Below are 1,076,325 nucleotides of genomic sequence, written 5' to 3'. Positions count from 1 at the left end.
GCGCTGGTTTTGTCACGGACGTTCGAATGGCGCCAGGTGACCCGCGTGACAGCAGCCTGTGATCGTTCCCGCGAACCCGGTAGAGTCCGCAGGAGCGCCTGCCGTCGGAACGCACCGAGAGGCTCTGGCAGACGGACCTGTGACGGCCCTTCCCGCGGCCCCCGGCGACCTGACTGCACAGCCCCCTGCCTGGGAGTGACCGCCACCTTCCCAGCCTCTTGGTGGGCCGAAGAGGACGTTGTTGAGAAAAATCATACCTGAGGCAACACTCTCCTTGCTCTGCTGTACTTCGTGCGCACTGCTGGTAGCTCTGCGCTCGAACCTGAACGTCGAGTCCCCGGGGGGTTAGGCCAGGCACTTCTCACAAGCTGTCACCTGCAGGTGGATTTTAGCCGGTAACCTAAAAGGGCACCGAGTTATGGCTGCACAGATGGCCAAAGCTTGGGAAGATCTGTTTAAAGAAAACTAAGATCACGTGTTGCAGTTTCTCGTGGCTGCCATAATGTGACCACAGACGGGTGCCCGTAACAACATCTGTTCTCGGTGCCGGAGGCCCGGAGGCTCCCTGTGGGGAGGAATCTGTTCTTTGCCTCTTCCTAACCCCTTCTGGTGGCTGCTGACGCCCCCGGGCTGACGTCACATCTTCTGCCCGCGTCAAATCTCTGTCTGCGTTTCTCCTCTATGGACGCTGGTCCAGTGGAATTAGGGCCCCAGGATCAGCCAGCGACCTCAAGATCCTCGATTACACCTGCAAAGACCTTTTTATCCAAGTAGTGTCCATTCACAGGTTCTAGGGGACATGAGCCTCTGTTGGAGGCCGAGAGGCGAAGTTCACCACGCCGTCCGACAGGCGGAGCAGCACGGTGGACGTGCCCTTTAACTTGAAAGTTGGGAACCTCTAACTCCCGCGTGGCCGTGGCCCCCAGAGCCCTGCGCAAGTCCGTCCTTTGCCATCAGGGAGTGCAGGGTCACACTGGATCGGTGTTACCCAGACTGGAACGAGGTGATCCAGGGAGGAACTCACAAGTCTGCATCTTTTCTAAGCTAGTTTATTCATTTTGAGGGTGAGAAAGTGTGAGCGGGACAGGGGCAGAGAGAGAATCCCAGGCAGGCTCCGAGCTGTCCGTGCAGAGCCCGATGCGGGGCTCGAACCCACAACCCTGAGATCATGACCTGAGCTGAAATCAAGAGTCAGACGCTCAACCGACTGAGCCACCCAGGCACCCCCACAAGTCTGCATTTTTAAAGGGTCCCAGTCCTTCCTGGGAGGCTGTTGGAAAATGATTACGCAGCCTCAGACACTCCTGAGCGGCCAAGACCCTCCTGTCTGGGGCCGCCGCAAGTCGGAACCGACGTGCGTAGAGTCTGTGTCCGCTGTCCTGGGCAGTACCGGGCTCTCTGCTGCTGGGGCAGGTCCGTTCCCTCCAGCTCAGGGGCCCCGGCCAGGGCTCCGAAGGATGGGCAGGGTCCCCCTGTGTCCCACCACCCCCGCCGCAGGCACACAGGAGGAGGGTCTCCAGGGATTCTGGGCCAGACCTTGTGTCTGTGTCTAGCAGCGGCTCCCCGCTTGGCTTCCGGGTCGGCCTCCCAGACCCCGTGGGCCCAGGACACCTGCTGAACCCGCAGCCGGGCCCCAGATCATCGACCCACCTCCCCCTCCCCACACTGCCGCCCCACGCACCCTGCCAGCTCTCCTCCCAGAACCGCCAAGCTGAGGACCTCTTGCCATGTTCTGCCACCTCCCTGTTCTCTGCTGTGGCCTCAGGTTTGCCTGGATCTGAGGTGCCTCCCGGCGTCCCCGTACTTCTGCCCTCACTCACCTCCAGTCTGTTTTCAACTCCGTCGCCAAAGAAGACCCTGGATCCTCAGCCGGTCTTTGTCATTAGTCCGGGTGGGACTTTCTGGCATCTCCCAGTAAGAGCCGCCAGTAACACCCAGATCCCTCTCTCTTGCTGACTGGGCCCCACCGGCGGCTTTGGTTTCCTTCCCTGGCCTCAGGGCCTTTGCACTCGCTCCCTAAGCATGAAGTTCTTCCCACAGAAACTCAGGTGGCTCCCCCCTCACTTTCCTCAGGCAGTTCTTGGCTCGGTGTCCCTTTCCTTCCCCAACCCCTCTCTGTCCCCATCATGACCTTTTGTGATGCATAGCTTCCTCAGTGGCACTGGTTTCATTTTCATCTAAACTGCTGTATCCCAGCGCCTAGAATAACGCCTGGCGCACAGGTGCTCAGTAATTGTTGAATGAACTTGCTTCACGAAGGAAGAAAGGGTTTGCTAACCACAGTAAGCTGCAAGTTAACGCCTCTGTGGATGCTCAGAGTGTGAATCCTTGGGCCCAGATTAGAAACCTTTTGCGAACAAAGTAACGAGAAGCTGATGATCTTTACGGCCTGCCCTGCCCTTCCGGCCCCAGAACGGACCCTTTCTGGGGCACTGCTCCTTTACTGGGGACTTTGGTCCTGCAGTCCTGTCACTCGACACCTGCAGTCCTGAGAAAAGGGGGCTTTGTCAGCCTCCCCAGTGCTGGTTACCAGGTAACCCTCGGTCCTCCCTATGTTCTCAGACCCGCGCAGGCTCCATCCAGTAGGCGCGCGTGAGGCTGTGGCATTAACGGTGTGACAGACAAGTCCCTGCCCTCCAGTCCCAGTCTGTCCTGGCTTCTCTTAGCGACAGCTCCCTACCGGCCACCATCAGGAGCCAGTCAGTCGTCTTGAAACTTGAACCTCTTCAGAGAACCAGCCGGACTATCCTACTTGTGTCTTCACGTGGTGACTTTAAGATGATAGGATATAAAGCAAGACTTTTTTTTTAAGTTTATTTTGAGAGAGAGATGGGGGGAGGGGCAGGGGGAGAGGGAGGGAGAGAATCCCAAGCAGACTCTGTGCCACCAGCACAGAGCGCAGCCTGGGGCTCGAACCCACAAACCATGAGATCATGACCTGAGCCGAAGTTAGATGCCCAACCGACTGAGCCACCCAGGAGCCCCAAGCAAGGCTTTTAACAAAAGTCTTTAAGTTTAGGGGCACCTGGGTGGCTCGGTTACTTAAGCCTCTGACTTCGGCTCAGGTCGCGATCTCACGGTTTCTGAGTTCAAGCCCCGCGTCCCGCTCTGTGCTGACAGCTCGGAGCCTGGAGCCTGATTTGGATTCTGTGTCTCCCTCTCTCTCTGCCCCTCCCCCACTTGAACTCTGTCTCTGTCTCTCAAAAATAAACATTAAAAAAATTTTTTTTAAGTCTTAAAGTTTAAAATTCCATTGCCTTCCTTCCCCAAAATGTTACACATGGAGTTGGCATACGGGCAAGCAGTTCCACTTCCAGGGTTAAACCGAGACGTGGAAACGTTCAACCAGGCTCGTACGTAGGCTCTTACAGCAACATTATGCACAGTAGAAGGAAGACTGATGGGGAATGAACAACATATCTCTGGACAGGACACCCGAAACACAGGCACAGAAGCGGAAACAGGTGGCTGGGCCGCCTCAAAGTATGCAGCCTCTGCACCGCAAAGGAGTCACCGACAGAATGAGACGGTGGCCTGCTGGTTGGGAGAAAATATGTGCAAACCACGTATCCGTTCGGGGGTTGGTATCCGAAGTGCACAAGGAGCTTCAGAGCAAAAGCAGCCAGCTTAAAAAATGAACCAAGGACCTGAGCACACATTTCTCCAAAGAAGACGTCCAGCCAGCCAGCAGACACGCGAAAAGATGCCCAACATCGCTCATTACCAGGAAACGCGAATCAAGCCCACAGCGAGATGTGACCTCACGCTGGTCGGGACGGCAAAAGTCAGCAACACAGGCGACGACGGGTGCTGGCGAGGACGTGGAGCAAAAGGAACCCTCCTGCACCGCCGGAGGGCACGCAAGCTGGGGCGGCCACCGTGGAGAGCAGTACGGAGGGTCCTCGGAACGTTAAAAGTGTAAATACCGCCAATCCCACTTCTGGGTATTTACCCATAGGAAGCGACATCAGTGTCTCACGGCAGCATCCTTCACGGTAGCTGAGACGTGGAAACAACCTAAGTGTCCACGGATGGATGGGTGGACGAGATGTGGGGGCTCGGGTGACAGAGAGAGCCGCGGTGGTATTCCGCCATGAAGAAGGAAACCCTGCCTGCTGCGTGTGGCGGCCCGGACTCACCGGGGGACCCTCCGCTCGGTGAGGCATTCCCCACACGACGACAGATGCCGCGTGATCTCCCCTGTACGCGGACCCTGACCAAGCAGAACTCCTGGAGGCACGGAGAATGGTGGCTGCCAGGGGCCTGGTGGGGCAGGGGGGCCGGCCACCCCGTGCGCGGCGAGCGGCGCCCTGTGCCCTCCCCACACACGGAGCAACCCGGGTGGTGGCCGTGGGCGCGGCCGCCGTTCCAAGTCCACCGCGTGCGCGCCTGTGAAATCACGCACAGCCCGAGCAGGTGCAGTTCTCGCCGATCATACCACAGCAACGCTGGGAAAAAACGAAAAAAAACGAACGATGGAAACAAGCGTGCTTCACACGCTCCGGAGGCCCTGCATGGTCCTCGGGGCTCGGCGGTCCCTCCCCTGGCGCTGCAGGCTCGGGACGCCGCTGTCAGTCCTGCAGGGTTTAACGACGTGACCCCTGCAACCCTAGGACCGAGCGCCTGGGAAGCCCCAGCGTCAACCACCAGTGACTGAGCCTAAAGGCCTACAGTTACGCACGTCGCAAGGGGGCCGAACCCCAGGTCTCTAAATTTCTCTCATCTGGGCAAGATGTTTGTTTACTTAGACGCAGCCTTTTCCCTTTGAAACAGACTACCTTTTAGGACACTTTTCGCTTCGAAGCCAAACCACCCGACGCACACATTCAGCACCCAGGACGACGTACCCAGGATCCATCCAGCACCCAGGACGGGAGACGGTCCGGCAGCGATCGACTCCAGCTGCTTCTTACGCGGGATTTGCCGCTTCTCTGGCACCACTACCCACATGTCTAGCGCGCGGCCGCGTCCCCCCCCAAACTCGTAACCCAGGAGGGGATCGGCCGCCAGGGCAGAGCCATCACGCCGGGCAGTGGCTTCAGCAGCGCAAACCAGGTGTCCCCGAGGCTGCGCGTCTCTCACGGCACAGGGACCCCGTCCCGCCCGAACACGAGCCCCCAGAGCCGCCTCCACGTCTGCTCGGTCCCCTTCTCACCCCTCGTGCCGCGTTTGTCCTGTGACTCTGTCTCGTGCTTTGTTTTGTGTGACGAGTCAGGAGCCAAGTTAAACACGAAGTGAGCTGTCCCTGAGTTTGGAGCCGGGGACCTGCTGTAACCTTGCGGTATGACCGCGTAGATGGCATCACGGAGAGATGGGACCGGTGCCCAAGGCAGAGACGGGAGCCCTCCAGAGAGGCTCACCAGATGCCCAGCCCGCCGCCCCTGTGGTCTGGGACCCCCAGTGCTGGAGCCACGGGAAATTAACCTGTCTCCCTCCTGCGGGGACCCTGACCCGTCCCCTCCTGCCACCAGCCCAGCGCCACCTGCCCTTCCCTTGGGCTCTGTGACACCGCGGCTTGAGCGGGTCACAGGGTCCTCTGTCCCCCAGCCGTGTCTTCCCCGCAGCTTGGCTGGGCTCTCCCGGGAGGCCTCCTCTGTTCTGTGCCCAGGGGGTCACCGCGTCCTGTCCACACACAGGCGACTCACGGCCGGGTCCTCCGCTCACACCTCCCTTTGTGCCCCACCTTCTTGCTTCGTGCACCCTGCTTGGATACCGCAGGGCGCCTCCCCGACCCACACTCAGATGTCCCACCACACTCTCCCATGTCCCCCAGGCCTCCCCAAACCCAGGCACTGTGCCTCCTCCCCGGCGACTCCCGCAGCTGGACAGCTGGACGCCCACCCGCTGGTGTCTCTCACGGGGTCTGTGTCCCCCACTAGCCGAGCAGTGCCGCCCGGAGAGTGACCGGCTCGGTGCTCCTCGGCGCCCGGTGCACTCAGCGCCAGTACTGCTAAGGAGGAAGTGTCAGGTGTGGACAAAAGACAAAATATTTGAGATAAGTATGATGAGAAATTTATCGTTTCCATGTTTATGGGTCAAAGACATAAGTATTATATTTCATACTGAAAGGTCACCATGAAGACAAGGCCTCATGCTGTTGGGGTCAACAGTTTCTGGAATTTTCTAGAACTCACTGACTCTTTCCTAACGTTTGAGCATCTCAGATTCCACATTCAAGCTGGGACCTTCCGGGCTCCTCCCCTCCCTCCCCCTGAAGTCATGGCCACACTCAACTCATCTCCCCTCTCCACCTCCTCGGGGCACCAAGACCCCCCACCCCGGGCTCAGCGATTCACAAGATGGACCCCCAGCACTCACCGTGCGGGCTGACTCCTTTGGAAGGACGCAGATTAAAGCAGGAAGGGCGTGTGGGCTGGGTCGGGGGAGACGACAGCAGCCGGGTGGGAAGGGCAGCCCCGGGGAGCTCGCCGGTGCCCCCGTGTCCACGGCTTTTGTTGGCTTCGCTCACGTAGGCACACGACACCCATGACTGACCTCACTTGCTCATCCTGCAGTCCCCTTGACGGCCACCGGGCACAGCCAGGCCCAAAGCCCCAGGGCACACAGAGACGTGCCCCAGGGCCTGCCAGGACGGGCGGGCCGTCAACCCAGCCCGAGGCCGCAGGCACAGAAGACACTCTTAGGAGGCAGGACGTGACAAGAGCTGCCGGACTTCCCCAGTCCCCAAGACCTTTGGAACGTGCGGGGCTGGACGCCCCCCTCCACGGCACCCCGGTCTGCACCCGCACCATGCACACGGACCCGACCTGGACTGTTGTCCCGGGAGGTTAGGCCTGGGCCTCGGTGGCTGCAGGGGCCCCAGCACAGGGTCTGCTCACCTCAGTCACAGGGAGATACTCCCACACTGACACCACGTGGCTCCCAAAGTTCCCGAGGGGCTCCCCCACCAGCCTGTGCCCGTCTGGGAGGGCGCTAACCATGGCCTGACACCAGCAGAGCCGCAGCAACTATTTGCCGCCTGCTGCATGCAGGCTCCAGGAAATGGAAGGCCCCGGAAGGCGGTGTGGAGGCACAGGCCTGGCAGGAAAGCCGGGTGAACAGGAAGACGGGGAAATGGCTTCCGTGTAGCTTGGAGCCAGACTGTGATGTCAGGGCCGGGGGCTTGCTGTCTGAGCTCCAACGGCAGGCCCGGCTGGCCTGACATGAGCACATCCACATCCAGGGGGACCAGCCGTTGATACACAACTGTCCACAGACAGGGCAGGGGGATTCAGCTCCATCCATGCAACGGTGGGGGTACCTGGGGGGAGATGGGAATTATCAGGGCTCTGATGGAAACGCACGGTTTCCTTTTTTTGTTTATCTATTTTGAGGGAGAGAGAAGGAGCTCGAGCAGGGGAGGGGCAGAGAGAGGGAGACACAGAATCCAAACCAGGCTCCAGGCTCTGAGCTGTCAGCACAGAGCCCCACGCGGGGCTCAAACTCACAAACGGTGATGAGATCGTGACCTGAGCGGAAATCAGGAGTCAGAGCTTAACCGACTGAGGCGCCCGGGGCATCGCGCACAGGAAGGTTATGAAACGCCCAGAGTCTAAGAGACCCCCAAAAACGAACCACCAGAGTCCAGAGTCAAAGCTAAGCAGCAAGGGTCATTTATTGCAGGTTCGAACCTGGACCTCTGCGCCCCCGTTGCCGGTGACGCCAAGAGGCCCTGAGAGAGGTTTTTACACCCCTTTTAGAGACAGGTACAAACAAGTCATGGGGAAATCAGGAATTTTCCACAGTTACAGAGCTGCGATTGGTTGGTGTTTAAAGTTGGACACTTAACAGTATTCGATTGGTTCCTGCCTTTAGGTCAGACCACAACCGGGGGTACGGGCATCACAATGATTGATCAGGAATACACGGATGTGCCAAGTAACAATGGTTGATCAAGAATATACGGATGTGCCAGGCAATAATGATTGATCAGGAATACATGGGCGCGCCAAGCAATTGTACAGAAGCGGAACAAGCTGGTTAAGCTTGGTTAGGTTTCAGTTTCCCATAACTTAAGCTTTTAAGTTTTAATTTTCTCAGGCCTCTCAGTTACTGACAGTGGAGCAGAAAGGGGGCTTTATGTGAGGCCAGCTCCCAGAGGACCCCTGGGGCCAGGAGAGAATAGAACACCCTCTGTCCTTGGTCTGATGCTCCTTGGGGAGGACTCGGCCGGTGTCAGCTGAGACGTGGCCCCAGGCTAATCACCTGTGGCCAGAGGGTTGGGCCACGTCCCACAAAATAGCCCTGAACCCACAGCACTGGGTCAGGCCCGTGGCACCCACGGCCACCCAGGAGACGCTGCTGGGAAAGCGGCTGGGACCTGCCCGAAGGCACAAGGTGGCCTGGCACACAGGGGCAGGGTGGGCGGCCGGAGACCCCGGGCGCCTGAGACCAGGCCCTGCCAGCACCGTGGTGTCCTGTGGCCTCCCCAGGGAGGGAGCCGCTGAGGGCGGGAAGGGGAGCCTGCCGGCGGCTTGGCGCCCAGGAGCTCCAGGGCCTAGAAGGAGTGGACTCCTCACGAGGATGTCCACGTGTTTGAGGCCTGTGCTCCCGGGCCTCCCGAGGGGACACGGGGACATAGCCCGGATGGTGGCCGTCCTGTGACGGAGCTGGGACCGGCTGGCCTGGACTCGGTCCCCAGGGATGTGGAGCAGGAGGGGGGGCGGAGGAGGCCTTGAAGGTGTAGGTGCCCCCCCCCCCCCCCCCCTCCCCCCCGGCCACGACACGCAGTAGCGTTGTTTCCCCCGGGAGCCGGCGGGGAAGGGGAAAGCCTGGGGTGGGGGGCGGGCGCTGTCGCAAGGGGCACGCCTGCTCCCGGGCCTCCCGCCCCGCCCGCGCCGACACCCCGCCGCCCTCTTCCCCCGCCCCCAACCTGCCGCTGACCGCACCCAGCCCGCAGTTCCGCCTGTGGCCGGCAGGGGGCGCCGGGGCTGCACGCGCCGTCCGCTCGCACCGACACGCGTTCGCCTGCGTGTGCGCATGCGCCGGAGCTGCGCGCCCTTGGCGACCACGCGCGCAGCGGCTGCCCCTCCACCTGCTCGCGGCCGGAACCCGAGGCGGGCGCTGCCGGGGCGGCGGGCCTTGCTGCCCTGGCTAAGGGGCTGGCGGCCTTTCTGGGCCCCGGGCCGCACGACAGGCGGGGCTGGGCAGGTCTCACGGCGTGTCGCAGGCCGCGCGGTCCCTAACATTTTCAGAAAGGGGCGCCTGGGTGGCCGGGTCCGTTAAGCATCGGACTTCGGCTCAGGGCGTGATCTCATGGTTCGTGAGGTCGAGCCCCGCGTCCGGCTCTGTGCCGACAGCTCGGAGGCTGGAGCCCGCTTCGGATTCTGCGTCTCCCTCTCTCTCTGCCCCTCCCCTGCACGCTCTCTCTCAAAAATAAACGTTAAAAGAAATTAAAAACATGAACCTGTGCACCAACACGTGGGTCAAAGGCCCGTCCCACGCCCACAGCGTGAGGGGCTAGTGCGTCTCCCCCGGCAGGGCACCCCAGCCTCCCATCCACCCCGACGCCCCTCACTGTGTTTAGTTTAGCCGCTGCTTTTGTTAAATCCGAGCTGTCCGCGCTCGCTGTACGGAGGCTTCTACAGAAATGACCCCTCGGCCCCCACCTGCCCGCATGTCAAGCCCCGGGCAGCCGAGGAAATGGGGGCGCCCGGTTGGGAATCACTGCAGGACGAGCACACCGAGCGGCGTGTGGGGACCACCGCCCATCGGTCACTTCCCTGGGCCGCAGCCTGGTCGGCCGTCGCGTGTGCTCCTGGAACCAAGACTTCCCTCCGAGCCATTCCTTTTCCGGGTGAGGCATGCGGAGCCCAAAGACAGTGAGCACCTTAGTGTGAGATGTCGGCGTGGTTAGGAACAGGGTAGAAGCTGGGACCCCGGGCAGGAAGGCGGATGGGCCGCTGGAACCCGTGTGGGCTACTCCCCCCGGGGGGCGGTACCCACGGGGTCCGGGCGGGGACCGGTCTGGGGACACAGCCGGGGCTTCCATGCGTGGAAGCCAGGGGCGCTGTGGGCGGGCCACCGAGCTAGGAGCACCCCCCCCCCCCCCCCCAACACGGAATGGTCAGCCTCTAATGCCCTCACCTCACCTCCGCCGAAGGACACATGAATGAATGATGGATGACGGCCCAATAAATGTTTTACGGCAGAGACACTTCATCTCCAGGCCTCAGCCTTCCCACCGGACACCTGCCTCTCCCTGGGCAGCTGAACTCCCGGGCCATCAATATCCAGTTTTTATGAACAGGCAGCACAAGGCCAGGCCGTGCGGGTCATAAAGCACGTTTAATCTTTCAAGTCATTTAAGACGCAGTTTCAATTATTTACATCTTTAGCAAAACCGTCAGTCACATGAAGCGATCTGCCGTCTGGGCCAACGATTCTGTGAAACAGGGAGGCGGGGGCGGTAGACAAGGCCGCTTCGCCGAGCAGGGGGGAGGAGGGGGCACCCCGCGAGGTAGGAGTTTCGGCGACAGTAAACAAGCGGCCCCCACTGTCCATCTGACGTCCCGTGGCACCCACGTCCTGCACCTTGTCTAGCAGCAGAGCAGGGAGGGCGCGGCAAAGACCGGCTTCTGGGCCTGCAGCCCAGGAAACAGGGAGGCAGGGGCGGTGGCCAGGACCACAGTCCCCACTGCGGGCCCCTCAGGACCAGTGGTGGCCTCCCGGTCGTCCACGGCCTGGGCCCGGAAGCCAAGGACGCTGGCCCCACCCGAGGACCCTAGTCCGGCCCGCGGGGCCAGGCGGTAGATGGAAGTCGTCTGGACCCTGTCAGGACAGCCCGGGCCTGGAGGTCAGAGGAGGGAGGCCGGCGCAGGGTCTACGCTGCCTGCCCCAAGGGGCGCGGCCGCTGTTCAGCTGGGCCCTGGGACGGAAGCCCGGCGCCCCAGGGGCTACAGAGGAGGAGGAAGGTGGACAGGGAGCCGCAGGGAGGGAGGGCAGGCCCCTGAGTCACCACTAAAGGATACTGGGCGGGGATGCTCCCCCTGCCCCTGCATCCGGAGCCACTGGGGAGGGGAGGGGAGGGGAGGGACATCAGCAGGGCAAGCCCCCCCCACCCCCGCACAAACTCCATTGCCCCCCCCCCCCCCCCCCCACTCCTGGTTCACGCGCAGGACACCGGCCGCCTTCCCCGCCTGGGCAGAGCCGCGCCCTCAAGCCGTGCAAGTGAGGGCGGGTCCACGTGGTCCCAGAGCCGGGTTAGTGGAAATACCCTCCCCCACCAGCCCCCACCCGACCACCCTCCCCGACCAGGTTAGGGCGCATGCACACACGCCCTGGCGTGCGCGCTCGGGCCCCATGTGGGGGACAGGCCGCTCGATGCACCTTCCTGGCCCTTCCGAGGGACCTTCTGGCGCTCCTGCCGCTGCCGTGCCCCCCGCCGGTGACCTCGTGCCGGGTCACTGGCCACGCATACAACTCTGGAGGCTGAATTCGCACGGGAGGAAACGCCAGGGGCAGGAAGGCACTTGCATGATTTGGGAAGTCACCGTTTGTTGTTCCACAAAGCCCGAGGGACAGAGCTGGCCCCGCGGTGGGGTGCGGGCCTGGGGGCTCAGAGGAGCAGGTGGGGGCCAGGCTCGGCCTTTCCGGTGGGCGCAGACAAGGGTTTGCTGACCCGGGGGGTTGTGAGCAGGTGTCTGACTCAGCGCCAGGCCCCAGGAGGAAGGGGGCGAGGGCCTGGAGGGCCGTGACAGTGCCAACCCCGAGCGGACGTTGTGAACTTGTGACATTTAGGAAGCCTGGACTTCGGGCAGCTGTGTGGTCTGGGGGGCAGGGAGGTGGAGCCTGGGATGCAGGGAGGCGGGGCCCGGGGCACAGGGAGGCGGGGCCCGGGGCACAGGGAGGCGGGGCCTGGGGCGCAGGGAGGCATGGCCTGGGGGCGCAGGTGCCAGTCTCTTCTGGCCCCTCCTCCCTCTGGCTTCCCGGGGGCAGGTGAGAGCCATCCACGCTGTGTTCCCCGGGGAGATGATGCTTGCTCTGACCTTGTCTGTCCTGAGGTTTGACCCACTGGTGTTCTAACAAGTCCCCTCACGAGGGTGCCTGTGGCCTCCCGCCCAAGACGGGGTAGATGAGCTCCAGTAAGTGCGGGGGTCCCCATGAAGACGTGGGGCACGCGGAGACCCGCGGCAGAGCTGGCACAGTGCACGGGCGAGCGCCCAGCACCCCAGAGGGGACAAGGAGGCAGGAAGGAGCAGGTGCGGGAGGGGCCCGAGTCTCGGCACCGGAAGGCCTGTGAGGCCTGGCCCCGCCCACAGCTCCTTCTGGAAGCTTCCCTGGGCTCCGCGGCTGCTACGAAGCCTCTCCTTCTCCAGGCTCCCCAGAAGTTTACCCAGCACGGGTTTTTATGCATTTCTTGACACTTGTATGGGATCCCTCCACCCCCTTCCCCCATGCCCTCCTTTGTGAAGGAAAGGGGTCCTCTGACCTGCAGACCCCCAGACAGTGGGGCTGGTCACATCTGCTCGCTCCCGGAGGACCAAGGCCGCTGGAACAGGCCCTCATCGATTAATGATGTCTGCCGTGGGCACAGAGGGGCCCCTGGTGGCCTGTGTGGGAGGGTCGCCGTGGCTGGATGTCAGGAAGCACCGGGCTGCGAGCCCGCCAGACTGACAGCCCCACTCTGTCCCCCGCTCTCCCCGCAGAGACACCCTAGTCTGGCCCCAGAGCCCCGGGGCGCAGAGCGCGGCTCACCTGCTTCCCTGTGGGCCTGCCGCCCAGGTGCGGAAAGGAGGGACACCTTCTTTTTTTTTTTAATTTTTTTTTTTTCAACGTTTATTTATTTTTGGGACAGAGAGAGACAGAGCATGAACGGGGGAGGAGCAGAGAGAGAGGGAGACACAGAATCGGAAACAGGCTCCAGGCTCTGAGCCATCAGCCCAGAGCCTGACGCGGGGCTCGAACTCACGGACCGCGAGATCGTGACCTGGCTGAAGTCGGACGCTTAACCGACTGCGCCACCCAGGCGCCCCAGGAGGGACACCTTCTAAGTCAGAGCTCGGGCTTCGCCGGGTTCTGCTCCGCGAGGCTGGCCCTCTGACATCCTGGACGGGCCAGAGGCTCACGTCCAGTGGCGCACCGTGGACACCGCAGGGTAATCGCCCAGCCGGACCCTCAGTCCCTGGGTTCCAATCCAGTGTCCGCGTAAACGGCAGGCGGGTGACACCTCCCGCCCTCCAGGACCTCGGCCTGGCCAGGGTGTGTCCCGCTCTGCAGGCCACCTCTGAGGGACCTCGTGCAGAGATAAAGTCACGCCCCTTCGCACACTGGCAGGGCGAAGGCCAAAGGGCTGACCCCGAGTGGCCGCCCCGCTCAGGAGGCCCGGGTGCCCAGCCAGCCGCACCGGCCTTCCGTCCCTCGTGGTAGGCCTCTGGGAAGCAGGCCTGACCAGGACGGGAACGTCAGTGGGGACAGCTGGGCCGCAGAAGGAAAGCCCCAGGGAAGTGGCTTGGGAAGGGAAGGGGACACACACTCATTTACTGTTCACATGCCTGCTAAGGTCCCCTAAACACCCCAACACAACATGAAGGATCCCATCCTGATCCCCAGCACCCCTCGCAGGAGAACAAAGGCCGGGATGGAAGCGCCCCTGCAGGTTCCGGAAGGTTCTAGAAGATTCTAGAGTGTTTGTGCCTGGGCTGCCTCAGAGGCACCCGTCCAGGGGTGCAGCCCTCATCTGGGAGGAGCCCGGTGAGTTGCACAGGAAGGATTGTACTGACTCTCAGGGCCGGACCGAGGGCTGAAAGGTTGAGGTTCAGGGAGGGGCAGCAGGAAAGCCAGCTCGGAACCAAGAGACTCAAGCTTGTCAGCTCCCATCCAGGGCAGTTTACGCAGGCTCTCTGTGCCTCGGTTTCCCTCGTGTGCAATGGTGGTAAGAAGACCCACCTGAAGGCTCGCTGGGAGAGTTTACGCGCATCAACTGAACCTGCACACGTCAGTTGTCCCCAAAAGGCAGCTGTTATTGGGAAGGGGCCCGCGGCCTCGGGGCTCCCCGACCTCGCGGAGCTGGGGCTCGGCAGCTGGCGGGCAGCCACTCAGACTTCAGGCTCTCCGGGCGGCACACCCCATGTGAATCAGGGCTGCCGCCAGCCGGGTGGAGCCAAGGACTCGGTGACCTAATGGCGTCGGCTTTGATTGCTCCCTGACCTTTGCCATGCCAGGTGGACAGGGTCACTGGAGCCCTGGGCCTGTGGGGTGTGCAGGGGAGAAGAAGGGGGCAAGGCGAGCCCATAGTCCTGAGGCCGCGTCAACCCACCCCAGGCCCCGGGAGACAACCACCTGGCGCCGTGGACACTCGGCCGGCCACCTGCCCACCCCCTGGCCGCCGCTGTCTTGGCCCTCGGTCCCCGTCCCCCCCCGGTCGCCGCTGTCTTGGCCCCCACCTGTGCTGCAGGCCAGGACCCACGTCCACCCACACCGCATCCCAGGGCCTCACCCTGCACCAGACATTGTCGGAGTTCAAGAAACGTTCGTGGAATGAACAAGGGCCTGTATAGCTGGTGGAGGGGGCGGTGAGGACCCTGAGGGCCGCCACTCTTCAGGACACGCAAGCGTCTGACGGGGCTCCTCTTGGAGATCCCGGAATGAGAAGTCAGAATTCCTGGCCACTGTTAGGTTCCTGAAGTCACGTTAGGCTGTACTTTTCAATAGCGCTTTATTTTCGTGTCTTTAAGTAACATCGATTGCCCATAATAATAAGAGTGAATCATTTTTCTGTGATAGGGACATACTAAAAATTATGAGCTTTTTCTGTTTTAAAAGACATTACACTAAATGCATGGTTCACTGTAATTTAAAACAGCTCTGAAAAAAACCAATAAAATAAAATAAAACAAAACAGCTTCAGCCATCACTTGATTTCCTTTATCTTTCTTAAGATAGTTCTAAGAACACATTACCCTAAATGCGTGGTTCACTATAATTTAAAACAGCTCTGAAGAAAAGAAAATAAAATGAAATGAAATAATAAAATGAAATGAAATAATAAAATGAAATGAAATGAAATGAAATAATAAAAAAAGTAAAATAAAATAAAATAATAAAATTAAATTAAATTAAATAATAAAATAAAATAAAATACAGCTCTGGCTCCCACTTGGCTGATTTCCTTTATCTTAAGATCGTTCCGACATCTCAGACTCTTGATTTCATCATCATGGATATTTAAAGAGTTCAGTTTAATAAGAAATAATTGCATTTAGTAGCACCTATGGGAATCTGCAGCCCGTGGCCGCCGCTCAGACGTGGCTGGGTGGGTGGCATTCAAATACTGTGCCGCTGTGTCGGCCAGCAAGGTCGCAGCCACACAGACCTGCCCCCAGGGCTTGGAAGAGCCCAGGGCTCGGCCGGGTGGGGGCGGGGGTGGGAGGGGGGTGACCTGAGCCGGGCTGCCCTTCCGGCCAGGAATGACTCCCAACGGCAGACGGGCCAGACGTGTCTCCACCGTGGCAGCAGCTCCCAGGAAGGCTGCCCAGGTCTCGCCGTCTCCCAAGTGCCCCGGTTCCCGGGAGCGTCTAGGCCACATTTTACCTTTCGGCTCTGGCTTTGCCCTTGACCCCAGGGATTTCCCCAGCCTGGGATGCCCTTATGTTGATGATTAAGGTCTAATTCTTGGAAGAGAATTGTAGTCCCTTTTCCTGTCTTACCAGTTTCTCGGCTGATTTTCTCGGGATTCAGAACAACGTGGCGTTTCCCCGAGAAGCCCTGGGAAGGAGCTGCCGCCCCAGCCACCGGGCAGCCGCCGGGAGGCCAGCACCGCGTGCGCGCTGTGGGCACAGCTCGGAGGCCGCAGGCAGGCGGTCAACGGCAGCCGCCACACCAGCGCCGGCCCCCTCCTGCCCGGGGCCTTCGTGTCCTTTCCTTGGGACGAGTGGCCGCTAACAGGGGCTCTGAGGCACAGCGGGGACGAGAGGCTGTATTTAGATCTAGATTTCACTCTTATTTACATTTATTTTAGGAAAACGTAGGCTTTACCCACACTTACTACACAGAATGACCTTTTCTGGCCTTTGATGAGCACGTTAACCCCCAGTTTGAGGACAGCGCTTTAGCCTCAGCTTTGAAATCATCAGCGAGGGGGCCGCCCCGTCCCGGAGCTGGCGGGAGCCTCGCCGTCGTAGAGATGCTACATGCGCGTCATGGGGCACACGCGCAGTCCACCGGGGCGTCCCGTCGGGGGGCCGGGAGACCACCGGCCACGCCGGGAACAGGGGAGCTGCAGCCAGGGTCCGGGCGGGCGAGCCCATCGCCACCTAAGCGGGCAGTGCCCCGGGAGGAGAGGACTCGGGCCGAGGAAGCGGACACCCCGCCCGGGGATCCCAGGCCCCCGGACCCCAGCCGCAGACGGGGGGCCCCGGGGGCCGGTTCTGCCAGGACTCGGGGCGTGTCCCGGGGTGAGGGCCACCCTGGGTCTGGTCGAGGTGGCCGGCTTAGGCAGCGCTGACAGCGGGAACGGGAGGCTGTTCTCCAGAGACCTAGCTTCCCACAGAAGCTGCGGAGAGGGGACGTCGGTTCCCCCAGGCAGTCTCAGACCCTCCGTTCCACAAACCGCTGGGCATGGCTGGCCTGCGCCCGGGCCGGGCCCAACCTCTGTGCAAGCGCCGCGTCCCCTCCCCACCCTCCCGTGGGGCCGGGCAGCCGTCCTGCGGGAGCCTCGGGGCCCACGCGGTGTCTCTCGTTTCCGTGGGGTCTGCCGGGCGCGGCAAATGGTAAGTCGGAGCTTTGCCTGTTCCGCGCCCTGGGGTCTATATCCCCTTCCAGAACCTTCTGCAGATGGACCCGGCCCTGCTCCTGCTCGCCCACCCTCTCAGGAGAGAGCTGTCCTGCTCCCTGCCCCGGACGCGTCTGCATTCCGGGGCCACAAAGGACGGCGCGTCACCCGTAGTGACGAGACCAGGGCGGGCTTGCGAGGTGGGCAGCCGGGCTTCCGGACGCGGGCAGAAGACCAGCTCCCGGCAACGGCGGCGGACGCGGCCCCTCTCCCGGGGACCCGCGAGGGCCAGGCCCTGGCTGGCGTCCACGAGGACAGGAGGGAGCACGCCCGCCCTTCGCCGCAGGCGGAGGGCTCCTCCGCATCGAGAAGAGCCGGTGACACAACGGCGGGCTGCGTCTGTGTTCATGGATGTGCCGCCGCACGCGCCACCGTGGGAGACGTGGCCCGGGGCGTTGAGGCGCCACGCCGAGCCGAAGCGTAGCTCTGTGCCGGGCAGGCCGCCGAAGGGCGCATCCCGGGAGCGAGCCCGCGAGCAGTCGATGCTGGCCCGAGGGGGACGGGCCCCTCCCCCGGCCTCGCAGACTCAGAAGCGGAGGACGCCGTCCTGGCTCACAGCGAGGCCTGGACAGAGCCGAGTCCGAGTGGTACCAGGGCTGCCTCCATACGGGCCCCTGGAAACAGAGGGGCACAGCCAGGTCCCCCCCGCCACCCTCCCGAGGGATTAGCACCTCCAGGTGCTTCCCGGGGAAATCTGGGGCCTCCGTGCCAGGCCCCACCTGGACCCGCTCCCCGGGAGATGCCCGGCTCCTCTCTGCTGCACCGGCACGCCTCTCCTGACTGGGTCCCTCTGACGGCAAAGCCGGCCGATTCACACTAGCAGGTAAATGACTGATAGCTCCCGGGGGCAGAGAGATGCCCACCCGGGAAGAGGGTTTTCTTCTGCCCCACTTGGGAGACGCTTCTCAGGGGAAGGTTCTGGGTGCAGGTGGTGGGGGGAGGGACGCCCCTGGGGAAGGGGGTCCGAGCAGTTCCAATCTGTGGGTGGGACGGCCGGGGACCAGGGTGGGGTGAGTCAGGACGGCAAACAGGTCTGTCCAGCTGTGCTGCAAATAGGCCCCGGGCGGCCACGAGGCTCAGCAGACCCGAGCCAAGGGCCTCCCGCAAGGCCTTCTGTCCCCAGCTATGGCCCCATCTGCGGGCTCCGTGCCCGCCACCGTCCGCCGGGCTGAGTGACGGCTCCAAAGGCTCCCGGGGACTGTGCTCTCGGGCAGAACAGCCCCGGCCGCCTGGCCCCAACCGCCTGCACCCAGCAGCTCGTCCGGGAGTGGAGCGGACAGGGAGCCCCCGGGCCGGGTTCGGGGACACAGTGGGTGTGCACAGCCCCTCGGGGACAGGGGGCCTCGGGCAGATGTGCAGGCAGGTGCATGGCCTGCGCCTTGGCTCGTGCGGGGGGACAAGCGCCTTGACCTCAAGGAGCCTCGGCATCGTGTGGGGCGAGGGTGCCGCGGGGCAGTGCTTACACCTGCAGCCCCCACCCCCACCCCCGAGCAGCCGAGAGATGGACAGATGTCACCAACTGTGTGACAAGGACTCTGTGCACTGTGCCCTCGATGGTAGTTCGGAGCGGATCCAGGAGGTGAGGCCTCTGCCCCGTGCAGGGATGGGTGGAGAGGGTGACTGAGAAAGGGAGCCATGCGCTGTCCTGGCCACAGGGCCTCCCAGGCAGGGCCGAGAGCACGACCAGGAGGAAGAGCGACCAGCCGGACGAGGAGGGGACCCGGGTACGCGCCGCAGGCCGCCGAGCCCCGAGCACTTCGTGCCGGCTGAGACCCGGGCACACGAGGACAGACCCCACCCTGTCCCTGGAGGAGCCGCAGTCACCGACAGCAGAGGGGACAGAGTTTCCGCCGGTGGCAGGACCGCCTGGGTGTCCTTGGTGCCCTGAACTGTGCACATAAACGCGTCACAGAGGTCAAGTTCACGTGTGTTACTACAATCAAAAAGAAAAGAAGAGAAAAATCCCAAAGATGCAGGTGTTAGCGGGAGGAGGGCCCGTGTCCGGAACTGGCAGTGACAGGGCCGGGCTCCTCTGTCCCCACAGCTCGTTCCCAGCCCCCATCCCTCACACGTCCTGGGGCCTCTGCTCCAGGAGCAGGTCCAGGGACAGGCAGGCCGCCTGCAGCGGCAGGGTAACAGGACGCCATCTCCCAGAGGACTTCCAGGAGGTGGTGTGGCCCTTGCCAGCAGCAGCACGTCCCCCAAGTGACAGGAGAACTCACGGGGCCCGCTTTCCACTCCCACTTCTGTACGGACTCATAGGAGACTCTCGGCGACAGCCTTTGGGGCGGAGGCGTCCTCTGTCACGTCTGAGCATTCCCTTGGGGCTTGTGTTACTGTCACCACTCAGAATGTTCTTCCTAAGGGAACACGGAGGGGCGCCTGGGGGTCAGTCTGCCGAGTTCATGGCACTTGGGCCCGGAGCCCTGACTTCCCGTCTCACCGCAGGGAGCCGGCCACAGCCCAGACGCGGGTACACGGTCACAGTCTGGGCCCCAGGCTGGCCCGCGGGTGGGGCCGTGAGGGTCCCTGGGTCCAGGAGGCAGAGCGCTGGTGACAGCCCGGGTCACTCTTTTGTCTTTTTTTTTTTTTTTAAGTGTTTTTAACGTTTATTTATTATTGAGACACAGAGCATGAACAGGGGAGGGGCAGAGAGAGAAGGAGACACAGAATCCGAACCAGGCTCCAGGCTCTGAGCTGTTGGCCCAGAACTCTGAGCTGTTGGGCTCGAACTCAAAAACCGGGAGATCATGACCTGAGCCGAAGTCGGATGCTTCACCGACTGAGCCACCCAGGCGCCCCAAGCCCGGGTCACTCTTGCTCAGCCCTCGGTCGGGGCAGGGCGTGGCAGCCCGGTGACTAATTCCTGGTCGAGTCCCAGAAACACCCCGCCCTGTTGAGGGACTCCGACCCAGGGTCCCCGTGGTGGGAAGGTCAGCCTGTCCCCAAGGGAGCCCTGTGCTTCCCGTCAGCAGGGCGAAACCCAGGGAGAGCCGGTCTCTGGCTGCAGGTTCTGACGGGGGACCCAGCCTGTGGCCGGCCTCGGGCTGCAGGTTACCGAGGGTGTGGTTCCCCCCCACAGCTGGAACCGCCTGCTTCTGACTCAGCCGCTGGGTGGGGGCCCAGGTGAGCGCAATCAGCTGGTGCCCGGGGGGTGGGGGGGGGAGAGGCCGAGGGGCCCCTGCACGGTTTCGGGGGGAGTGTGGTCCGGCTCCAGGGAACATCTGGGGGCCCCTCTTCTAGGGCCCCCTTCTGCGGCTCTCCAGACATTCGGGCTGCGGGCACAGAGGTGGACAAGTTACAAAAATGAGTCTCCGATGGCGGGGCGACTGTCCCCCTCGGCCGTAACAGGAATCTCCGTCTGGTTCGTAGCTGGCTCCGTCCCCCAGCGGCTCTCTCACCGTGCCCCCCTTCCACAGCCGCTCGTGGGGCGTCCGCCGTGTGCCGCGGGCGCCGAACCAGCGCGACGGGACAGACCGACACTGAGCACACGGACCCACCGAGGGCTGCTTCGTTACAGCGTGGGAGGTGCCATAAAGGAAATGCGGGGTTCGGGCGTGGACGGAGCAGGGACGCGGCCCGCAGAAGTGACAGTGATGAGGACCGAACTCCGAGCGAGGGGAGGGACTTGGAAGGTGGCCGGGGCGGGGGGGGGGGGGGGGGGGGGAGGTGGGGGCTGGGAAATGGCCGTGTGGCCAGAAGGCCTGTCCCCCGGACCTGCTGTCCTCCGGGAGCCCCGCCTGACATAACGCAGCAGGGGGCACCCGAGGACCAGGTCCCGAGCTGCGGGGACCCCTGCGTCTCTGACCCCGCCGCCTGGCCCCCCGAGAGCTGGAGTCGCGCAGGAGGCCGCGTGGCTCCGCCGGCCCCAGCCCCGGCCTGCACGGGGGGGGGGGGGGGGGGGGGGCACCTGTGGGAGGCTGAGCCTTCAGCTGACGGTGGAGCCCGCTCGCTGCACAGAAAGCGTGGAAACCATCGTTCTCCACCAGTGAGAGTCTCGGGGGCAGGAGGGGCCTTCTCTGCGCTCACGCCCTTGATCTTCGGAGGAGCCCGTGGGCACCTGCTCCCGCCGCGCCTGCCCCCCGCAGAGCCCGGCTCGGGCACGGTCCTCCACAGCGGCGACTGCCGGAGGGTAAACCGAGGCAGGAATTGTTCTCTCTGCAGATGAGGGCCCCGGCGAAGCCGGATTCGGGAACCGGGCCCAGGACAGGGGACCCCGCGTCTGGGACCCCGCTCTCTGTTGCCCCGTGCTGTTTCTCAACCCCTGCCCCTGGAGGATCCTCCCTCGGGGGCACAGAGGCTCTGTCGTTTCCTTCTCTCACTGACTGGGGTCACAGATCCCTCCTGGGGAGCCACCCGTAACCGGCAGAAGACACGCTTTCTCCATCGCCCCGCGGGCAGCCTCGGAATCCCCCGGACATCCCAGCCCAAACACAAAGACGTTCCGGCAGGAACCCCCAAAAGCTGTGCCTGGCGAGGATACGTGCCAGGGTCATTTGACTTGGTCACTTGACGCCTCTCCCGACCGGGCGGCCAGTTGGGGGCGAGACTCCCCCGACCCGTCACCTGCGGGTCCCGCTGATGCGTCAGGGCTTCTCGCTGCGATCCTGGCGTGAGAGGCGCCGCCAGTCGGGGTCCCTCCTGGCAAGTGGGGGCACCGCGGTGGCGTGGGTCGTGGGCCAGAGTCGTGGGCCCCGGGCCTCCCCCCATCTTGCTATAGTGTAGCGTGTCTCCTTGTGTAGTTGTCGGGTGCAGTGATCACGGCACTTCCACAGTTTCGTGTGAGAGCCACGTTTAACACCAAAAAATTATCGGGGCGCCTGGCTGGCTCCGTCGGTTAAGGGCCCGACTCTTGATTTGGGCTCAGGTCACGATCTCACGGTTCCTGAGTTCCAGCCCCACGTCGGGCTCTGCGCTGGCAACGCGGGGCCTGCTTGGGGTTCTCTCTCTCCCTCTCTCTCTGCCCTGCCCCGCACTCAAAATACATAAATAAGCCAAAAAGTGCGTTTGTGTTTTGTACATTAGAACAGCACCCGCATCTCATGGCACCCTTTGAGGACACGTAGTGTTCATCTACTGTCCGAGTTTGCCGTGCGCACGAGTCTGCCCATCTTAGGAGGACCCCCCGCCCCGACCTGCAGGGCTGCGGCCTTGATGAGGAAACAGGCCCTTTTCACTGGCTCTCGATGAACCCGGTGTCAGTGGTTAGGGTCGAATTTTACCCCACCTGCGAGGTCTGTTGGAGTCCCGAGACGTGCGAATGGGACTTTATTTGGAAATGAGGTCTGTGCAGATGCGACCCAGTTATGAGGAGCCCATGCTGGATTCGCGTGGGCCCTAAATCCAACGACAGGTGGCCTTGCAAAGAGAGGGAAATTTGGACCCGGAGACACACAGGGAGAAGGCTCGACAGAGGCCGAGATTGGAGTCTCGGGTCCATGTGCCCACGATTGCCAGCCACGTGCAGAGACCAGAGGAGAAGCTGGGACAGACGCTCCTTCAGAGCCTCTGGAGGAACCAGCCTCACCAGCACGGCGATTCCAAATGTCTGGCCTCCAGAATCTCAGAAAATAAATTTCTGTTCTTCTAAAAAAAAAAAAATCCTTTTTTTTAATGTTTATTTATTTCTGAGACAGAGAGCATGAGCAGGGGAGGGGCAGAGAGAGAGGAAGACGCAGAATCCGAAGCAGGCTCCAGTCTCCGAGCTGTCAACACTGAGCCCGACGCGGGGCTCGAACCCGTGAACCATGAGATCATGACCTGAGCCCAAGTCCGCCGCCCAACCAACCGAGCCCCCCAGGCGCCCAAAGGACCTCACGCAATGGTTTTGTGGGTTTTGCCTTCTTATTGAAATTGTAGATGCACATGCGGTTGTGAAAATAATACCCGGGGTGCCAGGCTGGCTCAGTCAGAGGAGCGTGTGAGTCTTGATCTCCGGGTCGTGAGTTTGAGCCCCACGTTGGGTGTAGACATTACTGAAATAAACTTGAAAAGACAATAACACGGAGATCCCCGAACGCTTCGCCCAGTCTCCCTCAATGGTAGCATCTCACAAAATTATAACACGGGATCACAACCCAGATGCCCTGACACGACGCGCCCTCAGGTCTGGGGGTTTACGGGTTCACGTGAGCGCGTATTGCGCTCTGGGTCATCTGCCCGCCTGGCCGGGCTCACACATCCCCCACCACTGAAGACTTCCAGCTCCCCCAGCCGCCCTCCTGTTGCCCTTTCCGGCCACACCCGCCTCCTCCCCTCCCCCGCCCCTGTCCCGCCAACCACCAGCCCCTCCCCCACCTCGAAAATGCCGTCCCTTCAAGACCATTATGTCGGTCGAGTCATCCAGGATGGAACTTTTCCTCCTCCACTCAGCGGAGTCTCTGTAGACTCGTGGGCCTGTTGCAGGATCCACGGTTCACTTCCCGCGGCCGCCGAGCTGGGCTTCGTGAGCGGACGGCCTGGTCCGCAGAAGGGCCCTGGGCCGACGGCAGCTCGGGGCTGTGACAAACACAGCTCCCGGGAGCACCTAGGACGGTTGGCGTGTGAATGCAGCTTGCATTTCTCTGCAACAAACGCCCAGGGTGGTTTGGTTTCGTGAGTCGCCGCGTGTATCGCGATCGATGAGGGCTTTTTGTCCCAGAAATCGGAAATTGACCCCAGAGCCTCCCAAGTTTCTGGTCTCTGCTTTCTCCGCGTTACCGCCCGGATCGGAGACGGCAGGAGGGTGGGCTCCCTCCTCCTGGAGCTCCAGGACGGAAGACAGAACACAGACAGGCTCCCCGGGCAGGAGGAAAACCCCAGAAATCTCCCTGGGAGAACCCCACTGTTCAGAACAATCAGAGTTTCAGTCATTCATGCATCGGTGACAGCTTACCGCGCATCCCACGAGATGCACCTGCTGGGAACGAGGGCTTTGCCGTGTCCGGCAGGATGAGCCACATCTGAGCTGGAAACCGCCCTCCCCGCCTCCACCCGAAGGGACTGACACGGGAGGACCCGCGGACACGTCGGGTGGGTCCCAGCAGCGCCTCCCATTACTTCCGCGGGTTAGTTCGGTCAATTCTCTCACCGGACCGCACTCACTGTCCCCCCTTTCAGGTCCTTCAGGAATGAAAATACCCCGGGGGCACAGCCCTGGCCACTCGCTCGCGGTCAGACAGCTGTGTGGCCCCGCAGCCAGGGAGGATTTTCATGTATTTTTTTTAAGATTTTATTCATTTTATTATTGTTTTGGTTTTTATTTATTTTTGAGGGGGAGGGGCAGAGAGAGAGACAGAGGGGAACAAGGGATCCGAAGCAGGCTCTGAGTGGTCACGTAGTGAGCCTGACACGGGGCTTGAACTCCTGAACCGTGAGGTCGTGACCTGAGCCGAAATCGGAGGCTTAACCGGCCGAGCCACCCGGGCGCCCTCGTGTTTTTTATAAAGGGCCGCAAAACACGACCAGACAAGGAGGAATACACCGCAGAGATCATGTGTGCGCCCAAAAGGCCTAAAGTACCTAAAGTACCGTCCGGCCCCCGACTGAGGGTCCTGGGACCCCTGCCTCGTGCAGAGAACGCATGGGGGGGGCGCGATCACAGTAAGTGACTGTACATTAAGTTCTCTTAAACTCGTAAGATTCACGAAGGATGAATACAGTCAGGAAGGATGGTCTGTGATTCCCCGGGGAGGAGACCGGTCCCAGGCCCGCGTCCCAGTCAGAGCACAGCAGACGTGAGTCCGAAGAAAGAGTGATAACAGGTGTGGGTGCGCAGAGCCAACGGAACCTCAGGACTGACCCTAAGAACTACCCCCGGTAGGTGACTCAGATCCCTGTTCATTTAAAACATCAGGGCTGTGGGCAGGACGGGGTAGGGACAGAAGCCGTGTGAATCCGGGATGTAACGTAGGGTCCCGGAGCGTTTATGGGCGTCTGCTCGCGGGGCCCGGAGGAGCCGGCACGGCCCCGACAGAGCAGCATGTTGGGTGCCTCCACTCGGGCTGCCTCCTCACGGTCTGGAGGCCAAAGGCCCTGACCACGTGCCGGCAAGGCTGGGTGCTGCAGAGGTGGTGACGGAGACCGTTCCGGGCCCGTCGCTGGCGTGGGGACGGCCGTCTCCCCGGGAGTCGTCACAGCACCCTCGTCAGCCCGTGTCTCCCTCGCCAAGTCCCCCCTCTTTGTAAGGCAACCGGCCGTGTGGGACTAGACCCACCCCGATGGCCGCACGGCCCGACTGACCCACTTTCGCCTCCCCACCTCCGTAGAGGCCCGGTCCACACACAGCCCCAGCCCAGGGCCGTCAGGACAGGACTCCAACGCGCGACACTGTTTAGGGGACGCCGTTCGGTCCCTCACACGGGCTCTGTGCCCAAGAAGAAGAGCGGGGTGATGTTCAAGTCCAGGAAAGGAGAAGTCAAAGAAAGCGAGCTTCTCGGTGCTGACCCGGCCTCCTCTGAGCAAGTGGGGGGTCCCACTGGGCCAGGAATTCATCACCAGTGTTTCCCTGCCTGGAGAAAGCTACGCGGTTATGGAGACCAAACAAACTCGAGAGTGACGGTCAACAAGCCTTCCTTCTGTTTGCTTGCGGTTGTGGGCACCCGGCAACCACGATCGCAGAGGCACATCCTGGGGCTCCGTACCAGGAGGGGGTGACGCTCTGATCACGGAGACCCGGTCTGAACTAGACATGAGCCTCTTGAGTGGTCTCTCCACGTCTGTCTGCTCCTGGCTCTTTGTTTCCTGGTGTTTAGCTTAGATTTTTATTGCTAGTTTTTAAAATATGCTCCTAAAACATGTAAATGCATGTTCGTTATGGAACCCAGACAATGTTCGAGTCAGAGCACAGTGATCTACCCTCTTTTATTTTATTTTATTTTATTTTATTTTATTTTATTTTATAAATGTTTATCTTTTTTTTTTTAATTTTTTTTCAACGTTTATTTATTTTTGGGACAGAGAGAGACAGAGCATGAACAGGGGAGGGGCAGAGAGAGAGGGAGACACAGAATCGGAAACAGGCTCCAGGCTCTGAGCCGTCGGCACAGAGCCCGATGCGGGGCTCGAATTCATGGACCGTGAGATCATGACCTGAGCGGAGTTTTTTGGCTCAGTCCGCCCAGGCGCCCCTGATCTACCCTCTTTGTAATGGCTACATTTTCTTCTGTCACTTGGCTCCAATACTGGGCATTCTTCCTATTCTCAGTAACAAGTTCCGAGGTTGATTCCTGATTTTGCTACTTTAATGTTTCAGCACATTTGCAACATCTGTAACTTTGCCCACTTGAGGAGTAAGTTCCTAGCAGAACTGTTCAAAGGTATACAGATTTTCCCGAGTATGGATTAAGTAACACATCTCACATGGACACGTGTCACTGATTCAAATGTACGATGATGCCACGGTGTCTAACAAAATCCAGACTGGTTTGTAAATTCCTTTAGGGTAGGGATCGTGATTTTTATGGGTCGGCATTCCTTCTCCGCTCTTTTCAGGATATGGTTTCAGACTGGTATTCATAACTATAAAATCTGCCCCTGGCCTGTGAGTTCAAGTTGATATTGCAGGGGGCAGGGGAGGGGGGGAGAAAATTTTTTCTCTCACCCTCTTAGGTTCAGTCTTTGGGGCACTACAAATTAAGTGGACAAAAGAAATTAACAGGAAGGGGAAAAAAACACATTTTATTTCCATGTACAAAAACACACGTACCGGGCGCCTGGGTGGCTTAGTCAGTTAAGCATCTGACTTCGGCTCAGGTCAAGATCTCATGGTTCATGAGTTCGAGCCCCACGTCGGTCTCTGTGCTGACAGCTCGGAGCCTGGAGCCTGCTTCAAGTTCTGTGTCTCCCTCTCTCTGCTCCTCCCTCGCTCACACTCTCTCTGTCAAAAATAAATAATCATTAAAAATTTTTTTTTAAAAACCCACACATACCTGCGGGAGAACTCGGTGATGAGTAACTCAAAGGGGTGATTAGAATTTGGGGCTTATATACATGTTACCAGGTGAAGGAGAGAGGGAAACGCATGACTCTTTGGAAAGATAGATGGTTTTCAGGAGAATGAACAGGAGCCAAAACTTGTGATAAGGTCTGTCTAGGAAGGTATTAGTACGCTTTTCCACCTTCCTTGGAGGCCACAAACCTCGCCTGGGGAAAGGGTTAGGAGTGGGCTTTATTCTCCCTCCGGGAGTAGGTCTGCCCGAGGAGGGGTTTCTGGCAGCCTTGCTTCTGAGACGTCACAGCCTGTCGTCAGATAAGGAAAGATCCCAGAGGCCGCTTCTCTCCACATCTGTTGAATCTCGTGTCTTCAGCTTGATGTGTCTTTCTACCAAAGTGTCACGTTTTGGTGTGGCAGTTCTGATCCCTTCAATCTCCATCTAGATCCCAGACAAACTCTGGGCCTGCCCAGCCCATTGGCTCGCCTCCAGCGAGGCGGTCCTACACCCCAGTTAGTCACCCTCCAGAAAGCTTAGGACCGCGGTTCTCAAAGTGAGGTTCCCTGGACCCGCCACCTCCGGGAAACTTGCCAGGAATGCACATTCTCAAGCTCCACCCAGACCCGGTCCGTCAGAAACTCTGGGGGTGGGGCCCGGAAATTCGCATTTTTACAATTCTCCGGGTGATTCCAATTCACGCCACAGTTTGAGAACCACCGAGAAAGCGTATGGGAGACGCACCTACCAGTCGGAGCTAAGAAAACACTCTCCATTTTCAAAAAGAGTCACGTAAACACAAGGCCGCCAATAATAACGATTACGATTATTCCGAGCCATACAAACAAGCGGTATTCTTCACCTATCGGATTGCAGACAGAAGGGTGAGGTTGGACATTGCCGAGGGTGGGAGGGGACGGGTGTCTCCTTCACGGTTTTGGGGGAGTGCAAAGTAGACTTGCTCAGAGGGAAGGCAATAGCACAGTATGTATTTGGGTGTAAAACATGTCTGTTTTTCCCCCAGCAATCCTGTTTTAGGAGTGTACCTTAGGAGATAGGAAAGATAATTTTTTTTATTTTTTTTAACGTTTATTTATTTATTTTTTTGAGACAGAGAGAGACAGAGCGTGAATGGGGGAGGGTCAGGGAGAGAGGGAGACACAGAATCTGAAACAGGCTCCAGGCTCCGAGCCGTCAGCCCAGAGCCCAACGCGGGGCTCGAACTCACGGACCATGAGATCGTGACCTGAGCCGAAGTCGGACGCTTAACCGACCAAGCCACCCAGGCGCCCCAGTAAAGATAACTTTTAAGAGGATAGAATAACATACGGACATGAACTGAACGTATGTCCAGGTTTTACTTAACTCGCTAACTAAGCTCAGTCAACTGGTTCAGGAGAGTTCCAAGAACCTCGTGCTTAAAGGAAAGAAGCAATTCTGAAATGAATTTGCCGGTGGAGATGCATCGCCAGGACAGTAACCGATGGAATCGTCTACATTTCCCTGGACAGATCCTCCGTGTTATCCGTTTGCTACAATTCCAGAGTCCCAAACTATCTCAGACACCACGGGAGGCGTAAGTGATGGGGCGGCACGGCACACGCTTCCCCCCAACGTCAGACCTTCTACAGCATCTTCTGTAGCTACGATCTCAGAAACATCAAAAGACGAATGAATGTGGGACGTATTACAACGGTAGAGAAGCTAGAGGCAACTGAAACGTCCGAACACGAGAACCCGGTTCAGTCAATGCTGGTAGGCGCTTAGAGCAGTCAGCGCCCTCACCAGGGCGGACGTCGCCGTGACGCCTTGTCCCACTGGGACGCTGGGTTCAGCCCGTCACAGCCAAAGCAGCGGCTGCCTCAGCCCTCGCGCTTGTGATTCTAAGACACCGTCAGCAGTAAGTACCAGGAAGCTGAAGGAAGGGGGTTCATCACGTCCAGGACCCAATTCCACAGCCCCCCTGGGCCCGCACAGCGATCTCGCCGGTGGAGGGACGGAGGCACGCGGGTCCTGCTTTGACTGGGGCCGAGGACTAGCCCCAGGGTTTTGGGGGCTCGGTCTGCATCGATGAGTTCAGAACACAAGAGCGGGAATTCAAAGCGAACAAGATCCCGGTGGCCCAAAGGGTCAGTCGTCGAAATCAGCCGAGATCTCTAAAACAGCAGGGCTGGCGACGTGCTTGTTCCGGACAGCTTGCTCGGAAGCAGGTGCCTCGCCGCCAAAGCTGAACTCCTTGGGCACCTGATCTACAAAAAGCAAAGCCAGCAGTCAGGGCTCTCGCTGCACACTCCCGTGGGTGCCCGACACTCCATCGAGGTCTCCTCCGGTCCTTGCGGCGTCCGGGCGAGCCTGCTACGTGTGTGTGTGCGTGTGTGCGCGCGTGTGTGTGTGCGTGATTGCGGAGTCATAATTCTAAAGCCCCAAAGCTCTGAAACGCAAAGCGTGTCCTCCTAGCTCATTGGCCGTGAAACCTGCCTAGCTGACCTGTCTGTTGGTGGCCAGTGTGGACGTTCAGAGGTGTTGCCACCGACTCTCGGGGCTGCGCTGACTTGGCCTTCCACGGGGTGGGGACATCCTGAATTCCAAGCAAGTCTAGTCCCAAGGGGTTCATTCACCGTTTGTATCAAGTGTAACAGACCTGAGAGCTGAGGCGAAAAGTGGCTGCAAGGTCCCCAAGCCCTCCCACCTCACGGGTTTGGTCGGTGTTGACTTCAGCGAATGGAGTGCCGCGTTGACTGGTGTCCCCCAATATTCATGCACCCAGAGCCTCCGAATGGGACCTTGTCTGGAAATGGGGTCCCCGCAGATGTAATTGGTAAGACGAGGTCATACTGGAGTGGGATGGGCCCTAGATCCAGGGGTTGGTGTTGAAAAGAGGAACCATCCATCGTGTTCATTCATATCACACCGACACCCTCCGAATACTAATGTCACTTCTCTCCAGTCCACCTCATGACACTCCGGTCACCAGACGTGTGGGGTTTCCCACACATCAGGCAACTCTGTGGCACCAGCTGGACGTCCTACAGTTTAACCCGATTCTGACACCAGGTCGGATCACAGAAGGCCGAAGGCTCAGTCCCACAGGACGGCCCCTCGCCCCCATTTCTAGGCCAGCTGTCGGAGGTTCCGACGACCCCCTTGCCTTGGGCTGGGTGCTTGGCTGGAGCAGCGCACCGAACTCGGGAAAGCAGTTTGCTCTCGGGACTCCCTGTCTGTATAGAGGGGCACAACTCGGGAACAGCCAGGCAGAAGACATGCACGGGGCCAGCGAGGCAGGAGTGGGCGCAGAAGCTCTCTGGGGGCGCCACCCTCCCAGCACCCCCACGTGCCCACCGAACCTTCTTTTTGGGTTTCTACGGAAGCTTCCGTACGTAGGCACGATTGATTAAACCGTGGGCCATTGGCGACTGAACCCAATTTCTAGCTCCTTCCCAGGAGGCGGAGGCCACACAGAAGTCCCCCCCCCACCGCCGCCATTTTTAGGGGTTTTCCAAACTCACCTCTGAACACAAGCTCAGGTGTGGCCCACAGGGAAATCCTGGGAAATCCCAGAGGCTTCCAGAGCTCCGTGTGCCAGAAAGGAGGGAGACCGTAAATGCAAATAATACACATTTATTGTGAATCAGCCCGGGAAGATTAACTCCCATTAGCAGAGCGGAAAAGTCAGAAGGCAAAGCACCAGGATGAGAAACCACCTAAAGGGACACTGTCACGAACGTCACCCTGTCTGCCATCTATTCTCCTCAGGGCCCACTTATCTTTCCTAGAACACTTTGTTTTCCCGGAAGTAGACCTCCCGTCCCCCTATTATGATAGCAGATTAGGCCCAAATTGTAACCATCTCCTGGAGTCACATTTTTCTGGTTTTTTTCTATTTTTTTAATGTTTCTCCTGTACATACTTACACAAATAAAAGTCTATTGTTTCTCTTGCTTGTCTTTTATTGGTTTAATTCACAGGTCCCCTAACAGGAGCTTAGAGGGTACAGGAAACCCCCCACCCCCGCCCCCGCCCCAGTATATGTGTTTGTTTTGCCAGTGTAGAGAAAAAACAGGAGGAATGTTCATCAAAATGTTAACGGTAGTTTTGTTTGCTATAACTAGTGACTGGTTTTCTCTTTTTCCTCTTTATATTTTAGGGTATTATGTGAGTTTTCAAGATTAGCTGTCCTCAGTGGAGGGACACTTTCATGCCTGGGGACGAGAGGACTGCATGAGGTTTCTGAAGGCATTTGAGAGGTGAGGGAGGGCATAGGGGAGTGTGTTTAGGTGTTGACAGTGATAGGTGTCTGTTAGGATCGTTCGGGAGGAGTTAGTGCTCATGTAATTTGTCTCAGGACTCGGTATGGAACATGTACTATTTAAAGTTCGGTTTTTCAAAAAATCATACTTAGGGGTGCCTGGGTGACTCAGCCGGTTAAGCGTCTGACTTCGGCTCAGGGCATGATCTCACGGTTCACGAATTCAAGTCTCGTGTCGGGCTCTGTGCCGACAGCTCGGAGCCCGGAGCCTGCCTCGGGTTCTGTGTCTCCTCCTCTCTCTGCCCCTCCCCTGCTCATGCTCTGTCTCTCCTGTCTCTGTCTCTCAACAATAAGTAAACGTTAGGGGCGCCCGGGTGGCGCAGTCGGTTAAGCGTCCGACTTCAGCCAGGTCACGATCTCGCGGTCCGTGAGTTCGAGCCCCGCATTGGGCTCTGGGCTGATGGCTAAGAGCCTGGAGCCTGTTTCCGATTCTGTGTCTCCCTCTCTCTCTGCCCCTCCCCCGTTCATGCTCTGTCTCTCTCTGTCCCAAAAATAAATAAACGTTGAAAAAAAATAAAAAAAAAACAAACAATAAGTAAACGTTAAAAAAAGAAAAAGTTGCCCACTCCACCGACGGAGCCAGCCGGGCGCCCCTCTCCCTGTATTTTAAATTGCCATCTTAAATAGGGATTCATTTCCACAGATGGACAGCAAGACTAACCTGGAATAAGCCCACTGGTGCGGTTGTGTTCATTAAAGAGAATTTCTTTTTAGGAAGGTGCAGAGTCAGAGAGTTTGGCTTTGACGGCGTGAACCAGAAGGACCGACCGTCTCTGGGCCTCGTGAGGAGCCTGATGGAAGGTGGGTTTCAGACGCTGTGGGCAGTGATGGCTGAGGGTCTGGGTGTAAGCTTGGGGCTCTTCTGGAGTTGGGGGTGAGGACAGACCGTCCGGGCCGTGTCCCTCTCCCGGGCACCGCCGGCCATCGGTCCACTGGCTCAGCCGGGGGGCCGCTTCCGCTGCGGGGCCCGGCTCGACGCTTTGGAAGAAAGTCCCGTGGACCTGAGCCCAGGTGCAAGGAATGCTGGGCCGCGGCCTTCATTCTCCATGGAACCTAGAACTCGAGGGTTTGCTTCTGTGACACAAAGGGACAATGGGACACAGACGGTCTCAAATGAATCCACTCTGGAAACAACGATCTCCCAAACCAAGTGGGCTGAGGTCTCCATCCCGGTGCCCCGGGCCCCCAGTGGCCAGAAAGAGCCCTGGTCAGGACGCCCGAGTGGCGCGGAGGAGGCTGGGTCCCACCGCCTGTTCCAGAAGACCAGCCCCGCGAGGGCTGTGCCTCACTTCCTTCACGGCCTCAACTGCAACTCCTTTGCTCGAGAGGCATTTCAGTGTCACCCACCTGGACCTTGCTCCTCTGACTATATCGTCCTGACCCTCGAGCCCCGCTAATGCCACAGATAATGTGTCAAGTGAACGCGAGGGTTGCGTAGCAGGATGAGAAAGACACCTGTTGTCAGAGCCGCTGACAGCCTCGTGCAGTTGTGGCCCCTGATAAGAAAATAAAGGGATGTGGGACACGGCCAGAGGTCACCGTGGGTGGCGAGGCACCGCGAGCACCAGCGCGGCGCTGGCTTCTCTGGCCTGGCGGGTCCATCACCTGACCCTGACGGAGAGGCGGCCGTTGTCGCACTTCCTGTAACTGGACACAGAGCCACTTGGCCCCACCGGCAACATATCAATGAGAATCTTATGATTTCATTTCTTCTGAATGAGCAACATTATCACCACGACTTTCCGGCTCTGGAGAAAGAAAACGTTCCAGAGTAAGAAAGATGAGACTTTTCCTTCAAGTATGGCCGTCCTGAATTGGAATTCTTCGTTCAACGGTGTTCGTTTTCCTGGTGTCATAATGTCTGATAAGCCATCAGTGGCACTCACAGATCAGCCTTTCTGGAACGGTTCTACAAATCAGACAGTATCACAAGTGGGGAAGGCAGATAAACGTGTGCCTCCCCTGGCCCTTTGTCATTTCTAGAAGTGACAAAGCCTGTGTCGCTGGCCCACGCTGGCGACATTCAGCAGGTGCAACAGCAAAATGTTACGAGCTTGCAGGACGGGGCCAGCCATCACTCACCTGCGTTGGGGTTCTCGCTGGCGGGTTTTGGGGCCTAAGTGTCAGACCCCAGCCGGAGAAGTCCGATCTCTACACGTCTTTAAACAACTGGGAATCGATTGTCTACCTGCTTCTTCCCTGTCCCCACTCGGTCTGAGAATCCCGGGGCGCAGGGGGAGGGGAGACCGCAGAGGCGAGCGGGCAGGTGCGTGGGTGCAGGGGGAGGGGACGCCGCAGCACCCGTGTGCTGGGACACACTTCTCTGCATCCAAGAGCACGAAAGCAGAGAACAAAGAAACGACCGGCCCTGCAAAGCTGTGCTGTGTCTGTGGCTGCGGGCTCTCCCTTCCCTGCCTGAACCGGTGTGTTGGGGGGCGGGGGGTGGCTGGCACTGGGCGGGGACGTGGGAGCTGGGTCCTGCACACCCCGGGGCGCCCCTGAGGGCCAGCATGGCTGTGCACCTCGCCAGGTCACAGGCCCTTCCGCCTCTCAGCGCCCCCAGACCCCAGCCCCTGCCCCCTCAAGGTGTTGAAGACCTCCCCCTCCTGGCCGGTCGTCACTATTTCCCGGACTGCAAGGAGCTCCCTGAGCCTCTGGCATCTGGCACAAAACCCTGTAGCCTCTCCGCTGTGTCCAACAATATCTTCATCCTCTTCTTCACCCACTTGGTCGACAGATGCTCACGGTGCACCCACTGTGTGGAGGCGTGGGAGCCCCACTGTGTGCCCGTGGTGTGTCCCAGCCAAGCCCCGAGGAAGGCTCGGGCGGGTGGTGCAGGAGGGGCCGATGTCGTCAGGGTCCCATGAGGAAAGGTTGGGTCCACTGAGGAGCCCAGGAGGAGGTATTTCGTAAGGGACTCACGATGGAGACAGCACTGGGTGCAGGGACAGGGCACCACCACGGCTGTAGCTCGAGGGGACGGGACTTCTGTTACCCGAGGTGACCCTGGTACAGGCACAAATGCCCTCTGCTCCTGCGCCCCGCCCGCCCGCACCCCATGCCGGGTATCCACTGCTGGGCCCGGGGGTTCCTCCTCCCCTCCGTTCTTCTCTCCTCAAAACTTTCCGAAACGTCTCCCTCAGAATTATGAAAGCCATACCCGTTCATCGTGAAAGGTCCAGAAAATAGCAAACATGGCAAACAAGGAAGTAAAAAATCAGCGGCACCGTCCGCACAAAGGCAGCAGCGGTCGACTCGTGCTGTGAGTCCTTGACCTTGTCTACGCATCCCTAGGTGTGTATTTACTTTGCAGTTTTCAGGTTGTAGATACAAATCTCGCCGGGCTGCCTTTTTGATTCACAATCCTGCTAATGTGGGCCTGAAGTGCTGTGCTGTCATTTTTTTTTTAAAGCGGGCTCCACGCCCAGCGACCCTGAGGTCAAGAGTCGCGTACTCCACCGACGGAGCCAGCCAGGTGCCCCAAGTGCTGTGCTGTCATTTCAACGTGCCACCTTGCAGGTGATGCGTTCGTTGCAAAGACAAACTTGTACCTTTGCGATCGAGAGGGTCACCACGCTCCCGCCAAGGGTGACACAGGGTCCTCGGCAGCGGAGGCCCATCTTGCACCCATCTTGTCAAACAGCATCACCTAAATCTAATCACGAGGAAATAATTAGACAAATCCCGAGTGTGGGACATCCTACAAGCCAACACGTCTGGACTCTGCCAAACCCAATGTCATGGGAAACGAGAAGGGGGAGGAGACTTGGGGGACTGAAATAAAAAGACAGAAGAGATAAACCCAAGTGCCAAGCATGAGTCTTGCCCAGACCCTGCATAGAAAGCGAAAGTGGAAGACGTTTTGAGACAACGGGGAACGTTTATAAGCGGATTCTGCAGGGAAGGGGAAAATTTCCCTGCTTCCCTTCTAGGTTCTTTGGCTGGTCTAACAATTAAATTGGGATAAGACAGAATAACAGAAAAGCCAACGTTGTACGTACGGGAGCCCCATCAACATAGGAGGCTCCAAGGCAGTCAGGCAGTTGTGTCTCATACACCATCCTGAGAGAAGGGGCGGGGAGCAGGGGCGAGCAGGACAGCTCCCCAGAAGGTCAGAGAAGCAAATGTTCGGTAGATAGATGTTTTGTAGAGAAGCAATTTATGTGACTTGTCACGCGTTTCTGCCCCAAGCCGCACGGACCAACCATGGGGGGCTGGTTGGCTTGTGCTCCGTATTCGGCCTCAGGATCAGAATTGGCCCCTCTGTTCCTGATGCCCAGAGGGATTCACTTGCCTCACGTCCTGGGGTCAGATGTCGCTGGCCCCCTGGGATGGCTCAGGGAGGGAAGAGGTATGTGCAGGCCCCCGTGCTCCCGAGATCGTGAGACACGGTAAGAAAACACCGCTCGCTTAGGGACTGCACTTAGGCAAACCCAATGACTAACCGCAAACCACACAGGGGTAGCGTATCTATTGGCCTACTCTTTGGAAGAAGAGCTCTTTGGAAGTCTCACCTCAGGGGAGGACGCTCCACCAGGACCCTCAGTCGTGACTCCAGCCGGAAGGTTCCACGTTGGGAGTACCCGATCTGGTGTGTTGAGACTTCATTGGTGGAGCGCCAGCGTGGCTCGGTCAGTTAAGCGTCCGACCCTTGATTTGGGCTCGGGTCGTGATCTCACGGTCGTGAGATGGAACCCCACGTCAGGGTGTGTGCTGTGCGGGGCCAGCTTGGAATTCTTTCTCTCCCTTCCTCCCTGCCCCTCCTCATCTCCTGCTCTCTAATAAATAAACATTTCCCCAAAAAATCCTTCTTTGTTCTTCTCTATCCTTCTCTCCCTCTTCATGTTTATTATAATTGCTTCATTCCTGGGGCGCCTGGGTGGCTCGGTCGGTTAAGCGTCTGACTTGGGCTCGGGTCATGATCTCGCGGTCCGTGAGTTCGAGCCCCGCGTCGGGCTCTGTGCTGACTGCTCGGAGCCTGGAGCCTGTTTCAGATTCTGTGTCTCCCTCTTTCTCTCTGCCCCTCCCCTGTTCATGCTCTGTCTCTCTCTGTCTCAAAAATAAATAAACGCTAAAAAAAATTTAAAAAAGAATTGCTTCATTCCTTATATTCCCTTTCCCTTATAACAAGGGCTTCCTCCACAAAGCCGAAAGTGTGGCTCTCGCGAATTCTTTTTATTCAGGACACCTGCAAGCAGGTAAGTCTTCCTGATGTAGAACATTACCTCTGGCGACGCTCTCTCTTCCTGGCACAGGCCCCGATCCGGGTCCTGTCAGTCAGTCAAACGAGAGGTGAAAAGCTTCTCCTGAGTCTGCTGGGCCCCAGTCGTCTGCAGCTCGAAACAAGCCATCGGGCCAAAGTGGCACACGTGGGGGTCCCGTGCTGCCCCCCCCCCCCAATCACATGGCAGGTGGCTGAACCAACGTCTGCTTTCTCACACGTGATGGTAGCACCAGGGTTGTGAGGGAGACTTTCCTTACGCCTCAGTGGTACATGCTGAAAACTTCAGGGGAGCGGCATCACGATCTACAACCCACTGTCAAACGGTTCCACAAAAAACACGACGGGAGAGGGAGCGAGAGCGACGTGAACGGGGTGGGGGGGGGGCGATTTCGTGTGCTCATCTGATTCATCGTTTCAATTCTGCAGGTTTGAAAATTCATGCCGGAAGTCAGGGGAGCGGGGAGCTCCTGTGCGAAGGTTCGGTCTGTGGGAGCAGGGCCGCTGCCTCCGTGGGCCCGTGTGGGCGCGGGCTGAGCCGGGAGCCCCGGCAGCCGGGCTGCTGCGTCAGCCTGGTGGGCGCCCCAGTCCTGGGGCTTCATTTCAACCCCGGACGGCCACTTCCCAGATCCATCTGGCTCTCAAGGTAGTAGGGGAGGTAGGGGGAAGCGTGATCGTTCACGGACAGGGAGGGGTCCTTCTGGAGGGGTTGCTGGAGAGGGGCAGACAGGCGTGGAGAAGCTTCCGAGAGGAGCGAAGGATCCGCGTTCCGTTAGGTCGCGCCAGCCGCGTGCTCTTTCGCTGTGCTTCTCGGGGTCTAAGAGGGGCCGCGACGGGTGGCAGAGCGGGCCCCAGAGCCGCACTTGGGTCCTCCTGTCCCTCCCCCCACCGCCATTCCGGGTAAAGCCAGCCAGCCCTTCGCGCACCCAGGGAAGAGAGCAGGCCTCTCTCAGCCCTGTGGGTCCTGACGGGGCGGTGTCCCGACGCCGCCTCTCCCCGATTCGGAGAATCCACTGCCCGCGGTCCCTCCTCAGCGTCTGGGAGCCCAGGAGTCCTCGTCTGGATCTAGTTCTGCTGCCGTCTAAGCAGCAGGCTTCCGGCTGGAAATCTGAGGGACTCTGCCCGGGTGGGGCGGTGTGACCGCAGGGCTGGCCCTTCGCGACCCGCGGGAGACAGCGAGAGGAGCGGCCGAGGCTGTGTGGGGTTCCAGCCCAGTGTTCGGACCCGGCTCCCGGGGCCGCGAGCGTCCGTCGGTCAGGATTTCCTTCGTGAGATTTTTCCAGAACAGGGAAGCAGCATATCCAGAGCCCACCCTATCGAGCAGAGTGGGGCCTGCGTCCTACTTGGTAATGCGCGTGGGTACTGAGCTAGATGCTCCTTGTCACTGATCCAAAAACTGAGTTTTTCCATAAACACCAGAGACGGCGTTCTGAGCAATGTTCTCTCCTGCCCTCGGAGCTGGAGCGCGGCCCCTGAAGGTCAAAGTGCACCCTTTCACGTCCTTATCAGCTGCCTGGTTCCGCCTTCAGTGCTCTGCTTGGCTTGGCACACGTGGGAAAGAAGAAATGCTCAATAGAGTTCGGTTAAGTCAAGAAATGCCAAACGGAGAAGGAATCCAGCTGGGTGCCTCTGGGCTCCGGGACCCGCCAATGGGGGCCTCACCCCACGGGATCCCGCATTTCCAAGATGTTTGGCCCTCCCCCCACGCACTCCCCATCGCTCAAACCTCCCCTCGGATAGCCTGACAAATGTCAGTTTATACTTTGAATGCTTCCAGCCATGGGGAGCTCATTACTCCGTAGGCAGCCTTGCCTCACTTTGGGAAGCTTGTACAGAGAAGGTCACAAATGCCCTGCCTCCTCTGTAAGGCCTGCTCGCCTTTGCCTACCTGCTGACCTTCTGGGGCCACGGCGGGTCCAGAAGGCTGTTCCCGGGCCGGCCCCAGGTGAAGACTGAAATCCAGTGAGAGGGACAAAGCCTTGTCATGGCCAGTGGGCAAGCCTGGAAGATCACACATCAGACTTTTTTTCTCCAATTAGTGTGTGTGTGTGTGTGTGTGTGTGTGTGTGTGTAGTAAAATACACATAAAATTTAACGTTTTAACCATTTCTAAGCTTGCAGCTCAGTGGTGTTAAATACATTCCCCTTGTTGTGGGACCATCACCGCCAACATCTCCAGGACTCTATTTTGTGAAACACTAACTCGGCCCCCCTCCCCAGCCCCGTCACCCCCCCCCCCCATTCTTTGTCTCTGAATCTGACGGCTCCAGACGACTCGCATGTGCGGAATCACACGGGATTTGTCCTTTGGTGTCTCACGTCACCGAGCATGATGTGAACACTCATCTATGTTGCAGATTTTCTTCCCTTTTTTTAAAGTTTATGTATGTATTTGGGCGGGGAGGGGCAGAGAGAGGGAGGGAGAATCCCAAGCTGCGTGAGCCTGACCCGGGGCTCGATCCCACGAACCGTGAGATCGTGACCTGAGCCGAAATCAAGAGTCGGACGCTCTACCGACTGAGCCACCCAGGCGCCCCTTGAAGTTTTAGCTTTAGATTGGTATTTGGGTCTCTGAGGCACTCTGGAACTCTGGGATTCCTTAGTCAGCGGCTACCTATGGAGCACCTGCTGAGAACATCACTGTGGCTGCAAACAGTGTGTGGGTCACTTGCTTAGCAAGGTGAACACAGTGATGAAACAGCTTATGGTATTTTCACCACTTAAATTACTCGAAGCTTAGTTTGGTGATGTGACTGTCATGGGGCTGGGCAGCCACTTAGGGATCAAAGGAAAGCCACTGGAACGAATAAGAACCTACAGAGAAGTTTTAGCAGCGTGCCGTTCTTTTGTTTCTAGATACTGGGCTGTGTGGTTTCTTTCTGTATCCATTTTGTAGAAATGCTGACTATATGGAACCCATTTGTGAAGTAATCGCTTACTGTTATGCTTGTTTAATATTGATTCGTGTCTAGGGATGAGCGGGTCTTCTGAGCCAGGAGCAGAACCCCCAGGGAGGCGTCTGCGACCCCGTGCCCCCTGGTCATCAGGTGCAGGGGTGATGTTGCAGGGTCTGAGCGTGGGAGTGGGGCGATGGGTTTGTGGGAAGCTCGTCCTTTGCATGTTTCACATGCAAATTTTCTGCTCATTTAATGATGAGAGAAGTGTGACTTACCCTGCGAAGAATGTCATGAGTCAGAAGCTGCACGCACAGATCAGTCAAAGCCCGGCTTGACCCACTTCCAAGGTCAAGTGGATGCAACTGTGTTACCTGCATCAGAAGTACGGAACCACCCACCGCTAACGCTTGGTGAGCGTGGCCACGGGAGCGACAGGTCACAAGGGGGTCACGTGGGGGCTCCTCTCTCCCTGGGCCTGTTTATGCTACACGTGGGTACCTTCTCCCTGCGCCCGATTCGAACAGGTGTCTGGAACCAGATGTTCGAATTTGCCTTCACATCTGCACCCGCGTTTACTCTGCTTCCCAGGGGCGGCCCTCCAGTCGCCTCCTCCTCCCGTGTCCTCCCCCCTTCCCCGCCTCACAGTGCCCTGCACCTTCTTTGAAAAATATTGGGGCGCCTGGGTGGCCCAGTCGGTTGAGCGTCCGACTTCGGCTCAGGTCACGATCTCACACGGTTCGTGGGTTCGAGCCCCGCGTCGGGCTCTGTGCTGGCAGCTCGGAGCCTGGAGCCCGCTTCCGATTCCGTGTCTCCCTCTCTCTCTGCCCCTAACCCACTCGGATTCTGTCTCTGTCTCTCTCAAAAAATAAATAAACATTAAAAAAAAGAAAAAAAAGAAAAATATCCAAGTTGCAGAATAGTGAAATGACTCATATCTTTCACTTAGATCCATTAATAATTAACGTTTTGCCACATCTTCTCTTCCTGTATATTCATACACGTATTATGTCTGAGGCGTCCTTTAAATGACTCAGCAGATGTGTGTGTATTTGCTAGATGTGTGTGGTGTGTGTCATTTATTTTTTTTATTATTTTTTAACGTTTATTTTTGAGAGAGAGAGAGAGACAGAAGGTGAGTGGGGGAGGGGCAGAGAGAGAGGGAGACACAGAATCCGAAGCGGGCTCCAGGCTCCGAGCCATCAGCACAGAGCCCGATGCAGGGTTTGAACTCACGAACTGAGAGATGATGACCTGAACGGAAGTCGGACGCTCACCCGACTGAACCACCCAGGCACCCCGTAAGCGGCCACTTCCGATATAAATTGTGCACAATGTGTTTTGAAGGCAGGAAATCTAAAACTTAACACTTATATATGTTGGATTCTTTGAAAGGGATGGAGTGTTGTGTACCTTTGAGATTTTTGAGAGACGTACTTTCCCTTGAGGCTTCGAAGGCAGTGTTTCCATTAAAGAAACACATTAAAGGGGCGCCTGGGTGGCGCAGTCGGTTAAGCGTCCGACTTCAGCCAGGTCATGATCTCGAGGTCCGGGAGTTCGAGCCCCGCGTCAGGCTCTGGGCTGATGGCTCGGAGCCTGGAGCCTGTTTCCGATTCTGTGTCTCCCTCTCTCTCTGCCCCTCCCCCGTTCATGCTCTGTCTCTCTCTGTCCCAAAAATAAATAAACGTTGAAAAAAAAAATTAAAAAAAAATTAAAAAAAAAAAAACACATTAAATATGTATGTGAAATAGCCCATTGTCTACAATACCTTGTGCTTTTATTGTACCTTTCATCTGGGGATCTCCAAGAACTAATTCTCTCCAACGCCCATATAAGGTACAGTGGCTGTCTCGATTCCTATTTCACAGACTGTGGCTCCCGGCATGGTTAAAGTCACGGCATCATCGATACTGACGTTTCGCTGGGCGTTAAGGGGACACAGGCACAAAAGTGAATTCAGGTGTCCCAGAGTGGTCGCTACCTAAAGGCGGCTGGTCCTCCCCCTCGGGGCTCTGGGTCAGGACTCTGTCCCTTCCTGCTCGGCTAAAGAACCCCACTGTCCCAGAGACCTGGCAGCGTGAGAGCTTTACGATTTACTGTGTTCCTCTGTAAATTTACTGAGCGCCTTTTTCCTTTGAGGTGAGGGGACTTCTCTGCCGCCTGACTCTCGCGCTGCCCCCAGCGTCCCCTACAACCGCCCCAGAGGATCTGCGATCGCCAGGCCGCCTCCTTCGCTGGGGCTGGGCTGTGGGTCAGTGGTCAGCAGTCCCACGCGTCTCCGCTTTTTTTCTTCCTGTTTTGAAGGAACAGATGTAAATCCCTCTTTCTCAAAGTCAATTCTTCCACATTTGTGCTTCGTCCGGAAACTCCAGACCTTCGAGAAGGAATTCCATTCCCCACCGCTTTTCTCACCAGTGTCTCCAGTCCCTTTTCTGCCCACCGGCTCTGGAAATGTGCCTTTGGGGCACAACCAGAAACAAATCAGAGACACGCAAGCCTTCCCTTCCCTTGTCTCTCCCGCCATCTTCCTTCCAGGACAAATCCCCCTGACTTTGCCTGGGTCCCCAGAAGGCAATCCCGTGCGATCCTGGGCCGGGACCAGACTCCTGCCGTCAAAAGGCCACTGACACTTTGATCAGGAACCTTCTGACCCTCCTTTGTTCTGAACTTGATGATATTAACCAAGAGTGTTTTTTGGAAATCCCTTCCCTGAGGGCAGCGATGCCCCATTTCCTGGGGTCTCCCACCGCCTCCTGGCCCCTCTTTCCTCCTCCTCCTCTTCCCAGGGGAGGAGGCTCTCAGACCTCAGTTTCAGCTTTGATGGGGCTTTGAAGCCCCAGGGAACAACTGGTGACAAGGTCTTCCGGTTAGACCTTCCCTCCCCCCCTCCCCGCCCCCCACCGCTTCCTCCTCATAGTCAAGGTCTCGACTCTCTCCTTCCATCCAAACTGGCTCTTTCCCCCGCCGACGTGGTAACTCCTACTGGTTCAGTGACTCCCCTCCTTCTGGGGACCCCCAGGCGGGCCCCTTGCTCATTCCTCAAGACCCTTGCCTCTCGCGCGCGCGGGGAACCCTGGTCTGTAGAGGTTATCCTGTTCTGGGACGCGGATGCCACAGAGGGAATGACAGAGTCTGGTAACGACACGTTCCGGCCCGACGCCTTTCCTGCGAGGCCTGCGCTGTCAGCCCCGGTCCCGGCTGCCCACGTCACGGAAACTCGTGAACTTCTGCACCGATGCGCTTCTCCTCGAGGAAGCCTCTTACCCGAAATGTAGCCGGGGCGCAGGGGTGCCCGAGCCGGGAGACCAGCTGGCAATCACAGTCCATCGGCCTCCGTCGTTTCGCTCTGGACCTTGCTGACGGTGAACCACTTACGAGCAGAAAGTTGAACGAAAGGGAAACGGCTGAGTACTGCTTCAGCGAAGCTCGATTTCAAAGTACGCTCTTCCTCGCCTCCTCATTCCTCCTCTCTTCCCTTCTTAGCCCGTTGTTTCAGGAACCCAGGACCACCCTGAAAATAACCGAGGAGGCTGGTGGCGCACACACAGCTCCTGTGGACGCCGGCCCGATCCTGTGTTTCCCTAGGAAGCCCCCAGACCCTTCCTCTGCCCGGCAAAGCAGTAAGCTATCATTTCTCTTTATCCCGAACTCTGTCTTCAGGGAACATTGCGGCTTGCAGCACGGAGGTCGCTATCCAATGACAGTAGCACTGCCTTTTCGTAAGCAAAAAAGATTTTCCTTCTGAAACAAGAATCACGTTGTCATTCTTAGAACATACAACAGTTTGAAAATCGGTACCTTTTAGGGGCGCCTGGGTGGCTCAGTCGGTTGAGCGTCCGACTTCGGCTCAGGTCATGATCTCGCGGTCCGTGAGTTCAAGCCCCGCGTCGGGCTCTGTGCTGACGGCTCGGAGCCTGGAGCTGCTTCGGATTCTGTGTCTCCCTCTCTCTCTGCCCCTCCCCTGCTCATGCTCTGTCTCTCTCTCTCAAGAATGAATGTTAAAAAAATAAAATTGGTACCTTTTATTGTTTTCTTAAAGATTTCATTTTTAAGTAAGCTCTGCACCCAATGTGGGCTCAAACTCACAACCCTGAGATCAAGACTGAGCCAGCCAGGAGCCCGTTTTTGTTTTCAGTCCTGGCCACCCTTGGAATGTTTTCCTGAGTCTGGAATTCTCTCTAACCCCACAGGGACTCAACTTTTAACTCGAACATCCTTCAGGACTCCCTCTTCCGGGAAGCTTTCCTTGCCTCCTGGCCCCACCCGATCTGGACACCCCCTCCCCCCCCCCCCCCCCGCTCTGGGCCTGGAGCTGATGAGGGAGCAGGAGGCAGGCTGAGGGCAGAGCGCAAGACAGCACCCCTCCCCCCCCATGGGATGTGTGTGACATTCCTCAGGTAAGCCTGGCGCTGAGGACAAAGGAAAGGGCAAGAAAAGCAAGAAAAGCAATGGTTAACTGATAGAGGTCACAGTGATGCGGGATGCGGGATGCGGGATGCGGGATGCGGGCGCCATCAGTTTACAAATGTCTTAGTAAAACTACCAGAAAAGGCCGTCCCATCCGTAGCCTAATCTCCAGGACCCTCCTGTCTTAATGCTTCGCTAGAGGGGAAAGCACCTTGCGACCACCGCCCCCCAGGCCTGCAGGAGCCTGTGAGTCCTCAGCAGCATATGCAAATCTCCCTGGAAACTTCCCCTGGACTTTCCCTCCCCGGCTCCAGAGTGATAACCACTCACTCTTCACAACCCCAGGGCAGCTCTTGCTGCCCACGGGTCCCGCCCCCCCGTGCTTTAATCAACTTTTTGCACGAAAGACGTCTTCAGGAATCCGCTCTTGGCCATGGCTCTGGACCCCATCACTCCAAAACCCCGCCAGAGCCTCACGGCACTCCCACAGCACCAGGCTCACGGGGCTGTCGTCTCACTGGACCCTACGCTCTTCGAGGGAGCGAGGCTGTCTCCTCTGACCTGCGTCTCGGGCCCGGCATTATGCTGGTATACAGTAGGTGCTCAATACATGGGTAAATGCGAATGCACTCCTCATGCCTTTGCACTGCTTTGCTTCAGCCTCTTCCCGCCTCACCCCACACCACAGGGTCCCGCAGGGACTCTGCCACTCCGTGGCTTCTGCTGCGTGAAAAGGGTTTTATTTATACCAGTAAATAAAAGGTAATCGTGTCTCTTATAGGTAATACAGAAGTTCATACAACAAGAAAGAAGAAAGTAAGAACTAAGTGAAATCTGGCTGAGAAGCAACTCTAACAATTGGCTGAATATTCCTCTGGTTTTCTGTGCGTATACGTTGGGGACGTAAAGTACGCTGCCCCCGAATACATACACCTCTTTGCCTTAAGGGTTATGTCAACGCTTGCCCTCTGGTAAGGGGAAGTTGCCTGTACAAGGGGGTCTCCACGTGGAAGGGCGTCTCCCTCTCAGCAGTGGGAGAGGATTCTAAACAGCGAGAAACTTCTATCGCTGGAGACGGCAGGGGACGGAGATCTGCACACCAACCAACCTTGTTTCTGCTGCTTTGCCTGATAACCTCCCTAGACTGGCCTCCCCCCCACTCCACCTCTCTCTTGTGCCTTTGGTTGAAGACGCCATGGTGGCTTGGGCAGCTCCTGGGTACCTCCCATGTGTACCTGAGGCATACGCGTTAATACGCCTGCATTTGCTTTCCTCCTTTATCTGTCCTTCGTTATCAGCCAACAGCTCAGGTGGGAAGAGGGAAAATAATTTTCCTCCCATATTGTGTGTATTTCATGTACACATATGCATACGTGCACACGTGTGTTGGGGAAGAAGACATTTGCCTTGAACTTCAAGGTCCTTCTAGCTGGACTAAGGATCGAATGGACAGGAGACATGTTAACGGGAGGAAATCAGACTTAATTTTGCACATACCAGGAATCCGCACCCACTGGAGATTTTAAAGACAGTCTGGAGGCTTAAGTGACACCCCATGCTAAGGAGAAGGGTGGGGCCTGGGGAAACAAAGGAAGGAAGGCCATCAGCAGGAAGGGGACAGGAGATACTTGGACCGCAAGACTGCATTGTCATGCAGGTAGGTTTCTCAGGTAGAAGGGGACCTTTGTTGGTAGCTCTCTTCCGGGGGCAGTCTCTTCTTTCCAATGTAAATCTGGGCAGTTGGGGAGGTAAAGAGCTTTTCCTGAATCTGCTGGGCTTTGATTGCTTTTCACCCAAAATAAAGTTCAGGTCTTTGCACACCACCCGGGGGGGGGGGGGGGGGGGGCGCAGGGCTGTAGGCGCGTCCGGCTCCGGGTCCCAAACAGACCAGGCCTGGCCGCTCACCGCGGACAGAATCCAGAGGCAGAGAAATGAGCGGTGGGGACCCGAGAAAAGGACTTGTTTCAGCGAGGCCGACACCAGGAAGACAGAACAGTAGTGACTCAGGGACGGTCACCAGAGTGCTGGACCGAGTTCCGGGCTCATAGGAGGAAAATGTGGGCAGAGGGGGATGGGGCCTGGCTGGCGGGCAGGGAGGGTCAGATACATCTTATCCTGGGGCCCATCGCGGGGGTATCTGGTCCTCGGGCGCCAGGGGGTGCTTTCAGTTCCCGGTGGGGCAAGCTTTGCCCCCAAGCCTTGTGCCGCAACTGGGAGACCCGCTGGCAAGTGTGAGTGAGAAAGGAGGCGGCTCAAAGCCCACTTGCACCTACGTGCGCACACACACGCACACACACACGAAGATAATTTTATAAAAAAACGGCTGGCATGAGATTTCCTGGTAAGAAGGAGCTGCCTTCTTCCAAGTTGTGATCAGTCACCTTATAGGTACCTTTTTCCCCCCTCTCTTTCCTTCACTTACCGCCTTTGGGAGATTTCTACAAATGTTGTTCTTGGATCAAGCATCAATTTTACAGTTTGATAGCGCTGAGCTGTCGTTCTGGACTGTCACCTGTCATTCTGGACCTTCACCTGGCACTCTGGACCTTCACGGGTCATTCTGGACCTTCGCCTGTCATTCTGGACCTTCCTGGACTTGTGGACGGGCTTGGAGGATTTGTGTGTGTGTCAGGGTGTTCAAGGTCTGCAGATGCCCTCCTATCGCTTGCACATTTTTTTGGGATGAAGCTTGTGACCTTTACCAGTTTCTCAAAGAGGCCGTGACACGGGAGAGCTATCACTTACTGAATATCACTGTACGCCAGGCATTGGGACGAACACACACAACCCTCACAACAAGCCTATTATCCCCACTTTACAGGCGAGGCAACAAAGTCAGAGCCTCCCTACTCTTCCAGCCACGCTGCAAACCACAGGTTTGTCATCGAGTAGCTTTCTTTCCCACCAGATAAGGAGTCAAGTCCTTGCCTCCACACAGGGAATTCCTTCCCATCCTCACGGTGCAAAGCCTTTGTGTCTGTTACACCACCCGCTCACCCTCCGCAGGCCGACTCTGCCCTTCTGCTTTGCCTCCTCCTTCCCCTGCCAAGGTGCCTTCCTCCCGTGGGAATCCTTGCCGTTCCTTCTGGAGATAATTGTCCTGTGGACTGGAGTTTCCAGTAGCACCACTATCTGGGCTAACATTAATTTTGGAATAAATCCTGAATCTTATCTTGAAAGATCTCTGTTGTTTACTTAAGAGAGTTACTTTTTTTTTTTTAAGTCTATTTATTTATTTATGGAGGGGGAGGGGAGAGAATGGAGGGGGAGGGGCAGAGACTGAGACAGAGAGAGAATTCCAAGCAGACTCTGCCCTGTCAGCACAGAGCTGGGGCTGGAACTCACCTGAGAGGAAACCAAGAGCTGGATGGACTCTCAACCTACTGGGCCACCCAGGTGGCCCATCTTCTTCTTTTTTTTATTTAAAAAAAAATTTTTTTTCAACGTTTATTTATTTTGGGGACAGAGAGAGACAGAGCATGAACGGGGGAGGGGCAGAGAGAGAGAGACACACAGAATCGGAAACAGGCTCCAGGCTCTGAGCCATCAGCCCAGAGCCCGACGCGGGGCTCGAACTCGCGGACCGTGAGATCGTGACCTGGCTGAAGTCGGACGCTTAACCGACTGTGCCACCCAGGTGCCCCTTCTTTTTTTTAAAAGAGTTACTTAGGCATTGCATTTAGGGCCTTTATTTAATGTTCATCCAGAACACCACGTGGACCCCGTCGGGGCTGGAGACTTGTTCTGTCCTAGTTGGTTTTTCTGGTGATGCGGTTCACTGCATTGACAGAGGTTTGGACATTTATTTATTTATTTATTTATTTATTTATTTATTTATTTTTGGAGGGAGAGTGAAGAAGTTATTTGTGGTGAGCCTACAACTTACTATTTAAAATTCAAGTCTCTGTGCTGTCTGCATTTCAAGATTAGCTCACACTTGCTGTAGGGACTTATTTAAATGTGAAATGTCACATGATAGCACTGTCAACACTGGAAGGGAAATAAAACTCCCTCAGTGGGCTGGTATATACGGTTACACGGGACTGTGCCAAATTGTGCGTATATCTGAATGAAGTGCTCGTCTCTGCTGAGCCTATCTTAAGTGTTACCATCAAGTGTTGTATTAAAGGAAACATTGTAGGAAATTGACTCGAAGAAACTTGTTTCCTTTTGCTGATTGGTTACGTACTAAAATCTACCTTGTGATACAATGAGGGTTTAAGAAACAAAAGAATACACACAATGTAAAAGAATGTTTCCTTTTGAAGCAGCCTCGGGTAGCAAGCGTGTCCTGTCTCCTTACAGGGAAGCCAGAATTCCTGTCTTCAAAGTCCTTCTAACTGGATTAAGGATCAAATTAATGTGAGATAGACGAGCAGGAGAAAGATCTAATTTAATAGCTTACACATGGGGAACCCACGCAGCCATGGAAATTCTAAAGTCAGGCCAAGTGAGGGATACGTGTCCTCCCGAATCGAGAAGAAGGCAGGGGTCTGGGACTTCAGAGAAGGAATGTGACTTCCATGTTATCAAGGGAGGGGTTCTCTTGAGCTCACAGGGGCTCCACCGCCTTCACCTCAAAACCACCTTCATGCCAGAGTGGCCCGTCTTGGGTCTCGGGGCGGCCCGCCCTCAGCCCCTAGAGCAGTTAAAACTACAGCCACGGCTACTTAAACCTTCCCGATGCCCACAGTGAAGGTTAGTAATCAGCTGTCACAAATAAACAGTGTGGACGGTGTGCTCTTCCAGAGGATCCGGAGGACTCGGATCGGCTCCATGGGGGCAAAGTTCTCCCCTCTTCCCTTGCGGGTTCTTCAGCTGGGCTAGCGGTTAAACTGACGTAAGGCAGACCGGCAGCAGAGCAAGCAGAAGTGGAACACCGTGCGGACGTCCCGGGCACACGGGAGACACGCAGGAAGACCGAGCAGCTCCCTGAAGTGGCTCAGGCGGCCGCCGGGAGCACCACCTTCGGCGGCAGCCAGAAGGGCGCTGGGCTTGGGGAGGGGGTTCCGGGGGGGGGGGGGAGCAGGGAGCGCGCAGCACGCAGCTCCCCGGGCTCGGTCCCCCACCGGGGCCGGCACTGCGGGGCGACAGGCTCACACGCGGACGTCGCGCGTGCACACAAGCGTCCGCTCACAAAGGGGCCGCTTCCGCTCGGAGCTCCCCCTGCGCCTGCCGTGTCTCATTCATTACCCTGAATGTGGCCTGAACTAGCGGAGGTCACGGAGGCGGGTCCCCGGGCGGCCGAGGCCGGCCGGCCCCGGGGAGAAGAAGACCGGCGCGGCTCGGGCGTCCCAGACCCGCCGCCGCCAAGCTCGGTGGGCGCGGGACGGGACGCGCGGGGGGCTCCGCTCCCCCCACCCCCGCCTCCCGCCAGCGCCCGGCCTCCGCGAACCTTCGGGAAGGCGGGCGGGGCGGGGCGCATGCGCGGCGTCAGGGTCGGGCGGAAGTGCACGTCGCCGCGCCGCCGCCGCCGCCGCGTGACGCACTTCCTGTTTGTTGTCGGAGAAAGGAGAGAAAGGAAAGCGCGAGGAGCCGCCGCCGCCACCGCCGCCAGCGCCGCCGTGCCGGAGCTGAGGGGACCCGGGCCGCCGCCCCGCCGCGCCTCCTGCCCGCTGCCGGCTCCCTGTCCTCGGTGAGGGCCGCCCGCGGGCGGGGGTCGGGCCGCGGGGCCGGCGTCGGGGGGGTCGGGGACCAGGGGCCTGCCGTGGGGCCGGGGCTTCGGGGGGTGGCGGCCAGGGGCCCGCTGTGGAGTCCGGGCGGCCGTGAGGCGGGGGGGTGCGGGCCGCGCGGGTGGGCGTCCGGCCTCGGGCGGGCGGTCGGGCGGGGGGGGGTGGGGGTCAGGCCCGGGGGGGGGGGGTCGGGGGTGGGCGTCGGGCCGCGGAGCACGGGGACCCGGTGCGAGGCCGCGGGCCCCCGCAGTCGGGGGGTGGCACTCGTCCTGGGCCGGCCCGCGCCGGCGGTTGGGCCGGGGCCCGTGCGGAGGGCGGGCGGCGCGGGGCCGGGGTCCCCCCGCGTCTGTCCAGTTCAGCGTTGGCGGGGGGCCGGCGGCGTGAAAGGCAGGTTTGTTCTTTCTTTCAAGCTCCGCGTGGAGGAAGGAGCCCAAAGCCGGAGACCAGGCGGGTCTGCAGAGAGGGTGGAAGCCTCGTGGGGGGCGGCGCTGCGGGGCGCGGGGAGCAGGAAGCGGCTCCGGGAGACGCGAAGCCGCGTTCCCGGAACTTCCCCCTGGGATTTTCTAAAGTTTGGCGACGAGCAGAATGCCCGAATTTCAACCGACATGGCCAGTGTGCGCTGGGGGGGGGGGGGGGGGCTCCGGCTGTACCGGAGCTTGCGGTTTATGGCCGCTTCTGCCCCAGCGGGGATGGAGTTGGCGAGAAGAGTAAATCGCAAACTTCGTGTGGCCCAGACCTGTTTTGGGAGGCACCAGTGGTTGTTAGGGGCCGCGGACGCGTTCCTTTAGCACCTGAGAGCCGACGGGAAAGGGGGCAAGGTCACACCGCCACCTGGCGGGGGGGCGGGGCAGGCGGAGCGGCGCCCAGTTGAGTTGGGACCAGAAGTCGTAGGACTTCGAATTGAGTTAGGGCGAACTTGAACGACCGACCAGCAAAAGGAGAGAAGAAACTTGTCGTTGGAACGCGTTTCCTGATCGTTTTCTCCGCTGATTGTGTGTATCAGGAATGTTTTAATGACACGTATTTACAGCCTGCCTCTCCCCCCAGACTACCCCATTCTCAGATTTCTCTGGGAAATTTAATCTGGACTTCTCCTGTTCACAGTAAGAGACTACAGTTTCTCTGGGGTTAGTACTTGCGTGTATATATTTTAATGTTTACTTATTTTTTTTTTTGTTTATTTATTTTTTGAGAGCGAGGGCAGGAGCAGGGGCGGGGCAGAGAGAGAGGGGAACGGGATCCCCAGTGGGCTCCACACGTCGGCACAGAGCCCCACGCGGGGCTCGAACGCACACCAGAGAGATCACGATCCGAGCCGAGGCTTAACCGACTGAGCCGCCTATGTGGGGGCCCCAGTGCTTCTGTATTTGTGTGCCCGGTAACAAAAAGATCCGTGCTTTTTATGCACATTATCTAGTGGGCGGTGGAATGTTTGTTACTCGCGTCTGAATTCGGGAAGTAAATGGGCTTGGCCGAGTGGTTGGTGGGTGTGGGAGCCGGGAGGCTGAATTTTGAAATGGGCCTAAGCAGCCTTGAGCTGGTGCTGTAGAAGGGGAAGATTGGAAGTGTAAAAACGAGGCTTTCAAGAGTTTCAGGAGTTCAGCACCCTCGTAGGAAAAAAAAATCAGTGTTGCTAACTTTGTTTTCTTGACATGGTGTATTTGAGAGGTATTTTTGTTGCCGGTCTGACTTACCTGGAGGGCTGGGTGGGGAGTATCCTTTGACTAATATTCTGAAGAGTAAATCATGGGTAGGGAATTACGCTATTCCTGCAATTAAGTGGCTTACAATAGCTTTTCTTTTTCAGCAAACTCGTGATTCTTACAGGTGTAAGAATTAAGAGTAGACCCGTTTTTCCTTGTATTTACTCTGTTTTGGACGGGTTCAAACAAATAGAGTTGTACTCCGCACCATCAATAGTTTTCAACCCAGCAAACTCAAAAATCAGGTTTGTGGTGGGATGATGTATGCATGTGTATTTTTTAGTTTTAAAAAGGGACTTTAAGGCTCGGTAAGTTAGTTTTTCCCATTAAATTGTTTTTAATGTTTATTTTCAAGAGAGGGAAGGAGTGGGAGTGGGGGAGGGGCAGAGAGGGGGTTGGGGAGACACAGAATCTGAAGCAGGCTCCAGGCTCTGAGCTGTCAGCACAGAGCCCGACACGGGGCTCAAACTCCCGAACCTCAAGATCATGCCTGAGCTGAAGTCAGACACTTGCTTACCCGACTGAGCCCCCAGGCGCCCTGGTAAATTATTTTAAGTTCAGCTTTCCAGGGTTGCAGTGTAATGCTCACTGCGTCACCTTGGTGATGTTTCCTGTTACCTTCCACTGAGGTTACAGCGGTGGGACTGCCATCAGCCGCTGTGATGGTTAAGGGTGATTATGTTCCATTTCTGATGTCTCTTGGTAAGGATTAAGTTAATGGAATCAGGCTTTATATTTGTAAGTTGATGTTTTAGTAGGGTATTTAAAAAGCCTTATTTCGCCTTTTTACTATCTGGGAAATGATTGCAAAATTTGGAGTGGTGGAGGTCTATGTTGGAATTTGGTTTGCTCTAAATTTGTTCAGGACACCACCTAGTGGGGAAATTGGCATAATTGCAGGCTTATTAGGGAATTCTCAGGAGAGGGTCAGTGGCGAGATGTAACAAATGCTGTAGTGTTTTTTGGGGTAAATAAGATCTGTGAGAACTTTAAGTTCAGGAGGTAAATGAGAAGAAAAGCAAAGTTGGTGAAGATAAGAATAGTAGTAGAAGTGATTATTAGGGGCCCCTGGGTGGCTCAGTCACTGAAGTGTTGACTCTTGGTTCTGGCTCAGGTCAGGACTTCATGGTTTGGGAGTTGGAGCCCCAGGTCGGGCTGTGCACTAACAGCAGAGCCTGGTTGGGATTCTCTTCTGTGCCCCTCCCTTGCTTGTGCTCGCGCGCTCTTTCTCTCTTTCTCAAATAAGTAAATAAATAAATAAAATTAAAAAAAAAAAGGATGATAATGTAGGAATGGAAAGACAATTTTAAAGCCTAATTGGAAAAAAGAACTTCTGGAGTTCAGCTTGGAGAATTTTGATGCTTTCGTTATAGGTTGATTGTAGGTGTTTTTCAAACTTTGTAATTTTAGGGGTGCATGCAGAAGCCAGTCGAACTTTTTTTTTTTAAGAAGCTTATTTATTTATTTTGAGGGAGTGTGAGCAAGGGGGGGGAGAGAGAGAGAGAGAGAGAGAGAGAGAGAGAATGAATCCCAAGCAGGCTCCGTACTGTCAGCTTAGAGCCTGACTCAGGGGCTCCAACTCACAAGCCTGGAGATCCTGACCTGAGCTGAAGTGAATTGGGTGCTGAAACCACCGAGCCATCCAGGTGCACCCGTTGCTGACCTCTTTTGTTTAAATGTACTACTTAGAAAGTTTAAAAAATACCTTGTTATTTTTTTAAATGTCTCATTTTTAAGGTGGGGAAAATTAATTGCCGAAAAAAATTATGAAGGGTGCCTGGCTGGCTCAGTCGGTGGAGTGTGTGACTCTTGACCTCAGGGTTGTAAGTTCGTGGCCATTGGTGGATGTAGAGATTATTTGAAAATAAAATCTTAGAGGAATTAAAAAGTTAGTTAAATTTCTAAGGGTTGCATTCTACGTCAGTGGGGGGAGGAGTCTGTTTTATTTATATCCGTAATACCTTATTTTGAGAGCTATTCCTTATTTGGACATAGTTTGGTGTTTTTAAAAATGCTACCCCTAACATTTGTAAGGAGTTTTGGCCATTCTAGATAGACAGTAGCAACCACGGTGAACGGCTGTGAGGCAGTAGAACTTCGTGGGTTTGTTTTTTTGTGTGTGTATATTTATTTATGAAAATACTCCAGGTGTTTTAGGATTCTTCACTTCAGTTGCAAGGATCAGTTGTATTTGGAGTGTGATTGCCTCAGGGGGCATGTGATCTGTGCCCTTGGAAATGCTTATCCTACTTTTCACCAGCAAAGGCTCTTGCAGTTTGCCTTGTATCTGTGCTGGGGCCTCCCTGTGTGTTCCCTGGGGCAGGCCTGGAACCTTCTCTTGTGTGTTCCCTTTGTGCCTGTCCATTGCTCCAGACCCAGGGTGCCGAGAGAGAATACTGGTTGAATCGGATCCTTCTTCCAGGCTTGTCTTTGTCCTGATTACCCTGCTGCGGTAAATGAAATCCAGATTTTAGGAAAGTTGGGGGCAAAAATACCCAATTTGCGTTCACAAGTACCAGGACTGAGTGCTTGCCGTGTCTTCTCTTGTAATGAAGGGACTTGAGTCGTGCTTCTAAGTGTCTGATAGTTGACGATGGCCGGTTTTTGCAATCGTTGGTCTGAGATCTTGAGTTACAGTGGAAGTAATTTCCTCGTTTGTGTCGGGAATACTTAAGGACATGTTAGGTCAGCACAAGATAAAGACTTAGTAGATGGTCTGTGATAAGGAGTGACAGTTCATTTCTGTTTCCCCACCTACGTGTGTGTGTGTTCTGGTAATTTGTCAGGTAATGAAATGACACAGAGGAAACTCCCAGACCTCTTTCTTGTTGAACGTCGGGCCTGCTGCTTTTCCACGAAGCAGACAGCATTGCACTAAATTAGTTTGAGGTCACAATTAAACATTTTAGAAAGCGTTTTCTTTACAATTATGACTTTTCTGGGTTAGTAGAAGTAATGAGTGTTTTGATTTTCTGGTTTTTAAAGCTGAAGAGAGGGAGTGTCTTCAGTGGGTTTTTGACCTGGATTTACGTTACTTGAAACAGTGTAGAACCGGCAGCATTCTCCCGGTGGGGGGTGGGGGTGGGGGGATAGAACAGGCCTTGTGCAAGAAAGGGGGTTTCTGCCTTGAGCTCCATTTTCAATGTTGAGTCTCATGGATTGGGAAGGAACAAAGGAGGTTTTGTTTCTGTTTTGCAAGCAGAGCAAGGTTGCTTAGATGTTAGGTGGAGAGATGTTTGAGAAAGGTCTGGTGGAAAGATGGTCACTTCTGTGGGTGGCTAAGATTTGGGATACAGAGTAACAACATTTCAGAATGTAGAGGTGTCTTAAGTCCCAGGCTTGAGGACCTTGACTCCAAGAGTCTGTTAGAGGTCTAAAAGGGTGGTGTGTTTGTAGCAGTCCTGTTGGACACATACGTTCTTGAGTATCTTTCTCTCTTCTGTAAAATAGTAACAAAACCAAGGTTTCGTAACTGAGCTGTGTAGAAAATTTGGCTTGTTAGAGCTAACTCATCACGGAGCACCTCATGTAGGTCATCAAATACCTACTGTGTTCGTGGTCAAAGATGAGGGTAGGTCAACTTCATGGACAAGAGCACTCCTCGCCTTATTCCATAGAGATCATTTCCGTTTGCACCTTGTTTCTGGGGTGGGGTGGGGGAAATGGTATTTGGAGGGAGGGGTAGTGAAGTTGTGCGTTTAGTGGTGTCATGGGATATTTTGTTACATTTAACTTCCGTCTTTGTTTTGGTGCCCCAGTGTTCTCTTTGTAGCTAGAGCTTTTCTTTCCCTACGGACTGGTTTGCATGCAGTTGATGAAGAGTATTTGACTTAAGGGGCTGGATTTTTAGAGATTATCGTATTGAATGGAAAATGAGGTGGTTCATTGGTCATAGGAAGTCTAAAGTGAATCAGGTGAGGTTTTGAAGGTACCCAAGAGGTTTGGGAATCTGTAGCGTGCCTTTCTAGTACTTTTTCAATGATGTACAGGAAAAGAAGTTAGTAAAGGTGGTTTGATTGGGAAATCAATGCTCTTTTTTCTCTTGGTCATTGAAGTGAAATCTCACTTAGAAAAAATGACCAGACTTATTTTACCCAGAATTCTACCATCAAGAACTCTCTAGGAACATAAATCTTGTAAATGTTAGTAATGATGGTTTAATTCACCTGTAGAGTGGTTGTAGAAGTTGCTAGCTGACTTTGGGAACCAGAGCTTCTGTTTCGGTATTGAGGTCATGGTACGGGGGTTAAAGCGCAAGCAACGTTAGAGAAATCGGTATCTGAAGTACTAGCCTTCACTCCCAGGGACATGTTGGCAATCGTGTGTGTGTATATGCCCCAGCTCAGTTTTCGTGGTTGTAAGGTTTACTTGGAGGGAAGCAAGAGTCTCCATGGGCAGGGTTGGACCCTTCGGAGTTAGACTTGAGAAACGGTTAATCCAGAGAATCTCTGGGAAAGAGGAGGCATTTCATCCTTCGAGGACGATGTGCTGTGAGAACTAATCTCTTTACCCCAGCAGCTGTTTTCTCAGATGAACCGAAGCTTTAGACTACAGGATTTCTCTGTGTGTCGTCGAGACTACTGAAGTGTAACCTAAAAGAAGCGAGAATTTGTTTTTCCAGAGACAGCTAGTCCCGTGATCGTTCAGGTACAGCGTAGTGGATGGAGACTTCTTGAGAAGATGAGATTAGGATGTACAATGTCTGGCATATTGGGTATACAGGAACATATTTTCTTACAAGTTTGTTTATTTTGAGAGAGAGAGCATGCCAGCTGGGGAGGGGCAGAGAGGGAGAATCCCAAGTAGGCTCCACACTGTCAGTGCAGAGCCCAGCGCAGGGCTTGAACCCATGAACCTGAACTGTGAGATCATGACCTGAGCAGAAAGCGAGAGTCAGATGCTTAACCCAGTAGAGGAGCCTCCCCACACACTAAGTGGCTCTGTAGACCACCATCTCTGTAGGTCTCTGTTTGTGCTTCTTTCTCTGGAGCCTCTGTGCTGACAGGGTGCCGGTCCTGGGCTTGTCTGGGCTCGCTTGAGAGTTTGAATTGCACTCTGTCTTGTGTTGATAGGAGTACTCTATAGCGACCACTTCTTCCGGCCCTAGCAAGTGAGTATTTTTCAGCTCAGCTGGTGAATGGCCCCGTTGAAGGAACGGATGTTAGAAGACATAGTAAGAACTTGGCTTCCCCCCCCCCCCCCCCCCCCCCGCCAAACACAAAGGCCAACAGGTGGAAGAATGGGCAAAGGACATAGGCCGGCAGTTCAGTGGAGGCACTTCAAACGGCTCTTGAACATGAAAAGATGCTTAACTTCATGGGTGCAGAACAGATCAGGCTTCACTTAAGTGGCTGGAAAAGTCAGACGGGTTAGTGTTGTTCCTGAGGGTAGGAACACGAGGCTGATGATACTGGTTAGGATGGAAATTAGTGCAGCCTCTGCGGAAGGCAGGTGGGTGACATGGTGTCTTTTTCTTTCTTATTTTTTTAAAAGACCCATCGTTTTGATGTAGAAATTTCTACAGCATACTTAGTGAGATACTTCTTTTTTTCTCATGTCTCATGTTTATTTATTTTGGGGGGGGGCAGGGAGAGAGACTCTAAAGCAGGCTCTCCGCTATCATGGCAGAGCGCCATCTGGGGCTTGATCTCAGGCACCCTGAGATGAGGTCAAGAGTTTGGAAGCTTAACCTACTGTGCCCCTAGGCCCCCCCGCCCACCCGCAGTGAGCTACTTTGGCGTCTCACTTCTGTATCTGAAGAGAGCAGCTTATGCTTGGAGGGCCTGGGTCTGAGCTTGGCTCCTGGTTCGCTCGTTCACCACAGTGGTGTGCAACTCTGAACCCTGGGTGGGTACCGTCTCTGGGCCTCGGGTTTTCTGGTGCAGAAATAAGGGCAGCGGTCCTGCTCTCAGTGCCTGAACTGGGTGCTCAGGTATCAGCTGGGTCAGGGTGCTCCCGTGTCTGTGGTGTCTGCCACCCCATGGGATGGCTTTCATTGTTAAAGGGGTAATGGCGGCCTGTGTGTGTGTTTTCTGAAACTGCCCTGCCAGTAAGGGCCTCTGCAGCGTGAGCTGGGGTGCAGGCCTGGTGCCTCGTTTCCATCTGACCATTACTTCTGGTGGTGGTGCCGCCGTGCCCACATTTCTTTGTCCTGGTACTGCATAATTTTTTTTCTTTTCGTGATTTAGTCCTGAATTCTTTATTTCTTATATTGACATAAAGTTGGCCTGTGACCTTGTAAGTTTGGGGCGCGTGTGTCTTTATACGTTTATATGTTGTATAGTAATAGCTGTGTAGGTAACACCTTTATCAGCTCACATTATCATCTTTGTGTGTGTTTGTGTTTCACGTGTATTTTTTTAGTTTGCCAAATTCAACCTTGCACGCTCTACCAAAAGCTTGAAAGATGCTAATTTAAATGCCTCCAGTTCTGCTCTTTTCGTTGACCGAGTTTATCCTTGTAAGGCAGGAGGTGTGTTCAGGTCACATGCAGTGTCATTTGCCTGAACGCAGACTGGGAAGGAGTGGTGTTAAGTGTTTCCAGTGTGGCTAGGACAGTTGACCGTCAAGCAAGTAGGTCGTGACGGGCTCCATGGAGTCGTCAAAGATGGTTGCCCAACAGACGTTAAAAAGATCGCCGTCACGGACCGAGTCCTAGCCAGTGAGAAGATTTGCTGATTCGCTCAAGTCTTCCTAGAAGTGAAATCTTTGGGAGGTTTAATTAGGAAATACAAGCCCTTTATGCACCAACATTTACAATACTGAGTGCAGCATGCATATTGATGAATCGATGGGGCTTTAGCTGATTCACCAGTGGAATATGAGGGAACTTGAATAGTTCCCTACATTTTGTTCCCCAGAGTAACTGTACTCAGTCTCCTCATAATTTGCTGGGGACTGGATTACTGAGATCGAAAGCTAACTTTGATGGCTTCTGCCCTCAAGGAGTTTATGATGTAAAAAGCCTGGAAAACAGTGATGGGTACGAGATGACGATGCATGCTATGATGGAGGCGTGTGTAAGATGCAGTTTCAGCGGGGAGGAAGCTAGCTGCACCGAAGTGGTCCTCCCGCGAGGAGGCGTGTCCTCCGGCGAGGAGGCGTGTCCTCCTTGCAGTTGGAGGATGCAGAGGGCACCTGGGAGGGACCAGGGCACTCAGACCTCATTGTTCAAAGCCCGATGGTGAAGTCCGGTTTGCACCTGGGATGGCAGCCGGGAGGATACGAAATCAGGGGACGAGCCTTTGATGCTGTGCAGGAGTCTGAGGTTCCCGCCCCCCCCCAAGATGACACGGGTGACATGTGTGGTGGGTTTTGGTAGTAAATTAATGAAACATTTCATCTTAACTGTTGCAGGAAAAATAACTAGCATCTCTAACTTGTGTTTTTTGTGACTATTACAGCGTGTCCATTAACACCAATTTTTAAGAATGTTAAAAAAAAAAACAGTAAAGGTGACAGGCACGAAAAGTAACGGGCCAGAAAGCGGCAGGTGTACTGACTGAGGCCTTGCAGGTGTGCACGGGACGCAGACCCGCCTCCTGTGCATCCTTCCACTTTTCCCGGTGGGTGGTTGACCCATGGGAGAGGCTGAGCTAGGGAAGGGTAGCTGCTGGGTCGTAGGGGCCTGGCCGGCCGGGGTTCAGGGAAGGGGCCTGGGCGTCCAATTTGGTTAGCTGAGGGGGTGGGGGGAGCCCGTGGGAGTGTCCTGTGGAAGAGCGAGCTCTTCGAAGGGCCTGAGAGGAGGCTGATGGAAAAGTGGGTGTGTCAGTGTGCCACGCAGGAGAAATTCTGTTAGGTGGGCTGCAGAATGCTTTATTCAGACCGTGGATTTTTTTTTTTTTTTTTAAATGTTTATTTATTGTGAGAGAGTGAGTGGGGTAGGGGCTGGGAGAGAGGGAATCCCAGGCAGGCTTCACAGTGTGGGCCCGGACTCGGGCTCAAACCCACAAACCCTGAGATCATGACCTGAGCCGAAACCAACAGTGTGGAGCCTGACTGAGCCACTCAGGTGCCCCCAGGCCATTGATGTTTAAAGTGGCTCTTGAACCATTTATGGGTTTTTACCAGTGACCTTTGTTGCTGTTTTTGTCTTCCTTCCAACTTTTTTGCGTTTTGTAGTTTGTTTTTTTTTTAAGTTGACTTATTTATTTTGAGAGAGGGCGGGGAGAGAATTGCAAGCAGGTCCCTCACCTTCAGCACGGAGCCCAGAGTGGGGCTTGATCTCACATAGCAGGAGATCACCAACTGAGCTGAAATCAACCTGGGACGCTTAACCAACTGAGCCATCCAGGCGCCCCTGCCTTTTGTAGATTTAATTGAACGTTTCATGTGATTCCATTTTCTTTCCTTTTTAGAGTCTTACCCACCCCCTTTCCTTTTTACCTTTTTACCTTTTTTCGTGGTCGCCCTAGAGTTTGCAGTGTTCCTTCATGACTGACTTCACAGCCATCGACACTGTCATGGTCCCTGGAAGCACCTTCTGATGCCAGTCCTCCCCTCCTGCCTGTGGGGTCCTCGTTCACCTGCAGGAAGTCTAGGGATGCGCAGAAGTGTCTGTCGTGGAATACGCTGTTGCTCTTATTTGAAGGAACAGTTACCTGTTAGATTACTGAGGAAAATTAAAGTGTATTTTATATCTACCTCTCTTTTCTCTGGTGTTCATTATGCAGATCTGAGTTTTTGTCCTACATCATATTCCTTCTCTCTGAAGGGCTAACATTTTTTGCAAGGTGGATCTGCTGGCAACAAATTCCCTCAGTTTTTGTTGGCCAGAGAAGGGCTTTCTTCTTCACTTTTGCAGGATAACTTTTCAGGCTACAGAATTGGAGGTGGTGTCCACCCCCCCCATCCCCCCCCCGCCCAGCACTTTAAAACTGTTTCACTCCCTTCTTTCTTACATGGATGGAATTCTTTTGCTTCCTCATAGGTAGGCTGTCTGTTCCTTTGCTTCTTTCAAGATTTTTTTAATCTTTGATTTTCTGAAGTTTGAATGTGATACGCCCAGGTGTAATTTTTGGGTATTTATCCCACATAGTGTTCTCCGTTCTTCTTGGAGGTGTTGTTGGGTGCCTGACGTTAATTTGGGGGAAATTCTCATTTAGTCTTTCAGAGCTGATTGATGCTTCGGAGCCCTGTTTCTGATCCTTCCTTTCCTAGCTCTGGCGCTCCGGCTGCAGGCTGCACCTCTGCTGGCTGCCCCACCGGCACTGGGCGCTCTGCGGTCGGTCTGTTCCTCCCCTGGCTTGTCTGCCCCTTGGCTCAGCCATGCCCCGTTTACTACTAAGCTCATCAGAGACCTTGATCTTTTCTGCCGGGGTTTCGCTCTCTAGCATTTCTTGCTGACTCTTAGGAATTTCACCTCTGCTTACGTTGTGCCTCTGTTCTAGCGTGTAGTCTGCTTTTCCATTAAAGCTCATAGCATATCAATCACAGTTTCACCAGATTCCTGATTTGGTGATTCCTGCACTGGTGACTTGTGCCGAGGCTTGCTTAAGCCTGCCAGACTGTGTTTGGCCCTCTGGTATGCCTGGTGATGTTTTGTTGAAAGGTGCGCATGAGGTACCAGACAAAAGGAGCTGCTTGCTGTCAGTAGGCAAGTGGTGTGCAGGCCGGTGGGGGAGGTGGAGGTGTCCCCATCCCTGAGCAGGTCTCCGCTTTCTGGTCCACTTCACCAGTGCCTCCCACTTCCCCTTGGGTGGGACAGGAGGGCAGGAGGGGACTGGAGTTGGGTATTTCCCTGCCCCCAGGTAGGTTGGAGTCCAGCAGTGCATTTCCCTTGAGGGCAGACTTCCTCTAGAAGAAAGTGGTGTGTGGTGTTTGGGGGGGCGGGGCAGAGAGAGGGAGAGAGAATCCCAAGCAGGCTCCTCCCCCAGCACGGAGCCCTACTGGGGGAGAAGGGCTCTGTCTCACAAACCAGCAGATTATGACCAGAGCCTAAATCAAGAGCCAGACATTCAATCCACTGAGCCAGCCAGGTGTCCCTGTTTTGGTATTTGTATTTATTTTGTTTTAAAGTTTATTTATTTAAAAAATTCTTAAAAATTTTTTTTTAATGTTTATTTTTGAGAGACAGAGAGATAGCACAGGTGGCGGAGGAACAGAGAGAGGGAGGCACAGAATCTGAAGCAGGCTCCGGGACCTGAGCTGTCAGCCCAGAGCCCAGCACGGGGCTCGAACCCACGAACCGTGAGGTCATCACCCAAAGTTGGACGCTTAACTGACTGAGCCACCCAGGCGCCCATCCCCTATTTATTTTTGAGGGAGAGAGAGCCCATGAGAGCATGAGCAGCCGAGGGGCAGAGAGAGGGAGAGAGAATCCCAAGAGAAAACCAAGAGCTGAATGCTCGGCACCCCACGTTTTGGTATTTTTAAATGGTTCCTTTTCCCTTGCCCGAAGCCCCAGTACGTTTTTGTCCCAGATTTCCCGTGAGGGCTGGTAGAGCTCATGAAAGTGTGTACCTCAGACTTGTCCTCACAGAGCTGCCAGCCACCCCGGGTGGTGACAGTTCGGATTTCCCTGTGTCAGCTCATCGGTTCTCTCTCTGGAGGCTTCTGCATTGGCGAGTTCCCATTCTGCGTGCCCACCTGTGTTTTCAGTGCGGGAGGCACACCTCACTTACGGGGCAGATCTAAAAAAAGGAGCTGTTTCTTGGGGTGCCTGGGTGGCTCAGTTGTTTGAGCATCAGACTCTTGATTTTGGCTCGGGTCGTGATCTTATGGTTCGTGGGATTGAGCCCCGCGTCAGGCTCTGTGCTGACTGTGTGGAGCCTGCTTGGGATCCTCTCTCTCTCTGTCCCTTCCCCACGTGCACCCTCTCTCTGGCAATAAACAACAAAAAAATCCCGTTTTCCAGTTCAACTTTGTTTTGCTTGTTGGTGTGGAGTGGTGACTTTACCGCACTTTATGTGTTGGAAAGCAGAAGTCCTATCTGTAAGGAGAATCTTGGTGGATGTTTCAGGAGGGGGGAGAGTAAATGTGTCTGTTGAGTTTGCCATTTTATTTATTTATTTATTTATTAAAAAAAAAATTTTTTTTTAAACGTTTATTTATTTTTGAGACAGAGAGAGACAGAGCATGAACGGGGGAGGGTCAGAGAGAGGGAGACACAGAATCTGAAACAGGCTCCAGGCTCTGAGCTGTCAGCCCAGAGCCCGACGCGGGGCTTGAACTCACTGACCATGAGATCATGACCTGAGCTGAAGTCGGCCGCTTAACTGACTGAGCCACCCAGGCGCCCCGAGTTTGCCATTTTAAATATGAAACCTGTATGTTTATCTCAAAAGAAGTTGACCTTTACAGGTTGATCCTGACGTCCTCAGGTACCCACTGGGATGAACTAGGCACCGAGTCAGGAGTTGTCAGCATTTGTTTCACCGTATTTGTAGTGTGTGCGCTGGGATGAGAACACTTTCAGAGGATCTCGCTCCGACTGTGGCGTTGGACTGACACTGGTGAAAGGCCCAGGACATCTGCCCTTGACTACCACCCGTATCTGTCCTGAAGAACACTGTTCTAGAACCCTCGTGGCACTGTCCTGATCACAGCGTAGCTTGAAATCGTAGCTGCTTACTTTATGATTGGCAAGCACATGCAAGTATTTTTAATCTTGTTACTTGTAACTTTATTTTTGGTTTTAACGTACATAGTAGTTTAGGTTTAAGTTGTATTTAAACTCTACACTCGTCTTGAGGCTCAAACTCAAGACTTTGAGATCACGAGTCCCCGGCTCTTCTGACTGAGCCAGGCAGGTACCCCTTGTTCTGTAATTTTTAATCACATCGTGAGGTGTACTGGGGAGATGTCCACTCAATTTTTCTACTTACGTGGTATTCACCTGTGTATAGGTAGGTACTACGGGCCTTTAGGACACACTTCCTGAAAGTCCTGATGGTGAGGGTTTATGGGAGTTTATGGGAGGAGGTACTTTTAGTTAATGGGATTTACTTTAGTGGCTTTACTAAAGAGGTGGAGGTTTTTTAGGAAATTTCATAGATTAACACACCAGTTGTCCTAAGAAGCCGTTGTTCTTAGCTGAAAGAATATGACGTCTTGGTTTTCTGTAGCTTTCTTAAAATACAGGAGTGGGGTCCCATCAGAAGCGAGAGAAGTTTCAGAATACCATTGGCAAAGATTGCGTAATGAATTATCTCACCCAGATCGCCTGTAAGCCTGAGTTGATATCTGTTAGGTTGCAGAGGAGCGCTCTTTGCCCTCTGCTTGTGTTTTCCAGAATGGAGGCCAGTAGCCACATGTGGCTGTGGGGCCCTTGAAATGTGGCGGGTGTGACCAAGGGACGGGGGTTTTCAAGTTTTGTTTAATTTTAATGACCTGAGAAACAAACGTGTGTGTGGCTGGCGGGCTTATACCGTCAGGCCGTGGAGTTTCGGATGCTTGTTGGGGGCCGTTTCCAGCTGCCTGAAGCCTTTGTGGGCACCTGTGCTTTCAGTTGACGTGATCTGCCCCTTCAGGTAATGATTGCTTCCTTACTTGGCGCCTGGATGCAGGAGAGAAGCCACTTTTTCCTGGCAGTGTCCACAGATGGTGGGGGCCAGTGAGTAGGGAGCCGCATGCCCCCTGGTCCTGGGTATACCTGAGAAGAGAAGGCCGAGTCCCACCCTCGAGGGCTCCTCTTTTTCTGCTGTTACCTGTTCCCTGTGACCTCGGGTGCGTGTGTGGGACTCACAGCAAGTCCTGGATGAGGGCTGGACAGCAAGTTCTTTCCCTCCCTCAGACTCGCTTGCGGTTGGGGCTGGGGAGCAGGGACACTGGGCTGATCTCAGGAGGGTAAAGACCATTTTAGTTCATTTATTTATCAAAAATTTTTTTAATGTTCATTTTTTAGAGACATACATAGAGACAACAGAGTGCGAGTGGGGGAGGGGCAGAGAGAGAGAGGGAGACAGAACCCGAAGCAAGCTCCAGGCTCTGAGCTGTCAGCACAAAGCCCAACTCAGGACCTGAATTCACGAACTGCAAGCTCATGACCTGAGCCACCGGGGTGCCCCCCCCTTTTTTTTTAAATGTGTTTTAATTATTGGGGCACTCGGGTGGCTCAGTCAGTTAAGCTTCTGACTTCGGCTCAGGTCACCATCTCACAGCTGGGTCTCTGGACCCCGCATAGGTCTCTGTGCTGACAGCTCAGAGCCTGGAGCCTGCTTCGGATTCTGTGTCTCCTCCACCCCGCTCATTCTCTCTCTCTCAAAAATGAATAAACGGGGGCGCCTGGGTGACGCAGTCGGTTAAGCGTCCGACTTCAGCCAGGTCACGATCTCGCGGTCCGTGAGTTCGAGCCCCGCGTCGGGCTCTGGGCTGATGGCTCAGAGCCTGGAGCCTGCTTCCGATTCTGTGTCTCCCTCTCTCTCTGCCCCTCCCCCGTTCATGCTCTGTCTCTCTCTGTCCCAAAAATAAATAAAAACGTGGAAAAAAAAATTCAAAAATGAATAAACGTTGAAAAGAAAATGTGTTTTAATTATTTGTTTTGAGCCGGGAGCGGCAGAGACAGAGGAGAGAGAATCTCAAGCAGGCTCTGTGCAGATAGCTCAGAGCCCAACTCGGGGCTCACTCTCATGACCCATGAGATCACCACCTGAGCCGAAACCAAGAGTTGGACACTTAACTGATTGAGACACCAGGCACCCCTAAAATCTTATTTAAAAAATTATTCTTGAATTGTATCCTTTTTCTTGAGCCCCCCCCCCCCCCCCCCAAGTCTTACCACACTAACTTCTTGCCTCTTACGTGGGCCATGTGGTTTCATAGTTTTGTCTGTGTGTGCGGTCATTGTAGTTGAAGCTGAGGTTGTCTCTGCACAGGGAGCTTTCCGTTTGCTTTCTGTTTTCCAGTTCATCAATAAATGGCAGTGTTCTTTTAAGCTTTGTTTGTGTCATTGTCTCCGTGCATATTTGTGTTGTCCTTGACTAACCTGTTTACATATTTGTTTTCTAAACTGGGTGACTTATTCTCTAAGCTAGCGTATGATTGTTATCAATAAATGTGATTACAGTCACTCAGAATTACATCACTGTTTTCACTGGGAGTAAATATGTTGATGGTAGAATGGGTGTCAAAGAGGTTTTGATTGGTTGCGACAGTGGGCCAACATAAGCAAGGTGGACTTTTCGGGGCGAGCTGTGAGGCTCATTGATCCGAAGAGCTGCCGTTGCACAGAGGCAGTAGTGGGAGGCAGCAGGGCGATCACAGACTCAGAAAGGCATAGCTGAGTTTATGGTGATAATTGAAGTCGGGTATGGTTCTTACGAGAGTTGACCCAGCACTGGTGATCCAGGTTCAGAGGAGAAATGTCTTGTTCCCTTCCGTTGGTGACATCTGGACCGTCCCTGCATCATTGACGGTGCTGGAATCCGGGTAGGAAGGGATCGCGGCCTTGGAGCTTGCTCAAGGTGGAGATTTAGGAACCCAGAGATGTAAGGCTGTATGTCTAGAGAGTGAAAAATTCACGATGGTAAACCCCTGAATGTTTGGAGATACCTGTGTCGAAGAGAAATTCAGCCCGCCCGTGGACCAGGGACCAAAGGGTGACAGTCCCTGGAGGCCCGCTCTTCACCACGGAGAATCCAGTAACTATCCAAGGTTAAGGGCTGCTCCCTGGACTTTGTTCAAGCAAGAATGTTTGGACTAAGTGTTTTATGAGGCAAAGTTAAAAGCCGGTTACTTAAGAGGTCCTTTCGCTTAGCAAGAACGTGCGGGTGCTGCTGGTGGAAGTCTGTGCTTTGAGAAGCACCCCAGTTATTACTTTCAGAAGGGTAATTTTCTAATTCTAGCATTTCTCGTGCATCTGTCAGCAGGAATTCTTTAAAAAGAATGTTGGCTCCTCGGCCATTCGGTCGCAAGCGTAGCTCGTCCAGCGGCAGGCAGCACAGACCATCCAGGACTCCTGCTCGTGTGTGTGCTCGTGTGCTCGGGACGCATGGCACTCCTCCTGGTGGTCCCGTCACCGTCCCTTCCGGTCCACGAGTGCTCCATCAGCTTTGTTCTCGTGTCCTTTTGAACTGGCTCTACTCCTTTTTGACTTAAGGTTTTTGTTTTTTAATTTGGAGTGATTTCAGATTTACAGTGGCGTTGTCAAGACGTCGACAGACATTTCTTGTCCACCTTTGACTCAGTTTTCCTCAATCTAACCACAGTACACACCCCCGAACGGAGCAGCCGACGTTGGCACGGTGCTGTTCTCTAGACGCTTGAGTCCCGTCCGGCCGGTATTCTGCTGAACACCCTTCTCCTGCTCCACACGCCAGTCCCGGGCCCAAGTGTCCCCATTCAGTTGCTGTCACTCTCAGTCACCTTCAAGGTGTCACAGTGGCCGGCCTGGGACGTCGGCTGCGTCTTCAGTTTCTTGCTTGACGGCGTGTCCTCGGCTCATCTTGCGCCTCTGCCCCAGGCTCCGCGTTGGTCAGCGAAGTGACGTCTCGTTCCATCTGATCTCGGCGGAGCTGACCGTGTCCTTCGTAGCTGGTTCTGCCCGGTGCTGGACACCATCTCGCATCTGTTGTGACAGCACCTGTGTATTTATAGCTCACCTTGGCTGTGAGAGAAGACGGTGTGATTAAGTTAAGAGGCTCCTGCAGCAGGAGGGGCTGGTGCCATTGAAGATGGAGAAAGTGGAAGGGTTTTGAGATAGTTGGCAGCTAGGCCTGGTGAAACTGTGGATCGCCGTGTGTGGGTGTTGTGTCACGGGGTGGGTGGTGGTGTCGGTGAGGGCGAAATTTCCAGTCCACAGCATGAGAGCACGAGGTAGAATTCGGTCGCGGAAGACCAGGAGTGGGGTGGGGACCCAGTGAAATTTGGTCCTGTTCTATTTGCGACGTCTGTCACACGGCCAAGTGGCTGTGTCAAGCAGTCATCTGTCTATTCGTGTCTGAAGTGCCAAGCAGAGACCTAGGATAGGAGCTTACGTTGGGGAATCGCTGCGGGATCCGTGGTATTTGCAGAACGGGGGTGACGATGAAGACGCGGGAGTGCAGCCTGAGAAGGGGTCCGGAACCCTGGCTTCCCCACCCTGTGCCCACGGGGCTCATAGGGAGAGGAAACCACAAGACAGACGGACCGGAACGCCCAGTGTGCCGAGGGCTTGGGGCGCCCAGCTGTGAGAGCTGTTTCTGGGGGTGCCTGTGCTGGTGGGGGACCAGGGGGGCGGGTGGCGGCTGGGCAGGACCGGGTGAAGGAGCAGAGGAAAGGGGGGAGGTACGGACAGCCTGCTGCTGCAGGGGCGGTGGAGGGTGAGGGGTCCGGCTCTGCAGACGGCTGGTCTGATGCACACTTCAGTTCGTTCGCCTTTTCTTCGAGGGGCCGTCTCCGTCTAGGACGCGGGCCAGGTGGCCGCTGGTCGCCATCACGCGAGTGTTGCTCGTCTCCCGGGTGCTGCTACTTGATGGTTCTCCTGCGCTCGCTCAGCCCCAGTGACCGTCCTGGGGGTGTCTCTGGTTAAGGCACCGCGGCGTTCACATCTGGCAAGGCTGGGCCAGTTCCCACGCGTGCGCCGACTGCCTCGAGGGCCCTGCCACGCTGCTGTCGTCACTTGCACGGAAACAGGCACCTGAGTGCCAAGGCTGGCGAAACTGGACTCGAGAATACAAGCTTTGAAGTGAGTTCAAGGATGTCTGAGCGGTGGCATCTGACTCCCCGGGTGACCTCTGGCCACGTGTGGCTCAGCCGTTAGGAAGTGAGAGCCTAGTTCTGAGACTTTTCTAACCCTCGCTCCATTGGGCGCAGTGGGTTGCCTGGTCCTGCGGTGCTGGGAGCTCCCAGGATGCCCTGCGGGTGCAAGCGGCAGCAGCTGGAGCTCAGCAGGGACCAGAATGTCACGTAATTTTCAGCCCTCTGAGGTAGGGACGCAGGACTTCGAGTTTTCTGCTGCGTCTGGCAGCTGCTGTGCTGTAGTTTGCGTTCGGGTTTTTTCTTTCTGAAGACGTGAGCTTGCTGTGCTTCTTGGTCTCGAGAATTGGTGACCTCTTCTGTGGCTAGTAATTTTAAGATGGTTTGGCTGGTGTCGCTGACTCGGTGTGGTGTGCTCTGAATCCAGTAACTACCACGGAGGAAACTTTTTCTTGAATGTTTATTTTGAGAGCGAGAAAGAGAGCGCCTGCCCTCGTGAGCGGGGGTGGGCAGAGAGCAAGGGAGAGAGAATCCCGAGCAGGCTCCAGGCTCCAGGCTCCGAGCTGTCATGTCAGCACAGACCCTGAGATCGTGACGTGCCTTGAAACGAGGCTCACGCACTTAACCGACTGAGCCACCCGGGCGCCCCGAGGAAACCTTTTCAAATTGGGTACTCACTCCCATCTTGTGTAGTTGAGTGCATTTCACACAGATACCTCAGTATTTTAAGTTGAACCTACCGAAACAGTTCAAAAAGCTATATGGTGAACGACCGTGTTCTTGGAGGTACGTCCTCCAGTTACTGTTGTGGGTGCTCGTGGCAGGGTGCCCTGCCCCCCATCTCTTTGGCATAGAGATTGTTGCAAGTTTAAAGTAATCAAAACCCAGTGGAAGCCTGAAACGCCCTCGGCCTCCTACATTTACATTGGAAAGGAGGAAGCCTGTCCCGGAACAGAGCTACCTCCTCCGAGACTCCCCTGTACCTAAGGAATCTGCGTAATGTCCAGACATCTCTCTTCTTTTTGGTAATTAACAGACTCCCTCCCTTTTGTGTGCTCGGACCCTCCGTCCCTTCAGCTCGGAAGCTTCTTGATGCCTCACACTGTCTGTGGAATTTCCCGTGAGGGGTGTGGGTGCCCCTTGCACGTGCCTGTTACAGTTGAGTTTCTGCTCTTAAGTTGCTCTCATGTCACCATGATTCTGAGGTCCCCTTTGAGGACCAGAGGGCAGACCCCAGTAATATTTTTGTTAGGGGTCTGTCACGGCTGTTTGGATTTTCATGTTAGGTTGTAGGAAGAGTAACCGTATGGTTTTCTGTAATTTGTAATTTAAACAGATTCTGAAAAAAAGAAGAAAAAATTCTGAAAGGGACGCCTGGGTGCTCAGTCTGTTGGGCATCTGACGCTTGATTTTGGCCCAAGTCGTGATCTCACGGTTCAGGTTCATACGACCAGGCCCCGAAAGCTGGAAGCCTGCGTGGGATTCTCTCTCTCGCTCTCCTGTCCCTCCCCCACTTGAACCTTTTCTTTCTCTCTTAAATAAGTAGTAAAAAAAAAAAAAAAAAAAAAAGCCTTTAAACAAATTGTGGGAGTGTATTTGAGAAAAATACATATTTTGGTATTCAGAATGACAAGTCTTGAGTTCAAAAGTCTGTTCTGAGTTCTTAACCTTTTTAAAACTTTTTTTTAAGGTTTATTTTGAGAGAGCGAGTGGGGAGCGGCACAAAGAGAGGGAGAGAGTCCCAAGCAGGGTCTGCACTGGATCTCACAGCCTCGAGATCACAACCAGAGGAGATGTCAGGAGTGGGACACTCACCTGACTGAGTCACCCAGGCACCCCTGAGTTCCTAACCTTCTGACCTCTAGAACTGTTAGTGCTTCATTTGAGGTTTTGTACGGTCTGTTCTAAATATTTCTTTCATCATGTGATCAAATTGATAATGACATTTCATCTAAATATTTCTAATTTCCTTTGACATAAAGGCTTTCTCTCTCTCTCTTTTTTAAATGTTTATTTTGAGAGACATCATCAAGTGCAAGTGGGGGGGGGGGGGCAGAGATAGAGGGAGACACAGAATCCCAGGCAAGCTCCATCCAGGCTCCGAGCTGTGAGCACAGAGCCCGACGCGGGGCTCGAACCCATGAACCGTGAGATCGTGACCTGAGCCGAAGTCGGACGCTCAATCGACTGAGCCACCCAGGAGCCCCCCCAAGGAAATTTCTTAACACAAAGAGTTTTGTTCTCACAGTTGTTCTTTTCTGGTTTTGTGATATTTGTTTTCCATTTTTGTTCCATTGTTTCTTTAAGCATTCCGAAACTTAAATGTTTAAGCTTTGTTTGGCCAAATGGGCACATTTGATAAGAACCTGGATTTTTTTTTTTTAATATTAGATTTTACTTTTAAGTAACATCTACACTCGACGGAGGACTCAAACTTGTAGAACTCTGAGGTCAAGAATTGGATACTCCAGGGGCGCCTGGGTGGCGCAGTCGGTTAAGCGTCAGACTTCAGCCAGGTCACGATCTCGCGGTCCGGGAGTTCGAGCCCCGCGTCGGGCTCTGGGCTGATGGCTCAGAGCCTGGAGCCTGTTTCCGATTCTGTGTCTCCCTCTCTCTCTGCCCCTCCCCCGTTCATGCTCTGTCTCTCTCTGTCCCAAAAATAAATTAAAAACGTTGAAAAAAAAATTAAAAAAAAAAAAAAAAAGAATTAGACACTCCAGTGACTGAGCCAACTAGGCGCCCCCAGAACATGGATTTTCTAACTGTTGGCTGCTGGGCCCTAGTTTATGTGACTACAAGTTTATGCTGTGTTGCCACAGACTACCAAGAAGTTTGATAAATGCCCAGATCTTAAAAGCTTAACCTTCTGTTTGGTTAACAGTAGGACCGCGGATGTGTCTTTTTAAAAAATGTTTTTAGGGGCGCCTGGGTGGCGCAGTCGGTTAAGCGTCCGACTTCAGCCAGGTCACGATCTCGCGGTCCGTGAGTTCGAGCCCCGCGTCGGGCTCTGGGCTGATGGCTCGGAGCCTGGAGCCTGTTTCCGATTCTGTGTCTCCCTCTCTCTCTGCCCCTCCCCCGTTCATGCTCTGTCTCTCTCTGTCCCAAAAATAAATAAACGTTGAAAAAAAAAATTTTTATAAAAAAAAAAATGTTTTTAGGGGCGCCTGGGTGGCTCAGTTGGTTAAGCAACCAACTCTTGATCACAGCTCAGGTCTTGATCAGGGTCACAAGATCAAGCCCTGCCTTGGGCTCTGCACTGGGCGTGAAGCCTGCTTCAACAACAACAACAAAAACAACAAAAACAAAAAATTATTTGGGGCACCGGCCGGCTCTTTCCGTAGAGCATGCGACTCTTGATCTTGGGGTTGTGAGTTTGAGTCCCATGTTGGGGGTAGTAGTGTTCACTTGAAAAAAATGTATTTATAAAAACGATATGTAAATAACTTTTTAGCAACTATAAAAACTTTTATTTCTTGAAAGGGGAAGGAGGTTTTTTTATTTTTTTATTATTATTTTTGGAAAAAGAGCATGGGAGAGGGTCAGAGGAGGGAAGAGAGAATCTCAAGCAGGATCTGTGCCGACAGAACCCGATGCAGGGCTTAAACTCATGAACCATGAGATCGTGAACTGAGCTGAAGTTGGATTCTTAACTTACTGAGCCACCCAGGTGCCCCCCAGTTTATTTTATTTTTGAGAGAGCGAGAAACAGCATGAGTGGGGAGGGTCAGAGAGAGAGAGGGAGACACAGAATCCAAAGCAGGCTCCAGGCTCTGAGCTGTCAGCCCCCAGTGTGGTTTCCTATTCGTTATTGTGATTATTTCATGAGTCCTTTTTTTGTGTCTTTTCAAGTTCTTATTTTAGACTCTTTTTTAAAAATTTTATAAATGTTTATTTTTGAGAGCAAGCATGAGTCAAGGAGGGGCAGAGAGGGGGTGACAGAGGATCCGAAGCTGTTTCTGTACTGAGAGCAGTGAGCCTGAAGTGGGGCTCAAACTCATGACCTGTGAGTTCATGACCTGAATGGACTGAGCCACCGAGGAGCCCCCAGCTTATTTCAGATTCTTGGGGGTGTTCTAACTTACTCCTGATGCTTTCCTCGTATTCAGAATTTGTCAGCTCGTGTTCAGCAGCAGGAGTTATGTTTTCAGCTGGAATCTTTGTGACTTAGGTTGTAGAGATACTTTTTTCTGCAGGGCGCCTTTATTTGCTTCACCATCCTAGGGTAATGTTTAGTAATTTTGAAGAGTGTGGGTCATTGCAGGATAAGGAAGGTAATGAGATTCCATTCTGTACCTCTGACTGAGCCTTCAGGCTTCCAGCTGCTGGGGGGACAGGGCTCTTCTCCTCTTTGAAGTTCGTTGGAGGGTTTCTCTTCCCCACTCTGTCGTAATTATGGCCTTTTGAGAGCCACGGTATGGGGGGGGGCGGTTCTCCGTTGCATCCTCTGGCTTCCTGTGCCTCAAAAGCAAGACCTATCCTGAAAACAGGGCACCCCTCCGCCGTGTCAGGATCACCACTTCTGGGAGCTCAGCTTTTTTCAAATGTCTTTGCTGGACTTTAACATTTCTAGGTGATGGGGGATCTGTTTCAGGTCACCCTGTGGTACTTTTTAAAAAGTTTTTTTAAGCTTACTTTGTGAGAGTGCGCGAGCAGGGGTGGGGGGAGAGAATCCCAAGCAGGCTCTGCACTGTCAGCACAAAGCTTTTGAGGGGCTCCAACTCTCAGATGGTGAGATTGTGACCTGAGTCCGGGTCAAGAGTCGGACGCCCAATCACTGAGCCTCCCAGGTGCCCCATCCCGGGGTATTTTTGAGCTGTTCTTTGCGTCGCGCTCCTGGACTAGTAACACGTAGTTTTTACGTGCTCCTTCCTGACCCTTTATATGTAGACTTTCTTTGTAAAGGGCTTGGCACGCACACAGGTGCCGAGTCGTCATGTAACACTGGACCTTTTTACCACGGTCGCTCCCCAAACGTGGGAGACACCTGTGCAGGTGTCTTGTTTTGGGAAGTGGCGTAATTTCTCGCTGGGCATCATTTAACTCGGCCGTCGTCGTGCCCCAGCACCGTGGCCTTAAGACTGTGATGGCATGTGCTCGCTTCCAGTCCGAACGTCTCTCTCTGAAGTCTGATGGTACAGTTTCTGGCGGGGGGGAGGGGGGGCGGGCACAGAAAGCCCAGCTTCAGTTGTGGGTGTAGTAGCCTGAGTGAGGGCCTTGCTCCACTGGGTGAAGTTCCTGTGTACCATCCAGGGATAGGCCTGCTGTTTGTAAGTTCTTGGTCATTAGTTGAATGAAGTGCTTTTAGCCAATCAAAGTAAAAGAAGTAAATCCGTTAGATCTCGCCTCTTAATTTTTTTTAATGTTTATTTTTGAGAGAGAGGGAGAGCGCAAGCAGGGGAGAGGCAGAGAGAGAGGAGACACAGAATCCAAAGCAGGCTCCAGGCTCTGAGCTGTCAGCACAGAGCCCGACGTGGGGCTCGAGGCCACAAACTGAGATCATGACCTGAGCCGAAGTCGGACGCTCAACCGACTGAGCCACCCAGGCGCCCGATCTCACACCCGTGTAGTCGGTCTGTGGCACCCGAGGCCAAGCCTTGTTAGCAATGGTAGGAGTAGGATGGGTTTTCGTTGTCCTGCCCTGTGAAGTGACAAAAGCCACTGAAGCAAATTGCTGCTGCTAGTTTTCCACTGACGGCCTAATCTGTAGGGAGAGCCGGTGGGAGGGTGAAGCCACAGGGTGAAGTTAACAGTGATAGCTCTGCTGTCAGAGACCTTTCCTTTTCCTTTCCCAGGGACTCTGGGGGCGTGCTTTAGCTCGTCCCCAGTGACAGCCACAAGCCGTAGGAGGTGTCATTGTGTGGTTCCCATGTTGTGTCTGCTCAGGGCGGGGACAGCGTGTTCGTCCTGGTGGCTGTGCAGTCTTGCCCAACGCCTGGCACGGGAACGCACTGAATGGAGGGGTAACCGAAGCTCCCAGAGCAGGGCCTATGTCAGGAAAACAAGATACTCACAGAAGGCCTGTCAGCTGGTGGTCAAGTGGGCACTGAGTGCCTGCCTCAGAGTCACCTGTTAGTTTTATTTAGTTTAGGCTATTATTAGGCTATTTCAGAGCTTTTATTCTATATTGAGAAGGGTCTAGGACACAAATCTTGGAATCTGTTCCCGGATGAGGGCCCAGCCTGACAGGCTAGTGGTTAGTGCTCAGGTGAGGTGACCTACCCTCCCTCTCCTGCTGTGCTCCTACCCCCATGATGAACCCAACCTCGGCAGTCATGTCATTGACCATGGATTTCTAATTGCAGGACTCACTCCAACAGCCTGTTAAAACATGGTGGATTACTATGAAGTTCTAGGCGTGCAGAGACATGCCTCAGCTGAGGATATTAAAAAGGCGTAAGTAACTGTATTTATGCAGTAATGAATCTGTGCACTTGGGCAGTGTAACTTTTTGTCTCCTGAAGTGGCGTTGCATGTGGTATAACCGTTTTAGAATGCTGCTGTTTCACTGTATCTTCAGACAAGGCAGTGAAACTAACCTTCGCCTCCTCAGACTAGGCCCAGCCTGTCACTTGGCATTGAGGGATGAGAAGGTCACTTGGTTTCCTCTGTTACTTTGCCTTGGGACAGTGGATTCTGTTGCTGCTTAAAGCAGATCAGACATTTAACTGAGGGATGCGAAATAATCCCAGGCAGTTTTGACATTGACTGTGGAACGGAGCTGACCTGGCACTTCACACTCTTAGAGTGTGGTGCTGTGACCTCCTCAGGGTAGTAGCTGTTCGGGATCCCTGTCGCCGGCCCCGGCCTGTACCGTTAGAGCCAGATTGAGTGCTGCGCCCCTGCTGGCCTTCCTCGGCCTTTGTGACCAGGGCTGGCCCACGGCGGGGGCAAGGTGGAGGCCACAGGTGGCACTCAAGGTGAATTGGGTCTTTAATTCGTTTGACCTTAATGTGTAACACAAAGTTAGACTTTAGCAGAGCTAGAGAGACTAAAAACTAAGCCTGGAACTGTTTCAGTTTGTTAAGGGACTGGCGTTTTTATTCACACACAAGTCTGTGCTACTAGGCTTAGTGGGTCTGCAGAAGGAAATTCAGGGTACTTGAATAAATCGTTCACGTAAAAATGTTAAACATAGCAGCTTGACTCCTGTGATGGGCCTGCCCTGTGTCAAACCGCAGCCAAGCAACTTGAGTAGGAGGGCCCAGGAAGTGCCTTTGAGCTGTGTCACCCGTGGGGCCCCTCACGTCTGCCAGCTCACAGCTCACAGACAGCAGTCGCCAGTTAATTGCACTATTCTTGAATAAACATAATATGTAAATAGTATTTCCACTAACTGATGGAGAAACATGCCCACGTTATGCTAAACACGGTCAGGAAGGGGATTGGTTTAGTTTCTTATGAGAACGTGGGCCGGCCGTTGTCTTCAGGGTGGCTTTGAAGTGTGAACTTAGAAAATGCCATCGTTAAATGGAAGAAGATTTTCCCATTAAGTGTGCAGTTGAATACTGACTTAGACTAGATGCAGCCTTCCTTTAAATGAGCAAAACTGCATCCATGGCTGGTGCGTGTTCGTAGTCCGTTTTGTGGACTCTAGGCTTTGATCTTGTGCAGTGACCAGAGAAACTTTTGTTTGAGGGGTGATTGTAGGTGGCTGTCCCCTCCCTGCGCATTTCTCCGGGGAGACCTACAGTCTTACCTGTGTTTGTGTCGCAGGCCGTGTGTCCTTGGCGCTCGCTTACTGGTGTGGAGCCGGACGTCAGTCTCAAGGCCAACACTGAAAGACATTTGATGTTCTTTACACTTCATGTATCAGGCCTTGAGTCTAAAAACATGGCGTAGTCTTCAAAACACACCCATGAACACTCGGGAGTCTCTTCTCGTGTCTTTGTGTTCACAGGACTACCCCCTGTGCAAAGTGACCGTTCTCCGTCTGTCACACGGTCTGTCATTTTTTACCAAGGTTTGTAGTGCTTCAGGGCCCTTGGTCTGCTACTGCATGTTTAGGTCTGCAGTGAGGAGTAGAGCCCAGCATTAACTCGATCTTAGGAAGTTCAAGCCAAGATTTTTGATTAAAATGCTGCGATTAAATTGAACCGCAGCAGCCTTACATTCACAGCTTGCCAAGTGCTAGGACTCTCTGGTCCTTAGTCTAGTTTTAGATTTTGAGGGGCACCCCCTTCCTCCCATATGTGGTGCTTATGTTTAAGAAGAGAGGAGTTTTTTTCTTTGTGTTCCAAAAGCATATAGTTATTACTATTAAGTGGAACCTTCGGTGAATCTTGAATCCAGAATGGGGTGGCTCTGTGAGCGGTGCCAGCATCTGTCACACCGACATGCGAGGCGGGGGGGCTCTTCCTGCCCTGCGAACGAGGCTGCCTTCTTCCTCTGTTCTGTGCTTTCTCAGCTGCACGACCACGAGTTCACACTGCACGTTTTGGTTCTCAAACATCTTAGCGTTAACGTCTCTCTAGAGGTTGGTTTGTGTTCATGCTGTCTGGATTGAGAACTTGCTTATTTCATTCTTGGGGAAAGGAAGATTTTACAATGGAAATCGATAGCAGTTGCCCAGGTTTACAGCTCTGAAGCCAGTTTCCGCCTTACTTATGTTTCCCAGCCATTGGGTTTCTGCACATGGATGTGACCGGTGCCCTTTTTATTCCTTTCAAGGTACCGGAAACTGGCACTGAAGTGGCATCCAGATAAAAACCCTGAGAATAAAGAAGAAGCAGAGAGAAAATTCAAACAAGTGGCTGAGGCGTATGAGGTGTTATCGGACGGTGAGTGAACCTACCCAGGGTTTGGCTCCTCCCCGGGGCTAGCAGAATGTGGATCTGGGCGGCCGAGGTGTGGGCACTGAGAATGGAAGTTGCTTCCTTTTCTTGTGAAGCTTCGACTCCCGCTCCTGGCAGACACTTGATACAGTTACCCGTGAGTGCTGGGGAGCACCCTGGCTTCTAGCACTTTCTCTCAGGGTGGCTATTTTAAACAGTACTGACACCCTGGTCTGAGGACTGACAGGACAGATTGGGGCACAGGAATCCGTCTGGGTCATTGCATGGCGGTGGCTGTGACCACTCTCCGTCGGTGGCGCCGTGACCGCTCATCTCCGTTGTCCTGCTTACACATACCTGGCCAGTGGGCTCGTGTGCTGGGTTTCACTGCTTGGAAGGACTTCCTTGGTGTCAGGAAACCAGGAACCGCGCGCCCAGCTGAGTTAGACTTCAGAGCTCGGCCGCGCCTTCCCCGCCCCAGGGCTAGAGTGGTGGAGTGTTGAGGAAGTCAGCCTTGTATCTGTCAATACCTCTTCTCTTGTAAAGGAAGTACCCGGTGTTTTATCCCAAGCCCAGAAGTTACCTTTGCACAGAAAGTTTTCGTTCTCCCCGCGCCCCCCCCCCCCATGTTTATTTTTATTCGTTTATTTTGAGAGAGAGGATTGGGCGCCTGCATGAGCAGGGCAGGGGCGCAGAGAGAAAATCTCAAACAGGGACAGAGAGGCTTGATCCCACGACCCTGGGATTGCACCCTGAGCCGGATTCCAGAGTTGGACGCTCGAGTAAGACACCCAGATGCCCCCAGATCCCATTCTTCTTAGAACTCGGTTACCATCAACTGGCTTTAAGTGGTTTGCTCGTACACCCGTTCTCCCCATAACCTGTTTTTTTTCTTTCCGGTTTTATTTATTTGAGAGGGAGAGAGAATGCGCACACAAGTGAGTGAGGGGCAGAGAGAGAGACGGAGAGAGACTGTGGAACCTGGAGCGGGGCTCCATCCAGCTCTCCCGACGGGAGGCTTGAACTCACAAACCAGGAGATTATGACCTGAGCTGAAGTCGGATGCCTAACCGACTGAGCCACCCAGGCGCCCCCATAACTCCTGTTACTCTACCACACGGTTTGGTAGAACATGATGGTTTGGGCGGAAAACCTGGTGCATCCAAAGGAAGTGACCTGTTTAAACAGGGCTGCAGTGTAGTTGTTTATTCTAGAAGGTGAATGGTAAGAGGACAAGACAGTAGAGCATCCTCAGGCTTGGGCTGTTGTCCTTTCAAGGGCACGCATTCGGGTCGGCTCTTTCTCTGGCTCCGGCACCTCTATTTCCTGCCCCCACCAAGGCCCTGTCCTATTTTTTGGGAGAATGTGCACTGGTAGAGTTGGAATAGTATTAGAACTTGCGGTGTGATTTTTAAAAATTTGTTTTATTTTTTATCTTCTAAAATTTACATCCAAGTTAGTTAGCATACAGTGCAACGATTTCAGGAGTAGATTCCTTAGTGCCCCTTCCCCATTTAGCCCACCCCACCACCCCCTCCAGGAACCCTCTGTTTGTTCTCCATATTTATGAGTCTCTTCTGTTCTGCCCCCTTTAGTGTGACTTTTATGTACGCGTGAACACACACTGTGCACAGTAGCGTGGAAAAAATACCACTTTTTAGCTTAAAAAGTGATTACTACTTAATTTTTACTATTTAGTTTTTGGGAGCTTTTAGGAAGATGTACTTAGATTTTCCCTCTTTCCCTTTTTACTTAAAGTAATGGAGGCCTAACTCCTTTAAACTAATTGCGAAACCTTGAAAACTCATTGGTTCCTTGATGTACAACTTTGTAGAAGGCTTTATTTGAACTTTGAGGGGAAAAGAACTTGGTCTTTCCTGACTCTCCTTTCTAATTTGTAGCTAAAAAACGAGACATCTATGACAAATACGGCAAAGAAGGATTAAATGGCGGAGGTGGAGGTATGTAAATGTTGATTTTTGTCTTGGCTTTTCAGTGAGCGGAGGAGGCCATCTGGCAACGAAGGGTCTAGACAAGGGGTCGGGTTTGTCCGTTTTCTTGGACAGGCTGTGTTTCCGGAAACACAGATGTGGCCTGGAAAGTGGGCTGACTTGTGGAGATGGGCTGCCTGGAAACCCTTGCGTTCGGCTACAAAGTGTATGCTGATCGTGGTACTTTCTGTAGATCCGGAATCCGTATAACCTACTAGAGTATTTTGTGAGTTCTTACTCCCGGATCAGTACCTGATATTTTGTCAGAAGACCTTAAAAACTCTTACCTGACCAAGCTGATTGTACTGGCAGACCTGACTGCCTGTGGTGGGCAGGCTTCACTCGGGGGTGTGTGTGTGTGATGAGAGGTCCTAGCAGGGACCTGCCCGCCGTCAGCACCACGGTCGGTGGCCTCTTCGAGAATGGCACTGCCCACCAAGCACACGCCCCACTTGAGGAGCGTGAGCGAGTGTGCTTCTGTGCGTGGTTTACACGATGGTCCGTCCGCACAGAAGATGAAGCCACGTTTCCTACGTACGGATGGCGGTTGCAGACATGGTGGGAAAGTGCTAGCACTACCCTGCTGCCGTGACTGTGACCATGACCGTGAGGGGTGGGAAGCCTCCCCTGGCTTGTCCCCGCCAGTCCCAGGTGGTCTCTGTTCAGGCACGGCTCTTGCTGCGAAGCAGAGCCCTAGGTGTAGGAGCCTTTGCCGTTTTTTCGTCGGGTCGTGGTGTAGAATCCTCTGTAGACAGAACTGTTGGCCTACTAAACGCAGGAATGCACCAACTAAATGCCGTGCTGTACCATCGTAGGTGGAGTTCACTTTGACCATCCGTTTGATTTTGGCTTCACATTCCGTAACCCAGATGACGTCTTCAGGGAATTTTTCGGTGGAAGGGACCCGTTTTCATTCGACTTCTTCGGTAAGTTCGCTGTTTGGTGGGTGTGTCTGTGACTGAGGCGGACTCACCTTTCCCGTTTCCACACGTGGCTCCCTGTTGCTCGCCTGTGTTGAAGCAGCGGAGGGGGTTCCTGAACCCCTTCCCTCCTCTCTGGAAGGTGATCCTGAATGAGTACCTTGCACACGAAAGTAATAAAGGTTTTAACGTGCTCCTTTTCTTCGATACGGATAGTCCTAATTAACTTCCTTTTTCCCTCGTTCAGACGGTGGCCAGGATGCAGGTGCTGGGGGCTTGGCGGGTGGCGCTCTTTGCTGTTGAGCACTTGCTTCTGCGTGAATTTGCCCCGAGTTCTGGATGGAGACACTGGGCATCGTAGCAGATGTTCAGAAGACCTTGGATCTCTCCACCTGTTTGTTTCTCTGATTGTGTGTGGCGCATTGTGACTGTTCAGTTCACGGTTTGTGAAAAAGAAGGACACCTCTAGGGCGATGCCCTGCAGATCTCCCGCCGGGAGGAGTTTTGGCCGGCAGGAGACCGTGCTGTCCCAGCTGCCGTTGCGTTGCAGGACGGGTTTTCTCTTCACCTGCACCTCGATGCGCTGAGTCCGATGCCGGCTGTTCGCATGTGGCTCGGATGCGGGCGGGGTAGGGAGCGGGCGCCGTCGGAGCTGCCCCGGGTGCCGGGGAACTCGGGTGGCCAGAGCTCCCCCGGTGCGGCCGCACCCATTTCTGTCTCGGCTCACGGTGGGGGAGACGTAGCCCGTGTCTCTGCCCTTTGTTGCCTGGAGCCTGTTGGAGAGTCCCGACACCAGCTGCGATCCTCAGGAGGGACACAGCAAGACCGGTTCTGTCTGCAGATAGCGGGGGAGAAGCAGCGGACCCTTGCCCATCATAGGCCCAGAGAAGAGTAATTAATTTCCTGCCGTACCTGGTAGGTATCTGGCCTTTTAAACGGTGCGGCCCTTCAGTTTATTTCCGATGGGGATTCACAGAGAGTTGCCTTGTGTTTTACTGTGGTGTGGCCCGATTTGAAGACCGTAGCTTACGGAGGGAGGTGGGTAGGATGATACACATCAGCACATATTCCCTTTTTCATCCACACATGTCTTGACGAAGGCTAAGCAGTGGGTGTCCCAAGTTGGGGGTGAAAAGGTGATTGTGGTCTTTTTGAAGACTTGCTTTGACATTGCTCCCGGAAACGTAAGAGAATTATCAGGAAGTCTCCTTATTAATAGACGAGATCTAACCTTATCTGTAGTGTCTGTTAATTGGCCTTCGTGTATGTAGGAAATGTCACTGTAAGAAAAACACCGAGGGTTCAATGATCTTTCCTGCGGTAAGATTACCTTTGTGTCTCATTACAGCCTTCAGCGAACTTCGCGTGTTGTTTTGGGGGGTGCCGGGTTGTGTTGGGTGAAATCCCATGTTTGGATGGCGTGACTCTTCTGGTGGCCGAGTGAGGATCTCCTGCCATCGAGGGTTTCGGCCCCACTGCACATCGGCAGCGGGGGCAGCAGTGCAGGCTGACCTCTCTGAGCCGGAGGCCAGGCATCTGCTACACGTGTGATACCTTCCAGGAGTTGTTTTGGCGGAAGGGTCCCTTAGGGATTGAATTGGAGCCAGATTTTGTTTTCATTAGGAAAATAGTCTGATGGGCCAGGCTTCCTCATTCAAAGTGATTTTCATTGGGCAGTTCTTTCTAGAGCAAAGAAGGTGTAGTGAGGATAATGAGATGTAAATGAGGAAGTAACATATAGCTTTTACGCACTGTAAGTTGGTTTTTGTGTGTGTGTTTAATTTTTTTTTATTTATTTTTTTAATTTCCGTCCAAATTAGCACATAGTGCAACAGTGATTTCAGGAGTAGATTACTTAATGCCTCTTGCCCGTTTAGTCCATCCCCCTCCCACAACCCCTCCAGCAACCCTGTTTGTTCTCCATATTTAAGAGTCTCTTATGTATTGTCCCTCTTCCTGTTTTTATATTATTTTTGCTTCCCTTATGTTCATCTGTTCTGTGTCTTAAAGTCCTCATATGAGTGAAGTCATATGATGTTTGTCTTTCTCTGACTGATTTCGCTCGGTATAATACCCTTCAGTTCCATCCATGTTATTGCAATTGGCAAGATTTCATTCTTTCTCATTGCCAAGTCATATTTCATTGTATGTATAAACCACATCTTCTTTACCTATTCATCCATCGATGGACATTTGGGCTCTTTCCGTACTTTGGCTATTGTCGATAGTGCTGCTATAAACATGGGGGTGCATGTGTCCCTTCGAAACACCACCTGTATCCCGTGGATAAACGCCTAGTAGTGCCATTGCTGGGTCGTAGGGAAGTTCTATTTTTAGCTTTTTGAGGAACCTCCCTACTGTTTTCCAGAGTGGCTGCACCAGCTTGCCTTCCCACCGGCTGTAAGTTGTTTATACCCGATGTTCACACCTTCTAAATTGTGAGATATGTGTATGTATAGAAAGTTTTATGTGCATGCGTATTTTCACTGAGATTGTGGACACAAAGCACATTTTGGTGGGAATTTCTTCTTTTGGACTCAGTCCTGTTTAAGAGATAACTAGTCTTACTGTGATTCTAGACTCTTGGGCCCTCTGTTTTAGACACCAAGATGTTCACATTTAACGGTAGGCATTTCCTGTACATTTTCCACGATTCGTGTGTCAGTGATGCTTCTTCAATCTGTTCTCATAGGTGTTCTAGGTGACTTCCATTTTCAGGCGCTAAGGATTTGCACACAGGAACAGAAACTTCTCCACGGCTGCTACATGTACGAAGTAACGGTACAGCCTGCTGGCGGTACGTGTAGCCTAGATCCGAATGTAGGCCTGGGGGTTTCTGCCGTAGCAGTGGTTCAGTTGATGTTAAGCAGCGGCCCCATCCCACTTACCCGGGGCTGTCGTGACGTCCGTTGGTCGTAGCACGTAATTTTTTAGTCCTGATTTTTCACCCGGTTCTTTTTCCTCTCCTGTTCTGCCTTCTGAGAAGAGTAGCTCAGAATCAGACTGTGTGTGTCTCACGCGAGTATCAGTGCATCAAATTCCATGTCTGACAGGCTCCCTAAACGAAAGGGGACAAGAGCTCAAAGAACCAGAGACCCATGGGAAAGTGTGAGGCGTGAAGGGTATCGGACAGACTGCAAGCAGTCCTGTGCCCACGGACCGGCCAGCGACGGTCGTCACGTTATGGCAGAGGGCTGAGGCCTGGGCCTGGCTGACGAAGTCCCCGTGACAGCAGCCGCCCCCCACAGGAGCGCCCTCACCCCGAGATCCAGGGGACCAGCCGTACCTTCGCGGGCAGCTCAGTGTGTTCACGTCCTTCCCCGAGTGCTGAGCTCTGTCCGAACGTAAATTGGAAGGGATGGCCTGAATTTGCGTGAGGGGGAGCTGGTGGTGGTTTATTATTACAGAACACCATTACTCGGCATTCTGAGGCGGACAGCTAGATGCTGTTGGTGTCATTTAGTCCTCAGAGCCCTGGCCCGAGTAGGTTTGGAGGAAACGTCTGGGTATAACTCGACATTTTATGGGCTCGTTTTCTTACGTTGGAAAGCCAAAGCCACCTAAAACCATTTCCAGAGAGCCTTTTCCTTCACGATGGCGCCAATCTCTGAAGCCTCGTGAAAGAAAACACGGGTGTAGCGGTGGAAGGAGGAGACAGCCCGTCGGCTCGGGGGGTGTGGGCTCGTGGAGGGGAGGGGTGGGCGAGGGCGTCGTGGAGGGGAGCGGACTCACTTGCCCCAGGGAGGGCGACAGCTGACGGTCCCGAACCGGGTCCGGACTGAGCATCGTGAGCCGTCGTCTTGCTCCCCAGGGCTCGAGGAGGTGGCGAGTGAGGAGCTAGAGCCCGGGTTTGAGGACTCGGCGGAAGACGCCCCGAGTGAAGAGGACAGCGAGGTGTCGGATGTGATCTGTAGCGAGGAGCTTGATGTCTGTAGCGACGACGAGCCCAGTGAGGGCCGTAGCTGGGGCTGGGGCGAGCTCCTGAGCGAGGAGCTTGAGTCCGCCTCCAGTGAGGACGAGGCGAGTCCGTGGGACGTGGAGGAGCTCAGCGAGGAGAGTGAGGAGCTGCTGAGCGAGGACGGAGGGCCAGAGCCGGAGGCACTGCCTGTGCAGCCGTGAGCGGGGGCCGCGCTCGCTCGCGGGGCTTGGCTCACAGGACGTGTGTCTGCAATAAAATGTGTCTGCATTACTGGTGCCTGAGCTGGTCCTCGGTCGGGGAGTGGCGGCCCCCGGGAGTAATGAGGGAAACCAGACGGGGTGGGGCCCTAGGAGCCGTAGAGTGTCTCTCCCAGGCATCCTGTCACTCAGAGTCGGAAGCCAGCATTCCGGCCCACTGGGCCCTGGGAGGGCCAGAACGACTCCATAGGCCTGGGGGGTGAAGACAGGAACTGACGCCCTGGGTCCCGGAGGCCGAAGTTGAGGCCAGTCCCGGGAGGGAGCCCGCCTTCCAGGCCTCCGTGCGGCTTCTGGTGGCCTCAGATGGTCCTCGCACGTAGGTGGCTTCCCCTGTGTCTTCACATCCCGCCCCCCTCTGCGGGTCTGTGTCCGTCCAGATTTCCCCCCATGGGGACGCTAGCGACACTGGATTTGGACCCACCTTGATGAGCTCAACCTAAGTGCATCGTCGGCAGAGACCCTGTTTGTGAACAAGGTCTCGCTCACTCACGGGGCCTGGGGCTTAGGGATCCCACATCGTTTGGGGGGCCACAGTCCAACCTGTGGCATAATCTCCCCTAAAGAAGAGTTGTCTGTGGGTTCAGAAGCAGGAAACCTTGGAAGGGGAAAGGAGGGGAAGTTTGCAGCGAGACGTGCTAGGAGAGAGCAGAACTCAGGTGCACAGGCGGGAGAGGAGCAGGTGCTTCCGTGTTCACGTGGGCTGAGATTTCACACTTGGCCTCCCTGGGCACGCATGATGGGGAAGGAATACAGGGAATGAGACGTAAAAACCCACATAAGCGCGTCACGTGTTAGACAGGTTTTCAGCGATACCGAGAGGCCTCTTCCAAACCCCAAGCAGCCCATGGTCCTGCGTGAGCGAGGGGATCGAGGAGTATTGCTGCCCCCAGGCCCCTCCTCGTATCTCTTGGTGGGGAGGGAGAGTGCTTGGGGCAGGTTTTCCTGGAGAATGGAATGCAAGCTGTCAGCTGTTGTTCTGTGCGTAGCGGACGACTCTCGCTCTTGGGATGTGGAGCTGGCATTCGGAAGTAGTTGACTTTGATGTAAAACTCTGCCGGCAAGTGAGGGGGTGGGCGCCGGGCTAGCCGTCCTTGGCGTCTCTTTTCTTTGGTGCGCACTTAGTGGTTTCAAGACGGCTGATGACTCCCTCCCCTCCCTCACCCGTGCCCCCTAGGAGGGAGGAGGAAATGGCTTCTGGAAGAGGTCATTCTGGGACCTGTTTCCTGCGTCAGGAGCACAGCGGCGCCGGCCGCCCCACAGCGGGCGTGGAGGCCTGTAGTGAGATTCTGCACGCCGGGTTTGAATCGCGTGGTCAGCCAGGTCCTCTGTGTGTGGCGTCATTTTCCAAGGGAAGCCAGCGCCTGCACTCGAGTTGGTTCTTAAGCTCTTAATTTAGTTGCTGGGCCCCGCTCGGGTCAGTTTCCAGAGTCCTTGGAGGTTTTGCTTATCATGTGTTCCGTGTGGAGTGTTGGGTTCTGTGGTCAAGGGAACCGCTTCTTCCTGGGAAGCTGGAGAAAGACGCTCTGGGGCCCCAGGTCCGGGCAGAGGGCGGAGGTCCGTCCTCTTCCTCACGTGTGTAGGGAGGTGGGCCGGGCATGGCCGTCTGAGGGAGTAAGACGGCAGAAGAGCATCGTTCCTGTCGGAGGGGGACAGAAAGGACACCTGCAGGACCAGACACGCTGCTGTCCTCCTCGTACGTTCCTTCTGAAGCAGGGAGTCCATATTCTCACGGAGCACCAAGCCTCTGTATTGGGGCCTAAAATGAGATGATTTCGGTCCAGGATGTGTAGTTTGGATCCCTGACTTGGATAGATCCTTGCAACTCTTAGAAAATACAGTGCTCCAGCCACACCTGGGATGTAACTAGAAATTCTGTTGCGTAACAGAATAATTGCATGGAAAGTTGAAGAGTATGGCGTCCGTTCGTCCGGTGAATACATGCCACCTGTTCAGTGCCAGGCCGCCCCTCCGGGTGCCGAGCAAGCAGCGGGGAGGCGCCCCGCACCCGTTCTCCCGAGGGCCCCGTGCAGCGCGGCGGCGTGGCTTGGGTGTCTGTTCCCGTTTCACTTAGTTGCAGGTTCCTTAGAAGTGTGTTGCTTTGTACTTCAGAATCTGTAAAAAACGACGTTTACGGGTTTTTGAGTTGTAGGAAAGGAGTGTTTTAATTTTAGCTCGTGTTGTTGGGATTGGCTGGGTGACCTCTTACAAGTCCCTGTCTGGGTCACTTGGACTTAGGATGCAACTATAGTTTAGAGTAGAAGTTTTTGTTTTCTTTTTTAAGTTTTGTTTATTTTCCAGAGGGAGCAAGCAGGGGAGGGGTAGAGAGAGAAGGAGACAGAATCCCAAGCAGGCTCTGTGCTGTGAACCCAGAGCCCGACTTGGGGCTTGAACCCCATGAATTGTGTGATCGTGACCTGAGTCAAAATTAAGCGCCAGATGCTTAACTGACTGAGCCACCCAGGCGCCTCCAGAGCAGGTAGATTTTTCTTTAAAAAAGAAAAAAAAATTTAAGGTCATCTCTTTATTTTGGGGGGGGGGGGAGAGCGTGCGAGAGCTTGCACAAGCAGGGGAGGGGCAGAGAGAAGGAGAGTCAGAATCCCCAGCAGGCTCCACGCCATGAGCGCAGAGCCCGATGAAGGGCTTGAACTCAGACTGAGATCGTGACCTGAGCTGAGATCAAGAGTCGGATGCTTGACCAGCTGTGCCACCCAGGCGCCCCAAGTAGATGGTTTTCCTTGTTTGAAATGCCCATTATCTTTTTTAGGTTTTGTTTTGCTCTCCCACCCCCCCCCCCCCAAAGTTTTTCTGTGTGCCTGGGGAATCAATAGTGTGAGGCCGCGTGGAAAGGAGCGGCTGGTACCTTAAGTCGTCAGTAGTGCAGGCCTCTTCTTGCTTGGGTTTTGTGCTGCTGGAAGCACTCGCTTCAGGATGGCGGGGTAAGGGCGGTGTGGGGGCGCCCTGGTGGCGCCCTGGTGGCTCAGTCGGTTAAGCGTCCTGCTTCGGCTCAGGTCACGATCATGCGGTTCGTGGGTTCCGGCCCCACGTCGGGCTCTGTGCTCACAGCTTGGAGCCTGGAGCCTGTTTTGGATTCTGTGGTCTCCCTCTCTCTCTGATCCTCCTCTGTTCATGCTCTGTTTCTCTCTGTCTCAAAAATAAAATTAAAAAAGAAAAAAGCCGTGTTAATCATGGTGTTCTTAGTTTTTTGTTCCTGTGCTGGTGTTCGTGGCGTTAAAGGATTTATTTGATTTGTCTCTCCAAATAGGTTTTGTGGTTATCTATCAGATACTGAATCTTGGTAAAACTTAAGAAAAGTGGATGGCCTTAAATCTCTGTCACACTTGTTTCCTTAAGGCTTTTTCTCCGTATCCATGCGTGTGAATGTTTCCTCGGTGTTTATGTGTTTGTGCATGCGCACAGGTATTTTTCCTGTGCTTACACGTGGAAGCAGGCGTCGTGTTGAAGAACGAACACACGTAAGCGTTCCTGTGTGCGTGCGTGTCAGCACTGGTCACGGGTTCCTGTGTGCATGCTTGCATTTGTCACGTGTTGTATGTGTGCGTGTAAACCTTTTTCTGTACACCAGCACACAGACATTTGTTATGTGTTCACGTGTGCATGCGTGTAAACGTTTGTTATGTGTTTATGCGTGTGAACGTTTGCTTATATGTGTTTGGTGCTAAATTTTTCCACAAAGTTCACTTAGGTGTACTTCTTGGCCTAAGTTTGACCTCGTGGCTTTGTCATTGACCGGTATCTTGCTAATGCCGCTGATGTCTTCGTGGATTTGGTTTTGTATTTCTGAGACACCGGTGAGGTCTTGTGAGGTTGAGAAGGGGTGTTTGATGCACACCCGGGGCCCCCAGCGCCTAGAGTCCCGGCGCGGCGGGGTAGGTCACACCTCGGACCTGCATCCGCCTCACGTGGTATTTAGGTCTCACCTGCCTGAAGGTAGCTGTAGAATGATCAGAAATACAAGTTGCATTGTCTGAAAACCTGCGTGAGAGCCGGTCGGGTCTCTGTTGATGTATTTGTTTCTGACTGTTGGTCCATCTCTGAGGGACTGGCTTGTAGCGTAAGGAGTTGGCTCACTTGATAACGGAGACCGGCAAGTTCAGGGTTTGCACGGCTGCCGTCTGAGCCAGAATCCAGAAGCCGGCAGGCTGCAAGAGCCAGCGTTCGGTTGAACCCCCCCTCCGGCCGGGGGATTTTCCTACCTGGGGGAGGGGGGCTCTTGGTTCCCTCGAGCCCTTCCACAGACAGATTGAGGCCCCTACACACGGGGGAGGCCAGTACGTTTGCTCGGTCTACCGATCTAAATGTTAGTCTTAATCCAGAAGCACCCGTAGAGACGCAGCCGGAATACTGCTCGACCGAACTCCTGAGCCCCCTGTGGCCCCTTCACGCCACATGTCAAGTTAACCCCACAAGCCCGCCCTCCGTCCCCTCGATGCCTGTGCTCGTCTTAGTAAGTCACGGCCCTTAATCTCCAAATAGAGACCGCAGCACGGTCGTGACTCTGCCCGACAGCATATCCTGGCTCTCCCGAGCGTCCCTGAAGACGAGCCGCCCCCGGCCAGGGCGATGGGATCCTCAAACACGGGGACGGGAGTGGGCGTCTTCCCCAGCCTGGCGAGGGTGCGTAAGAGAGGCCAGGAAGGGGGGGATGTTGGCTCGCGTAAGAAGATGTGGGCTCGGGCCTCCGGGACACGGTAAGGAGGTCCCGGCAGTCGGCGTGCACTCGGAGCTGGGCCCCGGGAGTCCACCGGCTCCGGCACGGCTTGGAACTACCAGGTCCACTCTGGTAGAGGTGTTTTGATAAATGGTGGTGGTGAAAATGTATTTCCTCTTTGGGGTTCGCCACGTCGGGTGCCTTCTTGCTTGCTCGATGGAGAGAAGGCAGAAGAGAACCTGGACAACATAGGCAACACGTGAGTCCAGCCCGCCGTGGGGCCGGTAAGGCTTCCCGTCGGCGGTCGGCCGCCAGCAGCTGGGTGGTGCGGGCCTCCCAGGTTCTGCTCGGATCCGTGTGCGTGGCCAGGGGGCGACGTCCCTGCCCCGCATGTCCTCAGCGTGGGGGCCGCTGGGGCCCGTGTGCCCACGGGCAGAAGGCACAACAGGCCTCCGTGTTTCCTTATGTTAAGTTTCCGAGTCGCGGTGTGTTTCCAGAATGTGAATGTAATGTTTATCCCTTTTAATCTCAGAGGAGTAATGAATTTGGGAAGTATCAGTGCGGCCAAAGGGGGGAGGCAATCCACATTTGTCTCACCACCAAGAGGATTGAAAACCCACCGTTAACGTTTTTCACGTGTTTAAGTTGTAACTTGTTACTTGATCTACCTTTTCCCGAAGCCTGAACTTGATGGTCACTTAAATGTGCGTCTAAAATGCTGTTTACTTCTTCCACCTGGGGAAAATCTGGTTATTTTCAATTTTCAGCGTGTCATCGATGCTTTGAATTCTCTTCGTGCAGTGGGGTATTTCCGTACTCGAGGGGAGTGATTTCCCCGAAGCGGAGTCACTGGTTTGAACAGTTTTAAAACAGCGTATTGAGTTTGGGGGCCAAAGATTTCAAAAGGTCACGATACAGACTCCTGAACTACTTTTTGAAAACGTACAGACCGGTCACAGCCATTGGTGAGTAATCTTCGTAAAGGTCTGTCCAGTCTGACAGTGGCAGCTTTTAACAACGTAAGCATGATGTTAAGAGAACCCCCGAGAGTGTGTGTTTTCTGGTGTCACCACGACGGTTGTAACTGAGGCTTTTCGTTTTGAGGGTGAAACTTTTGTTAAGTTTAATATTTGAAATCGTGTTAACGGTTCAGTGACTAGAACGACGACCCGAATTAAAGAAACGCGTTTAGGCTGAGCAACATAAGAGTTTCTAAAAACCCGAGAAAAAGTAAACTGAAAAGCCACCGGCCTGCCTCACACTCCTAAGCCAGCTTTTGAAGTAGCTTCTGAGGAATAGGGTTTTCTAACCCAGGGCTTCTTTTCGCTCAGGGCGCGAGCCCAGAGCCCACGCACGTCCTCGGTGGCGGTGGAGCCTCGCCGCAGCTGGCTGCCCGGAGAACCTCAGGAGGCCGCAGCCGAGCTGGGCTTTAGGCAGCGGGGGACTCGGGACCGGTGCGGCCTTGGCGTGTCGGGGAGGCCAACTTGCTTAGAGCGTCGTCCGGGGGCGTCAGAGCCTCACGTGGCTCAGGTGGAAACCGTTCTTAGTGGTTACTTCTTAGGGGAGAGTGAGAATTTCCGCGCCGCACCGTGAGTTGAAATTGCATTCGTGAGGTTTCTGTTTCTCCGTGTGGGGGTTGACCCCAGGGACCCCTGACAGGAGATCTGGCACCGTGGGTCTGTAGGTCGTGGGGTTAAGGGAAGGAGGGGCCCGTAAATCGGTCGCTTGGGTTTTATTTGATAGGATGAGCCTCCTGAGAAGTTCACAGTATGTTACTAGTTCCAGAGTTCGTGATTCACTTCCATTTGTGCTTCTGATGGGCTGACTGTACGCCCAGCCCCGTTTGTAGAGTAGGTTTTAAGGGATTTCCTTAAATTTAACTTTGTAGAGGGTAGCGTTGGCCGTGCAGCGTGGGAGCGAAGTTCCGACAGGACAGTTCCGGGGGGCCTGCCAACAGCAAGCACTTGGGATCTGTTACCGGGTCTCTGCACGGGGATGCACACGGGCTCTCCTTCTTCCTCTGGCGCCTCCTTTCTAGATCTTTCGGGAAGGCACCGGTAACCAGTTTCTCCAGATGTTTCCTTCTGGCCCATCTTAATACGTGCAGCATTGGATAAAGCAGGCCAGCCGATTCGCACCGAGCAACTCCGGTCTCGAGGCCGAGTCTGTGCGTGTGCCATCTCCTTGCCCCTGTTCCGAGCTGGCTTCGAGCTGCCCTGGCCGCGCCGAGCCCTTCACGATCGCTCACGGCCCTGCGTCCCATCTTTTCAGACCGTGGACAGAGTTGACCTTGGCGTGCTGCGTCCCTCAGGTCACGTTTGTTTGTGAACTTGAGTTGGATTGTGGATCGCCATCTGTGCTTGGGGCCAGTGCTCGCTGTGTGTTGACTTGTCATATTGACTGTCCTTTCCCTTCCAGTGTATGAATCTCCCTGCTCTGGTCACTCTTGCCCGGTTGTAAAAAAAAAAAAAAAAAAAAAAAAAAAAAAAAATATGCCATCCTGATTCTTTTTTGTTTTTGAAAAATTTTTCATGTTTATTTTTGAGAGAAAGAGAGACAACGTGCAAGTGGGAGGGGCAGGGAGAGGGAGAGAAAGAGAACGAGTGGGGGAGGGGCAGAGAGAGAGGGAGACACAGAATCCCAAGCAGGCTCTAGGCTCTGAGCTGTCAGCCCAGACAGAGCCCGATGGTGGGGCTTGAACTCTTGAACCGCGAGATCGTGACCTGAGCCGAAGTTGGACCAACTAAGCCACCCAGGCGCCACCTACACCGTACGGATTCTGTAGTTGTGGGGTTGTAATGCGTTACTTTTCTTTTTCTCCGGAATGCATTTTTTTTTTCCTTAACGTTTATTTATTTACTTTTGAGAGAGTACAAAGTGGGGGAGAGACAGAGAGGAAAGTTTGTATTCCTATGTTTTTGGTAAGTGCTCATTGACTGAACCAAAAATAAATGGACTGTTCTTATTTTCAGGAGCATTTTGGTATCTTTAAGAGCAATACGTTTCTATTGTATTAGTAATTTTCTCGTAAAGTGCATTATTCAAGTTTGACTTTGACTTTGACTAATCCTTTCTTAAATTTTTTTGAGACGTCAGGCTTACAGAAAAGTAAATGGAATTCTTAAACGCTGTGGCCCAGAATCAGGAGCTGTTACGTTTTGCCTCACTTGATACAACAGTCTCTCTGTGTTATGTGAATGTGAGAATAATCGATTTTTGTTTCTGTCTCTGGATTACGTTGGGGAAGGCAGCCCAGGCTGTGTGGAGTGCAGCTCCCTGCGTGCGGAACCGTCTTTCCCTTGCAGGTGGCGGCAGCGGGGACAGAGCCTCGCGGCTCTCGCTCAGAGGCTGTTAAAACCTCTCCCCGTCGGAGTTTGAAGCACGCATCAGTGGTCCCGAATTTTGTATTTGTACATACGGGGATTGCGTCAGCAGTCAGTTATTTCCTAATGGATTCTAGCTTTAGTTGAGTTAAACGAGTCCATAAAACTGCCGGTTTATTGGATGAACTTTGGTTGCTCTGCAGACGAGCTGTGTTAAAACTTCTCGTGGAGGTTTTTCTTCTGAGGCGATAATGTGTTCTAAGGCGTTAAACCATTTCCCCTCATTGCAGCTCTCTCTCTCATGGAAAAATAAAACGTGACTGTGTTTGTTTTTAGAAGACCCATTTGAGGACTTTTTTGGGAGTCGAAGAGGCCCCCGTGGAAGCAGGAACCAAGGCGCAGGGTCGTTTTTCTCTGCCTTCAGTGGATTTCCGTCATTTGGAGGAGGGTTTTCTTCCTTGGATGCAGGTATTAAGTCTTAGATCTGATTTCTGATATCTGAACAGACATTAATGCTGATAAACACTTTCAGTCAATGCAGTTGTGTTCTTTTTTTTTTTAGTATTTAGGTTTGAGAGAGCAGGCACGAGTGGGGGAGGGGGCAGAGAGAGAGAGAGGACAGAGGAGCCAAGGCAGGCTGGCTCAAACTCAACGAGATCATGACTTGAGCTGAAGATGGTCGCTCAATTGACTGAGCCTCCCAGGTTCCCCCGAAAACCCACTTCTGATCTTACTGTTACAGATCAATGTCTATTTATTTATTTAATTTTTTTTCATGTTTGTTTATTTTGAGAGAGGAAAGAGCAGAGTGAGAGGGAGAAAGAATCCCAAGCAGGCTCTACACTGTCAGTGCAGAACCCGATGTGGGGCTCGAACCTAAGAACTGTGAGATCATGACCTGAGCCGAGATCAAGAGTCCGACACTTACCCCGCTGAGCCACCCAGGTGCTTCTAAAGGTCAACATTTAATGAAACTCCTGGTTAAAACGAGTTACTTGATTTGAGTAAATAACAGAAAAAACCCACTAAGACAACTGCCTGATCCTTTTTTTGTCTAACCTCCTTGGCAGCTGTAAAAACAATAGGGATGATTGTAGAAGAGTCTGGGTTGATGGGATCAGAAGGTGGGGGAGGGGAGGTGTTAACCCAGCGCCCCCCCCCCCCACCCCCCCCAAGTCTGCAAGTGACCATGGCTCAGGGGGGTCCACTAGGGGCTGCAGTTGTGGGATTGCTCTGCCACACACAGTGGCCGAGGGGCCATTTTAAGGCAGCGCATCAGGGGCACCTGGCCGGCTCAGTCAGAGGAGCGTGAGATTCTTGATCTCCGTGGTTGTGAGTTCGAGCCCCGTGTTGGGTGTAGAGATTACTTAGAAAAATGAAATCTTAACAACAAATAAAGGCAGCCCATCGATCTGAGTAATGTGCACATGGCATGATAACAATTACACGTTTACCTGAAAAATTAGGGTCTTTTATTTATTTATTTTGAAGGTCATGTAGTCCTCTTAACAGGGGCGCTTGTGTTTTGGATTCTCTGATTTTTCTTTCAAATGCTACATGGTTAGAATTGGCAGTGCTTGTTATGAAGGCTCCCTGCAAAGCAGCTCAAAACGTTCCTCCCTTCAAGGCCCGTGCTGGTAACAGGGAGGTCGTTGGCTCTCTTGGACACGGAGGCAGAGGGCTTCTGTCGACAGCCTCTCTCCAGCAGACCCTGCCGGTACAGGCGTGCAGTATGCTGAAGGTTAATTTGCTCAAGTTTAAGGGAGAGTCAAACAAAGCTGGTGTAAAATATCCTCGAATAGGCCTTCATTTAAGGAACTGTGTCTAACGTGTGGTGAGGGGCCTGTGTGGACGGAGACCTTCCCTCGGGAGCCTTGTGCAGAGCTGCGTTTAGGGAGTGTGGGCGTTCGGTCTAATGGGGACATTCACAAGTGGGACAGGTGGTAAGCCCCAGAGACCAGCAGACCGGTCTCAGTAGGAGACGTTGGTTCGCGTGAGTGTGACTTGTGGAAGGCGGGGGTTTTCAGCTGCGGTGTGACGGCCATGACTGAGGAGGACGCTGTCCTTGAAACGTGTGGGTCCGTGCTTTGTCACGTAACTACTTGCAGTGTTCTTTCTAAAATTACTTGAGCTTTTTGATAACTCAGTCTCCTCTCCCGTGGTCGCATCGCAAGAAGGTAAGGAGGTTGGGGGGGGCACCCCCGCTGGGGAAGCCGCACCGTCCCTGCAGCACGACCGTGCATACTGCTGTCCCGGTCCCCCGCACTGCCGTCCCGGTCCCCCGCGCACCACGTGGTGCTCAGCTGGGGGCCTCTGACCGGGGGGAGAGACGCCCGTGCGCCCACAGAGCGCCGTATAAAGGAGAGGGAGAGGAAGTGTAGGACTTCAGAAGGGGAGCAGGGCTCTGCCCCACGCCCCGGGGTCTGGAGGAGCACCCGTGTGCCCCCCGGCTGTGCGGCCGCCCTGCTTAGGTGTGCTCACCTCGTCCGATGGGTTCCTCAGACTTGCATTAAACCCGTACTGAACATGCTGTTTTCCGGCAGGATTTACTTCCTTCGGGTCGGCAGGTCATGGGGGCCTCACTTCCTTCTCGTCCACGGCGTTTGGTGGCAGCGGGATGGGCAGCTTCAAATCTATATCCACTTCTACAAAAATGGTGAACGGCAGAAAAATCACTACAAAGAGGTATGGGGTTCGTCTCTCTTTCAAATAAGTAGGCGTAACGTTTCACGGGTGCCACATTTCCTGTTGACCACCTCCCCCAGTAGCTTGACATACAGGGTATCTGTTAAATCTGGCACCATTGGGATCTTTTAATGTCCAAATTAGAGCTTTTGCTTTTAAACCTCTGCTGAATAATACGTATCAGAAATAACGCTCACTGAGAGGCACACTTGACACGTGTGATGACGTCACAGTTCACGCGTAGTGCGTTTTGTTGGCGACATTTGCCATTTTGATGGCTAGTGTCTGTGCGTGTGTTCAGCGTTCGGCCATGTGTACCTGAGACAACTTTTACCTCAGCGTAAACTTGTCTTCTGTCTTCGGGAGGGACTGTCGTCAGTAGGTTGCCTTCCGCTGCTGTGTTTTTAACCCTCCGCGCAAGCGATTTCACGTATGTCAGCGGGCACGATGTGTTTTCAAAATACGCAGATACGTTCACATGCGTTTACGTTAAAAACAGGTTCTGAGTGCGTTTTCTCTTTCAGAATTGTCGAGAATGGCGAGGAAAGAGTAGAAGTTGAAGAGAACGGCCAGTTAAAGTCCTTAACGATAAATGGTAAGGAGCAGCTGCTGCGCTTGGATAACAAGTAACACCCGACGCTCGCGCCGCGTAACAGAAAGTAACAGACACGTAACTGTAACAACCGTAAGGAACCATATCGGGCGCCGGTGAGGAGTAACAGAAACATTGTTTTTGAAGATTTCACACGAACTCGACTCTCAGTATAACTGTACCTAATCTAAAGTATTTATACACAGCTCATCGGAGCCCTATTTGTCATAGACTCTTGAGTTTATTGTTGGGACCACATAATAGGACCATTGGGTTTTTGTTTCGTTTTGTTTTTTGTTTTTGTTTTTGCCTTTTTTTTTTTTTTTTGTCTTTAAAATTGTTGTAAATCTCTGTATGCACTTTGCTTTCTTATTAAACGTGATCCAAGGTGGCCGTGACCCTTTCGTACACTAACACCAGCACGGACCTGCTTTTCCATCGTGTTTGAAACGTGAGCCAAGTAGAGTCAGCCTGCTGTGAAGTTAACATTGCCAGGATGAATCTTCCACAAAAAAAATAATTTCAGTCTTTTTCAGTATTTAGTAGTGAGAGATATTAATGCATTAATGGTAATACATTTCTCGTTTAATATAAATTGAGGATGTTTTTCTAGTGCATGAATGCTGGCAACTTAGTAAGTTTTGACAATTGTTTAAATATGTAATGTTAAGCTTAGGTTTAAAAAAGTAAAGCTGGTAACTGGGTCTTTGTCATTTGCTTAAAAAAAATAATAAATGCGAATGTGTTTGGTGCATTCTTTCCTGAGTGGGGCTACAGTCTTCTTGTGTCTGCGTATGATTTTGTGCCTGGGCTCGCGGGGCCGCTTCGTTACCGTTTCCTTCTGTTCGTGAAGGTGGGTGCTGATCTTCCGTTCCACGTGTTCCTTTCCCTCAGCATATTTGGAGAGTGTACGAAGAGTCTCCTATTTACGTTCTAGAATGATTAGCAGCGTATTGACACTTCCCGTGTGGTAACAATTTTACAGAGAAGAAAGGAACAGCTATGCAGCTCTTCATTCCTAGTAGGTTCTAGTTTTCTAGGGTACGTTTGACGCGAGCTCACTTAAAGACGTGATATGTACGGCAAAGTCTTGCAGTGACAGAGATGCGGGCAAAAATAAAGGCCTTTTTTTGTTTCTCAAGGTGTAAAATCTGTTACAGTCACCGTTAAGAACTAGAATTCCAGCCACAGGAATGTCAAACTAGACTCGGGTTGCATTTGAATGACCCCACTCGGCTTTGTTTTGGATGAGCGGCCGGGTCCTGCCTGAAGGAGAGGAGGACCAAAGGTGCTTACTCCCTGACAGACACATTGGCCTCTGTGCAGGCCCAGTTGGAAGGCATCGGGAACTTTACAAAATCAAGTGTGTCTTTATTGAAAACAAGGGATATTTTAGAAAATCTCGTGGAGACCGTTTAAAAAAGCAAAGCACTGCAGAATTCATTGCGAGTATGAGAAGACCGTTGAACCCAGGGAAAACCGTGAAAGATGCCGACGTGTGTTGTCCTGAGGCCTCCGTGCCTCTGGGGAAGAGCGGCGTGGAGGGAGGTCGCCGGAAAGGGCTTTGCCGGATGCGGTTTCACGAGCTGAAATTCTGACGCTGGAAAGCCTGCTCGCGTTTATGCTGTTGGGATAGACGGTTTCTCTGTTCCTGGGGAACCGTGGTGAATTCCTGGAACTAAACAGACGTGGAATTTCACAGTCGTCAGTGACGGTGGGCGGGGTGAACCTCTTGATAGAGCAGGTCGGCGGTCCCCCCGGACACCGGGTGCTGACGGCGGGTCCCGGGTCAACCGGTACGAGGTGGCGCTTTGGGGAGGCGCCACACTAGAGCTGTGGTCTTAACGTTCTTGAAGCCGGCAGAGCGGTGGGTGCTGCTGAGCGCGCTTCCCGCCGTAAACCGTTTCTTCTCGAATGGCACACGTGGGAGGTGTCTGACTCCCAGAGTCTTTCTGCTGAGGTTTCTTGGTGGAGGGCATCCCGGTCAAGTGGTCAAGTGTCCACTCTCAAGTTGGCATTTGAGAACATCACCTTTATTCTGCACTTGTGCTGTCGGTGAGAGTGTGTGTTTGACGAGTCAGTTAACCGGAGGAGCTTCCTTGTTGCTGAGCGGTTTGTATGTATGTACGTGTGTATTTAAAAAAAAAGTTTTTTATTATGAGTCTGAGAGCGCGAGTGGTGGGGGAGGGGCGGAGAGAGAGGGAGACCCAGAATCCGAAGCAGCTCCAGGCTACTCGCTGTTTGAACGCTTGCTATTGTGACCCGATGACCTTTTAAAAAATTACACGGATATGAGATTCTGTGACCATCTAAGGTGTTTCTGAGGGGGGTGGTACTCGTGCATCAGGTAGTTTCACGACGCAGGTCCTCCGAGAAGCATTGGCTTAACTACTTCTTCCTCTGTCGCCGTCTCCTGTGTTCTTAACGGCGGCGCAATGTTGCCACTTTGGTTTTGGGTGCTTTTCCCAACCTGGTCACTTGGGCCACTTTCCGGTCTTCTTCAGCTGTGAAAGTGCTGCTCCTTGCCCTTCCGTGAGCTGCGTTAAGTAGGCGTAGACCTTGGTTCAGGCCAGATGCTTTTCTCTTGTCTAAGTTAGCTGTTGGATCTTGACATCTCAGAAGGTCAAGGTAGGGAAAGTGGTGACGGCTCTTACTCCTGTCAGTGACCGCCGATTTCCAGAGACCAGAACTAGCTGGGACTTGGGCAGTGTCGCTGGTTAGGGAGATGCAGGGGGAGGTGCCACCGGCCTGTCACTGGCGGTTCAGTCCAGGGCAGCAGACGCTTTCTTCTCGGTTTGTGGCCGGTGCCCTCCGACCACCTGGCTGCGTGAGCCGTTTATTGGGGAGCCGATCGCTGGTCCTTTTCCTGCTGTCTGAGCATTCAGGAAACAGGGGATCTGTTCTGGAGTCCACGTGCCCCGAGAACGGGGGCCCACTTGGTGGGGGCACTACTCCCCGAGCTGGTGCTCGAGGAGTGAGCCCCGCGACTGCCAGCCCGCCCTGTTCATTTCTCCTTGTTCCCCTGGGAGGTCACTGTGCCCTGCTCCTCCGTGCGAAGTCCTGACCAGGTCTGGTATGGGAGGGCTTAAGGGTGCATCTTGGTTTAGGACGTTTCTTTCCTGTTTGGATCACTGAGCAGTAAATGGTCAGTTTCGTGGTCTAGTAAACCAGTTTATCTCACGTGGGACTGATGTGTCCCAGGAAGGAGCGTCTCGCTGTCATGTCCCTCTCGCCAGCCCTCCCTCCCCTCGTGCTGGCAGCTCGGGAGACTGCGTCCTCGTACTGAAAGTCCTTCCTTGCATGGCCCCCGACACTCACAGAAAACAGGCCCTTAGTAAGCGGGCCTGCCCCAGGGCCTGGGGCTGCAGACGATATTGCGGGAGCACGGCAGTGGCTCCTTTCTCCTGCCTTGGGGAGACACCTGTACTTGCTGACCACCTGCCGTGGGCCTCTGGCCCACGCCTCGCCCTTCCCCTCCCCTCCAGGACTGCTCGCCCTAGCTGGTGCCGCAGCGGGGCGGGGGCTCACGTTCCAGTCTCTTCCGGAGGCAGCCGGACCTGCCTGTGGGAGTGGGAGCCTGAGCACAAGTGCAGCTCGTGGCACCGTCCCTCCATCCCCAGACGGGCACGCCGTCAACAGCGGTGTCGTGGGGCCCGGAGCCCGTGCGAGGCTTGTTTCTCAGGCATTTTCTCCAGTTTTGTCACTTCCACAGCAGAGTTCACGGTTGAGTATCAGTACATGTACATCTCTTAACGTGCGCACCATGTCACGTAGCTGTGTTTCTTTCCCAAGCAGTTCTTCCGATGCTGTCCAGCCTACCATCTGGACACGAATTTCCCTTGCAGAGGGTATTAAGCGCCAGTATTTCCCAGTGTTGATGGATGGGTCCGTCAGAAATACCGCGAATACACAATGTCCTGTCACATGCACTCTGCTTCCACTAATAAAGAGGTAGGAAAGTCGGACTCCCAGACCAGAGATGTTCAATTGTTTTCTCTTTCTCCGGCCGCCCCCTTGCCGAGCTGACCCTGGTCGGCCTCGAGGTGGCCGGGGGGCTGCCTGGCCACTCCGCCCACCCCTGAAGTTGGGAACGTTGTTGCTGATCAAGCCTGGGCCTGAGCAGACAACCTCTTACCTGAGACGGGGGGGCTCGCCAAGGCTCTGCTGTGAGGCCAAGGCTCTGATGCCATCCGGTCTGGAGCCGGAACAGAATGAGCCGTGGCCTCCCTGTGCCCAGAGTCTCCCTGACCGTCCCTCGCCCGGTCTGTGCAGAGTCCGGTGAGCTGTGGCGAAGTGTTCAAGGGCCGTTCAGAAGGCCTGAGGAAAGTTGTGGACTGTGCCTGTCGGGCGGAGACGGGGCGCCCAGCGGGTTCTGGTGTGGCTGGTGTGTGGACCCGGCCGCCCCGCGTGGCGTGGGCCCGCCTCCGGCACCCATGGCAGCCTCGGCCTCCTTGTCCTGTGCAGCCTGGTGGGGAGGCGGGGGGCGTTGCTGTATTTTCTTCCCACACGGTGTGGAGTTCTTGCAAACCGCAGTCTGTTCTTGTGGGAGGAGGTCTGTTAAATTTGGTTCCTGGAAGTCGAATGGTTGGAAATGTCCGTATGAAAGTTGACGGTCATCGCTTCCCACAGAGAACGCTTTCCCATCAACAACGGATTCCTCGCATAACTGTGAAAATCCTGGCTGGGTGGTTTTTTTTTTTTTGTTTTTTTTTTTAAAGCGGGCCCCATGCCCAGCACAGAGCCCATCGTGGGTTCTGAGATGAAGACCTGAGCCGAGGTCGACAGTGGACCCTTGATCTGCGCCACCCAGGCACCCCCGGTGTTTAAATTTTACATTTCCCTGGTCAGTTAGATGGGCCATCTTTCTGTTACCTTGGCGCACATCCCTGGAGTGCTGGGACTCCCTGGATTCCTGTCATGTTGTGGTTTCTTGGGCCTTTGCCTGCTCTGTTGAAGGTGGTCTTTGCAGTTGTCTGTCCGTTACGCTTGCCGTGGGCGGTCTTGATTTCTTCTCCAGAAAGGTGTCTCTCTTTTGGCCTTTGGTTCAATCCCCTCCATCTTGTACGACGGAAGATTTTCTCATTTTCTTCACTTTCACGTGTATATTTCTCTTTAATTCACGTGGTGCGTTTGTGAAGTGGTCTGACTTTCTCCCAGATTCCCCCCCCCCCCCGCCCCGCTGGTCCCTGTCTTGTATGCTGCTGTCACTGTGTTGCTGGACTTCTTTCTTTCTTGTTCTCTCGTCTCAGGCCAGGATCACACTGTGTCAGTAGGAGTGGCTGCCCCAAAGGGCAGCTCGCTTTCAAGCCTATCTTGGGTGTTCTGACACTTGGAAACGAAGGGCACGGCGACTCCAGGTACCCGCCTCTGTCTGATGCCCTTTCCTGACTGGCTGTTGTGTATAAGCAAGTGAGAAAGTAAGTTTTTATGTTGCCTTTAATCCAGTCACCTCACTGTGCTCTTGGCTTAGAAAGGTATCTACTTTTATAGCTAGAGAGCCCGGCTAGATTTCTCCTCTCTGCTTCCCGCCCCCATTTTTTCTTAACCTAGTCGTTAATACCGACCGTGGGCACTTCCCTCCTTGTCCCCAGTAGGCCTGGCTTAAGTCCCTCTGACGGAAGTCCCCAGGGCTCCCGAGGGTAGAGGGGGCCCCGGCCCGGCTCCCGTCTCACCCGGAAGCCGTGCGTGCTCTCTGTCCGCTGTCTGCGAGAGGAGAGGGGACTTGCCTGGAGAGCCTTCTGGCCTGGGCACGTTTCCAGCCACTGAATCTTTGAACTTTTCTGCTGTTCGTGCCGGTGTGCGTTTTCTCCTTGTGAGTTAAGTTCTGTTTTCAGGGGCCGAGTCCATGCTGTCGAGGCTCTTGAGGTTTCGGTCAGCGTGTGGGGAGTGTGCTTTCTCCCTCCTCGGGTCTGTTCTCTACACCTGCGGCTTTCGGGTGCCGGCCTGTTCGTGTTAGTCCTTCTGGAAGCCATAGCTTCTAGTATTTTCCTATTAAATACCTAGTTTTAATCTTTTTTCTTCACTGCGGTTCAGTTTTTGTTTTTTTTTTTAATTTTAGAGAGCGAGCCTGGGGGAGGGACAGAGGGAGAGAGGAGAGTCCTGAGCAAGCTCCACGCTTAGCACAGAGCCTGACACGGGGCTCGATCCCACGACCCTGGGATCATGACTTGAGCTGAAATCAAGACTCAGACACTCAGCCAATGGACTGATCCACCCATGTGCCCCCAGAATATTTATTTACAGCCTTTTTGTTCACAAATGGGAGTTTTTGAAATTACTGCTGAGTTCAACCTATATAACATTCTTCATTTTTGCTCATTTCTAAGTCTGTTGTGTTTTTTATTTCCAGTCAAAACACGGCCTATAAAACATGAGACATCTGTTTGGGATGAGTTGTTCAGAAACAAGTTTTTACCTAGTTGATTCTGTCAACTTTTTGCTGCTGGGTTGTTTCTGTCTCTTAGTTTAGATATTTCTGTCCATATATATTTACCTTCTGAATATGTTTAAAATATTTATCTAGAATTTTTGAGTGAGGTATGGAGTCTGATTTTTATTTTGCCATTTTTGTTTTTGTCTAGCCATATTATATGAATGGCTATTCTGTCCTTTTCCCCAGTGAAATGTGATTTAGTTCTTATTTTAGAAGTTTATTTACTTTGAGAAAGAGGTCGTGTGAGCAGGGGAGGGGCAGAGGGAGAGAATCCCAAGCAGGCTCCACACTGTCCGCACAGAACCCGACTCAGGGCTCAAACTCAACGAACCGTGAGATCATGACCTGAGCCAGGATCAAGTCTTGGATGCTTAACTGGCTGAGCCACCCAGGCGACCTGAAATGGGGTTTCTTTAATTCTTAGTAATTTACCTTTGGAGGTTTTTTTGTTTGTTTTTGGAGATAGCTCATTAGGATTCTCCTATAGTGAATAAATTTGTTAAGGCCTGATTTTTTTTTCACATTTTTTTTTAAATCATGTCTATTTTTAATTTTATTTTTTATTTTTTAAAATTTATATCCAAGGTAGCATATAGTGCAACAGTGATTTCAGGAGTAGGTTCTTTAGTGCCCCTTACCCGCTTAGCCCATCCCCCCTCCCACAACCCCTCCAGCAACCCTCTGTTTGTTCTCTGTATTTGAGAGTCTTTTGTGTTTTGTCCCCCTCCCTGTTTTCATATTTGTTTCCCTTCCCTTATGTTCATCTGTTCTGTGGCTTAAAGTCCTCATTGAATGAGTGAAGTCATATGATGTTTGTCTTTCTCTGACTGATTTCACTTAGCATAACACCCTCCAGTTCCATCCACGTAGTTGCAAATGGCAAGATTTCATTCTTTTTGATTGCCGAGTAATACTCTGTTGTGTGTGTATACCACATCTTCTTTACTCATTCATCCGTTGACGGACATTCGGGCTCTTTCCATACTTTGGCTACTGTCGATAGCGCTGGTATAAACATTGGGGTGCATGTGCCCCTTCGGAACAGCACACCTGTATCCCTTGGATAAATACCTACTAGTGCAGTTGCTGGGTCGTAGGGAAGTTCTGTTTTTAGTTTTTTGAGGAACCTCCCTCCTGTTTTCCAGAGTGGCTGCAGCAGCTTACATTCCCATAATTATGTTTATTTTTGAGAGAGACACACACACAGCACGGACAGGGGAGGGGCAGAGAGGGAGGGAGACACAGTCTGAAGCAGGCTCCAGGCTCCGAGCTGTCAGCACAGAGTCTGACTTGGGGCTCGAACTCATGAACCGTGAAATCATGACCTGAGCCGAAGCCAGACGCATAACTGACTGAGCCCCACAGGCGCCCCAAGGACTGACTTTTTTTTTTTTTTTATTTTTTATTTTTTTCCAGCGTTTATTTATTTTTGGGACAGAGAGAGACAGAGCATGAACGGGGGAGGGGCAGAGAGAGAGGGAGACAGAATCGGAAGCAGGCTCCAGGCTCTGAGCCATCAGCCCAGCGCCTGACGCGGGGCTCGAACTCACAGACCGCGAGATCGTGACCTGGCTGAAGTCGGACGCTTAACCGACTGCGCCACCCAGGCGCCCCTCCAAGGACTGACTTTTAAAGATACCAGGCCCTTGACTCAGCAGCACACTGTCTGCCGTTCACCTGGACGGTGTGGAGGTACTGTCACCCAGCAGGTGTGGGTCAGCCATGTGCCTTCCCTCTGCTCACTCCAGGGCCGGGGATGGAATCTGAGCACTCGAGCTTTGTAAGTGGCACCGTCTGGGGCACCTTTTACCTGAGAGAAGGGCATGGTGGGAGGTATACAGCAGCCCTAGGTGCAAAGGCTCCAACCTAGTTCGTGATTTTGTGCCACCAACTTTTAGAATTACTGTGCCCTCCACTTTTGCTCTACACTTCTTATTTTTCATTCTCGAGAGATCCAGCCTGTGAGTGGGGGGAGGGGCAGCGGGGTAGAGAGCGAGAATCCCCAGCCGGCTCTGGCACAGAGCCTGACGTGAGGCTCCATCCCATGACCCCGGGATCATGACCTGAGCCGAAGTCAATCAAGGCTCTGGTGCTCGACTGACTGAGCCACCAGGCGCCCTTCTGGTTTTGCTTTAAATTTTCCTTTGAAGAGAATTTCATAGGAGCGTTACTAGTGCGTGGTTCTGACCGCTGGGCTCAGTGGACTGGGGTGCTGCCCTTCGGGCCCCCAGGCCCCACGGGGACGGTTGGAGCAGGGGGCTGGCCGCTCTGGCATCTGGGGCGCTGCCTGCCTTTTCCTTGCGGGGAGGGCTCGGCTGCCCAGGGGCTTGCTCTCGGGGTGTTCTTGTGATGAAAACAAGTCCTGGAGTTCCTTGGCACATACCCTCATCTAATAGGTTTTGGAGAGACTTAACAGATGTATTTCACAGAAGACTGAGTAACTTTGAGCAGAAACGACAACTTTTTATGTGGATTGAAGTGTGTGTCTTCAAAAAAATCAACTTTATGAACATACAGAAATAGGATGCTTATTCCGTTCTATGACGCGTGTGTTCAAGATTTGTTTTAGTAATTATGTCAGTGGTTCTTCATCTCGACAACCAAGTCATGCTTCAGACATAAGTTTCCAAAGACCGGACCCCCACACGGGGCAGGCAGTCCTGCTCCAGAAAGAAGGGTCCTTTGGATTTTAGGGCGCACAGGACTCCATTCACGGCTCCTTTGACACGCATCACAGGTCAGGTGTTTGGGAAGGAGGGCGCTGGAATTTTCCTCTCCCCACACCCTCTCACCCCACACAGATCTCTTCCTCTTGAGGCCCTGTGGCTGCTAGAGTTAGGGTTGTGTGGCCCCGAGACCTCCCTCAGGGTGGCTGTAGGAAGCCCCGGGGCTGTGAGGCCGTGCGTGGGTGGGCTTCTGCTTCCCCCCAGCATTTTCTTCCCGCGCACCCCTCTCTGTCCTCTGTGGCATTTGGTTTGTATGCTGGCTGTCGGCAGTCTCCAGCAGGGCGTTCGAACATGACCCCCAGTCACGTAACGGGGCCGGCTCCCGGAAGGGAGGCCGAGCGACCGCAGGCAGGTGAATCCGGATAGACGATCCACAGATGAGATCATGAAGCCTCCACATCCCTTGCTTTCCAGCTGCATTGTCCTCAAACCGAGCAGACGCCACAGGAGACGATGATACGATAAAAGCAGCTGATAGACCCGAGTTGCAGGCACCAGCAGCTTTACTCCCACGACAGCCCCGTGGCCTGGATCTGTGGCCTTGTCCGCTTTGCAGACGAGGCTTGGGACACTGAGACGGTCAGTGGGGTCCGGCCCCTCCGCCCCGGCCCGCACGTGCTGTTCGTCCAGGGATACTGTGCGCTGTAAACTTCCCCTGTGAGGCCTGTGCCTAAGCCCGGCCTGGCCGGTGCGCGGAGAATCTGGAGCAGTAACCGTAACCCTGTGTTTATCAGGCGGCTGCTAAGGTGCCGCTGGTAACTGACACCCGGCTGGCCTGCGCCACTGAGGACCTCCGGCGACGCGCAGTCCGTGGTCCCGGCCGAGGGAGGTGTGGTCGGGGACGGCAGCCACCGTGGAGGCCTGCGTGCGGTGCCTCCGGACGGTTAAGAGGCTGTGTCCTCGGTTTTTAACAAAATGATACTTGTTTTAAGCTGCGGTCCTGGTGGGGAAGGCGGTCCTGGTGGGGCTCCCGGGATCTTTGGTCCTTTGTCAGTGGCTCTGTTGTGGCCCTTAGCGTGGGTTCACGCGTGCTCTGTCTTCCGTGGGGAGGGGCTGGGCAGGAGTTCCTTCCGTGTTCTCCCTCCTGTGTTCTACGGCCCTCCCTGCTGGAGCCCGGGCGCCACGGTGACTTGGTTTCCCCTCACGTGACGTGACGGGCACTGTGTGCTTAGACTCCGGCCAGCTGTTTCGGGAACTAGTCCTTCAGTCCCTCAGCAAGTAGCCTCATCTGTCCGCCTTCTCTGTCTTGCACACGTCACCGTGCCCACCACCTGCCGGCTGGAACTCCCGTGTCCCCTTGTCGAAAAGCGCTCAGGGGCTCCGTTGGCTTAGGCGACGTTTTAGGATTTGTCTCGTGCCCGCGCTTCCAGTTCCTGTCCCACGCTTCTCCGCGCCCGCTCCGTTCTACGTCCGGGTCCCGTCATGGCATGCGCCGCCTCCTGTGGTTTTCCCGTGTCCCTCTGTGTCCCCGTTGCAGGGACTGCGCCCTTGGCTCTCCTCGGCTCTGCTCACTTTTGTCATCCAGACACTGGCCGTCTGTGCTGTGTATAGGCGGAGCACGAGGTGGGTGGCCCTGACCTCATCGTGGGGCCGAGTGTTTACGCGTGTCCTGTCCTGAGCTTTGTAAGAACGGGGGCCTCGTCCCACGCTGGTCTCCGGGGCCTGGCACGCTCCGGGCCCTGATGCCTGAGAGAGTCTTCTGATGGGCCGGTGGCGCATTTCTGGATGTGTGCGTCATCTCACGTTGCATGTGTGGTATTCATGATTTGAGTGAGTACGGGATTAACGCTCTCCCATCCCCCCAAAAAGCAGCTGCAGCCAAGGCCTCTTGGATTGTACATATTTGGGAAAAGTGGTTCTGTTTTTATCTATGGAAGTTTGTTTTCATTTGCATCTTATCAACCCAGAGCACACTCACTGTATCTGGACTCCATTTGGGGAGAGTGCCGGGCGTTAGCCGGGCCGGCTGTGTGCTCGGGGCAGCTGCCCAGCGTGCCTTCCATAGCTTCCTGCTGAGTTCATGTGCTTTGGCCCCGGAGACCGGCAGACCGTGTTTTTGTTTTTAAATTTGTTAACTTGGTGCTACGGGGGCAGGATGTGTTCTGGTATATTTAGTTGTCCAAAAGAAAAGGGTGCTTGGAGTGTTGTCACTAACACTTCCAGTTTAGCTGATTCTTATGCGAGAAGACAGGCTTGCAGAAATTATACCAAAATAGTAAATTTGGTATGGGTCGTAGAACTGGATGGGACTTGTTTTTTTCCAGCTAATTTGTAGCGCCTTCGTAAGGTACAGAGTCGAGTCAGATTGTTTAAAGGATTCACGGTAAATTCCACAGAAGAGGACGACCTAGTCAGTGGTGGTACAGAGCAGGAAGAAGTGAAAAATGTGGCCGGCCGTTAGAAGTGACGTGGGGTGTGGGGGAGGAGACCGGAGGCCCAGTGCTCACTGTTTGGTTTGCATTCCTAGTTTTAAGTTACGCCGGACCACCGTGTGGCTTTGTGAGAGGTTTTGTCGGTGCTGGGTCCCTTCTTCCAGGGCGATCGTGCCCAACGGTGTCCCTGAGTTTGGAGCAGGGAATCGGGGGCCGTGGGAGACCCCTGCCCGCCCCGCCCGCCCCCCACCCCGGCCCAGCACTTGGGCCTCGCTGGGCTGTGGTTGGATGCGATGTCAGAACAGAGGCTTTGGGAGTGGCGGGGAGGCAGGGACGCTGGCCCAGGCTCCGGCTTCGGTGGGAGGGGTTGTGTTCGGTTTTGAGGAAGGTAAACAAGGCCGCTTTAAAACTGAGGGGAGGTGAGGTGGGTTCCGATCCTGTGGGACTAGCCCTCCCTCAGAAGCTCCCTGTCGTGTCCCCACGCGGTGGGGGCAGGTGACATCCCGATGACGGGTTGAGTTCCTTGCACAGCACGTTAAGTGTGTGGTCGGGACCTGCCACTCTGCCACGGCGGCTCGTCCCGACACCGGGCGCGGGCATCCCTCGTTCCAGATGCTCTCGGACTCCCTCTCCACGTCCCCGTGTCTCCGAAGCAGCGGGCCGGGGGGGTTGGGGGGACAGGTCGCGGCCGGTGTGGAGTCTGCCGCACAGCTCCCAGCCCAGGAGGAGGAACGGGCTTCCCGCCCCGGCGTGAGGGTGGCAGTGCCCTGGGTCTCGGGTCGATTGTGCCCTTCGTTCTGATCAAAACCAGCCCTCGAATCCCCTTTCACCAACAGGTGGGGGACGGTGGCCTCCTGTCAGTGCCGCCAGCCCACTGTGCACATAGCGGGTTCAGTGCGTCCTGTGGAAAGGATCCAGTGAGACCTTTGGGGTGAGACCGTGATTTAATCTCTGCTTCTCATTCCGTTTCTTTATCTCCTTTCCCCAAATCATCTTTCCTGTTGCCTGAGACACCGTAAAGTTTGTGGGAACTTTGTGGGGTCAGTGACTTGAATGTCCCTGCTGCAGACCCGAGGACCTTGGGAGCTCACGGTGGCGTGACAAGCCCAGTCACCGTGTCCCCTTTAAGGGTTGACCATGTGGACCAGAAGGACAGGTGCCAGCTGCGTGTCCTACCACTGTTTCTGCAAGGGTCCCTGTGGACCTGACAGCCTGACTCTCCACCCTGGCCACCCGCCCTTATGGCACCGCCATAAGTCCCGATGCCCGGACTGTGCCGCGGGGCTCTAGGGAAGAAGCTTCATGAAGGCGAGGCCTGAGCAGGAGTGGCGCTAGGATTTGCCCGGGAGGATGGGCTCGGGAAGGCAGGGAACACAGGCGCCCGGGCCCCTGTCCGGAGCTGGTGGGCAGGCCAGGGTGCTTGGGCAGGGGCCCCCTCCGAGGGACGTCCTGCAGGGAGCGTGCCTGATTGCCCCGGGTTCCCGGCAGTCCTGGATATGGTGCCCTCCCACGTCCGTGATTTGCTTGCCTTCTGAGCCCTGAGCGTGTCAGGATCCGGGAGGCCTGGGAGACGCGGGCCAGTCTGCAGGGGACAGACGCCTTCACGATCTCTGTTTCCCGTATCTCTGTACATGGGCACTCGGAACGTCCTCGAGCTGAGCACCTTAGGGACTTCTGTCTTCCAGCCACACAGCAAACGCAGGGCACAAGTCGTCCCTGGAAGCCAGCGTGCGTGCACGTCCTGGGCCTGGGGAAGTAAAGACAACGGGGACCAGCACAGCGTCGTAGGCCCGGCGCGTCTTCCCCCGGCCTGTGCGGCCCTCGACCGGCCAGCAGGACCGCACCCTGCCCGTGGTGGCCTTCCAGCTCCCGAGGACCCGTCTCCCAAGGGCCGGCGTGCACTTTGTCTGCAGTGTAAGTGCCGGAAATGAGGCCAGCCGTCCGCGCCCGGATGGGTTCCCTGCACTTCCCGGGGGGAGGTTGCGTCTGAAGGCACAGAGCTGTGGACGCCAAACGGTCGTGGAGATCGTGGGGGAAACGCCACCTCTTGTCGCCGGTGTGGAAGACTTGGTTCCCGGGGTTCCCGGGGTGCGGTTAGCAGGGTGGGAGCGCTGCAGCTCCCCCCGCCACGAGCCTGGCCCCTGCCCTGCCAGGCCCAGATGGAGGGATGCCGATGTTTTGCATAAGAGCTGACGTTGACATGTTCTCAGATGATACGCCGCTGTTCGCAAGGTGTGATACTTACGGATCGTAGGGAGCGTGGGAGGTGGGACTGTGTGGGGCAGGGAAGGGATAACGGGTCCCCCACAGCAGTGTCTCCCTGCTGCCGCAGGGACTCCAGCAGCTTCTTCCTTCCAGGTGGACAGAGCTGAGCACGTGCTTGGGCGGCATTCTGTGCGCACGGAGCTGTTCCTGGGGTCGGGCGTCGCCCCATTTGCCAGTATTCAGGTGTTGGGGTCACAGGCCCCTCCCCGAGTGCTCCGCGAGGCCTACGCACCTGAAGAAACCGAGGCCCTGGCTCCCTTTTCTCCGCTTCCCACTTCAAATGTGGGTTTTGCAGTAGAGTCTCCACGTAACAGTGGTTCCTTCAAACAGCCGCGTGGCTCCTCCTCCGCGTGTCGGAGAGTTTTTACTTCTGTTTGTTTGCTGAAGAACATAATGTCAGCTGAGACTCTCAGACCCCGCAGAGGTGGGCTCCCCCCAAGGGTTCCCCTGGCCTTGCCCTTGGCCCTGTTCACCGACGCCCCGCTGGCCACCTTCCTGCTCAGGCACGGGGTGGCCCTCGCGTGAGGCGCCCGTCCAGGGGGATGTGGCCGCCCGGCCCAGGGCATCCGTGCGCTGTCAGCCTAGTCATCGGATTGGACTCAGGAACCTGCAGCGGGTCAGAGGGCCTCACCGGAAACGTGTCTCCCGCCGTGTTCCCCGGGACCAGCGGGCATCCCCTCCCAGCCTGGAGGTCTGCTTGGTTACCCGGCTCCACGAGCAGCGTTTCAGTTGGGGCCTGCAGGTGGGACCCCGGGGCGGCAGACTCCGAGCTGTAGGCCGGCACGGAGCCAGGCTGGGCTGCGGTGCCGGGGCGTCCAGCCGCCGGAAAACGTTGAGCACGCGTGGTGGGCACCCACAGCGTCCAGAGCCGTGGGGGATTCGGAGGCTCCGTGAGGAACCAGGGACTGGCTTTGGCAAACCTCTAAAGCTCAAGCCCCACGATGCAGGCCGCCCGAAGCCTTGGGATTTCTCAGCAGTGATTCCTGTGCTCGGTGGGGGCGGGGAGACCGTCGGATGTGGCCCCTCGCACCGGCGTGGCCCTGCTTCCGGTGGCCAGCGCTCCTGCGTGAGGGAAAAGTTCACGCCAGGATTTGGGGGCCGGTCCCCGCGGCTCAGGAGTTAGGTCCACGAGATGAGCTTTAGCGGGCTGCAGAGCCATTTAGGCAGGTTGCCCGAGACAGGCGCGTGTCTGTTCCCAGCGCTGAGCCGGGCACCGGGTCCGGAGGAGCCCTTGTGAACGGCTGTGATCGGCACAACTCTGTCCGCGACCGTCCTCTTGCCGCACGCTGCGTCTCGGGTGTCGCCCCAGCTGGTGCTCCTCCGCTGGGGGGCTGTGGGCACGGAAGGGAAGGGGAAAGCTGGCGGGCTTGAGTGCGCGTGCGGGGCTCACGCTCGCACGGGGCTTCTTGTGGCTCGGGGTTGTACGTACCGGACAGAGGGTGTTCGGTGAGAGTTGCTCGCTGGGTGGTGGACGCCCCCACCTCCCTGGAAGGGAGGGTTGGTAAGAGGCTCCGGGAATGCCCCCACGTGGTCCACCCTCCCCATCAGGCGGACAGTTTCACAGCTTCGTTCCCCACGTCAAGCGTATCTCTGGCATGTGTGCCCGGTGGTCCAAAGCCTTTGGTGAATGAAGCCCGAGATCATCCCTTGAACCTGACCGCTTGTCCTGACGGTATCCCTGGTGTTCACCTGTTGTGCAGAGTTACTTCCTGTTGTTTAAAAGACCGGTAGAAACACACCTTTGAGAGCAGTGAGGGCTGTTCCATCTTGGCCGAGTCTCTGGGGCGACAGATGGCCAGCGCACGGGGCCTCGGCTCTGAGCTGGCAGGAAACGTGTTGCCGCGGCCTCCTCAGTGTCGTGTGTGCACAGGCTCCACAAGTAAGGCCGCCCGGGAAGGAGGTGCCCGGGAAGGAGGCGGGAGGCTGCCGCCGCCGGGTTGGTTCTGATGGAATGAATTGTCCTGGGGGGCCCGGCCCCCGGGCAGGGATTGCCGTGGGACACACTCCCTCCTGGGAAGGTCGGGCGTGCATCCGGGAGTCACTGGTGTGCGTGAAGGGGCGGGCGCGGAGCCTGAGGTCAGGCCCCCACCGTGCAGAGGCTGTGGTAAGACCCTTTCTCCCCCCCCCCCGCCCCGGAAGCCGGATGCCCTGGGACAGGAGGAGGGGTGCGGTCCGTGTGAGCTCACGCCTGCCCGTCCTGTGCTTTCAGGTGTGGCGGACGAGGCCGCCCTCCAGGAAGAGCGCCTTCGCAGAGGCCAGAGCGCGCTGCCCTCCCAGCCGGCCAGCACCAGCGGCCCCTCGCCGAGGTCACACGGGCCGGCCGCTCTGCCCAAACACCAGTCTCCGCCCGCCTGCGAAGAGGAGGACGAGTCGGGCAGACAGCGGGCCGCCGGCAGCCCCTGGAACCCCTTCGTGCTCTCTGCAGGTGTGCAAAGGGGCACCGGTGTGGTGCGTCCCCACGGGGACGCCCCCCTTCCCTCCCAGGACCAGAGAGGACAGAGATCGTTGCTGTGCTGTTGTGTCCTGACCTGAGCGGGCGGGGGCCGGGCGGGGGCGGGCGCCCGGTGGCGGCAGGGGGGAGGCACCCGGTTCTCGACTCCCCTCCCGGGAGCTCCCCCCCGATTAAAACGGGATGCCGGTGTTCCACGACGGTATGACGCGTGTTGTCTTGGGCAGAGGATGACACATTTTGCTTTTACCTTAAATGCTCCTTCCTGTGAGTTTCCACTACGTGCTTGAGCCTTCATAACTTAGGGACACACGCCGGGCCCCTCGCCACACCTGCGGGCACCCTGCGGCCTCGGGGAGGACACGTTTTGCGTTTGCTGCCTGCCCCTCGTGCCTTCGTCTGTTTCTGGTTGAGAGCAGAGCACCCCATGTGAGGGTCCTGATGCAGCCGTCCCCCCGGGCAGAGTGACCCCGTTTCTCCGGAGCCCTGGCTCTGCCCCCCTCCAGCTTCTTGACTTGCCGTGGGTCCTTGGGGCGAAGTCCCCGTGGAATTCTGGATTGCTTCTGCGGGTCCTGCTGTGCGTGTAGCTTTGATCCTGTGTTCCCAAGTCCAGCGTCCTTTTGGTTCGAAGCGTCTGTGGCCATCTTGGTTGTCACCACTGGAGGCGGCCGCGGTGACCGTAACAGACTGTGGTGGAGAAGACCTCCGTCCTTCCCCGGTGTCGCAGTGACACGAAGGCGTGCGGCCAGGCTAATTCTGTGGGCCTCAGCAGGACGTGCCGTCACGGCCGGGAAGTAGAAGGGTGAGCCTCGTCCCTCTTCTCCCATCAGAACGTTCTGTCTGGGAATCGCACCCCTCCAGCCTCTCCGGGTCTCCTCGGATAAGGCGGAGGGGTGCGTCAGGGTTTCGAGGAGGCCAGAAAGAACGTGCCACCGCCTCGAAGGCGCATGGGGCGTTGGACCGCGGCACAGGGCCACGCGGGGCGGTGCAGACCCGGCCGCCGGCTGGGCCGTGGCGCGGTGCTACCACAGGCAGATGGACCGTTCGCAGACCTCCGCCTTTCCCTGTGTGATTGGAAGAGAGGGCTGTGTGAATTCAGAACTCATTCTGCCTTGAGTGGGCCTGTGGACGTTTTCCCGGGGTTGATGGTCAGCTCCTGATCTCCAGTGGTCTTAGGGCAGGCCGGGCGGGGGGCAGCGCGGGGGTCTTCGGGCGTCTGGGCAAGGGGCTGAGCCGGCCGTTCGCTTGGCTTGAACACCTCGCCCTGGGAACGGTGATTTAATGGGCTCTGTCGGGTCGTGAGGACACCATGAGCCTACGTACCGGGTCGGAACATCCCAGCCCCCAAGAACGAGGTGCGCAGAGATGGGCCCCCCGGAGCCTCATTCGAGCAGACGGCCGGCTCCTGCGACAGGACGTCCGCCAGTAGACCCGGCCCGAAGGGAACATCCCGAGTTCGGAACGAGGCCCGTCCTTGCCAGGTGAAGCCGCCCGCTGCCCTGGGTCCCCAGAGGCCACGCCTGCCAAGAGCACAAGGAGAATCGGGAGTTCGTTTCTTCCTGTAGAAGAAACGGCTGATTCTTGTCCCTGAAAACGTGAGGAGACGTTTTGGCCCGTTTGTACCATCGGGTCCCCACCAGGCGTTGTCGCGTGCGGAAAACTAGTTGCCCGATGATCCTTGGCACGAGTCTGTACGCAAAAGAGGCGGGTGACGGGACTTCCCGGTCACCAGACCCTTTTCCTTGGCCACGGACAGGCTGGGAGGCTGTGTTCCTGGAGCTCAGCCCGTCCCCCCCGCCTCGAGGACTTTCTGATGCTCTTGGGCCACAGGGTGTGAGGTCTGGAAGCGTGTCAGAGTTAACGCCCCGGAGGTGAAGACACGGTTCCTTGCAGACGTCTGGGGAGCTCACGCCAGGCGCTTTGGGTGACCTCCTTACTGGAGACGGTGTAGCCGCCCCAGAGGAAGGGTCCACAGACTGAGAAGAACGTGCGACAGAATCACACAGTTGGACGGGAAGCCGGCTCAGGGCCGCCCGCCACCTTCGGGTGCTTCCTGCCAGCAGGCTGCTTTGCTTCTCTGCACAGTCCGCTTGCGGCTCTTGGGCCGACGCTGCCGCCTCGGACGCCAGCCAGTAACGAAGGCGGGTCCCTCCGGGAGCTCCCCACGCCGCCCCGGGCAGGACCACCGGTGCGCTCCGGGGGGCCCGGGGGGCCGCAGGACAGCTTCCTGCCGCATCTCCAAGCCTCGGGGAAATTCTTGTTAAGAACGCCGCATAATAAGGAGCATGGTTCCCCAGGTGCCCCTGCTCGCACCTCGGGGCTGGAACCTCCGCTCCACGGAGGGGTCCCTCGGAGCCCGCTGGGAGGCAGCGCGGGGAAGTGATCCTTTGAGGTTGAAGGCGAGCTCTCGCTGGACCCGCGCTCCTCAAGGCGCCGCGTGCGTCGTTTCTGTGAGGCTCTCCCACGTGGAGGACGCGGCCGATCCGATTCCGGGTGCGTGCGGACGCGGCGCTGGGACAGCAGTGTGTGCGCAGGGACAGGCGTGGCGGCCCTGTGGCCCCGGCTCCCGTGGGCGGCGCAGGTGCAGGGCGGTGCGGACCGGCCTGCCGCGTCACCGTGTCGTTCGCGGTTCCGCGGAACGACGAGCCCCCGTCACGCTCGCGCCTGGTTCATTTTGGAGGACACGGGCGCCTCGTGTTGCCCCGTGTCGCCTGGAGCCGGTCAGTCCTGAGGTGTGGCTGAGCGTCTGTCCCGTGCGGATCCCCCGCGCCGCGGGTGCCCCAAGAGCACGGAACTGTGTGGAAGGAAAATTATCATTCAACAAGAAGAAGACTTCACGAACGAAAGAATAAGCTTGACCCTTTTTCCCTTTTTCCCTTTTCCTTTGTTTGGCCTGCAGAAGGCGCCTTACCCAGGACGCTGTGGGACGCTTGGCTTTGCAGAGGGCAGCGTGGCACCGTGGGACGTGTGCCCCGCGTCTCACGCCCGCGTCCGCTTGGGCAGCTTGGGCGCGATACTAACCCAGGCGGCTAACCTGCTTCTCTGCCCGCAGCTCCCACCGGGGCTTTCAGACGTTTCTCTCTAGAGGCGGGGGGGTCTTACCGCGTCCTCGCTGCCTTGAGCTTCAGGTGGCCGAGGGGCCGTCTCCCGCAGGCTTTTCCCCGAACACAGGACCCGGTAAGAAACCGCCAGTGACTCTTTCGATGGCCCACATGTACCCGATGCCCCGCAGACCCCGGCCGCGCTCACGTCGTCTGTGCGATGCGGTGCCTGCCGGCCTCCAACTCACACCCCTGCCTGGGCGTCCCTCTGTTCTGCAGCTTCGATCCCTGAGCATCCGAGGGGGGTTTCTTTCCTCATAATCCCGCTCTGCTTTGTCTTGGGGGGGCCTCAGGGAAAGCTCGCTTTGCGGAGGTTAGGAGCTGACCCCCCCACCGCCCTGCTGGGTGGTTGCTGACTCCCCTCAAGGTTTGCGCCACGGGTGTGGCTTGGGGGGGGGACCTGGGAGGGGGCCTGCCCGTCAATGTGGAGCCTCCCCACCGCCCCGAGCACTTGGCTCCCTTGGTTGGAGCCCTGGGCATGCGTGCAGCTCCTGTGTAGACGTGTTTGAGTCAGGGCAGGGGGTTCCCATCCAGCATCTGTTCCCTTGCGTGATTCCAGAGAGGATCCCCAAGCAGACAGTGGCTGTTGGGGCAGATAAAACTTTCTTGGCTCAGCTCTGGGAACTTGCTTCCAGACCGACCAGAGAGCCCCCCCGGGCACCTTGAGGCTCTGCGACCGGTTGGCAGCTGTCTTCAAAAGGGGTGCTTGTGTGCAGTATGTGTGAGGGTCCTGGGGCCGCGAGGCCTCCGGCTGGTCGGTGTCCCCCACGTGCCCCAGGTGCACGGGCCAGGCACCTGCCGGGCGGGATGTGTTCAGCAGGGGCCGGTCACAGGTGCACACGCTCCACACCCCCGAATCTTGTCATTTGAGCCGAAATCCCTTTAGTTTGTCTCAAGTTACTTTTCTGTCATCATCTTAAAATTTAAAATGCCTGGTAGCAAGAGAGGCATTGTAACAGGGAATGGGAACGAGGAGTTGCCTCCCCGCCCCGTGCCGCAACCACAAGTGCCCTCTGGGAGAGGGGCTGGGGCTGCGGGGGCTTCGGGGTCCCTTCTGGGTCAGGTGTTAGGGTTTCGTGACCGGACCAGGGGCACAGGCTCCCCGTGGTGGAGGCAGGAGAGTCTCACAGGCCCTGGCAGCCTGCCCCACGGCCCGCAGTGTTCTTCTGGGTCCTTCTCCCCGCCACCCTCGGTCGTCTCGGCGAAGGCGGCCCGGGCGGCGGCGTTTGTCTCCCTTGGCGCTGGTGGGCTTCCCCGAGCCTCGGACAGGAGCACCTGTGTCTCGGTGGTAGGTCAGCACGTTCTTCTCTTTCTTTCTCCTTCTCGGGTTATTTTCCGAGTAACTGAGTCTGGCGGGCGGAGGGGAGGCCACCGTCCCCCTCTGCGCAAGGAGCCTCTGAGACGTTATGCCCACCGTGAGGCCGCGGCTCCTGTGCAAGGAGCCCTGCGGTCGGCCGGGCCTCCAGCCACGCACACGTGCGGCCCCTGGCCCCTCCTCCCTGCGTGTTCGTGGGGGCCCATCGTGGGAACCGTTCCCTGTGGAGGTTCCTCCAGGAAGACCGGGTACCTCCGACCGGTAGTCACATCCGATACAGGACACGTCGACACGTCCCCAGACCGGCCCTGGTTCCCTGCTCGACTCTTGGGGCCGTTCTTCCTCCATCGTGCCCTGGATCGTGGCGTTTGGGCCCCGTTCCCTGGACTCGCCTCAGGCGAGGTTGTGCCTGAGCCCCGCCCTCGCCCCACTGGGGGGTCAGCCCTTCGCCTTCGTCCCGCTCAGAACTCCGCGGCGCCTTTCCCAAATGCTTGGCCCGGGCCCGCGTGGTAGCCCCGGTGAGACACCGTGATGCCCGGGCTGCGGGGGAACGTGGCGGGTCACGTGGGTCGGTGAAGGACTGGCCGCGTAAATACAGCTTTCGTTACCTGGATCCGGCATCCGGCCCGCTTGCGGGCTCAGCCAAGGGCTCTTCTAGCTCGTTGCCGGACCGACGAAGCGCCAGGTGCTCGGCCGCTTCCTTTCCGGCCCTTTGGACGAAACCTCGAGGGGGCGCCTCCCACACGTTAAGCAGTCGACACGGGAGAAACGGAAGGTCCGCGTCCTCAGGCGAGACCTGGGGACGAACACCCCAGAGCCCATGGACACAAGCCCGGCCCACAGCAGGGCTTGTCCCAGCAGACGGGACTCGGGTCTGGCCAGTGCCGGAGGGAGCCTGTCCCTGGGGCGGAGTCAGCCCTGCCGGGTGGGGTGCGAGGGTGCCCAGGGGTGCGAGGGCCGTGTGGAGGCACAGGGGTGTGGGGGCACGGGTGTGAGGGCCGTGGAGGGGAGAGGGCAGAAGGGTGAGGGCTGTGCAGGGGCGAGGGCACAGGGGTGAGGGCTGTGCAGGGGCGAGGGCCGTGTGGAGGCACAAGGGTGGGGGGGCACGGGTGTGAGGGCCGTGGAGGGGAGAGGGCAGAAGGGTGAGGGCCATGCAGGGGTGAGGGCACAGGGGTGAGGGCTGCGCAGGGGTGAGGGCCGTGTGGAGGCACAGGGGTGAGGGCTGCGCTGGGGCGAGGGCCTTGTAAAGGGTGCAGGGGTGTAGGGGCCCAGGTGTGAGGGCTGTGTAGGGGTGCTGGCTGCCTAGGGGTCTAGAGGTGCAGGGGCGAGGGCCACGTAGGAGTGCGGGCGCACAGGCGTGAGGGCCGTGGAAGGGCGAGGGCACAGGAGTGAGGGCTGCGCAGGGGTGAGGGTCGTGTGGAGGCACAAGGGTGTGGGGGCATGGGTGTGAGGGCCGTGCAGGGGTGAGGGCTGCGCAGGGGCGAGGGCCTTGTAAAGGGTGCAGGGGTGTAGGGGCACAGATGTGAGGGCTGTGTAGGGGTGCAGGCTGCCTAGGGGTCCAGAGGCGCAGGGGCGAGGGCCACGTAGGGATGTGGGGGTGCAGGCGTGAGGGCTGTGCGGGGCGCAGGGTGGGGTCATCAGGGGCAGGGTGAGCAGAGGAGAGCGTGGGCTCAGTGCCGCCCCCCTCTGGGCGCGTGGCTCCGATGCTCTTTGAACAACGTCAGAGATGTTACTCTGCGGTTTGAAGAGTCGGTCACGCTGTGGATGTGGCCTGGGGAGAAGTGGGGACAGCCCGACTGTCCCGTGTTAACGTGGGCGAGTGTTTGGAAGCGCTTGCCTCTTGGTGGGGACGCCGCTGCCCTTCGGAACAGTGTTTCACAAGCCGTGTTTCCTTAGGACTCAAAGAAGGTGGCAAGAGGAAGAAGCCGAAGCAGAGGGACGAGTCCAAGAAGAAGAAATCGACCAAAGGCAAGCACTAGGCGGACTCACGGCCGCGCGCCTGCTGCCGGAGCTGGCGCCCAGCCCGCCCTGTGCCGTAGTGCGAGGCGCGCACGAGTTAGGTAGCGGCACCGCTTGGCCACCGTCCCCACACTGCAGCTTCTCAGCTCGGGACGGCAGGAGACGGGAGTGACGGTCGTGGGCGGAGCCTGTCCGCACTGTCCTCGCGTCTCCCGGCCCTCAGTCCGACAACAGCGGCCCCCCTGAGGGGGTCGGGGACCCGGCTCCTTCCTTCCGACTGTTGAACACGATGCCGACTGCTGAGCTGTTGTAGCGTCAGAGGTGTGACTGGTGCAGGCGGGTGATGGAGTGTGTGTCCACGGAATGCCTCTCTCTCTTCCCGGCGGGAGAGTCCTTGGAGCTGGCGCGTAGTTAGGGGCGGGGTGACGTCATCGCACGTCCTGCATGGAGTCCGCACCGCCAGGGGTCTTCCCTCTGGGTTACGGGGTGTCCCAGCCGCCTCCCTGGGGGCCCGTGGGTGAGTCTCTAGATATAAAGTCATTCCTTAAATTTACCAGAGTTTTAAGCTCCGAGGAGCCCAAACCTGACTTCCAATATTGTTTAGTTTTTCCAAATTCCATCTTTTTCTCTTGGACCCATGATTCTCCTTAGCACATGCACAGGACCCTGCAGAATTTTGTTCGGTAATCCCCTCTCTGCTCTTCGTTTGGGTCATTCTGGGGAGACGCACATGCGGTATTCACACACACACACACACACACACACACTCAGATTGGAACGAGGGCGCTGAAGAAAAGATTTCAGTTGTAAACATTGGCTCCTCTAAAAACGTCGTTTATTTTCCTAGCAGTTTTTTTCTGTCCACTTTCCTGCACTTACTTCTTTGCGTGATCACCTGCTTCTTAACCCTTTGGTTCTACTGACTCGATCCGTGCCGCGCCTAACCTTTTCTGCGCGCTTCCTGCCCAGGCCTTTCCTCCGTAACACAAGGGCCAGCTCACACCGCTTGGAAATGGGGGCTCGGGGCAGAGCTTTGACGTGGTGTGAGAATGCCGCTGTCGTGAATGTGGCGGCCACCGGCCCCCGTGGCCCCTGTAGCCAGCCGCGTCATGGGCGTCGTGGGTGTGGAAGCCAGAAACGAGTGTAACTTTGCGACTCTGAGATGACTGTTAGGGGAGGGGTGCTTTGTTTTGTTTGGCTTTGGCAGGGAGGTGGTGTGGACTGGTATTACGGCTTACCGTGGAAAATGTAGCCATGAAAACATACTGTATTTTAAGTGCTATCAGCAGAAATAAAACGTAAGCGCCGTCTTGGACTGCTGGCTTGCCGTCATCATTAATGTCCGCTAGTTACACCGTTATTAGCGATCGGAAAGAAAACCAGCCATAATTGTCATTTCAATTATGAAAGATAAAGTGATAATTAGGGCAAGAGCCTGGGTTGGGAGCTGCATTACTGTGAGATGAAATGTTACTTTATTTATTTGTTTTAAAATTTTTATTTATTTTTGAGAGAGAGAGAGAGAGAATGTGGGGGGGAGGAACAGACAGAGGGAGACACAGAATCTGAAACAGGCTCCAGGCTCTAAGCTGTCAGCACAGAGCCCGACGTGGGGCTCGAACCCACGAACCACCAGATCGTGACCCGAGCTGAAGTCGGGCGCTCAACCGACCGAACCCCCCAGGCGCCCCTGAATCGTTAAAGACCACACTGCCGCTGATTGACCCTGTGGGAGCCCAGTGGCCTGGCTGGCAGCATGGGGGACGCTGGGGAGGTGGGAGGCACGGGCTGTTGCGACCTCCTGGCTGGGGGTATGTCCTGACCCGGGCCCCGCTGCAAACCACGGGCTTCTGCCGTGGCCCCTGGCGGACCTGGAGCCTCTCCCAAGGGCACGTTTGGCTCATGGGTGCATCTCAGGCACTTCCACACCAGAATTCGCTGTCGGTCCCTGGGGAGGGAGGTGGCTCAGCAGGCGCGAAGCAAGTTTCGTAGCCCTTGACCTCCCTGCTTCAGCGCCGGTCGCCTGGGGGACAGCGTCTGTGTGGTGGCGTCTTCCAGCCACGCCTGGAACAAGCGTGCCACCCCTGCGGGCGGGCGGCCCACGTCCACAGGCCGTCCCCAGTAACGCTGCCCTCAGCGAGCAGAGGCCCACTGGCTGGGGGAGCTCGGTGAGTACCTGCTTCCCCGGCGGGGGCGGGGGGGACCACACAGCTGCCTGGGACGCACGGCGCCCCGAGGGCCGGGGTGGGCTGGCGAGCGTGTGAGCTCACGCCATCACCCCTGCTCCACCGCCACCCAAGCGGGCTGCCATCCCGGGGGCCTGGGTGCCGGTGCCCGTGCTGGGGCCGCTCAGAGCGGCCCTGCTGTCTGCTGACCTCCCGGAGGGGGCTCCTGGGCCAACATCAAGGGTGATGGAGGCGGGGGGGGGGGGGGGGGGCCCGGCCTCTACCAGCATGGCCCATTTGGGGACAGGGTGTGTGGGACCAGGTGGGGAGGTGGTCCTGGCTGCGAGGAACCCCCCACATACTCCAGGGCCGTCCGCCCCCCCTGCCCCCACGTTAGCAGGATTAAGGGCTTTGAAGAAACACTTTACGTTGGTGCATGTTTATTTTGAAACCCTTGCATATTCACAGGAAGTTGCACAGGCGGCACACAGGGGTCCCGTGTGGCCTCACCCGGTCCCCAGAGCCACGGGGCAGCATTAGAACCGGGAAAATGACACGGTCCCCTCCGAGAAAGGTGAGACCGTGACGCTAACGATCACGGTCCCAGGGCTTCTGACTTGGCCCATCCCACCAGGCACAGAACCTTCTGTCTGCTCACTCCTCCGAGGGTGCCTGCCCCCACGTTGCTGGGGCAAGAGTGAGGCCAGGCTCACGTGGTCCTCCAAGTAGGCCGTGGAGGCTGGGCGTCCCGTGTCTCCGGGCCTGGAGCTGCGGGAACAGGGCGGCAGGAGACGGCGACCCGGGCATAGGGCCCCTTCCCAGGCCTCCCTGGTTTGGGTCTGCTTCGTGTCTGTCCCTCCGGCTCCTACAGACCCTGTTGGCCGGGACCGGCACAGAGGGTCACCGCAAGTGTCCTATTCACTCTCGCCTGCTCCCGGAGAGCTACCTCGTGCTTCCTGCTTCCTGGTGCTCCCCATGGTGCTCCCCACTTTCCTGTCCCCACCTGTCCCCCCCCACCCCTTTGAAGTGTCGTCCACCTGGTTCTCAGCTGAATGGGGGATGGCCAAGAGCTCCCTCCCAGGGCTGTGCCCCCTGCAGCTGCCAGGGGGAAGGTTCTAGAACTTGACGTGGCGTGGGTGCTAAGGCAGGTGCCTCCGTCTCCTTGTCATCAGCCGAAGCGTCACCGTGGCCCAGCTCGAGACGCGCTCTTGGAGGGGCAGGCTGGCTCCTCGCTGCGCCTGACTCGCCGCTTCTCAGGTGGACCTGGACACCATCGATGTTCGTCCCCAAACCAGTCCGGCGTCTGGTCACAAGTTAGGACTGTTCTCACAGGGGCACCGAGGCGGCCACCTCCGGAGGGATGAGGGGTGTCACCGAAGATGCCCGCCCGCCCTCCATGCCGCAGCTCTGGTCCCCGCGTGGCTCCTGCGCCCCCGGCCCGGGCGACGGACAGGCTAATCACGGCTGGCAGCAGCCGGTGCGTCAGCCTTAATTCTTTGTCTTTGTCTCTGAGGTTTTTATAGGTTTCGCTTGATCGACAGCATTCATTCTTAGTGAACAAACGGAAGTCAGCTTTTATGGCATGAAAATTGTTGTTTCTCTGACCGGCTAGCCATTACACGGTGACACAGGACCATGAATCTTCCCGTTCCTGAGAGTGAGTTTGATGTACAGGTGGCAGACAGCCATCTGGTCTGGAAGGGTGGGGCTGCGCTCACAGGAACCTTGGTTTTTCGCTGACTGAGGGCCCGGTTTGGGGACATCCCCTCCCAGCTTGATGGAGCCCGGATGGGAGAGGGCCGGGGTGCGGGGGAGGGGTGGGACCCTCCAGTCCACTGCCTGCTCCCCGTTTCCCTGTCCCGCTCTGCCTCCCCCCTCCTCACCACCCCCCCCCCCCCGCCCTGCTCCCGTGACCCCAGGGCAGCAGGCCCCAGCCCAGCGGCCCTCAGGAGAGGGCAGGGCCCGCCTTCTGTGAGGCCACAGTTCTCAGGGAGGCTTACAGTATAGGGACACCGAGGGCACTTGGCTTTCTCCTTGTCCTTTTACAAAGGAAGGCCCAGACCTCAGGATGTCCCATACGATTCCCAGAGGCCACAGAGCTGGGCACGGTGGGATCTGGCTGTTTGATGCAAGGCTTCTGCTCCTCCCGAGCAAACCCTAGGCACTGTATCCTTCCCCCCACACGCATTGAGCATGCTCTCTCTCCGCTTTCTTGGTTGGGGTGCTATGAAGACCAATTTTTCCAGGTCCGCTGTGGGTCTGTGAGGTGCATCTTGTATGGAAAATCCTGATAAACGCCTTTCCTTCCCAGGGCTCTGGCTTTTTCCAAGGACAGACCCCACAGTGGCCGACTACTTTCTCTTTCCGGTCTACCAGTGAACTTGGAGATTTTCAGTCTTTTCTTGCAGTCCATCCACCGAAGCCACATCTCAGGACACCCTGGATGTCATACCACCTGTCCAGAGGGATGCCAGCGTTGATGATTGTGACGAGTGTGTGTGTTTAACCAGGGCTGTTCCAGGACTTGGAGTAATTCCAGGGTGCCGGCCTGGGCCTGGTACGCATGCGTGAGAGACGGCTCAGCAGAGAGCTCTGGCCTGTGCACGCCCCATCCCATAGGAGAGCACCGAGGGTCCCCATGTGACGCCAGAAGCGTAGGATATGCCATGAGAGGGAGGTCAGCTTACTCTTAGGGACCAGAGACATTAAAATCCTTTGGGAGAAACTGAGGGGCCGTACACATAGGATGAGAAGGCAACACAACTACTCCACATTCTCGTTTCTCAGGGTAACTGCAGGCCTAATTTCCGGATGGCCGACAAAGGCAGGAAACCAGGTCACCCTTCTCTCTTCCTGGGTCAGCTTCTGCCACCAACTCTTTCCAGGTCCCCACTGCCATTGGTCTAGTGGAGGAGAGGCCACCAATGCACCCATCTATCCATCCACCCATCGTCATCTGTCCATCCATCCATCCAACCATCCAACCATCCACCCACCCATCATACATCTGTCCATCTATCCATCCATTTATCCACCCATTATCTATCCATCCACCCATGCATCCATCCATTCATCCACTCATGCATGCATCCATTCATCCATCCATCATTCCACCATCCATCCATGCACCTATCCATTTACTCATCTGTCCATCTATCCATCCACTCATCCATCCACTCACCCACCATCCATCCATCCCATTGTCTATTCATCCACTTATCCATCCACCCACCCACCATCCATCCATCCATCCATCCCATTGTCCATTCATCCATCCATCCGCCTATCCGCCCACCTGTCCACCCATCCACTCATGCACGCATGCATCCATTCATCCGTCGATCCACCCATCCATCCATGCACCCGTCCATCTGTCCATCCATCCACTCATCCATCCATCGACCCATCCACCATCCATCCATCCGTCCCATTGTCCATCCATCCATCCAATCCATCCGTCCATCATCCATCCATCCATCTATCCATCCCATTGTCTATCCATTCACTCATCTGTCCATCCCATTGTCCATCCATCCATCCATCCATCCATCCATCCGTCCATCCATCCATCAATCCTGTTGTCCATCCATCCATCCATCCTTCCACCATCCATCCACGCACCTATCCATTTACTTATCCGTCTTTCTATCCATCCATCCATCCATCCATCCATCCATCCATCCATCCATCCACTCACCCATCTATCCATTCCATTGTCTATCCATTTATTTACCTATCCACCTACCCACCCACCCACCCACTATCCATCCAATTCATCCATCCAATTCATCCATCCATCCATCCATCCATCCATCCATCCATCCCATCTATCCACTCACCCATCCACCCATGCATGCATCCATCCATCCATCCAATTCATCCATCCATCCATCCATCCATCCCATCCATCTATCCACTCACCCATCCACCCATGCATGCATCCATCCATCTATCCATCCAATTCATCCATCCATCCATCCATCCATCCATCCATCCATCCATCCCATCCATCCACTCACCCATCCACCCATGCATCCATCCATCCATCCATCCATCCAACCCATCCATCTATCCACTCACCCATCCACCCATGCATGCAGCCATCCATCCATCCATCCATCCATCCATCCATCCATCCCATCCATCCACTCACCCATCCACCCATGCATCCATCCATCCATCCATCCAATTCATCCATCCATCCATCCATCCAACCAACCCATCCATCTATCCACTCACCCATCCACCCATGCATGCATCCATCCATCCATCCATCCATCCAATTCATCCATCCATCCATCCATCCATCCATCCATCCATCCATCCCATCCATCTATCCACTCACCCATCCACCCATGCATGCATCCATCCATCCATCCATCCATCCAATTCATCCATCCATCCAACCATCCAACCAACCCATCCATCTATCCACTCACCCATCCACCCATGCATGCATCCATCCATCCATCCATCCATCCATCCATCCATCCAACCAACCTATCCATCTGTCCACTCACCCATCCACCCATCCACCCATCCATCCATCCATCCATCCATCCATCCATCCATCCAATTCATCCATCCATCCATCCATCCATCCATCCATCCATCCAACCCATCCATCTATCCACTCACCCATCCACCCATCCATCCATCCATCATCCATCCACCAGTCCATCTACCCACCATACACCCACCCATTGTCCACCCATCTAATGCACACTGTGTCCCACATGTGTGAAGCATGTTGGAGACATAGCCGTATGAGTTGCACCCCCACCCTGCAGAGGGGACAAGAAGTGATGCCCCCTGTCCCCAGGCAGGATAAGTCACCCCTAGCCTACCCTTGGTACGCCCCCAGTTATGGCCTCAGCGCAGGAGGAATTCAGAGGGGCACATGCCGGTGGGGGATTGGGGAGCTTTGCAGGTGGGTTTTGGAGGGCGGAGGCAGCCAGGCACATGTTGAGGCAGGGAGAACGGCCTAAATCAAGGTGTGGGATGCAGGCTGAACCCGAAGGAGGGGAGGATTTTGGGCGGAGCAGGAGGAGGTGAGGCTGCTGGAGGGGGGGTGGGTGGGAAGGGCGGGTTGAGGCAGCCCCCGGCAACAGCTGGTTTGGGCTTGGTGCTGAGGGCAGAGCACGTGGCATCGCAGGAGCCCGGCAGGGCCAGCCTGGCCTGGATGCAGACAGTTCCCAGGAGAGGACGGTTGGCCGCCGCTTTCCCGCCGGGCTCGAGGGCTGGGCTGCCATCAGCAGTGGGGGGTTGGGCCAGTGATGGGCCTGGCCTGAGGACCGCGTCCATGGTGAGCAGTGGTCACGTGTCACTTGGCGGATCTTCTCCCACCTGATGGTGGCTGTCACTTGATAGGATCACCCTTGGGTCTGGGAGTCCCGGGTCCTTGCTTCCTGTCGTTCACCTGCCTGGATCAGGGCTTAGGGAGCAGCCAGTGAGGAACCAGGCCAGAGTCTCAGCCTGTGAGAGTGTGCATAGGTCCTCACTGACCACCTGGCAGGACAGATGACGCCCCACGCGGCCTGCTGTTCCCGCTCTAGGCGGGTCCTACACCGTCCACCTCAGGTGCGCGCTGAGCAAGGCTGGAGTCGTGACGGAGGCAGCAGCAGGGAGGGACTGACCGCTCTGAAGAGAAGGTGCTGAAAGCAGAGCAGTCTGAGGGACAAATTCATAGCTCCCGGGGCACAGGACCAGTTGGGCCACGAGGCCGTCCTCGCCGAGTCTAGTATGGTCTCCTGCTGCCCCCAGTTGGCCACAGCTGCCTGCCTGCCCAGCCCTTCCCCAAGATCCCATGGCATCTGCAGGGGTGATGGTGGCCCCAGAAATGTATGTCCACATCCTAACCTGGGACCTGTCATTGTCACCTTGTGTGGAAACCGGGTCTCTGTGGCCCCAATTCCAGCTGAGGCTCTCGAGATTGTCAGGATCGTTAGGATGGCCCTAAATCCAGTGACAGGTGTACTAGGAAGGAGAGGGGGATATGAGACACAGACCCGGACAGGAGGCGGCCACGTGGAGACTGAGGCTGAGACCCGGTGATGCAGCCACGAGCCCCGAGATGCCTGGGGCCGCCAGGAGCAGGAAGAGACAGGAAGGGGGAGCTTCAGACGCCTGGATCTCAGACCTCCCAGACTCCAGACCTGCTCAGGGATAGCAGGGGGGTGAGCCTCAGCCCCGTGAGCGCGCAGCCTGTGGCGTTTTTTAGGGCCACCCCAGAGGCTGACGCCATCTGACTGCAAACCGTTAGGAGGAAGGACCCTGCTCTCAGAGATTCGTCTCCGGATGTGGATTCCGTGGCCAAATACTTGAGCGTCCCAACTTTAAAACCCCAGATCAAACGTTCCCTGGAAGATTCCATGTATCTATGTAGCTTAGTGGGAATTTTTCTTTACGAAGGACCTCACAAAGGAAAATGGCCACATAAACACAAGCGAGTCAATGTGGAGCATTTTGAGATGGTGTCTTATGCTGCGGTATTTTCTGTGGCCACAGGAGGGCGCCTCCATAAAGGGAAACAGGACTGGACAGAAGATCCACCCCTGCCCCGCACACGTGTCCGACGCACGCACACGCTCACACGCACGCACACGTGTCACACGCACGCACGCACATGTGCGCACACAGAGTAAATTAGCCTTAAACCCTAATGTTCAAATTAATCAAGACTCAAATGGGTTGGAGGGGGAGGGGACCAGAGCCGATACCTTATCCCCCGCCCCCCGCCCCATCGAGCAAAATAGTTTTGCTGGAGAGTGGGGCGTTTCTCTTGTTAAGCATTTACCATCTAGTCTCATAATCTTATAAATAACACGTCAAAGGATTCACAAGAACACAGTTTGAAAAGATAAAATTAGGCCGTACCAGAAGTTTGGGGTTTTTTCCCTACACCCACATGCCAAGAACATTCCCACATTTTTTACCCCGGTGACATCTGACAAATGGTAATTTGTGGTTTCCTGGACTAACAGGGAAAAAAAAAAATCTATCGTCAGTGTTTCTAGCTCCTTCTCTGTCTCGTAAGCCGCGGGACTCTGCACCTGGCCCTCAGTCGGTGGAGACCCTCAATCGGCGAAGAGCAGGTCTGTGCCGGAGCCCTGACGCCCGAGAGCAGACCGAGTCGTTTCAAGTTCGCGCTGCAGGACCGGTCCCGGAACTGCTTGGGAGCCCTCGGTGTGAGGTGTAGCTGTCTTGTTGTCTAGACTTTTACAACTAGTAATAATACCCTGGTAAATAGTGCAAGTGTTCATTTCCCCTCTGCTTTTGTTTCTTACCTGAGTACATGGTGTCTTTCACTCCCAATACTTCGTAACGTCAAGGATGTGACTGCTGGTGTCCCCCACCGCCCTTCCCTTCCTGCCAAATCCTTATGGAAACCAAGGCAAAAAAAAAAAAAAAAATTCAAGCTGCTGGAAAAGGTAAAAGAAAGGGAAAGAAAGCAAAGGTGAAGTCCCAGGCTATCCCGATACCAGTAATGCTCCAGGGAGAGCCATCAGTCTGTCCTCACCCCCCAATTCCTGCTTAAAACCCACGAGGAGGACTTCGAAACACGTTACGTGCTCGGATGTGCCTGCCGTGGCCTCTTCCTCGCAAAACAAAATCTCCCGTCAACACCCACGAAAACCCACCGTTGTCACCAGCCCGTCTGGGTAAACACATCCTTCTCGTTTCGCTTGGTTTCCGTTTCGTTAAGCATTACGCTTCAGATGGTTTGAACTGAAAGTAGCAATATATTATCGTAACGGGGGTGGGGGGCACTGCACACGTGCTTCTCTGTAGCTGTAAAAATCATGCTTCATTTGGGAGTGGGCAGGCCTCCCCGGCAACACTCTCCCAGCTCCCCAATCTGGTGTTTGTGTTCTGAACGGGTTAGGTATCGAGAGGCCGTAATGTGGTCACGGTGCAAAATATACATGTCTATAGATACCTAGCACTAGAAATCAGAAAATAAGAGTTTTGTCTAGAGACAAATTAATCTTTCCACCCCTTTTATGGACTCTTCAATCTGCTTTAATCTTTAGGTGCACTGACAAATACTTAGCTGTAACTACAAAGCATCCGGGGAGAATATAAGCATGAGTCAGACTTGCCAGCTAAATACGTTTCATTAGAGGTGAGGGACAACCAGCTGCCTTTCCGGTCGGGAGGCCGCCTTTTCACGCATGGACTTTTATTTCTTATAAAATAATGTCTCTTATAATGTCTGTGAAATAATGGTTCTTATAATGTCTGTAGTTTACATGGCTTTTGAATGGAGTGTCTGTAGTCAGATCAGAATAACGGGACCCACCCCACGCTGCTCACTGGCTAATGTGAACTTCCTTCCGCATACACCTCACCTTTGTGCTCTAGATTTGCCAGAAGGGACACTGGACTCTTGGCACCGGTTACGTTTCTCACAGCCAGCTTAGAAAGAGTTGGGATTAATTAGGGAATGCCTCCAACGTCAGACCTCACATGAAACTGCAAAACAGAAGTTGTTAGTCTTTAGCAAGTAAGCATCTCGTAGAGTAAGATCCCTTGAATGAAATGGTAATTGCTCTGATATATATACTTTTATTACCACTTGTGAGGACGCAGATTAACACTCCAGACGTTTAAAATTGGACGCAAATAGCGGCGTATTATAGCTGCCGCAAAAAAGCGTAGAATTTGACGTCTGGAGCCTTACCGCAGGATGACAGAGCGGTCAGTTAAAATACAGTGTTGCTAGAGGTGTGCGTGGGGATTTAACCCTGTCAGTTGATTGCATTTTAAAAGCCGTTACTGAGAGTTCAGTATGATGATGTGGAAAATCTTGAAGGCTGACTTAAAAATCCAGGAATCTCTGACGCAAGTGGTCACGCTGGTGTGACGGGCCCCGGGCAGCCAGCTCGGGGTCACGGCCCTAAGGGCGGCTGGTCCTCGCCGGTCACCCACCATCCGAGGTGATTCACAGGAATACGGTTACCAGGAGTTGCAGGGATTTCCCTGAACTGGGAGTCTTGTCTCCTTTCTACATTTGATTCCGATGACACAGCGTGTGTTTCGAAGCACTCATGTTCACGGTGTCGACACGTGGGATGGCAAGCCCCGGACGGCACCTGGGGGCGCACCTGCCGTCCCCCTCTCTTTTCCAGTTTTCGGTTGAAAACGCTTCTTTTTCGGTGTGGAAGGGGTGTGGCAGGTGTAAGAAATGTGTGTCTAGAAAAGGATCTGCGGATTCTGAGGCGACAACGGGGCAGGGCGCCCGCTGTCCACACCGTCGGGGGAGGCGGTCTGTGGGCTGCGGGAGTCCCGGCCACGGTGCTGGCGGCTCCTGTGCATCTGGCCCCTCACTCTGCCCGCAGAGGGCCCACCGCGTCCGCTCGCACTCAGGGCCGCTGGGGCCCCCGGAGAACCTGAGGATGAATGAACTGGGGTCTTCGGAGCTACGCCTGGTTTGGTCTGCGGGACGGTCTTCCAAAACCCCCCTGAGGCCCGGGGGCCTCTGCTGCCCTTCCGAGAGGGGGCTGGGTGGCGACGTCCCCATTAGAGCCTGTCACGTCCTCCAAAAAAAAGATCGGGTGAAGTCCTGACCCCCAGAGTCTGTGAAAGTGGCTCATGGCAAGATCAGAGTGATGGAGCCAGAGCGGCCCAGGTCCCATGCCCGCTGCTCTGATGCAAAGGCCACATGACAGGGGAGGCCGAGGTGGAGTGACAGGGCCAGAGCTGAGCGTCGCCGGCAGCAGCGGGAGGTGGGAAGGGCCCGCTGGAGCCTCTGGGGGTCTCAGACTTCTGGCCTCCAGACTGAATGGGACATTTCTGTCCCTGTTTCGGTGGCCCAGTCTGTGGTACTGTGCTGTGGTGGCTCCCATGGATCAGGACGCAGGGCGCAGGGCTCAGGGTGCAGGAAGCAGGGCTTGGTGGAGGCTCAGGGCTCAGGGTGCTGGGTGCAGGGCTCAGGGTGCTGGGTGCAGGGCACAGGGCTCAGGAAGCAGGGTGCAGGGTGCCAGGGCTCAGGGTGCAGGGTTCAGGGCTCAGGGTGCAAGGCACAGAGCTCAGTGAGCAGGGCTCAGGGTGTGGGCTCCGGGTGCTGGGTGCAGGGCTCAGGGTGCTGGGTGCAGGGCGCAGGGCTCAGGGTGCAGGCTCAGGGCTCAGGGTGCTGGGTGCAGGGCACGGGGCTCAGGAAGCAGGGCTCAGGGTGCAGGGTCCAGGGCTCAGGGTGCAGGGCACAGAGCTCAGTGAGCAGGGCTCAGGGTGTGGGCTCAGGGCTCAGGGTGCTGGGTCCTGGGCTCACAGCTCAGGGCTCAGCACATAGGGGGCAGGGCACAGGGTGCAGGGTTCAGGGCTCAGCACGCAGGAGGCAGAGCTCAGCACACAGGGGGAAGGGCTCAGGGTCCTGGGCTCAGAGCTCAGGGCTCAGCGCGAGGGGGCAGGGCTCGGCGCACAGGGGGAAGGGCTCAGGGCCTAGGGCGCAGGGCGCAGAGTTGGTCTCTGGAGGCTCTGGTTTTGTTGGAGCATATTTGCATCGGGGACGAGGGTCGTTTCCTTTGGCGACTCTGCTCATTGTGCCCCATGGTGGTTTTATCACCGCTTTTCCCTGGATGCTCACACTCTCTTGAGAGGTGTTTTCTGTTCTGCTCAGCCCACACCCTAGAGAAAGTGCCAGATGGAGGCGAAAGGCGAGCGGGAGCAGGCTTATGCACTCCAGTTTTGAGGCCACATCTGTGGGCTTGGGGCTCGTTTGGGGCCTGGCCAACGGGCTGCACATCCCTCGTGTCTGCCTGGCGGGCGTCTCCCTGGCGCCCCTTCGTCAGTGCTGGGACAACAAAGGGCATCTCCTTGAGGCCCCGGTGCCCTCTCAACGTGTGCACAGGTGGGCGTGGGAGGGGACACTGGCCTTTAGGGCCACTTAGATTGCCGGAGCACGACCCGCTGAGGAACAGGGAACATGCGTTTGTCAGTGATCATTGAAATAGACTGTCGTAGGTCTTTTAAGAAAAGTTGAACTGGATGATTTTCTTCAGTTTTAACTTATGTTTTTAAAAAAATACTTTTTTTTTTTTTTAAGTTCACGTATTTATTTTTGAGAGACCGAGAAACAGAGCATGAGCAGGGGTGGGGCAGGGAGAGAGGGAGACACAGAATCTGAAACAGGCTTCAGGCTCTGAGCTATTAGCACACGGGGCTGGAACCCACAAACTGTGAGATCATGACCTGAGCCAAAGTCGGACGCTTAACTGACTGAGCCACCCAGGCGCCCCTAACTTACGTTCTTAAATGAAAAATCATGAGATGTATCTTTATCAGGTCACTAGGCAGCTGAGCCAGGAAGCCGAGGAAGGAGAGGTTTGAGGGACGTTGTGGTGGTTCGGGTGGGGACGCGGCAGGAGCAGGGGCAGATCCTGGGCGTCCCTCCCCAGCGGCGCTGGGGGGCCTGTCCTTCTCACTGAGACTATCACTGATTCAGCGCAGGAGGCCTTGGGGAGGGCTTGGGTCAGGCACCCGCTGCCCGCCTGTCGTTAGGGCGCCGTTTTCCCATTTGGGAGTAATTTGGACTTGAGAGATTACATTCAGTAGGGAAATTCACTCATCAGTTTCCTGGCTCCTTACCTTTGCTCTGGGCTTCTGTCTCGTGGGGGCACTGGGGACCCTGAGTGTCCCTGGTGTCTCCCTAGTCACGGAAAAGGGGGAGAAGTGGGCGGGGTCTCCTGGAGAGGCCCACCCGGTGGCCACCCGTGTGGGCAGAACCAGGCAAGGGGAGGTGTGCCCGAGGGGGGGTGGCCAGGGGCATCAGGCCTTAGGGCGCGTCCCGACCGGGTTTCTAAAACGCTTTTTATTGAAGAATAACCCACATACCAGAAAATACACACAGCAAAGCGTGCAGCCCACGCAATTTTCATGCGGAGCAACCAGCACCCAGGACCAGAGGCCGAGAGCGCCCGGGCCTCGGCCAGCAGCAGGGACGCGCTCAGTTTGTTCTCTACTTCAGCGGGATCGCCTGCCGGTGTAGGACACCTGCTGTGGGCCCGCGACCACCGGGCACTGTGCCCACTTCCCGTGGCTACCGTAGTTGGTGGCCCACACACAGCCTCACGGCCGCCTGTCAGTTCTGCAGGGGGAGTGCGGGGCTGTTGGCGGGGTCTGATCCTTGTAGGAACTGGGGCCATTTTCCTCGCTGGCGGTGGGTGGGTACCGGACGGACCGGGAACAGGGGTGGGGGAGGGGCGGGGGGAGGGCCTGGGTGGGGGGGGGTAAGGGTGGGCGGGGTCGCGGCAGCGACTGGACCCGGAACAAGGGTGGGGGTGGGAGGTGGCGGTGGGGGCGGGGGCAGGGGCTGGGGGGGACGGGCCGGTGAACAGGAGTAGGGGTGGGGGTGGAGGGCCGGGTCGGAAACAGGGGTGCGGTGGAGTGGGGTGGGGGCGGGGCCAGGATACGGGGGTGGGCTCGGGGCGGGGGTGGGGTCGGGTGGGAGCGGGGTCGGGAACAGGTGTGCGCGTGGGAGCTGGTCCCCGCCCGAGGCCTCCTGGTCCCCGGGCATTCCCGGCGGCCCCTCCAGCGGCGGGGGCCTGGACTCCCCTGACTTCTCCTGCCCGGTCGGTGTCTGCGAGCCCAGCCAGGGACCGCTCTAGACTTTCCAGGGCTCCGGGATGTGATCTGGTGTAGTCGGCCCCGCCCTCCCCCCCAGACGGCCCAGGAGAGCTCCCGTCTTACAGTCTGGAGCCCCACTCGCTCACACGTGCCCAGGTTCCAGGGGACAGGCCACGGGCACCTCGGGGGTGCTGTCTGGTGGGGACGCGAACTCCTCGCCCAAGTCGGGCGGGCACCTGGGGACGGGGTGGGGGGACGGGACGGAGGCGCCGCCTTTCGCAGATGCCGCCAAATGTTGTCCGAAGCAGCGGCGACGAGCCGGGCTCCTGCCCCGGGTCCGCTGGCCCGTCCCCAGCACGGTGTGCGGTGGGGTCAACGTGGACGGACCTCGGGGGAAAGCCGGGGACACGTCGGTGGCAGGGGGCTTTCAGGCACCGCCTGCCCACCCGCCCACGCGTGCCGGTGGGCATTTCACGGTGGTCCCTCCTCGTGGGAGTCTGAACCCGGCGTTTCCCTGCGTGGCTCTTGCGCTGGTGCGTCTGGCCGCTCGAGGGCGTGCGTGCGCGTCCGCCAAGAGGCCGGCTGCCCCTTTATTGCCCTTGACCCCGGCCGGCTCCGGGAAAGACAGGGGATCTGCAGGGAGCCCCGTGGGCACTGCTCCCGGCCGTCCCCACTCCGCCCCGACGCCCTCACTGCCTGGGTCGTGACCCCTTCTTCGCGGCCAGGCCGGGGCCGGAGCAGACACGGAAGGGCGTCGGGCCCCCCCCAGGCTCTGTGGCCGCAGCCAGGCCCCTCCGAGGGGCAAATGGAAACCCACCGGGGTCGAACTGAAGAGCCAGCTGCAGTCTCGTGGACGACGACAGACAAGTTCTCGCTCAGTCTCCACCAGTTCCTTCCCTTCGGGGGCGATGGGGTCACGACCTCAGGCTGTGTGGCTTGTGCATTGGTCGGTTAGTTTGAGGAGGATGAACAGCCTGTGGGTCGTGTGTGGGTGGGACGAGAGCCTGCGCCCTGCCCTCTGGGACCCCCTGGGCAGGCTGGGGCAAGCCGGGTGGGGACCCCGAGGACCCCTCCTCCTTCGATGTTGTGCTCCGGCCTCAGTAAGCGGTACAACGCCCACCCTGCAGTGCTTGCTGAGGTCCCAGGGCACGTACCCTGTCCCCTTCCCTGGGAGCAGGGCTCTCAAGGTGAGGCTGTTGACCAGTGGGCTGGCCAGAGCCTCGGCTGCAGTCAGAAGCTTCTGGACATGCCCCGGGCGAGGCGGGCTGCGAGGGTGGGTGGGATTTGGGGCGGGGAGGGCAGGGAGGACACGGTGGCTCCGACGGTGCGCCTGTCCGATTCCCCCGGGACGCAAGCAGGTGGAGGAGGCCCCCTGAGGGAGCAGCTCCCCTGCCGGGTGTAGGACCGGCGGGGCCGGGCACAGTGGGCTTGGAAAGGCCCAGAAACTGGAGCTTTGTTTGGCAGGGGACAGAAGGCCGAGGGTGGTTCTGGGGCCGGGGTGCAGCTCACCCCACCCCCTAGCCTGGATTTAGTGGCTCAGAATATCCTGGAAGCTTGTACACACCTCTTTGCTCACGAACGTGGCTGCTCCAAGGAGGCGGCCTGTGGTGGGGACATCCTCTCTGCTCAGCAGAAAGCGGGCGTCCAGTAAAACCGCAATGGAGTTGTGGGCACACAGCAGCTCCCGGGGGAATCCGGGGAGGCCGTGCTCCTCGGGAGGAGGGATGTGAACTCAGAGTCAGCCGGTGTTCGCCCCTCCCGTTAGGTGCACCTGCCAGCACCCCCCTCCCAGGGGACGTCCTGGGGGCCATTCAGAATTTCAGATGAAGGTCACTGGGGGGGGGGGGGGGGTGGTTAGTGGAGCCGTCAGAGCCACAGGGTAGGTGTGTGGGGAAGAGCCGGGGCCTAGAAACCCGCTTGGAGAAACCAGGCGGATGGAGCCGGGCCGTGTCCACGGGGCTGGGAGCTCAGCCAGCTGTGTCCCCGGATTCCTGTGTTTCCTGGGTTGAGGCCCTGACCCCCAGGCGACCGGATGGGAGATGGGCCTGGCGGGAGGTGATCAAGGTTAATGGGATCACGGGGCCGGAGGGGGGCCCACTCCACAGGGTCAGCGTCCTCCTGAGAAGACAGACGCCAAGGTGCGCCCAGAGGGAAGGCCACCGGCCAGGAGAGCGGCTTCCGGTGTAGGCGGGGCGGGGGTGCCCTGCTGGCACCAATCTTGAGCCCCCAGCCCAGAGCCCCGGTGGGTCGTGGGGTCACGTGAGCCCCGGACTGCTGCAGCTGTGCTGACACGGCCGGACGCCTGAGGAGGTGCCCTGGGAGGGTGCTGTCGGGGCAGAACTACTTGAAGCTTTGTCTCCACCTGGGCCCCCCGCCTTGTAAGCCCCGACCCCCAGGGACGGATGGAAGGAGAGATTTGAGCATTTTTCATTATTTAAAATTTTCTTTTTAGAAGTGGAAGCTGTTCAATAATTAACTTTCTCCAGATCCCGCTGTTTCTTAAATGGAACATTAGAGGCAAATGCCAGTGTGGAAAAGCCGGCAGAATCTCCACCTGTCTGGAGCCAGGCCGGCGTCGTGCGGGTCTCCCGTCCGCGCGCAAAGGCCCCGGCTCGCGGGAGCTCCCGCCAGGTGGGGGCGGCAGAGAAGCAGAGGCCGCGCCTCCCAGCGGAGCGGAGCGGGACTCCCTGGCGGGGCCTTCCCCACCCCGGGCCTCGGTTCCGGTTTCTCCTGAGAGGAGCGGGAACCGCCGGGGCAGGATGGAGGGCCCCCCGCCCCCACTCCGCCATCCGGGGAGCACGGGCCGCCGTGCCCGCCTGGGCCGCCTGCGTGGAGTCCGAGCCGTGTCCCCACAGGGAGGGGCTCGGCGGGGAGCCTGTCCCCGCAGGTGATGGAGCACTCCCGGCAGAGGAGTCTCGGATGGGCCGCCCCATGGGAGTTAAAATATCCCTCCCTCGCCCCGTGGTCTCAAGGCATTTACTGTAGTGAACATGCGTACTCTTGTCTTTTTTCTGGAAAGGGTGAACCCTCCAGTGTAATCAGCCGGTCCGCTAGGGTGGCGAGCCGGCCTTTAATCCCTAGTCGCTGCTGTCGGAGGACCAGGAGGGAACCCTGCCACGTGACCTTCTCTACTTCCGGCTGGCGGCCTCGGCGGGGCGAGCGCTGGGCGAGCGCCAGTGACTGGAGGACCCAGCGGATGCAGAGCTGGGCGCCGGGGGCGGGGCCTGTGGTCCAGGCGCCTCGTGAGCCCGTTCGGTGTTCTCGATCTGGGCGAGTGGGTGAGTGTCCTCACCTGTGGAGAGGGACCCGCCAGGGGCCCACTAAGTCCCCGTCATGCCGGGTCTTGGGCGCGAGCCATCTCTCTGGTGCCAGGCCTCCTGATCGTGGTCCACGGGGTCAAATGTAGCCTCCCATCCCCCAGCTGGGATAATAGGTGAACCCATGGCTCTCGGCAGATCCCCCTGTGGACGTGCCCCCCCCCCAAGATGTGCTCCCCTTACAGAGGACTGCCCCTATGGATGTGCTCCCCCAAGGACTACTCCCCCTACAGATGTGCTTCCTCTATGGAGTGCTCCTTCAGATGTGCTCCCCCCATGGTGTGCTTCCCTTACAGACATGCTCCCCATACAGATGTACTCCCCCATGGACCTGCTCCCCTGCAGATGTGCTCTCTCTATGGAGTGCTCCCCCTTCATATGTGCTCCCCATTGGATGTGCTCCCCTACATATGTGCTCCCCTTATGGAGTGCTCCCCCTGCATATGTGCTCCCCCATGGATGTGCTCCCTCTATAGACGTGCTCCCCCCATGCATGTACTCCCCCCAGATATGCTCCCTCTATTTAGTGCTCCTCTTATGAACGTGCTCCCCCCACAAATGCGCTCCCCCTGCAGATGTGCTCCCCCTACAAATGTGTTCCCCCTGTGGACGTGCTCCCCCACAGACCCCACGCTCTCCGGTCTGTGCACCTGCGGACCTCGTGCTGTGGTGTTGTTCCTCATGTGCGTGGGAACGCTCCCTCCTTCCACCGCTGGGCTGGTGCTGCCCTTGCTCAGGGAGCTCTGCCGCGGCAGGTTCTCTTTGAGGGCGGGCACCCGCTTTCTACCACGTTCTGGTGTGTGGCTCGAGCTGGCACAGAGGAGTCCAGTGAGCACGCGGAGAGGACAGGCCCGGTGGCCCGCAGGCTGCGGGCCGTTCTGCTGTGTTTTCGTGCTGTCGCACACGTGGGAGGCGTCTCTGGGTGCAGCCTCCGCGTGTCCAGACGGGCCTCCACGTGTCGCCTCTGCCTCCCCCAGCCTGGCCTCTGTCCTGAGGCTGCTGGTCCGGGGCCCGGGTCACGTCTTTCCTGTCCTGGGCCCTTGTTTGTCTAAGTCTGTATGTGACATGTCAGTTTGTTCCTTTACATGCATCCCCGGCTGTCAAGGTGACCAGGACGTTGACTCCATGGTGAATTGTCCCCGTCTGTGAAGATGCTCACGGCACGTCCTGCCAGAAAGGGGGATGGCGGCGGGGGCTCGCGAGGCTGTGATGCGGCGCCCCGGGCGGCTGCCCTCCTGGAACCCGTGGGGGCTCTGGGCTCATGGGGGAGGGGTGGGGCAGCTGTGTTTGTGCTTCAGGGTGGGGGGACGGCGGAGGGAGCTGCTCCCCGGGCTTTGCTCCTCACCTGCCACCCTCCACCTGCCCTTGTCTGTTCGGGGCCGTGACTGCCCGGAGGAAAATTTCCTCGAGAGAGGAAGCCTCACAGAAGCTGCTTAAACTCTGGCAATTTGTTCTTTAATCAGAGCCTTCCCGATCTGTGGCTCGGAGTCTTGATTACTCCTCTCCGGCGGGTGCCCCTGATTCTGTGCCTTGTCCTGATTTGTTTAATTTCTCCACTTTTCTGTCTGACTCGTGGGTCAGAGACTTGAGACGCGTTCTTGCTACACATGGGCTTGGCCGTGTCGCCTGATGTGAGCTTTCCCCGGGGGAGCGGCGAGGGATGGGATGCCCCGCCTTTCAGAAGCGACCGAAACCCCCCTCGATGGCACTCCCAGCCCCGCGGCTGGGCACAGGGCCATTTTTCCTGACCTCTCCTGACCCTCAGCCCCCTACAGAGCCAAAGGCTAGGGGTTTTCCTCAAGGTCCCCTGTCCCCTGCTGGAGAGAACCGAGACTCGTGCATCCTCACGAGACAGAGCTGGCGTGCGGGAGGCAGGCCCCAGCGTCTGAGGCCATTTCCAGAGTCCCAGCCTCTGTCTGTCTTTGGGGGAGAGGCTTCCCGGGGCCTCCTGTGCGGCCACAGGGCGGGCAGTCCCCCCCCCCCCCACCTCCCGCGTCAGCCGTCTGGGGAGGACGGGAAGGGGAGCCCGAGGCAGACGGAAGATCATTCTGGGTCGGCACGTCCCCCCTTGGGCCTGGGGAGGCAGCGAAATCAGTGTCTGGATCAGTGGCCACGTGGCCGCCGCCGTGAACAGCGTCAGCAAGGCCACCTCCTTTAGCGCGACCGTGTGCGAGGGCCTGTGGCGGGGGCCTCCCTCCCGACGCCCCTCTCCCCTCTGTTCTGCGAGGCTGGTACCCGACCTCCTTCTCCAGCGGCTGATACCCAGCAGCTGCTTTTCCTTAGAAAATAAAATCTGAGGCTCAGCGAAGCCTGTGGGTTTCCACGGCCCTGGGAGGCCCTGTGCTCAGCGGGGTCACGACGCCCACCGCGGAGGGCCGTGGACCGTCCCACCTCCAGGCCTTGCGGACCGTGTGCTAGGTTCTCGGTTCCTCTGAAAATCCCACCAACACCCGTCTGGAAACTTCTGCCGTCTCTAGACGGTTTTCTGACGGAAGGCCAGTTCCCTAAACCCCGCCCCTTGTCAATGGCACTTTCCCTGATAATGCGGATGCCCGTTCGAGGAAAGCTGGGCAACACAGGGAAGCCGAAAGACGCTCTGAGACCCATAGGCCAGACACCGTTGTTCCGAACGCCTTGGAACGCTGGCTTTGGGCCCTGTGACCCGTCATTGTATTTCACGTGTGTACAAGTTCATAGCAAACAAATGTGGCATCCCGCATACAGATTTGAGTCCAGCCTTCCCACGTGTGAGTGCACTCGGTGGACATCCTCCTTCCCAAGTCGCTGTAGAAGACTCGCGATTTGGAGGTGAGTGGTGGGTGTGAATGGGGCACACGCACCTGCTTGTCCCCTCCCCGGCCCACAAGGCTGGGGGAATGATACTCTGTGTGCGGGACAAAGCCAAGGGTAGAAAGATAAGCCCTCTTGTGCGTGTGCGCGTGGGGACAGACACAGGCGTGGGCTGGAGACACGGGAACCCTGGGTGGGCTTCTCTGGGGGGCTGGAGGTTGGAGCCACCCTGGCTGGGGGGGAGTCTGTGCTTGGCGGGGCTTCCGGAAATGCTGACGTGGCCCCAAGTCACGGTCACGAGCAGCCCACTGAAGTGACCCAGGTGGGGCCCCGAGATTCCTTGGGGGATCGAGTCCCCGTGCGGGCCGTGGCTGCCTTCTGCGCCTGCCAGCCGTGGCCGGGCAGCAGCTTGTTGCCACAAAATCTGCTGTGGTTTTCCGCTGCCCCTCCACCTCCCCCCAGCTGGACAGAGGCAGTGGGACTTTGGCCGAGAGCAGTCCCAGGTGACGTGGCCCAGCTGTCCCGGGGGCTGTCAGGGTTCACATTTACTGCACTCCGTCACCCACTACCTGTGTCCACACAGATTCTGCACCGTGACTGGGATGATGACGGGTGGCTGGTGAGGAATTACGTTCCTGCCTGTGTCTCAGGATCGTCTTTTTTTTTTTTTTCTTCTTTTTTAAGGGAACACATATCTCGCTAACAAGAAGTGTGCAGTTACTTAGAAAGCAGGTCTCTGGATTCCCGCTGTAACTTTTTATCAACGTGAGCGGTAAAAGAAATGTGTTACCTTAACCTTCATGATCCTGGTGGCGCTTTCTCAGCCACCGCCTGCGTGGGTGCGTCCCACGAAGGGGGCGGGTGCGGCCCCTGACCGGCCTGGCAAGGGCACGCGCTGCTTTGGCCCCGCCGACCAGAGGGGTGATTTTAATAAAAAGTCGGATCGGCTGTGCAAAATCTTCTCTCCCTCGTGACTGATTGCAGGGCAGAAAAGCACGGTCGCCCCTCGATTTACCTCTCGCGAGCTGTCTTCAGGACCGTCCTTGGGTTGTGCTCGTCTGAGCCTTTTCTTAACAGCTTGGTGAGCTTCGTGGGGTCCATTTGAACTCCGCAGAAATGTGACAGTGGCCTTAAATCTAAATCGTTGCTGCAGGTGACGTTTCCGTGTGACTTGAAGGGAAAGCACCCATTTCAAAGAAAGAAACAAAGCACCGGTTTTTCAGGGCTGAGATGACTTTTTCCAGCAGGATTAGAAGAACCATCGCCTTGGGTTCGAGCGAGGGAAGAATCTCTCGCAAAAGCTACTTTCGAGAAGGTTTGCAGGCAAGGCCCACCGCCTGCCTCCGGGAGGGTGTCTGGGGCGGAGGCGGACCCACCTTCTCGTTCTTGGCAGCTTGCCCAGGCTGTTGCTAATTTACATTCAGTACAGTTCAAAATAGGGCAGCGGGTCCCCCAGTACAGTGCGAAGTGTCCATAAAGCATGTTGTTACCTGCTCTCGCTGCCTGTGCCACATGCACACGTGAAGGGGCACGGAGGGCTTGGGGTCGGGGGCCACCGCCTGTCACTCCTGCGCCCTGCCCCACCCCCAGCCCAGCGAGCCCTTCCCTTACCCAGAAGAGCAAGGCAGAGTCCCCGGGAGCCCCGTCCGCGGCCGCGTGCGGCTCTGGGAAGCGTCCGGGCTGCCCTCGCGCGGCCTGGCCTGCCGGGGTGAGCTGGCCTTCTCGGGAAGCCTCCTCAGGCGCAGACACACCGGACGCCGCGGCCACGGTACAGGAGGCCGTGTCAACACTTCTGAGTGAAAGCAAGGAACACGCGGCCGGCAGGAATTCAGAGCCCAGGACTGGACAGGCAGACCCAGCCGGTGCCTGGAAACCCGCTTCAGAGCAGGAGTTGGGCGGTGGATGCTGGGCCGTGGGGGGCGGGTGGTGGCGATGGGGGGGGGGGGGTGGTGGCCCAGACAGAGTCCTGCTTTCTAGAGGGCCGCGTGGCCTCCAGGGTGTGAGTTTAGCTATTATTCTCCCAAGAGGAACCTGGGACATTGGAAGGAGTCTTTCTGGAAGGTGAAGTCAACTCAGTATTGCGAAAGCAGGACTCCCCCCCAACCCTCGCTATGTGTTAAATGTCGGCGGCCTTGGGGGGCTGCAGATTTGGAGGGAAAGCCCAGGACGGTGGTGGCAGAACTGGGGGGCTCTGGGCCGGGGTGGGGGGGGGGGGTGCTGTCCTGCGGTTGAGGCACATGGAGAAGTCAGACGAGCGGAGGCAGAGCAGGGGCGGGGCGGGGGCTGGAGGGCGCTATTTTCGCCAGCCCCTCCCCCCTGCTCCAGGCCATCGAGAGCCCCGGCTGCGGGGAGGGGGCATTACAGGCGATGTTGTTTTACATGAGTGACCCGGTGCTGCCCGGCCCGGCCTGGCTCTCCGCTGATGTCCCACAGGCCCACGTCCGTCGTCGGGCCTGAGCCCGTGCTTGTGGCCCCCCCTCCCCGGCCCCGCGCCCGCCCAAGGAACAGTAGCTAGAAAGCCCCGGTGCAGATGTGCGCAAGCCGGGCGCGCGTTCCGGTCGCCCCCTCCCCGCGGGCGGAGCGGAGGAGGCGGCCCTGATTGGCCGCTCCCGTTGCCAGGACTCTGTTGCTAGGATCATGGCCGTCTGCAGCCCCTGCAGGAACACGTCATGAATTATGGATGCTTGATTTTCTCCGAGAGGCCTGATCTGTAATGCAGATGAGTCAAGTTCCCCCTTTTCTTCTGGCTTCTTAAGGAAAAAAAAAAAAAAAATCATAGTTTTAAATCAGAAGCTGGCATTTACGAAGCCCCGGTCGCCTCCAGCGCGCCTGGGCCTGCCGATGCTAATTCTCATGCAAAGAGGGGCCAGAGGTCAGTGTCTGTTATTTGTTCTGGAAAAGCTTGTAGGATTTTCACTGAACTCTGTGACCCTTTGGGGGCATTCTTCTTTGTGTGTGATCAGAGACAAAATAGGATATAAACACTAGAAATGGCATTTTCTGAATATTAGGCACTTTCTTCTGGCGTTTCCTCTGGGCCTGCGGGGCCGGGGACTTGGAGGGCCCAGGAGAACCCTCTCTCTGCCTCCCCGGCACCCGCCCCGCCCCGCCCCACCTGCACCCCCAGAGGCAAAGGCCTGCTTGCCTGACCCAGGCCTTTGGTCTGCTCACCCCGAGGCCCTGCAGAGGCTTGAGTCGGAACGGGCCACCTCGTCCCCGAGGGCCTCTGCTGCCTGGATGCCACCCACACGGCGGCCTCAGTGCCGCCCGGCCACCTGGACCTGAGGGGATATGGGAAACCAGGGGCCGTGGTCCCCCGCCTGCCCCTTCCCCAGCACCCACTGTCACGTGCCCACCACGCGGGGCCCGGAGGGGATCCGCGCTGCCGCCTCTCAGATGGGAGACAGGCCCCTCTCCCTCCCTGGCCCCCTCCACCTGTCAGAGGGCGGGGGAGGGGAAGGAGAGGGCAACGCATCCTGATGGCCTCACTGGAGTGAGGGACCCACAGGGATGGGGGCGCAGAGAGGACGCGGCGCACAGCTGCACAGGTACCTGCCCACGTCCCGCCGTTCCCGGCCGTGGTGCTGCCCTGGCGAGGACACCCGGAGGGGCCACGCGGCCGCTTTGCCCACACGAAGGGCGGGAGCAAAGCGCGCGGGCTGTGGGACTCAAATCTTCTGGAGAAGCACTGAGCTTGGCATCGAGATGGCGAATGCCTGTCGTTACCTGCCTGGACCAGTGGGGAGCCTCACCGCCGCAAGAGGCCCACAGTTATTAAAAGACGGAAAGGGGACAGAAAGAACTTTATTTCAAAGAGCAAAGTGTTTATTCCAGGATGATGAAAAAGCAGTTTAGGTGAAAATTACATTTGTCGCCTCGGTATTAATGTTTACTGAGCAGTGGCTAGGTCGGCCCGGAGAATTTCAAAGGGACACAGGACGCCGAAGTAATGGATTAATGGAATAATCTACTGAAACTCCTTCCAGACCATTGTGCGTTTGTCTGAAGTCTGATCCTTCCTTTCTTTCCATGGAAGGAATGGTGTGGATGTTTTGTTTCCAGAGTCTCGGGGACTGTTTCAGTGAAGAGCCACGGGTCACCTATTCTGTTCGGGGTCATGCGGAGAGGACGATAATTGGTAACAGCAGCTGTCTTGGAATTTCAAAGGCAGCGGGACAGAAAAGCCCAGAGGACGCAGCTTCCCGTGTCTGTCGGCCGAGGGCGGCGAGCGGTGCCGGCAAGTAACCAGGGGAAGGAGGCCGTTCCCGGTAAAACCGAGGCAGAGGGGTGCCGGGCCACTGCCGAGTCGCCCTCCCCCAGCTGCCGCACACACGGTCCGGCCTCGCCGCCGAGGCGCACGCAGGCCGCGAGCTCGGCGACAGGGTGACCTCGCCAGGCTCACGACGCCTCGTGTTGGCCGAGCACGAGCCCGTCCAGTTGCGAATGTCCAGCTGGGCGCACACGCGACGCGGAGGAAAATGATGTTTTAAGACCTATGCCTCGTGCCCTGTAGTTTCTTTTTGGGAAAGCAACGAGACGAACAGACAAAAGCCAAGAAAGATGGACCTAGGACACCGACTCGACCTCTCTGCAAATGGAAAGGTGACGCTTCCAGCTAAAGGGATGACAGACGACATGAGCCCGCTTCCCCACACTTAGTGAAACAAGCAGGCATGACTTCAAGCAACCGGGATCCTGTTTCTGAAACACAGCCTGGTGGGTTACCATCGGAGCGGTTATTAATGCATTATTAATTCCACGGAAGCTCCCGCTCGTCAGACCCATTAAGCAGTGGAATGAAACAGGGCCGCAAAGCGCCCCTGTGCCCGCATCCCAATCCAGACGGAGGGAAACACGTCGGGAGCCACGTGGAATGAGCCAAGCCAGGCCGGGCACGGCGGGGATTATCACGTGGCCAAAACGGCCGAGGACATTTTTAGCAGAGCCGATGAGACCAAGATCGGACAAGGAGAATTTCTGGTGGAGGGCGCCGAGCAGGCTGTGGTCACATCTATGGCCGTTTTTGGTTGAACTTAGGAAACTAAACATCCAAACAAAGACCACTATTTTCCCAACTGCCCAGATGTTGTTCCCGGGTCGTCTGAATACCTGAGCCGGAGGCTTCCGGAGGGTGTGGGGGTGGGTGGGGAGGGAGCCAGAGCCCTCGGCTGCACTCCGGTCACCAGAGTACCCGGCAAGCTTTCGGGGGGGACGGGACAATTTACTTGGTCTGATCTCCCAGACTGCGTGCGTTTCCTGCCGTCTTTTTGTCAGTCCCGTTTGCTACGATTTAACAAGGGAAACCAGGCCGACGGGGGAGACCCGGCCCTGCCCTCCCAGACGACCCCGGCTCACCCCACACAACGGACGAGGGCCCGGGCCGGCGTGGGCCGCACAGGCGGTCTGCGGACCTCAGGCGGCACCGAGGGGGACACGCAGTCTGGCACTCCCGCTGCCCGCGGTGTTTGGGCGCGGGCCCGGTGCTCGGACTCGCTCCGGGTTTCGCACGACGGGGCCCCGCTTCCTGGTTCGCACGCACCCCAACTGAAGCCGGAGGACTGGCTGTCCTGAAGGAGGGACTGGCGGTCAAGCGGCCGATCCCGTGCCCAGGAGGCCCCACGATCTGGGATGTTTCCGGCATCTTCTTCCCGCGGCGTCCCCGGGCTCCTCCCGGCGTGGCGGCCCGCTGTGGATGGTGGCTAGCTCAGGACCGGCGAGCCCACGGTCCTCTGGGCTGACCGGAGCCTGCAGCACCCGCCCTCGCAGAAGGATGGCACCCGGGAGGAGGGACGCGCACACCCGCGCGCTCGGCACTGGGCACTCCTCCCCCTGAGTCAAAGCAAGTGTTAATTCAAACCACTTGAGCAGAATCTTGCAAAGGGAAACAATCACTAGATTTGCAAAAATGCACAAGACTGGCAAGTCTCACTCTGGGACGCCTGGGGGCTCAGTCTCAGCGTCCAGCTCTTGATTTCAGCTCAGGTTCTGATCTTGAGGTCGGTGGGTTCCAGCCCCGCATCAGGCTCCGCACTGACAGCCTGGACCCCGCTTGGGATTCTTTCTCTGCCTCTCTCTCTGCCCTCCCCTCCCCGACTTTCTCAACATAAATAAACAAACTTAAACAACTCTCATTCCGAACCCCACTGAACCGTGTAAACCTCATGTCCCCAGACCGTGTGAATGGGGCCACGGGCCGAAGGTCACCCACAGACAGGTGTCCTCCGTGCACCCCGACCATCTGCGCCCGGGACACGACACAAACTCGGCGGGAGCACTTGGAAGCCGCTGCTTGGTCCGGCACAGCTGTGATGTTCAAGTGCACGGTCTTTTCAAAAGGATCCCCTTCTATTGTGTTCCGCGCCGGGGTCGGTCCATGACTGGAAACACAACAATACATAGTTTGAGATGCTTGGGTCGATCTGCTCTCTTGTTCCAGAAGGACCGTCTCAGACAGGAGAACCTCGTGGTTTCAGCCCCGGTCTTGGCAGCTTCTGCAGGGTCCCGAACAGGCGTGGAGACCGCCTGGGCCCCGGTCTGCGGGCCGCCGTGTACCTCTCTTCCGCCAGGTGGCCTCCTGACCTCCGGAGGCAGCATCCTTGCGGCCCCAGCGGCGGGACCTGAGCCAGGGGCGCCGTGGGCGAGGTCTGCCCTCTCCGGAGAGCCCAGCCCCCACAGGCTGTTTGTGAGCAGGACGGACCCAGCCGCACCGCCCGCGTTTCCTACTTAGGAAGCTGTGTACGTGCGTGTATTTTCATGGGCCTCTCGCAGGAGACCCAGACCCGCCGTGCAGTGGCCTCTGTCATCCTGGCCGGGTCTCATTGGTCAGCAGAAAAGGGGTTTTTTGCACTTCTCACAAAGGTGCTGTCTGGGCTGGCCACACTCTATGTGGTGCTGGTCACCGGTGGGCGGCCTCCCTCGGGGTCCCTGTCACTGGAAGGGGGCGGCCTCCCTCGGGGTCCCCGTCACGGGGGGGGGGTGGCCTCCCTCGGGGTCCCCATCACCAGGGGTGGCAGTCCCCCTCAGGGTCCCTGTCACCAGTGGGGATGGCCTCCCTCAGGGTCCCCGTACCAGGGGGGATGGCCTCCCTCAGGGTCCCCATCACCAGGGGTGGCAGTCTCCCTCGGGGTCCCCGTCGCCAGGGGGGATGGCCTCCCTCAGGGTCCCCATCACCAGGGGGGCAGTCTCCCTCAGGGTCCCCATCACCAGGGAGTACGGCCTCCCTCGGGGTCCCCGTCACCAGGGGGTGCGGCCTCCCTCAGGGTCCCCGTCAGCGGGGGGGGGATGGCCTCCTTCAGGGTCTCCATCACCAGGGGTGGCAGTCTCCCTCAGGGTCCCCATCACCAGGGGGTGCGGCCTCCCTCGGGGTCCCCATCACCAGGGGGGTGGCCTCCCTCAGGGTCCCCATCACCAGGGGTGGCAGTCTCCCTCGGGGTCCCCGTCACCAGGGGTATGGCCTCCCTCGGGGTCCCCGTCACCAGGGGGGGCAGTCTCCTTCGGGGTCCCCATCACCAGGGGGGATGGCCTCCCTCAGGGTCCCCATCACCGGGGGGGCAGTCTCCCTCAGGGTCCCCATCACCGGGGGGGGGGCGGTCTCCCTCAGCATCCCCATCACCGGGGGGGGGGCGGTCTCCCTCAGGGTCCCCATCACCAGGGGGGTGCGGCCTCCCTCGGGGTCCCTGTCACCAGGGGTATGGCCTCCCTCGGGGTCCCCGTCACCAGGGGGGCGGTCTCCCTCAGGGTTCCCGTCACCAGGGGCGTGGCCTTCCTCGGGGTCCCCATCACCAGGGGTGGCAGTCTCCCTCGGGGTCCCCATCACCAGGGGCGTGGCCTCCCTCGGGGTCCCCATCGCCAGTGGGGGTGGCCTCCTTCGGGGGTGCAGTGGAGAAGGATCTGGAGAACCTTCTCTGTGGGGAGATGGAGCTGGTGGCAGCCGGGTGGGGAGAGCCCCTGTGGGCAAGGGAGGGGACCTGAGTCCTGAAGGAGGGCGAGTGGCCGTTTGAAGGCGGGCGTTTGTGCGCAGGTGAGTCCCCGCAGGTGAGGGGTGGCTGACAGGAGACGAAGCCAGGGTCTGTGGTGACAGAAGGGACAGAGCGAGTGCCCGGAGTGGATGACCCAGCACTGTCGGCGGGGGCGGGGACTCTGAGCGGCTGTGCGGGCCTCAGGCAGGTGGGGCTCAGGGCGCCCGCCGTCCTCTCCGGGCTCCGAACTCCTGTCCTCCCCGCCGCTTCGCCACAGGGCTTCCTCTCGGAAGGTTCACGCACGTCTGTGATGCGAGGTGGGAGACACAGGGGCTTGCGCGCATCCCCAGAGAGACACGGCGACGGGAACGGAAGCCCGGGCTGCGGCCTCTGCGTCCCTCGCACTCGGGCCCTCCGGGCCAGCCTCCTGCTCTCCGAACTCGAGGACGAGGACGGCTTCTCTGCTTGCAGGGCCTCCGAGGCCTGTCAAGGAAACGTGTTGTCATCGGTGCGAGTCCCACCGCCGGGGCCGCCCCCGTGGTTCTCTGTGGCCGAGGGAAATCGGCCCTCGTATCAGTGCTCACTTCGGGCCTCGGGCCCAGGACACCGCCGTGGCGGGGGACCGTGAGCTGGTGTGGGACGGGCCCGGGGCCCCAGACGATGGGCGCCAGGAGCCGGGCCGCGGCCTCTGTGCGGGAGCCGCGGGCTGGGGCCCGGTCGCAGGACGAGGCGCCCTACGGACGGGTGGAGCTCATACCGGCATGGGCGTTTCCACGACTGGGAGAAATAACCCGTCAGCCTGTGGCTCCGGGCCCCTCCGAAGGGAGGTCCGACCTCTACGGACACCAAGAGAGGGCCCCGCAGGGCACCCCGTCAGGGTTCACACATCGTTCCACGCGGGTTTCCAGGGCGGTTAGTGAACGCGGATGCTGTCGGTGTCCTGGCGTACCTGAGAGCGACGTGCGTCCCCTGGGCAATTCCCGTGAGGGGTATGCTGGGCGCCTCCATCACAGACCCGCCCAGGATCCACGACAGACACGAACCACAGCAGTTATTTCACAGAGAAATGCTAATTAAAAGAAGCGTCAGCTAAATATAAAAAAAATAAACTGGAAAAGGAAAGCAGACGGGGAGCACTAGGTGTTTTGTGGCGGCGGGTGCGGGCGGGGCCCCGGCAGGCTGCAGACAGGAGGGGCCTCCGAGCTGCTGGAACATTCCTGGGGGAGGCCCGCGGACAGAAGCCCAGACGGCTCGGCTGGTGCCGTGCCCGGGGACCCAGGCTCTGAGCCGCCCTGGCCGGGGCGACACCCGGGGCCCGACTGCTGAGTGCGGCGAACGCAGGGTGGGGTCGGGAGCCGGAGGGCACAGTCGGGAAAAGAAGCCGAAGCCTGCGGCCTCCCTCCGCCGCCCCTTCCAAAGGTCCAGGGGGAGCAGCTGGCAAAGCAGAGCGGGCCGAGGGTCCCGGCCTCCGCGCAAAGCTGGGGTGTCCGCGTGGACCTGGTCCTTTCCTGAGCTCCGGTGCCTCAGTCTCCCGATGCTCTGAAAGGGGGCCGTGGCGCCGTGGCGGCCCGTGCAGCCCGAGGCACCTGCCACCTTGTGTCCTGGGGGCAGAAGAGACGCCCGCCTCCGCCCCTCGCGCCCTCAGCGCTCCGCTGACTTTGTCCTGCAGGCTGGGGGGCCCAGCCTCCTCCGACTCTCACTTTCGGGGTGCTGGGCGGCCTGCTGGACTTGGGGCTCTTCTCCCCGGTCGTCAGCAGTATTTTCCCGATTTATCTTTCGTGCCTCTTTGCTTTCAGTTTTCCAAATGATCTTCAGACGTGTTCTTAAAAACTGCCTTTCTGAAACTTCCAATTTGAGACTCCCTTTGGCTGGCAATGACATTCAGCGGCCGTTGCGGTGGGAACGGTGACTCGGGTTGTCTCCGCGGCCTCACTGAGTCTCACGCATCGTGGGTCTTCCTCGCCGCTTACTCCTTCCCTGTCTCCTGCTGATCGCCGGCCTCCTGCCTGTTGTCATCGCCTCCGGGGCGGGAGGCGACGCGGCCTGTCTCGTTGGCGGCGACCTGGCATTTCTGGGGCCGCAGTCACGCTCCTCCGTCCTGGGAGCGGCCCGACGACAGAGCTGTTTCCGCCGACGTTTCGGTTCCGTTCTGTTCACGAGCCCGCCTTGGGCGTTCATCATCAGGCTCGCTGCTCCCGAAGGCAAAGCCCAACATTTCCCCACCTTCTCGCTGGATCTTCCTTCCTGTGCCTTCCGGCCGTCAGAGGTTGTACCCGCTCCTCTGCGGCCTTGGGGTCCAAGTTTTACCTGGAAACATGGCAGACCCACGGGAACGTTGCGCGACAGAGCGCCGTCTCGACCCCGCCCGCATCTGTGTCCATTCACACACGTCCCGTCTCTTCCCGGGGGGGGGGGGGCACGTGTGTGTGCACCTGCTGACACGCGTGGGTTTTACTGGCTCCGCCGTCTGAGAGGGAGACGCACACGTGATGGGGCTTGTCAGTATCGTGGATCCCGAGAACGGAGACGCTGCTATAAACCGCGGCAAGAAAATCACGGGTAGGAAATGTAAAATTGTACTTTTATTTGCCGCGCGGCGATTTTCAGTTTTGCCGTCGTCTCAATAATTGCCTGTGTAGGAATTATTATTTAAAATAATTTTTTAAGCTTATTTATTTTGAGAGCGAAAAGGCAGTGCGAGCGGGGGCGGGGCAGAAAGAGAGGGAGAGGGAGAATCCCAAGCAGGTCCACACTGTCAGCACAGAGCCTGCCACGGGGCTCGGTCCCACGACGCCGTGACATCGTGACCTGAGCTGGAACCGGGAGTCGGACGCTGAACGGACGGAGCCACCCGGGGGGCGCCCCTTAGGAATCATTTTATTTTATTTTTTATTTATTTTTTTTTTTTTTCAACGTTTATTTATTTTTGGGATAGAGAGAGACAGAGCATGAACGGGGGAGGGGCAGAGAGAGAGGGAGACACAGAATCGGAAACAGGCTCCAGGCTCTGAGCCATCAGCCCAGAGCCCGACGCGGGGCTCGAACTCCCGGACCGCGAGATCGTGACCTGGCTGAAGTCTGACGCTTAACCGACTGCGCCACCCAGGCGCCCCCCTTAGGAATCATTTTAAATGATTTACAATATTTTAAAACTATTTAAATGCTTAAAATCAAAGACCCATCATGTCTCTTCGCGTTTCTTCCTTCCAGAACGGTCCCTCCGACTTTGTCTTTCTGTCTTCGGCGGCAGTGACATTTTGGAGGGCCCAGGCGGTTGTCTGGCTTCACAGGCGGTCCCCGCGTGTTCCACGGGCCCCCGGCCCGTGCGCGACAGCCGGTGTCACCAGGCTGGGTGTGGAGACGGCGGTGCGGGGGGAGGGGAGGGGCAGCCCGGCTCCTGTGGCCGCCGTTCTTAGCGGCTCCGTCCCTCTCGCCACCTCGGAGCCTCCCTCTCCCTATTCGCACCTCAGCAGAACATCTGAACGTACGTTTGATCGTTTGAAACCCCTTTCTCGGCATTTGGCAGAAGGGCTCTCACAAAGCGGGAGCTGGGCTCTGTCCCCTGTGGGCTCCCTGTGGGTCCGGGGCAGGGCCAGCGGGGTCCCGGCCTGAGCCCGTCCTGCCCGGACCAGCAGGTGCCAGAGACCGTCAGACGCTGTGCTGCACGGGCGCCGGCCCCCGGGCTGTGCTTGTGCTGTCCCGGGGCTCCCGCCAGCCGCCTGGCAGGGGACTCCGGTCAGAGCAGTGGGGCGGCTCAGCGGGCCCACGGAGGACCGAGCCGCGAGCACCTGGTAGGACGGTCCTCTCGAGCGCCGCAGCCCTGGCCCTGCTGCCCCCCCGCACCCCCCCCCCCCCGGGGCCCACGCTCGCAGGCGGCCCCTCTCTCCATCCCGGAGCAAGAAGGCCTGTGGCTCCCGGCTGTGGCGCGGGGCCCAAGTGCAGTGCAAGCGTCTCCCTACGCCGGCACCCTGGGGCCCGCTGCACTCCAGGCCGGCTCGACTCCCTGGCTTCCGGGGGGGAGGACCCTCGCCTCATCCCCCTGCTCTGCAAGGGCACTGGGGCAGCCGTGCTGGCTGGGGGCAATGCGGCCTCTCAGCAGACTGTCTGGGTCTCCCGGATTTCCCCTCCCTCCCTGCCTGCTTCCTCCCTTCTTCCCTCCTCCCTTCCCCCCTCCTCCCTGCCTCCCTCCCTCCCTTCCTCCCTCTCTCCCTCCTCCCTCCCTTCCTTCCTTCCTTCCTTCCTTCCTCCCTTTCTTCCTCCTTCTCTCTCTTCTCTCCCTCCTCCCTTCCCTCCTCCCTCTCTCCCTCCCTCCCTCCCTTCCCTCCTTCCTTCTTCCTCCCTCCCTTCCTCCCTCTCTCCCTCCTCCCTTCCTCCCTCCCTTCCCTCCTCCCTTCCTTCTTCCCTCCCTTCCCCCTTCTCTCTCTCCTCCCTTCCCTCCTCCCTTCCTTCCTCCCTCCCTCTTTCTCTCCTTCTCTCCTTCCTCCCTTTCTCCCTCCTCCCTTCCCTCCTCCCTCCCTTCCCCCTTCTCTCTCTCTCTCCCTCCCTCCCTTCCCTCCTCCCTTCCTTCCTCCCTCTCTCTCCTTCTCTCCTTCCTCCCTTTTTCCCTCCTCCCTCCCCTCCTCCCTCCCTCCCTTCCCCCTTCTCTCTCCTCTCCCTCCTCCCTTCCCTTCTCCCTCCCTCCCTCCCTTCCTTCCTCCCTCCCTCCCTCCCTTCCTTCCTCCCTTTCTTCTTTCTTCCTCCCTCCCTCCCTCCCTCCCTTCCTCCCTCTCTCTCCTCCCTTTGCTCCTCCCTTCCTTCCTCCCTTCTCCCTCCCTCCCTCCCTCCCTTCCTTCCTTCCTCCCTTCCTTCCTTCTTCCTCCCTCCTTCTCTCTCTTCTCTCCTTCCTTCCTTCCTTCCTTCCTTCCTTCCTTCCTTCCTTCCACAGCGGCTTCCCAAGCCAGCATCTATACCCCTGGGCAAATCCAGACAATGCCCTGCCTTCCCAGGCGAGCACCTGGGGACCTTCCCTCGCCTCAGGCTGACAGGGAGGACGCAGAGGCTGTGGCTCGTGGGCTGCTGGAGCCCGTGGTTGATGACATTTTGAGGGCCTAGGAGCCCTTGGTGCCTGGCTGCCCCCTCTCCCCGACCCGGCCGCCTGCCCCACGGCACCCATGCCTGGGCTCACTCTCCTGCAGAGAAACTTCCGGGGGAGGCCCTCCCTACCAGGTGGGAACAGGGGTGCGAGGGGAGGGAGGTGCCTCATTTCTCTGCGGCTGTCGAGGCCCCCGATGGCCTCTCCCGCGTTCCAGTCAGCCCGGGCCCCCAGAACACATGCCTCAGGGGGCGTGACCACCAAGTTTATCCGTCTGGGTCCTGGAGGCGGGAGGTCCCAGGTGCAGGCGTCTCGCGGCTGGTTTCTCCCGAGGCCTCTCTCCCTGGCGCGTGGACGCCCAGTTCTCCCCGTGAGGTCGTGTTTTGCTGGCGCGGGCAGAGGTGCAGCCCCGTGAGGCAGGGGGCAGGCGCGTGGGACCCCCTCTGGGGTCCGGGGGGGGGGTGTCTGTTCGCGAGCCTGGGTTTCGGGTCGCAGGCCGTGTTGCCCCGGGGCTGAGCCCCGGATCCCAGCTGTTGGTTAGCAGGACGTGTGCTTGTAAGACGTCAGGCCCCCGGGGTGGACTCGGGCGGCTCTAGGACGGGCACGCGGAGCGTTTTCGGGCCTGCGGTCCCCTTGGCCAGGACGCAGCGGGGGAAGGCGTTTGCACGGTGTTGCGGCTGCACCGTGTCACCCAGAGCTGGCTCCCTGAGCCTGCGGGGACATCAGGGGACATCGGGGAAAGAGGAAACAGCGGTGCCCACGCCCAGACTCTCCGCGCTTGTGCAGCCTCCCCGGGACCTTCCTGACCAGCACGTCAGGGGCGTATTCGTCCTGCCTGTGAGTCAGGTGTTTCTGTCTGGGCTTAGAACCTTCCGCGTCTGGTCACTGCAGAACATTCAGTTTTTGTACAGCGGCTGCAGGCCTTGACTTTGCAGTGAGGTGGAACCCGCTCCCCCCCACCCCCAAGTCGCTAAGTGTGACTTCCACGCGTCCGCGCGAGTCGACCGATGCTCTTTCTGGAGACGTCCGTGCCGCGCTGAGAGCCCCGCTGGGGCTGTTTTGACAGTCTTGGCCCGCCGAGTCTGGGGGTTTGCAGGCCGGACCAGCCCCCACCTGGAGCACGGCCACGCCCATCCCTGCCCCAAGCTGCCGAGGCTGCGGACAGGAGACCCCAGAGGGTGGCTCGCTGCTCCCGTGCGAGGCTAGCTTGTCGGCCCAGACCCAGACCCAGTCCTCAGCAGCGGCCAAGTCAGCAGAGAAAGTCACGTCAGTCGAGGTTCCCCTCCGTGTCTCCCTGAAGCCACTGAGCCTGGGTCAACAAGCGTGGGGGCAGAGACGCAGAAATGGCAACTCCCGCCTTCCACACCTCCCTTTGGGACCCGATGCCGGGATGACCCCCACGCAAGTGCCCGCTGGGCGGACCTGCTCCCTGAGGGGAGGGCGAGCGGCCGTGGTGGCACCCGCGTCCCCCTGACAGGTGGCCGTTCCAGCAGCAACCGTGCCCGGGCGACCGACCGGCCATGTGACCTCGGCCCCCGCGACACCTGCTCCCCGGAGGGGCCCCCCCCCCCCCCCCAACATCGGCAGCCTGAAAATCTCTCCAGGTGGTTCTTGACCTATACCACTCACTGTTTCTTACTTAAAATTAAAAAAAATATTTTTGTTTTAGAGAGAGAGAGTGTGTGTGCGAGAGGAGGAGAGGGGCAGAAAGAGAGAGAATCTCAAGCAGGCTCCACATTCAGCTTGGAGCCGGACGCGGGGCTCGAGCCCACGAACCGTGAGATCGTGGCCTGAGCCGGAATCAAAAGTTGGGCGCTTCGCTGACTGAGCTCCCCGGGCGCCCCCCCTTATAACATAATTTTTAATGCTTACAGGATTACACTGTAAATATCATTCAGAACTGGAGCCGCTCAGTATCTTAACTAGGTTTCATTTCTTGTATTAAATTTTGTTTTTTCTTGGAATCAGTGAGGGCTCCGTCCTTTTAGAGACGCCTCCTCCTGGACGCTGTTGATGCGGCCACGCTCTCCAGACCCACGCCTCCCCGCAGGATGCGCAACTGGTCCTGGCGTCCGACCCTCCGTCTCACGGCTGACGTGTCCCGGGCGTGTTGCGTCCTCCTCCCACCTTGGCAGGCGCCCCTGGGTGGAGGGCGCCGCCCGGGGGCTTCCTTCCCCGCTCACCTGGCGAGCCTCACCCCGCTGCCCACGGCCACGGCCTCCCGTCGGGGTTGCTCCCTGGCCCTGACGTGGCACATTCTGTGGTAGTTTCCGGAGAGGGGACGTGTGGGAGGTGAATGTTTTGAGGACGCGCCCGTCTAAAACTACGCGCATCCTTTCTCCATCCTTGACGTATTTGCCCGCGGATATAGTTTTGCGTTGGACAAGACTTCCCCCCAGAGGCCACTCCCCGCGTGCTCCAGCTTCCTGGGTTTCAGCGGAGGTGTCCCCGTCGTCCTGATTCCCAGCGCCCTGCCTCTCCTCCTGACCTTCCGGAGTCTTCGCTTCTCGGTGGCTTGAGACCTGTGGTCACCAGGCGCGTCTCGTCTCGTCTCGTCTCGTCCACTGGTGCAGGTGGACGAGGTCATGCCCTTCCTCCGGGCCTGTGACCTTGACAGTCTCCTGCCCCTTCCTCTGCTCTCTGTTCTGGACCCCCCACTTCGAGTTGTGAGGCCCCCTCGGCTGAATATACTTTTCTTACCTTTTTGTCCTGTTTCAGCTCTTAGTTTTCTTTTTGACGAGGTTTCCTCAGCTTTTTCTTCCACTCGATCAACAATTTTACACTGTTGTCACAAGAATTCCTTCTTATTCTTTGAATATTCTTTTTTTGTTTTAATTTTTTAAATGTCTATTTATTTTTGAGAGAGAGAGAGAGAGAGAGAGAGCGAGCGCACGAGCAGGGGAGGGGCAGAGAGAGAGGGAGATGCATGGAATCCGAAGCAGGCTCCAGGCTCTGAGACCCGAGGCTCAAACCCACGAACTGCTGAGATCATGACCTGAGCCAAAGTCAGACGCTCAACCGCCTGAGCCACCGAGGGGCCCCTCTCTTTTTGTTTTACGTAGCATCTTCCGTTTCATGGCTGCAATACTCTCTGTCCAGATAATATTTTCTATGAAGTTTTTGTTAAATAGATTGAATACATAAATAGGTACTTCTCTCCCCCCCCCCCCCCAAAAGCTTGGGCATCTTTGGATGAACACTGATTTTACGGGTCAGGATCTGCGAAGCCTGCTGGCCAGGGTGGGACCTGCCAGCCCGCTGTGGGACGTCCACGTCTGTCGCTCTCCCTGGTGCCGCGTCAGTGGTTTGCAGGGGGGCCTGCCAACCTCGCGAGGTGTGCGAGCCGAAGGGCACGGGTGTCACGACTCCCTGTGCAGGCTTCTGGGGCGGCTCCCTCTTAGCAAAGCCACCCCCTGCCCTCAGCTGTTCCTGGGGCCTCCCTTCCGAGGCCGAGCTTGTCTCCGGCAGGGGTGGGGGAGGGCGGTGCGGTGCCTTAGCTGTGCAGGCTGGGGGTCTGGTGGTCCCGTTCACCATGTCTTCCCAGGACTCACCCCGGGCAACCTTGAGTGTCGCGGGTTTGGAGGCTGTGGGGGCAGGTGCTGAGGGAAAGGGGTCCTCCGTGGCCACTGCGGGGTCTGGTGGCCTTCACAGCAACACTTGGGGGAGCCGGATGGCGGCTTCTGCTTGGAGACACCGCCCCAGACGCCAGGCTGTGTGTAAGGGTGTCCCGGGGGCCGTCACAGAGGGAACGTCACAAGGAAGGAAGGCATCACGGGGAGGGTGTCTCTGTGGTCTGGCGTTTCCGGATGGAGCATGTCCCCTGAGCGAGGAGGAGATCTACCCAGGCTTCAGGGCCAGGTCCACCCAGGGAAGGGATGCTTAACGTTTCTGCACTGGTGTGTGGGGGACAGGGTGGCACAGCTGCTCGCATGAGCCCCTAGGTGACCATCCCTGGAGACGTGTCCTGGCCAGACTGAGTCACACCCAAGTGCTTGAGGCACCGTGCAGGTGCACAGGTCTCTGTCACACATATTCCCGGAATCAACCAGCCGGTTCCGGCGTCATTCACGTTTCCGCTGAATTCCATCTTGTTCTGTAGGGTCGAATGCAGCGTTTTCCTGTCTATCTGGCTGCGGCCAAATTCTGAAGGCAGAGGCTTCCTCCCTAGTCTCCCGGCAGATTTCAGATCCGGCGAATCTGGTGACATTTCTCTCTGCACGTGCCTGTGGGAACGCAGGGGGCGAGCCAGCTTTCCCCCACATAACCCTGAAGCCTACGCGGGCAGGGTTCTCCGCAGCCCCCGGAAGGCGGGAGCAGGTGAGGACAGTGTCATGTGCGGGATCACACAGGGCCACCCCACCCGTTGGGGGCCAGGCATGCGTTGTTCCTTCCAGACTTTTCATTCCCTCACTGCTGTCAGCGGGCAATCACAGCGACTGTCACTCGACGCGGGATCATTGGCGGATCCAGTGAGATGAGGCCTCGAACACGGATGCCCAGAGCGTAGCAGCTGAGCCGGACCCGGGGGAGCCCCTGTGACCGCAGGGGGGGTGGCGGGCCCTGCAGTGTGCAGACACCCCACGGCTCACCGCCACGGCGTCTGAGAGACTCACGTCTCCAGGGGCTGCAACATGCAGATGCGTCTGTGGAGAAAATACAGGAATTTTTTAGGTGAGAACGTACGAGTCCGTTTTGCAGACAAAGGGAAGAGGTGTTTGGGATTATGTCAAAGCGTGTGGATTTGTTTTTTAACCTCAAATGGAGACGGTTTTCCCAGGTGGGGGGGTCCGTGGTCACCCCAGCGGCTGAAGTGGCTGTGATTCAGGAAGCGAGGCAGGTCGGTGGTCAGTGTCAGAACCTCTGGCCGCCGGGGACCTTCCGCGATTGTGGGCGTGATGTCAGGAAGGAGGTACACAGTGGGGGGGGGGGGGGAAGGTGACTGTGGCGGGCCCTCCGCCGGATGCAGTAAGTAGGTTAGAACATGAGAGACGCAGCTGATTAATGAGCCAAATGACAATGCTGTCCCTAGACCAGTGTAATCAGACATAAAAGCACATTTGTCTCTGGAGCAGACAGAGCCCCTTCGTGAGTCACGGAGACTGGCGGTCCTTGGAAAACCCAGAACGCACTTTGTTCTCATTTCTTCTTTTTTCTTTTTAAACCTTATCTATTTAAAAAATTTCTAGGTTTATTTATTGCTTTTGAGAGAGAGAGAGCGTGCGCGAAAGAGGGGCAGAGAGCGAATCCCAAGCAGACTCCACGCGGTCAGCGCGGAGCCAGACGTGGGGCTTGAACTCGCAAACCGCGGGATCACGAGCTGCGCGGAAGCCAGGAGTCGGAGGCTTAACCGACTGAGCCCCCAAGCGCCCCTGCTCTGGTTTCTTCTTTGGCGTCACGAGGCCACACCCGAGTCACTCAGAGGGTCCTGGGCCGTGTTCCTTGCAGAGCAAGGCCGGTCCAGACGCTTGTTTGTGGGGGGTGCGTCCCTGGAGGATTTTTTCCAGAAAGCTGCTGTTTCTCTGCGTTACAATAGTAGCCTAATTAATTTTATTTATTTATTTTTTTTAATTTTTTTTTCAACGTTTATTTATTTTTGGGACAGAGAGAGACAGAGCATGAACGGGGGAGGGGCAGAGAGAGAGGCAGACACAGAATCGGAAACAGGCTCCAGGCTCCGAGCCATCAGCCCAGAGCCCGACGCGGGGCTCGAACTCACGGACCGCGAGATCGTGACCTGGCTGAAGTCGGACGCTTAACCGACTGCGCCACCCAGGCGCCCCAGCCTAATTAATTTTAATATTCGCCTTACTGTGCATCTAAGCCGGTTGGAGGATGTGTTGCAGGAGGAGACACAAACAGGAGACGTGCCAGTCTGCGGTGTGGGCCAGGCGGGCTCCGATGGGGGCTGGGAGCCCGGCGCTCGCCCCCGGCATCGGGGGACCAGGCCTCGCGGCTGATTGCTCGAGCAACCTGCAGACACACTCCCAGCCCATTGAAATTCCAGGCATCTCCTCATACAATTCCCACCTATGTAATTGTCAACTGGACCTTATCATCATTTATTATGCAAAACTGAATTTTTCTGAAGCGTGGAGAATGAAGTAATTTCGTATGCAAACAGTCAGAACTCTCATGTGTATTCTGATTACGTACATGTGGATAAATTCACTTATGATGAGTGACAGTGTGAGGTTTTGGGGCCGGGCCGGTCAATTGGCGAAAGACACTGATGAAAATGACAAACTGAGTGCCAGAAGTGTCCCCGACGCATCCTGGAGGAAACGTGCAAAATGTCAGTGGCTAGCGGCTGCCTGTTAATAACCGAAAATGATGGTGTGTAATGAGCAGAGGTTTCGTGGTGATTGAAGAGTGATCTCTTTTGCTCATCCAGATGCCGCTGCGTAGAAATACCTATTGCTTTTTACTGACAAATGTTAACGACCTTTAAACCTTCTGCTACAGGCCCTGTGTGCCTTGGCCGAGTCAGGGGGTGACACTTCCTGCCTGCATGGGGTGGCATTGGGTGGGTGCATTCCCCCCCCCCCCCAGTCCCTTCCAGCAGGGGCACCGGCTCCGGAGGCTGGGGGTCTCCGCTCGCCCGTGGGCCAGTCTGGCCTTTTGGGAGCACCTACATCCAGGCTGCTCACAGGTCCTGACCAGCGGGGGCAGCATTTTGGACCCCTGTCAGGGAGCCCTCGGGCCCAAGAGAAGGGATGGAGTTCACGGCGTTCAGCGTGGCCCGTTTTGACGCTGAGGGCAGCCTGAGGCCCCCCAGGGGCAACACAGACACCGGGAGGGGTGGGGGCTGCACCTGGGTTCTGGACAAGCACGGCGGGTGGGGGTCTGCACGTCGCGGTAGAGGAGAGCCCCACGTGAGCTGCTTGCCAGGGCATCTCCGAGGCTGTTTGGAGCAGGGATGGCCGAGCCAGGCGGTAATGAATCAGACAGGGATGACTGAGTCAGGCGGCCTTCCATCCTCGAGGACGGCAGGTGTGCAAGCAAATAAAGGCCACGAGACGTGGGGCGCGAGGTGGGGAGGGGCCCGCTCCGCGTGAAGACCCTCCTTGAGTGGAGGAACTCAGAGGCTTTGCAGGGTTTGGGGTCGGCTGGCCAGGGTGGGGGGCTGCCCCCGTTCTTCCCTGTTTTCTGCAAGTCAAGGGTGGGCCAGGGAGCTGCGGCCGTGGCGTGGGGGCCGCGGGCTTCCCTGCACGTTGGGAGGGTGCGGACCCCTTAAACCGTCTAGCACAGGGCACATTCCCCGGTGGAAGTCCTCTTTAGTAGCTCACAAACAAGAGCTTGTGTAATGCTCTGTGCTTATAGAATGAAAACCTGAAGCAAAAACACCCCAAAACCCAGAAAACTTAAATATAAAATAAATCGATTGAAACACAGCAAATAGTACAGGAAACGGTGAGGACCATAAACCAGTAGGGTCAGCGGGGCCCTTCAAGGTGACACAGTTGCCCAGCTGTGCTTCTGCAGCCAAAGAAGGCGAAGTCAGTGAAATGCGTTGGAAAAGGCCGACTCTCGCAGCCTCTCGGGGGTTGAATTATGTGCCCCCGAAACACACGTTTAAGTCCTAACCTCTAGGCCTGTGTATTGACCTTATTTGGAAATAGGGCCTTTGCAGATGCCGTCAAGTTAAGGTGAGCTCGTACTGGCTGAGGCCCGAAGTCCAGTGGCTGGCACCCTTAGAGGAGGAGGGACAGGGACACATAGGGACGCACGGGGGCACCAGGTCACGGCGGGTGCAGAAGCTGGGGCGGCATGTACACAAGCTGAGTGACACCAAGGGCGGCAGCAGGCAACAAAGGCCAGGGGAGGGAAGGAGGGACCCTCCGCCAGAGCCCCGGGGGCCTCTGCCCGGCTGACAGCCGACCTCGGGCCGCGGCTCCAGACCTCGCGGCGGGAGGGGCGTGTCTGTGTTTCCCCGCCCCGCTCTCGTAGCCACCCCGGCAGCCCCGGACACGGCGTGTCACCCCACGCGGCCAGGTGTGGTGCGTTCAACGTGTTAAAAGCTCGCATCTAACATTAAAAAATAGCTTTCTTGGGATCTGATGCGCTGTTTCCAGCCCATCCTTGGGATAAATCCCACTTGGTCCTGGGGTATAATTCTTACTGTATATCCTGCTGGGGTCAGTCTGCCGGGGTTTCGCTGAGAATTTGTGCCTCCGTATTTGTAAGAGGTATTTCTCTGCAGTTTTCTTTCTTTGTGATGTCTTAGCCCAGTGCTCACGCCAGCCAACACTGGCCTCCTAAAAACGGCGTATTCTTTAAGAAAAAAGATGACTCCCGATCTGTCATTTCATGACGCGCCCCAGCACCCTGCTCAGGATCAACACGCAGACGCTGAATCTCCAGTCCAGGGCACCGGGGCAGCGGATGAGCTGGGAAGAACCCTGGAAGTGTGTCAAGGCCGCGGCCAGGGGCCCTGAGCACCGGTACCTGCCAGAGGTGACGTCTCGTGGGCAGAAGGCGGGCTGCTGGAGAAGCGCGGGCTGCTCGGGGGGCCGAGGCCAGGCTCGCTGCGCTCGTGGGGGCCCCACAGTGTGAGGCGCCCCGACCTCACTGCCCTGTCTCTGTCCGTCAGGGCTGCTCTGCACGGGCACGTGGCCCAGCACCCACCCCGCCCCACCGGCCACTCGGCCGTCTCGGCCCCGCGCCCCGACAGCCACGCTGGCCCACCGGGACCGCCCCATACTCCCACCTCGGGCTGGGAAGCTCTCCCCGGTCTCCAGTCGCTGCCTGGACCCTTCCCCAGAGAGGCCTTCTTGCCCCCACGGCCCCCAGACTCGTCCCCCTGCTTCGTTTCTCCACACAGCCCCGTGGCAGCCTGGCCCTGTGAACCACTGCGCAGTCTCACAGGAGTGTCCGTGTGCGTCCGCCAGCAACACCAAGAGCAAAGCCGCCAGTGAGTGTCCTTGGGGCCTCCAGCGGAGGCCTCGCGTGCTCTGGCCAGGCGCTCACAGGGCTGTGTCCCAAGCCTTTGCTTCTGGCGGTTTCCTTTAAGATGAGAAGCTCGGAAATGCCCTTGCCTTCCCTGGACGGTTTTCCTCCGTGTTCTTGCGTGAACCGGGGCGTCAGGATTCCAGAACTCCAGAGCCAGGAAGCTCTCTGGCGGCATCCAGTTCAACCTCCTGTATACGGTGACAAGTGTGAGCCCTGGAGAAGCCGACTGCCTCTCCCTGGGTGCCAGGGCGGGGTGGCGGTCAGGGCCGCCACACTGCTCCTGGAGGCCCACGTTCAAGTTTTCAACCTGGACGGAATGGCAACTTTGAAGAGTGTACTTAGGGTTGGAGCAGGGATGTGACGCGGGGCCGGGAAGAACGTGGCTTCTCAGCCCAGGATACTGGCTTCCCCCGCCCCGCCTTCCTCCTGGGACCACGTGTAAGCATTTGAGCTCACTTCCGGGGCCTGTGGTCCACAGGCACAGCTGGGGCCCCGAGGTGGTCTGGGTGGGGCTGGACGTGCAAGTTCATGGCCCGCGTGGACTTCGACGTGCAAATTCGTGGCCCTCGCGGACTGAACCTGTTCCCAGCACGCAGAGCTGAATAAATATTTGCTGATTGATTGAATGAGTGAATGTATAATTTTAAGCCTCTGGCTCTCAACTAATCCGGGACTCCCGGGAAATCAGTCTTTGTGAAGTTTCGATCAAAGTCGCCTCAGATCCTTCTGGAACAAGGCAGGATAGAAATAACAATTTTAAAGACAGTGGACGTGAGTGCCGGCGGAAGGGCAGGAGGGACGCGGCTCCCCGCCTTCAGACTCTCGCCGGCCGCCTACTACGTGCCAGGCTGCGAGGTGCCCCCATCCCGCGTGTAACCTCACCGCCGAACAGTCTCGGTCCCGCGGTGTGCGGGGGGACGCGGCTCTGTGACGAGTCTGCGCGGGTGACGGCGACCTGGGCGGTGCCGGCTGGGTCTTGAAGGATCAGCCCGGGTCCCCGCAGGGTGCGGGGAGGATGCCGCCGTGTGGGAAGAGCCACAGACAGCGTGGGCCCCGCCTGCCGGAGTCCAGCCTGGCGGGGGGCGGCCAGCGTGGGGAAGGCTCCTCCAGCGGAGGGCGGCCCGCCAAGCTGTGCGGGCCTGGGCTGCGTTTCCTCGGGGTGGCTGAAGTGACTGCTCGACGGCCCTTGGGCAGAGTCGTGCAGGGGGGGCGAAGGCGGATTCGGGCGGGGAGGGGCTCCGGAGGAGGCAGAGGAGCGGCCGTGCTGTGGCCTGAGGTCAGGGGGGAATTTGGAGCGGAGGCCACGCGTGAGGCCGCCGGACGGGCAGACGGGGAGCCTTCCTGTGGGCTCCCGGTGTCCTTTATCCAACCCGGGGCTCTGGGAGGTGGAGCTCGGTGCCTGGGTTTTAGGTGGAAAAGTCAGCAGAGCTGTAGGTGAGGCGAGTCTGGGGGAGGCCGTGGTCCTTGGGCATCGTCGTGGGCGTGGGGGTTGGCGGCTGACGCCGAGAGGGGACAGCTTCCCCCGTGAAATGCAGGGAGCCCGCAAGGGGAACGTGGGGGTGGGGGGTGGGGAGGGACACCTTCGCATCTGAAGCCACCTCCGAAGGTAACACTTGGTTTGCACAGGGCTTCCTGTTAATCTTCGTCTGGTTATTTCACGTGCCGTCGTACTGCTGTGGGTTTGTCTGCATCGTCCCCACAGTGCTATTCGTGAACCTTCTGTCAGCCCCGCCGCTGGTAAGGACCCCCACGTGCTCCCCCCACTGGGCTTCGGGAACAGGAGGGAAGAGTGAGGCCCGCCCGCGGCCTCGGGGTCTTCCTGGGACCCCGTCACTGGTGCGGGCTTCCTGTTTACCCTTAATCACCCAGAACTCTGACTTCCGGGTAATAGACAGCTAGCTTTCTCCCCAGCCCTAGCGTCAGGAGCCAGGGTGGACCCCCAGCCCGCGTCTGGAGGCAGCGCTTGTCAGGACAGTGAAAGAGTTCGACCCTCGCCCTCTGGAACCACGAAAACGCGCAGGAAGATGCTATCCGGCCGCCCTAGAGACCAAAGGGATGCGGGTCAGGGCACGTATAAGGGCCCTGGGGGCAGGGTGGCCCGTAGGCGGGGCCCTGGGCAGACAGAGCCCACGGGTGCCCCGCGCCACCGGGTCCCACGAGGAGCACGCCAGCACCCCTGGGCTGCTTCTTTGCCAGGACGCCCCCCGTCCAGTCCAGATTGCTTTACTGTGGCAGCGGTCTCTGGGTGACCCCATCAAGGACCCCCCACCCCCGTCGCCCCTCGGCCCTACTCCAAAGCCTTCTTTCTCCCCGCGAGGCTCCGACTGACGCCCCGCGGATTCCGGGCGCGGGAGGTGGGGGGGCTCGCTGCAGTTCGGGGAGGGGGAAGAAGAAATGGAAGGAGAACCTGCAGACGCGGGCAGGTCGGTGCCCTGACAGCTCAGCCTTCCTCAGGGACCCGGCGCTCTAGACGTTCTTTGTTCTTTGACGTGGGGGAGGTGAGAGCTTTCGCGGGGCGCTGGGAGGGAGGGGGAAGACCGCCGCGCATGCGCTCCGGACCCAGAGCGGGAGACACGCGGGCGGGAACGCGCAGGCGCAGGGCCGGGCGGGCCGGGGTGCCTCGAGCCTGACTTTGTGAATGGGGGCGGATGGCTGAGCCCCCTCCCCGCCCCCCCCCCCCGGGCGCGGGGCGGGCGGGGGGTGGCAGTCCTCCCGGCCCCAGGCGTGCTGGCGGACCCGCGCCCGGAGCTCCCCTCCGCCCCCCGCCCGGCCACCCCTCCCACCCGGCGGGCTGCCTCCGCACCTGCCCGCGCCTGAGACAGGTGCAGCCCTAGGCCGCGCCCCCGCCCCCTGCTCCCGCCCCTCCCCACCCCCCCCCAGTTCTCCCTCTCCCCTCCCCCGCGCCCCAGCCCCCGCCCCTGGCCCCCTGCGCCCCCAGCCCCGCTCCCGGCCGCCGCAAACCGCAGGGGGCGGGTCCCTGCTCGGCTACCTGTGCCGTGGGGACACCCACAGCCGGGCGCCAGCACACATCTCAGCCCGTAGAATTAGGAAAGGTGGGCGGCCACCCACCGAAAACCCACCGCCCCGGAGCCCCTGCCCTGGTTGGAGGAGAAGCCGCCCCCGCCCAGCTCGGCGGCCCCCAGGTGTGAGGCACAGCAGTGAGACAATGGGGGGGGGGGCTGGGCTGGAGAGGACCGTCACAATCCCGTGGGGGCGCCCGAGGGGGCGGACACGACGGGGGGGCGCATCCCCGTGCGGCGTCGGCACACACGTCACCCTTAGATGTCCATTTCCGGGGACGGTAGAGGGCACAGGCGTTGGGCCCCCCCGAGGGCACGGAGTTCCGACCCTGGCCAGAATGGGATCGTGCTCCGCGAGCAGTGAGTGAGTGAAACACACCCTCGGTTCCGTCCGAAAGAAAGTCCGGAAGAAAAGAGCACAGACCTGGATACAAGTACCTGCCCCCGGGCACCGGGCAGGGCGCACAGAGGGGACTGATTGTGACGCAGAACCCCACGGCGCGAGGGAGCGCAGCCAGCCTCCCCAGCTTCCCTTCGGGGTGAGGGGCGCGCCTGGGAAACGAGCCTCCAGCCACGGGCGGCGAGGGGCCCGCGGCTGAGCCAGCTTCCTCGGGGACACACCGGAGCCCCGTGGGGGCTTTGCTACCCGGTGACCCCGGGAAAAGGTGAATGTTCTCATCCATAAAGTGGGAGTGAACTGGGAGCGCCAGGAGCCCCGGTGAGGACCACGCAGTCGCGGACGGGCCTCCTTGTGTGTTTGGTGGCCCGCATGGTGCCTGCTGAGTCGGGGGGGGGGGGGGGGGGGGGGTTGGGGGTGCGGTCTGGGGCTGCGAGCCAGGCGGGCTGGTGTCCGGGAGGCGTGGCAGTTCCGATGGGCCCCTGGCACTGGCTGCTTGCGCGCAGGGTTCGCTTGGAGACTCACTGCCGAGCGCCCTTCTGTTCAAGCGAGGCCCGGGCTGACCAGCGCTCTACCCAGTGAGCTGCCCTTTGGGAAATGGGGTCTGAGGCCAAGTGACAAGCCCTCGGTCAAGGCGTGTAGCATGAGTGTAGCTCAGGTAGGCGGGATTCTAGTACATTTCTGGGTGACATTTTCTCCCCTTTCCCAGATGTCACCTAGGAAAGTCACGTAGCCCCTTTGGGTCCTGACGTTTTCATCTGTGCACAGGTGTGTGTGCATGTGTGGGTGTGTGTACACGGGTAGGTTCACCATGTGCATACAGTCGTGTGCATGTGTATGTGTGTGCACACGCATGTTGGCAGAGGGAGGGGTGGGCATACACGGCCTGGGAAACATCTCCCAGAGCTAACAGTCTCTCCCTCATCATCCTTTTCCATCAACAGATGTGGGCCACCTGCCTCTCCTGTCCCAACGCAGCTCTGGGAGGGTCTCCACCGAGCCCTGCTCTGCAACCGCAGACTTCTGCTTTCTCTCAGCCCCATTTGCTGCCTCCCCCCTGCTGGCTCATCCCCATTTCCTCCCCCTCCCCGACTCACCTCTGCACCGGGCGCCCTGCCCTGCGTCCAGTGCTCTGCAGGGCTGCTCCTGGCGCGTCCCTCCAGCAGACTGTCACTTGAAGGTGACAAGAAGGTGACAGCAGCAGAGCCAGCTCGAGCACAATCGCTCCGCACACTGACCCTCAGGATCAGGATGCGGGAAATGGTGTAGACAGTGATAGACGGACGTTCCCGCCGCGGAAGCCACTCTTCCACTTCTCCCATCTCCTGGGGTCCGTCTTTTGTAAGCCACGTGGAGGCCGGCTGTTTGCTGAGGTGACTGGAGGGCACCCGGCAACGCTACACCTCGCGTTCCATTTCAAGCTGCCACACCTTCGTCCTGCTCTGGAAAATTGGTGCGTGGATCGCCGTGTAGGTTCAGGGCTGACCTACAGGAACAGCGGCACGTTTGTTCTCATTAACAGCCCTCACATCGGTCTGGTGCCTTACAGATGATCAGAGATTCCACGTATTTCGTCCATTTGTTAACTGATGTGGTTTGCTGCCGAGCCATGACTCAAGAAGGGGCTGACCCTGCATGGGATTGTTGGGGGATTAGAGGCATGTCCTAAACCACCACTGTGCCGTCGTGGCTGGAAGCACATCCCTGAGCCTTCCGGGGGATCGATCCCTTTGCAACAGTAGCTCCCACTGAGTGAGATGGTTGGGGAGGGGGCGTCTTTGGTTAAACGGGCATTTTGGGTAACTGCGAGCTCTTAACGTCTACCATTCATGGAGTATGCGTTTCCAAAGAATTAAAACGCAGACGGTGCTTCCGGGGCTACATCCTTGTGAACACAGAGGCAAAAATCCTCAACAAGAGATTAGCAAACCAGATTCAACAGTCCACACGACCACTCACTGCGGCCGAGCGGGGTTCATTCCAGGGATGCAAGGATAGTTCGACAGCCACGCAGCCACCAACGGGATTCACCGCGTTGACCAGGTGGAGGATAAAAATCACGAGAACACCTGCAGATGCAGAAAAAGCGTCTGATAAAATTCAACATCCACTTGTGAAAGAAGTCTCAAGGAAGCAGGTATGGAGGGAACATAGCTCACCCTAATAAAGGCCGTATATGACACCCCACAGCTAGCATCATCTTTGACGGTGAGAAGCTGGAAGCTGTCCTCTGGGATCGGAAACAAGGCCGAAACGCCCAGACTCACCACTTCTAGTCAACTGGAGGTCCTTCTGGAACAATTGGGCAAGAAAGAGAAGGGCACTGAAATGGAAAGGCAGGGCAAGACTGTCACTATTTCCAGATGCCATGATGCCCTATGGAGAGGACTCTGAAGGCCCTATAGAAAAACCCGTGAGAGGGGCGCCTGGGTGGCTCGGTTAAGCGTCCGACTTCGGCTCGGGTCATGATCTCACGGTTCGTGGGTTCGAGCCCCACGTCAGGCTCTGTGCCGACAGCTCGGAGCCTGGAGCCTGCTTCCGATTCTGTGTCTCCCTCTCTCTCAGCTCCTCCCCCACTTCCGTTCTTGCTCTCTCTCTCTCAAAAATAAACATTAATTTTTTTTGAAAGCAGTATCTTGAAGAGATATCCGCACGGCTATGTTCACTGCCACATTATTCACAGCAGCCGAGATATGGAAATGACCTCAGTGTCCACTGATGGATGAGGATATATACAAGACGATCTATTAGCCATATAAAGAATGGAATCTTGCCATTTACAACATGGAGAGACCTTGAGGGCATTATGCTCAGTGAAATACGTCAGAGAAACAAATACTGTGTGATCTCTCCTACACGTGGAATCAAAACCGTCCCGCAAAAACCAAGCTCACAGATACAGAGAACAGATTGGTGGTTGTAAGAGGCAGGGGGTGGGGGTTAGAGAAACGGACAAACTGTGTGTTTTGTGTTTCTGTGTTAGTTTAGCTTGAATTTGAATTTATTTAGTTTAAATAATTTGAGTAAAAATTGTAAAAATGTAGATGGTGCCTTATTCCCAGGTAGGAAGCGCTATTTGAAATTTAGAATGTATTTTCCACGAAGAGTCATCAATGGTGTTGAGATTCCCAGGCCGGTTTGCAAAAACCTTTAGCAGTAGAATAGAAAACAGTACTGCTGAAATAGCAATTAGACAAAACAGAATACAATCGCACAGATTAAGATCTTTAGAAGTGATTTGGAGCCCCGCTGGTGAAAATGAAGGATGTTCGATTGCAGGGTTTGTGGGGCGAAAGGCATGGCAGTTCTGAGGGGGAAGTCTGAACCCTTCAGGGGCTTTCGAGGTGAAGGGTGCTGGTTCCTTAATATCTCTGGTTGCACCTTCCGATTTATGGCTTAACTTTGTTTTGTATAAATATATCATTAACTTTATTCTTAGGTTTCTCAGCAACTATCAAGTTTTTAATTTTCAAAGAGGAAAAGAAAAAGTAAATGGCAAGAAACTGTCTAGATGGGCGCTTTCCTGAAGCACCAAGGTCAGATCACAAGAGGCGGGGAGAGAGGAGTCTCCTTTCCTCAGCTGAGCTCACCACGCGGGACTAGCGAGGCCTCTTGCCTCGCCTGGAGTTTGGCTGGGCCGTGACTGGCCTCTGGCTTCTAGAAAGTGGCAGAGGCCCTGTAAGCTGTCCCAGGCCTGGCCCTAGAGGCAAGCGAGCTCCCCTGGGTCTCCCACCAGGTCGGCCAGGGCCACGGCAGAGGAGCAGTGCGGGGTTGTTGTGTCCCTCTATACAGCGGGTTCTTTTCACTAGATGTGGTCGAGATTTTCTGGCAGTTTGTTACACACCGAGCCACGTTTCTCTTCGTATTTTTTCTGTTCGGGGCTTGTCGGTTTCCTCAAACTATACAATCAGGTCTTTCCTTAAACTCGGGACTTTTTTGAGTGTTAGTTGTTCGAGTATTCTTGCCCCGTTCTCCCTCCTCTTCCTCTGGGACTCCTGTCCCGTGAAGGTGCCACCCCGGCCGTGGACGTGCAGGCTCGATAGCTCAGAACGAACCCGCCACCCGTGCCAGACTGCACAACGATCGTGATAGCGTGGTGGCTGCACGGTCCCTTGGGGGGGGGGGGGGGGGCGCCGTGGGGACAGCGTGTCCTTCCGCGACGTCCAGCGCCGGCTAGAATCCTGGAGGCCGGGCCCGGGCTCACCTGGAGGCGCCTGGTAGTGAGAGACGGCGAGGGCCCGGCGCGGCGCCCTACGGGGGCTCCCAGGCGGGCGGAGGAGGAGGGAGAGGGCAGGCAGGGGTCCCCGTGCCCAGACAGCTCCCCCGGGCTGACGCACCAGGGACATTCTGCTGGCCTCTTGTTGGTTGAGGCCGCGAGGCACGTCTGCCCGGCCCGGCCGCGTCCGGCTTGTGCGTCCCGGCAGGCGGTGACCCTGGTGGCCTTCCACGGCGACCTCTGCTTCGGGGGGCGGCAGAGCGCGGCGTCCCGGGCCGGGCCGTAACCTCCTCTGGGAGGTCTCATCCAACCTCACTCCCGGGTCGGGGCCCCATGTGCCCTTCCGGTCCTGGGACTTACCTTTCGGCCAGCGCTTCCTGTCGGGCCGCCTGGGAATAGGCAGGCGTTTGGAGCGGGTGGCCCGGACACCTGTCCCCAGCAAATGGCCGTGGGATCTTGGCCAGGCCCATCCCTCTGTGCCTCAGTGTCCCGCTCGGTAGCGGGTCGGTAATAACCACACCTGTTCTGGGGACAGTCGCGAGGGTCCAGCGAACTTGCGCGTGAGGAGCAGAGGGCGGGTGAGCGCTCACGACTGTTGGCTCCGTGCTCCTCCCCCACCCGTCTCGGGGCTGAAGTCGGGGCTGTGGTCCACACGGCTGCCTGGCCCGGGGCTGTCGCACACGGCGGCTGTGTGCTCCGGGAGTAGAGCCCGGGCCCCTCACGGCCCACCCCTGCAGGCGCCTCCACGGGCTGTGAGGGTCCAGGGGGCGGGCGTGGCGGCTGCGTCCACACACAGGAGAGCCGGTGACACGGCGGAGAAGTCTGACTTAACCCCTGCACAAATATGACAAGTTTTATTTTTCCTAATAAAACAGATTACTTATCATCTGGCAGGAGTTGAAAATTACTCAGTCTAAAAACGTCCGGTGAACAAAGGCTTAATTTCAGCAAACGGTTCTAAATTGAGCGCTTACGCAAGGCAGCTTTCGCTCCCAACCCGAAAGTTCACCCCCCGCTTCCACATAAAAGGAGAACTTGCTCCCGAGTGACTCTGCTGGACAGACCACCTCCCCGCGTGGGAGTCACTGCGTCTCCGGGCCTTTCAGGGCTGGGGCGCCCCGCAGGGTGGAGGCTGGGGGTCCCGAAGGCACGAGATGGGCTGTAACTTCCTAGGGGAAAACAAGGAACGTGTGTGTGGGAGACAGAAGTAAAGAGAGAGACAGAGACAAAGAAAGACAGAGAGACAGAGACAGAGGGACAGAGACAAGGAGGGACAGTTAAAGAGAGACAGAGACAGAGAGAGGGAGACAGGGAGAGACAGAGACAGAGACAGAAACAGGCAAAGAGACACAGAGAGACAAAGAGAGAGTTAAAGAGAGACAGAGATAGAGAGACAGAAACAGAGACAGAGACAAAGACATATAGTCAGAGACAGAAAGAGAGACAGAGATAAAGATACAGAAGCAGAGACAGATAGACAGAGACAGGCAGAGATAGAGACAGAGAGACAGAGATACTGTGAGATAGACACAAGCAGAGATGCAGAGACAGAGACAGATACAGAGAGACAGACATAGGCAGAGATACAGAGATAGAGATCTACAGAGAGACAGAGACAGACAGACAGAGACAGAGATCCACAGAGAGACAGGAGGGACGGACAGACAGAGAGACAGAGAGGGAACCATCAGCATCACTCAAGCTCTACATAAAGGAGAGGCCAGGAGGGGCCGCTGAGTTTCGGGCGCGGGAGCTTTAGTGCTGCCCCTGGAAGGCCTGTGTTGTGTCCTGGGCGCCTGCCGGGGGTGGCGGGGGTGGGCCTGAGCGGTCGTCCCAGCAGCGCTTCTGAGGGGCCCCGATCGCGGCGTTCGAGGATCCAGGTCCTGGGACTCCCGACAGCCACACGGACCAGAGGGGGCCGGGCCCAGGCCTGCGACGTAAACCCCGGAAGGCAGGCCGAGAGCAGCACGGGCGGCCCCACAGCGGGCTCCGTTGAGCTGGGGCTTGGGGCGGGCGTCCTCACTGTCCCCTGTGGGGAGGGGCCTCCCGGGAGGACTCGGGATCGGGGCTGGGGCAGGCCTGATGCTAAGTGGGGGTATCAGGCAGGAAAGGTAGGTGCCCGGGGTGGAGGGGGTGCCTGGGAGAGCCAGGCCAGCCCGAGACTGAGAGGCAGTGTCCTTGCCGTGTCCCCGAGTGCCGTGGTCAGGTCGGCCAGGGCGAAGCGAAGTTCCCATCGCCTCACAGCCCAGGACCCACGGCGGGAGGCGGAGGGCGGGGGCACCTGGTCTCCAGTGGATGACACCCCCGCCCACTTCCAAACCAGCCCAGGGCTCCCAGTGGTGGCTGCCCCCCACGTGCCGGCCCCGGGGCGTCTCACTGTGACCTCGCACCTGCTTCTCTGCTTCTCACCTCGCGTCAGCTGCCCGCAGGCTGCAGACACGTCCCTGGACTCTTCCTCGCAGGAGGGCAGCGGGCCGGGGTCCACACGACCGTGAGCTGGCCTTCCCGGGCGTGAAGTCCGGGGGGCGGGGGGGGGGACGGTCACACAGAGGGCCACCCGCACGCCAGCCGGGGCCCACGCACGTCCTCTGCTGAGGCTAGTGCCGGCTGCCCTGTGCAGTGAGCCCGTGGTCCCTCCCCGAGGAGGCACAGGTGCGGGGAGACGGGCCTGCGTCCGCGGCCCTCGGCTCCGACCGGCAGAACGCTGCAGGACGGACGCTGGGCCGCCCGGTCCGGACTACTGGGAACGGGCCGGCTTTTCTTCTCTCCTTTAGGAAGGCCGTCTGCCCGAGCCGGATGTGCGGGCGCAGCCGCTCAGGCTAGTGGGGCAGGGGAGAGGCTCAGAGACACGCAGCCAGGGTCCCCGCGGGCCCGCCGTCCCGGCCAGCACTGGACAGGAGGCCGAGCCCGTCCCGCGTGTCCCGGCCTTGCCTCCGTACGGCCGCGGCCCCGCGACGGACCCCACGTTACGCCCGTGGTCGAGTCCAGCCAGCGCGGAATCATGAGCGCGGAAAGGTGGTTGCCTGAAGCCACCGAGCCTGGGGTGTTTGTCACACAGCGGGGGATGTTGACCACGGTGCTTGGTGGGGGAGAGGGGGAGGAGGAGGGAAGGGAAGGGGAGGGGAGGGCGGCTCCAGCGAGGTCCCGGGCGTTTACTCCCCACAAGGGACGAGCCCGCCTCGTCCTAACGAAGGTGCTTATGAGCCTAGTGTGTGAGAGGCAGTCCCCAGCGTGGCCACAGACGTCCGCATGTCCGGAGAACCTGTGTCTCAACGTGAGGAAACAGAAATCACATCTTTGTGCCGTTTCTCAAGAACAAAATTAAGATTTAAAAATGTATGTAATTTTGTTAGTTGTAGTTACAGAGCAACGATTTCTGTGTGTGTGTGTGTGTGTGTGTGTCTAATGGTGACCAGTGCCAATTTAGAAGGATCTGTGTAAAGTCCTTCAAGTGACCCATGTCGGAGGGAGACAGGCCACCGTCGTGTCTGAGTCACATTGCTGTCCGGTCAGAGCACAGAGGCGGGGGCTGCAGAGACGGTCAGGGGTGAGGCCTTGCTTCCCGGTAGTTCTGGCGCCGACAGCAGGGGGGGAGCGTGGGGAGTGTGCGGGACTCAGGTACCAGTTCACTCAGGCCCTCGCACCCTTTGCTGGGCGCCCCCTGCAAGGCTCCAGCCCCACCTCCCCGGGCCCCCCTCCCCCACAGGCACCTAGCACGCACCCCGGTTGTGCACGCCCCACCCAGTCCCCTCCAGTTCCAGCTCTGGGCGCCGCGGCTCCCCCACAGCAGGCCGGATCCGCCTTGCCCACCTCCGCCGCAGGGGTGAGCTTGTTTGGGAAAGAAAGGGGGGGGGCACAGGTGACAGGGTTTAATGGGGCCACCCTGGCTGCTGACTGGGGAGCAGAGAAAGACGTGCACGATAGCCCGGGCCAGAGGCGGCAGCTTGAACTTGTGGGGGGGGCTGGGCTCTGGGGGGGGGGGGTGGGAGCGTCTGTGAGCCTGAGAAAAGGGGAAGGTGGGGGGAGGGCCTCCGGACGTTTGGGGCCCTGAGCACGCGAGTGGCTTGTGGGGGGGAGTTTGCAGTCCAGGAGGCCTTGCGGAGGAGGGGACCAGCTGGACGGCCCGGGGTGGCTCCCGCGGGCTGTGCAACCAGGACTCAGACCACCCCCGTCCGACGCCTACCATCTGATTATCAGCCCCTAGGGGTTTGGGTTTGGGGACGGGACTGGATGCAAAGTCTGGGTGAGGAAGTCACATTTGGACGGTGGAGCAGGCCCTGGGAGTCACATGGTCCCTGGAGCCCACGTTCTCCGTGGACGTGGTTGGTGCTTCAAAGCAGTTATTTCTGCCTTTAATCTTGTCGCAAGACGGGATCTGAAGCGCTTCACAAAGAGGAACACAGGGCAGGGCATCAGAGAAGGATCAGAGCAGAGCGGAGGACTTGTGCCCAGACAGCCTCCTGGCCGTGCTCGTGGAGCCCTAGGTTAAGTGTCCCCCGGAGTCGCGGACCCCCACGCTCCCCCGGGGGGCCTGTTAACCCAGATTCCCACCCCCCACCCCCCAAGGAGACCCTGACCCAGTAGGCCTTGAGTCCAAACCTCCCCATGGCCTTACAGCTGGACGGGGCCCCCCAGTGGCCCCAAGCTTGGGCAGATGGTGAGTCTTGGTGCCCGCACCGCCCGGCCACATCCTCGTGCCTATTCAGGGCTGTTCAGCCTCATATTCAGGCCCGGCAGCCTCTGTTCTTCCCACTTGAGTCCAGTTGTACGTGTCGTACACTGCACAAGGGCCTCTGGTTGAGGGGACAAGTTGGGACTGAAATCCAGCCCTGGCCTTGTGGGCCCCATGCAGGACGCTGCAGGGTTAGCAGCTGCTGTGAGTAGAGAGATCCTGATGCCCCAAGTGCCCTGGCCTCAGACGCCTCCTCCTCGGGGGGGTCCTGAGACTTTGAACACCATGGGCAAGTCCTCTCCGGGCACAGCTAGCACCGAGGCTGGGCTCGCTCTGAGCACCGTCTGGAGGTACAGAGCCCGGGGCCAATCCCACCTCCTCCGCCCCTCACTGCGCTCGGCTCTGTGAGGCGGTGTTCCCACGCGGGTCAGGGAAAGAACTGGCACCTCCACCCTCCCGCCCTGCCCGCCCCGGGTCCTGGGAGGGGACCTCTCTGCCCCGCCTCTCCGGCTGCCCTCTCACATGCACGCACCTGTGCGCACACGTGCACGCACACACAGACGCGCGGATGCGCACAGGCACCCTCCCTGTCTGCTGCCCCGCTGTGCCCACCCCCCTCCCACCTTCCGCGTCGTCGTCCCCCCCTCCTCCCCCCTCCCTGGTCCTGGGAGCCCCTGGGGTGGGGGTGGGGGGGTCTCGGCCCCTCTGGCAGCCTGCAGAACAGGCTCACGGCAGGCCAGGCACCCGGCACCCTGCGTCCCCTCCCGTCCCACACCCCGGACCTGGTTGCTGAACCCCTGGAGCCACGGAGGGGTCAGGGCTCCCGTGCCTTCCACCGCGTCCCGTGTGATCCTGATCTCGGAATTTGGGGGTTTATCAAAACAACCTGGTTCCTTGCTCACTCTTGAGATTTTCATGGTTTCTCCGTGATCGTGTTTTCCGATAATAACGCACCTTTGAACTTAGGAGACGTAGTTACAGGGACACCGTGGAGCGAGGTGTCAGCCGCCGTGGGGGCCTCCAAGGCAAGACTGGGGCGGCACCAGAGCTGCTGGGCCCCGCTGGCTGAGGTGACCCGCCTGGCAGGGACGACGGTGCCATCACGCGTGCCCTGTGTGGGGTGTGTGTCTGTGTGGGGGTGTATGGGATGTGGGTGCCGGGTGTGGGGTGTGTGTGGGTCTATGCGGGGTGCGGGGTGCGTGTGGGGGTGTCTGTGTGCGCGTGGGTGTGTGCGTGGGGTGTGTGGGTCTACACAGGGTGTGTACGTGGGGGGTGTGTGGCATGTGGGGGTGTGGGTCTATGCGGGGTGCGGTGGGGGTGTCTGTGTGCGTGTGGGTGTGTGCGTGGGGGTGTGTGGCATGTGGGGGGTGTGGGTCTATGCGCGGTGCGGTGGGTGCGGAGCCCCGTCCTCAGGGCCTTCGTGGAAAGGTGGCCTTGACTGCTCACACCCCCGCCCCCCCGCCGACCCCGCCCTCGGCCGGTCCGGGGTCGAGCACGCAGGGCAGAGGGTGCGCGCCCGCCTCTCCGGCCCCTGCGGGGCGGAGCCGCGCCGTCGGCAGCCCCTGCCTCTGGGTGAACCCCGTTGCTCTCTTCGGGTTCCTCCGGGAAACGACCACAGCCCGCGGGGGCGTCTCCGTCCCCGTCCGTGAGGGAGCCCCCTGGCCCCGACAGCGCACGCTCCGCGGTGTTCCACCCGGGCGGTCACGGGCGGTCACGGCCGGTGCCGGGTGGGCGCCCCGAGCCTGGGGAGCCTGCTGGGGTGGGGGCGGGGGCGGGGGGCGGGCAGGGCTCCACGCCGGGTTTTATCGGCGAGCCCGGCGGGCTGACTGCTCAGGGTCTGACCTTTCCGGCTGGAGAAGAAAAGGGGAGAGAAAAGGAGAACGTGTGAGGCACACGGAGGCAGGAGTGAGCAGTCTGCGGAGTCGATAAACCCAAGTCGAGGCGGGCGGAGGGTCACAGAGGACCGCGCGACCGGGGCGAGGCGGGAGGCGTGGTGGGCGAGGCGGGAGGCGTGGTGGGCGAGGCCGAAGGTGTGGTGGGCGTGGCCGAAGGCGTGGTGGGCGTGGCCGGCCGGGGCGGTGCGGCAGGCGGGGCCTCACGGAGTGGTGGGCGGGGTCTTCGCGGTGCGGCGGGCGGGGTACGGAGTGGTGGGCGGGGCCCCTGGAGCTCAGTATCCCGCCCTAGCCCCATCCTCCTTCAAGGCCAAATTTTGGCTCCCGCCTTTGCCTTTGATTGATTTCTTTTCTTCTTCTTTTAATTTTTTATGTTTATTTTATTTTTGAGAGACAGTGTGAGCAGGGGAGGGGCAGAGAGAGAGAGAGAGGGAGACACAGAATCTGAAGCCGGCTCTGAGCTGTCAGCGCAGAGACCCACGTGGGTCTGGAACAGCTCGCGAACAGTGAGATCCTGACCGGAGCGGAAGTTGGCGCCTAACCAGCTGAGCCACCCAGGCGTCCTGCCCCCTTTGGTGGATTTCTTAACTTGCTCAGAGCCTGGGTGGATCCCAAGTGTCGTTGACAGGGGCCTTCCGCAGAGCGCAGGGCCGTCAGCCACGATGCTGGATGAGAAACGGCTGGGTACAGTGGGGCTGGCATCCACCCGACCCGGGCCTCTGTGTGGTTCTCGCCCCAAAGTCGAGTGTGGAGCCCATTTTACAGACGGGGAGGCTGAGGCAGAGAGGGTGAGCATCACGGGCTGAATGCGGGGCCGGGGGTGTGGCCGGGCCCCTGTGGACGCTGCGGGAAGGTGCCGCTCAGCCGCTCCCCTGCCCCAACCTGGATGTGGAGACAGAGGGGCTGCGGGGAGGACACAGAGGCTGTGGCCTTGCCCTGGGGTCCCCCACAAGTGGACGGCGATGGCCGTGTGCCCTGGTGTGGTGCGCAGGAGGGCAAGGAAAGCAAGCCTCAGGATCGTGGCCACGTTCACCAAGAAGCCGGTTTGGGGGCTGGGGGCCGACCAAACAGTGCCCGAGGAAGGGAGAGCTGTTTCCAGAGACCTGATCAATCAAGTCATTCCTGTGCTGTGATTATAACTGCGTCAGGACATGACAGAGACACGAGAGGGTGGTTCAGATCTGAACCGGGAGCTGGGTTGTTTGCAAGGGGACGGCTGGGCCTTGTGGGGCCACAGGCTCTATCTCTCTAGCCTTGGGGTCCACAGGAGCAGGGTGCTCACAGGTGTCCCTCTGCAGACGGGGGAGTGGGCCTGACCTTCGGCCGGGTCTCGGGCTAGGTGCCATTGGCCGTGGGGATGGTCAGCACCCGAGGGGCAGGATCCCTCTCAGGAAAACCCCATGGCCGGGCGGACGGACGGCCCTGGATCCTCGGGGAGGCTTTGGGACTGGAGCCCCTGAAGAGGCATCCCTGGGTGGTGCTCAGTGTCACCTGCTTCAGATGGATTTTAAAGCAAAGGGATCGATCGGTCTCTAGATTCCGGATATTTGTCATCCCAGGAAGTCCTGCCCCCCGTGTACCTGTGAGCGAGCATACGGGGGTGTGTGTGTGTGCGTGCATGACCACATGTAGTAACACACGCGTGTTTGTTGTGGCGCCTGGGTCAGGTGTGACGCAGATGGTGGCAGCTTGTGGCTCTCAGGCCACTACTGCGGCACGTGAGGGAGGGCAGCATGGTTGTTTTCACCGAGGCCCCAGCCCCACAGGCAGCCCCCCAGAGCGGCCCCAGTTGGGCCTCTGCACCCATTTGGACCCCTGATGGGATGTGGTCAGCCGCGGAGGGGGCTCTGGCTCCTGCGGGGCCTGGCGTGAGCCAGCCTCGGGGTCCAGTGCCCTACGGGGGGTCAGCCAGGCCCACGGCACCTGCCACGCGGGCCACGGGCACAGTCTGCGTCATCTCTTGACCCCTTCGACGGCCCCCACCCCACAGGGAGCACGTGGTCCTAAAACAGCAGGACAGCCCCGCACTCGTGGGTCTACTTTTTAAAAAATCCAAACCAGAAGACACGTGTAAGTTGTTCCTTCAAAGTAGACGCCCCAGGAGGGAGAAGAGACAGAGAGACAGCGAGAGCAGGGTGGAGAGCGGGAAGAGGGAGGTGAGGGCCTTGAAAGTGACATTTCAGATGGGCTAGCAGAGCTGGGGGCTCCTTCCTGCCTTCTGTCTCCTTTATCCTGAGAGCCCACCCCCTCCTGCCTGAGACCCGGGCTGCTTTCAGAGCCAGAAGCAACCCCGGGAGCCCTCAGCGTCCCTGGAGCAGGTGCAGGACGGATTCTGGAAGCTTCCATGCGGCGGAGTGTCTCCACAGATCTGCTGAGCCCTGCAGCGTCCGCGGCCCAGCCCAGCCCACTGTACCCGGCTGTTCCCCAAACCTACCGCGGCTGGACGCAAGCAGGTTCTCCCCGAGTGGGGATGGTGCTTGTGAGTGGCCGTGTGGGGAAGCACCTGGGCCACACTGAACACTCTGAAGGGCTGGGGACCCGCTGCCCTTGTCTACCCCTGCCCAGCCCGGGGCACTGGGCCACTCGTCCCTCCCCGGGCCAGAGCACCAGGCTGGGAGATGCTGACCCCTGGTCCAGAAAGACAAGGACACTCTTTCCCACCTGCAGCCACTGTAAAAAGCAAGCGACATTCAGCACTTGTCTAAGAAGCAGCTAAGGCCAGTTCCTGAACACATACCCTGAATAGAAGGAAACCGGCCACGGTTTAGGAACAGAGGTATAATCAAATTCTCATTTTCTATTCCAATAAGCATCTTTGAATTAATGCCTATTCCACTAATTAGGAAGGTTTTATTAGCGTTCTACTTGGTTAATAAAGCACACAACACAGACCACGGATAATATCGCGGTCATTTCTCCATGGAGGGAACAGCAGAGGGTGAGTGAGCGAGCCAGCTGACAGAGCGGAGGGCACGCTAACCAGCCCTTTACAAGTATGGAGGTAACGGTCTGGGAAAAACACAGCCTCCTCTGTGGGCCCTGTTCGCACCACCCGAACCTTGGGCCCCAGCTGGTGCAGGCGGGCCTGGTTTGGGGCTCAGCACTGGGACCCGCGCGTCCACCTGGGACACGGGAGGCCGATACCCCTGCCCCGACGCCCGGGCGCTGTGCTCGGGGCTCCGGGGCCTCGGCCGAGGACAGGCACGGTGGCAGGCGGACTCGGTGTCAGTGGACAGGGCTGTGCTGGTCTCCGTGACCCTGGGGGCTTCGGAGGAAGATGCAAAAGTGTCTCAGCACTGACCTGTCCCAGCCACCTGGGGTCGGGGCTAAGTGGGTCCGAGTAAGGGCGGTTGCAGCTGGCCCTGGGGGGGGGGGGGGGTGAGGGCGGGGTGAGGGCAGCGCGGAGCGTGGCAGGAGGGGCCGGGCTGGAACCCCAGAACCCTCACATTCCCAGGACTTTACCAGAAGGTGTGTGTGTGAGCACATGCGTGTGTATTTCCAAGGAAGCACGATGAACAGAGTTCCAACACACGGAGATTTACTGTGTCACTGTTACGAGCCGTTGTGTGTTTCCCGAATTTAATCAGGTTCTAGAATTGCATGCGGAAGGTGGCACTTTCGTTTTCTTTCTGTGAGATTACATCTAATGGTTTTCGTTAAAAAAAAACAAAAACAAAACCCGTGGTCTCAAGCGACCATTTCATAAAAACGCATCCTGAATCACTTGGCGGTGAAGCCCCCAGTGTTGACAAGTGTTAGGACCACCCCAGACACGGTCTCAGGAGGCCACTGGGGGAGGGGTGGGCACCCCGGTGGGTGAATTCAGAGCCTCCTGGAAGGTGGGGCCTTCCCTCGCCCCTCACTGCGCCCTGCCCGCCTCGCCCCTCACTGTGAGGGAACCCTCCCAGATGTTCTGGTCTTTAGTGCACATCGGGCCCTGCAAACCTGGTGTGGAATTCTGGGAAGGGCCCCCGCCTGCTCTCGGCAACCTGCGTGCCCTCACGTCCGGAGCCGGAGCGAGGGAGGTGGCTCCCTCCTCCCCAAATAGAGACCATTCAAATGTGAAATCAAAAGTTTAATCTGACACCGTTAAATATATTTATATATCTCGCACTGGAGGATTTCTCTTGAAACATAAGAATTAGAAATTACGAGTAGGTATATGCTTCCTATATTCAGATAAATTGGTTTCTATTCATTATTGAGATTCCGGACAGGCAAACACATCACGGATCTACTGCAGTGGACGACAGGACGGGACCACGTACAGACACGACGGTGTTGGCGTCTTCCTCCCCAGCCAGAGGCCGCTCTCCCAGCGCGACCGTTTCTGGGATGCAGTGTCCATTGGGACGGGAAGGGCGGTGTGCACGAAGCAGGGCGTGGGGGGGCCCGGGGATACGCTCACGCCGAACCGTAGATGGAGCCCAACAGGGTGGAGCTGTCTGCGCCCCTTCTTGGATTCCCTCGTTCCGAGTTCAGCGAGATGAGCCCCGTTTCCGGGGGCGGGCGGTGGCGGACCTCACGGTCAAGTGCTATTCCGGCAAGCCCGGATCGCCTCTGGACGCCCGTGTGTGTCACACGAGGGTCCGACCTAGGCGACGGGGGGGCTGACGACCGGGGGGCCCGCGGCCAGCACTTCCACTTTGCTCCCTGCTGCTACGAGCTCACGCAGATTAAAACGCCCGTCTCCCCGCAAGTCCTTCTAGGAACGGGTGCTCAGGTGCTCTCCGGATGCCGGCAGGGCCCGGGACATCCCCTGAGAGGGGGGAACAGGTGCCTGCTGGGGGGCTAGAGCGCTCCTCGGGGACCGGGAGCTTGGGACCTGCCAGACTGTTCCCAGATTCCGGCTGTCCCGGGTTGCGACGTGTGAGTCCGTATTTTGAAGTTAAAAGTGTGGCTCCCCAGGCGGGAAAGCAGTTGCCCCTGGAGGCCCCTGCCGGCCCCTGGGGGTGGGTGGTAGAGATGGGCCGTGGACCTTGGGGTCGGGGGGGGGGGGCGTCAAGCAGCCCGGGTGGGAACAGAACCGAGATGCGGTGACGATTTTCTTATTATTTGCCCCACAGCTGCTGAATGTTAGTAACTGTTGCTCTGACTCCCGAAGAAGCCGGTGGCTCCTCTGGGCGAGCAGCGTCTCAGAGACAAATGCCACGTGTGTCTGCCGTGCCTGGTGCCCTGCCCGTGTCGTCTGGGCCCCCTCCCTGCAGAGCCGGCCGCCCTCCAGACTCACAGGTCACGAGCCAGCCCTCAGAGGCCGTGCGGAGTGCGAAGCCTGCTGCATCGTTAGGACGACACTGTTTGCAATTAAGAATGTGAATGTGTGCTTCAAGGAAAAGGGTTTTCTTTCAGGAAAGTGAAACCGGATAAAGTGATTGCCCCCTGTAATCGCATGATTCCACCGATCTCTCCTTACTGTGATTTGGTTAAACGAAAATGCGCATTTCAACCGGTAAACTGCACCGACCAGGCAGTTGTGTCATTCCGGGTGCGGGCGCCTCCCGGCCCCGGGCCCCTCCGCCCCGCGGCTCACTGCGGGAGGGCCCTGAGGATGGCGTTGACCTCCTCCGCCACGGCCGTCAGCGCAAACTCGAACTGGCCCTGGAAGGACAAAAGCGGGGGAAGCCGTGAGTGGGGCCGCTCTCCTCTGGACTCCAGCCCTTAGCTCTGGTGTTATTCTGCAGAAAGGTCGCATATGTGCATAGAAAGGAGAGGTGTGCGGGATCCTGATGCCGGCTCCGGCTTCCCGGCCTCGATCGCCGCACGGTGCTTGCGGAAGGTGCTGGCAGGGGGAGCCGAGGGAGGGCACACGGGAATTTCTATTTCTGCAAGCGTTCTGCAGCTCTGAAATAATTTCAGAATTTCAGATAAACAAACCCCTAGGAAAACAAAGTGTGCTGTGACTGATAAGGTCTCTTCACGCTGATCATATGAGGGTCTCGTCACATTCCCGGGGGCCACGGAGGGACGGGGGCCGAGCGTGCATGGTGCTGGCACCTGGGTGGAGGTCCCCGGCTGGGGCAGGTGCCGCTGGGGGGCGGGGGGCACGGCCGGGGCAGTTCGGGAGTCTTTACGAGGCTTCTGGTTCCGTGTAGGATAGGTTTGTGGTTCTGTAGGAGAATTAAGCTACATTTGCCTCAGTGCTCGGGGTTGACTTTGGCCATGAAGAACCAGCCAGGTGGCCCTGTTGAGGTATTTTAAGAAATCCTCCAGCTCACAATGTGTTCAGCCTAGTCTTACGGCCGCGTGGCTTCTCGGTTCTCCCCAGAGCGCTTGGGATTTAGAGCCTCTCCCCCACCCAGGGCCTCTCCCCCACCCAGCTCAGACCTTGTGTCATGTTTGATTTGCACACTAACATTCAGACAGAACAGGGGCTTGGGGACTTCTGGCACTTTCTGGGGGAAACAGCGGGACCCCAGGAGGCAGGGGAAACTCCCTGCAGTCCCGGAACCGTCACCCCAAGGCACAGAGCACACTCCTCTGGGCCTTGGGCCACCTCCATTTCATGAGTGCAGTTTACAACTTCAAGTCCTCTTGGGTGCAAAGAAGCAGTTTTGCAAGGGCATCTTTTACGGACTTTGGGTCTTCGGTGGAGGCTCGTAGCCTCTGAGAGTGAGGACGACCTTGGCAAAGAGGAGATTCTGTACTTGGCGACTTCAGTGCTCTCACGGAACAGGCGTGGGAGCCCCTGCTGCTGCTGGACACGGGTGTCTCCGAGCGCCAACGGAACGGACCGTCGTCTTCACCGCACTTCCAGCTCGGGAGCAGCCCTGTCTTTCTGCCTTTTGCTGCAGACGTGGCCTTTTCAGTAAGTATGCAAATCAGCCACACTGAGGCGCTGGAGGACCCCAGCGCACCCGGGGGACATTTGACGACCACACAACAGAGCCGTGGTTCTGAGGGCCGGAAGCAGGGGAGTCTGGCAGAATGTTTAGTGAATCTAGAACATTCTCCTGCAAGGGTGCTGGGGTTTATCATTGACATCTTTTTATAAAAACGCGATGTTCTCCCCTTCCCCTGCATCTGGTGCATGGAGGGCTCCAAACACTGGAGGTCTGCCTGCATCGTTTTCTGTTGAGATTCGGGTGGTTGCTGGGACCCCGACTGACCCTCCTGGGAGGGGCCCCTGTCCCGCCTGGGACCTGCCTGGGAGATGTCCCCTTCCCCTCTGCCCTCGCTCGGAAACAACCGCGGAAAGACGCCCGAGGGCTGGCCCACAGTACCTTTGTCTGGACCATGCCCGGTCTCTGGTCCCTCAAGTGCTCCAGGGTCGCGGCGATATCAATCTCCTTAGCGCCTGCAAGAAACAACGAACACAAATCGGGCTGAGTTCAGACACGAGATGAGCCGCGCTCCGCGGTCACTCTCCTGCATCAGGCCCTTCGGGCTCAGAGGCCAGTTGAAAATGATTACACTCATTCCTCAGCAGGCCTGGCAGGCAGCTGCGATTTCGGTGCTCAGAGAAAAATAAGGCAAGGCGGTTTTCATTAGCATTGATTCAAGAAAGCCGGGTTAAAAAAATTGCTGTCAGAAGCCCAGAAAGATACTTGCAACAGCCACATCACTATTAGAAACTAAAATGTGATTTTTGTGTGTGGCATTTTAAAGGATGTTTTAGAAATAGAAAGTATATGAGCTTTAATTTCAATTGCAGAGGATCTTTTTTATTTCACGTAACGAAAGATTAGACTAATAAATCCCATCCATCTGAATATTGGCTTTTAAATGTGGAGCTCCCAGCGAGGGTTCCAAACGGTGAGAAGAGGCAGAGACGGCCCTGGCTGTATTCACTGGCCGGACTTTCGCGGAGAGGCCCCTCCCCACAGACAGCATCTGTCTCGAGCCAGGTGATCCGGGCTTCACAGAAATAATACCATTGGAGTTTGAAATTTTGACCTTATTGTTGTTGTTGTTTTTTGATGTTTATTTATTTTTGAGAGAGAGAGACAGAGCATGAACAGGGGAGGGGCAGAGAGAGAGGGAGACACAGAATCCGAAGCAGCTCCAGGCTCCGAGCCGTCAGCACAGAGCCCGACGCGGGGCTCGAACTCACGGACCGAGAGATCATGACCTGAGCCGAAGTCGGACGCTCAACTGACTGAGCCCCCCAGGCGCCCGACATTATCGTTAATTCAACATGTGTTCTTGTTTTTCTATTTCTAGTAGATAGAGAACAGTGCTGGCTCTCAGGCCCGCAAGCTTCTTACGGTTTAAGAAGCATTTTACACAAATGCAAACCGTGGGCAGGGGAGCAGCCGTCACCTCCCAGGTGGCCTCGGACCCACGCGCCGAACCCCAAGCAGGTGCGATGTTGCCAGCAGCGCCTCGTCACCAGGGCCCCCGCCGCGCAACAGCTCATGCCCGGTCGCACGGAGCAGGTGGCCACGACCGTCGGCAGCCAGATGGCATCAGGCGGATGGGCCGAGAGGCCCCGCGTCTCCAGGCCCTTCTCTGTCTGCACCCCCCAAGTGTGCACATCAGTCCCCTGAGGCACAGAGCCAGGAGAACGAGTTTGAAAGCTTCTAAGATTGTTAGAACGTTTCAAGTCCTGTGGTTCTGTGGCTTACGGACAGCGGGTGCAATGGGCATCGAGGGAGAAAGATGGGCAGGGGAGGGGCTGGGAGGAAACACGTCCAAAGCAAACGTAGCTGCACAGAGGGGAGCAGCAGCAAGTATGGACAACCTGGCCGTATGTCCCCCAGACCAGGAGCCCGGGGGCTGGGGGCACCGCTCGGCCGGCACTTAGGCAGGCTGTATCCATGACCCCAGTCTCCCCTTCCCTGTCCTTGAGCAGACACGACAGGAATGTTCACATCTCTCTCTCTCTCTGTTTTTAATGTTTATGTACTTTTGAGAGAGAGAGAGAGAAAGAGAAAGAGAGAGTGGGGGAGGGGCAGAGAGCGAGGGAGACACAAAATCCGAAGCAGGCCTCAGGCTCCAAGCTGTCAGCACAGGACCCGACTCGGGACTCGAACCCATGAACCGTGAGATCATGACCTGAGCTGAAGTCGGATGCTTATCGGACTGAGCCACCCAGGTGCCCCATCATCTCTAGGGCTGTAGGGACAGCGCTGGGCGCGTCGGGAGCTCCTAGTCAATGCGGCCGCCTTACGGGAACCAAGCTGCCAGGTAAGGACCGTCCTATTGGGACACTGTGAGCTCCCCCGTGTCTTAAATCAGGGCCTTTATAGGAAGGGGAAGAAATTCCCCTTCTGGACCAGCCAGACGTCCCCCAGGGAGCTCGGCAGTCGGGTCCACTGAGAAACCCACTCAAGGACAAGACAGGGGTCAAGTTCTGGGCGTGCTGGTCAGCTGGCCTTGAGGGTTATAGTTTTTGGAAGCCGACGAGGCCACAATAAACAGTCTTGGTTTAAAGGGAATCCGTGAGTCTGAGACCCTCTGAAACAAAGGAGGAGTCTGCCCTGCTACCGAAAGGGGGGGAAGGAGGAGAGAGGAAGTGGGGGGGGGGCCCGGCCACGGCCACCGTGTGTGGTGGCTCCCGGTCGCCGAGGCTCAGGAGCCGCTGCCTCTCGTCGCCTCCCCACTGGAGCGCCCTGCCCTCAGGGCCCGCTCGCGAGTCACAGGGACAGCCGTGCACGGAAACTGGCTTCTTCAAGAAACAAGCTTGCCCTCAGAAGGTTAAACCCGATGTGGGGGGCGAGCGAGGGGGAGACGAATGTGTCCCGCCCCACGCGTGGCACTTCCGTTCTCCGGCCGGGCGGGTCAGCAGCAGAGCCCGGTGCTCAGGGCTCTGCCGGGATGGGTCCCACAGGTGCGGCCACGGCCCGGGCACTCGCTGCGTTCCCCTTCCCCAGTCCGGGGCTCCCTGCCGGTGTGGGTGGGGTCTCGGGCTGGCACAGAGCGCTGGGGGGGGGGTGCCCTGCGGGGCCCGGCCACGTCGTAATTCACAGGAGCCACGGCGCTCCAGACGCGCGTGAACGGTGCTTCGCAGATCCCGGGCGCTCCCGGGAGAGAAAGTACTTCTGCTCGGCGATATCCCACGCTGGCCTCCAGGCTCGCGCAGGGCCCCTACCTTCTGCGACCGCTCGCCTTCTGACCACGGGTCCTGGATTTCAGAAGCATCCGGTGCGGGGGGCAGGTCCTTCCGAGATGAAATCCCAGGGCTTCGTGTAGGATCCAGACTTAGATAAAAAGTGTCTTTTCAGGGCACTTTCTTTTAGTCCTTCGGGCTGGTTGGAAAGCCTCTTTCAACAGCTGTTTTATTCTGAGGCTGTATGGAGGCCGTCCCTGCCTGGAAGCCGCCGGCACGGGCTGGGGACACGCGACGTGGCCCAGTGCTGCCTCTGGTCGCACGTGTGGCCCTCCCTCCTGGGCGGCTGTCCCGAGCCTGCAGGATCCTTGGATGGATGTACGAATAAAGTCTCTAGTTTTCTTACATCGTGACGCCCTCTGGACCACTGTTCGTGAGAGAACGTGAGAGAACATGGCTGTCCCCGGAGGGGTTCGAGATGAGGAGCCGGCCAGGGACTGGCTCAGGAGCCCACTTTTCCTGGAGTCGGAGTTGGACAGTGAGGAAATCAAACCGATACTTAAAAACGTCCAGAACGAAATTCAGGCAACTGATGGATTTATTAAGTGAAGCCAGCTGGGTGACGCGGACGTCCGCTCGCTTGTTAGGACAAGACCATTAGTTGTTGGCAACGTGAGCAAAGGGAGAAGCTTGCAGAACTCACGTCCGTGGTCTGTCCTGAGCAGTGGAGACACAAGGGGATGCGGTGGGAGCAGCCGCCACACCCTGTCCAGTGGCTCCCACGTGCAGTGGGGCCTCGCGGTGCACGGAACACAGAATCTGCATTTATAAACAGATCCGTGAGGGTCACAGGGTGGAGAGGGTGTGTGGGTCCTTCGCCACTTTATGAAAGGCTTTACTGAAGGCTAAGAGATTTATTTAAATCCTCCCAAATCAGGGAAGCTCCCTCTAGTGCACTGAAAAGGGGACCCTCCGTTTAAAAATTTCATTTTGCTGACAACATGTTACATTCTAGGGGAACAGACTATTGGGTGTGGTGCTCGCGTCCAAAAGCCTATAATTAGTCAAAGAATCATAACCTACAAAAAGAATCGCACACCCAAGACAAGACCGGCAGGGATGCAGACTGGTTTCCAGTGTTTTCTGTCTGAAAGCATCATGACCCCAACACCGGAGTGCTCCCTGAAGACCCCATTCAAGGCGGCTCTGCAGGTGCACCTCCCCCCCCACCCGCCCCGGGACCCAGGGCCGTCCCCCGCTCCCTGTCTGGACTGTCTTCCCCGCGGCCCTGCATGGTCCACTGACTCCCCCAGGGCACCGTCCAGTAAATACTGATCTCTGCCAGTTTCCACTTCACTCAGGGTCCACTGGTTTCCAAGTTTACATATCAGCTAAATCCATTTTTAAAAGTATTTAAATTTTTTAAAAATGTTTATTCATTTTTTGATAGAGACAGAGTGTGAGTGGGGGAGGGGCAGAGAGAGGGGGAGACACAGAATCCGAAGCAGCTCCGGGCTCCGAGCTGTCAGCGCAGAGCCCGACGTGGGGCTTGAACCGTGAGATCGTGAGATCATGACCTGAGCTGAAGTCGGACGCTTTACCGACTGAGCCACCCAGGCGCCCTTCAGCTAACTCCATTTTTAAGACAGGAAAGGTTTTTTAGCTCTAGATAAAAGGCATTAACCATTAAACATTTTACTGAAGTATGGAAACTGATTTTTGCAGGGAAGGAATCAACCTGAGGTTAAAGGAAACCAAGTTCGTGGCGGGGTGCTTTGCTCTCTCCTGGCGTTTGCTCCCTGGTCCAGGGGGTCGTGTGGCCCGCCCACTTGAGCCAGCGTCAGGTGCACACGCCTGGGCGCGGGCCGTGCTGTGTGCAGACACAGCTTTCTGCCCCCTGCTACCTAGTGAGGCCGAATACACGTGAATCAGTTTTGCCACAGAGTTTTTACCCAGAAGGCTTGCAACCTGCCGGGGTCCAGTGTTTTCTTCCAAGTAAAAGAGACAACGTGTGTCAAGTGTGCAAGGGGGAAAAACTGTTACTTTGCACGAGGAAGTGCTCTTGCTTCCGCTCCAGGGGGATCTGAGCAAAGGAGCCAAGTGGTGAGATGCTGCCCCGGGAGGGCAGAGCTCCTGGTGAGGTGGGGATGGGGGGCCGGGGTGGGGGGTGGGGGTGAGGCGGGGGTGGGGGGCCGTGGTGGGGGTGAGGCGGGGTGGGGGGCCGGGGTGTGGGTGGCAGGTGAGGAGGGGTGGGGGGTAACATAGGGGTGGGGGGTGAGGCAGGGGTGGGGTGGGGGTTGGAGGCTAGGTGGGGGTGGGGGGGCTGGGGTGGGGGGTGGGGGTGAGGCGGGGGTGGGGGCCGGGGTGTGGGTGGCAGGTGAGGAGGGGTGGGGGGTGACATAGGGGTGGGGGGTGAGGCGGGGGTGGGTGGAGGTTGGGGGTGAGGCAGAGGTGGGGGGCCGGGGTCGTGGGTGGCAGGTGAGGAGGGGTGGGGGGTGACATAGGGGTGGGGGGTGAGGCGGGGGTGGCGTGGGGGTTGGAGGTGAGGTGGGGTGGGGGGCCGGGGTGTGGGTGGCAGGTGAGGAGGGGTGGGGGGTGACAGAGGGGTGGGGGATGAGGCGGGGGTGGTGTGGGGGTTGGAGGTGAGGCGGGGGTGGGGGGCTGGGGTGAGGGGTGGGGGTGAGGCGGGGTGGGGGGCCAGGGTGTGGGTGGCAGGTGAGGAGGGGTGGGGGGTGACATAGGGGTGGGGGGTAACATAGGGGTGGGGGGTGAGGCAGGGGTGGGGTGGGGGTTGGAGGCGAGGTGGGGGTGGGGGGGCTGGGGTGGGGGGTGGGGGTGAGGCGGGGGTGGGGGCCGGGGTGTGGGTGGCAGGTGAGGAGGGGTGGGGGGTGACATAGGGGTGGGGGGTGAGGCGGGGGTGGGGTCGGGGTTGGAGGTGAGGCGGGGTGGGGGGGCTGGGTGGGGGTGGCAGGTGAGGAGGGGTGGGGGGTGAGGTGGGGGGTGATGTAGGGGTGGGAGGGGTGAGGCGGTGGGGGGGGTGGTGAAAATTGGGGAGGATTTCTGCTGACCTTGGAGGGGAATTGCCAGATCAAAGGAGACGAATCTGCATCCTATTCACTTGAGAATCAAGTATGCCAGAACCCACCCCAAAAATATTTTTCATGTTTAGTTTTGTTTTTGAGAAAGAGAGAGAGAGCGAGTGAGCACAAGCGGGGTAGGGGCAGAGAGAGAGGCAGACGCAGAATCCGAAGCAGGCTCCAGGCTCCGAGCTGTCAGCACAGAGCCCCATGCGGGGCTTGAACCCACAAACTGAGAGATTATGACCTGAGCCTAAATCAGTCGCCCAACCGACCGAGCCACCCAGGCACCCCTTTCTCGTGTTTTTTAAAAAGCAAATTCCGAGTCATTTCTCAGGAGAAACTGAGATCCTTCCACATTTTTATAAAAACTGTAAGTCAGACAGAACCTGGGCTCGGTCAGCGGGCAAGGTCACTGCAAGGCCACCACCCTTTGTGACTGCCGGAGGTCGTGGGGCTCCCAGTGGGGCACGCGGGCCGGGCACCCGGGGGGAGGTGAGCGCGCTGGTCGTCAGGCGTGAACAGGGACTGGTGGGGGGACGGCCCAGCGCCCCGGGGACCCCGGAGACCCTGCCCTGCCAGGTCCCGCTGCCTGTCCCACCCTCCCCAGGAGCAGGTACCGTGGGCTCAGGGCAGGAAGGAGATGCAGAGGCAGCGAGGGACGCAGGAGCCCCCTGGACGAGGCCCCACGCAGCCCAGAGAAAGGCCCGTGTGGTGACTGCGTGGGGTTAGGGTCCTAGGACGGCAGCGGGACCCCCACCCCCGCCCCGCCGAGGCACCAGAATCGCCGTGGACTCGTGTTCCTGAGTCCGTGGCTCCAAGCGGGTCCTCCTGACCTCCTGTGAGGTTGGGACACAGAGGCCAGCCAGGCCGCCCCCGAACGGAGGAAGGAGTCCTTCAGGGCGACTGGCCCTCCGCGGCTCACAAGTGGGCCTGGCAGCCGCCGCTCAGCCCTCAGGGCGATTTCTGCTCAGAGAGTCGGCCACGCGGCAGGCCCTGCCCTGGAGCCCGAGGCCTGGCTGGGCTCCCGCTGACGGCGAAGCAGCGGGACCCTCTTCTGTGGACTCCTCTGGGCCTCATGGAAAGGGGACCGCGAGGGGTCTGTTCCACCGGCAACACTCAGCACAGCGTGTTCTGTCCGACTCAGTCCGGGTGACCGTGGGACTCTGAGAGTGACAGCACTGCTGCCCCGGCCAGACGGCACCCGCTCCTGCCAAAGGCCTGACACCACATGTTTTCCCCTTGGATTAGCCTGGCCTATGGTGTGCGCGCATGGGGTCGCAGCCCCGAGACCTGTCTGGGACAGGGGCCCCCAGGACGGGGCCCCCACCTGTCTGGGCTGCAGCTCTGCGCACGGCCTCCGACCCCGTGCCACCCCATGTGCCCGGTGCCGGCTGGGGCAGGAGCGCGCCGGACGGCAGGGAGCCGATGAGGGGGGAACACGCACACGCCGCCCGATGGAGGCGACTTGTCCAACCGCGGTGCAGCCCACGCGAGGCCCCCGCCACCCCGTTCCAGACGCGCCTTTCAGCCTGAGATTGGCACGAAGCTGGATATGAGGCGTTTGCCTCGTGAAGTCACGCTGAGGCCACGCTGTCGGTGACATTCCTTTTCTGCCAGCTCTTCACGTTTTCGTGCTTCAAACAGAAGACAAACACATTCCCCTCGACACACGCCATTCTCTGTGGCCTTGTCTGTGGCCGCGTGCATGCCCATGGCGAGGGTGGGCTCAGCCCTCCCGCACACCTCCTCCCCTCTCCTCCAGCCAATCCTGTCACTTCCTAGTCAGTGACCCTGCCCTTCCAGGCCTGAACAGACCCTTCCCCGCTCCCCCGCTCCCCAGGCCCGGGGACCACAACCACCACCCTGTCTCCGCAGGCCTGACTCGGAGGGTCCTGCTGCCCTCTGTCGTCTCAGCCTCCTGGGCTCTGCCATCTGCAGAAAGACCAGGGATCTGTGTCGCCCTGGCCAGCCGGAGGGGTTCTGGAAGTCGCCAAACCTCTGAAATCTGCTTCTTCAATTTACAACAAGGTGTCAGAACGTACGGGCCTCAGGTCCCCTTCTGTTCTGGGGGCCACAGTCCGTAGATCTGGTCAAGGCTCTGCCCCGGGGGTGGGGGGGGGTGGGGGAGGGAGGCACAACCCCTAAGCTGCATCCCAGGCGAGGGTTCTCGTGGCGCTCGCCACCCCTACGAGCTGAACACGCCGTCTGTCTCTCTCCACAGAGGATGAGCTCGGGGACGGTGACCTGGTTTTCCTGCCTTGTTCACCGTGCATTCCGGACAGTGTGCCTGGCAGGGTGTTCAGTAAATACCAGGTTGAAATGAGGCTTCCGTGGCTCTGCCACGAGAGGGACACTGTGGCCTGGTGGCAGTGACCGTGGGGCATCCAGCACCCGTGACAGAAAGGGGCCGGGGAGCCGTGGTGCAGCAGCGGGGGGCAGCCCAAGCCTCGCAGTCACAGAGGCCGCTCAGCCCCGAGAAGGGCAGCGGTGAGACGGGAGAGCTCAGCAGGGCCTCCGAGGTCCCGCTGCTTCAGATGCCACGCGGGCGCCGCGTGGAGAACAGACGGAGGCAGAAGCGAGCGGGGCCGGGAGAGACAGGGTGGGAGGCACCTGGGGATGCCCACCAGTGCCGTTCCCCAGAGCCGCGTGGCCCGGCGGGACTCCCCGCGATGACGGAGGTGCTCTGTGTCGTCCGCCACAGCAGCCACAAGTCGCGTGTGGCGTTGGGCACGTGATGTGTGGCCAGCATGACAGAGGCACTGATTTTCAAATTGTAATTCACTAAGTAGGCACATGTGGCTAGTGGAGGGCTGCTGGGTTTTAAAAAGTTCAAGGAGCCATAGGATATTATTTAAGAAAGGTATTTTGATAGTCGACAACAGTATCACGTAGTTGAAAGTTGCCGGAAGAGTCGACCTTAAATGTTCTCACCACAAAAAGAATCGTAACCACGAGGGGCGATGGAGGTGCTAACTAACCTTACTTTGGTAATCGTTTTGTAACAAATACATTTATCAATTCATCACGTTGTATACCAGAAACTTACACAACGTTCGATTGCAACTATATCTCAGTAAGGTTGGGAAAAACTTTTAAAGGCATTTTGATATTGTTACTTGTGACAGATACTGAGTCCTGATGCACAGGCACTCGTGCCGGCGGTATTATTCAACTAGTCTGGCTGAGCTTTGTGATCTGTCGTGTCTCTTGGTCTCCAAACCTAGTATCCCGTCTACTACTCTGACCTGCTGTTAAAAGTTCGCATGTCTGGGGGCGCCTGGGTGGCGCAGTCGGTTAAGCGTCCGACTTCAGCCAGGTCACGATCTCGCGGTCTGTGAGTTCGAGCCCCGCGTCAGGCTCTGGGCTGATGGCTCGGAGCCTGGAGCCTGTTTCCGATTCTGTGTCTCCCTCTCTCTCTGCCCCTCCCCCGTTCATGCTCTGTCTCTGTCTGTCCCATAAATAAATAAAAACGTTGAAAAAAAAATTAAAAAAAAAAAAAAAGTTCGCATGTCTGGAGGCGCCTGAGTGGCTCAGTTAAGTGTCTGACTCTTGATTTTGGCTCAGGTCATGATCTCACAGTCCGTGAGTTCGAGCCCCACATCGGGCCCTGTGCTGACATCTCAGAGCCTGGAGCCTGCTTGGGATTCTCTCTCTCTCTCTCTCTCTCTCTCTCTCTCTCTCTGCCCCTCCACTGCTTGCACTGTCTGTGTCTCTCTCTCAAAAGAAATAAATAAACTTAGAAAAAGTTAACGTAGGGGAAAACCTTTTTTTTTTTTCTTTTTTAAATAACAGCCATCGTAACGGGTGTATTCCTTATACCAGACAATTCAGGGCAGACTTTAAAAAAGGGGCGGGTCTGTTTGTTGGCAGGGAAGAGGCAACCATAGCGCATCGTTATCAAGGACACGGGCTGTCAGACGAGCCTGGGTTCACCTCCCGGCTAGGTCACGTGGCGGCTGCGTGACCTCGGGTGGGGGAAGCCCAAATGTCTTTATCTGACAAATGGTAATGAAAGTGTTAAGTCCGCAGGGTCGTTGTGGGATGACCACTTTCAGTGTCAATACGTAAGAAACAAAGTTGGGGACAGATCTTTTAAAAAACACTCTGTGGGGCGCCTGGGTGGCGCAGTCGGTTAAGCGTCCGACTTCAGCCAGGTCACGATCTCGCGGTCCGTGAGTTCGAGCCCCGCGTCGGGCTCTGGGCTGATGGCTCAGAGCCTGGAGCCTGGAGCCTGGAGCCTGTTTCCGATTCTGTGTCTCCCTCTCTCTCTGCCCCTCCCCCGTTCATGCTCTGTCTCTCTCTGTCCCAAAAATAAAAATAAACGTTGAAAAAAAAAATTTTTTAAAAAACACTCTGTGTGTTTCCCACACGGATTACGTATTGCTTTCGGGAGAACATAGTTGTCACTGGCCGGATGAACGCAAAGGGTGTGTGCTCACACACGAGGCCCAGAGGGACACACACCGAAGAGTTAAGAGTCGTCCACACCTGCACAGTGTGCCGCACTCGGGCCTCCCCACACACACGCGGGCGCGGCGGGCGGGCGGTGGTGTTCACTCAGGGCCGTGCAGCGGGGTGCTCGGGGGGTGGGGTCGGTCGCGGCCCCGCACGAGTGACACAGCCGGCCGCCACCACCTCACGGTGACCCGGCAAATACGGCCGCGGGGAGGCACCGTCCGCCTTACAATTCCTCTAAAAGATCGCAAGAAAAAAACCCAAACGTGGGCGAGACGTCACTGACGCGCGGAGAAGGCACAGCTTTGGAAAACGTCTCGGCTGCACGCGAGCCAAGGTCTCCCGAGCGGGAGGAGCGCGCTCCCCGGGCTATGCTGATGCGGGACGGACGGACGGACGGATGGAGCTGGAAGCGCCCTGGCAGCGGCGGCAGGGACGCGACGAAGGTGTTTACGGGTCGGGCGGGGGGCCGGGGGCCGCTCGCTTGGATTCCAAACGGCATTGTCGTCCGCCTGCTAACAAACCAGACGGCGGAGAAAGCACGTGAATCGCGCCTCGCTCATTCTCCAAGGGCCCTGAAGAGGACGAGGGCCTTAATCCCCGAGGGCCCCGTGTGAACCCGCGGGGCTCCGCTCCGGGCCGCACGCGCTCCCGGGCCCTGCCGTCCGGATCCAGGGGCTCCGGTGTCAGCGTGGCGCACTCGGCAAGGCTTGGGAAAGGCGTTCTTTGGTCCCCATGCGACTCATTCCTTGGAAGAAAAGGAAACGGGAAGAAAGGTTTCATGTCCGGGCTTTGGGCCTTTGATCATTTGACGAGCGAGGTCTGTGGCGCGGCCTCTGGCTCTCAGGCCAGACAAAAGCAGCCCGGGTGCGACAGGCCGGGCCAGCTTGTCCCAGAACAAAACCGGGGGCGGGGGCGCAGTGTGGCGGCCTGGGAAAGACCCACTTGGCCCGCGAGGGGCCGTCCTGCCCTTTGATCTCTCCTGAGACCGCGGCCCAGGCCCCAGGTCAGGGGATTTCACACCGCACGCCCCCTTCCCGGGCAGAGGGGAGCAGGTCAAGAACAGAAACGGGGGGGGGGGGGGGTGTGTGACCGATGGGCCAGGGCCTGGGGCGGCCCTCTCTGGCCGGTTCCCCATGGCTGGGCTCCATTGTTGACGGCCGCCCACACTTGACGTGGGATTTGACGTTACATGGCACAGCAGAGCGGGTCAATGCGGGCTGGGGCTCGGACAATGCCGGCACCCCGCCCCTGGCCGGCTCGTCAGGCAGGAACATTCTCGTCCACAGCTGCCTCTCGCGAAGCAGCGACTGCACCTCGCAGCATCCGGCTGTGCCGCACCCCCTCGCAGGACACCCCGGTGACCCCCCCAGCACTGGGAAAGCGTGGCGTCCGCCCCGTGCCTCTGGGCGAACCCACACGGGAGGCATCTCGAACACGAGCGCCGGTCGGGATCCTTCAGGAGGAATTCTGATTTAACACGAGGCAAGTGTTACGTGTGCAGCAGGCCGAGAAGGGAGGGCCGGTACCAGGGACGAAACAGAAATTCTGCTAGAGCTCCGAGCTCCCGTAGTTGCAAGTTTGCAAACGAAAGGATGTGTTTGATAAGACACAGTAGCATTAGCGGACAGGAAACTTTTAACTAAAAAGATTAGGATCGCGTTACGCTCTAAAACCAAAATACGTCTTCACCAGTGTCAGACCTTTTGTGTTTTTGCGTCAGTCTCTTTGTTTGCGCGTGGCCAGCACTCAGCTAATTTCGGGGGCTTAAAATAATATTTGGCGGCACAAAGCCGATCTCGTTCTCCCTCCGGCGTCCGGCCAGGAAGCCGTGGACGTCTGGCAGGGTGTGGGGTGTGCAGCCGGGTTCAGTCCTGGTCCTCCGGGAGCAGGTTGTACCAGCAGAGATGCCTCACGCGCTAGTCTCTACGTGTGAAACAGCGGCCTGCGGGCTCATCCACACACCCGTATCCTTGGTCTGGAGACGGGCTCCGTTTCTCTTGTTTTTAACCACAAGAAAGTGGAGTAAGGAAAATGCTTATTTTAGAGTTGCCAGCATCGGTGTGAAAATGTACTGAAATTGTTTTCTTTTTTTGAATTATTAAAAAGTTTTTTGGATGTTTGTTCATTTTTGGGAGAGAGACAGAGTGTGAGCAGGGGAGGGGCGAGAGGGAGACACAGAATCCGAAGCGGGCTCCAGGCTCCGAGCCGTCAGCTCGGAGCCCAACGCGGGGGCTCGAACTCACGAACCGTGAGATCACGACCTGAGCTGAAGTCGGACACTTAACAGACTGAGCCCCCCAGGCGCCACTGAACCTCATTTCTATAATCTGCTCCTGCTTCTGGGCAAAGGACGTTCTGGAAGGCGGGGCCTGTCTGCGAGGACACACGTGCGAGTGTGTGTGTAGATGGAGGGACCGTTTGGTTCACGGGTGAGAGAGACGGGAGGTGTCCCCACCTCCTTCCGGGACCCGTGGGTCGTGCACGGGCACCGCAGGGTAGGCGGTGTTTCCTCAGAGCAGCTTGGGCAATGCAGCAGGATCCTGGGTTGCCATGGCGACTTGCGAGTGACTGTCCAAGAGGTGGGTCCGACACGGGGGTTTCCCCGAACGTGACTGTGGAGCTCGCTCCCTGGTCCCTAAGGAGACCCCTCATGGGTTTCTTCTCGAGACTACGCTGTGGGTGCTGCAGACCAGCTCAGCGCCCACACGTCCACGGGAGCGAAGGGGCTGGGGCTTACGTCCTGCTCCCGTGGTCCGCCCAGTCCCAAGGTGGGGGGGCGCTCTCCCCGTGGTCCGCCCAGTCCTGAGCAGGAGTGGGGGCGCCGCTCTCCCCGTGGCCCCTGCTCTCGGGCACTGTTGGTGCCCCTGTGCCTTCTCGCCGTGGGGCGTTCAGGGTGCAAGTCCCGGTGCCGCATTTGGGAGGAAGAGACCAGGAGGAGAGGCCGTGTAGGTGCAGGTATGTCGAACAGGGGGTGTTCCGGGTTTTATCTGAGATAAGACGGGGTCGGGCGACCGCAGCCACCCCCAGAGGCGTAGCGGAGTCTGGAATGACCGACGCTGTATTCTGCAGGTACGGTTTATGCCAACACTTCAAGGATACTACGAACTGCATTTAAAGCTCCAAGCGGCGTCTTCGCCTCGATCGCACTCATCATAACACGTTCAGCAGGCACTTACCCGGCACCCGCCGCGCGCCCAGCCCCGCGCCCGACACCGGCAGCAAGGGAAGAGCCACAGAAACACCGTGCGTGCTGCAGACAGCTTTCACGTGATCCGGGGAAGGGACAACGAGCGGCTAATTTCCTCCGAGGCCGCCGAGAGCATTACCCTGAGGTTGCCACGGCAACGCTGGCCCCGCTCGGCCCCAACAAAGCAGCCCGCTCGCTCGGAGCCTCACCTTTGGCCATCTTGTTGAGAACCATGTCGATCAGGACGTAGGTGCCGCTCCTGCCCGCGCCGTCGCTGCCAACGGAAGGGGAGAGGTGAGAACGCGGCCAGGGCCGCGTGAACCCCACGCCCACCAAAGCCGGCGGACAGCCGATTGCCCTCTGCGTTTAAGGGGAGTCGTGTGGGGAGAGGGAGGCTGTGAATTTGAGAGAAAGCAGAAGAAAGCGGGGTGAGGAGGCATCCCTGGGTGGAAGAGGGGAGGGGGGGAGGGGCAGGGGAGGAGGGAGGGAGGAGGAGGGGGGGAGGAAGGGATGGGGGAGGGGAGAAAGGATAAGGAGGAGAGTAGGAGAGGAGGGAGGAGGAGGAGGGGGGAGGGAGGAGGAGGGGAGAGGGAGGAGGAGGAGGGGGGAGGGAGGAGGACGGGGGAGGGAGGAGGAGGAGGGGGGAGGGAGGAGGAGGAAGGGGAGGGAGGAGGAGGAGGGGGGAAGGGAGGAGGGAGAGGAGGGGGAGGGAAGGGAGGAGGAGGAGGAAAAGGAGGGCGGGAGCCCCCCACCCTCGCAGCAGGGATTAGCTAAGGTGCCTGCGTGGATTTGCTCCCGCCTTCCTCTTTCCTCCCAGAGCCGAGGGGCCACGGCCGCCCTGACACCGACAGGTGTCTTCCAAGCCGTCCACCCGCCGCCCGGGACACCCGTGCCTCCGGGCCGTTCCCTTCCCTCTCTGACGGACCCACGGTGCAGCCCCCAATGGTCCCGCACAGACCCGCGCGGAAGCACGCGGACCCGTGCAGTTACCAGGCACCCAATGCAGACACACGCGGTCACACGCGCGTGGCTCCACAACACACACACTGACACACGGTCAGACACCCACACGGAGGCGTGCACACTTGTCGGCCGATCGGACCGTCTTGGCGTCTGATCTTTGGAGACGTATTTCCATTTTGGCCCAGCAGAAAGGAACATTCTACGCAACAGAGCACGGCTCTTCGCCAGACCCGGGTGGATGTGAAGCCCAGGGCGCGAGGGCACCCTCACACGGGCGTCTGAGTGCCTCTACTTACCAGGGTGAGTGCAGCCCGTCTGGGTTTTGCCCACAGGCCAGACTCACGTAACCAACTGGGGGCGGCCGTCCCTCCGGTCACGACAGAGTCTGTCCCTGCTCCTAACGGGCCCCAAGCATTTCTCAGCATCCTGGCTCCACACCTCGTGAACTGGTGGCTAAGACAAGGCCACGGACCACAGACACCGCCTCGGGGTTTGTGTGAGAGCCACGAGGGCTGAAGAAAAACTAGGGCGGCGGGGCCCAGGCCGCCGGAGACCGGGTGCGGGACGCCCGGCGGCTCGCGGGGAAGAGCGGGCCACGTGCGGCTCACTCGGGTGTCGGTGCAAGAAACACACCGCAGCATTTAGCTCGAGGGCCTAGAAGATTAACTTTGTATCTCTGGTTCCCTTCAGAAGCGCCAGTTAGAGGTACTTATCACGCAGATAGAGAGTTCCGCTTGCACGCCTCACTGTGGCTGCCTTCTGAGGTGGCGAGCGCGTGTCATCCACGTGAGAACTTGTACTCGCCTGCAGTGAACAATTATTGGACAAGAACGGCCCCTGTAGCACTTGTTTACTTTTCTGAAACAAAAAGAGACAGAAATTACGGTTACGCACCACGACTCCTGTCTCCCGCCTCGCAAAGTAACTCCCAAGCCAGAGTCACGGGGCCCATCTGTGGCACCGTTTACCACAGCCTGTGTCACCAAGTCAAAATCACACACACGTTTTCAAAGATTTATTTTCCTTGTCGGTGTTAAGTTATGAAACAGAGCTTTAAAAACAACTCTTACGTTTTCACCATCTTCCCTTCCCTGGACAAGCCAGACCCCGGGGGGGCTCGGTCTTTGGCCTGCCCCGCCCCCACCCCGCCCCGACGTCTGCGGCTCCGCTCAGCCTGACTTTTTGTTGTGACGTGGGCATCTAGACTCTGCTAGAACGGCCGAGTTCTGCGATGTATTGCTCCAAGTTTCTTACGTCCTAGATGTCCTATCGGAATGTAATATGAATATTGTCTCAAAAGAGCAGCTTAAGGTCCCTTCTGGTCCGTCCGGTGGGTCCGGGCTTCTTCCTTCCACAGAAACCTGAGCTTACATCAGAGACAAGTCCTTCCTTTGTACACATTTGAACATGTTGACAAACAACTTCGCTGTGCAGATTCTAGACCAGGATTTATGCAAATTAACAAGGAGCTTAGACTATCTCGTGACCGAGCCCTAAATCGAAACAGAGGGCTGATTTAAAATTCACTGCGTAAGCTCCAAACGTGTTGGAAGTCAGTGAAACCACTAAACTTGCTTACAAAGTACATGAAAATTCTCAGTAAAATAGTTCTGAATAGAGAAAAGTAAATGAGCCAAACGCGTGAGGGGGCTGTGCTCGAAATTGCTCTGTGTGAATTTCTACAATGTATGACACGGGGCAAAATTAAAAAAAGAGAGAGACCGGTGCAAAAAAAGGATCTTTTCCCTCGCACCGGAAACAGGAAAACGCCGCATTTCTCTGCGGAGGCTGGCCTGCCCGGCACAGAGACGGTGTGGGAAGTGTGTGTTCTCTCCGCGGGTGGCCTGGCTTCAAACCCCTGGACGCGGAGACGGAGGGGGCGCTGGGGGCAGGCGGCTGGCCCGGGCGCCCGGCGGTACCTTCCCCCCAAGCACAAAGCTGGTCCTTTCCATCTCCTCTACGAGTGAACGGAGTGAGGCCCACACGCCCCGCCGAACAGCACGAGGGGAGCCCAGGCGTGAGGCGATGTGCCCTACGATGGGGCCACCCCCACGCCCCTCGGGCCGCCTCCTGCAGCATTTAAAGTTGGCAGGCCACCGAAAGTCTTAAAAATGAGAAGACCCACCAACACGGGTGAAACAGGCTGCTCGGTGGCCACCTCTGCTGGAGCTTCAGCTCGCTTTCGAGGCGCACGTTAACGTTGGGGTGGAGCGGGACGGTGAAGGAAGCACACGTGAGCTCATCGAGATCGAGCAAGAGTGCCACGGTGCCCTCAGAGTTCGTGGGCCTTTGAGAATAAAACATTGAAAAATAGACCCACTACTTTCTCCTACTAAAACTTTGAGTCTCGGGGCGCCCGCCTGGCTCAGGCGGTAGAGCGAGAGGCTCCTGGTCTTGGGTGGTCAGTTCCAGCCAAGACTGTAAATGTCTTATAAACTCAAGGTGGTGGAGATGGACACCCAGGATCACGTTCATTAAAGTGGTAATTTAAAACCGGAAGTGGAGGTGGTCTGCATCTTAAAACTCCCATCCTTGACTTCGGTCGTAAGGTCAACAGAGCTTTAGGTTTGACAAAGTACATGCCAGACCCCAAGATGTGCCTCAAATGTGAGCAACGTGAGGTCTGCCAGCTCATCTGAGGCTGTGTGTGTGCACGTGCCCTGCGTGTGCATGAGTGTATGCACTGTGTGTGCATGTGTGTGCACCCGCCCTGCATGCATGCGTGTGCATGTGCCCTGTGTGCACGTGTGTGTAGACACCGTGTGTGTGCATGTGCCCTGCGCGTGCATGTGTGTGTAAGCACTGTGTGTGTGCACCCCCCTGCATGCATGCGTGTGTGCATGTGCCGTGTGCACGTGTGTGTACACACCGTGTGTGTGCACGTGCCCTGCACGTGCATGTGTGTGTACACACTATGTGAGCATGTGTGTGCACCCGCCCTGCATGCATGTGTGTGCACGTACTGTGCGTGAGCGCCTTGCATGTACATGTGTGTACGCACTATGTATGTGCATGTGCCCTGTGTGTGCGTGTGCACCTGCCCTGTGTGTGGGGCGAGACCTTCATGTATATGTGTGTGTACACACTGTTGGTTCATGTGTGTGAGCTCTGCATGTGCATATGTGTGTACACACTGTGTGTGTGTGGGCACGTGCCCTGCGTGTGCATGTGTGTGTACGCACTGTGTGCGTGTGTGCACGTGTGCCTTGCATGTGCATGTGTGTATGCACTGTGCACATGCATCCTGTGTGTGCATGTGTGTGCCCTGCGTGTGCATGTGTGTGTATGATCTGTGCATGTGTGTGTGCATGTGTGTATGCACTGTGTGCATGTGCGCCCTATGTGTGCATGTGTGTACACATTTTGTGCGTGTGTGTGCCTTGCGTGTGCATGTGTGTGTATGCACTGTGTGAGCATGTATGTACACACTGTGTGCATGTGTGTGCCCTGCGTGTGCATGTGTGTACATACTGTGTGTGCATGTGCCCTGCGTGTGCATGTGTGTGTGCCCTGCATGTGCAAGCGTGTACATACTGTGTGTGCATGTGCCCTGCATAGGCACCGTGTGCATGTGTGTGTATGCACTGTGAGCGTGTGTGTATGCACTGTGTGCATGTGTGTGTGTGCCCTGCGTGTGCATGTGTGCACAGTGTGTACTCTGTGTGTGTGTGTATGTGTGTACATGTGTAGAATGTAGCAAGCTCAGAGTCAGATTAGATCTAGGACGGCTTTATTTTTGTAGGCCTTTTACTAGAAATCTCTCGGTCGCTGAATCTCTTTAGATGTGAACCTCCAACATTCTGTTATACTTCGTACTGGGCTGTCCAGTCTGTGCTTGTAAAGACTAACCCAACGTCTGTACGTTCACACCCTGGTCAATCACAGGTTTTGGTCATTTTTTCTGAGGGGGCCAAGTACAAAAATAGTACATTTAAGAAAGAAACAGTAAGCGTACTGGTTTCAGAAAACCATCACCGGAAGGAATCGCGGGACCGGAGTGTCCCATTCGCAGCTGGTCAGCCTCGCTTCCGGCAGAGTGCAGTAAGCACGGCCCCCTCGGCAAAGAAAAGTTGCTAAAAAGGAATTCCCGGCACCTACGACGGCAGCTTGCTTCCGAATTCCCGCAGTCCCCGTTCTGACTTCACAGAGTATTTAAAACATTTCTCTCTCCAGCGCGCTGTGACCGGCCGCCTGGTGTGGCCCACGAAGGTTTCGCTGTCATTTTAGTCGCCACGTTTAGCCCCGCCCCCTGCCAAACCTATCCACAAAGGGCCACGAGCAATCGAGGAGACGCGCGATGTGCAAACAATGTGCCCGCGTGGCTGAGAATTTCATTGACAAAGAGTCACGTGCTTGTACCGTCACAACGTAAAACATCACAAATAGAAGGGCAGGAGCATCACATCGTCAACAAAAGCGTTCACCTGGTTGACCCAAGATACAGATGCAGATTATTCATGAAGGTGGGCAACACACAGCTGTCCTGTGTCACTCGATTAGAACAAATCATCAGCAAGCCAACGGTTGCAAACATGGAGAAAAATGGAGGTTAGATATATTTCAACAGGAGCATTCACTGAGAAAGAACGATTAGTAATACAAACCGACCCACGGGTCGCTGAGTGACAAGGAGCCGCATGCAACCCACAGCGAGCAAAGGTCAGAGGTCGTGAGAGGCTCAGGAAGGGGGCCCCCCACACTGCCCAGCAGCAGAGTCACAGCCTCCAATGATCACTTTTGTGACTATGCAACTGGGCTCATATTACTAGCTGCAACATCACAAAAATGACACTGGCCACCGCTCATTAGCTGGCAAAGTAAGGGTCTGAGTGCCGCTGCACACAGCAAGAAGTGAGAGAGTCAGAGAGAGAGACAGACAGAGAGAGAGAGAGAGAGATAATTTTTAAAAGCAAAGCCCTCACATGTGATGCTAATGATCTCAGCTCTGGCAGCTTCTCTTTAAAGTGTAAATGCGCTCCCTCTGGGCTCCAGAAGGAAGTAATTACACATCCCAGGGCCTGCTGCACACGCTGGCCAGAGCGAGGGAAGGCTGGGCGAATGTTCGGGGCGGGGCGGGAGGAGACCTGTGCGTAAGGTGACCAGTGTCTTCAGAAGCCGTCGCCCCTGGCCGATGGCTGAACTTTGGGTGGCTCTTTTACCCAGAAAACCGCAAAGCGGCAGTCCGTGCCTGAGCGCGGCCCTCCCGAGACCGTGGCCGCTCACGCCCTTTGTCTGGTTGGTCCGCGACAGGCGGGCTGGTGCCACATGAGGCAAGCCCGCGAAGCTTGATGTTTGAACAGACTTGCAAATTTCAAGTTAACAGAAACTTTCCGGAGCCGTATCTCCTAAGCCTCTGGGGGAAAGGGAACTTGGGGACTCAGTGTCTCTTCATGACAGGTTTATAAGCACAGAGGTTGCTTGTGTATTGGTCAGACCCACGTATGGATACGGACGCGGACGTGCGCCCACATGCATATATGTACAAACGCACCGCATGAGCATAAAGACGGGGGTCAAGATGAACGGCTATCTTTGTAGCCACATCCATTTTGCCAGTAACGCCTCTTGTTTGGAGACTCTATCTCAGGAAATGTGCCCTAGGTAAGATTTCTAGGTAAATTTGTATTACGACGACGAATGAAATAGCCAGGAAACTGGGATGCGCTGGGAAGGAACTGTGTGGAACCAGGGCTTTGGGGCTGTGTTCAGGACTGGGTGCGGGCTGCGCGCTCCGCCTCTCTGGGCAAGGTGACGGAGCAGGGATGGGTCCCCGCGCGTGCACCGTGGCCGTGACGCCTAGGGTTTGTCTCTCCTCGAGGTTTCACATGCTCTTTGGTCCAAAGAACCACTCAAATAAAAATCTGTTTTGCTTTTCAAAGGCAAAAGAAATAGCATCATAATAACCGTGAGAATGTCTCACACAGAAATTCAAGAAACGCAGAGATGAGCCTGAAACCCCGCTCTCTCGAGTGACACAGTGTGCATTCAAGGATGAATACCGTTCAGACACAAACCGCTTCACGACTGTGTACGAGGCTGGGTCAAGGCACATCTTGTTTCCTAAGTCCTTGTTTTGGACATTTGTCTGCTTTTGGTATCGGGTGGCTTCCCCATCAGTGACACGTAAGAGAGGCTCTGGGAAACCGAGAGCGCGGTCAGCCTGTTGCTCAGCACCTGCCTGTCCTTGGCGGATGTGTACGTACCGCCACACGACAGCCAATGCTGACCAACCGTCATCACCGAATCCAATGGACAATCAAAGCCTCCGTCTGACATTTTCCCTTTTTTGCCTCGTCAATATCTTCCTGGAAGATGGCTCCCAGCATTCATCCCAACAGGTCAATAAACACACTTGATAACAACACCCCCCCGGGCGACTGGCTGACTGCGGCGGGAATAAAGACTGGATGTTTCCAGACTGTCAGCTTCAAACTGCACTAAAATACACATGGTCATGTGCTAATTCCATCCAGGCTCCCCCGCCAAGGTCCAAGGTCATCCAGGGCAGAGTCTGGGCCCACACTTGCCACATCTCATCATCGTGTCCAACCAGACAGTCTCCAAGATAAGCCTGTCTTTTCCTCATCAGTGCCCTGCGAGGCATAGACTTGAGGACTCGACCACTTAGAGAATCTGATCAGAAATAACCACCTTATTTCCATAATTCTAAGGTATCTTCGTCCCCCATTTTGACTCCTCTAAAACCAGAAAACATCTTGCGGTTAATATGTACCATTAACATAATTTCCCTCCCCTCCCCTCTCCTATATATATTATAAATACAGTTGATCCTGGAACAGCATGGCCTTGAACTGTGCGGGTCCACTGACGCGTGGATTTTTTTCGATAAATACAAGGCAGCACTGAAAACGTACTGTCTCTTCCTGGTGATTTTCTCAATAACGTTTTCTTTTCTCCAGCGCACTTCATTGTAAGAACGCCGTGCGTGACGCACAGGATATACAAAATATGCGTTAACTGACTTTTTTAGGTCACCGGTAAGGCTTCCGGTATACAGCAGGCTGTCAGCAGGTAAGTTTCAGGGGAGTCACAAGTTAAATGTGATTTTCAACTGTGTGTGGGGCTCGGTGCCTCAAACCCGTGTTGTTCTAGGATCGATCGTATATTTATAATCTACGCAAAAATATAACAGATGGCGTGTCTCACGGCAAACGGCCTCTTGGAGGCAGGAGACCGGTTATCACACGGCGTCCCCTCCTCCCTGACACCCGCAACGTGAAAGCATTAACCTGCCGGTGCACGGTCGGTCGTACCTGCGGAAATCCAGGAGGGACCTCGCGGAGGAGGGCACCCCGCGGTCGCACCAGCTCAGGAAGTGGAACTGGGTCACGGTGCGCGTCTCGTTGGTCTGAAGGTTCTTCAGGTAGAAGCTTCTCACGAGAAAGTCCTCACACCAGATGTGCTCGGAGACCAGGTTCACCTGGATGGGGCGGGGGGGGGGTGGCATTGGGAACGTGAAGCATCATCGTCTGAACACGGAGGGATTTGCAGGAGCCAAGGGCGAATACCAGGGGGGCAGCTCGCGGGCCGACGGCGGGCTGCACGGACCCTCCCACCGACTCAATTTTGACAGGGTTTACGCAAAAGATAACTCTGTGCGTTTTAATGTCACGTAGACACATTAGTCAAATTATTAGAAAACTGTGTTTGGATTCAAAACTATTCCAGCTTCTGTCTTTTGTATTTCTGAGCTGTGTAAACCTTCAAGGACAACTGTACTTTCGGGCAAGACACCAACGGGTTCCACCGGAGCTGACATTTCACCGCGGTGGTGTCACCGAAAGGCGGAGAGGAGCCCAGTGGGTTCACAGGGAAACCGTGACCCGGCACTTCTCAGGGTCAAGCCCATTCTCAGCCCCCTAAAAGCCACGGCCGCGTGATTTAGGGTTAATTTTCACACTTCCGCCGTGGGGCTTTGGCATTCCAATTTTAACACAAAACCATGCACACACACAGCCCTAGTCGCTCTGCCCGCGTTCACTTGGTTCGTCGTTGACGTGGGTAGAAAGTCCAGCAAGAGAAAGAAACTCGTGGCCAGGCGGCCCTCAAGGAAGGTCGAATCTCAGACACAAGCCCCTGAACGCCAGGCGGGGACCACTGAGCCGTGAGAACAGCAGGGGAGTGTTTCCTAAAACAACCCCCACCCCCCGCCCCGCCCGCCGTTCCTCGGGGCCTGGCTCAACGGGCCTCCCTGGGAGGTAACTCTTTGGTCCTCTCTGTCTGGGTTTGGAATCACGAAACTTTAAAGGCGAAGACCGGGCCGTCTACGCCAGAACGCGGGGCCATGGCCATTGGGAAGGGCTGGGTATCTGGGGACCACGGGGCCCTGGGGACGCCTGGCCCGCCCACCAGCCTTCCCAAGGGGGAGCTCCCACCGGGCGGGGCGGCGACTCATGCTCCTCTGGGCCCTGCGGGCAGGCGCTTGGGGGAGTACCTCGTAGACGTGGTAGAGGCTGGAGCCTTCATCTGGCCAGTAGTGGCAGCACTGGCAGATGCCGTTCTCCGAGAGGGAGGTCAGCATGACGATGACCACGCAGCCGCTCTCCCACACCATCTGCACACAGAGAAAGGCCCACGGCCACAGTGTGACCGGCGATCCCCCAGGCAACGCTCGCGCCGCTCAGATACACGGGCCAGATGCGCCCTGTGCGCAGACTGGACACTTTTCGCCACCTCTAAATACACTGGCCCCGTGGTTTCCACGTTCCATGAATTATTAAAAAAAAAACCCCAAACAACCAGTGACTCATTCCATGCCTCTTAAAACCTCTTCAAATCCACGTTCAGCTGTCTGGCCTCCCAACTTTTGATCTGTAAAGGGAACTTTCCATAACGCAACACGGAACAGACACCATGGCATCTGAAGCCAGCCCCCCCCCCCCCCCCAGGAGCAGGCGGACGCGCACCTCTCTGGAAACGTCCGCTCCTCTGTGTGGCGCACACTGAGATTGGTTGACACAATCGGGTTTTGTCATGATTCTGCGTGACATTCTTCCCCTGTCCCACCAGAAGCCAGCTCTGCGCATTACAGAAAGCGGTCACCGGGATTTCATCTGCTTACACGAAATACGGCAGTGCGGCTCAACGAAAACAAAACTGATTTAATAATTCATGACAGCCACACGACAAGGCGTCTCTGAGACAGAGTGAAGCGATGAATGGACCCTGAAACGTGGACCACTGGCAGAGGACTTCTCAAACACAGCTCCTGACTTTGTGCTGTGGCCCTGTGTGTTAATACTTTGAGCGTCATTACCAAACCATGAATCCCACGGGGTACGCTGAGGCAGCACTGCTGACTTTAAAAAAAACATTTTTTTTTTTTAACATTTATTTTTGAGACGGAGAGAGAGAGACAGAGCATGAACAGGGGAGGGTCAGAGAGAGAGGGAGACACAGGATCCGAAGCAGGCTCCGGGCTCCGAGCTGTCGGCACAGAGCCCGATGTGGGGCTCGAACCCACAGACCATGAGATATGACCCGAGCCAAAGTCAGACGCTTAACCGACTGAGCCACCCAGGCGCCCAGCACTGCAGACTTTGATGAGCATTAAATTACGGAGTGGAGAGGAGTCTGCTTTTCCTGATGGGGGTTGTGTTAATGTCACAGAGACATTTGTAAGTGGCTGCATTTAGATGTAGGTTCAGTAGATAAGAGAACTCCTATTTCTTTTATTTAAAAAATTTTGTTTAATGTTTATTTTTGAGAGAGAGAGAGACAGAGTGTGAGACAAGAAGGGGCAGAGAGGGAGGGAGACACAGAATCCGAAGCAGGATCCAGGCTCCGAGCCGTCAGCACAGAGCCCGACGCGGGGCTCGAACTTACGAACCGTGAGATCGTGACCTGAGCTGAAGTCGGACACTCAACTGACTGAGCCCTCCCCAGGCGCCCCTTTAAATTGCATTTTAAAAACAGACATGTCTACGATATTTTCTTCTTTCACCACGGATTAAATTCCCGCATGGTAAGACTAGTCGATCCTGCTTAAGGCCCTTCATCGTGTATCGTTTATGTTAGCATTTAATGGAAGCTGCTGAAACGTTCACGAGAACGCCCACAGAGAAGTATGAATTGTGCCCAAGCCTGTACACTTTCAATGTCTTTGGTGCAAATCCCGCGACGAGGCGAGAATTCAAGCCGTGTGTGTTTCTCGCAGCCCTCAGGCTCCCAGACCTGCCCGCCGGATTGGTCCTTCTGGCACATGACAACTTAATGTGTCTTTAGAAGGTGGAGAAGCTCATTGAGGCCATTACGAAAATGAGGAGGAACACAGATTTTATGAGTGTAATAAAACTACAATGATCTAGACCATAAACTAATCACCTAACACTCCACTTGTGCTACCCAAGTGTGACATTGGGAAGCCCTCATTTGGAGAGGGGCCTCCCCTCCGCATGGCCCCCGCTCGTTGGGCCGCACTCGGCACTTCCATTCAGGGGCCCGCCCGGCTCTCCGAAGACTTGCTTAAGATTAAATCCAAATGAAACTTAATTTAAACAAACAATCCCAAAGGCGCTCTTGGGGATCATATTTCTTTTTAGGTCACCGTGTGTAAGAGCAGGGAGGGGAATTCACTAAATCAAGCAAACAGGCGGCCCGCTCGGGCGCCAACATCACGAGGCCGTGGCGGCTCTGAGCCTGCCAGCTTGGGGGGCCTGCACCTGTCTGTGAGCGGGGGTCGGGCACGGCCGAGTCCAAGCGGCTGGCCCTCATCGCACGCTGCGGAAAGTTCACGTGGACTCTGCCGGGAGACAAGGCACCAGGGGAAGTTCCAGCTAACTCAGGTTCCGCTTATAAACAGGGACAGCTTCCACCATTTCCCCTCCCTTGGCCTGGTTTTCGTGGGGGCAGCGCCCAACTCCAGGGGGAGTTTCTCCTCCAGGAAGCTGCTGTCGGCTCAGGGGCCCCACCAAGTCTTGGAGGCGTCCTGAAACGGGCAGTTTGCCGAGCGAGTGAGCTGACCGGGTCAGGGCCACACGCGGTGATTTCTAGCACTCTTCTGTTAAGTGTCCAAGAACAGGACAGGCTCTAATCCACCATGACGGGGTCCTTATAAGAAGAGAGAAACTCCACGTGAGAGCAGACACAGCAGATAGCAGGGGAAGCCACGTCACGAAGGAGGCGGAGACCGAGTGACGTGGCCACAGGTCCCGGACGGCGTGGGGCCGCGAGACGCTGCAAGGAGGACGCCCCTCTCACCACTCAGCACGGCCCCAGGGCTCTCAGAGAATACACCTGTTGTCAGCCCCCCCAGCTTGCGGTCATTTGTTGCCGTAGACCAGACACGGGTACGTTAGCCCCTGAACAACTGGGGGTGAGGGGCGCTGACCTCCGCGCAGTCGAAAATCCATGTTTCACTTCTGACTCCCCCAAAACTTCACTACCGAGAGTCTCACCGATAACATGAGCGGCTGATTAACACATATTTTATATGCCGTATATATTATTTGCTACGTTCTCATAATAAGCTGGAAGAAAAAAAAAATGCTGTTAACAAAGTCATAAGGACGAGACTACCTTTATAGCGCTGTCCTGTACTCCGCGTGGCGTGGGCCCCGACAGCTCAGACCCGAGCCCCAGGCTCCGCTTTGTGCTCGCCGTGCGTGGCCTTCCCGGGGGTTGGGCACGCCAGCTCTAAGCTGCATATACTAACCTAGCTAGAGCAGGTGCAAAGAAACCGTAGCGTCCCTTCATCCGAAGTCTTTTTCGGGTACTAACCATTCAGCAAACCAAACTCTTTCGAAGCCCCGCCAAGACCTGATTAAAGGAGAGGGGCCCGCCCCAAACAGCAGACGCCCAGGCCGTGCTGTCTGCCAGGGACCCAGTTCCTCCAGACTCACCTTTCTCCTTCCTCTACCTAGATCTCTTGTGATGTGTCCCTCTCCACCCTGTATCACCCTTATCACGAGCTCCTGTCCTTCTCTCACCAGACTGGCATCTGAAAGGAGCCTAGACGCTGGGCTGCCTGACGCCCCTACCCTCCGCAGGGGCTGGGACGGTGATGTGTTAGAGCGGATGCTTGATGGAAAACAATACGTACGTTTGAAAGACGTCATTTGAGTATTTCTGTGAAAAGAGATAACTCAAAGAAGAATGCTGTCAAAGCCATGCCGTCCCAGGACCCGCTTAACGTACAGAAGAGCTCTTTTATTTTTTATTTTTTTATAGCCCATAGACCGTTTGCACTCACGTCGGAGCAGCTGGTACGAAGTAGACGGCTCTCCCCAGAGTGGGCTCCACACCCCTGCAATCCTGACCGCGAGGTTCGTTTCGGCGGTACTTGCTTTCGTGGGTGGAACGGAGGTAATCTTAAGTCTGGCCACGAAGAAGGAGGCTGACTCACATTTTTAAATAATAAGGAGTCAGTTTTTGAGGCTTAACAGCACATGCATTTCACTCCTTGTGAGCTCGCAGACGTCAGCTCTGCTGTGGTCTCAAATAGATCAAATAAGAGAGAACCCACAAGTGTCCGTAACGCCTCTGGCAGAGGAGACCCCCCTGTCCAGAACACAGGCCTCAGCGACGTGGTGTTAAGCCTTCCAGTTCTGCTTCTGCCCTGCAGTCCCGGGCTCGGTGTCGAAGCGTGCACTTTGGAGACGGTGATCTGAGCGGGTGACGGGTAGTAACGTTATGTCTTCTGTACGACTCACAGCACCCCCAGCTGACCTGCTTCTTAGTAAACAAATGTGTCCGCGTGGGCTTCCCTTCGAGATAAAGCGACGGGGTAGCGGAAGGCGACGCTGCCCACAGTGCTGGCGGCGGCCGCGGAACGCGGCAGGGGCAGGTGGGCAGGAAGCGCGCCTGGCGGCCGTGAAGGCGGGTCCTGAGCCCAAACCAGTCACGGCCTCCACGCGATCTTCTGTACACAGCAGCCCCCGCCTCGGGAATAGTTTTGCCCCGGCAAGAAAGAGCCCTCTTCAGAAGACGCAGCGGCCCGTTTCGTCGTCCAGCAGATGGGACGCGGCTGGGTGTGAGCGCCTGTCATTCGGGAGTTTCCAGAGCTCCGCGTGGGACGTTTTAGTCCAACCTGTGAGCAGTCCCTGTGGCGGTATTCCCAACAGGGATCTGCCCGCATAGGACGTTACCGCACCTCAGGGACCGGTCACCGCTTAGGACCGTTCACAGTCCCCAGCCTGCTTCACCTTTCAGGTTAAATATGCACCTGACATATTGTATCCTAGGTAAAAACGCCCTGCTCTGGTGGCCATTTTTCTTTTCAAGATGGGAACCTGATATCAATGCATCAGATCCAGTTGTGTATCCCAGAGGAGGAGGAGGAAGGGAAGGGGGGGTGAGGGCAGATGAGGAGGAGAAGGTAGACAGGAAGGAAGAAAGGAAGGAAGGAAGGAGGAAAGATAGAAGGGAGGAAGGAAGAAGGAAGAAAGAAGGAAGGAAGGAAAAGAAAGGAGGGAAGGAAGAAGGAAGGAAGGAGACAGGAAGGGAGGGAGGAAGGAAGGGGACAAGGGAACCAGTAAGACACTTACGAGCGCAATAGCGAGCATGTTTTCTGCTGTGATCCATGATATCAGCTGAGAAAGAAACTCGGGTTGTGTGTTTTTCACCGAGGCCTGAGTTCGAAGTTTGGCAGGAGGACACCCGCACTCTCCGTGGCGGTGCTCCCCAAGCATAACCGTGGACTCCCCTGCAGAGCAGGGCTTTCCACCCCAACTTTAAGTACGGCAGCGTGACAAAAGTTTTCTCCTATCTTTAAAGGTTTATGAGTTTAGGTGCAGGAAATTCAACAAGACTGAATATTTGAGGGGCGCCTGGGGGCTCAGTCGGTTAAGTGGCTGACTCTCGATAGCGGCTCACGTCATGATCTCTCGGTTTGTGGGATCGAGCCCCACACCAGGATCTGTGCTGACGGTGTGGAGCCCGGTTGGGATTCTCTCTGTCCCTCTCCCTCTGCCCCTCCCCTGCTCGTGCTCTGTCTCTCAGAACAATGATGGGACCACCTGCCCTCTCACCGCCCCCCCCCCCCCCCCCCCCAGACCTGGGCCGCGAGAGCAGGGCAGACACACAGCAGACTCGGTCCTCGGCCCATCCAGCCTCCGGGCTTTGTCCGACTCTTCTTCCGGTGTTCTCTTCCTGCCCCCGCCCGCCCACGCGCACAACGAACTTGGAAGGGAGAACGTGTGCCTTCTTTGGCTCCCTTCTCGGAGCTGGCTCAGGGTTTTTTCTTGGCCACCGTAAGAACCGTGATCGAGAGACACCCAAAGATAAAAACACTATTTAAACCCAGCCCATCGCTTCTGGAAAGGAGAAGGCGTGCTTCCCCAGCTAAGACTTTACAGCAGAAAGTCTTCAGAGAGCGGACGACCCAACGGGACCGCAGGCTGTTTTTCTTGCTGAAATGGTAACGGCGAGCGTGTTGACGCTCACCGGGCACCCGCTGAACTCCCGCTGCCCCGAGCGGGTCCCGCCGGCCTCGGCTTCCCTCTGAAGGGGCTCACTTGTCAGGCAGGGCGGGCACGGCTAGAAACTCATGAGCGTCCTCTCGGCGGGGCCGCCCCGTGGTGAACGGGGAGCGAGAGCAGTCCACCTACCACGGGGACCGTCCCGACTCCTGGGGCGGGGGCGCTGCCGCGACCGCGTCCGGGGGCTTTGCGCATGCTGGAGTACGTTCACACCGGGAAACGGTCCTCACGTGCCCGAACTCCTGGCGTACGACCACCACGCCTCCCAGGCACCCCACACCGGGGGGGTGGGCACACGTGGAAGCTGCCTCGCGGACAGCACGCGGCTCTGCCAGCGTCCCCCGAAGATACGAGACGAGAGATGGCAGGCAGCCGCCTCCTCCCCAGAGGACAGGGTGGCGGTGACGGGCTGCGTCGGGGCCAGCCGGAGTGGGGACGCTGCTTCGGAGAGAGAGCAGCCGCCCGTGGCCAGGATGACAAGGACTGGCCAAATTCCCCGGGGGCACCCTTCCTCCTGCTGCCCGGCCAGGCCCACGACTCCCCAGCTCACGTCTCGGAGATGTCCCTCCTCCGAGAAAGCTGCCCTGATGCTCCTTTGGAGACGGCTGGCGTGGTGGTCGCCGCCCCGGCAGGTGCAGAGCTGACTTCCCTGCAGGGAAACCCCCGCCCGGCAAGCTCTGGGACACACCTACACGTGTGTGAGGAACACCAGCTTCGCGGACTAGGCCTGGGGAAGAGCGACACAACGGCTCCAAGCAGGGCGTTTACTCTGTGAACGCGGAGTCTCCACGGTCGGACTGCTTTCCGTTCTTTGCTATTTATGGACCCGCGATGAGTAACGCCCTCCCCGCCCCTGCACCTTCTTCTTTGTAAGGAGTGCGGGTCATCAGAAGCGTCTGAATCTCACAGCTCTGGGTTAACATGTGCCCGGCCTCCGGCCAGCTGTGTGGATTTGGGGAGGTCATGCAGACCCCCTCCCCAGACATCAGCCTTCTGGTAGGATGGGGGTCACGACTTTCTCTGTGGTCAAATACACACAACACACGACATACCTTCATAGACATTTTAGGTGCACAGTTAAGGGGCGTTAGGCACACTCACATTCCTGTGCGACCGTCACATCACCGGCCCCAGAACGGGCCATCTTCCCAAACCCAAACTGTCCCCAGCGAACTCCAACCGCCCTCAGGCTGCCCTGCTGCCCACCCTCCCTGGACCTGACCCCCTCCGACCTCACATGAGGGGGACCCTAGGGGCTCAAGTTCGTCCTTCGTCGATAGGGGTGTTGACTGAAGTCACATCTGAAGCACCTGCCCAGGGTCTAGCAAACAGTAAGTGCTCAATTAGTGTTATTCTCTCTTCCCGCTCCTTTCCTTACGTTAACTTGGACTTAAACGTTCCCTTTGCACGTGTGTGTGTGTGTGTGTGTGTGTGTCTTTCTCTCAGAGCAGCCGTGTAGGCCCCGTTACACGTAGGGGGACGTCCTCCCGGGTGAGGATACGCGTTCCCACCTCAGGGGCCGGACCTATGGACGACGGGCCTTCATCGCCTTCTCCTTCCCTGCCCTCCTGACCCCACGTCCCTCCCGGCACGGATCACAGACACCAGAGCAGCTGGGTGCCTGCGGGCCGTCAAAGGCTGTGCCCCCTCCAGGTGTTGGCTCCTTCCTAGACGTTAATGTAGACGCACCAGAAGCCGCCACGTTTCTGGACGTGCTGGAACTGGCTCTCGTCCCCCGATGACGACCTGCCCTTGCCCTCACTGCCCTTCCCGCCCACCCTCCTCCTCTGCCCCACCCGCCCGGCGACCTCTCTCTGGATTCCCTCGGTGGCCGCGGGTCTGTCACAGCAGCTCGGTACCAGGTGCTCGATTAATGCTCTTTTCTTAGCCGCTGTCACGGGTGGAACAGTGTCCCCCAAAGGTCATGCACGCCTGCAGCCTGTGTGAACGTGACCTTCTCTGGAAACCGGGCCTCTGCAGAGGAGGCCACACTGGTCAGAATGGACCCTGAGTCTAACGACCGTGACCTTCTAGGAGGGAAGTTTGCTCACAGAACAGACACCCCGTGGGCAGTCACCGTGCGGATGCAGGCAGAGGCAGGAGCAGTGCGTCCACCGGCCGCCCACACCGAGCGGTATGCCCGCGAGCCTCCACGGCGGGAGCGGTGCGTCCACGAGCAGTGCCGCGACCGGAAGCCAGCCGCGGAGGCGCAAGCCCAGATTCGGACCTCTGGCCTCGGGAGCTTCGTGCCACCTTGTTACAGCAGCCAGAGCAGCCACGGAAAAGTTGTGCCGACACCCTGCCCTCTGCTGCTTCCTCAAGGCCACGGCGTCGCGGTCAAGGGCATTCGGATGGGACAGAGCGAAACCGGCTTCTTCAGGACAGGCTCCGTCAGCGGCTTCGACGTGCGGTTGTGGCCAACAGTCCCCGGAGGGGCGAGCCCGTCGGCCACAAAGCCTGCCTGTCCTGGGAGACCTGGTGCCACTTTGAGGGACGCTGGGGTTCCCTCGGACAGAGCGATCGTGGCGGCTGCCGTGTGTCTCGGGTGGTCTCATGCTTAGTTTCCTGGCGTTACTTCACTTAGAGAAGTTTTCTTCCATCTCGCGAACGTATCTCTTGGGTGTCGGGCCCCCACACGCTCTCGAGAACTTAGGGGCTGCAGATACTCACGGAACGAGTCACCCCGACGACCACAGCCTTCTGTGGGAAGCGCCACTCCCACGCCACGTGGCCGCGGGCGAATACGAGCCTCTGAGTCCTGCGGACCACAAAGATTATGTGCCCAAGCACGCGGCTGGTAGCACCCGGCCTGGTCCGTTGGGAGGTGGCCGGTGGCCTTGAGCAATGACTCCCGCCGTGAAGTGCCACGAGCACTCGGGGGCGATTCTGTTCACAAGAGCTGTGTCGCACGTGCGAGGTAACGGCTGGGAGAAAGGCAACAGCCTGTGTCTGGGGAAAGACGCACGTTTCGGAGAACGGTTAGGGCAACGTGGAGCTTCTGCAGAGACACGGGAATTCCGTCGGCAGCCTCGGAACCTTCCAGGTCCTTTTCTCCGGAGCGGAAGAAGCCGGGGACCCCACGCAGCGGAACAGCACCGGGCGGGTTCTCCTTGGAGCGTCAGCCACGCCGGAAGAGCAGAGCCGGGACCCACGGGCTCACGCGGCCCCCGTGGCCCCGGTGCCAAGTTCCTGCCTGAGCGCTTGTGCCGGGACCGGGCGGCCCGCGGGCACCGAGCTCCCCGTGCAGGGAGGCACCCCGCTCAGGCTGCGTGACCGCTGTCGGGGCGACGTGGAGAAATCCAGCATCTCGTGGGTGGTGGGACCGGTTCCTCGGCCCCCTCCCAACGCTGCAGTTCGAGGGCTCTGTGCCGTGGTTACAAGTTTGGGCGCCACGACTCTGAGGTCCGGTGTGTTTTATTTTTTCCAGTAGCGTGAAGGTCGCTAGGGAGGGGCCGTGCAGACGTGCTCCAATCTGGGTTTCCGCTTGCTGGGGCGGGGAGGCCGTGGTACCCGTGCAGCGACACGCTCACAGGGCAGGGGGCGCCGGCCGGCCCCCTGCGGGCCCTGGACCCGTCCCGACTTTGCAGAAAGCCGCTGCCGAGACGGGTCCCTCCTTCGGGTGGAGAGGCCGGAGAGGGCTGACGGGCAAGTTGGGGCAGGAGCCTCCGAGGAGCAGAGGACACGTGTGGCACGGGTCAGCTGAGTGACCCTTAGCCCGGTGACGCGTTTGCCCTCAGGAGCTGCTGTCACCACCGGGATCCGAAACAGCCCAGTCTGCGCGCGTCGCCATGCTGCTGTGGGGGGGACGGGCTTGCTGCCCTGGGCCTACGAGCCGCTGTGTCCACGTACGTGTCACAGCGCTGGTGGAACCGCCCTCCCGACCGCGTCCTCCGCCGGACGGGAGCCCTGCGGCCCGGCCGGTGCCCGGGGAGGACGCCTGCTCTCGGGTCCTGCTCTCGCTGGCTCCAGCTCTCAGCGGTTCTCAGCGCCTGGGCCTGGCTGGGTGTCAGGATCGTGCGGAAGGACACAGACCAGCCTGGCCTTTCGAATGCATTAGAGGGAGAGAAACTATGATTCGAACACCATTTTCTACCCTCATCAGAGGAGAACAATAGAAGAAGACACATTGAACACTTTGTAACAATTTAAATGCTTACTAATTCCATTTCTTCATGTTTCATAAGATACAACTGTACGGGGGTTAAAGTAAGAGTCTTTAAAGCATTCAGTCCCTCAAAGGGAATTTTGTATCCTCAAGTTTTGAAAAAAGAAGACTAATAATAAAACATTAAAAGACTCATTTAAATTCTGAAAGCAGGTAACACTTGATGAATGCCTCTAAACACGTTTAAATGTGCTTCGTGGGATCCAGGGCATTGCGCACCATCGACATGTAAGATCTGGTTTTCAGAAGGAAGTTTTAATTAAACGAGACTCACCTGCCAGAAGTCGGCCACGGTGGCGGGCAGGGGTCCCTGGGTGGCGATGTAGGCAGGGTTCCTGGGGTCATGGTCCATCTGCAGAGATAGGATTACAGTAACAAAGGTTAGCTACCAAGCTAGCAAAAAACCCAGGAAGTAAGGCACCGGCTACGGAGGAGGCGAAGGCGGCCCGTCCCGCGCCCAGTGCCGCATCGACACACGGCGTGTGCGGAGGCGAGAGAAGCAGGCTGGTCTTCCTTGGGTCCCCCGGGACGCCCCAGCGCTTGGAGTTTAGGGGGAGCCCTTGCGGCCCGTGCTCGGAGCCTGGGGATGGCGTGGGGATGCCTTGCGTACGCCTGATACGCAGGTAACGGGAGAGCGGCACGAGCCCGAACGAGGACGGCGGATCAGAGAGGCCAGAGGCCAGCGGTCGGCGCACAGCGTGGGGTGTCACCACCGCAGCGTCTCCACGGATGCCACCGTGGCAGAGCAGCTCAGCCACGTGTCGCCCGAGCGGCCTCTACCCTGGCCACCTGCCAGCGGGAGCAGCCTGCACACCCACCGTAGGCCATGTGCAGGGCTCACAGCATGCCCTCTGTGAGAGCCACAGGTGCGGGGCTGGGAGTGGGGAGGCCCAGGCTCTGGGTGGGCGGGGAGCCCGCGAACCACCCCTCCCCCCCCCCCCCGGGTCCGGCAAGAACTGACGAACAGGCACTCCTTGCCCCCCAGGAAGAGTCGGCTCCTCTGGTGGGGAGCTCATTTTTGTGGCCCCGAAAGGGCTCCGGCACACCGAGTCGTCCGGGGGGTCTGCGAGCACCGCGTGCAGACCCGCCCCGGGACATGCGGCCCAGCCTTCCAGCCGCTCATTTCTGATTCTATTCCTACTGTGCCAGGCAAGGGGCTGAACACAAACAAACAGCAGAATGCGGTCGTGGGTCTTCTGGCCGGCGGATTCGTCCGAGAGCAGCCTGCTGGCCTCAACAGAGGGAGTCTGGCTCAAAGTACCTTAATTACAACATTTAATTCAAAGACTGAGCCGAAGAAAAGAAGGGGCAAAGGGTCGAGGAACAAAGCCTGGCGGAGGGCTGTTGTGCGGACGGCCCTTTCCCCTTGGGGTCGCGCCTGGCCCCAGAGCACGGGGGCATCAGCGTCGTGTCCCCAAGGACGGCCCTGCCCGCCATGCGCTCCAGAAGGAACCTGGGAGACCCCCCTCCCCCCCGAGGCCCGGACAGGCCTCGTGCTGGCAGTTCACCTCCAGACGCGCTCAGTGCCTGATTCTTTCCCATCAGGCACTAGAGTTTACTCTTGTGATGCCAGGGTTTGATCACGGATTTGAAATTCTCTGCAGTCGAAGACAGTTATTAAGGATACGTTTCCCAATACAGCGAGAAAGGAGGAAGTTTCAACCACACGTCATCTGTGGCAACACGCGAGGACGTCAGCGTGAAGGCCAGAGCCACCTTGAGACACGGCCCTGTGCCGGGCTCGGAGAGCAGCCCGCGGGAGGCGCGGTCCCTGGAACCCCGGTCCGGGGAATCCGCGCCTCCAGCCCTTCAGGGATGACGGCCGTTGGCATGAGAGCGCTCACGCGCACCAAATAATTACGCGCGCGTGGAAGGGGGGGGCGTGGGTCATTCCCATGTGACAACAGTGGGACGCTGGCTGGGGTTGGGGAGCAGGAAAGTCTTTCTCTGCCTCCAGTTGAGTGATTCCCAGTCACAGCCGGACCTCGTTTTCAAATTCGCCACGACACACACAATACAGGTAAATTACGTTACTCTCTCCGCAAGCCCCAATGAAAACGTTTCAGTAGAAAAGCTTAGCAGAAATAAGGAGTTTTGATTTTTTCAAAATATACACTTGTGGGGGTGACAGCTATTTACAAAAACCCCATCCCTTCCCAGCAAACGATTCTGCAAGAAAAGTAAAACCCACCTCCTTTTCAAATGCGCTTTTTTGCCCACAGCAATTTAGAGAGCGTCTCGTTTAAAAATCGTTACTATGTTCAAACTAGCGGCTTAGCTGCTTTCAAACTGAGAGATTTGTGACGAGGAGTAAAAACCTGAGCAGGGCTTCAGCAGCGTAAATGAGGCATCCTACCGCGGCAGGGCTCCGTGGTCCACCCCGCCGCTCAGGCGCCCGGACGAGGGACGACGCGGCTCGGGCCGCGGAGGCGGTCACGTGGCCGCCACTCGGGAGGCAGTAAATAGCATAATGATCCCAGAGCGGCGACATGTGTCATCAGCGCAACAATGACTCAAAGACCATTACAGTGACTTCATCCCGTGCACATTCTGTTGAACGGAAAATGTTTCTGGGCAGAAGCACGTCGCGCATGTTGTGCGCGTGGCAAATACCAGGCGACAGAAAGCCTGATGGTCGTGGGCGGTCTTTAACCGAGGAACGCAAAGCAAATATTTCACCAAGTGAACAGAAGCTTTATATTTAAGATTTCCAAGGCAGGTTAAGTGTGAGCAGAGGCAATCAAGTAAGTTCCTACTAACGTTGCCTTTTCCATCAGGAACTCGGGCCGCGACCCCAACACGTGGACGTGGACGCGTGTCTTCCGCTACCGTTCCCAGCGCGCGAGTGAACGTGGCGCCTGCTGCTTCCTACGGTCTGTGCTGTGTCTCCTCCCCATCCTCTCTCGTTATCCTCCTTTCCTTTGTCGTGTACTGTTTCCTTGTACATCTGTGATGTTCACCAACACGAGCTCCGGGACCTTGGAGAGTCAGCTCCCGTCTCTTGGCCTCCGTCCCGGTGTCTGGGACCAGATGTGCTGCACCAGGGCCTCCACGTGCCTGTTCCTTCCGGGATTCCACGTGCGTGCCTGTGTGGGTATCCTGGCGGCCACCTGAGACTATCAGCGAGAGCCTGTGCGTGTATGCCCCACGCCCCCGGGTGGCCTTCTCCTTCGTGGACCGCCTGACAGAAGCGTCCAATCAAACGTGACTTAACGCCGAGTGACTGCATGTTAAGTGAGGGCCACAGGGTGCCAGGTCCCAAGTATAATCAACAGCACGATTTTGCTTTTCCTGTCTGTTTTTTTCCCCAGAGAGAGGAAAACCGTTTGTTTGTGCTGAATCCCTCATCCACGTGGCTGGCTGATTCTTACGAAGACAGCAAAGGAGGCGGGGAGCCGGAAGGGTGTATCGCTATGAATTTCTATATGCACAGGTACGACGTACCAGAAAACACACCTCGCCACTTGCCAGAAGCCGCGGGATGGCAGTTTTTAACTAGGTGTGAGTCGTTTTCAAAACTCTAACGTGCATTAAAAACTCAGCAATAATTCCTCCAGTAGTGCCAGCAGAACAGATTGTTAAACCCAAGCATTCAGCCTGTCAAGACCAGGGGCCCACGTCCTGAAGCCTCCAAGAGCACCGCGGAAGAAACCGGCCGTCTGCACGCCGATGTGTCTTGGGGGGGGGGGGGCAGCCCTGCTCCTGCGCCCACCGGGCCTTGCCTTCACCCTGACCCCACGACCCGGGAGGGGTGCGGGGCCGCGCCTCTACTCTGAGATCTCGGAGAGTACGCACGCGTGTTTTCTTTCTGAATGCCTACCCACCTGCCCCTGCGTCTGTTCTGACGCTTCGAGCAAACTTCACAGAACGTTTTCTTAGAAACAAGCAGATATCAAACCTGAGTTTTTTGAGCCACTTTTCCCGACACTAAGTGTTCATGGGAGAATTTACCGAGAAACGGTAGCTTCGGAAATCGATGTGAGGGAGGCTGACTTAGGAGCTGAAGTTACTTTCATATTTTATTTGTCTGAGTTGAGATTTAAGTAAATTATAGGCTACAACAGACACACATGGAGGTTTGCTCATGGGTATTTTCTGAGAACCAGACAGCTGGCTCCCACATTTGGCCAATTTCTTATGACATTCAGGACATCTGACCAGCCCTCCTTTCCCGAGGCGTCCATGCGTACCTGTATTCGTTCCGTGCATTCTGAATTAAAACTTGAACAGGTTTTTTCTCCCTCGATAAAGAGTGGAATGAAAGCAAGTTTAGCTTCAAGTTTGGGGAATTGCAGACCCGTTCCCGTAAAGAAGTTTGCGTGCAGTTTCGAGCAAATGGGCATTACTGCCCTGAGTCAGTCCGCGTCCCAGGCGCAGCCACGCTGCGCTCTCAGGCGGGGCTGGTGGGCGTCCCTCCGCCGTGCTGAGCAGGAAAACAGGGTTCCCGTTTACTTTCTGACCTGTGATCTGAAAGCGAAGACTGCACGTTATTTAGGAGCCGAGGACTTCCCTGGCATTTGACGAGGCCAAGTACAGACGTGACAGATGCAGTTCTGCTACTTCTCTTCCGCACGGCCAGGGTCTTCTGGGGCTGGGACCGTTAGCTTTGCGTCCAACCGCCGCTCGGAAGCTCATTGTCACCGTCCTCCGGCTACTTCAGGAAGAAGAGGTTCCGTGCTTCTTTCTTAGAGCCCGAGTTAAAAAAAGAGAAAGAATTGTGGCACAAGATAAAAGGGAAACATAAACGAGGCCTTAAATCCCTCTCTCTCGGGCGTCGCCTTCGGACCAGGCCCCTGCCCGGTAGGCCCGGGGAGGCCGGAACGCGGGAGCGCTGCTGCAGGTGTCCAGGGGGCAGCGGGTTCCCGCAACCCGCTTCGGCTTCAAGTACGCACACATCGGGAAGCTGGAACCCGTCGAAGTGGGGGGAGCTGGGCACGCCCCAACTCTGGACTCGCATCGTTCAGACCTGAAAAGAATTGCGTTATTTCTCTTCCTGGCCCCAATGGGGCTCTGGCTTGATTTCAGAATCCGAAACGACACGAAAGCACCGCGCACGGCACAGGGCACTTACTGAGAGAGACCGAATGGCTCCGAATGAGAACCTTCGGGACGCGGAGGGAACCGACCCTTGAGGGCCACCTGTGCCAAAGTAACGAGGCTCCTTCCTAAAAATAACTGCAGGAGCTGAGGTCTGGGCTCAGGGGGTGTAGGCAGAGCAGCAGACCGGCTCTTAACCCACTTCCTCGCGGCAAGCATGTCACGCACTGCTCCCGCTGTGGGCCGAGAGGGCCGCAGACGGGGTCCGACCGGGGCGTACCGGACTCCCACAACAGGCTTCCTGAGATACATGGAACCAGCAGCCACGAGAACGGTCCGCCGTCCACGGCCGCGGCTTGCGATCACATGTTCTCATGTAGAGCCTGCTCCTGGGGGCTGGGAGGGGTTGTCAGGACGAATCCAGGGACGGCCCGGGGTTTCACGGAGCCATCCACACGTCACCGGCGCGCTCTGAGCCGGAGTCCCACGAGCGCTGCGTCTGCCTGAACGCACATCTGATGGCGCTGTGACGTTCTGAAGCTTCCCTGCACAGTTTACGGGGCTGCTGAGGGGGGGACCACAACCAGCCTCCCCCACAAATCCCCACCGGCTCCCACACTCTCCGCCGTCAACCACGTGCTTTAACACATCCATTCCGCGGACCTTCATTTTACTTTCTTCCCCCCTGGAATCGTTCCAACTTCGTTTTGAAAAGCCAGGCTGAGCATCGATTAGTCCGTCCTCGCCCGCCCCCCCCCCCCCCCGCCACTGCTCCCACAGCGTGTGACGGGAGAGGCCCACACCAGGTGTGGGCTTCCAGGGACTCTCCCTGAGCCGGAGAGCCTGCCTGTCGGGGGTCTCCCCCAGGGGCTTCTGCGGTCTCAGAGGCAGAGAGCGCGGCCCTCGGAGGCACAGCCCCGCGCTCGCTCCCCGTCCTCAGGAGTAGATCCGCCCTGGAAACACCCACGGAGACCAGCCGGTGCACACACCTGCCCGGCGCCCTCAGTCATTTTATCAAGGGGCCGGTGGGTCTAACGTTATCCATTTCCCCGAATAAACAGGGAACAAGTGGGTCTGGGAGAGAGGGGCACAACCGACTGTAGGTTTTCCTGAAATTCACGCTTCGTGTCAGTTAGCCAGCGGACCCAGGACCGCTCTCTCCCGGTGAGGACCCAGCCCAGGCCGGCTGGTGATGAGTCAGCTGGCTGACCAGTCATCCGGTGGAGACTAAGTGCCTAGTTGGCTAGTACTCGGAGGAGATGAGCTGACCGGCCGGCTGAGGCCGTATCCGCTCGTGACCGGGGGTGGGGGCGCACGTGGGGAGGTACTCACGATGGGGCTGGCGTTGATGTAGTCCGACCTGCTGTGGCTGTTCTCCGATCTCAGCAGGACCCTGGAGTGGTCGTCTGCAAACAAGCCCAAAGGCATAACGTTAGATGTGCACGCGGGCCTGTGTCTGTAAGGGGCTGTGCGAGGAAACAGAGGCACCGGGTGCCCGTGCAGGTGACGTCCCCTCCTGGGCTCTGCTTAGGCCACTCACCATCACTTCCTTCTCCAGGAGAAGGGAGCGTGGGCACCTGACTCTAGGTTTCACCCAGTAGAATTTAGATATTTTCGTGTTTTTCTTACACAGATTCAAATCCCAGGATTAGTGTTCCTCTGCAAGATTATAGTTAAGGCCTCCCTTTATTTATTATTATTCTTTAAGTGTTTAAAAGTTTATTTAGTTTGAGAGAGGAAGAGACAGCACAAGTAGGGGAGGGGCAGAGAGAGAGGGAGAGAGACCCAAGCAGGGTCCGTGCTGTCAGCCCAGAGCCCGACGTGGGGCTCGATCCACGAAACCACGAGATCATGACCTGAGCCGAAATCGGACGCCTAACCGACCGAGCCACCCAGGTGTCCCTATGGGTTTCCCTTTAAGTAGGAGACATATTTGGCCACATATAGGAAACACGTATCGACATGAATATTGAGATATTAGGCAACTGTTCTGTATATAAAATTCTGTGATCTGGGAACGGCTAAATCCTGGGATGACAGGAATTTCGTTTTAAAGGGAGAATGGGAGAAAAAGCAAACAGTTACAGAAGGAACAGAGATTTGTGCAAGCGGGGTCCCCTGACGACACAGCCAAGTGCCTTAAACATGCACAGCAACCTGACTGATTTTGCAGCCAGACATATCAGTGGGGATTAGAGACGTGATTGTCAAAGCTGAGTCTGTTTGATACACGAATCATTCTTTTTTTTAATTTTTTTAACATCTATTTATTGTTGAGAGAGCATGAGCAGGGAAGGGGCAAAGAGAGAGGGAGACACAGAATTCGAAGCAGGCGCCAGGCTCCGAGCTGTCAGCATAGAGCCCGACGTGGGGCTCGAACTCCCAAACCGCAAGATCGTGACCTGAGCTGAAGTCAGATGCTTAACCCACGGAGCCACCCACGTGCCCCTGAATTACTCTTTTTTTTTTTTTCCAACATTTATTTATTTTTCGGACAGAGAGAGAGACAGAGCATGAACGGGGGAGGGGCAGAGAGAGAGGGAGACACAGAATCGGAAACAGGCTCCAGGCTCTGAGCCATCAGCCCAGAGCCCGACGCGGGGCTGGATCCCATGAACTGGGAGATCATGACCTCAGCCAAAATCAAGAGTCGGACGCTTAACCGACTGCGCCGCCCAGGCGCCCCTGACACGTGAATGATTCTTAATTCTGGTTCTGGAATAACCACCTTCCTGTGTATGGTGACACCCCTCTGCGTGTTTTCAGGAACTTTCAAAGCTGCGCCCTCGGTCGGGTGCGGAGGACGTGGCGCGGGGAGTGGGGCAAGGCCGCTCCCCGGCGGGGAGCAGGCTCGGGGAGGGACGCCCACGAGGGTCCCTCCTTCCTCCCACCGTCCCCGGGCGTGCGGCCACCTTGTCGGTCCTCTGCGAGGAGCAGCTGAGAACTGCAAGCCGCGGAGAACGGCGGTGTGCTCGACCCCGACATCTCTGCTCCAGTGAATGGCTTCGGGTGTCGTGCACAACCCCGACTTCTTTTCTTCTGAGAAAACAGAGACAACCTGGCCGGAGCCTAGGAAGCCAGGGATTTGGGGGGCGGTGAGTGGTTCACCCCGGTCCTGAATTTCAGCGGCGTCTCCCGGGTCGAGCTCCCGGCCTTGAAAGCAGCTTGGGCAGTGGGGGAGGGAAAGCGCGGGGACTCTGCTTCGGTTTCATGTCTCCAGGACGTTTTACTTAATCTCTTTTAACAACTCTGGGGCCTGGGAAACTTGGTGGGTCTACGGGACCGGATGTCATCCCAGCAGTCCTACCGAGGTATCGACGTTGGCTTTTTTGCAGTAGAGACGAGACAGATGAGAAATATCTAGGGTTGTGGACGAGCCCGGACGTTGCACGGTTTGCTTGGAGGCCATCTGCACCCAAAGGCTGTGGAAACGCTGCGAAGGCACGTAGCTGCGGAGACGTCCCCCTGAGGCGTGAAAAATAATACAAAAACCCCACGTGCTCAATGGTTTTGGGTTCCTGCACAGATTTATCCTTGAGAGACTGAAAACTGGCACTGGCAGGAAACGGAGATACAAATCACCAGAAAAGCTGGTGACCTGTGTCATCGTAACACATTGTAGACACTACCACGCTGGGAAAACCTGGTGCGTCTAGACTCCACGTTGCTCCGTTTCCTTGGCTGCCGTGACCCGGGGCCTGGAAACCTGCGCTCAGCCCTGCGCGTGAGCGTGCTAGTTGTTGAAGGAACGTCGCGGACGGCCGAGACTCGTACAAACCGCCCGACGGGAACCCCACGTTCCCCTGAGCAGATACGGAAGTACGTATAGAAATAACGTCGCTGTGTCCAAGACTTATAGGACCATGGTGACAGGCTTCCTATCTGCAAAGATCGAGTGACCAAGGACAAAGGAGTTTCACGGTCCCTCTCAGACCCCTTCTGGCTCCCGGATGTTTGCGGTCATCGGCCACCTTTGGACTCCAGCCCCTCCTGCCGCCCTTTCTCTCGACACAAAGGAAGCCTGCATTTGTGCCGAGGCAAGATGGTTCTCCGGGATGACGGTCCGCCACCTTGGTCTGCTGGCTTCCCGGGCAGGGTCACTTTCCTGACCCCAACACCTGGCCTCTTGACTTACTGGCCTGTCACACAGCAAGTGAAACAAACTCAGACTTGGTTACGGTGACCCCCAAACCAAGTTCAAAAAGCCCAGTTTCACTGTGGGGCTCTTCATGGACGCATCAAGCTGGAGACGGCGATGTGTCGTTCAGAAGCAGGCACCTTTTCTGAAGGCTGTACCTAGTCTATTGTTGCAGCCCATGTACAGTTCTGGAATATAGAAGCAGAGCTTCGAGCTGCTTGTGGAGGGTTCCAGAGGGCCTCCCAGGAGCCCCGCCCTATGAGAAATCGTCTCAACACAGCCAAGTTCAGACACTGCCGATAGTGGCAATGAGGACCCCTCCTGCCTGAGAACCTTTCACAAAGAGCAGGGTCACGGCGAGAGGGAGAGGAGGGGTACAGGGGGCAAGAACTGGACCGTGTATCTCTGGCTTCAGAGGGCGTGCTGTGAGGGTCCCAAACGTGGCCCGGCCGGACAGGCGCGGGCCTGAGGGCTGCTGGGTGCCCTTCACCTCCAAGGGGACAGCGCTGCCCTGTCCTGCGAGCAAGCGGCTCGGTGAACGCACGCCAGCTGAGTCTTCTAGTCAGGAAATGGAGAAGACGCTTCACAGGTTCGGGAGTCTCGGCGAAATACAGACACAATCTAGGAGCCGGGTGCTCTGAAGGATAAGGGGACAAGCTTCTGGGAGCCGCTGAGCCCAAGCCCGGCTGTGAGGCCAGCCCTGCCGTCACACCGTCTGCAAAGCACCGCGTCGGCCGCGTCACTTCCCGCAGGCCACCCTTTTATAGGCACCACTGAGGTCGTGACAAGGGCTTCAGAAGCTCCCAAGCCGTGCCACCTTACGATCACGTAACTGAGTTTGCGGTGACACGGCGATTTCAAAGTGAACGGTGAACTTGCTTTGTTTTTAACACTGGGCCGTCTGAACCTCCACGTGGGACATCTGAGCCACCCGGGAAGGACCAGAGCGCCAGACAGGGCGCCGTGGAGGTACGGTCACGCGGCGGGGACGACCCGGGGGGTGTTTCGATTGCTTGGGTGAATGCCAACTCTTTTGTGGTTCACTTTCCCTGTTCATCTTTCTAAAAGGGCCGCTAGGGGAGACGATGAGCTGGCATCGGTGGGGAGTGGCTGCCTCCGCCCTTTGTAAGGGCAACGGCTGAGATTCACTCAAGCTCAGCCAGCAAGTTGGAGGTGAGGCCGGCGGGGCAGGGGGGCGGGGCGCTCAGGAGCACACCCTCGTGTCCCCGGCCCACGCCCCGCGGACAGAGTATGGTTCCTCGGGAGGGCGTGCGAGCACAGGCTCCCGCCCCGGGAGCAAACACGACACAGCGGTCGCAACCACGGAGCAAAGTTCTACAGCCACCTGGGTGCTTACGCTTCGGCTGAGAAGGGGGCGTGTTCTTTAGGGTTAGAGAGCTCACCCGGAAGCCAGAAAGGGGAAACTCCGTGCCTTCCGCTCTGTCTCTGGCCCTAAGACGCAGCCGTTTTCCCTTCCAAGACCCCCAACGGTAAGTCTTATCAAGGAGGGAAGGAGAACATCGCCCCGCAGGTGGAAGTCGGGAGGCGTGTGGCACACGCTGCTTTTCCCAACTCCTTGTCCCGAGCTTCTCCGATATTCTGTCTCTTCTAAAAGTAGTTCCACAGATGCTACCTTTCTTCTTCCTGGAACCGTGCCCTACGTAGAACAGGGGCTACGCCCCCATTTTAGATGGAAGAAGCCAAGGCCCGGGAAGGTGCGATGTTTGCCTTGGCAAAGGCCACACGGCCAGCGGCTAAGAGCCCAGGGCTTGAGTCCCGGCCCTGCCACCTGCTAGCCAGGTGACATTTGGGTAAATTATTCGGTATTTTAAAGGCCAGATCTGTCATCCAAAACGTGGGCTGGCGCTCTTACAGGGTCGTCGTGATGAACGCACACGTGAAGCACTGGCTGGAGCGCCTCGTGCACGGCAAGGGGCGGAGGCGCAAGTCCAAGGCCACAGGCGGACGGACGGACACAGACCTAACTGATGAAAGGTCAGTTAACTTGGCAAGAGTTATTTATGGTACACCGTGTTGTCAGTGAATACAAAAGGATTTCCACGGACGCCGGAAGAAACAAGTTCTAGAAGGTCTTCTTGATTGCTGGCAGGGCAAAGAGCACTTGAAGGCAGCCCGGGGCACTTCGGGAGGGCTGCGCCGAGCCATCAGCTAGCACGTGCCGTCATCCGAACACGTCCCCGTGAACCCGTCGAAGGAAGGTGCGCGGAGCCTTCCTGTGCCTCTAACCCGCCCTGCGACACTGAGGATAGTGTTTTCCTAGGCGCCTTGGTTACGTCATTCACGCCAAGTGAACTGATGCGTGTGAGTCGATAATCTTCCCGCCAGGAGCGGATGAATTCCCTGATGTCGAGTGTCTCCAGCTCAGGCGCGTGGGTGTGGGGGGGTCACTGGTGCACACTGGCCTCGCACAAGGGAATTTTCGTCACCCAAGCAGTCGGCCCGTGTCCTCGTGGGGCTTTCCGGCGGCGTTTTTCCGTTACGCCGTTTCCTTTACTTTGACAGCGTGGCCAGTGGGGACGCGGGGCGTGTGCGGTGACCCGCCAGTGTTCTGTGCTGGAGGGTCGGGGCTCTGAGACCCGAGTGGAGACCGGTGCGCCCGGAGAAGCGACGGCATCAGCAACCACCGGCATCTTCTCCGGTTTCGTGGGTCCACAGAGGGTTTAGTGCACGCGGTCCGGAGCTCTCCGCTGCTCTCCAGCTGTCAAAGCTGGTCTAACGACTGTCGCCAATCACACCCGGTAACGTCTTTCTGTTAGGACTTGTCATAGTTGAGCGAGGCAACAAATTTCTGTATTCTGTTTGTTTCGAGACTGCCTGGCGTGTTTCTTTGCAGATCTAGGAACCGGATGACCACAGCGTGATCGTGAAACACGCTTGCTCTGGAGTGGTAAGTCCTCTCTAGAGAGGTTGGTTCAAGCTTCTGTCCGGGGCTTCCCTTCCTCAGTAAGTAAGCAAGTTTTCTGCTCTTAGTTGAGCTTGCTGAAAACTCTTAGTTCAACCTATAAAGATCACCGAACATCCCAGATGAAAAAGCTCCACCCAGAGGCTCCTTGGATGAGCACACAGTGCGTTTGGGTGGCCCGGGTGGGGAGGTCCCAGATTCACAGCACCCTCCCGCGCCCGGAGGTGGTGACAGAACGAGGCCGGTCCGGTGCCCCGGCCGTCACTCGCCACAGAGGCTCACGGCGACTTCCCGTCCCCGACTCAGAAACAGGTCTCGAGTCACACGGCGGCCGGCAGTCCCTGGTCACGGGGGCTGGTCTGCTTTCTAGTTGCTTCAATAGTTTCACCAGCCTCTCTGCCGATGTCTCAACAAGAAATCCCAAATAGGACTGCCAGCCTGCTCTGTGTGTGAATGACAGCGCAGTGCGTCACAAAGGCCCCGACCACAGCGGGACACCCACCCCGGAGGCAGTTCCGGATGCGTGCGGGCCTCGCCCACCGCTGTGCGCCTGCCTGGGAAAGGCGCGCTCTGGGCACCGATGCTGGTGTTGCGGGTGTCTGCGTCCTGGCATTGCCCACCCAGCCCCCCAGGGCTCTGGAGGCATGTGGGGCCAAAAGTTGACCTGAGAAACGCTTGTCTCCACAACACAAGATATGTCAGCATCCCGAACCCCCGGTACCACAGACGCGCCCCAGGTGGAGATGTCTGGTGTCCTTGTGGGAAGGGGGACTTGGGACACAGAGGCAGACGCAGAAAGGTGATGACATGTGGGCAGCGAGGGCACAGACAGCCGGCTGCGGCCCGCAGAGAGCCTGGACGGAGCCAGCCCTGCCCACGCCCGGGGCTCCGACATCTCGCCTCCGGGACTGAGAATTAACTCCTGTCGCTTGGCTGCTGTCCCGGACGCCACACCCAGAGGCGGGCCTCTGTCCTGCTCTGGCTCGCTCACGGTCCCCAGGCACGCGCACCTCCTCCGTGGCAATCACACACGCTCAGCACAGATCAGGTTGTGTTCTTACGAGAACACAGCTGCCCCAGAGAACAATGGGGAGACTGGAGACCGGCTGTCTTTTCAAGTCTTCCAGTAACAGTCGCAACATCTGAAGGGCACCCAGGCAGACACAGTGACCCCGGGGGCCCTCTGTAGTGCTGAGACAACATTACTATCCCAGGCCTTGCCAGTAGGATGCTTCTGGAAAAGCGAAGAGAGCTCGGCAGGGTACAGTTCACGCAGGTAACCGAGATTTAGAGCAAACGCGCCGCGGGGAGGAACGCCCAAATGGCCCCGGAACAAGCCCTTTCCCGGGAGAAGGGGTGTGACCCTGGGGAAGGGGGGCAGGGGGCAGACTCGGAGCGGCTTCTGGCTTCCTCGGTCCCTGCGACCAGGCCCAAGCGGCCACGCACCGCACCCACAGGCCCAGCACCCAACGGCCCAGCTCCGCGGGGAGGGTGAGCTGCTGGCGACGAGGCAGCCGTCGCGGAGGGACCACGAGACCATGTCCCCGCGGACGACAGACACCCGGGGAGCGCCCCCTGGGGAGACGCGGTGCCTCCCGCATCCCAAGGGACGCACCCGCGCGCTCGGCCAGTGTCGCAGCAGATAACCCTACCTCGGGCGCAGAGGAGTTCCCCAAATCCGCTGTGCCTGAGACCCCGGGGCGGCCCGTCCGGTGGGGCGACGCTGGCATCTGGGCCAAGAGGCTGGTGGTGCAGACGGTGCCACGTCTTCGTCCCCATCAGAGACCCACACGGAAGCCGGTCCCACGGTCCCTGCGACAGCGCTGGAGCCGACCCAGAGGGCGCAGGCGCGGACGGGGTGGGTCCCCTGTGGCCGCCGTAAGGAGGGCCACCCTCGGTGGCTGCGGGCACCACCCACGAATCACAGCCCCGAGTCTCCGTCCTCACCGAGGTGCCCGCATGCGGGTTCTGAGGGTCCAGGCACAGCGCGCCGCCCTGCCTTCGCCGGCTGTTCCCCGCTCGCGACCCCTCCCCACGCACGTCGGAGCCCCTCCCGCTTCCCGGCTCCGCGCCCCGCCACACCTCCCGGCGTCCCGCTCGCGCCCCCACCCTGCGCTCCTCCTCCCTCCTCTACGCACCCCACCCCACCCCACCCCTCACCGCCCTCCCCCATGCCCTCATCCCCCTCCTCCATGCACCGCCGCACCCCCCACTCCTCCCTCTTCCTCACGCCCCCCGCCCTCCACCACACACCCCTGCACCCCCCACTCCTCCCACTGCCCTCTTCTACGTGCCCCCCACCCCTCACCGCCCTCCCCCATGCCCCCACCCCCTCCTCCCTCCTCTATGCACCCCACCCCACCCTCCCCCACGTCCTCACCCCCCTCCTCCATGCACCCCCGCACCCCCCACTCCTCCCTCTTCCCCACCCCCCCGCCCTCCACCACACACCCCTGCACCCCCCCCCGCTCCTCCCACTGCCCTCTTCTACGTGCCCCCCACCCCTCACCGCCCTCCCCCACACCCCCACCCCTCCTCCCTCCTCTATGCACCCCACCCCACCCTCCCCCACGTCCTCACCCCCCTCCTCCATGCACCCCCGCACCCCCCACTCCTCCCTCTTCCCCACGCCCCCCGCCCTCCACCACACACCCCTGCACCCCCCCCCGCTCCTCCCACTGCCCTCTTCTACGTGCCCCCCACTCCTCACCGCCCTCCCCCACGCCCCCACCCCCTCCTCCCTCCTCTATGCACCCCACCCCACCCTCCCCCACGTCCTCACCCCCCTCCTCCATGCACCCCTGCACCCCTCACTCCTCCCTCTTCCCCACGCCCCCCACCACACACCCCTGCACCCCCCCCCCCCGCTCCTCCCACTGCCCTCTTCTACGTGCCCCCCACTCCTCACTGCCCTCCCCCACGCGCCCCACACCGCCCGCCCCACGTGTGCCGCCCATTTCCTTCCAACCCCCATACCCCCTCCGCCCCCACGGCTCCCTCTTCCCTCCCCCACACGCCCCCTACTCCTCTTCCCCCTGTACCACCCTCCTCCACTCGCCCCTGCCCGCAGTTCTAGGGAACCGCCCTACGTCAACACAGCTGATCAGCAAACCTTCCTTCCATCTGCCACGTAAATCCCATCACGTGAGGTGACATATTCACAGGTGCGGAGGGTTGGGACGTGAGCATCTTCGGGCCATTACTCTGCTGCCACACTCAGCAAAGTGACAGATGTAATCCTTTGGAGACTTGGTTTCTCTCGAGAGAAAATGGGCTCTGCGACCCCAGGTTCCCGCCGCGGGTTAGGGACCCTGCGTCCGGGTGGGCGGTTCTCGCCAGGTTCCCCCCAGGGGTTAGGGACGCTGCGGCCACGTGGGTTGGCGGCTCTCTCCAGGTTCCCACCACGGGTTAGGGGCCCTGCGGCCACGTGGGTGTCGCTCTCCAGGTTCCCACCGCAGGTTAGGGATGCTGTGGTCACGTGGGTTGGCGGCTCTCTCCAGGTTCCCGCTGCGGGTTAGGGACCCTGCGGCCGGGTGGGTGGGTGGCTCTCTCCTGACCCAGTGCAGAAGAAGGCACCAGGCGGCTGAGGTCAGCCTCCCTGCCGAGGGAGGGCCGAAGTCAACTGGAAGTGTTTTGGAAACCTCGCTGGTGGAACAGGGCCTCTAGGCAAGTGGGAATTCAGGGGTCACCGGGGGGGCGGAGGGAGGACGGTTAGGAAGGGAGGTGCACCTGTACATCGCAACTTCCCGCTAAAACCCACCTCCTGGAAGTCCACACCAGTACCGAGGCTTGCTTCTCGCCCGAACTGAATTTTAATAAGGAAAAAATGTCTACATCGGTGTTAACCTCCAGAGAAAAGTGGCCAGATGATCTTAAAGTGTTTATTTGCCAAGAAAGAAAACACCTGTTGGACACTGAATGTGCAACCAGAGGAGAGAACTTTGTTCCGGAGACTCTGGAAGGGAACCCAGCCAAAGAGACACAGGGCACCCTAAGCGTTGGAGCCCAGGGGGCACAGGTGCACGTATCCCAAGTGAGGAGGGAGAAACAGCAGCTACAGAAGCAGGGGCTTCAAAATTCAGGAGGCCACGCGCGGAGGAGGAGAGGGGACGTAAACCAAGGATGGGGACAAACGACGCAAATCTCACGGGACACACGTCCGGGAGGCTGACGTCCTGTGGGCTGAGGGAGTACGCACGGGGGCAGAGGAGTCTGACAGCCGCATCTGTTCAGACCAGAAGAGTCTAATAGCCGCATCTTTTTATCGGGATGAGACAGACCTGTCTGGTGCAGATGAAACCACGTAACCAGGTAATTTAGAGGAAATGCTCTCAATCACGACTCTGCCTCGACCACCTCTGTCAAAGAGAACACTTTTTCAGACCAGGAAGGGCAGAGAAGAGACACTTAGGGGGTGGACAGACGGTGGGCTGAGTGGACAGAGTGGTGGGGTGCACACTCGCTGTCGGGGTCCCGGGCGCTGGCCAGGTGAGCGAGGGCAGGGTGTTGCCAGTGTTCCGGGTGAGGCCACAGGAGCACGCCGCTCCCGTTCACGGAAGCCGCGCGGGGACGCGGACCCGCACCGCCACTCTGGATCTCGCGGCGGCCCCGGGCCTCTGCGCCCTGACCGCGTGACCAGAACGGGGCGAAACGCCAGGTCTGCAGACCAGCAGGCGAGTTTCTCGCCGACCCAGCAGGATGGGCAGGCTGCGAACTGCGTACTTCGTGAGGCTCTGGAACGGGAATGTGGTCAGTGGGAGAGTAGCTTTATTAGGGACAAGTCACGTCAGAGAACAAAGGGGGTTGTTTTAAAGTTAAAAAGAGCCGGAGATGTCAAACCCCAGTGCAGGGGTGACCCTTAACGAAGGTTCATGGTAAACAAACGTGGACGGGAATTAGACGGCGCTGGGGTGTTACTGTTGGTTTTCTTAGTTGTGACAGTGCAGTTGTCGTAAGTGGGAGAATGTCCCCCGCTTAGGAGGCACTGGGGAAAGCAGTTAAGTAGACGTCCCGATGCTGAGACTCACTTCGAAATAGTTCAGCCAAAAAATAAGTAAAGCGCACACACACGCTGGGCAAATCGGCGGAGTACTGACCGGCAGGTGTCGAGCGTGGGTGTGGGATGCCACCACCAAGTTGTCATTTCAGCCCGAGTGTCTCCAGACTCTTGCGGTAAATTGTGTGCGGGCAAATCACGCCAGGCTGGTCACATTTCGTCTTTGCGAGGGGCTCCTGGGCGGGCCCGCGCGGGAGCCCCTCCGGTGGGATCTCACTGCTGGCCCGTCCTCCCCAGGGTCAGGAGGGTGGCCTGAGCCTAACCGCTTGGCCTTAAGGGCTGGCTCTTCTACGGGCGACGGGGAAGACAGAACCCGAGTCTGTCAGGGTGAACAGAGATACGGCATCTGTGGCATCTGCCCCCGGGTCTGGCACGAGAATCCTCGACAAGCATCTGGAGGTGACCGGGGCCGAGAGGACGCCCTCCCCACCCGGGCCGTACAGCAGGGCTGTTGGCCAAGCCTCGGCTGACGAACAGCCACCGATGTCCCCACACGGGTCTGTGCCCACGTGCGGGAGGCTCGGGGGAACAGGGCCCCGCAACGACCCTGTCGGATGTATTTCTCTGGAAAACTTGAAGATGCAGAAGTCCCGTTCATAACAGGTACAGGTGGCTGGGCGACAGACGGAGGCGCTACATTGAACCAGGAATCCAGATCTTCATGACTTCGAATGAGGACGGATGTGAAACACCTCTCAGGCACCTGTGTGAGGGTGTGGGGACCGGGATCCCGGGGGACAGAAGGGGCCCCCGGACTTCAGCTGATGGCGACCCCAAGACGAGCGGACCTCGTGGCTTGTGACGGGCCTGCAGCGCAGTGAATGTGAGATTGCGGCAGACGGTGGCGTGCCCAGGGCGGGGAGGGGTGCGCCCACGCCCTCTGAAGGGCCACCGGATCGCTCTGGCCAAAGAGACCGGAGCCCGTCTGGAGGGGTCAGGCCCAGCGGGCGGTGGCCTCAGGGCCCCCACGGCGTCAAGGCTCGTGAGTAGCCCCGCGAAGGGAATGCTGGGGTGGACACAGCCACGCCGTAGGGGGTCTCCCGAATCTGTGGCCCAGCTGGTGGAAAGGGGTAAAGATGATAGAACACCTGAGCCCCGAGTGGCTAAATTGTGCCAACAGTCAACGCCCTTGGAACCCCAAGGGGCTGGTGGCGGGGTCTGTGCCGTGACCGCGTAAGGATGCCACTTCCAGGCGCCCTCGGGACGTGGCCCGTCGAGAAGGACTCCTGCTCCTGAAACGCCGCGTTTGCCTCTTCCCGACTTCCCGTAGAAACACCACCTCCCCTCCGGTCTCGGGCAGCGTGGCCGCGGGGACAGCTTCTGCGTGGTGCAGCCACGAGAAAGCCCACACGGAATTCGCTGGGATACTTCCTTGTCGACATCAACAAACCCACGGCCTCCCCGCATCTGGAGGCACAGATCCGGACGGCTCCGAGACCGGAACACGGCAGCCACGCCCGGTGCTTCTCTGGACCCATAACTTCCTCGTGGAGGTGAGACGCGTGCAGACCCTTCTCACACCAGAGGAGGACAGATCCCGCTTGCTTACCAGATTTAGGAGTCTCGCCCAGGACCAGTGCTTACGGGCAGATCGGGGCAGGTCTGGGTGGCTCAGAAGTGCCCAGCCCGGAGTATTCTTCTATGGGGAGCCTGCTTAGAGTTCAGAAAAACCAATTGAAACCAAACAGTTGTTTGGAAAGAAATTATTTTCTGGGTGTTGTTTTAAGGACGGCAACGCTTAGCCAAAGTACCGCAGTTCTTGTATGTATTTCAAATATTCATCTCTGGGGACGTTTGAAATTTGTGTCCATTTTTCTGACACAGAAAGTGTCAGGCTCGTGCACAAGCACATGTGGGCACTGCCACCAGCAGAGGGTATGGGTTTGGGCCCCAGCGCCCTCATCTGGCAAGTGCAGGGCTGGTTCCCGGGGGGACTAGAGGCGATGGGGCGGGGGGGCGGCTTCATGCGCTCAGCTGTGGCCTGGTACCAACAGGTGCCCTGACCGTGGGGGACAGCCAGGCAAGGTCAGCCGTCATCCCCACCTGGCCAGGTCCGCGAGGCAAGGCAGGGGCGCCCGCGGCTGCACCCTGGCTCCGGAGCTGAGCTGTGATCTCTTTCACGACAAAGCCCCGAAAAGCCAGACTGTGAGAATGTTCCATTGAGGGCCTTTCGTTCGGTCGCTGGGTATCTGGGCCCTGGGCTGTTCTCTCTGGTTTCACCTCTAAGTGTTCTTTGTCTCCATCTAATCTCTTCCTTGTTTTTGTGACACAGAATCGAAAACTTTTTTTTTTTTTTTGTTTAAGACGGTATGCCAAAATAGCATCATATTCCTGTTCTTAATTTAAAAAGCAGATGAGCAGAATATTGCATAATTCCCCCTAAAAATACAAATACATTTAGGAAGCATATTAAATTCTTCAAACTTGTAAGATGACGGAGCACAGACAAAGCCGGTTCATCTGTTCCTAAATCGTCCTTGGAAACACAGCTCCAGGCTGTCAGGGATGGAAAATGGATATCGGAGCCACTTCTGAATTTCCCACGGGACCTGCCAGCCTCTGCTAGAAGCCCCGGTGTGGGAGCAGGGGACGCCCTCAGACGGGCCCCAGACGAGCAAGGGCGCCCAGGAGGGCAGAGGGCAGAGGGCGCGGGGAGTGTGGGCATCACAGGCCCTGGGAAGCCCCGGAGTCCAGCTGGTAAACCCCGTGGGCGCGGACTGGTGCGCATCATGGACGTCACGAGTCCCGTCTCCCGGATGGAGGACCGTCTGCGTGGACGGGAGGCCCGGGCCGCGGGGTCCCGCCAGGCGCACCCAGGAACCCGTCAAACCAGGCAACGGGGGAGCGGGGTGGGAGACACCGGGGAAGCCGGCCGAGGCTCCCACCCGCCGCCGCAGGCCCAGAGCACTCCGCGTGCCGGGGAGGGTGCCTTCTGCGCTCACGGGCGCCGGCTGCCTTTTCACAGACACCACCAGCCACTTGCCCAGCACCTTGCGGTTCCACCACGGGGCCGATTCTGTGCCGTGCGGGCCGTGCACGCTCACCAACAGGACGCGGGGTACTCGTCTCTGGTGGAGTCTGGCAGGACCAAGGAGAGCGTAAGCCGTGCCGTCCCCATCCTGCTCAGGGAGGGACGAGGGCCGAAATCTGCTGGTAGGATTTCCCTCTAAACGTGAAGGAGGCCGCAAGTGTGGGGGACAGTGGGGTCCCCGGGTCACCCACGAAAATGTTCCTGTGTCAGTGTGCTTGCCCTGCCATGCCATCCGTGACCAGCACAGCTGCCCCTTCGTGACCCCAGACAGCCAAGAGCACCCGGCCAGGCTGCTGGGGCAGGGGCACCGGCCACCTGCCCCCCAGCGCCTGATCCAAGAAGGGCGGACATCAGGGGCACCAGGGCCTTGGGACAGGACGTGCTACCATCGCTAAGGTCCTGGCCTGTGGCCACAGGGATAGCATGGGGCACCTACCGTGGTCCGGAGGGGTGCTGGAGGGAGATGCTTTGGTCTTTACCACAAGGGACCTGATAGTCCACGTAAGCGACCAGACCCAGGGACGCGTTCCGTCCCAGTTTGCTGAGTGTCGGCCCCAAACAGCTAAGTGTTCCAGGTACAGGCAGAAGCCTCCTGGACTCCCCATCTAGGCCCTGAGCACAGCGGCCACGTTAGATCCTCGCGTGGCCCCGTATCTGGCAGCAGCCTGGCACGCAGTAGGTACTTAATAAATGTGTTAGTCAACGGCTTTTTTTTTTTTTTTTTTTTTTTTTTTTTTGCTTTTCTTCTAAATATAAAACACATAGATGACAAAAGCTCTTCTACTATTAAAGCCCTTCAGGGAAAAACTCCTCAGACCTCACGGAGACAGAGGGCCTAGCCTGAGCCCTCACTGACCTGTTAGAAAACATCACACCCAGAAGCGCGTTCAGATTTCGAGGGTCTGTGACGCTGTCGTCAGTGTCTAAGGCGACACGAGATGCCAGCTTTTAATCTTTCTGACCCGTAAACTCAGATCAGATCACTGCCATTTACATCTGAGCATCTCCCGAGGCATCTACTCCTGAGGCATCTACTGGGCCAGGTGAGGGGGCCCGGCAGGGGACGGCCCGTGGCCACGACACCAGGCTGCATCATGGGCTCCAAAGGGCTGGGACCCGGGGTCTGGGACACGGTGGTGGGGGGGGGGGGGCGGCTGTCCCCACCGTGGACGCCGATTTTGCTGAGGGTGTGGCTTTGCTGTGCCCTCAAAAATGTCAGCCGATGACATTTTATCATGTTGGCCGTACGTGCAAGGACCCCTCGTCTGCAGATACTAAGATAGTAACTCTGTGCACACATTTGCTCTTAACGGATCAGTGTTCAGTGAGGGTCCGTTCGTGTAAGGCACTTTGGTCACAAACGCACCTCCGATCCCTCTCCTCTCTCCTCCGTGCAGGGCGGGTTCATACGTGAATCAAAGCGCAACCCTGGCCTGGAACGTGCTAGAACACAGGAGGTTGACGCGCCTGTTAAGTGACGCAAGAAAAGGAGCCCCGCCAGGCGGGTTTGTTTGATCACGTCCTCTGCGGCCTCTCCTTCTGTAGGTCACTGCTAACACACTCAACCCCTGACGTAACTTTGTCTCCTACTCGGCGCAAATTGCTTTGCAGAACTGGTCTCTTTGTGTCGCTGCTTTCTGGCGGTGATTCCCGGCCAGAGTCGGCCCTCGGCGACGCCTGTTGACCCGAGCGTCAGGCGGGAAGACTGCCGTGGCACCAACCAGCGCTCACGTCCTGCCCACGACGTGGCAGCCGCTATGCTAACCGCCCTCGGGGCTTGGCGATTCCAAGGAAGACAGTACGACCCCGATTACAGACGAGGAAGAGGTTCGCAGCAGCTAAGAAACGAGTCTCAAGTTGCACGGTAACGGCCAACAGAGCAAGTGCCGGTCGGGGCACGGCCGTCCCCAACCCGGGACTGTGCCGCTGGAGCACAAAGGAAGGAGCTGACCCCGTTTTCAGGCTAGGGGCGGCTTCCCAGGGGTGGTGTGTTCGCCGGCTGGGCACCCGGGGTGGGGACGGCAGGCGGGGGCAGCCCAGCCCACCCGTCACTGAGGGCCGCCCTCCCTTGGCCGGGGCCCCCGGGCGGCTACGTACAGGTCAGCACTGCCGGAGAGCGGTTCTTGTGTGCGTTCTCCGCCCTCTGGGCCACGAGCGAGCTGTTGGGCTCCGCCTGGTAGGCACACAGCGCCTCCCACTCCTTCTCCAGGCGGTTCTTGTTCTTCAGGTGGTCCTCCATGTAGGCCTGGAGCGGAAAACACAGAGTCAGGGAGGCGTCGTGACACCCAAGGGGCCAATGGACGGTGCAGCCCACACGTCCCCTGCGGGCACGCGTGAAGAAGCCGGTTCCTACCGGATCCAGGAAGAACACGTGTTCTGCGGGTCGGTTCCCGGGGGCTCAAAATGTGCTCGCTCCGGGCGCGGAGCCTGGGCATCAGGGACACTTGGATAATGACGGGGGGCCCTGTCCGCTATTATGAACTGACCGGGGAGACAGAACTGCACACGTAGGGCCAGACCTGGTCACCTGACCAAAAGCTGGAGTAGATAACGTGTCCGGACAGAAGCCATTTTCCTTGTAACTGGCCCACTTTTCTGGATCCAGTGGGTGTGATGCAGAAGATACTGGCTGCTCTGATGCGTGAAACGTCACAGAGCTTGTGGCGGTAAAAACACAGAAAACGACACAGAGCCTGTAGCGGGAAAAACACAGACCCGAAGCGATGGAAGCAGACATCTTGACCTTCGGCTGCTTGGCTCTAAGTTTTCCGGGCACCTGCTTGTCGTCAGCGATCGCTAGACGTGGACGGGGAAATGCCTCCGGAACATTCCCTCCCACAAAGACAACCACAGGGGCCAGCATCTCACCAATCTAGGTAGTGGTGAAACGACCGTGATTTTGAGGAAAAGCATTGCAAATGACCGAACCCCAGCTGCTTTGTCGTGCCCGAAGGAAAGAGGGTCGCACCTGTAACATCTTGTTTGTGGCTCTTCAGTGTGTTGTGTGTGGACACACATGTTCAGCTAGTCCCATCAACAAAATAAAACACGAGCACGCAGGTCCGGGTCTCTAGTGGTCAGGCACCCCAACGTCTCCCCAAGGATTGGCACCCTGCCAGCCCCCACCGTCCTGTCACCCCAAGTGAGCACCCAGCTCAGGCCCCCACAAGGACCAGGACGGGCCTGCTCCATGTCTCTGCCCCGGCCAGCTGCTCGGGGCTCAAGGGGCCCGGGGAGAAGGAAGGGAGCTCAAGCCAGTCCTGCTGGGTCCTCCTTCCTCTTATCACAGTTTGGACTCGCGTGGACTCGAGTCGTTTTGTTATTCACTCAACAGGCACCTACTGTGTCCATGTTGGTCTACAAACCACGGAAAGCCGGTGCCTCGGTGAGTGCTGTGGGAGGGAAGGCATCACCTTCAGGGTCTGCCTGGCCCGGGGAGGTGGGGGGCAGCGATGGGCTGTGACCAGAAGCTGGGACCTGGGTTATGACTGTCACATATCTTCCGTGGCCCCTGCTGAGGCCACTGAGGGAACCAGCTGACAGCCTTCTGTGCAGATGACGGAGAACCGCACGAACCACACAGTGGGTGGATGCTCCCTTGACACGCCCCGAACCCTCCTTGCCAGGGCCTGACTCTGGGACCCCCACCCAGTCCCTCCAGTTTCCTCGCATGGGGAGGAAGCGAATTTAAGTGGCCCAATCCAGAAAACGTCAACTGCAAACTGCTTTTTTTGGAGACAATCATTATGGAATATCGGATGCATATTTTTGTGCCAAAGTTGTCCTAATAAGGACGTTTCAGCATGATACAATATTTAAGTTTTGTGAAATAGTCCTCTAAGAGCTAAAATATGGTGTGGTGGGGGGAGGAGTAGTTCTGGCTCACGTGTGTGGTTTCAGTGCTTCCGAACTTTCCTCAAGGTCAGATATCGTCTGCGAAACAGGCACGGGATGTTATCTCCGACCCTGCACCTGCGGCTGTTTATGTGTTTACAGTCACCTCAACTATGGGGCGTGAAGGCTGCAAGGTCAATTCAATTTCTAAACTTATGGCGAGAAATACACACCGGACTCCAGGAGGGAAGCTTGGTGGTAAGACGGAGGAGGGAGCAAAGACATGGTTTTTCTGAGAACGAAGTCTTCTAAAGTGATAACTTGATTCTATGAAAGCTGAGATAACTTTCCAGCCTCTCGGCCTGTGTGGCTTCCATAGACACTCCTGTGTCTGCCCGGTTCGGGGCATTTCAAGTTGATCTGTTCTGTTAATGTTTTTTTTTTTTCAACGTTTATTTATTTTTGGGACAGAGAGAGACAGAGCATGAACGGGGGAGGGGCAGAGAGAGAGGGAGACACAGAATCAGAAACAGGCTCCAGGCTCTGAGCCATCAGCCCAGAGCCCGACGCGGGGCTCGAACTTACGGACCACGAGATCGTGACCTGGCTGAAGTCGGACGCTTAACCGACTGCGCCACCCAGGCGCCCCATGTTCTGTTAATGTTTTTATGCAACATCACTTCTATTAAACTGATGTAATTTCCCCTTTCACGGTTTAGGAGACTTTCCTCTCTCATGTTTGGGGACAAGATGCTATTCACCTGTGACAGGAGAGGATATTTCCATGTTGTCTGTAAAATAATGTGTTTTAAACAACGGCAAAAACAAACTGCCTGTGGGGTCCTGTCTCTCAAGGGTGTGGGACGTATGAACTAGAACAGGTACAGTAACCCTCCTCAGACACAGTTGCTTTTGGGAATAACTGGGTAAATTAACATGTAATTGAGACACTGCTCATGTTCTTTCCCCCAGAGTGAGTGTGTAGCTGGAGTTGTTTGAAAAACTGACATTCTAATACTTTTGTTTTATCTGTGTGTGTGTGTCTGTACATTTTTATTACACATGTAGCATTCATAGAAAAGAAAGATAGTGAAGGTCAGCAGAATGAAAACAAATGCCACTAATAACTCCACCACCCAGAGCTAACCATAAGGCTTCGATAAGCCCCACCCTTGTTGGCATGTGCTTCGGCCGCTTTTTTTCCCCCTTGCTTATCACCATCGCTTCAGCTTTGGACAACATTTTTATTACAGGACTTTCTTACCTGAATTGAAAAGAAGCAGAGATGAAGCTTTCCTCTTATATTCAAGGAAGCCGAGGCCTAGATTTGTGAAACCATGAGCCCGAAGTCCCCAGCAGTCAGGGGCAGCACCTAAGCTTGGGTCTGCCATCTGGGATGCTGCTGTTTTGTCTTGGCTCACTGCTGCATTCTTCTCCCCGCACCTTGACCTTCACATCCACAGAACTTCTGGTCCCAGATACCATCCGTTTCAGAAATCACTAACGGAGCCTAGACTAGCACTGCCCTTTGTCTAAACTTCATTTTACTAACCTGAGCCTTTCTATCTCAATAAGACTATTTCCCAGTGTTTTGATGTCCCAGCCCATATCGCCATCACTCTCTATGCTTTGTTCACGCGGAGTCTTCTGTAATGAATCTATCCAGGCTTTACGGTCAGTGCAAATGCTCCTGTCTCCTTTGTGAGTCTGAGATGTGCCTACGGCCAGCCTCTCTGATCCTCCTTTCCTACGACTCCACCCTCTTCGTCAGACACTATTTTAAAAACTACGTCCTGTGACATTAATCACATTCTGCTTTGTGCTACAGCCTGGTGGGGGGGTGGTGTCAGGATCTTCCTCTCATGAGATCAATATTTTTGAAAATGGGACCCATGTCTCATTCACTTGGCATGTGCTTTGGGCACACAGTCAATATTTGCTGGATGATTGCTCATAACCTGGAAATTTCTAGAAGTAATTTGTGTTACAAATAAACATTTTACGTCAATGACAGCATCCAAAAAAAAATGCGTTAGAGTCTTCTGGAAGTTGGGAGAATTGCTCTTAAAGGTAACATAAGGGCTTTGGAATGGTTCATTGTATGTTTCCTCACCACCTTCTTCCTTTCTGGGTTACCCAAGCAGCATGTCTACGATCCATACCCAGTAGGCGTGGTGGCCACTGCAATGTAATGGCAGCCTTAGGAGCCTGGAGACACAGCAACGGTTGAGAAAGCTCTTCTCCCCGGGCCCCTCCTCTTCCTTCTGAGTCCAGACCCTGTGTCATCTCCCCAAGTCCTTCTTTGTCATTGTGTGAGAACTCCTGTGCTCGGGATACAACAGTGCCATCACTGGTGTGACGGGGGTGTCTTCTAGAACCTGCCGTCCCAGCTGCGAGCAGCTGCCGGTCGGGGACCCGTCTCACGCACATCACTTTACACAGCCCCCGTTCCTGGCCCTTGTGAGTGCCTCCGAATCGAAGCTTTGAGAAAGAAGCCCTGGGATACACAAAGTACTTGTGAATGGCACTAGACGGGAGCCAGGCACATGTGGGTGGGGTCCCCCACGACGGGCAGTCTGAAGAGCCAGTGCTTGGTGTTAGTTGGTTCAATTTGAAGAGCTTAGATACGTGAATTTTGATGGCTCCTGTGGTTCGTCAGGAATGTTTGGAAGCAGGTCTTTGATCTTTCCAAGCTGCTCACTGCACCCTTAGTATTTGTGGGTGACGGAGGGAGAGGTTCTGAAAGGGTTCTTGGCCGGAAGAACTCGGCATCGCATTTCCAGATTCTTGACCTCCATCGGGATTTTATTCCAGCTGATTTTAGGTGAGACCTGAGTGGGGAGCTCTCTGAACCTTCTTGAATTCTGATACTTTCCTGGGATCCAGGCTTAATGTGCTCGCAGAAAGGATAATTCCCAGATCCCACCGCTTGTGGGAAAAGGCCCGCAGGTTCCAGAAGGTGGTTTCCTGAGTTATAACCGGCACATGCTGGCTGACACCGGCCTCGGGCCACATGGCGCCAGGTGACGGTGGTCCAGCATTTCTTTTGAGTTTTTTTGCGAGGTGAGAAGGACCCCAGCTTTCATAAGCCCTATTTTGTGAGACACTCACCCCATCAGAGGTTCTCCTGTTTAATCTTCCTCTTGCGAGCCCAGCTCCCCATCTTACCCCTTCTTTTTTCTCGCTCACACTATTAGACCACGGGTAGGAAGATTACAAACACTTTCTGGGTCACAAGGACTGTGTGCCATCAGAGGACTTTTCAAACAGTTCCCTGTGTCAGACAAACTGGCCTCCACGTTTAATGGGGTAACTTTACACGGAATCCCAAACCTCTGGGACAAAAATGTTACTGCTTGGAGACATGTCCACAGTTTGTCAAGATAGCTTAAATATTTTCTGCAGTGTTTTCTCATCGAATTGTCAACGCCGTGAGCTCAGGAAAGTGATTTCTAGAAATATAGATCATCTGGGATGCTCTGCAACATAATGGGGTTTTGCTAATAACCACAAGAGCACTTCGTGTCTTCAGGAGATGATTTTGGCTACCATCCACAAAGCCTTTAGGAAAGCCTGGAGGAGCTTTTGCTGAACTGGGAGGCAGTAAAATGGAACAGGCACTGGACTTGATTTTGAAAGACTTCTTAACGATGTAATAAACAACAAGGATTGGTCCTCACGTAGCTGCTTCTTGGTTGTACTTCTGGGCAAACCACCCAATCTCACCCACCTTTGATTCACTGCTACGTAAACTGGGAATCACAGTACGTATTTCTGAAGGTGGTTCTGAGGGTTGACTGGGTCAGTATGTGACATACACTTTGTGAATTATAAAGTGTGAACAGGCAGAAAGGATGGTGATCATGGTGGGTATCAGCTTTTCACCAGAAAAAGAGGGACTCTCTTGCGGGCGCCTGGGTGGCTCAGTTGGTTGAATGTCTGGCTTCGGCTCAGGTCATGATCTCAAGTTCGTGGCTTTGAGCCCCGCGTCGGGCTCTGTGCTGACAGCTCGGAGCCTGGAACCTGCTTGGGATTCTGTGTCTCCCTCTCTCTCTCTGCCCCTCCCCTGCTCCCACCGTATCCCTCTCTTTCTCAAAAACAAACAAACATCACAAAAAATTAGAGAAAGAGGGAATCTCTTTAATTCCCTTCCAGATTCCGTGGCTGTACTGCAGTTCTGGGGACACTGCCATTACCTGATCAGCCATGACACAGTACATCTCCACCAATACCAGCCACTGACCGCAGCTTGGATGCAGAATTCAAGGGGCGGTCACGGCGGCACCTTTACTGGGGACACACCATTGCTGCAAGCGAGTGTAGTGACACCGTCACAAATGCCACCAGAGACACGACTAAGAGGAAGCACCGTCAAACACGCGGTTCGTGGTTTCCAAGTTGGGTCCTTTCACGGGGGTCGGTGGTGTTCCGAAAGCACTCGGCTTCTGCGTCGTGTGGATAGAACCGACACGTGCTCAGGCTGCCATGAAATCAGGGATGGTCCCAGAACCCAGCCCCTTCCTCTCTACTGGCTGCCTTCCGTTGACTCCTGCGTAGGGAGCGAGAAGTTTGATGGCCAGTCTTGAAAAGAGGAATCACTGGAAAAGGCCAGCGCAGAGAAGGTGAGACATCCGGCGGCTACTTAGAAAGATGTTTTCCGGCGCGGGGAGAGGAAGGTCACAGCCTGCGGTGCTGCTGGCTCAGCGCCCTCGGCCCGAGCCATGACCGGAGAGGTTTCAGGGCTTTGGTTTAGTGTCAACATCAAGGGCAGTTTCCAGGATCACCAGGGAGACGGTCCCACTTCCTACAACTACTGTTTCACCACATTCAACAGGCCAACGTCCACCCTTCGATGCCGGCAGGAAGTGTTGCCGCCTGCCTCCTGACGCCGGGATGATGGAGCGTGCGGACTCGTCCGGGGCCGTGTGGACCCGGGCCGCAGAGCTGGGGTCCCCGCCGTTGGCTCGTCCGGTGCCTCCTGGGTCCCAGCTGCCGCAGGCGCCCTGCCAAATCCACGTGGAGGGGCCGGCTGGAGCCCGGGGGACCACGAGTTTAGCTCGGCGAAGCGTCCGAGACACCGCGTGTTCCCTCGAGCTCTTACAGCCAGCGATGAAGGGCGGGAGGCTGGGCGGTGCGGGCGGCTGCATTAGTATCAAAGCGAGCAGTGGAGACGAACCCCCAGCGCCAAATGCTAACACTCAGACGGATCGGGACCACGGACCAGTCAGCGAGACACTCAGCATGATGCCCCCTCAGTCACCGTCTACGGGCGCCGTTAACGTCGCGGCGTCCTCACGGGTGTCTGGAGACCTCCACCGCTTTGCGGTACGATATGAACCGAGTAGAAAGCGTCCCGGCGAAACTTCGTTTTACCCCAGGAGCAAACGTCCTCCCGCTGCAGCTGAGGCGTATGAAGAAAGGCTGGGGTTTGGGAAGGCCCAGTTCCTGCGCGCGAAGCTTTGTTTCCACTCCCTTCTTTATCCTGGCGCCTCTCGCCATGTTACCTGACCGACGTGACCATCAAGCCTTCCGCGAGAGCGCACACCCGCTGCCCGTCCCCCTGATGGGCCTGCGGCTGGTGTCGTGAGGTCGGCCGGGAGAGGACAGCCTTTAAGAGCAAGGAGAAAGCTGTTTCTGCTGCCTTTTGGGGAAATGGGGACCGTTTCTCTCTTTGAAAATAAACACCGTAACCTGTCCTCATTAACGCAGTGGAGGGAATGTTTCTGTTGAATGCTTGAATTCCAAGCACAAAGTACGAAAAATGAAGGCAGAGGCTCGATGGGGTCAGGGGAGCCGCTCGGCTCGCGCGGCCACGGCCACGGCCACGGCTTCATCAGGAGGGGCTGTGCACCTGTCTCTGCAGAGCGCCGCGCCCGACACGCTTGCACGTAATTTACCATGCAGCGGGCATGTTAAGATATTCGAAGCTCAAAATCAGAAATCCGGAATAGTTACAGCTCCCAGGACAGATCTGGCTAAACGATCCGAGGACAGTTTTGTCATTTCTCAGCGTAGACAAGAGGTGCTGGGAGCCGGACTCCCGAGCCCCACGGCTGCAATCCCACTGCCAGCAGACGCACACAACAGGAGCACACGGTGCGGCCCCGCACCGGGGCAGCCCCCCCCACCCCGGCCCACGCGACCGCTCTGGGACGGCTGGTCTCACGGCAGGCTAACGCTCGTGCCGTGCCCCTCTAAACGCACAGCGGAGACACGCACGTTGTCCTTAAAAACGGCCCCGCCTGCAGACCCAGAAAGGGCTCGAAGCCTGTGCTGTCAGTGTGCAGCTTCCCGGGGAAAAGCAAACACAGTCTGGGGCGCGTGCACGAAAAGCCTGAACAAGCCTGCGCGAGGAATGAACGAAGGACCACGCGGTTCCCCTCCTCTTTATACAGTGAAAAAATCGCCTCCACGGAAATCCGTTTGAGGAGGGAACATTCCATGCGTCGCTCGCCCTGGGCAGCCCGGCCTACAGGGGCTTTGCGTGGGCAGCAGAAGCGGTCTCCCCACAAGTGTGAGCCAGCGTTATTGCCCCCAAAGTCTTCCCCCGAAAGCTCTGAGGACCAGCCCAGGGGCCCCTGGAAACTTCTCAGGGCTGTCTGCACGTGACCCAGAAATGCCCTGCCCCCCGCGACCCGGCAGCCTGCAGTGGTAGAAATGTGCTTGTTAACGTGGTGGAGAAACCCTCAAATACTGCCAAATGGAGCCTTCATCAGAGGAAGCCCCAGCTTACACTCAGTTCAGGCACAGAGGGGAGTCAACACGGTGACAGAATGCAGCCTGGAAGGGACAGAAAAGCAAGCGTGCTGGTTTTGAGGCTGTGACACGGAATTCCCTGTGTCATTTAAAACCCTTTTCGTAATCGAAAAATAAAACACAAAAATGCAAGAACTAGAGAGACAAACAAAAGCTCTAAAGAAAACATCATGTTTTTCCAAGAACTTCCGGGAAGCCCCCTCCACCCCGACCGACGTGCTTCTGGAGGGGCAGAGGGACAGCAAGGCGCAGGGACCGGCGAGGGGACACAAACACAAGTCTTGATGACGTAGCACTTAACCAATGGGGAGCTTCGCTATAATTTTACCATGGTTTTGGTCTTGGTATTCTGCATCTAGCACAAAGTCCAGAATCGCAAGAAACCATACGGACGAAAGAGAGGTCTTGAACAGGGACGGAAGCCTGCAGGGCGTTTCCCGGAATCGGGAAATAACTAACACGGCCGCAGGGTCATCTTTAGCGGGTGCTGGACAGAGACGGGGGCACGCTGAGACACCTGTGCGGGCGCTGGAGACACAGGCTCGTCAAAATAAGTCTGTGGCTTCCGCTAACCTTTACCTGACAGATTTGCAGAAGAAGAAAGTCGCAATTTTATGAAGACTGACGACGAAAACCTGGATGGAAAGTGTTGATGATGAACACATTCTGTCCCGGAAAGGTTCTAATTCATCAACTGGGAGAAGTAAGCAGTCCTGTCCTCCTCACCTCTGACTAAACAGGAGGAGGGGAGGCGGTTCGTTTTCTGCGGGGCGTCGTCTAGCCCGACCTGGCGCTCGGGTGTGCGCGTGGGGCCCCAGACGCGGTCTTTGCGGGGGGACAAAGACGGGAGGCGCGTGCGGCGGCTCTGCGTTTCAGGCGGTCATTCTGCAGGCAGCCCGGCGAGCTTAAGCAAACGGTTTTGTGAATCTTATCGCCTTATTTAACATCTTCAAAATCAAGGTTATGTGAGCACAGGTTAAGGTAGAAAGATGAAACCTTACAAGCGATGGAAAATGATTGAGAGACTTACAGCATCTTTTCTATACGTGTACAGCCGTTGGTGTTTAAATTTAGGGCAGAGAAGTCATGGGTGAAAGCTGGATTTCTCCTCTCATCGTGGGGGAGGGAGGCCACACCTGCACGCCTACTTCAGAGCCCTGCCCCTGTGTTGGCCGTGCAGCCATGTATTCACTCATCACTGACGTTGTTACCGGCATATCAGACCAGCCGGGGCATTTGTGTGCTCTGACCCAGCAAAGAGTCTGTCCTCACGGGGCTGGTTTCTTCTGCTGGAGAAAGGGCCACATCCAAATAAACAAACATCACTAGAAAGGAAACTTCAGGGGCGCCTGGGTGGCGCAGTCGGTTAAGCGTCCGACTTCAGCCAGGTCACGATCTCGCGGTCCGTGAGTTCGAGCCCCGCGTCGGGCTCTGGGCTGATGGCTCAGAGCCTGGAGCCTGTTTCCGATTCTGTGTCTCCCTCTCTCTCTGCCCCTCCCTCGGGGCAGTTGTAAAGCACCTAGAATGTGCCTGCAGCATGTAAACATTCAAATACTTTAGGGAAAAAAAAAGAACACAGACATGAATAGCACTGAGAGGCGGGAGGCAGGGGTCCAGACCCCCCGGAAGGGAGGCCCCTCTGAAAAACTGGTTCCCAAGTGCATCCCGCAGGCTGGGAAGGGCTCATCATACAAAAATCGAGGGGTAATACAGGGAGACAGAACAGCCAGGGTGAGGGCCCAGGGTGGGAGGGGGTCCGGCGTGGTCCAGGGACAGAGAGAAGCCGAGGGCGGCCAGAGCAAAGGGAGTGAGGTGGGGTGGTGCCCGGGGCTGCATCCCGAGGGCGCCAGGTGGCCGTGGGCGAGCCTGAGGTCTGCGGTAAGAGCCGTGGGTAGCCACCGGCGCGTTTTAGGCAAAGGAGGCGCGTGACGGTACAGATGGATTTAAAACGTCGCTCTCACTACAGGCGGGGACCGAGTGCACAAGATGGGCCGTCTGCACTGGGGCTGACGTTCGGGGACAACAGCGGCGGCAGAGGGCACAGAGAAACGGGCAGACGCGTCCTGTATTCTGGAGGCGGAGCTGCCGAGATTCACTAACAGAGCAAACGAGAGGATTTAATCTGCTCATCTGATCATCCAACCTGTTCGTCCTCGTACTCCTACATTTCTGCAACCCTTCACTTTGTAAAATATTCTGGAATTCGTTCAGCCCTTTGTCATACGACCACAGCGGAGAAAGGTCCCGCTGTGTTGGGTCTGAGAAACGAGGTCATAGCCTTACTTTACCCAAAGTCAAAAGTCTAGGTAAAATCCGAAAAAGTCCATCAACATTCCTGATATTTCCAACAACCTTCGCGCTCTGGCTGCGTGGACAAAATGTTCAGATATTTGATAGCACTGCTTGGTTTTCGTCTTTGCAGCACAAGATCGCACTGAAGTCTGCCCAAAGCACCACGGAAAATTAACGGCCAATAGCTTCACCCAAAATTTAAAATGTAAAATCAACCGAACAACTAAACTAACCTGGAACCCTTCGATATATGTATATGCAAATGAGGCCATTCTAAAACGCAGACAAAGGTATTCGAGTGTGCGCGCACCCACGAACACGAGCGCAGCTATGTTAGGAGCCCGTGATCACCAGCCGTCACCCTAGTGAGCAAATTATGCCCTGGTAGGTTGGAAATACCGTGCTGCCTCCTTCCGACCACCCGGGCTCCAGCTATTAAATTACTGCTACAATCATGAGCTGGTTCCCAGATGCCACAAAAAATTCCATGAGACATTCACAATCTGGAGCGGAGCAATAGGACCGGTGCATTAAAATACATTTTTTTATATTTTAAAGAATGAAAGCAAGAAGACCTCAGGTTTGAGCAAACAAGAATTTTTAAGAGAACACATCTGTACCGCACGGGGCGGAGGGGGGCAGCTCGGAACTTCCAAAGAAACACAACAGAGCCCGAGTCCCGCCTGTCCACGAGCCAGCGCAGGGCTCTAGAACGACCTTCAGCCCAGAACATATGTGGGATTTGCCGCAGGCCCTAGGAGGGACCGTCCCTCCCACACCAACCTTCCAGAGCGTCTAGAAGCCTGAACGTTGGCTTTCTCCTGTTCATAGCGACATGAGTTCTAACCAGATGGCGCTATAAACTTAGTGTTTTAGTCCCGCCATCAAGTCAGCGGGAAAAATCAGGACAACGAAATAAATGTAAGATACATTTTAGGAACTCCCAATAGGCCAATTATTTTTACCCCTTACAGTCTCTCCGCTGTCTGGCGTGGAGCCTGGCACAGCCTTGGTGGTCAATAAATATTTGTCGTATGAATCCCATCTTGAGAATGTGCGACAGCTCCACGGTCTCTAGCTCAGAGCCCCGCGCGGGGGGGGGGGACCCGCGAATTTACAGTGTTGCAGCCACGGAGCGTCTCCAATGAGATCTTTTGGGACAAACGGGCACCAGCGCTTCATTTAACAGTTTTCTCTAACAATATTTACTGTTCGTGATCTTAAATCAAAGGGGCACCCAGAAGGGGGGGAAGGCACAGCTCTACACTGCTAAACAAATTTCCATTTCTTTTAGAATATGCTCCTAGACTTTAATTTTTCCAGCATTGGCTCTTTTCTCTGGCTGGCTTTCGGACTCCCTCACCTCTGCCGGGATATTTGGGAATATTGCGTAATCCATTCCTGGAATGCATGAGCACCTCTGGATCCTATAAAATATTCATTCGCTTTCAAAAATATTTGCACCCTGCTGTCAACGGGGACAAATTCATACGGAGTAGCAGAAAATGGCGATTTTAATGGCAAATGCTTTCCTCAGACCTTTCCTTCCACTAAAACATTTTCTTCAAAATTATTTTCATACGGAAGATTAACAATTTCAACATTAGCTGCTAATCCCCTTTCATTTAAAACTCTGCTGATAAAATCCTTTGCTTGTCATTCAAAGAGTAAGTAATAATTATAGATTTGAGGGTTCCATCTCTGGCTTCATTAATGGTGAATTGCATGGAAGTCTGAGGCGTAAGTCCGCTTTGATACATCTCAAAATGCAATTTCCACAGCTTCCCTGGGCTATGTACAATTAATTATACAGTTAATAAGGGAACTATGTTAATGAAAGGCACATTATTCATCCAGACCACCTGCCTTTACCAAATATCTTTTGTGTGTTTCCCTTCTTTCTGTAATTTTGGTCTACAGACGGTAACAGCAACAACCCCCTCCCCCAGCCCCACAACTGACGATGCGGCGATTTAAAACATCGGTCCGCTGGTCTGCAGCTTCTTCAATTAACACAAGTCTAAAGAAAAACACAATTCCATTTTAACCTATTTCTACTAATTTCCGCCTTCTAAACGTTTAAATAAAATGTCTGCCCGTGGCATTTGAAACTCTTGAAAGAGCTGTCTTCTAAGCAAGCACTTACTCCTAAGGTGTCTGACTTTCATCAACGGGACATCGCCTTTCCGAAAGATGGAAAGTCAGGAGGACGCGCACGGGAACGAGAGCCCCCGACGGGCCCCCTCGCTCTCGCCTCACCGGCCTGAAGCCTCCGTGTTTGGCCATAAGTAAATCATTCCATCTGTAAAATCAAAGTTTGACTACAGTTTAGCGCAGGAAACCGGCGTTACCTTCTACAAAGCAAGTTGACGTCCCTGAGCCTTTGATGTGGAATAGAAATCCGAATAGCGTAACTGGAAAAGGAAGCTGTCTGATAAAGCTACATCTCTATTTATTTCTCATAAATTACCCGAACAAGAGGAAAGAATGTGTTTGCAAATAGTTTTACCAGTTTCTATCCATATAAATCAATACACGGTCTTTATTAAATGAGAAGATAAGAATTTGGTTTCAGCCGCAACCGTGTCCCTTTGACGGACGAAAAATACTTTAAGCCGGAAGTTATTCAGGAATCCCATCAGTGCACGAGAGGGTAAACGAGTCATGGAAATGCCTAAGAAAACCAAACCCTGAAAAGGCCTCCTGTTCACAAGTTCCAGCAGGAACGCAGGCTGTCTCAAATCAGCAACATCCGCTGTCCCCTCTGGCACTGTGGGGAGCTGATGGGTGACACCCGGCGGACGTGGTGTCGTGGAGAAATCAGGGTGGCTCGTGGCTTGTGTCTCCACCGGCGTTCCGTGACTCAGGCTGGCTCCTCAAAGTGCTTCCAAAGCGGTTTCTGAAGAGCTGTTTTTCCCTGCCGCGTGCCAGCAGATGCACGTGTCTGGGTGGCCGTCCCCCCCCCCCCCCAATGGATGATCAATCCAAATGGCCAATTCCAAGTCCTGGTCACAGGAGCAGACTCTCTCCTCCAAGACCTAACACCGCTACCCTCCCCCACCTGACATGAGAGTGCCCGAGGGGGCCGTTTTCATTTTCGCTGGGAGTGGACAAGAGCGGCTGCAGAGGGGAGGCCCCAGGAGAGGAGAAGGAGGGACCCTGTCTCCCAGCAGCCCAGACAGCCCCGCCCCGGAGCAGTGGGCCTCCCCTAAGAAGCACTTTGTTCTCCTTAGGACTTGACGACTGTCTGATGGGGTGCTGAGGGAGAAGGAAGAATTCCAGCGAGTCAGTGGAGGGCACTCCGGAGAGCCTCACAGACGGAAGTTCTCTCCATATCCAGATGGGAGGTGCTGGGTTCTCAGCATTTACGAGAAAACACCTGCAGAAATTCTGAAGTGCTCACGGACACCAGAGCCGTTTGGTTTTTAATTTCCTAAAGCAACAGGCTACCTGCTGTGAGCAATAAACGGGGGGGGGGGGGGGGGGGGGCAGGAAACACAACACTTGTCTTCCCTTCGCTCGTGGGGGGATGAGGCCCGAGTCCCCGGCGCTCCCCCACCCTGTGGACATGGACGGAAGCGGGGGCTCGGGCCTCAGCCTCCGTGACCAGCACTTGGCTGGCAAGCATTCTTTTCTCGGTGCCTCTGAAAGGAGGAGCTCCAAGTAGAGGAGAGAAGTGAGCCGATCTCCCAGAAATTACCTTCCCCTTTTAGCGTGAAAAGCTAGACATAAGACTATTGACCATACCTTCATTTTTTTCCAGCTCAACTGCCGATCGTGTGGGGACTGCCTGCCTTATACGCCCCCAGGTTCTCGGGGTCTGACGGGGGGGGGGGAGTGTGCTGTCGGCTGTCACCCGCCTGCCCTCTGTCCCCGCGCAGCACAGCCACGGAGCCCGGAGCCACCCCTGCCACCAGCTGCCTTCATCGCCGCCGCCACACGCGTGCCACCTGGGACTCCTCCGCGGCCACCAGCCGTCAGCAAGCAGGGTCCACCGGGCTGTCCGCCCCACCCGCCGGCCGGGGCTCCCTGCAGCGCGCACCCACAGACGGGCGTGCAAGCGTTTCTGGAGCGAGGTCGCCCCTTTGCCAGCAGACAGGAAAGTGGGGGAACCGGCATGCGTGAGGTCACTGCCTGGCTTCTTTTGACACCAGGTCGCCACCTTTAGATGTCTTTCCTTATTACCAGGACATAAAGCTCGTTCTCAGGTGCGATTGCCGAGGTGACGTGAAGTCAAATGGCAGTGCACCATTCGCTCTGTGTGCCCTTCATTTAACCCGCATTAAGTCTTCTGGCCCCAGAGACATGAAGGGTGAGTTGACCCGAAGAGCCTCCCCTACGAGACATGCAGAAATGTTCGACAGACGGCAGAGTCAGCCTTTCACAAGGTTAAGGGAAACCCTCGGACATCCAGAATGAAGAGCAGGTCAAGTGGGAAGCTCATGACCTTGAGGGGGAGCAGGGCAGACTATTTCCTGGACCTAAAACCCAGGGTCTTGGGTTTTTCCGTCTGTTTGGGGTCTTGGGGAAACCCTGCCGGGCAGGAGGGAAGGAGGTGGATGTGGGAGCCCCCCTGCTCCCAGGAACCCCAGAAGACCCCATTCCCAGGGGAAGGGCCTGCTCGTGCCACAACGAAGCGTATCTGTTCCCACCTGGATTCAGAATGGGAAGGCGTTTGGACCACAGGCCTCATCTAGGACTGAGGCTGGAAGTTACAGTATGTGGGTGGTCTGAAAATCTCCAGGTAAGGAATTGATATAAAGATGGTCCTGGTTTAACGGTAGTCCAGAGTGTCTGGCCAAGTGACCTCAGAATCTCTCTCGAGTTAAACACCCCCAGCGCGGCTATACAAAATTATGAGAGATAGAAATTACAGAACCCACCAGACAAGAAACCCTCATAAGCAAGTCAGCAAACACATCAAAGAGCCCGATCAGATTCATAAGAACCTGGATGATAGAAGCATTAGATAGAAACAACCAAGGGGCAGCTGGGTGGCTCAGTCGGTTGAGCGTCCAGCTTCGGCTCGGGTCATGATCTTGCGGTCTGTGAGTTTGAGCCCCGCGTCGGGCTCTGTGCTGACAGCTCAGAGCCTGGAGCCTGCTTCAGATACTGTGTCCCCTCCTCTTTCTGCCCCTCCCCCACTCACGCTCTGTCTCTCTCTGTCTCAGAAATAAACATTAAACAAAATTTACAAAAAAAAAAGAAACAATCAAATAATGCATTTATAATGACTGAAGATATTGCAGTGAGGATCGACAGTGTAAGAACAGATTCAAAAAAGAATAAATAGAACAAGTACAAATGAAAAATATACTCCTTGTAATTATTAATGCAGTGGATGGGTCACATGTCGATTAGACTCTGTGGAAGAGAAACACTGCAAATCGGATAACAGACCTGAGGAAGTCGCCTGGGGGGCAGGACGGAGGGACAACGAGAGGAAATGTGGAAGAGACGGGAGGCCACAGGACACCCTATGTGTTCCCAACAGAGGAGAGAACACAGATGGTCACGTGTAAATTGTGAACGGCCGGTCATTTCTGAGAACTAATGTAAGATCGGGACTGTCCAATGTAGGCACACAGTAAAGCCAGAGCAAAATAAGAATAAAATAGGTCTGCACCCAGACAGGGCCCAGGGAGATCCCGGAACAACAAAGGTGTAGGGTTCAGGAAGAAAGCAGAGTGAACCCCAAAGGAACGGCCATCGGGCCAGTTGCGAACAGCCTTCTCAACAGCTGTGGTATCAAAGAAAACAGCATTTTTAAAGTAATGAGAAAAAATTAACTACAATTTGACCGTTGGCTAATCTATTATGCAAGTGTGAGAGCTAATTAAAATCATTTTCAGGCAAACACATCAGAGAACACTGGTCTTGACCCTGTCGGTCCCCGGCTCTCTGGCCCACATGTTCTCTCACCTTCCGGCGAGCGGACACGAGGAAGAGAAGAAGTGAATACATGGCCATCACTTTTCCTGTTCAAGAAACGGTAGCGGTTGCGTAAGGATCAAGCACAAACCCGCATGCGGCGTGTGGCCCGTGTGTGTGTGCTAGCCTCCTGTGTCACCCACTGTTGGCTCCAGTCCTGGGCACTGAGTTGGGGACTCTGACGAGGGGTCCCCTTGCCCACTCTGTCTCCCGCCCACCCCAGAGCGCTGCTCCTTCCTTGACCAAGACGGCGCCCGGAACCCCTCGGGGCCAGCGCCCCTCCTCAGTCTCCCCCGCCACCCCACACCTTCATGAAGGATGAAAAGACTTCTGGCGAAAGAGCACGATTTGGCATTTGGCCACGCCCAGTGTTTCCTAGATATTAACCCCTCTCCGCTTCAGATAGATGGTAAACTTCTCAGGGGCGAGACACGTACCATCTGGTTCACTTGGGCATTCGGACAATTTAATTCACGGCCTGGTGTATGTGAGAGCTGAGCTAGATGCTGAGGATACACGGGTGGGCAAAAGTCAGCGAATGCTCGCCCACGTGTGGCTTATTTGTGGAACCATGGGTTTCGCGCAATTTCAAAAACTGCTTCTTCTATGTTGTTAATTTTGCACACTGATTTGTACATAACAACCCCATTACTCCATCCCGGGCCTGCAGGGCTCCTGCCGCCTTTCCACTCCCCTGACCCTGTCTGCACACCTGGAGGGTCTACGGGCAACCGGAGGGGCCAGAAGGACACATGTCTTCTTGTGTCGTTTCCTGTCAGGTTGATCTGGGGGAAGACCGAGGAGGTCACTGCACACTCAGGAAATATTTCCCGTGAACATATATATGAATAAACATGTTCCACACCCTATTTTGGGTATCAGTTTTAATTTCTTCGCCTCACAGACTTACTAATTATCAAATTTAGCATTTGATTATTTAATTCAACAAATATAATTGGACACCTGACTTTACTCACGATGTTTTACCCAATTTACTCATGACAAGAAATCCTAACAAGCTGGGAAAACGTTCTAGCATCATCCTAGCATTTTAAACAGTAAAGCAGATTTTTAAAAATAACAAGGCAAATCACACCCCCCCCATCAAAAGTACAATAAATAACCCACTCCCCACAATAAAGACTGAACAACAGAAGTGACAGTCCCTGTCTTGTGTCAAAACCAAGCTACTGAGAGTGGCCAGTGTCCCAGCTGCCGAAGGAGCCTCTGGGCACCTCAGGAGCTGGCCGTGGGGCGGGGGGCAAGCACTGTTTCAGCCATGCGGACATGGAGCCCTGTCCCCCCCACTCCAGCAGTGAGGGAACCTCGGGAGGAGACACAGGTGATCTCTCCGACACAGAGCACTTGGCCCTGGGGGCCCGGCACCCTGAACACCTGGCTGAGTCATGCCCCACCCTGTGAGACCCTTCCACAGAGTGGGTGGTCATGACCTGTCCCTCCCACGCTGAGCACCTGTCCCCAGGGCCAGTTCTTGGGTAGAAACCGGTCAGGCCTGATGTAAGAACTGTCATGTGCTGTTTGTAAATGCATGAACACTCCCTGGCCACCTCCCTTCCCAGGGAGCCTCTTGGGGACCTGCCTCCTCTCACAGTGACGGGGACGGGCAGGAGGGTGAGGCTCGGACAGGGGAACAGAGCCGTGCCTGGAAGCCGGTGGAGACGTGAACGGTTTGCGAGTCTCTCCCTCAGGTCCCGGGCCAGTGCTGGGGCCGGTGGGGGTGGGGGTGCGACAGTATTACCACTCGCTCAGTCCCCACGGTGCACGGAGGACGCGACAGGAGAGACAGGGGCCTGTCATTGCTTCAAGCTGCAGGACGTGGGGTAGTTCAGGCACCAACCCTTGTCACGGGCTCACTGCGTCCCCCACATTCCTGTGCAGAAGCCCCAACCCCCTGACTCAGGACGCAGCCGTATTTGGAAATGAGGCCTTAATGCGGCGATTAAGGTAAAGCGAGGTCGGCGGGAGGGCCCCGATCTGGTGTGACTAGTGTCCTGATAAGAAGAGGGGGTGAGGACACACACACAGAGGGACGGCCGGTGAGGACACGGGAGAAGACGACGTCCACGCGTGGGGACGGAGGCCCCGGGGGGCAGCCACCCTGCCCACACCGTGATCTCCGACTCCCAGCCTCGGGGACTATGTGCCGGTACCAGTGTGTTGCTGACCCCAGGACAGGTCCCTTGAGGCCCAAAGACCCCACGGCAGCCAGGCCCTCGTGCCCCTTCAGGCTCCTCTTACTGATGTCACCACACAGGACGCCCCCTGGCCGGCTCACAGCACTGGCCCGCGATTCTTACGCACGGGAAACACCGTCCTGAGGCATTGAGCCTGCCCACTCGGTAGCTCAGTGTGACTTTTCAGACGGTTCTTTTCTGTTCTCACTGAAACGTATCCACATCGGGCGTTGTCAGTGTGCCTCTCTCTCGGAGGGCCTCGTCGGCGCACAGAGGAGGGACGAGGGTGACGCGGTGTCACCACGAGGTCGAGTCCGGTGAACTCTCGCTGGTGTCCGTGGTTCGTACCATGAAAACGTGCGGCACGTCTACGCGGCGGGCGGTGGCAGCCCTCCAGGGACACTTCTGGAAGGAAGGGCGCGTAGCTCCCAGACGTAGGAAAGGTTGCCGTATCTCACGCACAACAAGAGAAGTGGAAATTAAAGCCGCTTTTGAGCAGCCTTCCCATGCAGCGGTGGGAAAGATGAAGGCCGGCCAGCGCCCAAGGCCGGGGGCGTCCGGGGACACAGGCACCGTGTGCGTCATGGTTGGTGGGACGGTCCATCGGTCAGACGTTTTGGCAGGAAGTCTGCCAACATCTCTCGAGATAAGCGGGAGGCATCCTGGGTGACCCAGGGTCTTGCGGAAATTGAGCCTACGATTCCTTTCACGCGGGCTGTGTGCTTGGAACGTTCGCGTGCGAAAGCTGCCCGCTACCCTCAGCAGGATAAATCAGAGAAACTGCTGGACATCGAGTCACGGAAAACTACGGGACTGTACGAGTGGTGGCTCCGGGGGAGGGGCCGGCCACCGTCACCCTGAGGACAGTGGCCACTGAGCCGCAGGTGCTGGCCCGGGGCTCCAAGGGCAGGGCCACGGGAGGAGGGCCGCCAGGAGCCACAGAACCAGGTCCTTTTAGGAAGACCGGCGGGTGCCGGTTCTCCAGATGAAGGTGCCCGAGGCCCTGCTCCATCCCGCCGGCTCCCCATGCGCGCGCGTCCCGGGTAGGCAGGGGACTCGTGACACCCTTGGCTGGTGGGAGGCAGCAGGTCAGAGGGGAGTCCGGAGTGGATGCGGGCATACAGGGGGTGATGCAGGTGGAGTGCTGGGTGCGGCGGGAGATGCGGGGGGCACCCACCTCCCGCCTCTCCCCTGCGCACGTGTCCCTTCTCCCCTGCGCACATCTCCCCTCTCCCCTGCGCACACGTCCCTTCTCCCCTGCGCACACATCTCCCCTCTCCCCTGCACACCTCCCCCCCTCCCCTGCGCACCTCCCCCCTCCCCACATCTCCCCTCTCCCCTGCCCACCTCCCCCCTCCCCTGTGCACACATCTCCCCTCTCCCCTGTGCGCTTCCCCCCTCTCCCCTGCGCACCTCCCCCCTCCCCCATGCACACATCTCCCCTCTCCCCTGCGCACCTCCCCCCTCCCCTGTGCACACATCTCCCCTCTCCCCTGCACACACATCTCCCCTCTCCACTGCGTGCACATCTCCCCTCTCCCCTGCGCACCTCCCCCCCTCCCCTGTGCATACATCTCCCCTCTCCCCTGTGCACATCTCCCCTCTCCCCTGCACACATCTCCCCTCTCCCCTGTGCACACATCTCCCCTCTCCCCTGCGTACACATCACCCCTCTCCTCTGCTCACACATCACCCCTCTCCCCTGTGCACACATCTCCCCTCTCCCCTGCGCACACGTGTCCCCTCTCCCCTGTGCACACGTGTCCCTTCTCCCCTGCACACACATCTCCCTTCTCTCCTGTGCACACGTGTCCCTTCTCCCCTGCGCACACATCTCCCTTCTCTCCTGTGCACACGTGTCCCTTTTCCCCTGTGCACACATCTCCCCTCTCCCCTGTGCACTTCCAACCTCTCCCCTGTGCACCTCCCCCCTCCCCCGTGCACACATCTCCCCTCTCCCCTGCCCCCCTCCCCCCTCCCCCGTGCACACATCTCCCCTCTCCCCTGCCCACCTCCCCCCTCCACTGTGCACACATCTCCCCTCTCCCCTGCCCACCTCCCCCCTCCACTGTGCACACATCTCCCCTCTCCCCTGCGCACATGTGTCCCCTCTCCCCTGTGCACACGTGTCCCTTCTCCCCTGCGCACACATCTCCCTTCTCTCCTGTGCACACGTGTCCCTTCTCCCCTGTGCACACATCTCCCCTCTCCCCTGCGCACACATCTCCCCTCTCCCCTGCGCACCTCCCCCCCCTCCCCCGTGCACACGCCTTTCTGCAGCCACCAAACCTACAGCAGGTTGCTCCTCCCTTGTCCCTGGCGGAAAGCCTGCAGTCCCAGGTGCATTTTTGTGCACTCATCCCAGCACTTGGTCTCGTCGCCCTCACCTGGGAAACGGGGCTGACGTCGGCTCCCCCCTCACGGGGTCCGAGCAGCGGCTGCTGTGTGAATGTTCAGTGATGCCATTCCTGCCTCGTACTCCGAGGGCGAAGGAAATCACACTGCGGATTCACCTTCAACGTGGGCGGAGATGTATTTTTAAGAGACCATCCAGCACCGTTTTCCTGAATTCGGTTTTCTAATCCTTCGGTCGTAATGGGGACAGCACCGAGCCAACTTTCCCTCCGTGTCCCCGCGCCCTGTGTACCAGTCCCCAGCTTTCCAGCCTGTACAAAAGGGCACTGAGGCTGGGGTAGACGCGTCCTGGCCGCTCCTTGCACACTCTCGCGTGTGTGCGTCCTCTGTTACACCTGCTTCACGGAGGCACCTGTGTCCTGGGGACTCTGGGGACAGTGACCTGGTCTTGGCACCTACTGCGCAGCCATGCTCCAGCTTCCGAGAGCAAATGTGATATGGAAAGGGTCCTTTTTAACAGCTAAGTTCAAAGGCGATGCCTTCCCTCACAGCGTCTCCCCTGTCTCTCCTCACACGTTCAAGATACAGTGATGTTTACAGTAGTTCTCTGACTTCCCAGGTCACTTGTTTTTCAGAGCCCTGCACGTAGCCCTGAGGGCACACCGCCCTGGTCCCCTGCAGACACTCAGAAGCCCGCCAGGCTCCTCCCTTCCTGTCTCCCTCCTCCCGGATGCCCCTTCCTTCTGCGAATATCACGAATATCACCGCGCCCTGACTGGCCACCCGGCCGCGGCCGGCCGTGGCTCAAGCTTGTGGGACCCAGACCCAGCACCGCCTCCCTCGGCGCCACGAAGCCTGGGGTCCACAGACCGGCCTCCCAGGACCCCTTTCTTGAGCCGACCCTTCGGTGCCCCAGCAGGGCAGTTCTGATGCCCCTGGTCTGAGCAGGAAGACCAGCTCGTTGGGTGGAGTGTTTATTTCTAGAGTTCTCTTCCTATGGCTTCCAGGCAGGAGATCACAGCGCCTTGCACAGGCAGCCCTGGATGCTACAGCAGAAAGTGACCAGGAGACCAAGAGGGGACTCCTTCCCCAGCTGAGCCTGCGTCCCCCAGGCGAGCCTCACCCTATCACCCTAGGCCGACTTGCTTCCCAGGCGAGCCCCGCCCTCACGCGGGCCCCGCCCCCAGGCGAGCCCCGCCCCCAGGTCCGCTGCTCCTGAAGGTGCCCTGACGCGAGGATCGACATTTGGCTTAACTTCCCGCGGCACTTACGCCTTCAAACGTGCGTCCCATCCTTGGCTGAAGAAAACGTTCCGATTTTGCACACTGGCCGCAGGTTGTAGTGACGAGTATGCTCTCCAGATAACCTGGCCCTTCTTACCTTGTGGGGTGCTCCTTGCTCCCACCTTGTGCAAACGTAAACAGCCCTGCTGTGGATTCCATTCTACCCGTAAGGCAGAATGTCACAACTGCCCGAGGTGCGGGGAGCAGCGGAATATCGGAACGGTTGGCGCCTGGGATTTGCCTGGACCCTGCATAATTTATCTGACGGTCTTTGAATCCTTCGCGTGTAGTTCAGGAAGATCATCGTGTAGCTGTCTGATAAACACTGAAGTTTCCTTACGGAGGGTCGAGTTGACTGATCACCGCAGAATTATCTTTCTTGTAGGCTTAATGAGTTAGAAGGTCAGGCGTTCCGGCGCCTTCCTGAGGTTCTGACACACGCAGGTTTCTACAGGTTGTGCTTGGGAGGGGGAGGGCCATTTGTGAACCAATAATGGAGCTCCAGTTACTGTTGGCCATGACTCTGGTCCAGCCAGAGTGTGCTCCATGGCCTTCCCCCTTCCCTACGCGAACGGACTACGGTTTCAGCGCCTAAAAGAGGAATCATTTTACCTGCTTTTAGTGAGTGAGAAGTTTTGTAAAAATGCTAAGTGGTTCACTTATGCCAATGGCCCCAGGCCTCTGGGCTCTGCACAGGGGAAGTGCTTGGGATGAAGATAAGTGTGTGTTGGGGGAGGGGGGAGGAACGATGACACAGGGCCTGAACCCACGTGTCAAGCTGGGTCAAGGCGGAAGGAAGGACGACACAGGGCCTGAACCCACGTGTCAAGCCGGGTCAAAGGACAGTCGGGACTCCTGCATGAGGCAGCAAGTGCTGAGAGCCCCATGCCCAAGCAGGTGGACTGAGCACAGACCGTGTTTCCACCAAGGGTCAGGACGTGGGAGGAAAGGCTGGGCGGGAACCAGGAGCGGGGATGTGGGAGGGGCGGGCTGGCTACCGGAGCCCCTCCCAGGAGGCGGGTCGTCGTGGAAGAAGGTTCTGGTTAGGGAGGGGAAGGGACCGCCCCAGTTACCCAACTGCAGTTCCTTCATCTTGGACGTCCAACCCCCAGGATTCTGGGAGACACATTTCTGTTGTTATGGCCCCCAGTTTGCGGTATTTTGTTGCAGCCGGAGCAGACCAAGCTGCCGGCTTCCTGGGGGTCTCACCAGCCTATATTGTCCATGAACAGACAAGGAAACTTTCCGCAAAATCAAGCGTTTAAAGACAGCCGACACAACTTTCGGGGCCCATCCCACGCTGACACTGGGGACGTAGACCAGACCATGAAAACCACTGCCCTGATCTGGGGGTGTGTCGGCCGCCGCACAGGGCTCTGCTGCTCATTGCCCGAATCCGAATCCGGGAGGAGAACGATGGCTAGCGGCTTAGCGCGTCAGCTCTACAAGCGGGAAACAGGAGGCGGTGGCCCACCTTCAGAAGAAAGCCATTACGTAAGAAGGGCTGAATCAGGAACAGTTCTCTTAGACTCAGACACAGCCTCTCCGCGCACGGGCCTCGAGGATGACACTCGGTTTGGGAAGAGACAGGACAGGGACAGATTCGTCCCCCGACACACAGGAGGGAGGGTCCCACGGTGGGGGCTTCCGCTCCAGGGTCTCCAGGGTCTCTTCTTACGAAAGAGCTGGGCTCTGAGCCCCCGCCCCTGCCCCCAGGCACTTTTAATCAGAAGCAGGAGGGGAGGGACATTTGTCTACCCAAGCCAGACGCTGGTCTGGACGACAGCAGTGCACACAGTAGGCACCCACTGAAAGCAAGACAACCAGGATGGAATCCCGACGAGGTGTGTGGGGGGCACGCGGTCTAGGCAGAAGACTGGGAAGACCCCGGCATCCGCACATCCTCATCCTGCCTTAAACGAGGAGGACTGGGTCAGCGGAGCCCGGACATCCTGGGTCTTCGTCTCCGGCTGGCCAGCTGCCCGACACGGTCAGGTTTGTTGCTGACGGTTCCGAAGCGGCCGGGTGTGTGACGGATGGGACGCAGGGGCGTCGTAAGCCCCGCCCTCCCCGCCCCCACTCGCTCCCCTCCTGGCGGATGTGGGCACGGCCCTTCCCGACAGCACGGACGGCGGGCCTTACCAGGACCATGTGGCCGGTGGAGATGTCCATGTGGGGCTGCACCGGCTCCTCCGACCAGGATGACGTGCTGCTCCGGGCGGAAGGGCTGGGCATCGGCCCGTCGCTGAACTGGGACGAGACGCTGTTGATGCGGGTCGTGTGCGGGCCCTCCGGGCGCTCCGACGTGCGCGTGGCCATGCGCTGCCGGCACAGCTCCTGGGGGACGGTGAGGGCAGGTTAGTGTGGCCTCCCCCCCGAGCCCTGCCCGGCCCGAGAGCCGAGGGGCACGTGGGGCTCTCCCCTGCAGCCATGCACACGCGCACACAGATCACACACACGGATGCGCACACCCGGCCACACGCGCACAGACACGTAAATACTCAATACGCAGACATGCACACAGACAGATACACACATATAGGTGGGTACACATGCCCACAAGACACAGATACACACACAGATTCAGGCAAAAGGGCCACTGGACCGAGCCCGCGGCGACACTGGACCACCCGCAGAACCATGCCACGTGCAGGCTGAACCAGGCATCTTCCTCTCCTCTTCAGAAGATGGGTCACAGAGGCAGAGAAGGGTGTGCGCTGTGCTCTCAGCTTGGTGCCATGGTCAGGCGTTGGGGGGAACCGCCTCTGTGTGGTTCTTCCCGTTTTTCCCCAAACGATGCCCAAACGGGTAAGAGCCCCCACAGAAGATAATAAACGAAATCACATACGAAAAGGGAAGTACGCGGTTCATGGAAAAGGGTTTGCTTCCTTGACCAGACCCCCAAAGACAGAGTTTCCAGATCTAAAGGAAAATCTCGGCACAACGCCAAACGGAGCTTCTGTCTGGCCACCGCAGGGTCCTCGCCATCGCCACGCAAGGCGGACACGGCGCTCAGAGACGGGGGCGCCCGGTGGAGTCGCTCGCTAGCTGCTGGCTGTCATCGGACAGTCGGCCGGGACGCCCCCCACTTCTCACTAGCACAATAACCGTGCAAGGGCTCTGGCGTCATGATCTCACGAATTCCATCCTTTGCTCCCTGAAAATATCACTGTCACTTGAGCCATCAAAATACAATGGTATCGAGAGAAAGTCTGTAAGGGAATCTGAGCCCAAGAGGGGAATTAAACACGCATTCACGGGACAAGATGCCGGGGAGCGGCAGGGCTCCCGCGTGCTCCTCCCTTCCCGGTGCTGGTGCCCAGCCGTCCCTACCAGCCCCACGCACCAGGGCAGTGGCTGATGCCCACAGAACGCTCACGCGTTTTCCTGAACCTTCCACGTGGCTGCCATCTTCCTCAGTGTTAGAGAGCTTCAGAAGGCCGCCGCCACCGTAGAGAAGAGACCTCTCTGGGCACAGCTCCCAGGGGAGGCACGGCACACGGGCCTGGAGCCGGGTGGCCGCACCGCTGGGACAGGTGCGCTGAGGGGAGCCCCACGGGCCACACCGCACGAGCCCTCTGCCCGCCAGGGCCGTGGGTCTTGGGAGCAGGGCTGTGGGGGTCCCGAGGAGCGGGGGTAACGTCAGGCACGAGGCCACCGCCAGGACGGCAGAAGGATGGCAGGGGAGCCACTGTGCGTCCCCTGCGTCTGCCCACACATGGTTTTTACACGATGAGTCTGTTTAAAAACCCAGCCAGATTCTCTCACAATCTTGAAAACAAACAAACAAGCCCCAGACACAACGGGTTATTTTAATAAGGTAGATGGTGTCAGTTAACCCTTCTTTCCCGTGGGTGAAGTTCACCTGCAAGAATAAGCAGTAGGTCCGACCGAACCTCAAGGCCACGCCACCGAAGGCCAGGAGGGCGCCAAACATTCCTCCAGGAAGGAGCGCCCCTGGGGAGGAAGGTTCGCGATGGCTGCGATTTGGTCACTAAGAGACAAACGTCACAGCAGCTAGGTGACCCCCCAGGACTGTGCGGGGATCGGGGACGACCACTCTCTCTCTCTCTGCTCGAGGGAGACCGCGCAATCTCGGGCGGGCGGGCACATCCCGCGAGGTCTCCGGCTCGAGTGTTTCCACTTTAAAAACGGAAGTACTCATCTTGTTACCGTGAGAGGCCCGTGCGGTGGCCGCCGGAGAAAGCCTTTGGTCATTCCTCAGCAGGTGGTGCAGATGTCAGTGCCACAGAAATGAACAGTCCCAAGGGCCCAGCGAGTTCAAAGATATTTCTAGAGAGGGGCGCCTGGGTGGCGCAGTCGGTTAAGCGTCCGACTTCAGCCAGGTCACGATCTCGCGGTCCGTGAGTTCGAGCCCCGCGTCGGGCTCTGGGCTGATGGCTCAGAGCCCGGATCGTGCTTCCGATTCTGTGTCTCCCTCTCTCTCTGCCCCTCCCCCGTTCATGCTCTGTCTCTCTCTGTCCCCAAAATAAATAAACATTGAAAAAAAAAATTTAAAAAAAAGACATTTCTAGAGAAACCGCAGAATTTTGGAGTCGGAAGAGGCAGCAGATCGCGGGTGAGACCTCTCTTGGCAGGCGACTCAGCGGCTGGCTGGAGGCTCCGGGGGGCCGCTGGGGGCTGCGACCTGGGCCCAGCTCGCTGCAGCGTTACTCAGTGCTGGCGCTCTTGTAGGTCTTTCTTGAAAACAACGCAATTCTCACAGGCAGAGGGAAGGTTCCAAGAAGAGGTGGTCCCAGCCTGCGCCCCAGGGCAGTGCACATCTGCCCTCCGGGCACATGGACAGTGGTCACCCCAAGAGCGAGGGAGCGGCTCTGGCTGGACCTGGGGGGGCACCACCTGGGGGGCCCACTGCCGTGTTGGCGGGGGAGTGCCGGGGGCCCAGGCTGCTCCCATCACATTCTGTAGATACAGGTAAAGACACGGGCCACCTGCTCGGATGGGACTTTGATTTTGAACTGACCGCTGTCCAGTTTCTGTATGATGAACCGAGCCAGCCGCTAAGACCATGCGCCTCTGGTGGGAGGGGAGGGGAAGGGAGGGGAGAGGTGAGGAGGGGAGGGGAGGGTCACGTCGGAAGTGGGTTCTTGGGTTTGAAGCCACCGCACACCCGAGGGCCTTGAGGCCTCCACTCCGTGGGGGCCCGTCTGACCCTGACGGGCTGACAGGTGGCCGTGGGGGCCCGTCTGACCTTGACCTGGGATGACGGGCGGTCGCAGGCAGCTGTGCTCCCCTTGCGCCCCAGCCAGGGTGGGACAGACACCAGGAGAGTTCGCCCTTGGGACGCAAACAGCCGGGTGTTCGGCGCTGTCTCGGGAGGGGTTCCACCTGGAATCCAGGGCCCAGGAAACGGCTCCTCCAGAGGAATGGAGACCCGGGCTGTAACGTGTGTTGACCCGTGATTCTTCCCCTCGGGCTCCAAGAAATCGCTCCCCCGTTCACAGCACCTGAGCGACAATGCCTGCTTCCCGTCCTCGCCTCCGCACTCACTGGCTGTGTGACCTCAGGCAAACCGCCTAGCCTCCCCGTGTCCCAGTTTCCTCGCCTGTGAAACCGACCTCATGGTTCTTGTGGGGACTCAACAAGGTCTCATGCTCAGAACCAGCCTTCAGCACGGCCTGGCACATTATTAGCTATTAGTGTTTATCCAGCATCTGGCGGTCCACACGTACCGTTCCTAGATGCCGGGAATGACCGTTGAGTACGACCAGCCGGGCCCTGACCTCCCCGTGCCCATGGTCCAGCCCAGAGCCGTTGGGTGTTTTGGGGGACGGGAGCCGCCGGGCAGGGGCCTCCCGGGTGAGATGCTCCAGATCTGAGGGCACCTTTCGCTGGGCCTTGTGAGGGAAAGCGCAGGCCCAGAGGGGCTAACGCTTCCAAGCGGACAGAGCCCCCGGCAGGACACGGGGGAAAAATCGGAAAGATGGCCCTGGCCCGAAGCTCTCCAGCGGCGTTCCGCAGGTACGCGCATCTCGAACCTTCGACGTGCCTGCCGCCACCGGCGTTCTGCCTCGGAAGCAAGCGGTACAAGGCCGGGCGGTCTGTGCGGGCAGGAACGCCAGTCAGAGGCCGAGGCCCCGAGGGAAGCCGCCATTCGCCTGCGGCCACCTTCGCCTCTCCTTCACCTCTCGTCACCCCGCCCCGCAAGCCCATCGTTGCTGAGACACGGGCGTCGCGACCGAGGTTCTCACGGGACCCACCCAGGGGCCGGCTGTTCCAGACGCGTCCCCGGGGTTTGCGTGCTGGCTTCTGCCGGGCTGGGGTCCGAGCTCTGCCCTGGGAAGGAAGCAGCCGCCAGGGGCCGACGTTCCCCGTGCCACTCCTGCGACCTTGGCGAACCGCTAACCTTCTCCCGCCGCATCTTCCTACCGTGAGAGCCGGGAAAGCACCGCATGCTGACCTGACCCGCCCTCCCCCCCGTCACGGGGCTGCCGCGCGTGCGTCACGGTAACAGAGGGTGGGCACACACCCGGCGAGGGCCCTGGGACAGCGTGCCGCACGTGGTCCGTGGACTGCGAGGGGCGAGCCCCAGCCCCTGGCGCCCCCCGCGGTGCCCGTCCGTTGGAACCGTTGGGTCGGATGGACACGCCCACCAGGAGGGGACACAGGCCAGGCTGTTCCGGAACCCCGACTGTGAGCCCCCACAGGTGCAAACCGTGTCCCCCTCTCTCCCTGCTGCCAGGTCAGCTCCATGCGGTCCCAGGAAGCTCCGGACGCCCCCAGGGAGGCTTCTCTGCCCGCGGGAGAACTCTCTGGGGGACTCACCGTGTGCCCTTCTAATTAGTGCTTTAGGTTGATTATGGCTTGAAATTCTGACCAGACTCTACTCTTACCTTATAATATTTTTATTTTTTCAAGTTTTGTTTTTGAGAGAGAGAGAGAGAGAGAGAGAGAGGGAGAGAGGGTGGAGGAGAGGCAGAGAGAGAGGGAGAGCGAGAATCCCAGGCAGGCTCTGCGCTGTCAGCACGGAGCCTGATGCGGGGCTCGATCCCAGGAACCGGGAGATCGTGACCTGAGCCGAGATCGAGCTGGACGCTCAACTGACTAAGTCACCCGGGAGCCCCTCCTTACTGTTACTTTAAAACCAAAATTTCCTAAGGACAACTGAGCTTCTCTTTAAGAGACAAGATGCGGACTGTGACCTGACTCACATGATGTGGCCGGGGCCAGGCCCAGGACCCCACGCGGTGCACACAGCAAGCTCTCAGCACAGCCGTCTGGCCCCCACGCCCTCCCCAGACTGGCCTCTGGGGGACACTGTTCATCTGAAAGTCTCACCTACACCAAGAAGGGTGATCCAGGTGACACAGAGGCCCGTGGAGGCGTGAGCCCCCGACCCCTGAGGCAGCGGTCCAGCCGTGGGCACGAGGGGTGGGCGGGGGGGCACAAGCCTTTATTTAAAATTTACCGTGAGGTTGACCGCACTAGTTTCCGCTACACGGAGCCGGGTCAGACCAGAGCACTTCCCGGCTGTTAGCGGCCTCCGTTTACTCTCAGACTCATGCGGGGCCCGCGTAGGACGAACAGACACTCAGACAAACACCAGTCCCAGGAACACTCCGTGAGTACCGTTCTGCTGCGGGTCAAATACAGGCCTGGGGCTGTCTGTGGGGGGCGCCGCCCGCGCGCAGGGTGCCAACGATGCCCAGGGCAGGCTGCAGGCGCGCTCCGGAAGCAGCCGGGGGCCCGGCCCAGTGTGGCTCTGATTTCTTTCGTTTACGACCTGGCAAGTTCCCCGGGTCAGGCTGCGGAGGCCACAAAAGGGAAGCGGGCGCAGACGCAGGCTCACGGACGACGTCGGCAGCGAGGCAAACTCCGCGATGTCACGATACCTTCGCCCTCCGGAACGCGGCACCCACTCAGGGACCCGGGCATCCTGCCCTGGGCGCAGGAGGCATTTCTCCCAAACGTGTCTTCGCTGGAAAAGGTCGTGCCGCACCTTCCAGACCCGTCGTCAGAAAGTGAAACCCTCACGATGTTTAGCATCCAGACCAACTCCACTTCGGGTTTTAAATGACCACTTTAATGAACATGATCCTGGGTGTTCATCTCGACCACCGTGCGTTTATAAGACAATTACAGTCTTCCTGGAGGAGTTCGTGTGATCCAGCGGCCAAGAGACAGTGAATTATGAAGGAAAAAGAAGGGCAGGTCTAATCAAACGAATCTCTTGGTCACAGACCCACACGTGGGGCCACCCAGCAGGTCATCGCATGACTCCCTCCAGATGGCCCCTTACTCGGCCGTCCTCGGCCCGCTCACGCTGCCCGGTGCCATGTGCCCGAGACCCGGGCCTGCCCAGTGCCGCGTCCTCTGCACGTGTGGTGTGCACCCTCTCGACCCAGACAGCTCCCTGAAGGTCCACGGATCACCCCCGGGAGCTTCACCAAGTCTGTTTTCTTTTCTCATCCGATGCCTACTTTTTAGCAGAGAAGAAAACGCCAATGCCAGCGTGAGTTAAAGACTTGTCTTCCAGGGAGCAAAGGGGGAAGTCACTCATTCGGGACCGCGATGCTCCACATTTTCAGGACGTCCACCTCTGGAGAGGGGTCCTTCCGGAGAGATCTACTCAGTCGGCATATCTGCCCTGTACCTCCTTAGCAGTCTGCCCTCCGAACCTAGGTGTGCAGAAGGTTCTCAGGGAAAACAGATGTAAACCGGTTCACCTTCCTGAGGGGAAGGAGGCACACGGTAGTGAGAAGACAGACACGGCTTCGCAGGTGATCTCCACAGTGGTCGCTGTAGATGGTCAGTGAGCCTCTGCCCTTGGGAAGCACGTATCCTAGACCACTGGTGTCGCAGGGGAAGTCCCACGGCAGAAAGACAAACCCATCGGCGCTGGAGAACACGGGCCCGGGGCGAACGAACCCCGGTGTGCAGTCGCAACCGGGGGCCGACGGCAAGGTCCATGGGCCCGGATCACCGCAGCCTGAATCTGGGGTCATGACAGGGCAGCACAGAGCTGGCAGGGCTGACGGAGGGAGCACGCGGACGAGGCACTGGCACGGACCGGACGCGGGGCCACACGGCTCCCTGCAGAGGCCCCTTCTCGAGGGAGCAGAGGAGGTCAGGACACCAGGTCAGGCCCCAACGCCGCCCCGGCCGGACCACGGCACCACGGGCCACGTGGAACCCAGTGTGATGACCGACCACGGTCTTTGGCAAGGGGCACCCTTGCCGGAGCAACCAGAGTAACGCGACTCCTAAAAAAGAAGAGTGTCTCAGTCCCCTGAATTTAAGCACTCGATCCCAAAGTCAACACGAGAAGCTGTTTAAAACATCCGAAAGGTTCCTGGTTTGTCAGGAAAGGCAGAACACGAGGGCCCGCACCCCCGTGCTCACAAACTCTTCAGATTCAGAACCTCGGCGTCTGTGGTGTGGGGCTGTCCCCAGCGTGTCCTGAGCCCACAGACACAGTGTCGTGGGGTGGTCCCGCCACTCATGCGCACCCGAGGGCCCCCGGACCCCTCGAGCAGAGTCAGCATGGGGTTTGCTCAAGCCCAGAGAGCTCTACATGTCAGAGTGGATCCTTGGGGTGCAGGGTGCCGGCTGAGGAGTCCCTGGGGTGCAGGGTGCGGGCTGAGGAACAGGCCTACACGGCGCGGGCCGACCCCGCGGCCATCACCTCCTGGAAGCGGCCTGCGTGCCGCTACCCTTGCAGCTGAGGCCCTGGGCTACCTCTGTAGAGCCTCAACCTATTTTATACGTCTTTGTAACGCAATTCGCAAGATAAGTTGAATAGGATTTTGGGGGCAGAAATCCATCCATACACATAATAATGCAAATGTCTCACTTCTCAAATCTTCATCTGATGGGGGAAAATTGCAGAGTGGGAATCACTCCGAGAGAAAGGACCTGTCATTCCCAAATTCCGCCGAAAGAAAGACCAAGACGACAAAGGCTTAAGAAAAACCTCTTTGTACCTTTCAAGGAACAATGGGAACAAAGCCTGAGTGTGTACACAGAGGACCGCTGGAGTCTCAGGGGTATTTGCAGAGCGTAATTTGTGGTAACGGGGCAGAACCGAGGAGGGGCGCACAAAGCCGCCGGGAAGGAGGGGCGTTCATTAGGGTGGGCCGCGGAGGGAGAGAGGCCAATTACCCCGGCCTGGATAAAACACCGAGAGAGCACGCTGAAAAGGGACCGGCCTCTCTGGGGAGGCGCCCGATCTCCAGCTCGGAGGGCACGGCAGACCCGACAAACAGCAAAAACAAGGCGCACAAAGCACCCCCAAGGCGGCCTCGCGGGGACGGCGGCGGCAGGGGGACGGGGCGGCCGCGAGCGGCCAGTTTCACTGGAAGGCCGCAGAGCCCGCGGGACAGGGAGGTCTTTATCGCAGGCCCTCCGATCTGGAAGCAAAGCCAGGGAGAACCCGGGAGGGCAGGACGCACGGAGACAGGCCCCCCCCCCCCCCCCCCCCCCCCGCCTGCCGGGGCAGAGCGGGAGGTTTTTGTTTCGTTTTTCATTTTGCTCTTTTTCTCCCCCCGATGAAGCACGTATGACTTTTGTAACGAGAAAAGCCAGAACAAGGTGTGTTTTAAAACGCGTCCAGGGGCGCCTGGGTGGTGCAGTCGGTTAAGCGTCCGACTTCAGCCAGGTCACGATCTCGCGGTCCGTGAGTTCGAGCCCCGCGTCGGGCTCTGGGCTGATGGCTCAGAGCCTGGAGCCTGTTTCCGATTCTGTGTCTCCCTCTCTCTCTGCCCCTCCCCCGTTCATGCTCTGTCTCTCTCTGTCCCAAAAATAAATAAACGTTGAAAAAAAAAATTAAAAAAAAAAAAAACAAAAAAAAAAACCAAAAACGCGTCCAATTCTCCACTCGATAGGACGAAGCTACGTGAAACGCTTAGAAAGTACAAGTTGGGAAGAGCATGGGAGGCAACATCCCGGGTTGTCAACGCGGCTGTGATGCGTCACTAAGGAAAAACAGCACGGAAAGACACGACCACGTCTCGTGGAATCACCTCCGTCACGGGCTGCTGTTTCATCATAAGGCCGGATGTGACCTGGGAGGAGCTGCCTAGGCCTACATTCTGGGCCGGCCAGGCCGCCCGCGGACACGGCAACTCCGGACCTGGTTTGTGAGAGCTGGTTTGTTCTCGCCATAAATGGCGTATCCGATCAGCACTGCGGGGGAGAGAGACACGGGCACCGTGCTCCCCCCGACATCCCGGGGCCCCCTGAGCCCCCTTGCAGCCGCGGGGGGACCGAGGGCCACGGCCGTCTCTGGGGGAGAACCGGAACCCCCTCCCCGCCCGCCCTCCGCGGAGTCAGAGCCAAGGCACACACCCTTGGCCCTGTCCCTCGTCTCGGCCAGAGCCACACCGGTTCCCTGGATGGAGTGCCCGGTCCACAGCCCAGTCCACGTTACCTGGCGTGTGACACGTGGCTTGTCTTAGGGCACGGCCCTGCCCCCTCCGGTGGACCGCTCGGGGATTTCGACCGGGGGGGGGGGGGGCATCACGCACACAGCCCGTCACACCCCACGGGAGGGATGTTTCTCCAGGGCAGACCCTAGGTGGGGCCCCAGGACTTCTGCAGGGCATCACTGACCCCGACCTCTAACTGGAGATCGGGGACCCCGTCCCCCCACCCCCACCGCCTTCACCCCAATAACCACGTGGGCTGCAGACCACGGCCCTCTGGCTGGACGTGCAGCTGTGTTACTTTCGGCTCCACTTTCCACAACAGTCGTAACGTAACCCAAACAGCTCCCTGGTACGCAGTGTTTACCGAGGAAAACGGAGTGATTTTACCCCATTTTGCAAGATGTTTTCTCGAAATAAAACTTAAAGATGCAGACACATTTTAACTCACAGGAGCGAAAATACTCTTCGACACGCTTCTGAATCCAGAAGGGTCTTGCAGGAGTCTGATCCAGGAAGGAAAACGGCTGCTTCCCTCCGCCGTCCGCCCCCAGCCCCAGAGCGGCGGCGATAACCCCTCCCCTGCTCCTCAAGGCACACGGCACACCCCACACGTGGGCTCTGAGCAGCGGTGCCCCGTGCTGCTCTCCCCCTGGGTGTCGAGCACGGGCGGGAGGCCGCGGCAAACGCTCACCCACTGGGGCGCCCCGTCGGGGTCCGCCGCTCTGGGCCGCCCAGGAGCCGGAACTGGGTGCTGCTGCAGGAAGGGGGAGGCTGTGTGCTGGCCCTTGGAAGGCCCCGGAGAGAGCCCAAGAGCCTCATCCGGTCGGGGGACTCCTCCGGTCTCAGAAGCCGCAGGTGGCGTGCAGACAGGTGCGGCCCCACACGCTCGACTTCGTCCAGACGTACGTGATGCGCCCGAATCCAAGCAGGCCGCACCCCCCTTCTCAGGGGCTGCCCCTCCAAGGCACTCTCTCCCCTCGCTCGGCTCTTGATAAACATCAGACTGAAGTCAGGGAAGAGCCACGAAGATAAAAACAGAGGAAGGAAACACATCGTTTCAATAAACGTCCCCGTACAGCCCAGTTAACCACGGTTCGCGCCGTGGCCGGGGGCTGGAACCCGGGACGTGGGAGACGGCCTGTCTGACATGCGGTTCCCACACAACTGGCCGCCACTGCAGCCCGGAACAGCCCGCCAGGCCGCATCTGCACGGCAGATCAAACAGCAGACACGAGCCCCAAACTTGTTGGGCCCCTGGAGCCGGTGACCCTCCCGCCACTAAGTTTCACCGGTTCCCGCGAGGCCAGCGACGGCTCCGGAGCTCACAGGTTCCGCCCGACCTCCGTGCGCAGAGCCAGTCTCCAGCGCCCTGAACACACGCTTCAAATGCAGACGATCTAGGGGCGCCTGGGTGGCTCAGTCGGTTAAGCGGCCGACTTCGGCTCAGGTCACGATCTCGCGGTCCGTGAGTTCGAGCCCCGCGTCGGGCTCTGGGCTGACGGCTCGGAGCCTGGAGCCTGTTTCCGATTCTGTGTCTCCCTCTCTCTCTGCCCCTCCCCCATTCATGCTTTGTCTCCCTCTGTCTCAAAAATAAATAAACGTTAAAAAAAAAAATTCAAATGCAGACGATCTGAAGTCTCCAAGTCCGTCAAAACTAAACCCCAGGCCTCTTCGGAGTGGCCTGGGCCCACGTGGCCTAAGGGGTGAGCGGCCGTTTCCCACAAGAAACTCCTGGCACTTTCCTAACTTTCTTCTCGCTCCCAAGGTGATGAATTCTCGTCACTGGTTCATCGCCCTCCCCGCGTGGCTCCGTCCCGGGTGCTCCCCGTGGGGGCTCTATTCTGGATGCGCAATGGCCTGGGGCGCAGTCCGCATGCTTCCCCCCAGCTGGCCGCTCCCACGCCGGGGCCCTGTGTCGGCTGGCTCTTACGGAGCACCAAACACCCCCCTGCAAGGTGAGGCGCGTTCACGACACGGATCTGGCAATCCAGGAGGCCCGGGTGCTCCCCACATTCTCGGGAGGACCCGACCCGGAAGGAACCGCCCGCACCGGTGGGGAGGGAACTCCAGATGTGCGGACCAGTGACGACGGACTAGCCGCACACCCGGGGCCACGTCAGGGTGAAAGAAAGGGTCCGATGAAAGGGTCTCGCCATTGAAAGCACACAGGCCATCCTGGGCCGGGCGGGAAGGCTCGGTGAGGGTGTGGGGTCTGAGCAGGCTGACAGATGGGAATGATCTGGAAGGATAAAGCCGAGTGGGAGGGCTTTCAGCGTGAGGGGGGGCGGTCTGCACAAAGGTCCAGAGACAGAAAAGCACAGGGGATATTCCAGGGGCTGCGAGGAGCCGGCCGGGGACACAAAAGGTATTCACTCCTTCTTTTCTGCAGCGTCGCCTAATTAAGCCAAAGGGCAGGGCCCGGGGGGCGGGGGCAGGAGCGGTCACCCACGCAGCTGCCTCTGCACTTCGTCCTGGGGCCCAATTATTCCCTCTGAAGCTGCTCTCAATGGCGACCTCGCCGGGCGAGGCCAGAGGAGAGAGCTCCGAGGAGCCGGGGTCTGGTGGCTTTGCTGCGGCAGGCTGGGCCACCACCGCGAGCCCCGTCCTGTGTTGGCCTCACGTCTGTTTCCCCGGCCTCCGAGGCCCTGTGAGAGCTTCCGAGAGTCTGTCGTCCCCCACACGGGGACAGGTGCTGACCTCTGGAGGAACTCAACGCTTCCAACGGCCCTCGTGTGACACCGGTGAGGGTGCCGTCCCGTGACTCCGGAGCGAGGGCTGTGGGGCGGGCTCTGCAGTGGGCAGGAGGTGCTGACAGCGTCCGGGGCACCGGGCCCTCGGGGGGCTGCCCGCCACGCACGGGGGGCCCCGCTCCGCCTTGCTGCCTGGTGTGGAGAACATCTGGGATCTGCAGATGTGCCCAGAAAACCCCCAGACACAGAGGCAGGGAGGCCACCGTCTGGAAGCACGGCGGGACCTGAGGCCAGAAGACGACGGCTTCGAGCAGCCGAGAATCTGAGGTTTGGTCCCGGTCTCCCCTCGCGTCTCGGTGTCAAAGTTTGGGGCCACCGAACTCAGGGTTTTCATTCTTCTTGAACGTGGGAGAGGGTGGCAGCACCGAGGAGGGGAGACGGTCCCGAAACACGGAAACAGGGTAGACGTCCCTTCCAACCGGTTTTTTGGTGTCATAAACCTGTATTTTGTTTCCCCTACTCGGGAAATCTTGGTTTCTGGTTAGAGCATAAGATTTTCGGATTTGTGGAAGGTGCGATCCTAGGAATACTCCTTTTTGGTTATTCTTCTGGTTCACCGTCTTCACAGAGAATGAAAGGGATAAAATGCTATACTTACACAACAAATCCAAATGTTTAACTTTAATTAGAGAAGTTCAGTCCAGCTACGTTTGGTGCTGACTGCCTGTGCGGGTTTATCACCCAAACTCCTTAAACTGATTTCTGTCGAACGCCACGAGGTCAGTCCAAGTTTAAAGCTGTGTTTCGTGTTCACATTCTTCACACCCTGTACGGAGTTACACGTGTTAAAACCTCGGCCTGACCTGCTAATAGAGTCACCTCTGAATCTTCCATTTCCTGTTTTCCGAATACTTGTGTGCAGGGGCACACACACCTACACCCAGATGCTTTTCCCTGGTTGCTTTATTTTCAAAAATTGAAGAAAATTTTTTTAATGTTTATTTTTGAGCGAGAGAGAGAGAGAGAGAGAGAGAGAGAGAGAGAAAGACAGAGCACGAGCAGGGGAGGGGCAGAGACACAGGGAGACACAGAACCCAAAGCCCGCTCCAGGCTCTGAGCTGTCAGCACAGAGCCTGACATGGGGCTCAAACCCACGAACTGTGAGATCATGACCTGAGCCGAAGCCGGACGCTCAACCGACTGAGCCACCCAGGTGCCCCTATTTTCAAATTTTAAATTAAAAATGTTTTGGGGGCGCCTGGGTGGCTCAGTCGGTTGAGCGTCCGACTTTGGCTCAGGTCATGATCTCACGGCTCGTGAATTCCATTCCCGCAACGGACTCCGTGCTGTTAGCTCAGAGCCTGGAACCTGCTTCAGATTCTGTGTCTCCCTCTCTCTCTCTCTGCCCTTCCTCCATTCATGTTCTCTCTCTCTCTCTCTCTCTCTCTCAAAAATAAACAAACATTAAAAAATGTTTTACATTTTCTTTAAGAAAGGCAGACGGCCAGCAGCATGTTGTTTGGACATGTTTGGAGTCTTGGAACTGCACTGCCCCACGTGCTCCTGCAAATAGACCTTAGAGCTCGTCTGGAGGTCCCCACAGGGGGCACAGCCACTCATGTGCCTTGGACTCTTCACGTGCAGCTTCAGGAGGGGCGCACGTGGAATGGTGAGGGAGGAAAGGGACGCCTGCCTCCGCAGCCAGATCGGCCGGGTCAACCTTGGTGATCCACGGGGTGGCCGATGTCGCGGCCCAAGCGCCCTCACGTCTTTATTTTTTACAACCAAAACTCTTGAGTGAATACTTTTCCCACCAGTCACCTTCCTAACTGGAGACCATATATGTGAATGTGTCGTCCTTCCTTCCTAACAGAGAAGATTCCATTCTTAATTATCAGCAATTCTCCCAAAGCAGAGAACCCCGATGGAGACTGAAATATTTTGAGCAACGAAGTTTAAGAATGACTAATTCGATGGAGAAGAGAAACCCAGTTATGTAGCTTTTCCGACGTAAGAGAGAACGTTGTTACCGTTAGCTTCCGTAGGAAATGGCTGTGATGCTGCCCAGACTTCAGCCGGGGTGGGAGGAGGGGAGCAGAGGGGCCTCGGTTGAAGGGGAGTGATGCTAACATAACATGGTGTCCTGCCCCCTGGCAGGACAGGCAGCCGAACCCGCAGGACTCTCGCCTCCGGGGGCTCTGCTGGTCGAGTAGTTTTCCTCTCGTGATCTTGAATGTTCCTCGTTTGACATTTGGAGATGACAGTCTTCTGCCTGAGTCTCCTGGGTCTGATCGTGCATCTGCTGTTTGCAAAGCTCTCCCTGCTCGTAAACACACATCCTGTGTGCCTCTGAAGGCTCCAGTCAGCCTTCCTCACCCCGCCCCCTGTGTAACTTCTTACCTTCATCCTCGTCGGGGTGTGTGCGTGCGTGCGTGTGTGTGTGTGTGTGTGTGTGTGTGTGTAAGAGCCGGGCTCGGCGACTTTTGACAGGCTCATGCACTGCACTGCACCTAATGCCCTCAGTGCGGGGCACGCTCCCTAAGGCCACCAAAGGCTTGGTCCCCTCGGGGCCAACACCAGCCTCCCGGTGCGGGCTCCGCTCAGCGCGCACCAGGCCGTTCCCAGGACAGGCTTCCCACAGGCGGAGAGCCTGGCTCTGGTGGGAAAAAGGCTTCCCAGAGCTGCCCCAGGCCTCTTCTCCCGCATCCACACACCGTCCCTCCTGGAGGGGAGGCAGGGAGGCATCGGGAGACCAGCCTCTCAGCTCTGGGCCTGCTGCTCTTCATGGTGGGGTCTCTCTCCCCCACCTGCCCTCCGCCTCCCGCACCTGCCCTCCGGAATGCCTTCCCCACCTCCTGCCATTTTGGTCTAGATCCCTGTTAAGCCCATCCTGCACGCACCCCTTTCCTCTCGCAAGCTTCTCCTGATGGCACCCACCTCACTCAGGGTAGCTCGGCGTCCTCTCTGAGGACCTGGGCAGCGCATCTCCGGGCACATGTGGCCCCGCGCACGACAGACGGCTCCCTGACGGAGGGTCCGCCACGCTGGCGTGTGGGGCGTGAGGCGGCCGGGGGGAGGGCAGTCCCCTTGGAACAGTCCACCCCGCGCTGGCTCATAGCTGAGGGAGGACTTGATCGCTCTCTGGTCCGGGAAGATGAGCGGAGAAGCCCTTCACAGAGGCCAGTGGGACCCTCTCTTCGCACCTGCGCGTCCTCTAACCGACTTCATGAAATGTGCTGAGGCTTACAGAAATCTGCACCTTGCCAGACACGCATGCTTTGTTTGCAGATCGGGTGTCTTAGGTTTCGGTTGAGACAATGTGCCCGCCTGGGGCGCCTAGGGGCTCAGCCAGTCGAGCATCGGACTTCGGCTCAGGCCATGATCTTGTGGTTCGTGAGTTCGAGCCCTGCGTTGGGCTCTGTGCTGGCAGCGAGGAACCTGCTTTGGATCCTCTGCCCCCACCCCTGCTTGTGCGCTCTGTCTCTCAAGAATAAATAACATTAAAAAAAGAAAAAGAAAAGAAACTGTGCGCACCTGTGTGAATTGGGGCCTGGAGGAGGGGGCAGCCCGTGCACAGGAACGTGTGATGAATACACGTCTGGAAAGGGAGGGATGCACCAGAAGCGGGCGGTTCAGCCGGGCCCACGGCCACCAGCAGACCTGTGTCAGCGCCTACGATCACAAAGAGCTTCCCCTCCATAGAACTGAGAGGCATTTGTACTTCCGTGACCTTCTCTGACCTTCAACAGCCCAGTGAGGAGCATACAGCTCCTTCTAGCGCATTCTGTGGGTGAGGTGCCAAGAGGTACGAGGCCAGAGGAATGGAAGTATTGTGGTCTCTATTTTCCGTGTTCAAATATTGGGAAGGAGAGATTTTTAACACCGGGGGTGGGCCGTGAACCACGGGAGTGGGAGGGCATGCTGCACGCAGCTCCCCCCACCCCTCTGGGGCCGCCCTCGACACAGGGAGGCTGGCCTGGCCCCCTGAGGACACACGTGTCCCCAGAGTAAGCTCGTGGGCACTGGCCCTGTCTCCAGTGTGGTCACTAAGGATGACCCCTGCTCTACAGGCCTGAACCTGTGCGGTCTGTCAGCACAGTGACGGGGACACCCCGGGCCCGGCTCGTTCTCTCTCGAGGACGTGCTCCCCCGTCCGTCCGTGCATCCGGCCTTCATGAGCCTGACCTCAGCGTCATGACCTGTGGCCTTGTCACTACGATTGCTTCCTGTGGTTTTAGGACAAACTCCTTGTCTAGGAGAAGTCGGGAACTGAGCAGAGAAGTGAGTTTGACCACTCCTGAAGCCCCCGGGCGCCTCACACCACGAAGAGAGGGGCAGGGGCTCTGGAAGCTTCTGCCCTGTCCTGCAAGCGAGTGCTCCCTGGCCCCAGGACCTACTCCGTGCCGCGGGAGTACTTGCCTGGGGCCTCAGTGCTACAAATCGCCCTCACCTGGCCCTTCCACCACCAGTCACAGGACCTGAGACAGGGCACAGCCCGCCTGACGCTGACTTTCCCGACGTGGCCGCACAGAGTGACCTGGGGGTCCCGTGTGGCTTTCAGAGCACCTCCGTGGGCACTGCCGGGTGACTGGCCAGTGGTCGGTGGCCGACGGGGGATGACCGGGGAGCCTCCCAAGCGCGCAGGGGGCCCCTGCCGTGCGGAAGCACGCTCTCTGACAGGAAGCCACGTTCAAGCAGATCAGAGGTGCCGTCGGCAGCCGCCACCCAGACTGGCCCTCGCTCGGCAGCCACGCAAGAAGCCACGCAAGGACGCCCACCCTCCCCTGCAGGCCTCCGAGGCACGCCCTTCCGTGGCGGCCGCGGACGGAACAACAGCACCCAGCAGATCCGCGGTGGCCGGGCGGCACGGGACACAGCACAGGCGAAGCTAACGCTCCCGCCCCTCCCTCGTCCTTCCTTCCTTAAGAGACAGTTATCCAAGTCACACCCAGATCGACTACCAGGCTACAAGCATGAAAATAAAACACAGCAACACAGTTACGAGAAGAAGCCGTGGAACCCAGGCCCCGGGACCCCCAGCATCAGCCAGCCCGAGCCTTCGTCTTCCAGCATCTCACTGAGTGGTCTGTTATTTTCAATTAAGTCTGATCTAATCATTATCGTTTGATCAAGGGAGGTGGCTTGCTGCGTTAGGACAGCAACATGCCTCACTTTTGTGTTTAGATATGTTTTTGGCAATCTTTCCAGCCTTCCGCCTCCTCTAGATTTATTTCCAAATCTCAGGAGTTATTTTTGAGGAAACGCGTTGCACAGAAACTGGAGAACGGGCACGTAGCCGCGGCTTCTGGGAACTGCATATTTGAAAATTTAAGACCGAAGAGAAAAATGCACTACAAAGTCACGCCTTACCGAACCACGTTCAGACCCAGAGTGGAAGGTATCTAGAAGATCTAAGCCGAGCTCGTCGGCCCGCGTACTGATCGTTTGAAATCGAGTGCACATACACGTAGATGCATGTGCTCGAAATGCTCAGGACGGACAGATTTCTTTGCTCTCGGCAGGGCAGAAGGCTGCGGGTTTTCCTAGGTCTGTGGCGTGGCTGTGTCGGGAGGCAGGTGACATTTGTGCTTCTGGGAAACAATACAGCACCTGCGGTGAAGCCTGGGCCTGTTCCTGGGGCCGTGGAGCACGGCACGCCGGGACAAGGCCTCACCCTCCCACCACACGAAACGCCAACTCAGTACGTACAGAGCTTCTGGAGAATTCTACCTACAGACACAGGTGCAGATAGCTGCTTCCTGCAAGGGCAAACTTCGCAAAACTCCAATTCTCAGGCTTGACTGATTAGGAAAAATGTGAGGTCTTTAACATGATTTTAGGGAACTCGCCCATTTCTGAAGCAGGATAGATTTCACCTGCTGGGAAGTCGCAAAAAAAAGTTATACTGATGTGAAAACTTAAACGTAGAGCCAAGAAAAGCCGTTCTAAGAGACAGCGTTGACAGAACAGACGACTTTAGGAGCTCGTGGTGGGGACCAGGCAAACCTCAGGGGACTCACTGTTGTCTACCTGAATCGGAAAAACGCTTCTCTAGCTGGTGAGTGCAGATTACGAAAGATTAAACCGCCGTGGAAAAAGAAAGACCCCCCAGTTCAAAGCCCGGGAGAATACACCACACCCCCTCTGTGAGCGCCTGGCTCTCCCTTGTCCAGAGGTGGGAAGTTAGGACGCGTCCGGGCCACGGGCCCCTCAGCCTGAGCGGAGGGAGCCCCCCCGACAGCAGCGGCCACAACACACCTCATGTCACACTCCCATAACCACTCGCGAGTGGGATGAGCCCCCGGGGCCGTGTCCAGGCCGCCCACACCCAAATGCGCTCTTGCCTCTGGCTCCAAAGGCCTCCAAGTAACAAGGAAACCTGGGTGTTGTGAAATAAACCATCAAAAGAGGCTTGCGGAAAACTCCGCCGGGGTCCGTGCCCTCGAGTGGGGTGGGAGCGAGGGCCGGTGGGCTGCCGAACTGGCTGCTCCAAGGTGATCAGAGCCTCAGAGAAATGGACGCGACACTCAAAAGACGCTCAGAGGGAAAAAGCCGGGGAACGTCTACTTATCACCTAACGACTTCTCTCTGCACAGTGTTGCCCAAGTGCCTTCCACGGAAACAGGACACCCACGTGAGGTGGGGCCCCAGCGCCGTGGGTTCCACCTCCTTCCACGTGAACCGGGCGCTGCTACCCTGAGTGACCACGTGTCGTGAGTGGGTGCACAGGCGTTCCCGCCATGTAAATGTTACATGTTGACAGGCCAACGCGGGGAAAGAAAGAACAAAAGTAAAGAAATTACCTTTCCAGATAACAAAGCACAGACTTAATCCAAACATACTATGGTTTCCGCATCTAGAAGAAGAAGTAATATCTACTAAAACAACCGAGAAAAGTTTGGTGACCATTAAAAAAATGACCTTCCCAAACAGGTTTCAGTTACTCTGGAAGTTCTTCCAAGTTTGAGGAAATTAAAGTATGACAGATTGTTTGGTAAGACTGATCTCTTGGTAAGTGTTGAAGCGTGAGAGTCTATCAAGAAATATTTGATTTTCCAATGGGTAAAGCAAACAAAAATCTCACCCACATACACATCCGTAAACTAAGCTTTAAGATGCTGACTCCGTCTACGAAATAGTTCTATTCCGAGGAAGAAAAGGAAAAATGTTTAAACGTGTCTGCATTAGGATCTAATAATGCAAAGTACTCACTGTTTGAAACAGTGTGAAGAAAAGCCCACTGATGATTCGGGAACACTCCATGAACACACTGTAACCCAAAGCCCCGAATCATGAGTTATGAGCGCACAGGTCTCTGCACGGACCGCCAGCAGCCTGGGAGGGCAGACAGCACACGGGTGAGTTGTGAGGGCTCGCGTGGACCACGGCTGCGCGGGGGCCTTCCCGCGCCAGGCATGTTGCAATGAGGCCACTGCCGTGCCGTGTAACTGGGGACACATGGATTCTCCTCTCAGCCTCTCCGGGAAGAAGAAATCCCAGTCCAGAGGCCACCAGAGCCTCGGCTGGAGCAGACCCCCCGAACCCCATCCTTCACTGCTGGCGAAGGCTCCCTGTGTTCTGACGAGGACACTGACTTCGTCCATCGGAAGGGGCAAGTCACCCTGTGTTCTGACGAGGACACCGACTCCGTCCGTCGGAAGGGTCATGTCATATTCCAACGCTGATAAAACTTGCTACATTGCCACCCGCCACTCCTCATTCCCAGGTCAGCTACTTCTAACCTCACGCACACTTTCTTCCGGAAAAATTATAACAATGATTATTTTCATCGTCCCCAAGAGATAAGGTATGATATCAAATCGCTCGGTTTTCCTCGTCCAGTGATGGGACTTAGGGGAGGTTTATCCAAACTCCCCTTCCACTGTAGGGTTAACCGCGTGCAGAAGGCCAACGATGCAAAAATAAAAAAGCATCAAAGCAGCTTTTCCTGAAATCGTTTTATGTTTGCGATACTTTGGACAACTTCTCAGACAGACGTTTGCGTTCAAAGGGGGTCTCAGGGGTCGCTCTAGAAAACCCAGGTTTAGTGCGGACGCATTAATGAGCTAACTCTTGCCTCATTTACAAATGTAAACCCCCTCTATTGGTAGCTATGCTTTTAAGAGCTGGTGATACATGAGTCAGCTAAATCTAGAGGGAAAAGTCGTGAAACCCCATCCCCGTGTGCAGAGTCCTGCCCTGCTAACCACAAACCACAATAACATAGCTGCTCAAACAGCAGCACCTTCTCCCCGGCGAACAGGCCACTTCGGGACGATGTCCACATTTAATCAGAGGCCTTCCCTAAAACGTATACTGGAGCGACAACAAAACCAAGCCCGTCCGAAAATCTTTACAGTCATTTCATTTCCAAATTTCCCTGGATCACATTTTTAAAGGAAAAGTTTTTTCCCCTTTTTATTAATCTGGATTGAAGAAAAGTACACATTTCATTTCTCGTCTGGATTACAGATTCTTATTAAACAAACCAGAGCTCATTATAAAATCAATATCAACTTAACCACCATGTCCCCAGGAGGAACAACAAAAAGGTCACTCCAAGAAATTCAAACAATTTTCCTGCTGGAAGGGCATGATTTTAATTACAGATACTATTAATTAGAGCTGTCACTGGCAAGATTTTTTTTTCTGTTAATTATCGGAAACTCAGTTCTCAGTGTGCAATTTCAACCTGCGTTTTTGCCAAACTTAGTCATTTCTGCATGCAAGCCCAACCTTTCCATTCTATCAATATTTTATATTTGAATTTCAAAGTGTATCAAAGGATGCTGTGCTTTCTAAAAATCCACCCCTGTGTGATCTCCCGTCTCTTGCACACAGAACAGAACTGGTGTGATAATTTATTTATGTCCCGGCACAGACCTGGCCATCCTACACCGATGGTCTTGCTCAATAGAATTTCTGGATAAATTCTTACTAGTTTATGTGACATTTTTTCCTAGGCTTCTTCTTCAAACGTGGTTTTTCTTTTGCTTTGAAGCAGAGCCGTGCGCTGGGGCTGAAATGTCACCTCCCACACATTTGAAGTTGCCATTTCTTTATAAGAGACGATCACGCTGACCAGCCTTGTGACCTCCTCCAGAAAACCGGAGCGTTTCTCCTCCGTTCAGGGACAACACCAAGAATTTTGAAATGGTGGCGGGGCGGGGGGGGGGGGGGGGAGGTGGGAAGCTATCTCCTGGTGTCTTTTAAGCATAGTGGTTTTAGAAACTCATTCCAGGGGCGCCTGGGTGGCGCAGTCGGTTAAGCGTTCGACTTCAGCCAGGTCACGATCTCGCGGTCCGTGAGTTCGAGCCCCGCGTCAGGCTCTGGGCTGATGGCTCGGAGCCTGGAGCCTGTTTCCGATTCTGTGTCTCCCTCTCTCTCTGCCCCTCCCCCGTTCATGCTCTGTCTCTCTCTGTCCCAAAAATAAATAAACGTTGAAAAAAAAAAAAAAAAAAAAAAAGAAACTCATTCCAGCTCCTTCCGTGGGCCAGCGTCAGGGCAGCCCAAGGAGCAAAATCAGGCAGCACAGGCCAGTCCTAGAGGGCACCCAGGGGGCCAGCTTGGGCGGGGGAGGGTGGTTCTAGAAAGAGCAGGAGAGCCCCCCGTATGACTGTCATGACAGGAGAGTAACATTCAACTTATACACGATCGTAAATAGGATGTGTCGTACAGAAGACAGACATATTCCACGGCACAATCATGTCACTAGACAAAACAAAGCATCTCGTCCAGTGGGAGGGAATCTTCCACAAATACATATCGAATGAATTTTTAAAAGGATGATTAAATGTTTTACCTTCCCAAATGGGAAAATGTACTTAGAGTTAAATGCCATTTTACGTTAAAAGGAATCCAACGCCCCAACTAGTTCCTACCGTGGGCTCGTATGCTGTTACAACCGAAGGCACATCTTCATTACAGGACATTACCGAATATGAAGCGTACGCTACGGCACGTCCAAACATTCTGGGAATTTTCTACCAGCCCGTGTGGTCTGAACCTGCCTTCCTGACATTCTCTTTGGCTTCTGACTTGTCTCCAGGTGGGTCTGGGACGTCCCGTGTTACCCGCGGGAGGCCGCCGCCCTGGCTCTCAAGGGGACGTCCTTGGCTTACTTCCCACTTATCGGCATTAGATTTCACTTTATCCAAATAATAGCAGAGGTCAGCAACGGTTCAGGTCAAAGGATCCTTTCATATGAGACCCCGAGAAGTCGACAATTTAAGAGACGTCTTCAAAAACCCACACAGCCAACGTATCTCGCAACTTTGGCATTTTTTCATTAATAGTGGCCAAACTAAGAAAGATAAAGATACGTAATTCACGTTTCTTACTTCTTCCACATTTCCATTGAGCAACCTGCTTTCACAGCTAACTGAGACCAGCCGAGAACAGAGTAAGATTAACACGAAGCAGTAAAACTGTGGTTACAAGGGACTCGTGTGAACGCTAGTGAGGAGTTTCCAACCGTCCTCCTAAAAGAACCCAAACTATGGGTAAGAGAGCCGCTGGGCGTGGGGAAGGGCCTCAGGCAGTTAACTGATCTGTGTGTCCAGTGGGTGAACGGAGCCCCTACCTGGTAGGCGGCCGTGGCGTCCGGGCCCGGGTGGTCCCCTGGTCCCGACAGCTTGTCCTGCAGCCTGGCGCGGGAGGTGTGGCGGAGACAGTAGATGACGCCGGAGGCCAGGAGGACCCCCACCATGGCCACGACGGAGACCAGCGTGAGCACAATGAACGGGGTCGAGTCCCCTTGCTTTGCCCGGCGTGGAGGGAGCTTTAGTTTGCTTTTCTGCAGGACAGGAGAGAAGGAGTGTGTTAGTGGCCAGCAAATAGGACCTCCTGGAAACCACCCTTTCCCAGCGGATCCAAAACGTGACAGCTCAGCGCAGCGGGCTGTGGGCCCTGCCCCAGCGGGAGGGCCTTCCAGAACAGCACCCCCAAGCAAGGAGGGAAGTTATGTCTAATTCGCATCTTAAGGGTCGCAGCGTTTGCAAAAGGAAACTCAGAGGCATCACTTTTATTCTTAAAACCACCGATTTTCAAAACGTAAGGACGTGAACTCTTTGGCCCGCATCCCTTGTCCAGACAAGGGTGAGAGAAATAGTTTATCCAGAGCACGCACCACAAATGTTTCTGCGGGGGGGGGGGGGGGGGGAGGGGGGTGGTTCCTGGGGCACAGAGACGTCAAACAACCCTACAGCGCACAGCACAAAAGAGGGGCAGGATCTCTGAAAGTTTCACCTCAACCTTCCCGGAGACACAGCAGGGGCGGTGCCTCCGAGGACACTTGGCGAGGCATCCCCACCGACCTGGGACCCTCCGTGCGCGCCCGCGGGACACAGACCGCCGCCGGGCACCTAACGCTTTTCCTGGGAAGGAGCTGCGGGGCGCTGGGGAGGCCAGGGTCCAGGAGGCCGCTTCCCGGCGGTGTGGAAAATGGGGAGACAAAGCATCAGAGTCCCACTGTCTGGGGGGCAGGCTTTGGGCGCATCTCTCCGGAGTCCCCTCCGGGCTCAAGGAGCGTGGTGCTCGCGGGGCAGCCTCGTCCTCAGTCAGGTGCAGTGGCCGCGGTGAGAAGCGGCTCCGGCCAGCACGCCCCCCACCACCACCCGGGCAATGAATGAAACGCACGCCCCCGCCTCGGTCCCGGTTGCTACAAGATGAGGACAATTAGCAAACTCCTTTCCACCACCTAATTTCGCGTGGTAACAAAATGGATTTTTCCCCATGAATGCCTGGCCGGCCTATTCATTATCTCTCTTCTATTAGTAATTTTCTGCTCCGTATTCAGCCTCCCACCTCCTCATTTCCTCCCGTCTCCGAGTGTACACAGGGCCTCTTATGTCAGGCCGGGCCATTTTTATCTTGTAATCATAAAGGCCACCAAAGCAATTATCGCCGGTCTTGACTGGAAAAGCTGGTCATTAATTAGCCTCCTTTTGCCTTCGGTGCCGCGGATTAGCTGGTGCCGGGACCGAGTTAATGGAAACGCAGGTTAAATGAGAAAAGACGCCGAATTTTCTTGCCTGGACGCCCGGCTCCGAGGAGGACGGCGAGGCTGGCAACCGGCGGGGAGGCACACGGAGGGTGGGGAGGGCGGGGAGGGGGCTGGGGAGGGGGGAGCGCGCAGGGGGAGGGACCCGGAGGGGCGGGGGCGCAGGAGGGGCGCGCGAGGGGCCGGAGCTGCGGTCCCGCGGTCTCCTCTCCCCCCACCCCCCCTCCCCGGCGCGGACCCCTCCCCTCCGTCCCGCTCGCCCCTCCCTCCGCGCCGGCACTGCTGCCTCCGGGAGGCTCTGGCTCCTGGAGCAGCGGACCCACCCCCGCCGCCCGCGCTCCCTCCGCACCCCTGTCCCCGCCCCGCGCGGGGCGAGAGCCGCAGCCCCATAAATAAACCGGAGGACCCCACCCGGCGCGGCGCGGCCCAGCGGGGCGGGAGGGACCGCGACCTCCCCGGCGCGGCGCGCAGGTCAGCGCCCCTGGGCGCCCGCGAGGCTCCGGGCCGGGGTCTCCGTCCCCTGACTGCGTCCCGCGGCTGGGGCGGCCTCCCCCTCGCGGCGGCCCCTCCGCCCCCCGAAAGAGGCCTTGCCGGCACCTCGGTGGGGGGCGTTTCCAGGAGGACCGCTCGCTCCCCCCGCGCCCCCCGCGGGACCGCCTCGCGTCGGCAGACCGAGCCGGGACAACAAAGGAGGCGGCGCGGCCGAAGGAGGGGCGTCCGGCCGTCCCCCCGCCCGGGCCCGGCCCGCCCGGCCTTCACTACGCGTCCCCCAACCCCGCCCTCCGTGCCGGCGACTGTGGGTCCCCGCGTCCCCGCTTAGTCCAAGCTCCCGCGCGGGGGAATCCCGCCCAGGCCTCGGGAGGACCCCTCGCGCCCACGTGGTTGACGGCGCCCGGGAACGGGGACTTCCTGAACCTTCCTGCCTGGCGGCGTGAAGCGCACACGCGTGGGGTGGCCAGCTGGCTCCAGAGGACGCGCCGCGCCTCGAAGTGTGGCGCGCGCGTCGGTGCGCACCCGACGGACGGTCGCACGCGCGCCAGGGGCCAAGGCCGGGACTGTGGGTGCCGGGCGGTCGGGGACGCGAGGTCCCGCTGCGCAGGGTGCTCGCCGGGGAACCGGCGCAGAGGCGGCCCGGTTGTCACTCGGTTCCAGGTGAGAGGCCATGCAGGCAGGCGCGGCGCCCACGCGTTCTCCTGGCCCAGGCCTCGGGCGAGGGAGAGGTCGCACCGAAGCTCTTTTCAAGGAGGCAGAGTGGCCCGAACACCGCCGCCCCCGGCCGGCTGGGTTCCTGCCCCAGGAAACCGACGGTCACCGTGACCCACGATGCGCTCGGCACGCGCGGGTAGTGGAACTGTGCCTCTTTCGCGGCGCGCGTGGAGTGGACTCAAAGGTCAAAGAAAAACGTCAAGGAGAGTGACTGCTCCCAGAGCTGAGGTCCTTCCTCTCCGGACCCCGCTCTCCCTCCTCCCAGCTGCCCAGCCCCCGCTGGGTCCCAGGTGCTGCTGGAGTAGAAGGGATGCAGGGGAGGGGAAAGGACGTGACCCGGTGCCCACTGAGTCCCATTTTCTATGGTCTCTTCTGGTTCCAAGCTGTGTTGGAACCTTCTCCCGCGGAGAAGGGCCACCGCGGTCCCAGGCTGGGAGGGAGGCGCCCAGACGTACCTCCCGCAGCCTATCCGCAATCCCAATCCTGCAGCCAGGGGAGGGGTGGGTGAGGCTGAGGACTCCCGAGCTTGGGCGTGGGGGAGAAGAGGGTGTGACCCAGAGGAGGACTGCGGTGGTAGGGCCGAGGGACCCGCCGCGCTTCTGACGCTGAGGTTGCCCGACCCTAGAGCCGGGCTGGGAACGTCCCTCCAGCCGGCCCGGGGCGGGGGCGGGGGGTGCATCTCAGCCAGAGCCCGAAAAATCACTCTTCCTCGCTCCCCCCGCCCCCAGTGGTTCCGACCTACCCAGCGCCGGGCGGGAGGGTCGAGCGGGAGGAAAAACTGTTGCTGGCTGCAAGTCAGGTCTTAAGAAACCCGGAAGAAACTAAAATTTATGGAAATTAAAAAAAAACTAGAGCAGGTGAATTCCTTCTTTGGCATAGCGACTGGGGTTTAAAATCTTCGTGATTATTTTATTTTCTTTCTTTTTGTGGAATTAAGAAAACAAACAAAACTTCCAATCCCTGCTAACCAAGAGCTTTAAGAGAAAAAACATGAGCGTGAGTTTGAGCCAGGGCCCCGCTGCAGGTGTGACCAGGGCGGGGTGGGCCTCAGCCCCTCCCCTCCTGGGTCCCTGCTCCCCAAGGCCGAGCGACTTGAACCCGTCTGCGATCCCCCAATTTTGTCCTGGGCCCCGCCGATAGCCCACGACTAATTAGAGGCATCCTGTCAGTCTTGACTGGAAATTGAAAGAAAATAATGTTTAAATATTTATGACTTGGACAGACACGTACAGTCAGGCATCTTTTAGAAGCAGAACCCCTCCTTCCGGATGGCGGCAGAGAGAGGCGCACAAGGGGCCGGGATGGCGGTGGGCCCTGGGATGCGGGGTCACACACACACACAAACGCTGAATGCGGAGTTTCAGGTGCAGGAGAAGTACGAGGTTTAAAAAAATAATCAGGAATAATTAAGTCAACTTTACATCAGGTTAGATGTGTCTTGACTGCACAACCATTTCCACCTGCAGCTCCTTGAATTTGGAATGTAAAATATTGCAAACGCTGTGATTTGAAATAAATGCGACCAGAGGCAATTTGTGGGTCGCTCTTGGAAATCGGAATCTACAGACGTTGTCCTGACCTACTTAAACTATTTTGATCTGCGCTTGTGAGTGGAGGTGCATGGGGCTTCCTTTGCATGATCTTCTGAGCCATTTATGGCAAAATATCTTCAAAACTTTTTTTCTTTAGCTGTCCATGTGGTGAGCTTAAAAGAAAAGAAGAGAAAAAAAGAGAACATTTTATACCCAAACTTGGTTGTGAGAACTAAGGCAGCCGCACAATTACGAAAGTTTATGCTAACAAGTATTTGTTGACAGGTAGCAACAAAATTGAAAATCTGAGTATTTTTCCAAGACTGTGCGTCGTAAACAGCTGACAATAGCAGTCTGTTAACTAAGCCACTGACTTTGATTTGAAAATACACTTGTACCCCAAATTTATGGGCACAGGCATTTAAGTTTATTAGTAGGAAACTTCTGATATGTGGATGCTTTCGTCCGAATCATTCCTAAAGAATCTGTTTTGGAAACGCTGTCCCTCTGCACTCTTACGTCACTGTAATTGTCAACATCCCTTTCCCTGTAAAATTTAGAAATTGATTTTAGAGACTACTAATGAGTTGCTATAACAAATCTGTCTTTGCTTTCCCAGATGAATAATTTTAGAATTATTTGAGAGTTTCATGCTAGATTTGCTAAAATGCATTCACTAAAACATATGATCACTTTAAGGCAGATAAAAAATTTTAATGGTTTTCAGGCCATGGGAATGACCGAACTTAAAAATATGGGGGGGGGGGGGAGGTGTCTTAAAATATTTTAAAAGTATTTTTTAAAGCTGTTAACTGAACTATTTTTAATTTGGAATTTGCCACAGAATTCTCATAAATGAGAGAAGTCAGGCGGAAATAATCATGTATTAATTCTCTGCATTACAAAATCTTTTCAGAAGCTATTATCAGAGCAAGAGGCATTTCGGTCTGAATCCAGGGTGGGAGAAATCCTTTGTGCAAGTGAAAGCCATTGTTCCTCGTGCAGATGAAATTGTACTTGCAAATCTGCCATTCAAGTAGCCAAAAAAAAAAAAAAAAAAAAAAAGCCTAGATAGGCAAGAGAAAAGAATGTCCAAGAAATAATTATTCTTAAATAAAAATAAATGGGGATACCTTGTTTTAAAATAAGCCATTTGTTTATTTTTTCAGGCATAGACAAAAATAAATATGCAAAAGATAACTGTCTATTTGCCGCCTTTGAGCGCTCCCAAAACATCAGTTTTGGGGAACTACTCTGTTTTAAGACACCAGGGAAGATTTACGATATTTATGTTTAAAGGGGGAGAACTACCCTTGTGTGAACTAATTTTTAGCAGAGCTTCATACACAGCAAATTGTCTCGGGGAGAACAGAGAGCGACCAGCTGAGAACAGAGCGAAGAAGATGGGCCCCCCCCAGGAATCGTGCCCCCGGCCGTCTTTCAGATTCACCGCTGGAGTCTCTATTACACCCCGACTCCTACTCGGCCGCTGCACTGATGCGCCCGCTCCCGACCCGTGTTCTGCGCGCGCAGTCGGGTCCCCGAGGCCTGATCTGACGCGTGCACACACGCGCTTCCTCGGGTAGGTGACGCCGTGGTCGTGAAGCAGGAGTTTTCCCCGCAAGAACCAAACCCCCTTCGGGATGCCCCTCCTCTTCCTCCGAGGCTCAGAAGCCCCATCCTGGCCTGGCCCGGCGTCGCGGGTCGGGACCCCGGCGAGGCGCTCCTCGGAGCGCAGGCCTGTGTCGGGCCCCCTGTCCGGCTGCAGGGGCCTCGGGCCTTCCTCGCCTCCCGGTCCCGGTCCCTCCTGCTCAGTTACTTACAGCAGCCCACGGAGGTCCGAAAGGTCAGGCCGCAGCGCCGGACACAAAGGGGCCAGTGCTCCTGGGAGCCGACAGTACTCGCGGCAGGGCTTTCCAGGAGGTCCCGGCCCCCTCCCCTAAGGGGACAATGCCCTGGCCCGGCCTCCCCGCCACAAAGCGCGGGCCGCGGGCCGCGCGCGCACGTCCCCAACGACGCCCGCATCTACCCATCCGGGAGCGGCGAGGGCCCACCGCGCACATCTCTGCTGCCTACCCCCACCACGGCCACCCCCTTCTCAGGAGCCAAGTGGGTGAACTTGGTTGGGTGGGGGGCGTTTCCTCTCGGGTTGATAAAAAGAAATGCGCTTCCCTCCCCCTCGCGCACACAGACCTTCACCTCGCATTTTCGCTCGCGTCTAAATTCGGGGAAGGGTGGCTGGGCAGAGACCACGTGGACGAGCTGCGCTCCGGGCCCCAGGCGGGAAGGCTCCGGGCTCCGCGCAGGGGCCTCTGTCAGCGGACTTAGCTCGGGAAATGGACCCCAGAGTCGGCCGACGCACAGGTGCAGGCGGCAGGCGGCAAGGCCCGAACAGCAGGGCCGGCCCCGCAGGGACCAACGCGGACAGGGTCCTCACTGCCCTCTGGGCGCGCGTTTCGGGGCCCTGGCGACAGTGACAGAGTCATCCCCCCCCCCCCCAGTGGAGCGCGGCCCGTTCAGCGCACTGGTGACACAAAAGGGCGGGAGAGTCTGCTGAGGGTTTTACCCCCTAATTTTGGGGTCCATCTGACTGTCTCCAGACTTCTCTAGACCCTCAAAGCAGGCTGCAGCTCAGAACCGTACAGGTAGTTAAGGAAGGCAGGAAATGAAGTCCCTCCTTCAGAAGTTTCTCTCCGCGAGCACGCGGCCGCCTCACCTCGGGGGTCCGCGAAAGCGCAGGTTCCCTTTGGGGGAGGGGAGGTGGCCACAGCGAGGCATTTCTCTAACTGGTGGGGGGAGGGCGCGGGGGGGGCGCTCAGAGCACCCTGCGGCCTCACCCACGGCCCCACCTGCCCCTCGCTCGCCCCTCCTTGCGTGCCCATCCCAGGCCCTCTACCCGAAAGGCCCCGACGGCACAACGTGCGCTCCGGGACCGAGAGCGAACAGTGAAGAGCGCCCCAAGACGCGCTGGGAGGAAGATGCCCCGGCGGTGGGCCCCCCTCCGTCCTGGCTGCTCATCCCCACGCTTCCTCTCCTGTTCCCACACCGCTGCCCCCACACCCCCCTCTCTCCCTGAGGGTCTGAACTGCCGGGGTGGCTCCGGACAAGTCCAAGAACGAGGGCCCCAACCCAGTCCTGCCAGTCTCCAAGGGGCCCAGGGGGGTGGGACAGTTGCCACCAACGCGGTCACCCTGGGATGTCCAAACCTGACCCACTGGGGGGATGACCTCAGACCTCCCCCGCCAGCCAGAGCCTTTGACAGGTGTCCTGCTTCGAGTCTGAGTTAGCCCCCCGCACTGGGCTCTCCGACGCCCAGGTTGCCCAGCCCAGCCCCCGCGCGCACCCTCCACCCTCCTCAGCCTCTGGTTCCGCGCCCCGCCACCTACCCGCTCGGCGGTGCCCTCCGTAGGTCCCTCCTGCTTTCTCCCTCCCCCACCCCAGCCTCTCTCCTTTCTCCTACAAACCCGCGGGTGCCCGCGCCCCCGGCCCCCGAGCTCCTGGTTACCTGCGGAGGGGCTGGCGCCCGGCGCCCGAGCCGGAGGAGGGGGGGGCGTGCGCCGGGCCGAGCGGCCTCGGGGCGCGGCGGCCGCGGGCAGCGGCGGCGCCATCACCACAGCCAGCCGTTTCCCTGCTCCCGATCCACAGTCGAGCGGGGCCATCCTGCTTCTGACCACAAACTTCTCGGGAGGCCGGCGTAGACAAAGGTGCCGTGCGCGGTGGCCCCAGCGGCGGCTGCGGCACCGGCTCCGAGCCCGCGGGCGCCCGCAGCTCTGCGCCGCCGCTCCGCTGGGCTGTGTGCGCGCCGCTCCGGCCGGGCCCCGGGGCGAGGCGCTCGGGGCCGGGGCGCGGCGAGGACGGGCGCGGGGCCGGCGCGGGACAGTCCCCGCAGGGCCACCGGTCGCGCGCGCAGCTCCATCCAGAGCGGCCGCCGCGCCCCGCCTTATATCCGGCCCGGCGCGCACCCGGCCGGCGGCGGCGCGGCTCGCGGCCCAGCCACCGGTTGCTATAGCGATGTCCCCCCCCCCCCCACATGTTGCTGACAGCAATTGGCTAAGGGGCCGCGGCTCTCCGAACACCCTCTCCCGCCCGAGACTATGAATGGACATCGGCTTTGTCAGTCATTCGTACAACGCCCGGGCCTTCGCCGGCTCTTTCTTTCCAGCCGTGTTCCCTTCCACAGCTCCCGCGCACTTCAAACTGGGCAAGTTCAGGGCAGCGCTCAGGGGAGAGGGGACTCGGCCAGAACCATCGACCCGCATGGCCTTACTATGACCTCTGCGGTGGGAAGGGTGGGGGTGTGGAAACTCTTCGCGAGAGAAAAATTCAGGGCAAATTATTGTTTCCAGTTAGTTTTTCCACTTTTGCCATGGGGGGCTCTTTGCTCTCCAAATTGAAGCAGACCGAATTACCCCGGTAAACACAAGCGAGGAAATGCCCTCCCCACCCCACCCTTTACTGGCGAGTGTTCAGGTCTGGAGTTTGAGTACAAAGCGTCTCGCCCGACGTGGGAAGGAGAACTGTGCCACCAGGGCCGGCCTGAGGCCGCGGTGCAAACCGCGTCTCAGCCTCCTTCCTCGCCTCCCTCAGGGGAAAGGCCGGGCCTGGACCACGGCCTCTGCGCAAGGAGTGCAGGGCCGAGCTCCCAGTCGAACGCTCCTCCCGAGCTCCTTGAGCCGGCAGGAATCTGGGGGGCGACCAGGTCTCCCTCGGCCAATCGGCCACCCCATCACGCGCCCCCCCCCCCCCGGCCCCTTCCCCCACATTCTTTCTCCCCAAGCCCTGGACCCCCGGTCTCAGCTACAGGTTGGGGCACCCCGGTGTGCGACGCCCCGGGCGAGCAGCCGAGAGCCGGGCGCTGAAACCCAACGTCTGTGTGGACAATGCCCTCTCCGAGGCCCACAGCTGCAGGAACAAGAGGAAGAAAGGAACCGGGAGAGACCTTGTCACATGCAGATGACAGTCTGCGCTGGGCTCTGTGGTTTCTCCTTTTCTGGAAACCCTGGCGCCCTCCTCCCGGTCCCCCTCTCCCACTGCCTCACCATTGTTCCTGCGCTCAGGACAGCTGGAGACGGCGGCCCTTCCTAACCCGACGCCCCCCTCTCCCCCCGCCCTGCCCCACAGCCGGCCCCTCCAGGGCCCGCCGCACCGCACCCCCCGCCCCCCCCCCCCCCAGTCCCCGCCAGCCAGCCCAGGAGGAGCCCGCACGTTTCCCCCCTCCTCCCCACCCCTCCCCTGCCTGGGCTCTTCCCTCCAGGAAGTGCGGGGGCCAGGGCTCTCAGGGCAAGGGGTCTCCACAGACCTGAGTCGAGTGCCTGCGAAGTGCTTGCCTCTGTCTAAAAGTGTCCTAAAAACTCGCTTCCACTGACCCAAGGCCTAGGCCGAGTTCTGCTTTGATTCGGTGTTTACAGCTGCTGGGAGCCCAAAGCACCACAGAGCCCCGGGCACAGAGGTGGTGCCCCCATCATCAGCTCCCGAAGGAGCTCCTCGAGGGCTGGACTTCCCAGGCTTCGAGAAGCGCAGGTCCAGTGGAGGCCAAACGCGGAAACTGTGCTGGATTATACACCCGCAGTGCACGCACCGCGACCCCCTCAAACATCCAGCAGGCCCGAGGTGGGACGCCCCCGGGCTCCCGCAGCCCCGAGCCTGGCAGGGCCTGCAGAATCCCACCTCCCACCCCCAGCAAACTCGCCTCGGGCCGGCGCGCGGCCGCCCGCTGGGCCTCCCGGTCGTCCAGCCCCAGAGACCCGCGCCTCTAGCCGCTCTCTGAGGGTCCTCCTCGGGCAAAGCCCTGAGTGGTGGTGGTTCCTGTCCCTCCTGCTGCCCTCTTCGGGGCTTGTCCCCCTCCCCGGGAGCCCGGGGCCTCGGCATACTTCTCCAGCCTCTGGGGCGACCCCAGGCGCGGCCCTGGGAGGGGAAAGAGGAGAGGAGGGGTTGCAGGCTGGGGCCGCGGAGGAGGCGGGAAGGGCCCCGGAAGCTCCAGCGGGGCGAGGGGGGAGGTCGGCGGAGAAGGGGCGCAGGCAGGGAAGGGAGGCCTGGAGGAGGGGACGTGTCGCCCTCAGCCTCGTTGGTAACCGGGCTCTCCATAGCAACGGCCTGCGCGCGCGCGCCTGTGTGTGTGTGTGTGTGTGTGTGCGCGCGCGCGCGTGTGCAGAGTTCCTGCGCCTCTCCAGTCCTGGGTGGGGGACTCAGCACCGGGGGGCGGATGAAGGGAAGGCCCCTCCAGGACGCGAGGGCCGGCCTCCAAGGTGCTGGGGACGCCGTGGGGTCCCGGGAGACCGCGCGGGGCGCCGGGCGGGGCGCGGGGGTGGGGGACGCTCCCGGGGCCCGCGCCCGGCCGGAGGGGCACCGGGGACGTCAGGGGAGTGGCGCTGACCGCGCGTCTCCGCCGAGACCCCGCGCGGCGCCTCGGGAGGCGAGGCGGGTGGGGGCCCCGGGCCCGGGCGGCCGCTCAGGCTGCGCCTCTTTCCTAGGCCGCCGGGACCCGCGCTCAGGAGGGACCCGGTGCCGGAGGGGACCCCGCGCCAGCCCCCAGCCCGCGGCGACGCGCGGCGTTGCTCCCGGGGCGGGCCGGCCCGGTCCCCAAGACGCGGCCTCGGCCGCCACCCTCCGCGCGGGCACGCCCCTCTCGCTCTTCTCACCGCGACCGCCAGGAACCGCGAGCAGGCGTGAGGATCCCGGGGCGTCCAGCTCCTCGGTCACCAAGGTGGCTGGGACCCCACGCGGCCGCCCCGGCTTTCCCGCAGCGAGAGGACGTGCCCGGCCGCGTGATCCAGGGGTCCGGGGATGGTGGCAGAGTGTCGGCGACCCCAGGGGACGCTGGAGCGCAGGACAGGGCGCGCAGCTCAAAGCCAGATAGACTATTTTGTTTCCTTACAAACCTGATATGACATAATAAAGAAGTAAGTAAACAGATAAATTTATTTTCTTTAGGTAGTCTTTCATTGGTCCCAAAGGTTTCATTTCCAACATCAAAGCGCCACATTCCCAATTTAATCTGAATTGGACGAGCTACCTGGGTTTCTCTGCTTTCAGGAAGAATGGGGGGGGGGTGCGGGGGTGATACCACTGGAGTTCGCTTTTGGTCACTTTTTAAATGGTTAGATGGGCCTTAAACTCTTAACGCAGGTATTTGTAAGCACAAAGCGCATCTCCTCGCTGACACCTTGGTGGACATAGAGCGTATTCTTTTTGGCTGGGTCACCTCAACCCCCCCCCCCCCCCCCCGCGCCGTTTGGTCCACGTCGACGCCTGTTTAACCCTCCAGCTCGGAGCTTAAAGATAAACGGATTGCCCAGGGAATTCATTAAAAGAACGCGTTTGTATTTTAGGTGCTGATCCGTTTAGTCCCCTGTTTCAGAAACTGATAAATTAATCCACCAGATTTCCATTTTATTTTCCTTTATTTTAAAATCCTTTATTTCCAGGGCAGGAAAAATGTGTCTTTTAATTCTTGAAAAGACTTTAGCAAAGTGTCTTTTCAACTAGATTCAGCTAATATCTTGAAGAGTGAATGATATTAGGTGGTGGGGTTTTTGTTTTGTTTCGTTTTTGTCATGAGAGCTCAGACCTCATTGAATAATAAATTTCAATTTTCGATTTCAGTGACATTTACAGAGAAAACTTTTAAACATGATGCAAAATGCTGTAGAGAGGCACGTTGATGGAAGTCATTTATATGTGATAAATGAGTACATTATTCATACGAACTTAGGACTGTTTGACTGATGAATAAAAAATATAGAGGATGTAAAATCCCCCAAGATCTACAAAATATTTAAACAATATAAATAGTTTGAAAGGATGTGTTGATCCTGCTAATACTTCTTCCAAAGAGCAGTTCACATTCGTTATGTGTAAAACCTAATGTTCTGTGATAAGAATCTCATTTTCAATTTGAGAAACACCAAACTATTATATATCACATATTTAAGTGATTAGGATAAATTTCCAATGTTCTAAATTATTATCAGAGAAAATGTATTTTTAAACAAAATGGAGAAAGACTGTCATGGAAAGCATGGTTATTATTAAGCAAAACAGCACCTAAAATTTCAGGAATTTTAAATAATATGGTTAGATAGAAAATTATTTTAAAAAAACCACCTCTGGGACACCTGCTTGATTTCAGAAAACCTAAACCAATTTTTGTTTTAAAAATAAAGTACTAATTTGTAATCATGGTGCACAAATTATATTTAAAATCCTTTTGATTTGTACATCATTTATAAAAATGACTTTAAATTATCGCAATGAAATTAGGTGCTCTCGAATATTGTAGTTATATGTATGCGGTATTTCCATGCATAGTTAAATGTTAAAGACAATAACATTTCAAAAACGTCAACGAGTGAACTTTGAAAAGCAAAGATGTTTAATTTAGTGAGATGGTAACTGGTGCTGTGATCGTTTTCAAAAGAAGACACGTGCACAGGTTAGGTCTAGATGGCTCTAAGTTGGAGTCCATTAACTGTCAATAAATAGCTGTTTTCAACGACAGTGTTTGCAAAAGCATCCGAGACTGGTGACAAGTCCTTATCCACCATGAAAGAAGACACGTCCACTGTGGGGCACGGGGCCTACATTTCAGGAGGCTGGGCACCCACTCTCTCTCCTGCTTGGCAGTGAGGACAGATTCACCGACTGGGGAGAATCGTCAGGGTGGTTTTCCTGCATTTCTTATGCCACCGGCTGTAAGATATTCCTATTGAATTGTTATCCTCACTTTAAAATGGAAAGGAATGGAGAAATGGCAAAATTATTGGCTCCAATGTCTTCCTTTATTTCAAGAAAAAAATGTGAATTCTGTACCCTAAACAGAAAAATACAAGTCATTTTTTTTGGTTTTGAAAAACAATTACCGACATTATTCAGCCTTTATAACTGTTCTCACGTTGGCTCGTGTTCAGATCGACCTACACGTTTTAAAGTCCAGAAATAGGAACTTTTTTTTCTTTTTACAAAATAGAGTTGATATCCTCTTCAATGGCCTAACATGAAACCATGTTATGAAAAACAAACAAACAAAAAAATGTATTTCAGCAAAAGTTTATTCCTGAAAGATTGGTTCACAAACATGTAGGGATTTTTATCTGTCCTTTTCAGACTTTGAAATCGCAATTCCTATAAGAACAAGAAAAGCAAAGACTTAGTGTTGCCTTCTTGCCCTCCTTGGCTCCTCTGGAGAGGTAGCATTCCGAAACGTTGCTGCTCGCACGGACAGATGTCTGCAGACAGACAGTCTCCCTCCAGGCTAACCCTCCAGGTTCTAGAATCTAGACGGTAGAGCCCTTTCGGTCTGCTTCTTTGTAACGATCTAACCTTAGTTATTTGCAAAATAGTGCTAAAAAATACATATTTAATAGTTGGTGCTCAGTATAGTGTGTGTGTGTATAATATGTTCATGATGAGATTTTATTCTTTACAAAATTGAGCTAAAATTCCTTAGAAAGGACTGACTTCGTGAACAAGAATCTAACTTTTCTTTGCCATCGCCTCCAGATGATGGGAAACAAAATACTGCTGTGGAGAACACCCAGGTTTTCTCCATTTTTCAGCCGGAAGGTGTTCATACATTCTGTCAGTTGCATGCCACAGGTCCATGCGATTGTTTGGAAACAGTTTTTTTCCTTAAGTTGGGTTGGAATTAAAAGTAGAACAACAGTTGACATCGTGTTTATTTCACAGTGATATAATTCACCGTGGTGCTGTTTACGTATACTTTTAAGGAACACTCTGATGCCTGCCGTTCTGTGTGAGAACCGGCCGGTTAAATGCAAGCACAGGCTGACAGAGCCCTGGGGTCTGGAGTCGCCACGGAGTGTTTTCCGATTCTGTACTGCAAATATGTGTGCATGCGCTTAGATCTAACAGGGACACAAGTGCTGGAAACGGCTAGTCGCCTGTCATTCTGACACACGTGGAGCCATCCTGGAAAGTGCAGGGTCAGCGATCGCTCTGGAAAATTCGGCGGTGGCGCTTTGGCATTCCGTATGAACGCACCCAGAGCTACTGAGTAGCCAACTGAATGAAAAATAGTCAGATCTGCTCTGTCGATGCGGCATGACGTGCGTTGGCATTTTAGCACGTGTGGCACAACATCGGCATCGGTTACGTAGGATGCTCTGGTGTACTGGGACTGCTTTTAAAATCCAGGATGTATCTATCCGGATACCTCTCAATTCAGACGCTTTGCGGAGTTTTCACAAGAGTGAGGCCCCAAATGTGGTAAAGTCATGACGCCGTGGTGGCGCGGAGTGGGCGGTTTCTCCAGGGGACAAGGCAGGAGGAGAAACCTCACCGGGTCTCAGCTCCGAAGAGCGCCAGTTCCCTTTCCTCCGTGGGGGGGGCTTCTCGGTTTCCGTGACAACAGGCTCTCTGACCTGCACGGGCACGGTTCGGGTGGGGCTGGAGGCTTCTCCACCCTGCCTTCCAGCAGTCAACTCCTGTTCCTTTGGAGCCCTGACTTGGCCCTTACTCCTGGTCCCCACAGGTGCTGATGGTGGTGACCCTCACTCCTCAGAGTCCCCACCTCCATCCATGAGATTCACTTCCGCCACCGCTTCCTGATCCGTTGCAGGCCGGTTCCCCTCTCGCCAGCCGGCCAGCCACGCAGTCCTGCTTCCTGAGCGCCCGGGCCTCTTGGCTCCGCACAGGGTCTGCCCTGGAGGTGGGGGGACACGGACCCCGTGCCTCTCACCTCCGCCTTTCACTCACCCGAACCCAACACTGAGTCCCTCGCCTTCAGGGTATTTGAACGTCCAGATTTGTTGTCCTGTCACACATATGCACACACGCCACCACACAGGCACACAGGCGCCAGCACACATGCACACACATATATATGCACACGCACCGGCACACAGGCACACACACGTATATGCACACGCACGAGCACACAGGCACACACACACATATGCACACGTCCCAGCACACAGGCACACACACGTATATGCACACGCGCCAGCACACAGGCACACACATATGCCAGCACACAGGCGCACACACATATGCACACACACCATCACACAGGCACACACACATATGCACACGCGCCAGCACACATGCACACACATGTATATGCACATGCACCAGCACACACACGCCAGCACACAGGCGCACACACATATACACATGCACCAGCACACACGTATATGCACACACGCCAGCACACAGGCACACACATATATGCACACGTGCCAGAACACAGGCACACACACACACACCAGCACATAGGTGCACACACATATGAACACATGCCAGCACACATGCACACACACGTATATGCACACACGCCAGCACAAGGCACACACACGTATATGCACACGCGCCAGCACAAGGCACACACACGTATATGCACATATGCCAGCACACAGGCGCACACACATATGCACACGCGCCAGCACACAGGCACACACACGTGTATGCACACACCAGCACACAGGGACACACACGTATATGCACACGCATCAGCACACAGGCACACACACACGTATATGCACACGTGCCAGCACACAGGCACACACACGTATATGCACACGCACCAGCACACAGGCACACACACATGCCAGCACACAGGCGCACACACATATGCACACACGCCATCACACAGGCACACACGCGCCAGCACACAGGTGCACACACATATGCACACACGCCAGCACACAGGCGCACACACATATGCACACGCGCCAGCACACATGCGCACACGCATATATGCACACACGCCAGCACAAGGCACACACACGTATATGCACACACCAGCACACAGGGACACACACGTATATGCACACACCAGCACACAGGCACACACACACGTATATGCACACGCATCAGCACACAGGCACACACATGCATATGCACACATGCCAGCACACAGGCACACTGACGTATATGCACACGTGCCAGCACACACATACACACATATCCAAACATGCCAGCACACAGGCATACACACCGTCTACACACATGTAAACATGACCACACACACGAACTGCATCACACATGACTGTACACCATCTCGCAGGATCCTCCCACGCACATGTATGCACATGCCACACAGATCACCTACCATCTCACACACACACGTAAGACACGCACACACAGCATGTCACACACGTATATACTTTCGCACGTGTGGATCACGACTTACTGAACGTGCATACGCACGCCGAGCCACGCGTGCTGTTTGTCACTCTTCCGTGGATGGCCTAGTAGAACTCCCACAGACACCCCATGGCTTGTGCACGGTCACTGCCGGTTTCACAGATGAGGAAACCGGTTTGAGAGGCAAACGGGTTTGCCCAGGCTGGTCAGCGCTATGACCTCGATCAACACTCACCCCACCTTACCGGGGGGAGTTCCGTTTCTGGCCCCGGCCCCGCCTTCTTCCCAGGGGCTCCGTGTGGCCGCTCTCCCTTCATCGTCATGAGACCCCCAAGCACCCCACACAATAGTAATAGCTATTCTTATTAGAGTAATGCTTCAGTAACAGTAATTGTGTTTGAAAAAACACAGTTGGCTTTTATTCTTTTTATCAGTTCTACACACCTATGGCTTTAAAGATTGATTTATGTTAAATGCAATATACACAACCAGAAAAGTATAATTGTGCCGTCCGATCCATGTTACTGGCTCCCCACCCCCCTTCTCCGTGGCCCTGGCCCCCTCAGCCAGCCTGCAGGGTGACCGCCGCTGGGTCCCTGTCTCTCCGGAAGGCGTGCTCGCCTACGAGCCAAGGATGGGGTGTCCACAGGAAATCTGGAGGGGCCCTCACACCTCAAGGTGATCAAATAACTTTTTAAGCCGCTATTTTGGAACAGGACTGGTCCTGGGAGAGGGCTGGCGATGGCAGTGTTCGTGCAAGACCTCAAACTAAAATAAAGGAGAAGAATGTAACTGCTTTTACATTCCAAATCTGTCACAGGAAGCCTGCGACATGGGGGAGTACAAAATAGTTGTAAGTCTGAATGGCTGGGTGGCCGGCAGCCTGAGGTGGGCCGGACGGGGTGACGGGTCTAAGGGACGGAAGGCGGCCAGGTGACGAGAGGTCTCAAACCCTTCCTGCTCCCAGGGAAGCCGGCACCACCATGAAAGCTGCTCTTGGACAGAGCCTCTCATGGGGCCCGTGGCCACACGCTCGAGGCCACCGGCCACTTGGAGCAGACCCCCACCTGCAGCCTCATCGGAGGCCTTGCCCGGAACTCCAGCTCGCCGGGGGCCAGGCCCCCGGCCCAGACACTGGGAGACCCCCGGCGAAAAATGTCCGCTGTTCTCCCTGTTCGGTTTTGGGACGGTTTGCTGTGCAGCAAAGGAATGACCCCGAGCACACCCACGCTGTCCAGCGAGGACCCATCAGAAGCCCCCGATGCCTTCACTCTCAGCTGAGCGAGGCCAGCTCTGGGCTGTTCCCGCAGGGTCGGCCGGGTGCACCTGCACGCTCCCCTCGGCCTCGTCCTCTGCCCTCCCCCGGACGCTGGACTGCCGCCAACCAATACGGGGAGGCCAGGCCAGCCACCGGTGGTGTTTCAACACACAGGCGCATGCACACACACACACACACACACACACACACACACACACACAAGCACACGGCTGCTGGCCAGGACCATCTTCTCGAAGCCACGTTTCCTGTCACCATATAAGTGACGTAGCTGAATGCAGCAGCTCTCCCGAACGCATCTTCACCAGGGGGCTGGGGCTCCCCTGACGACTTCCCCCGGTGTGAGGCCCCGCGGTGACTTTTCCCGGTGGAATTTCTCCTGCCGGCCTGCGTGGGGCTAAGGTGACCGGCGTGCTCATTTCTCTTGCATTTTCAATGCTGCACGTGGAGAAAGTCCTCACGCTCTGCCCGCCGCACGGGGGGGGGGGGGGGGGGGGGGGGGGGACCGGAGGCGACTCGGCGCGGTGCTTCGTCTGAAGGGTTCGGGCCTAGTTCTGCCCGACCGCGTGGCCTCCGTGGCTCATGACAGCGGCCAATCGTGCCCGGTCCGTTTCCTCACCTGGAAGTGGGCGCAAAATCGCAGAAAGGTCCTGGGTCTACCGGAAGGACCGAGGGGCCGAACGGCGCAGGCGCGGGCGGCGGGTCGCCATTTGTTCCTGTCGCTGTCTCTGCCACGTGTGCTCCAGCTTCCTGTCCTTGGGAGCAAAAGGAAGCGTGGCTTTCAGGTGAAGGCCGAAGCCGGACCTGAGGCTCTAAGGTTCAGTACAAAAAATACGGGGACGACGACCCCCGACGAAGCGGCCTCCGTCCGCACGTTCGCGTTTAGGCTGCACCTGCAGGGCCCCGCCCCGCTTTGGGGAGGGCGGGGGCCCCGGCTGCTCCCCTCCGGGTGCTGGTCCACAGCCCGCTCGAGGGGCCCCTACGGGGGCGGGGCGAGAGGGAGAGGGCGAGGTCCCCCTCCCCGCGTGTTAGCACCTCCCGGGACGGCGCGGGCGGCAGCGTCTGGAGCCTGGCGCCGCGGGGCCGCTTCGGATTTCCGGCGTGCTAGTCCCAGAGCAGAGTCGCGTCAGCTTGGAACCGAGGCACAGCTTCATTTCCCCGGACTGAGTGCGTCCGCGGGCCCGGGAGTCCCCGCGGTGGCCAGCGTCCTGGCCCCGCGCCGTCACGCGGGGGCCCCCTCCCGGCCGCGCGCCGGGGTCACGCGGGGCCCTCCCCGACGCTGACGGTTGCCTGGTGGTGGCGGTGTTAGCATCTCTGCTCCTGGACGAGGGACGGGAGGCGCAGGGACAGGAAGCGGTGAGGGCTGGCGCTGTGGCCGCGGGCACTGCTGCCCCCTCGCTGAGCCCGCCCCCCCACCCCCCACCCCCCACGATGGCACGCGTGTGGCGACTCTCGTGCCTTCGCACGTCCGGACGCGTGGCCTTGTGCAGCCTCGCCCGGCACCGCGACCCGTCCTTCTGCGCTCGCGGGGACAGAGCCTCCCTCCCCTGCGTGGACGCGGCATTGATTAACGCTGCAGACTCCTCGGAAGACGCGCCCACTGCACACGTCCGGGGCCACCGATTACAGAGCCACAGGGAACAGGAACTAAGGAAGGCACCGCGGGTCTCGCGGGTGTCAGCCGCGGCCGCGGGCCGGTCTTCCTCCAGCCCGATCAAGGAGGCACACGCCCGTGCGGCTTCCAAGCGAAAGTACGGGCAGGTCTGATGCCTTCACCTTGTATTCTCAACAGCAAAAATCCGGGGGGCGTCCAGTTTCAGCAAGTGTCCCCCAGGAGGTGGTGGGAGCTAGAGTCCCTGGGAAACCCACATCTGCTCCAGCGGCCCGGGGAGGGGCGGGTGGCGAGCTAGGAGGGCTCCCGGGAAGAAAGCTGCCTTCAGATGGCCGGGAGCTGGCGTGTGCCCGACGTCAGGCACTCGGGACACTGGTTTCCTGAACTTCACTCCTGGTGCAGAGACGCACGTTCCCGGTCGAGCGATACCCCCTCTCCCTTCCTTAAGAGCGCGGTCTGCCTTCTGTCGGAGGCGGCGCTGGCCTGGAGAGACCCAGCCCCCCTCCCCACGCGGGTCCAGACCACCACTGAGGTTGTTTAAACCACCGGGATGCGGCCACGGTTCCCGGAAGATGGCTTGTGGATCAAAGCAGAGCGACCCTCCCCCGCCCAGGCGGTTCTTAGCTGAGCCCCAGAATGGCTGTCACTGTCAGTCCCCATCTGAAATGACCGGAGCCGGGACATACGTCACGTGTGCCCAGAGTTTCACGAAACCGCAGAAGCGTAGTCCAAAGTGAGCGCTCTTTTACACGTTTTCAAGCAATTTAGCCTTCTACGTTCAACGTCAGCCAGGAAGGTGGCTTGTGATGGGTAACTCCCTCCGTGGGACTTCGAGGCTCATAAACCAAAGAGTGCAATATAATCACCCGTAGGCATATCGTCTCTTTATCCTTTATATCAGACGTAATACGGGTCGTAGTCACGGTTTAATAACAAACCAAGCAGGGCTCAATAAAAGTTATCATTAAGATGGAAACATCCTTCCATTAGTTTTGCTCTGCCAGAGCCTGGCTGTCACACATTGCCTGAATAGAGATTAATTGTCACCCACGAATGACACCCCTTCCAGGGCACTGAGAGTCTACCTGGGGCCGGACGCTCAGACCTGGTGCCCCCGCAGCAGACGCCTGCCCACAAGCGTCACAAAGGACACGCTCCTGCAGCGGCCACACGCGGGGGTGGCAGAGCCCAGGCTTCACGGGGAAGTATGATGCACTTCCATGCGCGTCCTACTCAGGAATTCCTGGTGGGCGTGTGGGCTGCTTACTTTCATCTCCGAGAAAACCGCAAAGATGATCTTACCCTCTGACCGCCCTTTCAGCCACTGCCCCCTCCCCTCCCCTCCCTGCAGTAACGAAAGCCTGGGCCACGTGAGGAAGTGTGCACCCCGGGAAAGTGTCCGCAGGAGACGCTGCAGCCGGGCCGTCAGCCCTCCAGGAGATGCGGGGCCACGGAGGCCACGGGACCCTCTTGCTTCGAGTGTTTTCATCGGCGGTGCTACAGCCGTGTGCTCTAGGGAGCCCAGGGTTTAATGGCCCTGCTCCATTAGAGAGCCAGGCGGCACCCCCGTGCTGCTCAGATTCACCCCGACGTGCGGGGGCTTCACAAGTCCCAGAGGGCAGGACGCGGCCATCTCTCATGGGGCCGGGACATTCTGAAGAGCTAGAATTCAGGGACGGACCTGGAGACCCAGAGGGGCCGTCACCACAAATGGGCCTCACCGTGCCCAGCGGGACTCCCAGCTTCAGCATTGGGGCCCGGTACGTCCCTGCCATCTGAGATGTGGGGCCGCAGGGGCCGGAGCTTGGGACGGCTGGGGAGCCAGCGCCGGGCCCACGCCAATGCGGGGCCACATCGTGAGAGGCGGTGGCGGTGCGCAGAGGAGGAGGGAGAGAGCTTGCCCGTGAGGTAAGCTTTGCTCTGGGTCCCAGAGGAGGCCAGGGAGGGGAAGGCTGGAATCCAGGCTTGGCAGCCACAGCCACACGGACGGGATGAGCCCAAACCGTGAGGACGCCGAGCATCCACGTGCTGGGGTCCAGACAGTGTCTCGGCGGTGGGCACTGGGGGAGTCTTCCCACAGCGAGCTAAAATGCCAGCTTTCTGTCCCTTCCCCACCGTGGCTTTCTGGGGCGCTCAGAATAAGCCCCCGTGGAACATCACCCGACCTTTTAAACCTGTAAGGACACGATCATGTGCACAGCAAATCTTACTTTCCCTGCTGGGCACAGACTTACAGCCCTCTCCCGGAGTGCTCCGGGCTCTGTCCCATGTCCCAGGACTCTGTCTGCCACGTCCCCAGGCCATGGGGTGAGTGCCTTCAGCGAGTCCTGCCTGACACCTCACTGCTGGTCTCCCTCTGAGTACAGGTAGGACTGAAGATGTGGGGAGCGGGGAAGGGGAAGGGGGGAGAGAGGGCGGGGCCGTTGTGGGATGGGGGAGCAGGGCTCAGGACATTTCATGCCGAGGACCCTTGACAACTGGCCCCGGGGGGAGTCCGAGGCAGGCAGCCGGAAGCATCCGGAAGTCTGCTCTCCAGCAGAAGCCCAAGCCCACTGGGAAGCCGAGATGCCAGAGAAGGGAGACGCCCACCGACCTTTCTTCAGGGGGTCGAGGCCAGTGCTCTACCACTAAACTTCCAAATGGGGTCAAGAAACAACACTCAGTTTTAGCCACATTCCTGCATTGACTAGATTAAGCTCTCTTTTTCCCGGCACGTTGGTTAAAGACTTCTGTGGGACTAGTAAACGCTGGTAATCCACGTCCCCCAAAGCATTAAACTAAGAGTATTTTTTTCTACTTGACTTCTATCATATTGGTGCTGTGTGTTGACATTCTGTCCACCATTTCTCTTGGGTAAGAAGAGAGTCGTCTTAAACACAACCTAACAGTGAAAGTGCTTTGCACTTTTCACATCTCCTACTATTTCCACTTCGCAGATGAATTACAGCTGCGCTAGCAGGGGCTGGGGTCCAGACACGGGCCTGACTCCGAATTCCGCAAGGCCAATGGTCCAGGACCCAGTGCTTGACTCAGGTGGGAGGGCCGGGTCCTTCTGGAGCCGCACAGGGCAGAGCGCGGGTGCCCGTGCGCGTGTGATTTAGCCTCTCCCCTCAGGGGCATTAGTCACGTGCAAGAACAGTTTCGGCAGCACGGCTGGAGGGGAGATGCTCCAGGCGTCCACCGGGTGGAGGCAGGGGTGCTGTTAACACCCTGCAGTGCCCAGGACACCCCCACGGAGACTCACTCGGCCCCCAGGGCCCTAGGGTCAAGGCTGAGAACCTGGCGTCACCAAACGGGGACTTGGGAGGTGCCACGCCATCTTCCACATATAATTTCGGGTCTCCCAGGCTTCTGTTCCCTCCCATGACCTCACGGACCCACTGGATCATGTCTCTTCTGCTTACCCCTCCCCTCTGTGCAAATGCTATCCGTGTTGCCCTGGCCACTCGGCCTGGCCACGTCCAGGGAGGGGCCTCCCAAGGCAGCTGTGTTATTACTGGGAAGCTCCAAATGCTAAAGAGCCTGTGTTTGTGGCCCCGAAATAAGGCTTTTTTATTTGTGCTCGTAGGCCTTCTTCTGCTCTCTGGAGCAGCCAGGAGCCTCTCCCCTTGGACGCGAGTGGCCATCGGTGACGCGAAGACGCTGATCTCTTGCCTTTACCTTGGCTTCCCCTTCCTGGGGCGCACACGGCCCCGTGCAGGTCCTCCCGTCTGTTCTCCTCCAGTTCTGATTCTCTCCTGGCTTTCAGGCAGAGCCCAGAACTGAGGGAGGCCCCGCAGGTGGCCAGGTCAGCCGTGTCGCAGGGCCCGGGTCCCTGTCACCGGGACACTGCAGCTGTGCTAGGCTGCTTGGGTGCCCAGTGCATTTATGACTCCCGAGGGCACAGTTTTCTACTTCTTTTGCTCTGTCACCCTCACTTGGGGGCACACAATCCTTTTAAGAGAGGCCTCAAGTCCTTCCTGGGGCCGAGCAGGGTGGCCACCGGGGGCTGTGGCCGCCAAGCTCCCGGGGGCCGGGCCGGCGCCATCGGGGACGAGGCAGGACGAGGCCGGGCCAGCGGGGCAGTGCGCGCCCCCCTGAGGGGCCCCCACCCCTGCTCGGCACATCGGCCAGGAGGGAAGCAGGCCTGCGGGTGCCCAAAACTTTAGGTATTTTTTTAAGTAAAAGTCGGCCATCTGGATTATTTATGTAGAATTTCTCAATTGTGAAAACACGAAATGGGAAGTTATGGGTTGAAGTCAACATTCGGGGACGTCACGGGTGCCCCTCAAATTCATATGTGGGAGTCCTGACCCTCAGTACGTCCGACTGTGACCGTGTGTGGGGGTGGGTCTTTTCAGAGGTGATCAGTGAACATGAGGTGCTACTCAAGGTGACTCGTGTCCTGACAGCAGGGGAGATTTGGAGACACACACATGCCAGAGAGAAGGTGATGGGCAGGCAGGCAGAATCACTGCTGGTCCCAAGTGACACCTGGCTGTCACCCGTCTTGCCCTACTCCTACCGCTCTCCAGCCTGCATCGTTCAGACGTGGGACACACCTGATGTCACGTCTTTAATTATCCTGGACAAAAATGTTGCCTGGAACGGAACCGAGGTGGCGTGGCCCATGAGTTTTCCTCAGTAAATGTTCATCTAGTTAACAGCCCGCAAGAATGGGCTGCTTTTCGTGGCCATATAGATTTATGGCAACCAGTCTGCCCCTTCATTCTCTGCCTCTGGAGATTCTGTTAAAAGCCAATCCCCGGAAGCCTACGCGTGACGTCAACGGCACACCCCCATCTCCAACAAGTCACACCCTCAAGGAAGGTGGCCACTGTCCTCGTCCCCTCGGGTGCTCAGAGGCCACCTGTTAATGGCAGCTCCCGAGCAGGGCTCAGAACAGGCACGCTGGCGTGGGTTCCCGGGACCACCGCCTGCTCTCCCGGTGACCCCGAGATTCAGGTATGAGCCAGACGCTGACACGGGACCTCACCCTGGAGAGCACACGTCCCCGCCGGCAGGCACCACCGGCCAGGCCCGCCCGCTCGAGGGACACGCCCTTCACGATGGACGCAGAAGGAGCACTGGTGCCACACGGCCTGCCCCGAGCTACCATTGGTGACTGTGTACTGAAGAAAAGAACTACATAAATGACAAAATGCCACATTTTGAGGTGCCCAAGTCCCAGAAGTCACCAGAGCACGTCTGTGTGCCCGCTCCTCGCGACCAGACGGCGGCCTTCCTTAGGTGAGCCAGCGGGCTTGTGTCATTGTTTCCGAGTCATTGCACAAGTGACATTACAATGCTACGAAAGATAAAAACAGATGGCGATACTTTCAAAACCTATGTTCATGACTGAGTTTGCCCGAGACGCTCCGGATGCCACATTAGGTGTCTTTCATGACCGGCGTAATACGATCGGTTACACATGCTCAAATTTTCATTCATCCTCGGGACTGAGGCCGGGGCGGCCAGGCAGTCCCTCCTCTGCCGCACGGGGCTGGGCTGTGACCACAGGAGGCCCTGGGGACCGAGCCGGCGGTCCCGAGACGAGCGTCCCCTCGCCTGGAGGCTACGAGCAGGAGGCTCAGCAAGAAACAAACAGAAAAACCCACGAACTCAGGCCTTGTGCCGCACGGCTGCCACTGAGCACAACTTCAAAGTATTTTCTTGCTCTGAAAATGGGTATCCGACCACCTGGAGGAAGCCCGCCTCGGCTGGCACAGGGGCGCTGGCAGGCAGGAGCGTGTGTGAGCGCCGGGAGCCGGTTTCCCATGGAAACATCCGCGGTGCTGGGCGTGTTCCTCCTAAAAATATTCTGCGTCTCCAGCTTTCCAATGACACGGATCTGGTGTCTTTTGTGTCACCTTCATCCCCAATGACTGAAGGTTCACCGTGCTTGAAGCGATGTTTCTCAAGAAAAGCCTCACGTGCAGGTGGGGAGAGGAACGTGTCAAGTGGGAGGAGCTGGGAGCGGCGGGCCAGTGACACGAGCCATCGTGGGAACACGCGACGGGGCAGGGTCACACGGAGTGGCCCTGGTGATGCGGGAGCCCCTCCCTTGGAAGCCCCCCGCAGCCCAACCAGCCGAGACAGGAGGCCCCGGGGAGGCGGAGGCCGGGAGGAAGCAGCGGGGCTGCTGTCTGGGGGCTCTGCTCGCTCACAGCCCTCCTTCTGGTAGTCGCTTCTCAGCTCCACCGACTGTGGGTTTGATCGGAACCCGCGGCCCCTCCTCGGACGCCGCGGGGCGTGGTTCCGGTCCGGGACCGCCCCCCGGCCCCGACCGTCCGGAATCTAAGCCGCCCCAGAAATGGGCCAGCCCTGGCCCAGCAGAAGGTTCATGGGTGACTTCCAGCAAATCCGCCAGGAACCCGGGTCGCGGGGAGGGAAGGCGGGCTCTGTCGCCTCGGGGAGCCAGCGGAGAACACGCCCCCGCTCTGCAGACGTGGTGCCCCAGCACCCGGGAGAACTACTTCTCCTCGACCCCTGCCACGGTGGAGGGAGACAGGCGCCCCGTCCCCAGTGTGCCGAGATCACGTTTCCAAGGGACATGACAGGTGGGTTCCGAGAAGACTAAGGCCCCTGGCAGGGGGTGTGCGTGGAGCCCGGAGGGCCGACTTAGCCCGAAAGAGCGGGCTTCGTGAACTTTGTGGCTAAAGATTTAGCTTAGCCTTTTTTCCAACCCAAACCGAACAGACACCGGCGTCCCTGACAACTAGGGATGAGAACCGAACCCCCCCGGGCCTGCACGGACTAAATCAACAGTCCTGTGGCCTCCGGACGTGGCAAAGGCGGCCCCTGAGCTGGGCCGTCGGGAGCCCACAGGCTGGGGGGTGACAGCGGTGGCCCCCAAGGTACCCCCAGGTCTCCCGCTGGGAGGGCACCGACGATGGATGGACACATGGGCCGAATGCACCTGCTCCTACTTTTCACCGGCCTGGAAATCAGAGCCTTCATTCGTGGGGATCACTCATGTGCCATCAAAGCGGAGTCATGACACTTTTCGCTCAAGTATCTGTAAAAATATGTGGTTTGCTCGACGATGTCACCCACTTGCAATCCTGAACCCCGCTGCGGGGGACAGGAGGGTGGCCAGTGACCGGTGATGGGACAGCCTGTGCTCCGGCTCTGGGCTCTCGGCCCACGTTCCGGAGACGTGTGAGCGCAGCGTGCGCGGTGTGGAGCCTCTCCCGGGAGCGGGGCACAGCTCCTGGGCGTCTGCGATCTCTTCCATTAGAGGGCACCCGTGGGTGTCCCCACACGGACACTGATTTGTGCTTCCCTGCAGGTGTTCACACCGCTAAGGTCCACTCCTCACTCGAAGGCGATTAAGCGCCCTGCCACCACTCGGCTCTAGGACGTTGATACGAAGCCGTCTGTCAGCGCTCCTCCCAGTGACGGGAAGGCACATGAGCACGCCATTTATCTCCACGCTGGCGGCCACGGGGCCCGCTCCGACCTCCTCAGAAACCCGCACCCCACCTCTGGTCACGGGCCGCGGTGCCCCGACTTTTCTGTGGGTGACGTCTCCTTTTTAACTGCTTATCAATGACCTTTTGTAATCTCTCCTAAGCCATTACGCAGGGAGGGAGGGGGCCGCCGCCAACAATAAATAAATCTGCAATAAACGTGGGATTTGGGAAGGGTGATAAGATCAGAGTAATTTGAATGAACTTGGCAAACAAGTTCAGAGTTTCTGAACTATCAGCTAATTCTACAAATAGTCACTTGTAGAGAGAGGCTATTTTAAAAACAACACATTTTCTCTGCTTTCACGCACGCTACATAAAACAAGAGATTAATGAAAGCGTTCTTTCCGTGCTCGCTTTCCCAGAATGCACAGACCAGGCTAGAAGCTCACGGCTATTTAACGTGGCTCCACGGGCGTGTGCGGAAAACCCTGGAACTTTGGCGCCCCTCCCCCCGGAGCCTGCCCTGCGGATTCTTCTCGACTACCCTCTGGTGACCACGGCAGGCAGTCTGGCCCGCGGTGTCCGACGGGCGTCTCCAACGCATGGGCCTCCACACCCACGCAACCCGCCAGGTCCCTTCCTCCTCCAGCTGAGGACCGGGTAGGGAGGCCCGTGTCCACTCCTCAGCCCCCCTGCCCTGGCTTCTGACCTGCGGGTGGCTGCCCCGAGGCCTCGTCCTCCTGCAGAATGTCCGACCCCTTGGGCGCCCCCGGACACGTTCACCCGCCATTCACGAGCCCCTCCGCTTCCAGCCACACCGCGGGTCCAAACCCAGGTGCCACGTGCGTGCGCTAAGCTCTGGGGCTGATCGGGCTGGGTTTTCTGCAGATGGGTGTCTCTGCCGGGTCCACTCCAGCTGAGGGAGCTAAGAGTTCGGGCTTTCCAGGGGACCCCTGAGCCCCGCTCTCGAGGCTGGGGGCGGGGAGCCTTCCCAGTGCAAGTGGAAGGAACACGCAGGAACGTGACCCCGGGCCGCACAGAGGGGCTGTCCTCTGCCTCCTGCAAGAGTTGTGCCCGGCACCTCCACTGCCAGCCCTGTGTGGGGGCCGGCCCCTTGCTCTGGGACGCAGGAGGACTTCCCACTTCCCGCTGGTTCTCAGCATCCAGGAGCTTCCGCTGAAATGGTGGGCCAAGAGAACACGACGCTAACAGGCTGTGCAGGCTTCAGGGAGGAGAGCGCCTCTCTGGGGGCACGGCCCCTCCCCTCCAAGGGGCTCTGGCAGTCAGGGCGGGCTCCAGGAGGGAGGTGTGGGGGCTGAGCGGGAAGCTGTTTACAGGATGGGGATTCAGGGCACTCAAGTCCTATTTAGGTTTTTAGCTGTTTTTGTCTGTCTTCCGTCACAGTGGAGGGCAGTGTGGTCTCTGGGGTGAACGAGTCCCACGGTGTCACTGTGTGGTGGCGTGTGGGCCAGCTTCCCCCAGTCCCTCCTCTGATGGGGCCGAGGCCTGGCAGAGGCCAACCAGGTGGGGCGGGGAGAGCGTCACAAACTTCCTTTCCCGTGAAAACCTTCTTCAGGGTCTTGACTTCTGCACCTCTCCTGCTATTTCCCTCACTCGTCAGTTTGTAGTTGGACTGGGCCGAGAGGCGCGTTGGACGTGCCACCAGGAAGGCAGCCACGAGGGGCTCCTGGGTGGCTCCGTCGGTTGAGCGTCCGACTTTGGCTCAGGTCATGATCTCCCGGTTTGTGGGTTCGAGTCCCATCTCAGGCTCTGTGCTGACAGCTCGGGGCCTGGAGCCTGCTTCAGATTCTGTGTCTCCCTCTCTCTCTGCCCGTCCCCTGCTCACACTCTGTCTCTTTCTCAAAAATAAAATAAACATTAAAAAATTAAAAAAAAAGAAAAGAAAGCAGCCATGAGATAGCCAGTTCACTGGCGCCTAGTATCAGACCTTTACTGAGTCCTTATTTTTTAAGTGTGAGGCCCCATGACGGCACCGTGAGAGCCGTGCGGGTGGGAAAGACATGGGGTCTGTCTCTAAGGACCTTTCCCTCCAGGGAGGCAGGCGTAGACCCTGATAAATGGGAAGATGTGATAAATGCTGTAATAAACAGAATTCCTTTGGGTTTAGAGGAAAGAATAACACCTTTGGCTGGGGGCAGATATCCATTCACATAATGACTTCTGACCAGCCTCGCCATACTGCCAGGGGTCACTCCCAGACCCCTTCGGTGTCGAGCAGGCTGAGCGGTCCACCTTGGACCGTCTGGGCTCCAGAGCGGGGCGCAGGCTGGGGGGCGGGGGCAGTGCCGGTGAGTGTTGGAAGCTACCTCCCCACCCATTTGGAAACAATACTAAAATATCAGAATGTATTCATGAATTTCTCTCCCTCCTACAAGACCAGACAGCAAGTGCCCTTAGCTGAGTTATGGGTTGAGTCGTGTCGCCTCCAAGGAAAGAGACGGATTGGAGTCCTAACTCCCATGTTACGGGCTGAGTTTGTGTCCCCCTAGGATTCATGTGTTGAAACCCTCACACGCAGGCTGGTGGCATTAGGAGGTGGGTCCTTTGGGAGGTGGTTAGGTCATGAGGTGGGAGCCTCATGAAGGGATTAGTGTTCTTCTCAAAGACGCCCCTTCCCCTGGGTGGAGATGCAGTGAGAAGACGTCGTCACGAACCAGAAAGTGTGCCCTCACCGGACACCGAGTCGGCTGGTGTCTCGATCTTGGACTTCCAGCTTCCAGAAGTGTGGGACGTAAATGTCTGTGGTTGAAGCCCTAAGTCTGTGGTGTTTTTGTTACAGCCGCCCAAACAGACTCAGACGCCCCAGCACCTTAGAATGTGACCTCATTTGGAATAAGGTTGTTGCCGATGGAACTAGCTAACATCAAGTCATAGGATGGGCCCCAACCCACTACGACTAATATCCTTATAAGAAGACAGAGAGTCGCAGGGACAGCCCCACGTGAGGGGGCAGGGCCTGCAGCTACACGCCGAGGGACGCCAGGGACCGAACCTGGCAGAGACAAGGAGGGTCTTCCGAACAGACACTTCTCCGGAGAAGACGTCCGGATGGCCAACAGACACGGGAAGAGATGCTCAACGTCACTCACCATCAGGGAAACACAAATCAAACCCACCATGAGACACCACCTCATGCCTGTCAGGGTGGCTAAAATCAAAGACACAGGAAGCAACAGGTGTTGGTGGGGATGCGGAGAAAGGGGAGCCCCCGTGCGCCGCCGGTGGGCACGCAAACTGGTGCAGCCACCGCGGACGACAGCGCGGAGGGTCCTCGGAAACTTAAAAGCACAACTAGCATGTGACCCAGGAATCGCACTTCTGGGTACTTCTCTGAAGGAACTGGAATCAGCATCTCGAAGAGATATCCGCACGGCCACGTTCACGGCAACATCGTTCACCGCAGCCGAGATATGCAAACGACCTCGGTGTCCGCTGATGGCTGAGGTGCATGTATTCAGTGGAATATTACTCAGCCACAAAAAAGAAGGAAATCTTGCCATTTGCAACAACACGTACGGACCCTGAGGGCGTTATGCTCAGCGAAATAGGTCCTACGTGGAAAGAGAAATGCCGTTGATCTCTTTATACGTAGAATCTAAAAAAGTCAGACTCACAGAAACAGAGTAGGACGGTGGTTGCCAGGGGCTGGCGGGAGGGTGTGGGGTGGAGGATGTTGGTCAAAGTTATGAAATCTCAGTTAGAAGATGAGTAGGTCCTCGGGTGTCCTGCACGGCCTGGTGACTGTCGTCAACGATACTGTACTTTATACTTGAACGTTGCTAAGAGAGATCTCAAATGTTGTCACCATAAAAACAAACGGAAAACCCCAAACGATCATCCAGAACTTTGAAAGAGAGCGCGGCCCTGCTGACACCTTGCTTTCAAACCTCCAGCCTCCAGACGGAGGAGTGCACGTCTGTGGCCCCCCGCCCCCCACCCTTGTGTGGTGGCCGGTGCAGCCCCGGGCCCTGATGCGGGCGGAGGACCCCTCGTCGGCACGTGCCCACTTGCCAAGTCATTTTGTGATGCACACTTGTATTTACAGCCAGTTGAAAATCCAAAGGAATAGTCACCCGAAATTCTTAAACCGGACGCTGCTGGCATCCCCAAACGAAAAGGAGGTACAGGTGGAGGGTGGCGGGACCTGGGGTCCGTTCCTTCTCTGCTCTAGTGTGCGACCTGCACGTGATGGTGGGCCAGACGCACTTTTCCAGCTCGACAGGCCCCTGCTGGGCGCTCGGCAAACAGCCACCAAGTCCAGGCTCTGCATGCGTGCAATGCACATGTACGCACACGCACACAGGCACACACCCCCCGCTTCTGTGTCTACTAGACCAGACACACGTCATACCCCAGCTGCACCGCAGAGCGTGACCCTCAGATCTCCGTTAACCCGGATTTTCTCTAAGTCAGACGACCACCTAGCTCTGGTTAACGAGCGGAGATTTGCCGAAGTTCAAAATTGAATGAAGCGATGTTCAGAAATCCTCTTTCAGGGAGAGCTCACTCAATCAGGCTGGAGACCGGACTTCTGGGAGTTGGGACTGTGCCAGGACAAAGGGGTCCCAGCCACTGCCCGCTCGCTGTCCCGGTGCTTGGGCGCCTGACCACCTGTGAGCCACAGTGCGCCCCACAGCAGGCTGGCTGGACACCTCCCCCAGTGTCCCGGGCACGTCTCGGGACACGCATCCCGCTGGCCCTGCCACCCAAACCAGCACTCGGAGGCCCCGAGGTCACCACACCTAGACACCTTCTCCCTCCTCCATTCCCGCTACCCCAAGTTCAGGCCTCCGCGTCTCTTGCCTTGTAAACGGGGGCAGCCTGATCCCTGCCCCCCCCCCCCCCAACTTGGATGGCTCATCCCGGTGCCGAATGATGCCGACAGCGAGGGTTTGATGTATGACGGGCTCTGACTTGCCGTTTTGACACTTGGGGCAAGTAATGACTCAGCTCTCGGAGGAGAACTGCCCACGGCGGGGGATGGAAAGATGGCGGCACGAAGCAAGCTCGTGGGACCCCGAGCGGCCGGATATAACGCACACGCACCAGAGTGGCCTCCATCCAAAATGACTCTCATGCTTCAAAAACAGTGCTCCAAATGGAAAAGTTAAGGGTGACTATATCCCAATGGACTTCTAATTGATGAAGAATTTAGATTACCCGCGACTGAAATGTGTTTATCTGCAGAGGCTTGCTTACAAGGAGTAGCCTGAAACTTTTCATTTTATCTTGTAATTCATAAATAAAACACAGAAATTATAAAGAAAACAATTTCCCATTTGAAAAAGTCAGAACTTTCAAATATCAGGTCGTTGAAGTATCTTTTGTCTATCAGAGCCATAACCCCTAAATTTCAATTTACATCGTAATACGTATTCAGTTCCCAAGTAAACATGACATATTATTGAGTTTACTTTTCATGAGTTATGCTTTTTCCTACATTATTCATCTAAAACAAATTAAAAAGTACTCATCGTATGTTAAATGGGGCAAAGTCAATATTTGGCTTTATAGATTATCAATATTTTAAAGATCATATAAAATGAACTTTATAACAATTTTTAAAAATAGAGTCTAAAATAAAACTCTTTTACTTAAAAATTACCTGCTTTTTCCATATACTATATAGAAATAAACTGACATTAATTTTTTTTATTATTATTTTTTTTTATTTTAGAGAGTGTGAGCATGCTCGCACAAGTGGGGGAGGGCAGAGGGAGAGAGAATCCCAAGCAGGCTCCACACGTAGCACGGAGACCTATGTGGGGCTCGAACTCACAACCGTGGGATCAGGACCCGAGCTGAAATCAAGAGTTGGATGCTCAACCGACGGAGCTGCCCAGGCGCCCAAACAATAAATTGTCTTTAAAAGAGCTTTTCAGCGGGAGAACAGTCTTCTCCAGAAACGGTGCCAGGACACTCACACGTCCACACGCAGAAGAATGAGGCTGGACCCCTACCTCACGCTACGTACAGAAATGAACTCAAACTAGATCAAATACCCAAAGGTCAGAGAAAAACCATGAACGTCTTAGAAGAACACATAGGTGGGGGCATGAGTTCTTGGATATGACACAAAAACACAGGCAATAAAAGAAAGAAATAGACAAATTAGACTTGATCGAACTTAAAAAGTTCACCGCTACCCCAAGTTCAGGCCTCCGCATCTCTTGCCTTTTGTGCAAGAGACTTTTGTGCAAAGAACATCATCAAGAGACTGCAAAGGCACCCCGCAGAATGGGAGACAGTAATTGTAAGCCATGTCTCTACTAAAGGATTAACGTCCAGAACACATAAGGCATCCTTACGACAAACCACCCAGCTCAGAAGTGGGCCGAGGACCCGAATGGACATTTCTCCAAAGATGAACAGATGGACAGAGAGCGCAGGAGAAGATGCCCAGTGTCATTAGGGAAGTGCAGACCAGAGAGAGACACCGCTTACAGCTGCCGGGATGGATACCACGCAACAAAAACAGAGAAGGATACGCTTTGGGGAGGACGCAGAGAAACCGCACTGTCCGTGCATTGCCAGCGGCAACGGAAGCAGAGGCGGCCACCGTGGTGATTCTGGAGAAAAACGCATATACCACGCCCAGCAATCCGCTTCTCGGTGTGTACTTGAAATGATCGAAGACGGGTCCTCGAACGGATACTAGCGTGACAATATTCACAGCGCATCCTTCACGATGACCCAAAGGCAGAAGCAGCCGAGCATCCGTCGGCAGGTGACGGTAAAGAAAACGTGCTACACACAAGCGATGGGAGGTACCGCCTCGGGAAGGAGGGAAATGCCGACACCCGCCGCAGCATGGACCGACCCGGAGGACGTCGTGCTCAGCGAGCCACGCCGGTCACAAAGGGACAACTGCCCTGTGATTCCACTTCTAGAGGTCCGGGAGCCGTCATGTCCACAGTCAGAGCAGAAGGGGGGCCGCTGGGCGCAGGGGCGGAGCCTCAGTTGGGGACAATGAAAACGTTCTGGACGCAGAGGGTGGTGACAGGTGCAGAAGAGTGCAAGTGTACTTCATGCACTGAGCTTTACCCTCAAAAATGGCTGAAACGGTACATTTTGGGTTACGTGTATTTTACCACAATATAGATAAAAAAGAAAGAAAAGATATAATAGTGGGCAAAGCACCAAATGGGGGCTTCTTGGGATTAGGCATCGTTGAGAGAGGGTTTGACAGGCGGGAAAGCAGACGGTGGAACCAGGAGGTGCCGGGGGGCCTCAGGGCGGCCGTTCTGCCCCAGACTGTGCCCCGCCCTCCCGCCGGCACCCCGGGGTCAGAGCCCGGAGCCCTTCTGGCAGCTCAGCCCTCCTCCTCCCCCCGGGGACCCCGTGGGCCCGCGTTCCTTATGCCACGGACGGAGGCTTGGCGGGTGCCCGGTGTGTGCCCCGCACCGAGGTCCTTAGTGAGGGAGCGTGCCCGGTGAGCCCACTCCTCTGCTCTGCACCCCTGAACCGGGGCCCCGGTGGCAACAGCCCGCTTATCCCCAAGGGTCTTCCCGATGAGGCCAAGGTCGTCCAGGCGTGCTTGACCTCGCGGGTAGTTATTAAGCTCCCAGGCTCTGAGGCCCACGGGGAGGGAAGCTTACAGAACCCTTGCTGGAAAGAGACAAGCAGCGTGGCTTCCAGAAGTTGTGACGTCGGCCCGGACGGTTCTCCTGGCGTGCGCCGGTCGGGGGTCAGGCAGGAGGAAGGAGGGAGACCGCACGACGCCCCCTATTACAGCCTCACACGGCATCTTTTGGCTCAGTAGACAAAACAGCTTTAAAGTTCAAGGCTAATTCAAATTGGATTTTAGAAACACAGAGTCTTAAAACATCTGTACCAAACTCAGGGATCACACTCTTATCTTATCCCCAGAAAAGCTTTTGAAGACGTGGGAGAAATAAGGGAAGCTTCCATTTTCGATTGGGCCCTCAAAACTCGCCCGTCTGCAGCCCTCCCTCCGCCGGCTGCCTATTATCAGAAGGCAAAAGCCTTAGACTATTGAAAAAAGGATTTGCATAAATTGCTTTCACCTGCTTCTCATACGAGGTTAATGAAGTTGGAACAAAAAGGAACGAATCCCCAGCCCGGTGCAGACCTCAAGGCCCCAGAACAAACTTTCAGGAGCCTCCCCCCCCCACCCCAGGCCCCGCTTGGAGAACTGCTTCAGAGAGGGTCCCGCGAGCGGGGGCGCCTTCATCGTGGCTCTTCTACAGACCTCCCCCCCACCAAAGGGCCGAGGAAGGTCAGCCTGGCGGGGCCTGCGCTCACCCCAGGCGGGGCTCCACGCACAGCCGGGGCTCGGCCGACGGGTTCCGGGTGGTCACCAGATAATACCCCTGGGACAGGGAAGCAGACGGGGAGGAGCTCGAGAAACATGGCAATGTTGGTCATTACCTTGATGCGTGACTCTTCTTGGGGCAGAAGCTTCATCACATGCAATGCAGAGTATTTTCTTTTTCCACCTTCCCACCTTTGAATTCTCATATATTTATTTTTTAAAACACTTTTGTAACATTTTAATTTATTTTTGAGAAAGATTGCGAGCAGGGGAGGGGCAGAGAGAGAGGGAGACACAGAATCCGAAGGAGGCTCCAGGCTCCGAACTGTCAGCACAGAGCCCGACGCGGGGCTCGAACCCATGAACCGCGAGATCGTGACCTGAGCCACAAAGTCGGACGCTTCACCGACCGTGCCCCCCAGGCGCCCCGAATTTTCATATATTTAAAAGAAGAAATTTGGGCCGCTGGTGTAGGCCGGGTTTGCTCAGGGGCCACGGGAACCCCATGCACTGTTTCCGGGGCGGTGGCTAGAGTGTGCACGCCAGCCCGGGGTTTGGGCCGCCCCCTCTTTTAACGAGCCTGTGCTCCGAGTTCCTAGGAAGCTTCTCTTGAGGAGAGGTTTCTGCTGCTGAAACTGCGTGAAGACTGCCGTTAGCCACAAGGGCAGATTCAGAAAACCTGAGTGGGGAAGAGACCTCTCCCCCAGTGGCCTCTGTGGGTCCGGAGGGGCGCTGGCGGGGTGCGTGCGGGGGTGGGGGGGGTACAGCCTGGAGGGGGCTCTCTTTCGGGAGAAAACAAAATACGTGCCGTAAAGAGACAGTCTCCCAAAGGCGCGTGAAGCCCCGAGATAAACGTGTCCACCTTCCTCGAGGGTCGGGTTTATGGAAGATTTGGGGAAATTAGTTTTGCTCTATAACCGGGAATGGCCACCTCACGTAGCGGGACCTCACAGGCACACACGACGTTAGCCAGGGCAGGGAGCAGTCAGGCAGTTGTGGGTTCTGGGGCCCCGCGTGTGGCACAGGGGGTGTGGACCCCGTGGGCACCGGCCCGGAAGCCAGGCCGCTCCTCAGGGGCCGTGTTTCCAGGTGACGGCGGCCGCCTTGGAGCTCACCTCACAGATCAAGTGCAGATCGGTCCCTGCGACCTGTGCCGAGCGTCTGGGAGGCCGGGCACGTAAACGTTCACAGGTCCACATCGAGCCCAGGCCCGGCGTCTCCCGGGCCCCCTTCCTGGGGTTTGAAGGCCCAGAGCGTCGCTGGAAGCAGGTCAGTCGTTCTCTTCCCTTTCGCTGTGGCTCTCTTACCGAGGATTAGAAAATCCCTCAACTTCTCTGAAATGCTGTGGGCCGCTTCTGATAAAGGGTGTGACCGTGGGATTGCACAAAATGTAACTAGGTCTGGGAGGACCCACGAGGGTTCTTTGCAACAGCGTGTGCAGCCTGCCTGGAAGCCTGAGCTGGCCGCCGAAGCCCGCTCGGGGCGGCCCCTGGTCTCCGCGGGTCCCCAGCTGCCGTCTCCCAGCCGTTACTCCTCCCGGGGCATCTCTCCCCTTGGGGCCGCTCCCAGACTCCCCACCTTCCCCACGGTGGCCTCACCAGCCGCTCCCCATCATCACTCCGTCCTCCCACATGGTTTCCTCTGAGATGCACACCATGGCCCCTCGTCCACATCTGTTCCAGGCTCCTGCCGGGCACCGGCCCCTGGCTCACAGCACACAAGCTCGTGGGCTAACGTCAGAACCGAACCAACCAGCACACGGAAGTCCAGGCACGAATCGGTCTTGGCCCCGGCCTGCCCCTGGAAGGCCATCCGAAGGCGGAAGACCTGTGGCCAGAAAGCAGGACCTCGTCGCGGGGGCGCCCTGCTGTGGCCGCACGCCCGGGATAGTTCTCGAGACTCTCGCTTTGGGAAGGCTTGGGATCCCGTCTGCCGCACCGCATGACTAGTAGATCGGTGGTTAAGCGCGTCGTCCTTCCGTCTCGTCTGCTCCTCGTGTCAGGTTGGGAGCTGTGGCTGACTCTCGTGTTGTCACCTCACATGACGTGTCTCTTACGTGCCTGCACCTCCCCTTTGTCCCGTGAGAAGCTCTGCCCAGTGCCGACCCGGTGCCGTGGGGACGTGAGGTGGCCTCGCAGCTTGCGCTCTCCGTGCCACGAGACCCTCTCTGAACTTTTCTACTGGCTGCGTTGCTCTCACCGGTTTTGTTCTTCTCTTCTTGGTCGACACCATAGCCCCTGACTGGCCTCCCTGTCCTCAGCCTCCTTCACCTCCAGCTATTTTCCAAGCTTTCCCCCGAGTTTCCAAGTCTTTCAAGTTTTTCCCCAAGATGTTCGTGTTACTTTTTGAGCAAAGAGCCCTTGGTGGACACGTCTCAGCTTCCCGACATGGCCGGGACGACCACGAGCCCACCTGGGTGTTGTCTTCTAGCCCAGTCTCTTGGCGTCTTGTCTCAGTTGGGCGCGTTCCCCTGAAGGCAAGATCCTGCCCCCGAAGGCGCCCTCCGCGCCCCGTGGCGCCTTACGACTCTGCACGTGGCTCACCATTGCTTCACCTCTCACCTGCAAAGCTCCTGCTGGCAATGTCCCCCTGTTAAGTGTCTCTAACATTCGAGACCCCGCCCACCTGCTGACTCTTCCTCCAAGTCTGCCCCGAACGCTCCAGGTCGACCGCGGCCGCTTTCTGCCATTTCTGCACCGTGTGGAAAGGTCTACTGCCGTGAGATCACACTGTGTAGCAGCCGCCGGTTTGTAGCGTGAACCGTGCAGCCGCCAGCACGGCACCTGGCGCATAACAGGTGCTCAGTGGAACTCTCCTGAAGGAATGAATGCGTTAGTCATTGGGGTCTCCTTGGGGACAGACTCGATGTCCCTCATCTTTGTGTCTGCGGCGTGTAGCACAGTGGGGGACAGTGAATGCTCTGGAAATGGGTTTTTCCAGGAAAACACAACTTAGTCTTGAAAACAGACTTCTAACCCACTTCTACACGCACACTTTGATAGGAGTGCTGTATCTTGAGAGTAAATTACCACTGCCTGGGTCTGTGGCAGATAGAGGGGGAGCAAAGACACCGTTTCAACGTCTTCCAGTCCCAGAGATGTACAAATATTTTAACAACATCCCAGTGATTAAGCGGTGACTCAGCCAAGACTCCCTGAATAGATGATTTTTTATTCCTGACTCTGCTCCCATCTTACTAAAACGTTACGGGGCTGGACTTACACTTGGAATTCAGCCATTTCCATTTGGCTTCGAGACGACGGCGCGAAGCTGTCGCGATGACCTGGAACCACGTGGACCACTGGGGGTCGCCCATCCACCCACCCACATCCTGGATGCAGAACGCAGGGCCAAGCGGTCCTCCAGTCGGAGGCAAATGCAAGGAAGGACCCAGCTTGGCTCGAAGCCAGTACCTTCTCCCTACACCAGCGGTTCCCGCATTGGTGCTGGCACGGGGGCCGGCCACGCGGCGGTCGAGGTGACGGGCACATCTTGGGCTACCGAACAGAAGCCACGCGTGCCCCACGGGAGAGTCGCCTCCCCAGGGAAGGCTCAGTCCCGGTACCGACCGTGCATCCAGGGGCATGCTGATTTAGGGTCTCCAGGGGATCTACCTTGGTGGACGCTGGACAGAGCCGTGCCATAGCCGCGGCCCGGGGGCTGACCCCGGCCAGCCTCCAACTGTTAGCGGGCTTTGGACACAGGCATGCCTCTCACCCACGTCAAACCACCTCGTACAGACCGCTGCTCCCTGTGGCCCCATCACTGCAAGCCGTATGAGTAACTTGGCTCAAAATCACGATTTCACGACAAGACCGGCTGTCGGGACCAAACAGACAAGTCGAGCAACCCTTGACCGAGTTTGGCTGGGAAACCCATCACGCTTGTTAGCGGGCTGACACGTCAGTTGGGTAAAAGCGACCCCGGCTACGCTGGGGGCATCGGTGGGCCCTGGCCACAGCTGCCTGTGTGGCCGCCTGGTCACTGGTGTGGCTCAGGGGGGGTCCGCTGTTCCGGCGGTCTGCGTCCTACCCGGGAACCCGGTGCGTAAGGCTTTGAGTCCGCCCTTCGGAAATGATTAGGGCATTCGAAACAAAGTGAGCTCTTTAAAAGGAGCACATGGAACTAGAATAAATGTAAGTCTATTTTTAAAAATATTTTTGAAAAATATGAACAGATCAAGTGACATCCAAACACTTGGAATTACAGAACACGATCCGACCCCTGGGTTGGTTCTAAATTCTCAGGGCGCAGGGCGGGCACTCTGTGGGCTGATCTCGACGTCTCCTGTGGGGAGGTGTGCAGCACGTGTGAGGGCTGGTGAGTCCCCTGTCCACACGTCTGTCCAGAGGCATCTGCCTCCCGCCACACGCCTGGGTCATGATGACTTTGGGGACACAACGGCACCCTGGACAGTCTTGATAATGACGGTGATAACGACCCGTGTGCACATCCGGCTGTCTCAAGACAAGACTGCTGTGAGTCCATCCAGGCATCAGGGTGGGAGGTGAGGTGGGTGTGTCAGACACGGCTCAGGAGACAGTGGGAGACGCCTTGTGCCCGCATTCCAACTCTGGAGGCCCGGCGTTGTGCCCGGGGCGGGGGTGACCCTGTGTCCTGGGTGCGCCGGGCCGGCCTGCTGCCTGTGGCCCCAGTGCGAATGTCAAGAGCCTCTGTGCACTGTCGGCGGGGGTGGGGGGTCTCTGGTGTATGGACTGAACTGTGTCCCCAAGTCCTCATGTTGATACTCTAACGCCTCACGGATCAGTATTTGAAAATGGGCCTTTAAGAGATAATTAAGGTTAAATGAGGTCATAAGGCTGGGCCCTCATTGTGACAGGAGTGGTGACCTAATAAGAGGAGGGAGGCCAGGGACGCTCACGCAGAGGGACGGCCACGTGTGGGCGGGGGAAGGTGGCCGTTCGCACGTCAAGGAGAGAGGCTGTGGGAGGAACCAACCCGCCCACCCCTTGACTTTGGACGTCACCCCACCCTCCCACCCCCGGACTCTGAGGAAAGGAATGTCAGCGTGTTCGTTATAAGGCTGCCCAAGCTGACTGAGACAGAGGGTGTCAGGGAACACGGTGTCCACCTTCAGACGGCAGAAGGCCCAGCATCTTCCTCGGGACCATCAGAGCCGCGATTTACGATGCCTCACGTTTTCGCGTCCTCTGTGCTTAGTGTGTTGTCTACTTCAGTGAGGTTCTCTCCACTTCTGGAGAAGAAACAAGAAAAGAGTATGATTTTACCAGGCCGGGCTGGGCGCGCGTGGGCTCTGAGCCAAGGGCTAGCACCTTCCGTCTACACGGCAGTTCCTTTCCATCCTGGCGAGACCGGAGGTGACACTTCTAAAGGGTAGACTGAATTTGCTGCGGCTCCAGCTGCCCTTTGCAGAGGCCGCGGGGGTGCTCCCCAGGCAGCGCACCCCCAGCGGGAAGACGCCTCGGTGAGCAATGACACCAGGCATCCGGGACGGACGAGAGCGAGCTCAGGTCCTGGTTCCAGCCGCGTGAATCCCACACATTCATGAAGAAGTTAATTTGACAAGGGTCTTGTGAAGCCTTAATGCACATGTCAGGTCTGGCACTGATGTTTCCCCGTACGCATCTGCCCCCCAGCCCTGGATAGCCTGGCGGGATTCTCCCCCGGGGATGGGCTAGGAAACCCCATAAGGCCGGCACTGCCTGGTGGCCGGTAGGGTCTTGCGCTCAGAGAGCACGTGTGCACGAGGGCACGTGGGGCTCCGTGATCCTCAGCCCGTATCTGCAGGCCGTGCTTGAACTTGGTAGCTGGGGAGGGGCTCCAGACGACGGCCTGCCTTCGGCAGTTAGCTCCTTGGCCACGGTCAAGTTACGAGGCCTCCTGACTTCCATCTCGGCACCCCGGGCATCTCTGTCCTGATTCCGTGGTCCCCAGTGACAGCAGGGCACAGAGCCCTCTTGTGACGGTCATTACGTGCGGCACAAGTGGGACATTGACGTTCGTCTCGTGTCCTGGCCGAAGACCCAGCCGTGACGTCCAGAACCGCATTCTGAGTCCCACGCAGGCTGCTTAGAGTCTGGGACAGGCACCTGCGGTGCACCAAGGACACTGCGTGCTGATCACCAAATACCCCCACTGAGTCTGGAGTCCACAGCATCTGTGGCCGTGACAGGGGCGCTGAGAGGCGTTTAGGGGCGTGGGGCGCCTGCGGCTCCTGGGCCGGGCTAGGCCAGCAGCCTCAGGGGACGTGGCTCACGTGGACACACCGGTGAGAAAGGAGAGGCCCCGCCTCTCAGCTCGGGGCTCGGCCTGCGGTTAGGACCCTGCTTGCACGTGCCACGTCGGGATCGGTTGCTGGAGGCCAGCGCCCAGGCTCATGGGTCTCCGGTGCCCCAAAGGGCCTCACTGTTCTCCTGGATTTTAGATTTTATTTCACCACAAATGCTTTCACTTTTAGGCAACATTAAGCCCTCTTGGTATTGCACTGCTTTCAAAAGATCTGCCTATTAATTGTTTATTGCTTCGATTAGAACCAGGCGGTCACAGCCAGCTGACTACGAAGCCGCGGGAACGTGGCTGTTCAGCAGTGGACCACACGCCACGCGCAGACGGTCCGCCCACGGCGCCGGGAAGGCTGCCGCGGCTTGGGCTCCAGTGTCTCTGGCGTCGGGAATTGCCGGCAGAGCCATGGAGCAGGAAGGACACGCGGATGTGGGGGGTGCGATTCTGTGGAGCCTCCGGATGCCAGTGTGTCCTCTGAGCCCAGACCCGAGACGGCGAGCCCGGCTGGGGGCGAGGGAGGGCTCAGTCTGCGGCGGCCCGGGGTCACCCGGGTGTGGCCGACGCTGCTCATGCAGACCCAGGAGACCCAGCTCGTGCTCTGACACCCACACTTCGTTGTAAGTGAAATAACTTGGTGTTTGGTGCTTTAGGCGTCGAGGTCAGCACTGCGTCTTCTCGGGCAAGATGAGAACTCTGTGTCACTTCTACCCTCGTGCAGGGGGACCAGATCCTCAAGATGTTCACCAGGCAACACACGACTGTTTGGCCAGCGGCTGCCACTGCGGGTGGACCTCGGTGTAGAGGAAGTCGGGAGGCGGTGGGAGCGGAGGGGGGAAGTGCAGGGAACGGAACCGTCCTCGACCGTTGGAACGTGAGGGTTAATTCCGTACGAGGTGATTGTAGGCACTTCCTGTTTAGATGGCATCCTTTCGCCAAGGAGCTCCAGCCCTTCACTCGTGAGTTTTTACTTCTTGTCCCCAATTCCCTGTGACCCAGGGACATGTTTTACCGGAAAACATTTCAGGGCCGAAGACCAGTGACTTTCGCGGGGCCACCCAGCTGACCTGCTGCTTACCTCGTCCTCGGGGTCCTCAGCCCGACTGAGGTTTCATTTCTCCTCGTTGTCTGAGTAACGGCAACTCAAGACAAGTAGAAAAGCCACGGCCGTAATGTTGGCCTGGGCCGGTCCCGGGGACGATTATAAAATTTGTGCCTGTGCCCCAGCCTCCTGTGCCGGGTCCCCCTTACTCTCCGACACCTGCCTCCAGAGCCTTACCCGCTCCGGAGACGGCCGTGTCGTGAGCCCTTCGCACCTAGGGCTGCGTTCCATCCCAGTCTTTCCTGAGCGGAGGAGACAGGCTCTCCCCGTGGAAGAGTGGAAGGTATCAGCAGGAAGCTGAGGGCCGCATTTCGGAGTTTGGGGACGACAGCTCTTCCCGAGTTCTCTCTGCCGATGCAGCGGACGCCGTCGGCCCTGAGCTCTTTCTTCGCAAGTGCTGACCCCACAAGGTTGTTGCTGGATCGAATACTGAGTCCAGGAGATGCTTGTTTCAGTCACCACACAAACACGTCACCTCCGGTGCCGCCATATTGGCTTTTGTGGGAAAACCAAAGGTGGATGTGCTTTGGGCGTTGACCACAGAGACCAGGTGGACGCCTCGCGAAGTGATCGTTCCGAGGTCTGAGCTCTCACTTACGTGCACAGCCAATCTCTACATACTCGTCCGACGGGCCACTCACCAGTGAGCGGGGACGCCCGCTCTGGCCCCCGCCAGAGAAAACGGTCTTCCCCACTGACGTCTGCCTCGTTCAGGAATGCAGAGCCAGCAAGCTCCCAGGCCGAGCTGCGGCAGCCCAAGGTCGCCTCTAGCGCAACCAGCATCGCTCCCCGCCGGAGACCCAGCCCAGGCTCCGGCACCCCGGCTTTGTCATTTCAAATGAAATAATGCGATATCTGGTGTTTTAAGCACCAGAATCACCCGCGTGAGTCATCGCAGGGGAGATCAGAGCTCTGCGCCACAACGCCCGTGGCCGCGCGGGCTCCCACACTCGCACAGTTGAAAGTTGTTGTCATTGATTTTCACATTTACATTTGTTTAAATGTGCATTTTAAGGGTGGTTTTTATTTTTTGCTGATTCGGCCAACAGGACTGCCTTATTCCACGTACCCTCTATCACTTCAGCTTCACCACACTGTGCACACAACACGCTTTTTGAAACACCGTGACCTACTTTAATTCCTGTTCCTGCAAGTGGATATATATAATTCACACATCTCCTAATTTAACGTCGTCTCCAAGACAAGAGGTTCTCACGGTGAGCGAGACACACACCTATCGGGTCGCTGTTAGCGACCGAGCTGCACACGTGCCGGGAGACGATCCTTCAGCTGTGCTTCTAGAAAGTGCCCCCTGCGCCCACTGCCCGGGGGACCCTGACACGGAGCCTGATGGCGCAGCCCCGCGGCCGCCACCCAGTGCCGGGTGTGGGCAATTCCCAGGGCAAACAAAAACGCAAGCCAACCGGGATGCCGTCACTTTCCTGTTCTGCTGGGCGGGGGCTGTCTCTGGAGAAGGCTCCGGCTCAGAGACTAGCTGAAAACTGTACCCCTCCCTCCACTCACCCAGAGGCATCGGCAGGGGAGTCGCTATTGTGCTATCTTCAGTGTCCGCCTCTCTCGTGCTTAACAGAGATAAACATTTCCCGGTGGATGAATTAGGTTCCTGGCGAGGACCTGGAAAAGACACTGAAGAGATGCTACATGTGTCTCCCTGGACCAAATGCGGTGGAAGCGACTTAGCCTCGCCACGTCATGTGTCTCCCCGTGGAAACTGAGGCAGCTCTGGAGCAAGCCAGGCACCCGTTGGGTCTATTTCTTGTGGAAAGACTCAAACAGCTGTACGAGAGCCAACGTTTGATGCCGTCTGGATAATTTTTATGTTTGCCATTTTTGTGCCAAGTGCTTAATTCCACACGTATTTAGTGAACAGCTACTACGTGGTAGACGAGCTAATTCAACAAGTCTCCTCCACCAGAGCATAAACCCCCAAGCACGAGGTGGCCAGGCGGGTAAGGACGAACAGAGCTGCTGTGACAGAGGACGAGGGAGCATCCAGCTTACAGAGAGAGGTCAAAAAGCATCCCTAGACACTGAATTAGAGTCACAGAGTTGGGAATTCCGATAAATGGGAGATACTGGAACTCCTACCTCAGTGTAGGGAGACTGAGACCTATCCACTGACCGTTCGGTCCATCACGTGGCAACCATGATAAAAATGGAATCCGTTCTAGAAGTAACGAAGGGCTCTTCTGTACACATGCCCAGAATCTCATTTTCATATTAAAAAGTTGAAACAAATTCCTTATTTAAGACATAGACAATGATAACATCCTTCCGCTTCCGCCCCTCGACACCCCAGGCCGTCCCAGCCCTCGCACCTGCTCAGGGAGGAGTTTCTCCCACTGCACTGGCCCCTCTAGAACCTGGACGCCTGCTCCGTACGCAGACGTGGGGGTGCACAGCTCCAGTGCACGTGGAGTGATGGTCGGTGAGGAGGGGGCCCGGCAGCCAGGCAGAGGCTCCCAGCTTCGCCCCTTCTCGCCCCAGCTCATCTCCCCCTGCACAGCGGCTCCGTGGCTGCGGGGAGGGTGAGTGCGCCAGCGCCCGAGGCCCGGGCCCTCTGTGGGAGAACGTCGGCGGCTCCTTCGGCACCCACGGCCTTCCCAGGGCGCGAGTCGGTTTCGTGGCCCTTGGAAGCCCCTGCGGGAGGGGTCACACCCTCTGCTCCACACCCCTGCAGTCCACGTGGCCAGGCCTCCCCAGGAGGGCTGTAAGAGGGCCCCGGGAGCAGGTGCACGGGCCGGCAAGCCCGCGGGCCACGCCAGACACGGAGCGGGTGGCACCTGACCTTGTCGGCCTCAGGCTAAGGCGTTCTGTTGTGGCAGCCCGTGCCGTGCAGACCCCCACCACGGGACCCTCCTCCCAGACGGGTGTGGGAGACCACGGCATGCCCCTCCCGGGTCCCAGGACCTGCCGTCAGGTCCCAGCTTCTCTGTGCCGCCTGGGACCCTCACGTCCCAGGGTTGGTGGCCCCAGTGGCTTTTAGTCACGCACTAGGTGAGTCCCAGGTCCTGGCAAGCACCGAGCTCCGGGACGAGGAGAAGCGCTCCTGCCTCAAGGAACAGGGTCCTCCCCACCTGTGGGTGGTGCCTCTCGAGTCAGAGGAGGAAACAGCTCAGCCTCGGGATGAGTGACACTTGTAAGTGAAGAGTCCCCTTGTGCCCCTGCCCTGTGCCCCCCTGGCTCTGCTGCAGGGGTCTCCCGGGGCAGCCCCCGCACAGCAAGGGGACCCTCACCGCCCCAGCCACTGCAGCACATGCCATTTAATCTGGCGTTTGTTGGAGTATTAAAAAATAAAAAAAAAAAAAAAAAGCAGCTAGAACCCGCATGTTCCAGAGCGTCTCTGAGACCACAGGAGAGAATGGAGCCTACTTCACAAAGACACATCTGCTTGTCACCAGAGTACGGCTGCTGCCCAGGCTTGGGGTGCTCAGGGGGCTTGGGGAGTTTGGGGGGCTCGGGAGGATTGGAGGGCTTGGGGGACTCGGGGGGCTCAGGGGGCTTGGGGGGCTCGGGGGGCTCGGGGGAAAGGGTATCTCCTGGTCCTGCTGGACAGGATGGGCCCTGTCCCCCCCAGGAGGGTGGGTCGTTCCGGGCCATGCCTTATGTCTGCATGGAAAGGGTCGCTCGACCAGAGCTCCCACGGAGATCGCTCTCGAACGAGCACCCTACCCCCGCTGGGCAGAGTCGTCCTGACACCACTGATCACGGAGGCGTGCGGGGCGCTCGCGTTCCACATGCCCATTAGCGGGCTTGGGGGCTTTCGCGCGGCAGCAATCCCGGGGAATTGATTTCTGTCTCGGCTACAAATTGCAGATGGAGACACCCTGACGCCCAGAGGGAGGCCCTGGGATAGGGGTGCACGGGGGCGACGTCCAGCGTGAAGACACGGCCACAGCCCCACTTGTGTGCGCTGGGCCAGGGGAGGGTGGGGTCACCGAGGGAGAGGGGGCAGGAGGAAAAATCCATACACGGAGGGCCCTGAGCGCACGGCAGGGCTGGTTCTGAATGAAGGCGCCGAGCATTTAAATGAAACGTCAGATACAATTTAGCAGGGAGGCATCACGCGGCCGAGGGGCCGTGCGCGGCAGACAGCCCTTCCGAGGGGTCGGCCGCCGTGCCCCGGGTGCCCGTCACCCGGCCCCGCTCGGGAGGTGAGCTCTCCGCCAGCTTCCAGGGGAGGCTTTTGGCAGAGGGCAGAAGCGGGCGCGGCGGCCGGAGCCCCCGGGAGGCGGCCGTTCGGGGGCCCGGCTGTCGGGGCAGGTGGTGTGGGGCCGGAAAGGCCGCCCTCGCTCGGAGCGGAAGCGGCATAGCAGCAAGGCGCCCTTTGTTTCCACCGTCGCCCCAAACAGAGAGGGATGAGAATGTCGTCCAGCACTCCTGAGAGGAGAGGGGCTGACGAGGCGGAAGGGGAGGGACGCACACACACACACACACACACACACACACACACACACACACACCCCTCTGTGGCGGCATGCACACGGACACACGTGGGGCTCAAATCCGTGGGGAAAACCTGGCCCTGCGAGATTTCCAATCCGATTAGGACGTGTTCAGATAAAGTCCGGCTTCCGGGCTCCACGCTGTTGGGTGCTCACGCACAGAACCTGTGTCTGCACTCTCGGGGCCCCCAGCACTCATTCGGACGCCCCCCAATGTGCACCTGCTCTCGGGGCCCCCCGGCACTCACTCGGACCTCCTACATGTGCACCTGCTTCCAGAGCAGACACACCAGAGCGGGGCCCGTGCACTGAGGAGGCTGGGCGTCACTGGTGTGGGGAGACAGTGCGGAGGGGGCCCCTGGGGCTGCCCAGGAGCGTTGTGACTCCCCTGAACCTGATCCACTGCCTTCCACGGGAGGCAAGGCGGCGGGCGTGTGTCCACGAGTCGGCCAGCCTCGGCGGTCTCCCCTGGGGGCCGTGCTGGGCCCTGCTCCCACACCTGCCCCCGGGCTTTGGGCCCCCACATGCAGTTCCTGCCCGTTCACACCCACCTTGACCAGCAGCGCACCCACCCCAGGTGCAGTCATGCTGCTTGCTCCCATCTTCCCTGGACTCTGGCCCCTGCTCTCTGGCCTCAAGTTCCAGCTCAACCCTGTTTCTGCGACGCTCTGGGACAGAACAGTCAAAGGCAGCCGACCCTCGGCCCTGGAACCGTGGTCACCAGAGGTGGGCGGTTCTGTGGCAGGGCAGCGGGGGCAGTGGAGGGGCCCGGCCGTCACCCAGACCCGCTCCAGTGCAGGGTGACCGGACACAGTGCCCAGCGGCTCCTCTGGGGCTGACAGCGTTGGGAGCGGACGGCAGGGCTGGGCTCCTGGGTGCTCGCGGGCGCCCCTCCCGGGCCAGGCCAGACGGGCTCTGTGTACAGCCCGAGCCCCGTGTCCTCAAGAAAGAAGGCGGCGGGTGCTGAGTGGACCCCTACGGAGAGGAAACGCCTCGGAGGCGGTCTTGAAAACTCCTCGCGCCATTAACATCGAAATATGAATAGTTTGCTGCTTATCAATCCTGCGCGTCCTGTGCCATCAGAGTATCTATCGCTCTACAAAAAGCCCACCGTACGGACGATCAATACACCAGCTACTCCTTTCCCATCAAAATCCGGGTTGAGATTCTAGTCCAGGCCCTTACACACCCCGAGCCTGCACCCCTGGGAAGCCTGGTCTCCGCCCTCAGCCGACAGCACAGGAACCTGCCCCTTCGCCCTCCTGGCCTTCTGCTCTGGGAATTCTCCCACTTTTGGTCCAGCCAGGTTCTCTCTCGTGTGTCCCCTGGGTCACTGCTCGATAACTGCTGACGCCACATATCTGCGTCACTGCTCGGGTCTCCGTTCAGTACGTTGCGCCCGCGGGTCCGCTCTGGCCAAGCTCTTGGCCCAGCCCCGCTGCCCACCCTCCCTCAGGGACCCAACGTCTTGACCCGCATTCTTGGAAAGCCTGGCTGCCGCTGCCCCTGCCCCACGTCTGCCCCGCCCGTGGTGGGTGATGTGAGGGGACAGGAGAATCGGGCCACTCAGCAAGGAGTCTGCAAACGCTGGGTGCTAAGCAGGGTGATGTTGAAAGTGAACGTCTGCTCGAGGCCCGGCCTCCAAGTGCCTGAGGACAGAGCCCGGGGATGGTCTTACTCCCCAGGCGGAGTTTAAGGATCACGGGTCCCTGAACAAGCACGGCAGAACTGGCACCTGGAGGTCAGGCAGGTGTGGGAAACGCCACCGTCCCCGCCGAGGGCTCCCGAGGTCCACCGTCACAGATAAAAATCAGAACAACCATCACCCAGGTGACGGAGTCTGCAGCCGTGGAAGCAAGTCTAACGTTACCTGGTTTCACTTTACAATTCTTTACGGAAGTTTGGATTACGCAAGCTGGAAAGACAATCGCCCGGGAGCGTGGCGTCTCCCAGTTGTTGAGGACACGGGGAAAGCTGGAACTGACCTCCGACAGCTCAGTTATTTGTGAGCGGTTTGGTACTAGGGTACCGAGGCGAGTATTCTAGACCAGCTTTCTTTGGGAAACTTATAGGACCTCTGGGCCTCATGTTCACAGCTTTCCCTCCCGGGGTGGGTTCTGTACACGCCGAATCTTTTCTGTTTGGCAGGGAAACGGGAGCATTTTCAACTTGCTGGAAGCCGACCGCACGGCGGGGTTGGGGGCAGGGGCAGCGAGGGCGGGTGTGGTGGGCGTGGGCAGCTGGCACTTACTGCTTGGACGTCTTACGGGCAAGATTCACACAGCCACGTGAGAACGGTTTTAAGCAAAAATACACGCGTAAAAATGGTAAAAACATAGTGGCAAGGTAAGCCTTATTTACGGTAAAAATAGTCACACGAGTGTATTTTTTAAGTCGATCCTCTAACGTGGTATTGCCACAAGGCATTTCCATAGTGAGTAAACTTTGGAGATAGGTGATAATTTCGGCTGTGGGTGGGGTTTCGGCTCTCTCCTGTGTTGTGGGGGCAGCGTGAAGGGCGACCGTACTGTGGTCAACGCAAGGTGGCTCCAGAGCCCGGGGGGGGGGGGTGGTCAGATGCGGGCGGAGGTGGCCATCAGCACAGTGACCACAGGCACCAGCGACAGCTTCAGCTTTGCAAGGTCCAGGGAGAGTTCGTCGGGGCGAGGAGGGCGGGGCACGCACAGACCGTCCTGTTGCTGAGGGAGGAGACACGCTTGCGAGAAGGAAGCAATCACTTCCCACCCCACTGCTCCTGTGCCAACGCCCGAGGGACCGAGGCGTGCACATCGTGGTTTCAGCGACGGGTCAAAGGCAGAAATCCACCAGGGCTCAGAGGTCGGGGGGGGGGGGTGGGGCAAGGGCCCACCAGACAGGAGGACTGAGGCTGCTGGCAGGAAATGGGGGACCTCCCAGGGGAGGTGGAGACACCCGAGGGGTGATGGGGGGTGAAAGGAGACTGACACTGAATTCTCCAGGTGGGGACGGCCTCCTGATGGGACGGCGTCCCACCCATGGCTGGGCCTCGTGACACAGCAAGGCCAGGCCCGGGAGGAAAGACCCTTGGGGGGGGGGGCATGGAGCCTCCCGGAAGCTGGGAACGTCCCCCCAAAGCCGAGGCCAGGGCACTCGTGTCCCTAAGGCGACCGCTGGCAGGAGCAGGCAGGGCTGAGCTCTGGACGAGTCCCAGGCAAACTTGCAAAGGCCAGGAGAAGGAAGAGTGTTCCGGATGGGACAGAGGTCTCAAGATGAACGGCATTTAGGGAGGCCGTCCGCCACGAGACCCCTTCTATTTCAAGGATGTACGCCTCCACCTGTTATTAAACTCGTGTTTTGTGCTGCTCACAAGAGGAAACTGCAGACGTCGAACATCTCACTTTCACTGATTAGATTGTTCCCCAAATAAAAGTTTTTTTAAGACCCCCCTCCCACCATCACTATCTCATGATACCAAAACACGTAGGCCTGCAAACAGGGTTCCCCGAAGGAGCTGGGCGCGGCGCTGACGCCCATGACCCGGGAGCGGCAGGCAGGGTGCCCCCTGGCGGGCCCCGCGACCCCCCCCCCCCCCCCACTCCGGTGCCTTTAGATTCGACCCCGCTAAGGTGGCCGCCTGCCAGGTGCGAGGTGCGTGCGCTGCCCGGTGTGGCCCCTCCAGCCCAGCAGGGGGGCTAGCGCGTGTGGGAGGTGACTTCACGGCTCCCTGTCACGCAGTGGGCTGCCGCAGGGAAGAAAGGCCCCACCCCGATAATGTGGCGAACGTACGTGAATGAAAACTACGTCTAAGTGTGGATTCTAAAGAACACAACGGCTAGATCAGAGTCCGAGTCTCCCCAGGGAACACACTGGTGGGTGGCGGGTTTGCCCGAGGCCATTCACCGGTCCACCTGGCCGAGCGGGGACCGTGGCCCCGGCACCTCTGCCCCTGCAGGCGTGGGTCCGGGAAGGCCAGAGGAGCCCGGCATCCCTTCCCGCAGGCCATCCCGGATTGCTGGGCGCCCCCTGGAGCCCTGGGCTGGCATCCACGAGCCAGGTGGGCTCCAGCTTTCGGGCCAGTGTCCCTTCCTGGCTGCCCGTCCTGCTGACCTGCAGAGCCTGGGGACCCTCCATCAGATGCACAGGCGGCAATAGCCTCAAACGCTCCTTCTCGGGTCCCCTGGCCCTGGAGTAGCGACTTCTAAGTCACATGACCGTGGATCCCTATTCCAAACCCCCGCGTCACATCCCATCCAGTCGGTTTGCTTCCCAAACGGAACCCCAACTGTTCCAGCTTTTCAGCCCTGGAACATGGTCCCCCCGCTCTGAGCCAGCTCCCACGTCAATTGACCGTGAGGTTGTTGTGGAATAATTAAGGGAACAAAATCGTTCCTTGATTTTTATATTTAGAAGTACGTCTCACTTTCAAAGTTATACGACTCACGCTGACTAATTTTGACATTTCAGGGAAAAGGCGAGTGACTATTCCTTCTCTCTTTGGGTCTGAAAAATCACCTGAACCTTTTAGGACTAACTTGGGGCTCCCTCGCCCCCTCCTGGGGGCCTGGCCGCGGCCTCATTGGGTAGGTTTGGCCGAAATGACGTCCTCTCTGCTCAACTCTTGACAGCTCCTGAGAAGGAGTCACGGCCGTGTTGTTTCCTGCGTGCCTCTGTCTCAGGGTGATTTCTTAAAGAAAATGATCAAAAGACTGAATTTATACGAGCAAGAGGGAAATTTCTCCTGCACGTATTTCTTTAGTTAATTCGTGTAAGTCAGCCCTCAGTGAGAACTGGTTCAGCCCACCTTTGAGAAAGCGGTCGAACCCAGCGGACCCCCGTGTGTGGCCGGTTTTGCTGAGAGCAGGGGACGGTTGGCAACGTTGGCGAGACCCCCCGCCATCCTGTGGGGTGAACCGCGGCCCTCACGTGCCCTGGGCTGTCGGACATCCGTACACATGCTGGTGTGCCTTCCTTTGTCCTGAGCCATAGCAATGGCAGAAACCACACACAGCCAGCCTTTGATGTCCGGAAACTAGGAAATCTGGACAAAATCTGAACTTCCTTCTCTGCGTGGAACCCAGATCTGGGTCTTGAATTGCTGATTTTCACCTGGGTGTATGATGGCAGATGGCCCGCCAGCCAGGGTCGTTCTGGTCTTTCCTTCTCCTGCACTGATTTCGGGTTTAAATTGCGTTTAAAGAAGTGTGGCTGCATATAATTTGGCCAGATTATTTATCAATATTTTTTAAAATCTTTACTTTTGAGAGAGGGTGAGAAAGGTAGAGAGAGAGGAACCCCAAGAAGGCTTCACGTTCAGCGCAGAGCCCGACGGGGGCTTGAACTCACACACCGTGAGATCATGACCTGAGCAGAAATCAAGGGTTGGACGCTTAACCCACGGAGCCACCGGGCGCCCATAAAGGTTTTTAAGTCAAAGAACTTTCAGAAAGGCCCAGGTCCTTTGAGTGGTCATCTCAGGGTGGGGAGGGTGCACAGCCCGAATGCTGCCCTGCTCACCGTGTACTACGTGGTGGGAAAGCAAGATGCAGGGCGGCTCCCGCCCCAAACCCTGGGGCCCCAGCCGCACGGGCGCCAGCGTGCCGACCACCCCGCGGAAGCAGCGCTTTCGGCCTGGCGGGGCCTGAGGAGGCTTCTGGGTCAGACACGTCCTCGTCTTACATTTTGACTCGTCTGTTAGTTCTCTACCGATACGGCTCCCGAGACAGAACGTGGGTGCCCGCTGCCCATCCAGAAGATGGGGCGCTCCCTGCTGCCCCCAGGACACCGCGAGGGCGTGGGGAGGTTGAGGACGATGGCCTGGCGTGGGACCGGTCCTGCACGCGGGAAAGCGGCCCCTCACGGAGTGTGTCCCGCGGTGCCCCCGCTGCAAGCTCCCGTGGGGACGGGAGAGGCTCACATCACCGCTAAACTGAAAGCCACGCTTCAGACAAACGGTCCCCTTTCAGATGCCTCCTTCCGGGGGGAGCCGGGCCGGCCCAGCGCTCGGTGGGGCTCCCTGGGCACGGCCCCCGTCAGCTCCTCGCCTTTAACCTGTGTTTACTTGTCGATGACTTTCACCCTCAGACCTGAATATTTTGGACTCGTGACTCAGGTTTAAAAAAAACACTGTTTAAATCCGTGCACACTGAGATAGGCACCTGGGCAGCCACTGGGGCCCAGGGCCGGCGTGTCCTTCAGAAGGCAGCAACTTGAGACCCCGCCCGGAGCACCTGTCCTGACCGGCCCCCTGCCCCCCGCCCGCCGGCCTGGATGCGCCAGTCAGACAGGCCCCGTGTGAGCTGTGTGCACCGGAGTGCCCGTGGGCACCGTGGTGGGCACCCCCTGTGCCGGACAGGCTGTGCCCCGTGCAGTGGACCCGCGCGGCCGTGGGGAGCACGGTCCCGCCCTCCAGAGACCGGGCGCGGGCGACGCTGATGCCTTCTGTTCCGGGTGCCCCCACACTGTCCACTGATGCCCATGGTCTCCCTACAAACAGCGGTCGCCTCCCCACTTGCCCGCTCTCCCCCTCTGCCGTGGTGCAGAGAGGGGGTGCTTCTAGGCCTGCCCCATACGTGGGGCACGTGGAACACGTGCTCTTCCAGAGAAACAAACCGGGCACAGCTTCCTTGTTCCTGGGGGCCGTACGCTCTCCTTGACGCACATGACCCTCAACCTCTTGGACGCTCCCAACGGGAATGAAACCACCGCCGTCTGCCCTTGACCTGACCGCTTCCTGGGCAGGGGCAGACTCAATACAGCTGTGAAGGAGGCAGATAAGGAGGGCGCCTCGGCCGTCTCCTGGCCTCACCCCGCTGCCCCTTTCATTCAGGGGTCAGCCCCCCACGGGACCTCCCGGGACACCTGCCTTTGAACAAGGCATCTGGAATGCAGGAAAAGCGAAGGCCGGAGCCGTCGGCCTCACTCTGTTCCGTGTCGCGCACACAAAGGCCGGAGTGGGGACGAGCCTTCGCCATCCCGGTCCCCCTCCCGTTCTCAGAGAGAGCACCTACTGTGTGCCGAGCGCCTGCTGCTGGGCACAGATATCAAGGGGCAGCCGAACGCTGAGCTCCCGGGAAGCCCCGGGACTTGGGGGGGAGACCCCAGCAGCGGGCACTGTGGCCGTGCCTGTGGCCCGGTCGCAGCTCCTGCTGTGTGCGGGTGGCCCGGCTGGGCGGGTCTGGACCCTCGGGTGCTGGCTCTCACCGGCAGCGGTACATCCCGGCCCCCCCTCCCCGAAACCTCCTCTCCGCCCATCCAGAAGGTGGGCGGGAGCAGCGGACCCCCGCGCCCATCTGGAGGGTCAGCGCCCCCACCAGCCCTGCGACGGCTATCTGCCACCAGATTAAAATCTGCTTCGGGTCTTAGCGGCCGTCACTGGTTGCTTCTCCTTCATTAGGAACTAATTTTCCACCTGGACGGTGGGGGGTGGGGCACGTTCTCTCCTCCCCCCGCCCGGACTCACATTCGAGAGAGTCGGCCGAGGGCAGGAGTCGCAGGGGCCTCACCTGGGGAGGGAAGAAGGCCGCTCGCTGGGGGGTGGGGCGGCGCCTGCTGAGGGACCTCGAGGGTCCACGGTGGGCACGTCCCCTGACATTCTCATGTCCCCGTCGTGCTTGCCCGGGGCTGGCTACGCCTGGCACAACCCTGTGGCTCAAACCTCAGAAAAACCACAACGCCTCGTATTTACTCTAACACATAACCTTCTCCTGAGTTCTTCTGTGTTCAGCGGACCTTCACGGCGTCCTCCAGCATCGCGTGGCTTCAGCTGTAACCACGTGAGACGGAGGAGCAGATGCCCCCCAGGAAGGCTGTCATCGGGAGACGAAAGATAGGAGAAGACAGGGGCTGGCGAGGACGCGGGGAGGGGGCCTCAGAAAGCTACAACAGAACCACCCTGCGATCCAGTGATCGCACAACTGGGTAATTACCCCAAAGAATGGAAAGCAGGGACTCAAACAGGTATTTGCACACCCATGTTCACGGCAGCCTCATTCACAGAAGTCAGGTGGTAGAAACGACCCACATGTCCATCGCCAGATGGATGGATGAACAAATGTAGTATAGACGTACCACAGAGAATCATTCCGCCTTGAAAAGGAGGGAAATCCCGACACCTGCTACAGGATGGCCGAACCCGAAGGACATGATGCTCATTATGTGAGCCAAGCCAGTCACAGAAGGACAACTGCCCTGTGATTCTACTTCTATGAGGTCCCTGGAGCCGCCAGATCCATAGAGACAGAGAGGAGAGGGTGGGCGCTGGGCGCTGGGGAAGGGGGATGGGGAGTTAGGGTCTAACGGGGACAGAGTCTCCATCTGGGAAGATGGAAAGTTCTGGAGACGGTGGTGGGGCCCCCACGACTGTGTGAATGGGCGGTACACTTGTTAAGGGGTAAGTCACAAATGTCATGTTATGTATTTTAGCAGAGTAGGAAGGCAGGAGGGAGAGACGAGACGGGGGTGGCTGACTGGGAGCCCGGGTGTCCTGCTCTGGAGCCGCAACATCTCGGGGCTGCAGGGGCACCCGGGAGAGGGCCTCTGGCTCAGCAGTGCCGGGCTCGTGGGCCCTGCGCCCTGGAAGCCACCAGCCGAGGGGACTCGCTCTGGTGCCGTTGGAACCTGGGCTCCAGGAGGCTCTGTCCCCTGCGTCCGGGAAGCTACGCCCGAGTCCCTACGCCTGAGCTGCACCCTGTGTGGGTGAGGCTGGTCTCGGGCCTCATTTCTGGGGAACGCAGCCACTCTGACCCCCAAGGGCCACAGGGCTCGAGCTGCGCCCAAGCAAACGGTTCTCGGAAGGGTCCGACGGCCTCGGTCCCACTGCGGGCGGGTGCGAGCCCTTAGGGGCGCCGCTGGCTGAAGGCTCCCAGCACCCTCCGGACGGCCAGGCTCATCCGTGGGTCACGGTCCCCGGAGAGGCAGCGGCCGTTCGTCCCCCGGAAGCCACCCATTCGGCCAGCCCATCAGCATCTTCACGGCCGATGCAGCAGCTTTTCAGGGAGCTTCCGCTCCAGGGACAGGCGTTGTCACCGCAGAGCGTGTCTGTGCCCGGGGCCCCCGCGGGACAGGGTGGCCCGCACAGACCCTGGTGCTCACCACGCCGTGCGGAGGGAAGCCGGCCCGGCCGGAGAGCCGTTCGCTCGAGACCCCTCAGCATTTGACCGAGACACGGGTTCACGGAGGCCAGGAAGCTGAGCCCCCAAAGGCTCAGTGACTCACAGGACATTCTGCCCAGACCCTCCAGACTCACCCCGAGCCCCCCTCCCAGCTTCCTCGGGCAGCTCATCGAGGAGCCACCCAAAGCACCCTGAATTTTGGCTTGCCTCGTTCATCCTCTCACAGGGTCGACTGCACCAGAATCCCCGTGTTTGGGTTTATGCCCCACGTCGCGTGTGGGGGGTCCTGTCTGCCCCGCGGTCGGAAGCGCCTATCTGACCTCAGAACCTGACTACATCTGGCGGTGACACCAGGCGCTGGCTTCCCTGCTTTCCTCTTTGGTGACCGGCCAGGGCCTGGCACACGGCACTGGAATCCTTGCCAGTCCCCCTTGTAGACGTGGGGCTCCAGGGAAGCGACGGCCCCCCCGTATTCACGGCACAGGCCCACCGGCACCCGACCCTGCTCCGCGCAGCGGGGCCAGGACGGCGGCAGGGTGACACGCGGCACCCAGCGAGCACCTGACAGTCTAAACATCACCTTTATTCATCTACATTGATCGTCACGGGCGTAGCCGGGACACCGAAGTTGGAGCGACCGAAGGGCAAGCTTCCGTTTCCTTCGTGGCGCTTGTCTGTGAGCACGAGGCTGGCCCTCCGCAGCGTCCGCCCTCGGAGGTGAGCGCCTTTCCCGCGGGGGCCGACACGTCCTGGTTAGGGCGCTCCTGCACACGAGTGACGCAGAAGTGCTCCCGGCAGCCACCTGTGACGCACCTGGGGACTCGCTGGTGCCCCGTCTACCTGCTAAGCAAGGGGGCCGATCGGTGACTGAGCCGGGCTCAACCCCGCCCCTCAAGTCCAAGAGGAGCGTTCCTGCACCATCGCACGTTAGCGCTCTGCGAGCAAGCCGGGTCCGGGCCTCGGGGTGCCGAGGGAGCTCCTGGCCCTTGCACGCTCCTGCTCCTTCAGAAAGACGGCAGGGGGACGAGGGGCCGTGCCCAGAGCAGGGATGCCCCGCGCCGAAGCCGCGGCATCTAGCGACGTGTCCCTCGCGGCCGGCTTTTCGTACGCGGAAGGTAGGGAGGACGTGACAAGGGAGCTCAGCCGAGGGGCACCCAGGACCCGAAGACGCGGAACATGAAGGACGCACAAACCCCGCTGAGGGCGGGAGCTGCGCCGGGAGGACAGCGGCTGCGTGACTCGCGGCCTGCAATGTGGCCGCCGCGCTGCCCTTCCAAAAACACCCGCGAACAAAAGGATCCGAAGGGCCGGCCCCAGCTTCAAGTGCAAGTGTGCGAGCGCCTTCGTTCACCAGAAGCAGCAGCTGCAAACCCCACGTGTAAGGCTACCGCCTACACTCGCAGCGAGTGTTCACGTAAGCTCCTGTTGGCAGACAGTGTGACATCAGCGGTGATTCGACACTTGCACACGTCACCCGGCGCTCGTCACGACCGGTGCATCCCGAGTCCCCATCGCCTGCTTCCCACCCCCCCCCCCAACCCCCCCCCCGGTGACCAGGAGTGTGTTTCCTGCTTTGCGTCTCTCTCTTTTTTGCCCCTTTGCTCCTTTGTTTTCGTCTTAAATTCCACATGCGAGTGAACGCATAGGGTGTTTGTTTTTCTCTGACGTTTCGCTTAGTGTTATACTCCCGCTCCACACACGGTGCGGCAAAGACTTCACTCTTTTTTATGGCTGAGGCCTATTCCACTGCACACACACCACTTCCTTCTCTAGTCACCGGTGGCTGGACGCCTGGGCCGCCGTGGATACAGGCGCACCCCTGCTTACGGCTACAGCCTACGTTTGCGAATGTCCGCGACCTCCCGGAGTCACCGGGACTTCAAGTCCCGCCCCTGCAGACGTGCAGAGTGGCTCAGCAGGTTCATTTGGCAGCAAATCGATCGTCACCTGCTCCCCTGCCCGGCTCGTTCGCGTCACGGGTGTATCTCAGCGCGTCCACTCGAGCGTGGCACGCACGCGCAGGGCCCACGTGTGCTCTTAATTAGGGGCCACCAGGTGACCCCAGCCGGTGACAGCGTGGCTGTGGCCCGGACACCCACCGCCCTGGCCACGCCCACGCCGGCACGCGGGCAACAGCGTCGCCGTGCTCGTCTTCCCGGGCGACGCGACTGCGCACAAAGGGCTCTCTCCCGGGCTCACGGGGTGCTAAGGGGGCCGACGCACTGAGAGGGGCAACCACCGTCCCCCGCCCCAGATGCACCCCTAATGCTTCCATCGAGAGAGAAAAGCCATTAAAAAAACTTGCAAACACCACCCCACAAGAAAAACCCTTTGGAAATGAAACTGATTTCCTTAAAACTTTAAAAAGAGTTTAAGTCCTCTCGTTCCCCCTCATTCTCCCGAGGGGCGCGGCGTTTGCTTTAACTGTGGTCTTTTCTCCCGCAAACGACGAGCAGGGGCTGGAGGTGCTGCTGGGCACCCACAGTCCGACGCCGCCTACCGAGGGTTCGAGGAACAAAGAGCTCGCTGGGAGGAACGGCTCAGCTGAGTCAACGCGCGCACCTCTGAGTCGTTTCCCGGCATCTCTGCCCCATTTGTCAAAGCACAATTACTGTCACCACTGTGTGGTGCCACTGGGCGTGAGGTTACGTGTGCCAGTCAGCGTGCAAGAAATGGCCGCGATGTTGGCATGATTTTTCACGATCGTCTTCATTAACCATAGCTCGCGGGAGGAAGTTTGCCCGCGCCCCGTCATCGTCATGACAACGCTTCCAAAGCTCGCCTGCCCAGTGTCCACCCGTGAGGAGGCCTGAATGTCCTCATTATTCCGCCTCCCGCGTGCCTTGCCCGTGCCAAGGCGGAGACGCGGGGCACGGGCCGGTGATTTATCCCCCGCGATTCCTCTTGACAGCCTGGTGTGGTGTCTGGGCTTAAGGCGCTGGTCTGATTTCACAGTTTAATTACCGCCGATCTGAAGGGGGGGAGGTGCTAATGAGCTGCCCACAATCCCAGCAACAATGGCACCACTCGCCCCGCTGGCTCCCCAGACGCCCCTTCCTCCGACCACCCCACCCCCGAGCAGCTCCGTTCTGGTTCCAGGAAGTTGTTCGTGTTGATTTTTAGGCGTGAGGGATGACGAAGGCTGTAAAACCGTAAAGTCAAACACGCATCAGGACAGTATCAGGAAGTGAACGTGATTGCAGGCGACTGGAACATCTGCTACTATGAGCCTCACTGGGGCCCACACGGGGCAGTGTGGGTCCTGGGGGACCCGAATCTTCAGCAGATGTTGGACAGAAGCATGGTTTAGCCACGCGCGCGGCTCCTGCATAGCCAGCATCCCCCCGGGGTAACCAGCAGTAAAACAGACTCACGGCCACCTCCTCCGAGTGGGACCTCGCCCAGGGGTCCGTGTCCCGGATGCCAAGGGTCACTCCTGGCTTCCCCAACTGCCCCCTGCACCACACCGCTTCTCTCTCCAGCTCTTGCGAGACCCCCGACAGGCCTCCCTCCCTCCACTCTGCCCCCTCCTCGTCCACTCCGACTTGTTCTTCCTGGGACCCACGGACGGTTCACGAGCACACAACAGATCGTGTGGCTCAACTGCTGTTTGTGGATGAAGACCCCCCGATCCCCAGCACGGCCCATCAGGACCGCACTTTGACCTACAAAGACCCATGGGCTCCAGCGCTCGGCGAGCTTCGTGACTTCTGGGCCCCGAGCTCCGGAAGAGCCGCGTGTCCCTCTGCCACGGCCTGTGCAAATGCGTTTCCTCTTCTAGAATTCTCCCACCGCCTCCTTGTCACCATTTGGATCTCGGCTCCTTCCAGGCCAGTCTTGGTCAAGTGCACCGAGTCTCACACCGAAGATGGTCTTTCCCGCTAGATGCGAAGCTGGGACCGGGCCCGTTGTCACCAGGACCTGGCATCTCCGGAGTAGACAATGGTTATTTGTTGAGCGAGTAAGTCCCTCGTATGCTTCCCACATTGCCTTAATTAAACGCCCTCACCAAAACACACTAAAGGCACAACGGGTACCTGACGCCCCAGGCCCCTCGTACAAGCGTTGCCAACATCTGGTGTCCTTTCTTATTTATCAGTTCATTCGTGCACTAAAACTCACTCAGTCCTTTTCCCAGTCTACAAAGACCACTTTGAAGAATACATATATTTTATTAAATGGAAAAGTATGTAAGTGAAAAAGCAGGTCCGGGGGGAGCTATTGACAAAAATAAGAAACTTAACAGAAGACCACGGGGGAGGGGAAGGAAAAAAAAAAAGAGGTTAGAGAGGAAGGGAGCCAAGCCACGAGACTCTTATATACTGGGAACAAACGGAGGGTTGATGGGGGTGGGGGAGAGGGGAGTGGGTGATGGGCATCGAGGAGGGCACTTGTTGGGATGAGCGCTGGGTGTTGTATGGAAACCAGTTTGACAATAAGTTTCATATTAAAAAGAAAAAGAAAAAGTCCAGCTGATGGCTTAGGCCGCAAGCCCGTCCCGTCCAGCTGCCAAAACCGAGCTGAGAATTTGATCCCGAGCTTCTGACGAAAATGAGAAATGACCAGCACACGAGTCACGGGACGGGTAAAACTATGCTCCCCGGTCAGCTGTGACTCAACGGTGAGGCCATCAGTGCTAGTCCAGCCACAAATGGAGGGGCGGGCCCCACAAGGCCCCTCAAACAGGAGCCCAGGAGACGGGGACACCGCAGTCACATGTGGGAGCGGTGGCAGGGCCGGCGTCAGAGGTGTGGCGGGACGGAGCCCGCTTCGTGTACGTCCCGCGCCAGGTGACCTGCTAGGCGTCTCGTGCCAAAGGTGGCTCCAGGCCGTGGTTATCTGGGGGGGGAGAGTGCCTTTCAGTCCCACGATGTGTGATTTAGATACGAAACTCTGGCACCCTCGATTCTATTTGTTTAATCCAGTGAATTTAATTTCGGAAACGTATTGGAGCTGTGCTTGGCTTTGGAGCAGAGTTTATAGAGACAGAACTGGAGGCTTCTGCTGGCTTAAACGTATCCGTCACAGAATGCATAATGTCATTATAACGAACTATTACTGCTTAGTGATAATGCTAATTAAGTATTCTTAACAGCAACATGTAGAGAGACCAAATTTTCAATTAAGCATTTTCTGTGTTGAAGGTCTTAGCAGCTTTTTCCTCTCTTTCTTTACGTTGAATGGTGAGGTTCTAATCGTTAGGCTCTGTGCTTCCAAAGAATGTGGGAATTGTGAATGCGTGAAGCTCATTTCTTTTCATTCTCCTTCAATGGTGCCGTGAGCTTTCCGAAGGCGCGACTCTCTCCTCTGGGGAGACACTTTTGTGACAAAGTTATGAAGCCCTGGTGGGGGCGCTTTCGGATGACAGGACAGCGGGAAAGAAGGTTCTCCAGAATTCCGCTTTCGTGTCCTTCGTCACCCCAGAGCAGCCACGCCAAGCTGGCGCGCGTGGAGAGAGCCGCTCGGCCACTCTGAGTCCGAGCCGGACCTCCGTCCTCCCCGAGCACCAGCGGTGTCCGCGCCTCAAGAGGCCTCGCGGTCCGCCCCTTGGACACCTGCCCCCAGACACTCCCACCGCCCCGGCAGGGACCCCCGCGGCCCGCGGAGGCGGCCCCACGGACCCGCCCTGTAGGCGAGCCGTCCAGCCCTGGCCCGGCGCGAGGGGCTGTCCCCACCACCCCTGCCCAAATTGCAGATCCGTGAGCAACACGGGCCGTTACATCAGCCTCTGGGCTTCGGGATACGTGTTATGTGGTGTAGACAGGTTACCGGCCACCACCTTCCCTGTCTCATTCCTCTGCACTAACACTACCTGTGACCCCACGGCGGATCCGACCTCCCGTGCTTCCTCCCCGTTCCACCAAGATGCATAGCGTAGTCCCACGTCAAAGTCTGTACACGGGGGTCCACGGGTGAGCAAGGCACGGTCCTGCCCTCGAGGAGCCACGGAGTGGAAGAGACACGAGCATGACGCCTAGGGTGCTGATAAAGCAAAAGGTAGAGGCAGAGACAGAGAGATAGGGACAGACAGAGACAGAGAGAGAAACAGACAGAGGGATAGAGACACGCAGAGACAGAGACAGAGAGAGATACAGAGAGACAGAAACAGAGAGGCAGAAACAGAGAGACAGAGACAGAGAGATAGGGACAGACAGAGACAGAGACAGAGAGAAACAGAGGGATAGAGAGAGACATGCAGAGACAGAGACAGAGAGAGATACAGAGAGACAGAAACAGAGAGGCAGAGACAGAGAGGCAGAGACAGAGAGACAGAGACAGAGAGATAGGGACAGAGACAGAGACAGAGAGAAACAGAGGGAGAGAGACATGCAGAGACAGAGACAGAGAGAGATACAGAGAGACAGACAGAAACAGAGAGGCAGAGACAGAGAGGCAGAGACAGAGAGACAGAGGCAGAGGGACAGAGAGGGGAATTCACCTGAGGGACAGAAGAAGGCTTCATGCCTTGGAGAGAAGTCGGGTCTGGACAGACAGACAGGGACAAGGTGGGGACTGCTGGACGCCCCGGCCTGGCACGTGGCTGAGCACGTACAGGTGGTCTCAATACCGTCCCGAAGCGGCTCCTTCCACTAGCCCCAGGCTAGATGAGGAAACTGAGGCCTGCTGCCGCACCCGCCCAGCCCGGGGGGAGGAGGGCCACACACGTGGGGACACCCCGGAGAGGGAGGGAGGCGCGGCCAGCGAGCCCAGGACACTCTTGGACAGGGGCCCGAGCCTGCCTGTGCTGACGAGGCTCGCTCTGCCTGCGGGCTGGGGATGGTGTGGGGACGGCGGCGGTGGGAGGGCCCCTGACGTGTTCCCAGGGCCACCAGGCTCTGCTGTCTGTCCCCGTGGACGGCGTTCGCTCAGACCTCCCACGTCGACAGCAGGTGCCCACCCTCCCCAGGCGGGTTGTCCCCGCCAAGCCCCAAGCGAAAGGGACAAACAGGACAAGAGATAGCTGATGGCACAGAGGACTCCTTCAGGCCCTCCCGGCACACGCCGGCTGAGGGTCCTGGGACTAACGGCTGGGAGGGTACAGCGGTGTGCTTCCCGACAAGCACACAGGCCAGCCCCCACCGACGAGCTCCCTCCAGGAAAAGCAGCTGGAAACCAGGGCAAGGGCAGCCGGAAAGGACAACACGTGTTGAGGATACGGGTTCCCGGTCCCAGGAGCGGCTGGCTGTCCCTTCAGACGGATCTGTGAGTCATTGGCCACTTTCTTGCATCAGCTCTTGGGACTTCTTCCTCTGGCCTCCACTCTCCGGCTGGCTGCTTCCGAGGCCCTGTGCATTTGGGGGGGCAGCATGGCGCTCCCCATCAAGGCAGTCCCCCACCAGGGGACGTGCATCACAGGCCGCGGGACACGGGCGCCATCTCTGGGGTCACGGAGCGGACTTGAGTTCAGCCTTGGCCGGAAGCTCTGTGTTGGATGTCGGGTCTCAGTCCAGGTGTTTCTAGAACAAGAAGGGCGCTGGTTCCCTCTTCTCGGACTCTTGGATCTTCTGCACACACACACCTTGGTCACGCTCCAAGGCGGTCTTCCGGGATGTTCTGGCTCCACGTTAGCATCAGGAGCACGCACCGTGTGGAGCGCTGTCTGCAGAAGGTCCACTAGGTGACACACAGGACAGACGGCTCCCACTGCCAGGAGGTGGCGCTCTGGTCCTCCTGGGCCCTGCTGCCTGCTTCCCCAGCGTGGCCCACGTCCTCACTCAGGGGACAAGGCGTCCACTCGCCCTGAGCGCCCGACACCAAGCACAGGTGACGGCAGGGGCCCACGGCAGGCGTGGCCTTCCTCCCCGTGGTGCCGGTAGCGTGGCATCATCCTCACCTCAGCCGCCGGCCGGCGGAGCCCAGGGCCATCCCGTCCTGGCGACAATAACAGCAAAGGCTAGGCTGGTCTGGGCAAAAGTCGACTGGTCGATGGACCGACGAACCCCGACGCAGAGCGCCACGCGGCCCTCCCCAAGTGCCACACGGCGCTTTATCCCTCACGAAGGTAACGAAAGAGATCGAAAGAGACGCGTGTGTTCCAGGAAAGCAGAAGCGATGTGTCAACGGTGGGTAAATGAAGATCAAACAGAACGCCAAGCAGCTCGGGAGACGAGCACCCGCAGATCGGACAGGCCTCCCGGCGGCCACCGGGAAGAGGGCAACGTGCTTTGCCATGCTTCTGTGCCAAAACCCGCACTCAAGTATTTTTTGAAAATCACAACTATTCCGGGATTTAAAAAGGAAATATTGCAGGGGTGCTCAAGAGACGGATGAATTTGAAAGGGAGCAGAGAGGGTCCTCACCGGCATCCTGACAGGACGGCGGTGGGTTTTGGGCTCGCTGTCCTCCCTCCACGCAGTAGAGCAGCTCGGCGCCCACGGAGGCCCGGGAGTTGACCAGGGGCCGCCCCGCTTCCTCAGGCTCCGCTGCCCCAGGGTGACTCTGAGCTCGAGAAGCTGTGCGTCCAGCAGGACTGCACGCCCTCCGGCCCCTGGGTCAGCATACTCTGCAGGGCTGGAGGAGGCGAGCAGCTGGGCTGATGGGGGCTCATGGGGGCCGGGGAGGCTGAGGGGGCTGACAGGGGGCTGAAGGAGGGTTGAGGGGACTGATGGGGGCTGAGGGGGGCTCTGGGGACTGACGGGGGCTGAGAGGGGCTGAGGGAGAGCTGGGGGGCTGGAGGCGGCTGAGGGGGGCTGAGAGAGGGCTGTGTAGGGCTGCGGGGGCTGAGGGGGCTGAGGGGGGCTGCTGGGGACTGAGGGGGGCTGACAGGGGACTGAGGGGGCTGAGGGGGGTCTGGGGAGGCTGACGGGGGCTGAGGGAGGCTGAGGGAGAGCTGGGGGGCTGGAGGGGGCCGCGGGGGCTGAGGGGGGGCTGAGGGGGGCTGACAGGGACATGCCGCCCTCAGTGGAACCGGCCAGCACCGGGCTGTGTCTCCTTGGGAGGGGCAGTCGCCGGGGGCACACTGACTGGCAAGCGGGGGACAGCGAGGACCACCGGCGGAGGCACGGCGGCACTCCCTTGAGCGTCAAAGCCCCTCAGTCCTGGAAAGACGCCCGTGGAAGCGTCGAATGGCCTCCAAGCGTTTCACTCTGTAATGACTGTGACGTCCTAGCGGTGACTCAGAGCTGGGTGGTGTCGGGGCTCCCGTCGCCGGCGGCTGGCGGGAGCAGGACAGTCTCGAGACGGAAACTCAGACATTCTGCCCCTTCCAGCAGCATCTGAGCCGTTCGCCTCCGCCAGCCTGGATGCCGGCTTGTCCTTCCCGGTGACATGACAGGGGGCCCTGGAGCCGACCTGTCCTGGGGGTGCCAGTGAGTCCGGCAGTCCCAGGGACCGAGCGCGTGCAGGTTTCTGTAGGGCCATTAGTGTTCGAGGGATCCGTTTACGCACAGACGCTAGACTGCTCTGCTTTCTGGGATGTCAGTGCAGAGCCAACTGCCTAATGGGGGCCTCGCTGGGGGACAACACAGTCCTACAGGGGCAGAAGGTGACCGATTCATCCACCCTGCCCTGTGTGGACTGTACAGATCATTCCTGAAAGGAGCAGGGGGAGAGGGGAAGAAGAGGAGAAGAGGGAGAGGGGGAAGGGAGGAAGGGAAGGGGGGAAGGGAGGAAGGGAAGGGGGGAAGGAGGAGGAGGAGGGGAGGGAGGAGGGGAGGACAGGAGGGAAAGGAGGGGGGAGGGGGGAGATAAGGAGAGGTGAGGAAGGGGGAAGGGGAAGAGGTGAAGGGGGAGGAAGGGGAGGGGACAGGAGGGGGAGGGGAGGAGGGAAAGGAGGGGAGGAGGGGGAGGAGGGGAGGGGGAGGGAAGGAGAGACGAGGAAGGGGGAAGGGGAAGAGGTGGAGGGGGAGGAGGGGAGGGGAGAGTAGGGGGAGGGGAGGAGGGAAAAGAGGGGAGGAGGGGGAGGAAGGGAGGGGAGAGGAGGGGGAGGGGAGGAGGGAAAGGAGGGGGGAGGGGGAGATAAGGAGAGGTGAGGAAGGGGGAAGGGGAAGAGGTGGAGGGGGAGGAAGGGGAGGGGACAGGAGGGGGAGGGGAGGAGGGGAAGGAGGGGAGGAGGGGGAGGAGGGGAGGGGAGAGGAGGGGGAGGGGAGGAGAGACAAGGAAGGGGGAAGGGGAAGAGGTGGAGGGGGAGGAAGGGGAGGGGAGAGTAGGGGGAGGGGAGGAGGGAAAAGGGGAGGAGGGGGAGGAGGGGAGGGGAGAGGAGGGGGAGGGGAGGAGAGACAAGGAAGGGGGAAGGGGAAGAGGTGGAGGGGGAGGAAGGGGAGGGGAGAGTAGGGGGAGGGGAGGAGGGAAAAGGGGAGGAGGGGGAGGAGGGGAGGGGAGAGGAGGGGGAGGGGAGGAGGGAAAGGAGGGGGGAGGGGGAGATAAGGAGAGGCAAGGAAGGGGGAAGGGGAAAGGTGGAGGGGGAGAAGGGGGAGGGGGAGGGGGATGGGAGGAGGGGAAGAGAGGTGCCAAGCACCCCTGCCCACCTGTGGCCTCCAGGACGGATCCCTGCAGCCCATCTCCCACAGCAGGGTGAGGCCAGAGCCCTGAGGCCAAGGGCTGTGGGGGCGTCCGGTGGGCCGGCTCTCAGGGGGGTCCAAGGACCTGAGTGGGGCCAGGCCGCTGTCCTGCGGGGCATGGCCCCCGGGCCTGTGCCCTCTCCCAGCCTGTAATTCCCCGGACGGCAGGCAGCTCACTCACGAGTCCTGATGCTACTCAAGCTGTACTTCCTGGACGGTTGGAGCAGCGCCGACGAATACCCTACGGCACAGCCGCGGTGACACGGGGGCCGGGCGTGCACCTGCCTCGCGGTAGGCTCCTTCCCTCCCAAATGAAGACACCAGAGGTGTGCGGGGGGCCTGGGGGCTCGGAGGCACGGCCAGGGACGGCCGGAGGCGGAAAGGAGGCCAGCTCCAAGCTGGCCTGGGGGCACCCACGCCCCCTGGAGCCCCGTGCCCCAAGGCATCCCAAGCCATGGACTAGGGGTAAACTGAGGCCTGTGTGCCCCGAGGCAAGGAAAGCTTCCAAATCGTCAGAACTGGCTCTCAGAGCTCCGCGCACAGAGGCAGTAAAGTCACCAGCAGAAGGTATTTGAACCAAATTCTCATGGGCTCCAATCACGGGACTCGCTGAGGCCAGGGCGCTTTCTGCCGAGCCCCGATACCCCAACCTTGACCCAAGCGAGGGGCACCGGCTTCATCACGCCCGAGGGTGGGCAGGGTTCCTCTCTGACCTTCGGGATCCCTCCCACGTGCCTGGCCCTGTCCCGTGTGGGTGCCGGTGCTGGAGGGCTGGGGGCCGCGGGGCTTTCGCCCCTTCTCACGCGTGGTGACTCCGGCCGGGCCCGCCCTGGGCTTTTGCACACGGTTCTCTCGTCTGTGAGGCGGGGACAATGCCCCTGCCTCCGTCACGGCAGCACCGATCACTGCGATTACTGGTACAGGCTCTCCGTTTCCCGTGCCCGGCTGTGGCTCCAATCTGATGCTCAGAGTTGTACGGGGTCTGCGATAAAAAGCGCCATTTGGCCCAAGTCGACTTCCAAAGAAGTTACAAGCACGTGATCTCGTTGTTCGTTCCTGCACAGCTGTGGCCCAGGCACCTCTGGTTCCGGGTCTCTCCGCGGACCCCCACGCCGCTCTCTGCCCCGCCGCCTGGTCTGCACCTGCCGGGCCCCCCGTGTCCCGTGGTGGGTCTGGTTCCAGGCTGTGTGGGCAGCGCTTCTCTGGGGGCTAACGTGCGGTAGGGGGGAGGTGTGACCGTCTGGTCGGGCGGCTCAGGGCCAGCAGGGGCGCTGCCCGCATGTCACAGGGGAGCCAGCGGCTCCCTGCCTCCTCCCCAGAGGGACGAGCCCAACAGGAGAGGTTTGCAGCGACCTCTGACATCTCGGAAGACCAGGGGCCGAGCGCCCGGGACGGGGAGGGCCCCGGCACCGATTCGGCCCCCCGCACCACAGAGGGCAGGCGGTTCTTACATCGGGGTGGGGGGTGGGGGTGGAGGAGGAGGGGGTCCCCTCCCTCTGCTCCCGCACCCCCACCCTCTCCCACCTGCTTCCTCTCCCCCTCGGTTGGTGTCACCACGTTTCGAGCCGCACACACGTCAGCAATTCTGCGCTGAGAGAGATCCAAAGGAAAAGGGGTTTCTCCTGGGCTTGCAGCCTGTTTCCTTTACGTCGTTTTAACTTGAGCCCGCGTGTACTCTGCCGGCTGGGTAATCAGTCTTTTCTCCGTTGCAATTCCACCATTAGAGATGCATTCCTTTGGGTGTTCCCCTCTTATAACATCCCTCCTCTAGACAGGTGCTCCTGCCCTGAGGTCACAGCGTAGGAGGGAGAGACAAAATACAAGAGATCGCAAGTGATACGGTGCTCTCAGGGTGACGGGGCCGTGGGTGACGGGTTTGGGGGTGGTGGGGGCTGGGGTGCAGGCTCTCATTCTCGTGTGACCACGGCTGTGCGGGAGGGAGGGAGGGGGGCCTGGGGCGTGTGGGCACCTGGCCCGGGGCCTGCAAGCGGGAGCCCCGTGGAAGGAGGGGGCAGGTGAGGAGGCCGGGCCGGTGGACGGGGTGGGGTTGGTCGTCTGGTGGGGAAGACCGAGGCAGGGGCGGGTGTGCCGCACAGCACCCCGTACCTCCTGCTCCGAGACGCAGCAAAGAAAGCCAGCCGGGGGGCCCTGAAGTTGGAGGGATACGCTCATTCCCTCGACACGGCAAACGGACAAGGACTCGGGATAAGGATCAGGGTAATTCCAAAGAGCTTTGTCTCCGGAATAAAAATAACAGGATGACGGGAAACCGCCCACAGCGCGTCGGCCGGAGTACCGGCGCCCTCGCACCTGTGCCCCCGGTCGCACGGCCCGACCCCTGCTCTCAAAACACCTCTGACGCTGCCCTGGTCTTGAACAGCATCCAGGGGGCCGCGGACGCAAGCCACTCGCTGGCTAGAACGTGCCCGCGCCCGCAGTTCCGCTCTGTTTACGGACACAGAGGCAGACGTCTGGTTCATCCGGAGTTCTGGGTCTTGCTCCTGTCTGGAATCCACACGACGAAAACAGAACTCGGGGCCGTTTTCATTGTGCGCTCGTGGGGGCTGGGGCTGAGCCTCGGCCGCCTTTGCACACAGGCCTCTTCTCCCCCAGACGCGGGGATCCCAGACGACACCTGCACCGGCCCCGCCCCTGCTTCTCCTCCCGCTACAGCACAGGCCCAGCGCCCCCACAGAACTGCATCCAGACACCCCCCGCTGATCAGCCGGGTCTGGCCCTCCTGGGGCCACCCCCTGGGGCCGGCTCCTGGGGCCACCCCACAGCTTATGAGCTAGCACCAAAGCCCTAAACTCACCCTGGGGAGATAGCTTAACACTTTTGTTTCCCCACTGAGCTCCTGTCCTAAAGGGATTCTGTCCCGAAAGGACTCAAGGTACGGAAGACGCTTGGATACACGCGCTAAACTGCATCAGTTTGTGACTCAGCAGGGCACAGACACAGTAAAATACACGTAACTTGCCGCTTTAGGACTTGTGTTTCTGGTTTCAAGGTGCCCGCGGTGGCACGGCCACGGTCCCGGGGTATTCAGAGTGCGATGAGATTCTGCTTCGTGGCCTGGAGACCGTGTGCGGAGGAGGAACGTCATGGACCCGGCCGGGCGCCCTGTGTGACCCCAGATGCGGGGGGTGGGGGGGGTTCAAGGCGGCTGAAGCCTCTGGGGCGACACCCATCACGTGGCCACACGTCTCCAGAGTCCCTCGTTCACCCAGCCACCATGTACTAAGCACCCGCTGTGTGCGCACTCCGTTCTGGGGGCTCACATCAGCGAACATCGGGGAGGCGCCACGTTCCCCACAACCCACGCGTGCTCCGTAAGAGCGAGAGCATCTGTCCTGCACGAGCGGTAACGAGGCTGATTCCGTTCGCCCTGCGGTCTCAGCACTTAATCCGGGTAAGCCGGGCTTGATTACAGAAGGAAACACACCAACTGACGGCTCCTAACCCACAGAATAACGGTGGGGCCGGACGAGATGCTGTTTCCTCACAAGTTCTCCAGCACGGCCTTCGGGGCGAAGAGGCCAGCGGGGAGCCGCCCTGTTGAGCCCGGAACGCAACGAGTCCCGCTTTCTGCCTTGGTCTCCCCTCTGGGGAGGCAGCGACAGCTGGGGAGGGAGGGCCGTCCGCGTCCTCTCCTGGCCCAGCTCCTGCCCGCCGGCCGCTCCCGGCGGGGTGTGTCGGCCGGGGACGTGGCTCTCTGATGGGGTGTCTGTGCAGGAAGTTGCAGGCCTGAGGCGATCCTTGGCTGGCATCTGGGAACTTGGCTCAGGACAGTCCCTGCACTGATAAAGCACTGATGGGCTGTTCCTCTGGGAATCTGGAATTTCCACAGGTGGGGCTGGTCGCTGTGCCTGTGTGACCAGCTGCCCGTGAGACCGTGGGCTCTGAGTCTCGGGGGGCACTTCAACACGGCCCACGGGGTGCTGCATTTTGCCGTGGGGAGGCGTGCGGGGCTCAGGGAGAGCCTGGGCGTCTGGACACAGATGCCTCCGGACTCGCCCGACGGGGCCTTTCTCTTTGCGAGCGTGCTGTGAGTCCTGCCCACAGACCCTCCGCACGCCCCCTCCCAGGTTCTCACGGATGCTGCCCCGCCGTGGTCCGGCTGCGTGGAGGGTGCCCCGGGGTTCGGCCTTCTCAGCTGTTCTGGGTTGCGTTTGGAGACAGGGGCCAGCTGCGGGGCTGCTGGGCAGGGCTGGGTGCCCACACGGTGGACACGGGGGTAGAGCACCGGGCTTGCAGGCTATACAGGGACCAGGGTGAGCCAGAGAGCTCGCCCTGATCCCGGCCCCTCGGATTTACAGGCCGAGTTCACGGACTCGAGGAGCAGCAGCTGTGCCGCGACCTGGTGGGAGGGGACCCCAAGCCGTATCCCCTCCCCGGCCACGGGGCCGCCTAGGGAGCCACACAGGAGGGGGCCGTCGCAGGCAGCGAGCACGTTCCTTAAGAAAGCGCGGACACCCGCGTGGCCGGGACGAGAACGAATTCTTCTTTTGTTGGGCTGTTGTCCTGCTGTCCGGCGGGGAGGCGGGGGGAGGAGGGGGCCTCCTCTGTCTGCACACGGACCCTGAAGTGTGAGGCCTCTGGGCCCCGGTACACACGGCCGTCGCGATGACACAACGCCCACCGAGGAACCCCGAGCCCCGAGAGGCAGACGCAAGTCTGGACCGTCACCGCTCACGGCCTGAGCACACGTCCCTGGTGCCTCTGTCCCACCTCCCTGGAGGTGAGCGGAGCTGTGAGCCTCTCCCGCTGGCCACATGGGCTTCCGTTTCTGCTTGGGCTTTATTAATATTTCTCCAACCGTGTGCTCCCCGGAGGAACGGACCGAGCTGGTGTGTGGGCTCCAGACCTCTGGAGTAGCTCCCGGGAGTGCCGCCCGGCTGGGCCCTGAGGACGCGATCCGTCTGTCCCTCTGCGCATTTTCATGTCCGGAAGCTCTGCTCCCGGCTCCAGCCGGGACCCACGTGGGGCGGGTGTGGGTCGAGTACTACCGGGGCCAGACGGGCCCCCTGCTTTAGTTCGCCAAAACACCCCATTTCCTTCCCTTTGCTGCCATAAAGCGGCAGCTTTCTTCCCCTCCAGGCTGGCGTAAACACCTCTTAAAAGCAGGCACCACCGCGCACACGAACACATCAACGTCTCTTCCTCCTCCGGAGTTTTCTCACTCGGCAGGTGCGTCAGGCCGATGAGGAGGCTCCCGGCCTGGGCTGAGGTCTGACACCTGTTCAGATGCAGGCGCTTCTCGGCGGAGGTGCGCGGTGGGGTTATTGGCTGACGCCGGGTGCTCTGAGAGCAGGTTGGGCGGGGAGAGCCTTGACGGGAGGGTTTCCAGAAGGAGGCGGCAGGGGCCGCGAAAGGAGGGGCCGGAGGGGCAACCGCGTCCAGACGGGCTTTCTGCGGCTGACCTTTCGCGGCCAGGGCACCGGCCGGGTCACACCCTTCCTCTGGGGGAACCGCCGACCGGACTCACATGTCCCACCCCTTCCCTGGGTGGGTGTGTGTGTGGGGGGGGTCTAACGGTGCCCCCGGCGGTCAGGAGGCACTGAACAAAAATGCCTTTAAAAAGCAAGTTATTTGTTTCTCATTCAGAGAGAAAGATACACTCAATGAGGAAAAACTGAAAAACACAGGCGACTACGATAAAAATAAATGATACGCATGTGCCCCCCTCCAGGTGTTTTCCCGCTCATGCACCACAGCCGCGCCTCATGCACCCGTCTCCGGGCCGCGTCCTCGTGCGTAAGCGACAAGAACAGTGACCATGAGTCCCACACGAACCTTGTCTGTTTCTTCCTTGCTCCTGCCTGGGCAATTCCTGCCCTGGGAAGGAAACCCCACGGAAGACACGGGGCCACGCACGCTCCGGACACACGGTGGGAACGTCTCACGACATCGACGTGTCTATGCGTGTCCTGGCGACTGGGTTCAGGCCGGGGGATGTTCGGGAGACACAGGGCACCTCCTCACACAAGCCCGGAGTGACCGGAGGGTGACGCTCTCCACCCCCACCCCCTACAGCTCCCGCCAGCCCTGCCTGGCACGGTCACGGTCACGGTCACGGTCACAGTGCTGCTGGAGGGACTGCATGCCTCACGTGGAAGGAGACTTGTTTAAAGACGCAGGGAAGAAAAGACACTGAAGGTAAAGCAGAGAGAGGCGTGTGAGGTCCATGTCACTTGGCCTTGGAGAGGGGACCCAGGCCCCCGACAGGTCGGGCCGGCAGTGAGCGGCGCACCCCCCGGCGCCTGGGGGGCCCCTCCCGCCCAGACGGAGGCGGGTCTGGCATCCGCACCCACCCGCTGCCTCTCCCTCTGCTTCCCCCTTTCCCTCTTTCTCTTTCTGGCATTTTCTCCCCAACATCTTCCTATCCTGCCACACGCAGTACGGCCCACGGCGGGGCGTGGGATTTACTCGGCGGGCTCCTCGGTGCCGCAGGTCGAGTCACGCCCCCCGACTGGTGAGTCCAAGGACGTGGCCAGACCCTGGCAAAACCCAGGGATCTGCCTGGGATCCAAAACCCAAGGATCCAGCCCAGTCCCCCCGAGACGCCGACACAGGCAGGTCTTCACATGAGGGCTGGATGCGAACTCCAGAACGGTGGACGTGGCCGTGCACACCATTATCCTCTGCTGGGCCGCTGCTGCCGTCCCAGCGCGGGGCACACTCTGTTCATTAACGGACAGTAACCCTGGGTACCAACGCCAGGGCGACGCCTACCGCTAGACCCCGAAATAGAAGCGAAAATTCATTTACTGTTCTTTACTTTTACTCTTTAGCTTCGGTGTGTAATGTAGAGACAGCGAAAGACCTAAAGAATAAAATGTTTCCCTAAAAGTCGGTTCCTTCCAAGCGCCGCGGAGGAAAATGTTTTAGTTGATAACATTGACGCACAGGTGACTTTTACGGTGTTAAAGCACCTTTAGACAAATCTTTACAGCACAGTGCAGCGTGCCCAAATTCAATCCGAACCAGAATAAAAATAAACTCGGACGAGAGGACAAGCGCCACCAAGGGAATGGAAAGTCACGGAACGAGAGCTCAGGGTGGACGGGCCAGCGCCTCCCAGGCATGGCACAGATTTTGAGTATCCTTCTGAGGAACGGCTGACGCGGCTGATCAAACACGTCCAAACCAAGCCTCCAAGCCTCTGTTTGGTTCAGGATGAACTGACACTCACATATGAACATGGGCGCCAACTTCCCCGAAGGAACAGCCACCGGGGGGCGACTCGGTGCCTCTGCTGTGCCCCGTCGCTCTTCTGTGAACCGACAATTCCAGCCACCACAGTGAAGCCTGTGACTCAGTTTCCCCTTCGTTACCCCAACTCCTCTTCCTGGAAACGGACCAAAACACCCGCTTCCGGCGAGCCTCGCGGAGGGCACGCCGTCTGCCTCGTCAGGGGTCCCCGGACCACCCCTCCCTGGGGTCTCGGGACCCTCAAGCAGGTATCACTTAGAAGCAACACTTCCTTTTCCCGGTCGCCGGGATGCAGATCTCCACGGTGAAGCCGTGTATCCAAGCTGGAGAGAGTAGGTGCCCACGCGGAGAGTGCCGGAACTCGCGGCCTAGACTCGCAGAGACCCGAGACCCTGACACCCCGCCCCTGTCCCTCCCAGAGGCCGCGAGCAGCTCTTCTCCCTCCGGGCGGCCGAGACAGGAAGCACCTGGTCACACGTGCTCACCCAGCCTGTTCCTCACGTGACCGGAACGGGAAGGATCCAGTTTTGTGGGGGCGGGGGACCCCGCAGGTGCCGGAGTAACTCCCCTCTCTGCTCCTTACTCGCTGCCCGCGTTCCCATCACGCCGGGCGGGGACACCCACGCCCAAGCACCCCTGTGACCAGGCTTTGGTGCCACTGGCAGGGAGGAGGTGGGCAGCGGGCTGTGCTGGCACCTGCCTCCTCCAACAACCCGCCCCTCTTGCTCTGCCTCTACTCCCAGAGTCTCAGGAGCTCAAAGACCAACCTCAGACTTGAATCGCAGATGTGGGGGTCAGGAGACCCCGGCCTGCAGGCCATTGTCAGCGGTCCCCACTCCGGCAGCTCCCGGTTCACGGCAGATGAAGGTTTCAGCCTGATTACAGACGGGGCCGTAAAGCCACCTCTGACTTTGCTCTGCCTCTGGGGTCACCTCCGAGACCGTTCCACCAGCAGGGGGTCACTTCCAAGACTGCTTCGCCCATGGGGTCACCTCTGAGGTCACTCCGCCCGCGGGGTCACCTCTGACATCGCTCTGCCTGTGGACGTTCACCGCTGACTTTATTCTCCGCGGTTAAAAGTGAGCCATGTGCACCGTCAGCGGGAGGCTCGAACGTCATGAGGAAATAGCCTGAAGTGGCTCCTTCGATCTGCCCCCAAATAAGCGGGTCGGCGGGCAAAGGCGGGGGGCCGGGGGCCCGGACGACCCCGCAGCCTGGATTTGCGTGGCCCTCCGCGTTCCTCCCCACCGGAGCCTCAGCCGTCGGCAAGCGGGCCGTGCCGGCCGCGAGCCTGAGGACGGTGCTGGGGGCCCGCGGAGAGGGCACGGTGTGGCGGAGGTGATGACCAAACTACACTCCCCGTTTCCAGACATCCTCCCACACAGATGCTGTTAGTGGTCGTGGGTCCTCCCAGGTGTGGACAGCAGAGGGACGCTGGGTTTTTTTTTTTTTTTTGTAAATTTTTTTTTTAACGTTTACTTATTTTTGGGGGACAGAGAGAGACAGAGCATGAACGGGGGAGGGGCAGAGAGAGAGGGAGACACAGAATCAGAAACAGGCTCCAGGCTCTGAGCCATCAGCCCAGAGCCCAACGCGGGGCTCGAACTCACGGACCGCGAGATCGTGACCTGGCTGAAGTCGGACGCTTAACCGACTGCGCCACCCAGGCGCCCCGGGACGCTGGGTTTTAAGTGAGGAGCCGCTTTGTTGAATTGATGTTAGTTAAAACCAGCAATACTGTCTCTGAAAAGAGCTTTCAAGGCATGGAGAAATGTTCCCCACCGTGGTGTCCGTCCCTGGCCCAGGGCGTCAGGACCCCGTGGGAGCAGGGGTCTGCCGGCCTGTCCCGGAGCCCAGCGCCTCGGCCACCGCCCGCCTCGGGGAAGGCAGATGGAATAATGTTCAGTTCACATCCGACCACCTTAGGTCCCGCATGGGGGGCTCCTGGTCCCCCGGGGGACAGCGCTCACCCCCCCTCGACCTTCCCGTGCACCTAGAGCAGGATGAGGAGACACGGAGTGCTCGCCCAAAATGGAGTTTTCAGGTGGGGTTGGAACCCCACCTTGGCTGGGGGCCCAGGGGGGGCCGCCAGGGAGAGACAGGGCTCCAGCCTGACCCCTGAGGGGCCAGCACACCGCCGCGCTCACACAGGCAAATGGGGGCAGGTGACCCCTGTGAGTGTGGACGCTGCCCCCGTACACAGGGTCAAATCCTGTTCTGCTGTTCCAGCCAGGGAGACCCGGGCCAGGGCCCGGCCCCCTCTGTGCCTGTGTCCTCACTGTTCGTCTCACAGGCCGTCATGAGAGCTTCACGGGTCAGGATGTGTGACAGAAACACAGGGACAGGGCCCAGCACGTCATCCGCCCCTGACAGTGCTGAGTGGTAACTGAGCCTGAATCCCCAGGAAACACTGAAGGTTGAGAAACCTCTCACCCTGTGTTCTGAGAAGCCCCCGGCGACCGTGACGTGGGGAAGATTCGGGCGCCCCCTGTTCACTTAGGACAAGGCCAGGCAGGCCGTGGCCCTGCAGACCTCCACCATTAGTGACTGATTTGTGCCTGTCCCATCGACCGACCGGAACAAAATGCCTGCTCACCCACTGGCTAAGACTGGCCCCTCCCTCCAGGTCCCGAGCAGAGGGCAGCCCGGCCTCGGTTGGCCCGGTCACACCAGCCAGCCACCCCTGTCTCCAAGGAGCTCTTCTGGCCTCGTTCACAGACACCGAATCTGCCGGCAGTAGGTGGGCCTTGAGGCACCAGCCTGCCCATCGAAGCCGCCCCTGCAAGCCAGGGGTCCTTCTGAACTCAAGTCCCTCCTTCCTGAGTCCCGATGGTGTTTAGGAGGCACACTGCACAAGCACTGGTTTCACCGTCACATGATCACAGCAGACCCCCAGCCCGCCAGTCCGGCCAGATTCGCAAACGTTTCTGCACCGGTTCCCGATGCCACCCCTTTGAAGAGGGAGTCCTGACAAACACGAAGCTTTCATGCTTAGCCCGGGTTAGCACAGCGGACACGGCCTCACCAGGCCTGGCCCTCGCCTGAGATCCACGGTGTTCCTTCGCGTGGTCTGAGGCTTCGAGGCGAGATGAATTTGCACCACCCTGAGCAGTGATCTCGCTTCTTCCGCGGAATCCCAGATGCCCTCTTGTTTATTGTCATGGTTCCTGTCACAGAGATCAGGGTACAGACGAAGAAGCCGCCTGGGCAGTGCGGGCGGGGGGCTCCTTCCTAAGTCGGCTTGCTCCCAGGCTGATTCCTCCCCCTTGGTGAAATCATCACTTTTACCCTTCTTATGAAGTCATCTGGCTCCACGGCACTCACAATATCCCGTGTTGCTTCAGCCTCAGTAGCCGACGCCAGCCTCCGGCCGGCCCCGAACACGTTCCTGTTCACACCCAACTTCCGCCGCCATTTTCTCAGCTGTGGGAAGTGGCTCCTAAGTACCCACGAGAGTGGCCTCAGAGCGCGTCCCTGCAGACCTCACGAGGGTCTTGCCTTTTCAGCCGCTCCTGCCCTCCAGGCTTGGCATAGACGGACCTGGATTTCTGGGTAGAGGGGAACAGATCCGCCCTGAACACGTACTCCTGTGTTCTTTCCTGCACGGGGAATCGGCCTTGGCTACGTTTCCAGCCACGCAGGCCGACTCACCAACCACCTCGTCCAGCCCTGAGCAGGCCCGGAGGCTCCCGCTGGGCAGCAGGGCCGGAGGGAGGGAGGGAGGCTGGCGGACCGGAGCTCGGAACCGGAAAGTAACTCGCGGGTTCATGACAGAATTAAACCCGGGACCCAGAGCTCCCACCAGCTGAGCTAAGTCGGCGAGGCTGGCTCCAGGGGCTGGAAAGGCCGTGAATCACCGAGAAGGCGGCGCAGTCACGAGGCTGTGGCTCCAGGACCCCGCGCTGACCCCCTAGGCACGGACAGCTGTGAGGGTCAGACACCCAGGCTGGACAGCGGAAGCAACTGGGAGGGAGACTCTCACACTGTGACGTCCCAACGGCTGCCGGCCGTCCCTCTGAGAGAGAGGCACCAGTTCCGTCCCCAGAGAAAGCGTTTGGGAAACGAGGATCCAAGAAACGATCTCACAACAGCTCGTCAACGTTCAGCCCCTTTCCGGCACGAGAATGTCCAGTTCAGAGAGAAGAATCAGAGGAAAACGCGATGAGGAGAAATGCTTAGTCCTCTTTCCTTAGAGAGCAGAGGGGCCAGGTGGCGGAACATGCCGGTTCCTTCAACAGGACGCCGTGTGCACGGCGGTGTCGGCCCGCGTGGAGTTGGTAGAGCGCACGGGTTTGCCGTTTGTTACGAGACCGTGGTAGCAGGAAGTGTTACAATGGAAACTTCCCGTGAGACGCAGGAAACCCTCGGAGCACAGTCGGCAAACGGCCCGGGCGCTCTGACCGCGGGTACCCCGAGGGACGCGTCACACGCACATCCGGACTTGCTGTGACTCAGGACGGGCCTGGCCTGAGTCGAGTGGCCAGGTTACATCGTGTTTCCATAACTGAGCAGGAAACAGTCTCGACGGCGAGAACTCCGCGAGTTCGGAACACGCGGTATCCCACAGACAAATAAGGTTCCGGCACCCGCTAACCGCAGGGAACGCGCCTGGCAACATCACGCCGCACCCACGCGCACCCAGGGCTCGGACCCCTGTTTCTGCTTCTCTTCCACGTCTGAGTCGGAGAAGCGTTCCTGCCCCCCGGTCTTGAGCGGCGCTGGAAGGTGCTGCCCTCGGAGGGCGTCCTCTGCCCACCCTGCGTTCCTCCAGGTAGTAGAGCGCGGCCGAGGAGACGGCGTCTTGCGGCGGAGGGGGGGCCGGACCGCGGGGCGCGTCTGCTCTCTCACCCCGTCGCGGAGCGAACGCCCCAAGCGGAAGACACATAAATGCAGAGGAGGAGAAAGAGGTGGGGTGGGCACTTGTAGTCCTTCTTTCAAGGAATATTCCTAAATTCTGCTTTCAGGGCGGGACACAGGGCGGCACCTCACACGTTCCGTGGCTTCTGGCCCCGAGTGGCTCTTCCTCTCACAAGCTCTCGACAGACGCGGGAAAGGCGGCCCGGGGCACAAGAGGCACAGGACCAGGTGTCGGGGGCGGGCACCCACCCCCACCCCCAGGGAGTCTCGATGCCCTGCCAGTAAGAGGCCGGGGGTGGGCGACACGCCTTAAGGGCTCTGCATTTCCCCCTGTCCACCCCTCGCCTCTCTGCACAGCAGGAGAAGCCCCCGAATGATGCCAAGCCCGGCTCAGTGCCACAAAAGGCGGCACACAGGGAGCTGAGCCCCGCCTCGCCGAACACAGACCCCCGACCACGCCGAGCAGCCTCAGTTGGCTGACACGGACCCCAGAAGCTGGTGGGCAGGGAGGGAGCCCGATGGGGCCACACACGGGGTCCCAGCACAGGGAGGGAGCGCACGGGCGTCTTGGCATTTGGGAGCAAGCCCGCCAGGCCGGTGCCCGGCTGTACGCAGAGCTAACAAACCTGGGGCGTGCGGGCTCAGCGCGCAGAGTGGCCAGACCAGTGACGGGGTCAGGATATTTTCCAGAGTCCGTCAAATTGATAGGTGACCGTTTTCCAGGGGAAACTCTTGCCTCCCCAGACGTGAAATCAACCAACTGAGCTTGTGAAAAGGCGTCGGTGGACAGGCAGGCAGCAGGGTTGCGGAGTGAGCACGGAGGTGCAGACGGAAGAAACGCAGTCTGACCCGGGCACCGGGGTGGGGGTGGGGTGGGGACCGGGGTGACCTTGGGTGAGCAGGATCGGGGACAGCGCGGAAGGGACCTCCTGTCTACGTGCAGGGGTGGAGGGTAGGGTCAGCACGCGTGTGTGTGCACACCGCCCGTGCCCTGGGAGCATGACCCTGGTGTGGGGGCTCCAGAACCCGTTGCCCCTCTGGTCTCCTGCGGACTTTCAAGGGTAATTGTCTTAGTCGGTGCCGAAGTTTCTGGGTGGATGCTTCACGGTCAGGGAGGGGGCTCGGCACACGGTCTGGCTCGCAGGCGGGAGGCAGGAGGCAGGAGGGGGGAGCAGACAGGCCTGCTGGGGTGTCAGGGTGGAGGGAGTCATGGGGTGGGGGCTCCCCACCCTCCCACCTCCAGAATCCGTTTCTGTCCCTGAGGGCGCGCCCCACGCGCCCACCCCTACCCCCCCCCCCAGGCGAGTGCGTGCTCTGCAAGCATGGGCTTCGAGGCACCAGGAGCCAGGGCTCCGCGTGGACACGTGTGTCCACGTCACGGACCTGCCACGACCGATGCGTGATCTTGGCAGGCTCCCTGATCCCTGTCCATTTCTGTTTCTGTGTTTATGACCGAGCAATTGTAATCGTTCTTTCATAATGGTCTTGTAGGAGCTAAATAAAATCACATATATGAAAGCTTGGCACAGCGCCAGGAAGAGCTGCGTAAACATTGGAAAAGCAGTGGGAACAGCGGTGGGAAAAAGAGGTCTGTTGTGCTGAGTTGGACGGATGTTCGCAGACGATGCTCCAGGCGCTGCCTCGTCTGTAACTGCGCCTTCACAGAGGTACCGGGTGACCCTGCCCACTCGGGGCGTCCGGGAGCTGCCCCGGCCCTGAGCGCGCACCCCCACCCCGTCACCCGTGACACCCACCCCCGCCCCCGGCAGACGGCAGAGATGGCGAGCAGGTGCTCCCTGAGGCCAGAACGCACTCCCCTCCGCCCCCGCCCGGCCCCAGGCACGCCTGGGTACTGAGCCACGGTCAACGAGCACCCATGTCACTGCCACAGCCACGGCACCCACGTGAGGCGGGGGGCAGACGGCAGGGGGTCGCAGACGGCCCCCACACAGCCCGCCGAGGGGCCCGTCCCGGGAGACCGGGGTGCAGGGGCGAGGGCCAGCCTGGCGAGGGGAAGCCTCGGAGACCCCCGTCCCAGAGCCGAAGATGCTGGCCGCGGGGGGGCCACCTCGTCCACCAGGGGACAGGTCGGTTCGGACGGGGCGTCTGGTGCCCGGCTCCAGCCCCGAGGCCAAGACCAGGGACCGGTGAGGCGACAAGACACAGGTCCAAGGCCCAGCGGGCACCTGGCCCTGCAAGCCGGGGTGGGAACCAGGCAGGGGGCGCTGCCGGCCCTCCGCCCCCACGTGCCCCTGCACTGCCCTCCCCCCCACTCCCCCACCCCCCCCCCCCCCGCGTCCCCACGCCCCGCCCCCGCCCCCAGGCCCACGACCCTGCGCCACCCCCCACCCCCAGCCCCACGCCGGGTCCTGCAGCCCGCGCTCAGCTCCCCCTGGACTCAGGTTTCCGACACGCGTGTCAAGCAGCCCCTCCAAACGTACCAGGTTTACAGATTATCCCCGGACTTGGGGAACGACGGTCTGTGTCATCACCGGCCACAGGTGGCGGAATCGCTCAGCCTGTGCTTCTTTCTGCTGCCTCCCGACTTGTGCGAGGACCGGGATTTCCTCCTTCCCCAGACTTTTGCTTTTCACGGGGTCAGTAGTCATTGCCACGAGCTACTGATTGGATTTGGATCCCCCACCTCGGTCACCTGGGCCTCCGTCACCTGGGCCTCTGTCACCTGGGCCCTCGGTCACCTGGGCCTGTCACCTGGCCCCTCGGTCACCTGGGCCCTCGGTCACCTGAGCCTCTGTCACCTGGGCCCTCGGTCACCTGGGCCTCTGTCACCTGGCCCCTGATCACCTGGGCCTCTGTCACCTGGCCCCTCGGTCAGCTGGGCCTCGGTCACCTGGGCCTGTCACCTGGCCCCTTGGGTCACCTGAGTCTCTGTCACTTGGCCCCTGATCACCTGGGCCTCTGTCACCTGGGCCTGTCACCTGGCCCCTCGGTCACCTGGGCCTCTGCCACCTGGCCCCTGATCACCTGGGCCTCTGTCACCTGGCCCCTCAGTCACCTGGGCCTCTGTCACCTGGGCCCTCGGTCACCTGGGCCTCTGCCACCTGGGCCCTCGGTCACCTGGGCCTCTGCCACCTGGCCCCTGATCACCTGGGCCTCTGTCACCTGGCCCCTCAGTCACCTGGGCCTCTGTCATCTGGGCCCTCAGTCACCTGGGTCTCTGTCACCTGGGCCTGTCACCTGGCCCCTCGGTCACCTGGCGCCTGATCACCTGGGCCTCTGTCACCTGGGTTTCTGTCACCTGGGCCTCTGTCACCTGGCCCCTCGGTCACCTGGGCCTCTGTCACCTGGCCCTGTCACCTGGCTCCTCGGTCACCTGGGCCTCTGTCACCTGGCCCCTGATCACCTGGGCCTCTGTCACCTGGGCCTGTCACCTGGCCCCTCGGTCACCTGGGCCTCTGTCACCTGGCACCTGATCACCTGGGCCTCTGTCACCTGGGCCTGTCACCTGGCCCCTCAGTCACCTGGGCCTCTGTCACCTGGCCCCTGATCACCTGGGCCTCTGTCACCTGGGCCTGTCACCTGGCCCCTCGGTCACCTGGGCCTCTGTTACCTGGCACCTGATCATCTGGGCCCTCGGTCACCTGGGTCTCTGTCACCTGGGCCTGTCACCTGGCCCCTCGGTCACCTGGCGCCTGATCACCTGGGCCTCTGTCACCTGGGCTTCTGTCACCTGGGCCTCTGTCACCTGACCCCTCGGTCACCTGGGCCTCTGTCACCTGGGCCTGTCACCTGGCTCCTCGGTCACCTGGGCCTCTGTCACCTGGCCCCTGATCACCTGGGCTTCTGTCACCTGGGCCTGTCACCTGGCCCCTCGGTCACCTGGGCCTCTGTCACCTGGCACCTGATCACCTGGGCCTCTGTCACCTGGCCCCTGATCACCTGGGCCCTCGGTCACCTGGGTCTCTGTCACCTGGGCCTGTCACCTGGCCCCTCGGTCACCTGGGCCTCTGTCACCTGGGCCCTCGGTCACCTGGGCCCTCGGTCACCTGACCCCTCCAACGGGGAGGCCGTGGAAGCCTTTGGTGGGCTCAGCTCTTCTCCCCGGGAAGCAGCCCCTGGACGCCAGGCTCCTCTGTTCCCGCCCCCGCCGCCCCCTCCCCGGCAGGAGGCCAGAGCAGCCGGGCGAGGAGGGCTCCAGATATGGCGGCTGGGGTGTGCGACATTAGCAGCACAAGCACGTACACCAGAAGCCCCAACCTCCTACCTCCCGGTGCTTCTTGCTGATTTTTCTCACCAATTTAATACCAGTCCAGTATCATTTAAATAAACACGGTTTTGAAAAGCTGCCTAAATATCTAACTTGTCATAAAGTTTGAGGACCGCACGGTTTAAGCATGGGGCTGGTTTACTGTGACTCTGGGGTCAGACTCCCGAGGGCACGGGCTAACTGCTTCTGTCCCCTGAGCAGAGCGCTGATGCTGGCGTGTGCGTTGATCAGAGACCCTCGGTGGCGGCAGGGGCACTCATGCCCTCGGTGCGGTTTATGGGACCGTGAGCAGACGGCTGGAAACTATCGGGCCCCCTGGGCTGGGCAGGCGTCCAGACCGCGCTTCGCCAGCCCCCTGGGAGCCGTGACAGGGGCACGGGGGCCGCCCTGCTCCATGGCCGCACGCCTGCCGTTTCTGAAACAAAAGCAGCCCCTCGCTTCCAGAGACTTGGAAACAGGAACTCGCACGGCAGAAGCACACTTAGAAGAGACGCCCACATCCACAGTGGCAAGGGTGCTCGGGACCTGAGCCCGCCCGGTTTCCTCTCGCTCGGCCGCGGGAGCTGCCAAGAGCATCACACACGTCCCGGGGCTGCGCCTGGGGCGCAAGCGGCAGCGAGGTCCTCTGCTGGCTCCGCACACGATAGCACGAGACCGCGGGGACCTGGGGCCGCCGCTCAGAACCGGCCTCGTCTACGAACGGGTGACACGATTCACACCCAGGACTGGGGTAGGAGCGAGGCTTCTCCCGTCGTGCCCCCCACCGCCGGCCCTGCAGAGGCTAAGCCAGGGAAGGTGGCAATTCCCCGAGAGCTGGGGGGACCTGACTTGGGGGCGCTGGGGGCGCCAGTGGCCGAGTTCCCCAGGGAACCTAGCAGACTGGATCTTGAGGTCAGGACCGCCTCCTCTCTGCCACGAAGAAAGACACTCGGACTAGACCCCACGCCTCCCGCTCCTGGGGGCATCACGTGGTCAGATCACCCTGCCAGGATCTGACCCGGTTGGGGGCGCTCACCACAGGTCCCCAGGAACTGCTCACAGACACGACGTCCCCTGCAGCGTCCCCAGCACGGAGGGCCCCTCCGTGGATGGCAGCCACACACGGAGGCACACCCCCACGCGCACACGCAGGCACATCCATATGCGAGAGCCCACATGCACACACCGCGGGGCCCCTTCCCCGCGCTTGGCTTCCTGCCTCTGTTTTCCCTGCTGGCGTGTGAAAATTGTAGATTTGAGTAGAGTTGGTGGGAACCTGGAAACAGTACAGATTCTAGGAGGTCAGCGACTTCTAAGTAATGCCTGCATTTGATGGGGAACAAAATCACCATTCTCTGGCGAGCTGATCCTGTTTGGTGATATGAAGTCAGAAGGTCCTGAGACTGATTTTGTTACCCGAGTGACTCTGTAAGATAATGGAATGGTGGGGGGCCTGGGTGGCTCAGCCGGTCGAGTGACCGACTCCTGATTTCGGGTCAGGTCGTGATCTCACGGTTCATGGGTTCGAGCCCCATGTCGGGCTCTGTGCTGACAGTGTGGAGCCTGCTTGGGATTCTCTCTCTCCTGATCTCTCTATCCCCACTCTCAAAGTAAACTTTAAAAAATAAAATGAAGTAAAACAAAACCAAACCAAAATAAAACAAAATAAAGGGACAGAACTGTCCAGGCCAAGTCCTCGGCGGCCTCTCCGGGAGCGGAGTCGTGGAGGAAGTTCTTCCCGGAAGCCGACCCGTGGCCACCAGGACCTTCAGCCCTGCTGGCAGGAGGGTGGAGACACGGGGTCAGAGGATAAGGAAACATGGTTTATGTGCTCCTGAGCCCGGGGTGCGGACGCCCTCACCATGGCCCAAGGGGGCCGGACCGGGCCACGTCTGTATTTCAGGCCCTCCTGTCCTTCGCACCACGAGTGCATTGCAGGCAGGACGCAGTCTGGGATGAAGGACTGGAACCCAAAGCGTGGAGACAAACGGGACAAAGTAAGTCGGGACCCATGGCTCAGCAGGCCAGCTGCCCACGCCGTGGGTGCGGCTTGCTTTAGTGGACGAAGCTCAGGGGCACCGTGGCCGCCCGAGGTGAGGGTGAGTGGACGTGCCTTCCCGCCTTGCATCGGAAGGTGAGGGCCGCACAGGGCTCTGCGCCGCGGGGTCCCGAGTGGAAAGCTTATGCCACGGGCCCTCCTCTGCCTGCCCTGTGCCCTTGCTGGATGCCGGACACCTGTCACCACGACCTAACCGCTACCTCCATTCTCCCTCTCTTCCCACGGCCACTGGAGGATCTTTCTGGAGCACACACCTGACCATATCATTTTTACCTGCAACCTTATAGTATGTGTAGGACCTTAAGCAAAGGCTCACACGCCTGAGTGGACACGGCCGGCGGGAGGAGGTTCCCACCCCCTTGCCTTTGCTCCGGCTGTCCCTGTCCACAAGCCCACACAGGCACACCTCCCTCCGAGGCCCGGCCTGGCCACCCTTCCTCCAGGCCCACTGCGCAGACCACACTGCATTGGAGCCTCTGTCTCTACAGCAGGCTCTGAGCTCGGGGGTGGGGTGGGGGGGGGCAGTGCATCTTAGCCCGTGACACTCGGAGCCCTGGGTGCAGATGATGGAGGAGGAGCTCAGCGCTGCGCCCCAGTGCGTGCCACCCGCCCACCGAGGTGCCGTGATGACAGGGACCAAGGGGGGCCGACCCTGGCTTCTCCACTGTGTCCTGAAGGCTGTGGGAAGGGCCTGGATCCCGGGAATGGCTCTGGTGCCCCGGTGCCAGCTGGCACCCACCGCAGGTGTGTGTGCTGTCTGATCCCTGGTGCTGGGGTGGACGGGGCTAGAAGTTCCTTCCATCCGTGCCCCGTGGCCGCCCTCCCATCCGGGCTGTTACAGAAGGGACAGGTGCGACAGCCCGTGTAGGAACGAGGACCTTCCCAGGACAGCCCGGGGCCGGATGCTGTGTGCCGAACAGACAGCCCTCGGGCCCGTCTCACCGTGGCTGAGAGCTGCCCCCCCCCCCACCCCCCGCAGGGATTTCAGGCCACCAGGCAAGGCCACCTGGACCGACGCGCTTCTGCCCACGTGCTCGCTGATGCTGAAGCATCTTTAACACACAGCAACGCCCGTGTCCCCCGGTAAGGAAGGTGATCGAGGCTGAAGGGCCGCGTGATGGTAAATTTTATGTACAAATGTGACTAGTACTTAGGTACTCGGTAAACCTCAGTTGAGATGTTGCCGTGAAGGTATTTTTAGATGAGAGGAACACTTCAATCAAGGAACCTAGAATAAGGTAGGTTGCCTTCCACACTGTTGGGGGCAGGGCGCGGGGCTGACCTTACCCGGGGAAGCCCTGAACAGAGAAAAGACGGACCACCCAAAGAAGAGGGAGTTCTGTCTCCAGGCGGCCTCTGGACTCGGCTGCAGACCAACTCTTTTTGGAGTCTCCAGCCTGCTGGCCAGCTCGGCCTATTTCAGACTTGCTGGCCCCCACGACTGCGTGAGCCAATGCCTTAAAATACCCACCCCTCCCTGGCATCCATGACTGGTCTTGTTTCTCTGGAGAGCTTGGGCTCATGTGGCCAGTTTTCTCAGGACAGGTGGCCGCGCCCACAGAAAGTGGCATCAGGGACAGGGCTGCTTCTGGATCCCTTCCCGAGGAGGGGGCCTCGGGCATCTGTAGCGGTACCACAGGGAGGGAATAACACAGAAAGTGCCCCAGGCCAGGGCACAGAGAGGGACCGCGCACACCCCCAGTTTGCCCAGGGCTCGTGCTGAGTGACCTGGAAGTTACTGGAACACACTTGGTAATGCACCAGGTTGGATTTCAGTGGTTCTACTGACACATCAGGAAAACAACTGCCAACCCAACCCTCCCGAGAATCGGCCACGTGGAAATGCAGGATTTCTGCAGACTTCTGTTACGAGGACCCACAGGGCAGCCGATGTGCTGGCGGTGGGCGGCCACATCTGGTCCTTCGACGATAACGTATCTAGGAACACGTCTATCTGGAAAGGTAGAGATGTCTACAAAGAAAGCCACAAAACTGTATGAAAGCCCAAAACAGGTCGTGTATAAATGGGACAATTAATCACGCTTCTGTATCAAAAGACTTTCAATTGTGAAAGGTCAGTCCATTCTACAGTAACTTCTTAATTTTAATAATTAAAATACATTTCTAGTGAGACTCCTACTCGGGTGTGTTTTGTGTGTGTGAGTGTGAGAGCACGTGTGTGTGTGTGTGTGTGTGACTTGATAATCTGGTTCTGAAGATCATTTGGATTCCGGCTCTGGAGGAATAAACATTTAGAAATGGCCAAGAAATCGCGGAAAGCTGTGCGAACAATCTGCACTATTAGAGCGGGTGGTGAGGTATGAAGGTGACGTCACGCCAACATGAGACTATGCATTCAGGTCAGTGGAATAGATCGTCCAGAAGGAGATCCGATTACACAAAGGGATTGAGAGACAGAAGTGCCATTTCACACTGATGAGTAAGGAACGAATTACCCAGTAAATGCAGTTGGGAAAACAAGATACCCTTTTGCAAAAAAATAAAGTGTAACTCCTACCATGGTCCGCGTAAAACAGATCAAAATAATGTAAATAAATGTAAAATAAATGTAAATAAATAAATGTAATAAAAATAAATGTAAAAAACAATTAACTACAAAATGATTAGAAGAAAATATAAAATACTTGTTTACCTTGGGGCTAGCTTATCATAACACTTGAGCTATTTTTAAAATTTTTTTTACTATAATTTATTGTCAGGTTGGCTAACACACAGCATATACAGCGTGCTATTGGTTTTGGGGGTAGATTCCCGCGATTCATCACTTACATACAACACCCAGTAACACCTGAGCTATTTTTAAAAATCCAGGAGTCTTGGGGCCCCTGGGTGGCTCAGTCAAGGAAGCATCTGGTTCTTAGTTTCGGCTCAGGTAGTGATCTCTCTGTTTTGTAAGTTCAAGCCCCACATCAGGCTCCGCACTGGCAGCACGTAGCCTGCTTGGGATTCTCTCTCTCTCCTCTCTCTCTCTCTGTCCCTCCCCCACTCAAGCAGTTTCTCTCTCTTTAAAATTAAATAAATAGGGGCGCCTGCGTGGCTCATTCAGTTAAGCATCCAATTTCAGCTCAGGTCAGGATCTCACGGTTTATAGGTTCCAGCCCCGCGTCAGGCTCTGTGCTGACAGCTCAGAGCCTGGAGCCTGCTTCGGATTCTGTGTCTCCCTCTCTCTCTGCCCCTCTTCTACTCCTACTCTCTCACAAGTAAATAAATAAACTTAAATTTTTTTTTAATAAAAATTTTAAAAAATCCAGGAGTCTTGAAAGGTTAACATCTCTGACTTACAAACGGCTCCTATAACTCAGTCAGGAGAAAAACAAACGTGAGCACAGACTGTGATCAGGTCAATCACAGGAGAGGACATACAACCAGAAATAAGTGCACGGAAAGATGTTTAACTTTGTAATAATTAAAAAAAAATGAAACGGTATTTTGCCCATCACATTGAGAATAGTTAAAAAGTCTGATAATACCTCTTTTTTCATATACTGCTATCACATGCATAAACTGGTAAAGCCCTCTCACAGGGTAATTTTGCAGTAAAAACGCACAACTCTATGAGCAAAAACCCTGTGCCTCAGAGCCTAATTTATAAATACGGTACGCATGCGCGTACTTGTACAAGAACAACAGCCGTCTGCAGCCACACAAAAGAAGCTGTGATGTCACCAGAAGGGACACCTGCGTCCAGGCTCCGATGGGAAGAGAGCTCCACGTTCCACTGCTTCTTGTCAAGGGTCTTAAGCAAACATAGAACAATAGCCAACAGCCGATTTCCTTTGGAAAACAAAACAAAATCCAACGAGAAATAACAATCCGATCCCAAGGCCCCTGGGGCAGGGCCTTGGGGACCTGAGGTGCCCACTGCGCGTGCGTTTCACGCTTGGGATTAATGTGGGGGGGCCTCGGGCTGCGGTGGGCTGGGGGCTCGTGGGGTGAGACCCTTGGCGCTTGAGACACAGAGTACGGCGTGCTGGGGGCTGGGACCATCTACCTTCTCTGCTTGTGCTCTTCTAGAGTTTTTGAGGGAGAGGCCTGGCCCAGGGCAGCGAGACACTGGGGGGAAGTGCGCGGTGGGGACACGGCCGTGAGGTCAGGGCTTGCGTGGCCAGAGGTGAGCTCGTCACGTGCTGCTCTTCAAGGCACGTGCCCCCGTGCAGGGGAGGCAGCCCCAGGGCTGCCCACCGAGGTCATCCACCTGCTGCTTGGGGACCTCCTCCCCCAGCACTGGCCATAGCTCATAGGCTCAAAACGAAGGCAGCCCCTCAGGCTTGCTTATTTTCCCCAAATCGCCCTTTTAACCAAGAGCTTCCTCTTGGCTTAAAAAAAAAATTTTTTTAATGTTTATTTGTTTTTGTGTGTGTGAGAGAGAGAGAGAGAGGAGGGGAGGGGCAGAGAGAGGGAGACACAGAATCTGAAGCAGCTCCAGGCTCTGAGCCGTCAGCACAGAGCCCGACGTGGGGCTCGAACCCACGAGATCATGACCTGAGCCGAAGCTGGCCGCTCAACCGACTGAGCCCCCCAGGCGCCCCTCCTCTTGGCTTTTATGGTAATTTGGTAAGAGAAAGAGTTTCAGCTCCAACCTTGCTCAGAACTTACACCACTCTTGCTTCTGCTCCGCGGAAAACACAAATGACTACTGTCGGCATTTTCTGCCGCTGGGCCATCTTTCTCAGGGGCCTGCTCTTTCCAAAGAAGCCTGGCATCCGAGCGGCCCTCCATCTGTCACCTTCCCAGTTGGGCATTTTCCGGCCTTGAGGGGCCCTTATTCCCTGTCCTCAATGGAGTGGCTCCTGGCAATGGCTTGCTCCTCTCTTGACTTCTGCAGGGCCTGGAGACTGGCACCAAGACCCCCCCCCCCCGCCCCCACCCAGGGCCCCGAGCTGAGGAAGGGGCTCAGAAGTGCCCTGCAAGGGACCGGATCTGGCGAAGAGTCCTCGGCTATTCCCTTGACCTTCACCTACCCAGAGATCGGTGACGTCCCTCCCTCTGGGCTGTGTGTAGATGGGGAGAGCGAGGGACCAGAGGGCTGTCGTGTGCGGACCAGGAGCAGACCATCCTCCCCGGGGGCCCAGCCCGGGTAGCTGTGAGGTCTCTGTGTCCCTCCCCACCCTGGCCACCAGCTGGGGCAGGGCCTCGGGGACCTGAGGCGCTCACCGAGCGGTGTTCACATGGATGGATACACATCTCTCCTGGCAGCCACGTGGCAGCGAGACCTCTCTGCCCCACGTCGGGTGTGCTGTGGCTCCCGTGGCAGGGTGCTCCCTGCCAGCACAGGGTGTGACCTCCCAGCAAGGAGAGCCAGAGGGTCTGGAGGCCACTGGGACCTGTGCTTTCACAGAATGGCACAAGCTTGGGCACTTATTCATGAGCTCTACGTTTTAAGGCATCGCCAGTAATGTCACGTAAGGAATCAATGCACGCTCAGCTCCAACCGCAGAGCCCCGCTGGGGCGGATGGATTTCTCTGCCGCGCTCACACGGCCATGGATGCAGTTTTAAAACCCACCTCTTTTTTCGAAAGCTGAGGCTAGGGACCTGGGTTTAGGATTAATCAACAGTGATGAGGCAGATAAACGGGATAAACTTTCTACATATGCTGCGGGGTTTCCCCTCCAGTTTAACGGAGCCCCTCTGCGGCGTGCCGCTTGGGGTGTAGTGCTGTCTGTGACCCGCTTTCCGGGTGGGCGTAGGGACAGCCATCCAGCTGTGAGTCTCTGGAATCTGAAAACAGCAAACACGCTATTCTCCCTAAGAGTGAACGTCACGGATGAAAATCAACTGCTGGGTTTTCCGGAGAAGTGTAATCGCTACTTTACATGAGATTGCAGACATCAGCGTCCACATCAAGGATGGTGGTGGAGGCCATGTTATTTTGGGGGGCTCCGTGGGCTCCCCTGCGGTGCCAGCATGAGATAGCTGTGTTTCTGGAGGTGTGGTTTCACTCTTGAGATTGTTCAGAGGGACGAGGATCAGAGAAGCACAGAAATCTCGGGCAGGACGGGATCGAGGGGTTGCCCAGCCATGGTCGGATTGTGCGTGTTTTTGGGAGCACACCTCCCGGCTGAAATGGGCGACAGATCACAGTCGTGTCTGGAGGGGGACCCCCCCCGCAGGGGCCTGCCCTCAGGGCCCTCCCGCCGAGCGACACCACCAGGGGACTGACAGCTTGTGGCACGGTCGGTGGGGAGGGGACAGGCTGGCGGTGTCTAGGGCCCTCACCAAACGAGCTCACACCTCCCTGCCCGTGAATTCCCCCCCTCCCCTGTGCACCCACGCCCCCAACCCCCTGCCCGGCACCAGCTTCCCAGGCATAGTGGCAGTGAGGTCTCTCCCCCGACGAGCCCGCTGCACCCTGCCCTGCTCTGTGAGGCCCCGCGGCTCTGCTCAAGGGTGGAGACGGGCTCCCCTCTCTCTGAGCGCAAGGCACAACAACACAATGGGACCAGGGCTGCAGCTGTCTCCCTGCCCTGTTTATACATTGGGATTTCACGTCCTCCCTGCTTATACGAGCACACAGCGAAACCACAAATGGGAAAAAGTGACGCCCGAAGCTTTTTATATTTTTTATCATGAGATTTCCTCCAAAGCAGCCCAGGGAGCCTGAAGACACCCTGCCCCAAAACAGGGGACTTGTGGTGACTCCTGCTTCTGCCTCACCAGCGCAGTATCACCTCACCTTTCTTCCTCTGTGACCTTTTCCAGCACAAACGGCTCTGAGACATCACAGGGAGACTGACGTCACACACACACCCCGCCGTCTTCCTGCGGAGCATTTCCAGGCCGGTGGGTGGATGTGGACGGTGCTGCGGGGCCCGAGGCCTGGAGCCCCAGCGACGCCCAGGCCAGAGCGCGAGGCGGCCAGCTCCAGGGGCCCGACCGGCCTGTCCCCAGCCCTGCTCGGGCAGTTCTAACCACAGCCCAGGCGGCCAGAGCGTGGCCGCCTCTCTCTGTGCGGGATAATCAGAGGAAACGGAATCCTCCCCTCGCTCCAGAAAGGGGGGTCCTCGTCCAGGCACGGGAAGCTGTCACCCGTGCATTTTCCTACAAGAGACCCCAGCTTCCATCCACAGCAGGGGTCTCTGGCCTCCCTTCTCCCAAATTAAGACTCAACCAGTCAGGAGCTCAGTGTCTGCTTCCCACAGCCCCGGGGCTGAGGCACAAGTTACGTGAGAATGATCGTTCTTCCTCAGGTGGGAAGAGCTGCCCCTCTCTGGTCCAGGCTCCTTCCAGGGCTTTCCACCAAGGCCAGGTGCCCTGACCCACCCCCTCCCTCTGATCAGCACGCACGCCGTTGGACAGCCAGGTGCCAGGCTCCCTCGGCCGCCGAGTCAACGCGTCCCTGCCCTGGTGGCTGCCTGATCCCTCGGGAGTTGGTGAGGGCTTCCAGGGGTGAGGATCTGGGGATCCCTCGGGGAGAGAGGCTCAGTCTTACGCAGGCCCTACCCACCCAGCTGGTGACCAGGTCGAGGGACTGGAACTATCAGCCGTCCCAGTCACAAGGGCGAGAGGCCCAGAGGTCCCTGGCATTGCCCCTGAGAAATCAGTGAGACCTGACTGGGCAAGGCTTCCGGGCGACTCACCTGCCCAGGGCAAAGGGCAAAGGGCAAAGGACACGCAGCTCTCAGCAGGGTTGTTGCTGATGCTCAAACAGCCAAGATTCAGGGACACAAAGAAGGCAGGGCTGGAGGCGGAAGCTGGGGTGGAGGCCAGGGGTAGGGGCCGGGGGTGGAGGCTGGAGGCGGAGGCCGGCCTCTCCATGAAGATCCCCTGCCCTTTTGCCCTCCTGAAAACTGCCCATGTGCCTACAGGAGGAGCGAGTGCCTGGAGGCACAATGGCTTTGAACGGAGCAGAGGCCTGCTGCCTCGTGTGACAGCTTGGTGACGGAGGGTAGACCGCAAAGGGGCGGCTCTGGATGACGCCGCACGGGCTCACACCCCAGCCGGCCTGGCCGGAGAAAAGTTCCCAACACAGCGCAAGAGGAAATAAATGCACACATCCCGGGCCTGTGGATAAAGCTTCCACGCAAATCAGGGGGCCTGGCAAACCCCATCAATTTTCCACCAAAATGACATGAACACGCACATTAGGTTCAGGGCGGAGCGAGAGCTGACGGCAAGGGTCACGGCTCTTCTCTTCCCCACGGACTATCCTATCGACGGGCGCCCCAAGCGGATCGTTCTATTCGCCGACGGCGCCCGCGCTTTACCGGGACAGCACCACCACCTGTAGAACATCAGCCAAGGCCGTTCGCACTCACTCACTCACTCACTCACTCACAGTGCCGCTGCCCTACGAGGGAACACGGGACCCAGCCCCGGTGGCCCCGAGTCAGTTGGGATGGTTTATCAAACACTCAGATGTGGAAGTCACTGTCCCTGCTCCCGGAAGGGCAGAGAAGCATCAGACGTAATCTTGCTCCCAAAAGGAAAAAACCATACGTGAACGGACACTTTTCTAAAGAAGACATCCGGGTGGTCAACGGACACACGAAAAGACGCTCGACATCACTCAGCGTCAGGGAAAGACAAATCAAAACCACAGTGAGATACCACCCCACACCTGTCAGAATGGCTAATACCAAAACCACAAGAACCAACAGGTGTTGGCGAGGAGAAAGGGGAGTCCTCGTGCGCCATTGGTGGGCACGCAAACTGGTGCAGCCACCGCGGACGACAGCGTGGAGGGTCCTCAAGAAGTTAAAAGTAGAACGACCCTACGACCCAGCAATTGCACTAACTAGGTATTTATCCAAAGAATATGAAAACACTAATTCAAAAAGATATATGCACCTGTATGTTTATTGCAGCATTAACAACTGTCAAACTACGGAAATAGCCCAAGTGTCCACTGACTGATAAGTGGATACAGAGGATGTGGCTTCCATACAGTGGGTTTTTACTCAGCCATAAAACATGGAATGAAATCTTGCCATTTGCAATGATGTGGAAGGATCCGGAGTGTATTGTGCTAAGTGAATCAAGTCAGTCAGAGAAAGACAAACGCCGTATGATTTCACTCGTGTGGAATTCAAGAAACAAAACAAATGGACAAACAAGGGAAAAAAGAGACAAACACCAGACTCTTAACTCTAGAGAAACAAACTGCCGGTCACCAGAGGGGAGGTGGGAGGGGCAGCGGGTGAAACAGGTGATGGGGACTAAGGAGGGCACTCGTCCGAGATGAGCACCGGGTGATGTGCGGACGTGTTGAATCACCAATTTGTACACCTGAAACTAATGTAACGCTGTAACACCGCATGGTGATTGTACTGCAATTTAAAAACCGACGAAAGGGGCGCCTGGGTGGCGCAGTCGGTTAAGCGTCCGACTTCAGCCAGGTCACTATCTCGCGGTCCGTGAGTTCGAGCCCTGCATCGGGCTCTGGGCTGATGGCTCAGAGCCTGGAGCCTGTTTCCGATTCTGTGTCTCCCTCTCTCTCTGACCCTCCTCCGTTCATGCTCTGTCTCTCTCTGTCCCAAAAATAAATAAACATAGAAAAAAAAAATTTATAAAAACCGACGAAGAATCTAATCGGAGTAGGGACGCGGTCAAACTGGAATGATCTTGCGGAGTAAGAAGCGACCCAGAGGATGTCGTGGCCACGGTCCAGACGAATCTGTAGATCAGTGACAGGACACATCATGGGAGGGGGATTGACAAGGGGCTATTGCTCAAGTCAGCGTGCTTGGGGTGTAAGAACACCCAAATCCCAACCCTCATCGCCGGCCGTGGCTGTACCGCCGTGGACTCGTAATAACAATAAAAGAAAAAAAACCCAAGAGTGTCCCATCCTACAGTTTCTGTGGAATATGAGGATCAGTGAAGCCTTCGGAATGAAATTAAATGTGTGACACTGAATTAGCCAATGTGAAAAACCTAAAATCAGCCCCAAAGAGCGTCTTACTGCAGACTCATAGCCAACGTTAAGGTTGCTTCTCAGGAAGCAGAGCCGTGGCCTTGCTGCTAACAAGGTGACCGTGTGTGATGCCCCCTGCGCGGGGACAGGCTGCCGGGCCATCAGCTAATGGCACCGTGGCGTGGGATCGTCCCCTGTGGGACAAGCCACTCTATGGACGGAGTCGCTCCACGGTCCAGGCAGGAGGGGGCAGCAGAGAGCAGCCGGAGGGGCCGTGGGATGTGGGGTGAGCGAGGCTGGGCTTCGGGGCGGGAAGTATGCGGCCAGTCGGGCACACCGGACACCGGGCACTGGCCGGGCGGCGGCCAGGGAGAGGGCACTGGGAGAGCGCCTTTGGTTTCGGTTCCTTGGTTCAGGATCTTCCGAGAGTCTGATTTCACGTCTCTTTTCTTAAGAGGATTGGCCGACGGTGCACACTTCCTACATTTTCATCTGTGTCCCTGATAAAATGGTTACAGAGGCCGCCCTGCAGCGCGCCCGCGGGAAAGCCCAACTGCTGACATCAGCCCCTGCCTGGGACCTCCCGCCGCTCCACCGTCCGCGAGTCTGCGTAACCGTACCCGCGACTTTGCTTCCCTCCAGAATATGGTAGATCCGGAGAGCGTCTTCTGAACGCCCAACGTGGGAGGGGTGTCGTCTGAACTTGAGAACGAGGGAATGAGCCTAGCGTGACTCAGACCCGGTGAACCCGCGTGGGCGCCTCTTCTCAGCCGGTTCCTTCCGGGGCCTCACCCGCCCCCTTGAGACGCCCGGTTTCACCGCTCGCCCGTCGCCTCGAGGACCTCAGGTGTGGGTTTCCAAACTCCGTGCTCTCGAAAACAGCCCTCACCGGTGTCTGTCTCTGAGCAGCACGCGCCCTCTCCCATTTCTCAAACATCACCGAGAACAGTTCCCACATCTGGTCAGGGGGTTGTCTCAGTCCTGCGAGTCCTGCTCCCGTGGGACAGGAGCCCTGGGCTCGTGCGTCCACCTGCCTGTCCACAGGCGTCCGTGACCTGTCGCCGTGCTCTGCCCTCTGTGATCCTCGTTTTCCAGGCAGTAGAGAGGGAGCCGAGTCGTGCCGTCTCCCTGGGCACGTGTCGCGTGCACGCCTCTGGGGGCGGGCGTCTCTCTGCTCCTTCCTTGCTCTGACCACAGAGTTTTGGTGCTTCCACGCGGCTCTCAAGCGCACTTGGGCGTCCACCTGTGGCCAGGTGCGGCAGGATCGACCTCGCCCCTCACTCTCAGGAGAGGGACCCTGGCCCCATCCCAGCGACGCTGACCCCAGACCCGGCTTGCACCGCAGAGGAGGGTCCCTGTAAGACGGAGCAGAGGCTTTGCAGGGGAGGCGTGCACGGAGCCGTCTCCCTTCCTCACCCCTTCCAGTGCCCGTTGTCTCCCACCCCATCCCCACGAGGCCGTGCCAGACAGTCCTGCTGGAATCGTGGGGAAGGGGAGCCTGTGGGATGGGCTTCCGGGCCCTGACCGGCAACAGGGGCGCTGCCCGCAGCTGGACCCTCAGCTGTGCCGGACTCGGTGGCCGGAGGTTTCCATCTGGCAGTGCCCCCCCCAGACCCCCACTCCAGGAGCACAGCCAGGGGAGCCAGCCACACTGGCTTATTCCCTTTACTTAGAAACGTTTCTACGTGTCCCTGCTTCTTTGGTTCTTTCGTCTCCACCCTCACTGGTGTCCTCCGTGCCGTCATATTGAGAACACCGTTCTGGGGACCCCCAACCCTTCAGGGCCACCCCAGCTCCCACACCCGAGACCTTGGGACTGTGCCTGTCTTTCCTGGGACCCGAGGTCTGTCCTCCCTGCCTGTTCTTAAGAATTACCTTCCTGTCTTTGGAATGGGAAATTGCCTCTGAGATAAACTTGTGACCTGTCACCTCCAGGAGGCAGACTCTCGTGCCCTCGGACTAAATATGTGGCCACCACGCTGGCTCTCCCGTGTCCCGTCTCTGCGACACGGTCGGTGGTGCCTCCTCACACGCCCGCACACACGCACATCACTTCTGGTTCCATCTCCTTGCAAAGCCCGTCGCTCCTCTTAGTGACGTCGCGGAGAGACATCTGCCCCTGTAATTAGAACTCCACGCTCACTGTATTGATTACGTCCTTCCTGATTGCCGAGATGGAAACGATCGGGCGACGAAGTATGACAGACGCAGGGGCGCCTAGGTGGCTCAGTCGGTTGAGTGTCCGACTCTGTCTCGGCTCCGGTCACGATCTCATGGTTTGTGGGTTCGAGCCCCATGTGGGGCTCCACGCTGACAGTGTAGAGCCTGCTTGGCATTCTCTCTCCCTCTCTCTCTGCCCCTCGTCCTCTCACTCCCTCTTTCTCTCTCTCAAGAATAAATAAATAAACTTATATAAAAATAAGTATGACAGACGCTTCTCTGCTCTGTGCTCCTGCAGATGGGGAGTCCGGTCAGCGGACTGTCAGGGGCTGAGTGCTGGCTGCTGTCGCCCTGCTGCCCTCTGGGCACGTCTGCTCCTCGGTGGGGTCGCGTCTTCCTACCGTGTGCGTCCCTGTCTCGAGTCCCTCTCCTGAGAACGCAGCCGTCCAAGCCGTCCACGCGGCTGAGGGCGTGCCCCACACCCTCCCCCCGGCCCCGATGTCCAGAGATGCGACCACACGGTGACCTCCAGTCCCTCTGGTCCTTCAGCCCGTGACCGCCCCCTGCCGTTCGTCCGGTCCCGCGTCTCAGACAGTGGGTTTCCGTGGCCGGCTCGCCAGCTCCTCTGTGAAATGCCGTTCGGGGAGATGGGCTGGGTCTGCCCGGCCGGGGCCCGACGAGGAGACTGCCTGGGGCTCCTCTGCCGGCCCCACTCGGCTCTCCCCCTGCTCCCTTCTCTGCGCACACCCCCTTCCCTGCCCACGCGTCCCGGGACGGTGCTGCCCTGGCTCTGGAGCTCCGGCGCCTTCCCCTCCTTCTCCAACACGGGACCGGCCCTTCAGGTGTGGCTCATCGGCATTATTGCCAGCATCCCGAGCGTGGTTCCTGTGGGGAACCTGGATGCCCGTCCCCACCTCGAGGCCTGTGATGGCTCGATGCACATGGCCGGCCGACGGCGTGGGAGACGCGCGGGGAGTCCAGCACGGGACGTGCACTGTGGGAGAGGGGGCAGCCGGGGTCCCGTTCGGGGTTCTGCTCCTGCGCGGGCGGGGGTGGGCTCCCGTGGCTGTGAACGCTGCACAGACACAGACTCGTGCCTGCCCCTCCCTGGGCAGGGACACAGCCTCACAGCGCGTCCTGAGGGAGCCAAAGAGGCCTCCGTGGGGCGGGGAACCTGGGGGCCCGGACGCCCTCTGCGCGTGTGGCCTCAGGGGTCTTCTAGTTGTCGCCTGCACCTCCGGGCCCACCGCACCTGCTGCGGGGGACCGTGGAGAGCAGGTCTGTGGGGGCAGCAGGAGGGTCGGGGGCTGTGGACCAGCCCGCAAGGACGGCCCAAAGGTGCACGTGCTGCGTGCTCGCGGTGCAGGGAGAGGCGTCCCGCGGAGGGGCGGGTGTCAGGAGCCACCCCGGGGTCAGAGGGCTCACACCCCAGGTGTCGCCAAGGCTGCTCCTGGCGCCTGATGCCTGGGTTTCAGTCTCTCCCTCACCGTCTCGAGACCACCTCCCCGACCCACCCCACCCCGATGCACACGACCTCCACGCGGACACCTCCAGCCTGAGTCCCTCCACCAGGCCCAGAGTTCCTGAGAACATCCCGAATGTGCCTGGCCAGGCCCTTCCAGAACCACCCGGGGGCTTCCGGTTCTCCTGCTCCTGGGCCGACCTCCCCACTCCGAGCTCACATGTACTCGTCCCCCACATCTGTGCACAACACCGCCCTGGGGCTACGTCACCGCCGCCCGTCTCCCCGCCGGCCTCCTGCTTCTCGCAGCCCCTCCCCCGCACCGATCGCAGGGACCATCTGAAATCATCATCTCAGGCTCGCCCTCCGCGGCCCGAACACCCGTCGGCTCCCCGTGTTGCGAGTCGCACAGTCCGAGGCCCTCTGGTGCCCCCCGCTCCTGGCTGCTCTTCACCCTGGTCGCCAGCCACGCCCCCCCCCCCCACGGGCCCCAACTCGGCTCTGCGTTCTCTCCCCCCACCTTCCCCCAGCGGGCTTCCTCTCCTCACCCCTGCGCAGCTTGGAGCCGCCTGCGGCCAGCACCTTCCTTCACGCCCCCTCTCAGCCTGGTCTGCTTCCTCACAACCTGAGCCCCACGACGAGACGGGGCTCGCCGGGAGCGTCCCCCGCCCTCAGCACAGACGTGCAGAGCCGCTCACGCGGGAGCCCCGGGTGGAGACCTCTGTGGAAACAGATTTTCCTTCTTCAGCTCTTACGCCTTGTTCACCTAGAGCTCAGTCGATGCATTGGTAAAGACAGAGGGACGTTCAACGTTTGAACAGCCGGTTCGCGGTTTGCTCCTCGAAGGGGTGCTCACCGGCTGTCAGAACGCAGTCCGTGCACCTGTCTGCGCTCCGGGAGCTCTCGGTCCACACGGGTGCTGAGCCAAGAGCAGGGCCGTTCTGCCCAGCACCTCCTCGGGGACCCTCGGACCGTCCCGTTCGGGGCGACAGCGGCGCATCGGAACGACCGCCGTTGCTTATGAAACACTGTTCCCGTCTCAGAAAGAACTGCGGTGACTTCTTCGTCAGGCTTTTTCCGCCGTGAGGACGTGTCACGAGAGTTATTCACTGATCCACTTGAGGGAGATGTTATGCCCGCCTGTGGGTGCAGCAGCACAGAGTTTTTTAAATGCCAAACTCCACGTGAAAACAGAGCACAAACCCCGTTTCTGCCGCACTGGGCTGAGAATCTGCGGGGGGTAGGGTGTCATAAGAAACCAGTACTTTTTAGGCTGCTTGAAAACAAATCTCATCTTGGAAGAAGGAGGGCAACCGTCTTACAGAAGAGCCCACAGTTACTCTGGGGAGCATCCGATGGACCTGATACTCTATCGCTCATGATGTTTGGGGACTGTCACTGGAGGTGTGGGGGCTGCTGAACAGCTCGAGAAGCACGCGTCTGCGTCACCTGGGACAGAAAGGAAACCACCGGCCTAGGCAGGAAGCAGAGACGCAGGGGAGCATTCGGTCCGGGGCCTCATGGGATCCCTCCACACCCGTGTGGCCTCGGCGGAACTTGTACCATTTTTTCTGTGGCTAAAAATAACCCAAATTTGCTCTCATATCGCTTTGGAGGGGGGAGGTACAAAACGGATCTGCCGGGCTGCGGCACGCACCCCCTCGGCCTCCAGGGGTGGTCTCTCGGTCTGTGGCTCGCGTCTCCACCTCCAGGCAGGCGGCGTGGTTTCCTCTGACTGCTCTCGTCCCCCGGCTCTTGTGCGTGGCAAGGGCCCTCAGCCTGAGACCCGCCCTCTTGCTGCACGTGTCAGGGCCGTCTCGTCTGGGCTCCAGCGTCCAGGCCTGGGTCCGGCGCTTACTCGGCCCGCCCAACGGGGCTCCGTGCCCCACGCCTGGTGCCTCCTCACATCCCTCTCCTCCCCCGTCGTGCTCTCCGCTTCGCCGAGCCGGACGACTTCAGATGCCTCTCACGTGAGCGGGCTCGGGCAGCCGTGTCCCCGGACCGGCTCACTTCACTTGGCACACAGCATGTTGTCACACGCTGCAGGGTTCCATCCCTTTTTGTGGCGGAACAGCGTGCCGTCGTGTGCATGGGCCACGTCCTCTTTGTCCACTCGTCCACGCATGGACGCCGACGTCTCCACATCGTGGCTCGGGCAAGCAGCGCTGCAGCGAACGTGGGAGACGAGACGGCTCTTCCAGATCCCGACTTCAATTCTTCTGGATAAACACCCCGAAGTGGGATGGCTACAGCATATGACAGTTCTAATGCGGTTTCTTGAGAAATCTCCGCAGTTTGCACCATTCTGCACTCTGGCCGACACTGCACACGGCTCCCTTTCCTCCACATCCTCGCCAACGCCTGTCGTGTGCCGTCCATACCAGCCACCCCGACCGGGCGCGTCTCCTGATGAAGAGTGAGGCCGAGCACCTTTTCATTGGCCTGCTGGCCATTTGGACGTTTTCTTGGACGAAGTATCTACCCAAGTCCTGAGTCTCTTCACCGTTTTAAAATCAGGTTACTCTTTTTGTGTGTGTGCTTGTGAGTTGTAGGAGGTCCTTATGTACTTTGGACGTTAACCCCTTGTCTGATGTTGCTTCGAGAATCTCTCCTCCCATCCTGGAGGCTGCCTTCCGCTCCCCAGACCGCTTCCTTTCCTCTGGCCTTCCGCTCCCCAGACCGCTTCCTTTCCTCTGGCCTTTCTCTCCCCAGACCGCTTCCTTTCCTCTGGCCTTTCTCTCCCCAGACCGCTTCCTTTCCGCTGGCCTTCCGCTCCCCAGACCGCTTCCTTTCCAGCCGGCCGTGCCGTGCCACGTGCCTGTGTCTGTTTTCAATCCTTGCACTTCTGGCGTCATATCCAAGAAATCATCACCAGACTGGGAGTCATGAAGATCTTTCCCTATGTTTTCGTCTAGGAATGTTATAGATTCAGGTCTCATATTTAAAGCTTGACCCATTTTGAGCTGGTTTTCGTGTGTGGTGTAAGATAAGGGCCTGCCACCACTTCCTGAAGTCACTGTCCTCCTATGGCGTGTTCCTGGCTCTCTTATGGAAGATGGGGTGGCCATATACATGTGGGGTTATTTCTGGGCTCTCTGTTGTGCTCCACCGGCCTACGTGTCTGTGTCTATCCCGGTACCATACTGTCTTAGTTACTGTAGGCTTGTAATACGTTTTGAAATCGGGAGGTGTTGCGTGATTAATCGGCATTCTGGGCAGGCCTTTCGTGACAGAAAAACATGTCAACTTTTCCTTTCGGTGTAACGTCTTTACTGCCAACTCACATTTTCCTTAGACAGTAAAATAAGCAGTTTCTAAAAGCCCCTTGCGAGATGCTGCGGAAATCACTTGGTATAAATATGTGCGAGGATGGGTGGTAAGTGTAGCCTGAACACGCTCAGGTTTGAAAGAAGAGATCTCACTAATGGACACAGAGAAATCGTGAAGCCTGGAGTTCGCTAAGAAACAGGTGTAGCCCTTGGTTTCTATGGCGCATACGACCCTTTGCCGTGGGTAGACCGGCCCCCAGAGAGGGTGCTCCCACGTGCTACAGTTTCGTAGTGCTAAAACACTGAATATCCCAGTTCACAAAACAATTCCATGACGTTGGAAATCGCTCCCGGAGACAATCTGTGGTTCGTCGCTCAAGTGCTCTTGACGAGGCCTCGCTGCACACGGGTGAGTACGCAGGCACACAGGCACACGCACTCACACGCCCCTCGCCCCTTGGCTCCCCCTCCGCCCCTTCTCACCACGTAGGTGGCCAGGAGGTGACGGTGGAGACCGACGGCCCGTCACTCTATCAGAATTTGAAGACCCGACTCTTTACGGTGGTATTTTTTGCACACAGGTCCGATGCCACCTTTCTCCCTGACCCTTGTCCCCACTCCCACCTCCAGCGCCCAGGTCTGAGCCTACCCAGGGGTGAGGACTCACTTTTCTCCCTACTGGGTGAGCCTGGCCGGGTCCCACCCAGAGACTTAGTGTGATTCACACCCCCTGTTGTCATACTGGTTTCCACTGTCCTGGGCTCTCAGAGGGACCAAAGGGTCCTACCAGGGAGGTGGGGGGGGGGGCTTGACGTGCTAACTGGACCCCTCCCCACAGTTCTTGAAGACAACCACAAAAGTCGCAGGAAACAGCAGCTGAATCAATGCTCTCAGATACGTTTTCCACTAGCACCAGAAAACTGCAAATTCCGGTAAGAAGAAAGAGCTTTCGTTTTCCAATAATAAAATTATTAATCCCCCTCCCCTACAGTACTTTTCATAGCGTGCATTTGGAAGGTCTTTTTAGAGCTTACTGTTTCTTTAAGAAACAAAGGAAAAAAAATCAGCAATTCAAGATTTGAAGAAAAGGAAACGGATGTGAGCTTATCAAGAAGAAAAGGTAGCTTATTCTTCAATACCTTAGTTAAAAGTTCAAAGCACATTTTTCTTACAAATTAGGCCAGGGTACAATTCAGGAAAATGGGAAAGGAGGAAAAAAGATTTTAGAACACGCCAAGAACTTAAATGGCTGACAGGGAGGAAAGTCAGATTCACGGACCACTTAGCGGACATGTGACCCTTGGCATGTCAGGTGCATGACAATTATTTTCGGTGCTGGTGAGCGGCGTCCTGGCCTTATTTACTAGTCTAGTCAAGGGGGGAGGCGGGAGCAGGATTCGGTGTTTGAGTCAGAGTAGATCTTAATTCGCTCAACGGTGTAACTTCAGGGAAGAGACGGCATTTTGCAAAGAGAGCAGAAGCCACTGCACATGGAGAGAAGCAGCCAAGTGAGAGACGCGGGGCGGTCCCACTCTGGGCAACCACACACAGAGGACCCGGGAGCCCGGCTTTGTGCAAAATGGCAGCGAGGGCCCCGCGCGTCTAGCGTGCTCCATCCAGCTCTGCCGTTCTGTGAGGACACCAGGGGCTCCCACGCTCGGGTTCCGCGGGCTCTCAGATGGCGAAGCCCCGACGCTAATCGAGAGCCTTCCCCACGCACGCCGAGACCCTAGCGCACGGCCCAGGCAGCCGGCGAAGCCCACGCGGTTTCGTGTCCTTTACTGATGCCGCCCCAGGCACACGAGAGACCCGCTCAGCTCCCTACGTGAAGAGGAGGAGAAAAACGCACACATTGGAAGGCAGAGCGTTGGATGCCATTAAAAAATGCGTATCTGGAGGCGCCGGGGTGGCTCGGTCAGTTAAGCGTCCAACTTTGATCTCAGCTCAGGTCTTGATCTCTGGGTCCTGAGTTCAAGTCCCGAGTTGAAAAACACAAGTGTATCTGTGCATGCCTGCATGCACATTTGTGTATGTATGTACATGCATCTGTGTGTATATTGGTATATGTGTGTGTGTATAAATGCACACGTGCATGTATGTGTATGTACACACATACACATGTGCATAAATGTCCATGTTTGTGTGTGTACGTGCACACACACGTGCAGATGTGTATGTATAGACAGATGTACGCATGTGAGCATACGTGTGTACAAACGTATGTATATGTGTGTACATGTGAACGCAGACATGTTCGCGTGTGTATAGGCGTATCTACACGTGTGTGTGTGTGTGTGTGTGTGTAAATATAAAATGCTCTCAGGGGCGCCTGGGTGGCGCAGTCGGTTAAGCGTCCGACTTCAGCCAGGTCACGATCTCGCGGTCCGTGAGTTCGAGCCCCGCGTCGGGCTCTGGGCTGATGGCTCAGAGCCTGGAGCCTGTTTCCGATTCTGTGTCTCCCTCTCTCTCTGCCCCTCCCCCGTTCATGCTCTGTCTCTCTCTGTCCCAAAAATAATAAACGTTAAAAAAAAAAAAAAATTAAAATGCTCTCGGTTTTAGCACCGAAAGTCCCCCATCTGGGAACCTGTTCAGCCCCACGCCGGCCAGGACGGCTGGTGCCAGAGAACTCCAGCAGGTGCTCCAGCGGCCAGGCGGCCTGTGATGGTAGCGGGGCCCGAGCTGCTTGGACAGGACTCGGCGCCTGGCTGGCCCCCGAGTCCTCCGTGTTCCGTGTCAGCCGTCCGGACGCTGTGCGGGACGCACTCAGAGTACCGCAGGTGATAAATGCTCACGTGTCGCCGAGTCCCAGAGCTGTGTGCAAACAAGCATTTCACATGCTCTGGAATGGCTACGAATCAGAGAGAAGGCAGCAGGTGAGTCTGACTTCTGGCCAGGCCCTGTCAGGACAGCGTCCCGAGGGCAGTCACAGCACGGGACCTTAGCAGGTGGCCCGGGTCCACTTTCCAAGCCCATCTTCTCCTCTTGCCTGAGGCACGTCCTGTCTCTGATTCAGGCCCAGTTTAACGCACTAAGTTGGACGTGGCCGGCGGGGCCGACAGACCCCTGTGGGTCATGGGATGCACAAGACTGGTCTCAAGGACTGGGCACGAGCGATGGAAGGTTCTGAGCGTATCGCACGGTAGCAGGCGGGTCCCGCGTTCGGGACCCCATGAGCACAGACCCGCATGCACTTCAGGCACAGCAAACCCAGCCCCGACGGGCCCTGACGGGCTCCTTCCGTGAGTGTGGCAGCATCAGTGGACACGGTGGTTGGACGAATATGAGGCCAGAGGTTCTCCATTCACCAGCAAACCCCCTTTCTGGTGGAACCCAGGGCACCCCCTTATCCCCGGTCAGTGTCTCCACCACGTGTGGAATCATCAGCAAAGCCGTTCCCGTGCCCTCCCTGCCCGGCCCTGACCGAGCCGACAGCAAACCCCGGGACCCTGGGTCTCAAACCCCCTGCTGCTCCTACCCCAGCAGGGGGCATTCCCTCACTGGACGCTGCTCTGCCCCCTGCAGGCCGCTCCCCATGGCCCAGCCTGGCCTTCCCTCTGGGCTGCGCGGCCTTCCCTCTGGGCTGCGCGGCCCCCCAGGTGCTGATCCACACCTGCCCTCCCTGACAGCGCCCCATCTCCCAAACCTCTCTCCCGGCAGGGGCCCCGCGACCAGAGCCCCCACTCTCGACACCCCGACAGCGGCCTGTGCTGACCCTCGCTTCTGGCCCCCACCTGACCTCACTGGAACAAGCAGAAAGCAGGGCTCCCGTTGAAGGGCGGGCCACCTTCTGCCCACGGACGGCACGTCTTCCTACGCTCGGTCCCCAGCAGCGGCTGTGTCTCCAGGGGCTGCCGTTCTACGGTGCAGAGCACGGGGGCGTTTTCGACACGGCCGCGCAGGACGCCCTGATGGCCGTGGTGTCTCTCAGAGCCCACAGGGCCTGAGCGAGACCCCAGTCAGCGGCACCCTGCAGAGCTGAGCCCACGTGATACCCAAGTGCTCGAGAAAGGGCCCCGGCGTCTTCCCGAGTGTCGGAGCAGAAGCCTTCGTCCGTCCAGCCCTCCCGGGTGCCCAGGCCCACAGGAAGCAGATGCACGTGGAGGTGTTACGGCTGAGGCTGCAAACACATCTTCCCCAGCTTCCCAACCCACTTTCTCGCTCAAAGGAGAAAGGCCCGGGGATCCTTCCTCTGACTCCTGGGCAGGGATGTGCTTCCCAGAGGGACACGGGACCTGGGATGCGCCCCCTGGTGGGACAAGGGACCTGACGAGGGACGAGGACAGCCCTCTGCACAGGACGTGGTGGCCAACAAGACCAGAGTCGGAGTTCCAGAGACTTCGTTGGCCACCACGAGAAAGAAGAGCGCTCTCCACACGCCCTGACGCCCTGTGCACGGTATTAACGAGAAGCCGAGTGGCAGTATCTGGAGTTTTCCCGATTTGTGAGAGGAGAGAAGTTGCCGGGAAACCGAGGACAACACTGTGGCGGGAAACTTGCAAGCAGAGGGACGGAGGGACAGCAGGCCGCTCCGGGCCGTCGTCCTCTGCTCCAGCATCGCCCCGTGATACTGCGCGTGTGGCCAATTCCCCTGAGACTTACGGCAAGGGGGGCCTCAATTCCATCCACCTGACCTCCAAGCGAAAGAGGCAGGGGTTCGTGGGGAGAGACTGAGCTCGTGGAAAAGGGGCCCAAGGTTTCTGCCCTGGTGCCGTCCCTGTGTTGACATTTCCCCGTGGAACCGGCGTCGTGGACCGGGTCCCCCCTGACCCGCTGGGACCCAGCGAACCTTCATCTCACTCAGAAGTCACCAGACCCTGCTCACTCTCCAGCCTCTACCCGGCTGTTCAAAGGGGGCGCCCACCTCTGAGTGAACTGTAATTTTGAGGGCCGTCTAACAGGAGGTGACGGCAGCGTCCACGGGGCACTGCCACGTGCCAGGTGCCACCGTGCCTACGACTTACAGGGAGTCTCGGAAACCAGGATGGGAGAGCCCCACACGCGGCCGCGAGAGTCGTCCAGGAGGAGGCGGTGACAGGTCCCAGCGCCCCGCGGGCTGGTGAGATGGGGAACTTCAGGGGGCCCAGCCCCGCCAGTGATGCCCCGGCCGCCACGCCCCCCTCCAGCCCGGGATGTGGCAGCCGTGTGTCCGGCACAGCATTTTTGGTTCATCTTCGGAAAGCAGACGTCAGCCCGGGCCTGAGCAGCCCCTGGGGCACTTGCCACTGGAGGCCACGCCGGATCCCGAGACCAGGCCTGGAGGTCAGAAGCCCAGGTCGGAGCGTCCCGGGGAGGTCGCCTCTGGGTCTGGGGCACGGCGCGCCCTCTCCTTCTCAGCCCTGCGGAGGGGAGAGGCCGTCCTCCGGGACTGGGGCCAGGCCGGGCCGTCGCGGGGCCTTCCGCCGACCACACCTGGTGGAGGCCAGACGGGACCCGAGTGCGAAGCTGGGATCTGCGGGTTTGGCCGGCAGGCGACCCGAGTGTCCGGGCGCCAGGGGCGCGGCTGTGCCCTGTGGCCCTCGAGGGGATGCGGACCCTCCCAGCTCGGCCCGGAACGGAGAGGGACTCTGGTCCTCCTACTCGGCCTCGTCGTCCCCGGTGACCTGGACGCCTAGGCCGAGGGAGCGAGGAGATGTGGAGCTGAAACTCGCCCGCGGAGGGGCTGCAGTCGGTCGGCAGAGACCGCCTGCCTGGGGTGGGGGCTGGTCTGGAACACAGAGGGGCCGCCGCTGCCCAGAGCAGCAGACACAGACTCGCCACGGCCGCGCCGCAGGAGGCCACGGGAGGCCACAGGGGGGCCCGGTTTGGAAGAGGCGTGCAGGGGAGAGGGAGTGGGTGGGCAGCGGAGGCCCGGGGTGGGGACACTGAACTTGGGAAACGAAGAGACGCAGAGACGTGAGGCCACAGCCCGGAGTCACCGCGTCACAGCAGGAAGATGGCGCTTCTCACCGCCTTCCGCCGCCGCGAGCCGACTCCCGAGCAGGAGGGGCCTCCCGGGGACTGTCCCGTCCCCCTTCCTCGTCCCACGGGGCAGAAGTTCAAGTGAGCTTCCGAGCGCCGCACGCAGCGGTCGAGGCCCGTCGGGCAAAGCAAGGCTCCGCTTCACCATGCCTGGCATGTGGCCCCACGCCCCAGGCTCCGAAGCCTTGGTGTCCCACCGTCACCCGAGGGCACCGGACAGTGTGCAGATTTGGTGCTTGGCCTCCGACTTCTCGGGCTGCCCGTCACACGCTGAAGCGAAGGTCCTCCTGCCACTGCGAGTTAGAAAACACGACCAACATCCCTATTTGCAGAGATGTTGGGTCCCAGCCCATGGTGACACGTCCCAGCAGGTGGGAGCCCTTTGTGCTGTGGCCGCTCTGGCATCCAGACCCTTGGAGCCAGGGTTGGGGTGTGGACGTGGGCAAGGACAGCGGGCAGGGCTGGGAGGTCCGCAGAGCCTGGCCCGGGAGCCAGAGGGCGTCCGGAGCGTCCCAGGCTGACGGCCACCACGCTTTCTGCCCCGAGGGGATACGTTGTTTTTAAACGAAAATTTGCTTTACAAGCAAATACAATGGACTTCAGCTGTTCCGGAACAGGATTAGCTCCTTTTCAATTAAGTCTAATTTGCAGATGACCAAATTTACACATTTTGACTAAACGCTCCCAAGCTGTGACCTGGAGGCTGTGCCTCTCCCTGTGTGACGGGAATGCCGCCGACACCAAAGACGCTACGCCAGACGTCCTGCGATCAGTCTGTGCTCACGGAGCACGAGTTTGGAGTCTAGCCTGCACGCGCGTGTTGGCGACCGTGCGACCACCTGCTGTTCAGGATGTGCTCGGACGCCGGGTGGACGGGCCGACACGAGCACGCACGTGCGAGAGGCGGGCGCCGGGTCTCCCGCGTGCAGAGAGGTGCCATCGACTGAGAATGATCTGGGAGGTGATGCCGACTCTCCAGACCCGCCAGGACCAGAGCCTCATGCACTGCCTCCACAGGGCCCTCTGCGTGGAGAGGCCAGCACAGAGCACAGCTCCCCGACTGCGCCTCCAGCGGGTGGCCGCGGACCGCAACGGAAGCCGGGTGGTTAGACCCCCGGCTGCGGGACTGCCCAGATCCCAGCAGTGCGGGTTTGGGGGACGCGGCCCCCCTCCCTGCTGACCGACCCGCTGGGTCACCTGTTCTGTGAGGCGACAGGCCGTGTGCACGTCTCGCTCGGGTCCAGAAGCGTTAACGGATACAGTAGGTGACAGGGAAACATCCGTGAGCCTGGAACCTAACTAGGCGAATCAACACAGGCTGGTGACCTGGGTGTGAACGTCACCCTGGAAGGCGGGACGATGAGAGGCCTGCGCGGGAGCGGCGGGGGCCTGGGCGCGGGGCCGGCCAGGCACAGCGGGCGCTTCGAGAGGGGCGCGTGGACCCCAGACGGAGACCGTGCTCTCTGAGAGGAGTGCCCCGGCAGGGCGGGCACGGACTCGTCTCCTGCAGTGACAGCACCATCTGCCAGGCCCCCCCGTGTGGCTGTCTACGCCCCTCGAGCACGCTCTCCAGCGGTTCTGACACCCGAGCAGGTCAGTCGTGGAGGTTTGTGAAACAGCCCTGAGTCGTCAGGTCCGGGGAGGGCCCAGAAGCTGAGCTGCCACCAATTCCCGGGGTGCTGGCGGTGCCGGCCCGGGGACCCTCTTCGAGAACCAGCACACAAGCACTGGCATCTTGAGAGGCCGCGTCGGACCCCATATCCGGCCTCGGTTCCACTCGAGTCGGGGAGACTGTGCCTTCTGACGCCATTTCCAACCCCAAACCTCCTGTTTGCCCCTAGATGCTTGAAGCCCTTTGTGTGCGTGTGAGAGGATGTGGCCATTCCTCCGATGGGACCTGGGCTGGCCCCAGAGTCACACTGCGAGCACCTGGCCGGGATGCTTTCCACAGGGCGGGGTGCGGCTGGAGGACCCACAGGGCTGAATCGTGTCCTCTTGAAAGACGTGGGATCTCTAAGCCCCAGGCCCCGTGAGCGAGCGAGACCTTATTCACAAACAGGGTCTCTGCCGACGATGCACTGAGGTTGAGCTCATCAAGGTGGGTCCAAATCCAGTGTCGCTAGCGTCCCCATGGGGGGAAATCTGGACGGACACAGACCCGCAGAGGGGGCGGGATGTGAAGACACAGGGGAAGACACCTACGTGCGAGGACCATCTGAGGCCACCAGAAGCCGCACGGAGGCCTGGAAGGCGGGCTCCCTCCCGGGACTGGCCTCAACTTCGGCCTCCGGGACCCAGAGGCGTCACCTGCCCAGTGACATTCAAGCGAAGGGTCAGGCCGGCCATCCACACCGGAGCTATGACGGGGGCCTACTCACACAGCGATTCTGAGTCTCGTTTTCTCCCAATTCACAATAAATGTTGCAAGGGCTACTTAGCGTACCCGAGAATGCCGGGGGAGGGAAAACGTGCCCCTTGGTGTGGCATGAGGACATGGGAGGCACAAGCCCGCGCCTGGCGCCCCGGGAGCACTGGGCTGCTGTGCTCGCGCGTCAGGAAGCACAGGTGTGAGCAGGCTTTCCGCTGACGGCTGCAGACAGCAGCTCGCTTCAGGGAGGGCCCGATGGCTCACGTGTGCACACACACGCTCGCTCGTCCACCAATGCGTGGTGTGAACACATCCTCTTGCTCGTGCACATATGAGCACGCTCTCGCCTGCGCACGTATGAACACACACATTCTTGCCTGTGCGTGTATGAACACACTCTCGCTTGCGTATGTATGAACATGCACTCGCCTGCACACGTATGAACGCACTCTCGCCTGCACACGCGTGAACACGCACATTCTTGCCCTGTACACACGTACGGACACGTATGTGCTCTTTCGTGACCCTTGCTCGTGGCAGCACCCCAGGGGCCTTCTCTTCTCCATGGAGAGAATCACAGGCACGCAGCGCTGGTGGCTGTGGTGCCCACCCCCCGGACAAGAGCTCTGGCACGACCAGTAGCTCACACGGCATCTGCCTTGTTCCTGGGCCACCGCCACCTCGTGCACAGGGCGCCGGCCCCTGGCCTGTGAGCAGAGGCCGTCCCGCCCCCGGCCCGGCCATCACCCTCCCCGTGCACGTTCTCCACCCCGACGCGAGCTCTGGTGGCAAGGGCAAGCTTGGGAGCCCCAGGACAGCGGCGCCCGTGCTGGGCTGGGTCTCAGAAAATCAACTGGGTTTTACGGGAGCAACAGAACAGCGGTTACGGGCTGAGTCCCGGAGACCCTGGGGCTGCCTCCTGCGGGGCGGGGTTCTCTTCGCCACACTGACTCTGTGGGAAGCCGTCAATGCCCGCGCCTGAGTGCCATCCGTGGTGGGCGGCTCCCCAGCGTCCCAGGCACAGGGGGGCCCGGGACCCTGCCCTGTGGCTGGCCGTCTTTAGTTCTGGCAGATGGCACTCTGCTTTGCTTGCTAGCTGTCCGTGTCCTTCCCCAGCGACACAGAGCGTCGTGACTACCTGCGGTCTGTCCCCTCCCTGCCGCCCCTCTCCTTCTCTACACTCAGGAATACCGCCCCTTCGTCCTGAGATGGGGGGATGGGGTCTCCCAAGACCTGTGACAGACACTCAGGGCATGCCAAGGGCCTGCTGGCTGTGACCTCGGGCGGCTGCCACTCCCCGAGACCACAGGGCGCACAGAACCCCCAGGGCATTAACGCGACCGTGAAGACAAGAGTGAAGGTGTCGCCTGGCACCTGGGGTGAGCTCTGGGGACAAGCCACACTCCTCTTCCTCCCAGATGCAAGGGCCACTGGTAGATGTCATTTCAACTCGAATCCCTGCAGGTAACACTGTCCCCTTGCGGGCGCCCGAGAGAAAGGCACGTTGGGTCTCTGCGGTTTTGTCCCTTCTGTTACCTGTTGACAAGGGACACGTCCAGCCTCAGGAGCTCCTCACCGTCAGGGTCGTAAAGGTGGTAAGGTTGACGTGGCAGCCCCCACAGCCAGGGTGCGGGTGTGCGCACACACGTGCATGTGCCTGTGTCCGCGCACGTGCGTGTGTGTGTGGGGGGCTCGGGTCAGTTCGGCAAACACAGTCCGCATAGACTTCGCACGGAGCCAGCCGGCAGGGCGCCGAGCTCACATCCCAGTTGGAGGGGAAGCAACAGGTGACGGTCCCTAAAATGAGGTTGCTGTCACAGGAGGCCAGGCGTGAAGTGCGCGGGGCAGGGAGGAGGGGAGGCGGGGAGCGAGCCTGCGCGGCCGGGCCTCGGGGAGACCTCTTGGAGGGGACGGTTCCACAACGAGACAGGCAGGTGGGTCCGTGGCGGGGTGGCCTGGGCTGACCACTGCCGGGAGCAGCTTCCAGAACGGAGCCACCACAGGCCGGTAGGCACTGTGTCCTCAGGGCGCCAACATAACTTCCCCGTCCCTGAGGTGAAGCGAACACAGCACTTACCCCTCAGGGAATCGCTGGGAAGATTAAATGTCAGTTTTATCGAAAACCGCGAAGCATCACGCAAACGCTTTCATTGCTTAATCGGTCAGATGTGTGCGGACAGTCCACCACGTCCCGGGCACCCCACGGTCAGCCCCGGCCGGGATGGGCTGGCCGCGGCCTTGTGTCTGTTTGGGTGGCATGGGGCGCCCTCACCTCAGAGGCCCGGCCTGCTCCCCTGGGGGCCGCACCCCTGCCTCTCTGCCTGCTCCTGGGGCTGGGCCTTCCGAGCAGGGCCTTGGAGCCTCGTTAGCAAACCCTGACGCCTGCTGGGGGCGTGAGCCGGACTTCCCAAGGGTGAAGCGGATTTCTGCCTGTGGTTCTGAGCCCATCAGTCAGTGTCAAGGCCGTGGCCTGGCTGTGGGTCCCGTCCGGGTTGCAGCCCATCTGCACAGCTCAGGGCCTGTGAGGAGAGGTGGCCCAGGGGCCCTGACGCGCTGACACCCAAAAGGCACCCGGAGAAGCTGAGCTTCAGGCTGGTCGGAAATGCTCTCCATCTGCTGTTCCCGCAACACAGACGCGAGTCAGAGCGGGAAGGAGGCGGGGTTCCCTGGACACGCGGGCTCACACGCACACACAGGCGTGCACATACATTTACCTGTACACACACTCACATACGTGCACCTGCACATGCGTGCACACATGCACCTGCACACCGTGCACACACGTACCTGCACACATACTTGCACCCGCACGTACAATGCACATAGCTGCACACATGCACGCGCACACACGCACCTACGCACACACATGCACACACGTGCACACACATACATGCACCTGCACACACATACATGCATATGCACACACATGCACCTGTATACACGCACATGTATACACCCATGCACCTGTGTGCACGTGCACACACATGCACACGCACACACGCACACACACACACATGCACTGGCATACACACGTGCAGACCTGGAGCCAGGCCAACGTGGAGGGAGCGGAGGTGCTCACGGAGATCCTGCAGGGTATTCCACACTTGGGGTTTCTGATCTGAGATCCCTGGGCTGTCTTGGCATTCGTGGTCATTCCATGTGATACCAGGAAAGGTGAAAGCAAACTCGTGTTTGGAACAACCCCGTGCAAGGGCAGCGGCACCGGATGCGGCCTCCCAGGGCCGTGCAGGAAGAGCGGGCCAGCGTGCGGCCCATTGGAGCTGCGCGACACCGTGGGACATCAGCGAAGGCGGCTCGGAGGCGGCAGACGGCTCTCCCGAGGCCAGGAGGAAGGCGGGGGGACCCAGGCTCCATCCACTGTCACCCGCCATCCTGGAGGATCTCTGCGGCTCAGGCGTGGACAGGACGCCCTCCTGTGCACGTGCCTCCTACAGGTGAGAGGGTGGACGTAATCCTGTCCTCAAGGCCCCAGGTGCTGGCAGCTAAGGACGACACCGCGACAGTTACGACGCGCCCCATTTACTCGAGCACCTGCCGTCCTCATTCTCAGCACGCACGTTCTGTTGCCCACCTTCCAGGTGAGAGCCTCGGCCGTGTGTGCAGAACCTCTGTGCAGAGCCAGAATAGTGAGCCCCACGTAGCAGGGGCGGGACCCGGGCAGCCGGCTGACAGGGTGGGGCTCGGCGGTAGGAAGCCTCGAGACTGTGGGACGACGCAGTGAGCAGAGGCTGGCTTTCCAGAAGCTACGTGGCCGCGTACGCCCCTCACGCATGTGTTTAAGAAACACGCGACCTCACAGGCAGCAGAGGACTCTCTTGCCCCGCTCGGTGCATGGGCCCCGCTGAGTGTTTTAATGATGGGATGTGTCTCCAGCATCTCCCCAAGGATGCTGCACGGACCATGCTCTCAGAACAGGCTTCTGGGCTCAACCAGGTGCTGCCGCCTTGGCGTCCTGAAGTCCCCATGCTTTCTGATCACGCTGGCCGGCTCTGTGGTTTTGTGTCTAAATGTCACCCCAAACCCAACTCTAACACCTGTATCAACATTTCTAAAAAGTAAAAACTGACAGGAACCCCTACATCAGTGGTGTTCAAGGATTCCAGGACTGTCTGCAATCACCTTTCCCCAGAGAGTTTCAATAGCACCCAGAATTTGGGCCCCCTGTCTGCTCACCTCGTGGTGCTCCCATAGTGCTCCCCATGCCCTTCCAGTAGACTCCAGGTGGAGTGCCACTGCCGGGTGAGGGCGGGCAGACGCCACAACACGCCCAGACTCAGGGCCATTTGGTGGCAAAGCCGGGTCCACACCCCACGGCGCCGAGAAAGGGCTCAGATCTGGGCACCCCCCCCCCCCCGCCCCGTGATATTCTGGAGCCTGCGATCCCCCGCCACTGGCCTTGATGCTCTGGTTTGGGATTACTGCCTCCTCACTATTTTCAGGGGATCAGTGGGTGCCTTGTTTGGACGCACTCTTTGTTCACTTTCCTAAAAAGCTTAGACCACAGAAACCCGTTGTGGGTGGGTGCAGCCCAGGGAGGGTCGCCCAGGGGTATCTGCCGCTGGTTTGGGATGCATGTACACAGGGTGATCTGAGAAGCCTCAACCAGGACTCACGGGCATGGCCAGGCAGGTCATGCCCTCCCAGTGCCCGGCACGAGTGCCTCAGTTTACCTGTCTGTGAACAGGGCTGCACTGGATGTGCCAAGTTCCCTGGGAGGCTGGGACTCGGCACCTGGGGTGTCAGCCCACAAAGTGTCTGCACCCGCCCATGTCCTGAGCATGGCCTGCCTGGAGATGAGCGCACACCCAGGGCCAGGAACCTGCCTCCTAGACCCTCGGTGCCCACAGAGAGCCAGGTGATGCGCAAACGCGGTGAGCGGGGGGAGGAACGGGCGGGCAGTTTACCTGGAAGGCGACACCGCACGCCGGGGAGGGGGAGACTGCTCCGAGCAGCACAAGCAACGGACGCCCGCAACAGAGCTCACGCGTGCCGGGCTCCGCGGTCAGAGCTCTCGCGCTGCGGTCTGCTGTCCCTTAGCACCCGCGTGCGCCTTGGGTGCCGGCCAACCCTCGTGGCCCCCAGGTCCCTCTTCTGTAACGCGGAGTGAAAACAGCGACCTGGTGGGTGTGTGGTGAGCGTACGGTGAAATAACCCGCGAGACGTGGCTGCGGTGCGCACACGACGGTGTGACGGCTCCCGGCGCCTCCAGGGCCGAGACCCTCTGCTTGTCGCTCGGGGCACCTGCTGTGCGGTGCTGGGGCCGCTGCGCCCCGCCCCCCCCTCCGCCCGGGGAGTCCGCTGCTGGGTATCCAGGCCCCGTGCAAGCCGCCTGGTAGAACGCGGATGCCCCGAAACTGGCCCGGCCGGCAATATTTACCCCGTGGAGACAGGCGACGGTAGGTCGGGACTTACTGCAAAGGGTGGATCTGCCAGCCCGGCCACCGGGCGTGTGCATCCTCGTGGGAGAGACGTGGAGAGTGGTAGGTGATCGAGCAGAGTGGGCTCCACTGGCAGAGGACATCTGTCGGCCCCTCCGGGCACCAGGGCCCGGCTGTGTCCTCTCTGTACCTCCCTCCACCCACACGTGCTCCGGCACACCCCCTGTCCCCCAGCCCTTCCTCTCAGGTCCTCCCTGCTCCTTCCGTGGGTCACCTGGTGTGGGCCCCTCGGGGATAGAGCGGAGCCCCAGCCGGAGGAGCTCAGACTCATGGGAGGCTCAGGGCAGCGGCGACGCGTGCGGGGCGCACCGCGCGGGGCGCCAGGCGAGCAAGTGCACGTGGTCTGTGCAGCCTCGCGGCCGGCGACGTCCCATCAGGCAGGCCGAGGCTCCTCAGACACATCCCTGTACGGCCACAGCCTTGCCTCTCTGACCCGTCTGGACACCGCGGATTCCTTCTCTGTGCCTCAGACAGCGTCTCTTCGCACAGGACGCAGACCTGTGCGCCGTCACAGGCTGAGCAGCGCGGGAATCAAGCCGTCGAACAGGTAAACCGAGCCCACGGGAGCCCGGCCCGCCCGCTGCCGTGGCCGTCGGCGTGGTCAGCACCCAGATAATGGGGCAGGGGAGGTGAGAAGGCGTCCCGGTGGCTCAGACTGTGACGGGGCTCTGGCCGTTGCGGGCACGGACAGTTAAATCAATGTCTGCTTGTGAGAAGAAAACAAAACCGGGCCAACATAAATCTAAGGCCAATGACCAACTTCCTGCAGGACAGGTGACAAATTACAGGGAACCTTCCGGGTCACCGGTTCCCGATTGCCCCGTTTGAACTGAGAGGCGGTCCTGGGTGGACAGCTGACTGATGGGTCCCGCTTTTACTTGCGTGGTTGCTACGAAAAATTGTCACCCGGGTGGGCTGCCTGAAGTCATGAATTCGGTAAAAAAGATGGCGTCATGGTCTTCGGACTGCGTTTCTTTATGCGTTCCGGTTTTTATTATTTTCTGAGGGAAACTGATTACATCCTCGTCTTGAAACTAAACACAATTTTAATTTCAAATGCACTTAGAGTGTTTCCTGTCGTGCTGTGTGTGCTGATGGCAGCATAAGATGCGACCAAGCACGGCGTGCTTGTGAGCCGAACTTTAATTTGAAATCTGTAATACGTTTCTAATAAGGACGACACGATTTGTTTCTTAGAAATGTATTTTAAAGAGTCTGTAATAAACTGTCTCCTATAAACAGGAGCTATTTAAAGCGAAAATCAGGCATCCAAGGACCCCACTCCCCAGTAACTGTTTGGACAGTGTTACCTAAACACCAAATTTGTTGGCACACAGAAGGAAAGACTGATTTCATCGGTGATTCACAAAGTTGGTTGGGAAGTAAAAGCGTTTAAAAATGACAAACATGGGGAGCTTGGGTGGCTCAGTCGGTTGAGCGTCCGACTTCGGCTCAGGTCGTGATCTCGTGGTTCGTGGGTTCGAGCCCTGCGTCGGGCTCTGTGCTGATGGCTCGGAGCCCAGAGACTGCTTTGGACTCTGTGTCTCCCTCTCTCTGCCCCTCCTCTGCTTACACCATCTCTCTCTCTCCCCCTCTCTCTCAAAAATGAATAAACATTAAACACAATTAAAAATAAATGTGGCAAACACAGGTCTCCCACCTCAAACAGGTCACGATCTGGGGAAAAGGTCATACGTGTGACCAGGTGAGTTTGAAAACTGCTGGCCAATCTGGGCTCGATGGGTTGTCGCTAAAGGCAGGTTACGTAAAAATGCCAGGAAAGCTCTATTTTTAGAGGCTCCAGCAAGATTGATGAGGACAGTCTGGTGCTAAGTGACTTCATGGAGGACTCGTTAAAAAGTGCAAACGGTAGTGTAAGTTGGAGAGCGACAGCGTCTCTACAGCAATGCGAAGAACGGCATCGGCCGCACTTGTCGCCACCGCGTGTGCCCAGCACAGGCCCTGTCACGTGCTGGCCGGGAACGCTGGTCTGGGGGTCAGTGCACCGGACCTGGGGCTAATGCGTCCCCAGCCGGACGTGGGCCCCGGAGCCGCCTCTCCCCTCCCCGGCAGAGTGCACCCCAATCCCTCGGCAGGGCTCTTCGAGAGACACCGTGTCCAGACGCCCCCGGAATCTCTGTCTGCACAGCCCGCCCTCCCAGCAGCAACGCCCTCCTGGTCCTCACCGTCCCTGCCTGCCTCCGCCCCGGCCCCGCGGCGAGCTCCCACCACCGGGGAGACCGGCTACCGGCTGCCCGGTGCCCGCACGTCCGCCTCGGGGCACCCCGGGGGCCTCTCAGGGGCCCGTGCAGGGTGGTGGCCTCGTCCTCGGAGCCAGAAGCTCCCGCCTGGCTTCCCCGCTCCGCCTGCTCTCCCAGCAGCTCCTTCCCAGCTGTTAAAGCAAGTGCACCCACAAAGGACCGGGGCACAGGATACTCTCATGGCCTCAGAGCCACGCACAGATTACTCGTCAACGGCCAGGGAAAACGTTGTCTGTGTGATGGAGTGAGGAGTCCACCGCCATCACCAGCTGATACTTGGTACTGTCCAGACTGGGAAGAGCCGGCACCTCCCACCTCCGGACGGGACACGGCGGGAAGGGATGCCATCAGACTCCAATCTGCGCAGGAACAGGCAGACCTAGATGGAGAAATGTGCCCCTTGACAACTGGCCGGGTGCGTACACTGCAGATTACGAAAGACCAAAAATGAAGCAAAACTAAAAGGCAGGGAGGGTATTTGAAAATAAACCAGGAGACGCAACGACAAAAGCAGCTTGGCTTCTGGACTGGAGCCTGGATGAAAGTGAGAGCCGGCCATGGGACACGTGATCCGGACAGTGGGGACCCCGGCCATAAGACACATGATCAGGACAGCGGGGACCCTGGCCATAAGCCATCAGTTACACATAATCAGGACAGTGGGGACCCTGGCCATGAGACGCATGATCAGGACAGCAGGGACCCTGGCCACAAGACGTGTGATCAGGACAGTGGGGACCCTGGCCATGAGACGCATGATCAGGACAGCAGGGACCCTGGCCATAAGCCATCAGTTACACATGATCAGGACAGTGGGGACCCTGGCCATGAGACACATGATCAGGACAGCGGGGACCCTGGCCATAAGCCATCAGTTACACATGATCAGGACAGCGGGGACCCCGGCCATAAGACGCATGATCAGGAAGGACAGCGGGGACCTTGGCCATAAGCCATCAGTTACACATGATCAGGACAGTGGGGACCCCGGCCACAAGACGCGTGATCAGGACAGTGGGGACCCCGGCCACGAGACGCGTGATCAGGAGAGCAGGGACCCCGGCCATGAGACGCATAATCAGGACAGGGGGGACCCGGGCCATAAGCTATCAGTTACACATGATCAGGACAGTGGGGACCCTGGCCATGAGATGCATGATCAGGACAGTGGGGACCCTGGCCACGAGATGCATGATCAGGACAGCGGGGACCCCGGCCATAAGACACATGATCAGGACAGCGGGGACCCTGGCCATAAGCCATCAGTTATACATGATCAGGACAGTGGGGACCCTGGTCATGAGACGCATGATCAGGACAGTGGGGACCCTGACCACAAGACGTGTGATCAGGACAGTGGGGACCCTGGCCATGAGCTGTCAGTTACACATGATCAAGATAGCCGGGACCCCGGCCACGAGATGCGTGATCAGGACAGCGGGGACCCTGGCCATAAGCCATCAGTTACACATGATCAAGACAGTGGGGACCCTGGCCATGAGACGCATGATCAGGACAGTGGGGACCCTGGCCACGAGACGCGTGATCAGGACAGCGGGGACCCCGGCCATAAGCCATCAGTTACACATGATCAGGACAGTGGGGACCCTGGCCATGAGACGCATGATCAGGACAGTGGGGACCTGGCCATAGCCATTGTTTACACATGATCAGGACAGCAGGGACCCCGGCCATAAGCCATTAGTTACACATGATCAGGACAGTGGGGACCCTGGCCATGAGACGCATGATCAGGACAGTGGGGACCCCGGCCACGAGACGTGTGATCAGAACAGTGGGGACCCTGGCCATGAGACACGTGATCAGGACAGTGGGGACCCCGGCCACGAGATGCGTGATCTGGACAGCAGGGACCCTGGCCATAAGCCATCAGTTACACAGGATCAAGACAGTGGGGACCCCGGCCACAAGACATGTGATCAGGACAGCGGGGACCCCGGCCACGAGACGCGTGATCAGGACAGCGGGGACCCCGGCCATAAGCCATCAGTTACACATGATCAAGACAGTGGGGACCCCGGCCACAAGACATGTGATCAGGACAGCGGGGACCCCAGCCACGAGACACGTGATCAGGACAGCGGGGACCCCGGCCACGAGACGCATGATCAGGACAGTGGGGACCCCGGCCACAAGACACATGATCAGGACAGTGGGGACCCCGGCCACGAGATGCATGATTAGGACAGCGGGGATCCTGGCCATAAGCCATCAGTTACACATGATCAGGACAGTGGGGACCCCGGCCACAAGATGTGTGATCAGGACAGTGGGGACCCTGGCCACGAGACACGTGATCAGGACAGCGGGGACCCTGGCCATAAGCCATCAGTTACACATGATCAAGACAGTGGGGACCCTGGCCATGAGACACATCATCAGGACAGTGGGGACCCTGGCCATAAGCCATCAAGTTTACACATGATCAGGACAGTGGGGATCCTGGCCACGAGCTGTCAGTTACACACGATCAAGATAGCGGGGACCCTGGCCACGAGATGCATGATCAGGACAGCGGGGACCCTGGCCATAAGCCATCAGTTACACATGATCAAGACAGTGGGGACCCTGGCCATGAGACACATCATCCAGACAGCGGGGACCCTGGCCACAAGCCATCGTTTATACATGATCAGGACAGTGGGGACCCCAGCCGTGAGACGTGTGATCAGGACAGTGGGGACCCCGACCACGAGATGCATGATCAGGGCAGCGGGGACCCTGGCCACAAGCCATCGTTTATACATGATCAGGACAGTGGGGACCCTGGCCACGAGCTGTCAGTTACACACGATCAAGATAGCGGGGACCCCGGCCACGAGATGCGTGATCAGGACAGCAGGGACCTTGGCCATAAGCCATCAGTTACACATGATCAGGACAGTGGGGACCCTGGCCATGAGACGCATGATCAGGACAGTGGGGACCCCGGCCACGAGACGCGTGATCAGGACAGCGGGGACCCTGGCCATAAGCCATTAGTTACACATGATCAGGACAGTGGGGACCCCGGCCACGAGACGTGTGATCAGGACAGCGGGGACCCCGGCCACGAGACGTGTGATCAGGACAGCGGGGACCCCGGCCACGAGTCGTCGGGTTACAGAACACCACTTCACGGATGCTGTACTGTGGGGGCGATGCAGAACGTCTTGGTTCTTAGAAAACACACTTGTAAGTAATTTCGTGGCACAGTTTCATAAGGTCCGGAAGACACTTTTCAAAAGTTCCATCCAGAAAGACAAATGACAGAGTTTAAAACCATGGAACAGAAAGCAAACGGTGCCTCTGGATGAAGAGCAAAGCGTTGTTTCAATGTGTTGGAAAGTCTGGAATTTGCAAAATAAAGAGTGGGGGATAAAAGGAGAAACTCAGGAAGAAAGACCTCTCTGCCAGGAGCCCGGCTGGGGGAGGAGGGGCGAGCGGTGCTTGGGGCCGCCACACCCGCTAATGACCCTGGGGGACAGACATGAGGACAGCTGACACAGAACTGGCCGCTCTGTGGCCACTGTGCCCCGGGCTTCCTGCCAAGAGCAGTGACGGAGGCCTGTGGGCTCAGCCCCTTCTCTCCGGGCTTGGCCGTATCTCTCCCCGGGCGCCTAGCTGATACGGGCTGATGTCTGCAGGGAAGAGCCAGGCATTTACAGCCACACCTGGCGAGGGCCGGAGAAGGCGCGGCAGCGACAAGGGGGCTGGGGGGCGGGGCCTAGGCGGTGTGTTGCAGACAGCCTGCGCCCGGTCGGATGCGGAAGACCCTGTCATGAAGCCACCTGCGCCAGGGTTCCGTGTCGAGGGCCTCTCGGCCCCAGGGGAGAACGGTGACCAAGGAAAGTACCTGAGCAGTCCCTGGGTGCAGGGAGTGACCCGAGGCGGCCGGATGTCCCTGCTTTGTGTCAGTGTAGCCCCGATCCTGTGACAGATGCCACCACGTTGGAGCCCCCCGCACGTCCCACGAGGCGGGTCCCGTCACCCTTCGGAGGGAGCCGCCGGCAGAGCCGAAGCTGCGGGTCGCGGCTGATTCACCGCCGTCCTCCAACCGGCGGGGTCACCCGAGTCCGGAGGGCCGTGCTTGCCGACAAAGCGGGAAGCAGCCGGTTTCCCGGCTCCTGCCCGCGTTTGCGTGAGTGGGGCCGGCTGCGGCCCAGGGCCTGGCGGGATTTCGAGAGGTGCCCTGCGCCGCTCACGGTATCTGGTGCCTCCGCTAATTCCCGGGGATGAAAACTGCTCCCGTGACCGTGGGATTAATTCTTCTCCCGTCGCTCCCAGACGGCACCAGGGAGCCGAAAGGGAGCGGTGAGGCTGCGCGCTGATGCCTGGCTGGCCCTCGGCTTGCCAGGGTGGCTGCCGCTTTAAACCGTGTCACCGGTGTAATTGGCGTCGGGCTCGGTGCTGCAGTTCATGTTCTGTTTTATAAACAGGAGGATTATTTCAGATTGATCAGAGGCGACTGCATTTCGCAAATTACCTTGGGCCGCGACTGCCTCACACTCCGCTAAGTGGGCTCCACTGATGTAGAAGCTCTAATCCATTTGGGCCTGTTAAGGATGGCTGCCTTTTTGGAAACTGCAGACGGAATACTTTGTTTTTATTTTAAATAGAAATTTGAGGGGCAGGTGGGAGGCAAGAAAGTGGAGTGGCTCAGCTGAGCGGACAGATATACCCGCGACGTCAAAGTTTTATCCCGACTGACGGACGCTTTCAAGCTGTCCTCAGACCCAGAGATTTGCCGCACTTGTTCCCAGACGCCGCACGATCAGCCGTTAAGAAAGGAATAATGGTGGGAGGGAGGGAAAAAGGCACGGTCCGTCCCAGGTTTCGAGAGCGCATGTCTCGTGCAGGCATCGGGCGGATTTCAAGGCTGAGCAGGGAATATTTTCTGCAGCTCCCTTCCTTCCACAGCAAAGGCAGGAAGAGACACCGATTCAATCAGGGGCCCGCTCGGAGGGCGGCAGGGAGAACCGTTATCAAGCCTCTCACCCAGTGGGAAAAACGGACAACTAGGCAGAAGAGGATTCATCACGCCTGGATTCTTTTTTTTTTTTTTTTTAAATTCTTTTAATGTTTACTTATTTTTGAGAGAGAGAGAGAGACAGAGCATGAGTGGGGGAGGGGCAGAGAGAGAGGGAGACACAGAATCCAAAGCAGGCTCTGGGCTCTGAGCTGTCAGCACAGAACCCGGGATGGGGCTGGAACCCACGGACCGCGAGATCATGACCTGAGCTGAAGTCGGCACTGAACCCACTGAGCCACCCAGGTGCCCCCCAGATTCTTTAGGAGGGATGAGAAGACACAGTTACCCAAGGCACCAAGAGGCAGGGACGCTAGGGTGGTTGCAAACGTCACTGAACATAAGCAGAGGGCAGTGCTAATGGCATCCCCTAATTTGGGCTCAGTGTCCAAGCTGACTAAGCTCTGAGTGTATTTAACGAACATACTTGGGGTCTCCTCCAGATAGAAATCAATGTTTTGCATTTCTCATTGCATGGACATTTTAGGACCAACAAGTCACTGGCCCCTCTGCAGCCGCATGAGCCTGTGAGTCAAATCGGGGCAAAAAGCGGGTAGACTGAGCACACAAAGGCATCCTTGTGCCTGAGGAGTGCTCTGGGACAGTAAGGGGACACAGAGCCAGCACTGAGCCTCCAACTCCTCAGCCTGCCCGCTGAGGTCCCTTAAATCTTTCTGTGACCCTGCTCCCCCCATCCATCCACCAATCAGGTCTCTCCGTGCCCCCCCCCCCCACCCACCAGCAGGGAGAGGGGGGCACAGCTCAGCCGCCCGGCACCGGGAGTCAGGTGTCGTCAGAGCCGCACGGCAGAGGGAAAGACACGCTGGGCGGCGTGTCCCAGAGCACGGGAGGGGACGGGCGGAGCCTGCACTGAGCGCGGAGACCGCTACCGGAGGAAGGAGCCACGCAGGACACGAGCCCAAGCGTTCTGTGGCTGAGGCGCGTGGGAGCAGGTGTGCACGCGCCTGCGGCCCCCAGTGCCGAGGCTGAAGCCCAAGGGGCAAACGTGCGTCAGCACATCTCTCGTGGCCGCCGCCGTCTGGCTGGTGCCCGGCGAGGACGAGGCGCGCGGACAGCCGGCCACGGGACTCGGGGCCACGCTCCCTGCGTGAAGGGGGTCTGCTCCCGCCACGGAGGAAGGCGTGTCCCACACCCGCCCTGTTGTCCTTGCTCAGTGCACAACCCAAGGCTGTTCACGAGCCGCAGTAGCCCCTCAAGGAACCCGGCTGTCGGCGGAGGCGGGCTAGGCCCACCTGCCCTCAGAGCCTTCTCCACTTACCTGTGCCCTCCCCCACGTTCTGGCCCCGGGGCGGTTCAGAGCCGGGCAGGAGGCTCCGCCAGGGACCCGCAGGAAGCAAAGCGACAGTGTGGGGAACGTCCGTGGACCAGGATACGGTGCAGCCAGAAATGGGGAGGGCTTGGGGGGGGCCCTGATCTGCAGGAGTGCTTATCAAAACTCATCAGATCAGTGAATTTTATCATGAGTAAATTTCCCCTCAGCAAAGCGGATTAGCATACACTTTGGAACGTGGGGGCTTTCCTAGGAGCCATGAATATCCAGCTGTCCCTCCCACCCCAGCACAGCCCCCCTGGGGTAAGAACCAGCTAGCAAACCAACAGGCCACAGGGCGACACACTGCCTGTCCCCGGGCAGAAGACTTATCTTTGTTTGAAAATGGGCCAGAGCAAAGGGAAGGACCAGCAACTTGGGAGCTCTGAAAGAATGTTCTAGAACAGGAAGGGGTTCTGCATCCAGAGCCTCTGTGAGTGGACTTCCAAACACGACTAGTGGCGGCCAGAACACACGTCAGGCAGCGATGAACAACGGAGGACGATAGAGAACAAAACATTCTATGAGCAGCTGTGAGCGGACCACAGAGGCACACGTCAGGGCGTGGGCACATCCTAGGGGATACAGGTGTGTGGGGGGACGAGACCAGAGCCGTCAGTGCAAACTCCAGTAAGCGCCCACCTGAAGAAGGCATTTCAATGCTGAGAGAACGAGGGTATGAAAATCGAAAGGATTTTTAAAAAAATCCAGCCTGATCTCTCCACCAAGAAGCTTGTTTTAGGCAAAATTAGCGACAGGGCTGAAGGACACACGGCTAATCAAGGGGAGAGGACGGATATTCAACAAATGATCCATGTTTATCCCTCATTTCACGATATAGAACAGTGACAACCAAAAGTGACCCCGATGAATTAAAAGATTGAGTGGAACAACATGAACCATTAGAAGAAGAAACAGAAAAATTACTATTTGTCTGCTCAAGGGTGACCCAGGACTTTCTAAACACGAGAGCGGTTGGTGAGACCCGAAAGGAAATGACAAACACATCTGAACCAAAGCTTAACATTCCCAACTTCGAACAGTGAAACTGGGGAGCTGGGAAGCAGACACGCCTGCCTGAACATTTGCCACGAGGAAGACAGACGACAAAAACGCATGGACCAATTACTCCAGGAAGTAGGCGAGAAATGATTGAGCACAATAAATAAGTTTATGCCACATGAAAACCACAAATTCAAGCAATGATGAGACGCCACGATTTGCCTTGAAGAATGGCAGGAACTTTGGCCAAGGGCTAGCCCCTGGTGCTGTTGAGGGTGTGCTCACAGGTGTGTGTGGTCAGGGCAGAGGTGTGTGTGGTTGGGGCTGGAACACTGCCCATGGTTAGGACAGACATGGTCTGTGGTCAGGGTGGATGCTGCCTGTGGTCAGGATGGACACAGCCCGTGGTCGGGGCTGGGACACTGCCCGTGGTCAGGACAGACATGATTCGTGGTCTGGGTGGACATTGCCTGTGGTTGGGGCGGACACTGCTCGTGGTCAGGACGGACATGGTCTGTGGTCGGGGCAGACACGCCCCCAACTGGATACTCAGAACCAGAGACTTAAAAGAGCTTGAGCCTTCTAGCACAGTAGTTACATTTCTAGAAACGGATCTTAAGTAATAAGCCACGTGGGTCAAATCTACGTATAAGGGTATCAGGTCAGCAAGATTTGTAACAGTGAAATTCTGCAAATACCCTGAATATCAACAACAGCAGCCGGGTTACACGCATCAGGTACAAAGAACAGTGTTTTGAAGACGAGTTGATAACGCCAAACATGCTGAGTGAAGACGCGAGATGAAACTGATCGTATACTTATACGTATATTTACAAATACGTTACACTTTTATGTACGTATAATACAGCACACATACATTTCTAAGAGAAATGCCAAGCGGTGAGTAAATTGGGGTGGCAGAATGATAGTGGTTTTCACTTTAAAGATTTTATTATTCTGCTTTTTTTTAAGTCTTCTACATGAGTATTCAATAAAACAAAGCGAGTATTTTAACAAAAATATGCATTTCCTGACTCTGAAAATGCAGAAGGCCGCCTGTGGTCCATGCTGTGACTCTTGTGCTGGCCTGGCCCATTCTTCCCTCTCCAGAAACTTTCCACTTGTGTCCCCACATCTACGTTTGTGTGGTTACCCCTTCAACCGTCCATCTGCCTGCCCAGCCGCCTGTCCACCCCGTGTCCTCATCCTCCCCCCTCCCTCCTCCCTCCCACCAGGTGAAGCTGTACTTGGGGTGTGCCACGCGCAGGCCGGGTTGAAGGATGGCTAAGAGGTCATCCGTGCCCTCCGGGAAGGCAGAGTCTAAGGGAGGGATGGCTGCGGTGAGCGTGCACAGGGGCCACGGGAGCACGGGGCCAGGGTCCCAGCTCAGGGAAGGCGCTCAGGTCGTCCCTACACACACTCGCCAGGCACACAGGTACCGCCCACCGTCCCCGGGCGCATCCCCAAGCCTTATGCCTTTCCTGCTTTTTGTCTGTGTCCTCAGTGCCCCACCTGGAAGGCAACTCACAGCAGCCACGAGACCCAGCACGGACGGCCCCTCCGTGACCTGGCGGCATGCTGTCCTATGCATACGTGTGCGCTCCCGCATCGCCACAGGGACGCGACCCTGGGACCTTCTGACACAGGGGCTGGGGGGCCTGCATGCCTCGTACCCCCCCGCCTGACACAGAGTCCGCGAGCACCGCCTTGTGAGTCTGCCCGGCGAACGGATAGATCTCGTCCCTGAAACACGCCTCCTCCGCCACTGTGTCTGCTCACGCCCCTCTCATCTTTCTGGCAGCCACGGAAATTCTCATGTCTTCGTGGAGTTGCCTCTGGCCACCCCAGGCTTTTCTGGTCACACCTTCTCTAGAAGCCAATAACTCATATGCAGCACAGGCAGATTAGCACCTAGTTGTTCTCCGATTATTCAATTTGTGTGTGGCCGTGGGAGTATGTGGACGAGTGCGTGTGCACGTGTGTGCGTGTGTTGACCGGATCTGGGGGCAGACGGCACACCTTCTTTATCACAGACTCACTTTAGTTCAGACAACCGCGGGTGTCTGTAAATATGTCCAGCAGGGTGGCAAGGAGGGACAGTCCCCAGGTCCTCAGAGGGCAGGGCCCGAGCGCGAGGGCTGTTCCAGTTAAAGAGGTGACACTGTTCTGGACAAGCGTGATGCTCAAGGCCGCTACTCCTCTCCGAACCCCCACCACCAGTGCCGGGGGCAGCAAAGGAGTGCTGGCCGCTGGGAGGGCACAGGGCAGGGGTGTGGCCCTGGGAGGAACCCGGTCTCAGCCCCCTCCCCCAAATCGGAATCTGTGCCCTCTCCTGATGCGGTGAGGGCTTGCGGTCGGCCCTCCTCAGTCCCTTGGGGAAGACGGGAGGCAGCCGGGGTGGATGCTGGCCGAGCGCTGGGCACAGCCAGACCTGGTCTGGGCTTCCGGGGGGAGCTGCTGCCCCGTCCGTGTCTGTTCAGCCCTGCTCACCCCAGGGCCCCTTCACTCCCCCACGCGGCACAGGCCGGACCGGGGCTGACCGAGGGCTGCCGAAGGGTTAGCGACAGACAGCCTCTTGCAAAAAATGGCCCTGTCACCACGAATGCACAGGACGCTGGCTGGACAAGCAGGACAGGAACTGTTAGGCTCATTTAGGTACTTTCTGGAGTAGGTGACGGGGCCCCAAATTGCCCGCCACGTTGTCCCCTCTGTTCATTGCAACTGGCTGGGGGGTGACCAGCGGAAAGTGCCAGGTGGAGGACACTGTCCTCACACACACACCGCCGGCCCGGGGACACGTCGAGGCCACGTCACAGGGCTGTCCTCTCTTTCCTGACAGTCTTTTTAACTTATAATCTTGTATTTGGATTTTAAACAAAACTCATGTGAAGGTCTCCCCCACCCACATGACAAATCTCTCCTAAAGAAACCCTAAAGTAGCCTTTAAACACACACGCATATCGGGGAAACTGCCCATTATGAACCGTAACGGCCACCGAGGCCGCAGAGGAAGGGGCTCCCCGGGCCCCCAGCTCAGGGACCTTTGTGTTCCCTGGACTGACAGCGCCCTGCTCATACATTATTCAGGAGCGTGTGGGACAATAAATGAAGCAGGCTTTAACAAGGGAAAGGAAGTGTGGTTAAACAGGGGAGCGGGAGTTAATAAAGGATACTCAAGAAACCCTACGATTTCCCCCACAATTTATGAAAAAATTGCAGGTTGTAGGGCGCCGGGCCACTCTCCCCGGTTGTCGCGGGCACACGTTCAGCCGGGCGTCTCTCTGCCCGGCTCAGGCTCAGGCTGCAGGGTCCCCGAGGCCGCTCAGGGCGCCAGTGGACGGTTCCCTCCCCCACCCCCTTCTTCAATGCAACGCTTTGTCAGGCTAATACTTTAAGGATCAACATCAAAATTGGAACTTTCTCTTTCTATAGCCACATCCAATTAAAAGTATCTTAGACCTCCCAGCGGCCACCCCTTCGGGGCGGCCTGGCTGTCAGAGCGCTGGAACCACACAGACATTTGAAATCAACGTGAGGGGCTCCGGCCCGTACACAGTATTATAAACGGCATTACTCACCGGCCCCTTTGTGCGCGGAGCTGGGAATCGATGCTGCTAAATCACACGATTAAACTACACCTCCTCCCGCACATTCTCAGTTTATGGAGTCATTTCTGTGCAATCCAATCAGGCGTCTTGTCCACCTGACCGTCTGTTGATTACAGATCTATTTGCCCTTATTTTTCCTGGGGGAAGAGGAGAGATTTCGGAGCGTGAAGGTGCAGCAGGGCTCGAAAGCCGTTGTGCGAGCAGCTGCAGGAGCCTGGACGTTTTAGCTCCGACCCCAGCTCAGCCGCGCAGCGAACGGGGCCCCGCCAAGTCTCGCCCCGTCGTCAGCCGTGTGCGGAGCCTCCCTCCTGTCTGCAGGTGCAGCCGGCACGCGTGGAGGGGGGCAAAGGCACCTGCGGCTTCACATCCTCTTTGGGAAGAGGCAGCACGTAAGGAAATTAGGGCAGGGTGAGTGCCAACATCTTTTTCAGGGAAGGGGTGTGACCAGACCGTCCGAGTCGGCAGACCCGGGACCGGTGCACCTGGCCGGCACTCTTCTCTAAAACCACGCTCTGTGAACATCGTCGCGACGGTGAAAAACAAGAATTTTCCCTGTAAAATTAAATGTCACTCTTGATAGCGTAATATCTGCAACATCACCTTCGCAGGTCCACGCCAATACCTTACACAGAAAATTAAACCCTCTCTGTTTATTGAGTGGATAATGTAGCCTTCCAATGTGTGAGAACCCCTGCTAGGTGAGAAATTAAAAAGCTGCACTATAAACCCTAATGGTTTGTATGAAATACAAAAAAAGGTAACTTAATTGGTAATCAGAAGAAATCATAAAACTAATCATGCAATTAATGTCTTCAAAAGCAAGCGTACGAGGTGTGTATAATTACAAGAAAACAGTGCAGTGGTGGTTTGGAGCATTAATGAATTAATCGTCCCGAGGGGGCTGTCGCGTGGGTTTTATAGGCTGGTTTTCAACTCGCGAGCACACTGCTTCCTTGCTTTGCGCCCCCACCGTCCTGCACCTGGAACGCGGACAAGGCAGAGCGGCCCCCCCCCCCCCCCCCCCCCCGGCGAGTGGAGGGCCCGACCTCCCTCAGCGTCCACCTCCCCCGGCCCCTGGGTGTGGACATTCTCCAGGGGGGTCTGGTGCTGCTCGCTGAGCGCGGGTGTCGGGGAACACGGACGGATGTGCGTTAACACACGTGCACACCTTTTGGGGTTTTTCCCCAAGTGCTGCACACACAACAAGCTAACAAGTACAGTTCTTTGTTTTGTACACACAGTTTGAAAAGAAGCATCTGCTTGGGTGTGACTGGCCGTGGCTGAGGTCTAATGCATAGGACGGTCACATGCTGAGACCCAGGGGTCGGGGACTCGCGGCATTCCTCCCAGACAACCCTCGTAATGGGTCCCCTGCATCAGGTCCCTTCTGACCTGACGGTGTTACCATAGCTTCCCGTCTGGCGGCACCGTGAGCCGTCCGCGGACCGGGAAGTGGCCCAGGAGAGGCTCTGGGCCTCCCGCGTGCGGGAGATGCTGCAGTGAGGTCTGCAGGGTAGACAGCGGGGCTGAGGGCTGGGCAGCCACACGGGCTCTTGGCAGAAGCCCCGGGTCCCCTGACGCCAGCTGCTCCCTCACTTGCCCGGTGGTCCCGGCCGAAGCCCCCGCCCCAGAGCGGAGGCACAGGGAGAAGAGCCCGCATTTGAGCCCAAAGCCTCGGGAGGGCTGTGGGCTTCGGGCCAAGGCCTGGACCCACCTGGGGTGCTTCGAGGGCAGGCATGAGTCAGGCCACCGGGGACGTGGGACCCCAAAGCAATTCCTAAGAAAGGGAATTGTTTCCACACCGTGAACGTAGCCAGATGAGAAAGGTACGCTGTTCGCACCGAATAAAACATTACTATTTTATCACCAGTCACAGGAGGGCTCTTCACTCTGTGGCTTGGTCCACGCTCCCGACCACGCACCATCAACCGCTTCCCGGCCCCGAGCTCCGGTGGTGGATCTGAGTTAACCGCTCTGCAGGGCTGGACCCACGCACACCTCCACGGTGCTCTGGTTACCCTGAGACCCCGGGACCAAAGAGGGGGCATGTTTCCGGGTGCCGTTAAGGACCGCGTCTTCGTGGGTTCTCACAGCAGTCTGGCTGCTCGTCCCGTGGGGGCCTGGGTGCTTGGCTTTCTGGTCCACCCAACGGTGTGTCCTCTGAGACAGACGGATGGATGAGAAGCAGGGACAAGGGCCGCAAGGGTGTGCCGTCCTGACGCTGCAGGGGCCTCGAGGGGAGGGGCTCATTGCCCGAGAGACAGAGGGAGACCGTAGATGAGGCCCCGTGTCCGTGGAAACTCGTGGATGGCAGTGGTGGGCCCGTGGGCTGGCAGGAAGAGGAAGGACCACTCAATACAGGTCCGTATATAACATCAGACTGGACCTCAGTTTCCCATGATACTTGAAAATTCATCCCAGGCAGATTAAAGCCTGAATATGAAAACAGAACTGGAAATGTTTCGGAGGAAATTTAGGAAAATATCTGAACACCGTCTCCACCGAGGAGACGAGAGGGGAAGGCGGACGAAATGTACTTAGATTACCCGGCAAACAGCACGGGGGATGGGGGGCAGGCACGCATCATACATCGGGGGCCTGTGAGAACGAGGGCCGCTGCCCCCTTGTCCTTCGGCGACAAGACAGAGACACTCAGAAGGGGGAGCTGTGTGTGTGGCAGAGGAGGCCGGCGGCAGCCAGGACGAGAGCGCTCCTGAAGTCCGTGATCTGGAAAACGGAGGAAGAGAAACCCAGACCCTCTTAATTCGAGTCCCCTGAGAAGAGTCCGTCCGTTCTTCAGGGACAACTGGCTGGAGGCCGTGCACGAAACGCTGGGAGCCTACCAGGAAGGGATGGCCGAGAGGCGCCAGTGTCTTAATCAGCAATCGGGGAACGCCCCGAGATTCCTTGGGGGACCCCTGGCCACAGCTCTGGGGCCATAACAGGGAGGCAAGTCCTCACCTTCCGGAGCCGGCCCTCTGCCCGTCGCCACCTCGTGGCCACGCAGCCGCGGGACATGCTTGTGGGGTGTCCACCAGGTGCTCCCGTGACCTGGCTGCACCTGTGCCACAGCCCTGTGTGAGCTGGGCGTGGCGGCCCCACGCGACAGGCGGCAAAGTCCACCCCAGGCCTTCCAGCGCTCCAGTCCTGCCTCTCCCCCCCCCCCCAAACGGCGCCTGCTGCGGGGTTCTCACACTCCCGTTGCCCGGATCTGTGTGGTCCCGGGGTGCCGTCCACGCCTCTCCTTGGCTGGGCTCTTGCCACCTGGCTGGGTGTCCACAGCAAGGAGGCCAGAGGCCAGACGGCCCTCTTGGGACTCTGACCCCGACCCCAGCTCTGACCCGGCTCTTCGGGGTCACGTCGGCGGATGGGCCAGCCTCCAGTGGGGCTGGTTTCCACGAGTCCGCTCCGTAATGCCGGGCGTCGTGTCCCTGGACGGACAGTGGTCTCCGGGGCCTCGCAGCGAGGCAGAACCTCATTCCCACGGGGCTGTGGGTGGGGTCGGGGCGTGTCCTCCTACGTGTTAGAGCCGGTGCCACTCGGAGGTCCGGGGAGATTACAACTCCGCTCGAGGGCACGAAGCTGAGTCCTCCAGAAAGCCAGGCCCCTACCCCAGCTGTGCCAAACGGCTTCCCTGCCTTTGGAATCCAGCTCCACCATGAGGACGGCCAGCCCCGGGGGCGCTGGGATCTGGCGGAGAGAAGCAGGGAACATCGTTACAGGTGAATTCAGCTGCAGAAGCAGGAAAGCACGAACGATGCTGGCCCGTTCTCCCTCTCCCGCTCTGCCACACTCCTGGCTTCGGGCCTCCAGCCCCCGGCCTCTCAGATGGCCTCCGGAGGTCCGGGCAGCAAAGGGGAGCGACAGGCGAGCGTGGCCTGCAGTGAACCAGTCGCCCACCTAGACGGGAGCGCCCGCAGACCCTCGTGTTCCTGTAGTTGTGCGTGGGGCCCAGATCAGGGTTCTGTCACCAGGGAGGAGTGGGGGGCACGGACGGGGGCCACGTCGTGCAGGCACGCTCCCCTGCACCTCGGACTAGACTCTTCCTGCGTCAAGCCGGGAGAACTTTCCTTGTTTTGGTTCACAGCGCCTTCCGTTCCGATGCTCCCGTGTTAAATAAATGACCAGATCACATGTGTTTAAGTGGGGGAGGGAACGTTCATAATAAACAGACGGACCATCTCCCTCCATGCAAAGAGCGGGAGCCGCAGGTGGTATTTCCAGGAGTTTTGAGAAAAGCCGAGGGGGGATCCGACAAAGCCACCCTGAGAATTTCTCATCCGGCTAAGGGTCCTGTCGCTGCACAGGAGCGTGGCTGGCAAGCAGCACGCTGGGTGTCCTCGCCCACGCTCCGCAGGAAGCCGTCGCCACGCCGCGTCCGGAACGCCCCTGCCCAGACCACAGACGGACTTCATCACTTTCCTTCCACAGGCGTCCGCTGTGGGGGCCGCGAGAAACCCTGGCCCCCCAACTTCCCGAGAGACCACACGGCCTGGACGCCACGGGCTGGCAGGCGTCTGGGGGACCGGGGGGGCGGGCAGGCGCAGCCCGGGGCTCGGTGGAGCCTTCAAGGGTGGAGAGCAAATCGGCGGGCACGCTCACACCGTACCGGCCACGCGGCACCCGCGGGTGGCACACCACACTGCTCTCTCGGGAAAGCGGCCGGTAGCCTCTGAACGTGTTTTGCAAATCACGGCTTTGCAGCTCAGCAGTCCTTGTGGTCTGCCCCCAGCACGGTGAGTTGTCGCGGGGCCGGCGAGGGCCGAGGGCCAGGACTGCCAGCAGGCCTGCCCGCCCCCCCCCCCCCCCGCACCCCCACGTGTCCCAGCCCTCTCCCTTCTCTTCTGCCTAATGAATGTCGCTGGCAATTACCTGCCTCTGGAAAGGGCTCTAAAAGAGTCCTTTCATCATCATCCTAATGAGGCCATTTTGGGTCCCCCCTTCATGGGGTGGTCGCTGCGCTTCATAAGCACGTGCATTACTTATATAATACAAAGAGCATCGGCTGCGAATCTAAATTATCCCTTAACTTCCAAAAATAATCATCACATGTATCTGAAAATTCACACAAATACCGCTCATGAAGAAAAACCTGTACTGACAGAAAGGCCCCGAGAGCCCACCTTAGGGGCGCCCCTCAGCCTCGAGCCCTCGTTCCATCCCCGGCCACAGATCCGGGAAGATAAACCTAGTCTGGGTCGCAAGCCACGATTTAGGTCCCACCGGAAGGGTAGCCCACACCCACGACGTGGCGCCTCTGTGGCCGCTCTGCCGTCGGCATCGGGGCCGACACCACGGAGGGGCTTGCGACGAGGCGCCTTCGGGCTCTGCTTTCTTCCGCTGTGGCTGGCACCGAACAGAACCCAGGAAGCAAGCAGGCTGTGTGGACGTAGAGGGTCCCCGGGAAGCAAGCAGGCCGTGTGGACGCAGAGAGCCTCTCAGGAGAGCCCGTGTCTCACTAGCATCCTGAGGCGGCGGGATCTCACGCACAAAAAACAAGATACCCGTGCTGCAGACTTTCTTTCCTTTGGCACAAAACCTCCATGCTCCTGTATTCATAACTGAACACAATATTTTCTTCTTGTGCTGCTGGGACGCATGCCTGCCTCGCTCTGGACAACACGCACTTCCCTGGAGCCTGGCAGGCACCCTCGTTATCAGAAGTCTATTTTGAGTGTGATGCGTAACTGCTTGGTAAACAAAGAAAACCCTCTGTGCTGAAAACTATACCCGAAAGTTATCAGATTTTAGAGTCAACTTTGCTCAGGGTGATGCCCATCTCTGGGTCTCGATCCTCAAAATAGGCCAAAAATATCTCAGGGTCACAGCAAATGGAACTGAGAAAAGCTGTGTTTATATGGTAATTATTTTGTACAACAATTCTCAAACGTTAGCAAATTCTTTGCCCGGTTATTTAAGCTTTCACCCCAAAGCACCAACATATTTTTAAAAAGTTAAATCTCAGTTGGAACAAGATGGCAACAGGTATGAAGCAGCCATGACCCTGGAACCCCAGACGGCTGGGCACAGACAGAGCTCCAGAAATCCCAGCTTTGTGATTTCTGAACCAAGCCTCCTTTCCCCTTCAAGTGATTACTTTTGTTTATTTTTATTTTCTTAATGTTTATTTATGATTGAGAGGGAGACAGAGAGAGACAGAGCATGAACAGAGGAGGAGCAGAGAGAAGGAGACACAGAATCCGAAGCAGGTTCCAGGCTCCGAGCCGTCAGCACAGAGCCTGACGCGGGGCTCGAACTCACAGACCGCGAGATCGTGACCTGAGCTGAAGTCGGACGCTCAACCGACTGAGCCACCCAGGTGCCCCCTGATTGATTGCTTTTAAATTAAATGCTTAAATAACTTTATCTTAAAAAATATCCTACCCAGGAGGGGTTAGGGGGTTCAAACAGGGTGGTTCAGATTTCTTCTCCTGCTTCCTCGATGATCACTGGTGACGTTTAATGACAGAGGAGCCGCCAACAGCAAGCCACTGACACTGTGAGGTTCAGGGTAGTTTATGCTGATCACTCGGTTTGCGGGGGGGACTCTTCCCGTGGCCGCCTTTTCTTTTCACTGGGAAAAGTGTTTACTTGGAATGCAGGTGTTTCTCTCACTGGGAGGACAAGGACAAGGGTGGTGGCCAGCTTCCTCCTCAGGACCCCACGGCAGGCGTGAGGCAGAGAGTGGGGGTGCTAGTCCCCCGCAAGCACCCAGGGGCTGCCCCCCCAAACCATCAGACTCATCTCGATTAGCCGCCGGGAGCAGGGCTGGGCTCTCCCGCGAGTCTGAGGGGGCTGCATTTGTGGAGGGCGGGACCCCACACTCGATCGGTGTGGCCGCCAGCCCAGTGCTGGGTGCAGTACCAGAGGAACACAGCTCTCTTTTCCAGGACGATCCCCGCGTGAGAGGTTGACGGGAGGCCTCGGACGCCCCCTGACTGCCACGGTCCCGGAAGAGGCTGCCTGCTGAGGACCCCGCTCTGGAGAGAGGCAGCTGGCTGGTATGGGGGGGCTGGGCTGGACCCCGCTCTGGAGAGAGGCAGCCGGCTGGTATGGGGGGGCTGGGCTGGAAGCCTGGAAAGGGGAACTTGCTTCGTTTGGCCTCCTCTCTAGCCCCTAACACCTCAATTCACAATTTTCTCTGTGTTTGACCTTTGTTTAAAGGCCGATGGGGCGCCTGGGTGGCGCAGTCGGTTAAGCGTCCGACTTCAGCCAGGTCACGATCTCGCGGTCCGTGAGTTCGAGCCCTGCGTCACGCTCTGGGCTGATGGCTCGGAGCCTGGAGCCTGTTTCCGATTCTGTGTCTCCCTCTCTCTCTGCCCCTCCCCCGTTCATGCTCTGTCTCTCTCTGTCCCAGAAATAAATAAACGTTGAAAAAAAAATTAAAAAAAAAAAAAAAAAAGGCCGAAGTGGGAAATCCTGGAAATCCACGCCTTCAGCCCCTTCCTGACTGGGTGGAGGTGGCCTTTTGTCCCCTCAGGCGATTCTCTACCAGGAACGGGTCTGGAGCATCAGACGGGGCGGGAGCCCTGCGTGGGAACTGTCTCACATCACAGCTTCTGTCCCCATCCATGGCAACACCTGCCTCCCACATGGCAGGGGCCCAACCGTGTCCCCGGCTATGCGGGAGCCCCGTAGGCCCGCACTTTTTGAGAAACGGCAGAGACACGAAGATGAACACGAAAAAAATCCCACCCCTGAAGTCACTATAAATCATCTGTCTGGCTCTGTTTTAAAATGCTTCCTACCTGTGATTTTTGAGCACATGCCAACGTTCATCGATTCATCGACCGTGCATCTGTCTGCTCCTGTGCGCACCATACATGTTGCGGCACAGCTAGGAAACAACTTGTACGAGCGAGCCAGATGAAACGACCATCGGTTAGGAATGTCAGTTTGTAAGGCACACACGGCATTTTGCTCTAACGAGCACTTTAACAACCATTTTTGCGACAGTCCCAGGGTTGCCCGTGACTCATTATTCTTGCTGAGGCTGGCTTAATAGTTGGTCCTTCAGATGCCGGAAGGTCTGATCCTGAGACCGCATCACCCCGACGCCCTGCTCCGGAGGCTCCGGTGGCCGCGGGGCCGTTGGCGAGGGCACGTGGACCAAGCGGGAGAAGTCAGCTGTGTGTGCCGAGCCACGGCGTTCACTTCCACGTCCGAGTCACCGGCCCCACAAAGCTCTTTCTCCTTGCCTGATGTCCACTGTTTTTCAAAAGCATTGGAACTTCTTACATTTTCACGGTAGTTTTTTTTTTTAATTTTTTTTTTTTCAACGTTTATTTATTTTTGGGACAGAGAGAGACAGAGCATGAACGGGCGAGGGGCAGAGAGAGAGGGAGACACAGAATCGGAAACAGGCTCCAGGCTCCGAGCCATCAGCCCAGAGCCCGACGCGGGGCTCGAACTCACGGACCGCGAGATCGTGACTTGGTTGAAGTCGGACGCTTAACCGACTGCGCCACCCAGGCGCCCCAACACGGTAGTTTTAACACAGAGTAAGCGCACTGAGCACGTCATTTGGGAAGATGCTGAGCCAGAAAATCCCCAGTTGTTTAGAAATGTAACTACGGAAACTTCAGGACGGGGCACACACCGGTGTCCGTAACTGCCTCACGCGGTGAGGGAAGTACTTACGCTACCACAGGGAATGCTCGCGACACTCATGCCACCCACGGGCCGGCACCCCCGGACCCCAGGCCACGTGGCTCTTCAACTGGTAAATATTTGCCACGGACACCCGGCACACCTCTGTGTGGACACAGCTGTGTGGCTTCTTCCTATTTGGTTATAAAACGTATTGTAAAGGTTATTCGATAGTTTAAGAGTCTCATTTATAGTCTACAAAAGTTACAATATATTAAATGTATAAAGTCAACTTTTGGCCACATTAATTCGTACAGGATGGTCTGTACAATGGACCAGATGGATTTCGCGTGTGCTGCTCATTCTGTAACTTCAGCCAGAACCTTCCCTAGCACTTTTTCAGGGGCAGCAATCACTTCATCCATGATTACTCCGCCTTGAAGACACTCACTTCGCCCACAGAGTGCTGCCGTTACGGGAGAAGTCACTCACTCTCGAGTATGTCTGGTCCTTTACATCTTTCCTTTGGAGCAGACGTGACGTGGAATCCGAGACTGAAGCTGACTTTATACATCGAGGAAGGTCTGGAACGCCTGTGTAGTCAGACAACCATCTGGCAACCTCCACAGCTCATCATCTGTTTGAGAATTCATTCCTGCAGATTTTTCGTACCCCCTTCTACACGTCTCCGAGTGTTTGCTGACACAGGGAGGTGGTCTGGACGACGATCGAAATGGCCCGTCTTCGGAGAAGGCAAGGCGGGCCGGTCGGTCCCCGGTGGTGGGAGAGGTGGGGAAGCCCACACCCGGACGTTGGCCACCGCGGGGGCGACAAGCTGACGTCAGCGTCTCCTTGCTCTTCTCACCACGGGGAGGCCACCCTGAGTCCATGCCACACCGAGCCTCACAGTCACTGGTTTGCACGCACGATGGGTGGGAGGAGAGAAAACGGGACTGGACCGTGGCGGCATCCGTCCCCTCCCCGGCCCTCCCCATCCTTCCCTGCCCCTCCCCGCTCCCCTCCCCGTAGGCCTGTAGTTCAGCCTCCTCAGAGCCCCCTGGCCACCTGCTCTGCTTCGGGGGAGCTTGCCCCAACACGTGGGCCCTCGGCCACTCTGCCCCTACCTGTCCCAGCCCATTAGTGCCCCACGGTCAACATGATGACCCCCCCCCCCCCCCCCCCCCCACCGTAAGAGACAGGCCACTGATCCTCTGGACTCCGTCGGCGTTTCCTCCTGAGCAAAGGCTTTGGCAGGGAGGGCACACTGCAAAGTAGTTTTTGTTGGCTCAGGGTTGGGAGCCATCTACTGGAGAAGCGTCCCAGCTTGGAGGGGTCTCTGTCTCACCGTGATCCAAACAAGGCTGCACCGAAGCCTTAGTTTTTGGTGGTGGTCTGTAGGACGGACAGCCGCTCTTCCCCGAGGGTTCCTCAGGTTGTGGTACCCGCCCCCTTCCTTTCCCTGTGAGTAAGGACTGCCCGCGCAGGCTCAGCATGTGCTTGGCATGTGTGGTAGGACAGCATCACATAGCTGTGTACAGCTATGTGCACAGTTGGGATGTGCACGGTCGGGATGTGCACAGTTGGATTGTATACAGTCAGGTTGTATGGAGTCGGGCTGAACGTAGTCCCCCACATCACATTCATCATCAAACACTTACTTCCTGAAGATCCACAACATCACGTTTTTTTTAATGGCAGGGTTCATATTTCTTTGGGACACAGTAATGAGTTTTTATCTTTGTTCTCGATACAGATGTTTACAAGCTGGGCCTCTCGATACCTAATCGTGTGCTATGTGAGTGCATTTCTGGTTTGGAGTTAGATATCGCTTTACACAAATCTCATTTCTGTGCTGTAATGATGCCTTTTAATATCTAATCTTCAGCTGTAATATCTCACTCGCTAATCGCGTCGAGATAATTAGGTGGCAGGAAGTAGACACTTACTCTGTGGGCCGAGCACACAGTGTCTCACGTTTATATAAATACACACGCGTCAAATAAAATACAAGTTGACTGCACTCGTGGCCGTCGAAGCCAGGCAGCTTGAGAAATCATATGGCTGCACTGGCTGATCGATTCAATCAGCAACCGGCCGGTCGGACTCATTTTCAGTTTTAGTTTTTCATGGAACTGACCGGGCAATTCAGTCAATAGCTGTCACAATTGGAGTCCGGGAGAGGCACGGCTGGATCAGCCTAAAGTTAATTAAAAATCAGAGGAGGATAAACGAGCGTGGCTCCTTCGAGGCAGCTGTGGGCAGAGGGGGACACGTACCTCTTCTTCCTCGGGGGCGCGGGCGGGCTCAGCGCGGCCGCAGGAGCACGGGGCCCTGGGCCTCCCCGCCAGAGCCCGCTTCCAGGCAGCTGGGGGTGTGCCTTGCGGCTCCCCAGCCCTGGGCGTCCGGGTGCTGACAACTAAGTCTGGCAGGGACACACGTCCCGCCGTTGCACGCTGTCCCCGACCCTGCAGGTCCCTGCAGCCCACGTGTTTCTGATCCCGCAGCCACGGGGCTTCGTGGAGCAGGGCCTGCCGGCCTCCGGAACCCCATGTCCGCCAGCACCCTGAACCAGCCCGGGCTCTGGGACGGGCCTCCTCGCCGGCTGGCCGGGCCCTGGTGGTTTCTAAGCACGGATTCCTGTCCTGTCCCCGCCTCTTCCAACGGGCAGTGACGTGGGGCTGCCTCCAGGGGCTGCCGTGACGAAGGCCCACAAAGAACAGAAACGTGTCCTTTCACTCAGGAGGCGGGACGTCTGAAATCAAGGTGTTGGCAGTGGGCGACCGCCCTGTGAGGCCCTGGCGAGGCGCCTTCCTGCCTTTCCAGCTTCTGAGTGGCATCGACCATGCTGTCCTGGGTCCGCAGACACATCAGCCGTCCGAGTCTCCTCCGGGTGCCCACATTCCGACGTGGTGCTGTCCTCGTCCCGGTGAGGACGCAGGTCCGCGGGGTCAAGGGCCCGCCCCACTCCGGCGTGAGCTCATCTCAGTGACATCTGGAGCCTCCTGTCTCCAAGGAAGGTCACATTCCGAGGTGCTGGGGCTGGGGCTTTAGCCCGTCTCTCTGGGGGCACAAGTTAACTCACAACAGCACGTAAGGAAGCCCCTGCCGCCAGGGGTCCCTTCTGAAAACAAATTCTTGTTTATTCCACTTGTATACTAATTCACCTTACACTGTCGACCTAGTTTCAGATTGTACTTATTCTATTTCTTCCACTAGATTCCAAGCTATCTGAGGGCAGGACCCATGACTTTTCACTTGTATTTTATATTCAGCTCTAGTTTTAGAACATAAATCGGCACCCAGATGGTCAACAGGTATTTTTTGCCTTGAGAATGAAACGCCCAGCTTGCGTGTGGTTGGCCGAGAACCCTGTTCTATTCACCATGGTTCCTGAGATCAGCACGATGCCTATGGAATGAATGAGTGAATATTTAATACTCACAAACTGGGGGGAAAAGGCCCAGAGCCTTCTATGCAACATAAATACTTTTTTTTTTTAGAGGAGGAGAGAGAGACACAGAGAGAGAGTGTGCGCATGCTTGGGGAGGGGGTGGAGGCAGAGGGAATGGGAGAGAGACGCCCAGCCTGGAGCCCGACACAGGGCTCGATCACACGACCCTGGGATCGTGACCTGAGCCGAAAGCAAGAGTCCGACACTCAACTGACTGGGCCCCCCAGGCACCCCCATAGAATGCTTTTAAAGAAAGCACTTTCCCACATGTGGGAAATGCCAAAATATGCCCCCTGACAACCTTTTCCTGCCTCGTCTGGGCGGGGACACATCGTGGTGATCCTTGGCCAATCCTACCAGCGTCCGAACTTTGAACTAACGGTTGATGCCAACATCAGCTGGGCCAGATTTGTGTACAACGGGACTTTACACTAAGAGGTGGTTTTCAAAAGGAAAAAAAAAAAATAATTTGAAACTCTGATAACATGAACACGATTCTTTAAAAGACAAGCATCGGGGCAGAAGGTGATGTGGTTGGTCTTATAGTTGGTCCTGTCCCCAGATTCACACGTTGCTACCCGGACCTCCAGCCCCTCAGGACGTGGCTATATTGAGGATGGGCCTTTCAGAGGTGATGGAGGGAGCACGAGGTCACTGGGGTAGACCCAGGTCTGGGCCTCAGGTCACAGAGCACAGCGTTTGTGCTGTTTTGTTCCAAATCCACTGTGCCTGACGTCTCCCAGGCCTTGGGTCTCACACACGGGCAGCCCACCGGGGTGATGGGCCAGGAGCCTGGTCCCTGCACTCGTGCTGTGGCAGCAGAGAATGTCTTTGCTCCCCTTCTGGACACACGGCTAGAGGGTCCCAGCTCCCCAGGCAGGCAGCGTGGCCTGAGACCAACCTCTGGCTTTGGAATGCGGCAGCCGCGTGCCCCCTGGGTCGGCCCCACACACCTCCTCCTGCTGGCCCCCGGAGCCCTTTGCATCTACGCCGCTTGGAGGCGGTGACTCCAGAGGAGCCAGGCGCCCTAGGAGGGGCCCCAGGGCCAGTGCAGTGAGCGAGAAGCCGCCTCTATTGTGTGTGGTTAACACCTGAGTTCAAACCTCGGGGCACCACTAGCGAGACGGGCCGGTGGACAGGGGACTCACCCCAGCCTCGGAAGCCTTCCAGGCGCAGGTCAGGGCTCCTGAGGCCCCGGAGCCGATGCAGGTCTCAGCTTCTAGGAAGAAACATGGCCTGGGGTCCAGTGAAGTTTGGGGAAGCTGGCCCCCTGACCGAGCTTGTCAGGCGGACACCGAATGGGGCTTGAGCGTGGCACCCAGACGCTGTCAAAGCCACTCCGTAAACTCCACGGGCGCCTCTCGCTGGGTCTCTCTTGTGTTGCTGCTTTTCTGGTGGATGAGGGCTTCTGCGTCTCTACCTGTTTCTGCTGACGCCCCCATGTGCCAGGCCGGCGTGGGGGGGGGTCACACGTGCTCCCTGCCCATGGCTGAGAGCCCAGCGGACCAGCCCCATGGAGTGCACCGGGCTGGAGGGGCCTCTGCGGGAAGGCGGTGCGGGGGGAGCCACGCGGAACGGAAGGCTCTGGGCCACACGACGGGGTGGGACCTGTGGCCTCCCGCCAGGCCCCTCGCCAGCCGGGCCGCATGACAGGGCCTCGTGCGCTCAGCGCTCTCCCCTTCTCGGTATCGACGCACCGGAGCCGGTGCGTTTCTGCCATTCTCATTTCCGTTCCTTTTATTCAAACAGGCGTTAGTGGGTGGGGGCTCGGGGCCGGCAGCTCCCCACACCCCTAAGAAGGAGCAGCCCGTGTGCCCAGAGACAGTCGTCACAACCCTGCTCGCAACACAGCGGGCACGACCTGGGTGTCCTCAGTGGGGGAAAGGACAGATACGCTGTGACTTGTATTCAAATTGAAACTGACGGCCGGCGGAGGTAAGAATGAGCTAGACACACGTAAGTCAACGTGGAAAATCTCAGAAACAGAAAGCAGACGGACAGGCTGGCAAAGTCTGTTCGTTAGCACTCACGCCGGCTCGTGCACACATGCACACATGTGCTTGCACTCACATGCACACGTTCACAGGTTCGTGCACACACATGATGCACACACGTGCTTACACTCACATGCACACACATTCACAAGCTCGTGCACACATGCACACACGTGCTTACATGCACGCACACACACATTCACAGGCTCATGCACACACATGCACACATGCTTACACTCACATGCACACACGCACACACATGCTTACACTCACATGCGCACACATTCACAGGCTCGTGCACACACGTGCTTACACTCACACGCACACACACATTCACAGGCTCATGCACACATGCGCACACGTGCTCACGCTCACATGCACGCGCACACATTCACAGGCTCGTGCACACACATGATGCACACACGTGCTTACACGCACACACACTCACAGGCTCATGCACACATGCACACACGTGCTTGCGCACACACATTCACAGGCTCACACACACATGATGCACACACACATTCACGGGTTTGTGCACACGTGCGCACGCGTGCTTACACTCACACGTGCACACACACGTGCACAGATAGGTGGAAAAGTGCCGTGGGAATTCCTCTGCCGAGGGCAGGGTCCCTGCAAAATGAACACTCATCGACTTCACCCACTTTGGAGACGGGGAGCTTGCTTACGGGGCTTCCCGTGGGGGATCCCCGGTTCCTCAAACAAGGGGAAAGCAGAAGGTTCACAGGTCTCCTCGGGCCGGAGAGTGTTGTTGCGTCCTTCCCTTGGCTTCAAGTATCTATAGCAGGAAATGGGAAGATCCGCGTCGGTCATTTCCGGGAACCCTGCCGGAGGCCAGGCACCATCCTTCCGGTGGGGGGCGATGGGGACTTGAACGGGAGGAGGGCTGCCCGGGAGTCCTGAACGCGGGGCCGCCCAGACGGCCTTTCCCAGAGCCCGGAGGGTGTCTTTCCTGTTCGCCGGCACCATCTGTCCGTCGCGGCAAATCCACCAGCGTGTGGAGACCGGCCCCCCGCGGCCCCTGACACGGGGAGGAGAATGCAAGTGTGACCCCCGGTGGCTGCGGCGGGCCGGCAGTCTGGGCCGGCCGGCCCCGGGGGCCCGGCTTCCCCGCGGGGTCTGGCGGCAGACTGCGGTGAGTTCTCGCTGTTTCTCTGTCTGGGGAAGCACCGGCTCGAGAGCCGCTCGACAGATCCTGCTTCCGGAACAGTCCACTTGCACCCGCGCTTGCCTGCCTCCCGGATCCTCTTCCACAGCAGCACCCGACGGGCCGGGCCACGTGGACAAGCGCCCACGCGAGCTCTAGGAAAGTCCTCGTCCGTGGCTCGCGGCAGCGGGAAACCCTCAGGCCGAGTCCTCTCCTCGCCAGGCTTCTGAGGGCAGAGTCGGTGCTGGAGAAACACGGTCAGCACCACGGACGCTGCATTTGCAAGTGTGGTCTTGGGACAGCCACGTGACGGGGCCGGGGGTGGGGGTGGCTGGCGAAACGCTCCTGCCGGGCGTGTCCCTGTCGTGTCTCCAGAAGAGATGGGAACGAGGAGGCGGGGGAAGGTGGGGCTTGCCGTCTGCGAGACTGGGACACGCATCTCCTCCCGCCCGCGGTCATCCCGCCGCCGGGCCGGGCCCGGGGGGCTCAGGGCGGGGCTTCGGGCTCCCTGCACCTGCGGCTTGCAGATGGCGGGTGGTGGGGACTTTTCGGCGTCCACCGCTGGTGGTCAATTCGTAAGAACCGCCCCCCCCCCCCACTTACCGGCCCCGCTCCTCTCAGAGCCCTCGCTGACACACGGGGATCACAGGTGTCGGCACAGCACTCGGTGGCTTCAGACAAGGGGTTCAGCTCGCTCTTCACCTGCCACGGGCAGTGAAGGCCAGGGCCACACTGGGAGGGTCGGACGCAGGGGCGGCGCCGGCCCCCGAGCGCGAGGAGAGGCTGGGGGGCGCCCACAGGCTTGCAGGGCGCACACCGCCTCCCACGTTCTGTGTTCCAGGCGGAGGAACTTGTCGGGGTGGAGTCGGGGGCGGCCGTCAGGACGCGGTACCTGTGGGCGGTGGGCGCACAGGCGTGCGGAAGCCTGCTCCAGCGACCCCGGGGGAGGACAGTGGGTGGCAGGGACACGCCCCACACCCGACTTGTAGGAGGAACGCCTTCTCCTGAGAAAGACCCATTAATGTGCCGTCCGTGTAGGAAGTGATGTGGACACAGCCCGGGGGGCCCAGGGCGCCCGGCCTGGCGAGCTCCTTCTCTTGCCTCTCAGTCCCCGGCCCCCCTGCCAGCCTTAGGATGAAATATCTCTGGATGGACCCGCATCAAACCCGAGGTCTTGAAGGCGCACGGGAAGGCAGGGCCGCAGGGGAAACGGGACACAGCTCTTGTGAAGGCGAGACCTCCACGTCAGGGACACGCACGGAGCTCCAAGCAGCACGTGTGGAAGGAAAGCTTTTCCTTCCTGCCCCGGCTTGGGAGGGGCTGCGGGAGGAGGAGACCTGTCTCCAGAAAACCTTGTCCCGAGAAGCCACGTTTTCCACGGGCTTTCCCACAATAATCCGCTCTACTTGAGCGAGGGGATAGAGTGAATGGAAAGTATGTGTTGGGGTCACAGTTTTAAAATACACGTCAACGTAAACATTCTGCTCTTTGACATAATTACGGTGACCTAGGGAAGATCCTGCTTATGGAAGCAGGAGACGTTTCTGATACGCCACGAGGCCACTTGGTTACTCGGCCTCTGGCGTGCTAAAGAGCGGTATCCGGTCCTTTGCCAAGGATGCGACGGCGTGTCTCGTTCTTGCTCTCCGGGAATTTGTAAGTGTGGGCTGTGGAAGGTTCTGCTCCACTTGGGGGCCCGAGGTGTGAGGGAGACCCCTGAGGGCCGGGGGTGGGTTCTCAGCAGCCTGGGCCACTCACGGATGGTGAAGACGGGGTGCCTCGATGGGGCCAGAAACAGCGGGACCGGCCTGCACTGTGTTCAGTAATGAGCGCCTGCCGGGTCCAGTGTTTTCAAATGCTTGTTGAAGCGGAGACACAAGTGTAGCCTTCAAGAAAGTATCGGGAACACAGACACAGACACACACACACACTCACCCACAGACACGCACACACACGTAGACACACTCACACACACAGACATACGCCAGGTCACGGGCACACACCCCCCCAGAGACACACACACACAGACACACACACAGACACACATAGACAAACACACATACACTCACACACATGCAGACACACTCACACACACAGACATACGCCAGGTCACGGGCACACACACCCCCACAGACACACACACACAGACACACACACAGACACACATAGACAAACGCACATACACTCACACACACGCAGACACACTCACACACACAGACATATACGCCAGGTCACGGGCACACACACACCTACAGACACACACACACAGACACACATAGACAAACGCACATACACTCACACACACGCAGACACACACACCCACAGACATACACACGGACGTAAGCTCACACACACACTTACAGACATACACAGTCAGACACACACACACACAGACACACACATACACAGAGACACTCAGACACACAGACACAGAGATACACCCACACAGACACACACACAGACACACACCCTCACACACACAGACACACTCACACACACACAGACATACACACAGACACAAGCTCACACACACACACACAAACACACACACTTACAGACATACACAGTCAGACACACACACACACAGACACACACATACACAGAGACAGATACACAGACACAGAGATACACCCACACAGACACACACACAGACACACACATACACAGAGACACTCAGACACACAGACACAGAGATACACCCACACAGACACACACACAGACACACACCCTCACACACACAGACACACTCACACACACAGACATACACCATGTCACGGGCACACACACCCCCACAGACACACACACACAGACACACACACAGACACACATAGACAAACACACATACACTCACACACACACAGACACACACACCCACAGACACACACACGGACGTAAGCTCACACACACACTTATAGACATACACAGTCAGACACACACAGACACACACATACACAGAGACACTCAGACACACAGACACAGAGATACACCCACACAGACACACACACAGACACACACCCTCACACACACAGACACACTCACACACACACAGACATACACACAGACACAAGCTCACATACACACACAAACACACACACTTACAGACATACACAGTCAGACACACACAGACACACACATACACAGAGACACTCAGACACACAGACACAGAGACACTCAGACACACACACACAGACACACACCCTCACACACACAGACACACTCACACACACAGACATACGCCAGGTCATGGGCACACACCCCCCCACAGACACACACACACAGACACACATAGACAAACGCACATACACTCACACACACACAGACACACACACCCACAGACATACACACACAGACACACACACAGACACACATAGACAAACACACATACACTCACACACACACAGACACACACACCCACAGACACACACACGGACGTAAGCTCACACACACACTTACAGACATACACAGTCAGACACACACACACAGACACACACATACACAGAGACACTCAGACACACAGACACAGAGATACACCCACACAGACACACACACAGACACACACCCTCACACACAGAGACACTCACACACCCACAGACATACACACAGACACAAGCTCACACACACACACAAACACACACACTTACAGACATACACAGACACACACATACACAGAGATACACTCACAGAGATAAACACACAGACACACACCCTCACACACACACATAAAGCAGCATCCTGCAGCTACTATCTTCTGTTTTAAATCATGCATATTTCATTAAGCTTCATGCAGAGCGTCTTCTGATTTATGGTAATTGTCAACAAAAGCAAAAACACAGATGATTTTAACCCTGCAGTAGCTACGAGTTAACTGGCATGAAATTATGTTGTGTTTTTCTTAAAAAGGAGAGGGAGGGTCCACAGCACTCCATCTCGTTAGACACCCAGGACCCTGAGCGAAGCGAGATGCTGGGTTCCCACGCTGGCGGTGGCTGTGGTCTGCAGCCCCACCGCCGGAGCAGCACCTGATTCCGCGGACGCCCCACCCCTGATCCTCCTGTGCTCCCAGCCTGGAGGACTCCAGTGAGACTAATTTCCATATCAAACCCAATTTAGATGAAACGTCTTGGTTAAAAAAAAAAAGCCAGCGCATCAATAGCCTCTTGATTAGATTTTCATCTCCTGAGCAGACAAATATGAATATTTATTACCATGAATGCAGACTTTCCTCTTTCCATGGCTCTGATCTTGAATATTATCCACTGCTAATTTTTATGAAAATTTGGGCAACATAATGTTTTCACATAAACTGACAGTTCTTGAGATAATCCCGTTATTGTCTGGTTGAAAATGACAGCTTCCGCTTATTCATGTGTTAACGAGGGATTAAATATTGTTTTTCATCCCCATAATCTAAGATGGACTGGAAATTAAAAATTGAACATTGTATATTAGCAGGGCTTTGAGGACCAGAATTTGTTTGCATTCACTTAGAGAAGATCTGTAAATTAGCAGTTTAACAATCAGTCCCTTTTATGTTGCTGCCGAAGGCAGCATCATGAAACATCACTGACATTTCTAAAATAAATTCATTACTCTACCTGCTGCACACCAAAATGAAAAGGCTTCCATCAGTAAATAAGCCACAAAGAAACAGACAACCCTTCGCCAAAGAAATAAAATCGCAACACGATCGATATTGTTTCAACGTCAAGAGTTTTATCCAGGGGACCCCAGGCTGGAGGGGAGTGTCTGCCTCTGGCCCTGGCTGTCACTTCCCACTGGAGGAAGGAGGCCCCTCGGGCCAGTCAACCATGGCCAGCCCTCCCCTGCTGCTTAGGACGCCGGGTTTCCCACCTGAGCACCACCACTGGTGAGACCCCCTGATTCAGGCCATGTGGTAACTTTTACTCCCTCGCTGTGGCTGGATGTCCCAGATGATACCACGGGTTTGGTGGCTCTGTGCACAGAAGTGTCCCATTATCTTTCTAGAAATGCACACTGGTCTTTACCTTGTCTGTCGCTCACTGGCTTGGTATTCTGTTTTACTCTTCTATCAACTGTTAATTGTGGTGTAGAACACGGCGAACACGTGTTTCTCAGAAGTGAGCTTATCTACACACTATCTCTGGGACTCTGACACAAACAGGCCAGGTTTGACCACGGGGCAGCGTCACGGGCTGAGTTGTGCCCCCCTCGTATCCTGAACCCTTGCTCCCAGGACCTCAGAACGTGATTGTATTTGGTGATGGGGTCTGTGCAGACATGATTAAGTCAGAATGCGGCCCCCGCGATGGGCGCTGAGCCGATCCGATCGGCGTCCTTCGAAGATATCAGGACACAGACACACACGCACAGGAGGACCACAAGAGGACCACAAGTGGACACAGAGGGAGACGGCCATCCACAGGGCAAAGGAGAGAGGCCTCGGAGGAAAGCAACCGTGACCTCACACTTGTGGCCCCAGGATGTGTGACCAGGAAGTGGGTGGTTCAGGTGCCCCGACTGTGTGGCAGGAAACACAACCCCTCAGGTATGCCACATGTGTGATCGCACGGTGGGTCCCCTCACGCGACGGAGGAAACAAGCTTATGCTTTCAGTGCAGCATTAAATCCGAGTGCTGGTCAAGGGAAGAAAGTTCCTTGTTGAGAATTTTCTTTTTGCTTTACATTCTCTGTAAGAACAACAGCTATAGTCCCATGAAAGGGTTGTGCACGCAGGAGCCTCACTAGCCAACCATTACCTGGGGCCCCTGTCGCCCAGAAATGACGCCCAGCGGCCTCGGTCTTCCTCCCTTCCGAGGCGTGGGGTCTGTCTGCACCTGCCGTTCTGAGGGTCCCCTGACACAGGGTTATAAAGCATATCGTGTGGTGTGGACGGGAGGGGCTGCCCTCAGGCCGGGGCTGGGCCCGTGTTCAGTACCCAGGGAGGGGTGGTCCCGTGGCTGCAACAAGACACACCCCTCCCTTCTCTATCCCCGGTGACCAGACCGCAGTCAGTGCCCTGCAGGGTCCAGGTGTGGCTCGGAGGGGCTCCGGGTGCTCAGAGAGCAAAGGTCTGGTTGGCAGCGCAGACGCACCCGTGGGCTCCTGAAGCTGAGTTCTACCTGCTGACCCTCGACCACACGTCCAGAAGGTAGTCACCCGCTCGCCCCGACCCGGGGAGGAGGGTATAGCTTGTTCAGAATCTGGAAAACTTGGGTTTTGCTCACGGCCTCGTGGGTGGGAGTGTTGTGTGCCTAACGTACCCTCCGGCTAAAAATTACTTCATATCACAGAGACCTCCGGTGCTCATGTGTCTGAGGGCTTTGACTCTTAAGAATCTTGATGAGAAAAAATAACTTAATATAGCAATACAACAAGAATTAGCTAGTTTAATAAAAATTTGGATTTCCTTTTCACATTTACCTGAAAACATGGAATCACGGGAGAGGCCCACGAATGGGCCACGTCCACACACTCTTTACTCTCTCAGGTTTCACGGGACAGGTGTGAACCGTGATGACCCCAACCCTGGATGCTGACACTGGGTCTCCCCAGTTTTGTCAGCACCGGGCAGACAGGGGTGCACGCGCGTGTGTGTGTGTGTGTGTGGTCTGGGGGTCAAACTAGATCATTAAAGGGGAAACAGATCAGGCTGGAGAGGCCGACTTGGTCCATACAATCACATGAGCAAAATACCGTATCCCCAAAAGGAGAAAAATTCAGTGGGAGGTCAGTCAGCCATCAATCCTGGGGCTTCAAGTCAGGAGGGGAGAGGACATCTGTGATTTCAGGGTACTGTGGATCAGATTTGTGTCTCCCAAAGAGGCACATGCAATTCCCAACCCTCGCTATCTGAGAGAGGCCTCATTTGGAAATAGGGTCTTTGGAGACGTGATCAGGTTAAGATGAGGTCACACCGGGGTAGGGTGGGCCTCGGTTCAACGTGACGGGTGGGTGTCCTTCTAAGGACAGACGCATGGGAGAAGCCAAATGGCCACAGAGGCAAGGCTAGAGAGATGGGTCGAGAAACCACAGGCCTCCAAGGATGGCCACAAGACCAGAAGCTGGCAGAGGCAGAGAGGCTGGAGGCCTCAGAGGGAGCACAGCCCTGCCCACACCTGGATTTGGGGTTCTGGCCTCCGCAGTGCAAGAGATCAATTCCTCCGTCTTAAGCCCCCAGTTTGTGGCCCTGTGTTACAGTGGCCCCAGGATCCGACACCCAGGAGTGGTGGCCACCATCCAGACAGGAGACAGAAGGGCCACGGGACCCGTGCAGACCGGCTGTGGGGGCACCCCACCTGTGGCACGCGGGGTGCCAGGGCCTGCTAATGAGGCCCCGTCTTTGGGATGTGGAGACGTGGCAGGACCACGTGGCCCCTGATCTCAGGGCCTGGTGTGGACGGCCACCCTGAGCCTGGGAGCCCAGGTGAGGGAGAAGGAGGTGCGTCCTGCTGGCCCCGATGCCCCCCGGCAGGGACCTGTGACCCAGCTCCGGCCACGACCCCCACTCGCAAGCACCGTAGTTAGAGGCGGGTTCACGGCCGTGGCCGCTAATGCAGTGTCAGTGGCTCTGCTGGGTGTGAGGCAGGCTGAAGAACAGGCCCGGTTTCAGGGGCGTCAGGACGGCGGATCCCCCTTCTCGCCGCAGGGGGGTGTGGACACGTTTACCTGCACCATCCTGGACGACCACTGCGTGGGTCTCATGTCTGTTCTGACATGAGATTGCTTTAAGTTTAGCATTTGATGATATTTTCTGTTATATTGATTACTAATTATTTCATACGGATGGAAAGAGCCTTTTTTTTAAACCCCTGGATTAAGCAAAGAGGAGGTATTCAAATCAGCAATTAAGGTATTCAAATCAGTTGTCATGGGGACGCAGCCGAGGACTGCGGTGAGGAGCACGGTCCTCTGCTGTTTCAGCGACAGCAGACCCAGCCCACACAATGTGCAATATATTTTCTACGGGGGCTTCAGAGCCCCGGGAAAGGCAGTCTGAATGATCCATGAAAAAGCGAGCATAAAGGGACGGAACGTGCCAATAAGGGGCGTCTGCCCTGCAGCCAGGGTTCACGATTCAATTCGCTTCAACGAGTGTTTATTGAGTTCCTGCCATATGTCAGGCCTTGTGCCGAGCGCTGGAGACACCGGGGATGATTAAGACACACGTGGATTTTACTCCTGAGCGCACGGTTAAAGGGGGACAGACATGAAATCACATAACTCGACTACGCTCTGACAGATGCCATGGGAGCCCTTCACGGGGAGGAGGAGGCTGCCGAGGGACGACGCGCCCCCTTGGCCCCGAGGACGGGGCGTCTGTTCATCCCAGACAGCTCCTCCCCACTCCCGACTTCAGGACCCCTGGTAGGGAAGCAGCTTTCTAAACCCTGAGCGCTTGGGTGGGGTGGGGAGGGGAGATTGCCAGCATGTCCCCCCAGATGATATGTTGGGGTCATAACCCCCACTACTTGGGGGGAACTTATTTGGAGACCCGGTCTTTATAGAGATCCCGGTCCAATAGGAGAGGTATCCTTATGAAACGGGGAAGTCTGGACATGAGCACAGACGTGCACGGGACAGCAGGTGCAGGTGGTCAGAGCCTGGAACTGATCCTTCGTCACGGCCACTGGGGAACGACCCGGGATGCCAGTCCGGAGCTGTGACACACACCTGTGCCGTCTGAGCCACTGGCGTGCGGTGCTTTGTCACAGCCGCCCGCAGACCACGCCGGGCCGTTCCACCTCTTGCCCAAAGCCCAGGCTGGCGCAGAGGGCTCAGGGCCGGCAGCCGCTGGGACTCTGTCCGAAGGGTCCCACAGGGGGCTGGATGTCCCCTGGAAGGCACCGTCACCGTGGATGCCGGGGCGGCACCATCTGGGGAGTAAGACACAGGCTTGGCATCAGGCCGTCCCGGCTGAAACCTGACCGCCGCCCCCGTCACTGAGGTTCTGAGCCTCGGTTTCCTCGTCTGTGAGCCGCGTGCGGCTGGTGGCCAGGGCGGCTGTGTTGGGTTGGGCTGGGGATTACTCCCTCCACGCTTCCTCACTTTCTTTCGAGCCAATTCCAAGTCTTACCGCTTGAGCCTTCCAAGGGGTTTCTGAAACGTTACCCTCTGAGAGCTGGAGAGCTTAGTGTCTCTAGAGCTTAGCTCTTTCACTGAAAATACCCTCCTGACCCCCCACTAACTCAGAGGAAGCCACGGAGACAATACCCCACTTTAGTGAGACGGACCCACACGCCTTACGGGGACACCCTCAAATCCCAGCCATAACAGCCTGCGAGGGAGACACGTACTGGGCACACTTCCCCCCAGAATGCAGGGGGAGGCGCTGGGAGCAGGCGCGGGCGGGGCGGGGCGGGTGAGGTGCCCCAGGCGGACTCTCCTTATTTCATTTGACGTGACTGTTTGCTCTGATGTTGAATAAAAATTGAATCTGTCACTATAGCAACTGCCACATCACATGGCACCTCTCCTGCCTCTAAACCGCAAAAAGTATTGAAAAGACATTCGTGGCCCACGTGACGTGGTACTTACTACAGCATTTCAGAAGGAAAAAATGCTGTTTCATAATAAACTCGTATTTGTCGATATGGCAAGTGCTGTTAATTACATCGAACACAGTTCTGTGTGATTTTCTTCACTTTTAAGAAATGAGAACACAGTGTGGAGAGCAGCAGTGGGGCCTGGTGGGCCGGGCGGGGGGAGAGCTGAGCTCCAGCAGAACTCAGAGCCCCTCAGCATCTCTCAGCTGACCTCTGACCCCCATCACCTCTGCCCAGCAGGCTGAGAACAGAACAGATCTGGGAAGGCCCTGCCAATACTTTAATGCAATCTCATGCAGATCGCTCTCATTTCAAACACAAATTAAGAATGTTGACAAGTAAACAGGACTTTTTCTTAGGACTCATGCACTTTTTGCTTTAGGAAGAACAAATTCCATTTTCTGGGTTCAGAAATGCACATTAGCATAACCCAAGGTGACTCCTGAACCAAAGGACAAACACGGGGAGCCCAGATCTCTCTGGAACCGCCCGAGCCCCAGCAGCCAGTCAGCCACGGCTCCCAGAAGCTTGTTGGGGGCCTGGGCACTGGGTGGGGACGCCGTGCGTCCCTGGAACCACCCTGGCGTGCGTAGGAGTGTGTGTGTTTCTGCGGAGAGGTTCCAAGTTTGCCCTGGGCTCTCGGGGCGCCTCTGGTCACGGAAGAGCCGTGGGCGAGCCGTGGGAGCTCGGGCATGTCCAGGGGAGGACGCCTCGTTTTTCTACAGGTAGCACGGACTCACGACAACACAACGTTACCGTCTCTGCCCGAGAGACCCTGTCCACCCTGACGCCCCCATCTTGCCCACCCGGCAGACTTATCCTCCGCCCCGCCGTCCGTTCTCTCACGGACTCCACGCCTCCGACGGCACCCATCCCCGAGCCCCCCGTCTCCACGTTAGGCTCCCACCACCTGCCCCCACCAACTGCCCACAGCCAGCACCCCTCCCCCGGGATTCCCAAGGTGCGCCTGGATCCCAGCAGCAGGGATGTTTTATATCACTCACGGCGTCCTCCCTGTGCGACACAGTGCCGAGGGAGATCCTTACAAACACATGATGACCTGAGTTATTTTCACCCTTCTCTCTCACATTTTGTGAGGTCGACAGGTGAGCAGGGGCTGGCGTGGCCACACGGAGCCCGGGGACGTGCACCGGGGTGTCTCCCGTCGCGCCCTCGCAAGTTTGTACACGTGAACGCGCACTCTGGTCTTCTCCTTATTAAAACCGTGAGAAGGGCATCAAAGGTAAAAGGACACAACTCTGCACGTGCTGAGCGAACATCAGCCTCCTGGTCTGGGGGACACGAGGTGAAGGGCAAACAGGGCATCTTGGCACCGTCTCTCCAAGTCCCTGCGAACCTACAACACGTTCAAAATAGACAGTCAAAAATCGCATTAAAGACATTTCTGGGAAAGGAGAGAACTCGCTTAGCATCCCCCAGCCGTGCGAGGGACCACATGCGTGTATTTGCACGTTGCCTGTGCAAACAGGTGACGTGGCTGCCTCACCGTGAGAGGCCTCAGAACGATTTTTAATGAAATCATCACATTCTGTTTGATTCTTCCAGTGTAATTAGTTACCTTCCTCTGGCTTTGTATTTCTCGGGTTTGATTTTTCCAAAGGTCCTCTACGATAAACCCCTGGGACGCGGGGGGGAAGCTGTCTAGGCTGTGGGCAACCACCCTCATGAGCTCTCTACGAGCTGAGTGCGTGACTTTGAGCACATTTGATCTTTACTGAAGAAACCACGCGACTGCCTGCAGACGAGACTCCAGATCACGCTCCAGGCCCCGTGAAGACTGGCCCGTGACCCCGCCTCCCTGGTCGCCACGAGGCCGACTGGCCGGACGGTCCCCTGCCGGCAGGGCCGTGGTCATACTCCTCGTGCCAAGAGCCCCGTCAACTACCCTGTGAGTCCACCAGGCATGACGAAGGCAGGTCCCCGCGCCATCCACGACATGGAAGGGGACAGCCTCCCCCAAACCTGAGGTCAGGTGGCGCTCCTCCCCCATCTCTGTTTTTGGGGACGCTCACCCTGATGGTCACGCTGGGCAAAGGTCCCTCTATGTCAAGGTCAAGTCATGTCCTTGTCCAACTGGACCCACCGAGCAGGGCATCTGGGGGTGGGCAGGGCCCCAGGGACTCAGCCCAAGTCTGCATGTGGTGCCCACGTGCGCCTCAGCGGTCCCTGTGGGGTTCTGCGGAGGAAGGGGCTGTTTTCTCAAACATCCGTCACACCGCACGGTACCAGGTATCACACGTGCACACACACCGTGTGGTGAACGCACACTGATTCCTGGGGTCGACACACGAGCACAGCGTCACGGACTTTTAAGGGACATTTGGGATCAGCATAGTCTTGGCCCCGGATTCCTTTCTTTGAACAAAGTCGTGGCCCAGGGGCCCAAGAGATGACAGAAGCGAGAGACGTGCACAGGTAAGCAGAGGGGGGTGGTGATGAGGGTGGGGTCCACCTCACCTCCCCCCCACGCCCCACACCCCACCACACCGGGACGGGGCTCAGGACACGCTGCCCCAATACGGCGCCTCGACATGCAAATGTCTCCACCCGAAGGAGGTCCCGACGGCGCCAGAGCGGGAAGGTTCCCCGGCCGCCCCTTCTCCCTGAAGCAGGTCACGGGCCCTCACCAGAGAGGGTCCTCTGTGTCCGGAGGAAGGGACAGCCTGTATCTCCTAGACAGAGGGACACTGAGCAGATCCCTGCAAACAGGCCTCCCTCAGTCCCCCCACGACCGCCCTTCCCGCACAGCCCTCAACCTACCGTGCTCCCCACGACCGCCCTTCCCAAGCACCCCTCAACCTACCGTGCTCCCCACGACCGCCCTTCCCACGCACCCCTCAACCTACCGTGCTCCCCACGGCTGCCCGTCATGTCAAATCCCACAGGAAATACTCAGGTCTGCATTTCCTTATGCCCCCGAGCCGCGTGAAACTTGTACTGAACACATCTGTGTACCTTTCTCCTGCTCATCGGTCTTTGCCGGTGTAACTGTCCCCAGCCAGGGACCCTAGGAGGGTGAGGAAAACTTTCTCCTCCCTGCACTAGATGGAAAGGTTTCCTTTTTCAGAATCTGAACAGATGGCCGTCTCTCTTCTGCCTGAAGCTGCCGGGTGACGGAGAGCTCATTACCATCCCGGCTCCTTCCGTGGCAGGCCCTCAGCGCTCGGTCTGAACCAGGACCACTGTGTGGTGCCGTGTGCTCTTCTGAAGCTCCCTTGCTGAGTTTCCGAGGCTCGGGAGCAATGCCGGGCTCGAGGGGCAGCCACTCTCCCGCTGAGATCACACCGTCACGAGATCAGAAAGTAACTCCGTATTTCACACGCACTTACGGGAGCTAGACGCAGGGGTCTGCCCTCCCGGATCCCTCCCAGTGACAATCATCTAGATGATTTTCCTTCTAAATGTTTGAATTTTTCTCGTAATATTAGAATTTTCCTTTTGAAGAAACATGACTTTATTAATTTGAAGAAAATGCAAACCCTTTCAAGATGTCAGAAATCAGATCCTGAAACACGACAAAATACCCCCGATCCAATAGGAATGTGTGCGTGTACTGTAATCTGTTCATTTCCTTTAAGTTTTGTTTCGAGGTATTTCCATTTGGCTTAAAGGGCTTTGGCTCTGCCGCCACGTGTGTGAGTCTCGAGCACCAGGGAGAGAGACCGCGAGGCATTTAGCAACCACCGTCCACTGCTCTCTCCAGACTCAGAATTAGCAGGTGCACAGCAAATACATGGAGAAAAAAAACCCCAGAATCATCAAAATCAGCCCTAGTACAGCACGACACGGTTAACGTCAGAGACGTTAGCTTTTTAAAAACACCTCCACTTTTGCCCCCTTTGTTCCCATTTTCACCTTCTAAAACCAGCTCCAAACCCACCGGCGCCCCTGCCTCCATCGGGGGCGGCCTCTGAATGTGCTCGGCTCTGGCAGGAGTCCGGGGAGGGGGCGGGGATCCTGGGCAGGAGAACCTGCCAAGAACGACCTCAGTCAACTTCAAGGTGAGGGAGCGCTGTCTTCTGAGGCCGCCAGGAGGACAAGGGCAGGCGAATGGAGAGCTGGTCTCCACACACGCGGTGCAGCAAGAAAGCCCTGGGGCTTCGGACGAGACAGGGCTTGGGGGGCAGCCAGGATGGCAGAGGAGTCTGCACGGCCGGGTCCCAGTCCCTGGGGGTGGTTGTTTCCGCCCCTGAAGGTGGCGAGGTCAGGCTCTGGCCACTCAGGGACCAGAGGGAAATGAGTCAGGTGGGCGGAAAGGAAGGAGCCAGTGCTGTGGGGGGGGCTTGCTGGCACCCCAACCCACCTAGCAGGACCTCCCCGCCTGCCCGGGAATCGGGTCAATCCAATGCCTAGACCGCACCGCACGGCTGACAGTGACACCCTTTCTGTCTGTGGGACGCAGAACCTCGGGGATGGAGATGGGGTGGCAGGGAGCTCGGGTGTCCTGCTCTGCCCTCGTGGGCTGAGATGGCTCGCCACACCTCCAGGTGCAGAGACGCAGGGGTGACTGGGGCACAGTGAGCGTGTCGGCCTGGGGAGGGGAGTCTGGGGTCACCATCCTATGGGTAACAACAAAGCCAAAGCCTGGACGCGATCCCTCCGGAGGCAGTACAAGGAAGAAGACTGTGCCTTGGGGTCGTCAGAGCGGGACCTCAGTGGTCAGTGAGACCTGCCTGGGGGACAAGGGACTGCGGTCCAGGAGGGGGCGGCTGGTGTGGCAGCCGTGAGTCAGAGGCGGCTGAATGCAGAACCTTCAACAACCGGGGAGACCGAGCGGTGACAGGGGTGCAGGGAGCAGGCGGGGGAGGCGCCGTGTGTGGGAAATACGCACCGATGTTGAAGCGTTTGCTGGGAAGGCATCTCTGGCGTCGGGGTTTTACTTAACAGCGCGGGAAACGCGGGAGCGGACTGCGTGCTGACAGCCACGAGCCGGAGAGGGGGGGGGCTGATGTGCTAGTGCAGAGGGGGCAAGAGCGGAGGGGACCCGACATTCGTCCCAGCTGGCAGCGTAGACACGGGCGGGATGCAGAGCTCTGGCGCAGGAGGCACGTGGCAGGGGCGTGGACGGAGGGGGGTGGGTGTGTGCGCACACGAGGGAGGGGAGAATCGCCAAGGGCGCGCATGGGGAACGGCCAGTGAAAGCGCTTGCAAATGATCATCTGGCGGGTGCGGAGCCGTCCCCCGAGATCCGTGCCGGTGAGTCTGTGCTCCCTCGGCAAGAGGGCGATGGGAAAGCCAGCGAGACACGCCCTTTGACCCCAAGCCGCAGCCCCGCGGGGGCGGAGAAAGAAAACAAACACTCGCCGAAGCCCGGAGGCTCCCGACAGCGCCGCCGCTGGCGGACACGGGAACGGACGGCACAGGCGGTGACGCGGGTGGCGACCGAGGAGGTGAGCGTGAACCAGTGTGCCGGTGGAGAGAAGGGCAGACGTCGAGGCCACGGGGCTCCCAAGCCCACGGGTGAGGAGGCCAGGCCAGGAGGGAGAGGGGGTGACGGCAGCGGTGAGGCTGTCCGGACGTGGACCTGATTCGTGGTCGCCACGCGGACCCTGCGTGAGGCTCGTGGCACGGAAACGCAGAGATGGTTTGTCCACGTGAGACAGAGAGACAAAACCAGTGGAGGTGACGCAGGGCTCTGTCTTGACAGGGGACAGCGAGCCCGTCCCTCCGCGGGCCCCGGCTCCCAGCGGGAGGGGAGCTCCGCCAGGGGGAGGTCTGTCTGTCTGCCCCCCCCCCCCCCCGCCGCAGACCCAGTCCTTGGTGCCAGGCGCCCACAGGCACCCTGTGAGAATCTTTACAGCGAGCGAGCGAGCGAACGGGGTGCTGAGCCGAACGGGGGGGGGGGGCCCTCTCACTGTAGACACAGAAACACGAAAGAACACACACCCACGGAAAACCACACAAAACCGAGGCCAAAGAGGGACGGGGAGCGTCCAGATGCCAAAATGAACGGAGAAGGGAAAAGCTGGGCGCGACTGGGAGCCGCTCGCCGGAATGTGGCAGCTCCACGTGGGTTCAAGGTGCGGGTCGGGCCACACGGGGACAGCACACACCGCCGGGGGCTGCAGGGGCTGGGGAAGCAGGGAATCTTCCTGTGAGGCTTCCCAGGGACCCAGCGAGGCGGAGGCCGCGATCACCTCCCGTGACAGGGCAGGAGGCGGAGTCGCGTGGGGGGAGCCGAGACCGGGAGACACGAGGTTCAGGGAGAAGACAGACGCGGAGCTTGGGGGGCTGCAGCAGCACATCACGAGCTGGGTCGGTGACCCCCAAGCCACCGGAGGGCAGAGGGGCTCAAAGCGGGGAGCCGACCTAGGGGAGGCAGGGACCGGAGCAGGGTTTGGCCAAGATGCCGGGGAGGCGCGAGGACGCCAAGTCACAACGTCCAGAACCCCGGGTCTGAGCGGCGTCCCCCAGCAGGTGGAGGGCTGGGGTCCCACCGACAGTGTTGTTCGCCCTCTGCTGTTCAGCAGCCGGCCGGGAGGGCGCCTCTGAAACCTCGCTCGGCCGGAGCGAGCCGGGGGCGCAGCCCATCGCCGTGTCCCCTCTCTTTCCCGAAACTACAGGAGACGGTGTTTCCCTCAGGAAGAGGGCCCCCGGGTACCAGGCCCCGCACTGGGGTCTGGGGGGGCCGGCAGCCCCACGTCCTCACGTGGACCCTGGTGGGGGGGGGGCTCCTGGTGCCAGAGCTTTCCCAGCAGAAGCGGCGTGGACGTTCTCCCCAGTCACCTCCTGCGGCAACGACTCGACACCGAACAGGACCCCCCCCCCCCCGTGAGGATGAGGCAGGGAAGGAGGGCAGGGGCTCCCCGTCTTTCCTGCATCCCGGACCGGCAGCACGGTCGGAAGCTTCCATCGGGACTCCGACGCTCCGAGCCATCCTGGCCCTTTCTGCCACTGGCCCCGGCTCCTTCCTCGGGGGCTCGGCCCTTTCCGGACCCCCGCGTCTCCATCTCCTCCCCTCACTGCCAGCACGCGGGGGCGGGGTCGAGTGGGACGTCCTCCCTGACACACGCTCACCCTCCTCGCGGCCCGAGCTGGGAGTGAAGGGACCAAGCACAGTGGGGTCTTCGGGTCCCGCGGAGCCTTCGCCGACGAGTCTCCGCCCGTCTCCTCCCCACTTTGCCCGTCACGCCAGCGGAACACGGACGCGGGCGCTTTCTCTGCAAGGCCCTTCCTACCCGCCCGCCACTCGGCAAGTGCGGAAAGGAGCCTGTTTGTGAGGAGCAACTAATTAAAATTCTCATTTCGAGAGCCAGGACTCCCAACTGCCGAACGGCAGATTTCCCCACGAGAGCGGCTAATCTTTGAGTGGCGCCGTGGAGGGCGCCTCCGCGGTTTGCGAGGAGCACTCATAAATCAGCCGCCCCCTAGCAGTTAATTATCTGTAACGGCCCGGGCCGTGAGATCTACACTTTCGACGCAATAGCACCGGTTGCTTTGGGTCCACGCTGCCTTACGAGTGGCAGGCTGCCACCCTGGCGAGGAACCACGTCGTCCCGCGTGCGACTCACGAAGCTGCCCCGAGACGGGGAAGCGGGCGCCAGCCAGGGGGCCCAGAGGTGGGCGCCATCAGCTGTGGCTGCCGCGGGAGCGTTTGGCCGAGCACCTCTTCCTGAAGCAGCACGGCCACCCAGTCACAGCGCGGAGGCGCTCCCGCGTGCGTGGTGTCCCGGCCCAACGCGTGTCTCCACGTAACACGGCACAGGCTGCCACACCCCCCCCCCCCCCCCCCACCGAGTCCCCGGAGGGTACAAGAAATGCCTCTGGCTGGGGCACGTCCACAAACTTAGCCACCACAAAACCTCTGAAGAAGGAAGTCCGTGTTTTCTGAAGATTCAGTGTTTTCCGACCCCGTGGCTGCGTTCTCAGGGGGACACTGAATCACAACTTCGAATGCCACCGAACACAGCGTCACATTCGCCAGGCTCCGTGGACCGGCGTCTTCAAGCAGCGGGAGGTAACAACTCCGGCCTCTCCCAGGTCAGCATGATGTCACACGGACCGCGTACGGCCATCCCCCGGGTCCCCACACGGACGGGAGCGGCACCCCAACAGGCGCGTCTCAGAGGGCAGCCCCTCCTGTACTCACCGACCCGCTTCCCGCCTGAAGAATCTCCAGTCCAGATGCTTTTTCCAGTTTGTCCTTGTTGTCAACTGTTAGGAAAAATTAAGAAGCACAGGGGTCAGCTTACAGAGCTCATCGTTCTCAAGACACTCTGAGCATTTTCCTCTATTGAAAAGCATTTCACGAAGTCACTGTGTGCAGACGGCCGAATTCAACAGCCCAGCTGTGAACGAGCCCGGAGCTGGTCCCGCTGGGCACGAGGCCCCTTCCGCCCCCCCCCCCGCCCCCACCCCGGGAGCAGACGCACAGGGCGAGCGTCATCACAGCGAGCTCACACGGCTGTTGCAAACACTGCACGAGGCGTCGAATGCAGACATTCTCTGCGTGCTGTGAAGTCTCATTTTAGAACTCTCTGATGGCCATTCACTGAGCAATCATCGGGAGACACCCTAACCCTAGCCCCTTGACCAGGGTCCGAGCTCACGAAGAAGACTCACTGGGAGGCGAGCCTGAGCGCGGGCACTGACTCCAGCGGTGGCGGGGGCCGCCCCGTCCCTCATCCGCGCCCTAGTTTGCCCCTGACTTAGAACGAGGGGGACCGGCAGAGGACGATGACCCTCCATATGAGACCAAGGGAAGTGAGCTCTGGAACAATTAGCAGATGTAAATGAAAACCCGGCAATCCTAACGCCCGCACCGCAAACCCACCTGCCCCCACTTTGTCGGGAAGAAGTCGTGTCACGAAGCAATTGACCTTGGCTTACAAATCTGCAGCAGTGTTCTTTCGGGTAAAGCCCATGTCATTTTGGAAATGAATACCAGGAAAAACACAATTTTGCTGCAGACCCTAAGAATGAAGAGTGTCTTGCAATTGTGGTTAATGCCGAACGAGAACAAGAAAATAGCGGTTACTTCCAACTCTTACTGTCCTGCACCCACGTTAATCTTGGGTAATGGGATTATATCTCGTAGAGGGTTACAAACGGGAGCCCGCTGTAGCCTGTCTGCCCACCTCGGGGCCTCTCGTCGTCTTGTACCAAGTTTTTCCCCGTGAACAAATGAACATTATTTTTTACACGCAGGTAATCATCCCCGCGCTGAGAGAACGAGGCGGACACAACCCCATCTGGGCTGGAGAGGCAAACGCTTTCAGACCCTTCAGCGGGTGCGGGGCCAGAGAGAGGGCAGGGGGAGGGGGTGTCCCAATGTAAACCCCGAATGGAGGGGAACAGTCTTGAAGAGCCAGAGTACAAAGCAATCGATCTTAATGTTCTTCTGCGAACAAAGGAAACACTTTACTGAATGTCAAGCTACTTTTGGGGGGAATAATAGTGAGCTCTTAAATAGGCTGAGAAGGAGAAAGCGCATGAAAAGGGTATTTTAAAGGGACTGCACTTACTGCTACAGAGGAGTGCCCGATATTTCAGGGTCAGGGATGAAAAAGCCGGTCTGACAATAATAACGCGGAGAACCCAGTCCGAGGGTCAGCAAACCTCCTAGAGAAGGCGGGGTGGTAGGTGTGCCGGGCGGGGCAGGCCAGGGGTCTGCGTGAAGGCACAGGAATCCTACCCAAGCGGACGTCCTGGTCGTGTCCCAACAAAACCTCCTCCACAAAGCCGGCGGCAGGTGATCTCCCCCCCCCAAGCAGAGGGCCGCACGCTGGCCATCCTCCTGTTTGCAGGGCAAAGTTAGGACGCTTCCGCAGGCTTGCCGACCAGCCCCCTAGGCCCCAGGCCCTTTCCTGCACCAGAAATGCACGCTGGTCTCAGCTCGAGGGAAGCAGGATCGGCCTCCAAGCAGCCCAAGCCCCGGGTGCTGGGAGGCCTTCCCGGCAGCGACTCCTGCCGGGGTCCCCACAGCTCTCAGAGCCACGCGGCGCGGGCTCACCACACCCTCAGGACACTCGGTTATCCAGCCTTCCCACTACCCGGAAACGGCGACACAAATGACCTCCAGTGAGCAGACGACAGTAAAATGCGGTGACTGAACCATGCAGGGCTGAGTGGGTACCAAGTCCTTTGGGTTTTTTTGACTGTGTTCTAACAAAACTTTATGGACTTCACAGCTTGAATGTCATGATTTTAATGTGTCACGAAACACTATTATTTTGATATTGCACTAATTTAAAATTCAGAAATTATTCTTAGCTCACAGGCCATACAAAAACAGGTGACAGGTTAGATTTGGCCCATAGGTCATAGTAACGGACCCCTATTGTAGATGCAGCAAAGTCTTTTGTTTTCAATGGCTTTAAATGTGAGTGGGTAGAACGTCCTTCAGCTGCGTTGAATGCCTGGCTCCCAATATCCCTGAAAACAAGGAAAGGAGCCCCAGGGAGCACGGCAGCCTGCCCCCACCCCAGCTTCCAGGAACTCTTGCCCCGTTTACAGCCTGACGTGTCCTGTTTCCTGGACTCCCCCACGTCTGACCCGTCTGACCGCGTGCACGCGTGGCCCGTGGACCGGCTGCCGCCCGCATGCCGTCCGTCACAGGCCTTCTGAGGAAGGGTCTGCGTTCCCCAGTTCTACCAGACCACTTGCCACTGGCACCTTCTGACCAACTCCAGAAAGTTCTGGAAGGGGCACTGGCTGCTTGGTAGGCTCTTTGGGAAACGCTGCGTCACCAACACCGATGGAGAAGCACAGGCCGCGTGTGGGAAAGCGGTGCCGTCACAGCCCGACCCACGGCTGCGCTTGCAGGTCGATGCGGCTGCTGGTTCTGACACAGGTCGTCGATAAACACAAAGTGATCTGGGGACCAGGGGGCATCACAATACGGTTTAATCGCTGGTCTCCGCTATTTTAGTGGCACGCAAGACAAGATGATGGCCTCTGAGAGCTGGCGCAATGTGGCGCCCACGTGTGCCCCGGGTCCCCGTGATGCCCCGGAGGCCGCTGGGACGGTGCGTCCGCTTCTCAGGGCCCCGGGCGGCGCTCGTGAGGCTCCGCCGGCCCAGAGCCTCCCAAAGCCGTCCTGGCCTTTTACAGAGGAGGTCACTCAGCTCCAACCAATCGGCCGCTGAGACACGCAGCCCGAGCCCGGGAGTACGGGCGCAGGGCCTGGTTCAGGCTCCTGAACGGATCAAAGTGAGACGGAAGCCAAAATCCACATAATCAAGCCCCAAATCACAACAGCAGCAAGATGCCCTGCCAGGCACCAAGGAGCAGTCCGTAACCTCCGTTAGTCCTAAACCACCTGGGATTTGCATCACGTGGTCTCCTCCTCAGAAATGGGGAAGCCAAGGGAGCACGGTGTGTGGCCCGGAGCCACGGGCAGGGCCGTCTCGGGCCGTGTGGGCTTGTCAGGAATACGGCGGCCCCACGGCTTAAGGACGGACATCGACTTCCCACAGCGCTGGGGGCCACGCACCCCACGCGGAGCGGGTGGTGGGCTGCGTGTCTGGGGAGGACCCTCTTCCCCACTGCAGGCCGCCACCCCCCAAGGTGCCCACACATGGTGGAGGGGCTCTCCCTTCCTCTTCTCACGTGGACCCCAATCCCGCCAGATTAGGGCCCCCTCCTCATGACCTCGTCTGACCCTTACTATCCCCGTGTCCGTAAATACAGTCAGCCTGGGGGTGGGGGCTCCACATATGCATCTGGGGGCACGAGCCGGCCCCCAGCTCCAGGCCCGTCGGTAATTCTGTCCAGCGACGCCCCCGGGCTGACCCGCCCAGACTCCGCGTCCCGCGAGTGGCCAGGAAACCCCAGGCCGATGGGGTGGCTGCGGGGAAGGACCTGTCGTGAGACCGTCAGGAGTCTCAGGCATGCTCGGGCGCGTGGGCACCAGGCTCTGGGCCCCAGGAGCGGCGGGCTTCCGCTCCCAGAATCCCCGCTGTCCAGATTCTCTGTCCCCTGTGCTCTGCAAATACCAACGGTCGCCGAGGGACCGCCATCCCGTGCCAGCCACCCTTTGTGGGCCACTCCTGGCCTCACCGCGCAGGGAGTTTCCAACGGCAAGCCGCGGGCACACAGGAAGACCGGCTGTGGTCCTGCGCACGGTCCTCTGCCTCACCCAGCCTCGGTTTTGCCCTCAAGCTTGAGGACAACGTCTGTTTGCTCATTGCTCTAAGATGCCAACAACCTGTGGTCTCCGAGGCTATTGATGTGTTCATTGATGCTTCTCTGCTTCAGCGTCTGAATGCACCTGAGTGTCCCTCCGGGCCGCCCGCTGGGTGACCTGGGTTAAGGCCCAGCTTCCCCATCAGCATCACTGTGTCCGTGAACCCCCCGCTCTGAGCCCCACTCGCTCTGAGAGCCACGCAGCCACCCCTTCCACACAACGTGGCCGCCGGCCGGCGCCTGCTCTTTCTTTGTCCTACAGACAGCTGTCCTGTTCTTTTCAGCGCAAGTGGCCCTGGAACGGAAGCCATCCCAGCCATCTCCGGCACGTTCCATGATGCCCAGGCCACTCGGACATCCTCCTCCGCGTGGCCCCACACGTTTGCCGTTTCGGGGAATTCGCCCCGAGGGTGCCCCCAGCCAGGGGACCTCCTTCCAGAAATCCCTTCTGCCGGGTGCAACAGAGACACGAACACCCTCTGCCTCACCCTGGACCCCACGCGCACGGCGCCGCCCCCTCAAGCGTCTGGCCTGTGCCCACACGGCTCCCTGCATCGCTGTCTAAGCGAAGGACCACTTTCTAGGCACGCCACGGCAACATGGCCGTTTTGTTTGGTCTCTGGCTAAAGGATTTTAAGAAAAGACAAACCTACTAGTGTTCCATCAGATGTCAGTTCCACGCTATTTTTGTGGCCTCGCGTGGACTCTGAGCCGGTGGGTCCGAGCCGGACGGCAGGGCCGGGGGGTGGAAACCCTGCGAGAAGCTGTTTTAATAAAGCCAAGAACAATGCATAAAGCCCATTTTTATCTTCGAGGGAGACGAAAAGGAAGTCCTTTAAAATTAAATTCACCAGATGAAGGATATGCAAATTACCTGGAGAAGCAGAACCCTACAATGTTCTCAAAATTCTGCAATAGCCTATTTAATTAGTGTTTTAATTTATCAGAAAAATTCCCCGCACTGGACAACTGGTGCAGCGTCCCTGTAATTAGGCACGCGGTGACAGCACAGCGCGGATGCGTCCTTGGCCCCGCCACTTGAACTGAAGGGCGGGCAGAAGTCTCTTCTGAGAGCTAAACCGGGACGGGACAATTTAATGGCTGTGCTCCGTTAGAGGGAACACGGAGAGGGAGCAGGGGCGGGTGAGGCGGGTGGTGGAAGCTGGCCCCCTTCAGGGTGGCCCGTGGCCCCTGCGGGCACAGCCCACTGCCGGGGGCACAGAGCCGCACCTGCGCACGTTTCCATGGAAAACCTCCTCCACTCTGACACCCACAGGGGCATCTGTGAAAGGGAGTGGAGCTTCTGGCTCATCGGGGGACCTCAGAGTGGACCTGCTGGCTCCCTCTTCGCCTGGGGGTGGGATGCCACACACTTTCCTTGGGGATGTCCCTCTGCTTGGACCCTGCCGGGCTGCAGCCAGGGCTGGGGAGGGGAGGAGCAGGCCTGAGAGGAAGCTGCACCTGCCAGGGCACCACCCAGGAGCTCCGCCAGCCCTGCCCACGTCCTCCTTTCCTTGGTGGGGTGAAGAAGTGTTACAGGGCGGGGGGATGAGCTGAGCACCCCCAGACCCCGCCCTGGGGCGAGGGCACCAGCTGAGCACCCCCAGACCCCGCCCTGGGGCGAGGGCACCAGCTGAGCACCCCCAGACCCCGCCCTGGGGCGAGGGCACCAGCTGAGCACCCCCAGACCCCGCCCTGGGGCGAGGGCACCAGCTGAGCACCCCCAGACCCCGCCCTGGGGCGAGGGCACCAGCTGAGCACCCCCAGACCCCGCCCTGGGGCGAGGGCACCAGCTGAGCACCCCCAGACCCCGCCCTGGGGCGAGGGCACCAGCTGAGCACCCCCAGACCCCGCCCTGGGGCGAGGGCACCAGCTGAGCACCCCCAGACCCCGCCCTGGGGCGAGGGCACCAGCTGAGCACCCCCAGACCCCGCCCTGGGGCGAGGGCACCAGCTGAGCACCCCCAGACCCCGCCCTGGGGCGAGGGCACCAGCTGAGCACCCCCAGACCCCATCCTAGAACCAACATTGCAGCCCAGTCTTCTCAGGGCAGGGGATCATTACCGGAATTTAAACAACAACAAAAAGGAAATGTTCCTGCTTAATTTCAGTTCATTCTTTTTCCACACAAGCCTTTCCTAGGAGGCCAGAGTCGGAGGATGAGGCCCGTGGACATGGCTCCTCTCCCACCTCAGGGTATCGGCTGAACGCCGGTCTGGGGAGTCACAGCTGCCCCAAACTGTGTTCTCCTGGATGGTAACAGGTATCGGGCAAAATGGGGTCTCTGTTCACACAAGTGTGGGAAACGCAGAGCTAAATAAAGCCGAACACACGTAAACACACCCGTTAGCCTCCTCAGAGCCTTTAATGTGCTCTAGTGCCTTGTGGCCCCCCTGAAGGTATGTGGGCCTGATGGCCACGCCGGACGGGCTGGGGACCACGTCAGACCACGGGGAGGGGCCGGCGGGGGGAGGGGCGGGGAGCCACTCATCCCCCTGGCCTGCGTCTCGGGCTCCTGATGCTGGGACCCTCTTGCGGGCGGACAGGCACCCACCCAACCCTGCAGAGACCTAGACGCTCACGCAGACAGAGCTGTGGCTTTGTGACAAAGTGGGATCACCGGAGCGCCTGGAGCCCAAGAAAACTGACAGGTGGTGAGGGGGCCGCTGTCACCTAGGGAAGGAGCAGCCACGTGCAAGCTCGTCACGGTCACTGTGGGAGCAAAGGGCCAGGGGGCCTTGGGGTGATGGGGGGCAGACGTCACAACCATGGACAGTGGAGGGGGGTGCAGACACAGGTGCAAGGCCTGCGGGGTGTGGAAGGGGCGCCAACGGTGGACGCCAAGCCCAGGCCCCACGGCTGCCCACTTCCTGTGGGCGTCACGGGGCCCTGCCAGCAGGCGGTGTCCCGATGCTGGTACTACAAAGAATTCTTTGGGCTTATCATCTGGCCGTGGCTCCTTCAGAGTTTTGTGCTGCTCTGATCTGAGCGGTTGGCTGGAGGCTGGGCCCATCGCGCCTAGAGAACGTGCCGGCCTCTCCCATCCGCTCTGCGGCAAGCCCCGTCCTCGAGAAGGGGGTCTTGGTCCTTTGCAAACAAGATGCCCTGGGGCGGGGGAGGCGCTGGGCTGGTGGCACTGCACCCCTCACCCGTGGGTCCCCCTGTGGCACGGGCCCAGAGTCCTGGGCCGGCCCTGTCTCTCCCCTGCCCCGCAGACGGCCCCGGGGCCGGGGCGGCCATGTGCCCTGCAAACCCCCCACGAGGGACAGAGACACACGTGGGACCCCTGACCCAGGGGGCCCGGCTCGCAGCCCGCGCCCGCGGCCTCTGTCCTCTGAAGGTGACACGTCACTGCTGCCCAGACACAGAGTGGCTTGTCAACCCTCTCCGAGCCAGAAAGCAAGATTCCTGCCTGAGAAGCTTCATCTCCCCGCCACGCGGAGCATCCACACGCTCCTGTACCGCGTTTGTGGTTCTGGACTTTGCGTGGATGAGCGCCGGACCTCAGCAGTTGCACACGCCACGATGCCGAGCGAGCCCTGTTCCCGACCCCCTGTGTCAGCCAGTCTAGACGAGCACGCAGGAACCACGTGCTGCCTCTTTCCACCGGCGACCAGGTGCCCACGGAAGCCAGAAACCCACAGGCTTTGTTTTTATAACAATGACTACAAGCGGATCAAATTTGCAAAACACAGAATTAAAAATTCATCTTCATTTGAACACTTGATTTAAAGCTTTGTTATCTATTATTATATTTTGTCTTCTAACCGTAATAGACCATTTTGAGTATTCTTTTTAAAAATTTTTTTTTCAACGTTTATTTATTTTTGGGACAGAGAGAGACAGAGCATGAACGGGAGAGGGTCAGAGAGAGAGGGAGACACAGAATCGGAAACAGGCTCCAGGCTCTGAGCCATCAGCCCAGAGCCCGACACGGGGCTCGAACTCACGGACCACGAGATCGTGACCTGGCTGAAGTCGGACGCTTAACCGACTGCACCACCCAGGCGCCCCCATTTTGAGTATTCTTAAAGAAAAATAACCTTTTTTTTTTTTTAAATTTTTTTTTTCAACGTTTATTTATTTTTGGGACAGAGAGAGACAGAGCATGAACGGGGGAGGAGCAGAGAGAGAGGGAGACACAGAATCGGAAACAGGCTCCAGGCTCTGAGCCATCAGCCCAGAGCCTGATACGGGGCTCGAACTCACGGACCGCGAGATCGTGACCTGGCTGAAGTCAGACGCTTAACCGACTGTGCCACCCAGGCGCCCCGAAAAATAACCTTTTTGAAGATACAGACATAGTTTTAATTTTCAGTTTGATACATATTTTATATTTTTGATGAAAACACCTTTACGTTTTATACTCTGTGTGCAATTATACTTGGATCATTCCTGTCTAAATGCACAGATTTTATGAAAATCTTGGTAAACAACATAATTAGTGATTTTCTGAAATAAGGGGAAGAAAAGACACAAGTATGCAACAATTAGGAATTATATTCTTTAACTTATTACTCACTAAACTCTGCTAGTCCATCAAGAAAACAGCCAAACATACATGACAATGATTCAGTCAGCTGTCTTTTATTATTTGCCTGATTTTCAGAAATAAAAACTATAGCTCTATGCATATTTAAACAAAATTTTTCATTATGAATATATATTTCAAAGTATGAAGATAAAATTTTAAAAAATGTAATGTTTATTTTTTGAGGGAGACAGAACACAAGCAGGGGAGGGGCAGAGAGAGAGGGAGACACAGAATCCGAAGCGGGCTCCAGGCTCCGAGCCATCAGCACAGAGCCCGACACGGGGCTCGAACTCATGGACCGTGAGATCATGACCTGAGCCGAAGTCACAGGCCTAACCGACTGAGCCATCCAGGTGCCCCCAATGTTTTTTAATGTTTATTTACTTATCTTGAGTGAGACAGAGAGAGAGAGAGAGAGAGAGAGAGGGCACTCACAGGCAGGGGAGCAGCCGACAGAGACAGAAAGAGAGAATCCCACGTGGGCTCCACAGTGTCAGCACAGAGCCTGACGTGGGGCTCGAACCCATGAGCTCATGACCTGAGCCGAAATCAAGTGATGGACTCTTAACCTACTGAGCCACTCAGGCGCCCCTCATGATCAATTTTTTTTAACAGCTTGTTAACGTGATGTAGACCCTTAAATCTTAGAAACTGGCGTGGGGTTGCTGTTCGCACTACGCCGCGGGCCCCTCCAGCGTTAGAGGCGGGCTGACGGCCAGCACGGCAGACTCACGGTCCTGTGAGGACGCAGGTCATTCCAAAATTCCTCCCTGCAGAGCCCTCCTGGGGGGTCCCATCTGCACGGGGTCCCTGCCACAGGTGTAAGGCTTTCGCCAGCTGACCCTAGTCATCTGTGGCTCCTTCCCTCTTTGAACACCCCCCGGAGGTACGCTCCTGCTTCAGGGCCTTTGCACATGCTGTCTGTTCCCGGGGCCCAGTATCCACAGGGCTCCCCTCCCTCACGTGTCAGTTCATTGCTGCCCAGTAGAAAACAGCACCATTGCCTGGACTGCCCACCTGTCTCTGCTTTCTGCCCCCCCCCCCCAACTAGGGTGCAAACCCAACAAACCCAGCAGGATTCGGTCCGCGTGGTAGGATTGCCCCGGAGCCCAGGACAGTGCCAGGCACACGGGAGGGCATCAGTGGCGACCTTCGCTTCATGGAACGAGGAAATGAGTTCAGCCCCCAGCGGGAGGGGGCACCGTGACCACGAGCACTTATCACTGCTACTGTGGCTGCTGCCGGTGGACGATCTCACCCTCCCCATGCTAGTTTTCAAACCAAAGTGTGGCCCAAAGAGACGCCTGACGATGCCTTGTTGTCACGACGCTCTTCTGACGGGACCTGCTGCTCCCTGAGCGCTGGTTCAAGACTGCGTCTGAAAGCACATGCGTTCTCATGCACCTGCTGGAGCATCGGGTCTCCCGTCTCCCTCGCGGCCACACGGAACTGATAGTCGGCGCAGGAAGAGAGCCTCCTGGACAGCCGTGGGCAGCAGGCTCTCGTGCTGGCCTTGGTGAGCCACCGGCGGCAGGGCACGTCTCGGTAATGTGCCATAACAACGCGAACACAAGGAAATGTTTTGATGTGAGTCATCTCGAGTCAAAAAGCAACTGCTGAAAGTCACATGTCGCCACGATATTTGGACATTTAATTTTGTTAGCTGTCAGGAAGAATTAAAATGACCCCGGAACGTGACTGCTTTCCCGACAATTATTTACTACCAGAGAAGCCATTTAAAGCCTAATTCTAAGACGGAAAACAGAAGGGGGTGGGCGTTCTCTGTTCTTTCCCCGGCCTGGAAATGGAGGTCTCATCAGCTTTGTCCTGCAAGGAAATGGGTCCTCTGTCTGCTCTGGCCTCTGGAGGCACCGGACGCAGGGAATGGAGACTCGCCCGTTCCGGGACAAGAAGAGTGATGGCAGGAGGCGCCCCCATCCCTGTGCCCGAGGCTGGTGCCCGACCGCAGGGCAGCGTGGGTGTGCCCTGCACAGACCTGCTCGCAGGGCCACCCCCCACGAGGAGTCTGCTCGCCGGCCAGTCTTTCCACACACCCGTGCGCAGTTGGAAAAGATGGCTGAAGCCACCCGCCAATGCTCGTTTTTTTAATTATTTTTTTTGACATTTATTTATCTTTGAGAGAGAGAGACTGAGACAGAGACAGAGCGTGAGAGGGGTAGGGGCAGAGAGAGAGGGAGACACAGAATCCGAAGCAGGCTCCAGGCTCCGAGCTGTCAGCACAGAGCCCGACGCGGGGCTCGAACTCACGAGCTGTGAGATCGTGACCTGAGCCGAAGTGGGACGCTTAACCCACTGAGCCCCCCAGGCGCCCCCCAATGCTCGTTTCCACACACACAACCAGAGCCTCACTCTGCTGGCGAGGGAAACAGTGGGGTTCTTTTGGTCGATAAAATGAACGCATTTTTTATGTATGCGCAGTATGTATCGTTTTACCAAACACGTCGCGGGATCCTGCAGATATGTCCCCAGCTTTCTCCCGACGACTTTCCCTTGAAGGTTAGAAATATTTTTTGTTAATTTGTAATTCAAAAATATCAACGTTTTATATTTATATTTAATTAAATATTAGACACCAATGGATATTTATAAAGCACGTGTTGTGTATGAAGAATAGTGACAGCAAACGCCCGGGATACCTATGCCCCGAAAAAGACATGGAACCTTACAATCCCGCGAACGCTGCATGGTCACACCCCTCCTTCCCGTCAGACACGAGTTCCCTGGATTTGCGTGGATCCTTTCCTTTCCTGTAGACTTTTCCACACGTGTCGGTTGCTTAGTTTTGCTGGGGTTGAGGGTAGCACGGTGGGATGATGACGTGTATGTTCTCTCGGACTCGTCTCTGTTGCTAACGTGCGTCTGAGGCCGTGAGCTTCTGTGGTTCTGTGAGGCACCGTGGTATGTGCATCCTCGCAGCTGCGTGGCCATGGTCCGTGTGTCCTCGCTGCCGTGCGGCCGCGGTCCGTGTGTCCTTGCTGCTGTGGTCCATGTGTCCTCTCTGCCATGTGCTCGTGGTCCGTGCGTCCTCGCTGCCACGCAGCTACATCACGTGCATCCATTCAGACATCCAGCCCAATGGGCAGCCCCGGCGTTCCACCCGCCCTCCCGCCACCTCCCACCTGGGGCCGCCGGGCGCATCCTTGTCTGTGTCTCCGGCCCGTGGACAGACTTTTCTCCGGTGGAACCGCTGGAACATGCCTGTCCCACAGTGGTTGCGTGAATTCGCACGCCCGCCCCGGCAGTCAGCTTGTAAGAGTTTCTGTTGCTCCCATCAGCTTCCAGACTTAACACCGTTGCCAGTCTGGTGGGTGCAACGTTGTGTCTCACGGCGCTCTCCAGGTGCATTCTTCTGGGCCCCGGTCGGTGTCTTCCTGTGCCTTACTCACACTCGTGCTTCCTCGGGTGTGAAATTCTTGTTCGTACCTCTCGCTCATCTCTCTGTTGGGTTACTTGTCTTTTTCTTATTGCTTTGTTGTTCTTCAAACATTCTGCACACGAATACTTTGTCAGCTGTGTGGGTTACTCAGAGCTTAGCTCAGGTTGTGGTTTGGCTTTATAAATTTCCTAATTTTAATACGCTCCGATGTATCATTCTCATTAAGATTTGCACTTTGGGCATCTTGTTTAAAAATTCTCCTCTATCCCAAGATCATAAGGATATCATTTTATATTTTCTTTTAAAAGCTTTAAGTTTTGCCTTCGCACGTGAGTCTTAGATCCAAGAACTGATTGTGTATGAGGAAAGGTTTTTGCCCCTAATTGGACGCCCAGGATTCCCGGATGGTTTACGGAAAAGGCCATCCTCTTCTCTGATCTGCTAGCTCTCCCAGCTTCTGTCAGGCCCTCAGCAAGCTGGGCCTCCTCCGCCCCGGGTCCTGCGTCGGCCCCGGGTCCTGCCTCCGCCCCCGGCCCTTCAGGGTCACGCCCCTTCACGGGAAGGCCGAGCCTGACCCTGTTTTCTTCTGCCTGGGTGCCTGCGGCTCTGGCTCTTTGCACTTACACTTACACTGAGCTGGTCAACTCTCCAAATAAATATAAAACAAATTTTTAAACACCTGCTGGGATTTTTGTTAAAATGTTATTGAATCTGAAGGTTTGGGAGACTTAACATCGTTATTCTCAGCATGTGATGTTGTAAACCCCACCGCCTATGTGGGTCATCTTTCACAGCTTCTAATACGGTTTTATAATTTTCTCCATGAAAGTCTTAGACATTTAAATAAATACTCCTGGTGTCTTCTTTTTTTAACGGTAAATGATGATCATTTTTTGAAAGTGTACTTTTCACTTTTTTCTAAGTACAGAAATGCAATTAGCTTTTGCCCATGATCCCACATACGGGGGCCCATCTCAGCGCCTCACGGTAGTAATTTATCTGGATTTTCCTTTGTGTTTTTGAATAAATAATGAGATCCGCCTGTAAATACTTATGGGTTTTTCTTCCTTTCCGATGATAACTTCTATTTCTTCCTCCTGCACGATGGCAGGACCCTCCTACAGGATACTTACTAAACGCAGTGACAGCACACATCCTTAGCATATTTCCACCGCTAAAGGGAATATATTCAGTGTTTCACTATGAAGGAAGATATTTCTGTAGGTTGCTTTTAATCAAGTTAACAAACATGTCCTATGTTAAAGCATTTTCATTATGAATGAATGTTAAATTTTTTATCAAAATCTATTAGGAAAACAGTGATTTTTCTTCTTTAATCTATTAATGTGGTCAATTACATTACCTATCTTTCTAATGTTAGAACTTAAATTGTTCATGATGTATTTAAAAAATTTTTTTAATGTTCAATGTTTATTTATTTTTGACAGAAAGAGAGAGAGAGAGAGAGAGCGAGCATGAGTGGCACAGGGGCAGAGAGAGAGGTAGACACAGAATCGGAAGCAGGCTCTAGGCTCTGAGCTGTCAGCACATAGCCCGACGTGGGGCTCAAACCCATGAGCTGTGAGATCATGACCTGAGCCCAAGTCGGACGCTCAACTGACTGAGCCCCCCAGGAGCCCCTGGCCACCAGCTTTCTTAATGCTTATTTATTTTTGGGAGAGAGAGAGAGAGAGAAAGAGAGAGAGAGAGAGAGAGACAGAGCATGAACGGGGGAGGGGAAGAGACAGAGGTAGACACAGAACCCGAAGCAGGCTCCAGGCTCTGAGCCGTCAGCACGGAGACCGACGCGGAGCTCCAACCCATGAACCATGAGATCATGACCTGAGCCAAAGTCGGACGCTCGACCGACTGAGCCACCCAGGCACCCCTATCGTGTATTTTTTAAATAAATTGCTAGATTTAATCTTTTGTATTTGGTTTAGTTTGCGCATCTATGTTTTTGAGGGACACTAGTCATTTCTCTTCCCTGTACTATCTTTATTGAGTTTTGGGACCGGGGGGACTCAGCTCAGGAGCAGAGCAGTGGGGTGCTTAGTGTAACACTGGGTTTCTTTGGGTGTGTGAAACAAGATCTCACACAAATGTGGGGCTGGGATTTTCTTTGTGGGAAGACTTTTAACTACTAATTCAATTTCCTCCTCACTCGTAGGACTGTTACGGCTTTCTAGTTCTTTGTTTTGGTCACATTATCTAAATTTCTAAATACAGCACCCCTTGTTCACGCCACCCTCAATTCCCAATGTTATTTCTGTCTTTTCTCTTTTGTCCTCTTCATTTACACCAGAGATGTTTCAATTCTATCCATTTTTTCAAAGGAGAAACTTGTACTTTGCTTTCTTCTTTGTTTGGTCTTTTATTTCTGCTTTTGTATTTATTTCCTTCCTTCTACTTCACTTGAGTTTATTCTGTTGTGTTTTTCCAAATTCTTAACTTTAAAACTTAATTAGTTTTATGTTGTTTCTTTTCTAATATAAACAGTCAATGTAATAATGTTCTCTCAACTTTCTACTCAGGGCAAACTCTTTCACGTACCGAAATAGAGTCCAACATTTCCATTATTGTTGACTTACATTTTTTACGCTTCTGTTTTGATTTTTTTCTTTGACCCATTGCTTTCCAGAAAAAATTAAAACTTTCCAAACTCACGAGTGAGATTCTTTTACTCATTTCTGTGAGGCAATATCATTGCTGTCTAAGAGTGTGGTTTGTGAGATACCAGTTCTCATAGATGTGCTGCCCGAAGAGAACACACGTGACCTGCACGTGATGTGTGCCATCTTCCTGCTCCTGGATCATGCTCGGCACCTGAGCGGCTGAGACCTCCCGTGCCCTTCTGACTTTTTGCTTGATTTCCAGTTACCGCAGGAGGCATACAAAACCTCGCACTGTGAGGGTGAACTTGGCGATGTCTCCTCGTAGTTCTATCAAATTTTGTTCATATATATTCAGACTATGTTATCAGGACACGGATTTGAGATTTAAATATCCCATCATTATATAGTGATCCTTTTTTTCTCTGAAGGTTTTTTTCTTAGATATGCTTTATCTGTGTTCAGTACAGTAGAGCAATATTCTTTGGTCAGTATTTGCTTTTGCCTTTCACAAACTTATTTATTTGTTTTCCAGTCTATGAATCTCTGTTTTTAATTGGAACTTACATTATTGTGATTTCTGATATATTTGAAGTTATTTCTAGCATCCTCTGTTGTCTTTTTTTTTAATTTACATCCAAGTCAATTAACATATAGTGTAATACAGGTTTCAGGAATTGAATTTAGTGATTCATCACTTACATGCAACAACACCCAGTGCTCATCTCAACACGTGCCCTCCTTAGTGCCCATCGCACATTTAGCCCATCCCCCCACCCACTCCCCTCCAGCACCCCTGTGTGCTCTCTGTATTTAAGAGTCTCTTAGGGTTTGTCTCCCTCCCTCTTTTCATATTATTTTTGCTTCCCTTCCCTTATGTTCATCTGTTTTGGATCTTAAAGCCCAAAGTGAAGTCATATGATATTTGTGAAGTCATATGATAGTGAAGTCATAGGATATTTGTCTTTCTCTGACTTATTTCGCTCAGCATAATACCCTCTGGTTCCACCCACAACCTGTGTTGTCTTTATGCCTGAAAGTTACATAGTCAATTTCTAACTCTTCATGGTTCCCAGAGACTTTAAAATCCACATGCACAAATTCTCATTAATTAATAAAGCTCTGGGCTTTTCCCCTAAAATTACAGAGACCTTGGAACACTTTCACTCAATCATGCTCATCTCCGTGAAAATACTGTCGTTTTGTGTTTGCTCCGTGAAAATACTGTGTCTGGTTTTCAGCCTCACGGGACACTATGATTTTACAGTTTATTTTGTTTACATGTACTCCCTTCTTTACTGTTTTCTTTGCTGGTTGTTCTCTGTATCTCAGGTCTTCCTTATGGGATCACGCTCTTTTGTCTGGAGTAAATCTTGTAGAATTAACTTAAATGAAGATCCGTTGGTGGCAAATTTTCATTTTTTTGAAGGTGTCTTTATTCAACCCTTCTTCTTTCCCTTCCTCTTTTCTTTCTTTCTTTTTTAACCTGTCCTTGTTGAGATGGCCTCTGCCAGTGCGACTGCAGGCTGACAACTGTTTCCCCCCCGAAAACGGAGACCTTACTCCCCTGTCCCCGGTCACACACTGATGGCTGTTCCGTGGCCTCACCGTACGAGTCTGGGGCCGAATGCTTCCCGCTCCAACAGACTTCTTGAGTCTGAGGACCAGCATCTTCCAGCGGGAGGTCCTTACCCATCCCACTGTCAAATACGGGCTCCGCCCACTGTCCCCTCTGGGAATTCCCGGTAAACGTGCGTTTGTCTTTCTGTGTTTTCCATTGAGTTCTCTCTCTCGGCTACATTCTCGATAATTTCTCAGTTCTGTCTGTGGGTTCTGGTTCCCTCCTCAATTACATATAACCTGTTACTAAACTCACCTCCTGAGTTCAGAATTTCTGTCTTTCGTTTTAAAAAATTCTATTGTTTGAGAAACGCTTCTTGGCTATTTGTGAGACTCAATTTATCTCCCTCTGGTGTTTCTTTCGCAGACTGACATGCGGGAGTTTATGTTCTGGGTCTACTGCTCACGCTGTCTGGAGCTTAATTTTGTTCATTCTTTCGGGTCACTTTGCTCGCGGTATCTCACTCCCTGGCACGTCCTGACCCCTACTTTATCGTGGACCCCTACTTCTTGGGATCTTAACTATGGGGATCCTTCTCACTTCCCTCTCTGGGAATCCGGAGGCCCTGCCAACTCGCGATCACTTTAATTTTTTTTTTTTTCAACGTTTATTTTATTTTTGGGACAGAGAGAGACAGAGCATGAACGGGGGGAGAGGCAGAGAGAGAGGGAGACACAGAATCGGAAACAGGCTCCAGGCTCTGAGCCATCAGCCCAGAGCCCGACGCGGGGCTCGAACTCACGGACCGTGAGATCGTGACCTGGCTGAAGTCGGACGCTTAACCGACTGCGCCACCCAGGCGCCCCTCGCGATCACTTTAAAAGAGATTCCTCGCTTGAGATTTCCCAGACCACGCAGGGGTTTGCCTGTGGAAGGCACGCTGCGGTGCGGGCTGCCTGTGGTCAGCGCCCTGAGGGGCACATGCCCTCCCCCCCACGCATGTCCAGGTCAGATGGAGGGCAGCTGGGGTTGCCACGCAGTCCCCGCTATTCTGAGGTGGTCCTATGTGACTTTCACTTGGGCGACGGTCTCTAAGAATTTCAGTATCGCCAGATGCCTGATGTGATTACTAAGGTATCTGTATCTTTGCACTCGGCATCTTGGGCTCTTTTCTGAAGGAAAAGAAGGGTCAGTCCTGTGTCTGCTCCTCCAGTGCACCAGTGGGAAGAGGGACCCCCAGCAGTTCTCTGCGAAGCCCCCACCCCATCCTCAACCCCTCTGCTCACGGAGCAGTAACCAACCTACTCTACTTTGACCAAAACCCTGGGAAACTAAACGTAAAGTGTGTAACACGTTAAATAACCTGGCAATTGTATATCATATGAAACATAACTATAAACAGATGTGTATGAAATTGTCAGATTAGTCAATGTTTGTATGCAATTTGTGCAGGAACTCTTGCTGGGATGGTGGAATAGCAAAAACAATCGCACCCTCTCTGCAGAGCACCTCGCATGCGGACACCCCACACCCCGAAGCTCCCACTTATCAGACGGGCAGACTTATCTCCTCTGAACGTGGCGCTGCCACATTCTCAGCGTGGCTCAAGGACGTGGGCTAGAGGCCGCCTCCTGCCTCACTCTCCCACGGATCATGAGGGGGCGCGTGTCTCACTGTGACAGACCTCCCCTTTAAGTATCTTCTATTCATAAAACAGAGATGGGAGGACAGTTCTGGAAGTAGGTGTTTGAGAGGCACGAAAGGAGGAGCGTTAATGCCGCCACATTTGCACTCACCAAGTGCAGGGCTCCCTGACCCACCGCGTAGCCCCTGGGGGCGCACTTCTGACGTCCCTCCCGGACCCGCTGGCCAGCGGCCCCCGAGCGGGCAAGCTTGCACTTGACATTCTCTGCCCTTCCGAAGCCGCTGGTCTCTCTCTCACGCCCTGCATAAGGTGAAGGCACAGGGCATGGTCCAGCCTCACTGGAACAGCGGGTCTGGAGTGCATTCTCTCCTTGCAAACTGAAAGGTCGATTTGTCAAATGCCTCAGGGCCCCAAGAAAGGGTCTCTAGCCCTTGTTTTCCAGCCATAACCGAGTAAATAAATGAGACTTTTATCTGCCGGTCTCCTGTGAAGTCTCTGGAGAGCGGGCAGGGCTTCCGTGAAAATGCAGCTTGGCTGTGCGGTAATAATAATGACAGGCTGGTAAAAGCTAATGTCAGCTTCAATTTCCAAGTCATTTTTCAAATTATTTTAATTAGATATTGTTTCAATCTCACTTACATTAATTTAATATCTGATATCAACATTTCAGTTTTCAATTTGTTCAAATGATTTTTTCCAGTCTGCCTGGTTGCCTGCAGTAATTTAAAATACAATGTTTATCTTCAGCAATTTTCGGTGCGTGGGTCCTGGCGAACTGTTATGTTCAATATAAGTGACAGGGAGGGAGGGACCACGGCGCTCTGGAAAGATGGAAATTCACCTCCTTCCCATTTCTCTCTCAACATTAGAGTAAGCAGGTAAAGCTAGAGGTAGGTGCCCATAATAAGATTTTCCACCAATTTCTCTGTGTAATTGGCTTTCCCAATGCAAATTTCAGTGAAATCTGATGAAGGTTTTATTATTATTATTATTATTATTATTATTAAAAGTCCTCTGGACAAACAGCCATATCTCCTTATCAACACATTTTCTGACAATTTTCAGCCATAAGGCCTGGAGCCTGCCCCCCAAAGAGCCTTCTTTCCAGTCGCACCGTAGCGGTTTTAGGTTCTGAGTTTTGTTATACCTGTCCCTGCCCACATATTAGCACAGACTTTGGTAAAGACACCCTTTGATCACAGCAAACATGAGGTTAAACTCAGCCTCCACATTACCAAGTGAGAGGAGGCAGGGATCTGTAGGTGCCCAACTAAGACGAGAGAATTTGTTTTCTCCTGAAGTTGATAGTTAGAATATGCAGATCTAAGGTATGCTTGAAACTTCTGAAGCACTTACAACAGTGAGTGCACGTCCCAGGTCACTTGAGAACAATATAAAACAAAACGTGATCCACACGAAAGAAATAGAAAGGAGGCACAGAAAGTGGAGAGCACGAAAGAAGGTAATGAATTAAAAACACATACAGTTACAACAATAAATGTAAATAGGTTAAATTTTACTCCCAGGACAAATTCTCCCACTTAGGCCAAAAGTGTTATCTACAAGAAAGACACCTAAAACAAACCAGATTAGAAACATTAAAAACTCAAAGGGTAGGGAAAAAAATAAGGTAAATATAAACAGAAATGAAGGAAGGGCCATAGTATTCACATCAAGACAATATACAATTACATAAAAAGTTATTTTTAAGTGAAATAGAGTAATTGTATGTTAATGTTTTAAAAATCCAAAATGAAGGTACGGTGTATGTGCCAAGAAATCAAACAAAAACACTGCACTTGGTAAAGGAGAATTGATGTGCCTCCCATGGCTTGACAGACAGAAGACCCAACAGACACCTGCTTCCCATGCTCTGGGGACTGTGCCCAGCACTTTCTCCACCTTATACTATGTGCCCCACAAGATAAGGCCTTTCACTTGTCCCCTTGCACTAGGGAGGAACACTGAGCTCGCTGCAGGAAATAAGTTCCCTTCCTAAAGTCGCACAACTAATAAATGGCAGACCAGCCTTGACGCTCTCCCCAACCCACATGGGGGACATACAGAAGACAACTCAGTAGTGGCTGGTCAAATTCTATGGCATAGAAACAAAAGTATAGCCGATCAGGTATTAGGTCAGGTATTAGGTAAAGGAGGTCTTCATGATTTCCAAATAGTAAAATTTACATAAATAATCTAATAAATTAAAAACTAGTAACCACATAAAACAAAACTGTCCAATCAGTTGGGTATTTAAAAATACATTTTTCACCAATTCTTAGCTTAAAGAAGAAATCAAAACTATGATTTCAGAATACTGAGCAAATAATGATACAAACACTGTAAATCTAAACCATGTGAGGTAATCAAAGATTCCATCGTGGTGGGTGTGGGCCAGTGATGTTTTCACTGCCACTTAAGAAACAAAGAAAACAAAAACTAGGTGTTCACATTATGGAGCCAGAACTTGAGGAAGGAACATGAATAAGAAATAAAATTATAATTAATAAACTATAAAAGAAAACCAGGACTGGTGAATAAATCCAAAAGCAGGAGTTTAGGCAAAAAATACATAAACTCTTACCAGAAGTCTAAAACAGAAAAATAAGACACCTCCAACCCTAGGACTACCAAAAATTAATAATGAAACAGAAAATATAAGCAAAGGTACAGTGGAAATTTTAGAGTTATGAGGTAATACTACTACTTATGTATAAATATTTGGAACTCTTAAGGAATTGAACTATCAGCAACCAAAATATAAATTACTGAACTGGCAAAGACTGAAGAAAGAATCTGAATAGACAACTATGAAGAAACAGAAAACATTGTCAAATCTCCTTGAGGAAACGGATGAGCCCAAACGTGATGGAGCCAAGTTCATCGGGAAATTTGAGGGGTCAGTGACCGTGTGTGGGCACCTCACATGCCTGTGGTTGAGTGAGGAAGCCACAGGGCACACAGGGTCAACACCAGGGGCATGCCCACTGTGGACTGAGGGCAGTTTGGGGCCCTGCCAAGTTCCTCTTCCCTTTGAATGTCCAGGATCCGAAATGTTCAGAGCCTCTAAAGCCTCTTGGGAGAAATACCCTTCCTGCCACACCTTACGAAGCCGGAAGCTGAGATGGCCAAACCTGTAGGCTAGCAGCTGGTCTTGGGTGGATGGGCAAAGACAAGTCAGTGGGGGAGGGACAGTCTTCTCAGCAGGCAGCACTGGAGACGCTTGGCGTCCCCATGCAGGGAACAGAGCTGGCACAGACCTCACACCTTCCACGTTGAAACCCAAGTGTGAAATGCAAAAGTATGAAACTCCTAGGGGAGAGGACTGGAGAAAATCTAGATGAGTCGGGCTAGGGGTGACGTTAGATACAACACCAAAAGCATGATCCATACGAGAAAAAATTGACAAGGGGAACTTTGCTAAAATTAAAAACTTCTCCTCTGCAAAAGACATGATTAAGAGAATAAATAGACAAACTAGAAGCCAGGAGAAAACGTCTGCGGAGGACACATCTGACAAAGGACTTGTGTGTACACAGAATGTAAGCAAATCACACAACACGTATAAAAACTCTTAGAAGTCAACAGCAAGAAAACAAACAACCCACGAAAAAAAAGAGGGCTTATGACCGGGACAGATGCCTCACCTATGAAGGCACACAGATGGCAGAGAGCACGTGACAGGACGCCCCACACCCCGCAGCGTTGGGGAAACACACGATTACTGTGACGGGAAGAACAACTTTCGCTCTTCTGAGCTGCTGTCCGGGCCTCTCACAGCATGGCCACCTGCCCACGCCCCGAGCGGGGCACTTAGATAAAGACTGAGTTCCTGCTCTGCTTTTCCTGGGGGCCTTTTCCAAATAGCCACTTAGAGCTGAGCCTCAAAGAGCAAGTGTCCCCCACGCCCACCACCTTGTGGGTAAAAGGCTCGCCAGCCTGCTCTCCATCTCTGGTCACTGGTGACCCGGGACGGGGACGCCATCCCTCGCTCCCTGCAGCCCCGTTCTGAGATCTGCAAGAAACGATGGGTCTGTGTGGGTGTAGTGAAACCACGTCTTCGATCAAAGCGACCCTGCGGGTTTCACTTCCCAAAGTGGGAGCCAGGATGCTGAGGGAGCCACCTGCCTCCTCGTGGGGGTGGCCGTGCCCTCCTGCAGCAGGTCAGGATCTGCACATTCCCGAGTCAGTCCACCAGCTACGGGCCCCCCGGCACTATCACACGCCGATCAGAGCGGCCAAAATCCAGAGCCCTGACGACAGCAAGAGCCGGTGACGATGTGGAGTGACAGGAGCTCTCGCGCACTGCTGCTGGGAGCGCAAAGTGGTGCTCAGTTTGGAGGCTTGGAGCCCAAGTTTGGAGGCTTCTCACAGAAGTAAACACTCTTGCAGCACACGGTCCAGCATTTACCCAGAGGAGGTGAGAAGTTACAGCCATGCCAACACCTGTGCATGGATGTTTCCAGCAGCTTTATTCATAATAGCCAAAACTCGGAAGCAACCACGATGCCCTTCAGTGGACGACGGGGGAGCACGCTGTGGTCCGTCCGGACAGCGGAGCATTATCGGTGCGGAAAAGAAATGAACTGTCAAGTAATGGACAGACACGGAAGCACCTTAAACGCGTATTACAAAGTGCAAGAAGCCGACCTGAAAAGACAGCGCGCTGTGTGATTCCAACTCCATGACGTTCTGGAAAAGGCACAACCCTGGAGTCGGTACAAAGACCGGGGTTACCGGAGGTTACGGGGGAGGGATGACAGGTGGAGCACTGAGGATTTCTAGAGCCGTGAAACCATGAAGGGAGACGCATGCCCTTGTGCATCTAGAGAAACCCACAGAACGCACAGCACAGGAAGGACCCCGAACGTACACCACAGACTTGAGTCGACGGCGATGTGTCAATATTGGCTCATCAGGCGCAACCGACGTCCCACACCGACGTAACGTGTCCATAACGGGGCACCTGTGGCAGGTGGGAGTGACGTGGGAGCCCTCTCTACTTTCTACACGGCTTTTCTGTAAACATAAAGCTGCTCTAAAAATAAAGCCCATTGGAAAACCAAAGGTTAGGAGCCTGTTGTTGTTATTTGCAGTACAGATGACCCTGGGAACTTCAGGTAAAGGGCAGCCAACTGCACAAAGATTATTGCCGCAGATTATTACTGGTCAGCAGGGGTCTAAGCAGCAGTTACCACTGTCCAACCCAACTGACTGGCGCTCTGTGTCTATCATCGCATTATGGGATTTAAAAAAATTGTTTAAGTTTATTTATTTTGAGAGACAGAGAGACAGCAAGTGGGGGAGAGGCAGAGGGAGAGAGGGAGGGAGAGAGAGAGTCTTAAGCAGACTCCATGCCCAGCACAGAGCCGGACACGGGGCTCGACCCCTTGAATTCGGAGACCGTGACCTGAGCTGAGACCAAGAGTCAGACGCCCGACCAACCGAGCCACCCAGGCGTCCCAGGGCTCTTTGATTTCCAAAATCCAGGAGACAGGGCAGAGGAGGAGAGGGGCCCTGCAGGAGGGCGTAGCCCCGGCTGCCTCCCCTCTGCTGCGCCACGGGGCCCTGCACCGCACCCCAACACGCGGCAAGGGAGGAAGGGGACATCTGCCCATGGGCCGCGGTACCAGAGGCTGGCTCGAGGCCGGCGGCGGGTCCTGACTCTGCGGCACCGGGATCCCCCGGGAGACCGTATCCACTGCTAAGTACCGAGCTAAGCAAGATGAACGTTCTCCCAGCTGAAGACAAGCTAGCAAGTGTGATTTGCTTTGACCGCTTTGTCAACGTGAGCTTTCTCTCTGGGCGCGGCAGAAGCCGCACTGTGTAAGGTTAGGTCCCCTCCCTTCCCAACGGCGTGAGGCAAGCGGTCCTCACTATTCATTAGGAAGGGGACGTCGCGTCCTTCTGCGGCACACCGAAATCAGACTGAGTTGGGAAAACATTTTCAATATTTCAACTGACTGCTTCACTAAGTCACAAATAACACAGCTAATCCATAAGGTCACTGGCTCACAAAAACCTATTTGCTCTGCTTCAGAGCAGAGTGAAAATATACGATACAAATGATGGCACAGGTATCAAGCCGGCTCTGGGACCCGCCATCCCCGTGGATGCCTATCGCCGCAGGTAACCAATTCCTCCTTCTCCTTAACGTCATTTCGATAAAGACCCCAGAGACTGCTTGCTCAGGTGAACACGTTTCTTTGCAACCAGGGTTTAATGTAAAGTTTAGCCTAAACTGTGTTTTCATACGGGTCTATGAAGAAAACATCGCTCTGGGTTTTTCATGTTTATCCTAACGCTGTAAGGTGCACAGTGTTACACCCACCCCGGGGACGTTTTCCAACCCAAACTCGGAAAATCAGGTGAGTCACCAGGAGTCCGTGCAGGTCGGGTGGGAGCAGCCTCAGGGCCTCATCGCTGCTTGTTGCCTGCGACCCAGATAAGACCGGGCTGGTGCGTCTGGGGCAGGACAAGATGGCCCTGGCTCTTCGGGGACCATCCAGACCTAGGGCTAACGCTGCCTGAGCCACAGGACACGCCAGGCGGAGCCCGGCTCATTCTTCACGAGAGGTGGGGGAGGGGGGCCGTCAAGCACACTTGGCCTGGAAAAGATGCAGAGAACGTCGTCCGTATCCGCACGAGCCCGTTGGTCCAAACGGGGGCCCAAAACCAACCTCTGAAGATCCTGCGCGAGTTCAACGGGCAAAGTCAATGATCATCAGCTTCTCAGGGTCTCACACCCCATCCCCTCACCCAACAGATAAGAAGCCAGGGACACGGAGAGGTCGGTTCTGTGACTGACAGGTAGAGCTGGGGTTCCAAACAAACCAATGGAGGGTTTTCAAAGGATAATGTGAAATCTCTTCAAGAAAACTACCTGGACACGGTTTTCAATTCGATGGCAGCTTGTTAAGGGCCCCCTGGCCCACGATGGCAGGTGGCAGGAGAGGAACACCAGGAATGGAGGGGTCTGGAAAGCCCATCCTAAAGGCTGGACTGGAAGGGGAGGGGCGTCGGGGGGCCCACAGTAGTGCATTTCCCATGCCCGGGGTGGGGGCAGTCGGGCCTCACGCAGAAGCCCAGCTCCAGGACAGGGGAGGGCAGGGACGTTGGGGGGGTGGGCGGTCCCTGGGCCTTCTCAGGGTGGCTCCCGCTGGAACCCACGCACTGTGCACGTATAAGGAGGAATTCTCAGCTGAAGCATCGTCAGCAACAATCCTGGGTTTCGATCGCGGTCGCGGCTGACGAGGCCAGTAGGGTCTGGCAGAGGCAGCGCCTCCTCCTGGACGTTGTCTGAACCCCCGTCCCGGGATGGCCTCGGGGGCCCCAGGGTCGGTCCGGTGTCAGAGCTGGACACAGAGCAGCCACAGGTGGCTGTCCGCTCGTGGCACGAGGCTTTCCGAGCTCAGAAAGAGGATGGAAGTACAGAGTTCACACGGTTATGGAGAAGGCGCCCTGGCTTGCTCTGGCGAGGCCTGCACAAGCACCCCCTGCACCGGCCGGCCAAGGCCCGCCCTGCCAAACAGGCACTCGCCCCTGTATGCTCTCTGCCCAGCTCGCCCGAGTTTGCATGGTTCACGTTTGCAGTCCTCACTGTCTGTAGCTGACGGGAACAGCAGCTGACGCCGGGAAAGGCCAAGGCAGCGGTCGAAATGCATTAAGTGTCTCCTTCTTCCAGAATCTTGAAGAGTCCCGAGTCCGCGCGGCTGCCTCTGCTGGGCCCCAAGTGGCAGAGAGGGTCCCTGCACGCCCAGGCCAGCTTGGCTCCACTCTGTCCAGTGGCTAACTCTCTGACTCCCCGCGGCTGGAGGCCGGCCCTGCCTGGGTGGGGGTGGGGGAGGCCAGCGGAAGCCAGGAGGTGCCTGGAGCTGTCACGTGCACAGGGATCGCCTGGGATCTTGTGGAGGCGCAAGACGGTGACCTAGGGGCTGTGGCTGGGATCCTGCATTTCTGGCACAGTCGGGCAAAGCCAGCGCTGCTGGTCAGGGCCAGTGAGGTGTCAGAGAGAAGCTGGCACCAGCAGTCACACCCTGGAACAGCCGGAAAAGCACGAAATGACATTTGAAAAGGGAAACTTTGGAAGAAAGGCGGGCAGTCATTTGCAGCATTCTGCGCCAGAAAACATCCCCAGATTTCTCTTGTTGTGCGTAATTCTAAAACCTCTTCTCAGTTTTTAGGAGTCTCTTATGTTTTGGCTCCCTCCCTCTCTAACCATCTTTTTTTCTTCCCCTCCCCCATGGTCTTCTGTTAAGTTTCTCAGGACCCACCTAAGAATGAAAACATATAGTATCTGTCTTTCTCTGTATGACTTATTTCACTTAGCATCACACTCTCCAGTTCCATCCACGTTGCTACAAAAGGCCATATTTCATTCTTTCTCATTGCCACGTAGTACTCCACTGTGTACATAAACCACAATTTCTTTATCCATTCATCAGTTGATGGACATTTAGGCTCTTTCCATAATTTGGCTATTGCTCAAAGTGCTGCTATAAACATTGGGGTACAAGTGCCCCTATGCATCAGTACTCCTGTATCCCTTGGGTAAATTCCTAGCAGTGCTATTGCTGGGTCATAGGGTAGATCTAGTTTTAATTTTTTGAGGAAGCTCCACACTGTTTTCCAGAGCGGCTGCACCAGTTTGCATTCCCACCAACAGTGCAAGAGGGTTCCCGTTTCCCCACATCCTCTCCAGCATCTACAGTCTCCTGTTTTGTTCATTTTAGCCACTCTGACTGGCGTGAGGTGATATCTGAGTGTGGTTTTGATTTGTATTTCCCTGATGAGGAGCGACGTTGAGCATCTTTTCATGTGCCTGTTGGCCATCCGGATGTCTTCTTTAGAGAAGTGTCTATTCATGTTTTCTGCCCATTTCTTCACTGGATTATTTGTTTTTCGGGTGTGGAGTTTGGTGAGCTCTTTATAGATTTTGGATACTAGCCCTTTGTCCGATATGTCATTTGCAAATATCTTTTCCCATTCCGTTGGTTGCCTTTTAGTTTTGTTGACTGTTTCCTTTGCTGTGCAGAAGCTTTTTATCTTCATGAGGTTCTAATAGTTCATTTTTGCTTTTAATTCCCTTGCCTTTGGGGATGTGTCAAGTAAGAGATTGCTATGGCTGAGGTCAGAGAGGTTTTTCCCTGCATTCTCCTCTAGGGTTTTGATGGTTTCCTGTCTCACATTCAGGTCCTTTAGCCATTTGGAGTTTATTTTTGTGAATGGTGTAAAAGTGGTCTAGTTTCATCCTTCTGCATGTTGCTGTCCAGTTCTCCCAGCACCATTTGTTAAAGAGACTGTCTTTTTTCCATTGGATATTCTTTCCTGCTTTGTCAAAGATTAGCTGGCCATACTTTTGTGGGTCTAGTTCTGGGTTTTCTATTCTATTCCATTGGTCTATGTGTCTGTTTTTGTGCCAATACCATGCTGTCTTGATGATGACAGCTTTGTAGTAGAGGCTAAAGTCTGGGATTGTGATGCCTCCTGCTTTGGTCTTCTTCTTCAAAATTACTTTGGCTATTCGGGGCCTTTTGTGGTTCCATACAAATTTTAGGATTGCTTGTTCTAGCTTCGAGAAGAATGCTGGTGCAATTTTGATTGGGATTGCATTGAATGTGTAGATAGCTTTCGGTAATATTGACATTTTAACAATATTTATTCTTCCAATCCATGAGCAGGGAATGTTTTTCCATTTCTTTATATCTTCTTCAATTTCTTTCATAAACTGAGGGTTTATGGGGGGTGGGAGGGAGGGGTGGGTGGGTGATGGGTATTGAGGATGGTACCTATTGGGATGAGCACTGGGTGTTGTATGGAAACCAATTTGACAATAAATTTCATAATAAAAAAAATTTAAAACAATTAATGAACAAAAAGCTTTCGGCACAGTATCTGGTACGGACCAGTACTCAATAAATGCAAACTGGAGATTGATGGTCAAAAAAAATAAAATAAAATAAAATAAAAAGGAAACATATATTCTCTAGGTAAATAGGAAAATAGTTCAAGAGAATATTCTTACTCTCTTCCCTGATGCATATCTGTAAGATTTTCTACTTGATTCTCTGTAACCCTAGTGAAACCCAAAACTAGAATGTTCAGCAAAACCCCCAAACATCCTATTTTCAATATTTTTAGAATTCAAACTTCTGTTTAATAAGTAAATAATTAGTCATACCTATTGGTGATATGAATAAAATTTCCTGAAATTACAAAAACAAAACAAAACAAAAAAACCTCTTCTCCCACAGATGAGAGCAGTATTTGCCTACGAAACATCTCATGGTTTTGCCATGGCTTTCAGTACACACACCCTAACTAGGGCAGGTTGGTATAGACTTTCTTGAGCTCTCGAGACATACGGATCCATCATCTGCCTGTCTGTATACTTACTGTCCATCTACCTATCATCTGCTTCCCACCACGGCAGCCACAGGAAGCTGGAGATGAGAAACCCCTTTGATCGAGCACAAGCCAGGTGCCATATTAGAGCTTTACGTATATCGCCACGAATTCTGAATTCAAGCGAGACAGTGACAGCTCAGTGGAAACAATGAGACAGCAAGAAGGGATCTTAGAAGTCGCCCAATTTAATCCCGATCCCATTAGGGAGCGGGCGGCGGAGGCTGGGCGGGCCTGGCTCTGGCCACGGGGTCTCTGAGCAGCAGCCTTGGGGGAGGTCTCCCGCGTCCACGCGCCCTCAATAATCGGGAGCCACGTCTACTCAACGCCCACAGCTGACATAAAGGAGTCCTGGGTGAGTGCCAAGCCCTCAGCCCTGGGCAGGATGCTCTCTGCCTCCTGCCCCTGGAGGTTGTCTGTCCCGTCCGCCGGAGGGTGGCTGAACGCTGCTCCATCGTGTCTGGGACTCTGGCCGCAGGGGTCCCACCACCAGAGTGCTCCCGGAGCAGAGTCCCAAAGACAGAAAACCCAGTGACACCGACCTCCGAGGGCAAAGGCCGGCTGTGTGGCGTGGCGAGCATGGTGGGTGGGAGACGGGGCGCGAGGTGGGCCCTTGTGAAACGCAGATGCTTTTCTCAGGGCTGAATTAACATTTCGCGCTCCCTTCTGCTGTGAAGTCTGTGGGTTGTGACGAGGCTGAGCGTTCACCCGTGTCTTCTGTGCAGGACGTGCGTCTGACTGGCTCCTCGTGAAGAATGGGGGGCAGCCGTTACCTTCACTTGGGAACTGGAGGACTGGAGCGTGAGCTCTTTGGGCAAGAGCCACCAGCCCAGCCAACACTTACCGGGTGCTTACGGTGGACACGCTGTGCCAGGGCGGCGTGGGCATCTCCCCATCTGAGTCCTACAGCGACCCAGGAGGGCAGCGAGGCCTCCCAAGGTCACGAGCTGGTGGGGAACTCATACCCCAGGGCGGGGTCTGCACTGGAGTCCCCCCTCCAGCTGCCTGCAGGGAATGACTTCCTGCCTCCTGGGGGTCACTCACTCACCCACGGGTCATGCCCCGTGAGCCAGGAAAGAGGAGCTGGTCAAGAGCTGTGCCCTGAATTTGAGAGACCTAAACACGAAGGTCTGTGCCCCCTCCCCAGAAGCGCTCTCCCTCTCTGTCACGCCCACCCCGTGGCTGCCCAGGCCACGCAGATCCGCCTTGGACCACCGGGGTCCCGAGCAGCTGGGGTGGGGTTCACATGCCCCAGGATGGAATGGTCTCACCCACACGCGCCCTCAGAGCACAGGCCGCCTCACCCCGATTAGCACGCCTTCCACCCCTCCCACCTCCCTGCCCCGTGAGCCTCGAGGTGAGCCCTCCCCGTCACTCTCACCGACTCTGTGGGTCTCCCGGGTCAGGGACGACTCCCCACGTGCAGAAACCGTCCTGTTTGTTGAAGTGACTTGTGCCAGAGGCAAGCTTCTTCAGAGAGCTTCCCCCAGTACCCGGTGTCTCAGGGGGACTCCCCCCCCCCACACCCTGCCCAGCACATCTCTGAGTAGGAAGGCAGCCACCTGGGGCCAGGCCCGAGGTCAAGACATGCCACCCAGCCACGTGCCCCGGACACACACGATACTGACGGTGCCCACCGTGAGCTGCGGGGGGAGAAGCAGGTGAATCATACCGCGAACACAATCCCTGGTTTGCCCCCAGGCCAGTCAGGATGCCCCGCAGAGAAAGCCGGGGCCCTGGGGGCGGGGACGCAGTCCAGGGCACCGGGCAGACCCCAGGACAAGCTCTGGGCTTCCCCGCAAACAAGCCCGGTGTCACTTCCTTGCCACGTTTCCCTTGACCACAGCTCTGGACTATTCCGAGCGCACGGTGCGTTAAGCGATCGCAATGACAGCACACTCGCATCTGTGACTATTTGGTCACAAACGTCTCATCAGCCAGTGTCTCTGGCAGGCTCTCCTGCGTTGCCGCGTTCGGGGTGTAGCGCCCTGCTCTTTACCACCTTTGTGGGTCAGCGTCCTTTCCCGAATGTCCGCGAGCTGTTTCCCGTAGGTGAACTCTGCAGATGGACGGGCTGTGAGTACCGCCGGCCTCCCCGTGCGAACGGGGCCGGGATGGGGCCGGGGGGGGGGGGGGGCGTTTGCTTCCTTTACTTCTGCTTCCCGCTGCCTGATGTGGTGCTGGTAATACCTTCCAACTCCACCCCTTCTAGAAGGGGCTTCCCTGGGCCAGACAGATCAAGGAGCAGACAAATGTCACCCGGGCAGGGGCAGCCTCCGAGGAGGCCAACAAGTCGATGGAAACGCGGGGCTACTCACAGAGCAAGTACTGTTTGGATGAACTGAATCTTTTCGTGGGAATCTAAAAAGTCTTCGTTCGTTGCCCCCAAAATCTGAATCGCCTTCCTGCTTCTTTCGGCAAGAGGCGGGAGCCCCGCCAAGGGTACAGGCGAGCGTGCGGACCCACGGAAGGCCTCCTTCCTTCCCTCACGCGAGGGGGCAGGCGGCACATGTCCTGACGGGGCCGGGGGTGGCGGAGAGGAACCGAGAGCCCCTTCCGCAGCTGCGGGGGCCGCAGCCAGACGGGGCTTCTCCGCACCGGCGCTCAGAAGGGCAGCCACGGCCGGGGGGACGTGGCCGTCTTCCGAGCTGTCTGAGCCTGGGTCCCCGGCTCTGCCCGCCAGTCCGTGCACCAGCCAGCGGCTTTTCCAGAGCTTCGCGGCTCAAAGCTGGCTCTGCAGCTTACCGGCAGGAATTCTGAGAGAAAGCAGAGGCCTGGGCTGAGGGAGGGGTCCCCAGAGGGTGAGGCTCAAAGGCCAGTGCCCTGGCACGAGAAAGGCGGGCCCAGGCACGCTCGTGTCCTCGCTCTGCTGAAAGGACACGCTGGTCCGGGGCCGGAGCGGGACCGCTGTGAGGGAGCCCCCTCTGCTCGTGCACACGATGGCCCGTGTGTTTCCAAATGAATGCTGGGAAGGCACTTCAGGAAGGGCAGTTCCAACGAGTCGGGCCATTAGCCTACAACCCCGTTTTCAGGAAGCGCGGCATTGGCGCAGAGCACGGATTCCTGAGCGATGCTCAGAGCCCTGCAGGCTCAGCGGCCTCTCCGGGGCTCGTGAATGAACCAAAAAATACGAGTCCTCTTTGATTTATTTTGATGGGCAATTCTACATTTTTAAAAACGTTTCTTTATTTTTGAGAGACAGAGCACGAGCGGGGAGGGGCAGAGAGAGGGGGAGACACAGAATCCTTAGCGGGCTCCGGGCTCCGAACCGTCGTCACGCGGCCCGACGCGGGGCTCGAACTCACGGACCGCGAGATCGTGACCTGAGCCGAAGTCGGACGCTCAACCGACTGAGCCCCCTAGGCGCCCCTATGGGGTAATTCTATAGACTCTTTGTTTTTAAATATGATTAGGGATTGTTTACAGTAAGTTGTGAGACCGTTCAAAGTTTAAGCTTTAGTAAACTCAACTTCGCAAATGCCTAGAGTTTACTATTGATGAACTCCACGTGCCAGTGAGAACGGCTGCTGTGCACAGCACGTGTCAGAGCTCCTACTGTATACAAGCGCACCAACACTGGCAGGAAACCTTTCAGTGGGCCGTGGTTGTCTATTGCCATTTTAAACGGCCCTCCCCCCTTATTTTTTTTAAACATGTTATTTTGACATATATCAGAGTTACAGAAAAGTTGTAAGAATACCATATGGGACCATGCATACCTTCATCCAGATTCCCCAAATGTAACTTGTTTTTTCACTATGCTCTCCTCCAAATTCCCTCTGTAATTTACGCTTATATTTTAATTTCGTTATTCTGAACCATTTGAAAGGCAGTTGTAGACACGTTATCCCCACAAAGGCATTCTCTCACATAATCACTGTACGGCTACTGAGGTCAGGAAATTGACATTTACTTGGTACTAATATCTAATCAAAAGAATTCATTCATATTTGTCCAATCGTTCCCAGTACCATTTTTGTAACAAAACCAAAGCCTCGATCATTGTCACGTCTCTGTCCTCCCATAATTAAAAAATAATTTTCCAGTCTTTCTTTGTCTCTCATAACATTGAAAGTTTGAAAGAGTGCCCATCAGGTATTTCGGGGAGTGTCCCTCACTTTGAGCTCTTCTAAGGTTGCCTCGTATCAGATGCGGTTTTGCACTTTGGCAAGAGCAGCACAGGCGTGGTATGTGTCCCTCTCAGTGTGTCACATCAAGAGGCACACGGCTGACTCGTCCCACTGCAGGGGCCGTGCACTTGCCTCACGTACAAAGCCGCCGTCCGCCGGGTCTGTCGCTGCGAATGTCGTCGTGTTCCCACTGCAGCTGACACATGCCTGAGGTGAGACCCACCCTGACGTGCCTCGCACTTTCAGCCCCTCATTTCAGTATTATCGACGATCCTTGTCTCAACCAAATATTATGAACATTGATTTGATCTTAATATGAAGAATATCAGACGTGAGAAGATTTCAAAGGCAAATACGAGACACTCACGTTCTTACTGCAACAGGGTAAGAGGGGAGGAGAGGGCGGGGGGAGTCTGAACAGGAGCCGATTCACGCACGTGCTGTCCTGCCATCATCTGTACGTGAGCGAACATCTGGGAGTCTCAGGCATACGGGATTCTTCTTCCACTGAAGCCAAGTCTCGCTCTCGTTTTCGTCTTTTTAAGGGAGCGAAGCCGAGCTCCTTCCTGTTTCCCGCTCCTCTGTGCACCGCCCCTCAGGCGGAAGCCTCCTGCCCCACGCGGCCAACGGCTCCTGGGCGAACGGGGCACCACCCGCCCCGGCCGCCTTCGCTGCAGGCTCCCCTCACCTTCTTTGAGCATTCGTGTCTCTCCCGCTGCGCAGTTTTTAAGGGTTTCTGGCTTTGAGACCTCGGCAGCCTGGCTGGGATGTCCTTGACTCCTCTCTGCTTGCTCACATGGCTCGGGGCTCCCTGGGCTTCATCTCCCACGGGGGGGGAGGGCGGTGGAGGGGGGCGCTATGCATCACCCTTCTTTCCCTGCTCCCCGGGACTCCTGTTATGCATGCGTTTGTCTGCTCGACGCTCCTCAGGCCCCCGGGGCTCTCTTGATTTTTTTCAATATTTTTCTCTGTTCTTCAGGTTGGATGGCTTCTATCGATCTGGCTTCGAATGAGCCGACCCTTTCTTCTGCCGTCAAGCCGGTCCAGCGAACATTTCGTTTTACAGAGGCTTTTCTTTTCTCAGATCTCTATGTGGTCTTTCGTATAGTCTAGTTTTCTGCGCAGGTTCCCCATGTGCCCAATCGTACGATCGTATTTTCCTTTTAAATTCTTGGGCATATTTGTAATAGTCGTTTTAAACTCCAGAGTCTGTGTCTATTGACCACTTTCTTTTTTTCTCCACTATGGGTCACATTTTCCTGCTTCTTCACATATTTAGTGATTTTTTTTTTTTTTTTTGTATGGTGGACAGACATTTTGACTGGAACAGTATAGGAACATAGTTACACCTTATTAATTACTTTTTAAGTTAGAAATAACTATTTACTTATTCATTAGTATCCACTTGTCTTTCTTTAGAGCCGTTTACTTATCTTTACACTGTGTGCCAATAGGTTTTGTAATCTGAAAGTTCCCGTTACTAAAGGAAATGCAAACACTTTCTCCTGCTTTATCTTACCCCACGTTTTTCTGAAACAGGGATGCTTAACGCCATTGGATTTTACTGCAGCTACTACACGGATGTGTGAAGATTCGAATGGAGAGGAAAGGTATTCTGCCTCAACTAATTTTAAAAAATACTGGGAGTCACGGGGCTTAGCTCTCTGTTTTGTTGCGGAGATGACACACGACATCATGGGCTCTGTGGGTTTCACGGCCATCCATGTGACTTCTCAGACGAGAACCTGTTGGCCACGTGCTTTCCCTCTGCTGCACATCCAATCATCGCCAAATCCTGCTGAGGGTCCCGTCAGTACCATCCGGTCACCCATCTTTGCCTCTCCTGCAAACAGAAGCCAGAAGGTGCCTAAAAGGCAAGGCTGGCCACGTGAAGCCCCCAGAGGTGCTGCACACGTCTCATCAGACAGTCCTAAGCTCCCCGCCTGTCCTTCCGGGGCATCGACCACACCCTGCCAGGTGGCTTTTGGGGCTTTTTGCGTACGTCTGCTTCTGGCAGAGGGCCCTCCCACCTCCCTCACCCATGCCAACCTTCCTCGCTTGGGGGGTTCCATCTCTTCATAAGTCACCTTGTGGGAAGCCCTTCTGGCACTTCTATGACCCTAGGGCAAAGACTGGTTTTTTGTGAAGGCCACCACGCAGGTCCCTAGCAGAAGTGGAACGTGGATTCAGAGTCACTCACACGTGAAGCCTGGAAGATTGTGGAGGGGGACGCGAGGTCTCTTGTCACCTGGGCACGAGGGGCCCCAAGGGTGTCAGTGAGGAAAGGAAAAGGTAAGAGAAGACGCTGATCCTTGATTTCTGGGGCAGATCGTGAGGGCTCTCATTCCATCCACGTCATCCTGGTCCAGAGCCTGACAAAGAGCATTGATGGGAGCACAAAGCCATCCATGGAAGGGTCCCCGGTGGCTTAACACCTCCAAGTGTCACACTCTAGGGTGACTCGGGTGAGGAGGTCACACTGAGATCTTCATCTTTTTCCTCTGGAGAAGATGCTTAAAAAGCCCGAGAGGCGCTGGACCCATAAGTCCACAGGTCCTGCTCCCGTCACCAACTCCGTTCGTGGAAGAGAACGAGGTGTGCCCCCTGAGCTTCAGGGCGAGTCCTGGCTTGAAAGGGACTGACCGCCTTCAGCCCTTAAAGCTAGAAGATGCGAGCGATGCGTGTGGGAGGCTGCACCCCTTACATCTTCTAGCTCTCCCTCGCCCCGTTCTCACGACCAGGGGACGTGAGCCCTGCGGCCATCTTGCTCAACGGCACCATTTTCAACCGCTGTGACTTGGGGCTTAATAAGTATTTGACACACGTTGTCTCTCGCGGTGGCACAGTCAGGCTGAGATTTGGACGTAGCGTGACATGTGGAATCTTCCAGACGTGAGGCAAAATGCATGGTGGGGCTATTTCGATATGTTTTCATGGTAACTTGAGCCCGGCTGTTCAAAGACAAGAGCCAGTCTCCGTGAGGACAGAGGAGGCGGCCGTGGAATGGGCCGGACACAGTAGGAAGTCAAGTGTGTGGCAGAGTCATGAGGGGTCTCCTCTGCCGGCCGGAGGTGGCAGTCTCAGGGCCGGAAATTCCTGCACTGACTAAGGTGAAAATGCAGGGAGCACAGTGGCCGGATGGGGGCCACGATGAGAGGAAGGACACGTGAGCTGAGCAGGTGAGCACCGCCCGGGGCCGTTCCTGGGGACACTTGGCTCTGCCTGGCCTTGTGGCCACAAGTCCTGAGGTGTGGGGTGGGGGCAGATGTGAGACACATAGCATCGCATGAGCAGACGGCCGGGTGGCCCACCTTCCACGCGCTCCCGTGTGCCACGAGCTCAGGCCGGCAGGTGGGCCCAGGGAGGGCCTCTGTCTTCTCGATGCCACACGACAAAATGCAGAGTCAGGATCTGAACCCACAGCTTTCAATGTTGGAACTATCATCTCAGCACACCACACATTACATGTGCAAGGCGTGTCCAACTGATGGAATTGTGGGTAACCGTCTTCCCAAAAGTTCTATTTAACATCACGACACATCATCTTTCTGATACACTGAACATGATAAGGTCTTTAAAAATTTTTTTTCTTTAATGTTTATTTTTGAGAAAGAGAGAGAGACAGGGCATGAGAGGGGGAGGGGAAGAAAAAGAGGGAGACACAGAATCCCAAGCAGCTCCAGGCTCCGAGCTGTCAGCACAGAGCCCGACACGGGGCCCAAACGCACAAACCGTGAGATCGTGACCTGAGCCGAAGTTGGACGCTCAACTGACTGAGCCACCCAGGTGCCCCTAAATGTGATAATGTTTTCAGTGAAAATAATCACCTTTTGGGGGGCTCAGTACTTATGCAGAGTGGTTTCATTTCTGATGGTGAAACAGGGAGCTTTTACATCTGTGGGTGTGGCCCAAGAGAAGAATGGCCACATCAGGACGGGCACAGGGCACCGAAGGCCAAGGAGCTGGGCTCTTCAAGGCCACCGACGCACCACGAGCACAACACGAGCTGCCCTGCTCACCACTGTAGCCACGTGACTTCACATTAAGTGAAAGAAATCAAACAACCTGAAAAATGTATCTCCTCAGTTACATCAGCAACATCCCACATGGCCGGTGGTTGTCACATTAGAGGCAAACATCTAGAGCATTCCCATCACCGTGGAAAGTTCTAGGCCAGTGCTGCCCGAGGCATTGGTGCTGGCCCCTTGCTAAGTGCTGAGTCTGGTGGGTGGAGCTCAGCAAGGGGTAGAAATCTCTGTGGGCCGAGCTGTATCTACAGTGAGTGCAGGGACATGAATCCAATTTGCCAGAACCAGTGATCATAGAAGGGCGGAGCAGTCCAGAGGCCTCGCCTGTAACATCCAGTGTCTACCACAGCTCAGTGGGAGAAAGGGACACAGATTTGACCTCCTGACTCCTTAGTCCTGCATTCTCTCTGGTATAACCTGCAATTTATTTTTATATCCAGGTGTTTAAAATGTGTATGTGTACCTCACACTGGTAAGTACGGCAATTATCCAAAAAAAAAAAAAAAAAGACAGGGGCGCCTGGGTGGCGCAGTCGGTTAAGCGTCCGACTTCAGCCAGGTCACGATCTTGCGGTCCGTGAGTTCGAGCCCCGCATCAGGCTCTGGGCTGATGGCTCGGAGCCCGGAGCCTGTTTCCGATTCTGTGTCTCCCTCTCTCTCTGCCCCTCCCCCGTTCATGCTCTGTCTCTCTCTGGCCCAAAAATAAATAAACGTTGAAAAAAAAAATTCAAAAAAAAAAAAGACAAATTTTGGCAAAGTGGAAAAATTGAGACCCTTGTGCCCTGCTGGCGGGAATGTGAGACGGCGCGGCTGCTCTGGAAAACAGTATGAACGGTCCTCAACACCGAAAATACAATTACCATGTGATAGGAATTCACTCCTGGGCATGTACGAAAAGAACTGAGCTCAAGTTCTGGAAGGAACATTTGCACTCCTGCAGCAACGTCAGGACCAGCCCTGACTTGACTAACCACGGAAGACGGACGACCAAAAACTGGTCTGTCTTCCGGGAAGTGGCTGGTAGCCTCTGACTGGGACTGGGTGGTCCTCTGCCTTCCGGACAGCCCTCCCGGAATCCCCCCACAAACAAGGTCATTTTCCGTGCTCGGAGGAGGTCTTTGGGAATGTAAGAAGGAACAGTGGACCCAAAAACCTGGATGGGGTGGGAACTGAATTCTTTGAAACAAGAAAGGGCTTACAATCCTTAAAATCTCCAGTCTTATAGCAAATTGACTGTGAGGTGTTGTCTCCCCACCAAGGACCGTGGCCGGGCGCAGCCTGTCCCAGCCTGTCCCCATTCCCCACCAGACTGGTGAGGCCCCGGGAACCTTTCCACCTGCCACACTCAGGCCTCTGCCGGACGGGCTCGGGGCTGGCTGTGCCTCCCTGCCCAGCGTCACTGTGCTCCCACTGGCAGAACCCAGATCCATGCCTGTAGGCAGCAGTCCTGGGGGCACGTTGACTGGGGACCCCCAAAGACAGACGGGGGCAGTGAAGGGATTGCGCGTACTGCTGGGTTCTGGGGTGACAGTCTCTCTGAGGCTCGTGCTGAAATGGCAACGTTCCGGTGGGAAGCAGAGGTGGCCTTCCCCCTGGTGCCCTGGGGGAAATGATGTGTGTGGAGTCCAGCTCCGGCTGGCATCCTGCGGGATTTGCCCATTTAGGTCCACGTAAGGATGAGACCCGCCTTCCCCACGGCAGAGCCCCCACACCTGCCCCGTGCCAGGCACCAGTTCAGCGAGTTCCAATCACTGCTCGTTAATAAAGTGTTTTTCACTCTTCTTCCTTCCCTCGTACACACTTCTCAGCAGCCCCGCCGTCTTCCCGAGGTTGCCCTCCCCCACAGGGACCGTGTTCTCTCCCAGCGTGCAAGCAGGCCGTGGCTCCTTGTGCCCGTTGTGCCCGCCCACCACCCAGCCGGCGGGCGACTTACTCCCTGTTCGCTGGACCGTGCCAACTAGCTCCCCCTGAACGTCAGGACCACTGAGTCGCGGGACCAGGTTGAGAAAACACGAAACGCAAAGACAAAAGGCAAAGGAGAGTGTCAGCGAAGAGTGAGCGGCCTGGGGCAGGGAGGAGGGGCCCATCAGCCCCCCGAGACGGGCTTGGCTGCGCTGAGAGGCCCTGCAGAAGACTCCCAGACCCCAGCCACGGCGCCTCCTACGCGCCACCCTCACCCCATGCTATGCACAGTTCCTGGCATGACGCCCTTTGAGGCACACTTCTGGGGAGGAAAAGCAGAGAGCACCTCCCTGAAGGGAGCCGAAGCCACGTAAGAGCTAAAACAAACGTAGGATGTGCTGGTCACTTCAGCAGTCTGCACAGATGCAGCAGGATGCCAGGCTGGCCAGCGGGGGAGAGTTCTGTGTCCTGCCCCCGTGGGCGGGTCCCCCTCTGCACGGACCCTGGTCCTGCCCCCGCGGGCGGGTCCCCCTCCGCACGGACCCTGGTCCTCTGTTGGGTCTACGTGCCCACACGCTGTACCTGCTCTGAGAGCACAGGAATTACTGCCTCTACCCCCGGCAGCAGCTCTAACACTTAGCACAAAACCCGAAGCACAGAGGTGATCGGTGACGCGTGCAGGCGGACGAAGACCTCTGACGGTCAGTGCGATCCTTCTACAGAAAGGAGAAGGACCAGTCGCAGGGCCCGATTCCCTCAGTTCTACCCCCAAATGCTGACCCAGCTGTCAGGAACCACCACGTATAGGAAGTGGTCCCCCGTCTGTGCCCCAGGGCATCAGGGTCTAGGGGTCCCTGGAGAAGTGGGAGTCGGGACAGTGTGGTTTCACAGCACGTTTCAGGGCCCCCTGCCTCTGTTCTCACCGAGCTGACGTGAGCTTCCAGAAACGTAGCTCCCTCAGTGTAAGATGAAGGGCTTTGTGAGACAATTCAAACAGCCTTTCGATTCGAAGATTCCAGAAAGCAGTCTGCGCCACGTTCGGGTGGGTTCACGATGAGCTACCCTTCCAGGTGCATGCTGGCTGCCTGGGTGACCCGCCAGTGGCCAAGTGACACAGAGTCCCCAGAAACGGAGCGAATTGCCGGCAAGACCACAGCTCCGGCCAGCCCGCCGGCTCCCGCCGACCGGGCCTCATCAGGAGCCCTTTCCACGTGTTCTGACAGTGCTGGGCTCCGTGTCCCCTGGAGATAACTCAGGAAGGCTTTTGCTCTCTGCTCTGGGATTTCCAGGAAGCACGTCACAATTAAAATGCAGAAGGGGGGCGCCTGGGTGGCGCAGTCGGTTAAGCGTCCGACTTCAGCCAGGTCACGATCTCGCGGTCCGTGAGTTCGAGCCCCGCGTCGGGCTCTGGGCTGATGGCTCGGAGCCTGGAGCCTGTTTCCCATTCTGTGTCTCCCTCTCTCTCTGCCCCTCCCCCGTTCATGCTCTGTCTCTCTCTATCCCAAAAATAAATAAACGTTGAAAAAAAAAAAAATTAAAATGCAGAAGGGAACCCCATTTTCTCAGCGGTCCTCAAAGGCCCAGTGGATGGGCCTGAACTACATCGAGAACAGTCGTGACAGAGACTCTGCAGAGCAACACGATGACACGCGGTGACTCCTCACACAGCCTGTCCCAGAGGCGGCTTCTCCCTGTCACCCCAGCAAAGTCATTCCCGAAGGCCCGCAGATCCACTGTGCGGGGGGCACAGTGGGAGGCTGGACCAAGGCCGCGCGGGACCTCCACGTTCGCCCCTCCGCCCACTGTGCGCTCTGGCCTCGCCACCACGGCCACCGCTCCGGAGCGCACGTGGGGTTCCTGTCCCCGCTGAACGCGGGACAGGGGACCGGCAAAGCCCAACGGCACCCGTGGATGGAGACGCCAGAGAGAGGACGGTGCCATGTCCCCGAGGGTCCGGCACACCCACCGGAGGCAGCTGTGATCTCGTAGCTCCGGACCCAGCGGCCACGAGGTGACCTGAGTATTGCCCCGGAGGTCCTGCCAAGTTTACCCGACCTCCAACTCTCACTGTGCTTCCCCACGCCATGCTCGCTCTTCGAACGTGGGGTTGTCACCCCAGCCTCAGAAAGGAACAAGAGAGTGACTCTTAGCTCCTCCCTCCTGGTCTCTGGTGGCCGCGCATCACCCACGCTTCCTCCTCTTGGACCCTGTCCTCCCTTTCCATTCCTTCTGGAATCACGGGGCCACTGCGGTCGTGGCGGGACTCCCAGTCTCCACCCTCCACTCCCCGAGTCAGAGCTGCCTCCACGGCCCCGGCACCCCAATTCCCGCAGCACACAAGCGCCCCTGAACACCGCCGGGAGCCAGGCAGTGACGGGCAGCGGGACCCACACCGGGCGGCAGCTGCTCGTGCCCACAGTCTCACGCTGCGCCCTGCACACTCTCGAAGGCGTCGAGGCTCCCGGGAGCCTCGTTCCCGCGCACCACGCCGACCACCGCGCGCCGTTTCGGGAGCAGACTTTGCGGGCACTCGCCTCACTGGCGGGCAAAGCCGTGAGGCCACCAGGCGTCAGGAGGGGAGGTGGGGAAGGCGGGCGAACGGCCTGGCAGCCTCGCTCGGGCTGGAAGTGACGAGTCCAGACTCTGACCGGCCTCGGCCCCGGGGCGCCGACGGGACTTCCAGACCGCCCGCCCCGAGGTCTGGCAGGCCGTCCGGCTCTGAACCCCGAGGCCTCCCATCACTGCGACGGGAACCCGAGGCCCCGTGAGGGTCTCTGCGTCTGTTTTCATTTCCTGTTGTTTTTTGTCGCGTTTCGTCTTTTTATTCATTTTTAACCCAAATCCACTCCGATTACCTTATTCCTTCTCTGCCATCTTTAAAGGGTGCGTCAGGCTTAATCGGACATTTCTGGTAAGTACCTTAAATTGTTATCACTGTGCTTGACGGTTCGGGTCCGGAGCCTCAGGCCCCCGGGACAGCGCGTCTGCTCTCCCGTTCGCACAAACGACCTCCACAGAGAAAGTCTAGCCTTCTCTTCTCGCCCGAGAGAACCCTGTACGGGCGCCCAGACAAAAGACTGTGTGGGGCACGGCACAGTAGCCTGCTGCCGTGGTCACACCCTGGGCTCAGCCCAGCCTGGCGCCTGCCCATTAGGCGCGGGTCCACCGCCCACAGGTGTCGCCGCCCAGCAGGCGTGGTCATCAGTCTGAGTCCGGACGCTGAGCGGCCCCGAGTAAGCCTTCCTCCGAGAGCCGGAAATTGTGACGAGAGGGTCTGCTGACAAATTTTCTTAAAGAAAAGACCGATGGAAAACGATCCCTGCAGGCATATTCTTAACGTTGTAAATCTACAATTGTTTGCAAAAACCTAACACTTAAATCAGAAGTGGAGCTCAACCCGCTGGCTAGGAAACAACCTAAAAAGGTCAGAATGTGTCAGGTGGCGCCTACGCCAGAAGGGGCGCGAGCATCCCGAAAGGAGACTGGGTGTGGAGGGACCCGCTCTCCGGGCGGTCGGCCAGCGTCATGCTGGCGTGGCAGGTGCCTGGCCTCCCCTGCCGTCTGCGTGCAGCCTTCCCATGGGCCCACCGTCCTGGCCACACGTCCGTGCCCATGCCCCTCCCGGCGGGGAGGGGTCTGTGCACCTGCCCCGCCTGGGAGGTCCCCTGAACCCACCCGCCCCCGGGGGGGGGGGGGGGGGCATCTTTGCACCTGCCCTGCCCAGAGGGCGTCTCCCCACACCCACCCTCCCGGGGGTCTCCCGGCGCCCTGCCCAGGTGTCCGGGCCTCTGGGGCCACAGCTGCACATACTATGCCCAGTGACACAGCCGTACCCAGCGCTGCTAAGGGATACAGGCACGTTCAGGGCGTTAGTGCGAACTTCGAAGTAAACACTGCATTGAATGATCCTGCCAGCTCCCAGTTCTGTAATCCCCCCACACGTGGAAAGAAGGATGGTCACGCATCCGTTCCAGATAACAACGGTTTGATTTTCCATCAGTTTTCACAATTCTCTCGAGTTAGGACTACAGGTTGGTGCCTCCTAGATGCTGGGCATGTGTTTTACGGTGGGAGGAATAAAGCAGACGGCCGGCTGCCAGCTGCCCGGGGATAGAGACGGGGTGACGTCCACCCAGCATTGGTGGAGGCCCACGCCCCTCCCCCAGCGGTCCCTCCAGGCCACGCCCCTCTCCCTCTCCAACTTGTGGTTCCAGGACGACGACCACACAAGCCGGTTCGACCAGCCTCGGCCCATCTCCCAGACGCCCCCCCCTTCGTTCACGGCCACCAACTGCCTGTCATGCACACAGCCCACATGGTCCCCCAGGGCCCCACGGGTCCCGAGACCACGCTCTTCTGTCCCGGCTCCTTCCCCGTCAGCACGTCTTGCCCACCCCAGGCATTTCAGGCTGCTCCCTCCCTCACCTCTAGTCACAGCCCCGCTGGAGCTCGCCGGGTCCCCACACCTGCCCTGCCGGCTCCCGCGCGACCGCTTTCTCGGGCCCACCCAAGACGGCCCTCAGAAAGCAGGCGGCCACCGCGGCCTGGCTTCGGTGGCCCCACCTTCAGGGAACAGCTGGGGCGCAGCCTGACGATCCTCAGTGGGGCCCGGAGCCTCCGTCGTCGCTCTCCCCGAAACCCAACGGCACCAGGGCCAGACGGTGGGGCCGGGAGCCTGGGCCAAGCCCCCCGGGCTCTGCGGCCGAGGGACCGAGGGCACTGACCGCCGGGGGACACCGGGGCGGTGGCATCTGACACGCTCCTCCCCAGCTGGCTGCTGGTCCGCATCGGGAGGTCACCCACTGGCATGGACGGGAGCCACGGTAAGTGGACCCGGGCTCTGGTTCGTTGTGTAAACTAGACGGCTTACGGCAGGGATTTTGTGGTTGTTATGCCCACACCCACGCCCACACTGGCAGCTACACCCACACTCACACACTCACGCTCACACCCACACACCCACACTCAGGCGAGAACCCCGGACTGGCAGCATGGGGTCCCCTGAACCAGGGAGGAGGCAGCCCCCTGGGACAGGCCCCCACTGGGCAGGGGAGAAGCCTTCCGGGAGGAAACTGAGATTAGCAGCGATTTCATCCGAGAGCAGAAAATCACAGCCGCAGAGCATGCTGGAGAGAACAGTGATGAGGAACATTGGAAAGCGTCCTTGCTCCCCTGGGTCCACCCGGTTCCACCCACGTGCCCAGTGAGCACGTGGGGGCCAGCGAGCTCTCCCTGCAGCACCTCGTGCCCCAAACCTCTGTGAGGCTGGCCCTCAGGACCCAGGATGGGTGCGGGGCGTGACGGCAGGAGGAGGGCTCAGAGGCCGGCAGCACCCACGGAGCAGCACTGGACACGGGAAGAGCCTTGCCACGTTCTAGAAGGTTCTGCGTTCTGTTTCTGGTATGCATCCCTCCTCTGAGTGCCAGCCCTGGGGGCCTTGAGGGTTGATCTACCGGGAGGGGGATTCCCAGTCTTCCCGCAGACCTGGGGGCCCCCGATGCCCCACCCCGGCCTCTAGCCTCGAGCTGGCGCGAGGTTCTCTGTAGAAGCAACGGCAGGTGCCATGCAGCGTCCCCCATTTCTCGAGTTCTAGGATCCTCGCTGCCTGAACATCTGGGCTCAGCTGGAGCTCTCACGGGCTCCACACTGATCTTTCTGCTCTCAGAGGCTCCTGTCAAGAAGAAAAATCACTAAGACACCAACTTCTGTCAAATCATAGCCGAACTGCCTGCTGCCGTGAGCCACCAGGAGAGCAACCAGCCAGAACTGGTTTCCGTGAGCCTCCGGCTGGCAGCTCCCGCGGCGAGGAATGTGGACACGGCCGGCGGAGGGTGTGAAAAGCAGTGTCCGTCAGCAGGAGAGAAAGCAGACGCCGGGGGGAGGGGGCCGTGAAGCCGGCAGAGGCGACGGATCTCCTACACGGAGTGCCCGTGCCGCTCGGGCATCTACTTCCCGTGCCCAGGTGCACCTGCCGGGTCCGGGGCCCCACTCGGTTTGGTCCAAGACTTCTGGTCACGGCAGCCAGGTTACCAGGCTGCAGCAAAGCCACCAGGACAGCCTGCTCACGGGTGAGTGCTCTGCACCTGTCTGCCTTCACCGCCCACCATGCCCGCGGCTGCTCCCCGCGTCCCGGTCCCTGAGTGGTGGGGCTCAGGGCAGGGCATCGGTCCCCCAGCACAGAAGGGAAACTCAGAGCACAGCCCTGCCTGGGACCTGCGACAGCACGGACCTCACCTCCCAGCAAGAGGACAGAAGCCCAGAGGGAAGGGAGGACGGTCTCATCCATTTCTGGGAGTGACGCGGAGAGGGAGCAGCTCTTCCCACCTCCAGGACCCGGGGGATGTGGGAAAATCCACTTTTCTGCTCTTGTTAAGTAACCAAACCAGCCAGCTGAAGTCTCTCCAGCTGGCTTATACCTCATGGGAGATTTTATAGATCTTTCTCCCAGGAAGACACTCAGAAAAAAAGATCCAGCCAGTCCTTAGGGAGAAAGATTACTTCAATCAGCAGGGAAAACATTGCTTATGCGATGAATGAAGCTACAGACACTAAGAACACTTCAAGTTATTTTTTCCACACCATTTCACACATGCCTATTTTTGTCCCAAGGCAAGGATCCTGACATATCTGTACACGAATGAGAAGCTTTTAATTATTAACACATAACCCAGATGCCAAGGCCCACAGACAGCAACCAAGGGTTCACAACCTTGAGGAACAGGCACGGGCCGCCTGCCGCTGCCGCCGCTGCCCCAGGCCATTTGCACGAGGCCTGCTGCACCGAGCGCTGCTGGTGAAGATGACCCCACGAGCCACAGCCCCTGGGATGTCACCACCGGAGGACTGAACACGGACAGATGGAGGCAGAAGCTGCTGTAGTTTGGGTTTCCACGTGATATGGGAACGTGGCTGTAAGCGGCTTCTCGGAGGCCATCCCGGGAAACACGCTGGTGGGGGCAGGGCCTGGGGGCCGGGAAGGGGTGCTGGTGAAGGCGTGTGGCGGGCAGTCAGGGGGCCCGTCCCGCCGCACGCTCTGCAAGACGGCTGCCTGTGCCTCACGCTGTTCTCGGAGGGCCTCTGTGAGGAAGCTAAGCCCTGAGCAGCCCGTCCTTGGGCACGGGCCACACGTCCTCGGTGAGCCCGACAGACGCCAGGACCCACCCAGGAGGGCTGCAGGCGGCCGGGCCGGTGAGTCTGACGCGGAGTTCTTCCAGGGCGGGCCGAAAGGCGCCATCAGCTCGATGTCACTGTGAACCCGTCCCCCCACTGAAGTGACAATGCAGGTGACGGAAGTGGACAGAGCCGACTCTCGAGAACACCGGCACCTCGTGAAAATAGCTCGCGGCGAGCAGAGGAGCGGTCAGGGAAGAACGCCACCACCGCGTTCGGTAGAAAGCACCGCTTACCTACCTGCCGTGCCCCCAAGCCGCCAGCTCGGCAGTGGCCCTGAGCGCAGTGGCCCGCGTTCCCGTGTGGCTCGCTGGGGTCAGGGGCAACACCGACCCTGCCCTCCGGAAAGTGGCAGTGGGTTTGACCCGCCGGCGGTTCCGGGAGGGACCCGCGCAGGGAGGGAGCCTTGTTCCGCATCGTTTGGGCCGGACGGGCTTCCCGGGAGGCGTCTGTGGGAAGAGGTGTCTCGCTCCGCCCGGAGTGAGAGATGGCGGAAGAGGCAGAGAGACCCAGAAGCTGGGGAAGGAGGAGGCGGGGAGAAGACTGGGGGCGAGAAGGGTTCCGAGGGGCTGCCGCACACCCCGGGGGATTCAGAGTAAGACACGCGTGCCCAGGGCCGACACGCGCTGAGGAGACCCGAGCGGACGCAGGCTGGTGCCTCTGGCTGGCCTTTGGGAAGCAGGAGGTGAGGGGAAGGCGGAGACGTGGGTGGCCCGGTGTGGTGCCGAAGGGGTGGCCAGCCGGGGCCGGTGTGCAGAGGCCGGAAGAGCCCTTTCCCTGCCCGGCTCCCAGCGCGTGGGGGACCCTCCGGCCACAGAGAGAACGGCCGGTGCCATCTCAGATCTGACGACAGGCGTAAGCAAGCACGGGCATCCACGGAGCTCAACAAGCCCAAGCGGGATCGAGTTAGAGATCCACACTGGCCCGCTCTAACAAACTGTCCTAAGCCAAAGACGAAAGAGTCTGGAGGGCTGCCAGAGAGAGGCAGCTTGTCACCTGCAGGGGCCCAAGAGGATCGACGGCCGCTCCCTCACCAGAAGCCGCGAGGCCAGAGGCGGTGCGAGGGCATATCTAAGGTGCCTCAAGAAAGACACTCCTCCAAGAATTCTGTGTCTGGCAAAACCATCCTCCGAAAATGAAGGTGAAATGAAGACATTCCCAGACACACGAAAACCGAGGCAATTTGCCGCAAGCAGCCTTGCTCTACGAGGCGCGCTCCGGGGAATCACCGAGGCCGGTGCGAAGGCACCGGAGACGGGACCGTGGAGCCTCGGACAGGAACCCAGAACCCGGGGGAGGGGGGCAGCTCACACGCACGTAAAGCATTTAGTCGGTGCCTCTTTTTTATCCCAAACGGTCAGAAAGACAAACGCATGACACGGTGACTGTGCATCTAAGGGAGACAGCACGCAGCTTACAGAGAGCTCACATGAGGCCGGCACGGGGAAGGACCCGTGCACGAGTTTTACAGGCTCTGAAGCCAGGTCGGTATTAATTCCAACCGGGTCCTTACAGATCTGGGCATAAGTCCCATGGTATCCACTGAGAAAGTGACTTCCTCAACTGCAGAGAGGGGGAGGCGGGGCGGGCTGAGGGGCAGTACAGGGGCGAGGCAGGGAGGATCCAGCAGGGAGCAAGCTCACCTCACCTCACATGGAAGGGGTCACCTCCGCAGTGGAAAGCCGGACTGGCAGGATCGATTCGAAGCACGACCGGCTCCGTGCGCTAAGACCCGCTTTAGACCCAGAGACACGGGCCGGCGGCGAGCGAAAGGGTGCGTTTGGGGGAGGAAGCATTTAGGGACCGGTGGTGGCTGCTGACGCCGTGGAACTGTTCACCGCACAGTGGTCCATGTCACGTGAAGCAAACTCGTCTCAGGGGTTTCTGAAGCTGCACTGGTTCAGCTGTGCTTTGCTGTGTCGTGTTTACGGACTCCCCCGGATTATGAGTGTTTCCGAATGCCCTCGGCTCGCGGTGGCACCCCTTCGGTGCCCGGCACGGAGCACGTGTGCTGAAGGCACCGATGAGCACGGAGCCTGACGTCGCCGGACGGCTCAGGCCGGCGGCTGGGGCATTTCCACCTCACAAGCCGCACGAGGGCTTGGCCGGGGCTCAGCGCTGCCCGTGCCCGCAGCCGGCAGAGCGTGTGTGGGGCGGAAAGGCTCCCTGCACGGGCCTGCCCATCCCCCCCACGCCCATCTCCCTGCACCAGCTCATCCGTGAGCCGCGGTCCCGCCAGTCGTGGCCCCAGAAAGGCACAATCGTCAGGAGGTTCCGGAATGCCCGTGTTCACGCCACACGTCTGTGAGCCCCGCGGGCTCTCATTTACCGGGCCGTCCCCACGGCACCCAGCACGGGGCGAAGCCTCTCCGTGACCCGGCCAATGAGCAGACGAGTGAACACACACGGTGCCGGGCTCGGCCCGTCCTCGCTCCGTCCTCTCTGTGCCGTGGGAGATTCCGAGTGGCCCCTGCTGTTATGACTGATCTTTGGTTGTAAAAACTAAACTGTAAAGGATCAAGTGTTCGGGAACCACCAGGAGGGCAAGCGGGCCTCCCTTCTCATAAACACGCCCGCGCATGGCAGATGTGGGGAGAGGGACACCGTGCATATCTGGAAGCTGAAAAATCACGAACTTTTCCCACAAATTATGTTCGTTCGACAAGACCGTCTTCACTCAGTCAATATACCAGCCTTCCTGGAAGCCACAGACAGGTAGGGGACGGGATCAGAGTCAAAACACTCAGCTTCTCTCCTAAAAATATTTCCTCATGACCGAGATTCATTCACGGCCTTTTAAATCTTAATATTTAACTATAAGAAAATGACGGTCTTGCTCGCTATAGAAACGTGGCACTCGAAGAAAACAGAATACATGACATGTTTGACAGGTTCCCAAAAAGACTTGTTGTCATACAGACGTCTGGGAAGCAGGCCACAGGCCACAGGCCACGTGGCCATCTGCGGAGGAGGCCACCAGGTAAGTATAAGGGAGACTTCTGGGCTTGCTGTGTTCCCAAATCAAGGAGCCGGTGTGGCTGGAGAGGCGGGGGGTCTGAGAAGTGGGGACACGTACCCGTGGGCTTCAGTCACTGTAAGGAATTTGGCTTTGACTCTGAGTGTATTGGGAACCTCTGGGTGACGGTGAGGCCATGTCCCTAGGCTGCCCGGGTGGCTGTGTGATGGTCACTGTGTTGGGTTATGCATGTGGCACAGAGACCAAACACGTGTGCCTGATCTTGATGGAGCTTATGGTTTAGCGGGGAAACACGACAGACGAGGGACAACACAAAACAGCAGAGAATGAATGGCGAGTGGGTTCAGACAGGGAGGGCACACGTCTCCCTGGAGTGGCCTGGGAGGGGTGCGGAAGGGAGGGGGTGGACCCAGTGGGGGCTGTGGGGTGGGCAGGGGTGCGGAAGGGAGGGGGTGGCCCCGGTGGGGACTGTGGGGTGGGCTGGGGTGAGGAATGGAGGGGGTGGACCCGGTGGGGCTGTGGGGTGGGCAGGGGTGAGGAAGGGCGGTGGTGGCCCCGGTGGGGCAGTGGGGTGGGCAGGGGTGCGGAAGGGAGGGGGTGGCCCCGGTGGGGGCTTTGGGGTGGGCAGAGGTGTGGAAGGGAGGGGGTGGACCCGGTATTGACTGTGGGGTGGGCAGGGTTGCAGAAGGGAGGGGGTGGACCCGGTGGGGGCTGTTGGGTGGGCAGGGGTGAGGAAGGGAGGGGTTGGACCCTGTGGGGGCTGTGTGGTGGTCAGGGGTGCGGAAGGGAGGGGGTGGACCCTGTGGGGGCTGTGGGGGGCAGGGGTGTGGAAGGGAGCGGGTGGCCCCGGTGGGGGCTTTGGGGTGGGCAGGGGTGAGGAAGGGAGGGGGCGGACCCTACGCGGGCTGTGGGTGGGCAGGGGTGCGGAAGAGAGGGGGTGGACCCGGTGTTGACTGTGGGGTGGGCAGGGGTGTGGAAGGGAGGGCCTGGCCCCGGTGGGGGCTTTGGGGTGGGCAGGGGCGTCGAAGGGAGGGGGTGGACCCGGTATTGACTGTGGGGTGGGCAGGGTTGCGAAAGGGAGGGGGTGGACCCTGTGGGGGCTGTGTGGTGGTCAGGGGTGCGGAAGGGAGGTGGTGGACCCGGTGGGGGCTGTGTGGTGGGCAGAGGTGTGTAAGGGAGGGGGCGGCCCCGGTTGGGCTGTGGGGTGGGCAGGAGTGCGGAAGGGAGGGGATGGACCCGTTGGGGGCTGTGGGATGGGCAGGGGTGCGGAAGGGAGGGGGTGGCCCCGGTGGGGGCTGTGGGGTGGGCAGGGGTGAGGAAGGGTGGGGGTGGCTCCGGTGGGGGCTGTGGGGTGGGCAGGGTGCGGAAGGGAGGGGATGGACCTGGTGGGAGCTGTGGGGTCGGCAGGGGTGCAGATGCGAGGGGCTGGCCCTGGTGAGGGCTATGGGGTGGGCAGGGCCATAGGGAGCTCTGTCAGGAGGTGGGCAGGAGACAGTCTAGGAGCCAGCTCCTCCCCTCATGGTCCGGAGGTTAAGCCTCCAAAGGATAAAGCTTCTGGCACCTTCTGCATCCCGCCAGATCCAGCCCCGAGCTGGGATGGGATGTCGGTGGGAGCCAGGCGGCACCTGCAAAACTCAGGGCCCGGCGCCGCCGCGGCTGGAAACACGACGGAGCGGGGCGTCGTCACGTGGAGAGCGGCCGCGTGGGGCCTCCCTCTGCTCCGCCCGCTGTTGGGGCCCCCCAGCCCCGTAAGTTAGTTCCACCCCCGCAGCATTGCACAGTGTCCGGCCCGGGGTGAGGGACGCGCCCCGCACTGACGCACGGTTTCGGTGCCACCGTGAGAGCCCACACGTCATCGTGGACCTCTCCCCGCCACACGCAGGGAAGTGGGCAGGATGGTCTCCAGGACCAGAGCTGAGAACCATGGTTCCGCGTGGCCTCCCAGAGTGGGCCCGCGTCCGCGTCCGCAGACGGTGTTGTGCCCGAGACCAGACGGGGGAGCTCGGTCACAGCGCCAGCTCTGTCACTCGTGGCTCAGATAGGACAGACGGAATGGACAGATGGAAGGCGACAGGGAGCTGACCGTGGGAACAGAGACGCGGCTGGGGAGATGGCGGAGTCATGGACAGGAGGCTTGTCCCGAGAAGAGGGCCTTCCTGCGTCACCTCACAAGTGAGACAGGAGACACGGGGCGGCTCTGTCTGTGATGCCGTCACATCCGGGGAAGCGGCCCTGCCTTCCTGGCCTGGCCTGCGGGACGGCTTGTTGTAGAAGCATCGCGGCCCTGGCCTCCTGGGGACCAGCCGTGTCAGGCCGAGGCCAGGTTGCCAAATCCTGAGAGCCCAGGTGGGAGCCCCTCTTTGTGGGGAGACGCGGCACCTCCTGCATCAGGTTCGACCGGACTTGACACGGCCTGGTCCTTCGATGGGCCGACGTGCTTCTGTGTGCTTTTGTTTTTTTTTTAATTTTTTTTTTAATGCTTATTTATTTTTGACAGAGAGAGCATGAGCAGGGGAGGGGCAGAGAGAGAGGGAGACACAGAATCCGAAGCAGGTTCCAGGCTCCGAGGGGTCAGCACTGAGCCCGACGCGGGGCTCGAACCCACGAACCGTGTGAGATCATGACCTGAGCCGAAGTCGGACGCTCAACCGACCGAGCCACCCAGGCGCCCCTTCTGTGTGCTTTTTAAGATGATATCAGGGGCGCCTGGGTGGCTCGGTCGGTTGAGCGGCCGGCTTCGGCTAGGGTCATGATCTCGCGGTCCGTGAGTTTGAGCCCCGCGTCAGGCTCTGTGCTGACAGCTCGGAGCCTGGAGCCTGTTTCGGATTCTGTGTCTCCCTCTCTCTGACCCTCCCCCATTCATGCTCTGTCTCTCTCTGTCTCAAAAATAAATAAACGTTAAAAAAAAAAATTAAAAAGATGATCACGGACTTGACCTCAAGATGATAATGCGATCACAGGGCAACCAGGGCCCCGAGTGCCTGGATGGCTGGCTCGGGGTGCCCCACCTTCAGGGTGCTGGGTGTACAGGGGTGGGGTGGGCAGGGCCGCCCGGGCGGTACTATGACCGTGTGTCTGTCTCCGAGGTCCAACCGCCTGGGGGTAGGGGCCGAAGGGACCCCCTGCTAAGTGCTTCCATCCCTGCTCCCTGGAGACGGGGGAGGCCAGGTTGTGCTGAGAGTCGTGGAGCAGCGCTTACATTTACGTGGAAAACACCACTTGTACACACCAGCGCACAGCACGGAGAGAAGCCTTCAGAGCGGAAACCGGCCGGGAGAAGAAAGGATGCCGGTACCTTCTCTTCCGTGGCCTTCCCCCATTTTAGGAAGGAAGGCCGGGGGTGAACCGCAGGAATGTCTCACAGCGCAGCTGCGGTGAGCCCCGGTGTCCGCAGCACCTGCTGGTGGGACGGGTGGACGGGGAGGGTCCTTCGGGGGCCATTCTGAGGGCGCCACGGGGGCACCGTGTCCCGGGGGAGGAGGCAGAAAGGGGGGCCTGAGGACAATTTCTAAGCGGATTTCTAGTGGTGCTGGGGCCAGGACCACCTTCAGTCTTCATCTAAATCTCAGAAAACCATCAACTAAGGGTTGTGTCCCACCTGCCGAGTATAAAATACGGCAGAAATGGAGCCCAGAGACCGCGGCTATGCCACACGTAGTTCTATCCTTTGAACTGGGGACCGCGGAAGAAATCCTAATAACCAGCCCCCCAACAGGGGCCCCTTCCCTCAGGTCAACAACCCAGACGCACAGTCCTGGGGAGGGCGGCCCAGCCGGCCACGTTAACAAACCCCACACACCCGGAGCTCAGCGTGCCCATGACAGGGGCCAGGCCTGTTCCCACAGGGTGGTGGCCAAAGCCATGTGACGTGGTGACAGACCCCATCCACGTTTGACGGGAGCGCCTCGGCAAAACAACACGCACGTGAGCTGTGCCAAGTGCCGGCTCCTTGACCCGGGCCGCGTGGCCGTCCGTAGCAGGACTCCGGAGGACACGAGCTCCCCGGACTGTCTCCCAACAGGCCCGCGCTGAGTCAGCGTGGGGGGCAATAGGACCGTTCGCAGGGCCCGGGGGGTGGCTGTGGCCTGGCTGCGGGACATGGGTGGGGACATGTACATCTGATCTTTCAGGGCCAGGGTCCCCTCTCCTCCCCTCTGCTCCCCCAGGGTGATGCGGACCCCCCCCCAGCCCATATTCCATCAAGACCCTTAAACACAAACCGTATCATTTACATGTCAGCCCCCCCGGACGAGACGCTCCCCCTAAGCCCCCCAAACACTAAGGTTATGGAGTCCGTGACCGCGGGACTAAGGATGCTTCCAGACTCTCCAGAGTCTGGTGGGCTGGGGTCTCCTCGAGAGTCCCATTAGGATTCCCACTCCTTCAAGCCCCACCAGCTACTTTCGGCTTTGTGACGAAGTTTAAGGCGGAACAAAAGTTTTAAAAGATTGGGTTAGAATCAGTCCTGATTCTTTCGTGTGTGGATCACCAAGTTTTTATATTTTACTGAGAAAAACTATAAGAAATTCTCAAGTTTATACTTCAACAGATTAAATATTTAATGCTATGCTGTGCGCACGTCAAGCAAAGTGATTTCCTCCGTGTGTGGCCAGTGCGGGTCTGCTGGCCTTCCTGAGACTGGGAAGCCCCGTGGGGGAAGGGCCCAGGGCCCCAGCCTGTGACCTCCAGGCCCAGCCAACACCTGGCCCCGAGTGGTTCTGAATGTGCGCACGAGCACGGCTGCTGCTGGTGGAGCGAAAGCCGGCCCCGTCTCGTCTCTCACATTCGTGTTTGGTTGTTTGACAGCATTTAGCGGTACTTTTGGTCTGTGACCCCCCCCCCCTTTCTCCAGTATCCCCTATGCTCCTATTGTCTGTGATTTTATTTCTGATAATGCGCCAGCCTGCACCCCCTTCATTCACGGAGCTGCCTTTCCCCCAGAGCCGCTTTCGCTCAGAGCTCTTTCTTTTCCAAAGTCGATGCTAGAAATGACAGAGACAGTGTTGTGATGACAGTCTGTCCAGGAACTCCGGAGCGGAAACATATCAGGGCGCCTGCAACGTGGCCCGGGCGGCGGCAATCCTTGACCAGTCCCCCAGGTGGCCCCTCTGCGTCCGTGTGACCATCTCCCGCGATGGAAGGGCTCCTCGTGCATCAACAATAAAATAAAATATAAAACCAAAACTGTCCCATCTTCCTCCACGTAGCTGGTCTCGCAATTCTTCATTAGGAATATTCCTGGGTGCCTGACTTTCCGCCAGGTAGATTAATTTCACCCTACGCAGCTGTATTTTATGCCGTGGCCACTCTCCCACTTGGAGAGCACCTGTGGGTAACCGAAGACCCCCCTAGGACAGAAGACCCTCCCGGGTCCTGCTCCCCAGACTGGCCAACCTCACATTCCAATTGCATTCTGTTTTTTTTTTTTTTAAGTTTATTTATTTATTTTGAGAGAGACAGGGACGGTGCAGATAGGGGAGGGGCAGAGAGAGAGAATCCCAAGCAGGTTCCACGCTGTCGGCGCAGAGCCTGACCTGGGGCTCGAATCCAGGAAGGAGCCGTGAGATCACGATCTGAACTGGAACCGAGAGTCGGATGCTTAACCAACTGAGCCACCAGGCGCCCCTGCAATCACTCTCTTTAATCCAGGGATGAATCACCCAGTTCAGGGAGGGTGGCCTGTTGTCTGAAACCACTACTGTAAAACTTTTTTGATTAATCTTTCAGGAAACTAAAATTTTACTCCTAACGGTTAAGGTGTTACTGAGGATTTGCAAAATCAGCAAACAAAACCCACAGGCTCCCTCCCGGGGCAGTGCATGTTCTACGAGGACTGTTTCCCTCTCCTGAGCCGAGATCGTCCATGCTGGAGAACCATGTCGGACATGCTCAGGAAGACAGGGACCCAGCCTGGCTCCTCACGAATACAGGTTCCACTCTGGTTCAATTACGGTCACACGAGCTGCTTCTAACGCCAGACAACAGACAGATGCACTTTAACACCATCTCCACGAGGATTAAGACAGACACACTTTATTGTTATGTGACTCTTGTTTAATCAGAATTAAAAACGCCCACAGGCTGAGTCTGATAGATTTGATGGCCTCAGACGCTGTCCGCGACTCACAGCTGACTCTGTCCGTCCTGCTTGACCAGATGACATCTCAGGTTTGCCTTTTGCAGTCTCCCGTTTCCCGCTCTTTCCTGCCTACGATCTCCCCCCCGGTTCTCTCTGGTTCGCACACTCGTCCCCCGGCCCCGGGTGGAGTCAGAGTCTGGCACGGGAAGCCAACGGCACACAGCTCTTGATGAGATGCTGGCTGGAGTGGCTCCCATCTGCTCACAACCGACTTGCCGATAAATACTTGGCCAGCTCACCTCCCCGCCGCCACTTTCATCCGGGCTATCTGTGGGGCTGATTATATTTCTCCAGATGCCCCGTTTCACATTTTCCAGATTGGGTCTCGTTTTGTGATTTGCTGCCATATTTCTTCAAAGCTCAAGAGCCGGCCGCCATATGCCTGCTACACTCATTCTCCGTCAGCCTCAGCGCGCCTTGCAGCGAGGCGAGGGTCACACCGAGAAACAAAACCCAAAGCCTGGGCAGGGAGTCAAGGCCGGCTGCACGTGGCGCCAGCAGAAGCCCGTCCGTGAAGCTCCCTTGGGGGATGTCTGCCGCCCAGACCTCGCTCTGCACCCGCAGCAGATCTGGGGCTGAATGCCTGGCCAGCAAAGCCTGGAGAGAGCGAGAGAACTGGAGGCAGCAGGGACGTGGGGGGCACGTGTGTGACGGGGTGGGGGGGGGGAGGCAGTGACACCAACGCCGAAATAGAGTATCGGCAAGAAGCTACAACTGCCCATGCGTGAAAGATGATACTCAAAGCCAGATCCCTGTGTGCTCTGAAAACATCTCTCCTCTCCCCGGGTTGGGTCACTTGTGTCTCCTGTGTCGACGATGCAGGCAGACCTGATGTTAGGTGCACAGCCGCCCCCCTTTAGGTATGTGAACGGATCTCCTGTCTGCGCGCTGCTGGATGTGACCGCCACCGACTGCCTCTCCGCCCCACGTACAAAGCCAGGGGAGGATGGGAGAGCAAGACAGGTCCCCTTCCGGAGCTGGCCGCCTGTTCGGGCCACAGGAAAGGCTGAGCGGGAACGTGTGGGCGTGAGCACCGGGCACGCACGTCCCGATGCCCGCCCCCCCCCTCAACGGCCTGTCCACCTCTCTGCAGATGGATTCCTCTGTGGGTCTTCCTATCTTCTGGGTTTACGTTCGCCCCCGCACCGCAACCCGGGGTCCCCGTCTGGCATCTGCAGGCCCCACTGCCCATGAGCCCTTTAGGACGTCCCAGGGACCCCTCCTGGATTCCTGTCCCCACAGGGCACACACCCAAGCTGGAAGGAAGACGAAGAATCGTCCTGCCCGTCCGATCTTGTATGTGTCCTGCGACACCGCCCTCTGTGAACACCCCGGTGGGGACCCTGGTCTCCCGGGGCAATGGACCCTTCCGCGTGCACAGCCCCGACCAGGACTGTCTCTCTCTGCACCAGCTGGTCCTCGTGGGTCTCTCTACCTCTGTGACTTCTCTGTTAGCTCTGCTGTTTTCTAGGCCACAGCAGGTCCTCAGAAGGGTGTCCCACATCCTCCAGGGCCCACCAGGATGGACGTGCTGTCAGGAATACACAACACAGTAGGGGACACGGCGGTGGCCGGGCAGCTGTCCTCACACATGGGATCAGCCCAACGAGATTTACCGGAAGGAGGAGGAGGAGGTAAAAGACAGGACTGGGAGGGGGCCGTGGCGTCACTGAGGGGCAGAGAGGAAAGCGGGGCTGGGGAAGTTCGGGAAGGCCGGCACTCTGAAGCGGAAATCACTGCTTTCCCTTGACGTGTGCACCCTTTGAGGACACAAGCATGTGAGACCAGTTTCATCTAGAGAAGCCTCTTAAAAGGCAGTTCAAAGAGTTATTCTTTTAAATGTCATATCAGTGCAAGCTCCAGCAACGGAGAACAAGTTTCGGTATCTGGGCCGAAAAGTGAACGTGACGGCGTTGGGTCTTAAATTGTTATTTTATTCCTAACTGCCGAAAGGACCTTTAGATAGCGGGGTCGGCAGGGAGGTGATGTCACCAGAAATGAAGAGTTGGGGGCCCTGGTGCTGTGGGGACCCCATCCTGGCAGGTGCGACTGTCAGGGGGGCAGAGCAAAGGCGTCCCAGTCACCCTTGGGGTTTCTCGCAGAGAAACATCGAAATCCTTTCTCACATCTTTGGAACCAAGTCAGGCAATGTGTTTAAACATTCTGTATGTTTTTCAGTCATAATTCCGACCTATTTCTGCAACGCTGTCTTTTAAAATAAAGGAAAAGAATAATACATCAAAGGAGTGGATTTACGATACAAAAATTTGAGAGTTTCTCCTGCTTCTCCGTTCATCCCGCACTCTGCGGTGGGGTGAGGTGACATGCTGTGGGCTCATCGCAAGCAAGCCTCTTTCTTCAGTGAGAAGCCCACCCCCGATGGTATATTCCAGAAATGTTGATTTATTGCGGCCACTCTGGTGCATAAGAGTAGTGCACGTATAAATGGCGCTCTGTCGTGGAACTAGAAATGAGCTGGTGTGACTCAGTATGCTCCAGAATTTTCTATCCAGGCACACGGCGTTACTGCTGATTAAACAAGCTCTTTTTGCCACGGACACCTAAACTTTTGCCAGATCCTAAGTGGTTTGGTGGGAAAAAGCAATTCTGAGTACAACGGCAAGAGGGATAGTTGGGTTTGTGATTCTTAAGATTCCTTGCAGCTGAGAACCTGTCGCGAAACATGAGACAGGCTCACGTCTTCCCTGGCGGGAGCTGCCAGTGCATATAAGCAACGGACACGGAGGCTCTGCCGGTAATTCCTAAACTGTTTCAACTCCTCTAAAGGCAAAACTCGGGAAAGCACCAGTAGCCCAGCTCAGATCCCTTGAGGAAAAGAACTCTCGTCCTGCAGTGTCCCTGCTCCGGAAAGTACATGGCAAGGTGGGGAGGGGGTCCCTGCTCTGGACGGTACATGGCGGGGTGGGGGGGGGGGGTCCCTGCTCTGGACAGTACATGGTGGGGTGGGGGGGGTCCCTGCTCTGGACGGTCCACGGTGGGGGGTGGTCCCTGCTCTGGATGGTCCACAGTGGGGGTGGGGGCGGGGGTGTCCCTGCTCCAGACGGGAATGGTGTTGGGATCAAATCCCTTCTTCAGACAACTCCTAATCATTGTTGTGTCAAGCACAGGGCCCAATACAGAAGGGAGGGCGAGGTCAGTGCTGAGCTCTGCTCGCTGGGGGGCTGATGAGGGGGGCTCCGCACAGTTCAGAATCCCAAATAGCACCTCTGAGACGATTTTTCGCAACAAAAAGTGGCCTTGGCACGTTTCTAAGGAGAGTCAGGGGTCAACAGGAACCCAGGAGACCAGAAAGGAAACTGAGTTTTGACAAAAGTGTTCCCTGATCAGCAAGCCAGCTGCCGGGTCACCTTGGCCCGTGCGCGTTGCCTCTAACGCCACCTCGCGTCTCCGGTGTTCGTATGGCGCGATTCTCCCCACGCGCTGACACTCAGCGCACGGCTCTTGGCAGCTATTTTTGTGGGAAACCTGGGGGGACCGCTGGGTGGCAAGCTACGGGCACTCGTCGGGTTCTCCGAGCGCGGGGAGCGGCCCCGTGGAGTCACGGCGGCAGGCGCAGCCCTGTGTTCACGGCCGCGCGCGATCAGCAGGAGCCGGGCGGACGTGGCCGCAGGCGGGGGCCGGACCGGCGCCGGGCACGGCAGCTCCCGTCCTCCCCGGGCTCGTGTGGCGAGTGGGCACCGCGGCCGCGAGAGGATGCTACCGGAAGTGCCGGAGGCAGGGCTGGCGGGCCCGCTCGGGCGGGCAGCGCGTGCTGCAAGGGGCTGGGGCCCTGCCCGAGAAACGGACGCCCACGGGGGCCGGTGCTGGGAGAGGCTGCCGACGGCGGCTCGTCGGAGCCGCCGGTGCCCGTCGGGGCCGGCAGCCCGTGTCCAGCCACGGCCCGGGACGTGCCTGTGATGCACGAAAGCGGTGACGGGGCCCACGGCCCCGGGGGCTGGCGGCGGGATGGCAGGGGAAGGCGGAGCCGGACCGCCCCGCCCCCTGGCGAGGCCGTGCGAATTAAGGGCCGACGGCGGTCGCCAAGGGTCAGGGGTCACTGTTTCAGCGGTTAATCAAAGTCTTACCTTCCCAGAGGACACATTTTTATATATGGCGCCTGATTTATTCTGGCTCCTGGGCCTGCAGGTTGGAACTTGTGTCACGAATGCATGTCAGGAATTCACAAAAAGAACGTTTCGATCGCCACGAACTGAAAGGAGAATTTAAATATGCACCTGGCTGGCACACCTGACTCACCCCGCCATGGAAACCTGCACTTCTCTGTTCTGCTTTTCAATAAGGGTCCCTAGAGAACATGGGATGGGCGATCCCGCCTGACGGAAGGGGGAGGTAAGCAAACAGCCACTCAGAACGCAGTGTCGGGAACTGTCATCTGGGGGGGGGGGGGGGAGGGGCAAGAGGCCAGGGAGTCAGTAAGCAGCTTAGAGGGTGTCGTACCCTTGAGCCCACAGGACACTAGTGCGGGAGACGAGAACCATGCCAGGCATCTTTAGATCTCACGTCATCCGGCGTTCCCACACCAACTCCCGCTCACTTTGCACCGTGCCACAGAGCGTCCAAACCGTTCGCTCGAGAGACGCTTGCATTCGGCACCTGGGACTTGAGTATCAATCCATATGGATGAACCCTGTAACTAAAGACCGTGCAGGGCGTGGACGAGAAAGCCGAAGGGAAGTGTACTTACAGGACGCAAACGGGACCAGATTAGGGTGAAACAGAACAATCTCTAGAGAAAAATATTTATGCTCACAGATGAAAAATTGAAAACAATCAAATGGACTAAGCAATATTTTAAAATAGTAATATTTGATGCCTTTACAGGTATGGTAAGAAATAATAAGTGTCATAAGAGGATACTATGCACAAGTGTATGCCAGCAAATTGGAAAACCTAGACGAAACGCACAAATTCCTAAAAACATACAACCTTCCCAGACTAAATCATGAAGAGACAGAAAGTCTGAACAGACCGACAACTAGCAAGGAGATCGAATCAGGAATCAAAAACCTCTAAACAAACAACAAAATCCCTGAATCAGATGGTTGCATGGGTGAATTACACCATTTAATTTTTTTAAACATTTATTCATTTTTGAGAGACAGAGCAGAAGTGGGGGAGGGGCAGAGAGAGAGAGATAGAGAGAGAGACAGAATCCGAAGCAGGTTCCAGGTTCCAAGCTGTCAGCACAGAGCCCAATATGGGGCTCGAACCCACGAACTGCAGTATCATGACCTGAGCCAAAGTCAGCTTAAGTGACTGAGCCCCCCCGGGAGCCCTTACCAAACATTTAAAGCAGAAGTAACCTCAATCCTTCCCAAACTCTTCCAAAAACTGAGAAGGGGACACTTTCTAACTCATTCTATGAGGCCGACATTATCTTGATACCAAAGCCAGATAAAGACACTACAAAAAAAGAAAGTGTATGTCAGTATCCTTTATGAATACTCATGTGAAATTCCTCAACAAAATACCAGCAGACAGAATTCAGCAGTTTATTAAAAGAACTATGCATTATGACCAAGTGTGATTTATTCTCGGCAGGCCAACATGTGAAAGTTGATCAATGTGACAAAATGAAGAGGGGTAAGAAAAACTCGACATATCATTTCAATTAATGCAGAAAAAGTATTCAACAAATTCAACACCTTTTTCATGATTAAAAAAACTCAACAAACTAGGAAGAGAAGGATACTGCCACATACTAAAGGCCACATATAATAAAGGTCACATAGAAAAACCCACAGCAGACATCATACTCATTGGGGAAAGACTGAGAGCTTTTCCTGCAAGGCAGGAAAAAGACAAGAATGCCTGTGTTTGCCACTTCTATTCAACACAATATTGCAAGTATTAACCAGAGCAATTAAGCAAAAAAAAAAAAAAAAAAAAAAAAAAAAAGAGAGAAAAGAAAAAAAGGAAAAAGAAAAAGAAAAGAAAAAAGTCATCTAAATTGGAAAGCAAGAAGTAAAATTATTTGTTTGCAGATGACATGATCCTATATGTAGAAAACCCTAAAAATTCCACAAAAAAACCTGTTAAAACCAGTGAATGGATTCAGCAAAATTGCAGGACACAAAATATATCCTGCACAATGAGTTGTTTTTATATACTAACAATGAGCAATCTGAAAAGGAAATTAAGAAAATTCCATTTACAATAGCATCAAAAAGAATAAAATATTTAACAATAAACTTAGCCAAAGAAGTGAAATACTTGTACATGGAAAACTACAAAACATTGTTGAAAGAATAAAAGAAGACCCAAATAAATGGAAAGACGTCCCATGTTTATGGATAGTAACAGTCAATAGTATTAAGATGTCAATCCCACCCAAAGCAGTCTACAGATTCAATGCAATCAATCCCTGTCAAATCCCCAATGATGTTTTTGCAGTTCCTTCACTTTTTGCAGTGCTGCCATTTAGGAAAAAAATCCATCCTAAAATTCATATAAGATCTCAAAGAATCCTGAACGGTCCAAACAATCTTGGAAAAGAAGAACAAAGTTGAAATCACCAAAACCTACTAAAAAGTAACATTAATCAAAGCAGGCAGGTATTGATTGGCATAAAGACAGACATACAGTACAATGGAATATAATATAGTTCAGAAACAAATTCTCATATACATGTCAAATGATTTTGACAAGGTTGCCAAGATCACTCAATGAGGAAAGGGCAACCTTTTCAATAAATGGTGCAGGAATAACTGTGTATCCACATATAAAAGAATAAAGCTGGACCTATACCTTACACTATATTAAAAAACGAACCCCAAACGGATCAAAGACCCAAATGTAAGAGGCAAAACTATAACTCTGAAAAGAAAACATAGGAGGAAGCCTTCACAACACTGGATTTAGCAAGGATTCCTTGCATAGGACACCAAAAGCACAGGTAACAAAAGAATAAATAAGTAAATTGGGCTTCATCAAATTTAAGATCTTCTGTGCATCAAAGAACATTATCAAGAACGTGAAAAGGCAGCACTCAGAATGGGAGAAAATATTTTCAAGTCATGTGTCTTATTAAGGATTAATATACAGAATATATAAAGACTCACAGACTCAACAACCAAAAAGACCAAACGATTCAATTTAAAAAATGGGCAAAGGATTTGAGTAGACATTTCTCCAAAGACATACAAATGTCGAAAAACACATGAGAAGATGCTCAACGTCAACAATCATCGGGGAAATGCAAATCATAAGCACGATGAGATACCCCTGAGGACACATATTATTTTAAAAACCCCACAAAACCCAGAACAAAGAGAGTGTTGGCAAAGATGTGGAGAGACCGGACCCCCGGCGCACTGCTGGTGAGAGTGCAAAATGGTACAGCTGCTGTGGGAACACGGTGGCAGCCCCCCACCCTCGCCAGATTAAACTCACTGCCATATGATCCAGCAACGATACTTCCGAGTATATACTCGAAAGAATCGAAAGCACGGACTCAAAAAGATATCTGTACACACGTGTTCATAGCAGCACCGTTCACGACAGCCAAGCGGTGGAAGGAACCCAAGTGTTCATGAAAGACGAACGGATAAACTACCTGTGGTTGCTCCACACGTGCAGTGAAATACCTTGAGGACGACGTGCTGAGGGAACTAGACCAGATGCCAAAGGGCAACCACTGTATAATCCCACCGATACGAGGGACTGAGAGTCGTCCAATCCACAGGGAGAGATGGTGGAACCGTGCAGCCAGGGGCTGCGAGGGAGGGGAATGCGGAGCTAGTGTTGAATGGGGACAGGCTTTCAGTGTTCAAGATGACAAAGTCCTAGAGACGATATTGAGGATTGCTGCGAAAGAAAAATTTTACCGTGACATTTGTCGAAACGGTAAGGAAGATCTTGTCTGGGACTACTGCGATAGACGCCAAGGCCGCCGCATTAGGGGAGAAAGGCCAGGGTGAACTCTGAAGGTGGCGAAGACATCTGGGGACTTACAGCCGAGGGCAGAGACAGGGGGTAAATGGGTAGAAAATTACTAAGGGGAGACACGAAGGGTAGGTTACGCCATTCTGGTCACGCCACCTTAACAGGCTTCTTGCTGAGGAACGGCCAGGGGGGCCAGACCTCACGGGGAGGCTTCCACTCACAGGGGCCGCTAGGCTGCGCCCTGCCCGCCCCCTCCCTTGCCAGGTTCACCGATTAAACCTGTGTCAGCATGGACACCCCGAGTACCGCCAAATCTGGGGCATCCCAGGTCCTGTGGAACGACGAATCCACAGGCGCCCCTTGTAATTGTACCTTCTTATTCCTGACAAAGAGGCCCTGGTGCCCTGTGGTGCACACACGTTGGGGCAGACACTGAGTGCTGGGATTCCAGAGCCTTCCGCCTGCCCCCGTAGGCACCCGACACACGGGAGGATTTTGTGAAACAGTTTAAATAAATTAAGGAGGAAAAAAAAGTGGATCATTTACTTTAAAAAAAAATCACAAGGTCTTCTATTTTTCTTGGTACTTGAGAGGGAAACAACATGCTTGAAAATTTGTTTGTGGATCAGCATAAACAACCAAAAATATTTCTGTTTTCTGGTTGTGATGGGAAATCATGGTGTTAGTAGGATGAGATCTGAATTGAAATTTACACATTTAGTAAGTTAGAGAAATACAAATACCCTATGATTTCACTCACATGTGGAATTTAAGAAAAAAAACCAATGAGGAAAAGGAAAAAAAAAAGAGAGAGACAAACCAAGAAATAGACTCTTCACTACAGAGAACACACTGAGGGCCACCAGAGGGAGGTGGGTAGGGGGTGGGGAAGCAGGTGATGGGGACTAACGATGCACTTGTGATGAGACCGCGTGTCGTATGAAGTGTTGAGTCACTACGTTGCACACCTAAAACCAACATTGGGCTGTATGGAAACTATACCGCAGTTACATTTTTTTAAAGTACACATTTAAGAGTAGGAAGACCATTCCCTTCCAATTTCCAGTTTTTTGGTGTTGATTTTAATGCAGTAATGCTCAGGTGCACAGAGTAATGGTAGAATTTTTCAGCTCCGTCACCAGCAGGTTTATTTTCAATAATAAGTTTTGACATTTGAAATCAGAGGGCATGCTGATGAAATGTTGAAGCTCGGGGGTGTTTAAGTTTCGGGAAATATTTGATATGTGGATCATTTTATTTTTTTAAATTTTTTAAATGTGTATTCATTTTTGAGAGAAAGGGAGACAGAGCACGAGCAGGGGAGGAGCAGAGACAGAGGGAGACACAGAATCAGAAGCAGGCTCCAGGCTCCGAGCTGTCCGCACAGAGCCCGACGCGGGGCTCGAACCCACAAACCATGAGATCATGACCCGAGCCGAAGTCGGACGCTTAACCGACCGAGCCACCCAGGCGCCCCTGATGTGTGGATTATTTTATGTATCTCAAGAGTAACAGCCCTGAACTCAGAGCCTTGCCTTTTAATTGATCTCTGTGTGTCGGAGCCCAGTGCTGCCTGCACATAGTAGGAAGTCAATAGATATATGCTGGCAGAGTGAAGAAAGGACCCTCTGGAAGGGTTTCGGAGGGCAATGGCTGCAGCGTTGACAGCTCCTGATACCTGTCCCCGCTTACAGATGTCATGGGACAAGTTCGAGAGGAAGCAACAGGACTCATCCCAACCACAGCCCAAAAGGGTTTACAAGGGCCAAGCTCGTAGACCCTGTTTCTGGAGAATTTACTATTATCCAGTGTGGGGACGTACTGCATGGACTATGGAGTCACACAGACCTTCTGCCGTCCTCGGCCCCATGTCCCACCGTTTGAAGGACTTTGGGCATTAGTGTGTGGCCCCTGAAATGGTGACAAGCAACCCTATTGGCCACGTGATGCTGATATATTATTAAACTGTTCCTTCCACAGTTTTCCTGTCTCAAAGCTGGGGATGGCCTTCCCATGTCATAAGAAGGCATGGGGATAAATGAATTAAATAGCAAACACTTGGTGCAGTGCTGGGCACACAGCGCTCAGTAAATACTCACCCTCACCTCCTACAGTCTCGGGAACGTGTCGTGTGACCACGTGGGCAGCGTGACCACTGACGGCATGCTGTTCCCGCTGTGCGGTCCAGTGGGGGAATCAGACGATTCCGTCATGTGGGAAGAGTTAATTCGGGGAGTATTGTCACTAGGGACAGAAGGTGTTTTAGTGAGCGCATCCCTGTGATCTAGGACTGAAATAATTAAGAACTGATTCAGTTTTATGATTTCTCTTTAAGCAGAAAATATGCCGTGGTTAAGACTCCGCTCTTAAACAGAGTTATAGCGGATATGTGTTATAGACATCAGTTCAGTCGCGAAATAGTCCATTAGCTTGGGTTTAATTACTTAACATTTTCTCTAGAACGTGTTCCGCAGACATAAAGGATCCCTGCGACACCGACGTGGCCCCGGCAGAAACCGTCCACACTTGGAACATGAGTCCCGATAACGGAGACCTGGGTCAGGCCCACACTCGTCCCCAAAGCACAGCGACACCTCTCCGCAGCTAGCCTACCTCACTTAGTTAGCACCATGGCACTTCTGTGCCAGCAGAGAAAGTCCGGACCGGAGACGCCAAGCCAGTGCTGACACTAGTCACTAAGAGCATTTACCTTTCAAGTTTAAGAACGGCGACCATTACACGGATGAAACGTAATTTCTACCATCAAATCCCATCTTTATGTCACGCGCCCTGGTTAAGTTCAGACAATATATATTTTTTAGATGAAAACTATTCCCAACACATGTTACTTCTTACCTGTAAGAGGCTGTTGAGGGTCGACCTGTGGTCTTCTCTCCCCTGTGGGACTCAGCCGTGTGTGCCCCGCATACCGTGGGGGGCACGGGGAACAGCGCTGGGAGCTCAGTCTGGCTCCCCAGCCCCTGCGTCCAAGCTCGCGGGCCCTCGACATAACTCCTTTCTGTAAGGACACCAGACCAGACAGGGGCTCTTGTCCTGGGGCGCGTGGTTTCGGGGCACAGAGCTGGACCCTCCCGCCGGAAGTCTGGTTTATTAGTCAGGGGCTGGGCCCTGGGTTCCAGTATTTTAAAAGTCCTCCCATGGGGCGCCTGGGTGGCGCAGTCGGTTAAGCGTCCGACTTCAGCCAGGTCACGATCTCGCGGTCCGTGAGTTCGAGCCCCGCGTCGGGCTCTGGGCTGATGGCTCAGAGCCTGGAGCCTGTTTCCGATTCTGTGTCTCCCTCTCTCTCTGCCCCTCCCCCGTTCATGCTCTGTCTCTCTCTGTCCCAAAAATAAATAAATGTTTAAAAAAAAAAAAAATAAATAAAAGTCCTCCCAGGTAATTCCTAAGCGCAGCAAGAGGTGGAACTGCTGGGTTGGGTGGCTACTAAGATATGAAGATGCTTTGGGGTCTAACATTTTGCTTCTCGGCCACTAGAAAAAGCAACAGGATCCCTTGAGTTGGTCAAGACAGGAAAACTGGAGGACACTTTGAGCTTGAGGGGAACTCATCCATTTGCATTTAAAGTGATTAAATCTGAAGCTTTCCACCGTAACGATCAGTTAATGTGGTCAAACGGTCCATCCGGTAACCCTGTGCAGGCCACGGTGCAGGGTGCAGGCACAGAAAGGCCGTGGGCGTCCCGTCTCCAACACTGTCGCTGCCATTAACAACAGCCCGAGGCAGAGCTGGCGAGCTGACTGGGGCTCCTGCAGGCACACAGTCCCCCGTCCCGTTCTTGCCCTCGAGGGGCTCCAGGGGCAACCACGATCTGTATACATACCCATCCTCCTCTCGCCCATTTCTCAGCCACATGGTGGGCGTGGGATTCGGTTTCCTGGCATCTGTTCGCCGCAGATAGGGCCACGATATCACGCACCTTCCAGAGACGGAAGCTTTGAGAGTGGACGCCAGAATAAGCCAGTGCTGCCTCAACCAGACTGGAGCATACAGTGACCCCGTCTGCAGGTGACATTCCAGAACGTGACGGGCAGAGGGGGCGTGAGAACGGGTGAAGAGGAAGGTCTGTGTAAGAGAGACTGGAAAGAGCCGGCATTCTGTGAGCCAACACTCGTTTAGCCTTCCGTGTGAGGCGGGCATTGCTATAGTCCACTGATCCCAAGACACACGGCTCTCCACATTTCAGCATCTCTGGAGTGAATGTGCATCACACTGCCAATGGCGAGACAGGATATGGCCATTGGAGCAATTTCTTTCTTGATGATAAATAAAGTAACGATCATCTCGCAATCGACCGTGGCCGGGACTGGGTGGACTACAACGTGTACAGACACTTCACCGTGAAGAACCTGAAGAAAGTACCAGAAAGTACTTGGCTTCCCCAAGTTCACACGCTCGGAGTGCCAAAGCCGGCGTTCAGACCAAAGTCAGCCCTGATGGAAAGTTCTGGGTACTTCTCTACATACCCAACACCTACCCACCCTCAACTACCCTGTGGGCCAGGCACAGTCAGAGCCTGACAAGGGTCCTGGTCCCAGACAAGCATGGCTCCTCCATCTCCCTCTTTCCCAAATTACTGCCACTCTCTGCTTACACCCAACGCAGCATCCCGATGCCCAAATAACATAAGACTTTCCAAAGACCCCCTTGCTTTACAAACAGCCCCCGCCGTTACCGAACAGTTACAGTGTGTTTCCCAGAATGTGTCTAAAGGAAGATCACGGACCGTCCATTAACCCCCAGGCCCCCCAGAACCTCCCCTTCCTCCCGTGTGCCCTAGGAGCCAGCCCTCACTGACGCATGCGTGGGGACACTGGCCCCGTGGTCTCACCCACGTGGGCACCCAGTCGGGGGCTCGGGTCACACCCAGTCACAGGAGGACCACAGTTTACCCCACAGGGTCTGACTCCCGCCCTGGGGCTCTCCCGGCTAACCTGCCCATCAGGAAGCGAGGTTTATGGTCTAGAAGACCTCCAGAAGGGACTCTGAACACAGGCTCTCTCCCAGCAGACCACTGTCCCTGGCTTACATGCCTTACGGAAGAAAAAGGTCCTGCTTTGGTCCCTTTTCTCCTCCTTTTCCTCTTTCTGCTCCCCACCACCATCATCATCGTTGATCATAGTTTTAAAAGAACTGAATTCTAAAAAGGCCTGGGTTTGGATGGGTCTTGTCCTTCTGTGACTGAGGCAACAAATCCCCACCAACTTGGTCTGCAGGTGTTGGTGGGGCTGGCTCCCCTCTGGAGGCTCCAGGGAGAACCTTTCCCTCTTCCAGACCCTTCCTGCACCACTCGGGTGTGGCCCTTCCTCCAGCTTCAAAGCCAGCAAAGCCGCATCGCCCTGTGCCTCCCTCCCGGTCCCGTCTCCCACGGACTGCACCCTCTCTCCACCTGACGGGCCTCTGTGAACCCTGGGTCTGTGCGGACAATCTCCCCTCTCAAGGCCCTTAACAATCTCATCCGCGAAGTCCCGTTTGCCACGTAAGGTCACACGCTCACAGATTCTGGCGGTTAGGAGAGGACGTGCGGTTACGCTGGTGGGTAAGAGCAGACAAGGCGCTGAGCTCGCTCTACCAGGGCTGTTCCTCGTCACTGAGCGTCGGGTCTCCGGCCGTGCCAGCAAGGACAAGGGCCACAGCACAGCGTCCCCCATTCATCCCACGGCTGTGGAGGGCTCGGGTTCAGCTGAGTATCCTGGTCCACACAACATCACCCAGAGGGCAGGCGCTTGGTCAGTCGTAACTGCCGAGTGGCTGTGCCCTCTGCCAGCTTCCCGTGATTCCCCGGAAGTTGCTTGGGCCTCCGAGGCCGCGGGGCTTGGCCCCTGAACGCAGACGATGCCTCTGCCTCGTTCGTGTAGTCGGGATTCGTAAGTAACATTGGCCGCTCCTGTGCTTAGACCTTGGCAAGCTGTAATTGGAGGCTCCGGCCGGGGAGCTGCGGGCACCCTCCCTCAAGGGCCAAACACACCTCAGGTGGAGAAGGGCGCTTACTGGCTCCCAGAGTGACCATTAACTACATGCTGTTCACGGGACACTCAATAAAGCTGCCAGAGAGAGAGAGCGAGCGGGAGAATAAACGAGTAGGAGAGCGGAAACTCAAAACAGTGTCCGGCTGGTCTTCTGTAACGGAAGACGACTGACCCGGGGACGAATCATCAGGGGAAGTAAAGGTAAAGAGGAGTGAAGATAAACACATAGTCATAAAGGGCCCTCACAGCTCCCTCGGCCAAAGCCCCAAAGCCCAGCCGGCCCTCTGTGTTTTGAGGTCTGGCGGCCAGCAGCACCCGGGGCTGGTGGGACGCGAAGCCACCTGGAGGAGACGTGATCGGGCGGAGCGCAGGGCCGGGCTGCGGGTGTGGTCCCCGGGGCGGCGCCTCACCCCACTTGTTCCTCCCTGCACGGGGAGCAGTTAGCGCACGGTCTTGGGGCAACGCCGCTCGGAGCACGTGCTTTGAACGCCTCTCACACGCGGTGAGTCCCGCGTTCCCCACAGGCGTGACCACTCCCGGGGCCGCCCGGCTGCTTTCGCCGTGGGCAAGGGTGTGGGGCCCACCGCCAGGCCCGCCTGTGGGTTGTGAGGGTCCCACCCCCGAGCCAGTAGTAAAGACAGGTGCGTGGCATTTCAGGCTTTCCAAAGTGCCTCTGCCTCCCTTACACCACTTAATTTAATGGTGAGAAGAGGCAGCCTGGCCCAGCCCTCAAGCAGAACCCTCCACAGCCAACTCTGGGAGTCGAGAACTTCCCTGCACGGTCCACATTCCACTCACTGCCCAGCGCACCCGGTGGGCGTTTCGGCCACGCTCCAGAATGCCGACCGCTAATCCTCCCACAGGGGGATAAGCAAAGCGTGACTGATCGATGGGGAGCACGTGGCCACCACATCAGCCCAGTGGGGGGGGGGGTGTTGCCGCCCAGAGTTTCCACAGGCTTCCGGGGGTTCAGCGCTGCTCGTGAGGATGGGGACCGGTACGTTCTGCTTTTCAGATGTTCTGCTTTCCCAGATGCCTGGGATCTCAGGGGTGGAGACGGGCAGAGCCCAGCAAGGGTTCCAACTCTGGGGAAGGGCATCTTCTTTCGCATCTTTGGTCTTCCATTTTCCTGGCACGCGGAGGCCGGGGAACCCCAGCTCTGCTGCTCTGCACCCCCGGGGGCACCAGCGCAGGGAAGGAGCCACCTGTGCGTCTAGAGCCCCGTGGTGCACACTACACATAGTTTTGTCGTTTTGTGACCGTATCTCCATGCACACAGCGGAGAAGGTAAGGGAGGCAAAACCCAAGTGGATACTTGTCATCTGGACGTGTGGGAGCTCATCTCATGTCCCGGGGAGCTCCGACGAGCAGGGACAGTCTCCCACATACCTCTGTGGGGTGGTCCAGTGGAGATGGGCTCTCTCCTCAGCCCAGTGGAAGCTTCCAGAGAAGAAAGAAGACGCCTGCCTGTCCCCAAGGTCACAGAAGATTTCCTTTTCAAGCTGTGCTTGTGGAAGCTTCTGATCCAGGCCAAGTTACGAGTCTGCGCTGCCCCCAGAGAAGCTGTGTGAGGAAGCGGAAGGCCTTCTCTCGGCCACCGTGTCTGAGTGCCCACTCTCCCTTCTGGGTTTGTCCACGGATTCTCCCTGCCTCCCAACTCCCGAGATGAAATCACAGCCCAGAAAGGTCTGGATGGGCAGGCTGGCGTGGGCCGTCTGCATATCACCAGGCTACGCGAGGAGGCCTCCAGGGACCAGGCGGTAACCATGGCAACGAGGAGGCATGCCTACCTCACAGAGAGGCCGAGCCTGTGGTCTGAATTGTGGGTGCAGAGGGGAGGGAGGGTTGACCTGGGGCTCTGGTCACCGATGGAAATGGGCACCTGGGGAGCAGGCATGTTGCTGAGTCTGGCTGCAAGGAAGCTGGGCTGTATTTGGCAGGGAGGTGTCCAAATAGAAACATTCGTGCAGCATCTGGAGCTTGTGGGCACGCGGAGGCCTGAAGGGGCAGACACGGAGAGTCATCACAGCGGCCAGGAGAGCCCGAGCTCCAAAGGGAGAGAGGAGGCTTTGGGGGGGGTGCCCCCGGGAGTGGGGGGGCGCTGTAGCCACAGGCAGGGCAGGAGCGGCGCTGTCACCAGGCCCGTGGGGCCCCCAGGAGGTGCAGGCGCTAAGAGGTGAACTGTAGGGGGGGCTGGGGGGGGCGACCCAGGAAAACACCAAACGACAGGAATTAATGTTCCCTGTGGCAAAGGCTGCCCAGCTCACCTCTGTAGAGAACACGAGGGCCAGGCTGTGGGAAATCACAGTTTAAGGGTGGTTTCAGGGGCACCGGGGGACTCAGTCGGTTGAGCATCAGATTTCGGCTCAGGTCACCATCCCAAGGTCATGGGATTGAGCCCTGCATCGGGCTTTGTGCTGACGGTGTGGAGCCTGCTAGGGATTCTGTCTCCCTCTCTCTTTCTCCCCCTCTGCCTCTCTCCCCTGCTAGCATGCATTCTCTCTCTCTCTCTCTCAAAAGAAATAAAAATTTTTTAAAAAGGGTACTCCAATGCTCCACGACAGCTCCCAGACCAAGTGCACGCTTGGGAAAGAGCTGGGCTGTGGCGACAGCCTGCTGACGTGCACTTGAGCCCTCTCCTCAGGTGGAGCCACACTGCCCTCGGCCCTCTGCCCAGAAGGACTAGGAAGCCACGATGTCCCAGACGGGAGGGACATGGGGGCAGGAAAAGTGATGGTCTCGACTCCCACCCAAGATCTCAATGTTACGAGAAGGAGCAGAGCGCCAGGAACGTCTGGGCGGCACCTGAGTCAGGAAAACAAGCAGGCTGTCTCCACCGGCACCAGCCTCGTGTTCACAGACGCTCTCAATAGGCCTAAAGGGCCCCAAACCATCAAAACCAACTCTGCAGGGCCATCACGCTAACAGTGCGTTTCTTTTCCCATTTCAGCCAGCTGGCTTCCAGGGTGCAGTTCAGGACGCTGCTGGCGGTCCTCAGGCCGTCACCAGGGCGGCAGCTCGGCAGTCCCGGCAAGCTCAGGTCCACAGAGTCCACCCCCACGCGGCCGCGACACCCGGGCCCTGCCGGGCTGGCCGTGAAGCGGGCGGGTGCGTAGACGGCGTGCGGGGTCCCCCGTGCACAGCCTGGCTGGAGCCTCCTCCGTGGGTGAAGGGCAGGAGCGGCTCATGCCTTCCCCGTGGCCTTGCTGCCTCCGGCCAGGGGCTCTGCTCCCCGTCACACGTGTTTGTGCACACACCCTGTGCTCCAGACACACTCAAGGTCATCCTGTCCCTGACACATTCAACTCCGCACCTCCTCTGTTCTCTTCTATCTGACAAACTCCTCATTTCTGGAAGCAGCTGAAATTTCGTGGCTCCCATGAAGCCCTCTCAGACGGTCCAACGCCAGCTCCCCGGCCTGTTCACGCCTCTGGGCGTCTCCAGGACAGCTTCGATAACACCTGATCATAACTGAGCTTTTATACGGGTGCTTCCTTCCCTGGTTCTTCAAGGAGTGGGGCCATGCTACGTTTATCTTTGGTCTTACCCCCGATCACATAACTCGAGGCCTTGTGCAGAATACGTATTTGTATTTGTACTTAGCATTCTTGGGAATGAATAAATGAAGTTTAGAAGCATTAACCTCTCAAAAAAAAAGAAAAAAAGTGAAAAAAATTTTAACCCGTCATGAACCCAAATTTGAAAAGCTCCGGAAGAAGAACGAACTGAAAAGCGAACATCACTTGGCGAGTGTAGGGACCCGCCGTTCAAGTCCGACACATCCAACCTGTACATCAGAACACAGAAACCAACGGTGGTGGGTTTTCTTAAAGCTCTTGAAATGAGTAAAGATCTCTCAGTCTTCAGTGCCACTTGGAAGTAATGGCCTAATCATTATTAATTCCTTTGGTATTTCCTATGATAACATTAATCACAGCAAACTCATTTGATGTAAATGGAAAATCACGAGTTTTTCTGCAACATTCCGCAGCAATTCCGCATTAATTAACTGGAGCACCACGTAAAAGTGTCACCGTGTCTGACGATTAAGCACATTTCTTGCACACTTTGATTAAGACACAAATCCCAAGCCAATAGAGAGAAAAGGTGGGAAAAGAAAAAACCACACTTTATTGGAATGCAGTAATGAAGGCCTCGGGAAGTGGCTGGCCCTTGCCGCCGGCTGGGTGGCCGCCCCTTGAACTGGAGACAGAAGGAGCCCCCGGGGAAGGGGTGAACTGGAAACACCTCTCTCTGTACTTTAACTTATTAACCGCATGTGTACAAAAGCAATTTTAAAACGTGTTTTAACGCTCTCGTGATATAAAAGGGTGACTCGCAAAGGTACACATTCAGTGTCCGTGAATTAGAAATACGGAGGCAGAGATTTATATGCAAACTTATCTCAAGGTATAGAAAACACCTTCTTTACCACTTACGGTAAATGTTCAATTTCTAGAGGGTAAATTGCACACTACCTCATTCAGTAGCATAATTTTCTTCCCGGTGATTGGCATTTGGATATCAAGGTGGGAGGAAAGGGACGGATGGCAAGACTGCACAGCTCGCCAGTGTAAAAGGCATTCATTAGAACAGGTTCTCCAGCAAATGGCATGCCTGCGTCTTGACAAAAATCATGTCAAAAGTCACGTCAATCATGCTATTTTTTTCCCTGCGGGTTCAAATGCGCATCTTCCCAGGGATGACAGACACTCACAGAGGCACCTGCAATGCACCAAATAATGCCTCAGATCTTAAAGGACGAAGCCGGAGCGCACGGGCCATGCATTAAATTGCTGACTGACAAATACCCAGGACAAGAGAACACTGACATCGTCCAAACAACAGAGGTTGTGTGGTCCCTCTGGGGAAAACCCGCTGGAATTGCACAGCCACAACAGGGGCCATACAGAACCGTGCTCTGGGCTGGAGCCAGGATGCCCGCCCATGTGCAGCAGAGGTGGGGGCGGGGGAGGTGCATCCCGGCCCCCACGCCCCAAGGTGGCTGAGGTGGGGGTGAGCGCCCAGGCCCACAGCCGCCGTAGGGTTGCACACGTGGGGCAGGTTCACAGAAGAGAGTCCTGTCTTGCCTCTGTTGGCTGGTGGGTCGACAGGACAGATGGATGGGTTTTAAAGGGTGAATATTTTAGAAAACTTACACGAGGGAGATAACCAACAGCATTTGGTGAGAGGAGGGGGAGTGGAAAGAGGAGAAAAATCACGAGCACTCTTTTACCGTGAAAATCTGACGTGTCTCCAGACTTACGTCATTTTCCTAATTAGACGGAAGTCAGTTTTCAATATGTATGCACATAAGCACTTAGGGTAATTTTACAAGATAATCAGAGGATTTACAGAGCAGACTTGCATAGAGCCACACGAGCCGGTCCACGTACGAGACCTAATAACTGTTAGCACGATGTGTCCTGTGACGAATGGCCATGCACAGCAGCAAATGGGGGAGGCAGTGCCCAGTGTCTCTTACTTGAGGCACCGGGTTTGCCTTTAACACCAAGTGCCCGGTCCTCAGGCAACGGGCAAGATGCGAATTTGTACGATGACGTAAAGCATTGTTGTGAGGTTGTAAAAATCTATATTTAATTTTTTTTCGTGGCAATGTAAAATAACAAAGAATAAAAACAAAGACAAAATATTTTGGGAAGACGACGAAGAATGAAAACCGACCTTTCGATGTTGTGATCTTGCTGGAAATCCATTTCAGAGGGTTCACCTACGAGCTGCACTGAGAGCCTTTGCGACCTTTTCTGTAGAATGAATACTGGACGACACCTTGCAGGTAGCCCTCTCTGACAGTGCCCTTCACCCTGGAGGCCGGCACGGAGGCCTGGCGTGGAGCCCGTGCCGTGCCAGGGTTCGATCAGGAAGGGGTTCCCGAGGGGCCTTCTCCTCAACTCCCAAAGAAAAGTCCCACATTTCAAACAGCAGCTCCCTGCTTTGCTCATCTTTCCCTAGGAAAGCCAGTCTTCTGTGGGCATGGAGGGGTCTGTTTTGAGAAGACAAAGACAGTGAAGTGTGAGGACGAAACCCGTAACAGCAGAGAGAGCTACGGGGTCCGCCAGCAGAACTCCACACGATGTTGACACTGCAGCGCTAGAGGGGTGCCCCTCCAGCCTCAGTGTGGACATCTCTGGATTTAGCCATCAGAGAGGGCTTATGTGAGTAAGACCTCAGACCTCGGTGGGTCACGGGACCGGGTTGCTGTGTGTGTGGGGTAAGATCTGGCCTGAGCTGGGGTGGGGGGGGGCAGGAGGGGATGGAGGGAAGTCTGGAAAGAGCAGCTCTGGCAGGTAGGATAACTGATCCCCAGGCAGACAGGGCCTCGGGCAAGTGGAGAACAGGTGAGCACCTGACTGGGGTAGAGAAGAGGCTTGGGGTGTCCGGGAGGCCAAGGAGCTGGCCGCAGACTGGCCTCCCGGCAGTGTGGGACCCCCATCCGTTCCTGTGCGTTTCCTACACGCTCTCCCTGCTCCTGCTTGCAGACTGATGGACTCTGGGGGAGGAAAGAGGCAGGGCACACAGTTCCATGGGGAAAATCCAGGGTGTGCAAAACTGCGGTCCGAAAGGCTTCCTGGAGCAGGCACCCTCCCAACAGGGCTGGTGATGAGCCAAGGCCAGGGCCGGCTGAGGACCGGCACGTAAAGGCATGGCCCCGCCTTGACATTCTCCCAGCCCTTGACCTGCCGGTGCCCTTCGGTCCTGGAGCAACTCACATTCTGAGCTTCCCCTGCCCTGGGCCCCTGACCTCAGCATCCGTCCCCGAGGTCTGTCCACTGCTTCTCCTTCTGCCTTTGCTGCTGCTGTCCACACCCCATTTCCAAGCATCTGCACCCTTACTTACTTTGTAGCCCCAAATTCCCTGCCAAGTTTCAGACGAGGCACATCTGGCCTGACGACTCGGGAGACAGAAGAAAACACCGGCCGAGGGGCCCAGAAGCCAGGGCTCGGGGCGCACCCCAGATCGTCGCTGCCCCGGGCACAGGGGTCCTCGCTGATCTAAGGCTCATCACCTACATCCGCATTGCTGTAAGGCTGGCGAGGAAGCACGGTCACAGCACAGATGCACTGCCCGACGTGCGGTCAGACCAACCCTCAGTCAGGGACCAGCTCAGCTCAGTTTCTGCCACGTCCACGTCCACGTCGTGAGTGCACAGGCCTCCCCGGGGCAGAGCTCCGACCCCAACGCTTTTCTGACCAAGAGTGCTCCGTGGCTGCCCGCTAACTGCTGCTTATGCACGAGCTGTGTGGCCTGCCTGCCACGTTCCCACGGGGCAGGCCTCTCCCGTGCACCCTGCGTCCCCTGAAACAGGCCTTTTCTTGTCCCCAAACAGGCCATGCTGCTCTCTGGGCCTCTGCCTTTTCACCCCTCCTGTCCAGAGCGTCTGTCCTCAGCTCCACCGGTCAGACTCCAGCCACGTGGCCTCCCCGGTGGCCGCGTTATCCTTCAGGCCCCCCCCCCCCCCCCCCCCCCCCCCGCTCCAACAGCGTCAGCCAGGAAGTCTAGGTCTGCTCCCAGCACTTGGCAGGTCTCACGTGGAGATGCCACCTACACAGTCCTTGGTGCACTGACTCTCGGCTCCTGTGGGATCCTGAGGGCCCAGGCCTCAGACCGCTTCCCTTCCCTGGGGTCTTCCGGGATCTTCCATAGCAGCTGGGCGGTGCCTGGCACACACAAGGCTTAAACACACAACAAATAAATGGCTGAACTATGTCTCCTTAGAGCAGACAATTAAGATAAAATGTTCAAGATATGATTAATAGAACTAAGTAATATTTTGTTTTGAACTATATGTAAACCCATTTTATCTTGTTTAGATCAAACCGTGTGAACACGGGGAGAGCATCTTACAAAATCATTAGAGAACAGAAATACCTTTGTTTCAGCCCCAGAATTATCAAAGCCAGGCTTAGGAAAAGCTAGTTGAATCAAATCAGAGGTCATTAACAAAGGTAACATACGTTATGAATTGTTACAGACGTCACCAAATTTCAAAGGCATATGTAATTATGAGCAGAGCAACAAATACAGTAGTTTCAATCAAAAACCATTAGTAGGTACGGAAAATGAAATATAGATGCAAGGAGATGAACAGCTTAATAGTCCTTGCATCTAATTAATCAGTGAGCTGATTAATGAATTGTACATATTTTAAATGTGTCCACAGAATCTTTTAAAAGCGAGCGCTCTTCTGGGCACCAAACCCAGTGGGGGACCCCAGGGAGACCCGGCCGCCGTCCGCGACTTGCATGGAGCTTCTCCTCTACGGCAGTGCCGACCCTGAGCAAGCAGGTCGATAAGTGAACAGGACAATTTCAGACCACAGCAGGGCTCTGAATCGAGGAGCAGAGGTTTACATGCTGGGGGTGTATGGCAGGAGGCTGTGTGAGTTTGGAAGCCAGGACAGGCCTGCTGAGGGACAGCTGGCTGGTGCCCACAGGACAAGGCCAACTGAGCAGACTCCAGAGTATGCTCTGCGGGCTCAGGGCCCAAGGGCGGGGGGTGGGGATGGGGGTGAGCCGACTGCTTGGTCCACGAGCAAATGCGGAGGGGATGAGGTCAAGGTAAGGGCAGGGGTCACTGTGGTGCAGGGTCAGGGCCACAGGTCAGGACGGAACTGGTGCAAAGCTTTAGCAGGGACATCACGAAACCTGATCATGCCCTAAAGGTCCCCGTGGTTACGAGCCGTGAACTACTCCAATAAGAGACGGCACAGGAGGCGGGGAGGAGGGTGGATTCCAGGCGTGGCGAGGGGGGCAAGTGAGGGGGGCAGTGGACCCCGGGCTGTGCCGTACTTTAGTAAGTAAGTTAAACATCAGATCCTGACTCCCAGTGTTTCGTGTGAACAACCTACAAGATTAAATTCCAAACAAGTTTACAAAAACGGAGGTCGATGATGGGTCAGGTGGATCTCAATTGCTGCCACTAATTAGGACGAAAGGGGTTAACTGGATGCCCTTGGCGAGGGGGCTCTTGGAAAGGCTACAGCCCTGGAGTTGCCCTGTTCCATCCACATCACGCCTGCTACGAGGAAGGGCGTTAAAACGTCCCTTCTTACTGCTCAAACAGCCCGAGTTGGAACGGCTCTCCCTGAGTTTACAACATCAGGCATTATAACGATATGATAACTTGTTGTATTTATCACATTTTCCTGGACCTTCCTTTTTAAGAGCTAAACCTCGCCTCATAGACAATATCTATCGAAATATTTTGACTTCACATTCCCAAGCAAAGAAGAATCACAGAACACTGAGGAAACTGACCACCAGAACTCTGAGTCTTTTCCTCTCGAGAAAGTTTTGAGTGCCACTGTGTCCTCGTTTCTGGCCAGGTGGCCCATTCATTCATGCCTGAAGATTCACCATGAAAATGTTAGAAAAAAAATTAATGCCTATTTATTTTTGAGAGAGAGAGAGAGAGAGAGGGAGAGAGAGAAGGAGCAGAGGAGGGGCAGAGAGAAGGAGAGAGAGAATCCCGAGCAGGCTGCTTGCTGTCAGTGCAGAACCCGACAAGGGGCTTGATCTCACAAGCCATGAGATCATGACCTGAGCCGAAATCAAGAATCAGATGCTTAACTGACTGAGCCACCCAGGTTCCCCCACCATTTTTCAAAATAATAGGAAGGTCTTAATTTTGGCACCTTTCACAGACCCCTGCAAGTGACAAAACCAGGAAAAAGGCAACCAGAGCTAAGCTTTGCAAAGGTGAAAGCTGACAACACCCTGCATATTTTTAAGGACTGATGCTTTACAAAACAGGAGAGATTCTTTCAGCTCCCCCAGTTAAACTCAGGGACGGTGTGCTTTTTATTTCCTTCTTCAAAACAGGCCCTCTGTCCTTTCCTCCCATTCTCCCTCAAGACGTGATGCAACGTTTCGTCCCTGATGAAGTCTGTCCTTATTGCTCGAAGCCAAGTTCAGTAGTTGCCCTGAATGACCAAGGTGCTTCCTCTGTACCCCCTGCAGCACAGCCACAAAGACAGAATGCTTCAGGTGTGCCTGGCTCTGTGCTGTGAGACAACCTGAGCTTCATGACCACTCTGTGAGGCCGTATACTGTACCTCCCTTATAGACAGCAGGGTCTGAGAGTCAGGGAAGCACACTGGCTTGCCCACGTTTGCACACCTAGAGTGCTGTTATGGTCAGAAGATGGACCGTGTGTACTTGGGTTACTCCCTCCTGAGTCCCACGGGGCACTCTCATTGTCAGGGGTACGTGTTTCTCACCAATTGGGAATTCTCACTATTGGGAATTTTTATTGGGAATTTCTTTCCCAATAGAGACACATATTAACTACAAGGTACAGTTTAGAAAATATTATCCATACTTTCATGGTTTTCTCTGGAAAATCCACCACTCTTAAAAACTTTAAACATCTGAAAAAACACTCTGGAACTGTGGCTGCAGCAGCAATAACAATGGAAATAGCAATGATTGTGATGGTGGTGATGGTGAGGATGATGGTGATGATGGTAATGATGGTAATGATGATAATGATGATGGTGATGGTGGTGGTGATGATGGATAGTGATGGTGATGATAGTGATTGTGATGATGGTGATGGTGATTATGGTGATGGTGATGATGATGAGAATGATGGTGATGGTGATGGTGATGATAGTGATGATGGTGGTGATGATGGTGATGGCGATGGCGATGGTGATGACAGTGATGATGGTGGTGATGATGGTGGTCATTATAGTAATGATTATGGTGATTATGATGGTGGTGGTGATGATGGTGATGCTAATTATGGTGATGGTGATGGTGATGATAGTGATGATGGTGGTGATGATGGTAGTGATGATGGTGATGGTGATTATGGTGATGGTGATGATGATGATAATGATGGTGATGGTGATGGTGATGATGGACAGTGATGGTGATGATAGTGGTTGTGATGATGGTGATGGTGATGGTGATGACAGTGATAATGGTGGTGATGATGGTGGTCATTATAGTAATGATTATGGTGATTATGGTGATGGTGATGGTGATGATGATGATAATGATGGTGATGGTGATGATAGTGATGAGGGTGGTGATGGTGGTGGTGATGATGGTGATGATAGTGATGATGGTGGTGATGGTGATGATAGTGATGATGGTGGTGATGATGGTCATGGTGATTATGGTGATGGTGATGGTGATGATGATGATGATAATGATGGTGATAGTGATGCTGATGGTGACGATAGTGATGATGGTGGTGATGATGGTGCTCATTATAGTAATGATTATGGTGATTATGATGGTGGTGGTGATGATGGTGATGGTGATTATGGTGATGGTGATGATAGTGATGATGCTGGTGACGATAGTGATGATGGTGGTGATGATGGTGCTCATTATAGTAATGATTATGGTGATTATGATGGTGGTGGTGATGATGGTGATGGTGATTATGGTGATGGTGATGATAGTGATGATGGTGGTGATGATAGTGATGATGGTGGTGATGATGGTGATGATGACTATGGTGATGGTGATGACAGTGATAATGGTGGTGATGATAGTGGTCATTATAGTAATGATTATGGTGATTATGGTGATGGTGATGGTGATGATAGTGATGAGGGTGGTGATGGTGGTGGTGATGATGGTGATGATAGTGATGATGGTGGTGATGGTGATGATAGTGATGATGGGGGTGATGATGGTGATGGTGATTATGGTGATGGTGATGATGATAATGATGGTGATAGTGATGCTGATGGTGATGATAGTGATGATGGTGGTGATGATGGTGGTCATTATAGTAATGATTATGGTGCTTATGATGGTGGTGGTGATGATGGTGATGGTGATTATGGTGATGGTGATGATAGTGATGATGGTGGTGATGATGGTGATGATGACTATGGTGATGGTGATGATGATAATGATGGTGATGGTGATGGTGATGATGGACAGTGATGGTGATGATAGTGGTTGTGATGATGGTGATGGTGATGGTGATGACAGTGATAATGGTGGTGATGATGGTGGTCATTATAGTAATGATTATGGTGATTATGGTGATGGTGATGGTGATGGTGATGATAGTGATGATAGTGGTGATGATGGTGATGGTGATGGTGGTGATGGTGATGATGCTGGTGCTTATAGTAATGATGGTGGTGATGGTGATGATAGTGGTGGTGGTGATGATGATGGTGATATGGGAAGCAACACTATTTTTCTGAGTGTTCACCATGTACTACTCATTATTCCAAGTTCTTACCTCATACTTAACTCATCAAAATCCTACGAAGGAGATACCCTTATAACCCACATTTTATAGTTGAGGAATCTGGAGTAACCTGTCCAAACTTATTTGGTCGATATGTAGAAAAGCCAGCATCTTACCCCAGGTGGCCTGACTAAAGAGTAATATTAATTTCCAGTTCCTTTCTCATTGGTATGTGTAGTGGTATTATGATGTCCACAAATTGCTAAAAACTGCTCCCATCAAGAGGTGGAGTCAAATTCTCCTCCTGGAATGTGGGCTGGACCTAATGACTCGTATCTGATGAATGGAATCGAATGGAAAAGACTACATCATAAAAGGTCTTATGACTTTGTACTAGTTCTCTTTCTCACTTGGCTCACTTGCTTCTGGGGCAGGCAGCTGTCCTGCCATGGAGATCCCTCTGGAGAGGCTCATGTGGTGAGGAACTAAGCTTTTGGCAACAGATGTGTGAGGGAACCACCTTGGAAGTGGCTCCTTCAGCCCAGTTAAGCTTTCGATGAGAGGTCAGCCCGTGCCGGCAGCTTGACCGTAACGTCACAAGTGACTCTGAGCCGGAACCATCTGACTGAGCAGCTCCTGGATTTCTGACCCACAGAAATGCTGTGAGACAATGAATGCCTGTTGTTTTAAGCTGACAAGTTTGGGGTAACTTGTTATATCGCATTTGATAACTAGTGCAGTATATTTCCTTAGTGGATGAAGGGAGCTTCCAGGAAGCTCTGTGAAGATCATCATTGGGCGTTCCTTAGCCTATGTGATATAATCCTACTTTCATTAAAGTTCAATGACCATCACATTTAGATAACTTGGTAAAAATTTAGCAGTGGTGGAAATGGTGAGAGTATTATCACATTATTGAGATTTTGTTCTGCAAAAGATGAAACACCGTGATGGGGGGATTCATTGTACGCAGTTGTGACTCTTCAACCCACGGGCTAGGCTGGACATTGAGAGCTAGCCAGTCTTTCTGCCTCTGGGGAGGGGAGTTCTTAAACCATTTGTTCTTTTCATGTCAACTTCTAGGGAAGAATACTCTTCAAATATCTTAGAAATGCTGTCGAGTTTTCCGAAAGGCCAAACTGGATTACCGCGGCTCTTAGTGGAGGGGAAAGAGAGAACTGTAGGGCTGGGCAGCTCTTAAGTTCCGTGCGAGGGTGCTGGCACGGTGCCTGTAGGGACCCTGTACTGACGGGGCTGCTGGGCCGTGGCCAGCCAGCACCCATGCAGAGCGAATCTTGCGCCTCTACACCAGGCCCTCCCGGGTTTTGGTTGAAAGCAGAGGCTTTTCCTTTATAAGCGGACCTTATTTGCATGAAGGGTCAGTCCTGAGTTTATATCAATAATACAAAGAAGAAACATGTTCCCCCAGGTGCAGCCAGCCCGGGGCAGAAAGAGGTGCTGGGGTGGGAACATCGGGGAGGCGGCACACCCGGCTCCAAGCCTCCACACGAGGACGCACACGGCTACCGTCACACCTCTCTGGAGCGCTGTCCTTAGGCCCTAAAAGTCTGGATCGGCAATGCACGGAAAGGCTTTCCCCACGCCGAAGTCTGGTGGATAAACAGGCTCTTACCCAAGAGCGACCTCAAAGTTTAAAAGAACCCCTACATCTCTCGGTCTTTCCACAAATTCTGGAGAGGCCACTGCAGACAGTGGCACCCAGGGGGTCCCCAAGAGGCAGAAATGGAGGATGGGGACACCTCCCCATGGTGGCAAGAGCTCTATTCTAGCTCCAATGAAACTCACTTCAATAAAACCAGCCAATAAATTTTAAAACACACAAAAAATCTGACTCCAATCATAAAGAGGAGATTTTTTTTTTTAAATTTTTTTTTCAACATTTATATATTTTCTTTGGGACAGAGAGAGACAGAGCATGAACGGGGGAGGGGCAGAGAGAGAGGGAGACACAGAATCGGAAACAGGCTCCAGGCTCTGAGCCATCAGCCCAGAGCCTGACGCGGGGCTCGAACTCACGGACCGCGAGATGGTGACCTGGCTGAAGTCGGACGCTTAACCGACTGCGCCACCCAGGCGCCCCAAGAGGAGATTTTTTTTAAACAATAATTTCTTTTCTGTTTTAAAAGTAATTTCCCCCTTAGACCTCACTTAACCAAGGAGCTGTTCCATTTCTTTCTGTTTTTTTAATAATGAGGTTTACCAAATTAAAAATAAATTCAGTATGCCAAATGATTTAACGATTCAGTGCAATAAAATTCTACTGGCTCCTAGCTTACCAGGGCCGACATCTACTGCACAAAGTAAGCCTCGCTCTAAAATTGCCTTTGCGTATCATGAGTGATACATCTCCTAGTTAATTCACAGCACTTTTAGAATGGCACAAGTTAGGGTCAGAAGACCTCAAGTTAATGTAATTACAGCTCCCTTATCGAACGAAGCAGGCTAGGGTTTTGTGAAGCAATGGTTCTCCCAGGGTAGCCCCTGCGCCAGGCATCACCTGGGCACTGTTAGGAATGCCACCTACGGGGCCCCACCCCAAACCTACCGAATATTACAGCTTGGGGGAAAGGAATCAAGATCGCCGTTTTAACAAACCCTCCGGAAGTTTCTGATGCAGCTGAAGTTTGAAACCGCTATTTTTAAAATTTTTTTTAAAGTTTATTTACTTATTTGAGAGAGAGGAAGTGAGAAAACAGGGGAGGGGCAGAGAAAGAAGGAGAGAGGGAGAATCCCAAGCAGGCTCTGCAGTGCCAGCACGAGGCTCGAACCCATGAACCGTGAGATCGTGACCCGAGCCGATATCGAGAGTCAGACGCTTAACTGACTGAGCCACCTAGGCGCCCCTGAATACACCATCTTAAAGGACGGGTGCACCCTCCCGTTCAGGTACCTTCGAACAGCAAAGGGCCTGCGGCCATACATGTCACTACAGCCCCAGGAAGGAGGGATTGGACAGGGCCCGCCTGAAGGTGCTGGCAGGATACTTACTGTGTGTGCATATGTACGTACGTACGTACGTGTGTGTGTGAGTTCACGCATATACCCACGCACGTGTGTGTCTGGAGACAGAACACGAGCTGGTCACTGTGCCACTGTTCATGGGATCTCTGGCTGGCGACGGGCCGTACGCATGCTCAGGAATGGAAAACGGACATAATGCAGTTCACGGACTGAGAAGGAGCAGGCTCAGCCCCGCGTGCAGTTTTCTGATGCTGCCCTGGGAACACGGTGCCAGGTGCCCCTCCCAGCTTCACGTGGGGGACACTAACGAGGCGCCAAGCGGTTTTTCCTGGCCCCAGTGGGGCCCTAGGAGGTTAGACAGCTTACGTCTATGCACTTGTGTACGTCCCAGTACAAAGAAAGGTAACGTATGATTGTCTGTGGAGACAGCAAGCAGCACCGTGTTTCTTGGTTTCAGACCCTATTTTCTCAAGATTCGGAACATGACGTCCAGCTCACGGTGACTTCGTCTAAAAGACCACCACCAGCCTCCGGGACTCTACGCACCCTGCGCTCCATCCAGGCCCGGGCCACCCGTGCTGGCTGAGACCCGGGGACGGGGGCTCAGGCGATTAACGCAAGGCCCTCCAAGTACCCATGGGACCTGCACCGTGATGACGGGCATTTTGCGAACACGCCCCTTGGGGCTCCTGACCTCCAGCCAGTTCCCGGGCACTGACGATCCTCGTCAGGAACAGCGCCAGGTCCGCCGGGCGCTTCTCTGCGAGCTCATCCTTCCCGCCGGCGTATCTCCACCCACAGGCCCCCTCCTCTTGCCTATGGTCTCCGTGCGGTGCAACGTTGTGCCAGGTCGCACCTCTGGCTCTGGGGCCGCACCTCGGCCAGCCACACTCACGTCCCGCCGGTCCCCCGTTCGGACCCCTGGGCCTCTCTCTGCTGAGACAGGGTCCCGCATCCCTCACGCCGGCACCTACCACCCTGCTCCTACCCTGCAGCATTCCCCCCTCCCCCGCACCGAGCCTGCCCCCTGCTGGGACGTCCACGTGTCTCTTCCCTCCAAGTCCGGCCCATCCACGCAGGTCCCCACGACGTCCCTTTGCTCCCGGAGCCCTCACCGAAAACTTGCTCCTAACATGATCTTTCTGCCGTTCTGAAACACAGCGGTGTGTCCACTAAAAACTCCCTTCAGAAATTAATGTGTTCTGCACCCCATTCGCTTTTAAACCACGCCGCAACCTGTGTAAAAAGTCCGCACCTAAGGAAGACTAAATACCTTAGTCACGACAATCGCGCTCCTGGCGACAAGCAGAAGCGGCCTCCCCGCAGGCCACTCTGTGGGTCTAAACGAGAGGCCAACACAAGTCATCTGTGTCTGGCAGGTTCTAACACGTCTGCTGTTGGCGCCCACACTTCCGGAGAGGAAGGTATTCTGGGCACGTGGTTTTGCTCTCACAGAGCATTTCTATGGAAAACAGCAGTCAGACAGTAATACAGGCCCAAGGTGACCTCATTACCAGAATTTGTTCTAGTTGTCATTAGACATACCACACTGTGTCACTCAAAACGCGAAAGAGAGAAAAGATACTGACACGTAGCAGCCGCGATTAGAGATGAGAAACGTAGTTATGCCGCAGAACCCCTCGGTTAGACGGGAGTGTGCCTCGTGCCCAAGACTCAGTCGCCTTCAGACCTTCCCTGTGGTCTCCGAGGCTCTCCCCTTCCACCGTCCTTACTTTCTCCTTCTGTGCAGGGCACGCGAGGGCGTCTTCCGCGTGCCGCAAGGCCAGCGCTGTTCTGGAGCGCACTCCTGAGACAGGTGTCTGTGAGGGGCCGCCAGGCCAAGTACCAGGAGCAAGAAAACCCAGCCCGACCTCCCCCACGGTGAACAAGAATGACTCAGAACCCACTTCTGCCGACCCTGTTTGTGAGCGCTCTAAGGCCCCCCCAGGTACCTGGAACGCCTCCCGCCCCGACCGAGGTACTTGGAGCAGAAGTGTGGCAGAGGCGGTCGAGCCCTAGCGAGAGAATTCCAAGACGCTTGCCCCACGTGGGTGACGGCACTCGGTTCCCAGCAGGCGTCGCTCTACGGTGCCCTCACCCACAACCGAGCGAGGCCTGGAAAGGGCGCCGCAGCGGCAAACCGTGCGTTAGGTTAACGCGTTAAGCAGCTCGTGGGCTCTAACGCTGGATCCCAGTTACAACTGCAACGCCCCCAAACCTGCACGTGCCCCCAAACCTGCATTCCTGCCAGAATAACTCCATTGCTTTGGCTTAAGTACTGTACCTTCTCAGAGAGCTGAAGTGGGTGGTCAGCAGGGCAAGCTTAGCAGAGGTGAGTTTGTCTGACCTTTTTAGACGTGGTTTTCGCAGGGGTGAGGCTCAATGAGGCGGGTGGGAGGAGGGGCAGTTATTCTGGGAGCCCTCGCAACCCAGCACTGCTGTGGCCCGAGGGGAGCGGGGACTCAGCGCTGGGTGGCTGGGTTTCCCTGTTTCCCCAGAGAGCCAGAGCCAGCAGCGGAGCCCAGACACGGATGGGACAAGACAACTCTGCCCAGCCACCCCCAGTGGAAGGAGGGAGGGACGGAGGATGACAACTAGGTTCACAGGCACCAGAGCAAAGAGCCCAAGCTGAACGTGTACTAAGGAACACGGTGCTTTCCAGCGAGGAGCAGTGACGAAGGACCCGGAGAGTCTCACCGAGAATGGAAAGCTAGTTCCAACTTTGCGTCTGTGGCCAGCTAGCCCATCGGACCACGGCAGGTGTCCAGGAAGCAGGCCACGCCCAGGCCCCCTGGGAGTCCGGCTCCAGGGGCAACATGCTTGCCTGGAGGTGCCTGTGGTATAGACACCTGAGCGCACGCACCCTGGTCTGGCGCAGCCTCACTCAGCATGTCCCTTGCTTGTGGGGCCTGGGCCCCACGGATGCGTTCCTCAGAGGCACTGGCTACCTCACAGGAGGCAGGCGCCAGCGTCCCCGCGTCCCCGGGCCTAAGGCTCTCTCCAAGGACGACCCTGCAGGCCCCCGACAAGCCCGGTGCACAGCCAGGCGCCCGTTCCACCTTTCTCAATCCTGTCTCTCTTACGAGCGTGGACCCCAGGGTGGCTGTGGGCTCCAGGAGGCGGTGCGCGAGGAACGCACGTGGAAACCACCAGCCTTCGGAGATGCCGTCTTTTAACCAGAAACAGACTCTCTGGATTCCTGCTGCTGCTGCTGCTGCTGCTGCTGGCTGTTCTGAATCACTGCCGGACACACGTTCGCCTCTCCTGCTGTGGGATCTGGGCTCCGTCCCGGCCCTTCCCGGGAAACGTCCCTGTCGGCCTCCTGGTCACCGGCACATGCTCCCAAAGCACCAGGGGCTCCGGCACGGCCCCACGCGTGTTCAGAGTCAGGGCGTGCCTCTGCCTCCTGACGACCCAAGGCTCACGGGGCCCCCGTGGGAGCACGCGGCCTTGACTGCTGCCACAGGCCCGGGGCTGCTGAGGGACTTGCTCACGGGGCAGCCGGTGAGCGCCAGCACGCGGGGCCTGGGCCAGGAGGGGAGGCTCCCGCGGGGGGACCTGAGCCCTTGCAGAGCCCCCTGCTCACGAGGGGCCCGAGACGCCAGTTGGCTGTGGTCCCTGCAGGCCTGGAGAGCGGAGGGCCTCGTGGGCCCCACGGCACGGGGCCCACAGCAGACCAGGGACGGGCTTCAGAATAAACAAGTGGACGTGGGACCACGGCTGTTTCGGAAGCCACAGCCCCACCCACCTGCCACCTGAGATACTACGTGTGATATTTTTGAAAATTTCACTTGGTAATTAAATAAATTAATATACGGGAAAGTTGTGAAGGCGACTGTAAAGACGAGAACAGTGAAAACCAAACAGTGCTATATTAAACTTTAGAAAACAATACAGTCCTGCAAGATAAGACCTTCCCCAGCAAGTAACGAGGGCTGGACCTTCTTGGCCTCTGAGCGTGAAGTCCTCTGTCACTGACGGACGTGGACAGTGTGACGTCGGGAACGGAAGCAGGCAGTGAGCCCTCGGTGGCCTCTGACCCTCAGGGCGGTTTGGGTGAAAGCCTCCGTGGTCGAGCGTGGAAGAGGCACCCTGTGGAGTGCGTCAGCAGGATCTCACGGGGCCACCTCATCCCAAACAGCCATACTCGTGAGATCACGGTTCACCGTGCTAGGTGTTTAATAACACGTCAAATAATACACAAAGCCGGAAGTCAGAGCTATTCACAACCTTCCTTCTTGGAAAACACCAGCAGAGGTGGGGTCTCATCTAGGTTGTAGCTCACGGTCCCCGCGCCAGGGGGTCCCTGGGTCAGGTGCGTTGGCGTCTGTGCGGTTCCCAGGCAATCTCTTGCGACGCGTCAGGAGTCTGGGCCTGATTCCCACGAACTCCTAAACTTAAGAATGGACGCCGAATAAAAAGATCCTTTATCATTTAGGAAGCACGAAAAAAAAATATCTTCTGTATCGCCGGCGTGGCCACCTTCCGCGGGCATGTCCCCACGGCCCCTCTCTGGCGGGCGGGCTGGGCCCAGACCGCGGCCCCTCCTCGTCTCGCAGGCCCAGCTCACGGGCCAGTTTCCCAAACTTTTTCCCGCACCGTATGATGGTCCGCTCACAAGATTTTCCATCAGAACATAAATGGATTCAGATTCCTCTAAAGAGTAGGTTTCCCGTATCGGTGCTCCGGTCCACGTTACGATTAAGTCCAAGGACGCAGAGGAAAATAGGTTTTCTTCCTAGGTGGTGTGCTTGATGAAATGAAAATAGTATCTAAGCGCCAACCAGCGTCTGTGGGAAAAAAGGCCTACGAGCCCGTCCCCGCACTTGGTCAGAGCTGACACGCTCACTTGGGTTTCGGTTTTGTTCCTTCTAGAAAAGCAATTTCTGCGATGTACCCACCCGGGACCAGGGGGCTATGGAGGAAGCAGCACGGCAGCAAGCCTCCCAGGGCTCCCAGAAACATACCAGCTCAGTCATCTCTCCGGCCAGAGACTCCGAAGTCACCCAGGCAGGAGGGCGGGCGCTCCCTACCCCTCCAGCCACGGCTTCAGCCCTTCGAGGCCACTGCCGGCCAGGACCCCTATGCAGATTCACACTGCCCATCGGAGACTCGTGTTGTCCACCGACAGGACGGAAGGGTGCAGGGCTGAGCAGAGGGTCCCCCAAACACCCACAGCCGGTGGGGAACCGCACACCGTGGCAGGCTTGGCGACGATCCCCGGCCACCATACCGGCACTCAGTGACGTCTCCACAACGTGACGTTACTTGACTGCCCCGTGCTCACAGGCACGCTACAGTTTACACACGAGGTGGTGACCTGAAAAACCCATCGTTAGGCTCAGCATATTAGCGAGTAGTGTGCTGGGTGGTACTTCCTTGAAACCAGCAGAACAGACCCGATATATCAATGTTGTTTTCATCCTCTTTAAATATTTGCAACACGGCAGCCCTCCACTACAGGCCACCAACCATCTTCTGCTTCTAGAGGGAAAGTAATTACGCAGCTTAAGGGCAGACGCGTGCTCTGAGCTGTCTCAGCGAGCTTTATTGGGCGCAATTTACAACCTACTATTGTTTCCTTTCCAATTCATTTCAATAAGAAGCATAGTGAAGTTTCTAGCATTTCCATCCTTAAATCTGACGAAACACAAACAAGCTGACAAACACCAGCATTGCCTCCCCGGAGGGGTTCGGGACCAGGAGAGGCAGGGAGGTCCTGGAGGGATGGGGCCCGGGAGCCACAGGGAGGGCCCGGAGGGGTCAGGACTGGGAGCCGCAGAGAGGTCCTGGAGGGTGTGCGGCTGTCTCGCCACTGACACGTCTCTGCACCAGTGGCTTCACCTGTGCACACGTCGGATCCCTCGTTCGCAACATTAACGGTCACGCTCCCAGCATAAAAATGCCGTGCGATAATTCTACACTTTCTATCCACTTTATTCGCATCTGACTTTCCTAAGACCTGCCTGTCTCCGAGGGATTAATTTCACCAGCCTGGCCACATCTGGGAGATAAAAATGCCCTCTTGCACCAGGAAAATTGCCCACCTCTACTCAAACAGCATTTAGTAAACACATCTTGACATTTGGAGCCATAATCCCGGATCTCCGTCGGGCAGCAGCTGCAAAGGACCAGAGGCACCAGTGCTTCTTGATCCCTAGAAAGCACGTGGGGACAGCTCACAGGCGGTTCCCTGTCCGCGACAGCAGGAACGGCCCGTGGGGTTCCGCCCCAGGGCTCACCCCTGAGCACGCGGTTTCGCTGCCCGACACAAGGACAGACCCGACATGCTCACACCTGGACGCATACAGGAGAAACCATCCATCAAAACCCATTCTCTGGCGCATACTGAAGTTGAGGAAAAACAAACTTTTTAAAGTAGACTTTCAAGAATATGATTAAGAATTACCTATTGGTTCGATCAGATTGCTTTGATAAGGCTCACCTAACACTGATGCAGACTTTTGTGCACAGAGGTTTTGTTTTCTCACTGGGCCTACACTCTTTCCCTCCCACGGCCAAGCCACGAGGAGCCACGCAGCCCGTTAAAGACCGAAGTGCCCTGGTGAGCCACAGCCCCTGCCACATCCGGGGGGGGGCTGGCCGGGCTCCACACCCAGTTTCCGAGCTCCCAAGCACCCCGTGGGGCAGCCAGGCCGGTCCGATTTCCTCGCATTGCGTGGGGAGGACCCCCTTCCTGGGCCTGGCCCCGCGCTCCTGGCCCGGTGTCGGCCTCTTGGCTGTTCTGCTCGGAGCAGGGCAGCTCGGGCCCGGGCCTGTCCAGGTTCGGATCTAGGCTCCCACGGGCTGCTCACCCTCCCTCCGCAAAGGGCAAACGGGACCCCACCCGCTGCTTTGTGCTGGTCACGGGAGCACCGTGATGAGGGGCCCTCGGGGTCCAGGCCCTGCATCGATCGGCCCTCTGCTCACAAAGCACCCCCCCCCCCCCACTCCCTGTGCCCTTCTTTCCCGGCACGTGGCTCTGCCAGACGAAGTTAATGAGAAGTCAGTTCAGATGCCACGGGAAAGGCCTTCCAGGAAGTGTCCGGCCCCAAAGACAAACCCCACATCTCCCAGCAGGACATCTGCACTCTAAGTCAGGCGTTCAGTCGCTGTGCCTCTGAGGACACAGGCCTGAGTGCTGACGGTTTTTGTTTTCATTGTAAGGATTAGCTAGGGGACCTGGAGCCCATTTGCTCCTGAGCCCCTCCCTCCTTCCTCCCTCTGAAAGCCCGTGCTGTCTATCCTGTGCCAATGAACGGCGAACCCGAAGAAATGAACCTGGGGGAGACGGGACCCTACTCAGACAGGGAAGCTGGGAGGAAGCCCCAACAGCTGCCTGGGGCACGTGAGCAGTTCCCAGAGGAAAGGGAGGTCCTGCTGGGGCTGGGAGGGTGGGGGTTACCAGGACTGCAGGTGTCAGGGCAGAGGGTGGGTGGGAAAGTTAGAGGCCTTCGGAATAGCATGTGCAAAGGCCACGGGGTCAGCGAGGGGCATGTCCTTCATCGCAGACCCGCCTCCACGATGACACTGCTTTGAGAAGCCCGGCGCAGAATCCTACCGTGAGCCCGACCGAGGCCCTGGGCCCTGGGGGGTTGTCACCAATTCTAGCCTGCCCCAGCCTGGTACTCAACCTGGATGTGAGGTCTTCTGACCAGAACCCGTTCAGAGTCCACGAGGCCCTGACCAGACTTCATTCTCCAGGAACACTTAAATGTCTGTCTGTCTCACTGCCCCAACTTCCTCAAAAGCAGTGCTTTCTGAGGCGCCTGGTGGCTCCGTCGGTCGAGTGTCTGACTCTTGGCTTCCGCTCAGGTCATGATCTCAGGGTTTGTGGATCAAGGCCTGTGGGGGGCTCTGCGCGGACAGCAAGGAGCCTGCTTGGGATTCTCTCTCCCTCTCTCTGCCCTCCCCCCTGCCACTCACTGTCTCTCTCTTAAGAAGTAAAATAAATACATTAAAAATAAAGGCCGTGTTTTCTGCTGAGTAAGTGGGCCGCACGCTCCTGACCGAACGCCGTGTCACAGAGCACTGTCCGGTGAGCTTTCTGCCCTGACGGGACGCTTTATAACCTGGAGCATCGTCAACACGGTAGTCTCTTGCCACAAGTGGCTCTTAAGCGCTTGGAATATGACTGGTGTGGTGGAGGTAAGTGGCCACGGGTGGCTCGTGGCTGCTGTACCGAACACCACAGGTCTAGCACCTCTGGTCCGTGGGTTCAGTTTGGTGCAACGAAGCCTTAAGAGCTAAGATAAAGGGCCATCCAGAAGCCATTAGCGCTGCACCTTGTACTGGTAGCCACGTTACTCGTGGCTGCATCTGTGAAACCATTCGTTCTCCTGTAGAAACACCGTCAATGGTCTCTCAGGGCCACAGATGTGGACTCCTGTCCCGGCCACCGCTGGGCAAGGACGGCAGCTGCTGGTTTTATGGCTTCTGCCTGCCTCTTGACAGAAGACCGTCCCGACAGCAAGCCAGGATGTCACCTGAAGAAACACTGGAGGGGACCCCACACACCAAATGGCAGGACAGGGAGGAGACGTGCACACACGGGGACTGGGAGAGACACCCCAGGTCTCAGGTTTCTCAGACATGAGCCTTCCTCTACGTGGAAGTCTCATCTAGAACCTCATCTGAATGCTCAGTACTTAGCGGGTGAATGACACCATCGGGCTGCGTCGTACTCGAGACAAGCTGACTGCAGACCCTCGGGTGCTGTGACTTCAGAATACGTTTGTCACACCGTGAGCTAGATTACCTGCATCCAAACCTCAGGACTCGGGCATTTGTTTGTTTTTGAAAGACAGAGCAGGCAGGGGGAGGGGCAGAGAGGGAGAGAGGATCCCGAGCAGGCTCCACACTCAGCACAGAGCCCGTCGTGGGGCCCGATCCATGACCCGGGGGTCATGAGCTGAGCTCAATCCCCGAGCCGCCTGGGTGCCCTGGGACTCGGTTGTTTAAATAGAAGATGAAGGCTTGTGCCTCATTCTAAGAGATGGCATTTACCGCTATTTCCCTCTGAGTCAAGACCACGGGCCGCGATGACCCCTGGCAGTCGGCCATCGAGCGGGCTCGGCCAGCTGTCCCTAGCGCCGAGGTGGGAGCCACGTTTCCTCGTCACATCCTTTCACAGGAATCGTGCAGGAAACTGGCACACAGGGGCCAGGCTGCTCCAAGTCACCCGCAGCGGGGTCGGCACACAACCCCAAGTCGGGCCGGCCCCACCTCACGATGACGTCCCGTCGCACAGAGGCGGCCCGCTAGCTCTGCGTGCCACACGCGGACCTGCAGTCACGCGCTCGCTCGTTCATTCGGTCAGGCAGCAGCGAGCACAGCTGGTGACTCAGTTGGGACAGAAGGCGCAGGGGCAGCGCCTAGGGGAGGGGGTGAGAGGATCAGCGCGATCGGGTCCTCACCCAGGCCGCCGCTTGATAGCCGTGGGGGGAGATGAGGGACACTAGAACCCCTTGGGGGCAAATCACTCTGTGTCCCACGTCCCTAGTGAGTAGACGGCACCTCTCAGCCACACTCGTCCGACAAATGCACGAAGGAACAAGGAAAGACACAACTGAAATGACCACGTGGTACGTGAGGCTCAGACCAAATGTGGCGAATGTTGGAGGATGGAGGAGAGACAGAATCTCATCGCCCCCTCTCACCTTCCGGGCTAACGTAGGAGTGAAGAGAAAGCATAAAGGACAACGACACACCGTGAGTGGCAGGTCGAAGAGCCCAAGGCTGGCTCAGGGAGGTGCTGCTGGGGTCACGAGGGCCGGGCAGGGGGCAGATGGGAGCACGCCCGGGCACAGGGTGACTGGGAGGGGGACAGGCCCCTTCAAGGGCCTTGGCCAGTTCGTGGAGCCACGGAGTCGAAGGGCCCTCATGGACAGCCCCAAATCGAGCTGACGAGGCGGGCTGGAGCACCAGCCTGCCAGGTGAGTGCCCTGTCTGGCCCCGGCCTGGGGCCTCTGGTGGCACACACGACTGCCTGCACTTCGGTGGGCCTTCCCAGGCAAGGCGGGACCTCTACGGGGCAGGAGAATTCAGCCGAGGGGGAAAGACAGCAGGAGAGGGCAGTCGGGTGAAGCCGGGGGCCCGCCGTGGGCTGAGCTGTGTCCCCTCCCCAAGTCTGCATGTTGAAGCTCTGAGTCCCAGGGAGACAGGGCTCGGAGACCTTCAAAGAGGTGACCGAGGTTGAGCGGGGTCATGAGGGTGGGCCCTGGTCCCTTGTCACCGGTGTCCCTTCTGGAAGAGGAGGGCAGAGCACGTGAGGACAGAGGAGCACCGCATCGCGGACCTCCAGCCCCGGACTGCCAGCAGTCACGTCTGTTGCCAGGACGCCCGGACTGTGGGCGGCCATGCCAGCCCCGAAAGACGGATCCAGCAGGAAAGAGGCTTAACCGGGAGTTTCTGTCTGTGCCTCACCAGCGAGGGCCTCCTTCGTGGGCAGCAGCCGCGTTTAATTTGTGCTTATCAGCCTTCCCCCCACAACACTCCTAAGGTCACTGATAAAGGGGAATAAAATCTCCCCAGGCTCGCTCTCTCTTTTTTTAAAAGACAGCTTGCTTGTCTAATTACTTTGAGAGTATCTATTAATTTCATCATCCTCGCTGACTCAATCAGCCAACTGCATTTACAATTCTATAAACTGCAAAAATCATTCTACTGTCATATCATTCTAGGAACTTGTCAGCGCCTTGTAAAACCCAGCCGGTGTTTCTCCCTTCACTGAATTCCAGAAACTCTAGACTGAGCCAGAACAAACTGGGTCTAAACGGAAGCTGCTTCTTAGTTTCTCATTTAGAATGCCTGTGACTTGAATCCGTGAAAAAGGAAGAAATCGTTCCGTTAATGCTTCCGGTGTCCAATGCTTCCGGTGGGGGTAAATGATGGATTTTTATCACCAAAAAAAGAGACTGTTTGTGATGTTTGTGCCTGAGAAAAGTGTGCAGGCCTTCGGCGGATGAGGGGTGGAAATGTCCACGTACCCGCGTCCAGCCCCAGGGCAGAACCCTCGGACACGTAAGACGCACTCAGAACGGCCCTTAACGGAGCCCACATTTCCACACTCGGCTCCCACAGCCACGTGCTTGTCTCTTAGAAGCAGACATAAGTGAACCAACACATACCTGTAACGGGCCCTGTGCACTTCTTTGCTGCGGACAACACCTTACTTCACACACACACACACAAAGTAATTAAAAAAAAAAAATCAACCTTGGTTTTCACCATAGGTCTGCTGATCCCCTGCGTTACATTTCTCTGAGATAACAGATACAGGTGAATCTTCTCACTCTGCAGGCAGTCTAACTTTCAGGATCATATAATACTACATGCTCGCATGGGGAACACTTACCCCTTGCGTTTTGCTCTCCCTAGATTTGTTGCCATCTTTAAAAAATTCACGGCAGTATTTGATTCCCAGAGGTTGTATATACCATGTCCTTCAAGCAAATAAATGTGCATTTCACTTCCGTGACTCTGCGTTCACTTTCAAAGAATGGGTTAGAAGCGTCACCCTCCACTCGACCAAATTCCATCTTTAAAATGCTCCGTTCCGTTCTTGCAATGGCGGAATGCGTGATGGATGGTTTGAAGCCTCTCAGAGTATAAAATGTGGCGTGGAAATGCTAAATGCTAATATTCCACCAAGGGGTGGAGCAGGAGTGTGAGAACATGTCATTTCCTTCCCTCCTCAGACCACAGAATTTCCAGCTGGAGGAAGCCAGTCTGCGTCCAGGCCGCCAGAAAGTGCCGGGACCTGAGGCTGCCCGACTCTTTCTTAAGGTCAGCGCAGCTTATGATAATGAACATAGAAAGGTTACTATTGTTGTCTTTTGTTGATTTCTTCTAAAAAATGCAGAGAAGAGAAAGGTCACTAAGCAATGTGCCTAAGCTAGTTTGGAATTCACTAATCCAACACTGACTATAATAAAAAAGAGTGGGGACTGATAAAGCCCACTTCAGACGCAGAAAATAAGATTAGAAGTGGCGTTCTGATTTTCAAGCTGTCTTTGGAGACTTCAAAGATGTGGGGCAGGGAGCCAGGAAGGGACGGAAGCTCATGGAGCTTGGCCACAGAGCCAATCCGGAAACACTGACCCACCAGGAGCGGCCACCTGGGGAGCGGCAGCCGGCCACGTGGTGCACATGCTGAGCCACGAAACATCAGTGTTCGGTGCACTTGGTCCGAAGGGCCCGTAGGTGCAAATGTGTGTATCCAGAACGTGCCACGGCAGCCAGGTGGAAGCCATGTCTTCTACAAAACGTGAACGGAAGCAACCCCTCAGAGGCTGAGGCGGTCCCACGCCGGACTTGAATCCGTCTCCGTGGAGCACTTGGCAAAAGGCATGGGAGTAATCGTGGCTGGGGGGACGGCTGTCCAGGTAAACGCTGTCCAGCATCCCAGTCTTCAGGCTCCTCTCTCGTTTCTGACATTAGCTGCTCGCTGCTCCCGCAGCCCCTTCCCTGTGGCATGGCTTCCCGCCTCGCGCCTGAATCTCCACAGCCAGGCCACCGGCTAGGTTTACGGGACATCCGTAAGACAAGGTCCACGAGACATCCGTAAGAAAAGGAACCGACACTGTTATGTTTTACGTGAAGTTACTGTAGTCCACGCCCTTTTCCTTTTTACGGAGAGGCAGAGGTCATCTAGACAATATGGATGGAAATGACAAAGAATGTATCGAGTTTTACAAACTTCTCCAAGAAGAGCCTGATCTGCCCTCCGGTGCTGCGTGTGGCTCGAACACCACCCGAAGCGCAGTCAGACCGACTTGGAGGCTCCCTGGGCAGAACGCGGCTCTCACATTCCAGAAACGCCCAGGAGTTTCCTCCTGCCCAACCCCTAAGTGCCAGCAGAGGCTGGTCCGGGGCAAAAACAAAATGACGGAGAACGTCTCTGTTGCAGCCATTTTTAGCATCCCCGCTCCTTCGCTAGATGTTTCTTCCCAATCGTGTGTCCACTGATGCTTTAAGAGCCTCCAATCCTCTTTCAAAGTAGCTGAACGGCGTGGAGGTGAGGGTGTGGCTGGGAGTGCTTCCTCGCACAGCAGCGTCCACGTCCCGGCTCCTCGTCAGCAGAAGGGCGATGGCTAGACGCAGGCCCCAGGAGTCTCGCCTGGGTCCAGGACAGGAACACAAACTGTGGCCACCTGGATGGTGTCACTGCTCTCCCGGGAGGAAACACCGAGGCTGCAAGTCACAAAGACACACACCCCCGAAAATTCAACAACTATCACGAATAATGATATTTTGTGGTAAGATGACCTTCCAGGCAAAATCCGTGGCACGTAGGTGGTTCCCCATGTCACCCATCCACCAGCTGGCACTGGTCAGCTTGGGCCACCGTAACAAAGGGCCACAGAGGGGGATGGGGGCTTGCACAATGACACTGATCATCTCCCCGCTGTGGGGGCGGGAAGTCCCAGGTCGCGGGGAGGGGAGGGTCACTTCTCCCGAGGTACTCTCTCCGAAGCCATCTTCTCGCTGTGTCCTCACAGAGTCTTTCCTCTGGAGCGTCCTGGTGCCCGTGTGACTAGTCTCCTCCTCTTGGAAGGAGGACACCAGGCACACCCGTTTAGGGCCTGTCCACAGGACTTTAACTTTTCCCCTCTTTAAAGGTTCTGTCTCCACGTATATCCGCTCCTGAGCTATCGCGAGTTAGAATTTCGACACAGGAATTTTGGGGACACGCAATTCGGCCCACAACAGATTAATTCACAGGGAGCCGAGTGATCTGTGCTGACCTGGTGGGGGTGGGGCAGGTACCGGTGGGGGGTGGCGACGGGGCCGGAGGCGAACGAAGGCCACAGGGAGGTGGGAGGTGTCGGTGTTTGCTCTGCTTCCCTCCAGCTGGATGTGCACCCACGCCCGTCACTGGAGGCCACGCCAAGGGTGGAGGACGAGGAGAGAACGGCCTCACGGACGGGGAGCAGCGGGATGAAAGGTGATGGGGAGACCCCGTGGGGTGCTTTCAAAAGTAAGTGCGCACAAGGCATCGTTGGGATCGGGTGATACTCCCAATCAAGAAGGGCCTTACGTACCCGGAGAAAGGATTAAAACAACCCAGTGGTCACGGAGACGTGAGGCAGGGGGGACACGGGGAGAAGACACCAGTAGGGAAAGACGTTCAGAGCATGGGGTGTCCAGGCGCGTGCAGAGTCCCCCACCCCACCACCACGTGCTTGATGAGTTCTGACGAATGAATGAATGAATGAATCCAGGATTACAGCAACCACGTGACGGCCCACGGGGGAAACACTGGGGGTCGCTCATGCCCCTTTCATCCCACAGAGAAGGAGAGCAGCGGTGGGGACACCCGGGCACAGGAGCCGCAGCCCCCACAGGGCGTGTGTGTGTTCAGTTTGGTCCCCCTCTGCGAGTGGATACACTGGGCTTGCCACGACGGCTTCATGTGTCCGGAACGACTAAGGTGCTATCTTATCGAAGGCTGTTTTTTAATTTTGGTTTTTATTTTTTTAATGTTTATTTTTGAGAGAGAGAGAGAGAGAGAGAGAGAGAGACAGAGCGTGAGCAGGGGAGGGGCAGAGAGAGTGGGGGAGACACAGAATCCAAAGCAGGCTCCGGGCTCCGAGCTGTCAGCACAGGGCCCGACGCGGGGCTCCAACCCACAAACCGCGAGATCATGACCTGAGCCGAAGTCGGACGCTTAACCCACTGGGCCACCCAGGCGCCCCTCAGGAAAAGGTTTAGAATTTTTATTTATTTTACAAGTTGCACCACAGCAACAGAGAAAATTGTCTTAAAAGACGAAAAATAGCCCACCACCCTCCACGCAGAGTTGATCTGTCTCCACTTAGGGCCATGAGGGCTGCAAAGCCACAGCCTCTTCGTTTATCTTCGCGCACTGGCACATGGTAGGCACTTAACAGATGTTTGGGATTTAGACAATGCCTCCGTAAACGTTTACTTCTGTATTCTCTTCTCGGCGCGTGTCTCTCGTGGTCTGTGCATCATAAGCTGTTTTTACTGTTAACTACATGTGCCAGGAAGTGTGATAAGCAAATATCTGTGATGATCAGTGAGTTGTCACCGATGCCGATGCCTTCAACCTTTTTCTGGAGTTGGAGACATAGACCTTCTCCTTTTACCTGAGTTTGCAAGTGACTCTTATTGACCCCAAAGTCGCTGGGAGGCTGGTGCTCGCAGACCCGTCCGGCCAGCCCGGGGCCCTCCCCCCTCGCAGAGCAGCAGCCCACAGCCAGCCTGCCCCAGGTGTCCTTGGACTCGGTGCCCACGACATTCCCTCCCAGTCTGGACGAGCCTCCTGGAGGGACTCACACAGAGTGTGGTATTGCAGACACTTTATAACATTCTCTCCAGGCTGGACTTAAAAATACCTTCATTAGTCACCACATTTGTCTACCTAACTTACAGTCTAGTGTTCCAGAGGCACAGTCACACACCATGCACCCTATTAATGGCCACCACTCACCTGAGGTCAGTGCCAACGAGGGATTTCCCCAAAGCAGTCTCCGTTCTAATGTTTTTAACATTTATTTATTTTTGAGAGACAGAGAAAGACCCAGCGTGAGCAGGGAAGGGGCAGAGAGAGAGGGAGACACAGAACCCGAAGCAGGCTCCAGGCTCTGTGCTGACAGCTCAGAGCCCCACGCGGGGTTCGAACCCACAAACCACAAGATCGTGACACAAGCTGAAGTCGGCCGCTTAACCGACTGAGTCACCCAGGTACCCCAAGCAGTCTCCATTCTAGAGAGCTATTTGCTGTTACCCAGGAGAAAGTTACTATTTTATTTCAAATGCAAACAAAGTTGGTTCAGCATTAGGGAGTGGAACTCATGAGTGAGGGATATAGTGGAGCGTGTGATTTGGAGTAACGGCACACGGAAAATATAACAGATAAACAAGTTTCCAATGATGAGGCTTCCACAATTATTAACAATAACTGACAGGACATTAAAAAAATTTTTTTAATGTTTATTTATTATTGAGAGACAGACACAGAGTGTGAGCAGGGGAGGGGCAGAGAGAGGGGGAGACACAGAATCCAAAGCAGGCTCCAGGCTGTTCACACAGAGCCTGACGCGGGGCTCGAACTCACAGACGGCAAGATCATGACCTGAGCCGAAGTTGGTTGCTTAACTGACTGAGCCACCCAGGCGCCCCCTGATGGGACATTCTTAACCAAAGGTCTTAGATGAATCAAGTCTTCCCACTGATGTAAAAACCATGACATCATGGTTTGAGTCTCAATGACATCACCATTGAGAGTCAGGACACGATTAACTTGTGGCCGGGGAGCACCTTTGCTGAGGACCCCGGCCGTCCCCGAGACACCCATGCTGCACCCCAGAAACCCTGTCCCTCCTCCGTCTAGGGTCTGCCCAGGTACAGGTCTAAGTAGCCCAGAGCTCTCTCCTGAAACCTTGCACGGGAGAGCACAGAAGACCACGTCGGGAATTGCATCTGGATTTCAGTCTGGAATCATGAGCATTGCGACTGCACCCTCATTACACATCTGACACTTCCTTGATTTTCACTTTCTCTACTTATGTGACCCCACTTCTAGAATTCACCACGCCCTTTTCTGACCTCGACTTCTGCACCGGCTCGTCCTGCTGGGACGCCCTCTCCTTTCTGCACGGCTGTCCTTCACAACGGCTCGACGCCCGTAGGCTCCGGACCCCCTCTTCTCCGTTCCCTGTGCCCCCACGCTGCTGCGAGCACCCTCCTGTTCACACCTTCGTCCCCAAGTCCAGGTGTGGTAGGGTGGCACGGGCGTGTAAGAACAGCCCCGCGCTCGGCGGCATCCCCGGCGGGCACACGGCCGAGTCTCAGTAGGGCTTGAAAAGGACGCCCGTCTCCTCCATGAGACCAGAAGGTCCGGTGGCCCGCCTGCCTCCACCCTGCAGTTCAGCACTTAGTCCGTGCTTCTGAGGAGCCCAGGATGGGTCCACAGATGCACTAACCTCCGTTTAAAGCCTAACAGCCCTGGAGGGTTCCCGGTCGGTCACACACACGACATCTTTTCTGCACTTGAAGGGGTAGAATCCCAGGGTGTAGAGTTCAGGTGAAGGCTCAGGGTAGAGCCTTGCATGGAAGATTCACACAAAACCGGGAAGCTCCCACCCACCAGCTTCTAGGGGTTGGCTCCTCTTCACAGCGACTCAGGTCAACCGTGAGTTTCACAAATACCGAGAACCATGGGAAAATTCAAGTTTTAGACAATTAGCCCCTCACTTATTTAGCATTAGTTAGGTAAAAGTTCTTTAAATCAGTATTTGACATACCCACATGAGTGCCCATTTGAGAGGTTTTTTAAACTTTAAATTGAAGTGTATTTTTTAAATATTGCTTAATTGCTATTTCTCTGCTACCTTAAGCAGAGTAGAAAGAACAGACACTCAGCTATTCCTGATGCCTCCGAGTCCCCGTTTCAAATATTAGCAGGTGCTCTTTGGTGCCACAGCAAAGGCCTTAGACACTGTTGAGACGAGGAGGACAGTCACCCCTGTTCCGGGTAGTCCCGGATGTGAAAGTGGAAGAATACCCCACTTTAAAAACATCTTTCTGCTTCAAGAAAAAATCACTTCTAACTACAGAAAATTTTAGAGGCTCACCAATTTATGAACACAGATGAGCTCACGGCCTACTTGAAAATGACCAGTGGTCACTACAGGCTCTGCGTGGTGTCTTCACCAATCGGAGCCCCACCTGCATGTCATTGCTCAAGAAAACGAAATATGCCTCTGCTTCTCCAGGATGGACAGGGAAGGGGGGTCCACAGAAGGACACGGTCTTAGTCCCGAGTAGATCCAGATTGTACAGGGAAGGGGGATCCACAGAAGGACACGGCCTTAGTCTCCGGTAGAAGCCTCTTGTCTGTTACCTCTGTTTTGAAATCCTTTATTGTAAATGGTATTTAAAAGTACCAATGTCAGGGGCGCCTGGGTGGCGCAGTCGGTTAAGCGTCCGACTTCAGCCAGGTCACGATCTCGCAGTCCGTGAGTTTGAGCCCCGCGTCGGGCTCTGGGCTGATGGCTCAGAGCCCGGAGCCTGTTTCTGATTCTGTGTCTCCCTCTCTCTCTGCCCCTCCCTGTTCATGCTCTGTCTCTCTCTGTCCCAAAAATAAATAAACGTTGAAAAAAAAAAATTAAAAAAAAAAAATAAAAGTACCAATGTCCTAAATCAAAGATGCACACCTGTTTGGCTCCACTCCAGCTCGAATGACCGTCAGATTGTCCTCAAAACGAAAACAACTGCACTCAGCAAAGGAAAGGCCCACGAGTGAAGTTCGGAACATAAGGATACTTGGGTTCACAAAGAGACGTGGCAAAGAAAGAAAGGAAATCACAGAACACCGAAACAAAAATGGAAGTAGGAACCACATCTTGCAGTTTGTCTGCTTTGTTGCTTACGGGAACTTACCCTCCAAGCTAACGCCGGTGACACAGCTCAGGCCAGGGGCCAGCAGTTTGACTGTGGCGAGGGTGTGGAGAAAAGGGACCCTGGCACACCACTGGCGGGAATGAAAACTGGTACAGCCATTACGGAAGGCAGTATGGAGGTTCCTCAAAACATTAACAGTGAAATTATCCAGAAATCCCCTTTCTGGGTGTTTGCCCTAAGGAAACAAAATCGTTATCAAGGCGGTGTCTGCTCCCCCTGTGCTCACTGCAGTGTTATTCACAGTAAGTGGGCCATGGAAAGAACCCAAGTGTCTATCTGTGCGTGAACGGATAAAGAAAATGTGGCACATATACAATGGAATATTACTTATCCTTAAAAAAGGAAGTCCTGCCATTCATGCCAGCATGGGTGAACTTGGAGGAAATAATGTGAAGTGAAATAATTTATCAAGGACTTCAGACTAAATCTGGGACAAAGAATAAAAGCTTTTTATTGCTTGTGGATGACTTCAAGATTGTAATGAAAGTCACTCCTATTTCTGTTTTATATATGGTTATTCATCATATATTAGATAAGTGTCCCCTTTCTAGAGCCTTCCCTAATAGATTATAGGTGTACAGAGGGCAGGGCCTACAGCTCATTTATTCGGGTACTTTTTCACTGTGTTTAATGCACACTTTTTGCAGAGAAGACGTTTAAAAATTCTGCCAAGTGGCTAAGTGAATAAACGACAGGATCCAAGGAAGAAAGAACGCACGCATATACCATACGCAGTGCCTAATCATGTAGCGTGTCCAGACGACACTCGAGGTGTGACCTCACACCGGTGAGTCGGGAGCAGACTTGAGGAAGCTCCCATAACAGCACTGTTTCAAATAAAAGCATCTAATGTCTAATAATCCATAGTGAAAGATTTTAAAGTAAGGGGTAACAAATCTACAGGGAGGAATTACCAAGATTCACAAAATGTAAAAGGGGGATTTTCTAAAAGTACACCATTGACTCAGGGTGGGTGAGCGGGTTCCATTTATATCCAACCCAGGCTACAGGTGCGTGTGGTCCACCTCTGCTAGATTCGCTTCAGCTGCGTGTAGCAGGGAACACTCAAATCACAATAGCTTGAACAACACAGCAGATTTCTCTCTCATGTGAAATTCGGAAGCTGGTTTATTGACGACCCTCTTCCTGGCTTGCGGGGAGGTGATTGTCCTCTCACTGTGTCCTCACTTGGGGGAGAGACAAAGGGCTTGTGTCTCTTCCTCTCTTATAAGGACACTGATCCCATGACGACAGCTCCACCCTTGTGGCCTAATCACCTCCCAAAGGCCACACCTCCTAGGATCATCATATTGGGATATTGGGTTTCAACAGCAAACATTCAATCCATAGCCATCGGAGGGGACAGTGTGCGTGCCCACCTTCCCTCACAGATGTGTTCCAGGCATGTTTACATTTGTCCTCTCGCACACAATTGAGAAGGAGCACCTACACCTATAAGAATCAGAAGAAAGTGCCCATCTGGCGTGCTTCCTGTTCGTCACCACCTGCATTTTCAACCCGCCATCAAAAGGCATGATGTGGAGGAAGAGCCAAGATGGCAGAAAAGCATGGAAATTTTTTTTGTGTCTCACGTCCATGAAATACAGGCAGATCAACACTAAACCATCCTGCACACCTAGAAAACTGATTGGAGGATTAAAACAACAATCTGCACAACCTGAACCACAGAATTCAGCAGGTACGTGGTGCGGAGAGGTGAACGGGGGACAGAGAAGCCGCGGAGGGCAGGGAGCCATTTTTGCTTGTGGAGAAAGGATGGAGATGGAGGGGGGTCGGAGAGTTTGGGAAAAGCACCCCCCCCCCCCCCCCCCCGCCCCCAACAAAAGCAGCTGGAGAGAAAGCAGAAAAGTGGAAACAGCTGCAGGGACTGAACTAAAAAGGGAGAAAGGAGAGGGTTTAAATTCCATTAAGACTTTATAAACAGGGATCACAGAGTCTGAAACTCTGCAGCTCGATACCTGGTGGTGCTCTGGTGGGAAAGGCAAATCCCCAGGAGCAGAGTGGGGTCTGGGAGATCCTCGGGCCACACAGGGAGAAGCAGTTCCACTGCTGGAAAGGCATTTGGTAGAGGCTCTGTGGCCACCCAGTCCCAGCAGACCCCGGAGAACCACCACATTTGCTGGTGCTGGAACAAGGTCATTAAAGGTGAAGCCTGGTGCCAGACGTGTGTTGTGACTTTCCATAATCCCTGAAATGCTGCTGCTACACAATTGTGTGAATCTTTTCTGGGGCGGGCTGGCACCCGGCCACAGTCGCTGAGCAGCAGCAGCAGCACAGTCCTGCGAACGTTCCTGGGTGCGGCCGGCACCCAGCCATTGCTTGGTGAGACCCTCCCACAGAGGGGCAGGACGGGTCAAAGTCACAGTCCTCTAGAAGTGAGGGCTTGGGAAACACAGCTGCATTTGAGATAAAACTTAGGAGGGAGGTGCCACCTGGCAACCTGATGGCTCAGTCACAGACAGTGGACGGAAGCCAGAGACAAAGGATGGGTGCACAATTGCCGGTCAGGGAGAGCACAGAGTTCCGATACTAGAGACTGGGTAGCTGGGTGACGCCATTTTCACACCTCCCACACAGCATACACACCTAAAAGTGCCACAACAATCCATCCCAGTAAGCTAAGCAGCGCCATCTAGTGGAGAACAGAACCATTACACTAAGCCCCGCCCAACTGGGCCAACCTCACTCTTCAGGAACAACACAAATCTCTCCGCCTGCTTAGTTTATGGACTATACAGTGCTTCATAGTTTGATTTCTAGGGGAAACCAATGTAATTTCAATTGTATTTCAGTCTGTTCACTGATCAATCTATTCAATTTCCTTTTTTCTTTTTCTTTTCCTTGTTTTTTATTTTTCTTGAATACAGAAAGAGAAAAAAATTTTTATTTTCTTTTATTTAAAAATTTTTTTTTAAATTTTTTTTTCAACGTTTATTTATTTTTTTTGGGGACAGAGAGAGACAGAGCATGAACGGGGGAGGGGCAGAGAGAGAGGGAGACACAGAATCAGAAACAGGCTCCAGGCTCTGAGCCATCAGCCCAGAGCCTGACGCGGGGCTCAAAATCACGGACCATGAGATCGTGACCTGGCTGAAGTCGGACGCTTAACCGACTGCGTCACCCAGGCGCCCCTAAAAAAATTTTTTTAATGTTCATTTATTTTTGAGAGACAGAGAGAGAGCAAAGTAGGGAAGGGGCAGAGAGAGAAGGAGACACAGATCCAAAGCAGGCTTCAGGCTCTGAGCTGTCAGCACAGGGCCCGATGTGGGGCTTGAACCTACGAACTGCATGATCATGACCTGAGCCAAAGTCGGACGCTTAACCAACTGAGCCACCCAGGTGCCCCTAGTTTCAATTTTTATTAAAAATATTTTCTTTATTTTTTCTACTATATTTTTTACTTTTTGTAAATTTTTCAAATTCTATTTTAGTTCCATCATTTCATTTTATTCTATTTCATTGTATTCATTTTCTCAAATTTTCAAACGTTTTCTTTCTTTTTTCTTTTTTCTCTAATCTATCAAGCTCCTTTCAATAGCCAGACCAAAACACACCTAGAATCTAGGATCATTTATTTGATTTTGTATGTGTGTGTTGTTTTTAATTTTTTAATTTTAATTTTTTTTACCTTATCAATTCCTTTTCTCCTTCAAAATGACGAAACAAAGGAATTCACCCCAAAAGAAAGAGCAAAAAGAAATGACAGCCAGGGACTTAATCAACATAGCAAGATGTCTGAACCAGAATTTAGAATCATGATAGCAATGATATTAGTTGGGGTCAAAAATAGATTAGAATCCCTCTCTGTGGAGATAAAAGAAGTAAAAACTAGTCAGGACAAAATAAAAAATGTTATAACTGAGATGCAATCCCGAATAGATGCCACGGCAGCAAGGATGGATGAGGCAGAGCAGCGAATCAGTGATACAGAGGACAAACTTATGGAGAATAATGACCGCCCCCCCCCCCCAAAAATAAGAGGGAGACTAAGGCAAAAGAGCACGATTTAAGAATTACAGAACTCAGTGACTCATTAAAAAGGAACAATATCAGAATCATAGGGGTCCCAGAAGATGAAGAGAGAGAAAAAGGGGGAGAAGGGTTATGTGAGCAAATCATAGCAGAAAAGTTGTCTAACCTGGGAATAGATACAGACATCAAAATCCAGGAAGCACAGAAAACTCCCATAAGATTCAACAAAAACCAACCATCAACAGGGCATATCATAGTCAAATTTACAAAATACTCAGGCAAGGAAAGAATCATGAAAGCAGCAAGGGAAAAAAGTCCTTAACCTACAAGGGAAGACAGATCAGGTTTGCAGCAGACCTATCCACAGATACATGGCAGGCCAGAAAGGAGTGGCAGGATATATTCAATGTGCTGAATCAGAAAAATATGCATCCAAGAATTCTTTATCTAGCAAGCCTGTCATTAAAAATAGAAGGAGACATATGGGGCGCCTGGGTGGCTCAGTTGTTTGAGCGTCTGACTTCAGCCCAGGTCATGGTCTTGCAGTGAGTTTGAGCCCCATGTCAGGCTCTGTGCTGACAGCTCAGAGTCTGTAACCTGCTCCAGATTCTGTGTCTCCCTCTCTCTGCCTCTCCCCTGCTCATGCTCTGTCCCTCTCTCTGTCTCTCTCTCAGAAATAAATAAACATTTAAAAAAATTTTTTTTAAATAGGAGAAATTAAAAGTTTCCAAGACAAACAAAAATTAAAGGAGTCTGTTACTACTAAACCAGCCCTGCAAGAAATTTTAAGGGGGACTCTCTGAAGGGAGAAAAGAAAAAAAAAAAAAAAAAAGGCCAAAAGCAACAAAGACTAGAAGGGACCAGAGAACACCACCAGAAACTCCAACTCTACAAGAAACATAATGACAATAAACTCATATCTTTCAGTACTCACTCTAAACGTTAATGGACTAAATGCTCCAATCAAAAGATATAGGGTAACAGAATGGATAAGAAAACAAGGTCCATCTATATGCTGTTTATAAGAGACCCACTTTAGACCTAAAGACACCTTCAGAATGAAAGTAAGGGGATGGAAAACCATCTATCATGCTAATGGTCGACAAAAGAAAGCCAGAGTAGCCATACTTAGACAATCTAGACTTCAAAATAAAGAATGTAACAAGAGATGAAGAAGGCATTATATTATAATTAAGGAGACCTAACAATTGTAAACATTTGTGCTCCAAATGTGAAAGCCCCAAAATATATAAATCAATTAATCACAAACATAAAGAAACTCACTGAAAATAATACCATAGTAGTAGGGGACTTCAACACCCCACTTACAACAATGGACAGATCATCTAAACAGAAAATCAACAAGAAAACAATGGCTTTGGATGACACACTGGACCAGATGGACTTAACAGATATATTCAGAACATTTCATCCTAAAGCAGCAGAATATACATTCTTCTCCAGTGTACATGGAATGTTCTCTAGAACAGATCACATACTAGGACACAAATCAGCCCTCAACAAGTACAAAAAGATCTAGATCATACCATGCATATTTTTCAGACCAAGCTATGAAACTCAAAATCAACCACAAGAAAAAAATTTGGAAAGGTAGCAAATACTTGGAGACCAAAGAACATCCTACTAAAGAATGAATGGGCTAACCAAGAATTTAAAGAGGAAATTAAAAAGTACATGGAAGCCAATGAAAATGATAACACCACAACCCAAAACCTCTGGGACGCAGCAAAGGCGGTCATAAGATGAACGTATATAGCAATCCAGGTCTTCCTAAAGAAGGAAGAAAGATCTCAGATACACAACCTAATCTTACACCTTAAAGAACTGGAAAAAGAACAGCAAATAAAACCCCAAACCAGGTGAAGACAGGAAATAATAAAGATTGGAGCAAAAATCAATGCTATTGAAACCAAAAACAAAAAACAAAACAAAACAAAAAAAACAGTAGAACAGATCAATGAAACCAGAAGCTGGATCTTTGAAAGAATTAACAAAATTGATAAACCACTAGCCAGTTTGATCAAAAAGGAAAAGGAAAGGACCCAAATAAATAAAATCAAGAATGAAAGAGGAGAGATCACAACCAACACATCAGAAATAAAAACAACAATAAGAGAATATTATGAGCAATTATACATCAATAAAATGGGCAATCTGGAAGAAATTGACAAATTCCTAGAGACATATACATTACCAAAACTGAAACAGGAAGAAATAGAAAATTCTAACAGACCCAAAACCAGTAAAGAAATTGAATTAGTAGTAAAAAAATCTCCCCAAAAACAAGAGTCCAGGACCAGATGGCTTTTCAGGGGAATTCTACCAAATATTTAAGGAAGAGTTAACACCTATTCTCTTGAAGCTGTTCCAAAAAAAAGAAATGGAAGGAAAACTTCCAAACTCTTCCTATGAAGCCAGCATTACCTTGATTCCAAAACCAGACAAAGACCCCACTAAAAGCAGAACTATAGACCAATTTCCCTGATGAACACGGATACAAAAATCCTCAACAAGATATTAGCCAACCAGATCCAACAATACATTAAAAAAATTATTCACCATGGCCAAGTGGGATTTATACCTGGGATGCATGGCTGGTTGAATATCTGCAAAACAATCGTTGTGATTCATCACATCAATAAAAGAAAGGACAAGAACCACATGATCCTCTCAATAGATGCAGAGAAAGCATTTGACAAAATACAGCATCCTTTCTTAATAAAAACCCTCAAGAAAGTAGGGATAGAAGGAGCATACCTTGAGATCATAAAAGCCTATATGAAAGACCCACTGCTAATATCCTCAATGGGAAGAAACTGAGAGCCTTCCCCCTAAGGTCAGGGACAAGACAGGGATGTCCACTCTTGCCATTGTTATTCAACATAGTATTGGAAGTCTTGGCCTCAGCAGTCACACAACACAAAGAAATAAAAGGCACCCAAATTGGCCAGGAGGAGGACAGACTTTCACTCTTCACAGATGACATGATACTCTATATGGAAAACCCAAAAGATTCCACCAAAAAACTTCTAGAACTGATTCATGAATTCAGCCAAGTGGCAGGATATAAAATCAATGCACAGAAATCGGTTGCATTCCTATACACCAACAATGAAGCAACACAAAGAGAAATCAAGGAATAGATCCCATTGACAATTGCACCAAAAACCATAAAATACCTAGGAATAACTCTAATCAAAGAGGTGGAAAATCTATACACTGAAAACTATAGAAAACTTATGAAAGAAATGAAGAAGACACACCAAAAATGGAAAAACATTCCATGCTCCTGAATGGAAAGAACAAATATTGTTAAAATGTGAGTACTACCCAAAGCAACCTACATATTCAATGCAATACTATCAAAATAACACCAGCATTCTTCACAGAGCTAGAACAAACAATCCTAAAATTTGTATGGAACCAGAAAAGACCCCAAATAGCCAAAGCAATCTTGAAAAAGAAAACCAAAGCTGGAGGCATCACAATCCCAGACTTCAAGCTGCATTACAAAGTTGTAATCATCAAGACAGCATGCTACTGGCACAAAAGCAGATACTCAGATCAATGGAACAGAATAGAGAACCCAAAAACGGACCCAGAAATGTATGGCCAACTAATCTTTGACAAAGCAAGAAAGAATATCCAATGGAATAAAGACAGTCTCTTCAGCAAGTGGTGCTGGGAAAACTGGACAGCGACATGCAGAAGAATGAACCTGGACCACTTTCTTACACCAGACACAAAAATAAACTCAAAATGGATGAAAGACCTAAACGTAAGACAGGAAGCCATCAAAATCCTCGAGAAGAAAGCAGGCAAAAACCTCTCTGACCTCTGCCACAGCACCTTCTTACTCAACACGTCTCCAGAGGCAAGGGAAACAGAAGCAAAAACGAACTACTGGGACCTCATCAAAATAAAAAGCGTCTGCACAGCGAAGGAAACCATCAGCAAAACTAAAAGGCAACCGACAGAATGGGAGAAGATATTTGCAAATGACATATCAGATAAAGGGTTAGTATCCAAAATCTACAAAGAACTTATCAAACTCAACACCCAAAAAACAAATAATCCAGTGAAGAAATGTGCAAAAGACATGAATAGACATTTCTCCAAAGAAGACATCCAGATGGCCAACCGACACATGAGAAAATGCTCAACATCCTCATCATCAGGGAAATACAAATCAAAACCGCAATGAGATACCACCTCACACCTGTCATAATGGTTAACATTAACAACTCAGGCAACAACAAATGTTGGCAAGGAAGCGGAGGAAGCGGAGAAAGAAGAACCCTTTTTGCCCTGCTGGGAGGAATGCAAACTGGTGCAGCCACTCTGGAAAATAGTATGGAGGTTCCTCAAAAAATTAAAAATACAACTACCCTATGACCCAGCAATGGCACTACTAGGTATTTATCCACGGGATACAGGGACACATTTACCCCCATGTTTATAGCAGCATTATCGACAATAGCCAAAGTATGGAAAGAGCCCAAATGTTCATCGGTGGATAAACAGGTAAAGAAGATATGGCATATACATACGATGGAGTATTACTCGGCAATCAAAAAGAACGAAATCTTGCCATTTGCAACTACGTGGATGGAACTGGAGGGTATTATGCTAAGCGAAATTAGAGAAAGACAGATATGCGACTTCACTCATATGAGGACTTTAATGGACAAAACAGATGAACATAAAGGGAAGCAAAAATAATATAAAAACGGAGGGGGACGAAAACATAAGAGACTCTTAAATATGGAGAGCAAACAGAGGGTTGCTGGAGGGTTGTGGGAGGGGGGATGGGCTATGTGGGTAAGGGGCATTATGGAATCTACTCCTGAAATCTGCGTTGCACTGTATGCTAACTAACTTGGATGTAAATTTGAAAAATAAAATAAATAATTTTTTTTTAAAAAGGCATGATGCTCACAGTGGAGATCTGGGTCTGTCATCCCCCAAGAGTTTCTCCACTGGATGGGAAGAAATAATCTATGTGACTGGCAAAAACTTAGCCATGAAAGAGAACTAATGCTACCTCCCATACCTGGGACCAGCTTTCCCCTGCTCGCGTCCAGGCTCTCATGGGCTGAATAGCACATTCCTTGAAGAAAACACTTTGTTGTCCGAATTTCTAGGGCGGAACCCTCACCTTATGCCTTCTCTTCTCAGCCAGTCTCCTTGTTAGCAGATTAGGCGAGCTGCCAAGATGCCATTCCATCAGGCAGGGTGCTGGCCACCACGAACATGCTCTGCGCGTGCGTCCACTCACCCATCAACCGTCCTTGACCTCTATCCGTCTATCTTTTCCTTTGCTCCAAAACAAGGATGCAAAGTCTTCTTTAATTCAGAAATTTACTTTCATTTCCTAATTTTTAAGCGCATACACTCTCCAGAATATCTTTCTTCCCTGCTTCCTCTCTCATTTGTTTCTCTTTTTTCTTCCCTTTTATCTTGCAAATCCCACAGAGAAAGGCAGACTATTGAAAAGGGAGGCTTAGGCAGAGCAGAGGAAAACAATTCTAGCTGCAACGGCCCAAGGAGCCTGGGAGGTCAGCTGACCTTTCCTCGCGGGCCAGCCGGGCGCCCATCTTGCCTCATTCCTGTTCCGTGTGGATCTAATTGCTTCATTGTCTATCTTTGAGCTTCTCTAAGCCATAATACCTTCTGTTACCTTTTCTCCGTTTGTTATTGTTTTCTGTTTATTCGTTTTGTTTGTGACCTAAAATCCTAAAGGAACAAATTCCTGATTAAAACAAAAAAAGAAATTCAAGATACTTTTAGATAACTTGTGGCAAAAGCGTCAGGGGCTCTTGACGGAAGCACAAAGCATGTGTCCCTAGGGTGAGGGTGGAAGGAAGGGTGCAGGGCACCACCCCAGGCACAAGCACCTGCTTGCTCTCAGTTTGGAAGTCTGTCCCACTTCTGTGTCCAGCACAATCCGGCCCCATTTCACATTTTGTTTTACTCTTACCTGCTGAGGGCAGGTGCAAACACACACCTGTTCCTGCCCCCCTCCCCCCCCCCCCATGTAACATATTTGGAATCCAATTTTAGAGAAAGCATCGCCATTTTCGCTTTACTTACCAGTGGCTCGTTTTGTTAGTTTTTAACTAAAAAAGAGCTGTTTTTCGCCACTAGCAGACAACATATGAGATATTTCTTTTCTGTCAGTTAAGCAAATAGCTATTTATGGGAGTTCAAAACAGATTATAAATGTGTCTGTCTGTTACAGTTATCTGACAGTCCCCATGTGAAACACTGGGTAAAAACATCTGGTCATCAGAGGTGGGAACTGAGATAAAAAGGTACAGAGCCGGGGCGCCTGGGTGGCGCAGTCGGTTAAGCGTCCGACTTCAGCCAGGTCACGATCTCGCGGTCCGTGAGTTCTAGCCCCGCGTCAGGCTCTGGGCTGATGGCTCAGAGCCTGGAGCCTGTTTCCGATTCTGTGTCTCCCTCTCTCTCTGCCCCTCCCCCGTTCATGCTCTGTCTCTCTCTGTCCCAAAAATAAATAAACGTTGAAAAAAAATTTTTTTTAAAGGTACAGGGCCTAGGATCCAGGGGGACAAGGTGGAGGGGGGGGCGTGGGGAGGGAGAGGAGGGAAGGCGAGGGACGAGAAGGGAAACAGTCTGGCTAATGAAACGTCATTCACATCAGGGGACAAGCTCCACCCCCTCCCTCGTGGGTCTCGTGGACTGGCCGTTGGATGGAGCGTCGTCTACACAGCCCTTCCGCCTCGAAGCCTCTGCAGGATCCCCGCGCGGACGGCACGGTTTCCTTCGCTCTAGGGGTAATAACCTCTTCCAAGAACTTTTTTATTCAAGCCAAAACGCAGCAAATCGGAGGTCACCGATTTTTCTCCGAGGAAAACGATGCTTCTCTGTAAGGCACCGTCTGCCTATTTTGAGTGTTCGGAAGAGGGGAAGGCGGAGAGGAGGTGGCTGGGCGGGGAGGCGCGGGAGGGGTTGTGTCGTGACGTTTCGACGCAGAGAAGGGGCAGGCCTCCCCGTGTCCCCAGACACGGCCCCCTCGGGTCTCTCGAGGGGGATGTGTGACCTCGCGGCGCTGCTCCCCTGGGCGCGCACACGGGGCGCTGGGGCAAGGCCCTCGGAAGGGCTGGAGGCGGGGGGCCCGGAGACACAAAGGGAGATCCAGGCGCCGCGGCTGGGGCTCCCCCCCTCCCCCGGGGCAGGGGGTCCCTGCGGCCCACCGCCTCTCTGAAGGTCATCAGGGACGGATCCCAGTGGACACACGCACCCCCATCACATCAGCAGACAGAATGGTTTCCGTGGCAACGCCTGGACAGAGCGATGCCTGCGTTCGGCATTAATTTAAAATATTTTCCCCAGCCTCCTTGGAGTCGGTTCTGTGAAACACAAGTGCTCCAAGGCGTCCCAATCTGCGGCGTCCTTTGAAATTCTATCCCGTGTGTGCTGGAGCTGAGCCAATTAACAGGAAGAGAATTGGGTGGATTGCAGAGAAGCTGGCAAGACTGTGTTTACCAATTAGTTTTTTTTATGATGCAAATGTCGCGCCGCATGCGGCAGGAATAAAAGCTAGCTATGCTGAATATGAAACTGTTAATTGCATTTTCGGAGACACAGCTACAAGGTGAAACTAATCATACAAATGATAACCGAGTCTCACCACCTACAGAGCTCGGCTATTGCACCTCCACTAATCTGTGTTAAAACAGCCCCATTCGCCTTTGCAGGAAAGGAAAACACAGCATTTGGTACATAACCTCCCGTTTTAAAGAGAAAAAGTGTGTATATGTGGGAAGCAATATAAAGGATGATTTCCACTTAAATCAGATTAATAATGTTAACAAACACTATGGCAAAGGGCAGGATGATGCTTCTTGGTGCTTCTTTGCTTTAAAATTATACAAGAATGTGTTTGCAAATGAACACCGGCACATTCTGAAAACTAACTCAGAACAAGTGAGCTCCTTGAAGAAAAGGGTCGTGATAATTACGGACAGTTGATTTTCGCAACCAGGGCACATCAAACAGAGGCCATCTTCTGGTTGAGGGAGACCAGACATGTCCTAGGAGTCTCATTTACTTAGTGCCCAGGTGACTAGGAGGGGCACGGGGTGAGGACCTCTGTGGGGTGGGGGCGCACTGGGTCCAGGCCACCCAGGGCCTCGGTCTCATTGCTGCGCTGAAGGAAATACAGGAGCTGCCCGCTAACTCTGTACGTGAAGCGTCCAAGTCTGGGCCCACAGAAGCAGTTCTGGAAGGGGTGTGGTCACATCTGGGGTCAGGTTTGGTTTTAAAACGCCCCTTTAAGAGCTTATGTTCGTTTTCCCATTTCTGTATTAACTGCCCCAATTCTGCTTAAGTTCAAGTCAAAATGCACAGACAGTAATCAAGAAACCAACCAGCAGCGAAGAAGAGTGGGTGAGAGCAGCGACCCGTCCGTCCCTCAGTCAGGCCCGCGTCCTTGTGGGAGCCCTAACTGGGGGCTTCCGTCGGAGGTGACGGGCGGACGAATAACCAGGCTTTGGGGACCCTCCCAGAGCACACAGTCATACCAAGTCATTGCCATGCACGTCGTGCACGTATTACGATCTGTCAATGGTGCCTCAATAAATGTGTCTCCTGCCTCACACTTCAGCTTACTCGGCTATTTAAGACACTGGTTAAAAAGAGAACATCGGGCCACACCTGTGGAGCACACCCTGGTGTGCGTGGGTCTCCAGTGGCTTCTGGGGGAGACGTTCACTACACTGCTTGACCCTCCTGACCCCTGAGCTGCAGACACCCGGTGGGGCTGTGTCCCTCAGACCTTCCCCATCCGTCCCCACACCCTCTTTTTCTTCCAGAATTAGTGGGCTTGGTGGAGGACAGGCGTCTGCCCGTGACTGAGGCCCGCACTGGAGATGCAGTCAGCAGTCAAGGGGCTGGGATGGGACCCACGACTACTGTGGAGGTGAATCAGCGTGGCGTGGCGACTTCTTACGTGGCTGATGAGGTTCCCAAGCCCTGCCTGGCCAGCGTCCTGAGGATTATGGGAGAAGCAGACACTCGAAGGGGATTAGGAGTGGAGACAGGCATGGGGGGAGGGGAGGGCGACTGTACGCACGCCAAGTCCAAGAGGAGGCCGCCGAGGACTGAGGGTGAGTAGGCTCACTCTCAACACACAATTACCCTCCTTCCCCACCCTTGACCTCACTTCCTGCTGCGTCTTGGGGTGTGGGTGGCCATCGGTCTCGTTCTCCCCCTACCCCTCCGCTGAGCCCAACTTCACATGGAAGGCTTTTCCTCCATTGACATCTGGTCAATCAGCTCCTTTCTCTCATGGTAATTAAATTCGCTCTGCAAACCTAAAATAATTCTCTCCTTGGGATTGCCACACTGAAAATTCTTGGCGGTGGTTCTTCCCCGCCGCTGTCACCTCTTTGCTAAGGCAAATGCGCTTAGCTCATTTACACTTTCCTGGCAAAAAAAAAAAAAAAAAAAAAAATCCTCCAGCTTCTTAACTATTTCTGTGCTTTTCTCTAAATTTCCTCCAATTTGTTGACACCCTTTGGCTTCTCAGGTTTTAAATGCTTGTATTTACTTTGTCAGAACACAGCAGGTGCTGGATAGAGCTGGATGGGATCCATGCCACAGTAATCACAACAGAAAACAAGTTTAAACAAACACCTTCAATGAATACAGCAAGTAAGAAGGGAAATAAAGAGAGAAAGAAACTGAGATAATCACTAGTGGACAAGACGAGAAACCTAACCAACGATGTTGGTCAAAACCAAGTACCTACATTAAAGAAAGAGAACGTTAGGAAATGCTTACGGGAAACCGGAGGACATGTACTTGAAACTGATAGAGAAGGCAGGCTCCCCACCCCTACCGCAGTTCCTCGGTGGTGGGTCTTCGGAGGTTTTAAGTTAACACACACTCATTACACCGTTGTAGGTTCTGAACTCAAACCCTGGTCCTTAGAAGTCATTTCAAGTTCCATATTCTTGCTTCCCAAGGTGGTGGCTAATTTTTCATGTGAACTTTCAAAGGAACTGGGGTAGCCTTCGCTGTTCAACTTGGTCACTGCGGCATGAAAACGGAGGCAAAATGTTCATGAGAGAGAACTATGTTGTAATCAGGGCTGAAAATAAAAGGGCATTTCCAGATAAATCACAATTTCATGTGAATAAGAAATAATTTTTTAAGATAAGTATATTCTATGCATAACCTGCCATTTGTCTGAAATTTAACTTAATTGGCGTCCTGTATTTTAATTTGCTAAATCTGGTGTCATGGGCTGAATCGTGTCCCCTGCCAACCCAAAATTCAAATGCTGAAGCCCTACACTCCGACATACCGGAAAGTGACTGTATTTGGATATACGGTCTCTGCAGAGGCGATTACGGTAAAATGCGCTCAGAGTGGGCCCTGATCCAATACGACTGGTGTCCTCGTGAGCCGAGGAGACGTGGACACACAGAGAAAAGACCACGTGAGAACAGAGAAGAGGGAGGCCCACACGCCAAGGAGAGTGGCCTCAGGACAAGCCAGTGCTGACAACGCTGTGATTTTGGACGCCCGGCCTTCAGAGTCGTGAGAAAACAAGCTGCTCTTGGTTGGTCCACCCAGTCTGGCATTCTGTTACCGCAGCCCTGGCAAACGAGTATTTCTGGTCACCTTATTTCCCATAAAACTTCATTTACGAGAGCAGGTGGCTGGTTCATGGGCCAGAATCTGCCAACCTCTGTTTTGAAGACGGTGTTGAAGCCCACGTGAGGTGATCTCGCCAGGTCCCCTGGAGGGCCGGGGAGGCCGGGGAGGCCGGGGGTCTGTGCCCCCTGCCCTGGGCTGCGCGCCACAACTCACGGCAGCCCCGCGGGGCGGACGGGTCCCGGGGAGCCCGGAGAAGCGCCGGCAGACCCGGCGAGGGGAGTGTGCTCTGGCACGAACGCGCGTGACGTGACGGCGGGGGCTCCCTCTCGCCCCGTGCTCACTCCACGGGTGGCGACGTGCTTCCCGTGACGCCCCGAACCCTGCCGTCCTCACGGCACACCTCCTGTGCAAAGGCCTCTGTTGTGGGCCCTTAGGTGGGCGTGGTGTGAACCCAAGAAGCCCTCTCCCCTCCGTCCCATCGGCCCCCGAGGGCTTCAGTGAGTGGAGGGAGATGAAGCCCGCCTGCGAGGATCACCAAGGATTGGCACCCACGCCATCTGGCTTAAACGACTGTCGCGGTTCAGATGTGCTTCCTGAGCACGCCCGGGGCAGGGATACTTACAAAAACGGGAAGAAAAAGTAGACCCACGGCCTGGACCTCAGGAGTGGTCTGGATGTTTGAAAGCCTGACCCAGAGCTTTAGGTAGAAGGAGGCGAGGCCTTGGGGGCGATTAGGTCACGAGGGTCGGGCTTCCTAAATGGGGCTGGTGCCCTTACGAGGAAGACCCCAGAGCGCCCTCTCCTGCCGGGTGAGGACACCGTGCCCCAGAAGAGGACCCTCGCCAGACCACGCTGCACCCCGTTCTCGAGCGTCCGGCCTCCGGAACACGAGCCTGTGCCAATAAGCCACCCATCTGTGGGGCCGTTACAGCAACCGAGTGGCCTGAGACGGAGCCTCGGTCCTCGCAAGCAGGGTTCCCACCCCCGGACTGTCCAACGTCTTTGCCACCGCAGGGAGCGGATCAGAGGAGCCCACGGGCGGGAGTCTGGGCCCCCTCCGCCCCCCGGCATCCCCCACCTGTGGCGGACACAGCCTCTTTACCCGGCATCGACGAAAAGTTACCGAGGGCCCCCTCCCCTAGTAAGTGAGAAATACGGCACAAACCACACTGTGATCAACTGAGGTCCGTCTGCCAAAGCAACGGCTGTTTTCTTGTGCCTCGTTATTGATGAACAGATTTTAAATACGCTCATCGCCGTGGAAAACTGTGCCCTGGTTCCTGAGGGCAGTTCTGACTCCCGTGTCCACGCCCGTGGCCCAGGCTGCTTGCAGATGCCTCGGAAGATCTCCTCTTCTCCTTTGCATGTGTGCATTTTTTTTTTTTTTTTTTAGTAACTAGCATTTCTTTTTACATTTCTCTTAAATTGTTGTACTTTGAGATAACCCAGGTAGAGCCTTTCAAGAGCACAGGCCCTGTCTATCCCCCTGCTCACGCACTGAGGACAGCAGAGTGGCTCTCTTCTCCGGGGTGCACCCCACCGCCCTGGATCCGCACCAATGGATCGGAGCATTTCCCAGGCTGGGGGTGAGCGCAGGCCTCCTCAGAGCTGGCGCTCGGGGGGATGTGCGTTCTCAGCATGAGCCTGTCTCGGAACGCTCGGCTCCCCAACCTCCACTCGCCACCGTCTTCCCCAAGTCACTCCTGGCACTCCCACACGCGTGTGCACAGGCGCACACACACGCACCCAGCAAGGCAGCTGGCGCTTCGTATCTGGCAGATGTAACCCACAGCTCCAAACAGAACAGCTGAACGCTCGCGCCCGGTGGCATCTTCCGCTCCCCTTGGAGGAAAAGGGCCCTTCTCGTCTTTGCCAAAGCGCCCAAGTGCGCTCCCGGAAAGCCGGGCGGTGACGGGGCGCAGAACGCCTGCCGCCACTCGGCACTGACAGACCCGCGGAGCCTGGTCGGGGGGCTCCGACTCGATCCGACTGGTCAGTCCGGGCAAACGACCGGTCAGTTCGTTCCAAGAAGCAGATCAATGAAAGGGACAGCTGACTACACGGAGCAGCCCGCCCGGCTGAGACACCCCATCGGCTCCGTGGTTTAAAGGTTTCTGGTGAAACATACGCCTCTGACGCTCTTTAGTTGCCGAAAGATTGCCAGTGGCCCTTGAAAAGGCCGTGAGGACAGGACTCGGACCAGCGTCCGAGCAGCACGCAGACACGCCCTGCAGGCTGCTTCCTGCGCACCAGCATCTGCGAGCCAGGCCAGATGTGCCTCTTCAGGCGGATGGCAGGAAGACGCCCCGGGGAGTGCCTGCCTGCGCCCTAGGGAGCACCCGCCTGCACCCCAGGGAGTGCCTGCCTGTGAAGCAGAGGCTAAGGAGACTGTGACAAGTGGGTAACAGGAGGGCAGATGTCCTCAGGACCACAAGGGGGATGAGACCTCTTGCAGGGTCAAGGGCTGAGGGGCCCCAGGGACCGATGCTCAGCGACCTGGCCGCTCTCTGCACGTTCACCCAGGTGGCTTTCCACCGCCTCCTTCGTTCCTGCCGCTGCACTTAGACAAACGTTACAGAGTAGTTGCTCAATAAACAACACATGTTACCTACCAACAGAACGGGAACAGAGCAAGAACACAAAGCATTAGTGGGGTTTGGGCACCACAGGGCACCCGCTTGCTCTGGTGGTGGCTGTGTGGCTTTGTGACTGTCCCATGAGACTACACGTCCTCCTCCCAGACAGTCGGGGTGACAGGGTGTGCAGTGCCATGCCCCCCAGGGATGCAGTTCAGGGCCCTGCGTCTGTGGGCAGGAGGAAAGATGCACCCAGCCCTGGGTGGGGAGGGCGACCTCTGTGTGCAACAGAGGTCCGGCAGTTGGCAGCCCAGAGGAGAAAGCCGCAATTCCAGAAGAGGCAGAGGCGCCCCACCCACCCCGCACTGAGAGGCTGGCAGCCTGGCAGGTGGTGACTGGACTGGTGTGCAGAACAGCAGTGCAACCGGCCACACCCTCACCTGCCCCCTTATCTGACACCTGCCCGAAGAATATCTTTAATATTTAAGAAACGCAGGCAAAGATCCTTAAGGTACAATATGCTTGGATTGGCTCTTGTTCTCAACCCTCCCTTGAGAGAGTGCACCAGTCGCTTACTCCCCCGCAGACCTCGAGGCCGCTAGTCCCCCGTGGCCACCGCACTGGGAGATGGTGTCGGACTTTCAGACACCGAACCGCGCAGCCTGCAGACCCGCGTGTCCAGTCCAGCTGCAAGAACACAACTTACACAGCAAGTGTGGGCATCAAATAACCTCACTTACGCTGAAGTGCACACACACTCAGAGCCATCGGGAGGACGACGGCCTGTGTGTCTGTGTCCCCTACTCAGATGACCGGGGCAACAGCAGCAAGTAAGATTCAGAGGCAGAAATGTAAAACACCGAACGAAAACTGAAGCGCTCAGAAAAGGCTTCGCGGTGTGGAGCGGGGGCTCTGTTCGGCACCTGACACACAGATCGGGGGGGCCAGGCCACACAGACTAGCGGCCCGGGCCAGGCAGTGCAGAGGGGCCGTAGCTTCTTTCGACTGTCCGGGTCTCATTTTTGCCTTCAGTCCCCTTTGTAACAGAGGTAGCGGTTGTTACTGACAATTAGCATGGTCTTCAGAGGCAGTTGCATTCGGAAGGGAGCAGCCCCCTCTGAGCCCTGCTCGGCCGCTGCGTGAACGCAGCTGTTTCTACACGCCAAGCACAGTGCACGCTGGGGTCTGTCGTGGCGGCACAGACAGCGATTTAGAGGAACCAGAGGGCTCGGGAGGGGGCAAGAAGCTTCGCAGGCTCTCACATGCTTCTGTGCTATTTAGACATCATGGTTTTATCCGGAGCAGCGCCTATTTAGGGAAAGTTACAGAATCCGTATCCCTGCTAATGATATATTTCCCCAAACACTAATTTGTGAGTAAAACGCGAGGGATTTTGGAATTCATACGTCCACAAATTAAGGGAAAGTGGCCTGGTCTGGTGAACGTCTGCTTTGAAGCCTGATATCTGACAGGAAGCCAACGGAGGAGGGTGAGCTGGTGAGTAGACGGGTGGGGCTGGGACTCCCCTCAGACCCGGGCAGGACAGGCTCCCCAGACAGGTCCTGTGGGACTGAACTGCCGTGGCCCCTGATTAAAGGCCAAGACTCTCCGACAGCTTAGTATTGACGAAAATCCCTTCCTCACTCTTTTACTAAAAACTACAAACATAAACTTAGGTTCCCTTATGTTCACAGTTCTTACTCCGCCATGAGCTGAAACAAATCTACAGTAAAGACAACACCAAGAGCCTGATTACTGTAAGCAGGTGTACGAGGATTGCAGGCCTGAAGAGGCAGCGAAATCACAAGTCACAGGGAGGATCACTGCCCGTTCTGTTCTTAACACCTGCCCTTACGTGGGCTGTCGGATGCTGTTGCCCACGGAACGCCCACCGACTCAGACATGCAGCATGCTGGGACGAAGGTCGTGTCACGTGTACATCTCGTAGACTCTGTCCCAGGTTTCCGCACAAAGGGGCCCAACTGTCTTCCAGCGGGGCCTGTGCCACATGTAAGGAGCGCCAGAAACCATGTGCGTGGGGGGCGGGACTGGATGGCTGCCACCACCAAGCCCCACATCCGTGAGTGCGGGCCACGTTACGACACGTGACAAACAGCCCCGGCGACGGCCACGGTCGTTACGCTCGCGCTGATCCTTTTGACTTTCTGACCCAATTGGCCGTGGAAACCAACTATCTTTACCCTCAAATATTCCCTGTGTCCGTCTGTCCACGGCTCCAGTTCCAGCGCCCGTTCAGGCTCGCATCTGTGCCCCCCGGGGTCACTGGCCTCCTGCTATGGGTCTCCTGCCTGGCTTCTCCTTTTCTAGCCCCACCCTCCCCTTCTTCGCCCCCAAGACACCACAGAAGGGCCTCTGAAAATGGAATGCTCGTGGCGCTTCCCGGCACAGAACCTGCCGGTCGCTCCGTCTGCTCACCGGGTCACACAAACCTCACAGACATGGGGCCCGAGGCGGGAGTGAGCAGGCCCCTCCCCACACGTGCGCTTCCTGCAGAAGTCACCCCCAAAGGCCCGTCCCAGCTCCTCGGCGCCTGGAGCACACGGGACCCCCCTCTGACCCAACCCCCTCTCCACTGTCGAGACCTTCCTCCGCACCCCCTCCCGGAAGGGCAGTCCTAATATTGTCCCCGGGGCCCCCACTGCAGCTGCGTTAACGTGGCTGCTCGGCCTTCTCCACCCATTTATCCAGTTAGCTTCCCTGTCCGGCTTCCGCCATGTGACGTCTGTGTCTTTAGCACTTAGCTTGCGGGACCCACACTTAGGGGTTATGCTTTCAGGAGGGGCGATGTGGGTGACGGTGGTCTGCCGTCCGTGGGCGCTCGTGCTTTTTCTCTCCACCGCCCCTCAACCAGACTTGCCCAGGTCCCGGGTCCCCGAACAAGCGGTCTTCTGCCCCAACCACACCAAGGCGACGGAAGCAGGCCCTGGGAGGAAAACTCGTAGCTGGCGACCAGGACAGCTAATCACCGGGGGCCAGCAGCTGCCCCGTGGCTGCCACAGTGCCACGGGACTGATCTGGGGTCACCAGACCCCATCTGAACTGCTCCTGGTCAGCCCTAGGGAGCCACACCACACTGCAGAGAAATGTGAGCATCGCGGAGTAGAAGGAACCGGAGAAGCCCGTTCAGCAACTGACTCCACTTCAAAATAAGGAAGAGCAGGAGCGTCTGCGGGCTCAGTCTGTTCAGCATCCAACTCTTGGTCTCAGCTCAGGTCCTGATCACAGGTTCATGAGTTCAAGCCCCGCACTGGGCTCCATGCTGAGTGTGGAGTGTAGAGCCTACTTAAAAATAATAATGGAGGGTAACTCTATTAAAATGAAATTATGGGGCACTATTTCAACAAATAAAAGATAAAAGGCCACATGTTCATTAAACCTCAGCAGGACTGGGCGGGGGGGTGTGTAAATGTGGAAGGTCTCCGAGGCTTTATGTGGCTGCCTCCACCCTGTCCCGCCTCCACCCCAGTGCCAGGACACCTGGGGTTCCCGGGACATGACACGAGGGCTGTCAGCCTTGCTTAAATTCTGAGTTTCAGAGGTGAGGAAACAGGTTCAGAAACTTTAACAAGAACTTTGGGACAGCTACAATGAGAACACACAGCCTCCCTCATCACCGTCTGGTGACTTCCTACCTGGCTAAGATGTCTCACATTGCCCCCCTTGTGGTTAGCCCCACGTTGCCACAGGTGTTTTGGTTACTCCCTAAAGCTTTCTGGTAAGTCAACCAGACACATTTTTTAAAAATAGTATTTTGAAACCAAGGTTCTGAAGTGCGTTTCTCCAAAAAAGCAGATGATGCTGTTATTGTGAAATACATCATAAGTGACTGCAGCCCACAATACAATAACCATAATTTCATTATTACACAGGAAATAAATCCTACACCAAGATAACCACCTAGGATGTCCTACCTCATCACTCAGGATGTCCTAACCATCTGGAATGTCCTAACCACCAGGGATGTCCTAAACCACAAGGGATGTCCTAACCACCAGGGATGTCCTAAACCACAAGGGATGTCCTAACCACCAGGAATGTCCTAAACCACAAGGGATGTCCTAACCACCAGGGATGTCCTAACCACCAGGGATGTCCTAAACCACAAGGGATGTCCTAACCACCAGGAATGTCCTAAACCACAAGGGATGTCCTAACCACCAGGGATGTCCTAACCACCAGGGATGTCCTAAACCACAAGGGATGTCCTAACCACCAGGAATGTCCTAAACCACAAGGGATGTCCTAACCACCAGGGATGTCCTAACCACCAGGAATGTCCTAAACCACAAGGGATGTCCTAACCACCAGGGATGTTCTAACCACGAGGGATGTCCTAACCACCAGGGATGTCCTAACCACCAGGGATGTCCTAAATCACAAGGGATGTCCTAACCACCAGGGATGTCCTAACCATGAGGGATGTCCTAACCACGAGGGATGTCCTAACCACCAGGAATGTCCTAAACCACAAGGGATGTCCTAACCACCAGGGATGTCCACCACCAGGGACGTCCTAACCACCAGGGATGTCCACCATGAGGGATGTCCTAACCACCAGTGATGTCCTAACCACAAGGGATGTCCTAAACCACAAGGGATGTCCTAACCACCAGGGATGTCCTAACCACGAGGGATGTCCTAACCACCAGGGATGTCCACCACCAGGGACGTCCTAACCACCAGGGATGTCCACCATGAGGGATGTCCTAACCACCAGTGATGTCCTAACCACAAGGGATGTCCTAAACCACAAGGGATGTCCTAACCACCAGGGATGTCCTAACCACGAGGGATGTCCTAACCACCAGGGATGTCCTAAACCACAAGGGATGTCCTAACCACGAGGGATGTCCTAACCACCAGGAATGTCCTAAACCACAAGGGAGGTCCTAACCACCAGGGATGTCCACCACCAGGGACGTCCTAACCACCAGGGATGTCCACCATGAGGGATGTCCTAACCACCAGGGATGTCCTAACCACCAGGGATGTCCTAAACCACAAGGGATGTCCTAACCACTAGGGATGTCCTAACCACGAGGGATGTCCTAACCACCAGGGATGTCCTAAACCACCAGGGATGTCCTAACCACCAGGGACGTCCTAACCACCAGGGATGTCCACCATGAGGGATGTCCTAACCACCAGCGATGTCCTAACCACAAGGGATGTCCTAACCACCCAGAGATATCTTAACCACACAAAGATGTCCTAAGCACTGAAGATGCCCTAATCACTAGAGTTGTCCTAACACCCTAGGAATGTTCTAGCTACTAGGGATGTTCAGCACATACATAAGTCATCTAGAGAGTCAGATGTGACAGCACCCGTAAAATCAGGAGGAGGCTGTGTGGCCACGGTCAGGATGAAAACCTCCCATGGTGTCCTCTGTGCACTAGAGACCAGAGATTACATTTCTGAGCTGGTTATATCCAGGGCAGCATCAAAAAGCCCCAACTTTCCTGCAGTCCTAAGATTGGAGGCTTCACTTATATTTTATTTTAAAAGTGTAAACTAAACAAAGAACATCTCCAATTTGAGCTTCAGACAGAGAACATATTTAGAAATAACTAGTGTATCCAAAAAACACGGCTGAATGAAAGAGTCCATATAGAACTAGAGACCCCTCCTTCCTTCCCGGGTTAGAGTCCCATCGTACCAGCCGGTGTAACCACCAGCTAGTTCCTCCCTGGGTTAGAATCCCATCGTACCAGCCGGTGTAACCACCAGCTAGTTCCTCCCTGGGTTAGAATCCCATCAGACCAGCCGGTGTAACCACCAGCTAGTTCCTCCCTGGGTTAGAATCCCATCGGACCAGCCGGTGTGGCCACCTGGTAACTCCTCCCCGGGTTAGAGTCCCATCATGCCAGCCGGTGTAACCACCAGCTAGTTCCTCCCCGGGTTAGAATCCCATCAGACCAGCCGGTGTAATCACCAGCTAGTTCCTCCCTGGGTTAGAATCCCATCGGACCAGCCGGTGTGGCCACCTGGTAACTCCTCCCCGGGTTCAAGGCCCATCGTGCCAGCCGGTATAACCACCAGCTAGTTCCTCCCCGGGTTAGAATCCCATCGGACCAGCCAGTATAACCACCAGCTAGTTCCTCCCCGGGTTAGAATCCCATCAGACCAGCCGGTGTAATCACCAGCTAGTTCCTCCCTGGGTTAGAATCCCATCGGACCAGCCGGTGTGGCCACCTGGTAACTCCTCCCCGGGTTCGAGGCCCATCGTGCCAGCCGGTATGACCACCTGCTACTTCCTCCTTGTGTTGCAGTCCCCGGGGCACCTACTGGTGTTCCCATCTGCACTTCCCCATTGAATGTTAGGATCCCAGAACACCAGCTGGTCTGCCATCCCTCAGTCTCCTCCTAGTGTTGGAGGCCCCAGGACAACAGCTGGTCTCCCCGCCCAGCCATCTTCTCTCCGGGTCAGATGAAAATTCTCTGAACCTTTCTGCAGCTAATAACCCCATGAGAACACCTGCCATTACTGGGTTTTCTCCTGAAGTCTCTGGGGATCAGGTTTTGTTGGTACACTATTTTGAAGGAGTGAATCTTGCAAGACCTACATGAAAAAAAAAACAGGTGAAAAATCTGTTTGAGGGAGAAAGGAGGGGGCAAAAGAAGGAGGTAAAAAATCGAAAACTAAGAGAAGGGAAGAGGGAGCTGAAAGGGAGGCAGCACCAGGACCCATGGGTTCTTTGTCCCAAACCCTTGGAGAAAGCCGTTCCGACAAGAGAGAAGAAGAAAACAGGGAAGGAGACAGGAAAACAGAATACCAGCCCAGCCTACAAACAGAAGGAGACCATGAGGAATAGGATGGAAATTAAAACAAGAAAGAGAGAAGAGAGTTCAGTTAACCGACGTTAACTACGGGACAAAAGACTGATGTTTTGCAAGGAAAAGACAATTTTGAACAGCAGCCTTGGGAGGAAGGCCCCCCACTCGTGACGCACCGACGGAGGGGCTGTTCTGTCCCCAGAGCTGTGCGTCCTGCCCAAAGGCCAGCACCTGCAACGGAGACCGCCCTGCACGGAGCGAGGGGCAGTGGTCAGCCAGCAGACGCCAGCTTTGAGTGAGCACCCCGTAGGGCAGGAGTGCAAACACCACGAAAGGGGAGTGAGCACAGAGCATAAGAAGCAAGCCACATCTTCCTTTCTGTTTCAGGGACCAGGACCTCTGGAAGGGGCGAGGGCCACAGCCAGGCCACCACTGCAAACGCTGCCTGCTGAAAAGCAACGGACCTGGTGAAAACAGCCATCTTCACATCCAAACCAGATCACTGGGCTGCTAACTCGACTTAGTCGACCAGTCCTCACCTCTGAAGAGCACTCAAAAGTGCTCCAGCAGAGCGCTCGTCGACGACCTTGTCACAGCACTGCCCGCCACGTCTCAGGAGGCAGATCACTGGTACCTACTGCCCTGCCTTCCCTTCTCCGTGAGGGCTAATCATGTGACTCTCCTCCTCGAGACAGCCCCCATGAGAACCCCAAGGAGACAGACAGACACATCTCTCAACATGAGAACTCCTAAATTCTGAAGGCTCCCTGTGGTCTCACAGAAAGATGCTGGGTCTTTATCCCCATTACCAGACACAGAGCTCCCAAAACCCTCGGGTCCCTTGAGTGATGAGGATGATAAGGGCATCTCTGTTCTGACAAGGTGACCTCAGGGGCCCCTGATGGCTTTAGGGTAGAACTGGTCACCACAAGACAGAACCTTGATCAGAGGCCTCGAACTTCTAGCCCCAACCCTCACTCCAGGGTGGGGAAGGGGCTGGAGACTGAGTTAATAACCAATAGCCGATGATTTAAAACAATTTTTTTAATGTTTATTTATTTTTGGGAGACAGAGAGACAGAGTCGGGGAGGGGCAGAGAGAGGGAGACACAGAATCCAAAGCAGGTTCCAGGCTCTGAGCCGTCAGCACAGGGCCCGACGCGGGGCTCGAACCCACGAAGCGCAGGATCGTGACCTGGGGCAAAGTCGGACACTCAACCGACTGAGTCTCCCAGGCGGTCCATCAATAATAGCCAACGATTTAATTAATCGTGCCATAGGAATGGAGCCTCCGTAAAAACCTCTCAACGGCAGGGTTCAGGGAGCTTCCGGGTCGGGCAGCACCCGGCGGTTCGGGGCGGCTGGTGCACCTGGAGGGGGCAGGGAAGCTCTGCCCCCACCCCGACCCCTGGCCCGTGCGTCTCCTCCGTCCGGTGTTCCTGAGCTGGACCCTCTGTCACTAGCAGGTAATCCGGTAAGCGCACTGTTCCCCAGACTTCCGTGAGCCTCTCTAGCAAATCGCTGAGCCAGAGGAGGGCGTCCAGAGAACGTCCGAATTACAGCCAGCTGCTCAGAAGCAGGGGGGCCCGGACTTGCGGCCGCCATCTCAAATGCGGGATGGTCCCGTGGGACTGAGCCCTCCGCGTGCGGGGCCTGAGTGAACTCCGGGCAGTGAGGGTCCGAGTGAACCGGTGTCACCGAAGCGGAGGTGGAGAAGCGGTATTGGACAGAGTGCCACGTACAGCCGGGCGTGAAGACGAGACCCTCCCTGAGAAGAGGGGGGAGCGCGTGCCCACCCCTACGTCCAGCCACCCTCAGCGAGCAGCGCCCTGTGTCCACCCAGCAGTTAGAAATAATCAGACCGTGCATTTCTCCTCCCCACTCCCCCCAAAGCAGAAAAGCAGCTGACAAAAATGGGGGGAACGTTATATCTGTAAGCCTGAATTAATACACCGATTTCAAATATAACCGAAGACACGTAGAGATGCGAATGATAGAATCCTGAGTCGCGCCGGAAGAAACACTTCCCCGAACGCAGCAATACCCAGTGGGATTACGGCTGGAGGAGCCCATGGCGGCGGCTCAGAGGTAGGACCCCCACGAGGAAATTCTACCTTCTGGTGGAGGCCAGCTCCTTTTTCACGGCAGACGGTACAGAAATTAATTCCAGTAAGCTGGACAGACTTGAGGAGCACGGGAGACACGTGAGAGACAGCGTCACTTGTGTCCCTCCTGTGGCCGCTGAGCCGGGCCCGAAGCCGCCGTTCCCGTCAATGTGCCTCCGCCGGGAAGCAGGACCCTTCCAGAGGTGACCAAGTTAAAATGAGGGCATCAGGATGGGCCTGATGCAATGTGACTAGCGTCCTCATAAAAACGGCGGACAGGGACACACAGGGAAGACGGCCGCGTGAAGACAGAGGCACACTGAGGAGACGCACCCACAAAAAAGACCCCAAGCACCACCAGCAGCATGAAAAGCTGGCGGAGTCTAGGAAGGACCCTCCCCTGAACCCTGCTGAGCCCCTGGTTGCGGACTTCCAGGCTCCGGAACCGTGAGACCGTCCGCTGGGGCTGCGCTCGCCCCTCCCCCCCCAGGATGTGGCCCTGCGTCCCGTCCCGGTGCCCCCCGGAGCCCGGCCCAGCCTCTCGGCCCTCCTGACCCAGCACTGCGGTGTGGGCCAGCAGGGGGCACGCCCAGGCTCTTGCCCAAGACCTTCTCGCGTTCTGGCTCGAAGTCTCTCTTTGCCACCTTGTGCTCACTAAACTGGAGATGGGAGAGAAGGAAATAACACCTTCAGGTAGTCTGCAACAGACACTGACGACCCACAGATAACGTCAAATTCGACAGGCCGCGGTGGAGGGAGCCGAAACGCCACAGCTGTCAGCCGGGCCGCTGCCGTCTTTAACACACTCCGGGTTTTCCAAAACTCAGTATCAGAACCGCGTATCTGTCCTAGCGGACTCTGTCTGATGACAGACTGCCTTGATCTTGGAGTGATGGAAACGTCAGTGCTGAGGCGATAAATTTCACATGACACCTGTCTGATTGTTTTCTGGCATTCCCGCACTTCCTGGGTTCCCTCGGTTGGCACTTGGGGTCTATTTTGCTTTCAAAGAAGGCCAGGTCTCACCAAAGGCAGAGCAACAAACAGTAAAAGCGCAGGAATGCCCTTAATTTTAGCAAGATCATCATCTGTAACCAGCATGTCTGTGCCAAACGCTGTCACTCCACACAGTGAGACGCCCTCTCAGCTGCCTTACGTTTCTCTTTAACATAGAGACATATAGTGATAATGCTTATTCAGGAATTGGGAAATTAATGCCTTTTCTGACTTTAGGAAAAGATACACGAAGGGCAAGCAAAGGAGATTTTCTATGAATAGTTTTCTCACGTCAACTTTCCAAAAGGTATTTTCATCTTCAGTGGATGTTACTATCCATTTGTTTAAAAAAGAAAAAAAAGCAAAGGAAAAAGGTCAGGAGCCACTAAACAAAGTGACACATAAAGCCAGAAAACAATTTAAATCATTCAGCAGGAAAGGGGGGCAGAAATCGGGAGGCGAGCTGTTTACAGTACGGTATTTAAAATGTATTAATTATCGTCGGAGTAAAACTACAAAAGAGAGAGTCTGCTTTGAAGCTGGAGGCTCCGAAGGCCACAGAACCCTTTGAAGTCTCTCCGTTTCCTTTGTTTCCTACTCTTGATTCAGGAGGACGCTCCGAGCAGCCGGGCTCTCACTTTCAAGGGACCTTTGGCTGTTTTCTGCAGCACGATGGGTGGGAAGGTCTCCCGTTCCAGCCTTCGCGCCCACCCGCGAGCCCGGAGCCGGGGCCCCACGCGGAAGGGGCCTGTCTCCGCCCGCTGGCTCCGGACCAGCCCCCCACCCGGCTCCAGGGAGCAGAGTGTCTGTACTCAGGGCTCCACCCTGGGCCCTAGGACGACTTCGCGGGAAGAGCAGAGGCCGGTGGGAAGGGGAGGCCGGCGCTCCGATGCAGGTCGGTACTCTCCTCTGGGACCGCGGCGGTGAGGGTTCCATCCCCCCATCCCTCCCGGGGCAGAGACGCTGCTCTCAGGTCTGCTCTGGTAGCTCTCGTGGCAGAGTGCGGTTTGACACCCACGCCCCACGGAAGCACCTGCTGTGCTGGCCTAGAGGGGACCCAGGGAGAGCCCAGGGCGCACCGTGGCAGACATCAGCCCTCGCCGCACTTTCACAGTGTGCGACCTCACCACTATTCATGGGAAAAGTGGTCCCCGTGGGACACACCCCGAGCTTGGGCAGGAAATCGCATTCTACGTACACATTAAATGATGAGGCCGTGTAACAGGTGACTTTCCTCAGCCCCAAGAAGGTGATAGCCGGCAACTTTTATAATCTGCTTATTTATATATGTATCAAATGTAGCTCTGTGTATCAATTAACCAAACGTTATATGTTAATTGTATCTTTCAAACAAGGCCCTGTAAGTGCTTACAGTTGAAAATATTTACTAAAATAATCCTTCCAAAACTGTCTTCTGGACACTGGACAAGGCACACGGATCACTGACAAGTAGGGCCTGTCCTGTCCCTTAAGCAGGTGGTAATCCCGTGGCTGATTTTCCCTGGAGAATCAGAAGCGTAGCAAGAATACTGGCACAACGTGGGGGCGCCTGGGTGGCTCAGTCGGTTGAGCATCCGACTTCGGCTCAGGTCATGATCTCACTGTTCACGAGTTTGAGCCCCGTGTCAGGCCCTGCGCTGACAGCTCAGCCTGGAGCCTGCTTTGGGTTCTGTGTCTCCCCCTCTCTCCGCCCCTCCCCTGCTTGTGCTCTCTCTGTGTCTCTCAAAAACATGAAGAAATGTTAAAGAAAAAAATTTTTTAAAAAAAGAATACTGGCACGATGTAAAAGTCAAAGTTACAGGTGTCCAGGTGCTGAGGTCACCTCAAATCTAACTCAAGGAGCCGTAATTATTTCCAGAAAAAAAGTAGTAAAAAAAGAAAGTCTCCAGTTCCATCACTGGGGGGACACTAGCAAATCAGGCAACCCGATCAGCATAGTGTATTTACAATTTCTGTTTAGGCCAGTCAGCCGTTATGCACATTTGTGTGTGTGCAGCTATGTGGGTCTCAGAGCTAAAGTCCGGAGGGAGGCAGGGCCACGTCAGAGTACAGGAGGAGGGTCTCTAGTGAACAACCCTTCAGTCCGGAAACACGAATTCAAAAGTGGTAAAGGCAGCCTGTACAGAGCACACAGGGTGTACGTGGCATCGGGTATGTGTCGGAAGTAGCTTGGGCCCGGTGAGGGTCAGACCGGGCAAGCTGAGGACAAAGGGCACTCCACACAGTGGACACAGATTCACGGAGAACAGGCACGGGCAGGGCTTGCCCACCTGCCCCCACAGTGGAGCGAGACAGTGGGGCTGGGGGGACCACGCCCCGTGTGGAAGGGGGAACGGGGAGCGATCACCTCCTGTGCTCTGCCACGAGGGGCTCCTGCGGGGTTGAGAGACATGAGCGGTCATCCTCATTTCTACGTCCTGCAGAGGAAGGAGACTTCTAGAAGCAGGGTTTCCGGATGTGTCCATCAGGTCACTCACTGATGCGATCTGCCAACTTCCACCTTCAGTGTTGTGGTCCAGGGAACAGGATTCTGGTCTGGAGGTGGGGACGGTTCTGGGCCAGAGGCAGGAGTCTGAGAGACAGAAGCCTCGGGGCCCCGGCCCCAGGCGGGCCCGGCGTGGGCTGGGAGCCCCGTGCTCACCTCTGGGGACGGAGGGAGGAGAGACAGGAGGGGCCAGAAAATCAGCAGTTCAGTCCTGCTGGTGGTTTACACCTGGTCCCGCTTTTGTCCCTGTTCCTGGGAAGAAGCCTCTAAATCCCCAGGATTCCCGCTGGAGATAGGAGAGTCTGTGCCATTCCTGGTGGCCCACAGCCACTTTGGACCTTGGACCACGCCTGGTGGCCGGTGCTAATGAGACGGCTCAGGATGGGGGCTGACACTCCAGAGAGGCCAGTCGTGAGACGGAGGCTGAGCCACACGGTGACAGCCTGACCCCTGGACACTGTGTTTCACCCCCCAGCCACGGATAGATCGATCGTGCCCACGTAACGAAACCAATGAAGACTCTGGACGTCGGGTTCAGGTGACGTCCCGGGGGGCAGGACTCTGTGAGCCTTCCTGCGTCAACACTCTAGGAAAACGGTACGTCCTGGCTCCAGAGAGAGAGGACCCACCCAGACCTCATCCTGTGTGTCTCCTCCTTCAGCGGTCCCGGTTGGTAATAACACTGTGATCGCAGAAAGAGCCTTCCTGCGTTCTGAGAGTCAGTCTAGTGAATTATCAAACCTGAGGGGAGACGTGGGAACCCCACATTTACAGGGCTGGTCAGGTGTGCAGAGGCCTGGGGACCCCCGTGCTTGCAGTGGATGTCTAAGCGAGGGCAGTCATGTGGGGGTGGCGTCCTCACCTGCCAAGTTTGGCAACTCTGGGTAGTTAGGGCCAGAATCGCACCCCAGCCCCTGCCGGGCTCCCGTCCGTGATGTCTGGTGCGCAGACCGAGAGGCAGGGACCCAGAGACTCGGGGCAGGTGGTTGGATTCCTCGCCCCAGTACCGACACCGTCCTGAATAGAGCGAAGAGAGTCTGGGGTCACAGCAGAGGCCGGGGGCTCTCGGGCGCTCTCGTGCTGGCAGCGTTAAAGGCAGGCGTGGCTGCACAGGGCCGGTCAGCGTTCGGCAGCGTGGACGTCCACGTCCCTGGGGGCAGGCTGATGCGGGTACACACACAAACCCGCCTGCCAGTGAAAGTCCTACACAGAACTCTTGCCTGCTATCTAAGTCAAACACAATGCTATAATTGAAAGCGGGATCAATTAAGTAATTCTTCTTAAAACTATAGCTACTGTTTCTTTTGTACTGACTCGGAACACACGGCCTACCTGATACGTCTGAGTTCAGGAGAACCAGAAGTTAGAGATCAGACTGGAAAAATCTACGACATGCCATCGTCTTTATAAGCATCCATGTGGCAAAATGTGTACTTTTAAATACTCTAATTTCATAATCAACAGGCACCCTACCTATCAGACTAGAGTCAAGAGGCCTCCAGACTGAGGCAAACACTAAAAACAACACGGACGCGGAACGCACGAATATGCCAAATACAACATAACAGACAAGGATTCTGATCCACAACCAAGCCTGAAAGGGAGGGAAGTCCCCAGATGCCCTGACCAGAGAGACGCAGGCCGGAACAGCAAGTGTGCGCTGAGAGGCTGGGGCGGGTGGGGTCTGCCCGGGTTGAGAGTGCGGGTCCTGACATCGGCACGGAGGCACGAGGCCCAGGGGCAGTGAGTCAGGCAGACTCCCCACGGCCCCCGCTGTAGGAAACAGGTCAGAACAACCCGTTCGTCCCTACCGTCTCTTCTTCATGCTCTGGATGGAAACCAAAATATCTCCCGTGAGAAAGAGAAACCTAGAGTGCGTATCACACGGAGGTGTCACATCCTAATACGATAAAATAGTCACATTCTTCGCATACTACTCCAACTGGAACCACTCCAACTAAAATCACTTTAAGGGAACCTTTCCAACAATGAGGGTTTTTGGAACTTCCACATGATTCTCCTAAGAAAAAGAAAGGCATCAAAGATAAGCTCACAATAAAAAATTATAAATAATCCATAACGAAAAGGTTTTAGCAAAATTCAAAAGGATAAGGAAACAACAGAATTAACAGCATAGGAAATCAAGATGGTGTAATAACCTGAGAGAGACGCGAACAGCGAAAATTAACGGAACGCAAAACAGTAAAGAGCACTGCAAACACACAAAGGCCGGTTTCGTGAAGAGACGAGGACAGCAGGGAGACGGCCGTCACGGTCATCACGAAAGGAAACAGTAGAAACAGTAATGTCGGGGATGAAGAGGGGACAAGGCAGCACATGCAAGGGTTCACAGACAACACCACCAAAACACAGACCTGACTGGAAAACTTCAACGAGATGCCTGATTTTTAGGAGGAAAACACCAAAAACGCCAAAAATGAATTAAAAAGAATAGAGCCTGACACCGGCATTCGCGGCCCTGCCCCTGCAGAAGCCCCGGGCCCAGCGGGCACACCCCTGCCTCCGGCGGGCGTCCACACCTGCAGATGTGACTTATTTTATGAGGTTAGTATCACCTCGCTACTAAAACCGGACAAGAAAAATAAGTGAATTTCAATTCTCAAAAAAATGCTATCAAACTGAATCCAACAAAGGAAAACAAAACTTCGTGACCAAAAAGGGTCTGTTCCAGAAAGGCAAAAACCTACATCAGAAAATCAACATGGGGCACTTGAGTGGCTCAGTCGGTTGAGCATCTGACTTGGGCTCAGGTCATGAGCTCACGGCTCGCGGGTTCGAGCCCCGTGTCGGGCTCTGTGCTGACAGCTGGGAGTCTGGAGCCTGCTTCAGATTGTGTGTCTCCCTTTCTCTCTGGCCCTCCCTTGCTCACATGCTCTCTCTCTCTCTCTCTCAAAAATAAATAAATAAACATTAAAAAAAAGAAAGAAAGAAAATCAATGTTATTTATTTTACTAAGAGATTAAAGGAAAGAAAACCCAAATAATATCTCAGAGATTCAAGAACAAGCATTTCACCCCTTCAAAAAATTTTTTAAGAAACTGCAAATTAACTTCCTTAATCCAACAAAGGTTATCTACTCAAGTCTTTCAGCAAAGATCATCCTTTGTCAAGATGAAATACTGAAAAATTTCCCTTCGAGTTTGACGAAAATACTGACACGACACTCCTTCTCTCTAACGGTACATAGAATCCTAGGTAGCTTTAAAAAAAGATACATGGGATTTGAAGAGAAGAAAACAGTTTGAAGCTGTCAGCATGCTTTCCTACCTACAGAATCTGTGACCAAGCAGTTACAACTACTACGAATTTTCTTCAGAGATGGAAGACGTAAGGTGAAAGCAAAAAACAATGTGTCTTTACATGAGCAACAACCAATTACAAAATAATACTCATCTCTTCCTTCTCTCTTTTTAAAAAAGTTAAGCTGTTCACCATCCCTCCAGCTTTATGGAGATATAATCGAAATATGACATTGTGTAAACGTAAGACACACGATGCGAGGGTGTGATTCACTATCCACTGTGAAATGATCACCACGTGAGATTCGTCAACGCATTTGTCACCTCACCCAGTTCCTGTTTTTGTGCGGTGAGAACATTTAAGATCTACTGTCTTTGCGATTTCCAAGCATATGACGCAGGGTTATTAACTACAGCCCCTACACTGTACACGAGGTCCCCCGAACTTATGAATTGTATAACCGGAAGTCTGTACCCTCTGGCCAACATCTCCCCATTCCCAGGTGCCCACCCAGCCCCTGGCAACCACCATTTTCCTCTGTTTTAGGAGTTTGGACTTCTTAGATTCCACATATAAGTGAAAACACATCGTATTTATCCTTCTCTGCTTGACTTATTTCATCCAGCATAGTGCCTTCAAACTTCATTTATGTTGTTGCAAATGCCAGATTTCCTTTTTTACGGCTGAGTAATATTCCATTGTGTTTATACGCCACACATATTTCTTTATCTGTTCACCCTTTAAACACACATTGAAGTTGCTTCCATGTCTTGGCTGTTGTAAATACTGCTGTGATGAACACAGAGGTGAGCTGTCTCCTCAACATGGGGGTTTCGTTTCTTTTGGATAAATACCCAGAAGTGGGATTGGCTGGATCATATAGTAACTCTGTTTTTAAAATCTTGAAGAGCATCCATACTGTCTTCCATATCGTACCAAATTAATTCGGCATTTTTAAATAACTAGAAATTAATTAAAACAATAGTGCATTCCCATGTTACAGTGCTTCAAAAATTTTAACAAAATATTTTAAGAATTTTCTATAAAAATAATAAACGTCATTGGACGACAAAGGAATAACTAAATAAGTGGTAATAAAAAACTAACTATACCATGTAGTGGATGGGAAACCCAATACTGTACATATGCCAGCTCTGTCCAAACTAAGTTATATAATAAATAGGATTCCAGTTTAAAAAATCTAACCCATCAAAATAAGTGAGGCAGAGAAAGATAAATATCATATGATCTCCGTCTTATGTGGAATTTAAGAAACACAGAAGATGAATACAGGGGAAGGGAAGGAAAAATAAGATAAAAACAGGGACGCAAACATCAAAGCCTCTTCAATACGGACAGCACACTGAGGGCTGCCGGAGGGGAGGTGGGGGTGGGGGGATGGGCTAGATGGGCGATGGGCATGAAGGGGGGCACGTGCTGGGATGAGCACTGGGTGTTGTTGTAAGAGATGAACCACTGGGTTCTACTCCGGACACGAACCCTAACTGTATGCTAACTAACCTGAATTTAAATAAATAAGTAAATAAATAAAATCTCGCCTGTCTTCTTTATGAACTTGAGAAGCGTGGTATTGGAAAGCCTGACAAATACAAGCAATGGAGTAGAACTGAGAAGCTAGGAAGACCGACACCTCCACATGGGACTGGGGTGTACAAGAGATGTGACATCACAGAACAGATATGATGTCATAGGTTGGAGGAAGAGAGGATATTTAAACCATCCAATAAAAGGTGCCAGGGCAGTTGACTAAGTAGAAAGAGATAAAATTCCATCTTACAACAACAGCAAAAAAATCCAGACAGATTCAAGACTGAAATTCTAGAAAAGAATACTGGCGAATATTTTTGTGACATCACTGTAGAGAAAGATACCAAGATGGAGATCCAAAAAGCCCGAACTGTAAGGAAAATATTGATCAATTTGATAAGATTAACTTCTAAAAAATTCTGTGCAGTAAAAGATATCGTATACAAAGATAAAAGATAAGCTGTATCTTTATTTTTGTAACATACATAATTTACTGACAAAGAATATTCAAATATAATACCATACATTATACAATAAAATCTTATACTATACGTAATATGTAGCATTTACATACAAACTTACGGTGTTTATATACAAATATGTAACGCTTATAACATCTTATAAATACAAACATATCTTCTCATTTATAGCATCATAAATGCTATACACACGTGCTCCACTCCAGCCCGCCTGCCTCATCCAGCAGAGAAGAGAGGCTGAGAAGCACACGTGAAGTCACAACCTAGGCGCACTGGTCACCAGAAGACTGAGACCTGATCACAGGACCACAAAACTTCCCCTCCCTCCACATCAATCACCCTTCTGTATAATAATGGGGAATTACGGCTGCTAGAGCTGCACAGCTCAGACCTTATTTTTAAACTCTCTAGGGAACCCCGAAGAAAACAGGAAACAAAGCAAGGACACCGGAGGGGACTCCAGCCTCTGACATCTATGGCCAAGCGCACGGTAAACAGCCCAACTCACAGCCAGGTAGACACGAGCCCCGTGCCAGAGGCCCACTGACCCATTATTTTGTCTGGAATATCACGTCTGGCTTTAAACAAAAAGTACAAGGCATGCTACCAGTCTGAAGAGACAAAGAAAACATCAGAATCAGACTCAGATATGGCAGAGATTTTGGAATTATCGGACCAGAAATTTAAAATAACTGTGATTAATGCCCTAAGAGCTTCTATTGGAAAAAGTGGACAACTTGTAGCAACAATGAGTCATGTAAGCACAGAGACGGAAAATCGAAGAAAGAATTTTTTAAATGCTAGAAATCAAAAACACTGTAGCAGAAACGATGAACACCTTTGGCGCGCTCAAGGGCAAACCCAGGCGTGGTGGATGGGAGAGCCAGGGACCTTGAAGATATGTCCACAGAAACTCCTAAAGCTGCCTTGCACAGAGAGGAAAAGTGACCCAGATGGAGCAGGACGCCCATGGAGGGCAGGACAGGCTGTGAGAGGCGGCCGTACGTGCAGCGAGCCCACCACAAGGAGAACAACGAAAGGGACAGAAGAAATATTTCAAATAGTAACAGCTGAGAAATTTCAAAACCAATGACAGACACTAAACCGCAGATCCAGGAAGCTCAGAGAGCACCGATCAGTATAAATCCACCCCAGCATCTACACTATGGCATCTCATATTCAAACTGCAGAAAATCAAAGACAAAGAGAATATCTTGACCAAGTCAAAGGGAAAAGCTCCTAACCTACTGAAAAACAAAGGCCGACCTCCATTTACTTTTTCAGAAACCACACAAGCAAGAAGAGAATGAAATTAAATATTTAAGGTGTAAAAGAAAAGACACACACCAACCTAGCAGTTACGTATCCAGTGAAATTATCCTTCACAAGAAAGGAGAAATACTTGTACAGATAAACAAAAAATGAAGGACTCTGTCAACAGTTGGTCTGCCTTGAAAGAAATGTGAAAAGAAGCTCTTCAGAGAGAAGGAAAACAATATAGGTGAGAATCAGATCTATAGAAAAGCTACGCAAATATCCAAGGAGAAGCTCTCCAAGCTTTGGGGAAGAGCAGTACAAAGGCCCTGGGGCAGGGTGGGGGCAGAGGACTGGGGAGCTTGCTGGGAATGTTTCAGGGACAGCAGAAAAGCTGAGGTAATTGAAACAGACCTATTTGTTATTAAAGGAAGTTAAAAATAAGAATAAAGATACATTACCTGTATAAAAACTGACTCCCCCCGCAAGTAGTTCTCAACACCACTAACATACAGAAACAATCGAAAACTACACAGAGTCAACATTTATTCTGTCGGAAAACCTATGACCAAACGGATATGTGAGTATTTAGGTTCAGGAGAAAGGCACTAAGTTATGTGGGTCTGGATCCTGTAAGGTCAGCTGTCCGTCTTCACTAACTGCTGCAGCCATGCTGCCTCTTCCCGTAGCGCTCCCCTCACACGAATGACGAAGCCTGTGTTTCAAAAGACCGACTTGCTTCAAGCCACGTCTCCCGTACTAACTCGTGTATCTTGCAGAGCTCTCACTAATCTCACAGTCTTGAGTGCTTTGTGCATAGACAGCACCTGTATTAGGCCTTCAAGATCGACGTCGAAAGCGAGATGTCTGTAGGGAAAGATGTAATTAAGGACACCAAGGGACCCTGAGGGGCACGCAGCTATGATGCTCCCCTGCCGGCAACAGCACGCAGCCAGGAGACACCGTCGCCAAAGCACCCAGGTTCTTCGCATCCAGAGACGCGACCGCGTGGATTTCCAAACTGTGGCACAAAGAAGCCAGGGAGGGAGACACGGGGCTGAGAAAGAAACCCCACGCCACGTGGTCAACTCGGTCCAGCACTCCTGCTGAGTGGCGAGTTCTGGTTAGTGATAAGCCACAAAGCAAAGCAAAACACGCCTCACAAGGGTGCGAGCTCAGGTAAGCCAGGGCCACGGTTATGACCACGCCGTCCGCGTGGCAGTCCAGGCAGGAATGACAACGGCGGAAAGAAATGAAAGATTCCCGTGCTGGAAATAATCCCGAACGTAAGGACACAATATTTCCACCTGCGCCACGGTCCTTCACTGCCTCACCCCTGCACTGTCGACTACGTGCTGCCTCAGTCAGTCCCTGAAGGCCGCTCCTGCCTCCTCAGTGAAAACACGGACAACAGGCCGCTACAGGTCCGTGGTTCCCTGCAGACCTCGGGCCGTGCTGACGGACACCCGCTGTCGGTGTGCCGGGGAGGAGAGTCCTGGCGCTCAGATTTGTGGCTGGCACAGCATTGGAAGACAGGCTTTATGAACTACCTATGAATATATTTATATTACGGTCGGTTATCATCACTGAAAGGAAATCTCGCTACTGTGCTCACTTGTCAATTCCATATGTCTACACACACACAAATACATATACATCCGTGAAGTTTCTGGAAGGCACGCAAATCGTCTGGCTACCCTATAGCAGTCAAGGGAAACGGAAGACAGGAGGAGAGTTAAATTCAAGGCCCCAGGGGGCTAAGGTCACATGCTGTGTGAGGGGGAAACTCCTCTGATCTGTGTGAACAAATGCAAGGCGCTAATACCCTGTGCAGACCAGACTGTGATCTTTACTAATGAGATTCCTCCTTGTTGATTCAGGGGGTCCCAGGTGCAAACGTGTCCCACCTAACGTGAGCAGCTACACTTGGCCTGGGGACGTGACCAGAACTTTCACCCTTGTCGCCTAAATTAAAGGGTTGCTAAGTTTTCCGACAAAAACACGCATCGGCAAAACCATGTCACCCGCAGCAAACTCCACGCAGGACAGGCAGCGTCTGGGTGGCACACACAGCCCAGGGAAGAAGGGTGTGACCTCGCCTCCTGGGCCACCCACAGCAGAGACCGGTTGCCAGGCAGCAGAACGTGACATTTACGAACCTGCCCACGAAACTGCCCTAGATCCGACGGCACCCGAGCCGGCAAGCCTTCCTGCAACTGCGGATGATTCCAGAAGGCCCCACGACCGCCTTGGGAAGCCCGCGTCCCAGGAGGCGGATGGGCACTGCTGGCAGATGGGCACGGGTGAGCCCGTGTCACTGGGTCAGGGTGTCACCGATACATAAAACCTGCAGGATGAACCTACTGTCGCTCACTCGGAACACCCGTGGGTCCCCTAACCCACGCAGCCCACGGTCCTGGACACGGCGGGGGCACACGGCGCGGAGAGGGAAGAACACGGTCAGAGCACTGCAGGCAGGGACACGCTGGGCACCTGCAGCACATCTCACGTGTTCATAGTACATCGTGGCACCACTATTTTCATAAAATTAATTAACTCTCAAAGCAACCCTGTGGGATGCTCAAGATCGGGAAATTTAAAGTAACTTTATCTGAGTTACATGATTGCCTGGCAGCCTTTGGTGAGTAACAGGTGACAGGAGAGAATTGCCACGTGGCGCTGTGGCGAGGGGCTGAGGAGGGAACCATCGATAGCAGAAAGGGGCAATCTTTTCCGCTAGTTCATCTGTGTCAGACTCACACCCCTCCATCCCTGCAGACGCCTCACCTCTGCAGGAATTAGACACAAAAAAGCAACATTCCCACCCATGTCCTTGTTCCTACTGAACAGGGAATACTTGGGGCCGGCTCTAAACTATCTGCAGTCCCAAAGAAGGGACACCCGCCAGGGGCTTGGGAGGACAGCCACCACAGGTGGAGCACAGACGGGTCCCCTGGGAACACCGCAGGGGAGAAGGCATCGTGCTGGGAAGGAGGGTCTCTGGGTGCCAGCTCCACGGGGCTCAGAGCAGGGGCCTTTCCCTGCGCATGCGCCAGCAGATGCGGCCCCATCGTGAAGGAGTGCCGGGTGGGGGGGGCGGTGTCCCAGGGTCAGCCGGCTGCCTCCAGAGGAGCACTTGGAAGCCACTGTGAAGAACACTATAGCCGGGAAAGATCCTGAACGATGAACGTGGCCCAAAATGCTGAGTAAAACACTATTTTACTTCGCAGTAAAACATGCCTGAGTTTTATAGCGATAATCACTGTCGGGTTATTGTTAAGTAACGTTCCCTGTAACACAGACAAACAAGGTGCTATCGTTAAAACCATGCTGAGCTCCCACGTGTGGATCGCCCGTTAAATTGGTCAGGGGACTGACGAGGGGGCTGGCCAGGGGGCTGGCCAGGGGGCTGGCCAGGGGGCTGGCCAGGGGACTGACGAGGGGGCTGGCCAGGGGGCTGGCCAGGGGGCTGGCCAGGGGGCTGGCCAGGGGACTGACGAGGGGGCTGGGCAGGGGGCTGGCCAGGGGACTGGCCAGGGGGCTGGCCAGGGGGCTGGCCAGGGGACTGACGAGGGGGATGGCCAGGGGTGGCTGTCAAAACCACGCCAGCTACAGTGCAGCTGAACACCTGGCATCTGACTCGGCTGAAAACCATCGAGGGCTGTTTGGAAAACATTCGTATATAACATGCAGCATCAGAGTTTGCTTTTGGCAAAGGCAGTGATGGGTACAGAAAGCCGGTCGCTCTGAGAGGGACCTTTTTTATTAGAAAAAGTAAATGGGACAGATGTTTACGTTCATTGTATTTCCCGTGATTCGTTCTCGGGGGTAAAGACCCTGGCCATCCAGCTCTGCGCCCCTTGAAGCAACAGGCTCCCGCAGCCTGGCCCGGGCCTGCGTCTTCAGTCCTCACGTCAGTGATGACATACGAGAAGCCGAGGGGACGGCGGAGGAGAGACGGGGGGTGTGCAGGCAGCTCGAGGGCCATGGCCAGCGTGTCTAGGGGTCTTTGAGTTCAGGGGACAGATGTGAGAGACTGGGCAGTAAAATCTTCCCGTCGTATCATTTCGAGCCTGAGGAATCAGGAGAACAAGAAGCTCGCTAATAGTTGCACTGCTGGTCAGGGACAGACCCAGGAGCAAAATGCAAAATCCTGGACTTGCCAGCGCGGTCTTTCCCAACACACTGCCCCTCAGGTACCTGCAGTTGACCTTTGACCTAGAGTTGACCTTTGAGCTCCCGATGCAGCCCGTTCTCAACAGCAGACGCTCAGTGAGAATGCAGGATCACGGCCCACCCCTCGGGAGGGGCAGAGCACGAACGCAGGGGGAGCACGGCCCACGCAGAGGGAGCACGGCCTACGCAGAGGGAGGACGGCCCACGCAGAGGGAGGGGCCAGAGCACCGGCACAGAGGGAGCACGGCCCACACAGAGGGAGCACGGCCCACACAGAGGGAGCACGACCCACAGCTCGGGAGGGGCCAGAACACGGGCACAGAGGGAGCACAGCCCACACACAGGGAGCACAGCCCATGCAGAAGGAGGGGACAGACATGGGTGCAGAGGGAGCATGGCCCACGCAGAGGGAGCACGGCCCACACAGAGGGAGCACGGCCCACAGCTCGGGAGGGGCCAGAACACGGGCACAGAGGGAGCACAGCCCACACACAGGGAGCACAGCCCACGCAGAGGGAGGGGACAGACATGGGTGCAGAGGGAGCATGGCCCACGCAGAGGGAGCACGACCCACAGCTCGGGAGGGGCCAGAACACAGGCACAGGGGGAGCACGGCCCACACACAAGGAGCACGGCCCACACAGAGGGAGGGGCCAGAGCACCGGCCCAGAGGGAGCACGGCCCAAACACAGGGAGCACGGCCCACACAGAGGGAGGGGCCAGAGCACGGGCCCAGAGGGAGCACGGCCCATACGCAGGGAGCACGGCCCACACAGAGAGAGCACGGCCCACACAGAGGGAGGGGCCAGAGCACCGGCACAGAGGGAGCACATCCTACACACAGGGAGTACGGCCCACGCAGAGGGAGCACAGCCCACACAGAGGGAGGGGCCAGATACAGGTGCAGAGGGAGCACGGCCCACGCAGAGGGAGCACGGCCCATGCAGAGGCAGGGGCCAGAGCACCAGCACAGAGGGAGCACGGCCCACACAGAGGGAGCACGACACACAGCTCAGGACGGGCCAGAGCACAGGCACAGAGGGAGCACGGCCCACACACAGGGAGCACGGCCCATGCAGAGGGAGCATGGCCCACACCTCAGGAGGGGCCAGAGCACCGGCACAGAGGGAGCACGGCCTACACACAGGGTACATGACCCACGCAGAAGGAGCACGGCCCACACCTCAGGAGGGGCCAAAGAGCCGGCACAGAGGGAGCACGGCCCATGCAGAGGGAGCACGGCCCACACAGAGGGAGCACGGCCCACATCTCAGGAGTGGCCAGAGCGCTGGCACAGGGAGCACGTGTCGAGATGCTCCTGTGTCTCAGAGCACATTTCCTAAATCGACACCTGGGGAACGGGGGAGTGCATTTCTGCTGTCACATATGAGCTGAGCCCTCTCCCCGCTCCTAGTGTGTTAGCCCGTAGCACCAGCCCACCAGCTTGCCAAGAAGTCTGTCTAAATCTATCACGTGTTCAGTTTTAATTTAACCTTAATCCTTCCAGATCAGTAGGGGGCAGATAGGCAGACGACTAACAAGGGAGGTGAGTCGCTGACACGGAGGGGAGGTCTGCTGTCCCCCAGCTGCATGGAGCCTCCAGGTCCATTCCTGCCTCACGTGAATTCGCCCGTCCCCAGTGTTTGTTGCGCGCCTACCCCATTCACAGTGCACCTTGCACACTCGGACACCTCCTCCGAGGAACACGCAGAGGAACGCAATCCCTGAAGACAGGGCCTACCGTGGAGCATCATGGCCACCGGAGCCAGACGGGCCTGAGCGGGAGCCCCGGCACCACGTTTGTTAGCAACGCAAGCCAAGTGGTTAGTCTCCTCTCCCTCCCAGAGGGCCTTTGATCCAGGAGGAAATGAGGGACACACATGGCAATGTCCAGAACATATTGCAGTAACTCCAAGAAAGGGCTGAGGCGTCATCCCAGACCTCAGAGAAGGGCTGGCAGCATCCCATGTGTGGGCACCAGGTGGCGGGTCGGGGGCCGCAGGACAGAGCCAGCGGCGGCATCGCGGTGGCCGAGGGAGGGCATAACTGGTGCCTGGGGACGGAGGGAGCCAAGGCTCAGGAGCAGAGGGACTCAGAGGTTCTTGACCCTAGTGGCATCTCAGAAAGACAGGCTGGGGCTGTGCAGGGCGACCCGGAGTGGAGGTGCTGTGCACAGACAGGACCCCGGTGAGGCAGACCCTTGTCACCTATGAGTGGATGCCAGGACTGGGCAGTGACAGGGACAGAGAAAACAGGCGGCCACGGAGGGCAGCCAAGGTGGCGTGTACACGTTTCTCATGAGGGCATTTTCTTCTCGAAACATGTATCTAGAGAATATAACACCATGAGCATGTGTACGCACATGTACGTGGGCACACACACATGCAGGCCTACACACACGTGTGCACACTTGTTCCTATGCACAGACACACATGCTCACGTATATGGACATGTGTGCACACACACGGTCACATGTATGTACACAAGCGTGCACGCACACGCGGTCACGTGGACGCATACACACAGGTACACAAGCACACATACACACATGCGTACGGTTAGGCACCGTTCTTTTGACTCTCCTGTTTGTGTGCATCCCTAACAGAAAGCTGGGGGACATGGTACCTCTCCAGCTCTGTGGCATCAGAATAGTCTCCTCTCAGGCCACACGTGCTACCTTCCTCTGGACAAAGCCACGGTGTGAGCGGCTGCCCTTGTTTTCTCAGAATAAAGTTCTCCCAATGGCAAGGCAGTGTGACCGGGCTCTGCAGACCCGAATGGTTCAGTTTTAGGCACAGCGGTCACACCGCAGTGACGCAAGTGTCACTTCGCTGTGACATAAGTGCCACATCCCCGCCGCCACTGGCACCCCCATCCCGCTGAGGCTGAGTTCCTGGACTTGAATGTGGCCGGGTGATGGCTCCTCCATTTCTCGGGGCACAAAATGAATTGGGGGTCATGTCCTCGTCACCATGCTACCAATGGCTGGAGGAGGAAGTGAACGTGGAAACTCGGGTCTCCGGAGCCACGGCACTGCTCACACCTCCGTTTCCAGGGCTCGGGTCCCACCAGCGAACCCACCTCCCGTCGAAAGGCCTCCCCTCCTCCAGAGGAGTGGAGCTGCCCCGCCTCACCGTCTGCCTGGCCCCTCCGGCCACTGTCCGCCATCTCCCGTCTCCCCAGTGGTGGACGTCCATGCTGCCTTTGCTGACGACTCCGGACCACTCTCGGCGGAAGCCGCCGTCACCCTGCCTTCTCCTGCCCCGTCTCCTCACTTGCTCCTCTAGACTCGCCTGGACCTTCCGCCAGCCCTGCAGCTCCCCGGGGAGCTCGGCCCACTTCAGGGCACCCACCGCACAGCTCCGGGCTGACCCCTCTGCACACGTCGAAGATCGCTGCCTGGGAGACTCTCGGTGCTCAGTAATCACCATGCGGTTACCTTTGGTGCCAGGGGGAGCTCAAGCAGAGGAAAGTGGTCCAGGCACCACTGTTAACCATCCCGTCTCATTGCGCCAAAAATAAAACACATGCAGAGCAGTGAGCGCCCCGACTCACAAAACCAGCAAATTTCTGCAAAGATCCGTTCAAGCCAAACTACTTAAATGGCCTGAGAAAGGTTCCTGTTTCAAACACGGTCGACAGAATTAGTTTGGAAGGAGTACAACCATTCAATGAGTGCACACTTTCATGGGTTATTTGTTTTAAAAACAACTGTGCTTTTATTTCTGTATTCTCTTAAGATCAAAGAAAGCCATAATTTATAGAACAAAACCTCTACTAAGTCATGCGTCGTAAGTACTTGTGGACGCGATTTTCTCTAACACCTCAGCTCCGTCAACTCCAGCCTGCCCAGCAGAGATGAGCTCAGGTCGACGTGACACCTGCCTCAAGCCCACCACCTCTGGTTATTCACAGACACGTGTGGGTCTGTGCACCAGGTACAGTCATGAGAGAACTCCTGACGCCTGTCTCCAGGCTTATCCAAGACCCACGGGCCACGCGCTCTGCGCCTGGGCTCCTGGCTTTCCTCAGATGCAGGTGGCCCTGCCATCAGGTGCCCTGTGACCGCCGCACCCCCCCCCCCCGAGGGCGGGACTGGTAGGACCCGTCACGGTCCTTTCTCTCCCACGGTCTTGCCGCTCTCGTTCCCCGCTCCCCACGTGCCCGCCTACCAGGGAGAGAAGTCCATCCGTCCCTGCGCCTCTCAGCGCACACAGGAAGACACCAGCAATGTCGGAGGCCGGCCAACCCTGTCTCCGCGAAGCTGCACTAGACCCACCGCTCACACCCGCGGCTTCGTGCAGAGAAGCCCACTGGATTTCCAAAAGTCCACCCCCCCGCACACCAGACACAGAAGGCACGCTGCCCGTGCCACGTGCCCGACACTGGCGAGCAGGTGTGTAATGACAGGGGGTAAAGAACCCACAGACGCTGTGCCCCCACCGGCGGGTGCTCCCGGAGCCATGCCACGGGTCCAGATGCCCTGGGGCACTCGCTTCCCTTCGCTGGTTTCTGACTCCAGGGATGAAGGTGAGGCGTGGGCTTGCACACTCACACACATATGCACATTTGATTGTGCTCGCACACACGTTCACACTCCTACACACACTCAAACACAATCACACCATGCTCACACTCACATCTGCACTCTCAATGCCTGCAGAGCCACACACAGTGCTTGCACACTCAAACATGCCTGCACACATGCTCACACACCTTAGCACACCTCCACACTGGCACACACTCGCATACACCTCTGTACACACATCCATATATGCATTCACACCACGCTCACACTCACACATACCTGCACTCTCACATGCTTGCATGCACACACCAGGCTCTCATGCACTTACACATGTTGCACACTTGAACATGCTCACACATTTGCATATACTCGTTCACAAACTTATAAACACTGATGTACACACTCATGTTCATATCCATGCTCACACTTGCACATGGCTGCATTCACATGTGCTCGCACACTTACCCACTCACATACACACTTATGAACGCTCACATACATGCTCACTTGTGCTCACATGCTTGCACACGCTCACACATGCTCACACACCCATAATGGATTTACCAACCGGTCTGGTGTGAGGTGCTCTGTTGAGTTCTTTTTTTAAAAAATGTTTATTTGTTATTTTGAGAAAGCAGGGGAGAGCGAGTGGGGAAAGGGTGGAGACAAAGGGACACGGAGGATCCCAAGCAGGCTCCAGGCTCCGAGCTGTCAGCACAGAGCCCGACGCGGGGCTCGAACCCACGGACCGTGAGATCATGACCTGAGCCGAAGTCGGCCGCTCAACCGACTGAGCCCCCCAGGCACCCGAGGTGCCCCAAAGGTTCTTGCATGTCAGCACCGAGGAGAACAACGACAGGCCCGTTGCAGGAGCTACTCATGGGGAGAGCTGTGCGCGTGCGTGCGTGCATGTGTGTGTGTGTGTGTGTGTGCGCGCGCGCGTGTCTGGGAAGCTGGAAAAGCTCACCTGAATCAGGGCCCTCATGTTGCCCTACCAAGTACCTGGCCTCTTTATCTTTCTGCGTTTCGATGATGCACAGTCCTGATTACAAAGTGTCTCAGCTGGTAATAAGTGCACTCCATTTTTCTTCAAATGTGCGTTGTATTCAGTTCCCAGATGAATCCAATTAGCATATCATTGTGACTGATTAAATATGCCTCATGTAAATTTACATGTCAAAACACGCTGAACTCAAACAGATAGACAAGGCCGCCAGGCGTCCGTAAACAGCTCTGCAGGCACAGCCAGCTTGAGACACAAAAGCTGAAGTTGAAATTTGCGGCGATGACCAGGTAGAGACCAAGGAAAAGCAGAGAGCTGCTGTGACTCATGCATGAGGGGAGGGGATGAATATGGACATTCGCCTCCCTTTGTCCCTGACGAAAAGCTATTGACAGGAGGCTCCCCGTCTGCATCCAAGGCTGTCGCATCAGATGAGCTCATCAGGTGATGGAAATTCGGCCTCTGATCCAGGAAAGGTCCCTGGGCACTGGAGTCGAGACTGTTTCAAAGAGATTATATTATCTTAGACAGCAGGATTAAATTAACATGGGAATGACTTCTACGAGAGGACATTTTTTTTGCTAAACATGTGCTAATGTTTATTATGCATAACATTTTCTTATCATAAGTGATCTCCTTTGATGTCCTATCCACTTGTTCGTCGGTTTCTGACATTCTTTTCAGAAGGGAGCGAAATCCCAAGGATGAACACTGGGTTGTGAATGTTGATGGAGAGCCTCACCGGATTCCTCTAAAAGCAGTGACCATGGGTTCTGTGGGTGGTTTGGGGGAAATTTTTTAAGTAACGAGCGATACGAAGTCTGGTTCGGCCATTCACCACAGGAAGCACCTCCCGTGGGACGCGCTGGGTCCCTGTCATCACGGGGTGAGCACTGTCACTCCTTTGCTGCACGCGGGGGCCTCCTGGAGAGCCACAGGAGCACGGCTGGCTGACGGTCAGCCACCGCCGCCCCTTCTCGCCACCACGTCTCCTCGAGGCCACACTACCCCAGGCTGCCGCCAGCCAGGACAGAGGGCGTGGGCGGAGAAGGTCTGAGACGCACCTGCCTCTGGGGCTCTGCCCGCGCCTTTCCATCTGCCCGTTCCAGGCGCCCGCCGGCCTCACCGCCCCCCCCGCCCCCCACAACCCTGGGCTCCGGCTGACCCTACCCATACCTGCTCCTCAGCGCCCTAAGTGACGCGCCTCCTGTTACAAACAGCTCCACTCCTTTGTCATCGTCTCGCGGGGAGCGTCACCCTCTCAACCACGGGCGAGCTCAGTGAAAGTGATGTCCCTTAAATGAACCCAGAAAGGGGTTCACGGCAGGGGAGACGTGTGCTCCCCGTGAAGAAATCTCAGAAGCACCAGGCCGTTAAACAGGCTTAATCCCAAGCAGGCTCCGGAGAAGCTCACGCCGGGCCGGTGCCGGCGAGCAGCTGAGAGACGAGTGCCACCAGGATCAGAGGGGCCGTGTCAGCCACGTCCACGGTTCACTTGCAGCACGGGGACGGCGGGGCCTCTGCGTCTCCTCTCTGTGCAGCTGTGCTGTGGAATCTCAGCCGTTCAGTCAGGGTGGAAATGGTACAGAAAAGGCGAAAACACATCATTTAAAACGGAGGAAAGGAAACATGTCCAAGACCGACTGTGGCTCTGACACCAGATCCGGGGGGTTCTTCAGAGGGATGAGTATTATGACCAAATGGAAAACAAGTGTTCTCGGTGTGTCTTATCGTGAAGCGTTAAAGGGATTAAATCTGTTTAATGTCGAAGAGAAAAGCACTTAAACATAACAGGCATGTTCCGGAAAGCCGCACACAGGACGCTCCTTCTCACCTGGGTAGAGCTGCAGCCTGCTGAGGGGGGGTCACAGAGACCCCAGAGCGCGTGGAGCCCTGTGAGACTCCTTTCCGATTCGGCTGGCCGTGAGCGCCCCTGTGGGGTGGGGTGGCCGTGAGGGTCGACGTGGCAGTTGCTCGCGGGGCGTCCCTGCCGGGTCTCCCCTAGGCAGGTGCCGGCTCGGAAGTGGCGCCGCCCGAGGGACCGCGTCACCCGCTCCAGGGAGGTGACGGAAGGGAGGGATGGCGCAAACCCAACCAGACCTTCATTGGCTGGTGAGCGCGGTCCGGAGGCTAACAGTGTTTTCCAGGATGTGGGATCCATCCCTCGAACGTTTCAGAACGCCTTCACATGGCTGGGGGGAGAGGCTCCAGATCAGGCCAGGCCACGGGGCTGGGCTCCGCACCTCCCGGACCATCTGCTGTGTCCACCTGGAGGCACCAGGCTCCACAACCTCTGTCCCTTCTGTGGATACCGCGGCCCTGTCCCCTCTCCGCCCGCGATGGGTGCATCTTTGCTTCCTGGACTCCGCGTTGACGAAGCTGGGGTCTGGCAGCCGTTCGTTCCTCACGTTTCCCTCGCTGCCCTCTCCTCCCTCCCATCCATCACCGAATCCCACCCGTGTCACCTCCCGCCTGTGTTTGCCGCTCTAAGTCCCGCATGCCAGCACCTCTCCCTGGCTCAAGGCTCACTTCTCCCTGGTTTCTCCGCCCCCGTCTGCTTTTGCTCTGTGGCTGGACGGCCCCCGCCAGCCCGGCCCTCCCTCACCCCCATACAGCCGCGACGCTCGCCCACGCCCGCCTCGGCTGGACCGCCGGCCTCCCTCTCACAGCTGACATCAGCTCCTTCAAACCGCTGATCGCAACCAGGAGGAGTGTGACCCTCCACCGGACTCGGGTGGATCTCTGTCCCTGACAGACGCTCTGTACATACGGCCGTCACGGCCTAACAGCCAGCACTTGTGCGTGCCGTGGCGCGATGTCTGTCTCACCACGACGGGGCCGGCCGGGGCCAGCCTGCCTCGTCGGCAGGACCTCGCAGGGTCACAGGGAACAGGCGCGCGTTCCGTCCTCCCCCGTGAGCCGCACAGAGGTCTTGGAAAAACCACTTGGTAGGAGTCACTCTGGGTAGGAGTCACTTTTGCCCTGTGCCCAGGGCTGGGCCGGCCATCAAAACCCTCTTAAGGGTCACAGGGATCAGCTGGGGGACATTTACAACTAACCCTCAGGAGCCGAGTCTCAGATCAGTTCTCCCAAAACTAAGTACAGCACAAGGGCTCTGCCAGACAGACTTCTGCTCTCTCACTCTTCCAGCGACATTTACTTCCCTTGGTTGAGCTCTGTCCGCCTCATTTCTACCTTGAAAAGCCCTTCTGGTGTGCCTGCCCAACCAATTCAACAGAATCGAGAACTCAGCCGGCCGTGGTCACTCTGTTCACACCCTCTGCATCACCGTGGAGCTGCTCCTGTAATTATTCACAGGCCACCGTCTCCCTGAGTGAAGCCACGGGACACTTGCCCGACGCACACGAGAGTCAGAAAGAGAGTGTCTCCGAAAGACTCGGGGATTAGAAGCCTTTGCTAAACCACGGTCCTCAACAGGCAGTAAGTGCACCCTTGTCTGTCGTGACGTGTCCCTAAAGTTTGCAAACCGCAGAAACACAAGCCGCGGACGATCGCAGTGGCCCGACAGGCTGCAGCCTCCATGGGACTTCCCTCTGCGGCAGCATGGCCGCGGGCTCAGCCGGTCCGTCCCATCCCATCCCGTCCCCTCGCATCCTGTCCCGTCGGTGCCTGTGGGCCCAGGAGCCACCGCACCCCCCGCCCCCATCGTTTGCAATCCCAACTCCTAACTGAGGATAAAAACAAGAAATGGTCACAGTCCTCCTCCCCTTCTCCCTCAGCCACATTGCGGGTGCAGCTGGCTGGGCCTGAGTGCGTGAGCCCCTCCCCGCGTGCGAGGTCTCTGCGATGTGGGCAGACGCGGGCAGTGCGTGCGACCTCTCCCGTCTGGATCCAGGCCCGCCCCGCCCTCCTTGTAGTCACGCACCGCTGTGTCATCAGACGTGCGTGTGCACCTCCTTCTTGTCCACAGACTGTCCCTTCCCTGACACCGAGCCCCACGAGGGCAGGTTGCCTACAGCTCACGCAGCATCTGCCCCAAGCGGGAGCTCAGTAAACATCTGCTGCAGGGCCGGGTGGGGCCCAGGAGGAGGGGGAGGGTGACCACGGCTGGGGTTCCACGTTCTCACTGTTGTCAGGCTTCACGCCGAGGCCCCTACCTCCTCGTTCGCTCACTTCTCACACCTCCAGGTGGCAGGCTTCCCACTCACTCCGCGGCCCAGAGCGGCCGTCACTTGCTGAGATCACAGGCGGGCTTGGCGCCCCGTCCCAGTCCTGCTGCCCGAGAATGACGCCCGGCCGGCCCAGGCGCGGTGCCTCTGAGTGTGCGACGCGGGGCAAGAGTTCCTGCCCACGTGGTCACTGCCGAGTCACACACACCCGTGAGCGCTCCTGTAACTGACAGTCGTGAACCCCAGGGCTGAGAATGGCCGGCATCAGAGCGGCCCTGGGCACACTGGCGGGTCTTCAGTGAGTCCCGAGCACGGCCTGAGGCTTCCCGGGCCCGCCGGCCTCGTCCGAACCCAAACGGGCTCCTTGGCGGCGGTGCCTTCTCTAAGCAGAAAGCCTTCATCCCGAAGCCCCGTCGCCGTCTCCCCCTCCAGCGCCGCCGGCCCCGCACCTCGTGGACAACCACTGGGCCGACGCGGGGCGGTTCCCGGAGAGGGGACGCGCCCTGGGCCGCGGGCTAACGGCGCTTCGGGCGGCCTTATGTCACTGGCTTACGTGGACTGTGCGGCTCTAGAAAGTGGCGGTGGTGCCCCGTGAACGTCTCGACCAGCACTGCAGCCGGCACGGCTCCACACGGCGGACGCGCACCATCCCGGCTCTGGAGGCCGGACTCCAGAACCCGGGTGCGCGAGCGCGGGCTCCAGCAGAGGGTCCTCCCTGCGTCTGGTGTCTGCCGGCCGGCCTTGCCCTGCTCTGCCGACCCCCCACGTCTCTGTCCTCACGGGGCACCCACCCCAGCCAGCGTGGCCTCCTCTTAGCCTGATGACATCACAGAGGCCCTGTCTCCAGACACAGGCTGGTACCCGGACGTGTATTCGGGGCTGCTTCCTACCCATAACGGGCACCGGCCTCACCCGCATCTGAGCGCGGGGCTCGGGGACGTTCCTGACACGGTGAACGACAAACAGCATGAAAGGCCGCGTCCGCCTCGTGGAGAAGGGAAGGCGCGTCGGCCACACGGTGCTCTCGGCCTCGGGGTTTACAAGCCACGCCGCTTCCTGGCTCGCTGTCGACGTGATGTTCCCGACCCCAGCAGGGGACCGCTCAGCCTCCTGGGATGAACCGACCGGAGCTCTCTTCAGCTCCGAGACAGGGCTGCCGTCCCTGTCGCCCAGCCTGATCACAGCCGCGTCCCAAATTAAAGGATCAAACCGGCCCAGCGGCTCCATTTAGAGACGTGCACCCACCTCTGCCATTACTCACTCGCGAGCGGCCGGGACACTGGGGAACAAGGCGGGGGCTACGCCCATGCGGAGGAAGCCAAGGACAGCTCTCCACGCGCTCGACAAGAGCCACTCCCAGCCTGCCTCTGCCACGGCTCCCATTCGGGCCGAGTCTCCTGTCCACCAGCTGCCGCCGCGTGTCCCATGGCGGTGCCACGCAGGAATGCCCAGCAGAGGGGTGGCCGTGAAGCAAATCCTCTCCAGGCCAAAGCCACTCAGAGGAGAGAGCAGACAGCTCTGTGGCTGCCGGTGCCACAGTGTGAACACTCAGGAGCCCACGTCTGGGGCGTTTCCAACACCGTGTGGCCGTGGACCCAGAGGCAGCAGAGGAGGGAGGCAGCCGTGTTACGAGCCGCCGCGCGTGGTCACAAGGGCTCCCTCCTTACCAGCGCCCGGTGCAGGGCGGGGGCGGCCCCGTACGGAGTCCGGGCGGGAAGGCTGTTAATCTGTTGAGGTGTCAGAGTCAGAAGTCACGGGAGCCACTCTTGAGTGTGGACAACGGATCACGCGGTCCTGGCTGCTCGCGGGGAAGAGGCCGACACCGCTTTTTCGACAAAAGAAAGTGCCAGAAAACCAGGCTGTGGCACTCGTGAGCCTGCACTGGGCTCGGAAACACACCGCACCGTCCCACCTCTTTCCCCGAGGAAGCCGGAGCTCGCCGAACTCCAGCCCCTGGTCGAGCCGTGGACGTGCGGGTCCCGCACCAGCTTCCGGGAACGAGCCCAGCACAGGAGCGAGCGTGGGGGCAGCCTCGCCCTTGGAGGGAGGGGACCCGCCCCCCGTCACACGGGAAGGTGGGGTTCCCGGAGATGCCGCACGGGCGGACCCCAGGTCGTGACAGTAAAACCCGCCCCACCCACCTACCTATAGGGGGGCTGTCGTGTGACCTCGGACAGACACACACCACACGCGTATACACCTGCACGCACCTGCACACCTGCACACCCACATCCTCCGCACATATCACATGCATGTGCACACCTATGCACTCTGGCACCTGCACACTTATGCATGTCATGCACACGGACTCGCTCACACATGCCACACACCTGCGCGCTCACACATATCACACACAGGTGCACAGCTACACACACTTACAATGTCACACACACACACACCACACACTTGCACACCTGCACACCTACACATATCACACACCACACACATACACATAGCATGTGCATATACATAGCACACAACTGCACACACACATGCCTGCACACATTACTACAGGCACTTACACACCACATACACCTGCACACACATCCCCATACATGCATACTCAGTGCTCTGTTCAGGAGGGGACGCTGGGCAGACCCCTCGGGGCGTTACATGCAAACCCGACCCTGCTCTACCCGCCGCTCTCCACTAGCCGGCCTCAGTGGGTGCTCAGGAACAGTCTGCGTGGACTCCCGTGGGCCACGGTCCGCCTCCCCATGGAGCGCAGCGCACCGGGCCCTTGGGAGCAGCCGCTACGTCTCAGAGCCCGCGATCTGCATTTTCTCAGGTTCTATCCTGCTTCTGGCCCGCTGACAGGCCACATCTCCCTGTGACGGCGGCCCTACAAATATCTGTGCATGCTGGCCGGAGGCAAACAGGCCCCCGCCTCCAGGGACAGTGTGAACCCTCCTACGGAACAAGCAGACAAGAACACGGGGCTAATTCTGCACAGTCCACTAGAAAATAGCCAGGTACACAGAGCGAACTGGCTTTAACCTCGCTCAACCCAAACTAGCCTGGAGAGGGTGGAGCCTCTGGGGCGGCTGCCCGTAAAGCAGGTTCCTCAGTGGGACGACAAGGTCCCGGAGAGGAATTGCGGCTGCAGGCTGGGGGAGCCGCGGGACCGCAAGCAAAGGGCCTCTGCCTCCAGCCTCCGGGGGCTTGGGGACAAGCAGCAGGTGCCAGCCTACGCCTGTCAAGCCTCCCCACGCTCCCTCCACCCCAAGAGTGCCTGAGCCCAGCAGCCGTCCGGTGGTTGGGGTTCTCACCCCTCCCGACATTCCCCCCCCACACACACACAGGGCGAGGGGCACATGCGGAACTAAAGAGGACGGTGTGTGCAGTGCGCGCTCCTGCTCAGGACACGTGCCTCCGAGGCAGGCGCGCCGTCCCGCACCCCCGTGCTCCGGGAGAGGAAGGAGACAGCACCTTCCGGAGGTGGTCTGGAGGTTCGAGAGGACCTGGGGACAGGATGAGCAACTCACGTTCACTGCTGCTTCCAGGACCATCCCGGGACGGACAACTACCACACTTCTGTCTGCAAAGCATTTGAGAGAGTGCCGTCCACACAGAGAGACAGCTGTCTACACAGGGAGAGAGCTGTCTACATAGACAGAGTGCTGTCTACACAGAGAGTTCTGTCTACAGAGAGAGAGAGCTGTCCACGCAGAGAGAGAGCCGTCTACACAGAGAGCTGTCTACACAGAGAGAGTGCTATCTACACAGAGAGAGCTGTCTATGCAGAGAGAGCGCCATCTGCCCAGAGTTGTGTACACGGAGAGAGCCACCGACCCGCTGCATTGGAAGGACGCCAATGGTTCCATCTCTCCTGGAACAACCCTGTACTTTTTCAGTGTCCCCGTCTTCTTCTCTGTAACCTGAAGTTCTTGATCTGAGTGGCTTCCCGAAGGTCGTCCACTGGGGACGTGCTGCTTGTAGGGGCAGGAACGCAACGGTCGCCTCTCCTGACGAACAGGTGGACCGCCGGCTCGATCACACCGTCCCCGGAGCGTCGTCGGCAGGGCGTCCACCCGCTCTGCGTACACACGCCCGCGTCACACGTACGTCAGGTTGTCTGGCGTCCCTGGGACGGCGGGGGGCACGGAGTCTGGACGGCGGCACAGAGCAGCCACGGTGCACCTCCTGCTTCTGAGGGATTCGGGACACAGACTCAGCCTGGCAAAGAGCGGGCGTTGAGAAGGACACGTGATGCGAGACAACACGGTGTGGCACAAAACCACGTGACGTGATGCGACGGGACACGGGACACGGAACGCGGGACACGGCGTGACGCGATACGACACCACCTAACACGTCCTCTGGGTGGGAGACACTAACAAGGGGGCCCGCGGCGTAGGGGTGAAGAGGGGAGCACGGGAGGTCCTAACAGCTCCACGGGGCACCAACCTTTGTCCTGGCCTCGGGCCCCAGAAGCCACGATGGGGTTTTCCGGCCGAGAGGCTCAGAGGAGCATCCGAATCAGCCGTGTCCTCCCCGAACACATGTCTTCGTCGTGGAACCGAGGGCACGAGGTCCCAGCGGAGCCCCGCACAGGCCTACCGAGGACTAGCGCGGACGGAGGCCACCTCGGAGAGTCTGCGGGGACGACGCGAACCGGCCCTCGGCATGTGGGCCTCCAGCACCAGCTGCCCGAAAGCGAAGGGCGCATCTCAGGTAAGCACGGAAGAGGCACGGAGGCGGACAGCCGTGGGGCCGGCCAGGACGAGAGCCAGACCAGGCTGTGCCGGGGGCGGAGGGAGGGTTACGGCCACCACACAGCCCATGAGCCATGTCAAGGGTGCTCTCACATTTCCACACAGAGCGTACAGGAAGTGGAACCATTCCCCAAACTGATGCCGGGAACTCTGTTACTCGTGCATTTAGAATAAAGTCAAAAGTCCACAAGGGCCTCCAAAAACTAACACACTGTAGATTTAATTACAGACAAAAGAAATCTGACTTCTATTAAATGATGATAAATTGCATATTTAGAATAGAAATTACCCTGGAACATGAGAATGTTACTGTCCCTCTGTACTCCTTCGGACTAAGAAAATCACAGGAGATTCGCCCCTTGAACATGCTCCTCAAGAGAGAGAATATGGTGAATGCGTGGAACAGCAGGTGTAACGCGTGGAATAGCAGGTATAATGCACAGAACAGCAGCTATAACACGTGGAACAGCAAGTATAACACACGGAACAGAACAGCAGGTATAACGTGTGGAACAGCAGGTATAACACTTTCCTGGGAAAAGCCTGCTCTATGCCCCGATGTCTCACCGTGGGGCCCCAGGTTACTTATGTGCCCAAAGTCCCTTCTGACACCGAGTTGTGCTTCCGTTTATCCTCTCTGAGAACCGCCTGTCTGGCCAGCAGTCAGGTGAGCGGGAAGGTCTGGGATCGAGCGCAGCCTCTCTTCAAGCTCTCTTCCACAAGGGGCCGGGTTCCTGGCTCCAGGATGGAGAGAAGCCTCTACTGGAGGCTCCATCCCCACTTGGGGGGGGGGGGGCCGTCGGGGGGCCGGAACCCGACGTAGGGCTTCTCCCTGTGGGGGCGCCGTCACACATCTCCCGCCTCTCCAGCACTGGGCGTCTTCTCTTGGGAAGATGTGCGGGTTCACCTTACTTTAGGCCGCAGGTCCCTTGAGTTGTCCCAGCCTCGCGTGGCCGCCCCTCCTGGAGGCGCCTGCCCATCCGGACATGGTTCGGGCGGGGCCCAGCGCGGAAGCTGAGTGCTGGCCAGCGAGCAGCAGAACCTTGGATCCTGAGGCTGTCCTTGCTCAGCACACGCTCGAGCGTCACGGGGCGAGCAGTCATTGTCCTAGACAGGATCCTAAGTTGGAGGGAGACAGGATGCATTTTTCCTCTTTTCCTGGAATTGCTCTCCCAGCACCGCACAGAAAAGCGGGCTGCTGCGGAGGCTGGTGGCTGCGAGCAGGGACAGCAGGGGGCGTGTTCACAGGGGTGTGGGGTAGAGTCAGGGTGACGTCTTATCTCCACGCAAATGAAAATGCCATAAACACGCTTTTCAGAGAAGACTCCTGCATTCAGGGCGTCTCATGAAACGGGGGAAACGTATTTCAAATGCCTCACAGTTCTTTTTGCTTCACGTTCGTTGTTCGTATCAAACCCAAACGCTGATTGAGCTCCTGCCACGGGCAAGGCACCAAGTTCAGTGGTGGGGTCTAAAGACGGGGACAACCTGGCTCTATCTTCAAGGACAGAGCGGTCAGGGGCTCCCAGACGTCACTGCCACCAGCCACGCCTGGCGGGCGGGTCTCACCCTGGCAGCTGGGCCCCACACCAGAGCGCAGGGGTGATTTGTTAACAAGTTCCCAGCCACGCTGGCAGTGTTGCCCTGGGGATCGTGCTTTGAGAACCACTGTCCCGGACCTCTGGGGTCAGCCAGTGTTCTCCGTAAAAAGCCACGGTAAGCACGTCAGGCTTGGCAGCCACAGACAAGGTACGAACGGTGATGGCATTGAGGGCCAGAAGGCCTGTGTGGCCGCGGGCCGTGGCTGGCCAACTCTGGGGAAGCGGCGAGGCAGGGGCACAGGGCAGGGGGCAGGGACAGGCGGGTGCTGGGGGGTGAAAGCTCCAAGGAGCCGACCGCACTGCCCTCTAACCTCTTCCCGAACAGCCAGAGAAGATCCAGGATGTGGGCTTGAAGACGAGACGGGGAAGGCAGACTGGGCTGCAGGGGTGCGGCCAGGGGTCCCGGCAGGGCTCTGCAGGGAGAGGGGAGAGCACCGGGCCGACAATGCTGAGAAGCAGGAGTGCAGGAAGGCAGGTCTCCGGGTGGAATGGGGAGACACCGTGTGCTGCTTTCCTCACTGTCCCTGTGCCGCTCTGTTCTGCCCGGGGCCCCCACGGCCGTCACAAGCCCGGCACACGGCATCTCTGTTCCCAGCCCTCCCGTCGGAAGTCACACGGCACACACAGGAAAGCAGCTGTTGGTGGGGTCGGCTAGGTTCAGAGAAGACTCATAAAACCAGACAAATCCCCGTAACTGGGACCCTTCAGACACTAAAGCTCACCCCCGTCACCACCGTTAAAGCAGGGCAGCCATCAGCTCCGTCACGAACGGTTTCGGCTGAGCCGGGGATGCCGGTGCCGTAGCGAGCCTGGTGGGCTTCTGAACGTACCAGTTTACACCCCGGCGGGAACCGTGTCAGTGCTTTTGTGGAAGACTTTCCACGTGGAATTTGCCTCTTCGTGCTTTGCCGTCGTGAGAAAATGCCGAGCGAGCACAAACCCTTCACGTTTAAGAGGCATCACCGCGCCCCGCGTGTGGGCTCCACGCCAAGGTGCCGGAGCGCAGGGCGCCTTCCTTCCCGAGCCTCCTTCCCGTGACGTGCTGATGCCTCCGGCCGCCACCCGCAGCCCGGCTTCCCTGGTGCCACCCATCGCCAGCATCTCAGCCGTGTGCCGGCTCGCCTCTGTGGAGACGCCCAGACAGCGACACCACCCACGCACCTGCCACCCCACCGTGGGAAGGTCCGAGCTCTCCTGTCTCCGTGCACAACCCGGGGGTCTCACCAGGCCACGAGGCTTCCACATTCTTACACACGGTATGTTGTTACCCTCCAACCCCACGACACCTGTCATCTCCTGGGCCACCTGAGACCTTCACTGAAAGAGGCTGCGTCGCGATGCACTGGCCCAGTGTCTTTCTGATCCCAAACACAACAGCGGTCCGAGGTGAGCGATGGCAGCTAACAACCCCACGGCCCTTGGAATTTAAATCTCCTCTCCCACCAAATGCGTCCTACCTCGTTTGATGCTAAAGCAAGCCCGCGGAGCATAATCACCAGGCCTGTATCTGACAAGGAGGGAACCCAGGGCTCGACGAGACCCAACGAGCCGTCCACAGTCTCAACACAGGAAAGTAGAATCGGGACTTGGACTCTGGCTCTGAACCCACCCCCTGTCCTTCGAGGCTCTCCTCTGCCAGCCTCCGGCACCACGGGGCAGCACGGCGGACATCCAGATGGAGCGTGGGAAACAGAACCGGCTCTGGCCCGTTCACCTCTCGTGGGGCGATCCACGGCAGCCGACACACCCACGCTGGAGAAACAGGTGCCGAGCAGGGAAGCCGCATCGCTCTGAGCTCCACTGGACGCCTCACGCCGTCCAGCTGACCCCTGCCCGCTCTGCTGGTGGGTCGGCCGGCTGCCCGAGGGGTGCCGTCCTTGACCGCAGGTGGAGCAGGTGCCTGACGCACGTCACCGTGTGCCTCCCACGGAGAAGGACCACAGGGCCAGACGGGCGGGGAAACCAGCCTTGCCGCGTCAGTCACCAGGCTCATTTTCAAGGAGCCCTGGCAGGCGGAAAAGACGGCTGATGGACAGGAAACGGGCCGTAAGGACACAGAGCCGACCTCGGCTGGGGTTCTGAGCAGCAGGATCTGTCAATGACAAACCTGCACACGGCCATCTAGGGGCTTCTTGCCCAAGTGCCAAATAGACTCCTGCTGGCCCCAAATGCCGGGGCCCATTTCTGCCCCGCCCCACACAGCTCTGGGCTCTGACACCTTCCTGATCCTCTGTCCTTCCAGTGAGAGGTCCTCTCCTGAGTCCCAGCCTCTGCAGGACCTGCGCTGGGCCGGCCGGTCAGGTGACGGCCAGCCTGCCCATCTCAGCCACCCTGCGCGGCTGCCGCGGGCCAATGGGTGCAAAGGGCTGTGGTGGGGCCAGCCTGTCACACACCTGTTGTGCAAGAGTTCTTCAAATACCGGGCCTCAGAGAGCCTCCTGGAGCGTGACACGGGGGCGCCTCCAAGGCCTAAAACCTGGGTGCGTTCGTGGGCTGCTAGGGAGGGCTGCCCAGCGGGAAGGCGCCCTCCCAGCCTGCCCCCCACGAGCCCCTGAGGGACAGGCGCTAAGGGCTGTCCGAGCCCAGGGAGCAGCCGGGACAGGAGCCATCACGAGAAAGCCATGCGGGTGCACTGGGCCCGCCACGGAATGACAGGCCGACCTGGACTAGAAATCACGCGGCCGTCCAGAGGCCACGGGGACCGCGGTTTGTGAAAGAACTCGCAGGAAGGGGGTTCGTAACAGACACCCGTGTTCCCCCTTCGAGACAGCTGGCTGCGCCGGACCCGCAGGCAGCGCTGTGGCTGACGGAAACTGCTGGAAGGGGGTGCTGGCTCGCCTGCACGGGGTGCGTGTCTGTGAGCCGTGGCCACGAGGTGCACATGGTGAGGGGTCCCCCGGCACCTTCCCTGGTCCCCTCGCACAGGTGTGGGCCGTGCTCCTCCTGTCTGGACACGTTTCTGCGCTAAGATGCTGACAGAACACCGGAGGCTCATCCGCCTATAGAGAGAGCACGCACGACTAGAAACGGACACGGGGAGGACCGGGGCTCGGACGCTCGTGCTCAGCACAGCAGTGAAGGGGCCGGCCGAGGCCGTCTTCGCAGAGTCCCTCAAGCCCGCCGCTGCTCACATCCCTGTACGCGCGGAGCTCCCCGTGTGCCCTCTCAGAACCGCTGGGGCGGTGGGCACGGAGCGGCGGAGGCAGCGAAGAGAAACGCCGCGCCGGTGCCCGAGTCCTGCCCAGGCCACGTGCGAATGGCCACCCGCCAGCATCGGGACGTCTAATTCCAGGGGCGCCTTGCCCCACCCGGGACGCCCGCCACCAGGTGCTTGGGCCACCCTCCACCTCTCCTTCCCTCACCCCACATCCAGCCCCCTGCCCGAGTCCGTTAAATCTGCAAACCGCGTCCAGACCCTGAGCGTCTGGGCCCCCGTCGTCGCCCTTTCCACGCCAGCGTCACCTCAGACCAGCAACGGCCTCCCGCTTCCGTTACTTCCCTCCCCTCGTGCCCGCCACCACAGTCGGCAGGCCGGGCAGACGGACCCTGGTAGGCGTTTCAGGTCATGTCATGCCAGTGGCTCCTTGGCCCACTAGAAGCAGACACTGAAGTCCCACCCCACGTGGGTTCCCCCCGGAACCAGATCCAGATTCAGATCTGAGGGCCGGTCATCTGGGGGAGCACGCGGAGCTGCGGGGAGAGGGCTGGGCTCGTAGAAGTGACCCGGCTGCACACAGCACGCGTGGGTCACCCCCGACGAAGCGCTTATCCATCCGCTATCGTGACTGTGCTCGCGCATCACCCTCACGTTACAGAAGCAGCAGCTGTGGCTCCCGGACCCGTGGCGGGAACGGAAGGTCAGCAATAATCGACCTGCTGAAATTTCAGCTCGCAGGGCACCCCGTCTGAGCTTCACAGGACCCACAAAGCCAGGGCCGTGCCCCATCTTCCTGGACTTTCCCACAGTCCCACAGCTTGCAGGTGACACGGCACACACGAGCTGGGAACCCCACCTCAGCCCCCACCCCTGGACGGGACTCCGCTCCTCTGTGACCCCGTGTCCGCCCCACGCTGAGGGGTCTATACAGCGGGACAGAGCACTAATTCCACGCGCTGGGCTCCACACGAGACCCCCGTGCCCGTGCAGACAGAGCCTGCCTGCTGATAAAATCAGGCGACTTTCCACACAAAGCGTGAAGACCAGTGACTAATTTGGCGACACTTGCTTAGCACTCCGTGTCACACGTTGCCTGTGGGGCAGGTAGAAAGGCACACGGACCGTGATCCCACCCAGGAGGGGCCCCGCCTGGTATTTCCCACAGGCTGTCAGAGCAGAGGAGAGGCTCGCCTGGTGGGCGTGGCCCGCGCCCTTCCAGAAGCAGCAGGTGGCGAGGCGGTGGGCTCCCGGTCCCGTCCGTACCCAACAGGAGGCAGGGAGCCCGGGCCAGCCCGGCAAACGGCCGAAAGCAGACCAGAACGACCGGGGACCCCAGGGGCACAGGGAGTGACTGATGCCGTCAACAGCCAAAGGAGGCCAAACGCCTCCTGGAGCGAACCGGGCGGCACCCGCTCGCCCCTCCACGAGGGAGAACCTGTTCCTCCCGCAAACGGTGGCGGTAATGCATCGGCTCCCTTTGTCCAGCAGTGCATATCGAGCAGCACGGTTTCTAGTATTTGGCCTGACCCCCGTCCCTAACCCCTCCCCGAGCACCGCTCGTGTATTTCTACACGGGTAACCCTGCAAATTAGGACAGACGAAACCCCTCCGTAGCACTGACTCATTCACACCCAGGGTGAAGCCGTGAGGAGAACTGGCCTTCACAACTTCTCATTACGGAGACGCGGCTCCGGGAGTCTTCTCCAGCTGGGCCGATTAGCACGGCTCCGCCACGCTGACAGCACCGCCCTCCACTCCGGCAAACGCTCGTCAAGATGCCAGAAGCAATCACCTGGCTGTTTAGGACGGAGCGATGGGGCCAGCGCCCTTCCCTTCCTCCCACCCGTCCGAACCTTCTGGAAGCCGCAGCCGTCGGGCACTTGCTCCCGGGGCCGCCAAACGGTGCTTCCTGCTGACGTGCACGGCCCTTACCGCACCCCACCGGCCCCGAGGGCCACCCACCCCACAGGCAGCCCAGCGTTTCCGGGTCCCAGGGAGACTCTGCCACGGACGGCCGACCGCCAACCACGCGGTCGGCGAGGGAATCGAACACGCCGCCGAGCAGAAGCCCGGCACCGGATGTCCACGGCCTGCCACGGGGACAGCCCGCAAGGTGACCCCCGGCAGGAGGTGACGGGAGCCCGGGGGTCATGAGGTGGGCGGTGCCGCAGAGCGGGAGGCAAAGGTCATTTACCCACGTCTTCTCCGACACCAGAAACCCAGAAACGCAAACATCGACTAGAAACACGCTACTTGAGAACAAGGGATGCGAAGGGCAACAGAGCATTTCTCTGCTTGATCAGATGACCCAGCCAGAGAGAACAGCGGTAACTAACTGCCACTCACCGCAGCGTGCTCAGCCGTCGAGTCAGCGAGCTCTGCGCCTGGATCCGCCGTGCGCCAGCTACACACCAGCACCAGCGGTTTCCACACGCTCCACAACGCGGAAGCACCTGCTCACGCGGGACCCGGGTCCTCTCCTCGCTCGCTCACACCGCGCGCTCCCATGTCCTGTCACCCACTCATTCGGGTTCATAAGTGGGGCAGAAGGTCCAGGAGAGGGTCCCCTCGTACCGGGAGCAGAATCTGGACTCAGAAAACCAGCTGCGCTCATCAGTCAGGACGCATAGCAAGGACGTTTGTCGTGGGAATTACGTGCCTGTTCCTTACGTTTCGTATCACTTTGTGCGAAATTAGCCAAGTAAGTTCCCTTTCAGTCCCACCACCGGGGGTGCTTCCCCCCTCATAAGATGCCTGCAGCGTCGTGCCACTGAGCCCCCGAGGGGAGCACACGCAAACAGTCACTGTGTCCGCAGGCAGCGATCTCCGCGGCAGGCTCTGGTGTGCAGGGTGCCAAGGGAGGCCAGCCCGCCTGACGCGGGTCCGCCCGACAGGGCCGATCAGTCGCTTGCAGCAAGGGCTCCCCATCACCTTCTAAAACAAGAGACTGCGAAAACTTCCTGTCCTTGTTAACACGCGAGGGAGTCTAGTGCTCAGAGAGCTCACTTCTCCTCGGGGATGGGACCTTGGTGCCAGTCGTGCCCTTGGTACATCCACTGCCAAACCAGAGTCCTGATGGTCACCAAGCTGTTTTTCTTAACCTTTTTCCCGTATAGCACCAGGTGCGTGCGTAACATGATAAAATTATGTACAACACAAGAGAACTAATTCTTTGAAAGCGCGCGTGGAACCTCTTGCACGTGCACGACAAGAAACCCTCCGCTTGCACAGCCCCGGCAGTCCCGTAAGTCCGGCAGGCACACCGGGATCCTTGAGCGGATTCAAGAATTCAGAAAGTCACTGCCATGGCTCTCAAACGTACACCCGGTGTGCGATTCCCGCCGGCATCCAGCATTTCAGTACGGGACACGAACACATTTAAAATGACCAGCAAACTAGATTTTAAATAAGCAACCCCAGTTTCCCCAGAAAGCAATAAAAGAAATGAAAGGCCACCGCCAGGGAGTAGATGCCAGGACTGTAAACGCTGAAAAGACCTCCTTCCATTTTATACCATTCATTACTGTGCCCTGAAGTCCCAGCAAATCCGACTGGGAAAGCATTGCTTCCCAGCACTGGGATGAGCGGCCACCCGTGGGACGACCGTTAATGCTTCTGCGTAAAAAAACCACAGTCGCTGACCGGGTCCTAACTCCGTCTGACCATCTCTGCCGCGGAGACGCGAGGATGGATGCCGGAGGGAAGGAGGGGCCTGCGGCCACGAGGGCCACAGCCACTGACACGGGATCCCCTCCCTTTCAGGGGGCAGGGCACTTGGAGCGAAAGCTGCCGGCTTCTTTCCCTGGGGCCGCATCAAGCCGCTCCGCTGGGAATGACACTTTACTGCCTGCCGAGACACCTCACAGGGGCCTCACAGCGACCCGGGACACGGAAGCGAAGCCCGGGGCGTTGGGCTCTCCACGCGGTCGAAATTGGCTGGGTCTCTGGAGCAGAGTACAACTTGGCAAGGGGCTCTCCCTTCACCAAAAATCACTGGCCACTGAAATCATTACTTCCGCAAAAAGGACTACTAAGGGCACCAGGACCTACGAGTAAAATCCGGCAGCCACCAAACCAGAGAAGACCGACCGCTGACCCCGCCAGACGGAGCCCTGCCGAGGCCCGTTCCACGGCAAACGGCCACCACACGCCGAGATGACTTGCTGGGTCTCAAGGCAGGTGAGCAGGAATCCCCAGGGCCCTAGAAGCAAAGCTAGAACAGAGCTCTCTGTTTCTCTTCGAACCCTTCATCCCGCACTGTCTTGGTCTGGGACAGACAGAAGCACGGCCGGCGTGCGCTTCTCACCTGGGACAACGCGGAAAACCTCAAAGCAAAATGGCACTTGCTCTGTCCACGCGGGGGCTGCCGCAGACACCAGGCCCTTGCTCCCCTGGGCGCCAGGCTCTTTGTCTCAGACCGAGCGGTGTGGTCCTCATCCTGCACCTGCAGCCCAGCCCGCCGCGCAGTGGTGATGAGACGCGGTGCCGACCGACCCTGTCGTCCCTGGGCCGGGCGAGCGTATGCCCACGCGCGTCGTGTCGAGACAGCCTTACCTGCGGCCTGCGCGACATCTCCCGTCGTCAGGTTCTGGACACTGGCGCTCAGTCTGAAGGTCACCGCTGGGCCCACAACACTGCAAGAGACCAGGAAGAAGGAGCTCAGAACCGCTCTGCACGGCGTGTCGCTTCTCCACCAGCTACGCGGGAAACACGGACACGCTGACGACACACACGCATCGAAGCCACTGCTGTTCCACGCGCGACCTCCGCCAGGCTCCGGGTTTCTCGACGCCGTGCCTCTTTGTCCCCATATTCCAGGAATTCTGTCGACAGGCTTTGCTTTTCTAACCCATACACGGCAGCGCTCTTATAAAAAATTCAAATCAACCACAACCAACCAACAAGAACAAGCAGATATTCTTGCGAGGGAAGAAGAAAAATTGTTATGGAAACAGATTTTAGTATTTGGCTCCCACAGGAGTGGTAGGAATCAAAAGCAGAAAGGAAAGAGACTGGTATTTTTAAATTTCTCTTGACAGGAACCGTTTAAAAAACTTATCAAAGTCATTAAGAACTATTTAGTATAAAAATAACTAGCAGGGAATTGCCAGACAGGAATGATTAAAATTTTCAAAGCTTTTTAAATACTGTGTTGAACATCAGTTTCAAAAACATATCTCATTTTAAATAATTTTATTCGTCTGAAGGGGAGAGGGAAGAAGAAGGGAGGACCTTAGGAAAGGGGAGGGGGAGAAGAGGAGGGAGGAGGGGGGAGGGGAGGGAGAGGGGAGGAGGGAGGAGGGGTTGGGTCCCTTTCACCAGAACCCGTGTCCTAGCTCCTCAGGCTCCTGGCCTCAGGTGTCCAGACCCCTCCCGGAAAACAGCATCCCCCCATCTCTTATCCGTCTGGTGAATGAGGGTGTGAGGTGCAGGGCCGGTCCCACAGAGAGGAAGGTGCCGTGCAGGCTGCAGGGAGGTGGGTGCTCCCCTCCCCGCCCCAGCACGGACGCCGCTGTGCCCGGCAGGGGCTCGCAGGGCCCCAGAGGCGTCAGGGTGCAGCTGGAGAGCTGTCCTTCCTGCTGATCACCAGAGGCTCCTGCCACCGTCCACAGATGGGCTCTCACGTTGCGGTGTCCTCCCTCGGTGCAGGGGCTGGACCACGGAACCTCCTCCGTGTGCGTGGATTCGACGACCAAAATAACACCTCGAAGAGCAAAACCACTCGTCTGCCATTGCTAGGTCTCTACTGTGTGTGCGGGACTTTGCACATCCAGTCCCGCCCCAGTGCCGGGGCGCCGGAAACTGCGGGTGCCAGGCCTTCAACAGCCCCTCCAGCTTGTAAGTCACATCTCTCCGGATGCTTCCTCAAGCTGCCAGTCCTACCTTCTCCACCACCTTTGTCAGTGTCGCGACAGTCATTTTTAAAGGTGCTGAAAACGGGGACACGAGGAGAACTACGAAGAGTCAGAATAAAAGAGTAACGAGGCCGTGCTCAACGAGAGCCACGTGAAGGTTATCAGGACACCCTCAAAACTGGCAGCGAACCGCCGTAAGAAAACCTGCCCCCGCTCGGCGTCTCATCTCTGGCCCCCCTGCCTTCCGTGCTCACCCGTCCAGAGGCGAGCGGCTGCTTCTGGGTCTCGCGTGGTCTCGACCAGGTCTGCTCTGAGCTCGTGCGTTCTTGTGGATTCAGACATGACCCCCGCTCGGGACACCGCGGTCCCACTTCTGTCCTGCTCCTCACAGGAGTGCCTGGCTCACCTCTCGCGGGCAGCCCGCTGTGTCCGGCCCATAATGCAGCACAGGAGCCTCGGCACCCCCTCAAGCCCAAGGAGACCCTCGAATCAGCCCCAGCTTTGTGAAGCAGCCGTGGCCCAGCCCGTGGACTTTCTCTTCGATTTCTTCGTGCAAGAAATGTCTACACGGTCACAAAACTCTGCTGAAACTCCCCGAAAACGCCACCACGTCCGTCCTTCTTGCTTGGTTCCCACCGCCAGTGGTTAGAGCCCTGACCCCAGTCATGGGCTGCGTCCTGGCCTGACGTGCCCCCAGGGGGCCGTCCTTAGGAGCACGCGTCGCCCACCCTCCAGACACGCTCTCTCCACACACACAGTCTAAGGCCCAGTCTAAGGCTCCCGGGCCTGTATCTGAAGCTGCCCGGCCAGATCCCAGCGACAGCTGTCTCCCCAGCACGGTGAGCTCGAGCCTCTTCCCCTGCTCAGAGTCCCTTCTGGCCTGAACCCCCCCCCCATCCACACTCTGACCCACGGCAGACCCCTCTCCCAGATCCGCCGGCAGGTGCAGAGCCTCCTGGCACTGAGCACGTTAGCTGTCTCGTAGGACATTTGCAGCTTCCCAAACGGCTGGCTCTCTGGGGGCACGTGAAGCATCCCTGCCAGGGCCTCACACACGTGGTGGATGTGACAGAGTCACAGCTGTGACCGAGTCATGACCGAGTGCAGCTGTCTTCTCCATTGAGAGGTCCTATCCACATGAATAGGCCCCACCTGCCATCAAAAGGGCACTAATAATAGGTCTTCCCACCGGGACCTGAGGGTTCTGTGTCATTTCTATGACATTCCCCATCTAATCTAAATGCCCAAGAATTCCTAGGCGGAAGAATTCCCTAGACCCAAATCCTCCCTCAGGTGCAAAGAATTTCCTCTGAAGACCCCCTGGGCTTTCCCGGTTCCTGGCTCACCCACATGGTGGAGGAGAGTGCATTCACCTGCCCCCCATTCCCTGGGGGCCGGCAGGAGGGGCAGGGAGCTGTGGGTGGCAGCTCGGCCAGCAAGGGACGCAGCTGACACCTGGGAACGCGCCTGGAACTTGGGAAGCACTCAGAGCATTGGCTTCTCAGAACCCAGGTTGGTGATGCGGCACGGCCCCCGGGCCGCCCAGCCCCGGCCCCGCCACCAGGCCTGTCCTCTCTCTGGAGTCTCTCGAGAAGGAAGGAAACCCGAGTTTGCAGAGGACATTCAGGGAGGGTCAGCAGTCCAACCCGGTGCCACGACAGGGACTCAGACCTGCTCTTCCCCAATACCTGCCCCGACGTGTGGCAACGTGGAAGTCTCTACACCAAGCTCTCACCCACAAGTCTACAACGTCCCCTCCGCTAGGCCTGCAACCTCCTCGGCCTCAGTTCGCCCAGCTGTAAAGTGGGGAGGCGGGCTCTGGCCCAGAGGCTCCGGCTTTCCCGGAGTAGCTGCCGCGGGCAGCCAGTGCCCGACGACCGGTGCTGCACAGCGTCCCGGATACGAGGAAGGCAAAGGGGCAGGTGTGTAGGGGCTGAGCAGAGACCAGCCTCCTCCCCAGATGTTTCGTACACATGCCCACTGCACTCAGAGACCCTGCTGCCCCTTGGCCAAGCACCACCAAGGGGCACCGAGCCGTGCCGGGAGCACACGGACGCTCACTGAGCCTCCCCCCAGGGGCTTCTGAAGTAAGAAGCACTGTGAGCATGAGAGCTGGACGCAGGGGCTGGGTTTTGCCGTGAACCCGCCATCGGAGAGCGTCGGATCCCCAGACCAAACGGGGACTTATCTGACAACTCTTTGCGACAACGCCCGAAGCGGCGACCGAACCCACCACGGCAGAGGCACAGGGATCTCCACAGAACGCTGATTCTTTCGGGGGTCAACCTGTGATTCATTTCCTTCCCCTCTTCTACTACGTGATCCCTGGGATGTAATATTAACCGGCTGCCTTGACTTGCAATAAACTGGTGCTTCTGAGCCCAGGGCTGTTTGCAAACAGTGGGTGGACACAAACGGCTTCATCCGAGAGCCCTGAGGGCTTTCTCCCTCCCAGACCCCAGGGGCATGCAATCTGAAGGCCCAGGGGAAGCAGAGGCTGACAAGAAAAAGAGGGATTGCTGTGTTGGGAAAGAATTTAAAATATTAGCTAGAGGGATACACTCGATGCGGCATCAGGAAATGGCCAGAGAGCTCCCCGCCGCCCGCCCCGCCCTGCTGGGTCTCCTCCAGTCTCGGGAAGCAGTATGTGCGGGAGGCGCCCCACTGGGAGGGTGTGCCTAGACCCTGCCCTATGGTCTGCCAGGGCTCCAGGGGCCCTCAGGAAGGGGCTGTGGTCACCAGCCGGGACTTCTGTTCCCACGTGGACAGCTGGAGATTGAGGCCAGCAAGACTGTCCTGAGGCATTCTCCTAATCTCACGTATCAGCTCCTCAGTCCTAACTCAGGGGCAGTCTTTCTCCCAGGCCTGGAGCAGTGAAGGTTCACCCCGAAGGCCCGACGCAGCCGTCCTCAGAAACTGCCTGTAAGGCTGGCCCCGGGTTGCAGCGGGGAACGTGGCCAGCAGCAGGATTCCCAACATCCACACTCGATCGATCGGCAGGATCTCCCTGCGCCCAAACAGTTCAGGATAAGTAGGGTGTGAGCAGGTTATGGGGTGGGAGTGAGGTTCCAGGAGCTACTACTGTCTTCTAGGACCATGTGGCCTGGGCTGTCCTTACCGCCTTCTTCAGCTCTGCTTCTTCAAATACTTGGGGAAAATAGCCCCATATGCATAACGCTGGCACAGAAGGGGGAATTTCTGTGTTTAATCAGAAAATAAAAAATAAAACAGATGCCCAGAGCCTCGCAAAACAAGCCTTTTTTTTTTCTTTTTTTAGAAAGTCACTTATTAATAAATAGTGAGAGTTTCTCACACAGAACAAAATATTCCAACTCTATTGATATAAAAAAATTGGTGTTTGGATCAGGAAGAAATCATTGAAACAGATGCAAAGAAAGACGAACATGAAGTTATAAGGGAAGACCTATGTTTTACTACAAAACAGAGAAACTAATTCTGTTCTTTGACTTTCAGACTCTCATTCAGATTCAACCAGTAATCGTTGGAAACACACTACGGTACATGCCTGCTATCTGCGGAGTTATGTCTTATACGGTCAACACAAGTGCGGATTTAAGGAACACCGAACCAGGGCTCCTGGGGAAGCAGAGGGCTGGGCTCTGCCCAGACTCTGGTCCCATTTTCCCAGCCAGTCAGTGTACGTGACACCTTGTTTCATGTGTGCTTCCGTTTAAAGACACCTCATTGATAGACTTATTGCTTCTTTAACATTGAATTCACCGCCTACCATGCTGTAATTTATGCCTGAACTGAGCTTTTCTAATACAGCATTTTCTCTAAGGCACAGCCCAGCCTTCTTGCACATAAGAACACGATGCACTACACTTGGGGGCTGTTCCAAACAGTGAAATCACCAACAAAAAGCACAAAGATGTAGAAAATGCAGCGCTGGACAGTGAACAGGACACGTGTTTGCGACATGAGCCGAAGTAAGAATGCAGGTGTCTCCTTGTTCAACCCCAGCTGGGAATGTACTGGTGAGACACTCAAAACTTTCACCCCTCTGCAACAAGTCTTCGAGCGACCACACAGCGCTATATTGATTTTGGGGTTACAGGTACGTTTGCAAATATTGAACCACAAATAGGATCTATGGTGCTTCCTAGTGTGTGTTAAGCACGTTCACACACGTCAGTGACCTTATTGTTTTTATCACATTTTACAATTTAACACCGTAGAGTTTAAGGGTCTTATGACCCAGCTGTGTACCTGTCCTTCCTTGCTATGTGACATCAGCACACGACTCCCTTTCACCTGCAAGGGACAATGATGTGCATCTGGGGAGGGTGTCTGGCTGGCCGGGTGGCACAGGACCTCCCCCTTAACTGACCCCATCGTCTTCCGCCCCCACCCATCAAGGGCTGCTCCTCCAGCCTCTTCCATGAGGTCCACATTCACAGGCCTTCGTGGGCTCACAGTGCTTCTGCACACCATGCCGCCCCCGACCCAGGCAGTCATCCCCTGTCTGGAACAACATGGTGGAGACGAGGGGCAAGATCAGCCACTTCTCTGCCGACCCCACGGCTCTAGCATGGTGAGCTCACGGCCACGGAGTTGCTACGGGCAGACTGGTCACACACGGCACACCCGACCTACCATGAGGTGCTCTGCTGACATCACGCGTCACACGAGTCCACTTTCCTGCAGGACCACGGACTTCCCGAGGGTCAAATTCACTTACTGCAAAAGGGGACAGCTCTTTATGGTGGAAGAAATGCCGACAGGTGGAGCCCGCCTGCCAGACACAAACCCTTCCAACTCGAGGGAGAGAGAGTCTTCACGGTCTCAGCCCAGAGAACCCCGGGGGGCATGTGCGTCTGGTGCAAGGCTCCAGCGGCCCTCCTGGAGACCATATCAGGAGAACAAAACCGCACATTATTGTTAGGAGTCAGGCTGGAAAGAATAGGAAAAGATACCTCCCCGAGATCCGGCAGCACTCACTGAGTTAGAACTCCCTTCAACCAACTTAAGCACACGGTGTGCGTGCACGCAGGCGAAGGGTGCGTCAGCCCTGCTGTTCTAGCTGGCGGTCTCCGTCGTAGACACAAGTGGTCTTGAGCTCTAAATTCAGTGTTTCCACTCGATGCTTCCTAGTGGCTATAACCTGGTCAATATGTGACACGCTCATATATCTACAACATATCATTATACAACATTGAGAACTATATATCGATTAGAATATTGATAATTACTCACTTTCTTTTACACGGTCACAGAACATGCTAACAAGCAACAGAAGTAGCTTCTAGCACTTTAATACTGACATACTGCTGTTTTTCCAGAATTCCCCATCCTATCATTTAAGGCTGATGAAACAAACAACATCCCCATTAACCCGAGTGTTAGGGGTGAGAGTTACATGGTCTTTTCTTTAAATGAGGACTCTTTAGAAGTCCCTTTTCCCCCTATTTTTATCACTGAAGACACTTAACAAGAATCTAATGTTCTGTCTTTATACTATCGAGAACCTGACATATGAATCTTCTTAATAACCATGAGTCACCAGGTGAGGCTTCTACGTGTTAATTTTCACCGCACAACAGTCAAATCTTATGAGTTATGAGACACTGGACTCAGCCTGAGCCCAGACCCACTCAGGTGAGGATGGGGAAGGCAGGTGATTCCCGGTGAGACCTTATTTTTCTTGTGAGTTAACACTGTGTCCAAAATGTGGAACACAAAAATTCCTGTCAGTCGAGGGTTCCACTTTGTTTACTTAATTTGGCTGTTGTTTCTCCTCTATAATAACAGGCTACACGTGACACAGGATTATTTGTATCAGGTCTAACAGAGAGACAACAAACTTGACTACAGTTTTCCTTATTAACGCTGGCTAAACGGCCCTTAACTCTGTACTTAGAGATAAACCTCAGGAACTAGATCCCCTTGACTTTTGGGGGATAAAAAGAAGATCACAATATCTAATTAAAATGTTTCTTACCAGCATATTCTGCCTTGGCTTAATGCACTGGCCTATGCTTTGTCTATTTGATCCTGGATTTGGGGTAAAACCTGTAACATGGATAGATGGGATAGAGGGAGGGAGGGCAGTGGGAGGGGTGGTGGAGGATGGAGAATGCATGACAGACGATGGACGGATGGGTGGCCTTCACCAGCGTCCTTTCCTGGCTACAGGGCCCAGAACCACGTTGCTCACACTTTCTTTCCCTCACACTGGTACTGACCCTGAGTTGCTTCTGGGGGTCACCAGGTTCGTCCTCGTCTTTTTCGTCAGCTGTCCCTAACTCCACAGTTTGGTAGGGGACTAATCCAAGCCATGAACAGAAAACCAACGAAAAACAAGTTCATGTCTGGCTGTTACAGAATCATATTTGCAGGCCTCATTCCATCCATGTCAAATTACAAAATTCTAGAATTCCATGAAATAGCAAAATAATGCTCACATATATTCCTAAAGCATACTTTCCATTACCATACTTTCTGCACAATTGTATATTCCTGCCTCCCAAACATCAGGCAATAGCTTTCCAAAATATCTAAATGGAGGGTTCACAAAAGAGGAAGGACTGAGAGAATCAATTCTTATTTGTTTGACAAAACACAGACTTACAAAATTACCGCACGATAACACAAGCCTTCATCGAAGCATAATACTGATGATGCTTTATCTTCTTAAAGGGTTGGGCAATTGCTTTACTACAGGTTGTCTCCCATTCGCAATTACTGTGTGATTACGTACAGTTTGGGAATTCCTTCTGTCACTAGGGAATGCCTTACCTGGCACTCTTTTCTTCCCATGGAGTATTTGGAAGAAAACAGATTAATCCATACTTATGTTTTGCCTTTGGACTTTTAAAGCATTTGCTTGATTTTTACTTGCTAGAACAATGTATTGTTTTCCGGCCACAACTGAGAGGTGACGTGTTTGGTCCCAAGAAACCTGCGATACACCCACAGCGGTGCCTGCACGGCCGGGTGCCCATCTGACCGGAGAGCACGCATCCAACACGTCTGCAGGGCCACGGGCCCTGGGGACATATCTTCCAAGGCAGCTGGACTCCCACAGTGCGTGAGGATTAATGAATTTCACAATCAAATAAATAACTGAATTATTAGTGTCAAACATTTAGAAACAAAAGCAGCACCTGAAAACTTGGACTCAAGTTTTCTCGTGGGGGAGGAGCAGAGAGAGAGGGAGACAGAGAATCCCAAGCAGGCTGCGCACTGCCAGCACAAAGCCTGAGGCGGGGCTCCAATCCAGGAACTACGAGATCATGACCTGAGCCGAAGTCAGACACCTAACCCGCTGAGCCTCCCCGGCACCCACTAAGGCTTTTACTTGAAGCCATTGGCTGTCGAGTGCTGCAGCAAAGCCGGGCAGGAGCCTCCCTCCTGGGAAACGGGGGTTCCCAGCCTGCCGGGCCCCTCGGCAGGGGCATCCCCTGGCACCGAGGCTCACTGTTCTGTTTCTCGGTTTGTTTCTGTTTCTCTGGACACCCAGGCTGCCGGATGCCCGGCCTGCACACATATTCCGGTTTGTAACCCACGACGTGACACAACACCCGGGGCCGGTTTCCATGCAGGAACGAGTCTCTGTGCTCCCGGTTGGGGCCACTTTGTATGCTTCTCCTGTCCTTCCTTGTGGTGTCAGTTCCCACGGGTGAGAGGGGCAGGACTCCTGGCAGACGTTAAAGCCTGCCCGTCGGGACGGGGCCTGAGGAAAGCGTCCTGACTTGCCCACTCCGTAGTCGTGAGGATGCACGCGTACTCGTAGCGTCTCTGACTCCGGAGAGAGAGGCGGGTGCGTGAAAATGAGCTCTACTTTGTTCTCCTGAGAAAAATGAGAAGAAGCTGAGCAGAGAATTCTAGCATTGGCAGCACAGGCAATAAATAAAATTTCCGTTTTACCACGGTGTTTCGTTTTATTTCAGTGTAACTTTTTTCATGTGTTCACATATTTCTTGGTTTAAACAACATTTCATTTTCATAGTCTACGATATATGGAGCGCTACCCTCCACGGAGTGCTGAGTGTCTGCACACACTTAGCACTTAACCCTCCACAGCTCTCGTGCGGGCGCCATGATGCCCATCCTACAGTTGAGCAAACAGGCGAGGCGAGCTTAAGCGGCTTGCCCAACACCTTAAGGCAGCGGAAAGACGGATACAAACTTAGGCCAGACTGACTGACTCGTTTTCAGTCAGTCAGTCAGTCAGTCACTGAGCAAATATTCAGCACCTGGTACGTGCCCAACACCATCCTAGGCTCTGAAGATGCGTCGCTGAGTGCTAGGCCCAGTCCCTGCCTTGAAGGACAGCAGCCTCCCGGGAGAAATGAAGACCCTCCTCTCCTGGATCAAGGGATTATTAGGAGGAAGCACAGTGTCTCTCTGAGCCCTAAATCCTGGGACGTCTAGTCCAACACACAACTATGCCACCCACCCAGCACGTCACACTCTGGGGGTTCGTGCAAGCCTGGGGAAAGGGTTATTCTTGGCAATCGGACCTATTCACAGTTAGCCGTTAGAGTAGCTCCGTAACAGCAACAAAAATACTAGCGGAACGGTACAGGCTAGCCAAGCCGAATGCTTACACAGCAGGCAGCGCCTAATGAGCTCTTGGCTCTGGGATGTCTCATAGGATCTCTGCAGAGATCCCATTAGCCTTAGAACCGGTTATGCAATTTCTGGGGGCCCAGCGCAGAAGGGAGATGCGGGGCCCCTGTTGAAGAATAACGTATGACGACTTTAGGGACGGCAACAGAAGAGCATTGGAACCAAAGAGGGCCTCCTGAGAGCAGGGCCCACATCACAGCCCACACCGTGTGCTGAACATCCACATTTTACAGGTAGGGAACCTGAGGTTTAGAAAGGCTATGTAACTTAACCTGTTCTGAGCTGAGATGTCATTTCTCAACAGGAAAGGGCTCAACCAATACTTTAAATACAAACATCATCACCCAAAGCAGAGGGATTTACTTACAACGAGAAAGGGCCACCCTTCACTCAAGCGGACCCACTCCTCCCTCCCCACGGCCTCATCCTCGGTCTGAAGATAGGGCTGGGGCAGTCTCGTCATAGTGTGACACACCCTTGAACCCACAGTGTAGCTGTCTCTAGCCCCTCGGTCAGACCTCGGCCATCTGCAAGGTGCACACAGAGCACGCCAGTGCCCCTGTCCCAGTTAGACAGGACCCTGAACATTAGGCCCTTCTTTCTCCGCCCCTCTAAGGTGGCGTCAGTGAGGAAATCCTGGACTCAGGTGGAGGAAGGTGACAGCATCCACCTGTGACCACCAGAGCGTGTGGGCAGTGGACACAGTAAGTAGAGGTGCGGCCACCACGTATGGGAGGCTCCGTACGGTTCCGGGTTTTATTGCTGGAGGCTCTCGGCTGTGAGTGATGTTGTTGACCCCAAACATAATCTTTATCACTGTTAATTTGCAGTGCCCCAGCACATCCCCAAATTATCCATGGCTTTGTCATCACTTGGGCTACAGGCCAAAGGGGCCAACCCAGCGAGCTGAAGGCCACTCTGACCCTTTCTCCAACTTCCTCTTTAATGTCTTCATAGGCCAGAGAGACAAGACAGGAGCCAAATAAACACAATTCTGCCCCAGGAAACGGACTTTCCACGGATTCTCGCACCCGTGGAGGGAGGCGTGGGAGCGGGTGGGGGTGCGAGGCATGGGAAGGAGGGATGAAGTAGGCCTCAGCATCACTGGGACTCACAGGATCGACCCGCTGGGCATCCCCCCGGCCCTGTACAAGGAGATCCTAATGAAAAGTGTCAGTGTGCTGAGTTCCCACCGCTGCACCTCCAGCAACTGTCTCGAAAACAAGAGCACTGTATTTTCATCAATTCAGTAAATCACACAGATGGGAAACTAAACTGCTTCTTGCATCAGGAGAACACAGGAAGATTGATCACAGAATTAGGCTGGCCTCCCGCAGTGCCCTGGGCTGATCCGAGCCTTCTCGGGGCTGATCCAAAGGCTCAGGACGAGCGCCGACAGCAGCCCCCACTGACTACGGAGTCTCCTTTGTATGGCGGGTCCCACGGCACCGCCCACCTGACGGTGCTGGAGGAGGCAGCCCGTGCATCAATCAGCACCACGGTGGACAGCCGTGATTAGATTATAAAATCATGACTGTGGCCGTCGTGTGTCTGCTGGCATAATTACATCAGCATGCTAATGCCGTTTTAATGGTCTCTAATGATGTAATAAGAAATAATGGAATTTATTTGACAGCTACATAACCATTAAGAAAACATATTAAGTACAACTGGTACTTCCATAAAAACGTAGACAGTCTCTGAAAGCGCCAGCTTGCGTGGCGGCCCCTCTTCCTCTCCTGGAACAAGGAACAGCCGTGGCCACACAGCAGCCCCCTTCCAAGGCCTCCACTGTGCTGGGTCAGGTATGCACCCCTCGGGAGGAGCGAAGTTCACAGCACTCACACAGTAAGTAAAGATCCAGAGGTGTGGCACAGACGTGAGCCAGCCAGATGGGGGGCTGCAGAGAAGGCTCTGGCACCAGGAGGCCCAGCTTGAGATTTGAAACATGAACCCTATAAAGAGCAGGGAAGACTGGGCATCTCCAGCCATAGGGAAGGACCCACTTGACGGCCACGGACCGGATTCCCAAGGGCGTAAAGAGAAGGTGGTGGTGGTGTCAGATGTGGCTCATAGGACACAGGAAGCCCACCCCCCAGTTTTCCCAGCAAGGAAGAGACTGTAGCAAAAGACATTTACAAAGGATTTGATCTGGCCACCAGCTTGGCCAGAAGGTGCTCCCTGGAAACGCCTCCGTGACCCCAGCCTCGTCCAATACGAAAGGGCTTTGTGTGGGAAGGTCTGAGACCTGAAGTCAGGAGCAGACCCCAGGTACAGGCCTGGGACAGAGGGACTGCAGCCAGCTTCCAGCAGGTGTCTGCACAGGACACCCCCCATCAGATGTCCTCCCACCAGATGCCCCCCCTCCACGCACACCCCCCCATAGCAGATGCCCCTCCAGTCCTGACATGCCCCCCACAGGACACCCTCTCCAGACACCCCCCACCAGACACCCCCCCCAGCAGATGCCCCTCCAGTCCTGACATGCCCCCCACAGGACACCCTCTCCAGACACCCCCCCACTGGACACCCCCTCCAGACACCCCCCCCAGCAGATGCCCCTCCAGTCCTGACATGCCCCCCACAGGACACCCCCCCACCGGACACCCCCCCAGCAGATGCCCCTCCAGTCCTGACATGCCCTCCACAGGACACCCCCCCCACGAGACACCCCCCCACCGGACACCCCCCCAGCAGATGCCCCTCCAGTCCTGACATGCCCCCCACAGGACACCCTCTCCAGACACCCCCCCACTGGACACCCCCTCCAGACACCCCCCCCAGCAGATGCCCCTCCAGTCCTGACATGTCCCCCACAGGACACCCCCTCCAGACACCCCCCACCAGACACCCCCCAGCAGATGCCCCTCCAGTCCTGACATGCCCCCCACAGGACACCCCCTCCAGACACCCCCCACCCGACACCCCCCAGCAGATGCCCCTCCAGTCCTGACATGCCCCCCACAGGACACCCTCTCCAGACACCCCCCACCAGACACCCCCCCCAGCAGATGCCCCTCCAGTCCTGACATGCCCCCCACAGGACACCCTCTCCAGACACCCCCCCACTGGACACCCCCTCCAGACACCCCCCCCAGCAGATGCCCCTCCAGTCCTGACATGCCCCCCACAGGACACCCCCCCACCGGACACCCCCCCAGCAGATGCCCCTCCAGTCCTGACATGCCCTCCACAGGACACCCCCCCCACGAGACACCCCCCCACCGGACACCCCCCCAGCAGATGCCCCTCCAGTCCTGACATGCCCCCCACAGGACACCCTCTCCAGACACCCCCCCACTGGACACCCCCTCCAGACACCCCCCCCAGCAGATGCCCCTCCAGTCCTGACATGTCCCCCACAGGACACCCCCTCCAGACACCCCCCACCAGACACCCCCCAGCAGATGCCCCTCCAGTCCTGACATGCCCTCCACAGGACACCCTCTCCAGACACCCCCCCACTGGACACCCCCTCCAGACACCCCCCCATCAGATGCCCCTCCAGACACCCCCCACCGGACACCCCCCCAGCAGATGCCCCTCCAGTCCTGACATGTCCCCCACAGGACACCCTCTCCAGACACCCCCCACCAGACACCCCCCCCAGCAGATGCCCCTCCAGTCCTGACATGCCCTCCACAGGACACCCTCTCCAGACACCCCCCCACTGGACACCCCCTCCAGACACCCCCCCATCAGATGCCCCTCCAGACACCCCCCACCGGACACCCCCCCAGCAGATGCCCCTCCAGTCCTGACATGCCCCCCACAGGACACCCCCCCACCGGACACCCCCCCAGCAGATGCCCCTCCAGTCCTGACATGCCCTCCACAGGACACCCCCCCCACGAGACACCCCCCCCACCGGACACCCCCCCAGCAGATGCCCCTCCAGTCCTGACATGCCCTCCACAGGACACCCCCCCCACGAGACACCCCCCCCACCGGACACCCCCCCCCCCAGCAGACGTCCCTCTGGTCCTGACACCCCTTCCCCCAGAAGCCCCTCCAGTCCCCAAGTCTGCCTGGCCTAGCCCTGGCCCTTGCCCTGCTGCAGCTGCTCTGAGAGTCTCTTAGAAGCCGACCACCTTGCTGAGAATGTGGAGAAATCTAGGTGGCAGGTGGGCAATGTAGAAACAGGGGACATGGCATCCACACTCTACCCAGGGCTAAACATGCTTCTGGGCCTTGGAAACCCGTGTCATGTTCTCTCCAGGAGGGGACTTCAAACCGTAGCTGCCTATGGACGTCATGGAGACGTCATCAGCAGCTGCCTCGTGTAAAAGACTCAGTCCCGCGTGTTCTGCTCAGTGGGCTCGTCCCCTGGGATCTGCCCCTGGGGCCAGGCGATGAAGCAGGCCGCCACGGTGGGCTTCCGGCCTGGCCCGAGCGTAGTGCCCCTCCTCGGCGGTGGGCTCGGGGCCACACCCACCTGACCCACCTTGGGGCTCCCAGCCCGCCGTGCTCCCATCTGTCCTGAGGATGCCCCCCTCCCCACCCCCACCACATCAGCAGCCCTGTGCCTGGGTCATGGTGCAAACACACCCCGGACTTCTCACCCAGAAGCTGGGGGGGGGGGGGGGGAGGGGCAAGTCTCCAGGAAACACAAAGCCCCCCCGAGTGAAGGGACCTCTGCCCTCTATCTGGTACACAATCAACATGAAGGCAAAAGGAAATAATGAAAATTCAATCCATTCAGTCCCCAGTGGGCCAGACGAAGTTTTACTCTGAAGTCTCTCCGTGTGATTACGTTTTTTGTCTAATTTTCTCAATAATGGGCCTGAGCCATGATAACATTCTCCAATTGTGCAGCCCACCCCGGCTGCGAGCTCCTCCTGGAGATACAAATCCTTCTTATTATTTCCTGCCCTGACTGCTCCCGGGACATTCTCAACGGTAACGACAGAGGCACCGATTCATTTACTCCCTCAGCGGCACATGAGCCCTCGCACCAGCAGGTGAAGTTCCAAGGCCTAAGGAAGCACAGGCCAGACTCTGTCCCTTCCTGTGGACGGAGGGATGAGGAATGTGAGGAACGACCCGCTGCTGCTGAGGGCAGTGTGGGTGCCAGGCCCACCCCGTGCCATCCCTCATTCTGGTATGGGGGCATTTAAATGTATGTATTTTTATTTTTTTCATTTCTTTTTTAAATTTTTTATTTTTAAATAAAATTTATTTATTTGGGAGAGAGAGATAGAGAGTGTGCGCACGCAGGGGAGGGGCAGAGAGGAGAGAAAGAATCCCCAGCAGCCTCCGTGCTCTCAGCGCAGAGCCCAGTGCAGGGCTTGAACCCATGAACTGTGACACCATGACCTGAGCTGATATCAAGAGTCAGACGCTCAACCGACTGAGCCACCCAGGTGCCCCTGTCATGGGATGCATGTCCACGCCGTGCAGTCACTGTGCTGGCTGCCTCACGTGAACATGTGTCAGTGACTGCTGTGACCCCTGACCTTGGGGTCTGGTGGCGAAGACCGAAAATGACCAGCCGTGTGTGGGGTGCGGGCAGGGACAGGGTAGGCGTGCTCAGGAAATCTCCCTCTGCTTCCTCGAAGGGACCGGCCAGGACTGGCTCTCTGTGTGTGCAATCCTGTTTAACCGCAGCCTGTGGAGACCATGCAGCGGGCAAAGGGCCAGTGCCCGCCTCCCTGGGCTGTGCTCACACTGAGCTCCCGAGTTGGACAGCCTCACCCCTTCTGCAGGGCCACATACAGATGGGCAGTGCCCGGACGCCCGCACAGAGCTGCCAAACGATCCTGCGTGGAACGGAATGTGCTTTGGCAAAGGACAATCCTAAAGGGCCTGCGAGGTGCCGGGCGGGGATGGGAGCTGCCCCCGGAGGGCCGGCGTGTGGTTTTAGCAGACATGGTGACTCCCAGTCTCAAAGCTACGGCCCACATTCATGATTTCCTCTCCGAGGCTCAAACCCCAGCCAGGATGGGGTGGGCATCATCACCTCTCACCTAGAAACCTCAGTGGCCCCAAGTCACTTGGGCCTCCATTCGTGTCCCTTGTCATTCACTGTGGACGCAGCTAGAGATACACTCTCCTGACAAAAGCTGTCCAGTGGCTTCCCAGCACACGGAAGCAAAGCTGAGCTCCTCACGAGGGCCTGCGGGCCCCCCGAGCTGCCCTGGCTGTTGGCACGGGACGCAGCCCCCCTGTTTACAGGCAGCTCCTCTGTCCTGGCTGGGCGCCTCCTCTCCGGACCTCGTGGCCTCAGTCCCTTCCTTTCCACGTGAACCAGGGCAGCCCGGCCTTCCCCAGCTCTGTCCTGCATTTGTTTCTGCTGAAATGTCACGCTCTCTGCTCCACCCGTGGCCTGGCGCTCGTAGATCCTTGTTGAAACATTGCATCTTGTGGACGGTCACGTTCGCCGGTGCGCAGATGGTACAAGGGCCCTCGTTAGCTGGAGAGAACGGGCGGACTGTCATCGGTGGCAAGGAGCCCAGCGAAGTGCATCTCGGCTTACTGTTCAGACCAGGACTTGGCCTTGGCCCCTCTCTCCCAACTTCTGGCTCCTCCCTACTCACAACGAAGGGTGACGAACTTTGGAACGAATACCAGCAGCAGGTACGGATCTTGGAAAGCCCCACAGAGTAGGAGACTCGCAGACGGTCAGAGGAACCGTATTTCCAGGACCGAAGGCCCAGGGCCAGCTTCTCGCATCAACAGATGTCTCGGCTGAGCCCTTTATCTCTGGGCCGAGTGGCTCACAGCACACGCACTGCTGCGTCCCGACGCTGCCTTCTGAACTGACCTCCAGTCCAGACCCCCCAGCTGGGACATGCTGGTCTGTCCACACCTGCTCTCACTTACTCCATTTGTTACACTTCCAGGTACCCGGCTCTGTGCAGTCCTGCCCCACACTGTGGACTTGCCACGTGTCAGCACCCCAGGCCCCAGCTGGGCCACTGATGACCAGACAGGCTGGCGGTGCTGGGGTGGCCCAGCTCTTCCCCTTGGTGCAGCGAGTACCCGGCAGGTCTGTAGGCACTCAATAAGTGCTGACTTTTCACGGACACGTGCCATCCCCTGGGCTTTGACTCATCTGCAGTGGGGTGGGGCACAGGCCCCAGAACGTTCTAGAGCCTCCCAGGCAATTCTAGGTGCAGCAGGGCTGAGAACCACGGCCCCAGGGGGCCTTGCCTTTCCAGGAGATTATAATTTTTACAATTACACTCCAGTTCCTTCTGCGCTTAAATAACTTACCAAACCCACCTGGAATTTCCTTTCCGTTTCTTTCCTGAACCGTTTCTCTCTGATATAATTAACAAGAACCCCAGGCACACAGTTCTTTCCCTTGCAAACCAATTTATGAAACGGAACCTGATGTGAGCAGAGAATAAAACCCCAGGGCCCCGCACCCGACACTCACACGATGTCTGCGAAGACGCTCATCGGCACCTCCAGGAGTTGCGCCACGCCCTCCATCAGCTCCTTCCCCTTTTCTGGGCTCAGGGGGCTGTTGAGGAGAGCGGGGGGCAGCGTTACAAAATGGAACTCATCAACACTTGAGAAGCTGCACGTCCCCCCGTGCCCCCGCCGTGGCGCCTGCGGTATTCCCGTCACACGGTGGCCAGGCTCTCAGGGCAGCCGGGATCAGGTGCGTCTTCAGGCATGATGAATCACCCGAATTTCCCAGCGACGAGACAAACAATACAGTGCAAATGGAATTGTTAGACGCGTAATGGGCCCATGATGCGGTGACGGCTCATCTCAGCCTTCAATAAAAAATGTAATAGGGAGGGTGGGAGGGGAGGGCGGACGAGAAGGAGAGGCGAGACAGGACACGGAGGGAGGCAGATGCTGAAGATCAAATTTCAGGACAAAGGAAGCACGCATTTTTTAAATGGACTCGTCTCTGCAACGAGTGATGTGCCAATGGCAGATATGCGAGCGGGCAACACTCGAAGGTAAAGTGAGACCGATGGGCGCCCCGCAGGGACCCCCGAAAGGGGCACGCGTGCTCCAAGACAGCGTGCCCCGGGCCTGCAGGACGGCCGGCTCCACGGTCACCGTGGAGCTCAGAGTTCCCGTTACGCGCCCTGAATCCCAGCACACGGTGCCATAACTCGTGCCTTGCCTGTGAAACCCTCTTAGCGGCATTTCGTGGAATATTCCGTCACGCTGTCCTGGAAAAACTGCCATGCATGCAGCAGGGGTTTCAAGCCGGCTGACTGCTCGCCCCCTTGGCAAACGTGCGGGAAGACCGGCCGGGGCAGCCAGGGACAGACGGAGCCCCGCCCTCCCGGGGCTGCGTGCGGGCGGCACACGGGCCCCGAGACAAACCGGGCATCAAACGGCGTCACCCCAACTCCACACGTGCCTACAGCCAGAGACGCAGAATGTGACCTTGCGTGGACAGAGGTCACCGCCGACCACCATGCGAAGATGAGCTCGGCAGGGTGCTTCCTAATCCAACGTCCCCGGTGTCCTTGTAGGGAGAGGACACACACAGAGGTGATTCTGGAAGCATCCAGGGTTCCTGTGGCTCCAAGGGCTGATGGGGTGCAGGGTGCAGGTGGGGCCTGCAGGCTTGGGATACGTGACGGTAGTGGGGGGGGAGGGGTTGTCGACACCAGCAGGTGACCCGGGACCACGCAAGACGGAGAAGCCACCGGAAGGAAAAGCGGGGGATTCCACCGTGGGCACCTCACAACAGAGCCCGAACGGAGCATCTGCGCCGGGGAGGTGAGCGCTCACCGCAGCCCAGAGCCGCACGAGAGGAGACACGTCCAGGGCTGGTGAGCAGGTGGGGACGGTAGCTAAAGCGGGATTCCCTGGGGACAGAATCCCTGGGGACAGGAGGAGCCGGCAGAGGGGCCGAGGACCCCCCGAGGTCTCAGGTGGAGACAAAGAAGCCGGCCTGGGTTGGGAAGGTGTGGCTTGCCCTGCAAGCACCCCGGGGTTTCCCACGCAAGTGCGACCGCCCCTGAGGCCGACCGCCCATTCCCCAGGGCGGGGCTGGCACCCAGCCGCCCCCCACCACCTTCTCTGGGCGGGGACAGGAGCTGGACTTCTTGTAGATGCCGGTTTCTGCCGGTGGCTGCCTCTTTGCCAAGGCCAGGCCTGCTCCCCACACCTCACCCGGTCATTCTGGACCTCCTGTGAACTCCCAGGGTGCTGTTCTGTCCCTCCATCCTGCTTCTCGAGCGGACGAGCGGTCCCCAGGGCCGGGGGACCTTCTGTGAAGGACAGACAAGTCCTCCAAGTCCCCGAGCGCACAGGGGCTGTTTGCGCTGTGCTTTTTTTTTTTTTTTTTTTTTTTAATTTTTTTTTTTCAACGTTTATTTATTTTTGGGACAGAGAGAGACAGAGCATGAACGGGCGAGGGGCAGAAAGAGAGGGAGACACAGAATCGGAAACAGGCTCCAGGCTCTGAGCCATCAGCCCAGAGCCCGACGCGGGGCTCGAACTCACGGAACGCGAGATCGTGACCTGGCTGAAGTCGGACGCTTAACCGACTGCGCCACCCAGGCGCCCCCGCGCTGTGCTTTAAAATAAGGGTACATTTTCCAATCGGTGTGTGCACCCTTCCACCTCGTGACCCCACCCCACTTAGAAATCCCCCCGGACATCAGACCCCATGTCACAGGCCCACCAGAGGTCGGATGCCAACTGGGGAAGGAGTCCACCTGGAACCTCTGTGTCTTCATCATCACTCCCTGCCTGTCCACCCGGAGCTGCGGGCTGGAGCCCAGAGCCCCGGGAGGGTCTGTATCTCGACAGTCTGCTGGGACTTTACACCATCCTGGGGAAAGGCCACGGGGGTGTGTGCAGACTCGAGAAAGGGCTCCTGGTCACAAGAACAGGGGGCAGCGATGCCAGGAAGGCGTGTTCATTAGAGGTCAGGCCCTGGAGAAAGGACCTCAGCCGCACAAAGCCCTGTCCCGTGCCGTGTGCGCCAGCAACGTGAGCGGGGCCTGGAGGCACAGCTCCACTGCCTCTGCTCCTCAGGGCCCCCAGCCAGCCGCTCCTCCCTAGCCGCTCCTCCTGGGGCCAGGCCGCTCCTCCCCAGCTGCTCCTCCCGGGGCCAGGCCGCTCCTCCCCAGCTGCTCCTCCCGGGGCCAGGCCGCTCCTCCCCGACCCGGCCCTCCCGGACCCAGCACAGGGCGCGCAGCCAACGAGTATCCACAAAAGGGAGAGACCAGCCTTGATGAGGCCACCCTGAGCACGGAAGCCACGTCTCCAGGCCAGGCTCCGCCCAGGACCAGGTCTCGCGTCACCGACCACTCGTGCTCTGCCTCCTGGGGCTGGCCCCCACAAGCCCTCCTGACCACTGAGCTCATGGCCTGCCCCCGCTGCCCCCACTGCCAGCCTGGCGGCTCCCAGGGTGGCTCCCGCTGACCTCTCAGGGCGGGCCAATGAGGGCGGCCAGGCAAGGCCTTCACACCTTAGCTCCTCTCGCCTCTCTGGCACCAAGAGCCGGACTGAGATGCAGGCTCCTCTGTGGGTCCCAGGGTCTCATTGAGGGGGGACTCGGTCCCTGCACCAGGACACCCGCATGCGGACACAGCAGGTGTGACGGATGTATTAATGGCACAAATAAGTGAATACACAGGAAAGTGTCAGAAAGTCTGCACTTAACACCGTTAACATGTACATCGGTAAAGGAGGCCCACCCAGCAGGCAGAAGCTACTGTGTGAATCAAGCCCCTTAAAACTCGCACGACTTTCCGGCCTGAGGCCCCAGATTACTAACAGCCTAATCCCAGCCTCACAGACACACTTCTGGGGTGGCTCCGTGTGGGAACTTATCTGAGCTCCTCCCTGGACCCACACGAGCACACCTGTCTTCACCCGTCTCTCCAGGGAGAGCCGTGACCTGTTCTTGGTCAGTGGCTTCTCAGGGTGGTTTTCTGTGTCACTTTACAAAACAGATAATCGACTGTCCTTGAAACAGGAGGACCTCCTATCTTTCTTTCCTGCCCGCTCCAAGAGGGGACACATTCTGTGCCCAGGCTCTGCCGGATCCTCCAACACCCCCCAGCCTGCAAAGGACACCGGGGAACCAGTGTCCGAAAGGCAGTGTCGAGAAAAGTCCCGACAAACGCTGCTCTGGTGACCGCCTCAGACAACACGGCCTCAGCTGTTCCATTTGGGGTGCTGTTCCTCTCAGTGTCACACAACAGAGATGAATGAGGCCATGCTCGGTGTCATCCACATGCATAGACGGTAACTGCCTGCACGGGTCACCCACAAAGGCATCAGAGTCAACAGTGGGACCATAAGAAGTCTCCTACTTGTGAAAAAACCCAGAGTCGTAACACTGGAATTCCAGAAGGTGGAACAGAACGTGCAAATGTAATCCAGCAGACACGACATCCCCAGAGAGGAAGCCAAGAGCTGCTGGGTTGCTTTTCTCGCAGAGAGAGGAGAGAACAGGGTCCACCTGGGGACAGGCAATCAGAACACTCCTGAAAGAAACAGCTAGAAGGGGCTTCCCCTTATGCACAGGCGCTCCCGGCTCGGAAACACCTGCAGAAGCCTTGGCTGCCAGAACATGCCCCAGGGCACTGGGCTGAGACCCTGGAAATGCACTTGGGTGGTGACCCCAGGGACACGTGCGCACTCTGGCTGCTGCTGGCTGGCCACGCTCTACTCCCCGCACTTCTCGCCCCTACCCCTGAACGCCCCCCACAGATCCTCAGGACAGAGGTGAAGGCATTGAGGTTTCCACAAACGAGATCCCTTCTCCGCAAAGCGAGATCCCTTCCCACATCTGGCTCCCTGTGCATCCAGCAAGTGGAACACAGGCGTGCTTGGAGGAACGGTCAGAACCACAGGGCCTTGGCCCCGCACCCTTGGATCCCGGAGAGTCTGAACGGATGATAGGAACACACATAAACGGCCAATGAGGTGCTTCATTTCAAGGGGCAGCAGCAGGCCCAAGGCTGAGTTGAATGACAGGCGGAAACCGGCAGTGAGAGGACGTCACTAGGTACTGAGGTAGGAAAACAAAGCTCAGGCTGATGCTGCATGCGATGACGGTGCCCCCGGGGCCCCACCCAGCTCCCTGTCCTGCTCCTTCGTCCCCCACGTGGGGCTGGCAGCCCAGGCCGCACGGTCAGGACCATCTTTCTTCCTGTGACCTCTCAGAACATGCTTTGCCTGCGAGCGTGCCTGCACACCGCTGAGGATGCTGTCAGCGGTGGGTGTGCGGGAGCCTCCCGGCTACCGCGGGGCCGCGAACGCTGGTTTCCCTGATGGCCTACCCCCCACCCGGCCCTGTGCTCTGAGAAGAGAATCCAAGCTGGAGTCCTGGCCCTGTGGTGACGATGGGCAAGGGAAGTAGCTCCACGTGGCCCGTGAGAGGAGAAATCCGATGAGACAGCAAGGACTCCCCTGGGCTGCACACACACACCTGCACGCACGCACCTGCATGCACACACCTGTATGCACAGACCAGCACATGCACGCACACACACACACGGGACTCCTCAGAGAGAGGCATCTGATGAGACAGTAAGGACTCCCCTGGGCTGCACACACACACCTGCACGCACGCACCTGCACATACACGCCTGCATGCACAGACCAGCACATGCACGCACACACACACACGGGACTGCTCAGAGAGAGGCATCTGATGAGACAGTAAGGACTCCCCTGGGCTGCACACACACACCTGCACGCACGCACCTGCACATACACGCCTGCATGCACACCCCTGCATGTGTACACACTCATGCACGTACACACACACACACACACACACAGGGAGAGGAAGTGTCTGATGAGACAGTAAGAATTCCCCCAGGCTGCATGCACACACCTGCACACACACACACCTGCGCATGCACACCTGCACACAAACACACTTATGCACACATACACACCTGCACACACACCTGCATACACACCTACACACATCTGCACACAACACACCTGCACGTGCACACCTGCACACATACCTGTGCATACACACTTGCACACATACCTGCACATACACGTCTGTGCATACACACCTGCACACGCGCACGCGCGCACGCACACACACACACACACACACACACACATACACAGGACTCCTCAGGAAGAGGTGTCTGATGAGACAGTAAGGACTCCCCTGGGCTGCACACACACACCTGCACGCACGCACCTGCACACACACGCCTACACGCACATCCCTACACACACACCCTTGCATGCACACACCTGCACGCACACCCCTGCATGTGCACACACTCATGCACATACACACACACAAACACACACACACACACACACACACACACACAGGGAGAGGAAGTGTCTGATGAGACAGTAAGAATTCCCCCAGGCTGCATGCACACACCTGCACACACACACACCTGCACACACACACACCTGTGCATGCACACCTGCACACACACTTATGCACACATACACACCCGCACACACACCTGCATACACACCTACACACATCTGCACACAACACACCTGCACGTGCACACCTGCACACATACCTGTGCATACACACTTGCACACATACCTGCACATACACGTCTGTGCATACACACCTGCACACGTGCGCACACGCACACACGCACACACACACACATACACAGGACTCCTCAGGAAGAGGTGTCTGATGAGACAGTAAGGACTCCCCTGGGCTGCACACACACACCTGCACGCACGCACCTGCACACACACGCCTACACGCACATCCCTACACACACACCCTTGCATGCACACACCTGCATGCACACCCCTGCATGTGCACACACTCATGCACATACACACACACACACACACAGAGGACTCCTCAGGCTGCATGCACACACACACCTGAGCACGCATACCTGCACAAAAACACACCTATGCACACATACACACCTGCATGCACACCTGCACACACACCTACACACACCTGAGCACATACCTGCACACAACACACCTGTGCGTGCACACACCTGAACGTGCACACCTGCACACACACACCTGTGCATACACACTTGCACACATACCTACACATACACATCTGTACATATACACCTGCACGTGCTTGTGCGCGCACACACAAACACACACACACAGGACTCCTCAGGAAGAGGTGTCTGATGAGACAGTAAGGACTCCCCTGGGCTGCACGTACACACCTGCACACACACCCACATGTGTTCACACACCTACACATACACACTTGCACACACACACCACTGAATGCGCACTCCTGCACTCACACACCTGCATGCACACACACCTACACACTTGCACACACGCCTGTGCGCACACACACTTGTGTGTACAAACCTGCACACACCTCTACATACACGCCTGCACACACACCTGCATGCACACACCTGCACGTACACACCTGTAAACACATACCTGCGTGTACATGTCTGCGCACACACACATGCACACACACACACCTGTGCACGTACACCTGCACACAAACACACCTATGCACATACACACCTGCATACACACCTACACACACCTGCTCACACACCTGTATACAACATACCTGTGCGTGCACACACCTGAACGTGCACACCTGCACACACACACCTGTGCATACACACTTGCACACATACCTGCACATACACATCTGTACTTACACACCTGCATGTGCGCGTGCATGCACACACAAACACACACACACACACAGGACTCCTCAGGAAGAGGTGTCTGATGAGACAGTAAGGACTCCCCTGGGCTGCACGCACACACCTGCACACACGCACACGTGTTCACACACCTACACATACACACTTGCACACACACACCACTGAATGCGCACCCCTGCACACACACACCTGCATGCACACACACCTACACACACTTGCACACACACACCTATGCGCACACACACCTGCATGTACAAACCTGCGCACACCTCTACATACATGCCTACACACACACCTGCATGCACACACCTGCGCATACATACCTGTAAACACATACCTGCATGTACATGTCTGCACACATACACCTGCATACACACCTACACACACCTACATACTTGCACATACACACCTGCTCACGCACCCACCCACACCTGCATGACACACTTGCACACACACCTGCATGTGCGCACACCTACACACTTGCACATACACACCTGCACACATACCTGCATGCACACCTACATACACTTGCACATGCACACACACCTGCGTGTGCATGTGTGTGCACGCACACACACACTCACACACACACACACACACACACACACACTGGGCTCCTCAGGAAGAGGAGGTGTCTGATGAGACAGTAAGGACTCCCCCGGGCTGCACATACACACAATGGGCTCCCCAGGTTTGCACACACCTGTAGGTACATTGAGAGGGACCTGCATGGGGGCCTGTGCACAAGACAATGGAGTAGGCCTATCCATACACACATGCTGACTTACTCACCAGGAGGAGTGCTGGCCCTAAAACTAGTGAGGGTTGTGGTGATGACACACGCTCCTGGATCGACACGACCTGGGCCACCTGCCTGCCCGGTGACTCCCCTTCCTCCCATGACCCTCAGCCCCAGTCGGCCCAGCCACCTCTCCCTCAGTGCCTCGCAGCCCCACACCCACAAGCCACGCCGTGCTTCCTCCCCCGATCCTGGCCACGAACAAGGCCCTTCCTATTCTAACCGATGGGCCCACGAGGCCCCTCTTTCCCTAAAACCTGCTCTGCTTTGATTCAGAGGCACCCAGCTCACCACTTATTATGGAAGGTCTCTTAATTACTTCACATGGTTTAATCCGATCCCCCTCCACAGACTGCAGACTCCGTGAGGCACAAACCGCATCTTCTCCTTTTTTGTACCTCCGAGGCCCACTGCTCCGTGTTGAACATAAACCGGCTTCCCAACCAAGTGTGCTACCAGATCCCATGAACTCTGTGCTCCGGTCTCTTTAGAGCAAAGGGTGACATGATACGATGGGGAGCCCAGAGTTTCTACTGTGAGTCCCAGACTCACTTTAGCCTCATGACCATCTCCTGACCCTACATTCTTCACCCCTCAATGCGGAAAATCAACACTCTTCTCCATAACGAGATTACTGAAACCAGCCTCGAAGATAATGATGAAATTCGCCAGCCCAGAATATGTTTCTGAACCCGCCTGCCTCCATGAGTGAGACCTCCACTTACACAGACTGCGTGATGAGCGCCACAGCCCCTCCCACCTCACCAGGGGACTATGACAATAGAGGGTCCAGTCAATAGTGAGACCAATAAGGTGGTGCCGATTGTGCTCAAAATGAGCATGCAGTTATTTCCAGTTTGTTTTTAAAATACGTGGCCATCACCTGTCATCTCATGGTCTGAACTTCCTCAGAAAGCAGTTGGAGTCAATCTCAAAAATCAATGGACGGATATGGCACATGCAATTTCATCTGTGTGTCTGTGACAGCCGTCACCCTGATTACCTGGACACCTGATGCTGTCGCGAGCGAGAGGCACAAGCCTTGCCCGCGGCTCGGGTCCTCACCGCCTGCCTTGACCTCGAGTGGCAGAGAGGGTTTTCAAAAGCTAACCAGTATCTCCTCTACTGCTTTTCTATTCGGAAGCACAGTGGCATGTTAATACTACCGTGGAGTCATTTTGAAGGCAGATGCTCCTGAGGACCTACTAAATAGGTAAAATAGGGGAAATCTGCAGCATTCAGTCCATTCACGTGTTGGGAAGCCTGTAAGAGAAATGAGAGTATCCCCATTTTCCATGATGGCCTCACGATGCCACACGTAGCACTGTGGACTTCTGCCGTGCCCTGAAATCACCAAGGGAATGAAGGGACAGGTGAAAAGATAGAAACCCTGAATGTGTTCGATGGGAAGGGAATTGTGGAGAGCCACCCTGAAAAAAAACAGTGAAAATAACTTACAGGTCGGAAATGTTAGGAGCAGCGGAAGCCCTTGAAGGCGTTCCTTATGCTCGCCACAGTGCTGGGACTCCACACAGCAGTCTTACTTAGTGCTCACATCAGACCCGGGGGGAAGGTACTGTTGTGAGCCTCATTTTAAAGGAGTGGAGGAGAGCCTGGGTGGCTCAGAAGTTAGGCATCCAATTCTTGGTTTTGGCTCAGGTCATGATCTCATGGTCCGTGAGTTGGAGTCCCGAGTCCTGGCTCTGCACTGACAGCACAGAGCCTGCTTAGGATTTTCTCTCTCTCCTCTCTCTCTCTGTCCCCTTCCCAGCTCACACTGTCTCTTTCTCTCTCAAAATAAAAAAAATAAATAAATAAAGATAAAAATAAAGGAGTAAAAACTGGGACTAGAAAAGTTAAGCTCATGCCCAGGGTCGTGTCACCAGTAAATCCCCAAACCTACATGTTACTCGTCAGTGAGTGTGGCAGACTGTGGGGGACGTCCAGGTAACGCCTGCATCCTTACCTGTGAAGAGCGGCTGTACCCCTAATTTCTCTATGTCTTATCTTGGTGACAGTGTTACTGTATCTTCCTTCTGGGCCCAGGTGGCCCCGCTAACCAGACGTCTAGGACTCTACGCTCAAGAGTGACTGTTTGCAGCTCTGCTGCTTCACTTCCTGATTTCGGACATTTTCCCATTAACTTGAAAATGTACCAAAGGTAGGGAAACAAATGATTGATGGATTGCAACATGGTATCGGTCGATTTTGATAGGAACTTTTTTGATGAGATGATATTTGAAACCAATGGGTAAAATGAGGTTTTCATGGGATTCCCCAATTATTCTAGCTATCTTAACACTGATGTTTGTTCTATTTAAATAATCTTATAAGCTAGTTAGACTTTGGCTAACGCATAGGAATTCTCCCCACTGCAGAGAAAAGACATTTCTGATGAGGGGAAATGAGAGAGGAGCTGCCACGACTCAAAACCCCAACTCTGATTCAGTATCGCCTTTCTTCCGTGCAGAAAAATAAAGCCCAATGTTGTTTGAAGAATGAGTGAGTGAGCTCATGGTAATTTGTGCAACCAAACTGAATTGTTCTGATTGCTGAGCCCACAGCCTTCTAAACCATGTGCAGATTCATCAGGAGGTGCCAATAATCCTGAACTACTCTTACTGGTAAAGTTGTTGACAACCACCAACTCTTCACTGGTAAAAAAAAAAAAAAAATCAACTGGTAAAAAACTGTTGTATTCAAATGACTTGTTGTTTTTAACATCAAGATAAGACTGTACCTCTCACCATAAGTATGATCCTCTAAATTCTTGGGGAAAAAATTGCCAACAGCTTAATACAAATCTAAGTACACAATGTCTTAGAGTTAGTTATATAAAAAGAATATTGACATCAAAAAAATAAAATGAGGAAGGTAGTACAAAAACGTAGAGCTTTGTAGGCATTCAAAGTTGTTATCAGCTTGAAATAGACTGTTATAAGTGTAAGATATTTTATGTAAGCCTAACAGTAACCACAAAGCAAAAAGCCTATAATACACACACAAAAGAGAAAGAGAAAGAAATCAAAGCATACCACTACAGAAAATCATCAGATCATAAAGGAAGAAAGAGAAAGGAACAAAGGAATCCACAAACAATTAGAAAACAATTTACTAAATGGCAATATGAAGTCCATACTTATCAGTAATTACTTTAAATGTAAATGGATTAAAATCTCTGATCAAAAGACATAGTGTGGCTGAATGGATAGGAAAAAAAGAAAAAAAACAATACCCAACTATATGTGGCCTACAAGAGACTCACTTCCACTTTATGGGCACTGACAGATTTAAAGTAAAGGCATAAAGAAAGATACTCCATGAAAAGGGAAACCAGAGGAAAGCAAGGGTGGATAAGCTTATGTTAGACAAAACAGACTTTAAGCCAGAAATTGTAACAAAACACAAAAAAGAGTATTATTTAATAACAAAGGGGTCAAATCATCAAGAGGATACGACATTTGTCAGTATTTATGTATCCAACACAGGAGCCCCTAAATACGTAAAGCAAATATTAACATACCTGAAGGGAAAAATAGCCAAGTAATCATAGCAGGGACCACAAGGACCTAACAGATACATAAAGAGCATTCCACCCAACAGCAGCAGAAGACACATTCTTCTTGAGCACACGTGGAACAATCTCCAGGACAAATATATGACAGGCCACACACAAGTCTTAATAAATTTAGTAAGACTGAAATCATATCAAGCATCTTTTACAATCACAATGGTATGAAACAAGAAATCAATTATAAGAATAAAACTGGATGGGGCACCTGGCTGACTCAGTCAGTAGAGGATACAACTCTTGATCTCAGGGTCATGAGTTCAAGCCCGTATTGGATGTAAAGATTATTTAAACAAATAAAACTTTAAAAAAAAAAAAAGAAGAAAGCTGGAAAATTCACAAGTATATGGAGATTCAGTGATATGCTCCTGAACAGCCAATGGGTCAAAGATGAAATAAAAAATACCTTGAGACAAATGAAATGGAAATGTGATACCAAAATGTGTGGGATACAGAAACCACAGTTCTAAGAACAAAGTTTACAGTGACAAATACCGTCATTAAGAAAAAAGAAAGATTGCAAATAATCTAACTTCACAACTCAAGGAACTAGAAAAAGAAGCATCAATGAAGGCCAAAGTTATCAGAAGGAAGGAAGTGATAAAGATCAGAGCAGAAGTATACAAAATACAGACTGAAAAGACAATAGAAAAGATAAATGAAACTAAGAGCTGATTTTTTTTAAAGATAAATAAACTAGACAAACCTTAGCTAGACTTACCAAGAAAAAAAAAAGAACTCAAATAAATAAAATCAGAAATGAAAGGGGGAGACATTACAACTGGTCATAAGAAACAACTGTGAACAATTATATGCCAACAAACTGGACTACCAAGAAGAAATGATGAATTCCTGAAAACACTCAACTGACCACACTTGAATCATGAAGAAATAAAAAAATCTGAAGACACCAATAACAAGTAAGGAGATTGAATCAGTAAACAACAACCTCCCCAAACCAGATGGCCCCATAGGTGAACGGTACCAAACACACAAAGAAGAATCAATACCAATCTTTCTCAAACTCTTCCAAAAAACAGAAGAGGAGGGAACACTTCCAAGCTCATTTTACAAGGCCAGCATTATCCTGATGTCAATGCCAGACAAGAAAAGCCCACAAGAAAAGAAAGTTATAGGACAATATTCCTGATGAAACATACATGCAAAATTTATGTTTAGCATAGATTTTAGCAAAACAAATTCAACAATAAATCAAAAGGATCACACACCATGACCAAGTACGACTTATTCCAAGGACACAAGGATAGGTCTACATCTGCAAATCAATCAACACGGTACGCCACATTAACAAGATGAAGGATAAAAAGTCATGATTATCTCAACAGAGGCAAGAAAAGCACATGACAGAATTCAGCACCCATTCATGATAAGAACTCAACAAAGTGGGTACAGCGGGAAGAGCAGTACAGCCCGCTGGAACCTTGCCAGAGCCCCACTGGTAGAACAGTGGGGATCGTAGCGAACTGTCCAGGCCAGTTCATAGCACAGATGACACTTTGCAAGTCAGCCTCACAGTGCAGAGAGAGCAAGGAAAGGGAACGGAGTTGAGGGAATGGCCCAGTGGCTGGCACAACTGCCAGCCAGGGTCCCTCCACCCACTGTGCCGGCCTCCCATCGCCTCTTCTCCACTCAGCAGCAGAGGGATCTGGGAGAGTGGGACCCCGACCACAACACTTGCCTGCTTAGTGTTCCCCAGTGGTGTCCCACGTCTGTTGGGGGCAAGGACCCAAATCCTTGTTCGTGCCCTGAGGACACCAGCCTCTCCCACATTTACTGTCCCCACCTTCCCCCGGCCTTATTTCAGCTCCTCCAATGTCCACACCCATCCTGATGCAGGCCCTCTGCATAAGCTATTCTCTTTGGAACACGATTTCCTTCCCACCCACCTGCCCTCTACAGAGCTGCAAGTAACAGCCATACAGGTTGACCTAAAGCTTGAAAGGGATGCCTACATGACCAAAACCTGGGAGAGTGTGCCAGAATTCAGTCACCCGCAGCCAGCTCTTCTAGGAAGACATTATTTTTTTTAAGTCATCATCCCAAGTAAGTTAATACTCCACAACTGAGCTACATTAGGGTACTACTGTTTTCTACTCTTCCTTTTCCTTCTGGCTTCATTTCCATTTGCAGTTTACTTCTATTTTGACAGTGTAGCAAATCTCTTTTCATATTTTCTCCCTCATTCTTACTCCCTCTCATGTAGGAGTGATATTTAAGCTGCTTAACTTGGATTTAAGTCGAAGTTAACTTATAGAGCAGATGACGCTTTTCAAAGATCAATTGCTGTGGTGAGGCTCTGAAGGTCCCTGGGGGGTTCTACTATGGAAACATCACTGAAGAGGAAAAGCAAAGCTTCCCCAACAATTCTAGAAATCTGATACCAAACCAGGCTGTACCAACATAGATGGTGGAGATGTACAGATGTGACTACAGGATAGGTGACGATGCAGAAGTATGGACACGGAGAGAGAGAGGTGATACAGCTGAAACGTGACACGGATCTGGAGGTCTAAGTGTAGACCAGATGCAGACATAGGTGTATGTGTAGGCGTAGATGTGGATGTGGGCACAGATGGGCAATTACGTGATTAGACAATGTACATGTTTGGATGCGGGTGTAGATAGATGCAGATCATACAGACATTAGCACAGATCAATGATATAGATGCAGACCCATAGACATTGATGTAGATGGATACAGACAGACAGAGATACAGGCAGATGGTGCAGATGCTGTGTAGACATGTGGGTGTAGGTGCAGGAGTAGACATAGTTGTGGAGACAGGGATTTATGGTGACCCTCTTGCATTTTGAGCACATAGGCTGATCCGCAGAGCCAACCTGTGGGAGTCAGACTCTAAGGACAAGCGTGGAGCACACAGAGTGCTAAAGGCCCAGCTTCCAGGCTTGATCAGAGTGGGCTGGGTTTTTCCAATATTTCCTTTTCCTCCCTGCCGCCCACCCACCCCCCCCCCCCGCCACCCAATCTCACCATTTGCCAAAACTGAAAGCATCAGATGTGGGAAGGGGCCTCACCATGGTCTGAGACCATTAAAGAGCCCCTTCCTGGCATAGCATCATCTCTTCTGGCATCTTCCGACTGGCTAGACATGGCCAAGCCAACTGACAAGCCATTGGGTCAAAGAGGCATGAAAATTGCTTTTAATGCCCACCATATTCTCACTTTCATGGTATTTTCTCACTTTGCCCACCACACCAGTTGGAGGTTAGACAAGTCTGAAATGTCCTCCAGTTCTGGAATTCCAGCCAATAAACAGACATCGAAATCCAACACATCACTCTAACCTCAACAGCAAGATGAAAGTGAGCCTACAGAATCAGAAGCATCGGAGACCACACAGCCAGTGTAAGGTGCGAACCTTACTGGGATCTGAGTCAAAACACCAACAAACAAAGTTCTGACATGGACGTAACAACAGAGCTTAACACGGGCTCGATATCTGATGCTACTAAGGTGGTATGGTATGCTAAAAGGAAGGATCCTTGTATTTTAAAGCTATTTAACAAAATGTTTCCCAGAGAATATAAGTGGGATCTATTTGAAAGCAGCATGAGAGATGGGAGTAAATGGGGGTGTGGATGGGACAAGGTTGGGCCTGGGTCATTATCTTCGTGTATGTTCAAAATTCTGCTTTAGAGCAAGACAAAAATCCATCCACTGTCTCATGAAAAATATGCAACTGAACAGCCAGGAAAGCCTGTTGGATGAGGTGCCTGGGGACAAGCCAGGCCTGTGCGCCCAAGGCCTTGGGGACATGGTGGGCGGGCCCTAGGACAGCAGCTTGGGCACCTGCAGTGCGGCCGTCCGAGTCCTTCCTGCAGGGAGGGCAGCGGGTGGTGGGGTCTCTGACACCGATGTCAGGGGGAGTTTCTAAACAGAGTTTCCACTGAGAAGCAAACGCCTTACTGCCAGTACATTTAAAGAACCCACTCTGTGACTTTGGACCTGTGTTACAGCGTGATCCTCAAACTGCCCTGGGAGGAACCTTCACATCGATTACACCCGTTTTCCTAGAACTTACGAAAAGCCCCCTCCTGGTGATTCCTGGACTGGCTGATGAGCTGATGTTTCCGCTGCTCCAAGAGCCCCGCCACACCCCGGCAGCCCCTCCCAGGAGAAGCGTGACGGCCGTGACACTGTGACAGCTGGTTTCCCGGTGGCCGCATGGGGAGATCCTCACCCCTCGGGAGGTGGTGGAGAAGATGGTGCTGGTGCCACCTCAGGCATGGGCCACTGGAGACGGTGGCTGTGCCAGCGTGCAGAGCGAGAGGAGGGGGCCGTGGCGGTGGTCCCGGGGGCACAGCAAGGGCAGCATCTCGAGGACGAGAAGGCTGGGAATGTTTCGGGAAGAATGGAGTGGCCTCAGATGACCTGTGCCTCGGGTGGGGCCAGACTGGGGAGGCGGCTGCTTCTGTAGCACCAGGCAGAGGGAATGAGAGGGAGGGCGGGCACCCGGGAGCCACTGAATTTGGGCAGACGGAAGTTCATGGCTGGCAGGAGGAGTCAGGATGAGAGGTTTATAGGAAAAACCAGGGTTCTGAGATTCTTTGATTCACAGGCTTGAGGACCCACTCAGTCGAAGCCGTTTGCTCCTTCTCTCAATAGAGCAGAGGCCCGAGTTCTGTGGCTCCCACTGCTCACGTGCACGTGTTTCCCTCACTTGAACTTCAGAACGACCCATCACTTACATGGAGACCTTTGCTGTACGGAGACCCCTGCGCATAGTAGGTGCCCAGTAAGTATGCGCTGAACATCACAGGCCCAGGCACCAAAACCAGACAAGCCAGAGCAGGGCCACCATCTGGGGCTCAGAGACCACCGTCTGCCCTCCTTCTCATGGGCATTCCCTACAACTAACAACTCCACAGTAGGGGACTTTAGGTTTGGAAGCTGGTCTCCTTGTTCACCAGAGGAGCAAATGGACTATTTGCACCGATGGCTATATCCCCCACTAAACTCTTCTCAGATGAAAATGAATGCGTCACACCACACACAGTCTTCTGAGATGAATCAATGGGATGCGTGGTGACATAGCGGGGACTCGTCACGTTCAGGAGAGACCCTGGACAGGATGGCAGCTGTATCTCCTGAAGAAAACGTTAGACCACACCATCGGAGACAGGGTCTGAAGCTAGAACAGAACGAACAAAACCCACAGACAGCCCCAACGCGGAATCTGTCCACGACACCGTTAAGATTTCTTTTCTCCCACAAGGAAGGAAAAAACAGGAAATGATACCAGCCCCCATGCCTTCTCTGTGTCCATGCCTGCGTTCCTCACAAGCACCGCGGGCCCCACGGCCCCGGCTCAGCTCTGAGGGGCTTCGCGGGCAGCCCGGGGTCTCTGCGCGGACAGGGAGGATGACTGCTTACTGGTGACCCTTCCTCTCCCACCATGTCGTCCCGAGGACACGGGTTGTTACACTTGCGTGTTAGTGACGGGAAAGGCAACGTCCTCCCAGGAAGGCTCTAAAAATAACTGAGTAACCTGATTCTCAGTGCAGAGAGTGGCAGGAAGGGAGGCCTCCTATGGCTGCCACACAGGGACTGAGGCCTGACTTCCGAACTTCCTTCCAGGCTTTGGTTCCCACAACCCTCACGTCCAGCCAGTGGACAAAGGGTAGGACCGGGCCTGAGGTCTGGCTGAGACCCCGTCAGTGGCGCAGCTGGGGCTGCCCGTGAAGCAGGTAGTGACACGGATGATGCGTGAGCCTGTAGAACACCATCAGAGTGTCACTGATGGGCCTGTCCAAGGGAAGAGAGTTCTGTGGGAAGAAAACACTGCAGAAAACCCACAACCACCTGCCTCTTTGAGAACACTGACGGGAGTCCGAGGCCATTCCCAGCCCCGTTCTCTCCGAGCCTCACCAAGGCCTCTGCACTCCACCCCTTCCCCCTTGACCGAAGCGTCAGTATTCCATGGCTCTTCCAGGGGTACCCGTGTTCTCTGCACTCACTGCAGCTGGGCTAACACCACCCAGCACGTGGACCTGCTCCAGAGCGTCCTCACTCTGCCCCGTGCGGCTCCCACCCTGACAGCCGGGCCCTGTGGGCCATCTTCACCCCGCGGGGGCTGGAAAGCAGGGACAGGTGTTCTGGGTGCTTCCGTGCGGGAGTGCTGGGCTCTCGGCGGTCCTCACGCAAGCTGCCCACTTCCTGTGGAGCAGCGCTGCCCTACATGGCGTCCCTGTCTCCCCACCAGCCTGGTGGCCACTCGACCTCTTCCTCTCAGCCTCCAATGCGCTCGCTTCCCTAAAGCCAGTCTCATCAGATGTCCTTGTGCAGGGACACACCAAACAGCAGGGCGTTTATAAGAGGCGCACCCCAGCAGAGCCACGTGCTCTTAAGCATTTATTTACCAGACGTAAAGCACGGGTCTCTTGGCTTCAAGTTCACCTTCTGTGTGCCCTCTCTTCCAAACTTGGAACACGTGGAAACTCACCTTTGAAGGGCAGGGAACTTGGAACACTTGGAAACTCACCCTTGAGGGACAAGGACAGGAATCTTGACCTTTGTCCAGTCTCGAATGGTCCACCCAGGGAGTAAAGAGCGTGACAACGTAAACAGCAAAGGACGGGATGGAACCGTGCCCATCAGAAAATGCAGGAGACAGAGGAGAGCGAGGCTAAGCCCTGTACACACGTCTGAATGGGAGGACATGGCAGTGAGCAGGAGAGACGTGTCATCGGTCACATTCTTCCTCCTTCTTATGGGACAATCAGGTATCCAGACGTCTTTGTCTTCTAAGAATGGCATCAGATTCTTGTCAATTAATTGCTCATCTATTAAGGCTTAAGCTGAGATCTGGTGAAATCTTGCCCTAGAGAATCTCAAATTACCAATTAATCTGATAAGAGAGGCAGAAATCTCAATCTCTTGCTACAGAAGGGAGGGAGCATAAGCCCGTGGTGACAAACAGAAAGAACTATTGATATAAAGTTGTTTTATCTGCACCATATATCTTCCATCCAATTGAGGCAGCAAAACAAGAAGGGAAATGGGCCACGATAATGATTTTTCCTTTAACCCATGCTTGCAGCAGGTGAACGTTCAAGTCCGAAAGGTCTGGCCCAGGAAAGCGCTGCAGAAAAACAAACTTCGAATGCAAAGGAAAAGCCGGCCCTGACAGTGGCTTCGTCTTCCGCTGGAAAGTCAGAAAGCAAGAGGAAACGCTGACCCGAGAGGTCTCTCTTCTGCAGGAACGCTGGCCTCGCACACACCACGGTCATTTCCCCCCAAGGGTCACCCTGAGGCAGAGAACGGTAGCAAGGGTCGTCCTGCTCTAAAGGCACCGCCCTCTGCTGTTCATGGTGACACGAAGCTGCCGCTCAGACGAGTCTTTCCGAGGATGACAGTCCCTTTCCCAGCCCCCTCGTGCTGCAGCTGAGACCCCGGACCCCAGACACGAGAGCAGTAGCCACTTTCCCTGCGAGCAACTTCATCTCACGCTGGGAATGTGCCCTCCTTCCACCCGGTCCTGCCGGCAAGAAAGAAGGTCACAGCACAGCCGTGCAGGAACCCACGGTAATCACGCACGAACACACGCGCGCGCGCGCGCACACGTGTGCACATGACATACACATGACACTCAGATACACACAAATGAATACAGACAACACACATGTACACAAGTGTGCACACAACACACAGATACACACAGACGACTACACACATGTGCACGCATGTACACGGCATACACATGACACAGATGAATACAGACAACATGCACATACATGTGTACGTGACATACACACGCCAAATACAGACAACATGCACACACATCTGCACACGACATACACATGATACACAGATACACATAAACGAATACAGACAACACACATGTGCACACGACATACACATGACACACAGATACACACAGATGAATACAGACAACACGCACACACATGCACACATGTGCACAGGGCATACACACAACACACACAGATGAATACGGACAACATGCATGCCCACATGTGCACACGACATACACATGACACACACAGACACACAGATGAATACAGACCATACGCACACACATGTGCACATGACACACACACGACACACAGATACACTCAGATGAATACGGACAACACGCACACCCACATGTGCACATAACATATACATCACACACACAGACATACATAGATATACAGATGAATAGAGACAACACATACACACACACACACACACACACACACACACACACCACATCAATGTTTCCCAAGGGAGGGAAAACTCCACAGATTTGGACGGTCTAGAATAAGTAACTGTTGTCCAAACGGTTTGCTTCACAAAGGAACCGAGGAGGTGCCCTGCCTTTGTTGGAACAGCACAGAGCTGAGCCTCCAGCAGGGCGTCGTGTTCAAGTTCCCATTTGAGCTTCTCTGTAAGACGATTCTAAAGACCACGCTCACTGAGAGTTCCCGTTCTAGGACACGGAGCCTGACAACAGACATGGACACATGGAGCTCACCATCCAGGCAAAGAGGGCAGAAATGGGAGGCCGCGTCTCAAAAAAAAGTACTTGAGAAAACCAGTCGACACTCTGATGCAAACTTGAAGAGTCAGCTGCTGAGGACTTCTCTAAAAAACAAGTAAAAGCACCATCTACAGCTCAAAAGGGTCTTGGGTTTCAAGCTGGCTTTGATACATGGTCTGTGGTTTGCGCTCAAAATAAAATATCTTCTGCCCTATCGTGTTAGACAACTATTGCTAACTGATGAAATTTGCTACCTACAGTATAGCAACTCCTGAAACAAGCTGGCGGAGTGAACTTTGTTGGGAGGTGTGGGCACAGAAAGAAGGCGTGCAGGACCAGAGTGAGAAACGGCACAGACCGTGAGCGGTCCTCCCACACTGCGTGTGACCGACGGCACGGACCGTGAGTGGCCCCTCCCACACTGCGTGTGACCACTGAAACGCGGGCAACTTCTGAATTCATAATGAAGAAACGCCTGAACGGTGAACACTATAACGCAACAGCAAAATCATATGTGGGCAGGACTGCACACACATCTGCACACACGTGCACACACACCTGTGTGCACGTGGCCAGCCACACACTTCCATTACTTGAAGAAGACACAACGGTTTCACAAAGCACAGCGTCAAAAGCCAGGGTCATTGGTGTGATGACCTGAAAATGGGGCGGCCCGTGTGTCACCCGCCAGGTACACACTGTGGGCACAGGGCCCCTCGATATGTGTGGGTCAGAAAGGGGAGAAGGAATAGCACCCGTCCCTAAGGCCATGTCTTCCCCTCTGAAGGAGGACTCATGCCCCAAGACCTGGACTACTTTTCTGGAGTTTCAACCGGCAAGGAGGCTGCGCAAGCACAGGTGCGGGTCCCACCCGCTCCCCGGGGCCGCTGCGTCCACGTGCCCCGTGGTCTGGGCTGCAGGTCGGAGGGCTGAAGGGCTCTGTTTTGTGGAGAACGGCCCCGAAGCTCAGGCCCCTGGGTCAGAACACTGGGTGACCGACAGGCTGGCTGCCGGCCGGCCTCCCGCCCCCGAGGTACCAGGAATGCCTCCTCCCGTGTCTCTGGGTGAAGACGGGCAGGGTGAGGGCACCCCCACTCCACCCACCCAATGAGCGCCGGGGGCGGAACACCAGGGCCTCTACTCACTCGGTTCCGGTCACAATGTAGCCGTGGTCCTCCTGGGAAGGCTTGACCTCCAGCCGCAGGCCTTCCGTGGGGCGTCCCTGGGCTCCGGCCGTGAGGTGGGCGTCTTCCTGCGAGGGTCGGGGAACCCAGGGCCGGAACCCGCCGAAGCCGCCCGTGCCGGGCTCTGCGGGAAGCGGCCTCTGCAGCCGCTCCTTGGAGTAGGTCTGACTCCTCACGTCCTCCACCCCGGCGCTCTCCTCCTCCCAAGTCGGGGGGGCCTCGGCGGCCTCTGATTTCTTTGCCTCCATTTTGAAGGGCTCCGAAAGAGGGGGTACGGCAGGAGAGAGTTGGGACCCAGGGTCCGGCAGGCGGTCCCCAAGTTCGAGGCTCAAACGACTGACCTGGCAGAAAGGAGGCTCCGTGAGATGAAGTTTAGGGGGATGGGCGGGTAGCCGCAGGCAGGGGAGGGAGCAGTTCTGTCACAGCTGCACTCAGACATCCGGTCGGCCAGGGCAGGACGAGGGCCGCGCACATCAGCATCACTCACGGTGAGTGAGTGCATCTGTCTCTGTCTCTCTGTCTCTGGTTCACTTTCTCTGTCTTGGTCACTTTCTCTCTCTGTCTCTCTGTCTCTGTCTCCGTGTCTGTCTGTCTCTGTCTCTGGTTGTCTTTCTCGCTCTGTCACAGTCACATACACCTTCCTCAAGAATCTGACTTTATAAAATCAGTGTAGGCGTTTGGCATCTAAAGTTTTAAAGAGAGCGCACGTGGATTCTGAGACCCCATCCTACCCCTCTGGAAACAGCGGGCCTCTGACAATGACAGTACTATTTGCATCTACTGAGCTCTTACAATGTACAAAGGCTCTCTCTCAGACACCTGGTCTGCGTGAACCCCCTGAGTCCTCACGATGTCATGCTCGTCCCCATTTCACAGGGAAGTGGAGACACCAGGACCAAGCGGTCACAGGGACACGTGATTGCATCCTCACACCCCCTGAGGGACGCTGGGTCGTCATATGCAAAGGCTTGCCCGTCCTGACCCCCGTTTCCTGGACAAGAGGGCCCTCAGAACCACTTAATTGACATCTCGCCAGATGAACATCATCTTACACACACAGGGCTGATTATATGCCAGACACTGTGCTCAACGATCTGTGCACATTCGCTCATTTAATTGTCACCCCAGCCTGTGAGCGCAGGCCTAGTTTTACCTCTAATCCATAGACTCCGAGGCCTACAGAGGTTAATAATTTGCCCAAGATCACTGAGGCACTGATTGGCAGATCCAGAATTTGAGTGCAGCTCTGACTGATGTCAGGGATGCCACCACTGGACCACACTGCCCTCTCAGACTCCGGCCTGCTTCCAAGGGAAGCGAATGGTCACTCCTGCTGCTGGGGCACGAAGTGCACGCCCAGGGCACCTCCTCCTGCATACGAGAGCAAGAGACCCCTGCTCATTCTGCAAGGTATGTCCTTTTTCCGCATGAAATCACATCCCCTGGATTATACCGGATGGAAAAAGGAAAAGTGAATTTACTTTATGCTTTCCATTCTCTTCTTAACTAAAAACTGTACATGATGTTTTTCCTTTTGTGTTTTGAAATATGTAAAGAAAACAGTATCTTGGTAAAAACATTTGCTCGAATCTGGATCCTGAACGGTGGCTGTACGTAGCATTTCAGTTACTAAGTAGGGATGGAACACTCTCCTCAGGCTTTTGAAGGAAAGAGAATTATGTTTTTGCTTAAACTGTGTTCCGTGAGAAGAGGAAACAAAAGATACTAATAAATAAGAGCTCAGAAAACACAACACTCAATACCCATTTGGAAAAAAGTTGCTTGAAAACATACCCCAGGTAACAGAGAAATGAATCAAAATTCAACTTGTTTAGGATGGAAAGGTAGGGTATAAGGACCCTGGGGTCTTCACAGAGTCAACGTGGACTCAAGTGTGTGCCCTGGGGAGACCCAGCAGCCTTGGCTTTGGCCGCACTCGGCCTTCGCTGTAAAATTCCCTCCACTTCCTAAGTCAAGAAACACGTTCTTAGGCCCACGTCTCCCTCCTCAACTGACACAGAATATCCCCCCATTTCTGATGGACATTTAAGAGGACTGTTGATGTTCTCTTCTGCTACTTGCTAACAGCATCGAACCAAAAACCACTGAAGTAATCTGGAAAGAGAAGTACAAACCAAAAATTGTTTTCCACTCTACAAAAAAACAGAACCACATATCGTGTGTATCATCGCTCACACACTGATCTTCTGCATCCTTAAGGCTTGTGCTAATGAGCAAAGGTTCTTAAGTAGGAACCCCTCGGTGAGTGGGGGTACCTGTGACTGAGCCCTGCTTCAGACTGCCTTCCCAACCAGCGCTGTCCAACAGGACCTCCGGCGATGATGGAAATGTTCCGTATCGGCACCATCCGATGCCCTCGTTACGAAGCAACACTGGAATGTGGGCTAGCACAAGTCGGGAAGCATGTTTTTTATTTCCTTAATTTTAATGAACTTAGATTCAGGGTTAAATAGCCGCCGTGTGGCCACTGGCTGCCACGTTAGACAGTGCAGTCCTAACTGTCCAGAGCCTGTGAAGGTCCCTGCTACGTGGAGCTCGGGAGTCAGTGCACACAGGACAGTCACAAGGACATAAAGCAGGCGTTTGATGTAATCGGTCCAGGTAGGAAAATTCTAAGGAATGCTGATTTTCTTACTCGTATTAATTATATTTTTCATATTCCTACAATGGGTATTAGTACATAATCTGAAAGCAGATATTACTATGTATCAAAATATACACAATGTTGTATGCACTCTTTATATTTTTTCCCCTATTTGGGGATTATGAGAGTTTTTTCCATCCTTTTCTGAAAAAAAACAAACAAAAAAACCTTTCTATATCACGTATGTTCCCAAACCACGAACAGAGAGATGGCCAGCCCAGCTCTAGATCTGAGGTGAACCAAACACGCAGAGACGCTCCGTCTTACCTCTTCGTAAGCTCTCCCTCCACCGTCCTGCACTCTGTCATCTGTGGAAGACACAGCGTTATCAGAAGCCTTGTCAAGAATGTCATCGCAGGTGACGCCCACACCAAAGGACCACAGACAGTCCTTCACAGAAGAGCGGGCATAATGATGTCGGCCTAATTTCTACTATCAAGCAAACTTTTTCTGTTTATAGTACAATATTAGCCTTCTATGAGCTTCATGGAAGAGGAGGGGGTTACCAGCTAAAACACAGATGTGAAGTCAGTAACAAATCGCATTACCAGCCTCACGGATCTGTGTGTCATCGTCAGAGTTAGCTCGCGGCAAGAAACCAGTGCCGGCAGCAGTTAATAGTGACAGAAAAGCAAAGTCAGGCGTCTACACCAAACCACCTCAAGTTAAGATGTCTTTACAGTTCATCACTTTTCGCTGATGGTGGTTTCTCTAAATACCCTACCGGCAGTGCCCGATGGTGCGTAACCCGAGAAGTCGTGAAGCCCAAATGCCCAGGCACCTTCTATACCCCTCCTCACCCTCAGAGAGGCAGCAGTCTTTTTATTCTTTGACTGCCTAACACACAGCCTCGTCCTGCTGGAGCTTGTGGTGTCCTGACTCCAGCTTCCGAGCATGCTTTTGTCCCAGCCCACAGAGCAGAGACACATGCACCTTTTCACTTGTGTTTCTGGCACATGTTTTATGTGTGCCTGCTGTGTGCAGGGCACTGCATTAGACACTTTCGTGTAGGTCCAGAGACTCTGAGAAGCAGTCAGTCACAGAGAAGGCCAGTCATCAGGGGAGACGAAACCTGACCTGCTCAGCCCTTAGCCCAAGGGTTCCAGCTGTCGTGTGCGTGCACGCGTGCATATGTGTGTGCATGCATGTGCATGCATGTACATGTGTGCACGCGCGTGTGCATGCATATGTACGCATGTGTGTGTGCATGTGCATGTGCACAGGTGTGCATGAGTGTACATGCGCACGTGTACGTGTGTGTGCACTGCATGCATGTGCATGTGCATGTGTGCGTGTGTTGCATGCATGTGTGCACACATGTGCGTGCGTGTATGTACGCGTGTGTGCGTGCGTGTGTGCCTATTGTGTGCGTGTGTGTGCACATGTGTGCATATATGAGCGTGTGTGCACGCATGTGCACGCACCCTGGGAGGGTGGGGGGATCTCTGCTCTCTCGCTGGTGCAGCCTCACAGGGTGGCTCTGAGCCTCAAGCAGACATTCAAATGGAGCCTTTTCACTGTATTATTCAAATATTTGACTCCATTCACCCACACAATCCAAACAAAAACACTTTCTATCTGGCCTGTTTTTTTCTAACTCTGAACCTCAGCACAGAGAGCAATTTGCCTTTCAACATAATTACTCTGGTAGGCTCAGCCTGTTAAGAAGGCTTTTAGAGGCAAAAGTTCAAACGGAGAAAAATCGTTTCTACAAATCCACCTCTCCTCAGCAGAAGGAACGTGTAACCGCTCGGTGAGCCAGGCCTCTGCACGGCCCCATCCCGCCCCACAGCCCCGCAAACCTGAGTGACCCTGGGGCCGGGAGCCTCACCTGGCACGCCTCCACCCTGCCGGCCAACGCCGGACTCTCTCGGCTTTCCCGCGGCTCCTTTCTCGGCACCTCGCGGCTCCCCTTCTGCCCCCACGGCTCGCATGGCGGAGGCAATCGCGCGGGCCACCTCGCCGAGGTCCGGCTGCTCTCCCAGGTCCTTCAGGAGACTCTGGATAAGTGTTTCTGGGGGGCACACACAAGAGCAAGCACAGGAGACACCGGGGAGGAGCGGTCAACACGGAACGAAGGGATGAACGAGCGACCCCAAACGGCACGGCGGGCACCCAGCAGGTGCAGAGAGCGGTGGGACCCCAAGCGGAGCAGTGGAAGTTGTGTCGACGGAAGGCACAGTATCGGCCATTCCAAAACTCACTGCGTGGGCCTAGCAGCAGACCGGACGATGGGGAACAAGGGGTCAGTGAGTCCCGGGATGGAGAACAAGAACTATCATTCTCTGAAGAACAGAGTAAAACCTGAAAAGACTGCGTGCAACCTCAGTGACCTGCAGAGCCACCTTAGGCACAACGGACCACAGCCAGAGAGCAAGAAGGAGACAGAGAGAGAATGGGACCCAAAAGCCGAAGGGGAAGGGAAAAACCCTCGGCAATTCCCCCAAACTGGGGAAGAGCATTAAGTGTGAAAGCCAAGGCACCCGGCAGACCCCAGAACCAACCCGAGAGCGAGCCACGCAGGGGCATCTCCTGGGAAGGGCAAGGGCGAGACGGCTCCCAACGGCCCCCAGAGGCTGCGACGCGACGCAGGCAGTGGCTGACTTGGCGCAGAGCAGGGCGCGAGACACACTGCGTGTCTGGTAAGAGTGATGCCTTCACATATTTATAATCAGGTGTTTGATAACACACACAGGAATGACGTATTTGAAGTGTGAAAGAAAAAACTTCTAATTCAGAAGCCCACGTCCAGGGAAGATCGCCTTCCAGCATGAGGGTGACGGAAAGACATGTCCGTATCATTCGAGGAGCCAAGCTAATCTGTCACCAGCAGACCTGCAGGACACGAAACGCCGAGGGAATGACACCGGCTGGAAACACAGGCCTGTGAGAAGTGCTGGAGGCTAGCGGAAGGGCGGCCGGGTGGGCGCACGCGCACGACGGTCTTCCTCCTAACGCCTCTATTCCAGGAGGAAGCAGTCACGTCTAACGCAGGGTTTATAAAGCAGGTCGACGGGAGTACCTGCCACCAGAGGGTAACGGAACCGTGCTGTTGTAAGGTTACCACACTCGTCTTACATGAGGCATCCTGACAACCCTAAGCAGACGATTTTCAACAAAGCTGCCTTAATTCGAAGGCGTTTCAATGGAGAAAGAGAAATATTTTTTCAAAAGATGATCAAACAAAAAACTCTGACGTAACACTTTTATCCAGAATATACATTTAAAAACACCTATAACATCAACAATAATAATAAAAAGGGACGTTCCAATGAAAATAGGCAAAGGAACTGAACAGAAACTTCAGAAAAGAAAATATACAAGTGGCCAGTAAGCACATGGAAAAGTGCTCAGCACCATTACTAATCATTGAAAGGCTAATTAAAGCCACAGTCAGCATATTTCATGCCTGCTAATATGACTCAATTTTAAAAGACTGAGAACAAATTTTGCAAAGGAAATGTAGCAGCAGGAACTTTTGTACATCCCTGGTAGGAGTAAAGCTTTAGAGCTCCCAGGAAGCCCCTGTGGCAGTTTCTTATAATAGAATATACTCCTTCCATATACCTAGAAAATGTGCTCAAAAACCTATGTCCATGGAAGAGGCGTATAAGATTGTGTTTAGCAGCCTTATCCGTAATAGCTATACAAAAAAAAAAAAAAAAAATCCAAAAATCCATCAACAGGAGAATGGACGAACTATCTGTCATTATCTGCACAAGCAGCAATGAACTATGGTCACGTACAAACATCCGGACGGATCCAAAGGGGATTATGTTGAGTGAGAAGCCAGACACTGAAGAACACACATGATTCTTTCAGTAGGAGGTGATTCCAGGACCGGGTGGGGCCTATGCAGGGGACAGGGTGTTGAGACAGACCGGGCACAGGAAGACACTCCCTGGGATGATGGGGATGTCTAATGGCACACTGGTTATGTGTGCACACACGTGTCAACACACTCATTCATACGCTCGGCATCCACACACTTCATGATACGTAAATCTCACTCCGTAACCGTAACGTTTAACGGAGTCCTGTTTCTGACGTGGGGGCAGGGGGCTGGCTTTTTTCCTGAGTATTTAATGCTGGCTAAATGTGTCACTGGTTCCTAAGTGAAGGTTCATGTAAGATGATTATTCTCATGACTTTGCTCCCGAAGAACAGTGACCTAGTGAGAGTTCACACTTCCCATGGCTTCATTTAGGCGATCCTCTGAACTAAGTTGGGGGGGCATCATTCCCCGCTTCTTACAAATTAAGAAATTTAGGCTTTTTGTATTTTTTAACATTTCCATCTTTGGGAACTAAACTAGAGTTGCACACGTAATTCCCTGTAGCACTTTCCCTCTCTTGCCCGCCAACAGGCATGAGAAGTTCTCAGCGCTCATGATTCAGCAGGGCCCCTGCCCTCACACCAAACAGAAGCCAAGCGTCTGCTCTGAAAAGGCACTTGCAGAAAAAAGAAGGTCCACGGTGACCCACATTTGCCAAATCCACTCCAGCAGCCTTTCCTTTCATCACGGTGACAATGAGAAACAATCCTGACAGAAACCGTGGCAAGAAAACACCACAGTCACTCGCCACATGCAGACCCGACCACTCGTGCAACACAGGGGTAGACGGACGCGGGGCCCACGGCGTTGAGGGACCGGCAGGCACAGCGCTGGCCCAGGAGGAGGAAAGAGCGCAGGGGCCTCACCCACAGAGGCAGACAGGAGCACGGCGCCAGGCCGTGTCTGCTTTCTGCGTGGACCCGTTAGCACAGGCAACTGCCAGGTGTCGGCCGTGAACCCCACTGCTGGCAGCACTGGATTCCTGTCCACTTTCTCAAGCCTCACAATTCTGGAATCTGCAGGGGTTTCCCCTTTCTCGGTGATAAGTGTAGCGGAGACTTTGGTTTCTAAGAACACATTTAAAATTCTCACCAGTCACTACGTGGCCCCTATGGTGCTCCGCCCCCGGGGCTGCCGAGCCAGATTCGCATGAAGAAAAGTTGACCCCTTTCTGGGGGGTTGGGGGGGAAGCGTGCACTCTGCCGCTTAGGAGAAAGAGTGCTACGTGCGTCCAAACATTGCTTCAGGGAGCTGAGAGCTGATGAGGCTGCACACACAGATCCGGCCCACGCGGGTACGGACTCCTCTCCCCACGGGCACTCCCAGGGTGTGGTCGGGGCAAGCCTCTTACTCTCACTCTCACTGGTGCTCAGTTCCCTTCTGTGTAAAATGGGAACAAGTGAGCCAGGCCTGAGAAGCACTTCCGTGGGGCAGCACCACGAGTGACAACTCTAAGTATGACCATGATGAGGCGCTGATGGTCGCGAGTCATGTAGCCCTCCACTGCTTTTCGTCCCTCACGACCCATCATGAACACAGAGGCTGGGGTGTCCGTGCTGAGCTCCGGCTACAGTTCAGCATCTTCGCAAGCAAGAAGCAGAGAACACGCCGTGTGTGCCCCAGAACGCTTACTTGTGCCAAGTGATGCTGCCTCCCAGTTGGTTCAACATTCAACGTAAGATTGCGCTTTGTGAGACGGTTCTTTGCCAAAGTATTCATGTGCATTTAAAGACGTGTGAAACTCAGTTATTAAAGTCAGACCCCAGGCTCCACCCATCTACTCTCTCACCTGTTCCTCCACCCGACCAACCCACTCACCCATCCACCCACCTATCCTATCCACCCTTCCACCCATCCACCCATCCACCCACCCATCCACTCTCCCACCCACCCACCCACACATCCACTCACCCACCCTCCCACCCTCTCATCCCCCCACCCATACACGCATCCCCCACCCACCTCTCACCCCCCCACCCACATATGCACCCACCCACCCATCCACCCACCAACCCACACATCCACCCACCTATCCAGTCTCCCACCCACCCATCCAATCTCCCACTCACCCATCCACCCACCCACCCACACATCCACCCACCTATCCAGTCTCCCACCCACCCATCTACTCTCCCACCCATCCACTCTCCCACTCACCCATCTACTCTCCTACCCACTCACCCACCCTCCCACCCTCTCATCCCCCCACCCATACATGCATCCCCCCACCTACTTCTCACCCCCCCACCCACATATGCACCCACCCACCCATCCAATCTCCCACCCACTTATCCACCCACCCACTCACCCATCCACCCATCCACCCATCCATTCACCTATTCACTTCACTAACTGGTACTGGGCACTCCTTGTGTTGAGAACTTAGGAGTACGAATCACCATGAGGAAGGATAGAGAATTAAAGGCATGGTTTGCTTCAGAGCTACAATAGGATTCGCACTCACACAGCCAGAGAGACTTGACGACTGGACAGTATTAAGCAAACTCAACATATGGGACAGACCAACTGCAGAGACCCTGCAAGAACATCAAATGACAGCACAACCCAAAAACTGATTCCAGTTTCCTCCTAAAACAGACAAGTATTTGAGCTCACACGCTCCCCAAACTGTCAGTTATTACCCCATCTGCAGGCAAATGTCTTTCCTGAAATTCAACCAAACAACCTCCAAACTTTAAATCTACTTGTAAATTACCTCCTACATTTTACCCTCAGAAATTAACAATGAAATTGACAAACTTAGATCTGACAACCGTCACTATAAAACTTTTAAACTATAAGAATATAAAACTTAGTTTTTACTAAAAAAGTTTTAAAAATTCTTATTAATTTCTAATGAAGGTAACCCAATTAATTTACTCATTTTTTTTTATTTTATTTTTTTTTAATTTTTTTTTTCAACGTTTATTTATTTTTGGGACAGAGAGAGACAGAGCATGAACGGGGGAGGGGCAGAGAGAGAGGGAGACACAGAATCGGAAACAGGCTCCAGGCTCTGAGCCATCAGCCCAGAGCCCGACGCGGGGCTCGAACTCACGGACCGCGAGATCGTGACCTGGCTGAAGTCGGACGCTTAACCGACTGCGCCACCCAGGCGCCCCTAATTTACTCATTTTTTAAAAAGATAAACCCAATTTATATCTTTTGAGAAAAAATCTTACTGTATAAATTTTGGGGTCTGAGTTACCCTGAGCAAAACTTTTTCATTAAAAACGTCAAGAATACATTTTAAGTAGAAAATCAGGGGCGCCTGGGTGGCGCAGTCGGTTAAGCGTCCGACTTCAGCCAGGTCACGATCTCGCGGTCCGTGAGTTCGAGCCCCGCGTCGGGCTCTGGGCTGATGGCTCAGAGCCTGGAGCCTGTTTCCGATTCTGTGTCTCCCTCTCTCTCTGCCCCTCGCCTGTTCATGCTCTGTCTCTCTCTGTCCCAAAAATAAATAAACGTTGGAAAAAAAAAAAAAAAGAAAATCAGTAAAAAACATGAAAAAATAACCTAAGCTAAAAAGTAAGCACAAGTCTTTGTCTTTGCTGTTTATTAGGCCTGTGGCAGCATAAACGCACCCACTCTAAGTGGTCTGTCTGCGGGGCTGCAACGATGGCATAAAAGGGGCGAAAGGGCAGGCACCTAAAAGTAGGAGCCAGACTGCAGGTGGCCGAGGCCCGTCACAGTGCTCTGCTGCTCCCTGTGCACAAGCCCCCTGGGCGCACACCATGACGCCCCCGACATCCGCTGAGGCAGGAAACGGATCGATACATGTGTGAGAAATTTTTAACAAGTGTTGAATCAAAAATGTGTCTCTGGTGAATGCAAACTTCACCAGGAAATCCACTGGACAAAAACGTTCCATTCCCAAGCACCTTGGCCAACCAAGGGCTTGCCCCGGTCTCTCACACCACCCTCGTCTCGCAGAGCCAAGGTGTGTGTGCTAACAGGGCTCCAACCACGGAATCCCTGCCCCACCCCGCTCTGCATCCAACAGCAGCAGGCAGAGGACGTCTCTTACCTCCCCTGTGACAACATTTCAGACCAAGTTAAGCCCCTGAGTCAAGGCTTCCTGTCTACCTGGGCAGAACGTTTCCTCTCAGGGCCCCACTGTCTCCAGCCACTGTCCAATTCCAGACGGAGGAGCACAACCCGATTACCGTGCCGGACGTGCAGTGTAAAGCAGTACAAGAACTACCACGGTGATTATTCCGACCCTGGTTTACAGCAACCTGGCCTCGCACAACTGGCCTCGCACAAAGCTGTGAAGCAGGCTAGATTCTCACGTCCCCGCTTGTGTGTGGCAACGTTTGCATCCCTCACTCCCTCGTGCCGTCTTCTGTGTATGAGTCCATGGTCTGGTCCTGTCCCCACATGTCCGAATGCCCCCTCCCTTGTGTCCCTACACACCCCCACCCGGCTTGCTCCTCAGGCAGCGTCTCTGTTGCCCATAGTGTGGGTGACTCATTCTAGGTCTCATTAAGGTGACTGATAATCCGTGAGTGATTTGTGCCTCCCAGAGACACTCACATTTAAACAGGAGAGTTCAAGAGATGGGATATTCCTTCCTCTCCTCTTTCCTCCCTCCCTCCGCTCTTCCATTCTTTCCTTCCTTCCATAAATGTTTATTGCACATTTTCTATGCCCAGCGACTTCCCAGGTGCGGGAATAAAGCAGTTAACAAAGCCCTGGCTTTCATGAAACATTCATCCATACCGGAAGAGAAAGAAAACAAGCAATTGAAAATATAAATACATAGAATGTCTGGTGCTGATAAGGGCTGTGGAAAAACGAATCCGGGGTACGGGAGATGGGGGAGGTGGGAAGGCAGTAATTCCCACTTGAAGGGTTTACTGTGAAAACAAAATAAAGCGTGTAGATTGTCTACCACATTTCTAATAATCAATACAGTGAACGTGGAATTGTGCTCCTCTGCTAATAATCTGTCCCAACATTTAAGAACTCGGAGAAACTCGTATTGTGCCATACCTCTTCCTTCTGTTGCTTCCTTCAGTCTAGTCTCATTATCTGGAAAAGAACAGGAACGGATGACCGCATGATCAAACTCGTTATCTTTAAGATAAAGACCAGAGATCAGGAGAGACTTTCCATGGATCTCTTAGAATGACTGTAATAAGAAATATCCACCTTCAAAATGGAATAATACAATATAATTCCAAACATTGTCCCTCTCACCTAAAAAAGAAACTTTTCAGGTTTCATTAGTGAAAAATAACTTAAAAAAAAAAAAAAAAACCTTAGGTATGCAATGGTAGATTCGAGTGGCTGAGCGGCTTATGATGAGAACGATTAACACATATCAGAAATCATCTCCCATGCCACTACTGTAAACCACACTGACTTATCTCAAAGGCACCCACTGTCAGTCATGTGAAGATGAACAGAAATCAAGAAATCCTTTTTTAAAAGTCCAGCTAGCCCTGGTGGATTGAAAAGGGACCATGGCACAGAGCACAATCAAATACCACGCGCATCAAAGTGGAACATTCTTTTGTTCCATCAACTGCACCATATAATTCCAAGACCCGGCCAGCTTATAATGACATTTTAAGTAGCTTTCAATGCTCCAAGTGGGCTCTAGCAGAGCAATTACACAAATGTCAGGGCATCAAATATGTAAGGCCTGGAGTAGGAGATCAAGTCACATGCACAACTGCTGCAAGCCTGACCTACTGAAATTATATGTCTTAATAGGGTCCCCCAGACAAAATGTTATAAGCTTTAGAGAATAAGCAATTTTGTGCAGATAACCTCACTACAAAACTGCTTTAATGAAGATGTGATTCATGTATAACAGCTTTTGCTCTTAAATGCCTTTACCACCATGCATATATGAAAGTATACAATTTAGCCATGTGTAAACACACTTCATCATCATCTCCACTACAATCATTACCATTGTCATCACCATCATCACTATCACCATCACTATCAATCATCACCATCACCATCATCCATCACCATCATCATCATCATCATCACCACCACCACCATCACCACAATCATCACTATCAATCATCACCATCATCACCATCAGGACGATCATCCATCACCACCATCACCATCATCATCATCATCACTGTCACTATCATCATCACCCAGTCTCTCTATTACATGTAACACTGAGACAAAGAACCAAAAAAAAATAATAAAATTAGGTTTGGCATTAATTGTGCCTCTTCAGTTGGTGATGGGGGTGGCAGTCAGATTGCTTTCTAAAGGATGTTTCATTGAAATTCACATTAACAGGAGTCTGCACACTCAGAATGTTAACTGACTTATGATAAGAGGAGGCGGCCTAGACATATTCAGGTTAGAAATGTGGCAGGGAGATGGCATTATATGTGAGGGTCAGCAGGCGACAGGGAGGATGCACTTGTTCTGTGTTGTTCTAGGAGGTCTTCCTGGTGGAAGGTGGCAGGAACAAACGGTTGCAGTAAGTCCTCTCTAGGTGCTCTACCCACTCTCCATATAAGAGAGGCAAATTTCAACTCAATATTCTGTGTAAAGAACTTTCCAGAAAATGCTTCTGGCTTCTCATGTAATGGACCTCACAGGGAAGTAATGAACTCATAGGTACCTAAGGGAAGGCTGACAGTTCATCTGCCAGAGATGCTATTGAAGATACTTCTCATGTGAGGGCAGATTGCGTGACCCCCCAGGTTCCTTTCGAATCTGAACAGTGACTCTTTGCTGGCACAGAAGTTGAGGGAAGCTGTTTCCCAGCCGAGGAGGAAGGCAGGGGATGGGGCCATGCAGAGTCAGGGTCCCTGCACTTCAGCTGCTCTTCCTGTACAGCTACACAGCTGCTCTTCCTGTACATCTGAGCAACGCAACCAGGTGTGTTCACTTCAGGGATGCTGGGCGGGCAGGGTGGAGTCAGAAGCCAAAACAAGAGGCACCATCTTCCTGCTGTGTAAGCCACAGAGCGACACCCAGAGACTCCTCTGCCCTGCTCTTGCTTCTCCCCCCACCCCCCACCCCCAGGAGAAAGCGGACTGTTTGCTGGCCACACAACATGGTGATAGGCTAACATAAAGGGTTCAGGCATCTTATACCAAATGTGGGACTAAGTTTAACTGAGATGTGGACTACTTTGATAACACAGGTACCTTCTTCCGTAGGTTCTAGAAGATGCTCATAAACCCCAGGGAAGGGCATGAAGCCAGGGCACAGCAATTTATCAACAGTTCCTCATGGGGCAGACTCTGAGAGGCAGCCTCTTTACTCCAGTAATTAAATGGTCAATTTGGTCCTGGTTGTTGTTGTTGTTGCTGTTGTTGTGTTTGTTTATTTGTGTTGAGAAAGAGAAAACGTGAATGAGTGAGAAGCTCAAACCCATGAACTTGAGATCATGACCTGAGCTGAAATCAAGAGTCAGACACAACCAACTGAGCCACCCACATGCCCCTTGGTGCTGTTTTTTTTTTTTTTTTTAAACCAAAAGTATTTAGGGCAACACTGGCCTTCACTCAAATGTGAATGTATTTTTTCAAAAATGAAAAAGGCAGCAAGTGCTTCCTTTCAAGTGAAAATGACCCTAAATTGTGGGCATATATTCTCCAGGGCAATAGAAGCACTTGAATCTGGTTTTTCACTATTATAATTGATCACTGTCACCATGAAAATAAAAGTTCTGGTTCAGTGCCCTCCTGAGGTTGAGGGATACAGGGTATACTTTCGCCCTGTATAAGTTTCCAGGCTGGGACTCCCACCATCAACAAAATGGGGAAATAGACAACACAGCCGGCAATTGAATGGTCTTAGCAATCATGGAAAGTTCAAACAGGAAGAGGCCCCAAAACATACATATCCAACACTCTGATCTTGAATGAAGGAAGAGAATAAGAAAGACTATCTGACTGGTTGGTGCTCAGCAGGTGTTCTGTAAATGAGCAAATTCATGAGTAAACTTGCTAAGAGTCATAGAGTTAGGAAATTGCACAGCCAATAGTTAAGGAAAGTGTTTCAGACTTCCATCCCTATAAGCATTCCATATCAACACAATAGAATCCATTTTAGTACAGATTTGGGGGGCAGGGGATGAGAACACTCATTACCTTGGCCATTCAACCTATAATACAGTAAGACATCTGAATAGAAAAAATAACAAGGTATGTTGGGAAGAAGCTGGCATAAGAAATGCCCAGAATAAAAGTAAGCAGAGCGATAATATTAACTAAATTCTCCTAATTCCTAGTCTGGGCTCCCCAGGGTGTGGAATCAAGATAATAAAGAAAGAATTCTAACAGACTGGCTAGAGGCTTTGTTTCCTGTTTGGTTTGGTTTTGAGCATTATCAGTGAGCAAGAATTAGATTGGCAGCTTCTACCAGTGGGCACACTGCATATTATTTGTCACCGGCTCTAGTTAACTATTTATAAAACTGTATATGATTCATCCCCTAAGGTGGTTTCCATAATTTAGTTGTCATCATTGAGACTTGAATGGAAAGAATGACTTTAGCCAAAATACTCACAAGATCTATATGAATAAAGCTACAAAATTCTGATGAAAGAAATCAGAGAACTAAATAACTGGAGAGATATTCCATGTTCATGGATAGGAAAACTCAAGATTGCCAAGATGTCAGTTCTTCCCAACGTGATCTATAATTCAATGCAATCCCAATCAAAAGCCCAGCAATTTATTTTGTGGATATTGGCAAACTGATTCTAAATGTATATGGAGAAGGAAGAGACCCAGAACAGCTAACCCAATATTGAAGGAGGAAGAAAAAGGTTGGAGGTCTGACACTACTTGAAAGAAAGACAGTATAGTACTGGTGAAAGAATAGACATACAGATCTGGAAAGCCCCAAAACATACCCAAATAAGAATAGTCAACTGATCTTTGCAAAGGAGCAAAGGCAATACAGCGGCACAAGACGGTCTTTGCAGCAAATGTTGCTGGATCAACTGGACGTCCACATGCAAAAAGGTAAATCTAGACACAGACCCTCACCTTTCATAAAAATTAACTCAAAATGTATTACAAGCCTAACTGTACACCACAAACATATAAAACTCCTAGATCCAGCAATCACACTCCTTGGAATTCACCCAAAGGAGTTGAACACGCATGCCCACACAAACAACCGCACGCGTGTTTATATTACAGCAGCTTTAGTCATAACTGCCAAAACTCGGAAGCAACCAAGCCCCTCAGTAGGTGATGGATAAATTAAACTTTTGTCCATTCATACACTGGAATGTTATTCAGTGCTAAAAACAAATGAGCTGTCAAGCCATGAAGATACATGGGAGAACCTTAAATGCATATTACTAAATTAAAGAAGCCAATGTAAAAAAAAAAAAAACAAAAACAAAATCACACTGTGTGATTTCAACACTGAGACATTCTGGAAAAGGCAAAACAATGGAGACAGTAAAAATTTCAGTGGTTGGAGGATTGGGAGGGAGATGGGTGCACAGGGGAAGCACAGAGGGCTTTCAGGGCAGTGACTACTCTGTATGATCCTATAATGGTGGACACAAGCCACTGTACATTTGTCCAAACCTGCAGAATGTAAAACACCAAGAGCCAACCCTAACTAAACCCTAACCTATGGTGATAATGATGTGTCCATACAGGTTCCCCAGTTGTAACAAATTTAACACTCCAGTTGGGGATCTTTTTTATGGAGAAGGCTGTGCACATGTGAGGGCAGGACGTACATGGGAAATCTCTATGCCTTCCCTTTAGTTTTGCTGTGAACCTAAAGCTTCTAAAAAATAGTCTCTTAAAAAAAAGGAAAAAGAGTGACTTTAGGCTTTGTTAAAACTCAGTGACTATTGAGGCTGGGAAAACTATAATCAGGGTTCTGTGGTCTGAAAAGATTTATGCATGAGGATGTTAATGGTGCTATTATGTGAAGAGCAAAGATCAACAAACTATATATAATTTAGGAGACTTGCAGTTGACCCTGGAACAAAGCAGCTTGGAGCTGTGCACATCCACTTACACATGGACTTTTTGTAGTACAGAGTACTATGAACATATTTTGTAACATTTCCTTTTTTCCAGCTTACGTTATTGCAAGAATACACATAAGACAAAGAATATGTGTTAATGAATTGTTTGTATTATCAGTAAGGCTTCCAGTCAACAGTAGGCTATTAGTAGTTAAGGTTTTGGGGAGTCGGAAGTTAAGTGCATATGTTCAACTACACAGAGGGTTGACACCTCTAATTCCCACGCTGTTCAAGAGTCAACTGTATAGAGACATAGAACTGATTTAAATGTATTGTGGTACCTACATACAGTGATGGTTAGATGATTATGCCTCTACTTAAAAACACAGCTGTATGGGTATGTGCATGGGTCATTGATTTTGGATGGGATATCTGAAGGACACACACACACAGAGTGGTAGCCTACTTCTGGGCATACGGCAGTCGTGGAAGGACTGGCTGCGGGGAAGCAAACTTCAGATTTCACTTGGTACACTCTATAATACTTGGATCTTTCTAAATAAGCACATCATAATCTTACAATGCGAGAGTTATTTTAGAAATTTAAATATATCACAGCAACAACATTCACAACAGCCAAAAGATAGAAGCAACCCAAGCGTCCATTGATTGATTGACAAAATATGGTGTTACCCATACAGTGGAATATCATTCCGCCTTGAAAAGGAGGGAAATCCTGACACCCGCTGCAGCATGGACAAACCTGGAGGACATCATGCTCAGTGAGACAAGCCAGTCACAGAAGGACAGCTGCCCTGTGATTTCACTTCTGTGAGGTCCCGTGAGCCATCAGGTCCACAGAGACAGAGAGCAGAGGATGGGCACTGGGTGCTGGGGAGGGGAGCGGAGTTAGTGTCTAATGGGGACAGAGTCTCAGTTTGAGAAGAGGACAATGTCCTGGAGATGGTGGTGGGGACAGCTGCACAACAGCATGTATGTCCTTAACGCCACTGAGCTGTGCACTTAAAACGGTTAAGATGGTCAGTTTTAGGTCATGTGTATTTTACCACAATTTCTAAAAGCTTTAATGTAAAAAGTGGGCATGGAACTATATATTACATAAGAGTGAGTGGAATTCACAGGGCTTGCTTGAGACTAATCCCAGGCTGGAGGAAGAACTAACCCGGTGAACACATCAAAGGGACGGCGACACCCCGCTCCCCTTGCCCAGAGGGGGACTGCGACACACACACGGCCACAGAGGAAGGCACACCGAGCCTGTGGCGCTCACCCAGGAGGTAAGTTGAAGTGACTTTTGTCTACTTCTTTCTGCACACCTATCGCCCAAGTTTTGCACAGTGGCCATTTGTCATTTTACAACTGGTAAACATCCCAACAAGTAATCATTTACAAATTGATCCCTACTCAAACTGATCTGGAAATTCCGGAACGGCATCGACGGAGGAGTGCACACACGGGCGGCAGCGGAGCGCTCCACCTTACACCGGAGAGGCCGCATTCGGTGCAGCTCGAATCCACACATGGCACACGGTTTGCCGTCTGTCCTCCATCACCCCATTTCACACAGCTCTTTCTTGCGAGTTGGCACTGCTTTAAAGCTTTTTTTTTTAAAAGATAGGGTGTAAAAAATAAATGAAGAGAGAGGTGTCTTTTCTATGATAAGCTTTTACCAAATGAACATCTGCCGTACACATTGAGTCAGTAACTCAATTTATTGAGCACTTCTCTGGGGGCGGGTATGGGTGGGTCTTCCTGTGGCTGCATGTGAGACAGTGTCACAAGCTGGATTCGATCATGCTGCAGAAGGACAGAGCCTTCTCGGCGTCACATGGGAGCTCCTTGCCCTTCGCGTGACCACAGGGTCGCCCTTCCAGGTACCAGCCCTCAGGGCGTCTGGGATGGCCAGCTGTCCAGGCTGACCATCCTGAGGGCACGGCAGCCCTCCACCCCTCCCTTCCCACTCTCTTGCTGTCACTTCCAAGGTGCAACTGGGTTGGTGCAGAGGACTGCGCCTAGGGATTCTGTGCTCACGGCACACTGAATCCACCTGTACATTCCACAGGGACCGCAGGCGGGTGGCCAAATGGTAGGGGCAGTTTTTCAGGTAGTGACGTGAAATGGCCCACCCGGGTGTCTGCTGTTATCGAACACCAATTAAACCCCAGTGCACAGAGTCCAAGAGTTATTTTCAGGAAGCCCCTGGACTGCAAATTTAGAGGAAAGTTGGCCTTTTCTTTTCTCGTTCTTTTTCATTAAATATGTAAGAAGAGAAATCTTTACCCATCCTACACCGGCTGACACCCCTGCCCCTCAGTGACCTTTTCCACTCTGCCCCCTCTAGAGGCCAGGAACATACTTTTGTACACACTAAGCAGAAAAAGCTGAACTTGGGATCTGAATGCTTGCTTCAACTGGAGTCCAGGAGCAATTAGCCAGAGTGACAAAGCAAATTGTGTTTAAATCTAAATGTTTTACGATTGCCTCTTCTGAGCTCCAACTTCGTCTTAAGTGATCTGACAGTGGGGGTGAGTGCCATCATTTATACTTTTGAGCTGCAGCTTCTCATCAGGAAAATGAGGTTGAAAATAATACCGCCTTATAACGGTGACATGAAAATCAAATGAGGCCATTTGTGTGGAAGAATCCACTGGTTCATTCACTCAGCAAACACTTTGCCAGGCACACGCTGGGTGCTGGGTGCTGGGATGGGGACAGTGACAAGGAGGCCATGTGTCATCTTCCTAAGCTGATGGTCTACAAGGGGGGGGGGACAAACATTTGTCAAACAATTGCACAAAACATGTACTTGCAGACTGTGAGATGTGCTCGGGTGAAGGCATAAGGTTCCAGGAGCCTCTCCTGTGCGGTGGGGTAGCAGCTCATCTTGCTGAGAGATCGAACACTTCAAAGAGACAAGCTGAAGTCTGCCAGGGGGGCTGAGTGGCCCCAGCTGCTGATGCTAACACAAGACACAGCAAGACAGTGTCCCCCTCACAGAAAAGCACCCTGTCACCACCTCTGAAGCCTCGTTGCTGAACAGTTAACACCATGGTCAGACCTCTGGGCTGGGCTAGCTCCTACACTGCAGGCTTACAGGAAGTACAGAGCACAGGAAACAGGAACCAGGGACATGCTATCATCAGGATGCACCAGCAAAATCCAGAATGTGAAAACCCCACGAGACAAGCAAAGAAGAAGAGAGAGAACCCTTGTGAGATCTAAAGGGGCTGAACAGACAGACCCACCAAGGCAATGGCTCTTCTTTTGAACTTCAAAAAAACCAACTGTAAAGAAAATTTATGACAACTGAGAAATGTGATAGCCGATTAGATCACAACACTAAGACATTACTATTAATTTTAATGTGTGATAAAACTATTGTCGTTAGGTTTATACAAGAGTTCTCATCTGCCAGCAATACAATGATGAAACCACTTGATAATGGGGAGGTGGTGGGGGTGTAGAAGTGGCAGGAAAGGCCAGGAGCTGCCTTTTGCTGAAGCCCAGTGATGCCATGCCCAGGGTTCATTTAACAATACTCTATTTATTTGGTGATTGACATTTTACATGTCTCCTTTTAAAGCATAAAGTGCAGCTGGGAAGACAGTATACATGAAAGGATGACCAACATCGCAAGTTAGCACAGAAAAACACTGCCAATGAAATTATGCAGTTAGTAAGGGTCATTGGAGAATGGAGATCAAAGAGGATTTTCCCAAAGACCTGTGCCTCAGGGGACATCAAGAAGAATGGGAAGGTACCAAGTGACGGGGAGACAGAGGCTCCTGAACACTAGCAGACACGTGGAGCCGGTCGTATTCTGTGAGCACACCTGGCTCTCTAGTGCATTGAAGTCTCTTTCGTAGAGGCTTCCCATTGCCAATAGCTAGGACAGAAGTAGTTGATAAAAGGGATTGTTTTAAGTTGTGGGAGATGGGAAAGGAGACAGAGAAGGAAGTGGTGGTTACATAAGCTGGGGCAGCCAGCAGAAGACGGGAAAGGGGCGGTCAGCACCATGGAGAGGGCCCAGAAGTCCCAGCAGAGGCCACTGCTTGGCCACCACCCAGTGGCTGGCGGTGACTTTCTGCAGTGTGCTCATAGCAGAGGTGCCGGGTGACACTGAGCCGGGGAAGATGGGAAAGGCAATGACAAGGTGAAGGCCAAATTGGCAGCTGAAGGCCACTGGCAGAGTCTAGGGATTATGGGAGTTGCAGAAGGCAGCAGGGCCAGTAAAAGGAATTTCTCACAGCTGCGCAGGAGAAATACCCCCAGAGGAGAACATGCTGGAGAGAGAGGTGCCCCCCCCCCCCCCCCGCCAAGCAGCAGCCTCCTGCAGAGCAGTGCCAGACACACCAGTGGGTATTTATGTGCAAACAATTCGTAGGCAAGCGCAGTCTTCTTTCTCATACAGCTTTCTTTCCCAAGACAAGAAGGAGAAGAAAGCATTAGTAATGGCCACACACGCTGCCTCCCTGTAATTATAACTTTGTTTTCCTTCCATTTAGAAGGTGCCATAATGGCTTTGTGGACCGAGAGAGAGAGAGAGAACAAGCAAGCTACTTAGCTGAAAAGCAGCAATATGTAGAAAAGAAGGCTGTCAGAACAAATCCAATTAAGGCATCACTTATAGAAAATAGAATGCTAACATTAATGTGATTCTCGGTCAATTAAAAAAACCTGTTATCTGCTTGATTTTATTATTTGTATATCTTCAAAGAAGAAATCATATTTTATCAGAATCTCACTTTCTATTTTATGGTCTTTGAAAAAGGCTGCTAGAAGATAAATACAAGGGACCCCTCTGCACCTGACAGAGGCAGAGGAACCAGTAAGTACCGCATCCCTGTGGGACGGCCACAGCGGGGCGTGACTCATGGAAGAGCCCTGAAGCTGCCGTGCTGAGGCTCAGTCACTTTGAAGGCCCCACGGTGCCTGCACTGCATCGTGAGGGGTATCCGTGTCAGACTGGGCTCTTCTGGGGACAGTCAAGCAACGAAAAATATGTGAATGTGACCCCGAGTCTGACCATAAGGAGTGCTGGGGCATGACATATGCTGAATCCAAAAGCGTTCATGTTCAATTTTCCACAATGTTCTGTGGCCAGCATAGTTTGGGGTCAGACTTGCCCATTGTTCCTCAACGTGTTTCAGCATCTTCATCAATGATGAAAGAAGCTGACTCTGAGAGGGTGAGGGTCTAAACACTGTGGCCCCTTCCACCCCAGGAGGGCCCTTTTCTCCCTTAGGCACCACGGCTGGATTCTCTTGGCATGAATACGACCACCTTCTCTCCTCAGAGCACCAGAGGCACAGGAGGGTGCCCGAGGCCCTTTCTCTCGCTGCACTGGCTGCAGCCATGACCTAGGGGGCAGCACTGATGCATCAGAAGCCATTCAAAGGATGTGTAGAGTGGAAAGGACTGGCCCTGGGCAGGGGCCAGAAAGACAAAAACAACAAAAACCTGGGGATTGGTGGAGGCTAACTTACCATCGCTCATGGCCTGGGGCAGTTTGGGGTCTCCTGGAGGCGAAGGCCACTTCCGGGGTTCCACCGGCGCCGAAAGGACCCTGGGTGTTTTCCACGGTGCATGCAGTGGGTTTCGTGGCCACGGGTCACCTTCCCCGTGGGGCGCCGGGGGCTTCCGAGCTGCATATGCGCCCAGCGCAGCGATCAGTTTCTGCCTATTGACGTTGCCATCCACCTTGGGGCTGAGCTCGTCAGGCTGCAACCTGCCAGGGGTCCGCAGCGGGCGGCCCCCAGGGTAGTCTGCCCCAGGGCCAGGAGCGTAGGTCAGAGCAGACGTTTGCGCCATGAAGGTCAGCATGCTGTCAGCAAGGGGGTCCTCACCCTGCAGGAGCCGAAGATCAGAACAATAGCAGGTGAGTCTCCATGTCAGCTGGTCGAAAGGACATTTGACCTCAATTTTCAAGGCACGAAACAGCACCGACATCTCTGAAATGCACACCCAAATTTTCACTCCACTGACAGACCGAGTTCTATGGCCCGTATTTGTATTGTTGTGGTTTTCTAATAGCAGCTTTATGGAGATATAATTCACATACCACAAAATACATCCTACTCAGTGTTTTAGTATGTCCAGAGTAGTGTGAACATCAACAGTGACTTTAATTCCAGAACGTTTTTTACCACCCCGACAGGAACCTTGTGCTCATCCCCATTCCTCCTCCCCGAAGCCCTAGGCAACCACTAATCTACTTTCTGTCTCTATGGGCTGGTCTGTTTAAGACATTTCATATAAATGGAATCACACAACATGTGGCCTTTGTGTCTGGCTTCTTTCACTTAGATGTTTTTGAGGTGCATCCACACACCAGTGCCGCATGCCTTCCCACAGCCGGAAAACACTGTTTTAAAGACGCAGTACATTTTGTTTATGCATCAGCTGGTGGACATTTGGGTGGTTTCTCATTTTGGGCCATTATGAATAATAGTGCTATGAACATTCATCTACAGTTTTGGGGGGACATATGTTTCCAATTCTTTTGGGTTCATGCCTGGAAGTGAAATTGCTGGGTAGTATGGTAACTCCACACTTGACTTGCTGGGAGCTGCCCGAATGTTTTCTAACATGGCGGCACCGTTTTACATTCCCACCAGCAACGTGTGAGGAATCCGGTTTCCACAGCTCCTCGCCAACGCTTGTTATTGGCCACCTGTTTCCTTACAGCCATCTAGTTGGTGTGAAGTGGTAGCTCACTGGCTGTTGATTTGCATTTCCCTGATGGCTAATGATGTCATGGACTCCTTGTCTTCCTTGGAGAAATGTCTGCCCAATTCCATCACCTGAATTGGTGTTGACTGTTGCAAAAGTATCTCTCCATCCACAATTGAAGCACCTATATTGCCTGTCTTACCGTCTTTATTTCACGACAACTCCTTTCTTTACTGATTATTGGAATCACCTTTATAGCCTATTCCCTTAACAGCAATATTCTGAAACATCAAAGCTGCCAGGCTTTCTCTTAACAATTATATGTAACATCAAATCCGTGGCCTGACCGACATGGTCTTTCATTGAGCCTCCACCTGTAAGTCCCCCTTATACTGAGCCCATTTTCCCGGGAGGAAACAGACTGTTTTTCCACTAGACGCCTCAAGGCCCAGGTGTCCTCCCCTCTGGAATAGCTACAAAAGTGTTAGAAATGTCAGCGTTCTACCTCTGTGGAACCGTCAGAATTTCATGGACAAACACGGAAATTTCCAACTTGGAGGTTCTCAGAAAAGTTATGGCTGTCCTTGAGGCTTACTCCGAGCTCCCTCCATGGTGTGGAATGGGTCCACGAACCATAAAATTTTAAAATCTTGCCCATTCACATTTTCTAAGTGCACCTCGCTTGGGGCACAACATCAATGTTGAGTCAATAAGGGAGTAGACCTTCGGATCTAGTTAAGATGTGCAGCCATCACTGAATTTAAGACAAATGGTTCAGACTCCCAAGTCTGGCTATTTTCAAAAATATTTGGGTTCAGGCTTCCAGGATAGACTTTGGTGTAGCAAGTCAGAAGTCAGAAAACTAGGGTTGATAAGGGTTCTAAGTTGTTGTTCTCACATATGAACTTGGGCAAATCACTTGACCTTTGGAGACTCAATTTTCTGTCAAAGAAGGAGACTGGACATTATCTCTAAGATTGCTTTTATTTCTAAAATGATGTGATTTTAGCTGTCATCCAAATTGTTTAATGTTGTCCAAGTACTAGCTGAAACCAATTGCTTTTCCTTTAGAAAAGAGAAAGGAAGATTCATTAGAGAAAGGGAGAGAAAAATAAAATGCTACCACACAAATAGCCCCTCCAGCATTTTCCCACAAATTGGGTGTAAGTGTCAATCTTAAGCCCAGGCTGAACTCCCGTTCAGAAAGGCTGTCTCTGAACACCTGGTCAGGTCATAGTGCTGGGGGCTAGGGAAGGCATCCAAATGCCTCATTAATGTGCCCACAAGCCTCTCTCCTCTTTTTGCCATGAATGCAGCCTAACCGAGGACTTCTGCTCAAAGAGCCTCTAATTACGGTCGAACTGGAAAGCCCCTGGTAAAGAACAAACCAGGCTGAACACAGTGCACAGTGGATCACTCCTGAACGAAACCTGTGCAGTGGAATGGGATAAACAACCTACTTTGGGTCTGTTTATGCTGTGAACCAAATTAAGGTAAAGAGGGAAAAAGAATATTTCAGTAGGTAAACTGTAGAAATCATAGAAAAGCATCAGTTTTTACAAATCATCCCAGGTCCTCTGTAAATGAAGGCCAGCATGATGGTGTCCTCAGGGGAGCTCACTGTGGCCCAGGCGAGGGTGCCACCGAATAACCAGGAGTCCTGGGAAGTGGGAGATCGGCAGGAAGTGTATTCTGGTGGCGGCTCCTTCTGCGTGGCTTCAAGTCTTGAAGGAGAGACTAGTAGGCGGGGCTGGATTCTGGGGCAAGGCTGCCTGGGTTTGGCTCACACCTCTGATCTCACAAACCTAGTGAGCTTTGCTTTGGCGAAGTATTTAATCTCCAAGTCATCCGTAAAACGGGGATGATAACACTCTGCTTGGCACAGCGTGTTAATCGCTACTGCCACTAGTATCGTCAGGGTTATTATCTACTTTACCTCCTTAGGCCTTCATTTTCTTTAAAGCAGGAGGAAGTCCACAGATGAACTGAGCATAAACCACCCCCCCCCCCCCGAAGAAGTTTTAAGCCTCAATTCAACAAGCTTATGATGTCAGGTTCCCTAAAATAATGCTGAATAATTTTTAGGACTTTAGTCGCCCCAATCCGGAAATTAGCAGCCTAAAAGTCTAACAATTTGCCACTGCCCAACACATGGTGTGGCCAGTTTTGGTACATTGGTTCTTGGTACACATGCTAGAGAAATCTAGTGTGGGAATCCCTGGTATGGTAAGTACACTGTGTACGAGGCATCTGAGAACTGCCACAGTTGATAAAATTTACCCCGACATTCCATTCCTCCAGGCACATTCCTTAACCCACAGTGTGGCCACATGAGAAGTAGAGTCTGCTCACCCGCTCACCCACACCTTCTACACTGGATAAAACCACGGGGAAGGAAGGCTCTTTGGGGAGACTGGCCTGATCCTGTCAGCACAGCTCTGTGGAACCTGCACAGCTTTGGACAACCTCCTCGCGCGTCACTTTTACTACCTTCAAAATTAGGAATATAGTTCCTTTTTTTCTTCAAGCAGATAAAAGGATGAGAGTAAAAAGGTGAGTTAAAGTGCTCAGCACATGGCTCAGAGGAGATGTTTGATAAATGGTAGGCGGTCGCATCACGTCTATCACCATGATCCCCACCGACATCATCATCACCATCAATATCGTCACTATGAGCATGATCGTCACCTCCCTCACCACCGTCACCTTCATCACCGCCATCACCATCCTCACTGCCGTCAGCACATCCCAAGCACCAGTGATGCGGTGTGCCAAGCTCTGGCCTACATTCTGTGGGGGAAGACTGTCTCAAACATGGACCTGTCTTCAAACAAATCGCAGACTGCAATGGGGGTTATGTCACAGACGTATGTAACTATAATTGAAAGCATATTATTAAAGAGGTTTAGTGATACCAATTTGGAAGGAAGAGGGGAAATCAGGGCTGCCGCCTGGAGGCAGCTGACACACTTCCTAAGAGCCGCAGGCTGCACTGCACCCCTATCTGCCAAACAATGAAACAGCCATGGATGCTCTCTATACCCACAGCCTCCCCAGGACCAGGGGACCAGAGCTAAAAGCCAGGCCTCCTTCCTCTCACGGAAGTCTGCCCACTCCAGCCCCAGACTGTAAAACTAGGAGTTCAGACGGCCAGGAAGGCCCCGGGGCCCTCGGAGCCCCACGTGCAAACAAACACTGAGTGGAGGAGACTCATGTCTGCACACTGGCCACTAATGCTTATCAGATGTTCTCTTATGCCAAGGATCCAACACAAATTAGGAAACTCAAATTGGGCCATCTTTTGACCACAGAACAAACATTTTCTCCAGGTTGTCTCACAGCCTGAAGGCAGCATTGACAAGCACATTGATCAAGACATGCTTACTGCCGGTGACGAAACACACAGCAATGGGGCTGTCCGCAGGCTTCCTGATGAGATGACCCCATAATGCCATCGGATGTGGCCAGATCTGGGAGCCTCGTAGGAAGCCTCCACCTGCAATTCATTAATGTAGAGATGGGATTACTTCTCTGTGCTTTTCTGTGCTCAGGCCATGGAGGATGATTCGGGGGAGTCATCAAGTCTCTTCCTCTCCCTCTATCTCTGTCTCTGTTTCTCTGTCTCTCTCTGTCTCTCTGTTTCTGTTTCTTTCTCTATCCCTCTCCACTCCTGTCTCTCCCTCTTTCTCTCCTTCCCTCCCTCTCCCTCTCTCCCTCCTTTCTTTGCCCACTTCTGCCTCCCTCTCTCCCTCCGACACTCCCCCCCTCCCTACCTCTCAACACAGAGAGAAGGATGTCCTGCCAAGGTGTTCAGGCTCTAAGTGTCCAGCCTGCCCCGTGTGCAGGGAATGGGTTGGAGGTGTCATTCTTACTGACGGCATCGTTGCCAAGACAAAAGAAATGTTTGCCTTCAGGGGAGCTTAGGGACAGACACTGGTCCATCTTTCTTTGCAGCTGAGACGTAGTACTTTCAGTTAGAAAAACCAGTCTCCAAACACTTTTTACAGGGTTCACAAAAGCTACGTAGTTGAAGAGATGTTAAGTTCTAAACTCAGGATCAACGAATTATGCAGAAAGCTGACAGCAACATGAGGTGTGGACTGTAAGTGAGGGATGTCTACGGTGATACTGCGCCATGCTAGCTTGGAATGGCTCTAGAGACAGCTGACGACATGAAGCCAGCGCCATCGCCTCGCCTCTCTATCCCCCCACATCGCCTCTTCTGTCATTTCTGCTGCACCTGCTGTCCTTCTGGTCTGCACCTTGTCCTACAGCCCCAGACTCAGCAAGTAACAGGCAAAAGGAATGGACTGAAGCAGAGACTTGTGATCCATTTTCTACCCATGTTGGATAAGCACCAGGCATGACATCAGAGGCCCACTGGCTAATACAACCACCAGGAGGACATCAGGATCACAATCACAAAACGGGTCCTGTTTTCTGAGTGCTGGTGCCAGGCTGTTCTTTGGTGTTATTTCTTTTTGATCCTCTCAAAAGCCTATGGTGTACACGAAACTACAGCATTTTTTGGATACGAAGCCAATAGAGTTCTGGCAAATGAGAACCAAGGTTGGGACACGGCCCTGGGCGTCTGGCTTCAGGCTGCGCTATAGAAAGGAGCAGGCTCGCCCTGCAGTCCGTCTGCTGCTCCACAGAGTTTGGGGGAGTAAACTCGGTGGGCTTGCATTTGGCATAAAAAATAAACGTGAAAAGGCTGGGCAAGAATCTCAGGGTTCCGATTTCAGTTCTACGACCAAGTAAGTGTTTAAAGCAGGCATTTCACTCCATCTTTCTCAGACTCGGTGTCCCTCTCCAAACTGAAGGCGTCAGGGAACTTCTCATCCTCATAAACGTGAGTCTACAGAAAGTACAATGCAGCCTGACATGACGAGGCTGTGGCTTTTTGTCCGTCTGTCCCATCAGCTCCCAAGAGTCCCGATGGAAGAGGTGAACGTCTCTCAAGAGTGCCTGAGTAGCTTCTCACACATGGTGACGTGAGATCAAAAACAGAAAGAAAAAGGAGAATGCCTCCTGCCCGTACAGAATGCAACACTAAAGAAAAACAACGAATAACGACTTCTCACAAAGCTTCTTTGTGGCTTCCTGTGTATGTCTGCACAACCACCTCTCATACCAGCAAGCCAGCTGTGCAAGGGCAAGGCCGGCTGCAGGATCTGGCACGGGGCTCAGCAGGATGGAAGGCAGAAACACGGACCCAGGAAATAAACAGGGCAGGGGTCTGGGAGGGATTGTCGGTGCGTGATCACTCCCCGTGAGGTCACAGATTGATTTCCAGCCCTCGCGACCGTCACACCTCAGATGCTCCGCCTACTGGGTGAGCACATGAACAAGTGAGTGACACACAGGCTGGTTTGCCCACGGAGCTCAGCCCCAAGCTGACTGGAGCCTCGGAGCTCAGCCCCAAGCTGACTGGAGCCTCGGTAAGTGGAGAGGGCTGGGCCTACCAGGGAATGGGGGGTGGTACTCACAGTAACTATGATTAACCCCTTCCTGCATATCGGGCACAAACCCCAAGAACAGCTCTACCGTACGATCCCAGCTTCCCACTGAAGGCCAGGAGAAACAATAGGTTGAGAAGGCAACTTTTAGATCAAATGAGCTTCACAGATGTGGTTCAGATACAATGTCGTGGCCACGGTCCTCACAGCTCAGCACCTTTGCACATGCTATTCCCAGTGGAACAGCTAAGAAGAGGGCAGGAGGGAACCTGAGTCACCAAATTCAATTTCCTCAGGCGGCACCTCTTCAGAAATGGAGGAGCAGACGGGCTTGCTGGTGGACGCCTGGCTGCTTCCCAGTCCGGGGCTGTTAGGAAGCTGCTGCCGTGGGCAGCTGCATGCAAGGCTTCCTGTGAACACATCTTTCCTTTCTCTCGCTACGTCACAGACAGATGAATGTTCAATTGTAAAGAAACTGCCAAATGGTGGCTGTAACAGTGGTATCATAGTTATTTTTTTGTTAATTTTGGCCCATCTAATGGACACAAAGTAGCAGTTCCTCAGCATGTTATGCTGTATTTCCCCCAAAGAATAATCATATTTGACACCTTTAATGCCCTCACTGTCCTTTGTGTATCTTTTTTAATAAAGCGCTAAAAACTTTTACACATTTTGTGTTGGCTTGCTCATCTTTTTCTTTTCCATCTTTATTAAGGTGTGATTGACACACAATAAATAGTACACATTTATGCGGACACAACCATACACCTATGAAGCCATCTCCAGCAACGAACATAACTGTCACCCAAGAAGTGTGCTCGTCCCCTAACAGTTCCTTCCAATTGCCCTCCACTCCCACATCGTCAGGCAACGACAGATTTCCTTCTGCAACTCATACACTAGTTCGTATTCTGTAAAATTTTGTATAAATAAAATTATAAAAGTATGTACTTTTTTCCTGTCTTTCAGTCAGCATAATTATTTGGAAAGTCACCCATGCTATGGCATGCATCAGTAATTCATTCATTTTTATTTCTGAGTAGCATTCCACTTTATAGATCAAACCCAGTTTGTTTATTCATTCACTCGTTGATAGGCATTTGCGTTTTTCCAGTCGTTGACAATTACTATTACAGCTGCTATGAATATTCACATACCGTCTCCGAAAGGACAAAGCTCTGATGTATCTTGGACACGAGTGGGATGGCTAAACCATGGAGCAGCATATGTTTAATTTCTTAAGAAACTGCAAATGCTTCCAAAGTAGCTACACTGTTTTACGTTCCCACCAGCGGAATATGAGAGTTCCAGTCCCTCCACCCCACTGCCAACACATGGTGTGCTCAGTCTTTTAAATTTCAGTCATTCTGGTAGGCATGTGATGGCATCTCCTCATGGTTTTAATTTTTATTTCCCTGATAAACAATGATGTTGAACATTTTACAATGAGTTTATTTGCCACCCATTTATCTTCTTTGGTGAAGTGTCTTTTCAAATCTTTTGCTCAATTCTTTATTTGCCTCCTCTCTTTCTTTTTAACAAGTTTTGAGAGTTCTTTATACATTGTAGAGAAAAGTGTTTTCAGGTGTATTATTTGCAAATATTTTTTCCCAGCCTGTGACTTGTCTTTTCATTCGCTTATCATTATCTTTTAAAGAAGAGAATTCTTAATTTTTATGAAGTCCAATTTATCAATTTTTTTCTTATGGATTGTACTTTGCTGTCACAGTTATACATCAGTATGGGGGACCTTAACACTTTTGAGCCTTCTGACACACGATCATGGTATATATATATATATCTTCATTAATTTAGAGTTTCTTTACTCTCATCAATGTTTTTTTTTAATTCTCAGTGTACAAATCCTTACACATATTCTTAGATTTCTCTCTAATTGCTTCACAATCTTGATGCTACTGTAAGTAACTTTTCAGAATTTTAATATCTAATTATTTGTGGTTATATAGAGAAATATAATTGATTTTTGTACATTGACTTTGTATTCTATGGCATTACTATGCTCACTTACTAGTTTTAGTAGCTTTTTTGGTAGATTCCATCAAATTTTCTGCAAAGGTGGTCATGTAATCTGCATGCCTTTTATTTTTTTTTTCTTACTCTATTGCACTAGCTAAAACCCCCAGTACTGAAGAGGCAAGAGCAGACCTCCTTGTCTAATTCCAGATTTTAGGTAGAAAGCATTCAGTCCTTCCTCATTCAGTGTGATGTTAGTTGTAGATTTCTACCATGAATTGATGATGCCTTTTGTCAAATGCTTTTTCTGCATCTTTTAAGACTATCATATAGTTTTCCTTTTTCTTGTTAATATGGTGAGTTACACTGACTAATTTCATATGTAAACAATCTCCTTATATCATCATGTATTATGCTTTTTCATATAATGTTGGATTTGCTTGCTAAAATTTATCTATAATTTTTACTTCTATATTTCTGAGGAATAATGATCTAAAGCTTTCTTTTCCTTTATCTTTCTTTGTATGATTTTAATCCTTTACTATTTATTGACTTATTTTATGGTCCAGCACACGATCTATATCGGGAAATATTCTATGTATACTTGAAAATAATGTATATTCAGCAGTTTTTAGATACTATCATTCTATCAATATCAATTAGGTTAAGTTGTTGATGGTATTGTTCAAATCTTCTATATCCTTAATGTTATTTTACCTATTTGTATAAGAAGTTACTGAGAGAGGAGAGTTAAAATCTCTAAAAATGATTGTAGACTTGCATAATTCTCTTTTTAGTATTCTTGCATTTTTGCTTTATGTATTTGAAGTACTGACATTAGGCTCATAGAAAAGATTTTATGTCATTTTAATGAATTGATCATTCGGTTGTTATAAAATCCTCTATCTCTGATAATGCTAATTGTCTTGAAGTGTACTGTGATTAACATCATCACAGCAGCTTTCTGATATTTAGATTTTCCACTGTGTATATTTTCCATACTTTTACTTCCAACTTATGTATGTCTTTCTAATATCATGTGTTTTGGCTTTAGTAGAATATGGTTATCTGTTTTCTGTTTTTATTAATTTGAACATCTCTGGGGGTGCCTGAGTGGCTCATTTGGTTAAGTGTCTAACTTTTGGTTTCAGCTCAGGTCATGATCTCTCTGTGTCAGCACAGAGCTTGCTTGGGATTCTCTCCCTCTCTCTCTGCCCCTCCCCTGCTCATGTGCATGTGCACTCCCACTCTCTCTCTCTGTCTCTCTCAAAATAAATAAATGAGTTTTTTAAAAAGTTAAAAAAATTGAACATCTCTGCTTTTCATTTGGAGGGCTTAATCCATGTCCATGCTACAATTATCAGTATGGCTGGACTTAAGTCAACTTTCTTGATATTTGTTTGATAGCCCGCAAGGTGGCAAAAACGTCTGCACAGCAGCTTTGAAAACATCTGATTATGTATTTCCTGTGCTTATCCAGTCTCTGTTCATTAGAGAGAGGACACTGGACCCAAAAAATAACAAGTTCTAGGTTCTCGTGCAGTCTTTAATACGGAGAACCATCTATCTCAACATAGAAGAAAAAAGCCTAAGCCAAAAATGCCACCAAGTGCTCATGTTCTGAATCAGCTCGTTACTGTTGTGCTGGAGTGGCCGCATGGCAGGGGGGCCGCAGGGTCCAGCACCCCACCCGGGAAGCGTGTGAGGGAGAGGCCTGCCCGGAAGAACCACAGTGTGTGGCCATCTTGCCGGGGGCGGTTAAGGACTATGCGAGTCGTGCTCGGCAGACGGAGTCAGACGGATGGAGTGTGTGGGGGTGCGAGCACCACACCCTCTCTCCTGAGATGGATGCCGGTCGTCCTGTGCCTCCGAGGGCCCCAGGGTAGAGTCACAGGCACTGACCCCACAGCCTCAGGGCTCTGGAAGGTCACACTCTCGTGCAGAATGGGGAGGCCTGTCCAGATGCTCAGGTCAAGTCACCAGGTAAGTGAGCCAGAGCTGGACGGACTCTGCTGCGAATCCCGCTGACCAGCGTTTGGGGGCTACAGACTCACCCCCGCCCCCAACCTCAGGCCCAATAGGACACGGGGCGGCTCTGGCAGAGTCACTCACCCACCTGGGGGTCACACCCCCAACCCCGGCTCTGCCACAGCTCCCCTGCCCCCAACACTGCCGGCATAGACCACGTGACAGTCTCAGAGTCCCTGATGTCACACTCTTAGGTTACCCCACAGCAGGTGTGGACAGCAAGGCAGTATGGCAGAGGACCCAGGCCGTCCACACCCGTCCTCGTCCGAGGAGCAGCAACTTCGTGCGGCTGAGTGAGGAGACGGCCACGCAGGAGGGGAAACATGGTGCTGGGTTCAGGATGAGCACGAGGCCCCGCGGCACCGGCGGCGGCTGATGAAGCTTCGCCAACACCCTGGGCTCCAGCTTGTGCGCCTTCCTGCTCCGTTTCTGTCCCCGGCGCAGAAGGCCGCAGACTGGTTAGGGACAGGAGCCGCTTCCCAGAGAAACGTCGGCAGGTTGCTTTCAAGCTTCTCCTGGGTCTCGGGAACTTGTAAGGACCGTCTTGCCCTTCCCGCCTCCACAACCATCTCTGGGTCCCACACCCAGGGACGCGACGCAACGTCTCCATTACGGAAGCCAAGGCTGAGCATGAGGCTTCATGTTCCTTTTGATAAAGACACATCGGGAGACAAAGGAGGAGGACAAACGAGTGATCTCACATTTGTGTGTATTCCAGTCTCCCATCCTCGGGACTGGGAGAAGCTGGTTTCCCCGGCACCGCGGAGTAAGTCAACAGGTGAGTCGCTTGGGCTCTGGGCGCCCTGCGGGGCTGGGCACGGGCGTTGTGAGCTCAGCTGCGGTCTCCTCGGGAGACAGGGCTCCAGCAAGAACCAGCAGGCAGTTTCCAGACCTACATTCACTGTGTTTCTGCAGACAGGTTAGGACTAACAATGGTAACTACCACTGACTGAGGCCTTTGCTGTGAGCTCTGTGTGCCTTGTCTCGCTTCTCCTCACAGTGACTCTTAGACTGTTTTACAGCCCAACTTCACGGCCAAAGACCCTGAGGGCAGAGAGGCTGAGCGGCCTCCCCGAGGCCACACGGCACTGGTGGGAACTGGTTCTGAACACCCTCCAGAGTGTCCAGAATCTCGCCCACCATGTCTGGCCCCTGGCCAACACCCAGGAAAAGGTCCTTGACAGTTGTACCTCTCACTCCACGGCATCCAGCTGAGCATCTGGCTCATAGAAAGTGCTCAGTCTCAATAAATGAATACAAAATCTTAAGTTCAACATCTAGAAAAAACGTTAAGTGGATCCGGCTCAGACGGGGTTACGGCCCACACTGAGAAGCCGGCCAAGGGTCCAGGCGGGAGTGGGACTGGCTGATTGTGGCGTGGGGGCCGCCCTGCGTTATCTTACTCTCTCCTGCTAGGGGCTCGTCTGTGAGGACTGAATCCGTTATGGCAAATGCCACGAACTGGGCAAACACATTCCCACGATCCAGGACAGAAACGTGACTGTGCAGGAGCTCCCAGCAGCCTCTCAAAGTGGCCTGGGGGCTCTGGAACCCCATGGCCTCAGCAGGCGCCCTGGCCGGTGCTAGGACTCCCCACAGGGCCTTGTATCCCAATGTGACTGTGAAACGAGGGCTGGACGGTGAAGGACCTCGAGGAGGGGCTGACACAAGTAACAGGACCCTAGAGAAGCCCGGACGACAGACGTCCTTTCTCTGGGGGCTCTGCCCGTAAGACGCAGAACTGAACCAACCTTGCACCTCAGCCCACACCTAACTTGACCTCACCTTGCGGGGCCGCAGCACCAGGTCTGACGTGCCCGCTCAGAGTGCACTGCTGTCCTCAGGTGACTCGGGCCTCATCAGCAGTGTGCCCTCGAAAGGACCTTGCATGGGCACTGCACAGTCTCAGCCCAGGGCGGGCTTTAATCACTTCAGTGGCTTCTTGACAGGAAAGTAATTGAAAAGGGGACACACGCTGCGTCCCCCATATTTTCTGGGGAAAATCTTCTGAGGAAACCCCAGCAGAGCCTCAGAGGAGAGGGACCTTCAGTCATGCGTCACTCATAGAAAGGAAAATATGTCAAATCCCAGTGGACATAACTAATGTCCAGCAAAAAGTGTGCACATCACTGCCAAAACCCAACATGCCCACGATCACCCTGGACTTCAGCACTTTGCCCAAACCCCCTCCTCGGGATGCATGAGGCCCCTGGTTCTGACTGTCCCTGCTCTCTCCAGGTGAGTCAAAATCTGGTAAGTCCAGTTTAACAAGTAGTCATCCTTTTCCATCTAAACAGCTGACATTTGTGATTCTGTTTCTTTAAAATGTCCTTTTGGGGGCACCTGGGTGGCGCAGTCGGTTAGGCGTCCGACTTCAGCCAGGTCATGATCTCGCGGTCCGTGAGTTCGAGCCCCGCGTCGGGCTCTGGGCTGATGGCTCGGAGCCTGGAGCCTGTTTCCGATTCTGTGTCTCCCTCTCTCTCTGCCCCTCCCCCGTTCATGCTTTGTCTCTCTCTGTCCCAAAAATAAATAAAAAACGTTGAAAAAAAAATTAAAAAAAAAAAATGTCCTTTTGAGCATCTCAGAATGGCTTGAGGGCATGTAGTGTCGGTAGAAAACGAACTTCTACCCAAGAGCACGGCGCCTAGACCCTCCGCACCACACAGGATGCCCACCTAGGGCAGGCGAGCCCAGGATGCAGAGGCTTCCTGAGAGGCAGGCCTGGCAGTGTGACCCCAGCACAGTCCTGGGCTCAAGTGTCCCTTGGGTCCCCCTAACCCCAGCACAGTCCCGGGCTCACTAAGCAGGATGGGGGCCCCCCAGGGCCCCCCTGACCCCAGCACGGTCCTGGGCTCACTCACCAGGATGGGGTGTCCCCTAGGTCCCCCTGACCCCAGCACAGTCCCGGGCTCACTCACCAGGATGGGGGCACCCCTGGGTCCCCCTGACCCCAGCACAGTCCCGGGCTCACTCACCAGGATGGGGGCACCCCTGGGTCCCCCTGACCCCAGCACAGTCCCGGGCTCACTCACCAGGATGGGGGCACCCCTGGGTCCCCCTGACCCCAGCACGGTCCCGGGCTCACTCACCAGGATGGGGGCACCCCTGGGTCCCCCTGACCCCAGCACGGTCCCGGGCTCACTCACCAGGATGGGGGCACCCCTGGGTCCCCCTGACCCCAGCACGGTCCCGGGCTCACTCACCAGGATGGGGGCACCCCTGGGTCCCCCTGACCCCAGCACGGTCCCGGGCTCACTCACCAGGATGGGGGCACCCCTGGGTCCCCCTGACCCCAGCACGGTCCCGGGCTCACTCACCAGGATGGGGGCACCCCTGAGTCCCCCTGACCCCAGCATAGTCCCGGGCTCACTCAGCAGGATGGGAGCACCCCTGGGCTCCCCTGACCCCAGCACAGTCCCGGGCTCACTCACCAGGACAGCAGGCTCCCCTGGGCCCCCCTGACCCCAGCCAAATTCAGGGTCCCGGTTCTGCTCCCTCACAACTGAGTGTCCACTGCTGTAAAGGCGGTAAAGGAGGAAACACCCTCTTTGCTGCCTGTAGGTGTCCTATCTGTATTTGATGGTGGCTTTCTAGAGCTCCCGAGCCTGCTCCAAGGAAGACATCCTGAAGACCTTCACCCCTAAGGGTCCTGGACTGCTGACTGGCTCCGTGTGGACGGTGGGTGGGCAGCCACTGCTGGAGTGTCGTGTGCACCTCTGAGCAGGGTCCAGGAGCATTCTCTGCACACGCCCTGACCGTCCCTGTACCACATACTAGTCCAGGACTCAGGAGAGAAACCAGGAAATGCCAAAGACTCACACTGGAGAAAAGGGCACGTGGCAGGTGAAAGACACCCCCCCGGACCACGGAGCTCCGAGGCTCACCTGGGCTGGCGGCCTGTTGTGCTTTGTGCGGAGGCGCACGTTTGGAGCAGCAGCCTGGGACAGGGCCTCCAGGTATGGCAGGTAGCGCTGGACAGCCCTGGCCAGACCACCGTCGTCCTCCAGACTGGACCTCCTGTCCTCATCCACACTCTGCTTCGAGGTTCTGAAACGCAAAAGAAAACTATGAGCCAGTCGCACATTTGTTTATGTCAATTAGCTGCCTGGCCCTCTGCTCCGCGTGACAGAAATGCACGCGGGACGGCCCTGGAGCCTGAGCAAGGACACGGGTCTCAGGGCCAGAGGGTGAGGCCCGCCTCCTTGACGCACATTAGCCTTGGACTTGAATCTCTCAGGCGCCTCCCTGAGCCTGGTGTCCTGACGCGTCTCCGAGCCACCGTGGGCACTTGATGAGGGGCCCCTGGAGAGGTCAACGTGGCCTCTTTGAGCACCGGGGGTGGGAGGCAAAAGCCAGCAGACAGAAAGCAGCCAGGACTTGCTGCAAGGCCGATCCTAGGAGCAGAGGGCAGGGCTATGCGGTGGGCCCGCAACACGAGAGGCTCACGTGGAAGGGGGTCTGAGGTTTGGGAAATGGAACAGGCTGGGGAGGAAGGAACACAGGCAGAGGAGGCAAAGGCAAAACCAAGAGCCGAGAACGGGTCTGAGGCCTGAGCCCCGGCTGCCGCGAGTGCAGGTCGAGGCAGCGGAACTGAGAGCTGACCTCGTTACAGACAGGGCAGGTGGGTGTCCCACAGGCGAAGGCTGCTCTCCCCCAGTGACATACAGTAGAAAGAGCCCTGAAATCAAGCCCTCCCTGGTCTCACCGCGTCCCGACGCCTCAGCAAACACCCCACATACATGACTGTTCAGATGCAGGGAGCACCTGCCGATGGCTCGCTGCTCACGGCTGCAGAAGAGTGACCCAGAGGTGCCCTCCTGACTCCCAGGGCCCACGAGCGTGCTGGGTCCCAGGGCACAGATGGCACTAGACCCACGGTCAGCTGACTCTGAGATGGGGGCCTGATCCTGGGTTACCCCGGAGCCCCAGTGTGGCCACAGGTCCTTAACAGAGGGCGAGGAGGTGGAAGGCGGTGGTGGAGTGATGAGGGGCAGGATGACTTCCAGGAAGGCGGGGAAGAGCACAAAAGGGAGGAAACAGTTCCAGCCCGGCCCTCCAGAAGGGGCCGCCCTGCGACTCCACAGGCTTTGGCTCAGGGAGGCCCAGGCTGAGCTTGTGACCCAGGGAACTGCGAGGTGACAGGCGGCCACCGTGTAAGCCACGAGGTCTGTGGCGATCTGTCACAGCAGGAAACTGACGCAGTGCCAAACATTTCTACGCTGGCACTACGGAAGAGCCACGTACGCATCACCATCCGTGTGTGCGGTCCACACCAGGCAAACACAGGTTTGCAGCAGGAGTGACCGAGAGAAGCTTTCTGCCTTCTTTCCACGTGGCGGCGAGACACAAATGGGGCTTGTTCCGAAGCTAGACGCTGCTTCACGCCCGAGTGCCGACCAGAAAGGCCGTGGCTGTGTCCAGGAGGGGAGGCCAGGACGAGGCCGGAAATGCAGGCTGACCGATCCAGCACGGACGTGAGAGGCGAGAGGGCAACCGCTGGACTTATGCTCAAAGTCATTAAGAGAACGACCAACTGCCCAGCAGACAGAGACGTTCTGCACAGGCTGAACGTGGCCAGAACCAGAGGCACAGAGGAAGCGACCGGGTAGCACCCCTACCGGCAGGAAGTCAGGGTCACGGGCCTCAACCCATCCAGGAAACTCATCTGGCCCCTCAGTGGCCTCCTGTCCGGATCAGCCCCCAGTCCTCCCATTCCCCACGGCCTCCCAGAGCCCTGGCTCTGGAGAGCTGACCTCTGTGTCCAGCCATCTCACAGCCTGGACCCGCCGACCAGAACTTCCCAGCCCGCTGACGGCCTTGCTTTGAGCAAAGCAGCCGCCCCCAAAGGGCCACGACACACCCTAAATGGGGCAGGAGACCAAGCAGCAAGCTCTCTCTTCAGAGACCCCTCTGTGTCACCGAACTCTCTGATGCCCTGATCCGTGCGAGGAGCTTGTCTGACGATGAGCTCTAACACCGGCACCGTGTGTAACGTGGAGAGGCTGAGAACTTCCCAGACCATCAAGTCCAGGTTCCCTCTCCTTAGAAGCCACCTGCCAGTTTGTTTTTCCTCCCACATCACGCTGTCTGTGGCCGGCTTCGCTGTGCCCACTGACACATCTCTGCAAATGGCAACCTCACCCACCTGTGCCCCGGCCGTAGCCCACAGGGCTCACTTCTCTTCTCCCTCGTCTCTGTTCCTCACTCGCACATCACACACTCCTTCGGGCTGACCCAGAGACCCCCCAGACCCATCCACGTCCCCCTCATGTAAGTCACGAGCAGCCGTGCGTGATGGCCCCGGGGGGCCTCTCCCCTCTGTCACCTGGAAGCCATGGGGGCCTCTGGAAAGTTCACCAGGTCACTTCACTAACTGGTAAAAGCCCCAATCACACTCCACTTCCCTGGACATTCATTCACCTCGTGGCTCAGAAACTCCCTCCCAGCCACATCCAACCCAAGGTGTGTTCCACTCATTGCTTATTACATTACCTTCAATTCTTTGTAGCTTTTATTACTGACTGAAATGACCGTCTTTATTTAATATGTACTTTTTGTCGCTACATATCCTCTCACTAGAATGAAAGCTGCTTGAGGGAAGGGGTCGTGTTTCTCTATATTCTTCACGTTCTCTGCTCCAAAGCCCCGAATTTACGCAGAGCCTAACTCAGCAGGCACTGAAAGAGTACGTGGTGACTGAAAGAAAGAACTTGGATACAGACGGTAAATTCTGGGTCGATGCAGAGTTAGCCCAAAACGCTCACATTTCACATTATTAACCTGTTAAATGACACCTTTCCTGTGCAACCTAAAAATTATCACCGAAAGTGAATTCAAGGTAACAAAAGTGATCATTGTGGTGTAGGGGGGGGGGGGAGGGGGAGAGGGGGGCGTGATCAAATTACTTTTCTTTTGAAAGAAAAGTGTCTCATTTTAGATTATGGAAGATATCATACTCCCAGTCTGTTAGGCCTCCTTGACAACCACAAATACTGTTTGTGTAGAAAGAACCAGACACGTTTCCCGTGGCAACTGTATATAACCTCAAATTGTGCTCTCTGTAGTGGATGTTCAATAAATGTGGCAGCTGATTTTTGAATAATAAGTAATTATAAGCAATTATAAGCTCTGACATTTACATAGCCACATATGTGGGTGGGTTTTTTTTTTTTGCTACTAAATGCATTTGACCTTCATGTAAGTAAATACTGGTTTTTAAAATTTGTATTTTTTTAATTATCCGCCAGAAGTACCCTTGACGTTGAACAAGAATATCCCAGACTGCCTGAAAGCGGGTACAGCTCACACAATGTCAACATGAGGTTTAGAAAAACAGCACACAGGAAGGGCATAGACTCATCTGCTGTTTTTTCCATTTCTTCCCATCCTTTCTGTGCTGAGTTTTGTATTTGGAGAGACTTTGCTTTTAAGTAATCATTTAATTTTCACTTTTATTTGTAAGTGTACCAACTATGAGAAAGTTTTGTGGTAATTCTAGAAATAAGGCATTTTGATATGTAAACAGAATAGCCATCAGTTCTGCAAGCACAGGGTTGAGGCCGTAAGCCACAGGGGCGCCTGGGTGGCTCAGGGGGTTGAGCGTCCGACTTAGGCTCAGGTCATGATCTCACGGTTTATGAGTTCAAGTCCCACATCAGGCTCCGTGCTGACAGTGCAGACTGTCAGCATGAGAGAGGCAGAGACAGTGGCTTGTGCTTTCTCTCTCTCATAAAATGAATAAGCTTAAAAAATTTTAAAAAAGAAAGAAAGGCCATAAACCCAGGAGAAGGGGGAACAGAGCTCAAGGCCTGAGAATGCATCAACTTCCTCCATTCAGGGCCCTGTGTCTACATGTGTCTATATGTCTGTGTTTGTGTGTGTGTGTGTGTGTGTGTGTGTGTGTGTGTGTGCGCACCTTTCTGGTGCATCCGTGTGTGTGTGTGCATGCCTGTGTGCATCCGTGTGTGTGTCTACATTTGTGTGTCTGGTCTGTGTATATGTCTTGCAGGCTGGGTGAGGTTGAGTTACAGCAAATAAAATGCTCAATTTGTTAGTAGCCATTTACACTTTTAGTGACCAGGAAGCAGCGTCTTAAGTATTTTACATAAACGTGACAGTTTGTTACTTATATGTGGGTCTTCAGGGTGATTTTGACACGCTTCAGGAAATGTATTGGGGTTTAGGTGGGTGTGTGACTCATTCTAGACTTCCCACTTATAGGAATGGACAACAGGATCCTGGCTAGGTTTTTCACATAGAAATTCTGGTTTTCAAGAATGGATCATTAATGTTGGTGTGGTATTTGTACACATTTCATAAAAACTAGGACTTACAGAAAATCCTCTTGTTTGCGTTTAATTGCCTCAATTGACAAAGTTGTCCTGCTTTGATTTCTGATGCCTTTTCAAGCTACACCATAGTGAACCTCACAGGTGATAAGGACTTCATGGTACTTTGACCTCAAACCATGGCTGGTGTCTCCTCGCCGTTATTGAAGGGAGGAAATATGTTATATGACATCGACATGTATTTTAACTAAAGTCGATTCACTTCTCTGGCAGTTTGTCTTTCTCCGTCACAAATTGCTAACTTCGTAAAAGTGCCTTTCGGTTGTCTCGTTCATCCTCTTGGAATGTCTGTTGCCAGTGGGTTTGTCTGTGATGCTGTAATATGTTACAGTGAAGAGTCTGCTGTCACTACGTGGGGCAAGCCTGGAGCAGTGAACTTGCAAATGGGCTTAGCCTGGCATTCAGCTCGAAGTCGGTCAAAACTTTGTAAGTATACATTTTCCACTTCTAAAAGACCAAACACACTTTGCATTTAGGACTCCAGTATTCTCTTTCTCACATGCATGCACAGACCTCAGGCTCCAAATAACGTAAGATTTAGAATGTAAGATTTTAGAATAATGTAAAATTTAGAAAATTTGCTTAAAAAAAAAAAAAAAAAAAAAAAGCCCAGACTAGGAACGAAATCTTTACAGGGAGCAGGCAGTGAGCCTTGTTCTCACTCCTTTCACAGTCGTGGTAGCTACTGAGAAACCACCTTTTCACTCTTCACGTAGAAGCCTCGTGGCCACCTGGCACAATGCTCCCGGGCAGTCTTGTGTGACTCACCAGAGCTCCACACAGGCTGCGGGCCTCCTGCTCACCTCCTCTGGCTCTCAGGAGAACCAGCAAAGGGCAGGCTCAGATTCCTGCGTTCTCAGTGACCCCTCACGCTTCCCCTCCGCTCCTTACGTCCGGCGTCTAATTACTGATGGGCCTGCTTTCTGGGTTTCACATGCAGTGCTTACTCTGGGTAGCACAGGAGCAGGGCTGGGCTTCCTGAAGGTGATTCTAAACCATCCAGGCAAGTTAATCTCTCTGAAGGTTAACTGTCTTGTATGAAGCATGCCAAGTATATCTCACTGGCCAGTTGTGGATACTGACAAATCTATCAAGTGTAGAATGCTCTAGAAATGCCCTATGGGACGAAGAAAGTGAGGAAGGATTCTTGGTTGGCGTGGTCACCCACATAATCGTTCAAAAGTGTCAGTAGATCATTCATTCTGTCTTTCCTTCACTGATTCAATACTGGCCACGTGTCAACCTGGTAGAAAGCACGTGCCAGGTGCTGGGGGTCCCTGGGTCAGAAGCAGCGCCTAGAGAGGCGACAGAGGGAGAGAAGGCAGAAGCGTAATAAGGTGGAAGACACCGATTTCTTCACTAATGATGGTAGAAACTCGCACTTTAAAAATATCCGCAAACCAAGAAGGTGATGGCCACAACACGACAGACAACAAAAGCAGCCAGTTCACACTCCGCAGACGAAACGGGAGCGGGCAGGGACAGCAGGGCCTTCAGCGAGCCGTCCAGGGGGCTGAAAAAGTGCCGACTGACGTTCAAGAAATCCACGCGCAAAAGAGAGAAAGTCCAAAGGCTGAGATTTTAAAGGACAGCCAGATCGATTAGGCAGCAAATGACAAAGAAAAAGCAGGAATGGCAACACTAATTTTAGAAAAATGGAATCCAAGACAAAAACCGGTAAAGCCAACAGAGGCACCCTTTGGAAGTGACCGTGGGTTCAGCGATCACCAGTAAAGACGTAATGCAGCAGCCCTTATGTGCCCAAAAGTCAGAGCCTCAGTGTTTAAGGGAAATATACTAACAACAAAAGGAAAATTCACAGAAACAGTTTTGTCTGAGAAATTTCAGTAAGTCAAATATAATTAAGGACATATTATAAACCATATAGAATCATCAACTACATGTAAAAAACCTGCACCCTGCAAATAGTGGGCATGATATCTTTATCCATTGAAAATTAATAACAAGATGGCATAAAATAGGCCACAGAGAAAACCTCAAAATCTCCAGAACCTAAAAGCTGAACAGGTCACACTGCCTGACTAAAATGAAATAAACTAAGTGCTCATTTCAAGTTTAAAAACAATATAAACATGAAAAACCAGGCACTAGCTACTTCCAAAAGGTAGAAATTTACAGTGACAGATAATTTAGAGCAAAAGCAAACAAGGAGACGTCAGTCACGGGATGGGACAAAAACTATGTTCCAAAGCTAATGCACAAACTTTTGTAATTTCATTACTTTTTAAAAAAATGAGTAAGTAGAAACATGAAAAAAAGTTGAACTCGAGAAGCTTCATAAAAAACAAGTCTAAGGGTTCTGGGATACTCAGTTAAGCGTCCAGCTCTTGACTTCGGCTCAGGTCACGATCTCACGGTTTGTGAGTTCAAGCCCCACATCGGGGTCTGTGCGGACAGCACGCAGCCTGCTTGGGGTTCTCTCTCTCCCTCTCTCTCTGCCCCCCCCCCCCACTCATGTGTGCACATGCATGCTCTCTCTCCCTCTCAAAGTAAATAAATAACCACTTTAAAGAAAGTAAGTGTAAGGACAGTAAGAAAATCCAAGAGAGAAGTAATTTTAATCATGTTAAAATTGTGAAAAAAAATTATGCTAAAAATGAGAAGAGTGACCACTACCTACATGTTGAATGGATTTTTGAACTATAATCCAACTCTATGTATCACAAGTTAACAAATGTGGAAGTCCCTGTGAAAAGGAGGGTAGCTCTCTGCAAAAATACAAATGCCTCAATTTTACACAAGAAAAACTGTGAGCGTATTTTACCAATAGTCTTGGAAGACAATGAAGTGTTATGAGATACACCTACAGAGAAAGACTATTAAAAAGTATGTACACTGGCAAACAGATCATCTCAATGCTAAAGAAAGTGCAGAAAGTTTTGAAAAGAGGGAAAAGTACTGTCTGTACCATGATGACCGTCTGACCGTGACCCTCGCTGCAAGGAGGCCGGAGCCAGACGATGGCAGGAATCTGTGCCTCTATTCTGTTGCTGAGACTGCCTGTCAGGCAGAGTGCCATCAGGAAACAGACTGGACCCTGAAGCAGGATGTCCGTGTAACTGAACAAGGCACTGTTTACAGGACTGAGAGGCACAACAGAGATGACCATGGCGAACCACCAGACCAACAGGAGGGAGGAGACACGCTGCCCAGGTCCCGCTGCCATCCTGACCCCCTCTTCTCTGCCCTCTAAGCTGGGCTGAATCCCACTGGCCAAACCCAGACCCAGCCTGAGGACACGGGCGCCTACTGACACAGCCTAGGAACACCGTCCCTCGGGGGCCAGAGCCAGGAGTGAGACGGACAGGAATGCGGAGAACGTCCCATCAAGTCCTCCAAAAATAGGGCTCTGCTGGTAGAGCTGGGATGATTGGTTTACTTAGGTTCAACACTCTCAAAGACAGAGATTAAAAATCCAGCCTAGAGAGAGCTAAGGGCACTCTGTTGTCATTAGCAACTATACTGGTGTCATCTACGGTACAGACCAAAAAGATACCTCTACAAGACGGGATACGTGACAGGTTACTAGCCTCAAATATAAAGGCTCTACACTGAAAGAAACAAAACAGAAAAATAAAAAAATGCTTTTCATATGGGCAAGAAGCATGCATAGGAAATCCATAAAGAAGAAAATTCCAATCTCTAATATGAATGTTTTTAAACTTTTAATCTTATTTATTAAAAAGCAACAAAGAGGGGCGCCTGGGTGGCGCAGTCGGTTAAGCGTCCGACTTCAGCCAGGTCACGATCTCGCGGTCCGTGAGTTCGAGCCCCGCGTCGGGCTCTGGGCTGATGGCTCAGAGCCTGGAGCCTGTTTCCGATTCTGTGTCTCCCTCTCTCTCTGCCCCTCCCCCGTTCATGCTCTGTCTCTCTCTGTCCCAAAAATAAATAAAAAACATTGAAAAAAAAATTTTTAAAAGCAACAAAGATAAGGTGTCGCTTTTCATAATAAAGCTGGCAATTTCTGCAAATGACAATACTGACATTGGTAAGAAGGTGGTCATCCAGGTGTCTGTTCAACAGCCTCACCTCGTCTGCAAACGTAGGTCTTTGGGTGATGCTGTGCTCTGGTCTTTCTCTCACCTCAGCTGTCCAAGGAGTTACCCTTTGCTCATGGTGGAGTTCAAGGTTACCTGGCACAGTGCCCCTCATCTTAGTGAAGTTCAATCTTCACTAGGAAGGAAGGAGCAGTGGGCAGCACTGAAACGCCCAAGGGTGATTTAAAGACAAGTGCAAAGAGTATGAAGTCATCTAAAACAAAAATGGAAATTCAAGATAGCTTGACTTTGCTTTTTGGCTGTTTTTTCTTACAGAGAGGTCTTACACACACTCACAGACTCTAATGGCATATTCTCTTTGACAAAGGAGGCCTTCAAGGTTGACAGCTGGGCGCAGGACATAGAAGGACACATTTTCCACCTAAAGAAACCCCTAGTCTGGCTGGAGAAGAGCTGAGATGGGAACGTGTTCTCAGCGTGCACAAGTCCTTTACACGTGCTCACTCACCTAATCTCCCTGGATTCGGAAATGAACTCCTTGGCGGCTTAGCTCCTTCACTTATTAGAGGAACATGAGCTAAAGGCAGATGCCCACGTTTCTGTGCAACTGAGATTTTCCTAACTGAAGTTTCAAATAGTCTCTTTCTTTGGGGAAAAAAGAAAGGACTTTCCCAACTTCCCTAAGCCTTTGGGAAAGGGCTTTTCACTTTTTAGTCACTTGAAGAATATATAGTTCAATGGCCGAGGGACGAGACAATCCCAGCTGGCTCACTGTGGCCTGTCTGCTTTGGACTAAGCCTCCAACTTCGTGTGTCCCACTTTCCTTCCCTGCAAGGGTGCGTGGGAGATTAGGAGCCCTCACGGTGCGCCGCGAGGAGGCGATGAGATGTTGCAGAGTGAAACACTCAGCGCAGCACTGCTAGGCTCTGGCAGCGGGAAAACTTCCAGGATTTAATTCTGCTTTTTGTACTAAAGAGAACATAAATTCTTACTGGGAAATGAGAAATCTTGACTTCTCTGCTTCCAACCAAGGCTGTGAAGATGCAGGGCTTTCCAAGGGTCTTGGGAAAGGGACAGGGCCCTCGGGAGGTCTGTCAACGAGGACAGCCCCTGGCTACAGGGTTATGCCAATGCATCTGGCTCCACTGGGCCAGGACACAGAGGAAAGGAAAGCACCCATCTGCTCCGTATTGGACTTCTCCAACTCTCTGGTCCCTCTACACCCAAAAGACAATAGGTTCAAACAAAAACAAGCTTGATGGATGCTGGCCGTGGCCAGAGAGCAAGGAGACATAAACCGCATCTACTTACCTGGCTGTGCTGGAGGCGTCCAGATGTTGCGGGGAGGGAAGGTTCAAGAGCTCCTGGGCCATCACGTGCTGGGTGTAGTCATCCTGCCATGTGAAGCCTGGGGACAGATGCAAAAGCTGCATTATCAACGTGGAAGGTGAGCAAAGCTCTTGTTTCGGTCACAGGAGAAACTGCTGCTGTTTCCAAGTTTTCCCGCAATGCCAAAGCGCTCACTGCAGTTTACTAATAAGGTCTTTTCCTTCTAGAAATCCCCGCCTTCTGAGACATCTAGACCAGAAATATGATGGGTGCTTTGTCAGATGAAAAACACTAGGCGCAGTGGTGGCGTGGCTGGACAGCAAGGCGCCCTTGAACCAGGAGCACATTTCACGGATTTGTCCCCAGCAAAAGATGCAGACTTCCTCATGGAAAGGTCTTGGTCATAGCAAAGACATTCTCGACCCAAATGTGCACACGTTTACCCACCACTCAACCGCCGTCCTGCTCCTCACCGCCACGTCTCGGGCTCCTTGGAGCTCCAGCCTGCCTAAGAGCCACACGTTTGTAATGAAATAAGGGTACTGTTACTCTGAAGGCAATTATCATGGGGCCTAATGTGCTGTATCTGGGAGCCAATTACATTATATTTATACTCAAATGTTATGACAAAGAGCTTTATAACAAGAGCGAAGTAGTTATGAAGGCAAAATGCATGTGATTATGCATTAATTACATGCACTGCAGATCACATGATAATTATGCTCAGAATTACCAAATAACTCCCAAGAATAATTATTATGCAATTTGTACATTTTAGATCTTATGGTAACACTTTAGCACTTAGAACTACCCCATGCAATTATCCATAATTATCTAATCACTAAATATCATGTAATTACCGAGATATATTTTTATGCCCTGTTCAAAAACACATTACCAAAATCTTCAAATCAGGACGGCTCTGTGCCTGTTTATGTGTGTGCGTGAGTGTGGTACAGGGAAGTCCAGAACTTGCTGAGAACCACATGTTCTGGGGAATAAAAAGGGCTCAGCAGATATAAGCTGCCTTCATGAACACACTTGAATTCTTTTTTCAAATGCAAATCTAACATTTTTTTTCATTTACAAATGGCAAGATTCAAACAGTTGGAACACTTCTGAATCTCAAAAGGCTCTATGGCATTACCCAAAGGGGAAGCTGATGGGAAAACTCACCAAACAGGCTAGCCTCTAATGGCAACTTGTTCTAAGCAGCCCTGTTTGAATATAGCATTTAGAGAATGGGTCGCTGCAGGGAGACCGAACCCCATAGTCACTGTTACCCTTACTTCAGGATGAAATGTACTTAATAATAAGCAAGCATCTTCCACTTGCCAAAAGCAACTAAAAAAACCACCCATATGAAGTGTATGCTTATGTGGCTATTAACCGTTGCTTCATTCCTGGGAGGATTCTCAAATGAAAGCACACTTGTAATATTAGCATAGTATCTAGCACTGTGAATTGAGAAAGTAAGCATAGTTTAACCATGCCATTCCCAAAAGGGTGGTCTTAATATCTATCCGGAAACAAACAAATAAAGAGCACAAAAGGAACTTCCCATAAAAATTTTTCATTTGTAGAATTTAAAATAACGAAACTTCGAATGTATTTTTTAATCTAAAGAGCACAAGTGCTCGCCTCGGCAGCACACATACTAAACAGCACAAGAGCCTGAGCCAATTCAATTCTGGGGTCTGTAAGGAGGGCTCAATCACAACAGTCGGCCAACTGATAAAGGTGTTCCGTACAGGTAATCTCAGGGAGACCCGGAACCCCTAGACTGACTTCTAAGCTTTCCTGGGAGCAGGCAGAAACTGGACACTTGGATGCAAAACCAAAGCAATGCATACATTAGGGCTTTAGACATTCTCTCTGAACTCCTCTCAAGGCTACTGAGAAGACAAAACCCTAGGAAGAGCTGACTGCTGCCAGGGAGACGGAGAAGACACATTCTTCCTACCCCTCCCACTAGGCACAACTAAAACCCTGCAGATTATATGCACAGGAGGCTACGAGGGGTGGGCGGAAGACAGACTTCTGCGGTCCTAGGGAATCTGAGGAACCACACCTGTGGGGCTCCCTGGGCTGTCCTTTGGCCTTATGCACCTCACACTGGAGCTGAGTCAGCCAGCAACCCGGGAGCACCAAGTGTAGGTGAAGCCCCGACTGAGGTCACCTCTCCCCAGCCAGAGGCCCAGGAAGGGAGCTACTTAGCACATTTTAGACAACAGCAGCTCCACTCTCATCAAACACTGCCAAAAACAGCACAGCACAGCCTGTACCCATGACAACAAAGGCCAAGAGGCAGCCTGGGTGTCCTCCCTTATGAAGCTGGAACAAGGCCAATGACCCCCCCCAACTCTGCCGGGTTGGCAAAGCAGCCACGTAGGGAGCAGGTGGTACCCCCCCCCATGTCAGTGGAGACCACATAGGGAGATCAAACTCCCACCCACCCACCCCGCCCAACACATGGACTAGACCCCTCAGCACAGATGTCAGCAGAAGCCTAGTGGTAAACCTGGACTCCCACCCCCATGTTAGTAACAGGGACCCCTCACCCACCTTGGCAGAGCAGTGTCAGAAAAAGCTGTTAAAATGCAGGGCTTAGGGGTGCTTGAGTGACTCATTCAGTTAAGCGTCTGGCTCTTGATTTCACCTCAGGTCATGATCTCACACTTCATGAGTTTGAGCCCTGCATCAGGCTCCGGACAGGCAGGGCAGAGCCTGCTTGAGATTCTCTCTCTGTCCCTCCCCTGCTTGTGCTCTCTCTCTCGCTCTCTCAAAATAAATAGAATCTTTAAAAAACAACAACACAAGGCTTAAGTGAGATCCAGAGTCTCATAATATAGTACAAAAGTGTTCAGGTTTCAACAGAAAATCACTAGTCATACCAAAAACCAGGAAGATCTCATCTGTAGACCCTAACGCCGAGGCTTGAAGTGTTAGCTGCACCTACCAAAGATTGTAAAGCAGTCATAATAAAAATGCTTCAATGAACAATTATGAACATACTTGAAAGAAATGAAAAACTAGAAGCCTTAGCAAAGAAATAGAAAGTCTCAGCAAATAAATAAATATAAAAAGAGCCAAATGGAAATACTATAACTGAAAAATACACAAACCAAAATAAACAGCTCAGGGGATGCACTGAATAGAAAGATGAGGGATAGAGGAGAGAGTCAGTAAACTAGATAAGAGAACAACAGAAATCATCCAATTCCAACAACAGGGAGAAAACAGTCTAAAAAATTTAAAAAAAAAAGGACAGAGCCTCAGGGAGTGTGGTGCTATAACAAAAGATCTAACATTCATATTATCAGAAGGGGAAAAAAAGGTGTGGCTGAAAGGGCATTCAAAAACTTGATGTCTGAAAATTTCTCAAGTTTGGCAAGAGATATAAACCTAAAGATTCACAAAGCTGAGCACCCTAAACAGGGTAAGCCCAAATCTCCTCCAAGACACATGGTTAAAATTCTGAAAACTAAATTCAAAGACAAAATCTTAACAGCAGCCAGGGGAAAAGGACACTTTACCTATGAGGGAAACACAATCCGAGCAAAAAGGATTTCCCATCAGAAACCACAGAGGCCACAAGGAAATTGCACAACATTCTCCAAGTGCCGGAAGAAAACAACCATCAGCCCCAAATCCCAAAAATCTACCAATCCAGAGACCCATCAAAAATATCCTTCAGGAGGAGTGGGTTCCTGGTGGCTCTGTCAGTTAAGTGTCCGACTCTGGATTTTAGCTCAGGTCATGATCTCATGGTTTGTGAACTCAAGCCCTGTGTCAGGCTCTGTGCTGACAGTGCAGAGCCTGCTTGGGATTTTCTGTCTCCCTCTCTCTCTGCCCCTCCCCTGCACTCTCACACACACCCACTCTCTCTCTCTCTCTCTCAAAGATAAATAAACATTAAATATATATATATATATCTCCATCCTTCAAGAATGACAGGGAAATTAAGACATTCTCAAAAAAGGGAAAATGAGAGCATTTTTTATAGCAGACTTGCCCTAAAACAACTGCTAAATGAATGTATTTAAATACAAAGGCAAAACAGAAGAAGGAACCTTGGAACATCAGGAAGGAGAAAAGAATGTGAAAAGTGAAAGTGACTAGTTTTCCTTCTCTGGAATTTTATATATTATGTTTGACAGTTGAGACAGACATGATAACACTGTCTGTTGTGCTTCTAAATGTATGTAGAGGAAATATTTAAGATAATTATAATAAACAGAGGGGAAGAGCCATAAAGGGAGGTAAGGTTTCTACACCCTATTCTTTTTTTTTTAAACATTTTTTTTTTATTTTTTTTTTTCAACGTTTATTCATTTTTGGGACAGAGAGAGACAGAGCATGAACGGGGGAGGGGCAGAGAGAGAGGGAGACACAGAATCGGACACGGGCTCCAGGCTCCGAGCCATCAGCCCAGAGCCCGACGCGGGGCTCGAACTCACGGACCGCGAGATCGTGACCTGGCTGAAGTCGGACGCTTAACCGACTGCGCCACCCAGGCGCCCCTCTACACCCTATTCTTAACTGGTAAAACAATGACAGTATATTGTGATTATTTATAATAATATGGTATCTATAATAATATGATATCTAGACCAACCACTAAAAAGGCTATCAAGAGATACACTCAAAAAGACTACAGAAATCAATATGGATCTCTAAAAAATATTATCATAACCCTATAGGAATGAAGAAGAAAAAAAAAAAAACAGAGAAAAATAGACCAAACAGAAAACAAATAGTAAAATGGAAGATTTAAGCCTTAACATACCAATAATTACATTAAATATAAATGGGCTAAATATACCAATGAAAAGACAGACACTGACTAAGTGGATTAAAGAAGCATGATCCAACTATATGTTTTTTATAAGAAACTCACTTTAAATTTAATGTTACAGACAAGTCGAAAGTAAAAGGTTGGAAAAAGATGTACCATGCAAGCATCAATCAAAGGAAGTAGCAGTGGCTACAGTAGTAGCAAATAAACTACTCATCAAAACAAACAAAAATGCCAGGGACAGAGAGACATTATATAAAGATATAAATCCACCAAGAAGACATAGGAATCCTAAATATGTATGCTCAAACAACCTAGCTAGAAATATGTGAAGCGAAACTTCACATGGAGTTTTTGGATGGAACAGAAAGGAGAAATAGACAAACCCACAATTACAGCTGGAGACTTCAACACTACTTTTTTAGTAACTGAACAAATAAAGAGAAAATCAGCAAAGCTTGAGAAGTAGTCAACAGTGCCATGGATTAACAGTTCTAATCAGCGTTTATGGAACACTCAATCCAACAAAAGCAGAACACACACTCATTTCAAGTGCCCACAAAACATGACATGGACTGAGACCATATATATCCTGGACCACAAAACAAATCTCAGCAAAATTAAAAGATTCAAAATCACTTGGACTGCATTCTTTAATCAGTATAGTGTTGAACTAGAAATCAACTAACATATATCTAACAAGAAAATCTCTAAACACTTGGAAATTAAACAATAAACTTCTAAATAATCCATGGGTCAAAGAAAATCCAAGGGAAAAATATACTGAGAACTGAATGAAAATGAAAACGTGGTACCAAAATTTTGCAGGACACAGTTAAAGGTGTGCTAGGAGTGAAATTTTTAGCACTAAATGTTTGCATTTCAAAAAGTCTCAACTCAATTATCTAAATGTACACATCAAGAAGCTAGAAAAAGGAGAGCAAAATAAACTCAAGGAAAGTAGACAGAAGGAAATAATAAAGAACAGAAATCAATAGATTAAAATCAGAAAAAAAGGAAAACAGAGGAAGTCAGTGAAAAGTTCCCTGAAAAGATCACTAAAATTGACAAATTTCTAGCAAGACTAACAAAGAAAGCAGTCACAAATTACCAGTACTAGGAATGAGACAGATGATATCAATACAGACCCTGTAGACCCCATATGGGAACAAGCATGTCTACACACTTAAACATGGCAACTGAGGTGAACTGGACCAATTCCTCAAAAACCACAAACTACCACATCTTATCCAATATAAAATAAATAATTTGATAGCCCTATAACTCTTAAGGAAATTGAATTCATAATTAAAAACCTCCCCAAAAAGAAATGTGCAGCCTCAGATGATTTCACTGGAGAATTCTACCAAACATTTAAGGAAGAATTAATGTGAATTCTACACAATCCTTTCCAGAATACAGAAGAAGAGGAAATAGTTCCAATTAATTTTATGTAGCTAATACTAACCTGATACAAAGAGGAGACAAAGACCAAAAAGAGAGAGAACCCTACAGAACAATATCTCTCATGAATATGGACATAAAAGTTCTTAAGAAAAATATCAGTATAGGGGCGCCTGGGTGGCTCAGTCAGTTAAGCTGCCGACTTCGGCTCAGGTCATGATCTCACGGTTTGTGAGTTCGAGCCCCGCGTCGGGCTCTGTGCTGACAGCTCAGAGCCTGGAGCCTGTTTCAGATTCTATGTCTCCCTCTCTCTCTCTGACCCTCCCCCATTCATGCTCTGTCTCTCTCTGTCTCAAAAGTAAATAAACGTTAAAAAAAAAAATTAAAAAAAAAAAGAAAAATATTAGTATATTGGGAACCTGAGTGGCTTAGCCAATTGGTTAAGCGTCCAATTCTTGATTTCAACTCAGGTCATGATCTCACAATTTGTGAGTTCGAGCCCCATGTCATGCTCTGTACTGACAGCACAGGGCCTGCTTGGAATACTCTCTCCCTCTCTCTCTGTCCCTCCCCTGCTTCTGAGCATGCATTCGTGCTCTCTCTCTCAAAATAATGAAATAAATTCAAGAAAAAAATAGCATATAAAATCCAGCAATGTATGAAAATAATTATACAGCTTGGGGTTTATTCCAGATATGCAAAACTGGTTCAAAATTCCAAAATAAATCAATGTAAGCTAACATATTAATAAGCTTAAGAAGAAAAAATTACATTATATCAACGTAGAAAATGTGTTTGAAAAATTCAAAACCTATTCATGATGAAAACTCTCAGAAGAATAGGAACTGAGGGGAAATTCGTCAACTTGATAACAAACATCTACAGAAGCCCTACAGCTAACATCATATTTAATGGTGAAAAACTAGAAGCTTTCCACAGTCACCTGCAGCTCCCAAGGGGAGAGGGTAGCCATCCCTACTCGTTCAGAGCAGGAGAGAAAACCACCGACCGAAAACGCAAGGCACCCGACAAGCGCCAGGCACCGCCTGCACATCCGGCAGAACGAACAGTGTCATTGTGTCTGGAGATGGCCATCTTGCTCTCTGGTGGGTGTGCAGGAGGCTGGCACAGGGGACTGAATTTCCTGTCCACAGGCCACAGTAAAATGCTGGGGACCATTAAAAAGAAGGGGAAAGTCACAAGCACATAAAACCAGGTATGAGGAGAGACAGAAAGAGGGGGAAAGGAATGGTATTCAATATTATTAAATAAAGATTCAAAATATAGGCAGATGACCACCATATCAGAAAGGCTGGAGTGAGTTAGAGCAAACATTTTGTCTCCTTCAAACTCCACACTTACCGGATCCTCACTCTGTCCAATACCGATTCAGCAGGGAGGCACATTTCTCTAACAGCAAAGAAGAAAAAGCCCATTAAATAACTGACATGGGCGGTGGGGGTGGGGGGAGGGTGCCTGGGGGTCTCAGTCGGTTGAGAGTCCGACTTCTGCTCAGGTCATGATCTCACAGCTCATGAGTTGGAGCCCCACATGGAGCTCTGTGCTGACAGCTCAGAGCCTGGAACCTGCTTTGGATTCTGTGTCTCCCTCTCTCTCTGTTCCTCCCCTGCTCTCTCTCTTTCTCTCTCTCTCTGTCTCTCTCAAAAATAAATAAACATTAAAAAAATTTTTTTTAAATAACTGGCATAAAATTCTTACTCTCCAACTGCTCATGAACAGGGGAGCAAAGGACAAACTGAGGTGGGGAGTCCTGCAGAGGCCTTGGTGCAGACGCCAGGCATTGCACTGGGATCCCCTTCTAAACCAGGACACAAAGGGCACAGTCTCAGAGCAAGACCCCCTCATTGCCCTGAGACCCCCAAGGGACCCTCGGCCTCCATGCTGAGGACGTGCAAGCCTTCCGACCTGTGACCTTTCAGTGCTAGGTCGATTCTCCCCCACCCACCCCAGTTTTAGCAAGATTTCCTTTCGTGACAGATTTGTTGACAAACTTTACCTTTTAATTAAAGTCTTTCACTTCCCCTAAGACAGACTTCAAAGTACAATCATCCCCCACACACTCAGCCATAATGCTCTCATGTCTTGAAATTTCTACTCCCTCTGGCTTTGGTCCACCAGGAAGTGGGGAGACGTCTGCCACCATTTACATCCTACCTGAATCCTGTTCCTGACTGTAAATTAACCTTCTACAGTCCATGGCTCTCCTGGTGAGATGTCCCCTGATGAGGTTCTCCCCTAATGCTCCCTAAGAAAATATCTGGGGACATTTTTTAAAGTCAAGGGAACGATACATATGGCTTCAGTGTTCCTAAACATGCACATTGACCTGACAGATGAGAGGCCCATGGAGCTCTAGCAATGCTGAACCCTCAACTTTCTCAGTCCGGCTTTTTCAATGTCTTTATTTTTGAGAGGCAGAGAGATAGAGTGTGAGCAGGGGAAGGGCTGAGAGACAGGGAGACACAGAGGGCTCAAACCATGAACCGTGAGATCATGACCTGAGCCAAAGTTAGACGCTTAACCAACTGAGCCACCCAGCTGTCCCTAAAACCCTCCTCTTTGAGTAATGTCTCAGCCCAGTTTTGACCGGAGAAGTAGTCTCACGGTATCCATGTTTTCACTAAGAGAACTGCCTTTGTTGCCAAACCTGTTTGCTTGCTTTTGCTGCTGTTTGTTTTCAAAACTTAATCGAATCTGATTTGGCCCAAATTGCATCCTAATGGCTCCTGATCAGCCCGGAGGATCCCCCAGCTTGTGGCCACCCAGACAGGTGAGGAGCAGGGCTGCTCAAAGAGCCTCTGCCAAGACCCCCTCCCTGCCTGTCCTGTCCTCTCTCCATCTAATTTCATGCACATCTTTCCCAACGGCTGTCTCGAGCTGCAGCCTCCATCCACTTGTGCACAGAGCCCCCACCTCGGGGCTTGGGGTCTTCCTAGTTGGAGGGGACACAGACTCAGACACGGGTGGAATGGAGATTTGCAAGAGGAGTTGCGTCTACAGGTTTAGCTCAGTGACCAGGAGCGAGGAAGACACATGCGCTGGCCCAGGAGGCTGGTGCCGGAATGTTCTGGCTACGAAGCATGGACCACTCCAATCCAACCCCAGTCCTGATTAGAACAGAGCATGTCAGCAAAGCGCTGAGGGTTTAGGTCAGATTCAAAGTAGCACGGATGGTCTTCTCCTTCTCAAAACTAACATAAGAAGAGCAAACTGTCTCACTGCTGACACTGGCCAGCCTCCACTGTGCTTTCTGGCTGAGTCTCCATAAAAAGGATTCTCTTGCGGGTACAACGTCATGGACAATTGGTTTAGAAAGTCTCAGTCACTGTAGCGAGAGAACAAAGACTCTGTGAAGTCATTTCTCTGGCTTCATGAGAATAAATACTCAGTTGAGAGATGGTTTCTCTTGTTTCCAGGTCATTCCATAGGCCCAGGATGCCGTGACAGCCATACCCTGCCATGGGGGCCTCGGGGTCTCAGCTGAGGAGCCCCAGGAGGCCAATGTGGAGAATGCAAACATCCTGCAAGCCCAGCCCCTCCACACAGAGTGAGCTTGACTTAATTCTAAGTGCTAAGCACTTCTGACTACTGGGTACCTCCTAAGTAGCAGTTTCTACTTAGGACCAAGTACTGCTGAGTCCTAAGTACCTCCTAAGCAGCTGCCTGTACTTAGTACTAGGCACTACTGAGTTACAAGTACCTCCTAAGAAGCTCTCTCTCCTTAGGACTGAATACTAATGAGTACTGTACCTCCTAAGCTTGACTAAATGGGGTTGAACCTCATTCATCTGACCAGGAACTCAGGACCTGCTGGGTTTTATTTATTAGGTGTCAGAGGCCTCTCCTCACATTGTCAGAGAGCACACAAGTCACGGCAAAGAACACTGGGGTGGATCTCTACAACTAGAACAGGATCTCCTTTTAAAGACCAGGCTTGACCCACCTTATCAACTAACTGGGCTGCGTGGGTTTTTGGTTTTGTTTTGTTTTAAATGTTTATTTATTTTTAAGGGGGGGGGGAGGGTCAGAGAGAGAGAGGGAGACACAGAATCTGAAGCAGGTTCCAGGCTCCGAGCTGTCAGCACAGAGCCCGACACGGGGCTCAAACCCGCGAACTGTGAGATCATGACCTGAGCTGCAGTCAGACGCTCAACCGACTGAGCCATGCAGGTGCCCCCTGAATGGGTTTTCTAACTGGATTTATTTGGGTGACTGTAGATGGAACTCTGCACGTCCAAATTCAGATGGTGAGCACTATCCTGGAAACCCTCGGGTGGCGCTCTCCTGTGAGGAGGAAATGGGGCGGGGTGGCTCTGCATGCCGACACGGTGGGACAGGCGACAGCTGCACAGCATCATGCACGGTAAGTGCTGGACGCTCGGTCCTTCAGTCACCCGCCGGGCACCAGGACCGCCCTCTCTGCAGGTGCCCACCCAGACCCCCACTGACTCAGTCAGACTGTGGGAAGGCTCATGGGAGAGCAGCTCCTCACAACACGATGTCCTGTCATGTCAGGGCACAACCGGGGCACGGCTGGCAGCAGTAAGATATTCCGAGATGCCTTCTCCACCTGCGGCACTAAATCCCGCGCGATGTCACCCTCCAGCAATGATATAAGACTGTGTGATATCAAAACTCATTAAAAATGCATATTCCAGGCTAGGCTGCATTCACAAGTTGATTGATTTATTCATTAGACTTATTTAAAATACATAATTCTCCTAAGCTTCTGGGTATGTGTAGCAAAATACAAACACCTCATGGAAGTTAAAGTCAGCACTTGAAGGAAGAGACAAGGCCCTGTCATTGTGGAAATGCCATCGTGAAGCCGGGGTGGGTCCCTGGTGACCCAGAGGTAGCAGGGGTGCTGCGGGCAGTACGCTGTGCCCCCAGATCCTCCCGATGAAAGCCAGCCAGTGGGATGGGTCAGGAGGTGGGGCCTTTTGGGGGTGACAGAGTACAGCTGAGGCCGTGAGGACGGGCCCCATGACGGCAGAAGTGTCTTACGAGAGGACGAAGGGAGCAGAGCCCTTCTCCCCCGGGAGCACGCAGCAGGTGGGCAGCTGTCTGCAGGGCACTTGCTTCCTTCCTTTGGCCTTTTCAAAGGACTTACATAGAAAGTGGCAACAGAAATTATATGGCTTTACTAATAACTCAGCGCCACAGAGCTAACAGGCAGGGCAACCGTACGTGCTGGCGGGCCGTAGCAAAATGACAGAGAATCGCGGATCTAGCACCGCTGCTCCAAAAAGCACATTCTTCCAGGGACAGTGGGGCGCATTTCCAAGAAGCAGGAGGACGAGGACCAGGGACATGTCTGAGCCAGGAAACACCGAGATGTGGACTGAGTGGGTGCAGCAAGTGCTCCCGCTGTGGGACGACAGTGAGGAAGAGTGCGCCAACCTCCGGGCTCATCGCTGCGGCACGCTACGCCTCACTCCTGCCTCTCCCTGCAGAGAGCACCTGCCGGTGAATGACCGATGGAAAGAAGCACTCTCAGATGCGGGCAGATGTAGACGACGTCTGAGGCAAACGCCGGGCCTTGTCTGGGGCGGAGATGGGAAGGCAGCTCCGGGCACACTGGTCTGGGGGGAGGTGCCCCATGCCTGGTAGAGTTTTCCTTCTGGGGAAGGCTGCACGGCAGGAGGAGGAGATAGAGGAAGAGGGTGCTCTTGACCCCTGGAAGCCTCTCCAGGCAAATACGAAGAAAGCCCAAAGGACGTAGGCAGAGGAACTGGCCCACAGCTCAGGACACACACATTTCATCTGCACGGTATCCCACGGTGCTGACAGCCCACACTCGTGTGAGTACCCACCCCCATCGGGCACCATTCTCCACACTGCATGTGGGTGAACGCGGGCCGTACAGATGGAAAAACTGAGGCACACGCCCAGTAAGCAACTTGCTCAGCGGCACACAGCTGGTAACAGCAGAGCCATGATGTGGCCCAAGGGGCAGGCTCCAACGTTTGTGTTCGTCACTACACCTTGCACAAGATGTCCAACCGAGAGGGGAAGTCAGGGAAAGAGGGAGAAAAATATTTCCGACACCTCAATTACTACTGTTAGGAAAATATAAAACTTACCTAATAAGATGACAACACATTATTTCAAAGGGTAAAGAATTGGGGATTCCATTGCAAAGGGGAGAAAAGGGTTATGCCTTAACATGCTTTTAAGATAAAATCCTGAGCCAAGAGCTCAACTCAAATACCCGTGGAAGCTGACAGGTGCAGGGGAGGCGTGAGGCAGGACACACACTTGTTCCCAGACGCATGTGCTCGGTTTGCATGTCAAAACTGGGCTTGACTGCACATCTTCCAATATCTGCACCCCGTCCCCTGTGGTCTTGGGACTCAAGGCCGTCTCGCTAAAAGCAAAGGTTGAAGGTACGGTTCACTTTCCAAGCTCTCCTTTGAGAAAGGAACAGGGCTCATATTGTCCAGGTGAGTTCAACAGGGTCCATGAATCTCAACTGAATCCTCATAGTTCTTGCCCTCTTGTCTGTTCTTGGATGTGACACAAAACACATTTAACTTTTGAGCCACTCCTGATGTTTTCTTACAAGTTGACACCACTATTTCATACCATTTTTCAGCCAGTCATGAAGCGGCCTTACCAACTGTGTGCTACCAAAGACAGTTTCAGTCACGTGTTACCCGGTAGGAAAAATTCACAACTCACTTGCTCTCAAAGTGCTCGTGGGACACTTTTCTGAAAGAAAAGGCAAAATCGTTGGTGGTGATGTGAATACCGTTGACCTGATTATAAGTACCGAGACGAAAGTGTCGCTGGAACCGTGTCAGAGAACCCCGCACGTGGGCGGAAACCATGGTAGAGAACCCCACACGTGAGTGGGAACCGTGGCAGAGAACCCCGCACGTGGGCAGAAGCAGAAACTGCACAGAAACTGCACAGAGGAGGCAATGAGGCCTGTACAGCGTGGCATCACTTGGAGGACACTCAGAAACTAGGAGGTGGCCGTAACAACACGCACGCCACAGAACAGAAATCACACGCGCTCGGGGATAGAGCATCCATCCGAGCGTCCTGCTGGGACCCAGCAGTCACCGGCCACTGAGCTGGGAAAATAACTGCTTTTCTCTCAGTGTAGACATTACTGCTGCAATCTAGAGACTCAGAATACATTCAGTAAGCGAAGGGGTGTGTGACTCCCGGAGTCAACCCCCACCACCGCTCCCTGACACCTGCAGTTCACTGTCCGAGCTCCGGATGGAGAACCCATCGCCCCTGGTACAGGATGAACGTGCCAGGAAGAGACGTGCCCCCAACGGCAAGCGACGGCAGCACCTCACAGGCCGCAAACACCTTTCCGGAAACCCGGCCACCCGGCCTCCTCGTCACCTCGCACAATGCTCTTGCCTCGCTAAAAATAAAAGGCTGATGGAGAAGGAGGTTCCCTCCCCACCTGCTGCCTCTCCCGTCGCCATGGCAACCCCGGCCCTCCCAGCACTTAGGGCGGGAGGGAGTCTGCAGGCCCACGGAGCACCCCGTGGCCTGGCGTCTCCCCTCACCTCCTTGCCAAGCCGCACAGGCAGGCCTACAGCTGCCAATTACTTGGAGGAGAGACGAAATCCTCCCAGTGCCTCTGGGTGGTGAGCCGGCACTGCCTCCACAGCTCGGTGACGGCCAGGGAAACATCTCTGAGCATATTGCTACTAATTATCTGTGTGCCGCTGGCTGGCGCCCCAAGAGCCCAGACCGCGTTCCTTGCTACTCCCGCCCTCATCTCTGCCCGCTGACAAGATGCGTGTCCCCCAAAGACTCACGGACTTGACAGCAAGGCCCCCACCAGCCTGTCTCCAGGCAGACGCGCCCGTAACTGCACAACACCAGGCGGGTCGAGGGCTGGACAGTGCAGCGGGCTCCCTCACGGGGGCGCCGCGTCTCCCAAGTCTGGGACAGGACCCCTCCCGTCTCCCCACCCCAGACCCTCCAGGCACAGTCAGGGTGTCCCGATAATGGGAAAGATCACAATGCCGAAAAGTGTGGACCCTGCTCATTTAGGGAAACGTGGCCCCGGGGTTGGCCAGATAAGAGTCCATTTGATCCAACGCCCCTGATCCACCCTCACAAACCTAAGAAGCAGAGACACAGTATGGAAGGCACCATTTCCTTGAACGGGAACTGCCCAAAACAAAACAAACAAGAATTGTTCTTTTTTTCCCTCAAATGCTTTAAATATATACTGAGCACTAATGCTGGGACTATTTAAAATAAACATACGACTCTCGGCTTCTAATAAGCTGATTAGATCTTGGCCAATCCCACTTTCTAGATGACCTAAGTCCACTCCTGTGGACCGAAGCTGCCCAGAGCTGACCGTGAGACAGCTAGTTAGCTAGTTATTCGTGCATTCCAAAATGAAAACACAGAACTTCCTTCAGGCTGGATGTCTTGGAAAGGAGAGAAGACCGTCTCTTCCCTTTCTTGGCAGACCCCAGGGACCACCACGCACGCTGCTTTTACAAAGAGTCCCGCACAAAACTCCGTGTCACCTGAGACTGCTTCCCTTGTTCCGGAGTGCCTGGTTAACCGGACCCAGCCAGCGCAGGACAGCCAGACTGCTGAACCTGCAGGTCTGTGCCCAGCGGAAGAGGAGGGCCCGTGCATGCAGACGGGCAGACCAGGATCTGGGACTTCACTGGGCAGCAAGGTGTCTGGTATTAAAAATGCTCCAAAAAAAGAAGAGAAAAATGGTTCAAATAAAGGTGGCCTAAAGTAACACTGCAGAAGCCCACAGACTTACCGGCAAGACTAATACCACCCAGTGCACATATTTACCCAAACCAACAAAGCCCTAATCTCTTCTTCAGAGGCAGCACAGAGCCACAGCCTCCTGACGGCACCCCTTGCCTTGGACCCCACATTCCAGAAGGGGACATATGACCTTTAGCCTCCCACGGATGGGGAGCAACTGCAGTCCCATCTGTTCCTGGAAAACCAGCGTTCTTCAGCTTTCTCCATCCCGGAGATGTATTTCCTGGACACATCCGCTTTGTACAGCAAAACAGGCCTCAAAACAAGAACTGATCGCCAAGTTACGGGGTTATGTCTGAGACGTGGGCACGTCCTAGGACAAAGCATGACGTGACACACGCACTATACACGCATGAACACGCCCACACATATGCACATACACCACACGCACGGACAGATGTGAGTACATGATTTTTGAAAGAACCTGCTCGGAGCAATGAGTTCCCCACAAAGACCAGCGATGGTGGGTCTCACTCGAGCATGTTTGGGAGACGTGGTAGAGCAGTCTGACCCTTCCCACACCTGCTTGTGTGAGCCGTGGCCAGCCTCCTCGGGGGCCAAGCTCGTAAAGAAAGAGGTCACACACAGGGGGTAGGCTCGAGAGGAGACCCCACTGGGACCTCAGAGAAGGGACATCTTCTTATCAGGAACACCTCGATCAATTTTACATGAATTTTCCCCTTTAAAACGTCACAGCTGAATGGATGTGTTGGAAATGAAGGCGAACGTGTCTTTCTCCAGGAGAGAGAGGCGGTGGAGGGTGGGGGCAGCAGAGGGAACGTGCGTGGAGTCAGGTGTTCGGTTCTCTGCTTGGAAATCTCAGCCTCTCCCGTCTGGCTCGCCCCCCTGGCCTCCAGGCACGGGCTGTGCCCCCACCGACGCAGGCTCCGCCGACCTGGGGCAGACCCTACTTCCAGCATGCTCTTTCTTTCCTGTTTCGTAACCACCTCCCCTGCTTACCTCTTCACTGTCTCCACCGAGGGAGGAGACAAGCAGACAATTCTCAGAATGTCCAGCCTCTCGACTGTCGTCAGATTAAAAACGCTGCTCAGAACTAAAATGTCCCAGCACCCACGACCGGCCCCATTCTTGGCATGCTTAACTTTGGAGGCTGCAGTCATGACCCCGTATGAGTCAATGGTGTTTCTTCTCAGCCAAGGGACATCCCGGTCCACTGAAGAGTTTCTAGGTAGGAAGCCAGGGCTCAGAGTCTCCACGGAAAGGCCACATGGGAAGGCAGCCTCAGTGCTGATGACTCCTCTGTCCTCATCTACTTAGGCGGTTCGTCAGTCACCCACAGGTGACCACGCTCTCCCCTTGACAACGGACTGGCCCTCCTGGGATGCTGGATCTAACACAGACGGACCAGCGGCCTTCGCTCAGTATCTTCACCGGCAGACGGGACGGGACGGCACCAATGTTGCTCTAATAATGTGCCCTTTGAGTGAGGCCACTGATCATTCACAAACTGTCATCAAGCAATGTCATACAGCAATCCGAAAAACCACAGCCAAGGAGCTCACGGGAGCCACGTGCAGCAGAACAGCGTGTCCGACGGCAGAGGAGCTCGCGAAGTGGTAACTTTAAAATCCTCCCCGCGGTCTAGTTTTGTTTTCCAGTAGGAGACACTAGAAGGCTTGAAATGCACGCATCCTGTCGGAGGCTCCAGGGCAAGTCCCTGAAACAGCAGCATGTGTCTCATGAGCCAGCACCAAGGATCGTTCTAGATTCAAAGACAGGAAAGTCACTGTGGACTTTGGAACAGGGCCCCGGTAACTCCGCAGAGCTGGGTCCTGATGGACGGGGCAGCACCAGAAACACTCTGGACACCTGAGTGGCTCCCACCTGGGAGGCACCACTTCTCGGGAGCTGCACTTGGTTCCTTTTCTCCCGAGGTCCAGGGGCTCGCTCTCACCTTAAGCTTCCGTGCAAACTAATGCTTGGAGGGACGTCCCACTGCCGTCTGCCACCTCAACCTTGAAACATGATGGAGAGACGCAAAAATGAACCAGTCCCCAAGAAACACATCCTCAGGCTCTGGCCAACAGAGCACCCACAACACAGGGACTGTCGGTCGCTGCTCGCTTCCTGCCCAGTTGTGTTGGCACCATAGCGGCCACAGGAACAGTCCTGCAAGGCTCACGCCGTGCAGCTTCAGCTCTGTCTTCACAATGATGGTGTGGGCCACACGCTTCAAGCCTCATCAGAGCCCAGTCTTACCTCGTTCCAGGAGATTCTGCCAAAACTCTAGCTGGAGGGAATTTTTAGCAAATAGGTGAGTTGGGCTGCTAACCGTTGCCCAACAGATCGGCCTCGGTCCACTTGTAGGGACTTGTCCAGCTCACCAGAGAAGCCGGTGTGTCCCAGCTCAGGGAATTTGTGTTCAGGATGGGTCAGTTCCCTCCCTCCACTCCCTCCAGCACCATCATCACCACCATTGTTGTCTCTGGGATTTGGGTGACCTGGAATCCAATTCTCCCTGAACTGACCTCTATCAAAGCCCCCTTTCCACCCGAAGATTTCCGACTTCTCTTTTATATACCGTTACAGGCCACAATCACAGAAGCTGCTGTCAGCAGAGGCCCCGACACGTGTCTCTGAAGCCTGTCCCACCCAGGTATGCGCACACAGATGCCACAGGCTGCACGCTAGAGGCCCGGCTTTAAGTGAGGGCAGACCAGTTAGGGTCCCAGAGGCATCTGCTTTCTAGGCATGAATATAAATTATCTGCTCCTATTTCCAACAAGTTGGATGGGTGCTCGCCACCCCTCTCTCAAGCATATGAGGACACACAGTGGCCGTCTACGTCAGAGACTCACCAGCTGACCAACCCAGACCACCAGTGGTGAAAAGCGAACAAATATGTCAGCCTTGCTTCCGGGAAAGAACTGTTCCACATCGGTAAGGAACACTAGAATGGAAACAATTTTCCTGGCACGTAGATTCCAAGTGCAAAAGGACCGCTTGAGGCACGTCTTGAGCACATGTCGTGTTTCTCGGTGAACACTGCTGGCGGCCCCGCAATGGGAGGCAGTGAACCAAGAAGGGTCCGCCCGAGGGCTCTGGGCTCCTGCCAACTAACGTGTAGCACCTTCCCTTAAAATGTTCTCAGAAAACACGGACTCCCCTCGGTGAGAAGCCTGGGTTCCAGAATATAAAGCATGACCCTTGCACAAGAACCCACGTGACAGATTTGTCCTGAGAGAAGTGCGTGTCTGCCAAAGAATGGGCGTGTCCCTGCCTTTCAGACCACGTGTCATTTACCTAACGCTTTGACCCACCTCCCACGGGAGGGCTGACACACGGCGATCTACCCTTCCCTGTTATGTGGGTCGTCAATGAAGTGGTTCTGCCTGTCTCTTGTGGCTTCCCTCGTGTGGCCTCGGTCAGCTGATGGCCATGCTGCAGGGTCCATGGTGACCTCCCTCCCACATCCAGAAGGTCATGCTGGCTTTCAGCTGCAGAGCCTCTGAAACGACTTAAAAGCATAAAGTTGAACAGAAGGAAAAACGGCTGAGTACTGCTTCAGCAAAGCTCGATTTCAAAGTACGCTCTTCCTCTCCTCCTCATTCCTCCTCTCTTCCCTTCTTAGCCCATTGTTTCAGGAGCCCAGGACCACCCTGAAAATAACCGAGGAGGCTGGTGGCGCACACACAGCTCCTGCGGACGCCGGCCCGATCCTGTGTTTCCCTAGGAAGCCCCCAGACCCTTCCTCTGCCCGGCAAAGCAGTAAGGTATCATTTCTCTTTATCCCGAACTCTGTCTTCAGGGAACATTGCGGCTTGCAGCACGGAGGTCGCTTTCCAATGACACCTTGTCTGTCTACACTTAGCTCTCAACCACCACAGGCCAGACGGTGCTCCTCCAGGTGCAAGAGGGCACAGGAGGCTGGACCCCAGAGCTCACACAATGTCACTTCTGCACATTCCGTGAGCCAAAGCCAGCCACGGCCAGCAAGGACTCACAGGGGAGGGAGGACTCTATCTCTATGGGAAGCAGGACAGTATCACCCTGCAAAGGATAACAACCATGCAAAGAGGTCAACGAGACTGGCATTCATTCCCTGTTGCCTTGCAGCCAGAAAAGTGGGGATAAATAGGCTCTTGGTCCCCATAATTCCCCTACCCATGGTTCCTGCAGGAGACTTCTTAGAAGGAAATGTAGGCAAAGCAAAGGATCAATGAATGATCACAGCCTAGAACTGGCTTTCCTGCTGCTCTGGGAACCTTCAGACTGCCATGCAAGCGCCTGAGCCAGGCTGCAAGATGCTAAGGGGCAGCGGCCCCATTGCCCTATCATGCCTGCAGACAGCCCGCCAACGCTGGCTCACAGAGCCCCTGGCCAAGTGCCCGGATCAGAAAGGCCACCAGCATCCCACAGAGCCGTTGGTTAAATACACAGTCGTTGTTCTGAGCCACAGATCTGGGGTCTGCTGTGTGGTGGCAGTTTTCCCTGGGCACAAGGGCCTCCCCTCATTGCAAATACTTGCCTTGGTGCAGTTGTCCATGCTGCACGTGGCGGGGGCTGCTGTCGTAAAGCAGGAGCGTGGGTCTCATGACCTGCTCTGCAGCGGCCTATGCTCGCCGTCTGCCGGGGGGCTGCCTCGTCACCAGAGCGTTGCCAGGCTCCAGCTCTGGCGGCTCCCCCTGCATCAGAGTGCTTGGCCTTAGCGTCCTCCTTTCTTAGGAGACATCCTAGAAAAGCTCTAAATAACACTGAAGTTAACTGACCCATGACCCAGCGTGGGGTCTTGCCTTTGTCACAACCTCTGCTCTGGCGGACACGTGGGGAGAAAGGAGACACTCAACAGAAAGGAGCGGCGGCTTCCAGAATCCTGCGGTGCCAGCACCTGCTGTCACAGCATTGGCGATGCAGATCAGTGTCCCCGGCACACGGGACGCAGGGGACAGCCCTCAAGGACAGAGTCCCGCATGTCCCCACCTGGCTGGGGATGTGTCAGGTGGGCAGACAGCTTGTGTCTGTCCCAGCCCTCTCCTTTCCCGTTCAGACCCTGGCGAGGGCTTCCGCTCTGGCCTGCCCCAGTGGCCCAGGGTCTCTGGCACACGTGTTTGTCCTACCATCGGAGGCTGCACGTGGCTCCCCGCGCATGGCCTTCTGCTGTGAAAGGACCCGTTATTCAGCAACGTGCCTGCCCGCCTGTCACCCCCCAGGCTGTGCGAGGCCCTTCTCCCCAATCCCACACTGCAGGCAAGGGAGGCAGGAGGAACCAGTGGACTTTTCTTTCTGAAACAGGAGGGGAGGTGCTTCTGGCTGGTGTCACAGCAAGAGCTGGAGGCCGCCCGTGGGCCTGGGGACTGCAGGGCGCCAACCCATCACCAGGTGTTACCAGCCCCCTCCCAGAGAGTCCCTCTCTCTGCAAACAGCCCACGGCCTCCACCCACAGGGCCTCCTGGTGCACGTGGCTCTCAAGGTCGTAGAAACAAAAAGCAAGAGGGTACTCTTTTCAGATCACCACCCTCACGAAGCTCTCGGAGGAGCCGAGATGGAGGAGAAGCATTGCCTTTCCCTCCTAAGACACCGGATAACCTCTACGAGGAGGACGTCATTTCACTGGTAAACCAAAGGAGAACCCGAGGGAGAGGCCAGCCTTCTGGCCGGATGTCAATGGCACAGCTGATATGAAGGACCTACTTGGTCGACAGGAAACAATCAGCAATTTGGTTTTAGTTCCTGAAACGCTTCTGATCCCGAAGACCTGTCTGCCTGCACATCATTAACTCAGCCATCGGCCCAGAAACGCGCTCTCAGATCACGGTCTCACGTCCCACCTTCCATGCCTCCTTCTCCATCACAGCAGCCTCAGCCCTCGGGGTTTCACTCTCCACTCCCTCCCCACCGCCGCCCTGCCCGTGCTCTCTCCTCTACCGCGCAGTCCCAACCACTGAGAAGGGGCGCATCAGGCCCACACGCCCTGCAGCCTGGTGCTGCCATCCTGAGCCGGCCCAGGAACCACTTCTCACAGACACCTCTGCGTCCCCATGTGGACAGCTCACCACCACTCTCCCCCCGTCACGGTGTCCCAGGGCCCTCATTTGGGTCCAAACCCCAACTCACCATAGGAGCAATCTGCTCTACTTTTCTATCATGTGAATGTACGTGTGTCCACGCACACACACGGACACACGCGCACACGCGCGCGCACACACACACACACACTTCCATACGTCTGGTCCTCCCAGGAAGCTGCCTGTGCTCCGGTCAGGGTCTGAGTGTCCCCTGCTGTCCTGGTCCAACAGTGCCTGATCCCACTGCCCTGCTCAGGCACTGCTATAGTCTGACTGAGTTCCAAACGCTGCACCCCGGTGGGGAGACGCGTGACCACACACATCACAGAGCATCACGGCTGCGCTTCCTGGCGCACAGACAGTAGTGGGATGCGGAGACAGAGTTCAGCTGCACCCGGCGCGCAGTCCGAAGCAATGTGTAGGCAGGTGGAGGCAAAGGTGTGGAAAGCTGGGGTAGCAGGTGGACAAGGGCTGACAGGGGGAGCCACGAGAGAGAGGCGGCAAGAGTCATGCCTCCACGACATGCCTTCTGCTGTCCGCCGTGTCACGGCCCCTGACAACTGCCTTCGAGGATGCCCTTCCCAATGTACCCTGACCCAAGTAGGGGAGCCCACGGTCGAGGACGCTGGCTTCTGCTTTACTGGCCCACGCTCACAGGCATGTCCGCTCCAGCCAAGGGCCCAAGTCTGTACAAGGAGCCTGTCTGGCCACAAACATACAGCACTACTAACGCTTCAAAATAGGCCCTCGTGTCACTCCTGCTCAGTGTGTCCCAGAGATCAATGACAAGGAATGCAGGCCCTGCCCTTCCTTTAGACATGCCGAGGCCAGGGCCAAAGTGGGGTCTGGACCCCAACACTATTTACGCCACAGTCAGTTCTGGCAGCTTATGGGAAATAGATGCAAGTTAGAATATGGATATAAACAGAAAACAGGAAACAAACGAAGGGCCTGGCTGCTCAGAGTGAGACAGGATCGGGCGGCACGCGTGGCACGTGGGGCAGCCCACACCATGCCCCAGGCTCGGCACGGACCCCAGCACCCAAGCGGCTGCTTCCGCGGGATGGACTGCCCAGTAAGGAATGCTCACCCATGACCCAGGCCTAATGTGTTCACAGCGTTGGGGGGGGAGGGTGTGGTCTGAGGGAGAACTATTTAGGATAAGCCCCAGAGGGAATATAAGGGTTAGACAGTCAGAGGGGGAGTCGAGGGTCAGGTGGGAACAGGATCCCAGTGGGGCGGAGCTTGGTGAGGGCAGGAAGAAAGGGGATCCAAAGAAGCTTGGGGGTCCTGGAGTGTGGGGTCAGCAGCTGAGAGCAAGGCCGGCAAACCAAGGAGAAGACAGGTCTGCTCCAGGAAGAGAAGGAAAGAAAACTTTGATGGAAGGGTGGGGCTGTCCTCTCAACAGCAGCCCACCGGGATATTTAACTGCAGGTGATACTTGGTTCATCTCGTTTGGGGGCCACTACAAATAACACAGAATACTCTGCACACTTATCCTGGCTAATGTGCAAGTGAGGCATAGGTCGATTTCTGGCGGGAGGAATACTAGGTCAAAGGGTACGTGAACTTACGGCTGAAAAGAGAATGACAAGTGATTCCCCCCGAAACTCATGGCAATTTATATTCTTGTCAACTGTGTATGAGAGTTTCCACTTTCTACACCTGTCACCAGCACTGGGGACACCCAGTCTTGTTTTGTCAATCTGTTAAGAAATTATAGCTCATTGTTGTTTTGGTTTGTTTCTCTTTAATCATGAATGAGGGTAAACGTTTTATACGTTTACAGTTGACTCACATCCCCGTCTCTGCAAACTGCCTGCTCAGAGCTCTGCCATATTTCAACTGCCTTGTAGTGTTTTTCACATTCATTTGTAGGAGATCTCCGCAGTTGAAAGGTTGGATCTTTGCCAGTCCTCTGTTCTTGCAACTTTTCTTATAGTACCTTTTTTTAAGTTTATTTATTTATTTTGAGAGAGAGAGAGAGAGAGAGAGAGAGAGAATGAGTGCAAGTGGGGGAGGAGCAGAGAGAGAGAGAGGAGAGAAAGAGAATCCCAAGCAGGCTCTGCACCACCAGACGCACGAACCTGAGCCGAAGTTGGATACTTAACCGACTGAGCCACACAGGCACCCCTCTACCACCTTTTCCTAGTCAAAATTTTTTAAGTTTTATATCATCAAATATACTACTCTTTCCATTTATGGCTTCTTAGTTTTATATCACAGTTAAAAAGGGCTCCCATGGGGCACCTGCATGGCTCAATAGGTTAAGCGCCCGACTCTTGATTTTGGCTCAGGTCACGATCACACGGTTCGTGGGATCGAGCCCTGCATCAGGCTCTGTACTGACAGAGCAGAGCCTGCTTGGGATTGTCTCTCCCTCACCCTCTCCCTGTCCATCTCCCACTCACACACACCCTCTCAAAAATAAATGAATACACATTAAAAAGGGGGCTCCTACAATAGAAATCAAACTCATCCACGCTTTCTACCACAACCTTTTCATATTACTTTTGTTTAAATTATTGATCCATTTGAAATTCATTTTTGCTTACAAAAATAAGAACTCAAATACTATTCCCCAAAACAATTACAACACAATTTATTGAACAATTTATCTTCTTCCTGTCGATTTAAAAACCCATCTTTGTCATATTCAAATTCCATATGTATTTGCGTCTATTTCTGGATTTTGCTCTGTTTTACTTACGACGCTATGAAGCATAGCACTTAACTTGAGAACTTTCAATATTTATCTATAACCTGGAATACTTTTAACAGCACTGAAATTATTCATTTCTTGAAGACTTGAAATAATTTACCTGTAAAACCAACTGGCCTGGTTCTTCAAGACTTGGTGGGTGTGGTGGGAATAGGGTGAATCTAATCAAGGTGCTGCAGTACCCGTGTTCTGCTATTGTCTCTGATCAGATTTTATAAATTTGTGTCTTTAAAAAGAATTTACTTTGTTCAGAATTTTTAAATGTATTTGCATGCTTTTACAAAGTACTCACTTAGAATTATCTTTTAGATTATCACTACGCTATTTGAGGCACCTGGGTGGCTCAGACGGTTGAGCATCTGACTCTTGATTTTGGCTCAAGTCATGATCCCAGGGTCATGGGATCAAGGCCTGCATCAGCCTCTGCGCTGAGAGTGGAGTCTGCTTAAGATTCTCTCTACCCCCCTCTGCCACTCTCCCCCCTCACACTCTCTCTCTAAATAAAATATACATATCGTCACACTACATTTTTAATATCTTTTTGCAACGGATTTTGTGTATTTGTGTTCTCTCTCTTGCTTCTTGGTTAGGCTAGCTGGTAGTCTGTTTTCTCCTAAAGAACTGGCTCCTAACATTCTTCCTCAGCTGAACTGACTCTCCATATGTAATCCGTGACTTTCCACTGTTTCTTTACCATTTAATTCTCGAGCTTTGCCCAAGTGTGTCTTGCTCTTTTTCCAACTTCTTGACTCGCATGCTTTGCTCATTCACCCCGAACTTTCGGTCTCAGGTAACACGGGGACAAGTCTTGACGGCTGAGCGGCACCACGTGCTCTCTCGGTCGTTACCTCCTCATCGTGGCCAGAAGAGCCCAGATGCTCACCGGGGGTTCGGTGGTGACCAGTGCTGGCTGGTGAGAAGAGGGGTGGTCTACCGGGGTGGAAACTCGTTTTCTTTCCTATAAAACAAAAAGCCCTCCGGGAAAATTCCTTTGTCTCTGTCCTTCCTCAGTCATCACAAATGCGGTGCCTGAACACCACAGACATCTTGGGGTCATTAGGTAACAAGAACAAGGATGAAAAAAAGCGTGAAGAAAAGTCAACGCGCTAAGGACCACAGAACTCGGGCGAAGAAGTCCGGGTCCCGGCTGACATCGCTGGGCCCGGCCTCAGCAGGTGTCTACATCCAGCGTCCCTGTGGGGGGGACAACTGCTTCACTCACTGTTGGACTGTCTCGCTCTCAGCCGAAAGCATCCCCACCCATGAGGTCAGGCAGGCAAAAGGGCTGGGGCCCTTCCTCTGAGCCCTGCTTTAGCCAAAGCCCATCAGTTAAGGTAACGTACTTTCTACCAGGGCTACTTGCAGCTAGAGCTGGGCTCCCTAGAGCTGTTCCCGAGGGAGGTCACTGCGCAGGTGCAGCAGCAGCTCGTCTACCGCAGGAGGGCAGCCGTCCGTCTTCCACAAAGTGTGTCAGGAACCGTTTCTGAGTTCTTTCTCACTTGACGTTCTTCCCGTGACTCTGCCACATGTCCAGGCTCCACGTCTTCTCCAGTCTCTGCCTGGAAGCCCATTCCCACAACTCCGCTAAAGGACCTCAGCCTCAGACTCTCCAGAGATGGCTGCCCGGCTGTCCCCGTGTGTCCCCTTCGGCCCCTCTTCTGCATGCAGGCTACTTCTCTGCACAAGAACCCCTAGGGAAGGCTGCCCTTAGGTGTTCTGTTCCCTGAAGCGGGGCTCCTTCCTGTCCAGTTCTCACAGAAGAACTTTTATTTCTCCCGTGCTCTACGTTTTGACCTAATTTCTATCTGCGCTGCAGAAACATCTGTTTGCCATCCTACTGCTTTGTGCCCCCACATCTTCACCCACAGGGAACCCCCTGGGTGGTCACTCATGTAAGACTGTCTGTGTCCTGCTTCGGAGAGCATGAGGAGTGACCCAGATGGACTCCGCTGCTGGGGGATCGGCCGTCTCCTCTGGGACCACCCACGGACTTCCCTTACTCTCACTTATCTGTCTGTTCTGGCCTGCTTGTTATGCACACCGTCGAACTTCAGGGAGATGCTCTGAGACGTGGTCTCACGCCCCATCTCAAACCAGAAGCCACAGCCACCATGGCTCTTCCACGAGCGGGTGCCGACAGACCTGTGTCGAGCATCCTGTCTGACATCACAGTCCGGTGAAGGTGGTGCTGAGTGAGTGAAAGTCAAGTAAACAGTTCTAACAGGTAAGCAGGACACGGCCGGATCAGGAGACCCCAGGAAGCCTCCGGGCAGCAGCACCGCACACACTCCCAGATGCCTCTGTCTTCTAATGCAGAGCACAGTTCCATCAGTCCTGAACTTCAGTCAGGTGGATGCAGAGCTTCCAGAGAAGCTTCTAGAAGTAGAGGACTACTCAAGGCGGATGCTCTGAGAGCATAAATAGGTGACAAGAGCACCAGCTGACATGCTGCAGAGGCAGGTGGGGAGGAAATGCAGGGAAGCAGAGCGGTCTGCTCAGACGAGCCGTGTGCGACCCCCTCTGTCAGCTCTTGCAGCCCACCCCCGCCCGTGCCACGGGAAAGGGGAGTGATGTCATGACGCCCCCTCACAGACACGAGGTAGAGCCTAAGGGGGCCTCTGTATCGTCTGCATAAGACTGTCGTCACCAAGGGCAAGGATATCCCCCTGGGAAGCTGAAGAAGTACATTTCTGTTGCCTTGAGAGTTGCACAATGTGAAATGCTCCATGGCTTGGAAAAGGCCACTCAAAAGCATCTGCTAAGAGGAGTCCCAAGAAGAGTAGTGACCCTTTCCTGTGGCCCCACGGCCTCCCAGGTTGGGATGAGGGTGATGTAGCCCATGAACCTTCACCAGGGAGCAGACACAGCTGCATTTGTGCGTGCACGTATTTGTGTGTTCGTGTGTGCATTTGCCTGTTATATGCACGTACACCTGTGTGAGCGTGTGTGTGTGTGTTGCCTACATGAGTGTGCATGTGCACTGTGTCCGTAAACGTGTGCATTTGTGTGTCATATGCATGCTGTGTGTGCTTGCGTCTGCACGTGTGTGTGCACAGCTGTGTCTGTGCATGTATGTGACTGCATGTAAGCATTTGTGCATGTTCATGGTGTCTCCGTGTGTGTGGGCATACACATGTGTGTGCACTGTGTGCATGTGTGCATTCGTGTGTCATATGCATATTGTCTGTGTGTGCACAGCTATGTCTGTTCACGTGTGTGAGTGCATGTAAGCATGTGTGCACTTGTGTGTGCATGTTCATGTTGTCTCCATGCAGGTGGGTATACACGTGTGTGTCCCTGTGTCTGCATGTGCATGTGCGTATACATTTGCGTGTGGATGCACGTGCATACGCACACATGCGCAGGAGATGATGACCTGCACGTGAGATTCAGAATGTCTACGTGCCTACCAGACAAACGCCTGCTCGTCTATCCATGGGGCTAGCAGGCACGTATCAGTGCAGTCACCAGATGCTCTAAAACACAGCAAAGTGAGGCAAATTATCAGTGCTGAGGACCCTTGAGCACGGATGCTGCCGTGAGCTGCCTTTCCCTACTTGCTGCTGGCCTGACTGAGGGTTTCCTATCAGTTCCTGCAAGACTGCTTTCTCAGCACACATCTCAAATTTATTAAGTAATTCCATGGGGAAATAAGGCTTTTATACAGGGCTTTGCTTTATAAATAATTTGTCAGTAATGTATAGTAGTGCATACATTCATAAATCATGGCTAACAGAAGCCATGAATTCCGGCAGGATACAACTTTTCCTGAAGACCCAGAAAAACAGTCTATCTGAATAAGGCCCAGGGGGCTATAAAATCAAAGTGCACGTTCCCACACTCTCCAAACAGAAACCGTCATCGCGTTCTCTCTTACAGACATTCCAATTCTCATAATAAGGCAGAAACCCTTGCACACCTCACACACACACACACACACACACGTGCAAAGTAGCTATGTCGCTAGCACTTCAGGGGGTCGATCACAGCAAGGCTGCCTTGACTCAGGACAGTGTCCGTAGGAAAGCCCGGGCGCTGCCACTGAACACCCCCACGGAAAGTGGCACTGGTAGGTGTGGTTTATCCTCCTGAACTTGGAGAAAAGACTCGTCTGGAAAACCCACAAACCTGAACCAGGACTGAAAGCCCATCAGCAGGGAACAGGAAGGCCAAGGACACCCACTGTCGCCTCCTGTGAGACATGGATGGACCGCGGAGCCAGAGGGCAGCAGACAGAGCACGACGTGGACAACCCGCAACCTGGGGTCAGCTCAGCAGCCAGTGCCCCCGCCGTGAAGGACAGGGACGGCCAGAGCCCCACCGTGAGAGACCGGGATGGGGACGGCCAGTGCCCCTGCCGTGAGGGACCGGGACAGGACGGCCAGTGAGAAGTGCTATTCTAACGGGAGCCATTGGCTTAGAAGCCAAGTAGCCAGCAGCCTGACTGAGACTGCTCACGTGTCTGTTCGTCGCTGACACCTCGGCCTCTTTCCCAGTGGCCCAGGGGACGCAGGCCAAGGCTCACAGCCATGCCCGTGGACACGCAGGTGGGCGGGGCAGGGCAGGGAGTGACAGGAGAGGCGGGGGTCAGCAAGAGGCAGAGAGCAGGCTGGCGGGCAGAAGAGGCCTCCCAGGAGGGCACCAAGCACAGAGGAGTCCCCGGGACCGAGACGACACAGTGCCTGGAGACGCGTAACAGTACGTGGGATCGTGAGGGACCCTCTTCCTTCCCCAGTACTCTGTGGTGTGGTCCCTGCGGGAAGTCTGCACGAATTCCAGGAGCTCTGAGCTGAGACTGATGAGGCTGCAGTAGGGGTGTGGAGGACAGGCACTGAGGTGCAAGGTCACTGAGGTAGGGTCACTGAGGTGGAGGGTGACTGAGGCACAGGGGACACTGAGGCACGGGGGTCCCTGAGGCATGGGAGACGCTGAGGCCCAGGGGGCACACTCACACGTATGCACATGCATGTACACAGTCGTGTACACATGCTAAGATAGTCACATACACACACGTACACATGCGCACACATGTACATACACACACTTGTGTGTGCACAGCTGTCCTCCCCCACCCCTCCTGCTGCTCTGTGGCTGAGGAGAGACGGTCAGGCCTCTCTCTGGGCGGCGGGACAGGCCCGTCAGCCACGGGTGGTGCATGTGCCCCTCGCTGCGGAGCTGAGTGGCGGCGGCCACCCCCCTCCTCGCAGTTGCTGTCATGATGGACCCTTGCTCCCCAACAGAATGGCTTCTTCCCACCCTGCGCCGCCCAGGTGCGGAGGTCCCCTCCATTCCGGTAGCCTCCGTCCACCGTCACTGTCGGTGCCTCTCCCCGAGGCCACCAGAGCCCGGCGGGGCCCAGCCGCGCGCAGCTCCCAGGACCCGGCCCTCTGTGGTGCTGACGTGGTCTGTGCGCGGGCTCCGGGCCACCTTCCCTCCACCGGGTCTCACCAGGCGCCGCATCTCAGGAAGCCAAGCGGGTGCCCTGCTCCGAGCGTTTGCCAGCGAGGCGCCCTGGGGTCCCACGGGGGGCGGGGCAAACCGCAGCCCCTCAGCGGACGAACACCCCTGCCTCGCCCAGCTGCAAAGACACACGGGAATGTGACTGGGAGGCTGAAGGACAGCTGGCCCAGACGCCGGCGCGTCACGAGCACGTCTGCCTTCCCGTACGAGGTGGACGGTGGCCGACGGCCCGTGTCTGCGGACTCCCTGGCAACTACATTCCTTCCTCACATTCGGGCTGAGCCACCCCAACCACTCTCCAGTTGTGTCCTCTCGCTCCCTCACCGGGGCAGGGCTGCTCGAAGGAGGTCTCGCGGTCAGGTGGACGTCTCCCACGCCGGGGCCAATTCCACAGCCCCTTAGTCAACGGCCATGCCGCCATATAGATCGGGGGATACCTCCTAAGCATATCACGCTAGCGGTGAAACGCTCTGACTCTGCAGAGGACATAAGACATGAGGCACCCCGACCTCCAGAGCTGACGCGTTCTCGGCGCATTCTGTTCACGTTCGCTCTTCAGAGTCAGGTCACATCAGAGGTGCGTTCACACACCGGGCACTTACACACGCCGTGGGCCACAAGGTCCTCAAAATGTGACGCCGGCACGTCGTGGCTCCGAGGCCCCCCCCCCCCATACCGCAGACAATTCGGACGGCACAGGGCGGGCACGGCGGGTCCTGGGTAGCCCTGTCTGCCCCTCTACTCCCTCTGCCGGGCCACCGTCTGCACACGAGCTTGCTTTGGCCAGGGTCCCTCATCCTCGGGGGCCTCCCTCCCCCGCAGTGGGGCAGGGGGCCCCAGTGTTCTCCACACGCCCTCACAGGTGCTCCTGGAGCCGGGGCCCTGGCAGCTGCTGGTCAAGTGGAGGCGCGAGCGTCGCCCACAAGAGCCGCACGTGGCGCGGGCGCCGGCGGAGCGGGTAGACGAAGGAGCAAGCGGAGGAGGACGGGACATGTCTCTGAAAGGCTCTGGCAGGGGCCCGCTCCCCCACGAACAGGGGTCGGGTGCAGACCGCCTCCAGTCCCCCATATGGAACGCGGAACCAGAGTCCCCACTGTGGGGTGCGTTCGCCCCGTTTCTCTCTGCAGAGGGCAGATTCAGGGGCGCTAGCATGGGCAGAGGCCCCCACCCAACCCGCCCGCGGGGCTGAGCACAGACGGTCCACAGCCTGCCTTTCTGTTGAGGAAGCGCACTCTCCCAGAGGAGAGGCCTGGCCTTCTGTGAATGCGCATCTTCGGTGTGTATGACCTGTCACTGGGATGCTGAGGACACGCCCCATGGTTCCTCTCGCACTGTCTCCAGGCACTTCCATGACCTCCCAGGACCCCAACGCCCCGTCTCCAGGACCCACCTGGGACCTCAGAATAGCAACCGGGAGGGAGAAACCAGGAGAGAGGGGGGTTTCCCTGCTCCTCCCCCCTCGGTGGGTTCTGAGGACGAGGGACGAGCCACCTCACTCTGACTTGGTGTGAGCGCACGCAGCTGGTTAAATTCAGAGCCCTGGCAGGGAGCACCGGCGTCTGTCCGGCTGCCAGCCAGGTCCGGGCTCAAATCCAAGCTCTGCCATCGTCAGCCTCAACAAGCACCCAGCCACACCGCCTTCGAAGGTGGGAGAAGCCCCAGAGGCTTGGTGGCCTCCTCCAGGCGTCTCCAAACGACCCAAGCCATGGTGTCACAAATGCCCCGACTGCCAGCAGGGAAGGGCGGATGTCCCCTGAGCTCCCCGGGTGTGTCTCCAGAGCGTGAACGAGACGGGCTCCCTGGTCGGCACGGTCCAGCTGCTACCTCCTGTCTCTGCAGGACACGCTAGCCCCGCTGCTCAGCCGGACACAGTCCTGGTGGGAGACAGTGGAAAGCTTGCCCCCCGACACACAGGCTCTGAGGCGGGGACCGTGTGCTTCCTCTCGTGACCAGGCAGCAGGCTCGTGTGCGGGGCCGGGGCCGGGGTCAGCCCGTGCTCCCACGGGACACACGCCGTGGCGGTAGCATCGGGGCTCCAGGCGGGCCTCTCAGCACCCTGGGAGAGGCCAGGTCACACAGCCAGGTGGACGGCAGGCCCCGGACGGCCGGGCCAGGCAGCGCCATGCAGGACCTCACCTCTGGGTGTCACGGGGGGGCGACCAGCAGGGCAGTGCTGCTCCCCAGTCCCCTTGGGGACAGTCCGCTGTCCCTGAGCCTGAGCCTGGATGCCATGTGAAGAGCGGCCCTCCAGCCTGCCCACTACCCCTCAACATTCCCCACCACGCAGAGAGAAGGTGAGCAAGCCAGACCCTGGGGCAAGAGGAGCAAAGAAACCGGAAAGAGCCAGAACATTCTGTCGGCCACCCCTGGAGGACAGCAGGGCACAGATAGTACCCCTCACCAGATGCCCAGGTGGCACCTGGCAAAAGGAAGCCATGGGTTAAGGACTGAGCAGTGCCTAACTCAGCCCCACAAAGGAAAGGTTTTGAAGGAGGGGCCTCAGCACATGAGGCCCCAGGAGTGGGCGGTCCCAACATTACACCTTCAATCAGAGCGGAGGAAAGGTGGGTTACTTTGAAGACTGAATTCACAGTCGGTTTAAGAGCTCAAACCATCATTGTGTGACACCATTAAAAGATGGGGTTCAGACATGCCAAATGAAAAACAATGCATTCACTGGCCGTATGCAAGGGAAGAGCGGTGACATTATTCAATGTATTTGTTAATCGGGTGCTGACATGGGAGCTGCTGCTTAATGCCCCCGCCGAGCACTGAGCCCACCCTATACCCTCGTGCCCGCTCCCCCTGCATCCGAGACGCGCTGGTATTTTCCATTTTCTTTGCTGTTAAAGGGCAGGGGAGCGGCAGCATAAATGCCTGCCTTACTCTCAAGCTCTGCCTCTAATGACTAATACATTACTTGGCCGCTGCACCTGCTGCCCCTTCCCGACACTTGGGAGGCTCTTCAGGGGAAGAGGGCCGGGCGTGCGCTCCACCAGACACTGCTTCACCAGGAAGGGGCCACGGACAGTCTGGGGCACGGGCAGAGCTCATGCACGGGGTGGTCACTGTAACCAGTGTCCACGGAAGCAGAGGCAACAACTCCAGGCTGCTAGAAACGCTACTGGCACAGTGTGTGCACTCCATCTGGAGTATCGTCAGGTGCCTGACAGGTTGTGCGTCTGTGCTATTTGTGGGCAACGCCCTGGGCCTGCCCAAGGAGCCCTGCATCCCAGGAACCCACCGGGCACTGGCATTCTCCACCTCAGAGCTGTAGGGACTGTGGGGCCTCTCGTGCTGAGAGGGGCTCAGCCTGGGGGTCAGCAGGCCCGTGAGCCGCGGGGCAAGTGCGTGTGGGGATGTGCCTCGGGGCTAGAGCCAAACATCCTAACTGCCCTCTCTGGACAAAGTCTCAATCCCGTGGTCCTTGTCTCTCTCCTCCTTCCGTAATTGAGAAACATTTTTAAATAACTTTAAGCACACCCACTCCTTAGTGCTCAGGATTACGGACAACCCAAAGACACCAAACAAAATCCCAAATCTACACCTGGCTGCGCGAGGTTCCTCCTCTGTCCCTAAGGCCAGGACCTGGAGCATTTCTTCACACAATTAATGGTGCCTCTAATGCAAGAAATATTCTTTCCTGCCCCCTAATATCATCCCCCTGAACTCTGCCCTGTAAGCCACGTGAGATTTGGACAGTGGACTCCACCTGGCCTGTCATCTGAACGCTCACTGGTCACTGCGTGACACACAGGGCCTATGCTGACCCCACAGACTACATTTGGGAACATTTGTGCTATGGTCAGTATGCTCTTCACCGTGTGGGATTCTCGACACAGTAGATCATGGAGGGAGGGCGTTGGCAGCAACCACAGCCCAAGTGTGACGGTGGATTAGAGAGATTCCCAATGGTCCGGGAGCATGTGGGGCCACAGCTGCAAACACACAGAGCTGCACACGGAACAGCCGTGACATTGCTCCTGACAGTGGCTGCCAGACCTGAAAACTGAAGCTTTTCAAAGGTACCTGCTGTGCATCTCCGGTCTATTTCCAGGGAACGTCACAGTAGCCGCCACCCAGCTTTTAGCAACGGACTCTGGAACTGAGGAGTGGCTGAGGGGCATCATCGCTGTCCCCGGTCACCCGCCTTCCCACATCTATTTGATGGTTCTTTGGGTGGAATGCACAGAAGGCCTGTTCTTGGGGACACAGAAGATGGGTGGGGGGCAAGACCTCAGGCCCTGACCTCCAAAAGTGCCCTCGCCTGACAGTTGGCACAAGGCTGAGCCCCACGCAGGTACAAGGGCGGCTACAGCTACGCTTGTCAGTGCATCTTGCACTGATCCTCCTCAGAGCCAATAAAAACTGGGCGGCTGCTGTCCCACATGTGGACCTTCGCCGTGGCGCCCGCTTCAGCTGTCTTCCTTGAGCCCTTCCTGTGTGTGAGAGGTGGGAGCAGGTTGGGGAGGCCCCACCCGCTGAGGACGTGGCGGCAGCGTGGGCTCCCCCAGGCCCCCTTTGGGCACTCAGGTCTGACTTGGGCTCTGTAAGTAACTGCACACGCTCTCGTGCACGTCAGCCAGACGCACACCTTCCTTTCTGGCCTGTCCAGGTCTTCGCCCATTTTTCTTTTTTTTTTCTTTTTTTTTTTAATCTTTATTTCTGAGAGAGAGAGAGACAGAGTGCGAGAGGGGGAGGAACAGACAGAGAGGGAGACACAGAATCTGAAACAGGCTCCAGGCTCTGAGCCGTCGGCACAGAGCCCGACGCGGGGCTCGAACTCACGAACCGCGAGATCGTGACCTGAGCCGATATCTGACACTTACCTGGCTGAGCCACCCAGGTGCCCCCCCCCGCCCCGCCCATTTTTCTGTAGGCTGGCTACCTTTTCTTACTGAATTGTAATTAGCGTATGTTCTAGATACACGTTCTTTATCAGACGTATGTGTGGCCACGTCTTCTCCAGCCTGTAACTTGCCTTGTGTCTATCTCCCTCTCTCTCTCAGTGGCATCTTCTGATGAAAAGAAGTTGTTGACTTTAATATAAAACTCCCTCCTTTATGACAGCACTTTGCCCAAAAATATTCCACCAGCAAGACTGTGATCTGTGAGGCAAACGCTCTGTAACTTTAATTGTAAAGCTATATGACCAAATCCAAATTGGGTTTTTAAGTCCCCGGGATAGGGAGAAAACAGTGAGAGCAGCCAATGCTCTAAGAAGAAACCAGAAAACACTCTGTGTTGAGACTGAAAACAAGCTGTAAAATGTCTGAGAAGCCGTGCAGGATGAGACGCCCTGTTTATCAGCCTTCTCAGGACATCAGAGAAGACAGGAGCCCGCTTCAGAGCCTGGGTCACCTGCTTGAGGTTCTCAAATCGGAAGAGATGAAACACAGTTTGGAGACAGAGGCACACAACGGCCTCTTCTCCTTTTCTGTTTCAGACCCTGATTAGGAAAGCTCAGAGAACAAGAGGTGTGGAGAGGTGGCCTGGGTTTCCCCGAGAAGAGGCTGTGATGGGGCCTCCAGCCCTGCCAACTCTGCCCGGCACCGCGGCCAGCGGTCTCCCACAGCAAGGGCAACCCGCCAGTAGAGAACGAGCACAGGGTGAGATCCTCGGACTCCCAGGACACGGAGCGTGCGAACCAGAGCCAACACAAGAGAAGACGCTGGGCCAGCTTGTAGGAAGGACTCTTGCAGAGCCCCTGGAACGGGAAGGCAGCCCGCAACCACGTGACGGCCGGCACAGATCCTGCAGGCCAGAGGCAGACGGACCAGAGTAAGAAACGACATACAGGTGCTGAGAGGAGAGCTCCATCCCGGATGACCCAGTGTTGGTCAGAGCCGTGCTCCTCAGGGAAACGGATGTTCCTAAGGGACGTGCATCCCCACCCAGCAGGCTCATTGCCAGAGGAAACCGGGTCGCATTACGGCAGTGACGTTGGAAGTTTGGGCCATAATTGGCTGAAGAAGGACAAGAGTTTCCTGGGCCACCTTCTCTCCTGGAGCTCTCAGAAGAAGGACTCCACAAAGTTTACCTTCATGGGCGACAGCAGGCGTGGTGGTTCTGCTCCCATGCATTCCTGTCTGTGTCGTGAGTAGAGCAGAGTCAGCTCTGGACCCCCCGCACATGTGTCTCGAACTCAAGCCTTGGAATTCTCAGACCAAACATGCGTTTGATGTAAATGTGCCTCTTCACACGCTGCACAATTAACACCCAACGACAGTTCGCACGGACAAAGCTAAGCTAGTGCAACTTAACAGTGACGTGGGCAGAATTTACCACGAGAAGCCATGATTGACTGTGCACAACACTTGAGGGGACACAATTCGTCGCGGTCCCTCCTGCTCTGCAGCCATCTCAGGGCGGGGACTCTGTGGCGGGTGGGCACAGCGCCCTGCAGCACAGTCCGGCTTGGTGCTCGGACCTCTCTGGAGACACCACCAGTTTCTGGTTTCTGCAGGCCAAGCTTTACTAAACATTAGCGACTCTCTCAAAGGTCTACTAATTAGGACCTTTTGATTACATGCCCAATGAATTTTTTTGAAATTCTTTAAATGTCACAAAATGGACACGCATCGACTAAATCTGTCACACCCCAAGCACCAGAATGCTCCTTCCAAAAGCATACCTCACGGTCTCAGCGCCACCTGTAACTTTCAGACACAAGCAAGGAGGAGAATGAGGCTGCAAGATAAGTTAGAGCACAAGAACCTTCTACTCGTCTCTCCCCACATGAGCCACTTCTCACTGTCTCCTCTGAGAACAGTTCTGGTGAAAGGTGTGAACTCAATTGTCAACAATGAGCTCTGAGCACCAGCACTGCGCCCCTCTTCACTCGTTAGACGTGTCCCTAAAATGGATTGGAGTTCCGGGGACTTGGAGTCTAGCACCGTCCTTGCTGGTAACTCGCCGGAAGTGCTATGATGCTTACTTTTGGCAGCTTTGATACTGTCCCCTCACGTGACAATTGGTTTGTTTCATATTATTTTCTACAGTCAAGTCTTACGAAAGGATTATTTGACTGATTGCAACATTTGCTGAGAGAGTCCTGGCTGGACGTACGGGAAACTGAGGCAAGCAGGGAAAACTTGCCTCAGGAACTGGCGGGGGGAGCTGAAGAATCTTGGAGAAGAAAGGGAAGGGTCTAGGCTGAAATACATCCCCAGCCCGGGGAAGCGTTCCCCATGAAAACCAGGCACGAGGAACATCGCTGCCTCAGGAATGGGCCTGTCCAGGTCTTTGGGGGTCACTCCTCAGGCCGCCTCTCAGTTTGCGCAAGGCGAACTCCACTTTTTGCAAACTCTGTGGTATCAAGGGTCAAGGGTCAAGAGTGAGAATGGCCGGTATGTTCTTAATAGTTTGGATCACTGTGCAATTCTTTGCTGACTGATTTTGTAAATGGCTTTTGTTGGAAGTAGAGAAGTACCTTGAGTCGGGGAACCATGCATTTTAGACATTGCTTGCCAAAGATACCAAAGATGCTTTGCCCAGAAAACACACAATCTGTGCGTTCCAGGTCAAGATGTGGTTCCCCACTCCAGCTGTGTTCTCGCTCACCCTCCACCAGTACCGGTCCCAACTCAGGGACGTTACAAGCAGTGCACACGTGGTTGACATGGCAACACCACCAGGGAAACCTGAGTCTGGACGCGAGCCGAGTCGACTAAGCATACAAATCTCTGAGTGCGGGAACAAGGGGTGCCAGGCGCGGTGAAATCCCAAATAGCAGCTGGGGCCCCGAGAGCCCTCTACAGGGAGCCACGCCTTCACAGGGCTTCCTTCATGAACAAAGACGGGGATCCAACACACGGCGCCCAGTGCGGTGCTCCCAGATGAAGAGGGGCATGAAGCCAGCGGGGCGGAGGGAGAGCCGGCCAGGAGGAAAGCAGTCACGGTAGCCACGAAGGACACGGCTGCTGCCCATGCCCCCCCCCTGCCATCACCGGCTGGCCCACCCTGAGCGCTGTTCCACAGGGAGCCCTCGCCCAGCCCACCACGTCCCAAAGCTACTCCAGGAAAAGCCCCACAGGTTCGGATGGCAGAGCGACCAGAGTGTGAAGACAGCTACCTGAGGGGGCCTCTTCCCAGCCCACCTCTGCTCTCTGCTCCTCAACCCCTTTCCCTTGCCCTCTGCCCTGCCTCCTGGGGATGCTGGCGGGTCCCCCACGCCGCAGGCCTCACCACTATCTCCACCTGCCTCACGGAGAACAAACCGCGCTCCCTCGTTCACCGCCTCGTTACTGCAGCCTGCAATTTACTTAATTTCACTTAATAATGTAACCGATGTCAGGGTGCCTGGGTGGCTCTGTCGGTTAAGCGGCCGACTTTGGCTCAGGTCATGATCTCGCGGTCCGTGAGTTTGAGCCCCGCGTCGGGCTCTGTGCTGACCGCTCAGAGCCTGGAGCCTGTTTCGGATTCTGTGTCTCCCTCTCTCTCTGACCCTCCCCCGTTCATGCTCTGTCTCTCTCTGTCTCAAAAATAAATAAACGTTAAAAAAAAAAATAATGTAACCAATGTCATGTGGTTCGTTTTAGTGGCAATATGTCCTTTGGTATGTTTAGTAAGTTCCTTAGTCCTATTTGCATGGAATCATCAAATCATCTCAAATTTTCCTTGACTTTTTAAAAAAATTTTTTTAATATTTATTTATTTTTGAGAGAGAGGCGGGGGTTGGGGGGGGAGCGCAAGCAGGGAGGGGCAGAGCCGGGGAGGGGCAGAGAGAGAGGGAGACACAGAATCCAAAGTAGGCTCCAGGCTCTGAGCTGTCAGCACAGAGCCCGACGCGGGGCTCGAACTCGCGAACCATGAGATCACGACCTGAGTCGAAGTTGGACGCCCAACCAACTGAGCCACCCGGGTGCCCCAACCTTTTTTAAAAATTTTTACAGAAAGAGAGAGAGCATGAGTAAGGGAGGAGCAGAGGGAGAGACAAAGAAATCTTAAGCAGGCTCCACACTCATCACAGAGCCAGATACAGGGCTTGACCCCATGACCTCAGGGTCCCGACCCAAGCCTAAATCAAGAGTCAGACGCTCAACCAACTGAGCCACCCAGGTGCCTCTCAAATTTTCTCTAACTTCTTAAATTACATTTTAACCACTTTAAGGAATGGATTATATGCTGTTCTAGAATTAATAAATTTTGGCATTCACAAAAATCACCTAACCCTCATGAATGCCAAGCTTCTGTTCCAATTATCATGCAACAGCATTATTATTTGTATCTATGTCAGCTTCCCCCTAGATTGTGAATTTCCTCCCTATTAGGTGTTGGTGATGCTACAGTGACAAATCAACCCCAACGCTTGAGCAATTTAACACAACAAAGCTTTCCGTCCTACACATCTGTGTGCACAGAAGGCTCTTGGTGCCTCCTTCCCAGTGGTGGTGACTCAGCATCCGACCTGCTTCCAGTGGAGGCTCTGTTCACCTGGCAGAGGAAGAGAAGGGCAGGGTTTTTAATGCCTCAACCCAAACCACAGTTAGGACCAAGAGGACCCCTGCGATCAGGAGGTCACTTTCCGTTGGGCCCCTTGCCAGGACCGGCCTGTCACAGCAGCTAGGAATCTGAGCCAGGCGCACCCCGGCAGTGTGTAAACATCACCTGGAAAAATGAAAGACGCGAATGCCGGGTGGGCATTCGTGGAGAGGGTCATGGAATTGTTGTGAACTCTCCCAACGACCTGTTGCCTCTTCCTTCTTCTCTTCTCCTTTCCTTTATGTTTACAGCACAGACTGATCCTTGCTCCTCAGTCGTTACCTTTGCTTTCTGTGGTTAAACCTGTAGAAAGGGAGCCTCCTGCCCTTTGCTTCCCTTCCATCCTCCTAACTACTTTGCCCGAAGAGATGCTGGCAGGTGCAATTGCTGTTTCCACTCAGAAAGACCCAATCAACACAAGCTGAAAAGGTCAGAGCTCGCCAAAGCTCCCAGGCTGCCATGCCGAATTGCCCCTGACAAACGATCCGGGAACACCGTGGGCTCCTCCGTGGGGGAGGACCTTCTTGCGGGCAGAACGTACTAAACAGGGTTGCTCAGTGAAACCTGCCGCAGCACCGTGTGTGGGGCGGCATCACCAACACCGCCAGGAAGCTGGAAAAGTCACCAGAGTAGGCGCTGCTGGCATCAGAGCCGGTGAGCGGAGCGAAGACAAGACAGGGTCACGCTGGCTTCTCTCTGGGCCTCACGGGGGGCCCGGAGGGAGGGCGAACAGACCCAAAGCAGTGTGCCCGCCGGGGTCACAGTCCTCGTCCGGAAGCTCAGAGCAGGACTGCAGGCCCCCGAAGGAGCTCCGTCCTCCCGTCCGTCGTGGGCTGAGTACCTATCGCAACTCAGCAATGGTGCTGGACCCCACTGCACACAGGGATACAGTCTGCACTTGGCTCTGCCGGTCCACCGAGACTCGACACCAGGCGCCTCACTCTGTCCTCGGCTGGGCCCGTTCGGGCACACACATATCAAAATGCGTGTTTGTTTGTCATCACTCATCTTTCTTCCTACTGTCCTTTATATCATAGCATTATATTCATTTTTTAACATTCTTGCGTGTTGGGAATTCTGTCACTTATTGATTTCATATAAGCATAGGAGAGAAGGCGTTACCAAATATTTGCCATGAATAGGATGCGAGGTCTGAGAAGGTGGAGACTCCCCACCTGAGCCATGTGAGATGGGCTTTCCGAAGCAGCGGTGGCCTTGGGCCTTGAAGAGCTCAGGCCCAGGTGCAGGGAGGGCTTTCCGATTTGGCAAAGGATCCGGGGCCCAGGAAGACTGCGCGAGACAGCCCTGAGCACAGGTGCGAGCCAGTGGTGACACTGACTGCCAGGGGCGCAGAGGACGACCTCGCTGGCCTGCAGGACTGGGAGGGGCGGGGTCTGTGACCCAGTCCGCGGTCCAGAACGGGGCTACTGCCCAGAAAGTCCGGATTTGCCCAGGAAAATGACAGAAACGTGTGTAACCGCGGCCAGCCTTTCATCTCTGTGTCTTTAGCTGCCGGGATCCACGGTTCCAACAGAAAATAAATATGGAAAGGCAGTAACCACATTCAAGTTTCAATTGCTACCCAGGGTGGTAGGAAGAAGTCATGCATAGTTAAAATGACTAATTTGCAAGGGGACTAAAGTACATTCCCAGATATACGAAGTCGTTTCATTTCTGAAGAATTTAGTCAGAATATTTATTTGCTACTTGACAAAAGAGATGACAGATTTCATCAGGGATAAGATCCCCTCCTCAAGTAGACAAAGACTCCAGGCTGCTTTTCACATGCAAATCCGCCCTGATTAGGTTAACTCCTGGGGGCGGCTGGGCACACCTGCCCCGGAGGTGGGGGTTAGGAAAGCGGAGGGAAGTTGTGAATTAGCAGAACCCAGCTCTTGTGCCCTGGCTCCAGGCCTCGCCTCCAGCGAACCGTGACCAGACGCCCCTCCTGGACTCCCGCCCGAGTGCCAGCCCGGTGCCGTGTCTCCTCCCAACATCCAGCCCCTACACTTGACTCTGAGCAGACCGAGCAGGGGTGGCTCTGGGAAGGCCCGCGTCAACAGGAGGCACAGGCGTTCGCTCCCCTGTTGCGTGCGGGTCTCTGCTGTTGCCGCGCTTCCAAGATTCGGTTATTTTGTTCCTCCAAATATCCTCCCCAGCAAAGTTTACTGCACAAAGTGCCTGGAAGAAAGCACCCAACGGTACAATCAGACGCACCCCTTGAATAAGGGCATCACCCAGAAAATGCACTAAATTAGGATTTAATTGCTAGAAATTACTTTCAATTACTAAAAATTACGACAAATTAGTTGTTGAATAGACACATTCTTTCACCACCATTAATAATTTAAAATTGCTAATTGCGTGTAATTATGAGTAATTTTTGCTCTTTGGTGCCAGGCCCGGGCCTCGGGCACCTCCCGGTGCACAGCCTCCAGGCCAGACCCCCAGGAGAGAGGACGGGGTGGGGCAGCCTCGTGAGAGACCTTCCCTGCTGAAGAAGGGACAAGGCACCAGGATGTCTGCTGTTCTAGGAAGGGCAAACCTGGCTCTCCAGAAAACGCCACTTTGCTTGTCATCCTTCCCTTCACCTTGAAATCCTGGAACCAGCCTCTGCTGGTGTCACCCTTGCAGGTGCTCGTGGTGTCACTGGGCAGTGTCCGTTCCCAGGTGCACCTCACCTCTTCCCTCCGCACCCGGGCTTTCTTCCTTCCCTGGGGTTCTTTCCCACCTGTAAACCCCTTCCATCCGTGAAGGCACAGCTCCCTCCTGGAGGCCTCGCTGACCACCAGGCCCCAGGAGACCCTCCCAGAGGCCTGGTCCCTTCCCCACCTGTGTAGCCATCCCAGGACCTTTCCTCCTAACGAACCCGACCCCTGCTGGCCAAAGTGAAGCTTCCAAAATCCCCACACGAAGCCACTCCTGGAGCTCCAGGGAATCCGTGGATGGAGTGTTTTCACCTGGGAGTTGAGACGCCCTTGGCCACAGCGTCTTTCTGTGAGACCAGAGACAGCGTGGACAGCCAGCTGTGGCGGGACACACGCCACCTGTCGCCCAGCTTGACCCTCTTGAGTCCCCACAAGTAAGGATCACAGCAAACCTCCAGAGTAGCCCCCTTCCCCACCCCGTCCTTTCTCACGTACACACACACACGTGCACATGAAGACCCTCTCAGGTCCCAAACCTCAATCTTCTGCAGGCTGGACGGGAACGTGCACCTTCACCTACAGTGTCCATCTACATTTGTTTAAAGACAGAGTGTCAAGGAGGTGGGGCCATGGCTTTGAAAAAGTGCCCTCAGACCATCAGCTGTGCACTGAGCTGCCCCTGACCACTGGATGGGGCCACCGCACGCACCATGAACTTGCCCCGGGTCAGGAGGCACAGCTCCGCGCCCGCCCCGACTTGTACCCTTCCCTCCAGGCACGGCCCAGACCCACAGCTTCGTGTCCACCGCCTGGAGGAACTCAATCTGGTAAATACCGCAGTGGACACCAGCAAGAGAAGAGCGGGTGATGGTGACAGGGTTTGACTGGAGGTACCTGTGCTGTTCCAAGTTTCACCTCACCTCCTTGCCCCTGGACCGGTCAGACCACCCTCACGACACCTTTGCGTGACTTCCCGTGACGGTGGTGGCCAGCTCTGGAGCCAGCGGCACACCGGCCGTTACTGCCCGCATGCGGTAGTCTAACAGCCCCTCCTCGTCCCGAATGTCCTGTCTCCAAAACTGAATTGGAAAAAAGAAAGAAAGTGATCAACTCCCCACCCCCGCCAATGTTTTGCCCTTCCTGGCACCCACATGTCTTGTCCTCCCTGACCTATGGGCAAAGGAGCGCCCAGGCCTCACCACACACCCATTCAAGCCCTGACGGGGGCTCACGCACACACAAGGACAATGGCTGGATGAAGCTGGCTGGGTGGCCGCTTCCTTCACCACAGAGCTGGGCGGCAGCCCCCTGCCCTTCCCTCTCACCCAGCGCTCCTTCTCCGACAAGGAGAAGCTTCAGTGCGCCGCAGGCCTTGGATGGCGTCCAGCCCGCAACCCTTCCCAGGAAGAGAGAGCCGGAGGGGAAGCACCTGTGTGAGGAGAGCATCCCCTGCACGTTCAGTAAAATAAAAGGAAGGTTGAATCTCTGCCCGGGTGTTACCCAGAGACAGACGTATGTCACACTCAGAGGCGTCACCCCGCACAACGCGCACCCGGGCGGCCCGAGGAGGCCCTGGGGAGGGTGGCGCCCACACCGGCTCCTCGAGCCTCCCCGTGTGGTGATCCCAGAAGAACAAGGGAACATCCTTCCAGAATGCAATTTCTCACCAACCAAACAGTGGAAACTGAGAGCAGGAACCACCTGCCTCCTACTGGGTGACCTCCCATCTCCTCTGGAAGAGAGAGGGCCAAGGTCCAATCACAGCATTGAAAAATAATCAACGTGATGGATAAGCAATACCATACCGCTCACTTCCTGATCTGAGCTGACGTGTGAGCTTGACCTCACTGAGTGTACCCGGCTCTACAAACCTTGGCATGACCTGACTGTTCCGCCAGGGCTCCTGAACTGCCCAAGATCCTTAAGAACCAATTGTTCTCAAGTAGCTGACCTTGTTTCAGGCTTTGATTTGTTTATCCAATACTTTGTGCACAGACTGCATGAGTACACAGGTGCCATCACAACTAGAACATGGCAGATCTCAATCTGCAGCCTCCCACACGTTTGGTTTTCCCTCCTGTCCCCGACGCCGGGACGCGGACAGAAGCTGGAGCTCTTGTATGCAGAAGCCCAGGCTGAGGGAGGCAGCACTCTCTTAAAACCTGCCAAGTGACAGCTTAAGAAAGCCACTGCTCAGAAGGAGGGGGAGGCCTGCTGTCAGAGGCCCCGGGTGCAACAGGGTCCCCAGGGGCCCACGGTGCTCTGACAGTCTGCCGAGCACGAGACAGGAAGGAGAGGGCAGGACCCAGCTTCCGCCCTCCACCTGGAAATTCAAGATAATCTCATACCCCTGAAAACTCCAGTCTTTACACACAAACCGTCTTTATGTATTTAATTGGCCCTCTCTGGGGGATGTTTTTTGAAACTCGGTCTTTGAAGGCCTTTCATTATGGTATTGAGATAAAGGGAGAAAGAGCAGGGTTTATAGACAGAACAGAGCAGATAAAAAGAGAAGCAGGAGATGAAAGGAGCCTGGAATGACAAAGGAGGAAGAGCCGTGAAGGACGCCCACACGGAGGCTCAGACGCGGCCTTTGGCTTTTTCCACCTTCCTAGATTCTCCAAGCCAGTTCATTAACTTAACAAGAGAAAAATCACAAACCTCTTTCTTTTTGAAGACTATAATATCAATTTTTAAATTTTCCCAAACGTGGAACAATGGAAGTGTTTTCTACAGAGAGAGTTCAAATTAGAGGAACAGAAGCGTACTGGGGATGAAAGGAGAGACAGGAGGCCAAGACGGCAGGCCAGAGCAGCCACCATGCCGGCCGTCCTGCGGCCAAGCGCCTGCCAGACCCCGGACAGAGTGCCCAGAAACGCACACATGCTGGTACAGGGACACAGCCACACTCGGAGCTGTCTATGCACTCTTCATCACATCTTCTATTTACACCTTTCTGTGGATTGGAAGCACATAGAACATGAGCGCGTACGCACTCCTAAACACTAAACTCCAGCGAGAATGCTGGGGTGCATGCGGAATGCTCTTTCACTGAGGGCGGGGTCACCCGCAACCCTGGAGGCCGGCAGAGCGGTGAGCACAGGAAGGGTAACTTACAAAGCACCACGATGCCCATCGTCCCCTATGATCCCCCTTACTCTTTGAGTCTCCCGACGTGACAGAGGAAGGAGCAGGGAATGGGGGGAACAGGGGGCCCAGCTCTTCTGACCCTGGAGTGCTGGCTCTTCATTCCCCTGCGTACCTCCAAACAGCAACACAGGAACCAGAACCAGAGCAGTCACCCGGGCACCGCGTCCTTTAGGAGCTGTGTCCCCAGTCTAGGCTCCTGGCAAAGACGGCTCTCCATAAAGGCTTATGAATCAATAACATATAAAACCAGAGTCGATCCAGGTTTTCTTGAGACGGCCCCGCAGACACATCTTCCCTAACAGGTTCACATGCTAAAGGGGGCAGAGGCCATTTTTCCACACTGGGCCTCCCAGCTCAAAACCCAGCCATCGCCCCCCAGACTTTGTGGCCTCACAGAAACTCGCCTCTTTGTAAGAAATCTGTCTAGGGTGCGAGGTTCCTCTCTGGATAAGGTTAAGGGGATGCTGCATTCTGAGGAGTGGTTCTGGCCTTTGATTAGGGAGGCCTCAGGATTCCTCCCTAAAAAGCCTTGAGTAAGGTCTGATTGAGCCTGTGAATACAGTCCCTGTCATTAATAATCCAATTACCCTCGGGAGTGGTCCTGTCCTTCTTTAAGAGCGGTGAAACGGAAGAAATCAGACATCTACCCGAGGAAGCCTCAGGAAGCATTTTCCGCCTTTTCTAGACAAATTCTCACCTAGCGTGATAAACACATAACCCTAAAAACAAAGTGAGTAACCAGTTTTCCTCTGTTGTCTTGAGAAAGTGACTGACTTACCAAAAGTGAGAGGAAACAGGTATATTTTGTATGTGAAATGTAGGGCGAAGAGACATCTTTGAGAATCCAATGTGGGGCTTCAGAGAGAGCTGTGGGGCAGAGAGCGGATCTGGGGGGTAGAGAGCAAAAGCCTTGGGCAGTGTACGAGGACTTCCTAAGGCTCACTGGCCATGTTCGTAAAGCTGAGACAATGATGCTTATTTTGGAAGATGTTTTGAGTATTAGATGCGGTGACACAGGTGACTAGCTCTGCAGCCAGAACACAGACTGTCAGTGTCTTTCTCCCCTGTCTCCAGCAGCAGGGCCTTCACCTGTTCGGAGGAAAGTGCACTGAAATGTAGAAATGGGGGACACGCAGTCCGTTGAGGGGCATGTTCAACTATATACACAAGAGAAACCACAGTGGCACATGTCACTTATGATTTTATATTCACCACAGGACACCAAGCGAGCATCCCAGGCAGCACCCACAGCAGGAAAGCAAGTCCCCATTCAGGAAAATTACGAGTCATCTCAAGCCGGTCACCCAGACTCCGAGGCAAGAGGAGAGCAACGGCTGAGTGTGGAGACCGCGGCCCACAGCGTGGCTGGTTACCGGTCTCCCCGGCCTCGCAAAGCCGCGGCCCACTGCCCAGCAGTCTCCCTGATACCCACAAAAGCAGAAACCGTGAGGAACGTGGACCCAAACGCCTCCACACGCCTACCTAGAACCGTTGTCATCTCCGGCTCCACGTCTTAGAGGAGCCAACACACGCCTACTGTAAAAAACGGCATTTTCTTCAAAATGATTGTGTTCTGCTTGTAGAACATTTTTTTAGTTTAAGGAAATGCCAAGCAGGTCATAAGTTAATCAATTACATGCTTAAAATCTGCTTCAAAGAGACGATCCATGCTGACGTTGAGGTCACCGTATCTCCACTACAGACATTCTCGGATTCTCCCCCAGGACACGGACACACACGTACACGCCATTTATCGGTATTCACGGGCGTGTCCAATGCACACTGTTCACGTGTGTGATCCACGTGTAAGCTGAACCCACATGGCTCAGTAATGGCTACGTTTTAAATGAGTAACAATAACAAACATCCAACCGCTTAAGCACTCCCTGCACAACTGCACAACTCCACGGTGCCGATGGGGACGCTGAGGCACGGACAGCTAGCTGCGCCGGATCCCGCCCACATCACGCTGGCAGCAAGGGAAAGACTAGGGACTTGAATTCAGGCCCATGCCCTTGATCACTAAAACTACAGATGGTACTGCAAATCATTACAAACAGTCTACGCATTTCCTCATGACCACATGGGACAACTCGGGGCTCATGACTACTCTGCTTAAACTCGTAGATCTTTCTCACTGCCCCTCCTCTCTATTCCCCCGAGGACTTTCCCTTACACCCCCTTAAGGTTCACTTATTCCCGGCCTCTCCCTGCACACACACACCTCCACAGGAGCTCACGTGCCATCCCGCTGCTCTGCCAGAATATTCCTGATCAGGCAGGAAAAGGCTACGCGTCTGCAGACGTGAATAATTTTGAAAACTTCCACTGCATATGTACACATACAGCAATACCGCATCGGCGGGAACAGGAAGATGTAAACATGCAACCCATGCTGATACACCTCATGTGCATCTTGTGTCCCTAACCCGCCGTCTGTGCACGTTACCGCGGCGGCCTCCTCAGCCCACAGGCTGCCGTTACCCCGCACTGAAATACCCAGAGGGCGACAACGCCCTCCCGGCGCGTGCTAGCCATCTCGGTAATGCCTGCCCTGCTCTCAATTTTACTTTTGCTCCGATGTTTACCATTTGTACCCGGTTCCGTTTGCTCTCGTCTGAATATGTGAGCTATTCCCAGCGGCCTGGGGAAACTCCCCAGCCGCTGTGCACAACCCGTCACCACGCCCCTGCCAGGGCTGTGTGGGGAGAAGGGCACTGGGGACCCCGTGGGGCCAAACGAGAAGGGCACTGGGGAGTCTTCTGCTGGGCAAACATGTCCACACTGAAGGGACAGGACGATTGTGGTGAAACGAGAAACTCCAAGGGCCAAAGGTCACTTCTTACTAAAAGGTGGCAAGAAAAAGTAGCCAGTGGCTGCCTGCCACGCACCTCCTGGACAGCAGGGGCAAAGCCCAGTCGGCTCCTGACCTCCCCATGGGCCCCGCAGGAAGCAGAGCGAGAGCCTCACTCCCCTCCACCATCCAGAGCCGGTTCTGACAGGGAGGCCGCCTGCTGGTTGGCAGGTGCCTTCCTGGCCCTTCCTTCCATCCTCGGGGCTCCTCCCCAAGAGCTGGCCCTGTCTCCACTTTTTCTCCTCCTGTGGCCTGTCTTTCCCTCCCCACCACACACCACAGTGGCCTCTCCATTCAGCTGCAGGATGTGAAGAGGGGCTTCACGCCCCTGTCGGGGTGAGTGGAATGCTGACACCCACGTCAGCAATGGGGCACTAGCTCCACACCTTGTTTCCTGTCACTGTACAACACTGGCCCTTGGGCGGGCGGAGACGGTGAAGAACTCCAGCTCTGAGCCTGGGAGTTACAGCCAACAAGGCTGGATTGACCCCGGCCTCCGAAGGACACCGAGTATTCACCTTGGCGGCCGGAGGTCAGCCTGCAGTGCCGTCTGCTACATGAAACGAGCTAACCGGAACCAGTTCCTGGTGTTCAGGGAAACGGTGAGCACGAACATGCATTTGTGACAATCGGAGAAGCCCACTTTGACCCTTAAATGCTCTGTCTAGTGAGCCCCTTTCACTTTGCTCGATGGAGCACCGGACCATTCTGTTACCGACTTCTGTGATAACCCATCCTCATGTCTAGTAACAGCGGGAACGTTCCATAAATGGTGGCTGACTGGATGTGGGAATACCTGTGAAGCAGGTGGGGAAAGTGGCGTCTGATTCCCAAGGACTGAAGGATAAGGTCTGGGACTCCTGGCCAGGAGCAGGGCTCGTTGACCCAGGAGCAGGAGGCACGTCCACGTCGAGGGGAGGTGGGGTATTCAGTGCCACAAGGAGAGAGAGAGGCTCATCTTCACTCTGTTCCATTGGGTCATGCCAGTAGCAGGTTCCACTTGTGTGGCATTCTGGAATTCTCTAACTGCAGCTCCCAGTGTCAGCCCCCTGAGCTCCAACGCGACTTTCTCTAGAGTGGCTCTCGCTCTGTTACTAGGTATCATCGATGGCGTCTGTCTTCGTGCTCGAGAATTTAGACAAAGTCGTGGTACGGAACCACACTTCCTCGAGGGGAGTCTATTCGTTTTTGTTTTGCTTTATTTTGATTCTCTGTTTAAGGTCTAGGAGCCCCTCTAGTTTTGGTGGAAAATTTTGGTTTTGGTTGGTTTCAAATGTTTTCCCAAAGGCGTTTATCCACCTGCCTCTGTCTTGAAACGTGAGGTTCGCTGCGTGTCCTGTGGCAAGAACACAGCCCAGAACGGCCGAGAACGTCAGTGCCACTGCTGCCTGGTGTGTGGCTCCTGCCTTGTAACAACTCTTTAGAGGACTAATACAGTATTGAAAACACGTACCAATGTTCCTGACCCTATACTTCCATTCCTGACTTCAAATAAAAGTGACTGCTTCATGCAGCTTTGGCGTTTACTCATATGACCGGCTGACATGCCCAGAACCCTACAAAATCACAAGAAAGTTTTAACTCAAGAAGAGAGAGATGAAAGAGGGAGAGAAAGAAGAGGATGATAAAAACTATTTCCAAAATGAGAGGTCCAGGATCCATTTGTAATTATCTGCCCACCTGAGTCTAAAGGCTTTTATTCGGTAAGACAGGTAGTACACAAACCCGTAATGTGAACAGAAGCTTGATTGGCCCTGTGACCTACACAGCTTTGAGTGAGGTTTCATTCTAAATTCCAGCCCCAAAAAAGGACCTGCCCCCCACCCCCACCTTCCCGCTTCTTTCAGAAATGCAAAGAAATGCAAGGTGTTCTGTGCCATCTGGGAAGCGTCCAGGTCTCACAGGCCTCAACTGCTCTCCTGCAGGTACACCTAACTCTCCCGAGGGAGAAGACTCTGGCGCATCAGAAATGAAGCCTCCAGGAAGCGATGATGGTCCCCGCTCCAGAGTGCAGGGTGCTCAAAAGCAGGTGCCGGCCAGCCTCTGGATGTGGCAACCTAAATCAAGCCTTCAGCTTTTCAAGTTTTAAAAGGGATGAAGTCTACCTGACTTCACACTTAAAATTAAAAGGCAAAATCTGTAGTTCACATGAGAAAAAAATGCAAGCTTTTACAGTGTTCAAAGTTAAGAAACCTACCTTTTAATCACAGGGGTAGTATATATTGTGCCAACATTTCTTGACATGTAAGCATCTTCTAAAAGACAACAATTCGATTCTCAAATGCATATAAAGAATGACTTTGGTTTGCCCCCTAAGTGACAAGTCTTAGTTTTCATTTCTGGTTCCCAGATTTGTAGTCTTTCATGTAAATTAAAGGTTCACTCTGGTGTCAGCTAAGTGCATCCCAGCTCGAGAAGACAGAGTTCTGTTTTCTGCCTCTATTCTGCCTTGAGAATCAGTCATGCGATGGTCTGCCGTCAATTCCTGCAAGAAATGTGTCTAGATGAGCCACAGGAGGCGTGCCACTCAACAGGACAGGGGAGGCAGACTGGGGTGGAGAATCAGCGGAGGAACTGGTGAGGGGGGTGACTGCAGCGGAGGAAGGAGGGGAGAAGCCCAAGGCTGAAGGGACGCAGAGCTTGGCGGCTTCCACTTCCCTCCGTGTGATCTGCTCGCCTTGCCCAGAGCTGGGATGTGTGTCCACTAAACCCTGCCTCACTTTGCACTTCACCACACTTGCACCAAACTTCCACACTGCCACGGGTGTTTGCTGTATCTGGTGCCAGTTATCAAACCATCATCTTGCAGCTCTCTTCTGCACACTATCAGATCCCATGGCTGGCGTGACTCGATAGTTACATACACGGAAAGATCAATTTGTGTCAGTCTAAACCCTCTTGGCCCATCCTCTTATGACCAGCTGTCTACCCTTTTGAGGCTGCTGGCAGGGCAGTGTGTGGTAGGTGGGCATGGAGGCTCCGGGGCCCCCAGGCCCCTGGTGCTCCCAGGAGGGTGGTAGCTTCCTGGACACGACACTGAGAACCGGGCACAGGCAGTGAGATGGCCAGAGGGCCCAGTGAGTGCGGCCAGAAGTCCCTGTCCTTCGCCAGAAGTTCTGAAAGTCCTTGAATATCATAGAAAATATGACATCCTTTCCCCCAAAGACATATGTTTCCTAGTCATTCTGTTCCTTAAGAGATAATGGTGAAAGTGCAGTGTGCAGAGTAAGACTGATTCTCTCAGAATGGAGTTCTTAGAGGAACAGACACAAACTATGCCGTTTCTGGTATCACGGCTCTGAAGAGCTGTGGAAAAATAAAGCTTTAAAATTGATCGTATTTGCTGTTCTAAACTACAGGGCTATTTTCTCCTAATTTCAGACCGATCAACATTTAGAAGAGTTAGAACTAACTCTTTGGCTTTCATGTGTCTGTCCTGACGTCAATAATCTGGAAACCAATTCTGAAATGTACCAGGGGAGCTCTTTGTTCAAAGGAAATGTGCCAAGAATGCTTTAGGAAGGTAGAGAGGCCCCCTTTGCGATGTGAACGACGTTGCTAGTCCGCTCATTTCATACCATGTTTCCTTGTAGTTCGGCAACCCTCGGCCCACACACTGCAAGCCCACTTTGACTATTCTTTCTCTTTCTTTAGAGAGAAAATGTTTGTTGCAGAAGGGGTTTTCCTTTAATTAAGACCTCTCGTCTCTCCTTTGATTGCAAAATTCACCAGCGAGAAGGGGTGCTTTTGAGCCAAGGAGGAGATGTTACCAGCAAATACGGACTTGGAAAGGATATGTGGCTCAGGCGGATTCTTAGCAAACAGAAGGTGATGGTCAATGTTTAGTCACACAAAGGCTTTGGCAAAGTTTGGGCTGCGATGTGTACATACTGCATGTGCCAGGTTCAAAGTCACACAAGCTCTGTGACCACGTATTTCCACAGCTGTGTGCCCTCATCGCTGCATATGGCTCGTGCTATGTTTGGGAGAGCGCCACGAGAGACACTTTGTGAACAGCATGCATACCCCACTATGGATACAGACAATGCTCACTGAATTTACAAAACCAACTTTTTGAAAATGTAGGTATACGACTTTTTACGTACACGACAGGCGTATTCAAGTGTTCTACAGCATTCTGCATCACTCTTATGGTTTATAGTTCTTTTTAATTGCCTGTTCACATTCCTTAGAACAAGGCTGTTGGTGGTATTCTCTCGTGATGTTTAAACTCCGCTTATCTGTAGTGATGCTCCCTTTTCCCAAGTGTTGTGTATTTATTCCTTTGCAGTACTGTTGTTGGCCAAACAGAAGTCTCTCTGGTTTATAAGTCTTTTCGAAGAACTGGGTTTTTCGTTTCTTCTTGCTGTTTTCATTATTTCTTTTTCACTACTCCTTAATTTTCTGCTCTTTTCTTCATTAGTCCCTTCTTAAACTGCCTTGTGTTTACACTGTTGGCCTTTCTATTATTTACCGTGTCACAAAACGGTTCATGCATACAAAAAGGAATAAAACCATCTGATAAACGGACTGCACTCACCACTGTCTTACGTAAGACACACAACGTACAACGCTGCATCGGAGCCCCCTGCCCCCGACTGCAGCTCACTCTGCCTGACTCCAGAGGTGACCACTATCCCCACGTTGTGTGTTCAACGTCCTGTATTCCCCGCTCCACGTGCACGGTGTGTGTGAGTTCTCCTAACCAGGAGACAGTACAGTCCTCCTCTTTCATGTTCACGGTCTCAGACTCTGCATATTCTGTACGACCTCGCTTTATTTATTTGCTCAACATGTTTGTGAGATGCAGGCATGTTGATACACGTGCCTCCAGTTTGTTGACCCTGCTTACGTATAGCGTTGAATCTCTTCCTGGCTAATGGAGGTTTAGCTTACTTCCATTGGTTTTCATTACCGCAGATGTAGCAATGCCTGTTACAGACGGAGCACAGATATACAATGTGGAGTCCATAACCAGAAGTGGAGAGCTGTGATTTGGGTATTCACTTAACCCATTTTTTTTTTTTTTTTTTTTTTTTTTTTTTTTTTGCTAAAACAGCTTCCAAAATGGTTGTGTCCGCTGTGTCTAAGAATTTTCAATTTGCCCCAGACTCGGGTCAATACTTGGGAATGTCGTATTCTTTCATTTTTGCCATCTTATAGTTAATGAAATAACCTCTTGTGATTTTAACTTCCATTTTTCTAATTTCTTGTGAGGCTAAGCGGGCTGTATTTCTCACCAATTCATGAGCACTCTTTATGTTCTGGGCCTGAGGTGTGACTGCTGCCCTGCCTACCGACCCCCTCATGGCCTCTCCACCCCCTCCAATCACCACTCACCCTCAGCGGCCCCTCCACCAGGTTCCCACCACGCATGAATGTCCAACTGTATATAATGAAAATCCTGAGAAGGACAAGCATCATCACTGTGACTGTACATGCCCTCCACGTGCACCTCTCCATCTCTCCACCCCACAGCACGAATCTGCCTGGAACTCGGAGGGGTAGTGGGCCTCAGCTGGACCTCAGCAAGAAGGAATGACTCCAATTTCCAGGAGCATAAGGGGGTTTCCTAACAAGGGAAGACAGGTAAGTGGAGATTCACTGCAAGCAAAGAGAATGACCGAGGAAGAATATGAAGGAAGCAAAGCTAGGCTTACGTGTCCCACTGCACAGAGCATCTTGGCATAGCAGGGGACATAACGCAGAGCCCACAGCCCACCCCTGTGCAGAAGGCCATCACATCTGGAGATCACTGCAGCCCATATTGGTGTTCTGTTCCATTCCATAGCATTAGATGATTTCTTTTCATTCTCTTTTAAGGAATTATAAAACTGTGTTAGAGTTTGTTTTTTTTTTTTTAACTTTGCTTTTTTGCTTTTGGTTTTGACATACAGCTCAATACAACAGGAGACTCTTGCCAAGAAATAAATCCATAGTTGTTTTCATGACAGCAAATTATGTGCCAACGAGTGACATTTAAATGCTGAATTTTAATGGCTTGTCAGAAGAAGTGAAATGTATTTTTTAAAAATTTAATACACAAGAGAACAATGAGGAGCGTTCTTCTTGTAGGACACGAGAATGGTAAATAGAAAGTGAACACGTTTTTTTCCTTGATGTATATATTTACGTTGGAAAAGAAAGTTGCACAATTAAAGGCCATTTTCCCTTCTTTCTTCATGAGGAAGTCTCCTGAATGGCGGTGCAAGCAGCTGTCAATGAGACGAGCAACCATATGGCCAAGAAGCAGCCTTGATGTACGGAAACATCCAACCTGCTGTACTTCAAATGCAGCTACCTGGATAGAATGGTTTTAAGGGATTCCGAAGAAGCTCCCTTCCCCAAAACCATCTCATATCAGGCTAACCAAGTTCAGTACACCAGCAGGATTAGAGATTCTTTTCCTAGAGTAAGACATACACTCCCAACACCTCCAGGATGTTATTATGGTATTGAGCTTTGCATGACCAAGGTGAAAAACCCAAAACATCCAAAGGACAAGTCAGGAAGAAACTAGACAACAGACCGAAAATATCTGAGAAAAAGTTCTGGATTACATGGCACTGTTGGAAACAAGTGCCAGATGGAGGACCCCAAAGTGGTGTGGACACATACATGTGTTCATGTGTTTTTATATGTGTGTGTTTCTGTGTGTGCTCATGTGTGTGCACATGTGTATGTATCTGTGTGTGCACTCAGTCATGTGTGTGTAAATGGACATGTGTGTGCTTGTGTGTGCTCAAACATGTGTGTACATGGATGTGTGTGAGTGCGTGTGTGTGAATGTGCGTGTTTGTGTGTGTCCTCACGTGTGAATATACATGGGTGTGTGCATGCGTATGTGCGTGGTAGTGTGTGTGCTCACGCGTGTGAGCGTACATGGATGTGTGCATGTGAGTGCATGTGTGTGCGTTTGTGTGTGTGCTTGTGTGCGTGCATGTACTCACATGTGTGCATGTGTGAGCTCACATGTGGAAGTGTGGAAGTGTATGTGCGTGGTTGTGTGTGCTCACACGTATGTGGACAAGTACGTGTGTTTGTGTGCTCACATATGTGTGTACACCGACGTGTGCATGTGTATGTGCATGTTTGTGTGTGCTCACATGTGTGTATGTACATGGATGTGTATGCATGTGTTTGTGTGCTTGTGCGTGGGCATGTATGTGTGTGCTTGTGTGTGCACGTACATGGATGTGTGCATGTGTATGTGTGTGTGCTCGCGCATGTGTGTGCACATGGATGTGTGTCTGTGTGTGAGTGAATGTGCATGTTTGTGTGCTCACATGTGTGCATGTACTCACACGTGTGCATGTGTGTGCTCACACATGTGCATGTACATGGACATGTGTGCATGCTTGTGTGTGCTCACACGTGTGTGTACGTGGGCATGTATGCGCATGCTTGTGTGTGCTCACATGTGTGTGTACGTGGGCATGTATGCGTATGCTTGTGTGTGCTCATGTGTGTGTGTGTACGTGGACATGTATTGCATGCTTCTGTGTGTGCTCACACGCGGACGTGTGTGTGCTCATGTGTGTACATATACACATACGTGCTTGTGCATGCGCTCACATATGTGTGTACACGGACATGTGCATGTGCGTTTGTGTGTGCTCACACATGTGCATGGACGTGTATGTGCGTTTGTGTATGTTCATGTGTGCGCTTCTGTGTGCTCACGTGTGTGTGTGTACATGGATGTGTGCATGTGTGTACAAGTGTTGATGGGAGTGAAGGTACTGCAGCCCACACCCAGAGGGGCAGTCATACTGTCCCGAATCAAAATATGCCAAAATCACCCAACTGTAAACTTAGCAACTGAGGTAACATGAGTCTCCCCTGCCTGTGGCAGGGCCAGCAGCACGAGCCCTCAGACGCGGTTACAGGCACAGGGCTGAGACACACCAAAGGGCTTAAGGTCTTAGTGTTTCTCCCGTGCTTACTGAAGACACAGATTCCCAGGTCCTGCTCCACAGTCCTTGTTGGAACCACTGGAACGGGCCCAGGAATCTGCCTGTTCCAAGTTTTGAGGATGAGTTTTCCTAGCCTGAGAAAGCCAACAGCCCCAGGAAAAAGAGGTCACAGATCACAGATCAGGGGGCAAAGGGCACCCTGGAAAGCAGTCCCAGGGCAGAGCCGAGCTAGAGGCTCAGCTGTGCGGCCACAGCACTTGTGTCCTGTTGCCTGTGATGCGGCTGAGCTGACCCTCGGCAAAGCCTGTGGCAGGCTGGGGACTCAGGGAGGGGGACTGCTTGCACCATGTGGCCGGCGTGACCCCCTGGCTCCAAGAAGAGGCCCTTGTCTTTGAGAATGTGCACCAGAGACACGGGAGCAGTAAGAGCTCATCCCAGGGCTCACAAGCGGTCAGAAAGATCGGCTGTATGAGCCTCTCCATCACTTTAACGTGCCCTCTTGTGACTAAGCAGCAAACAGCCATCAGCAGCAGAGGTGACCCCCCAAGACAGAACCCCACACCTACCAGACATCTCCCAGCTTGGGTGGGAAGCACCAGGTGGCTCCCAAGAGACTCACACAGCCTGCTCCAGGACCAGCCAGAGGGAATTAACTTAGAGCTGGGGGTGGGGGGCGGTTTCTAGAGCAAGATGGATGTCACAGGGTAGGACTAAGTGTCATAGGGCAAAAGTGGGTGTCCTAGGGTAGAACCAAGTGATCTAGGGCAGGACTTGGTGACCTAGGACAGGACTGGGTGTCCTAGGGCAGGACCAGGTGATCTAGGGCAGGACCAGGTGATCCAGAGCAGGGCCAAGTGATTTACGACAGGACCCAGTGATCTCAGACAGGACCAGGTGACCTAGGACAGAACTTGGTATCCTAGGGCAAGACCGAGTGATCTAGGACAGGACTGGGTGACCCAGGGCAGGACTGGGTGTCCTTGGGCAGGACCAGGTGATCTAGGGCAGGACCGGGTGATCTAGGACAGAACTGGTGACCCAGGGCAGGACTGGGTGTCCTAGGGCAGGACCAGGTGATCTAGGGCAGGACTGGGTGATCTAGAACAGGATTGGGTGACCTAGAGGAGGACTGGGTAGAGCAAGCAAAATGCCTTTAAGTAGGCAAATGGATAAATAAACAGTCATACCTCCAGACAGTGGAATATTATTCAGCACTAAAAAGAAATGAGCTATCAAGTCATGAAAATAGAGGTACACGGAGGAACCTTAAATGCATATCACTAAGTGAAGAAGCCAGTCTGAAAAGGCCTATACATTGTATAAGTCTAACTCCATGAAATTCTGGAAAAGGCAAAACCACGGGAGACAGTAAAAAGATATGTGGTCGGATGATTAGGGGGAGGGATGAACGGGGACGCACTGAAGACTTTTAGGGCAGTGAAAGTACTCTGTATGATTGTGTAGGGATGGACACATGTCATTGTACATTTGTGCAAACCCATGGAGTGGACCAAAAAAAGTTAACATTAATGTAAACTATGGGCATTAGTTAATTACAATGTATCAGTATTAACTCATCAACTGCAACTAATATACCATATCAAGCCAAGATGTTAATAACAGAGAAATCTTTGGGGAGGTGGGGATAAGGGAGTATGTGCAAAGTGTCAAGACTTTCTCTGCTCAACCTTTATGTAAATCTAACATTCTCTAAGAAATAAAATCTATGAATTAAAAACCTTATTTGCCTTTATGCTTAACCACCTCCACAAAGTACTGCTCCTATGTCTCAGACTCACTCTGAGCACTAAACCTGCAGTGTAACCTTGTGTGACTGCAGTGATGCCATCGGAATCCCCAGCTTCACAGGGTCTTTAGGGCATTATTTGGGAGGGACGGAACACTGAAAACTGGGAAAGAGATACATGGGCAGGTCCTAAGGAAGTTGGGACACTGAACCCCTCCGTTCCACCAACCTTTCTTTGCCAGAAGAAGCCCTCCTTCCCCTCCTGCTAAAGAGGCTAACCCTGTCTGAAGAACGTGTCTGAGCCACCCAGGTGGTTGCCCCACCTGGTCCTGCTGAGCCTTCCCCAGACACACCATCACCACCTCTCACTGCATCTGGACCTACACCTGGACTTAAGTCCCAGCAGGCCCCAGGGTGGGGAGGCACAGAGAGAGAGAGAGAGAGAGAGAGAGAGAGAGAGATGCCCTCAAAGAACGGCATGATCTTGCCAATTTACACCAACAGAAACCTGGGCAACACATGTGGGAATGGCTCTTAAGTATGTGAGATCAAGACGGAATGAACAGAAATTGGACCAGGCTAAATGTATTGATATGGGCCACTAAGCGCAGATTCTCCAACCAATGTTTTAGATTAGGGGGCTGGAAATAGCTTTAACAGTTTCCACCAATGGTTGACATAAACAGGCATCCGAAGGGGGTGTCCATATGAAATGACGTGGAGATGCCAGAATTTCCTTGTTATATCACAAAGAGGCAAGTGTCTGAGGCTTATGGAAATTGGGACACTGGAGTGGATTGCCATGTAAGACCTGCTAATGACCTCAGGAGGGTCAGGAGGATATGCCTTTCCCCAAGACTATGAGAGATGAGTTTAGAAGAGTGCCCCAGCACCCTTGAAGAGCTCTGTGCTGATGCCCCCTCAGGTCAGAAAGTACCGTGGGAGAGCTCTCTTCAACCTGGGATCCCTAAGTGCAGAGGGGACGACGGGATCTTGAGGTGGCAAGGGCCAAGGGGGCGCATGTAAGAGCTAAGGACAGATGGTTGTGGTCCCCACAAAGCAGCAAGCAGAAGACGGTTGTTACTGATTAGGTGAGCAGACTGCTCCTACCACTGGAATAGACAGACAGAAGGCCTCCAAGAGTCTTAGGGACCTGCATAAGCAGGAAAGTTCCGGATCTACAGAACTGAGGTCTGGCTTGAATCACCAACACAGAGTCACAGCCCTTCAAACAACTTCCAGACTTGGCACAATCCCAGGTCATAGAGTAGAGCCCCAGGAATGAAGCTGCAGGGTCGGGGCAGAGTCCCTGAAGGGTACACAAGTCAGCAATTCATACAGTGATTCCTTCTCCTAGCCTTCCCCAGAGGGACCTGCGCCCTTGTGCCAGGATGAGTGTGTACAAGGGAAAAGGAGATAATGAGAGTCTCCAGTGGCTATCAAACACTGACTCTGAACTGACGCTAACAGCAGAAAAACCCAAACATCACTGTGGCCCCCCAGTCAGAGCAGGGGCTTACAGAGGCCAGGTGATCGCACTCACTGTGTCGTCATTCCCCCAGCTCCGGAGTGGACACACTCAGCGGCTGGCAGGTCCCCCACACTGATTCCCTGACTGGCAGATTCAGGGCTATTCTGGTGGGAGAGGCCCGAGGACAGCCTCTGGATATAAAACCTTGTACCAAAAGCGATACGGCCTCCCTGGAGGGCATGGTTAGTGGGAGATTAGTGCCACCGTCAAGGACTTGAAGGATGCAGGGGAGGTGACTGACACCACGCCCCTTTCAACTCTCCTGCTTGGCCTGTGCCCAGAGAGGTGGATTGTGGGAAAGGACAGTGGATTATCATGAACTTAACCTGGTGGTGACTCCAAGTGGTGCTGCTGTTGCAAAGGTGGTCCCGCTGATGGAGGAGTCAGCACAGCCATGGTGCCCGCGACGCAGCTGTTAGTCTGGTGACCGCTGTCTCTACACCCATACTTAAGACCAACAGAAGCTGTCTGTTCTCATCTGCTGAGGTCAGCAACATGCCTGCGCTGTGCTATATCACAGGTGTATCAACCCTCCAGCCCCCTGTCACACCTGCACTGTGCTATATCACAGGTGTCCCAACCCCCCAACCACTGTCATTATCTGGTCCACCGGGGCCTTACTTAGTTCTGTCCACACAGCATCATGCATGGGACGTCAGTAAATTTAGAAATTATGCTGATTGGACCTAATAGGGAAGAAGCAGCAACTACCCACATATGTGGCTAAGACACCTGCACACCAGACTCGGATGCTGCTTGGCCCTTCGGAAGGCCCCAGAGGCAAATCACAGAGCAGACCCTTAGGGCTTGGGAGCACACACACATCTCTGCAGATAACTACTCTCCTTTCAAGAAACCGCTTTTGGCTGCTACTATACCTTAGTCAAGAATGAACGCTTGGCCACAGGCCACCGAGCTACCACACAATTCGGTTACTATGAACTAAGTGTTGTATGACCATGGCCGTCTTACAGCTCACACACGTTGTTGGTCCTCTGTCCACTCACCCGGATCTGTAAGCAGCTGCCAGCAACTGCCCTTTCCCCCAGGGTCCCATTCAGCTTCTGGGAACTGTGCACGTTCGGCATCCTGACGAGGGGCTGACTTTCGCAGGACACCTCATCACCAAGGTCAGGGCCACGAGAACGGTCATGGGCTCCTGTCCGTCCTTGTCCTCGACCTCTCATCTCACACCCATGGTCCCTTCCCACTGCCTGCCCTGCAGATTCAGGCTCCAGACCAAAGACAGAAGTCTGGTAGACACGCTCCATCATCGCCCATGACTGCACACGACCAACTCCCTGCAACTGATCGCGCACGCGGTCTCCTAGCGGTTCTGCTTCCCTGCCTGAACCTGGGACAGTTAGTGTCCTGGGGAGAAAGGGTGCCATAGTCCAATGACTCGGAGCGAATGAATGAAATTCTTTACTGCAGAACTTTCCGGCATGTTCACGAACCAGCATACATCACGAACGTTCAAAAGGAGGAAAGGAGCAAGTAATGTTTCCCAAACCTACTGGACCACAGACTTTTTTCTTGATGGAGCCACTGATAAGCTCTGTGGGATATGATGTAGAAAGAACGTATGGACTCAGGTCCATGTTCCTCCCCTGGTCCCTCCTTCCAGGCCTGGGCCCCCAGCAGGGCCATTTTAGGTCCTGACCACGAGACATGCGAATTTCACCCTCCAGGAGCTTCACCCTGACCCTCACCTGACACCAAGGTGTTGTGTTTGCAAGTGGGCCTCCTGTCCAGGCTCCGAGGGCACAGGAAACAGGGCTTTACTGCCGTAGTAGGAACAGGGCATAGTAATGCTAAGCATGCCGATGCAGCTTCCCCCTCTATTTCAAAAATTATATACATAATATAAATTACGTATGTGATAATTGTGTGTATAATAATATCTGAGTCATTGTAATTATTTTTATTCTGAAGTTAGCTAACATACAGCGTGGTCTTGGCTTCAGGAGTGGAACCCAGTGATTCATCACTTACATACGACAGCCAGTGCTCATCTCAACACGTGCCCTCCTCAATGCGCATCACCCATCTAGCCCACCCCCCACCCTCCTCTCGCCAGCACCCCTCAGTTTGTTCTCCGTATTTAAGAGTCTCTTAGGGCTTACCTCCCCCTCTGTTTGTATCTTATTTTTCCTTCCCTTCCCCTATGATCATCTAAGTTTCTCAAATTCCACATGAGTGAAATCTTATGATATGCGTCTTTCTCTGTCTACCTGACTTATTTCACTTAGCATATTTTTAAAACTATCTTCTTAGCACCCCTGTGAAGTAAACAGGTAACAGGAAGCTCCTGTATAACAAAAACTTGCATAATGACAGTATTTAGAGGCAAACTGACTTTCTGGGGGTTGATCAGTGGCTGGCTTGCACGTGGCTGAGGGGGGCTGGTCCCAGGCGTGGCGTCTCTGTCACGTGACCTGTAGATGTCTCTCCTACTCTCTGAAGCACCGTCAAACTGCTGTGGTTCCTGGACGCCCGGCAGCATCTAGGGCCACCTCTAGCCCACGAAGGGAACCCCCGCTGGAACCTTCTAGGAGTAAGGCTGCCTGCTCCTAGCCCTCTTCTATCTCAGCACTGGTCCCCCCGACCTAAGAGGCCCATGATCTTTAAGGAGAAGCAAAGCACCTGCTGAACGCTGGGTGCAAAGGCAGCTCGGGCCAGCAGCCCAGGACAGGACAGTTTGGCCCACACCTGCCTACCTGTTCGGGAGAGCTTCTGCAAGGTGGCTGCCAGGTGCTGCAGAACCGCTGGTGACACTTCATAGCGGTGTGTGTCTACTGCTGGAACCTTCTGGCACCTTCCAAACACTCCATCTGTGAGAAAAGGGAAGCAGAGAAGAAAAAGTGACATTTCATTTTCAGAGAGAAGAAAGGCATTACACACATCCTTGCAATATATTCTAATTATGCACTGTGGTGAGGCTTTGGAACACGGCTTTAGAAAGTCATCAAAACACTATCATAAGTCAGAAGCACTTGGAAAGTAATGGTTTATTTAAATAGAAGAGCATGATAAAAAACACAATTCCAAAGGTATAGAGAAAAGGACGTGAATTCAGAGTAGCTGGCATTTTCTATTCTACTTTCTCATCCCTTCTCCCCTCGCCACCCCCGCCACTCACTTTTTGTAATTTCCTGCCCCTGGCTTTCACCTTTCTGACTTGAAGCTTTGCTTCTGACGGTCCTGTGACAAAAAAGCCAATAGTACTCAGGATCGGTTTTCCAGATGAGAAACAGAACACCCAGGTAATATACACATGAATTTGTGGAAGCCTGAGGATCGTGGAAGTACCTGCCACGCAGGCTGGCAAACGGGGGCAGATGCGGGAACGGCAGTGAGGCTGCTCAAGGTGCTTCCAGAACAAGAGAGACTAACGGGCACAATTTATCTAGTCTGTTCCATCTGTCTAAAATGACACACTCTGCTCATCAACATCTTTTCAAACCACACCCTCCAGTTAATTTAGGCCCCAGTTAGTCTTTATTCGGCAAATTGTTCACTTTGAAATAAGCTTCCTGTAGGGGGTTCAAACATCCAAATTACTGTCCTTCGTACACACAAAAGACTAATTCAAGGGCTAGGCGGCCATCTGCAGCTTCAGGCCCGGATGGAGGGGGAAACACTTCCCTTATTGTTCACAACAGTCTCACTGCACGAAGTGTAGCCGAGGAAAAGCCTTCAAGTGCAACAAGTTTAATCGTCAGAGACACGTTCGCCCAGTGCCAGGCTGACTCAGTGATTACGGGTCTGATGTCCCATATGTGCTTAAGATGGATGGCGCTGTGTGATCGGCAGAAAATCATCCTAAGTATGGAGAGCATGTCGTGGATTTCTATGGGACTTTGCACAGCAGGGGACACAGCCGGCACAGCTGCTCATTCCGGGCACACCACGGCCATGCAGAAAAGTCAGACCCTCTGCCGGCCCCGCCCCCCGCACAGGGCTCTACTGGGCACCTCTGCCGGTCACCTCTGTGGGTCACCCCGGCCGTGCGGAGCTCTGCCGGTCACCTCCACCCTATGGCACCGCCCCTCTGTCTGAGTGACTCACTTAACACAACGGCCATCTCCGGCCACAGTGATTCCCAGTCACAGTTCCCTTGGAGGGAGGGTCTCATCTCCCTGCCACTACCCAGTGAGACAGGCAATCTGCTCCACGTGAACACAGACAGCAAGTGTCCCCGTTCTTTTGATTTTGCCTTGTGCGAAGAACCCTGTGCCTGTGGATGGCGTGTTCATGTGGGGAAGGACGAGGGGGCAGGAAGGAGAAGGAGGCTAAGAGAAAAGCTAAGAACTCTCTATAATGTACCTGAAACTCTCAATTTACTTTACAAATGGAGTATCTCGAAAGTAGAATTGTAACATGTAGAGACTGGGAGGAGCATTAAGATGGGCTGACCCCACATTTTACAGTTGAGCGTCGTGACCTGCTAAGGTCCTCATCAGTGAAAAATGGCCAAAGACATTTCCTATCTATTTTGGAACATCCCAAGTGAATTAATTCCCTCTGAAGTATAAACGGCTTCACCCTTGAAAGTTGGTTTGTGCCACACAACGTGGTAAATATATTTTTGGAAAAATAATTATTGGATTTTCTTGAAATCTCTCTCTCGACTATATACTTAAAACACATATATATAATACATAGTATTTTTGTGCTTTTAAAATTAGGTTTAGTTTTAGCTAGTCATTTGGTTTTAATGATTTAAATGTTGAAACTAAACCATTGATTCTCTTTGCCCCTAGACTACAGCCTTGCTGATGAGGCAGGACAGACCTTTCCCCAGTACATTTCTTTAAACTTTATCCTTTAAATAAACTTTATTTTTTAAAGCAGTTTTAGGTTCACAGCAAAGTTGAAGGGCAGGTACAGAGAGTCCCCATATACCTCCTGCCCTCACGTATGCAAACCAACAGCCCCCAGCCTGAGTGGTACATTTGCCACAACCAATGAGCCTACAGTGATGCCTCTTTATCACCCAAAGGCTGTAGTTCACATCAGGGTCATTCTCGGTGTTGTGCACCGATGGGTTTGGACAAAAGCACAGTGGCACGTGCTCATCATTATAGTGTCACGCAGGGTAGTGTCACTGCCCTGAAAATCCTCTGTGCTCCCCCTGTTCACCCCTCCACGCCTCTCACTCCTGGCAACCATTGACCATTTTACGGTCTCCAAAGTTGTGTCTTTTCCAGAATGGCATATACAGTTGACCCTTGAACCACACTGGTGTGAACTCTATAGGTCCAATTTATACACAGATTTATTTTTAGCTACACAGTACTGTGCAGACACACGTGTTGGTGTGTGTACATATGTGCATCTACATGTGTGTATACTGTGTGTGCTTGTGTCCACGTGTATGTGTTTGCATGTGCGTCTACAAGTGTTACGTGCACATGCCTTTGCATGTGTGTTGTGTACACGTGACGTGTGCTGTGTGTATGTGCATACACGTATACACATAGACAGCCCTGCCATTTGTCTAGCGGCCACACTGTGTGAGAACCCAAGGATACAGCCATTCCAACATCATAAATTCATCTAGGAAACAGGTATGTTAATACCTCCCTACCAGAAACCTGATTTCCTTATTTATTTCTCAATAAACAACTTCACTACCTTTTTCTCTGTTTCCTCTGGATGACTGTGTGTACACTCTCATCCACACCTTCTCCTAATTTCCAGCCCCGTAATGCTGTGTATCTGCGGTGCCCTCCCCATCCTAAGGAGTGGATTCCGTCCCTGCCCACACTGCTCGGCCTCATCCTCCAACCTCAGCAAACGCACGCCCTGCTCTGATGTCCCCCCGGCTGGACAGGTGGGATAGTGGTGGGACATGCATCCGGGGCAGAAGTGGACACGCAAACTACTCACTTGTAACTGTGGTACAGGCTACAGAGGGACATGCTCCGGGGCGGCACAAAGACGGGGCACTGACCTCATCCGACACATAAAGACCCCACGAAAGTAGCAGCCGGTTGGGCTCCAACATTTACAGAAAGGGGCTGCCTACCTAGGGCTGGCAGGGACATCTAGGCAGGGGAGCAGGCTCTGTGGAGGACAGGAAGCGTCCGGTCGCTAGAGCTCTGGGACCAAGGCACTGAGCTCCCAGATGCGGAGCGAGTCAGCGGTGTGTGCAGAGCCTGAGGGCACGGAGAGGTTCAGCCCTCCTCCAGGAACTTCTGGCACCTTCCAGGCAGGTTTTGCATTTTGCCAGAAACCAAGGGGTGAGCTGCCTGTCCAGGGGAGGGTGGCTCAGCGAGGAGGACCACCATAGAAGTAAGAGAGCAGGACAGATCCACAGCCTTTCCAGAGGTGAACCCGTAGGACACCAATGCCACCCAGCTGTAGGCCAGCCCCTTCCCCGAGTCCACGGCACAGAAAGCCTCTGGGGTTCAAGGAAATATTCCGAGGGACAGCCCATGGAACATGTGTTTTTCCAAAGCAGAAACAAAGCTGTCTTGCTGCCAGCTGGGAGAGGTGACCCAATGGCCCCCAATCAAGTGACACTGCATCCTTCCGTGCGGAGGCCACCTCCCAGACCTCTGTGGGCAGTAACCACAGCAACCACAGAATCATGGACTGTGCTTAAAATCCCCAAACTTGCTGACGGCTGTCCCCAAGACCAAATTTCTGAGATGACAATCCCCCTCCTCATTTTGCAGAGCAGAAGACTGGGTCTCCACCGCTTCTGGAAACCCGAGACTACACGCTTTTAAACAGAAAAACAAGGGATGTTTGCAATCCTCGGAAAATAGCTGCTGCTGTCCCAGCTGAGTGTCACTGACCAGACGGCCATCTACAACTGGGCAGTGGGTTTCTCCTGTTAGAAAGAGAGACCTTGATGATTTCTTTGCTGTTTTTTTTTTTTTTTTTGAAGAATGTGAAAAAAACAGCTTGTTCATAATGTCTGTGCCTTTGTTTTAACCAGTATTCCTTGGAGCATTATTCCCACAGGCAGAAGTCATTTTCACTCATCAACACCACTGTCCCCTGAACACTGATGCAGGCCTGTGGCTGTGCCCCCCTCCTGGACCGGCGTTCCAGAATTCACTTCTCTCTCGGTCTGTGGGGCTGTGCCTGTCCCCAGGCTGCATAGGACACACGTGTGCACACCTGTGTGCACACACATCTCCACATCCCTCTGGCACTGACATTCTCCTCTCACCTCCAGGCACCATGGGCTCCTGGAAGGCAGGCACCAGAGCTACACCTCTTAGAGCTCCCACATCTGACACTACTCTGCACCCACTGTAGGTTCAATAAATATTTGTGACCGATTAACTGGTGTTTTTCCACTTGCCTGAAAAAAAAGCTGAGTGGCGCCTGAGCAGCTCAGTCGGTTAAGCGTCTCAATTTCAGCTCAGGTCATGATCTCACAGTTTATGGGTTCGAGTCCCGTGTCAGGCTCTGTGCTGATAGTGTGGAGTCTGCCTGGGAGTCTCTCTCCCTCTCCCGCTCTGCCTTTCCCCTGCTCGCTCTCGCTCTCTCAAAACAAATAAACGTTTTTGAAAAGCTGAGATGCCCACAGAAATGTATACCACCATCAACTAGAATCCTAATTCGCTGGAACCTCACACTGATTTAGAAGTGCACAAGTCCCAGCACATGACCCGGCTGGAGGCAGGACCAGGGATCGCTGAGAACAAACCCAGGGGGCTCGTGGTGGAGCCTGCAAATGAGGGGGTGCTCCTCCGTGCTCTCAGCAAACACGGCACCTCCTCCCCCTCTAACTCCGCGCAGGCTCAGAGCACTGGTCCTCCCCCAGCTCATCCATCCCCAGCCTCACACGTGGAGGACCTCTGCTCTGGGGAAGGCATGTTCATGTTCAGAGATACTGGCCTTTACTCTCAGGATGCTGTGGCTCTGGGGACTGCAGAGTGCAGGCCTCTCAGAGAATGAGCCAGACCAGCAGGTCAGACTACCAAGCGGCTGTGGGCTTGAACGGGTGGGTTTAGGTCTCTCTTGGAGAGAACCATCTCTGTTCAGCGTCCGTCACGCAATTCACCTCAGGCTTGCATTAAAGGGCATCCTGAAAAAAAGCCTGCGGAGTCGACGTTGTACACCTGCTGAGAAACGTCCCTCATAGCATCGTCAGTGTCTCTTCGTAAAGGTCCAGACAGGGAAGGAATCCCCCAGACCCCAGGACAGGACCCACCCACCTTCAACCTTCCACCCTCTTGTTGGTCACCGGCTGTTCTCGTCACATCTCTGATCTTGTTGTGCAGGCTCTGGTGGTGTTTTTTTTTAAGGAAGTAACCATTTTCTTTGCACCCATCATATTCAATCCTCTCTTATTTTTCTGTCTTTCCCTGTTTTTTATTTTTGTATGCATCTTTTTTACATTTCTTCATTATTTCTTTGGGAAGAGATAATGAGACTAGGTAATTCACCAACACAATGTGATCACCTTATTTAGATTTTCAGAGTGGGATAATTAGTTTAGGGCACGTTTAGAAATTATTGCAAAGCACATACCTGTTCAATAATTTGTGTAAATAGTTTATTCATGAAAATAATATGCATGTGCAAACGTATTATCTTTGTTCCCTGGAAACCCTAAGAACAATATTCTTGATTTTGGAGCTAGAAGGGATCGGCAGGAAAGGTGTCACAGTTATAAAGTCTTTGCAAATGAGGGTGTGCCAGAGGTGGCATTAAAATAATTATGGGGCAGGAGAGAAACATACAGTAAATAATCCGTATGCAGAATCTCCTTGCAGGGGTAAAAACAAGAGCTTTCAGGAGGTCTAGCCCGGGGATCAGCCTTGCCTCTTTCCATAATCATAGAAACAATGGCCTGTGACATACATTTAGTTTCTCAAAATACTGCATACAGTAAACAATAAATGCATTCATGCACCTTGTGAAATGGCTGGTCAACCCTATGGGACAAAAGGAACAGGGGTCCGTCTAAAGCAGCTCCCGAGGGCTTGCAGGGGAAACACAGGAAGTGGTAAGGGGTTTGACCACAAGGCCCTCCTGGGACGTTCCAGGAATTTAACCCAGTGCTCAGAAACGGCACACAGGCTCAGAGAGATGTGTTTTGGGGCACCCAGTCCCTGAGCCCACGGTGGGTGTACCTGCTGTATCCGAGCACCCATAAGCCGCCATCTAGGAAGTACGTTACATTTTGTAAAACGGGTTCTGGTTCACCCCCACCCTGCATCAAACTTGGCACCGAGGTGGCAGCAGGATGAAGCAGCAACAGCGACCCCTGGTGGTCACCTCCCCACAGCACAGGATCCTCACAGGGACAGTTGGTGGGGGAGCTCCTGGGAAGCCCAGACAGGCCAAAAACCATATCCACAGAGCTGCCTGGACCCTAGTTTGGAGATGGTGCTGGTGTTCCCCAGGGAGGCAGGGGAGTCAGTGACATGCACATGTAGACACCCACACAAGCTCACATGCTTGCACACACATGTGCACAGACTTCTACACCCATCCATGCACACTGGGGACTGCCCGGCCACAACCAGGCCAAGGGACACCCCCCCCACTTGCAGACAGATGCCTGCACCCACCTTTCAGGCAGGCTAGCGTAAAAGCCCCGCCCTCCAGTGTCATGCTGTTCCAAGCTAAAGCACCCTTTCCTTTTTTCTGGCCTCCCCTCTGTTGTCCTGTAGGACCCTAATCTCTCTCCCCTCCTCCCAAGGTAGAAGCTTACCCCCCCCCCATGCTGTTCAGGGTGTCCACAGGCCATGTAGGAAGGACCTGCCCCATCAGACCCCAGGGACGCCTCTGTGCACAGCATGGCCGGGGACACACAGAGGGGCCGGCCGTCCGGAAGCTGCGAGACAGCCTCGGTCCTCAAGCTCGGGAGTGACGACGCCCTGCCACCCCTTCTGTGAATACTGGGGACCAACTTCTCCCATCGCCTGAGGAGTGTGGTATGGTCTGGGAAGGTAAATGTGGCTCATAAGCCCCAGGCTGGTAGCCAGGCTGGGCAGTGGGTGAACAGTGAAGACGGCAATAAGAATAAATAAAACCGGTCCCGTCACTGCCACCGAGCGCTTATGCCCCAAGCACTTTCCTAAGCCTTTTCTGTGCAAGAACTCTAAACCCCCGTCACACTCTGATGAAACACCACCATCCCATTTTACACCAGCTGGAAACTGAGGCGGACAGAGGCAGGAGCCCAAGGTCTCAAACCCAACAGCGTGCATCCGTGACGCCTGCGAGCCCTGCCTGGCCTCTTCCGTCATGTTCCCTTCGCCTTCTGGCCGTCATCACCCTGAGCATTAGCTTTCCTTTCCGTACACATGTCCCAGTTTCTGACGTAGAAAATAGTTACACTGCAGTGATGGAACGTCTTGTTCTGAAACTCATTAACAAAATTCCCTGGGTCCCCCGTTTGTCAACTCTGGATGTAAGAGCTAACGTGTTTACATGCAGTTTTGATGTGCCAGTACCACTCCTACACACGCAACGCAGTTAATCCCAGGACAACCTGCCATGGTCTCAACTGTCATGGTCTCCTTTCACTGTTGGGAAAACGAGGGCCCAGAGAGGTTGTGTGACCTGCCGAGGTCACACAGTAAATGGCAGGCTGGCCTAGAGTCTGCACACCCTTTATTACTAACATGCCGTCACTTGTGCAGCTGTGACGGCACCAGGCCAGGGCAGGGGAAGCCAAACCAGGTATCTTCACCGTTTTGGTCACCCAAGCCCACATCGGAAGAAAAGAAACAACCACTGGGGGTTTGAGGAGGGAGGGAGACGGACCGGCACGTGGCTGTTTGTAGCCAACAGATACCAGCAACAGATTTAATGTTTATTTGTTTTGTTTTTGGTTTTTTTTTTGAGAGACAGCAAGTGACCACAAGAGCAGGGGAGGGGCAGAGAGAGAGGGAGACACAGAATCCCAAGCAGGCTCCATGCTCCGAGCTGTCAGCACAGAGCCCGACGCGGAGCTCCAACCCACGAACCGTGAGATAGTGACCTGAGCCGAAGCCGGACGTTTAACCGACTAAGCCACCCAGGTGTCCCTACAGCAACAGTTTGGAGTCTGCACCACGACAAGCCACCCACAGCCAGAGGCAGAGTCCAGGGCCCTTCCAAAGGCTGTTCCATCCCTACACTGGCCACGGGGTTGGCGCCCACCTGCTTCCCAGAGATCCTTCCGGTAGCCTGGAGCCCAGGTGCACAGTGGGGACGGGCGTAAGCAGGAGATTCTGACTTTTGGCAACTGTGAACTACCCTGATTAGACAGCGATCCACAGACCATGCTGGGGCTGCCCCTTCAGACACTCAGGCCGGCCCTGCTTGCTCAGACACGGGGGTCCGCCCACGCACAGCTTGGACATTCCCAGTCCTGCTCGAGGCTGACGAGAGACAAGGGGCAGGAACACTCTTCGCTGCTCAGCTGCCTCCACGTTTCCCAGTGAGATCAATTCAAAGGCAAAGCACCGGATAGTTACCATGTATCACAAATGTGCCCACAATGTCAGAGTTCTGGAGGGGAAAGGTGGTACCGGCTGCATGACGATGCTAGTGTCCTTACTGCCACTGAATTGTACACTTAATAAGGCTTACCATGGGGGCTCTGGGTGGCCCAGTCGGTTAAGCGTCCGACTTCGGCTCAGGTCATGATCTTACAGATCTTACAGCCCACATCAGACTCACTGCTGACAGCTCGGAGCCTGGAGCCTGCTTCAGATTCTGTGTCTCCTCTCTCTCTCTCTCTCTCTCTCTCTCTCTCTCTCTCTCTGCCCCTCCCCCACTTGCACTCTTTCTCTCAAAAATAAATAAACGTTAAAAAAAAAAGCTTAACATGGCAAATTTTAAATTGTATGTATTTTCCCTCAATTTAAAAATTTAACGGGGCGCCTGGGTGGCGCAGTCGGTTGGGCGTCCGACTTCAGCCAGGTCACAATCTCGCGGTCCGTGAGTTCGAGCCCCGCGTCGGGCTCTGGGCTGATGGCTCAGAGCCTGGAGCCTGTTTCCGATTCTGTGTCTCCCTCTCTCTCTGCCCCTCCCCCGTTCATGCTCTGTCTCTCTCTGTCCCAAAAATAAATAAAAAATAAAAAAAAAAAAAAAAAAAAAATTTAACAAAGAGCGATTCAAAATAAAAGAATACAACAAAGCAGGGCACTCTCAGCGAGCAATGAGGATGTGGATAGATGTTAACGGTGTCCCGCGAGGCAGGGGCCATCTCCACCGGGAGGTGGGAGAGGAGCTGCATGGACTCCTGAGGTCGGTTACAGCTGCTGCTGGGGTCACACCACAATCACGTTTGGGTGACGGGTTTTCATTGGGGCACATGGGCACTTCCGGTCATCAGAATTAGTTCAAATTTCATTTAGTCCAGACCAGTGAGCATTCATCTGGCGCCCACTCTGTCCACAAGCCAGGCCCAACCGTTTGGATTCAGGGAAACACCACCCCCTCGCATCTGATGAGACACACACGGGCATCAAGAGGTCACCAGGACCTGAGTTCCTGGAAGCAAAGGCCCAGAGACAGGCCTGGTCTGCTAGAGAAAGTCAACGCTGATCAGGGAGGGCTTTCTGGAGGAGGCAAGGCCAGGGCGCTCTACTATTGCTATCCAGCTGAGGATGGCTGTGAGGCCCCGGACCGCGGGGTCTCCTGACTGCTCTTCCACACCTGCATGGGAGGAGGCTTCTAGCAGGCACCAGGCTGTCTTCAGAACTGCAAGTGCCTGGAAAGCACACGGTCAGGCTGCCTTGCTACAAGGACTCTTGGTTCCACAGGGGAGCGGTGGCTCCAGTCACAGTGAGGTAGGGCCGTTTCGTGCCTACCCCTCAACAAGTGCACCCCCTCCCATCAACATGCTTACACATCATATTAAGTAACTGCTCACAACACTGTGCATCTGGGTTTTGAACACAAATTACACTACCTGGAATTTAATACAAGAAACTCTTTGGAGTGTTGGTTGAAATGTCACACAAGAATTTGGAATTGCATACGCATGTGGGAAACCAGACTCTGCTAGCTCTAGGATAAGTAAAAGTGAAAACCAGAGAGTCCCCAGATAGAATCCACCCAGAAAGAGAATGAGAGGCTGTGCTGCTGGCAGCGACACTTTCCTTTTCCCTTAACTTCAGCACAAACGACAAGCCGAAGGCTCACAGCTGGGAGGCACAGAGTGGACGCCAGTGGCATTTGTGAGGCGCTGGGGAGAAGAGAACCCACAGGAATCTGAGACTCCGCTGGTGAGAAGTCACGTGCCTGCTTCGTGCCAGGGGCTTACTGGAATCGTCCTTCCCTCAAACACCCCTCTGTTCACCAGTGTCTTCTGTCAGCCAATGGATCATGCTGAAGTGACACAGGAAGCCACAAACCCACGGAAGACACCGTCTCCTGATCTCAGGCCTGAGCTGGGTTGTGCCTTATCAGCTCCCACACCTGTCCATTTCAGAAGGTCACAGGGCCAGAGCCCAGGACTCTGTCAACAAAGGTGCACAGCCAAGTGGACCCGGGCATTCTGTGCCTCCCTGAGAAAGTCCCCGGACAGGACAGGCCCCAGAAGGCACCGGTCTGCAGGGGCCAGGAGGCCCCAGAAGGTACCAGTCTGCAGGGGGCAGGAGGCCCGGCTGAAGGTAAACTCTGGCCTGTTGAGCCGCTTGCTTACCTGACCCACACAGGCCAAGACTTCTGTCCGCTCCACGTGGGTGCTGGCTGCCCGGCCCCTCTGCCAGCGTGGCCCTCGGCTCACTGGGCCCTCGGCTCACTTCATATCCAGTGCTTTAAACTCAGGCCGGGGAGACAGCCAGGAGCCCCAGGAGGGGGACGTTCAGCGTTGAGAAGAGGAGCTGTGCGTGCTTCCCAGCCCCGAGCAGGTGTCTGAAGGCGCTTCTTGCACTGACCCCACAGTCTGCTGTGATGCGCTGCAGCCGCCCCTGGAACGGCTCCTTCTCCTTCTGCAGCGCGTTTAGGTCTGCACACCTAGCAGGATTAGGTCTACACGACACCGCCACTCATGCACTGCTGCATTTTAACTTCTTGTTGACCTCTGGCCCCTGAAGAGGAGGCCTGACAGCTGCAGGGTTTGGAGCACTCAGATAGGAAGTCCTGGGCCCCAGAGCTTTTCCAGGGGGAGAGGCTGGGGTGGGCTGGTGTCGGTAATCCCCGGCACAATGTTGATCAGCAAAAACAAATCACACTGAGCCTTAAAATAGCCTTTCCTGAAAAGAAAGCTCGCCTCTTAAGATCACCGCCTAGGTGAGCACAGCAATAGATTTTCCAACGGACACATTAACCTTCCTGACTGCTTTCCACCATCTCGGGCCATGTGGCTCTGCCAGTCCTCGGCTCTGTTCCTGAAACGGATGGACCCGGCCCGGCCACCTACAGGACACTCATCCCGAGGCACCTGAGAGCAGGTGAGCAAATCACACCTTGTGATTTCAGAATATACAGGGTTTTTGCTGGGAGCTGAAGAGAATGATAGCATGTATTTTATTCAGGCCCTTGTGCTTCATAGACAAGAAAATTAAGGCAGTGAGGGATCGGACAGCCCACTGGGGGTTGCCCCCATACCCCCACTCCCCAGCAAGACAACGCCCGTGGCCACCATGCCCGCTCTGGCCCTGCTAGGATATTCTAGCATCCACAGTTTCCTTCAATAGAAACAACACAATAAAACGTGAGGTCAGAGTCAAAAGATGACACATTGCATTGGGCTGTGTAAACAATCCTAAAAAGATCCTGGCTGGACATTATTCACTTTCTAAGTACAATGTTGAAGCAGCTGCAGGGTTGGGACCAGCAGCAGTGCTGGAGCAACATCGGGCAGGCTGGGCTCTCAGGTGCTGAGACTTCTCCCATGAAACAGAAAGCACCTTCCGGAGACTGGCCTGGAGGAGCCCGGCTCTGCGGCCACCGGATTAGGTGACCTTCACCTGCTGCTGAGCCTCCCTAGTCTTTAGGGGTTAGGTGTTTGTTTTGTTTGGTCGTTTGTGAAAATTACAGGCTGGAGCCAGATAATCTGAACACCTCTTCCAGCTTTAAAATCCAGAGGTCAGTGCCTGTTGGTAGGAAGATGCTCTCCCCAAGCAGTGGGACCCTGAGGGATTTCATCGACACGAAAGGCAGTTTACTGGGAGAAAGACGCAGTTGCAAGATGAAAAAGCACAATCTAAACCACCGACGCGTGTGCCATTTGCACAGCTCTGCTGCAGGCAGGTGCTGTCCTCGCTTGTGGTGACTCTGTCCCAAAGGCGAGGGTTAATTCTGGTTTTCTGCCCTTGACCCAGACTGGACAGACACATTGGCACTGCTCTGGAGATTTCAGCACTGTTCTCCCTTCTTTTCCTGGACATGACGGAGGCACCCTGCCTCCGCTAATGAGCTGAGCGGGCTCCTTGCTTCCTGTCAGGGGAGCTATGGCCGATCCGGGCCTCCAGGTCCCGGCCACGCTCAAGCATCCCCAGGAAGTCGGGCTCTCTGGGCAGGGACCTGGCTGGGGACGGGGGACCACCCGAGGCCAGCGTGAGGGTACTCGGCAAACCTCACCGTCGAGAGCTCAGACCCCACCCAAATCTCCGCGGGCTGTCATGTTTGGTGCAGTCTGCTGTGGGTCCAAAGATAAGCAGCAGGGAAGGAAAAAAAGGCAGTTTATCTGTGGCAGCTAATCTCCCCATCAGCAGCCCTCTGCTCCAGCCCGTTGCCAAGTAACGGAGGCCGCTCCTCTTATCAGCCTGGAACGTTCCATTGACTATTCAGACAAGAATAGAAAGGCCTGGCACTGAGGGCTGTAAGCAGCACTGAACGAAAATGGCACATTATGTGGGATGAGGGAAAAGGGAATCTGTTAGCCCTCATCTTATCTGGAGGGTGACAGTTACTCAAAAACAGCCATCCATCACTCGCCTCTGCACGCATTCTTATTCCGGCAACTGGAGAGCCCCTTGCTCGCTTTCCAGAGTGGGGGGGGGGGGGGGCGGGAGGCAGGGGACAGAGGGAGACAGAAAGAGCAGGAGAGAGGAGAGTCGGGGAGAGGGAGGGAGCCGAGGGCCCTTGTTCCTCAACCCGGTTTACTCTGGGCGCCCCCCTCCTCTCCTTCCTTCTCTCCCCTGGCCCAGGCCCCTCCGCTCTCACACCTGAGGTAGCTCCTCACAGTGGAAGGTCCCACCTTCCGAATTACCCAAAAAATGTGCGCCCCAGCCCAGGGGAGGAACACAGCTGAGCCCCCAGCAGACGGGGAACACCCGGCGCCTTGAGACTGGCTAAGCCACAGGGCCTGCTCCTGCCATGAGCCTCCGAAGGACGCCCCCAACTACTTGTCAACCGACCCAAGACCCTCTCCCCACTTCATCCCCAGCTCTGTTCTCAAGCTGGCAGAAACAGAAACAGCAGGACCTGAGTGGGCTAGGGGAGGGGCTAGGGGAGGTGCAAGGAGAAGCCGCGGGCCCCGGGGCGGGGGGTAACGGCGTCAGTAGCGCCTCCTTAGACGGGGGCTGCACGGCCACCAGCCTGCCCACAAGAGCGGCCCCCAGGCCCGAGCCCCGCAGCACCGGCCTGTGCTCTGGCCCACAGGGAGCCTGGTCCTCCGCCTGTTGGTCAGATGGTGATGCACGCACAGGCCACCCCCTGCCCCACAGACCCAGCATGGCCTAGCGAGCCTGTGCGCTCTCAGTGGAAGCAGCCAGACACGTGTGCCTGGAGAGTGGCATCAGAGACACCCGCGTGCCCACCAGCGCCAAGGAAACACGGCCCACCGAATCCAGGACACGCCGAGGGTTGCCCAGACAGCCAACCTTCAGGTGCTGGAGCTCCTCGGCCACTCCGCTTCCCCAGCAGCGTGCGGGCCCACTGGGGGTGCAGAGGGGAGACCACGATGGGCATACAGGAGATCCCCCACTCTGTTCACCTCCTCCACCTCCCCGCCGGCCAGACGGCCAACGGTTCTGAATGCCTTTTCGAAAGGTCGTCTTCTAAACAGCACAGATGCCTTTGTTTCCTTTCCCCCAACACATGATTGTTAGAAAAACAGACACTTCAGGGGCGCCTGGGTGGCTGAGCCGGTTAAGCATCCGACTTAGGCTCAAGTCATGATCTCGTGGTTCGTGGGTTCGAGCCCCTCATTGGGCTCTGTGCTGACAGCCCAGAGCCTAGAACCTGGTTCAGATTCTCTCTCTCTCTCTCTCTCTCTCTCTCTCTCTCTCTGCCCCTCCCCCGCTTGCATTCTCTTTCAAAAGTAAATAAACATTAAAAAAAGAAAAAGAAAAAAGAGAAACATAAACTTCAGAGAGAGAGAGTCCAAAGGGAGAAGTGAACTTGGAAGTTTTAGTATTCAAAATATTGAACAAACTGAGGGTTGATGGGGGGGGGGGGGGGGGCGGAGACAGGAAAGTGGGTGATGGGCATTGAGGAGGGCACTTGTTGGGATGAGCACTGGGTGTTGTATGGAAACTAATTTGTCAGTAAATTATCTTAAAAAATATTAACTTATAGGAAATTCAATTCTGTACAAAGTACACTTGTGTGTTTAAAATAAATTTTAACTACTAGGAATAACTACTACTATCTGGAGTCCAAGCAGATTTTCAGCCATCACTGTCCTGATCACCCAGTTCCAGGGGCCTGATCCATCCCTCAGCATGTGGTGGCTGGGAACACAGAGGACCTGCTTGTCCCTCTCACAAGAGTCACTCTCCTCTGCCTTCAACCCCCCCACCCACCCACCCTCCCTGTGCCCAGTGAACCCTGCATTCTGCAATCATCCAATTGCCCATCTGTCTCCTTCCAGTAGGGAAGGGTGGGTCCCACTTCCTGCAGTGCTTGGCCTATGGAAATGATTTTTGTAAGAATTTACCAAAATCCAAAGCAGGGATTTGAAGACATATTTGAAAACCTATGTTCACAGCAGCATTATTCATAGTAGCCAGGAAGCAACCCAAATGTCCATCGCCAGATGGATGGATGAACAAATGTGGTATAGATGTACAACAGAGAAGCATTCCGCCTTGAAAAGGAGGGAAATCCTGACACCCGCTATGGCATGACGAACCTGGAGGACATGATGCTCATTATGTGAGCAAAGCCAGTCACAGAAGGACAACTGCCCTGTAATTCTCCTTCTATAAGGTCCCTGGAGCCGCCAGATCCATAGAGACAGAGAGGAGAGGGTGGGCGCTGGGGAAGGGGGATGGGGAGTTAGTGTCTAATGGGGACAGAGTCTCAGTTTGGGAAGATGGAAAGTTCTGGAAACGGTGGTGGTGATGGTTGCACAACAATGTGAATGCACTTAATGCCACTGAACAGTGCACCTAAAACTGGTTAAGATGGGGGAGGGGGCATCTGGATGGCTCAGCAGGTTAAGTGTTCAACTCCAGATTTCAGCTCAGGTCAGGATCTCATAGTTCGTGGGATCGCGCTCCACATCAGGCTCTGCACTGACAGTGTAGAACTTGCTTGGGATTCTCTCCTTCCCTCCCTCTCTCTCTGTCCTTCTCCCCCTCCCTCTCTTAAGTAAATAAACTTTTAAAAAAATGGTTAAGATGGTAAATTTTGCTATGTGTATTTTACTACAATTGTTTAAGAGTGATAAAAAATTTGGTGGATGAATAAGAAACCGAATAGAAGAGATATGCCCCCACTTTAGGAACAGCGATGGGAAGAAAGGCCTGTAAACTCAGTGGGCCATAATATTTAAGGCAAAGCGATGGGAAGGCTCTCTCAGTGCAGCTATCCCTGAGAACCCCGCAGTCCAGGACCCCAACAATCCAAAGTGGTCCATGCACAGGTTGAAATACATTATCAATACCCAAAAATTTCATTAGAAATAAACATATCCAGTAGAAGAGCTCATCACTTAACTTTAAAAATATCTTGGTTTCCAATCTGGATAGATCAGCCTTTGGGGGGAAATGAGTTCTTTAATAGTGGATTTACAAAACAATTTAATTTGGTTTCATGTTGGCCAAGAGATCTTTGGTGAGGCTAACCACCAGGAACAAAAAGAACGCCTTCCAAGCCCTGCCAGACACACCAGATGAACTTTCTGATGAAGGGGCCAGCTGGAACCATGGAAACCTTCTTCTCCAGATCAAGGTCAAGGAGAGCCACAGTCCTCACATGCCTTCAAGTGTTTCCATCGAAAGGCCCAATTTCAGCAACCCTCTAGGTTGTTTTCTCAAAGACCACAAAAAAGAATGATTCCTGTAAACCAACATGGATCATCCTTAATTACCGCACTGCAGCCACGGCTATTTAAAAACCAACTGCAGCAAAGTGCTGACAAACATTAATGAGCAGTGATGCACACATAGAACTGTAAATGAAAGGATAATGAAAGCAATTTATTTGAAAATTAAAACATGATTAAGAATGGCAGCCTGTGCAAGAGCCCAGAGGCCCAAGGAAAGTGTCTGATGTGCAACCAGCTCTCATTAACTAAGGAGCCCGGTGAAATTGCTTTCCTTTCTCTGACAGTTTTTAATATAAAGTAACTTCACTAATAGATGGATATGTCCTTTCAGAACCCGGGACCTGGAAGATATCTAGAAGTAGAGCATCCAAGGGCAACTCCATTCATGTGGGAGTCTCACCAACGAGAACCTGAACCGAACTTCCCTCTGACAGTGGACGTGAACCCTGCGTTCATCCACACCAGGACAACATGGATGCCGTGGATGCCTGGACAAGAATTCTCACTATTTGGGATACTCCAAGGTCTGGCCTCTCATTTTCAGACTCGGAGACCAAAGTAACTACATGGGAGAGCGGGTTCTTGCAAGAACTTTGCAATCTGGAGTCAGACTTATTTCAGCACAGGTGCTGCCCAGCCAAGTCCTGACCCATCCTAGGGCAGGTCAGACCAGGTGACCTTCCAGTGGGTCCTGAAACAGGTGTGGACATGAAGATTGGACCCTGGTGTCCTCACAAGCCCAAGAGGGCCTTTGGAAGGTGGTTCCTCAGATGGGATAGGTCACCTCATATCTGCTGCTGATGTTCAGTCATCCTTGAGCCATGGGACAGACCCAGGCCCTCCCGTGCTCAACACATTTACAGGAACAACACAGAACACATGCCTGTACCTGTGCTGAGCCCACCTTCCGACCTCTCCTCGCTGATCCCAATTCTGTTTGCACTTCACTGCTTGATGCTCAGGCTCCTTCTGCCCTCTCATCAGTGTTTGGTTTCTTTCGTTGCTCTCTATGTATGGGTCACCCTTCATTTGTACCACCACTATCCTCCTGCTCACACCATGATCCAGCTGCACACAGGAGAGGTGAAAAAGCCCCAGCTCCCAGCATGTGCTGCCTTTCTTGGGCCCCATCACGGCCCTGAGCTCTAGGGAGCAACAGTGTAGCATATGGCCTACTGAAGACACCCAGATGCCGAGCCTGCTGATATCCACCCACCTTTACTACGAGTCAGTGCATTCCATGGAATCAGAAAGCAGAGATGGGTGGAGGAGAATTCCTAGCCCAGACGCTGCTGGTGTAATGTTGCTACAGAAAGCACATGGAGAAGAAAACCCGAGCATCACTGTAGACACACACACACAGAAGAACGACTCTCTTACTTCATCTGTAATTACAGAGGTGCCGACTCAAGCAACATTAACGATTTTGCCCATCAGTTTGGCAAAGGGTCTTGTGTGATGATGATTGGGTTGCTGTTGTGTTATGAGTGTAACAGGCTCATCCACTTTAAAATCAAGTAATTATTGTCGGAAAGTGTGCAAATGAGACACACGCCTTCTGAAGGACAATTCTGCAACATTATCAAAAAGTTTTAACACATTCGAACCTTTCTTTAAAGCGCCTGGAGTTTGCAGACCATCCTATCTGTTTAAACTTAGAGCATTTATGTGCTATAGTTCTTGGGAGCCAGTGACTTATTTACTCGGGCAGCATGGGAAGGCAACACCAGGGTTCAGGGATTAACTATCATTAAATGACTAGTACAGCCTTAGGAAAAACTCCCTTCCCCTTCTGCTGTCATCACATTGTGGTGACAATAATAGGGTAAGGTTTGCAGCTTTAATAAAGTATTCTAAATTTCTTAAATAATGTTTCAAAATACACTGCTGTCACATTTAAATAACACAATTAAGACATTTAGGGCCTCGGTTTGTAGAAAATATTCAGTTATGTAAGAAAAATTCCTTTTAATTCTATAGGAAAACAATACACATTTGCAAGTGTGAGATGTTATTTTTGTTTTGTGCTCCAGGTGCAGGCATGCCATATTTTTGTACAGAAAGCGCATGAATGATAGACATGCTGTTTTTTAAAAAGCTCATAGAGAAGAGAGGTATTTATTTTCATACTCTGGGTCTACGTGGTTTTATATTGCATCACCAAAGCTATAGATTGCCTCTTCCCTTTTGCTACCACAGTGCAGTGAGGAACATCTCCTCCTACCAGGAGTCGGGCTGCAAGATCACGAGAACCAGAATGCATCAAGTGCATGCTCTCAGGACCGTGCACCACAGGAGGATCACGGGGTCACCAAGAACACATTCTGAAAGTCACCAAGCACACAGGGGTTGCTGACCGGTAAGGCTGCACCTGCCCACATGCCACCAGTAGTAGATGAGCACTGTTCCCTTCCCGCGTGACTGCCCACATTCTGTTTAGACTTCCTCATCTTTCCAAACTGACGGATGTGAGGTGATAATTCATTGTAATTTGCACTTGGCTACTAATGAAGGTGAGCATTTCTTTATATGCTAGTTATTTGGCTTTTTAATGTCATGATTTGATTTAAGATTTAATATTAATTCTTCCAAACCGTGAAAACTATTTTTCCATTTATTTGTGTCTTCCTCAATTTCTTTCATCAATGTCTTCTAGTTTTCAGAGTACAGGTCTTTCACCTCCTTGGTTAAGTTTATTCCTAGATATTTTGTTCTTTTTAATGCAACTATTAAGGGGGGTTGTTTTCTTAATTCCTCTTTCTGATAGCTCATTATTGTGTATAGAAACACAACAAATCTCTCTGTGCTAATTTTGTCTCCTGTGACTTTTCTGAATTCATTTATTAGTTCTAATAGTTTTTTGGTGGCGTATCATGCCATCTGCAATAGTGATAGTTTTACTTATTCCTTTCCAATTTGGATGCCTCTTCTTTTCCTTTTCTAACTACTGTGGCCAGGGCTTCCAGTACTATGTCGAATGAAAGTGGTGAGACTAGGCATCCCTGTCTTGTTTCTCATCTTAGAGGGAAAGCTTCGGCTTTTCACCATTGAGGATGATGTCAGCTGCGGGTTGTCATATTTGGGCTTTATCATATTTAAATACGTTCATTTTATAACCACTTTGTTGGGAGTTTTTATCACAAATGGATATTAAATTCTGTCGATAATTTTTCTGTGCCTACTGAGATAATCATATGATTTTTATCCTTTGTTTTATTAACGTGGTGTATCATGTTGATTAATCTGTGGATGTTGAACCATCCCTGCATCCCTGGAATAAATCTCATGGATTGTAGTGAATGATTTCTTTTCATGTACTGTTGGATTCAGTTTGGTGACATTTTGTTGAGGATTTTTACATCTATGTTCATCAGAGATACTGGCCTGTGATTTTCTTTTTTTGTGGTGTTTTTGTCTGGTTTCATAATTAGAGTAATGCTGGCCTCAAAAAATAAGCTTGAAAGCCTTCCTTCCTCTACAATACTTTGGAATAATTTGAGAAGGATAGGTACCAACTCTTCTTTAAATGTTGGTAGAATTCATCTGTGAAGCAATCTGGTTCTGGACTTTTATTTTGAGGGAGTTTTTAAGGCAATGCTTCAATTTCATAACCTATAATCAGCCTATTCAGATTTTCTATTTCTTCACGATTCAGTCTTAGAAGGTTGTGTGTTTCTAGGAATTTATCCATTTCTTCCAGGTTGTAGTAGATCAATTTTTAAATATTGCCCAAGATCTGAGAATGGAAGTAAAGAGGCAGAGATTCACATGTAAGTTTAATAAAGAAGTTCATATTAAAGCCGGGTGGATGTTCAATTAAACATCAAACTTCATACTGGAAGACTGCACAAGGCTCACCATGCATAATTCTCATCCGACCACTTGAGCTTTGCCGTTACTGCTGGAAGCTGTCATCGGTGCCCTTGGTGCGGGGTGGGGGGGGGGTGCCTCTAACACCCACTGTCTGTGTTCTCCGCACACACAGATCATCATGATGTGTTTATCTTTTAAATATATACACCCCTGCCACGCGTTATTATCTGGAGATTCACAGGCTTGACTTCTTCCAAGAAAAGAACAACAGTGACAGCTGAAGCACAGGCACAGGGACAGGGTTTGTTGAGTCAGTGTTTCCCTGAATGCACGTGAACACGCCCAGGTCATTGTCCTAAAGTGATGGTCAGGACAGGGAGACTTCTTCCTGTAGGCACCCTTCCTCACTCCTCACAGACAATCCATATGATCCCAGATCCAAAGCATTTCCGGTAAGTTGGGACCGGACGGAAAAAAAGTGACTGGAAAGCATGCAGGTGAAAAACACTCCTCAAAAGAGCCTCGCGTGAAGCACGCTGTCAGAATTAGACGTCTCTACTTGCTGGGACGGTCACTGGGAATTTGTCAGAGCTCCACAAGGTCAGCCAGGCCATAAGCGGATATAATTGGCACTTCTGGAAAAGGAGACTTTTTAAGCTAATTCTAATGCAAAGAGCGTGACTTTTCCTTTCTCTCCTCCCTTCCTTCCCCCCTTTTTTACATAAGAAATCATGGTGCATCTATTTCCTGGTATTCAGAGTCCTGACCCACCAGCCGGAGTGCCAGAGAAACACGCTCACTCCCACCGGAAACAGCATCTGCTCCGGCAGAGTGCTCACCGACAGCGGAAAACCCATGACAAGGAGACGACTGGAATCATCTCCTTAATGAATGCAGCACGTGCGGGTGCACATGTGTACTCACACACGCACACATGCACACACACGCAGTCAGTACTGGAAGAAACAGCAGGACACGCCAAACTGTCAATACCTCGCACAAGACTCTCTCTGCTACTCGGCAGTAATGAGGAATTACCATAGCAACGCACACGTCCTGTTTCTCCGCACATGGTGCCAGAGCAGCGTCTCCACTGACCGACACACACTGCCTGATGGACAGGAGGCCACGCCATCATGGGGTGTTTCTTCTGCCACATTTGGTGGGACCCCTCTCAAGCAGAGCTTCCCCTCACAACCGATTGTCATTTACAGCCAGGGCTCTCATGCCTGGATTTTTCTCTTTGTCTCTGCCACCAGAGGTCCCAGCACCGCTGCCATCTCACATACTCCTGTCTCCAGGGCGCTGTGAGAGGAATAAACCCTGAAAGTAACCGAAAACGCCGCAAGGAGACCAAAGAGTAAAGCGGCTCCTTTAGTGCTTTCGGGGGGGGGGGGGTGGTTCTACTGTCAGAAGCACACTGTTTCTACTAAGCTGTTTTCTTCCACTCAGGACATGAAAAGGATAGCCCTAAGGGCTCTGGGGAAAAGGCTGCACTCGATGCGGAAGAGTCCTGGGTGGGTCACCATGAAAGGCAAGTTCATTTGGAATGAGGGAGACAGACTCATGCCTAGGGCCCCAAGGAACCCAGACTTGCCATGTTTAACGCAGCACTGGCGCTCTGGAGCAAACAACACAGACAAAATCCTCCCCCTGCAACTGAAGACAGCTGAATGAGGCACATGGCACAGGGCAAGGATGCAAGGAAGTAGGTCAGGGTTCTGGTCCAGGCTCGAGCCTAACTTCCGAGGCGGCTTCCAGTGAGCCTCGGACACTTTACCTGGGATGGTCACACGAGATGACGCTCCCAGCACTTCCATGATGCTGGGACTTGACGGGTGCTCGAGGGCCAGAGTGAGAGGGGCCACCCGGGCCTTCAGGGGCACTAGGGCACAGGGGCCGCCGACAAGATGCCAACAAATATGTGGTCTGCACCCTTGCCGTGCTCCAGTTCTGAACAGCCCTCAGAGTGCGACAACAGTGCCCACTTAATGCGCCGCAGCCTGCCCTGGGTGAGGAGGAGAGCAATCGGTCTGTGGGAGCCTGGGCGCTCTGTCCTGTGGAGCTAGTGCCAAGAAGTAGGAGATTAGTTCTACGAAGGACTTTTCCAGAGAGCAGAGAACGATCTCAGGAACACGTTCACGGGTATGGGAACTGGCTCTTTCACCCAGGAGCCCATCTGAACATTCAGGTACTTCCCATTGAAGTGCAGCTTTCTACATCATGAGTTCATTCTTGAAAGGCTCAATTACTCAATTATACGAACAACTTCTCCAGAACATTTACAAATTTCAACTGCGGCAAATAGGACGAGCAAAATAGTGGATCTGATTGAACCTTGACTCAGGGCTGTCTTCTCAATGTCTGATGCTGAATGCCTGAGTGTGACTGCCTCCTGTAAGTCCCCCAGAGACCGACATGACAGCGCACTAAGGAGCAAACAAGGCTTAGCAAAAGCCACCAATGTGTTATGTAAACCTTGCCGGTGAGGCTACAAGATCAAGATTGCTGCTTATCTAAGTAATACAATTTATCCTTGAATTCCATCATTTTAACATGACAACTTTTTACAGTATGTGTTGATTCAAGAACCCACTCTTTGACGACCTCCCCCAATATTCAGAGACCATCACAGTCTCCAAGTGAGACAGACCGCGGTCCCTCTGCCTTCTAGTGACACTCACTAGTGTGGACTTTAAATAAGCAGATCTTGATTTTTATTAGAAACTTCATAGCTGTTTTGTCCCAAACCTTCTTGAAAAAAATTCTTATTCCTGCCAGTGTCATGCTTTGAGCTAATTATCATGTAATTATTGCCAAGTGGGTAAAATTCTGTACGTGACAAATAATCGGTGCCGCCTGAAAAAGCTCCGCGTGGACTTGTCCATCATGTGGGCTCCCGACTCCACCCTCCTCACTCAGTAACTGAGAGGGATGGCAAGCCTGGAACCGGGAAGCTCGCAGAGGGTCTGCTGGGCACAGGGAGCACGTCCAGTGAGCAAAGCACAGAGGTGTAGCTTCACGAGAGGAGAAGGAGAGGGTTCAGCCCTCCGTGCAAGCCACGCGGCCCATGTTGAGTGACTGGGTTGTCCCCGGGGCTCAGTTCCCCAGTCCCCCCCTCCCCTGTTCTCACAGGAACTATAATTTTAGGACAAGAAACCTGCGGTACAAAGCGGAAGAGACAAGAACTGAGCTGGAGCCCTGCCCAGTGTTTCCGCACAGGAACGGCTGTGTTGTGATCCAGAGCGTCCACAAATAACCCCGTCCGCACTCAGTCAGTGGTCAGGCGGTGGAGGCTGCCCAGATTCCCTGAACATGACGGCCTCTGAGTGACTTTCTGGTGGCCCAGGACACTCACAGCCAGTAAGGATAAGCCTGTTGGAAATCAAAGCAAAAGCCGGACCAGGACCACTTATAGGTGGGTCTGTCAGGCCCCGCACTCAACAGAAGTGGAACCGCAGAGAGTTCGACCCAGTGGCACCTTAAATCAAGTATTTTCACACAGAAGAAACTTCTGCTGATGTGAACCAAAGGCGGCTTTGTCTATAAAAGACTAGTAACGTAGCCATTTATAAAACTAATACGGAGTGAATGTGGCTTCCGTCATAATGCACGCACACTGCAGAACCACATTATGGAAACAGAAAACCAAAACTCATGACTTGACCTCAGGGCCCAGCCTATTCTAGATGGAGATGACTTCTGAAATGAAATTTTTGCTATAATTTGCTCTTGCTTTTGCTAAAAGGTTGAAGGCATTTCTATTCCCACTGAGTATGAATAACATTAATTTCACAGCATCACCCACAATGTTCTTAAATACATTTATCTTCAGCAAGTAAAGTTATATTGATTTAAAGAAAAATATATTTCTTTTTAGTAAACTGGTTGACCCAAAGGCTGCAAGATCATTTTTGCAACACACGTATATTCACTAAGAGTTCTTTAATCTCTTCAGAGTAAAAAAAAAAAGAAAAAGAAAAAAACACCAGCCACCACAAAATCCAATAAAAGTCTCTCTCTGCTGGCACAGATATTTGGATGCTTTTTGGTTTGGAGATTGCTGTTTTCTGTTGAATTAATGCGATTCATCCATCTTTGAAATGGAGAATTATTATACTGCAGTGTAACTAACTCCCACAAAGGAGAGCTGAAGATGGAACAGGATTTGGAAACATCCAGATGAATAACAATCGTGATTCAGACCAGACATAGGGAGAGAAGAGACCAGCTTGGCCCCACCTAAGTGAAGGCCAGGCCCCTCTGAATCCAGAGTGTGGTAAGGAATGCACCCATCGCTTGCCTCCCAAGCAAGACTGCCCCTTCCGTCTTGCACCAGGTAGCATCCGATCGCCAAGGAGCCAATGAATGAGACTGAGATGCCTGTGTGTGTGGCACAGAGCTGGACACTGAAGCAAACCGGCGGAACTCAACTGGCTGCGCTGCAAAAAAGCAAGGATGACAATACCAACACTCATGCACATCGACACTTCCCACAACTCCCCCTTCCACCTTGGGGAAGGTCTCATCCCTGTCCCCACTTCACAGAGGAAAAAATGGAGTCTCAACTTGAGCAATTCGCTCAAAGCCCAAGGAGTCTGGGTTTCAAACACCGATCTACCTGATTCCCAAACTCTTTTGTAGAGAAAAGGGGCCATGCCCACCACAGACCATAGGGAATGGAAATTAAAACCACAGCGTGATCCCACTGCATACCAACTAGAGGGGCTAAGGCTACAAAGACAGAACACACCGCTGGTAATGAGCTGGAGCAACCCCCATGCTCCCCTGACAAAATGGGAGAGTCCACTGCTCTGGGCAACAGTCTGCCATTCCTCAAAACATAAACACACACCTTTCCGATAACCCAGCAATGCCACTCCTGGGGTCTTGCCCAAGAGAAGTCAAACATGTCCATAACCATAACTGTATGAGAACTTTCAGAGGAGCTTTATTCATAAAAGACACACTGAAAAAAGAAAACGTCCAACAGGAAAATGGTTTCTAAACTGTGTTGTACCCATACAATGGAATGCTGCTCAGCGGTAAACAGAGGCCACTGAGACATGCAGCCACACGGGGGGTTCTCTGGGCCAGAAGCAGGAACCAAAGTGAGTGCACAGAAGAAGGCACTCATGTGATGTGTTAGCACTGGCGCAACTAAGTGTGTAGTAGAAAATAGAGAAGCCATTTCCTGGTTGCGGTGTCGACAGGAAAGAGCTCAGGAGTCTTCCAGATGGTGCTAATGTTCCATGTCTCAATAGCAGTAAGGATAACATGGCATGTGTATCTGCAAAACCTCACAGGACTACACACTTGAAGGCTGCAGATTTCTAATACATGCAAAATTTAACTGGAAAAATGTAAAAGCAAGTAATAAAGGGTGGGGGAGAGGCTTCCAATCCCTTCCTGCTTAAAAACGAAGGAGCCAAAAGGCAGCTCCCGGCAGTGCCCCAGAAGTGCAGAAGAGTGGCTACACAGGAAACTCCAGGGATGCGTGTGGAGAGAACAGGGCTCCAGTAGAGCCCTGTTGCAGAACAGCAGGCTCTCCGGGCAGAAGCTCGTGTGGAAGCTGAGGTCCATCTGGCAGCGAGGCCACCGTGACAGTCGTGGCACACACACAGGTCAGAAAAGCATCAGACACCCAAAGGGGCACCAGGACATGGGACAAGGGGCTCCCTCGTCCTCCTGACCCGCCAGCCCCACTCCAGCTCCCGTGACCCCAGGCCCGTGGCAGGGGCTCAGGGCCTCATTGCTCACGGCGGGCGCCTTCAGCGGCCAGCATCCCCGCAGAGGGCTTGTTCCGCAGACTTACTTTGTTCATCTGTCTCCTCACCCAACAAATACTGCGTGAGTACCTGGGAGACGGGCACAGTGCATGCGGCCTCATCGCCGCGGCCACAGCACACATTCTAGCAGGAGGTGGAGAGAATCAGGCACAAGGTGAGACCCAACAGTATCAGGGATCAGACAAGATCTCTTCTGTTCCTAAATCCCATAGACATTAAAGCCATTAAAAACCACAATTTTCCCTGAGAAAAGGATCATGAATATAGTAACGATTAGGATCATCCATGTTCATAAAATAGTACATGTTCTCAAATCCAAGATAGGGAAACAGTTACGTTTAAAAAAGAATTTTTTTTTTTTACATTTATTTATTTTTGAGAGACAGAGAGAGACAGCGTGAGCAGGGGAGGAGCAGAGAGAGAGGGAGACACAGAATCCCAAGCAGGCTCCAGGCTCCGAGCTGTCAGCACAGAGCCTGATGCGGGGCTCGAACCCATGAACCGTGAGATCATGACCTGAGCCCAAGTCGGACACTTAACCGACTAAGCCACCCAGGCACCCCAAGGAAACAGTTACATTTAAACTTCCGGCCTTCACCAAAGAGATGGGGCGGACAAGCAGGTGAGAAGATGGCCAACCCCATTACTCCTGAGAAAATTAAGGCCCCGATGGGATACTGCGGGGCCCACCCGCGGGAAGTGGAAAGCCCGGTACGAAGCGCCATACAACGAGGGGTTCTCTGCCACCGTGCTGGCGGGAACGCAAAACGGCACAGCTAGTCTGGGACACACTGCAGCTGCCTCAGAAAATCACGCGTGCACTTCCCACCTGACCCAGCAACTGCGCTCACAGTTATTTACCCAGGAGAAATGAAAAGTTTTGTTGGTTACGGCATCTGAGACAGGCTAATTATTTTGGAAGGGAAAGGAGGTCCAGACTCACATTCACTGTGACTATCGGGGAGGGTTCATGAGAAACAGCACAGGTAAGAAAACACTCTCGAACACAGGTTTCAATAAAATAACCAACAGATTCACAACAGGCTGACCAGAGGACATGGGCTGCGTGGGGACAGATTCTGACATTAAGTAGATGCCAAGTCTGCCCTTCACAAGAGGCCCCGTGGAGCCCCGCCACAAGGTGACACACGGCAACCTCTGGCCCCTAGGACTGCATGCAGCTGGATGCAGCCCGGACACTCCAGAAGCCCCGCTCGGGGCAGGCGTGAGGGGAATGTGGAGGCAGGGACTCGGGGCCGCGTTCTGGGGCTGACAGACCCCTGGGTTGAAAACCAGCTGCACTGCTCCTCCCCAGGCCAGGACCCTGGAGCAGCCCCCTAACCTGGCCAGTTTCTAACGTGAGGCAGGTGAGAGCATGTGAACTGCCGAGTCTCCGTAAACACTGGTCTTCTTCCAGTCCACTCCCCCCCTCCTCAGAAGTCACCGTGGCAGACAAGAAAAGTATGAACCTTTTTTCTAGAAAAAGACATTTTTCTCTCTTATTCTACTCTCTTATAGTATATTCATGAGTGATACACACCACCTTCAATATCCTCCTAGTGTGTTAATGTTTATCATTCCGAGCTAACTGGAGAATATTAATGTGTGTGCTAATATACCAGGGCACCCTGGAGACAGACCTGCTGAATTGAACATCTGACAAGAGGTCAAAAGGCACCTAATGTAAAATCCTTATTAAACAGCTCTGAAAAATGATTTTTATAATTAATTCCAAAAAAGTGATCAGATGCAAAGGAGCAGACAGATTAAGGCATTTATTTTCCATTACTGGATATACCTGTTTGATATAATCTATGGCACCAATATTTGCTTCAGAACACAGCAATGATGTAAATAATACCTCCCCCACCAACAAACAGAAAGTAACACGTACTTAAAATTTTGAAGGACAACCTTCTGAAGAAAAGTTCCTGGAGCTTGCCGGTTTAAAGTGTAGCACTTGGCAATGAGCACACTCTCCGTTTCTTACTAATTACATGGAATCAAAGATCCGAAATATCCTACAGAGGATCCAAGAAATGACTTTTAAAAGTGAAGTAGCCAGAGTATCAAAAATTCAATTTGAAGTTCAAGAGTCAAGATGATACTCATAATAGAGTTATCAAAACAGAGGGGCACGGGAAGAACTTTAAATGGTGACGAAAGATATTATCAGTCTACATTCAAGTGCTGGAAGATTGTGAACTGACGAAACACCAACATGGACCTGTGTGGCAGCCACAGAGGCCACGGCAGTAAGGTGCTCTCTCGGGTGGAATCTTCTTCCTTACAAAGCATAAGCCCAGAGAAGAGAGGCATAGACACTAACAAGCAATTGTCATTAATATTTTTAAATCCTCTGACATAAAAGAATTACTATTATCCAGAAAGTCTGAGTACACTGAAGGAATCATCTTTGCTAGAATCCTTGGTTTGACATTTTGTATCATCGCTTTCTGTTGAGAACTCTGACCCTGAACATTTTCAGAGTAAAGAACATTTTAAATTAAGAACATAAGTAGTTTTACAGGTAAGAGATCAAAGCAAACATTAAATCCTGTTGGAGTCACTCCAAGGATCCCCTGCTCTATCACTGATCATCCACATATCCAACACCAGTAATTTATGTGTACCCACCGTCATGCATTCTGTCTTATTTGTTTGACATTATTCAATGTGGATGTGTCCACTGACATCACCCACAGAGCAGCATTTGGAAGTCACCGTGTAGGAGAAAGACCTGGTCAAGGATCTACACCATCACAGATTTTCAAAGCAGAGCAGGACCGTGAAGACCCACAGTAGCCTGCAGACCAGAGAGGACCCCTGGCCAGTCCTCGTATGTCTCTCGAACTCATGAGACAAACAACACTAAGGGCAAGTCCCCAAGTTGCTGGGACCATGGGCCATAAAATCCATTAATTCATGACTACAGAAGTAATGATTCCATGTTCAGGGGTTTTTCCTACCAAGATGCATTAAAGCTAAGTGTGTCCACTACGGTGAGGGCAGAGGGTATCCTGACAGTTTAGAGATCTCTACAATACAAACCAAAGTGCACAACGAAAATAATGGGGAAGAGCACGGCTTACGTCAATACAAATGAGTTCTAAATAGTAGAAACCTACTTTAGAGGAGAGATTAAGCCAGAGCAGTACTTATGGGACAAAACGAACCTTCCTTTTATCAAAAATCACCACAAACTCCATATGCATAAGGAAGGCCCATTTGTATATTCAAAATAATTTAACCTACCAAAAACAATTATATTAACTCTTGAATATGCCTTTATTGTAAAGAGTACCAAAGGTTCAGACACTGAAGTACTAATCTCAGAAGGCATTTTTGTGAGTCAGAGCCCAACTAAACACAAGTAGATAGTATTAATCTAAACACCGAGTGAGTCTTGCTTCCCAAAAGTATCACCTCCACATCTTTACATAGTGGGGGTCACCGAAGTGGCTTCCACTCAGTACTTCCATGTTCCAGAGCGGCGATTTCTTACTTCTGAGTTTTCTATTCCCTGCTCCCCTGATGCCCTTGGAACCCTGGATGGCAACAATAAGACCAGGTATTCTCTTCTGACGACACAGACAAGAACCAACACTGTTTGAGACCAGTATAACAAAAAGTTGCTTTAATATAAAGTCCTGGGGACAGCTCCAGAAACCAGGTTTTGTTCCACTTCAAGTAAAGCAAAATGTCAAAAAGAAATTTTTTTCATTGCACCCTTGAAAATTTGCTGTGATGAAATTTCAGCTTTCAAGAGATTTGAAGAAACACTAAAAGTAAATACAAAACAATCAAAACAGAGTCGACTTCTATTTTTATTTCCATGAAAAATATCTCTTTGTATAGCAACCACAAAGAGCTGATGAGAGGTGATCCAATGGAAAATCAAACTTTGCCCAGGCAAGCATAAAACATCCTCACTAACAAAAAGTCAGAGTCACTACTATCGAGATCATAATACCATTTTTCTTGCTGATTAGAATGCCAGATCATTCCATCTTCAATTATCAAGTTTCAAAAAATGTCCTTTTCCAGGTAACAGTGGCCAAAAGTGACAGGCCCTGCCATGCTAGCTGAAGTTAAGACATTGTGTGGTGACGTATGGGGGTGCACCCAAATCCCCAGGAGACCCCAGACCATCTGATCAGAGATAACTCCGTCCCCTGGTTCATCCATATGCACTTAATACAGGGAAGGCCCAGGATTACACTGGCCACCCAAGCACCACCTGAAGGGAAGAGAAACTTGAAGGCATTCTCTTGAAAACTCAGATCTCCTATTTCTTACCAAAATCTTCTCCCCAAATTAAGCATGCTTCAAAGTGTCTAATGGATTTCTACCCCAAATTTGATAGACAAATGTTCATTTCTTCCTTTTGTCTGCCCTTGCTGGGCTGAGGGGGGCAGGGGGGTGAGGGTACTGGTCCTACTCTCCAGACCTGAGTCTGGGCATGGCAACCCCTCCACTTTGTGAGGGCAGCCCTGCATTCCAGCTCATTCTTCTCATCCAAGGGGATGATCACACATGCAAAAACCTTCTCAGCAACTAAGACAAGACTACAGACACTATAATTCATTGGTTCCCAAGAATCTGCTCAGGTAGGTCTTTTGAGACGCAGTTCTGTCTTGGCCTTGATTAAAACAACCCCTCAATCCTCGGCTTACCTCAAAGAAAAACCACCCCCATCACCAAATGTAAACGTACAACCTGCCGACCCTCACACAGAGGTGATAAACAAGACTGAGCCCTCTGAGCCCTGACTCTCCAAGTTCACCACCACATCTACAGCACTGCCGATGTTTGGGGCAGAGATGATATTATGAGCAACTTTTTATTGTTGTTTTTCCTTCTTCTTCATGTTCTTTAGTGGGCTATATTACACGGTAACTAAATATGACTGGGGGAACTGGAACACTCTTCACACGCTATTGTGGAACTCTCACATCTACTGTTCATGTTTTCCAGAGTTGGTTGGTACTTCGTTACAGTTCTATGAGTGTTTTTCTTCTCCTCCAACAATATCTATTACTAAATTAATCATAAAAGGCCAACTGATGGATTTTTCTGGGACCATCAGCCTCCACCCCGCCCTACCCTTCTTTCTAGTTGTTGGTGTAGATCCATGGTATATTGCCTTAGGGAAACTTAGAATGTGTTTTTCCCACTTGTCTGTAATCCTCCCCCCAGACCAAGGCAAGGGGATGGAAAGTTACCTATGAATAAAGATGTGCATTTGCGTGCGCCCAATCAGATCCGAATTCCCGTATCACAGGAACACAGCATTTTCCTCCTCCTTCCTTAACACAGATCCCCAATCTGGAAAGAATAATCTGGAATGACTGAGACCTCACAGGCTTCGGTGCAGCTTCATCTTGTAGATGTTGCCCAGAAGCACACTTGTTCACCCTGGGTGGGGCAGGGGAGGGCCCACAGCCCACACATCCTTCTAGAGGACTGTTCCTGATTTAATAAATACTTTCTCCACTGAAAGCCTCTCTCTCTCTCTCTCTCTCTCTCTCTCTCTCTCTCGTGCTACTTTCATTTCAAGGAATGCAGTATTTCACCTCTGCTCATCTGAAGTCTTGTGAGCAAACCCAGGATGAAAAAGCACCTTCTCCATGGCTTCGGGGAAATCCCTTCCGAAAACCACATTCACCCAGCCAAACCCACTTCTGCCACGTGCCTGTACAGTGAGTCTGGAGGATGCGACATGGTGTGACCTGTCCTGTGCCCTCACAGCCAGACGTTTCCTCCCTTCTCAGTCCCACAGCAGCATAATGATCCCAAGTGAACAGGAGCTTTGTTGTGAGCAGTGTCCCCACGCCCTGCCTCTTCGACATTACAGAGCCCATAAATCTTTACCATCCCCACCACTCTGATATTCAAATCTCAGACTCACAGAAGTCTGGGAAACAGTGCACCTACTATACTACCTGCTTATGACAGAGGGTACAGCTCAGGAACACCAGATGGAGGAGACGTACGGGCCAGGGGTAGGGGTGGGGGCAGAGCTTCCCTGTCCCCTCCAGGTGCACCAGCCGCCCTGCACCTCCGCGTGCTGCCTGACCCAGAAGCTCTCTGAACCCTGCCGTTGAGAGGTTTTAAAGGGTTTTTATGGAGGGGCGCCTGGGTGGCGCAGTCGGTTAAGCGTCCGACTTCAGCCAGGTCACGATCTCGCGGTCCGTGAGTTCGAGCCCCGCGTCGGGCTCTGGGCTGATGGCTCGGAGCCTGGAGCCTGTTTCCGATTCTGTGTCTCCCTCTCTCTCTGCCCCTCCCCCGTTCATGCTCTGTCTCTCTCTGTCCCCAAAATAAATGAACGTTGAAAAAAAAAAAAGTAATTAAAGGGTTTTTATGGAGCTCCATTACTAACGCATGGCTGATTAAATCACTAGCTACTGGTAATTGATCCGACCTCCAGGCCCCTCCCCTCTTGGAGGTCTGGGGTGGTGCCGAGTGTTCTGGAGCCTCTAATCGTCCCTGGTCTTTTGGGGGACCAGCCCACATCTTGAAGCCATCTGGGACCTCCCCCCTCCCCCAGCCACCAGCCATCACATTAGCTCAGAGACTTACCACTCAGAGATTCCAAGAATCCTGGGAGTCAGGACAAAGACCAAATGCACCACAGCCCAGCGTTAGCATTTGGGTTCACTCTGTGTTTGCTCCTTCTGTGGGTTTCAACAAATGCATAATGCCATGCGTGCTATGGGAGGGTATGTGACATTTTGTCACTGTCCACTCAGTTTCGCTACGAACCTAGGACTGCTCTAAAAACTAAAGTCTGTTACTCAAAAATAAAGACCAAATATACATATTTTTATTGTACTGCACACAGATTCTACTAAACTTCTCTTAACTCTGCATTCTCAGTGCAGAGCTCAGCCATGACAGATCTGAAGGAATGGGTTATCCCCAGGGGTGACTGGAGACTGCCGGGGAGGAATTTTAACCCAACATGAGGAAAAACTAGCCAATGACGATGGCTTCCCAAACATGGGCCAGGCATCCCTCGGGACACAACATTTTCAAACAGAAGATGCAGGGACACAGAGTAACTGTAGGGCAGGATCAAAGCGGGTGGCGAACAGGGTGAACAGCTACATGACTGAGGCTTTCCCCACGTTTCAGTTAGTAATTCCTAAGCAAGTAAAATACAACACACCTACTTTTTGTAAACTTGTTTTGAAAATCAATACCCATGTTAGAAAACATGTGGATGGCACATCCCTGCATTTATCAACCATGCAAAGTAAAATGCACTCTGGCTATAAATTACCCTGACTTCGGATTTCGGCTCCGAAGTGCAAGTTCATTAGAAGAGAGACGTATTGTGCCTTCTGTTGTGGTGGCATCTCAATTAATTCTCTGGTCTTTGGGCAATGGAAACAGCAGCCTGCGGGCATCCGCCTCACACACCACTGGAGTATACGTGAATAATCACAGTTCATTCTGAATTGTGAAACACACATTCCTTTTTGTTAAGTAAATTAAACACAAACGCATCTGTGAGCGATCGATAAATAAGAAAAACATATATCCATAGAGATGCCATATTCACAGATCCAGCTCTGGCTTCTGGCTCCCAGAACAGGGTGTCCACCAGGTTCACGGCCGCTGGTGGCGCAGTAAGAACTGGCATCAGATACGTGTCTGTGTCTCGGGGCCACGCCACACAACTCCCCAGGTGGAGAGAGAGTGGGGAGAACAGTCCTTCCCACTTCCTGCCTGCCTCCTCTCCTGTCACATCTTCGTTTTCGCAAACTGGGGCGGCTGGGGAAGAAACAGGTAAGAATCCGAGATCTTTCTGCAAGGCTGTGAAATGTTCACAGATATATCCAAGAAAGGAGGAGGAACGAGGCCCGTCCGGGTGCTCGGCAAGGCAGCACGTCCCGTGGGACCGGTGTCTCTGGTGCAGATGCGGGCCTCCGGCCTGTCCTTCGAGGCCTCCTCTGGCCACGGTGTCTTTGCGCTCACGGTCCCTTCCTCAAGGTGCCAGAGGCCTGAGGGACCAAGACTCTAAAAGGCTGTTCAGCTTTCGGCCACTTTCCTTCAAACCTGTTTCTCCTGGCCCCCACCCAGCCTCCTGCCCACCTACCACCGAGCGGCCAAGCGCACCTCCACAGGTGTGAGTGCCCTTTGAGTGCCATCACCCCAGGGCATTACTCCCCCTGGGACTCGTCCTCCTCTGACAGACTCTGCAACTGCCCGGCGCAGCAGCCCCTTCTCCAAGCCCAGGGTACCAGCAGCCCTGAAGGAGCCGGGGGTGTCTCCCAAGAAGTTGTTCGGAGGCGGTCAGCCAGGGAAAAGTCTGAGTCACACTAATTTTCTCTATGCCTTCAAAGACAATGCAAAGTGGGACCGACCCCCGGCAGGGGCCGGGTGGGGGTGCACGTGGGACTGGAAAGGCCCGGACAGCAGCCTGCGCCTGCCTTCCTTTCTCCACAACTGCCCGATTTGACTTAAATTACCCGAAACTGGGGCTCAGGAACCACTGCACTAGAGGACCAGCAGCGAGCCCTGGTCTGACAGGAGTGATCGCGGCAGGTCATGGTCACAGGGACGTCCCCAGGACTCCGTGCATCACTTCTCCCCCCCCCCCCCCGGGGCCCCACCCCACTTGGCCCCTGCCATCCGCCCCTCTTCCCAGCCATGACAGCCCACACGCCCACAGCAGACTTATCCCAGGCTTGGCCTGTCCCGCCTCACCACCACCACCACCCCCGCCCCGAACATCTGCTCTGGTACAAACGTCCTCCCTAAATGTGGCACCGGGACCAACACGCAAGGTGCCCGTATTAATGTTCCCACAAAATGAACAGGAGACCACAAGAGGAGGAAGAGCAGCTGGAAAACTGCCAGACATGATGCATGGTATCCACTCACTTGTCTACACCACAGGCTTGCAACTGTCAGAGCTCTGCTGGTGCAAGCCCTCCTTGCAATGACTCCCATCTCCAGCAGTCACAACCCCAAAGTTCGCGTGGCCGAAAGTACTCTCGCTACAGACTAGCTGTCCTTCCCTCTCATACCGGTGTGAACGCAGCTATTATACTGTTAACGCTCAGACACAAGACTGCCCGCGACAAGGCAGACAGGGCAGAAACAAAGACTCTTACTCCAGATGCCCCAATTCATGGGCTGCTACCCTTTAAAGAGCCGATGCACCTCCACCCCAGATGTCAACTTCTGACTTGTGCAAAGCAAGTCCTGGCAGAGGTCCCTCCCCTGCTCGGCACTGGCAGCACCTCCAATTTCGGAAGAAACGCTCCCTCTCCTGGCGGATCCTTAAATCCATCCCTTAAACCACTCCTGAAATCTAGATCCCAAAACGCCTCCTAGCTCTGATCTCGGAGCCAGCCTCCCTCCTCTGGGACACTGACTGTTGGGGCACCATGGGGAGGTGGTCTAGCTCCGGGAGGGGCTCCCCCACAGCCAGATGCCCCCAGCAATTCCTGGAGCTTGAAATCACCGTAACAGAGGACCAACATCCAGCCACTCCCACAGGAGAAGGGACCTTCGGACATTTTCCCACTAAGACACACGGTGTCGAGGCTGACGCCCCTGAATCCCCGCCCTACCAATGAGGGTCCTACAGGCAGGAGAGCAGGGAGCAAACTCTGGAATGAGGGCCAGTCGAGGACACCCACCCTTCACAGCCCCCCAGGACAAGGTGCGAGGAGGAAAAGAGGCTCCTCTGCTCAGGCAGCCACAGGGGCTAGTGAGGGACTGCTGCCAGGACTAGGTCAGCTTTGGGGAGGCCCCGCAGGGACAATGGCACGCTGACTGGGTGGGCAGTGAGAGACCACACCCCCGAAGGGGAGGTCGTATGGACAGGGCTGGCCTGTCCACAGGAAAGCTGGGGCACCCCACAGAAGGGAAGGGGGGCTGGGGCACCCCACTGGAGGGGTCACTCGGGGGGGGGGGACATTTGGGGGCATGAGGTCATCAGGGGCTGACCCAGAATCACCAAGTGCTGTGGACATGGGAAGCTGAAGGAAGAACGTATATACACTCCGTAAGATAAAGCCAGCTACATCTTGGAATTAACGGCTGAATAAAATGGGGGCAATGTGTCTAATCGGTCAACACATCAGCTTGCATCTGGAAAGGTGGAAAGTGGGGGCTCCTCCCTATGTCCAGCACCGCCTGGGGGAGTGACAGCTCCACCGAACACTATCCCTGATGCAAGAAGGGCCTCCTGCTGCCAGGTCAGGGGCAGATACCGCTCAGCTGGTTAGAGCCCCAGGAAGCATCCCACGTGGGGCATGGGATGGCCGCAGCACCCACCCAACAGCCCAGGTGCACCTGCCCTGTGGTCAGTGTGATGCAGTTAGCTAGGACGCCATCACAGTCGAGGTGCTACAGAAACACAGATCAGTGTGCTTCGAAAACTACAAAGACAGGAGGAGCTCAGCCAGGGAACCTCCCGGTGCTTCCCTTACCAACCGGGGCCCCCAGCCCAGAGATCCTGCAAACGGGAGCTCCACCTTTGGTTTCCCTCCGCCCTGCCCCACCACCCCCTGCAGCTCCTTGGGTGGAATTTGGGGAATGGTTTTCTTCCGTTAAGGCAGAAAGAGTGATAAGGACACAGGGACTACGTTCCGCGACTTGTCAGGTGTGTGGCCTCGAGATAACCACTCAACCTGTCTCAACCTTCCCACCCTTCCCTCTTTGTTATGGCACAGACACGCCTGCCCTGACAACAGAGAGAAGGTCGCCGGGAGGCACCCGACTACAGCAGTTTTATCTCCTCACCGGCACCAAAGGCCCCCTGGGAAAGGGGGGCGGTGTCCCTGAAGGGAGCCCCGGTTGTACCCGCTGGTTTTGGCAGGAAAGGACTGAGGGCTAGAAGAGCAGAGGGCTGGGGAGCTCTCCACAGCTTTTAACACATCCTTCACCCAGCAGCTCCTGCTAGCCCCCAACCTTGAGTTGGAAGCTCCCAAAGTCACCCCAGAAACCTAAATGCTGTGATAACTTTAGAAAGGTCAAGTGCACCCCGCACACCCTCCAACTCGTCCTCGAAGAAAACCACAGTTTAAACCAGATTTTTCAACAAAACCACCTAGGGGTGGACTAGGGAGCCCACCCTCCACATAACAACGCACACATGTTCCCAGTGGGGCAGATGACATTTACAGCATAATTTGGGGTACTGAAGCACGTCCCTGAGGCAACACACAGGCTTCCTGCCTGGGTGCCTGTTAGGGATTTAACATGGGCTGTGGATTTCTTACTTTGGGAAATTTGTACCTTGGAACTAAAACTCTTCAAATGTAATTTTCATCAGATAAAGCTTCTTGTTTTTCAAAGCAATTTCTCATGGCTTCCTGGGTGATTCTTCCAAATGATGTAATTACTCTAATGGTATTCATTATAACCTAATTACCTGATACTTGTAAAGATGGAATTATGATGTGTAATTGCACTGCACGGCCACGGAGCTCCAGCTCTTCACGATGGAATACTATTTCCTGGCATCTCAAACAGGTATGAGGCAGTGCGTGTTCAACTCACGTTGCCTCCACACATCCCTGGTCTCCGGCCCCCCACACACGGCCCCAATACAAACCAGGGGGTTTCAGTAGCTCTGGGAGCACTCCACCCCCTACCTCTTTCCCATCAAAACCCCGCCCTCCTGTCAGCCCTTCCAGTGGCTCCCGGGACCAGCTGGCCTGCCAGGTCCCAGCCCACTGAGCACAAATGTAGCTGCTAAAGTGAAGGCAAGCTGGGAGCACTACTCCCATGTCTGGAGGGGCAAGCGAGGGCTTCTGACAGGACAGACCCGAAGACAAGGGGCCGTCTTCCAGGCAGAACCCAAGCCCAAACTCTGGGTGCCAGGGAAGGCCCTGCTGGCCAAGGCACAGGTGTGTGACAGGCAGTCCCTCCAGGCAGGTGATGGAGGTTGCGCTGGAAGAGCAATCCTGGGCTCCCCACCCCCCCCCCCGCCGCAACCCGCTGTGTGAATGGAGAAACCGTCGTGCTGATCCTCCTCCCACAGAGGTACTGACACCACTGGCACCCTCTGCTCTGGTGACGCCCTCTCCTGACCAAAGCACAGGAAGGAGATAAGACACGGGCATAGCTGAGAGACGGAGAAACTTTTCCTCCTGGGAATGAAAAGTAAATGTCAAAGCTTCTCATTCCCTGGAAAGGGCATCGAGGACTATAAAGAATTGACAGGAAATGGTGGGTGGGAGGCCACGGGCAGGCTCACTGCCCTCCGCCTGGCTCACAGTGGAAACCTCCTGAAGCCTCAACATCAAACACGGGCTCCTGCAGCACACCCACTGACAGGCTGAGCAGACGCAGGGACACAGCCAGGCTGTCATGACAGCTGCACACAAGCCACCGGCCCAGAGCAGCCAGGACCTAGTCATCGGTGGCAGCTTCCTAAGTTCTGTCCCTTCTTCCAAGTCAGGACCAACCAGAGGAAGCGAAACATGTTCCCCTAACCAATCACAGAGGACGCCCATCTGTTTTGTTTGCCCCCCTGCAGCTCCAGATCAGCCACCCCCATCAGGCTCATGGGGCACCTCCCCTTTGCCACCACGAAGCGCCTGCACCCCGCCTGCTACAGCCAGCACAGAGTAAGGAGTCTCTGTTCTCATTTGGACAGTCCTCACTTATTTCTACTCCACCGTCCAGTAGCTAAGGTAGAATGAATTCTACCCACTTTTGTGGGACGCTGGGACTGGTGGGAAGGTTGCAATACCAGAAAGTGGCCACAAGATGGCACAAAGGAGAGGCCTTTGTGAGCCCGGGCACCTGCCACTGGAGGTGCAGATGTGGCCCCGCGCCCATGGGTCCAGGTGAATTTGCCCCTCAGTTCCCCCCACTCTGGGATGGGAGAGGGAGAGTGGCTGTGGAACCACAGGGCTACAGGTTGAAAAGAATTCAGCTCCTCTCTGGCCCCTCACAGGGGTGAGGGCAGGTCTCATTGTTGGCCCTCCCAGACCACCAAACCCTGTGGTGAAAGGCCCGGGAGGGGACAGTCTCAAGCTGCCCACGTGGTTCCAGCAAGTCCAAGGTGAGCATCGTGGGCAAGCGGTTCCCTCCCAGACGCCCTTCACACCCAGGCTGGCTGTGGCCTCCACACACCGGGAACGGACTGCCCAAGTTCTCGGTCAGAAGAGGCTGAGTGATGCCCCTACACAGCCTGGGGACAGCCTAGGGACCCTGTGCTGGGCACAGCATGGGGAAAGCCTACAGATAGCCTAGGGACAACCTGGGGACAACCCAGGGACACTGCTTCAGGAATGTGGCAAGTCAACAGGACCCATGGGGCTGAGGGCAGCTCATCCAGGGGAGACTCTGTTCCCTACCAAGCTGGTTTTCTCACTGACAGTCTCGGAGGCCTTTTGAGCATTTTCACCAAAAAAGAAGTTGTTTGAAACACAGAACAAAAATATGCTGAGATAACGGTTGTGGTATGTATTTTCTTTCAAATGTGCAAAATGGTCCCAACAGAAAGTCCTTTAGAAATGAGCACAAGAAGAGTGAGGCCACTGAGAGCTGACTGCCGCATGCATGGCCGCGTCTCGCTCTCTCTCCCGCGTCAGCGCCCAAGGCTCTGCCATCACGATTGTGGTGAGCACCAAACAGATCAGCCACAACTCCTAAAACAAGACACTGACAACCCAAAACAGAAGAGCTGAAGAGCCGAAACCTCCAGAAAAGGGGGAAGTACAAGGTTCTTCAGTGGAACAATGAGACTCTCTTCCCTGAGTGCCTGTGTCCCCTGAAGAAGTCAGGTTTTTCAGTGACTCTTCGTTATTCCAGAAGACTCCTGCTATAAGATCTTCCCTCTGATGTCAGCTGAGCCTTGTACTCTCCAAACTGAGCCCTCTGCTTTTTCCATTTCCCTTAATAATTCTCAGACCCAGCAAAACTTAGACTCTGCCCGACTCATGGGCCAGAGACCCCTTCCCAGTATCTAGAGACAGGGATCGGGACTCAACCTGGGCCCTGCAGAAACACCTCTGTGAGCTGACCCTACTACCAAATGCAGCTGAAACCATCCTCCAGGCATCCTGGAGATGGACACCACCACCCCCACCATGACTTCCACTGGGTCAGCAGCAGGACCCATGTCCGTTGCACCCCAGGCCTGTCCAGGCCTGTCCTCAGAGCACAATGCCGGGGTCAAGATGGGCTCCTGCAGCCCAGATGGCTCAGTCTGTCCCAGCACCCTTGACTTCCTGCACAGAGAACCAGCTGGTCATGTCCCAGTTTAAAACAAAGGACAAAACGGGATTTTACCCAGAAAAGGACAAAAATGCCACATTGTTCTGGCCTCCCACATCCTAGTGGCAATTTACTGCTGGGTCTCCCAGAAGTAAATGAGGGAAAGAGAATGGAACCAAGATGCTGCTCTTAGAATCCCACAGCATGACTCTGGGCCTCCGTTCTGCTGCTTATGAACCGTCTCTCGGCGTCCCCGTGCCTCCTGCTTCACAAGGCCCCCACTCCTCTCAGGGCTGCCTTCATCACCCTCAAGAAAAGGAAGGCCTTTTGAGGCCTTTCGACTGAAAAGATAAAAGAAACAAGTAGAGAATAAAAGTATAACCATGAAATAAAAGCAACTACACATATACAGGCAAAACAGACTAAAACAAAGTACCCTTTAAAATGCACAAACAGGGGGCGCCCAGGTGGCTCAGTCGGCTAAGTGTCTGACTTCAGCTCAGGTCATGATCTCTGGGTTTGTGAGTTCCAGCCCCGTGTCGGGCTCTGTGCTGACAGCTCAGAGCCTGGAGCCTGCTTCGGATTCTGTGTCTCCCTCTCTCTCTGTCCCTCCCCTGCTCACACTCTGTCTCTCTCTCTCAAAAATAAATAAACATTATAAAAAATAAAATAAAATGCACAAACAGGATGGTATCAGCTATAAGTAATTAAATACTCTGTAAATCGTGAAGTGATGTGTGCACATGATGGTAATGGGGCAGGAAGGCAGAGGGAAGTCACTGAGATCGTGAATACCAAGGCCAAGAAACACAAAAGAAAATGAGAACTGTCTGATTTTGAGGTCAGGGAAGTTCAGACACTTCAAGGATTCTTTAATGTGGATATTTTACACATTTATACATATAACCAGACTAGCAAAATATCAGTCATCATCCATAAACCAACCCAAAACTCACATTACACTCAAAGTGTTCTCCAACATATCAGTCACAGTGGAACACATCCGTGTTTCAAAACAAATGTGATAGCAAAATAGACCATGCCCAATAAATGCTGGATATTATTATCCTATCTGAAATAGAAGATATCCCATTACTTACTATATCATGTTTACCCCAGCCTTACAAGCATGGAGGCTGAGGTCTGGCCACCTATCTCCTAAGGAGCCAGCTAACTCTGCCACCCACACTACTCAGCACCCACTAAAAAGCTGGGGCTTGGTGAGTTCCACCAGTCTGTCACTAGTGCTGATGCAGCAACCATGCCTTTTGTTGGTACAGGCTGACAAACACATTTGCTGTAACAACAAACAAAGAGAACGTATATAAATTCTATTTGTCTGGTTTTTTTTGTTGTTGTCATTGCTCTTGTCAAAGTTAAGTTTCTTCTCTTATTTTATGATTTATCTTTCAACACCATACTGCCTATAATTTGAAAAGTCTAGACTTGTTAGGAAAACCAGCAAACCTCTTAAGTTCTCACACCTTTCCTACTCCCCACAGAAAAGCATTTTCAATGCACTTAATTGACCCTTTTGGTTTTTATCTCCGTATCTCTGAATGACATGCTCACATTGCTACTTCTCAAGTTTTCAGATTTAGATATTATCTATTGACTTCCTACTATGAAAGATGGGGACTTACCTCTTTATCACACATCAATATATCCAATCCTCTCTCTCTCTCCCTCTTTCTCTCTCTCTCTCCCTCCCTCCCTCCCTTCCTTCCTGTCTCTCTTGCAAGTGCACACACACACTCTTTATAGTCCCATTTAGTTTTATTACAATTTTTATCAGGTTAATATTAGACACAACATTATGACTTTGGAAATTGTACTCCCTGGTAAGTCATGTAGTGTACTGCAATTAGTATTCTTTTCTTATGTTCCTTTTCGTTTTTCCTGGAGTTATAAATGTCTTATTTGTTTGCTTGGTTTCCATAGTCTGGTTATTTCACATTGTCTTCCATGTGTGTGTTTTGTTTTGTTTTGTTTTGTTTTGTTTTGTTTTGTTTTTTGGGGTGGGGGGGGTCGCTCCTACCTTTTATCATAGGTTTTCTGTAAGTGTCTGATGATCCTGGGCTGCCTACTCATAGAAGCTGGTTGGGAGGTATGGGGGTGGGGGGAATTGTTGACAGTGGTGTCAGTATAGGCAATCACACTGAGCTGTTTCACTGGGCAAACTTTTGTCCTTGTTTCCATTTCCCTGGAAGCAGAATAAGAAACTACCACACTGGGGAAGGAAGACAAGAAAGGTCAGGCTTCTAATAATGAATGTGCTGTCAAGCCAGCTATCACTGTGTGTGCCTAGAACATAATTACTCCATGGAGAAACTGTGAGCACCAAAATGACGATACACTTCAGAATCACCCCACCCAGGGATAAGTATGCACTTCCTCCCATGGCCACCAGTTGGGGCTCCTGTGGCACAAGGGGCAGGAAGTGAAGCAGTTAGTCCTCCAGAACTTTTAGTCCCACCAGGAAGCAATACCAAAGGAACACAGTGAGTCAGGGGGAGACTTGAAGGGGGTGAGGCTGGGGCATCTGTACCTGTCAGACAAGTATCTCAAACTACCTATAATTTTAAAAACCTGTTTTGATTGTAACGTCTGATGAAAAATAAAACAACATCTGCATTGCACTTGTACTGCCTTTCATAACAGGTGGTTAAGTAGAGTAAGTAAATACCTTTTTCATGTGACAGATATTTTCATGTAAATACTCCGGGAAGCAAAGGGCCAAACAGGAAAACATTCTAAAAATGTATCTACTACTCTTTCCGATAGCTTGAAATTTAACCTTTAGACATTCTACTTAACAAACAGTGCCCCCAAATTTTGTGGATTTTGCCCAAAGGAAAAACACAAGTGATCAGTATTTCTTCTGAAGCGAGTATCTTGATGACCTTTGGACCAACCCCATCACATTTTTAACAGGAGCATGAACCCATGCACTACTTTATATGGACAGAACAGGCATTTGTAAACAACATTCATGTTCTCCTATTATCTCCACACTTCAGGCTTGTGCAGTTTAGTGTTTTTTTTCTTTTGGTATATTGCTGTATGTTTACCAGAACCACAGCTCCTCAAAAACCTCACAGAAAAATTTCCTTATATCACAACAAAATAACAACCATAACAATCAGTGGAATCACTTTATTATTACTCAAGTCAATTTCTCTGAGATTCAAAGCCATCTTGACATAATGTTCCATGAGTCAAGTCAATGTAAATCTAATAAAAACAACAAAACTGCATTAACCTCTGGTCTCTGGTTTCAATTAAGACCAAACTGAAGAATGATCAGAAGCCCCTGTCCTTGTAAGCTCCCAGTCTCCTAGCGTGGGCGGCCTCTCTCCAGCAGCTGAGACACACCTCATGAGCCACCAGACTCGGTGGCAGTCCCTCCAGCCATAAATGCAGATGGGACACATCTGCTCACTGCCCCCCAGGTGTCCCACAACGTGTCCTGTACACAAAGGTACCGTCTGTTCCACGCCTGCTGCACCAGCCAGGGAAGGTCTCCCAGGGTTGGTCCTGGCTCTGGGTGAGCTCTTCAAAACCTGACCAATATCCCCTACTCCAGGAACTCCTCTCTCCCAGATCCTGGAAAAATATCCTGATTTAGGATATTCTCTGTTTGATTAAAAGCTGAGCACAGGCAGGAAACCTGGATTCCCTGCAAATTGCACTTGGACCCCAAGGCAGCCTCTGCTGGACTGAGGGCCCATCATTATGAAGGGCGACCTAGGTATACACTGCAAGATAGGGAATAGAAAGAGAAAGCCAGAAACCTTCCAGGAAGAAGGTGAGGACAGTCAGGAACCAGGATCAGCGATGCAGTGGCAGCAATGACCCTAAGTGGCCTGAAGTTGCCTGGAACTCACGAGGTTCTGACAGCTATTCAGAGGCGTAGCCCAGACGGGCAGAGCCAGGCTCCATCCCTGGGACGCACAGGAAGGCGGGACATGTGAGACTTCATTCTCCCTTTGTTCTTTTCTCTCTGCCACTTCCCATTCCTCCGGCAGCGAAAGGTCTAATAAACTGGCACTCTTTTCCTGTTCTGCTACCGCAAGGGAAGGAGATGGACCCTCAGGGAGCAGAGAGTGAAGGCAATGGCTGGGAGGGGACTCCACACGGCCAGGGCCCAGGAGCGTCCCCAGGGTACGCGTGATGCTCCGGGTGGGTCCCCGGCACCCCACGTCACAGCATGACTGCATTCTTCTAAAGAGCCATTGCTGTCACAAGTGGGGGGAGAAAATGCTAGTTTAATAACCAAGAATAATTTCTTATGGAAAAACTTGTACTTGGCAAAACACTTGATATATTTTAATGGAGAAAATGATCTCTACAACATGGCTGGAAGTGGCAGCAGAGAGGCAGATGGTGAGAACGTTATCTACGGAACGGACAGGGATTCTGGCGTGCGTGTGGAGGGGAATGTGTGGGAGCGGAAGGGTAGAGCACAGCCCGGGAGCTGGCGGGTGCCCTGGTGCAAGGACAGACCCAGAAACTGGAGAACTGGGGTGTGAAGCACACCTTGTCGGATGTCTCTAAGTCCACCCCTCACAAAAGTCAGAGATCCCGAGGGAAGAAGGGTCTGCTCAGTGTCCCACAGGACATGGGAAAGACACAGCACACGGGCCGACAGAGAGGGATGGAGAATAAAGCACACTCACTCCAAGAGCAGTGGCGGCTACAGGACCACAGAAGAATCTGGAGTCTCACCTGCAGAGAACATCTGTGACTGTACTTAGATCCAGCAACTGCAGACCAGGGCACCAGGGCCGCCTTGGGTTTTTTTGCACTTGGGAGGTCCATATTTCAGTGTCACCCTAAATAGGCCAAAACTTAGGGGCACAGCCTCCATGCATACTTTTTGAGGTGCCAAGGTGCCCCCCACAAGCCCCAGACAAGCTGGCCCAGAATGTTAACGGGGGGGAGGCACCCCACACCCTCCATTCTGACGAGTTTGCATGCTGGCGAGTAACTGAATTTAGGTTAGTGAGAATCTAAGCGACACTATGGAAACAGCACTCAATGTCATGGCACTATTGCAATCCCAATATCTTACATGATGCGGGCTTAAGCAATATTCGTTGGACAAAATTAAATCCTTCCCCCAAAGTCACAGGATTACATCATGAATCTCCTGAGGCTAAATGGCTTATGGCCTTGGGTGAGTCACTGCAATTCCCTTCCAGGAAAGGAAAGGCTTCACTGGAGATCAGTTGTCACCCCTGCAGCTCCCACATCCTGTTTTATGACTGCCATGGCATGGACTAAAAGGGTCCCGTCTGGTCTAAGGCTGCCCTGGGTGGAGGGACAGACAGGCACAGAGACTATCTGGTCACAGCTAACAAGAGTCTGACGAAGGAAAAGCATGGGGCAGGGAAGCTGCCGGCCAGAGAGCCAGAGGCCCCTTCTGCACATCTCCACGGCACAGCAGGTGATGGGGACAGGGTGTGAACAAGAAGAGGAGACTAGAAGAAAAGGGGCATGCACAAGTGACGAGTGACCGAGTGACTGCCAGAGGCCCAGCTGCCATGCACTGGCTGGCTGGGAGGTGGGATCTGATCCACAGCAGACATGGGCTCCCCAGGAGTCTGGCCCCACCTGGGACCCACAGTACCTGAGGGCATCATTCCCCTCAGGAGGGCCCAAAGCAGAGAAACAAATATAAGTGTGACCTCATGTTAAAACAGGACCAAGTCAACTCCCTGCTTAGGTGGATGCTTGCAAATTAGGTGTCCGTGCACAGCCGCGGGAGCGAAGCCTGGGCCCCTTCCACTCTTTCTAGGGCCAAGAGAGGCAGAGGGAAAGGAGAGGAAGTGTCCTTATTTCCTGCCACCTGCTTCCCTCCCTCCGACCCACCCAGACACGGGCACCAGGGAACCGGCACCGCACTAGGCAGTAGGGCTGCCCGCACAGGTGCTGCCCTCCCCCCACACTCCTGCCATGCAGCACGTCACCCTCCACCCAAGCCCCAGCTCCCCCAGCCCAGAGCGTCTGCAGTGCTCCACGCAGCAGCCAGCCCTGCCACACCCAGAAGGGAGACCCAACAAAGCAGACGTGGGGAGGCGCTGGGGCACGGCTGGCGGATCAAAGGCCGAACAAAGCAGGGAAGGAGGTTCTGTGCGCCGTGGCCAAAGCTCCGGGGTGTGCTCAGAACCAAACCCTGCAGATCATGCAGCAAGGCATCCTAGGATCAGGCCGCCACAGTGCGGCGTCCCCACCACAGGCACGAGAACCTAAACTGCTGGCATCCCTTCCCAGCACACACAGAACCTGGGTGACCGGAACAGGACGGTGTGTAGTCTGCAGGCCAGACCAAAGCCCAGGGAGCTGCGGGGTGCAGTCACACTGCAAAATCCCAGAGCAGCTGAACCCCCAGCAGCCTCCCCACCTCCCCTGTTCATGAGTCCACAGCTTGTCTCCATCCCTGGGGCCTGGGGAAAGCGCTCCAGGGCCTCCATCATCACTGAAAGTGGCCCCACAGACCTCCCTTGGTCTCCACACATGAGGACAGTGGCCCAGAGAGTGGCCGTGGACCAGAGGTGCACCTAGGCAGCTAGAGAGACCCTGAGCTACTCATCCCCCAGCTCCACACGGAGCGAGGCTTAACACAGGGCGCGGCCTTCCCGGCACACCTGCACCCGTCCAGCCCTAAAGTGGGCTCGGAAGGCAGCGGCCCCTTTGACACCAGTGGCAGGTTTGCAAGGCAGCAGGTAACCTGCCAACTGGGGGGGTGGGCTTCTGAGGACCGCAGAAACGAGGCCGGGAAATGCAGGACATCCAAGGTGGTGCCCGGAGTCACCCCGGCAGGGGCCAGGCGACCCCGGGCAAATCACACGGGCTCCCGAGGCCCGGGCCTGTGCCAGCCTGGGTGCCTGAGGCCTGCTTCTCCTGATGTTCCTCCTGATCCTGGTCTTCAAACATTGATGATCTGCTGAAAGGCCCTGGGGTCCAGAGAAACCTCAGTTAGCTAAGGGCAAGTGCTCGATGGACCCACGCGGTTGTCCCAAACCACCACGAAAGTGAAGAGCTGGGACTTCTGCTCAGGCCATCCTGCCACAGGAAGGCTCCACGTGTATGCCTTCCACAGGCTTCCACAGGAAGGCTTCCACAGGAAGGTAGCACGCACGCACACATGTGCAAGCTCATTGCCTTTCGCCTCAGAGATAACTGGAACCAGGGCCACAAGCAGGCCTCATGCTATCACTGAGGAGCTGTCTCATTAACTCCATTCTACCAAGAGGAGGCAAGGCACACTGGCTCTCCACTTTAAGGCTCCTCCCTACCTTCAAATAAATCGTCACCAGCTCTAAGTACAGGGCTTACCCCCACGGAGGAGAGGATAACGTGTGTCGGGTGCGATAACTGATGGAGCATTCCTTATCAGGCATTTCCAGTTGGATCAATGCAGTCATTAGGAGTCATTAGATTGTCTCATTCATGTTCTCCCTTCCCTTCTCTGTTCATCCATTTTTGCTCATGAATGACAAGCCACTCAAGACTATTTAAGACCCTTTTACCTATGATTCTTGTATCAGATTAAGCAAATAAATCAATTCCTCCCTAATGGCTTTGTTGCCTGTGCAATTCATCAAAATCCAATCTTAAAACCTGAGTATCTCAGTAGCTGATACTGGCATCATTGATGTTGCTGTTGTTTGTTTTCTTTCTTTTACTGTGATATAATATGCATAACATAATATTTACCACCTTCGCTACTTTTCAGTGTGCAGTCCAGTGGTATTACACATGTTCACACTGCTGGGCAACCATCGCCACCATCCATTCCCATAACCCTTCTCAACCTCTTAAACTGAAACTCTATTAAACACTAAATCCCCATTCGCCTCTTGATCCAGCCCCTAGCAATACCATTCTACTTTCTGTCTTTATGATTTTGAAAATTTTTTTAATGTTTATTATTTTTGACAGAGAGACAGAGAGAGATAGAGAAAGGGAGAGAGAACACGCACATGCGCAAATGGGAAAGGGGCAGAGAGAGAGGGAGACACAGAATCTGAAGTGTATCCAGGCTCCGAGCTGTAAGCACAGAGCCCAGTGCGGGGCTCAAACTCACAAACCGTGAGATCATGACCTGAGCCAAAGTCGGATGCTAACCAACTGAGCCGCCCAGGCCCCCCTGTCTTTATGATTTTGACAAACTCTAGGTATCTCATAGAAGTGGAATCATACAGTATTTGTCTTTTTGTGACTGGTTTACTTCACTGAGCATGATGTCAAGGTTTATCCATGTTGTAGCAGGTGTTAGAATTTCTTTCCTTTTTAAGACTAAAAAATACTCTATTGTATGGATATACCACACTTAGCTTATTTATTCATCTGTCAGTGGACAATTGAGTTACTTCCACACTTTAGCTACTGTGAATAATGCTTCTGTGAACATAGGTGTACAAATATCTCTTCAAGACCCTGCTTTCAATTCTCTTGAGTGGGTATCCAGAAGTAAAATTGCTGAGCCATATGGTAATTCTATGTTTAACTTCATGAGGAATGTCCATGTGGTTTTCCATGACAGCTGCACCATTTTACATTCCTACCAACAGTGTGCACAAGGGGCCCAATTTTTCCACATCCCCGCTAACACTTGTTGTTTCCCATTTCTTTGTGAGTAGTCACCCTAATGAGTGTGAGATGGTATCTCAATGCAGTTTTGATATTCACTTCTTAATGATTACTGGTATGGAATATCTTTGCATGTGCTTTTTGGCCATTCATACATCTTCTTTATAGAAATATGTATTCAAGTCCTTTATCCACTTCTTTTTTTTTTTTTAATTTTTTTTTCAACGTTTTTTTAATTTATTTTTGGGACAGAGAGAGACAGAGCATGAACGGGGGAGGGTCAGAGAGAGGGAGACACAGAATCGGAAGCAGGCTCCAGGCTCTGAGCCATCAGCCCAGAGCCTGACGTGGGGCTCGAACTCACAGACCGCAAGATCGTGACCTGGCTGAAGTCAGACGCTTAACCGACTGCGCCACCCAGGCGCCCCCCTTTATCCACTTCTGAATTGGACTGTGCTGTTTGTTGTTGTTGTTATTGCGTTGTAGGAGTTCTTTATATATTCTGGGTATTAATCCCTCATCATCTGGGATTTTCAAATATTTTCCCCCATTCTGTAGGTTGCCTTTTTATTCTGTAGATAGTATCTTTTAATGCACAATTTTTAAAAACATAATTTGTCTATTCCCTCTTTTGTTGCCTATGCCTTTGGTGTCATAGTCAAGAAATCACTGCCAAATCCAATGTCATGTAGATTTTGTCCTGTATTTTCTTCCAAGAGTTTTATTATTTTAGGCCTTACATTTAGATCCTAGATCCATCTGGAATTAATTCTTGTATGTGGGGTTACACAAGGGTCCCAACTTCATTCTTTTGCATGTGGATATTCAGTTTTCAGATTTCATTGGTTAAAAAGACCATCCTTTCCCGAGGAGAAGCCAAGATGGCGGAGCAGCATGGAAGCTTTTTGTGTGTCTTGCGTCCGTGAAATACAGCCAGACAAACACTAAACCATCCTACACACCTAGAAAACTGATTGGAAGATTAACACAACAATCTGCACAACCTGAACCACAGAATTCAGCAGGTACGCAACACAAAGAGCTGAACTTGGGGGAGCAAGAAGCCCCGAAAGGTAGGGAACGCCTTTTGCGGGCAGAGAGAGGATGGAGACTGGGGAGGGGGGGGGAGCATATGGGAAAAGCACCCCTCCCCAAAAGCAGCTGGAGAGAAAGTGGAAAATTGGAAACAGCTGCAGGGACTAAACTAAAAAGGGAGAAAGGAGAAAGGAGAGGGTTTAAATTCCATTAAGACTGTAAATAAGGGGAGCACAAAGGCTGCAACTCCACAGCTCAATACCTGGCAGTGCTCTAGTGGGAAAGGTGAATCCCCAGGAACAGAGTGGGGTCCGGGAGGTTCTCGGGCCACACAGGGAAAAGCAGTTCCACTGCTGGAAGGACATTTGTAGAGACTGTTGAAGCCACCTGGTCCCAGCAGACCCCGGAAGGCAGCCACATTCGCTGATGCTGGGGCAAGGTTGTTGAGGGTGAAGCCTAGTGCCAGATGTGTGTTGCAATTTTCCATGGTCCCTGAAACGCTGAGGTTACACTGTCTCCCAATTTGCGGGGGGGGAGGGGGGGGGGAGTGGGCTGGCACCTGGCCGCAGTCTCGGGGCACCAGAAACAGCAGGGTCCAGCCGACATTCGGCCATTGCTCATTCAGCCATTGCTCATTCAGCCACTGCTCGGTGAGACCCACCCGCAGAGGGGCGGAGCAGGTCAAAGCCGCAGTCCTTTGGAAGTAAGGGGCTGGGGAAAACAGCCGCACCTGAGACAAAACTTGGGAGAGAGGTACCGCCTGGGGCCTGGTCACTAGAGAGTGGAAAAGCGGGGAGTGGACAAGAGCTGAAGACGGAGGACTGGTGCGTGATTGCTGATCCAGAAGAACAGACCGGGTAGCTGGGTGGCATCATTTTTCACCGCTCCCGCGCATGCGCATGGGCACGCGCACGCACACGCACACCAAGGAGCACCGCAACAATCCACCCCAGTAGGCTAGCAGCGCCATCTAGGGGAGAGCGGAACCGTCACACCGAGCCCTGCCCAACTGAGCCAACTTCGCTCTTCAAGAACACAAACCTCACCACCCGCTTAATTTATGGACTACGAAGAGCTACATGGACTGACCTCTAGGGGAAAACGAAGCAATTTCAGTCCTACTTCAATCTGTTAGCAGTTTCATCTATTCAATTTTTTTTCTCTCTTTTTCCTTTTTCTCTTTCACAATTCTTTTCTTTTTCTTGAATACAGAAAGAGAAAAAACTCATTTTTACTTTCAATTTTTATTAAAAATATGTCTTCAATTTTTATTACTATATTTTTTTACTTTTGTGTAAATTTTTTCAAATTCTACTTTACTTCCATTATTTTAGTCTACTTCAGTGTACTCACCTTTTCAAATTTTCAAACAATTTCCTTTTTTTCTTTCTTTTTCTTTTTTCTTTTTCATTTCTTTTCTTTTTATTGAATGCAGAAAGAGAAAAACTTCATTTTTACTTTCAATTTCTTTTAAAAATATTTTTGTTTAATTTTTATTACTATATTTTTTGCTATTATGTAATTTTTTTCTTTTTTTTTTTTTTTTTAATTTTTTTTTCAATGTTTTATTTTATTTTTGGGACAGAGAGAGACAGAGCATGAACGGGGGAGGGGCAGAGAGAGAGGGAGACACAGAATCGGAAACAGGCTCCAGGCTCTGAGCCATCAGCCCAGAGCCCGACGCGGGGCTCGAACTCACGGACCGCGAGATCGTGACCTGGCTGAAGTCGGACGCTTAACCGACTGCGCCACCCAGGCGCCCCTATGTAATTTTTTTCAAATTCTATCTTACTCCCATCATTTTATTTCAGTCTACTGCAGTGTATTCACTTTTTCAAATTTTCAAACGATTTCTTTTTTTTGTCTTTTTTCTTTTTTTATCATTTTTCTTTTTTGTTTTTTTCTTTTTTCTTAAATACAGAAAACGAAAAAATTCATATTTTTTCTTTTTAATTTTTATTAAAAATATTTTTCTATAATTTTTTTCTACTATATTCTCTACTTTTGTGAATTTTAGTCTACTTTAGTGTATTCATTTTTTTCAAATTCTCAAATGATTTCCTTTTTTTTCTCTCCCCCTCCTTCTTTTTTTTTTTTTTTTGTTTCTCTAATCTGTCAAACCACTTTCTACACCCAGACCAAAACACACCTAGGATCTAGCATCATCTATTCGATTTTTTGTGTGTGTGTTTTTAATTTTTAATTTTAATATTTTTTTAATTTTAATATTTTTAATTTCAATTTTTCTACCTCATTAATTCCTTTTCTCCCTTCAAAATGACAAAACGAAGGAATTCACCCCAAAAGAAAGAGCACGAAAAAAACGACAGCCAGGGATTTAACCAACACAGACACAAGCAAGATGTCTGGACCAGAATTTAGAATCACAATAATAAGAATACTAGCTGGAGTCGAAAATAGATTAGAATCCCTTTCTGCAGAGATAAAAGAAGTAAAAAATAGCCAGAATGAAATTAAAAATGCTATAACTGAGCTGCAATCACGGATGGATGCAGCAGCGACAAGGATGGACGAGGCAGAACAGAGAATCAGCGATATAGAGGACAAACTTATAGAGAATAAGGAAGCAGAAAAAAAGAGGGAGATTAAGGCAAAAGAGCACGATTTAAGAATTAGAGAAATCAGTGACTCATTAAAAAAGAACAACATCAGAATCATAGGGGTCCCAGAGGAGGAAGAGAGAGAAAGAGAGGTAGAAGAATTATGTGAGCAAATCATAGCAGAAAATTTTCCTAACCTGAGGAAACACACAGACATCAAAATCCAGGAAGCACAGAGGACTCCTACTAGATTCAACAAAAACTGACCATCAACAAGGCATATCATAGTCAAATTCACAAAATACTCAGGCAAGGAGAGAATCATGAAAGCAGCAAGGGAAAAAAAAGTCCCTAACCTACAAGGGAAGACAGATCAGGTTTGCAGCAGACCTATCCACAGAAACTTGGGACGCCAGAAAGGAGTGGCAGGATATATTCAGTGTGCTGAATCAGAAAAATATGCAGCCAAGAATTCTTTATCCAGCAAGGCTGTCATTCGCAATAGAAGGAGAGATAAAAAATTTCCCAGGCAAACAAAAATGAAAGGAGTTTGTGACCACTAAACCAACCCTGCAAGAAAGTTTAAGGGGGACTCTCTGAGGGGAGAAAAGATGAATATATATATATATATATACCAAAAGCAACAAACGATTAGAAAGGACCAGAGAACACCACCAGAAACTCAACTCTACAAGCATCATAATGGCAATAAACTCATATCCTTCAGTACTTACTCTAAACGTCAATGGACTCAATGCTCCAATCAAAAGACATAGGGTAACAGAATGGATAAGAAAACAAGACCCATCTATATGTTGTTTACAAGAGACCCACTTTAGACCTAAAGACACCTACAGATTGAAAATAAGGGGATGGAGAACCATCTATCATGCTAATGGTCAACAAAAGAAAGCCGGAGTAGTCATACTTATATCAGACAATCTAGACTTTAAAATAAAGACTCTATCAAGGGATGCAGAAGGGCAGTACATCATAATCAAGGGGTCCATAGACCAAGAAGACCTAACAATTGTAAACATTTATGTGCCAAATGTGGAAGCACCCAAATATATAAATCAATTAATAACAAACATAAAGAAACTCATCGATAGTAATACCATAATTGTAGGAGACTTCAACACCCCACTCACAGCAATGGACAGATCATCTAATCAAAAAATCAACAAGGAAACAATGGCTTTGAATGACACATTGGACCAGATGGACTTAACAGATATATTCAGAACATTTCATCCTAAAGCAGCAGAATATACATTCTTCTCCAGTGTACATGGAACATTCTCCAGAATAGACCATATACTGGGACACAAATCAGCCCTAAGTAAGTACAAAAAGATCGAGATCATACCATGCATATTTTCAGACCACAATGCTATGAAACTCGAAATCAATCACAAGAAACAATTTGGAAAGGTAACACATACGTGGAGACTGAAGAACATCCTACTAAAGAATGAATGGGCTAACCAAGCAGTTAAAGAAGAAATTAAAAAGTATATGGAAATCAACGAAAATGATAGCACCACAACCCAAAACCTCTGGGATGCAGCAAAGGCGGTCATAAGACAAAAGTATATAGTAATCCAGGCCTTTCTAAAGAAGGAAGAAAGATCTGATACACAACCTAACCTTATGCCTTAAGGAGCTGGAAAAAGAACAGCAAATAAAACCCCAAACCAGCAGAAGACAGGAAATAATAAAAATTAGAGCAGAAATTAATGCCATTGAAACCAAAAAACAGTAGAACAGATCAATGAAACCAGAAGCTGGTTCTTTGAAAGAATTAACAAAATTGATAAGCCACTAGCCAGTTTGCTCGAGAAGAAAAAGGAAAGGACCCAAATAAGTAAAATCAAGAATGAAAGAGGAGAAACCACAACCAACACAACAGAAATAAAAACACTAATAAGAGAATATTATGAGCAATTATATGCCAATAAAATGGGCAATCTGGAAGAAATGAACAAATTCCTAGAAACATATACACTACCAAAACTGAAACAGGAAGAAATAGAAAATTGGAACAGACCCATAACCAGTAAGGAAATTGAATTAGTAATAAAAAATCTGCCAAAAAACAAGAGTCCAGAGCCAGATGGCTTGCCAGGGGGATTCTACCAAACATTTAAGGAAGAGTTAACACCTATTCTCTTGAAACTGTTCCAAAAATTAGAAATGGAAGGAAAACTTCCAAACTCTTTCCATGAAGCCAGCATTATCCTGATTCCAAAACCAGACAGAGACCCCACTAAAAAGGAGAACTATAGACCAATTTCCCTGATGAACATAGATGCAAAAATCCTCAACAAGATATTAGCCAACTGGATCCAACAATACATTAAAAAAATTATTCACCACAACCAAGTGGGATTTATACCTGGGATGCAGGGCTGGTTCAATATCCACAAAACAATTAACATGATTCATCACATCAATAAAAGAAAGGACAAGAACCATATGATACTCTCAATAGATGCAGAGAAAGCATTTGACAAAATACCTTTCTTGATAAAAGCCCTCAAGAAAGTAGGAATAGAAGGAGCATACCTCGAGATGATAAAAGCCATATACGAGCAACCCAAAGCTAATATCATCCTCAATGGTGAAAAACTGACAGCTTTCCCCCTAAGGTCAGGAACAAGACAGGGATGTCCACTCTCACCACTGTTATTCAACAAAGTATTGGAAGTCTTAGCCTCTGCAATCAGACAACACAAAGAAATAAAAAGCATCCAAATCAGCTAGGAGGAGGTCAAACTTTCACTCTTCACAGATGACATGATAGTCTATATGGAAAACCCAAAAGATTCCACCAAAAAACTGCTAGAACTGATTCATTAATTCAGCAAAGTTGCAGGATATAAAATCAATGCACAGAAATCAGTTGCATTCCTGTACACCAACATGAAGCGACAGAAAGAGAAATCAAGAAATCAATCCCATTTACAGTTGCACCAAAAACCATAAAATACCTAGGAATAAATCTAACCAAAGAGGTGAAAAAGCTATACACTGAAAACTATAGAAACTTTATGAAAGAAATTGAAGAAGACACAAAGAAATGGAAAAAGATTTCATGCTCCTGGATAGGAAGAACAAATATTGTTACAATGTCGATACTACCCAAAGCAATCTACATATTCAACGTGATCCCTATCAAAGTAACACCAGCATTCTTCACAGAGCTAGAACAAACAATCCTAAAATTTGTATGGAACCAGAAAAGACCCCAAACAGCCAAAGCAATCTTGAAAAAGAAAACCAAAGCAGGAGGTATCACAATCCCAGACTTCAAGCTATACTACAAAGCTGTAATCATCAAGACAGTATGATACTGGCACAAGAACAGACACTCACATCACTGGAATAGAATAGAGAACCTGGTAATGGACCCACAAATGTATGGGCAACTAATCTTTGACAAAGCAAGAAAGAATATCCAGTGGAATAAAGACAGTCTCTTCAGCAAATGGTGTTGGGAAAACTGGACAGCGACATGCAGAAGAATGAACCTGGACCACTTTCTTACACCATACACAAAAATAAACTCAAAGTGGATGAAAGACCTGTAATGTAAGACAGGAAGCCATCAAAATCCTCAAGGAGAAAGCAGGCAAAAACCTCTTTGATCTTGCCCGCAGCAATTTCTTACTCAACATGTCTCTGGAGGCAAGGGAAACAGAAGCAAAAATGAACTACTGGGACCTCATCAAAATAAAAAGCTTCTGCACAGCAAAGGAAACAATCAGCAAAACTAAAAGGCAACCAACAGAATGGGAGATATTTGTAAATGACATATCAGATAAAGGGTTAGTATCCAAAATCTACAAAGAACTTATCAAACTCAACACCCAAAAAACAAATAATCCAGTGATGAAATAGGCAAAAGACATGAATAGACACTTCTCCAAAGAAGACATCCAGATGGCCAACCGACACATGAGAAAATGCTCAACATCCTCATCATCAGGGAAATACACATCAAAACCACAATGAGATACCACCTTACACCTGTCAGAATGGCTAACATTAACAACTGAGGCAACAACAGATGTTGGCAAGGATGCAGAGAAAGAGGATCTCTTTTGCATTGCTGGTGGGAATGCAAGCTCATGCAGCCACTCTGGAAAACAGTATGGAGGTTTCTCAAAAAACTAAAAACAGAACTACCCTATGACCCAGCAATTGTACTACTAGGCATTTATCCAAGGGATACAGGTGTGCTGTTCCAAAGGGACACATGCACCCCCACGTTTATAGCAGCACTATCAACAATAGCCAAAGTATGGAAAGAGCCCAAATTTCCATCAATGGATGAATGAAGAAAATGTGGCATATATATATATATATATATATATATATATATATATATATATACACACACACACACACACACAATGGAGTATTACTCAGCAATTAAAAAAGAATGAAATCTTGCCATTTGCAACTACGTGGATGGAACTGGAGGGTATTATGCTAAGTGAAATGAGTCAGTCAGAGAAAGACAAAAATCATATGACTTCACTCATATGACTTCAAGAGACAAAACAGATGAACATAAGGGAAGAGAAACAAAAATAATATAAAAACAGGGAGGGGGACAAAACAAGAGAGACTCTTAAATATGAAGAACAAACTGAGGGTTGCTGGAGGGGTTGTGGGAGGGGGGATGGGCTAAATGGGTAAGGGGCATTAAGGAATCTACTCCTGAAATCTTTGTTTCACTATATACTAACTAATTTGGATGTAAATTTAAAAAAAATAAAAAATAAAGTTAAATTACAAAGTTAAAAAAATAAAAATTAAAATTTTTTTTAAAAATTAAAAAAAAAAGACCATCCTTTCCCCCATTGAATGCTCTTGGCACCTCTGTCAAAAATCATTTGACTATACACGTGAGGGTTTATTTTGGGATCCCTATACTATTCCCTGGGTCTATATTATACATCTATCTTTATGATGATACCACGACTGTTTTGATAACTGCAAACTTTGGAGCTTAGGAAGTGGTAGTCCTCTAGTTTCAAAAGTCCTCTTTCTCAGGATTGTTTAGCTATTCAGGGTACATTGAGATTTCATACGAGTTTTTGAGTAAATATTTCCATTTCTGCAAAAAATGACTTTGGGATTTTGATAGAAATTACACTGAATCTGTATATCATTTTGGGTAATTGACATTTTAACAATATTGTCTCCAATCCATGAACATGAGATAAATTTTCATTTATTTATATCTCCTTTCATTTCTTTCAGCAATGTTTTATAGTTTTCATCGTACAAGTCTGCACCTCCCTGGTCAAGTTCATTCCTAAGTATTTTATTCGTCCTGATGCTATTGTAAATGGAATTGTCTTTTAAATTTCCTTTTCAGGTTGTTCATTGTTTATTTATAGAAACAAAACTAATTTTTGTGTGTCTTTGTGTCCTGTAATTTTGCTGAATTCATTTATTAGATCTAACAGCATTTTTCTTTAGAGTCTTTAGGATTTGCTATGTATAAGATAATATCATCTGCAAACAGAGATAATTTTAATTTTTCCTTTCCAATTTGGATACCTATTATTTCTCTTTCTTGCTTAACTGCTCTGACCAGAACTTCTAGTATTATACTGAACAGAAGTGGCATCCTTGCCTTGTTCCTGATCTTAAAGAAAAAACTTTCAGTCTTGCACCATTAAGTATTATGTTTGCTGTGGGTTTTTCTATATGGCTTTTATCATGTGGAGGTAGTTGACTCTTGAACAACATGGGGGTAAGGGCACCATCTTCCCACGCAGTTGGAAATCCAAGTAAAACTACTGACTCCCCCAAAACTTTATTAATAGCCAACTGTTGACCAGAAGCCTGATAACATAGTGAATTGACACATATTTTGTATGTTATTATATACATTGTATTCTTATGATAAGCTACAGAAAAGATGTTATTAAGAAAATCATAAGGGGGTTGCCTGGATGGCTCAGTCAGTCATGTGTCAGGCTTTGATTTCAGCTCAGGTTGTGTGGTCGGGGAATCAGGCCCCATGTCAGGCTCTGCACTAACAGAGCAGAGCCTGCTTGGTATTCTCTCTCTCTCTCTAAATAAACTTTAAAAAAAAGAAAATCAAAAAGAAGAGAAAATACATTTACAGTAGTGTGCTGTATTTGTCCAAAATATCTGCATATAAGTGGACTCAGGCAGTTCAAACCTTTGTTTTTCAAGGGTCAGCTGTATTTTGTTGAGTGCCTTCATCAGGAATGTTGTTGAATTTTGTCAAATGCTTTTTCTGCATCAATTGAGATGACCATACCAATTTTTTCCCCTTCATTCTATTAATGTGGTGGAATACATTGACTCAATTTCCTATGTTGAGCCATCCTTGCATTCCAGGAATAAATCCTTGTATATGCTGTAGAATTCAGTTTGCCAGCATTTTGTTGAGGAATTTTGCATCGAGGTTCATAAGAGATACTGGTTTAGAGCTGTCTTTCCTTGTAGTATCTTTGGCTTTGGTATCAGGGTTACAATGGCCTCACAGAATAAGTTCAGAAGTATTCCCTCCTCTTCAATTTTTTTTTGAAAACTTTGAGAAGGATTGGCATTAGTGTTTCTTTAAGTGCTTGGTAGAATTCACCAGTGAAGCCATCAGGTCCAGGGATTTTCTTTGTTGGGAGACTTTTTTCACTACTGATTCAATCTCCTTACTACTTAAGTCTATTCAGATTTTCAATTTCTTTGATATTTAGTCTTGGTAGGTTTTGTATTTGTAGGAATTGGTCCATTTCATCTAGGTTATCCAATATTTTGGCATACAATTGTTCATAGTATTGTCTTAGCCCTTGTTATAATAAACTCACTTTCATTTCTGACTTTAGTAATTTGAGTTCCTCTCCCTGTTTTTCTTAGTCCACCTAGCTAAAGGTTTGTCAATTTTGTTGATCTTTTTGAAGAAAAAACTTTTGATTTCATCAATTTTCTCTATTGTTTTTCTATTCTGTTTCATTTACCTCTGTTCTAATCTTTATTACTTTTTTTCTGCTAGCTTTAAGTTCAGTCTGTTCTTCTTTTTCTAGTTCCCTAAGTTATAAGGTTAGGTTGTTGATTTGAGATCTTTCTTGTTTTTTAATGTAATAATTTATAGTAAATTTCCCATGTAGCACTACTTTCACTGTATCCCATAAGCTTTGGTAGGCCATGGTTTTGTTTTCATTCATCCCTCTAAGTATTTTCTAATTTTCCTTGTGATTTCTTCTTTGATCCATTGGTTATTTAAAAGTGTTTAAATTCACAAGAACGTGAGTTTTCCAGTTTTTGTTATGTTATTGATTAGCTTCATCCTGTTGTGGTTGGAGAAGATACTTTGTATAATAACTATCTTTTAAAATCTATTGAGATTAATTTGTGGTCTAACATACAGTCTATCTTGGAAAATGTCCTGTATGCACTTGAGAAGAATGTGTGTGTGTGGCTGCTGGGTGGAGTGTTTTATATTATGTGTTAGACCTAGTTGGTTAATTGTGTGTTTAAGTCCTCTGTTTCCTTACTTATCTTCTATCTTGTTGTTCTATTATTTTGAGCAGAGTATTGAAGTCTCTGACAATTATCGTTGAACTGTTTCTCCGTTCAATTCTGTCAGTTTTTACTTCATATAATTTGATGGTCTGTCATTAGGTGCATGTTTATAATTGTATCTTCTTGCTTTATTGAACCTTTTATTAACATATGTCCTTCCTTGTCTCTTGAAAACTGTTTTGAGTTAAAGCTGATTTTTTCTGATATTAGCATAGGCACCCTTTCTCTCTTTTGTTTACTATGTGTGAAATATAATTTTCCATCATTTCTCTTTCAGTCATTTGTGTCTCTGGATTCAAGTGACTCTCTTGTAGACATCATACAGTTGAATCATGTGTTTTTTATCCATTCTTCCAGCCTCTGTCTTTTGATTGGAGAGTTTAATATATTTACATTTAAAGTAATTACTGATTGGGGCGCCTAGGTGGCTCAGTTGGTTCAGCGTCTGACTTCGGCTCAGGTCATGATCTCGTGGTCTGTGGGTTCGAGCCCCGTGTTGGGCTCTGTGCTGACAGCTCAGGGCCTGGAGCCTGCTTCAGATTCTGTGTCTCCCTCTCTCTCTGCCCCTCCCCCGCTCATGTTCTGTCCCTCTCTCTCTGTCAAAAATAGACATTAAAAAAATTTTTAAGTAATTACTGATAAGGAGGGACTTCCTTCTGTCATTTTGCTAATTGTTTTTTATGTGGCCTATAAGCTTTTTTTGTCTCTCATTTTACTGCACTCTTGTCTTTTTTTGAGTTTAGTTGATTTTTTTGTAGTGAAATGTTAAAATTTTTTCTTAATTTCCTTTTCTATAGCTATCTTCTTTGTGATACCATGGAGATTACCTTTAACATCCTAAGGTAATAGCATTCTAGTTTGAATTTATAGCAGCTTAACTTCAGTAACATACAAAAACCCTTTTCCTTTACAGATCCATCCCACCCCTTTCAATTGCTGATGTCACAAAATTACATCTTTATTCATTATGTGCTCCAAAAAATAAATTAATATTTTTAAATGCATTACTTGCCTAAATTATGTAGAAAACAAGATTTGGAGTTACGAACCAAAGTTATAGTAATGCTAACAAATGCTTTTTATTAGTATTAGCTTTTACATTAATAATTGGTTTTTTTTTTTTTCCTTTAAATGTATTAGTCTCCAGGGGTGCCCAGATGGCTCGGTCATTTGAGATTCAGACTCTTGATTTCGGCTCAGGTTGTGATCCCAGGGTTGTGGGATTGAGCTCCACATCAGGCTCCATGCTTAGTGTGGAACCTGTTTGAGATTTTCATTCATTCTCTCTCTCTCTCTCCCTCTAAATTTTTTTTATTTAAAATTTTAAAATATATGTATTAATCTCTTAAATCATGTAGAAAATAGAAAGTATGGTTACAAACCATTGTTTCAATAATACTAGCTTTTATATTGCCCATTACTTTTTTTTGAGATCTTTATTTCTCCATACAGCTTTGAGTTACTGTCTAGTGTCTACTATCTACTTACATTTCATCTTATAAGATTCCCTTTAGCATATCTTGAAGGGCAGGTCTACTGGTCATGAACCCCCTCAGTCTGTTTATCTGGGAATGTCCTGATTTCTCCCTCACTTTTGAAAGACAGTTTTGTAGGTGGCGCCTGAGTGGCTCAGTTGGTTAACTGTCCAACTTCAGCTCAGGGCATGTTCTTGAGGGCTCATGAGTTCAAGACCCACATCAGGCTCTGTGCTGACAGCTTGGAGCCTGGAGCCTGCTTTGGATTCTGTGTCTCCCCCGCTCTCTCTTTTCTTCCCCTGCTCTCTCTCTCAAAAATAAACATTAAAAAAATTTTTTTAAAAGAAAGACAGTTTTGTAGGATATAGGATTCTTGGTTGACAGTTGTTTTCATTCAGCACTTTGAATACATGGGCCCACTGTCTTTTGGCCTCTATAAAGTTTATGAGAAATTTGCTCATTTTCTTATTGAGGATCCCTTGTATGTGACAATTTTCTTCTCTCTTGCTGCTTTCAGGATTCACTCTTTATCTTTGGCTTTTGAAAGTTAGATCGTAATATGTCTTGGTGTGGATTTCTTTGAGTTCATCTTACTTGGGAGTTAATTGACCTTCTTGGATATTTGTATTCATGCCTTTCATCAAATTTAGGGATTTTTCAGCCATTATTTTTTCAGATATTCTCTCTGCCCCTTTCTCTCTTCTGCTGGGATTCCCACAATGGGTATGTTGGCCTGCTTGATGGTATCCTACATGTCCCTTAGACTCTGTTTACTCTCCCTCAAACATTTTTCTTTCTGTTCCTCAGATTCAGTAATTTTCATTGTCCTGTCTTCAAGCTTATGGATTCTTTTTTTTTTTAATTTTTTTTTTCAACGTTAATTTATTTTGGGGACAGAGAGAGACAGAGCATGAACGGGGGAGGGGCAGAGAGAGAGGGAGACACAGAATCGGAAACAGGCTCCAGGCTCTGAGCCATCAGCCCAGAGCCTGACGCGGGGCTCGAACCCACGGACCGCGAGATCGTGACCTGGCTGAAGTCGGACGCTTAACCGACTGCGCCACCCAGGCACCCCTGGATTCTTTCTTCTGCCTGCCCAGATCTTCATTTGAATCCCTACAGTAAAATTTTTCATCGCAGCTATTGTACTTTTGAACTCCAGAATTTCTTTTTGGTTTCATTTCATGTTTTCTATCTCTTTATTGAAAGTTCCATTTTGTTCACACATTGTTTTCCTGACATTTTCCATATTTTCCCTTAGTTCTTTAAGCATCTTTAATTAAGACAGTTGCTTTAAAGTCTTCGTCTAATAGATCTGCCATTAGATCTTTTTCAAAGACAGTTCCTGTTATCTTTTTTCCTTTGAATGGGCTATACTCTCGTTTCTTTGCATGTCTTGTGCATTTGTTGTTTTTGTTGAACACTGGATATTTGAATCTAATAATGTGGTAATTCTAGAAATCAGGTTCCCCTTCCCCAGGAATTGCTGGGGTTTTTTATTTATTTATTTATTTTTTGTTATAGTTTTTGGCTTTCTGATTTCTGCAGGCCATCTGTGTGCCAAAGATCAGCCTGAGGTATAATATATTTCCCCATACATGCAGTTGTTTTTTAATGTTCTAGTCTTTAATGTCCAGCTCCCAAAAGGTGAAGTGACAAGTGAAGGGAGTAAAAGTGGAGCACTGGCCCTTTAAATCCCCTGTAAGTCACTTGGGGAGGTTCAACAACAATGGCCACCTACCTCTTTGTATAAGTGTGATCAGACGCAGGAATCAGCCATTAGAACACATATCCCCAATATTTGAAGGGCAGGGCCCTTTCTACCCACCCTGGCTTGCACAAGCTGTGTGCAAATGCTTCCAGAATATGTGTACAGCTGCCTGTCAGGGGCTGAGGGTGGGGGACAGGTAGGCTGCTCCTGTGCCAAATTGAAATTTAGCTGAAATCTACCAGCTGAAATTTAGCTGAAATTTAGCTGAAGTCTACCAGGGGTGCCTGGGTGGCTCAGTCAGTTGAACATCTGACTCTTGATTTCAACTCAGGTCATGATCCCAGGGTCATGGGATTGAGCCCCGTGTCCAGCTCCAGGCTGTGCATGGAGCCTGCTTAAGATTCTCTCTCTTCCTCTCCTTCTGCCCCTTTCTCCCACTCATGCTCTCTCTCTCCAGAATAAAAAAAATAATAAAACATTTAAAAAATAAAACAATAAAATAAAATTTAAAGTAGCTGCAACCAAAATTAACTCCAATTTACTATCTAAGACTTCTGGAAGTTCAAGCCTTCAGTAGCCTCCACAGTTCCAAAATAGTTAGTCAGACACAGTCTTTCTGGTGCAGCTGCTGTCCAGGTGGGAGACAGTTTCCTGGTGTTTCCCGCTCTATCATCTTCCCAGAATCCTCCTGTCTGTCTTTTTATAAAACTAAATCCCCTCAACTGAGCTAAGACTTCTCCAAGGATTCTCAGACTTGAGTTACTACTGGATGGCCCTAGACAATTTTTGCATGTAGAGATTATCTGATTTAGTCTTTTGTGGATAGATATTAGTGATCCCCAGTCAGCCTTGTAATAACTGTAATCTCCCTTTACTTAGACTGAACTATCACTTCCTCCTCATGCCTGTGCGGGCCACATGCCCAAACTTCCTAGGTACTGATGTCTTTGCGATGACACTTTGCAAGCAGGGCTATGTACATTAGCCGGAATTTTCATGTCTTGTAATTGCCGATATAATTACAGTACAGGGTCCCTCCTGAGATAACAAGTAATTGTCCTTCACATGAGAACGAAAATAGATCTTCAGGTGCCTGCCTACCATTAGTGCCATTTCCTACAACACAACTTACTACCTCATGGCCGCATTCAGGTTGGCTGATAAAGTGTGCAAAGCAAAAGATAAAACTCCTTTCTGAGGCCTCTCTGCAACACAGAGCCCTCCTGCACAGTGGACTGATGGCCTGGCCTCTGGCCTGACAGGTCAGCCAGCGTGTGGTTGCTTGTGTCTCAGGCTGTGCGTGGGGTGCAGCATGCCGGAGTTCCCATTCTTCCTCCTCTAAGTTTCAAGTCATTGAACAAGAGTATGATTCTGAGCATGAGGAGTTTATCCATCCACCTCCAAATTCCTTTCCCATCTGACTACCTCTACAGTTACTGCAAAGAGGCAGAAAACCAGATGTTCCTCTTGCAACCCAATTACCTTGTTGTGGTCTCCATCCCATCAGGCTTCCCAGGAGGTTATCATGACGGATGCCTTTTTCATTTCAATCCACCTCAACCCTCCAAGTGTATTCAGCATGTGCAGCACTAGCGCCAAGGTGCCATCTGAAGCAGAAAGATAATTACAGGTGGAAAGAGGGAACTTACCCCTTCCACCCCACATCTCTGCCAATCAAGCAGACGTGCACACATGTGGTCTCTGTTATCCACAGCACTACATGCATCATGCATGGGCCACTGCAGGGATGGAACACAGGACATGTCCGAATTCCATTTGTAAAAGTGTGTGCAAGGGGAAATGCTCCTTTCCATCAAATTACAGTGTGCCACTAGTGCCTTCTCTTGGCGGCTGCACATTCTAGGTTAATTTCAGGGTTTGCAGTAATTGAAGAGAAGAGAGAATGGAGAGTCCTGCACAAACAAGAAACAGGCAAACTTGAAGGTTTTTCTCAAGACCCAGCACTTAAGTGGATTGTCCATGGTTCTCCCCTCCGGGTCCCCGGAATGGGGGCTTCAGTCCTTCTCCAGCCAGACGTGAGGGGTGTACTAGGACACAGGTGGCTGCTGCCTCTTCCTGGTGCCATGTCACAGCTTGTGACTTGAAAGAAAAGTCAGACTTCCCCACTCCTATCTTTTCAAGGCCTGCACAGCCTCAAATTCAGTGTCAAAGGATGCCAGAGGAGACCTCAGGGCTGGTCCAGCAGCCTCATCTGCAACTTCTCTTTCCCCCCAAAATACACGACTCTGTGTGCATCTACTTAAAAATACTCTCAGAGCCTAGCTCCCATCACACCAGGAAGGGTGTGGCAACCCTGTCAGGACATTATTTCTGCTCTGCAGAGAACTGCACTGGTTTTGCCTATGCCTGTCATTTAAGAGTGACTGTACAGACTTTCAAAAAAATAAAAGAGACTCTTCGGGGCAAAGACTAAATGAGCATTTTTTCCCCACTCAAATGGGAAGTCGAGTTTTTCGGGGTGTGGGGCAGGAAGGCAAAGAGCTAGTGAGTGAGAAAAGGTGCAAGTCTGGGGTCAGAGATCCAAAGCAGCTGGGGTAACGGGAACCCTCTTGCACTGTTGGTGGGAATGCAAACTGGTGCAGCCGCTCTGGAAAACGGTGTGGAGGTTCCTCAAAAAATTAAAAATAGATCTACCCTATGACCCAGCAATAGCACTGCTAGGAATTTACCCAAGGGATACAGGTGTGCTGATGCATAGGGGCACTTGTACCCCAATGTTTATAGCAGCACTTTCAACAATAGCCAAATTACGGAAAGAGCCTAAATGTCCATCAACTGATGAATGGACAAAGAAATTATGGTTTATATACACAATGGAATACTACTTGGCAATGAGAAAGAATGAAATATGGCCTTTTGTAGCAACGTGGATAGAACTGGAGAGTGTTATGCTAAGTGAAATAAGTCATACAGAGAAAGACAGATACCATATGTTTTCACTCTTATGTGGATCCTGAGAAACTTAACAGAAGACCATGGGGGAGAGGAAGGAAAACAAAAAGTTAGAGAGGGAGGGAGCCAAACCACAAGAGACTCAAAAACTGAGAATAAACTGAGGGTTGATGGGGAGTGGGAGGAAGGGGAAGGTGGGTGATGGGCATTGAGGAGGGCACCTGTTGGGACGAGCACTGGGTGTTGTATGGAAACCAATCTGACAATAAATTTCGTATTAAAAAAAAAAGGCAGCTGGGGGAGAAGCAAGAAGGTGACCGACATACCAAAACGGACCAGGAACTAAGTCTCAGCTCAAGAGACAGAGCCTGTGGTAATGTGCCGGGCCCATTACAAAGTCCCCCGTACTGGGGCTTAGGACAATAGAAATTTGTTTCTCCCAGTGGTGGAGGCTCACAGTCCCAAACCACAGTGTCCGCTGAGCTACTTTCTCGTGACACCTCTCTCTCCATGGTATGTGGCCAGCTGTCTCTACCTGTGTCCTTACATGGTCATCCTTCCGTGTCTGTCTTTGCGTCCAAATTTCCCCTTTCCAGAAGGACATCAGTCATATTTGGATTAGTGTCCACCCTAATGACCTCATCTTAACTGACTACACTCGCAACAACTCTATTTCCAAATAAGGTCACGGTCTGGGGTACTAGGGGTTAAGATTTCAATATATCAAGTTTGGGGGTAGACACAATGTAACTCATAACTAGCACCGTCCAGAAAAGCTGAATAGCAGTCAAAGCTGTTTATTAGACACACTTGTTCCTTAATGCCACTCCTGATTTTATGCATCTCCATCAAACACATGGGGCCCTCAAGATTTCCTGCTACTCTGTCCCCCATGTCTCCCACGTCCCAGAATGTTCTACATGAGCCCTTCCCAAGGCAGGCAGGATGAGCATTCTGCCCCTTTCTAGTAAGGCGATTCCAAGATTTTTGTAAAACCTCTCCCATTAAGGCCTTGTGATGCCTTCGTGTGCACGTGGGAGGCAAAGCAGGGCAAAATATACACCAGACACATGACAGGGAGAGACCCAACCTGGCAAAGGCTCAAGCATCAGAACCTTGGTCGACAGGGCCTCTCAGGAAAAACCGTATGAAGCAAGCTTAATGCTAAAGAAGCAAATTACACAAAAGCCTTGTTAGGGAATTCCCTTTCTTGTACAAGCTTTTACAATAAGAATTCCAGGGCATGACCTAGAGCAGTGCCTCTCTTTCCTGGTTGTACATGAGAACACACAGCAACATGCAGACTGATACCATTCTCCTGGCCATAGTGAGCACCTATTAGACTTAAGCTCCTGAGAGTGAGAATCTGCTCACCCTGGAGACATTCACTTAAATGGCTGAACTGGGGCGGCGTCAGTGGGCGATATCAGCGGGGCAGGAATCAGACCCGTAAGTGCCATAGAACTGAGGCGTCTTTTGGATTCCTCAGAGTTCTGAAATTCCGGTTCTAGGAAAATATACTTCGGAAAAAACCAACAACATTGAAAGGGAGCAAATGGATATTTGCTTTACCTTAGGCTGACATAAAAATCAACCGATCTACGTAGTAAGTAAAATTTTAAATGCAGGTTGAAAGTCACAAAGTTCACTGTGACTTCATCTGTGAATACTCACACATCCACCAAGAAAGGAAATACTGACAAAGCACACATGAAAACAAGAACAGAATACTGGGATGGGGAGCCCACAGCGACCTGTATCTTATTGATTATGTGAATTCTCTAAATGTTCCATAATGAAAGGTACCACTGTGACAAGAAGAAAAATTAATTTTATAAAAATCACTTCATCAGAGTGTATGATCCCCCCAAAGATGTTAAATGTCGATTTTACTGATACAGATATGACGTCCTAATGCGAGGGAAGGGAGAGGAGTACATTTAGAACAACACGATGAAACACAAAACCAGAGTTTCTACAAGGCAGCTGAAGATTAATCACCAAAGGAGCATTCAAGATGAGGAATGCTGTGAGCTCAGAGGCACAAACAGAAGTTGCCACTAGGAGGTACGTTAGCCCATTAGTGTGATGACAGCCCAACAGCTGGCTGGAAGACAGAACACCATCCACAACCCTGATTCACACGCACAGCTCTCAGGGAAGAGGGCTCCCCTCCTGAGTCTGCAGGGACGTGGCCCACCTCTGCCAGAGGTCTGTGGAACAGGAGATGGGCCTGAAGCTTCTGATGGAGACATCTCCAGCCCCCCCAAGGACAAGCCCCTCCCCCGGGACAAGCCCTCCCCCAGGGACAAGACCCCCCACCCCAGGGATAAGCCCCCCCCAGGGGACAAATCATGGCCCAGGGACAAGCTCCTCCCCCCCCAGGGACAAGCCCCCCACCCTGGGGACAAGCCCTCCCCAGGGACAAGACCCCCCACCCCAGGGGACAAGCACCCTCCCCAGGAACAAGTCCCCACCCAGGGGACAAGACCCACTCTAGGGGACAAGCCCCCTCCCCAGGGGACAAATCCTCACCCAGGGACAAGCTCCCCCACCCAGGGACAAGCCCCCCCACCCCAGGGGACAAGACCCACTCTAGGGGACAAGCCCCCCCACCCCAGGGGACAAGACCCACTCTAGGGGACAAGCCCCTCCCCAAGGGACAAGCCCCACCCCCCCAGGGATAAGTCCCACCCCCCCAGGGAAAAGTCCTGCCCCAGGGGACAAGCCCCCTCCCCCGGAACAAGTCCCACCCCAGGAACAAGCCCCCTCCCAGGGACAAGCTCCCCCCAGGGACAAGTCCCCTCCCCAGGGACAAGTCCCACCCCAGGGGACAAGCTCCACCCCCCCACCCCCCCCCCACCCCCCCCCCCCCGCCTCCAGGGATAAGCTCCCACCCAGGGGACAAGTCCCACCCCTGGGACAAGACCCACCCTAGGGGACAAGCCTCCTTCTCAGGGGACAAGCCCCTTCCCCAGGGACAAGTCCCACCCCAGGGGACAAGCCCGCTCCCCAGGAACAAGTCCTACCCCAGGGGACAAGCCCCCCCCCCCCCCCCGCCAGGGGACCCCTGCTCAAGGCACTGGTTTGGCTGCAATCCGTAAGTCAACTTTGTGCTGAGCGACATCTGACAGCCCATCGTGGTCCTGACACTTCTAGAGAGGCCTGTCTTGGGAAAGCAGGCAGCACCTCCACCCCGCCACCGGGAAGCTGTGTTTTGCCTTGCCCTTCTCTGCCCCAAAGAGGGCACTGCGGACCCTCTCAGCTGGGGGGCACACACACACAGCTGTGGGTCCCACACAAACCATCCAGCGATGCAGATGCCGGCAGACAAGGCTAGACGTGGCCACAGAGTTTGCACTGCCTGAGGGAAAACTGCAGAATCTTTCCTTTGGGCTGTAAACCAAGGCTCCATCCAGGACTGAGGTCTTCTTACTTAAAACACCTGAAATGCTTGCCTCTCCAGAGCAGACGTCTGGAGGAAACGCTCTCTTACCACAGGCCTGAGACACAAAGGGAGCTGCAGGCCTACCTCCGACTCGGCAGGCAGCAAAAACAAGGTTCAAGAGTTTCTCTAATACATGGGGTCTTATCTTGGGGTGCCTGGGTGGCGCAGTCGGTTAAGCATCCGACTTCAGCCAGGTCACGATCTCGCGGTCCGTGAGTTCGAGCCCCGCGTCAGGCTCTGGGCTGATGGCTCGGAGCCTGGAGCCTGTTTCCGATTCTGTGTCTCCCTCTCTCTCTGCCCCTCCCCCGTTCATGCTCTGTCTCTCTGTGTCCCAAAAATAAATAAACGTTGAAAAAAAAAAATTTAATACATGGGGTCTTATCTACACAATTCTCCCTGCTGCAAAATATGATTCATCTAGTGCTACGGTATCCACTACTTCCTGAATGTATTCAGAATGTATTTTTCCGACCTTACCCAAATTCGTGTTCTTTTCAGTCTTAGAAAAGTGAAACTCGTCTGACTGTGGACAGTCTGCTCAGGAAACCCAGACCCTTCGGAAGTGCGAAGTAGAAACTCGGTGTGCCACGGCCGTAGATGCTGACCTCACGCCACAGAACTGGGATCCGAGCGTGCGCTGATCACATGAAGGGAAGAAGCTGCACACCCGGCGCCTGAGGGGCGGCCACCTCTCCAGGGACCCCCACTGGCAGCTCCTTCCAAGGACCCTCTCGACACCACACGCCGTGTGACTGGTGCTCAGTGACTCTGAGCCTGGGTCCCGCTCCCAGGGCCGCCCACCCGCACAGCTCTCAAAGGTCACTTCTGCACCCACAGTCCTGCTCACCCAACCACCGGCTTCTTCAGTTTCCATGCATACCTTCTGTACTCAAACCATAGTCATGATTTTTGTGTCGTCGTTTCAGGTCTGTTTTTGTCACCCAGCACCGAACAGCTTGGAAAACAAAGCTTCAGAAGCACACAGACAAGTGACTTTGGGAAAATCTGACTCTCCTCAAGCATGTGATGGGGAAATGTTACTAATACAGAACAGACAAAGCATACAGCCCACGGGTCCGTGCCGCCTGAAAAGAAAGCGAGGACACGCCCCGGGTTGTGGAAAGAGAACTGTCCCCACCAGCCTCCCGCAGCTGGGACCTCAGACAAGCTCAACACTCTGAGCCCAGAGTAAGACCAAAGACCCCCAAGAGCCTAGACACAGTGCCACCACCACCCTGACCTGGAAGCCTGTGCTCATGGCTCAAAACAACCTTGATCCTGAAATGTCATACTGCTAAGTGGAATGGAGAATGAATTCGCAACGCATTTATGTGGAAACCTGAAGAAGAATGAAAGCAAGATGTCTCCCAAAACATTTAACAATTATCGTCTTTGAGAGGCATATGTGCATGCGCCCTAAAGCTCCTCCTGGTTTTAGAAGTCAGAATGCGGGGAAAAAAAAAAAAAAAAAAGAAGCCAGAATATGAAAGAAACCTGCATAGACAGAATGACAAAGGCACCAACCTGGTGTGTGAGATTTTTATTCCTTAAGTTACACTGACATCTGGTGGTCTTTTCTATCAGAAAGGAAATACTCTTGGTTCTGTAATCTTAAACATATGTATAATCAAAACACATCTTTGCAGTATCTTTGGGATTGAAAGCAAACACCACCAGAGGCAGCATAAAATATTAATAAAATAATGAAAAAGCTAATAAGAATATATTTATGCATAGTCTTAATTTTAATAAACCAAAAAATAAATAAAATGAAGCATGGTTTTCCTCTTCCTAGGCCACACCTTGTTAATAAGGTAGTTTAGATTAGAGTGGCTCCCTCTATAGTGGAATTTTTCAAATAGAATTTAAAAGGAAAAGGAGGAAGAAGAGATCAGTGCCTGAGGGCATCAGCCCACAGGTTTCTCTCCCCCTGTGAAACTGTTATTATTAGCATCTTACAGGAAGCTCTTCTCTTGGGTAGTGAAACTAGGAGAAAGTAGATATTCATTACTTGTTTCTACAAAATGACAGCTATTCCTAAGTGTGCCAAAATTAAATTAATAAAATGGGTAATTCAGTGGGCTCAGAAAAATCCACATGATAAGAAAAGGTAACTGCATAATATAAATGTTTCCCCTGTGTTTGCAGAACTACATTGAACACAGGACCACCTCTTTGCAACTTGACTATGGTGATAACTGTAAAAGATGGGGGAAGAAGGGGACTCACACAAAAATTCGCTTTGGATCTTCTGTCCCCCTCTCTCTGCCCCTCCCCTGCTTGCACTCTCTCAAAAATAAATAAACATTTTAAACATAAATACTGCTAACATAAACACTGGACTTCCCAGTGATATTTTTATTAATTTGCTTGTATATTCCAACAGCTACCAAAGACAGTTTGAAAGTCTGTTATAGCAATGTCATTTTAGAAGATACAGAGTTATTTGCCACCCATTCTAGCAATCACTTTACCCTCTTTAATTAAAAGAAAAAAGTATCAAAAGGCAATCATCCTACCTCTCCCACCACGCATGTTCCTAATTATCACAGCACCCGGAAATTATACATTTTTATTCCCATTTTACAGATGAACAAGGGGCACCTCCAGATGGACGAACATCCCAGGTTTACCCTCCGGCCCAGGGAACATCTCTGTGCTCCCAACCTGCCGGCAGATGTAGCATCTGGCCCAGAAACTCTGCCTCCCGCCCGCCCCACCTCCCCCAGGCCTCATCTCTGCACCCACGCTCTGCATTAACATTCACTTGACTGTGCTCAGGGCCAACACCCGTTCGCCATACAGTGTGCACAGCCTGCTTCCTTCAAGAAGCACCAGCCCACCAGCTGGCCACTGTGCTGGCCAAGGCCAACCTCTCCATCCATGGTCAGGACTGGGGTGGCCTGGCCTGGTCCCTCAGTAGCTCCGTCCAGTCGGACAGTGATGCCCGGGTCACCGCAAAGGCCAACAGGCCACCTGACACCCGACAGGCACTTGAGAACTTGAGAAGGAGCAAAACTGGAAATGACAAAACCAAAGACTCCGATCTTGCCTCCACTGCCTCCTAAAGTGACCGGTAATCATTTCTTTCATGCTGGACTGTTGCAGGGTTTTTTACCTCAGTACCCGCCCGGGGTTCGTTGTCTCGCCTCGAAGAATGAAGAGATGGACACAGAATATAATGAGCAGCAGGCAAAAGTTTATTAGAGTGTAAGGAAGTAAGAATAATAGGAAGGCTCTCTTTGCAGAGAAGGGGCGTTCGAAGGTGAATACCTGTGACTATAGGCAAGGGTCCTTGTTCTACAAGGTTTGGGTCGCCCCTCCTTCCCTTCCCCCTCGATCCTTCTCAGGTCCTTATTGGCTTGATAACTCTAGGTGCTGGGTTGTCCATTCCCGACTGGCTCCATTCCATTGTATGAGGGGTGGTCTGTGGCCAGAGTGTTCTTTGAGGGTCATATGTTTTATGGTCTACTACTTATTTTTAGTTAGGTCTTTTGTCAAATTCCTGAGGGGAACCTGAGGGGGAGAGTAGGTGGGGTCTGTTATGTTCTTAAGAGGAGCATTACCCTCGAGGGAATCTGCTGTGGTCAGCATTGTTCCAAAGTATGTGTCTCTCCCCACCCAGGGACCTCAGGTCCTAATCTTTCCCTCTCTGCCTACTGGATCCTAGCTTTTCCTGTCATAGCATGCTGACTCCTCTTGGCCCATGCAACTTCCAAGTCAACAGAAATGGCAGGAAACAAAGGAAAGCCTGCGCACAAGCAACTAGCTTCTGTCTCCAAGCCCCTGCCACCCCCAGACTCATTCTACAAGCAATTATCCCTTTAACTTAACAGAGCCTGTGGCGGCCCTGATAACACATCTATGGCCAGCTTAAGAGGTGACAGCTCACCCAGGCATCTTGCATGGGAAAAGGGGGATTCTTGCAAAGGGGAGATCTTTAGGACTGGCCAGATGACATTTGCAGCTGGAAGCCATCCACTCTGCCTGTGATTGTGGCTTCCTGGACCTGGTGATGCAAAGTGAGGTGTACGTAGAAACATGCACAGATCACACAGCCCACCTCCTCCTGACCCAGGACCGACTACTGACCCACGCTGGGGGCTGATGCACCGGCGACTCCCACTTCAGCTCTGCCTCCAGCCAGACCTAAGACCTGTGGACTGCTATGGCTTCTGAAGAAATGCCCAGGGTCACACCGGCAAGGCAGAAAAACCAGCCAACCTCTACACAAGTGACACATGCCTGAGAAGAGGTTGTACTCATGGCACCCCACAGACGGGTGGCTGACCGGAGCCCTCAGATCATTCCTGCAGACAGAGAAGGTTCATGCAACTGCCCATCAGTTACATGTGTTTAACACGATCCCCATGTCCCAATGCTGGCTGGGAGTCATCAGTAATAAAACCTGTCAAGGGGCCTAGAAGGAGGCACATGGGGTGTGTGAGAAAACCATCAGGGTGTGCTTTCCACACACAAGGCTCTTTTTCTAAGCTGGATTCTGCCACGACTCAGCCGCTGGACCACAGGCAGCCACACTCTCTTTCTGAGAAGTGGGAGGCCAAAGGCTGGACTGGATGGGGATGGACAGCGCTTCCCCTCAGCATCTGTACTCAAGCCACTGCCACCATGTTGGGCCGGACAGCAAGCCCTCATCCTTAGGACCAAGGCCTCATCCAGATGCGAGGCGTGGACAGCCACAGACCATCATTCCCAAAAAAGGAAATGGTGGCTCACTGCTGAAAAAAAATAGACTCACACAAATGCTCCTGCTGCTGCTGCCCCTGCTGCCACTTTCCAAACTTCAGAAAATGCCCAGAGAGAATAGACATTCAAGCTGTTGAGACCCGGCTATGTACCAGAATTTAGGAACCAACCCAACTGAATCCTCTGGATGAGAAAGGGAAGGTCAAGGACCTTCCAAGAGATCTCGAGAGCAGGTAACATGTGGCTGGCTTTCTTCCTCACCTGCCAAGGGCAGGGTTTTGGCCAGCTGATAGCTCAGGGTTCCTCCAAACCCAATGCTCGGGAAGAAGAGGGGCCCGCGCACATGTGAAGACATTCAGATCATTTCCTGCAGGATCTGAGAAGTATTTTAAGAACTGAAGAAAAGAGCTGAGAAAAAAAATGTGTTGACATTGCCTGTCAAAAATCCAGTTTTAAGAAGAAAGAAAGCTGTTGCCTTTTTGAGGAGACACCATGCACTTGTTCTCCAAAGTTTCCTGCAAACCACAGAAGACGAGGAGCATGCCTATGTGGTTTCCACCCACTAAGATGCTCACCTGAGTAGTTTTCTGACTCAGCCCAGCGTCCAGATTTCCCCTTTGACTTCTTCCAGTGGCCGCATGCATAACTTGAGTGCATTTGCTGGTGAATCTGCCAAGGTCTTTGGACACCTTCCCTCTCTGGCACCATTTAACAAAAATGCAGCCCACACCAAGTCACCTATGCCCACACCTCCAGGTGAACACTCCCACCCAAGAGCACCATCCTCTTTCTATAGCTCTCTCCCAAATATCAAAGCATCAACCTAATACAATAACAAGAACATGCATGTTGTCCCCTGGGGAGGGAGGTGCAGAAGGAGAAAACAGAACAGATTCCATCACTGTCCTGCCAGGTAATTCTAGACTAACAAGTTTCTCTACTTCTGCAGAGTGAAAGTGATGGTGTAGAGGCTCTCTGACTTTCAGTTCCAGCTAAGATTTCTTCTGACTTAATCTCTGGGAAGCACACCAGAGGCTCCCAGTGTGTCCCAAACAAGATAAAGGCTTTGAGCAAGACCAACCTCTCCAAACATCCATTTCCTCAACCCTAGTATGAGAACAAAAATGTCAGTGGCTCTTTACTCCTTTGGGAATAGGGTCCTGTAATGGGTTGAATAGTGTCCCCACAAAATTTATGTCTAATCAGGACCTCAGAATGTGACCTTACTTAGAAATACAGTCTTTGCAGATGTTATTAGGTAAGCATCCTGAGATGAAATCATCCTGGATTTGGGGTGGGCCCAAAATGCAATGACTAGTGTCCTTCTAAGAAGAGACACACAGAACACAGGGATGAAGGCATGTGATACTCCTGGGTCATTGCATCCCCATGTGATGGTGTGGGATGAATGTCCCAATGTACCCATGAGACACGGAATATGCGTGAGAAGCCACTTTCATGGTGCTACACCTCAAACATTTGACAGCCTGGGCTGTCCTAATACAAACAGGACCATCTTCTCTTTGGGAAGTCTCCTCCCACTGTTGTGAGCTCTCCCAAGACCCCATTTTTCTCCTTTATTTCCCCAGAATACGGCATAATCTTTTTATAGAGCAGACACTCAGTAATCTGTGGAGTTGGCGGTAAGCCAGTGAACAAACTCAACATGTACAACATGATCAAAACTCAATTTTATTTTTGTCCCACATTTCTTTGAGCTTTTTCAGTTGGGGGGGGGGCAGTGTTTCTTCCTGCATCTGTGTGAGGATGTATGAAGGCCCATGAAATCAGAAATCACACTCCTCTAAGCTGTGGGTCTCTCGTGGCTCCTTCTTCCACCTGAGCTCTTCCTAGCAACGTTTCCATGCCCTTCCAGGCACCTGTTGTCATCACTCTTCCAAATGGCACACATGGAATAAGAAGTCACTCCAGCCCTTGGGGGGGGTGGGTGATGGGTACTGAGGAGGGCACCTGTTGGGAGGAGCACTGGGTATTGTGTGGAAACCAATTTGACAATAAATTTCATATTTAAAAAAAATAAAAAATAAAAAGAAGTCACTCCAGCCCTAACCAACTTTGGGGTCAGTTCCACCCTCGAGCAATCTGCCAGGCGTGTCCTGCCCTTTTGGGATCGAAGGCCAGACCTCATGCCACAATTAGGTGCCAGTCCTCGACATCTGGATGAAACCATATCAAATTGGCTGAGTCATCAAAGACCCTCACCAGGCTTGGGTTCGAAGGTCATACTTCCTCAGTCTTTTCCAAAGTTGGGATGGAGGAAGCTCAGAAACAGTAGTCTCTGAGGAACTCACTCCCCAGACCCCTCGCCCACATTCTCAGCCTCATGCATATGTGAGATCAGGCTGAGGTGCCCTGAACCACGAGACCAATGGAAGGGCAGTTTCCTGATAGATCCGTGCCCACAAGATCTCTCTACCTCTGAAGCTCACCTGAGCTGAGTAAGGACCAACAGCAATGATGGTTTGCAGCCACAGGGTCTGCAAGTGCAACTGTGAATGGGACAGCATCATACCTCTCAGGTCAGGATGCTATGCAATGTCCTGCCTTAGGAGCTGCTAGGAACCTCACATTTGTAATCATCTCTAAATAGCATCTAAAAACAACTATTTTCAGGCCAAGAGATCAGCACTTGTTAGTGTACTGTCTGTTAATAAAATTTCCTATCCAGCACCAGGAAGCTCATTATTTTTTTAAAAAATAATAGAATCTGTTTCTTCTATGAGGATAGCAGATGTTGGGTGTTCACCTCTAAAGGATCACAGAATCAGGAGCACCTGGGTGGCTCATTGGGTTAAGTATCCAACTGTTGATTTCAGCTTGGGTCATGATCTCATGGTTCATAGGATCAAGCCCCACATAGGGCTCTGTGCTGACAGCATGGAGCCTGTTTGAGATTCTCTCTCTCCCTCTCTCTCTCTCTCTCTCTCTACCCCTCCCTCCCTCTCTTTCTCTCTCTCAAAATAAATAAACATTTAAAGTAAATAAATAAAGGATCACAGAATCAAATCACAGATGAGGTGTGGCCATCAGCTGTGCATCTTAGGGATGGATTGGCAGCCTGCCCACTGTAGGTGGAGCCCCTTCCCACTGCTGACAGCACATGGGCCAAGGAAAGCCCCCAAATGTCCCCATGTGCTTGGCAGCTTCAACCCAATGCACTCACTCTTCCCACCAGGGCAGCAAGGTCGCCTGGAGACCCACTACCATCACCCCCAATTTTATTCCAGCGAAAGGTCCAGCTGTGCCAGAGGAAAGCCCCTTCTGATTCCTAAGAGGTGATGCCCCCTGGTAACAGTGGCAGCTGTCAGAAAAGATCAACACTGATTTACCCGCTGTATCTATTCAAAGCACTCTGTACTTCACATTGGGAAGCTCCGCTAACAGTCAATCCACTACAGTCTATGAAGGTGGAAAAAATCACCACCGAGGCTTATGTTGCCCACCTCAGGAGCCCAAGACAAGAAGCTCCTCCAGAGGTCAGGAGCCCTCTGGGGTCAGGGCTCCCTTGGAAGCTGGGCTATCTTCTGGAGGTCAGTACCCACCCCCGACATACTGAGGTCAGGGCCACCCCAAAGTTCCAGTCTCACCCACAGAGGCCAGGCTCTCCCCTGGAATGCCAGCTGCACCCCCAGGTCAGGGCTCCCCCAGCCCCCACCAACAGAGGGCAGGTCCCCCCACTGCTCTGGAGGCTAGGGTGAAGCTACTGGGAGGCAACACAGCCAGGTAAGCAGGGGCTCTAGGGCACTCCTCGATGGAGACCCTAGGTAAGGTAGCAACCTGCCTCTTCAGGCTCTGTGAACCAGGAGGACCATACCCCCATCTCACGAGGGTGCTGTGCAGGTGACACGGGTTCACGCGTGTTCAGACCTGGAGGAAACCCATTAGCAACCCCATCCAGACCTTCCACTCAAGGGGTATTCCTTCTCCACTGTCCACACAGCATATCTATTTTCTTATCCCAATCTAATAGATTGAGAGCTGGGTAAAGACCTGTTGGATAATCTACAGCAAGAAAGACAAATTTTGAACTAAAGTTTAGTTCAGGATCAAAATAGTGCATTGTATCTTGTTTGTAATAAGTTGTAGAGGGTATGAGACCAAAGAAGAGAATTTAATTCCTAGCGTATGTATAAATTTCCTACACAGTTCACTTAGCATTTTAACAAAATACACACAAAAATAAAACATTATCTTCAAGCAAACACAATGCAAGTGGACCTAAAATGCATCTGGTTTGCTTCCTCCTCTTCCCACTGCCTGATCTGGACCTGAAGTTAATAAAGCAACAACAACCCACCCTTTGGCATTTTCCAAGCTGCACTCCCAGAGCACAGCCAAAACAAGAACATTAGCTGGAGTGCTCCCTGGTCACCGCAGCAACAAGGCCGCTGGCTGTTTCCTGGAGAAAGCACTGTGGGAGGACCCCTGTGGGTCAGAAATGAGTCATTAGCCAAGGGTGCTAGGCACATACTTGAAGTCTCTGAGCCCTAAGTGACAGGGTTACCTGCAAACTTGGGAGCTCACCCGTCTGGCACAGCCAGTGCACGTGGCCCATGAGGACCTCCTGCTTCAGACAGAGCCCGGCCTTCCGGGCCTGACAGCCCCTGAATGAGAAGCCAGGGTCCCCCCACCCCACCCAGGGTGATTCCAGTCAGGCAGGGGTGTGAGCCATGCTTCCGGCACACCTGACATGATGTGGAATACCAGAGCACTCTCAAATGATAGGGAATCCGATGCTCAGTCCTAAACAGCCCGAAGCCAGGCATGTGGAGTGACTTATTTATCACCAACCCCCAAACAGGAAGGCAAGTTTCTCAGCACCAGCACACCGTGAACCAGGAGGGCAACACTGAACCATGACAGAGAAGCTGACTGGGAGTGCTCACCTGGGAGAAATTTAAAAGAAGTTAATGGGCTGAAGCATTGAGCCCAAAAGGACAGATCGGGGAGGGTAGCAGGGTGTTAACAATGGCTATTCATGCTTTCACCACAGAGAGAAGAAATAGCCTTAAAATAGAATCTCATCACATCCTCCAGGACCAAATTTCACTAGTGTAACTGCATCTGTGAGGAAGAACCACAGAAGAAATCAGGTGTTCTTTGGGCTCAGCTATAAGTAATATATCGGCACCACCCACTGAGAGTTCTCTTTAAGAAGAAGCCGCCCCCTCCTTTTTCTGACCAACAAAGCCTTCACCTGGGCTCCTCAGTCCAGCACACTTGTCCAAATTGCACCACTCTCCTGCCTGGTCCACACCAATGTGGGTAATGCTTCGGTGTTCCCACTAACACCATGAAGGGTCCACGGACAGCAGGGTAGGAGGGAGAGGAAGGACACCCACCAGTGACAGCTTTCCAGCGCACTGTCCATCCTTTCCAAATGCATCACACTAACTGAACAACCACCAGCTTGTTGGAGAAAATGTTATCGGTCAACCACATTTGAGGGGCAAGAAAGAGACCCTTCTCAACTAGACTAGAAAATGCGCACTGAGATTCATGGGGCTGTTCTGGCGTAATTCTGTTTAATAGAAGCTGAGCAGTTCAGTTTAATTTCCTGACTTGATTGCAGGGTCATAAGTTGTACCTTCCACCTCATGTTTCCAAATTCATTTTTCACTCTAATTACCACTCTGACCTCTCAACTGCATTGGTAAAAAGTTGGAGATCCAGTAAATGAAGGCCAAACAAAACCCTCCAGCAGATCACCTCCAAGAAACCACCTGCTGTAGCTGGGTAGAGGACCAGTGGCTTTGCTACCAGGGTCTGGGGGATCCCCTTAGCCCCGCCCACTAACCTCGAAGCCTCCACCAATCTCCTCAGCTCTGGCTTGTACATAGTACCCACCTGAGACCTTTCAGATGCAGATGCTTGAGTCCCACCTCCACAAGTTCTGATGGGACTGGTCTGGTGGCACCTTCGGCTTCAGCTTTATTAAAATCTTCCCAGGTGATTCTAGGAGCAGTAAAGATTTAGAACCCTGCACCTATTCGGTGCACACAAATTACATGCCAGTTCCCATCTTAGGTTATTTCTGACACGTTCCTCCCCACCCTACGGTGACTCATCATCATCCCACACATGAGGAGACCCTGCATCAAAGACCCTCAACCAGGCTCTCTGCATGATAAATGAGAAGGTTTCTGAAGGAAAATTAAACTAATCAGAGTGATTTACCCTCGATTTAGTCACCAAGAGGTGATATCACAGTAGCTCATGAAATCCCTCTACAAGGATCTTCAATGAAAGAGCATTGTCCATAGAGACTAAGAGGTCACCTCAAAGATACCGCGGCTGTTAAGAGCTGGAAGTTCCTGCACCTGCCCCTCCGGGGTCCCACATCCTGGAGCCACTTTTACTGTCATTTCCATCTCTGACATCCCTGGTAGCAACCACTGAGTTCTGGATTTCTTCTCTTCCACATCAACTTTGGTAGTGATTTCATGACCAATAAACACCACACATCAAAGTTGTCCTGAGACACTCTACATATGTATACAGTTTAGTTATACTCAGTAATCACCCCAATCTGGGACCACTTCTAGGATGGGACAGCATAGGGCAACACTCACTCTGCCGGTTCAACATGGCAGATAGTTATCAGAGTTGAGCTATACAGCACCAGCACCCAACACCGTGGTTCACATTTCAGTTCTCACGCTACATTAGCCATGAAAATGGCTAAGGGAGAGACTTTGCTGCCAGGTCCGCAGGCAGAAATCACTGTGTGCGTAACAGCTGCATCACGACCAGTCAGGGCACTTCTTCCAAAGACTGTCAGTAATGGGTCACTGTGCATCCTTGCTGTTCACACAGACAGCAAAGCATGTAGGTGCACTGGCTCCTTGTCTTCCGGTGATAAACCACATAACATTTCACAGAAACAGACACTGGGAAAGACAGAACTGACTAAGAAAGAGACAAGTGCAGAAAAGAAGTGAAAACTGATAAAACAGGAAGTGAAGTTTGAATCAAAGGCCAATGGAATCGGAGGAGAAACAGCTGAGCTGGTGAATATGGACACAGCCTCGTCTGAGAGACTCTAGATGTACAGCTGCATGAATTCGGGGAAGACAGCTCATCCACATAGACGAGGGAATGGCTGTGAGGAAAAGGGTGCAGACGAGAATGTGGTGCCAGCAAAAATATTCACAGTAAGGAACACTCAGAGATATTCCACAACACTGAACATGCAAAGGACAAACCTGGAAGCTGATCCAAACCTAGAAAGGTGCGTGACAATCCCCAGGTCACAGAAAAGACACTTCCTTATGATCGTTAAGTTCTAATACAAGAAGGCAAGCGCTGCTCAAAGTAGACCGGGGGCACTTTCACTCTCAATGTTTCTAATGCGTTAAGTCACACTGTACTAAAGCAATGTTAGGGTTTTTACTTCCCTCTATATTTATAACCAGAAGTAAAAGAATTTTTAATGTTTTTACCAAAAAGTTTAAAGGTCACAGAGTCACTGCAATTTTCCCCACTGGTCATTAATGATGATTTGGCCCAGTGTCAGCTTGGTGGCCCTTGTTAAGGCCCTACACCCCGGTGTAGGGTGGGGCTAGCCTGGCACTGGTTTGTGAGTGACTCTGCTTCTCTTGCTGTCTACTACAGCATTCTGTGTTTCAACATTGCATCTAAGCACACCCACAGCATTGCCAAGTTTTGAGGGAAAGACTGGCCAGACTAAAAGCATGTGTCTTGGACAATGTGGTTTCTGTCACTGACTAGCAATAAGCATCTTTGTGTACTTCCACCATTCTGAAATATTACTGAGAGGACAGCACAGCCTGATACTATTTTCTAACATGAAGCCCTTTTGGCCAAGAAGGCCCCATTTCAGGAAACGACTGTTTTGCAAACATTACACACGCTATAACAAGCCAACATCCTTTCTCTCCTTTAATCACTTATCATAGATGCAGGAAGTCTATATCAAGGGCACTGGGGAGCCCTTAAGACTCAGAGAAATGCAGTGCTTCACAAAAACATTGTTAAAGTGGAAAGTCAAATGAGCGGCAGCTCTCTTTCCCTCGTTACTTCTAAAGAATTGATACTGATTTGCACAGACCTTCCTCCTACACTTCATGCCAAGAGGCCAGTCAGCAGTGCACTGCCAAGCAGAATTAAAATGATATATTTATCTTGAGCATGCCAAGTAAACAGTACAATTAACAAGCCCTCCATGGCTTTAGTTGGCCAGTATTCACCAACAAGAGATTTCTAACACTGCAAAGAATGTTTTAAAGTCTTTGGAAGCTTAGCATTTCGTTATTTTACTGTCTCCAAATCTAGAAGCAAGGAGTAGTCTCTGTTTCAAAGACCATTTTTGAAAGAGAAGACTTTTACAACCAGCATAGACAGACAGAAAATCTACCTTGTGTAGAGTCTCATTGAACTGTAAAAGATTTTTACTACCTGTATTATTTACTCAACAGGCATGTGCTTGAAAGCCCAATAGTTTGGTAATTATTATGCTCTTGTGCACATGATTTCATCTAAAATATCTCCACAAAGAAGGACACTACATAATCCTAACGGGGACAATCCAACAAGAAGATACAATAATTGCAAATATTTATGCACCCAACATGATAGCACCCAAACACATAAAACAGTTAATAACAAACATAAAGGAAATAATCCATAGTAAACAATAATAATAGGGAACTTTAACACCCCACTAAGATAAATGGAACAATCATCCAAAAAGAAAATCAACAAGGAAAGAGTGCCTCTGAATGACACAGTGGACCAGATGGAGTTAACAGATATAGTCAGAACATTCCATCCTAAAACAGGGGACTACATATTCCTTCAAGGCCACATGGAACATTCTCCAGAAAAGACCATGAATTAGGCTACAAAACAAGTGTCAGCAAATTCAAAAAGACCAAAGTCATACCATTCATCTTTTCTGCCACAACACTATAAAAGTAGAAATCAACCATAAGAAAAAATCTGGAAAGACCACAAATACGTGGAGGTTAAATAACATCTACTAAACAATGAGCTGGTCAACCAAGAAGTCAAAAAAATAAAAAACTGCACAGAAACAAATGAAAGTGAAAATACAGTGGTCCAAAATCTTTGAGATGCAGCAAAAGGGGTTCTAAGAGGGAAGTTTATAGCAATGCAGGCCTACCTCAAGAATCAAGAAAAATTTCAAATAAACAACCTAAGCTTACACCTAAAGGAGCTAGAAAAAAAAGAAAAAACCAAAACCAGCAGAAGGAAGAAAATAATAAAGATTGGAACAGAAATAAATTATATAGAAACTAAAAAGACAATAGAACAGATCAGTGAAATCAGAAGCCGATTCTATGAAAAGATCAAGAAAATTAATAAACCTCTAACCAGACTCAAAAGAAAAAAAAAAAAAAGAGACAGAGAACTCAAACAAAATCACAAATGGAAAAGGAGAAATAACAACCAACACCACAGAACTACAAACAATTGTAACAGATTATTATGAAAAATTATATGCCAACAAAATGAACAGCCTAGGAGAAATGGATAAATTCCTAGAAACAAATAATCTACCAAAACTGAAGCAGGAAGAAATATAAAAATTTGAATTGAAAAAATCTGAGACTGATTACCAGCAATGAAATTTTATCAGCAATCAAAAAACTCCCAACAAACAAAAGTCCAGGGCCAGATGGCTTCACAGGTGAATTCTAATAAACATTTAAAGAAGAGTTAATACCTATTCTTCTCAAACTATTCCAAAAATTAGAAGAGGAAGGAAAATTTCCAAATTCATTCTATGAGGCCAGCATTACCCTGATACTAAAACCACATAAAGACACCATAAGAAAAAGAAAACTGAAGGCCAATACATCTGACGAACACAGATGCAAAAATCCTCAACAAAATGCTAGCAAACCCAATCCAACAATACATTTTAAAAAAACCATTCACCACCATGATCAAGTAGGATTTAGTTCTAGATACAAGGGTGGTTGGATGTTCACATATCACTCAACGTGATACATCAATAAGAGAAAGGATAAAAACTATATGATCATTTAAATAGATGGAGAAAAAGGATTTGACGAAGTACAATATGCACTCATGATAAAAACAAAAAGCCCTCAACAAAGTAGGTCTAGAAGGAACATGCCTCAACATAATAAAGGTCTTGTATGAAAAACCCACAGCCATACTCAATGGGGAAAAACTGAAAGCTTTTCTCCCAAGGTCAGGAACAAGACAGAGATGTCCACTCTCACCACTTTTATTCAACATACTACTGGAAGCCTTAGCCACAGCAATCAGAAATAAAAGGCATCCAGGGGCGCCTGGGTGGCTCAGTTGGTTAAGTGTCCAAGTTCGGCTCAGATCATGATCTCATGGTTAGTGAGTTCTGATCCCACATTGGGCTCTGTGCTGACAGCTCAGAGCATAGAGCCTGCTTCAGATTATGTCTCCCTCTCTCTCTCTGCCCCTCCCCCTGCTCACATTCGCTCTCTCTCTCTCAAAAATAAATTAAAACATTAAAAAAAATTCTTAATAAAAGGCATCCAAATTGGTAAGAAAGAAGTAAAACTTTCAGTATTTTCACATGAAATGATACTATATATATAGGAAACCCTAAAGATTCCACACAAAAAAACCTACTAGAATTGATAGATAAATTCAGTAAAGTCACAGGATTTAAGACCAATGTGCAGGGGCGCCTGGGTGGTTCAGTCGGTTGAACGTCCGACTTGGCTCAGGTCATGATCTCACTGTGGGTTCAAGCCCCGCATCGGGCTCTGTGCTGACAGCTCAGAGCCTGGAGCCTGCTTCTGATTCTGTGTCTCCCTCTCTCTCTGCCCCTCCCCTGTTCATGCTCTCACTGTCTCTCAAAAATAAATAAATGTAAAAAAAAAATTTTTTTAAAGGCCAATGTACAGAAATCTGTTTCATTTCTATCTACTAATAATGAAGAAGCAGAAAGAGAAATTAAGAAAATAATACCAATCACAATTGCACCAAAAATAATAACATAGCCAGGAATAAACTTAAACAAAGAGGTAAAAGATCTGTACTCCATGGGGCACCCCAGTGGCTCACTTGGTTAAGCGTCCGACTTCAGTTCAGGTCATGATCTCATGGTACATGGTCTGGGGCCTGCATCAGGCTCTGTGCTGACAGCTCAGAGCCTGGAGCTTACTTCAGATTCTATGTCTCCCTCTCTCTCTGACCCTCCCCCACTTGTGCTCTGTCTCTCTCAAAAATAAACATAAAAAATTTTAGAGAGAAAAAAAAAAGAAAGATCTGTACTCTGAAAACTATAAAACAGTGATGAAAGAAATTGAAAACAACCCAAAGAAACAGAAAGACATTCCACGCTCATGGACTGGAAGAACAAATATTGTTAAAATGACTATACTACCCCAAACAATCTACACATTTATTGCAATCCCTATCAAAATACAGAACTAGAACAATCCTAAAACGTGTATTGAACCACAAAAGACCCTGAATAGCCAAAGCAATCTTGAAGAAACAACAAAACAAACCTGGAAGTATCACAATCCTGGACTTCAAGTTATATGACAAAGCTGTAGTAATCAAAACAGTATGGTACTGGCACAAAAACAGATGCATAATCAATGGAACAGAAAAGAAAACCCAGAAATAAACCCACAATTACATTATCAATTAATCTTTGACAAAGGAAGAAAGAATATCCAGTGGGGAATAAAAGACATTCTCTTCAACAAATGGTGTTCGGAAAACTGGACAGCTACATGCAAAAGAATGAGATTGGACCACTTTCTTACACCACATACAAAATAAACTCAAAATGTATTAGGACTTAAATGTGAGACCTGAAAGCATAAAAATACTAGAGAACACAGGCAGTGACTAGAACACAGGCAGTAACTTCTTTTTCATTCATCGCAGCAACTTCTTACTAGAGGTAAGGGGAACAAAAGCAAAAATGAACTATTGCAACTGTAACAAAATAAAAACCTTCTGCACACCAAAGGAAACAATCAACAAAGGCAAAAGGCAATCTACTGAATGGAAGAAGATACTTGCAAATGACATATCTGATAAAGGGTTAGTATCCAAATTTATAAAAAAACTGATACAACTCAACACCCCCAAAACAAATAATCAAATTAAAAAATGGGCAAAAGACATGAACAGACATTTCTCCAAAGAAGACATCCAGATGGGCAAGAGACATATGGAAAGATGCTCAACATCACTGATCATCAGGGAAATGAAAATCAAATCTGTAGTGAGTTAGCACCTCACCCCTATCAAAATGGCTAAAATCAACAACTCAAGTAACAACAAGCGTTGGTGAGGATGTGGAGAAAGAGGAACCCTCATGCACTGTTGGTGGGAATGCAAACTGGTGTGGCCACTGTGGAAAACAGTACAGAGGTTCCTCAAGAAGTTAAAAATAGAACTACTCTATGATCCAGTAATTCCAATACTGGGTATTTACCCAAAACGTAGAAAAACACTCACTCAAAGGAATGAATGCACCCCAAGTTTATTGAAGCATTGTTTACAATAGCCAAACTGTGGAAGCAGCCCAAGTATCCATCCACTCACTGATGAATGGATAAAGCAGATGCGGTGTATATTTATTCAATGGAATATTACTAGGCCATAAAAAAAATCTTTCCATTTACAACAGCATAGACGGAGCAAGAGAGTATTATTCTAAGCAAAATAAGTCAGGAGCGCACGGGTGGCTCAGTCGGTTAAGCGTCCGACTTCAGCTCAGGTCATGATCTCACAGTTTGTGAGTTCGAGCCCCGTATCGGGCTCTGTGCTGACAGCTTAGAGCCTGGAGTCTGCTTCAAATTCTGTGTCTCCCTCTCTCTCTGCTCCTCCCCCACTCATGCTCTGTCTCTCTCTCCTTCAAACATAAATAAAAACATTTAAAAAAATTTTAAAAAAAAAGTCAGTCAGAGAAAGACAAATACCATATGATTTCACTCATATTTGCAATTTAAGAAACAAAACAAATGGGCAAAGGATGAAGAGAGAGAGAAACCAAGAAACAGACTCTTAACTTTAGAGAGCAAACTGGCAGTTGCCAGAGGGGAGGTGGGTGGCGGGATGAGTTAAATAGATGAAGGGGATTAACAGTGCATGTCGTGATGAGCGCTGAAGAATGCACAGAATCACTGTATAGTCCACTTGAAACTAATAGAACGCTGTATGTTAACTGTACTGGGATGATAATAAAAACTTTTTAAAAAGTCTCCAAAGGTAAGCGGGAATACGCCATATTATAATAGGTTCCTGCCACATTCGTGTACAAGCACTTTAGTAAGTGAGCAAGGAACAAAGAAAGCATTCGTTCTCCCCAAATAGGCACTGTTTTGTCTTTCTGCCCAAAGCAGGAAAAAAGGAGCTCACGCCATGTGAGGCAACACCTGGGACCCCGGAGCACAGCAGTGTGGAGAGGCCATGAAGAGAATGTAGAGAAAGCCCTCCATGCAGCAGGTTCTGCCCAGCACAAGCTCCCTTTGACCTTCGCACCCCGGTCCCTCAGGGGCTCTGTTTGGAACACAAATCTCGGGTTTGTCGTTTTGAGGGCGGAGGTGTCCAGGACTTCTTTAGCAGTGAGGTCAGCACATGTGCCTCCCTCTTCATCAAAGACAAATGAGATCAGCATATCTGCAAAGCGGATTTCAATTAAAGAGATATTTTCAAGAAGGGAAGGCTTGATGAATATTATGCCCAATCAATTTACACATGTAGACATAATTTCTGAGTTGTTTTTCCCTTCCCAAAGAGTAGGGCTGTCATAAAGTGAATCATGAAAACAATACCTTCACTCTCTACCAAATGGGCTTCTGGAAAAATAACCCCTAAGCAATGAGTCTCATCTCCCTTCTCTTGCATCCCCATTGGTGAAACAATAGTTATCTGTTGTGACTGTGGATGGAGTGGGGCAGTCTTCCCCTGCCCCATCTTTGTTCATGAGATGTGTCCACATCCCCAGCATGGCTGTGTCACAGACTGAGAGACCATGGGGACTACAGCCTCAGGAATAAAGCACCCCAGGTTCCAACAGAGCCATGCAGAGAAATTCTACCCATTATCTTCCTAGAATTTCCAAAGCCTGTCAGCTTTCAGAAAGCAGCCACATGCCTAATTCTGCCAAGATCTTCCTCTGATAAAACTAAGTGAATTCAGGTTCATTTCTGGAGTGACAATTCTCAAATAGCCTTAAGCCTATGTGGCTCAGATTTTTATTCCAGGTTTGAGAATAAAAATAAACCAGTTATAAACATTTACCAGTCACATTACCAGTTAGTAATACACTAGTACATGCATTACATACTATAATTTAGTCTCAGGTCTTCAGATAAAAATTTCAATTGAATCACAATTAAAAGGAAGAATTTAACTTGTTGCATATTATTGAGACCCACTGCATTAATAAATATCAATATAAGATTCATTTTATTACTTAGAGTCTTCAAATCTATTTTAAGTTGGGGTAAGAGTACAGGGTTACTGAATTCTAAATGAAATATAACTTTTAATTCTTTATGCAAAATACATCAACAAAACGTTATCTAAAGTTTCTGACATATTTTCCTTTCTGTAGTTTGTCCAAGAGAGATATGTCAAGAAGCAGCTTTCCTACGATGTGCCTCAAAAATAAATGGAAAGAAAGAAATGTAACAGATGGCTCAGATTAAATTTGAACAGTGATAAGTAATGGCTTTTAGGACAGCTGGGTAATGTACTCTTTGCTCAAAAACATGTTTGATCTGAAACACAAAAACAATCTTATGGTTTCCATGAAAGTGAAAAAAAAAAAAAAAAACGCAGCTGAATAGTGGAGCAAATCACTGGGTTTCTCTCCAATATGTTCTGTGCTGCTTTGAGAGCCATATGTTCTGTTTGATATAAATGGTATATAACTGAAATCTAAAATTCTTACATTTAGAAGTAGTGATCAAACATCTTACTGCCACATATTCATCAATAGCTGTGGAGAAAATAAGGAATCACTATTACCCCTAAGGTCTGAAGTAAACAAATGAAGCTGTCTTAACTATAAACAATGTAGGTCCTCCTTCATCACCAGATATGTGCAATATTCCACAGCACAGGTACTGAGATTAGAGACCAAGTTCCTCTTTTTTTTTTTAAGCTTATTTATTTATTTTTTGAGAGAAAGACAGAGAGAACAGTTGGGGAGGGGCAGAGAGAAAAGGAGAGAGAGAATCCCAAGCAGGCTCCATGCTGTCAGTGCAGGGCCCAATGCAGGGCTTGAACTCACAAACGTGAGATCATGACCTGAGCCGAAACCAAGAGTCAGATACTTAGCCCACCGAGCCACCCAGGCGCCCTGAGACCAAGTTACTCGAAAGGAGGTAATCTGGTCATTAGCAACGAAGGTTCATCACAGAAATACTCCAAGAAAATCCACTATTCAAAGAGTATCTACAGAAGAAGTGTCGTTAACATGCAATTTTGCTAGAATTCATTAATTTCACAAGCTTACTGAATCCTGCCTCAGAGATCGACAACCGTGTCATCACTGGCCTACAAGGAAATTCAACTGCAACCAAGAAAAATCTACAACACTGAAAAACTACAGATGAAAAATCCCAGTGGGCTTTCAATCTGCAAAGACAGCTTCCCACACGTCTGGAAAAGGAGAAATGGGATGCTTTGGTTTGAGTGAATTGTAATATGCACATGGAGAGGCATCAGCAAATCCCGTCAGTGGAAGCTCCAAAACACCATCTGACTTCCTGAATTACAAATCTGGACGTAGAAGGGAGCTGGAAAACTCTGAATGCTGCCAGATCCTCATTTCGGATGTATGCACAAACTCTTGCATGTCTCAAAGAAAGTCAAATACAAGGAAGATAGAAACAAGGAAAAAGAAGAAGAGAGACCTGGGGTGCCTGGGTGGCTTAGTCGGTTAAAGGTTTGACTCTCACGGTTCGTGAGATTGAGCCCCGAATTGGGCTGTGCTGAGCATAAGGCCTGCTTAAGATTCTCTCTCTCCCTCTCTCTGCCCCTCCCCTGCTCCCACATTCATGCTCTCTCTCTCTCTCTCTCTCAAAAATGAAGGAGGAAGAGGAGAAGGAAGAAGAGGGAGGGGAGGAAGGAGAAGTGGAAGAGGAAGGAGGGGGGAGGAGGAAGAGGAGGCGGAGGAGGAGAAGAAAAGAGACCCGTACTCCCCTGAAGCGGCAAATGGCCACTTGAAATGCTGCCGTGTGCAGCACTGAGCAAGGCCCAAGGCAGGAAGCGCAGGCCTCTGGGTGACCACCAACCAGACCCCGTCGCAGTGACTGGGTTCAGCCAGCCGGAACATGCTCAGGTCCCGTGTGTCTGGATTTCACCAGCATGGCAAGTGGAGAGGAAGACAGGATGGACGGGCGCCGTGTGCTCCTGACTGCTTCTCCAAAGGCAGACGGAGAAGCGGGGCATGTGCAGGGCTCAGGCCAGCCTCCCGGACAGGACCTCCAGTCTCATCTGGCAGAGCAGCTTTCTCTGCTAGTCAGCCCAAGGCAACGAGACAAGAAAGCCTGAGGTGGGGGTCCTTATGCAAGTTAACCCCAAACGCTGTCACTTTTGAAGACAAGGAAAGGCTTGAGTGGGGAGTTAACCCCGAGAATCAGACCACTGGTGAGGAGTGGTGAGAAACTACAACCACATCTCCTTTGTGCCCGCTGTGGGCACTCCCCCACGACAGGGCAGGCCACAGCTGCCTGAGGGCCTTCGGGGACCCTCTGGACATTGAGGCAGTGGGCAGCAGTCTGTGAGGATCTCACTGGATGCCCCTCCCCTCCCCCAGTGGCCTCCAGTGTCCCATCAGTAAGTCCCAAACTGTGTGTCTTCACGGCACTCTGCTCAGCCAGGACTCTCCTAAAGGAGAGGATCCTGGAGATGAGTCTTGCTCCCTCCTCTTCTAGATGAGGAAATCCAGGAGCAGAGATGTGACGCTACTGGGAAGACCAGAGAATCAGGGCCAGACTGGAATAAGGACAGCAAAGATGCACGGAGTCTCTGTGTTCAACAGTTTTGTTTCACTTGATCCTCACGCTCCGCTCTGAGGCTGCGATTTCTCGCTTGCACTTTGTAGACGAGGAAAACGAAACCAGAGAACATAAAGAGCACTCTCAAGGTCTGGGGGCTTAGAAGTGGCTCGGCCTCCCCAAGGCCCTCCCGCTGGGCCCCTCCCGGCTGACCACCCGAAGACACCGGCTGACTTTCACAAGAGGAGACGCATACTGACACGTGGCCCAGGAGTGCCCTGTGCCTTGCGCACAATGTCTCCCTGTGGACACAGAGACCCAGGCAGCAGGGTGAGAGGTTATTACCGGTTCTATTCACTGGGCGGCCCATTCTCCGCTTGGCTTTAGTAAGCGGCCGCCCAAGCGGAGGAAAAGCACTGATAAAACAGGAAGCCATACGGACTCTCTGTCAGCTATAATGGAGTCCAGTGAAGGAGCAAAGTGGGGCACGACTGCCAGAAACTCTGCCCACTAACACTTCCTGCTCTGAGGTCTGCAGTCACAGCGCACTGGCTCTGAGCGGCCAAGTGCACACTGCTCTATGCAAAACCAGAGACTGACCGTAACTGCTGGAGGTGAAGATGAATTACAGACCCGCCTGCTCCTCCTCAGCAAGTCTCTGCTACGTTGTTTTTTTTTTTAAATATATTTTATCAACGTTTTTTATTTATTTTTGGGACAGAGAGAGACAGAGCATGAACGGGGGAGGGGCAGAGAGAGAGGGAGACACAGAATCGGAAACAGGCTCCAGGCTCCGAGCCACCAGCCCAGAGCCTGACGCGGGGCTCGAACTCACGGACCGCGAGATCGTGACCTGGCTGAAGTCGGACGCTTAACCGACTGCGCCACCCAGGCGCCCCATCTGCTACGTTTAAACAAGTAGCGTGTGCAGCTGGAGGGGCCCACCGCTAGCCCTGGACGGTCAGTTCCGTAAGTCAGCTTGGCGAAGCTGTCACACCCAGCTATTTCAAAGAATGCCAGCAGGGGCGCCTGGGTGGCTCAGACGGTTGAGCATCAGGCTTCAGCTCAGGTCATGATCTCACGGTTTGTGGGTTCGAGCCCCATGTCGGGCTCTGTGCCGACAGCTCAGAGCCTGGAGCCTGCTTCAGATTCTGTGTCTCCCTCTCTCTCTGCCCCTCCCCCACTCATGCTCTGTCTGTCTCTCTCTCTCTCTCTCTCTGTCAAAAATAAACAAACATTAAAAGAGAAATTTTTTTAAAAATAACAAACAAACACCAGCATAGGTATGGATGTGACTGCCAACCACTATCACTGACTTTAAGTAAAAGGGCATTACTGTCTGTAAGGTGGGTGGGCGTCATCCAGTGAGTTGGAGGTCTAAAGAACAAAGGCTGAGGTTTCTGGAAAAGGAAACTCTTGCCTGAGTTTGCAGACTCAGAGCTGCCCTACAAATTTCGAACTTATGCGCCTACAATCCCATGAGCCAATTCCTTACAATAAAGTTCTTTACAGACACACATATGCACACACCCCACACACATACACACCTTCTTGGTTCTGTTTCTCTGGAAACACTGACTGACACAGTGGTAGAGATAAATATGGAAATATGTTAATACAACAAAATAGCACAAGAGGTATATCCTGACCTGGAGGCACATCCAAGCACACTGAGGGCACACAGCAGCAACAAGCTTATCAGCGGGAACTGGGAAGGCAGATCAGAGAAACACTCTTAGAAAGGTGGGCTAGATGAACCAAGCAGACTTGTCAGGTAAGGAAGGGGAGGGACAGATCCACATAGAGAGCAGATTTGGACAGGGACAGCACACAGGACGGAGGAAGCCTGGCTGGGTGAGATGAGACAAGAGCTGCCTTCTGACCATCTTGCAGGTACAGCGAGAGAAGCACACACAAAGGGCAAGGTTGAGGGACCAGAACAGGTCTGCTGGTTGAAGCTAAGAACCTGCAACTATGCACTGACAAAGTCCTATCTGATTTACCATCAGAAAAGAGGCTAATGGTTTCCTGTCTCACATTTAGGTCTTTCATCCATTTTGAGTTTACTTTTGTGTATAGTGTAAGAAAGTGGTCCAGTTTCATTCTTCTGCATATTGCTGTCAAGTTCTCCCAGCACCAATGGCTAAAGAGACAGACAGGAAACCATCAAAACCCTAGAGGAGAAAGTAGGCAACAACCTCTTTGACCTCAGCTGCAGCAATTTCTTGCTCAACACATCTCTGAAGGCAAGGGGAATAAAAGCAAAAATGAACTATTGGGACATCATCAAGATAAAAAGGTTTTGCACAGTGAAGGAAACAGTCATCAAAACTAAAAGGCAACCAACAGAATGGGAGAAGATATTTGCAAATGGCATATTGGATAAGGGGTTAGTATCCAAAATCTATAAACACCTTATCAAACTCAACACTTGAAAAACAAATAATCCAGTGAAGAAACGGGCAGAAGACATGAATAGACACTTTTCCAAAGAAGACATCCAGATGGCTAACAGACACATGAAAAGATGCTCAACGTCACTCATCATCAGTGAAATACAAATCAAAACCACATTGAGATACCACCTCACACTGGTCAGAGTGACTAAAATCAACAACTCAGGCAACAACAGGTGTTGGTGAGGATGTGGAGAAAGAGGAACCCTCTTGCACTGTTGGTGGGAATGCAAACTGGTGCAGCCGCTCTGGAAAACGGTGTGGAGGTTCCTCAAAAAATTAAAAATAGAACTACCCTATGACCCAGCAATAGCATTGCTAGGAATTTATCCAAAGGAAACAGGAATGCTGATTCATAGGGTCACAGGTACCCCAATGTTTATAGCAGCGCTATCAATGATAGCCAAATTATGGAAAGAGTCCAAATGTCCATCAACCAATGAATGGATAAAGAAGATGTGGTTTAATATACAATGGAATACTACTTGGCAGTGAGAAAGAATAAATCTTGCCATTCGCAGCAACGTGGATGGAACTGGAGGGTATTATGCTGAGTGAAATAAGTCAGAGAAGAACAGATATCATATGTTTTCACTCATATGTGGAACTTGAGAAACTTAGCAGAAGACCATGGGGGAAGGGAAGGGGGAAAAATAGTTTCAAACAGAGAGGGAGGCAAACCATAAGAGACTCTTGAATGCAGAAAACAAACTGAGGGCTGATGGCGGGGGGGGGGGGGGGGGAATGGGTGATGGGCATTGAGGAGGGCACTTGTTGGGATGAGCACTGGGTGTTGTATGTAAGCGATGAATCATGGGAATCCACCCCCAAAACCAAGAACACACTGTAGACTGTATGTTAGCTAACATGACAAATTTTTAAAAAAGGAAAAGAGGCTAAAATCCTGTTCCTCTCTAGTTGATGCTTCAGTATCTAATCTGCCTTAAATTTTGCTTGGTTTCCAAACTTCAGTGGTTCTCTTAACCTCAAATCAAGTGTTAAAATAGGGTGTTCTGGAACCCAAGAAACCCGCTGAGAATCTTTAAACAGGAGCCACCTATGCAACTGGCTCCCACAAGACAGATGTGGAAGCCAAGCACTGTATTTCAGGCCAAAATTTAAAAAGTAATTTTTTTATGTGGGGAATCATAGGTGCTGAATACATAGAAGGAAAGGTGTGCTTTAGAACACTGGAGAGAAAGAGACTGTTCTTTACATCTCAGAGAGAGCAATGGGAAGACCCTTAAAAAAGCCTTTCCAGAAAGTCACTTAGGCTGTTCTTTTAAGACACACAGAGAAAATATAGAGAAGAAGACTAAAACTAGGCATAACCCACCAACTGGAGAAACTGCCATTAGCATTCTGGTATACTTCCCTTTTTTTCCCACTTGGGCATTCTTTACGTACAGGAGATCACATTACTTATAAAATTGTGTAGCTCCCTTCTTCATTTAACATCATTTCATAAGAACAGTGCCTGGCTGGCTTAGTCTGTAGAGCATATGACTCTTGATCCCAGGGTTGTGAGTTTGAGCCCCATGTTGGGTACAGAGTTTACTTAAACATAAAATCTTTACAACAAACAAAAACAACCCACATCATTTCATAAGAGTTGCCTTTCCCCTAGAAAACTCTTTATAAATATCATTTTAAATACACCTGAAACTAATATTACACTGTACGTTAACTAACTGGAATTTAAATAAAAACTTAAAAAAATAAATTTAAAAAATCATGTTAATGGCATACAGTATGCATCATATGTTCATAGTTTGCCATGCCTCCATTTTGCAAAGGTAGGTGATTTCCCATTAGCAAACCCCCTGTGTCAACTGTGGCAGATCTGGAGGGCTAGGCGTACAAAACCTAAAGGGAAGGAAGTCACAGTTCAGTTAAAACTTTTCATTCCTGATTTTGCCGAGAAAATTCAGTCCGTTTGTCCTTGTATTTTACTTAACCACTTCTTTCAAAGTCTTTTCCAATAAAAACAACTATTTTCTAGCAATAAATTTGTAGCAATAAAAAGAACAACGTAAAACAGAAATGTACTGTGCTCCGCCACCTAGTGTCAGCACATCTTCACCGCCATAAAAGAGCCAAGGTGGTGTGGGAGAGTTGGGCTATTCTACAAACTCCAACCTGATCAGATGAAATCATTCTGGGGTGACAAGACCAGAAAGTCTTGTCATTTGGCAACAGGGCCTGTACTTGGACCCAAGGCTTCGACTCCTAGTTCCGGCTACTTTCGTTATTAACTCATAATATTCTCATACAATTGCTCTGCTACTGACGAATCCACCTTCTGATCCAGTCCATGCTTTCTGGTGGGTAACACGGGCCATACCAAGGACACATCAGCGACTGGCTGTCCCTGCGTCCTGGGCAGAGCCTACCCAGAGGAAGGGCTTTCAGCTCCAAGGCCACTCGGAACACGGTTTGTCACTTCTCTCAACAGGACAGGCTTCTCAGTGTCTCCAGGAAGAGCATATTCATATCAGAATCAACGGCACATTCCAGCAGATCCATAAAAATGGCCCATTACCAAGACACCTCCAGGATGGCAGTGAGCACAGTCCTTCGTTAGTATCTGTTCCTGCTGCAGACTCAGGATCATGCTCACTCGATTCAATGCTGACAGGAGCTCCAGCACGTGCCTGCTCTCCTGGCTTTCTGCCTTAGGCTCGCCCTTCACCATCCATCTCTGCAATGATCCTCACTTCCTGCCTGCTGGCCATCAGCTCTAGTCCTTGGTCCTGATCCTCAGCTTCTACAGATTTTGTAGGTGCACCCGGCTCCCACCTGTCTCAGCCAGCTTGAAACCCTACCCTGGCTATCTTCTACTGTGTTGCCCAGTGCTCAGGCATGCCCACACCAGTGTTCCAAACAGCAGAGTCCTGTCCTAGAGGAAAATGCTCCAGTCCAGAACTATAAGCATGCAAATGTACGGAAAGACCGAGGTAGACTGGTTTTCTTATCTTTCACTAAATTCACAGGCTTTCACTTAAATGCAATTTAAATTCAAATAGATGCAGGAGCAGGTTCCCATAATATGCCATGGATTGTGAGAAAATGGGGTCTGAAATGTCAAGCCCAAATCTCCAAAGAAAAGCAATCATTTACAGGGAGAAGAGCAAGGGGGTAGAATATGAAGGATCCACAGTGGGCAAAGACTAAGGACTTTCCCCTGACCTAGCCAACGCACTCCTTAAGACAACATGAGGGGGAAAAAAGCCTTCTTGTGCAACATGGAGTTTGCTTCAACTACAATGCTTTGCAAGGACGCCAACAAGCAGGAGAATCACACTGAGTGGTAACTGCACAAGGAATGCAGCAAAGGCTGTTGCCTGGCCCTTGCTACCAAGTGGAGTGGCCTCTGAGACCTGGAGGGGTGATGGTCTGGGTCTGTTTTACCGAGTTTAGGTGAGAATGAGTTTGAGCAACCTGACAAGAACACTCAGTGGCAAATGCATCCTTGCATGGCTTAACATGGTCTCAGCTGCCTTGGGATGGCTTCGCGCTCCAAGAGCGAGGAGAGCTTCACCTAGCGCCAGCACCTTGTGCCTCACTGACAGTTCAGTGGAAAAAAGGGCTTGGATTGAGAAAAACTTCTGCTCCGATTCCTGACTCTATTACTGTTAGCTGTGTGATTTTGAAGAAATCAGAACTAACCAAAATCTTCATCTCTGTAACAACTAGGATGTTTTCAGTTTTGAGTCAGAGAAAATATCACTGACACTGGCTTAAAATCAGGGAGTATGTTGGTTCACTTAATCAAAGCATCCAGAGGAAAGGGCTGATTTCAGGGGAGCCACCTGCAATGGCTCCACTGTGTCACCCGTGGTCTGCTCTCTTTTCTCCTCTCTGATCTGCCCACTGTGTCGTGGAAGTCACCTGCTGGCTCCATCCCCGGATTGACTGTGGCGGCACACTGTCACACCTGCCATCCTGTCTACCTGAGTAGAAAAAGGGGTCTTTCCTCAGAATTCTCTGAAAGTCCTACACTTCACTCTGATTGGATCAGCATGGATCACATGACCCTTCCTGAATCAACTGCTATAGCCAGGGCCTTGGAATGTTCTCCTTCACTTACTGAGGTACATTTTTCAGATTCCCCAGACTATGCGTACCTCTCATGGAACAGGAAGGAGAAGAGAAAGATGCAACTCGGGAGACATGGTCAATGTATGCTCTCCAGTAATATCTTGCAGAGTAAAGGCAGTGATGTATGGAAGTGCCTGCACAGTGGCTAACACATGGCAGGTGCTCACAAAGTATAGATATGTTCCCTAAATAAGCACCTAAACTTATCCGGCTGGGGGAAACAAACCTCTGGGACAAGCCGTTGTTGAAGGGAGTTGGGAGCAGAGGACAGAGGCTGAGTTGCAGCAGGGGTGCTGACACTGGCTCAGGCCCCATCCCTAACTGGAGGATAAAGGTCACTTTATGCTTGGAGTCTCCTTCTGCAAAGCTTTTCTGTGAGTATCAGCTATAAAAATACTTTTTATGGCCCCTGGAATATGTTTAAAGTGTTATGAAAGCAAACCACAGCTACAGAAATATTTTCATAAATCTTTTATTAAAATATAACATGCAATTCAAAAAAATTCACACATTCTGAGAAGTGTCCAGCCTGATGAATTCTTATGGAATGAACACGCCCACTGAAACATGGATCCATAACCCAGAAGCATGCCCCGCCCCATTCAGCCACCATGATTCTAAATTCCAGCACTGAAGCTTTGCTTTGACTATTTGAACTTTATATAAATGGAATCACACTGTGTATACTCTTTTCCGTCTGGCTCCTTTGCTCAACATTGTGTTTGTGAGATTTATCTACACTGCTTTGTGTAACAGTAGTTGGTGTTTTATATTTCATTGTGTGAACATGCCACAGTTATTTACACATTCCTCTGTACATAAATGATAGACACATAAGACATATTTCCAGTTTGGGGCTGTTAGAAATGAGACTGCCAGGAACACTCTTCCTTTTTTAAATTTATTTATTTATTTTGACAGAGAGGGAGGAGGGAGGAGGGGCAGAGGGAGAGGGAGAGAGTAAATCCCAAGCAGGCTCCGCACTGTCAGTGCAGAGCCTGACACAGGGCTCAAAGCCACAAACCATGAGATCATGACCTGAGCTGAAGACAGACACTTAACTGACTGAGCCACCCAGGCGCCCTAACCAGGAACACTCTTGTCCACATCCTTTGTATATCTAATAAGTATGCATTTCTGTCAGGGACATATACTTGGGAGTAAAACTGCTGAATCATAGAGTGAAATAAAAAAACATATATATCTAAGTTTGCCACTTTATCTGAATTTATAGGCAAAATTGTTCATAATATTCTTTTATTGTCTTATTAATGTCTGTAGGATTTATAGTGATGTTCACTTTTTATTTCTGGTATAAGTAGTTTGGTCCTTCCATTGATCAGTCTTGTCAGAAATCTACATGAAAATCTTTTTAAAGAACCAATGATTGGCTTTGTTCATTCTCTCTACTGTATATTTATTTTCTACTACTACATTATTTTTTGCTCTTTATTATTTAAAGTTCAATTTCCTACTGTATTTCTAAATTCTTGTGATGGATATGTATATTATTTTCAATTTTTCTTCTTTACTAATAAAGCACTTAAGATCATTATTTCCTTCCAACCGTAGCTTTAGCTGCATCTCACAAAGTTTAATGTTGTACTTTCATTATCATTCAGTTCAAACTATTTTCCGATTTCTATTGAGATTTCTTCTTCGAGATATAGGGTATTTAGAAGAGTATTTAATTTCCAAACATTTAGGGATTTTCTATTAACTTTCCTTTACTGGTTTCTATCTTAACTCCTCAAGTCATAAAAACATTTTTAGTGATTTAAATCTTTAGAATCTTTTTTGCCCAACATACGGTCAATTTTAGTAAATATTCCATGCACGTTCGAAAAGAACGCATATTCTGTTTGGAGGGATTCAGTGTTCTGTGTGTGTCGCTGAGGTTAACTTTGCTCATCCTGTTCTCCAGATCTTCTGTACATTTACTGAGTTATTGTTGTTATTTGTCTGTTTGTTGCATCAATTATTTAGAGCAATATGCTAAAGTCGAACTGTGATTGTGCATTTTTTTCTATCTTTTTGATTTATGTATTTTGAAGTTACATCAGGAGCATTAAATCTATAATACTGTGCATCCCTGGTCAATTGACTCTTATGTTTTATTATGATTCTTTTTATCTCTGAACATGCTTCCATCTTAAAATCGACTTTGTATACTAGTACACTTAGGCCAATGCTCTTTAGGTGTTTTTCTGGTATCCTCTTCCATTTTATTTTCCTGTCCTCTATAGCCCAACATTTAAGATGGTCTCTTGCAAGCAGCACGTAATATGGTTTAGTTTTTAATGGTAATCTTTAATTTTTAGTGGAAATATTTAGCCCATTTATTTTCAGCACAGTGACTGGTGTATTGGGGTCTGCACCTACCATCCTATCACTCACTGGCTTCTTATTTGTCTGGCCTGTTTTGCATTTCCTCTTTTTCTCTCCTGATTGCCTTATTCTGGATTGAGCATTCTAATTATTTCCTTTTCTTTTTCTCCCTTAGCCAGCTAGCTATTCTTTTACAACAGGATCCCTGACTTATCACAGTGTAACACAGTCATTACATCCCACATGGCGCCAGAACCTGAGAACACATCCCTCCCACACAGCCAGCACCTGTATGTGTCACCACCTACTTGCCTCTCCCACTGCTCTCCATTTCTTCCTGCATCTCCTTGCTTCTATGAGGGGAGATTTTCCTGGTCAGAAGAACCCTTAGTATTTCAGTAAGCGTCTTCTCTTGATGGAGTATCTTAAGTTTTGTCTGAGCATGTGTATTTCACCTTTATATTTGAAAAATAATTTCAGTGAGCATTATATTTCTACATTGACAGATATTTTCTCTGGATGCTTTCCAGATTTTCTCTTCAACTTTGGTTTTTACTAATCTTACTATAATATTAAAGGTATGGTTTGATTTGAATTCATTCTATCATGTTGAATCATATAAAACTGCCAATATTGTTTATGCCTATAAAATGGCTATTTAGATCTTTTAATATCCAAGGTTTGATATTTTTCTTAAGTTTTAAAAAGAAATCTCACACATTATCTCTTCCAATATTGTTTCTGCACCATCTTCTCTCCTATTGTTGGACTCCAGTTACATGACATGCATAAGCATGTCCTTTTAAGCATGTCCCACGTTCATATACAGTTTTTATCAGCTTTGCTCCGTTATTTTTTTTCAAGTCTTTATTTACTCATTTATTTAAGTAATCTCTACACCCAACATGGGACTCAAACTCATGACCCTGAGATCAAAAGTTGCACACTCTTTCAACTGAGGCCAGCCAGGTGCCCCTGCTCTGCTATTTTGCCTGGTTATTTCCTACTGACCTACTTCCACCTCACTGATCTGCTCTTCTGCCATGTTTAATCTTTTGTTACATCCATCACCAAGTCTTTAAATTCAGTGCTAGTATTTCTATCTGATTATTTTATTCATAGAATCCATTTCCCTAAAAAATATTCTGTCTTGTCATCTATTTTCTTGGACATAGCAACACAATTATTTTAAAGCTTTAATGTGGTAAGTATAATAACTATAAACATTCTTTGTTATCTGTTTTTGTGCCTTGGTCTTTGCCATTCATCCTTGAAAACCGAACACCAGATATCTTGTATGAAACTTCAGAGGCCCTGGTTGGCTTTACCTTCTTACCTTCCTCCTTGAATAGGCAGCCAGATTGGGGCCAGATTGCTTAATCCAACCAAGGCCTGGCCCTTGCCATTGTTGAAAGAGTGATTCTATCTCTGGTTTATCCACACACCTAAGGTGTAACTCATCAGGTGTCTCAGCTAAGACCTGGGATGTGGGCTCTGACCCCTCTTTTTTAGGAATTCTAATTTTGGGGGTGTCTGAGTGGCTCAATGAGTTAAGCATTTGACTTTGGCTTAGGTCATGATCTTACAGTTTGTGGGTTCTCTCTCTCCCTCTCTCTGCCCCTCCCTGTTCTTTCTTTTTTTCTTTCTCTCTCTCTCTCTCTCTCTCAAAATAAATAAATAAACATTTTAAAAACAAATAAGTAAAATAAAGATGGCAGAGCTAGGAACAACCTCAAACGCTGTGTTAGTAGAGACAGACTAAAGAGATGGTGGTGCCGGTATATTATCATCACCACACGCATCCCTTACTTCCTTCTCCAAACATGTAACCAGAAAGACCCAATTTCCAATAGCCTTTACAGTGAGTGCAGCAACTATCTGCCACCTTCTTCCTCTTACTCACTGCACACCTACCGACCAACCTGATTTGTGCTCACTGCTCACTTTGAAAAGCAGCAGGTTTTACCTGGAAAATCACTGATCATGCAGCAGGGAGGAGGTTCTGTGTGACAAAGAGCTTGCCTGGCAGGCCCTCTCCCCTTCATGTCCTGGCCCCAGCTTATCCCTATAATTCATCCACAGGACCACATGTCTTGCATAGTAGACCTTTTAAGCATGTCCCACATGCTTAATAACATGAGGCCAATAGAGTTGTGACCAAATGATGTGTTCTTATGTTACCTGATCTCCAGCTTCAAAATGTTCTTTAAAGAACCTCAAACGTGTATGATGTAGAGGATGGCTGGGAGGTAACAGAGGTGGTGGCAGGTGTGAAACACCGAAAAGTCAGCTCAGGGCAGTTTCTCTAGAAGGTTGTTGCACAGATGGCTGTGATACAGCTGTTGCCCTGTGGCACTGAGAACCTCCCTGGCCACTGGTCCTCACCTGTGTCACCCTCTGGACTCAGGAGCATACAGGTGATCCCAGGACATGGCTGTGGGCATTGCAAAGCTTGGGGAGGAAGGAGGGAGGAGACAGACATACAGATGTCCTTCTTCTTCTCTGCTCCCTTCTTTGGAGTGGACATCACAGAGAAAGGCTAGAGCATTGCTTACGTTAAAATTCTACTGCCTACAAAATGCCAGGAATAGTAGGTGCTCAGTAAACATGTGCTACACTAATGACTCAGCAAAGATTTTTCTTCTTGTGTTACCAAAGGCTGTTGAAAGGCAGAGAAGGAACCAAGACACTGGTTTCAGAGAACCCCTCTTTTCTCAGTACCGCATCTGACCCCTGGAGAAACAAGTGTGGCTCCTATGTGAATTCACAATGAAATCACATGCATTTCTTTGAATTTTATTTTTTCTTCCTTAAAAGGGAAACTTACATATAAACTACTTCTTGGTTGTAAAAATATTAATTATTGTCTGCTGAACACGCAGAAACAGTAAGTTAACAAATTGTTTCACTTGATTAAAACAAGAAAAACGACTACTCTAGATCACCGCAGAACTTAACAGCAATAGACGGATCCACTCCACAATATGCTAATAAGCACTGCAATGAACATGGTAGATATGCACCGGGCAGAAGCTTCCTCTCTCCCAGGAAGCAGGGGGCCTGCAGTCCATTCAGGCACTTACGGCCACCCCCAGCACATACTTTGATCTATGTCAATCTTATCACACCTGCAAAGTACTGCCTTCAGGACACTTGCCAAGATTAACAACACAAGAAAAATTACTTTGGCTTCCAGAAATAACTTCAGTAGATTGTCCCTTTGCGTCCAACCTCAGCAGCATGCAGAAGAATGTCCTGAAATAGTCCTGAAACGATGCAGACCCCCGCCTCCCTGTAGAGGAATGAATGTTCCCCTGAATTCTCTCTCCTCTACCACATAAAGGCAAGACACAACACTGTACTAATGAAATACACTGCAGGGAAGGCTGCATTTCATTTAAATGTTTGAAGTTATATGGTTTTCATATGCATTGTAGAAGTGTAAGGTGACTTCCCATTTAAAAAAAAGGGTGGCGGGGGGTAATGCCTGGGGGGCTCAGTGGGTTAAGCATCCAACTTCAGTTCAGGTCATGATCTCACAGTTCGTGAATCTGAGCACTGCGTCGGGCTCTATGCTGACAGCTCGGAGCCTGAAACCTGCTTCAGATTCTGTATCTCTCTCTCTCTCTCTCTGTGCCCCTCCCCCGATTGCCCTCTGTCTCTCTCTCTCAAAAATAAAGATTTTAAAAAACAGCAAAAAAAGAAGTTATGATAAAATGCAAGTTTTCTTCCTATTCCAGTCACCCAATGTACACATTGCTGCCAGGTGATTCCTGGCATCCTTCAGAATGTCTTCCCACAGGGACACACACATACTGGTCACACAAACAGGGGCTGATCTTGCTTTTAACTCCTTTTTTATTCCACCACCAGACCTGAGTTCTCATGCTCTGAATTCTCAGCGACATCCAAACTTTGTGAACTTGGAGTTTTGCCCAGTTGAGTAGCTGATCTCCTGCATTTCATGTGGCTCAATTTCATTTCTCCAATTTGGTAATTAGGGTCAACACCATCTTGTATATTTCTCTGTCATTTAACAAGACCTTAGAAGGTCCAGTTAAAACATTATGCCAATTTTTCTTGATTGTTTCTGTCTTTTCTTAATGATTTTTTGGGGGATTTTCTATATATTTTGAATATGAGACCTTTGCTAGTGATGTGTGTTAAAAATCTCCCATTCTGTTACTTGTCTTTTAACTCTCCTTTTCGTGTCTTTTTAATTAAGAAATTGTTCTTGATTTTAACATATTTGAAATTATCAATCTTTTCCTTTGTGGTTAGTGCTTTTTATGTCCTTTTTCAAAATCTTTGTCTACTAAGGTCACAACATCATTATATTTGCATCTAAAAATCTTTGTTGTTTTGCCTTTCACATGTAAGTGTATAGAACTTGATTTTTCTAAAAGAAATTAAGTCCAATTTCATTTTTTTTCTAATATGGAATCAGCTGCATCTTTGTTTCTCATTCAAAACGTCTTGAGGTCTTTCTACATCAGCACAGATGCAGTTCCATCTTCAAGATGAACCATTAACTTGAAGTATATTTAAGATGTTCATGGTTTTTCTATTACAGTGTTTCAGAGAATCATTTTACGTTTGATTCTTCACACATATGCTTAACATGTTAATTGTGTAATTTCATAGGAGTGAGTGGGGCTGGTGAATTTAAAAGTATGTGTATTTTAGGGGCGCCTGGGTGGTTCAGTTGGTTAGGCATCTGACTCTTGATTTTGGCTCAGGTCATGATCTCATGGTTGTGGGATCGAGTCCCAAGTTGGGCTGTGTGCTGAGCATGGAGCCTGCTTGGGATTCTCTCTTCATCTCCCTCTTGTCCTGCTCACACACACGTGTGTGCACATTCTGTCTCTCTTTCTCAAAAATATTTTTAAAATAAAAATAAATTTGAAAAAAAGTTTAAATTTTCATAGATAATGGGTTTTCTGTCTTAAAATATTTATTCTTTCTCAAAATTATTAAAAATTTCCCTAAGTTCTCTTCTAGTACTTACAAAATCCCATTATACTTCAAATCTTTGAACCATCTGGATTTTATTTTGGGGTAAGGAGTTTGGGAGGGACCCAGCTCTGTATTTTCCAAATGTCTGGCCAGTTGTCCCCAAATCATTACTGAATAATACATCTTTTACCCACCAATTTAAAATGTCATCATTATCATATACTAAATATCCATATGCATTTGAGTCTATTTCTAGACTTTCTATTCTTTTCCCTCAATCTGTCTATCTATTTGTGGTCACCACCACTCAGAGCTGAACGCCCCGTCATCATAAAGCACTGCAGCGTGGGATGGTCAGTCAACACCCAACAAACAACAGCTCTGTTCCATACTTCCTTGTTCAGCTGCACACATACTTCTCAACATGAACTTGAACATGAGTTTGCTTAATTCCAACAGAATTTCTTTTAATGTTGTACTGTGACTGCTTCAACATAAAAGTAATTCAGAAAGAACTGACATAATACAACATTAAACCTCCCTACCCAGAAATGCTGTCTTGCCAATTATCCAGCTGTCTTCATGCTTCTTAGAGGAGATTCTGGACTTTCTGTGAGTCTACCTCCTCTACACGGCCTTTCAGGCCCTTCACCACTGCGCTTCCTCTAGGGCCACAAACTTTCTACCCAAAGATCTCTACTTAGTACTTGTTTAGTCACAACAGCTAATAATACAGCCTCTCTATTTTTTGATGGTTTTAAAATGTCACTTATTTCACCTCCTTTTTAAAGATCATTTCTCTGGAAATAGAATTTTAGGTTGGCAGTTACTTTGTTTCAGTTCTTTAAAGCTATCATTCCAGGGGCGCCTGGGTGGCGCAGTCGGTTAAGCGTCCGACTTCAGCCAGGTCACGATCTCGCGGTCCGTGAGTTCGAGCCCCGCGTCGGGCTCTGGGCTGATGGCTCAGAGCCTGGAGCCTGTTTCCGATTCTGTGTCTCCCTCTCTCACTGCCCCTCGCCCGTTCATGCTCTGTCTCTCTCTGTCCCAAAAATAAATAAACGTTGAAAAAAAAAAAAAAAAAAAAAAAAAAAAAAAAGCTATCATTCCATCATCTTCTAGTTGCCCCCAACCGTTGAAGTCATCTGTCAACTGCATAAGGAACCACCCCCAAAACCCACTGACTTAAAACAATCATCATGTGAGCTGGAGAGGTCCCTAGTGTCAAGATCAGCACCTCTCTTATTCCCTCCTCATCAGACTGGCCAATGTAAGCCAGCAGCTGAACCCAGATAAGACAAGGGGATGCAGCACCATCTATAACACAAACACTCAGCAACAGGCAAGTATGCAGGTAGAAAGGAAGGTGTAGGAGGACAGTAATTCCGTCTCCCACACAGTCTTAACACAACCTATGACATTACATGCCTTGTCTCTGTGTTTAGGCCATATTTTTAAATTTTCATTTTCAACAATTTTACTATACTGTTCCCGGGTGTGTGTGTGTGTGTGTGTGTGTGTGTGTGTGTGTGTGTGTTCCTCTTAGGATTCGTAATGTTTTTTGCATTTTTGCCTGATGTCTCTCATACGTTTTGGAAACCTATCAATTTTTACCCTTTCAAACACTGCTTCCGTCCATTCTGTCTCCTCTCCCTTTGCGGACTTCAGTCTACAGTACGTTACCTCTTTATAATGTCCATATAAGTCTTTCTCAATTTTTACATCCTTTCCTTTCTCTGGATATGGTCTTCTGACATATTTCCCATTCACTTCCACTGTGTCCACTCCACTGTTAAACCCATAGGCTGCTTTCCTAAATCTAGGGAGTGCATTTTCCAGTGCTAGAATTTCCATGTGGTTCTTTTCTATAGTTCTACCTCTCTGAAATTCTCCACGTATCAACTGTTGTTTTGAAGATATTAATCACCATTTCTTTCAGTGTCAAAGCCTGATGACATCAATACCTGGATCACCTCTGCATCTGTCTCTGCTGTCTGCCTGTTTTCTCTTGGTCCTATCACTTAAAAGGCATGGCAATTTTTACCACAGGCTGATATCGTGTGTGAAGAATGGAAGAGGCTCAAGCTGATATCTTAGCCCATAAAGGTCTTTTCTTCAACTTCTGACAGCCAGCAGTACAGTGGCCAGGCTCAACACAGATGGGGTTATTCCTATCCATCCTTTCTCCTGCCATAGTCCCAGCCTTCCAGAGGGCCTGACTAAAAGCCTAGGGTGTCTCCCAGCATGTTCACATGTTGGCAGACCCTGAATGACCACTCTTAAACCCCCCCGCAGCTGCTTTCTCTCTTGCCCTCCCTATGCCAGCATTGATTGATAATCAATGCTGAGTCACCTGAACTGCGATCTCGGTTATTTTTATAACTCTTTGGTATCTTCCAATGGTAGTTTTCTGCCGTTTATCTAGCTTTTCTATCAGCCTTGGGGTAAAACTGGCCTATGCAAACCAGTCACCATACTCAGAAGCAGAAGTCCCTCTGCAGAATTTGAGGGGTTTTCATACATGACCTGAACATCCTTCAGATTATTTCCAGACGGTTTAAGCACCTCCCATTGTGTTTTCTGTTGGTTGCTGATACATAGGAAAGCTCTTCATTTCTACATTAAATGTGTAACCAGTCACCCCACCAGATATTGTCAGTAGTTATTCAATGGATTTAGGTTTTCCAGGCATATAACCATATCATCTATTAATAATTATCATACTGTCTCTTCCTTTTGGTTTTACACCTCTTATATTTTTCAGATTTTTTGATTTCCTAATACAGTGGTCTCAATCCCAGAGATTCTGATTCGAATGACCTAAAGAAGAATGGAGACAACAGAAGCTCTTAAAAGTTCCCAGGTGGCGCCCAGCAACAAAAGCTCCCAGCAGCAAGGGTGAGAACTCCTAGGTTGGTACCACCAAAGCTGTGCTAGATGACAGTTGATAGCTAATAGTTATATGTCAACACATGTATGCACAGATGAACACTGAAATCCATGCCATTATGCTGAGTTCTAACACTTGCTCTATCAATTTATCTACCTACCTAAATAACTTCTCACATTAAGGAACTTTCCTTTTCTTCCGATATTTTTTAGGTTTATTTATTTATTTTGAGAGAGAGAGAGAGAGAGAGAGAGAGAGAACAAGCACATGAGTGGGAGGAGGGGTAGAGAAAGAGTGAGAGAGAGAATCCCAAGCAGGCTCTGTGCAGACAGCACAGAGCCTGATGCAGGGCTCAATCCCACCAACCGTGAGATCATGACCTGAGCAGAAATCAAGAGTCAGACACCCAACCTCGTGAGCCACCCAGGTGCCCCCATCTATTCCTATTTTATTAAGAAACTTTATCAACAAATAGATGAATTTTCTCAGATCTTTTTATAAATAACTACCTGTATTTCTTCTTTAACCCATTAATATGGTATATTGTATTAACTTCCTACTATTGAATCAGTCTTTATTCTTGGAATGAGCCCCCAGTTGGTTCTGACACAGTATTCTTTTAATGTGCTACTGGATTACATTAATATTTTATGTAGGAACTGTACAAGAATATCTGACTGACACTGTGCTGTGTTTTCTGACTGTATGCTAATTTTATAGCTTGCATATCAATGCTATCTTTGCAATAGAGAATTGGAAAGGGGTGTGTGTGTGTGTGTGTGTGTGTGTGTGCACGTGCGTGTTTATGCTCCAAGGCTGTCTAATTACCATTGGATTAATCAATTCTTTGGAAGTTAGATTGGAAGGTGATATTTTTATAAACCGTATCCCTATAATTAACTTGTTCTACACATTTCATTTCTTCTAAAATGAATGCCAATGGGCAGAGAGCCTACCAAACACAGCCCTACTGACAATGAAGGTTTGTCTGGACATGGCAGGTGAGGACTCTTGAAGGCCGCCATCTTCCTCACACTGCCTAAGTGAGGAAGATACAGAGCAGCTGAATAGACTGAATAAAACACCAACCCCTCCCCTGTTCTAGCACTGGGTCATAGGTGATAGGAAATTTCCTTGCCCTGGGGGAGGGAAACAGATACAAACAACCACCATAATAAGATCAGGGAAGATTCAGTGAAAAAGTGACATTTAAACTAGACTGTAAAAACTGAGTTAAGTGTTGCCTAGAACTTCACTCTCCTCCCACCCATCCTGAACTCTGAGCCTGAGCTTTCCTCTTCCCCCAGAAGGCGGGGTGAGCAGAGTGCTTTACCATTAGTATTATTCAGAAGACTGCCACTGACACTTGTTCAACAAAAGTCTCCTCGCAGAACAGTGAAGGAATGGATGAATACATTTTCTAGGACTTAAAGGGGACTGTGATTTTCACATTAATTTTAGGGCCCCAAATGACTGTTAAAGGTTATATTTAGAAATAGCATGAAATAACACGGGAAAATGCTTAAAACAATATGTTTAGAAATGCATAAAACATGGCTAAGTGTGGGAAAAATACTAGGAAAAAAGAGGTCAAGTAACAATGGTTTGGGCTTTTTGATCTTTGATTTTAAAAAATCAGTTATAATTTGAGAACAGGGTTATGTAGGAAAAAAATCACTCTTGAATGACTTTTAATAATTATTAATCTGTATTACACTTTTCTACCTCCTTCTGCAAACAGGAATATCTGTGGGGATTTCCAATTGTTTGTTTGCATACCATCTCTACTCAAGTACCCAGCCTTCTCCCAGGCCATCCTCACTGTCAAAGACAACGTTCAGGAAATAAACTTAATTTTCACAAGAGATCAAGCACTTATATAAATACTCTTAATCTCAGCTAATGCTGCATTTTGACTTGTGGGTCCTCCGCATCAAGGTGGATAACCAAAAATTACATGCACTACTTACAGTTAATATTCTCAGGAGTCTAGGTGGACTGGTGAATGAACTGGTTCAACCATCTTTCACAGGACGTTCATGCAGGCCTGTGCAGGGGTGCTTCTTCACCCCCACTGAGCCCAGGCATTGGCGTAGGTGAAGGTGTAGCTGCATGTTAGCAGGACTCAAGGGCAGACGCTGCACAGAGTGGCCCCTACATGTGGGCGGTCCGCAATACTTTTGTCCTCTGCGGGCTGCACGAAGCAGTGATAGTTGCTTTGTTTCTCCAGAAAAGCAGCTACGAAATTCGGGAGCAGGGCTCAATGAGAGACAATGGGTGAGCAGACTGGCCCAAGGGTCAAGGGCACTTTGCCCACTTCTAGGAATGCAGGTACTCCCAGCAGACACGGGGAGGTAGGCACGAGAAATGGTTAGGTGTCAGACCCAAAGCGATTCCTACTGTGTGCAGTGCAAATCCATTCCTCTGCAAAGGAACAAGGAAGACACAGGTGGCCAGCTCTGTGTGTGTTTCCTCGCACTCATGAAACCAGGACACAGCACCACTGGAGACTCTACCCTTGGTCTCCCACTCCACAGTAGCTCAGTCTGATTCCAGCCTGGCCACCTGTCTCCAAACCTGCCCTTTTATCTGGCGACAACAAGAAGCTCCATCCACAAGCCACTAAGAATTGAAGGAATTAAAACTGGAATTTGCCACATTCTCAGGCAGGATACAATTTTCTCTTCCAGACTTGTCTCCACCTCTCTGGAATTACTGGCAGCTCCTGCTAGCCCCTGACAACACCTGTGCTCTCCACCACCCTCCCAAGCCCCAGGTCAAAGGCCCTGCTCCTGTCTAGCACCCACTGACACCAGCCAGAGGAAGCTCTCCCTCCAGGAATTCCCATGGCACGTGTCTATGCCCCTGCAGTAGCCAGAGGGGTCAGAAAGGACTTAGCTTGCTGCAAACCCTTACAAGACTGCAGCGTTTTAAGGTGCAGAGTCCTGGGGCTGCCACACTTGCTGCTCCTCTCTGAGATTCCAAAAGCCCACAGCAAGGTCCTGGGGCAAAGCATGGGAGGTTAGAGCCTCCCTCCCCAGAGAAGACTTGCCTTCCAAGCACATCCCTAGCCAGCCCATTCCTCCCGGTCTACTTCCTGGCTAGCTGCACAGATCCCACTCTGGCACTGCCCAACCCAAGCCCTGTGGTCAGCTCCATGTGCAGGACAAGGATGCTGGGGTCCTTGCCCTTTGCAGCCTAGTCCTGGCCACAGCCCCCTGCACTACAGCAGAAGCTCCTGCCCACTCACAGGCTGTAACAGGAGCCACCCAACATCCATTGTGGGAGGAGGGCCCAAGGTTGCCCCATGTCTGGGGCCTGACAGCCTGCATTCTGGGAAGAAATCCCCTAGGAGTGGGACTTGATAAACAGATGGTATTAGTGAGGTCCAGAGGGGATGAGAAAAGAGACATCTGGGAAAAAGCAACCAGGAGCTTAGGAAACAAATAAAAACTAAGAAGGGGCCAAAATACACAAATCCAAAGTGGCATGACTGGGGCAACTGTGAAGTCAAAATAGAGACTATTTGAGGGGCACCTGGGTAGCTCAGTCAGTTAAGCGTCTGACTCTTGATTTTGGCTCAGGTCATGATCTTATGGATCATGGGATCGAGGCCTGTGTTGGGCTCTGTGCGGACAGCGTGGAGACAACTTGGGATATTCTCTCGCTCTCTGCCCCTCCCCCAACTTGCACTCGCACACATGCTCCCTCTCTTTCTCTCTCTTTCAAAAATAAATAAATAAACTTGAAAAAAAAAAAGGGCTGTTCCAAGGGAAGGTGGATCATAAATGGGCCTCAGGGGACTCATGTTCTGGTTACAGTAACACCTGAATGTATGGAAAGCATTAATTAAATGCACTGCATTCATGGATCAGGAACAATGTGTACTGTGTTTCCACGAAGCAGAAAGACATTAAAACCATGAACTGCATAGTCTGTTAGAGACCCTGCACCCCACGGTAGCCAGGACATCCTTGCACCCTAGAGTTTGTAGAAGCCACTCAAGTTCCAGCTGGGTACATGTGAAGCAACGAGCAGACTGACAGGGTTCAGTAGAAGCTGTCCACAAGTGGAACAAAGATCAGATGGAGAACCACGTGCTACAACAACTGACAGATCCAGCCCTCGCATGCTGCTCCTGAGGCACTGCAAGTGCTCGAGGAGAATCAGAGGGAATACAGCGTGGAGTAGGAGTGCGGTAACGAGATTGCAGTCGAGAACCATAGGTAAGGGCCAAAAACAGTCTCTAAATGTGCAAACATGTAAAACTGTAATAAACCACTAAAAAGTCCTGGCCAACAGAACCATGATCACTTACGTGATGGACCTGAGGGTGCAGTGAAGCTTATGGTAAAGCCCTGCCTCTGCTTAAGATAAAACTCTAAGGAAATGCACATGCACATCTGGTAAGAATCTGAAAGAAAACAGAAACGGAGGAACATTCTTAAAGTTGTTTGTCTCTGTGACTAGAATGGTTTAATATATACCTTAGGTTGATATGTTAGGAATAAATAATTTTGTTTATTGAGCCACAATTTACTAAGGAATACTTTTATTCATTTGTATCTATGTCTTTATAGCCACCTGCCTATTTACCCAGACACATTGTGGACGCTTGAAGTCAACATGTGCCAAGGAAGCTCACCATCTCCATGAAACGTGCCCTCTCTGGTGCCCCTGCCTCCCTCACCAGCCCCTGCCCAGAGTCAGCTCAGACCCCAGGAAGTGCTTTCTTCCCGATTCTGCGACACATCTCAGCACCAACCAGATCTTTGAAGGTTCCCAACCTTGGGGCACCTGGGTGGCTCAGTCAGTTGAGCGTCCAGCTTTGGCTCAGGTCATGATCTCATGGTTCATGAGTTTGAGCTCCACGTCAGACTCTGGGCTGACAGCTCAGAGCCAGGAATCTGCTTTGGATTCTGTGTTTCCCCCTCTCTCTGCCCCTCCCCTGCTCATGTTCTGTCTCTCTCTCTCAAAAATAGGAAGGAAGGAAGGAAGGAAGGAAGGAAGGAAGGAAGGAAGGAAGGAAGGAAGGAAGGAAGGGTCCCAACCTTTACAGAGTACTGGAAGTAATGAATCCATGTGTATTTTTTTTCAAACTCATTTAAATTTGATAACAAATAAAAAGATTCTTCAGCCTGTCAAAGGCTGAAAATATCTGACATAAACCCTAGAATCAGCAAGGTTTTTCTGTGAAGGACCAGGGAATAAATGTTTTGAGCTGTATGGGCCATGCAGTCTCTGAGCCCTTGAGCCCAGAGAGCTGCACTATAGTGTGACCAACAGTGTGCCAATAAACCTTTATTTACAAACACAGCCAGTGAGCAGCACTTTGTGGACACCTCTCACACCAGCCTAAAGGATAAAGATCAAACGACTCAGCATGAAAAGTACTAACTAGAACTCCCTTGATGTCAGGGCTCAGGACCCTGGCTCTCCACCCTCACAGTGAAAAGTCCTGAGACCCCGATTCTCACACTGCAGGATGCTCTCCCCCTCCATCCTCGGGTCCTCACTGCCCCTCCCAAACCTGCATCATCTTTCTCTCTCTTTGCTGGTTCCCAAGGGAATTGTGAGGGAGCACTACCCTGCATACCACACCTCCCAACATGGCTCAGCACACTCTCAGGCACCCACTACCCAGAGCCCAGCCCGGACCAGCCAGCTGGTGACAGTCCGGACACAAAATCACAATTGCAGCTGCCCCCGCAAACCACGTGGGTGGCAAGAGCACAACATATCCACCTGATGGTATCGCCGTCTTTAAAATTTCTCCTTTTCTTCAGCCACAAAATATTGACACATTTCCTCCAGCTTGCTGGGTGCTGCATGGAGAGCAGAGGACAGGCCAGCATGGGCCTGCCCTCAGCTCAGGGGGTGCAGAACCTCCTGGGGAAAGAGGACCCACACGAATGACTAAGACAACTTGATGCCCCAGCCTCCTGCCTGCTTGCCCTTGCCCCCACCCATGAGACAAACCAGCTGGCCGTCCTCTAGCTCACAGACCAGGGCAGCTGAGTCCCAGAGGGAGGCCTGTGGTAACCTGGCACCCTCACTTACCCTCAGTAACACCTGGACCATTGTTCAGTCAAGAAGTATTTGGTGAGTAGCAAATGAACAGGGGAAAATGTGTGAACCAAATGTCAAAGATGACAATTCTGTGTATCTTTATCTTTAGCCACAGGAGAAGGATGGCTACATGTTAGATCATCATCCTAAAATGCATGAACAGAGCCTGTACTGTCAATGTATTAAAAACCAAAAAGCACAGATACTGCATGCAATGAATATATTACATAGGTCCCCCCACAAGGTGCATGCTCACATTTGTGGGGGAGGCAGGAGACACCTTTCCCAACACACCCACTTCCCATATTTGATCATGTTACCCTAACCCAGCCCTATCTGCAGAGGGTAATGAATGCGGTCCCCACTCCTTTATTAACAGCTGTGTTGACAGTCCTCTTTGGAAAAACACAGAAGACGCTGGTTAATCTCCATTCCCTTCTATGTCCCCCTCACTGCCACCTCCAGCAGCTACCTTGTAGAGATCCACTCTGTTCTAGAAAAACAAAACACATGACACCATGACTGGGGCAACTAGTCTGATGGTGTGCACAGCAAACTGTAAGTTTTTACTGTGGACATTTCCAAACACACACAAAAGTAAAGTGGACAACACAATCCATGTTCCTGTATCCTGCACTGACCTGGTGCAATAATCACCCCTTGTGCCTCCCACCCCTTCTAGGAGGGCTTGGAGTAAGTGTGAGAAAACCTAATACTGTATATATCTCTAACACATGAGGACTTGTACAAGATGTAATTACAAAGCCATGATCACATCTAGCAAAATTAACAATTGTTCCTTAATATATAAATTTCTAATATCCAGTCAGTGTTAAATCTTCCCCAACTGACTTTTAAAAATGTCATCTTAGGGGGTGCCTTGGGGGCTCAGTTGGTTAAGCGTCAGACTCTTGATGTCAGCTCCCGTCATGATCTCCAGGTTTGTGAGATCAAGCCCAGCACTCTGCATTGACCGAGTGACCTGGCTTGGGATTCTCTGTCTCTCTCTCTCTCCCTTTATGCCCCTCTCCCTACTTGCACTCACTCCCACATGCGCGCGCTCTCTCTCTCTCTCTCAAAATAAATAACTAAACAACAAAAAAATTTAACATCATCTTATATTTGAATTATTTGACTCAGGAACCAAACGAGGTGCACATATCTCATATATTGGATGGACTCATTAATATTTATTGTCTTCATATGAACCAGATGAACTGGTTGATGCTTTTTCTGATCCTTTCTCAGAATATTCACTTGGTAAAGGCCTCCTTATCTGACTACAAAAAGGCCAGCCTCTGTCATTTTTTTCCTAATTCTGGTTCCCACTTAACTGGCAGAGCACCTCTGGAATCACCAATGAAAGAAACCCTTGCCTCCTTAGCAGCTCTGGCATGATATGCTGGACTCCCTGCAGGATCTCGCACCCACATCAGCCTAGACAAACAGGGCTGGCCCTAAAAATAAAGATCTACAACAGGTGGGGAGGGTGGGGGCCCACACACAGCACCACAGTTAACACACAAAGATGGGCATCCACTCCAAAACCTCCTTCTCCAAGGGGTTATATCCGGCCTCCCAGGGAAGTATGATAAAAACAGAAAGAATCATGTCTTTAATCCTTTGCAGTGTTATTATCCACATCCTGAATTCTCTTGGCAAGGTCAAAACCTCACATGTGTAGGACTAAATTTTTTCCATTTGGAGATATTCTAATTCCCCTCCAAGTCTGCATGGGTGGATTTGCAATTCTTTTCTTTAGCTTCAGAAACCGGGAGTCTGAAGAAGTGGTCGGAAAGTGAGGTGAGTGGGCTCTAAGGGAAGGTACTTTCCTTTGGCTGTGACGCCCTCTATAAACACAGAACAAAGCAAACAAACCTTAGTGTATATCCTCCCAGCAAAGTCTCACCCAGGCACGTCAGCCTGCACATTCCCCATCTGCTGCCCAGCAGCACAGAGAACTTCTCCCGAGGCCCAGCAGTGCTCAGGAACGACTCTTAGGCCAGAAGTGGGTCACTTGGGAAATCTGTGGTGCCTCATCCCCAAATTCTGGTTTAATTGACAGGGGTGTGGCCTCAGTGCTAGGATTTCCAAAAGCTTCTGACAGTTCTCACAATCCATGTGTCATGTCCGCATTTGTCCCAAGAGTGAATGTGGGAGCCTCAGTGGTACCTGCCAGCTCATTGTCCCATCCTATGCTCCCAACAACCCCACAACACTCCCACCTTCTACATGAGTAGACTGAGATGCAGAGAGGCTAACTGGATGGCACACTTGGGATTCAAGTCCAGACAGGCATTCATTCTCTCTCTCTCTCTCTCTCTCTCTCTCTCTCTCTCTCTCTCTCAAAATAAATAAACATTTTTAAATGTTTCATTTTTGCAATCCCTATCAAAATAACACCAGCATTCTTCACAGAGCTAGAACAAACAAGCCTAAAATTTATATGGAACCAGAAGAGACCCCGAATAGCCAAAGCAATCTTGAAAAAGAAAACCAAAGCTGGAGGCAATCACAATCTACTGAGTCTAAGGAGTGGCAGCATAGTAGGACTTTCAAGAGAAACAACCAATTCTCTCTTTAGTAGCATATGAAAGTTTTAACTTACTGGGATACCAAGCATCTGAGTGAAAACCTTTCCTAACTTGGTGAAACAGCTTCAGTGTTTCAATGTGCATTTCCTCTCAAATTTATGGATCATCTGTGCTTCCCCTGCTGGATTCATTCATACCTTTTGCTGCTCTCCTTTCTACGTCCACACAGTAGGATCTCTGACCAGGACCACCATCCCCCAAGCCTAAATCACAACCCCCACCCTTATTTCTTCAAACATAAAGCAAATTGTTAGGCTTTTGCTACAGGTGCTTGGGTGAGCCTGTTTATCACTCTCAAAAGTGGTGCAGACCCTCATACATGGCAGCTGATGCCCTCGACCTGATACTGTCACTGAAGGCATTACCAGACCATGCCCCTCAACAGACAATTAGATAACTGGAAGCCCAAGAGGCCAGGTGAACCTATCATCTCCTACCTCCACCTTTTCCTATTTTCTTACTCCCACCCCTGTCATCAGCATCGCCATCATTACCATCATCAGCATCAACGTTATCACCATCACCACCATCATCATGGCCATCATGGTTGTCACCATCATCATTGTCATCATCATCATCATCACCACCATCATTAATTTCACCATCACCATCCTTACCACAATCATCACCATCATCACCACTATCATGGCCATCATTATCGTCACCATCATCATTATCATCATCACCACCACCATCACCACTATCATTATCACCATCCTTATCATCATCATCACATCATCATCATGCTCATATCACTGTCATCATCACCATCACTACCACGATCATAGCCATCATCATTGTCACGATCATCAGCATGGTCATCATCCACCATCATCAACATCAAGACGGCCATCATCATTGTCATTGTCGTCATCATTACCATCATAATCAGTTACTATGTGATTTATTAAATATCACCTGGGTGCCAGATTCTATGCTAGACCATTTATGCTCGTTATCACCAACCTTGAGACAAATAGTGTTATCTTCATTTTAGACATAAGGAAGTTGAAGTTCCAAGAGGTTAAGTAACTTGCTTAGGATAACATAGCTACTTAGAAAGGCTATTAAAGACAGGTAAAGACCTTGATTCCAGCACTAACTAGTTGTGTGATCATGAGCAGTTCCTAAACAGCCTTGGGCCTCCTCTCCTATCATGTGATGACACTAAGAGTTCCCATCTCAAAAAAGATTTATGAAGGGACACAGTGGCATCTCAACGGCCTCCATGATTTCCTCCTCTTCCCTGAGCCTGTCTTGATTCTCACTGATGTCACTTCTGTCTCTCCCCTCCTTACTCCTTACATCTCTTCTTGGTTCTTCTTTCATGTAACTTCCCTTCCTGCATCTCACATATAAGTCCTTTTTGTGCTGCTTTATCCCCCATTACACTGATGCTCACTGCAGGCATTTTTTGTTGTTAACAGTTTTACCTAACATTCACTGAGTGTCCAATATTTGCTGCATATGTACCCAACATCTTACTTGCAGTACCTCATCTCACCTTCATGCCAAGAAGATATTATTATACTCACTCTACACACAAGCAAATTTGGGCATAGAAAGAGTCAGTCCTTATGAGTCCCCGGGAGACTTGGTTCTCACGCTCATTACCATGTCCCTTATATGTCTCTGCCACAGACACTACCCTAAACATATGTGTCCAACAGCCTCCGGAAGATGCTCATTAAGAGCTGACTACATGCCAGGCATGTGCTAGACTTGGGCAGAAGATCTCTGATCTCCTGAGTCTAGAGCACAGATAGCCCACTGGTCATGTGCACTGAACTGCTCAGCCAGGGAACACATTTTCAGGCCTCGAACTTAGATCCTCTCCCTTGTTGCCCAGTTGTTGTCCCATTGCTTGATACATCTGTGTAGTGATAAAAGGACCTCCACAAAGCAAATATAGAACTCATCTCCTCACATTCAATAGCATACGTTTAAGTCACTGGCCTCTCATAATTTGGGTAATTCTACTGCCAAAGACCTTGTAGGTCCCAGATCTGGCCTTGTTATGCTGTATTGGGTCATGTTCTGGCCAACTGTTCATATTCCTGCTTTCCCTGCTACCCTATCCTATTTCTAGTTGACAAAATAACAGGCTTATAAGTAGACAGTTTAAGATACAACTGGAATTTTGTGGCTCAAGTGAAATAAAGCATATGAAATCCTCTATAAGTTGTAAAACACCATGCAGGTACTAGTAACAACTGGTAGCTTTCTTATAGTCTTCCTGTATCTTGAGCTAATATCCTTACTAATGAAAAACAGGATACTATCACTCAATTAGACTAGGGTTATTTACCTAAGACAGTTTTACATTATAATCTACAATTTGTTAAATGGCAAGTTAGTCATCTGCATTGATTTGTGTGTCCACAGAGAAATACCTTTTATGCTAATGATCCTCCCACTAACAAACCACAGAAGTAATAATGAGGAAACTGAACTCCTCCTCCATACCTTTGTCTTCGTTGCCCAAAGCACAGCTGGCATTTTAGTGCAGAGATCATGGAAATTTTAGGGCCAGAAGGTTTCTTAAAGATCACATGGCCCAGTGTTTCTCAACTCTGACTGCACATCAGAGTCACTTCACAGAGCTTAAAACAAGAAGAAAGGAAGAAAAGAAAGAAGGCTGATGCCCAGGCCCCACTCCCAAAGAGTCTGATTCAAGTCTGCCAGCCAATGCCTGAACACCAGTATTATTTCAAAGCTTCCAGGTATTTCTAATGGGCAACCAAAGCTGATAACCACTGATCTAGCCAAACTCCTCATTTTACAAGTGAGAAATCCAGCATCTTCAATGGAAAAGCAACTTGAACAGAGAAGGTCAAGAAAATGGCTGGTGGCCCAGGCTGGCCCCAAGGGTCCTGACTTCCAGTCACAGAGGTCATGACCACAGTGTGTATACAAAGGTACACATGCACACATGTGCACACACAGACATACGCACACAACAGATAAATCAATGGCATCAGGCTTCCAGATTGAGAAAATGAAACCATTAATCCAAAATAAACAGACAAAAATGTATACAGTTTGGGCCTAGTTGTTTTGTTTCTGTTTCTTTTCAGAGAATGAAGAAACAAAACACTAACTACTGATACATCTTCATTTCTGATAGAGAGGAGCCTACCAGTCTTGCTGAAACAGTGAGCACAAGCAGCTCAAGACCACCTCTACCCCCACCCCCACCCCCACTAACTTTGACCCAGTTCGGTCAGAAGGAGACATGTGACTCAGTGGGTTAAGTCTGAAGCTTGGCCTGAGCCAATCAAATTAACAGATGGAGTTGACAACTCAGGCAACTGGGCATATGAAAATGGCAACTGGCCCTCACCACTCTCCCCCATCACCCACAGTGGTCTTACTAATGCTGGGGTGAATTTCTGTTCCTTGAAACAAATAAGAAAAAACAAAATCCTACCAAAGTCATCAGAGTAGCCAAACAACATTTGTTCGTGCCACACAGCAAGTGTGAGAGAAACCTAGCCAAAGAAAAACATAAGGAATGGGGATTTTTCCTACCATCATAATGGGATCTGACTTGTTGGCAAATAGTAGAGTGAAAGGAGGAATTCCATTCCAACAACTGGAAAAAAAGAATATGTATTCTGTTTTGCCAGAAAACTAAGATTGACCAATAAGATCAGACCACTAAAAAGACAACTATGTGTTTTCCTAGTGGCTTATAAGATAATCTGCTTTTTATGTATTTACTTTTATTTCTTACATTTCTGCAGCTTTCCAGAATCTCAAATAACCTGACTGAGGAAACTTTCCGGGTGGGTGTCTGGGATAAGCCCTACCCTCCACTCTACGAGGAAGCAGGCAGGGTCCCCCAAAGGCCCACAAGAGGGTATTCATGGCAGCCTTCCTTACAACAGCCAGACACTGGGAACAACCTAAGCACAGCCCATTTCTCCATGGAACAGTACTCAGGAGCAAATGAACAAACATACGCCATGGGAGGTAAAGGATAACGCCAGTCACTGAGGTGGAGAGCAAACTCAATTACTGTGCCACCAACACCCCGCGATGCTGTAGGGACATACACAACCTTGAGTGCACATCTCAGGGAATTCAAGGAGTGAGCTGACATGCATCTTGGTGAGAGAACACAGAAGGCTGGCTGGGAGGGGGGGTGCGCAGGGGGGGCAGTGAGTCAGCATAGAAGGTTGGGGGGGTACGCAGGGGGGCGGTGAGTCAGCTCTTTCCCCAGTAAGCACCACCCCACCCCAGGGACTTTGTGAGGGTGGAGCACCAGCAGCCGCAGGACCCACCTGGCGACCAGAGCATCACCTCTCCTACCCTTGTTCATCTTTGTTGGAGTGAACCCTGAAGGACTTTAAAACCCTACTTGTCTTCAGTTCTGATAAGGCCAGTGCTTGTCTGGACCACAGCTGTGGGTGACTGCTACCTGAACACATCCATTAATCTTGTGCTAGTTCCAATCTCTTCACCATGTCAACCGCTCAAGCACTCAACCCTTGGCCTTGAACTGACCTGGCCTCTGCAAGAGCAGACTGCCTACTTCGGGGAGCTGGAGGCCTATCCAGACAAGACGCTAATGCCGAGAGCCCCTTGGATCACCGAGTTTCCCTCCTCATTCTCTCCTCTTCTTTCAGAGGATCAGTGTTTTTTAAGCAGAGATCTGAGAGTTTGTTTGTTTCCCAAAATGGAGGAAAGAACAGGAAAGCAAACTATCCTCCTGTCACACCTCACAGGGCCCTTTGATCAGAGGGAAGCCAAGGAACAGCTATTCTCCACTTTGAAAGATAAAGCTGGAGGCCTGCACAGCAGCCCACACCTTGTCCTTGCAGGTGAAGAAAGTCTCTATAGGACTGGGCCTTCACTCTCTCCCCCTGCTCCTACCCACAAAGCTCCTGGATCTGCCATCACGGTGATCCTTACGGGGTCTCACACGTGCACATTTACCTGCTTTTCAGTCTCTGAAATTTCTTCCAATTCTGAGAATAAGTCTGAACCCCCACTAACAACACAGATTTCGAGCCAAATGAATAAAGGGGGGAGGAGACCCTCTACAAATTGTTTTCTCTTATTTCTGAATGTAAAAGTAAAACCAAGAACCTCCCCAAATTGAGGGATACCCTGACCACAGGATTTCTCCGAGGTTTGGGTGTATGTATGAGACTCCTGATTCATTCTATCACTGAAATTCATTTTCAGGCAAACAGGGACACTCAGTTACAAGACAGCCCAAGTCTCCAGCGGGGGTTGCCTGGAACACAGTTATTCACGCTTCAGTGCTCATCTAACCCATAAATGACCATCTCCTCTTCTGCCGGCTTCATAAAGAGTTCACAAGAGGCACATAATGGTTGCCATGGATGTTAATAGGCATCTTAAAGGCACATGATGGTGGGCCACCATGATTCCATGCAGTTTTGAGAAGCAAATGGTAAGTTCAGTCAGAGGAAGAGAGGGCTGGGTCAGCTGTGGGTTCTAGATGGGATTCTGTCCCTGTGCCACTACATTTAACATCTAAGAGACCGACTTTGCCATCTGTTAAATGAGAACAAAAATACCTCAGGGAGAAAAAAAAATTGCTCAAAGATGTTACAAAAATCTAATGAGATAACATATGTGAAAACACTCAGAAGTATAAAACCCAATGCAAACTCCTATTATTTAATGCTATTTCAGTTACAAAAGAGACAAGCAGGGTATTCATCCAGCAGGAACATCTCACAAGCTCAAGCCCTGGTAACAAAGTAAGGCAGTTTCCAAAACAACCCCCAACCAAGCCTAATCGCATGAAGTCGGCTGCAGTGAAAACCACCAGAGTCAGAGTGTGACAGAGACCACTGGTCACCCACCCGTTAACCGATGCTTGACACACAGACCTGCCTCCGTGGAACCTGTGCTTCAAAAGTATTCACAGGTCAATGCTCCAGCAGGAGACGGCATCCCAGAAGTACCAAGGGCTCACCCCAGAGGCATGCCAGGGCCCTGAGAGATGAATGTCCACCTGTAGTGGCATCAAGCTGGCTGGAAAGCAGCCCCCCTGCCCTCCTCAGAGCAGCGTGTTGGACACTTGCCAACAACACCGCTGGCTTAACCACTGCAGTTCGGCCTAACAGTCTCCCATACGCTAAAAAAAAGTAAGTTTTTTTTTTTTTTAAATATGATCTTTAGGACTCAAGTTTAGTATAAAATTTTGCTTTAATGATAGTTTTTGGGCTTTTCAAAGTGGCACAACCACTGATACACATTATTCATCCAGGCTCTTGGTTGTGGCTGAAAATATCAATAGCTTCTGATCCCCAACACTAACTTCCTGTCTCCACCAATGCTTCCAGCAAAATGAATCAAAATTAAATCGGGATTTAGCAGATTTCTCTAAATATTGCAGCAATTCTTGACTCCGAGTCTTAGTAAGCGAGAAGCAACTGTGAAAATATGTTAAAACCTTAAAACCATTCCTGCCACAAACCAGTGCCCATTCTCTGAACAGACCCTCCCTGGAACAAGCTGCTTCCATGTGTGGTCACCCCCGTGGCTGGCATGCATGAGCCCACCCCTGGAATGGCACCCTGGAACTGAGCTGGCCCATGGGAGAGCAGGCAGGGGCCCCGCAATCAGATACAGATGCACACACCCATGTCATCTCTACTCCCGCAAGTGCTGCTGCAGAATGGGAAAAGGCAGGACATTCTGGATGGCTTTCTGGTCACCATGGCAACTGGGCTCTGGGAGAGGAAGAAGAGGAGGAAAGGCCTCCCAGCTCTGTGCGGTGATGGCTTCATAAACTGCAAAGCACATTCCCCAGACATGGGCATCTGAGAAGAGCACGGTTATATACTCAGATATTCAGGGCGGCTTGAAAGCAGCTAATGAAATTGCCATCTTGGCTTCAAGAGATAGCCCGAGCCATCCGACCGTCTAACAGCTGACAGTTTCGATGTGGAAAAGAATGAGCTATTGCTTTAAATATCAATTTTTAAAATCAGGTTGGCTGCAAGTATCATAAAAACAAACTGTTTTTAGCATTTGAAAGAAAAAGAAAAAACTGCAAAGCAAAAACTATTCCAATACAAACCTATTAGCATTTCTTGGTTCTGATATAATCAAATCTGCTTGGTTTGTCTCAATGAAGCACTGGACGATCCCGTACAATAGAACATCTCCTTCCTTCTATGCTGGTGGCATTCTTAGACACCAGGATCTAGAATGTGTAACACCAAAGTGACATCAGAGCATAGACAAATCAGCCAAGACTCGGGCCAGGAAGAAAGGCCAGGGTAGGTATGGGAGGCAGACACAGCTCCTCGGTCACCGTCTGCACAGAACACGGCAGTGTCACCCACTTACAGCTGACCATTCATCACAGCAAACCCTGAACCAAATGGAAGAGGCACAGTGCACCAAGAGACTCCATACATGGAATTTGCTCATCCATCAAAAAGGGGCGCCCGGGTGGCTCAGTCGGTTAGACGACCGACTCTTGGTTTTGGCTCAGGTCATGATCTCGCAGTTTTGTGAATCTGAGCCCCTCATTGGGCTCTGTGCTGGCGGTGTGGGGCCTGCTTGGGATTCTCTCTTCCTCTCTCTCTGCCCCTACCCCACTCACACTGTCTTTGTTTCTCTCAAAAATAAATAAACTTTTAAAAATTAAAAAAATAACTGATTAAACTTTCAGAACAATGATGGGAAAGATGGATCCTGGACCCTGCAGAAAACACTATCTACAACTGGCATTTCTAGTTAACTTTCCCCCAAGAAACACGCTGAGTGGTTCTGGGTTTAGATATGCCATGGGAAACAGCAAATGAGTTTCATCGAGTAGATAATTAATTGCCCCATCCCACCTTCAAAATTTTAGATTGGAGTTAATTCAATGAATTAGTATATGAATCCAGAAACTGGGGACTAAAGGAAAAACATTATTTTAAGAGTGTCTCAGCAAATGTGCACATCCACTGTCCTCAAAGTCAGGAATCCATCTGGGAAATGGGGCAATTCCTCTTGCATTCACTTCCACTGTGAGGAGAGGTGGACCTTCAAGATGGAGGTAAAAAGGCAAATCCACTGGGCAGGACGACATCTAAGAACAGTTAGGAAAGCAGGGTGCCGGGGCTCTGGGGAAAATGAGCTGCTTGGCTGGAGGAAGTGTCCTGTCAGAGAACGGTCCTAGAGAGAGGCCGGCTGAGCAAAGGCCAACCAGGTAGGATATTTAAACTGTACCCTATGCGGGCGCCTGGGTGGCTCAGTCGGTTGAGCCTCCGACTTTGGCTCAGGTCACAATCTCACCGTCTGTGGGTTCGAGCCCCGCATCGGGCTCTGTGCTGACAGCTCGAAGCCTGGAGCCTGCTTCGGATTCTGTGTCTCCCTCTCTCTCTGACCCTCCCCCATTCATGCTCTGTTTCTCTCTGTCTCAAAAATAAAAAATAAGCATTAAAAAAAAATTTTTTTTAATGAAATAAAAAATAAACTGGACCCTGTGGATGGGCAGCATCCTGAGGGCTTCACAGCAGGGCAGTGGTGAGTGCAACACGAAGCTGCAGCAGGCCACCTCTGTGCCCCTGGGAACGGGGCCAAGGAGCCATTCTAATATTAACGTGCAATTCCAAGGTACACTCAGCAGGGCCTATCTTGGTTCACAGTTAATTGACTCCAGCAGTGAGAACTAAAATACAGTCTAAGTGAGGGTCACGAGGCGGTCTGGCGGGGAAGAAGTCTGGGGATCAGAGACCTCAGAACCATAACATGCAGAAATACAACCTATAAGAGTCCACTTCCTTAGCATCCTGACTTGAGGGGAGAGGCAGCATGCCTAGGTTCTGAACCTACCTTTATCACCCCTGGGATTTGTATTACCGTTTATTCGGAACAAATATACTCATGTTGTTTCCCCATCATCAATTGTTTTGGTTATAAAGTCACACCCAATATGACTAAATTGGGATCACATCAGTGATGTTGTATATGTGGGCGTGCACGGGTATGCACACACATGTCCGTGAGTGTGTGCATGTGCACAAATGGAGCTGAATCAGTTTTAATTCATCATTAAAGTGAAGGCTCAAAAGTGCATTTATTTCCTGTTAATATGCCAAATTAAACTTTGCTTCACACTGTTTAACTCAGTAATTAATTTCCATTCCCTTTTAAGTTTGATTAATTGGAATTTAGAGCGCAACAAGCCTCCTGGTCACGCCAAGTGATGTAATCCCACATCTCTGGGCTGTGGGTCTGCGTGCGGGGTGCTCGCTGCCCCTCTGTGAGGACAAGGGGGCATGATCCTGCTCAGAGAGCAGCCCTGGACAATAAAAATTGTTTCAACAATTAATTCACCGAGCACAATACAAAGAGGGCGAGTGTGCTACTTGCCGGATCTTTCTCATGAGGAAGCGCCTGGCACATTCTGTGCCTATGGGCATGGCAAATGGTCTGGCAGGGCACACCACTGGTAAGCACCAGTGCCTCTGGGTGTGGTGATGGCGGCAGAGTGAAGGGATGTGGAGGAAGTTCTTTGCCTTTGATTCTATGTTTCCAAAGTGTTCGATTTTAATGCGAATATGTCTGTGCACTATTTGTAGAATTTATTTTCGAAGCAACACATGATGAACAAGAAAAGCAGAGGAAGACCCCAGTGACTAACACTTTCTCTTTTTTCCATATCCTGTTCCTTTTTTTTTTTTTTTTAATTTACGTATTCTCAAGTTAGCTAACGTACAATGTAGTCTTGGCTTCAGTAGATTCCTGTGATTCATCACATACATATAACACCCAGTGCCCATCACCTTAATGCCCATCACTCCTTTCCCAACCTCCCCAAACCCCCACCCCCTTCAACCCTCAGTTTGTTCTCTGTATTTAAGAGTCTCATGATTAACACTTTAGTTTTTTATACAATTAGACTTGGTACCATCTTCTTTTATCAAAATAATTCCAAAGTGGGCTAGGGTAACAATAACGCTCTATTTCTCACACTACGTGGTGGGCTCACTGGTGTGTACTTTCTTACACTCACATTATTTGAGCATATTGAACATTATGTATAAAGATTTTAGAACAAGAAAGACAATGTGCTCAAATGGAAGAATTTTAGAATCAGCTATGGTGTTATCTTTGGGGTAATTTTTTGTGCGTACTTTATTATTTATTTCCAGATCTTATAGGTTATAGTTAGGAAAAATAAAACTTCTTATCTTAAAAATCCATTTAATAGATGTGAGTAGAAGCAGTGAGAACTTATACACTATGACTTAGTACAAAATTATGCCTTCCTATTCCTTCCTTGATCTCTAACAATTTCCTTCATTCTGCCAACTATTACTGATGATTTCTGCATATCAGGTTAACATCCTAGCCCCAGAATACAAGGACATTCCCCAATCTCAGGAGCTTATGAGGAGTGGGTGAGCAAGGGCGCACACACTGCTGTTTAAGAAGAGAGGAGGAGCCGATTCTAAACCAACCAGGACTTCTGACAGAGGAGATTCTGGGTGTCACCACTGCAACATTCATGAAACGATATGTGTCAGCTAGAAAATTACAAATAGAGGACACATCTTTTATCTCTAATCAGTTTAATTTTTACAGGAGCTTCACACCATGACATCCTTGTCAAGCCCCCAGGAGTGCTTTAACCTGGCGCATGTCTCTGGAACACCAGGGCACTAGAAAGTTCCGGAGACCATCACCATGTAGCCTGAGAGATAATTTTGCTTTACATTTTATGGATAATATGTGTACGGTGGCTCCTAAAACATTTGGTTCTAATTTTCTACTCTCCAAACAGCTATGCAGCTTTACACCAACACACATAAGTGTCTGAGTTGTTAAATGTGCCAAATTTTCTATTAAGCAAAACGAAACAAACAAAATCTTTTTTTTTCGCACGCAAAAATCTTTGAAATCTCAAAGTGTCCTTTCTACACGTTTCTCAAAATGTAAATAGATTTAATAGCTCTGGTACCGTGAACCGCAGAAAGGGCGCTTACTGTCCACATACAACACTTGACGCCGTATCAGAAAGGGAGGATAGAATAGGTTTCGGCGTGTGGCACTGTCCCTCCCAGATCACAGCCCTGTAGCACCTTGACCCACAGAAAACAGGGGCAGATACGGCCGCAGCCGCAGCACAGAAACCGTTTTGGACGAGGACTCGCCTTCGGGCCGCACATCAAATGAAAGCTCCCCGGGGAAAAAAAAACATGAGCTTGGACAGGCAACCCTACTCTTCCCCTTCCCACCTCCACTCCTCAGGACTCAAAACAGACTCCAGCTCAGGGACAGAATACGGGAGGGCTGCCAGGAGGCACAGGCTGGCCCTGTAATGGGCAAGAAGAGTCACTTCTACCTATTTACACACTGCTCCCACGCCGCCCCCCTCCCCCAATAAGTGAACCACACTCATCACACCCCTTCTTGGGCATTCCCCCTTCCTGTGACTCCCCAAACTGTAACTACCAGCATCCATGCTTACACCAGTTTACAATCTGGTCACAAGATGTAGGTAGGGTCCCTAAGCAGGTTATAGAAGTGCCTTTCTGCGAAAAACACAGTCAGTTCCAAGTCCTGCCGGGTCAGCCCTAGCCCTGACCAAGATCAGCTACCCCAACAGGGAGGGAGTGTGAGTGAGGGTTCACAACCTCCCGTGTGCCAATCCTTGGCCAAGACAGAGGAAGTACCGGAAGGCAGCGAGTGAGTGAGGCCAGGCCGACAGGGAACAGGACAGGTGAGTGTCCAAGAGTACTTTGTGGGCGGGAACCTAATGGCAGAGGCAAGAAGGAGGGTGGCCAGGCAAAGAGTGGTCTGATTCCATAAATGGTCCCCATTCCACCAGCAATGCTCTCACAAATCCAGGGCGCTTTCCTGAAGACAATGAGCTGGGCTGACTCAGGGAAAGGCACAGGGAACAGCAGGAAAGGATCACTCATTCAATGGTTACCACTCATCTCCAAGATGTCGACTTCCACGTCAGAATGCAGATTGTCAGGAAATCAGTAAATACTTCCTACATGCACATGATAACTAGCAGAAGAAAGGTAGTACTTGAAGACTCCTCAAAAATCTTCAATCCAGAAGAGAAGTTGAAACACAAACCTCAGGGCGCCTGGGTGTTTCAGTCAGTTAAGCGTCTGACTTGGGCTTAGGTCATGATCTCCTAGTCCCTGGGCTCAAGCCCCACGTGGGGCTCTGTGTTGACAGCTCAGGGCCTGGAGCCCGCTTCTGATTCTGTGTCTCCCTCTCTCTGCCCCTCCCCCTCTCACACTCTGTCTCTCTCTCTCTCTCAAAAATAAGCACTAAAAGGGGCGCCTGGGTGGCGCAGTCGGTTAAGCGTCCGACTTCAGCCAGGTCACGATCTCGCGGTCCGGGAGTTCGAGCCCCGCGTCGGGCTCTGGGCTGATGGCTCGGAGCCTGGAGCCTGTTTCCGATTCTGTGTCTCCCTCTCTCTCTGCCCCTCCCCCGTTCATGCTCTGTCTCTCTCTGTCCCAAAAATAAATAAACGTTGAAAAAAAAAAATTTAAAAAAAAAAAAAAAGCACTAAAAAATTAAAAAATTAAATAAAAAATATAACACACAAACCTTGAAAAATACTCAAACATTGAGTGCCGTGAATAGGACAAACCATTTTTGGTGAGCAGTGGAAAGAAGGCAAGACCAGAGCACGAATGAGTGGGGAGGTGGGTAACTGGGGGAGGGGATGGGATCGGAGCAGTGCAGAGACGACAGAGAAATGAACAAGACAAAGGGAGGTCACCTTAAAGTTGGAGCCACCTGGTAAGGGACCTCAAATGCTCATGCTGGCTTCAGGAGTCTAACCTCATTCCATGGGAAGAGGGGCAGTTGAAGGTCTCAGGCTAGGAGATGACAGCTGCAGGGTGAGAGTAGGAAGGAGAGCAAGGCAGGCCACCCAGTCAGAGGAGAATGAGGCAAACGAGGGGCACAGGCCACCGTGGGGATGGAAACCAGACCAACAGAAGACACTGCAGAGGAGAGCTGGCAGGAACAGGGGTTTCCATGCACAAGGTTCCCCAAGACTGGGGCGCACAAACAAGAAGGATGACTTAGAAAAGCACTCAAATAATTCTGGCCATTCAAGAAAAAACTGGTAAGTGTTCCAGAAGTGCCATCTTACGGGAAAGATATTCCATCAATCTAGAACAGGTAATAGAAAAGAGAGTTTATGTGCAGCCATACAAGTAGCCTAACTATCAGGAGAACAGATTTCTAAATTCTGTTTTCAGTGGATTTGTGGATTCTTTTTTCAGTGGTCAAGTGTTTTCCTAAATGGAAAACAACCAATATCAGATATTCTGTCCTAAAAATAAGTTCCAAAGGTGTAATAATCAACTACTTTTTACATATGTAAAGAAAAAACGAAAGCAGAATTATAAAGATTTCTTAAAGATGATGCTTATGTCGGGAAGTGAGATGTTCACTTTCACGCATGCCATGGGGGCGCGAATTAAGGCCACGTTGCAGAAATTGGTTTTCCAGCACGTCACATGCCTCAAAAGTCCCACAGCCCATGCTCCACTAATCTGATTTGTAAGAATATTTTATAGGAAAGTGATACAAAATACTAAATAAAACTTCAAGCACAAAGCTCTTTTCTGTTATGACATTTATATTCACTTAAACAATAGTGAACATAACTTAAATATTTAAAAAAAAGATAGAAATGCTTTTACAAGGTTATGTTATACTCACATTTTGAACATCAGGGAGAGGTTGAAGAGGAAGTCTGCAAATGGTTTTAGGAGCATCAGAAAATGCAGGCGGTTGAATGCTACCTGAAAACTCAAGACACATAGCTGCAGACAGACTATGAAGACATTTGCACAAAATGGGGAGAGGGGAAAGCCACAGGCAGCACTGCTACACCACTAACAGAGACCACCGTGAGCGGTGCCTGCTATTTTCCGGCTATTTTCCATTTTTCACATCTCTGACATGAGCAGATGCCCATTAAAGGATGAGAAGTGAGACAGGGAGACTAACAAGGCCCAAAAGGAGGAAGGGGAGGACACAAGTCCAGGAGAGGCACGAAAGTGTGGGGTGAGCCTCAGGAGAGGCACCGAAGCTGAGCCTGTCAGAGCTGGGGCCCACCAACCGAGAGAGCACACGGGGGAAGAAGTGCAAGTTCACGTCCTCCGCTTGGAGAAGGTGGGAAAACAGAAAGAGGCGGTAAAACAGCAGCAAAGTCACTCTGCCTGTTCTGCTCTCTGGCCAGTCGGCTAAGTCTAAATCACACTGTGATGACGGCTCAGTCGACCCATGCCAACACCGGATTTTCCTGCAGGTCTGCAGGTCTGCTGCAAGGGATGGAGCCCTCCCTCTGGGACCCGGCAAGACGAGTCTCCTGAGACATCACAGGCTGTGGCAAAAGTAACAGCCATGTGTGTAGTGGCTGCACCACCAGCACTCACTGTTCACTCCCTACAGGGAACCACGGAAGGGCGCTCCTCCCTAGAGGGGACCACGGAAGGGCGCTCCTCCCTAGAGGGGACCACGGAAGGGCGCTCCTCCCTAGAGGGGACCACGGAAGGGCGCTCCTCCCTAGAGGGGACCACGGAAGGGCGCTCCTCCCTAGAGGGGACCACGGAAGGGCGCTCCTCCCTAGAGGGGACCACGGAAGGGCGCTCCTCCCTAGAGGGGACCACGGAAGGGCGCTCCTCCCTAGAGGGGACCACGGAACGGTGCTCCTCCCTAGAGGGAACCACGGAAGGGCGCTCCTCCCTAGAGGGGACCACGGAACAGTGCTCCTCCCTAGAGGGAACCACGGAAGGGCGCTCCTCCCTAGAGGGGACCACGGAAGGGCGCTCCTCCCTAGAGGGGACCACGGAAGGGTGCTCCTCCCCCAAGCCGAAGCTCTACCGTGGCGGGAACACACCAGCTTCCCCAGGTCCCTTCTCCGTGGAAGGAGCGGATCATCATTAAGAACTGAGGACACAGCAGGAGAACCACGCTTCCTGAAAGAAATTACTTCGCTGACCCCAGGCAAATGCCCCACTATGTGGGCACACAACAAATTAGTATAACTTTCCCCCTGAGCTTCAGAAATTTGTCAAGGCAACAAGCGTCTCCCAGTGGGTCCAGTGCAGCCTGGGTCACTGAAAGCTGTCCTCTGCAATTAGAGGGTTACCCAAAAGTGAAGAGTTTTAGAATATTCAAATCCTAAATTTCTTCCTGGTTTCTTGAAGTCTCCTGGTTTGCCTCATTTGCCTTCCTGGCCAGCTAGCTCAGTGAGGGCCCGCAGTGGAAACATACCTGACGAGTGAATGGATAAAAGAAAACATGAATGGCCACCAGTTGTCATTCCCACAACACTGGGAGTCTTCACAAGAGACGTCAGCCGCAGCCTTGAACACAAGCGCTGGCACACAACTCTCACACATTACCTCCCAAAAGCGTGCTTCCAGAATCGTCCAAGGAAAGCAAGTGAATGTCATCGGTGAAGATCAAAACCCACAAATGTGGCCTCTATACCTTGCTGATAAAATGATCTTTTTTTTTAAATTTTTTTTTAATGTTTATTTTTGAGAGAGAGAGAGACAGACAGAGCATGAGTGGGGGAGGGGCAGAGAGAGGGAGACACAGAATCCAAAGCAGGCTCCAGGCTCTGAGCTGTCGGCACAGAGCCCGATGCGGGGCTCAAACTCACAGACCGCGAGATCATGCCCTGAGTTGAAGTCAGACGCTCAACTGCCTGAGCCACCCAGGCGCCCCAAAATGACCTTTAAAAGGCCACGTTCCTCAACATCTTTATCCGGAATTTCTAACACCATGAAGTTGTGATTTATCCAGACAGAACTATCATCAAGTCTGCCTCCTCGGAGTCTGGAAGCCCAGTCAGGATGAGCAAAGAACCACTACTTCAGTAACCCCACAGGGCTGCCTCGTTACCCAGATAGCATGGTCAAAACAGGAGCACCACCTCCCAGAACAAGTAGTGAAGGGGCGCCTGGGGGGCTCAGTTGGTTGAGTGTCCAACATCGGCTCAGGTCATGACCTCACTGTTCCTGAGTTTGAGCCCTGCGTCAGACTCTGTGCTGACAGTGCAGAACTTGCTTGGGATTCTCTCTCCCTCCCTCTCTCTCTCTCTGCCCCTCCCCTGCTCACTCACTCTGTCTCTCTCTCAAAGTAAACATAAAAAAACAAAAAAACAAAAAAAGTAGTGAAAAGGGTTATCATGAAGCTGATTTTTAAAAAAAATTCTATGGAAACCCTGTTAAGCTCCCTGAAATGAGCCTTAGGAGCTGGGAGATCCTAAACACCAAGCGTGTCTTCCCAGTGAAGCAGCGCCTTCCCCACAGAGCCAGATGCAGCCAGGTCTCCTCAGCCAGAAAACCTCCTTGGCCGGAGGCCTCGGCTGTCCGGTTCCCACAGAGGCCAGGGGCCCCAGGGTGTCCGGATCCCACAGGCTTTCCCAGGCTCTCCGGGTGGTCACAACTCATATGGCATAGGTTTCACTGCTACTACCTCATCTCTTTTCAAATACACTGTACTTTTTCATCATCTCCCACTTGTCAAATTAAAGCTTCTTCTTTTTCTTTTCTTTTTTTTTTTTAGAGCAATAAAACAGAAGAGCTCAGTCTATCAGATTTTCCACAGCATGCTGGGCACCCCAGTAGATCACGACCTGCAGTTGACAGGCCCAGCTTGTGATCACTAAACACGAAAATGAAAATAAAAAACTGTTCTGAGCACTTCCAACAAAAATATTTATTTGGTCTGCTCCCTTCACACCTCAAGAAAGTCTCGGAAGGAAAAGAAGGACAGAAGGAAGGAGGGGAAGAGAAGATGGAGGGAAAGAGAAGAGGGAGGGAGGGAGGTTCCTTCACATGCTCGTGGCTCAGAGCCCTGGCCCACTGAGGGCCAGCAGCAGCACCCCAGGAAGGGCCAACACGAGAAAGAAGCGGGGGTATGCGGCCTGAGAACTGACCCCAGCTGACCTCTCCCCCAGATTCAGCCTCAGCCCCACTCTACACACAGTGGGGCCCACTGAGGCTCTTTGTCCACTGACAGATACTGTTTACTGGAGCTAGAACACCGTCCTGGAGACGCGGGGTGCTGCCCCCTCCCCGCAGGGCCCCCCCGCCAAGCGTCAATCTCTGGATTTGTGGGGCTATTCTGTGTGCCGGTTCTTGTCCAGGTCCCTGCTCAGTACTACCCCACCCCACCTGAGACACCTGACATTCCTACCTCGAAGCTTCCATGTGAAGCCAGAACAGGGGTCTCATGAATCATCAGGGATACCCCCCGTGGGAGCTGAGGGCCAGCACCTGACTCAGCAGGCCTGAACCTCTGAAAGGTCTGCCTTTCAAAATCAGCTCAGCAGACTCTGAAATGTCTTTATTACGTAAGTTTTATTACAAAAGTAACACAAGATTGCTTTTTTTAAAGATTGCTTTAATACATAAAGCAATACAAAGATCTTGAAACACAAGTTAATCTCCCCCATATATACCCTCCCCAAATTGCCCCTAGTTTCCCCAAAAGACACATTCTTCCTTCTGGTCATCTGCTGGGGGTGGGAGGGGGGGAGCATTCCCAGAAAACAGAATCATATTATAACCACTACCCTGCAACTTACTTTTTCTATTTATCACACAAGGGACATTTTTCCTGGTCAGGAAACAGACAGACACTTAACTCATTTTTTAAGTATCTATGTAATATTCCATACTATAGACCCAGCATAAGTTATGAAACTTCCCGTATCAGTGTATCAGTGGATTTACAGGTGTTACAGGTTTTGCCAGTATAAATAATGTGGCATACCCTCCCTTTTATATACGTGAATCCCCAAAACAAATCAAGTTATCAGTACATTTTTCATATAATAGATATTGCCAGATTACATTCCAAAAGGCTGTAACCAACTCATGTGCTTACTAGCAAAGTGCATCTGGGCCCATCTCCCTGAGCCCTCACCAGTGCCGGGTATCATTCATCATGTGAATGTTTGGCAATCTGCAGGTAAGCTTTATATTCACATTTCCCCTAAGTAGTACTGAGGGTAAACACATTTTCATACAGTAAGTGGGCCATCTTCTTTCCTCCTCTGCAAACTACTATTCACATCTTTGCCTGTTTTCCTATTCAATCTTTGCATTTTTCTTATAGGGTGTAGGGGCTCTTCATAATTCAGAATAAGAACCTCCGGTCCACTGACATGTTGCTAAATGGTTCTCCCAGTTTGGTTATCTTGTTTTTAATTGTGATGTTAAATAACATGACTAATAACATAAAATGTGGCATCGAAACCATTTCTAAGTGCACAGTTCCGCAACACTGAGCATGTTGACACTGTTGTGCAACCATCACCACTATCATCTCCAGAACTTTCCATCTTCCCAAACCGAAACTCTGTCCCCATTAGACCCTAACTCCCCATCCCCCTTCCCCAGAGCCCAGCGCCTACCCTCTCCTCTCTGTCTCTATGGATCTGGCGGCTCCAGGGACCTCATAGAAGTAGAATCACAGGGCAGTTGTCCTTCTGTGACTGGCTTTGCTCACATAATGAGCATCATGTCCTTCGGGTTCGGCCATCCTGTAGCAGGTGTCAGGATTTCCCTCCTTTCCAAGGCGGAATGATTCTCTGTTGTACATCTATACTACATTTGTTCATTCATACATCTGGCGATGGACATTTGAGTCGTTTCTACCACCTGACTTCTGTGAATGAGGCTGCCGTGAACATGGGTGTGCAAATATCTGTTTGAGTCCCTGCTTTCCATTCTTTGAGGTATTCTTTTGAGATTGCTAGATCATATGGTAAGTCTGTGTTTAATTTTTTGAGGAACCTGGCAGCTGCACCATTGTACATTCCCACCAATGATGCCCTAGGGGTCCATTTCCCCACATCCTCACCAACACTTGATATTTTCTGCTTTTGTTTTTTTACAGTAGCCATCTTCAGATGTGTGAGCTGGTAAGTATGTTTATCTTTTGACATTTTTTTTAATGTTTATTTATTTTTGACAGAGAGAGAGAGAGAGCATGAGCAGGGGAGGGGCAGAGAGAGAGGGAGACACGGAATCCGAAGCAGGCTCCAGGCTCTGAGCTGCCAGCACAGAGCCCGATGCGGGGCTCGAACTCACGGACCATGAGATCATGACCCGAGCTGAGGTCAGACTCTCAACCGACTGAGCCACCCAGGAGCCCCATTGACTTTCTTTATAAAGTACATTATCCCATGCAAAAATTTTAATTTTAATTGTGATTTCAAAGATCTATTGGACACTTTGAAAATATATATAAGGTTAATAGGTATATATATTTCTCTCTCCATTCTAAGAAAAGGAAAGGGAGGGGAAAGAAAAGAGAAGAAACCTGTGTCTGACCACAGAACATTCTAGACTCCCCAAAGGGGCCTGCCCTCTGTATCCTTACAGGGCTGCTGGGCCTCCTTGCCCCACTCGCCTGTAGGGTGAATGAAGTGGCAACCACAGACCCAGACAGTATGTTTTCTTTACTAACTCCCCATCAGCTACTCATAGCACACAATTTTGTGAGACTGGATGATGCCTGCTTTGCTATTTCGTAGACTTTAGCTGTATTAGAAAAAATATCAAATATTGTCTGTCTCCATAAATCAAAGCCTGCATATATATTTACATTTAAATTGCTTTCTTTTTCCAAAGAACTCAAAGCTGTTATCTTACATAATGTTAATACGAGTCCCTGCCAGGAAGGCAAGTTGAGGTTAGGGAAGGAAAACCCCCACGACAGTTATGATTCCAGGCCTGCTTTTTGTCAAGGACAAAGGAGAGTGAACGGAACTATAGTTTCCATTGTGCTGCTGCCGCTTACATCCCCAATTTAATTAAACATGCACATACCTATTTTCTTTACAGTCAAACTTCACTGAAGGCAGGTGACACATTTTTACAAGTAAGATTATTTTTTAAAATCTGCTTCCTGGGGCACCCGCGTGGCTCAGTTGGTTAAGCGTCCGACTTCAGCTCAGGTCATGATCTCACAGCTTGTGAGTTTGAGCCCTGCGTTGGGCTCTGTGCTGACAGCTCAGAACCTGGAGCCTGCTTTGGATTCTGTGTCTCCCTCTTCCTCTGCCCTTCTCCCGCTCATGCTCTGACTCTCTCTCTCAAAAATACGTAAATGTTAAAAAAAAAAAAAAACCTGCTTCCAAATAAAAGCTTCACGGGGTACAATCACAAGCAGCCTGGGAGGGGAGGGCAAGGGAGAGGCCTGACTGTGTATAAGAGTTGGAGGCGCTCAAGCTGGCAGGGCCACACGGCTGAACACTCTACATCCCGCCATCATGGAGGTTCTAATGTACTCTCCCCCAGCCTAAGTCACCATTATCACAGTCCGCACAGAACTTCCCCCAATCCCCGAAAACACACACACACAAAACAAACTATCCGGGGTTGTCAGCAATTTGTCCCCATGGCACATGAGCTAGCAGGACACAAGTGTGATTGTTCCCAGCCCTGAAATCCCAGATCTGGTCCACAGCACTGTTCACTCCAAGGGACACTCAAAGCACCTGGTTTTTGACTTTCAGACCCTCAAATGTGTCCCGTGTGGGCCCCGCAAGGACCAACTGAGCTCAGGGGTGGTCAGGCACAAGGCACCTTTTACTGGTGGAGGGCTTCCAAGGTCTAGGTCCTCTGTGAGCCAGGTTCCACCCGCAGACACCCGCGTTTGCACAGAGAACAGGGGCAGTCAGAGACGTCTGTGGCAGGCTCCAGGCAAGAACAAAATCCACACCCAAAACACACTCCCTGAACTACCTGGAGAGACCAGGAGCAGTAGGCAAACAGGCGCGCCCCTCACATGGGCCCTCCCACAGCTCCCCGGGCCCACCTGCAGACTCCGTGTGGCTCCAGGAGAAGCAGTACAGGGCAGAGCCCCTGTGCAGGTGTTGTACCCTAAGCCCTCCCTTAGTGCTTGAAGGCCACGACCCAATGGCACACTGCCCCAGATCTGCCGCCATCACACAGCACACAGGCCTCTCCTGAGCAGGGCAGATGTGGTGGAGGGAAGCTCACGTTCCCAACCCTCCAGACCCAGCCACTGGCAGGGCTCAGAGCTCTACCCGGAAACACAAAGCACCAGACATCTCTTCTCTTCCTGATGAGAACAAAACAGGTGGTCTAAAGGATGAACGGCTTCCTGCTGACGGAGCAAAACTAGGCTGAGGGATGTGGCAGTTCCAGCCGGAGTCGGGGCACCTGATTCCATCACCTACTCTTGTAAAGCTGCTGGTGAGCAGCCGTAAATCCTGGGTACAGATGCAGATGTAGACGCAGACACACACACGTGCATATAAACAATGTGTTCCACTTCCGTTAGGTTTCCATTAACTTTTTAATCACGCCCAGAGAAGTTTCAGCTCCACAACTCTCTTCGCGAGCATCAAAGAAAATGAACCTCGCCCAGAATGTTCCCTCCACATGGTGAGCCCCGTCCGCGGTTAGCAGGGTAGAGAGGCAAGCCCACACCCACAGCCGCATGTCGGCTGGGACTCGCACACTTACCATTCACGCAGGTCTCAGACGGTCTGCAGAGGCCATCCTCGAACAAACAGCCTGGGGAGGAAAGACAAAAGAGAAATGAGTCAGCGCTACAAAGAACAGTGCGGCTATCCAGGGCCATTACATCCACCAACTCCCGAGTCTCGAAGAAACGACGCGGACACACGCAGGCTCTTTGGATCTGACTTTGCTGAGATAATGCAGATGCTGGAAAGCAGCAGGATACACAAAAGAGAACGGCAGGTTAGGAAGAGATTATTAACTATGAGGGGATCCACCCCCTGGGTCACTGTACAGTCTCTGATTGTTAATTTGCTCACTGGGGAACTGCTGTAAAATCCACAGAGTTGAAGCATCCCCTGAAACAAATACGGGTTGAGGAAGGCACAAAAACAGGACTGGAGAAGCTACGAAAGCAGCTTCTGTTCTAGAAGCAGAGGAGCAGCATCTAACAGGGGACAGCGCTGCCATGAATTCACAAGAATAAGCAGTTTCACTGTGCCCTCACAACAATTCAAGAGAGAGATATTACAGTCCCCGCGCTCCCTGGGAGAAGCCCACGGGCAGGCCCGGAGCACAAACCCAGGGAGATGCCCCTCAGTCAGCCACCTGGGCCTCAACTCAAAGCAAAGGGTCTGCTTTCCTGAAGCAACATATAATCTCATGACAAATATCACGTGCTGTCTTTGTCTGGTTGGAACACACATCGCTGCCCACTTCATCCACGAACTGACCGCGTGCTGCTGTCTGTCTGTTACTGCGCCCCTGTTCCCCACTCCCCCTGGCTCTGCCCCCTGGGGCCTCTCGTTCACAGGCCCTCCCCACTGAGTACCCGCAGCAGGCCCTGTGAGGCGGGAAAGGTACAACAGCCTGGAAGGAAAACTGCCAAGAACCATCCAAAAGACGGTTAGCCAGCACTGAGAGTTAGCGAGACCTGCATCCAGTCTTGTTCCCCCAGAAGGAGTGACCCTGAGAAAGGCAACGGGCCCATCCAGTCTCGGTCTCATGAGCAGGACAATCAGGCTGCCTGATCTTTAAGACTCAAGTCCAGCCACCCAGGAGATGGTCTCTGCCGGAAGAACAGATGCAAACCACCCAGGGTCTCTCAAGGAGCCCGGGCAGTCTGGTCGCCCCTCCCACTGCCCCAGATGCTCAGAGGGCCACATGCTCCCTTCTCTGTGCCCAGGACCATCCCAGCGCATTGCCAGTGCCACAGAAGACCGTGGAGGAGCTGCCCCATGCTCAGGCCCACCACTCACTCACATTAACAACCCTGTTTGTCACATGGAACTTGCAGATGACAGACTGTGAGGAAAGGCAGCAGGAAGAAGCCTTTCCCCACTTCCTGTGCTGCTCTAATCACAGCTGACAATTAGACTCAATTGGAAGGAGAAACGCACCGCAATTAACACTTGAATCCTGACCCTCAACAACCTGCTATCTGCGTGTGCCTCATTCCATCCTTTACAGGGAACTGGTTAAAAAATGCAGCAGAGAGACTTCTACCAGCAGTATTTCAAGTTGTTTATCAGCAGAGCTGCAAGCGTTACGCATACTCCACCCCACCATGCAATATGCTAATTTATTTGTGTTGTTATCTGCTCTAAAATTAAGAAAGGCCATATTTCATTTTAAGTGTCAGCCACCTACTAACGCTAATTACGACCATAAATCGTAGAAAGAAAAAGACATCTGTGTGAGACACTTGGCCCCGCCCCGTGCTCTCCATCCGACACACTTCCTTCTCCAGCGGCACCCACCTCCCTCTCCCTTGGCAGGCTGGGCACGGCTCCAAAGTCGATTTGTTCACACAGCAATCTCACAGTCGAGCTCGTGAATGGCCTCAAGACCAGGTGCGACTCCAAAGCCAGGCAGTTAAACCCGTGAAGCGGGCCCGTGAAGCAGTCCATCTTGGTGCCCAGAGCTTACAGCCGGAATCGCTCAGCTCTGATGGTGGTATCCCCCCTCTCCATGAAAACAAAGGCGGCATTTCCAAAATGCTCAAACTGCTCCCTCGGCTGACCACCCAGAGACCAGCTGTGAAGGTGGGAACACCCCTTATGCATCTATCCACAGATTTCCCTCCAGCTTCAGAACACACACGCACGCTGACAGATACACACACAGGCAGACACATCACACACACTCACAATACACTCACAGATGTGCGTACCAAATCTTTCTAGTCCTAATTCTGCTTCGCCTTTATTTTCTCAGAATACTGCGCAAGATTGCGTCACCACCTTGATGCCTCTTTTTCTTTGCCTATTCAAACAGAAAAAGATCCAGCAATTCTGCAGAGCCAGGCCAGCTCTGCCTCCCCTCATTCCTGAGACATTTAGAAAGGGTTTTGTATTTTGTGGTGGGAAGAGCCCACACGAGCAGGATTCCCACGCCCTGGCCGGTTAACTGCCGACCCACAGCTGCACGAATCCCCAGTGCAGCCCTTCCGCTCGGAGGGTGTCCCCTCCAGACTGGGATGCTGCTGTAGAGGGCAGAGTGGCCTGAAAATCGAAGGCCCCAGCCCAGCAATCCGCATCACCAGTATTCCGCCCACCCACAGGCAAGCTGACTACCCTCCAGGGTCTGCTCTTTCCCAAGCTCCCTCCCTCCCACAGGTGTTTGCAGAGGCACTGACATGGCTGCCAGTGCACACTAGCAGAACAGGAGAGGTTCTGTGACCGAATGTAAGAAAAAGAAAAAAGTAAAACGAATTCTCTCACCAAACAATAAAACAGGTTGTCTCTCAGATGGACCATATGAACAGAGGCAGTGACTGTATCTTGTACAAAGCCACTGGAACATGCTTAGAACCCAAGTATTCTCAGGAAATCTTAACACTGAGAGCTGACGGGGAGCCTGGGGGGCTCAGTCGGTTAAGCGTCCAACTTTGGCTCAGGTCATGATCTCACGGTTTGTGAGTTCGAGCCCCACGTCAGGCTCTGTGCTGACAGCTCAGAGCCTGGAGCCTGCTTCAGATCCTGTGTCTCCTTCTCTCTCTACCCCTCCCTGCTCGCACTCTGTCTCTCTCTCTCTCAAAAATAAATAAACATTAAAAAAAATTTTTTTTAAAAACTGAGAGCTGATAATGCTACTAAGCCAAGAAAGATTTAGTATGACAGCCAAATAAAATGATGACAAACTCCAGCTGGCACGAGAATTCTACTTAAATGCACGTTAATAACTAGTATAACAAGTACGTTATCTCTTCGCAAAGGCAATCTTTCACAAACAACGAAGTCTTCTCATACATAGTTCTCTTACTTGATCGCTCCCCCTTCTCACTGAGCACTCCCAAAGCAAACGACAATACAATGTAATGACTCTCCCAGTTGCCTACTGCAATGCCTACTCCCATTTTGCAAAAAAAGGAAACCCGGACTCGAGAAGGTTAAGAATATGCCCACAGCCTGACTCAAAGCAGGGTCTGTCTCCCCCCCACACACGTGCTTTCTCCACTACTGCGAGCTGTTCCAAGTAAGAGGGTGGGTTTGTGTCCACACAAGCGTTCACCAGGGCAGACACAGGCACATCACACCACTGGGACCTTACTTGGTGGAGCCCTCTGTCCAGATCCCAGCCCGCAACTCTCATTCCTTCTCCTACCTCCACCTGCAACCTTTGCTCTTCTGGGGGCCTGGAACACACCCAAGGAAAGAAAAAGGCAAATCTCTGCCAGCATCTGGCCGGTGACCGCACACACGTGCACCCTTGGCGGGAAGCAGAGCCCCTGCTCCTGCTCACCGCTTCTCCTTTTACCGTATAGCTCCTCCTAAGGCAGTACCACTGGGCTCCTGCTTGCCCGTGGCTCTGCTCCTGGCCTCCACACCCTGTCTCAGCTCCCTGGAGCTTTGCAGAGCGGCTCCCACCCCGGCAGGAAGCGATGGGAGGCCTCACAGAGCAGGCAGATGGTGACACCCGGACTCAGGTGCCTTCAGCCACAAGCAGAAACGAAGGATATGGGCAAAGCGTGTCTGTCCCGGGGCCCATCCTGCCAACAGTTACCAGGAGCACCACCCCAGAGGTAGTCAACCTGAGGCGTGTCTCAGAGCAGACACTGAAGTAGATAAACAGTGGCAGACAGGTCCAGGCACAGGGCACACCCCCTGGCTGCACCTCAGGGGTTCCCAGGAGTGGACAGACATCATTTATTTTGTTGGGTTTTGATTTTGGTCTTGATTTGGTGTATACATTGTTTGTTCTCCACTAACCCAGCCCATTTTCTCTGGGAGCTGATTCTTGGCTCTCAGACATCTAAATAGCAGTAATCTAAAAGCTGCAAGACGGTGCGTGTGTGTGGTGATTTGTACAGGAAGGCTCATGTTTAAGCCAAGGTGAGCCCTTGGAACCAGGCAATGAACAGATCTGACTATCTCAGTGCAGCGGGAAAGCCTTCCCAGCTGCAGAACCAGAAGGATATTGGGTGACCCTTTGTGGCAGGTTCTGGGCTGCAGTCTCCACCACAGCAGATGCCAGGTGAGGGAGGACAGCTCTCGGTTCACAGTGGTCCCCAGTAAAACCTCAGACCTGGAGATGGGCACAAACACCCTTTTTCAGCTCCATTTCACTCCCCACAGGTGGACTTTCACAGTTTCTATTCTTTCTGTTCCTGTTCGTCCTCTGCCAGGAGTCCCCAGCTCCCCCAAGAGTCCCTGGAGCACAGCACTCAGTAAATTGGGTGATTTAATGCATGAAGAATCACTTCGGGGCGTGCAGGGCTGAGAAACCGAGTAAGAACTCTCCACTGCCCCAGCTCCCAAATGTGAGGAGTCCACACCTCAGCAACATTCTCTTGGTTCAAATACTCCCCGTACTGGAAAAGTGGCATAAAACACAGTGAACGGCTACAGGTATTTGGTAATCAATATATTCACCCTCATTAAGTGAAGGCAGAGCGCCCTGAGAGCATGCAGGGAGGCACCGTGCCCTGTCCTGGACCAGGGCCTGGTGGGCCTGGCCCACTCGCTAGGCAGCAGGAGGTGTCCTCCCACGAGCAGACAGAGGTCCAGGGGAGTGGCAGCTGGGTGCACACATACGGTGGCAGTTCTCTCTCCTCCACCGTGACCTCCGGAATCTCCAGGTCAGAAGGGCAGCCCTTCCAAAAGCAACAGGAGCAGGTGCTGGGCTGGTCTCTGCTGAGGCAGGGGGAGCACAGGCTCCGGTGAGCTGCAGGTGGAGGCTGAGGGCAGCCTCACCCCTGCCCCTGACAGCTGCAGGGAAGAAAGGAAGTTCTGAATAAGGTGTCAAACCAATTTCCAGAAGCCTAGAAAGCCCAGGTGATGTGAGCTGGCACCTGACAGTGTGAAATGGAGTATCAGCTGGTGCCAGGCAAAGTCTGAGATAAAGGTCACCTGGACACCGGGACCCGGGGTCTAAGCTGTCACCTGCTGTCTCTACCAAGCATGTGTCTTCTTTGAAACCCACCAGCCACTGACTGCACTCACTCACTCACTGTAGTCACTGAGCAGTTATTCGTCAGAGGCCCCTATTTTACGGCCGGCAGCAGGTAAACCATCAGTAGAAACAGCCTTCTTTAGGTTTCCCACTCACACCCCGGTCGGCATAGCAACAGCCTGAGTCATGTAAATGCCAAGAAGCAGTCTCAGGAAAGACACTCAAGTCCTCACAGCTGCCTCTGGGAAGGTGTTTCATACTTCAGTACCACCTTTTTGCAAGAAACATACACAGACTTCATAACTTCAAAAATATAAGGCAGGCACTAAGTCAGTGGAGCATTCAACTGTCGATCTCTGGGTCACGAGTCCGAGCCTCATGTTAGGGGTAGAATTTAAATATACATTTATAATAGCAAAGTTAAATAACATAAACCTTACTTTCCTTTCCCGGCTAACTTGCACTAGAAGCCTCACCAGACACCCACACTGACCACTGTGTCCAATGTGCTGCAGAGCTCACTGCCCGCATCCCCCACAGAACCCCACGTGCTCTGTTTTTTGTTCCTGACTTTGTGTACCTGTCCTGCCTTGTCCAGGCCTTTAGAAAAGAGCAACTGTGCCTTGAGCCCCATGAGCCCCCAGTCACTGTGTCTAGTGGAGCCTTTCAATAATCTTAATCAATTTCATTTCAGTGCCTGAATTTATCAAAACAGTGATTCTCACCAAAGCCATTTTATCAGTCTCTCCCAGGTAGAAAACAGTAAGGACTGTGAAAACATGAGGTTCTGGGGAATTACATTAAATTATACTCTTTTAGAAACGGCATTAGCAAAGAAAAATAAGGTGTAAGATTTGAAGAAATATTCTTTTTAAAAGTCATCCTCATTTTTAACATCCATCCAGAGTGAGGAAGTATTGGCCTGGCTCTACCCCTGGTGGACGCACAGCCTTGGCAAAGCCTCTCTGGCTCAGTTGTCTCAGCTGCGAATGGGGGGGGGGGGGGGGCCGCGGGGAGTTCCCTGCACCCAGCAGGTGTGAAGATAAAGTGCCCATAGTCCCTGGCACAGGGTCCTGCTGTCACTGCTCCCAACATCGCCATGCCATGGGCACAGACCCACATAACTACAAAGTCCCTACTCCCACGGTAGTTTTCCTGAACATTTCTATCACATCAAAAGCAAAAATGCATTTAATCAGATGGAGTATCCAAGCATGGATAGAAAACCTTTTCCACATTAAGAACTGCTCCTTTTGGAATAGACCCTGAACAACAAGCAAGAGAATAAAAAGCCTCAGACCAGAGGCTGGGATGCTGTGCACTTCTAGGAGCTGTGCACTTCTGGGAGCAGGAAGCAGCCCTGAAACCAGCACTCAGACACCCCTCATCTCAGCAACCTGCACTGAAGTCACAATATCTTGTCTCCTTCCCCCAAAATCCCAGATTAAAGCTGTGGTCCTGATTCCAAAGACAAAAGAGAAAGAGAGAGGAGGGGGGAGAGGAAGGGAAGGTGGGGAGGAGGAAGGAGAGGGAATGAGAAGGGAACAGGAAGGCGGCACTGTGATGTCCCTCCCAAAGCATCTAGAGGTTTGGGGCTTTCAGGGTAGGAGGGCTTCTACCCATCATGTTCATCCCAGTGCTGTCTGGGTGCAGAAACCACAATCCAGGATGCTGGTGATCCCACTGAGAGGAAGAAGACAGTCTCCAGAGCCAAAGAGCACATGGGGGCCTGAGACCAAAGCCATTCACAACTGGTGTGTATTACCCAGGGCACTATGGCCTTACAGTCAACTGCCCAGGAGTAACTGAGAGCTGAAATCTGTTCTACTGTAGGCTTCACAGGCACTGCCTGCTGCAAACCTTCAGGGTAACTTCTCTCACCTCATTCTGTGTGACAGGGTGGCTGCAGGCTCAGTGCCCCTCCACATCCATGCTTCCTTCCCAGCGGGGGACACAGCGAGAAACCCACACAAACACAGGCAAGCTGGTGCCTGTCAGTGAGGCGGGCTCCGGGGACCAACACAAATCACCAGGTCATGACAACTGGTCCTCCCTAGTCCAGCTCCCCACAACTTTGCTTGGTTAACTGTCCCTGAAGGTGACATCTACATTCATCAGGGGCTGAAAAGGCCACGGTCTGCCACACATCTTTTGTTTCTGCAAACAAAGTTCTTGTCTGAGGCAGGGGCCACTATCTTGAGGCAGTTCCTGCTGGCCCACCTATCCACAAAATCAGCTTCTCCGAGAGGTTGGTTAAGCATCCAACTCTCGGTTTCAGCTCAGGTCATGATCTCACGGTTCGTGAGTTTGAGCCCTGTATTGGGCTCTGCGTTGCCAGCGTAAAGCCTGCTTGGGATTCTCTCTCTCCCTCTCTCTCCTCCTCCCCTACTCACATGCTCTCTCAAAGTAAATAAGTAAACTTTAAAGACAAAAATCAGCATCTCACACACAGAGAACTCCATACCTGTTCTGGAAGGGGGCTCATGAGCCAGGACCTGCCAACCATCAGGTCCTATGACATTTTTCAAAAATAAAGAAAAACTAAATTCTTATCTTGAGTAACTCCCTTGATTTCAAGTTCTTCATTGCATAATATTTAAAAATAAGAATAGGGGCGCCTGGGTGGCGCAGTCAGTTAAGCATCCGACTTCAGCCAGGTCACGATCTCGCGGTCCGGGAGTTCGAGCCCCGCATCAGGCTCTGGGCTGATGGCTCAGAGCCTGGAGCCTGTTTCCGATTCTGTGTCTCCCTCTCTCTCTGCCCCTCCCCCGTTCATGCTCTGTCTCTCTCTGTCCCAAAAACAAATAAACGTTGAAAAAAAAAATAAATAAATAAATAAATAAAAATAAGAATAAATTGTTCCAAATTCAAGATATCTACCAGAATTCTGTGTTTTATTTTTAAGGTGCAGGAGTTAATTGTTGGGAAATGTGTTGTGAACAACGTACATCTTGCTGTACTACTTTGATGGGCTTCAACTCTATGTGTTCTGAGTGCTTTTTTGACTGGTTCTTTGTTTTTTGTCCTCTACTTCCTGAGATGGAATAATATCTTCAAAACAAGCATTATTTTCTTGAACTGTTCTTTGGGATTAAGAAAGCATTTCTAAGCTTGTTTCCATAGATACAAAGCTAAAGGAAAGCTTTGGGAAAATATCTAATGAGGAGCCTTGGATGTCAAATACTGAGAGTGCAAATAGCCACTTTGTCAGGAGACAGATATGGGGAAGCAAACTCAGAGAGCCCCGTAGGGACAGTCAGGAACACGCCCCAGATCGAGCAGCATTGAAGGCCAGGATAAAGTGAACTACATGAAAACTAGGATTGCTGAGAGGTGGCATACATGGGTGACACAGCCAAACTTTCCATTATATGTGAGATGCGTGGCTTGAAGAGGAAACAAGATTGTTGGCAGTGCTGGATTGACTTATCTGGTTTCCAGGCCATTCTTGATGCACATACCACTACGATAGTCATATAATCTCAGGACTCTCCTTAGTAGACTTAAATCATTTTGTCATCATCACATGATAGATCATGGTATTTACCATATTTCAGGGTAGATAGAAGTCAACTGGGGGTCCTGATAAAATATACATTTGATCCCCTAGACCTGCCATGGAGCCCAGAGTTCTGCATTTCCAATAAGAAGTGAGGGTACAGCTTGTAGAAATAATTTTAATTAAAAAACTTACATCAAGGCAGCCAGCAGGAGGTGGAAAAAGCAGTAGGAAGAGGATTAATGATGGCCAACAACAGCTGCGGGAAATGGCAACAACCCCTCACTTTCCGGCATGGTCCCTGAGGGTCGGCCCAGCCTTGATGGAGAGGAGATGCCCAAGAAGCACCCAGGCTGAGGCAGTGATGGCGGCAGGGACTCAGTGAGGAGGAGGACACGGGGGAGCAGGGTAGAAAGGGAAGACGGTGGCATCACTGCCCCAGCCGCCTAGTGCCACTGCCCACGCTGGTGGACTGGTTCCCGCACCTCCTGGTGGCAGAATCAAGGCCAGCCCTGGCTCCTGGCCCCACCTTGGACTCCGAGACAACACCCCCCGCCGCCCCCTCCCCGTCACAGGCACATACTCACTGAGCTCCTGAGCCAAGCCTGCCTGCCCTCTGGGCTACTTGAACAAACAAATCAAAGCACACCTGGTGGAGGGTCCAAAACATCACTACCAGTAGGGAGATAAAGCAACCAAAGTCCCAACAACAGAGAGCAAGTAACGCGCACCAAAAAACACCTCCTGAAGGCCCTGGACAGTGTATGACCTTCTTTAATATGGTAGTGCTCACAGGTACAGGGCACATAGCAAGGTTTTAAAACATGTAAGGGACAGAAAACTAGCCAAAATGATGAAACAGAAGAATTCTCCTCAAAAGAAATCCCAGGAAGAAATGACAGCTAAAGAACTGATCAAAACAGATATAAACAATATAACAACAAGAATTTAGAGTAATAGTCATAAGATTAATAGCTCGGCTTGAAAAAAGCATAGAAGACAGCAGAGAATCTATTGCTGCAGAGATCAAGGAACTAAAAATTAGTCATGATGAATTTAAAAATGCTGTAAATGAGGTGCAAAATAAACTAGAGGTGGTGACAGCCAGAATTGAAGAGGCAGAGGGGAGATAGGTGAGATAGAAGATAAAATTATGGGAAAAGATGAAGCTGAGAAAAAGAGAGATAAAAAAATCCTAGACCACGAGGAGATAGAGAACTAAGTGATTCAATGAAACGGAATAATATCCACATCATAGAAATTCTAGAAGAAGAAGAGAGAGAGAAAGGGGCAGAAGGTGTACTTGAATAAATCATATCTGAGAACTTCCCCAATCTGGGGAAGGAAACCAACACTGAAATCCAGGAAGCACAGAGAACTCCCTTCAAACATAACAGGAATCGATCTTCTGCATGACATATTATAGTGAAACTGGCAAAATATAAAGATAAAGAGAGAATTCTGAAAGGTAGGGACAAACGGGCCTTAACCTACAAGGGTAAACACATAAGGGTAGTAGCAGGCCTATCTCCTGAAACTTGGCAGGCCAGAAGGGAGTGGCAGGAAATATTCAATGTTATGAATAGGAAAAATATGCAGCCAAGAATCCTTTATCTAGCAAGCCTGTCATTCAGAATAGAAAGAGATAAAGGTTTTCCCAGACAAACAAAAACTGAAGGAGTTCATCACCACTAAACCAGCCCTACCAACAATCCTAAGGGGCCTCTGTGAGTGTTGCAAAGACCACAAAGGACCAGAGACATAGCTACAAGCATGAAACCTAAAATAACACAATGACTCTGAATCCATATATTTCAATAATAACATTGAATGTAAATGGACTAAATGCTCCAACCAAACGACATAGGGTATCAGAATGGAATAAACAAGACCTATCTATTTTCTGTCTACAAGACCCATTTTAGACCTGAGGACACTTTCAGATTGAAAGTGAGGGGATGGAGAACCATCTATCATGCTACTGGAAGTCAAAAGAAAGCTGTAGTAGCCATACTTGTACCAGACAAACTAGATTTAAACTAAAGGCTGTAACAAGAGATAAAGAAGGGCATTATATCATAATTATGGGGTCTATTCATCAAGAAGAGCTAACAATTATAAATGTTTATGCACCAAGTTTGAGAGCACCCAAAGGTATAAAACAATCATAAACATAAGCAATATTATTGGTAAGAATGTGGTAATTGCAGGAGACTTTAATACTCCACTTACAACAATGGACAGATCATCTAGGGAGAAAATCAGTAAAGAAACAATGTCCCTGAATGAAACACTGGACCAGATGGACGTGACATATATTCAGAGCTTTTTATCCTAAAGCAGCAGAATACACATTCTTCTTGAGTGCACATGCAACATTCTCCAAGATAGATCACATACTGGGTCACAAAACAGCCCTCAATAAATATAAAAGAAGTGAGATCATACCATGCATATTTTCAGATCCCAATGCTGTGAAACTTAAAATCAACCACAGGAAAAACTTTGGAAAACCTCCAAATGCATGGACATTAAAGAACATCCTACTAAAGAATGAATGGATCAACCAGACAATTAGAGAAGAAATTTAAAAATATATGAAAACAAATGAAAATGAAAACATGACAGTCCAAACCCTTTGGGATGCAGCAAAGGCAGTCCTAAAAGGAAAATACATTGCAATCCAGGCCTATCTCAAGAAACAAAAAGTATCCCAACTACAAATCTAACAGCACACTTAAAGGAACTAGAAGCAGAACAGCAAAGAAACACCAAGGCCAGCAGAAGAAGAGAAATAGTAGGGATCAAAGCAGAAATAAACAGTATAGAATTCAAAACAAACCAAACCAAACAGTAGAGCATATCAATGAAACTAAGACCTGGTTTTTTGAAAAAATAGGGGCGCCTGGGTGGCGCAGTCGGTTAAGCGTCCGACTTCAGCCAGGTCACGATCTCGCGGTGCGTGAGTTCGAGCCCCGCGTCAGGCTCTGGGCTGATGGCTCAGAGCCTGGAGCCTGGTTCCAATTCTGTGTCTCCCTCTCTCTCTGCCCCTCCCCCGTTCATGCTCTGTCTCTCTCTGTCCCAAAAATAAATAAACGTTGAAAAAAAAAATTAAAAAAATAAATAAATAAAAAAAAAGAAAAAAAAAAAAAGAAAAAATAAATAAAATTGATAAACCCCTAACCAGACTTCTCAAAAAGAAAAGAGACAGGACCCAAATAGATAAAATCACAAATGAAAATGGACTTATCACAACTAATCCCTCAGAAATACAAACAATTATCAGAGAATACTATGAAAAATTATATGCCAACAAACTAGACAACCTGGAAGAAATGGACAAATTCCCTAAACACCCACACACTACCAAAACTCAAACGGGAAGAAACAGAAAATTTCAACAGACCAACAACTAGTGAAGAAATTGTATCAGTTACAAAAATCTCCCAACAAATAAGAGTCCTGGGCCAGATGACTTCCCAGGGGAATTCGACTAGACATTTAAAGCAGAGTTAATACCTATCCTTCTCAAGCTGTTCCAAAAAGTAGAAAAGGAAGGAAAGCTTCTGGACTCATTCTATGAAGCCAGCATTACCCTGATCCACAAACCAGACAGAGACCCCACAAAAAAGGAGAATTACAGGGCCAATTACAGGCCCTGATGAACATGCATGCAAAAATTCTCAACAAGATACTAGCATATCGAATTCAACAGCATATAAAAAAGAATTATTCACCATGATCAAGTGGGATTCATTCCTGGGCTGCAGGGCTGGTTCAATATTCACAAATCAATCAATGTGATACACCACATTAATAAAAGAAAGGATAAGAACCATACGATACTGTCAATAGATGCAGAAAAAGCATTTGACAAAATACAGCATCCTTTCTTAATAAAAACCCTCAAGAAAGTTGAGATAGAAGGAACACATCTAAACATCCTAAAAGCCATATATGAAAAGACCACAGCTAATATCATCCTCAATGGGGAAAAACTAAGAGCTTTCTCCCTGAGATCAGGAACACGACAGGAATGTCCACTCTCACCACTGTTGTGTAACATAGTGTTGGAAGTCCTAGCATCAGCAATCAGACAACAAAATGAAATAAAAGGCATCAAAATTGGCAAAGAAGAAGTCAAACTTTGACTTTTCAGATGACATGGTACTCTACAGGGAAAACCCAAAAGACTCCACCAACAGGCTGCTAGAACTGATACATGAATTCAGCAAAGTCTCAGGGTACAAAATCAATGTACAGAAATCGGTTGCATTTCTATACACCAATGACGAAGCAACAGAAAGAGAAATCAAGAAACTGATCCCATTTACAATTGCACCAAGAACCATAAAATGCCTAGGAATAAACCTAACCAAAGATGTAAAAGATCTGTATGCTGAAAACTATAGAAAACTTATGAAGTAAATGGAAAAAGATACAAAGAAATGGAAAAACATTCCATGCTCATGGATTGGAAAAATAAATATTGTTAAAATGTCAACACTGCCCAAAGCAATCTACACAATCAAATTGCACTGGCATTCTTCTCAAAGCTAGAACAAACAATCCTAAAATTTGTATGGAACCACAGAAGACCCCAAATAGCCAAAGTAAAATTGACAAAGAAAACCAAAGCAGGAGGCATCACAATCCCAGACTTTAGCCTCTACTACAAAGCTGTAATCATCAAGACAGTATGGTTTTGGCACAAAACAAGACACATAGGCCAATGGAATAGAAAAGAGAACCCAGACTTGGACCCACAAATGTATCACCAACTAATCTTTGACAAAGCAGGAAAGCGTATCCAATGGAAAAAAGTCTCTTCAGCAAATGGTGCTAAGAGAACTGGACAGCAACATGCAGAAGAATGAAATTAGACCATTTTCTTACACCATACACAAAAATAAACTCAAAATGGATCAAAGACCTAAATGTGACACAGGAAGCCATCAAAACCCTGGAGGAGAAAGTAAGCAACAACCTCTTTGACCTCATCCGAAGCACTTTCTTGCTCAACACATCTCCAAAGGCAAGGGAAATAAAAGCAAAAATGAACTATTGGGACTTCATCAAGATAAAAAGCTTCTGCACTGCAAAGGAAACAATCAACAAAACTAAAAGGTAACCGACAGAATGGGAGAAGATATTTGCAGATGATATATCAGATAAAGGGTTAGCATCCAAAATCTATAAAGAACTTACCAAAATCAACACACAAAAAGCAAATAATTCGGTGAATAAATGGGCAGAAGACATGAATAGACACTTTTCCAAAGAAGACAACCATATGACCAACCAACACATGAAAAAATGCTCAACATCACTCATCATCAAGGAAATACAAATCAAAACCACATTGAGATACCACCTCACTCCGGTCAGAGTGGCTAAAATGAACAACTCAAGAAACAACAGATGTTGGCAAGGATGTGGAGAAAAAGGATCTCTTTAGCACTGTTGGTGGGAATGCAAACTGGTGCAGCCGCTCTGGAAAACAGTGTGGAGGTTCCTCAAAAAATTAAAAATAGAACTACACTATGACCCAGCAGTAGCACTACTGGAAATTTATCCAAAGGATACAGGAGTGCTGATTCATAAGGGCACATGTACCCCTACGGTTATAGCAGCACTTTCAACAATAGCCAAATTATGGAAAGAGCCCAAATGTCCATCAACTGATGAATGGATAAAGAAGATGTGATTTATACATACAATGGAATACCACTTGGCAATGAGAAAGAATGAAATCATGCCATTTGTAGCAACGTGGATGGAACTGGAAGGTATTATGCTGAGTGAAATACGTCAGTCAGAGAAGGACAGATATCATATGTTTTCACTCATATGTAGATCTTAATAAACTTAACAGAAGACCATGGAGGAAGGGAAGGGGGAAAAATAGCTACAAACAGAGAGGGAGGGAGGCAAACCACAAAAGACTCTTAAATACAGAGAACAAACTGAGGGTTAATGAGGGGGTTGGGGGAGAGGGGAAAGTGGGTGATGGGCATTGAGGAGGGCACTTGTTGGGATGAGCACTGGGAGTTGTATGTAAGCCAATTTGACAATAAATTATATTCATAAAAAAATAAAATAAAAAACTGAGTGTCTTGTAGGCAGCATATAGATGAGTCTCGCTTTTATACCCATTCTGTCACCCTATGTCTTTTGATTGGAATATTTAGTCCATTTACATTCAAAATAATTACTGATAAGTATATACTTTTTGACATTTTGTTACTTGTTTTATGCTTGTTTTTGGAGTTCTTCTCTGTCCATTTCTGCTCTTGCTGTCTTCCTTCACAGTTTGCTCTCTTAAGTAATATACTTGGATTCCTTTCTCTTTACTTTTTACATTATCTGTTTATCAGTTTTTGATTTGTAGTTACCATTAGGTTTATATATAACATTTATGCATATACCAGCCTATATTAAGTTGATGGTTGCTTAAGCATGAGCTCATTCTTTGCTCCTCCGCACACATTTTAGGTATATAGTCATACTTTACAACCTTTTATTTTGTGAGTCCCTTGACTATTTTTTATAAATAAACTTAATTTTACTGCTTTCATGCTTCCTACTTTTCTTATTCCACTTAAGGACTTCCCTTTCCACTCAGAGTCCCCTTTAACATTTCCTGTAGAGCTGATTTAGTGGTTATGAACCCCTTTCACTTTTGTTTGTCTGAAAAAGTCTTTATATCTCCTTCTATTCTGAATGACAGCCTTGCTAGATGAGAGTATTCTTGGTTGCAGGGTTTTTCCTTTCAGCACTTTAAATATATCATGCCACTACCTTCTGGCCTCCAAAATTTCTGCTGCAAAAATCAGCTGCTAGCCTTACGGGGTTTCCCTTGTATGTAACTATTTTCTCCTGCTGCTTTTAAACTTCTCTTTTTATTACTATTTGCCATCTTAATTGGTATGGGCCCTGGTGTGGACCTCCTTGGGTTGATTTGGCGGGGGGGGGGGGGGGGGGGCTCTCTGTGCTTCCTGGACCTGGATGTCTATTTCCTTTCCCAGATTAGGGAAGTTTTCAGCTATTATTTCTTCAAATACACTTTCTGCCCCTTTTCTCTCACTTCTCCTTCTAGGACCCCCATAATGCAAATGTGATTTTGCTTAATGGTGTTGCTGAGTTCCCTTAATCTATTTTTTTAAGATTTTATTTTTAAGTAATCTCTACACCCAACATGGGGCTTGAACTCACAACCCTGAGATCAAGAGTTGAATACTCTACTAACTGAGCCAACAAAGCCACCCCTGTTTTCATCTTTTATTACTCATATTTCTGTTTGGCTTGATTGCTTTCCATTACTTTGTCCTCCAGGTCACTGATCGATGCTTCTGCTTCCTCTATCCTGCTATTTATCCTATCTAGTGTATTTTTAATTTTACTTATTGTGCTCTTCATCTCTGATTGGTTCTTTTTTTATATTTTGTCTTTGTGGAGGGTCTCACTGATGTCCTCCACTCTTTTCTCAAGTCCAGTGAGTACCTTTATGACCACTACTTTAAATTCTCTATCAGGCATATTATTTATCTCTGTTTCATTTAGCTCTTTTGTTGTGATTTTGTCCTATTCTTTCATTTGGGACATATTCCTCTGTCTCCTCATTTTGTCTAATTCCCTGTGTCTGCTTCTGTAGGTTAGGAAAGTCAGCTATGTCTTCTTCTCTGGAAAGTAGTGGCCTAAAGAAAAAGACCAGTGATGCCCTGTAGTGCAATGTCCCCTATTCACCAGAACCTAGCACTTCAGAAGTGTCTCCTATGTGTGTTCTGTGTGCCCTACTCTTGTGGTTGAGACATGTTTGCCTACAGTCCAGTCACCTAAAATGGTTCTTTTGCCTATTGTGGACAGGGTTTGGTCCCTGGGCCAGTCTGGGTTCCCCATCAGCTTGAGTTGCATCAGACCAGGCATTTGCCAGAGATGTAGTAGCAACCAACTGAAGGATGCTTTCCCTTTGTTGTTCTCTGAGAAATTTACTCGGTGAGCAGGGCCTGCAGTCAGACTAGCTATGTGCCCCCAGCCCACTGCTGGGGCTGCAGTTGAATTGTTGTGTCTTCAAGGGCAGGGACTCAGTTTCCTCTAGCTCTCCTGGCTCTCCCAGAGCTGAGCTGGCTGATTTTTAAATTCCAGGTGTTAAGCCCCATTGGTTGTTCAGCCTCCCTGGTTTTCAAAGCCAAATGTTATGGAGATGTGTTCTTCCCATGTGGGTCCCCCATGACTGGGATGCCTGGCATGCCTGGTGTCAAATCAGTTCCTCTCCCTTCCCACACCCATGGTGTCCCTCCCTCCCACAGTCAGTCCCACAGGTCCCTTTGGCTCCCAACCTCATCTCCACCCTTCCTACCCTCCTCAGTGTGGTCTCTTCTCAACATTTAGCTGTGGACAGTCTGTTCTGCCAGTCTTCACGTCATTTTCTGGGTTGTTTACACTGATGTGGATATCATCTAGTTGTATCCGGGGTACAAGGTGAACCTAGGGTCCTCCAACTCTGTCATCTCCGGAAGTCCCACATATGAATTTTATCAGAGGATGAGCTTGATTGGTTTTAGGAAAAGTCTGAAGTGAATCTGAACGTAATTTTTTTGTCCTGTTTAACTTGTTACATTTCAACATCAGTGTGTTTGTACATCCCACTATACGCTGTAGATAAAATGACAGAACCAAGAAAAAGGATTTAAAACTATATCGGAGTAAAACTCACCTCAGGAATTATCAACCTCCAACTGGCAATAATGTCCTATAGGACACATGCCCTGGTATGTTAATAAGTACCTTTCAGAAAAGGTTGGGAGTCAGACACATTTGAAAAATGTCAGCTGAAATTTAACAGGATTCTCCTCTGCAAGACTTCTCAGAACCTTCAAAGCTGCAAAAGGCCATGCTTTCTTCTTAAGAAGGGTACCACAGCTGATGTTTGCCAAACTACTTGAAATGCAATCCTTCATCACATGTTACCTCAGTGGAATAGAGGAAACTAAACCAGAGAATTACAGTAAAGATGTAGAAGTCATCCTGCCTAAGAAGCTCTCAGTCTTGAGGACCAGAGGACTTGTTAAAACATGGATTGCTGGTCCCATTCTCAGTTTCTGGCATAGTAGATGTGGGGTAGGCCCTGAGAGTCTTCAATTCTAACAAGTTCCTGGTAATGCCGATGCTCCAGGACCCCATTCCTAACACAGCTGGTCAGGTAGAAAGTTTCTCAAACGTGTCCAGTAGGAACCAGTGTGGTGAGAAGCTCTGGTCCAATTGCATTTGGAACATTCTGTGCCCCGATGTCCCTCTCTACGAAGTTAAAATGTAGGGGAGCCTGGCTGGCTTAGCTGGAAGAGCAGGCAAACTCCTGATCCTGGGGATGGGAGCCCCCACATTAGGCATAGAGATTACTTAAAATAAATACTTTTTTTTTAATAAATGAAATTCATATGTGTATTAGGTGCTAAAGATACTGGGAGTTCTTCCTGTAATGAGAATTTTATCATTTGTTTAGTCTAGTATTTTCTATTTTCATTATTTTGACATCTTTTAACCATGACATCTTTGTGCATGCACACATAAACAAGTAACAACCCACTTTCTGAGACCACACAGGGAATATGATCACTATTTCCTCATGAAAATAATTCTTTCCTCTATAATCTCATCCAGGTTAATTTATTTTATTCTCAAATCCTTTTCTGTCCTCTGTTGAGGCCAAACAAACAATGCACTGCTTAGCGCCTTCTAATATCTCAGAACCGTTTGGTCTTCTAAGTACCAGCAGACAGCAACCACAGCTCAGAAGGCCCAACACTTGGCTTCCTTCACCCAGGACATGATTAATGGACTAATCGTAAGTGTGAGAACAGCCTGCCTTCTGCTGGGTATCCCTGCGGTTAACCCCATACAATCCAAGGGCAAGGTTTTGTTCTTTCAAATCGTCCCACATTCTAGGTCTGGGAGGCAGGAATCCTGGGAGAAAACAAATTTGCTTAAAACTGTTGGGATTTCTTCTCCCTCTCTCTCTGCCCCTCCCCCGTTCATGCTCTCTCTCTCTCTCTCTCTCTCTCTCTCTCTCTCTCTCTCTGTCCCAAAAATAAATAAAAATCTTGAAAAAAAAATTAAAAAAAAAAAAAAAACTGTTGGGATTTCGCTTCAACCCTCCAGCACAAGCACACTAGCTACTCTTGTTTTGTGGGTAAGAGGCACAGCTGTAAGCTGTGAGAAAGTTCCGTGCCTGAAGGAGCTACACCTGTTTCCAATGAGGCATCATCCCTGGGTGAGCCACTCAGCTGTGGGATATACACCAGCCCAGATAGAAATATCACTCATGACTAAGGAGGAAATCCATGTCGGGATAGTTCTGAATATTTTAAGGTTTTATTCTATTAAGTGTAAGCTTATCTCCTAGAAACCTCCATTACAAACCCTTACAATACTTAGCATGATGCAGAGCAAAGCTTCTCCCTCTTGAAATGAGATAACCACCCAGCAAAGTGATAGGTACACAGTATCTCTTAGTGAATGCATGTTCCCTTCCCACCCCCCCTTCCACAGGACAGCCTTTCTAATGTGTAAGTTTGTTCTTCTTCAACTTAAATATGCCCAATTATTTCACATGATATGATTTCATACCATTTTGCCAATCTAACTTCTCCGCTCTCAACACTGCCTGTCTCATGTGGATCTACCCTAGGATGGGTGCACTCATCAGAATTAAACAGAGGTTCAGGAGTGGTACAGCCACCTGGGTAAACAGACATTCTTTTCCCTTGTTCTGACTCTCTCCTCCTACCATGAGAGCTGGAGTCCATCAAGCTGCCTGGAGGTCAGAGAGAGGACTCAACTCTCGTAGATTCCAGCATAAAAAAAAATTGGCTTACTCAGGGGCAGGCAAAACACAGCCCTACGTTTTTGCAAATAAAATTTACAAATTATTATAAATAATAATTATACAAATAATTATAAAATTATTGAAGCACAGCCCACCCACCTGCTTACATCTTGTTATGGCTGCTTTTGTCCTGCAACAGCTAAGTTGAAGAGTTGTGACAGAGACTAGGGGTCTAAAGAACCCTATTTACAGAAAAAACTTACCTAGCCCTGGCTTATTAAAAGGAGTAGAGGTTGTTTATAGAATCAAAAGGGGGTTAGAAACTTGGCTTGGAGAAATGGGCAGGAATCAAAGGATCCCATGGGAACATGGCCCACCTCCACTGCAGCACCAGGACACAACCGCCTTTACTGGCTCTGAAGCTGCCAGGCCCACCACTTTCCTCAGAGTCCTTCCTTCTCGCTGCACTGGCTTAGAGCTTGCGTGGAACATGTGAGTGGCCTTGCCTACAACAAGGTTCTCACAGGAGCAGCCATGCACCCCCAAACCTGGACTCCACCACCCAGAGCACTGAGCCTCTCCAGGACCCCATCACACCATGGCGTTCTGACTTCATGTTAGAACACAAGCTGTTTCCTTTTCAGATCCACAGTGGAACCACCTCCCTCTAGCCTAGACCATCCTGTACCATTTCCACCACCAACCTCCCAACCCCAAGAGCAGGACTCTGTCCTTGTTCCCTCAGACATCACATTCCTACTTGACTCCCAATCCCAGCCTAAGTCTTTCTGGATTCCCAGCTGTGCATCCCATGCAAATTGATAAACAGATCCTTCCCATCTGTATCTGAGTCATGGCTACCTCCCTCCAGGGTACTGGAGAGTGATGAAGCTGGCTGAGAGCCGAGGAAAGAGGGAGAAAAGGAAGGCTGGAGAGGCGGGGTCGGTTGCAGGCCAGAGCTTGTGCCCCTTCTCACCAGGTTAGCCTTTTCCAAAATGGAAGCATCCCTTCTTTGCACTCCTCTGAAGAGCAATGAGTTGAGCTCTGTGGTGATGAGAAAACAGAAATGATAGCACCGAACACCAAAAATTCAACGTGAAGTGTTGTAAAGAGCTCCTGCTTAGGAATAGATGGTTCTAGAAATCAGCATGTGGCTGTGGACAAACTACACATTCTCTCTCACCTGCTTACTTAAACTATTATTGGAGATTTTTCATATCATAAAAGCCTAGAAAATTAAGAAAATGCAGAAAATCACAACAAGAAAGTAATACTAGTGACCTCCTCACCCAGAAATAACACCCCTATTTCCAGTCATTTTTCTTTGTATATCTATAAGGATTGGGGGCAACTGGGTAGCTCAGTTGGTTTCGGCACGGGTAATGGTCTTGCAGTTTGTGGGATCAAACCCCACATTGAGCTCTGCGCTGACAGCATGGAGCCTGCTTAGGTTCTCTCTCTCTACCTCTCTCTGCCCCTCCCCTTCTGGCACACACTGTTTCTCTCTCAAAACAGATAAATAAACTTTAAAAAGATCTTTAAAAGTACTGGTATCATCCTGTACATGCAATTTTATAACCCGCACCTTTTACTTCTTTTTTTTAATCAAATTTTTATTGATTTACACTAGGTCACAACTGAAAATATATGTCCAATCACCTTGCATGTGTATGTTTCATTAAATATTTTTATCACTGAAAACGAAATTTATTGGTTGATTTTTATTTATTTTTTTAATATGAAATTTATTGTCACGTTGGTTTCCATACAAGACCCAGTGCTCATCCCAACAGGCCGCACCTTTTATTTCTAATACACTGTAAACAATTCCCTGTCCTTGATATTTCTCACCATGATGAATTTTAATCACCACATAATAATTAATTCTATACTTGCACATAATCTATTTAACCAATTCTCTCATGAAGTGACTTTACATGGTTTCCAATTTTCCTCATTAAAAATAACACCATAACCAGCAATCCGGATTGTTAGTCCTTGGGGATAGCTCGAATTTCTTTCCCCTCGGGATCAATTCCTACAAAAAGAACCTCAGGGGCACCCGGGTGGCTCAGTCGGTGGAGCACGTGACTCTTGATCTTGGGGTTGTAGGTTCAAGGCCCACACTAGGTGTAGAGATTACTTAAAAATAAAATCTAAAAAACAGAACCCCAGATTTTTTAAAGGTGTTATGTGTAAGATTTTAGAAAGATGTTTACAAATTGCCTCTCATCAACATAAGAGAAGTGTGCCTTGACCCCTCAGCTTCTCAGTTTGTTAAAAGATTAAATCTCGCCCCTCCTGACCTAGGAGAGTTGCTGGGAGAACCCAAGGACATAACAGAGGTTGAAGCATCTTATAAACTAAAGCATGCAGGAAGAGTGTTACTGTCCTGTCACTCAGGGACCTATCCTCCTTCCCCACCTCCTGCATTACTGGGGCATGAATCTGAAATATCAGTAGTCAAAAAAATATATAAATAAAATAAAATAAGCTCACAAGGCACTTCTGGCAGAACGAAGCCCCTCGGACACGTTTTAGGATCTCTAACGTAATTTAACACACATCATGAACCACCAAGATGCATTAAAAGCATTGTGGTTATGTGCTATGCACAATTATCTCTTCTGACCAGTTCCCAAGCTGTTCTTTCTCCAGTGTAACATCTAAGTATATACAGTAGAACACCCTGGGGATGTCCAAGTCACCCAGTTTGCTACAAGGGCAGTCTAAAGTCTCATGAAGTTAAAAAATAATCATCAGGGTGCCTGGGTGGCTCAATCAGTTAAGCATCTGACTCTGGATTTCAGCCCAGGGCATGACCTCGCGGTTCATGAGTTCAAGCCCTACATTGGGCTCTACACTGACAGTGCAGAGGCTGCTTGGGATTCTGTCTGTCTCCCTCTCTGCCCCTCCTCCACTCTTGAATACTCTCTCTCCCTCAAAATAAATAAGTAAACTTTAAAAGAAAATCATCATCAAAAGAAAAATCCTAAGCTGAAAAACAAAAGCACACTTAATTTGAAAGCATGTACTCCTGAATCTGCCTCTGGCTTAGATGATTTCATTTCTGAGCTGCACAGCGAGGTGAGGAAAAGGAAGAGCCAGAGAGTGGAGCGGAAAGGGGAGGAGAAGCTAGAAGTAGGGTGCCCTGCCGCTGGTGACCCTGAAGTCCTCCCTAACCTCCAAGCCTCAATGATTTCACCTGTATATGTGGACAAAATATGGCCAGATGCTGGGTCCTTAGGGATGTCAAGGGCGGTGCTAACACCGGCACACCAGTGGCATCCAATAAACAGCAGCTACAACTATGACACGTGTCCTACGCTGCCTCAGGGGCAACAGAGAAATCAAGGACAGGCACATCCCCGCGCTTGAAGACAAGAGAGTGAGCGGGGTATGTAGATGTCTAGGAGGGTTAGAGAAGGGTGAGAGGATTAGGTGACTGACCCAACTCCAACCCCCTTCACAGCACTCGGCGTGTCTAAAAGCAGTACTGTATTTATCTTGTGTTGCTCACCTTCTCTCACCTGAATGGAAGTTCCATGACAGCCTGACCTACAAGAGAGGCTCACCAAGTATGTGACAATAAACAGGAGCTGCCACTAGGATGGCGCTAGGATGCACAGTCAGTGAAGAGCCTGACGCAGGGCTCTATCTTGTGAACTGTGAGATCACGGCCGGAGCTAAAATCAAGAGTAGGATGCTCAACCGACTGAGCGCCCAGGTGCCCCAACGACCTGATTCTTTACCCACCTTCCAGGCACAGCCTCGGAAGTCCCTCTCACAGCCTACAGGCCCTACCCCTGGATTCCAGCTTCACTGTGTGACTTGCTTTGGCATCACAGTGAGATGGGGCAGCGGTATTTACCGGTTCTGAGCCTCAAAAGGCCTAGTGTATTTGCACATTCCCCCTCTCTCCTCCGCCGTCACTGTGGTAAGGACATGCCTGCACCAGCCTGTGGGTTCCAGGAGGAAGAGGAGAGATATGTGGGCAGATACCCCCTGGCAGACCCGGCCTAAAGCAGCTGAAACCCCAAAGAAATAATAAAGGATTAGTGCTTTAAGTTTTGGGGTGCTTTGGTCTGTACTACTCACCAACTGATACAAGGGATTCCCACTCTGATAGGCAGGCATAGCAGAAACCTCTAGTACATCTAGCTGAGGGACACTGGAAAGTGACTTGGAGGAAGTAGGTATGAAAAGGCAGAGAAAAGGGGCGCCTGGGTGGCGCAGTCGGTTAAGCGTCCGACTTCAGCCAGGTCACGATCTCGCGCTCCGTGAGTTCGAGCCCCGCGTCGGGCTCTGGGCTGATGGCTCAGAGCCTGGAGCCTGTTTCCGATTCTGTGTCTCCCTCTCTCTCTGCCCCTCCCCCGTTCATGCTCTGTCTCTCTCTGTCCCAAAAATAAATAAACGTTGAAAAAAAAAAAATTTAAAAAAAAAGAAAAGGCAGAGAAAAGAGGGTAGACTAGCTCTGGAGGGGGACAGGCATTCCATGGAGATCCCCACGTGACAGAGGCCGCCCTACAGTGCAAGGATTTAGGCACAGACGGGGCTCGGAACTATCCCGGGACATCCCACAGTGAGCAGAAGCAGGAAGCCAAGCCACGCCGATGTTCACAAGCTATGGAGGAAGGGGTAAGGGCTGTGTACCTACTCGCCATCAGAGAAGACCCACCTGGTAGCTGGTACGTAGGGCTGGCCAGAAGGAAGGGAACAGAGAACAAGTGGACCGTCTGGGCCAGGAGGAAGGAGGAAGAGGTTGGGGTCAAGGTGATGGTATGGCTCTGGCTCGGTGACAGAAGGATGCATGAGGTGGAGGGAAAGAGGAGAGCCAGGAGGAGGAGGAGGAGGCAAGGGCCTGGCTCAGTTCAGTGGAGGGTGAAGGACCAGGACATTCAGGAGATGACACCAGGCATACTGGGGAAGTGTGAGCTCCAGAAGAGATGGGACAGGTATGAATTCTGGAGGTAAAAACTGGTGCTGGGGTGGGGGGGGATGAAGTCCGTAAAGGCAAGAAGGTGAAGGGAAGGAGGGAGCGAGGGGGACAGGAGAGCGAGTAACTGTCAGAGAGAGAAGGTGACAAGCAGTTCCCACAGCAGGGGGCTGCAAGCAGATGACCACGAGAAGGCCTTTCCTTTCTGTGACCACGTCCAGGGCTGGTGAAACAGCACCTTTGGTAAAAGCCTGCAACAATGTGCCTTTTATGATCTTTGTCAAAGCTGTTGGATCCTGGGGTGCAGGCCCAAGGATTCTTCCTCCAGACAAGGAAATAGGACAGTTATCAACATGCATGTCCTGAATCTCCCCATGTAAACCTGCACACCCCACCGGAGGGTATAAGCACATTGTTGGTAGTCAATTCTATGATTCACTTCAGGCTAATGTAGAACTTAAAGTCCAACCCCAATCTTCCTCTCTATCAACCAGAATTAAATATCCAGGCAGAACCAGAGTTCAGTACAATTGCAGAAAGCAGGACCACACAGCGCATAAGTGTGGAAATCAACCCTCCAAATTTATTCTCCTTATTTCTAACCTCCACAGCCTCACTTACATCCGCATTATGGGTTCTGCTGACAACACACCATAGGAAAAGGTGAAATGCCAGCACATAGCCAGCAGGCAGGGCTGACTAACGGACAGCATGCAGTGAAGAAACTGGAATGAGCTCCTTCCTTTGTCTGGGGTTGGCATCGTGGCGTGAGGCCCTGGGCGGCCACACGCAGCGGAGACCTGAAGGTGACACACTAGCAGATTTGTCTACAGGTTTGCATAAGAGAAACACGGGTGACGTGCAACTCTGCCCCATGCCTAGCGGAGTGCTGTGAGCAATGATGTGCACCTTAAATTGTAATCCCATGCAGTAAGCATTTATCCAAGGTCTTTTACAGACAAACACAAGTGAAATACAGTATTCCATTCCCCAGAAGTCCCTAAGGAGAGAATATTATCATCATGCAAATTAGTAACAACCTCCTAGTAATGTTTCAGGGCCCCTATTTCCCAAAGTTTCGAGAACATTCTAGCAAACTTGCTTTGTTTTGTGAGTGCTAAGGGACATAACCCCAGGTCTAGTTCTCTGGGAGAATACCTGATATATTTTCAATTTTATGACTCTGCATTTTTAGCTTTTCCTTCTTGGGTGTCCTGCAGCCCCAGTGACAAAGAATAACCTAGATGTCTGGGGTGCTCTGAGGAGATTTTATTTCACATACTCAACCCACAACAGGTGTTCAACAGAGTATGTAAATGAGCAAGGTAATAAATTCTCACATTCTTGCCCCACAAAAGCCTCATTTACCCCCAAACCCCTCCCCCTCCCTCTTTCTGATTCTCACACATTGAGGATAAAGCTGTTTTATCTTTTACAAGATTTCATTAAAAACAATTAATTCTTCCCTTCTTTGCCATCCATTTTAACTTGTGCTTGTCACCTGGGTTCTCTTTTCTGTGTTAAAATAGTAAAATGGCTCAGAGACACCAGAAATTCCACCATCTGATGAAAAACACCAGGATACTAGAACATAGGAGAAACTACCGTGGTCCTTAAAACACAAAAAGGAGGAGGAACAGGAGGAGAAAGACAATTACAAACAGGTCAGATGTGAGAACGAAAGAAAGTCAGAAAGACTTCGATGGCATGGGACAGGATTCTTTTCAGAGACAATTACTTAGTAAGAAAAGTGACAAGCAACGTTACCGTCAGGTCAGCGGAGACTAGGAGAACCAAGACATGTTTGCTGCACCACGAGTCCTCCCACAGCGAGCCCTCCTCTCCCATGTAGGAGGCCACGTGTGGTTCACAAAGCCTCTCACCTGAGTAACACAACTGCAACTGAAAGGCAATTTTGAGCTTCTTTTTCTCAAGTCAAAAGATCGAAACAGTTGGCCAGCACTTGGGGATGGCAGAAAATGCCAGGTTACTTTTTCTTCTGATATCCAGGACTCGACACCCATTCCTCTTAGGTGTGAATCACTGCAGACCTTCGTCCGCACCTGCCGTGGCACACTCTCCCTCCTTCCCCTGCACCCAAACAAAGAAGCAGCTGAGAGAAGTGACATCGGGACTGGCAACCACATCTCATGAGGGCCACTCTCCGTATTAGACCCCATCCTCATCCTATCCCAGGGCCTACGTGGAACAGTATGGCCTGGTGATCCCATTTAAATGACTAGACAGAGGTCACCTACTGAGATATGAACACACAGAGAACACCAATTTATGAGGACGGTGGAAGCTGAGAGAGAACCCACCAATCACGAAAGCGCTTTGTCCCTCCAGTTCTTCTAAACTGTGCACATCTTGCAGCCACATGAAAGGACACCATCCAAACAGGCCAGGTGCCATTTTCTCTTGGACACAGCTCAACAGACACTCTGTGGGCCTCACGTAAGAAAAGAAAACCTCGCACAGGCAGGTCTAATGCACAGCACTGTGCTGCAGATAACATGCAAATGGCACCCATGGGCTTCCGGCTCAACATGAGGTCTCTGCAGGCCCCAGAGGGTCAGTCAGCACAAACACAGTGGGCAGGTTGGGCCCCTGGGCAGAGCAGGGCTGTTATCACAGTGTGTGAAATAAGTCAGTCTTAAATGAAGAGTGCTGGGTGAAAGAATCAGTCTGAAAACTCTGGAAAAGGCAAAAACAGAGATCAGTGGTTGCTAGGGGTCCAAGCAGAGGGGAGGGAGGCTTGAGTAGGTAAAGCACAAAATTTGTAGGGCAGGGAAACTTCTCAATATGTTGTGGACACTTGACTCTTAAGCGTCTACTGAAACCCAATGAACTTCACAGCACAAAGATGAATCTCAGTGAATGCAAATTCAACAAAACATCAACAGGGAGGCAGGGGACCCCAGGAAGGAATGAAGAGTGTGACAGAAGAGTACAGCTGTGCTGGTAATGCTGGGAAGGACGCTGACCCCAATCACTCAGGAAATGAGGGAAGCCTGTGCTCTAGTGGATAAAGCTGCTCCCCAAGGAGTGCAGCCCAATGGTTCTGACCCTGCTGGCTACTCACAGACCCTGAAATCCAACGATTAAGTAAACAGGAGTGGGTGGTGGGAACCAGTGTCCTCACTGTTGGTATAGAAGCAGAATCAAGGGAAGAAGACTGAGATGGTTCCTGCAGTGACGGGCTGGAATTGAAGACAGTAGAGGCTCAAGTTAAGCTTGATATAGATATGTAATTACAGACAGAAATGTTTGTAGACATGTGCACATTCACACATGTATCTCCTTGCTTGTCAGCTAAGTATTCTGGAAGCAATGACACCCCAGCAGCAGTGAGCACCCCTCGCACTCAGTTTCTACACATTTTCAAATAAAAGGAATGAGGGCTACTTGTAGAAACAGCAAATTCTAGGATAGGACAGGAAATACACCAGATGAGCCTGAAGTACCTTGTAGTGTCAAAAAGTGAGGGGCGCCTGGGTGGCTCAGTCGGTTAAGCACCTGACTTCGGCTCAAATCATGATTTCATGGTTCATGGGTTCGATCCCCGCATTGGGCTCTGTGCTAACAGCTCAGAGCCTGGAGCCTGCTTCGGATTCTGTGTCTCCATCTCTCTCTGCCCCTCCCCTGCTTACGTTTGTGTTCTCTCTCTCAAAAATAAACATTTAAAAAAAGAATTGTTTAAGTGAGGCAGTGCTAAAAAAAAAAAAAAAAAAATTCCACAATGATGGTAGGATTCAGAGACTCACAAAGCAACTGAAAGAGCTCCCAAGAACCAAAGCTGGAAAATGTGAGCAAAAAAAATAAAGTAGTATCGGATTATAACCCAAAGCGTAAAAGAAATGATTGAATAAATTAACGGGGGAAAGAATTAAATCTGTGCAGAATTCCCCAAATACTTTATGTAGATTCTTCACCCTTGAGGAGAGGGAACATAATTCCTAGTCCTTAAGTGTGGGCTGTGCTTACCAAGCTCCTTCCACAGTGTGGGAAGCAGAGAGAAGAGTGACTTTATGGAGGAGACATCTGGCCACCACACCTCAGCCAGGAGATCAACGTCAACATCCACAGAGAGGAGCCATATTGACGATATGTAGCCTTGACATGATATGATGAGAAGGGCGTTTACCTCTGTGGTCTTCCTCCCTAAAACCCAAAACCCCAGTCTAATCATGAGAAAAGAATCAGACAAATCCAAATTATGGGACATTCTGCAAAACACCTGACCAGCACTTCTCAAAACTATCAATGTTACCAAAAACAAGGGAAGTCTAAGAAATGTCATGTTCAAGAGGAGCCTAAGGAGATAGGATGACCTAATATAAGATGGCATCCCAGATGGATTCCTGGAACAGAAAAAGGACATTACATCAAAACTAAGGAAATCCAAATAAAGTATACAATTTAGTTCATAACATGTATCGATACTGGTTCATAGTTCATAATATGTATCAATACTTGTTTGTTAATTGTAACAAATATACTGTACTTATGTAAAATCTTAGTAAGAAGGGAAACTAGGTGTAGGGTATATGGGAATTCTTTATACAATCTTCACAATTTTCTTGTAAATCTACAACTGTCCTAAAAAAAAAGTTTTTCAAAAATAAATACATTTTGTAGGGATGAATCACTGAATTCTACTCCTAAAACCAATACTGCACTGTATGTTAACTGGAATCTAAATAAAAAACTGAAAATAAGAAAATAAAAATAATAAATACATGTGTATATACAGTATAGACACAGTGCCATTTACAGCAAATACAATATACAGCAAAAATGCTGTATAATAGTATAAGCTATCTAAGGTGTAAAAAGCAGAACCAAAATTTGCCAGTCGTCCTCTATGTTGGGCAGTAGGAATATAATTAGCATTTTATTTTTTCTTCTTTGCTTATCTGTGCTTTAAATTTTCTTCAAGAAACATGTTATCACCTTTGTAGTATGAAAAATTCTACAGGTTATCAGTTCCTGGATTTATAAAAATCATGGATAAAAGAGGTTCAGGAAACGATCCTGATTTCCTCACAAGTTTGAAAGGTGTGGTTTTGACTGCCCGCTCACTCCACCCATCAGGCCAGAAAGACCACAAAGGTCGGCTCATCCCTGAAGTGTAAGCACTCTGCGAGGCTACACCTGGAATTCCACACGCAGATCCACAAAGTGGAAGCTATCATCACCGAGACGGAGGTGACAGAAGCCAGGAATGATTACCCAGCAGGCCCTAATCATCGCCCATGGGCGTCCTCACCTCACCACAGGTGCTGGCTGTTCCCAGAGCTGGCTCTCAGCGGAGGGCTCCGGAACACACGCCAGTCACGGAGAAGGACACACACAGAGAACACAGGGTTGCGTGGGGACGAGCCCGGGACAGCAGCACAGGAGCCAATCAGGAGGACCCACAGGTGCTGTGGAGTCCCTGCATGAGTGTGGCCGGCAGAGCTGTTTTTGTTCCTCAGAGCTTTATGGAACAATTGAACCCACGTGGCCCACGAAGGAGATCTGTCTCAGCTGTGTCCAGCGTGGGGCATCTCTGAGGGACATGACACATTCCCACACCCAGGATACGGCCTGGCTCCCGCTGGCCAATCATTTCAGTAGCAAGAACAGTACTCGCAGAACAGCCGCCCTCCTCCCAGGTCCCTCTGAAGGCCCAGAGGCCAGCGCACGGGAAGCAAAGGTAAGACCCACCTGTACTTCGCAAACACATCACCCAGGAACATGGCAGCAGCTGTTTACTTGAGTTTACTTCTTCCTCACTTAAAAGTAGTGAAATGGTTTGAAAATATTTATGAAAAGAGAACATGAGAGGACCAATATCCCCCATCCGTTTGGTTAAAAAGAAAATAGAAACACTTTGTAAAATTTCAAAGTTAAAAGATAGGCCGTTTTAAAAATTTACCTTTCAAGAGACACCTTTTTTTTTTAAATAAAATAAGAACAGAAAAATACCTCACAAATGCGATGTTCGTGATTGACCTCTCCCAAGGAAAGTATCACCTACCTGCCTAACCTGTCACTGGCACGTGTGTGGTTTGGCGACCTCTCTGGACTTGCTTTCCTTCATCATGAAAGTCTCTGACAAGCCAATGAGAAAATTATCAGAAAACAGGAACCCCCTCCACACTGCATCCTTTTTCTTTTATTCCCGTAGTGCTGTTTCTTGTCTAAATAATTTTTTATGAGCATTTAAAGACACAGTCACACCGGAGGTGATCAGGAAAAGTAGGAACAGAAAGCCAGAGCATCATGGAGAGGGGTGAGTGGATATGGGGGGAAGCAGGAGATCCCAAGTTGACACAGAGGTATTTAGCACATGTTGGTATTTTCCCTGCCAGTGATTTCAGTGTTCAAAGCATGACGTCTTGACCTGAGGCAGAACCACTTCCCACTCGATTCAACTGCTTCCTGCACATCTCTCACTGTCTCCACACAGGGGTCTCACGGCTGACTCCCACTGTCACCTTCCCGGACGGCTCGGTGAAGCGCCCGATACCTCTCCTCTCCGTGGCCCCCATGACCCCACCCCTCCCAGCTGTACAGCCCCTGACATCACTCCTCAACCCTTCCCAGTCCCTGTGTCTCATCTACACGTCACTGAAGTACTGGTGTCTGCCAGACTCGTACCAGAGCATACGTGATCTGCTCTCTCGGGTCTCTCTACATACGCACAGCCTGAATCCATAATGCTTCCTAAAACGTATTTCCAGACTCTACCAGGAATCCCAGATGCAGAGTCCAGCTCTATGGAACAAGTGCCTCTTACTAAGTGGTCCACATTCACTGCCTGTCCCACCCACAGTCACACTCTTGCCTATTTGAGCTGCTCGTGGGCCCCAGAAAAAGCTCCCACTTCAGAGTCGAATTCCGGGTGGAAGACTTCAACCCGCTCCCACGTCGCAATTTCAGCCATTCCCATCTCTATAGCACCCCTCTCTCACACCTGCTCCTCTCAACACACGCGCCGCACCGTGCTGTAGTAGCAGGGATGGGGGGTGCCCCTCTATTAGTCCAGAACATTCCCGAGTGCTGGGAGCCCCCCACAGCACAGGCCCGGCACAGAGCAAGGGCTGCAGAAATATGTGATGCGCGGGTAGACAAGTGAGTAAGAGAGCGCGGATGAGTGGGTGCTGCACGCACACCGTCCTGAAGGACCTGACCGACGGCGCCCTGGCCTGCGGTTAAGACTGGACCCTTCGCTTGGCGGTAGCTGGTTCAAAGTTTAAGGGCTCTAACTCTTGGAAAGTTTGCCCTTCCTTATTTTTTTTAAGTTTGTTTTTTATTTTTGAGAGAGAGAGACCACAGGGAGAGGAGCAGAGAGAGAGGGAGAGAGAGAGAATCCCAAACAGGCTCCGCACTGTCAGCACAGAGCCCAGGGTGGGGCTCGAAGTCACGAACGGTGATCACGACCTGAACTGAAACCAAAAGTCAATGCTTAACCGACTGAACCAGCCAGGTGCCCCTGCCCTTCCTTATCTTGAAGTCTCTTTCAATTCCGCTCTCAGAAACAACAGCTATTCCCTCTGAGCTGGGATGGTCTCCAAACTCGAGAGGGCATCTATCACTCCACTGTGCGGTGTCCCCTCCTGAGACCACCACCCACCGCTCCTTCCCTGGCTCTTCCAGGGGCACGGCCACCCTACCTCCCACCATCTCGCTGTCCTCAGTGACCCACATAAGAGCAGGGCCCCACACTGGCCATTTCCCCTAAAGGTGGCCTGTACATCACAGACAAAGCTGCAAAACCACAAGCAGCTTGACCTGGACAAGGCAGCCTGTGGAAGAAGCCCAAGTGGGATTTAACTTATCCACTCCGCACCTCACGTTTGAGCTGATACATGCACTTATTCAAATTTCCAGGTACTTTCCATTAATTCTATCTGCCTGTCACCTTGTGCTTGTGCTTGTGCTCAGCACCCTCTACCCTCTTTTCACCCTTGGAGGAAAGAGAGCAGGGCAGCAGTGCCCTCTTTGAAGAACACAGCCACACACAGGAAATACAGAATATGACCCTCTACTTAACTCCCTACAACCAGCAGGTCTGACCACTCTTTGCTCTGGGTATCTCTGAAATAGTCCACTCTCTGCTTCTCCACTACCATTTCCCATCTGGTTGCTGCTCTGACTCCTGACTCATCTCACTGCCCACTCAGCAGCCAGAACCATTATTAGAAAATGTAAAAGGGAATTTATCACTTATGAGCTGAAATACCTTCAGTGGATTCTGGATGCCTCTAGAACAGAGTCCAAAGCTGGCCTCACAGATGGTGACTCCAGGACTGGCCAGACAGGTCTTCGTCTGGCTCACATCTGGGCTCTCACTGACCACCACACTGGTCTGCACACAGTCTTTGTGTTCAGGGCAGCTCTGGGATCTTAGGTGGGCCAGTCTCTCCACTGGTCTGGATGATTCTGGAACTCAGTTCTGAAAGCATTCAAGGATCCAGTGGCCACACACTGTCCCCAAGGGAGAAGAGGGGCTCGTTCCCCAGTGCTACCGATATGTTTCTCAGTAAATGTGAGGACTTTCTCCAGGTCCCAGCTGCCCAGGGGGAGAGTCACTCGCCCGAGGAGAAGGTGCCTACAGGCCTCCTCTTGCCTGTTCCAGGAAAGGCCGGTGCTGTAGTGCCCCACAAACCAAATCACCTGTAGTCATCACATCTTCCAAGTCTACTTCTCGTTACACTAAAACCAGCTTTCCCTGTGGGTGTCATCACCCCTCTGCCAGACACACAAGCCCTGGGAAGGCTGTGTGCCCCGGGGAAACACTGCAATGGGATGAACTTCCCTGAGGCCACATAGATTTTTTAAATGCCTAGGTTGTCCCTAGCTCAACATTGACATCTCTTCTTATAAACAACAGCACAGCCGAAAAAGGAATACATTTCCATCTGTGAAACTGACCCTTCCCCTGCCCCACCAAGGAAAACACAATGTGCAGAGATCAAAGGGCTCCAGCCCTCTAAGGAAAGTGTGGTCTGGGGTCGTAGACAAGACCCAGCCTCTGATGGAATGGGGGTGAGATAGAGGGTGGGCTGGGCTGGGAGAGGAAAGAGTTGGTTAAATTATCATGAAATGCCTTTTTATCACTGAAATTTAAAGAACCTAATGATTTACTCCTTCACAAAAATTATTATTTATGTCAATTCAGGTGGAGTGTCTTTCTGCTACAATTTAAAATGGTTCACGTTCGGGGCACCTGGGTGGCTCAGTCAGTTAAGCATCTGACTCTTGATCTCAACTCAGGTCGTGAGTTCAGGTCCCGTGTTGGGCTCCAGGCTGGGTGTGAAACCTACTAAAAAATTAAAAATAAAATAAAATAGTTCATGCTCTTCAAAACATGGTTTTCACAGCAATCTTTCCTGGATGCTTGAAGCAGGTTCTTACCTGCAGCCAGAGGATCCTTCAGGCAAAGCCCACTGGGGCAGGGCCACAGGAGCAGGGCCACTGGGGCAGGGCCACTGGGGCAGGGCCACAGGAGCAGGGCCACTGGGGCAGGGCCACAGGAGCAGGGCCCTGTCAGGAACAGCAGTTCCAACTCTGACCTTCCATCACCCTAAACTCTGCACAGCCTCTATTATTTTGTGTGATGGTGATAACATCATTTAAAGCAGCATTTATATTTTTTTAAGCTTATAGCTCATTATTTTAAAAAAATGTATAACCAACAGAAACCAAAGTACAAAAAAGGGGAGAGTGGCACAGGGTAAGAAAAGATTTCCTTCCTCGGCCACCAACCAACCAAGTCCCCCTGGGCTCTCCTGGTTCCCCACCTGGAATGAGGCCATGTTTCAGGAGGCCGACAGAGGAATGGATGAGATGAGCTACGGAAAGCCTGTGCACACCAGAGGCTGCCGCATGGATCCATGATGATACTGCTGCTGTTTTCACCCAGAGAGTTCACTCAGCTTAACAGAGATAGAGAATTCAACCAAACTCCTCTCGTCTCTCCCAGAATGGAACCCTAAGTGTCACAGCCATTATCCTACCATGTGGTTTCTCTCTGTGGGAGCCACTCAGAACCACAGTTGCCGAAGCCTCCAGAGGATGGGGGCTGGGATGTCCTCAGCCTGCCAGGAATCTGAGTCCTGATCCCAGCTGGTACCTTACCAACTGCAGGAAGCAAAGGAGTTATCTGACCATCCTGGACTCTGGACTTCTCATCAGTAAATAATACATAATTTCTAAAGTCACATCTAGGGGCGCCTGGGTGGCGCAGTCGGTTAAGCGTCCGACTTCGGCCAGGTCACGATCTCGCGGTCCGGGAGTTCGAGCCCCGCGTCGGGCTCTGGGCTGATGGCTCGGAGCCTGGAGCCTGTTTCCGATTCTGTGTCTCCCTCTCTCTCTGCCCCTCCCCCGTTCATGCTCTGCCTCTCTCTGTCCCAAAAATAAATAAACATTGAAAAAAAAATTAAAAAAAAAATAAAATAAAGTCACATCTAGTTCTAAAATTCTATGGGTCTCTGACCGTTTCAACCCCACACAAAATTTGTCATAAACCCATGTGTGCCCTCTACAGCCCAGCATGTTCGTCTTTTTTTTAAATATGAAATTTATTGTCAAATTGGTTTCCATACCACACCCAGTGATCATCCCAACAGGTGCCCTCCTCAATGCCCATCACCCACTTTCCCCACCCTCCCACCCCCGATCAACCCTTAGTTTATTCTCAGTTTTTAAGAGTCTCTTATGGTTTGGCTCCCTCCTTCTCAAACTTTTTTTTTCCCTTCCCCTCCCCCATGGTGTTCTGTTAAGATTCTCAGGATCCACATAAGAGTGAAAACATATGGTTATCTGTCTTTCTCTGTACGACTTATTTCACTTAGCATAACACTCTCCACTTCCATCCACGTTGCTACAAAAGGCCATATTTCATTCTTTCTCATTGCCAAGTAGTATTCCACTGTATATATAAACCACAATTTCTTTATCTATTCATCAGTTGATGGACATTTAGGCTCTTTCCATAATTTGGCTATTATTGAAAGTCCAGCATGTTAGTCTTTATGCAAAGTATTATCATCAAGTGAAAGATTCTCTGGAGCCAGAGCGTGAACTCCCTGCCCGCTCAGTACCTCCCAAAGACCCCACCCTCCGTGTGTGATTTCTTTCCTGCTATTGATAGTTAGGAACCCACTGGCCACTAAGCATGATCTAGACTTCAAGTTCAGGTGCAGATTTCAGACACGCGTGAGTCATGCGGATGGAGTTCTTGGCCACCCTCATTAGGGCTGCTCCTCTGTGAGGTGGTAACCAGAGGCTTATCTCTCTGAAATGACACTGAGGCCACAAGTGACCCTGCTAGACTTAACCACACAGCTGTCAAGGAGAAATGGATTAAAAACATCTGCCCCCTATTTCCTTCAAAGAGGGAATATAAAAATTTGACTCATTTGTTCATAAAGCCAGTATCTACGGAGCACCTACTCTGTTCCAAGCACTGTGCTAAGATACTGGTGCAGAAGGCAGGCAAGGCCGACCCTGGAAAGCATGGATTCTTGTGAATTAACTAAATACATTCTGGTGTTGACAAAAACAAGCCTTATGCCATAACCACTATACAAATGATAAATAAAGTACAACTGCTATTGTCCAAAGGGTCCTGAGAGAGCATCTGGACCAATTCCATGGTTTGGTGACTGCCCATGACCCCACAGTCAGGGGTTGAACGAGATGCACAACCAGGCCCCCTGCTTCCAGCCAGTTGACCGCTTTCTACTAAATCATTTTTCCTCCCCACTTCTGAATTTAGCAGTGAGACCTATGCGTACCTACCCAGCAAAATACAAAAGTGATAATAATCCCAAAATCAATTTGCAAACAACTGTCAAGAATACCTTGATGGGTGGGTAATGGCTTAGAAAAGACAGTCCACATCAGAATCACTTACTCTCTGGGAGGGTGTGCATGTACCACTGCGGATCTAAATGAACCAACAGTGCATTGATGACATGGGCCAAGCTAGAGGTAATGCAATTGTGGACAGGAACTGAGCAGAGAGTGGTGTCTGCAAAGGAGCAGGCCCTGGGCGAATTAGCCAGGTGCTCGGGCCCAACAGAGCACCCAATGGGTTAGCTTTGTTCACAGAATTTAGTGTCTTTCCTGGTCTCTCATGAGCATGTGCACTTTCCTCCTCTGTAACATTGCTCATCACACAAGATCTTCCTTCTAGCCAGCCTAATCCTTCACTTCTACATGATCGGATTCCATAAGCAATGGACATGGAGACGGAGAGAACAGAGGTGCCACTGGGTAAGGATTAATGACAGACACCCCTTGAATGTGTTGTGTTTAAGATGATCAGGAAGCCAAGGATTTAGATGAGAGGACAAGACAACACTCGGATTTGGAACTTTCCAGCATCAAGGTGGCTGCCAGCATGCTGAAAGATGAGCCCTCAGAAGAGCAAGACAAGAATGAGGGAGGCAAGGCGTGCATCTAGGGAACCAGGAAGAGACATCACAGGAAAGAAGGAACTAGGAGAGGCCAGGACAACCCCACAAGTAGCCGAGTGTGGTGTCCCTGCCACCCAGAAGCAGGAGGTGGGAGCACGTGGATGGTAGCACAAGGCCAGGCATATGAGGCAGGGGAGACTGCAAGTGGCCAGAGAGAAGGTGCCACAGCCTTTAAATGTAAATCTCCATCAGAGAGGTGAAAAATCAAACCACATCACTGAGGAGTAAGAAGAAAGTTGGGGTGTTACAGACTAAATTCACAGATTGAAGCCCTGATCCCCAGAACCTCAGAACATGACCATATTTGGAAACTGGGTCACTACAGATGTAATTTGCTGAGATGAATGAGATCATTAGGGTGGGCCTCACTCCAACAAGACTGCGTTCCTACACAAGGGAAATCTGGACACACACACACACACAGAAGGCACACATGTGCAAAGGAAGGCATAGACTGGTGTGATGCTTCCATAAGCCAAGGATCACCAAGGATGGGTGCAACCACCAGAAGGCAGGTGAGAGCCCGGAAAGATCACCCACAGAGCCTCAGAAGAAAGCAGGCTGGCCACTACCTTGGTCCCAGACCCACAGTTTCCAGACCATGGAAAGACATTGCTCTTGTTTAGACTATTCTGTCTGTGGTGCTTTATTGCAGCAGCCTTGGGGAACCCATACAGTGGGAGATAAATGAGATCAACGGTGGAGAGCTTTCTGTCAAGTTCTACCACAAGGAAGGAGAGAAATGGAGCACAGGGGACTGAGGGCTGGCCCCCCACCTGGGAAGACAGAGGCAGGGGGTGAGCAGAGAGGGGAAATGCTGGGAGAAGGCGAGGTGCTACTGGGCATGCTCAAGAGGTGCTCCCCAATCAGGTCAGCTTTCTCACTTGAGAAAGTCTGAAACAGACATCTGTAGAACTACCGCAAGGATCCAACTGCCTTTCAAAAGGGAGACCTGATGCCTGTCCTTTGCAGTCCCCTGAAGGACAGCCATGGCTGGACTCTGGCTCATCATCAGCAAGGACTTTGAAGTAAAATGTCAGACCGACCAGCACACTAAGAAATCGTAGGCCCAGAGTCCCAGCCAAGGAAGCGAGCAGACCACAGCCTTTCCAGCTCCAGGCTCCAAGTTCCCTGCCCAGCAAACCTTCAGGGCAAAGCATGTGCTTCTGCAGAATGAAAGCTGCTTCTGGGAAGTGGTCCAGAGGTTAAGGTTTAGCTATTTTGGAAGCTGGGCATCTGCCAAGGAGAATACATGGCCACCTATGTGGAACAAAACTGTCAGGCAGCACACAGTGGCAGCAGAAGGCAGCACCAGGGATAAGAGACTCGGTCCTGCAGGATGTGTGTTCAAGGAGCCCAGCACCAGGCCAGAATTCCAATCTGTTTGGCCCTGTTGACCCTTTCTGGGTTTAAGAAAGGAAAGAGAGAAAGAATCCCAGACACATAGACTGAACTCCCTCGAGGCCAAACTCACCTTCCTCCTGCTCTACAGTTGTCTGCAGATCTCTGTGGAAATGGGAACAGGTGTCGCCTCCTCCTCCTCCACTGTGCCCACACAGGGCTGTCTGTGGCCAGGAAGCAGCACTTTCTGTTCTCCTTCCCCCCCTGAGAGAAGCCTTAGCTGTAACTTCTTGGGGATGTGAATGTTAATAGATGCAACATTTAATTACTATTTAGTATAATTAAATGATTATGGGGATTTTAAAGATCCTTTCACTCAGGATGAGTATTGCTTAGTCCAGAGCACCCCACTCAGGTGGCAGATGGGCCTTCCTCTCCTCCCTAACCTCAGGCAAGCACCTCTGCGGTCACTCCCTGCCAGACCCTGAGCTCCAGCTTCCAGCTAGCCCCACTGTCTCTAACAGCCAGAGACCATGGCTCACAGAAGGCCTCCTGGAGATGGCATGAAGACAATTGCCCTAAGATGCCATCCCCGTGCCCAGGGTGCTAACCTTAAGGCCCCACATCTCTGTGGCTTGAAAGCCAAGGATACTCGTGGCCTGGCCAGAAACTTCCCTCTTTTATTTATTTATTTTTTTTTAATTTTAAGGAGAGAGAGAGAGAGAGAGAAAGCGGAGGAGAGGGGCAGAGAGAGAGAGAAAATTTTAAGAAGGCTCCATACTGCCAGCACAGAGCTTGATGCAGGGCTTGATCCCACAACCCTGGGATCATGACCTGAGCTGAAACCAAGAGTTAGATGCTCAACCAACTGAGCCACCCAGACACCCCAGCAACTTCCCCTCATAACATGACTGTCCATGGACCCAGGCCCTTCTCAAACCACCTACTCACACCAGGCTTTCCACTTTGTGGAAACGAATGTCCTTGAGTTCCTAAAGAGATCACAACTTCTAGGAACGTCTGAATGGGGCCTTCCCTGAGGCTCATGACAGACAGATACCCCTGACTTCCCATAACAGGAGTCAGTGGGTGGCTGCTTTCTGGTACACCTGGGCCAGCCCCAGAAGGAAGCAGGATCAGCCTGTGAACAAGGAAAGAGATCATCACACAGAATGAAAAAAGAGAGCATAGCAGTTGGAATCACCCACCACAAAAAGCTGGTAGCACAGGAAAAGGAACACACATATTCCTGAGATATACTTTACCAGTAAAACCTCTATTTCCCCTCCCTTTTCAGGAGAAAAGGAAAAAAATCCAGAGTCATGTAGTTCCCTTTACAGTTCATGATGGCAGCATTCATTCATAACAGCTCAGACATGATGGTGGTGGCAGTGGGGTGACCAAGTGGTCAAGTCACCTCAAAACGCGCACGTCTGTGTATGTACATGTGACAGCATGAGCTGGAGGGACAGGAAAAGCACAAAGGAACAACAACTTTACATATATATATAAGAACAGTAAAACCCTGGCTCATGAGTAACTTGTTCTGCAAATGTTCCGCAAGACAAGCAAATATTTCTAATAAATTTTAACTTCATAAACGAGCAATTTCTTGCAATATGAGTAGTACATGACACCGAATGTCACATGATCACAACTGAGCCAATGGTTCTTCTGTCTCTCTCTCTCTCTGTCTCTCTGTCTCTCTTGCTGCAGGATTGTGGGTGATTGTCTCCCACGCTCGGATGCTCAGGCCATGGTGTTTGGCAGAAATCAGTGATTTTTCAGAATGTTGGAAGGTGCCAAAAACCAGTATTAGTGTATTTTTTGTCACTTCCAAGCACCTATGGACAGTCCTTTGCTTCATTCTAGGTCAGGCCGCCTGCAGATATAGACCCTTTCCTCTGCTGCCTTATTGCCAGTTACATTAAATACAGTCTCTGACAAGAGTTTATGAATACTTTACTGTAGTCAACATCCGTGTGAGCATATACAATGGTCCCCGTGCAGAAAAAGATTCCATTGAGCCAAAAGATAGCAGTAATTCCATTAGTGATACTGAAAGTTGTCCTACACAATAGCCCTCCTCTCTCTTGTCTCCCTCACACCAGCCACAAAGGTTTTCAAAGGTAAATGCAAGTTAATTTGTTTATTTTTCTTTATATTTTGTATTTTCTTTATTATTTTGTATTATATTACAGCATTGCAATCACTTTTATATGAATATTTTGAGTTATGGAATGAATCATCTGAGCTTCCATTATGTCTTACGGGGAAATTCCCATTGATACACAAGTGCTTTAGATTACAAGCATGTTTCCGGAATGATTTATGTTCACAAACCAAGGTTTTACTGTATTTACAATCAAGTCTTTGTAATTTAAGCATAACTGACTATTTCCTTGACCAATGCCAAAATAATCCAGAAGTCAAAGAATTTGGAACTGTTCTATATTCCAATTTTTTTAATTTAAAAAATAAAGGAAAAACCAATAAGAAACTTTACAGTCACAAATGGAACTCATTTGTCTCTTTTTTTTGCTCAAAGAATGGTGGTAAACTGAGTAAGCACTTCTTTTTCCTCTAATGTTTTATCTACTTTTGAGAGAAAGAGAGGGCGGGGGCAGAGAGAGGGGGCTAGAGGATCCAAAGCGGGCCCAGCACTGATAGCAGCAAGCCCAACACGGGGCTTGAGCTCATGAACCATGAGATCATGACCTGAGTTGAAGTCGGATGCTCAACCAACTGAGCCACCCAGGCGCCCCCTGAGAAAGCACTTCTGATTGCAGTGGCATTCACACTGCATGGCAAGCACATCAACGGGAAACACACTAACTCTAGCTCTTGCCAAAAGGCCAACAACAAACAAAAACAAACACCAAAAATTAGACTGTGTCTCAAACAAGAAACCCATCAACAGTACTCTGGCCAATGAAGCTCAGGTCTTCACACTGAATTTAATGTCCCAAGTCACAGCAGTTCCAGTGGCTCTCCAGAAGCATGTGCAAATTATGTGCTCCTTTCCCACAGGGGTACTTTGGATAACAGCTTCTGAGCCATGCTCCATTACTTGAGCTCTGTCGTGCAGCCATCCCAGGAACAGTCTGTGGAGCGCTCCTCCTGATGTCAGTCCAATCAAGTCACACAGGACTCTGAACAGTCTCACTACACCCACTGGCAGCAACCCACACCCTGTGGACCAGTCATGGGGGCAGAAAATAGCCTCACCCCCTCGATTCGAGTCTGTGAGCCACATTCAACCGCGTGAGCCCAGGCCCGGCACCTCACACTCACAGAAGAACGAAGGAAGACGTCGGGTAACACTCTGACAAAGCAAACAGTCCGCTGTGGGTGAATGGAAACGTACATTTCATAAACAACCTCCCGGAAAGCAGCGGATAAAAATAAACTGTCCTGGCCAAGAGGTGCACAACCTTCAGAGAATTCAGGAAAACATAAAACTGATGAGCCATTAAAATATCATCTTTGGGAAAATAACTGAAGAAATTTGTATCCCATGAAAGCAATCATAAAACCCCAGCCTCAATTCTAGCACACTGCCACCCCAGCCATAATAAAGGACTACTATGCTTGAACTCATCCTAACGAACCCGCTGCCTAAATATTTACCTGGGTTTGAGAAGCCAAAGTGTTCAGGGTACACTTACAGGTTGTTCACTTACATGAACAGAGAAGGCAAAACACCCAAGCAGTCCAGTCATTCCATTTCACAGATCATATAAACATGCTTGTTCTTAGAATCCATTTACACTGCATTAAAAACTATGGGGTGCCTGGGTGGCTCAGTTGGTTGAGCATCCGACTTCGGATCAGGTCACGATCTCGCGGTTCATGAGTTCAAGCCCCGCGTCGGGCTCTGGGCTGATGGCTCAGAGCCTGGAGCCTGCTTCCGATTCTGTGTCTCCCTCTCTCTCTCTGCCCCTCCCCCGTTCATGCTCTGTCTCTCTCTGTCTCAAAAATAAACAAACATTAAAAAAAAATTTTTTTTAATAAAAACTACAAAGTTAGAGGGGAAAAGGGACATGTCCATCCACAAACTTGACCCCCATGTTTGGGAAAGCTCCTCAGGAGAAGAGGAGGTGCCCGAAGTGCCCTGTCCTGGGCCCCCTGCATTACTACCGGTTCTGTCTGAACACTGAGCTACTGTGTAGAGACCACAGGAGCTCCTGGAGCCCAAGGGTTCACAGGGACTCGTGCAACAGTCCCTGGTCTGTCGAGGAACAGACCAATCAACTGGCCAATCGAGCAGGAAATTCCCAGCTATGGTGCTTATCGTCTTCCCCACCACAGAGCATTTACCAAGCTCTGTGGGGCACCCTGATGCGCTCTCTACAGAAACCCTCAGGAACTTCCTCTCAAGATATGAACGCTGAGTGCACATATAAAAAACTCAAGCAACAGTATGAATGATAAACTCCCACTGCCTACCTGTCAGCTTCATGCAGCCCCAATTGTAGAAGTGACCACTCCCACTCCTAGCCAGTTGACAGCACTTGCTGGAGGGACACCTCGCCCAGAGATGCCCGAAGGAGGTGTCCCTACCCATCCCCCAGGTGTCCAGTGCCTGGGCGCCAGTCAGGAACAGTTCTGTGCTGTGATGAATGTTCCAGAACTCACCACTGGACTTCTAAAAGGTGGCTTTGCCCATCTTGCCTCCCTCACACTCCTGAGAGTTCTTCCCATCTCATCTGCAGGAGAGGTGCCGCTCAGGCCAGCCACTACAAGCCCTTCCCAGGACAAACTTCTCTGCCAAGTTGGCTCTCACCATCCAGGCCAAAGCTGAGTCACTGCTTATCCTCACTGGTCACTTTCCCAACATAATGTTTGATCTCAATTGTGCCATCAGTACTCTGAAGACAAGACATTCCGAATATGCTTTACTCCAAACGCCTTATCAACAAAGACCAAGAGGGACAATACACCTGTCTCTGCTACTCTGCAGTTAGGGAGAAAGGGCATGACAGACATCAGACAGTGGACAAGCCACAGAAGGTTTCGCTTTGAGGCTTAAGGAATGAGCACCAGTAGCAAGTGGGGCTTGTCAACATGGACCACAACTCCCTCTCAACGCTGAGCACCCCACACAACCACCTCAGAGACCTGAGAGACTAACCAGGCCCCCGGAATTCCCGTGTGATCACCCAAACGATTTCACAACCTGGAAAGGTTAGGTTTCCATGGGTTTCTTCCCTGTGGCTGGAGCCTGGAGCCTGCTTCAGATTCTGTGTCTCCCCCTCTCTCTGCCCCTCCCCTGCTCATGCTCTGTCTCTCTCTGTCTCAAAAATAAATAAAAACATTAAAAACATTTTTTAAAATAATAATAATCCTGACAACACAAAAACTTAAATCAAAATGCCTGAAATGCCTTTTAAGTGAAAATCTTCACTGCAGCTCAGGGTTCGGGGTGGGTAAATAGAAGCTTGCTGCATGAAGAGAAGATTTTAGATTTGAGGCTTTGATTGGGTTCATAATGTCGGTGTCGTTTTCAAGAAAACAAGCAAATAATAAGAAAAAAAAACTACATACGTGAGCCCACTTGGGCCATATCTGTGTTCTGCACCAGGTGCATGGGAGACCAACTGGGCAGTTGACTCATAATGGACTTCCAGCTCCACTGTCAACCAAGTCAGAACCCAAAAAGAGATGGGCAAACATCCTGGCAGTCAGGATCACGGGTGGAGACAGACAGGTGCTGCGAAGGGCATGACTGTGTCTTCCCAAAATTGCTTTGTTGAAACCATAACCACCCTTCGTGTGATGGTCTCAGGAGGTGGAGCCTTTGGGAGGGGATGGGCCATGAGGGGTGGAGCCCTATGATGGCATCAGTGCCCTTGTAAGAGAAAGAGACCAGGCCCTCTCTCTCCCTCTCCACTGAGTGAGCACAATGAGCAAGACGGCAGCTGTCTGCAAGCCGGGAGGAGACTCACCAGTCACCAAATCTGAGACCACCTTGATCTTGGACTTACAGTGCCCAGAGTTGTGAAAAATTAACATCTGCTGTTTAAGCTGCCCAGTCTGTGGTATTTTGCTATGGAGCCCAAACGGACTAAGACAGATGGCTCAGTGAAATTAAGATCATTTGGAAGGCGTTTAATAGAGGGACTACTTACAAAGGGACATGGAGGAACCATGAAGACTACGGGGGACCTCCAGGTTGGCAGCAAATAGGCTGTTCATATCTAAGGCCCCAGAGGAAGGAGCGCCGAACATGCCGCAAGACACCACAGGGGGGCACTGAACTGCAGCCCAAGGACAGGGCCAGCGGGGAGGTCACAGCTGGGAGGGAGCCAGAGGAAGAAACCTCAGACTTCCTTCCTCCTTCTCAGTGCCTCCTGGTCTCCCGCTGCCAGCAGACCAGCAGATGAGGGGCCAGACGGCAAGGGAGTGGCCACAGGGTGCACAGAGCAGCTGTGGCCGTGGGCAGGGCAAGGAAGGGCAGACCGCGCCCCCAACACAGGGAGAACACCAGGCCACATCCTACCAACAAATCAAGCAGCCGGCTCTGGGCGCTTCGGCCAAACACTATTTCTTCCGTAGAAATCTAAATATTGGGCTATATTACTCTATATTACCATTTTCCCTTGCCAGAACTATCCGCTTATTTCTTATTTAGCCCTCTGATAAATGACTGCTCTTCATTTTTATTTATAAGTGTTCCTTACAGTATTTGCCAGTCTCACCTTGACCTCATACATTTTATTTGTTTTAATTTCTAGCAGAACTGCTTTTTCAAAATGCTGAAAAGTCGTCATGTTAGAGCTAACAAGAGAAAATATTGGTTTTGCTCCAGATCTATTTCTTTCGGCTTTGGAAGCAAAACTCTGGCTTCCCAAGGGCTGAAATGAGTAAAAGACCATGGGAATTCCAGTCTTCCTGGGGCGATGAGGACACCGATTTGGACAGTGGCTGGCCACTGGACCACAGGCAGAATGAGAGTCAGGACCAAGTTTTTAGGGAGTCTTGTGTAAGTCGCTTTCTTTTCATGCTTCACAAAGCACACAGCCAGGACTGTGAACTGCATCTCATTTTGAAACTGTTTTCAAGACTCTTCTTTTGTTTACCAAATAATTGATGAGCACAATTATAAACATTTATTTTCAGTAGATTCCCTCCTAGCAACTGGTGCCATTGCTGCGCTGAAGTCATCCCGTGGAAATCCACTAATGGACAATCTCAAATCTGTGCCTAATTGTTTCATGTGTTCCCATCACTAATGAGGGTATAATTGTAAGTTTCCAGAGAAGAAGCACAATGTCCTATATTTCACGATTCTGGTGTCCTCCAGGCATCCAGCATAATTCACCGTATCTGTTTCAATTAATAGATGAGATCGATTCTGTATATGGGGTCTGATGCTTTGCAATGCTCCCTGGAATTTCACAAGAGATGGACCTCCCCATTTCCTAAGCACTGATGACAAAAGCAGGTGCCCTCCCTTAGCAACAGACTGTGCCTAGCCTACTGCTGTTCTGCACCCCTTCTCAACATGCCTGTGTCCAGTGCATGGTCCAAAGGCAAGGACACAGAGTGAAAAGGCAGGGGCGGGGCCAGCTGACATTCATCTTATAACTGAAACAAAATTACATGAACTTGGCATTTTATTCCCATTTTACAGATGAGTAAAGAGATATGAGGCAACTTACCCAACTCACACAGCTGGAGACAGCAGGCCAGGCAGCCTGGACCCTCAGGTCTTACTCCCAAACCTGAGCCTGGTGACCTGCTGGAGGGGAAGCAGCCTCAACCCTGCAGGTCGGTCCTTCCAAACACACCTGGGAGATAATCTTGGAGGGAACTAAATCACACATTCAAAAATATTTTAGGGAAAATAATGCTCTGGGTGTTAGCTACAATTTTCCACAGTTAGAAACTGCAAAGAGATACACTGGTAACGAACAACTGGCACATTTTCCCACAAACTATTTCTCCAAATTTCATCTAAAAATATGACTATGAATTCAAATGAGTCAGAGAAACTTCTAAAATTTATATTCGATGCACTAAGGTGTGGATTTACTATTTACCTTCCATTTTAAGTGCCTGTGGCCGCAGGTACTAGCAGTGCTGGCGGTGTGCACTTACTTAGCTCAGGGTTTAAGCTCCTGCAAAAGTAAGCACTTCATCTCCACAGAGAAAAGGGCGTGAGCATGTTGAAACGGCACACCGAGCCGAGCACCTGACCCTGGCTCCCCACAGCCTCAACAGCAGGCCCCACACTGAGTCCTGCAGAGCTCATCTCTGACCGAGGAACCACGTCCAAGGCGCAGTAAAGAAGGCATCTCGGGGTGCGCCCTCCTGCGATGGAGGAAGGGGAGCACAGACGGTGATGGTTCACCGTGAGAACGTTTCCTTCAGTTCCAGGTTCAAGGCAGAGCCATCTCTATGCAGAGCCCACCCATGTCCGTCTGCTTCATCTGCTCTGGGCACCGGCACATCTCACTGCTGAGCCATCAGTGTGGTAAAAATCTGGACTTCAGTTTGGTGTGGTTGGGACGAAGGCCCAAGTGTGACTGCTGCACCATGGGCACTCTGCCTCCCTCCCGGTCTGACAATGCCCAGGGGCCGGGGCTGCAGCTGCGCCCTATCGGAACTGGCCCGCTGCCAGCCTTCTCTCTCTGCTGCCTTGCTGGTCCTTGATGCTGCAGCGTCCGCTTCAGTGTCACCTGCCATCTCCCCGGGAAGAGCCTCCCACCCCTAAGTCACTGACATCTCCTTTAATCAGAAGCCTTACTGGCCGGTGCTTAGCCTGAAGGAGCCGGCTGCAAGCCAAGCTTCCCTGGGGCTGTGACAAAGGTCGGCTCCCTACTTGCTAGTGTACAACGCAGGTTTACACATTGGGCCTAGGTGGGCAACGAGGAGCCAGGCCGCACAGACCCTCCATGATCTGAGGAATGGAGGGGTTTGTGCCGTGGTAAGGTCAGATTTCTGAGGAGAGCTTTTCTCCTCCCCAGGCCCCGGCATGCACCCTCAGGATATTTGGCAAGCACGGAACTTGGGGACATCTGGAACTTCACCATCCCTCACCCGGGACAGAGGCAGCCCACGAACCATGGGACTGCAGGGCAGTGACATGGTCATTCGTGCCTCCCTGGGGACACCGAGGGTGCTCAAACACCTCCCACCACTGATGCCTTTTCCACCCTTAAAACCTCATGAGTTTTTCCTTTACTTTGGAATAACTGAACAAACATTCTAGGCCTACATCCATCTCCAGTGTTACACGCTCAGTGTTGGTCAGCTGACATCTGGTGATAATACATCACATCTATCGAGTATTTATTGAGTCCCCGTCACAAAGTGCTTTCCATAAATGACCTTATTTAATCCTCACAGCATCCTGCAAGATAGAAGTCTCATTTTACAGATGAGGCAGCCATGGCTGTGAGAGGCTAAGTGATCTGAGGCCGCACACAGCCAGTAACTGGTGCTGGGATTCAAATCCAGGTCTGACCCTGATCCTGTGGTCACAAAATATCTCAGGAAATAATACTCTCAGAGTGCCTGGCACTCCAGGTACTTCATACAACAGTTTTTCTGCCTCTCCTTTTGAAAACAAAGGATAAATGTTTTGTCATAAATGTCAAAGTGACTTCACTTGGCTTCTCTGGGCCATTTCCTCGCCTTGTACGTCTGAAGCGCAGACAGCGTTAACGTGTGGTGTTGGTAACGCCATCAGCACCGGTATTTGGCATCATCATTCTGAGAACCCTGGGCTGCAGTGACGGACAGCCCACTGGGGTGGACCTTCCCAGAAGCACTGTAAACATAACTTGTCTGAAGTTAAAGTCCAAATGCCTGCAAATTCAGTTATTCTGCTGGATACTGGCCAGTCTCCCACCAGGCACTGCAGCCCAAGGGTCAACGCGCCCTCTCTTCTGGCACCCTCTGTACGGGGCCTGAGGGTCACTTCCAGGAACAAGGGTGTCAGGCTCCCAGGTGAGGTGAGCGCACACATGAAACATCATCATGACAGAAAACCGGCTTCAGTTCCCAGGAGTAAATATTCAGATTCCGTGGCCATCTGGCTGCCATTTCACAAGCTCTTTGCAAAATCTGGCTATAATTCTACCAAGTCATGAACATTAGTTGATTCTTTTAAGGTTTAGCTAAGTGAGTTGAAGAAAATCAAAATACTTGCTAAAGTTCACCACAACTGAGAATCAAAAAAGGTTGCAATGCTCACAGAAGGAGAAAGTGTTATGGGGAAGGGCATCCAATTTCAGGGAAACCAGAAAAAGATAGAAGAACTCAAAGACAGCAAAGGTTTACCCATGTGCATGGATGACACGTGTACAGAATGAGATAAATCAGAACTGCTGTTAAATTATGGCTTATTACGGGGTGCCTGGGTGCCTCAGTCGGATGAGCGTCCGACTTCAGCTCAGGTCATGATCTCACGGCTTGTGAGTTCGAGCCCTGAGTCAGGCTTTGTGTTGACAGCTTAGAGCCTGGAGCCTGCTTCGGATTCTGTGTTTCCCTCTCTCTCTCTCTCTGCCCCTTCCCCGCTCACTCTGTCTCTCTCTCTCTCTCAATAAATAAATGCATTTAAAAAAATTTTTTTAATCATAGCTTGTTACATCAATTTATGAAGCAAACTAGTCTAAGCTACCTTAGACCACAAACACTGCTTTACTCCAAGAATTCATTTACAGGTACACCTGGGTGGCTCAGTTGGTTGAGCGTCCGACTTTGGCTCAGGTCATGATCTTATGGCTCATGAGTTCAAGCCCCACGTCGGGCTCTGTGCTGACAGCTCAGAGCCTGGAGCCTGCTTCAGATTCTGTGTCTTCCTCTCTCCCTCTTCTCTGCACCCCCCCCCCACACTCGCTGTCTGTCTGTCTGTCTCTCTCTCTCTCAAAAATAAATAAAAAATAATTTTAAAACAACATTTAAGAATTCATTTAGAAACTACCAAATTATGTGCTAATTACTAACATTTATGCATATTTCTCAAGATCCTGAAGGAAGAACAGGAGACAAAAAGAAAGAAAAAGAAAAAAGTGTGTCTATCTGGCTTTAGTTTACATTCTTCAAAAAAATGAAACAACATATTTTCTAGATTTTTCATCAGTTCCAAAAACCCAGCATCCTTATTTTGTATGTCTTACTGATTTGTCATTCTTATCTGGGGACATCAGAAAGCTGTGCACATACTGGCTGGACACATGGTCTGTTTGCTCTTGTATGTATCACTGTGGGTGAGAATAAACGGAAGCACAAAGAAGGGATCTGCCCACAGACATCTAGTCTAGCTGACGAGGAAGAGCAGCATGAGACCTGCTGTGCTCCAGATCCAAGCTCAACCCAGCACACCTATCTTTCTTCTTCTAATATTAATGTTTTTCTCAGTTTGTCGAACATTAATGATAAAAAACTTCAAAATTGGGTTTTATACAATACTAATACACGCTGACAGCAAATCTGTGCCTTTAGGTTCTGTTCGTGAAGAAGGGCCCCTTTTCCATTTATCAAGGTTTTGTTGTGGAATTCCAGAAGTCTCTATGAAAAGAAGAGCCAGACATTGTTGAAAATCAAAATTCATCAAGCCCTGAAGTCTGAAGGGCACTGCCTAGGAGGAGACCCACAGTGGGTAAAGGGTGTGCCCCCTTGGACGGCCCCACACCACCACCCCCCAGACAATGAGCACTGTGGACTGGAGGAAAGGTATGAAAAAATGCCCCAAAATCACATTTTCAAATACTGTTGAGTCACAAGGTCTACTGAGTAGACTCCTTTGTCAGAGTTCATTTGAAGAAAAGATTCTTCTGCTTTAAAAACCCTCGTCTGTTCAACCCATTCACTTTTCAAACAAGACAAGTGAGATCCAAAGAGATGAAGGTGTAGCTGAGGTCCCTGGCCGAAGCTTCCATGTTGGCCTTGCTTGCCAGGCACAGCCCTCTCCCACCCTTACATCCACGGAAGCCTCTTGGGAAAGTGGGTGAAGAAATGGAAAGAGTGAGGGGAAGGCAGTCGCCCATGCCCCATCACCACCCAAAATGTACCCCTCTCATCATTGGTTTCATTTCACAAAACCCTCAAAAAGATCCACATGCCATATATGTCTCAATATTTTTGTTTTTCATTTCCCTTTTTATAGTAACTGAAAACACCCTGATATATAATGAAAAAGCAGGATTGAGAGTAACTGCATTATCTGCATTCAAGATGGCAGACTATTTAAAATCATAATATTGGCACTGTAGGACATGCAGATACGAACATGAGCATACATGAAGTGCTGCATTAGCCAAAACCCCACTGTATTTGTGTGTGAGGCCTAACTGCAAATGTAATGAATGCTATGAAATATTTAACACAAATACTCAAAGCCCTGCTCATAGGCCACATCAAGCTCCATTCAGGGTACTCCGCTTGTATTAGAGGGAGGGGGCAGCCCTTCATGTGTTGAATCTGTAAGTGATCTCAGAATTTATCAGAGGAAAGCATTGGGATACCTCCTGGAGTAAGTCTTTGGTGTCCTTCACCCAATTCGTAACTTGAAGAGCCTGTTTTACTTCCTATATAATAGCTTACCTCTCATTTGCAAAAAGCACAGTCAAGTGTGTGGACTGTCCCGGGCAGGGCTAACTTATCACGACCCCTCCTCAATAGTCTCTGAATGTCCCTGTGGGAGGAATACAGCCCTCCTCCCCCACACGATGCTTATCACTGGACACCAGAACCCATGTTCACCGAACTCGGTACACTCTTTCCCAGAAGGTACCCCCAAGTTCCAAGACCTCAGAGAGGTGTCAGGGGCCAAGGTTCCTTGTCTTCTTCAGGTAGGAATAAAGACCAGGGGTAGAATGGTGTCTTGCTCTGAACCTGGCATTTAAAGAGTGGGCTGCACAGATGTCACCCTGGACTCCCCATTTTCCACCACAAACTTTCCAAGAATAACAACAAATCTCAGATGACGAGATGGCATGCTGCCCTCAGCTGCTCATTCAAAATGTGCAGCACCCTCCCACACCTCCTGCGAAACTTGGTTTGCCACTGGACAGAATGCCCATCTCCACCAGACACTTGGCCACTGTCGGTCCCCACTGCAGCCAGGACCTTTCTTATTATCTAGTCAGCTTTGTTTGAGAATTTGATGGGTCCCCTTTCCCAACCTTTACTTAAAAGTTTTTTTTTTTTTTTTTTTTTTTAATTTTTTTTTTTTTTTCAACGTTTATTTATTTTTGGGACAGAGAGAGACAGAGCATGAACGGGGGAGGGGCAGAGAGAGAGGGAGACACAGAATCGGAAACAGGCTCCAGGCTCTGAGCCATCAGCCCAGAGCCTGACGTGGGGCTCGAACTCAGGGACCGCGAGATCGTGACCTGGCTGAAGTCGGACGCTTAACCGACTGCGCCACCCAGGCGCCCCTACTTAAAAGTTTTTTAAATTCATCTCACCACCATCCTTTTAAAGAGTTAAACAGGAATAGTTTAACTCCCCAGTTCTTAGTACTCAACCCTCTATCCAGCTGAGTAACATCACTGAGCAGTTAGACAAGTAAAAACATGTAAAAAACACTGAGTCAGCTGGCTTTTGGGGGAACTACCATTCTGCTTCCCATCTGGCTTTCATCACATCACAGGGACACCAGGAGGCATGACGAGCAGGTGGCACACAGCATTCCATCATCAGCCTTTCCAGGCTCATGCCACCACCACTGAATCAATGCCCAGCTGAAACCAATGATGGTCAAAAGGGTAGGCACAGCCACTCACTAATTCCGTGTCAGTGTTTCATCAAATACTTCATCTATCCCCAGAATAATTTGTCAGACTACACGTAAACTCACCAGTAAGATTTCTCGTCCCTTACATTAACTCTACTTTCAAGTAAAACTTCATGGCATCATTTCTTTCTCTTTTCTACACCTTCCCAGGATTGATATGGTCACTTTTCCATAACAGATTGGTGTGGGGGGGGCCATCTCAAAATATGATCCATTAGACTGCTTACTGGCCCTTCATGCCAATGAATGAAGAGTGCAGCAACGTAACACCCTCAAGTGGGGAAATAGGAAGCCCACAGTCAAGGAGTGACCAGCAAATTCTCTACTGCTCCAGAACCACTGTCTCCCTGGCATCTTATTATGTCTCTTTTTCCTTCAAGACTCTCAAATTTTACAAGATGTAATTTAGCAGTATTTTCTTGCAAGGGCTACAGACCACAACTGGGGCATATGCCCATAAACACCTAAGCCAGGTGAACTGGGGCCCACTGGGCAAAGGCACAGGACCATTAGGCTGGACCTTGCCCTCCACACCCTCACTGTGAGGGACCATGTGTCCTTCTTTGTGCCTCTGGACACACTTCCACCATATAGGGTTCAGTTCTGACCTGAGGCCAACGCAGTGAATTCTTCCTCATAAACTCAAATGTCCAGGGGTGGGCACTTTGCCCAAACAGAAGCGCATGATCAATTTCTTTGCAATGGTTCCTTGGATCAGCCCATATAAACTATGTAATCTGGTGAGTTTTTCTTTTTGCTTTGGCTGCCAGGAAGAGCAGAGCTCACTTGAACATCAAAACACTGCTGTGTCACCACTGTTAACAAGGCATCTCCATTGTAACTGAAACATCTGCACTCCAGACCTTTGCCAAAATATTTGACCTTCAGCAGCCCGCAACTGAACTCCAGATGACTAGCTTGCTGATGGAGATCTTTTGCCCCACTGAGTTGTTCCAGTCTGCAATGTGCTCTTCATTATTTTATTTACTCTTCCCAGTCTTAAAGGGTAGGCACTGCAGTCCCCCATTTTCCTTTTGAGGTAACGTAGACTCAGAAATGTAGCTTGAAAAGGGGCATTTCAGGGACAGTTGGCTGGCTCAGTCAGTTAAGGGTCCAACTCTTGATTTTGGTTCAAGTCATGATCCCAGGGTCATGGCACTAAGCCCTGCGTCGGGCTCTGTGCTGAGTGTGGAGCCTGCTTGGGATTCTCTCTCTCTCTCTCTCTCTCTCTCTCTCTCTCTCTCTCTCTTTCTCTCTCTCTCTCTCTTTTTCTCTCTCTCCCTCCTCACATGCCCTCCCCTCCCCCCCTCACACATACATGCTCTCTCTTGGGATTCTCTCTCTCCCTCTGTCTCTTTTTCAAATTAAAAATAAAGGGGGGGAGGCATGTCAAGCACTCACTCCAGGAAGAGCCCCAGGTCCTATCCTAGTGCCCAGTAGGCCTCAAGAGAGCCATACCCAGAGGCTCCCACCATCAACCTAAGAGAGTTCACCCAACAAGTGGACAGCAACATGGCTGGAGGCTAACATCCAACCTACTTCATGGTTTAAGGGAGATTTTCAGATGGCAAAGGAGCACAATGACAAGAAATGAAGGGTCTGGAAACTGGCTGTGTCCTTTTGGGGGAAAGTAACAAGCAGTCATGGTTATTTAATTCACCCACTTGGGTGAAAGGTATAGAGGACTTGGCTTCAGTTCAACATATAGAGAACTTTCTAGCATCTTGAGATTTCCACCTGCCCCAGAGATGGGAAGTCCCTGCAGCATGAGCTTTGAGCACAGCTTCTGACCTTGTAATAAGTCACTGTTGGCAACATGTAAATGCCTTTGCAGGTATGTCCAGCTAGCTGTCCTCCATGTCCTCCATGTCCTCTGACCTCATGGTCACTGAGCAGACACAGCCTCTGTCCCCTAAGTAATAATAAATGCATTATCTCTGAGGTACTCAGAAGGCCAACTAGAGAGGAAAGCGACTGGCTGGAATGACCCTGGATAGCAACCCCAGCCACTGGCCCCACCCAGAGGCCCAGCTGCCCCCAGTGCCAATAGCCAGCAGGGGTGAGGGCTTGCATTCGACTTCTAACCTTGGCGCCACCATCACTCTCCCGGGGTGGTATATGTAATGGGTATGTATGAGGAAGGTAGATCAGGCGTCCCTAATGCCCCAACCTCACAAGTGACAGAATCCAGAACAAGTGTGGGAGGACACACAGCTAAGCAGCCTCCAGAATTCACAGTGCTACCCTCATGCCTGATTTTCCCATCTGCAGACCCCAGAGTCACTGTCCCCAAAGGTTTCTTCCTCCTACACACCACAAACCAGCATGGGGAGTCGATCCCATAGCATTTAGCTGTAGGCAGAGAAAGTCAAATTTCTTTCTATTGCTTGATTTATTCTTGCTTAGTTTTCTTGGAGACCAGTGACCCTTAGAATCGCTCCTGTGATCTGCTAATGGGTCAGGCAGGCAGCTGATTCATGTTGGAAATACAAGGACCCTTTAATGAAAAGTACTCCTAGGAAAGTTGAGTTCATGGCTGTAAGCCAACATTCCCTGTCTGGCCTCTGAAGCTGCCTCAAATGTCTTACCTGGCAGCACTGCTCCATCCGCAGTATTGCAGACATTTTTTAAAGACTGTACATCAAGACTAATCAAAATGCCCTGAGACAGTCATGACTCCTAGGCATGACATTGCCCACCCACAGCACTGGGTACCCAGGAGCAGGTGAGAAGCCCAGCAGGGAGTGGCATGAACTCAGATGCCTCCAGGCTGAGGGCCTCTCTAGTGCCCAGACCAAGAAGAGGTAGTCACTACCCTGGCCACCACCTAGGAGGAGACAAGAGTGATTGGGCTGAACCAGGAAGGGAAGCTTTGGGATAGTACATTGTAATGAATGAAACTCAGCAAACACCAGAACCTGAGGTCTGTACTAACAGCATCTCCTATGAAAGACCTTCCAGAACCCTCTGCCAGGCTCCTCCACACAGCAGCAAAACCCCCTTCACTCAGAGAAGGACCAGCCCTCTGCCATAGAGCCATTCTTTGATGTGGGGTGCAGCAGTAAGCTGGCGCCCAGGAAAGAGGCCCAGGGATGGAGTCTAATGTTGATCTGTAAATTCTCTTCATCCAACACGAGGACAGGCATGTACAAACAGGACTTGGATTACCATGAGAGAGGAAGGAATACTGGGTAAATAATGCTTGCATGAATGATTCAGGCTTTTTTTAAAGAAAGACAGAATCTTGTTCTTAGAAACGAAGCTGACATGAACCTCCCACAGTGAGTCACAGGTGGATGGTTTCTCCCACTACAGTTCGGCAGCGAATGAAGTCCCTGACATTAACTGAAAACCTGTCCCGTTCAACCTGAGAGGTCAGCCAGATCCAGTGCCCAGCTGGGATGAAGCAAAGGAGGGTGCTGTGACAACCTGTAGCTGCCTTGGTGTGACCTGGGTCTCAGCAGTGTCCAGGCAACAGCAGCCAAGACCAATCCCGGACATCCCTGCCCAGGTCTCTCTCCTGCCAAAGAGCCCATGGAGTGGGCGTTCTTGTCCCTCCATAAAAATCTATTTTTAAGTCATATTTGCACTTGGAATGCAGAGACACAAAACAGAACAGTTGTCCCTCCTCCCCAGTTGTCTCTGCGGATCCAATTCCTCTGTAAATAATGCAAGGGCAGTGGATTCACAAAAGGCCAACAGATCTAGAAACTCCAAGGGAAGGAAACCCGGAGGGCACAAAATACGGGCCTCGTATCAGTTACAATGACAGCACTGAAACAAATCTAAGACCAGCAAAAGCCAGGCAGCTGGGAACGGGGCTCAGGTAGCCACTTCCTGGCTGGTCCCCACAGACAAGCCCTCCACCTGGGACACCCACTGTGCAGGCCAGGAGAAGGTCTGCTACTACTCGTCCAAACTGACATGGAGCTCACAGGCTATCAAAGGATTGTGATGAGACCACAGGCATACGGCTGTAATTAAAAATGAACAAGGGGCACCTGGGTAGCTCAGTCAGTTAAGCATCCGACTTCGACTCAGGTCATGATCTCACAGCTTGTGAGTTCGAGCCCCATGTCAGGCTCTGTGCTGACAGCTCAGAGCCTGGAGCCTGTTTCAGATTCTGTGTCTCCATCTCTCTCTGCCCCTCCCCTGCTCATTCTCTCTCTCTCTCTCTCTCTCTCTCTCTCTCTCTCTCTCTCAAAAATGAATGAACATTAAAAAAAAAATGAACAAGATAAAGCACCTGCTCATGGTCCCTCAGCTCCAGGAGGCTGACCTCATCACACCCTATATTCAGACCACTCTCTGCTCCTGCCCCTCTGTACCCCAGGAAACCCACAGAGGCTGCTCTGGCACCAAGTAACCCAGACCCCTGACCCCACCCCTTTCAGCTCAGCTGCTAAGGCTCTAATGCCAGTCCCAACCATGGCACCTCAGCATTCCCCATGGAAAATGCCTCTGCAATCCTACGACCCCCCCCATGGAATCTCCTAAAGACCATACAGGCGGACCCCAAGCAAGCTCTGTCTCCACGGATGACTCGGACAAACTCTCCTATCTCCTGTCTCATCTCCTCTACAGTAAGACCCACCACTCATGGATACGCTGCCCCGTGGACAAGCTGCCATTCATTTTCCCACATGTTGGGGGAGGAGGAGCAGGATGACAGTGAGGAGAAGAGGGGAGGAGAGGGGAGCAGAAGGGGTGCAGAGGGGAGGAGGCCCACAGAGCAGGGAGAGGTGGGAAAGTGTTGTGAGCACAGACTTTGGCCACAGCCCATCTGGAACAGGTCCCCAAATCTGCTGCTGTACTTCCTCATCTGTAGGTTTCCTCATCTGTACAAATGAGTTTATTGTGAAAATAAAAAAAGAAAATGCCCATAGAGCTTTTCAGATTGCTGTAAATGTTAGTTACTATTATTGAGTGGATTTTAAAGTATACTTCTACAACTTTTTCTACGTAGCTGGGTTGATTTGACTCAGTGCTTGTTTTAGGAGATATAATCCTTTCTCTTAATTCCCCATGATGGCACGGGGGGGCTGATGTGAGCCAAGACTGAGAGCCTGAAACTCTGAAGTGCTTCCATCTCTGTCTGGTCCAGAAGGAATGTGAGCCTTGAACAAAGGCCCAAGGTTGGGATTTTTCTCCACTGCCTGCCGTGGGTCCAGGAGCTCCGGCAAGCTAGCTCCACTGAGAAGGGTGAGAGCCAAGTGATTCTAGGATCACCTTCCAATCACAGGCTTTCCTATGAACCCTCCCTGTCCCCAGGCTTTTGGAGCTACAGCCAGACCCCAACGTGGCTCTCATTGGGAAATTGTTCATGAAAACCTGATGCAGCATCTCTTAATAGGAGCGGTTTCTGAGCCTGAAATGAAGCAAGCCCCTTAGTTAAATAAACACCCCCCTCTACCTGCAGGACATAAAACCCCAGATAATCCACAAATCATGCTGCAGGGTAAGAACAGTCAGATTTAGCCAGAGAACTCTGCTTACCCTGCCCCACAATGAGCCCACAGGGCACAAAAGTCCAATCTGCCTCAACAATAAAAGTCAAAGAACTATCAGGGATCAATGTAAGTGGGCTCTCCATTCCAGAGTGACTGAAACCAGGAGATGCCAGTAAAAGCCACAAAACCCACCAAGGGCACTGGTAGGGAGAATGGCAGAGGCTGCCCCTGAATTTGGGAGCGGTAGATTTAGGACAGACAAGATGCAGAACAAGAAAACCCAGCAGGGTCAGGAAGAACCTGGCTTCTTGAGGGTGGGGACTGCATCTGCTGTCTTTGGTGTCCAAATGCTCAGCCGAGCCCAGCATGCAGGAATGGTCCATAAACATGGATGTTCCAGAGATAATTCCAGTTTTCTTTTCCTTGTTTTTATTCTCTTCCAAAGAACCTATTATGGGAAGAAACTGTGGTCCTGTCCTGGAAAGCAGAATCCTCAGCCCTGATTCCCCAGCCCGTTGGGAGCACCATAGGAAGGTACTCTACGAGTGAGCACTTTGGACCGTCCTCCCCTAGAGATCCAGAGTTAGCATTCCCAGAACTGTGCAATGCCTGGCATCAGGCTAACCACTTAACAGAAGCAAAGCAAGTTGAGTTGTTTTTCCCATGTCTTCTGTGGATGAAAACCTCATCAGTCTGATCTCTTGGTGAGGCACTAAAGATGAGGGAGCGTGAGGCAAGCTTGGGAGGCAAAGCAAAAGCTAGCACCCCCTCCCACCCCAGGTGGGATCTGTGTGATATTCCTTGGACACTCCCAGCTACCCCAAAACAGAAAAGGACAAGACAAACAAACAAACAAACAAACAAACAAACAAATGGCTAAACTGATAAGAGCTTCTACCAGTTTACCAGAAAAAGGCAATCCCATCATACCCTGAAGTCCAGAAAATCCCTACTGTCTTAATGTTAATACTTTGCTAGAGGGAAAAACAACCTTAGCTTGACAAAAGCTAGGCCTCCAGTAAGTCTTCAGCATGTGACAGTCTCTTTGAAAACTCCCTCTTGGCTTTGTCTCCCTCGACTCCATAAAATGGTCACTCCCCACACACACACTTACTGGGCAGCTCTTCCTGCCCACGGGTCCTGTCCCCAGGCTTTAATAAAATCACCTTTTTGCACCAAACATGTCTCCACAAATTATTTCTTGGCCATCAGTTCCAGACCCCACGAACCCAACCATCACTCCAAAGCTTCATCACTAATCACCCACCCTGCCTAGGCCTTACTACTGTCCACCTGGCAACCCCCCTCTTAAATAACTCCTACAGGACAGTCACCTTCAGCCCAGTGCTAATGCTGCATTCTTAGAGTCCAAGCTGATGTGTTTGATCACCTTTAACCAAGACTCACCCCTTTCAGCTTGGTCCCCTGAGTATAGATGCTGAGGCCCAAGGTCACAGCCTTCCAGCTTTAGCCTTTGTCTTTAATGTACTGCCCCTGGGGGGTGTCTGGGCAACAAATACCATCAGTGGGCCCCAGGGATGAGGTTCAGCATGGGCACCCAGAGGGCCATCTCCACTAATGTTTTCAGGCACCAAAAACAATGTAAGTGGGTCTGAACCAAAGGAGCTTGTTAAAGCAGAGATGCCAAAAGAGGCCATGAAGGCAAGGTGAGGAGCAGTGTCCATAATCCAGCACAGAGATGAACAGGTTCTTCCCCTCACTCAGGCCAGTCAAGGATGGGTTCTGGACCCTCTCTACACATCAATACAAGACAAGAAAAAAGCAGTTCTGGAATCCTCTGAAGGGCTCTCAACTTCCATGGGCGGAAGGCTCCCAGACCAGAGGCAGGAAGCTCCCATAGCATAAGCTAAGACACCAGGCCCAGGAGGAGGCAGAGGACATCTTCTCTTGCATTGCTCATTAATCTTCATGACAAATGGGGATTTCCTTACTACTGTTATTCTGTAATCAGAAGAGGAACCTCATGCTGAGATCAGCCAATACATCAATGCAGTATGGGTCCCAAGGCCCAGAACAGCTCAAACCCAGACCCCTGATGCTGACCACAGGCCCAACAGGGCAGAGGCACTGAGGGCTGAGGGACCGACTCCCCAGAACCACCCATGGGAATAAGGTCTGGTTCTGAGATAAGATTTTTCTCTCACGTTTTCTTTGTTCTTCATTAACACATTTAAAAAGAAATAAGTCATGGGGTGCCTGGGTGGCTCAGTCGATTAAACTTCCGACTTCAGCTCAGGTCATGATCTCATGGTTTGTGAGTTCGAACCCTACATCAGGCTCTGTGCTGACAGCTCAGAGCCTGAAGCCTGCTTCAGATTCTGTGTCTCCCTTTCTCTCTGCCTCTCCCCTGCTCATGCTCTGTATCTCTCTGTCTCTCTCCAAAATAAATAAATGTTTAAAAAGAATTTAAAAAGGTAAGTTATATATTTTACATTAGAAACTAATTTTTATTGCTCTCATTACACAGTGTTTTCCTAAAGTAAACAGAAGTAAGGGCACCTGGCTGGCTCAGTAGGTAGAGCATGCATCTCTTAATCTCAGGGTCATGAGTTTAAGCCCCACATTGGGAGTAGAGTTTACTTAAAATAAAAAATACATACAAACATACATTTTAATAAATAAGTAAAAAAATAAAGAGAAGTAAAAAGAAGATAACAAAATGCACTCCCAAGTCCCGCTCATATACAGATACACAAGACACCATGAATATATTTTTTTTTTTAAACCAGACTGGGTCAGATTTTTTTGAGACCTGGTTTTTCCCTCTTCAGAACAACATAATCCCACCTCTCGGGCCAATAAATAGCCAAACAGGACTCCATTACATAGGTATGTCCATTTATTTACCCCATTCTCTCTAACTGAGCATTCATTTCCAATGACAATCATGGCTGTTCCGTTGTACGAAGGGCACCAAACAACCACACAACACATCATACAGACATGAGAAAAGTCTTGACATAGAACTTAACTAGGCTTCTGTTTTGGAATGTGGCCCAGGGGGAGGGAATGCCTGACCCTCCAGGGCATGTATTGTCAGGCCCTTAGGACTAAGACCTCCTTCTGGGGAGCCTCCCACACCAGCTTCCCATGGCCCCACATCCCCATGTTCTCACACTTGAGGGACATCAACAGAGAATGCGTGTGGGCCAACTAACCCGCTGCTAGGAATCTAGGTCCCCAATCTAGGCCTGCAAGTCAAGACAGACTCTACAAGGACATCCAAGCAACAGGGATATGTTATAAAACTAAACTCACCTTGTTTTCTTTCCATTTACATATTTTAATTTTTTATTGTGTTAAAGAACACATAACATAAAAGTTACCATCTTAACCATGTTTAAGTGTACAGTCCAGTAATGTTAACTCTACGCATATTGTTGTACGACAGATCTCCAAAACCTTTTTTTCATCTTGCAGACATGAAACTCTGTCCCCCTCCCTCACCCCCAGTGCCCACCCTCTCCTTTCTGTCTCTAAGAATCTGACAACTTTAGGGACCTCATAAAAGTGGAATCACACAGTACTTGACCTTTTGTGATTGGCTTATCTCACTTAGTATAATGTCCTCAAGGTTCATCTATGTTGTAGCAGATGTGAGAATTTCCTTCCTTTTTAAGGCTGAATAACATTCCATTGTTTGTACAGATCATACTGTTTGCATAGAACAATCAATGCATCTGTGGATGGACACTTGGGTTACTCCCACATTTTAGCTACTGTGAATAGTGCTGCTATGAGTATGGGGGCAAGATATCCTGCCTTCAGTTCTTCGGGGTATATACCCGGAAATGGGCATATGTTGATTTTCCATTGTGTGGTTTCTAATGATTTGTGAGACACTCAGAGTAACAAGTAAATGTCTTGACCTAGCCAAGCGACAAAACAAAGGTGTTTTTTTTTCCTCATTGATTGTTAGATGAAAGTGGAACTGATATTTATTGTGAACCAAGTAAGAGCAGAACTCTCAGCTTAACAATGAGAATGGGTGGCCTTGCTCACTGCATGTTTGGGATGAGGCATTTCATCCAATGACCCTTTGATGTAGGTCAAGCCACTTGCCTGGCTTTCATATGAAGAAACTTACCATATGCAGCAGTAAAGAGGACAGAGCTCTGTATATGAAGCCCTTTGAGAACAGAAATCGACAGACACAAACTGTTATCCCTGAAGGTAGAGCTAAAGATATCTGGCTTGACAAAAAATGAATGGAAAGCTGCACCAAATGTCCTTAAGAGAAGTCAGCTGTCTTAACTCTTGTATCCTTCTAAGGGGCAAACAACTATCATAAGAACTCAGAATTTGCATTCCATCAGAAATCTTGCCCACACAGTGTTCCTTCAGGTGTGACTGGGCATCGATTAATTGACTTGATGTTTGATTCATCCAGGTCAAAAAGGTTCACTGATCCCAACAGGCAGTAGGCATTCCGTAAGTGGGAGTTGCTCTGTTAGTGGTGAATGGGCAGGGTCTAGGAGTCATGAGCCCTGGGTTCTAATTTTAAATTTCCCCACCCTTGCAAACTTGACCAAGTCAACAAATCTCAAAAATTCAGAGATTAAGTGGATCAGGGCATCCATAATTATTCCTGTAGTTCCTTGAAGCCAGAACAGTCTAATGGTTCTAGAAGTAACAACCCCAACAATTCTCTTAACATTTCAGGGTATCTTTCAAAATTACAAATCTTGCAACACCTATCACTATAGAAAAGCTAATGACTCAGGTCTAAGAGGTAAACACCTGCCTGGGAAACAGGTCCCTGGCAGCCATTTGGGGAAGGGGTTCTCCACACAAGCCTTCTTTTGTAACACAGGAATGTATGCTTCTGTGGACTATGGCAACCTCCAATACCGGTACATTTTCTTTGAATACAAAAGACTTTTTTAAAGAAAAGGCCAAATGGTCTTACACACACACCAGCAGGTTTTAGTGTTACTTCGTTTTTTCTTTTAAACAGGCTGAAACTTCTTCCTGATTCCCAAGTAACAAGGGTTTTATTGCTTACTTTATCAGTTCTAACACTGTTTCAGACCTCACTTTCTTAAATGTGGCCCCAGAAATGCAAACTTGAAAGTCCAAATTTGAATCAGAAACTGCATTTTAACATGCCCCCCGCCCCACCAGCTCTCGATTTGAGAATCCCTATGCAAGACAAGACACTCTCAGGGGGCAGACAGCCACTTCTGAAATCGTCGACGTCCCCACTGCCAACACTTAGCTGAAACTCCACAGTGTGGGTGATTATGGTCACAAGAAAGGAGCCTGAAAGAAGCTCACAGACCAAAGTCCCTTTAGATATGTTTCAACAGGGGGGAGACCCTCAAACCTCCCTCTCCCTGGTGCCAAATGGATTAGCAAACAAACCAATGGACACATGTCTTAGGATTTCATGACCCCCGGTACAAGTCTTCCGAGGTGGGGACAGGGGTATATAGCCCTACGTCCACCTTCCCTTCCGGTGAGAAGTGACCATGAAATCAACAGTGACAACAGCAACAAACAAAATCGAAGTCAGTGCAGCGACACCCAGGGCCTGTCTGCATTACGACACCCCCTCCATCTCCCACAAATAAAGTCAGCGATATGTTAAAGCTCCTGATTATTAATAGTCCATTTAGCACTTTAAAAGCAGCACCGCTGATCCTCATGTGGATGCCCTGTACACTTGCTCTAGATGCCTAAAGAAGAATGTGTTGAGTAATATACCATGAGAGCGAAGCTCTTCGATTACCACTGGTCTTAATAATTCATGAAGTGCATCTTCTGTTGTACCACCAACCCCACGGGTTACACAGACTTGGAAGGCTCACAGCAGGCAATTCAGGATCGATGATGGGATGAACACTGCCAGCAGCCCGTGCCAAAACATAATGGGAGCAGGCTCAAAATCCCACATGTGGACGGAAGTGGATTAACTAAATACCAAACCAAAGACATAAAAAGCCTTCTTTATACTGAGTACAGGTCCTTCAAAAGCACAGAATGTCTCCCTGATCCTTGCCAGCATCAGCAGATAGCAGAGGCTGGAAGCTCAGTCTTTCCCACATAAAAGTCCCCTCGGAAAAGAGTGGTCCTCCTGGCTGCAGAGGAACTGCCCACCATGGCCAACCCTCATGCACAGAGAACCCCCTCTGCTTTGTGCAGACAAAGAAGGCATCCACCAGCACAGAGGGACCTGAGAGCTTGCCAGCAAAACAGGATTGCAAACTCGCAGCTAAAGACCTGGGCAAGGGGAGGGTCCTGAGGTGGAAAGGCAGAATCTCTATGACTGATCATCCAGCATCAACTATTCACCAATGGCCTATTCTTGAACTTCAACACAGCAAAGATCCAAAGGGAACGGACACAAGGGGGATCAGGAAGAACCAAAAGCATAACAAAATACAAGCCTGTTCATATAGCAGTTTGCAAATGATGATGTTTCATAATCTGAAGTTTGGGTGAGGCGGTGCCAACACCCAGCTGGTACAAGCTGAGAAAACAACTGGGCTGTAAAACCCTGGAAATACGACTTGATTACAACAAACATTTCTCCCAAACAGAGCTAATTACACAGCATTCAGCTGCTCCTGGCAGCTCGAATAGGAATGCCGGACATGCATTCCTGCTTCCAACATTTGGGCATCCTTGTAGGCTCTGGCCATACCCCTTCTGTGAACCCTAGGGCTCCTAGAGAGAGGAGGGGACCCCAAGACCCCATAGGGGACTCTATAGGTCCAATCTCACCCACCTTCATCTTATCCCCTGATAAACTTTGAAAAGTTGGTGGGATCTTCGATAAGATTCCTGTTTTTTAATAAATGGCCTTTTTTATTTACAGGATCCAGTATATATTTTTAAAACCTGCCAATGGGGTCATTTTTCACACCTGCATGTTTATTGTGGTGTTAAGAGCTCGGGCTCTGAAGCCAGTGCCTGAGTGTGTCTCCTGCACCATAGGGCAGTGTGAGGGCTACATGAGACAAAGGGCACAAAGGGCACGGAGTGGTGCCAGGCACACAGCAAGCTCCCAATGGAAGTTAACCATCACTATAAGTATTAATAACCAGATCTCTGGAGATTGTTCTACCTCATTCTTTTCAACAACTGCAAGACTCTACAGTATAGATATGACACATTTAACCAGTCTCTTGTTACAAAAATTAAGTTGTTCCTAGGATTATAACCAAAAAGAAAAAAAAAAAAAAAGGCAGCAATGAAGATGATTGCACAAACATCTCTTCACGTGTGTGCAAGTAGGTTGTAGGGCAAATTCCTAGGAAGTGGCATTTCAGGTCATACGGTTGTGGTTTTTGTGACGAATATGGCTAATCACCCTGGAAGAGGCTGAGGTGATTCTACTCCCACCAAGAGGGCACGGGGTGGGACACCCTGGGCCCTCGCCACTCACCCCAGTGCTCTGTGAGGCCTGGAGACCACACAGGAACACAAACGGCACTCAGCCCCAGGACGGCACATCAGCAGGGAGCCAGGCGGCAGGTGTCCTGATCCCAGCTGTCCACCTGCACACTCCTGGGATCACCTGCCTTACTTAATCCCCTCATCCCCACTAAGTCCCCATCTCTGTTTAGACCCGTTCTGCTGTAGCTTCACCAGGCACACATCAGTTTTAGGGCAGGTAAGAGGCTGAAAGGTAAGGCCCAGAGAGCACCTGGCTCAACCAGCAGGGAGGGTGTCCTTCAGCCCCAGGAAAGGCTCCTTGGCGTAAATTAGCCAGGAACATGATGGGGTATAAAGGCCTTTCTAGAGCAAAGAGAAGTGTGTGCAGGCCAAGGATGACACCAGGGGACACGCAGGGGCCTAAATCATCCCTTTGTGCACACACCTGCTTCTTAATGGAATGGGTATTCGTGAGAAGCTATAGGCAGGCCCATGGTCCAGACCCCGCCCTATATGCGGCCTTTATACAAATCGTACACAGCCCCAGGGATGCTGAGGTGGCTTAGAAAATGACATCATAGGGAGAGGGGGAAGGACAGGACAGACAAGCATGAACCTTCTCGTCTATAAAGCCATGAGGGCCCCAGAACAGAAGGCAGCCCAGGCTACACCTGGGTCCAGACACCAGGATCCGACTAGACCTGCAGCAGATCTGCAGCTCGTGGGGCCAGTATGTGTGGCTACCTGACATCGACTGTCATAACAGAGCTAAGTGAGCGACTTTTAAATAAGCCATATGTCAGGGCACTCTTCAGAGAGCCAAGACCCATCCTGAGGGGAAGACAGAGCCACCCCCGGCCCCACCACTCCACCTGGTCCAGCACTAAGTGGCTGTGTTCACAGAAGTGCAGCTTCCCTTGGAATTCCAGTGTGGTGAGGGTCCCCAAGTCAACATCAAAGTCCCCATGTGGGATATGCAGCCTCAGCTCATAGACAGTCCTGGTAGAACCCACTGGGGGTAGACATGTGGGCGCTGGAGGGCCAGGATGCCCCTCTGTCATGTCACTCTCCACATAATGGACAGAAATGCTCTGACTCAAGCCTTAACACAACTGTCCCCCCTACACATGAGGAGGTTGTGGCATGGAGGTGCTAAGGGACTTCCACAGTCACCAGACTCTGGACCCACTCACTAACCATAGCTCTATCCTCTAAGTCATTTCCTTTGTCTTAGCCATTCTCCTCTTATAAAACCTCTCTCTGAGGTTATGAATGGTTTTGATGACAATGGAGATCAAATTACTTGCTTTAGCCACAAAAATCAGAAGGTCCTGTCAGCTCCTAAGCATTTTGAGACGAAAACGGTAGTCAGAGGGTCACCAGTGACACTGCAGACCCTTCTCCAGGCCAGTGGCACAACCCCACCACCTGCCTTCCCTGAGCCTGGGCCAGCCCAGGTCTGTAACCTCTGGGCCCTGGGTGGCTCAGTTGGTTAACCATCCAACTTCGGCTCAGGTCATGATCTCACAGTTCATGGGTTCGAGCCCCACATCTGGCTCTGCGCTGACAGCACAGAGCCTGGAACCTGCTTCGGATTCTGTGTCTTCCTTTCTCTCTGCCCCTCCCCTGGCCACGCTCTGTCTCTCTCTCTGTCTCAAAAATAAACAAACATTAAAAAAAATTTTTTTAATAAAAGTGAGGGGGCCCTGGACTTTCTGAGCTACTGGGTTGTTTTTTTTTTCCCTCCTTTAAGCATCTCCAAAGAAGAAAAGGATTTTCATCTTCTTTATCATTTCATCTGGTGGAAGGAGAGTGAGAACAACCCCCAAAGGAGGTGTCACACCTGTCCTCCTCAATTCAGCTGTCCTCATTATCACAGATTACCTGACAGTCCTGTCATCATGGCCAGTCCTATGGCAAACACTAAAACTACAGAAATGATCAAAAAAATTAAAGGAAGCTAAATGGCTTTTATCCAAGTCAATGAATGAAATGTATCTTGCACTGCACTTCCCTGGATATTTATGGTGTTTATTCCAATCTTTTCTAGGCCAGAAAATTCCTGAGCTCACGACAGGCCGTCCTGTCACCATGACAAACAAGCTGGCTGAGACCAGGCTGTGCCTGCGATTGCATTTTCCACCCTCCAAACAGAATATATTAGACATTACGCAGGCAGCATTTATTTTAGGAAGGCTTTTCATTATGGCGATGTAAAATGTCAAGGCTGAGACACAGCGGGCTCTTTCCAGACCTGCAGGCTCCCTCATTATCTGACAAATGCATAAGTTCCTGCCATGTGATGAGTGAGCTGGCCCACCCCTCAAAGGAGGCAACCCAACATCCAAGTTAATCAACCAATGGGAAGTGCTGAAGGAAGGAGGAATCTAACACGGACACAGCCCTCCAGAACCAGGCAAGAGGTGGGGCGTCATATCCAGGATGGAGGAAAGAGGCAGGGTGTCGTGCTGAAAGCAGTCAGATAATGAGGAGCAGGGAAATGTTAGGGGGCTTTGGGGGAAGGAAAGACTCTGGAGAGGGTCCTGGCCCAGGACACAGGCACCACACCCTATCCCAGACATGCAGAACAGAGCTGCAGGCCATCGTGGAGGAAGAGATGACCAGCGTGCTGTCAGCTATGCCCATTGCTGCTGCTAAGACACACATACAGGAAGGTGACTCTCATCTATTAGAAACTGCATACCTATGAATATATTTAGTTCAGCTTTTTATTTCATAGATGGGGGAAATGAGGTCCAGAGAAAGTAGATAATTTGGTCACTCATAACATAAGGAACCCCTTTTTTTTTTTTTTGTTACTCCCAGAGAGGGTAGAACATTAAACGATTCTTTCCAGGGGTGTTGGTTTGGAAGAAAAACCAACAACTTTTAGACTACATTTCCTTTTTCCAACACACTGAGGAAACATGTAGGGAAACAAGTTCTTCAAATACTGGTGTCAATCATGTGCTTGATTTATACTGCATGAAATTGTGGTATTTACCACAAATACTCTAAACACACTTCTGGCGCAGATCTCACTCACCTAAAACACTTCATAGAAATATTCCTTCAATACGATGACTACAGTTAACACTGTTGCATGGTATGTTTAAAAGTTGCTAAGAGAGTAAATTCTAAAAGTTCTCAACACAAGGAAAAAAACATTTTTCTTTTTCCTTCTTTTTTTTGTCTTGTATCTGATAAGATTAAGGATGCTAACTAAACTTCATGTGGCCATCAATTCACAGTCATTATGCTGTACAACACCTTAAACTTACACGTATGTGTACTGTATGTTAACTGTACTTCAATAAAACTGAAGGAAAAAAGTAAATACTCCATAAAATAGTGGTTTCTGTTTTTTTATTTCATAGACTTAGTAAGCCATGTTTTTCTTTTAATTTCAGGAGAACCTACAGAAAGTCTCTAAATCTTTAGGTTTCCGATTTAAAATGTTTAAAAAAAAAACTACCACCTGGTATCAATAATCACTAACTAATAAACAAATAAATAAAATCTCAGAATTTAAACAAGTCTTAAAAGTGAGAAAATGTGACCCGATGGAAGGAGCCACTCATCGTCCTGCAGTGTTAGGGACACTACATCTGCTCCAACCTCACCAGGTGACCAGGTTTGGTCCTCCAGGCAGCTCAGTGGAAATAATCCACACTAGTTACTCCTTGGGTGCACACCCCCAAGGTACTACACTGACTTCTGGGTTATGAATCAGGCTTCCTAAGGGAGTGTGGACTGGATACCAAGAACCAGATTATCGCTAAGCAATCTAGAAAGAAATCAAGTTTGGGCCTCCACAAAACCCAAGGCAAATCCAGATGCCCTATGCTCTACTTCCCTGATGCTTGAGGACCTAACACAACATTCATCACTGCACTTTGGGGCAGAGAGACAGACACAGGACAGTTCAGTAAGCCTAAGGGTACCGCATTGTGTATGCACCCATCTGACCCCACTTCCCACAAGGAAGATGCCTGGCTGTTCACTGTAAAAGGACATACACTCAATCACCCTGTCCAGGAGACGGAGGAACGGGAAAGGCTCACGCAATGCAAACCTATCTGTCATTCTCCCTGCTGGAAAAGCCATAATCTCACCATCAAAAGCCATGAGAATAGAGTGCCTCATCTTTTCCAAAGACAGAGAACTGGCTGTCCTTCTAGCAAGATTTATCCTCTGCTGCTGCCTACCACGCTCCCTCTTTGTTTTCCTGAGCATCTAAGTACACCGGCAACAGTAACACGTTGTCAATCTAACTTCTTTTTTTTTTTTTTTTTTTAATTTTTTTTTTCCAACGTTTTTATTTTTATTTTTGGGACAGAGAGAGACAGAGCATGAACGGGGGAGGGGCAGAGAGAGAGGGAGACACAGAATCGGAAACAGGCTCCAGGCTCTGAGCCATCAGCCCAGAGCCCGACGCGGGGCTCGAACTCACGGACCGCGAGATCGTGACCTGGCTGAAGTCGGACGTTTAACCGACTGCGCCACCCAGGCGCCCCTGTCAATCTAACTTCTAACGCCTCTACTGCCACTGAACCCCTCCCTCAGCCCTGTCAGAAAATGCAGAGCACCAGACCCATACACAAAACTGATGAGGGAAAAGCCCTGCTTCAAAAGACGGAAGAGCATCCAGCTTAGAGTGATGTTTCCTTCCTGTGCTTGGGTTAGAAAGAGTGTATGATGACCCCAATTTCCAGGGCCTTCACTCATCGTAACACAGGTGGTCCTACTCTTCCCTCCTCTCCCTCCACTTCCCCTTGGGGCTTCACCCACTTCAGGTCCCAGGACTCGTGCCCCTCCATTAGGTCTTAGGGCAGGGGTGCTGCCCCAGACCTGGGACCCACATATTAGAAACACAGGGAGACTCTGGAACAATGAGCACAGGGGCTGTGAAGCAAACCGAGGTCATCAAGGAGGAAACTTGGGCCCCAAATCTCACACAAAATCAAGTGTTGCCCTCCACTCACTCACAGGCTGGACCGTGGGCCCAGAAGGTCATGACTCACCCAGAGTCACAAGCTGGTCTGTGCAGTCAGGGCAACAGCTGAGCACTCACACCCCTGCACACCACATAGCCAAGCATACGCCAAATCTAGACAAGAGTTCTTCTTTCTCACTCTCGTTTTTGTTCCATGAACACTTCACCTTCTGCTTTTCCCAGCTGGTAATTCATGACGTAGCCCAGAGAAGAAGCCAAAGGTCAATTCCACAACCAAGCCACGCAGAGACAGAGCAGAGAAAGAAAATAACCCCACAACCCTGACTGGCAAAGGCACCTACAGATGATAGGTCACGTTTTAGCCTTTCCATGCTGATCTATGGAACACCTTATAAACTGGTAGATTGAGGTCAACTGTACTTTGCGGCTGAGGAAACAATTCATAGCACTGAAGCTGCGGTGGCAGCCACCCCATGCAAAGCCCCACACAACCCAGACAGCAAAGTCACAAGCACTATGAACAAGGAGGAGGAGGGGAGGAAGGCCATGCATGCCACAGGACCCTTCCCAAGATACCCTTTGCCCTGGAGCCACTATATTTGCAAGCACTCTGTGTGGTGTGTCTTCAAGCTGTACCTAACACTCCACCTAATGAGTCTTCAGTTTTTACTCAGTTTTCCCTATTTCATGTCATTTTGTTCTGTGATTGTTTTGTTTTTGCATGTTGCTATTTTGTAATAAAGCCTGTATTTGTCAGCACATCTAATGGAAAACATCTATTTCTTAAGGTTCCCAAAAGGTAAAAAGCCAACTTCATAGGCACTGCCTCCATTTCCTGGCAAGAATTAGGAAACAATGAAATAAATGTACATGGAATAAAAAAGTTAGTACTTACTCACCAAAATCTTCTACAGATAAGAGCTTCCCAACCCAAGAGCAGTGTATATGGCACGGAATATTCTCTAGAGTTATTAAGTAAATTAACTTTACATTTTTTTTTACTGTAGAACAAGCACTGGGAATGAACAGGAAAAGGTCCTGGTGTGGTCTTTTGGAGGCAAGAAGGTTCTTAAAGGCAGGGATGTTATGGGAAGGCATGAAAGGTTTGGGAAGGTTTTGGAAGGCAAAGAAAATTCTGAAAGACAAAGAAGGTTCTGGAGGGCAGGAAGGTTCTAGAAGACAGAAATTGTTCTGGAGGCAGGGAAGGTTCCAGGAGGCAGGGAAGATTCTGGAGGGAGGGGAGGTTCTGGAGGGAGGGGAGGTTCCGGAGGGAGGAAATCCGGGGAAAGTTTTGGAGGCAGGGAAGGTTCTGGAAGGCAGCAACACTGTCTTGTTCACGTTTCATATCCAGTGCCCAGTATAGTCCACAGTACATAGCAGGCACTCAATCCATGGTACTGACCAAAGGTTTCCTTACTTGCTTAATTTTATAGTTCAGTGGGAAAACTAGTACTTTTTATTCATAGCGAGAATGAAGAAACCAGACAAGGGATAAATGTCTGAATTTCCCTGAAAATGTCATTTTGTTTGGTTCTGGGCATCAATGTGAGAAACTATGGAGCTATCCCCAAATTCTAATGATGCCACCTTCCTCCAAAGAAAACGGGCTCTTGCTTCTCCCCTGGTGGTTAAGGATCCCAGGACCCCCAAGAGCCTTATCCAACCAGAAGCTGAGATGATTCACCGCTGGGTCTCTGTCCCTGCAGGGAGGGTTGCCTGTCTCTGTTGAACCATTTCTCCTAGTGTGCAGCCTCCTGGGGTCCCAACTCCGATGTGGAAGGCACACCAGAGAACACCTACAGTCCCCCCCCCCCCCCCCCAGAACTGGCTGACTTTCCTCTCTTGGATCTCAACCACCAACTCTTCACTCTGATCCTTCTTATATTTCCTACTTTTTGTCCAGGTTCTCTTGTGTTCTCAGTGGATTAGTCAAACGACTCAGTCCACCACCACTGGACACAGAACTCTATCCAAGATCTTTGGCACTGAAATGGCTTTAACCAGCAAAGCTGAAGCTCATATTGAAACAGCAGTTTCTAAATGAAAATGAAAGTTTGATACATATCATTCAGCTGACAGTCGCCAGTACAGTAAGTGCGCAAATATGAATCTGTATTCTCTGAATTATCTACATTTTATTCCAACTGAATAAGTGAATCTCACTCCCTGACATTGTCTAGGCTGAAGAATTGTCACTAATTCATTTGGAAATGTTCTTAGGGTGAGAATTTCGATTTTAGAGTGACACACAGGAACAGTAGCAAGAAAATCTGATGCAGAAATGTACTTCCTGCCCTCACCTTACTTTTATAAAAATTACCTGACAGGACTGAATGACTGTTCCTGCTGCAGATAACTTCAACTGAGAACCGACATTCCTTTGTATGTCATTAACATTTTATGCTGGCCACCAGAGAAATGGACTAGGAGAAAGGGAACCTGTGCCCTAGAAATGCAGAAGAGGCCAGATAACGTCAAGAAGTTTTCAAGATAAGATTATATCGTATTTATAAATTGCTGAAACTGGACCAGGGAACCTTTTCCAGCTCCATAAGCCTGTAATTGTTTTATTTATTCAGCAAAAATTACTGAGTATATATATTGGGATATGTGCCCACATTGATACCAATTCACAACTATGTGTGTTTGATATATGGGCTAATTCTGCAGCCTCAAGAGGCCAGTGGCAAACGGCCCTATGAGTTCTGGTGAAGAAGGGCGAACGGCCCGCCACTGGTTCTCACGATGCACTGCAGCCCACTGCAATGCATTGTGCCCGGTGATGTGATTTATGGACTGGATGGCCCATTTTAACCAACACAATATGAAACCAGATATTTGAAGGGTTCTTGCAAAGAAATCATACATTGTTAATGACCACACAAACACAGAAAATGGGGTTGCAATGCTGACACTTCTCCCAGCGGAAACTGTCCTTCAGACACCTTCTGAGGTCAAAGGCATAGCAATTTAATTAGACCCAACAAGAAGGCAGCTGAAAAGATTAAAATTCGTTCTTCAGATTTTTCTAAATGTGGATTTACATATATTATCATCAACAGTGGACACTGTTCTAACTGCATATTGTGCCTTGAGATAGTAGATAATAACAGCCTGAAACCATCAAGATTAAAGACATTTGAAAATTAAGCATCTGGAGATGCCTGGGTGGCTCAGTTAGTTAAGCTTCCGACTCGTGATTTCAGCTGAGGTCATGATCCCAGGGTCATGGGACTGAGCCCCATTTCAGGTTCTATGCTGAGCATGGAGCCTGCTTGAGATTCTTTCTCTCTGCCCCTCTTCCCTGCACACACACGCATTCTCTCTCTCTAAAATAAAAATAAATAAAATTTAAAAATAAAAATCAAGCACCTGAAACGTTACTAATAATTTTGGTGAGTACAGAGAAGTTTTTGTACCTGCAACAATATTTTAATGATTAATAATTACTTTAATGATTACTAATACATCATTCTTTTACATTTATTTTTAAACTTATTTTATAAATCATTATTTCAATAGAGTATATGTATAATTTGTAAATAAGTGTGTGTGTGTGTGTGTGTGTATACACACACACACACACACACACACACACACACATCTCTGTGCAGAGGTGGACAGGAGAGCATGTGCAGTATGGAGGACAGGTGTGAAGTGGGGGACGTGGGGCCTCATCCACAAGGTTTGGGGAGGTTTCAAACAGAAGACTGACAGGGTCAGATATTCCTTCCTGGTGGTCAGATATTCCTGAACTGGAGGAGAGCAAGACTTCTTCCTATGACACTTTGTGCTGCCATATTTAAGCCCATCTCTTACTCCCCCACACGAAAGCACATGGCCAGGAGCTTCCTCCCAAAACCCTCCATCTACATCAGGTCTTCTCAAGCTCAGCATGGCTGGAATTAGGACCAATTCTTTGTTTCTCTGGGGTTCTCTGGGGTGGGGGCACTCTGTGCACTATAGGACGGTCAGCAGCATCCCTACCTGCACTCTCTAGGGCCCATTGGCATACCTCCCACCCAGCTGGGTCAAGCAAAAGACAGTTGAGACCACAGTTGAGAACCACTGGGTTACATGAAGGAACCCATCACCTGCTTCTGCTCCAGGATGCAAGTTAAAACAACCCTTTGCCCTTTCTTCTGAGAGCGTATTCTTCCTCCCATTCTTCATTTATTTCACACAGCAGAGCAGCATATTTTGATATTCTGGAGGAACTACTACGTCAACATGACAATATATCCAGACTTGGGTAGAATCTTTCAAAATAAGGTTTTGATTTTGGAATTAGCCCATTTAATTACAATCTTTGTGAGACATGTTATTTTATGTAAGATTGCCTCTAACAGTCTGGAACATTCTTTTTTTTCATAGTGCTTGACTTTAAATTCACCCTGGATATCTGATGTTCTTTCAGAGTTCCTATGAAAAACATGTAATCATGAAACAAATGCTATACATTCTTCAACAGTATTTAGACCAAAAATATCACTTTTTAACATCACTAATAGACTTCTTCATTAATGTACTGATGCTGTCCTAAAATGGGTTTAACATCTATATTTCAATCCCTCAAAACCTTTGAAAAATGAGAACAGGCATATCTATATAAATATCCAAATTTTCAGCTTGATTGCACATTTTTATCTTCTCAGAATAGCACTAAATCAAGATGTTCTTTCAGAAATACATTTTACTTCTCAAAGAGACAAAATACATATAACCAAGCAAAATCTAATTTCACTGCTAACATTCAGTAGTCTCTTTGTCCCTTCTACACTTCTCATTTTTTTACTAATAATTATTCATTCCCAGAGTGTTATTTTGACATCGTCTTGGTCCATTTTCCTAGACATTTGCTTTCCACATGTGAATTCCATAAGATGGTTTTCAGCACACCAGCAATGTAATTGGCACATTTCTTGTTACTTGATCTGCATGTATGCAATCACATCCTCTATGATAACAGTAAATTAAAATCTACCTTCACTATACATTAGGAAGACACAATCATTAAAAATCATCACAGAAATTAGAAAATTAGATCTTACTTCTTAGGGGACTAAACTAAAAATCTAATCTTTATTCTGAAAAATAATTTTTCCACTTAAAAAAGGTTTCTTTATTCAAATGGTCAAAATGCTTCCCTCTGTTTAGACTCTAAGCAATGAAAAATTCATGTAAAAGAGTATTTTCAGGGCACTTGGCTGGCTCAGTCAGTGCAACTCTTGATCTCAGGGTTGGTGAGTTCAAGCCCCAGAGTGGGTGTAGATCTTTAAAAAAAAATAGTGGCGCTTGGGCAATCCCTGTCAAAATAACACCAGCATTCTTCACAGAGCTAGAACAAACAATCCTAAAATTTGTATGGAACCAGAAAAGACCCCAAATAGCCAAAGCAATCTTGAAAAAGAAAACCAAAGCTGAAGGCATCACAATCTCGGACTTTAAGTTGTATGACAAAGCTGTAATAATGAAGACAGTATGGTACTGGCACAAAACAGACACTCAGATCAATGGAACAGAATAGAGAACCAGAAACGGACCCCAAATGTATGGCCAACTAATCTTTGACAAAGCAAGAAAGAATATCCAATGGAATAAAGACAGTCTCTTCAGCAAGTGGTGCTGGGAAAACTGGACAGTGACATGCAGAACAATGAACCTGGACCACTTTCTTACACCATACACAAAAATAAACTCAAAATGGATGAAAGACCTATATGTAAGACAGGAAGCCATCAAAATCCTTGAGGGGAAAGCAGGCAAAAACCACTTTGACCTCGGCAGCAGCAACTTCTTACTCAACACATCTCCACAGGCAAGGAAAACAAAAGCAAAAATGAACTATTGGGACCTCATCAAAATAAAAAGCTTCTGCACAGCAAAGGAAACAATCAGCAAAACTAAAGGCAACTGACAGAATGGGAGAAGATATTTGCAAACAACATATCAGATAAAGGGTTAGTATCCAAAATCTATAAAGAACTTATCAAACTCAACACCCAAAAAACAAATAATCCAGTGAAGAAATGGGCAAAAGACATGAATAGACACTTCTCCAAAAGACATCCAGATGGCCAACCGACACATGAGAAAATGCTCAACATCACTCATCATCAGGGAAATACAAATCAAAACCACAATGAAATATCACCTCACACCTGCCAGAATGCCTAACATTAACAACTCAGGCAACAACAGATGTTGGCGAGGATGCAGAGAAAGAGTATCTCTTTTGCATTGTTGGTGGGAATGCAAGTTGGTGCAGCCACTCTGGAAAACAGTATGGAGGTTCCCCAAAGATTAAAAATACAACTACCCTATGACCCAGCAATTGCACTACTAGGTATTTATCCAAGGAATACAGGCATGCTGTTTCGAAGGGGCACATGCACCCCAATGTTTATACCAGCTCTATCAACAGTAGCCAAAGTATGGAAAGAGTCCAAATGTCCATCACTGGATGAATGAATAAAAAAGATGTAGTATATACATATATATACATATATATATATATATATATATATATATATATATATATATATGCATACACACACACACACACACACAATAGAGTATTACAAAGCAATCCAAAAGAATGCAATCTTGCCATTTGCAACTATATGGATGGAACCTGAGGATATTATGCTAAGCGAAATTAGTCACAGAAAGACAAATATTATATGACTTCACTCTTATGAGGACTTTAAGATCCAAAACAGATGAACATAAGGGAAGGGAAGCAAAAATAAGATAAAAACAGGGAGGGGGACAAAACACAAAAGACTCTCAAATATAGAGAACAAACAGAGGGTTGCTGGAGGGTTGTGGGAGGGGGGATGGGCTAAGTGGGTAAGGGGCATTAAGGAATCTACTCCTGAAATCATTGTTGCACTATATGGTAAGTAACTTGGATGCAAATTAAAAAATAAATTATTTTTTTAAATAATAAATAGATTGATAAATAAATAAATAAATAAATAAATAAATAAATAAATAAAATAGGGGCGCCTGGGTGGTTCAGTCGGTTAAGCATCTGTCTTTGGCCTAGGTCATAATCTTGCCCTTCCCAAGTTCGAGCCCCACATCAGGCTCTGTGCTGACAGCTCAGATCCTAGAGGCTGTTTCTGATTCTGTGTCTCCCTGTCTCTCTCTGCCCCTCCCTCACTCTCTCTCTCTCTCTCTCAAAAATAAATAAATATTAAAAACAATAAATAAATAAATAAAATAAAAATGAAATAAATTGGGGTGCCCGGGTGGCTCAGTCAGTTAAGCGTCCAACTTCAGCTCAGGTCATGATCTCTCAGTTCATGAGTTCGAGCCCCACATCAGGCTCTGTGCTGACAGGTCAGAGCCTGGAGTCTGCTTCAGATTCTGTGTCAGATTCTGTGTCTCCCTCTCTCTCTGCCCCTCATGCTCTGTCCCTCTCTCTCTCAACAATAAATAAATGCTAAAAAAAATTTTTAATAAAATAAATTACTTTTTTTTAAAGAGTATTCTCTGGGTTTTCAACATCCCCATTTAATGTGCCCGCTTGAAGTACTTGTTTCTTGCCCCAAACCAGACATAAGCAAAGCGAAAACCCAAGGCCTAGTGTGGTCACTCCCAAGGAGAGTGCTCAGTGAACACGTGGAGTAACCAGCAGGTCCACTGTGCCCAAGGACCATGCCAGGCTCCTGCCAGTAGAGGCATGTTAGCCCAAACCCGGTTCTGCAAGAAATGAAAGTCTCTGCAGTTTTGCTCCTGACATCACAGTTTCTCTATTCCAACTCAACTCTGCTGCAAAGCCTCTTTTAAAAAGCATATTCCAGGCCACAAGAATAGAAACAGATATTAATAGGTACTACAGTCTCAGAACATGGAAGTTCTTGCTGGGCGAGCCCCAGAGTGTGCCCCCCACAGCACAAGGGCTTCAAGTGAGGATGCCCCGCCTTCCCTGCCTGCCACCCTGTACACAGCATCCCACTGGCACTTCTGCTTACCCCGTCCCACAGATGTCTCTGCCAGGTTTTTTCTGGGGAGTGACGTGCTGCGGACATGAGTCACACAATACAGAAGTTCACCAAGAACAACAAAACACAAGTACACCACCATCCCTTACACATGGGCATAAAAGTCGGTGGTCAACACAGAAATAGCCAGGGCAAGGTGGAAGGCACAGATGGCTCAGATCCTACCGCTCCCCACATTCTACAAACAGTCCAGGGGTCCGCAGAACCCAGGGAACTTCACAAAAACTGTTAGAGCAAGGGGAGAGTGTGTCCTTATCTTTTCCTCTCGGAGACAGAGGTTGCTGGGAAGAGACAGGTCAACCATGGGGAGCAAACTATGGCATGAGGCATATATCCAGAGCCTGCAGATCTTCCCTGAGACACAGGACACAACCCCAAGCACGTCAAAGAGGGCACACGATTCTAACACACCCAACCCACCGGGCTGCCCCTCTCTCCTTGCCATTCCCACAGTCAGGCCAGCCAAACACTGAGCCACAAGAACCATCCCCTGCAACAGCAGCTCAGAAGGCCAGCAACAGGCCACAGAGTGACCAAGCTTTGGGAAAGCGGAAGAGTGGCCCGCAGAGGCACAGTGACAAGCGGAAAAGGACAAACTATAGTGACTGCTGCACACCAACAAGGCAGGGTCTGGAGGTCACCGCCCCCTCCCTACAAAGGAGCCCCAAATCTGAAAGTCTGAGCCCAGGCCCACAGTGAGAGATGCTAACAAAGTCAGACCTCCTGAAGGCAGTTACCCCACCCCTTCTGACGCTACCATCATGGACACCGCAGTCTTTTCTGCAAGGGCACAGTTGCCCAGCATGTGCATGTTCTCACACCCCAAAGTCCTCAGGCGAACGGCACGGAAGGTGGTGGATTTGGGAGTCCTGCCTGAGGGTTAAGAGAATGTTTCCCTCACTCAGCCCTCACTCGGGGTGCGGAGGGTGCTATCCGTGTCATGCCCTCACAGTGACGTGCTGTCTTCTGTGTCAGGCTGTGGAAGACAGACGTGCACAGCACTGTTGGGTCCCAGGTGCAGCCAATGCTGTGTGTGATCCTCAACACTTTTACAAGAGTATGTGTGTCCTTTGGACTCTACCATCAGATATTTTTCATGCCTCAGTGACAAGACAAAAATCCAGACACCTAAAAACATTGCAACCTAGAGACGTCAAATACACTAAAAAAGTGCTCTGATTTTTGCATTTATCAAATATTACATAAGACTTCAAAAGAAAATGCTTAGTGTATCTGAAAAAGGGTACGTCCTATCTCTTTATGACACTTTCCACTCATACATGTAATAAACGTGCATAACTATTTTTAAGTCCAATTTCTTTTATTCAAGGGCTTTAATCTCTTTGAAGGGATGAAGTGAAATAAATCCAGACGGTGCTCTCACCATTAATTATTCTCATTACAACATAATTAGGTCTGCATCCTAATTATGTATAACTATTTTTAAATATGCTTATCAAAAAACATGAATAATATTACTATTTAAAATGTAATGGTAATGCTTTTAGCAAAAATCTCAATAGTCAATTTGGCTGAGACTTGGACTCACTAAAATAGTAATATTTTCAATAATAACAACATTCCACCCTATCTGGCCACCGAACTCCCACATTAACTGGAAAAAAATGGAGCTTCCAGGAATGTAACAACCAGGACTACCATTACCAAGGACTCTCCACCATCTCACATGATCCTCTCAAAAACATGAAGAATTTGGTACTTTGCTCATGGTTTAAATTCAAAAAGATTACAGGTAAAGTCCTTTCATTTTCCTTGACTTCTAATAGGAGGATAAGCGCAAACTGTGAAGATTACGTGATCGGAGACAGAAGGCAATCTCTCTGTCAACATGCTGCACAGAAACAGTGTCTTTTGCCATCCAATTTGTGTTCCAGACCCATATCCACTCATTCCCTACCATGCTTTCAGAAATCACCTACAGGATCTGGGTTTTTTTTCCATGTTTATTATTTCATGGAATCAAGGACCACAACACGCTGGTGAAGCAGGGAGAGCGCACGGGAAGGAGCTTATAATCTCATCTGTGTGCTGCTCATTGACAACACTTAAATCAGATGGAAGATTGGTGACCTATTTTCAGGCAAAACCAGAGAAGAAGATTCAAGAAGTCCTCAAGTATATTTCGGTGAAAGCAGATGTGCCTTTGCAGGACAGAACATGACTTGAGGTGGGAAGGTGGGGAGATGGCAGTCCATGCTGCTTCGTCACCCAGTTTCCCATTCCCAGCCCACCACTGAGAAATCAAGCTTTCACTGTATGCCTCGTCTGCTGCCATTATAATACCAGCTATTTCACAGAATATACAAAGCACTGAATTGGCCTCAAGCCCTACAACAGGTTAATTACTCCTTTGAACTGGATTAAAGCCACAACTCCAAATGGAAAAAGCATCAGCCTTCACGGCCAATTTTATTGGCTGCTCTGTCCAATTACAAGTTGACTATATTCTGCTGTTGGAATCAGAACCAACTTGCACCATTAATATAAAGTCCTTTTCCCTTTGGAAACCAGGTCAGCCTTTCTTCTGAAAATTCCTTCCACCAAACAAACTATTTCCAAACATCTTTTGTACTGTATGTAGGACATTGCATCAGAAGCCAAAATGGACCTTCAGAACACACAGTGACACAGAATGCCCATGTCATGTGAGGGGAAGTTTCACTCTTTCCTCTACCAAATGCCTCAGAAAATAATAAGTGACTAGAATGAGCCATCCCTTTGCTTGTTTGCCACTCAATGCCAAGCTTAGACCAAATATACTCTTGAAATTTTCTTGTGAGAGTAATCCCTCCTTCATTCCTTACTCTGAAGTGGGCTTTTTCTTCCAACAGGTCTGAAATGAGAGCTAGTTTCTTTGATGTTTGTATTACCACACTTAAAAATCTCATGGAAGCACAGAAGCATTCCGAACAGAGTGTTTATGAACACAGTAAGCCATGAATTCTACAGTGGCACTTGCATTCCTGCCATGAGGTAAGGCTAAAGGTGTCCAAAAGCAAGTTATCTATTTCCAAACATCAAGATTCACTCAGAGAGGCTAACCAAATAACTGAGTCTGAGACCCAGAACGAAACCCAACTCAGAAAATCAACATTCCCTGCCACAGACCAAAGAGCATTTTCAAATTCTCTCTGAAACAGGCCTGTCGAGCCTAGAGGTTCTGAAGCTCCTTAGGGAAAGGCAACCTGACAAGTGAAAATCACCTCTGTCCCTGTAGTAGTAACAGGAAGACATCCCTGTATTTGTGGGGTTGCAGAGACATGTTCTAACAGTGCATAGATTCCTTCTGCTGGGACCTGCAGCCTACAGAGCTATCCCTGCCCCATCCTGGGGTCACCTGCTGGAGAGAAAAGGAGACTCTGAGGACCAGAGACCTAGGACCCAATCCCAGCACTGACTCTCTTATAGCACTCTTCTTAAGCACTCAAAGCCTCAGTCTTTCCATCTGAGAAATGGAGATATAAATGCTCGCCTTGCAGGGAGTTCATGTAACCACACGTAGAGTCTTCCAGGAGTTGCCAGGGGCTCAGGGGACAGGGTAGGCTATCACTACAAATGGAGAGCACAGGGCAATGTTTGGGACAAGGAACTATTCTATTACCTGTCATCAGAATCTATACCTAGGATGATGTACCAAAATAAAAAACTCAGTTTTACTGTATGATTAATTTTTAATTAAATTTAATAAAGAGACACTGCCCCTATCTGTTTTACGAATATTCTCTTCCTGCCTGTTAAACTGCCCTCCCAGAAACCATTTCTAGTCCCATATACTGGGAGTGTCGTTGTGTTTTCTGAACCACAGTCAGTAGGATTGGAAGGAACAGATGAAAACAAAATTAACTAAAACACCCTGTTATCCACCTCCACACTGGACAGTTAACACCAAGCGATCGTCACAAAACCCTGAACAACTTCCTTATTTCTTCACACCACATCCACAAAGGCCATTTTAAAGATAGGATCCTGATGTTCCACACATCAACACCTCTAGTCCAAAGTTCAGTGCCTTACACCTACAGGGGAGTCATCCACTTATCAGCACAGAAGCCAACTAACAAACAAAAAAGTCACTTAATATGTGAACATAAGTGTTTCCAGGAGAACCGCACCCCTTTTCACTTCCTGCCTATGTATTTAAATAGTGGTTGTGGCAGAGTCGTTGGAGATAGCACAAATTAAAGGAAAAAGCTTCCTTCTTCCCCCCGCAAACTGTTTCCAGCCAGCAGAAAAGTGCACTGATTATTTTCGGCTTCTTGGGTTTTCTCGGCCCCTATCAACCAAGATTAAAAACTTAAGTCTAGCTGGGTCCATATTCATGAAGGTCAATTTAGACTAATGTGGAAACAGCTGCCAGGTGCTTTTATGTGGAGCAGAGAGTTATCAGCCATGAATTCAGCTGTTTGTTTTCTCAAGAAATGGAACATCTTGTCAGTAGAGATAAGACAGGTTCTTGGTTAACCGAGCCTCATTGGGCCTGCATTTGCTGGGATAAATCTAGATTCAAATCCTTTCTGCCCATTTCTTAAGTTTTTTGTTTGTTTGTTTGTTTGTTTGTTTTGGGGGGGTTGTTTGTTTGTTTGCCTCTCCACACGTCAAGAATCCTTAAACTAGCAGTATTTACACATACCTAGGCATTTAAATATATGCCACTCAAAGCCAGAGGATTATTTTTTGGGGGTCACAGTTACATTCAGTTACAAACACCTTTTCCTAAGGAATTTTGAAATTCTAAGGTAATGCTCCAAGAGATCATGGTAATAGAAACCTTTCTTAATAAGATCAGGTATAAGGACAGCTCAGCTAACTCCATCCCTCCTTCAAACTTCCCCTCTTCCTGAACCCATATTCCTCACTTAAAAAATAAAATAAAATAAAATAAAATAAAATAAAGGGTGAATAACTGCATTCACAAATTAGGTAATACTGCCTGCCTACATAAAAAAAAAAAAAAAAAGAACAGCAACAACAAAGAAACTCAGAAATGCAGAATTATCATGTAAAAGAAACAATGACCACTATAGAACTCATCAAGACATCACCCTGGGTGATCATCCTGGTTGCTTTTCTCAGCCTGACTGCAGACTCACCACACTGCTATTGCCCTTGCGCACAGGAAGCCAGGAACCCAAGGAGTCTGCACATTTCATGGCATACCGAAATTCCTGGCACACAACCACGATGGGACCCAACACCACCGCAGAGGAAGGCAGAAAGCAGACTATGGAAAATTTAGCACACCTCCTACACCTATTTGGTGGGCACCACGGAGAATGATCTTGATAACCAGGTACAAAAACAGATCGGCTTTTAAAAGAAGAGCTGCAAGATGCTGAGTAGCAGAACTGAGCTTAGCACCAAGAGGAAGCCATCTAAAAACCTTTTTCATTCCCCACACATTCCTTCTGAGTCTGACACATTTAACTGCCATCTCTGGACACAGGAGACAGCAGCGCCACAGTTCCACCCAATGCATCTGGTTTCATGGATAAGCCCACTGTCACCTCCCTTCCACAGAAGCCCAGAGTTTTGCATGCACCCCCATCCTTCTGCATGGGGACATCAGCACCTGATGCTGAAGGAGCCAGAACAGGGGAGAGGAGACAGGCAAAGAAAGGCTCACAGCCTGAGGGGGGGTAGCAGGGTTTTTGCTCTAGGGGAAGGGCAGGCTGCTCGCTACCATGCACCCAACAAAACCAAGAGCTATGGACCCTAAGAAGCAAAGATGGACATGTGCTTTTGTGGCAGAAAGGATGCTTTGATTTAAAAATAAGCAATCATGCCATCGAGTTCACAAAACAAGCCGACTCCTGCTCCTGGCTGCTGTCTCCTCAGTTCCATGTGGGCTCACTGGTGAATGAAAAACATGTGTGGGCAAATCAGGAAACAAAAAACAAGGGAGGAAAACAAACAGTCACCTATCTCAGAGCTAGGTGCACGGGCTAGCTTTGACTTTCGGATTCTCCCAGCCAAATTTTCATGAAAGGTTGACTCTGTCCTTTGGCAAATGAAATTCGTATTTCTTTAGCAAAAGAAGGGCCTTTTATATGATTGCCCTTAAATGTGGGGGCTATTTGAGCAGGCTCACAAACTGGCCTCCCTATAACTGAAAATAGCTTAAAGACAAGTACCTTGCAGTCAAATCAGATTCACATAGTACTGAGCACATGAACAAAAGGATGTCCTGAAATCACAAAGAAAGGCAAAGGGAGGGAGCAAAGGAAAATCCAAAGACAGGACTAGATGAAGAAAACAAAATTACTAAACCATCCTGGACAATGCTGCCTGATGCAGCAATGGTATTTTGACTAGAAACAAAGTTGAATCATATCATGGATGGGGGTGCCATTATTCCCTCCCTGTTCAGCTCTGATACTAGTGTCAAAAATAATGGGAAACTATGTGTCATAAAGGAGCCTTTGGAACCAGAAAGACATGGAGAGAACAGGTGGTGACAGGGCAGGAAGCTAAAGTGATTAAGGAGGAAAGGGTACCCTTGAAGAAAGGGAAAGGTGAGAGACATCCACTGCCATTGGGATGCTGCCAACAGCTGTTGTGAAAATACGGTGGTTTCATGGAATGTAGCTCAGAACAAGGAGATACTAGTACCTTCGTTGACTCTGGTTTTCATCAAGAACTCCTTCACTGACTAAATCTGAACAGGCCCCTGGCTCAGTCAAGGCAGTCTATACAGAAAGAACTGGTCTTAGGTCTTGGTAGTATCAGAGTCATTCTAACCTACAACTTTATGATACTGGCAAGGAGAAAAACTCAGATCTCCTCGAACTGTGTTCTTTAGACAACAACCTGAGCTAAATAAGAGGAGTACAAGTGACATGGCTAGGGCCAAAACGAAGGTCTCTAGGTGATCGTACATCGTGCATCATTATTTGGAACAATGTGTGACCAAATATCAAACAAGATCCAAATGGTTGAGAAAGAGAAAGATGGCAGTGTATACCTTTCATAGGTGACCCCGGTTCTCCCTGCACTTTCTGAAGACCGGGTACTCGAATTCTGAGAATATGGCAGCAGCATTCTGGGTGAGGACAGGGTAGGGATGGAAGGCTGGCGGGCAGGATGTAGGGAGCTTATATAGGTAGACAAGGCTACATGCTATTCCAGATTGGGCCCCCAAATAAGAAGACCACACTTACGCCTCGTTATCTGTAGACACTGCCAAGCAATTTCCAGGTTAATGCACCTGGAATCCTTGAGCCTGTCTGAGTGATTCTGGGCCCCTAACGCCCCACATAAAGACCATCCACCATCCAGGAGGTGTAAACAGAGGAGAAATGAGGCATCCTTTTTTAATAGGATTCAACTTTATAGTCGAAATATCATTGCTTTGTCAGGCAGTATTGTCCAGGACAGCGTGGTGATTTTCTTCTCTTCATACCCTTCCACTTTTGGGTTTTCCTTTGCTCCCTCTCTCAGCCACTTCCTTCTGTGACTTAGGCAAAATGCTAGGAACCGGCAATCGTAATGGAAAGAGAGTAGTCCAGGACCAGCCTCCCACTCAGCCCATAGAAACTGCCTTCCCTAGAGCAACATCAGCTGACCCTGGGTCCCCCTGACCTGCAGGGCTGCATCTGGCCAGCTGAGCGAACAGCTCTCACTGGAGGTGACAGGCCTGTCGACGGGTCCACGGCTCAACCCTCATCACCAGTTTGAGGCAAGGTCCTGGAGGTCTAGGCAGAGTGGGCCAGGCCCCCAAGCCTTCCCAAGCTTGTCCCTACCTAACAAGGGCTATCTGTGCGTGGTGACTTGGATAGCAGCACCCCGGGATGTGGGCACCGGTCACACCCCTCCACCCCAGGGGCGAGGACCTCCCTTCAAATCACCGGCTGTCCCTCTAACTGGGTCGCGGTCTGCATTAGCCAGGAATCGGGGGAGACTGACCTCTCTCCGTGCCACCTCTTTGTTCGGGGTTCCAGAAGGGCCAGGCCAGGGGCGGAGGAGGCCAGGTGGCCAAGGGACCCCTCGGCACCGCCCAGGACAGGTTTCTGCCCTCCCTCTGGACACCTAGCAACCCCCTATTATCTGGTCTGCTGCGCTGGGCAATCCGGGCCTTGAAGCTTTAAGGTGAGTCTCCTCCACCGAAGGGCCGGCGCGGAGGGGGGCGCGGGGCCCGGCACGTTTCCTGGGTAAACACGGCGAAAGGCGATCTCACGGAGGCGGACCCCGGCCGCGGAAGGAAAATGTCCGTCTGCCTGACGAAAGGCGGCTGCCAGCGGGGTTCACGTGCTGACCGCGCAGGCGGGAGTCCGAGGCGCGGGTGCGAGGGGCGCCACGGCCGCGGCGCGCCTCCCCGTCGCCCCAGCCCTACAGCCTCACGCACGCACGCACGGGACGCCCTGTCGCCGGGGGCCGCCCTGAGCCGGAGTCCTGGGCGGGGAGGAGGGGCGCCCGGGAGGAAACTGAGGCAGGGTGCGAATCCTGCCTGGCCCTGCGGCGAGGACAGAGAGGCACCCGGGGGAGAGCAGGGACCCCGCGAGGCACCGCGCCCCTCCAGTGAGCGCCCCCCGGCACCGCGCCGGGACCCCGCCCCGCACTCACCGAGAAGCCCCTCCCCCCCTGGCGCACCGACAAACCTCTTCTCTGCCCCCCGTCACTCCCTGAGAAGACCCTGTCACACACCGGGCAGCCCCCCCACCCCCGCCCCCTCACACACCCGGAAGCCCCCCCACCCCCGCCCCCTCACACACCCGGAAACCCCCACCCCCCCACACACACCGGGCAGCCCCCCCCACCCCCGCCCCCTCGCACACCCGGAAGCCCCCCACCCCCCCCCTCACACACCGGGCAGCCCCCCACCCCCGCCCCCTCACACACCCGGAAGCCCCCCACCCCCCACATACACCGGGCAGCCCCCCCTACCCCCGCCCCCTCACACACCCGGAAGCCCCCCACCCCCCACATACATCGGGCAGCCCCCCCTACCCCCGCCCCCTCACACACCCGGAAGCCCCCCACCCGCCACACACGCCGGGCAGCCCCCCCCACCCCCGCCCCCTCACACACCGGGCAGCCCCCCACCCCCGCCCCTCATACACCCGGAAACCCCCCCGCCCCCGCCCCCTCATACACCCGGAAGCCCCCCCGCCCCCGCCCCCTCACACACCGGGCAGCCCCCCCCATTCCCGCCCCCCTCACACACCCGGAAACCCCCACCCCCGCCCCCTCACACACCGGGCAGCCCCCCCACCCCCGCCCCCTCACACACCGGGCAGCCCCCCACCCCCGCCCCCTCACACACCCGGAAGCCCCCCACCCCCCACACACACCGGGCAGCCCCCCCCACCCCCGCCCCCTCACACACCGGGCAGCCCCCCGCCCCCGCCCCCTCATACACCCGGAAGCCCCCCCGCCCCCGCCCCCTCACACACCCAAGAGCCCCCCACCCCCGCCCCCTCACACACCCGGAAACCCCCACCCCCGCCCCCTCACACACCGGGCAGCCCCCCACCTCCGCCCCCTCACACACCGGGAAGCCCCCCCCACCCCCGCCCCCTCACACACCGGGCAGCCCCCCACCCCCGCCCCCTCACACACCCGGAAACCCCCCCACCCCTCCCCCTCACGCACCGAGAAGCACCCCCCTCCCCCAAACATACCCGGAAGTCCCCCACCCCCGCCCCCTCACTCGCCGAGAAGCCCCCTCCCCCCCCGCCCACCTCATTCACCGGGAAGCCCTCTCCCCCGCCCCCTCCCAAACCGAGAAGCCTCCCTACCCTCGCCCCCCTCACTCACCGAGAAGCCCCCCTCCCCCAGCCCCTCCCCTTTCCTCGCCGAGAAGCCCCCTCCCCCTGCTCCTCATATTCACCGCGACGCCCCCTCCCCTCGCCCCCCAAATCATCGAGCAACCCCACCCCCGCCCTCTCCCTCCTTCAGGCGCCCTCTCCTCCCTCCCCCGACACCCCCCTCCCCACTCACCGAGAAGCCCCGGAAGCTGCCGGGTGCGGGGCGCGGGCGCGGTGCGCGGCGGCGGCAGCAGCAGCAGCAGCAGGAGCGCGAGCAGCGGCCCCATGTCGGCGGCCGGGCGAGCGGCACTCAGTCCATGGCGGCGCGGCGGGGGCGGCGGGACCGACTCTGGCGAGCACCGCTCCTCCCCGCGCTGCCCGCGCCCGCCGCCGCTTCAGCACCGGACAGCGCCTCCGGCCCCGCCCACACCCAGGCCCCGCCCCGCCGCGCGCCCGCCGGCCCCGCCCACGGCACCCCCCACCCCCACCCCCGGCCCGCCCCACCTGCCGGCGCGCGGCCGCCCCAGCGCGCCCCCGTCCCATCCTTGTGGCTCCGCCCTCCCCCAGGGGGCTGGGGTGAGCCGAGCGCACGCAGTCCTCGCCCGGCCCGGGGTCCCGGGTCTCCCGTGGTCGCACTGGCCCGCCCGGGACGTGACCCTCCCTTTCGGCCAGGCGGGGGAAAGGCCCGACCCTTTTTGCTCAGACCCCGGGCAGGGCGCCCACCCGCGTGTTCCCACGCGGCGTCCGTGAGCACGCGGGGCCGGCGGCCATTGACGTGTGGCTGAGGCCGCCCAGGAGCCGATCGCCGGCTCTTAGTTTTATTTAATTTTAATGTGACCAGACGTGTTGTGGATCCATCAGAAGGGGGCCCAGAGCGGGGGGGGGGGGGGGGGGCGGGGTGAAAGTGTGGGAGGTCCTCAGCCTGAGGAAGAGGAAACTGTGGGAGCCCAGCCTGGAGGATCAGCGCCTTCCGAGTTCCGAATTCTACGCGGCGAGATCAGGATCCACGGTGCGGACGCTGCCCTGGTGTCCCTCCCTGGCCACTGTCCAGGGGTCCGCGGGGGGCCTTGGGGACCTTGCGGACCTCTCAGGGAGACTTCCTAAAAAGCAGGGTATGGCTGCAGGGGTCCTGGGCCGGGGGCGTTCGAGGAATCAGAGGGAGCTGTGTGAGAGAGAATGCAGGCTCTGAGCGTGAGTGTGTCCATCCCCTCGGCCCCTCGCCTGCTTCATTCAGCATTGGGCAGTGGCCTGGCCTCACCCCTGTGGGTCCGACTGCCCTAGATGAAGTCTGGTTCCTGCTGTGCCTGCGCCTGCAGATCTCTCCTTGCTGCGTGGCTCTCATCAGCTATCCTTCCCAAGTCCTCTCCCTCCTGGCCCCTTACCGCCCCGGTGCGGTGGGGCTGGCCTGTGCACACTTTGGGGTAGGGTAGATGGTGAGGGGGCTACAGCTCAGCGCAGGCCATCTACAATTGGAACTGAATATTGGGCCTGATCGCCCTGGCGATCACCTCCTTGCTGATGCCTGTCCTTCCCACCAGGTCCCTCCCTTACCCGGTCCTGCTCAACCCCCCTCTGTCCCTGTGCCCAAGAAAGTAGGCCCTCCTTGTCTGCCCATCTGTGGGCAAGGAGTTCTGTCACCCAAAGGCCCAGGGAACTGCCCCTCCAGAGAGAGCACTTGTCCACCCTGTGGGGACACAGCAGAAGCAACCATGGTTCTGCTCCGCACTTGCCCACAGATGTGCACTTTGTACATGCAGCCTCCCCCCCCCACCAGAGGATGGCCAAACAGGTGACCTGGGGTTCTTTACTCATTGTGTGTTCTTAGCACTTAGTATTCGGACCCTGGGTTCACACCACACTGCTGGCCGAGTAGAATTCGATGGTGAGATGATTCATCCACAGACGCTCTGAGGAAGGCCTGAAGACAGCCGTTCCTCTGCTCGACTTCGGCACCCCGCACACCACCGTGTGTGCATGTAGGGATCCACCTCAGTGAGGGTGCAGGCCAGACAGGGTGCGACAGCACTCATGCGGGCATGAGCACGGGTGAGGCCATCCCGACTACCACAGAGCTGGCTGGTGATAAATTGGGTGACAGAAACAACAGGAAAAGAAAAAAAGTAGGATCTAGATGGGCTAGAAGGTAAAGCTTGTTCGTGACAGGCCCACAGGTGATGCGGAAACATGAGGGCAGGACAGTGCCTGCCATCACTGTGTGATGCCCAGGGACCCGGAGCCAGATATCTAGCCCTATTTCTCTGCTGTCGATGCTGGTCACCACACCCTGGCTACAGAGGGAGCCGGCTGTGCCCGCCAGGACATGGAGGTCACTGGGGCCCTCACAGAGGGCAAGGTCCCTCTCAAGGACCTGGAAGAGCTCCGGGCCCCTCCTGAGGCTGCGTCCTGGAGGACTGTTTACTCTGGGGCCATACTGCTCCTTGGCCTTGGTAAACAGGTCTCCCAGAAAGCGCATGGGGTCGCTTCCATTGTTTGCTGGCTCTTGACTAGTCTACTGAGCCTGGGCCTGCTTCACCCCGAGGGCTCTGGCAGAGGCACCAGAAGGACTGCAAGGAAATTACAGTAACAGAAACACTGGAAAGAAGCACAAAACCCACAAAGGTGTGGATGGCTTCACCAGTGCCACAAGATCTCAGCTCTGCTGAAAGGACACAAGCAGCTAAAGGCAGAAAAGGGAACACATGGAAGAGAGGGGGGAAGGCAGGAACATCTGGTTTATGAAGAGCAGGACCAGGTTCCAGAGCCCAGGCTGAGGTAGCCTGGCTTTCTGATCTAAGAGAAGGCTGTGGGGGCACCGAGGTAGTCCAGCTGGTTAAGTGTCCTACTCAATCTTGGCTCAAGTCATGATCTCACAGTTTGTCAGTGCAGACCCTTCTTGGGATTCTCTCTCCCTCTCTCTCTGCCCCTCTCTCCCTCACTCTCTCCATCTCAAAAAAAAAAAAAAAAAAAAAAAAAAAGACTGGGCATGGCTCTTTCTGGAGCACTGGCCAGACAGATTGTCATGACAGGAATCCCCAGTGAATGGCCCAGACACACAAGGAGGTGTGTCCTTGTGTGTCATGTGGGACTGCACATGTGTGTGCACAGGTATCTGCATGTATGACTGCACCGTGTGGAAGTATATGTGTATGTATTCGTGTATGCTATGTGTGCATGAGCCTGTGTGTAAGAATGTTTGGTGTTATAGAAGGCATGTGTATACATCTGTCTGCTGTGTGTATAGCACCCAAACACTACAAAACATGCTTATTCCCTGAGCCCCTTAGATAAGTGTCTCCTACATGTATTTACGCTTTAGGCCATTCACTTACGACCTTACTTGATTCACTATTGTCACACTTATTCATATTCATGATACGCACCCATAGCGTGCCAAGGTCTGGTCTGTATGTGATGCAATCTTACATCCACAGAAGAGCATACTTGGTCAACCTCATCCAAGGAGATTTTCAAGGTCAGACACAGCCCTTGAGCCTTATCTTTCTCCGAGGACGTCCTGTGAGGCTGAGTAGGTGAGTGGGGTGGAACTCCCAGGAAAGACGCAGGACGTGGGGTCAGAAGGTCAGGGCTCAGTTCTGATGCAGTGCATGCCAGCTCTGTGGCCTTGAATGTTGCGGAGCAGTGACAGACCAAACTCTTGGCCAACCTGACGGTTTTGACTGCATCATTCGGTGCTCTGGGAAACATCGGGGCTGACGTCACAGAACTGTGACACCTAACAGACCAGAAAGTATTCATGATGGGGTGGCTGGGCTGTATGGAGGAGGCGGCCAGCTGTAGGGGGTCCGATGGCATGGGGAGAGCCAGAGGAAGTTGCCTCGCGATGTCAGCAGCGCCCTGAGCACTGCTTCGCACTCCCCTTCAGGCGGGAGCTGCGTGTTCAGCATGCCAGGCTGGAAATGCTCACTGGGCTCCCACTCGATCAGCAATAGTTTTCTCAAGGAGGAGAGATTTGTGATGAGATTCAGGGTCAGCACAGACAGCTTTTGCACACTCCGTGTGAACAGGGGCACTTGAATATGTGGTCATGAGCATCCTCAAATTGTTAGACAAACAATTTGGCCCTGGCTGAATGTCATCGTAGTATGCTTAGCTGCGATGAAATCGGAATTATTGACTAAAACAGTCAAAACTGCCAGATTGGCCATTTTTAATTGGCTATTTTTCATCATTTAAACACAGCTGCCTGGGTGTGTCTTTGAACAGTGACCCGGGGTGTGAGTCACCTGATGGTCCGTTTCCACCTGAGAAGCAAGCACGCTGCCAGGCCCCAGAGAGGTCTGTGTAGGCCAGGAGCGAACCACCTCTACCCCGTGGCTGCAGATAAGGCAGCCCCAGCACTTGGTCACCGAGAAACCACCTGCCACTCCTTGAGGTCTTGTTCCAAGGGCACCAGCTTCCTCCCACCTCTGCGGCACAACTAGACAGTGACAGCCCCAGAGAGAGAGAGAGAGGGAGACAGAGTACAAGCAAGGGAGGGGCAGAGAGAGAGGGAGACTGCATCCCTAATATTGTTCCTGGACCCCCACACTTGGAAGAATTAGGCTGAGCGTGTTGGATGCTGTGTTATTGGCCTTTTGCCAGTCCTCAGAGGCCAAGGGGGCAGGAGGGTGCAGCTGACCCTGCACGGTGTGGAGCTGTTGTCCGCAGGCACTGCTCCCCTATGGCCAGCAGCACCCCTGTTTGTGGGCCTTCTCCCCTCAAAACATATGTCTGTCAAGATGCGCCACCAGGTACAGACTTGGGCTTGAACAAGCCCAGGCAGATCCTCTATCCCGGAACGTGGGTCATGGGAGTGAATGCACCAAAAATGTTCGGTGCTGGTCCCTGGGTATGACCCTTCCTGAGGACAGGTGCCACTCCCTGCCCTGCATCTCTGTCTTCCTTGGCTTGGCAGGCTCCCTGCCTCCTAGGCAGCCCTTTGCTTTGCCAGGTTTGTCGATGCCTCAGTCACTCTGTTCACAGGCTTGCAGACAAATTGCAGGCTTTTAAGTCAACTGGCCCCGGATTCTTTATTACTAATAAACGGTCATGAACTGTTAATAATGAGAGAAATGCCTAACTTTATAAAGCACTGGCAAGGTGCCAGACAATGATTGCAGCGACGGATAGGCACTGGTATCCCTGTTCTACAAGTGAGGGGACCAAGGTGAGGAGATTCAAACCATCTTTCCAAGATCCTATAGCCAGTTTAAGCAGCAGAATCAGGATTCAAAGCCATGGTGTCGCTGCAGAGTCCCAACATCCCACAATTGCCAGTCCTCCCTGGTTCACCATCCCAGTTTGGTGAGAAAGCTCTAGAAGCCAGTCCTTGTCATGTCTCCAGAGCAGGGGTCAGCTTGCTCAACAGGCTGTTGCTGGTTGCTGTTTAGAGTGGTGATGCCAGATCGCTTCTCGGCCTTTTGGCTAAGATCAAGTGTAGAGTGGTGATGCCAGAGGTATTTGGCACAATTAAATCGGTGTTGTTTCTTTCACTTAGAGTCAGAAGGAGGTATACATCAGGGAAAACCTGAAGACGTGCCTTTCGTGTACTTCACCAAAAGGTAAACCTCACACAAAGTCACACTCTCCCAACAAGCTGGCTTATCAGTCTTGAAAGATATTCATATCCTTTGGTGCTTTCCCACAATGTTCCAGATGGACAAGTGGTACAAGGACCAGGCTGAAAGTCTCCTGGCAAAGCCGCAGAAAAAGACGAAGGCAACCTTGGGCACTGCCTCACCCCCTCCTATCTGGGACACCCCCTCCTATCATCTGCTTTCCCCCAGGTTATCAGCCAGCGTTCATGCCCCTGGACCCACAGGGACCACCGTGCCAAAGAAAAGGTCTGCCCTGCCGAGAACCAAGTCCTTCAGACCAAGGCTGCAAACAGCCTCAGCCTCCTGTCAGTTAGTTCTCTGAACAGCTCTGCTGTGGGCAAGGTTGCAAGCCAACCATCTGCAATCCGATGTGTCTTAGATGTGCCAACTTGAGTGGCCACTTTCAATCAGAGTAACCAAGAGTGTTGCCATTTGGATTTCAGAACTCAAGTTCCCACAAAGCAAGACTCCATTCATTCATTTGCAATAAGAGAGCCTCCTCGTTTATAATTTATGTTTCAACCTGAGGATTATAGAGGACCCAACAAGCCTCAATTAATTAAACTATAGTTCCCTTTGGAAAGGCAAGTATCTCTCTGACCAAATGGAGCAGAGCTAAGACCACATGGGATGGTAGATTAGTTCCAAATCAGAATTCAGATGATTTTTATTGGCAGATCCAAACCAACACAGCCTGACATCTGATTTGGACTCTAATTCCCAACAGGCAACTTCTGAAAACCGAGTAGCTGTGAGGATGGGATAGAGAGGAAATCCCAATTTGAATGCCATGCACTCATACAACACTTTAAGATACTAATAATGCCTCCCCCGAGTACCACCTTAGTGCCCTCACCGTGTGTAAACTATCAGTGGGTAAGCTTCATTACACAGCTACCACCTACTCAGCAAAATGCTGTGTGCATAAGAGGAATGTCGAGAAATATTCTCTGAAATAAGGAAAAGGGAAATATTCAGAGGTGCTTCATATCTATCTGATACCTCACTAATGTGAGATGAGTGTTATTATCCAGATTTTAGAAATAAAGTGATACTCTGAGAGTTTTCATAACCTACCCCAGCCTCACAGAGGCTACACCAAAATGTGAAGCCAGATTTAATCTCAAAGCCACACAGAATGTCCCAAAGGGTTTATCACAGAACTCCAGAACTGAGATGCTCCTAGTGTAGAAACTTGTAGATGAGACCAGGGTCTTGTCAAAGGGCCACAAGAATAAACTCGAAAACGGCTCCTACAAAGGCTCCCAAAGACAGGGAAATCTGAGCATTAACAAAATGAGTGCAATGGATTAAAATTCACCAGACTTCTAAAAATGTACTGTTCATAATAAAACTAAGAGAATATTAGTAGTCTTCAATAGTTGCTAGGGCATGAATTCATTCTTCTAAAAATTGGAAAATAAAGAATCAAAGCATTTATCCTGACTTTTCTGCATGAATAACATTTCAGGATGATTTCTGAAGGAAAGTTCTTCTTTGCAGAAAAAGTCCAGGTGACCAAAACAAAAGAGTGACAGTTAGAAAATCACCATTTTGCAATTCCTAGTAAAATAATAGATCCAGATAACAATAATCAAATGTTGATAATTAAAAGTAGAGGAGAAGATGGACTTAACAGATATAGTCAGAACATTCCATCTAAAACAGCAGAATACACATTTTTTTTCAAGTGCACATGGAACATTCTCCAGAATAGATCATAAAACCAGTGTCAATGAATTTAAAAAGACCAAAGTCGTACCATGCATCTTTTCTGACCACAACACTATGAAAGTAGAAACCAGCCACAGGAAAAAATCTGGAAAGAACAAAATATATGGAGGCTAAATAACATCTACTCAACAATGAATGGGTCAACCAAGAAATCAAAGAAATGAAACATTACATGGAAACAAATGAAAATGAAAACAAAATGGTCTAAAATCTTTGGGATGCAGCAAAAAGGGTTCTAAGAGGGAAGTTTATAGCAATACAGGCCTACCTCAAGAAGCAAGAAAAATCTCATATAAACAACATAAACTTACACTTAAAGGAACTAGAAAAAGAAAAAAAAAAGAAAAAGAAACAACCCAAAATCAGCAGAAGGAAGGAAATAATAAAGATTAGAGAATAAACCTAGTAGAAACTAAAAAACAGGGGTGCTCGGGTGGCTCAGTCACTTGAGCATCTGACCCTTAATTTTGGCTTGGGTCATGATTCCAGGGTTACAGGATCGAGCCCTGCATCAGGATTCTCTCTCTTTCTCCCTTAGCCCCTCCCCTGATCACATATGTTCTCTCTCCCAGTATAATAAAAAATAAAAATAAACTAAAAAACAAATAGAACAGATCAACAAAACCAGTAACTGGTTCTGTGATAAGACCAACAAAATTAATAACCCTCTAGCCAGATGAAAGAGAAAGAGGGAGAGAGAATTCAAATAAAAATCACAAATGGAAAAGGAGAAATAAAAACCAACACCACAGAAATACAAATGCTTGTAATAGATTATTATGAAAAATTATATGCCAACAAATTGGACAACCTAGAAGAAATATACAAATTCCTAGAAACATATAACCTACCAAAACTGAAGCAGGAAGAAATAGAAAATGTGAACAGACTGATAACCAGCAATGAAACTGAATAAGTAATCAAAAAACTCCCAACAAACAAAAGTCCAGGGTCAGATGGCTTCATAGACGAATTCTACCAAACATTTAAAGAAGAGTTAATATCTATTCTTCTCAAACTACTCCAAAAAATAGAAGAGGAAGGAAAACTTCCAAATTCATTCTCTGAGATCAGCATTACCCTAATACCAAAACCAGATAAAGACACCACAAAAAAGGAAAACTACAAGCCAATAGCTCTGATGAACATAGATGCAAAAATCCTCAACAAAATACTGGCAGACCAAATCCAGCAATACATATAAAAAAATCATTCACCACAATCAAGAGGGATTTATTCCTGGGACACATGGGTGGTTCAATATTCACAAATTAATCAATGTGATACATCACCTCGATAAGAGAAAGGATAAAAATGATATAATCATTTAAATAGATGCAGAAAAAGCATTTGACAAAGTACAACATTCATTCATGATAAAAACCCTCAACAAAGGTCAACATAATAAAGGCCATATATGAAAAAACCACAGCTAACACCATCCTCAATGGGGAAAAACTGAGAGCTTTTCCCCTAAGGTCAGGAACAAGACAAGGATGTCCACTCTCACCACTTTTATTCAACATACATACTGCATACTACTGCCACAGCTATCAACAACAAAAAGAAATAAAAGGCATCCAAATTGATAAGGAAGAAGTAAAACCTGCACTATTTGCAGATGACATGATGCTCTATATAGAAAACCTGAAAGACTGCACCAAAACACTACTAGAACTGATAAATGAGTTCAGTAAAATCAATACATGGAGATCTGTTGTATTTATTTACACTAATAATGAAACAACAGAAAAAGAAACTAAGAAAACAATCCCATTTGCAATTGCACCAAAAATAATAAAATACCAGGAATAAACTTAACCAAAGAGATGAAAGATCCATATCTGAAAACTTTAAAACACTGATGAAAGAAATTGAAGACAACCCAAAGAAACGGAAAGACATTCCATGTTCACGGGCTGGAAGAACAAATATTGTTAAAATGTCTATACTACCCAAAGCAATCTACACATTTACCAACAGTGTTTTCCACAAAACTAGAGCAATCCTAAGATATGGAACCACATAAGACCCCGAATAGCCAGAGCAACTTTGAAAAAGAAAAGCAAAGCTGGAGGCATCACAATCCCAGACTTCAAGTTATATCACAAAGCTGTATTGATCAAAACAGTATGGTACTCACACTAAAATAGGCACACAGATGAATGGATCAGAATAGAAAACCCAGAAATAAGCGCACAATTATCAGGTCAATTAATCTTCAACAAAGCAGGAAAGAACATCCAATGGGAAAAAGGCAGTCTCTTCAACAAATACTATGGGAAAACCGGAGAGCTACATGCAAAAGAGTGAAACTGGACTACTTTCTTTCACCATATACAAAAATAAACTCAAAATGGATTAAAGACCTAAATGTGGGACCTGAAACCATAAAAATCCTTGAAGAGAGCACAAGCAGTAATTTCTGACATTGGCTGTAGCAACACTTTTCTAATATGTCTCCTGAGACAAGGGAAACAAAAGCAAAAATAAACTACTGCGACTACATCAAAATAGAAAAGCTTCTGCACAGCAAAGGAAACAATCAAAAAACTAAAAGACAATCTATAGAATGGGAGAAGATATTTGCAAATGACATATCTAATAAAGGGCTACTATCCAAAATGTAAAAAGAACTGATACAACTCAACACCCAAAAAACAAATAACCCAATTTAAAAATGGACAGAAGATAGACAGGAACAGACATTTTTCCAAAGAAGACATCCAGATGGCCAACAGACACATGGAAACATGCTCAACATCACTCACCATCAGGGAAATGCAAGTCAAAACCACAATGAGATATCACCTCACACCTGTCAGAATGGCTAAAATAAAACACACAAGAAATAACAAGTGTTGACAAGGATGTGGAGAAAAATGAATCTTCATGCACTGTTGGTGGAAATGCAAACTGGTGCAACCAATGTGGAACAGTATGGAGGTTACTCAAAAAATTAAAAATAGAACTACCTACCATCCAGTAATTTCACTACTGGGTAGTTACCCAAAGAACACCAAAACACCCATTCAAAGGGATGCATACACCCTTGTTTATTGCAGCATTATTTACAGTAGCCAAATTATGGAAGCAGTCCAAGTGTCCATCAACTAATGAATGGATAAAGAAGTGGTATATATACAATGGAATATTACTCAGCCATTAAAAATTATGATATCTTGCCATTTGCAACAACATGGATGGAACTAGAGAGTGTAATGCTAAGTGAAATGTCAGTTAGAGAATGACCAATACCATCCGATTTCACTCAAATGTGGAATTAAACAAAACAAATGAGCAAAGGAAAAAAAATAAAGAGACAAACCAAGAAACAAACTCTTAACTACAGAGAACACACTGATGGTTACTAGAGGTGGGTGGGGAAACAGGTGATGGATATTAAGGAGTGCATTTTTACTGATGAGCACTGTGTAATATATAGAATTGATGAATCACTATACTGTACACTAAAAACTAATATAACACTGTATGTTAACTGTACTGGAATTAAAATTAAAAACCTTCAAAAAAACGGGGGGAGGGGTAGGACATCATCAATACAGCAACAGAGTTTTCTAGTGTCTTACCTCAAAAGAAAACAGATTTTGAAAATCGCCCACAGAAAAGACAGCCTCTGTGGAAGTCCAGGAGTCTAATGGAGTCTAATGGAGGATTTTGTTGGAGCACATACTACTACTACTACTGATGATGATGATGATGATGATGATGATGATTCAAGACTGGGTGCATTGTAAAGGGGAAGACCGTTTCATGTCACCCCACCCCCAAGGCAGCACAGCACAGGGTCAAGAGTCCTTCTTGATCCCTCCCTTCTCCTATGGGGTAGAGGCGGGCAGTGAAAGCATGTGAGTGAGCATCCGGCTTCCCCAGCTGTGTAGGAGGTAGGGGTACCTGAAGGCCTGCCAATGAGCCATTGGGGTCACCTTGCCTGTTGATTCCCCCCAGATGACCCACAGGTACCCCTATTGCCCCATTCATCACCCACACACCTCCCAACCCCATGACCAGCTCCTTGTGCGTGCCCCCACAGAAGCAAGCTTCTGCAGATGGTTGGTGAGCCTGTGCAGAAAAGCCAGCCAGACTTTTTTGGTTTTGTTTTGTTTTTTTTAATGTTTATTTATTTTTGAGAGAGCAAGCAGGAGCAGGATGGGGCAGAAAGAGAGGAGACACAGAATCTGAAGCAGGCTCCAGGCTCCAAGCTGTCAGCACAGAGCCCCACGCAGGGCCCAAACCCACGAACTGTGAGATCATGACCTGAGTCGAAGTCAGATGCTTAACCGACTAAGCCACCCAGGCACCCCAGAAAAGCCAGCCAGACTTTGAGACCAGGAGAAACCACACAAACTTGAGAAATTCAGCACTTGACCAGAGAAAGCAAAAGGGAGGCTGTCAGCAGCTGGCCCATTTCTGCAGGACATTTAAGAATTCCTTCTCAGGGCACCTGGATGGCTCAGTCAGTTAAGCATCCGACTCTTGGTGTCAGCTCAGGTCATGATCTCAGGGTTCGTGGGTTCAAGTCCTGGGTCAGGCTCTGCATTGACAGTGTGGAGCCTGCTTGGGATTCTCTGTTTCTCCCTCTCTCTCTGCCCCTCCCTACCTCTCTCAAAATAAATAAATAAACTTAAAAAACAAAAAAAAAAGGAATTCCTTCTCAAGAGGACACAAGTGTGGATCAGCCTTATTTAGCCAGAGAAGGTCTGAGAAAACCTCAAACTCCCTCACAGCCCTTGTGGTTACTAACTGATCCTGATAATTCTAGGACCAAACTAGACAGGCAGCTTCTAAAATACTTGGCTTATTTAAGCAAAATAACTCTGGGTCTAGCAAACTTGGAACTTCACAATGACATCAAGGCCTCTCTCCCAATCCTAATGAATCACCAGATACACAGAGCCTGGGGCTTCAGGAAGGATGCAGATATCACCAGCATGTGTTCTTGCAACTTTCCTTCCTTCTCCCAGAGAACTGTAGCCATTCTCCAGTCACAGGCCTGAGAAAGGCGGATGCTAACACTTCTCAGGGACAGCAGAGCAGTGACTGTGGGCTAATGCTCACCCTTTGCAAGCCAGAATGTCACTATGGTCTGTCACCATGGCCCCCCAAACACACCTCATGCCTTTCCCCTGGTGTCTGGGTGTACCCTAGGATGTCAGCCTCAGTAATGTGACGTACAGATTAGTCCCTGACCATGGAATGAAGTATGGAAGAAACAAGAAAGTCTTTAAGATCCCCGTCCCTACAAAGATATTAAATTCAGACCAATACTATGGATGAGCAAGCTGGTATATTAATAAAACTGAATACCACTCAACAATAAGGAATGAACTACAAGGGCACCTGGGTGGCTCAGTCAGTTAAGCATCTGACTTCCCCTCAGGTCATGATCTCGCAGTTCGTGGGTTCAAGCCCCACATCAGGCTCTGTGCTGACAGCTCAGAGCCTGGAGCCTGCTTTGGATTCTGTATCTCCCTCTCTCTGCCCCTTCCCTGCTCATAGTCTGTCTCTCAACAATAAATAAATGCTAAAAAAACAAACAAAAAAAAAAAATGGAAGAAGCCAGACACAGAAGAGTACCTGTGTGATTTCATTTCATGAAGTTTATAAACCAGCAACACACCCCCCTGGTGATGGAAATCTGAACAGTCGGCTACTTCCTGCAAGAGTGAGGGCAGGAGAGAACTTTCTAGGGTGATGGAAATGTTCTAATCTTGATTGGGGTATTATGGGCTATTTGGTTAAATATACTTTTAATTAATTAAATTTTTTTTTCAACATTTATTTATTTTTGGGACAGAGAGAGACAGAGCATGAACGGGGGAGGGGCAGAGAGAGAGGGAGACAGAATCGGAAACAGGCTCCAGGCTCTGAGCCATCAGCCCAGAGCCCGACGCGGGGCTCGAACTCACGGACCACGAGATCGTGACCTGGCTGAAGTCGGACGCTTAACCGACTGCGCCACCCAGGCGCCCCTAAATATACTTTTTAAAACTCATCAAACTATATACTTAAGATCAGTGAGTTTTATTACATGTAAGATATTAAGTTTTGTTTTTAAATGTTTATTTTTGAGCACACACACAAGCCGGGGAGGGGCAGAGAGCAAGAGAGAGAATCCCAAGCAGGCTCCGCACTGTCAGCACACAGCCCGATTCGGGGCTCAATCTCACAAACCTTGAAATCATGACCTGAGCCGAAACCAAGAGTCGGATGCTTAACCGACTGAGCTACCCAGGTGCCCCAAGTTATTCAGTTTTTTTAAAAATAGGAATTTCTCTGGAACTTCAGAGATCTGTACTCCTGTCAAAGATTTGAACAACGCCGGGTATTGACTTCCATCACATGGCCTTTACCGCAGCATGGCCTGCATAAGAAAGCAGAAGCGTCTTGGAGAAGTCACGACCATGGCAAAAATGTAAGAAGATACCAGGACTGGGATTGAACTCGGCAGCTGTCACTCCCGAGTCCTGCTACAGCCAGAGCTCACTACAGGACCAACCAAGGAAGGGGGCAAGCATGACCCTGAATTGGGAGGGCCCTGCGTATGGCACGGAAGTTCTGGGGACATGTGGGACCTAGCGCAGCACCACTGCCAAGAAGGAAGAGTAGTCCCGGGCGCCTGGTTGGCTCAGTCGGTTGAGTGACTACTGACTTCGGCTCAGGTCATGATCTCACGGCTGGGGAGACGGGACCCCACCTCGGCCTCTGCGCTAACAACGCGAGCCTGCTTGCCCCACCCCCCAGCTCTGCCCTGCCCTGTGTACAGTCTCTCTCAAAATAAACAAACATAAAAAAATAAATAAAATAAAAAGAAGAGTGGTCTTCGGGAACTCTCAGGATTGGGAGGTGTGCATTCTTCCATTTCCTGGATAGACTTGCAAGCTGCCAATTTTGTGAGGCCCCAAATCAAAAGCTTTTCCAACTACAGGGCAAGCTGCTTTGCCATTTGTCATAAAGCAGGGCCAAAGTTTCCATACAGATGGGGCCTGTACTCTCCTGTAGAAAAGTGTTAACACAGGGTGAGCTCCTGGATTTTGAAGCATGAGCAGGCACTCTGCGGCATTTTCTTCTCGAGAAAATTATCTCGGCTTGCTACAGACCCTTAGAAATGAACACTTGGGTTACCTCAGCAGAAGACCCCCACCAAATGTCCAGGGGGATGTGGAATGGGAGGCAAGAAGGGGGAGTCACAGAGCTCCAGCCACCAACCAGCACTGGCCCCAGGCCATTTCCCCTCATGTTCCTTTCCCGTCTCTGTGGTGTACATTTTATGCATTTCAGCTCATTTCCCGGTCCCTTCCTGTCACCCACTACTGAACACAGCTGTGCTATTTAATGACATGAGTACCACTGGGACTGCAGATCACGGACTACACCCAGGCAGCCCTACAGGAGGATCAGAAACTCACTCCAGGAGGGTCTCCCTGCTGGGAATGGTTGTGTTGTGTTGTGTTGTGTTGTGTTGTGTTGTGTTGTGTTGTGTTGTGTTGTTGGCCAGGAGGCTCTGCTGTATCCCATGTGTACTGAACGGAAAAGCACTTGTGGGCAGGTGCTCCAGAATGGAAGTGTGAGCTTTTCGAGGGAAGTTGCCCAACATCTGAGTTTCCTACACTCGCATGAGTCTGGGTGGAAGATGGGGTCAGTATGCTTGCTGTGGCTGCTGCAACGGGAATGACCACAAACTTTGGGGTTTCACACAACACAAACTCATTCTCTCAGTTCTGGAGGCCAGCAGTCCATGGCCTCACTGGCATAAACAAAGGCTTTGTGGGGTCACACTCTCTCTGAAGCCTCAGTGGGAGGATCCGTGCGTGCCCTCTCCAGCTTCTGGCAGCTGCCTGCAGTTCAAGGCTCCCAGCCACATCCCTCCAGTCTCCACCTCTGTGGTCGAATCTGCCTTCTGTGCGTGTGACCAATCAGCCCCCGGCTCCCTGATAAGGACGCTTGTGATGGCACCAGGGTCCACCGGATAAAGCAGGGTAACACCCCCCAACTCAAGGTCCTAAACTTCATCACATCTGCAAAATCTGTTTTTCCATATAAGGTAGTATTGACAGATTCCAGGGATTATAACAAATACATTTAAGTAATATACAGATATATAGACATATATATTTATTTACGTAATCTCTATACTCATCGTGGGGCTCAAACTCATGGCCCCAAGATCAAGAGTGCATGCTCCACCAACTGAGCCAGCCAGGTGCACCTATAACAAATATTTTGGGGGGCCATTACCCAGACTACCACAGGGTCCCTCAGTGAGCATGCATCCCACATGCCATGTTTATCTCAGAAAAATCTCGTAAAATGATCTACCCTAGAGACTTATCAACATGGGCTTTTGGCAAGACGGGAGAATGTGCATTTGAGTGGAAACCATCATCCATAAAACTCATTTTCTTCCACAAGGAGAGCAAGAGCTACCACTTAGCGTTAAGTCTACTTGGGGGTGATCAGCGTGGGCTGCTGTGCAGACAGGGCCAGCACGTGCCGTGAGGTGTGATACTCACGGGACGCCCGTGGAGCTGGGGTAAACACTGCCTCAGCTGAACCTGCAGAGGCCGTGGCGTCGAGTCCGTTCTATCGTGAGAGTTGATTTACGGGCAAGAATTGGAAGCCCGACTCATGTTTTCTTTTGTACGCCTGTCCTTGCCACGCCCGTCTGTCTGTCTGTCCGTCCGTCTGGGAGGCAGGAGATTCAGAACCCTTTTGAAACCGTTCTGCATGTGCTTCTCAAATACATTTGTTACATTTGCCGTGTCACCAGTGGAAGGAGCTTCATGTGCCATGAGTGACAGAGGCTGAAGAGATGTCCCCAAGGGACACAGGACTCCCTGTCAGATGCTGGTGCCAGGAATCTAGAGAAATGTAAATCAGGAAATTTCCCTTCCTAGAAAAAATACCAAAAGAAGGCTGCAACATGACAGAAAAGCCACCTATTACAACACACTAGCAGCAGAATTAAGACATCTCTGCTGAAATTAATCCTTCGGAAATATCCCTTATTTTAGAAAGAAGCGTGGTTCAGTCACAAGTTAGCTATAAAAGATGCCAGAACATCCATGAGAACCTGGGCCTGTGAGAGGCAGCCACAGAGACCTCAGGAAGCATGTGCTCCTGGACACGTGTACAGGACGTGCTCCACATGGGACCAGGCAGGCTGAACCCTAGCCCGCCATGCACGGCCGCTCTCTGCTCCAGGAGCACAGGGAATGAGAGGCCTTCACTAGACTGACACTTAGCATGACCCGTTGTCCAAAGCCAATGCCGTGTGCGCCCTGCCCCCAGTTCTCAGTTCTCATGCAAAGAACAAACCACCAGTTAGCCATCAGTGGTCCCAAAGGGGCACTGCATTTTACATGGAATATTTTCAAACTAAACAAGGTGGTATAGCCTTCCTCCTCATTTTCTTATTATTCAATTCTGAGGGTTACCTCGAGAAATAGTTCTCACCTTAGAAACAATTTATAGTTTAAATGTTTTGTGCTAGGACAGTTTTTAAAGAGTCACCCTTCTTCACAGCTCTGCAGTTAGCAAAGGGCTGACTAGTCTGCTAGAGACAGTCCCGTAACAAGGGCCTTGTTTCTAAGGTGGGCAGGGGCCCGCTGGGTGGTGGCGGCACTAGACAGGCCTCAGGAAGTGGGAGCCCTTAGTGTTGGGCCCACGTGGAGCCCCCACCCCTGCCCTGTGGCGGGTTTCATGCCACCAAGCTAGCACTGTGTGGCTAATGATGCGGTGGCACCAACCATGACCAACTTGGTCACACCATGTCTCCGCTGTTTGGTGCCTCATCCCTGGAGGGCGCTTTTGTTAGACTTGTGCTGTGGAACCTTCCTGCGTGTTTTGCCTATACTACTGACCAGGCTGACCACCCAGGACACTAGCTCAGGCCATTCACTGGCCATGAGGAATCCAGACCAATGTGTATGAACAACAGTGACCACCCAGACTTACCTCTCAATCCGCAGCACACTTTAAAACCCCCATGCCCAGCCACTTCTTGCTCACACGGCCTGATTCAGCATGATGCCCTAGCTGGTGGCCTCCAGCAGGGTGTCCAGATAGCAGGATTTCTTCGGAACTGTGACAGAAGATGAGAAGATTAATAGGACTTTGGGGAAAAACTATATATATTTTTGTTCATTTCATATGAATGCCAAATGTCCCTAATATTCTTTTCCAAGGACGGAAAAGATGTTTGCCCATTCAGAAACCATTCACTCCAAGTCCGGGGCCAGGTTGGCCTGCGTGAGGAGAGATGTCACGGCTGCTAACACCTGGGGTGGCAGCATCCACCTCGTCCTCCAGGCTCTATTTGGCTTTGTGGGAGCCAAGCCATGAGCTGAAGGCAAGGAGATGGCTCCGCCCACCTATTTTCTTCAGCTCTTCCCTGTGGCACCTGTTTCCATCACTCCTGTTGGACGTGATGTCATGCTTCACTTGCTGGCTCAGGAGGGCGGGGCTGTTTCTGAGGCCTCCATGTGGCCTTCTGCACAACCATGTCCTCATAGGCCAGCGGGCCAATCTCCATTTATTACCTGGAACCCAGGGCCGTCCCACACCCGTGTCAGCTCACACCCAGGGTCTTTACAATGTTCGGGGATCACCTTTTCCCAGAGCCCCACGATCTCTGGTCATAGGCCCCTTTGGGGACAGAATTACATACACTTCCTTCTTTTGGGGTACCTGGCCTCTTGGTAACTCACAGCTCAAGTCTGGAACCCGGACAAAAGAATGAGAATTCTCACTGGGGCCACTTGACTTCCTTGGATGGTAGAGACTGACCAGACTCCTTACTGCCCATCTACTGTGGGATGCTGCATTCCAGAGCCCTCTCTGACTCTCCTGGGCTGGGACAAGACCTCTGGCCTTGTCTTCTTTTCAATTATTGCCTCCACCCGTCTGACGTTCACTTCCCGCCAGCTGGTTGTCTTGGTCAGGGCCCTGTAATCTCATGGCTGTCAAAGAGCTTAGTTCCATAACGGCCTATCTCACCATCAGCCTGTCCCCAGGGTAGACATCTGGCTTCGGTGAGCAATGTCCTCCCATGGAACGTAGCCCTGCAGTGGGTTTTGTGGCCCTGTGTAGAGCCCGCACCAGCACATGCACCTCTCTGAGCCTCCTTCCACGGTTTGCACAGTGGTTCTGGCATCTTCACTCTGTGGGGCCATCACTTCTTCCACGCACCTGGGAGCTGGCCTAGTGGAGTGTTCACAGCTGGAGAGATCTGTGTCTGAGTGCTCCCAAGTTGAAAACACATCCTTTGCCGAAGATGTGTATGCTCTCTCTTCCTCACAGCTGATTAAATTTTCGTTAAATATTGAATACAAAAGAATATAGCATGTATAAGGTTATGAACAGCAAAATGAGCACGCAAATACCTGCTTCCAGTTTATTTCCACTGTAACCTCTGAAGAATCTCACACACCCTCCCAACTTTCCCTCCCATACTGTGTTCTGAATCTTGTTATCTTCCCTTGCTTATTGATATATTATCAGTACATATTAATAATAGTATATTGAGATGTTGTGTGAACATAGGCAATAGAGTGTTCAGTTTTACATGTTTTTAAGCTTCCCAGAAGGAAATCACACTGTTTTTCTAGGACTTGCTCTTTTCCTCAACATCACGCTCCCTGAGGTGCCGTCCGCCGTGTCCTGCCATCCCCATGGAGCAGGAGCAACGGCTGCCCCACCCCCAGAAGGGAGTCGGCGCTATTTCCACCCGGCTGCTGCAGACACTGGAGCTCCGAGGGTCCTCGTGCTTGTGCACAGGAACTTCTCCAGGGTGTATGCCCAGAGGAGGATTTTATGAACTATTTTGGCCCAATAAAAACTGAATTATGTTTTTTCACAAATTGGATTATTTTTCCCATCAAGACTGACACGAGATAAAAGAGAAAAACCTGACTATTCTGAAAACTCATGTATAAATTTAAAAAACTAATTAACCTCTTCCCACAAAGAAAACACTGAGCTCAGACAGATTGAGTTGAGTGTTAACAACAAATCCAAGGAATTATTTCTAATCTTACACAAACTCTTCCAGGAATATAGAAAGACAGAACATTCTTCAATTCATTTTTTTAAAGGATTTTTAAGTAATCTCCCCCAGTGTGGGGCCCAAACTCAACTCTGAGACCAAGAGTCACATGCTCCACCAACTGAGCCAGCCAGGCGCCCCTCGGCTCATTTCTTAATACTAAAACAAACACAGGCAAGGGCAAAAAAGAAAAAAAAAAATTACATTCACCAATACAGAATATGTCTTAGTTGGCAAAGATGTCTAGAAAGTCTTATGTTCAAAATTAGCTAAAATAAGCACCCCTAACTCCCCTTTCTCAATTATCCCTCAAAAAACCCTTACCCTGACCGCTCATAACTGTGGTTAACAGTCTGTTTCTGGATCTTCTTCAAGAGACAGAGGCAGTGAACTTGCTCTTTACCTTTTAGCTGGGGCAGAGGACACAAGTAAGCAAATGAAGACGGTCTCCCGTTGCATTTGTCACAATGCAGAAATTGTGGCTAACAGGGAGATGGACACAGACCTGGCCCTCTGCTGACACCATGTCAGCTCTCAGAAAGAAAAGATACCAGTGATTCACCTTCAGGCTGAAGGACTCGGTTCTCTGTCACTCATATTTAGAGCCAGCGGCCTGTGTTGACATCCAGCAAAGCAGCATCAAGACGAGGAGAGGAGGCTTCTACAGGAACCCCCACGGCTCCTCCCCCTGGACCTGGCACCCTCTTCTTAGCACCTTCTACTCTTGGCACAATTCAACCCTTGTCTCTAAAGGGGAAGACACATACTAAGATTTTTAAATAAAGTGCACAAACAGATGTTGTCATTGCTTTTATTAGTCATAGTCTCAAGCAATATTATATATACAAAAGTCATTTTTAAAACAACCAAGTTTGCTAGAAAAGTGTTTTTCCCCCTTTGCGCCACGGGTTTCCACACCACTAATACCTAGAGTCCTTTACGTTAAATATATTATTCATGCAGGCACCAGGCAAAAACCTAAGAACCTTTGAATTTCCTACTTCTAACTCCCCAAGTAAGTCCCACTCCTCTGACACAGATTATCAACATTAGAAACACTAGGAAAATACACATTCAGTTCATTTTCACGAAGTCCTTTTCCTCTGTTCTCACCCGACCAAAGATGTTAGGTTGGTTATGAATTCAGAAGTGCTCCCAAAGTCCTCGATGACGATTCATAGAGAAACCTGAAACACAAAGAAAGATAATTAATAACAAACCAACGACCAAAATACCCAAACATACACTTTTACAAAATAAAACTAGAAATGGTTTGCAACTGAATGTATGCTCAGAGAGAGTGAAATAAATCAGTAACTTCCGCTACTTGCTTCTGATGTAAAATGGAGCACGAATCCCCATCACGAGGAATCAGCACTTAGAGCCGTCATCACTGCTCCCACAGCCAGCAGCAGTTCCGAGCCCAATAAAATGTGCTCACCAGGCCAAGTTTTCTATAGGTGAACTCTCATGTACTCAGAAGTACTCTCATTTGTGAGGATCTAAACCACTACTTGGATCCACAGCAGACTCATAAACATGTCAAGTGCCTTTCACAATCATGGGCTTTGTTTCCTTCCACAAAAGCACAAGATAAATGAAAACGATTTACCCCAAGACTTGCTCTTACAATGACACTTAGACCCAATCACTCTTAGACCCACCTCACTTCCTTAGGCCCTCCCTTATATACTCCTCCCCACCCAACAGAGCCAGGTTTGGGCTGACCCCACTCAAGACACTGCCCCAAGCCTTGCAAGGATCCACTTCACACGGGAGCCCTTACCAGGCAGACCTCACACAGGTATGCTCCCTTCCTCCTTTGCCACCTGCTAACCTGGAGGGTCCCAAGCACTACCTTCGGAGGGTATGCGGGCCCCAGACACAAGTACCAACCATTAGCCTCAGTGACATTTCAGCAGATTCATCGTTCAGCTACCGTCTGCCTGGGTCCCACTCTCCATGGAGACTAACCAACCACGTGGTCTGGAACAGCCCTGTCCAGTATCAGTACAAACAGGCACATAACTAAATTTTCTAGTTGCCTCATTAAAAGAGCTCAAAAGAATAAAGTAAAGTTCATCTTAGCATATGTTATTTAACTCAAGATACCCAAAGGATGGGGGTGCCCGGCTGGCCCAGTTAGCAAAGCATCCGACTCTTGATCCCAGGGTTGTGGGTTCAAGCCCCACGTTGACTCTGAAGCCACACACACTGATATATTTTTACAATGTTTTTTTTTTCACACCATCTTCTGAACCCAGGGCCTACTTTATATTTCATTTCGGAGCCACAGCTCAGAGTTGCCACATGTCATGTTGTCAATTTCCACATGTAACAAAGTGGCCGGTGCAGGGGCAGCACAAATCTAGAGAAATTCTGAGGTTTTTCTCTTTACCCTGGAATTCAGTAATTTTATTCAGACTTACTTAGGTGTTATTCCACACAGAATTCAGTGAAACAAACAAAAAAAGAATTTTTAAAATTACACATTTCTCCCACTGGGAAATCTTCTATTGTTTGAATTACTGCTTTTCTTGGGTTTATTTCTCATCTGTCTTTACCCATGACTCATCTTCTTCAGTATCTAGTCTGTGTTCTGAGATATTCCTCCAACATGATCTTTTTTTTTTTAATTTTTTTTTTCAACGTTTATTTATTTTTGGGACAGAGAGAGACAGAGCATGAACGGGGGAGGGGCAGAGAGAGAGGGAGACACAGAATCGGAAACAGGCTCCAGGCTCTGAGCCATCAGCCCAGAGCCCGACGCGGGGCTCGAACTCACGGACCGCGAGATCGTGACCTGGCTGAAGTCGGACGCTTAACCGACTGCGCCACCCAGGCGCCCCAACAACATGATCTTTTAATATGTATTTGTATTTGGGAGAACGCAAGCAGGGGAGGGGCAGAGAGGGGGGACAGAGTGTTGAAATGGGCTCTGAGCTGTCAGCACAGAGCCTGATGTGGGGCTCAAACTCATGAACCGTGAGATCACGACCTGAGCTGAAGTCGGACGCTCAACTGACTGAGCCACCCAGATCTTTTAGACTATCTGAATCTGAGTCTCAACAGTGATGTCTCTCCACAACGTCAGGGACATTTTAAATTTAGGGGTTTTAACTCTCCATCTTCCTTCTGGGGTATAACTGGGTTTTTCTTTGAAGACTCTTGTTATTAACTGGCTGGCTGGCCCACCACTGTTACTTGAGTAATGGCTGCTCTGATTGCTTCTCACTGCTCACTACCCTCATGTCTGAGCCCCACAGCCACCGCAGATAGATCTGAGACGGTGAACAGTTGAGAGGCACAGGCCTGTGGAGGCCACCACCACAGCAGCAAGCTGGAAGGAATGGTGGCAAGCCTTAGTCAAATCACCTCCCTGGGCCAGGGTTCTCAGGTGTGACACAACATATGAACCAAGTGATGTGCTCGCCCACCTGAGTCCCATAGTCTTTAAACATATGTCAGAAGCCGAGTCTTCACAACCCTGTCCACTATCAGGCCCCACTGACTACGGCAGGCTGTGTTCACATGCTGAAGAAAGTCCAATGTGATCACAGCCATGGGAGGAACAAACGAAATCAATTTGCTGAGAAAAACAATTAATAAAACAAACAAGGCCTGTCTTTATTTACGTATAGTTTTAAATTATCTACACCAAGGTCCACTGGGTACTGATGATGATAAAAGCATGCTTTTAAATGAGCTATAAAAAGCATCCAGTCCCAAAACATTTTAAAAAGACTATTAAAATTTCATGCAGGAGAATAAAATAATATTACTCATCAATACTTGAAAACAAAAAAGATGTGATTTTTTTCAGGGAGTACTCCTTTCCTTCAAGGTCTAATAACAATATTTCATGTTGGGGATTGCATATAACACTATCAAAGTTGCCTACATATGGGCATAATTAATATGGCAAATAACTTGCTTATAATATGATTACAATTCATTTACTCAGTGGGAAAATTCATGATATAGCCTGAATCCTAGGAAATATTTATACTTCTAAAATTTCTAATTGTACATTTATTGCTATTTTCAGACTATTCACGAAAGTAATAAAAATAACATACTCGGCATTTAAAGGCACCAGCATGCTGGCAAATGTACACCGTTCCTCCTGAGAGACTAAGTCCAATTTACAGGATGCTACTCTGGGGGAGGCAGGTGCAGTGCAATGAGAAGCATTTTTTATTTAGTACCCAACAGACCAGGTAACGAAATACTAGCACTGTTAGAAAAGTAGTATAATCACTAAGAAAATGTTCACTTCTGAATTAATGCCCCATTGATTAAATTATTAACTGGACCAATGGTTTCCACCAGAGTCTTAAAGATACTGACTTGTCTTAATGTATCTACCCCAACATCAAATCAGTAATATTTTCAAATTTAGTCTTAAATCTTGTCTATTTTCCATTAGACTGATTTCATTTACTTATTTTTTTGGGGGAATGTTTTATTTATTTTTGAGAGGGAGGGAGGGAGGGAAGGAGAGAGGGAGAGAGGGAGAGAGGGAGAGGGAGAGGGAGAGGGAGAGAGGGAGAGAGGGAGAGAGGGAGAGAGGGAGAGAGGGAGAGAGAGAGAGAGAGAGAATGAATGAATGAGCAGGGGAAGGGCAGAGAGAAAGGGAAACAGAGAATCCAAAGCAGGCTCCAGGCTCTGCACTGTCAGCACAGAGCCCGACTCAGGACTCGAACCCACGCACAGCAAGATCATGACCTGAGCTGAAGTCAGATGCCCAACTGACTGAGCCACCCAGGTGCCCCTAGATTGAATTTTTTTTTTTTTTTTTTTTAGATACTGGCTTTTCTACAGTGTGTTTCTTGCATATTTAAGAGGCCCAAGTTTCATAGTCCATACCCATTTTTTTAGGATGTTTCCTCCTTAACAGGAAGAACTCTGCCATAAGTTATCAGCTCTGAATATCCTTTACTTTCCACAGTGTGAAGTTTGAATTTCTAAGGCTTTTTTTTCCCTCTCAATATAACATGATACAAATACTCACCTTAAAACCCTGTGCAAGTAGAAATTACAGAAATTTCTAGGGGCGCCTGGGTGGCTCTGTCAATTGAGCATCCAGCTCCTGATTTCAGCTCAAGCCATGATCTCATGGTTGTGGGATCAAGCCCCACAATGGACTCTGCACTGACAGCACAGAGCCTGCTTGGGATTCTCTCTCTCCCTCTCTCTTTGCCCCTCCCCTGCTCACGCTCTGTCTCTCTCTCAAAATAAGTAAACATTAAAAAAAAAACCCTATCCTTGCAAATGTTATTTCTAAAAGCAAAAAAATCTTGTAAAATGCTTGGACTTGAGATTGTTACCACATCCTATGAAAATACCTTATCACATTTACAGTTTGTAATTCTGATGCGCCTGGTAAAAATATTTATGCTGCCACGTGTTTTCTGAAATATACAAACACTCCTCATTTCCTCCAAATCGAAGATCAATTCCCTCTTCCCCGTAAGTGTCTAGAAATAAAACAAGCTCATGAAACCTAGAGTCTGTTGGGTTTCTCCTTCAAATATACAGTTGCAAACTCGACCTTATTAAAACACATGGTAAATATTCAATAGTTTTTAGGATGAAGCACATAATTGAACGCATTCCCCTTGCTCACAACCGAGGTCTTGCAAATCTCCATCTACTCCAGTGCCCTGCTCCATACCCTGTCAAGGCCTGGTGCTAGTATGCCTGGTCCATGGGGGCTTTCTCTTCCCGGTTCTGACCACTGCAGAGAGCCAAGCCTCCTCCAGGAGACCCCAACGGCACAAGTGGCACCTCAGCCCACTGCCCCCACCAGGCCCCACAGAGCAGCCGCCCAGCCAGCATCCCCCTGACCAGAGCAGCACACGAGCTCACGGGACTGGGAGAGGGCTCCAGCTTTGGTTCCAGCAGATCCCCTGCCCCCAGAGCTTGGATTTCCAGTGAGTTCCGCCAGACGGCCTCAGGACTACTCCATCTGGGGAGCAGTCTCAGCGCTGGGGCAAAGGTGCTCCTCACATCTGCCTTTCCTCTATGCTTTGGAGTTCGCTTTAACTCCCACCAGCCAGTAACTCTTCGACCAACACCCTGAGAAGGATTTCTGACATGGAAACCTCCCTGTCCTGGTCACAGTGTGGTTCTGCCTTCTGACTGGAATGCCACAAACACTCAGGAAACACCAAAGGAGGCTGGTACAGTTGTCTTAATAGCAGACAAAACGGACTTTATGGGGAAAGCATTACCAGAGATAAAGAGAGACCCCTCATAAAAATAAAAGGGTCGATTTATTACGAAGATGTAGGAGTTCTAAATTCATGTGTACCTAGTATCAGGATCACAAAAGATATAAAGCACAACCCCTCTTATCAGAAATGGACAGATCCAGCAGGCAGAAAATCATTAAGAACATGGTTGAACTCAACAGCACCATCAATCGACTGCGTACAATTAATAACAACAGTGTATAAAAACTTCTCCACGGCCAACTGGGATTTATTCCAAGTATGCAAGGCTGGTTCAACATTCAAAAATGACTTAGTACAGGAGAGCCTGGGTGACTCAGCCAGTTAAGCGTCTAACTTCGGCTCAGGTCACGATCTCACAGTTTGCGGGTTCGAGCCCCACATCAGGCTCACTGCTGTCAGCCTGTCAGTAAAGGGTCCGCTTCAGATCCTCTGTCCCCCTCTCTCTCTCTGCCCCTTCCCCACTTGCTCTCTCTCTCTCTCAAAAAAAAAAAAAAAAACTAAAAAAAATTGCTTAGTGTAATCCATCATATCAACAGACTAAAGAAGAATATGATAGCATATGATCCTATCAGTAGATGCAGAAAAAGTGTTTGACAAAATCAAACACCAATGCAGAATAAAAACTCTCAGTCAACTAGGAAGGGAACGTCCTCAACTTGGTAAAGAACACCCACAAAATATCTGCAGTTAACGTACTTAATGGTGAGAAAATAGAAGCTTTCCCACTAAGATCAGGAACAAGGCAAGGACGCCCCTTCTCATGACTGCTTTTCAACTGAAAAGCACTGAAGTCCTAGCTAATGTAGTAAGGGAGGGAAAGAAAGGGTACAAAGGTATACAGATAGGAAGAAAAAAATAAAACTGTCTTTGTTCATAATTTAGCAATTTAGAGTTTTCAAGGCCTTTTTGCAAAGGAGAAAGTGACTAAGAAAAGTACTTTCCCAGGCATGCGTGAAACTATTACCAAGTTCAGAGCTCTATTAATATTTAACCTTATGAAGTTCAGAAAACAGCAAGAAAAACAGTTTTTGTGGTTGGCCGGAGAATCAAACAACTAAACTAATAACAAGAGTTTACAGCAAGTTGCAGAGCATGTCAAAAACGGTACGTAACAACAAAGGCACTCGGCTGCAGGAGCCCAATGAACACCTTCCTCAGACCAGTCCCTGTGGCACCAACAAGCCCCCCAGGAATGAAGAAATGACAAGTATTTCTTCAAAGTTATGGAGGGACCTTTCCCATCCTCATTGTGGACGCTTGGGGACTGAGCAATTATATCTGAGAAATGCCTACAGTTTCAAAAACATAGCAAACCACCAAAAATAATCTGTCTGGTTTGTACATACATATAAAATAAGTCTGTATGCCTTTACTCTTCTGGAGTAGAATTTACGAGATGACAATTTTGTTTTTATTTTTGAAGACAAAATCAGGGAGTAAATTAAACATATGTCCAAGGGGTTTCCCAAGCAAGCCTGCTTCCTCACGGCCTGGCTGTAACCAGCAGGAATGAAAACGTGATCTCAAACGGACGGGCAGGGAACCCACAGCTCTCAGCAAACGTGCCTGGAGCACACCTAGTGCTTTACCTCTCCGTGCTGTCCTCATCCAGGGTGATCTCCATAAACGTCTTCAGTTTTCTGTGAACAGTGGCTGCAACATCCTTCACTCTTGAACTTCTCTGTTTACCTAAGAGGAAGTTATAGTAAAGACAGAGCAACGATTTTAACACTGGCACACAAAAGTAAGCATACTCTGCTATCGATATGGGCACAAGTTCAAGAAGAATGAGCCTCCCCACCCTTCGAGTTAATCTACCCACTGACCTGTGGAACAGGAATCATCCCCTCACAGGGATGTGAAAAGATGAAGTGGACATTTGAAAGCACTTCACCAGCCCTTAGGGACAGCTCTAGTGGACAATTCCATGAGCTCCGTCCATGCCATCACCTGTACCTCCATCAGAGATGACAACTGCCACATTTCAGAGTCATCATCAGTGTGGCAAATATTTAAGCACCTGTTAAGTACTAGGTGCTCAGCAGCACCCCAGCCCCTGTCCTCACCCCCTCACATGGAGAATTTCCCCTCATTCTCCAGGCCTCAACTTGGGTGACAGTCCCTTAGAAGTCTTTTCTGATGCCCAGCCTGGGTAATGCTAGTCACAAAGTGTTATCATGATTCTGTAGGCACGCCATGCATTCAGGCTTATGGAGAGTGCCTATCTCCCTAGAAGCACTCTCTATCTGTAACACGTTATGTCTTCGAAAATCATTTCAACATTAGTAAAGCTGAGCAAAAAATTCAGAAACTTAACGGTAATCTGCAGGGAGATTACTGCATTTTATACTGAGATGAGCATTTCATAAGTATCTCCAATTATTTTTCCGGTACTATTTCAACTGGCTGGGATATTCAGAAAAGGCAAGTGCAAGGCTTAAGCAGAACAGAAGATACATTCATTAAGTATTAACACCAAAACATACCATCATTAGCAAAAATAAATTCAGAACTTTAAACATAGGTAACACATGACAAACCAACAGGAATTCAATTCTGAGGCACAAAGAGGGACATGTAATGGGTCCAGTGGGGAAAGGTGACAGGTGAACAGGACTGCATCAGGAAGCGTGAGCCAGCTGGTTTCCAGGCTAGTACAGGGTTAGCTGAGCAGAGGAAACCCAGCAGACACTGTTTGTGCAGAGCATGGGAGAGCAGGCTACAAGAGTTGGGAGGGTCTGACTGAAAGGGGATGCCACAAACATGGAACCGAATTCCCAAACATTCCGTAACAGTTCTGTATGAGATTACACCCAGCAATATCCCAGACAGTATGAGAGAACATTTAACCAACCTTTGTTAATAACCAAAATAATATGCATAACAGCTGTGAGACACACAATGCCTTCAATATCATCAGAAGTAACACACGCCTGTAATTCATCTAAAAATGACCTGCAAAAAATTAATAAATATCTGGAATTATTCTATAGTATATATCCTAAAACTTTATAGGAGGACTAACACAGCCAAGATTCATCAACCACCATGAATTCTAGCTTTCAGGTAACGTGGATTAAACCTTCTAATACGTTCGCTGTAGATGTGCCGAGTCACACAGGTAAGATATTAACATCACATGATGTTGCCAGAAAGAGAATGGGGACATTTTGGTAATTGAAAAAAAGCTACTCTGTATACCCACAATGCACACAAAAAAGATTCAATGTCACTGAAAGATAATTTATGGCTGCTAAATATGATGCTTGTTTTAAAGTTTTCATTTTGAATGTATCTGCTATTATAGTCCCTCAGGTATTAGGCAAGTGCAAAACCACTCCTTCCATACTCCATCAGTCCTGCCTGGGCCACAACAAACGCGGAACTGCAGCCAAGTGACACAGGGACAGCACGTACCCAAAGAACCACACTAGTGCTGAACCTAGTCAAGCGTTCTGAGTGTACTTAGGAACAAGTATTTGCTACACATTAACATTTTAAATGTTTCCCTCTAGCTGAATTTTAGTTATGAAAAGCATAACCAGGGACTATTTGGATGGATGGATGTTATAGAAAATTAGAATTTGTTTGTATAATGCAAATTTTTAAAATAATGCAACTGGTTTTAATTGCTGATTAGAGAACACTATATGAAACACTTTTCTCATGGAAAAATGCATCTTTGAGAAATTCTGAGAGCTCAAAGAATAGACAGAAGTTACTGAGAGCTCACAGTCCAAGTGAGGAGATCAGGGCAATAAAGAGAGCATGGTTACCTGATTACAATCGGAGACTTCATTATTATTCCTATTAAACACCTTGAAAATGGCGGAAGGTCTGAAAGACCCTCGGGCGGGGTGAGCTCTTCTACATCAGAAACCTAGAAAGAAGTTCCAGACAGATCAGTAATTTCTAAATTGAAATGGAGACAGGGCTAGTTACTTGTTTTACACTGCTATGGGTTTTCATCCAGAAACCCAAAAGAATAATTTTTATTAACTGTTGAAATGTCTACAGTAATTATGATTAATCTATTTTATATTCAGGTGCATATTATTCAGCAGACAGAAGTAAAAAGATACATACATCAATGGACAAAACTTTTGTCAAACAGCCTTTAATGTGGTATCATGTTCTGTAAATAACGTGTTTTTATGCGAGTCTAACTTGCTATTCCTACTCATCTAGAATCCAGATTTCTCAGTCCCAGCACAACTGACATCTCGGACTGGCTGATTCCTTGCTGTGGGACGTCCTTGGCACCGCAGGGCTTTGAGCAGCGTCCCAGGCCTCCACCCAGCAGATCCCGGGCGTGGCCAGTGTCCTCTGGTGGTTCTCTTCCTCCAGAGGAGGAAGAGTAACGTGGTCTGGATGCATGAAGGGGACTCTGCCTGGATTTATGCCCTTTATCACCAACCTTACAAGTTTAAAGTCATCCATTAGTGGTGAATAAACTGCACGTGCAAATGGCTCCCCGGAAAGACTAAATCCAGAACCCTGCTCTGGAGAGGAGTCGGGGTGGAGGGAGGTTATGCTTTTATTTCAAATCTCACCTTCATACACCCACCACTGGCTCTCACCTATTTCTTAGCTATCAGGTGTGACTACACAGCTCTCCTCAATCAGCCTTTCCATACGCCCACTGGAGGATTCATAATACTAATTTGGATATTAAAGTCAATCATCTTTATGTATGAAATAGCTGTTTCTCATTAAAATGATGTACATCTTAAATGTAAATGCATTTGTGATACAGACAAATGATTATTGACTGGTTATAATAAAAATCTTGAGATTTTTTAGCGTATGTAGCAGTAAAATATATAACACGAGCACAGAACAGGAGAATGCTAATCGGAAGAACATTGTTACAAGACTTAAAATGTACAGGCACACTGTAATTTCTGCAGGGAGACTCATGAGTTAAATATGCATATTAAAATCTCCAGAGAAACCACTAGAACAGTTACACAAAGGACAATATAAAGTCAACAGAGAAGAGGGGCGCCTGGGTGGCTGTCAGTTGAGCGTCCGACTTTGGCTCAGGTCATGATCTCGCGGTCCGTGAGTTCGAGCCCCGCATCAGGCTCTGTGCTGACCGCTCAGAGCCTGGAGCCTGTTTCCGATTCTGTGTCTCCCTCTCTCTCTGCCCCTCCCCCGTTCATGCTCTGTCTCTCTCTGTCTCAAAAATAAATAAACGTTAAAAAATAAATAAAGTCAACAGAGAAGATAAAATGGAACAGTGCAAACACTGCCATTTCATCAAGAAATGGCAGGAAAAGAAGTAGGGGAACTAATAGAAAACAAACATCAAAGCGGTCAAATTAAACCCAAATATATTGGGCACCTGGGTGGCTCAATCGGTTAAGTGTCCCACTCCTGATTTCAGCTCAGGTCATGATCTCATCGTTCATGAGATCAAGCCCCACATCAGGCTCTGTGCTGACACTGAGGGAGCCTGCTTGGGATTCTGTCTCTCCCTCTCTCTCTGTCCCTCCCCTGCTCCTGCTCTTAATCTCTCAAAATAAATAAACTTAAAAAATAGATCTATACATATATCATTATGTCATTAAAATCAAATGGGCTAAGCACCCCAAGTCAAAGGCAGAGATTGTAAACTAGACCAAAAAAAAAAAAAAAACAAAAAACAAAAAAACAAAACCCCAGGTCTACCCATGTAGTGATTATAGGAAACACTTTAAACACAGGAAAAACAGGTCAAAAGCAAAAGGGTAAAAAAAAAAAAAAAAAAAAGATATGCTATGCAAACATGAAAAATGCCAGAGCAGACTAATGAGAAGTATCACCAGAGATGACAAGATGTTTCATAACTAAAGACAGTGTATCAAAACAACATAGTAGTCCCATGTGCACACCTAACAAAGCTCCCAAATACATGCAAACTAACGGGAAGAGACAAATCCACAGCAGCGCTAACCTCTCACTGATGGAACATGCAGACAAGTCAGTAAGGATACAAGAGAGGTCAGCGAACACCTCCTGTAAAGTAGTGAAATACATCAGCTCTGTGGGCAAACCACCTCTGTCACAACTACTCAACTCTGCAGTTACAGATGAAGTAGCCACAGAAAATCTGTAAACGGTGGGTGTGGCTATGCTCCAATATAACTTCATTTACAAAACCAGATGGTGAGCCAGGTTTGGCCATAGGCCATTAATCGATTGATCTATACTTGTCAGCTATAAAGCTCGATGGAGTAAATAAATCCTAGCTCTTAATTCTATGTATAATCTAGCTATCACTTTCCTAAACCAAAATGACCTTCCTTAAAGCTTTAAGGAGGGTCTTAAAATCTATTGTTATAGGAACTTAGCTTTTTTCATACTCATGACCTAACAGTACAGAATTCAAATAAATTATATGTATGTACATTTATATAAGTCAACAACATTGACTGTCAGATCCCATCTTTTCATACAGAGAAAATCTATCATCACCTTTCTATCTTCTATGGCACTGTTCCACACCCTCCCGCCATGCCTTGAAGGTCTTTCTGGGGAAACAGTTCTGACTGGAGTTATCATCCTGGTTAGGCCAATCTTTACCCAAGAAAGCTAACTATAAAAAATCTGCAACTGGGGCGCCTGGGTGGCACAGTCGGTTGAGCGTCCGACTTCAGCCAGGTCACGATCTCGCGGTCTGTGAGTTCGAGCCCCGCGTCAGGCTCTGGGCTGATGGCTCAGAGCCTGGAGCCTGTTTCCGATTCTGTGTCTCCCTCTCTCTGCCCCTCCCCCGTTCATGCTCTGTCTCTCTCTGTCCCAAAAATAAATTAAAAAAAAAAAAAAAAAAAAAAAATCTGCAACTGTTAGGAACACAGCCAGTCACTTACAGAGTAGAAATGAATACATTATCTGTTTAAAGTGATATCGGAAATTCAAATTTCCTGTGCTTAGAAATGAAAAAGAAAAGTATGGTTTATGCTACAGCAATGCAGTCAGATGCAAACTACCCCAAACTGTCCTGCCTCCTGCTCACCACTGATCACTGCTCCTTCTGCCTTGTCAGGAGAGATTTTCTTTTTCTTTTTTTGTAAGTAGCCTTCACGCCCAGCAGAGAGGCCAGTCAGGGCTTGAACTCACAACCCTGAGATCAAGACCTGAGCTGAGAACAAGAATTGGATGCTTAATCAACCGAGCCACCCAGGCGCCCTGAGGAGAGAAGAATCTCAAGAAATATATCAACTCACGTAGATCTCTAAAATGCAGCAAAAAAAAAAAAAAAAAAAAAAAAAAAGTTCACAGTGGAAGGACTAGCTTGGTTTTAGTCAAAGATGACAACATCCCAAAAGTCACATGACTCTAGTCATAAGCCTGCTAGGAAACTGAGGGGAGGGGGCTGGAGAAGCAGGCTACCTACTAAACTCTGAGTTCTTAAAAAATACTTGGAAAAACATGAAAATGTGCTGACAGTAGAAAATAGAATGTTGTACAGTCAAAAGCAGACACAAGAGTTTCAGGATCAACAGACATCACCTTGCGCAGTCGGTGACTTATCTCCACCACAGATGCAGCGATCACAGTGGAAAGTATGCCCCGGTGCACGGGCGTGTCCGCATGCCAAGACTGAACGGTCATTAGAAATTCATGAAGAGGGGTCTGAACTGAGTAAAGAAGCTACAAGAAAACACACCAGTTAGCCATTTTTCAGGGGTTAAAAAAAGACACTTTACAGGTCAAACATTCCTATTGTCCTCCCTAGGGGTCCAGGAGTCCCAAATCTTGTTTGCCCGTTATCAGCATCCACTCCTTCCTTTCCCATTACTGACTCCGATCTCTCAGGCACCACAGCTAGACAAGGACAGACAGCAGTGAAGCCCACTGGAAACAGCAACAAAAGCAATGCAAAAACCCCCAAGAAGAGAAGGACCAACAGCATAAATAAAGAAAAGATAAAGATACAGCATCAACAGTGAAAGAAGACCATGAGGCCATGTGTTCTGGTACAAGGAGCACAGTCAATGGTAAAAGATTTGGTGAGAAAATAAAAGATTCTGGCACAAACTAAACTACACAAACAGATCACAGCACTTGAACCAGCTCATCAAAAACAGAAGCATTTGGGGGTGCCTGGGTGGCTCAGGCAGTTAAGCATCTGACTCTTGATTTTGGCTCAGGTCATGCATAATCTCACAGCTTGAGTTCAAGCTCCACCTCAGGCTCTGTGCTGACAGTGCGGGGCCTGCTTGGGATTCTCATTCTCTCTCTCTCTCTCTCTCTCTCTCTGTCTCTTTCTGCACCTCCCCACTTGTGAGCTCTCTTTCTCTCAAAAATAAATAAATAAATAAACATTACAAAAAAAAAAAAAAAAGAAGCATTTCAAATTAACTCAAAGATGAACTGGTAAGCTAGGGAAAACGTGGCCAACAAACCAATCACTTTCTATCAGAAAAGAGCAGAAAAAAAATGAAACTCTTCAATGCTTCATAAACATCCTCCTATTTAAGCATTTTTTAAAACTTCGTTTAGGGTGCCTGGTTGGCTCAGTCAGTTGAGCATCTGACTTTTTGGCTCAGGTCATGATCCCACAGTTGGTGAGTTCGAGCCCTGCGTTGGGCTCTGAACTGATAGCTTTGAGCATGAAGCCTGCTTCAGATTCTCTGTCTCCCTCTCACTCTCTCTCTGCCCCTCCTCTGCTTGTGCTATCTCTCAAAAATAAATAAACATTAAATATATATATGTGTGTGTGTATATATATATATTTTATATATGTATATAGTTTATATATACATATATAAAATTAAAAAATTAAAAGAATAGCTGGGGAGTACCTGGGTGGCCAGGTCAGTGAAGCATGGACTCTTGATCTTGGGGATGTGAGTTCAAGCCCCACAGTGGGTGCAGAGATTACTTAAAAAAGTAAAATCTTAAAAAAAAAAAAAAAAAAAAAAAAAAAGAATAGCTAATTTGCATTTTTATAAACCACTACTTAGAAAACAAAGACTGGGGTCACCTGGGTGGCTCCATTATCTGACTTCGGCTCAGGTCATGATCTCACAGTTCGTGAATTCGAGCCCCATGTCAGGCTCGGTGCTGACTACTCGGAGCCTGGAGCTTGCTTCGGACTCTGTGTCTCCCTCTCTCTCTGCCCCTCCCCCATTCACGCTCTCTCTCTTAAAAATAAACATTAAAAAAAAAAAAAAAAAAAGAGAGAAAGAAAACAAAGACTGGCCCTATCCAATGACAGTATGATTTTAGGAGTAAAGCAAGTGTGGCACATGGGTCAGTATTTCCCACATGAACTGGCTACTCAAGAACCCTACTTCACAAAAGCTTTTACCAGCAAGGGACCCCCAGGCCCTTCCAGCTCTGTGACTCTCACTCCCAGTGAGGGGACACTGACAGGTAATGAGAGGGTAGTCTATGACGGAAATCAGTATCTCATCTGAGGAAAGTCCTCGTCATCTACGAATAATCAAAACCAGCATTCTCAAAAGTATATTTTAATTGGAAAACTCTGTGAAATAACAACGGAGTATTCACAAGCCCGTTGCAAGTAGTTCTGGGCTTCCTGACCTGCCTGGCAGAGGACTCTCTCTCTTGCTGTTGGCCTCCTGAGCTGGGCTCATTAAAACCTGTTCTAAGACTAAGAGTCGGAGGTGGGCTCTTGGACCTCCTGCGCCAGGCACAGACGGCACGGCATCTCCTCTCTGACCGCGCCATGCTCTGAAGGAAGTCAGGGGCAGCACCAGAAGGCCAGCGCCCTGTAACTTACCTCCCACACCAAGTTGCACCCCACCCAACAGCCCAACCGCACCCGCGAATGCTAACTGAGCCCGTGTGTGAGACGACACACCCCCATGCACCCCTGTTTGCCTGGCAAACACTGGCCATCTATTGACCAACAGCCCAGCCCGGGAAGGCAGGAGTACCCGTAGGCCTTCTTCCGGCTGCTTCCTGAAGCTCCGTGCCATACATTCCAACATTTTCTGAAATACTTTCTGGACCGTATCGAACAGTGTCACAGCTTCTTCATCTGAATCTGGTTTCTGTATCAAGGAACTTCCAGTTACCTCTTTCAGAATGCCAAGAAGTAATGACACATAAAAGAATCCCTTCACTAGAAAGAAAATTAGAAAAAAGCAGTTATCTAACCACAAAATTTAGCTGAGATTACTACGCTTTTCACACAACACGTGTACATTACGGTAACTTAAAATTGTTACTGGTAAGCCAATACCAGGTTGATCAGATTATTCTAAATTTGAATACATATAAAATTTAACAAATAAATTTAAAAACTTACTCCCTTTAATTATAATGCCAATACCTTCAACAACAGTAACAGCATATTTAACTGAGCCACTAAGAACCAGGCTCACTACACGTGGAGACAGCGTGGTCCCCTGAACACCTGGATTAGAGAACATGTCTTATTTTCTCATGTAATGGCAACATTAACACCAGCTCTAAGTCTGAGAGGGACGGCCCAAGAACTTTCAAAATGTGATTTACAAAACTCATAGGCCAACTCTGTTAAATTTCTAACACTGTAGTTTATCAGTTGTTTTTCTCTTCCAAATCACTTCCTTTACTGTGTTGCATTAATTTGATAAAGCGAGACGGGGGCCAGGTCACAGTTCTGGGCCTGCGGAAAACCCTATTTCTCAGAACATGCCAGTCTGTAGGAAGGCTTCTTCCTGCCCTTCTCTCGCTTTACCTACTCTTACGCATTGATGAGAGGCAGGGGAGAAAGCCTGGATCATAGCACCACTCCTCATGCCATCAAGTGATGGGGCTGTGACCTCCAGGTAATCACTCAGTCCAGCTCCGCCCAGACTAGCTGGAAGGAAGCCGACCTCTCACTCACTCACTAAACACATTTAAATTAGTACCTAGTGTGCAAGCACAGACCTCGCGGTGTTAGTTACTATAGGTCTTTGGGGGAATAGCAACTTCCCAGTGGTTCTGAGGGTGCATTAAAGAACCCTACTCACACCTCCCATGTGGCAAGCAAACAGGCTGGGGGCTGCCACTGCACAAGCCCATCACGCTGCAAAGTCACTTGACAATTAGGCAAACCACAGGGAGGAGAATCCTAAGGCCCTCGTGAGAAAAACTCTGTGGACTCAGGCATGTCTGACACCAGAAGCACCTTTGTTTTGTTCTGTTTGTTTGTTTTTTAAGTAGGCTTCAACACCCCGTGTGGAACCCAATGGGAGGCTTGAACTCACAGCCCTGAGATCAAGACCTGGGCTGAGATAAAGAGTCGGACACTTAACTAACGGAGCCACCCAGGCGCCCTGACACGTGTGAACCTCCTAGCTGCCTCAGTCTGTAAATTCCTTTTTTGGCATCTGCTAGTTTGCATTGCCTACCTGTCACCTGAAAGCAAGAGTCCTGATCAGCAAAGTGACCAAGGGAGGCGCTGGTTTGGTTATTAATTGCTCTAAACATGTTCTTTAATGAATGAAGTATACCTGTTTCCATGATTCCGAGACTCCAGTGTAAAAGTTGTATCTGAAACTTATAATCGCCAAGGCCGACCATCACAACGTCTTTACACACCATCAGGTAGGTCTGTAAGACACACAGATTTACCTTAAACAGAGGCTACTGAAAGCCAAAAAAGGGGAATAAATCCAGCCTTGCAAAGCTTCGAATATCTGCTTGTACTACTAATGATCTCTTAAGGCAGGTATTAATAAAGATGTTTTACAGAAGAATTTTCATAAAGATACTTTAGTTCTCATTTTTATTTCCATAAGAAATCTGGAAACCCATTTTATGTAATTCCACAAACATTACTGAACACCTATTACATGCAATGTATAAGATTACATAAAAATTACATGGCTTATGTTTTGGGAAAAGACAAACTCTAGATGCTGAAATGACACTGTGAGTATTTAAGAAGAGCAACGCTACTATCCAAGTTACAACTTTAAGATAGAAAATAAAATCTGAAACCACATCACGAACTTGGTGAAGAGAAGGTTTCCATGTTTAAAGACTTCTAACCTGGATAATCTGCTGATAAACAACCCTGTGAAGCTTGAGATATTCTTCTTCTTGATCTTGGATAAAAGATAGAACTTTGTTTTCTAACCAAAACCCAGTGTCTTCCAAAACGGACAGGTAAACTTTTCCTTCTGAGCAGAACTGTCCAACAAGAGAAAGACAAATTAGTACCAGAACCAGTATTGCCAACACACTTCGTATTGGGACACAGCCAGGCACACACTCACCTTGTGCTGAAGATGAATACTCAGCCGGCAGTGGAGGCTGAAGGCTCGCAGAGCCATCGCTTCATTAAAGTTGTGAGGTTTCCCACCTGGCGACTGCAAAATTGATTCCAGATCTGCCTGCAAGACAAAAAAAAAAAAATCCGTGGCCACGTTCCACTGTGTAAGTGAGGACGACCTGACTAACTTCACACACAGCTACAGTGGGAGGGTGACACCCTGGAGCAGTGGATGTGCTTTAATAACACAACAGAACTTTCTGAGAAATGTAGTCTTCCCTTCTCTCCCTTCCAACACCCCTACCCCTTCTAAAACAAGGTAAAAACTCGTAATAGTCATTGCTCAAGAACAGTCTGGATCAAGCACACAAAGCGTTTGCCCCTGGGGCAAATTCTGACCTGCTCCTGACCAGGACAGGACAGCCCGCCTGAGGAAAGAGGAAGAAAGGCAGCTCCTCCCAGGAATGATCCTCTCGGGGCTCAGGAAGGGCCAGAGCCTTAGCACACCCACAGCTCCCTAACCTTGTACCCTAAAGGAGCAAGGCCTTAGTGCTGGGAAGCTTATGGGAGTCTGTGTCTGGCTGTCACATGAAGAGGGAGGAGGTTCCATCAGCGTTAGTAGGTGGGGATACCCTCTGTGCCCCTAGTAGCAAAGCCTGTAGGGAATGCCCCCACCCGTCTTTCCCAGAACCCATAGGCAGCCTTAATTTTTGGACAGCAGCACAGCCAGTGCTCAGCTTAGTCCACGGGCAAAAATCCCAGCACTGCCTACCCATGTCTGGGCATCAGCCGTGGTCCATCTCCTTCCCTGGATGACTGTGCGCCTCCTTTTCCTCCTTCAGACCTCTCCCTCCCTTTCGTCATCTGATGCCCATGCTGAGCACTGGAGGCTCTGCCTCTGGCCCGACCAAACTCCACGGCAGTACCAGAGGCTGTCTCTGAGGGCTGGTGCTGGAGGATATGGCCAGAAGCCAGTAAGGAAGAAGGAAATGCTGAATTCACAGGAAACACTCTCCAAAGATTCCTGGAAAAGCTTGCCAAGGACTGTGAGGGTAAACTAGTATTCCGGCATCAATGCGTAAGAGTAGGTAAAGCAAGAGAAGGTAAAGAAGAGAAGGAAGAAGCCTTCCTACGGGCTGGCATGTTCTGAGAAACAGGGTTTTCCAAAGGCCCAGAACTGTGACCTGGCCCCCGTCTCGCCCCCCCGACCCCCACCACGTTAGTCATCTGCGTCTCATGTCTTCATCTACAAATTGAAGGAGGGGCTTCCATAACTCTTAACTCCTTTCCAGCTAGAAAAATTTTACACTCTAAGTATGAAAAGTCTGGATCTTATTTTTCACTCCTAATTGCATGGGCTCCCTCAACTTTCCTCATCTGTTCTATAAAGGTACCTTTGACATTTCAAGTGCTTTCAAGAGGTGGTTAAGTTTCTTCCGGGGAGCAGAGAGCAAGCACTGTCGATTCTTTGGATGGGTGAGCAAATACTCTATGTAAACCAGCGCCAAATCAGGTTTTACAGGGCGTGTATCATGGATCTGCACTTTCCGTTTAGATGCTGAGTTAGTCTGAAAGAATACAGCGATAAACTGGCAATTAAAACACATGTTCCCAGGAAAGCATATGATTTTCTAATACACACGTGTCCTCATTCAGCAATTTTAAAGGAACAAGACACAAATATACCTTGCTCTGGGGCTGTTCTGGCAGCCAGTCACAAACGAGTTCCAGAATGTGTCCCACTTGTCCCCAGGAGCAGAGACAGTCCAACAAAGTACAATAGCGCTTGTCTGCTCCTCCTTCCTCTTGGTTTCTTAATGTGGAAATCACACCACAGCTGAAAACGTCAAATACATAAAATCAGACCTAACATTGATTCACTAACAATTTCCCACTTTTCAAAAAGGTAAAAAAATAAAGCTAAACAAGTGAGGGTACATAAGGCCTTCCCACCATAGAACACTCAGACCTTCTCCGCTGCAGGAATAAATACAGCTTTCCCACAGTTACTACTCGGGCTCGGTCCCAACATAAAAGGCTGAATGTGAGCACAGCTTTAGGAACACGGAGGCCAAGGCTGTCCGATACAAGTGTTAAGTTATCAAGGACGTGCCAGGGCCATGAGACCCCCAGACCTTCTTTTCTGTCAGCTCTTTCAGACCCTAGAGCAAAGATTCCTAGTGCTTGGGAAAGAATTTTTGTTTAGCATCAGAACATCCATTTTTCCACAAATATGAACTAACATGAGTCATTTTTGCTGAGATAATAACCGACACTCTAGAACAACGCTATCCAGTGAAAATGCAGCACGAGCCACAAAAGCAAGCACTTAGGTCATTTCAAATTTTCTGACAGCCGCCTTTAAAAAAGTAAAGAAAAGCAGGCATAATTAATCTCAATAACCTATCTTATCCGATCCACCACCTCCACAGGGCTGTCCTCCGGCACAGCTGACAGGAAACTACCAGCTCCTCACGCCCCTCCATCCACACCAGGCCCCTAGCCCATGTGCACTCCGCGCCCTCGGCACACCTCGCCCAGGCGGCCACACGCAGACGTGCAGGCCTCGCAGCTCCAGAGCCCCTCATGCAGGCTTGACAAACAGAACCCCCACACGGTGGAGCCCACAGCTTATGTTCCACGTGGGCTCTGATCCCTCAGCGACTGCAGAGCCCAGTGGAAACTGCATCCTGCGGCTCTCCCGCCACCGCTGTGAGCTTGAAGCTGAAGTGGGGCCGTCTGCTGAACCTCACATGAATAATAGAGCACAACACTGGCAGGGTTCCCGCCCCACCACCGTCCCAAGAGAGGGTACCTGAAGGCGGGCACAGCAGAGGCTGGCATAAAGGACATGAGCATAAATAAAGGAATCTTGCAGCGATCATCCTAAAAGCATACAAAGGGGAAAAAAGGGTATTGAAACATGATGACGTTGTGAAAGGCTCTCTGTACAACTTCCTAGTAAAGGGTCTGCAGACTGCTCAGTAGGAACCATAGCATTCCTCTCAGTGCTCACGGGGACACTTAGACCTACTGCTCAGCCTCATGTCTGATAAGCAGCTTCGAAGTTTTACGTGACATTTTACCACTTTGTGTGATGTATTAATTTGTGCAAATATTGATTAAGCACCTACTGCGTACGAGTTGCCAACCTAGATCCCAGGGATACACTGGTAACCAGAATAGACCAGTTCTTTGCTCTCAAGGCACATACTTCTATTTTAAACACAATACTGTTGAAAGAGAAAAAAAAATTAACTCTGTACACTCAGAATCCTAAAAATAAATGTCAAGAGAATGAAACTAGTCAGAAAATAATTTTTCCATAAAATAATCAGAAAATATCTGGGAAGACAGAATAATTTAATGGAAAATGTACAGGCTTTAGAGTTACCAAGCCAAATCTAGGTGCAATCAGACTCCACAGTTTTACCAGCTGGAACAGCACAGAGAAGAAGGCAGCCTCTGAGGTCTGTTTCCTCCTCTGCCAAAGGGGAAAGGGCTGTTGGGAGGACCGGGTAGGGCACACAGGGCAGAGCCAACAACAGCACCCAGTACATGGTGACACCTAATAAGCTCTAACTACACCAGTATTACTGTGATGACACCATAACAAAAAGTGGACCAGGCCCAATCAAGAACACTTAATAAAAAAGATTCTTGGTTGGCTGGGAGAATAAGAGATGATGGATCCTGACAGAAAAAAAAAATAACAATTTTCCTGAAAATATACATGAAACGGTAACAAGGGCAACATCAAAATTTGATCTGCAAATAATCTGCATTCAGTTGGAGTGAACCCACCCTTACTCCCAACTCCCAATGAAGAAAATATTTTCTTAATATTATAAAAGTAGACTGATAATTACCGCTAATTCTACTCTGAGTAATAGATTGTTTTTTCACTTACAAGGATGCCCACAAGGTTCTCTGAGCAACTGAGGGCAGAGAAGCTCTCTTGCCTGAATCATCTGGAACTGAATTAATTAGCTGCCTTCCTTAGGTCCTTATATACCTGCAGGACGCAGTGCTCATTTGTCACCTCGTCCTGTACCCTATGGGCCTCTGTGTTATCTGCTGAGAATTCAGAGATAATGCTGGTTTCATGGCCCAATGTAATTATTTGAGCTTTTAAATGTACTGAAAACTTTGGCAATTTAGATTATTTACCTTCCTGACAGGTCACAGTTGCATTTCAGCGGCACAATGAAGCTCAGACACTTGACAATCACAGAAGTGCAGCGGAGAAAAGCTAAGAGGTCAAGGTCACATAAGCAATTTTGGAAGAGCCCAGAAGTAAAATTTAGCAAGAGAAGGATGTTTCATAAAACCTGCGGTCTTTCTATATTTAAACCATGCTTTCTTTATAACTGGGAGTAAATATGTATTTCTAGCACAATCTTATTTTTGTTTTGGAAATAATAAACTTCCCTCAGAAGTAAAAAGTCACAGCTGGTTAAGTGTCCAACTTCGGCTCTGGTCACGATCTCACAGTTTGTGGGTTTGAGCCCTGTGTCGGGCTCTGTGCTGACAGCTCAGAGCCTGGAGCCTGCTTCAGATTCTGTGTCTCCCTCTCTCTGCCCTTCCCCACTCATACTCTCTCTCTGTCTCTCAAAAATGAATAAGTGTTAAAAAAATATTTTTGTAAAAAAAGAAGTAAAGAGTCAAGAAATAAAAAGAGTTTCCTTCATCAAAATAGAAGTTATGTATGTGATTCTATTTGCAGACACAACTCAAACACTTCAGAAACCCATCTGCTTACAGTGTGGCATCAAATGCCTACAAGTGCCCACAAAACTCTGTGGCTATGGCATCATGTTAGCAGACTCCTCTTTCTCAATCCCTGCTAATCACACTAGATTCCCAAATAGTGTTACAGATCATTAAAGACACAAAGGCTGAGCACTTACACCCACATTTCCCTCCGTGCTGGGGAAATGAGGCTGAAAGACATATGGCCTCCACCCTCGAGAAAGGCCAAGAGGCCACCTATCCTGCCAGGTAAGAGCTGGGTCAGTATTCCTCACTTACAGATGACAAACTAGGTCCAGACAGGTAAGTGTGCCGGGCACTTCTGCTAATTCTGCACAAATGTAATCTTAACACGCCTGCCCGCTGTGTGAGCAGCCTTACCTTAAAGACTTTCAGGTACTCAGGGAGCACAGAGGCAAACTTGTTAATGGTGTAAACTCTGGCTTCTTTGTTATTTTCCATACTTCTATGAATACTTTTCCAGAGAATTACAACGATTTCTAATAAACCAGCCATGGATGCAACATCACTTACAGACAGTGTTTTGTCCAGAACCTAAGATACAAATAAATTGATTGTGACAGAATCAAATCATAACAACCATTATGATAACAGCTTTATCGTTAAAAGTACATGCCAGAGGGGCGCCTGGGTGGCGCAGTCGGTTAAGCGTCCGACTTCAGCCAGGTCACGATCTCGCGGTTTGTGAGTTCGAGCCCCACGTCAGGCTCTGGGCTGATGGCTCAGAGCCTGGAGCCTGTTTCCGATTCTGTGTCTCCCTCTCTCTCTGCCCCTCCCCTGTTCATGCTCTGTCTCTCTCTGTCCCAAAAATAAAAAAATAAAAAAATAAAAAAGTTGAAAAAAAAAAAAGTACATGCCAGAATTCCAGACCTAAAGCAGAATGTGAAGTATACCAAGTCTATTTTCATTTCCTAAAAAGGACTTTGTCTTCTATTTGAAAATCTCTACTAGAGGTGAAGGTCTTTAAAAACCCATTCAAGAAGTAAATGCTAAATTAACACTATATCCTTTCAATAAACAGTTTATATGAATTAAAAATCCTTGGGGCGCCTGGGGGGCTTAGTCAGTCAAGCGTCCAGCCTCAGCTCAGGTCATGTTCTCACGGTTCAGGGGTTCGAGCTCCAAGTTGGGCTCTATGCTGACAGTGTGGAGCCTGCTTCAGATCCTCTGTCTCCCTCTCTCTCTCTGCTCCTCCCCAGCTTATGCTCTCTCTCTCTCTCTCTCTCTCTCTCTCTCTCGCTCTCTCAAAAATAAACATTAAAAAAAATCCTCTAAAAATAAAAATGTAAACTATTATCTTTAAGGACATAATACGTGAGTACAGAACATATTTTTCTTTTACTGTATCTTCTTTTTTTACTATATCTTCTAAGTCGCAAGATGTTACTTCTCGCCATGAACTTTGATGTGAACAGACTGGGGGAGGAGGGAAGAACTGTAAAATGTGATTTACTTAGATGTGATTGCTACTGAGACTCCACTACAAACTCAGCCCCATCAGATCACCCCAGGCTGTCTGCCAGGCACTCCACTCTGTGGCCCTGGTAGGTCCAGCTCCCGAATTCTGGTATAAGGGCTGATGATGACCAACTCCCACTCGATCGTGGGCTTCCTCACACACCTTTCACATCTTCTGAGCTTATGCTGGCTGTAAGCAATAATCACTGCTGTGTTCCTCTGAGTGCTCCACTGAAACCACAAATGCACTCTGGGTACGTCTTCTTCTGTACGGAACACAGGCCCCACACTGCCACAACCAGCTCGGACACAGACTGACGGGGTCTGCTAGCCAGCCCTAGAATGGCACTGTACCAAACACAGTCTGATAACTTGCCAACAACCACTACAGACAATTTCCAGAAAAGGGTCTACAAAAGAGGATTCATTTCAGGTACTGGTATTATGCTATCTACTCAAATGCAATGGGAAAAGATAGTTTAAAAGAAAACAAAACTTGGGGAGCCTGGCTGGCTCAGTCAAAAGAGCATGCAACTCTTAATCTCAGGGTCATGAGGTCAAGCCCCATGTTGGGTGTAGAGATTACTTAAATAAATAAATAAACTTTAAAAAAGAAAAGAAACTTGAGGGTACACAGAAAAAACAAAAGTGGCTTCTACATAAATCTAGATTTTTCATTACACACTTAACACTTCGAATGAGCTATGGCCAAATTTGAAAAGCAATCAAACTACTAAAGGCTTAGAAACTACTGAAAGAATGATACAAATAACAGATTGACAAAATTCCATTCTGTATTTAACTTTACTTTTTACCATTCCAATGTTTAGCATAGCAGCCTTATCATTAAAGTCTCAAGAAAAAGCCACCACTGCTTTTTCACAAAAATGTGCTAAGTTCCTAAGTAAGATTTCATTAAATAGGAAGCCAATTTTTTATTTTAGCAGGGAACATCTTTGATTGTTAGTAGTTAGCAATGAGTAAAAGAATGACTTCAAAAATTTTGCTTTTAGCTACCTAGATATTCTTAGAATGAGAATATCCACATGACAAAGTGTGCTTCTTGTCTAGCACAAACTGTAACAGTCCTACATATTTCTAAACTCTTCTGTTTTCTACTAATATAGAAACTGACCCAAAATGTTGTAAAATGCAAGCTTTCTCAGTTATACCTAGGTTTCTAATAACAGAGGTATGGGGTTCCTTCAATATTTAAAAAACTTAATAGTCTCAGGGCCCCTGGGTGGCTCAGTCGATTAAGCGTCCTACTTCAGCTCACGTCATGATCTCACAGTCCATGAGTTCGAGTCCCACGTCGGGCTCTGTGCTGACAGCTCAGAGCCTGGAGCCTGCTTCGGATTCTGTGTCTCCCTCTCCCTCTGCCTCTCCCCCAACTCGTGCTCTGTCTCTCTCTCTCTCTCTCAAAAATATAAATAAATAAATAAATAAATAAATAAATAAATAAATAAATAAATAAAATGTAAAATGTAAAAAAAAAAAAAATGGAATAGTCTCTCAACTAATACATCACAAACATGTTTTTTCTCTTCTGCAAAACCATTTCCACCATCAGAGTGAGTTTGCGAGGGTGGCCCACAGAGAGGCTGTGCTTGCTCCATAGCCAGGACACTCAGCTCCCTGTGCATCACTGCGTCCACTTCCCATCCTGTGAACCCACGTGCCCTGCAAAAGTGGAGTGAGGCCACCATGCTGGCATCTCCAGCTGAGGGTTCTGAAGATGTATGAGCAGCCATGGGATCACTTTCCTGAAAAGTTCTGCCCAATCTGTATATTGAGGGAAAAGCTCTGAAGACAGGAACTCAAATTCCACCAAACATAAAAGCAGAACCAACTCCAATGCCCTGAGCTGAAGGCTTCCCAAATCCAGGCCATGAAGGCCTGTGAGTGGCTGGAACTGCCAGTCAGGGCCCACTGCCAGGATAAAAGCCAGTCCCACTCTTTTCTGCTCTCTTCTCCTTTATTCCACATCTGCCTCCCTGACTGGGACTGAGGACGACTTGTTTAAGCAGGGACTGGGCTGCTGGAGTGGTGGGCCTCCAGCTGCATGGGCTCAGGAGGCCCCAGGGAGCATCCAGGAGTCGTCAGGCCGGCCAACAGGCCAGGCTGCAGCTATAGCCCCAAGCAAACCCGTCAGCCTCTCCTAGAAAAAGGCCTGTGTCAGAGGTGGTGAGACACAGGACGGGAGTGTGGCAGGGTCAGACCAATGCACGGACCTCTCCTCGTGGCCGATATGCAGTACCATGTTTCAGCAAAAGGGCAGATTGTCTTTTATGACTTCCTGTTTTTAAGGATGCTCCACACTCAATGTGGGGCTTAGAACTCACAACCAACCCTTAGGGGCGCCTGGGTGGCTCAGTGGGTTAAAGTGTCGGACTTCAACTCAAGTCATGATCTCACAGTTTGTGAGTTTGAGCCCCACATCAGGCTCTGTACTGACAGCTCAGAGCCTGGAACCTGTTTCGGATTCTGTGTCTCCCTCTCTCTCTCTGCCCCTCCCCTGCTCACACTCTGTCTCTCTCTCTGTCTCTCAAAAATAAACAAATGTTAAAAGAAGAAGAAGGAAAAAAAAAAGAACTCACAACCTGAGATCAAGAGTCACATGCTCGCCTAACTGAGCCAGCCAGAGGCCCCTTTTGGGACTTTTATTTATTTTATTTTATTATTATTTTTTAAAGTTTATTATTTTTGAGAGGGAGAGAGAACATAAGCGGGGAAGCCAGGGAGGGGCAGAGAGAGGGAGGGAGATAGGATCTGAAGCAGGCTCCATGCTGCCAGCACAAAGGCCCACGTGGGGCTCAAACCCATGAACCCTGAGATCATGCATGACCTCGCCGAAGTTGGACAGCTGACTGAGCCACCCAGGTGCCTGTGATTTTTTTTTAAAGACCAGTTTCTCATCTATGTGGGTACTATAAAACTACCCCCAAATTTTACTTTAGATGTACCTAAGCATGAAAGTTGTTTATAAGCTTAAGATACTGCTTATAAGTAATGCATGTCTAAGTCTTAAATTTCTTTTATCGGGTCACTCTGGATTCTGAGTAAATAGCAGCTAACTAGTCCCTTTGATTAATTACTGCTTAAAAGACAACTCTAAATAAAGATTATTCCTAGAAATTCAACCCCAAGATGTTTCTAGTAGACTGTTACAGCAATGGCTAGCAGTAAACCCTTAAGAACACTACTACCCATTAATTATAAAATATGGTAACATCCGGAATCCAATCCAGGTGTATGCTACACCTACATTGAATTAAAATATACAGAGAACCTTAAGGCAAAGAAAACGTGGGATAGGGTGTTACCAGTAATAAACTTCCCTGTGTATTAAATACTACCCAAATCCCACAACAAACTACAAAGGATACAGAGCAATTCTTTCAAAAACATTAATTATGACCTTCCAAAATAATTAGTTGAACTATCAATAGTAAAGGAATAAATGGAAAATAAAATAGTGTTAACATGACACTCCATGGGAATGCCAGCTTTGATCCGGTGCTCTGCCTCTCTCTGCGCATGGGTGCCGGGGCCTAGTCTTCACCGAGATAACTCGGCCGCAGCTGTGGCTGGGCCAGGGCAAGCTGACTGCACTCACGTTCTCCTTCTCCCTCTCCTCGTGGCCCTCGTGGCCCTCTTGTGCTGCCCTCCGGATGCAGGCATTCAAGCAATGGCGAATCACATGAATCAGCTTTGCTAAAATGTTTAAGATAATCAATAATTAATTTGTGTTTCTTCAACAAAACCATCTTTCTAATAGTAAAATCATAATCCCAAACAATTAAAAGTATTATTGTAAGGAAAATCATTAAGAAATGCATTCAAGCGTGAAGCTCGTTAAAATGACCAACACTGAAGACAAGTAACATTAACTATGCTTCAGGCAGACAATATAACAAGTACTGAGAAGTGAATGTCCAGCACCTATATTAGTACAGGCCGTGTGCTCGTGGGCGTGCTGATAGAACTTCCTGGCAGCTGCGTGGTTCATCTGGACCAGTGTGACGCAGCGCTCGCACCATACCTCCTCGGGCTGGTTCACAGGCAGGAAAGAGTTGAAGATGAGGTTCACCAGGCGTCGAGACACAGGCCGGGAATCTGATTCCAGACGAACCAAAATATGCTCCATGGGGCATATTTTCCAAAACTATATATAAAGCATACACAGAAGGAAAATAGTCAATTGTCCCTATAATCTTGAAAATACTTTAAGCAAAATTTCCTGAGCAAAATCAAAAAGGAACTAATTTTTCTATTCCAAAGAAACTCATTTCAAATGACTACACCAGAATCTGTGACTCTTCTGTACAGAAATTAGAATAAACCAGTATTTTAAAAAGCACTGACAGGAACACCTGGGCAGCTCAGACGGTTAAGCATCTGACTCTTGATTTCGGTTTAGGTTAGTTTGAGCTCCGCATCAAGCTCTCTGCTGTCAGCACAGAGTCTGCTTTGGATCTTCTGTCCCCCCACCCTTCCCCCACTAGCACTCTCTCAAAAATAAACAAACATTAAAAAAAAAAAAAAAAAGGCACTGACAAGGGCACCTGGGTGGCTTAGTCAGTTGAGTGTCCAACTCTTGATTTCCACTCAGGTCATGATCTCACGGTTTGTGAGTTTGAGCCCCACGTGGAGCCTGCTTGGGATTCTGTCTCTCCCTCTCTACTCCTCCTCCCCACCCCCCACCCCGGCCCCCGCTCACTCTCTCCCCTTCTCTCAAAATAAATACTTAAAAAAATATAAAAAGAAGCACTGACATACAAGGTGCCAAGTAGAACACTGCTGAGAGGGTTAATCATAACTAATCAGTATCATGCTCGGTATAAACTCTCAAATGATAGCTATGACTATCAGTCTAATAATTTAAAACTTTCCTAAAACACCATAACTTTTAGCCCACTAATGTGAAAAGTGTACAGAAAAATTTACAACAGTCTTGACACAGAAACCTGAAGTGGACACCCCATTCCGTACCGTGGAGAACAGAGGCATCACCCCTGAACCCCAGCGGCACCTGGTCCACTGCCCAAGGGGGCAGCACCCTCTGGCGCATCCCTGCCTCCCTCTGCAGTGCCAGCTCGCCTAGATGACCACCGGCCTCCTCCAGCCCACCTTACAGCTGCTGCACAGCCACAACTGTCCCGTAGCCCTCCAGTCAAAAGCCTCAAAGTTGTCCACCGCCTACAGAAAAGGGCCAAACTTGTAAGCAAGACACTCCAGACAAGAGAAAACAGTAGTAGAGAGCAAATAGATTCTCATGGTGAAATGTTCAAATCCTGTCCCAGTCACTTCTCAGCTGGCATCTGGTGGTCTCCTCACCTGTCTAGTGGGGACACCATGACATGCATGCTCCTCGAAGACCTGCCTCCAACAGCCAGTCCCTCTTTCCAGTATTTTCAGCTAGATATTTCTCATCAGCATTTAAGTATTTTTCAACTCATTCCAAACCCTAAAACAAAAAGCCTCCCCATGAAACTCTGCTTGAATTTCCTGTCTTCTTGCAGCTCACTTTACCTCCCACCCCAGAACCCGCCTCTACCTACCCACTCCACCTCAACCCATAGAAACATGGCTTCTACCCTCACTGAACTTGTTCTTGCCAAGATCATAATGACCTCCTATTGAAAATCCAGATGAACATATTCACGCCTCCCCTTAAAGGAAACCTCTGAGCATCTGACGCTACTGATCACTTCTCCCAGAAATGTCCGAGGACACTTCTGCTCAGACACCTCATGGTACTTCTGAAAAAGTTTTTGGAGTAAAGACAATAACTAAGCCCAAGTCCCACACCAAACACTTCTACTCACGCTGGTACCGGGGGAAGCAAATAGCACCCCCGTGCTGCCAGCAGTAAGCCACACAGAGGGGACAGTGTTCTCAGCCCTTGTCCTGTCAGGGGCAGGCATCTTCACAGAAGAGAGCCCACTGCCAACTAACTCCAGCACTGACTCAGAGAGTGACTGGAGACTCTTATTCAAAAGTGAAAGGCAGTGCTTTCGAGGTTCAAGAGAAGAAGGTGGCAATGAGTCCAAGGATCTGACAGCTTTGACCACCTCCCCTGCTCCCTTCCTGCCTGAGTGTCAGTCCAGATGGATCACTGGTTTTGAGTGCGAATGTACTGAGGTGCAGCCCTGAACAGCACATCTGTGGGTAACAATGACATCAGTAAAAAACACTTCCCAAAACATTCAAGTGCACGTAACTATCCGGCGCAATTTCACAACCATGCAAAAGTAGATTCAACCCAAGACTAAAATAACCAATGAATGGACTGACAGTTCACCTGCTCTACTAAGCCGCCTGCAACATCACAGGAAGGCAGGCAAGAGTGGTGTGCAGGCCATACACTGAAGCAGAATGGAAGCAGATAGGCCAAGGGACAGAGCGGATACCTCCAGACTGCTGACTTCCTCTGGGCAACAGTACCCTCAGCAGGAGCATCACACTTTCCCCACGTGAGAACTTGCGGGTCAAGATAATTCTGCCATTAGTAAATGTCAACTTCAGAACATGTACAGCAACACAGTTCCCAAGAGGGGAAACCCAAGAGGAGAGAGGAAGTCCTCACCTTGAGAACTCAGGTAAGCAGGGGCTCTTCAAGACTCAAAACCTCAGAGCTCCAACCCGGCTACAAGGAATACAACCAAGAAACATCCCAGAGCCCAGCACAACAGCCCAGCCACAGAGCCAGTACCTGAGAGGTCTTTCATGACTGTCCCCATTCACATTAAAAAGTTGACTCCTGGGCCGTCATGGAGACTAGACCATCTTGAATGGGAACTAGCCATCAGCACTTTTACCAAATGTCAAGGTTCCAGGTGTGACTCTTAAAACTAACATTTCCTGCAAGTCTGCCTTTCCAGAAACTCCCCATATTAGCTTGTTTTTCTCTGATTCACTTTTCTCAAATAAAATGCAGAGCAGGGGCACCTGGATGGCTCAGTTGGTTAAGTGTCTGGCTCTTGATTTCAGCTCAGGCTCTGTGCTAAGCATGGAGCCTGCTTCGGATCCTCTCTCTCTGCCCCTCCCCTGCTCGTGCCCTGTCTCTCTTTCTCAAAATAAATAAAAAATAAACATAAAAAAAAAATAAAATGCAGAACAATTCTGATTAGCCTAGGATTCTGATTCATTTTGTTTCGATTACCTGAAGTTTTATTTTATGCAAACATATCACCAGCAGGCCGGTATCTGCAACAGACACGGAAGCAAGCAAATCCGTAACTGGTCTTTCACTTCTAAAATGCTAATTGTGTCCATTACTAACACCAGGCATGACCAGTGTCTGACAGTGTAGAACAGACCCCAGTCATCCTGACATGGTGGACGATCAGCCACTTCCGCTTCCTGTTAGCTGCCTCTCCACATGCTTACCGACTGGTGGCCTTGATCTTCCAGGAGTCCTAGCATGGACACCCCACAAACCCTTCCAGAGACCTCACAGCTGTGGCACTCCCTGCCTGGCTTTTGCAGAGCTAAGGATCAAGATGGAAGAGGCATCTCAATAAAACATTATGCTTTCTTTCTCTGCTCTTCCCACTATCCTAAAAATTCAAACTCCCCAGTCAAAGAACTTTTGTCTTCATCTTACTTGGTCTCTACGATATTCTCTTGGGTAGACCCAGTAATAAAGAAAATCCAGCTATTCTCTCCATTTCCTCACCAGTCACTACCTCAACACTCCTCTGCAAACAAGTCTGCACTCCAAACAACACTAGGCCAACAACACTAGGCCAAACGTTAAAGATTCAGAACTACTCAGTTTTATTAAGCTGTTATAATAAACAGGGTAAAAACTGCAGCCAGCATTTTTGCTGAAACAGACATGCTGACTCTTAAATACATATGGAAATGCAAAGGACCTAAACCAGCCAAAAATCTCTGAAAGAAGAACAAAGCTGGAGGACACGCTCTAAGACGTCATGGGAACCATTAGCAGTACAGCAGTATGTCCCAGGGCCCACGGATGTGCAAACAGATGAAAGGGCCAGAGCAGAGTCAGAAACAGCACACACAGATGGGCGACTGGGTAGGACATGGGGGAGTCGTGCTATGGAGGTCATGTAAAACAGTCTTTGGTTTTTGGTGCCTTTTTTTTTTGAACAACAGAAATTCAGAATTCAAAATTCACAAAACATAAAGCCGTAAGTATCCTGGCCTCTCCAGTGCCCCATCCCTGGACATCCAATCCCCCGCACCTCAAGCAACCATTATTAATTCCTTATTTTCTTCTAGGAAGATTTTCCTGTCTGAACAAATACATATGTATGTTTCCCATTTTATACAGCTGGCGGCACACTACACACACATCTACACTTGCTTTTCCTCGTGTCTCAGTGGTATTTCCATGTGAGCTCATCCCTTGTCATGGCCACAGGACACTCTCCCATCGCATGAGCACACCACACGTCTGTGTGGTCATGTTGTTCCCAAATTCTGTGTTGTGACAACAGCACTTTAAAGTAAATTTCAGACAAGTATTACATGGAGAAGAAAAGCCACAGTGTTACCAAAGGAAGTTAAAAAGCTTCTAACCGAAATTTTTAGCCAAAAACTGAGTAGGACTCAAGCTAAAGGAAAACAACCTCCCTTCAAAGTTCACACAACGTCACAACATGCATCATGACACAATGCTCACTTCTTTGCTTCTTCCTATAAAATGTGAAGGGGGGAAGCCTCACATTCATCATTTTCCCAGGAATATTTAAGTAGTTACTATGGGGGCGCCTGGGTGGCTCAGTCGGTTAAGCGTCCGACTTCGGCTCAGGTCACGATCTCACGGTCCGTGAGTTCGAGCCCCGCGTCGGGCTCTGTGCTGACAGTGCAGAGCCTGGAGCCTGTTTCAGATTCTGTCTCCCTCTCTCTCTCTGACCCTCCCCAACTCATGCTCTCTCTCTGTCTCAAAAATAAATAAACGTTAAAAAAAAAAATTAAAAAAAAATAAGTAGTTACTATGTGGTAAGTATTTCAGTATTTGAACAAAAGCTTTCATGTATATGATAAAAATATCATTTAAAGTAGAAGCTGCTTACACTAATGTCTTTCAAAAAGAAAACACATATTAATGATATTTCTAGAAACTTCAGTGAAAATCACAAAACAAATAAAATTTTATGACACAAATTGGTAGAACATATCAGTAGTTTAAATGTGATTACTGAAAATCTCAAGAATTAAAATCGCTTTGTCTTTCTGCTGATGAAAGCAAAGTACTTATTTATGTCACACCCTCAATGATAAAATCCTGCCTGTCCTACCTTAGCAGCCCGCACGGCTTTGACTTTCAGCAGCATATCAACAAAAGCCACTCTCACTTTCTCGGAATTGTCATGGAGACTGTATTTTAGTGCAGGCAGAAGCTGTTCTAATAACGGATGGCTTAATTTGTTATCCAAAATTATTGGCAGACACTACAAAAAAGGAGAAATATAAACAGTTCAAATTTAGAACATAAACAGTAAAAAGTACAGTTAACATAATATTCAGTTCCATCCTTACTAATGAACTACTAGTGAAATAAATAAACATACCTACAGATAATAACACTTTTCTAAAACAATTTCATGTAAAAAGCATATTTCTGAGGTGCCTGAGTGGTTCAGTCAGTTAAGTGTCCGAATTTGGCTCAGGTCATGATCTCACAGTTCATGGGTTCGAGCCCCGCGTTGGGCTGTGTCCTGACAGCTCAGAGCCTAGAGCCTGCTTCGGATTCTGTGTCTCCCTCTCTCTCTCCGCCCCTACCCTGTTCGCGCTGTCTCTCTCTCAAAAATAAACAAACATAGAAAAAAATAAAATAAAATAAATGAAAAGCATACTTCTAATGAATTAGTATAATTTCTTCAGATTGAAAGCAGTTATGAAATAATTCTTCAATGTTTCTCTTAGCTAAATTTTAAAAGATTTTTAGAACTGAAAGAAACACAGAACAATTGGTGGTAGCGAGGGCTCCAGAGTCAATCTGTGTCCAAAGCTGGGACCTAACAATCCTTTCACATTTTTTTAATAGCCCATGAATTCTCAGATTTCTTGACTCAATACTGCATGGAAACCAGAGCCCCCCGTCTGGGAGACTCATGACACATGGCGACAGTCACACATACCTCAGATGGGTGGTCCAGTGACCTGCCCAAGCTCAGACCAGGTACCAGTCTAAAGATCTGATATGCTCCACCTTTACTTTCCAGTTATTAGGAAAAAGGATTTTTTAAGGAGACCTCTTTTCTTTTTTATTGGAATTAGAGTAGACATATGATATCCTATTAGTTTCAGGTGTACAAGACAGTGGTTTGACAATTCCATACATCAGGCTGTGTTCGCCAGAAGTGCAGTTACCATCTGTCACCACACGATATTATTACAGTATTATTGCGATTAACTATAAAGAAACCTTATGTTTTCACCATCACACTGAAATATTTACAGATGAGCTGATACGCAGTCCTGGATTTGCTTCAAATTAATCAACAGTGGGAGACAATGGACTGTAAAGATGAGCAAGACCCAATGTGTCCTGATTAACTGCTGAAACTGGATGATGGGAGAAAGGACAGTTTTGTAGGTTCTTGTTAAAAGTACATATGGTATACCAAAAAAGTCAGTTTTAATATAATTTTAAAAACTTGGGGGCACATGGGTGGCTCAGTCAGTTAAGTGTCTGACAGCTCGGAGCCTGGAGCTGCTTCGGATTCTGTGTCTCCCTCTCTCTCTGCCCCTCCCTCTTTCACACTCTGTCTCTGTCTCTGTCTCTCAAAAATGAATAAACATTAAAAGAAATTAAAATAAAACATTAAACACTATATATAGCTCCTCCTTTAAAAAAAAATGTGCACCACCCACCCTGGCCATACACTAAAATCAGTATTATTTCAAGTAAGACTTTTTTGTAGAAAACACTTTCAATTTGGTTTTTAAAAATGTTACTTTGGATGTACAACAAAAATGTCCGTGGTGCTTTATCAATTGGGAAGAATTATGGGTTATTTAAAAATTGTTCTTTCTCTAGGGGCGCCTGGGTGGCGCAGTCGGTTAAGCGTCCGACTTCAGCCAGGTCACGATCTCGCGGTCCGTGAGTTCGAGCCCCGCGTCAGGCTCTGGGCTGATGGCTCGGAGCCTGGAGCCTGTTTCCGATTCTGTGTCTCCCTCTCTCTCTGCCCCTCCCCTGTTCATGCTCTGTCTCTCTCTGTCCCAAAAATAAATAAACGTTGAAAAAAAAATTTAAAAAAAAAATTGTTCTTTCTCTGTATTTTCTAATTATTCTATAAGTAAATATTGCTTATGTAATTTTAAATCCTACCTTAAAGACAGAACAGCGCACGTCAGCTGAGCTTGTGTCAAATGCCAATTCCCCAGTTACTTTCTTGAGGAGATCAATAAGAATGGTCGGAGGCATCATTTCCCAGTATTTGGAAGTTATTTTACAAACACCAAGGATCCCTGTAGAACGGACCATCGGATAAGGATCTTCTAAAAGGCTCTGTAAATTGGAGGGGGAAAAAAGACTTAAAAATCTTAGATCAGCTCCCTTTATATCAATATTTGCTTTATACATCAGCCCTCTCGGCATTCACAACGTAACAGGCATTTTAAGTCCTAGAAATACTGGTCATATACAGACTTACACATCTCTTACTATTTATCATTTCTATAATTGTGCATTTAAAGAAGACAACCCAGACACATGGGTACCACAGCTGCCAATCCTATCTACAGGACTCTGTGACAGTAGAGCCTCAAACACCAGCCCCACCTTCAGCGAGGTATGCAGATGTGAGTCGATCCTACAGACACAGCCTATGTAAACCACTCTCTTGAATTTCCAAAAGGCTGAAAGACCAGAATAAAGTAATTCTACTCGTTAAAAATTTTTTTTCTAACATTTTTATTCATTTTCGAGAGACAGAGAGAGACAGAGCACGAGCAGGGGAGAGGCAGAGAGAGAGGGAGACACAGAATCCCAAGCAGGCTCCAGGCTCTGAGCTGTCAGCACAGAGCCCGACGCGGGGCTCAAACTCACCTGAACCGCGAGATTATGACCTAGCCAAAATGGTTATCAGTCGTTGTGAATACAGAAAGAAACAAGATGTCATCTCTGGATGGAGTACACAACAGCACCACTAAAAACCTGAAACAACTGGGGCACCTGGGTGGCTCAGTTGGTTGAGCATCCAACTTCGGCTCAGGTCATGATCTCACAGTTTGTGGGTTCAAGCCTCGCATCGGGCTCTCTGCTCTCAGCCCAGAGCCTGTAGACTGCTTTAGGTTCTGTGTCTCCCTCTCTCTCTGCCCCTTCCCAACTCGTGCTTTGTCTCTCTTCCTCTCTCAAAAATAAACACTAAAAACAAACAAACAAACAAACAAACAAAACCACCTGACACAACAAACAAAAACCCCCACAAAAGTAACTGATCAACTCTGCACCTAATGACACTCAGGATATACAGGAGGCAAAGGAACATAACAATTATGCCACAGGGATATGTCCCCAGGCTTCAGGAAATAAAAGAATAATTTGGCTTCTTCAACAACTAGCAAGCAAAAATGAGAGACTGAGGTTACTGGACAGGGTCTTATCAATCTATTGATCACATGCATGGGTCTTATTCAGACACAGATTCAAACAAAACTGTTAAAAGTGTCATTGAAATGTTACTCAAGGGGTGCGGGATGGCTTAGTTGAGGATCAGACTCTTGATTTCGGCTCAGGTCATGATCCCAGGTCGTGGGATTGAGTCCCACGTCGGGCTCTGCACTGAGCATGGAGCCTGCTTGGGATTCTCTTGCTTTCCCTCTGCCCCTCTCCCCAACTCACACTCTCTAAAATAATTTTTTAAAAAATTGAAAAACAATAAGATAGAAAAGTCAAGATGACAGGTCATCAGGGAAAAAACAGCAAAATAAAGAAATAAGAGAACTTTTGGAATCTGAAGAACTATTCACAAGTTTTATAGATTTTGTTTTCTGTGAATTACTTTCAGTATCATTCTTCAAAGATATATTCTGGATAATCAACTTATAAGGACACAATCTCATACGAGTCCAGAGCCCAGATCCGGATTTCCAATCAATTGCAGTGACGACAAAGTCACTCAAAGCAACGGCACATAACTCATGATGCTCCTTCCACAGGAAAATCACTCCATTTCGACACCCACAGACACTCACAGGAGGCCTCCATGTTTTACCTCCAAAAGAAAGCCTCCACACTACTCAAGTTCAAGAATCACAAACATAACAAGAGTATGAAAGAACAGGTGAGGCACAAGGAGGACACCAGGACATAACCATTACTCTTATTTATTGGATTATCTCCTTTATCAATCCCCATGAAAACTCATTCTCATTTACTCAGTACCTGGTCCAACAGGGTCATGAACTCTGAGCCGACCTGCAGACCAAATCTGGCCCAGGCTCATCTGTGTGTGGCCCACAATGCTAAGAATGGTTTTTCATTTCTAAATGCTTGGAAAAAACCAAAAGAATAATATTTTGTGACATGTGAACATTCCAAGAAATTCAAATTTTGGTGTCCTCAAATGCAGTTTTACTGGAACAAACCACACTCTCATTTCTGTGCAGTCCATGGCTGCTTCTGTTCCACAATGGCAGAGTAGAATAGCTGTGACCACGTGGCCCACGGACTTAAATTCATTATCATCTGGCCTGTTGCAGAGACAGTTTCCTGACTGCTCTTTATTATACTGCACTGCCTCCTAAAAGGCGTTAGGAAAGAACAGGCATTGAGAAAAAGCACATTCAAACTAACAGACTGAATATCTTGGTAAACCAGCAGGGGTGGGGAAAATCAAGGCATAGAAAAAATCCTTAAAGTTTCAAAAGCACTTCATGCTAGAAAACAATGCACAATATTTTAGCAGTCCTGGGAAAAAAAATTACTTTGAACATACAATTCTTCTACCTGGCCAAACTATAAATTAGGTGCCAGGGGAAAAAAAATAACACTTTGGGATTCAAACACTCAGAGACACATACCACCCCAAAAATGCCATGCAAACAAAGAAGGACGGACGGAAACTATTTCATAGGCCTTGATGATTTCCCATGAGTTCATTTCACCCCCAAAAGGGAGTCACGGCCTCCACAGGATATGGTGCTTACATACAAGCCTTTCCCTATTAGAGCTGAAACTCTTATTGTTTTTAATTTTTAAAGTATTCTTTTAAAACTCCATTTAGACACTGACATCTCACTTTTATGAGACTGATAAGTTTTGATCCTTGAAAAACATAAACCTATCTCCACTAATACATAATCTTAAGCAACGATAACATCAATGTTTTCTACAATCTTTTTTTAATGTATTTAAAGTTTATTTATTTTGAGAGAGACAGAGAAAGCACAAGTTGGGAGGGCAGGGACAGACAGAGACAGAGGGGGTGGGGGGAGAGAGAGAATCCCAAGCAGGCTCCAGGCTGCCAGCGCAGAGCCCAATGCAGAGCTTGAACCCACGAAACCATGAGATCGTGACCTGAGCCGACACCAGGAGCCAGTCACTTAACTGACTGAGCCACCCAGGTGCCCCTACAATCCACTATTTTCTAGAGGAATGATGTAGAATTTAATTATTGTTCTGAAAAAACATTTAACTTCAATAATTAATATTCAAATAAAATATTAATTAATAATTTTTTTAAAGATCTCATTTTTTGGTAAACTTTACACCATAGGGCTCGAACTCACAACCCTGAGATCAAAAGTCACATGCTCCAGACGCCCCTATCATTTAATACTTTTTATTTTTAATAGGTGAATAAAGTAAAAACAAAATTTACAATGATTAATCTGAATATAGATTACTCTGCATTCCAATCTCTTTTTTTTTTAACGTTTTTTTGAGAGAGGGAGAGAGAATGTGCGAGCATGGGAGGGGCAGAGAGAGGGGGAGAGAAAATCCCAAGCAGGCTCCGCACTGTCAGCATACAACCTGACAAACCCACAAACTCTTGAGATCATGACCTGAGCAGAGATCAAGAGTCAACGCTTAACCGACTGAGCCACCCAGGTGCCCCTCTGTGTTCTAGTCTTCATATGGTCTATTAGCTCGAGTCTAACAAAGGTTTGGCATCTCTTATAGGTATTTTCTCTAATAAGAATTTGCCATTCCTATGCATAATTTATTTTTCACCATAATTTATTTTCACCTTATTTCATAAGGTCCTGCTTCTTAAACTTAACATGTACATATTACACAACTGCTAAAATTACACTAAACTTCGTAGCTTGTAAACATATTTATTCATATAGTATTTCTACCAAGTGTGATGTCCTCACAGTAAGACTCCTTCAATTTATAATACAAAGGATTTTTAATGGAATAGAGATATAGTTACACCACTCATTAGCCAATATTCTAAGAATATCCAAGCCACCAAGCCATTGATAGCATCTCCATCTCCAAGAGACCAACAGCTCTCTACACACCTTTCACCTTGTAAATGAGTACTAAACTCATCTCCAGAAATTCACTTCAGTTTCTAGTATAAGAGACACAGGATTCACCAATATGTTCCTAATATTATATTAGGTGATCACATCACTTTACATATTTTTCATGTTCCTATGGAGAGTAATAGCCAGTTATTTTTTCTACATGTTTTTAAAATTTTAATTCCATTTAGTTAACATACAGTGTTAAATTAATTTCAAGTGCACAATATGCGTTTCAACAATTTTACATTAGCACTTATTCTACTCAGTACTTCTCAAGATAAGTGCACTTTCAATCTCACCTATAACCACTGTCATGGTAATGCTAAATGCTTTATATTTAATTTTTCATTGAAACCTTATCACAATCCTACTGAGTATTATTCCCAGTTTTAAAGAAGAAATAGGACTCGAGGGAAATTAAGTAATTTGGTCAAGCCCAGACTTATGAAGGGGGAAGTGGAATCCGAAACAAAATGTGACTGCATGCTCTCAGTTGCTATGTATGCTGACGCCCAGCACAAGGCCTCAGGAGGTCCCCGTCAGGCTGTCCGCGGTGGCCTGCTCGTACGTTCCACTCAGGAGCAGGAGGGCCACGTGTACTCCGTGAGGTACAATAGGAGACATGTGCTGGCTGGACTGGCAGCACCCTGTTGGTCACCACGTCCAAGGCAGACACACACATTTCAGGTAAAAACAAGAGTTCATAGATTTGGACACCAGAATTAAAAAGAGCAAAAGTTTTTCATAGTTTTTTGGCTAAAAGTACCAAAATCTAGTTTTGATTTGCCCATTATTCCCACAAAAGTAATGATTCTCAAAGGGAATTTTAGGTAAATATACGTGGATAAATACTACTAACTGTCCACTGTAGGCATGCGTGTGTCTGTATGTAAGTGTGTATTGCCTGTGTGTGTGTGGGTGTGTATGTGTGTGTGTGTATACACATGCACGTGTGTGTATTTGCATACAAAGAGCTAAATCTACACATATTCTTTACACTACTGTTTCAACTCTCTGCATGCCTGAGATTTTTCATTAAGTTAAAAAATAAAGTGCCATGGGTAACCATCATTATCAGAACATTTTTGCTGTCACTTTCTAAAATTTTATTCTACTGACCAGGAAGCACTTTTTAGCTTGTGTTAGGAAGCTCTGGAAATGTAAGGCAATGTAGAGAAATAAGCAGAGGCCAGCACATTCCAGCCACCTGAAAAAGACCCGCAGCATCCTTGGAAATAAACGTGGCATCCTAATGTTCTCATGTCTCATCTGAAAAAGCAGTCATGTGAAAATTCCATTGCAACAAGCATTATTTATAGACTCGCCTTAAAACATCACCAGGTTTGTTCATGCACACGACCCCACCACTTAGAGCAGGCAGTATCAGCATCCCCAATTTGCAAAGACACAGAAAAGTTAGTGACCTGCCCAAAATTACACAACTCTCAACTGTGAAGTGGAATCAAATCTGGGGATCTTTAACCACATGTCATACTGCCTCTATGCTGGGGAGACAAGAACACACAAAAAACATTTAAAACTATATACAGTAATAAATAATTAGACGTTCCACAGGAGACAAAGAAAAAAAGAAAAGAATGCCATCGGGCCCAAGCTGTCACAGAAGGCACCAGGGAGAAATTAGGTTTCTCAGAAGAAGGTGAAGATCTGGAAACCTTGCCATCTGAGGGCAGCACACAGGCAGGACAGGAGAAGCCAGGATGCATACTGGGCGCAGACAGAGCTGACCTCATAGGGGGCTCAGCCACATGCAATACGTACATAGAGTTCTTCAAACTGTTTCTGGATTTCGCTATCCATTTCAATGGCATTGAAGTTTGGGTCTCTGATAGGAAATGTTTCAATGAACAACAGGGCAGCGTTGGACCGGACTTCAGAATTTCGGGCCTGGAATAAGGAAACAGTGTTTCAGAATCCAAAGAGCAAGTGTTCAAAGGCTTCAGTGTGGATTTCTTAAATGCTTTTAAGTATCTCAGTATAGACTTACTTACAAATTAAAGACAATCACAGTATTTAAAACTGGCCAAACCTAGGAGACCTTCCGTGAGCTAAACCAAACTCTTGGCTCAGTACTGACAGATATTAAAAGACTCAATGTCCACTTTATGTCACTAAGAAACAGTGACTATATCCCTCCCAAGACCAGATTTACCATGTTGAAAAGTACTAGTGTTCTCTCCCTGGAAGGGTGTCATCCTGTCTCCCAGTCATCAACAGAAGGGCCAGGATGGCCAAGCTCAGCTCTGCAGACTCCCAATGCCTCTGCTGGTTTACACAGCATGACAAACCCCTTCCTACTGTGTAGTCAGCACTTAACCAATTCAGATCTTCTTAATAAAAAAATAAAAAACATATGTCCCCAAATTTCACAAAGCTTCCAGTTTTCGTTACTACGTCATCACAATTCTGAACTACAGCATGATACATTCAACAGCATAATTAGCACGTTCTAAACATGGACAGACTAATAGTACCTTTAGTCCTCTCCAAAGGATGGGTTTATATAATCTGTAAAGCATCTCTTCCACTCCCTGACGAACCTTCTTTTGATGATGAAAATAGCTCAGCACCTAAGAGTCAAGAAAAGAAGAAAAAAAAAGGTAATGTTTTAAAAAGAGCACTTAAGATCCTACTTTCAACACAGAGGACAGGTTGTTCTCTCCACCAAAATTGTCCTTCCTGCTTCACAAGTCTGGATAATTCTTTCCTAAGAGGAGAAGATACAGTGATACATACGCTATTGGTTCTCAACGCGTAAAGGTGATCACGGAAAGAAACCAGTGGCAGAAACAAAGATCAATGATCTTGGGCTACAAAAAGGTTTCGGTTGTAGTTTCTACTCTTCTAGCAATAACCAAATAACCTCAGAAAAAGTTCACAGAGACCGCAGCCCTCTGGGGTGAAGTGGAAAAAGAGTGTGTGGAAGAGTCAGCCTACATGGCTTCTACAGCCTGTTTCTGGTCCCACATCTGTGGTTCCAAGAACCTATAATGAGCCTCCGAAACAGGCACACGTCTCACAGTGGGTGTCACTGTTCAGTGGCCCCTCACCAGGTCAGCTTAACTTGGATGGCAAGTCCTTCCCAAACTGAGGAACAATCAGAGAAGGGGCTGTGCACTCAGCTTCCACTGCTTTGTCCCTTTTCTACTGCCCGTTTCACCAGCCAGAATCTCTCTGCAACTCTTCAGACTCATCCCCAGCAACTATCAGTTTTGCCTTACTTCCTTAATTCACCACTCTTGGAACTAAAACTATATTAGTGAAAAGTGGAAAATAAAAATTAAAACAGACTATCAAACAAGAGATTATACTTTAAGTGAACCTGAATCAATTTCACACAGTCTGGGGATTATTTTTTCTGACTTCTAGTTATTTAGGAATTTTTACTGATGGTGGTAAGTGATATTAGTGTATAGGTTTGTTTTGTTTTTTTTTTTAATTTATTTTTGAGAGAGAAAGGGAGAACAAGCAGGGGAGAGGCAGAGAGAGAGGGGGACAGAGGATCCCAGGCGGGCTCCACACTGACAGTGGAGAGCCCGATGCAGGGCTTGAATGCACGAACCGCAAGATCATGACCTGAGCAGAAGTTGGATGCTTAACTGACTGAGCCACACAAGCATCCCTATAGTTTTTTTTGAGTATAGTATTATCAAGTTTTGATATCAATGGTATACACAGAAAGATTTTTAAATAGCTTTATCAGGTTGTATATCATGTACCATAAAATCAGCTCTTTTAAAGTATATAATTCAATGGGCTTTAATATATTTACAGAGTTGGGCAACCATTACAACTACCTAATGTTAGAAGATTTTCAACAACAATATGGGAATTTTTACTTCCTTTCTTTTTTTTTTTTTAAGTTTATTTATTTATTTAGAGGGAAAGAGAGCACTCGCAAGCAGGTGAGGGGTAGAGAGAGAGGGAGAGAGAGAATCCCAAGCAGGCTCCATGCTGTCAGCACAGAGCCTGATGTGGATCCCACACACTGTGAGATCATGACCTGAGCTGAAACCAAGAGTCAGACACTTACTTAACCGACTGAGCCACCAAGGCACCCTGGGGATTTTTACTTTCAAATGACATATGAAGCATTTCCTAAAGCTTCTTTCAACATATCAGTAAAATAATTTATCATATAAATGTGATGTTTACCAAAAAAGCAGATTTGAGGAAGAAGCTATAATGTATTATAAGCAATGATAAGAGTTAAAGTCCAGGAATATACTGCATTCAAAAAGTGAAATTAAAAAAAAGTGAAATTTAATGTTCTTCCTCTTAATTGTGTATTTTGACATAGTTTATCAAATAGTGATATCTACACATATAATATCTTAATTACTCAGACTACCAGAGCAGAAATCAAATATGAAAAAGTCTTTATTTTCTACCAAAAAGGAAGCAATTATGTCACAAATTTATAGTTAAACATGCTACCATTCCTTATGATGTACCTGAAATACAAATCATATACGTAGAATAAATGACCCAAACTGACCTACAATTTAATGAAACCACACTAGGATTATGTGTCGTTGGGGCAGGAGGCAGGAGACAATTGGATATATTCATCTCTGGGTATTTTACCCATGGATAATTCAAACTAACATACCAATAATGTAAAGATGTTTTTGTATCCTTTCAAGCTTGATATATTTACACTCCACAAATAATAGTAACACCTTACACAAAAAAGTAAAGAAATAGTCTTTGTTCATTTAGCTTCTTGACATGCAGTTGCCAAAATGAAGCACACAAGGCATTATTCCTGGTTTAGGACAGTGATCTTGGGTCCTAAACAGACCACATTTTCCAATTCCTCCTGCCAAGATCATTATGATTATCAAACACCTATCAGTGTCATCATGACACTGATAATAAAATAAAGCCTTATTTATTATTTAGTCACCTCATTTACAATATAAGTATAAAATTCATATCTAAATTCTAAAATTAGCATTTTAAAAAAGTTCCTTTTAAGTAAACTCTATGCCACATGTGGGGCCCTAACTCATGAACCTGCAACCAAGAGTTGCATGCCCTACTGACTGAGCCAGCCAGCCGCCCCTAGAATTAGCTTTTAAAAACAAATGTTGGGGCTCCTGGGTGGTCAGTCAGTTAAGTATCAGACTTCAGCTCAGGTCACGATCTTGAGGTTTGCGAGTTCAAGACCCACATCGGACTCTCTATTGTCAGCACAGAGCCTGCTTCGGATCCTGTCTCCACTTCTCTCTCTGCCCCTCCCCCGCCTGCACAAACGTTCTCTCTCTCTCTCTCTCCCTCAAAATAAAATAAAATAAAATAAAATAAAATAAAATAAAATAAAATAATAATAAAAATAAATAGGGGCACCTGGGTGGCTCAGTCGGTTAAACGTCTGGCTTCGGCTCGGGTCATGATCTCGTGGTTTGCGAGTTCGAGCCCCGTGTCAGGGCTCTGTGCTGACACTCAGAGCCTGGAGCCTGCTTTGGATTCTGTGTCTCCCTCTCTCTCAGCCCCTCCCCCACTCACACTCTATCTCTCTCTCAAAAATAAATAAAACATTTTTAAAAATTTTAATAAAATTTAAAAAGTAAAAACAAAATTGATCAAAAGAAACTATCAAAACATTTATTCCATTTGTTTACAGAATATCAAAATGCATGAAAGTAAATAATAAAAATAATCCCAAATATCCATTTTTGAGAAAAATGGTAGTGGTACTCAGAAAGTAAGGATTCTGGATATTTTTATGTCAAAGAATTTAAAAAAATTTTTGGGTAAGGTTCTGGTTCTCTTAACAACATACCTTTCTTTTCCTAGTTACAACTGCCAGGTACCAAATATCAAGATTCTAAGAAAGCTCCTTTAAGCTGATGCCTGCGGGGGATTAACTTAATTCTTAGTGATAAAAACATCACCAAGAAAGCCGCACGCCTCGCTCACCTCGCGCACCCTGGAGTGCACTGGAGACTTGCGCGGGAGGTGAATCCCATGGTGCATGAAGTCCTGGATGCACCCGTGCTCGACTGTCTGGAACGGCAAACACAACGTGAGTTACCACCTGGCACCGGCGTGTGGTGCGACAGATGACAGGGCAGGAGGTGCAGTCACTGGAGCCGGCTCTGTCCTCTTCAAGTTCACGGGGGAAAGCACCAAGGTCCTCTGTGGAGAGCTTTTCTACTTTGAGTCCACACCTCTTAGCATCCCTTCAGCTTTGATACTCCTTTACTTCTTTCTCCTCTGGTGAACTACCAAGCCTGTGCTAGATGGCGGAGCAAGCTTCTACCTACAGTTCAAGCCAGATGGTTCAGGGACTGAGTGTGGCCTGGGGGCCCCTCTTCTGAGTCTTCCTGACCCAGATGATCTCAGACTGGATCTGTCCCCAGAACTGATACTGAACCACCTGAAAGATGGGGGCTGGGACTCCAAAGTGACCAAAAGAAGATCTTCCAGGACTTCCATGGAGAGGACAAGGTGGGGCTGTGGGTGTGGGAAACTCTTCAGTTAGCCCATGCCACCTACGGACCTTCAGAGTTGGGCAACGGAAGCAGAGCCAACCACCAGGGGCAGCCCAAATCCCCAACGACTCTGTTGTGTTGCCCTGCACTCTGTCCCCACACCTGGGGCTCCACGGCTTTAGGGAAGGACATAAGAAAGCTACTACTATCAGCCTCCTTCATTATCTCCGAAAATACCTCCTTCACCTGAAGCCACTAATACATCTTGGCATCCTGTATGTGGGGACCCACACACCGACTTGTGATGAAATGCAATATGGGGTGCTACCTATGGAGTATTTGTGCCACAACAGCTGGAGCTGGAGAGCTAACTACCAGAATGTGGGCATCCTACGGGATAGCTGATCCAGGCTCTTCAACACACCCATGCATGGCACAGGTTTTGAAAACGGAAAAGGAGAGAGGGAGGAATGCTCTGAGAAATTTAAATTAGTTAACAAGCAAATGCCATGGGAGACTTAATGGATCCTGATTCCAAAGAAAGCTGTAAAAAGACATTTTGAAACAAAACAGAGAAATGTAAATATTTTCAAAAATACCCAGAAATCGTTAATTTTGTTAAGTATGTTACTGGCATTGTATACCTACATTCCTTAGAGATACACACTGCAGTACGTGGACGTGAGATGTCACATTTGGTTGCTTTAAAAAGCTGAATGGAGGGAGGAAGCGAGGGAGGGCAGAGAGCCTGAGAAGTAAAAAGCTGGCACTCATTTGGTACAGATTCAATCAAACAATCATGTTTTTAACTACAAACACCTATTTTTTTTTTAATGTGGATTGACTGACTGAGATCTCTATACCCAACATAGGGCTGGAACTCACGTCTGGAGATGGAAGAGTTGCACATTCTACCAACTAAGCCAGCCAGGCGCCCCTACAAACACCTGTTTTTAAAACCACTACTGGAAAAAGGGGGAACAAATATTCTTTCCTGTGAACAAGTGTTATGCAATAATAAAACAATGCAAAAATGAATACCAATGTCCTGGTTTTGCCTTTTCCTCAAAAAAAATAATACACTGTAGGGGCGCCTGGGTGGCTCAGTCGGTTGAGCCTCTGACTTTGGCTCAGGTCGTGATCTCATGGTTTGTGAGTTTGAGCCCCACGTCGGGCTCTGTGCTAACAGCTCAGAGCCTGGAGCCTGCTTTGGATTCTGTGTCTCCCTCTCTCTCTGACCCTCCTCCGTTCATGCTCTGTTTGTCTCTGTCTCAAAAATAAATAAATATTAAAAAAAATAATAATAATACACTGTAAAATGACTGTGGATGTTGTCGGCAGGGGAACGTAAGCGGTAAGTTTTTATCTTCCAGAAGTCAGTGACAAACCCTGATAATATAAACCAAGCTTAAGCTGCACAGGAGCAGAGTGGATAGAAAGCAGCCCAAACATCAGTAAACACCTTCCCTACCCACCAGCTCAGGGCCTGCTCCCCAAAAAGCAAAGACCCCTCTTCGACTTAAGAGTAAAAATTTTAGGGGCGCCTGGGTGGCTCAGTCGGTTAAGCGTCCGACTTCAGCTCAGGTCACGATCTCGCGGTCCGTGAGTTTGAGCCCCGCATTGGGCTCTGAGCTGATGGCTCAGAGCCTGGAGCCTGCTTCTGATTCTGTGTCTCCCTCTCTCTCTGCCCCTCCCCCATTCATGCTCTCTCTCTCTCTCTCTCTCTCTCTCTCTCTGTCTCAAAAATAAATAAACGTTAAAAAAAATAAAAAAATAAAAGAGTAAAAATTTTATTCTCAGAAGGAAAAAAAACACATTTAAGAACCCAGTATGAGAAAAATATAAGGGATATCAGCCAAAAACACTTTCTTTTGATATTTTTTCAAAAAGGCCTTTGAATGTCTTATAATTGTGAATTATACAGCCACATCTTCACAATGCAGATATTATGTCGTCATTAAAGGTAAGCCATATTCAAAACAAATGTCTTTAAATTCTCAAAAACAGTGTAACTAAAAGCTATGAGGTAGTCTGAGATAGGCACAGAAATGGGAACCCTAACCACAAACACAATTTTAAATTTTCTAGTGGCAACATTAAAAACAGAAAAACAAACCAAAACAACCCAGGTATAATTATTTTAGCAATATATTTTGTGCAGCCCAATATATTTAAAACACTATCATTTCGGGGCGCCTGGGTGGCTCAGTCAGTTGAGCGTCCAACTTTGGCTCAGGTCATGATCTCGCGCTCCATGAGTACGAGCCCCACATCGGGCTCTGTGCTGACAGCTCGGAGCCTGGAGCCTGCTTCGGATTCTGTGTCTCCCTCTCCCTCTCTGGCCCTCCCCCCGTTCATGCTCTGTCTCTCTCTGTGTCAAAAATAGATAAATGTTAAAAAAAAAAAAATTTTTTAATAAATAAATAAAACATTATCATTTCAACATGCAAACAATGTTTCAAAAACACATTCATGAGATATTTCATGCCCTTCTTTCCCCACTACATCTTCAGAACCTGACACTTACAGCACGTCTCCGTTTGGACTGGACACATTCCCAGTGCATGGCAGCCACAGGTGGCTGGACAGCACAGACCTAACAAAGCTACCAAAATGCTACTCGGCAAATCTTGACGTCACTCAAACTGCACATCCCAGTGGGTGGCGAGAGTCCTGGGTCTGTGGCTGAGCACGAAAATTTATAGGAATGAGAGTGAATCCCCATCACATAAAGTCTCATTATCTGCCTTTATTTCGACAAAGAGCATCAACACAGATATTAAATGACTATTTGTGATGACTTATTTGGTAACTAGAATACAACAAAAAAAAATGTTAACATTTAATAAAATGGAAAGAAAATACCTCCAATATTTTCCCTGAAGCCTTTTTCCAAGCTCTGAAATAAATTTCTGCAATGTGTACCATCAAAGATCTATTTAAAAAAAAAAAAAAAAGTTAGTGAAAGTTCAAACTTTTTTTTTAAGTTTATTTATTTTTTTTTTAGTAGTCTCTACACCCAAAGTGGGGCTTGAATTCATGAGCCCAAAATGGGGAGTCACATGCTCTTCCACCTGAGCCAGCCAGGCGCCCCCCAAACAATCACACTTTTAATGTATCATTTCAGGTCCCCTCCTATCCTAGAACAGGAGGAACCCCACCACAGACTAGTGCTCTGCAAAGTACCTGCAGGAACAGGTTATCTACCTGCAGTAGAGAGAAGAAAAGGGAAGGGATTTTGAGAAGAGGAACTGAAGTATCAATTTTCTTCCTTCTCAGTCAAGGTTAGTAAAGAATGTTTGAATATAAATAAAATTTCGACTTGGGAGTCAATTTTGGACTTTCCAGACTACTAATTCCCTCAAGTTTAGGGAGCCCTAAAATACCAGAGTTGATTTTAGAATCACAGTTTAGAAATCTACTGTTCAACCCAAATATTTTGCCAGTGAGGAAACAGGAGGAAAAAGCATTCTTGCGAACCTCAGGAGCTTTGTGATAGGGATTCAGAGTCAAAGCTCAGCTCAGTACTTACGCAAGCTGCCTGACAGAGGGAAACTCAGTAACCAAGCCCACCTCAAGAGTTTAAGAATTCAGTTTTAAAACGCACACTAAGTACTCAGTTGCAGAGCAGATTAAGCACTGAGCTCTTTACCTGCCACACAGCAAACATTCAAACATTTGCCATGACAGTTTCGACTGCTGTTAGTTTCCAAGATGTTGGGCACTCAGGCTCGTGCACGTATGCCTAGACTCTTACCCTGCAGGACCCTTCCCACCAAACTACAAAGCTCAATCACGGTAAACTGGGGAGCAGATGTTACATTCATGGTGTCAGAAGTGCAAGTGACATGGAATTTACTGCGAATGAGGCTAAGATTTAACTGGCAAATAATTTACTAAAGAATAAACACAAATTAAAATCTTAATTTCAGGGGTGCCTGGGTGGCTCAGTTGGTTAAGCGTCCGACTTTGGCTCAGGTCATGATCTCACGGTCCATGGGGTTCAAGCCCCACGTCAGGCTCTGTGCTGACAGCTCAGAGCCTGGAGCCTGCTTCAGATTCTGTGTCTCCCTCTCTCTCTGACCCTCCCCCGTTCATGCTCTCTCTCTCTCTCTCTCAAAAATAAGTAAACATTAGGGGCGCCTGGGTGGCGCAGTCGGTTAAGCGTCCGACTTCAGCCAGGTCACGATCTCGCGGTCCGTGAGTTTGAGCCCCGCGTCAGGCTCTGGGCTGATGGCTCGGAGCCTGGAGCCTGTTTCCGATTCTGTGTCTCCCTCTCTCTCTGCCCCTCCCCCGTTCATGCTCTGTCTCTCTCTGTCCCAAAAATAAATAAACGTTGAAAAAAAAAAAAAAAAAAAATTAAAAAAAAAAAAAAAATAAGTAAACATTAAAAAAAAATCTTAATTTCAATGTCATTACTGAAAAAGAATGATTTCCCATAGCAAGGAAAAAACTATCCAGTGATACCACAGTACATAATGAACACATAATTAAAATAACAATACAGGGTCACCTGGCTGACTCAGTCAGCTGAGCATCTGTCTGACTCTTGATTTCGGCTCAGACCATGATCTCACAGTTCGTGAGTTTGAGTCCCACATCGAGCTCTGCACTGGCAACATGGGACCTGCTTAGGATCCTCTGTCTCCCTCTCTCTCTTCCCCTCTCCCCACTCACACTGTGCACTCTCTCTCCCCCCCCAAAAGTAAATAAACATTAAAAAAAATAACAGTACACAATAAAAACAGTACATAATAAATAAGAGATAGTTTCTAAAGTTTCCAATACATTAATATAACTTAAAAAGTCAGGCCAGGGGCGCCTGGGTGGCTCAGTCGGTTAAGCGTCCGACTTCAGCTCAGGTCACGATCTCGTGGTCCGTGAGTTCAAGCCCCGCATTGGGCCCTGGGCTGATGGCTCAGAGCCTGGAGCCTGTTTCCGATTCTGTGTCTCCCTCTCTCTCTCTGCCCCTTCCCCGTTCATGCTCTGTCTCTCTCTGTCTCAAAAATAAATAAAAAACGTTAAAAAAAAAAAAAAAAAAGTCAGGCCAAATTGACGATTTCATAATCAGATTAAGACAGCACAAAATACTGGGGCGCCTGGGTGGCTCAGTCGGTTGGGCGTCTGACTTCGGCTCAGGTCATGATCTCATGTTTCATGAGTTCAAGCCCTGCATCGGGCTCTGTACTGACAGCTCGGAGCTTGGAGCCTGCTTCAAATTCTGTGTCTCCCTCTCTCTCTGCCCCTCCCCTGCTCACGCTCTCTGTCACTCTTAAAATGAAACACACACAAAATTTTTTAAAAAAAGACAGCACAAAATATTAATTACCTTTCATACTTACTTTGGTAATCCCTGTAACTGGTTTTTAATGGTCTCATGGATCATTTTAATAAAATGTATATTCCAACTGAAGAGAGAACTAAGAAATCTTCTTCCCTGTAAATGATAAAAAAGATACAATGTTGAAATTGCAACCAAAAGACATAATGTTGAAAGAGCAACCAAGTAAAAATTTTGCAGTAACTAAAACACAAATAATTCTTTGGATATTTTAGTAACACTAACAAAGGAAGCATCCATAACTGTAACTCAGGACAGCAGCGGAAGCCCCTGGAGTAAAGCAGCTGGGCAGCAGGGCAAGAGCCAGAAGACACCCTTGAGCTCCTTTGCTGGACCACAGGATTCCGCGTTTACCATGCTGCCCAGTAGCTAAGTTAATTAGCCCACAAACATCTCATTCTGGCTCTGGCATGGATGTCTGCATAACCTAAAATCAAAGTATGCTTGAAATCTAGCATTTGGAGATGGGAGGGAATTGAACATCAGTTCCTATCACCTTCTATAAATGAGAAAACTGAGGATCTGTAAAGTTAAGAGGCTAAGTGTCTACCAAACTAGAATTTTCAAATACACACATTGCCCATGTTAATTTATACGCATACTACTAAATTACACGTAGACCTAAAAAACAGTAATGATACTTGTACTCGATAGAGCACAAAAAATACATCCTCCAAGAATTTTCCCAGTGAACAGCACCATCATCTCTTCACTGCTTACCAGTCTACCACTACTGTCTCTGGAATCCTATGGCAATGCAACACACTTTGATATAAATGGCAGGGGACCGTGCTTGCAACAGGCAAGTTAGAAACAAAAAGTATTTACCGGAAGTAATTTGCCATTATGGCACAAGATATTTGTCATTTACTGAGAATGACGAAACTGACCTAACTAAAGCAATGACTGGTTAAGAAACTAAGTTTGGATATTGTAAATCCAAAAGACATCAATTTAAATAAAAGAGGAGCATTAACATACACAAAAGTTTATGTCTATACTGCCTACTTGCGCTTACACACACATAAGCTGATGTGCAGGTCACCGTGTACTATATACAAGTCACTCTAAATAGAGTTTACTTGTCTGAACCCACTCTCAGCTGCTTTATTGTCCTTAACTTTAACCACAGTCCTGGAGATGCTGAGGGCACAGGCCTCAGGTCTAGTGCCTTTTCCAACAACGATGATGCAGTAAAAGCGTAAGCACAGCCAGGGAACCTCCCAAGTGCTCAGTCCCTGCCAGCACCTGTGCTAAAGGTTCTATGCACACCACCTCGTGTGCTCGTCAGGAATCCTGAGAGAGAAACACCCTTGTTCCTATTTTACAGAAGGAAACACGAGGTTCCAGGTAGTCTGATCAACCACCTAGTAAGTGAACAAACAGGGATCTAAAAACAGCCTTTCTGACCCTTGGTCAGTACGGTCAGTAATCACATATGGTCCTTTAACCTAGCTGACAGGAGAGGGTGTCCTGGAGTGGGCAAATCGGGTCAAACCGTGTCTTTGCCCCTGACTAGCTGCAAGACCGTGAAAAAAATTGTTCATTTAAGGGCCTCAGAACTGGTACTCGTCCTCCTCTGAGAGTCCCTCCCCACCTACTTCAGGGAGTAGTGAGGACTCCCTCCTTCTGCCTCATACACGTCTGCAAGCAACAAGCAAACAGAAACAAAGGCTATACTCTGCAACAAAAACAATATTCTTCTCTGCATCTCTGGCATGGGAATATAGTCAATGTTTAATAAAATAAGACGACAGAAGAATACTAAGATAACAGATCAGAACTGTCCAATAAAACCATGCAAGCCTCTCTGTAACTTTTAATCTTCTAATAGCCATGTTAATAAAAGTAAAAAAGGCTAAAGTAATTTTTTTTAAATATTTTTGAGAGAGAGAGAGCATGAGTGTGGAGGGAGGGGCTGAGAGAGAGACAGAGGGTGTGCACGCACGCACAAGAAACAAAGAATCCAAAATGGGCTCTGCTCTGTCAGTACAGAGCCTGATGCAGCTCAAACTCATGAACCATGAGATCATGACTTGAAGTCTGATGCTTAAGAAACTGAGCCACCCAGGTGCCCCTATTATTGATTTTAATAATATATTTATGGAAACCAGTACAACCAAAACATTAGCACTTAAATATGTAATAAATATATAAAAATTATTAATGAGCTATTTTACATTCTTTCTTCATACTAAGTTTTGAATCCACATATTTTTCACTTAATGCCACAATCTGCCCGTATTTCATGTGCTCAGTAGTGACATAGGGGAATGGCCACCAAAATGGACAGTGCAGCAGAGAACAGAAGCCTCTCTTTGGATTTACTGGATGGCTAGAAAGAAGAAATCAAGAATACCACTTGACAACAGTTCTCAGTATGTGCCAATAACCTGGAATTAGGGCAGAGGGTCGGGTCTGATGCACCAGGAAGTGTATTCTCAAACTTGTTTTTAATCATTCGTAACTTAAACTATAACCATGGTTCCCCCCACGATTCACACAGCCACCTATCACCATCTCATTTAATGATGAAATAAGCAATGATTTGTAAAGTGTTTGCATCATACTGCTATGCAGTAAAAATGTGCAATAAATAATACCATGCTCAGTGTTTTAATGAAGGAGTCAGCCTTCATTAAAACACTGAGCATGGTACATCATCAACTACATGAACTTAGGAAAAACATCCATTAAAAAGCAGTTCACAAAACACCAAAAAGGAAAAACCCAGTTACCTCTTCTTTCTTGATATACTTAACACTTATGAAACACTCAAGCAGCATATCTTTAATTTCTTTACTTTCCTCTAAATCATAATCAAAGCAATACAAAGCTTGATGAATACGCCAAAGCCGACATATGTCTACACCCTAGGAATGACATAAAAAACAAAAACGTTAGTTTGTAATAAATCATTAAGGTCACATTTCGAATATGTCATAATAATACCTTATATTATAAATTATTACAACTCTGGATTGTTCACCAAAACGGGAAAAATGGCAAAAGCAAACGGAAGCACTGACAGGCAGTGCCGTCCAGTTTCTGCGCTGTGCACGCCCTAGTCTGTAGCGAGCACTGCGGCGACCACCAGCCCCATTGGGCTTCAGAGCACAGAACCATGACTGGTGAGGGACCCAGCTTTTAGTTTCTTCACTACAAGTTAAATTGAAATAGCCCCATGTTGGGCACCTGGCTGACTCAGTTGGTACAGCGTGTGACTCTTGGATCTTGGGGTTATGAGTTTGAGCCCCACACTGGGTGTATAGATTACTTTAAAATCTTTAAATAAATGAATCAACAAATAATTTTTTTTTATTAAAAAGATAAAAAGGCAGTGAAAATGGATCTTTTTTAGAACAAATTTTAAAAAGATAAACCGACAATGGCTTAAGGATAAATCCTGATGCAAACAAGCATTCTTCAATCCTCCTATGGCAAGCTGAGGGCACAACCACAAAGGGTCTTTTCTGTCACCAAACTGGTGGATCCTTGGAGGCCATGGTGGGACAGACACACGGACAGGGAGAGTGTGATTAAGTGCAAGCTTTCTACAAAGCTGTTGGCAATGTGTACCAAGAGCTCCAAATGTACATCAAGCTCAAATCCACTGACCTATGAATTACATTTCTAGAAATCTGTCGTAAGGAAGTAAAAATATGAGGGAGAGAAAGACAAAGAGAAATTCCTAAATATCCCTCAAATAGCAATGATCACCTTAGGTAGTGGAATTATGGGTGATTTTTATCTTCCTCATTTTCCCTTTTATTCACTTGCCCAACTGTCTTAAGATGAACCTAAGTATCTGTTGTTCTGATCAGGGGAAAAAACTGTTCTTTTTCTAGATTTCTTAAGTGCACACCAAAGAGTAAAGGCTGAGAAGTGGACCAAGTTGAATTCAATCCTCAGTTGGTGGAGTGGGCAGGGAATGGGCTAGATGGTGACAGACATTAAGGACGGCAGTTGTTATGAGGAGCACTGGGTGCTGTATGGAAGCTCTACTCAGTCAATCCAATCCTCAACCCTGCTCTCCTTTGGCGCTCCCAAAACCTCTTCAGGCCTAGGCTGCAGTCTGACACCCCACCTCCCACAGGTGTGGCACCTGCACCTAAGCCTGAAGGCTTTCCCTACCACTCCTGCCCCCTTCCTCCTTCACTGCCTACATGCAGTCCTGGGCAGTCCGTGGTGGGGTCTGCCTCTCAGAGGACCGCACTGACACAGGCAGCCACTCCCACTCACCTATCTGTCATCCCATCCCTTCTTCACTACTAAAAATATCTCTACTTTTAACATTGGCAATGTATCCCTTCAAAAACCCCATTTGCAGCAGAGATATGGCCATGTGACCAGATTCTGTATGCTGGATACAAGCTGAGAGTTTCTGAGAAGATCTCGCCTTGCTGCTTCCCTGCCTCTTCTTCCTGCCTGGAACTCACACCAGAAAGTGGAGGTGCAGCAGCCACCCTGCAACCATGCAGTGGTAAGAGGAAGGATGGGGGCCATACACCCCAGAAGATGGACAAAGCCTGCATGAGACTGATATGTGGAGCCACCGCCCCTGCCCACCCTTGACTGCCCACCTCTGAACATCCTAAGTTAAAAAGACAGTATCTGGGGTGGGGGGCACCTGAGTGGTTCAGTTGGTTGGGTGTCTGACTTCAGCTCAGATCATGATCTCACGATTCGTGGGTTTAAGCCCCGCGTCAGGCTCTGTGCTGAAAGCTCAGAGCCTGGAGCCTGCTTCGGATTCTGTATCTCCCTCTCTCCCTGCCCCTCCCCTGCTCATGCTCTGTCTCTATTGCTCTTAAAAATAAATAAACATAAAAAAAATGAAAAATTAAAAAAAAAAAAAAAAAGACCCTAACTGGGAAGGACCTGCAGTCAGGCCACTTATAAGCAAACATGATTCCTAACTGATATGAACACATGTGCTTTTAAAGAAAGGTATGTTTGGGTTTTTTTAACGTTTATTTTTGAGAGAGAGACTGCGTGAGAGCGGGGGTGGGGCAGAAAGAGAGAGACAGAATCTGAAGCAGGCTCCAGGCTGTGAGCTGACAGCACAGAGCCCGATGCGGGGCTCGAACTCACCAACTGTGAGATCATGACCTGAGCCAAAGTCAGACGCTTAACCAACTGAGTCACCCAGGCACCCCAGGAAGGTATGCATTTTAAAAAGTAAACATACTGTTTTAGTCTCCAGACTCTTCTTTAATAGCATGATAAAAGCAGTCTTTCCCATATCTTCCTTGGCAGGCAGGCCTTTCTCCCACCACATGACACACAAATCCTGAATGGCGTTCTGCAGCTTTCTTTCAGATTCAGGTAACGCATATAAAATACCTAACACAGAGCACAGGATATGTCCCGTTAGTACAGCAAACCAGTATTTGTGTAAAGTACTACGTGAAGTATTATGTACTTTAAATTGTAAAGTACTATGACTTACAAATGTTCGCTAAGCAAGTATCAGTTTATCTTTAACTTGCCAAAATTTATAAACATTATTTATAGAAGACAAATGATGCTAACTTAAAAAAACTGTTTACTACTGTTGTGAGAGCAGACCCAACAGAACAGAGAATTTTAGAACTGGAAGACTCAGGTCACACTGCCCCAAACGGTAATTTAAGAGAAACAAGTACTGAAACTACCCGAACCCAAGTGCAACGACACCCACAGTTATTAACACTCAACACTGAAGCCAGGTCAGGTGTAGTGACCACGAATGCACTACAACTGTCCCTCGATAGGTTGGCCTCAAATTCTGGCTCACTGGTGAAAAACTGTAAAAGCAATTAGTATAATAAACATAAAGACTGCAGTGCTTTTATTAAAAGAAAAGCTCAAGAATAAAATCAAAATACTAATATTATGCTCATAATTATAATCCATAGATATCTGAATGCCATTACATCCATGTACAATCCCTGAATTAATGGGAAGTTAGGAGAAACTACAATACTAGTGCTACTCATTTTATACAATTATTTGGGAACTGAAAATAAACTGTAGTAACGTTCACAAAGCTTTCGGATCTAGTTATATACTGATTGGGGTAGCTTCTTTTCTTTTTTTTTTTTTTAACATTTATTCATTTTTTGAGAGACGGAAAGAGACAGCGTGAGTGGGGGAGGGGCAGAGAGAGAGGGAGACACAGAATCCAAAGCAGGCGCCAGTCTCTGAACTGACATCACAGAGCCCGACGCGGGGCTTGAACTCACAAACCTTGAGATTATGACCTGAGCCGAAGTCAGATACTTAACTGACTGAGCCGCCCAGGCGCCCCAAGAGGTAACTTCTTAATAAGACCTTGTATTTCCATGCAAGAATTCTGGATAAAACAGATACATAAATCCAAGTGACACTAAGAACGAAAAGTTTGATAGGAAAGTGTCACATGTAACTAATTTATTCACAGAGTGAGGGTGAGGGCACTTGGGTGATTTGTCTTAAAACTCATTAATTAAAATTATTTTTGCAGGGCACCTGGGTGGCTCAGTCAGTTGAGCATCCGACTTCAGCTCAGGTCATGATCTCGCAGCTCATGAGTTCAAGCCCTGTGTCTGGCTCTGTGCTGACAGCTCAGAGCCTGGAGCCTGCTTCAGATTCTGGGTCTCCCTCTCTCTCTCTGACCCTCCCCCATTCATGCTCTGTCTCTCTCTGTCTCAAAAATAAATAAACGTTAAAAAAAAATTTTTTTTTTTAAAAAGAGTACTTCTTTGCTCCTTATCTAGCTAAAGTAAAAGAGCTTGAATGCAAAGTTATGCCTTAACACCTTCTGCTTCTACACGATGACCAGCTTCCTTTTACCGAGAATCATTTGATACCCACTTCTAAATATGCCACATTATCAAAAATGCAACTTACCATTTAACACGACTGCACATTCCAATAAGTCTTCGTAGTTCTCACTTTCATTTATTACAGATACAGATGCAAGAATCACAGATGTAATTGCATGAATTATTTCTAGGTTTTTCTTCTACAAATGAAAAAATTCAAATTTCAAGTGAATTAAAATCAACTTAAAATACAATTTTTAGGGGCACCTGGGTGGCTCAGTCGGTTGAGTGTCTGACTCCCGATTTCACCTCAGGTCATGATCCCAGGGTCCTGGTAACAAGCCCTGCATCAGGCCTTTCACTGAGCATGGAGCCTGATTAAGATTCTCTCCATCTCTCTCCTCTCTCTCTCTCTCTCTCTCTCTGTCCCTTGGCCCCTCCCCTGTGCGTGCAGTCTCTGTCTCTCTCTCTAACAAAAAATATCATTTTTTTTAAATGTGAAGGTTACTAATTTTATAAAAATCAACCCACACTTCTAGCTTACTCTAAAAAGTGAATTAAAATTGAATACGGGTCACTTGTCCAAAAAGAATACCAACACTGAATGGCAGATTAATAATGGTAAGATTGGAAAAGGTAAAACTATAATAAACAGACTTCTAGCTTTAAATTTTTTCTTAACTTAAAATTACATACAATAACTATTTTTTAACAAAGAAAAGGTAACAAATTATATATCTGAAAGACCAATACTACCATTTTTGAATCCTGCTCTGTTTCCATATTGTCTTCACCCTGGACTTCCACCATCCGCCATCCAGCCACCGGGCTTTCCAACAGCACATCTGTTAATAAATTCTTGAGCCTTTGCCATAACTCTTCTTTCTGCTTCCTTGATAATTCATCTAGCAATTCATTTAGGCTGAAAGGGTCAGAAGCATCTTTCTGAAAAATAAATAGCAACTGTCATATTTCAAATACAAAATTTTAGTTCTATCCTTTTTAAAATTTTTTTTTCAACGTTTATTTATTTTTGTGACAGAGAGAGACAGAGCATGAACGGGGGAGGGGCAGAGAGAGAGGGAGACACAGAATCGGAAACAGGCTCCAGGCTCCAAGCCATCAGCCCAGAGCCTGACGCGGGGCTCGAACTCACGGACCGCGAGATCGTGACCTGGCTGAAGTCGGACGCTTAACCGACTGCGCCACCCAGGCGCCCCTCTATCCTTTTTAAAAACAGGCATCAAAAAAAGTTTAGGGGCGCCTGGGTGGCTCAGTCTGTCAAGCGACCGATTTCAGCTCAGGTTACGATCTTGTGGTCCATGAGTTGGAACCCCACGTCAGCTCAGTGCTGACACAGCTCAGAGCCTGAAGTCTGCTTCAGATTCTGCATCTCCCTCTCTCTCTCTGTCCCTCCCCCACTCATACTTTTTCTCTCAAAAATGAATAAATGTTAAAAAAAAAAATAGGTTAAGTGCTAATTATTATTTCAAGAGCTGGGTTTAGTTTGTGAAATACATTCCTAAAGGGAAAAGTACAGGAATCATGAGACAAAAAGTAGCAGATTCCTCCTCTTCCTATTCCACCCTAGTATCCTAGTCTTCGGAGTTTAAAATTTCACCCACTTAGCAAAATCCTCTCTGAAATCAATCCATCCAGATGTTCACCATCTCCACGCCTATAATCAGGTTACAAAAGTATGCTATACAATAACAACAACAACAACAATAATAATGCAGCCAAGCCAACTGAGTGCACTTGAAGTTTCTGGTCTCTAACCTGACTTGGGCCCTCAACCTCTTATTCGTCTCTAGACATCATCCTCCCATTAGCCGACCCTCTCAACTATCCTTAAAACCCGTGAGCCAACCACTTCGTCTCACTTTGAGCAGATGACCTCACCAACTCTTTGATACAGCAAATAGAAACCAGTATCAAAAGGGTAGAGGATCCATCTGAAAGGAACTCCCTATAGCCAATGCGATCACCAAAACAGTCAAATGTTACAAACATTGTAGTAATAATTGATCCAGGCAAGAATCATCAACAGATACTAAAACCAGTGGGTAGAAGTCTGATGAGGAGAAGTTTGACTATTTCCCTAATTACAACTTATTTCCCAAGTTACGATTACTTATTATGAAGGTACAACAGCAGCTTCACAACAGAGAAATGTGGCAGACACCCGACCTGAGCGAGTGGCTGATTAAAACTAACTTCACCAATAACAGGACCAACTGACACCATGTGCCTCCACTGAGGAAGACAGAACACCACTTATGCAGCCCCTGCCAAGATGCATAAGGTGTATTTAACCTAACTATCAAGTAAGGGCAAACTGAAGGATATGCCACAAAATAGCTGCCTACACTCTTCAAAACCATCAATGTCATGAAAAGTAAACTAAGGCTGAGAAACTCTCTAGATTAAAGAAGCTAACAAGTCATGACAACTGAATGTAATGTGTGACCATCAACAGGGTCCTGGATCAGGGAAAAAACACAAACGTGTACTGTAGGTAACAGTATCATTGTGCCAATGTCCAATAGCCTTGTAGGATTTTTGCTGTGATTACGTAAGAGGGTATCTTTGTCTAGGCAAACCACGCTGAAATATTCAGGGATGAGACAAATGCCTGCAATGGACTCTCAGATGACTCAAAAAGAAGAGGCAAAAGTGGGGCATGATAAAGAAAACGTGACAGGTGACAAGCGGCAAGTCTAAGTGCAGGAGATTCAGGATGCTTATTCTTCCCGTAACCTTCCTTTAACTCTGCGGTCATTTCAGCAGCAAAGAGGAGAGCAGGTAGCCCCTCCAGGGCCCCCCCGCCAAGGCTACCTCCCCACCCTAACTCCTACCACCTTCCCTCCTCTCCCAGGAAAGCCCCACCTGGGCTGTCCAGGTGTGCACCTGCCTCAGGGCCTCCCCGTCCCCAACCCTCTTGTCCAGAGTTCTCCTCCCTCAGTCTCCACAGGGCCCATTCCAATCTCTGACCAAAATCACACCCGGACACCCATCCCCTACCCTGCTTCCTCCTCTCCCTCCACCACCAAAAACCAACTCCCTCTGGGCAGAAACTTGGTATATACTGTGTCCCAAGGCCAAGAGCAGAGCCTGGCATCCAGAAGGCACTCAGGACAAACTCCTTAAACGCTGACCCTCCAATCTCAAAGAACTACTGAGAGCACAGTCAGTGCTGCTCCACAATGCTTATTTTGAAATGCAGATTTGTCCCAATGCAATTAATACATAAGGGAACAATCTGAGCAAAAGGAAATTTCTGGCTTGCCTATGTGGGATTTCATCACTAGGCGAATGCAGAAAGTCGCACCTGTTGAGCAGAGCTTGAGTCCCGCAAACCACACACCTCAGACGCCAGCCAGCTCCTGGGAACCCACATGTGCTGCAACCCTCTGACCAGTTCTCTGTCCACCTGGCCTCCCTTCAACCTTTCCAGTCCTCCCAGCCTGGACTGTACTTTTCTCCTCTGTTCTCTTCCTCTCACACAGGGTCAGCAGGCCAGCCCCGGGGAGCACAGGAACTCACTTCCACCCGCAAACTCAGGCTCTTTTTCAAGGCAAATGTCATCTTTACTCCCATATTTATGTATTTCTTAGTGATCTGACTTGTATAAAAGTGCTGTTTTTTTATTAGGTCACTATCTCTTTTTCTAAGTGGGTCACTGGTGAGGTTTTTGAGTGTTCTGCCCTTACCCCCATCTTTCCCATAATCCTTCTGTTTATTGCCCATTCGGCAGAGTACGTGATTTTTAGCAATGTGTAATATTGCATTATAGCAGAACTGACATTATAGCAGAATTGATGGGAGGTCCACCTAGTAGGCTTCAAACAGACTTAACTGCTTGGTTGACCATGTGAAATCTACAGAATGGCTCTCTGTATCATTCAACTTGAAGAAAACAAGTGATGTACAATCCTGCGTATTTTCATTTTTTTGTTTAACTAAGAGCTACGTGGTGACTGACATACTAAATTACTGTTAATAAGGTGTGCTATTCATGAACTAAAACTAATGGCTATTAATACAAGGACTAACTCAGCATCCTACTGAGATGTCCGCTGCTGAGCAACAGTTCAAGGCTCTCCAGCACGTGACGGGGACAGCCGGAGGGAAGCACCTCAGAGAGTGCTCTGTGACCCTGCATGGACTGTGCCACCCAAATGTTGCTGGCTTTGCCTTTTGATTTCAGATCATTATCATTTAGCCTCATCACCATCAATTTAGTGATTTTAGTTAACGCTACGATACTAGTTTGCAACAAGTCTTACGAACTTTAAACTATATGTGTGCTGCACATCTAATATAATACAAATCACCTGCACTCCTACTAAAGCAGACATTAATGTAACATCTAAATAGTTGGCTCTCACAGACACTTCCATGATGTGCTGCTCGTGAACTTGTGCTGGTTATGGGTAAGTTTACAGGGTACCATTTTACAATACAAAATCACCTCATAAGCTCATTTCTCTCCTATAAAGAAAAATAACTTCATGAATGTTGCTAGCAACAAATTTACTGTTAGGTTCCTCTCTACTTCTTAGTGACTACTAACTTAATCTTCACTGCATGAGGTATGTGTCTCCTGCCCCAACGTCACGAGCATTTTAGAGTTGGTGCCTTAAGTGTTGGGTTCCTCAGAGTTCTGTCCAAGGCTTCTCTCATTACACGACAGATGATCCCGTGTGTTCCCATGACTGAAGCTTCCAAGGGCCACTGAGGACACCCAAATCTGTCTCTCCCCAGGCCTCTTTCCTGGGCCTCAGATACTATCCATCCACCTGCTGGACACCAACTTGTGCCTGTCCCCCTGACAGTCATCCAGAACGTCCCAAATTGAGCCTATCTTCCCACTCAAACCTGCCTTCCTCCCACATCCAAGATCTCACTGGAAGGCACCACAAGTCAAAACCTGGGATCTGCCTTCACCCTTTCCTTGGCGCACATCCAGTCAACAGCACCACCACCCCCCTCAACTGACAGCTCGCGCAGGGCACGGCCTCTTCATTCCTCTCCAGGCTTTTATGTGGCCCTCTTCGATCTATTCTTCGGATACAAACCCACACTCCTCTCAGGATAAAGTCTCAGCTCCTTAAAATGATAAAGAAAGTCTGACGTAATTCAAGTGTCAGCCCTTGTGTCTTCCTGACCTGGCTTTCTGCACCCTAGCCCTACCGAACGCCTTCAAGTTCAAACACAACGTGCCTTCTCCGGTCCATAAACTTATCCCCTTCACTCTGAGATCCTTCCCCACATCCCTCCTGGACTGGCTGACTTCTGTTTACTCCATAGCCTTTCCACTGGGACAGGAAAGAGTCCATGGCTGGATGTGGGCACCCTCCCATACCCTTGCCCCAGCTGAGTCTTTACTCTGTTGTATTTCCAGACCTGAATCCACCACAACACTGTAAATAACTTGAGGACCAAAAGAATATGTCTTCCTCACTATGCCACCCACACGGCAAGAGATCTCTATATATTGAAGTGTATAGAAACACACTGTGTTACATCACTTAGCATTCTTACAACTCTCCTAAAAGTAGCGGGAAATACCATTTGTGAGTACCTGCCGTCAGCAGGTCTATTTGAGTATACTCCTGTTTTTTTTTAAAGAAATCCTGGTTCCTAAGGATTCACTGAGACTACGAGATTTCATTTGTGTACTGATTTAAAAAAAAGTCTTATGTTAACAGCCAAATTACAATAAAGCTAAACATAAAACTTACATCAAGTTGAATAAACTGCAAAAATTCTCCAATCAGCTCCTTAGACACTGCTTGTACAAACGTCTCTCGTTTTTCCATGACAGATGAAACTGCTTTTCATATGGCATTTATTCTGTAACCCTAAGCAGAAAACACAGTCATACTGAAACTTGAATTTGCAAATATATCTTTTCCTACACGACATAATTTGGCACTAACATCCAAAACTGCAAAAAAAAAAAAACCAAAAAACAAAAACCTGTACCATCTATGGTAGACAGTTTTTAACCATATTCTGACGTAAAACAAGTCATATCTACAAAATAATTCCCTTACTTTCTTTACCGAGGACAGTATCAACATAACACTATGTTATTATCAATTGTCAATGAAGTTACCAACAAAGGAAAGAGAAATCCGAAGGGCTCGAGGAGGCTGGCCTCCTCCCCCTTTAGTGCCTTAGCAAGATGCTCAGGCAGGTCTGAGTCAGTTCAACAAAAGGCTGATCCCGTGAAAACATGGGGGAAAGTGCCTTGGGAACAATAAAAGAAAGTACTGAAGGAAAAGAATGAAAGCGGAGCCCCGCCGCTAGATCCTGAAGACTGTGCCTCTCCGAAGTGCCATTCCGCAAAAACAACGCAGTCACAGCCGCCCGTTGCCGGGCGAGGCGCTGGGCCCCCCGGGAGCCTGGAGGGAGAGCAGATCGTTAGGCGCCCAATCACAGGAGCCCGCTCCCACCCGCGCCGGGACCAGAGCTCCAGGGAGTGTGTGCAAGCGCCCTGCCCGCTGCGGCTCCCCCAGGAAACGCTACTTTCCATTCACACCCCGGGGCCGAAAGCCTGCAGCCAACAGGCAAGGTAAGTGACGGAGCACACATGCAAGCAGACCCTTCGCTCCAGAAACAAATGAGAACCTCCCGGGCCTTACAGACAGAGCAATCTGGAAAGTCACCGGCACCAATGACAACACTTTCGGGGACAGAAAGTCCTCGTAAACCTGGAGTTCCAGGTCTTAACGTCTAAGTTAAACCCACAAAAATGGAAATAACGTGCCCAGTGCGTACCACTGGGGCCTGGCCACCTCACTCCTCGGCTCTGCGGGCTGAGCTAGAGAACAGAACTTCCGATTGGCCCGGCAGCAGGCAGGGTGGCCGGCGACAAGCTTGATGACTAATAATGGCCAGCAGCAGCCCATGGGTTTAAAAACAAACATTCCGAAAAGGTGCGCTCGCGACACGGACTCACACGTCTTGCGCGCGGGTGTCTGAACTCTGCCCCTCCCGTGGACCCGTGGGAACGCCCCTGGCGTGCTCCGCCCCCAAGGGCACCCGCGGCACCTCAGTCTCAAGTACGGCAATCTACGTATCCTGACCGCGTTCACCACCAAACGCCCCATCTCCTGACACTCGTGACTGCAGCTGCTTCCAACTCCCAGGCTACCCCCCCCCCCCAGGGGCCGCCTTCGGCTTCTCGTACTATTCGTGCCCGCGTCCGCGCCCGTCCGGCCAGATGCTGCCTGCAGGCTGAGGCGTCATCGCACACCCAGTTATCCGTCCCCACGGCGGCGGCAGGGCGCTCTTCACACAGGAGCCTGGACCGAATTACGAGGAGCGTTCAAAGGAGGCGCCTGTCGCCTTGTCACCACCTGTGGGGCTGCGCTCCAGCCCTCCCACGAACAAGCCCCCGCCCAGAGCAAAGCACTCCCGTCAGAACGACGACAGACGCTTGGGGACAGGTTCCCGGGCAGCCTGGGTCCAAGGCCGGGGTCCTCTGTGAACTCAGCCCCGGAGTCGGGGCGTCGGCGCGCTCAGGGCCCCGGTGCCCGCCGCCCCAGGGCCGCCGCAGAGCCACCGGCCGGGCCGTGGAGCCCACGCGGAGGCTGTGCGACTGGGGGCTCCACCTGACCGACCCCCGCCGCTTCCCGGTCCCTGCCCCCGCCCGGAGCCCTTCGCCTGCCGGCACCGCGGCGCTCACCTCGTCCCGGAAACCCGCCGTTTCCCGCGCTCGGACCAGATTCAAACCCGCCCGCCCGCGCCCGCGACGCGCTCCGCCCGCCTGCGCGTCATCACGCGCCGCTCTCGCGAGAGCCGGACACAGCTGGGCGGGGCCGCCGGAGGGCGCGCTGCACGCCCCGCCCAGCGGCGTCCTGACCACGCCCTACGCTGCATACCCAGCCCTACCTTGCTCTGAGCCCGGGCCCCGCCCCAGGCCCCTCCCGCTCTCCCGGTCCCGCCCTGCGTTTTCTTGCTCCGAGCTCCGGCCCAGGCCTTGGAAGGCCACTGCCCGCCCAGGCCACGCCCCTCCCACGGGAGAGCAGATCTGGCTTGTTTTTATATTTATTTACTTTTTAAAGTTTGTTTTGAGAGAGAGCGTGAGCCGGGTAGGGACAGAGAGAGAGGGAGAGCGAGAATCCAGAGTAGGCTCCTCACTGTCAGCGCAGAGCCCCCACACAGGGCTAGAACTCAGGAACCGTGAGATCATGACCTGAGCTGAGATCAAGAACCAGACACTTAACTGACTGAGCCACCCAGGCGCCTCTCTGTATGCTAATTTTTAAAAAGTGTTTATTTTGAGAGAGAAACTCCCAAGCAGACTCTGCACTGTCAGCACGGAGCCAGCCCAATGTGGGGCTCAGGAACCGTGAGATCATGACCTGAGCAGAAATCAAGAGTCCAACTCTGAACAGAATGAGCCACCCAGGCACCCCTGGCTTTTTTTAGTCTGAAAAATAAATGTGTTTTATCAGTGGCATAAATGGCTGAAATGACTGCAATATCAACATAATTATAAAGATTGACTTTTAGAAACGGTCACATCACTATGAATATCCAATGGAATCAATACTCTAGCAACTGGTCACCTGGTCTTCCTGAAGTGTTTACAGCCAGTCTCCCAAATTAGGCAATCCTAGCATAAATCTGTTTTTGCTACGAAGTTTCTGTGGGTCACATCTCCAGCAAGATACAGATTTCTTAAATATTTTGGGGCCATAAAGCTTTAGATTTTAAAAGTTTTACATTTATTAGGGATACAAAGAGATCAAAACCATATAAGAAATTATAAAAGTTTTGACAAGTACTTGTAAAACTCAAATTTTGTTGAAACACATCTTAATGCTACGGTTAAGACTTTTTTCAGTTAACTCATGTCTCCAAGGATGAATATTCTATTCTGATTTTTTGTGTTTATAGACATAAATATTGAGAAAATTTGTTCACATAAACAAATGAAAAAAAAATGGGATGAATGGGTTGCTCGGTCAGTTAAGTGTCCAACTCTTGGTGTTAGCTCAGGTCATGATCTTGTAGTTTGTGGGTTTGAGCCCCTTGTTGGGCTGTGTGCTGACAGTTCAGAGCCTGCTTGAGATTCTCTCTCTCTCTCTCTCTCTCTCTCTGCTCCCCTCCTGCTCTCTCCCAAAATAAATAAATAAACTTAAAAAAATGAAAAAAATTAATAGTAATGACACTCTATTCCTTGAACATATTTTAGTTAAATGCCAAAAGTCACATACTGATCACAAACATATCGTCAATTTTTTTCTTTACATTTTAGATCTATGTATTTTTTAAAAATCCATCCATGAAAAAGGAGCCAGGTGTTGGTTTCCTACAGGGGGCAATGTTCTCATGGAGGAACCTAAGGCTAAGCTGGCCCACGTCATTTCTTGTTCTTTAATGGATTCTGCGGTGCCACGTTTGTCCTGTCAGGTCCAGGAACCTCATTCAGTGAATGCAAAGTCCTCTTCGGACCGCCTGGCTTGTTGCTGAGCATCGTCAATCAAATCAAGGCCCTGCCATCCGTCTGGACCTCGCTGTCCACTCCCCTGAAGCTTTGATTTTGTCACATCTGCACAGACCCAGAGCTCTACCCGCATCAATTCTTTTATTTTAATTTGTATCAGCTAAAAAGTTGATAGGGCTTTCCTTCAATTTTTGTTGAAAGCAAAGACTTTCAACACCTGAAATTCAAAATACATTTTTATCCAGTCACTTGGAGTCATTCACTTTCTTAGTTTCTAGAAAGTTTGCCAAAAATCTTTGCCCACATACATTCAGTCACTATTCATTACAGTGTATTGTTTACTCTTTCATTTTAAAGGCGTTTTTGTTGATATTATTTTTTAACATAAAAGCTTTTATCTCCTGATTTACATATTTTTCCGTTGGAGTTTCCTCATCCATACAATGGGGGCAGGGATGGTCTGAGTGAGTGAAGCGCTGGGAGGCCATTCCCACAACGCATGAACGTGCCTTTCCTCAACAGAATGAATCCCAGGCCTCCTCCAAACCCCGTATGACTTCACTCTGTCTTCAACCCTGTCGTGTGACGCAGCCTCTGAACCCTCCTCTCCACCAGCCCTGACTGCGCCTCCGTGTCAAGACTATGCCCTGTTCAGCCCTACATCCTAAGTCTGGCACTTTGTTTGTTTGTTTGTTTAGTAAGCTCCACGCCCAACATGGGGCTTGAACTCACAACCTCAAGACCAATAGTCCCATGTTCTGCCTGAGATAGCCAGGCTCCCCCTGGCACATTTTAGATGTTTGAAGAAAATGTTTTCTGAATAAATGAACGAATGAGGTGTGAGGGTGATCTCCCTTCCCACGTGGTAAGGTTCTGAGGCCCCATGGCAAGGCAATATAAACTAAGCCTGAAGCTGTTTGGGATGGAACATATAGGCTAAAATAATATTTCAATAAAGGACCAGCTGTAAAATTCAGGGTTGTTTTTTTTTTAATTTTGTATTGGGCAAATAACACAAATCGCATTGTTCAAATTCAAAGGAAACCACTCTTACCACTTTCCTGAGTATCCTTCCAGAAAATTTCTGGAAGAAAACACAAAATTTGTCACTTCATTATAATATTTATAACCAGGAAAATAAGCTAAACAAGAGGACATCACTGGCTAGGAACTTGAACATGGGGCTGATGAGAAGGAGCATTTCACGGTTGTTCTGGGTGGAGCAGAGCACAGGGCCAGCCCTCAGAGCTGGACACCCTCCAGCCCCTGAGTCACTGATTCCAAGAAAGAGGGAGGGTTCGTGACTAATCAGGAGGCAGCTGCAGAAACATTTCCTTCCTTTTTGTGGTTTTATACTATAGCGTCTCTAAAAGTAAAAGTTGAACTTGGGAAATGTGGATGTGGATATTTGAACAACAATTAAAGAAAAAGCAGAAGTCATTGGAAGCTCAGGGCCCACCCTTGCCCTCTACCCGTGGGAACTGGGCCAACAGGCCCCACAGGACACCTGCCGGGCCTGGATTGAGTGACCCCTTAGGGGAGCCCTAGGGGTGGCAGGGGACAGCTGGCTGCCCCTATGCGTGCTGTGAAAGCTCCTGGGTGCACATACGAAAAGAAGTATGAACCCCACCTCATACCATTCACAGAAATTCACTCAAAGTGGATCAGAGACCCCCATTAAAGCTAAAACCATAAAATGTCTATAGAGGGCGCCTGCGTGGCTCTGTCCTTTGGCGTCCCACTCTGGATCTCAGCTCAGGTCTTGATCTCAGGGGCGTGACTTCAAGCCCCACGTTGGGCTCCGTGCTGGGCCTGAAGCACGTGCTGGGCCTGTTGTTAAAAAACAACAAACAAAAACTAAAAACTGAAGTGTCCATATATGCCTTTCCTCTTCCTTCTCCTTCTGAACAATGTCCCTGGAACAATTTGCTCTTCAGGAGACCCTGACCATCACCAAAGCTTTCCTTGCAAGCCTTCAGTGCTTTCTCCTTGCTTTAGGAAAAACACCAGGGTGCCCGGCCCTTGCCTGCCTCCTCAGCCTGGGCTGCGCCCCTTTCTGACTTGTCTGTTCCTGGGGATCCCGCAGGGTCCCTCACTCAGTGCCTTCACCCCACCTGCCTGAACCCTCCCTTCCCCCTCACTGCCCACGGCTCACATGCCCTGCAGAGCTCAGCTAGTGTGATTTCCTCCTAGACACAGAACTCTGCCCACAGCACACAGCATACAGTAGGCGCTCACTGAATGCATGGAAGAATGTGTGTCCACGGGGCTTGGCAGTGACCCTACTGAGGCCCCTTGTGGAGCTGAAAGAGAAATCAGACACACCCGGTGTCCAATTCGCAGGAGGAAAGGTGTCATCATGAGCAGGGCCCACCCTTTTGAGTGTCCCCAGGATGTCATTCACATTTGGCTAAATCTACCAGCAACTTCTATTAAACATGTGGCCCCTGACCCCTTAGTCAGGAACCAATGCCCGTTCCTTTCTTTCTTTCCTTTTAATATTTACTTATTTATTCAGTGAGAGGGAGAGAGAGCATGAGCAGGGGTGGGGCAGAGAGAGAGGGAGAGAGAGAAGCTGAAGCAGGTTCCTCGCTGTCAGCGGGGCTCCATCTCAGGAACCGTGAGATCGTGACCTGAGCTGAAACCAAGAGTCGGACACTTAACTGACTGAGCCACGCAGGCGCCCCAATACATTTAATCTTTTTTTTTTAATGCTTATTTTTGAGAGGGGGGAAGGCAGAGAGAGAGGGAGACACAGGATCCGAAGCAGGCTCCAGGCTCCACGCTGACAGCACAGAGTGGGACACGGGGCTCGAACTCACAAACCTCTAGATCGTGACCTGGGCCTCACGCTCAACCAACCGAGCCACCCAGGCACCCCACATTTAACCTGAATAACAATGATCTAAAAGTAATTATTTTGCTGTATTTATTTATTTTAATTTGCTCGTTTTTGAGAGGGGGGGAGAGAGCAGGCACACGCCTGCGCGTGTGCTCAGGCAGGGAAGGGGCAGAAAGAGGAGGGCAGACGGAGGGTCTGAAGCAGGCTCTGCGCTGACAGCAGACAGCCCAACAGCCCGACATGGGGCTCAAACCCACGAACCGCGAGATCATGACCCGAGCCGAAGTCGGACAACCAACCGACTGAGCCACCCAGGCGCCCCTATTTTGCTGTCTTTACATTTCACTGTGCTGGTTTAGAAATCACCTCAGTCCTTTCCTCATCCTGAGAAGTCTGTAGAACATGCTGGTGGGATCTGCCTATATTCTTGCCACCCTGGCTTCATAGCCAGCCCTGAGACCGTGGGTAAATCATTTTCTCTGAGAGCCTGGTTCTCCTGCGGAAGGAGAGGTAGCGCTAAGATCGCTAGTGGCTCCTTCCAGCTCTAAACTTGTACGAGATGTGCAGAAACGAAGGAAACGGCACATCAAACCTCTAAAAGCCTCAGCGTGTTCCGTGGCTACGGTGCCGCCCGGTGGGACTGAGGCCCCCGAGGTGAGAAAAGGCGTCAGTCAGCCTGCTGTCCAAGGACTGGCCAGGTGACCGCTAGCGGATTCCCATGTCATATTTCCTTTCTCACATGAAGACACACACTTGAAGGGCAATTTTGGTCACAAGGCATGCTTCCACTCACTTCCTCCACTCCACACAGCTCTGAAAGATGAGATTTAAAACAGGAAACAAAAAATGCATAGCTGTGCCCCACGGAGCATATGTGGAACAGGATCCTGAGGACATGGGTTTGCAGTCAACAGACAGGCAGGTGCGTCCAGAGGGCAAAAGGCTCTGCATGCACCACAGGGAACAGAGACCAGGTCTGGGCTCACTGCCCACAGCCAAGGGCCAGCTGGACCTGTTTGTCCAGGAAAAGACGCTGACAAGCTCAGAAAGCTGGTACCTGTGGCACAGTTAATAGGGAGCCACGGGCCAAGACGTAAGCTTGGGACCAGCAGCCACAGCAAGTCCCCTCTCACTTGGATGCAGGAGCCGTTGTCTCAGATCTCAAGTATCGCCAAGGAGTGGGGTCTCGGAATGTCCTTTAAGACCTGCTCCGGACCAGGGATTAGGAGGGCAAAGATTGGGGAGGGGATAGGATGAGCTTAGTTGCCCCCCAAATAATCAATATTCTGTAGACCATCTTCTCTGGCCTCAGTGCATTCAAATTAGTAACCAACACCAGAAAGGTAAGGGAAAACATTCTTGGACACTTAAAAATGTCCTGAGAAACTCGTGGAATAGAGTAAGTCCCAGTGGAGATTAGAACACACTTGGATCTAAACGGCAGGGAAGGTACTTACCACACTTGGGAAGTGAAGCTACAGCAGGTGTCGCTCGCTTCACTGAATAAATATAAACCTTTTAAAAGAAATACTGAAAATAAGTTCGATGTTGACTCTAGGAGCTAGGAAAAGAGCAGCTCAGGAAACCTGAGGTAGATGGAAAGGAAGCAAGCAGATTCTGATACAAAAATGAGAAACAGTTGATGTAATAAACTAAAAAGTAGGGTCTTTACAAAACCAATAAAGTAAACTGACTTCTAGTAGGGTTCCACAATCAAGAAAAAATAGAGGATACAAATAAATAACATTAGGGGCGCATGGGTGGCTCATTCAATTAAGCGTCTGACTTCAGCTCGGGTCATGATCTCACAGTTTGTGGGTTCGAGCTCCGTTGTCGGGCACTTTGCCGACAGCTCGGATCCTGGAGCCTGCTTCGGGTTCCGTGTCTCCCTCTCTCTCTGCCCCTCTCCCACTCATGCTCTGTTTCTGTCTCTGAAAAATAAATACATGTTAAAAAAATTTTTAGTAAAAAAACCAAATAAACGATATTAGGAAATTAAAAGAAAATGCAGCTATGATATAATAGAAATATTAAATTCATAAGAAATATTTTTGCAATAAATTTGAAAGCATAAAGTGGATACTCTTCAAAACTGATTTGGTAAGAAATAAACACATAAACTAATACAAAATTTTGAAACAAATTTTAATCGAAATCCCCCTATTCAAAAGGTAATGGTTCAGAAAATTTTATAGGCAAGTTTCACCAGCTTTTCAAGAAACAGATGATCGCTATCTATACAAATTGTTTCCGAGAACAGAACAAAAGGAAAAAGACTCACCTCACGGGACCACAATCCCAAATAAACCATGTGCACACAAGCCTTGCCTCAGGCCCTGCTTTGAGGGGAACCTAGGCTCAAACTCGGTTTGAGAAGATGATCTTGGAAGATCTAAACGTACCCACACATGCACATCCACACGTGGGTATGCAGACACATACGCACACATGTGTGACATGCACACACAAACACGCAAGTGCACACACACAGTACACATGTATGCAGACACGCGTACGCACATGCACGTGGCATGCACATACAAACACGTGTGTGCACACACAATACACATGTGTATGCACGTGTGACATGTACATACAAACGCGTGTGTGCATGTGCACACATAATACAC

General features: G+C 52.9%; 3 protein-coding genes and 8 long non-coding RNA genes across 24 annotated transcripts; 5 read left to right on the top strand and 6 right to left on the bottom strand.

Moving 5' to 3' along the window:
- Positions 1–48,989: 48,989 nt before the first annotated feature.
- DNAJB6 (DnaJ heat shock protein family (Hsp40) member B6) lies at positions 48,990–118,558 on the top strand. 5 transcript variants are annotated; one of them, XM_086685289.1, is made up of 10 exons: positions 48,990–49,142; positions 73,799–73,889; positions 76,164–76,273; positions 78,169–78,228; positions 79,074–79,184; positions 91,686–91,814; positions 93,890–94,031; positions 94,556–94,626; positions 110,629–110,844; positions 117,181–118,558. In XM_086685289.1, the coding sequence occupies exons 2-10, from the start codon at positions 73,825–73,827 to the stop codon at positions 117,261–117,263; spliced, it is 987 nt and encodes a 328-aa protein (XP_086541415.1). In that variant the 5' UTR covers positions 48,990–49,142; positions 73,799–73,824; the 3' UTR covers positions 117,264–118,558. The 5 variants fall into 5 exon arrangements, with proteins under 5 accessions (XP_086541415.1, XP_086541384.1, XP_086541423.1 ...); XM_086685258.1 differs by having other exon boundaries at positions 91,683–91,814; XM_086685280.1 differs by lacking the exon at positions 48,990–49,142 and adding an exon at positions 49,547–49,570 and having other exon boundaries at positions 91,683–91,814.
- On the top strand, positions 110,853–113,740 carry LOC147582910 (uncharacterized). The gene is made up of 2 exons (XR_015243546.1): positions 110,853–113,056; positions 113,092–113,740. It is a non-coding gene; the product is annotated as an uncharacterized LOC147582910 (long non-coding RNA).
- A 34,473-nt stretch (positions 118,559–153,031) lies between the features above and the next one.
- Positions 153,032–162,828, bottom strand: LOC147582909 (uncharacterized). Its single transcript, XR_015243538.1, has 2 exons — positions 156,892–162,828; positions 153,032–156,645 (listed from the first exon to the last, which is right to left on the bottom strand). It is a non-coding gene; the product is annotated as an uncharacterized LOC147582909 (long non-coding RNA).
- Positions 162,829–163,231: 403 nt separating this feature from the next.
- On the top strand, positions 163,232–166,517 carry LOC147582908 (uncharacterized). Its single transcript, XR_015243539.1, has 2 exons — positions 163,232–163,616; positions 164,419–166,517. It is a non-coding gene; the product is annotated as an uncharacterized LOC147582908 (long non-coding RNA).
- LOC147582907 (uncharacterized) lies at positions 165,409–168,329 on the bottom strand. The gene is made up of 3 exons (XR_015243540.1): positions 168,051–168,329; positions 165,634–165,766; positions 165,409–165,543 (listed from the first exon to the last, which is right to left on the bottom strand). It is a non-coding gene; the product is annotated as an uncharacterized LOC147582907 (long non-coding RNA).
- Positions 168,330–179,236: 10,907 nt separating this feature from the next.
- PTPRN2 (protein tyrosine phosphatase receptor type N2) lies at positions 179,237–985,735 on the bottom strand. The gene is made up of 24 exons (XM_086680696.1): positions 985,428–985,735; positions 983,456–983,655; positions 895,461–895,511; positions 757,355–757,468; positions 696,076–696,172; positions 686,282–686,444; positions 671,751–672,111; positions 654,303–654,485; positions 652,739–652,779; positions 649,768–650,147; positions 628,548–628,634; positions 611,271–611,350; positions 445,237–445,301; positions 284,024–284,236; positions 261,507–261,701; positions 236,816–236,963; positions 220,903–220,976; positions 214,808–214,885; positions 204,386–204,505; positions 203,205–203,371; positions 196,735–196,788; positions 195,177–195,241; positions 181,475–181,548; positions 179,237–179,852 (listed from the first exon to the last, which is right to left on the bottom strand). The coding sequence occupies exons 1-24, from the start codon at positions 985,733–985,735 to the stop codon at positions 179,781–179,783; spliced, it is 3,390 nt and encodes a 1,129-aa protein (XP_086536822.1). The 3' UTR covers positions 179,237–179,780.
- Positions 473,596–475,521, bottom strand: LOC147582906 (uncharacterized). The gene is made up of 2 exons (XR_015242573.1): positions 474,270–475,521; positions 473,596–474,170 (listed from the first exon to the last, which is right to left on the bottom strand). It is a non-coding gene; the product is annotated as an uncharacterized LOC147582906 (long non-coding RNA).
- Positions 503,562–521,157, top strand: LOC147582905 (uncharacterized). The gene is made up of 3 exons (XR_015243518.1): positions 503,562–504,120; positions 519,636–519,838; positions 520,529–521,157. It is a non-coding gene; the product is annotated as an uncharacterized LOC147582905 (long non-coding RNA).
- LOC147582904 (uncharacterized) lies at positions 678,343–679,061 on the top strand. Its single transcript, XR_015243523.1, has 2 exons — positions 678,343–678,377; positions 678,692–679,061. It is a non-coding gene; the product is annotated as an uncharacterized LOC147582904 (long non-coding RNA).
- LOC147582903 (uncharacterized) lies at positions 880,143–883,746 on the bottom strand. The gene is made up of 2 exons (XR_015243517.1): positions 881,039–883,746; positions 880,143–880,388 (listed from the first exon to the last, which is right to left on the bottom strand). It is a non-coding gene; the product is annotated as an uncharacterized LOC147582903 (long non-coding RNA).
- Positions 985,736–1,003,457: 17,722 nt separating the features above from the next.
- NCAPG2 (non-SMC condensin II complex subunit G2) lies at positions 1,003,458–1,069,179 on the bottom strand. Of its 10 annotated transcripts, none has more exons than XM_086685153.1 (30): positions 1,069,087–1,069,179; positions 1,068,589–1,068,703; positions 1,067,512–1,067,800; positions 1,067,135–1,067,254; positions 1,062,144–1,062,332; positions 1,061,473–1,061,587; positions 1,059,791–1,059,945; positions 1,057,341–1,057,475; positions 1,054,604–1,054,698; positions 1,052,127–1,052,196; positions 1,048,747–1,048,833; positions 1,045,296–1,045,391; positions 1,044,583–1,044,708; positions 1,038,647–1,038,826; positions 1,036,611–1,036,763; positions 1,031,278–1,031,500; positions 1,030,952–1,031,049; positions 1,026,235–1,026,408; positions 1,023,917–1,023,987; positions 1,022,788–1,022,938; positions 1,022,496–1,022,669; positions 1,021,106–1,021,222; positions 1,020,879–1,021,019; positions 1,020,338–1,020,437; positions 1,018,790–1,018,977; positions 1,016,394–1,016,534; positions 1,012,676–1,012,779; positions 1,011,754–1,011,854; positions 1,010,489–1,010,588; positions 1,003,458–1,003,847 (listed from the first exon to the last, which is right to left on the bottom strand). In XM_086685153.1, the coding sequence occupies exons 4-30, from the start codon at positions 1,067,210–1,067,212 to the stop codon at positions 1,003,796–1,003,798; spliced, it is 3,414 nt and encodes a 1,137-aa protein (XP_086541279.1). In that variant the 5' UTR covers positions 1,067,213–1,067,254; positions 1,067,512–1,067,800; positions 1,068,589–1,068,703; positions 1,069,087–1,069,179; the 3' UTR covers positions 1,003,458–1,003,795. The 10 variants fall into 10 exon arrangements, with proteins under 10 accessions (XP_086541279.1, XP_086541293.1, XP_086541315.1 ...); XM_086685167.1 differs by having other exon boundaries at positions 1,067,516–1,067,800; XM_086685189.1 differs by having other exon boundaries at positions 1,067,670–1,067,800.
- Between the last annotated feature and the right edge of the window lie 7,146 nt (positions 1,069,180–1,076,325).

This window comes from Puma concolor, chromosome A2 (genome assembly GCF_028749965.1).
Source record: "Puma concolor isolate L17-30 chromosome A2, mPumCon1.1.hap2, whole genome shotgun sequence".
Lineage (NCBI taxonomy): Eukaryota > Metazoa > Chordata > Mammalia > Carnivora > Felidae > Puma > Puma concolor.
The sequence above is the reverse complement of the archived record's forward strand: the minus strand, read 5'-3'. Positions and strand labels throughout refer to the sequence as shown.

Excerpts from the sequence above, each read along its gene's own strand:
- DNAJB6 (XM_086685258.1), top strand. The coding sequence starts at position 73,825 with ATGGTGGATTACTATGAAGTTCTAGGCGTGCAGAGACATGCCTCAGCT. Across the intron at positions 76,274-78,168 it reads GTATGAGGTGTTATCGGACG|CTAAAAAACGAGACATCTAT; the intron begins GTGAGTGAACCT and ends TCTAATTTGTAG. Across the intron at positions 91,815-93,889 it reads GTTTTCTTCCTTGGATGCAG|GATTTACTTCCTTCGGGTCG; the intron begins GTATTAAGTCTT and ends GTTTTCCGGCAG.
- PTPRN2 (XM_086680696.1), bottom strand. The coding sequence starts at position 985,735 with ATGCGCTTTCTGGGAGACCTGTTTACCAAGGCCAAGGAGCAGTATGGC. Across the intron at positions 650,148-652,738 it reads GAGGGAGAGCTTACGAAGAG|GTCAGTCGTTTGAGCCTCGA; the intron begins GTAAGACGGAGC and ends CCTTTCTGCCAG. Across the intron at positions 204,506-214,807 it reads CCGTGGCCGACTTCTGGCAG|ATGGTGTGGGAGAGCGGCTG; the intron begins GTGAGTCTCGTT and ends CTCTGTGTGCAG.
- NCAPG2 (XM_086685153.1), bottom strand. The coding sequence starts at position 1,067,212 with ATGGAAAAACGAGAGACGTTTGTACAAGCAGTGTCTAAGGAGCTGATT. Across the intron at positions 1,022,670-1,022,787 it reads CAGAACAGCCCCAGAGCAAG|ACTAACTCAGCATCTAAACG; the intron begins GTATATTTGTGT and ends GTATTCTTTCAG. Across the intron at positions 1,020,438-1,020,878 it reads TTTATCAGCAGATTATCCAG|ACCTACCTGATGGTGTGTAA; the intron begins GTTAGAAGTCTT and ends TGTGTCTTACAG.